The sequence below is a fragment of the Apodemus sylvaticus genome, chromosome 7 (genome assembly GCF_947179515.1).
Source record: "Apodemus sylvaticus chromosome 7, mApoSyl1.1, whole genome shotgun sequence".
Lineage (NCBI taxonomy): Eukaryota > Metazoa > Chordata > Mammalia > Rodentia > Muridae > Apodemus > Apodemus sylvaticus.
In genome coordinates, this window is record NC_067478.1 from 117,291,382 (window position 1) to 118,444,814 (window position 1,153,433).

The following is a 1,153,433-nucleotide window of genomic DNA, read 5'->3' on the forward strand; positions in this document are numbered from 1 at the left end:
TATGTTTGACCTCTATAGGATCATGGCAGAGAAATACTAGCTATTTGATAACCAGTGAGTTATAATTCAGTTAGAAAAAAATAATTGCTAAGGAAAGTTTTATCTGTAAAATCTATTCCAACTAGCAAATGTATAATGACTGACAGAATTAGATTCATGATTATTTTTAATCTTTGATATGTCTCGTCACTGGTCATTGATATCTTCTAACATAACACAAAGAGAGATGACTGTCCTCTGAGGGGAGTAGGCAATACAAAAAGTAAAATGTAGCCAAGCCTTTGCTTATCAATACACGTTTATAAGTAGTAAAGAGGAGAAGGAATATGTTGACAGATGTCCTGATTCATCAAATTAGTAAGATTCCATCAGAAAACTCCATAGCTTTTCAAAAATAAATAATAAAGCAAATAAATAAATAAATAAAATTATGGAAGGATACAGAATATGGAGTAACCTACCTCTGTTCCTGGGCCCTGTTCACTCGTTTTAGCCTCTACAATATACGTTGTGTTCTTTCAAAAAAAAAATGATGGAAGGAGAGCTGGTCCCAAGAGAATTCAAGCGCATGTTAATCAGGTAATGGGTTAGCATTATTTGGTCCTGATTCAGACAAAATGCATAAAAATTACTTTTAAGGGACAAAAAATGTTTGACTAGTAAATAAACATTTGATAGCAAAACCCATTAGAGTTATTTTTATAAGCAATAGTCAAATTCTAGTTTTTCAAACTTGTGCTGAGATTTTTTAAAAAATTTTAAACATTTGAAGTATCATTAGGTTATCAGCAGGTGAAATTTGGTGTTCTATAATTTTGTTGAAGCTATTTGAGAGTCTAGAAATAAATCGTGGGTGAACAAAATATACAGCTGCCTACGAGCTCATGAGTAGGGAAAGTACTACCAGAGCTCTTTATATCATCTCCGATTCTTAGTTGTACACTTAACACTATATTCAGAAAACCTATATATGAGTAAAGAAGGCAAAGCCGAGCAAGTATTTTGGGCTAAAACTCATAATAATTAAACACTTTGTAGACTAAAAAATTTTTTTTGCATTCAATATTTCAGTCAGAGAATGCTGACATAGCTCCAAGTTCCTTTCCCAAACCACTCTGCTGGGGCTTCAAGGAGTGGAAGTCATGTAATGAGTCAGTAACCCTTGGCGATCCTTCTAGAAAGAAGTGGAGACTTATTTAGTGTCATGATCATTTTACTCATAAAGAAGTGCAACCTTGACACAGGTCCCAGCCAGAGAGAGCTGGTATCCCAGTAGTGCTCTCACTCCCTGAATCAGAGCTGAGATCTCTACTTCCTTTCCAATAACTGTCTAAAGCAGGAACATCCAGGAGCATTCAGAGCATAGGAACAGTGGAGCAGCTGGGACAGGATCTTTCGGGTCACAATCTGTACCTGGGAGCTGGGGCTATTCAACAGCCCTCTGTAAACAAGTCCCACAAGAAGAGAGCTGGTCTCCCAGAAGTGCTGACACAGGCTTACTGAGCCACAGGAGGGACAAGCTCTAAGAGAGAACAAGACCAACTAACAACAGAGATAACCAGATGCCAAGAGGCAAGTGTAAGAACCTTACCAACAGAAACCAAGGCTACTTAGCATATCAGAACCCAGTTTCCTCATCACAGCAAGTTCTAGATAGCCCAACACAATGGAGAAACAAGACACTGATTTAAAAATCACATCTCATGATGATGATAGAGGACTCTAAGAAGGGCATAAGTAACTCCCTTAAAGAATGACAGTAGAACACAGGTAAAGAGATAGAAGGCCTTAAAGTGGAAACACAAAAATCCCTTAAAGGATTACAGGAAAACGCAACCAAACAGATGAAAGAATTGAATAAAACCATCCAGTATCTAAAAATGGAAGCATGAACAGTAAAGAAATCACAAAGGGAAAAAATCCTGGAGATAGAAAACCTAGGAAAAACATCAGGAGTCATAGATGCAAGCATTAACAGTAGAATACAAGAGAAAGAAAAGATTCTCAGGTGCAGAACATATCATAGAAAGTATTGATACAACAGTCAAAGAAAATACAAAAAGCTCATAACCCCAAATATCTAGGAAATCTAAGACACAATGAGAAGACCAATCTGAAGGATAATAGGCATAGAAGAGAGTGAAGATCCCCAAAATAAAGGGCCAATGAATATGTTCAACAAAATTATAGAAAAAAAAACTTCCCTAAGCTAAAAAAGAGATACCCATGAATATGCAAGAAGCCTCCAGAACTCCAAACAGATTGAACCAGAAAAGAAATGCCTCCTATCACACAATAATCAAAACACCAAATGGACCAAAGAAAGAAAGATTATTAAAAGCAGTAAGGGAAAAATGTCAAGTAACATATAAAGACAGACCTATCGGTAGTACACCAGATTTCTCAACAGAGACTATGAAAGCTGGAAGATCCTGGGCAGATGACATTCAGATCCTAAGAGAACACAAATGCCAGCCCAGGCTACTATACCTAGCAAAACTCTCGATTACCATAGATTGAGAAACCAAGATATTCCACGACAGAACCAAATGCACAATATGGGTCTACAAATCCAGCTCTTCAAAGGATAATAAATAGTATACTCCAACACAAGAAGGATAACTGCATCCTAGAAAAAGCAACAAAATAGTACTCTTTTAACAAATCAAAGAGAAGATAGCCACATAAACATAATTCCATCCCTAACAATAAAAAACAGGAAGCAACAATCATTTTTGTTTAATATCTCTTAATATCAATGGACTCAATTGCCCAATAAAGAGACATAGGCTAACAGACTGGATATGAAAAAGGGACCCAACATTTTTCTGCAAACAGGAAACTCACCTCAGTAACAAAGACAGATACAACTGGAAGAAAAGACTGGAAAAATATTTTTCAAGCAAATGGTCCCAAGAAACAAGCTGGTATTCAATTCTAATATTGAATAAAATTGACTTTCAATGTAAAGTTATCAAAAATGATAAGGAAGGACACTTCATACTAATCAAAGGAAAGAGCTTAAGATCTCTCAATTCTGAACATCTATGCTCCAAATGCAAGGGCATACACATTCATAAAAGAAACTTTAATAAAACTCAAAGCACTCATTACACCTCACTGAATAATAGTGGGAAACTTCAATAACCCTCTCTCATCAATAGACAGATCATAGAAACAGAAACTAAACAGAGACACAGTGAAATTAATAGAAGTTATGAACCAAATGGATTTAACAGATCTCTATAGACGATTTTATCCTAAAAGAATAGAATATACTTTCTTCTCAGCACCTCACGGTACCTTCTCCAAAAATGACCATATAATCAGTCAGGAAACAGAGATTGGAAGATTGAAATAGTCTAATGGATCCTATCAGATCACCACAGACTAAGGCTGGTCTTGAACAACAGAGCAAGAGAAAGCCCACATACATTTGGAAGCTGGATAGCACTTTACTCAATAATAACTTGGTCAAGGGAGCAATAAAGAAATTAAGGACATTTTATAATGTAATGAAAATGAAGTCAAAACATACACATACTTATGGGATACAATGAAGATAGTGCTAAGAGGAAAACTTTTAGCTATAAATTCCTCCAAAAAGAAACTAGAGATAGCATATACTAGGAGGTTGACAGCACATTTGAAGGCTCTAGATCAAAAAGAAGCAAATACACCCAAAAGGAGTAGATGGCAGGAAATAATCAAACTCAGGGCTGAAATCAACCACATAGAACCAGAAAGAACTATAAAAAAATCAACCAAATTAGGAGCTGGTTCTTTGAGAAAATCATCAAAGTAGATAAACCCTTAGCCAGACTAACCAGAGGGTCCAGAGATAATATTCAAATCAACAAAGTCACGAATGAAAAGGAAGGCAGAACAACAGAAACCCAGGCAATCAAAAAAAAAAAAATCAGATCCTACTACAAAAGCCTATACTCGATGTAACTAGAAAATATAGATGAAATGGAAAATTTTCTGGACAGATACCAGATACCAAAGTTAAATCAGCATCAGATATATCTAATAGTTTTCCATCCACAAAAGCCCAGAACTTGATGGGTTTAGTGCAGAGTTCTATGAGACCTTCAAAGAAGACCTAATACCAATACACTACAAACTATTTCACAAAATAAAAACAGAAGGAACACTAGCCAATTTGTTCTATGAAGACACAGTTACTCCTAAACCACACAAAGACCCAACAAAAGAAAGAGAACTTCAGACCAATTCCCTTATGAGTATCGATGCAAAAATACTCAATAAAATTCTTGAAAACTGAATCCAAGAATGCGTGAAAATGATCATCCATCATGATGAAGTAGGCTTCATGGCAGGGATATAGGCATGGTTGAATATACGGTTTTCCGTCAATGTAATCCACTATATAAAGAAACTCAAAGGAAAAAAAAAGATCATTTCATTGGATGCTGAGAAGGCATTTGACAAAATCCAACACTCTTTCATGATAGAAGCTTTGGAAAGATCAGGAATTCAAGGCCTATTCTTAAACATATTAAAGGAAATATACAGCAAACTAGTAGCTAGCATCAAACTAAATAGAGAGATACTTGAATCATTACCACTAAAATCAGGGACTAGACAATGCTGCCAACTATCTTCCTACCTATTCAATATAGTACTCAGAATCCTAGCCAGAGCAATTAGAAACAAAAAAGGAGGTCAAAGGGATACAAATTGGAAAGGAAGAAATCAAAATATCACTATTTGCAGATGATATGAAAGTATATTTATTTATATATTTAAGTGATCCAAAAAATTCCACCAGGGAACTACTAAACCTGATAAACATCTTCAGAAAAGTGGCTGGATATAAAATTAACTGAAACAAATCTGTGGCCTTCCTCTACTCAAAGGATAAACAGGCTGAGAAAGAAATTAAGGTAATCACACCCTTCCCAATAATCACAAATAATATAAAATACCTTGGTGTGACTCTAAGCAAGCAAGTGAAAGATCAGTATGACAAGAACTTCAAGTCTCTGAAGAAAGAAACGTAACTTCTCAGTTTCATTCAAAGATCAATTCAAAGATCATTCAAAGATTCAAAGATCTACCATGCTGGTGGATTGGCAGCATTAATATAATAAAAATGGCCATTGTGCCTAAAGCAATCTTCAAATTCAATGCAATCCCCATAAAAATTCAAGCTCAATTCTTCAGAGTTAGAAAAAGCAATTCTCAAATTCATCTTTTATTACAAGAAACCCAGGATTGCAAAAACTATTCTCCATATTAAATATTGTACTACAGAGAAATAATGATAAAAACTGCATGATATTAGTACAGTGACAGGCAGATAGATCAATAGAATATAATTAAAGACCCAGAAATGAACCCGCACACCTATGGTCACTTTATATTTGACAAAGGAGTAAAAATCATCCAGTGGAAAGAAAATAGTATTTTCAACAAATCTTGCAGGTTCAACTGGAGATCAGCATGTAGAATAATGCAAATCAATCCATGCTTACCTCCTTGTACAAAGTTCAAGTCCAAGTGGATCAAGGACCTCCACATAAAACCAGATACACTGAAAATAATAGAAAGGAAAGTGGGAAAAACCTTGAGCACGTGGGCACAGGGGAATTTTCCCTAAAGAGAACACCAATAACATATGCTCTAAAGTCAAGAATTGACCAACAGGATCTCATAAAATTTCAGAGCTTCTGTAAGACAAAGGACACTGTGAATAGGAAAAAAAAAATGGAAACCAGCAGACTGGGAAAAGATCTTTACCAATCCTATATCTTATAGAAGGCTAATATCCAATATATACAAAGAACTCCAGAAGTTTTATTCCAGACAACCAAATAACCCTATTAAAATGTAGTACAAAGCTAAACAAAGAATTCTTATTATTAGGAATACTTAATGGCTGAGAAGTACCTAAAGAAATGTACAACATCCATAGTCATCAGGGAAATGCAAATCAAACCAACCCTGTGATTCCACCTCACACCAGTCAGAATGGCTAAGATCAATAACTCAGGACAGCAGATGCTGGAGAGGATGTGGAGAAAGATGAACAGTCTTCCATTGCTAGTGAGATTGCAAGCTGGTACAACCACCCTGGAAATTGGTTTGGTAGTTCTTCAGAAAATTGGGCATAGTACTACCTGAGGACCCAGCTGTACTACTCCTGGGCATATACCCAGAAGATGCTCCAATGCGTAATAAGGACACTTGCTCCATTATGTTCATAGCATCTTTATTAGCCAGAAGCTGGAAAGAACCCAGATGTCTGTCAACAGAGGAATGGATACAGAAAATGTAGTACATTTATACAATGGAGTACTACTCAGGTATTAAAAACAATGCATTCATGACATTTTTAAGCAAATGGATGGAACTAGAAAATATCATCCTGAATGTGATAACTCAATCACAAAAGAACACAGACAGTATGCCCTCACTTATAAGTGGATATTAGCTAAGAAGCTCGGAATACTCAAAATATAGTTGACAGACTACATGAAGCTCAAGAAGAAGGAAGACCAAACTGTCGATATTTTGGTCCTTCTTTGAAGGGGGAACAAAATACCTATGGGAGGAGATACAAAGTGTGGGGCAGAGACTGAAGGAAAGGCCATCCAGAGACTGCCCCTCCTCGGAATGCATCCCATATACAGTGACAAAACCCAGACACTACTGTGGATGCCAACAAGTGCTTGCTGACAGGAGCCTGATATAGCTGTCTCCTGAGAGGCTCTGCCAGTACCTGACATATACAGAGGTGGATACTCTCACCCAACCATTGGACTGAATACAGAGTCCTCAATGGAGGAGATAGAGAAAGGTCCCAAGGAGCTGATGGGGTTTGTAGCCCCATAAGAGGAACAATAATCTGAACCTATCAGTATCCCTAGATCTCCCAGGAACTAAATCACCAACCAAAGAGCACCCATGGAGGGACCCATGGCTTCAGCTCCATATATAGCAGAGGATGACCTCTTTGTATGAGAGGAGAGGCCCTTGGTCTTGAAAAGGCTTGATTCCTCTGTGTAGGAGAAAGCCAGGACAGGAAAGCAGGAGTTGGTGGGTTGGTGAGCATGGGGAGGGGAGATGGGATAGTTTTTTTTTTTTTGCAGTGGGAGGGGGCATGAATGAGGAGAGGTTGTAACATTTGAAATGTAAATAAAGAAAATATCTAATTAAAAAAAAGAAGTGCAACCTTGGGAAGGGGCAGATGCAATCAACCTGTTATTTACATAACTGTTTCATTGAATCTGAATACCAATTTCAGGCTCTTTTCACCCATTTTCTTTCAGATGTCAATAAACAATCATTTTTAGTATTAAAATGGAGTTTTGGGTTGATCTCTTGCAAAATAAATAGTTGTTAAATGTTTATCAAGTATTTTTTTTAATTTTTTTTATTCGATATAATTTATTTACATTTCAAATGATTTCCCATTTTCTAGCCCCCCCCACTCCCCGAAAGTCCCGTAAGCGTAAGCCCCCTTCTCTTCCCCTGTCCTCCCTCTCACCCCCTCCCAGTTCCCCGTTCTGGTTTTGCCGAATACTGTTTCACTGAGTCTTTCCAGAACCAGGGACCGCTCCTCCTTTCTTCTTGTATCTCATTTGATGTGTGGATTATGTTTTGGGTATTCCAGTTTTCTAGGTTAATAACCACTTATTAGTGAGTGCATACCATGATTCACCTTTTGAGTCTGGGTTACCTCACTTAGTATGATGTTCTCTAGCTCCATCCATTTGCCTAAGAATTTCATGAATTCATTGTTTCTAATGGCTGAATAGTACTCCATTGTGTAGATATACCACATTTTTTGCATCCACTCTTCTGTTGAGGGATACCTGGGTTCTTTCCAGCATCTGGCAATTATAAATAGGGCTGCTATGAACATAGTAGAGCATGTATCCTTATTACATGGTGGGGAATCCTCTGGGTATATGCCCAGGAGTGGTATAGCAGGATCTTCTGGAAGTGAGGTGCCCAGTTTTCTGAGGAACCGCCAGACTGATTTCCAGAGTGGTTGTACCAATTTGCAACCCCACCAGCAGTGGAGGAGTGTTCCTCTTTCTCCACACCCTCTCCAACACCTGCTGTCTCCTGAATTTTTAATCTTAGCCATTCTGACTGGTGTAAGATGAAATCTTAGTGTTGTTTTGATTTGCATTTCCCTAATGACTAATGAAGTTGAGCATTTTTTAAGATGCTTCTCCGCCATCCGAAGAACTCAAGAAGTTAGACTCCAGAAAACCAAACAACCCTATTAAAAAATGGGGTACAGAGTTAAACAAAGAATTCTCACCTGAAGAACTATCAAGTATTTTTTAAAGTTGTGGAACCACAGCAATGTAACCCCTTGCAGATGGCAAAAAATAGATGTTGGGATAATACTAAAACTTTTTTTCTTTATTGATATATTTTTAATTTACATTTCAAATGATTTCCCCTTTTCTGGGTCCCCACTCCCCTCAAGTCTCATAAGCCCTCTGCCCTCCCCCTGTGCCTCCATCTACCCCTTCCCACTTGCCTGTTCTGGTATTCCCACATACTGTTGCATCGAGTCTTTCCAGAACCAGGGGCCACCACTCTATTCTTTTTGGACATCATTTAATATATGGATTATGTCTTGGGTATTCAAAGTTTCTAGACTAATATCCACTTATGACTTTGTTACCTCACTTAGTCTGATGGTCTCCAGCTCCATCCATTTGTCTAAGAATTTCATGTCATTATTTCTAATGCCTGAATAGTACTCCATTGTGTAAATATACCACATTTTTGGTATCCATTCCTCCGTTGAAGGACACCTGGGTTCTTTCCAGCTTCTGGCTACTACAAATAGGGCTGCTATGAACATAGTGGAGCATGTGTCCTTATTGCATGCTGAAGAATCCTCTGGGTATATGCCTAGGAGTGATATAGCAGGGTCCTCAGGAAGTGTCATGCCCAGTTTTCTGAGGAACCGCCAGACAGATTTCCAACGTGGTTGCACCATCTTGCAATCCCACCAGCAGTGGAGCAGTGTTCCTCTTTCTCCACATCCTCACCAACACCTGCTGTCTCCTGGGTTTTTGACCTTAGCCATTGTGACTGGTGTGAGGTGAAATCTCAGGGTTGTTTTGATTTGCATTTCCCTAATGATTAATGATGTTGAACATTTCTTAAGGTGTTTCTCAGCCCTCCGAAATTCTTCATGTGAAAATTCTTTGTTTAGGTCCATACCCCACTTTTTAATGGGGTTATTTGGTTTTCTGGGTCTACCTTCTTGAGTTCTTTGTATATATTAGATATTAGCCCTGTGTCAGATTTAGGGTTGGTGATGATCCTTTCCCAATCTGTTGGTTGACATTTTGTCCTTTTGACAGTGTCCTTTGCTTTATAGAAACTTTATAGTTTTATGAGGTCCCATTTGTTAATTCTTGATCTTAGAGTGTAAGCTATTGGTGTTCTATTCAGGAACTTTGCCCCTGTGTCCATGTCCTCAAGGGTCTTCCCCAGTTTCTTTTCTATTAGGTTCAGTGTGTCAGGTTTTATGTGGAGGTCCTTGATACATTTAGAGTTGAGCTTGGTACAAGTAGATAAGAATGGATCGATTTGCATTCTTCTGCATGCTTACCTCCAATTGAGCCAGCACCATTTGATGAAAAGACTATCTTTTTTCCACTGGATGCTTTCAGCTCCTTTGTCGAAGATCAAGTGACCATAGGTGTGTTGGTTCATTTCTGGATCTTCAATCCTATTCCATTGATCTGCTTGCCTGACATTGTACCAATACCATGCCATTTTATCACTATTGCTCTGTAGTAAAGTTTGAGGTCTGGGATACTGATTCCCCCTGAAGTTCTTTTACTGTTGAGAATAGTTTTAGCTATGCTGGGTTTTTTGTTATTCCAGATGAATTTGAGAATTGCTCTTTCTAGCGCTATGAAGAACTGGGATGGGATTTTTATGGGGATAGCATCGAATCTGTAGATTGCCTTTGGCAAGATGGCCATTTTAACTATATTAATCCTGCCAATCCACGAGCATGGATGATTTTTCCATTTTCTGAGATCTTCTTTGATTTCCTTCTTCAGAGATCTGAAGTTCTTGTCATATAGGTCTTTCACTTGTTTGGTTAGAGTCATGCCAAGATATTTTATGCTGTTTGTGGCTATTGTGAAGGGTGTCATTTCCCTAATTTCTTTCTCAGTCTGCTTATCCTGTGAGTATATAAAGGGTACTGATTTGCTTGCATTGATTTTGTAGCCAGCCACTTTGCTGAAGTTGTTTAATCAGCTGTAGGAGTTCTCTAGTAGAGTTTTGGGGGTCACTTAAGTATACTATCATATCATCTGCAAATAGTGATACTTTGACTTCTTCCTTTACAATTTGTATCCCTTTGACCTCCTTAGGTTGTCTAATTGCTCTAGCTAGGACTTCAAGAACTATATTGAAAAGAAATGGAGAGAGGGGGCAGCCTTGTCTAGTCCCTGATTTTAGTGGGATTGCTTCAAGTTTCTATCCATTTAGTTTGATGTTGGCTACTGGTTTGCTGTATATTGCTTTTACTATGTTTAGATATGGGGCATGAATTTCTGTCCTTTCCAAGACTTTTAGCATGAAAGGGTGCTGAATTCTGTCAAATGCTTTTTCAGCATCTAATGAAATGATCATGTGCTTTTTTTCTTTGAGTTTGTTTATATAGTGTATAGCATTTATGGATTTCCTTATATTGAACCATCCCTCCATCCCTGGGATGAAGCCTACTTGATCATGGTGGATGATCGTTTTGATGTGTTCTTGGATTTGGTGGGCAAGAATTTTATTGAGTATTTTTGCATCACTATTCATAAGGGAAATTGGCCTGAAATTCTCTTTCTTAGTTGGATCTTTGTGTGGTTTTGGTATCAGCATAATAGTGGCTTCATAGAAGGAGTTGGGTAGTGTTCCTTCTGTTTCTATTTGGTGGAATAGTTTGAAGAGTATTGGTTTTAGGTCTTCTTTGAAGGTCTGATAGAATTCTGCACTGAAATCATCTGTCTGGTCCTGTGCTTTTTTTGGTTGGAAGACTATCTATGACCCCTTCTATTTCTTTAGTAGTTATGGGTCTGTTTAGATGGTCTATTTGACCCTGGTTTAATTTTGGTAATTGGTATCTGTCTAAGAAAATGTCCATTTCCTCCAGATTCTCCAGTTGTGTTGAGTACAGATTTTCGTAGTAGGATCTGATAATTTTTTGAATTTCCTCGGTTTCTTTTGTAATATCTCCCTTTTCATTTCTAATTTTGTTAATTTGGATACTTTCTCTGTGCTCTTTGATTAGACTGGCTAAGGGTTTATCTATCTTGTTGATTTTTTCAAAGAACCAGCATTCGGTTTTGTTGATTCTTTGTATGGTTCTCTTGGTTTCTACTTGATTGATTTCAGCCCTGAGTTTGATGATTTCCTGTCTTCTTTTCCTCCTGGGTGAATTGGCTTCTTCTTGTTCCAGGGCTTTCAGTTGTTCCGTTAATCTTCTAGTGTATGTTCTCTCGAATTTCTTTTTGGAGGCACTATGAGTTTTCCTCTTAGCACTGCTTTCATTGTGTCCCATAGATTTGTGTATGTTGTGCCTTCATTTTCGTTAAATTCTAAGAAATCTTTGATTTCTTTCTTTATTTCTTCCTTGACCAAGGTATCATTGAGTAGAGTATTGTTCAGTTTCCATGTGTATGTGGGCTTTCTGTTGTTTTTATTGTTATTAAAGACCATTGTTACTCCATAGTGATCTGATAGGAGGCATGGGATTCTTTCAATCTTCTTATATTTGTTGAGGTCTGTCTTGTGACCTACTATATGATCTATTTTGGAGAAGGTACCATGAGGTGCTGAGAAAAAGGTATATTTTTTTGCTTTGGGATGAAAAGTTCTATATATATCTGTTAAATCCAATTGGTCCAAAGCTTCAATTAATTTCACTGTCTCCCTGTTTAGTTTCTGTTTTCCTGATTGGTCCATTGGTGAGAGTGGAGTGTTGAAGTCACCCACAATTATTGTGTTAGGTGCAATGTGTGCTTTGAGGTTTAGTAAAGTTTCTTTTATGAATGAGTGTGTCCTTGCATTTGGAGCATAGATGTTCAAGATTGAGAGTTCTTCTTGTTGGATTTTTCCTTTGACCAGCAAGAAGTGACCTTCCATGTCTCTTTTGATGACATTAGGTTGAAAGTCAATTTTATCTGATACTAGAATGGCCACTCCAGCTTGTTTCCTGGGACCATTTGCTTGTAGAATTGTCTTCCAGCCTTTTACTTTAAGGTAGTTTTTGTCTTTGACACTGAGGTGTGTTTTCTGTATGCAGCAAAATGTAGGGTCCTGTTTATGTAATCAGTCTGTTAGTCTATGTTTTTTTATTGGGGAATTGAGTCCATTGATGTTAAGAGATATCAAGGAGTAGTGGTTATTGCTTCCTATCATTTTTGATTTTAATTTTATACTTGTGTGGTTATCTTCTTTTGGGTTTGATGAAAGAAACTTAATATCCTGCTTTTTCCAGGGTATAGTTCCCCTTGTTGTAATGGTGTTTTCCCCCTATTATCCTTTGTAGGGCTGGGTTTGTGGAAAAATATTGTGTAAATTTGGTTTTGTCATGGAATATCATGGTTTCTCCATCTATAGTAATACAGAGTTTTGCTGGGTATAGTAGTCTCGGCTGGCATTTGTGTTCTCTTAGAGTCTGCATGAGCTCTGCCCAGGATCTTCTAGCTTTCATGATCTGTGGTGAGAAATCTGGTGTAATTCTGATAGGCCTTCTTTTATATGTTACTTGACCTTTTTCTCTTACTGCCCTAAGTATTCTTTCTTTGTTTAGTACATTTGGGGTTTTGATTATTATGTGATGAGAGGTATTTCTGTTCTGGTCCAGTCTGTTTGGAGTTCTGTAGGCTTCTTGTAGATTCATGGGCATCTCTCTCTTTAGGTTAGGGAAGTTTTCTTCCATAATTTTGTTGAAGATATTTGCTGGCCCTTTAAGTTGTAAATCTTCACTCTCATCAATGCCTATAATCCTTAGATTTAGCTTTCTCATTGTGTCCTGGATTTCCTGGATGTTTTGGGGTACAAGCTTTTTGCATTTTGCATTTTCTTTAACTGTTGATTCCATGGTTTCTTTGGTATCTTCAGCATCTGAGATTCTTTCTTCTATCTCTTGTATTCTGTTGTTGATATTTGCGTCTATGGTTCCTGATTTCTTCCCAAGGTTTTCTATCTCCAAAATTGTCTCCCTTTGTGCTTTTTTAGTTGTTTCTACTTCTGTTTTAGATCCTGGAAGTTTTTGCTCAGTTCCGTCATTTGTTTGTGCTTTCCTCTAATTCTTTAAGAGATTTTTGTGTTTCCTCTTTCATGACTTCTGCTTGTTGATCAAACTTCTGTATTTTTTTTTAAGTGATTTTTGCATTTCCTCCTTATTGGCTACTAACTTCTGACCCATATTCTCCTGAATTTCTTTAAGTGATTTTTGTGTTTCTCTTGTAAGGGCTTTTCACTTTTGATCATTTTTCTCCTGAATTCCTTTAAGAGATTTATTTATGTCCTTCATGTGTTCCTCTATCAGCATCCTTGCCAGTGCTTTTACATCCAACTCTTGTTTTTCTGGTGTGTTGGGGTATCCAGGACTTGCTATTGTTGGAGAAGCGGGTTCAGATGCTGCCATAATGCCTTGGTTTCTGTTAGTAACGTTCCTATGTTTGCCTTTAGCCATCTAGTTCTCCCTGGTGTTAGATGGTCTTATTGTCACTGGCTGGTGCTTCAACCTATTGTGGATCTTTAAGGTTATTTCTGCAACACTGGATGACTGGGTTTCCTCTGGCATAGATTACTGATATGCTGCCTTCTTCTTTTGTGCCTTTGGAGTCCTGCTCAGTCTTGCCTCAAGCAATGTTATACTTGGGTTGTCAAGGTGAACCAGGTGTTCTCTGAGTGCTCTGATATGGAGCGAAGATGGTGTGGTGGAGGTCACTCCCTCTTTTGATTCTCACATAGGACACAAGTCCCGCGATGGACTGGGTTGCAGATGAACCACCTATGTGCTCAGTTCCTGAGTGCAGGCAGACCCCTGGAGATTTGCACCCCCAGAGATCTAAAGCTCAAGGTGATCTGTACCTAGTGATGCTTTTCTGGCCTGGCAGGGAGAGACTATGGCTGCGGGGAATCTCTTCCTCTGCTGCTCTCCAAGCAGGACACAGGTCCCATGCCCAGTGGGCTGGCGGACAAACCACCTATCTTCTCAGTTCTTTGGCGCAGGCAGACCCCTGGTGCTTTGCACCACCCGAGATCTAAAGCTCAGGTTGATACAGTACCTAGTGACCCTTTTGTGTCCCTGCAGGCAGCCAATATGGCCGCGGGGCTTCTTTACTTCTGCTGCTCTCTGGGCAGGACACAGGCCCCATGCCAGGTGGGCTGACAGAGAAACCACCTATGTGCTCAGTTCTTGGTGCAGGCAGACCCCCTGGTGGTTTGCACCACCAGAGATCTAAAGCTCAGGGTAATAAAGTACCTCGTGACTCTTTTCTGTCCTGGCAGGCAGCGAATCAATAGTATAACTTTTATTCCTGGAGCTTAAGTTTGCTTCCATGTATATCCACCCAGATTAAAGTAAAACAAATAATTTATTTAGGAGAAAACAATAACTGAGATACAGGAAAATCTTAGGAGGTTAGTTGTGTCTGTCCATTTCTAATATTTTAACCTGAAAATGCTAATGCCTCCCTGGAAGATCATTTAAATCCAGAGTGGTAGAAATTGGTTACAGTACATAATTTGTATGTGGCCCGATCAGATCTATTGCTATACTAATCAACTGCATACTACTTTGAGAAAGTCTAGATTTTTGTGCTCAACTTCCAACACCCAAATGTAAAGCTACTACAAGGTAATGGAATTTGGCAACTGGGAAATAATTTTATCTTCTCCATATTCAAAAGCAAAATCTGGCTTCTCTTATCACTAAAATTTATATAACACATGTTCTTAGTTTATATTTTCTTTTTACTTGCAAGGTAATACACTAATTTTTAACAATAACAGCTCATGCATGATGAAAATGGCATCCACACAGGTGTCAATTCGAGTGTCACGTCTAACAAGCATACCTTCAGCAAACTCCTAGCATACCCAGAGTTGTCTACATGTCCTGGCTTTGCTGAGACAGCAGCTCAAATTGTAGGCAATTTACTTTCCTTAAAACATTCAGACTAATGTAGAGAAGTGCATAAAAGAAAACTCTTTAAGAGATGAATCCATATTTCTTTTACTTTTAACTTGAAGCCAGCAAGGGTAGTAGAAACTAGTAAGAGCCTGGAAGTTACCTAAATCATTAGTAAGAAAATAATTTACCAGTGTGGATTCCAATTTCACCTGTATGCTAATGTTGCCTTGGTGGCACCCTGAATATTGATTAGATCCATGCTTTAATTCTTTCTCCTCTTAAATATTTAAATATAGCCTGAAAGTTATAGTCACTGTAGGAAGATACATAATCTTTCCTTTTTAAGAAAAGGAAGCATGTAAAAAGAGGTAATGTTAATTAGCTGAATATAATTATGAACTCTCAGAGGTAAAATGTTCTCTCTAATAGCAGAAGATGTGATTTGACACATGGCAGTAGAAGCATGAAGAAAGGATTGCCAGATGCTACTTTTTACAGTTGGAGTTTGGATTTGGATTTAGAAATTTTTGTCAGTTTCCTAGTATTTGAATTATGCAAGCTGATTGACTGAGTGGCCTCAAGGATTCAGGAGAAAAGATTTTTCAAGGTATAATAAAAGTGTATTTTTTTGAAATATATATCTAAACCTGCAGTTTCAATTTTCGTCAATTTGGAGGAAGGTAAGAAACATTTTTCACTTAAATTTGTATGCTTAGTGGTACTTAGCATGTTGATTTCCTGAGACCAAAAAAAGATAAAAAGAAAATAGAAAAGAAAAATTATGAAGATAGAAATGACAAAAATACTCTTCAAATTAAAAAATAATAATTTAGGAGTACTGTTAAATTACCCTAGCTTTAAGCACTTATTCCTCTTTTAATTTCAAACACATGTCAATTCTCTAATTAATAAATTCCTAGTGACAAAATGGTTGATGGAGCAACAAACACAGTGCCTGTACTGACACTGCCCAGTGCAAGCTTGTGATAAATGATCAATCAAAAGGTTGAATGTGGAGCAACTGTCCTTTGTTGTTATTTTTGCAATGTCCAAATTTAAATATTCTACTAAAAACCTTATGTTGAAATAGCATCTTCTATATCAGAATTAGTGTGCTTAAAAATCCTAACATGTCTTTCTGTGAAACATCAAAATAAGGCTTTCAGATCTCATTTATATTACATTTATTTCCTTCTCCTTCTAAAATAACACTTTCCCATTGGATCACATATCTCTACTACTTCATGTCACCTAACCCCAGAGCTGTGGGTTGTGAATTATACAAATGGTACTTGGTCAGCTGTGCTCTTAGAACTCATAATTTGACTATGATAGTTCAGCTGTAACTACCACATTATAATAATCAGACTGAAGCAAATGTCCAAGGAAGAGAATATCAATTTTTTATACTATACCCATGGTTGACACTGAAAACATGTATGTGTGTGTAGATGAATCTATGCACTTATACTTTATGTATACACATGTTAAAATTATATATATGTAATAACTGTTAACATTACTTCTAGACTCTGTCCAGTTACCTGGGAACAATCAGGTAGGCCTGACTTGCTATAAAAGGGATTGTTTAGCCCCTTGTGGCTCTCTCTGCCCCTTCTCTCTCTGACTCTCTTCTCTCTCTGAACATTTTGTCCCTCCATCACCTTCCCCCTCCCCTCTATCTTTTCACATGTTCCTGGTGGGCCTCTCTTGTCATCTCTTAATCTCTCTCTCTCTCTCTCTCTCTCTCTCTCTCTCTCTCTCTCTCTCTCTCTTCCTCTCTCTTTCTCTGTCTGTACTCCCATCTCAACTCCCCTTCCCATACCCTAAATAAACTCTATTCTACACAATACCCATCCTATGGCTGGCACCTCAGGGAGAAGGGATACCTCAGTATGGGCATACAAAGGCATATAGCGTGCTCCATAAAATATATCCTGGCTCTTTTTTATTTATTTATTTTATAAAACACAACAATAACAAATAAAGAGGAAGAGGCCATAAATTTCAAAAGAGAATAAGGTTGAGTACACCAGGGATCATGTGGATATAGGAAAGGGAGTAATGACATAATTATATTTAATATCAAAACATTATTCACAACATGTTTGTTTTCCACAACCAAAAAGATTACTTCAATATTACTTGGAACTTTTAACCCACTTATCTAGAGTAAAAATTTTTCACAAGAATTGGAGCAAAGTCATTTTTTAAAAACTATTTCCTCATATCTTTAAAAATTGAAAACCAAAAAGCTTATGTTTTTATTTTTATTTTACTGACATTTATCAAAATCTCCCAAGTTTTTTTCTGAGCACAATTCTAGTTATACATTGTAAGATGCAAGGTTCATGGATTGAATGTGACAGAAAACTCATGTTGCTTTAATCAGAGTCATTTTCCTTTTTTCTAGTCCTTCTCCTTGACATCCCCCCTCCCCTTCTCTTCCTTCCCTTCCTTCCCCCCTTCTCTTCCTTCCATTTCCTTTCCCCTGTTTTCTCCCTAACCTTGTCTTCTGTCTCTTTTCTCTTTTCTTTTCTAATCAGGACCTTAGAATGTTAGTGTTTTTAAGAGAGTCTAACTAGACTTTTCCATATGATAATAAAAGCTTGTTTTGATTAATTCTCTGTTCTTTTTGCATATGAACATCCTCCTTACAATATTGAGAAGTAGCCATACAGCCTATTTCCACTCTAGCCAAATACTAATGAAAATGTATCTCTTTTTGTTCCATAGGTTTTTTATCAAAAGGCTCCTTGACCTCAGAATATTTGAATAGGCTACAGGAATGTTCTTGAATGATTTGCTGCAATAGAACATGAAGCATGGCTGGGTTTAGTTAACAATGGCCCAATGCTGAAATTACAATGAGATGTTTTCCTTGAAAATACATAGTAGTTATAGTTACCAAAAGAATTTTGAACACATGCTTACTCACCAAAAACATTTGGCAAAACTGTATCATATACATTTTTATAAACAGTGTTTCAGTATGATTCACATTCTGGTTTCTCTCTTACAAAAAAGCTATTCACAAGAATTTTAGACATGTAATATGGACACATGCTCCACTATGTTCATAGCAGTCATATTTAAAATAGCCAGAAGCTAGATACAACCCAGATGTCCCTCAATCGAGGAATGGATACAGAAAATGTGGTACATTTATACTATGGAACACTACTCAGCTATTAAACAGTGACTTCATGAAATTCGCAGGCAAATGGATGGACCTTGAAAATATCATCCTGAGTGAGGTAACTCAGTCACAAAAGAGGACACACAGTATGTACTCACTAGTAAGTAGACATTAACCCAAAGCTCGGAATAACCAAGATTCAATTCAAAGACTATATGAAGCCTAAGAAGGAAGTCCAAAGTGTGGGTGCTTTAGTGCTTCTTAGAAGGGTGAACAAATCACTCACAGGAGGAAATATGAAATCAAAATGTAGAGCAGAGACTGAAGGAAAGGCCATCCAAACACTGTCCCACCTAGGGATCCATTCCATAGCCACCAAACCCGGATGCTATTTTGGATGCTGGGAAGTGCTTGCTGACAAAATCCTGTTACTGCTGTCTTCTGAGAGGCTCTGCCACAGCCTGCCAAAAACAGAGACAACTGTTTGCAGCCATCCATTGGACTGAAGTGGATGGAGGAGCTGGAGAAGGACTGAAGGAGCTGAGGGGGTTTGCAGCCCCACGGAGGCAGCAACAGTGTCAACAGGCCAGACCCCAGAGCTCCCAGAGACTGGACCACCCACCAAAGAATACACATGGAGGGACCCATGTTTCTGGCCGCATATGTGGCAGAGGATGGACTTGATGGACATCAGTGGGAGGAGAGGCCCTTGGGCCTGAGGGTGGCTGGGTGGGGGAACCCCCTCATAGAGTCAGGGGGATGGGAGATGGGATAGAGGGTTTCTGAAGGGGAGACCAGGAGAGGGAAAAGCATTTGAAATGTAAATAAATAAAATATCCAATAAAAAAAGAAGCAGCTGGGCTGTGGTGGTGCTTGCCTGTAATTCCAGCACTTGGGAGGCAGAAGCAGGCAGAATTCTGAGTTTAAGGCCAGCCTCATCTACAGAGTGAGTTCCAGGACAGCCAGGGCATTCAAGAAGTGAGGTATGTTACTTCTTAGAATAATTTGTCTCATAATGTGGAAGGATGGCTAAATGAAATAAATTAATATACTTAAAGAATTATGCAGCCTTGACATTCAAGGTCAGGGGTTAAGGTTAATTGCAAAGCCCAGAGTTCTTTTTAGGAATACAGGTGTCCACAATGTTTGTGTGTCAGGACAGACAATGTACTGTGTACGTATAAAATGGATAGTATTGGTTGTTTTGGCAGTGGATGTGGGAGTTTCAAATTTAGGAAAAGCAGATTGAGATCTCTACCTAGGATTTCCTGGTACTTCTATCCACTAAGAAATCACTCAGATGTGACAAAAAGCAAGGAACTAATAAAAAATTCTGCTGAGGGCAAAGGCAGATTTTAGCGTGAATTCTCAGCCATACCTCCCTGAGAGATCTTGGGTGAACTTGAATGGAGAAAGAATCATTTCTGAGCTAAAATATATGCAAAGTATGGATTATGAGGAAGGGAATACAATTTCCCAGGACAATGTGGGCTTCTATTTTCTGTACAGATTTTGGACTTTGGGACATGTACATCTGAGGCCAGGCTCCTGGACTATTTCTTCTAAGCATGTTGATAAACAGCTCTAATACAGAGATGCTCTTCCTAGGGAAAAGATAGTCATACATTCTTAACTATGGAATAATCATAACATGATGAACACTTGTTGTAGGCAAAGTAATGGCTCTGTAAATATTGTTCATGTCCTAATATGTGAGTACACTATGATATGTGATCATTGGGGCTTTGTATAGGTAAATTCTGTGCCAGATCTAACGATAGGGAATTGTGTTGAATTCTATTACAATAGGGTATATATATATATATATATATATATATATATATATATATATATATATATATATATATATATATATATATATATATACCTATTCAGTGTGTATCATTTGCTGGTCTTTTCTAGCCACAGGTCACAGGTTCTGATAATGAAATGTTGACCTTATTTCTAGAAGCATGTGTAATGGAACTTTGAAGAACAACTGATGATTCAGTAAAAACTCTGTCAGGACTCTAGTAAAAGCTAAAAGCGCCCATGTTGAGACCTTGATATTAGACATTTGAGGTCCTGGATTTGGACCTGTATGTACTGTTAGATAATAAAGCTATTTTTCAGGGCTGCTCAGTAGTTGTTTGATGTGGTAGAAATTGCAAACAAATTTGCCTTGTTTGTATCTTTTCAATATTCTGTGAAATTATAGATTCACTGGAGAAAAGTGACATGCCTGGGATAGAAAATGAAATTCTACAAGCAAAATTTCTTCTCCTACAAAAACTATGCCTGATAAAAATTCTTAAGAGAAGTTCACACATTAACTCTGATCAGAAAGGATACATGCTCAGACAGAGAATGTTTCAAAGTAATTCTTTTCATTATAAATTCTTTATATTTGTTTTATGTCAGTATATTTTATTAACTCATATTTGTTTCTAATATTAATTTAATATTAATATTTTGTTTTTATTAACTTTTGAGTTTATTGTAGATACTGTCATCTGTCTTTCTGTATATAATTGTTATGTCACTGTTTTCAGTGCCAATTGGGTATGCTTTTTTCCATTAATATGGGGGTTTTTAATCACCTATATTGTCTAGCACAGAAAGTTTTCTTGCTTAACTTGTTTTCTTTTAATTCTTTTTCTTATTTTTAATTTGATATATTCTTTAATTACATTTCAAATGCTTTCCCCTTTCCTGGATCACCCCTCTCCAAAAGTCCCATAAGCCCTCTTTCCTTACCCTATTCCCCAATCTACCCATTCCCGCTTCTGTGTCATACTATTCCCCTATACTGCTGCACTGAGCCTTTCCAAGACCAGGGGCCTCTCCTTTCTTCTTCTTGGGCATCATTTGATATGTGAATTGTGTCTTGGGTATTCCAAGCTTCTAAGCTAATATCCAATTATCAGTGAGTGCATACCATAAGTGTTCTTTGTGATTGGGTTATCTCACTTAGGATGATATTCTCCAGTTCCATCCATTCGTCTAAGAATTTCATAAAATCATTGTTTTTAATGGCTTAATAGTACTCCATGGTGTATATATACCACATTTTCTGTATCCATTCTTCTGTTGAAGAACATCCAGGTTCTTTACAGCTTCTGGCTATTATAAATAGGGCTGCTATGAACATAGTGGAGCATGTGTCTTTATTACATGCTGGGGAATCCTCTGGGTATATGACCAAGAGTGGTATAGCTGGATCCTACAGTAGTATCATGCCCAGTTTTCTGATAAACTGACAGACTGATTTCCAGAGTGGTTGTACCAGCCTGCAATCCACCAGCAGTGGAGGAGTGTTCCTCTTTTTCCACATCCTTGCCAGCACCTGTTTTCTCCTAAGTTTTTAATCTTAGCCATTCTGACTGGTGTGAGGTGAAATCTCAGGCTTGTTTTGATTTGCATTTCCCTGATGACTAAGGATATAGAACACTTCTTTCAGTGCTTCTCAGCCATTTGATATTCCTCAGGTGAAAATTATTTGTTTAACTCCGTACCCCATTTTTAATGGGGTTATTTGGCTCTCTGGAGTCTACCTTCTTGAGTTCTTTGTATATCTTGGATATAAGCCCTTTGTTGAATTTAGGGTTGGTAAAGATCTTTTCCCAATTTCTTGGTTGCCAGTTTTTCCTTTTGACAATATCCTTTGCCTTACAGAAACTCAGTAATTTTATGAGGTCCCAGTTGTCAATTCTTGATCTTAGAGCATAAACTATTGGAGGAAATTTTGCCCTGTGCCTATGTCATCAAGGGTCTTCCCCAGTTTCTTTTCTATTAATTTCAGTGTGTCTGGTTTTATGTGGAGGTCTTGACCCACTTGGAATTGAGCTTAGTACAAGGGGATAAGAATGGATTGATTTGCATTCATCTGCAGGCTGACCTCCAGTTGAACCAGCACCATTTGTTGAAAAGGCTGTCTGTTTTTCCCACTGGATGGTTGTAGCTCCTTTGTCAAAGATCAAGTGACCATAGGTTTGTGGGTTCATTTCCAGGTCTTCAATTCTATTCCATTGATCTACTTGTCTGTCACTGTACCAATACCATGAAGTTTTTAACACAATTGCTCTGTAGTACTGTTTGAGGTTGAGGATACTGATTCTCCTAGAAGTTCTATTATTGTTGAGGATGGTTTTAGCTATTCTGGGTTTTTTGTTATTCCAGATGAATTTGAGAATTGTTCTTTTTTTTTTATTCGATATAATTTATTTACATTTCAAATGATTTCCCCTTTTCTAGCCCCCCCCACTCCCCGAAAGTCCCGTAAGCCCCCTTCTCTTCCCCTGTCCTCCCATCCACCCCTTCCCACTTCCCCGTTCTGGTTTTGCTGAATACTGTTTCACTGAGTCTTTCCAGAACCAGGGGCCACTCCTCCTTTCTTCTTGTACCTCATTTGATGTGTGGATTATGTTTTGGGTATTCCAGTTTTCTAGGTTAATATCCACTTATTAGTGAGTGCATACCATGAGTCACCTTTTGAGTCTGGGTTACCTCACTGAGTATGATATTCTCTAGCTCCATCCATTTGCCTAAGAATTTCATGAATTTGTTGTTTCTAATGGCTGAATAGTACTCCATTGTGTAGAGAATTGTTCTTTCTACGTCTCTGAAGAATTGAGTTGGGATTTTGACAGGGATTGCATTGAATCTGTATGTTGCTTTTGGCAAGATGGCCATTTTTAATATATTAACCATGTCAATCCAAGAGCATGGAAGATTTTTCCATCTTCTGAGGTCTTCTTGGATTTCTTTCTTCAAAGACTTGAAGTCCCTGTCACACAGATCTTTCACTTGTTTGGTTAGAGTCACACCAATATACTTTATATTGTTTGTGGCTATTGCGAAGGGTGTCATTTCCCTCATTTCTTTCACGGCCTGTTTATCCTTTGAGTATAGAAAGTCTACTGATTTGCTCGAGTTGATTTTATATCCAGCTGCTTTGCTGAAGTTGTTTATCAGCTGTAGGAGTTCTCTGCTGTAGTTTTTTGGGTCGTTTAAGTATAGCATGATGTCATCTGCAAATAGTGATTATTTGACTTCATCCTTTCCAATTTGTATACCTTTGACCTCCTTATGTTGTCTAATTGCTGTAGCTAGAACTTCAAGTACTATATTGAATAAGTATGGAGAGAGAGCAGCCTTGTCTAGTCCCTGATTTTAGTGGGATTGCTTCAAGTTTCTCTCCATTTAGTTTGATGTTGGCTACTGGTTTGCTGTATGTTGCTTTTATTATGTTTAGGTATGGGCCTTGAATTCCTATTCTTTTCAAGACCTTTAACATGAAAGAACACTGAATTTTGTCAAATGCTTTTTCAGCATCTAATGAAATGACCTTGTGGCTTTTTTCTTTGAGTTTATGTAGTGGATTATATTGATGGATTTCCCTATGTTGAATGATCCCTGCATCTCTGGTATGAAACTTACTTGATCATGGTGAATGATCATTTTGATGTGTTCTTGGATTCAGATGGCAAGAATTTTATTGAGTAAGAATTTTATTGATAAGAACTTTTTGCAACGATATTCTTAAGGGAAATTGTTCTGAATTTCTCTTTTTTTGTTGGATCTTTGTATCTTTGTGTGGTTTTGGTATCAGCGAAATTGTGGCTTCATGGAATGAGTTTGGTAATTTTTTTTCTGTTTCTATTTTGTGGAATAGTTTGAAGAGTATTGGTATTAGGTCTCCTTTGAAGGTCTGATAGAATTCTGCACTAAAACCATCTTGTCCTCTGCTTCTTTTGGTTGGGAGACTTTCAATGACCACTTCTATTACTTTAGGGGTTATGGGACTGTTTAGATGGTCTATTTGATCCTGATTAAACATTAGCAGTTGGTATCTGTCTAGGAAATTGTTCATTTCATCCAGATTTTCCAGTTGTATTGAGTATAGTCTTTGGTAGTAAGGTATAATAATTTTTTCTAATTTCCTCTTTTTCTGTTGTTATCTCTCCCTTTTCATTTCTGAATTTGTTAATTTGGATAGTGTCTTTGTGCCCTCTGATTAGTCTGGCTAAAGATTTATCTAGCTTGTTGATTTTCTCAAAGATCCAGTTCCTGGTTTTGTTGATTCTTTGTATAGTTCTATTTGTTTCAACTTGGTTGATTTCAGCCCTGAGTTTGATGATTTCCTCCTTTATATGCCTTGTGTATTAGTTTGTTTATGTTCTAAAGCTTTCAGGTGTGCTGTTAGGCTGCTAGTGTATACTCTCTCCAACGTTTTTTTGGAGGCACTAAGAGCTGTGAGTTTTACTCTTAGCACTGTTTTAATTATGTCCCATAAATTTAGGTATGTTGTGACTTCATTTTCATTAAATTCTAAAACGGTTTTGATTATTCCTTATTTCTTCCTTGACCAAGGTATCATTGAGTAGAGCATTGTTCAGCTTCCATGTGTATGTGGGCTTTCTGTTGTTTTTGTTGCAGGTGAAGATGACCTTCACTCCTTAGTGATCTGATAGGAAGCATGGAATTAGTTATTCTTATATAAGAATATTAGATATTCTTATATCTGTTCAGGTCTGTTTTCTGGCCGGGTATATGGTCAAGTTTGGAGAAGGTACCATGAGCTGCTGAGAAGAAGGCATATTCTTTTGATTTAGGATTTAATGTTCTATAGATATCTATTAAATGCATTTGGTCCAAAACTTCTGTTACTTTGACTGTGTCTCTGCTTAATTTCTGTTTCCCTGATCTGTTCATTGAGGAGAGTGGGGTGTTGAAGTCACCACAATTATTGTGTGGGGTGTGATGTGTGCTTTAACCTTTAGTAAAGTTTCCTTTATAAATGAGGGTGCACTTGTATTTGGGGCATAGATGTTCAAAATTGAGAGTTCTTCCTGGTAGATTTTTCCTTTCATGAGTGTAAAGTGTCCTTCTCTGTCTTTTTTGATGACTTTTGTTTGAAAGTCTATTTTATTTGATATTAGAATGGCTACTCCAGCTTGTTTCCTGGGACCATTTTCTTGGAAAACTGTTTTCCAGACTATTCTTCTGAGGTAGTGTTTGTCTTTAACACTGAGATGTGTTTCCTGTAAGCAGCAAAATGTTGGGTCTTGTTTATGAATCTAGTCTTTTAGTCTATGTCTTTTTATTGGGGAATTGAGTCCATTGATGTTAAGAGATATTAAGGAATAGTGATTGTTGCTTCCTGCTATGTTTGATATAATTTTTGTGTTTGTGTGATTATCTTCTTTTGGGTTTGTTGAAAGAAGATTAATTTCTTGCTTTTTCTAGTGTGTAGTTCTCCTCCTTTTTTGGTATTTTCCATTCATTATCCTTTGAAGGGCTGGATTTGTAGGAAGATACTATGTAAATTTGTTTTTGTCATGAAATACCTTGGTTTCTCCATCTATGGTAATTGAGAGATTTGCTGAATATAGCAGTCTAGGTTGGCATTTGTCTTCCCTTAGAGTCTGCATGACGTCTGTCCAGGCTTGTTTGGCTTTCAAATTCTCTCATGAAAAGTCTGGTGTAATTCTCATAGGTCTACCTTTATATGTTACCTGACCTTTTTCCCTTACTGCTTTTAATATTCTTTCTTTGTTTAGTGCATTTGGTGTTTTAATTATTATGTGGCAGGAAGAATTTCTTTTCTGTTCAAATCTATTTGGAATTCTGTAGGCTTTTTGTATGTTCCTGAGCATCTCTTACTTTAGGTAAGGGGAGTTTTCTTCTATAAATTTGTTGAAGACATTTACTGGCTCTTTAAGTTGGAAATCTCCACTCTCTTCTATATCTATAATCCTTAGGTTTGGTCTTCTCATTTTGTCCTGGATTTCCTGGATGTTTGGGGTCAGGAGCTTTTTACATTTTTCATTTTCTTTGTTGTATCAGTGCTTTCTATGGTATCTTCTGCATCTGAGATTCTCTCTTCTATCTCTTGTATTCTTTTTTTGATGCTTGGATCCATGACTCCTGACTTATTTCCTAAGTTTTCTATATCCAGAGTTGTTTCCCTTTGTGATTTCATTATTCTTTTTACCTCCTTGTTTAGATGCCGGATGGCCTAGTTTAATTCCTTCACCTGTTTTGTTGTGTTTTCCCTTAGTTCTTCAGGGGCTTGTCCCTGTTTGCTTCTTTTCTCCTGTATTTTTTATGGGAGTTATTTATATCCTTCTTGAAGCCCTCTCTGATGCCCTCCATCAGCATCCTAACCTGTGATTTTAAATCCACATCTTGCTTTTCTGGTGTGTTTGGGTATCCAGGACTTGCTGTTGTAAGAGAATTGCATTCATGTGGTACCATATTGGCTTGATTTCTGTTAGTAACTTTGCTATGTTTGCCTTTGCCATCTGGTTATCTCTGTTGTTAGTTGGTCCTACTGTCACTGGCTGTTGTTTGCCCCTCCTGTGTGCCTGCAGGCCTATCTCAACAACCCTGGATGACCTGCTTTCCCCTGGCACAAATTACTGTGGTGCTGCTGAGTTCCTGGGTTCAGGTGGAGTCCTGGTGGGGTGTTTCTGAATTGATCCTCTACTCTGGTGATCCCTGTGTACCAATTTGTTATACAGTGACAGGAGTAAAGATGGCGACTGAGAACTAGTCTCTTGCAGTTGTATTTGGGTATGTAGTTCTGTGTTCCTGATCAACTCTGGATGCAGGCTGTGCTGCCTGCCTCCTCTGCTGTGCTGGGTGTATAGCTGGCTTCCTGAGCCACTTGGTGATGGAGTGCTGTGGTAGGGGATGTTCCTGATCCAGAGGCAGAAACTGGAATTCCCCTGCCATAGGTGTCCGGACAGGATCCTCTGATCTGCAGGGCAGGTCTCACTTGTGCAGGCTGCCTCCTCTGTGCTGGCTGCTGGGTGGATATCAGCCTTTCCCTTAAATTGTTTTCTCTCTTATTATTTCCTTAACCTGTTTTTGGTTTGAATCTGTAACTATGTTTTACTATCTCTTTTCCTCTTTTTAAGGTATGCTTCAGGCTTATAGTTGTTTTAAGATTTATGTCTTTAATTTAGTAAAATACATCATTAGATATTTTTAATTATTTATTTTACTTTTGAAATTATAATGTAATTCCATAATTCTTTACGTTTTTCCCCTTGAAGCCTTGCAGTATACAGTTCACTACCCTCTTTCAAATTGATGCTCTTGATTTTTATAAATTATTCTTTCATATATATATATTTATACATACATGTACATATACATTTACATACACATACATTACCTATTCAATGTGTATAATGTTGCCTGCTGTATATTTTTAGAGCTGACTTTGGTATTGGATAACCAAGTTCTGTGTTCTTCCATAGAGAAGGCTATTTCTCCCACTCTCTGCATTTCTTAGTTCTGTGTAGTTCTCTGTGTATGGTTGAGGCCTGCCAGTCTTTCCCTGTCTACTTTGGCATGTCTGTTTGTGTGCACACATTTACATTTAGGGAGTCATGTTAGTTAAACTTAATGGGAGAATGTCTAAATTGGGGTTTTACTACTGTGAGCAGACACCATGACTAAGGAATATCTTGTACAGGAAACATTTCATTGGGCTGGGTTATAGGATCAGAGGCTCAGTCCATCATCATCAAGGTGGACACAGGGCAGTGTCTCTAAGCAGGCATGATGTGGACAGAGCTGAGAGTTCTATATCTTCCTCTGAAGACTGCTAGTGGAAGACTAGCTTCTAAGAAGCTAGGATGAGGATCTTAAAGTCCACACTCACCTACTCCAAAAAGTCCACATCTATTCAAACAGGACCACACCTTCTAATAATGCCACTCCTTAGGCTGAGCATATATAAACCATCACAGAGAAATTTTCATACAACAATGTCACAGGGATGTTTTGATGTGAAACAATTTTCTAGAGATGTATTTTCTAGAGTATTCTTTTTGGTTTTCATCTTTTTTCAATCAAATTTATTTGCTGTTAGTTATTTTCTCCAGATAATAGGAACAAATGTGAAAGGCTCTCAAGAAAATCCTATGATATAGTGTTTTCTATCACTAATATCTACATAGTATAATGTTTCTCTCTCTCTTTTTTTAAATCACCTAATGTGAGGCCTTAATTGTATGGTGGGAGGGGAGTTTGTTCACTTTTAGTGCTTTGGATGAGAGACAGATTCTGAAATTATTTTAGTATTAGTGGTGCATTTGGGGGTTGCCATTACATATTAGATTGACTATCCTAATCCACACTTTCTATAGAATCAATATTTCTGTTGATGAGTCATCAAATATATGAACAGTCTAAGCTAAATTATTATTTGTAAAATGAGATACTAAAAGTTGTCTTTCTGAATGATTTGTTTTTTTTAATTGTTCCCACCTGGCTAGCTTAGGAATTCCAAAGGGAGTTAGTATGAAATAAAAAAAAATAACATCTCTGAGTTAACTAAATTCTTAATCATAGATACTGCATATAGAGGGAAAACTGTTTTCTTATTATCTGTGAAGTAGACTGCAGCTCCTTAATCCATTTTTAAAGATTCCTCCTCTTTGAGGGCCTGAATTGAGCTCTGAAGGCTGCTGGTTGTTTGTTCTGCAGTTATGGCAGCTGTGGGAATGTGTTGGGTCATTTTATAATTGTTTACATACACCATGTTCTCTTTATTTTTGAATATATTGGTGGACTTCTAGGCTAGTTCCATACCTTGAGTAATAAATTGTTTAGTACTTAACATGGATCCAAGGCATTTTTATTAAATATTGAATGGTTACATATTCACAAAGTGAAGAATCTAGAATTTTCTTGGCTTAGTAGATTCTAGTTTTGAGTTTGTACTACTCACCCATAGTATCATGATCAGGTAATCATAGAGAAAGATTTCTCAGATCAAGAGTGGAATTGTAGACTAGCTTTGTCTACTTTTCATTCCCTGGGACTGTAAACACATCCTGTGGTAATTTTCTATTTTCTGAAGGAACAAGAAACAAAATAGACATTCAGAAAAATCCCATAGCCCTTGTATTAGTTTTCTGGCTTGTGATATGAAAGCTGCTGTGATGGAAAAGGTCACTTGAGAGCAGTTTCCTTCCACATCAGGTCACAAACAGCTCACACTTGGAAGGTGAATACAAAACTGAAGAGTCTGTCAATGCTTATATTTAGTGTTGAAACAGCTCAAGAGTCCTGTCATTAATCAAGTCGTAATGGTATCTGTAGCTCTCTTCTAAAATCTTCACTGAACAAAAGAAAAACAAACAAGCAACAACAACAACAAAAGAGCTAACAAAATGGCTAAGCTCCAAAAACTCCTAACACGAGGGACACAGCAATTCTCTTGAAAATGTATTCTCCATTGACCTATGAATAAAGACAATCAGACATAGCTTCAGTCTGCACAATGAAATAATCTCTTTGTTCCAGCATTATCTCCTCTAGGTCAGTTGTCATTTTCTGATATAGAAGCCAGCAGAGATATTTGGCTTACTTTCATGTTCCAGAAGATATCTTGCTAGTACAGTACATATTAAAAAGAAGTCACTCCTGTTTAGCTTCATTAAGAATCCAAAGTTGTAGCTGTCACCTATGAAAATTTAGGAGCTACCCTATGTAAGATATAGAATCCTGGTGCATTTTAGCATATACATCCTAAAGAGTTAGATTCTCCTATTTCAAATGTTGACATTTTGGGGTCTTGTGGAGCTGAAAGAAGTCCCTTTTTCTGTTGCCTGTGGCCTCTTTTCTTGGTAACCTGAAGCATTATTTTTTTTTTCTTACGGGACTTTCTGGGAGTGGGGGGGCTAGGAAAGGGGAAATCATTTGAAATGTAAATAAAAAATATATCGAATAAAAAAAAGAAGCATTTTTTTTGATAGGGATAAGAAAGTATGTTGAATCGTGTCAAGATGTAATACAGGGTATATGAAGCTTGGTATTGTCTTACCTAAGAATGTAGAATTGCCAGTAGCTATGAGAAACGGTATTACAATGTTCAGTAAGTTGGCCCAGGCATGCTAGAGCAAATCCTTAGAGTTTTTTCTAAGGCTACACCTTCTTTGCTTACTATATTTAACTTGAAAATCAGTTTATGCTTTGACACCATATGAATACTGAATATCTGATAAAAGAGTGCAGTGTATTGTATAACCTATATCAGGCATTACATACTAGGTTTTATGTGATGTCCTAAATTTTAAAATTATGCATTGCAGTTTAAGTACATTAGAGAAGGGTGTCTTAATTTTTGTCCTAGCAAGTACAAACATTACTACTCACATGCTTTTCCAGGAGCATCAGGCTCCTACACAAGAATTTGCAGCTCATCTTAATTACTTTTTCATATGATGTATTTTATGATATTCTTTCACTTCGCCCTAACAATTTACAGATCCTCCCTACTTTCCCACTCACCCAGATTCATGTTCTTCATCTCCCTTTTATCTAAGCCCATATCTATCACCACATCTCTTCTCCTTCCAGTCTGTTAGTGCCAGATGTGTATGGAGAGGTACTGTAATCACCTACTCACGGGCAGTCTTTAAAAGACACAGTGGAAGACAGTCTCTTAAATATGTTTATCAAGCAGCTGAAAGAATTAGATGCAGATATTTTCACCCAAGCAATGAACAGAAGCTGCTGACCACTGTGGTTGAATTAGGGAAATGCTTCAAGAAGCTGAGGAGGAGGGCAACTCTGTAGTAGAATGAGCAGTCTCAATTAACCTGAACTTCTGAGATCTCTCAGACACTGTACCACCAACCAGACAGCCTATATCAGTTGATATGAGGCCCCCAACAGAGGACTGCTGTGTCTGGGTTCAGTCAGAGAAGATGCACCTAACCTTCAAGAGATTGGAGGCCCCAGGGAGTTTATAGATCTGGTGGAGTGGGGAGGTTGTGGGGACATCTTAGTGGAGAAAGGGCAGTGGGGAGGAGGTTTGGGATGTGGAACAGTTGGAGGGTGGACTGGGCAGGAAGAAAATCCGGAGTGTAAAATAAAATAATAAAATATTATGCTTATATCTTTGTAAGAAGGGAAGAAGATACAGGGCACCAATTAATTTATCGAATTCATCAAAATCTTGATACACTGATTAGCACCAGAGGGAACAGAATTGAAATTTTGATGTTAATATTATTATGAACGATGTTGGTAGTCATCTTTATAAACTATATATAATATAGTTGTACTGCCAAATATTTCTACTTACTGAGGTACATATGCTTTAATACTGCTAAGTACTTGGACTACTAAATGCATAGTCTCATGTTGAACCTTTATACAAGACCATTCCCTAAAGGAACTGTGGCCAGTAGGGCAGATGACTTAGGTTTAACTCTATTCACAGGTGGAAGATGTAATAAGATACAATATCATCTTTTCAGGAAAACTCTGCTAGTGTGTATGTAAAATTCCTTACTCATTGTCATAGTAATACATATGCATAGTTTTATCAATAGACTCATACTATACAGATAATTCATAGCTATACAACTCACTAGTTTGACTTACTGACCTGGAAGGCTCTAAAGTAATCAGAAATTTGTGATAGGCTACTGAGTAGTTATTTATGGTGTCAGTTAGGAGATTATACCTTGTGCATATGTGGTGTCATCTCATAATATTCAATAGCTTTAGCCAAGATCCAATATATTAGTTGTTTTGTAACATGGTTCTTTCAGTTACTGTGCTAAAACATTCTGACTTAAAGCAATACAGGGGTAAGGAATGATTTATTTTAGTTCACAGACCTGTACATCATTGAGGGAAGTCAAGGCATGAACTCAAGGGGGAACTTAAAGCAGAGATATTAAGGAATACTGGCTTGCTTGCAGGTTTATGCTTAGTATTTTGATAAAAATATGCATATGCAAAACTGACTGCTTAGGGAATGGAGCTGCCTACAGTGAGCTCTGTCATTTTCCATAAATTAACAATCAAGAGAAAACCCCATAAATATACACATAGGTTCCCAGATGTGCCTAGGCTCTGCCAAATTGACAAGTAAAGGTGACTAGAACACATCTTAATCATATTATAAGAGTCTGGAATTAAGCTATATGGCAATTTCCTATTTTACTATCATGTCAAATTACCCATCAACAGATCTGCTATCCATGGAAGGGATACTGTTTTATTTTTTTCATTTTTATTTGCTCTTTTATTTATTTACATTTCAAATGTTATCTCCCTTCCCAGTTTCCCCTACAAAACCCCCTCTCTCCTCCTCTTCCCCCACACCTCTATGAGGGTGCTCCCCTACCACCCACCCACTCCTGCCTCAGCACTGTAGCATTCATCTATTCATTGAGCCACCACAGGACTGAGGAACACCCCTCCCAGTGATTCCTGATAAGGCCATCCTCTGCTACATATCCAGCTAGAGCCATGGGTCTCTCAAGTGGTCGGTGGTTTAGTCCCTGGGAGCTTTGGGGGGGGGGGTTATTGGTTGATATTGTTCTGTCTGGTGCTTCCTAAGAAAAACAGAAATAGTTCTACCTGAGGATCCAACTATACTTCACTTCCAAATACAACTGATCATTGGGCTTTGTCAGCCAAAATTTGGATAGTGAAAGATGTGGAAGCCAGAGTGTTTTTACCCTTAGCTCTCTTTGCACTGCCGATAAAAATGGGCTTCGTCACTTTTTAAAGAAAGCTACCTATCCTCTTAGGTGACCCCTTCTACAGCTGCTACCACTCACTAGGTGAACACCTCTTCTCCTGTCAAGTATCATGAGATTTTCCTGTCACTATACACAGTACTGTATCTCCCTTCACTGTTGCCATCTCTAGTGTAATTCATACTATTCTGAGTCTTTGAACACGACCTGAACATTAAAAGTTGTTTGTAATTTGTACATAACAATTATTTTGTGGTAATTTCTTTATGAGTCCCCTACTGGTTCATTTATTGATATTTGCAAAGTGAAGTCAGCAAACAGTGTTGGGTATCTTAAAAATTGCTAGCTTAATTTAAAAAATGGATAGAAGCATGATAAAGAACTGAGCATAAAAATAACAAGACCTTATTTGTGGTGATATTTTTCATTTAAAGCATTTTCATATCTACTTTTTTATTATTATTATTTTCTATATTATTTGTTTACATTCCAAATGATTTTTCCTTTCGCAGTGCCCCCCTCCCCCTAAGTGCCATAAGCCCTTTTCCCTCCGCCAGTTCCCCAATCAACCCTCTCCCACTCCTTTGTCCTGGCAATCCCCTACAATGCTGTATCAAGACTTTCCAGGACTTGGGCCCTCTCCTTCCTTCTTCTTGGGAATGATTTGATATGTGGTTTGTGTTTTGGTATTCTGAGGTTCTGGTCTAATATCTACTTATCAGTTACGGCATTGCATATGTGTTCTTTTGTGAATGAGTTACCTCACTTAGTATGATATTTTCCAGTTCCAACCATTTGCCTAAGAATTTCATGAATTCATTGTTTTTAATTGCAGAGTAGTATTCCATTGTGTAAATATACCACATTTTCTGTATCCATTCCTCCATTCAGGGACATCTGGATTTTTTCCAGTTTCTGGCTATTATAAATAAGGCTGCTATCAACATAGTGGAGCATGTGTCCTTATTGAATGCTGGGGAATCCTCTGGGTATATGCCAGGAGTGGTATAACAGGGTCCTCTGGAAGTGTTGTGCACAGTTTTCAGAGGAACCACCAGACTGATTTCCAGAGTGGTTGTACCATCTTGCAATCCAACCAGAAGCAGAGGAGTGTTCCTCTATCTCCACATCCTTGCCAACACCTGCTCTCTCCTGAGTTTTAATCTTAGCCATTCTGACTGGTATGAGGTGAAATCTCAGAGTTGTTTTGATTTGCATTTCCCTAATGACTAATGATGATGAACATTAAGAAATGTGCTTCTCAGCTATTCGAAGTTCTTCAGGTGAAAATTCTTTGTTTAGCTCTGCACCCCATTTTTAAAAGGGTTATTTGGTTTTCTGGGGTCCAACTTCTTGAGTTCTTTGTATATATTGGATATAAGCCCTCTGTCGGATGAAAGATTGGTGAAGATGTTTTCCCAATATGTTGGTTGCCATTTTTTCCTTTTGTTGGTGTCCTTTGACTTACAGAAACTTTGTAATTTTATGAGGTCCCATTTGTCAATTCTTGATCTTAGAGCATAAGCTATTGGTGTTAAGAAACTTTACCCCTCTACCCATGTCTTCAAGGTTCTTCTCCAGTTTCTTTTCTATTAGTTTCACTGTGTGTCTGGTTTTATGTGGAGGTCCTTGATCCACTTGGAGTTGAGCTTAGTACAAGGAGATAAGAATGGATCAATTCCCATTATCCTGCATGCTGACCTGCAGTTGAACCAGCACTATTTCTTGAAAAGGCTATCTTTTTTCCACTTGATATTTTCTGCTACTTTGTTGAAGATCAAGTGACCATAGGTGTGTGGGTTCATTTCTGGGTCTTTAATTCTATTCCATTGGTCCACTTGCCTGTCACTATACCAATACCATACAGTTTTTAATACTATTGCTCTGTAGTACTGCTTGAGGTCTGTGATACTGATTCCCCTCGAAGTTCTTTTACTGTTGAGAATAGTTTTAGCTATCCTGGGTTTTTTGTTATTCCAGATGAATTTGAGAATTGTTCTTTCTAACTCTATTGGGAAAACTGAATTGGGATTTTGATGGGGATTGCATTGAATCTGTATATTGCTTTTGGCAAGATGGACATTTAAACTATATTAATCCTGCCAATCCATGAGCATAGAAGATTTCTCCATTTTCTGAGGTCTTCTTCAATTTCCTTCTTCAGAGACCTGAAGTTCTTGTCCTACAGATCTTTCACTTGTTTGGCTAGAGTCACACCAAGATACTTTATATTATTTGTGGCTATTGTGAAGGGTGTCATTTCCCTAACTTCTTTCTCAGGCTGCTTATCCTTTGAGTATAGGAAGGCTACTGATTTGTTTGAGTTGACTTTATATACAGCCACTTTGCTGAAGTTGTTTATCAGTTGTAGGTGTTCTCTGGTAGAGTTTTTTGGGTCACTTAAGTATACTATCATATTACCTCGATAGTGATAATTTCACTTCTTCCTTTCCAATTTGTATCCCTTTGACCTCCTTATGTTGTCTAATTGTTCTAGCTAATACCTCAAATATTATATTGAAAATATATGGAGAGAGGGGGCAGCCTTGTCTAGTCCCTGATTTTAGTGGGATTGCTTCAAGTTTCCATTTAGTTTGATATTGGCTATCAGTTTGCTGTATATTGCTTTTACTATGTTTAGGTATGAACTTGAATTCCTGTTCTGTCCAAGATTTTTAGCATGAGTAAATGCTGAATTTTGTCGAATGCTTTTTCAGCATCTAATGAAATGAAAAGGGAGATATAACAACAGAAACTGAGGAAATTCAAAAAATCAACAGATCCTACTACAAAAAGCCTATTCTCCACACAACTGGAGAATCTGGAGGAAATCGACAATTTCCTAGACAGATACCAAATACCAAAATTAAATCAGGATCAAATAGATCATCTAAACAGTCTCATAACCCCTAAAGAAATAGAAGGGATCACAGAAAGTCTTCCAAAGAATAAAAGCACAGGACCAGATGGTTTTAGTGCAGAATTCTATTGTACCTTCAAAGAAGACCTAACACCAATACTCTTCAAACTATTCCACAAAATAGAAACTGAAGGAAAACCACCCAACTCTTTTTACAAAGCCACAATTACACTGATTCCAAAACCACACAAAGATCCAAAAAAAGAAAGAAAACTTCATGCCAATTTCCCTTATGAACATCGATGCAAAAGTACTCAATAAAATTCTTGCCAACCAAATCCAAGAATACATCAAAACAATCATTCACCATAATCAAGTTGCCTTCATCCCAGGGATGCAAGGATGGTTCAATATATGGGAATCCATCAATGCAATCCACTACATAAACAAACTCAAAAAAACCACCACATGATCATTTCATATCTACTTCTTTAAAGATATCTTAGTGAGGAAAAGTGAAGAGAAATCTTGGGTATCACTGAGTTGATAGTTTGGTGTCCTTGCAATTCTGTGCCTCCCTCTCTTCCTCTTTGGTCTGTGTTCAGATTATTTCGCCTACATTTATTCCAAATCTGCTGTTTTCAATCTTCTTTGATTTGATTTAAATAGATTTGATGGTAGCACTAAGTTGTATTTAGTTATTTGACTCACTGCTATTAGATTAGCATTTTGAGATGTTCACAGTCTGATCTCTAAACTATAATGAGGAGACCTATGTCAGCCAGATAAAAAGAGGACAGAAAAGTAATTTGCATTTCACTTAAGTAACTGTTTTTCTTCTTCTAAGATCAGGATAACTATAATATAATTTCTTCAATTTTATAATTTTCAGTTGATGGAATGGAAATAATTTAATGGAAATGTGGGGCACAGGATTGGTCAAAGATGTATTTTCAAATAGGCCAATTATTCATTGTGGCATTTTAGAGTTATACTCTATTTGTGTCAAGTTTGAGTTTATATTTCTTTTTCTTTATTTTTAATAAAAATTGCATTTACTTAGATTAATTCAGAATGTCAACAAAACAGCCGCAGGTTTTGTTTTTTTTTTTTTCAATTATAGAATGGTATTCAGTTAACAGAACAACAATTATCTTCCTTTAAGCTGCATCAGAGACAACTGAAGATGAAAAGAATAAAACCCAAAATAAGACCAAAATAAAACAAAAACAAAAATTAAAACCAAACTAGTGTCCCCATATATAATTAATTTGTGCTGTGTACCAACAAGAAGCTGCTTTATACCATGCCAATTTACAACCCCCAAACTGGACCAGGTAAGGTTAGTGGATTTGAAAATACCGCCAGGACAGGGTTATCTAAAGCTACATTCGATAATGTGTTAACTATACAAAAAAAAAAAATACACTGTACAGTTTAAAAACAAATCTTACACAGCCTTACATTTTTTTTTTTATTTAAAAGGAGTGAGTTGTGTACAGGGGGTTAAATGCTTTATAGACAAGAAAAAACTGCACTAGAACCAACTTACTCATCATCATTATCGTCTTCATCTTTATCTTCCTCCTCCTCCTCTTCTTCATCCTCTTCCTCATCTTCCTCTTCCTTCTTTTTCTTGCTCTTTTCAGCCTTTTACACTGCATCAGATTTTCCTCTAGCTCTGTAGGTAGCAATATGCTTCTCATGCTCTCCTTCAGCTTCTTCTTCTAGGGCTCTTTTCTTCCACTGCAGTGCTGTTCCACATCACTCCTAGTTTCTTTGCAACACCACCAATGGGTAAGCCAGAATGCTTGTCTTTGATTTTGGGGCGGTACTCAGAATAGAACAAGAAGAGGTCAAAGGAGGCCTCTTGGATGCATTGGGATCCTTGAACTTTTTTTGGTCTCCCCTGTGCGCGGGATGTAGGTTTTCATTTCTCTTTCATAACGAGCCTTGCCGGTCTTTGCCATATCTTCAAATTCCCCCTTTTCATTAGCAGACATGGTCTTCCACCTCTCCAAGCACTTCATGGAGAACTCTGAGAAATTGATAGAAGCATCCCGCTGCTTCTTGTGCTCCTCCTGACAGGTTTGCATAAAGAATGCATATGAGGCTATTGTGAAGGGGGTCATTTCCCTAATTTCTTTCTCAGCCTGCTTATCCTTTGAGTATAGGAAGGCCACTGATTTGCTTGAGTTGATTTTATAACCTGCCACTTTGCTGAAGTTGTTTATCAGCTGTAGGAGCTCTCTAGTGGAGTTCTTTGTGTCACTTAGGTAGACGATCATGTCGTCTGCAAATAATGATAGTTTGATTTCTTCCTTTCCAATTTGTATCCCTTTGACCTCCTTATGTTCTCGAATTGCCCGAGCTAGTACCTCAAGTACAATATTGAAAAGATAAGGAGAAAGGGGGCAGCCTTGTCTGGTCCCTGATTTCAGTGGGATTGCTTCAAGTTTCTCTCCATTTAGTTTGATGCTGGCTACCGGTTTGCTGTATATTGCTTTTACTATGTTTAGGTATAGGCCTTGAATTCCTGTTCTCTCCAAGACTTTAAGCATGAAGGGATGCTGAATTTTGTCAAATGCTTTTTCAGCATCCAATGAAATGATCATGTGGTTTTGTTCTTTGAGTTTGTTTATGTAGTGGATTGTATTGATGGATTTCCGTATATTGAACCAACCCTGCATTCCTGGGATAAAGCCTACTTGATCATGGTGGATGATTGTTTTGATGTGTTCTTGGATTCGGTTGGCAAGAATTTTATTGAGTATTTTTGCATCGATGTTCATAAGGGAAACTGGTCTGAAGTTCTCTTTCTTTGTTGGATCTTTTGTGGCTTTGGTATCAGCGTAATTGTGGCTTCGTAGAAGGAATTGGGTAGTGTTCCTTCTGTTTCTATTTTGTGGAATAGTTTGAAGAGTATTGGTGTTAACTCTTCTTTGAAGGTCTGGTAGAATTCTGCCCTGAAGCCATCTGGTCCTGTGCTTTTTTTGGTTGGAAGACTTTCTATGACTCCTTCTATTTCTTTAGGCATTATGGGACTGTTTAGATGGTCTATTTGGTCCTGATTTAATTTTGGTATTTGGTATCTGTCAAGGAAATTGTCCATTTTCTCCAGATTCTCCAGTTGTGTTGAGTACAGGCTCTTGTAGTAGGATCTGATGATTTTTTGGATTTCCTCAGTTTCTGTTGTTATATCTCCCTTTTCATTTCTAAGTTTGTTAATTTGGATACTTTCTCTGTGCCCTTTGGTCAGTCTGGCTAAGGGTTTATCTATCTTGTTGATTTTCTCAAAGAACCAGCTCCTGGTTTTGTTGATTTTTTGTATGGTTCTCTTTGTTTCTACTTGATTGATTTCGGCCCTGAGTTTGATGATTTCCTGCCTTCTACTCCTCCTGGGCGAAATAGCTTCTTTTTGTTCTAGGGCTTTCAGGTGTGTCATTAAGCTGGTAATGTATGCTCTCTCCATTTTCTTTTTGGAGGCACTCAGGGCTATGAGTTTTCCTCTTAGCACTGCTTTCATTGTGTCCCATAGATTTGGGTATGTTGTGTTTTCATTTTCATTGTGTTCTAAAAAGTCTGTAATTTCTTTTTTTATTTCTTCCTTGACCAAGGTATCATTGAGTAGAGTATTGTTCAGTTTCCACGTGTATGTTTGTTTTCTGTTGTTTCTGTTGCTATTGAAGACCACTTTTACTCCATAGTGATCAGATAGGAGGCATGGGATTAGTTCTATCTTCTTATATTTGTTGAGGTCTGTCTTGTGACCAATTATATGGTCGATTTTGGAGAAGGTACCAAACATGTGAAAGATCTGTATGACAAGAACTTCAAGGCTCTGAAGAAGGAAATGGAAGAAGACCTCAAAAAATGGGAAAACCTCCCATGCTCATGGATCGGTAGAATTAATATAGTTAAAATGGCCATTTTGCCTAAAGCACTATACAGATTCAATGCAATACCCATCAAAATCCCAACTCAATCCTTCACAGAGTTAGAAAGAGCAATTATCAAATTCATCTGGAACAACAAAAAACCCAGGATAGCTAAAACTATTCTCAGCAACAAAAGAAAATCTGGGGGAATCAGTATCCCTGACCTCAAGCAATACTACAGAGCAATAGTGTTAAAAACTGCATGGTATTGGTACAGTGACAGGCAGGAGGATCAATGGAACAGGATTGAAGATCCAGAAATGAACCCACACACCTATGGCCACTTGATCCTCGACAAAGAGGCTGAAAACATCCAATGGAAAAAAGATAGCCTTTTCAACAAATGGTGCTGGTTCAACTGGAGGTCAGCATGCAGAAGAATACGAATTGATCCATCCTTGTCTCCTTGGACTAAGCTCAAATCGAAATGGATCAAGGACCTCCACATAAAGCCAGGCACTCTGAAGCTAATAGAAAAGAAATTGGGGAAGACCCTTGAGGACATCGGTACAGGGAGAAAGTTTCTGAACAGAACACCAATAGCGTATGCTCTAAGAGCAAGAATTAACAAATGGGACCTCATAAAATTACAAAGTTTCTGTAAGGCAAAGGACACCATCAAGAGGACAAATCAGCAACCAACAAATTGGGAAAAGATCTTCACCAATCCTACATCAGATAGAGGGCTAACATCCAATATATATAAAGAACTCAAGAAGTTAGACTCCAGAAAACCAAACAACCCTATTAAAAAATGGGGTATAGAGTTAAACAAAGAACTCACTCCTGAAGAACTTCGGATGGTGGAGAAGCATCTTAAAAAATGTTCAACTTCATTAGTCATTAGAGAAATGCAAATCAAAACAACCCTAAGATTTCATCTTACACCAGTCAGAATGGCTAAGATTAAAAATTCAGGAGACAGCAGGTGTTGGAGAGGGTGTGGAGAAAGAGGAACACTCCTCCACTGCTGGTGGGGTTGCAAATTGGTGCAACCACTCTGGAAATCAGTCTGGCGGTTCCTCCGAAAACTGGGCACCTCACTTCCAGAAGATCCTGCTATACCACTCCTGGGCATATACCCAGAAGACTCCCCACCATGTAATAAGGATACATGTTCTACTATGTTCATAGCAGCCCTATTTATAATTGCCAGATGCTGGAAAGAACCCAGGTATCCCTCAACAGAAGAGTGGATGCAAAAAATGTGGTATATCTACACAATGGAGTACTATTCAGCCATTAGAAACAATGAATTCATGAAATTCTTAGGCAAATGGGTGGAGCTAGAGAATATCATACTAAGTGAGGTAACCCAGACTCAAAAGGTGAATCATGGTATGCACTCACTAATAAGTGGATATTAACCTAGAAAACTGGAATACCCAAAACATAATCCACACATCAAATGAGGTACAAGAAGAAAGGAGGAGTGGCCCCTGGTTCTGGAAAGACTCAGTGAAACAGTATTCAGCAAAACCAGAACGGGGAAGTTGGAAGGGGTGGGTGGGAGGACAGGGGAAGAGAAGGGGGCTTACGGGACTTTTGGGGAGTGGGGGGGCTAGAAAAGGGGAAATCATTTGAAATGTAAATAAATTATATCGAATAAAAAAAAGAAAAGAAAAAAAAAGAATGCATATGAGGACATTTTGCCTCTCGGCTTCTTAGGATCTTCTTCGCCTATGTTTAGTTGATTTTTCTACGCAAGGCACAGAGTCGCCCAGTGCCTATCTGGCTCTCCCTTGCTCTGGCTCTGTTTCTGTGGAGATCAATGTACTGCAATGGCTGTTAGAGCCAGATGCAGCCTCCTCACGCTCTCTGCTCTGTAACCTCCTTTTCCTTTACTTCCTTGGAAAGTACTACCATATTAGTATATACAAAAGAAAATTCAGTTTTAATACCAATGTGGGACTGTCTGTTATTTTTCCAACCCACCTCACCTAATTTGATATGCTGAAAAAACAAAACAAAACAAAACAGGAAAGTCTGGAGTAAAACACAATTTTCTCTTTAATCCTAGATACTAATTGACAATATGGGTAAAGAGGTCTAAACTTAGTGTCTATTTTCTTCATCTGGCACAAATAGTCAATGTTTCTTTCAATACTTAAATAAAAGTTTATTAGAAACACTGGTTATGTGCATTTAATCAATTAGGCACAAATATTGTATGGATAACTTGTTCCTGGATTCAGACATTAATGATTTTTTTTTTTTTTGCTATTATCTCCTGGTAGAAATTGAGACACAATGATGACATTTTGAACAAAGGCACATTAACACTTCAGCAATAACCATGTACTGAATACTTTCAGCAAATTAACTCACATCCTCTGTTATCAATAAGACACCTGAAAGGCATTAATCTATTCTGATAGGTGAGTGAATCATGTCTCAGGGACAGTTGGAAAGGGATGGCAACATGGAATTCATAGGACTAGTAGATGGAACTAGTAAGGCTGTTTAGGTCAGGGTCCTCCATAGATTCTTGTCCTTGTCATGAAAGTGGGCATGTCATTGTTTCTTCAGTACCCATTAATATCAAAAGGGAGCTGTAGCTCCTGGTGTAGCTTATTGTTTTTCCCATCACCTAACTGAAACTAAGTTCCCATCACCCAATTGAATCTACTGCCTTACGATATATATGTGAGGATGTTACTGAATTGAACAGCTCCTGGACATAGTATGACTTGGTTGCCTGGCCTGAGCAACTATCCTACTCCAGAATTTCTCCAGTTTCTTCTTTAAGTCCTGTAACTCCCTACTTTTGCCAAGACTACTTTTACTGGAATCCGTCCTTGCTCTGCAGGATCTGAACTCTCCCTTCTTTCTCATAGGTTTTTACTTATAATTCTATAATAAAACTTGTTTAGAAACAAACTTGCCTGTTATTTATAAAATTCATTCTTTGAATTCACAAAATGAACATCAGAGCCATTGCGTGGTTTCTGTGATGGTGCGAGTCTGCTACTCTAACTTTGTTAGGTCTTAGAGAGTTAATTGGAATCCTCTGTCACAATAAAGGACTCTAATATTTTCCCACATTAGACTAGGTATTAAAAATTATGTATAGGGGCTAGAAAAATGACGCATGTGTAGAAGTCTTGCTGCTCTTCCAGAGGATTCAGGTTGGTTTCTAGCACTATGTGACAGCTCCCAACTGTCTATAACTCTAGCTCTAGGGAATCTGACATTCTCTTTTGGCCTTTGTAGGTACTAGGCACATATGTATTGTATAGCAATATGTATAGACAAAACACTCATCCACTTAAAATTAAAATAATTTAAAAATTTGTCTAGGTTCAGTGTTGTGTCCCATGTTTTTAATTCCAACACATGGGTTGCAGAGGCAGATGAATTCCTTTAAACTGAGACCAGCCTGGTTTCAGTCAGTTTTCAGCAAGCCAGAGACACACAGTGAGATGCTTTCTCCAACAAGCGCAACAAAATTCAAACGCTTGTAATAAAAAGAAGTGGGGCCATTCATTGGTGACAAGTACCATTTGATTCTGAGGAATCTCTTCAACTTTAAGAAGCTTCTACATAATTGCGACCTCATCCTTACCAAGATACTTACCTCTGCTCTGGTTGAATCTTTCATAATGGACGAGTTTATTATAAGTACACTCAATTGCTGGAAAGCAATACAAGTTTTGATTTCTGATTTCTCAGTTAATACAGAAGTGAGATATTCATTTTAAACCACGAGTATCTTTTAATATATCCTTTTTAATAAAGGGGACTCAAACAGGAAAACAAATGACCTTAAGTAAATTAATAAAAAGTAATAGGCATTATTTTAAGTGAATAAAGATTTCCCCTCCATGCTTTTAATGAAATCTTCTTGTGCTCTACAAGATTTTTTATGCAGAACCATGTCATTTTGTAAAGTTCTTTCACCTTAGTTTAACAATGACAAGTCTCCAAAGAAAAGTAATTAGGTTACCAGAATTGAAGGAACTAATTTTTCTAGATTGTTGTCCCTTTTCCCCTATTGACCACCACTAACGGTTGTCTAGGAGAGTTGATTATGCTGAGGAACAGCCAGGCATAAGCTGAACAGAAAACATGTTCTTTTTCTCTCTTCCCTTTCTGTGCCCTATAGCATCTATTGATGAAAAATGCACAACTCTTATCTTAAAGGAATAAGAGAGTTTGCTCTGAAGCCATTTTGAGGGACCATGGCTCAGGAACACAGATTTTGGTTACCTCAAAATCCATGTTCCAGTGTAAATTTGTTGTATGAATGCTTTCAGAACAATGAAAGTCATAAATCAAGGCAATTTAAAAATACATTGATGAATATTTAGAAACAGAAGCATAGAGTTGGGAGAGCTTTTTGATAGGTCCAAGATGCTGCTGCCTGATGACATTGTTAGCTTTTAGCAAGTTACCTGCTAAATCAAAAGATTTTAAAAAGTTTTCATTTATTGTCACAAGACTTTAGTTCTGACACAGAGTTTAAGGCATGGTTGTTTTTGAGGGGCAGAATGTAGTTGAAGGGAAAATAACTAGCCTCTGAGCTTGCAACTTTCCAGTCTCCACAGCACTGAAATTCTAATCAGACAATTAGTCTCTGCAAATAGGTTCCTTTAGGAGTTTTCATCCATAGCCACACACACACACACACACACACACACACACACACACACACACACACACCACACACATCTTCTTCTTCCTTTTTCTTCTTCTTTCTTCTTCTTCTTCCTTCTTCTTCTTCTTCTTCTTCTTCTTCTTCTTCTTCTTCTTCTTCTTCTTCTTCTTCTTCTTCTTCTTCTTCTTCTTCTTCTTCTTCCTCCTCCTCCTCCTCCTCCTCCTCCTCCTCCTCGTCCTCCTCGTCCTCCTCCTTCTCCTCCTCCTCCTCCTCTTGCTCCTCCTCCTCCTCCTCCATCTCCTCCTCCTCCTCTTGCTCCTCCTTCTCCTCCTCCTCCTCCTCCTCCTCTTGCTCCTCCTCCTCCTTCTCCTCCTTCTCCTCCTCCTCTTACTCCTCCTCCTCCTCCTCCTCCTCCTCCTCCTCCTCCTCCTCCTCCTCCTCCTCCTCCTCCTCCTCGTCTTCTTCTTCTTCTTCTTCTTCTTCTTCTTCTTCTTCTTCTTCTTCTTCTTCTTCTTCTTCTTCTTCTTCTTCTTCTTCTTCTTCTTCCTCTTTTTCCTCCTCCTCTTCTTCTTCCTCTTCTTCTTCCTCCTCTTCTTCCTCTTCTTCTTCCTCTTCCTCTTCCTCTTCTTCTTCTTCTTCTCCTTCTTCTTCTTCCTCCTCCTCCTCCTTCCTCTTCCTCCTCTGCCTCCTTCCTCCTCCTCCTCTGCCTCCTTCCTCCTCCTCCTCCTTCTTCTCCTCTCCTTTGCCTTTGCCTTTGCCCCCTTCTCCTCCTTCGACTCCTTCTCCTCCTTTTCCTCCTTCTCCTCCTTCTCCTTCTTCTCCTTCTTCTAACTTCCTTCTTAAGCTTTATGGTCTGTTAGTTATATTGTGTGTATTCTGAGCTTTTAGGCTAATATGTACTTATTAGTGACCAGAACTTCAGTGTCATTAGAGGAGGTGGAACTTTTTTCTCCCAGTAGCCTTGAGATTAAAGCCTAAGCTTATCAAGACTTGCCATGAGATCTTGAGAACACACTAACTAATTATTAAATGTTTGCCCTATCATTCAACTGTTAAAGGATAGATTTAGTTGTTATGTAATCAACTTAGTCATAATTTGTTAAAGTGTGATAGAAAATCAAACATATATTTATTGTGAAGATGAGAGGCATAAATGGCATAAATTCTGGTATAAAATAAAATTAAAGTGAAATTAATATATTAATAAATGCATCTTCATTATCTAGATATGTAGAAATAAATGTCAGAGAAAATAGCTAAAAGAAAAGCAAGACCCAGAGAACTGTTCTATCATGAAGACTAGAGATTGGATACCAGCACCAATGCCAGGATAAGCACAAATGCCTGTAACTCTAGCTCCAAAGACACTTTCTTCTGGTCTCCACAGATATCTATATACATTTATACACATACACTTATAAGTCACACACATACAATTGTTTTCTTTAATGCTAGAAACAATTCTCTGTAGAGATCAGAACCTGGGTAATTGGCAGGCCTGTGCTTTGATTAGATGTTCATTATTATTTGTTTTTTACATGTATGTACATGGTCACACATCACATTACTAGAGTATTAATTGACAACCTAGATTTTTTGTTGTTTTTTAATAACGTTTTTTTAATTTTCAAGATTTTAAAACTGTAGTTATCTTTTCTTGTTTACCAGAAAGGATCTTTCTTGACATAATAGTGCTTGCTCTTTCACTGTGAGACATGTGAGACCATTCACTAAAGGTTTCTACATTCACATTTATTTTGGTTTATAGTTTTAAAGGTTTCATTTCATGGGCTTTTAGCTCCATCACTTTTGGACATGTGTTAAAGTAGAGCGTTATTGTGGGAAATATGAGTACAGCTGATTACTTCAGTATATCCAGGAAGGGGGGGAGAGGAATAGGGAGAGAAAGAATATAAAGATAGGCACATAGGGACCTGATTCCTCTCCTGTTTTTTTTTTTTAAAATTTCTATTACATGCCCATAGTCAGTTGAAGAATGCATCTCTTAGTGAGTCAATTTATGAATAAACTCAGAGGCTTCTTGAGCTTACAACTTCCTCTTTTTACTGCTTCATAGATGATTGAAAGGTCAACAAGTTTACTTTGAGGAGAAACTCAGATCTTAGCTACAACAACTTTTATTTATATATGAATATACTAGAAAGTACACACATATTTTATTTTTCGCATATTTTCAACTTTGAATTTCTTATGATATGATACAGTTCCAAACAGTCACCATTGGTAATATTCAACCAGTACTGAAAAGCAATTTTAAAATATCATTTTTATTTGAAGTACTCTCAATGTCTATTTAGATTTTGTGGTACATTTTATTTCATTAAATATTTTTTAAGCTACTTTTCTTGCCTTTCAACCATTGGTTGTTAATATTGATTGTTACTATGAGCACTTGAATTTGCAGGAGGAAAGTTATGGCCAAGAGAAGGAGCAGCCATGAGGATATTCCCCAGAGCAATTAGTTGAGCAAATACTCCATCCTTGAGAACTAGTCTGAAGTTCAGATACTGTTCTGTGTCTGTGACTTGGTCTCTCATTCAGGAATTATGTTATCACCACATTGCATTTTGTCTTTAGTAATGAGCTTTACTATGGAAAATAACTGAAAATCATAGCGATCCTATATTACAATGTTTGTGCTGCAACATTCCCTTATAAACTGCATGCTCCACTCAGCATAACATTCCCAGTCAGTCTATCCTCTACATATTTCCATCCCGTATCCATTAATAATGGTGATTTTTTATAGCAGTTTGTGAACTGGCAAACAACCAAGAGTACTAAAGTTATGTTTTTTTTTCTTTAATTTCATTTCATCTATTTTTTTATGAGATTGGTTTATGTTATTTGATTTCTCATTAAATTTTATGTTTGTGAGTTTATTTTATGATTTCTCTGATATGCCAAACTCCCTTGCTGCAAAGGATAGTAAAAGATGGATAACCTTTCAGAGACAGTTTATTTCATTAAATTTTTTTCTATATTTTCCATCCAATAACACTTTGGTATATTCATTATATGAAGAATAGCCTATGCATCTATATATACTTAATTTATTTTTTCTTCTTTTACACTCATCCTTTATGCCATCTATGCACCAGTAAAAACGTCAGTTTTATAAGTGCTTTTCATTTCAATATTTTTAAAGGATTTACTTATTTTATGTATATGAGGAGGCAGGCATTGGATCCAAATACAGGTGGTTGTGAGATACCATGTGGTTGCTGAGAATTGAACTCAAGACCTCTAGAAGACCAGCCAGTACTTTAACTGATGAGCCATCTCTCCAGCCCTCATATTAAATTTTAACATTATGGCTAGGTCTTGTAAGAAAATCTTAGCTGCAGAGTTAAGGTAAAATTAATTTGGATCTTCCAGACCACTATTGTTTTTTTAAAAAAATATTACATATGATAGTTTTAACTACCTAAATTTTGCAGGTTCAGCTGTGAATCATTAGCAGTTTTTGTGCAGTGGCTTTAATTCTCATTCTTTCTAGGCCATTTATAAGCATGCTGCTCCATCATGATTCACAGTGATCCAGCTAACTCATTCACTCTATTAAACTGATTCTATTCACCTACTCTCAAATGGATTCTATTTGGAAAACAAAACAAAAAAATACCTGTTATGGGGGTTACTGGAGTTTGTATTTAATATTAAAGGATCAGAGGGATTTAAAAGATGGATCCGGTGGTGAAATGATTTGTTTCAGCACAACTAAATCAACAAAACTGTTTATGTACCGTATGGAGAATTTACTGAAGTACTCTTTAGAGTCTAGTTGAAGAAGTAAGGTACTAGATTTAAGAAAAAATCTTTACAGAGAAAAATAGTGAATGTTGTCCTAGAAAAGAGAAAAGGGTTGAGGAACAGGCAATGACTGCTCATTGGAAATTATTATGACATTATTGTTATTTTTGCGGATTTACATGCTTAAAATGTACGCATTTATTTTTGTTGATAAAGGTGTGTCTGTTCTTGTCTTTTACCTTGTTTGAGACAGAGCCTTTCTCATTGTTTGAAGCTTTAGAAGAGCTAGATGTCTATGTACTGTTGGCTAGCTGGCTTCTGTTTCTGTCTTCCAGTTTGCCACAGGAGGGCTGAAGTTACAGACAGGAGAAAGTATGCGCTCTTTATAGTTAATCTTGAAGAATATGAATTGAGGAATGCATACTTTTATGGCCAGAAATGTTTTAATATTGAATCATTTCCCTGGCTTTGAGTATGGCTTTCTTCACAGGATGAGGACAATGTTCTAAAATGGGCTATGGTGATGGTTACACACTCTGTGAATCCATTAAAAAAATTTAAGTCATACATTAAACAAATTAATTGTTTCAAAAATGTTATCAAATTATGCTCTTCCAATTCTAAAACTTACATTGTTATCACATGAGTAACTAAAATTATTATAAAAAGATTCCCCAATTCCTAGCAGTTTTATACTATGCTTTCTCACAAAGCATGAATATGTAAAAATAGACACCTCTTTTTAGTAGAATGTGGATTTTCGGCTTATAGTAAAATTTCTTAAATTAGGAGCATACTATTGGAAAAAAATAGTGTGTGCTATGCTATGCCATTGAATGTCAACTGAGTTTCTATCCAGGCCAACTAGGCAGAGAGAAAAAAAAGAGCACTAGATTTAAAAGAATGTTTGAAGCTATCTCTATTTGCAAATATTACAGTCCTACATGTACAAAATTTTTTGTTCACTAAAAATGTTAGAAATTCATGGGATTCAGTAAATTTTCATGCTTCAATATCATTATATCAATACAATTATTGTATAATATATACATATTAGTATGTTATACAATAACAATTTTATAATATAATAATGATACATATTATTTTTCTAATTCATTTTAAAATTTTATTAAAATAGATTTTTCACATAATATATCCTAATTACAGTTTTGCCTCCCTCTACTCCTCCTAGTTTCTCCCCATATCCTATCTTATCTGTATCCCCTTCCTTTCTGTATATTATTAAAGAGACTTCTAAGAGATAATAACAAAATATAACAATATATACTAAAATAAAATAAATCACATCATTTCACAGTTGGACATGGAAAACCAACTGGAGGAAAAGAACCAAAGAGAAGGCATAAGAATCAGAAACCGATTCATACACACACTCAGGACTCCCATAATAATATTCAGTCGCAAGCTATCATGCATATGCAGAGGAACTGGTTCAGACTCGTGGAGGCCATGTGCTTGCTACTTTAGTCTCTGAATTCACATGAACTTTGCTCTGTTGATATAAAGGGACTTGTTATTTTTCTGTTCTTCAATCCAAATTCCTTATACTTTGCTTCCTCTTTAATGGGGCTTCCCTGAGATATGCAAGGAAGAATATGATGGGAATATCCCATTTAGAACTTTGTGTTCAAGGACTCTCTGTCTCTGTCTTTGTCTCTGTCTGTCTCTGTTTCTATCTTTGTTTCTCTCTGTCTCTGTCTTTCTCTCCCTCTCCCTCTCCCTCTCCCTCTCCCTCTCCCTCCCTCCCTCTCTCCCTTCCTCTCTCTCTCTCTCCCTCCCTCTCTCTCTCTCTCTCTCTCTCTCTCTCTCTCTCTCTCTGTGTGTGTGTGTGTGTGTGTGTGTGTGTGTGAGAGTAAGTGTGTTTGTATGTATAATGTCTGGCTGTAGGTCTCTGAATTTGCTCCTAACTGCTAAAAGAAGATATTTCTCTGTAGTTGGAATAAGATACTGATCTACTAATATAGGAGTATAGCACAATATCATTGACTCATTTTATCACTTTCTTTCTTTCTTTCTTTCTTTCTTTCTTTCTTTCTTTCTTTCTTTCTTTCTTTCTTTCTTTCTTTCTTTCTCTCTCTCTCTCTCTCTCTCTCTCTCTCTCTTTCTTTCTCTCTTTCTCTCTTTCTCTCTTCTCTCTCTTTCTCTCTCTCTCTCTCTCTCTCTCTCTCTTCTCCCTCCCTCCCTCCCTCCCTCCCTTCCTTCCTTCCTTTCTAAAGACCAATCGTATTTGGTTTTACCCAGGGCCTATGGGATAGCTAGTTTCTTGTTCTAGGTTAGCCAAGCAATAATGGGCATGGATTCCATCTTATTGAGCGAGCATTAAGTCAAATCAGATACTGGTTGATTATTCCCACAAGCTTTGTTCCATTTTTGCCATAGTATGCTTTGTAGGCAGGACAGCATTTTAAATCAATGGGTTTGTAGCTGGGTTAGTGTTTACATTTCTATTTTGGTAGCTGAAGAGTGTCCTTCCATTCCAAAAGAACTAGAACCAGGACTAAAAGTTCTCTGTAGTCAACAGCTCACCTCTCCTTGATCGATGAGTTGTCTGGGTGTTGTCTTCAGCAATGGAACCTAGCTCTGAGTTTGTGGAGAGTAAGTTATTGTTTTGGCAATAGTCTCAGATACTTGCTTATTTCCATAGGAATGCCTTTGGTCAACAAATCAATGGAATGAAACCCAGTCTCAGTACTGGAAGCTTTTCATGGTGAGAAAAGATGGCCAGTTGGAACTCATTATTTGAGACGTCATTAGAATCATCTGTATATATTTTAAGAAAGTTGAATTTTTGTGTATTGTTTATTTTATATATTTGAGTCATATCATTTGGGTTATAAATAAATGTTAGATTTTTACCACCTACAATTTTGATAACTTGAAATGTTCATTTCTATTATTTAAAATGAGTGATTTAAAATTTATCAACTTTCACTATATTAAAGACTACTTTCATTATTTGATTTTCTGATAGGATAGTCTTTCAAGTTTTGCAGCAATGAGTTCATATTTTTTTATCCTGAGAAGAAAACTTAGTGAATCATGTTAAGTATCTTAGTAACTAAAATACTTTGATTACCATTGCAAACATGGTTAGTTTATTCCAAAGTCTTGAAAGTCAAATAACATAAACCAACTAACAGGTTTCTAGTCAAAGGAATAGAAAGGAAATGAGACTGAACTATTGAAATACATTGAAATAAGAGTTGAACTTCCCAAAGTTTAGATGTTGACTTAATAAAAATACCAGAATTTTCTAAAGACTGAATTGAATATTAGAGATATTATATTTATACATTGTATGTGCAAAATATTAATATTTTGTACTAGAGAAATTAATCAAAAAATGATGTGCCCTGTGGCTGTTGCTGGAAGTTTGTTTCTAGGAAACTAGACTCCATTTTTGTCTGTGTGTACCTGCTTACAACCCCTGCCACACAACTTGGGCAGAAGACCTTACTCAACCAGTGGCCACACCAGCCAATAGAATTCCAGGTGAGCCACCCACTCACTAATGTTGCCCACTCTGTGGATGCTCACTAACCTTATCCCAAGTCCATGTTCCTCTCCTAATCACTATGTCCCAATTCCTGACTCTAGTGAAGAGGCCCTGCTGGACAAGAGACCATTCTCATTTAGCAAGCAGAACTCCAGGTAAGCTGCTCTCCTGCAGACATTCCCCTTTCTGTTGGTACCTGCCCAACCTACTCGTATCCTGCTCTCCTTCTTTTTACCATGTCCTAGGTCCAGAAATTTCACAAGTCTGGTGGTGATACTATGTTCAACCATAGGCTACACTAGCCAGAAGAAGAGAGAGAAAACAGAAACCAAGGAACAAAATACCAATCCGACAAAGAGAAACTCAGAAATGAGCATCTAGAACAACAATCGTTTTTATGAAGATTCCTATATACCAGTAAACAAACACAATCAAAACAGCCAAGACAGTATGTCATCACCATATCCCAGTTATTCTACTATAGCAAGCCATGAATATTCCAACAGAACTTTAGTGTAAGAAAAAGACCTGAAAGCCAACTTTAAGGAAAAGATAGAATTTCTAAAAGAGGAAAATCAATAAATCACTTAAGAAATTGGGGAAAGTGTAAGGAAAAATAATTGGAGAAAATAAATAAATCCTTCAAAGAAAACCGAGAAGACACAAAAGAACAAATAGTTGAGAAAAAATAAATAAAACTATTCAATACCTGAAAATGGAAATAGAAACAACAAAGAAAACACAAACTAAAAGAATTTTGGAAATAGAAATTGTAGGCAAGTAAACAGGCACTACAGACACAAGCATCACCAAAGAATATAGAAAATGGAAGAGAGAATTGCAAGCATTTAAAATATGGAAGAAAAGGACACAGTGGTCAAAGAAAATGCTAAATCTAAAAAAGTTTACTGACAAAAAATATCTGGGAAATCTAAGAAACTATGAGAAATCAAGCCTAAAAATAATAGGAATAGAATAAGACTCAAAAACTTTTCAGAAAATCATAGAAAAACATGTTTCTAACCTAAAGAAGGAGATCCCTATAGAAGTACAAGAAGCTTTCAAAACACCAAAATGAATTGGACCAGACAAGAAAGTCCTCTTGCCACATAATAATGAAAACAATAAAAATGCAGAACAAAGAATTAATTTTAAAACCTGCAAGGGGAAAAGACTAAGTAGCATAAAGTGAAAATCTATTAGTATTATACTGAAATTCTTTTTTTTTTATTCGATATAATTTATTTACATTTCAAATGATTTCCCCTTTTCTAGCCCCCCCACTCCCCGAAAGTCCCGCAAACCCCCTTCTCTTCCCCTGTCCTCCCACCCACCCCTTCCCACTTCCCCGTTCTGGTTTTGCTGAATACTGTTTCACTGAGTCTTTCCAGAACCAGGGGCCACTCCTCCTTTCTTCTTGTACCTCATTTGATGTGTGGATTATGTTTTGGGTATTCCAGTTTTCTAGGTTAATATCCACTTATTAGTGAGTGCATACCATGATTCACCTTTTGAGTCTGGGTTACCTCACTTAGTATGATATTCTCTAGCTCCATCCATTTGCCTAAGAATTTCATGAATTCATTGTTTCTAATGGCTGAATAGTACTCCATTGTGTAGATATACCACATTTTTTGCATCCACTCTTCTGTTGAGGGATACCTGGGTTCTTTCCAGCATCTGGCAATTACAAATAGGGCTGCTATGAACATAGTAGAACATGTATCCTTATTACATGGTGGGGAGTCTTCTGGGTATATGCCCAGGAGTGGTATAGCAGGATCTTCTGGAAGTAAGGTGCCCAGTTTTCGGAGGAACCGCCAGACTGCTTTCCAGAGTGGTTGTACCAGTTTGCAACCCCACCAGCAGTGGAGGAGTGTTCCTCTTTCTCCACACCCTCTCCAACACCTGCTGTCTCCTGAATTTTTAATCTTAGCCATTCTGACTGGTGTAAGATGAAATCTTAGGGTTGTTTTGATTTGCATTTCCCTAATGACTAATGAAGTTGAGCATTTTTTAAGATGTTTCTCCGCCATCCGAAGTTCTTCAGGTGAGAATTCTTTGTTTAACTCTGTACCCCATTTTTTAATAGGGTTGTTTGGTTTTCTGGAGTCTAACTTCTTGAGTTCTTTATATATATTGGATATTAGCCCTCTATCTGATGTAGGATTAGTGAAGATCTTTTCCCAATTTGTTGGTTGCCGATTTGTCCTCTTGATGGTGTCCTTTGCCTTACAGAAACTTTGTAATTTTATGAGGTCCCATTTGTCAATTCTTGCTCTTAGAGCATACGCTATTGGTGTTCTGTTCAGAAACTTTCTCCCTGTACCGATGTCCTCAAGGGTCTTCCCCAATTTCTTTTCTATTAGCTTCAGAGTGTCTGGCTTTATGTGGAGGTCCTTGATCCATTTGGTTTTGAGCTTAGTACAAGGAGACAAGGATGGATCAATTCACATTCTTCTGCATGCTGACCTCCAGTTGAACCAGCACCATTTGTTGAAAAGGCTATCTTTTTTCCATTGGATGTTTTCAGCCTCTTTGTCGAGGATCAAGTGGCCATAGGTGTGTGGGTTCATTTCTGGATCTTCAATCCTGTTCCATTGATCCTCCTGCCTGTCACTGTACCAATACCATGCAGTTTTTAACACTATTGCTCTGTAGTATTGCTTGAGGTCAGGGATACTGATTCCCCCAGATTTCCTTTTGTTGCTGAGAATAGTTTTAGCTATCCTGGGTTTTTTGTTGTTCCAGATGAATTTGATAATTGCTCTTTCTAACTCTGTGAAGAATTGAGTTGGGATTTTGATGGGTATTGCATTGAATCTGTATAGTGCTTTAGGCAAAATGGCCATTTTAACTATATTGATTCTACCGATCCATGAGCATGGGAGGTTTTCCCATTTTTTGAGGTCTTCTTCCTGGAGATGCTAAAAGCCAGAAGGGCTTGGACAGAAAGGGCCTGCCCAATCTAATGGACCACAGGTACCAGCCCAGATTATAATACTAGGCAAAATTTTCAATCATTATAGATAGAGAAAATAAGACATTCTATTACAAAGTCAAATTTAAATAATATCTACATTCAAATCCAATCCCACAGAAGGTAATATAAAGAAAACTCCAACCCAAGAAGGTCTACTACACCCAGTAAAAACACAGGAAATAATCTCATGCCAGAAAAACCAAATGAAGGGAAACACACACACACACACACACACACACACACACACACACACACACACTCCCCACTACCATCACCACTACTACTACCACCACAACCAACATCATCAACAAAAAATAACAGGGAATTAATAATCATTGGTCATTGATATCTCTCAATATTCATGGACTTAATTCTGCAGCAAAAGGACACAGACTAACATTATGAATGTGAAATCAGAATCAATCCTTCCATTCCTACATACTTCAGCATCAAAGGTAGACATTTCTTTTTTTTTAATATTTTTATTTTCTATATTCTTTGTTTATGTTCCAAATGATTTCCCCTTTCCCGATTCCCCCTCCCCATATGTCCCATAAACCTTCTTCTCTCCATCCCTTCTCCAATCACCTCCCTCCTTTTTCTCTGTCCTTATATTCCCTTCCCATGCTAGATCAATCCTTTCCAGGATCAGGACCCTCTCCATACTTCTTCATGGGAGTCATTTGTTATGCAATTTGTGCCTTGGGTATTCAGGGCTTCTGGGCTAATTAATATCCACTTATCAGAGATTGCATTCCATGTGTATTCTTTTGTGATTGGGTTACCTCACTTAGGATGATATTTTCCAGATCAAAACATTTGCCTAAAAATTTTGTGAATTCATTGTTTCTAATTGCTGAGTAGTATTCCATTGTGTAAATATACCACATTTTCTGTATCCATTCCTCCTTTGAGGGGCATCTGGGTTCTTTCCAGCTTCTGGCTATTATAAATAAGGCTGCTATGAACATAATGGAGTATGTGTCTTTATTGCATGCTGGGGAATCCTTTGGGTATATGCCCAGGAGAGGTATAGCTGGGTCCTCTGGAAGTCTCATATCCACCCAAACAGATAGGTCCCTCTCTGTTTCATCTGTGCATGGCACTTTTCTATGATCTTCTTTGTTCTTTGCACCATAACTGTCTAAACACACAGTGGATAATGCTTACTCAGGATTTGTACTGTGTATTACTTCTCTTTGCACTGGAGTATAAGTTCTACAATGGAAGGATCACTACATATTGTATAAAGAACAAACCTTGGTACATATACGTTATTGATATGCTATTTCTGAGCTAGTACTTTAAAAAAGAAACTATTCACCAGTGACTGAATAGAATAAATGTTCAGTAATAGGAATCACCATGAAGTGTAGAAAATTAGTTCTCTACATTTCCAGATTGCCATTTGTCAGAAGAGTTACTCAAATTTTTAACCTGTCACTATATTTTTCTATTTGATCAATTGACATAATAATGCGATTTCTAACATTACTTGTTAAGTGAAATGACTTATATACTAATTCTTGATATTACAGTGGTGAATATGAAGATCAGTACTTAATGTTTCTGATACATTTATGTATGTGTGCTTGTGTGTGCATGTGTATGAGTATGTGTTTATAGTTTACAAAATGATAATAGTTAATGTAATGATGGTTTGTATTTCAAGATACAATCACTTTGCTATAAACTTTTAAGTATGTAAATATCATAGAAACTGGAGGGTGAAAAGAACCCAATAACGGCCCAATTTTTAAGACAGAGGTGAAATCTTCAGATGTCAGTGGTTTATGATAGACAGGATCTACAAATGAGTTTTGGGGTTCTGATATAGTAGTGTTATCAGCAATAATAATAAAAGGTTATAAAAGCACACATTTTTTTCCAAAACATCAAATTTAGATGTGGTGTGGGGTTGAATCATTAGTGATAACTGCACTACCAAGTAGATCTTTCAAATGGGACACAGATACTTTTGTTGTTGTTGTTGTTGTTGTTGTTGTTGTTGTTGTTCTTCTTCTTCTTCTTCTTCTTCTTCTTCTTCTTCTTCTTCTTCTTCTTCTTCTTCTTCTTCTTCTTCTTCTTCTTCTTCTTTTTTCCCAATTTTTAAATCACCAGACATATATGAGAGCACTGGGGAAAAAAAAATCTATCTTGCATCCAGGCATTGGTTCCTCAGAAAAGACACCCTCATCATGCATTAACCAAAGCTCAGATTCCATCAAAATTTGTAGCTGGAGATAATTTCAGGTATGGGAACATGAATGACAGTAACAGAGAGCAAACTGCCTCCAATTCCTGAGAACTGCATTTGTCTTGTAATGACTATAGTTGCCTCAGTGTCATTTAACCTTTGCTGAATGAAGTTGTGTGAGGCAGATCTAGCCCCAAAGATGTATGGTCATTATTGACTTGTAATTGCACTGTCAGGTTAACTGGTCAGGTTGTTCCTTTGGATTTGGCTATTTTTAAAATGGAAAGAAATAGAAGGAAAGAAGTAAAGAAAAAGAAATACAGCTATTGCCAACTGACTTAGAAAAAGATAGTCAATATTCTTTGTACTTAGTAGTAGAGCTGGTGTGTCACCTTGGGATGAGGAATTATTACTCTTTAGATGTAATTAGTAACATTTTTAGGGTTGTGAGAAATTCACACTCTTTTCTTAAGAAAGCTGTTTTCCAAGAAACTCACTTGTCTTTTTTCAATGAACAAACAGTTCTTTCCTGTGATAGTGATATTTACTGACTAATTATATATACATGAATAATTACACTACTAAGTCCCTTATATATATTCACTTAAAATATGAAAATTATTTCAACCAATGCAGATATACCAGAGTCAGCCCAATTTTGCCTTGTATCATCAGACCCAGGATAATACCATGATAGAAAAATATCTAACAACTTTACATAGCTACAGTGAATTATTCATTTTCCAGTGTAATTTTTAGAAGTTGATGTCAAGAGCTGTAATGGAAAGAGACCTATATCCCAATCGAACACGAAGTAGGTTGCCTCGATGCTTTCAGTTATCCAAGAGAAAGCATATATATATTGATTATGAGGACAGGGGGAGAATATTTCTATTTTGTGCCTTGTTTGATTAGCTACAGTCTCAATCATCTCTATTTTATTTAGTGAGATGAGTAGTTATTCTTATTAAAGAAAAAGACAAATTAATAACTTCAATGCTTGTATTACTTCCTCTGCATTGAGACCCTTCTTAAGAATTAAATAAAATGTCCTTTTTTTTTTCTGGGAGTAACTAATCCCAGAAAATGATGAATCTCCAAGTGTTTAACTCTACCTCAATACTAGGGTATTTACAAATCACTTTGATATATACAAATTTACGTATTTGTAAATGAGGAGAAGGGACAAAAATAATATTAGGTCAGACAATTATGATTGAAAATGTATTACCATTGTACCCAACTTGCCTCTGTACTTATTTGTTAATTCCCACGATATACCAAATGCTCAGAAATTTAGCTATTTTTAATTTAGAGGAGCAACTGTTTAAAGATGCCAGGCAATGCTTTCACAAGGTATCTTCCTTTACAATTTCACTCCTTACAGATTTGGCACTGAGCGTCAGAAGACAGGTTAGGGCCCAGAGGGAGTTAGAGGAAAATAAAACAAGGAGTAACTTGAGCTGTTCTCACAACCACTTGCTGAATTCTTTCTGCATACTTCTGTGTAAAATGAAATCAATATTTTACACCCTCTGATCAAGAAAATTTGTCTAATAACTTTTCTATATGTTCTAGGAAAACTCATGTTCTAAATTTCTACCCATGGCCATATCACTTACAGAAAGTAATCATTTGTTTCATTAATTCTTATTTTCATGACAATAACTAAATTCTATAAAGAAGGAAAAACTGTTTTGAGTATATGCAAAAATTACTTCAGATTTTTTTTTTCCTGACATACAGTGAGTAACATGTGTTACTTTTCTGAAATAGAGGGACAATTGTATATTTCATCTCTGGTCTCTTATCTACAGAAACTAAGAGTATGGTGAAGTGAGGAAGCAAAGAGACATGACTCATTCCATGTATCCTCCTGCAGCATTTGAGCTGAGTTTTGAACCTCTGTGCCTTAGCCCAGGAAGGTCCTGGCCCTTTGTTCTCAATAGAACAATACAGCTTCCTGTTTTTCACCAGGCTAGCCAGCTCCTGGAGATAGCCTGGGGTGGAGCGCTGAAGTCTGCTGAGCTGCCTGACCTACGAATTCCTATATTAAGCAGCTGACCGGCCCAGCTGCCTGAGCAGTGGAACCAATGAACCGCCAGACCACTTCCCTGGAACTCACCACCCAACCCCGGAGTCTGGGGGGAGGGGCTCGCCCAAACTCTTAAACTGTCAGACCTCCATTATTTTGCCTCCTTCCAATCTACTCCCAGCTTCTCTCCCAGGGACCCAGTTTGCAGTAGCTGCTGGCAGCTACAATTCCATCTCATCATTTCTCTCAATTAGGCAAAGGAGCTCAGAAATTTGTGGTCTGGGATCAGAAAGAGCCTCAGAAGAAACAGTCATTATGGTAGCTTACATACTGTTTTAAGCAATATCAACTCTAAAGGTTTAGATATAGAGATATCTTTGTATGAATTTATAACAAGAGAAATACAATCACAAACCAAGATTCTTTATCCAGAAAATAATGCCCCATCATTCAAATACCAAAACCAAATTTAAATCAAATGAACAACAACAACTAAAAACCTCTTTAAGTCGGTTTGATCCAGAAAGCAATGAAATTATTTGGAACATCTTAAGCCAGAACATGAACAAAATACAGCCAGACTTGCCAGAACATCAAAAAATAATCCCCTATCTTACTTCTTCATAGAGTCATTGTTCCCTTCAGAAACCTTTTGAGACAGACTTCCTCTGTTTATGTTTCTTTCAGTTCTTCTGTCTTCCAAAACTCTCATCAGAATGGCCTATTAAGCTGCTTCTAGCATGGGAAAGGAGATAGTTCTTTTCTATTGTTCCAAACTCTTCCACATTCCTCTTACAAACCAATCCCAAAGACCCAAGAACCACTGGTCAGGTTTATTGCAACCAAAAAGCTCCATTCTTCAGTATTCCCCATAAATTAGCTGTTTTATTGCTGTAAGAAAATGCCTAAGCAGAAGCAACTTAAGCAGAAAAGAATTTATTTTGACTTACAATTCATTGTAATAAATCCATTATAGTTCAGAATGCATAGTGTCAAAACCAAAAGCTTATGGTTACATTGCAGCTGTAGTCAGGAAGTAGAGAATAATGAATGCTCATGTTCCATTTGGTTTTTTCTTTTTATTCATTCTAGGATCCAGCTCATTGAATTATGCCATTTATAGTTAAAGTGTGTCTCCAAATCTTGATTTAACCTACTATTGATATTCTCTCAGAGACATACCCAGAGGTTTGAGTCCTAGATGAATGCAAATTCTGTAAAGCTGCTAACTATTTATACAATGATATCACTCTTCATCTAAAATAACAACTAAAAATAGTCATTTTTATTTTGATATATATGAATATCTATTTATCTATGCAAAAGTTGTTAATTTATTCAAGCAAAAATACCGAAGATATATATATATAATATATATATATATAAGCTCTCTATATAAATATATACATATATAGAGCTTCTAAGTAAAATTAGAAAACTTTATATATACTATATAGACAATTTTGAAATGAATAAGATGGATTTAAAGCAATCTAACTAACATTTGCTTTGTCACTGAGAGTTTTTCCTATGTCTTTGATGAGTTTTGTGCAGACATAAAAATGAAATCAATGATTTAATATTTGAAAGTAGTTTTTGTTTTATATTCAATTTAAAATATTGATCTATAAGCTTTTAGTTTTACCTGATAATGTTATCATACTTTTAATAAATCTATCACATTTAGCTGTACCCTTTTAATCACCTATTATAACAATTATCCTTCTTAACATATTAATTTTCCTATATAAAATTAACATAATAAATTTTTCTTACTAAGCACTTCAATTATTCAATAAAAATTGCTTTCAAGTATTTAATTGTCTTACATATTTCACAGTTTAGGCATATAAATGATATTTCCAATGTCATCAAATAAAATTATTTTACTTTTTATGCTAAAATTTAATAATTTACTAAATTTTAAATTATAATTGTAAAATATAACTCCTGTTTATCTGAAATGTTAATTTTATAAGTTTCTATTTATATTTGTACATCTAAATATAAATTTTATTTATGTTATATAAATTAAATTTATATTTATACAGAGGCATTTATATATTATGTTTATTTATAAATATATTAACATATGTACAAATTATTCTTTTTTCTTTCAATGCAAAAGCAAGAGGTTTATTTTTCAGAGCATCAGGGTCAACCCTCATTCAGTCCCTTGAGGCAAGTGATGAGAAGGTGACTTCGAATTGCTATTACAAGCAGTTTTTATACTTTTTAGGGCCACAGGTCATATCAGCAAGGTTACAGTTAAAACTTATTGGTTGACACTGTTGCTGTCTCTTCAGCTGCAAACCTCAGCTCCTCAGTCCCTTGTCTGGGACTGCATGCTCAGCCTATTCATTGGCTGCGAGCATCTGCCTCAGTATTTGTCAGGTTTTGGCAAAGGTGCACAGAAGACAGCCTTATCAGGCTCCTGTCAGCAAGCTTTTCCCAGCATCAGCAATAGCTTCCAGGTTTTGTGACTGTATATGGGATGTATCCCCAGGTGGGGCAGTCTCTGGATGGCCCTTCCTTCAGTCTCTGCTTCACAATTTGTGTTCATACTTCCTTCTGTGAATATTTTGTTCCCCATTTTAAGAAGCACTTAAGCATCCACACTTGGGTCTTCCTTCTACTTGGTCTTCATATAGTTTGTGAATTGTATCTTGGGTATTCTGAACTTATGTGCTAATATCCATTTATCAGTGAGTGCATACGATATATGTTCTTTTGTGACTGTGTTACCTCACTCATGATGATATTTTCAAATTCCATCTATTTACCTGTGAATTTCATGAAGTCATTGTTTTTAATAACTGAGTAGTATTCTATTGTGTCAATGTATTGCATTTCCTGTATCCATTCCTCTGTCGAGGGATATCTGAATTGTTTATAGTTTCTGGCTATTATAACTATGACTGCTGTGAACATAGTGGTACCATAGTACCTCCTGGTTTGTTTGATTCTTTGTATAGTTCTTTTTGTTTCTACTTTGTTGATTTCAGTTCCAAATTTTATTATTTCCTGCCATCTATTTCTCTTGGGATTATTTGCTTCTTTTTGTTCTAGATCTTTCAGATGTGCTGTCAAATTGCTAGTGTATGCTTTCTCTAGTTTCTAGTTAGAAGCACTCAGAGCTATGAAATTTCCTCTTAGTACTGCTTTCATTGTGTCCATAAGTTTGGGTATGTCGTGCCTACATTTTCATTAAAGTCTTTAATTTCTATTTTTACTTCTTCCCTGACCAAGTTATCATCAAGTAGATTATTGTTCACCTTCCATGTGTGTGTGGGCTTTTTGTTGTTTTTGTTGTTGTTGATGACCAGCCTTAGTCCATAGTGATATAATTGGATGAATGGGATTATTTCAGTTTTCTCATATTAACTGAGGCTTGTTTTGTGTCTGATTATATGATCAGTTTTGGAGAAGATACCATTAGGTGCAGAGAAGGCATATTCTTTTGTTTTAGGATGAAATGTTCTATAGATATCTTTTAAATCTGTTTGGCTCATAACTTTTGTTTATTTCACCGTGTCTCTGTTTTTTGTTTTTGTTTTGTTTGTTTTCTTTTGTTTTCCAGTTCTGTCCATTGCTGAGAGTGGGTTTTGAAGTCTCTCATTATTATTGTGTTCTTTTTCTTTTATGAATGTGGATGCCCTTGTGCTTGGAGTACAGATGTTCAGGACTGAGAGTTCATCTTGGTAGATTTTTTTCTTTGACCTGTATGTAGTGTCCTTTCTTATCTTTTTTGATAATTTTTGGATAACAGTCAATTTTATTAGATATTAGAATGGCTACTCCAGCTTGTTTCTTGGGAACTTTTGTTTGGAAAATTATTTTCCAGTCTTTTATTCTGACATAATATCTATCTTTGTCACTGAGGTGTGTTTCCTGTATGCAGCAAAACGCTGTGTCCTGTTTATGTATCCAGGTTTTTACACTATGTATTTTTATTGGGGAATTGTGTCCATTTATGTTAAGAGATTAAAGAAAAAGATTGTTGCTTCCTGCTATTTTTGTTGTTAGAGGTGGAATTATATTTGTGTGGCTCTCTTCTTTACATTTCTGATTTTAATCTAATAATTAAACTCCACCAACATGTATATGAATCTGTTTATTTAAGAAGCTGTCTCATGTTTAAGAGACAGGCTATGGGCTTTTAAGGGCCATTTAATTGAACCAGCAGAGTCTTTTATGTGCTATGTTATGTTTTAGTTCTTCTAGTTATCTCATTAGCTATTTCTAGTTTGGATATTCAAAAGATAAGTTGAACTTAGAGGAAATTGCTTTCATAGAATTATTAGACTAAAGTCTAGGGCAAATATTTGTAAAGAGAGTAACACTAAAAGAACAGGGGGAATGGTGTAGAGCTTACACGTAACAGGATTTAACAGGATTGTTTTGCTTTATTCATTTACCTTTCAAGCTCTGCTTACCTGAAGGCAACGTGCGAAACAGAAACATCCATTAATGTGCACACAATGGCTTGGTAAGGAAGGAAACGTACATCTTGGGAAATTTCAAGCCTTCAGTGTTTGTGCCCCCTATTTTCCATAGCTTGAATAACAATAGTAATAGTATATACTCTTCCTCCTCCTCCTCCTCGTCCTCCTCCTCGTCCTCCTCCTCCTCGTCCTACTACTACTACCACTGCTGCTGCTGCTGCTGCTGCTACTGCTAATAATAATGATAATAATAACTTCAAGCACTTACCATATACCAGGCATTTAAAAATAGAACATTTATTTATCTTTCCTATTTGTGGAAAATTATGATCTTGTTAAAATTCTTGTACATATTGTGAATTAAAGACCCCTGATTTCTGACTTTTGGTTTTTTCATAATAACTAAGTGGAGAATAATTAATTAATTAGTCAATAAATCAAGGAAGATTTAAAATGCAGGAGGTAAAGAATATTTACTGGATAATTACTAGTAGTCAAATTTTAATTAAATTAACATTATTTATATTATATTTAGAAATATCTAAATATAATATTGATAGATATTAAGATATGCACATATATGGATAAGGAATGAGAGGTGCCTGGTCATAACTCAGCATACACATCAGATCCTGATCAATATCAATACTCACTTTCTATGAATCCCATCTTTAAACTATTTCTGCCTCTTATGAGATGATTATAACAACTCTGAAAACTCTGTTTATACTCTTTTATTCTTTATATTTTTATTTTATATGTGTGTATGAGGACTGTACTCTTCAGTGTCATTTATTTTTGAGCTTCAGAAACTATAGTTAATGTAGAAACACATTTTTCAACTGTATGATCTCCAATTCATCTAATGTTTGTACATGGCTGTAGTTTATTGTATAATATTCCACTTTCCTAATAAACCGTGTCCTATTTACCCTTGTCAGTGGACGTCATCATTTTACTTGAATGAGAAATTCTGTTATAAACAGTTTAGACATGTTTTATATTCAAGCTGGAATTTCTATCTGGCATACTTTTACAGTTAGAATTAGTGAGATTAGTGGCTTTGAAATTTAACATTACATAATAGTATTTATTAACTTATAGAAGAAATTGTTTTATTTCCTTGAGTAAGAAGGAATTAAAATTCAAAAGTTGCATCTCTTTCAAACTACTTACCTTGCCTTCTCTACAGTGGTCAAAATATTGTAAAGCATTATAATTGGACTGGTTCAGAAGACTTTGCTGACAGAAAGACATTCCCTTGCTGAATCCCCTGCTAAAGTAACAATCCTACCTCTTTTGCCAAAATGATGGCCATCACCAACACAGAACCAATTAAACACATTTATTTATACATTTAACTTGAACTTTGTATAACTTCTCCTCTAAGTTGTTGTAGTCTCATTTAAACTTATAAGAAACACAGATGAAATTTAAACATGATTTGTTGGTAAAATTATTTTTATTGCTATTGTCATTTTAGTTTTTGTGGCAAAATCTCATGTAGTCTGGCCTCAAATTTGGTGCACAGATGAGATGAATGTGAATTTCCTGCCTCCATACACCTGTTTACATGCACCTACACACATGATTCCACATTTTCAGTGCTGGATTTATAGGCAAACAGTACCTTATCTGGCCAATTTGTGTAGTACTGGGGATTGGATCCAGTGCTTTGTACATTCTAACCCGGCTGTCTACAAGTGGAGTCTTATCCCCAGACCAATAAGAGTATATTTTACCTACAAATACTATTAGGATAAAGTATTGGTACACTTAATTATATATGTACAGATATGTCATTATTAGGCCTCATGATACTTCTAGTCCACACTGGAATGCTATTCCTTCCAGGAATTTTTCACTAGAGATTAATCCAAAAATTGTTTCATTGTGTTTATATGCCACTTGGCATACTACTTCTCAATAGATTATGTTTATAGTCCATGTTCATAAATTATCTGTATTGTTCATATTTAGATGAGAAGTTATAGTGTATGAATGTTATCAATAGATTTTGAGTGCATAATACGCTATAGCCTTCATATCATATGACTTATTTGCTTCTTTTAACAGAATGGAGATTAAAGCAGTATAATAGGTAAGCCTAAGAAACTGGATAAAGATGGATTCTATCAAAGTATCCACACGTCCTCAAGCAGACATGAACATGACAGTGGCAAAGCTTAATAGAAGTAGATATGAGACTCTTCATATCAATTATAATTTTAATTTTGGAATTTTAAGATTTCAAATTTTAGCAACCAATAAAGTCTGTCATCGGCTGTCACAATGGTAAGCACAATCAATTTTCTTGGCTTTTTATATTGACTTTATTTGATCTCAGGTTTGGATTTTGTGCATATGTGGTTTTTCATAAGTAAAAGTTTATTGAGACAGAGTCATGGCTATATACGTATTATTTTGTATATATGTTTCTTTGTCACAAAAGAAATTAATACTATCATTTAGATTTTTTCAAAATGTCTAATGGTTTATAATGAGTATACTATGGAAATTTATACAATGATATACAAAGTCACCTTTATCTCTTATGTGAGGGACCTTCCCATACATTCAGAAAGACAAATCATTAGTAGAAATATCTTGTTTACTGAGCAAAATTTCTATGATTGTCTACATTTTTGTACCTATTACTAGTTTTGAATAAGATTATGGGAAAGGTAAGCAGTTATATTCCTGAAAATTATACAGAAACTTTATGAGAGGCTTTTATGGGAGGAACGATGGGGACAGGTCTACATTTCCAGAGTCAAACTTTTCTATGAACACTTTTTAAATGTAAAGAGGAAGAAAATTTTGCTAGAGAATGTGTTATTGAGCCTTAGAGGAAAAGTTAGTTTCCCCATTTAAGGCAATAGATAGTAATAAATAATCATAAACTCTGTTACAATATCTTTCATAGTCCTCCCTCCCTTTTAAAAAGTTTTTATCTTGTTTTGTTTTGTTTTTTTGAGACAGAGTTTATCTATGTAGTCTTTGCTGAACTGAACCCACTCTACAGACACTGCTAGCCTCAAACTCAGAGATCTGCTTGCTTCTATCTCAGTGCAAGGATTAAAGGTGTATGCTACCACCGCCCAACTCTAAATTCTTATAACTTAAATTTCTATTATTATTATTATTATTATTATTTCACTTATTCACTCTAAATTACATTCATTGCCTCACACCCACTCACTCTCTCTCACAATTCTTACCCCATCCCTCTTCCTCTCTCTTCTGAGCAGGTGAGGGGCCCCTCGGTATTCCCAACCCTGGCACATCAAGTCTAAGTGAGGCTAGATGGATCCTCACTGCGCCCTGACAAAGGAGCTAAGCTAGAAGAACATATCCCACTTATAGGCAACAGATTTTGGGATAGTCCCACGTTCCAGTTTTTCAGGACCTACATGAAGTCTAAGCTGCACATCTGCTGCATATGTGCAGGAAGGCCTAGGTTGAGCCCATGTTTGTCCCTTGGTTGATGGTTCACTTTCTGAGAGCCCCAAAGGTCCATATTAGTTTTCTCATTAGTCTTTCTATGGAGTCTTATTCTCTTAGGGGTCACATTTTTTCACTGTTTCTTTCAAAAGAGTCACCAAGCTCCATTCACTATTTGGCTGTAGGTGTCTGCTTCTGTGTGAATCAGCAGCTGCTGGGTGGAGCCTCTCAGAGGACAGCCACATTAGACTCCAGTCTGCAAGCTTAACAGAGTATCACTAATGGTGTCAGGAATTGGTGCTTATCCATAGGAATGGGTGTCAAGTTGGGCTGGTTATCGGTAGGAGAGCACACTGTTTCTGTTCCATCCTTTGTCCCTGCTTTTCTTGTAGGCAGGATAAATTTTGGGTAGAAAGTTTTGTGGGTAGGTTGGAGTTCCTATCACTCCATTGGGGTTCCTGCTTGGCTATAGGATGTCTCTTCAGGTTTCCATATCCTCTATGCTGTGAGTCACAGCTAAGGATGCCTCCCCTCAATCTTGGGCAACTCCCTTATCTCAGGTCTCTGTCTCTGTCTCTTCCTGGAGATGCTCCCTAGCTCCCCACTCCTGACAATTGCAGAGTGATTTTCATTCATTTCCATGACCATATGGCCATCCCTCCTGTCCCTCCCTACACCTGATACTGAACTCCTCCTCCTTCTTCCCCCATCTGCTTTCATTCCTTCTATTGTTTCCTATCATATTTTATTCCCCATTGTAAGTGAGATTCAAGCATCCTAGCTTCTGCCTTTGTTCTTATTTAGCTTCTTTGGGTCTGTGGAGTATAACATGGGTATCCTGTATTTTATAGCTAATATCCACTTATAAATGAGTACACATTATGCATTTCCTTTTGAGACTGTATTACCTCACTCAGGATGATATTCTCATTCTCCATCTATTTGCCTGCAAAATTAATGATGTCTCTGTTTTTAATAGCTGAATAGTATTCCATTGTGTAGATGTACCGCATTTTCTTTATCCATTTTATAATTGAAGGACATCTAGGTTGTTTCTAGCTTCTGGCTATTATGAATAAAGCTGCTATGAACATAGTTGGGAAAGTGTCTTTGTGGGATATTGGAGCATCTTTTGGTATATTCCCAGGAGTGATATAGCTGGGTCTTAAGACAGAACTATTCCTAGTTTTCTAAGAAAATGTCAAATTGATTTCCAAGTGGTTGTACAACTTTGAAACCAACCAACAATGGAAGTGTGTTCCCCTTTTGTTCCACACCCTTGCCAGAATGTACTATCACTTAAGTATTTGATCTTAGCTATTCTGGCTGGTGTAAGACAGAGTCTCAGGGTTGTTTTGATTTGTATCTCCCTGATGACTAAGGGCATTGAATGGTTCTTTTAGTGCTTCTTATCCATGCAAGATTCCTCTGGTAAGAATTCTCTGTTTAGCTTTGTACTTAATTTTGTAGTTGGGTTATTTGGGTCTTTGGCTTTTAACTCCTTGAGGTTGTTTTTTGGATATTAAAATTTGGATATTAGCTCTCTATCAGATGTAGGATGGGTGAAGATCTTTGGCAATCTGTAGGCTGCTGTTTTGGCCTATTGACAGTATCCTTAGTCTTACAGAAGCTTTGTAGTTTCATAAAGTCCCATTTATCAATCATTGATATTAAAGCCTGAGTCATTGATATTCTGTTCAGTAAATTGCCCCACCCCATTCATTTAACCAAGCATTAAAGAAATGTTTCCATTTCTTTTCCTATGAGAATTAGTATTATGTTGAGGTCGGTAGAGAGCAGTGTTCATTGCCTAATCGGTTCTTGATTGTATCAATAAAAAAGGCAGACGCCAATTGTTGGGCAAAAGGGGAAAGGTGGAACTTCCAGGTCCCAAGTGTAGGAGGAAGGGAGACTCAGGGAGAGAGGAGGGATCTTCAGACCAGGCTTTGGAATAGGAGGAAGCAACAGCCATCTAAGATGGTAGGGGATGGGGTGGACAGCATCCTCTGACACTGTTGGATGGCTAGAATAGGTTAGCTGACATGATTAGGGCAAGAAATTCTTCTCCCAGCCATGGTGTTATCTGGTTAGTCTCAAAATCATAAAACTAGTATTTTTCATCCACAGATCTAAAGTGGGAAGGAGGAGAAAGAGAATTGCCAGGATGATTGATGATGACTTGGTAAATCTAGCCTGGAGGAAGTGGTAACTAGGTTGATCAAGGACTGGTGGGAGATCATTCTTGGAGCTGAGCTGAGAGCATAACCCTGGGCAAAGGAACAAATGTGGTTTTAAAATTACATATAACAGAGATCCTTGATACAATTGGACTTGAGTTTTGTGTAGGGTGATGGTTATAGTTCTATTTTCATTCTTCTACATGTAGACATCCAGCTAAACCAGCATCATTTGTTGAAGATGCTTTCTTTTTCCCATTTTATGGTATTGACTTTTTTAATAAAAAAATCATGTGTCCATAAGTGTGTAGGTTCATTTTTGGGTCCTCAATTTAGTTCCATTGATCAACATGTTTGTTTCTATGCTAATACTTGGTAAGATACATAGGGAACTAGAATTAATTTTGCTTTTCATTAAACATTACATGAACACCCATACAGCACCAAAGCATTTTATTAACCACTGAATTACCAGGCAAATATTCAATTTTCTTGAATACAACTTTTTCTGGTTATAAACTATGAAATTTTCTTGAGATATAAAGCAACATCTTTCAGAAGATTATGGTAGTGATATTTGGTCATTTTCTTATAGACTGGAACAAAGTCCTAGTAAATACCTCAACTATTTTATATGTGAACAAACAGGTTAAACCTATCTCTAAATTTAACAATAAAGTCTTCTTATGAATTGACTCTGTGATATGAAAATTCGTTTCCCACAAATAAACTTATCATTATACTTTGTCTCATCTCAGGAATGTGTTTATCACAATGTTTTTTGTGTATACAAAGAAGCTAAGAATGCAAATTTTGACCCTGAAGGAATACCCCAGAAATATTCCCTCTCTTGCTCAACAAATTCTAAATTTTTTCTAAAAAGTTTGGTGTCTGAAATCATTTTATATAATTTCACAAACAAGTTGTACCTTTTTGAAGCCATCTGCAACTTTATACCTCAGACCTCAGTGAGATGGTACTTCTTTGAAATGTGATTGTCATCTTACATTTCCTTTGTTTAGAGTTTGGGGACTGATGAAATTCTTGAGACCTCTATGCCATATTATCAAAATTCATTGAGACCTTGACTATGTTGTACATGACTGATTTCTTGGATGAATAAAAACCTGCTCATTATAAAACCAGCTATAGTTTGCTAATACTTCACCCTTTCCTGGTTTTCTTTATGATTTACATGAACAAAAGATTCATTAACATTTACATTCAGCATCAATGTATTTGAATCATGGCAGAATCCTTGAGATATTCACCAGATGGGAAGGGAATTTCAGATAGTCATAGCTATGTGGTATTTATATCAGACAAAATAAAAACTGTATCAGATACATCATATACTATACATTATTTGATACACATGTACACTGTTGGCATCTGAAGCAGTCTACAGTCTCGGAATCCAGTGATGATGTCACCTGTAGGCAACTAGGACCTACACATCTGTTGATATGGAAACCACCACACATTCCCTTCTTACACTTCATTTGCCAGCTGCCTCAGCTGTGTGTGCTGTAGAGTAGGTGATTACATCACGGCCCAAATAAAAGGCAGAGACTCCCAACTCCTCTCCCCTGTTTCTTCTTCTTCATTGCCCCTTCTTCCTCTTCACTTCTCCATTTTCCCCCAATAAACCTCTTCTTGTGGAGCTGTGCTGGCCTGGTGTCATCTATCCAGATATGAGCCACCTTCTAATACAACATAGACAGTAAATTTATTTCCATAAACAGGCTAATTTATACATTCATCTACTCACATACTTACTTGATTATCATGTGGAAAAATTCATGTGATCTACCCTTAGTGAATTTTGAATATATTATTAATTAACTTCTAACTCAGATGTGAACTATTAATTAATATAAAGGCCATAAATCGTTTTTGAATAGGTAAATTGAAACACAGAAATCAAGCTATTTTACAACAAACTATATCAAAAATTTTATGTAAGAAAACTTAAAATTATCAGGCCAACCTGTGTGCATGATGTGAAACCAAATGTCAACTTTTTGTAACTTGGTGGGTGAGTATAGTGAAGCATATAGAAGAAACTATTCCAAGAAAGGAAACTGAGGAAGTACTCCTAGAATCTAGGGAGTAAATAGGGGAAAGTTAAGAAAAATGGACCAGGCAGACAGGCATTTCAGAGAACATAGAGAAACAATTGGCCATGATTACCTCTGGTCTGCAAAGTAGGTGAAGACTCCATATCATAAGCAGAGTGTAATCCACAGAATCTAGCAATCCCCAGCTCCAGAGCAAATCTGCAGCTCAGAAAAAAAAATCAGGATTTGCACAATGAATAAATCCAGTACAGGCTTTTGGTATTAAGATGAGGTTTTCCACATGGTGAACTATCATTGTAGAACTGCATTAGAGGTCACCTATCTCACAGAGCTTTTTAACCAGGCATTAGCTTCAAAGTGGATCTATTGTTAGAAATTTTACTGCTCCAAGTGTTAGAAAACATGTATAGTCACAAATTAGGCTACACAAAGACACCATGTCACAGAGACTGATTAGGAGTCAGGAGAAATACTTTATGAGTCAAAACTTTTATGGATCTCAAGAGACATGCTCAGTGGTCTGCCTCTGAGAACAGGATCAGTCAGGGTCATTTGGTTGCAGTTTACTGAGTACTCAAGTTTCGATGAAGTAATACTGTGACTTCAAAACTCCACCATCACTGAAATGTCATCCACTCAAAAAAAGTAACATCAGCATTAACTGATGCCTCATCACCTTCAAAGCCCCCAGAGAGTGATCCACCACCACTGCTCCATGTCCTCTCACTGTCCATAGGGTTCTCACAGCTTTTAGAAACCTCCGAATCCTTAGGTCCCTAACAGATTCCACAGGCCCCTCATAGTCTTTAGAGACTCCACAATGATTAATACCTTTAGTTTCCTTAGCAGATTCCTTAGCTCTCTAAGGCTTTGAGAACCCTCCATGCCTCCACAACCCTTAGAGCATTCAGAACCCTCATTATCCTAAGGAACCTCAGAGTCTCGTGCTTCTGCATTCAAGGTCACTAAAGCATAAAAAGGAGCTCTCTTTGGAGTGCATATATTTTCAATATATAACAGGAAATAAGTAAATTATCTGACAAACCACAGTTGTGCTGTATTATATGAAAATACAAACCCTATTTGCCATAAAAGAGAATAATACTTTAAATATTCAAAGAATTTAACAATTGAACTACAAGAAAAAATATAGGAATTTTATAGATAGAATATGTGGCCTTATATGTGAAGAAATCATTTTTGTGGGATTCTGAAGTCCACTTCCTTACAGATTCAAAGAATAGGCCCAATGGGCAATGGAGTGCAATGCTCAACGAAATCTATAAGACATTCATGTCACTCCCCTTTCCAAGGTCCCAGGACCGTTGCATATTGTATGTAAGAGATAGCGACCAGGGAGGAATAGAGAAAGAGTGTGATCTGAAAATGACAGGACCACTTCACTCATGAAAGCACAGAAGCTATGATTGCCTATAAAACACCCATACAAGACCAATGCAGTCACTATTCTAGCATGGCAAGAGATGGGCTCACAAGTTCTCCCACTGCTACTGTTGCAGGTATTGACAAAAGAAGGCTTCTGCGGATGGGAGAATCAGTTTTCTTTAAGGGTGTGGTCTGTGGTAGGTTGGCATTACTCTGGTGGGTGGCCCCACACTCATGAATATATTGGTAGAACAAAGTGATCTAAATGCATTATTTAAAACAAACAAACAGAAAAAAGAAGACTACATATCACACAATAGGGGATAGATTGGTGAATTTCAGAGGAGTTATTGAAAAGGGTATGGGGTATATATGATCAAATTGAAATATAGGTATATGCATTATTCTCAAAGAATTAATAAAAGTACACATGATAAAATTTTGAGTTGAATGAAATAAAATTAAACAATGTAAATTATGGATGATCGGATATTTTTAGTTCTGGATTTCAATCTTTTTTTTTTAATTTTTTTTTATTATTCGATATAATTTATTTACATTTCAAATGATTTCCCCTTTTCTAACCCCCCCACTCCCCGAAAGTCCCGCAAGTGGATTTCAATCTTGTAGGAGAAAAATAATGATCTCTACAGAACATAAAATAAATTTTGACACTAATTCAAATAAGCAATATAATAGAAAACTGATGATAATCAATGGAAATTCAGAGGACAGAGTAGGCAATATCTATCAGCAAGACAAACATTACATGTCTATACCTTGTGTGAAGATAGCAGTATTATCACAATCAGTGTGACTCCCGAATCATGGTAAGAACAAGGAAAGATAATTCTATTTTGGGCCTTCCTCCAACCCTGAGCAGACTAAATAGACCTTAAGTGTTTGCCACATTTGTTCTTCTGCTGACCTGGCTGACCTAGATAGAGTCTTTCACCTTGCTGCAACTACAATTTCCTACAGGAACAGACTACCTGTTAAGCTTGCCTGGCAACGTAATCCATCTGAAACAAAGGTGGGTATGTGGGCTCTTTCTATATAAATACAGTGCTAAATATTAAACATTGAGCCTTCATCAGAAACTTTGGTCTTTCCTTTATCCTTCTCTCGCCTTTCATCTCCTGCCCAGCCTCTCTTTCAGGTATACCCAATTCATCCTTGGCTGATGAACAGCTATATGATTTCTCTCAAGATTTCTTCTAGTTTTAAGAGTCAAAGGTAAAGATGACATGCAGGTAAGTTTCACTGAAAAAATATTCTGACTGCAAACATACATACTCTTTATTAAATTAATTGTTTTATAATGAATATTTACATTGATGCTAAGTTGACATAGTACATGGAAAGAGCAACACCACATGGAAGAATTGTGTTCTTTATGTATTGCCTGCAAACATGCATATTAGCATTTAAAAACAAAAGAGTCACTGTTCTTATGACAGTGTCAAAGAAAATTAATATTCAATTATGAATTGATTGTTTCTTTTGGCAAAGAATTATTGGGGTTGTCCAGGATTAATACAGTTCCAGTCATCTTTAGAAGTACATTCATTCTACCTGCTAACATAGTCTTATTTGTTTACAATAAAATGGTTAATTGAACTTTATGAAAATAAGTACGTAAATCACTGATGTTTCCATGTTACTAAAACAGAAGAAGGAATCAGACACTGCTAATTATCTCTGATTTTGCCAAGTATTAAAATAAATTTACAAATGGGTAAGTACATTCAGTTGACAAAGTTTCCAAGTATACATAGATTAGCTTTTCAAACACTCTGTCTACAGTTTAATGTGGAATAGTGTTTTGAGACAATGTCTTTTTATTCTCCTTAAATGAGTTGAAGTTCTCAGGTTCTGAGTAATTTGACTGCATTAGCCTTCTGTGGTAATCAGAAATGAAGAAAGAGGAATAAGGTCAAGAGAGGTGAGTTCAAGGCAGTAGCTAACAATTTATCAAGGTAAAGATGAAGGTATCACACTTTGCAAACATATTACACAGACACACAGACATGCACACACATACATATACAGACACATACACACACACACACACACAGAGAGAGAGAGAGAAAGAGAGAGAGAGAGAGTGACATGCAGAGAGAAAACTATTAAATAGCAACAATTGATACACACAATTTCCCTCCCTTTTACTTGAAACTTCCTCCTTCTAAAATAAATTATTTTTGACAGAAATTTATATTCATGTTGACTAACCCTTTGCATATTCCCCAAGGAACCCACACTGAATCTAGGAAAAGATAATTTTAATAGAAGCACTTCAGTGCATGGCTGTCAATGTTTCAGATGACTTCTCCACAAGTTTTGAGGATTGTGTTTGTAGCAGAGCAAGCACTGACAAGAAATCATAATAAATCAAGTGTACAGTTGATGCTTGGGGAATATAAAATAAATGAGTACTTTGCTGTAGACAAAATGAAGACAATGATTATGATTTCCTATTTTAAGTCAATGCTTTTTAAATTAATCAATAAATCTATTTTTAAATAATTCACTTTACATCCTGCTTTTTGCCCTGCACTCTGGGATATCAGATCTCTGTGATGCTAGATGCCTCCTCTCACACTGTGGATAGGCAAGGCAGCCCAGCTGAAAGAACAAAATGCAACAGATTTTGGGATAACCATATAATCCAGTTGTTCAGGATTCATATGAAGACCAAGCTGTAGAGTGGGTGCATAGTGAGGCCTAAGTCTAGCCCATAATTTTTTTCTTTGCTTGGTGGTTTGGTTTCTGAGAACCCTAAGGGTTCTGGTTAGTTTTCTCTGTTAGTTTTCCTGTGGAGTTCCTAACCCCTTGTTGGTGGATGGTGGGCACAATCCTACCTCCCATTTTTCATAAGAGTCCCCAGACTCCATCCACCATTTGGCGGTGGGTGTCTGCGTATGTCTGATTCAGCTACTGGGTGGAGCCTCTCAGAATATAGTCATACTCGACTCCTTTTGGCAAGCATAATAGAGTTTCATTATATGCTCCCAGGGATTGGTGCTTGCCCATGGATAGGTCTCAAGTTGTGTCAGTTATTGGTTGGCCATTCCCTCAGTATCTGTTCCATCCCTTGTCCCTGCATTTCTTATAGGTAGGACAAAGTTTAAATAGAAAATTTTGTGTTTGGATTGGTGTCCTTATCATTCCAATGGGGTTCCTGCCTGAATACAGGTCCCATATCCCTAGTACTGTAAGTCACAGCTAATATCACCTACCTTGATTCTTGGGCAACTCTCTTTTCCCAGGACTCTGTATCATCTTGGCAATGTCCCCTACCTCCCCACCCTTGGCAGTTGCTGAATTACGTTCATTCTCATGGATATTTGGCCATACCTCTTATACTTACACACAAGGGATTCTGAACTCCCCATTCCCCTCCCTATCTTCTCTTTTACCCAGACCCCTCCATCCATCTGCCTCTTACTACTATTTTATTCCCCCTTCAAAAAGAGATTCAACCATCCTCGCTTGTGACTTCCTCCTTATTTAGCTACATTGGGCCTGTAAAGTATAGCATGAGTATTTTGTATTTTATGGCTAATATCTACATATAAGTGAGTAAGTAACATGCATGTCCTTTTGGGACTGGGGTACCTAACTCAGAACGATACCCTCAAGATCAATTCATTTGCTTGCAATATTCATGATCACTCTGTTTTTATTTTTTATTAATTATTTTTTTTGATTTTTCAAATGTCCCCTTTCCTGCTCACCCCTTCATGTACTCCCACCCATTCCCATTCCCTTTGCCTCTAAGATGGTGCTCCCTCCCACTTTTGCTTCAGCCCTCTAGGATCCTCTTTTGCTGATAGAATCTTTTTGGCTGCTTCTGTATACTATCAAATCATCTGTAAACAGTGATACTGTGATTTCTTCCTTTCCAATTTGTTTCACTTGGTCTCCTTTTGTTGTTTAATTGTTCTACCTAGAACTTCCAGTACTTTATTGACTAAATAGGGAGAGAGTGGCTGCCTTGTCTTGCCTCTCATTTTTGTGGGACTGCTTCAAGTTTCTTTCCATTTAATTTGATGTTGGTTGTTGGTTTGTAATATGTTTATTATGTTTAGGTATGTGCCATGAATTCCTGATGTCTCTACGACTTTTAAAATGAAAGAGTCTTGTATTTTCCAAAGGCTTTCTCAGCATCTAATGAGATGATCATGTGATTTTTTTGTTTTAGTTTGTTTATATAATGGATTAAGTTGATGGATTTCTGTATACTGAACTATCCCTTTATACTTGGAATGAAACACACTTGATTGTGATGAATCATGGTATTGATGTGTTGTTGGATTTGGTTTGTAAGAATTTAATTGAGTAATTGTGCCTTGATATTGATAAGCAAAAATAGTCTGAATTTTTCTTTCTTTGTTGGGTCTTTGTGTGGTTTAGGTATTGGCATAACCATGGCTTCATAGAATGAGTTAAGTAGGAATATTTTAATGGCTGCTTCTGTTTTCTTAGGGATTGTGTGACAGTTTAGATAGTTTATCTGATATTTATTTAAGTTTGTTATATGGTATCTCTCTTGAAAAAAATCATCTATTTCATTCAGATTTTCTGGTATTCCTGTATTAACACTTTCTAAATCTATATTTTAATATTTGCTGCTATATTTCCTCTTGGGCACCACTTCCATGGGACTACTTTCCTTTTGTACCTTGGTTTTAGGCTTCTTACCTTCCTACATATTCACGGAATGGTCACTCCTATGCCCCTCTCATGTTGGAATCCCTTCTTCCTCCATTCATCCCTTGTCCAGGATATCTAAAATCCTATCTGTGTCTCCCTGTCCAGCCACTGGGCATTGACAACTTTATTTCCCAATCAGAGCCAACTGGGGGCTGACTTCCTTTAGCCTACTGTGAGAAACTTTTGGGGGTAACACAATTAACATGAGAACACAACCCTCTACATTGTTTTGGGTCCAATTATATGGTCAAGTTTGGAGAAGTTTCCCAGAGGTGCTGAGAAGAAGGTATATTCTTTCATTTTAGCGTGAAATGTTCTGTAGATACTGTTAAATCTACTTGTTTTACAGCTTCTTTAGTTTCATTGTGCCTTTGTTCACTTTAAAATGTCACCTTTCCTGCTTGTCCCTTCATGAACTCCTTCCCATCCCCTTTGCCTCTAAGATGGTGCTCCCTCCCATGTTACCTTGTATGTGCATTAGTGAGAATGGAGTGTTGAAGGCTTCCACTATTATTGTGTGAGATTCAATGGGTATTTTGAGTTTTAATAACATTACTTTTACAAATGTTGGAGCTCTTGCATTTGGGGCATAAATGTTCAGGATCAAGAGTTCATCTTGGAGGAATTTTCCTTTGATGGATATGAAGTATCCTTCCATATCTCCTTTGATAAATTTTGATTGAAAGTCTATTTTATTGGATGTTAGAATGGCTACTCCAGCTTGTTTCTTGGAACCATTTCCTTGGAAAAATTTTTCAGTCGTTTACGCTGAGATAGTGTCTGTCTTTGTTACTGAGGTGTGTTTCCTGAATGCATCAAAATGGTGGGTTCTGTTACATATCAAATCTGTTAGCTGTGTCATTTTATTGGGGGAATGGAGTCCACTGATTTTGAAAGGTATTAAAGATCAGTGATTTTTGGTTCCTCTTCTTTGTCTTCTTACAGGTTGTATTATGTTTGCGTGGTTCTCTTCTTTTGGGTTTGCTGTAAGATGATTCATTTCTTTGGTTTTCTTGGGTCTACTTTACCTCTTGTTTGGGAGTTTTCTTTGAGTATCTTCTGTATGGAGAAATATTGTGTAAATTTGGTTTTGTCATGGAATATCTTGGTTTATCCATCTATGCTGATTGAGAATTTTGCTGGGTATAGTAGTCTGGACTGGTATTTGTCTTCTCTTAGAGACTGCATGACCTCTGACCAGGCTTTTCTGGCTTTCATAGTCTCTGTTGTGAAGTCTGGTATGATTCTGATAGGTCTACCTTTGTATGTTACTTGGTCCTTTTCACTGGCAGCTTTTTCATATTCTTTCTTTGTTCTGTAGATTTAGTGTTTTGATTATTATGTGATGAGAGAATTTTCTTTCTTGGTTCAGTGTATTCCTAGTTCTGTAGGCTCCTTATATTTTTCTGGCCATCTTTTTCTTTAGGCTAGGGAAGTTTTCTTCTATGATTTTGTTGATGTTTTCTGGTTCTTTGAATTTGAAATATTTACTCTCTTGCTATTATTCTTTGATTCGTTCTTTTCATCGTGTCCTGAATTTCCTGGAATTTTGAGGTTGGCACATTAACACTTTTTATTTTCTTAGACTGTTGTGTCAATATCTTCTAAGGTATCTTCTACCTCTCAAACTCTCTCTTCTATCTCTTGTATTCTGTTCATGATGTAACTCCTGATCTGTTTCCTAGTTTTTCCATCTCCACAGTTGCCTTCATTTTTGATTTCTTTAGTGGTACTATTTCCATTTTCCTGTCCTGGATATTTTTGTTCAACTTTTTCATTTGCTTGAGTGTGTAGATGTACCACAATTTCTTTATCCTTTCTTCAGTTTAACAGCTTGTAGGTAGTTTCCAGCTTCTGGCTATTATGAATAAAGTTGCTGTAAACATAGCTGAGCAAGTTTCTTTGTGGGCTGGTGGAGCATCTTTTGGCAATATACCCAGTACTGGTTCAGATGGGTCTTCACATAGAACTATTCCCAGTTTTCCAAAAAAATACCAAATTGATTTCCAAGTCATTTTATAAGTTTGCACTATGACCAGCAATGGAGGAGTGTTCCTTTGGTCCACATCCTCATCAGCATGTGATATCTCTTGAGTTTTTGATCTTAGCCATTTTTATGGGTGTGAGATGGAACCTTAGAGGTTTTTGACTTGCATTTTCCTGATGACTAAAGATTTTGAACATTTCTTTAAGTTGTTCTTGGCCATTTGAGATTCCTCTGTCAAGAATTCTCTGTTTAGCTCTGCTGTTTTTTCATGGTTTTATTTCGATTGTGGGCCTATAACTTTTTGAGTTCTTTATACATTTTGGATATTAACAGTCTTGTCAGATTTAGGTTGGTAAAAATCCTTTCACAACCTATTGACTTCTGTTTTGTCTTATTGATAGTGTGCTTTACCTTACAGAAAAAAATCTTTGAAGTTTCATGAGATCCTATTTACCAATTATTGATCTTAGAGCTTGACCCATTTAAATGTTCTGCTCAGGAAATTGTCCCTTGTACCAATGCATTCAAGGATATTTCCAATTTCCTCTTTCATGAGATTTAGTGTATTTGGTGTTATGCTGAGTTCTTTGATCTACTTGGACTTGAGTTCTATGTATGATCAAGACAATGGATCTATTTCCATTCTCTTATAAGAAGACAACTAATTAGACCAGTGCCGACTACTGAAAATACTTTCTATTACCCATTGTATGATTTTGGTTTCTTTATCAAAAATTAATTTCCCATAGGTTTGTTATTGTATTTTTGGGTCTTTGATTCAATTCCATGGATCAATGTATCTGTATGAAAATAATGCAGTTTTATCACTGTTACTCTATAATATATCTTAGGGTCAGGGTTGGTAATTCCTCTTGAAGTTCTTTTATTTTTAATGATTAATTAATGATTAATGATTAATTTTAGCTAATCAAGGTTTATTATTTTTCCACATGAAATTGAGATTTGCTCTTTCAATGCCAATAAAAATGTGTTGCAATTTTAATGGAGATTGCATTGAATCTGTAGATTCATTATACTTTTGGTATGATGACCATTTTTACTATGTTAATCATACCTATTCATGAGCATGAAGGATCTTTCCATCTTCTGATACCTTCTCCAATTTTTTTTCAGGGACTTGAAGTTTTTGTCATACAGATCTTTCACTTTTCTAGTCAGAGTTCTTCCAAGATATTTTATATTATTCATGGATATGTAAAGGGTGTTGTTTCATAATTTCCTTTTCAGGCAGTTTATCATTTATATAAAGGAGGGCTACTGATTTCTTTAAGTCAATTTTGTATCTAGCCACTTTGTTGAAGCTGTTTATCAGTTGTAGGTGTTCTCTGGTAGAAATGTTGCAGTTGATTATGTATAGTATTATATCATCCACAAATAGATTTACTTTGACTTCTTCTTTTTCAATTTTTGCCCTTTGGTCTCCTTTAGTGGTCTTATTTTTCTGGCTAGAACTTCAAGCACTATACTGAATAGATAGGAAGAGAGTGATCAGACTTGTCTTGCCCTTGATTTTAATGGAATTGTTCAATTTTCTCTCCATTTGAGTATTGGTTTACTGTATATTGCTTGGATTATGTTTAGGGATGTATCTCTTCTCTATGAATGTAACTCTGTAATAATTTTATCATGAATTGGTGTCAAATTTTGTCAAAGGCTTTTGAAGCATCTAATGTAATCTGATGATCATGTGATTTCCTTCTTTCAGTTTGTTTACAGGGTGCACTATGTTGATGAAGTTTTGTATATTGAACCATCCCTGAGTCCATAGAATGAGGCCTACTTGGTCATGATGCATGATGTTTTTGATGTGTGCCTAGATTTGGTTTTCAAGTATCTTATTGAGTATTTTTGCATCAGTGCTCATAAGAATTTCTGTCTGAAGTTCTTATTCTTTGTTGACCCTTTGTGTGGTTTAGGTATCAGTGTGACTGTGACTTCACAGAATGAATTTGACAGTGTTCATTAGGTATCTATTTAGTGGAATAGTTTGAGGAGTATTGGTATTAACTCTTTGAATATGTGGTAGAAGTCTTTACTCAAACCATCTGGCTATTTTTGTTTTTGTTATTGTTTTGATGGGAGACTTTTAAAGACTGCTTCTCTTTAGAGGTTATAGGGGTCTGTCTAGATCGTTTACATGATCTTGATTTAACTTTGGTAAGTGGTATCTGTCTAGAACATCATTCAGGTCATTAATTTTTTTTTTTTGTCTTCACTTTTGTGTACAGGCTTTTGAAGTAAGACCAATGATTCTTTGAATTTCTCCAGTGTCTGTTATGTCTCCCTTTTCATTTCTGATTTTGTTTGTTTGAATACTGTCTCTCAGATTTTTGGTTAGTTTGGCTATGGGTTTGTCTATTTTTTGATTTTCTCAAAGAACTAGCTCTTGATTTCATGATTCTTTACATTCTTTCTTTGTTTCTAACTGATTTGTTTCAGTCTGAATTTTGATTTTTTCCTGCCTTCTCCTCACCATTGGTGTGGTTGTTTCCTTTTTCTAAAGCTTTCATGTGTAATTTTAAGGTGCTGGTATGAGACGTTCTTTATAGAGACACTTAGTGCTATGAACTTTCCTCTTATCACTGGTTTTATTGCATCTTTTGCCTTAATTTTCACTGAATTATAGTCTTTAATTTTTTATTTCTTCTATGAATCAGAGATCATTGAGTAAAGAGTTGTTCAATATCCATCAGTGTGTAGGCTTTCAGTTGTTTCTGTTTTGAAATCCAGCTTTAATCCATGATGGTCTGATAAGATATAATGCATCTTTTCAATTTTCCTATATCTGTTGAGGCTTGCTTAGTGACCTACTCGTTGGTCAATTTTGGAGAAGGATCCATGAAGTGCTGGTGAAAGAAGATTGTGTGTGTTTGTGTGTGTGTGTGTGTGTGTGTGTGTATGTGTGTGTGTGTGTGCACGCTTGGGTGAAATATTTTATAGATGTCTGTTAGGTCCATTTCATTTATGATGTATGTTAGCTTTATTTCTCTGTTTAGTTTTTGTTTTCATGACCTGTCAATGTTGCGAGTGCAGTATTAAAACCCCCTACTATTAATGTGTGGTATTTGATGTGTAATTTAAGGTTTAGCAGTGTTACCTTTATGAATGTGGGTGTCCTTGTGTTTGGGGTATAAATGTTCATAATTGAGATACTATCTTGACAGAATTTTACTTTGATGAATATGATGTAACCTTCCCTATATCTTTTGATTACTTTTGGTTGAAAGTCTATTTTATTAGATATTAGTATGGATACTCTGGCTTGTTTCTTGGATCTGTTTGCTTGGAAAACTTTTATCCAGCCCATTACTTTGAGGTGATATCTATCTTTATTGCTGAGGTGTTTTTCTTATAATATGCAGAATGATGGATTTTATTTTCACATCCATTCTGTTTAGCCTGTGTCTTTTAATTGTGGAATTGATTCTACTGATGTTGGGAGATAGTTATTTTCTGTTATTTTCATGTTGTTGGTGTCAGTGTGTGTGTGTGTGTGTGTGTGTGTGTGTGTGTGCCTGCATGTACTTGTGTTTGTGTGTTCTTCCCTTCCTTGTTTTTGCCTGTATGAACATACTTATTTCCTTTATTTTTTTTTAGATATAATTTCCCATCTTGGGTTGGATTTTTCTTGTAGTATTTTCTATATGGCTGGATTTGTAGATAGATGTTTGAATTTGTATTTGTCTTGAAATACCTTGTTTTCTCCATCTATGTTGATTGAGAGTTTTGCTTCTTAGGTTGGCATCTGTGGTTTTTTTAGAAGTTGGAATATGTCTAATACTTAAAAGACAGCCCTTAGGCCTTATCTATGAGAGTCTCTGTTGTGAAGTCAGGTATAATTCTGATAGATCTGCTTTGTATGCAACCTGACTTTTCCCCCTTGCTGCTCTTAATGTTCTTTGTTCTGTAGATTTTGTGTTTTTTTATGATGTTCTGGGAGGACTTTCTTTTCTGGTCTAGTTTAACTAGTTTTCTATAAGCTTCTAGTATAATTATAGCCATCATTTTCTTTAGGATGGGAAAGTTTTCTTCTATGATTTTATTAAAAATATTTTATGAGCCATGAGCATTTATGGAACTCTTTTATTCCTATTTCTATTATTCTTAGTTTGGGTCTTTTCCTGGTGTCCTAGATCTCCTATAATTTTTGTGTCAGGAATGTTTTTGTTGTTGTTGAAAAGGGAATTAAAAACACTTCGTGATAAAATTAAAGATTTGCATGGAAAATTAAAGAGTAATGTGTTAGATACATAAAACAATGCCAAATTAATTGAAATATGGAATAGAAACATTTTATGATAGAATTGAAGATGTATGTGGAAAATATTTCTGATAAAATTATAGATAAATGTAGGAAAACTTGTTAGAATTGAAGATTATCATGGAAAATTTATAAGGATATAATAATGGTAGGCATAAAAGTATTCCTAAGTTGACTAAAAGTAGAATTGTAAACATTTTCTGATAAACTTGAAGATTTACATGGAAATTATTTCTGATAAAATCAGGAAGTTTTAATTTATCATTTCCTTTGACTGATGCATCAATTTCATTTATTATTCCTTCTATGCCTGAGGGTCTCTCTTCCATTTTGTATATACTGTTGGTCATGCTTGCATCTGTTGTTCCTATTCTCTTCCCTAGGTTTTCCATCTCTAAGATTCTCTCAGTTAGTGGGGTTTTTTTTTTTATGGCATCTATTTCCATTTTCAGGTCTTTAACAGTTTTATTTCTTTCTTTAAGGTGTTTAATTGTAGTTTCCTGTATGTCTTTAAGTGTTTTTCCCCCTCTTTAAAGACCTCTAAATGTTTTATTTTATTTTCCTGTATTTCTTTAAGGGATTTATTAATTTCCTCTATAATCTGCATAAGATTGGATTTAAGGTCATTTTCTTGTGCTTTTGTTGTTTTATAATATCTGGGACTTGCTGTGGTAGGATAACTATGCTCTGAAGATGCTATATTGCCCTGGCTTTTGTTGATTGTCTTCTTTTGAAGGCCTTTAGACATTTTGATATCTTCAGTCCCTGGGTGTTACTATTGTAGTAGAAATTGGAAAAGGAGCCTAACCTCAATGATTCTGGTGTGGCAAGCCTCTGATGGATGTCTTTGCACTGTATGTTTTTAAATCAGCATGTCTGATAAAGATAAGCAGAGAGATGGCAGGACAGTGGAGGCCAGGCAGGAATAGCAGGCTGCTCAGGGTAGCGGGGAATGCCCCAGATGACTCGGCATGCAGGGAAGATGGGTGTGTGAAACGAATCTAACCCTTATGTTTCCATATCAGGATGTCTGATAGAGGTGGTTAGGGCAGTGACAGTAAAAATGAACTTCTGGCTGGAATAGCATGCTGCTCAGGGCAGCTGGAAGTAACTTTTAATGGGGCAAAGGCACTTGCATTCTTGAAATGTCCCAGAATAATTCAGATGTCCAAATAGATACAGAAGCACTAAGTCAGATGAGTATGAAATCCATTGAATTCCAGGCACCAGAGCAAGTCTGTCCCATCAAGTTCTTCCAGCTTGTGGTTGATAGGATTCTTCTTCTTTTTCCAATTGACATTAGTTCTCAAATAAATCATTTTCATCATCAACTTCATATAAATACACACACATATGTATATGTATGTGTATGTGTATGTGTATGTGTATGTATATGTATACATACCATCTTTATGTAAATGTAATCAATAGATATGCTGTTATTTCTAATGCTATATATGTATAGTGTCTTTACAATTGTTTACATCTTATTCCAAGACAATGTTGATAATTTAATCTTGTTTTTTGTCCCTGGATCTTCTACATTGTATATTTGTAAATATGAAATCTTTCAAATCCAAGCACAGATATTAATTATAATGCTAACCAAATCTCAGTGTCTGTTTTGGCAGAACAGGAGTTCAGAACAGCAGTGATGTGCTATCTCTCTGTGATTGGCTCATAGTGTATTTGGGAGGAGTGACTAGAAGTGACAGAAGTAAATGCTGCTGAGGTAGGGAAGTAATAAGAAGCTAGCTATTAGCTGAGGCCCTGGGTGGGTTTAAGTAATACAGGGCTTCTTTAAAAGAATCCCTTTCTGTGTTTTGCTTAAGAGTGTAGTTTCAAAGACAGTTTATGCATAGACCTGAAACAGGAATTTTGGGTATGTGGCAGTGCTGTGCCATGCGGGTAGAAGGGACAATAGCAGAATCCATGATGTTGTTGTGTGAACTGAGGAACCTGTGTCCTAAGGGGAATGTCTGTAAACACTAAGGTATAATAGAGTGTGAATCAAAGGAAAACCTCAAGTATTTCATGTCTAAGAATTACTCTACGTATTTGATACTACAAAACTTAATGTTGTCTCTGTTTATTTTGCTATCAATCTTAGTTAACATAATTTACCATTGCTGCATATTATCTAATCTTATTCTAGCTCCTTACAATACTCTTAAGGTTTAGTTATACTTTCTCAACTTTATAGACTAGTCAGATAAGTATTAGAGCTGCTGTCTTAGGCTTATCATTGCTCTGATGAAACACCATGACCAGAAACAACTTAGAGAAGAAAGGGTTTATTTGATATATATTTCCATGTCACTGTCCATCATTGAAGGATTCTAGAGGCATCATTGAGTCATTCTAGAGGCAGGAGCTGATGTAGAGGCCTTGGAGGGATGCTGCTTACTGTCTTGCTCCTGATATCTTGTTCAGTCTCCTTTATTATAGAAGCCAGGACCCTAGCCCAGGGTTGTTTTCACCCACAATGGACTGGGCTCTGCCACATCAATTACTTTTTAAAAAAATGCTCTCCAGGCTTGATTGCAGCCCCTTTTTCAACTGAAGGTCTCTCTTATCATATGACTCTAGCTGTGTCAAATTGACATAAGACTATCTGTCACAGGTCATATCTTTACTATATGTGATGTCAAATTCTGCGCTTCTTTTATTACTTGATGTTATTTCAGTGGCAGAAACAGAAGGGCCTCTTTATTAACTGGGAATGTTGGTTGCCTTTCGCATTAAGATTTCTCTGTGCATTTCTTCCATGAGATGAGCTCATGAGTACATTTTTTATAAATATATCATATTTAGGAATAAACATTTTTTATCCTTTAAAACTAAATAATACATGTAATTAATGCTAGGAAGACCAACTCTGCTGATTTGACTAGATTTGTATAGTATAAATAAATGTATAAATAAATGAATACATTTTATTTATTATTTATGTAAAGTTTAAGATAACTTGTATTAACAATTACAGTTTATATTCTATCTTATGGGTTTTATTATATTTTGGACATTCCTTGTTATATATGCTGATCTGCATCCTACCCTCAAAAAAAGGGGGATATCAAGGCAGAATAAATAAATATGCATAAAAGAAAAATAAAAGAAAAGGAATGGAATGAAAGAAAAGGAAAAGTGAACCCATAGAAAATGTGTTCAAGAACAAAAAAGAAAGATACACATTCATATCAAATCTTCAGATTTTGTCCTGATGTGAGGCTAACATCAAGTGAGATGTAGCTGTTCTGTTTTTATGTTCATCTCTTTGTTGATACTTAGCTCCAGCAGAAGTCAGAAAACCTGCATTTCTCTCAGCCTCTATTTCCCTGAGGTAGATTTCTATGATGTTCATGGATTGAAAAATTGGAAATCAAGAGGGAGAATATAGAGGTAGCCTCAAAGTACTTTAATTGTTGTGAACTTGGCAAAACATGACGGAAGTGGGGGACACAGCTAAAGGCTCTGGATTAACTTTTGTCCCTCTGTCCACTTTTACTTCAGTTTTTGAAATATTTTGCTCTTAGCTTTCAAATTGTGAGTCAAAAAGTACTGAAGCTAGGCTTGATGGCATGTAGTTTTAATTCATGGCAGAGGCAGATACACACACACACACATACACACAGACTCACACACACACACACACACACAGAGAGAGAGAGAGAGAGAGAGAGAGAGAGAGATGCAGAAAGAGATTGAAGAGAGAGTGGCAGAGACAGGAAGCAGAAGAGATTCAGAGAGAGGCCAGGGAAGAGGGAAGATGGACAGAGAGCCAGGGACCTGGGAAGGTGGAGAAAGAAATTGTAGAGAGAGATGCAGAAGAGGGGTAGAGAGAAAGAGGCAGAGGAAGATGCAGAAGAGATGGAGAGAGATGTGGGGTAGAGGTATATCTACCAATTACAACCTAGACTTGTGTAAACAGGGAATAAATTTCAGGACACCCATGGGTACATAGAGAGACACCACCCCCCAATCTCAAAACAACAGCAGCATGTAGAAACTTACCTTTCAATCAGAGAAAAGGTTTAGAAACAGCATTGCTTGAGGTCAGTAGAGAACTTTATTAATAGGGAAACAAAATATCTCATATTTTGTGTAAAATCCTTTGATTCTGTCAAATATTTTTAGAAAAATGGATCTTAAGAATATGTCCCCCAAACTGCCTTACTTGATATAATATAACTTAAATATTGCTATCCTTATAAGCCTTCTCTGTCAAAAATTTCCCAATCTATTCTGAGTTTCTCAGAACTAATGGTGCAAGAACTCCCTTTCCTCTCTCCGTGCACAAGGCACAGACCCGGTGTTCCTGGGTGACTCTCAAGAGGATAGATGACAGCAGGTCTGTGCATTTGTTTTCTACCTGTGCACTCATCAACAATGACACATAATTTATAAATTAGGGTCATACTAAGTACCAAGTAAGTAGAGTAAATGTAATAATATGCATGGGAATATTATCTCCTCTATTTTCCCTTGTTCTCTCTTCCTTCTCTTTTCCCTTATCTAACTACTTTCCTCTATCTTTTTTCTAATCTCCCTTTTCAACCTCTTTTTTATTTCTCTTTCTTCCTTCCTTTCCTTTCTCTTCTTACTACTCTCCCTCCCCTTTCTTCCCCCCACCCCCCAGTCTTTGTCCCTCATATCTCTGTCTCTTTCCAGTTTTTCTCTCCTTCTTTAAGTCATCTCACTATGCTGCTTTCTCCATTCTTAATGTTCATAATAAAAGGTAGAACCATGGCTCATACAGGGGATCCCATTATTCTAGTTAGATACCAAGTGCTTTCTGTCCCAAAACTCATCATCGTACATGGTCAGGGCAGGCCTGAACCTTCAGTCTCTGTTCCACACTTTGTCTCTTTATCTCCTTCAATGGATAGTTTGATTCCCCCTTCTAAGAACAACTGAAGTATTCACACTTTAGCCTTCCTTCTTCATGACTCTGTGATTCTGTAAGAAACCCTTTTGCCTGTGCCATATAGCTCTTCACTGATCATGTGTTTAATCTACCATGGGTACAGATCCTATTGATTTTCTTTTATTTTCTAATAGATATTGTCTTTATTTACATTTTAAATGTTACCCCTTTCCTCCTTTTTTCTAGAAAATCGCTATCTCATACACTGTCTTCCTGCTCACCAACACACCCACTCCCACTTCCCTCTCCTAACATTCCCCTACACTGGGGCATCTAACCTTCAAAGGAATAAAACTATACTCTCATTCACATCTGACAAAGCCACCATACTCTGCTACATATGAGGTTGTAGACATGGGTCAGTCCATGTATACTCTTTGGTTGGTGGTGATTTAGTCCTTGGGAGCTCTTGGGGTAATGGTTGGTTCATATTGTTGTTCCTCCTATGGGACTGCAAACACCTTCAACTCCTTGGGTCCTTTCTCTAGGTCCTTCATTGGGGACTCTGTGCTCAGTTTAATGGTTGGCTGTGAGCATCTGCTTCTGTATTTGTCAGGCTCTGGCAAAGCCTCTTGGGAGACAGCAATATCAGGCTCCAGTCAGCAAACCCTTCCTGGCATCCCCAATAGAATCCAGATTTGGTTACTGTATATGGGATGGACAAACAGGTGGGGAAGTCTCTGGATGGCCTGTCCTTCAGTCTCTGTTCCACACTTTGTCTCTTTATCTTCTTCAATGGATAGTTTGCTTCCCCCTTCTAAGAACAACTGAAGTATTCACACTTTAGCCTTCCTTCTTCATGAGATTCATGTGGTCTGTGAAATGTATCTTGGGTATTCCAAGCTTCTGAGCTAATATCCACTTATCAGTGAGTGCATACCCTCAGTGAGTGTTCTTTTGTGGTTGGGTTACCTTACTTAGGGTGATATTTTCTAGTTCCATCGATTTGCTTAAGAATTTCTTCAATTCATTGTTTTTAATAACTGAGCAGTACTCTATTGTGTAAATGTACCACATTTTCTGTGTCCATTCCTCTGTTGAGGGACATCTGTTTTTTTCCAGCTTCTGGCTATTATAAATAAAGCTGCTATGAACATAGTGGTGCATGTGTCCTTATAGCATAGTGGAACATCTTCTGGGTATATGCCCAGGAATGGTATAGTTGGGTCCTCAGGTAGTACTATGCCCAATTTTCTGAGGAACCATCAAAGTGATTTCCAGAGTGGTTGTACCAGCTTGCAATCAAAACAGCAATGGAGGAGTGTTCCTCTTTCTCCACATCCTTGCCAGCATGTGCTGTCACCAGAGATTTTCATCTTATCCATTCTGATTGGCATGAGGTAGAATCTCAGGGTTGTTTTAACTTGCATTTCCCTGATGATTAAGGATGTTGAACATTTCTTTAGGTGCTTCTCAGCTATTCGATATTCCTCAGTTGAAAATTCCTTGTTTAGCTCTGTACCCCATTTTTAATAGGGTTATTTGGTTTCCTGGAGTCTAACACCTGGAGTTTTTTGCATATATTGAATATTAGCATTCTATCAGATGTAGGATTGGTAAAAATCTTTTCCCAATCTGTTAGTTGCCATTTTGTCCTATTGACAGTATCCTTTGCCTTACTGAAGCTTTGCAATTTTTCTGAGGTTCCATGTTTCAGTTGATTTTAGAGCATTAGTTATTGGTCTTCTGTTCTGCAAAATGTCCCCTGTGCCCAAGTGCTCACAGCTCTTCCCCACTTTCTTTTCTATTAGTTTCAATGTATTTGGTTTTATGTGGAGATCCTTGATCCACTTGGACTTGAGTTTTTTGCAAGGAGATAACAATGGGACCATTTGCATTCTTCTACATGCTAAACACCAGTTGAACCAGCACCATTTGTTGAATGGCAGTCTTTTTTCCAGTGGATGGTTTTAACTCCTTTGTCAAAGATCAAGGGATCATAGCTGGGTGGGTTCATTTCTGGGTCTTCCATTCTTTCCATTCACCTATCTGCCTGTCACTATGCCAGCACCATGTAGTTTTGTTTTTTCTTTCTTTTTTTTTATTAGATATATTTTTTATTTACATTTCAAATGTTGTACCCTTTCCTGGTCCTCCACCAAAAATCCCCTAATCCCTCCCCCGTTTCCCTGCTCAACAATCCACCCACTTCTACTTCCCTGTCCTGGCATTCCGCTTTACTGGGACATCTAGCCTTCTCCATACCAATGGCCTTTCTTTTTCTTTCTTTCTTTTTTTTTTAAATAATCATTCATTTCTTTTTTTAATTAGATATATTCTTTATTTACATTTCAAATGATTTCCCCTTTCCTTGTTCCTCCTTCCCCAAAAATCCCATAAGCCCTCTTTCCTCCCCTTGTTCCCCAATCAACCTCCTCCCACTTCCCTTTCCTGGTATTCCCCTGCTCTGCTGCACTGAGCCTTTCCAGGACCAGGGGCCTCTCCTTCCTTCTTCTTGGCTAATGTGAACTTCCGGGCTAATATCCTCTTATCAGTTAGTGCATACCATGTGTGTTCTTTTATGATTGGGTTACCTCATTAGGATGATATTTTCTAGTTCTACCCATTTGCCTAAGAATTTCATGAATTCATTGTTTTTAACAGCTGAGTAATATTCCATTGTGTAAATATAAAACATTTTCTTTATCTGTTCCTCAATTGAGGGACATATGGGTTCACTCCAGCTTCTGGCTATTATAAATAGGGCTGCTAGGAACAGAGTGGAGCATAATTACATGCTGGGGGATCCTCTGGGTATATGCCCAACAGTGGTATAATAGGGTCCTCTGGTAGTATCATGCCCAATTTTCTGAGCAACTGCCAGACTGTTTTACAGAGTGGTTGTGCCAGCTTGCAATCCCACCAACACCCAGGCCTTTCTTCCCTTTGATCTCCAACAAGGGCATCCTCTGCTGTATATGCAGCTGGAGACATGGTTCCCTCAATGTGCACTCTTTGGTTGGTGGTTTAGTCCCTGGGAGCTCTGGGGGTACCAGGTAGTTCAAATTGTTGTTCCTCTTATGGTGCTGCAAATCCCTACAGCTCATTTCTCTAGCTCCTCCATTGGGACCCTATGCTCAGCTTCATGCTTGGCTGAGAGTGTACCCCTCTGTATTTGTCATACACTGGCAGATCCTCCCAGGTGACAGCTATATCAGGCTACTGTCAGCAAGCATTTGTTGGCATTCACAATAGTGTCTGGATTTTGTAACTGTATATGGGAGGGATCCCCAGGAAGGGCAATCTCTGGATAGTCTTTCTCTTCAGTCTCTGCTCCACACTTCATTTTGTATTTCCTCCTGTGGGTATTTTGTTCCCCGTTCTAAGAAGGACCAGAGTATCCATACTTTGTTCTTCCTTCTTCTTGAGCTTTATTTGTTCTGTGAATTGTATTTGGGGTATTCCAAGCTTCTGGGCTAATATCTACTTATCATTGAGTGCATATCTTGTGTCTACTTTTGTGACTGGGTTACCTCACTCTGGATGATATTTTCTAGTTACACCCATTTGCTTAAAAATTTAATAAATTAATTGTTTTTAATAGCTGAGTAATATTCCATTGTGTAAGTATTCCATTGCTTGGCTGGCATTCATATTCTCTTAGGGTCTCTATGATATCTTCCCAGGATCTTCTGGCTTTTATAGTCTTTTGAGAGAAATCTGGAGTAATTCTGATAGTTTCACCTTTATATGTTACTTGACATTTCTCTTTACTGCTTTTATTATTCTTTGTTTTGTGCATTTGGTGTTTTGATTAATACATGATGGGAGGAATTTCTTTTCTTGTCTAATTTACTCAGAGTTTTGTAGGCTTCTTGTATGTTCATGGGCATCTCTTTCTTTAGGTTAAGGAAATTTTCTTCTATGATTTTGTTGAAGATATTTACTGGCCTTTTAATTTGGGTATATCTCTGTCTGCCATACCTATCATCCTTATGTTTGGTCTTCTCATTTTGTCCTGGATTTCCTGGACGTTTTGTGTTATGAGCTTTTAGCATTCTGCATTTTCTATCACTGTTGTGTCAATGTTTTCTATGGTATCTTCTGCACTTGAGATTCTCTCTTCTCTCTTGTATTCTGTTGGTGATCTTTGCATTTATGACTCCTGATCTCTTTTCTAGGTTTTCTATCTCTAGAGTTGTTTCCTTTTGTGATTTCTTTATTGTTTCTATTTCCATTCTTGGATGGTTTTGTTAAGTTCCTTCACCTCTTTGGTTGTGTTTTCATGTAATTCTTTAAGGGATTTTTGTGTTTACTTTTTAAGGACTTCTACCTGTTTACCTGTGTTATCTTGTGTTTCTTTAAGGGGGTCATTTATGTCCTTTATAAAGTCCTCTATCAGCCTCATGAGATGTGATTTAAATCTAAATCTTGCTTTTCCAGAGTGTTGGGGTATCCAGTACTTGCTGTGGTGGGAGAACTGGTTTCTGATGATGCCGAGTAGCCTTGGTTTCTGTTGGTAAGGTTCTTGGCTTTGCCTTTTGGCATTTAATTATCTCTGGTGTTAGTTGGTCTTGCTGTCTCTGGTTGGTGTTTATCCCTCCTGTGGGCCTGTAAGCCTGTGTCAGCACTCCTGGGAGACCAACTCTCTCCTGCCTGGACCTGTGTACAGAGGTCTGTGGAATAGCCTTAGCTCCCAGGTGCAGATGGTGACCTGAAGGATCCTATCCCAGGTGCTACACTTTTCCTGTTCCTTGTGCCCTCATGGCTGGTCCTGATTTGGACAGTTATTGGAGAGAAAGTGGAAACCTCAATTCTGAGCCTGAAAGTGAGCACACTCCTGGGAGACTTGCTCTCTCCTGAAGGGACCTATGTACAGAGTACTATGGAAAAGTCTTAGCTCCCAGGTGCAGATGGAGACCAGAAGCCTTATTAATTTTCATGTAGCAATGAAACTGCCTTTTGCCTTCTGACAAGATTTGTACATTAAAACAACAGAATTATCGTCTACCATGAAAAGTTTTGCTCTTAGAACACATCTAAATGAATTTGACCACAAAATTGTACCCTTACTATTTTTTTCTCCAGCTTGTGGAATGTCCACACGTGACAGGGACCATGGTAAATGCTCCAGTCCTGCTACACTTCAGACCTTAAGTCCTTCCTGGCATTTAGTACTTTCTGGAATGAGCATGACATGTCTCATTAGAGAGACATCATCATCTCAAGGATCAAATTGGCTTTATAAGGTCCAAATGACAGAATAAGTCTTTAACATGTTTATTTTTTCTGAAATTATTTAGTTATCATAGACTGTCATATTTTATGTCTAACTGACACAAACCTAGTCGTACATGGGAAGAGAAATCTCAGTTAAGGAATGGCCTCTACCATCAGATTGTCCTGTGGGCATGTCTATAAGGCATGCTCTTGATTGTTAACTTATGTGGGGAGAGCCCAGATCACTATGAGTGGTAACTCTAGGAAGGTGTGCCAGGGCTATATAATAATGCTGGCTGAGTATCAGCTAGAGATACTAAACCAGCATTCCATCTTCATCTCTTCATCATTTGTGTCTTCATGTTCTTGCTTGAGTTCCTGCTTTGACTTCTTTGATGATGAACTATAATCTATGAGCGAAAATACACCTTTTCCTCCACAAGTTTGCATTTATTCATGATATTTATCACACTTACAGAGAAGTAAATTAGAACATACAATAAATATTGACTTTGTACTATCCAGGTCATTTTTGATAAATTCCACCAGGTAAAAGGACTTTGAGCAATCTGCTTAGATTTGAATCCAGAATGACTCTGGAGACCTTCTTTCTCATCTATAAATTGCAGACCATGACTGATATGGCTTGTATGTGCATTGAGTGCATCCTTCAATGTTTCCTGTCTCCTGTGTGTTAATTGTGGAACATCTAAAAGATCTTAAGGATAGTTTTGGAGGAATATTCGGAATCTTGCATCTCTTTCTAGCTTCTCTGAGATTTACCTCATTTCATCAAATACATTTTTACTATCCTGACAGTGTCATGCCATTGTTGCCTCATCAAAGGCCAGATTTTAGAGAACACCTGTCCTTTGATTTTAAAGTTAACAGAATATAAGCTAAATTAACCTCTGTTTTCGAAAAGTTAGGCAACTTCAGGTACTTTGTTACAGTAAAAAAGTAAACTGCTAGTGCTTATTTTATAATGAAATTTTAAGAATTAAGAACATTTATATTTAACAACTGCATAAAATTCTGTTTATATATGTTTATATATGTATTATGTTTATATATGTATTTGAGTGTGCTGTAGTAAAAATGATATGATGTATTAGCTCCAATTATTATTTGTTTAGTTTCATCAGTATGTTTTTACTTTAGACATCATTTGGACATTTCTATAGATGTAAACAAATAAATTTGTAGAAATTAAAAATATAAGTGTTTTTGTAATTATAGAGAAACAATACTGCTAATATTGAAAAATACCAATTTTGAATTGTCTATGAGTACTTGTGGTGGATTGATTTGTTGGGCTTACACATTTTCATTGTCTTCCATGAATCTTTCTTTTTACTTCTTTATAATTAAGAGCCTCACATTTAAAAATTCTAAGAACCAAAAATAATACTTTCTTAAAACAAACTTTATTCTAGAAACAGACCCAATGTGTCTCTGTAGAACAGTCCAAATTCAAGCACTAGGCTCTTCTCTATCTCTGAAATCAATTAATATGCAGTTTCTTCCAGTAACCAAGCACAATTTCAAATTTCAAAAACAATTTCAAGATATTTTATATTGTTTGTGGCTATTGTCAAGGGAGTTGCTTCCCTAATTTCTTTCTCACCCTGTTTATCTTTTATTCAAAGGAAGGCTACTGATTTATTTGAGTTAATTTTATATCCAGCTACTTTGCTGAGGTTTACCAGCTGGAGAAGTTCTCTTGTAGAATTTTTGGGGCCGCTAATGTATACTACCAAATCATCTGCAAATAGTGATACCTTTATTTTTTCTTTGCCAACTTGTATCCCCTTGATCTCTTTTTGTTGTCTTATTGTTCTAGCTAGAACATCAAGTGCTTTATTAAATTGATATGGGGAAAGTGGGCATCCTAATCTTGTCCTTGATTTCAGTGGGATTGCTTCAAGTATGTCTCTATTTAATTTGATATTGGATGTTGGTTTGTTGTATATTGCTTTTATTATGTTTATTATGTGTCTGAATTCCTGATCTCTCCAATACTTTTAACATGAAGAGGTGTTGTATTTTGCTGAATGCCTTTTCTAAGGAAATGAACATGTGATTGTTTTCCTTTGAGTTTGTTTATATAGTGGATTATGTTAATAGACTTTTGTATATTAAACCAAGGTTGCATCCTTGGAATAAAGTCTACTAGATTGTGGTACATGATGGTTTTGATATGTTCTTGGACTCAGTTTGCAAGAATTTTATTGAGTATTTTTGCATTGATATTCATAAGCGAGATTGGTCTGAAGTTCTCTTTTTTGGTTGTGTCCTTGTGTGATTTATGTATCAGAGTAATTGTGGCTTCATAGAATGAGTTAAGTAGTGTCTCTTCTCTTTCTATTTTATGGAATAGTTTGAGAAAAATTTAGATCACTTCTTCCTTGAAGGTATGGTAGAATTCTGCACTAAATCCATCTGGCCCTGGGCATTTTTGTGGCTGGGAGGATTTTAATGACTTCTTCTATTTCCTTATGTGATGTGGGCCTGTTTAAGTAGTTTAGTGAGGATGCCTCAGTCCTTTGGGAAGGAGGATAAAGCAATTACAAGTGGAGAAGGAGGTAAGGACCTGGGAGAAAAAGTGGATTGTTTGGGGGAGTAGAGGGGAGAAGGGAACCTGATCTGGTATTGGGTGAGGGAAAAGAACTGAAGCCCTGAGGTCCAGCAGAAAGAATGGAAACAGGGAACCTCAGGAAATAGGAGGCTGGGGAAGACAATTCAGAATGCACCAGAGACCTGGGAGATGAGAGACTCTCAAGACTCAAAGGGAAAGACCTTAGATGAAATGCTGGACAGTAGGGAGAGGGAACTTATAGAGCCCACCTCCAGCAGGAAGATAGGGAACAAAATGAGGGATAGGGGATAGGGGGGCATGCCACAGTCACAACTCTGATCCATAATTGTTCCCGTTTGAAAGAAATGCAGGAATGGAAATGGAGAGGATCCTGAGGAAAAGAATGTCCAACAACAGGCCCAAACAGGGATCCAGCTTAAGGGGTGGCCCCAAGGTCTGACAGTATTACTGAGGCTATGGAGCAAATACCTAAAACATAATCCACACATCAAATGAGGTACAAGAAGAAAGGAGGAGTGGTCCCTTGTTCTGGAAAGACTCAGTGAAGCAGTATTCGGCAAAACTAGAACTGGGAAGTGGGAAGGGGTGGGTGGGAGGAAGGGGGAGAGAAGGGGGCTTACGGGACTTTCAGGGAGTGGAGGGCTAGAAAAGGGGAAATCATTTGAAATGTAAATAAAAAAATTATATCGAATAAAACAAACAAACAAACAAACAAACAAAAGGAACCTAGCATGACTGCACTCTTGAAATCCCAATAAGCAGCTGAAAGAGTCAGATGCAGATACTTATACCCAACCAATGGACAGAAGAAGTTGGCCACTGTTGTTGATTTAGGGAAGCCTAAAGAAATTGAGGAGAAGGGCAATCATGTAGGAGGTCCTGTAATCTCAATTAATCTGGACTCCTGAGATCTCTCAAACACTGAACCACCAAGCAGTCAGCATGCACCAGCTAGTATGAAGCCACTAACAGACATAAAGTAGAGGACTGCCGGATTGGTGTTCATTCAGAGATGATATACCTAACCCTCAAGAGTCTGCAGGCCCCAGAGAGGTCAGGTCACGGTGTGTTTAGAGGTCAGGTGGGGTGCGTGGTACGTACATGGAGACAGGGGCTGAAGAGGAGGTATGGGATGTGGAACAGTTGGAGAGTGGACAGTGGTGGTGAGAATAAAATGTGGAGTATAAAAAAATTAAAGAAATTTCAAAAAAAGCAATTTCAAAAGCAGGAAATTTTAAATTTCAATTGAAAAGCAATCACTGGGGGGCAGATTGAAAAGGGAAGAAGCAACCTGGGTGGGAATGGATCAGGGAGATAAAGAGGGGAACATGATCAGTTTTTGGGCGGGGGTGGGACTGAAGCCCCTAAGATCTGTAGAAACTGGAAATGGACACCCTTGGAAAGTAGGAGGTGGCGGGGGGGGGGGAACTCTAGAATGTATCAGAGACTCTCAGGACTCAAAGGGAGGGACCTTAGATAAAATGCCCTACAGGGGAGGAGAAGGAATTTGTAGAGACCACCTTCAGTAGCAAGACAGGGCATCAAGTGGAAGGAGGAAGTTTCCATCCCACAGTCAAAATCTCTGACCCAGAATTGCTCCTCTCTGAAAGAACTGTCGAGTCAAAAATGGAGAAGAGCTTGAGGGAAAGGAGGTCCAATGACAGGCCCAAATTCAGATCCAGCTAAAGGGAGGCCCCAAGGCCTGACACAATTACTGATGCTATGGTGTGCTTACAAACAGGAACCTAGCACGGTCACCCTCCGAAAGTCCCAACAAGCAGCGTAAAGCGTCAGATGCAGATATTTACATCCAACCAACGGACAGAAGCTGTGCACTCCTGTAGACGAATAAGGGAAAAGCTGGAAGAAGTTGAGAAGTATGGCTACACTGTAGGAAGAAGAGCAGTCTCACTTAACCTAGACACCCAAGATTGCTCAGAAACTGAGCCACCAACCAGGTAGCATACACCAGCTGATATGAGCCCCCAATACATATAGAGTAGAGGACTGCTGGGTATTGACTCAGGGAGAGAAGATGCATCTAACCCTCCAGAGACTCGAGGTCCCAGGGAGTGGGGATGTTTGGTGGGATGGGGGTGGGAGGTGGGAACATCCTCTTGGATACAGGGATGGAAGGCTGGTGCGAGGCATGGGATATGGACTGGGAAGGGTATAAAAACTGGACTGTAAGAAAAAGATTAAGAATAAAAAAAACTTTCTCCATGCTGTGCATTCCTGTGTATCCTTGAACCAAAAAGACTGAACCTCTTCTGTGTATAGTTGAAGAATCTAAGGCATAATGGCTGAAAGGCATTGTTCTGGGATTTTATAATCACGTGATTGTCTTACTTTCTCAGGTTTGGTCTAAATGCAGTTCTTTGTGAACCTAAATTTCACTGGACTTGGACTGTTTCTTAAAAATAGCCTCACATTTATTTCACTGTGAGTATTCTGTGCATAAAAATGATGGCTCTGTTAAAAGTTAAAGAAGTTGTCAAAATCTTTAGGGTCTGCAGTAATCCAATGGATGATGTGTACACATCTCTTTAAACATCCTGTAATGTTCCCAAATTGTCCTAATTAGGCAACCAACATGAGACCATGGACAAAACTTGTGCCTCTCACAGTGCCTGAGCAATACTCATGGTTTTGGGTCCATGACAGCAGTGCTGCTACTCGATGAATGCTCAGTGCAGTTTTGCATTGATCTTGTGTACTGTGAAGCTAGTATCATATTGAGTTGAAATCAGACATTGAGGCTGCTTATTAGGAGGGTGATCAATGATTTATTATGCTTTTGAAAGTAAGAAATTTATATTAATAAGGAGGTTGGGACAATAGTTCTCATGTACTGCTCCAGGAAATGGGAATGTATGGTTAATCTTTAGGTAGCTGAGGAGCATGGTTATGGGATTATTGTCTGTGACATTGCTTCTTATAAAGAAGCAATGGGGCCATTTGGAAAACAAATGACAGAAAAGAAAGAGAAAAAGGAAAATTAAAAAGGAAAGAAAAAATAAGAAAGAAACAGCAGTTCCATGATAAGACCAGATCTCCTCAAGCTGTTTTTTAATCAAATGAGTTTTGTTTACCAAAGAGAAGGATTCATATTTTAAACCTAAGTACTTCTATTTATCATTAATCCCTGAGGACTAGAAGGCTCTTGAAATGTGTTTTAATAATAAATATTTTCATGTGGTTCCAGTCTCCACATTGTGCCATTTATGTGTTCAGTGGAATCCTAATGCTTGCCCTGTTGAGCTGTGAACATATTCTTCAAGCTTGTCTCCAGTTGTGTGCTTGCCAATTTATCCCTTTCAGGGCACCTGCAGGTCAGAGTCCTGATTTCAAATGCCATTTCCAAACACGGTAGCCTCAGGAAGCCAAAGAGGTATACCCAGGAAGGCATATTTGCAGGATGTTTAAATGTATAATGGTCTAACTTGATTTTGATGTTCATCTCACATTAAATGCTACTTTGTGTCTTGAAAATAATAGGATGGAAATGATCTAAAGGAATTCACTCTCTGCAGCACCCATGCTCCTCTTTCACTGTATTTATTAATCTTTCACATTTAGCATTTATTAAACAGTTTTACAATTTTAAACCAACAAGATTATTCTGGCAATTAATTGAAGGTTTGAACACAGCAGGTAATTCTTATTCCCAAGGTTATACCACTGTTTTCCTTATTCACATTTAGCTGTAGGCAGAACAGTGGCATCAACAAACCTTCACTTTTAAACTCACCCAGCCTCTTGCAGTGCCTGTCTCCCCAGTTTTGTGTTTTCTAGGCCTTATTTTATTATCTGTTGCACATGAGTGAGACTGTGAGACTACCTATAATAGTGACAGAGCAGACTTTAACAGACACTAGAAATTATTATACCAGGCAGAAGACAATATTTTACCAAGCACATTTTATGTCACCTGTGAGTACTGATCTGAACATAAAAGAAGGAATTACAAATGGGACTGAGATAGCTATATATTGAAGAGTATACACGCACGCACGCGCGCGCACGCACGCGCGCGCGCGCGCACACACACACACACACACACACACACACACACACACACACACTCCCTATATAAGAGTTACAAGCCAGAGATAAGCTTTTAACAGAGCAAAAAAAGGCCATTAGCTGTTTCCTATTTACCCCTGCTTTTGCCTTTTACCCAAAGGGTACATATAAAATTCAATTGCTTTGAGCTTTTGGGCTAACAACCGCTTATTAGTGAGTTCATACCATGTGTGTTCTTTTGTGATTGGGTTGCCTCACTCAGAATGACACTTTATAGTTCCATCCATTTGCCTAAGAATTTCAAGAACTCATTGTTTTTAATAGCTGAAAAGCACTCCATTGTGTATATATACCATAGTTTCTGTATCCGTTCCACTGTTGAGGGACATCTGGGTCCTTTCCAGCTTCTGGCTAGTATAAATAAGGCAGCTATGAATGTAGTGAAGCATTTGTCCTTATTACATGTAGGATAATCTTCTGGGTATATGCCCAGGAGTGGTATAGCTGGTTCTGCTGGTAGTACTATGTCTAATTTTCTGAGGAATCTCCAAACTGATTTCCAGAGTGGTTTTACCAGCTTGCAATCCCACCAACAATGGAAAAGTGTTCCTTTCCCCCCACATCCTTTCCAGCAACTGCTGTACCCTGAGATTTTCATCTTAGCCATTCTGATTTTGTTATTTCTTTTGTTATTTTGATGAAAGAGAAGCAGAAAATAGAGAAAAGAAAGACCTGAAGAAAAAAGGAGACAAAGGGGTAGCAAAAGGAAGGGTGAAAGACAAGCAGGACAGAAATTGGATTTGAGCCTAAGCCCAAAGTTTTCCTTCCATAATGCAGGAATCAAACTTGAGACTTTGCACATTTGGCAAATTCTCTAAGAGTATATCACCAGCCCCAGAGCCTGTCTTTACACCGTAAAATCTCCTATGCACTGACTTTGTCCTTACCTGGTTACCATTTGATTATAAGAAGGAGCTCTAATCTTATCAAACCTCTGAACAGAGCTAAGTTAATATAAAACATATGGCCTCTTCCTTCAAACCTTTCAGGTAGCATATTTTATTAATAATGATTTGAATATGGAGCTTTTGAACATCCTCGGTTCTAGACAAAAAAATATCTAAAACTTATTAAGAAATAAAATAATAATTTTCTGATATGGAAATACCAATTTAATTCAGATGATTTAGTTGGTTCTTAAACATTGGTTGAATGATAGATATGGAACAGGGAGAATGGGATCCATTCATTCTCTCTGTTAATCACAGTCAACAGAGCTGTATTTCTCTACTGTTTCAATACCACCTAAGGCTTTACTCTCCATGTCTTTGGAGGATAGGAATGTAAGCTAAAGTGAAATGAGTCACTGAAAAAGAGAACTTCCAGATGCACTGTTTTCATAATGTAACAGAAATACTCAGATGGTTGTTAGTGAAAATTTTATTTGCTTATGATCTTAAATGATGAATCAGAACATCAAAAGTGCAATAAAAATTTGTTGTGAACAGGAAAGTCTTGTCATAAGTTTGAGAGTTGAGAATCAGAAGAGAGTTGACAAAATAGCACAATCTGGTCAATCCCAACAATCTTTAAAATAAACAGAATCCAGAAATGAGAATGCTCTGGATGTGTACACACACACACACACACACACAAACACACACACACATACACACACAAATCCTCATCTCCTGCTGAATTTATGAACAGCAGATGTACCTGAAGTCCTGATTGGGAGATGTACAAAGAGGGAAACAAGGAAGGAAGGATGGAAGGAAGGAAAGAAGGAAGGAAGGAAGAAAAATGAAAAAGTAAAGAAAAGAGTGGTTGAACAGAAGAAAGACAAAGAGGAGGAGACATTTCAATTTGAATGGTGTTTGACATATTTGCAAGCTTCGCTTATATAAATATAATGTAACAGTTATGTTAGGCAAACTGCTGAGTATTAATTTCTATTCTATAGGGTGTGTGTGGGTACAGGCACTTGTGTATGTTGGAGGTGGGAAAGTAGGCAAGTTGAACATGGTCTGGGCTTTCCTAAATAATGTAGGTTTATCTTACACCTTTCTGGCCCCAGTTTGAGAAGTCCTTACCTGTATAAGGATCTGTTAATTCTTTACTGCAAAATAATCATAGAATAACATTGATGCGTGTGTTTATAGCTCACTGAAATTCACCAAAATCAGGACCATCGCTTGAATTAGTTAGAGATTGGCCATATTTCTTCTTTATCCTTGAAGGAACTTTGTCAGAAATGAGGGGCATTCTCAAAGTTTGAGCTGTATCTGAAGTGTGAGAGCATGTGTGTGTATGTGTGTGGGGGTGTCAGAGACTGACAACAAGGCAGAGTAATGAAACATTTATATTCCATTGTAATAAAATTATATGATATTCTCCAGCTCCATCCATTTGCCTAAGAATTTCATGAATTCATTGTTTCTAATGGCTGAATAGTACAGTGAGGTAACCCAGTCTCAAAAGATCAATCATGGTATGCACTCACTAATAAGAGGATATTAGCTTGGAAAACTGGAATATGCAAAATATAATCCACACTTCAAATGAGGTACAAGAAGAACGGAGGAGTAGCCCCTAGTTCTGGAAAGACCCAGTGTAGCAGTATAAGACAAAACCAGAACAGGGAAGTGGCAAGGGATGGGTGGGATAACAGAGGGAGGGAAGGGGGCTTATGTGACTTTCGGGGAGTGGGGAACCAGAAAAGGGGAAATCATTTGAAATGTAAATAAAAAATATATCGAATAAAAATTTTTAAAAAATTATATGATATTTTCTCCTTTCTTAATTTTGTGAAGAAGTGTCACAATGATTACATGATAAGATGCAGTGAAGGACTGATAGAGCTCTATGATATGAATTAATTTACCATGTAAAGGCCGTGTGAGCACCAGTACTATAATAGCACACCAGTCAATTTGGTAGTTAGAGAAGCTTCTAGGGAACTAAAGGGAACATGGACAGTCAGCTGGAAAAGAGTGGACAGTGTATAATTTTGCCACACACACTTCAGAGGAGTGCACTGGTTAAAATTTATGAACTTCTTACTTTTGCTACCTTCTACTTAATATTTTTTTTTGCTGCAGTTGGTGGTAAGTGACTGACATTGTGATGGTAAAGCCATTAATAAAAAGGGGGCACAGTATATGGTCAACTAATTCAGTCCATAGATGCATGCCTATGAAAACTCTGTTACTGTTTGTGTTTGTGGTAAGCAGGAGATGACTTTGTCTTGAGGTCTGCAAAACTGATTCACTCACACAGGAGTCATCCTGGACAAGTCTCAATGCTAATCCTGAAACCTTTTCTCCAGCAATGGGAAATTTGATTCATTCTAATGCTTATTTTTATGCCTTGTAGATGTAGGATACAAATATTGAACATTTCCTAAGGTTCATACCTGGAAAACATCAGAACACAATCCAAAGTGTAGATAAAGTACATAGTCAAATTTCAGTGCTTTGGAGGGTTTTTATACCATGTTCTGCAGTGGGTTATATTTTTAAGGATTTTCCTTAGAATGACTTCTAAATTCTGAAAACAAAACCAAATTGTGTGTGTATGTGTGTGTGTGTTTGAGTGTTTAGTATGTATGTATGTATGTATGTATGTATGTATACACACACACATGAGACAATCTACTCATTCATTTTTGCACTAGAAATCATCAGAACAAATTAGAAAATGTTCTTGGTTCTCCTTTCTCCCTATAATAACTTGTTTTGCTCATTGTGTGTTAAATAGCAATCAGAAGCTCTGTGAATTTTACTGTGTTGCTTCTCACTCATCAATTTTCATATGAATAGAAGAGAAATCTGCCTAGTAAATTAGACTTTTCTTCTTTGCTTGCTGTTAGTAATAATATTCATGAGCTCAGAAATTTTTTAGTTTTCAATGTATTGGGAATTCTTCCACTGCCATGATTTTTGTTTTTGTTTTTGTGCTTTATTGCCAGAATATACTATTTACACTTTCCTATTTGTATGATAAATAGATATATGATAGTTTTATTTTTTTAAAGAAGTTTGGAAAAGTGATTTAGTTTTAGAATATCTAAGTAGAGATCAGTTTTCCTGTGATTGCAATATATTTTCTCATTCTAATGGTAGTTTTTGTGTAAATTGCCAGAGTATCCGTACAGACACAGCATCTGTTTGGCCTGGACTAAAAGCAATTTTATCAGGCAACAGGGAAACTAACCTTGCAACTCATTCCAATTCCAAGTTAATGTTTTGAAACATTAATGTTTGTAGTATTTTTGAATCTTTCATGTATGCTGGTTGATATATCTGAATTGAATCTCTAGAGTACTTTCAGGTGGTAGCAAATCAACTTCCTAAAATACTTTGAGGCTGTATCACAATTTAGGCCTCATATAAATGACCACCATACTGACCTACACTGCTGTTCTCAGTCTGTATGCAAACAACAATCTAAGTCCCACTCTCATAGACCCAGAGCCAGGTATGGCAGTGGTTTTGTACCATGCGTTGCCATCTCACTTTTCAACCCTTACATCAGATGAGTCTCCCCAAGCACGGCCACAGTCATAGCACACTCCTCATTGTAAAGCCCTACGGATCTTCATCTTCAGAATACCAATCACATTCGAATGTAGACTAGGTTCATTCCCTGCCTATTTTTATCCTCTGAGGTTGGCTTTTGTGTTTATGCATACTCTTGTAAGAAGAATCACTTCCTGCATCAACTAAACCTCACCTCCTTGAAGCACACTCTAAACTTCTCTCGCCTCCAAACATATTCACTGCTTAAGGCTCATTGACCGCCTCTATGCCCTTTCCCAACAAATAGACCCAGACTATTTACTTGTTATGACAGATAAACACCAAGTGATAAGATGTGTACTCTTAACCTCCTCCTTATGTAGTTGACACATATTCTCTTAGAAAGTATTTTTTCTTATTTTTTATGCATCAATATTCCTTGATCAGGCATTTTGCTCCAAGTTCAATGCATTTTACATCTTGATCTTCATATTGCCTTGGGCCCGGTTGAGGGAAGGACACTTAATTAGATTAGGACATTCAATTAGATAACCTCTAATTAAAAAGCAATTGACTTGCAAATGCATATTTTCATATTATCAAATATCATTGCTTTGGTTTTCTTGTGCTGTGACCTGTCCATTTCCTATTGTTGCTGAAAAAGTTACTGTGGGGAAAAAAGTCAGAGCATTAAAGATCATCTGGGTCACCTATTTATATAAAGAAGCCCAATCTAGGGTATAATGTGTGTAATGTACTCTATATGTGGCAGTTTGGAATTTCTCCTTTTTCACTTCACTTAGTGAAGAGGCTATGGAGTTTGAATCTGTAGGTGGGCTCCAGACCCCACCATAAAAAGTGCATTTTAGCTGAATTGTCACCCACAGTGCTATTGATGTGAATGCTGGAATCTCAAGGCAATGCACATGTGGCCTTTTTTAGTTAAAATTTAAAGTATATCATTCCAGGATGTTATCTTTATAGCATCTGATTGTAGAAAGGAAAATATTTTGATAGATACTAAAAACTAATACAGACAATTCAATCTATGTAGGCTTTGTACTTTGTACACAATCATGTGAAATGAAGATCACCTTACCTGATGCAGCTGAAGGTAGGTCGTTCCACACAGAAATTAGTCAGTGTAGTTAAATACTAGGCTCAGCTTTCTTGCCACCCATTGGTACTCCGACCCACAGTCATCATGACCATTATATTTTATTGCCATGTGTTCTGATTCTGTTCTATCTGAACAACCCAGTGATCCATATCTTCCCATATCTTATAGTAGTATAGTATAGTATCTTCCCTGTAATTGCTACTTCTGTACTAATGGTGTCAAATTTTTCAGAAGCTTCTGTTGTTGAAATGAATCATATTTAAATATTAGAATAAGCATCATAATTTATAAAAAGCAAAATGAGAAAAACCATTTGAACTATTATCTGAAGTACAGTTGTTCAACATCCTCTCATCTCACAAATACAATTCAGAATAAACCTATAAAAGGAGGCATATTTCCAAGACTATGAATGGTTTCCTTATTTAATAAACTTCATGATATAATTGTGTGATAAGTATCAGGATTGACAAAGCTGTTTTAGAGTGCTTTAGAAAGAATTTCTTGATAGAAATAAACATTATTTCTGAATAAGTAAAGATACTATATCATAGAGAAGAAAATAAAAAAAAATATACTTTACTATAATAGAAGCCACAAAAACTTTAGCTACTGGGACCAGACTTTTCTTAGATGACTTTAAATTTGATATAACTCTCTCATCTGCAGAGGTAGCAAACATAACCCATGCTTTGATATTTATCAATATTTAACATTTTCAGTTCATGCCTTTGCACCTCATGAATATCTCACTTTAACTCCCTACTGTCCTTTGGGTCTCTGATATGTGCTAAAAGTATTTCTTTCCTCTTGTCTTGCTTGTGATTCCTGATATTTGCTAATGCATTCACAGGTATGAAATACAGATTGAGAGATTATCTCAGCTTTTTTGTGCCATTATTTTAATTCAAAGAATGAAGAATTCACAGGTTATATCAAGTGAGCATAAAAATGTATAATCCTTTTATCCTCTCCAAATGTGAACGGAATTTGGACATACACTTACCTAAATTTCTAAAATTCTGTTTACTATAAGTATGAAATATAACACATTAGTGTCTCAGAGATGAAGACTAAACTATCACCCATAATTCTCTACTCTGTTCTTGATACTTTTTGTTAAACCATTGTCTTATGGTCCACAAATATGTGGATAACCATGAAATTTATATTAAAATAATCGCCAATGTGATGGTCTTAAAATATGGGACTTCTGAGAGGTGACTGGAATACGAGGGCAGAGCTCTTATGAATGAAATTATTGTACTCATCAATGAGATAATATAGAGCAGATTGTCTTTTTTGCAAGTGGTGACACAGTGCAAGATGTGACTCTGTGAACCAAGAAGCTAGACCTCAGCAGGAAAGGAATTCTTGGGTTTCTTGATCATCATTTTTTGAGCCTCGAGGACTAGACCAAATAAATATTTTGTTTAAAATCATCCTATTTATGTGTTGTTTGCTTGTTCGTTTACTACAGCCTAAAGCCGTATTTGTAGTCAAATGTTTTTAGCCAATACATAAAATCTGTCAATGAGAATTATGATGGCAAGCAAAGAAATAAGCAAGGGCAAAAGCTAAGGATGTGGAGTTGGGAGGCATGATAGACACATTACATCAACAAGTACAAATCCTGCTTCTACTGTGCACTGCTTTTGAGAAGTCAAACCATTAAGTAAACATTTCCAACATTAATTTCTCCCTAATTAGAAATCAGGGATGTCTACTCCAGCATCTAAATGAGGTCACAAACAAGAGTTGCCACAGGGGCATATACATTGAAGATGACATTCTTCATTTCAAACTATTAATCCAATTGATCTCCAATAAAAAGAAAATCAATGTTATATAGAACCCCATTTTTTCTCTTTCCTCAGTTAGTTCCAGTTTGTTTATACACAGAATTATTTTTCAAAGATTACTTTTTTTAATCTTTGGAAATTATAACAGTTTCTAAAAATGTAAAAACTTGAATTATAGAATTAGTTTTGAGATAATCTCAGAAGCCCAAATGGTTCTGTGAGTCTTTGCTGTATCTTAATCTTCCTCCCAGAAAAAACTACACTGACTTCATTTGCTGTCTCAGTCTCTCTTTTTTTACATTTTTATATAGTTTTACATGTATGTATTTGCATTAGTGTATTTCATTTTTTTTTCTTTTTTTAGTCCATATATTTTTTTATTTACATTTCAAATGATTTCCCCTTTTCTGGCCCCCCACTCCTCGAAAGTCCATAAGTCCCCTTTCCTCCCCGTGTTCTACTATCCACCCCTTCCCACTTCCCTGTTCTGGCTTTGCCCTATACTGCTACACTGAGTCCTTCCAGAACAAGGGGCCACTTCTCCGCTCTTCTTCTACTTCATTTTATGTGTGGACTATGTTTTGGGTATTCCAGTTTTCTAGGTTAATATCCACTTATTAGTGAGTACATACAATGATTGATCTTTTGAGACTGGGTTACTTCACTTAGTATGATGTTCTCCAGCTCCATCCATTTGCCCAAGAATTTCATGAATTCATTGTTTCTAATGGCTGAATAGTACTCCGTTGTGTATAAATACCACATTTTTTTATCCATTCTTCTGTTGAGGGATACCTGGGTTCTTTCCAGCTTCTGGCTATTATAACTAGGGCTGCTATGAAAATAGTGGAGCATGTATCCTTATTACATGCTGGGGAATCCTCTGGGTATATGCCCAGGAGTGGTATAGCACAATCTTTCGGAAGTGACATGCCCAGTTTTCTGATGAACTGTCAGACTGATTTCCAGAGTGGTTGTACCAATTTGCAACCCCACTAGCAGTGGGGGAGTGTTCCTCTTTCTCCACATCCTCTCCAACACCTACTGTCTCCTGAAATTTTAAACTTAGCCATTCTGACTGGTGTAGGGTAAATCTCAGGGTTGTTTTGATTTGCATTTCCCTAATGACTAATGAAGTTGAACATTTTTTAAGATGCTTCTCAGCCACCTGAGGTTCTTCAGGCGATAATTCTTTGTTTAGCTCTGTACCACATTTTTAAATAGGGTTATTTGATTTTCTGGGGTCTAACTTCTTGAGTTCTTTATATATATTGGATATTAGCCCCTCTATCTGATGTGAAGATCTTTTCCCAATTTGTTAGTTGCCGACTTGTCCTTTTGATGGTGTCCTTTGCCTTACAGAAACTTTGTAATTTTATGAGGTGCCATTTGTCAATTCTTGATCGTAGAGCATACACTATTGGTGATCTGTTCAGAAACTTTTCCCCTGTACCGATGTCCTGAAGAGTCTTCCCCAGTTCCTTTTCTATTAGCTTCGGAGTGTCTGGCTTTATGTGTAGGTCCTTGATCCTTTTGGAGTTGAGCTTAGTACAAGGAGACCAGGATGGATCAATTCGCATTCTTTTGCATGCTGACCTCCAATTGAACCAACACCATTTATTGAAAAGGCTATCTTTTTTCCATTGGATATTTTCAGCCCTTTTGTTGAGGATCAAGTGGCCATAGGTGTGTGGGTTCATTTCTGGATCTTCAATCTTGTTCCATTGATCTGCCTGCCTGTCACTGTACCAATACCATGCAGTTTTTAATACTATTGCTCTGTAGTATTGCTTGAGATCAGGGATAATGATTCTCCCAGAATTTCTTTTGTGATTGAGAATAGTTTCAGCTATCCTGCGTTTTTTGTTATTCCAGATGAATTTGAGAATTGCTCTTTCTAAATCTATGAAGAATTGAGTTGGGATTTTGATGGGTATTGCGCTGAATCTTTATATTGCTTTTGGCAAAATGGCCATTTTAACTATATTAATCCTGCCGATCCATGAGCATGGGAGGTTTTTCCGTTTTTTTGAGGTCTTCTTCCATTTCCTTCTTCAGACTCTTGAAGTTCTTGTCATACAGATTTTTCATATGTTTGGTAACAGTCACCCCAAGGTACTTCATACTGTTTGTGGCTATTGTGACGGGGGTCATTTCCCTAATTTCTTTCTCAGCCTGCTTATCCTTTGAGTATATGAAGGCTACTGATTTGCTTGAGTTGATATTATAACCTGCCACTTTGCTGAAGTTGTTTATCAGCTGTAGGAGTTCTCTAGTGGAGGTTTTTGGGTCACTTAGGTAGACTATCATATCATCTGCAAATAATGATAGTTTGACTTCTTCCTTTCCAATTTGTAAGCCTTTGACCTCCTTATGTTGTTTAATTGCCCGAGCTAGTACCACAAGTACAATATTGAAAAGATAAGGAGAAAAGGGGCAGCCCTGTCTAGTCCCTGATTTTAGTGGGATTGCTTCAAGTTTCTCTCCATTTAGTTTGATGCTGGCTATTGGTCTGCTGTATATTGCTTTTACTATGTTTAGGTATGGGCCTTGAATTCCTGTTCTTTCCAAGCCTTTTGTATGAAACAACACTGAAATTTGTCAAATGTTTTTTCAGCATCAAATGAAATGACATGTGTTTTTTTTTCTTTGAATTTGTTTATGTACTGTATTGCATTGATGGATTTCTGTATATTGAACCAGTCCTCCATCCCTGGAATAAAGCCTACTTGATCAATGTGTATGATCGTTTTGATGTGTTCTAGGATTCAGTTGGCAAGAATTTTTTTGAGTATTTTTGCATCGATGTTCATAAGGGAAATTGGTCTGAAGTTCTATTTCTTGTTGGATCTTTGTGTGGTTTTAGTATCAGCGTAATTGTGGCTTCATAGAAGGAATTGGGTAGTGTTCCTTCTGTTTCTATTTTGTGGAATAATTTGAAGAGTATTGGTTTTAGGTCTTCTTTGAAGGTCTGATAGAATTCTGCACTGAAATCATCTGGTCCTAACCTTTATTTGGTTGGAAGACTTTCTATGACCCCTTCTATTTCTTTAGGGGTTATGGAGCTGTTTAGATGATGTTTTTGGCTCTGATTTAATTTTGGTATTTGGTATCTGTCTAGGAAATTGTCCATTTCCTCCAGATTCTCAAGTTGTGTTGAGTATAGGCTTTTGTAGTAGGATCTAATGATTTTTTGAATTTTCTAAGTTTCTGTTGTTATATCCCCCTTTTCATTTCTAATTTTGTTAATTTGGATACTTTCTCTGTGCCCTTTGGTCAGTCTGGCTAAGGGTTTATCTATCTTGTTGATTTTCTCAAAGAACCAGCTCCTGGATTCTTTGAATCTTTGTATGGTTCTCTTTGTTTTCACTTGATTACTTTCATCCCTGAGTTTGATGATTTCCTGTATTCTACTCCTCTTGGGAGAATTAGCTTCTTTTTGTTCCAGGGCTTTCAGGTGTGTCGTTAAGCTGCTAGTGTATGCTTTCTCCATTGTCTTTTTGGAGGCACTTGGGGCTATGAGAGTTCCTCTTAGCACTGCTTTTATTTTGTCCCAAAGATTTGGGTATGTTGTGCCTTCAATTTCATTAAATTCTAAAAAGTCTCTGATTTCTTTCTTTATTTCGTCTTTGGCCAAGTTGTCATTGAGTAGAGTATTGTTCAGCCTCCATGTGTATGTGGGCTTTCTGTTGTTTTTGTTGCTATTGAATACCAGTCTTATTCCAAAGTGATCTGATAGGAGGCATTGGATTAGTTTGATCTTATATTTGTTGAGGTCTGTCTTGTGATCAATTATGTTGTCAATTTTGGAGAAGGTACCATGAGGTGCTGAGCAAAAGGTATATTCTTTTGCTTTAGGGTGAAATGGTCTATAAATATCAGTCAAATCCAATTGGTCCAAAGCTTCAATTAGTTTTACTGTGTCCCTGATTAGTTTCTGTTTTCCTGATTGGTTCATTGGGGAGAGTGGAGTGTTGAAGTCACCCACAATTATTGTGTTAGATGCAATGTGTGCTTTGAGCTTTAGTAAAGTTTCTTTTATGAATGAAGGTGCCCTTGCATTTGGCACATAGATGTTCAAAACTGAAAGTTCTTCTTGGTGGGTTTTTCCTTTGACCAGCAAGAAGTGTCTTTTTTTGTTTCTTTTGATGACTTTAGGTTTAAAGTCAATTTTATCTGATATTAGAATGGCTACTCCTGCTCGTTTTCTGAGACCATTGGCTTATAAAATTGTCTTCCAGTCTTTTACTCTAAGGTAGTTTTTGTCTTTGGCAATGAGGTGTGTCTCCTGTATGTAGAAAATGTAGGGTCCTGTTTCCTTATCCAGTCTGTAGTACTTTCTGTCATTTTTGATGTTATTTTTATATTTGAGTGGTTATCTTCTTTTGGGTTTGATGAAAGAAGGTAACTATCTTGCTTTTTCCAGGGTGTAGTTTCCCTCCTTGTATTGGATCTTTCCTCCTATTATTCTTTGTAGAGCTGGGTTTGTGGAAACATATTGTGTAAATTTGGTTTTGTCATTGAATATCTTTGTTTCTCCATCTATGGTGATTGAGAGTTTTGCTGGGTATAGTAGTCTTAGCTGACATTTGTGTTCTCTTAGAGTCTGCATGAGATCTGCCCAGGATCTTCTAGCTTTCCTGGTCTCTGGTGAGAAGTCTGGTGTGATTCTGATAGGTCTTCCTTTATATGTTACTTGGCCTTTTTCTCTTACTGCCTTTAATATTCTTTCTTTGTTTAGTACATTTGGGTTTTTGATTATTATGTGACAGGATGTTGGCCTTGGGTTATGTTTGCGTACCTGAGGCTGTCTGATCTCTCTGGCATCTGAGAACCAAGATGGAGGCGAGTCTCTCGTAACTGACTGGCGGGAGGCAGATTTCTGATGTGTCTTCTGTGTGGTGAAAGGCACTGTAAATCTGCGTCCACTTGCAGCCCGGCTGGCTAGCGATGGTCAATGGTAGTGGGCACAGGGCCTGCCTGGACCCTGTTATCTTGGTTCCACTGCTAATGGTCCTTCCTCTGGACAAGCCGCTGCTGCTGTTGCTGCTGCCCCAGTGTATTTCATTCTTATGCGTGTGACTTTTCCTTCTTGTGTCTCTGACATCAAGTATGTTATCCACTTCACTCACCATGTTATTTTCTTTTTTTTTCTTTTTTTAATTGAATGTCATCTTCATTTTTTCTATATTCTTTGTTTACATTCCAAATGATTTCCCCTTTCCCAGATCCCCCATCCCATTTGTCCCATAAACCTTCTTCTCTTCACCCATTCTCCAATCACCTTTCTCCTTTTTCTCTGTTCTGATACTCCTCACCAATGCTAGATCAATCCTTTCCAGGATCAGGACCCTCTCCATACTTCTTCATGGGAGTCATTTGTTATGCGATTTGTGCCTTGGGTATTCAGAGCTTCTGGGCTAATTAATATCCACTTATCAGAGATTGCATTCCATATGTATTCTTTTGTGATTGGGTTACCTCACTTAGGATGATAATTTTCAGATCCAACCTTACCTAAAAATTTTGTGAATTTATTGTTTCTAATTGCTAAGTAGTGTTTCATTGTGTAAATATACCACATTTTCTGTATCCATTCCTCCTTTGAGGCACATCTGGGTTCTTTCCAGCTTCTGGCTATTATCAATAAGGCTGCGATGAACATAATGGAGCATGTGTCTTTATTGCATGCCGGGGAATCCTTTGGGTATATGCCCAGGAGAGGTATAGCAGGTCCTCCATAAGTGTCATGTCCAGTTTTCTGAGGAACCTCCAGACTGATTTCCAAAGTGGTTGTACCATCTTATAGCCCCACCAGCAGTGGGGGAGTGTTCCTCTTTCTCCACATCCTCTCCAACACCTGTTGTCTCCTGAGTTTTTGACCTTAGCCATTCTGACTGGTGTAAGGTGAAATCTCAGGGTTGTTTTGATTTGCATTTCCCTATTGACTCATGATGTTGAGCACTTCTTAAGGTGCCTCTCAGCCATCCGAATTTCTTCAGGTGTAAAATATCATCTTCATTTGTGACCTCCTCCTGCCACTGTTCTCAAGAATAGCAGCCAGCAACATGATCCGCCCACCTCCTGAAGAACAACAAGAACTGGTTTCCAGCCTTCAGGGGAGGGGCTTGGCCCACCTTTCTTGCTTGAGAAAGAAGGCATTAAAGATGGAGACTTGAACCAGAAGCCATGTGTTTTTGTGTCTCTCCATGTGTTTTCTTTTGCATCCCATTCCTTACCCATCTCTCCTTCCAGGGAACCTGCTGTTAGAATGTGTGAGTTGGACTCTACATATGGTGCCAACATGGATTATAACTGGAAACGGAGAGGCAGAATGATGTATGTTGTCTGAATGTAAGAGCTCCAAGGAAAAAGAAAAGAAAAAGTTTATGTATCAGGCATGGTAAGCAACAGGGTATTAATTTAGCACTAATAATGTCATTTATTTCTAAAGAATGTTGCTGCAGAAGTGTGTAAAGATACAGGCTAGACTGACTCAGTATAGGCCCTGCACTGAGATCAGCTAGGGTGTAAAGACAACTATCGAACAGGGAATTTAGTTAGGCAATTGTCCGCAGTCTAGAACTGCACCAGGCAAGAGAAATAGGGCATAAAATTATATAAAACAAAATAAAAAAAATTAAAAAACAACAACAAAAAAAAACCAAAAACATTTCTAGAAACATGAAGAAAGAGAAAGAAAAGGAAAATGGATTTAATTTACATTACAGGTGCACTTTAATTTCTATGTCTTCGGTGCACCGTTTGTCCACATGTACGTTCATTTGTCTGTGTTTTGTATGAATGAATATTTGTTTGTTTCATGTTAAACAAATAAAAATCGATGAAAATTTTGTCTGCTGGGGCCTCTTAAGCAGCCGCAAGCTGATGTAAAGCCGCTGGCAATGATGTGCATGCCTTTAATCCCAGCACTTGGGATTGTTTTCCAGACATTTACTCTGAGGTAGTGTCTGTCTTTGTGCCTGAGGTGAGTTTCCTGTATGCAGCAAAATGTTGGGTCATGTTTATATATCCAGTGGTTTTTTTTTTTTTTTTTTTGGAAAATTTAGTGCATTGATATTAAGAGATATTAAGGATAAGTGATTGTTGCTTCCTGTTATTTTGTTATTAGAGGTGGAGTTATGTTAGTGTGGCTCTCTTCTTTTGGTTTGTTAAAAGAAGTTTAATTTTTGTTTTTTTCTAGGGTATAGTTTCTCTCCTTTTATTGGTGCTTTCCATTCATTATCCTTTCGTAGGGCTGGATTTGTGGAAATATACTGTGTAAATTTGTTTTTGTCAGGTAATACCTTGGTTTTTCCATCTATGGTAATGATGGAAATTTACCATAGAGAACATTGACACTACAGTCAAAGAAATTGCAAATTGTAAAAAAACTACTAACCCAAAACCTCCAGGAAATCCAGGATTCAATGAGAAGATCAAACCTAAGGATAATAGGTACAGAAGGGCACAAAGATTTCCAGCTAAAAGGGCCTCAGAGTAAATGTCTGGAAAACAATCTTCCAAGCAAACGGTTGCAAGAAACAAGCTAGTGTTACAATTCTAATATCGAATAAAATCAGCTTTCAACCTCAAGTAATCAAAAAAAAAGATAAGGAATGAAACTTTATACTCATCAACCCAGAGAGTTTTTCTGGGTATAGTAGCTTTGGTTGGCATTTGTGTTCCATTAGAGTCTGTATGACATCTGCTCAGGATCTTCTGGCTTTCATAGTCTTGGTTGAGAAATTTGGTGTAATTCTGATAGGTCTGCCTTTATATGTTTCTTAATCATTTTCCCTTACTGCTTTTAATATTCTTACTTTTTTAGTGCATTTGTTCTTTTGGTTATTATGTGATGGGAAGAATTTCTTGTCTGGGCCAATCTATTTTGAGTTCTGCAAGCTTCTTGTATGTTCATGGGCATCTCTTACTTTAGGTTAGGGAAGTTTTCTTCTATAATTTTGTTGAAGATATTTCCTGGCCCTTTTAGCTGGAAATCTTTGTTACCTTCTGTACCTATTATCCTTAGGTTTGATCTTCTCGTTGAATCCTGGATTTCCAGGAGGTTTTGGGTTAGTAGTTTTGTACAATTTGCAATTTCTTTGACTGTAGTGTCAATGTTCTCTATGGTATCTTCTGCACCTGAGATTCTCTCTCCTATCTCTTGTATTATGCTGTTGATGTTTGCATCTATGACTCTTGACTTCTTTCCCAGGCTTTCTATCTGCAGAGTTACTTCCCTTTGTGATTTCTTTGTTGTTTCTATTTCAATTATTTGATCCTGGATGGTTTTATTCAATTCCTTCACCTGGTTTTTTTTTTTTTTTTTTTTTTTTTTTTTTTTTTTTTTTTTTTTTTTTTTTCCCCCCGTGCTTTACTTTAAGGGAGCTATTTATGTCCTTCTTGAAGTTCTCTATCAGCATCATGAGATGTGATGTTAAATCCAAATCTTGCTTTTCAGGTGTGTTAGAGTATCCAGGACTTGCTGTTGTGGGACAACTTGGTTCAGATGTTGCCATGTCACCTTTATTTCTGAGGTAACATTTTTTATAGTTATCTCTGGTGTTAGTTGGTCCTGTTCTCTGGCTGGAGCCTGTCCCTCTTGTAGGCCTACAAGCCTGTCTCAGCACCCCTGGAAGACCAGCTCTCTCCTGGCATAGAGGGCTGTGGCTCAGCATAGCTTCTGGGTGCAGATAGATACTGGAAGGACCCTGTCACAGATGCTCTTCCACTCCTGTATTTGTTGAGCTCCTAGCCATACCCACTTGCACAGTCACAGGAGAGAAAATGATGGTCTCAGCTCCAAACCTGAGTCAAAACATTCCCTGGAGAACAGTTCTCTTCTGGCAGGACCAATGCCCACATGGTGGCTGTGGAACAGCCCAGCTCCTGTGAGTAGATTGAGCCTGGAAGGAACCTTTTCCAATTGTTCTGCCACGCCTGTGCTCCCTGTGTTCCTGGCCATATTTGCCTTGCACTGTCACTGGAGAGAAAATGGTGGTCTCACTTCCAAATTCAGGCATCAAAACACTCCCTGGAAGACCAGTTCTTTTCTGGCAGAACCAGTGCTTAGACAGCTGTCAAGCAGCCCAGCTCCTGGGTGGAGATGGAGCACAGAAGTACCCTGTCCCGGCTGCTCTGCCACTCCCGTGTTTCCGGTGCACCTGGCTGTACTGCCTTGCATCACATATAGCTCTTTTTCAGTTTATTCATGACATATTTTTCTTAATTTCATAATTTCTTCTTTCCTCTTCATTCTCTTCCTTTCTTTCTTTGACACTATCATGCTATACTATTCTAATGTTTTCAAAATCATTATTGCTTTATTATGATTTAATTTACAATAAAAGTCTTTACATTGTGAGGTATTTTTAAGTATTTCTAAAGTGTATCATGCAGGTATTTAATGTATAATATTTATATTATTACTGATTTGAAAATATTTTCTCAAATCTCTTTTGTTGTCTTTGTTTTATTCATTGATTATTTAGAAAAGTAGTTAATGTCTCTGTGCATGGGAACCTACTGGTGCTTTAGTTATTGAATATACTACTATTGTGAAAGAATATAACCTGATTTTGATCTAGGAAATTTATTGAAGAGTTCACTGTTATTCAGTATTTCATCTTCAATCTTAGATGTGGAAAAAATACATGGTTAATCTCTTAATATACAAATTCCCTCATTATCAAATCTTAACCTGATTGTGGGATGTTATCACCCTTTGGATATGTGAGATAGAAATGTCTCCTGTCAGTCACATAGAGTATGTCCTCACTGGTGTAGATCCTGAAGTCTCCGGGACAATAGTCTCTGCATTGCTTCTCTTTAAGAATTAAAGAATGACTGTAAGACATTGGTAGGGAGGGTCTCTAAGTCCTTTAATATTCTCTTTCCATCAGCTCTTCTTGCCTACAAAACTTTGATTGCAGTTAAATTACATCACCACAAGGTAACAGGACTTAAAAGTCAAAATGGAGAGTGTCCTTATGCATGAGAAGAACACCGCCAGAGACAGAAAGAAGAGTGGAAGAATCTTTCTTTAGTACATTTGGAACAAAGATGGCTGTGTTGACATTATGATGTTGGAATCTAGCCTCCAAAAATATGAACATGTATATTGATGCAGTTTTAGGCCACCCAATTAGTGTTACTTTGGTAGGAAAAACTTCAGAAGCTCAATCTTCTATGTGCCTAGATTGCTTTTATGCACCAGATTTTCCTGACCCTCCCTGGATTATCCTACCTCTTTTTTTTTGATCTCTTAATATTTTATGGGCTAAACTTTGTTTATACATTTTGTTTCTATGTGCCTATATTACCTTTCTTTGTGAGTTTACTGAGTCATGACTAAATCAATGGACTCTCACAGAAATTTCATAGATGTGAATTTCCAGTATGGAGCACATGGACTTGCAGTTCCCTGTGAAATAGAGAGCTGCCAACTTCACATATCCCTTTGATTTCTAGTAGGTATATCAAATTGAGTATGGCATGCCAACAAACTATACTCCAAGCATAAATTATATATGCTTTCATTCCCACAGTTTGCTATTTTATTGAAGATTTATTTACTTGTATGCATATGATTCTTTTACCTATATGTATATAACTGAAACATATGAATTCAATGCCTATAAAAGTCAGAAAAGTACATTATATACCCTGGTACTGTAATTGAAGTTGTCTATCAGCCAACAAATATTGGTGCTAGGAATTAATCCTGTGACCTCTGCAAACTCATCAAGTGTTCATAACTACAGAAACTTTTCCTATCCCCTTTTAGTTGGGTTTTTTTCTCCATTGTTATGATCTAATTTGTGGCAACATGCTCACCATAAGAATGTGTGCCTCTTACTCTTTGGTGAGGAGCAGGACTGTTATGGGGGTAAAGAAGAAATTTCTCCTTGTATTTGAGGTTTATTCCATGGGAGAGAATTTTATTTCTGTTATTGTGTCTTAGGGTTTTTATTGCAGTGATAAAATACCATGACCAAAAGAAACTTGAGGAGAGAAGAATTTATTTCAGTTTTCAGATCCATATCATAGTCTATCATCAAAGGAAGTCAGATTAGGAACTCAAACAAGTCAGGAACCTAAAGGCATGGATTGACAAGAACACTATTTAATGGCTATCTTCTCATGGCACAATTTGTTTTCTTATACAACCTAGGACCACATGCCTATGGTTGACACCACCTGGAGTGAGCTGGGTCATTCCACAGCAATCATAAATGAAGACTTGTCCTACAGGCCAGTCTCAAGGAGACATTTTGTCAGTTGTCTTTCCCTCCTTACAAATTATTCTGGCTGTAAAAGTAGCCAACACATACTGAAATTCTAGCTAAAAGTTGTTGGCTGGGACCACCTACCCCAGGATAGAACCTGTTATTATTGTTTTGCTAAGTGGTCATGTTATTGATTTTTCTTCTAAATACTCGTGTTTATAATCCAGAGACCAAAGCTAGCCTCAACCTTGTTCAGAAAAACTTCATTTTGTAGTTGATAATAATCATTGGAAAGATGCATAACTGGCCAGAGTGCTGAGAATAAGTGGGTGAGTGAGGAGTGTCCAGTCTCACATAGGACATCTATATAAATCCTGCCATCATCACAATTAGTAAACAATGATGAAAAGGAAACAAAAAATACAGAGCTGTAGGATAGAGATGATAGCTATTACTTGCTGTCTTCTAGACATGACTTGTATATCAGTTATGATTTCACTTCATCTCTGGTTACCTGAAAATATTTATATAAGATAAGACCAACCAAACACTGGCATAGATACAATAAATGATCTCCAACCTTCATTACTCACTGAGGAGTTATTGGCAATAGAATTTTTCCAGGGGAGGGAGAATTATGCTTTACTGAGGATATAAGAAATCATGCATTTCTCCTGATACAGTGTCTAACCCCATACCCATGTACATATTAGTAGCACTAGCTAGGCTTAGTGGCATATAAAAGAATAAAAGATGTAAATTTGGGAGAAATGTATGGTGGAGGAGTATGAGAGGGGTGCAAAGAGAAAATAAGGAGTAGATATTATATTTTTTCATATACCTACATTAAATTCTTAAAAATGAAAAAAATACATTTTATTCTGTGACAATTAACAGGTTTTTTTAAAGTTGGCACTGTCCATTGTCACTCAGTGGGATGATAGCTATGGTCTCCACAGTTCCTTTCTGCTTCTTCTGGTTCTCTTCTCTTCAGGCCAGAGACAGAATCACTAACTTTCAGAGGGAAGACTCTGTGAAGTCCTTACTAAAGCTCACAGCTCATAGAGGGTTGCTTTCCCTCAGCTGCTTTTCCTGCTTTCTCAGTACTCCAGAGGCTGCCTTTTGATGCAGTCCCATTGTATCCATGTTTCTGAGATGTGAAACACATCTTCTTTCTAGATTTTTCATTGTTCACTTCCAAAACATAAAATGCTTTTCATAGGAAAATGTCAATTGCTTGATTGACAATGAAAATGTCAAACGTTGTACATACTATCCTTAGTCCAAGTCTCCAAATTGTCAATGATATCTATCTATTCTAATGTTTTTAAATGACAACCTCATCATGAAATCACATAAAATGTTCAATGTATTCATTCTTTATAATGTCTCCATTTTGAAACATATGTGATCTATTTTCTACCTCTACCTTCTTTCCTTCTTCTAAGCTCTTTGAGGCCAAAAAACCAGAAAAACCAACTTACTCATGAATAAGGATAAAAAAAAAAGACAAGTTCCTGGTACTTCCTGGCACTTTGTTTGCATATACCATAGCATTATTTATTAATCTTCTAACATTCTATTCACTAAATTTATCTATTTTGGGTCAACAGCTTCTTTGATACACAATCTAATGTTCATGAAGTCTTATCTACAGATATATCTACAAGACTAGCACATAATATGTATTTGATACTTCTAATTAATGAACCTAAATTTGCATTTTTGCTTGTCATCTGCACATATAACAGAGTTGAGTTCAGAGCTGAAGAAAATAGGAAATGTGATGTAGCCTGATTTATCTGTACTTAATATACTGTAAGCAAGAAGCATGTGGTATACACATATAATCACAGCACTCAGAAAGAAGAGATAGGAGAATTGTGAGTTCAAATCTCTGTGAACTTCCTAGCAATATATGCTATACAAATATTTATCTTAAATACCTAAATATATGCATTTCTTTAATTAATTATAATGTACTTCATTGAAACTTGAAGTTTCAGTTGAAACTTAATTAGTACATAGTCCATCTTATAATATAACTATCTTTTATTTCACTTTTATGTGGAGCTACTGTATTTTAAACACTTTTCAATATGAACAACATATGGCTTACTAGAAATGAGTCTATTATACATTAAATGATTACATATATATATATATATATACAGAAAACATGTAGAGAGCTGCATATATTTTCATATGTACATATTACAGACATATTGAATATTTATAGCCAATAATTATGTAAGTTAGATATGACTATGCCCAATTTGCTGAATAGAACACTGAAGTTTAAGAATTTAAATAAGCATCAGCAAGGTGGATCAGTGGGTAAAAGCACCTGCTTGATGACCCAAGTATGAGCTTCAGAACCCATGTATATGAAAAGGAGAGCCAATTCCATAAAAGTTTTCCTCTGACTGTTCACACCACATACCATGGTATTCACATTTTTTGTTCTCCATTATCATACACAATTTACTAATAAATATGATAAAAATGTAAAGTGTGATCTTTTTCCAGAATCAGAAAAGTAATTACTAGAATGTCAGAACCATCGCTTTTTGAAAATCTGTACTCTTTAGGATGTAGTTATAGTGCCCCAGGGGCTTATAAATGATATGAGAGGCAGAACCATACTTCTGCCACAACTGTTTTTCTTAATATTAAAAGAACGTAACATTTTTTGCAATAAAAGACAAAATATAGCCTTGAGTTATAATTTCTGGTTACTTCATAACAACTAATAAAGTAGGACATAAAAAAGATGTCTAATGAAAAGGTAGGTGGTAAGCTTACGCTGAGTTTATCAAGCCAGAGACAAAGTGTGGAGCAGAGTCTGAGGGAAAGACTATCCAGAGACTACCCCATCTATTGATCCATCCCAGATAGAGTTACAAAACGCAGACACTTTTATTGATGTCCACAAGTACTTGCTGACCATAGCTGGATATAGCTGTCAACTAGGAGTCTCTGCTAGTAGATGATAAATACAGAGGGGGACATTTTCAGTCAACCATTGAACTGAGCACAGAGTCCCCAATTCAGGAGCTAGATAAAGAACCCAAGGAGCTGAAGGGGTTTGCAGTGCCATAGGAGGAACAGCAATATGAGCTACCCAGTACTCCCAGAGCTCTCAGGGACTAAACAATCAACCAAGAGTACACATGGAGTTACCTATAGCTCCAGATGCATAGGCAGCAGAGTATGGATTTGTTGGACACCAAAGGGAGGAGAAACCCCTGGTTCTGGAAAGGTTCAGTGCAGCAGTGTAGGGGAATACCAGGACAGGGAAGAAAGAGAAGGTTGACTGGGAAACAGGGGGGAGGGGATATGGCTTATGCAGTGACGGGGGGGTGGGTGGGAACCAGGAAAGATGAAATCATTTGAAATGCAAAAAAATGTATATATCTAATAAAAAATGGAACTAAAAAAAAAAAAAAAGAAGAGCCACGTTGGGTGATTGCAATGTGATATTCTATTTGCTTTTTGGATGTCCAGTAGTAAAATAAAATCTTTGTGAAATAAGGAAAATAGCTTTTATCTGAAATGATGGATTGTTTGAAGATTTATACTGTAATATGTACCTGGGAAGCATGCCTTTTAACTCTCCTTGTAGCAGAATCACATAGTAAACCCATTTTGTAGAAGAGAGAACTGAGGTACAGAATGATCATGACTTCTGAAGAAGATTATGAAATTTAGTAAGGCTATGAAGTGATTGGCATGATTTGAAGGCTAAGTATGGGTTTAGAATATAGGCTTGTTGTGAAATCAGGGACACTCCAAATTTCAAATGTCTGTAAGTGACATGGCAGGTTGTATCTGTTTTGGTTTGTATGGTGGCCTCGAATACCCATCTCCAGCACTGAATTATTATTTGGCTTCAATTACAACTCTTAAATCTTTGTAATGGGAGCTCATTCTCCCCTGCAGAGAGATGCTATTCAAATTCTTTGAAAATTATCATCAAAATCTTGCAAATATTTTCTCTAAGTGTATAGCAGCAAGAAATTAGAAAACAGTTTTTTTCATAAATACAAAGGAGTAATTTCTCTATGAGTCAGAATGATTTTTACTTTCTTCATAACCCAAACTAAGAAAGCATAAAAGATTTTATTTAGAGAAGAGTAGTTTTTCTATGGAGTTCCTATCTCCTTAGGGTCCTTGATTCTTCCTCCTATTCTTCTATAAGAGTCTCCAAGATCTATCCACTGTTTGACTGTGGGTGTTTGCATCTGGTGGATGGAGCCGCTCAGAGAACAGACATGCTAGAATCCTGTCTGCAAGCATAACAGAGTAAGTATCATTAATAGTTTCAGGAATTGGTGCTTGAAAACTAACCTGGACCCTTGTGGCTCTCAGAGACTGAAATACCAATCAAAGAACGCACATGGGCTGGACCTATGCCTTCTCAAACATATGTAGCAGATGAGCAACTGGATCTTCAAGTGAGTCTCAAACAAATGAAGTGCAGGCTATCCCAAAAGCTGCTGCCTGTGCATAAGATAAGTTATTCTAACTGGGCTGCCTTGTCTGGCCTCAGTGAGAGACAATGTGCCTAGCCTCACAGAGACTTGATGTGCCAGGGTTGGGGAATACCCACTGGAAGCCCCACCTGCTCTTAGGAGAAAGAAAAGGGGAAGTGAGAACTGTGGGAAGGGGGTGTTTGTGTGGGGGCAGTGAGCAGGATGTAAAGTTAATAAGTAAAACAAACAAACGAATGAATGAATGGATGGATGGATGAATTCTCCAAAAAGGCGTAGTCAATGATTTAGGGATCAGGACATTAAATATTAATATTTCACAACATTTATTCTACTTCTGAGAAAGCATCTTTATTGACCATAAGCATTAAAAGAAGAGTTAGGGTATTAAAAAATCCATGTAGTCAGGGATATTGTGTACTTAGGGAACCTTAAATTATTGTAGACCTTTTCAGAAGCCATGTGGCTTTGTATTAAATGGTACTGTGAAGATAAAATACTGTGATGAAAAAGTTTAACATCAGCATCATATGAAGAACACAACAAATAAAGTGAGACAATTGGCTATGAAAATCTTTAAGGATAAAAGTGTACATAGGAAGCTGTCATTTGTTTAGAGAAACCCTACTGTACTTTGTAAAGAATATGAGGTTTTGAGGAAATATGGGTGTAGATGGAAGGGCTTCGTTATCACTGCAGCTTGCAAGAGGCTGTTTGGTTACTTCAGTCTAACAGTGTTCTATGGCTACCAGTTTTTGCAGTTTTGAATCATATAAAGTATTGAATGTGTAGATGGCAAGATGATTCGGTTCTAGCTTTGTTGAAAAATCAAGTACTCTTGTATGTCATTGAACAGAGATTAAATTTCTTTTGATGACTTTCAGAATAAGCTAATTGTTGTGGCTTGTCATGCAATCTTTATTTCTTCTTTCTACTCAAGTGGTTTGCAGTGAGCTTAACTGTTGTTCTCAGTATTAATGGACTACTTTAATTTACAGTGAAAGATTCAGTAATATTTGGACACATCTTTATCTTGAAAAATTGAAGGCAGTTTAAATGTTTCATTTTGTGCTTTACTCTGAACTCTCTTAGCAGAAAGAACCACATATTCAAGTCTATTTTCTTCTTCTTTCTACCCAATCCCTGGTCAGAAGTTCAGGGAGAGAAGTGGTTTCATTTGATTTTTCTTTATGACTCACGTTCAAATTGTTCTCCTTTGGGCTCTGCTTTCTGCCTCATGTCAGGCAAAGAGCTCTAATGGGAACAACAAGAGATGAGAGAAAAACAAAAAACGAAGGCCCATTTCAGAAGCTGTCACAGACTTTTCCAGGTAAACAGTTCTGCCAGTGTAAGCACTGAAGGTCTTTGATGATTTATTTGGAGCTATTCTTTAGGGGCCTTATCATGACCTTTTCCCTGACAAGGTTCACCAGCAATTCTTCAGATGCTCTCACATTCTTGTTAATTCTTTCACACCTAGCAGTCTCCTAGAGCACCATTCTATTGAGAGACTCACATCCAGAGCCTGGACACACTGCTCCAGTTGACAGGCATATAAAATTGCACAGCAAAAGTGGGTCTTCACCATCTATAGCTGAGTGTTTCAGGGAGCCTTCTGCTCTTCTCTCTAATTTCACTTCTCTTTGAAAAATCTTGGAACTCATGTTAGAGACTCACGACAGGCTGCTGACTCTTATTCAGGCTGGAGGCACAGGTCTGGCATGTGTATTTGGTCTGCTCAGTTAAGTGTAAAATGACCATTTTCTTTCTGGGCAGTGACTTTATGTTAGCTTTACTTCTTGGGCTTCTTATTCAGTCACTGTCAGGAGATGATGCTACTCTTTGCTACTTTAGGGATTGTATAATCTTTTCAAGGTGCTGTTCTGAACATCTCTGTAAGGATGGCAAAAAAAAAAAGAGGTAGAGACTGCCTTTTGTTTCTGAATAAATTATGAAAAAAATTGAGAAATCTAATGGGTGCCATCAGAACAAGAGTTAAAACTAAACTTTTGCAAAGAACAGAACTAAGCCTGGTACTCTAGCTTCTTGTTGGTGCTAAGTGGTTGTTTTTAACCCCTGACTTGTGCTCATATACTGGTTGAATTATTTCTTAGGGAGGCACAAGGGGGCAGAGTGCCTTCATCTGTCCAAAGAAACAAGGTAGGGAGGGCCTCTGCTCAGCATCTGAAGCTCAAGAAAAATGTAAAAGGAAGTGCAAGGGAGGCAGAAGGAGAAGGTCCTCTAGTAAAGAATGAAGGGGCATTATCCTCTATGACATGCTTAACAATATAGGCAGTAGAATAGCAAAGTGTTACGAGGGATTACACAAGATACCTATGACTATAAACTCTGTTATGAGACAATAGTACTATGGTGACAGACGTGGATCTGTGTTATAATTGTCTAAATAAACATTAAAATAATGTACGCATTCAAAGTATCTTAAATGTTGTCCTTCATTCTTTCCTCCCTCTCTCCCTCCCTCCCTCCCTCCCTCCCTCCCTCCCTCCCTCCCTCCCTTCCTTCCTTCCTTCCTTCCTTCCTTCCTTCCTTCCTTCCTTCCTTCCTTCCTTCCTTCCTTCCTTCCTTCCTTCCTTCCTTCCTTCCTTCTTTTTTCTCATTTTTTTGTGAACCAAGGAGTTTTATTTGGCTTACTTAAAGGAATACTGGTAAGGGGTTGCTTACAGGAACAAAAATGACTCACCAGGTTGGAGAGTGTGTTTTCAAAGTGACTCTGATTATTTCTGCTTCTTTCAAATAGCTGGCCTGGACTGAGAGTCTTTGTGAATTTCCATATCTGAGAGTGATTCTCAGCTTTCTGTCTTTATTACTTAACTGGTACCAAAACACTTTTGGACATATTCTTTGTTACTATGTGGATTGTAGACCATATGATTTCAATTCCTTTTTCTTTTCTTTAACTTTTTATTGATATTTTTTTAAATTTCACATCAGGCATCCCAATCCCATTCATTTCCCTATCCTTTTGCACCTACCCTCCATTCCTGCAATCCTGCCCCAAAGAATCTCTTTGTAGAAGTTGCAGTGTACAAGGAGACAGAGATGGATCAATTTGCATTCTTCTGCATACCTCCGCATAAAGCCAGACACTCTGAAGGTAATAGAAAAGAAACTGGGGAAGAACCTTGAGGACATTGGTATAGGGGAAACGTTCCTGAACAGAACATCAACAGTGTATGCTCAAAGATCAAGAATTGACAAATGGGACCTCATAAAATTACAAAGTTTCTGTAAAGCAAAGGACACTATCAAAAGGACAAATCGGCAAGCAACAAATTGGGAAAAGATCTTCACCAACCCTACATCAGATAGAGGGCTAATATTCAATATATACAAAGAACTCAAGAAGTTAGACCCCAGAAAACCAAATAACCCTATTAAAAATGGGGTACAGAGCTAAACAAAGAATTTTCACCTAAAGAACTTCGGATGGCTGAGAAGCATCTTAAAAAATGTTCAACATCATTAGTCATTAGGGAAATGCAAATCAAAACCACCCTGAGATTTCACCTTACATCAGTCAGAATGGCTAAGATTGAAAATTCAGGGGACAGCAGGTGTTGGCAAGAATGTGGAGAAAGAAGAACACTCCTCCACTGCAGGTAGGGTTGCAAACTTGTGCAACCACTCTGGAAATCAGTCTGGCGGTTCCTAAGAAAACTGGGCATGTCACTTCCAGAAGATCGTGCTATACCACTCCTGGGCATGTACCCAGAGGATTCCCCAGCATGTAATAAGGATACATACTCCACTATGTTCAAAGCAGCCCTATTTATTATAGCCAGAAGTTGAAAAGAACCCAGGTATCCCTCAACAGAAGAATGGATGCAAAAAATGTTGTGTATATGCACAATGGAGTACTATTCAGCCATTAGAAACAATGAATTCATGAAATTCTTAGACAAATGGATGGAGCTGGAGAACATCATACTAAGTGAGGTAACCCAGTCTCAAAAGATCAATCATGGTATGCACTCACTAATAAGTGGATATTAGCATAAAAAATTGGAATACCCAAAACATAATCCACACATCAAATGAGGTACATGAAGAATGGAGGAGTGGCCCCTGGTTCTGGAAAGACTCAGTGTAGCAGTATAGGGCAAAACCAGAGCAGGGAATTGGGAAGGGGTGGATGGGAGAACAGGGGGAGGGAAGGGGGCTTATGTGACTTTCGTGGAGTGGGGGCCCCGAAAAGGGGAAATCATTTGAAATGTAAATAAAAAATATATCGAATAAAAAAATAAGAAGTTGCAGTGTGTCACAGTGTGTCCCACAGTACTCAGTTTTGTTCACACTTTTTATTTTGTTTTGTTTTTTTGTTTTCCTTTGTGTCTGAGATTTTTTTCTTGGATATTTTCTTTACTTACATTTCAAATATTTCCCCATTTTTAGGTATACTCTTAGGAAATCCCATTCCATCTCCCCTTGCCTCTATGAGGGGGCTCCCTCACCTACCCACCCACCAACCCACTTCTGTCTTCCCACTCTGGTATTCCCCTACACTGGGGCATCAAACACCCTCAGGTCTAAGGGCCTCTTCTCCCACTGACAACAAGGACATCCTCTGCCACATTTGCAGCCAGAGCCTTGGGTTCCTCCATGTGTATACTTTGGTTGGCTGTCCAGTCTCTAGGAGTTCTAGAAGGTCTGGCCCTTTGGTCCCTTCTCCAACTCCTCCATCTGGGACCCTGTACTCAGTCCAGTGGTTGACTGTGAGCATCTGCCTCTGTATTTGTCAGGCTCTAGCAGAACCTCTCAGGAGATAGCCATATCAGGCTCCAGCCAGCAAGTACTTTCTGGCATCCACAATAACATCCAGGTTTGGTGAATGTGTATGGGATTGTCCCCAGGTGGGCCAGTCTCTGGATGTCCTTTCCTTCTGTCTCTGCTCAGCACTTTGCATCTTTATTTCCTCCTGTAAGTATTTTGTTCGCCCTTCTAAGAAGCACTGAAGCATCCACACTTTGGTCTTTCTTCTTCTTGGTCTTCATATGGTTTGTGAATTGCGTATTGGGTATTCTGAAATTTTGGGCTAATACCCACATATCCATGAGTGCATACCATGTGTCTTCTTTTGTGACTGGGTTACCTCACTCAGGATGATATTTTCTAGCTTTACCTAAGGATTTCATTGTTTTTAATAACTGAGTAGTACTCCATTGTATAAATGTATCACATCTTCTGTATCCATTCCTCTGTTGAACGACACCTGGATTTTAGTGTCCTGGCTATTATAACCAGCTAAGCAGCTTCTGGCTATTATAAATAAGGCTGCTATGAACACAGTGGAGCATGTGTTCTTATTATATGTTAGATCATCTTCTGGGTATATGCCGAGGAGTGGTATAGCTGGGTCTGCAGGTAGTACTATGTCCAATTTTCTAAGGAACTGCCAAACTGATTTGACAGAGTGGTTTTACCAGACTGCAATTCCACCAGTGTATTAGTTTGGATTCTCTAGAGTCACAGAACATATGGATAGTCTTTATATAGTTAGGGAATTTGTTGATGACTTACAGTCTATAGTCCAACTCCCCAACAATGGTCAGCAGCTGCTGTGGATGGAAGTCCAAGGATCTAGCAGTTGCTTAGTCCCACGAGGCAAGCAGGCAAGGAAGAGTGAGTAAATCTTCCTTTTTCCAATGTCCTTATATATCTCCAGCAAAGGGTGTGGCCCAGATTAAAGGCATGTGCCTCCAAGCCTTTAATCCCAGATGATCTTGAACTCTCAGATCTCCTTGTCTTAATCTTCTGAAATTCATAGCCTCTATGCTTCAAGATCTCCATGCCAAGATCCAGGTCAGAAACTTATATCTCTGAGCCTCCAGATTAGGATCATAGGTGAGCCTTCCAATTCTAGATTGTAGTTCATTCCAGATATAGTCAAGTTGACAACCAGGAATAGCCACTACAATCCACCCATTGTCAACTTGACACAAATAATATCTCATGTCCACATGAAATAATAACAAGGTCATGAATTCGCCTAACATGATATAACTATTCCTCATACAATCACAAATGCTTTTGTAAATTTACAAAGGGGCAATGTCCCTTGGGAATATTCTTTTAGTGTTTCAATACCAATTGATGTTAAAGTAATTGGAAGAAAGACAAATGTATCCTTAACACAATAAGATAGAAGCATTCATATTACTTATAATACTCGTTTCTGCAACTGGTTACGTGGCCTTAGCTAGTATATATAACAACCTTCCTCTGCTACCCATTGTATATTTCCTTCACCTTCAGCAAGCACCTCAGCAGGTCTTGGCTCTTTTCCTGGAGGCTTGACCCATACCTTCATTCCTGATGGGTCATCCTTTGTCTTCCTGCTTGGATTAGGCTGTTGTAGTTTCCTATTGACTTTAAACACAGGACACGGTAGCTCTAAAAGAAGCCCTAGGGGATCTCCTGCACTCCAGACATAATCCTGCTTACCTCCATTGTGGAGAGGCAATCCAATTTCCCCATGATAATCTGGATCTATCACCCCTCCTAACACTGTTATTCCTTTCTTAGCCTGTTGGTTTAAGGGTATTAGAGGCCCAAAATGGCCAGGGGGAAATCTGAGCTTCCAGTTCAATGGAATGTTTGTTATGGCACTTGGTAGGAGCACTCCACCCTCTGGAACCAAAACTTCTAGGCCAGCAGAACCTAAAGTTGTGGGGACAGGAAGCAAAAATTTTCCTAGAGGGTCACTAAGAGTGATAGTGAGTGGAACTATTCCCTTTTCCACCCCTTGATTCCTGGACCCATGGATCCTGGCTATGGGAGAAACTGTACCATATATTGAATGCTGATTCCAAGCATATACTGCCTTCTGAAGAACTCTGCCCCAGCCCTCCATGCTGTTGCCACCTAATTGGCACCATAACTGTGTCTTCAAAAGGCCATTCCATCTTTCTATCAGACCAACTGCTTCAGAATGATGGGGAACATGGTAAGACCAGTGAATTCTATAATCGTGGGCCCACTGTCGCACTTCTCTGGCCGTGAAATGTGTTTCTTGGTTAGAAGCAATACTGTGTGGAATTCCATGACGATAGGTAAGGCATTCTGTGAGTCCACAGATGGTGGTTTGGGCAGAAGCATTACGTGCAGGAAAGGCAAATCCATAACCAGAATAAGTATCTACTCCAGTAAGAACAAAACACTGTCCTTTCCACGGGGGAGGTGGTCCAATATAGTCAACCTGCCACCAGGTTGCTAGCTGGTCCCCTCGAGAAATGGTGCCATATCTGGGGCTCAGTATTGGTTTCTGCTGTTGGCAGATCTGGCATTCAGCAGCAGCTGTAGCCAGGTCAGCCTTGGTGAGTGGAAGTCCGTGTTGCTGAGCCCAAGCATAACCTCCGTCTCGGCCACCATGGCCACTTTGTTCATGAGCCCACTGCTCAATAACTGGGATGGCTGGGGAAAGAGGCTGACTGTCCACAGAACGGGTCATCTTATCCACTTGATTATTGAACTCCTCCTCAGCTGAAGTCACCTTTTGGTGGGCATTTTCATGGGACACAAATATCTTCACATCCTTTGCCCATTTGGAGAGATCTATCTACATACTTTTTCCCCAGATGTCTTTCTCACCAATTTTCCAATTGTGATCTTTCCACGTTCCTGATCATCCATCCAATTCATTGGCTACAGCCCATGAGTCAGTGAACAATCGTACATCTGGCCATTTCTTCTTTCAAACAAACTTCAATACCATATGTACTGCCCGAAGTTCTGCCCACTGTGAAGATTTTCCTTCACCTGTATCTTTCAGGGTTGTCCCAGAAAGAGGTTGTAATGCTGCAGCTGTCTACTTCTGGCTGGTAGCTGCATAATGTGCAGAGCCATCAGTAAACCAGGTCCTAGTCTTCTCTTCGTCAGTCAACTGGTCATAGGGAACACCCATGTGGCTATAGGCGCATGCTTGGCAGCAGATGGCATTGTAACAGGAGTAGAAACCATAGGCATCTGAGCAACTTCTTCATGTAACTTGCTTGTGATTTCAGGATCTTCTCTGGCCCGATCACATATATATCACTTCCATTTGATAATAGACTGCTGGTGTGCACACCCTACTTTATGACTTGGAGGGTCAGATAACACCCAGCTCATGATGGGCAGTTCAGGTCGCATAGTAACTTGATGTCCTATTGTCAAAAGTTCATTTTCCACTAAGGCCCAATAGCAGGCCAAGAGCTGTCTTTCAAAGGGAGAGTAGTTGTCTGCAGATGACGGTAGAGCTTTGCTCCAAAATCCCAAAGGTCTCTTCTGTGATTCACCTACAGGGGCCTGCCAGAGGCTCCAAACAGCATCTGTATCTGCCACTGACACCTCAAGTACCATTGGGTCTGCTGGATCATATGGTCCAAGTGGTAGTGCAGCCTACACAGCAGCCTGGACCTGTTGAAGAGCCTTCTCCTGTTCTGGTCCCCACACACAGCTAGCTGCTTTCCGAGTCACTTAGTAAATAGGCCTGAGTAACATACCTAAGTGAGGAATCTGATGTCTCCAGAATCCAAATAGACCCAGTAAACGTTGTGCTTCTTTCTTGGTGGTGGGAGGGGCCAGGTGCAATAACTTATCTTTCACCTTAGAAGGAATATCTCTTCATGCCCCACACCACTGTACTCCTAAGAACTTCACTGAAGTAGATGGTCCTTGAATCTTGGTTGGATTTATTTCCCATCCTCTGATATGCATATGTATTATCAATGAATCCAAAGTGGTTGCTATTTCCTGCTCACTTGGTCCAATGAAGGAGTGCTCCTCTTTTTCCTCATCCTCAGTTGCATCTGCTATCACCTAAATTTTTGCTCTTAGCCATTCTGACAGGTATGAGGTAGAATCTCAAGGTTGTTTTGCTTTGTATTCCCCTGATTATTAAAGATGTTGAACACTACTTTAGGTGCTTCTTGACCATTTGAGTTTCCTCAGTTGAGAATTCTCTAATTCTGTTCCCAATTTTTTGTAATTGGGTTATTTGGTTCTCTGGAGTATAACTTCTTGAGTTCTTTTTATAGATTGGATATTAGCCCTCTCTCAGATGTAGGATTGGTAAAGGCCTTTCCCCAATCTGTTGGTTGTAATTTTGTCCTATTGACAGTGTCCTTTGCCTTACAGAACCTTTGCAATTTTATGACATCCCATTTGTCAATTCTTGATCTTAGAATGTAAGCCATAGGATTTCTGTTCAGAAAAATTTCCCATGTACCCACGTGTTTGAGGTTTTCCCCACTTTCTCTTCTTTTAGATTCAGTGTATCTGGTTTTATGTGGAGGTTGTTGATCTACTTGGACTTGAATTTTCTACAGGGAGACAACAGTGGATCAATTTGCATACTTCTTTTTTTCTTTTGTTTTATTGATATATTTTTATTTACATTTCAAATGATTTCCCCTTTTCTGGACACCCACTCCCCGAAAGTCCCATCAGCCCCTTTCCCTCCCCTTGTTTTCCCACCCAACCTTTCCCACTTCCCTGTTCTGGATTTGCCTTATACTGCTTCACTGAGTCTTTCCAGAACAAGGGGCCACTCCTCCGTTTTCTTGTACCTCTTTTGATGTATGGATTATGTTTTGGGTATTCCAGTTTTCTAGGTTAACACCCAATTATTAGTGAGAGCATACCACGATTCATCTTTTGAGTCTGGGTTACCTCACTTAGTATGATGTCCTCCAGCTCCATCCATTTGCCTAAGAATTTCATGAATTCATTGTTTCTAATGGCTGAATTGTATTCCATTGTGTATATATACCACATTTTTTTGCATCCACTCTTCTGTTGAGGGATATCTGGGTTCTTTCCGGCTTCTGGCAATTATAAATAGTGCTGCTATGAACATAGTGGAACATGTATCCTTTTTACATGCTGGGGAATCTTCTGGGTATATGCCCAGGAGTGGTATAGCAGGATCTTCTGGAAGTGAGGTGCCCAGTTTTCTGAGGAACTGCCAGACTGATTTCCAGAGTGGACCTCCACATAAAGCCAGACACTCTGAAGCTAATAGAAAAGAAACTGGGGAAGACCCTTGAGGACATCAGTACAGGGGGAAAGTTCCTGAACAGAACACCAATAGTTTATGCTCTAAGATCAAGAATTGACAAATGGGACCTCATAAAATTACAAAGTTTCTGTAAGGCAAAGGACACCATTAAATGGGCAAATCAGCAACCAACAAATTGGGAAAAGATCTTCACCAACCCAACATCAGATAGAGGGCTAATATCCAATATATATAAAGAACTCAAGAAGTTAGACTCCAATTTGCATACTTCTACATGTTGACCTTCAGTTGAACCAGCACGATTTGTTGAAAATGCTATCTTTTTCCCATAGGATGGTTTTAGCTTCCTTTATGAAAGATTAAGTGACCATAAGTGTGTGGGTTTATTTATGGGTCTTTGATTTTACTCTACTGATCTACTTGCCTGTCACTGTACCAATACCATGCATTTTTTAAAATCACTATTGCTTTGTAATATAGCTTGAGATCAGAGATGATGATTCCTCTACACATTGTTTTACTGTTGAGAATATTTTTTGCTATCCTTGGTTTGTTCTTATTCTAAATTAATCTGAGAATCACCTTTTGTGAAGAATTGAGTTGGAATTTTGATGGGAATTGCATTGGATCTATGTTGTTCACACTTCTTTCCTTGCCAAATTTCATTGCAATGAATTTGATTTTAGTCTTTTGATTTCTGTTTCACTATCATTACTGAAACCTCTCTGGGGCTCCCTTTAGATAGGCTGTTGTCGCCTTGTGGTATTGCCTAGGAGATCCTTCAGCTTTAAATCTGTTAAGACTGTCCCCAACATGTGCTCCAGAAATTCATAAATGAGGTATATGTTGGGGTGGGCAAACTCATAGTCCTGAATCTGGGCCTGAATGGTGGCTGAGCTGGTCAGCCCACCAGGTTCCCCACACCAAAGCCTACTTTCAAGAACTGCTGTAATTAGCTTGCCCAAAACTGCAGCTAACAATGGGCAGAGCCAACTTTTGTTCTCTTACACCCATCAGGCTGGCTCAGCAGCACCCACATCAACAGGACTAGTTCTACGGTGCTGCCCAGGTGAGTTGCATGACCACTCCCTAGAGTGCTATAGACAGTGTTAAGTAGAGCCAGCTCTCCTGCTCTTATAATGCCTGGGCTACCTCTCCCAGTTGCCCAAGGTGTCAAGGGCAAGGGAAACAGAAGAATTATTTAAGCACAAGAGGCTCCACCTATCCCAGACCATCATGAGCAACACAAACACTGCCAAGCCTATGGCTCTGCCTAATTTCAAGTTGCACTGCAGAGCTATGGTAGTCAAAGCCTCTGACACAGAATTATACACATTAATCAATGGCATAAAATGATGTGTTTGTACTTATCCACAGATATCCAAGGTTTTAGTTAAAATGTTTCCATATATGTTAAAGACATATATGGAAAAAAACAGAATTAAAAATCCTTAATTTTTTAAGCTGTATATCTATGTGTAAAAGCATAAAGTTTAATTTTCTCACTTTTTATACAGATCAATTCCACATGGATCCTAGACCCTATTGAAACTTCAAGAATAAATAAGAAATGTTTTCTTCAGAACATAGGTTTGTGTAGGGACCTCTGAATAGAACTGTGTTGACCCAGAAAATAAGAACAATAGTCAATTTTTAAGTGAAGAACCTAAGCATAGATGGGATAATTTTCTAAAATTCAAATTTAATTGTAGGATAAGTATTTAAATTTTGATCATATAATTCTAAAATCTTTATCTTCCTCTTTTCTAAAATTGTGTTGCTACAGATATCTAAAAGGTAATAGGGACAATAGGAGATGATAAGAATGGAGAAGTTAAAAAAGAAATTAAAAAGAAGTTGGTTATCTTTTAACATTAATATGTAAAACTTGCTGGTTTTTTTCTCTTTTCATCTTTTTTTAAATTTATTTATTTATTTATTCATTCATTCATTTATTTATTTATTTATTTATTTTTATTTACATTGCAAATGATTTCCCCTTTTCTGGGTCCCCACTCCCCGCAAATCCCATAAGCCCTCTTCCGTCCCCCTATTCTTCCATCTACCCCTTCCCACTTCCCTGTTCTGGAATTCCCCTATACTCTTGCACTGAGTCTTTCCAGAACCAGGGCCCACTCCTCCATTCTTTTTGGACATCATTTAATTTGTGGATTATGTCCTGGGTATTCAAAGTTTCTAGGCTAATATCCACTTATCAGTGAGTGCATACCATGATTGCTCTTTTGAGACTGGGTTACCTTACTTAGTATGATGTTCTCCAGCTTCATCCATTTGTCTAAGAATTTCATGAATTCATTGTTTCTAATGGCTGAATAGTACTCCATTGTATAAATATACCACATTTTTTGTATCCATTCCTCCGTTGAAGGACATCTAGGTTCTTTCCAGTTTCTGGCTACTACAAATAGGGCTGCTATGAACATAGTGGAGCATGTGTCCTTATTGCATGCTGAAGAATCCTCTGGATATATGCCCAGTAGTGGTATAACAGGGTCCTCAGGAAGTGACATGCCCAGTTTTCTGAGGAACCGCCAGACTGATTTCCAAAGTGGTTGCACCATCTTGCAATCCCACCAGCAGTGGAGGAGTGTTCCTCTTTCTCCACATCCTCGCCAACACCTGCTGTCTCCTGATTTTTTTGACCTTAGCCATTCTGACTGGTGTGAGGTGAAATCTCAGGGTTGTTTTGATTTGCATTTCCCTAATGATTAATGATGTTGAACATTTCTTAAGGTGTTTCTCAGCTCTCCGAAGTTCTTCATGTGAAAATTCTTTGTTTAGCTCCATACCTCACTTTTTAATGGGGTTATTTGGATCTCTGGGTTCTACTTTCTTGAGTTCTTTGTATATATTAGATATTAGCCCTCTGTCAGATTTAGGGTTGGTGAAGATTCTTTCCCAGTCTGTTGGTTGACGTTTTGTCCTTTTGACGGTGTCCTTTGCTTTACAGAAACTTTGTAGTTTTATGAGGTCCCATTTGTCAGTTCTTGATCTTAGAGCATAAGCTATTGGTGTTCTATTCAGGAACTTTTCCCCTGTGCCCATGTCCTCCAGGGTCTTCCCCGGTTTTTTTTCAATTAGTTTCAGTGTGTCACGTTTTATGTGGAGGTCCTTGATCCATTTGGAGTTGAGCTTGGTACAAGGAGATAAGAATGGATCGATGCACATTCTTCTGCATGCTGACCTCCAATTGAACCAGCACCATTTGTTGAAAAGACTATTTTTTTTTCCACTGGATGCTTTCAGCCCCTTTGTCGAAGACCAAGTGACCATAGGTGTATTGGTTCATTTCTGGGTCTTCAATCCTATTCCATTGATCCGCTTGCCTGAAATTGTACCAATACCATACAGTTTATATCACTATTGCTCTGTAGTAGAGTTTAAAGTCTGGGATATTGAATCCCCCTGAAGTTCTTTTACTGTTGAGAATAGTTTTAGCTATCCTGGGTTTTTTGTTATTCCAGATGAATTTGAGAATTGCTCTTTCTAGCTCTATGAAGAACTGGGTTGGGATTTTTATGGGAATTCATAAAAAGAAGTTGGTTATCTTTTAACATTAATATGTAAAACTTGCTGGTTTAAAAATATAAATTAGCAATTGTGGCAACTGTAGTTTGCTGAAATGATAAAGTTTAAATATTTAAAATTCTCTCTCTTTCTCTGTGTGTGTATGTGTATGTGTGTGTGTTTTTGTATATGTGTAAGTCAGAAGATAACCTCTAGTGTCTATCTTCACATCCTATCTAATTTGAGACAAGGTCTCTGATTGTTCATTGCTGTGTATGCCAGGTCTACAAGCTATCAGGGATTACCCTGTCTCTGCTTTTCATCTCACTGAAGGAACAGTGGGATTACAGATGTGCACACTACAACATTCAGTTTTCTGTGGATTTGGGATAACCCATCTTGGGTCTCCAAGCTTGCATAACAAAAGTTTAGCCTGCTGAGCCATCATTTCATCAACAAATTAATATTTTTTGGCATATCCTGTCATTTCATTCATTCATTGCCCATGACCATTTTCTTGATGGGGGTCCTTTTACTTCAGAGAAGAAACATGTAATTCAGTCACAGAGCACTTCTGAGTTGTGCTGTAATGCTTCTTGAATCCTTGTCATTACAGTTTTTTTGTTTTCTGTTAATCTGATAGATCTACTAGTCACAGCCAGTTCTATCTGAGCAAAGACATCTCCTATGTATGGCTCAATGTACACAGAACAACTGACACAACAGAAAGAGTTGAATTTCACAGTCTTGTCTCCTCTCTCTGGTCACCTTTATTTCTAGTTAGTGTAGGATGCCTTTTATTTATTTCGACATAGAATAAGCTCATGGGTTTCAAGAACAGTAAGATTGGGTAAGACCCAATGTGTATGCATATTTTAAGCCCCAGGTGGTATCTTATGTGCTGTTATTCTTCATTGCAGCAAAGCACAAAATCACAGAGCACAGAGTAATCCTCTTACAAAAGTGTCAGGAGGAATGGAGAATGGAGCCCCATGACTTGCAAGTCTTGGCATAGTCTTATGATCTGAGTAGAGTTCTGATGAATTTCCTTACCAGTGCCTTGAAACAGAACACAGGCCATATCCCTCTTAATAAAACAAGCTACTTCATTAGTTTGCTTGCCTTTTACTTTTTTCCTGTCCATTTGTTTTATAGCTCAGAGTTTGACATTTTCGTTTCTTGCTAGTGGCTCTATTTATGCATGGCTTTTGTTCTCATATAACTCATGCTGCTTTTACTATAAAGACTCTATGCTTTTCTTTTAGCTTCACCTCATGTGTTGTATGCAATTCTCTCTCCATACTCTGAATGAGGTTTCATGATTTAGCCAGCCAGAGTAATTAGTGGTCTCTTCTTTTCAGAGCTATCAGTCATAGGAGGACACTTCATAGCTGCAAGGTCTCAATCGCTTCCTTTTGGTCAGAAACCTGTGTTCCACAGTTAAAGAAAAACAGAGATCTTTTTAGAAGGAAAGGTCCAGAGTTGTGTTGTTCTACCAATCAACAATTTCAAAAATATATATTACAGAAAAGTTTGAAATGTGTCAAGATTTGAAGCTCTCAACATGTTGTATATCCAAAGAAATGGACCCTGGAAAATCAAAGCATTTAGCCTATGTGGACTTTTTCATTGTGCTGTAGGATATGGTGTTTCATGTCTAAAATTCCAGCATTTTGAAAGCTTCGGAAGGATGAATACCTTGAGTAGTGGCTAGCCTGTGCTACACAGTGATAGTCTGCTTTATTAAAAACCAAAAAGAGAACAAGAATTTATGTTTATCTCAGTTTACCATAGAGCAGTTACTACCATGTTTGTCACATCTGAAGCAGTGGCAAACACTGAGTTTATTCAGATTTGCCAAGTTTCTCTGCTTATATTAGTTAACTTTCCCATTTCTGTGATCAAGTCTTGGGCAAGAAGCACTAAAGGGGTGGTTTGGCCTATGTTAGCTTAAAGTTCTAGCTGTACAGTCTATCAGTGAGGTGAAGGGCTGATGGAAGGTAGCCCCATGATGCAAGAGTATGCAGCTGAGTCTTGTCATCCCATGTTTTTCTGTAATGGGAAGCAGATAGAGACAGAAAGTGACATGCTACTTTCATCAAGGCTCCATCTTTGAAGGTTCCACAACTCATAAACAGCAGGAAAAGAAATAGTGTTTTAGAATTTCAGTGTTGTGAAGGAACATCATGACCACAGCAACCCTTAGCACAACAAAACAAAACAAAACAAAAAAACCTATTTATTTGGGGCTGTTTGGCAGTTTCTGTGGTTTAGTCTATTATCATCACAGCAGGGAGCATGGCAGCATGAAGGCAGACTTAGTGCTGGAGAAGAAACTGAGTTCTGCATCTTGGATATGCATGCAGAAAGACTGCATGCCACAGTAAACATAGATTGATCATAGGAGACATCAAAGGCTGACATCACAGTGACACACTTTCTCCAACAAGGCCACACCTATTCTAAAGAGGTCATACCACCAAATAGTGCCATTCCTTATGGCCAAGCATTCAAACATGTAGGTCTATTAAGTCCACTGCAATCACACAAACACAGATAAAGACACCAGATTATGGTGGATATTTCACCTTCAAAACATAATAGCCCTCAACTGGGGAAATCAAGGCTGAATTCCTTAAAAGAATTCTTTAATGTATATGTTAGTTACATCATTCTACCTCTAATTTATGTAGCATTACTGACATTCACTGTTCCATTTAATCATTTTTAATTTACTATGCAATGTCTCATTTATATGTTTTACTGCTAGTATTTTAACACAAATGATGAATTTGCCAAAGAAATGCAATATTGAAAAACATGTTTAATCTCCTTTCTCATTGTCATTGATATCTCCTGTGGTATGGAAGACAGAGTCAACATTATCAATCTCTTCAATATATTTGAAAGAACAGATGCAAACAATTAGAATAGAAGGCAGAATAGAGGGTTATACATTTTTAACATAACATTGTGTTTCCGTAAAGAGAGGATTATATTTGTCTTAATTTAATTAATGACAACATGAGAAATTATATATGAAAATGCATGAATATTCAAGCACTCACACACATACCCAACACACACACCCCAATCCTACATATTTTTACTTATGGACATGTTCCAGTTTAGCTTGGTTCTAAAAATCTGTTGTTTAAAGATTAAACTGGGCTGGTGGGGAATTTTTTCACGCTGTGCTTACCCTTGTTTCTAGTATGTTATGAAAACGATTTTATTCAGATATGACACTGTGAAATAGAAGGCATTGTACCTAATCACAATCAAATTAGCATCAGATCATTTACTGCTGATGCTCTTATTTTTCCTGCCATCATCAGTCAAGTTTCCCTGACGGTTGCTCATGCCTTAACAATTTATATTTCACAGTTGTGGTTTTTATGACTGTGAAATACAACCCCTAAAGCCTAGATCTTGAAGCTAAGTGAGAGATGAACAATCACTTAGATCTGTGCCAGGGCTTTATTATTTTGTGAGAGAAAATCATGCATGCCTGCAGCCTTGAAACATGAAGAAGACAAAAGAAATCTGCTCTCAGAAGTGCGGCTTTACGTTAGGCAGGCACTATAAACATAACAGTATCTTCCAAACTAGGCACACATTTTTAAAATGGTGAATAAAACAGGATTGTTGTGGGAAATATTAGATTGAGGAACTTGACCTCTCCATTATTGCTGTATACCTTCCCCTGAAAATCTTCCAGGAAACCTGAAGCAGATGATCTCTCTTCTCTGTAGTCTGACAGTCTTGCTGGTGTGTTATAGAGATGCACAACATGGCTTATAGATGTGTCTTAGTTTGCTGCTCTGTTGCTGTGATGAAACAACATGATAAAAAGCAATTTGTGAAGAGAAGATTTATTTCTCCTTACAACTTTCAGGTCATACTCTATTATGAAAGGAAGAGAGAATGCTGCTTAATGACTTGCTCTGCCTGCCTTCTCATATAACCCAGGGCTACCTGCCCAGGGGTATCCCTACCCACAATGAGCTGGGATCGCCCTCAGTAACCATGAATCCTGAAAATGCCCCACAGACTTGCCTTAAGGCAATCTGAGGGAGGCATTTTCTCAGTTGAGAATCTTATTTCCAAATAAGTCTAGTTTGTGTCATTTTTTGGATTATTCAGGCATTTTTTTTAATTGAGAATCAGTTCATAAATTATCTTGGAATCCAAGGTAGCAGTGGGCTGTTTTCAGCACAATGTAAACTAAGTTGCAAATACAAACCACAGAAATAATTTTCACATCTTCCCAGTCTCTGCACTATGTAAACAAAAAACTGTTAATTAAAACAATCTCAATAGTCACTTTTTCCCCAATGTGTCTAAAATACACCTTCAATACAAATTTAAATAGACTGTAAGTTGAAATAAACCCTTTTATTCCCTAGGTTAGTTCTGTTCAACATTTTGTCACAGAAGACTCTTCTAATAAGGAAAGACATGATGTTTGGAGTAAAAACATTTCTTGTAAAAAACACCCATATTTATGAGAAAACTCACTCCAAACCAAAACAAACCCAGCTCATGTGTTAGAATGAAAATATTAAAATAGTTACTAAAACATGTGACCCTTATCGTAGCATGATAATACAAAGATAATTTACAAAATGAAAAAATACATGAGTGGTAATAAGAGTAGTAGATATGTTACAAATAAAAATATTACTAAGCTTAAAAACCAGAAGTCACCCAAAATAAAATCGGAAGCAAAGCTGAATTTTCCGCAGCACTACAGGAAAGAACATTAGTGGAAGGCATGGCGATTTCGAATAGCTAGATATTTACCTCTGGATAGCTAGAAGGAAAGAATAGTGAGGCTGCAAGTAAAATATTTTCAGAAATAACAGGTCCTATTTTGTAAAGCTAACTTTATTTTTTGCTTTGTATTAAGTTTTATTAAAATTTTAAATGTGCTTTTTAGAATTATTATGTAAGTTATATTTGATTGGCCACTGACAGAGGTCTACATATAGTTTATTTAAAAATAAACCTAATCACTTACTCTTAACTTTTTGATTGGATATTTCATAATGTTAACATTTGCACTCACTATTGAATGCCTTTGTGTTGTATCTGCTATTTTGATATTATTATTTCATAATATGTATGCATTGTTTCATAATATTACTTTCTTTTTTTCCCCTGTGTCCTTATTCCATTTTTTCTACATTCTTAGTTACATTCGAAATGATTTCCCCTTTCCCGGTTCCCCCCTACCCATAAGCCCACTTCCCTCTGGCCATTCCCCAGTCAACAGGCTCCCACTTCTCTGTCTTGGTAATACCCTACATTGTTACATCAAGCCTTTCCAGGACCAGGGCCCTAACCTTCCTTATTCTTGGGAATGATTTGATACGTTAATTGTGTCTTGGGTATTCAGAGCTTCTGGGCTAATATCCATGTATCAGTTACTGCATTCCATATGTATTCTTTTGTGATTGAGTTACCTCACTTAGGATAATATTTTCCAGATCCAACCATTTGCCTAAGAATTGAATGAATTCGTTGTTTTTAATGGCTGAATAGTATTCCATTGTGTAAATATACCACATTTTCTGTATCCATTCCTCCACTGAGAGAAATCTGGGCTCTTTCCAGATTCTGGTTATTATGAATAAGGCTGCTATGAACATAGTAGAGCATGTGTCCTTATTGCATGCTGGGGAATCTCCTGGATATATGCCCAGGAATGGTATAACAGGGTCCTCTGGAAGTGTCATGCCCAATTTTCTGAGGAACAGTCAGACTGATTTCCAGAGTGGTTGTACCCGCTTGCAATCCCACCCACAGTGGAGGAGTGTTCCTCTTTCTCCACATCCTCACCAATACCTGCTGTCTCCAGCGTTTTTAATCTTAGCCATTCTAACTGGTGTGAGGTGAAATCTCAGAGTTGTTTTGATTTGCAGTTCCCTAATGACTAATGATGTTGAACATTTCTTAAGGTGCTTTTCAGCCATTCAAAATTCTGCAGGTGAAAATTGTTTGTTTAGCTCTGTACCCTATTTTTTAATGGGATTATTTGGCTCTCTGGAGTCTAACTTCTTGAATTCATTGTATATATTGGATATTAGCCCTCTGATGTAGGGTTGGTGAAGATCTTTTCCCAATTTGTTGGTTGCCGTTTTGTCCTTTTGACAGTGTCCTTTGCCTTACAGAAGCTTTGTAATTTTATTAGGTCCCATTTGTCAATTCTTGATCTTAGAGCATAACCTATTGGTGTTCTGTTCAGGAAAATTTTCCCCATGCCCATGTCCTCAAGGGTCTTTCCTAGTTTCTTTTCTATTAGTTTCAGTGTGTCTAGTTTTATGTGGAGGTCCTTGATCCACTTGGAGTTGAACTTAGTACAAGGAGATCGATTTGCATTCTTCTGCATGCTGATTTTCAGTTGAACCAGCACCATTTGTTGAAATCACTATCTTTTTTTCCACCGGATGGTTTTAGCTCCTTTGTCGAAAATCAAGTGACCATAGGTGTGTGGATTCATTTCTGGGTCTTCAATCCTATTCCATTGATCTACCAGCCTGTCACTGTACCAATACCATGAAATTTTTAACACTATTGTGCTGTGGTACTCCTTGAGGTCCATGAAACTGATTCCCGAAGACATGCTTTTACTGTTGAGAATAGTTTTAGCTTACTGGGTTTTTTGTTATTCCAGATGATTTTGAGAATTGCTCTTTCTAACTCTATGAAGTACTGAGTTGGGATTTTGATGGGGATTGCATTTACTCTGTATATTGCTTTTGATAAGATGGCCATTTTTACTTTATTATTCCTGCCAATCCACAAGCAAGGAAGAATTTTCAATTTTCTGAGTCTTCTTCAATTCCCTTCTTCAGAGACCTGAAATTCTTATTATACAGATCTTTCATTTGTTTTGTTACAGTCACACCAAGATATGTTATGTTGTTTGTGGCTATTGTAAAGCGTATGATTTCCCTCCTAATTTCTTTCTCAGCCTGCTTATCCTTTGAGTATAGGAAGGCTATTGATTTGCTTGAGTTGATTTTATAAACAACCGCTTTGCTGAAGTTGTTTATCAGCTGTAGGAGTTCTCTGGTGTAGATTTTTGGATCACATAAGTATACTATCATTACCATCTGTGAATAGTGATAAATTGACTTCTTCATTTCTAATTTGTAACACTTTGATCTCCTTATACTGTCTAATTGCTCTAGCTAGAACTTCAAGTACTCTATTGAAAAGAAATGGAGAGAGGAGACAGCTTTATCTAGTCCCTGATTTTAATGGGGTTGCTTCAAGTTCCTCTCCATTTAGTTTGATGTTGGCTACCAGTTTGCTGTATATTGATTTTACTATGTTTAAGTATGGGCCTTGAATTCCTGTCTTTTCCAAGACTTTTAACATGAAAGGATGCTGAATTTTGTCAAATGCCTTTTCAGTATCTAATGAAAAGACCATGTGGTTTTTTTTTTCTTTGAGTTTTTTAAGTAGTGGATTCCATTGATGGATTTCCTTATATTCAACCATCCCTGCATCCCTGGGATAAAGCCTACTTGATTATCGTGAATGATCATTTTGCTGTGTTCTTAGATTCGGTTAGCAAGAATTATTTTTGTATCAATATTGATTAGGGAAAGTGGTCTGAAGTTCTCTTTCTTTGTTGGATCTTTGTGTGGTATTGTTATCAGCATAATTGTGGCTTCATAGAACGAGTTGGGTAGTGCTCCTTCTGTTTCTATTTTGTGGAATAGTTTAAAGAGTATTGGTGTTAGGTCTTCTTTGATTGTCTGATAAAATTTTGCACTAAAATCATCTGATCCTGTGCTTTTCTTTAGGCGTTATGGGCCTGTTTAGATGATCTTTTTGGTCCTGATTTAATTTTCGTATTTGGTATCTGTCTTTGAAATTGTCCTTTTCCTCCATATTTTCCAGTTGTGTTGAGTTTGCCTTTTCCATCTGGTTATTTCTGGTGTTAGTTAGTCCTGTTGTCACTGGCTGGTGCTTGAACCTCCTGTGAGCCTGTAAGGCTATTTCAGTACCTCTGGATAACTGGGTTTCCCCTGGCACAGATTGGTGATGGGCTGCCCTACTCTTGGCTGCAGTTAGAACACTGGTGTGCCTTGGCCCATGCAATGTTATACTCAGGTTGTCTTTGTGTACCTGATGTTGCCTGTCTGGTCCATCTGAGAGACAAAATGGTGAAGACCCCTTCCAAATGCCGATCACTCTGCCATATTACTTTCTTATTTTCTTATTTTCCCTGTGGGCTTATGGATGTGGTTATGTCTTCTATGTATAGAATTCTATTATCAATAGTAGTGCTGGCTTCTTAGTGATGGATTCCTTCAGTCTGTGCCTATCCTGGATAGTTTTTCTTTCTCTTTCAATTTTGATAGTGTTTTCAGCTGTAGGTCCTCTGGCTTGGTAATTATTGTTACCCAAGTATTGAAATACATCATTCTAAGCATTCCTGGAGTAGAGAATTTCTGTTGATAAATATGGTGTAATTTGATGAGTTTGTTTTACCCCCCCCACATACACACATACACACACACACACACACACACACACACACACACACACACACATATATATACATACACACACACATATACATACACACACACACACACACACACATATATATATACACACACACACACACACATATATATATAACTTGTGCTTTGGTCGTGAAGTTTTAATATTCTTTCCTTTTCTGTAAACTTAGATTCTTGTAAAACTATAATTTTATGTAGAGACATTATATTTTGGTCTTATCTGTGTGGCACACCAAATAATTCCCATGTCTTGGCAGCAATCTCTTTCCCAAGATTTTTGAAGTTTTCTTCTGCAATTTCGATATCTTTCATATGCCTTTAAATTGTACTTATTTTCTCCTTCTATGTCAGATACTCATAAATTTTGGTTTTTGAAATATGTCCCACAGTTCTTGCATATTCCTTTTACACTTTCTAATAATTTATCTTTAGCATTTTCTAAGTGTCTTAAGTTATGTGTCTCATCTCTAAGCCCTGGTATAGGTATAATTCCTTCCACTTGATTCATTCTACAGGTGAGGCTTTCCACTGAGATTTTCATTTATCTTATTGAGCTGTATGATTATTTATCTATTTAATGTTTTTCTAATTTCCTTTCTGAGAGAGGTTCTCATTATGTAGCTCTGGCTGTCCTGGAACTTTCTATAGAGACTAATGTGACCTCAAATTTTGCATTCTTCTTATGTCTGTTTCTAACATGCTTGCATTAGGTCTGTGCATTATTATTCTCTCTTATTGAGCCTCTCATTTCTAAAAATTTGTACTTTTCATCTCCTTATTGCATTCCTGTATCATAGCTTGTATTGACATCTTTACTTCATCTACTTGCTTATTTGTATTGTCTTTTACTCTACTCAGGAGTTTATTTTATTATCTGATTTTATTGTATTTCATTTAATTATTTTCAGTTGAATACATTTTGGGAATACTGGTAATTTATGGAGGGTTATGTTGCCTTTTGAAAATGTATTTTTTTCCATGATGTAATTTGTACTCTGGAATTACAGCATTCATTGACTTTTTAAAAATCACCTATAAGTTTTCAAATGAAGTATTTACAAATGCCAACTGGGACATGGTTGTAGTAGGACTCAAATATCATTCCTTATCATAGGACTGGTAGTGTAGCACTAGATCAAAATCTTCATTCCATATACTCATGATCAGTTTTGATGACTTGCACCATTCCAAGAATATAATGCTTATTTCATGTCTCCTAGTAATATCTACTTCTCATGAATGTGATTGTACAAACGTGTACTAAATGTGGACAACACTGAAGGACATGCCCAACTGGATGGGAAAAAGCTGAAGAGATCTCAACCCTACATAAAGAATTTATAAGCAACTGAGTAAAGTTGGGGGCAGGAGAGAAGGCTTTCCCAAATGAAGAGCTCACCAATTCATTGTGCAGTGCCAAGTGGTCATCCATGAAAACAAGCATACAAGTAACATTTCATGTGTTCAGCAGGTTATATTTAGAAATATATGTGTATATATGTATATGCATAAAGTAAGAATTAGAGAAATAAGGGTCATAAGTTTAAAGGAGAGTTGAGAGGATATATGTGAAGGTTTAGAGGTAGGATAGGGAAAGAAGAAATGATGTTACACACACACACATACACACACACACGTTAAATAGACAAATCATAAAAATATAGCAGTAATGAGAAGTATGGAGCCATTTTTAAAACTCTAATACCGTTGAGAAAATAAAGGAGCAATGCATATTATACTTAAGTTGTATATTTAAGTTACTAAGGGTGGGAACAGAAAAATAGAAAGACAATGGATATAGAAAATGAGAGACTCTTATTGGAGCATCAGAAAATAGAGCAAGCAAAAGTAGTTAGAAGGGAAAGAAAGGTAAGGGTAGAGAAGTACCTATAGTTAATAGTGAGATGTAAAGAGAAAAAAACCACAGCAATTCAACCAGACATCCTAACATAATTCTGGGGGAATTATTTTGTCATCCAGTATTGGATTTTATCCCTTGGCTATTCCAATGTACAAGTGAAAACAATGTGTTCTCTATGACTTGTGTGACTTTTCAGATTCTAGATATTGCTACAGTCCAAGGAAGCTGTGGAAAGCTGTAGGTTTTCTTAACCTGAGCTTCCAAGCTGGTCTTGGTGACATGGGTATGGGGGACGCAAGCTCTGAGTTTGTGAGAGCATGAGAGCTGTCCTCACTGACATGAGAAACAGTTCCTCCTCTTGCTGGTTCTGCAAGCAGGAGAGCTGGCAGTCTGAACAATACAACCACCATCAAGACCCACATCGAAGGCTTTGAGTTGTACTTCCACAGCATCCACACCATCTATGAATTCCTGTACTGTATGAAGGGGCCAGTCCTGCAGAACCAAACTTGCAGCATCTCCATGAAACAGGGCAATAACAGGATATCTGAGAGGAGTCCCCATGATGATCCAGTATTGATTGTGTAGCAGTAACCAGAGGCCTTGATCCACATCAGGAACTCATCACTATGAATATTTCCAAGTAAATCTGTTTGGCAAAAGGCTTTTTTGTGTATCATACCATAGTGTCAACAGCAAGATCACTTTTTAGTTTTTATGTTCTCTCTCTCTCTCTCTCTCTCTCTCTCTCTCTCTCTCTCTCTTTCTCTCTCTCTCTCTTTCTCTCTCTCTGTCTCTCTGTCTCTGTCTCTGTCTCTCTTTCTCTCTTCCTTCCTTTCTTTCTTTGTTTCCTTTTGGGAGGGTTTTAAGGGCAGAGGGTAGATATGGAGGGATGGGGAGATGAGTTGGATTGCGGTACATATGAAATCCACAATGAATCAATAAGAAGTTTAAAAAAATTGATGCCTCAGACTTCCTGGCTGCTCTGTTAATCATTCTTTCACATATTATCAGGATTCTCTTAACACAACCTTAAAAAGGTTTGTGGCAAATACTTTCAGCGTGAATGGTGCTGAATTATCTCTCGACTCAGAGTAATTAGGATTGAATGGTTTGTTTTCATGTTCTAAATGATTGCTAGATGAGTGAGAAACTCTCACTCTTACATTTTTTTCAGTGTTAATCAGAAGTTGAAGTTATCTCTATGAATATTGTTGATAACCTGTTTAAATTTCATTGTGGCAGAAACTAGAATCAGTAGAAAGGAGAGCTAAATTGAGTAATTTAATTTCCATAATCAGTGTGAGAAGACTCCCACAGAATTTGGGCACCAATATCTGGTGGTGACCCATATGAAAGGGGGTATGGGAGAAGGACAACTATTCACTTGTTGCTCTTTGATCTTTACTCACAGGCTAAGCCCTTATCCTGTTGCTGCTGCTGATAGTGGTACTGATGATAATATTCACGGTGGTAGTGGTGGTGATAACCTTAATGATGGCTATTTTGCTGATGTCAGAACCAGCATTTTTTGGTGTTGTTGACCGAGGGCCAGTGAATCTTTCAGGTTTGGGTAGCTGTTTGGATTCTCTGGGGCAGCCAATCCTATGGCATGTGCAATTACCAGATGTTCAACTTTTTCAGTGTGAGAGAGCCATTGGACTAATGCTTCAAATGGTGAGCTATCTAGGATCAAGGACCAAGTAATTGTTGTGGTCTCAATTTTCAGGTGTGATTCATCTGCTATTGCTCATTCAGTGTGAGCTGATGTATGTGCGTGTTTGTGTGTGTGTGTGTGTGTGTGTGTGTGTGTTTGAGTGTATGTGTGTTTTGTTGATATTGGTTTTGTTTCTCTGGAGAACACTAACACAAATATTAATTTTGCAATTTTGCTCTAAAACATGGTTTCTATGAAACCATTTATCCTCAACTGTAGGCACAATTAATCATTATTAGGTGCATGTGGCACTATTTGGAAATGTGATCTAATGACTTATTCATATTTGTCACTTTTATTTTATCAAATGATTTTCTGGGTTAGACTGTGCTCATTCATCTTTAAAATCACAGTCTACCACTGTGTTAATGACTATTGTATGTTTGGTGTTTTGTTTACTATACTGGTATTGAGAAAACAGAGAACATCCTGGGGAACTGCTCTGTTGAAAGTCAGCTTCAAAGAAATCATTATGCCAACTACATTTGTTTTCATTTTCTTGTGACAGAAGTAACTAATTTACAATCATGCTGAACTTTAAGGAACATATGTAGATGAGTTCAAGTTTTTATTGCTCCGATGTTTAAAGGGGGTCATTATGCATTTTCTAAACACACATTACAAGTTACTAACCTCTAACTCTTTGTTAGAGGGCATAAAACTTCATTTGGCTAATGTTTTTTGAGAGCATAGAAGAGTCTACAAAATTAACGAAATTTGATGATATAAAAGTGACAACATTTTTCCCTTCCTCACTTCTTCTTTCATGCACTTTTTTTTTCTCCTTATTTATAAAGTCTCAACTGTTTCCTTATTTCCTCCAACCAGTGAGGTGATGAAAAACAGGCCATTCAAGTTCACCTTTTCTAGACTTGCTCCTAAAGGAACAGATTTGTTTCAATCATGGTTACTTCAGTAACCATATAAAAGGAATCTTACTGCCTGAGCACTTGATGCAAGTGGAATCCCTAGTAGCAAGCAAGCATTTGCTGTCAGATTGTTCTATCCTGTCACACTTTAGAGCAACTAAGCCAACTACACATTGAAAAAAATTCACCAAAAAATCCAACCTTTCCCCTCAGCTCTGTTTTCTGATAGTCCTCGCAGGTAATGTGAATGATTCTTAACTTTAGGAAATCTGTTTTTGATCTATCATTTTGAATTATCAGCATTAGGTCTTCTTTGATGATCTGGTAGATTTCTTCAGTAAAGCTGTCTAGCCTTGGACTATTTTTTTTGTTTGTTTCGTCTGAAGTTCTGTTTTTTGGTTGGGTCCTTGTGTGGTTTAGGTATCAGAGTAATTGTGGCATCATAGAACAAGTTGGATAGTGCTCCTTCTCTTCCTATTTTATGGAAAAGTTTGAAAAAAATGGTATCAGTTCTTCTTTAAATGTCTGGTAGAATTCTGCACTAAATACATCTGCTCCTGAGCTTTTTTGGTTGGGAGATTTCTATTGCCTTGTGTGATATGGGCCTGTTTAGATAGTTTACCTCGTCTTGATTTAACTTTGGTATGTGTCTAGAAAACGATCCACTCCACCTACATTTTCCAGTTTTGTTGAGTATAGACTTTTATATTAGGATCTGAGGATTTTTTTTAATTTCCTCCATTTCTGTCATTATGTCTTCCTTTTCATTTCTGATTTTGTCAATTTGGATACTGCTTCTTGGCCTTTTAGTTAATTTGGCTAGTGGTTTATCTATCTTCTTGTTTCTCTTTAAGAACCAGCTTCTGGTTTTGTTGATTCTTTGTATTGTTTTCTTTGTTTCTATTTAGTTGATTTTGACCCTGAGTTTGACTATTTCCTGCCTTCTACTTCTCTTGGGTAAGTTTGCTTCTTTTGCTCTAGAGCTCTCAGGTATGCAGGTAAGTTGTTAGTGTAACATCTCTCCAGTTTTATTCCCCTAGGCACTAAGTGCTATGAACTTTCCTCTTAGCACTGCTTTCATGGTGTCCCAAAAGTTTGGGTATGATGTGTCAACATTTTCATTAAATTCCAGAAAGTCTTTAATTTCTTTATTTCTACCCTGACCAATTTATCACTGAGTAAAGAGTTGTTCATTTTCTGTATGTATGTGGGCTTTCTATATTTTTTGCTGTTATTGAAGATCAGCCTTAGGCCATGGTGATCTGATAGGATGAATTGTATTATTTCAATCTTCTTGTATTGGTTGAGGGTTGTTTTATGCCCAGTTATATGGTCAAGTTTTGAGATGATACCATGAGATGCTGAGAAGAAGGTATATTCTTTTGTTTCAGGGTGAAATGTTGTATAGATATCTGCTAAACACATTTGGTTCATAACTCTTTTTTGTTTCATTGTGTCTCTGTTTAGTTTCTGTTTCAATGACTTGTCCATTAGTGAGAGTGGGATGTTGATGTGCCCCACTATTATTGTATGCAGTTCAATGTGTGTTTTGAGCTTTAGTAATGTTTCTTTTATGAATGTGGTTGTTCTTGCATTTAGGGCATAGATTTCAGAATTGAGACTTTCTCTTTACCTTTAACGACTATGAATTGTCTTTCTTCATCTCATTTGATAACTTTTGGTTGAAAGTCTATTTTATAGCATTTAGGAAGGCAACTCCAACTTGTTTCCTGGGACCATTTGATTGGAAGACCTTATTACAGCCTTTTACTATGAGGTAGGGTCTGTTTTTTGATATTTAAGTGTGTTTCTCATATGCAACAAAATGTTGGATCTTGTTTGTATTTCCAGTCTTTTAGTTTATGCCATTTTATAGGTGAGTTGAGTCCATTAATATTCAGAGATATTAAAGACAAATGATTCTTAGTTCCTGTTATGTTTGTTTTTGTAGGTGGCATTATGTGTTATGTAGAGGCATTATCTCTCCTTTTGGCTTTGTTGTGAGATGATTAATATTCTTTCTTTTCTTTTGTGTAGGAGTTTCCTTGTGTTGGAATATTCCTACTTGAATGCTCTGTAAGGCTGTATTTTTAGATATATACTGTTTGAATTTGAGTTTGTCCTGGAGTAATTTGGCTTTTCCATCTATGTTGATTGAGAATTTTGCTGGGTATAGTAAGTAGCCTGGGCTAGCATTTATGTTCTGTTAGAGTCTGCATGACTTTTTCCCAAGCTCTTCTGGCTTCTAGTGTCTCTATTGAGAAGTCTGATGTAATTCTCTATATCTACCTTTATACTTTACTTGGCCCTTTTTCTTTGCAGCTTTTAATATTCTTTTTTGTTATGTGCACTTAGTGCTTTGATTATTATGTGATGATAAATTTTCTTTTCTTATACTAATTATTTGGTCTTTCATAGGCTTCTTGTATATATATGGCCATCTCTTTCTTTAGGTTCAGGAAGTTTTCTTCTTTGATTTTTTTGAAGATGTTTTCAGGTCCTTTGAGATGGTAAACTTCATTCTCCTCTATTTAAACTATTCTTAGGGTTGGACTTTATATTGATTGTGTCTTGCCTTTCCTGGATGTTTGGGTTAGGAGACTTTTATGGTTTGAATTTTCTTTTACAGCTGTGTCAATCTCTTATACAGTGTTTTCTACACCTGAAAATCTCTCTTCAATCTCTCATATTCTGTTGGTGATGCTTACATCTATAATTCCTGACCTCTTTTCTAGGTTATCCATTTCCAGAGTTGACTCTATTTGTGTTTCCTTTATTTTTTTCTACTTCTATTTTTAGGTCTTGGACTGCTTCATCTCTTTGATTGTGTATTTCTGTATTTCTTTACAGGATTGATTTGTTTCTTCTTTAAGGACTTAAACCATTTTACCTGTGTTTTCCTGTATTTTTTTTTCAGTGAATTATTTCTATCCTTCTTAAAGGATGCTATATCTTCATGAGATGGGATTTTAGGTCAGCTTCTTGATTTCCAGGTGTGTTGTATTCAAGACTTACTGTGGTGGGGATTCTGGATTCTATTAATGCTCACATATGTGGGCTTCTGTTGCTTATTGTCTTGGCTTGCCTCTTGCCATCTGGTTATCCTTGGTGTTTGCTGGTCTGGGTGCCTTTGTCTAGAGCCTACCTCTTTTGTCCATGGGTTGCTTCAGATCTTGTAGTAGGCCTGTGGCTCTGGCTTTACCAAACCTCCAGTGGCGCCTTCCAACTGTGGGGTCTTCAGAGGAGCAGAAAAGCTGCTGATCTGTTGCCTTGGCTGCAGTAGATCTCCTCAAAGGCCTTTAGACTGTTGGGTATTCAGAGGAGCAGTCAAGCCATTGTCCTGTGTGAAGCTGTTCTCTAGGGAGACTGTAGTTTCTGTTTCCCTGTGTGCAGCAGAATTCTAGAGAGGTTTTCAACCATTTGCGTCTGTTGCCCTGCATGCCATAAGGTTATTAAGGGATTTCTTCAGACTATGGTGTTGTTTGCCCAGTTGTCTTTTGTGAAGAGTAATTCCTGTGATGTCTTCAAGCTGTGGTACCTTCAGGGGAGCAGGCAAATGGGATCAGTTGCCCATTTGCCCTGATCTCATGGGATTCCTTCAGGCTTTACCACAGACCCCGTTAAAGTAAAAAAATGCTCAGGCTCATATCAGAATGTAGTATGATTGGGATATGACCTGAGAATCTGCATGTTTAAATATTTCACAAGCAGTAGTAGTAGTTTTACCAAATAAATGTTTGGTTAACTGCAAATAATTTTTGTTAAAGTATGCTTACTGAGTTTTAGGACTAACTTAAACCTACCTACAATATCAATCTACATCAATCATGTCTCTTGTTCTGTTTAATGTCTAATTGTTGCTTCACCTCTTATCTCAGATCACACTGTGAAGAATGCTGTTCCAGTTAATAAGTACTAATAGTTCAATGTTAGAACCCATTGCAAGCTTATTTGAGGGAGGTATTTCTAAAGCAATACATAAGCACAAGTGCATGTAGGCCCTACACACTCTCTCTCTCTCTCTCTCTCTCTCTCTCTCTCTCTCTCTCTCTCTCTCTCTCTCTCTCTCTCTCTCTCTCTCTCTCTCTCTCTCTCTCTCTCTCTCTCACACACACACACACACACACACACACGTAAAAGGAATAGCTCAAACTAGAAATTTTGATTAAGGCATTACACACTAGAATAGCATTTCTTACAGTGTAAGTTTAGCAACTAGAGGTGAGGAAACCATGACACCATATATAGAATGAAATATGAAGGAAATTCATGAAATACAGTTTCATGCTATTTATTGGCATCTGCTTTACAGACATGTTGAATTGACAACAGGTCTGAGTGCTGAAAATCAAAGTTTTCTTGAAGAAAGTTATCTAGTGAATCACACTACCCTAAGAAGAGTGAAGGACCATTCCACTCTGAAACCCAACATAGGATAGGAAGAGTTTTATGAAATGGAGACTTGAAGAACAGCATAATAGGGTGGAATTTTGAATTGAACTGACCTGGTAAGATGGAGTAGTAGAACTTTATGAGTATTGTAGCATGATGCATACATTTTGTAGAACTTATAGTGAGAGGTATGAATGACTTAAAGACACTTTCTTTGAAGTTAAATTAGTAATGTAGGGTATACAGTAATTAACTGTTCAGTAGTATGATAAATGACAGGATCATTTCTGAGGTTTCCCTTCCCACTATTAGAGCACAGAAAGTGCCAGGAGCCTCTTTAGACATGATATAGGCAATGCATTTAATATGATTTACAGACTGTGAATACAGACTCATCTAAAAGGATCTCCTAGAGGTCTGAATGCATAAACTAAGGGGAATATTAGATGCCTTGGTATGGATAGAGAAAAGACAAGCCAGGATTAAAAAATCTTGCATGTTAAATAAGACCAAAGTCAAAGATCTCTTAAGAACCTATGAAGATTTAGTATTTGGCATATCCAGGAAGCATTAATCCAATATGTCCTTGCTAAAATACATTAAATAAAAACTTCTATTGTTCCTCTGATGTCTCTCAACTTGAAAGAATTAAAGAATCACTGTTAGACAGACGACATAGTGTGTGTGTGTGTGTGTGTGTGTGTGTGTGTGTGTGTATGCGTGTGTTTGTTTGGCTGGAGAGAAAGACAGTTTAAACTCAGAAGTACTAATTTGGCAAGGAGAAAAACAGACCAGGCTTCCCTTCCTTGACTTTGCAGGCTCAATGGGAGAAAAAATATGTGCTAGTGTAGGAAACACTGAAATAGATGAGGGTAAGTTTTCTGTTGAGAATATATATTAGAGGTTATGGTAATTGAAGGTTATAGTAATTGAGAGCTGTTTAAACAAATATTACTGTGAGTGAAGGTTATTGTGGCTAAGTATTGACAGGTTCATTGAGTTAAATGTATCAGATCCTAAAAGGATTATGTTAAGCCTTTTGTATATCATGAGTAAGATTTTATAAAGATGAAGAGTCTTTAAATGACATGTAAGAGAATTATCACTAATGTACTCTGTAAGAAGAAATACTATCTAGGATAACTCTTTGACCTTGTAAATTACTTTGAGCTCAGTATATTATTGCTGCAAGGTTTGATATCAACTCAGAATTATACTGAAATTTTAAAAGTAAAAGGGACCTGATGGTAATTCCTCCCCTGATGAATATTACTTTTAGTCCATCATTTTGTTGCAGATCCCCCCAAGACTACACTCCTAATATCCTAAGTATCTTCTATATGACTCTCAGCTTCACCTATCAATGTTTCCCTATTTCCTATGGGTACTATATGAGGACCCAGGATTTTACATGGGCCTTTATGATCAACTATTGTGTATGTGGCATAGGTTTTCAGTAGGCCCAAATTTAGGCAATGTGTGAGTTTACTCTCTTTATGTTTATTTTCTATACTTTACTGAAAAATTTTTCTCAAAGCCAACAGTAAACTGCTTACCTACAGATTGTGACTAACCTTGGCATCTCATAGATCCAACTGAAATTTCCACTGTAGTACACACTGTGGAAATACAGTTCAAAGTGCTAAGCTTTCTTGATTTATTAAGTCAGAATCAAAGTCTTGCCACACTAATGTATCAACAACTAAGTTAAATCTCTACATTAGTGCCCAGGGGTATTCAGGTAAAAGTAAATGAGTGTTCTTGATAGCACGCATCATTTTGCATAAGCTAGAATCTATTTGGAATAAAACTTACTCTTCTCTGAAGATGGAATTCATCAAGAAGTATAACATTGCCAAAGATAACGTTGTTAGCCACAAAATTCAATGACATAAGCAAAGACAAGTACATGAGTTGTTTATGGGCTTTCTCACAAGAAAAGTTGTATATTTTCAACTGGACTCAGGATAGAGAGATGTGGAAAATTTACAAAACTAATCGGTTTTTGAGGAAAGCTAGAAATGAGACATAAAGTGGTGCTATTCCAAGCCCCTGGCACATATCAGATGCTTGATTAATCTCCAAAAATGAGAGAAAAAGAGGCATAATGGCAGAGAGGAAAGCTCATTAAGAGAAAGAAAAGAGGCTTCATGATTGTGAGAAGTAATAGAGGTAGCTAAACAATTAAGAACACTTGTTGCTTGTTCTGAGGATCCATTCTAGTTCCCAGCCCTCCAATAAGGCAAGTCACAATCATCTGTGACTCCAGTTCCAGGGTATTCAATCTCTTCTAACTTGAATGTCACCTGCACACATATGGTGCACATGCATACACTCAGGCAGATGGGCACACCTATCTAAATAAATTAAGTACTACATCTTTTTAAGAAAAGAATTATTTTAAACTATTTCAAAATAAAAAATATAGAAGTTTGGTATTGTTGAAGGTGAGAATGAAATAGTTGTTTTCAGAGTCTAGAAGGCAGTAGGAGAGGAGTGTAAAGAAGTGTATGTGGATGATGAGGATGGGGTGCAGCTGGATAGAAAGAGTAACTTCTTTTGTTCTGTTGCAAAGTCTGACAACTACAGTTGCCAATAACAAATTGAATGCTTCAAAATAGCTAGACTGGAGGATTTTTAAAATTTCAGCACAAAGAAATTGTATGTCTCATGGATATAAATGATTTTCCCACAATATGTTAATATATGTTGAAATCTACATAAGGCAACTTTTGCAAACCTTGACATATTTTTAAAAATAAGATTAGATTAGAAAGGGAGTTTTGAAATTTTAATACCTTGAAAGAAAAGTGAACTGATTTCACTAATATATTCTAGCTGCAAATTTCAACAAGCAACCCATGAAACACAAAATTACAGCTTCATGTTCACAATGGCTCAATTTAGAGATAAGACAAAGCTCTCAGTGTACATGTTCTATTTCCTGTGATCCTTCACACTCTGAAATGCTAATGAAGTGTCATAGTATCTTATATTTGAGCCACACTGCCATTTTTTAAAAACAGAGATATCATCTCTCTTTTACTTTAGGTGCATGTGTTACTTAATACTGTTCTAGTCTATTAACTTTTCAAGCTAGGTTATTAATATTAAACATTTTATTAAAAACAGACATTCCTGGCAAATGGATGGAACTAGAAAATATTATTCTGAGTGAGGTAACCCAATCAAAAAAACACACATGATATATATATCCACTGATAAGTGGATACTAGCCTAAAAGCTGTGAATACTCATGTACAACTCACAGATCATATGAAGCTCAAGAAGAAGGAAGACCAAAGAGTGAATGCTTCAGTCCAACTTAGAAGGGAGAAGAAAATAATCGCAGGAGGTAGAGGGAGGGAAGAACCTTCGAGGCATAGGGGAGGTGGAGAGATAAAGGGGGCAGGTTAAGGTGGTGGGGGAGACTATGAAGAAACAGAGGGTCAGGAAATTGAGAGGATGTGTGTAGCAGTGGGGGATAAGAATTGGGAGTAACCAATAGAAAGTCCTAGATGCCAGAAAAATAAGAGGCTACCAGTAACCAATGGGGATGACATTAGCTGAAATACCCAACAAAGGGGAGAGAGAGCCTGTAGAGACCATTTCCAGAGGTTAAGCACAGTCCCCAGTTGAGGAAGCGACCAGCATCCATCTCAAAAAATATTAACACAGAATTGTTCCTGTCTAATGGAAATGGAGAGACAAAGAGAGGAGTAGAGACTGAAGGAAAGTCCATCCAGAGACTGTCCCATCTAGGGATCTATCCTATCTGCAGACACCAAACCCAGACACTATTACTGATGCCAAGAAGCACTTACTGAAAGGAGCATGATATGGCTGACTGCTGAGATGCTCTGCCATAGCCTGACCAATATAGATGAGGATGCTTGAAGCCAATCATTGGACTGAGCAATGGGATCCCAATGGAAGAGTGAAGGGAAGGACTGAAGGAGCTGTAGGGGTTTGCAACCCTGCAGGAAGAATGACAATATCAACCAACTAGACCCCACAGGGATTCCCAGGACTAAACCACCAACAAAAGAGTACACATAGAGGGACTCATGGCTCCAATTCCACGTATAGCAGAGGATTGCCTTACTGGCATCAAATGGAGTGGAGGCCATTGGACCTGTGGTGGCTCTATGCTCCAGCATAGGGTGATGCCAGGGCAGTGAGGAGGAAATGGGTGGGTAGGTGGATGGGGGACCACCCTCATAGAAGCAGGGTAGAGCAATGGGATAGACGGTTTGTGGAAGGAAGACATTTGAAATATAGATAAATAATATCACCAAATTTAGAAAAAATAAAACAGGCGTTTCTATTTCAAGATTTTTATTTAATGTCTTTGGCCCACAGAAGGCAGAAGACAGTGTCTGATCTTTTTGTTAGCAGTCCTATGTGAGTACTGGGATCAAACTACTGGTCCTGTCACAGAGCAGTAAGCACTCTGAGCTGATGAGCCATCTCTCTCACCCCAGGATTAAATTTCTAACATTGCATGTAGAGCACCTGCAATTCACTAAAACTAACTGCATCTTACCATTTTTAGCTACTTTTTAGAAAATATCATAATGGTCTTAAAGAAAATTATAATTTTGTAGGCCTCTAACTATATTTATCCAATATCCAAAATTTCTGGCACTGTTTAACTCATAAATATAAGTTCCTGCTTCAAGAAATTCTTTTCTCCTCTCTGGGTCAAATAACCTCCTTACTTTATCTATCCCTTTCCCCAGTAATTAGTATTTTTTATTAGTTATATTCTTTATTTATATTTCAAATGTTAACCCCTTTCCTGGTCCTCTCCCCTTGAAAATCCCATAAGCCACCTCTCCTCCTCGTGTTCCCCAATCAACCCTCTCCCACTTCCCTGTCCTGGTATTCCCCTATGCTGCAGCACCCAGCCATTGCAGGACCAAGGGCCTTGATGTCCAACAAGGCCACCTTCTGCTGCCTATGCATCTGGAGACATGGGTAACTCCATGTGTACTCTTTTGTTGATGGTTTTGTCCCTGGGAGCTCTGGGAGTACTGGGTGGCTGATATTGTTGTTCATCCTAGGGAACTGCAAACCCCTTCAACTCCTTGGGTCCTTTCTCTAGCTCCTAAAATGGGGATCCTGTGCAAAGTTCAATGGCTGGCTGAGAGTGTCCCTCTCTGTATTTGTCATGCACTAGCAAAGCCTCCCAGGTTACAGCTATATCCAGCTCTGGCCAGCAAGCACTTGCAGGTTTCTATAATAGTGTCTAGGTTTTGTAACTGTATATGGGATGGATCCCTAGGTGGGGTAGTGCCTGGATGGTATTTCCCTCAGATTCTGCTCCATACTTTGTCTCTGTATCATCTTCTGTTGGTATTTTATTTCCCCTTCTAAGAAGGACCACAGTACGCATGTTTTGTTATTCCTTCTTTTTGGACATAATTTGTTATGTGAATTGTGTCTTGGGTATTCCAAGTTTCTGGGATAATATCCACTTATCAGTGAGTGCATACCATGTGTGTTCTTTTACAATTGGGTTAATTCACTTAGGATGATATTTTCCAGTTCCACCCATTTGCTTAAGAATTTAATGAATTCATTGTTTTAAATAGCTGAGTAGTATTCCATTGTGTAAATATACCACATTCCCTGTATCCATTCCTCCACTGAGGGACATATGGGTTCTTTCCAGCTTCTGGCTATTATTAATAAGGCTGCTGTGAACATAGTGAAACACGTGTCCTCATTACATGCTGCAGAATCCTCTGGGTATATGCCCATGTGTGATATAACAGGGTCCTCCAGTAGTATTATGTTCAGTTTTCTGAAGAATCACCAGACTGAGTTCCAGAGTAGTTGTACCAGCTTGCAATCCCACTAGCAGTGGAGGAGTGTTCCTCTTTCTCCACATCCTCTCTAGCAACTGCAGACTCCTCAGTTTTTGATCTTAGTCATTCTGACTGTTGTGAGGTGAAATCTCAGGTTTGTTTGATTTGGATTTCCCTTATGACTAAGGATGCTGAACATTTCTTTAGGTGCTTCTGTGCCATTCAATATTCCTCAGTTGAAAATTCTTTGCTTAGCTCTGTACCCCATTTATTAATAGGGTTATTTGGTTCTCTGAAGTGTAATTCTTTTTTGTATGAGGTATATTCTTTATTTACACTATAAAAGTCCCCTTGCCTGGCTTCCTGCTCCCTGAAAATTCCTTAAGCCATCTTCCCTTCCCTAATCATCTCACCCCTGCTTCCCTGTCCTGGTATTCCTCCACACTACAGTATCAAGTCTTTCCAGGAACAAGGGCCTCTCCCCCATTTGGTGTCCAACAAGAAAATCCTCTGCTTCTGATGTGTCTGGGGCCATGTGGACTCTTTAATTGATGGTTTTGTCCCTGGGAGCTCTGGGAGTACTTGGTGACTCATATTGTTCCTCCTATGGCATTGCAAACCCTTTCAGCTCCTTGGGTCCTTTCTCTAGTTCCCCATTTGGGGACCCTGTTCTCAGTTCAGTGGCTGCTGAAAATGCCCCCCTCTGTGTCTATCATGCACTTGGAGAGCCTCCCAGGTGATAGCTATATCTGGCTCTGGTCAGCCAGCACTTGTGGGCACCCACAATAGTGCCTGGGTTTTGTAACTGTATAGAGGGTACATTTTTGAGTGGGGTAGTCTCTAGATGTTCTTTCCCTCAGACTCTGCTCAAACTTTTGTCTTTGTATCTCCTTCTGTGGGTATTTTTTCCCCTTTCTACAAAGGATCCAAGGAACCACACTTTGTTCCTCCTCCGTCTTGGGCATTATTTTTTATGTGAATTGTGTCTTGGGTATTCCAATTTTCTAGGCTAATATCCACTTATCAGTGAATGCATACCATGAGTGTTCTTTTGTGATTGAGTTACCTGATATTCTCCAGTTCAGCCCATTTGTCTAAGAATTTCAGGAATTCATTATTGTTAATGGCTGAATAGTACTCCATTGTGTATATATACCACATTTTCTGTATCCATTTCTCCACTCTGGGACATCTGGGTTTGTTTCAGTTTCTGGCTATTATAAATTAAGTCACTATGAACATAGTGGAGCATGTGTCCTTATTACATGTGGGAGAATCCTCCGAGTATATGCCCAGGAGTGGTATAGCAGGGTCCTCTGGTAGTATTATGCCCAGCTTTCTGAAGAAATGCTAGATTGATTTCCAGAGTGGTTTTACCAGCTTGCAATTCCACCGGCAGTGGAGGAGTGTTGCTCTTTCTCCACAACCTCTCCACAACCTTCTGACTCCTGAGTTCTTTATCTTAGCCATTCTGACTGGTGTGAGGTGAAATCTCAGGGTTGTTTTGATTGGCATTTTCCTGATGACTAAGGATGTTGGCCATTTCATTAGGTGCTTCTCAGCCATTCGATATTCCTCAAGTGAAAAATCTTTGTTTAGCTCTGTATCCCATTTTTTAATAGGGTTATTTAGTTCTCTCAAATCTGACTTCTTGAGTTCTTTGTATATATTGAATATTAGCCCTCTGTCAGATGTGTGGTTTGTAAAGATCTTTTCCCAGTTTTTTTCGTTGCTGTTTTGCTGTTTTGTCCTATTGACAGTGTCCTTTGCCTGAAAGAAACTTTGTAATTGTATGAGGTTCCATTTGTCAATTCTTGATCTTAGAGTAAAAGGTATTGGTGTTCTGTTTAGGAAATTTTCCCCTGTGCCCACCTGCTCAAGACTCTTACCCACTTTATTTACTATTAGTTTCAGTGTATCTGGTTTTATGTGGAGGTCCTTAATCCACTTGGACTTGAGCTTAGTACAAGGAGATAAGAATGGATCAATTTGCATTTTTCTGGAAGGTAGCCTCTAGTTGAACTAGCACCATTTGTTGAAATGGCTATCTTTTTTTCCACTGGATGGTTTTAGCTCCTTTGTCCAAGATCAAATGACCATAAATATGTGGGTTCATTTCTGGGTCTTCAGTTCTATTCCATTGATCTACTTGACTGTCACTCTACCAGTACCATGAAGTTTTTAATAATATTGCTTTGTAGTACTGCTTGAGATCTGAGATACTGATTCCCCCAGAAGTTCTTTTACTGTTGAGAATAGTCTTAGCTATCTGGGGTTTTTTGTTATTCCAGATGAATTTGAAAATTGCTCTTTCTAACTGTGTGAAGAATTTAGTTGGAATTTTGATGGGGATTACATTGAATCTGTATATTGCTTTTAGCAAAATGGCCATTTTTACTATGTTAATCCTGCCAATCCATAGCATGGGAGATTTCTCCATCTTCTGAAGTTTTCTTCCATTTCTTTCTTCAGAGACTTGAAATCCCGTTCATGCAGATCTTTCACTTGTTTGGTTAGAGTCACATGAAGATATTTTATATTGTTTTTAATTATTTTGAAGGGTGTTATTTCTGTAATTTCTTTCTCAGTCTGTCTATCCTTTGAGTGCAGGAAGGATATGGATTTGTTTGAGTTACATTTATATCCAGCTACATTGCTAAAGTTGTTTATCAGCTGTTGGATTTCTCCGGTGAGATTTTTGGGTTGCTTAAATATATTATCATATCATCTTCAAATAGTGATAATTTGACTTCTTCCTTTCCAACTTTTATCTCTTTGAAGTCCTTTTTTTTTTTTTTTTTTTTTTGTCTAACTGCTCTAGCTAGAACTTCAAGAATAATATTGAATAGATATGGAGAGAAAGGGTAGCCCTTGTCTTGTCCCTGATTTTAATGGGATTGCTTCAAGTTTCTCTCCATTTACTTTTATGTTGGCTACTGGTTTGCTCTATATTGATTTTCGTATGTTTAGGTATGGGCCTTGAGTTCCTGATCTTTCCAAGACTTTTAACATGAAAGGATGTTGAATTTTGCCAAATACTTTTTCAACATCTAATGTAATGACTATGTAGTTTGTTTCTTTGAGATTATTTATGTAGTGGATTACATTGATGGATTTCTGTATATTGAACCATCCCTGCATCCATGTGATGAAGCCTACTTGATAGTGGTGAATGATCATTTTGTTGTGTTCTTGGATTTGGTTGGCAAGACATTTATTGAGTATTTTTCCATCCATATTCATAAGGGAAATGGGTTTGAAATTCTCTTTCTTTGTTGGATTTTTTTGTGGATTTAGTATCAGAGTGTTTGTGGCTTCATAGAATAAGTTGAGTAGTGTTCCTTCTGTTTTCATTTTGTGGAATATTTTGAAGAGTGTTGGTGTTAGGTCCTCTTTGAAGGTCAGATAGAACTCTGCACTGAAACCATCTGGTCCCGTGCTTTTTTATTTTATTTTATTTTATTTTATTTTATTTTATTTTATTTTATTTTATCTTATCTTATTTTATTTTATTTTATTTTATTTTATTCTATTTTATTTTATTTTACTTTTTGGTTGGGAGACATTCAATAACCACTTCTATTTCTTTAGGAGTTATGGTACTGTTTAGATGATCTATCAGATCCTGATTTAACTTTGGTATTTAGTATCTGTCTAGGAAATAATTGTCCATTTCATTCAGATTTTCCAGTTGTGTTGAGTATAGGCTTTTATAGTAGAATCTGATGATTTTTTGAATTTCCTCAGTTTCTGTTGTTATATCTCCCTTTTAATTTCTGTGTTAATTTGGATACTATCTCTGTACCCTCTGTTAGTCTGGCTAAAGGTTTATCTATCTTGTTGATTTTCTCAAAGAACCAGCTCTTGGGTTTGTTTATACTTTTATAGTTATTTTTGTTTCTACTTGGTTGATTTCAGTCCTGAGTTTGATGATTTCCTGCCTTATACTTCTTTTGGGTGTATTAGCTTCTTTCTGTTCTAGAGCTTTCAGGTGCGCTGTTAATCTGCTAGTGTAAGCTCTCCTCAGCTTCCTTTTGTAGGCACTCAGAGCTATGAGTTTTCCTCTTAGCACTGCTTTCACCGTGTCCCATCAATTTGGGTATGTTGTGCCTTCATTTTCATTAAATTAAATTCTAAAAAGTCTTTGATTTCTTTCCTTATTTCTTCTTTGACCAAGGTATCATTGAGTAGAGGATTGTTGTTTCCATGTGCATGTGCTTGTGCATGTGCATTTGCATGTTCTTTTGGGATTTTTGTTGTTTTGTTGCTATTTGTTACTCCATAAGTGATCTGATAGGAGGCATGGGATCAGTTCAATTTTCTTATATCTGTTCAAGTCTGTTTTATGACCAATTATATGGTTAATTTTAGAGAAGGTACTATGAGGTATTGAGATGAAGATATATTCTTTTGACTTAGGATGAAATGTTGTACAGATATATGTTAAATATATATATTTGGTTCAAAACTTCAGTTGTTTCACTGTGTCCCTGTTTAGTTTGTTTATCCCTGATCCATACATTGAGGACAGTGGGGTGTTGAATTCATCAACAATTATAGTGTGAGGTGCAGTGTGTGCTTTGAGCTTTAGTAAAGTTTCTTTTACGAATGAGGATGCCATTGCATTTGGAGCATAGATGTTCAGAATTGAGAGTTCTTCTTGGTAGATTTTTCCTTTGACCAGCATGAAGTGTCCTTCTGTGTCTTTTTTGATGACTTTTGTTTGAAAGTCAATTTTATCTGATATTAGCATGGCTACTCCAGTTTGTTTCCTGGAACCATTTGCTTGAAAAATTGTTTTCCAACCTTTCATTACATGGCCGTGTTTGTCTTTGACACTGAGGTACATTTCTTAATGCAGCAAAACACTGAGTCCTGTTTACCTATCCCGTCTGTTAGTCCATGTCTTTTTATTGGAGAATGGAGTCTATTGATGTTAAGAGACATTAAGAAACAGTGATTGTTGTTTCCTGATATTTTTGATGTTATTTTTATGTTTGAGTGATTATCTTCTTTTGGGTTTGTTGAAAGAAGTTTATTATCTTTCTTTTTCTAGGGCATAGTTGCCCTCCTTATATTGGTGTTATCCCTCTAATATATGTTGTAGGGCTGGGTTTGTGGAAAGATATTGTGTAAAATTGGTTTTTACCATAGAATATCTTGGTTTCTCCATTTATGGAGATTGAGAATTTTGGTGGGTATAGTAGTTTGTGCTGGCATTTGTGTTCTTTTAAGGTCTGTATGAGATCAGCCCAGGATCTTCTTGCTTTCATGGTCTCTGGTTAGAAGTCTGGTGTAATTATGATAGGTCTTCTTTTATAAGTTACATGGCCCTTTTCTCTTACTCCTTTTAATATTCTTTCCTTTTTTTAGTACATTTGGTGTTTTGATTATTATGTGATGGGAGGAATTTCTGTTCTGGTCCATTATGCTTGGAGTTCTGTAGGCTTCTTGTATGATCATGGGCATCTCTCTCTTTAGTTTAGGGAAACTTTCTTGTATCAATTTGTTGTAGATATTTACTGGCCTTTTAATCTGTAAATCTTCACTCTCATCTGTACTTATAATCCTTAGGTTTGGTCTTCTCATTGTGTCCTGGATTTCCTTGATGTTTTGGGTCAGAAGATAGCCATTTCATTTTTTCATTTTTCATTTTCTTTGACTGGTGAGTCAATGCTCTATATGGTATCTTCTGCACCTGAGATTCATTCTTTTATCTCTTGTATTCTGTTGTTGATGTTTGCATATATGACTCATGATTTCTTTCCAAGATTTTCCATATCTAGAGTTGTCTCCCTTTGTGATTTCTTAGTTGTTTCTACTTCCATTTTTGATCCTACATGGTTTTGTTCAGTTCCTTCACTTTTTTGTGTTTTCCTGTCATTCTTTTTTTCTATATTCTTTGTTTACATTCCAAGTGATTTCCCCTTTCCCAGTTCCACACTCCCCATATATCAATAAACCTTCTTCTCTCCACCCATTCTCTAATCACATCTCTCCCATTTCTTTGTCCAGGTACTACTCTCCTACAATGCTGGATCAAGCCTTTCCAGGACCAGGGCCTTCTCCTTCCTTCTTCTTGGGAATCATTTAATATGCTAATTGTGTCTTGAGTATTTAGAGCTTCTGGGCTAATTAATATCCACTTATCAGTGATTGCATTCCATGTGTATTCTTTTGTGATTGGGTTACCTCACTTAGGATGATATTTTCCAGTTCGAACTATTTGCCTAAAAATTTCAGTAATTTATTGATTTTAGTTGCTGAGTAGTATTTTAATGTATAAATATACAACATTTTATGTATCCATTCCTCAATTGAGGGACATCTGGGTTCTTTCCAGGTTCTGGCTATTATAAATAAGGCTGCTATGAACATAATGGAGCATGTGTCCTTGTTGCATGCCGCGGAATCCTCTGCGTATGTGCCCAGGAGTGGTAAAGCAGTGTTTTCCAAAAGTGTCTTGCCCACTTTTCTAAGTAACCACCAGACTAATTTCCAGAGTGGTTGTACAAGCTTGCATTCCCATCAGCAGTGGAGGAGTGTTCCTTTTTCTCCACCTCCTTGCCAACAACTGCTATCTTCTGAGTTTTTAACCTTAGCCATTCTGACTGGTATGAGGTAAAATCTCAGGGTTGTTTTGATTTACATTTCCCTAATGACTAATGATGTTGCACTTTTCTTAAGGTGCTTCTGAACCATCTGAATTTCTTCAGGTGAAAATTCTTTGTTTATCTCTGTACTCCATTTTTTAATAGGGTTATTTGGTTCTATGGGGTCTAACTTCTTGAGTTCTTTGTATATATTGGATATTAGCCCTCCGTTGGATGTAGGGTTGGTGAAGATCTTTTCCCAATTTGTTGATTGCTGTTTTGTCCTTTTGACAGTGTCATTTGCCTTACAGAAACATTGTAATTTTATGAAGTCCCAATTGTTAATTCTTGATCTTAGAGCATAAGCTATTGGTGTTCTATTCAGGGACTTTCCCCCTGTGCCCATGTCCTCAAGAGTCTTCCTCAGATTCTTTTCTATTAGTTTCAGTATGTCTGTTTATGTGGAGGTCCTTGATCCACTTGGAGCTGAGCTTAGTACAAGGGGATAAGAATGCATCAATTCGCATTCTTCTGCATGCTGACCTCCAACTGAACCAGCACCATTTGTTGAATAGGCTATCTTTGATCCACTGGATGTTTTCTGCTCCTTTGTCGAAGATCAAGTGACCATAGGTGTGTGGGTTCATTTCTTGGTCTTCAATCCTATTCCACTGATCCACTTGCCTATCACTGTACCAATGCCATGCAGTTTTTAACACTATTGCTCTGTAGTATTGCTTGAGGTCTGGGATACTGTTTCCCCAGAAGTTCTTTCATTGTTGAGAATAGTTTTAGCTCCCTGGGTTTTTGTTATACCAAATGAATTTGAGAATTGCTTTTTCTAACTCTAAGAACTGAGTTGGGATTTTGATGGGGATTGCATTGAATCTGTATATTGCTTTGGCAAGATGGCCATTTTTACTACATTAATCCTGCCAATCCATGAGCATGGAAGATTTTTCCATTTTCTGAAGTCTTCTATTTCCTTCTTCAGAGACCTGAAGTTCTGCTCATACATCTTTCATTTGTTTGGTTAGAGTCATACCAAAATACTTTATATTGCTTGTGGCTATTGTGAAGAGTTTCATTTCCCTAGCATCCTTCTCAGCTTGCTTATCCTTTGAGTATAGGAAGGATACTAATTTGCTTGAGTTGATTTTATAATCAGCCACTTGCTTAAGTTGTTTGTCAGCTGTAGGAGTTCTATGGTGGACTTTTTTGGGTTACTAAAGTATATTCTCATATTTTTCTGCAAATAGTGATAGTTTGACTTCTTTAATTCCAATTTGTATCTGTTTGACCTCCTTCTGTTTTCTAATTTCTCTTGGTAGAACTTCAAGTACTATATTGAATAGATATGGAGAGAGAGGGAAGCCTTGTCTAGTCCTGATTTTAGTGGGATTGCTTCAATTTTCTCTCCATTTAGTTTGATGTTGGCAACCGGTTTGATGTATATTGCTTTTACTATGTTTAGGTATGCACCTTGAATTCTAGTTCTTTCCTAGACTTTTAGCATGAAAGGATGCTGAATTTTGTCAAATGGTTTTTCAGTATCTAATGAAATGACCATCTGGTTTTTTTTTCTTTGAGTTTGTTTATTAAGTGGATTGCATTGATGGATTTCAGTATATTGAACCATCTCTGCATCCCTATGATGAAGCCTACTTGATTATGGTGGATGATCATGGTTTTGATGTTTTCATGGATTCTGTTGGCAAGAATTTTATTTAGTATTTTTGCATTGATAGTCATAAGGGAAATTGGCCTGAAGTTCTCTTTCTTTGTTGGATCTCTGGGTGGTTTTGTTATGAGTATAATTGTAGCTTTGTAGAATGAGTTGGGTAGTGTTCTTTTGTTTCTATGTTGTGGAATAGTTTGAAGAATATTGGTGTTAGGTCTTCATTGAAGGTCTGATAGAATCCTGCAATAAAACTATCTGGTCCTGTGGTAGATTTTTTTTTTTTTTTTTTTTTTTTTTGGTTGGAAGAATTTCTATGACCTCTTCTATTTCTGCCAGCTGGTAGTGGAGCATGCCTGTAATCCCAACACTTGGGAGGCAGACACAGGCAATTTTCTGAGTTAGAGACCAGTCTGTTCTACAGAGTGAGTTCTAGGATAGCCAGGGCTACACAGAGAAAACCTGTCTCGAAATAAAAAACCAAAAAAAAAAAAAAAAAACCAACAACAACAACAAAAAAAAAAAACCCAAAAAATGTAGATGATCTATTTGATCCTGATTTAATTTTGGTATTTGGTATCTCTCTAGGAAATTGTCGATTTCCTCCAGATTCTCCAGTTGTGTTGAGTGTAGGCTTTTGTAGTAGGATCTGATGATTTTTTGAATTTCCTCAGTTTCTGTTGTTATATCTCCCTTTTCATTTCTAATTTTGTCAATTTGGATACTGTCTCTGTGCCCTTTGGTTAGTCTGGCTACATGTTTATCTTGTTGATTTTCTCAAAGAATTAGCTCCTGTTTTGTTGATTCTTTGTAAGGTTCTCTTTGTTACTACTTGATTGATTTCAGTCCTGAGTTTGGGGATTTCCTGTTTTCTATTCCTCCTGGGTGAATTACCTCCTTTTTTCCAGGGCTTTCAGGTATGCTGTTAAACTGCTAGTGTATGCTCTCTCCAGTTTCTTTTTGGAGGCACTCAAGGCTATAAGTTTTCCTCTTAGCACTGCTTTTATAGTGTCCCATAGATTTGGGTATGTTGTATCTTCATTTTCATTAAATTCTAAAAAAGTCTGATTTCTTTCTTTATTTCTTCCTTGAACAAGATATCATAGAGTATTATTCAGTTTCTATGTGTATGTGAGTTTTCTGTTGGTTTTGTTGCTATTGAAGACCACTTTTACTCCATAGTGATCTGATAGGAGCCATTTGATTAGTTCTATCTTTTTATATTTGTTGAGGTCTGTCTTGTGACCAATTATATGATCAGTTTTGGAGAAGGTACCATGAGGTGCTTAGAAAAAGGTATATTCTTTTGCTTTAGGATGAAATTATATATATAATCTTTTAAATCCAATTGGCCCAAAGCTTCAATTAGTTTCACTGCATCCCTGTTTAGTTTCTGTTTTCCTGATCTGTCCATTAAGGAGAGTGGAGTATTAAAGGCAGCCCCAATTATTGTGTTAGGTACAATGTGTACTTTGAGCTTTAGTAAAATTTCTTTTACAAATGAGGGTGCCCTTGCATTTGGAGCAAAAATGTTCAGAATTGAGAGTTCTTTTTGGTGGATTTTTCCTTTGACCGGCAAGAAGTGTCCTTCAGTGTCTCTTTTGATGACTTTAGGTTGAAAGTCAATTTTATCTGATATTAGAATGGCTACTCCAGTTTGTTTCCTGAGACCATTTGCTTGTAAAATTGTCTTCCAGACTTTTACTCTGAGTAATATTTGTATTTGACACTGAGATATATTTCCTGTATGCAGCAAAATGTAGAGTCCTGTTTATGTAACCAGTCTGTTAGTCCATGTCTTTTTATTGGGGGAATTGAGTCCATTGATGTTAAGAGATATTAAGGAATAGTCATTATTACTTCCTGTCATTTTTGATGTTATTTTTTATATTTGAGTTGTTATCTTCTTTTGGGTTTGATGAAAGAAGTATACTATGTTGCTTTTTCCAGAGTGTAGTTTCCCTCCTTGTATTGGTGTTTTCCACCTATTATCCTTTGTAGGGCTGGGTTTGTGGAAAGATATTGTGTAAATTTGGTTTTGTCGCGGAATATCTTTGTTTCTCCATCTATGGTGGTTGATAGTTTCGCTGGGTATAGTAGTTTTGGCTGGCATTTGTTTTCTCTTAGAGTCTGCATGAGATCTGATCAGGGTCTTCTAATTTTCATGGTCTCTGGTAAGAAGTCTGGTGTAATTCTGATAGGTCTTCCATTATATGTTACTTGGCCTTTTTCTCTTACTACCTTTAGTATTCTTTCTTTGTTTAGTACATTTGGGGTTTTGATTATTATGTTACAGGAGCAATTTCTGCTCAGGTCCAGTATGTTTGGAGTTCTGTAGGCTTCTTGTATATTCATAGGCATCTCTCTCTTTAGGCTAGGGAAGTTTTCTTCCATAATTTTGTTGAAGATATTTGCTGGCCCTTTAAGTTGTAAATCTTCACTCTCATCAATGCCTATAATCCTTAGATTTGGCTTTCTCATTGGGTCCTGGATTTCCTGGATGTTTTGGGTTACAAGCTTTTTGCATTTTGCATTTTCTTTGACTGTTGTGTCAATGATTTCTATGGTATCTTCGGCATCTGAGATTCTTTCTTCTACCTCTTGTATTCTATTGTTGATATTTGCATCTATGGCCCCTGATCCTCCCCAGGTTTTCTATCTCCAAAGTTATGTCCCTTTGCAATTTCTTAGTTGTTTCTACTTCTGTTTTTAGATCCTGGATTGTTTTTCTCAGCTCCTTTACTTGTTTGTTTGTCTTTTCCTGTAATTCTTTAAGAGATTTTTGTTTCCTCTTTCATGACTTCTGCCTGTTGACCCAAGTTCTCCTGTATTTCTTGAAGTGATTTTTGCATTTCCCCCTTATTGGCTTTTGTCCTTTGACCCATATTCTTCTGAATTTCTTTAAATGATTTCTGTTTCCCTTGTAAATGCTTCTAACTTTTGATCCATTTTCTCCTGTATTTCTTTAAGAGATTTATCTATGTCCTTGTGTTCCTCTAACAGCATAATGATCAGTGATTTTAAGTCCAAATCTTGTTTTTCTGGTGTGTTGGGGGTATCCAGGACTTGCTGTTGTTGGAGAACTGTGTTTGGATATTGCCTTGATTTCTGTTAATAATGTTCCTATGTTTGCCCTTTGCTATCTGGTTATCTCTGGTGTTAGTTGGTCCTGTTTCCACTGGCTAGTGCTTGAGCCTTCTGTGAGCCTGTAAAGCTATTTCTGCACCACTGGATGACTGAGTTTCCCCTGGCACAGATTGCTGATGTGCTGCCCTCCTCTTGGGTACTGTTGGAGTCCTGGTGTGTCTTGCCCCAAGCAATGGTATACTCAGGTTGTCTCTCTGAACCTAGTGCTGCCCATCTGCTCTGTCAGGTAGCGAAGATGGCAGACTGGAGTCCCTCCAAGTGTGTACCACCCCACAGTGCACAGGACCCACGAAATTCTGGCACACAGATGAACTGCTGATCTGCCCAGGTCCTGGGCACAGGCAGGAGTCTGGCAGTCTGTATCCTCAGAGATCTTAAACTTGGCTTATCTCAGTACCTGGAGCTGCTTGTCCTGTATGACCAAGAGTGAAGATGGCAGCGGGGAGCCTCCTTTCCTGTCATTCTTTAAGGGATTTTTGTGTTTCCTCTTTAACGGCTTCTGCCTGTTGACCCATGTTCTCCTGTATTTCTTTAATGGAATTTTGTGTTTCCTTTTTTAAGGGGTTCAAACTCTTGACTCATTTTCTCCTGTATATTTTCAAGGGAGTAATTTCTGTCCTTCTTGAAATCCTCTATCATCATCATGAGATTGATTTTCAATCCAGATCTTGCTTTTTTGGTGTGTTGGGGTATCCAGGACTTGCTGTTGTGGGAGAATTTCATTCAGATGGTGACATGTTGCCTTGTTTTCTGTTGTGAATGTTCTTGCATTTGCCTTTTGCCATCTGGTTTTCTTTGCTGTTTACTGGTGTTGCTGTCTCACTGTAGCTTATCTGTCATACAAGTCTCTGTATCTGTGCTCTTGGGAGACCCATTCTCTCTGTGTACACAGATATGTACATACTCCTGTGAGACATTCTCTCTTGTAGTTGTATTTGGGTATGTAGTTCTGTGGCCCTGATCAACTTTGGGTGCAGGTGGAAATCAGAAGTTTCCTCTCCCATGCTGCTCCTAGGCTTTTGTGTCCTCAGGGTTTCCAGCTGTTTCCTCTAAACAGCAGGGGTGGTCCTCCCTGAGCTGTCTGGCCTCTCTGCACCGGAAAGCTTTTGCCCTAGGGTTCCAGGTGTGATCTTCTGAGTGGAAGAGGTGGTTCTAACTGTGCAGTAAGGCTTCTCCTCACTCCTGGGTGTTTAAGCTACCTCCCTGCACCACTTGGGTATGGTGAGCCATGCAGTAATTACTTCTTGATTCTTCCTTTCCAGCGGACTGGCTGCTTCTTCAAGAGTAATTTTCCCAGACATCTTGATTAAAGTTTATTCCTATGTGGTGAGTTTCAAATCACAGAACTTTTAATCTGTTTCCATACAATTTTCATTTGCTGACCAAAATATGCTGGGAACTTACTATAATTAAGATTGATTTTTATGTATATTTTGTTTTTGCATTACTCATCCCATCTGTACACTCTTGTGTGGCATACAATGCTAGTTCTATATGTCCAAATTTAGAGTGAAATTTGCTATGTAGAATAGTTCAAAAACTTCCTATTCAGTATTTGTAGATTTTAGATATTTCATTAATATCAAACAAGATTGATGTTTCCTTTAATATGGATGGGACAACCCTTGGTAAATTATTTTCCAAATGGTATTTAATAATAATTAAAGAATCAATGCAAAATAATATTGGAAAAATTAAAACTTGTTTCAAATCTGGATTCAGAAGTTGAACACAATTTCTCAGGGTATATTTCTACTACAAGGATCATTTAGTTACAAGAATCAGTTGGCACACCTTCTCTCTTTTTTCTTTCATACATTTACATATATATTACATCTATACAAAATTACACACACAAATAACAGAGAATGGGGAAAAGACAAAATGACAGAAAGAGAGAATTATTAATATCATATATTTGATGGTTAATTATCATTTTACTTTTCAATAATGTTTACATAAACAGTTATGGAAATCAAAGCACCTGAATGAGATCTGAAAAATGATCTATATATGAGTTATTCATTAGAGTAGTCTGTTCTTTGTCTCACTGAAATAAAATCACATTTTAATTTCTGATTCATATCATGTTTCCCCTTCAATTTCTTTCTTTTCCTAAGACAAAAACAAATTATAATACAAAAAGAAGATACCATTCATATATTAAAATTCTTCTCAATCTATTCCAACACACCTCTCTACCTTCTAGGTGGAGGTCCTTGTAAGACATACTGGCTCTGGCAAACAGAGATAATTTCAAAATTGTTTTAATGTTTTGTTTTTCTACATTTGAGGATAACTCTGACCCTAAAATGTACCTGTTGAGGAAATTAGAAGGTAAACTCAACTCTTGGTCTACTAGCACCTAAGAAATATTCTTGTCATCAGCAGATCTTCTGTGAAGATTCCAATCTAGTCTCATTCTTAAGTTTTAGTAAAACTGCTATCACTGTAATATGACCATATACATTTTTAGGCAATTAGTAAACTTGGAACTTAGTTCAGTCCTTTCACAACTTGACCTTCTGCCTTGATTCCATGGGTTTTCCTTTGTCAATCACACACAGGCTTTGAATACCCATGCAGTTCCAATCATCAAATTTGCTTTTTCACTTTCATTTCCATCAGCTGGTCTGCCCTTGGGCCTGTCTACAACTTTATTTTTTGTTTTGTTTTGTTTTGTTTTTTTTCAAGACAGGGTTTTTCTGTGTAGCCCTGGCTGTCCTGGAACTCACTCTGTAGACCAGGCTGGCCTCAAACTCAGAAATCTGCCTACCTTTGCATGTCAAGTGCTGGGATTCAAAGCATGTGCCACCACCGCCTGGCTGTCTACAACTTTATTAAGATACAGTCATCACTGCTTGTTTACAGGAAGAGGTGGCATAAGACTGTGGTTTAAGGTACACTGAGAAAGTGTTATTGATAACTGAAGAAGGGAAAGGAGCTTGGTGTTGGTACAGTGCATTCTCTCATACCTTCACATTTCATATTTTTCCATGAATTAAATTATTTATTCATTTTATAACCTGACACTCCCCCTCTCGAACTGCCCTCACAATGTCCTTCCTTCTTTCTGCTTCCTTTCTCCTCTGAGAGGGCAGGTATCCTACCTGTGGTGGCCATGCCCCAACCCTGAAAATCAAGTCTCAGCAGGGCTAGTGGCATCCTCTCCCTCTGAGGCCAAAGTAGATAAGTTGGGGAATGGATTCCACAGAGAGGCAACAGTTTTTTGGGATAGCGACCCCTCCAGCTTTTGGGGGACCCACATGAAGACTGAGCTGCACATCCACCACATCTGTGTTGAAGGGCCTCTTTGGTTCTTTAGTTTATAATAGCATTCAATATGCTCTAACACTCACCTATTTACATTATTTTGATCTAAATTAGTTAAACCTTTCTTGTTTCTTTTTCTGATTTCTTGATATTTGGTTAGTAGTCTAACCAAACCCAGAACCTCAAAATGGACTTTGCACAACAAATCTCCTTGATCTATGCCTGTGGCTAAAAAATCATTCGTTTTTATTATGGTAATTATCTAAGTTATTTTATGATAATGGTAGGTACATAACTAATGCTATGCATAATTGAAACTCATTCAAGAAAAACAAAATCAAAACCATTTTGAACTGGATTTCCCTTTATTTTAGAAAGTTGTTTTGTGAAGTACCTCAGCTACTACACAATAGGAAGTTATAGTTACACCCATCATATTCTCTTGTTGAGACTTTTGATCAAGCTCAACACAGAAAATGTCAAGTAAGGACATTACTTTTTCTGGGAGCATTTTAGGAAAGATTTTGTAATAAGTAAAAGATCAGCTATGAGTATTGAAGCATCAAATGTCCCTACACCAGCCTAACCCCATTCATCTGAATTATTTTCCCATGGGCAGCTCTCAGATATTGTCCTCCAACTTCACCTCCGAAGTCATGTCTTTCTTTCTATAGTCTATCATTCACCAATTTCCTAACCTCATTCTGACTTGTGCATTTAATACAGGTCATGAACTTTAGATACACATACTAGAGACAGCCTATATGCTTATGATATATATTGTTATGATTTGTTTCTATTCCTTAGGGTATTGTTGGGAATAAATAGAAACAAACACAAAGAGAGAAGTTGGTTCTGACCTAGGTAAAATTAGCTCAAAATGTGATGAGGAAATGAAACCAAAATTCAGAGCAGCACAGGTCTGTTACTTACAGATAAGGAGAAGGTATAGGTTCCAGTGTGTTTCAAGGGGATGATGGGAATTCAATTCAAGGGTACAGAGTAAAGGAGATGATTAATGGGACCTTGTGATTGACCCTGGGGACTGAACCTTATGAATGACTTGGTGTGGAACATAGACTTTTTCTGAAAACTGTTCCTATTAATGACCGTATGCATAGATCTTATGGTTTGTCCCGGGACCACACTTCATTCCCACAGACACCTTGTCTGTGGATAGGCATCTTAGGCTTTCCCTGGAAGCTACATAAAGACAAAAGCATAAAGGGAGACTTATTCTCATAAGCTCACATTGATATTATATACTCTCAAGATTAGTATCTGTGGAGAGTCTTAGACTCTGAGGTAATGGACCAAGAAAAGTCAAGTAATATCACAAACAACATCATAGGAAAGAAAATTTTTAACTCAGAAAATATATCAGGGCACATAACTATAAAACATTGATAAAAGATAGCAGTCTCACAAGAGTCGGATAGGAAAAGAGAGAAGAAAATAGATTGAAGTACAAAAATTCTCTGAAGAATTAATGGTACTAAATGCTTCTAATCTGGTAACAAAAAATCTAAAAAAATAGAAAATTTATAAGTTCAAAATCTACACTCAAAAAGTCCAACTGGATAAACTCAAAATAACCATCATGAACTGATTTCTGGGGTTTTTGCATCTTCCTACTAATTCTGTTCTCTCTTTTATCTTAAACAGAAAATTTCCTCCTGGAACCCAGTACAACCCATTCTATCCTGGCTACTGTGTAAGGGAGGACACCATGTGTACAGCACCAAACATTGTTTTTAGAATGAAAATAGAAGCAAAGCCATTTCTTTAATTACTCGATTCAATTAAAATCCTGTTGAGCATCACAGACAGAGACAAGAAATAAACAAAAGGTACCAGAAGTTTTAGAGTTAGAATGAGAATCCTGGTTCTATGACAAAATCATTCTCTTTTTATTTGAGTTAAGAAAGGTGATTGGGAGAGTCTCTATAAGAGTTAGATAACACAACCTCTTTTTTTCTTGAATTGTTACACATTCATGCAAGCATATATGTTTGAGCACACTCATGCACACACTCAGCCCAATTGCTGTATAATGCTACTTGTGTGTATGTTTTCAGAGATGACATTTGTATGAGATTATACACAGGCAAATAAAGATAGCATTAATTGTGCTTAATGACTTATTTTTTTAAAAAAATAATAGGACATAAAGTCGGGAGGTTTCTGGGTGAGGGGATGTGTGGGGATATGGAAGAGAAAAAGGAAGTTAAATATAAAATGTATCATTCCTGATTATTTTATTGTATATATATGATACTATCAATGAATTATTTTTTTTAAAAAATTCACTCTCTTCTGGGTTAGTGACATCCTCTCCCACTGTGGCCAGACAAGGCAGCCAAGTTAGGGGAATGAGTTCCACATACAAGAAGCAGCTTTAGGGACAGCCCCTGCTCCAGTTGTTGGGGGACCCACATGAAGATTGAGCTACACATTTGCCACATATGCAACTATGTTCTCAAACCAGCCTATGTATGCTCATTGGTTGGTGGCTCTGCCTCTAACATCTCCCATGGGTCCAGGTTAGTTGACTCTGTCGGTCCTCTTTGGAGTTCCTATCCCCCTTGGGGCCATCCATCCTCTCCTCAACTCTTGTATAAGAGTACTAATCTAAACCAGGTGGTAATGGTGCACACCTGTAATCCTAGCACTTGGGAAGCACAGGCAGGTGGATTTCTGAGTTCAAGGCCAGCCTGGTCTACAGGGTGAGTTCCAGGACAACCAGGGCTATATAGAAAAACCCTGTCATGAAAAACCTAATAATAATAATAATAATAATAATAATAATAGTAATAAGAGTACTAATCTATGTCCAGTGTTTGGCTCTGAGTATCTGCATCTGTTTCAGTAATTGTTTGGTGACACCTCTCAGAGGACAGTTATATTAGGCTCCTGCCTGCAAACCTAACAAAATAGACTTGATGTGCTGGGGGAATAGTGTGATACCCAAGGGAGGCTCACCCATTCAGAAGAAAAGAGGAGGGGTGATGGGGAGTGGGAACTTGTAATGGGGTGACTGGGAAGAGTGGCAGCAATTGGGATGTAAACAAAATAAAATATAAAAGGCAGAAAGAATGAATTTTTGATATAAAATATGCCAAAACAGAATAGCCACAAATCACTGTGTTTTAGTTCCTATGGCTTGATCTAGACCAGTTGTTTAACATTTGTTTACTTAGTTGTTTGTTTACTCAGTAGTGTTTGTGGTAGAACTCCAGGTGTTGTGCTCACACATCAAACTATCTGATCTTGAACTTAAACCTCTTATTTATTTGATCTACATAAGTACCTTTTGTACTGCTGCCTCTTTTAACTTCAAAAACTGAGAACTGAACCACAGGACTACCTATGTATATGTCTTGCTCTCATGGATCTCACAAGGCCCAAGGCATGGGCTAATTTGACCCCTACTTTATTGTAACTTAAACCTGAAATAGAGCAATTTTCTACAGAGTACAAATTAAAATGATATTAGTCTAGTATGAAATAAGCAGTACCTACTGATTATTACCTTTCAAGGTTTGTTGCTCTTGATTGTGGGGAACAAAATTGGAGAGTAGATGTTCTTTTGCCCATTATTGATTTTTTTGCACTTTTATTGTTTGGGATCAGGTAAATACTGGTTTCTTCTCTGAGTTTACAGAAAGGACATATCAAACAGAAATTTACAACTCCCAAGGAGACCAACTTTAAAGAGAATATGTCAAGGTGATGAATAAACAGTCTAGTGTCTAATAGGCTAAAGTCAGACGTGGTTGTTCCATTTGGTCAGTAAGCTTTATTTTAGTGTTTGTAATAGCAGAGGCACAGTATATTTATTTGCACTTAAAAACTACATTTTTTCTGTGGGAAAAAATGTTTTAGTAAGTGGAGGCTCTGGAATTCTATAGACTAAGGTTTGAATGACAGATACACATTTTCAAAAGCTAAATAAGGGTTTTTTATGTTATTAAAGTTAAAATAAAATTACATCATTTGCCCTTTCCTTTCCGTTCTCCAAGCTTCCTTATGTATCCCATTTTCTCTGTTAATTTAATGACTCTTTATCTTTAATTATTGATATATATTTTTAAATATATAAATATAACCTGTTCAGTCCATTGGTCTACTTTATGTTTTACGCGCGCGCGCGCACTCACACACACACACACACACACACACACACACACACACACACACACACATATATATATACATACATACATGCACATATTCATATATTTTTGTTGGACTGTGAAAGGCAGTCTCTGTTCTGCTTGAGTTAGGATTAAACCCTGGCAACCCAATGGATTTAATCCACCAGAGAAGGAATGCTGTTTGCCCATGCTCTTAGACACTTGGCTGACACCGTGAGACCCTAAACTCCGTAATTCTGTGGCCATCAATCACATAGGGCCAATCCCCAGGACCCTAGTATTCTCGCTGGACTCCACCCCCACAGTTAGCTGGCAACAACCAGGTAGCCCAGCCCATCATAAAAGGGGCCTTTTGCCCCTCCCCTCTCTCTTACTCTCTCTTCACTTTCCCCTTCTTTTGTCCTATTGGGCTTTCCTTTTCCCCTTTCCCTTGCCCCTCTTTCCACGTGGCTATGGATGGCTTCTACCTCTCCACCTCCGCTCTCTCACTCTACTTCTCTACTACAATAAAGTGCTGAAGCCAATAGACTGTCTCCTAGCTGTAAGAACTCACCACAAGGGAATCCACCCCAGCATGACTTCTGTGTCCCTTTCTTCTTTGGTTCCAGGGCTGACCGAGCTGCCCTCAGCAGCCCCCATTCTCATCTCTTCTGAGGTATCCAGCAACGCCCTGTGAAGCCCAAGAGTCAGAGAACCTGTCGCTGTTGTCCTCCATTAGGCCAAGGGACCGCCAAGACTGTTCAATTTCCATCACTGCTGGCTGGGTCCTGTGGCTTCCCACAGCCAGACACCCACCCAGCTGTTTGTGGTTGCTTAGCAGTTTTCCCAGCCTGCCTTGCCAAAACCAGCGATCTCTGGTAAGAGGATATTTTTTCCCCACCCCCCTTTTCCCCTTTCCCCACACCCTGTGCCCAACAATTGGAACACACACACACACACACACACACAATGATATATATAATTAAATATGAATATCAAAAATATCTAGCTGCATTCTTTTAGTTCCATGTTCTCATTATTTTAACTGTTTTACACCTAGACAAATTTTTTCAAAATGTCTTTTCACCTAAAGATAACATATTTACTATAAGATATGGGTAAAATATTAAATTCATAGCTAGCAACACAACATTGTATTTCAGGTTTGACTCAAGCTTATCTGACTTGTATATCTTCATAAAACATGGAAGATACTTTTTGCAATTAAGCTGCCACCATATAACCCTTCAGAGCAATTTGTGGGACCTGTGTTAAACAAATAAAGTAAAAAAGAAATATCACAAACATACATGCACACACACACTTTAAAAATATAGTTCTGACTAATGGCTCAGGCTTTAAGATCAATCATTGATAAATGGGACCTTATGAAATTACAAAGCTTCTGTAAGGCAAAGGGAACTGCCAATATGACAAATTGGCAGTCTACTGATTGGAAAAAATTCTTCACCCACCATACATCTGATAGAGGGATATTATCCAAAATTTATAAAGAACTCTAGAAGTTAGACACTATCAAACCAAATAACTCAATTAAAAATGGGGTACAGAGATAAATCCTCAACAGAGAAATCTTGAATGGCGGAGAAGCACTTAAAGAAACGCACAAAGGCATTAGTCACCAGGGAAAAAGAAATCAAAACAACTCTGAAGTTTCATCTTAGACCCATCAGAATGTCTAAGATGAAAATCTCAAGAGATAGGACAAGCTAGCATTAGTGAGGAGCAAGAGGAATACTGTTCCATAGCTTGTGGCAGTGCAAACTTGTACAACCACTATATAAATTAATTTGGCAGTTTCCAAGATATCTGGGACTAGTTCTTGTTCAAGATTTAGCTTTACCAGGCCTGGGCATATACCCAAAACGTGCTCTAACAAGCCGCAAAGATACTTGATCAACTATATTCATTGCAGGTTTATTTATAATAGCCATAAACTGAAAACAATATATGTATCTCTTTACCCAAAAGAATGGATAAAGAAAATGTGCTGTATCTATACAATGGAATACTATTCAGCTACTAAAAACAAAGCATCATGAATTTTTCAGGCAAATGGACAGAACTTGAGACTATCATTCTGAGTGATGCAATTCAGTCCTCAAAAGGCATGCATGGTATGTACTCACTTCTAAGTGGATACTAGCCATAAAATACAGTATAGCCATGCTATACTCCGCAGACCCCAAAATGCTAAACAAGAAGGAAGGCCTAAGTGAGGAAGGCTCAAGCGAGGAAGCTTGTATCTCACTTGGAAGGAGGAATAAAATAATTATAGGAGGCAGATGGAGGAAGGGAAGTGGGAGGGAGAAGTATAGGGAGGGTAAGGGGGTTTCAGGAAAGGTGTGGGGAAGGACAGGAAGTATCCAGCCATGAAAATAAATGGAAATCTGCAATTGACTGGGTTGAGGAGGAAGAGGGCATCTCTAGAAAGAGATGGAGACCTGGAATAAGGGAGCGGCTCAAGAATCAATGGTGGTTACCCAAGCTGTGACTCACAAAGTTGGGGATATGGAACCTGAAGTGAAGAGACCACCTCCTGTAGCCATATAGGAACCCCATGGAGCAAGAGAGACAGACCCACTGACCTACAAAATTTTCAACCCAAAATTTATCCTATCTATTAGAAATGCAAATATGGAGGATGGATCAGAGACTAAGGGAATGGCCAACCAATAACTGGCCCAACTTGAGACCCATCCCATGGGTCTTCAGGAGCATATTGTCCTTTGAGAGGTTCCACAAAGAAGCTAATTCAGACAGATATAGTCAACCACAGCCAAACAGTGGATGCAGATTATAGACTCATGGAAGAATAGAAAGAAGGATTGCAGGGCCCCAAAATGGATAGGAACTTCACAAGAAAACCAACAAAATCAACTGTCTTGGACCCTTGGGGCCTCTCAGAGTCTGAGCCACCAAACAAAGAACATACATAGACTGGGCTTAGGCTTCCCTATACATATGTAGCATGTGTGCAGCTTGGTCTTCATGTGGGTCCTGAAAATCTGGAGCATGGGGCTATCCAAAAATCTGTTGCCTGTAAGTGAGATATATTTTAGCTATGCTGTCTTTGTCTGTGTGAGAGGAAGGGGCTAGGGGAGCAGAGACCTGAAGTGCCAGGGTAGGGGATACTGAGTTGTGCCCTCCCTGCTCAGAAGAGAAGGGGAGAATAGGGATGGAGAAACAATGGTGGAAGGGGTAACTGGAAGGGGGAAGTGAATGGGGTGTAAAGTGAATAAGTAAAAGCTTAAATTAGAAAAAGGAAAAAATGTAATTCTTCATTGAGCATGAGATTGAACTATAGGCCATGCCATATGAGAAATGAAAGAAGAGGCAGCATTGACTTGGTTGGTCTTGGTATGAAGCAGGTCCACTGTGTAACTCAACTGCTTTCAACCCTATGATTGTCATCTAGTCACTGTAATAGTTTGTCAAGTACTAATTTGGTAATTAAATGCAATTCTAATGAGTGAACAATTGCTTGACCAATTATTTAATGACAGTTTTGTGGGTTACACATATGCATGAGCTCATGTGTCTGTGTGTATGCATGTGTACCTATACAGTATATGTGTAAACATGTGTACTCACTTTGTGTGTGTGTGTGTGTGTGTGTGTGTGCCAACCTTTTGTTACCTGCTACCGAAATGAACATAAGTATCTTGAATGATGGCTTCTCCTGATATAAGTCACATTGGAGATTGAGTTTCTGAATGTAGAGTCAAAACTTTTAAATATATTTCCAAGTGTCTGACAGAAAATCTTCCATACATGGAAAAGTTAGTTCTAGGAGTGAATTCAATTTCCAGGCATCATCAGAAAAATGATGCTGTTTAATGGCACAAAACTAGATTAAATCACCAGATTGATTGAAGTGTAAGGACAGATTTTCATGACCCTAAAACCTTTCTGGGCTGAGAAGAAAACTGAAGGAGAAATCTTGAAAAATAAGTGTGTACATAAGAGAAAAGCCAAACGTGAGATATTTGACGGAAGAAAATGTCATAACAAAACAAAAACAGGGTCAGTGTTGTAGAAAACTTGAATTAGGTGACTATTACCTCTCATAACATGAAGAAAATCAGTGAGTGTCATTGACAGAAAAAAAAAACCAAAAAAATTTTCAGTAATAGGCCATAAGAATGATTTATTAATGTTAAATGAAGACTTTCTCTAAGATGGAATAATTCATTTGGCCACAACTAACTAAATATTTTCAGAAAGAATGGGCTAACACACAAAACTACATTGCCTCTGTAGGCTGGATATATGGTAATTTCAGAAGGGGGTTGACAGAATGGGATTAGAGTTTGGAGCAGGGTATAAATATGTATCTATTTGGTTTATTCTAGATGTAGACATACAGTAGGACCAACATTTGCTGATGATGCTTTTTTTTTCATAGAATGGTTTTGGCTTCTTTGTCAAAAACCAAATGTTGGTAGGTGTATGGCTACCAATTATTTCTGGCTGTTTGATACTATTCCACTGATTAACCTTTCTGTTTTGATCCCAGTACCCTGTGGTTTTCATTTCTACTTCTATGTATTACAGCTTGAAATCAGGGATAGTAATGTCTCTAGATGTTCTTTTAATGTATAGGATTGTTTTAGCTAACCTGGTCTTGGTTTTTCTTTGTCTGTTTTATCTTGTTTTGTTTTTTATATGAAGTAAAGAATTACTGTTTCAAGGTCTGTAAAGAATTCTGTTGGTATTTTAATGGGAATTGTATAGAATCTGTAGATTGCTTCTGGTACAAATTTTTTCTCTGTTAATCCTACTGATCTATAAGCATGGGAGATCTTGCTGTCCTCCGATGTCTTCCTGGATTTCTTTCTTCAGAGACTTGAAGTTCTTATCTACAGATTTTCACTTGCTTGGATAGAGATACACCAAGGTATTTTTGATTATTTGTAACTATTGTAAAGGATGTTGTTTATATAATTTCTTTCATGGCCCATTTATTGTTTTTATAAATAAGTTGACTTTCTGAGTTAATTTTTTTTATTCAGCCACTTTGCTGAAGATGCTTATTAGCAGTTGAAATTCTCTGTTAGAATTTTTTCAGTTATTTATATATATGATCATGTAATTTGGAAATGGGCATACTTTGGCTTCTTACTTTCGAATTTGTATCCCTTTGATTTTCTCTTGTCTTATTTCTCTAGTTACAACTTCTAGTACTGTATTGAATAGATACTGAGAGAGTGGGCAGCCCCCTTGCTCCTGATTTTAGTAGAATTGCTTTAAGTTTCTCTTCCTGCAATTTAATGATGGCTAACAGATTGCTGTATGTTGCATTTATTTTGCTTAGGTGTGTACCATGTGTCTCTGACCTCTCCAAGACTTTTAACAAGAAGGAATATTGATTTCATCAAAAAGCTTTTTCAGTGTCTAATGAGATGGCCATGGGATTGTTTTCCTTTCAGTTTGTTTAGATGCTAGATTTCATTGATGGATTTTCATACATTGGACCACCCCTGTATCCTTGGGATTAAATCCACTTGATCATTGTGCATGATGGTTTTGATGACTGGATTTGGTTTTTGTGCATTTTATTGAGTACTTTCGCATCAATGTCCATAAGGGAAATTGGTACTAAATTCTCTTTCTTTGCTGAGTCTTTGTGTGGTTTAAGTTTCAGGGTGAACTCTGTGGATTCAGAAGAATGAGTTTGGCAATGTTCTTTCTGTTTCTATTTTGTGGAATTCTTTGAGGAATATTAGGCCTTCTTTGAAAGTCTGGGAGAGTTCTATGCCTAAAACCATCTGGCTCTGAGATTTTCTTTTTTTTTCTTTTTTTCTTTCCTTTTTTTCCCTTTCTTTTGTTTATTTGGTTTTTTTGGATTTGTTTTTTTGTTTGTTTTCTTTTGTTTGTTTTTTTGATTGTTTTTTGTTGTTGTTGTTGTATTTTGTTTTTGAGACTGGGTTTCTCTGTGTAGCCCTGGCTGTCCTGGAACTCATTCTGTAGACCAGGCTGGCCTCAAACTCAGAAATCCCCCTGCCTCTACCTCCCAGATTGCTGGGATTACAGTGTGTGCCACTACCGCCAGCTGAGATTTTCTTTGGTTTAGAGATGTTTAGTAACTACTTCTATGTCCTTAGGGTTATAGGGCAATTTGAATTTAAATGATCATTAAATTTAAATGATTTAACATTGGTCATGGTATTTGTCTAGAAAATAATCCATTTCATTTATATTTTCCAATTTTGTGGTGTATGGACTTTTCAAATAAAACCTAATGATTCTTTGAATTTCTTCAGTGACTGCTGTTATGTCACCTTTTTTATGATTTTTTAAATTTTTATATTTTATGTTTACATTCCATATGATTTTCCCTTTCCTATTTCCACCACCCCATAAGTCCTGTAACTCCTCTTCCCTCCACCCATTCTCCAATCACTCCCCTCCAAATTCTCTGTCCTGGTAATCCCCTACAATGCTGCATCAAGCCTTTCCAGGACCAGGGCCCTATCCTTCCTTCTTGGGAATCATTTGATATTTGAGTTGTATCTTGGGTAGTCAGAGTTTCTGGGCTAATGTTCACTTATCAGTGACTGCATTCCATGTTTGTACTTTTGTGAATGAGTTACTTCACTTAGGATGATATTTTCCAGTTCTAACCATTTGCCTCAGAATTTCATGAATTCATTGTTTTTAATTGCTGAATAGTACTCCATTGTTTATATATACCACATTTTCTGTATCTATTCCTCCGTTAAGGGACATCTGGGTTCTTTCCAGCTTTTGACTACTATAAATAAGGCTGCGGTGAACATAGTGGAGCATGCGTCCTTATTGCATGCTGGGGAATCCTCTGGGTATATGCCCAGGAGTGGTATAGCAGGGTCCTCCGGAAGTGTCATGCCAAGTTTTCTGAGGAACCGCCAGACTGATATCCAAAGTGGTTGTACCAACTTGCATTCCCACCAGCAGTGGAGGAGTGTTCCTCTTTGTCCACAACCTTGCCAACACCTTCTGTCTCCTGAGTTTTAACCTAAACCATTCTGACTGGTATGAGGTGAAATCTCAGGGTTGTTTAGATTTGCATTTCCCTAATAACTAATGATGTTGAACATTTCTTAAGGTGCTTCTCAGACATTCGAAGTTCTTCAGGTGAAAATTCTTTGTTTAGCTCTGTACCCCATTTTTTAATAGGATTATTAGGTTCTATGGAGTGTAACCTCTTGAGTCTTTTGTTTATATTGGATATTAGCACTCTGTCAGATGTAGGGTTGGTGAAGATGTTTTCCTAATTTGTTGGTTGCCATTTTTGTCCTTTTGACCATGTCCTTTGGCTTACAGAAACTTTGGAAATTTATGACGTTCCATTTGTCAATTCTTGATCTTAGAGCATAAGCTATTGGTGTTCTGCTCTGGAAATTTTCCTCTGTGCCAGTGTCCTCAAGGGTCTTCCCCAGTTTCATAGTGTCCAGTTTTATGTGGAGATCCTTGAACCACTTGGACTTGAGCTTAGTACAGGAGATAAGAATGGATCAATTCGCATTCTTCTGCATGCTGACCCCCCAGTTGACCCAGCACCATTTGTTGAAAAGGCTATCTATTTTGCACTGGATGGTTTCAGTTCCTTTGTCAAAGATCAAGTGACCATGGGTGTGTGGGTTCATTTCTGGGTCTTCAATTCTATTCCATTTATCCAGCTGCCTGCCACTGTACCAATACCATGCAGTTTTTAACACTATTGTTCTGTAGTACTGCTTGAGGTCCAGGATACAGATTCCCTCAGAATTTATTTTACTGCTGAGAAAAGTTTTAGCTATCCTGGATTTTTTGTTATTCCAGATGAATTTAAGAATTGACCTTTCTAACTCTATGAAGAACTGAGTTGGTATTTTGATGGTGATTGCATTGAATCTGTGTATTGTTTTCGGCAGGAAGGCCATTTTTACTATATTAATCCTGCCAATACACAAACTTGGAAGATTTTTCCATTTTCTGAAGTCTTCTTCGATTCCCTTTTTCAATTTTTTTCTTCAGGCACCTGAAGTTCTTGTCATACAGATCATTCACTTGTTTGGTTAGAGTCACTCCAAGATACTTTATATTGTTTGTGGCTATTGTGAAGAGTGTCATTTCCCTAATTTCATTCTCAGTCTGCTTATCCTTTGAGTATAGGAAGGCTACTGATTTGCTTGAGTTGATTTTATAACCAGCCACTTTGCTGAAGTTGTTCATCAGCTGTAGGAGTTCTCTGGTGGAGTTTTTTGGTATACTATCATATCATATGCACATAGTGATAGTTTGACTTCTTCCTTTCCAATTTTTCATCTCTTTGACCTCCTTATGTTGCTAATTGCTCTAGCTTGGAATTCAAGTGTTATATTGAAAAGATATGGAGAGAGGGGGCAGCCTTGTCTACTCCCTGATTTTAGTGGGATTGCTTCAAGTTTCTCTCCATTTAGTTTGATGTTAGCTACTGGTTTGCTGTATATTGCTTTTATTATGTTTAGGTATGGGCCTTTGATTTTTGTTCTTTTCAAGGATTTTAACATAAAAGGATGCTTAGTTTTACCAAATGCTTTTTCAGCCTCTAATGAAATGACCATGTATTTTTTTCTTTGAGTTTGTTTATTCAGTGGATTGCATTGATGCATTTTCATATATTAAACCATCCCTGCATCCCTGGAATGAAGCCTACTTAATCATGGTGAATGATCATGGTTTTGATGTGTTCTTGGATTCGATTGGCAAAAATTTTATTGAGTATTTTCACATTGATGTTCATAAGGGAAATTGGCCTGAATTCTCTTTCTTTGTTGGATTTTTGTGTGATTTTGGTATCAGCATAATTGTGGCTCCATAGAATGAGTTGGGTAGTGTTCCTTCTGTTTCTATTTTGTGGAATAGTTTGAAGAGTATTGGTTTTAGGTCTTCTTTGAAGGTCTGATAGAATTCTACACTAAAACCATCTGGTACTGTGCTTTTTTTGTTGTTGTAAGACTTTCTATGACTCCTTCTATTTCTTTACGGGTTATGGGACTGTTTAGGTGATCTATTTGATCCTGATTTAATTTTTGTATTTGGTATCTGTCTAGGAAATTGTCCATTTCCTCCAGACTCTCTAGTTGTGTTGTGTATAGGCTTTTGTAGTAGGATCTGATGATTTTTTTTTTTTGAATTTCCTCAGTTTCTGTTGTTATATCTCCCTTTTCATTTCTAATTCTGTTAATTTGAATACTGTCTCTGTGCCCTTTGGTTAGTCTAGCTAAGGGTTTATCTTGTTGATTTTCTCAAGGAACCAGCTCTTGGTTTTGTTGATTCTTTGTAAGGTTCTCTTTGTTTTGACTTTATTGATTTCATCCCTTAGTTTGATGATTTCCTGCCTTCTACTCCTCCTGGATGAATTAGCTTCTTTTTGTTCCAGGGTTTTCAGGTGTGTCCTTAATCTGGTAGTGTATGCTCTCTCCATTTTTTTTTTTTTTTGGAGGCACTCAGGGCTATGAGTATTCCTCTTAGAACTGCTTTCATTGTGTACCATAAATTTGGGCATGTTTTGCCTTCATTTTCATTAAATTCCAGAATGTCTTTTATTTCTTTCTTTATTTCTCCCTTGAAGAAGTTATCATTTAGTAGAATATTGTTCAGCTTCTATGTGCATGTGGGCTTTCTGTTTTATTTGTTGCTATTGAAGACCACCCTTACTCCATAGAGGTCTGATAGGAGGCATGGGATTAGTTCAGTCTTATATTTGTTGAGGTCTGTATTTTAACCAATTATATGATTGATTTTGGAGAAGGTACCGTGACGTTCTGAGAAAAAGGTATATTGTCTTGCTTTAGGCTGAAATGTTCTCTCTCTCTCTATATATATATCTGTTAAATCTAATTTGTCCAAAGCTTCAACTAGTTTCACTGTGTTCCTATTTAATTTCTGTTTTCCTGATCAGTCCATTGAGGAGAGTTTAGTGTTGAAGTCACCCACAATTATTGTGTTAGGTACAATGTGTGCTTTGAGCTTTAGTAAAGTATCTTTTATGTAAGAGGTTATCCTTGCATTTGGAGCATTGATGTTCAGAATGAGAGCTCTTCTTGGTGAATTTTTCCTTTGACCAGTAAGAAGTATCCTTTCTTGTCTCTTTTGATGACTTTAGGTTGAAAGTCAATTTTATCTGATATTAGAATGGCTACTCCAGCTTGTTTCCTGTCACAATTTGCTTGTAAAATTGACTTCCACCCTTTTACTCTCAGGTAGTATTTGTCTGTGACACTGAGGTATGTTTGTTTCCTGTATGCAGCAAAATGTAGGGTCCTGTTTACCTATCCAGTCTCTTAGTCTATGTCTTTTTATTGGGGAATTGAGTCCATTGATGTCAAGAGATATTAAGGAATAGTGACTATTACTTCCTGTTAAATTTGATGTTATTTTTATATTTAAATGGTTATCTTCTTTTGGGTTTGATGCAAGATGGTTACTATCTTGCTTTGTCCAAAGTGTAGTTTCCCGCCTTGTATTGGCGTTTTCCATCTATTATCCTTTGTAGGGCTGTGTTTGTGGAAAGATATTGTATAAATTAGGTTTTGTCATGGAATATCTTGCTTTCTCCATATATGCTGATTGAGAGTCTTGCTGGGTATAGTAGTCTTAGCTGGCATTTGTGTTCTCTTAGAGTCTGCATGAGATCTTCCCAGGATCTTCTAGCTTTAATGATCTCTGGTGAGAAATCTGGTTTAATTCTGATTGGTCTTCCTTTATATGTTACTTGGCCTTTTTTCTCTTACTGCTTTTAATATTCTTTCTTTGTTTAGTACATGTGGGATTTGATTATTATGTGATGGGAGGTATTTCTGTTCAGGTCCAGTTTGTTTGAATTTCTGTAGGCTTCTTGTATATTCATGGGCATCTCTTTCTTTAGGTTAGGGAAGTTTTCTTCCATAATTTTGTTGAAGATATTTGCTGGCCCTTTAAGTTTTAAATCTTCACTCTCATCTATACCTATAATCCTTAGGTTTGGTCTTCTCATTGTGTCCTGGATTTCCTGGATGTTTTGTGTTACAAGCTTTTTGCATTTTGCATTTTCTTTGACTGTTGTGTCAATGGTTTCTATGGTATCTTTGGCATTTGAGATTCTTTCTTCTATCTTTTGTATTCTGTTGTTGATATTTGCATCTATGTCCCCTTATTTCTTCTCAAGGTTTTCTATCTCCAAAGTTGTCTCCCTTTGTGATTTATTAGTTGTTTCTACTTCTGTTATTAGATGCTGGATGGTTTTCCTCAGTTTCTTCACTTGTTTGTTTTTGTTTTCTTGTAATTCTTTAAGAGATTTTTGTGTTTCCTCTTTCATGACTTCTGCTTGTTGACCCAAGTTCTCCTGTATTTCTTTGAGTGATTTTTGCATTTCTTTTTTATTGGCTTCTGTCTGTTGACTCATATTGTCCTGAATTTCTTTAAATGATTTTTGTGTTTCCCGTGTAAAGGCTTCTACCTTTTGATTCATGCTGTCCTGCTTTTTAAAAGAGATTTACTTATGTCCTTCTTGTGTTCATCTAACTAGTAATTTTAAAAACAAATTTTGTTTTTCTGGTGTGTTGATGTATCCAGGACTTGCTGTTGTTGGAGAACTGGGTTTGGATGCTGCCATATTGCCTTGATTTCTGTTAGGAATGTTCCTACATTTGCCTTTTGCCATCTGGTTACCTCTAGCATTAGTTGGTCCTGTTGTCACTGACTGGTGCTTGAACCTCCTGTGAGCCTGTAGGGCAATTTCCACACCACTGGATAACTGGGTTTCCCTGGCACAGATTGCTGATGTGCTGCCTTCTTCTTGGGTGATGTTGGAGCCCTGGTATGCCTTTCCAAAAGCAATATTAAAGCCGGGTTGTCTCTGTGTACCTGGTGCTGTCCATCTGCTCTATCTGGGAGCAAAGAAGGCAGATGCTGTGGGGACCTTTTCCAGGTGCTGATCAGGCTGCAGGGCAAATGTCTCCTGACAGCTCTGGCACACAGATGGTTCACAGACCTGCCCAGGCCCTGGGTGCAGGCAGAAGCCTAAAGGCCCGAGACCGAAGCACTGTTAGACTTGGAATATCTCTGTGTACCTGGTGCTGCCTATCTGTTCTGTCTGGGAGCCAAGATGGCAGAGACCCCTCCAAAATGCCGATTAATCTGTAGGGCAAAAGTCGCTGACAGGGCTGGCACACAGAGAGAGCACAGAGCTGCCCAGGCCCTGGGCACAGGCAGAAGCCCGATGGGCTGCATCCCAAGTGATGCTAGACTTGGGATATCTCTGTACCTTGTGTTACCTGTCTGGCAGAGACCCCCCTCCCCTCTCTGTCTCTCTGTCTGATTTTGTTAATTAGGATACTGTCACTCTGCCTTGCTTAGTTTGGCTAAATTTTTATCTATCGTGTTGATTTTCTCAGGGAGCTGGCTCTTCATTTTATTGACTCTGTATTTTTCTTCTTGTTTCTAGTTTATCTATTTTAGCCCTGAGATAATTTCTTGACATCTCCTCCTCTTGGGTGTGTTTGCTTCTTGTTTAGAGCTTTCAGTTGTGCTTTAACATTGCTAGTATGAGATTCCTCTAATTTCTTTATGCTATAAACTTTCCTCTTAGGACTTCTTCCATTGTGTTCCATAAGGTTGGGTATGTTGTACCTTTATTTTTATCATAGTCTATAAAGTCTTTAATTTATTTCTTATTTCTTCACTGACTTAGTGGCCAATAAGTAGAGTTGTTCTCTTTCCATGAGTTTGTAAACTTTCTGTTCATTCTGTTTTTGCTGAATTCCAGCTTTAATTCATGGTCATCTGATATTTCAATTTTACTGTATTTTTCTGAGGCTTTCCTTGTAACCACTATATGATCAATTTTAGAGACAGTTCCATGACGTACTGAGAAGAAGGAATATTCTTTTATGTTTGAGAATATGCTCTAGATATTGGTTCGGTCCATTTGTTTCATAACCTCTGTCATTTTTTTATTTCTCTGTTTGGTTTCTATTTGGATTATGTATTCATTTGGTGCGGGTGGGGTGTTTAAGTCTCTCATTCTTCATGCAGTGAGTTTCTATATGTGGTTTAACTTTACATTTTTTATGAATATGGAAAGTCTTGCATTTGAGTCTTAGGGGTTCAGAATTGAGATGTCATCATGCTCAGTGTTTTCCTCCCCATTTCTTTTGATTAATATTTGTTGAAACTCTATTTTATTAGATATTAGAGTTACTTCTCTAGATTGCTGTTTTGGATCTCTTTTCTTAGAAAACATGTTCCAGTCCTTTATGCTGAGGCAGTTTCTATCTTTGCTGTTGAGGTTTGTTTCTAGTATGCAGTAGAACAATATTTTCATATCCATTATATTAGATGTGTCTTTTAAATTGGTGAATTGAGTTTACTGATATTGAAATATATTAATGGCCAATGATTGATCATTCCCTTTATTTTGACGTTGGTGGTGTGTGTGTGTGTGTGTGTGTGTGTGTGTGTGTCTGTGTGTGTGTGTCCATTTCTTTGGTTTACTGGTGTGAGGTTATTTATTTCCTGTGTTTTCTTGGGTGTAGTCAGCCTTCTTGGGTTGGTATTCTCCTAGTATTATGGTTTGTCAGCATGGCTTTTTGGATAGATTTTATTTAAATTTGGTTTTGTCATAAAACATCCTGATTTCTCCATCTATGGTGATTGAAAATTTTGTTGAGTATAGTAATCAGAAGATAAGTATAATTCTGATAGATATGAATTTATGGATTTTTTTAAGCTTTTAATATTCTTTCTTTATTCTATCTATATATGGTTCAGATTATATATGCCAGGAGGATTTTCTTTTCTCTTCCAATCTATTTGATTTTCTGTAAATTTCTTCTTCATTTTTAATTATCTTTTTAGTTTGGGGAAATTTTCTTCTATCATTTTGTTGAAATTTTTTTCTCTACCTTGTATCTGGGAGTCTTTCTTCTGTCCTTTTATTCTTAGGTTTGATCTTTTCATATTGTCTCAGATTTCTTGGATTTTGGGGACAGGTGTCAGGAGTTGTTTTGATTTAACATTTCCCTTGACTAATGTATCAATTTCTTCAATTGTATCTTCTATGCCTGAAATTCTTTCTACCATCTCTTGTATTCTGTTTCTTTTGCTTGTATCTGTAGTTCCTGTTCTCTTCCTTATATTTTCCATCTCCAAGATTCCCTCAGCTTTTGTTTTTTGCATTGCTTCTACTTCCATTTTCAGATTTGAGTAGGTTTATTCATTTCCTTCATCTGTTTGATTTTATTTTTCTGTATTTCTTCAAGGAATTTATTTATTTCCTCTTTAATGGCCTCCGTCATCTTTGTAATATTGGGTTTGAGGTCATCTTCCTGGGATTTTGATACGTTAGCATAGACAGGGCTTACTGTAGTAGGATAGCTGGGCTCCAGTGGTATTATATTACTCTGGCTCTTGTGTTCTTATTCAGGCCTTTAGCCATCTAGTTGTTCCTGACAATAGAGTTCAGAGAACTGCACTCTGTGTCCCAGGTGGACTTTATTGGTTTTTGGACCCATAGGCTTTTTTGTGAAGACATGTAGGGTCATAGATCAGATGATGGAAGTCACGGGAGAGTGTGTAGCACAAATCTGCTGGATGTGCCTCAGGTAGATGCAGGAGGCAGGGAACTGGTTGGGGAGGGATCTATACTTAAAGTTCCTGGGGCACCTGCAGGCCTCCTCATGATGAGAGTCTGGGCACTGTTCACCTCTGCTGACTGTGGTTCTCTTATTTCTGTTAATATGCATTCTTTTACTATGTTATCTCATATTACTCTAAAAAGTTTGATATTTTAAATTCCTATTCTCATATTTTTTTAGAAACCAAATCTTGAATATGCTTGAGTTTTAAAAGTGCAGGGACGATTTTTTTAAACTTACCTGTTATGTTACCATCTTTTTTGCTGTGTATAAAATTATTACATTTAGTTTAACATGGAATGGCCAAAGCTGAGAGCTTGTTGTTCCTGGATTAAGGGACATGATATTTAATTTTGTCATTTCTATTTTATGGAAACATATGGATACATTGTTTATGGGACATCAGGTGATTTTTCCATATATTTATTATGTAATGTTCAAATAATTCCATTTTTCTACACATTTACCTGAAGCCCCCTCAGTTTACTGTGAGCTAACATGTAGGAACCAAAATCTTGGCTATGACAGGTAGAGAGTAGATTGAACAAGAAGATGCAGAGAATGGATTGCAAACTTTATCAAGAAAAAGTTCAGTGCAATAATGTACATATCAGCAGTACCATACTTTCCTTGTTTCTCAATCCTTGTTGCATATGCAAGTGACAGTCACACAGCAAGTGTGAAAAGGTGGGATAAGCAGCTCTTCATGCCAGGACAGTAGCATGTTTCCCTATATCCTATCATTTTCATTAGGAGAAATTTGATTGATTAATTTATGCATTACTTGATGTCTCACACGTTCTCTTCCACCAAGCTTTCTTCCACCCTAGTGTGAAATGATTTTGCCTAAAATTAGTCCTCAGATGATTGAGCATTTGGAAATCATCATTTTATTAAAATATGGTAATTGTCAGACATTCATTTGTTTTACTTCTTTCCTGTTTGCAAAGCTCAATGGGGGATGCCCTTTATGAGGATGAAGATTGTCTTAGAAGAGTTAGACACTTGCAGAATTATTTAGGCCTTATTAAAGTACTTTAAAACCAAAGTATACATTGGTCTGAATTACAGAGGAACAAAGCAAAAACAATCAGAATTACATTCTCACATGTATTTCAAGTCTCTCATCTTACAGTGCTCTCATCTCCTGTTCCTCACCACACATTCTTCTTCTTTTTTTTTTTAAATATATCTCAACTGCAGTTCCCCCGTTCATTTCTTCCAGTTCTTACACTGGAATTGGAATTGTAAAATTACCTCTTGAAAAATTACCTCAGCTTCCCTTTGTGTCCTGTTAGTTCATTTATTCTATAATGGGTACTTACTCGTGTGCCTTGTGTCACTGAGTTTATTTTATTTTTTCCTGAAGAAAATATTTTATTTTATTCCTTAGCTTTTTATCTATTTTATTATTTTTTTATTCATTTTACTGTCCAAACTTTATCCCACTCCAGTCCACACTCTGACTCTTCCAAATGCCACACCTCCTCTCATTCCAATGGGTTGTCTTCACCCCACTCCCCCTTTCCTTCAGACTTCCCCACTCCCTGGGGCTTCATGTTTCTCAAGGGTTAGGTGCATCCTCTCTGACTGAGTCCAGACCCAGCAGTCTTCAGCCATATATGTGATGGGGGCCTCACATAAACTGGTGCATGCTTCCAAGCTGGTGGCCCAGTGTCTGATAGATTTCTAGGAGTCCAAGTCAGCCAAGACTGCTGTCTTCCTTAAGGTTCACCCTCCTCGTCAGATTCTTCTAGCTTATTTATAATTCAACCACAGGTCTCACCAGCTTCCTTCCATTGGTTGGGTTTATCTGCATCTGATTACCTCAGCTGCTTGTTCGTCCTTTTGTGGGCAGTTGTGATAAGCCCCTGTTTATAAGCACACCATAGCATCAGTACTAATGTCAGGCCTTGGGGCTTCCCCTTGACTTGGATTCCAATTTGGACCTGTCACTCAACTGCCTTTTCCTCAAAGTCTCCACCACTTTTGTCACCTCAGATTTCTCAGAAGGAACAATTCTAAGTCAGAGTTCTTGACCTTAAGATGGCAACCCTATCCCTCCACTTGATGCCCTATCTTTCCATTGAAGGTGGATGCTGCAGATTTAATCTCCCCATGGTAGGGCACTTTATCCAAGGTCCCTCTCCCTGAGTCCTGAGATAATCTCAACTCCCAGGTCTCAGGCACATTCAGGAGGGTCCCCCACTTCTCACCTCTCAAGGATTCCTGCTTCCACTCTGCTGGCCTTCAGGGCTTCAGTTCTGTTACATGTGCCCAATACACGATCAAGTTCTCCTCTTTCCCTCACTGTCCACCTCCCATCCAGGTCACTGCTACCTCTCACCCTTCTGTGATTGCTTTCTTCTCCCTCCCAAGTGAGATTGAGGCATCCTCACTTGAGCCCTACAGCTTGTTAACATTCTTGAGTTCTGTGGATTGTATACTGGGTATTCTGTACATTATTTGGCAAATATCCATGTATTAGTGAGTACATTCTATTTATATCCTTTTGGGTCTGAGTTACCTCACTCAGGATGGTATTTTCTAGTTCCATCCATTTGCCTGCAAAATTGAGGGTGTCTTCATTCTTTTTTTTTTTAATGTTTTTTATTCGGTATATATTTTATTTACATGTCAAATGATTTCCCCTTTCCTAGCCCCCCCACTCCAAAAAGTCCCGTAAGCCCCCTTCTCTCTCCCTGTCCTCCCACCCACCCCTTCCCACTTCCCCGTTCTGGTTTTGCTGAATACTGCTTCATTGAGTCTTTCCAGAACAAGGGGCCACTCTTCCTTTCTTCTTGTACCTCATTTGATGTGTAGATTATATTTTGGGTAATCCAGGTTTCTAGGTTAATATCCACTTATTAGTGAGTGCATACCATGATTCATCTTTTGAGTCTGGGTTACGTCACTTAGTATGATGTTCTCTAGGTCCATCCATTTGCCTAAGTATTTCATGAATTCATTGTTTCTAAAGGCTGAATAGTACTCCATTGTGTAGATATACCACATTTTTTTGCATCCACTCTTCTGTTGAGGGATACCTGGGTTCTTTCCAGCATCTGGCAATTATAAATAGGGCTGCTATGAGCATAGTAGAGCATGTATCCTTATTACATGGTGGGGAATCCTCTGGGTATATGCCCAGGAGTGGTATAGCAGGATCTTCTGGAAGTGAGGTGCCCAGTTTTCAGAGGAACCGCCAGACTGATTTCCAGAGTGGTTGTACCAATTTGCAACCCCACCAGCAGTGGAGGAGTGTTCCTCTTTCTCCGCACCCTCCCCAACACCTGCTATCTCCGGAATTTTTAATCTTAGCCATTCTGACTGGTGTAAGGTGAAATCTCAGGGTTGTTTTGATTTGCATTTCCCTAATGACCAATGAAGTTGAGCATTTTTTAAGATGCTTCTCCGCCATCCGATGTTCTTCAGGTGAGAATTCTTTGTTTAACTCTGTACCCCATTTTTTAATAGGGTTGTTTGGTTTTCTGGAGTCTAACTTCTTGAGTTCTTTATATATATTGGATATTAGCCCTCTATCTGATGTAGGATTGGTGAAGATCTTTTCCCAATTTGTTGGTTGCCGATTTGTCCTCTTGATGGTGTCCTTTGCCTTACAGAAACTTTGTAATTTTATGAGGTCCCATTTGTCAATTCTTGCTCTTAGAGCATACGCTATTGGATCAGGAAAACAGAAACTAAACAGGGACACAATGAAACTAATTGAAGCTTTGGACCAATTAGATTTAACAGATATATATAGAACATTCTATCCTAATGCAAAAGACTATACCTCTTTCTCAGCACCTCATGGTACCTTCTCCAAAATCGACCATATAATTGGTCACAAGACAGACTTCAACAAATATAAGAAGATCGAACTAATCCCATGCCTCCTATCAGATCACTATGGAGTAAAAGTGGTCTTCAATAGCAACAAAAACAACAGAAAACCCACATACATGTGGAAATTGAACAATATTCTACTCAATGATACCTGAAGAAGGAAGTGGAAGAAGACCTAAAAAAATGGGAAAACCTCCCATGCTCATGGATCGGTAGAATCAATATAGTTAAAATGGCCATTTTGCCAAAAGTAATCTACAGATTCAATGCAATACCCATCAAAATCCCAACTCAATTCTTCACAGAGTTAGAAAGAGCAATTCTCAAATTCATCTGGAATAACAAAAAACCCAGGATAGCTAAAACTATTCTCAGCAACAAAAGAAAATCTGGGGGAATCAGTATCCCTGACCTCAAGCAATACTACAGAGCAATAGTGTTAAAAACTGCATGGTATTGGTACAGTGACAGGCAGGAGGATCAATGGAACAGGATTGAAGATCCAGAAATGAACCCACACACCTATGGCCACTTGATCCTCGACAAAGAGGCTGAAAACATCCAATGGAAAAAAGATAGCCTTTTCAACAAATGGTGCTGGTTCAACTGGAGGTCAGCATGCAGAAGAATGCGAATTGATTCATCCTTGTCTCCTTATACTAAGCTCAAATCCAAATGGATCAAGGACCTCCACATAAAGCCAGACACTCTGAAGTTAATAGAAAAGAAACTGGGGAAGACCCTTGAGGACATCGGTACAGGGTGTCTTCATTCTTAATAGCTGAGTAGTACTCTATTGTGTAAATGAACTACATTTTCTGTTTCTATTCTTCTGTTGTAGGACATCTGGGTTGTTTCCAGTTTTGACTATCACAGATTAGGCTGCTATGAACATAGAGGAGCACATGCTCCTATGACATGGTGGGGTATCTTTTTTTGTGAATGTTCAAGAGTGGTATAACTGGGTCTTCAGGTAGATTTATTTCTAATTTTCTGAGGAACCTCCATACTGATTTCCAGAGTGGTTATACCAGTTTGTAATACCTCCAGCAATGGAATATTTCAATTCAGAAAGGGTTTGGGAAGACAGACTGCTTAGGATACCTCAGACCAAGCCCAGGTTTACTAAGAATATTTAAATGGCCATTAATAATATTAATTCTTGCTTATGGTGCTAACTTTACTGATATATGGTTAACATTCACTGAATAGAAGAGGCTTCATAGTTTTAATTATTTAAAACAAATCTTAGTTACACCACATATATTGCAGTGATTGGTCTTGATTGTCTGTCTGTGAGATGAATAGTTTTTATTTGCTTTCATGTTCTTCTGCGTACTCACTGAAACACTCTTGCTAAATAAATAATAGCACAAATATATGCTACTCTACAGTGGAGACCCTTTAGAATTGTTGATTAATGACGTTTAAAGCACTTTCAGATAAGTATCAGGCATGAAATATTTTCACTAACATATAAATAACCAGTTCGCAACATATGCTGTTCAAAAAGCAATTGCCAATGCAAATTCAATGAACTAACTGACCTAAGGAACTGTTCCATATCTAGAATAATTTTTCCTAAAGTGCCACGAGCCTACGGATTTGAAAAGGAACATCTCATTTCACAAAAGCAAAAGAATAACCACAGGAGATGAACCTAAGCTGTCTCAGTTCTTGAACCAAAGAAACAGCCAGAAAAACACCCTGTCAGAGACTAGTGGAAGGCAGTACTCAGCCTAAATTTGTCCCTTTTCACATGTTTTATTTATATGACTTTCATGACTTTGTTTTATGAGATTATAATGTAATTATTTTTTAAAGATTTTTATTTGTTATTTTTTATTGGATATTTTCTTTATTGACATTTCAAATGTTTTCCCTTTTCCAGGTCTCCTCTTCAGAAACCTTCAATCCCCCCATTCTCCCCTCTCCTATGTGGGTGCTCCCATACCTACCCACTCACGTCCTCATACCCTGGCATTCCCCTGCACTGGTGCATTGAACACCCTCAGGCCCAAGAGCCACTCCTCCCACTGATATCCAACAAAGTCATTCTCTGCCACATATGTGGCCAGCAACATGGGTCACTCCATATATATTCTGTGCTTGTGGTCCTGTCCCAGGAGCTCCAGGGGAATCTGTCCTATTGACACTGTTGCTCCTTCCAGGGGGTTGCAAACCACCCTCAGCTCATTTACTCCTTTCTCCAACTCCTCAATAGGTGACTCCTGAGCTCAGTCCAATGGTTGGCTGTGAGATTCCTCCTTGGTGTTTGTCAGGCTCTGGCAGAGTCTCTTGCCCTATCAGGCTTCTATCAGCAAACACTTCCTGGCATTCACAATAATATGCCGCTTTGGTGGCTATATATGGGATGAATCCCCAGATGGGGTAGTCTCTGGATGGCCTTTGCTTCAGTCTCTGCTCCACACTTTGTCTCCATATTTTCTCTTGTGAACATTTTGTTCAACATTCTAAAAAGCACTGAAGCATCCAAATTTTGTTCTTCATTCTTCTTAGGCTTCATATGGTCTGTGAATTGAATCTTGAGAATTCAAGCTTTTAGGCTAATATCTACTTCTCAGTGAGTACATACCATGTATTTTTTTTTTCCCGTTGTGACTGAGTCACCTCACTCAGGATGATATTCTCAAATTCCATCCATTTGCCTGCGAATTTCATTATGTCATTGTTTTTAATAGCTGAGTAGTATTTTATTTTGTAAATGCACCACATTTTCTGTTTCCATTTCTCTGTTGAGGGACATCTGGGTTGTTTCCAGCATCTGGCTATTATAAATATGGCTGCTATGAACATAGTGGATTATGTATCTTTAATACATGTTGGAGAATCTTCTGGGTATATGCCCATGAATCTTATAGCTGTGTCCTCAAGTAATACTATGTCCAATTTTTTGAGGAAACACCAAACTGATATCCAGAGTGGTTGTACAAGCTTGCAATCCAACCAGCAATGAAGGAGTTCTATTCTATCTCCACATCCTCACGAGCATCTGCTATCACCTGAGTTTTTCATCTTAACTATTCTGACTGGTATGAGATGGAATCTCAGTATTATTTTGTCTTGAATTTTTCTGATGACTAAGGATCTTGAATATTTCTTTTGGTGTTGCACAACCCGTCACATTTTCACAGTTGAGAAGTCTCTGTTTAGCTCTGTTCACCATTTAAAAAGGGTTATTTAATTCTGTGGAGTATAAATTCTCGAGTTCTTTGTATATATTGGACATTATCCCTCTATGGGATTTGGATTAGTAATGATTGTTTCCCAATTTGTTCATTCGACTTTTGTCTTATTGACAGTGTCCTTTGCTTAAAGAAGATTTGCAATTTTATGAGGTTCCCTTTGTCCATTCTTGATTTTGGAGCATAGGCTATTGGTGTTCTGTTCAGGAATTTTTACCCTGTGCCCATGTGTTCAAGTTTTTTTGCCCACTTTCTCTTCTATTATATTTAGTGTATCTGATTTTATGTACAGATCCTTGATCCACTTGGACATGAGATATCTACAGGGAAATTGATTTGGATTCTTCTACATGCTGACCACCATTTGAAACAGCAACATTTGTTAAAAATGCTGTCTTTTGCAGGTGTTGGAGAGGGTGCGGAGAAAGAGGAACACTCCTCCACTGCTGGTGGGGTTGCAAATTGGTACAACCACTCTGGAAAGCAGTCTGGCGGTTCCTCCGAAAACTGGGCACCTCACTTCCAGAAGATCCTGCTATACCACTCCTGGGCATATACCCAGAGGATTCCCCACCATGTAATAAGGATACATGCTCTACTATGTTCATAGCAGCCCTATTTATAATTGCCAGATGCTGGAAAGAACCCAGGTATCCCTCAACAGAAGAGTGGATGCAAAAAATGTGGTATATCTACACAATGGAGTACTATTCAGCCATTAGAAACAATGAATTCATGAAATTCTTAGGCAAATGGATGGAGCTAGAGAACATCATACTAAGTGAGGTAACCCAGACTCAAAAGGTGAATCATGGTATGCACTCACTAATAAGTGGTTATTAACCTAGAAAACTGGAATACCCAAAACATAATCCACACATCAAATGAGATACAAGAAGAAAGCAGGAGTGGTCCCTGGTTCTGGAAAGACTCAGTGAAACAGTATTTGGCAAAACCAGAACGGGGAGCTGGGAAGGGGTGGGAGGGAGGACAGGGGAAGAGAAGGGGGCTTACGGGACTTTCGGGGAGTGGGGGGGGGCTAGAAAAGGGGAAATCATTTGAAATGTAAATAAATTATATCAAATAAAAAAAAAAGAATTAAAAAAAAATGCTGTCTTTTTTTCCACTGGATGGTTTAGCTCCTTTGTCAAAGATCAAGTGAACATAGGTGTGTGGGTTCATTTCTGGGTCTTCAATTCTATTCTATTGATCTACTTGCCTTTCACTAGACCAATACAATACCGTTTTATCACTATTGGTCTCCAGTACAGCTTGAGGTCAGGTATTCTTATTCCACCAGAAGCTCTTTAACTGTTGAGAATAGTTTTCACTATCCTGATTTTTTTGTTATTTCAAATGAATTTGAAAATTGTTCTTTTTAGCTCTATGAAGAATTGAGCTATAATTTTGATGGGGATTTCATTGAATCTGTACATTGTTTTCAGCAAAATGGCCATTTTTACATGGATTACATTTTTTAATCCTGCCAATCCATGAGCATGGGTGATCTTTCTATCTTCTGAGGTCTTCTTCAATTTTTTTCTTCAAAGACTTGAAGTTCTTCTTATACAGACCTTTCACTTCTTTGGTTAGAGTCATACCAAGATACTGTATATTGTTTGTTACTATTGTGAAGGATGTTATTTCCCTAATTTCTTTCTCAGCCTGTTTATGCTTTGAGTATAGGAAAGCTACTGATTTTTGAGCTAATTTTAAATCCAGCCACTTGTGGAAATTTGGGGGTCACTTAAGTATACTAACATATTATCTGCAAAGAGTGATATTTTGACTTCTTTTCAATTTGTTTCCCTTTGACTTCCATTTGTTGTCTAATTGCTCTAGCTAGAACTTCACATACTATATTGAATAGAGAGAAAGAAGGGGGCAGCCTTGTCAAGCCCCTGATATTAGTTGGATTGTTTCAAGTTTCTCTCTATTTAGTTTGATGTTGGCTACTGTTTTGCTGTATATTACTTTTACTGTGTTTAGGTATGGGTCTTGAATTCCTGATCTTTCCAAGACATTTATCATGAAGGGGTGTTGAATTTTGTCAAATGCTTTTTCATCATCTAATGAAAGGATCATATTTTTATCTTTGACTTTGTTATGTAATGGATTATATTGATGGATTTCCATATATTGAAGCATCCCTGCATCTCTGAGATGAAGCCTACTTAATCATGGTGAATGATCTTTTGTCGTGGTCTTGGAATCATTTTGTGAGAATTTTATTGAGTATTTTTGCATCAATATTCATAAAGTAAATTGGTCTGAAGTTCTTTTTCTTTGTTAGGTCTTTGTGAGGTTTTGGTATTAGTGTATCTGTGGATTCATAGAACAAATTTCATAGTGTTATTTCTGCTTCTATTTTGTGGAATATTTTGAAGAGTATTAGGTCTGCTTTGGAGATCTGATAGAATTCTGCACTAAACCCATCTGGTCCTGGGCTTTTTTGGTTGGAAGACTTTTAGTGACTGCTTCTATTTCTTTCAGTTTTATGGGACTGTTTAGATGGTTTATCTGATACTGATTTAATTTCACTGTTTAACATCATTCTAGGAAATTGTCCATTTCATCCAGATGTTCCAGTTGTGTTGAATATAGGCTTTTGTAGTAGGTTCTGATGATTTTTTTGAATTTCCTCAGTTTTTGTTGTTATATCTCTTTTCTGATTTTGTTAATATGAATATTGTGTCTGTGCCTTCTTGTTATTATAAGGATTTATCTACCTATTGATATTCTCAAAGAACCAGATCTTTGTTTTGTTGATTCTTTATATAGTTCTATTTGTTTCTCTTTTCTTGATTTCAAACCTGTCTTTGATTTCTTCTGGCCATCTACTCTTCTTGGGTGTATTTGCTTCATTTTGTTATAGAGCTTTCAGGTGTGCTGTTAAGCTGATAGTGTATGCCTTCTCCAATTTCTTTTTGGAGGCACTCAACTATGAATTTTTCTCTTAGCTCTGCTTTCCTTGTATGCCAGAATTTTGACTATGTTGGACCTACATTTTCATTAAATTCTTTAATATTTTTAATTTATTTCTTTATTTCTTCCTTGATCGAGTTATCATTGAGTAGAGCATTATACAGGATCCATGTCATCCTGTTATTTTTGTTGCTATTGAAGACCAGCCTTAATCCATAGTGATTTAGTGGAAGGCATGGGATCATTTCAATCTTCTTGTATCTGTTGAGGTTTGTTTTGTGACCAAATATATGATCAGTTTTGGAGAATGTTCCATGAGGTGCTAAGAAGGTATATACTTTTGTTTGAGGATGAAATATTCTATACATAAATGTTAAATGAATTTGGTTCACAACTTCTGTTAGTTTCACTGTGTCTCTGTTTAGTTTGTGTTTTCACTATCTGTCCATTGATGAGAGAGGGGTCTTGAAGACTCCCACCATTATTTTGTGTGATGCAATGTGTGCTGTGGGCTTTAGTAAAGTTTGTTTTATGAATGTGTGTATCTTTGCATTTGGAGCATAGATGTTCATAATTGAGAGTCCTAGGTTGATTTTTTTCCCTTTGTCTTGTATGAAGTATCCTTCCTTATCTTTTTTGATGAGTTTGATTGAAAGTTGATTTTATTTGATATTAGCATGGTTACTCCAGCTTGTTTCATGGGACCATGTGCTTGGAAAATTATTTTCCAGCCCTTTATTCTGAGGTAGTGTTTGTCTATGATAATATGTCTAATTATTACATTTTCATAATTTGCATAATATACTTACTCTGCAATCCTCTAATGCTCCCTCTACAGTTAATTCCTTTCCTCTTCTCTTCTCCTTTCATGACTTATATCTATGTTTGACCCAGTGTGCTTCCACAGGCTTTTTTTTTTTTAAAGAAACATAAGCATTTTGCCAGTTGGCACACTGCTGATAAAAATGTCTATGCTTTTTCTTATTACCTCTTAAATGCACATGAATTCTCAGGAGAGTAGTACTTAATGAAACTCACTCCTTTCCTTAACAAGATTTGGCCAAGCATGAATATGTAAAGATCTAGTATAAACAATTATAGCTGTATAAGTTCTAGAGTGCAACAGCTATGCTATGCCCATAAAGTCAGTATTGCATATATCTTCGTCACCTTACTATGGTTCCTACCTTCTTTACTTTCCTTCTTGGATGAAATTTCTTAAACTTTGAGTGTGTAAATATAGATATCACTTATGGCTGGGCATCCAAAAATCACTTAATTTCTGTTTTTTACCAATTTATTAATCTCTTCAGTGACCACTGCAAAAGTGTTTCTGAGCAAAGATGATAGCAACACTGCACTACGGGCATAAATGTAATTATTTAGAAGTCATGTTGATAGCCACATTATTTCCACTTATCAAAATAGCAGTGGTAGCCTTAATATTAAAGTCAATGCCTTCACTAATCACAGAATTTTGAGCACGTTTAGTGTACAAGTTGTGAATCCCTAGTTGTTAAGGGAACACCAAATCCCAACAAAACATTGTTAACTACTCCCATAATACATCTGTTTCTATTGAACTAATGAGCTCACCTTACCAGCCTGAACATTCAGCTTTTTCCATGACTCTATGGATTAAACGTAGGTCCTCATTTATTGATTAAGCAACTTCCATAGCCCTGGCTTCTAATATGTTTAAGACACAGATCTTCCCACTTACTTCTGCCATCCCATAGCCAGTAGTTCTTCTTATGACACTGGAAATCTTTAGCTATGTTCCCTAATCCCTTCTGACCTTGAACTTTGCCTTCACTGACCATCTTTTATGGACTTAGAGGCCTGTAGCAGCCATTCCTTTTCTTTTAAAAACACTTATTTTATTTCTCAAGAGTAACTTTTAGCTTCTGGAGCTCAAACTTTTTAAGTTTTTTTCTAAGTATTAGAGAGTAAAGAGCTCTGAATGTTCTCTAGGGGTCCAGGTTAGAAAATATTTTAAGATCAAGCACAAATTAGCATCTTAATATATGATCCTGCCATTAAATGCTCTCTGTTTCTTAAAATTTGTACATTAAGCATGCATTATTTTCTTAATTATAAATTATATTTTAACTGAATGAAGTTTTATTTGAATTATTGTAACTTGATATATTTAAGCCAAAGATGTAATAAAAGTTAATTTTTCAAAGATAAGATTAATGAACTACATGCAGTTTAACTTTTAAACCCTGAGTGCTCATACTTTTCAACTCTATTAAGTTCTAGTAACACTGCTTGCCCCTAATATATTATTACTAAAATGAATAATCATTTTTGTCTTATTTTAAAAACAACTTAAAGTTGTTATACATTATTAAACTGTTTATTTTTTTTTTTAAGAACTCTCAGACTACTTCTAAAACAAAGAATTGTTCAGACATCTGGTCAAGGAAGTGTTGACTGTAGAATCCAAAAGCTGATTTTTGAGCAAGAATATCACCTGGTGATTCCACTAACGGTGACTTTATAGGAAACATAAAATCTTCCAACCTGACTTCTAAAAGCCACTAGATTTTTAGACTCAAGTAGATGCCTCAACCTATATTCTGCTGTTGATTATATTGATCGCTTTATTAATCTATATTAAATAAATAGATTGAAGATATCATCATTCTTTAGATTACTGAAGAATATCATTGAATTAAATTGCTACCTGTTTTTATAACTAGTATCCAACCAACAATTGGAATGAGTAAATGTTAGCCATATTTTCAGATATGGCCTAATTTGCCTGAGCCTAACACCTACCACACATCATTAGGATGACCTTTCAATACATTAAGAAAGCAAACACCTAACAGTTCTCTAAAGAATGTCTTTCACTATCTTAGTCTGAAAGGTTGAAATTAGCATAAAAGAGGAGGAGGAGTAAGAATGGAAATGTGCAAGTAACTAACCAGTGATCACAGTGAGGTTATGCAAGAGTATAAATAACTTCAACTCTATACCTACTTCTGCAAAAAAAATTAAAAAAAAAATAAATAAAAAGAATAAACAGAGGCATTTTTTAAACTTAAACAAGCCAATATTGGGTGAAAGGCATGTGTCAGCTTTCTCTACTGTCTGTGTAGTTTTCTTATAAATCTGAAATTATTCAAACTATGAAATAGTACATTCTTTAAATATTGCTATAAAATAAGACAAATACTAATTTTTATTAGGCACATTTCTCATTATCTCAATTTTCTGAGTCTAATAAAATGAAATACCTAGGACATGCTGAAACAAAAAGATATAGTAAACATGTGTTTTTTTGGTTTTGTTTTGGCTTTTTGTTTATTGTTTTGTTTTGTTTTATCATATGCTATCAGCTCATAAAGAGGTCCTTGAGTAAGAAATTACATATGAAACTGCTTACAAAAAGAAGACAAGATTTGATTGCCAAAGATACAAATAAAGTTTTACTCACTGTGCTAGCTATTTAATTCCTTCCAAAAATGTGTGGAAAAGGTATGTCTTGATGCGTCAATCTGTAAATTGAGAAGAGAGGACCTAAGAGGTCCCTTTAGAGATGACTGAATGCCTAAAGGCTTAACTCCCATTAGGACCCTTCTGCTTTTCTTCAAAATCACTGTGCCTATCAGAAACAATAGCATAGCTTATTGATTCAATAAAAGAATTAGAAACAACCACAGTTCAGAGAAATATTCCCATGGCAAGTCCTGCTCAGCACTTGTGTAATATGCAGGAGAGGGAGGCAGAGTAGTCCTAAATCTATCCCACACACATATACAAATAATGACCCATAGAATACTGTGAACACAGCAGAGGAGCCTGGAAACTTACTATTCCATATAATGCACAAACTCTGAAGAATCTTACGTTGGCCACCTGAATTAATAATTAAAAGTTATAGGTGACAAAAGTGACACGGCCAACTATGAGCCTAGAAACCCCAAATTGCCGATCCTACACTATGATGTCATCTGAATGCACATTCTCCTTCTCCAGGTTCTATGTGTCAAAGTGTAATGATCCCATGGGTTATTGAAAATTATAATTGTAAAATATACAAAATTGTCTCATTCAGATTCACATCTGGACCAGGTTATCTGGGGAGACCTCTGTGGTGGTTTTCTATTCTTAGCACTGTACCCAGGACAGAATTGTTATTTTTACCCCAATTTGCCTAATCCACACAGGCTATGGTTGTATTTAGTGTTATACCAGAAGCCAGCTTTTCAGCTCATTCCTTAGTGACTTGTACAGAATAGTTTAAAATGATAAAGTTGATAAAACCAAAAAGTTCCTTCACTGAGAAACTACTACATTGCTTAGTAGAACTCAACTGCTTTGATAGTATCCCCATCTAGGGTAATGTTAAAAATAAATTTTCAATTTAATTTTCATGCATAAATATAGCACTATGGTAATTCCAAACCACACAGATATGATCAGTTTGAGAGAAATGAAATTAATTTAAGAATACCTAGCTTTAGAATAAAAGAGGTAACTCAGTGTCAGAAATACTTTGACAACAGAGTGCTATTCCTCTAGTATGGTAGAATGAGACAGACTATTATGTTTAATGCCAGCTTTTCTCTTTTGATGATGCCAGGATAGATGCAAAGTAGCCAAGACAATCCTGCAGGAAACCTTCATATACTGAAAGTATTCTCCTTTCTCTTGTCTTTTTTATTTGCTTTTAGTTCTTGGACAGCATCAAAATATATAACACCACACTCAAATTCAACAGGATTTGGTAATTTCTCATTCTTTGAACATTGTCCAGTTGTCTATCTCTTTTTAAATTCTCATCTACAGCAAGAAGTTTCTCTAATGGGAGTATAGCATTTGTTCCTTAAGAACCATTTTATTGCCATATTTCTTAAAAAGAATAATATCCTCATTCTATTTAAGTAGAGAGTAAGTGTTCCTCTATGCTTATAACTCATCTAGTCTCAAATTCTTGTCTACTTGAGCAGTGTTAGGTTTGGGTTGCGTGTCATGGTATGAGCCTTAAATGTATTTAAAAATGCAGGTGACTGTTTCCATAATATCTGTGTCATTATTGTATGTGTCCCATGCACGGAAGTAGTTGGCTAATACAGTACAAACTCCACAATTTCATTTTTCTTTTTGCTTTGTTTTGAGGGAGATAGCAATTATAGATTGCTTTTCGGTCAGGGATGGAACACTTAATATCCACATATAAGCCACTACATACAATATTTTCTTTTTGGGTCTAGGTTATGCCACGCTGGATGACGTTTTTCTACTTCCAAGAGATTAAATAATTTCTAATAAAATGTGTTTATTCAGTTTATAATTCTGAAGGTTGAGGGGCATTGCCCAAGTCTTGGTAAAGACTGAGTTTTGTGATACCATCGAGATGATATCAAGGAAGGAGATGAAACAGATCGAAGAAGTCATATGTCAGATCAATCATCCAGACCAAAGGAGGAACCAGCCTATATCTCAAAAGAAAATGTAGAAGTGTTACAGCACCTGGAGCTCCAGCATCACAGCTCCACATGCACAAAGAGGGTTAGGAGAAAGCTGGTCTCTCAGGAGTGCTGACAAACCTGTGATCACAGGTAAGACCACCGCTTCTGCTCAAATTCCTAGCCCAAATTCTGTGACACAGAACAGCATAACCAAATTACTCCTGGAGAGAGATGATCACCCAGGCGTACTGACACACAGGTTTTCAGGAAGGTCAAGCTACAATCAGAGACAGCAAAATCAGTTAACACCAGAGATAACCATATGACAAGAAGCAGGGGCAAGAACATAATCATCAGAAACCAAGGCTACATGGCATCAACAAAACCTAGTTCTCTCACCACAGAGAGCCCTGCATAACCCAACCCACCAGAAAAGTAAAACACTGATTTAAAATGATATCTCATGATGATGATAGAAGACTTTAAGAAGGACATACATTACTTCCTTAAAGAAATATAGGAGAACACAGGTAAACTGGTAGAAACCCCTAAAGGGAAACATAAAAATCCTTTAAAAAATTAAAGGGAAACATAAACAAAGAGGTAATGGAATTGAGCAAAAGCATCCAAGATCTAAAATTGTAAATAGAAACAATAAAGAAATCAGAAAAGGCGACAACCCTGGAGATAGAAAACCTAGGAAAAAGATCATAAGTCACAGACACCAGCATCACCAACAAAATACAAGAGATAGAAGAGAGAATCACAGGTGCAGAAGATACCATAGAAAACATTGGCAAAACAGTCAAAGGAAATGCAAAAAGCTCCTAATCCAAAACATCAGGGAAATCCAGGACACAATGATAACTCCAAATGTAAGGATACGTGGTATAGGAGAGAGCAAAGATGGCCACGTTAATGGCCCAGTAAATGACTGCAATAAAATTATAGAATAAAATGTCTCTAACCTAACGAAAGAGATGCCCATGAACATAAAAAAGCCTACAGAATTCCAAATAGATTGGACCAGAAAAGAAATTCTTCTAGTCATATAATAGTCAAAACACCTAATTCACAAAACAGAAGAATGTTAAAAGCAGAAAGGGACAAAAAATCAAGTAACATATAAAGGCAGAGCTATCAGAATTACATCAGACTGCATCAGAGACTAAAAGAGGTAGGATATCCAGAGCAGATCTCATACAGACCCTAGGAGAACACAAATGCCAGCCAAGGCTACTATACCCAGCAAATCTCCAACTGTAGATGGAGAAACTAAGATATTCTATGACAAAACCAAATTTACACCATATCTTTCTACAAATCCAGCACTACAAAAGATAATAGATGGAAAGCTCCAGCACAAAGAGGGAAACTACTCTAGAAAAAGCAATCTTCTTTCAACTAACCCAGCAAAAGATAGCCACACAAATATGATTCTACTTCTGGCAACAAAAATAACAGGAAACAACAATCACTGTTCCTTAATATCTCTTAACAGCAATGGATTCAATTCCCCAATAAGAAGGCATAGATTAACAGATTGGATATGTGAACAGGAACCAACAATTTGATGAATACAGGAAATACATCTCAGAGTCAAAGACAGACTCACCTCAGAGTAAAGGCTGTAAAACATTTTTTCCAAGCACATGGTTCCAAGAAACAGGCTGGAATAGCCATTCTAATATCAAATAAAATCAACGTGCAACCTCTAAAGTTATCAAAAAAGTTAAGGAAGGACAATTCATACTATTCAAAGGAAAAATCTACCAAGATGAACTCTCAATCATGAATATCTATGTTCCTAATGCAATGGTACCCACATTCATAAAGAAACTTTTACTAAAACACAAAGCATATATTGCATCCCACACAATACTAGTGGGAGACTTTAACATTCAAGTCCCAGGAAAGGACAGATCATGGAAACAGAAACTATGCAGAGACACTGTGAAACTAACAGAAGTTGTGGACCAAATGGATTTCACAATTATCTGCATAATATTTCATTCTAAAACAAAAGAGTATACATTCTTCACAGCACCCTATGGTACCTTCTCCAAAACTGACCATGTAATTGCTCACAAAACAGGCATCAACATATACAAGAAGATAAAATGATCCCATGCATCCTATCAGATCACCACAGACTAACGCCAGTCTTCAACAACAAAAGTAAAACAAAAAGTTAACATATAAATGGAAGCTGAACAATGCCCTATTCAATGATAAGTTGATCAAGGAAGAAATAAAGAAAGAAATTGAAGACCATTTAGAATTTAATGAAAATGAAGGTACAATATACTCAGACTTAAGGGACACAATGAAAGCAGTGTTCAGAGGAATACTCACAGCTCTGAGTGCCTCCAAAAAGAAAGTGGACTGCCTAACAGCAGACTTGAAAGCTCTAGAACAAAAAGAAACAATTAGACCCAAAGGAGTAGATGGCAGGAAATACTCAAACTCAGGGCTTAAATAAACCAAGTAGAAACGACTTTTTCCAGTCAGTATTTACTTCCTATGTGATATTATCCTATAGCTTCTTTATAGTTTCCTAAGATGCAACTCCAGACACATTATGCTTCCCATTTTGTTTTCAGTTATGTATAGATTGATCTGAGTGTTTCTGAGACAGGTGTATAGCCTTGCTTTCTTGTTGATTATTCAGCATCTCAATAATGCTATATTCAATTGTATTAAAATTTCTCTTTCTGACTCTGTCTCCCTTTGACACATCTCATTCATATGGTCTTTAAGATCTAGAGAGAGCACAAACTTTTCACATTGTCACCACCATTGGTATGACTACTAATGAAATTAACACTATTTCTGACTTCAATTATCCATACTTTCTTTCTTCATCTATTTACTTATTAATCTATTTATTTGTTTATTAATTTATGTGTATGTGTACCTGAATATCTAACTGTAAGCTAGGACCTCTGCAAAAGCATCAATTGATGCTAGCTTCTGAACTATTTCTGTGCCCCAGGAATGGTATTTTAAAAGAGCATGTTTTTACCATATTGAATTTCATATTTACTATTTTTCTTTTATTAACATTATTCACAACTGTTTTCAGGGGACACAGTCCATATTTATCAGTATGAGGAGGCCCAAGATGCAAAGCTACTCATGTTCTTGTCAGAATGAGGTATCTAATAATGTTGTAGATTGGGATTGTTAATGTCTCTTGGATGCTGATTTTGCTTCCATCTTATGGGAATTTATTTTCTTAGAGCAGGATTGTTGAGTAAAGGAGAGTGATATGACTGAATTTCAGTTTGATATTTATTTCCTCGATTCTCTGACACCTTATTTCAGAACACTAGGTATTGCTTTTCAGGTGGAGTGCTTTGAATATGCAATAATGAAGCTCTACTGAACAATATTACCATGAAAATGCTGTGCCTTGATGACACAATGATATAATGAAGAGAGGCTAGAAATCAAATTACTGTTCATTGTGTTTTTTTTCTTTCTCAGGGGAAACATTAATGATTTTAACTCATATGTTTAATAAGGCTTAAAAACTAATTTATAGCCATGTCAATCAGAATTAAAGTTACGTGGATATCTTTTATTACCTAAAATAATATTGAATTCAGAAAGTTGAGTACCTCCAGTGCCCCTTTTCTCTCTGAAGACAAACTGCCATTTTCCTCTTTGCATAGGAATTGTCCTTTACTTGATCTCTAAAGAAGCTTCACTCCCCTTGAAGACAAGCCTTATGAAGTAATCAGATACGCTCTAAAACATCAGAAAAATAAACGTAGATAATCTTATCCTTACAGAGTTTAGCACATCTCTACCCAATCACTTGCCATTAAATCAGAAGTCACTTTTCAATGCTTTGAATCTCCTGACTCTCTTAATAGAAAAAAATATGATAAAGGTTTTATGGTACTACTTAAAAAATCTTTCTTAGCATAAATGCTAAGAGATGCATCTGAATGTGTGACTAAAAATCTTGAGAATATACGGGGATTTTCATCTTTTTCCATATATATTCAAAATATGATTACATGGTTATTAAATAGTGATCTGATCAAGACCTAAGTCTAGTATGTGCTTCATTTCCTAATTAGCTAAGCCTGTTTTTGAGGGGCCTGAGGCCAGACAGAACATCATGGTCATGAGGACATATTGTTAAGGATAACAATGGAAAACAAACCCAGAAAAGAGGGTGAGAAACAAGAGATATTTTCCAAGGCCTGGTTAACTGAGTTCTGCCTTCCAGTCTTCTCCCAATTCCCAGTAATCCATCAAACTTTGAGCACACAAATGGATTAATCTGTTAAAGAAATCGGATCCATTGTGATACAAACATTTTCAAAAATATTTTAGTTTGAAGTATCTAAACTACAGCATTACCTTCTATTTGAAGAGAAGAATGATGAAGTCCATAAGGCTTAAGGAGTTTATATATGCTTATACCAGGCAGCTAGTAAAGGTTCAAATTGGCTTTGAATATGTACCATGTGCTTCCTATCTAGGTTGCACATTAAATTATAGTACATTCCCATAAGGTATAGTCCTGAAAGTAAAAGTGGTATTCTTTTATAGTAAGCAAGCTATAACCTCATCACAAAATTAGAATTCAGATTATTAGAAAATATTTGACATCAAAGTTAGTACTATCTCATGCTGTGGTTTATATTTAAAGAAATGAGCTTAAAATGATTTTCAATAAAAATAGGCCTTTGCACTCACAATATTAATGACACTCTAAAGCTATATTTTTCCAATTTATTAAATGATATATCTGCATGCATATTTATATATAGAAATATTTTTAAATGTATTTCTAAGTGATTGCAGATTCCCATATAACTATAGAAATAGAAATTTTATGCTTATATTTTCCATTAAAATGCTAGACTTCCCAGTACTTTCAAACACAGCCAAAAAATGTGGGAAATTACATCACATCAGATCTCATACTATGCTCTATCTATCATGCTGATAAAATGAAAAGTTTCTGACTAAATCTATGCAGAGCCCCCCTTTGTGCTCTAAAAATCTGACATCTGAGACAGGGATGACTAGTCTATAAAGTCCTCAGGACTGTTTCTTTTTCTTGAGCATAATGGAAAGAATTTGTTTTTCTAAGTTCTGAGTTGCCTGCTCATCATCTGTTAATCTTTTCCTCTTTGAAGACTTAAATCATTCTATCATTCTATTAGCATGACACTAATTGCTCTGTATTTCTCTTCACACTTTAAAGACTCTTATTAATGAAATAAAGGGGACATAATAAGAGAAAGACTGATAATTTGGGAGAAGGAAGTGGCTTAGTTAAAGGGAAGGGGATGAATAGGAAGGTAGTGGGGAGCAGTATGAATGAGAACAGTGTAGCATGTGTGTAAGAAAATTCTATGAAGGTATTCTAACCTAAAAAATAACAGTAATTGAATAACTATCCACAAAGGTCTCTTTTTAGTCCATCAGATTCCCCAGACATTATAAGGAAATTTCTTATGGCTGACTGACAATATTAATATTATCTGAAACTTTAATTAGCCTTTACTAAGCAATATAATCTAACCACAGAGGACAGAAGTGGTAATTAACTATTTGTGAGAACCTGATAAGGTGGGTAATATTCAATGTTTATGCTCATGTACTGAAAGGCCAAACCTACTCTATCTTGAGATAAGCATAAAAGAAAAATAACCTGATAATTTGGCCCTCAGATGAAGACAAGCTCCATCCAACTACCAGGAAGGTCGTCAAGGCTTGTCCTTGCCCAGAGTTACTCCTTAGCTACTTGCTAGCAACAGTTAACCAAAGATTAGTCTGATTGTTTTAGATGTACTTTCAGACTATTTGTGATTGTATATGGTCTTGCTTAAAAGCACCCAACTTACAACTTACAATAGACATTCAGTTAGATCCATGGCAAGATAGAAGCCCTCCTCACCTACTACCTATAAAACCTTGTCCTGCTGAGGGTTCAAGGGTTTGAGGCTGCTTTATCATCCAGTCCTGCTGTGTCAGGGTCAGGTTGGATGAGAGCCCAAGTTTACTTCCAGTAGATAAACAGGCATAAAGTGGAAGGACAGTGTTACTAATACAGAGTCACAATTTCTAACTGACAAGTGTTCCTTTCTAAAAGAACTTCAGGGATAAAAATGGAGAAGAGACTGAAAGAAAGACAGTCTAATGACCCACCAAACATAGGATTCATCTCATGAGGGGCAATGCAGTGAAGCCTGACACTATTGCTGATACTATGATGTGCTAATAGACAGGAGCCTTGCATAGCTGTTCCCTGAGAGGCCCTACCAGTAGCTGACTGAGACAGACATAGATAGTTACACCCATCCATTGGACTGAAGTTCAGGACCCTGATGGTTGAAATAGAGTAAGGATTGAAGAAGCTGAAGGGAGAGTGATCCCATAGGAAGGCAAGCAGTCTCAACTAACCCAGACACCTGGGAGCTCCTAGAGACTAAGCCATCAACCAGGAGCATACATGGGATAGTACACAGCCCCTGGCACATATCTAGCAGAGGTCTGTCTGGTCTAACTTCAGTGATAGAAGCTGTACTTAATCTTCAAGAGACTTGAGGTCCCAGAGAAGGGAGAGGCCTGGTGCAGTGGGGGGCATCCTCTGGGAAGTAAGGGGGAGGAAGAATGGGATGAGGAACTATGAGAGGAGGGATGGAGAGGGAGGCAAAAACTGGAATGTAAATAAATAAAATAATTAAAAAGAAAAAAGATCCTAATGATATTACATTGGAAACAGCTCTTTGGTGGGTTTTTGAAGTTCAAGAACATTTCCTAGGACAACAGTAAAACCACCCTAACTTCATTTTCTTATTCAGTTATGTATGTATGTATGTATGTATATATGTATGTATGTATGTATGTATGTATGTATGTATGTGTTTATTTATTTATTAATATTAGATATTTTATTTATTTACGTTTCAAGTGTTATTTCCTTTCTCGGTTTCCTCTCTAGAAACCCCCTATACCATCTTCCTGCACCACGCTTCTAAAGGTGCTCATCCACCCACACACCAACTCCCACCTCCCCTCCCTAACATTACACTACACTGTGGCTTGGGGACCAAGGGCCTCTTCTCCCAGTGATGCCTGATAAGGCCATCTCTGATACAAATGCCAATGGAGCTATGGGTCACTCCATGTGTACTCTTTGGTTGGTGGTTTAGTTCCTGGAAACTCTGAGAGGGTCTGGTTCATTGATCTTGTTGTTTTTCCTGGGGGATATAAAGCCCTTCAGGTCTTTCAGTCCTTTCTCTAACTCCTCTATTGGGACCTCATGCTCAGTTCAATAGTTGCCTCGAGCATCTATCTCTGCATTTGCCAGACTCTAAAAGAGCCTCTCAGGATACAGCTATATCAGGCTCCTGTCAGCAGGCAATTCTTGGCATCCACAATAGTATATGCTTTTGGCGTCTGTGTTTGTGATGGATCCCGAGGTAGGGAAGACTCTGGATGGCCTTTCCTTCAGTCTCTGCTCCACACTTTGATTCCCTATTTCCTCTTGTGAGTATTTTGTTCTCCCTTCTGAGAAGGACCGAAGGTCTTCCATCTTCTTGAGCTTCATGTGGTCTATGAATTTTCTTGGGTCTTCACAGCTTTTAGGCTAATAACCACTAACAATGAGTACATACCATGTAATTCTTTTGTGACTGAGTTACCTCACAAAGGGTTATATTTTCTAGTTCATCCATTTGTCTGTGAATTTCATGAAGTAATTGTTTTTAATAGCTGAGTACTCTACTGTGTAAATGTACTACATTTTCTGTATCCATTCCTCTGTTCAAGGTCATATGGATTCTTTGCAGCATCTGTCAATTATAAATAAAGGCGCTACAAACATAGTGGAGCATGTGTCTTTGTTATATGTTGGAGCATCTTCTGGGATATGCCCAGGAGTGGTATAGCTCAGTACTCCGATAGTACTATGTCTAATTTTCTGAGGAATTGCCAGACTGATTTCCAGAGTTGTTGTACCAGCTTGCAATCCCACCAACATTGGAGGAGTGTCCCTCTATTTCCACATCCTTACCATCATCTGCTGTCACCTGAGTTTTTGATCTTAGCCATTCTAGTTGGTGTGAGGTGGAATTGCAGGGTTGTTTGGATTTGTATTTCCCTGATTACTAAAGATGTTGAACACTTTGTTAGGTGCTTCTCAGCCATTCAGTATTCCTCAGTTGAGAATTTGTTGATTACCTCTGTACCCCATTTTTTAACAGGGTTATTTGGTTCTCTGGAGTACAATTTCTTGAGTTATTTGTATATATTGGATATTAGCCTGCTATCAGATGTAGGGTTAGTAAATATCTCTGCCCAATCTGTTGGTTGCCATTTTGTCCTATTGACATGTATCCTTTGCTTTACAGAAGCTTTGCAATTTTATGGGGTCCCCTTTGTCAATTCTTGATCTTAGAACATAATCCATTTGTGTTCTGTTCAGGGTATTTCCCCCTGTGACCAAAGGCTCTTCCCCACTTTGTTTTCTATTAGTTTCAATATATCTGGTTTTAGGTGCAGGTTGTTCATCTACTTGGACTTGAGCTTTGTACATGAGATAAGAATGGATCAATTTGCTTTCTTCTACATGCTGACCAACAATTTAACCAACACCATTTGTTGATAATACTGTTTTTTCCCCACTGGATGGTTTAAGCACCTTTGTCAAATATCAAGTGATCATAGGTGTATGGTTTCATTTCTGGGTCTTCATTTCTATTTCACTGATCAACCGTCATGTCTCTATCAACACCATGCAGTTTTTAATCACTATTTCTCTGAAGTCAGGCTTGTCAAAATGTTTGTGGGCTTTCTGTTGTTTTTGTTGCTATTGAAGACAACTCTTACTTCATAGTGAGTTGATAGAAGACTTGGGATTTATTCAATATTAAATCTGTTGAGGTCTGTTTTGTAAGTACTTATAGGGTCAATTTTGGAGAAGGTACCATAAGGTACTGAGAAGAAGGTATATTCTTTTGATTTATGATGAAATGCTCTATTGATATCTGTTAAATCTATTTGGTCCAAAACTTTAATTAGTTTCACTATGTCTCTCTTTTGTTTGTGTTACTCTGATCAGTCCATTGAGGAGAATGGGGTGTTCAAGTCACCCACAATTATTGTGTGAGGTCAAATTTGTGTTTTGAGCTTTAGTAAAGTTAATTTTACAAATGAATTGAAAGTTCTTCTTGGTAGATTTTTTCCTTTGATGTGTATGAAGTGTCCTTCCTTGTCTTTTTTGGTGACTTTTTGTTGAAAGTCAATTTTATCCAATGTTAGAATGGCTACTCTAGCTTGTTTCCTGGGAGCATTTGTTTAGAAAATTGTTTTCCAGCCTTTCACTCCGAGTTAGGTTTTGTCTTTGAAAGTGAGGTATGTTTTCTGTTTACAGTAAAATGCTGGATATTGTTTATGTATCCAGTCTGTTAGTCTATGTCTTTTTATTGGGGGAATTTAGTCCATTGATATTAAGAGATATTAAGGAATAGTGGTTGTTGCTTCCTGTTATTTTTGATGCTATTTTCATGTTTGAGTGGTTATCTTCTTTTAGGTTTGTTGAAAGAAGATTACTATCTTGCTTTTTCCAGGGTATAGCTTCCATCCTTATATTGGTGTTTTTCCACCTATTATCCTTTGTAGGGCTGGGTTTGTGGAAAGGTGATGGTGTATATTTGAATTTATCATATAGTATCTTGGTTTCTCTATCTGTGGTGATTTATTGTTTTGCTGTGTATAGTAGTCTGAGCTGGTATTTTTGTCCTCTTAGAATCTGTATGAGATCTGCCCAGAATCTTCTTGATTTCATGGTCTCTGAGAAGTCTGGTATAATTCTGATAGGTCTGCCTTTATATGTTACTTGATCATTTTCCCTTACTGCTTTTAATATTCTTTTTTGTTTAGTCCATTTTGGTGGTTTGATTATTATGTGACAGGAGGAATTTCTGTTCTCGTCCAGTCTGTTTGGAGTTCTATAGGATTCTTTTATGTTCATGGGAAACTTTGTCTTTAGTGAAGTTTTCTTCTATAATTTTATTGAAGATATTTACTGACCCTTTAAGTTGCAAATCTTCACTTTCTTCTGTACCTATATTCCTCAGGTTTGGTCTTCTCATTGTGTCCTGGATTTCCTGAATATTTTGGGTTACAAGTTTTTTACATTTTGCATTTTCTTTGACTATTGAGTCAATGCTTTCTATGGTATCTTCAGCCCCTGAAATTCTTTCTTCTATCTCTTATATTTGATACTTGCATCTGTGACTCCTGGTTTCTTTCCAAGGTTTGCTAGCTCCAGAGTTGTCTGCGTTGTGATTTCTTTCTTGTTTCTACTTCCATTTTTAGATCCTGCATGGTTTTGTTCAGTTCCTTCACTTGCTTGTTTGTGATTTCTTATAATTTTTTAAGGAAATTTTGTGTTTCCTCTTTAAGGGTTTCTACCTGTTGACTCATGTTCTCCTGTATTTCTTTATTGGAGTTATTTATGTCCTCCTTGAAGTCCTTTATAAGCATCATGAGATGTGATTTTAAATCCAGATCTTGCTTTTCTGATATGTGGGGTATCCAGGACTTACTGTTGTAGGAGATCTTTATTCAGATGGTACCATGTTGCCTTGGTTTTTGTTGGTGAAGTTATTGTGTTTGCCTTTTGCCATCTGGTTATCTCTCATGTTAGCTGGTGTTGCTGTCTCTGACTGTGGCTTATCTGTCATGTAAGCTTCTGTATCTGTGCTCCTGGGAGACCCATTCTCTCTGTGCATGCAGATATGTAGGTACTCATGTGTAGGTCTGTGGCCCTGGATCAAATCTGGGTGCAGATGGAAATCAGAAGGCTCCTGTCTGGGAGGCTGCTCCTAGGCTCCTATGTCCTCAGGATTTCAGGCTGTTGCCTGAGCAGCAGGGGTTATCCTACCTGTGTGGTCTGGCCTCTTTGCACTCCTGGGTTTCCAGCTACTTCCCTGTGCTAATTGGATATGGTGCTGTGGCAGAGGATGTTCCCCTGCCAGAGACAGAAACCAGAAGGCTTCTGCCTGAGTTTTCAATAACTAGCCCTCTGAATGGCAGTTAGTGGAGGTCCTACCTGCTGACTGGCCTCTCAGCACTCCTGGGTGGTCAGCTAGCTCCCTGAGCCACCTGGATATGGCACTCTGTGGTAGAGGAAGGTCCTGAGCGAAAGACAGAAACCAGAAGACCCCTTCTTGAGGGTTCCTTCTGGTCGTGATCCTCTGAGCACTAAGGTTGGTTCTATCTGTGCTGTCAGGCCTCTCAGCACTTGGTTATTAGCTTCCTTTCTAGACCACTTGCATATAGTGTGCTGTTGCAGAGGATGATCCCAAGCTGGAGCTCTTCCCTGAATTCTTATATAAGAGTCCCCAAGCTCCATCCAATATTTGGTGTAAATCTTTTTGTCAGTTTCAGTTAGCTGCTATGTGGAGTCTCTCAGAAGACAGCCATGCTAGCCTCCTGTCTGCAAGCATAACAGACTATCATTAATAGTGTGAAAGATTGGTACTTGCCCATGGAATGGGTCTATAGTGTGCCAATTATTGCTTGGCCATTTCCTAAGTCTCTGCTCCATCCCTTGTCCTGGCATTACTTGTAGGCAGGACAAATTTTGGTTTGAAAATTTTGTAGGTGGGTTGGTGTCCCTAGTGCTCATTATTCCACTTGCTACAGGTGTTGGCTTCTTCTGGTTCTATATCTGCATTGCTGCGAGTCTTAGATATAGTTACTCCCATTGATTCTTGGGAGACTCCCATATATCAGGTTTCCAACATGTCCTTGAGATGCTCCCCCAATCCCTGCCAGCTGCATATTTCCATTCAATCTCATGGCTATCTGGCCATCTCTCCTGTCTCTAACTTCACCTGATCCCATTCCCCTTCCTAAACCCTCTCCTTCCCAGTACCCTCCTTCTGCCTTCTAGGACCATTTTAGTCTCCCTCTAAGTTAAATTCAAGCATCATTGCTTTGGCCTTCCTTCTTGTTTAGCTTTTTGGGTGTGTGACATATAGCATGGATATTCTGTATTTTATGTCTAATAGTGATATATACATGAGTACATAACATGCATGTCCTTTTGAGTCTGGGTTACCTCCCTTAAAATGGTATTTTTAAGGTCCATAATTTGATTGCACAATTCATAATGTCTTTGATTTTAATGGTGACATAGTTTTCAATTGTGTAGATGTACCACACTTTGCTTATCCATTCTTCAGTTAAGGAACATCTAGGTTGTTTTCAGTTTCAGGTTATTTTTTTTTCAGTTTCAGGTTATTATGAACAAAGCTGCTATGAACATAGTAGTGGAATGTTATCACATTTTTTGGGCGTATGTCTAGGACTTATTTAGCTGCGTCTTGAGGTAGAACTATTCCATTTTATAAGAAACTGCCAAATTGATTTCCAAAGAGCTGGTACAATTTTGTACTTCCATGGGAAATGGAGAATTGTTCCTCTAGCTCCAAATCCTTGTGGCATGTGCTATAAGTTAAAATTCCAATCTTAGCTATTCTGATGGGTATAAGATAGAATATTAGAATCATTTTCATTTGCATTTTCCTATCGACTAAGGACTATTTGACCATTTCTTTAAGTGTTTCTTGGCCATTCAAGATACATCTGTTGAGAATTCTTTGTTTAGTATTGACTAAGCCAGCTCAGTTAGCCAACAGGTTATTCAGGGCAGAAGCAAGGATTAAAGATAAAAAGGACAATTAGACAACGTGGTAGGATGACCCCAGCCAGTTTTGAGGTTGAGGTGACTTTATTTTTTTCTCCAATCTGTTTTTTATTATTATTTGATATATTCTTTATTTACACTTCAAATGAGTGAGAACCCTTTTCTGGTTCTCACTCCCCCCTAAAATCCCATAAGCCATCACCCCTCCCTTTCTTTCCCAATCAAGCCCCTCCCTCTTTCCTGTCCTGGTATTCCCCTACATTGCTGCATTAAGCTTTTCCAGGGTCCTCTCCTCTCTTTGATGTCCAACAAAGCCATCCTCTGCTGCCTATGCATATGGAGCCATGGGTAACACCATGTGTACTATATGGTTGATGATTTTGTCCCTGGGAGCTCTGGGAGTACTGGATGGCTCATACCATTGTTCCTCCTATGATGCTACAAGCCTCTTCAGATCCTTGGGGCCTTTCTCTAGCACCACCATTGGGGATCCTGTGCTCAGTTCACTGGCTGTCTCAGAGTGATCTCTTCTGTATTTGTCATGCACTAGGAGAGCCTCCCATGTGACAGCTATATCCAGCTCTAGTCAACAAGCACTTGTAGGTATCCAGAAGAGTGTCTGGGTTTTTAAACTGTATGTGGGATGGATCCCTAGGTGGGGTAATCCCTGGATGGTCTTTCCCTCAGACTCTGCTCCACACTTTGTCTCTGTATCTCCTCCTGTGGGTATTTTGTTCCCCCTTCTAAGAAGAACCAGAGAATCCATACTATGTTCTTCCTTCTTCTTGGGCATCATTTGATATGTGAATTGTGTCTTGGGTACTTCAAGCTTCTGGGCTACTATCCACTTATCAGCAAGTGCATGCCATGTGTCTTCTTTTGGGATTGGGTTACCTCACTCAGGATTATATTTTCCAGTTCCACGCATTTGCCTAAGAATTTTATGAATTCAAGAATTGACAAATGGGACCTCATAAAATTACAAAGTTTCTTTAAGTCAAAGGATACTGTCAATAGGACAAAATGGCAACCAACAAATTTGGAAAAGATCTTTACCAACTCTACATCCGACAGAGGGCTAATATCCAATATATACAAAAAACTCAAGAAGTGAGACCCCAGAAAACCAAATAACCCTATGAAAAATGGGGTACAGAGATAGATAAAGAATTTTCACCTGAGGAATATCAAATGGCTGAGAAGAACCTAAAGAAATGGTCAACATCCTTAGTCATATGGGAAACACAAATCAAAACAATCCTGAAATTTCACCTCACACCAGTCAGAATGGCTAAGATTGTAACCTCAGGAGACAGAAGGTGTTAGAGAGGATGTGGAGGCTGGTGGGATTGCAAGCTGGTACAACCACTCTGGAATTCAGTTTGGAAGTTCCTCAGAAACTTGTTATGCCACTTCTGGGCATATACCCAGAGGATTCTCTAGAATGTAATAAAGGACACATGCTCCACTATATTCATAGCAACCCTATTTATAATGGCCAGAAGCTTGAAAGAACCCAGATGTCCCTCAAAGAAGGAATGCATACAGAAAATTTTGTCTGTTTAAACAATGGAATACTGCTCAGCTATTAAAACCAATGAATTCACGAAATTCTTGACAAATGGGTGGAACTGAAAAATATCATCCTAAGTGAGGTAACCTCAATCTGCTTTTACATCATTTTAATTACATGCAAGTAATGTCAGTTCTAGGTTAAGGAACAAGCAAAACTATAAACATAAAAAGTCAAGGAACAAGCAAGGCAATAAACAAAGTCCTGTGATCACTGTTTCTAAGGGCTTATCAGAATGACCAAGATATCTGAGCCTAGTTCCCTGTCTTAGCCCAAAGTCATATTCTTGCTTGAAGCTTACTTCTTTGTTCTAGGCTAACATCAGTTTCTTGCATGAGCTTACTTCCTTGTCCTGATGTATTGTCAAATTCCTGGCTGAAGCCTTCTTCCTCAATCTAGTCTAAAATCAGATCCCTGCCTGGAGCCTTCTTCCTTGTCCTGGCCCAATGTCAGATTCCTGCCAAAGACCCCAAAAGCTCTCCACAAGTACTGTATCCCGTTTTTAATTGGGTCATCTGGGTTGTGGGTGCTTAACTTCTAGAGTTCTTTATAAATTTTAGATATTAGCTCTCTGTCAGATACACTGTTGGTGATGATCCTTTGTCAATTTTCAGGCTACCATTTTGTCCTATTAGCAGTGTCCTTTGCCTTACAGAAGCTTTTCAATTTCATTAAGTCCCATTTAACAATGTTGTTGGTCTTAGAGCCTGAACCATTGGTGTTCTGTTCACTATAACCATCCTGAGAGATAGCTAGTTTTCATTGTACAACTTGACAGCATGATGACACTACTTGCCTCCTTTTAATATATATTGTTTTGGGAAGCTAACTTGTTCATTTCTTGAATCATTCATTTGTTTTTTCTTAAGGAATTGTACTAGCTAGTTTCGAATGTCAACTTGACACAGGTTGGAGTTATCACAGAGAAAGGAGTTTCAGTTGGGGAAGTGCCTCCACGAGATCCAGCTGTGGGGCATTTTCACAATTAGTGATCAAGGGGAGAGGGCCCCTTGTGGATGGTGCCATCCCTGGGCTGGTATTCTTGGGTTCTATGAGAGAGTAGGCTGAGCAAGCCAGTGGAGCAAGCAAGCCAGTGAGAAACATCCCTCCATGGCCTCTGCATCAGCTCCTGCTTCCTGACCTGCTGGTGTTCCAGTCTTGACTTCCTTTACTGATGAACTGCAATGTGACAGTGTAAGTTAAATAAACCCTTTCCTCCCCAACTTGCTTCTTGGTCATGATGTTTGTGCAGGAATAAAAACCCTGATGAAGACAAATTGGTACCAGCGTAGTGGGGTATTCCTATGACAACCTGACCATGTTTTGGGGAGGATTGTGGAAGGACTTTGGAACTTTGAGCTAGAAAAGCTGTGGAAAGTTCTGTAGGAGCTTGGAAGACAATGTTACAAACAGTGCAGAAGATGGAGACCTGGCTTGTGAAATTTCAGAGGGAAGATTAAAGACTCTTAAAGTGGCCCTGTTTTGATTGTGAAGATTCTGTGGTTTTGGTTAGTTGGAGCTGAAGAATCAGCTGTAAGTAACAAGATACCAGAACCACTAAAGCAAACCTTTGTGTTACTGGGACTATTGATGCTGGTTAGCTGGAGCTAAGAAATTAGCGGTGATTAAGAAGACACCAGCATCACTGAGATGAAATCTTCTTGGAAGTGTTTTCTGAGAGCACAGAGAGTGTGCTGCAGAGATAGCCACAGTTGTATTTTGTGCTGTGGCTGGACTTGGTACTGTGTAAGAGTCACCCAGATGGTACTGGTTTTGAAGGCCTGAAGGGGTCATGAAGAGCAGCTGAGGCTCTTGGCACAGTGAGAGGTCACAGAAGGCCATTGGTGAAGGTCCAGCCTCAGTTGCAATTGATGGCCCAGGACTTGAAGAGGTCATGAATAGGAGCAGAGGCTTGTCACCCTGAAGAGAGCCTATGAGAGGCTATTAGTGAAGCCTAATTACAGTGGAAGATAGCAGCATTTTGGAGATGCCAGTACCATGTGATGACCACCAAGAACAGCAGCAGCATTGGAGTACAGGCAGCTGGAGCCTAGAAGACAAGCTGTGTGCTACAAAGGGCAGAGCTGAAGAAGTGACCCAAGCCCTTGGAGGAGCCCAGAAGATCGTGAGTTGGATCCCAGACATTGAACTATTGGAGTTTGAGTTTTGCTTTTGGTTGTGACTGTGCCCTGATATGTTTCCCTTTTGAAGGAAGAAAGTATTTTAATGGAGCCCACAGTTAAAAGACTGAATTTTTAAAAGACTTTGAATTTTAAAGATATTGGACATTTTAAGGTGATTGAACTTTTAATATGTAAAGACTGTGGGACTTTTAAAATAATTTAGATCTTGGGGATGAATAAGAAAGTAAGGGTTGAGGCTTACTTAATAGTGATGTGTTTGTGTGTCAAGTTGACAAGGGGTCAGTTGTACTGGCTAGTTTCATATGTCAACTTGAAACAGGCTGGAGTTATCACAGAGAAAGGAGTTTCAGTTGGGGAAGTGCCTCCATGAGATCCAGCTGTGGGGCATTTTCTCAATTAATGACCAAGGCAGGAGGGCCCCTTTTTGAGTGGTGCCATCCCTGGGCTGGTATTCTTGGGTTCTATAAGAGAGCAGGCTGAGCAAGCCAGGGGAATAAGCAAGCCAGTAAGAAACATTCCTCCATGGCCTCTGCATCAGCTCCTGCTTCCTGACCTGCTTGAGTTCCAGTCCTGACTTCCTTTAGTGATGAACTGCAATGTGGAAGTGTAAGCTCAATAAACTCTTTCCTCCCCAACTTGCTTCTTGGTCATGATGTTTGTGCAGGAATAGAAACCCTGACTAAGACAGGAATATACCTTACTATTATTATGTTTGTTATCCTGTAGGTGGAGGAATATGGACACATGCAAATCTTACTAATTTTATTCTATGATCACTAGTTTTTCATTTTCAGCACCCACTCTGAGATTTTTAATAAATTATAAGCATCCAGCTTTTACATTTTTGTTTCCAATGTTTTTAATAGTCTCTTGATAATATATGAGGCTGCCTTTCTCTACCCTCTCAGTCTCTTAATCAATCTTTAAAGAGTTTTATTTTAATAATTTCATTTTTCTGTTATATTTTCCAGGTAATTTTTAAATCTATACTTTCTGGGTTTCACTTTTGTTCCTATGTGAAAGCCAATCCCTTTTTCAAATCACTAGTTTTTTCCTGTCACTTTAAATTTTGATTCCTGTCTGCTTGTCACTTCTATATGCTCCCTTGGAAATTCATTTCAAATCTGTTCTGTCTTGCTAAAAGTCTCTTTTATCATATTCATATTTTCAGTTCTCCTGTATTTATCTAGACATGCTGAGCTTACTGGCTTTATGTCCACTGCAAATAACCTTAGGTCCTATTATGTGTTTGTTGCTTTTGTTCTCTACCCTCTTTGTTGACGGAGACTTCACACTCTATTATAAATACATCATTTTGATAGCACTTGATTTTTACACTACTTTTGTTTATTTTTGTTTGATTTTTCCAGGCTTCTGAGACTGTCCCTTTAAAATACCTGAGGCATACCTGCACCAATGTTTCAAGTAGACAGTTAAATAGTCGGCAATGAAAATTTTCCCATGGTATCCAGTGCTTCAGTTGGAGCTTTTCTATGGACACCTTCCATGCTGATATCCCCAGCTCATGTCCCAATGTACAGTTTATTGCCTTTTATCAGTGTCCTATGCTCGCATTAAAGCTGATAACCAGGGTACCACTGCTTTCCACTTTCCTTCAAGTTGAAAGTTATTATAGGCGCTCATTTCCAAATGCATCATTACTGCTTTGTGTTCAGTTACTGTCCCTGGAATGTCTTAAATTTTGTCAATAAGACAATACATGGAAAATTTTATGAACTTACTTGGTTTAATGATACTTTCTGTTAAAAAATAGTTCATTTTAATTATAAAACCTAAACCAGTGCTTTTAGATGAATGTCAGTGTTCCTTGCATGTCAATAGGTTTTAATGTACAAGAAAATCTGACAAGGAAATGTTTGTCCTAGCCTGATTTTCCTGTATCCTATTTGTCTCCTCATGGGACCAGGAAGCCTTCTAGTGTGGAACCACATTCTGTGCCTTATTAGACCTAAGATTCCTGCCATATGCCCAGTAGTAGCTCACTTAATTTCACTAGGAATTTTATTCAGAAGTTACATAATGTTAGACAGCAAATAGCATATCAGTATCCAGGAAAAACTATTTCCAGTCCAGTTGAAAATCCTCAAACATAATAAAGTTATGAAAATTAGAACTGCTGAGCTATTTGACCCTGAAACTAAGACCAACTATTTTTAATCCTATGCAGCAAATGTAATTGCCTTATAAACTTTATGTATTATCTATTTGATAATACACAGATTTCATTTTTCCTGATGAGTTAACAGATTTTATGACTTGCACAAAGATCTAGGTTATTTTCTATACCAAATAATATTTATTCTTGTAATTATGCAAATAATTATTGTCTTACTTTGTCTAAATATTGAAATATTTTAGCACTTATCAGTTAACTTATACTGTAGTATGACATTGAAATAAATCATAGCATTTATATATATTTAATTTTTATTTTTCTTTAAAAATATTTCATGAGAAATTCATGCACACAATATACTGTGATTATGCCTATCCCTGTTTTCATCTCCATCTCCTTCCAAACACCCACATCAGTATAATGGGAGGTTCTGATACTAAGGTCTAGTTCCCTAATTGGTTCTTGATTGTCAATAAAGAAGGCTGGGAGCCTATTTCTGGGCAGAAGGGACAGATGGGACTTCCAAGTCCTAAGATGAAAAGGCAATTCCAGGAAAGAGAGAGGGGCTTTATATGCCATGCCTTGGAGTAAAAAGGGCACAACAATCATGTAAGGTCTGATAGGGCCTGCAGCCTCTGCTACTGGAGGATGGCTAAGGATGTTGGTAAGGCTAGCTGTTACCAGCCACTAAGTTTCAAGTGGAGGGGAAGGTGGAAATAATAATATGGCAAGGGCATGCCTTTCCAGGCAGAAGTTATCTATTCTAGCCTAGCGATTGTCCCTAGCAGTCAGATTCTAAAGAAATAAAGCTATCTGTGTGTCTTTTATCCTTGGATTCAAGGGTCTTAGGAGTGGGCTGGTAATATGACCCCTTCAACAACAAAGGAGGGTAGAAAGAGAGGACAGGTTAGGGCTCCAGGGCTGGCAGCAGCTGTGGAGCCAAACTGGGTGGAGCAAAAGTGAGGAGCTGGTAGCATGGCAGTTCCTCAGCAAGGTGGTAGTGTGTTTTTAAAATTGCATGCAACAGATCATGACCCCAGCTTTAAGTCATCTATTTTTTCCTTTTTAATGTACTATTGGATTAAATTATTGCTGCCTCTATGTGTGGTCATCTACTGAAGCATGGGCAACCTACTAAAGATTACAGACTTGAAGAATGATTTTACTTTACAGTAAATTGCTCCACAGTCTGGAGTGGACTTTTTATGAGCTCATCGGCCCTTCATTCTAGAGTTTTGACTGGCCAGATCTTGTGCAGGTCTGACATAGGTAACCTGTGCAAGTTCATGAATGCAATAGCCATTCTTTATGTTCACAAGACGGCATTTCTTGGTACTTTCCTCCAATCTATGGCTGTTATGTCTTTTCACCTTCTTGTCCACATGGTTATGAAACTTTGGGAGGGGGTCAATAAAGATGCCATGTATTTTGTAATGTGTGGTACATAATAAACAGCATACAATTTTGAAAGTATCAAATTTCATTTGAATAATCTGTTAAATGAGATTCTTAAAGAGAAATTACTAGAAAGGGTTAGTATCTTCTTAATATGTGTCAAGGATTTCTGTGCTAGTTTGGTGTCAAGGATTTCTGTTCTGTTCTGATGGATAAACACATGACCAGAAGCAGACTGTAAAAGAAAGGGTTTTCTTCATCTTACATTTCCACACTATAATCCATCACTAAGAGAAGTCAAGCGAGGAACTCAAGACACAAAGCTAGAGAAAGAAACTGAAGCAGAGTTTATGAAGGAAGGAATGCTGATTACTCAATTACTTTGATTTTCTCAACTACATTTCTAATGTCACCCAAGAATACCTGTACACAGTAATCCTGTATTTTCTATATTAATTAACAATGAAGAAATTTCTCAAATACATGGCCCATAAGCCCATCTGATCTAGATAATTTCAGAACTGTACATCTCTCTTTGTAGTTTACTCTTGGCCGTGTCAAGTTCAGAACTTAAGAACAGTAGGTTCCCCTTAGGTCTATGATTTCCTTAGAGATTTTAAAAACAATTCATACTATAAATGAATAAATAAATAAATAAATAAACTGTGACTTTGCTTCTGTCGGAAAGGCTTCATAAAACTGTTGGTTACCCCATAAGAGTTATAAAGTTGAAGCACCATTGTACCTGTATTTATTGATTTTGAAAATTTATTTCACAAAGATGTGTGGACATTGAACTATTTATTTATTTATTTTGTGAAAAAAGCACCATGGGGGAATAAATAAAATAAAGAAGAGTTTATTTTAGTGCACAATTTTAGTTTGCAGTAAATCATGGTGGGGAAGTCTTAGCATCAGAAATTATCAAGCTGTTCACATTGTATCCACAGACTAGAAGCAGAGAGATGATGGGTATTCATACTCTGATTGCTTTCTTCAGTTATGCAATGAATGCAGTTTGATATTCTGGTTTATGTGATAATGCCACCATATTAATTATGAATCTTCACTGGTATCCTCTCTAGAAATGCAGATCGTAGACATATGTATCATAATCAACATTTAAAAAAGTACATCTTCATGTAGACAGGGAAAGCAGGGAGTAGGAATGAGATGTGGAACAGTCAGAGGGTGGACTGGGAGGGGAATAAAATCTGGAGTGTATAAAAAGAAAAAAAATAAAACAAACAAGCAATAATAATAATACAAATGAGAAAAAGTTTAAGCTTTTCATAGCATATATTGTTATGGTAATTAAATTATCTGTATATTGTAATTGGTTTTTCTTTTCATTGAAGTGATTGATTAATGCTTCCATTACCTTAGGTTACCAGTTCCTTATAAAACATAGTCATGTCCAGTTATTTATTGCACCATTCCTTCCCCTATAGTACCTTTGCAAAATATGTTCATTTGTGCTTCATTCCATTTGCAAACATCAATAGAGAAACATTACAAGATAATTTTCTATTGATCCTTGGAAACAAATATATTACCTTCTTCTCCATCAGTAATATATAGTTTGCCTTTCTTTCAATATGATTTGGCTTAAGCAATGATATGTGTCTACATTTGTGTTAACATTTCTATATACAAGCAATGGAACATAACTAAAACAGAGAGAAATGATTCTTTCTTGGGGATAAGGTTGTACTATGTAGTCAAGCTGTTCTCAAACTCTTGCTTATATTTTCTTCCTGAATGTTGGGATTACAGATGTGTGATACCAAATTAGTCTCACATTGACAATCCTAAGGGATGTCTCCAATGTATGGAAGAAGAGGGTATGTTTGGAGGGATGAGGTAAGGGATAGGTTTTATACAATAGAAAACATGTGGAGGATGTAGAAAGACTGTTTACAAAATAAGTTATAGATAGGTCTCTAGTATGCTATCATTAACATAGTTTGGTTCATATTTTGACAGTTTGTTTTCCTTTGTTATGCTATGGAACATTTTCCTTTTCAAAGATTCTATTACAGACCAAGGTCTAATATTTTAATTTATATTAAACGGTTTTAAGAACTTTTTAAGTGTTGGTATTCTATTTCAACATTAAGAAGAATTCTTATTAACAGTAAGCAGAAGTCTTCTAAGAGTTGTGGTAAGAACATTTAATTATTCCAAGTCATTCTTTAAAACTTACTTTCTTCATTTCTACTCTATGAAGTATCTTTAATGTTGATTTCATATTAAGAGACTATATTCTGTGAGTTCTCAGAAAAGAAGAACCACCTGTTTTGCCAAGTTTTGTGGTATGAATGTAAACTTTCCCATACAGTGCATGCGTTTGGAAACTTGGTTCTCAACTAGGCATATTGTTTGAGGAAGTTGTATAATCTATCATAAATGCATAGAAGTAGTGGATCTCTGGGGTGGGATAGAATAGAGATGAATTTTGAGGTTTACTGTTGCAGGATTTTTCCTGTCCAATTACATTAGTGCAGAGGAGGCCTGTGATTGGATAGGGAAAAGGGAGGCAGAGCTAAGAGTTTCAGAGACAGAACATCTCAAGGTATAAGAAGGCAAGATGATTGTGGCTGAGAACTAGCATGGCTTTCACCAGCCACAAGTAGTTATGAAATCATAAAGTTAGAATGATTGGGATAAAGCTTTTATCATTATCAATTGACTCTGAAATTATTGTTTTGGCATCTTTTCAATTGTGATTTTATTGATACATAAATCTGATTAAGCCATAATTATAAGCCTTAAGAGTGTTGAGTCTATGTGATAATTGGGTGTTGTGATGGCTGATGGTGAGTGGGCAGTCATTATGTGCTAGCTAGAAGAACTTGGGAGCTACAGCCCCACTGGAGAGTTGGTGGTTAGAGACAGAGACAGAGCCGGGTAGTTGCCGACACATGTGTGTGAATATGCCTGTTTTTTTATTATTATTATTTCCAACAACAGTCTTCTGCTTGGATCTACTACCTATTCTGTTGTTCCTTCTTCTGCAGATATGTGAAGAAGTAGCCTCATCTATGCTAGTCTCATGCCTTCCCACAATGATGAAATTTATCTGGAAACAAAATATAACCTTTGTCCTTTAAGTTGATTGTTGTTAGGTGTTTGGTGTCAAATATGAGAAAAATGACTGTTACTCTTAAGTTAGTTTGTGTGTTTTCTGTGCATGTTGCACTAAATTAATAACTTATGATTTGATTAATGATGGGGTGGTGTCTTCTTTTTACATGTTACTTTTCATGAAAAACATGAAAATAAGTGGTTGAGAAAGTTTGCAAAGTAGTAGATATGTTGGCTAATAGCTTAGATTAGATAATAGTAGACACAAACCATTTCTCTTGGGATAGTAAGGTGTTTGAGATGATACACAAGGCAAATAACGAGGAGGGAAACAAACAGAAGGCAATTAGTGTCCTGAAACAGAAAGCATAGCATGACAAATTTCATCTGGGATGTATATGGGAAAATCAATTGTGTAATGAGCAAATAGTGTTATTTATTTATTTATACATTTGGCCATTTTTTCAATATTATTATTTTTTCATTTTTATTTCTTTTATTAGATATATTCTTTATTTACATTTCAAATCGTTTCCCCTTTCATGGTCCCGCCCCCCCCCCCAAAATCCCATAAGCCATCTTTCCTCCCCCAGTTCCCCAATCAACCCTCTCATGCTTCCCTCTCCTGGTATTTCTCTACACTGTGGTGTTAAGCCTTTCCAGAACCAAGGGCTTCTCCTCCCTTTGGGGTCTAACACGGCCATCCTCTGCTTCCTATGTGTCTGGAGCCATGGTTAACTCCACATGTACACATTGGTTGATGGTCTTGTCCCTGGGAGATCTGGGAATACTGCATGGCTCATATTGTTGTACTTCCTGTGGCTCTGCAAACCCCTTCAGGGCCCCTTCGTGGGTCCTTTCTATAGCTCCTCTATTAGGGACCCTGTACTTATATCAATGGCTGGCTAAGAGTGTCCCTCTCTGTATTTCTCATTCACTAGCAAAGCCTCCCAGGGGACTGCTATATCCAGCTCCGGTCAGCAATCACTTATTGGCATCCAGAAAAAAGTCTGGGTTTTGTAACTGTATATGGGATGGATCCCTAAGTGGGGCAGTTTCTCTCAGAGTCCACTCCGCACTTTTTCTGTGTATCTCCTTTTGTGGGTATTTTGTTCCCCCTTCTACAGACAACAAGAATATAGATACTTTGTTCTCCTTTTTGGACACCATTTGATATGTGAAATGTGTCTTGGGTATTCCAAGCTTCTAGTCTAATATCTACTTATCGGTGAGTGCATACCATGTGTGTTCTTTTGTGATTGAGTTACTTCCCTCAGGATAATATTTTCTAGTTCCATCCATTTGTCTAAGAATTTCATGAATTCATTGATTTTTATAGCTGTGTAGTATTCCATTGTGTAAATATACCATATTTTCAGTTTTCATTCCTCTGTTGAAGGGCATCTCGGTTCTTTCCAACTTATGGCTATTATAAATAGGGTGGCTATGAACAAAGTAGAGCATGTGTCCTTACATGCTTGGGCATATAACCACATAATCCTCTGGTTATATGCCCAAGAGTGGTTTAACAGGGTCCTCAAGTAGTATTATGCCCAGTTTTATGAAGAACCACCAAGTTGATTTCCAGAGTGGTTGTACCAGCTTCCAGTTGCACCAGCAGTGGAGGAGTGTTTCTCTTTCTGCACATCCTTACCAGCATGAGCTGTCTCCTGAGATTTTGATCTTAGCCATTCTGACTGGTGTGAGGGAAATCTCAGGGTTGTTTTGATTTGCAGTTCCCTGATGACTAAGGATGTGGAACATTTCTATCTTGTTGATTTTCTCAAGATCTATAGGACAAGAACTTCAGGTCTCTGAAGAAGGAAATCGAAGAAAACCTCAGAAAATGGAAAAACCTGCCATGCTCAAGGATCGGCAGGATTAATAGAGTTAAAATGGCCATCTTGCCAAAAGCAATCTACAGATTCAATGCAATTCCCATCAAAATCCCAACACAGTTCTTCACAGAGTTAGAAAAAGCAATTCTCAAATTCATCTGGAATAACAAAAAACCCAGGATAGCTAAAACTATTCTCAACAACAAAAGAAATTCTGGGGGAATCAGTATCCCTGACTTCAAGCAAAACTACAGAGCAGTAGTATTAAAAACTGAATGTTATTGGCACAGTGACAGATAAGTGGACCAATGGAATTGAATTAAAGATCCAGAAATGAACCCACACACCTACAGTCACTTGATCTTCAACAAAGGAGCCAAAAATATCCAGCGGAAAAAAGATAGCCTTTTCAACAAATGGTGCTGGTTCAATTGGAGGTCAGCATGCAGAAGAATGCAAATTGATCCATTGTTATCTCCATATACTAAACTTCACTCCAAGTGGATCAAGGATCTCCATGTAAAACCAGACACACTGAAACTAACAGAAAAGAAACTGGGGAAGTTCCTGGAGGGCATGGGCACAGGGGAAAAGTTCCTGAACAGATCACCAATAGCTTATGCTCTAAGATCAAGAATTGACAAATGGGACCTCATAAAATTACAAAGTTTCTGTAAGGCAAAGGACACTGTTAAAAGGACAAACAGCAACCATCAAATTGGGAAAGGATATTCACCAACCCTACATCTGATAGAGGGATAATATCCAATATATACAAAGAACTCAAGAAGTTAGAACCCAGGTAACCAAATAACCCTATTAAAAATGGGGTACAGATCTAAACAAAGAATTTTCACCTGAAGAAATTCGGATGGCTGAGAGGCACCTTAAGAAGTGCTCAACATCATTAGTCAGTAGGGAAATGCAAATCAAAACAACCCTGAGATTTCACCTTACACCAATCAGAATGGCTAAGGTCAAAAATTCAGGAGACAGCAGGTGTTGGTGAGGATGTGGAGAAAGAGGAACACACCTCCACTGCTGGTGGGGCTGTAAGATGGTACAGCCACTTTGGAAATCAGTCTGGGGGTTCCTCAGAAAACTGGACATGACACTTCTGGAGGACCCCGCTATACCTCTCCTGGGCATATACCCAAAGGATTCCCCGGCATGCAATAAAGGCACATGCTCCATTATGTTCACAGCAGTCTTATTTATAATAGCCAGAAGCTGGAAAGAACCCAGATGCCCCTCAAAGGAGGAATGGATACAGAAAATGTGGTATATTTACACAATGGAATACTACTCAGCATTTAGAAACAATGAATTCACAAGATTTTTAGACAAATGGTTTGATCTGGAAAATATCATCCTAAGTGAGGTAACCCAGTCACAAAAGAATACACATGGAATGCAATCTCTGATAAGTGGATATTAATTAGCCCAGAAGCCCAGAATACCCAAGGCACAAATCACATAACAAATGACTCCCATGAATATGTATGGAGAAGGTCCTGATCCTGGAAAGGATTGATCTAGCATTGGAGGGGAATATAAGGACAGAGAAAAAAAGGAGGGAGGTGATTGGAGAATAGATGGAGAGAAGAAGTTTTATGGGACATATGGGGAGGGGGGATCTGGGAAAAGGGAAAATCATTTGGAATGTAAACAAAGAATATAGAAAATAAAAATATCAAAAAAGGTCATCTTGCTAAAAGGAATATACAAATTTAATGCAATACCTGTCAAAATTCCAAAGAAATTCTTCATAGAGTTAGAGCAATTCTCAAATTCATCTTGAATAACAAAAAAGCCAGGATGGAGGAAACTATTCACAACAGCAAAAGAACTAGAAGAAATCAGTATCCCAGACCTCAAGTAGTACTACAGATCAGTAGTATTAAAAACTTCATGGTGTTGGTACAGTGACAGACAGGTAGATCAATGGAATAGAAGTAAAGACCCAGAAGTGTACCCACACACCTATGGTCACTTGATCTGTGACAAAGGAGTTAAAACCATCCAATAGAAATTAGACAACAAATGACCCCTTTCACAATAGCCACAAGCAGTATAAAGTATCTTGGGGTGACTCTTACCATACATGTGAAAGATCTATATGACAAGAACTTCAAGACTCTGAAGAAGGAAATGGAAGAAGACCTCAAAAAATGGGAAAACCTCCCATGTTCATGGATCGGTAGAATCAATATAGTTAAAATGGCCATTTTGCCAAAAGCAATATACAGATTCAATGCAATACCCATCAAAATCCCAACTCAATTCTTCACAGAGTTAGAAAGAGCAATTATCAAATTCATCTGGAATAACAAAACACCCAGGATAGCTAAAACTATTCTCAGCAACAAAAGAAAGTCTGGGGGAATCAGTATCCCTGACCTCAAGCAATACTACAGAGCAATAGTGTTAAAAACTGCATGGTATTGGTACAGTGACAGGCAGGAGGATCAATGCAACAGGACTGAAGATCCAGAAATGAACCCACACACCTATGGCCACTTGATCCTCGACAAAGAGGCTGAAAACATCCAATGGAAAAAAGATAGCCTTTTCAACAAATGGTGCTGGTTCAACTGGAGGTCAGCATGCAGAAGAATGCGAATTGATCTATCCTTGTCTCCTTGTACTAAGCTCAAATCCAAATGGATCAAGGACCTCCACATAAAGCCAGACACTCTGAAGCTAATAGAAAAGAAACTGGGGAAAACCCTTGAGGACATCGGTACAGGGAGAAAGTTTCTGAACAGAACACCAATAGCGCATGCTCTAAGAGCAAGAATTGACAAATGGGACCTCATAAAATTACAAAGTTTCTGTAAGGCAAAGGACACCATCAAGAGGACAAATCGGCAACCAACAAATTGGGAAAAGATCTTCACCAATCCTACATCAGATAGAGGGCTAATATCCAATATATATAAAGAACTCAAGAAGTTAGACTCCAGAAAACCAAACAACCCTATTAAAACATGGGGTTAAACAAAGAATTCTCACCTGAAGAACTTCAGATGGCGGAGAAGCATCTTAAAAAATGCTCAACTTCATTAGTCATTAGGGAAATGCAAATCAAAACAACCCTGAGATTTCACCTTACACCAGTCAGAATGGCTAAGATTAAAAATTCAGGAGACAGCAGGTGTTGGAGAGGGTGTGGAGAAAGAGGAACACTCCTCCACTGCTGGTGGGGTTGCAAATTGGTATAACCACTCTGGAAATCAGTCTGGCAGTTCCTCCGAAAACTGGGCACCTCACTTCCAGAAGATCCTGCTCTACCACTCCTGGGCATATACCCAGAGGATTCCCCACCATGTAATAAGGATACATGTTCTACTATGTTTATAGCAGCCCTATTTATAATTGCCAGATGCTGGAAAGAACCCAGGTATCCCTCAACAGAAGAGTGGGTGCAAAAAATGTGGTATATCTACACAATGGAGTACTATTCAGCCATTAGAAACAACGAATTCATGAAATTCTTAGGCAAATGGATGAAGCTAGAGAATATCATACTAAGTGAGGTAACCCAGACTCAAAAGGTGAATCATGGTATGCACTCACTAATAAGTGGATATTAACCTAGAAAACTGGAATACCCAAAACATAATCCACACATCAAATGAGGTACAAGAAGAAAGGAGGAGTGGCCCCTTGTTCTGGAAAGACTCGGTGAAGCAGTATTCGGCAAAACCAGAACGGGGAAGTGGGAAGGGGTGGGTGGGAGGACAGGGGAAGAGAAGGGGGCTTACGGGACTTTTGGGGAGTCGGGGCTAGAAAAGGGGAAATCATTTGAAATGTAAATAAATTATATCGAATAAAAAAATTAAAAAAATAGAAGTCAAATTATCACTATTTGCAGATGACATGATAGTGTACTTAAGTGACCCAAAAACCTCCACCAGAGAACTCTTACAGCTTATAAACAACTTCAACAAAGTGGCTGGTTATAAAATCAACTCAAGCAAATCTGTTGCCTTCCTATTGTCAAAGGATAAGCAGGCTGAGAAAGAAGTTAGGGAAATGACACCCTTCACAATAGCCACAAACAATATAAAGTATCTTGGTGTGACTCTAACCAAGACGACCATTTTAACTATATTAATCCTGCCAATCCCGGAGCATGGGAGATCTTATCATCTTCTGATTCCTTCTCCGATTTCTTTCTTCATAGACTTGAAGTTCTTGTCATATATATCTTTCACTTGTTTAATTAGAATCACACCAAGATATTTTATACTATTTTTGACAATTGTGAATGATGACATTTCCATAATTTCTATTTTAGTCTGTTTATCCTTTGAGTATAGGAAGGTTACTGATTTGTTTGAGTTAATGTTATATCCTGCCACTTTACTGAACTTGTAGTAATTCTGTGGTGGAGTTTTTGGGTCACTTAAGTATACTATAATATCATGTGGAAAGAGTGATTATTTGACTTCTTCCTTTCCAGTTTGTATGCCTTTGACCTCCAGATCTTCTCTAATTGCTCTATCTAGAACTTCGAGTACTATGTTCAATAGATATGGAGAGAGAGGGCAGCCTTGACTAGTCCCTGATTTTAGTGGGATTGCTTCTAGTTTCTCTCCATTTAGTTTGCTGTTGGCTACTGGATTGCTGTATATTGCTTTTACTATGTTCATGTATGGGCCTTGAATTCCTGATATTTCCAAGACTTTCAACATGAAAGGATGCTGAATTTTGTCAAATGCCTTTTCAGAATCTAACACAATGACCATGTGATTTTTTTCCTTGAGTGTGGTGGATTACATTGATGGATTTCTGTATATTGAACTACCCCTGAATCCCTGGGATGAAACCTACTTGGTTATGGTGAATGATCGTTTTGATATGTTTTTGGATTTAGTTGGCAAGAATTTTATTGACTATATATACAATGATATTCATAAGGTAAATTGGTCTGAAGTTCTTTTTCTTTGTTGGATCTTTGTTTGGTTTTGGTATCAGTGAAATTGTGGGTTCATAGAATTAGTTGAGTAGTGTTCCTTCTGTTTGTATTTTGTGGAATAATTAGAAGAGTATTGGTGTTAGGTCTTCTTTGAAGGTCTGATAGAATTCTGCACTAAAGCTATCTGGTACTGTGCTTTTTTTCCTTGGGATACTATCAATTACCACTTCTATTTCTTTAGGTGTTATGGGACCATTTAGATGGTCTATATGATCCTGATTAAACTTTGGTGTTTGGAATCTTTCTAGGAAATTGTCCATTTCATCCAGATTCCTGTTGGGTTGAGAATAGGCTTTTGCAGTAAGATATGATGATTCTTTTGAATTTCCTCAGTTTCTATCGTTGTATCTCCCCTTTTTTCTGATTTTGTTCATTTGGATACTGTCTCTGTGCCCTTTGGTTAGCCTGGCTAATAGTTTATATGTCTTGTTTATTTTTTCAAAGAACCAGCTTCTGGTTTTGTTGATTCACTGTATGGTTCTTTTTGTTTCTACTTGGTTGATTTCAGCTCTGAGTTTCATGATTTAGCTTCTTAGTGTATTAGCTTAGTGTTCTAGAGCTTTCAGGTGTGCTGTTAAACTGCTAGTGTATGCTCTCTCCAGTTTCTTTTTGGAGCTACTCAGAGCTATGTGTTTTCCTCTTAGCACTGCTTTCAATGTGTCCCATAAATTTGGGTATGTTGTGCCTTCATTTTCATTAAATTCTAAAAAGTCTTTGATTTCTTTCCTTATTTCTTCCTTGACCAAGGTATCCTTGAGTAGAACATTGTTCAGATTCCATGTGTATGTGGACTTTCTGTTGTTTTTGCTGCTATTTAAGACCATACTTACTCTTTAGTGATCTTATAGGAGGCATGGATTTAGTTCAGTCTTCTTATGTCTGTTGAGGTCTGTGTTGTGCCCAATTTTAGGGTCGATTTTGGAGAAGGTACCATGAGGTGCTGAGAAGAAGGTATATTCTTTTGATTTAGGATGAAATGTTGTAAAGATTTGGTTCAAAACTTCTGTTAGTTTCACTATATCTCTGTTTTGTTTGTGTTACTCTGTTCAGTCAATTGAGGAGAGTGGGGTGTTGAAGTTACCCAGAATTATTGTGTGAGGTGCAAGTGTTCTTTGAGCTTTAGTAATTTAGTATTTCTTTTACAAATGAGGTTGCCCTTTCATTTGGAGCATAGATGTTCAGAATTGAGACTTCTTCTTAGTATATTTTTCTTTGATGAGTATGAAGTATCCTTCTATGTCTTTTTTTGGTGACTTTTGATTGAAAGTCAATTTTACCCAACATTAGAATGGCTTCTCCAATTTGTTTCCTGGTACCATTTGCTTGGAAAATTGTTTTCCAGCCTTTTACTCTGAGGTAGTGTTTATCTTTGACACTGAGGTGTGTTTACTGTATGCAGCAAAATGCTGGGTCCTCTTTATGTATCTAGTCTGTTAGTCTATGTCTTTTTATTGGGGAATTAAGTCCATTGATATTAAGAAATATTAAGGAATAGCAATTGTTTCTTCCTCTTATTTTTGATGTTATTTTTATGTTTGAGTGGTTATCTTCTTTTGGGTTTGTTGAAAGAAGATTACTATCTTGCTTTTTCTAGGGTTCAGTTGCCCCCCTCATATTGGTGTTTTCCATCTGTTATCCTTTGTAGGGCTCGATTTGTTGAAAGATTATTGTGCGAATTTGAATTTGTCATAGAGTATCTTGGTTTCTCCATTTATGGTGATTGAGCATTCTGGTAGATATAGTAGTCTGGGCTGACATTTGTGTTCTCTTAAGGTCTGTATGAGATCTGCTCAGAATATTCTTGCTTTCATGGTCTCTGGTTAGAAGTCTGGGGTAATTCTGATAGGTCTTCCTTTATGTTACTTGGCCTTTTTCTCTTAGTGCTTTTCATAGGCTTTCTTGTTTAGTACAATTGATTTTTTGATTATTATGTGATCGGAGGTATTTCTGTTCTGGTCCAGTCTGTTTGGGGTTCTATAAGCTTTTCTTATGTTCATAGGCATCTCTATCTTCAGGTTAGGGAAGTTTTCTTCTATAATTTTGTTGAAGACATTTTCTGGCCTTTTAACTTTTAAATCTTTGATCTCCTCAATACTTACAATCTTTCAGTTAGGTCTTTTTATTGTGTCCTGGATTTCCTGGATGTTTTGTATTACAAGTTTTTTGTATTTTGCATTGTCTTTGACTGTTGAGTCAATGCTTTCTATGCTATCTTCAGCACCTGAGATTCTTTCTTCTATCTCTGGTATTCTTTTGTTGATATTTGTATCCACGACTTCTGATTTCTTTCCAAGGTTTTCTATCTCCAGATTTGTCTCTCTTTTTAATTTCTTAATTGTTTCTACATCTGTTTTTAGATCCTGAATGGCTTTGTTCTGTTCCTTCATTTGTTTGTTTGTGTTTTCCTGTATTTCATTAAGTGATTTTTGTGTTTCTTCCTAAAGGGCTTCTGCTTGTTGACCCATGTTCTCCTCTATTTCTTTAAGTGATTTTTGTGTTTCCTTTTTATGGACTTCTACCTGTTGACCCATATTCTTCTGTATTTCTTTAAACAATTTTTGTTTGCCCTTTTTAATGTCTTCTACCTGTTGACTCATGTTCTCCTGTATGTTTTTAAGGGAGTTATCTATGTCTTTCTTGAAATCCTCTGTCAGCATTATGAGATATGATTTTAAATCCAGATCTTGCTTTTCTTGTGTTTTGGGGTATTCTGGACATGCTGTTGTGGGAGAAGTTGATTCAGATGGTGCCATGTTGTCTTGGTTTTTGTTGGTAATGTTCTTGCATTTGCCTTTTGCCATATGATTATATCTGGTGTTAGCTTGTGTTGCTGTCTCTGACTGTAGCTTTTCTATCCTGCAAGCCTCTGTATCTATGCCCCTGAGATACCTGTTCTCTCTGTTTACACAGGTATGTAGGTACTCCTTTGAGACCTATTCTTTTGGTTGTTGTATTTGAGTACGTAGCTCTGTGGCCCAGATCGATTCAGAATGCAGCAGAAATCAGAAGGCTCCTGTCCCAGTCTGCTCCTAGGCTCTTGTGTCCACAGGCTTTCTGGCTGTTTCTTCTGAGCAGCAGTAGTGGTCCTGTGCTGTCTGGCCTCTTTGCACTCCTGAGTGGTTAGGTACCTCTGTGAATCACTTGGATATTGTGTGAAGTGGCAGAGGGTGGTCCCAAGCCTGAGACAGAAACTATAGGGCTTCTGCCTCAGAGTTCAGGGTGTGATCCTCTGAGTAGCAGGAGTGGTTCTGCATGTGCAGGGAGGCCCCTCTGCATTTCTCTATTTGGCCATTTTTTAAAAGGTAAACTGCAAATGGGTAGACAGGTGATAGCTACTTGTCTCTGCTTCTCATAAGATTGACAGCATGAAACACCACACCCAGCAGAAAGCATTGCCTGTTGCCCTCACTCTCACCAGAATAGTTATCTATCTTGCTGCTGATGCATTCCTTTACTACTATTAGAACCTACTTCTTCAAGATTCCAGTGTAAACTGATGCCCAGCTGAAACATCTATAGGATTCATAGACTTTTCATCAGACAATAGCCACTTTTGTATTGGCAGAACCATTATTTACAACACCCTTAAAAAATCCCCCTATAATATATTTATATATGTATACATATATACATATATATGTATAAATTATATATGATAATATAAAATACATATTATATATTATAAATATACAGAATAATATATATCATATATACTACAACATATTATTTTATATGTAGTTTTATACAACATTTATATATAAATTTAATCTATTCTGTTCATCTAAATAATACTGAACAATAGGAAATAGGTTGACAGCAACCTTATAATACAAATTATCTATCTATCTATCTATCTATCTATCTATCTATCTATCTATCTATCTATTTATCTATCTATATCATAAATACTGGCAGCAACACAAATATGGCTTAAGAAGACTGTTTTTAGTCATGTTTGCAGCAGTTTTTGCTTTTTATTCAGTGTCATTTGAAGTCAGTAAAGATTCATTATGTACTTATATCTGCTGAAGATTTCTGTGAAGTACCTGTCATTCCTTCTGTAAGTAGTACTTTCTGTGTTGCTCAGTAAATGCAGAGCAAAACTCCTTCATTAGGAACACAGACACAGAAAGACACAAGAGAGCTACCAGGCAGGCACAGAGTCAGACTCATATATCATATGCATTACCAATAGACGAGATGACAGAATTCAAATCTAGATTCACTTTTGGTAAAAATACAGTAAGGAGACGTGTTCTGATTTCTTTTCCTTCATGTAGCACTAAACACTTTGGGTACTCTGAAATAATTACTAGTGCATTTCTCCTGACACATCCATTAACCATATCTCCAGCCAATACTACTTCTTCATGCCCATTATAACAATTGTCCTGATATCATTATCAATATCTATTTTAAAAGATATTTTATCTCCAACCCTTGTATTTCCAGCTCAAGCCTGTTCACATAGTGGAGAATGGGGATCACTAAATATTTGCAAATTTACATTGAGAAAATTTAAGTAAAAGTATTTATTTATTTGATCATTTAATTTCTGTTCTTTTATTTTTGCCCTTAACACTATTAGCTTTCAAACTGGTTAAAGTTGCCCTCTGAGAAACCAAGGGAAATAAGAAATCTATTAAGGAATCAGGTTGTGTTTTTGGATAGAATCTATATTTCTTAACAACTTCCTTTCCCCTAATTCTTCTTGGAAAGGAGATATTTACAGCTTATTAGCTCATGCTTGCCCTAGAAACTCTGATTCACTTAAGAAAATATCAAAATTGGCTTTGGAAACATTAGAAGCAGAGGAATTCTCAGATGGGAAGAATAGTAGTATCTTTCCTGGCATTTATTTTTTTAGGTACTCTCAGAGTCTTTGATCCTATCTTTCTTTACTATTCCTCTATTCCTCACTTTTGAGACCAGAATGTTCACATGTTCACTCTTCAGGAAGTTACTTGATTTTTTTTTAAATTCAGTCTCACAAGTTAATAATCCTGAGTCTCAAAACAAGTGTTAGAGAGGAGGTGTGAAGAGTGCTAGGATTATGAAAGAGTGAGGACATTTTGAGACGAATGAGATATACTTTGAATTGTGAGATGAGGATAAGACTTTAGTCCAGGGGAAAGTATTATGTTTTAAAATAATGCGATAGTGTCCAGTTAACTAGAGATGCAATGCAATGATTCATCTTTATTGTTAACTTGACTGAATTTAGAATCTCCTAGGAGACACCCATTTGGGAGTGTCTGTGAAGATGTTTTCATAGGTTTCTTATAGGGAGGACTCATAATGATTAGAGGCAGAGCCCCCATTTCTGCTGGGTTCCAAACTGAGTAAAGAAGATACACAAGAAAGAATCTCAGCACTAGCTTTTGTTTCTCTGTGTTTCCAGAAAGCAGGGACATCATGCCCCATTCCTCAACACATTGGATGAATGGATGTTATCCACAAACCCAAACCATGAGTCAATATATTCATTTGCTTTACATTGTCTTTTTCAATTATTTTTGTCATAACTATGAGAAAAGCAACTCATGCAGAATACATACATATAAAAGTTGCCTTTCATCAAATGTGAGAAATTCTATCACAACAGCACAAATAAACCATTTCCATACTGGTCTGTGAGTTATTCTTTGCAACTTAAGCTAATTTAACATATAAAAATCTTTGCAGAAGCTTTTCATAGTGTATATTTCATGAAATAAACAGTCATAATGCTAATAATATCTCCAAGACTGAGAGGACTGAGCCAGGCTGACCAAAGCTTCAAACTGGCAGTTCAGGAGGCTAGGCCTAAGTTTCTGTTTTCCAGAACTGGACAAGTATAGGAAAGTCAGTTGCTGGAAAAACCACAGCCCACAGGGCTCCCATCAGAAGCGTTCTTCCCACCAGTCCTGAGGTAAGAGTGGTGAGTCAGCAACAGTTTCCAAGTCCCTCCATCACCAACTATGTTTCTGAAAAGTCCCAGAGCCCTAGCTAATCCCAAAGAAGTCCATATCCCCTAGAGACCTAACCAACCAATCAAGATAAAGATCACCTACTACTCCCTGGAATTCCCTTAATCTGCTTTAAATTTAGCATGAGCTCTAACTTGGAAATCTCCATTATGAGAATGGTAGACCCTTACATGCTGGATTTCTGCAGAATAAATGCTCTGTGCTTTTGCTTGCTATTTGCATCTGGAGTATCAATCTTTGGCAAATAATGGATCCTTACAAGATGAGATCAGGTAGTATTCTACCTGATCCACACAGAACTAAGGCCAAGTTCAAGGGAGATGTGTGGTAATAGGATGCATCACCTAGGAAGAGGAGGGTGGGGCATAGACAGTTGAGCTATTCCCCTTCCATTCCTCTTTAAAAGAAACCATGGCTAGGGAAGTTGGCAGACAGGTTCAGTTCTACCACAGTGATGATAATGAGCTTCTATAACATCCAAGTTGTTATGTAGTTAGGACTCCAGCTTCACTAATGCTGATGTTGATAATTTCACTAATTTGTCAGTGAAAGACTGCTTGACAATATTAAACAAAACTTTATTATTATTATAAGTAATTTCTATTTGTCAAGTAAAAGAAAAGTACCAGGGAGTTCATTCATTTAACATTAACTGCAGTAAGTAATCATCTTTATAAATTTATAAAACTCCTCTCTGCCTGAATATAAATTACATGTTGCACTTTGTTGGTCTAATTAACTGAAAATATTGGGTATGAGTAAGTGCTATCATTTTTTTAAATCAAAGAAATGCTGATTGAAGGGTCATTTTGTTACATTCTTATCACTTTACTTTTTCTAAGGTGAACTCATAGACAAGTTATAGATATACCCTTCTTTCATGAGCTAATTGTCAAAATAGTAAAAGCAGTCTCATAAAATGTATTAGATACTATATTGTGATATGTTTTTCCATTAAGAAGGTGAGCAAACAGTATCTCTGATAGTACCAGTGAACTTTGAAAATAGCTTTTGTTTTGTTAGTTAGTACTAAATGTCTAGTTCCTAGACATTAAATACTAAAACAAACTGCTTTAGCCCATTATCAGGAATGAAGCATGCTTAAAATTGGAAATAAAACATTTATCACATGATATTAAAATGTTGAAATTAGATATTAAGATTCATGCCTCATAGTATGCCAAGGAAATAGGTCATCAAGTGCTGTTGGAATCAGTAGTCTGAACTTAGGTCTGATGGCTTCAGAAAAGAGAATCAAATCTGAAAATGCTCAAAATAAATCCACTGACCAAGTTCCTGTTATGTTTATCATATTTTCTGTTTTAATATGCAGCTAGGAAAACTGTGATCAGGTAGATATTCTTTTGAATTAGTAACTAAAATGAAGAATTGAAAAGGTGATAGTTTTTATCATTCCCAGAGTTACTGATTTAGGGACATGAGCAATGATGGAGGAAAAGCTGAGAAAATATAAAATGAAGAACATCTTTAGTGTTTCCTGAGGTTGTTATTGCCTTCAGGGTGTTTTAAAAAGAGATAGACTCTACAATAACACATCAGCTTGAACAAACATAGTCCTTCAGTTTGTAAGAAAAAATATTACCAAATACAAGACAAGTAAAAGTGGTTTGGCAAGTAACTTTTGCTTTCCTTGAGGGCTAGTGAGGCAGAGTTCACCATGTTCCAATAAAAATGAAAGTGGGTCACTGATACCATAAGGAGACAACTCTCAACTCTTGCCTAGGAATATGTTTTGAAAAAGAAAGCAAAAGGTAAATTGCATTAAAAATATCTCAGAATATTTTAGTCTTCATGAATTTTTGCAAAATAATTATATACTCTGTAGCTTGATTTCCCTCAGTAATGTCCCACTGTTCTGCATCTGAATCATTTTCTCACAAAGTCCAAAGATTTTCCATTAACAAAAATACACACACACACACACACACACACACACACACACACACACACACAAATTATATTTGTTTATTATTTTTAAATTGAAGAGATAAATGGAGGAAATGACCAGTGAATTCAACACTTAGTCAAAGGCCACATTTGATTTAGAGGTAAGTATTGATATGCTGATTATATAGTGGGCTTAGGTCTCTATTTTGAAAACTAACTTCACTGCTGCATTGAGCCTTCCAGGACCAGGGGCCTCTCTTTCCTTCTTCTTGGGCATCATTTGATAAGTGAATTGTTTCTTGGGTATTCCGAGCTTCTGGGCTAATAGCCACTTATCAGAGAGTGCATACCATCTGTGTGCTTTTGTGGTTGGGTTACCTCACTTAGTATGATATTTTCCAGTTCTAACCATTTGCCTAAGAATTTCATGAATTCATTGTTTTTAATAGCTGAGTAGTATTCCATTGTGTAAATTTACCACATTTTCTGTATCCATTGCTCTGCTGAGGGACATCTGGGTTCTTTCCAGCTTTTGGCTATTATAAATAGTGTTGCTGTGAACATAGTGGAGCATGTGTCCTTATTACATGCTAGGGAAAGTTCTGGGTATATGCAAGTAGTGTAGGGGAATACCAGGACAGGAAAGGAGGAGCAGTTTGATTGGGGAAGAGGGGGAGGGAAGAGGACTTATGGGACTTTCAGGGAGGGGGGATCTAGGAAAGGGGAAATCATTTGAAATTTAAATAAAGAATATATCTAATAAAAAGCAAGCTAACACAGAAAAACACTATGTAATTTTATAGCTAAAGGCATAAGAGGAGAGTAAGAGATGGCAAAAGACATTAATTTACTGTTAATATTGAATAATTTCAGAAGAAAATTTTTTATTTAATTTCTTCATTACCATGACAAAGTACTGCAAAAGCAACATAAGAAAAGAAGGGTTTCTTTCCTCTCACAGTTTTGTCAGTGTGAGGATGCCTGAGGGCAGGAATTTGAGTCAGATGTACTCATTGTATGCACAGTCAGCAAGCAAAGGCACATGAGTGCTGGAGTTTGCTCCATTTTCCTTTGATTTTATTTTTGTTTAGTCTGGCTTCCAAGCCCAGAGGATGGTGCTGACCACAATCAGACTAGGCTTTTCCTTCTAAGTTAAACCTTAGGAGACACTGCCACATCCAGAAGTATTGTCTCTTGAGTGGGCACTGGGGATTAGCCATTGCAGAAGTCCATGCTGTACTTTTCTAGGTTTCATAACTCTCCCTGTTCTTATCTCCTTACTTCCTATTTTTTTCTCTAGTCTAAAGAAGCAACATGGACTTCCCTCTCCTCTCTGCCCCCCCCTGCTAAAACCATACTTAAACAAATGCAAATATTTCTGATGGAGTTTAGATCTATTCATTGTCATGCAGAATATCTATAAGACAAAAGCAAACATAGTAAACACAACACATTCATTTTCAGTGCTCATGAACCTCCACAGAATGTTTTTCTTTCTGTTATTATACATAAAAATATTTTTCTTTACTCTCAGAATATTTTTCTGCTCAATTTACATTATTGAGCAAAAGTTAGAAAAAAGTTGAGAATAAACATAATCGAAAATCCAGGGATTTTGTAAGACTTATTTGTTGTATACATCTGCAAATGTCTAAGTCTAGATAAATCCATAGAAACCTCAATACTCAAATGTTGAATCATAGTGAGTAAATCACCACTGGGGAATAAATTAGAGCTCAGGACAGTTGGGGAAAAACAATCAGAGGAAACCCTTGTTCTGTTCTGAATGGTTGAAGAGAGTCCTCACTGTTTTATTTCTTCTACATCTCCACAGCCTTTGGTTGTATGAAAACTGGAGGATGGATTTCGTAGGGAAAATTCCTATTTTCCCTGACGACCAGTAGTGGAGAGAAAAGCTTCACAGGAGGTGAAGCAAAGAGATTCTACTATCACAACCCCAGCAACTGTCTAGACCTTCACAAATCACTCTTAAACCATTGGCTGAGAAAATCAAAGATTTACATTGAAAACATTTCAGATACAATAGAGGGAATATATAAAAAAGACATTAAAATTCTTAAGTAAATGGATGGAACTAGAGAACATCATACTAAGTGAGGTAACCCTGACTCAAAAGGTGAATCATGGTATGCACTCACTAATAAGTGGAGATTAACTTAGAAAACTGGAATACCCAAAACATAACCCACACATCAAATGAGGTACAAGAAGAAAGGAGAAGTGGCCCCCTGTTCTGGAAAGACTCAGTGAAGCAGTATTCGGCAAAACCAGAATGGGGAAGTGGGAAGGGGTGGATGGGAGGACAGGGGGAGAGAAGGGGGCTTGTGGGACTTTCGGGGAGTGGGGGGCTAGAAAAGGGGAAATCATTTGAAATGTAAAATATAAATATTCGATAAAAAATTCGATAAAAAATATATCGAAGAAAAAAAAAAGAAAAAAAAAAAACTGAGGTAGGATGGAATACAAAAGCTAATCAAACAGTCCTAAGGCCACGAACAAAGTCCAGCTGGAGCCCAAAACATAGAGCATAAAAAAAAAAAAAAGAAAGACATTAAAATTGAAGATTATCATGAAAAATAATGCAGATAAAATGGTAGACTTAAAAAATTACTAAATTAATTAAGGGGAATTACAAACATTTTTGATAAAATTGAAGATTTACATAAGAAATGTTTCTGTTAGACTATGTTTTTTAATTAGGGAGTTGAGCCCATTGTTGTTAAGAAATGTTAAGGAATAGTGATTGTTGCTTCCTGTTATTTTTATGTTTGTGTGGGTATCTTCTTTTGGGTTTGTTGGAAGATTACTTTCTTGCTTTTTCTAGGGTATAGTTTCCCTCCTTGTGTTGGCATTTTCCATCTATTATCCCTTGTAGGGCTGGATTTTTGGACAGATATTGTGTAAATTTGGTTTTATCATAGAATAGCTTGGTTTCTCCATCCACATAAATCTTCAATTCTATCATAAAATGTTTCTATTTCATATTTCAATGAATTTAGCTATGTTTATATGTGTACACCTTTACTCCTAAATTTTCCATGAAAATTGTCAATTTTAACATGTTTTTCTATGTATCTCTTCTATTTTAACTGAAATATTTTCCATGTAAATATTAAATTTTATCATAAAGTATTTTTACTTCCCTTTTCAATAAAAAGTAAAAAAAAAAAAAAAACCTAAAAAAAAAAAAACATTGGCTGAGCTTGCAGATTAGTACTATTACTCTGAACACAGTGAAAACTCTTACATTTGTCTTCCAGTGATAGTAAATAAATCTATTTGTTGTCATTATGTATATGATGTACATGTTTATGTGTTTAAGCACATGTGCATATATGTGTTTGATCGACATGAACTTATTTATATAGAGGTGAGTGCCATTCTTCACAGTTTATCTTGATTTTTGAGACAAGCTCTCTTTATCAGCTTAGAGAGTTCTAATTTCTCTATGCTATTTAGCCATTGAACTCTAGATTACGATGTCTTTTGTCTCATCAGCATGAACTTGACAGACAGGCATAATTCTGTGATTTCATGTTATTCCTTGTGGCTGAGCCCAGCATCTCAAGCTTGCATTGTATGCTGAGCTCTTTCTTTGCTCCATTAACTACAACTTTTGATTGAGCAAAATGACCATCTCTATTCAAATCATCTTTGTGATCCTTTTTCATGAAATATAAATCTGCTTCAGATAAACTTCAGGGTTATGAAAGTTTGAGTAAGAGTTATCATTGGTTTGCTAGATTTGTCTGAATAGACAATCCATCTAGACTTCTTTTTTTTATTCAATATATTTTTTATTTACATTTCAAATGATTTCCCCCTTTTCGGGCCCCCCACTCCCTGAAAGTCACATAAGCTCCCTTCCCTCCCCCTGTTCTCCCAACCACCCCTTCCTACTTCCCTGTTCTGGTTTTGCCTTATAGTGCTACACTGAGGCTTTTGAGAACCAGGGGACACTCCTTCATTCTTCTTGTCCCTCATTTGATGTATGGATTATGTTTTGGGTATTCCAGTTTTCCAGGCTAATATCCACTTATTAGTGAGTGCATACCATGACTGATCTTTTGAGATTGGGTTACCTCACTTAGTATGATGTTCTCCAGCTCCATCCATTTGCCTAAGAATTTCATGAATTCATTGTTTCTAATGACTGAATAGTACTCCATTGTGTATATATACCACATTTTTTGCATCCACTCTTCTGTTGAAGGATATCTGGGTTCTTTCCAGCTTCTGGCAATTATAAACAGGGCTGCTATGAACATAGTAGAGCACGTATCCTTATTACATGCTGGAGAATCCTCTAGGTATATGCCCAGGAGAGGTATACCAGGATCTTTCAGAAGTGATGTGCCCAGTTTTCTGAGGAACCGCCAGACTGATTTCCAGAGTGGTTGTACCAATTTGCAACCCCACCAGCAGTGGAGGAGTGTTCCTCTTTCTCCACATCCTCGCCAACACCTGCTGTCTCCTGAGTTTTTAATCTTAGCCATTCTGACTGGTTCAAGGTGAAATCTCAGGGTTGTTTTGATTTGCATTTCCCTAATGACTAATGAAGTTGAACATTTTTTAAGATGTTTCTCCACGATCCGAAGTTCTTCAGGTGAGAATTCTTTGTTTAACTCTGTACCCAATTTTTTTTTGTCTTTTTCATTTTTTTATTCGATATATTTTTTATTTACATTTCAAATGATTTCCCCTTTTCTAGCCCCCCACTCCCCGAAAGTCCCACAAGCCCCCTTCTCTCCCTCTGTCCTCCCACCCACCCCTTCCCACTTCCCTGTTCTAGTTTTGCAGAATACGGCTTCACTGAATCTTTTCAGAACAGGGGACCACTCTTCCTTTCTTCTTGTACCTCAATTGATGAGTGGATTATGTTTTGGGTATTCCAGTTTTCTAGGTTAATATCCACTTATTAGTGAGTGCATACCATGATTCACCTTGTGAGTCAGGGTAACCTTACTTAGTATGTTCTCTAGCTCCATCCATTTGCCTAAGAATTTCATGAATTCATTGTTTCTAATGACTGAATAGTACTCCATTGTGTAGATATACCACATTTTTTGCATCCACTCTTCTGTTGAGGGATACCTGGGTTCTTTCCAGCATCTGGCAATTATAAATAGGGCTGCTATGAACATAGTAGAGCATGTATCCTTATTACATGGTGGGGAATCCTCTGGGTATATGCCCAGGAGTGGTAGAGCAGGATCTTCTAGAAGTGAGGTGCCCAGTTTTCGGAGGAACCGCCAGACTGATTTCCAGAGTGGTTGTACCAATTTGCAACCCCACCAGCAGTGGAGGAGTGTTCCTCTTTCTCCACACCCTCTCCAACACCTGCCGTCTCCTGAATTTTTAATTTTAGCAATTCTGACTGTTGTAAGGTGAAATCTCAGGGTTGCTTTGATTTGCATTTCCCTAATGACTAATGACTTCGAGCATTTTTTAATATGCTTCTCCACCATCCGAAGTTCTTCAGTTGAGAATTCTTTGTTTAACTCTGTACCCATTTTCTAATAGGGTTGTTTGGTTTTCTGGAGTCTAACTTCTTGAGTTCTTTATATATATTGCATACATATATCTCTATCTGATATAGGATTGGTGAAGATCCTTTCCCAATTTGTTGGTTGCCGATTTGTCCTCTTGATGGTGTCCTTTGCCTTACAGAAACTTTGTATTTTATGAGGTCCCATTTGTCAATTCTTGATCTTAGAGTATACGCTATTGGTGTTCTGTTCAGAAACTTTCTTCCTGTACCGATGTCCTCAAGGGTCTTCCCCAGTTTCTTTTCTATTAGCTTCAGAGTGTCTGGTTTTATGTGGAGGTCCTTGATCCATTTGGAGTTGAGCTTAGTACAAGGAGACAAGGATGGATCAATCCGCATTCTTCTGCATGCTGACCTCCAGTTGAACCAGTACCATTTGTTAAAAAGGCTATCTTTTTTCCATTGGATATTTTCAGTCTCTTTGTCGAGGATAAGTGGCCATAGGTGTGTGGGTTCATTTCTGGATCTTCAATCCTGTTGCATTGATCCTCCTGCCTGTCACTGTACCAATACCATGCAGTTTTTAACACTATTAGTCTGTAGTATTGCTTGAGGTCAGGGATACTGATTCCCCCAGAATTTCTTTTGTTGCTGAGAATAGTTTTAGCTATCCTGGGCTTTTTGTTATTCCAGATGAATTTGATAATTGCTCTTTCTAACTCTGTGAAGAATTGAGTTGGGATTTTGATGGGTACTGCATTGAATCTGTAGATTGCTTTTGGCAAAATGGCCATTTTAACTATATTGATTCTACCGATCCATAAGCATGGGAGGTTTTCCCATTTTTTGAGGTCTTCTTCCATTTCCTTCTTCAGAGTCTTGAAGTTCTTGTCATACAGATCTTTCACATTTGGTAAGAGTCACCCCAAGATACTTTATACTGTTTGTGGCTATTGTGAAGGGGGTCATTTCCCTAATTTCTTTCTCAGCCTGCTTATCCTTTGAGTATAGGAAGGCCACTGATTTGTTTGAGATGATTTAATAACCTGCCACTTTGCTGAAGTTGTTTATCAGCTGTAGAAGTTCTCTAGTGGAGTTTTTGGGGTCACTTAGGTAGACTATCATGTCATCTGCAAATAATGATAATTTGACTTCTTCCTTTCCAGTTTGTATCCCATTGATCTCCTTATGTTGTCGAATTGCCCGAGCTAGTACACCAAGTACAATATTGAAAAGATAAGGAGAAAGGTGGCAGCCCTGTCTAGTCCCTGATTTTAGTGGGATTGATTCAAGTTTCTCTCCATTTAGTTTGATGCTGGCTACCGGTTTGCTGTATATTGCTTTTACTATGTTTAGGTATGGGCCTTGAATTCCTGTTCTTTCCAAGACTTTAAGCATGAAAGGATGCTGAATTTTGTCAAATGCTTTTTCAGCATCCAATGAAATGACCATGTGGTTTTTTTTTCTTTGAGTTTGTTTATGTAGTGGATTGCATTGATGGATTTCTGTATATTGAACCAACCCTGCATTCCCGGGATAAAGCCTACTTGATCATCGTGGATGATCGTTTTGATTTGTTCTTAGATTTGGTTGGCAAGAATTTTATTGAGTATTTTTGTATCGATGTTCATAAGGGAAATTTTTCTGAAGTTCTCTTTCTTTGTTGGATCTTTGTGTGGTTTTTGTATCAGCATAATTGTGGCTTTGTAGAAGGAATTGGGTAGGGTTCCTTCTGTTTCTATTTTGTGGAATAGTTAGAAGAGTATTGGTGTTAAGTCTTCTTTGAAGGTCTGATAGAATTCTGCACTGAAACCATCTGGTCCTGTGCTTTTTTTGGTTGGAAGTCTTTCTATGACTCCTTCTATTTCTTTAGGCATTATGTGACTGTTTAGATGATCTATTTGGTCCTGATTTAATTTTGGTATTTGGTGTCTGCCAAGGAAATTGTCCATTTCCTCCAGATTCTCCAGTTGTGTTGAGTACAGGCTCTTGTAGCAGGATCTGATGATTTTTTGGATTTCCTCAGTTTCCGTTGTTATATCTCCCTTTTCATTTCTAAATTTGTTAATTTGGATGCTTTCTCTGTGCCCTTTGGTCAGTCTGGCTAAGGGTTTGCATATCTTGTTGATTTTCTCAAAGAACCAGCTCCTGGTTTTGTTGATTCTTTGTATGGTTCTCTTTGTTTCTTCTTGATTGATTTCGGCCCTGAGTTATGATTTCCTGCCTTCTACTCCTCCTGGGTGAAATAGCTTCATTTTGTTCCAGGGCTTTCAGGTGTGTCATTAAGCTGGTAATGTATGCTCTCTCCATTTTCTTTTTGGAGGCACTCAGGGCTATGAGTTTTCCTCTTAGCACTGCTTTCATTGTGTCCCATAGATTTGGGTATGTTGTGTCTTCATTTTCATTGTGTTCTAAAAAGTCTTTAATTTCTTTCTTTATTTCTTCCTTGACCAAGGTATCATTGAGTAGAATATTGTTCAATTTCCACCTGTATGTGGGTTTTCTGTTGTTTTTGTTGCTATTGAAGACCACTTTTACTCCATAGTGATCTGATGTGAGGCATGGGATTAGTTCAATCTTCTTATATTTGTTGAGGTCTGTCTTGTGACCAATTATATGGTCGATTTTGGAGAAGGCACCATGAGGTACTGAGGAAAAGGTATATTCTTTTGCTTTAGGATAGAATGTTCTATATATATCTGTTAAATCTAATTGTTCCAAAGCTTCAATTAGTTTCATTGTGTCACTGTTTAGTTTCTGTTTTCCTGATCAGCCCATTGAGGAAAGTGCAGTGTTGAAGTCACCCACAATTATTGTGTTAGGTGCAATGTGTGCTTTGAGTTTTAATAAAGTTTCTTTTATGAAAGAGGGTGCCCTTGCATTTGGAGCATAGATGTTCAGGATTGAGAGTTCTTCTTGTTGTATTTTCCTTTGACCAGCAAGAAGTGTCCCTCAGAGTCTCTTTTGATGACTTTGGGTTGAAAGTCAATTTTATCTGATATTAAAATGGCTACTCCAGCTTGTTTCCCGAGACCATTTGCTTGTAAAATTGTCTTCCAGCCTTTTATTCTAATGTAGTGTTTGTCTTTGACCCTTAGGTGTGTTTCCTGTAAGCAGCAAAATGTAGGGTCCTGTTTATGTATCCAGTCAGTTAGTCTATGTCTTTTTATTGGGGCATTGAGTCCATTGATGTTAAGAGATATTAAGGAATAGTGATTGTTACTTCCTGTCATTTTTGACGTTCTTTTTTAAATTTGATTGGTTAACTTCTTTTGGGTTTGATGACAGTTTACTATCTTGCTTTTTCCAGGGTGAAGTTTCCCTCCTTGTATTGATGTTTTCCTCCTATTATCCTTTGTAGGGCTGGGTTTGTGGATAGATATTGGATAAACTTGGTTTTGTCATGGAATATCTTAGTTTCTCCCTCTATGGTGATTGAGAGTTTTGCTGGATATAGTAGTTTTGGCTGGCATTTGTGTTCTCTTAGAGTCTGCATGAGATCTGCCCAGGATCTTCTAGCCTTCATAGTCTCAGGTGAAAAGTCTGCTGTGATTCTGCTAGGTCTTCCTTTATATGTTACTTGGCCTTTTTCTCTTACTGCCTTTAATATTCTTTCTTTGTTTAGTACATTTGGTGTTTTGATTATTATGTGACGGGAAGTATTTCTGTTCTGGTCCAGTCTGTTTGGAGTTCTGTAGGCTTCTTGTATATTCATGGGCATCTCTCTCTCTTTAGGTTAGGGAAGTTTTCTTCCATAATTTTTTGAAGATATTTGCTGGCCCTTTAAGTTGTAAATCTTCACTCTCATATATGCCTATAATCCTTAGGTTTGGTCTTCTCAATGTGTCCTGGATTTCCTGGATATTTTGGGTTACAAGCTTTTTGCATTTTGCATTTTCTTTAACTGTTGAGTCCATGGTTTCTATGGTATCTTCAGCATCTGAGATTCTTTCTTCTATCTCTTGTATTCTGTTGTTGATATTTGCATCTCTGTCCCTGATTTCTTCCCAAGGCTTTCTATCTCCAAAGTTGTCTCCCATTGAGTTTTCTTAGTTGTTTCTACTTCTGATTTTAGATCCTGGATGGTTTTGCTTAGCTCCTTCACTTGATTGTTTGTGCTTTCCTGTAATTCTTTAAGAGATTTTTGTGTTTCCTCTTTCATGACCTCAGCCTGTTGACCAAAGTTCTCCTGTATTTCTTTAAGAGTTTTTTGCGTTTCCTTATTATTGGCTTTTGTATTCTCGTGAATTTCTTTCAATGATTTTTGCGTTTCCCTTGCAAGAGCTTCTAACTTTTGATCCATTTTCTCCTGAATTTCTTTAAGTATGTCTTTCATGTGTTCCTGTACCAGCATCATGACCAGTGATTTTAAATCCAAATCTTGTTTTATTGGTGTGATGGGGTATCCAGGAAATGCTGGTAAAGGAGAATTGGGTTCAGATGTTGCCATATTGCCTTGATTTCTGTTAGTGACGTTCCTGCGTTTGCCTTTTGCCATCCAGTTCTCACTGGTGTAAATGGTCTTGTCAATGCTGGACCCACCAGTGCAAGCTGCCCCTTCCCAGGTGGCCTCTGGTGCATAGCTTACCTCCTTCACTGCCTGGAGACAGGTTGCTGTTGCCCAGGCTGTTCAGATCCCAAAGCAGGCACCTGAAGGCTCCTGCTGGGTTCCGCTGGATTCACAGGAGCACACCGACTTCTCCCTGATGGCCGCCCAGAAGCCCCTCTTGCAGGACCTGGAGATGTGGTGTTGCCGCCCAGGCTGATCTGGATCCGGAAGCGGAGAGGTCTGAGGGCTACTTCCAGAGGCCTCTGGACTGGAGCCTAAGCTCTGTGCCACAGGAGCAAGCTGTGCTGTGAGCTCCCAGACTGCCTCCGGGTGCACACCAGGTCTCTGTACCCCATTTTTAATAGGGTTATTTGGTTTTCTGGGGTCTAACTTCTACTCTTATGAACAGAAACAACTATGCATAAAATTATTTGGGAATTAATAATATATATGCAAAAATAACAGGACTCTATATGCTGACTAATTTGTTTATAACCAGTTATTTTATTTTATATTATAAACATAATATTAATTATGATTAAATGAGCTAATATATTTTAGTTGACAAAAATGAGCTGCATCTATTTTCCTTGTGTGGAAGATGATAAATGTTTTCCCACTGTGATTTCTTTACATTCTCAATGAATCTTCAAATCTATAATTCATCCAAATCCTTATAACTTCCTGCCTGATTCAGATATGAGGAGTTTTCAACAGATGAGCATGTCATAGCTTGCTCTTGTTTGCCCTGCCACACATTAGAAACCAAGCAATCTTTCAAAGAATTATCAGTCATACAACCTGATTAAATGAGAAAAATGGGATTTTGTTGAAATTCCTGTTTGGCAATTATTAAACTATAGTATGTACACCTGTCAAATGGTTCAAATTATTTTTATCACTGATTTTTACTTCACTCAATTTATGAACACAGATAATTAAAATAATAAAATTAATCTAACATAGAACTACAATTCTTACAAAAAATTTTTCCACATTTCTATAGATACATTTTAGTGATTGTTTATCTCTTCATGTATTTTAAAACATAAGTGCAATGATTTTAGTTTAATTTCAACAGATACTATGTGTACTACATTTCATTATTTTTAAAAGCAACCTTTATATTAATTCTTTAACTTCACATAAACAATCCTAATCCAACTCATTTTCCTGACTTTCCATATTTTCCCTCTGTCCTTGCAACCTCCCTTAGAGAAAAAAAAAAAGGAAAAAGAAAACAAAAGCACTAAGAAACTAAAATCTAAAAACCAAAGCAAAACAAAACCAACCTCTTGCCAAAGCATTGTGGAGAGCTGGCCCTAATGCTGTAAGCACAGGTAAGACAATCTGCCCCTCCCCATCCACTCTGGCAATGTGGGTAGAGAACTAGTGAACTGATTAATTTAGCCACCGCACAGGCTCAGATCCAGACTTTAAGTTGGCCCAACCCAAAATCTACCACATCTGTGAACTACTAGAGCATATGAGGTGGCCAGTTCTGCAAGCCCAAACTTTCAAGATTTCCATGACACAAGGCAACGACAGGCCGTCCTTGAGGAGTCCCTGTGAGGATTCAGTATTGAAATTATAGTAGAAGCCAGAGGCCTCAAACCAGATCAAGAACTCCTTACAATAAAATGGGCAAGTAAATCTGTTTGAGCGAAAGTGTGTACTGTATGATTTACCATGACATGTGACAGTTTCCATGAAGAGATTTTTTTTAAATTGTTCAAATTCTAATTTTTACTTTTCCCTACTATATATCAAGTGTTGCACTGCCTACAAGGGTATGAAAATGTTTAAATGAGTGGAAAGCAAAGAATGAATCTTTCCTGTCTATTTGAAAAAGTAGAGTATATCACTTGTAGCCAATTGTACATTTTTACTGAAAAGTTTTTATGAAAAGCCTTAAAACCATGAGGATATACCATTGCTAGTATTGCCTTAAGCATCCTGCTTAGCCCCCACATTGCTAAACACTGAACCACACTGCAAGATACCTGCTTCGTATATGTTACATATATTAGTTGGAAAATGAACCACAAGGATATCCCCACCAATTTGATTGCAATAATTATAAAACCATTGTATTTTTACATTACATAAAATATTATGGGATTAACTCTGTTTTATTGCTATACTGGTGTGAGTTATCTTGAGAGTTTCTCTTATTGATAATATAGGAAAAGAACTTGACTAAGTAAGAAATATTCCATTGAAAACTGTTTTGAAATCACTCTGGTAAATAATGATGGTATTTGAGGTAACTATTAGGCCATGGGTTTAAAAAATTATTAATAGATAGTACCAACTTTTTAAAAAATGGTTATTTTATTGATTTACATTTCAAATGTCATCCCCCTTTCAAGTTTCCCCTCTGTGAACCCCTATCCTCCACCACCCTCCTCTCTGCTTCTATGAAGGTGCTCCCCTATCACCCACCCATGCCTGCCTCAACATAGCATTTCCCTATGCTGGAGCATCAAGCCTTCACAGGACTAAGGGCCTCCACTCTCGTTGATGCCGGACAATGCCTTACTTCTGCTACATATGCAGCTGGAGCCATGGGTCTCTTCATGTATATTGTTTTTTTTTTTTTCTTTCTTTTTTCTAGTTTAGTTCCTGGGAGCTCAGGGGGTTCTGGTTGGTTGATATTGCTCTTCTTCCTATGGAGTCACAAACCCTTTCAGCTCCTTCAGTCCTTTCCATAACTCCTCCATTGGGGTCCCTGTGCTCAGTCCACTTACTTTCTGCAAGCATCCACATCTATATCAGTAAGCTTCTGGCAGAACCTCTCAGAAGACAGCTATATCAGGATCCTGTCAACAAACACTTCTTGGCATCAGCAGTAGTGACTGGGTTTGTTGGCTGCATATGGGATGAATCACCAGGTGGGGCAGTCTAAGAACTAGAAATATTTTGAGAAAGCTTGTGTATTTGTCTATATATGTTTTGTTTGTTTTTTAATTTTGCTTCTGTTTGTTTTGTCATATTCTGATTTGTTTATTTTTACTTATAGCCTCCTCTTCCACATCATCATCATTTAAATGTTTCTTCAAATTCTTAGGAGAGAAAGTATGAAAGTATATGCATTTGGGTGAGAGGTGAGGAGAATCTGGGAGCAGTTGGGGGAGAGTGAACTGCAGTCAGAATGTATTGTATAAAATATGAATTTTCAATAAGAGAGAGTATTTCCATTCAAAATAAATTATCAGAGAAACAAAAATTAAAAATTAAAAGTAAATAGTAGCTTATAGTCTTCCCTGTCAAAAAGTCGAAAACAATTTCTTCTTTTGTAAATCAAATTCTTGTATAAAGAAATTGAGTGCAATGCTATTGAGCTCATTGAAAGAAGTATTTCTCAAAGAAAACAAAGGCTGAACAGCGAATGACTCAAGAGTGTCTATGGTTAGCAAGGCATAGAGTAGATCATTAGAAGGGAAAAGATCCATGCTTTCTCAGCAAAATTATATGCAGGAAGCAATACATGAATAGAAAGAAAGCTAACATGCAAAATAGTACTGAATTTAGCCTTCATACTGCTTTCAAATGGTTGAAGCAGAGGCGACGGGATATACTTTATGTGAGGCACTGACATGTTAGAATGTGTCTATCTCCTCCCATTTCCTGCCTTTCATCTTTTATTTTTATAGATATTATTATAAAATTCTATCTCTGTATTATGTATAAAACATCTGATAATAGTCAAATGTATATGCTCACCAGGATCCTGAAACCTTTCCAAGTAAATAAAACCTGGAAAGTGATCACCGTCTATTCTATATCATCCCTACCCATCATCATACAGATACAGCAATAGTATTGTATTTTCCTGGGTTTTATGCTTCAACAGTTTTTACACAAAAAATATTTCTATTTTGTCCCATTATGCCTACGCTGCCCTCCTTATTTTAGATTCAAGTGTACAAAGTTGAATTATTTTCCTATCAGGAAAGTATGCAATATTGCTTATTCCTCAAACTGTAAAAATACAGATTTTTGATATTTGAAATCAATTTCAAAGCTTAGATTGATTATAGAATTGGACAAATGGACTACCAGCCAAGCAATTCACATATGGGTGAAATTAGAATCAATTTCTAAGAGTTGATCTTATCACAAGAAGAAATACTGTACTCCAAGATAAATGCCTTAAATTGAAATGGAAAAATGAGCCCTACGGAGTTCATGTAATGTCCATTCACTTGCAACTGGTGTGGATATGCTTTGAAACAATGCCATTTTGCTTATAACATTGGATTTAAACTATTTCTCAACAGGTAACATTGAAGTACCGGTTAATTAAGTTACATATTCTAACTTGGCATCTGAAGTGCAAAGATATGGAGACTACTAAAAGGGTCCATTTTAAGGATTGCACATATGTTTTGTAAGAGAAAAAGAATAGTTTGAGAAGGCCAGACAAATGCAGAAGGAAGCCATGTCATGAGCTGTAAAATCCATTTTCACCTTCTTGACATCTGGCTTCCAATTTCTACGAAAGTTTGTATAGAAAAAAGCAAGACCTTAACTTTTAGAACATGGTGAATCTAGTTTCAAATCTCAATTAAAATATTCTTTATGTAGAAAGCTAATCAAAGCCTCTCCACTCACTTTGATTTCTTTCATGCATAGTGAGGATAATAATTTTTAATTTGGAGTATTAAGGTGAAGATCTAACAATGAAATAGGAACACAGATATTATTTATGGCATGTAGACTGTGGTGGGTGTGTACAGAATCCTACGTTTTGTTTTCTGTGAAAGGATGGGAAACAAGCATCTGTTCAAATATTTTACACCTCAGTGATTTACATCATCATAAATAAATGTTATGCTGTAATAAATATCAGAAGGGACATCTCATATCAACTTCACCAGAATCCAAGAATGGGTCTGCACAATTCACTTTTTGTTTGTAATTCTGTATTATCAGTATAACACAGATAGTGTCTATGTGTAGTCAAGAATCAAAGATAGTAGTGATATCATGATAGTATTTGTTGAATTCAATTGGATTTGTTACATAACAGTAATTATGAGTAATTTATAAACATGGTTAAAGAAAACATTGAATAATTTATACAAGCTACTTGGGGTCATTTTTACAAAGCATCTAGGATTTGAGATGTTCAGTACACATTGAATGCTATAAAAAGACACAAAGAATCCAGAAGTTTTACTATCAAGGAGTTTAAGATTCAGGCGGAATTGGCACAGAGCAAATATGTCACCTTATCCACTGAGATGAACCATCATCTTCTGAAACTGAAATGTGAAGATGTTCTTTTGTGTCACTGAAGAAACTATACCATGGTAATATGCTGATTAGTGTTGGTAATCGTTTAGTAACCTTTCACAGTACTGGCTGTATGGGGCCCAAACAAGGCCAGGATGAGTCTGATTCTCAATCTAGACCTAAGGTGATTCTTTGTGGGTTTACTTGACTTCCCCAAGTCACATAAAGAACCATTTTTTTAACTGTTTCCTGAATTTTCTCTTATGAGGTTCTTAGATACTTCATGCTCTTCAGAGAGTAATTTAAAGGACTTTTTTTTTTATTTTTTATTTTTATTTTTTTTTTTTTTTTGGTATTAAGGCCTTAACCTCTCATGGGTGTCCAAACTTTTACAAAATGTGGAGAATAACTCCAGAATTGGTATTGTATAATAGAGTCAACAGAACAATGGCACAGTAAAGGAAAGAGGTGGTTACTAGGGAAGTATCAGTTTGGGGGCATTTATATTTCATATCTCACCCAATGCTCACAATTTTCCCCTTTCCAAAAGAAACCCTTTATAAGTTTGATTCTGGGTCTATAGCTTAGTCATAACACTTGCAACTTATACTACTCCCTGGCTTCAACCACAGTACCAATAAAAGATGAAAATACCACCACCATACCATTTGATTCAAAGCAGTTAAACCCCACAACAATTATATAAATAAAATATTACCATTAATATTTTAGTAACAAAAAATCAATACAAGTTAGTTATATGACACAGTCATCCTGGCAATATTCAGGGATACTAGTGTCAAGCTCTCCCTATCATTGCAAAAATGATTCCTGAATTGGCTTGAGTACTTAGAAATGGGTGAAAGTACAAGTTTTCTGGCCTTCTTATTAAAAAGTCTGTTTCAGTATTTCTAGAACAAGTCCAATAATGTGACAGTTTAATGAAATACATTATGGTTTTAATCACTAGATAGGTTTCACAAACATGCCATGCTATGATGCAGAGGTCTCCCCAGACATCTTTCTGAAAGATTTTAGCTATTATATGACTCTCTATTTTTCATTAAATCTGGGATATTTCTTTGGGTTGCTTGCCTGATGACAAAATGTGTTTTCTGGAAAGTACTTTATATCAGTCATTGACACCTGAGTATGAACTTAATTGATAATGTTTCCTCTCTTGAGGACTTTATATTTTCAGCTTTATTTAGTTCAGAACGTGGGAGGAAAGGCTTTGCCTTCTGGCTAGAGAATAAAATGTTCAGAAAACTGGAAGGTGAGAAATGTAGGAGGAATGAGAAAAGAGATACTTTGGGGCCCTTGAAATCACAAGAGAGGGATGACAACTTTCAGGTTATGAGCTTAAAATTTTTCTGAGAAGAATTGAGGATGTGACAAGTATTGCATTAGTATTTGTGCAGATATCAAGTGTTCACAAAAATTAAACATGTAATAGAAACAAAGAGGATAGTTATTGTACACAGAAATGCTCACCAAATGCCTGGCTCATACAACAGGCACCAGAACACATGTATTCCTGGAATAAAGTGAAGTTGACTGGCGGAATAACAAATGACTCCTTTGGTTTACAGTGACACATTTAATCAGCTTGAGAGGTCTCTTTGCACATATAGTCATTGTATGAGACACTGTCTCTTGCATTCTGGAAACCAGTAAGTTGTTAATCTCTTCAAACACTTAGTGCTATGTTAGATGATTATGAAGAAAGAGCACTGCTGGAATGAAATATGTCTTGATGCAAATATAAATCGAAATAATATATGAAAGAAAGTTCATGTCTAGGCTGTAAGTAAACACTATCCAAAGGAAGCTAGTCTACAGGCGGATTTTTGCTATGTTAAATATGATCATCACTCTTATTGAGGTAAGTTATAGAAGTGGGTCTTTTTTATTTTTATACTGATGTATTATTCCATGGGTGAGTGGCAGATGGGGAATTAAAAACCCTCAAACTCACAGTATCCACAAAAGCACAGTCATGCAAAAATATATGATACTGATGTTAATATAAACATTTGACCTAGTTTGTTTTTATTGCTTGGGTAAAACACTTATCAAAAACAAATGGCTTACAGGCCATAGTCCATCACTAAGGAAAGTCTAGTAAGGAACAACTCAAGGCAGAAATGGAAAATGCTACTTCCTGGAGTAATGCCCATGCCTTGCTCCGGTTGTTTTCTTATGCAACACATGAATGCCTGCTGAGGTCTGATACTGTCTCAGGATTTTCCCTGTCCAATTACATTAGTGTAAAAAAGGCCTATGATTGGACATGGAAAAGGAGGGAGAGCTAGGAGTTGGGGAGACAGAGAGTGAGTCAGAGAAGAGGGGAGAAGAATCACGGTCTCTGATGTGAACCCGGATGGTAAATACTGGTCACAAGTAGCTAAGTTTTCACAAGGTTAGAGATGTTGGGGATAAAGCTTTTATCATTATCATTTGGCTCTAAATTATTGTATTGACATCTTGTAAATTGTGATATTATTTATACATAAATCTGATTAAGTAGTTGAGCTTTACAAGTTTTGATTTACTTGGTTACTAGAATGTGGGTCTGCTGATTACAGGGGTTTATGGCAGAAAGGGAACATGGCTGTGATGCTGTGAGAGCTAGCTGTGAGAGAATAGCTTGGTGGTGTGGTGTGGAGAGAACATGCCAAGCACGACACTGCTGGGGCATGGTGTTGTGCCTTGGCGAGGCAGGAGAAATGTTAGGTCAGTTTTTTTAATATTTCCTGCAGAATGATATCACCTCAGTTGAATAGTCCCTACTACATAAATCATTAATAAAACCAATCAAGCATAAAAAAGCAAACAACAACAAATTAGCTCACAGGCATACTCAACAGGCCAATGCAATCTTAAGGAAGCCATTCTGCAACTGAAATTTCCTATTCTCAAATGACTCTAGCTTGTGTCAAATTGACAAAAACAAATCAACATATACTTCAACAATCCAGTTGTTTATCTCTTAGAACTGTATGTGTTTGATGTGCATTAGGATCTATGGCAATGAATGTCTTAAATTAGAAAATTTAATTAAGGAAAGATGCCTTGAATATAGGTAAGACTACCTATTATATTGTATTTATTATATTATTTTTTAGTATAGTATGGTATAGTATTGTATAGTATAATATAGTACAGTATCCCAGTATTATATTAACTCGGTACCTGGCACAAATACTAAACATTGTAATTTCAGTTTTATTTTTCATCAAGTAAGAATCAAAAGGTGGATGTGCCATAACTCCATACACACCCATTAGTGTAAAACACAGAGCTATTTTTGCTTGTATTCAAAGTCATATAGATTTATAAGATATATTTATAAATATACAAATTCAGTATCTGTATGTACTCATGTGTATATGTGTGTGCATGTGTGTTTGTGTGAGTGTATGTGTATTGTAATCTGAAAAAAGAGAAATAGAAAATGCAGATGTCAAAGTATTTGAAGATGAGTTAATAAAATATTTTACTATGTATGTGTGCATGACATTAACAGGAAGATTTTGGGACTATGAAGGAAGTCTGAACAAAATAAAGATCAGAGTTGCCAATACACTGAAATCCAGAGGCCTCAATAGTAAAGGATCATATGGCTGAAGACAGTTGTTTTGGAATAGTTGCTTTCTGTCCAGAGATAGACAGCCTGAATAGTTCCTGAATAGTTCCAGTCAGGAATCTAACACCTAGTAAGTTCCATTATAAGTCTGGGAGTTCTCTTATAAGTCTGTAAGTATATAGTAGTTTTTGTTTGTTTATTTACTTGTTCTATGCTTAGGCTACATGGGTCTCAGTCTTTGTAGTTCCAGGTCTTCCTTATTAGTTTGCTAAGCTCAAAGACTAGCTCTGTGAAAAGAGCTAGTGGCTATGCATATCTTATTTCCTTTTTGCATTGTACTCTTGGTTTTTCTTGCATGCTGACTGATTTTGTAACATCATTACTTACACAAAATTTATTGTTTGGTGCAGTGATATCAAGCATCTGAATATGATACAATTTACCCTACACCATTGAAAAGTTGATATTACCATTTATCTCATCAGGAAGTTCCTTAAGTCTCTAGAATGTTTACAAGGGATGAAGTTTTTCTACCCTAAGGTATGCTTGAATTGTTAACCATATCACTGGAAATAAACACAACAATTTTTTTTTTGAATTCTGTTTGATTTGTTCTACTTGCAAGATAGTGGTAGTCCAAAGATGAACTTTCAAAATCAAAATTTGTAAAAATGTTTGCTTATCTTAAAAATAAAAATATCATTCTGGATTGAAAACAATCAAACAGACAAACAAGAACATAGGATAGGGCGCGAAGTTGTTTTCCCTCAAGATGCACTTCATTTGGGAGGCAGAGGCAGGTAGATTTCTGAGTTCAAGGTCAGCCTGGTCTACAGAGTGAGTTCCCGGACAGCCAGCACTATACAGAGAAACACAGTCTCAAAAAACCAAAAAAAAAAAAAAAAAAAACAACAACAACAACAAAAAACAAAAAACAAAAAAAACCCCAAAAACCAAACCAAACCAAAACAAAACAAAAAAACAAAAGGATGCACTTCACTCTTTGGTACCGAACACAAATATTTCCTTTTTTGCTATCTCACCGCATAGAGTGTTTAAAACACAATGGAGTTAGCAGCAGAAATTTAAAATTTGATTAAGTTTATCTCTTCATTGAGAGCTAGTCATTAAAAAAAAAAATCATCACCCTCATGGATTAGTGCATTGTCTTGACTACTTCAAAACCAGCAGCTGTCTCAATGTGGCTTTTTAATTGTCAGAAGAAATGTCAATATGGAACAGAACAAAAGTACCACTACAAGAATATTTTTGATGGACTATTCCACTTGAAAGGCCATGGGTATATTTTGTGCCTATATAGCTATTATAAAGAAATAGTGCTCTACATTCCATAAATGAGAAAAAGATTAGAGCCCAGAAAAGAAAAGTTTAGTTTGAGGTCAAAATTCTAATCTTTTATTACATAACCAGGTATCATAAACAGAAATTCCTAAATTAAAATTCAGAGGCTTATCTATGCAAGCCTGCTATCTCCTATATAAATTAAGAGTTATTATAAATGTTGGGGATCACTTTGGACAATTATAGTGAGGATAAGAGAGGAAAGGGACTTTGCAAATCTAAAGTTGTTCTCATTTTCTGTACTATTGTGCAAGCACTTTCTGCTTTACTCTCCTGTGCAACACTGGTTTTTCTCTCTTAGACCAGGGGTATTTTTTTCTATCAATATGGCTGCAGAAGGACAAGCAATATAATGCCTCAAAAGAGAAAGGCAGAGCACTTTTGTTGTCCACCTATCTATTTATCTGTCTGTCTATCTATCTATCTATCTATCTATCTATCTATCTATCTATCTATCTATCTATCTACGCTATGAGACAAGACCACTTCTGTATTCCACTCTGTTGTTGAATTTTGTAATAAGGCTTTCCTTTAATTCAAACTATATTTATTATTTAAAGCATGTGCATATATGTGTTTAAGAGAGAAAGAGAAAGAGAAAGAGAGAGAGGTATGTGTGTGTGTGTGTGTGTGTGTGTTTGTGTGTGTATGTATGTGAGTCTGTTTTTCTTTATTTACATTTCAAATATTATCCCCTTTCCTGGTATTCCCGCTGAAAATTCCCCATCCCCTTCCCCTCCCCCTGCTCACAAACCTACCCACTCCCTCTTCCCTGTGCTGACATTCCTCTATACTGGGGCATAGAACCTTTTCAGGACACCCTCTGCTATATATGCAGCTGGAGCTTTAGGTCCTTCCATGTATATTCTTTGGTTGGTGGTTTAGCCTCTGAGAACTCTGGGGGAACTTGTTGGTTCATATTGTTGTTCATCCTATGGGACTGCAATCTCCTTCAGCTCCTTTGGTCCTTTCTGTAGCTCCTCCATTGGGGACCTTGTACTCAGTCCAATGGTTGGCTGAGCGTATCCACCTCTATATTTGTCAGGTACTGACAGAGCCTCTCAGGAGACAGCCAAATCAGTCTTCTGTCAGCAATCAGAAGACAATCCAGAGGCTTCCCCATCTGGGGATCCATCCCAAATATAGTCACCAAACCCAGATATTATTGGAGCATCACTTTTTAAGTTAATTTTTTGCTTCTATTCATGGAGTTTGGGAATTCCAAACTCAGATCAATAGTCTTGCAAGTCAAGAGGCAAGTGTTTATGTCTTCTCTGCCATCTTACTAACACAACACTCCTCCACTATTTAATACTCTATGTCCTCATGATTTTGTTTTGATTGCTATTTTTATGTTTATACAAATATTAACTTTAAATTACTATAAAATATAATAGATTTTATTATGATGCTTATACATGTATATCATATATTTTCCCCTTGTAAACCCACATCACTATTTCTGATTTCTCCCACTAGTCTATTTTGGACCTGTGCAGGTTTTACATTGATACCTTTTCTGCTTGTAGAATCATATTTATATAACTACATATATATATATATATATATATATATATATATATATATATATGTGTGTGTGTGTGTGTGTGTGTGTGTGTGTGTGTGTGTGTGTGTGCGTGAATATATATATAACTAAAGCATCATTTCACAAATAAAACACAGTTTTCTTCCTGGTCACCCTTTTCTGCCCACTGTACCCTCAGGTGTCTTCATCTTTTCACATGCTACCCACTTGTACTTTTATAGACAACATTATTTCAATTGCCAAAGTGTTAATGACTTTTCAAAGTTTTAATTTTTTCCTTCAAAATATATTTAAAAGTTTGTAGCAAATATTTTTCAACTAAGAAATAGAAATTCATTAAATAATTCATCTCTAATATGGATTCTATATTGCCAGTAAAATGAAGCATGTTTCATATTTACAATAAACTGAATAGTTCAGAAGACTTATGTTTAATTAACTGAATTTTTAAAATTATACTCAATGTGTTAATGATTTATTTAACCATTTTACACTTATAAAAGTTTAAATGTGAATGTAAAAGTGTTTTCATGACTCAACACATATGTCATAATTTATTTTAGTTTTAAAATGGTAATTTTATCACATCACTTACTAGGATCCTATCCAGGGTTCACAGAGATTGATAAATCCTATTTGTGAAATACAGAACCATTGAATTAATACAATAAGGTTGTCTTCATTATTACCCTGAATTTTAGAAATGAATAGTATCAAACTGATCATCTGAGTTGATAAAATGGTGATTTGCATTTCCTACCAGAATTCATTCATCAAGACATCTATTTGTTCAAACACTGTGGGAATTCATCAGAATGTATTATTAATTACGTGTGTTCTTAAGATTTTTGAGGAGTCATTCCTTTTGTCTTAACTTCTTTCAAAATCAGTCTGACTAGATTACAGTAGTTATGAAATGAATGTGGTAAATCTTGAGCTAAGACTAAAACATACCAATAGTAATAAAAACTACATGCTGTTGGCATAAAGGCAAGCAGGTTGATCAATGGAATCTGGAATCAAATTAAAGACCCAGGAATAAATTGATACACTTATGGACACTTGATTTTTTTTACAAAAAAATATCCAAAACCATACAATGGAAAAGGAAAATCATCTTTAACAAATTGTGCTGGTATAACTGGATATTTGCATGTAGAAGAAAACACATAGACCCATATTTATCACAAAACTCAATACCAAATGGATCAGAGACCTTAATACAAAACACAACACAGTAATCTGATAGATGAGGAAGGGGGTAATTACCTTGAATACATTGACACAGGAGAAAAAAAAATTCTTGACCAGAACACCAATAGCTCATGCACTAAGATCAACAAATTGTAAATAAGACTTCATGATGCTTGAAAGATTTGGAAAGGCTAGGGACACCATTAATGTGATGAAACATCAGCCTAGAGAATAGAAAAAGATCTTTATTAATCCTACACCTGACAGAGAATTAATATCCAAAATTTATAAAGAACTCAAGAAGTTAAACACAAACAACTCAAATAGCCCATTTAAAAATGGGGCACAGAGATAAACAGAGAAGTCTCAAAAGAGGAATCTTGAACATCCAAGAAGCACTTAAAGAAACATACCAAGTCCTTTATCATCAGGGAAATAACAAACAGGAAAATGAAAGTGACTCTGAGATCCCATGTTACACTGTTCAGAATGGCTAAGATAAAAAACTCAAGTGGCACATGCTGGCAAGGATGTGGAGCAAGGGAAACACTCTTCCATCATTGGTACAAGGGTTATACCACTCCTGGGCATATACCCAATGATGCTCCACAATCCCACAAAGACACTTGCTCATTTATATTTACAGCACCTTTTTTTTTTTATAAAATCCAGAAGCTGGAATTAACCCAGATGTACCTCAACTGAAGAATGGATAAAGAAAATGTGGTATATACAATGTGAAATACTATTCAGCTATTAAAAACAAAGACACCATGAATTTAAGAAGATCATCCTGATTGAGGTTAACTCAGACTCAAAAGGACATGAATGGTATGTATGTATAAGTGCACACTATCCTTAAAATATAGGATACCCATGCTATACTTCACACACCCAAGGAAGGTAAACAAGAAAGAAGGCCAAAGTGAGGATGCTTGAATCCCACTTAGAAAGAGAAATAAAATAGTCATAAAAGGCAAATGGAGGAAGGGAACTGAATGGGAGAGGGGATGTGGAGGAGAATAGAGTTGTTCTGGACCAGGTATAATGCAGTACAGGAGGATTAGCCAGATGGCCATGAGAATGAATGGAAACTGCAACTGATTGGGGTGGGGACGTAGGGCAAATTTCCAAGAAGAGACTGAGATCTGAGATAAGGGAAGTTCCCAAGATCCAGAGAGGGTGACATTAGCTGTGACTCACACAGCACTGGGGATATGGAACCTGAAGAGTCCACCTCCTGTACCCATAGATGAAAAACTGTGGAGCAATAGGGACATCAACCCACCCACAAAACTTTCTATGCGAATTTTATCCCATCCATAAGAAATTTAGGAATGGGGGAGGAGTAGAAACTAAGAGGATGGCCAATCAATAATGGGTCCAAGTTGAGATCCATCCTATGAACAAGCACAAATCTCTGACACTATTAATGAACACTCCTCCATTGCTGGCAGATTGCAAGCTGGTACAATCTCTCTGGAAATCAGTCTGGCAGTTACCTAGAAAACTGGACATAGTACTATATGAGGACCCAACTATACCACTCCTGGGCATAGACCCAAAAGATGCTCCAACATATAAGAAGGGCACATGCTCCAATATGTTCATAGCAGCCTTATTTATAATAGCCAAAAGCTGGAAAGAACTCACAGAGGAATGGGTACAGAAAATGTGGTATATTTACACAATGGAGTACTACTCTGTTATTAAAAACAATGAATTCGTGAAATTCACAGGCAAATGGACAGAAGTAGAAAATACTATCCTGAGTCAAGTAATCCAGTGACAAAAGAACACACATGGTACATACTCACTTATAAGTGGATTTTAGTCAAAAAGAAGCTCGGAACACCCGTGATACAACTCACAGACTATATGAATCTCAAGAAGAAGGGAGACCAAAGTGTGGGTGCTTCATCCCTACTTGGAAGGGGAAACAAAATAATCACAGGAGGTAGTGGGTGGGAAGGACTTAGGAGGAGAGGATGGAGAGAGAAAAAATAGGGGGTCTGGATCAGGTGTGGAAGGAGACAGGGGAGATGTACAAAGGGTCAGGAAATTGAACAGAGGTATGTACCAATGGGTGATAGGAATGAGGGTAGTCAACAGAAAGTCCCAACCACCAGTAAAGCAAGAGTCTCCTTGAACCCAATGGGAATGACCTTAGTTGAAATACACAAGAAAGGGAGAGAGAATCTCTAGAGAGCATGTTTAGACATGGCTCCCATCTCAAATATTTTAACCCAGAATTGGTTCTGTCTAAAGGAAATACAGGGATAAAGAATGGAGCAGAGACTGAAGGAAAGACCATCCAGAGACTGCCCCACCTGGGGATTCAACCCATATGTAGCCATCAAACCCAGTCACTATTGCTGATGCCCAGAAGTGCTTGGTGACAGGAGCCTGATACAGCTGTCTCCTGAGAGGCTCTGCTAGAGGCTTACTGATACAGATGTGGATGCTTGCAGCCAGCAGTCAGACTGAGCACAGAGACCCCAAAAAGGAGTTAGGGGAAGTTCTAAAGGAGCTAAAGGTGTTTGCAACCCCATAGGAAGAACAATAATATTAACCAACCAGATCCCCTAGAGTTCCCAGGGACTAATCCACCAACCAAAGAATATACATGGGGGGACCTATGGCTCCAACTGCATATGTACCAGAGGACGGTCTTATTGGGTATCAATGAGAGTGGAGGCCCTTGTTCCTGTGAAGGCTTGCTACCCCAACACAGAAGAATGCTAGTGTGATGAGGTGTGAGTGTGTGGGTGGGCCAGCACCCTCATAGAAGCAGGGGATAGGGAGGTGAGATAAGGTATTTGAGGAGGGGAAACTGGGAAGAGGATAACATTTAAAGTGTAAATAAATAAAATAACTAATATTTTTTTGAAAAGGAGAATGGTAGCCTGCTAATTATCATTTAGATAACTATGCAGAACTCAGCTCATTAAGCCATTTTTAATTAAAGAGAAAAATAAATGGTACAATATGTTTATATTAGAAAACAGAAAAAATATACACTGCTGTGCTTGTATATAGGAGACTAGCACATCTGTCCTTTGAGAGGCTCCATCCAACAGCTAACTCAGACAGATGCAGGCACCCACAGCCAAACTGGGGATGGACATGGATACTCTAATGGCAGAAGAGGAGGAAGGAGTGTGGCCTCTAAGCATATAGGAACTTCATACTAAGACCAACAGAGTCAACTAACGAGAACCTTTGTGGCTCTCCGAGTCTGATGCACCAACCAAAGAATGTATATGGACTGGACCTAGGTCTCCCTGTTCATTTGTAGCAGATATATAGCTTGGTCTTCATGTGGGCCCTAAGCAACTGGAGTGGGAGCTATCTCAAAAGCTGTTGCCTGTGTGTGGGATATGTTCTTCTAGGTGGGCTGCCTTGCCTGCCTTCAGTGGGGAAGGATGCATCTGGCCTAGCAGAGTCTTGAAGAGTCAAGATGAGGAACTCCCTGAATACTCATATATGCCACCAGCTCAGAGAAGAAGAGAATGGGGAAAAGGTTTTGGGAGTGGTCGACTGTGAAGGAGGCAGTGAATGGGATGTGAAGTGAATAAGTAAAAACATAAATAAATAAATAAATAAATAAATAAATAAATAAATAAATAAATAATAAATACTATTAAGTAAAACGTTAAATAAAAATTAATGGAATGACCAACAGTGGGGAGAGGGAACTTATAGAGTCTATCTCCAGTAGAAAGACAGTGCATCAAGTGGAAGAATGCAGTTGCCATTCCACAGTCAAAAAATTCTGACCCTGAATTGTTCCTGTCTAAAAGAACTGCAGGGACAAAAACAGAGAAGAGCCTGGGGGAAAGGAGGTACAGTGACCAGCCCAACTTGGAATTCAGTTCAAGGGGAGGCTCCAAGGATAGACACTATTACTGATGCTATGGTGTGCTTACAGACAGGAGCCTAGTATGGCTGGTCCTCAAGTGGCCCAACAAGCAACTCACTGAGATAGATGCAAATACTTATACTCAACCAATAGACTGATGTCTGGTATCCCTGTGGATGAATTAGAGAATGGCTGGAAGTAGTTGAAGAGGATAGAAAGGCCAGCAGTCTCAACTAATCCAGATCCCTGAAATCTCTCAGACACTGAGCCACCAACCAGACTGCATACACCAGCTGATATGAGGCCTGTGACACATATACAGCAGAGGTCTGCTTGGTCTGGCCTCAGTGGAAAAAGACTCACCTAACCCTTGAGAGATTGGAGGCCCCAGAGAGTGGGTTTGTCTGGTGTGGATGGGGGGAGGGGTTGTTGGGAACAGCCTCTTGGAGATATAGCTGGGGAGGAAGAATGAGATGTGGAACTGCAGGAGGACGGACCAGAAACAAGATAATTACTAGAATGTAAAAATAGAAAAATAATTTAAAAATTTAAAAAGAAGGAATATATTAATAGAAAAAATTCTCTTCACTGTTGTAAACTTTACAGTTGCTTTTCTCTGAAAAATAACATCCATGTCCAACTTTTCTACTTGCAACTTGACATTGTTATTTACAAAGCCCATAGAAGAAAACTATTCAATCAGTAAAAATCATGAAAAATTTCTCATAGTTGGTGCTGCATGTTTTTTGGAGAGCATATTCTTTGCTGCTTGAGGCCTCTGCACTCTTGTATGAACACTATTATATTTTACAGAAGCTAATATTGGTTCCTTAGTACCCTCTAAACTACACTTAAAATTAAGCAAAAGTACCACTTCTTATAATCTTCTATAACTCTTAACATCAGTAAACTCTTTCTCCATATTTACTGCCCTAAATGTACCACTTACATGACCTACTGGCACTATTATGTGATGGAAAACTTAAATGTTACAAAGGGAGCCAGAAGGCATTGGCTTCTTTGAAGATTTAAAAATTCTATTACACACTCAGCATTCAAATGGGCTGACTCCTGTGATGTTTTGTTTTGTTTTGTTTTTGACTTAGTCCACGTGACTTTTCATTATGACAAATTAAAAAAGTAGACACATGAAGAGGACCGAATTCAATAGTCATGGCTTAATAGTGTCTTCTGAGCATTGTAACTGGCTACTGTCTTGGAGGGACCAATAGATTCCATTCACATGAAGAATCTTCTGTTCAACAATGGTGGGGCAATTACCTCTGCACTTCCTGTAGGGACATATAAGTCTCAAACTCCAAAGGAGTGAAGTACCAGACGCTGAGAGATACCTAACTTCTGAAGCAAAGCTGAGGATTTGTTAGCTTAGAAATATTTAACATTTATACTGAAGCTCATACTTATACCACCCACAGTCTGCTATAATGCAATGCTCACATTAGATTCTGTGACTTCTAAATATAAATAGTACAGCTTACTGTTGAGTACTTTTCTGTAAAAGGTAAAGAGGGGGTAATCAGTTTCATAGTTTGTTGCTAAGAAAACTAATAGTCTCTTTTCCCATAATTTGCCTAACATACTTTGCATTTTCCACACATATCCCATGGGTTGTTTTCATGTTAAAGTATAGGATTATGATGAAGGTTTTAAATGTGGTTCAAAAAAAAAAAGAACATTAATTTCATTAAATTTTTTTCATTAAAATATTTTCTAGTTTATTTCTTTATTATTGAGATTGTCCTTTTATTCAAGAAAGAGAAAAGTCAACAGACACGTTTAAATATCTTGAAGTTAAAAATAAGTGGTAGCATATTTTTATTGGATATTTTCTTTATTTACATTTCAAATGTTTTCCCCCTTCCAGTTCTCCCCTTCAGAAAACCCATGTCTGATTTCCCCTCCCACCACTTCTATGTGGGTGCTCCCCCACCCACCCATTCTCCAGCCCTGGCATTCCCTTATAGTGGGACATCAAACGCACTCAGGCCCAAGGACCTCTCCTCCTCCTGATGTTCAAGAAGGCCATCTTCTGCCACATATGTGGCCAGCACCATGAATCCCTCCATGTATGTTCTTTGGTTGGTGGTTCTGTCTCCTGGAGCTCCAGGGGGCCTGGACTATTGACACCATTACTCTATCCATGAGACTGCAAACACCTCAGCTCTTTCAGTCCCTTCTCCAACTCTCCATTGGGGACCCATGAGCTCAGTCCAATGGTTGGCTGCAAGCTTCCTCTTCTCTCTTTGACAGGCTCTGGCAGAGCCTTCAGGAGACAGTGTCAGACTTCCATCAGCAAGCACTTACCAGCATCCATCATAAAGTCGAGTTTTGGTGTCTGTATATCGATGGATTCCCAGGTGGGGCAGTCTCTGGATGACCTTTTCTTCAGTTTCTGCTCCACACTTTGCCTCCATATTTCCTCTTGTGAGCATTTTGTTCACTGTTGTAAAAATCACTGAAGCATCCCATTTTTGTTTTCCTTCTTCTTAGGCTTCATATGGTCTGTGAACTGAATCTTGGGTATTCCAAACTTGGGCTAATATCTACTTATCAGTAAGTACATCATGTTTGTTCCTTTGTGATTGAGTCACCTCATTCAGGAAGATATTCTCAAGCTCCATCCACTTGCCTGAATATTTCATGAAGTCATTTTTAAAAGCTGAGTAGTATTCTATTATGTATCACATTTTCTGTATCTATTATTCCTCTAATGAGGAACATATGAGTTATTTCCAGTTTCTGGCTATTATAAATATGGCTGTGATAAATATAGTGGAGCTTGTGTCCTTATTACATGTGGGAGCATGTTCTGGATATATGCCCAGGAGTGGTATAGCTGGTTTCTCAGGGAATACTATGTCCAATTTTCTGAGGACTGATTCCCATAGTGGTTGTACAAGCTTGCAGTCCCACCAGCAATGAAGTAGTTTTCCTCTTTCTCTATATCCTCACCACCATCTACTGCCACCTAACTTTTTCTTTTTTGATCATTTATTTATCTATTTTTGTGTTTATTTACACTCCAGATTTTATTCCCCTCTGGGTCCACCCTCTTACTGTTCCACATTCCATACCTCCTCCCCATCCCCTGTCTCCACGAGGATGGAGGATGTCCCTCCCCACCACACCAGACCTATAATCTCCCTGGGACTTCCAGTCTCATGAGGGTTAGTAACATCTTCTCTGACTAAACCCATACCCATAGTTTTCACAATCCTTGTTTTTTTGTTATTCCAAATGAATTTGAGAAATGCTCTTTCTAACTCTATGAAGAATTGAGTTGGAATTTTGATGGTGATTGTATTGATTCTGTATATTGTGTTTGTCAAGACAGCCATTTTTACTATATTAATTCTGCCAATACTGCCATGTGAGATCTTTCCATCTTTTGAGGAAGATGGTCTTCTTCAATTTCTTTCTTTAGAGACTTGAAGTCCTTGACCTACAGATTTTTCACTTGTTTGGCTGAAGTCACACCAAGGTATTTAATGTTATTTGTGACTATCATGAAAGGTGTTCATTCCCTAATTTCTTTATCTCATTGCATTTATCCTTTGAGTAGAGGAAGGCTAATGATTTGTTTGAGTTAATTTTATTAACTCACCAGCCACTTTGGTGAAGTTGTTTATCAGGTTTATGAGTACTCTGGTGGAAATTTTGGAGTCCCTTATGCATACTATCGCATCATCTATAAATAGTATTATTTTGACTTCTTCTATTCCAATTTGTATCTGTTTGACCTCCTTTTATTGTCTAGTTGTCCTGACTAGAACTTCAAGTACTATATTGAATAGATAGGGAGAGCGTGGACAGCCTTGTCTAGTCCCTGATTTTAGTGGGATTGCTTCAAGTTTCTTTCCACTTAATTTTATGTTGGCTACTGGGTTGCTATATATTGCTTTTACTATGTTTAGGGCCTTGAATTCCTGATGTTTCCAAGACTTTTAACATTAAGGAATGTTTAATTTTGTCAAATGCATTCTCAGTATCTAATGAAATGTTCATGTGTTTTTTTTTCTTTGAATTTGTTTATGTAGTGGCTTACATTTATGAATTTCCATATATCTCACCATCCCTGCATCCCTGGGATGAAGCCTTCTTGATCTTGGTGAATGATCTTTTTGATGTGTTCTTGGATTTGGTTTGTGAGAATTTCATTGAGTATTTCTGTATCAATATTCATAAAGGAAATTGGTCTGAAGTTCTTTTTCTCTCTTGGGTCTTTGTGAGGTTTTGGAATCAGTTTAACTGTGACTTCATAGAATGAATTGGATAGTGTTCCCTCTGTATCTATTTTTGAATACAATTAAGGGTATTGGTATTAGGTCTTCTTTGAAGATCTGATAGAATTTTTCACTAAACCCATCTGGTCCTGGGCTCTTTTCGGTTGTGAGACTTTTAATGACTGCTTCTATTTCTTTAGGGCTTATGGGAATACTTAGATGATTTATCTGATCCTGATTTAACTTTGGTTTTTGGTATGTGTCTAAAAAAATTATCCATTTCAACCAGATTTTCCAGATGTGTTGAACATAGGATTTTATAGAAGGATCTGATGATTTCTTAGATTTTTCTGAGTTTCTGTTATTATATCTCCCTTTGCAATTCTGATATTGATGATTTGGATACTGTCTCTGTGCCCTCTGGTTAGTCTGGCTAAGGGTTTATCTAAATTATTGATTTTCGCAAAGAACCAACTCTTAGTTTTATTGATTTTGGTACAGTTCGTTTGTTTATAATAGGTTGATTTCAGCCCTGAGTTTGGTTATTTCCTGCTGTCTACTCCTCTTGGGTGTATTTGCTTCTTTTTGTTCAAGAGCTTTCAGGTGGGTTGTTTGGCTGCTAATGCATGCTCTCTCCAGTTTCTCTTTGTCGGCACTTAGGGCTAAGAGTTTTCCTTTTAGCACTACTTTCATTGTGTCACAAAAGTTTAGATATTTTGTACCTTCATTTTCATTAAATTCTAAAAATTCTTTAATTTATTTCTTTAATTCTTCCTTGACTGAGTTATCATTTAGTAGATCCTTGTTCATCTAATATGTGTATTTGGGCTTTCTGTTGTTTTTGTTACTATTGAAGATCAGTCTTAATCTGTTGTGATCTGATAGGAAGAATGGGATTATTTCAATCTTCTTACATCTGTTGAAGTCTGATTTTTGACTGATTATATGGTCAGTTTGGCAGAAAGTACCATGAGGTGGTGAAAAGAAGGTATAGTTTGATTTAGGGTGAAATGTTCTGTACATATCAGTTATGTACAGATCTTTGGTCCATAACTTCTGTTAGTTTCACTGTGTCTCTGCTTAGTTTCTGTTCCATGATCTGCCCATTGATGTGAGTGGGGTGTTGAAGTCACCCTTTAGTCTTATATGAGGTACAATTTGTGCTTTGAGCTTTATTTATTAAATGTGAGTGCCCTTGCATTTAGAGCCTAGATGTTCAGAATGGAGTGTCCTTCTTACAGATTTTTCCTTTGAGGAGTAGGAAGTGTACTTATCTTTCTTGATGACTTTTCGTTAAAAGTTGATTTTATCTGAAATTAGAATGGCTACTCCATCTTCTTTTCTAGGACCATTTGCTTGGAAAATTATTTTCCAAGCCTTTACTCTGAGGTAATGTCTGTCTTTGTTACTGAGGTACATTTCTTGTATGCAGCAAAATGCTGGGTCTTGTTGACTTATCCAGTCTGTTAGTCTATGTCTTTTTATTGGGGTATTGAGTACATTGAACTTAAGAGCTATTAAGAGATAGGCATTGTTGCTTCCTGCTATTTTTTATGTTATTTTTATGTTTGTGTGGCTATCTTCTTTTGGGTTTTTTTTAAAGAAGATTACTTTCTAGCTCTTTCTATCCTGTAGTTTCCCTCCTTGTGTTGGCGTTTTCCATCTATTACCCTTTATAGGGCTGGATTTGTGGAAAGATACTGTGTAAATTTGATTTTGTCATGGACTATCATGGCTTCTCCATCTATTGTAATTGAGACTTTTTCTGAGTATAGTAGTCTGGACTTGTATTTGCGTTCTCTCATGGTCTTTATAAGATCTGTTCAGGATCTTCTAGCTTTCATAATCTCTGGTTAGAAGTCTGGTGTAATTCTTTTATGTCTGCCTTTATATATTACTTGAGCTTTTTCCCTTACTGCTTTTAATATTCTTTCTTTGTTTTGTGCATTTGGTGTTTTGAATGCTATTTGACAGGAGGAATTTCTTTTCTGGTCCAATCTTTTAGAAGTTCTATAGGCTAGTTTTATGTTTATGTGCATCACTTTGTTTATGTTAAGGAAGTTTTCTTCTGTAATTTTGTTGAAGATATTTACTTGTCCTTTAAGTTGGGAATCTTTGCTCTCTTCTTGACCTATTATCCTTAGGTTTGGCCTTCTCATTTTGGCCTGGATTCCCTGTATGTTTTGGGTTAGGAGCTTTTGCATTTTGAATTTTCTTTGACTGTTTTGTCAATTTTTCTATGGTAACTTCTGCACTTGAGATTCTCTCTTCTATCTTTTGTGTTCTGTTGGTGGTGATGCTTGCATCAATGATTCCTGATCTCTTTCCTAGGTTTTCTATCTCCAGGCGTTTCACCTTTTGTGATTTCTTTATTATTTCTATTTTCATTTTTGTATCCTGGATGATTTTGTTAAATTATTTCTCCCCTTTGGTATAATTTTTAAGGGATTTTTGTTGTTGTTTGTTTCCTCTTTAAGGTCTTCTATCTGTTTACCTATATTCTCTTTTACTTCTTTAGCAGAGTTATTTATGTCCTTCTTAAAGTTCTCTATCATCATCACCCGACAATTTTAAATCAGAGCCTGTCTTTTCTGATGTGTTGTGGTATACAAGGCTCATTGTGGTATGAGAAGTGGCTTCTGATGATGCCAAGTAGCCTTGGTTTTTGTTGATTATTTTCTTGCCCTTGCCTTTTGCGATCTAGTTATCTCTCATGTGCTAGCTGATTTTGTTGTATCTGATTGTGGTTTGTTCCTCCTGAAAGCCCCTATGTCAGTATTTCTGGAAGACCAGTTCTCTCCTTAAGGAATTTGGGTATGAGGAGCTGTGGTACAAATTCAGCTCTGGGGTGCAGATAGAAACCTGAAGCATCTGTCTCCAGCTTTTCCTTGGTTCCTGTGCCCTGATGGCTCTGGGAGGGTCCTTATTGGGCCAGGCATTTGAAACAAAGTGGTGGTATTTTGTATACTTACAGCTGTTTCTTCACTCCTTGGAAACCAGCTCTCTCCTGATGGTGGTATTTTTGTATGTTACACTGTGGCACAAGATCTGCTGTGGGCACAAATGGAAAGCAGAAGGCTCCTGTCCCAGGATGTTCCTCAGTTCCTGTGTCCTGAGGGTTCTAGGAGTGTCCCTCAGTGCAGGAGTGGTGGTTTTACCTGTGCTCACAGGGTTGTCTGCAATCCTGGGAGGTTTGCTCTTTCCAGGTGCTATGTATGTATGGAGAGCCCTGTGGCTCAGTATCAGCTCTGGGCAAGATGGAAACCGGAAGACTCTCTAGTTTATTTCTTTAAAAAATACTAATAAATATTCTTTCCCTTTCTCCACTTCCAACAGGATCCTCACCACCTCCATATCTACATACCTTCCTGTTCTCTGCCTCTCTGTCTTTCTTTCCTCCTCTAAAAATCAAGGCAAACATAGAAAGCCAAATAAACTAACCCAAAAAGGCTGAAACATGTTGAAACAAACAAAAGAAAACAAAAAAAATTCACATTGATTTTGTCTAGCATTGAGCCTATAATTTTCTTATCATTATTTACTAGTTCCACCCTAAGAAAGGTGAGCAATATTAAAAAAAAAAACAACAAAAAAACAGGCTTTCTTGTTGAGTATGCTTGTTAATCCAAGTATAAAAGCTGCCCTCAGAAAATGATTCATTTGTTTGACTTTTTCTGTAGACCCATAGCCAGTATTTTGCCATATGTTTAATAGTTCAGTCAAAAATCAGTCTTCCATTCAGCAACTTAGAAACAAACATCCTGACTAAATTTCACTCCAGAATAATGGCAATGACAGTTAAACAATATGTATTGTTTCAAAGGTCATCACACAAATTCTCTACTTAATATAAAGGCCATCTCATATCAGAGATAAATAGACTGAACACTCTGCCTCTTTTTTGATTACAGAGTGATAAGGAACATGGGCAGGACTCAGTTCTAGCATGTCCATAAACTGAAGAATGGAAGCCAACAAACAAATATATTTGTGGACTCTCTGATGAAACACTTTGGTTTATATTTACATATTAAGTCAGATGTATTAAACTAGAAGGCTCCCATCTATGGACATTAGTTTATATCTCTGAACAAGATCAAATGAGATTTAAGGGCATAGTTAGGCTCTTGCATATAACAATGATTAACTAGTCAGTAGGTTTTTTTTTTCCTCCACACAAAACTTCCTGAGAGTCAACTTCTGCTAATGTGTGGTAGAAAAGAGATTTCCTATTTTGTCTCCTCTTGAGGGAGATAAAATTTCCTTTGAAAAGAAGTTATTCCATCCTCACTGATGAAAATTTCCACCTGCTATCTACACAAGCAAAATGAAGGCAGGAAACTCATTAGTAGTTGAGGCCATGTCACTCAGTTCATAACATCATGCCCCTAAAGTGTAAATCTAAGCTTCTCCTTCAGACAGCACTTTGCATGTCAGGTGTGAAAAGAGCTTCACCTCACCCTCAGCAAAATCCATTCTGAGACAATTTTATAACAGGAACATAGAACAGTAAAGTGCTTATGACAAATAATAGATACAATATAAATAAAGATTAAAGAATATATAACATAGCAACCAAGTCAGGGTTCAGGGTAAAAGGTCCAAGCTGTCTTGGTTTGAAAATCTAACGAAACTTACCAATCTCTAAGCCTGAAAACCTACCTGGGCTTTGCTTGAAATTCCACTGAGCCCATTTTGCAAATCTCCACCCCAGACAATTTCATTCCCCAAGAAACCCTATCTAAGCCTGTCTCCTGCTCAGTTCCTTATTGTTTCTCACCCATGAAGCAGCAACCCTCTTTCTTTCTCACCCAATAAATTTCTTATGTGAGGTTTGTTGTTCAAGTTACCTTTGTGCAATTCCTTGGCTTCTGACTTGCAGTATACCTTTCCATTCAGAATTTTTTTCCTTTTTTTAATTGATATATTTTTTATTTACATTTCAAATGATTTCACCTTTTCTGGGTCCCCACTCCCCGCAAGTCCCATAAGCCCTCTTCCCTCCCCCTGTTTCATCATCTACCCCTTCCTGCTTCCCTGTTCTGGAATTCCCCTATACTCTTGCACTGAGTCTTTCCAGAACCAGGGGCCACTCTTCCATTCTTTTTGGACATCATTTAATATGTGGATTATATCTTGGGTACTCAACGTTTCTAGGCTAATATCCACTTATCTGTGAGTGCATACCATGATTGATTTTTTGAGACTGGGCTACCTCACTTAGTATAATGTTCTCCAGCTCCATATAAGAATTTGTCTAAGAATTTCATGAATTCATTGTTTCTAATGGCAGAATAGTACTCCATTGTGTAAATATACCACATTTTTTGTATCCATTCCTCCATTGAAGGACACCTGGAGCTTCTGGCTACTACAAATAGGGCTGCTATGAACATAGTGGAGCATGTGTCCTTATTGCATGCTGAAGAATCCTCTGGGTATATGCCCAGGAATGGTATAACAGGGTCCTCAGGAAGTGTCATGCCCAGTTTTCTGAGGAACCGCCAGACTGATTTCCAAAGTGGTTGCACCATCTTGCAATCCCACCAGCAGTGGAAGAGTGTTCCTCTTTCTCCACATCCTCGCCAGCACCTGCTGTCTCCTGAGTTTTTGACCTTAGCCATTCTGACTGGTGTGAGGTGAAATCTCAGGGTTGTTTTGATTTGCATTTCCCTAATGATTAATGATGTTGAACATTTCTTAAGGTGTTTCTCAGCCCTCTGAAGTTCCTCATGTGAAAAATCTTTGTTTAGTTCGGTACCCCACTTTTAATGGGGTTATTTGGTTCTCTAGGTTCTACCTTCTTGAGTTCTCTGTATATATTAGATATTAGCCCTCTGTCAGATTTAGGGTTGGTGAAGATCCTTTCCCAATCTGTTGGTTAACGTTTTGTCTTTTTGACAGTGTCCTTTGCCTTACAGAAACTTTGTAGTTTTATGAGGTCCTGTTTGTCAATTCTTGTTCTTAGAGCATAAGCTATTGGTGTTCTATTCAGGAACTTTTCCCCTGTGCTTGTGTCCTCAAGGGTCTTCCCCGATTTCTTTTCTATTAGTTTCAGTGTATCAGGTTTTATGTGGAGGTCCTTGATCCATTTGGAGTTGAGCATAATACAGGGAGATAATAATGGATCAATTCACATTCTTCTGCATGCTGACCTCCAATTGAACCAGCACCATTTGTTGAAAAGACTATCTTTTTTCCACTGGATGCTTTCAGCTCCTTTGTTGAAGATCAAGTGACCATAACTGTGTGGGTTCATTTCTGGGTCTTCAATCCTATTCCATTGATCAGCTTGCCTGACATTGTACTAATACCATGCAGTTTTTATCACTATTGCTCTTTAGTAAAGTTTGAGGTCTGGGAAACTGAATCCCCCTGAAGTTCTTTTACTGTTGAGAATAGCTTTAGCTATCCTGGGTTTTTTTTGTTATTCCAGATGATTTTGAGAATTGCTCTTTCTAGCTCTATGAAGAACTGTGTTGGGATTTTGATGGGGATTGCATTGAATCTATAGATTGCCTTTGGCAATATGGCCATTTTAACTATATTAATCTTTCCAATCCATGATCATGGAAGATTTTTCCATTTTCTGAGATCTTCTTCAATTTCCTTTTTCAGAGATCTGAAGTTCTTGTCATATAGGTCTTTCACTTGTTTGGTTAGAGTCACAAGATACTTTATGCTGTTTGTGGCTATTGTGAAGGGTGTCATTTCCCTAATTTCTTTCTCAGTCTGCTTATCCTTTGAGTATATAAAGGCTACTGATTTGCTTGAGTTGATTTTGTATCCAGTCACTTTGCTGAAGTTGTTTATCAGCTGTAGGACTTCTCTAGTAGAGTTTTTAGGGTCACTTAAGTATACTATCATATCATCTGCAAATAGTGAGAGTTTGTCTTCTTCTTTTCCAATTTGTATCACTTTGACCTCCTTATGTTGTCTAATTGCTCTAGCTAGGATTTCAAGAACTATATTAAAAAGATATGGAAAGAGGGGGCAGCCTTGTCTAGTACCTGATTTAAGTGGGATTGCTTCAAGTTTCTCTCTATTTAGTTTGATCTTGGCTACCAGTTTGCTCTATATTGCTTTTACTATGTTTAGATATGGGCCTTGAATTTCTGTCCTTTCCAAGACTTTTAGCATGAAAGGACACTGAATTTTGTCAAATGCCTTTTCAGCATCTAATGAAATGATCATGTGGTCAATCAATGATCACTACATAAACAAACTCATTTTTCTTTGAGTTTGTTTATGTAGTGGATAGCATTGATTGATTTCCTTATATTGAACCATCCCTGCATCCCTGGGATGAAGCCTACTTGATCCTGGTGGATGATCGTTTTGATGTGTTCTTGGATTCAGTGGGTAAGAATTTTATTGAGTAATTTTGCATTCATATTCGTAAGGGAAATTGGCCTGAAAATCTCTTTCTTAGTTGGATCTTTGTGTGGTTTTGGTATCAGCGTAATTGTGGCTTCGTAGAAGGAGTTGGGTAGTGTCCCTTCTCTTTCTATTTGGTGAATAGTTTGAAGAGTATTGGTGTTAAGTCTTCTTTGAAGGTCCAATAGAATTCTGCACTGAAACTACCTGGTCCTGTGCTTTTTTTGGTCGGAAGGCTATCTATGACCCCTTCTATTACTTTAGGGCTTATGGGTCTCTTTAGATGATCTATTTGATCCTGGTTTAATTTTGGTATTTGGTATCTGTCTAAGAAATTGTCCATTTCCTCCAGATTTTCCAGTTGTGTTGAGTACAGGCTTTTGTAGTAGGATCTGATGATTTTTTGAATTTGCTCAGTTTCTGTTGTAATATCTCCCTTTTCATTTCTAATTTTGTTAATTTGGATACTTTCTCTGGGCCCTTTGGTTAGTCTGGCTAAGGGTTTATCTATCTTGTTGATTTTTTCAAAGAACCAGCTCCTGGTTTTGTTGATTCTTTTGTATGGTTCTCTTGGTTTCTACTTGATTGATTTCAGCTCTGAGTTTGATGATTTCCTGTCTTCTCCTCATCCTGGGTGAATTAGCTTCTTTTTGTTCCAGGAATTTCAGTTGTTCTGTTAATCTTCTAGTGTATGCTCTCTTAAATATCTTTTTGGAGGTGCTCATAGCTATGAATTTTCCTCTTAGCTCTGCTTTCATTGTGTCCCATAGATTTGTGTATGTTGTGCCTTCAGTTTTGTCAAATTCTAAAAAATCTTTGATTTCTTTCTTTATTCTTTCCTTTACCAAGTATCATTGAGTAGAGTATTGATCAGTTTCCATGTATATGTGGGCTTTCTGTCATTTTTATTGTTATTAAATACCACTTTTACTCCATAGTTATCTGATAAGATGCATGGGATTATTTCACTCTTCTTATATTTGTTGAGGTCTGTCTTGTGACCAACTATATGATCTATTTTGGAGAAGGTACCATGAGGTGCTGAGAAAAAGGTATAATCTTTTGCTTTGCGATGAAAAGTTCTATATATATCTGTTAAATCCAATTGGTCCAAAGCTTCAATTAGGTTCACTGTCTCCCTGTTATTTTCTGTTTTCCTGATCAGTCCATTGATGAGAGTGGAGTGTTGAAGTCACCCACAATTATTGTGTTAGTTGCAATGTGTGCTTTGAGCTTTAGTAAAGTTTCTTTTATGAATGAGGGCACCCTTGTATTTGGAGCATAGATGGTCAGGATTGAGAGTTCTTCTTGTTGGATTTTTCCTTTGACCAGCCAGAAGTGACCTTCCATGTCTCTTTTGATGACATTAGGTTGAAAGTCAATTTTATCTGATACTAGAATGGCAACTCCTGCTTGTTTCCTGAGACCATTTGCTTGTAGAATTGTCTTCCAGCCTTTTACTCTAAGGTAGTTGTCTTTGACACTGAAGTGTGTTTCCTGTATGCAGCAAAACGTAGGGTCCTGTTTATGTAACCAGTCTGTTAGTCTATGTCTTTTTATTGGGGAATTTATTCCATTGATGTTAAGAGATATTAAGGAGTAGTGGTTATTGCTTCCCATCATTTTTGATGTTAATTTTATACTTGTATGGTTATCTTCTTTTGGGTTTGATGAAAGAAACTTAATATCCTGTTTTTTCCAGGCTATAGTTTCCCTCATTGTAATGGTGTTTTCCCCCTATTATCCTTTTTAGGGCTGGATTTGTGGAAAGATATTGTGTAAATTTGGTTTTGTCATGGAATATCTTCGTTTCTCCATCTATTGTGATTGAGAGTTTCACTGGGTATATTAGTCTTGACTGGCATTTGTGTTCTCTTAGAGTCTGCATGAGTTCTGCCCAGGAACTTCTAGCTTTCATGGTCTCTGGTAAGAAGTCTGGTGTAATTCTGATAGGTCTTCCTTTATATGTTACTTGCCCTTTTTCTCTTCCTGCCCTAAGTATTCTCTCTTTGTTTAGTGTACTTGGGGTTTTGATTATTATGTGATGGGAGGTAGTTCTGTTCTGGTCCAGTCTGTTTGGAGTTCTGTGGGCTTCTTATATATTTATGGGCATCTTTCTCTTTAGGTTAGGGAAGTTTTCTTCCATAATTTTGTTGAAGATATTTGCTGGCCCTTTAAGTTGTAAATCTTCACTCTCATCAATGCCTATAATCCTTAGATTTGGCTTTCTCATTGTGTCCTGGATTTCCTGGATGTTTTGGGTTACAAGCTTTTTGCATTTTGCATTTTTTTTTTTTTTTGGCTGTTGAGTCCAAGGTTTCTATGGTATCTTCAGCATCTGAGATTCTTTCTTCTATCTCTTGTATTCTGTTGTTGATATTTGCATCTATGGTTCCTGATTTCTTCCCAAGGTTTTCTATCTCCAAAGATGTCTCCCTTTTCTATCTCCAAAGATGATGCTTTCTTAGTTGTTTTTACTTCTGTTTCCAGATCCTGGAAGTTTTTGCTCAGTTCTGTCATTTGCTTGTTTGTTTTTTCCTCTAATACTTTGAGAGATTTTTGTGTTTCCTCTTTCATGACTTCTGCCTGTTGATCAAACTTCTCCTGTATTTTTTTAAGTGAATTTTGCATTTCTTCCTTAATGGCTACAAACTTCTGACCCATATTGTCCTGAATTTCTTTAAGTGATTTTTATGTTTCCCTTTTAAGGGCTTCTAGCTTTTGATTATTTTTCTCCTCAATTTTTTTAAGACATTTATTTATGTCCTTCATGTGTTCCTCTAACAACATCCTTACCAGTGCTTTTAAATCCAACTCTTGTTTTTCTGGTGTGTTGGGGTATCCAGGACTTGCTATTGTTGGAGAATTGGGTTCAGATGCTGCCATAATGCCTTGTTTTCTGTTAGCAATGTTCCTACGCTTGCCTTTAGACATCTAGTTCTCACTGGTGTTAGATGGTCTTCTTGTCACTGGCTGGTGCCACAACTTATTGTGGACCTTTAGTGCTATTTCTGAGACACTGGATGACTGGGTTTCCTCTGGCACAGATTACTGATATGCTGCCTTCCTCTTTTGTGTCTTTGGAGCCCTGCTCAGTCTTGCCTCAGGAAATGTTGTACTTGGGTTGTCAAGCTGAACCAGGTGTTCTCAGACTGCTCTGTTATGGAGCAAAGATGGTGAGTGGGGGTTACTCCCTCTGTTGATTCTCACATAGGATATAGGCCCCATGACTGACCGGCTTGCAGATAAACTGCCTATGTCCTCAGGTTCTGAGAGCAGGCAGACCCCTGGAGATTTGCACCCCCAGAGATCTTAAGCTCAGGATAATACAGTACCTAGAGATGTTTTTCTGCCCTGGCAGGCCACAAAGATGGCCATGGGAGTAGCTCCCTCTGCTGTTCTCTGCAAAGGATACAGGCCCCACGACCTACCAGCTGAGACATGAACCACCTGTGTGTTTAGGTCCTGGGCACAGGCAGACCTCTGGCTATTTGCAACCCCAGAGATTTAAAGCTTGGGGTGATACAGTACCTAGTGACGCTCTGCTCTTCTGCTCCAGCAGGTAGAGAATATGGCCGCAGGGATTCTCTCCCTCTGCTGGTCTCCAGGCAGGACACAGGCCCCACACCTGGTGGACTGGCAGATGAACCACCTATGTGCTCAGTCCTTGAGTGCAGGCAGACCCCTGGTGGCTTGCACCCCCAGAGACCTATTGCTCGGGGTGATACAGTACCTAGTGAAGATCTTCTGCCCCGGCCAGCAGAGAATATGGCCTCCATTCAGAATTGTAACATATGTATTGGGGAAATATTTCCCATCAGAGCTGGAATACCTTCATGGGTACTTAATATATCAACAGAGAGTAGAGAGCTTAATACAAGAGAAATTTTTAAGAAATGGCCATATTCCATCACAACTTATTCTTCTAGAGAAAAGAAAATGTATAGTGGGAAATCTCGATTCTGTCAAGTACCCAGATGTGGAATAAGGCTTCTTTAGAATTTTCATTTTCTCAGAAGTTGCTAGTTTGAGCTGCATCAAAACTAACAATATCCTACTTTGCTTCTAAGTTCTTCAGTAACTTAATATGGGACATAGGAAGAGGCCAAAATATTTCTCTAATCTACTTTTGATATATATTATACACAGACTTCATATCAAGTGCTTAGGAAAAAAAGCTATCTGTGATGGGTATCTAAGGCCACTGCTTCCACCACAGGAAATTCTGACTCCTGTTTCCTGGTCACTTTCCAGTCTCTCACAGTGATATTGTTCTTTAGGAGTCCTCCATCTTCCCTTGAGGACCTTACATGAGATTTACAACCCTAGGCTAAGCAGCTTATTTTAGATAATTGAAAAACTTGTATTCAACTTTTAATTCTTTCTGGTCCTGACTGAATCAGATAAGAGCAGCCTGGTGCTAAAGATACCAATATAGCTAGTCTGCAATCACCGTATATTTATTTTTAAAATTACTGTGCTTGTTATTGAAAATGTATTTGTAATTGTGATCTAAAAGCTCATAAACTGAAGGAAAATAATATTTAATTATCTTGGCTAGTGTAATGGTAGGGCCTTGAGAGCACAGAATACAAGGCATGATTGTAGATGTAACTCCAGAACTTCAGTAGTAGAAGCAGGAAAATTGTTAAAGCTGAAGCTACCCTAGACTACATTGTGAGTTCTCTACCAGTCTAGGATAATGTGTAAGACTGTCACAGATAGCAATAAAATAAGGACACAGGAAACAATGAGAAAGAATGATGCAGAAGTATCCTTGCAGAAGGACATGTTTGTGGGTAGCAGTTAAGTCATTTTCTGAAGAGCCTTCTTGAGTCAGTCTATCTTACATCTCTCTCTGAATTCTTTTATACAGCCCCACCATTATATAAACATAAAACTTGAATATAATCTAAGTTATCTCCACTGATACTATATGCCTGGTTAACCTGATACAGAGATGCATTGGTTCATCCACTATACCTCATTATGACAACTAGTGTCAGTTTTGCATGCTGGGTTTGTAACAATGTTAATTTCTTTCCTATAGGTCTCCTGGAGTAACACGTATGAAAGTATGAGTTTTCACAAATACAGTTTTATGGAACTCTTGCTTAGCTTCAGAATATAAATATCCAATTTCATTCATGTCATCTAGTGGAGTATATAGGGTAGTTTTTCTAGTGGATCAGTGGTGGTCATGGTGAGAGTATTTCTGCTTCTACAGGTATTCTCTGCTCTGGATATAAAGTAAGTTTTCATTTACATCTTCTAGTCTTCTAGAACACAGATACCAGCATTTCAGAGTAACATTTCAAAATGATAATGTAATCACACCTCAATTTATTAGGTTGGAAGTGTTGAAAGGCATGGCACTTAACTAAACTGAGTAGATACTCTCATTGTGTACAATTTTTGTGGCATGGATCATGATATGATCTGAGGTTATGCAGTACCATCTTCTTTTACCTCATATATATTTGAAGTTAAGGTTGACATATATATTCATCAAATAAAGACAAGATAAATTGTCAACACTACAGGGTGAATTTGTTTAAATCAGGTAACTCGACACAAAAAGATGGAATCATTTAAGGAATGGTAACTTTTCTCATGATCAACATATTTTTTTCTATAAGTTGTGTCCTCAGTAACAGAAAAACTGTGTCACATTGGTGAATGAAAGTTGAGTCATCAATTAAAAACAATGAATTCATGAAATTCTTAGGCAAATCGTTAGATCTGGAAAATATCATCTGAAGTGAGGTAACTCAATCACAAAAGAACACACATGGAATACAGTCACTGATAAGTGGATATTAGCTCAGAAACTCTGAATACTCAGGACACAATTCACATATCAAATGACTCTGGAGAAGAAGGAAGGAGAGGTCCTGGATCCTGAAAAGGCTTGTTTCAACATTTTAAGAGAGTACTAGGACAGAGAAGTAGGAGGGGGTTGATAGGAGAATGGGCAGAGGGAAGAGGGCTTAGGGAACTTATGGTGAGGGGGGAACCGGGAAAGGGAAAATCACATGGAATGTAAACATAGAATAAAGAAAATAAAAATTGTAATAAAAATAAAAAGAAAGTTGAGTCAGAGCCCTTTAAATAACCTCAATTAATGATGCTCATGGCTGCTGCCCAAGGGCTGGCAGTATAGTAAGGGTACCAGACGCTAAGGCTTTTGGTGACTTGGATATAAAACACATTGTCCATAGGAAAGACCCTCATACTTTGTACTCAGTGGCCTACCTCAATGCTTCATATAACTGTGTGCCTAAGATCATCATTACCAGTTGTTTTTCTCTAGCTTGTGAGTTACTAGATAAATTATTGAATACTGTGCCCAATCTGACTATTTTTACTTCAGAATACAAACTTCCTGTCATGTGCACCAGCCAGAAGGGAAGCTAACCTGTCTTTCATACATGTCCCTCAGTGTGCTGAAGCACATCCACATTCTTTCTAATTTCACAGATTGTGCTGACCCATTCTAGCCTACTTTTAGTTTCTTTCTTCTTTGTCAGCTGCTCATAAAGGGACTGTCTTCAATGGTGATGTGTGAACTTGAGAGTATTTCAGGACTGGAGTTTTATGCATCCAGGGATGTAGGGTTTTTTCAATATCATTTTGCTGTGCTCAACCTTGGTACCAGATAGTCATTTCCATTTTGTGATACATACAGCTAAGCTTCCTGGGATGCCAGCCTGGGTGGGAGGTGTTCTTCTTTCTCATCAGTTCTTCTTGAAGCAGTAGAGGGGAAATAGTATCGGCAGGGGTAAGAGTTAGTCTTACAAACTTCTGGGCTAAGACTTGGTCTTATGAAATTCTGGGGTAAAACTTTGTCTTACGAGATTTGGGGTAAGACTTTGTCTTATGAGATTCAGAGGTAAGACTCTGTCTTATGAGATATTTAGGGTTGCTGTATAATAAAAAAGTTGACTTATCAAAGTCTAAGTTACTACCCTATTGTAGCTGACTTGCCTTCTGTGTTCCTCTGAGGCCAGAGACTGGAGTTTCAAACACTTAGCACCTCATCCTAAAACAGCAGGAGATTAAGTAAAGGGTTAATTGCTAGAGTCTTCTCCTTATTGTCCAGATGCCACTTGCTTTTCAGGCTAAGGAGGAGTTTGGAGCAATAAACTTCTATTGAATGAGGAGAAGAAAATAACTCTAGCAGAAAGAAAAACTTTTACATAAGTGAATATATATAATCTCACATAAATTCATACACAGCTTCAAGCATGCAGAGTTTTCATTTATACATTTCTATAAAATTCAGTTGGGCCCAGCTTGCATGCTTTCGCACAATTACATACTTATACACATACATGTATACATTCTTACCATTACATATTTACACACACATCCATACTTACATATGCATATGAAACAAAAGACCAAGCACTGGTGCAAAAAGAACTCACTCATTCTGGATGAAAAATCTTTCCCATCATTTGCATATAGAAAGAAAAAGCTTCCACCCTTTTAATGCTAAATGAATTAATACCATGTTCATAAGAAAAAAAAACTTTGTTCTTTTAAATAAGACTAAGCCTTCTGTGCATGGTGGCACATGCCTGTAATCTCAGCACTTGGGAGGCAGAGGCAGGTGGATTTCTGAGTTCGAGGACAGCCTGGTGTACACAATGTGTTACAGGACAGCCAGGACTACACAGAGAAACCCTGTCTCTCAAAAAACCAAAAAAAAAAAAAAAAAAAAAAAAAAATACTAAGCCTGCCTTGTCCTTACCATGAGAACTGTTCTGTCCCATGGTAAAGAGAAGTCTGCCTGCTCCTTCTGCTCTCTGCAGTGTGTTCTTTTATCCTGTTTCCCTTTGTATTCTGCACATTGCTGTCTTAGTTTTTGCTTTTTGATGTTACCTATAGTTTCTAAGTTATTCCACTCTGCATTGTCTTTCTAATCTTGTTCTCTTCTGACTAAAAACTTCTCCTCAGTTCAGTTATCCTCTCGCCTAAGTTCCTCTGTTCTGACTCTTCTCTTTGTCCTCAGCCCTTAAATATCTTTCAGAATACAGAATCACATGTTACAAAGTTCATCACAAGTTCACACAAAAAGTCAAATCATAAATTGAAATAGAAGTTTACAACAGAGATTATTAGGAGTAATTATCTAGCTAAATATCTATCACCTGTCTTTGTTCTACAGGTTCATCTAAGATTTAAAACCATAGCTAAGTTATAAGTGAAATTTTGTATAGATAAACTCAGTCAATATCTTATCTTCTGTCCTAACACCTATAATAAACCATTACTTTCCTTTTTATGACCTTTGGTTAATTGTTTTACAACTTCTTGCAATATGCTCTGAGTAGGAGAATGTCTTGTTGCCTTATAAGAGCAATTAACTGGTGACACTTGGAAAATTGGCTGAGTTCTCCTTGCATTTTTGATTATCAGAAAAGAACCTCTGTCAGATGTAGGGTTCGTGAAGATCTTTTTCCAATTTGTTGGTTGCCGATTTGTCCTTTTGATGGTGTCCTTTGCCTTGCAGAAACTTTGTACTTTTATGAGGTCCCATTTGTCAATTCTTCATCTTAGAGCATAAGCTATTGGTGTTCTGTCCAGGAACTTTTCCCTTGTGCCTATGTCCTCAAGGGTCTTTCCCAGTTTCTTTTCTATTAATTTCAGTGTGTCTGGTATTATGTGGAGGTCCTTGATCCACTTGGAGTTGAGCTTAGTACAAGGAGATAAAGATGGATCAATTTGCATTCTTCTGCATGCTTACCTCCAGTTGAACCAGCACCATTTGTTGAAAATGCTATGTTTTTTTTCACTGGATGTATTCAGCTCCTTTATCGAAGAACAAGTGGCCATAGGTGTGTGGGTTCATTTCTGGATCTTCAATCCTATTCCATTGATCCACCTGCCTGTCACTGTACCAATACCATGCAGTTTTAAACACTATTGCTCTATAGTATTGCTTGAGGTCCATGATACTAATTCCCCCAGAATTTCTTTTGTTGTTGAGAATAGTTTTAGCTATCCTGGGTTTCTTTTTATTCCAGATGAATTTGAGAATTACTCTTTCTAACTCTATGAAAAACTGAGTTGGGATTTTGATGGGTATTGCATTGAATCTGTATTTTGCTTTTGGCAAGATGGCCATTTTAATGACATCTGACAGAGGGCTAATACCAATTATATACAAAGAACTCAAGAAGTTAGACCCCAGAAAACCAAATAACCCTATTAAAAAATGGGGTACAGAGCTAAACAAAGAATTTTCACTTGAAGAACTTCGGATGGCGAAGAAGCATCTTAAAAAATGTTCAACATCATTAGTCATTAGGAAAATGCAAATCAAAAGAACCCTGAGATTTCACCTCACCAGTCAGAATGACCAAGATCAAAAACTCAGGAGAAAACAGGTGCTGGCAAGGATGTGGAGAAAGAGGAACACTCCTCCACTGCTGGTGGGGTTGCAAATTGGTACAACCACTCTGGAAATCAGTCTGGTGGTTCCTCAGAAAACTGGGCACGTCACTTCCAGAGGACCCTGCTATACCACTACTGGGCATAAACCCAGAGGATTCTCCAACATGTAATAAGGCTACATAATCCACTATGTTCATAGCAGACCTATTTATAATAGCCAGAAGCTGGAAAGAACCCAAATGTCCCTCAATGGAGGAATGGATACAAAAATGTGGTATACATACACAATGGAGTACTATTCAGCCATTGGAAACAATGAATTCATGAAATTCTTAGACAAATGGACGGAGCTGGAGAACATCATACTAAGTGAGGTAACTCAGTCTCAAAAGATCAATTATGGTATACACTCACTGATAAGTGGATATTAGCCTAGAAACTTGGCTTACCCAAGTCATAATCCACATATCAAATGATGTCCAAGAAGAACAGAGGAGTGGCCCTTGGTTCTGGAAAGGCTCAGTGCAGCAATATAGGGCAATACCAGAGCAGCAAAGTGGGAAGGGGTGGATGGGGGAACAGGGAGAGGGAAGAGGGTTTATGGGACTTTCGGGGAGTGGGGAGCCAGGAAAGGGGAAATCATTTGAAATGTAAATAAAAATATATCAAATAAAAAAAGAGAAAACAGCCTAATAGCAGTCCTGTTATAAAAGAGCTTAATAATCACAGACATAATTTTAGTAATTCTTAGAGGATCATCATTAAAACTTAAGTCATCTATTTGTCTACATAGCATAACTATAAGACAGTGCATCTTTGTGGTTCTGCAGAGATCTGTTCCAAAGAAGTGCTATTACTTATTGATTATTATATATGTTTAATAATAACAGCAAGAATAATAATAGCAAGAATCCTTCCTAAAATCAGTTCCTCACAGCCTTGCTAAATAAGGATTCACCTGTTGCAGATTATATAATAATCTGAAGCAGGCCATTTCAGGATGATCAACTGCTAGTTCATTAGTTTGTTCCATTATGGCTCCTGACAGTCTGTGTCATGGTGCCAACATGAACTATCTGGTTATGTTATCTTTTGACTACCAGTGGCCAGGTATTTATTCATTTCTTTGAGTTGTGTTGGCATTTTAACAAGGTATTTTCTTAAAGATGGTGAGCTATCTGTTGACGATTATATCATCTTCCTTCATTTATATTTAAGATTTTCTTTGGAAGCAAGGCTAAAGTATATAGTCCATGGGACCTCATATTGTAGATGGGATTCAAATCATTATTCCTTAAGCAAATTCTAGTCAGACAGTTTATAAAATTATAAGCAAAAAGGCCCAGGCCTTACCAACGAATAGAACATAGTTATCTCCAAATATAATAAAATTCTTACATGACATTGTAGTTCATTGGTATGAGAACACTTTTATCCCCTGTCTCCAATAAATGATTCCTATAGCATTAACTGGCAGTAGAGACCTCCAGATCTTGGCAGTCATAACAATCGTAATACAATTATCCAGTCTTCTATTGTGCCTGCCATATTCTATAGGAATCATCTCCACAGGCTCTGTGTATCTATTACCCTCACTGCTACTTTGACTTGGAGTTATTTTGGAAATTGCTAATTGGGTTTCTGTCCACTAACTATACTTAATTTTCTTTTTCCCCAGTCTTTTTGTTTTTTTTTTATTCGATATATTCTTTATTTACATTTCATGTGATTTTCCCTTTCCTGGATCCCCCCTCCCCGAAAGTCCCATAAGCCCTCTTTCTTTCTTTTTTTTTTTTTGTTTTGTTTTGTTTTGTTTTTTTATTCGATATAATTTATTTACATTTCAAACGATTTCCCCTTTTCTAGCCCCCCCCACTCCCCGAAAGTCCCGCAAACCCCTTCTCTTCCCCTGTCCTCCCACCCACCCCTTCCCACTTCCCCGTTCTGGTTTTGCTGAATACTGTTTCACTGAGTCTTTCCAGAACCAGGGGCCACTCCTCCTTTCTTCTTGTACCTCATTTGATGTGTGGATTATGTTTTGGGTATTCCAGTTTTCTAGGTTAATATCCACTTATTAGTGAGTGCATACCATGATTCACCTTTTGAGTCTGGGTTATCTCACTTAGTATGATATTCTCTAGCTCCATCCATTTGCCTAAGAATTTCATGAATTCATTGTTTCTAATGGCTGAATAGTACTCCATTGTGTAGATATACCACATTTTTTGCATCCACTCTTCTGTTGAGGGATACCTGGGTTCTTTCCAGCATCTGGCAATTACAAATAGGGCTGCTATGAACATAGTAGAACATGTATCCTTATTACATGGTGGGGAGTCTTCTGGGTATATGCCCAGGAGTGGTATAGCAGGATCTTCTGGAAGTAAGGTGCCCAGTTTTCGGAGGAACCGCCAGACTGATTTCCAGAGTGGTTGTACCAATTTGCAACCCCACCAGCAGTGGAGGAGTGTTCCTCTTTCTCCACACCCTCTCCATTTTGTCCTGTTGACAATGTCCTTTGCCTTACAGAAACTTTGTAATTTTAGGAGGTACCATTTGTCAGTTCTTGATCTTAGAGCATAAGGAGATTATTTTCTTGCTTTTACTTCAGTGGAGTTTCCCTCCCTTTGTTGGTGTTTTCCATTCATTATCCTTTGAAGGGCTGGATTTGTGGAAAGATACTGTGTAAATTTGCTTCTGTCATAAAAAAACCTTGGTTTCTCCATTTATGGTAATTGAAAGATTTGCTGGACATAGCAGTTTGGGTTGGCGTTTGTGTTCCCCAGGGTCTGCATGATGTCTGCCCAGGCTCTTCTGGCTTTCATAGTTTCTGGTAAGAAATCAGGTATAATTCTCATAGGTCTACATTTATATGTTACTTGACCTTTTTCCCTTACTGCTTTTTAATATTTTTTCTTTGTTTAGTACATTTGGCATTTTAATTATTATGTGACTGGATGAATTTTTTTCTGGTCAAATCTATTTGGAGTTCTGCTGGCGTCTTCCTTATGTTAGGACGTTTTCTTCTATAATTTTGTTGAAGACATTTACTGGCCCTTTAAGTTGTAAATATTCACTCTCTTCTATGCCTATAATCCTTAAGTTCTCATTTTGTCCTGGATTTCCTGGATATTTTGGGTCAGGAGCTTTTTGCATTTTTCATTTTCTTTGACTATTGTGTCAATGTTTTCTATGGTTTCTTCTGCATCTGAGATTCTCTCTTCTATCTCTTGTATTCTGTTGTTGATGCTTGGGTCCATGACTCCTGATTTCTTTCCTAGTTTTTTTTTTTTCTTTTTTATTCGATTTTTTTTATTTACATTTCAAATGATTTCCCCTTTCCTGGCTCCCCACTCCCCAAAAGTCCCATAAGCCCTCTTCCTTCCCCCTGTTCCCCGACCCACCCCTTCCCACTTCCTTGTTCTGGTATTGCCTTATACTGCTGCACTGAGCCTTTCCAGAACCAGGGGTCACTCCTCTGTTCTTCTTGGACATCATTTGATATGTGGATTATGACTTGGGCATTCCAAGTCCTAGGTTTTCTATGTCCTGTGTTGTCTCCCTTTGTGATTTCATTATTTTTTTCTACCTCCTTCTTTAGATCCTGGATGGCTTTGTTTAATTCCTTCACCTGTTTTGTTGTATTTTCCCTTAGTTCTTCAAGGGCTTCTCGCTGTTTACTTTTGTTCTCTTGTATTTCTTTAAGGGAGTTATTTATGTCCTTCTTGAAGCCCTCCATGATGCCTTCCATCAGCATCATGACCTGTGATTTTAAATCCAAATCTTGCTTTCCTGATGAGTTGGGGTATCCAGGGCTTGCTCTTGTGGGAGAATTGGGTTCAGATTGTGCCATATTGCCTTGATTTCTGTTAACAACATTCCCACATTTTCCTTTCGCCATCTGGTTATCTCTGGTGTTAGTTGGGCCTGCTGTCACTGGCTGGAGCTTGCCCGTCCTGTGTGTGTGTGCCTGTAGGCCTATCTCAGCAACCCAGGGTGAGCTGCTTTCTCTGGGCACAAATTGCTGTGATGTTGCAGAGTTCCTGGATGCAGGTGGAGTCATGGTGCTGTGTGTCCCATATGATCCTCTACTCTGGTAAAACCTGCCTACCAATCTGTTGCACAGTCACAGAAGCAAAGATAGCAGCTGAAATCCACTCTCTTGTAGTTGTATTTGGGTATGTACCTCTGTGGCCCTGATCAGCTTTGGATGCAGGCTGTGCTGGCTGTCTCCTCCTTACTGGCTGCTGGGTGTATAGCTGGCTTCCTGCACTGCTTGGAGATGGTGTGCTGTGGCTGAAGGTGTTTCCTATCCAGAGGCTGAAACAAGCTATTCTTAATTTTCTTGTGCTACTTTGGACCTTTGACCTCATAACCCTTATGAAGCTCTGTTATACAGGTGTGGTTTGTAGCCCTGAGTCTGGCCTCAAGGATTGGTTATCTACATGTTCTCACAGAACTACCCTTAATGTTCATGATTTTGAACAATAGAGTGTATTCTAGAATCTTGTGAGACATTTTTCTGTTCTCAGTGTGATCTGTCTATCTTCATGAGTTTATGTTCAGGTCTTTCTGTCTGCTAAAGATTATGTTTCCATTGTATAGTATTTGTTTTCACAAGTTTCACAAGACTATTCCTTCTATATTTCATCATTTCTAAAGGTCCTTTCAAAACATTAAAGTGTATAATATTCACAGAGTTTAGTACTCTTCTATGAGTAAACATCTTTAAAATCCAACTTTATATTGCATGTTCTCACCATACCTTGTAATATTATCATTTTATCAGGGACATCAGTTCTGTGTTTTAGACTGTAGATATTGCCAAATATAGCAGAGCAGTGCTATTTGTTTTGTGTTTTTCTTAATATCAGTTAAGTGCTTATCAAACCACAATCCAAGACATCTTAAAGAGAATACTTTTGATAATCTCAAGAGCTAAAAGAATCTGAAGTGTTAATACTCTTTTTCTTCTCTCACTTAGAGGTCTTCACCCCATGCCTTAGGGTTTATTTGATTCTAAATTTGGTCTGTAATTTTCTTATCTAATATTCAGTCTGAGAATAATGAACTGCTCCAGGACATCTTCTACAGCTGTAAGTTGTCCACATCTTCAGGTTTATGTTTTTGATTCTAAACTTTGTCTTAACAGAGCTAAAGAGATCTTTACATGTAGCCAAAGAAAAGCAAGGGTTTCAGCTTTCTGAGAAATCACAGCTATCTTTTCACTGACTTTTTCTAATGATTTGGAACTGGATGATTATTAAGGCCCATAATTGCCTTATAATTGGTGGCCCAAGAAAGGCCACCAATTACAAAGTGCAATCCATTGCACTTTGATAGATCATTGATGCACCTGTTCTACTACCCTTGAAATATTTTATAATCTATTTTCCCCTAGATTACATCCAGATACCACATGCAAATTTAAAATCTGCTTCCTATGGCCACTTTGAAAACCCTATATCATGAATTAGCCTTTCAGAAAAGCAGAGTCTGAGATGTAAGGTCGGCCTCTGTAGCCCAATGACTGAGGATTCAGAAAGTGCCATTTTAGGTAATGAAAAAAGCAGAGCTGGAATGAGGAAAATATTGAACCACATAGATTTACGTAAGTGTTCTCCATCAACCCTATGAAGCCACTTGTGAAAAAAGCACCCCTTACACAACATGTTTTCATTAAGGCCAAAAAACCACAGTACAAAGACTTTCTTTGTACTATGTGAACCTACATAGGAATGACTTTCCTACCAAAGGATTTTAAAACTGATATATTGTCAGCTAACAAGCTGCAAAAAACAGTTCTTTAGTCTGTAGGTAATGTTTGGATGGCACCCCTTAATATTTCCAATGAAAAGAACAAGCAAAGTGACAATTGAAGAATCAGCTTTCATGAAATCGTATATTTCATGTTTATTTGTAAAAAGTGCCCGTGGACTTTAAACTCTGAGAGCTTTAAAATATTTTCCTTTAACAACATAGAAGATCTTTACCTCATTATTTTGAAAATATAGAGAAAATAGAGGTCATAAAAATCAGCCTCTCTTGAAGGTACCCCAGGGTGTAGGTAATGGAGATCTTACAGCATGTCTGATCTTTGGAATAAAATGAAAAGAGCCAGAAGCAGCTCTACAGAAATTCAAGCACAGCTTCTTAATTTAGAATGAGGCATTGGGAGTGTATTAATGATAAGGAGAAATAAAATCTTAGTAAATAATTTCACAAATGTTTTTTATGTAAATGGGTCAGGTTAGTCCTTAAAATGAGAACTTTGAATAAATTTTAATAGTGTTAGCATAATTAATATTCTGCTATAATATTGGTAGTTATATATTGTGTAGCAGCAGTTTCTTGTGATTGTTTGTTTCATTCACAAGTTAAAAGTCCCTTATATTAAAATAAAGGTTGTCAGAACTTTTGGCTCCTTTTTACTCCAAAACTACTCTACTAACATTATCCTGTTGTAGAAAGTTTTATAAATTATAAGGATTTCTGAGTACAATGATACCACAATTATCATTTCCTTATGTTTAGATTTAATGGATGTTTTTCAGAAATAAGGTCACTTACAGCTGTTTGGTGTGAGAATAGGATAGAACTATTATGAACTTCTTATATTATGATTTATGTTTGAATGGAAATCATTTACCAACAATTTTCCTATAACTCCAACATATATATTAAGTTATTTATGTTAGTACAATAATTTATCCAGTCATAACATTGATTGTCCTACTTGATTAAGCCATAAACCTGGGGTCTGTCTTTAGTTTTTCCTCTTTCCTATATTTTTAATCCTGCATTTGTGGCTCAGGGTAGAACACTTTGCCAGCTTTTGATGTGGCCTGTTTATTCTCCCCAGGATAGAAAAATGAAGACAATCATTTTATGCATTGCCTGAGGTATTTGGGGTTTGAATTTTTAAGCTGCCGATGAGCCTGTGAAAGACTGCCTGCAAGTATGCAGGATTAGGCTTTCTAAAAATGATTTATGTGAGTAAACATAAGAGTGGTTAGCACTCCCTCTGAGCCAGTTGTGAAGTGAGTATGTGCCCTAGAGATGCTGGTCACTATTAAGGTGGGCCTATTAGGGGCTGTGTGTGCATACCACACAACCACTGCCTCCTTCATAAACAGAGAAGCAAAATATTAGAGCATTGAGAGAAATTTCAAGAAGTTAGAGAGGACCTGAGGGAAATGAAGAACATTTGAATAATTTTATATGAGAATAGAAAATCCTATCTCCTGCAAAATGATGATGATAACTCACATTAAAGGAACCACAAAACAGAACTTTAACCAGGATGACTTCTAAAAGCATAAAGCTACTCAAGATTCTTATTTCTACAGAACCACTGAGCAATCTTGATAGAAGAAGATATGTTTTGGTGTTTTAGACTTTTTGAAGACCAGAGTGTCTAAAACTGTGAGAATGGATAATTAACGCAGTGTTATGTCAGTGAAGAGTAGGATTAATTAACTTAAGGAAAGAGTAGCATTTAAATATAAAATAAAATATAGTAAATATTTAAATGGCATAATCTTTAAAACTGATTGCCTTTTTTCTTTTATCATGTGGAAAATCTGTAATTATATCATTATACAGATATATTACATTGGTCTATTAACCTGAATATTAAATCAACCAGAGCATGTATTCCCTAGCCAGTCTAGATAAACAAGTTTGATGCATGTCTCTATCCTGATACATATCTTAGATATCATTTACTTCCAAGACTAGTAATACTTTAGACATAACACAGGACAAGTGCTGAAAAGGCAAACTATTGAAAGATATCTATAGCTAAACACCATTCACAGGTACTACTGATTTCTCTCTATATATATCATATTAAATCCAAATATCCTTGTATTCCCTTTTCAAAACTCTAAGTCATTATTCTCATAAAGGAGAGTGAAAGGTGTCTTTTGGAAGGACTGATTGCAGGTTATTCTCTCCCCATAAATGATGATAAAAATGTCTGTAAAGTATATCATTTGCCAACATGGTACTCACTGTGTTGGATTTTATCAAACTTTTAACTTAAGATTATTATTATTTATTCATTAAAACATGAGACTCAGCCTTATCCAGTTCACATAGATGAAGAAAATTGGTAACTACAGGTGGGGCAGAGACCGGGCAGAGCTTTGCCCATCTATAAACAGCTGAGAGTTCTTTTCAGAGACCTATATTCAAGTGAAGCAGGGGTCTTGAATTCAGCCCAGAAGGATTTTCAGGATATGTGTGTATTTGTGGTTTTATTTGTGTTTATCTTTTCATTCTCTCTCTCTCTCTCTCTCTCTCTCTCTCTCTCTCTCTCTCTCTCTCTCTCTCTCTCTCTCTCTCATTCTCCCTCTCCCTCTGTCCTCCATCCCTCCCTCTTTCCTGTCTTTCTTTCTTTCTTTCTTTCTTTCTTTCTTTCTTTCTTTCTTTCTTTCTTTCTTTCTTTCTTTCTTTCTTTCTTTCTTTCTTTCTTTCTTTCTATGTGTGTGTGTGTGTTTGCTTGCCAGTGTGCTTTCTAAAAAAATGGGAAACAGAAATGGTATGGAGTTGAATGGGAGAGGAGATGGAATGATCGTGGGAGGAGTTATGTAAGAGGAGGCTTTGATGAATACATGCTATGACGATTTTTTCAGTTAAAAAATAATTTTAAGATGAGCCAGTAGAGTTTATTAGGAACAGATTTTGACATATGTAAGTACATGGCTTTTCAGATGTACTAAGGGAGGATCAGATACATCGAAGTTGTTGGTTTTGCATTTAAGAGAGAGCAGTGTGTAAGCGTCTTTGCAATCTCTCTATAAATGTTGCTGCCTCGAAAGTTATATCTTTAAAAGATATTAATAATCTCTATCACCCCTCTCTTTCTCTCTTTTTTTGGTGAATGAAATTAGAGTTTAGTTCTGGAAATATTGTGGAAAGGAATAGAATCTGATATTATAAACCCTTGCTCATCAGTTTTGGACAATATTACTAATTTATGTCCTTTAGTGTAAATGAATTTTCTTGGAGATTCTAAGATAATGTTGTAGCTTGGACAAGAGAAAGACCATATTTAGACAGGTTGATTCTGTAAACATGATTCACTGCTTTTTTAATAATCTTATTTGAGCTGTCTATATAAAAGGAATGTATTCTCTGTATCTGTAACACCATAGAAAATGTTTGATTTGCTTGAATTCGTGAGGCTGCTCTGGTGAAAAACTTACTAGAATCAGCCCTGGCTGTCATGGAGCTTACTCTGTAGACCAGGATGACCTTGAACTCAGAAATCTGCATGCCTCTGCTTCCAAAGTACTGGAATTAAAGGCATGAGCCACCACTGCCTTTCTTTTCATTATATATTACTTTACAACTATCCCAGTGGATAGTTGTGATTCTGGATTCTATAATATGTATACTGAAATTCTGGTGCCTTGTTCCCTGCATGAAATTTTTTTATGAGATACCTTATTTTCAAACTTTGTTCATGAGGTACCTTACTTTCAACATCAGAACTACTCATTTTAGTCATCCATACTATAAAGAACTACATAACATTGGTTATTTACTTTGTAAGGCATACATAGTCTGCTTGGTTGTTGATGATTTGAACCTACCTGCTGTTCATTATTTTCTTATGTCACTCTTGGGTCTGACATGTAGATCCCAAGTTCTTTTAAAAGACAGAGTCAATTTAAGTATCTAATATAGAATAATCTGGGTTGTAAAATAAACTTTTCTTTTTGTATGTCAAGAAGCCAAGGGGGCTACATGTGTGTTTTTTTAAATGGGTATATCCTTCATTTACATTTCAATTGTTGTCTCTGGTTTCCCCCTCCTCCCAACACCCTATAACCCATCTCCCCTTCCCCATCTCCTCGCTTCCCTGTCCTGGTATTTCCCTACACTAAGATATTCAGTCTTTCCAGGACTAAAGGCCTCTCCTCCCTTTGGTGTTTAACAAGACCATCCTCTGCTGCCGATGTGTCTGGAGCTATGGGTAACTCCATGTGTACTCATTGCTTGATGGTTTTGTCCCTTGGAACTCTGGGTGTACTGAGTGACTCATATTGTTGTTCCTTCTGTGGCACTGCAAACCCCCTCAGCTCCTTGGGTCCTTTCTCTAGCTTCCCAATTGGGGACCCTATGCTCAGTTCAATGGCTGGCTGAGAGTGCCCCCTCTGTATTTGTCATGCACTGGGAGAGCCTTCCAGGTGATAGCTATATCCATTTCCAGTCAGCAAGCACTTGTGGGCACCCACCATAGTCCCTGGGGTTTAGAAATGTATATAGGATGCATCCCTGTGTGGAGTAGTCTGTGATGGTCTTTCCCTCAGACTCTACTCAAACTTTTGTCTTTGTATCTTCTTCTGTGGCTATTTTTCCCCTTTCTACAAAGGACCCAAATATCCATATTTTGTTCTTCCTCTGTTTTGGGTATCATTTGATATGTGAATTGTGTTTTGGGTATTCTAAGCTTCTAGGCAAATATCCACTTATCAGTTGTCATGTCATTAGATGCTGAAAAGGCATTTGACAAAATTCAGCATCCTTTCGTGTTAAAAACCTTTTAAAGATCTGAGATCCAAGGCCCATATCTAAACATAGTAAAAGCAATATATAGCAAACTGGTAGCCAACATCAAACTAGATGGAGGGAAACTTGGAGCAATCCCACTAATCAGAGACTAGACAAGGCTACCTTCTATCTCCATATCTTTTCAATATAGTATTTGAAGTTCTAGCTAGAGCAATTAGACAACAAAAGGAGGTCAAAGGGATACAAATAGGAAAGGTGGAAGTCAAGTTATCACTATTTGCAGATGATATGATAGTATAATTAAGTGACCCAAAAACTCCACTAGAGAACTCCTACAGCTGATAAACAACTTCAGCAAAGTGGCTGGATATAAAATTAATTCAAGCAAATCAGTAGCCTTCTTATACTCAAAGTACAAACAGGTTGAGAAAGAAATTGAGGAAATGACTCCCTTCAAAATAATCAAAAACAATATAAAATATCTCGGGGTGACTCTAACCAAGCAAGTGAAAGATCTGTATGACAAGAACTTCAAGACTCTTAAGAAAGAAATTGAAGACGACCTCGGAAAATAAAAATATCTCCCATGCCCATGGACTGGCAGGATTAATATAGTAAAAATGGCCATCTTTCCAAAATCAATATACAGATTCAATGCAATCCCCGTCAAAATCCCAAATCAATTTTTCATAGAGTTAGAAAGAGCAATTCGCAAATTCTTCTGGAATAACAAAAAAAAAAAACAAGGATAGTGATAACTATTCTCAACAGTAAAAGAACTTCTGGGCAAATCAGTATCCTAGACCTCAAGCAGTACTACAGAGCAATAATATTAAAAACTACATGATATTGATACAGTGACAGGCAGATAGACCAATGGAATAGAATTGAAGACCCAGAAATGATCCCACACACCTATGATCACTTATATTTGGTAAAATAAACTTTATGAAGTATTTACTAATAAACTTATATTTAGAGGTAAGGTTCTAATGAAAAATCATAAACATATATATTTGTAAGGCCAATATATTACAGTTAGAAAATTTATATAACAACTTTATCCAATCATATACAAGTATTATTTTAGCATTCCTTTTTCCTGGTGCTCATGAGATCTTCAGCTGAAGAGTCTTTCTTCAGATATTTCCTTCAGCAGAAATAATGCCTTTCTATACACTGAGATGATTAGTAATTAGAAACAAACTTTAGTTATCAAATTTTAATTCCTGTTTGCTTATGTTGAAGTTGTGTTAGCTCAAGTATTTTCATAATTTCTTAACTTCTTCCCACCAGAGTATGATTCTATAATGCATAATAATAATTTTAGATGTCACATGGTAATTTGTAATTACCTCTTTTCCCCTTATCTCATTACACTACAGAATTCATATTACACATAAAATCTTAGGAGTTTCACCAAATTGCTTCATGCATGTTAAATAGTCGATACGAATGGAGCTAGAGAACATCATACTAAGTGAGGTAACCCAGTCTCAAAGGATCAATCATGGTATTCACTCACTGATAAGTGGATATTAACCTAGAAACTGGGAATACCCAAGAAATAATCCACATATTAAATGATGTCCAAAAAGAACAGAGGAGTGGCCCCTGGTTCTGGAAAGACTCAATGCAACAGTATAGAGGAATACCAGAACAGGGAAGTGGAAAGGAGTAGATGGAGGAACAGGGGGAGGGAAGAGGGCTTATGGGACTTGAGGGGAATGGGGACCCAGAAAAGGGGAAATCATTTGATATGTAAATAAAGAATATATCGAATAAAAAATTTTGAAAAAAAAACCCATACAGTGCATTCATACAATAAAAATGTACTTGAGACAACACACACACACACACACACACACACACACACAAACACACAAAGAAAATGATGAAATTCAAAAGTAAATCTTTTTGTTATTTTTCTTACTGGATTTTTTAAGTACTTTAATGTTTCTAACTCATTTCTTTTATTTTTGACATTATAATGTAATTAGATCATTTTTCCCTCAACCCCTCTCCTCCAGCTCTATTAGGTACTGTTCCTTATTCTTTTTCAAGATCCTTTCTCAAGTCTGTGGCCTCTTTTTTCATTGATTTCTGTTACATAAACATATGCATATGATGTATGTATATATATGTATATATATATATATATATATATATATATATATATATATAAACAGAATTTAGATAAACATAGGCCTTAGTTAGACTCTTCACAGAAATGCATATAACTCAGAACAGAATATAGACATAAATAAAAATAACAAACCACAAAAATCTAGGATGATAACACTGGAGTGATCTGGAGGGCATCAAGTATTGGTTTAATTATTTGTTTTTTATTTATATATATATATATAACTAGAGCCTGCTCAGTTTGTATAATGTTATTTATATTGAACAGAAGATGTCTTTGAAGAGTGCCTATTATTGAATTTAGAATAACAACTGGTTCTTGAAGGAGAAAAATAAACTTGGTGAATTAATTGCATGTCTTACTAAAAAGACTTTACCATGAAGATAAGGCAACTAAGACCATATGGTGTTCTTGATAAAAACAAATATATACGTGGATGAGATGAAACATAGAGCCTAGAAATAAGTCCATATTTATAAAGTAACTGATATTTCCTCAAGCTACAAAAATAAAAGGGGAGGCATGGCCTTTCCTGTACATGCTGGAACCAGCAAACATTTATATTAGAAAAACAGAATTTAGATAAACATAGTCCTTAGTTATACTCTTCACAGAAATGCATATAACTCAGAACAGAATATAGACATAAATAAAAATAACAAACCACAAAAATCTAGGATGATAACATTGGAGTGATCTGGAGGGCATCAAGTATTGGTTTAATTATTTGTTTTTTATTTATAGTTAATTCTTAGATATTTTTGTACAATATATTTGAACTATATTCATTATTCTCATCCAAGTGCTCCCTGATCTATCACCACTTCTCTATTTTATGTCCTAATTTCTTCAAAAACCATTTACTCAAAATTGTATTGTCCATATTTTTGGGGTATGAGGGTTTACACTAGAGTGTGATTAACCTACGAAGGGCAACACTTTAAAGAGAGAATGGACTCTTTTTCTCCTAATAGCCATACATTATCAATTTCTCTTATGCAAAGGGTGGGACTTACAGGCCCTTACTGTGATGATATTTTATATGACTTCAGCTTGTGAAGGTCAAAACTATTGTAGGCAACTAATTTATTGCATTTGGAAAACACTGTTTCTTTGTAGATATTTGCCACCCTGGATCTTAGAATTTTTCTGCTCCATCATCCAGAATGATTTCTAAACCTTGGGATGAGGAACTATGTTATAGATGCCTCACTTAGTGAGTGTGATCACTCCACAGTGTATGATTATCTGCAACTTAACCAGGTGTGTGCCTTTGTGTTAATTCCCATATACTGATATACTAATCTACAGTATGATAAGCCACTGTGAATAAGTTTAATATTATAACCATTTAGCATAACAACAATACTAGGTTCTTCCCTGTGGACTATGATCCATTTAGCAAATGCTGGCATAGATATAGAATAGGGAGGTACAAATACTCACTGCTAGTGGGAGTGAAAACTAATGCAATCATTATGTAAACCAAAGAAGTGGGTTTTCAAAATGCTACACACTTGGCCATACATATACTCAAAGGACTCTTTATCCTAACATAGAGCTATTTACTCATACATGTGAATTGATACTTTATTTAAAACAGTCAAAGAGTGGAAACAGCCTAGGTATCTATCAACTGGTGAACAGATAATAAAATATGGTATATTTACACAGTGGGATATTATTCCTTTGTTAATAAATGCAAAATTATGAAATTCAGAGATAAGTGGATTGAAGTGGAGGCAATCATTCTATGTAACTCAGATACAGAAAGATAAGTTTCTCATGTTTTCTCTTATGGATTATAGCATTTAATGTTTAGATATGTGTACTTCATTTGGAATACCCACAGAAGTTAGGAAAGCAGTAAGGTGTTATAGGGCAAGATATGTTCAAGAAAGGAAAGACAAAACACAAGGATATAAAAATATAAAGGGAGGAACAGGGAGGGTTAAAAGGGAGAGAGATTGGAGAGCAGTGTAGAGCAAGAACTTCAGAGAAAGATAAATAAGAAAAAAGAACTTTAAAAAGTTATCTAGAAATTTAGTACTGTAGATGCTTCAGAGAGTGAGATAGATAGATAGATAGATAGATAGATAGATACATAGATAGATAGATAGATAGATAGATAGATAGATAGATAGATAGAGGGGGGGGAGAGAAACAGTGATAATTGAAATACACTTGCCTTATAAATGAGCAATGATATCTTTATGTGACACCAAAAGCTAACAAATAACATGTCTGCTGCTAGGAATGGGTAACCTTTTTTTGAGTTGTTGGGCAGTGATATCATTCATTCCCTCTAAGAATTCTAGGCTATTGCCAAGACTTTTGCTTATTTTTCAGGACATGACAATAAGATACTGTTGCTAATGTCACTTGCATCATAAAACATGAAAAAAAATAAATCATGTATTCACATGGGGGAATCATCTTTAATAGCTAGATGTAATAATGCTTGAAGGTACTGTACATGCTACTAGGGAGAAAAGTAATCACCAACCATCCCAGTTCTGACTTTGCAATTCAAAGTATCAACCAGGCTGGAATGACATGCTCACAGATACAATATTGGCAGAAATGAGATGGAGGTAACCAACCACTTTTTGAATAAAACTATGACCTACTACATAAGAAAAAAAAATCCATTTTTAGCACCATTATTCTGAATAATAAAAGAACTGCTGGGGATCTCACCATTCCCAATTTAAAGTTGAACTACAGCAATAAAGCTGCCTGTTGTCAAAATATAAACAGAGATGTTAATCAAAGAAATTGAATTCAAGACCTGGACATAAATCTACACACCTATAGATAACCAAAATTTGAAAATGAAGCCAGAAACACATGTTGAAAAAGGATAACATCTTCAACAAATTGTGCAGGTCAGACTTGATGTTTTCATGTAGTATGATGCAAATAAATTCATATTCATCACCAAAAATATATAAATAATAAACAAACTAGAGGTCAAAATTCAAATAATACAATTTAAAATTGGGTTACAGATTTAAACAGAGAATTCTTAATATTGAAAACCCAAATGGATGAAGAACATGTGAAGAAATCCTTACCCATCAGGAAAATACAAATTAAAATTGCTTTGAGGCCACAACGTTCCATAACCAAGCTGATCACTCAGTAGTGCTGAGAAGCATTTATAATTGCCAGAAGCTGGAAAGAACCCAGTTATCCCTCAACAGAAGAGTGGATGCAAAAAATGTGGTATATATACACAATGGAGTATTATTCAGCCATTAGAAACAATGAATTCATGAAATTCGTAGGCAAATGGATGGAACTGGAGAACATCATACTAAGTGACGTAACCCAGACTCAAAAGATGAATCATGGTATGCACTCACTAATAGATGGATATTAACCTAGAAAACTGGAATACCCAAAACATAATGCATACATCAAATGAGATACAAGAAGAACGGAGGAGTGGCCCCTTGTTCTGGAAAGACTCAGTGAATCAGTATAGGGCAAAACCAGAACAGGTAAGTGGGAAGTGGTGGGTGGGAGGACAGGGGGAGAGAAAGGAGCTTATGGGACTTTCAGGGAGTGGGGGGCTAGAAAAGGGGAAACCATTTGAAATGTAAATAAAAAATATATCGAATAAAATTAAAAAAAAAAGTAGTGCTGAGAGGCCTGATTGCACAGATAGAACCATCCCTGCTGCTCAGAGGAAACAGCCCCAAACCCAGAGGACACAAGAGCCTAGGAGCAGCCTGGGACAGGAGTCTTCCCATGTCCATCCACACCCAGAGATGATCTGGGACTATAGAGCTACATACACAAATACCACCAGAAGAGATCTGGTCTCACAAGAGTACCTACATACCTGCATTCACAGAGAGAATGGGTCTTCCAGGACCACAGATACAGAAGCTTGCAGGACAGATAAGCCACAGAGACAGCAATACCAGCTAACACCAGAGATAAACAGATGGCAAAAGGCAAACGTAAGAACATTACCAACAGAAACCAAGGCAACATGGCACAATCTGAACCAAATTCTCCCACAATAGAAAGTCCTGGACATCCCAACATGCCAGAAAAGCAAGATCCAGATTTAAAACCATATCTTATGATGCTTATAGAGGACTTCAAGAAGAACACAAAGAAATACAGGAGAAGATGAGTCAACAGGTAGAAGCCCTTGAAAACAAAACACAAAACTCCCGTAAAGAATTACAGGATATATATATATATATACACAATGGAGTACTATTCAACTATTAAAAACAATGAATTCATGAAATTCTTAGGCAAATGGATAGAACTAGAAATTGAGCAAGGTAACCTAGTCACAAAAGAACACTCATGGTATGCAGTCACTAATAAGCGGATGCTAGTTCAAAAGCTGAAAATAAACAAGGTACAATTCACCCAGCACAGGAAACTCAAGAAGAATGAGGACTTAAGTGAGGGTGCTATGGTTCCTCTGGGAAAGGGAACAAAATGCTCACAGGAGCAATGTGTGGAGCAGAGTCTGAAGTAAAGGCCACCTAGCAAGTGCTCTACCTGGGGATTCATCCTATAAATAGTCTGCAAACCCCAACACTACGATGAGAAGCATATACCAAAAGAAGCCTGCCATGGCTGTCTCCATAGGGGCCCTGCCAGAGCCTTACAAATTCAGAGACAGAAACCAGCAACCAACTATTGGACTGAGCTTGGGGTGCCCAACGGAGGATCTAGAGGGTGGTCCTGAGGAGCTGAAGGGATATATAGCCCCATAGGAAGAACAATGACTTCAGACACCCAGACAGCCCAATACTCCCAGGGACTTAACCATCAACCAAGGGGTATACATGGTTCCAGCCAAAAATGTGGCAGAGGAATGCCTTTTTGGACATCAGTGGGAGGAGTGGTCTTTAGTCAGGTAAAGGCTCAATAGAAGCCACAACAAAGGGAACCAGATGGGGGGGGATTAGGGGGAGTTGGGGCTGTGCCAACCAGAGGGGCATATACATGGAGGCAGCAGGTGGGAGGAGGGTTGGGAATCATTGGGGAGGGGCCTTTTGGAGGGAGAATTGGGAAAGGTTTTACCATTGTCAATGTAAATGAAGAAGATACTCAATTTAAAAAAAAGGGACAGAAAGAAAGCTATCTATGGCTCACAAAAGGGAAATTGGTAACATATAATTAAAATGGAATGTGTGATGTGAATAAAAGCATGAAAGAAAGCTTAGCATTCCGCAGAACTAAAAAACCTAGTCTCAAGTTTTTAAAGGCAGCAACGCCGTCCAATAGCCAAATATGCAAGAAGAGAGAGAGCAAAAGTGTTAGTGGTTTAGGAAAACAAACTTTCAGGATTATAAGGCTATGCTCAGCTAAGCAGGTTCATCTAAGTCCTGACAACTTTCATTTCCATCATGGCCAAAATGAGGCTAAAGATGCCTAGCTCTCAAGACACCGAGTTTGATCACCTCTGAGCAGCACGTATAACGCCTACAAATGTACCTTCAAATCCACAGTGGCTTACACAGTGCCTGGGCTCTAATGTGTCTAAAATGGCCCTATGTTTTGTGAACTGCAGAGCAATGTGCCTATTGTCATATGAGCTCCAGTTCTTCACAAACCATTGAGAACTGTGATCCTCTAAATGTGATCAGCATAAGCATCACCTGGGAATACCTGTCCAATGTCTATGGAGCAGTAGCATTCTTCATCCACTGAGGCAGAAACCCCAGGTGGGCCTAGAAACTTAAATCTAAGGAGCCATTCAAGGATAGCGGGGTGGTACAGCAGTCAAACCACTTGCTAAACAAGAATGAAGAGTTCAGATTCTCCAGAACCCATAAAGCCACATGAGGTGGTGTATGAATATCTGTAATTCTGTAGAGATGGCACTCAAAAACTGACTAGCCATGTATACACAGTGACTAACAAGAGTCTCTACTTCAAACAATGTAGAAAATAAATACTGTTACCTGAGGTGTCCTCTACACTCACACACAACTCAAAACAAACATAAAGATTAAAAAACGCAAACAAAAAAGAAGCCTTCTAGATTATGCTGACATGGTATATCTACTAACCATGGAAGAGACCAGCAAACATTATTTTAATGTAAATCATTAATGTGATTTAAGAGTTTTATATAAAACTCAAATTATAGAAGAGGAAAATCCCTAAAGTATAACAAGCCCCAGATCTTAGCACAATTGACACAATGATGGTGGAATCATTCAGGATTTTAAACCCAGTAACCCAGCACAGAGGCAGGACCACCTACCAAAATGTGAACAAAGACCTAATCCATCAAAGTCCAGAATTCTATGAAAGTGATTAAATATATTAATCTTGCTTTTTGGCTTCTGTACTTCTGCTTCTGGGTGACTATTCTTACTAATTGAGGTGTGTCAACCCAGGATGTGGCTTTTATGTCTTAAATCTCACCTGGGGAAAGCTTGGAACTGTACTCAGGACCTGAACATCTAAGGTAGTCACTAACCAGTTAATAAAGACTTTTTAATGGCTTGAAAAAAAAAAGAAAGAAATACAGGAGAACATGGTTCAAGAGGTAGAAGCCCTTAATGAGGAAACATAAAAATCCCTTAAAGAATTACAGGAAAACACAAAAAACGAGTGAAGGAACTAAACAAAACCATCCAGGATCTAAAAATGGAAGTAGAAACAACAAAAAAAATCACAAAGGGATACAAATCTGGCGATAGAAAACCTTGGAAAGAAATCCGGGGTCACAGATGCAAGCATCAACAACAGAATACAAGAGATAGAAGAAAGAATCTCAGTTTCTGAAGATACTATAGAAAGCATTGACTTAACAGTGAAAGAAAATGCAAAATTCAAAAAGCTTGTAACCTAAAACATCCAGGAAATCCAGGACACAATGAGACAACCAAACCTAAGGATTATAGGTATACAAGAGAGCAAAGATTTACAACTTAAAGGGCCAGTAAATATCTTCAACAAAATTATAGAAGAAAACTCCCCTAACCTAAAGAAACAGATGCCCATCAACATACAAGAAGCCTACAGAACACCAAACAGACTGGACCAGAACAGAAATTGCATCCATTACATAATACTCAAAACATCAAATGCACTAAACAAAGAATATTAAAAGCAGTAAGGGAAAAAGGGCAAGTAACATATGAAGGCAGACCTATCATAATTGCACTATACTTCTCACCAGAGACAATGAAAAGTAGAAGATCCTGGGCAGATCTCATACTGACGCTAAGAGAACAAAAAATGCCAGGCAAGACTACCATACCCAGCAAAACTCTCAATCACCATAGACTCAGAAACCAAGACATTCCATGACAAAACCAAATTTAAACAATATCTTTCCACAAATCCAGCCCTACAAAGGATAATAGATGGAATACACCAATACCAGGATGGAAACTACACCCTAGAAAAAGTAAGAAAGTAATCTTCTTTCAGCAAACCCAAAAAGAAGATAACCAAACATACATACAAATAACATCAACAGTAACAGGAAGTAAAACTGATTTGAAATTCCATCTTACATCTGTCAGAATAGTGAATATCAACAACACAAGTGATCACTTATTCTGACAAGGATGTGGAAAAAGAACATTATTTGATTGTTAATGGAATTGTAAACTTGTCACACCACTAGGGAAATCAATATGATGGGAATGATTGGAAACTGACCTATTTCAAGATCCAGCTATACCACTCTTGGGCACATAGCCAAATGATGCCCCATTCTACCCCAAGGACACTTGCTCAATCATGAACATTGCTTCATTATTCATAATCGCGAGAATCTGAAGACAACCTAGATATTCTTCAACAGAAGCATGAATAAAGAAAATCTGGAATACTTATAGAAAGTGATTATTACTCATTTTAAAAATTGACATAATGAAATTTGCCAGTGGATAGAAAAAGGAAAAAATATACTACTTGAGATAGTTCCGACTTAGAGAAATATTTTACATATTCATTTCTAAGTGGATATTATCCTTTAATTATAACTAAACTACAATCCACAGATCCAGAGTTTAATTGCAGAGAAATTGTCTAGTTGGGAACCCATGGATTACTCAGGTAGGCAAAAATAGAATAAATTTTACAGGCAGACTGGGAGTAAGTTAGGATAGGAATGAGAGAATCAGGTGGGAAGGGGGAGGTTATAGAAAGATGCTAAAATCTTAACTAGAAATCTTAAGAATATTGAATATTTTCCATTAAGCAAGCAATCAGAGCCAGATTGAGGTATAATTTAGTAGGCCAGCAATAAAAATTGATTTCTCTTGTATTAAGCACATATAAAGTTGTTTTTAAATATTGTCTATTTCGGAAGCTGTACTATCTACAATCTCTGCAGTTCTGAATTGTATGATTACCAAAGGTGTTTTCTCAATTAAGTTTCACAAGTTTCTTAATTTGGCTGGAGTACAATTCTATCATGATACTGTTTAATATCAAGATTTATGTCTCTCAATTTAGAAAAATAATTAATAATTTGTTTACAATGTTAAACTTTTAACTAAACTGACAGCAAAAGTTCACTAGATATAAAACCTTAGCTAAGCTTTCAAAATTTCAAAATATGTAATATCAGGGTCATTAAAGAACTGATCCAATTTGAAATTTAATAGAAATAGTAAAAACTGTCACCATATAATTTTTCAGAAGGTCTGTTAATAGAACTGATGAATAACCAATTGTGTGAAGAAACATTAGTGTATGCACAAGTCTTGCACTTAAATAAAAAAAAAACTATTTTCAAAACTAATAATAGTATTCAAATAAGGTGATCCCAACTGTGCAGAAAATATTGAAGAACCTTTTACAGAAGTAAAATGTAATAACTTGATTAAAATGAAAATTTAGTATTTAAATTTTTATTAATATGTACTCACAATTCTCTTATTCCAGCTTTAGAAAAAGACCTAACAATCTAATCTAAAGGTAAATTGATATTTCAGTTGCAAGCCACCTTATAAAAACTGCGAAATTGTGGTGGTAAGAATGTTATCATGTCCCTATTTTATGATGATTCAACTTTTATTTCCTATAATCCTTGCAAAGACGTGTTGAATATTTCCCCAGGTCTGGTCTTGTTTACTAGTACCCAAACACTTACTCTTTGCTTTAGAATTTCTCTTTCTTTCATTCTTTTATTTTTTAATTTTTAGATATTTTCTTCCAGCCTTTTACTCTAAGGTAGTGTTTGTCTTTGACCCTGAGGTGTGTTTCCTGTAAGCAGCAAAATGTAGGGTCCTGTTTACGTATCCATTCAGTTAGTCTGTGTCTTTTTATTGGGGCATTAAGTCCATTGATGATAAGAGATATTAAGGAATAGTGATTGTTACTTCCTATCATTTTTGACGTTATTTTTTAAATTTGAATGCTTAACTTCTTTTGGGTTTGATGAAAGGTTACTATCTTGCTTTTTCCAGGGTGAAGTTTCCCTCCTTGTATTGGTGTTGTCCTCCTATTATCCTTTTTAGGGCTGGGTTTGTGGATAGATATTGGGTAAACTTGGTTTTGTCATGAAATATCTTAGTTTCTCCATCTATGGTGATTGAGAGTTTTGCTGGATATAGTAGTTTTGGTTGGCATTTGTGTTCTCTTAGAGTCTGCATGAGATCTGCCCAGGACCTTCTAGCCTTCATAGTCTCAGGTGAAAAGTCTGCTGTGATTCTGATAGGTCTTCCTTTATATGTTACTTGGCCTTTTTCTCTTACTGCCTTTAGTATTCTTTCTTTGTTTAGGACATTTGGTGTTTTGATTATTATGTGACGGGAAGTATTTCTGTTCTGGTCCAGTCTGTTTGGAGTTCTGTAGGCTTCTTTTATATTCATGGGCATCTCTCTCTTTAGGTTAGGGAAGTTTTCTTCCATAATTTTATTGAATTTTATTGGCCCTTTAAGTTGTAAATCTTCACTCTCATCTATGCCTATAATCCTTAGGTTTGGTCTTCTCATTGTGTCCTGGATTTCCTGGATATTTTGGGTTACAAGCTTTTTGCATTTTGCATTTTCTTTAACTGTTGAGTCCATGGTTTCTATGGAATCTTCAGCATCTGAGATTCTTTCTTCTATCTCTTGTATTCTGTTGTTGATATTTGCATCTCTGTCCCCTGATTTCTTCCCAAGGCTTCCTATCTCCAAAGTTGTCTCCCTTTGAGTTTTCTTAGTTGTTTCTACTTCTGATTTTAGATCCTGGATGGTTTTGCTTAGCTCCTTCACTTGCTTGTTTGTGCTTTCCTGTAATTCTTTAAGAGATTTTTGTGTTTCCTCTTTCATGACCTCAGCCTGTTGACCAAAGTTCTCCTGTATTTCTTTAAGAGATTTTTGTGTTTCCTCTTTCATGACCTCAGCCTGTTGACCAAAGTTCTCCTGTATTTCTTTCAGTGTTTTTTGCATTTCCTCCTTGTTGGCTTTTGTATTCTCCTGGATTTCTTTCAATGATTTTTGTGTTTCCCTTGCAAGGGCTTCTAACTTTTGATCCATTTTCTCCTGAATTTCTTTAAGTATGTCCTTCATGTGTTCCTGTACCAGCATCATGACCAGTGATTTTAAATCCAAATCTTGTTTTACTGGTGTGATGGGGTATCCAGGACATGTTGGTAGAGGAGAATTGGGTTCAGATGTTGCCATATTGCCTTGATTTCTGTTAGTGACGTTCCTGCGTTTGCCTTTTGCCATCTAGTTCTCACTGGTGTTAGTTTTTCTTGTCAGTGCTGGACTCACCAGTGCAAGCTGCCCCTTCCCAGTTGGCCTCTGGTGCACAGCTTACCTCCAGCACTGCTTGTAGACAGGGTGCTGCTGCCCAGGCTGTTCAGATCCCAAAGCAGGCACCCGAAGGCTCCCGCTGGGGCCCGCTGGATTCACTGGAGCACACTGACTTCTCCCAGCTGGCCGCCCGGAAGCCCAGCTAGCCTCTTGCAGGACTTGGAGATGTGGTGCTGCCGCCCAGGCTGATCTGGATCCGGAAGCGGAGAGAGTAGAGCTGAGGGCTTCCGCCTGACGCCTTGCCCCAGATTGTGTCTGTGGACCAGATGGAGCCCGTGTGCACACCCAGGGAGTGCCGATATTTTCTTTATTTACATTTCAAATGTTATTCTCTTTCCTGGTTTCCCTTCTGAAAACCCCTATCCCCTATCCCTCCTCCCCTGATCCCAAATCCAACCACTCCTGCTTTGGTGTCGTGGCATGCGGTACCTTGTAAGATAAGTCTTTGGCCTGATTGAGTAAGGCTTACTCTGGAGACCCTGTAGAACTTCTACAAGGGACAGATCTTGTGAGCCATGCTCCCAGGCTGCTGACACCTCAACTCCATAATCCTGTGGCCATCAGTAACATGTGACCACACCCCAGGACCCTAGCATTCCGGCTGGACTCCGCCCCCACTGTTACCTGGATATTGGTAACCCAGTCCACTATTAAAGGAGGTTTCTTGCCCCTCCTCGCTCTCTCTTGCCTATCTCTCTTTTCTCTTATCCTTGCCCTTGTCTCCTGGTTTCCCCCCTTTCCACGTGGTCATGGCCAGCTCTCATCCCTCTCTAGCTTCTCTTTCTCTCTTTACTTCTCTATCTACTTTTCTCTTCCTACGTTTTTATAATAAAGTATTGAAACTATGAACTGTGTCTTATCAAAACCTACCGTGTAAGAACATGGGTCAGGCCTCAGTGTTTCCAGCCCCAGGGAAGGATCTTCTCAGTGAAGATTCCTCCACACGTTCCCCTGGGCACCACCTTTAGAGCAAGGACCCCTTCCTGTTAGCCAGGCAGCCTTTCTCCGCCTACAGGCACTCCGGGGCCCACCATCACTACCCCAGTGCAGTGCGCAGGCCTAGCCAGTGTTCCCCTATGTAGGCCTTGCCCACAAGTGTTCCCCCTATGTGGACTTTGCACGCCACTTTTCTCCTATGTTGACCCCGCCACCTCTACCATTTATCCACACTGGCATTCCCCTACAGTGGGGCATCGATCCTTCACAGGACCAAGGACTTCTCCTCCCTTTGATGCCTGTCATCCTCTGCTACACATGTGGCTGTAGTCATGCGTCCCTCCATGTGCACTCTTTGGTTGGTGGTTTAGTCCCTGGGAGCTCTGAATATGCTGGTTGGCTCATATTGTTATTCTTCCTATGGGGCTGCAAACTCCTTCAGCTCCTTGGGTCCTTTCTCTAGCTCCTCCATTGAGTAACCTGTGCTCAGTCCAATGGTTGACTGCCAGCATCTGTATCTATATTTTCCAGGCTCTGAAAAAAAACCTCTCAGGTGACAGCTATATCAGGCTCCTTTCAGCAAGCACTTGTTGACATCCACAATAGTGTCTGTGTTTGGTAACTGTATATGGGATGGATCCACAGGTGGGGCTGTCTCTGGATGGCCTTTCCTTTAGTCTTTTGGGTAGTCTGAGCTTTTGTGCTATTATCCACTTATCAGTGAGTTCATACCATGTATGTTCTTTGTGATTTGCTTACCTCACTGATGATATTTTCTAGTTCTATTCATTTGCCTAACAATTTCATGAAGTCATTGTTTTTAATGGCTGGGTGGTACTCCATTGTGCAAATGTACCACATTTTCTTAGATTCAAAGCTATATCACCTCAACACAAATACTGAACAGAAAAATAACAGATCATCTTACCTCCATCATCTGATGTGGAAAGGACTTTGCTAGTTCCAGTACACCTCTCCAAATACATAGGATTTTGCAACACACCAGGAAGAACAAATGTAATGTCATGATGGTTTACATTTAAACGTGAGTATATGTGTTTTCTGAAGTAGTATAAAAGACCATAGACTAATTTGTAGATGTACAATAGATATATCTATACTGTTAGTAGGTATATATACATATATACATACATATACATACATATAAATATATATATACACACATGTATATATATGTGTGTATGTATGTGTGTGTATGCCACTTGTGTGTGTATGTACAGGAGAACAAAAAAGGTAATTTTTCACCTATGTACTGTGAGGTTATCGCCATTGTAAGAAGTTGTGGTACTGTACACACTAATTAAATCAAGAAAGGAATAATCGGGGATTATAGAATACCTTGTTCTCATAGAAGTCATCTAGGAAACACCATCAATTATAGAAAATTTTAAAGGCAGATTAAATCATATTATACAAAAATAAAAAAATGATCACATACATACAAAAAGAAAAGGTGATAATGCAGAATTTTAAGACACTTGATAAATTAGACTGTTCCCTTTTAAGAACTAAATCACCGTTCATGCAGACTATTGATGGTGGTTCAGATAAGTTAGAACCTTAGACTAGATGTAAAGAGGAGGAACATTCCTCCTCTAGGATGTTTCCAGAAGGGAAAGCAGGAAAGATGATAACATTTAAAATGTAAACAAATAAAATATCCAATAAAAAAGAGAAAATATTTAAGCAGCATCAGTGCATTCTGAAATTGCTCTGCTCACTTATAAAAGGAGACATTTTTAATTTGTAAAAAAAAATTTAAAAAGAGATTATCTTTGTGTGAGTTGTTTATAGAAAAAAGCCAGGGTTGCATATTAGCAAATGTCAGGATGTAAGATCTTCTTTCAGTGCCACAAGTTAATTAATATAAAGCTATTCTGTTTCATAAATAAGGAAATCCACTGATAAGGCCATGTATTTGTAGTATAGAAGCTGCTGTTTGAAATGATTCTTCCTTCATAAATTTGATTGTGTCTGTTACCTGAGGTCAAATTCTATATGAGGGCTATAAAGTACACTGTCATCTATAACAGATCAACATTCCTCTTTCTTTGGTGGTTTGAATAGGAATGAATGCTCACATAGACTCATATTTGTATTCTTGGTCATCAGGGAGTGGGGTTATTGGAGAGGACTTAAGAAAATTAAGAGGTGTGAACTTGTTGGAGAATGGACTTTGAGGTTTCAGAAGTGCAAGCCAAACCTAATGCCTTTGTGTTTTTTCCTGTTAATCCACATGTAGAACTCTCAACCACTCTCTTGCACAATGGCTTCCTCCATACTGTCATGCTTCCCATCAAGATGATAATGGACTAAACCTTTGACACTGGACCAGGTCTCAATTAAATGATTTATTTTTTTTAGTAAGAGCTACCATAATCTTGGGTGTCTCTACACAGCAACAGAATACCATCTAAGGCACTCTCTTTTTCCCTGGACAGCAGGATCAGTAGAGGGGTGTTCTGAACAAATGTTCCTGAAGACAGTAACGAGAACATCTCTATAGTTAATCTTCCTTCTACCATTCATTAGATCCTGAATTCTAAAAATTAAAAAGTAACTTATCTTTCACAAAAGTGACATTAAGCCCACAGTGCTTTATGTATACTTGAATTAGTTACAACATAATGTCAATTGTACAAAGTCTCTTCTGAATCTCTGACTTATACTTTCAAACATGTCTTGCTATCGTTGATATACATCTCATATTCCATTTGCACAATCCAGAAACTTCCACCTGTTATTCTCCCAGGATTAGTATTTCTGTCAGAACAAGCCAGAATACTAAAACTGTTCCTTGAGATTTTTTTTAAGTCACTAAACTCTACCTCCATTTTATGTTTTTATTTCTCTATGTTGTCATGGACTCATCCTGAGCCCAATATGCCAAAACTTGCCTAGAGTTTTGCAATAAAATATATTTAGTTTTCCTGTACAAATTTACAATTTTTGTTCTTTTTCCAGTATGTTCTCCATAATGCTGTCAGAGCAGATTATCTAAAACACAAAATTACTTATAACACATTCTAGCTTAAAAGGTTTTATTGCTATTTTGAGAAAAAATTGCATATGCAACTCCATCCATAAGATGGAGATGGTTTTTCTCAGCAACAACATTTATTATAATCCATCTCAATTTCCTTTCCAAATTAGCCCGTGCTGACTTTCCTCCCATCTGCCATGCTTCCTTTCTGAAATCTCCTCAGTGGATGGTTGTGATGACTTAATAGCTTAATTATGGTGGGGAAGAACAAATACACAAAGACAAGATACTTGCTTGAGTATTTACCATTTTAATCTTTGCTTTCATTATCTTTTAAATTGAGTTAGTAAGATTTTTTCTTAACCTTTTCTGTTCATGTGAGTGCAGAATAACTTTTTAAAACTTGGGGGTAGGAGCTAATACTGAAATCTAGTTCCCTAATTGGTTCTTGATTATGTCTATAAGAACAGCAGAAGCTAATTGTTGGGAGAAGGCTGAGGTGGGATTTTCTGGGTCCCAGAAGGAAGAGGGAAAGTGATAGAGAAAGGGCTTTTTGCCCAGGCTTTGGAGAGATGAGAACGGGCATCATGTAATTCTGCCACTGGCAGAATTCTACATAGTACAGCTGATGAGTTTAGGGATATAGATTCTTCGCGGAGTCATTGAGTTATCTGGTCAGTTTTAAAATAAGTCTCTAGTATTTTTCTTCCATGGGGCTAAAGGGGTCAGGAGAAGAGAGAGGGCAGCCAGGGAGTTAGCTGGTAAAACAGCTGCTCCTAGCATTTTTCAGGAAGGGATGTCATTGGCAGCTTGGCAAAACCAGCTGAAAGAACAGAAAACCTTACCTGGCAACTTGGTGATCTCTGTTCTCAGACCATAGCTTGGAATTAAGGGAGATCTCCCAAGAAAAAAAATGTGTGTGATTTTAAAATTACATGCAATAGATCCCATGGTGTAACACTGGCTGGTCTTGAAAGCTCATTGTTCTTCAGGTTAGTCTTAAATTCATGATTTTCTTTCCTCATATAGTTTGAGATAGGGTTGCTGTGTTACCTTGGGTGTCCTGGACTTACTTTATAGACCAGGCTGGCCTTGAAGTCAGAGATTCATCTCTTTGCCTCTCAAGTGCTGCAAATGAAGTCATGTACCATCATTGCTCTAAGATTGGAAGTGTGAACCGTCATATCTGAGTCGACATAGGATTTAAGAGCTCACCAATTAATGTGAGTCTATGTCCACTAAATATGGAGATACATACATACATAAATAATAATATATGATGATATACTGTATATGTTATATAGCAGATGTTGATATGAAATATCTATTGCTTACTAATGTTAAAAATTAAGACTTTCTACTTTCTAGGTAAGATGGCAGATTGAATTTCTATTGTGGCATAGTGAGAGCAGAGTTGGTATAATACACAAGATAATACATTCTCTATTACTGCAACAGACAAAAGCTATAAGCCAACTTATTGAACTATGAGTTTTTCACAGAAATGGGGAGGAGAATGCCCCAGCAGAGGAGAATGCTATGGCAGTGAGGCTGGAGTGGGTGGGTGGAGAGAGTGCCCTTATAGAAACAGGGGGTAGGACAGACAGAATAGGGGCTTTATAGAGGGGAAACCAGGAAAGGGCATGACAATTGAAATGTAATTAAATATAATAACCAATAATAATAATTAAAAAAGGAAAAGGAAAAAATCTCAGGCATAGAAAAAAACATAGAAGAAATAGAAAGATTAAATTAAATGCCAAATTTTAAAAGTTCCTTACTCAAAATACCCTGTAAATTTGGAATACTATGAAAATACCAAATCTAAGAAAAAAAGAAACTAAAGAGAGTGTAGTTTAACAGTTCAAAGGGTCAGAAAACATCTTCAACACAATCATAGAAGAAAACCTCCTGAACATAAAGAAAGAGATATCTATAAATGTACAAGAAGCTTAGAGAACACCAAATAGTTTGGACCAGAAAATAATAATCTGGCAATGTAATAATCAAAACACTAAATACAGAACAAAGAAAGAAATTAAAATCTACAAAGGAAAATGATCAAGTAAAATATAAAGGCAGACCTATCAGCATTACACCTGAAGCATTACTTCTCAACAGAGACCTTAAAAGCCAGAAAATCCTGGATGCATGTCTTGCAGACCATAAGAAACCACATATACCAACCCAGACTACTCTACACTGCAAAACTCTCTATCACCATAGAAGAAAACAAGATATCCCATGACAAAAATCAAATTCAAGCAATATCTTTCTAACAATCAAGCCTTACAGATGATAAAGAAGAGAAACTCTGTACAAGGAGGGTAACTACATCAAATAAATCACAAGAAAGTAGTCATCTGATAGCAAAACAAAAAGAAGACACACACACACACATTGAGAGAAAGAGAGAGAAAATTCCATCATTAGAATAACAGGGACTAATAATCCTTTTCTATTAACATCTCTTAAAATCAATGTTGTCAATTCATGAATGAAAAAGGACAGAGGCTAACAGATTAGATAGTAAACAGGATCCATCATTCTGCTGTATAAGAGAAACCCAGTGTCTTATCTAGGGTTTTACTGCTGTGAACAGACACCATGACCAAGACAACATTTTAAGGACATTTAATTGGGGTGGGTTACAGGTACAGAGATTCAGTCCATTATCATCAAGATGGGAGCATGGCAACATCCAGGCAGGCATTGAAGGTTTCTATAAGAAAACTGATTTCCAGGCAGCAAGTACTAGGATATCAAAGCCCACAGCCACAGTAACATATGTACTCCAACAAGGCCACACCTCCTAATTGTGCCACTTCCTGGCTCAAGCATATACAAACCATCACACAAGAGCACGCGCGCACGCACACACACACACACACACACACACACACACACACACCTCAGAAACGAAGATACTGCTTCATATACTACCACAAAATAAAGGGCTGAAGAAAAATTTTCTAAACAAACAGACACAAGAATCAAGCTGTAGTAGCCATTCTACATATACCATATCTAATAAAGTATAGTTTCAACCAAAAACTTATCAAAACTTATCAAAAGAGATGGGGAAAGACATTTCATACTCATCAAATGAAAAATCCAGCAAACTTAGCTCTCAGTTCTGAACATCTATGCTCCAAATGCAAGGGTACTGACATTCATCAAAGAAACTTTACTCAACCTCAAATCACACATTGAATATCATACAACACTAGTGAGGGAATTCAACACTACCCTCTCCCTAAAGGACAGGCCATTGAAACAGAATATAAATAAAGGGAGAAACAAAGAGACTAAAAGGTGTTATGAGCCTTAATAGAATTCTACACAACATTTTACCACAAATCAAAAGAATATGCATTCTTCTCACTGCCTCACAGAACCTTCTCCAAAACTGAATGTATAATTGGACACAAGACAGATACAAGTAGATTGAAATAACCACTTGTATTCCATCAGATGACTATGGACTGAGGATGGACTTCAACAACAGAAAACACAGAAACCCCACATACTCATGGAAACTGAAAAACTCTTTCCTCAGTGATCACTTGGTAAGTGAAGAAATAAAAAATTAAATATTTTCTAGAATTGAATAAAAATCAAGGAACACAAACCAAAACTTATGGGACACAATGAAAGCAGTTCTATGAGGAAAATCCTTAGTGCTATGTACCTTCCTAAAGAAATCAAAGACATCTCATACTAGTAAATCTAATGCACTTAAGAGCAAATCTGACAGCTCTAGAACAAAAAGACACAAATACACCTAAGTGGAGTAGAAGGCAGGAAAGAGTCAAATCAGGCTGAAATTAATCAATTAGAAACAAAGAGGATAATACTCAACAAAACCAAGAGCTGTATCTTTGAAAAAATCAGCAAGATAAACAAACCCTTCACTAAACTAATTAAAAGGCACATAGTATTAAAATTAACAAAATCAGAAATAAAAAGAGAGACAAAAGAAATTGAGGAAATTAAAAAATTATTAGGTCTTCCTTCAAAAATATGTAAACTTTTTATTACATAAAACTGGAAATTCTAAATGAAATGGATAAATTTCTAGACATATCTGATACAGCAAATGCTAAATCAAGTTTGGATAAACTTGTTTGGATAAATCAAATTTGGATAAAAAAGTTAGGTGTCACATAACACCCAAGGGAATAGAAGTAAACATTGAACATCTCTAAACCAAAGCTAGCCCAGAGTCCGATAGTTTTAGTGTAGAATTCTACCAGACATTCAAAGAGCTAATACTAATACTATGGATAATACTCTGGAAAAAAAGAAAAGAAAAGAAAAGAAAAGAAAAGAAAAGAAAAGAAAAGAAAAGAAAAGAAAAGAAAAGAAAAGATAACAAAAGAAAAAGGAAAGAAACAAAAGGGACAATATCCATTTCAGTCTATGAGGCCACAGTTACCTTGATACATAAACTACATAAAGACTCAACATAGAAAGAGACCTTCAGATCAATCTCACCTAATAAACATTCCATGCAAAAATACTCAATTACTCAATAAAAGTCTTACAAATGGAACACATCAAAAACATCATTCACCACAATCAAGTAAGCTTTTTCCCATGGATGAAGGGATGGTTAAATATATAGAAATCTCTTAATATAATTCACTATATAAACAAACTGAAATACAAAATTCCCATTAAATTCTGAAAAAAATTGTTTGACATAATTCAGCACCCCTTAATGTTAAAAGTCTTGGAGAAATCAGGGATTGAAAGCACATACCTAAAGATAATTTACAACAAGGCAATAGTCAACATAAAATTAAATGAAGAGAAACTTAAAGCAATCCTCCCAAAATCAGGGACAAGACAAGGTTGCCAACTCTCTACTTACCTATTCAATATAGTACTTGAAGTTGTAGTTAGAGCAATAAGACAGCAAAAGGAGATCAAAGAAATAAAAATTGGAAAGGAAAAAATCACGGCATCATTAGTCACAGATGATATGATAGTATATATAAGCAATCACTAAAATTCTACCAGAGAACTACAGCTGATAAGCAGCTTGAACAAACTAGCTGGGGGTAAAATTAGCTCAAAGAAATCAGTAGCTCTAATTTATACAAATTATAAATGAGCAGAGAAAGAAATTAGGAAAACAACATCTTTACAATAGCCACAAATAATATAAAATATCTTGATGTAACTCTATCCAAGCAAGTAAAAGATCTGTAGATCTTAAATTCCCTAAAGAAAGAAATAGAAGAGGTCAGAAGATGAAAAGATCTTCCATGATCATGGATTGGTAGGATTAGCATAGTGAAAATGGCTGTCTTGCCTAAGAAATCTACAGATTTAATGTGATTCCTACAAAAATTCCAACACAAATTTTTTGCAGACCTTGAAAGAGCATTCCTCAGCTTCATATGAAAAAACAAACAAATATACATAAAACAGTACATAAAAAATTCTGAACAAAAATAGAACCTCTGGAAGAATCACCATCCTTGGTCTCAAGCTTACTATAGTGCAATAGTGATTTGTAAAAATGCATGGTATTGGTAAAGAAACAGACAGGTTAATCATTGCAATAAAATCAAAGACCCAGAAATAAACCTGCCCAACTATGGACAGTCAATTTTTGGCAATAAGACCAGTAGAGAAAATAAGCATCTTCAATAAATGGAGTCTCAAACAGCCAAGAATTACTTAAAGAAATGTTTGAAATTCTTAGTCATCAAGAAAATGTGAATCAAAATTACTCAAGGCCACACTTTGCACCAATCAGAGTGGCTAAGATCAAAATGTGAGACACATCACAGGCTGCCAAACATGCAGAGAAAGATGAACATTGCTAGTGGGAATGCAAACTAGTACAACCACTCCGGAAATCGATCTGGTGGGTTCTTCGGCAATTGAAAATTATTCTGACAACACTGCTATACTGTTACTGGGCACATACACAAAAGATGCTCCACCATACCACAAAGCTACTTGTTCCACAATGTTCACAGCAGCTTTATTTATAACAGCCAGAATATGGAAACAAATCAAATGTCCCTCAACATGGATATAGAAAATGAAGTTCATTTACATATGGACATAAAACAAGGAAATAATGACTTTTGCAGGCAAGTGAATGAAACTAGAAAATATCATCCCAAGTGAGGTAACCCAGACCCAAAAGTACATGCATGGTATATACTCAATAGTAAGTGGATATTAATCCATAAAGTACAAAATTCCCATGAAACACCCCACATACCCTACGAAGTTAAACAAGAAGGAACGCCTAAGCAAGGATGCTTGAATCACTCTTTTAAGGGGAAACAAAATAGTCATAGTAGTCAGAGGGAGAGAGAGAACTAGGTGGGAGCGGAGAGAGGGAGGAGAATGGAAAGGCAGGATCAGGTGCTAAGAGAGACAGTAGAAAGACACAGAGGGCCAAGAGAATCAGTGGAAATCTGCAACTATAGTGGGTGGGTGGTGGAGAATCACTAGGAAGTCACAGAGACATGGAATAGGGGAGGCTTACAGGAGTCAATTCGGCTGAGCTTAGCAGCAATGCCTAATAGTGGGGACATAGAACCTGAAGAGGCCACCTCATGTAGCCAGGCAACACCCATAGTGAAGGGATAAAATATCAACCAAGCCACTAAACTTTCCAATCAAAAATTATCCTGTCTAAAAAAAGTAAAGTGCAGAGACCAAAAAGCTAGGTCAACCAATAACTGGCCTGATTCAAAGCCAATCCCATGGGCAAACACCCATCCCTGACATTATTAATGATATTTTGTTATACTTGCAGACATGAGCTTATCATAACTGTCTTCTGAGAGGCTCTCTACCTAACAGCTAACTGAAATAGATGCAGAGACCCATAGGCAAACATTAGACAGATGTTGGAGGCACTTACTTGTGGAAGAGTTGGGGGAAGGATCGAAGGCTCTGAAGTGGATGGGATCCCCAAAGGAAAACCAACAAAGTCAACAAACATGGACCCCTGAGAACTGTCAGAATCTAAGTCACCAACTAAGGAAGATACATGGACTTGTCTGAGGCCCCAGGCATATATGTAGCAGACAGGCAGCTTAGTCTTCCTGACTTAGGTATCTTGTCTTACTTCAATTGGAGAATATTGCCTAATCTGGAAGAAACTTGATATGCTAGAGTGGGGGTATCCAAGAGATCCTCACCCTCTCAGAGGAAAAGGTGAGCAGAAATGGGGTGAATGTACTCTATGTGGGAGGGACCAAGAAGGGGAAGAGTTTTGAGGATGTTAATTAATTAATAATTTTATAAAACTAGGAGAAACAAATGACTCTAATGACTTAACCGAAGAACACTGATATCTGAAAATCCATTCAGAAAAACACCATGGTATAAAACTAACACAAAAATAGAAGTCCTCCTATATTTTAATTATAAATATCATGAGAAAGAGTGGTCTAAATCATACTTCTATGAAAAATATTGGATTTAACCTTGTTAGTTAAGTTAAACACTTATATAGTGAAAACTTAAAACACTGAAAAATTTACCTGGGTATGAAAAATGTCCCCTATATTTTTTAAAAACACTAATACTTAAAGTGGCTATACTAGTAAAATCAATCTCCTGAGGTGATTTCATACCCAGCAAAATTAAAATGTCTATGCTTAGAGACACAGAAATGAAAACAACTGTAAGCTTTATAGAGACAAAAAAAGACCCCAGTCAGTTAAAGGCAGTCCAAGCAAAAAACAGTCATGGAAGTATCCTCATACTGTATTGGAAGTTTTATTCACTATAAAGTCATAATAAGAAGCAAGTAACATGGTACTTGATATGAAAAAGTTCAGTGAAGTACTACAGAGGACCCTAATAAACACCCATGCAGCTACAGCCACTGGATTGTCAACAGATGCCAAATATACTCATTGAAGAAAAGATATTATCTCTTAACAAATGGTAATTTGTTAATTGAAATGGGGAAATTTCCGATCCGTATGAAAAAATAAAATTAGATTGAATGCTAACTCTCATCCTGTGTGATAGTTAACTTCAAATGTATATAAAAAGTATTTTTTCTTTTTATTTCTTAAGCTCCAGATTCTATTCCCTTCCCAGTCCACCCTGCAGCTATTCAACATCCCATACCTCCTCCAGGAAGCCCTGTCTCCAAGAGGATGTCCTCACAGCCCAGCCACACCCTACCAGACCTACAAACTCACTGGGGCCTCTAGTCTCTTGAGGGTTAGGTGCATCTTCTCTGACTGAACCCAAACCAGTTCTCTGCTATATATATGTTGGGGCCTTATATCAGCTGGCGTATGCTACCTGCTTGGTAGTTCAGTGTCTGAGAGATCTCAGGGGTCCAGGTTAATTGAGACTGCTGTCCTCCTACAGGGTCGCCTTTCTCAACTTCTTCCAGGTTTTCCCTAATTCAATGATAGGAGTCAGCAGCTTCTGTCCATTGGTTGGGTGCAAATACCTACATCTGATTCTTTCTGTTGCTTGTTGGGTCTACCAAAGTGCAGTCATAATAGGTCCCTTTTTGTGAGTGCTTCATAGCCTCAGTAATAGTGTCAGGCCCTGGGGCCTCCCCTTGAGCTGAATCTCACTTTGGGCCTGTCGCTGGACTTTCTTTTCCTCAGGCTCTTCTCCATTTCCATTCCTGCAATTCTTTCAGACAGGAACAATTGTGGGTCAGAGTTTTGACTATGAGATAGCAATCCCCTCCCTCACTTGAAGCCCTGTCTTTTGGCTGGAGGTGACCCCTACAAGTTCCTTCTCCCTACTGTAGGACAGTTCATCTAGGGTTCCTCCCTTTGAGACCTGAGAGTCTGTCACCTCCCAGGTCTCTGGTACATTCTGGAGCCCCTCCCCCAACTTCCTACCTCCTGAGGTTGTCTGTTTCCATGGTTTCTGCTGGCCCTCGGCTTCAGTTCCTACCCAATATCAAATCATGTTCCCCTCTCTGTCCCCTCCCTCTCCTCTTTCCCTCCCAGGTCCCTCATCCACCTTACTTGTGATTGCTTTCTTCTCCCTTTTAAGTGGTACTAAGGCATCCTCGCTTGGACCCTTCAGTTTGTTGAACGTTTTGAGTTCTGTGGATTGTATCTTGTGTATTCTGTACTTTTCTTTTTCCTTTCTTTTGTTTTTGGCTAATATATACTTATCAATGAGTACATACCATGCATGTCCTTTTGGGTTTGAGTTACCTCACTCAGGATGATATTTTCTAGTTCCATCCATTTGCCTGCAAAACTCAGGATCTCTTCATTCTTAATAGCGATTAGTATTCCATTGTGTAAATGAACCATATTTCTGTATTCATTCTTCTATTGTGGGACATCTAGCATGTTTCCAGCTTCTGACTATCACAAATAAGGCCACTGTGAACACAGTGGAACACGTGCCCCTGTGGCATGGTGGGGCATCATCTCACTTCAGCCACAGGGTAAACAAGGGTCCATAATTTTCCCTTCAGTCTCTGTGATTCCCTATGACCCCTGCTCATTTTAGTCTGTATGTTATAGTGTCTTTGTTTCCTCTACCTCCTAAAATTGCTCCCTCCTATCTTCTGAGGAGATTTCCTGGCTTTGCCTAGTGTTTGACTGTGGGTCTCTTCATCTGCTCCCATCAATTGTTGGCCAATGACGCCTTGATGACAATTGCATTAGACGCTCATTTATGAATATCATAGAATATCTTCATGGAATAATTTCATTGGCTTTTCCTTTAAATTTTCTTTTACTTTTTTTGCCAGTCATCTTTGAATCTATCCTAGGTCTCTGCTATGATCAGCATCTTGGTTATGACCATCCACACAGTGTTAAAGATCCAGCATTAGCTCCCTCTCCTGGCATGAGCCTCAAGTAAGCCTAGTAATTGTTCAAGTCTACAAGTTCTGCACTACCACTACCTCAGAACATCTTATATCCCGAACATACCGTAGGTCAAAAGTTGGTGTCCTGTTCCAACTGCTGAGAGCCTTTCCTGATGATAGAACATGGCCAGTTCAGGCTCTACACCCTATAACTAGGAGACATCAGTAAGGTTTCTCTTGTAAATCCCAGGGAAATTCCTGTACTAGGTTTCTACATCATCCCCAACTCCAGTAATCACTTTCTGTACTCTCCCCTTTCATACTTCTCTGATGATCTGTATACTGGAGGCTATCCATGGAGATCTTTGGCCCTGACCTGTGGGAGGGTTCAAGTGAAGGGGAAAGAGTACAAACCAGGACAGGGAAGTCCCTGCACAGCCTCTACAGCCTCTGCAGCTGCTGCCGGTGCTGCTGCTACTGCTGCTGCTGCTGCTGCTACCACAACAGCTGCTGTTCTGAGATACTGTTCTGGCTGATCTGAGACTCAGAGCTGAAAGAACTGTGTTCATGGGTGCTTCTGCTGGTGAAAGCTTTAGGAGCATGTTTTATTCCCAGGAAATTTTACAGCTCTTGGAACAGATGCTCTCAGATGACGGAGTATTTCTCACACACCTTTATTCCTTCTGGATAGGATCTTGTATACATACGTATTTGATGTGGGTTAGGGGTCTGACAGCAGGTGCTTCCTATAGGCTTGGTCCGACAAGTTAGGGATGCTTTATCTACATGTGGAGGGGCTTGTAGATGCTGTCCTTACATGACTGATGGCCACAGTTCTCTCTATGGGGACCTGTAGCTATGTGATTGTGGCCTGATACTGGGAGCAGGCAAAGCTCCTACAAGCCTTTCAGTGTCCCTGGGGCTTCAAGTCTTAGTTCGATCTTACCACCCCACAGCTTTCTAAGGTCATCTTCATTTAAGTTATAGTTTGTATTGTTTGATGTTCTTGTGGGACACATAACTGTGGGAATGGGAGTATCTCTGACTCTTCTCTCTGTGCTTGGGTCCCTTTTACTCCTACTGAGTAAAACCCATCCAACTTTGACATGAGGATTTGTCTCTAGTCTTATAGTAATTTGGTATGCTGTGCTTGGTTAATATTCCTAGGAAGTATTTTTTTTTCCTATTCTCTCTTTTTTAGGGATGTGGAAGAGAAGATCTGGGTGAAAGGGGAGGTGCAGGGAACTAGGAGGAGGAGTAGAAGTACAGGAAACAGTGATTGAGATGTAAAAATTGGGAGAAAAAAGAAACAAACTCTGGTATTTATATGTGCAGAAGTGAACTCTTCTATACTGCTGGTAGGATTGTAAACTAATACAGCTAGTATGAAATTCAGCACAAAAGTTGTCCAAAGCTAAAATTGTAATTACTATATACCTTAACTGCAGGTTTATGTAAAGGACTACAAATCCATCTATCAGAATGGTGCCAGCACAATGTTTGTGGCAGCAACAGTAGCAACAGCTAAGTTATGAAACCAAACATGAAGCATGCCAGCAAAAGCAGCGTTAAAGAAAATGCAGATTTTGTTCACAGATATTTTTCAACCATAAAATGAATGAAAATTGTATTTTTAGGAAAAAATGGATGCTACTAAAGATTATCTTACTAAGTAGGTTAAATAAGTCTTAGAAAAAGACATATTATGTTTTCCCTCAACTTTGGGTTATAGATTTTATAGTGACATATATAATCATATATGTACTTACTACATGAAGGTAGAAGTAATATTGTCTAGTGCTAGCAAGAAGGGGATGGGGAAGAAACCAGTGAGGTATAGGTAGAAATGTGCTTAGGTATGATTATATTAAAATGGCCTTATCTAGCCAACTATAATAAAGAATAAGTCATTCATAACAAGAAATAACCTTTTCTCATTTTGATTTTAGTCTTCTGGCAAAATGTAGAGTAAAAGCATTACCAAATTTGCATAAATCGGATATTGTAATATTGGAAAGTTTTGTTCCTTAGTTTTATCAGTTTTTTTTTTAGAAATTTAATATGCATGAGAATAACCAGGAGGCCTTCCAGGAACAATAATAATAATAAAAATCTTTTGCATCAGGCATTATTCCAAAACTCGTATATTTCCTATCCACTCCCAAATAATGCTAAGGTTCGTACTTTTTTTTGTTTGTTTGTTTTTTTTCATTTGTTTTTTTTTTTGTTGTTGTTTTTGTTTTTGTATTTTTTTTTTTTTGACACAGGATTTCTCTGTATATCTCTGGCTGTCCTGGAGCTCAATCTGTAGACCAGGCTGGCCTCAAACTCAGAATTCCTCCTGCCTCTGCCTCCCAGAGTGCTGGGATTACAGGTGTGCAACACTACCACCCAGCTAAGCTTCCTACTTCTAATTCACATTTTCATCATGTCATCACAGCTTCACAAGGACCAGCAACAGCATCAGAAGTCAGTCTATCAATATCCATCTCAGTATGTGAATTTTCAAATGTTTGGCTCTGAGTGTGTGTGTGTGTGTGTGTGTGTGTGTGTGTGTACTACCATCATTATAATTAAAATATGAACTTATCCAGTAGAAAGTCTATACATGATATATACTCAGCATTATATTTTTGCAAAAAATATTAGTATTAATGAATATAAAATTGTTAGATTGAATTCTAAGGATTTGTAGACATTAGATTATGAATACAAATTACAAAGAATCTTCAAAATAAGAAAGTAACACAGAACAGTCAGGCAGGGGAGACATGGTATCCCTGATAGACAAATAGGAGTGTTATTCAACTCAAGAGACTTTTTCAGATTTTTTCTGAGATGAACATTTGTTTTTTTTATTATTATATCATATGTATAAGTGTTTTGTCTACCAGAAGGCATTAGATTCCATGGAACTACAGTCATGGATGGTTGTGAGCCACTGAGGGTTCTGAAAACTGAACCTGGGTACTTTGGAAAAAGAGCAAGTGCTTGATCTCTGAGCCTTCTCACCTCCCATATATGAGTGTACAAACCGAGGTTGCACCTACCCTGCATGAGTGTAACCACTGAACCTTTTCAGCTATCTTATATGAATGTTTTGACACATTAGTAACTCTTGGTCTGTTGTAAATAGTCTACTACTAATATGATTTTAAGAAAGTGTTCACATCACATAGAATAGAGCAAGGTAAATATTCAGTACTATTTGTGGAGTGACAATATTCAGTGTATCTCAACTATATTCATTGAGAGTCAGGATTAAAGGAACAAAAGCTTCCATTTTGTAATATTTATAGTACATGCATGAGAAGTACAGCTCAAAGGGTGAACACCATCCTTTATGATATTTTATTAGTGTAGAAGGTAAGCCTGCACAATACGTAAGTGCTTTATATCTGACAGTTTTCAAGGAAATACTTGTTCCTTTTCTGAAGCATATTGGTGTATAAGTGAATGAGTTACATATGTAGAAATCCCTTGTGACTAAAGTGGATCATATAAAAATGTTTAAACTCTATTCATTTTATTTAATTTATGCAAGTGTGAATGCCTGTGTGTGTTTCACACACGCGGTGGGGTCATAGAACAGCTTGTGAGCATGGGATTTCTCCATCTAACATGTACAAACTCTGAATAAAATTTAGTATGTCAGGCTTAACAAGTACCTTTACCCATTAAGCAATCTTGATGGCCATAAAGTAGATTATTGGGAGTTTGCTTTTATTTTGAAGAAGTACACTGTGAAACCCCCCATTCTGCAGACAAAACCATGAGTATTTCCTGAAAGTCCCATTTTAGGAGATTTCTATTTAGAACAAATAAATAGCTACAAATGTAAATATCACTTCCTCACATAAGCCACTCTATAACTGTTAAATAAATAGAATGAACAATTCTCAAAACAAAGTATCCAAATAATCAACAATCTGGAACAATATTGGAACATTCTTACCCTAATTGTGAATACAAATCAAAGATACTTTGAACTTCCATCTCACTTCAGTAAAAAAAAAAAAAAAAAAAAAAAAAAAAGCTATAATCCAGAATAAAAACTACAAATTCTTCAAATATCATTGTGGAGTATGAACTAATGATACTTTAGATTTCTTCAGTGTCTGTTATTATGATCATCTTTTCATTTTTGGTTTTGTCAATTTTAATAATTTTTCTGTGTCTTTTAGTTAGTTTGGATAAGGGTTTGTCTAAGTTGTTGACTTTCTAAAAGAATCAGCTCTTTTTTTTTTTTTACTATTTTTATTGTTCTTTGTTCTTTGTTTTATTGTTTTTTCTATTTTATTGATTTCAGCCCTAAGGTTGATTATTTCCTGACATCTATTTATCTTGTTTGTATTTGCTTCTTTTTCTTCCAGAGATTACAGATGTGCTATGAAGCTTTTAGTCAGGTCTCTCCAATTTCTACATGGAGGCACTTAGTGCTGTAGATATCCTTCCTCTAACAGATTTCATCTTGTCCCATGACTTTGGGTATGTTGTCCTTTTATTTTCACAGAATTCTAGAAAGTTTTAATTTCCTTCTTTATTTCTCCTTAATCAGTCAATCAATATAGATTTGTTCAGTTTTTATGAGTTTTTAGGCTTTCTGTTGTTTCTGTCATTATAGAAATCCAGCTTTAATCTATGGTAGTCTAGTAGGATGTAGAGTTTTATTTCAATTATCTTCTATCTGTTGAGACTTGCTTTTTGACAGAGTATGTGGTCAATTTTGAAAAATGTTCTGTGAGGTGCTGAGAAGATTCATAGTAATGGGATACTTGGATCCTAAATTGGTCACACTCAGTAACCAAGGATAGCCTCAAATGGAGGGATCGGATAAGCAACCTGACACAAAACCTCTGACCTATAATTTTTCATGTCAGTATTATGTCCTGGGCCTAGAGCTTAGAATAATCATTATCAGAGAGACTTCACCTGATTACAGCACATTCACAGTCCAATAGGCAAATATTAGGCCATGCTTGAAATGCCCTACAGAGAAAGGGGAGGAAGGATTGAAGGAGCTAGAGGGATTAAGGATACCACAAGAAGATGTCCAGCAGAATGAACTGACTTAAATTCAAATGAGCTCACAAAGATCACAAAGAGCCTATCTGGGTCTGATCTAGGTCCTGTGCATATATGTTATGGTTATGTATCTCAGTGCCACTGTAAGATTCTTTACTGGGTAACCTTGCCCAGACTTGATGTGAGAGTATGTTTCTGGTCTTATTGTTTTGGTATGACATATTTGGTTGCTGTTCCTACAAGGTTTGGATTTTTATTTATTTGTTTTTAGTTTGTTAGTTTTGTTGTTATTTTTATTGAATTTTTTGAGAAGTAAAGGGGTGAATCTGTGGGATTGGTATGTGACAAGAAGATACTTGGAGGAGGGAAGAGTGGGGAAATTGCCAGTTGGGGGTAATACATGAGATAATATAAGTAAAAATGAAAATAATGTTTTAAAAATTATCATGAAGGTTCATAATAAAATTGAACATAAAACTATTATGTGATCCAACTATACAACCCCTACAAAGACACTCGGATGATCCCAAGCCAGTTTGCCACAGATATAATTGCATCATTTTATTTCTGTAATAATCATTCAGTACTCAAGCCAAGGAATCAGATGAGTGGATGAAGAATGTATTATACATACACAATGACGTTTTAGTCTTCATTGTAAAGAATAATTAAAATGAAACTAGAGAAAGAAGTGAGAAAGAACCAGGAGTCAGTTTGTGCAAAAAGGAATAGAAAGTAGATAAAAGAGTATGTAATGAGCATGTATTAAATGACTGCCGTAACCCTGGTCCTTTTGAACAGTTAACCTACACTATTTAAAATTGAAAATGCTGTCTTGTCACCTTTAGTAACCAGAAGCCTGAGACTGTGAAGCTGAAAATTTGCTATGCTATGAAGGAGACTATGCTTAGAGATCAATATGAATAGCACACTTTAGTATTTTAATAATTTCCCAAATTCTAAATGCCACAGATCAACATGCAAAATAAGGTAACCATTTATAGCAGCATTACTTAGTGATTATGAAAATAATCTCTTTTTTAATTACCAAATTTGTTCATGAGTTTTCCTGGTTTAAGCTAAAAGGATTTATATTCCCCCATAAGTCTGCACATAGATGACAGAATAATCAATATGATAGCACCACTAAAGATAAATTAGTATTCTAATTATGCAAACTTTATATTTTATGTCACTTTTAAACTACAAACACATTTATATGCACCTATCTCCTGATATTTGTATTAACAGCAAAATAATAAAATGAATGGTTAAGCACTTATTATGTATTCTGGTGACTACTTGCTAACTCTAAAGGAGACTATGTGAGTAATGTAGCACAAATCATAAAATCTTAATGAATGACTCATCAATCAGTCCTGGAATTCTGAACCACAAAGCCAAGTTATTTTGTTTAGTTTACATGAAGTTGAGACTGAGAAAAAGATAAGATAAATGTGACATTTAAAAGCAGAACATAGTATATACCTTCTAATACTTGATATTTTTATTTCACCACTGTCAGATGGTCTTTGAAGCAGAGGTAAATTATTTTTAAATTCACCATTAAGTATCTAAGGTAAGAGTGATTTAAGAAATATCTTCCAAAGCCAGAAGATATATTTAGAAGCACTTTAAAGTTACTATGATTAATTCAAACGTTATCATATTTAGACAATCCCTACTCTTAAAACTCCTTTGTAAATATTTTTAAGACCACCATGTTTAACTGCTTTAATGTAGGTAAGAAATATGCTTATGAGGGTTGTTGACATATGTATTACCATAATTCCTTAACTCAATTAGTTATAGAGCTGAGAGAATATTTCCCAGCTGTCAGGGGTGCATTTTTGCGTCCTGGTGTCATATTGTTAAGAAGTGGGGAATTGGACACATCTCTGAGATGAGACTACACTTAGCCAGCCAGCATTCTATTGAGTATTTTTTCCTCATTTATTAAAAATAGACTTTTTTCTTCAACAGAATACATACTGATTAGAATTTCCCCTCCCTCTACTCCTAATAGCACTTCACCACTTCCATCAGAACTTTTGGTATGCCATAGTTTCTCTTCCCCAGATCCTCTGAGATCTGACCCATCTTTCTACCCTTCCAACTTCATGGCCTTGCTCTTTCACTTAAAAAAGTCAATAGAATAAAAAAATACAAAACAAGAACAAACAAAAGAAAACAAAATAAAGCATCCTAAAACATGGAGTTGGTATGTTTTTGTTGTATTGTTTTGTTGTTCTTGTTTTTGATTGTGTGTGTTTATGCATGTGTGTGTGTGTGTGTGTGTGTGTGTGTGTGTTTGTGTGGGGTGGTTGCCAACTAGATATGGGCATGGGTGCTGTTCTATAGTAAGTTTGGGATAAACAATGTCATTCCAAAAAAAAAATGGATTTTCCTTTTCTTAACTTCAAAAACTTCTTGCTAGTGTATGCAACCTTGTGTCTATATTCCCTTCTCAGTGCTAGGTTTTTGTTTGTTTTGAGTTTGGCAGGTCTTGTGTTGACTGTCATAGTCTCTGGATTTTAGATGTTTATCAACCCTCCTATTTGGAAAACACTGTTTTCCTGCAGACATCGATTGCCTCTGGATCTTATAATCTTTGTGCTTTGTCTTCTCCATCTAACCTGAATAACTGAAGCCTGAATAGAAGAGTTGATTAGTTACATCTCATTTAGGGCTGAGTACTCCAAAGTCTCCCACTCTCTGCATTTAATCTAGTTGTGTGTTTCGGTGTATTACCATCTATAGCAAGAAGAAGATTCTCTGATGAGTTGTAAATGATACACTGACCTATGCTCATAGCACTGCATCATTAAGAGTGATTTTATTGCTTTGTTTGTTTAGTACAACAATAGCAGTAGTTTTTCTCTAGGCTCAGGACCAAATTCTTCATTACTCTACCATCATCAGCTATGGGTTTCATTTCGAGGAGTGGACCTTAAGTCTAATAAAAATGTGATTGCCTTATTTGTATAACATTTGTCCTACAATTGTACCTACATATCTTTCAGGCAAGTCACTGGTTTAGCCCATAAGATTTATAACTGGGTGATTACTACACCTCTGATAGTATGAAATGTACTATCCAATATAATGAAGTTTATTTAATATTTGCCAAGCTTCTAGTTGAGTACTGGCTCAATTTCTCCAGGAAAGATTACATAAGCAAATAACATCTTATTTATTTAATATCTGCAAATAAGCAGATATAGGACCTTACTGTCACATGGTGAGTGTAATAAATAGCCTATGATTTTTTTTGTGTGCATAGAATGCTTCTGATCAATGAGTCAACAACATGTACTTTTTTCTGGAACTAGGAGGAGGGGTACTTTGTGACATTAAGATATATAGCTGGGTTGCTTACTGTGTTGTTAAGATGGCTCCACTTTAATTCCTCATGCAAACATATATATTGTAGGGAACCTCTACAGTAGTGAGTTTTCATGCTGCATTTTAGCTATTGTTGTCGCATCTTTTATTCTCTCCTTTTGTTAGCCTGCCCACCCTTACTAACTTAATTCTCTTACTCTAGTTTCCTCTTTGTTTTATTGCAACATATTCTATTTCTTCTTCCTTGGAAGATCCCTCTCTTTCCACCTGTTCCTTGCTAGTACGTAATTTCTGTGATAATTCCAATTGAAACATATGTGCATAAAGCTTAAATGATAACATCAAAATTTTAAAAATTAGGTCTAGAATAACTCTCTTAGGTGATTGTTTTATCTCCATCCATTTATATTCAAATTTTATAATTTTTTGTTTTCCTTTTTATTAGATATTTTCTTTATTTATATTTCAAATGTTATCCTCTTTTTTTAGTTTCCCCTCCAAAAGCCCCCTATCCCACCTGCATCACCCTGCTCACTAACCTACCCACTCCCACTGCCTTGTCCTTGCATTCCCCTACACTGGGACACTGAGCCTTCACAGAACCATGGGCCTCTCCTCTCATTGATGTCCAACAAGGCCATCCTCTGCTACATATGTGGATGGAGCTGTGGGTCCCTCCATGCCAGGAATGGTGATATAGATATATCCATAGGTACTCAGCACTCTATAATCCATGCTTTGTGTTTACTGAATTGGGAAGAGTTGTGGAGTTTGATATCCTTCTGGAAAGAAATGCTTCATTAATGAGATCTTATAGCTACATAGATTTAGAATGTAATTAGAGATTATGCTGGTCTAGCAAAGTGATAATAATAGATTCTTTTTTGAGTATATTTAAATTAAATTTACTTAAATACAAAATGATTATATATAATTTTTTGATATTCTATATTCTTTGTTTACATTCTGAATGCTTCCCCTTTCCTGATTCTCCTTCCCCATCGACCTCATAAGCCCTCTACCCTCCACCCATTTTCCAATCACCCCCTCCAATTTCTCTGTCCTGGTACTCCCCTCCAAAGCTGAATAAACTCTTTTCAGAACCAGTGTCCTCTCTCTCTTCTTGGGTATCATTTGATATGCTAACTTTGTCTTGAGAATTCAGACACAGTGAAACTAATTGAAGCTTTGGACCAATTGGATTTAATTACATATATATATATATATATATATATATATATATATATATATATATATATATATATATATATATAGAGAGAGAGAGAGAGAGAGAGAGAGAGAGAGAGAGCAAACATTTCACCCCAAAGCAAAAGAATATACCTTTATCTCAACACCTCATGGTACCTTCTCCAAAAATCGATCATATAATTGGTCACAAGACAGACCTCAATAAATATAAGAAGATCAAAATAATCTCATGCCTCCTATTAGATCACTATGGAGTAAAAGTGGTCTTCAATAGCAACAAAAATGACAGAAATCCTACGTACACATGGAAAGTGAACAATACTCTACTCAATGATACCTTGGTCAAGGAAGAAAGAAAGAAAGAAAGAAAGAAAGAAAGAAAGAAAGAAAGAAAGAAAGAAAGAAAGAAAGAAAGAAAGAAAGAGATCAAAGACTTTTTAGAATTTAATGAAAATGAAGGCACAACATGCCCAAATCTATGGGACACAATGAAAACAGTGCTAAGAGGAAAACTCATAGCCCTGAGTGCCTCCAAAAAGAAAATGGAGAGAGCATACACTAGAAGTTTAATGGCACACCTGAAAGTCCTTGAACAAAAAGAAGCTAATTCACCCAGGAGGAGTAGAAGACAGGAAATCATCAAACTCAGGGCTGAAATCAATCAAGTAGAAAGAAAGAGAACCATACAAAGAATCAACAAAACCAGGAGCTGGTCCTTTGAAAAAATCAACAAGATAGATAAACCCTTAGCCAGTCTAACCAAAGGGCACAGAGACAGTATCCAAATTAATAAAATTAGAAATGAAAAGGGAGATAGATTCTTACCTAATAAGATTTATGGCTTCACTAGCCCTGGGAAGTTGGGTAGGTTTCTATTAGCAGGCATGATATTTCTTCAGGTGAGTGGAACTTAAGTTCAATTAGATATTTATTGTTTGCTACCATCATGTGAGGGCCACTTAAAACACCATTATAGATGGATATCATGACACGCTGGTCATTGTTGTGGTTCATAGATATCACATTTGTTCTACATTATTGATTACTTTTCTTCCTATGTAGCTTGCATAGTATTTTCTAGTACTATGAAACCTCAACAAGAAGGAAGCTCAAAATGTGGATGCATCAGTTCTTTTTAGAAGGGGTAACAAAATACTCACAAGAGGTAGAGGGTGGGAAGGAATTGCAAAAAGAAAGAAGGGAGAAAAGGGGGACAAGATCAGGTATGGGAGGAGACAGGAATGATATACAGAGTGTCAGGAATTTGAACAGAGGTGTATATCTGGGGTTAGCTACCAAAAAGTCCCAAATACCAGAAAAACAAGAGGCTCCCAGGACACAATGGGGATGAGATTTGCTGAAATGTCCAACAAAGTGGAAAAAGAACCTGTAGAGACCATATCCAGAGGTTAGGCAAGGCCTCCAGTTGGGGGAGGGGCCACTTACCTATCTCCTGTCTAAGGAAATATGAAGACAAAGTGTGGAGCATAGACTGAAGGAAAGGCCATCCAGAGACTGATCCACCTGGGGATCTTTCCCATATACAGACACCAAACCCAGACACTATTGTACATACCAATAAGTGCTTGCTGACAGGAGCCTGATATAGCTTTCTCCTGAAAGACTCTTCCAGATCCTGACAAATACAGAGGGGATGCTGACAGCCATTCATTGGACTGAGCATGGGAACCCCAATGGAGGAGTTGAGAATGGAGTGAAGGATCTGAAAGGATTTGCAACCCCATAAGAAGAACAACAGTATCAACCAACCACTACCCCCTGAGCTCCCAGGGACTAGACCACCAATCAAAGGGTACACATGAAAGGACCCATGGCTCCAGCTGCATACATATGTAGCAGAGATGGAATTCTCTGGTATCAATGGGAGGAGAGGCCCTGGACTCTGTCAAGGCTCAATTCCCCAGTGGAGGGGAATGCCATGGTGTTGAGGTTGGAATGTGTATGTGGGAGGGAACACCCTCATAGAAGCATGGAGAGGGGAAATGGAATAAGGGGTTCCAGAGGGGAAACTTGGAAAGGGAATAATATTTGAATACATAAAATATCCAATACAAATATAAATAAAAGAAAGTTAGACAACAAGGTGGTTTTCAGGTAAGATACAGCTTAAATAATCTCAGATCCTAAATGATTGCTGCCTTTATCAGTAGGGGTTTGCCTTCCACCTCTGAGAAGCAACCAACTATATCAAGCATTGTTTATATTGTTTTGGAAGTCACTTGTACTATCCTGACTAGGTATCCTAAAGGAGATTCTTGTGCCTAGTACTGAGTTCTTATTAGTTTATGGTTCTTGTTAGTTTATGGTTCTTGTTGGCAGTATTATTAGCTAGACCTTTCATTTAGTTAAAAGTGTAAGCCTAGACCTTCCCACTCCATGTGGCCTCAAGTCTCTTGAGGGTTGGGTGCATCTTCTCTCACTGAGGCCAGAGAAGGAAGTCCTCTGCTGTATATGTGTCAGGGGGCTTGATAGAAACTAGTGTATACTGCCTGTTTGGTAGCTCAGTGTTTGAGGGATCTGAGGGGTTCAGATTAGTTGAAAATACTACTTTACATCTTCTCTCTTGTAAAAATTAGAGGTAGACTAGTAGCCATCCAAAGAAGAGGATATTGAGTACAGAGCAAGATAAAATGAGTGAGACCCTTTAGATGTCTGGATGTACTGAAGATTGTAGGCTGGCTTTATATCTGAATTTTGAATTTGGACGTGTCCTTTCTTTATATTTTCTATTTCTTATTAATCCACTTACATGTAAGTTTCATAATATTGCTTAAGAAGACCAGCTCGTATCACCACCAGTGTACTCTTGAATGTATGGTGAATGATGATGCAGAATGTTAACTCTCCTTTCACAACATGTTTGCTGATTTTCCAAAAGTAAATGTGAATTATGTTAGAATTCTTATTTACACATGATATACATGCAAAAACATATCTATTTTATGATACTAAATCTGTCATGTAAAATAAGATTATTTCTGAGGTCCTGTTTGTCCAATTATAAGTATTGTATAATTAATTCTTATCTATTTGTCTGTCTGTATATATAAATATGCGTATATAGAGAGATCGTCTGTCTGTCTATCATCTCTTATATGTCATTTATCTATCATCTACCTAAAACTAATCATATATGTAGTTGTCATCTGCATTTATATATTATTTATTTCTTAATTTGTAATTTATGTATATTAGACATAATATTAGATAATATGTGCCATTGATAGAGCTTTTCATGATTTTAATTGAGCATTATCAGATTTAAAATATATTTCTAGAGACCTTAACTCTAATGTTGAAACTCAGTTTTTGAGGAATAATCAGTGATAATTATCCACATATGTAATTAGATATTTGGCTTTGAAAATTATCCTCTTAAAATTAGTTTCATTCTAAAAATTAACTGGATATGTTGGAATTTCAAAATAGTTTTAACACTTACTAGAGAAGTTTATTTAATTCATGGATAAGAGAAGTCTGTTTTGCTGTCTGTAATTTCCAAAATACAAATTTTATGACCAGTCATCTCATGATGTGGATAGCATGTGATGATATGAAGAAGAAAATAAATTAAAACATAAAAATTCTTGCTAAATAGGTCTTGTTCAATGTATATTGCAGAAAGAAATTATTTCATCCTTTACTAATTGATAGAGCTACAAACATGAATGTGCCATCCCTTGGATCACATATGGGAAAGAAAAACCAAGGTCACATAATGTCTTAGAATTTATTTTCTTGTTTTATTCTGAAATTCATTATTAGGTAGTTTTTTATTTACATTTCAAACACTATTCATTTTCCAAGGTTCCACCTGGGCCTCCAGAAATTCCCAATCCAATCCAAAATGCCCCTGTTTCAATAGGGGGTATTCCAACAACCAACCACCCACTTCTGCCTCACTGTCCTGGCATTCCCCTAAAATGGGGCATTGAGGATTCACAGGACCAAGGGTTGGTCCTCCAATTAATATCTGACAAGGCCATCCTCTGCTATATATGTATCTGGATGCATTTGTCCCTTCATGGTAATCTTTAGATGGTGGTTTAGTCCCTGGAAGCTCTGGGGGGGGGGTCTGTTTGGTTGACATTGTTGTTCCTCCTATGGGGCTGTAAAACCCTTCAACTCCTTCAGTTCTTTCTCTAACTACTCCACTGTGGACCTTGTGTAAAGTCCATGGTTAGCTGCTAGTAACCACCATTGTATTGTATCAGGCTCCTGTCACTTATACATATCTGCAACAGTGTCTGGGTTTGGTGATGGTATATGGGATGGATCCCCAGGTAGGTCAGTCTCTGAATGGCCTTTCAGTCTCTGCTCCACACTTTGTATCTCCTTCTGTGGGTATTTTGTTCCCCCTTCTTAGAAGGACTGAAGAGCCAACACTTTAGTCTCCCTTCTTGAACTTCAGGTAGTCTCTGAATTGTCTCTTGGATATTCTGAGATTTGGGGCTACTATTCTCTTATAAGTGAGTGCATACCATATGTGTTCTTTTGTGATTGAGTTACCTCACTCTGGATGATATTTCATGGTTCCAACCATTTGCTTAAGAATTTCATGAATTCATTGTTTTTAATAGCTGAGTAGTACTCCATTGTATAAATGTACCACATTTTCTGTGTCCATTCCACTGTTGAAGGACATTTTAGTTCTTCCCAGCTTCTGGCTATTATAAATAAAGCTACTATGAACATAGTAGAGCATGGCCCTTAATACGACTGTTGGGTATATGCCCAGGAGTGGTGTTCAGGTAATACAATGTCCAATTTTTTGAGGAAGCATGAGACTGCTTTCCAGAGTGGTTGTACTAGCTTGCAATCCCACCAATAGTGGAGAAGTGTTCCTCTTTTTCCACATCCTGACCAGCATCTACTGTCACCTGAGTTTTTGATCTTAGCCATTCTGATTAGTGTCAGGTGGAATCTCAGGACTATTTAAATTTGCATTTCCCTGATATTGAACGTTTCTTCATGTGCTTCTCAGCTATTTGATATAACTAGTTGAGAAATTTTTGTTTAGCTCTGTATCCCATTTGCAATAGGACTATTTGGCTCTCTGGAGTCTATCTTCTTGAGTTATTTTCATATATTGGATATTATACTGCTATTGGATGTAGGATTGGTAATGATATTTTCCCAATCTGTTGGTTGACATTTTGTCCTATTGGCAGTGTCCTTTGCCTTACAGAAGTTTTGCATTTTTATGAAGTCCCATTTGTCAATTTTTGATCTTAGAACATAAGCCATTGCTGTTCTATTCAGGAAATTTTCCCCTGTGCCAATATGGTCAAGGCTCTTCCCCACTTTCTCTTCTAATAGTTTCAGTATATCTGGGTTTATGTAGAGGTCCTTGATCCACTTGGACTTGAGATTTGCACAAGGAGATAAGAATCTAAGAATTTATATTCTTCTACATGCCAACAACTAGGACCTATTTGCATTCTTTTGCCAGCTTAACCAGAGACATTTGTTGAAAACACTGTGTTTTTACAACTGGATGGTTTTAACATCATTGTCAAAGATCAAATGACTGTAGATGTGTGAGTTCTTTTCTGGGCCTTCATTTCTATTCCATTGATCTACCTGACTGTCACTGTACCAATACCATGCAGTTTTTTTCACTATTCCTCTGTAATGAAGCTTAACATTAAGGGTGATGATTCCCCCAGAAGTTCTTTTATTGTTGAAAATAGTTTTCAATATCCTGGGTTTTTTGTCATTGAAAATCAATTTGCAAATTTAACTTTCTAACTCTAAGAAGAATCCATCTTCTGAGATCTTCTATAATTTCTTTCTTCATAGACTCAAAGTTCTTGTCACACAGATCTTTCACTTGTTTGTTAGAGTAACATCAAGGTATTTCATATTATTTGTGACAATTGTGAAGGGTGTCATTTCCCTAATTTCTTTCTCAGTCTTTTTGTCCTTTCAATAGAGGAATGCTAATGACTTGTTAGAGTTAGCTATTTTTTTAAAATTTTCTATATTCTTTGTTTACATTCCAAATGCTTTCCGCTTTCCCGGTTCCCTCCTTCCTGTCAGTTTCATATGCCCTCTTCCCTCCGCCCATTTCCCAATCATTACCCTCCCATTTCCCTGTTCTGTACCAACCTACAATGCTGGATCAACTCTTTCCAGAACCAGGGTCCCCTCTTTCCCTCTTCTTGGGTATCATTTGATATGCTAATTGTGTTTTGAGAGTTCAGAGCTTCTAGGCTAATTAATATCCACTTTTCTTTTGTGATTGGGTTATCTCACTTAGGATGATATGTTCCAGTTCCAACCATTTGCCTAAGAATTTCATGAATTCCTTGTTTTTAATTGCTGAGTAGTATTACATTGTGTAAATATACACATTTTCTGTATCCATTCGTCCATTGAGGGACATCTGGGTTCTTTCCAGCTTCTGGTCATTATAAATAAGGCTGCTATGAACATAGTGGAGCATGTGTCCTTATTGCATTCCAGGGAATCCTCTGGGTATATGCCCAGGAGAGGTATACCAAGGTCCTCCGGAAGTGTCATGTCCGGTTTTATGAGGAACCTGCAGACTGATGTTGTTGTACCATCTTGCAATCTCACTAGCAGTGGAGGAGTGTTCCTCTTTCTCCACATCCTCTGTTATTTTATGAAGTCCCATTTGTCAATTCTTGATCTTAAGAGCATAAGCTATTTATGTTCTGTTAAGGAACTTTTACCCTGTGCCCATGTCCTCAAGGGTCTTCCCCAGTTTCTTTTCTACAAATTTCTGTGTGTCAGATTTTATGTGGAGGTCCTTGATCCACTTGGATTTGAGCTTAATACAAGGAGATAAGAATAGATCAATTCACATTCTTCTGCATGCTGAGCTCCAATTAAACCAGAACCATTTGTTGAAAAGGTTATCATTTTATTTCCACTGGATCAGCTCCTTTGTCGAAGATCAAATAACCATAGGTGTGTGGGATCATTTCTGTGTCTTCAATCTTATTCCATTGATCCACTTGCCTGACATTGTACAAATACCATGCAGTTTTTTTCACTGTTTTTCTGTAGTAATGTTTGAGGTCTGGGATGCTGATTCCCCCAGAAGTTCTTTTACTGTTGAGAATAGTTTTAGCTATCCTGGGTTTTATGTTATTCCAGATGAATTTGAGAATTGCTCTTTCTAGTTCTATGAAGAATTGGATTGGGATTTTTATGGGATTTTTATGGTACTGGGTTTTTACTCAGTTCCTTCACTTGTTTGTTTGTAGACAAACAATCTACAATTCCTGTAATTCTTTAAGAGATTTTTGAGCCAGACACTCTGAAGCTAATAGAAAAGAAACTGGGGAAGACCTTGAGGACATGGGTTCAGGGGGAAAGTTCCTGAACCGAACACTAATAGCTTATGCTCTAAGATCAAGAATTGATAAATGGGACCTCATAAAATTACAAAGTTTCTGTAAGGTAAAGGACACCATCAGAAGGACATATCAGCAACCAACAAATTGGGAAAAGTTCTTCACCAACCCTATACAAAGAACTCAAGAAGGTAGACCCCAGAAAACCAAATAACCCTATTAAAAATGGGGTACAGAGCTAAAGAAACAATTTTCACCTGAAGAACTTCGGATGGCTGAGAAGCATCTTAAAAACATATTCAATATCATTAGTCATTAGGGAAATGCAAAACAAAACAACACTGAGATTTCACCTCACACAAGTCAGAATGGCCAAGATCAAAAGCTCAGGAAAAAACAGGTGCTGGCGAGGATGTGGAGAAAGAGGAACACTCCTCCACTGCTGGTAGGGTTTCAAATTGGTTCAATCACTCTGGAAATCAGTCTGGCAGTTCCTCAGAAAACTGGGTTCGTCACTTCCGGAGCACCTTGCTATACCACTCCTGAGCATATACCCAGAGGATTCCCCAGCATGTAATAAGGACACATGCTCCACTATGTTCATAGCAGCCCTATTTATTTATTTATTTATTTATTTATTTATTTATTTATTTTTAAATTTTTTTTATTCGATATAATTTATTTACATTTCAAATGATTTCCCCTTTTCTAGCACCCCCCACTCCCCGAAAGTCCCGTAAGCCCCCTTCTCTTCCCCTGTTCTCCCTCCCACCCCTTCCCACTTCCCCGTTCTGGTTTTGCCGAATACTGTTTCACAGAACCAGGGACCACTCCTCCTTTCTTCTTGTATCGCATTTGATGTGTGGATTATGTTTTGGGTATTCCAGTTTTCTAGGTTAATAACCACTTATTAGTGAGTGCATACCATGATTCACCTTTTGAGTCTGGGTTACCTCACTTAGTATGATGTTCTCTAGCTCCATCCATTTGCCTAAGAATTTCATGAATTCATTGTTTCTAATGGCTGAATAGTACTCCATTGTGTAGATATACCACATTTTTTGCATCCACTCTTCTGTTGAGGGATACCTGGGTTCTTTCCAGCATCTGGCAATTATAAATAGGGCTGCTATGAACATAGTAGAACATGTATCCTTATTACATGGTGGGGAATCCTCTGGGTATATGCCCAGGAGTGGTATAGCAGGATCTTCTGGAAGTGAGGTGCCCAGTTTTCAGAGGAACTGCCAGACTGATTTCCAGAGTGGTTGTACCAATTTGCAACCCCACCAGCAGTGGAGGAGTGTTCCTCTTTCTCCACACCCTCTACAACACCTGCCATCTCCTGAATTTTTAATCTTAGCCATTCTGACTGGTGTAAGATGAAATCTTAGGGTTGTTTTGATTTGCATTTCCCTAATCACTAATGAAGTTGAGCATTTTTTAAGATGCTTCTCCGCCATCCGAAGTTCTTCAGGTGAGAATTCTTTGTTTAACTCTGTACCCCATTTTTTAATAGGGTTGTTCGGTTTTCTGGAGTCTAACTTCTTGAGTTCTTTATATATATTGGATATTAGCCCTCTATCTGATGTAGGATTGGTGAAGATCTTTTCCCAATTTGTTGGTTGCCGATCTGTCCTCTTGATGGTGTCCTTTGCCTTACAGAAACTCTGTAACCTTATGAGGTCCCATTTGTCAATTCTTGCTCTTAGAGCATACGCTATTGGTGTTCTGTTCGGAAACTTTCTCCCTGTACCGATGTCCTCAAGGGTCTTCCCCAGTTTCTTTTCTATTAGCTTCAGAGTGTCTGGCTTTATGTGGAGGTCCTTGATCCATTTGAATTTGAGCTTAGTACAAGGAGACAAGGATGAATCAATTCACATTCTTCTGCATGCTGACCTCCAGTTGAACCAGCACCATTTGTTGAAAAGGCTATCTTTTTTCCATTGGATGTTTTCAGCCTCTTTGTCGAGGATCAAGTGGCCATAGGTGTGTGGGTTCATTTCTGGATCTTCAATCCTGTTCCATTGATCCTCCTGCCTGTCACTGTACCAATACCATGCAGTTTTTAACACTATTGCTCTGTAGTATTGCTTGAGGTCAGGGATACTGATTCCCCCAGATTTTCTTTTGTTGCTGAGAATAGTTTTAGCTATCCTGGATTTTTTGTTGTTCCAGATGAATTTGATAATTGCTCTTTCTAACTCTGTGAAGAATTGAGTTGGGATTTTGATGGGTATTGCATTGAATCTGTATATTGCTTTTGGCAAAATGGCCATTTTAACTATATTGATTCTACCGATCCATGAGCATGGGAGGTTTTCCCATTTTTTGAGGTCTTCTTCCATTTCCTTCTTCAGAGTCTTGAAGTTCTTGTCATACAGATCTTTCACATGTTTGGTAAGAGTCACCCCAAGATACTTTATACTGTTTGTGGCTATTGTGAAGGGGGTCATTTCCCTAATTTCTTTCTCAGCCTGCTTATCCTTTGAGTATAGGAAGGCCACTGATTTGCTTGAGTTGATTTTATAACCTGCCACTTTGCTGAAGTTGTTTATCAGCTGTAGGAGCTCTCTAGTGGAGTTTTTTGCGTCACTTAGGTAGACTATCATGTCGTCTGCAAATAAGGATAGTTTGACTTCCTCCTTTCCAATTTTTATCCCTTTGACCTCCTTATGTTGTCGAATTGCCCGAGCTAGTACCTCAAGTACAATATTGAAAAGATAAGGAGAAAGGGAGCAGCCTTGTCTGGTCCCTGATTTCAGTGGGATTGCTTCAAGTTTCTCTCCATTTAGTTTGATGCTGGCTACCGGTTTGCTGTATATTGCTTTTACTATGTTTAGGTATGGGCCTTGAATTCCTGTTCTCTCCAAGACTTTAAGCATGAAAGGATGCTGAATTTTGTCAAATGCTTTTTCAGCATCCAATGAAATGACCATGTGGTTTTTTTCTTTGAGTTTGTTTATGTAGTGGATTGTATTGATGGATTTCTGTATATTGAACCAACCCTGCATTCCCGGGATAAAGCCTACTTGATCATGGTGGATGATCGTTTTGATGTGTTCTTGGATTCGGTTGGCAAGAATTTTATTGAGTATTTTTGCATCGATGTTCATAAGGGAAATTGTTCTGAAGTTCTCTTTCTTTGTTGGATCTTTGTGTGGCTTTGGTATCAGCGTAATTGTGGCTTCGTAGAAGGAATTGGGTAGTGTTCCTTCTGTTTCTATTTTGTGGAATAGTTTGAAGAGTATTGGTGTTAATTCTTCTTTGAAGGTCTGGTAGAATTCTGCACTGAAACCATCTGGTCCTGTGCTTTTTTTGGTTGGAAGACTTTCTATGACTCCTTCTATTTCTTTAGGCTTTATGGGACTGTTTAGATGGTCTAGTTGGTCCTGATTTAATTTTGGTATTTGGTATCTGTCAAGGAAATTGTCCATTTCCTCCAGATTGCCCTATTTATAATAGCCAGAGTCTGGAAAGAACCCAGGTGTCCCTCAACGGAGGAATGGATACAAAAAAATGTGGTATATATACACAATGGAGTACTATTCAGCCATTAGAAACAATGAATTCATAAAAGTTTTAGACAAATGGATGGAGCTGGAGAACATCATACTAAGTGTGGTAACCCAGTCATAAAAGATCAATCATGGTTTGCACTCATTGATAAGTAGATATTAGCCTAGAAACTTGAATTACACAAGTCATAATCTACATAACAAATGATGTCCAAGAAGAATAGAGGAGTGGCCCCTTGTTCTGGAATGGCTCAGTGCAGCAGTATAGGGATATACCAGAACAGGTAAGTGGGAAGAGGTGGATGGGGGAATCCGGGTGACAGAAGGGAGCTTATGGGACTTTTGGGTAGTGAGGAGCCAGGAAAGGGGAAATCATTTGAAATGTAAATAAAAAATACATCGAATTAAAAAAAAGAGATTTTTGTGTTTCCTGTTTCATGACTTCTGACTGTTGACTCAATTTCTCCTGCATTATTTAAGTGATATTTGTATTTCCTCTACTGGCTTTTATCTGTTGACCCATATTCTCCTGAATTTCTTTAAATGATTTTTGTGTTTCCCTTGTAAGGGCTTCTTACTTTTGCTTCATTTTCTCGTGAATTTCTTTAAGAGATTTATTTATGTCCTTCATGTGTTCCTCTAACAGCACCATGACCAGTGATTTTAAATCCAAATCTTGTTTTTCTTGTGTGTTGGGGTATCCAGGACTTGCTGTTGCTGGGAATTGGGTTCAGATGCTGCCATATTGCCTTGATTTCTTTTAGTAATGTTCCTACATTTGCATTTTGCCATCTATTTCTCACTGGTGTTAGTTGATCTTGTTGTCATTGGTTGGTGCTTCAATCTCCTGTGAGCTTGTAAGGCTATGTTCACACCACTGGATGACTGGGTTTCCCCTGGCACAGACTGCTGATGTGCTGCCCTCCTCTTGTGTGCAGTTGGAGCCCTGCTGTGTCTTGTCCCAAGCGATATTATACTTGGTTTGTCTCAGTGAACCTGGTGCTCCATGTTTGCTCTCTCATGGAGTGAAGATGGTTGTGGGGAGTCACTCCAAATGCTAATCACCACGTAGGGCACAGGACCCATGACCAGATGGCACACAGACAAACCGCTGATCTGCCCAGATCCTGGGAGCAGGCATACCCCTGGCAGTTTGTGCCCCCAGAGATCTTAAACTCAGGATATCTCAGTACTTGGTGCTGTCTTTCTGCTCCATCAGGCAGCAAAGTTGGTGGTGGGGAGTCACTCCCTGTGCTAATCCCCACTTAGGGCACAGGCCCCAGGGCAGGCTGGCACACAGACAAACCACCTGTCTGCTCAGGTCCTGAGCACAGGCAAAACCCTGGCGGTTAGTAACACCAGAGATCTTAAACTAGGGATATTAAACCTGGGACTCTGTCAGACAGCAAAGATCATTTGAGTTAATTCTATGTCAAGCCACTTTGCTGAAGGTTTTCATCAGGTTTTGGAATTCTCTGGTGAAATTTTGGGGGTCACTTAAGTATACTATCATATCATACACGAATAGTGATATTTTGTCTTCTTCCTTTCCAATATGTTTCCCTTTCTCTTCCTTCTGCTTCTAATTGCTCTGGTTAGGATTTTTAAAACTATACTGAATAGGTTGGAAGAGAGTGGATAGACTTTTCTAGACCCTGATTTTAATGTGATTGCTTCAAGTTTCTCTCTGTTTAGTTTGATGTTGGCTACAGGTTTGCTATACATTGCTTTTGTTGTGTTTAGGTATGGGTTTTGAATTCCTGATCTTTCCAAGGCTTTTATGATGAAATGTTATAGGATTTTTTCAAATACATTTTCAACATCTAAAGAAATTATCTTTTTTTTTTGCTTTTGTGTTTATAGTAGATTACACAGATGGATTTCTACACATTGAACCATTCCTCAATCTCTGTATGAAACCTACTTGATCATGATCAATGATCATTTTGATATGTTCTTGCATATGGATTGTGAGAATTACATTGAGTATTTTTGCAACCATACTCATAAGGGAAATTGGTCTGAAGTTCTCTTTCTTTGTTGGGACTTTGTGTAGTGCAAGTATAAGCTTAATTGTGGATTCATAGAACAAATTGTATTGTGTTCCTTCTGTTTATATTTTTTGGAATAATTTGAAGAGTATTAGTATTAGGTCTTTGATGAAGTTTTGACAGAATTCTGTACTAATTCCATCTGGTCCTGGGCTTTTTATTCTTGGTTGGGAGACTATTAATGGCTGCTTCTATTTCCTCAAGACTTATGGGACCTTTTGCATCATTTATCTGTTCCTGATTTAACTTTAGTATCTGGTATCTATCTAGAAGATTGACCATTTATACAAGATTTTCCAGTTTTGCTGAGAATGAGCTTTTGTAGTAGTTTATAATGATGTTTAGGATTTCCTTGGCTTATATTGTTATGTCTCCATTTTCATTTTCGATTTTGTTAAATTGGATACTGTCTCATACCCTCTTGTTAATTTGGTTAAGGGTTTATCTATCTTTTGATTTTTTCCAAAGAACTAGCTCCTAGTGCTTTTGATTCTTTGTATAGTTCTTTTTGTTTCTACCTGGTTATTTTCAGCCTTTAGTTTAATTATTTCCTGCTGTCTATTCCTTTTGGGTTTATTTGCTTCTTTCTGTTATAGAGTGTTCAGGTATTCTGTCAAGCTGCTAGTGTATTCTCTCTCTCTCTCTCTCTTTTTCTTTCTCTCTTTCTTTCTTTCTTTCTTTCTTTATCTATCTATCTATCTATCTATCTATCTATCTATCTATTTATTTATTTATTTTGGAGGCACTCAGGGCTACAAATTTTCCTCTTTGCACTGCTTTTATGATGTCCTGTAAGATTGGAATGTTGTGATTTCATTTTCATTGAATTCTAAAAAGACTTTAATTTCTTTATTTTTTCCTTGACCAAATTATCATTGAGAGCATTGCTCAGCTTCCACGTGTATGTGGACTTTCTGTTGTTTTCATTGGTATTGAAGACTAGCCTTAGTCCATGGTGATCTGATAGGATATATGGGATTATTTCAATCTTATTGTATCCGTGAAGGCCTGTTTTGTGACAAATTATATGGTCAATTTTGGAGAAGGTACCATGAGGTGATAAGAAGAAGGTATATTTCTTTGTTTTAGGATGAAATGTTCTATAAATATCTGTTTAATTTTTTATGTTCATAACTTCTGTTAGTTGCAATGTGTCTTTGTTTAGTTTCTGTTTCCATGATCTGTCCATTGCTGAGAGAGAGGTGTTGAAACCTACCACTCTTATTGTTTTAGGTGCAATCTGTGCTTTGAGTTTTAATAAAGTTTCTGTTATTAGTGTGGCAGCCCTTGCATTTGGAGCACTGATGTTCAGAATTGGGAGTTCATCTTGGTAGATTTTTTCTTTGATGAGTGTGGAGTGTCCTTCCTTATCTTTTTGGTAACTTTTGGTTGAAAGTTGATTTTATTCGGTATTAGAATCACTACTCCAACTTGTCTCTTGGGACCATTTGCTGGAATTTTGTTCTAACCATTTACTCAGAGGAAATATCTGTCTTTGTCACTGAGATATGTTTTCTGTGTGCAGCAAAATGTTGGGTCCTGTTTATATATCCACTCTGTTAGTCTATATCTTTTTATTGGATAATTGAGTCTATTGATATTGAGAGATATTAAGGAAAAGTGATTGTTACGTCCTCTTATTTTTGTTGTTAGAGGTAGAATTATGTTTATGTGGTTATCTTCTTTTTGTTTGCTGAAAGATTACATTCTTGATTTTTCTAAGGTGTAGTTTCTCCTCTTGTATTGGCATTTTCCATCTATTATTCTTTGTAGAGCAGGATTTCTAGAAAGATATTGTTTAAATTTATTTTTGTCATGAAATGTCTTGTTTTCCCCATCTATAATTATTGAGAGTTTTGTAGAGTATAATTGCCTGGGCTTGGATTTGTGTTCTCTTAGGGTCTGTATAACATCCATCAGCCTAGGATCATCTAGCTTCCATAGTCTCTGGTGAAAAGTCTGGCATAATTCTGATAGGTCTGCCTTTATATATCACTTGACCTTTTTTCTTTACTGCTTTTGGTATTCTTCCTTTATTTTGTGCATTTGGTGTTTTGATTATTACATGACAGAAAAAAATTCTTTTCTGCTCCCATCTATTTGGAGTTCTGTAGGCTTCTTGTATGTTCATGGGCCTCTCTTTAGGTTAGGGAAGTTTTCTTCTGTGATTTTGTTGAAGATATTTACTGGCCCTTTTAGTTGGGTATGTCTCTGTCTTCTATACCTATTATCCTTAGGTTTGGTCTTCTCATTGTATCCTTGATTTCCTGGATATTTTGGGTTAGGCTTCTTTATGCATTTTTTATTTTCTTTGACTGTTTTATCAATGTTTTCTATGGTATCTTATGCACCTGAGATTTTCTCTTCTATCTCTTGTATTGTGTTGGTGGTGCTTGTGTCTATGACTCCTGATCTCTTTCCTAGGTTTTCTATCTTCAGGGTTTTCTTCCTTTGTGATTTCTTTATTTTTTCTATTTTCACTTTAGATCCTGGATGGTTTTGCTCAATTCCCTTACCTGTTTGTGTTTTTCTTCAATTCTTTAAGGGACTTTTGTGTTTCCTCTTTACAGGCTTCTACCTGTTTACATGTGTTCTCCTGTATTTCTTTAAGAGAATTATTCTTGTCCTTCTTAAAGTCTCATTCATCATCATAAGAAGTGATTTTTAAATCTGATTCTCACTTTTCCAGTGTGTTGCCTTATCCAGGATTTGCTGTGGTGATAGAACCAGTCCTGATGTTGCCAAGTAACCTTGGTTTCTGTCAATTGGTTTCTTGAGCTTGCCTATCATCATTTGTTATTTCTAGTTTTAGTTGACATTGCTGTCTCTGACTGGAGATTGTCCCTTCTGGGGCCTATGAGCCTGTGATATTAGGTATGTCACCACTCCTCGTGAGATCAGCTCTCTTCTGACAGGATTTTTGTATGGAATTCTGTAGTACAGTCTTAGTTCTGGAGTACAGATGACAACTGATATGTTGCTGTCCCCAGCTGCTCCACTATTCTTTTGCCCTGTGTGCTCCTAGCTGGACAATCTTTGTACAGTTATTAGAACAAAAGTGGTGACCTTACCTGTGGACTAAGGAGTGAAAGCACTCCTGGGAGAACAGCTCTCTCCTGGATGGAATTTGGGTTTGGAGGGCTGTAGGACAGCCTTAACTCTAGGGTACAGATGGAAATTGGAAAGTGTCTTAGAGTTTTTATTCCTGCACAAAACATAAAGCAATTTTGAGATGAAAGCATTTATTCAGCTTATACTTCCACATTTCTGTTCATCACCAAAGGTAGTTAGGACTGGAACTTCATTTCAGGAAGCAGGAGCTGATGCAGAGGTCATAGAGGGATGTTACTTACTGGCTTGCTCAACTTGCTAGCTTATAGAACACAGTAACACCAGTCCAGGGATAGTAACATACACAATAGGCCCTCCCACCATTAATCACTATTTGAAAATTTTCCTTACAGTTGGATTTCATAGAGGCATTTTCTCGAGTGACATGCCTTTCTTTGTGATAACTCCAACATTTTTCAAATTGACACACAAAACTAGCCAGTACACATAATAAGCAGGGAAAGAGCAGAGTGAAAGCTTTAGTTTCCTGTTCCCTTGTCTAGAAATCTTCCATGAATCCTTTAAATTCTACTTCAAAACAACCCGTGTCAAAATTATGGCTGTGCCACTTTGGAAAAAAAAATGTTTCCTCAGAAAGTTGGGAATTGATCTACCTCAAGACCGAGTATATCACTCCTGGGCATATAACAAAAGGATGCTTTACTATATCCATAAGGACAATGGCACAGCTATGTTTATAGCATCTTATTCATAACATCTAGAAACTAGAAACAGCCTAAATATTCCTCAACTGAAGAATAGATAAGGGAAATATGATACATTTACACAATAGAATATTGCTCTTATAATAAAAACAATGACAGAATTTGCAGGCAATTAGATGAAACAAGAAAAGATTGTTTTGACTGAGGAAATGCAGACTCAGAAAGACAAACCTAGTATAGACTAACTTATAAGTAGGTATTAGCTTAAAGTAAAGGATAATCATGCTACAATATTTGGACCCAGAGAAGCTAAGTAACAATAAGGACTAGGGTGAGGGGTGCATCTCACTGAGAAGAAGAAATTGAATGAATAGCATGGGTGGATGTGGGGAGGGGACTCAATAAGAATGGGGATTGGGGTAGGAAAAGGAGAGATCGGGTAAGGATAGAATGAAGGGAAACAATACTTGGAGAAACAATGGGATTGGATGGGCACATCTCTGGGACTTGCTAGAAACCCAAGGCAATGGAAAATCTCATGAATCTAGGAGAGTAACCCTAGCTCAGATTCCTACCAATGGCAGATATGGAGCCTGAACTGGCTATTTCTTATAACCAGGTAAGATTTCCAATGAAGTGATTGGGACAACCACACAGCTAAAAAACCTACACCTACAATGTGCCTTGCTTACATGATGTGCAGAAGCAAAGATGGAGCAGATAACAAGGGAATTCCTTCCCATGACTGGCATAACCTGAGACTCATGTCATGAGAGGGAGCCTAACCGTGACACTGTTAATGACATTCCGCTCTATTTGCATATACATTGCATAACTGTCATCAGCAAGGCTTCTCCCAGAAACTGATGGAAACAGATGCAGAGACACAAAGCCAAATATTAGGTAGTACTTAGGGAATCCTGTAGAGGCTAGAAAGGAAGGATTGCAGGAGTAAGAGGGGCCAAGGATATCACAACTACAGAATAAACTCACCTGGTTCCACTGGAATGTACAAAGACTGAATGTTCCAACCAGCAAGAATGCAAGGATTGACCCAGGCCCTCTGTATAAAACCAACAATTGCACAGCACAGTTTTCATGTGGAGAACCAGCCGAGCCAGGGCAGTCTCTGCCATTGGGACTCTTTCCCTTCTACTGAGCTGTTTCTTTTAACCTCAATAAGCAAAGATTCACCTAGTCTTACTGCAGCTTGATATGTTAGGGCTGGTTGATATCCATGTGAGACCTCTCCTGTTCTGAGGATAAAGAGAAGAGGAGTGGATTGGGGGAGAGGTGGGGGGATAGAGAGGACTGGACGAGTGGACTGAAGGAAAACTGCAGTTGGAATACAAAGAAAATTTATTAATCAAAAATTTTGGCTGCAGAAAAAGAGACAATTATCTTCAGGTAACCTAGTCAAATGTAAAATTCCTGTGAGTTCATTCAAAGCACATCTGGCCAGAAAACCCCTTTGTAGCATCCATGTGTAATCAAAGGAGTTGGAGTCTAACCATGCCCAGGCAGTATTGAAAAGTCTAGCACAGTGGGCAACAGTGATTCAAGCCACATTTTGAACTGCTGGGAAGAAAAGGGAGGATTTAAGCCCCAAATGGGCTTAAAAGAAGGATAAATCTGTTAGCAGAGCAATTACTCATGTCCTCAGTAAACTGCCTCCTACAAGGATTAGCAGATAAATCTCAGTCTAGCCATTAGTTTTTTCTTGGCACATCTTCCTCTTTCTACACATCAATAACAATATATTTACCCAATTATCAGATAATCCCTCTTAAATTGATCAATTGATAGTTCCCCCAGCCCTTTCAAAGCACTGCTTTGTTTTCTTTGGCCTCAAACACCTCAAAATATTTCTAGAGGTCAGGAAAGTACAAATTGCGAATTTATTATTCTTAGAGTTGCAGGATGACCTTTCACCCTGTGTTTCAAATCTCTGCATGGTGCCTTGGAAAAGTGATTTCCATTAAAGTAAATAGGAGTCCAAGTGCTAAAAGCTGAAGAGAGCTCTGAGGCTTAACCCTTCCATCTACATAACCCGAGCAAGGGGAATTTGACAATGGTTTACAACCTTTGCCACAGAATACTGTTTATTACTTCACATTTTATGTCCATATGTGTTTATGCAAGAAGAGATACCCAGATGTATGTATGCAGTTGACATTCTCAAGTCGGGGCACTTGCCATTTTCAAATTACTTTCTTCTCAAATGGGTGAGTTATATTTTTATCTTATTTATTTATTTTTTCATATTACATCTTAATATAAGCCTGAACAGTTACCACTTCTGTAGAAAACATTATCCCTTGCATAAACAAGCCATAACTAACATTAGTTAAGCTTAATTTAAAACATAACATTACAGATATTTGATTTTTAGTTGCTATTGCTTGGGCCAGCAGTTTAGAACTACCTAGATACGTTATGTAATACTTTCTAAGAGGTCTAGGAGAAGATGATAGATTAATTTCACACACACAAAAATATAGCACACAAAAATATTTTGTGTGTGTGTGTATGTATAACATGCAGTTAAACTTAAGTGGAATGTGTTTATTGTGTGAGAAGTTTGTTCTAAATATTCCATAAATAATTCTTATACCATGTGTTTTTCTATTTTTATCTGAAATGTGAGGATAATAACTCTCTTTTCAGGCAGGCATATTACTGGAAGGTAAGAGAAGGAACCCTTGCATTGTGCTTGCTTATAGTGTGGTGGCTACCACAGGATGGAGTGACACACCAGCCAGACAAGACACAGCAGGACAGATGCTACCTGGAGCTAGCTTCATTAACTATTATCACAGCAAGAGATTGTAGCCAGGCTGACAATGGTGTCTTCATCAATAACTTCTGTAACATGCATTCTGCCTTCATTTTCACATTCATGCCTCCCCATTTTCTGTTAATAAATCCCCCCCCCAATTTTGGTCTTAAGAACATGCTCAACAATCAGCCATATTCCTATGTTTCGTAAAGTGCTCTCTCATCTGGTGCACCCAGTTCTTTCCTATGTCCTCTTAAATAATTTAGTTACTGCTACCAATTAAGTTTATTATTTTTATAAAACACAGCTTGTTACTCTTTGGGGCCTGTTATTTGACATTCTTCTCTCTCTCTTTCCCTCTCTTCTTCCCTCCCTCTATGGATGTTGGGGTATAATTCCAGAACTCTTCATTATGTACATATTCTGCCACTGAACCATATCACCAGACAACAACAAAATTAACATATTTCTTTAAGTTGTTTTCTGTCTCCTTTTCTCATTAAAAACGTAATTCCTAAGTTATTTTTAGTTAAAATGAACTTTACATAAGAGGTACAGCAGTTTGATTTTATTTACTATATAATAAATATAAAAATTGTGCGTTTGAGTGTGTGTGTGTGTGTATGTGTGTATACACTCACATATATTCTAAGTCCAGATTTTCTAGCTACCAAAGGATAGCTTACATTTTAGAATGTTGCCAAGTATCTGAAGATACCTTTCTGCCAGGCATCTTTAGACTTTAGTGACTATTCATTATCTAGGCTATCCCCAAGAATGCAGTGAGTATGTGCATGTGTGTGCGTGTGTGTGTGTGTGTGTGTGTGTGTGTTTATGACCTAGATTAATGGTCTCAATATTCAGCCCATCTCCCAAATAAAGTTTGTCTCTACTTTCTTGAATCAGTTCAGTGCTATTCAGTGAGCATCTGCCAAGTGGTTCCCTGTTTACAGATAGGGACTGTGATTGAATTTATTTTTCTCTGCTCACCTACAGGAAATAGAAAATGCATGTGGATAATAATCAACATTCTGAACACACATAGCTTAAAACTCATTATTTTATAATAATATTATATATTCTAAGTAAATTGATGTGGGTTTTGGTTATTTTTTTCCCACTCATATGATCCAGAGGCAGGTACAAAAGGAACTGAGGCATGGCTGCTAGTCATAAAGCATGGTAAAGACTGATGAAAAATGAAACTTGCTGTACATATAAAAAAAAAAAGATTAGTAAAAGGAACTAACTCCCTTTCACATGGGTTTTTCTAAGTTCAGGTTTTCTAGCTGCCTAAAAGGGAGCTTACCTTTTAGAACTTGCCATGTATCTGAAGGTCTCTTTCTGCCAGGCATCTTTAGTCTTTATTAACTATTCATTATTCAGGCTGTCCCTAATAATGCAGTGAATTATGACAGTGTATCTTTGCTGGCCTAGCTTCTGTGATACATTGTTTATAACCAAGAAGGTCATGCTCTTAAGAGTAGTGCACTCACACCTTGATTAGATATAAGACTCTAGACAAAGCTATAAATTCTCTACCTTACATTTCTATGCTTCAGTCAAACCCTTCTAATTCCTCTTTGGTGATAATCAAAACAAATTTTAGAGTAAAATGCTTGATAAATTATGGGGCAGGACCATGAGAAATTTTATGTGTTTGAAGGTTACCACTGTTTGAATGACTCTTTGATCATTACTGTTGAATATCCCCAGATATCCAGTTTGTTTTTGTACTACATTTTCTATGTTCATCTGCCTTTCCTTCTTAAAAGTAGAAGCTGCCTCTGGGTACTCCCATAATGCATCTGCCAGAGTGACTGATCTAAGCTGTAGCTCATTCCTTTACACTTGAATTACCTTTGAACTCCCATAAGGCAGAGATTCTGCCTTGTTCATTTTCCATGTTCCACATTCTCTGACATGTTACAAGAACACATTGATTATTAAAATCAAGTATCTGAGTACATCTCTGTTTCTTTCATGATCATTAAAGGAAAGTATTCCTATCCACCATATCCCATGTTAGTCCAATTTTCTGTAGTCCTTAGCACGTATTTTTATGAGCTTCATTGTAACAAGCAAGTGATGCTTCCATAATTGTGTAGTGGTAAGAGATTCAACATGCTCATATATATTCATGATGACAGGAGAACAGTTCAGAAATCTCTAAATCTGAAGAGCTATTAGGCCAGCATTATACATGTGATGTCAAAGACTAATTATAATTCTTGATCCTCCACAGAAGTTGAGTCATATATTATCAACATATAAACCAATAAGTTAGTACTTAATAACCTGACAAAAAACCAATTGCCAATAGCCACAGAGTATAAAGTTTGGCCAGACTCATTTAAAAGGCCATGCTCCTCTATACCCTCACCAGATTCAGCTACTACTCCAAGCTCATTTTGTAAATCTCTTGAGGGAGATTCCTTCCTGTTCAGTTAGATCTATCTCTTTTGATTTCAGATTTGTCTAATGCTATGAGATTTAGAAAAGTGAAATGTATGGATGGTATTAGATCCAAGCAACATGCAAGCATAACATAATCAGTGCCTTCCTGATCTTTCCCATTTAATCTATTTATGCCATTTTTTGTGATATATAAGTTTTGTTTTAGACACTTTACATTTGTGATACAATTAACTATCACAGAAAGTTGCATTTTATAAAATGATGAAATCCTGGAGAGATTAAGTAAAATGCTCAGGATTGAATTGCTAATAATTTTAGCTGGTTAATCTGGTAGAGTCCTGCAGAGGGACCATTGCTCACAGGTCAGCCTCTTCTTTTGGCCTTGGAAGCATTTACACAGGTATCTGTTCAAGCATATAGTAGATGCTGAGTTTGAAATCAAATTAGGAAAATGACATAAGCATAGGCCTTGCTATAAGTTAATGTGCCAACTAGAGAAAGGACCCAAGGTGCTGAAGGGGTTTGCAATCCCTTAGGAGGAACAAAAATATGAATCAACCAGTATATCTAGAGCTCCTAGGGACTAAAGCATAGGTCATGGAAAGACCTATGGCTCCAGCCACATATATAGCAGGGGATGGCCTTGTTGGACATCCATGAAAGTAGAGGCCTAGGTTCTGTGAAGGCTCAATGCCCCAGTGTATAGGAATGTTAGGACAGGGAAGAGGGAGTGGGAGGGGTGGGGAACAGATGGATGGGGGATGGAATAGGGGGGGTTTGAAGGGGAAACAAGAAAAGTAGATGACATTTGAAATATAAATAAAGAAAATAAAAACTAAAGTGAATAAAAAAGAATAATTAGATTCTTATAAGAGATTTCAAATCGCTTCTATAAGACTACCAGCAAAGGGAAGTACATGGAGCAGGCATGTAACAAAACATGAAATTTGTCATAATTTTACCATTTGAATATCATAAATTACAGTTAGGCTAAAAACTTTCTATATGAGTAAGCATACATGAACATACAGGAGACATAGTATAGATTTTTATTACTCTGCTCTCTTCCCAAATATGATGTCTTAATAAATTATTTTTATATTGATGTTTTAAAAATACTGTTGTATTAAGTTACATAAATTATTGATGAATTACATTACATAGGTCTAAAATACATCATGTGTAATAGAGCCCACTGGTATAAATGATGTTTAAATACCTGTGAATATATTAGTGATTTACACATACATCTATATACATTACAGTTGTATAACAGATACACAGCGATGAATCAGTTTAATTTTAGAGTACTGAAATATAAGAAAGGGGGACATGTAACATTGAGTAAACACAATATACTACATTATCTGAAAGCTGGATACCGTAGGCAAGCAGAAGATGACAGACATATCAGATTGCAGAAATGATTATTGCGGTCAGAATTCAGCCAAAAAAGAATGTGAGAGAGGAAGAGAAACGTTTATGTCTTTTTAAGATTAAGATTATTCTATTTAAAAATAATTTACTCTACTCTGTGAGCATCCTCTTCTGTATTTGTCAGCCACTGGCAGAGCCTCACTCAGGAGACAGCTATTTCAGGCTCATGTCAGCAAGCACTTGTTGGCATCCACAATAGTGTCTGGGTTTAGAAACTATATATGGGATAGATCCCCAGGTGGGGCAGTCTCTAAATGGCCTTTCCTTCAGTCTCTGATCCACCATTTGTCCCTGTATTTCCTTCCATGGGTATTTTGATCTCCCGTCTAAGAAGAACCAAAGTATCCATACTTTGGTCTTTCTTCATCTTGAAATTCATATGGTCTGTTTATTGTATAATTGGTATCCCAAGCTTCTGGGATAATATCCACTTATAAGTAACTGTATACCATGTGTGTTCTTTTGCGATTGGGTTATCTCATTAAGGAAGATATTTTTTAGTTCCATCCATTTGCCCAAGAATTTTGTGAATTCATTATTTTTCATGGCTGAGTATTTCATTGTGTAAATGTACCACATTTTGTATATCCATTCCATTGTTGAGGGACATCTGGGTTCTTTCCAGCTTCTGGCTATTATAAATGAGGCTTCTATGAATATAGTGGAGCATGTGTCCTTATTACACCCTGAAGCATCTTCTTGGTATATGCTCAGTAATGGTATAGCTGATTCCTAAGGTAGTACTATATGCAGTTTTCTGAGGAACTGCCAAACTGATTTCCAGTGTGGTCTTACCAGCTTGCAATCTCACCAGCAATGGAGGAGTGTTCATCTTTCTCCACATCCTCTCCAGCATCTTCTGTCACCTGAGTTTTTGATCTTAGCAATTCTGACTGGTATGAGGTAGAATCTCAGAGTTGTTTTGATATGCATTTCCCAGATAACTAGGAACGTTGCTCATTTTTTTAGACACTTCTCAGCCATGTGGTATTCCTCAGTTGAGAATTTTTTGATTAGCTCTGTACCCCATTTTTAATAAGGTTATTTGGTTCTCTGGAGTCTAACTTATTGTGTTCTTTTTATAACAGAGCAATCATGACAAAAACAGCACAGTATTGGCACAGTAACAGCTAGGTAGATCCATGGTATTAAACTGAAGACACAGAAATGAACCCATACACCTATAGTCACTTGATCTTTGACAGAGGAGCTAAAACCATCCAGTAGAAAAAAAGTATTTTCAACAAATGGTACTGGTTCAATTCACAGTTCGCCTGTACAAGAATGTGAATTGATCCATTCTTATCTCTTTATACAAAGCTCAAGTCCAAGTGGATCAAGGACCCACACATAAAACCAGATTAACTAACTAATAGAAAAGAAACTGGGGAAGAACCTCGAGCACATGGGCACAGTGGAAAAGTTCCTGAACAGAACACCAATAGCTTATGTTCTAAGATCAAGAATTGACAAATAGCTACCTGAGAACCCAGCTATACAACTTCTGGGCATATACCCAGATGATATATGGTATAGCTGGGTCTTGAGGTAGAACTATTCCCAATTTTGCCAGAAGCAATCACATTAATTTCTAGAGAATTTATAAACATTTGCTCTCCCATCAGGAGTAGTGGAGTGCTCCCTAGCTCCACAATGTCACCGGCATGTGCTGTCACTTGAGTTTTGATCTTAGCCATTCTGACTACTGTAGAATAGAACTACAGTGTCATTTTGGTTTGCATTTCCCTGATGACAGAGGATTTTAGTATTTTAAGGGCTCCATGGCCATTAGAGATTGTTGAAAATTCTCTGTTCAGTTCTGAACCCATTTAAAAATGGGTTATTTCACAAAGGTATCTAATTTTTTTTTAAATCTTTGTATGATAGTATATGTAAGTCACTCTAAGTATTTTAACCCAAAACTCCTATATCTGATAATTACTTTCTGCAATGTGGTCAGATACAAAATTATTAAAAAAAATTATCATCCCTCCTTTATACAATCAATAAACTAGCAGAGAAAGAAATTAGGAAAACAAGACCCTTTTAAATAGCCACAAACAATATAAAATATCTTTAAACTATAACCAAGAAAGTGTATGATAAGAACTTCAAGTTTCCCAAGAAAGAATTTGAAGAAGATATCAGAAAATGTAAAAGTTTCTCATGCTCTAAGATAAGAAGGATTAACATAACAAAATAGCCATCTTACCAAAAGCAATTTACATATTCAGTGCAACTGCCATCAATATTCCAGCTCTATTCTTGAGTGAATTTGAAACAGCAGTTCTCAACTTTATATGGAAAAACAAAAAACCTAAGATAGCTAAAAGAATCTCATATAATAAGAGAATATCTGGAAGTAGCACCATTCCTGGTTTCAAGTCATACAACAGAGCAATAGTAATAAAAACCTCCAGTTATTGGCATAAAATAGACAGACTGATCAATGAAATAGAATAAAAGACTAAGAAATGAACCCACACACCTATGGAAACTTGGCTTTTGACAAAGAAGCCAAATGCATACAGTGGAGTAAAGGAAAGCATCTTCAACAAATGGTACTGGTCAAACTAGATGTCTGATTGTATAAGAATACTAATAGACCCATATCTATCAACCTGCCCAAAACTCAAGTCCAAACAGATCAAAGACCTCAACATAAATTCACATACATTAAATCTGATAGAAATGAAAATGGGAAACTGCCTTGGCCACATTGTTACATAAGACAACTTCATGAATAGAACACCATTAGCTCAGGCACGAAGATCAACAATTGATAAATGGGACCTCCTGAAAATGAAAAGCTTATATAAGGCAACAGACACTATCAATAGGATGAAACAGCAGGCTACAAATTGAGAAAGTATCTTCACCAACCCTACATCAAACAGAGAACTCATTACCAATTTAATGTCAGAAACATAATCAGTAAACCGTATATATTCCTCAAGTTAACAGCTAAGTGCTCTTTTCCTTTAATATCTATGAAATCCTGGGATTATTAGAGTTTTATCGGTAGAACAATATCAACCACATTATAATTATAGTTATTCTATCCTCATGAATTAATGTTTTACATTAAGAGCCACTGTCTATTACTTTCATGTTTTCTAATCAGCTGTAAGTTCTATGCAAGCCTCAGTGTCTTTGCATAGTAAATAATGACAGCACAAGACTGTTACTGTGTATTTGTGATACTGATATTATATGCTAATTCATCCAACAGGATATTTGATCATGTTTCCTAGCAGCCATCAAAACTCAGGAAATTTATGTTTTCTGTGATATAGAAGACAATACAAGTGGTATGCTATAAATTTTTCCCATGCATACTTCTAAATGATTCTCTCTCAAAAATATCATTCTTCAAATAACATGGCATCAAGATTATGTACTCTTAAACTAAGCAACCCTGAATAGTGATCAGCTTTGAGTAAGCTAAGCAACATTGATTCAGAGTTAACAGCTATGTTTAAAATGTAACTGTCATTTCAATGTTAATTTAACACAACTCAAAAAACAACAGTGATGAGATTAGATATATTGCCCCTGACTTTCTATGACTGAATAAATTGAGTAGTTCTCATTTTCTGTAGTTTACAGCCTTCTCCAGCTATCAATCTATACAAATGCATTTCACTTTTGCCAGTCCTAGCACTGTAACCATACAATTCTACTATGAATAGCTTGCTTACCATTTATGGGATTTTATTTTCTTATTGACAAAATAAATAACAAATGGCAATATGTGGTATCTACTCATTTTTATGGATGGGTTAAATATTTGTAATGAGCTAGATATTGTTTTGAATACTGAAAGTATAGTATAGAACACAACTACTTTTTTATGTGGCTTAGTCATCTGCTGGTGAGAGTAGATGGTTGACTACTCAGTAAGCGTATTGTTTACCAGGTAGTAGAAAATGCTGTAATATTGGTAAGACTGGAGCTGGGAAAGTGAGGTTATAATTTTGATGGTATGACTTGGGCAGCTCTAATTGATCAAATGCTATTAGAAGGATTCTAAGAAGGAGAGGATGGGTGGATTGAGCTTATCTGGAACCTGGATACGCCAGAAGAAAGAGTTTTAAGTTCAAATATCCATAAGCAGGAATGTGGGTAATATATTTGATGAGCAGAGCAGTCATGCAGAATATGAGCCACAAGAGGCAAGATCACAGAGGTGTGGTGAGAGCAAACACGGGAATTTACCATTCTCCATTTTTTAGACACTGATATTTTAGAGCAGGAGAAATCACTAAAATGTAATAATCCCCCCCCAAATGTGTACGTAAGCCTACAAAAATTAAGTACTATTTAAGGTGTACTCTGATACTCTGTCTCTATGATGTGACATTTATTTTGGAGTTTCCCATAACAATTTAATAGTCAAAGCATTAGTAATAATAGCCTTCCTACTGTATATGGGAATAGAGACACAATTTGACTAGCTCTAGGCAATTTAAAAACAGTAGACAGTTTCTTAAACATGTTTAACAGGTTATGTATGCATATGAGTAGGGAAGATAGCTTCCTACCCTGCTAGGACTATAAGTAGTTTTTCCCTCAAAACCATCTTGCATGCCCATAATTCCCTGTGATGGATCATCTATGCCCCAGATTTTTATTCAAGCCATACTTCCCCCCTACACATTCCACCTTGCTAAGTAGTCATGCTATAGAATAGTCGTTGATGCTTCTAACATTCTCAAACATGTCTTTTAATTAATTGTTTGATTTATTAATTAATTTTTGTTGTGATTTTGAAGTTTGAGCCCAGGGTTTAATACATGCTAGATAAAGTGTTCTTACATATTCAGCGCCATTTATTGATTCTAATTCCCTCTTCCATTCATAGAGCCACTAATTTAACAGATTCAAGGATCAATAATGGAACTTTTAGCTATTAAGAACTCTGCAATTCACTAAACTCTAGTTATGTTTCCCATGCTACTCAAAGACAGTTCTTTGTGCTCTTCAGAACTATATATATTTTGATGATTAATAATCTCAACATAGCAAATTGCAGTGACTGTCAGAGCTAGTAAATTGACTAGGGTACACATGGGTCTCTCAAACTGTGCACCACATGCTGTTTCCATTATTCAATCTTTTCAATAGATTTCTGCTCCTGTTGTGTTTTCTAAAGTCCTCAAAATGAGTCTGATATCTATGATGGCTAAGAGTTTTGAATAAGCCACACAATTTATTATGTGACTATTAAAGTGTATTTTCCATTTAAAAATTCTGTAATTCTGTTCCTAACAAACGTACACATTTGTCTTTTTATTATTATTTCTTTTAAACATTAATATCACTAATTTAATATTATTTTGCTTATCTTAATATTGTTCTACTCTAAGGATATGCTGTCTATTAGTAAATTACATAGAGGTTAACAGACATGATATTCCAACTTACTTTCAATTTTTAAGAACAAAGTGGAGCGAGAAAGAGAGAGACAGACAGCGAGAGAGACAGAGACACAGACAGAGACAGAGAGAGACAGAGATAGAAAGAGAGAGGGAATAATAAAAGTGTCTAGATATAATCTGTTGGTAATTTTGAGAAAAGAGTTTTACGTGACTTACAAATTTCATTTTTGCAACTTGTTCAAGTTTAAATATATATAAAAGTATAAAATCATAAAAAATGTACTATAACTAAAATATCTAGTAGCTGCAACCACCATTTATAATGTATAACAGCTGAGCTCATTTTGTAGTCTCTAGTATAAAAATGTTTGGCATGTAAAATCAGAGTTTACAATCTATGCCAAATATGCTTAATCTGAAATTAATCAAGTTTTCTGCTTTAATCCAATGTTACTGGAAATTTAGGAGACATTCCAGCAAATGAATGATATGTTGAGAAAAGAGACATCAAAAGTCAGAAGTTGGAATATTCACTTGGAAAAAATGACCTAATTTTCAACAACCTAAATTATTTAGGTATGGGTCTGTTTCATGTTAAATTTGTCTTATAAAATTAAGAAACACCAGATAATTTTCAAGTGACACAGTGAAAATTTGAAAAATCTACATAGAGAATAGTGAATAAATTATGGTAAGAATTAATTTTAATGTTATTATTTACTACAATAAAATTGTTTGAATTAAAAATTGAATTTTCATTATATTTTGGAGCATACAAATATTTAAAGGTGTTAATTGTAATGACTGAAATTTAATTAGTAGCTTTCAGGCAAATTGATCTAAACATGGAAACTATTATTAAGTTTTACATGCTATATGAATTAAACTACTCCTAAAAATTCTGTCTGATGTCCATAATGTTTTATGAGAATAGCATGAAGTGAAGTAACAGTGAGTTATTAACCCAGGATGACTGTTAATTACTTGATTTGTTTGCCAAATAAACAAAAGATAGACATTTGAGAAGTCTATCACAGACCAATGAGGTTGGTAGAAATGATTTAAAATTAGACATAGGAGGCCATAGGGAAAACAGAGTTATCAGTACATACCTGGGTCAGAGACAGAGTTGTAAATTATAATATGATCTCAAAATAGAATACAAATTTAACATTAGTTCAAATTGTTTCCTTTACTCATCTATGTATTTTGATAATAAAAGAATCATAATGAAAAATAAGGGATAACAAACAGCTTTTGTAGGAGAACAATTTATTTCCATCATATCACAAGAGAAATTCTCTATAATCAAGTAAAAAAAAATAGCAGGGAGAAACATAGGTCATGAACTAGCAAAGTAGAAAGTGAAGAAAAGTGTTCTGAAGAGAGAAAACACTTCAAATTGAAAAGAGCCAGACAAAGTTGAATTCATTGCAGCCAAAATACTGAGTAATGAAGCTTTAGTCTTATTTCATTCACAGATTGTTGAAAACAAAATATAGAAGCCTGCAATTGTCCTTGTTCCTGAGACACATTTATTGGTAAATATAGCTGTCACCCTTCATGAAAGAAGCTTCTCTTTAAGAACAAGAATGTCAGGAAGTCTGCTGTGAAACAAGATTGGAACAAGTTAGTGGACTTGTCTCAGGATTTCTTCTGTTACTCAAAGAACTACAGGCAACTAATGATTACTGAGAGAGGGAGAATCAGCCTTTCAAAGAGATGAGCTCCTTGTTTCCTTCTCTGATAAAAAATGGCACACACGCTGACACCATATATGCAATGTGAGCAACAAATATTGACCAGTTATATATTTATGCATACTTAAACATATGTAGTAACAACAATAAAAAAGAAAAAGAGGCTAGAACTTGAGATAAGTGTAACATGGAATAGTTTGATAGGGAGTAGCTGGGAGGGACTGGAGGAAAGAAAAGCAGGGAGAAATTGATGTAGTACTATTGCATTTAAAACATAATTAAAGTGACTTTAGAGATCTAGATCTATGATGATGGGATCAAAGGAAGACTTAAATGCTAAAACGTACAGTTGTTCAGCAGGAAAAAGTAAAGTTTGAGAACATTTTGAAGAATTGCATGACTACTGAGAAAGAGAAATGAGCTTGGATTCCCATGTGGAGTCTCCCAGTATTATTGTGGAAATACTGATTTATTTTTCTCTATGCTGAAAGTTTTTTTGAGAATTAAAAGTGAGAAACTATATATTCATGATGATACATTCTGACATTTGTCAGTGATATTTTCAGTAGTCATACAGCTAAGGTTGTAAATATCAAGGCCAAAAAATAATAATAATATCTTACGACATTCTAAATGCCAGCAAATAATTACCAATGATGTGGAGAATTTCAATAATATGTAGTTTATTTATATATCAGACTTTTAGACGTTATTCATTGAAGAAAATATAAGCTTTAAAAATTTGACGTACTTAAAGAAAGAAAAGGAAATTACATACCAATATACATTAGAAATAAGGCATACAACCCTAGAATAATGCATAGGAATTTATCATACAGAGAATTGATAGGGGATTTTATTTTACCTGAAGTTAATTTCCACAAAAAGTTCTTGACAGTTATGTAACTTAGGAATGATGTAAGCTTTTCTTTTCTGATGCTCTAGGAAGGTGTAATGTAGAGAAAGTAAGAGGGACTAAGATAGCTAAAGTGCTTACCTTCTGAGAATAAAGACCTAAGTTCCAGAACCAAAACCCTTGTCTCAAGTCAAATGTGATGACATGTACTTTCATTCCTAGTGCAGAGCAGGTAAAGACAAATATATCTCTGAATCTCATTTGCAAGATAGTCTTGCAGCATTAATATGCACAAGGTTCAGTGAGGGCACTTTTGCAAAAACATAAAGAAGATGGGCAGCTGCTATAAGCGTGAACTCTGAAACTAGCTTCTAACCTTAATTGTATGAATGCACATTTGCAACACGACCCCTAACAAAGACATGGAAGAATGGTGTAGAGTGTTAAGGCAGGACCACTGAACTCTGAGAAAAAGATAAGCAAATGTAAATTTTCTGGATATGGTAGGGTACATCCATAATCCCATTACTTGTTAGAGGGAGAATTGTGTCATGTTCGAAGATGGACAAGTCTAAATAAAAGCTTGCCATAGCTATGTATCAAGTCTTTGCCTCAGAAAAAAACAAATCAAAACAGTAAAGACATAAATAAAAAACATAAAAAGATATTTAAATTGCTTCATCATAGGGTTGGTGAGATGTCTCACCAGGTCACTGTACTTTCTATACAAAGCATTTGACTTGAATATAATTGCAGGAACCTAGCTGGATGGAGAGAACCAATGTAAAAAGGTTTGAGCATGATTTCTACTTATGTTCTGTTCACATGTACACCTGTATGTGTCAAAACACAGATACATACATACTGAAAGAGCAAGAGACAGACAGACAGACAGAGACAGAGAGACAGAGAAAGATATACAGAGACAGACAACATACAGAGACAGACAGAGATAGACAGGTAAATACATACACACTCACATATAGAAAGATACACTCTCACACAGATAATAATATAAAATAAAATTTAAAGGTAAAATTACTGTGAGAATCTTAAAATTTTTAGATATAAATAGATTAGATTAAAGAATGAACAGATTTTAGATTGTTGGGAGTTAAATAGACTATTTCAATATTATATAACTGACATACTTTTAAGTACACATACATGTTTAAAGTATGCATACAATTTGAATATACCTATAATGAACATAACCCCCCCCCATCCCACACCCACCTCCCTCACTCCATCTCTATCTTGCTCCAGTCACCTCAGAGAGGATTCCAGCCTCCATGTTCACTTCCATGCTGGGGTAAGGAGAAGTCTAGCACAGTGATTTCTTTGTTGTGTCTCCTTCTTACCCATTGTCTGCTTGAGCCTGCATGCTGTATGACAACTCTCTCAGAATGCACAACACTTGTGAGTACCATGGCTTCATATACTAACAATTTTCCAACTCCTCCACATGATGACTTACCAACTGCAGCCTGCCTAGAATACAGAAGACAGTTTATTCCTTTGTTAGTAACCAAAGTTCCATTATGCCACAAGGGTCTGGGGAAAGTTCATCACTATTATGTGGACCAAAACTATTCTTCCAATGACATCTGACTTCTATCTAGACTTGTACAAGGACTCGTCATTCATGAGGCTATTTTCCATTTTATGCCCTCAGATTGTAAACATTGGTTATCAGCTTGACTAGATCTAGAATCAATTAAGACATAATCCAATGGTCATATTTATGGGAGATTTTCCTTGACTAAATTACTTGAATATAGGAAAATCTCCTTAAATGTTGGCCGCACCTTTTCTTGACAGCCTAGTAAAAGAAGGTCTGATGGAAAAGCTTTGATTCTGTTTTTAATTACTATCATGCCTTGCTGGTGAGTTCAACAACACCACTGCTGCTATCTCAGTCAGTAGTACTACTGTCACTACTGTATTCTTTCACTGATCTTGGAACCCAACTTCTAACACGGACTGACGACCAGTAGTTCTGCAGGAATCCATAAGGCCTAAGTGATATCCTTCTGCTATTGTGTGTGCACCTGAGTTTTTATTAAACTCTACTGTTAAAGTTAATATTTGTCTGTATTAAACTTTTTTGGTTTAAACTTAGTCTGAATTTTCTCCGTCTGAATTATTTCTAAAATTGTAATTCCCACTTCATGTTAATGACAAGTTTCATCATCTGAAAAGAAATATCTGCAATGTCAAATAATTTATTATCTCACAAAAAATCTGTAAATGTTTAAAAAATATTTCGTATGAAATATTTAACTCATAATATCTAAAGAGTGACTTTCAAAATATAGTCTTACAGCAACAAAAGTATGAGCATGTTAGATAAACCAACCCAGAAGGTAGTTGGCAAGAGCAGAAAGCAAGATCCACATGGTGTGTAGGGAACAGCACCTGCCCTGTGAAATGGTCTTCTCACACCAACCTAGTTTTGTCCTTACTTGTACTTCTTAGAAAGTTTAATATGTATAAAAACAGTAAAGCACTGTGCTTCATAAATCTGTCTGTGCCTCACTGTCAAATTTTCAGGATTACAGTCTACCTTGGCAATGTTGCATGTGAATACATTGTCCTCATTTTCAATGCATCCTTTCTTAAAATTCCTTAGTTTGTTACACAGAGAAAATATAAACATCTAACTGTAGCAACAATAAAAAATAATAGGCAACTTTCAATCCTGTTCTATTATAGAACTCTGACACCTTTAAATGTATATACTGAGGCCCTAATTCTCAATGAAATATTGGAATGTGAGATATTTAAATGCAGTTAGATTTATATGACCCCTGAGGATAAGGTTATCTTGATAGCACTTATGCTTATATAAGAAGAAATTTTAAGACTTGTCCTTTGCTCCATGCTACAATTCCCAAGAAAATGTTGTCAAAAGACAAGATAATGACCCACATCAGGATCTGATGCATGTGACAGTTGTTTTGTATTTGCTTCTACAACTTGTAGAGTTAAGGGCTGCTACTTTTTAAGAATTGTTTGTTAATGTTTGTTGTAACTTATTCAGAGCACCTAGTGTGTGGTCATATTTTTCGACAGCTGTGATACATCATAAAATGATCATGTTCAATCAAAACTTTCCTCTGTCGAGTTTCTTATAACCAATCTTACTTATGTTTTCCCAAATTACATCTATTGAAATGTGGAAGCCTCTAAAATTCTAAAATCATAAAAATTAAATTCATTTGACAGAAATGTCTCTATTTTGCCTACTGTATTATTCAAGTAGATGTTGATTTATGACTTTGACATGAATGTCACTTAAGAATGGATATCTAATAAAGAGAGCTGAATGACATGAGATTGATCAGGAGTAGGAGGAGTTCATCTTATTGCTCTGACTTTGAGGAAGAAGTTAATGTAACAGCTATGGAAAGTAGTTATCTATATGAAAACCAACAAGTGAGAAGACTACCCAGGTAGTGGTGACATTTTCAACTATCCCATAAATTAAAGTTACAAAGAAACTCATACAGAGACTATATTAAGGAATCATATATTAAAACAGTTAAGTGTTAGGTTTATTTTTGTGAACTCATATTCATTGCTAGTGTTGAAGTAAAATAATTCAGGGGAATTTGTCCATGTTTAATAAACTTAAGGGCACACTCAACATACTGATCTCTGACTCTCTTCAGTGAATGACATATGTTGCACTCTTGTCCATAACCAGAAAATCTGGAAACATTTCCAACAGTTTCAACAGATCAATTGATCAACAATGATTGATGCTTACATAAAATTTTACTCAAACAATATGGTGGATGATTCTAAACACTAGCTTATTAAAATGGCCTGATAAAATACATGACAATTTTTAGAAAATCTACATTATGTAAAAGAAAGATGAGGTTGAAGGAATCAAGGGAAGAAGGCTTTCTAAACACCACAGGACGGGTGTGCAATGAACTCACAGAGACTGTACCAACACTCTCAGGGCCTGCACAAGTCTGAACTAGATGGGGTCCTCAAGAGAAAAGGAGAATTGGAAATGTGCCCCCATCCTTAACCAAAAAACTATTCCCAATTGATAATCACTTGCCAATGAAAATTTAGTTTTTCACAAAGATTTCTCACTGAGAGAACAAACTATTCTTAGGGATACGTTATACTCCCAGTAATAGACAAGAGAAAACAAACTCAGCATCATATTTTGGGGCAATGTATCTCAGAATTCTTTGTTGAGGCTTTATCTTTTTATTCTTTTTATATTTTTATAATTTAAGTATGTGCTTATTTAGTTTTTCTCTATTTTTATATTACAAGCCCTTTCTGTACATATTCTGGCTTCTGGTTTTGTGTTTATATGGGATTCCTGAATATGTGAATGAGGGTGTTTCTGGATCTATATATGTTTCATGTGCCTTTTTTGGAATCCTTTCCTTCTGCTTGTTTGTTGTCTTGTCTTACTCTGGTGTTTTTTTAAATTTTGCATCATCTTATTATATTTTATTATTATCCTTTAGATGCCCATTTGGTTTTTAATGATAGATAGAGAGAGGATGGCACGAGATGTCAGTGCAGATGAGGACAAACTGTGAGGAATAATGGGAGAAATCATAGCAGAATATGTTGTATGGAAATATGTATTTTCAGTAAAACATTAAAAATATGATTTTAAAAAGAAAACTACAAAGTAATCTTTAGATCTGTGTTTATGAAGTAACAGTTAATTGGCATCCTATGGGGTGATGTTTCTTTTGATTACACAAAATAAACTTATGGGAAAATGTTGTATTTCCTGAATATAGAAATGGAAAAAATGTTCAATACATTTGGCCAAACTTATCATTGCCAACATAACTAAACATAGGTACATCTTGATTGTATACATATTCCTTGCATTGAGTAAAATAAAAAATGTATAATTAAAACATTAATCTACATTTTGTTTATTTTATTAAGCTATATTCTTTATTTTCTAAATAAAAATAATTGTTACACTTACTTTACTAGAAAAATGAAATCCCTCTACTCCATACATATTATATAAAGCCCTGAACTTTACATAAATGGTATTACCCTGAAAGGTACAGGACCTGAGTTGAATATACCAGGAAGACAAGAAGAGTAATAACTGTGTTTCATGAGATTTTTATAAAGTCTTCTGTCCCAGAGTTGTTACTGGAGAATCACTGAGAAAATATACTTGCAGTATGCATGAGGCAGATCAATGGAGCTTTCAAATTCTCATTTCTATGTAATGAAACTACTCTGGCCATTCTTTAGCTTGGTATGCAAGTGATGATCTCCAGTTGTAGACCTTATTGGTAAGCTGGAAGAGCAAAAAGTCATTATCAGCATATGAACTTAGAGCACATGGCAAATGTCAACTCACAACATATAGATTTTTTTTGAGACAGTGTAACCAATTGTTCAGGCTAGACTCAAATTCACCATGTAGTTTGATTTTCCTGCCTCTACCTCCTACTTCGTGATGTTACTTGTGTGCACTTCTACACCTGGTTCATATTGTTCTGAGGACCAAACACAGGAATTTGTATAAGTTAGGCAGACTTTTCACAAATTGAGCTACATTCCTATACCATAACAATTCATGTTTTAAATAAACTTTTGTTATGTTTGTCAATTCACATCCACATACTAAAAGACTATACTGCACTGTCAATCCAGGACATTGATATCAGTTAGGAGTATTCAATTTTAACTATATTGATCCTGCCGATCCATGAGCATGGGAGGTTTTCCCATTTTTTGAGGTCTTCTTCCATTTCCTTCTTCAGAGTCTTGAAGTTCTTGTCATACAGATCTTTCACGTGTTTGGTAAGAGTCACCCCAAGGTACTTTATACTGTTTGTGGCTATTGTGAAGGGGGTCATTTCCCTAATTTCTTTCTCAGCCTGCTTATCCTTTGAGTATAGGAAGGCCACTGATTTGCTTGTGTTGATTCTATAACCTGCCACTTTGCTGAAGTTGTTTATCAGCTGTAGAAGTTCTCTATTGGAGTTTTTTGGGTCACTTAGGTAGACTATCATGTCATCTGCAAATAATGATAGTTTGATTTCTTCCTTTCCATTTTGTATCCCTTTGACCACCTTATGTTGTCTAATTGCCCAAGCTAGTACCTCAAGTACAATATTGAAAAGATAAGGAGAAAGGGGGCAGCCCTGTCTAGTCCCTGATTTTAGTGGGATTGCTTCAAGTTTCTCTCCATTTAGTTTGATGCTGGCTACCAGTTTGCTGTATATTGCTTTTACTATGTTTAGGTATGTGCCTTGAATTCCTGTTCTTTCCAAGACTTTAAGCATGAAAGGATGCTGAATTTTGTCAAATGCTTTTTCAGCATCCAATGAAATGACCATGTGATTTTTTTCTTTGAGTTTGTTTATGTAGTGGATAGCATTGATGGATTTCCGTATATTGAACCAACCCTGCATACCTGGGATAAAGCCTACTTGATCATGGTGGATGATCATTTTGATGTGTTCTTGGATTCAGTTGGCAAGAATTTTATTGACTATTTTTGCATCGATATTCATAAGGGAAATTGGTCTGAAGTTCTCTTTCTTTGTTGGATCTTTGTGTGGTTTTGGTATCAGCATAATTGTGGCTTTGTAGAAGGAATTTAGTAGTGTTCCTTCTGTTTCTATTTTGTGGAATAGTTTGAAAAGTATTGGTGTTAGGTCTTCTTTGAAGGTCTGATAGAATTCTGCACTGAAACCATCTGGTCCTCTGCTTTTTTTGGTTGGAAGACTTTCTATGTCCCCTTCTATTTCTTTAAGGGTTATGGGACTGTTTAGATGATCTATTTTGTCCTGATTTAATTTTGGTATTTGGTATCTGTCAAGGAAATTGTCCATTTCCTCCAGATTCTCCAGTTGTGTTGAGTATAGGGTTTTGTAGTAGGATCTGATGATTTTTTGGATTTCCTCAGTTTCTGTTGTTATATCCCCCTTTTCATTTCTAATTTTGTTAATTTGGATACTTTCTCTGTGCCCTTTGGTCAGTCTGGCTAAGAGTTTATCTATCTTGTTGATTTCCTCAAAGAACCAGCTCCTGGATTCATTGATTCTTTGTATGGTTCTCTTTGTTTCCACTTGATTGATTTCAGCCCTGGGTTTGATGATTTCCTGTCTTCTAATCCCACTGGTGGAATTGGCTTCTTTTTGTTCCAGGGCTTTCAGGTGTGTCGTTAAGCTGCTAGTGTATGCTCTCTCCATTTTCTTTTTGGAGGCACTCAGGGCTATGAGTTTTCCTCTTAGCACTGCTTTCCTTGTGTCCCAAAGATTTGGGTATGATGTGCCTTCATTTTCATTACATTCTAAAAAGTCTCTGATTTCTTTCTTTATTTCTTCTTTGGCCAAGGTGTCATTGAGTATTATTCAGCCTCCATGTGTATGTGGGCTTTCTGTTGTTTTTGTTGCTACTGAAAACCACTCTTACACCATAGTGATCTGATAGGAGGCATGGGATTATTTCGACCTTCTTGTATTTGTTGAGGTCTGTCTTGTGACCAATTATATGGTCGATTTTGGAGAAGGTACCATGAGGTGCTGAGAAAAAGGTTTATTCTTTTGCTTTAGGGTGAAATGTTCTATAAATATCTATCAAATCCAATTGCTCCAAAGCTTCAATTAGTTTTACTGTGTCCCTGTTTAGTTTCTGTTTTCCTGATCGGTCCATTGAGGAGAGTCGAGTGTTGAAGTCCCCCACAATTATTGCGTTAGGTGCGATGTGTGCTTTGAGCTTTAGTAAAGTTTCTTTTACGAATGAGTGTGCCCTTGCATTTGGCTCATAAATGTTTAGAATTGAAAGTTCTTCTTGGTGGATTTTTCTTTTGACCAGCAAGAAGTGTCCCTCAGTATCTCTTTTGATGACTTTAGGTTGAAAGTCAATTTTATCTGATATTAGAATGGCTACTCCGGCTTGTTTCCCGAGACCATTGGCTTGTAAAATTGTCTTCTAGCCTTTTACTCTAAGGTAGTTTTTGTTTTCGACATTTAGGTGTGTTTCCTGTATGCAGCAAAATATAGGGTCCTGTTTCCTTATCCAGTCTTTTAGTCTATGTCTTTTTATTGGGGAATTGAGTCCATTGATGTTAAGAGATATTAAGGAATAGTGATTATTACTTCCTGTCATTTTTGATGTTATTTTTATATTTGAGTGGTTATCTTCTTTTGGGTTTGATGAAGGAAGGTTACTATCTTGCTTTTTCCAGGGTGTAGTTTCCCTCCTTGTATTGGAGTTTTCCTCATATTATTCTTTGCAGAGCTGGGTTTGTGGAAAGATATTGTGTAAATTTGGTTTTGTCATGGAGTGTCTCTGTTTCTCCATCTATTGTGATTTAGAGTTTTGCTGGGTATAGTAGTCTTGGCTGAAATTTGTGTTCTCTTAGAGTCTTCATGAGATCTGCCCAGGATCTTCTAGTTTTCATGGTCTCTGGTGAGAAGTCTGGTGTGATTCTGATAGGTCTTCCTTTATATGTTACTTGGCCTTTTTCTCTTACTGCCTTTAATATTCTTTCTTTGTTCAGTGCATTTGGGGTTATAATTATTATGTGGCTAGAGGTATTTCTGGTCAGGTCCAGTCTGTTTGGAGTTCTGTAGGCTTCTTGTATATTCATAGGCATCTCTCTCTTTACGTTGGGAAAGATTTCTTCCATAATTTTGTTGAAAATATTTGCTGGCCCTTTTTGTTGTAAATCTTCACACTCATCTATATCTATAATCCTTAGGTTTGGTCTTCTCATTGTATCCTGGATTTCCTGGATGTTCTGGGATACAAGCTTTTTGCATTTTGCATTTTCTTTGACTGTTGAGTCAATGGTTTCTATGGTATCTTTGGCATCTGAGATTCCTTCTTCCATCTCTTGTATTCTGTTGTTTATATTTGCATCTATGGCCCCTGATTTCTTCTCAAGGTTTTCTATCTCCAAAGTTATCTCCCTTTGTGATTTCTTAGTTGTTTCTACTTCTGTTTTTATATCCAGGATGGTTTTGCTCAGTTCCATCATTTGTTTGTTTGTGTTTTCCTGTAATTTTTAAAGAGATTTTTGTGTTTCCTCTTTCATGACTTCTGCCTCTTGACTCAAGTTCTCCTGCATTTCTTTAAGTTTTTTTTTTTTTTTTTTGCCTTTCTTCTTTATTGGCTTCTATCTCTTGAGCCTTATTCTCCTGCATTTCTTTAAGTGATTTTTGTGTTTCCATTATACAGGTTTCTAGCTTATTCATGTTCCCCTGTATTTCTTTAAGAGATTCATTTATGTCCGTTTTGTGTTCTTCTAGCAGCATCATGAACAGTGATTTTAAATCCAAATCTTGTTTCTCTGGTGTGTTGGCATAACCAGGACTTGCTGATGTTGGAGAGTTTGGTTCAGATGCTGCCATATTGCCTAGATTTCTGTTAGTAGTGTTCCTGTGTTTGCCCTTTGCCATGTTGTTCTCTGGAGTTAGTTGGTCTTGTCTCTGGCTGGTGTTTGAACCTCCTGAGGGGCTCTGGGGCTATTTCTGCAACACTATATGGCTGGGTTTTCCCCTGTAGCAGATTGCTGATGTGCTGTCCTCCTCTTGGGTGCCCCTGCAGCCCTAGTGTGCTTTGCCACATATTGTGTCTGTGAACCAGATGGTGCCTGTTTGCTCCTTTAGGCAGTGCTGAGGGTGTATGCTGCGGGGACCTTCTCGTTGTGCTGATCACTCTGCTGAGCAGCCGATCTCCCAACAGGGTTGGTGCACACAAGGCTAGCCTAGCTGCTCAGGTCCTGAGTCTAGGCAAAAGCCTGGGAGGCCAAGGTCTGAGAAAAGTTCCCCTCGGGCTATGACAGTTAATTGGGTCTGTCAGGTGGCCAGGATGGTGGGCATGCGTGCGTGCTCCCTGAAAGTGCAGGGAGAGTCTGCTGGGCTAACAACCTCCTGGCCAGGTTGACACACAGATGGCCCACTGAGCAGCCCAGTTCTTGGGGTCAGTCCAGGGCCTGTTGGGGCCTTGATCCCTGCCATGTTATCCTCGGGCTATGCGTGTTAGCCAGCTTTGCCTGCTTGAACTCTCTGGCGTCCTGTAAGCAAAATGGCTGTGCATGCAGGGCCAGGGCAAAAAAACTCCTGGCTGGGTTGGCACCCCGATGGGCCCCCAAGCAGCCCAGGGTCTGGGTGCAGGCCAACGCCCGTCGGGCTTAGACCCCCGAGATGTTGGCCTTGGGTTATATTTGTGTACCTCAGTCTGTCTGATCTCTCTGGAGTCTGAGAACCAAGATGGAGGCGACTCTCTCATGACTGGTGGGAGGCAGAGTTCTGAAGTAGCTTCTATGCAGTGAAAGGCACTGTAAATCTGCTGCTGCTTGCAGCCCAACTGGCCAGCGAAGGTCAGTGGTCGTGGGCGCAGGGCCTGTCTGGACCCTGTCACCTTGGTTCCACCGCTGATGGCCCTTCAGCTGGACCAGCCACTGTTGCCGCTGCCGCAGCTGCTGCCGCTGGATCCTCAATTAAATTTTAATAGTGACTTCAAACCTACAGGTTGGATACCATCTGTTTCTATGAGTGATTAATCCATTCTAAATGACCAGTGGTAGTGTAAGTTCCTAGCTGCCTGCTCCAGTAATCTGGATTCCTCAATGAAAGAGACACACAAATATTTAAACATGCCTTAAAACTCTCAATGGTTGAGCCACTACCAAACTTCTACGTTCCTAACATCTCCCCTCTGATACTCCTGAGGTATTACTTACTAAAATATATATTTCATCTTTGCTAACCCAGAGTGTGTGTGGGGGGGAGGGGGGGAGGCATGTCTGGTGCTTCTCTTCCCTAGCTCTTACATGATTGGTATCTCTCTTTTCTGCAGCTTTCAAGCCTGGATATTATTCCTTTCTGTCATGGTAATTCTTCTGCTCTCAGTCTGCTTACCTGAGAACCCTAATGTCCTGTCTCTGTCTTTCTGCCCAGCCATTTGCCACTGGCCACTGTATTTATCAATCAGAACCAACTGGGGGGGGGCAGGAAACCTCAGTGTCTTACATGGGGGATTCCTGTATAATTTTGGGAACCCAATTAACATAATCCAAGCTTTAAACCAAATCCACAACACCTATGCATATGTCACATACAGCACCCACAACCATCCAGATGCTAAATACTTAAAATGGGAAAAGAAAGAAGAAACATAAAGAACCTGCCCATGAGTTCTGGGCATGTAACTTAGCAATGGAGAGTTAACCCAGAATGGCAGCTTGGGTTCTTGGTTCCATCCTTGGCAGAACATTAACAACAAGAAAAAGAAATTCTATGACTATATTGAAAATACTTGCATGTGCAAGTGGTTCTTATTCTTAAAGAATATATTTTGCAAATAGTTTTTAATTTATATATTCCTGGGTCTTGCTTATAATCTGTGCTGTTAGTCAATTTTCTGACTCTCATTTCTTTGTGAACATACCATGATTTCTGGATATTTTTAAAAGTATTTTCTTTATCTTTTTTGGAGGAAATTTAACAATCACTAATGATCACTTCACTATTTTTTTAAAAGATCAACAATTCAGTGTAGAAAAAAGTATATTTTAACAATGATTGCTGAAATAACTAAGTGTCCACAGACAAAGAAAAAGGAGAGACTACAAAGCAATCTCATACTGGCTGCTATACTGTGCGGAAATGGGCTGTGTATAAAGGAAAAAATACAGAAGTCATCTAATGTTCCAAGGGCTTAGGGAAGAATTTTATTTTCTCTTTTAGAAATATTTTACTTTTCATTGATTTCCTTCAGTTTTATTAATCAATAAATGACTAACAAAAGACATATTTATCTTGTATAATGCTATGTTTTGATATTTGTGAACAGTCTGAGATTATTAATTTAACATAATTAGCATATCCATTCTCTCATATTGTTATCATATGGTGAGGTTTTATGATCTATTTTCTTATTCAAGCAGACAGTGCACTGATGACACATGCTACTATCTACAGTTTCTATACTGTGGTCTCCAGAGGCTTTTTATCTTAGTGAACTGAAACCAAACTGTTTCCTCTCATCCAGCCAAACTCCTAAAGTCTAGATTCTGATTCTTTAAATGCATCCTTTTAACATTCCACACAGAAGTGAGGCCATGCAATCTTTTTCTCTCTCTAAAAGGTTTATTTCATTTGCCATAATGTACCACAGCTTCATTTATCTATTTTAATGCAAATAAAATGTATACTTTCTCATTACAATAGGAAAATGTTGCATGAGAGAAAATACATACTGCTTTATCAAGAGTAACCTTTTTTTTTCCTTAAAATGACCTGCAAGATAGTTTCAGATATGCTCTACAGATTTTGAGGTAAAAATCTCAATCAGTGAGATAAAATGAACTTTCTCAATTCGACATTAAAGAAAACCTTCTAATTTTAAGAAACACACTAATGAGAGTTTTTTTTTTTTGAAGATATGTCAATAAGAATATTACATGAACTTCATTTACCTTTATTGACTACTAGGAAAATGGTTAAGAAGTCAGTATATACCTGTCATAGCAGTTAAAAATGGATGCAATGGGTACTTAGGCAGAGCCACCACCGTTCTTAACTGCTGAAGTGGGAAAGGTTGAGTGGGAAAACAGGGGGAGGGAAGGGGACTGATGGGACTTTCAGGGAGTGGGGGTCTAGAAAAGGGGAAATCATTTGAAATGTAAATAAACAATTTATCGAATAAAAGAAAAAAAGGAGAAAAAATGGATGCAATGATAGCAAATTCTGATAAAGGCTGTCAAGAGCAATTCATGAAGTTGAATTTATATTGGAAAATGACTGGGTGGTTTGATAAACCCAGTATCCATTTATAATATGATTTTGTGATTTTACATCTGTCCTTTCATCTCAGAGAATTCATAAAGAATTAAAAGCACATGTCCACACTAGTATCTTATAGGTTTTTGATTGTAAGAGCTTTATCATAATATAGACCATTGACCAAAATATTCTATGGTAAGTTATTGCTTGAACTGTGGTATATCCATGCTATGGAATATAATTCACCTCTAAACAGGAAGAAATATTAAAGCACTGTTAAAGGGAACTCTTGGTGTAATGTTGAGTGGAAAATGCTGTGTAATGCTGATTAGATAAATAGCCTAATCTAAATTAGTAATATACTTTGTGAATACATTAGTTAATATGAATTATATGACAGAATATTAGGGGTAAAGAATAGGTTCATAGTGAACAGGGATTAGATTTGTTACAGATTGGTGTGCATTTACCTATAAGGGGAAATATAAAACTTATATTTTATGATAATCCCTAGAAGGTAGTATCTAGAAGTTTAAGTTTCTTAGAAATTTAAACATTAACTTTTATGGTAAAATATAGAATTAAGTCTCTTCAAAGGAAGAGATATCCTGTATTGTCCAAGTAAATGCTAAAGGAGTACACAGAGAGATCTCTATTATAAGATGCACATTCAGGATAAGTAAATAGAAGTTGTCCTAGTTATAGGTACTGTTTCTGTGATAAAATACCATGATCGAAGTATCTCGGTGAGAAAGGATTTATTTGTTCTATGGTTCTACATTACAGTCATTAAGGAAGTCAGGACCAGAACTTAAGAAAGGCAGGAAAGTGGAGGCAGGAGCTGATGCAGAGGCCAAGTAGGGGTGCTACTTACTGGCTTACTCCCCATAGCTTGCTCACCTTGCTTTCTTTTAGAACCTAGAATGACCAGTCCAGGGACGGCATCACCAACAATTGTCCACTGGTCACTAATTAAATAATATTTACAATCATACCATATAGTAGTATTTTCTTGAGGTTCCGTCCTCTCAGAGGACTTTAGATTATGTCTAGTGGCATAAAACCATGCAACACACAAGTGCAAGCAGACAGAACACAGTAAAGTGATAATGCTGTTATCTATCAGACATTGAAGAAAGCTAAGCAAAAACAACAACAAATAGCAACAAGAACAAAAACAGGAAAAAAGAAAAAGAAAACACTTCCCTCTCTTGGCATCCATATTATTGCCCAGGTTAACAATTTCCTTGTCTTTAGATGCTTGGTCTTCAAAGTCACAAGAAGATATATTTGTTAAAGTTTTTCTCAAAATGTTTTAAGCATATTGAGACTTATGAAAACATTTCAGTAGAGATTTTGAGTAAAACTGAAACATTTGACTTGCATGACTTAACTCAGCATGCATTGCATAATTTTATACACCTGAGAAAGGCCAAAAGTCAAATAATTTATTTATGGAAGTCACCTTAAGTCTTCCATTTGGTTCATGTGTATGACTCTAAGAATCAATTCAATGATTTGAACATTAATTTACGAAATACATATAATTTGTAACAAAAGGTAATATGGATTTTGGTTATTTGCTGGTCCTTTTCTAAATGCATTTCATACCATAAAAATAATAAATATTTTGATGATCCTGAGAAAGAACTTTGATTTTGAGGCCATCTTGGTATACATAAGAAGTTTCATATAGCCTGAGCTATATGCTAAGAACTTGCTTCAGAAAAACAAATGGACAAATCAACTAACCCACCAGCCACCAAGCAAACAATCATCCCAGTTTACTTATAAATTACAATAATGTAAATACTATTTTTACTTGGCATTTTTGAAAAATAAAATATATTATTAAATGTCAACACTGTCATGTTTGGCATATAAAATTCACTCAAAAAAAAAAACTCAAAGAAAAAGAAAAGCTCAAAAATTCACTCAAGCATTTTGGGTTAGACCATGGCTATATCTTCAAAAATAGAACTATGTGTCCCACTGAGTTTTTTCATTGATTCTTCTATCAAGAAATGCTTTTCTATTTTGCTCTTTGTGTATATAGAAGCATAATTAAATAATATTTTCAACAATATTAAGAACAATAGGCCTATTCCTGAATAATTGTTGGAATCTCTCTACCTTTTGGTTGATTACAATTAGTAAATTGTGATAAGGATGAAGGTTACTAGTGACATTTTGCAATTTAATTAACCAGTAGAAAGCATTATTTTTATTCTTAGTTGTTATTGGGAAATGTTTTTTGCAATTTTAGTACCTCTGAAATTAAATTTCATTTTAATATTAAATATAAACAAGCTGTAAAGATATTTTTCTCCATAATTAGACCTGGGGGTGCTATGTTGTGACTATTTTGTAATAGTCTATAATTGTGTAATAGTGTTATAGTTGTGACTATAATGAAAACATTATATATATTATAAAAAACACACTAAGACACTGCTTTATTTTCCTGAGTAAGACTGAATCTGAAAAAGGTATGTCTCATTAATTAAAATCTAAGCCCTCACCTCACTTCCAGAAGATCCTGCTATACCACTCCTGGGCATATACCCAGAGGATTCCCCACCATGTAATAAGGATACATGCTCTCCTATGTTCATAGCAGCCCTATTTATAATTGCCAGATGCTGGAAAGAACCCAGGTATCCCTCAACAGAAGAGTGGATGCAAAAAATGTGGTATATCTACACAATGGAGTACTATTCAGCCATTAGAAACAATGAATTCATGAAATTCTTAGGCAAATGGATGGAGCTAGAAAACATCATACTAAGTGAGGTAACCCAGACTCAAAAGGTGAATCATGGTATGCACTCACTAATAAGTGGATATTAACCTAGAAAACTGGAATACCCCAAACATAATCCATACATCAAATGAGGTACAAGAAGAAAGGAGGAGTGGCCCCTTGCTATAGAAGAAAGACTCAGTGAAGAAGTATAGGGCAAAACCAGAACGGGGAAGTGGGAAGGGGTGGGTGGGAGGACAGGGGGAGAAAAGGGGACTTATGGGACTTTCAGGGAGTGGGGGACTAGAATAGGGGAAATCATTTGAAATGTAAATAAAAAATATATCGAATAAAAAAAAAGACAAAAAAAATCTAAGCCCTTAATAGTTAATGATAACAGTTTCTTAATAAAATATCTTTTAATTAATCACTGTTTTGGAGGACTCCTGAATTCTGTATTCAGAGATCTGTCATCAACAAAACTAATCAGGAAGGCCTTTTAAGCAAGAAAATAACTGGTAAGTATTTAAGGTATAAACTTAAATTTGAGAATGAGGAAAATGTGAAATATGGAATGGCCAAGACATTGTTGTTTATAAAGATCTTTCTAAAGCCATTGGAACTGACAGCATTGATTTAGCCATCTTAAAGTGTGTGTGTGTGTGTGTGTGTGTGTGTGTGTGTATGTATGTATGTATGTGTGTGTATGTTAAACTAGATGTCACATGAAATCTTTTCAGTTTTGTGGGAAGTAGCATGACTTTAACATACATTTTATTACAAACTGAAGGAAGTACTGGCTTATTGTAAATTTAAGGCCATGTTAATAAAGTGACATAACCAGGCAGCATACATGAATTGCTCTGAGTCCCCCAACACAGAACAATACATAACTGCCTGTTCTGGCCTCAGTGGGAGAAGACATGTCTAAACCTTAAGAGACTTGAGGCCCCAGGGAATAAGGAGACCTGGCAGGGATAGAGAGGTGGAGGTGGAAAGTAAGGACATATTCTTGTAGACAAGGGAGGAGGAATGGGATGAGGACCTGGGGGGGGGGGGCAGGCCAGGAGGTAGAAAAGGACTGGATTGCATAAATAAATAAATAAATAAATAAATAAATAAATAAATAAATAAATGTAAAAAAGCAATCCACCAATCATCAATATATAAATGACAAAGTAAAATTCCTTTAATAAAAATTTACTTTTAATGATTTTTTTGTTTCTTTTTTTTATTCGATATATTTTTTATTTACATTTCAACTGATTTGCCCTTTTCTAGCCCCCCACTCCCCGAAAGTTCCATAAGCCCCCTTCCCTCCCCCTGTTCTCCCACCCACTCCTTCCCACTTCCCTGTTCTGGTTTTGCCCTATACTGCTTCACTGAGTCTTTCCAGAACAAGGGGCCACTCCTCTGTTCTTCTTGTACCTCATTTGATGTGTGGATTATATTTTGGGTATTCCAGTTTTCTAGGTTAATATCCACTTATTAGTGAGTGCATACCATGATTCATCTTTTGAGACTGGGTTACCTCATTTAGTATAATGTTCTCCAGCTCCATCCATTTGCCTAAGAATTTCATGAATTCATTGTTCTAATGGCTGAATAGTACTCCATTGTGAATTTATACGACATTTTTTGCACCCACTCTTCTCCTGAGGGATACCTGGGTTCTTTCAGTAACCTTCCTATACTCAAAGGATAAGCAGGCTGAGAAAGAAATTAGGGAAATGACACCCTTCACAATAGCCACAAACAGTATAAAGTACCTTGAGGTAACTTTTACCAAACATGTGAAAGATCTGTATGACAAGAGCTTCAAGACTCTGAAGAAGGAAATGGAAGAAGACCTCAAAAAATGGAAAAACCTCCCATGCTCATGGATCGGCAGGATTAATATAGTTAAAATGGCCATTGTGCCAAAAGCAATATACAGATTCAATGCAATACCCATCAAAATCCCAACTCAATTCTTCACAGAGTTAGAAAGAGCAATTGTCAAATTCATCTGGAATAACAAAAAACCCAGGATAGCTAAAACTCTTCTCAACAACAAAAGAAATTCTGGCGGAATCAGTATCCCTGACCTCAAGCAATATTACAGATCAATAGTGTTAAAAACAGCATGGTATTGGTACATTGATGGGCAGGTGGATCAATGGAACAGGATTGAAGATCCAGAAATGAACCCACACACCTATAGCCACTTGATCCTCAACAAAGGGGCTTCTAAGTTCAACGCCAAATTGATCAAGGACCTCCACATAAAGCCAGACACTCTGAAGCTAATAGAAAAGAAACTGGGGAAGACCCTTGAGGACATCGGTACAGGGAGAAAGTTTCTGAACAGAACACCGATAGTGTGTGTTCTAAGAGCAAGAATTGACAAATGGGACCTCATAAAATTACAAAGTTTTTGTAAGGCAAAGGACACCATCAAGAGGACAAATTGGCAACCAACAAATTGGGAAAAGATCTTCACCAACCCTACATCAAATAGAGGGCTAATATCCAATATATATAAAGAACTCAAGAAGTTAGACTCCAGAAAACCAAACAACCCTATTAAAACATGGGGTACAGAGTTAAACAGGGAATTCTCACCTGAAGAACTTCGGATGGTGGAGAAGCATCTTTAAAAATGCTCAACTCCATTAGTCATTAAGGAAATGCAAATCAAAACAACCCTGAGATTTCACCTTACACCAGTAAGAATGGCTAAGATTAAAAATTCAGGAGAGAGCAGGTGTTGGAGAGGATGTGGAGAAAGAGGAACACTCCTCCACTGCTGGTGGGGTTGTAAATTGGTACAACCACTCTGGAAATCAGTCTTGCGGTTCCTCCGAAAACTGGGCACCTCACTTCCAGAAGATCCTGCTATACCACTCCTGGGCATATACCCAGAGAATTCCCCACCATGTAATAAGGATACATGCTCCACCTTTACTGATTTTTAAAACTATATTTCTACATAACATGCCTATCCCTACTCCAAAGGGAGGAAACAAAACAAAACAAAAACAAAAATAATCAAATCAAAACAAAACAAAATATAAGAGCTGGAGATGCTGACTATTTACAGTAAAACAGTCTTTTGAAAAATGAAAGAGGTCTTCCACTTTTCACCTTAAAGCAGATGTGGATGCATGAACCAAACCATCCTGTTCGACCTGGTGAGGAAGGGCTTATCTACAGCTGAGAACCTGTCAGTCATTAATGTCTACTTGGGAAAGATAGTTGCTTTTCTTCAGGAATACAGGCCCTGAGAGGCTACTCATGCTCAAGGAGATGTCTATAAACCCATACACATACAGGCAGAGCTAAGTATATTCAGTTGGAAAAAAAAAAAGCACATGTTGGAAAAGAAAACTGATGTCAAGAAGAGTGTGGGAATTTGTGGGAAGTGAATGGTTGGATTTAAACCAAACATGCCATATGCTTCTATGAAATTACCATACAATAAAAAAAGAAATAGAAGTTTCTTAATTTTAACAAAAATTAACATGATCACCATGCCTCATGTTTTTATTACCACCCAGTGAAACTTGTTAGAGACTGTACCTCTTTCTATAGGAATGATAACAGTTATGTTCTGAACTCTATATTTTGTATTGATATTGATGAAAACTCAAAGAAATCATATTCAAACCTTTAATTTTTATCTGAAAATATTATCAATGTATCTTTTTTTTAATAGTGCTAGTCAAGGTGTAATTAAATATCGACCTTGCTATTGTTTTATCAGTTATGTAGTGGTGAGATTTTTCTACTTGTGAGAGGTAAACTGTTCATGTAGTTTGCTTTGTGGTTTCACTCTTAAGGTAATTTGAGTGCTAAGCCAGCAGAAGATGTTCATTGTCAGATGCATCAGATAAATCTTTCATATAATTGTATAGCAAGATGGTATTTAGTTATAGGAATCTAACCATCAGAGATCCCTTTCTATATCCAAAATGTTGAGGGAAATAATGCTCCAAATTACTCTTTAGAAATATGTGTGAAACTGACATTAATTCTGCATATTTCGGAAGAATTTATTTGTCATGAGTACAGCAGATTAAAAAGATCAATCAAGCAATATATTTATATATATGATATTTTCTCATTTTACTTTACACTTTGAGTGAGTCATATTAAGTGGAGAAAATATTAATTATAAAAATCCACATTTTTAGTTTCTTTATTATCAAGATAAAATAGTGATCACTCTTTTCTACTTACATATAGGGTATTAAAAAAGGAAGGGTGTTATATTATTCAGTGTTCTCTAGTGTCACAGAACATATGGAATGTCTTTACACATTAGAGAAATTTATTGTAATGGCTTATAGTCTACAGTCCAACTGATGCAACAGTGGGTAGCTCTGAATGAGAAATCTAAAAATCTCTGCTGCTCAGTCTCAGAAGGCTAATTGTTTCACCTGGTCTTCTGTATAAGCTGGAATCCCAAAGAACTAACATTCCACTAGATGTGCTGGCAAGTAAGTGCAAACAGACAAAGAATGAATCTTCCTTCTTCCAATGACCTTAAGTAGGCCTCCAACAGAAGAAGTGGCCCAGATTAAAAGTATGCAACACCACACCTGTATCTGGAACTTCTTTTGTCCCAGGCTGACATTGAACTCAGAGATCTGTTTGCCTCCGTCTCCTGGGATTAAAGGGGCATACTACTTTGTCAGGGTTTAAGCTTTTCTTGGCCATTATGCCTCAAGATGTTCATGTCAAGATTCAAGTCAAATGCCTATGTCTTGTAGGCTTAAGTTCTGGATCTCAGGCCATTCCATTTCTTGATTATAGTTTTTCCAGATGAAGTTATGCTGACAATCAGAGTGAGCCATCACAGGTATAAAAATTTTTAAGTACTACACGAGAAGAATTCATTTTGGGGAAGAACCTACTCACTAGTAATTTCTCCTGATTGGTCCTCCTATAACTTGTCCAGCATAAGATTCATGTCTATAGTCACAATCAAAATACTGTGTGTTCTCACTTGTCTCAGCAGATAGATAAAACTAAAAAGCAATTCCTTTTGGCATAACTTGTAACTAGATTTGGAATTTATCAATAGACCATTCCTTGTGGAGATTTATGCTCAACAATGGTCCAGGCTTATGATATGAGAAAAAGACTTGCTTTCTTTTCACTCTTTCTTTATATTACATATTTATAAATGTGTCTACAAACTTCAAAGTATCACATGTGAAAATTGGTGTTTCAATAAAATTAATCTATCATTATATGAAATATTTGAAATCACTAAAATTGTGATAAATTCAAGTCACTTAAAAATCACAAATTTTGTTTTAGTTTGCAATAAAAAACTGATGAACATAAATTATACTAGTCAGTTTAAAGTTGAAGCAATTCATTGATAACAGACAAGCTACCATAGCCAGTGCTCTTAAATGGTAAAACTGAGAAGAATTCTGGTTAAATCTTGGATGGAAATTGAAGTCTATAACTTGCTAGGTATCCCTTTGATATTATAATGATATTTTTACCTAGATTTTATTTCTCTTTAAATCTAAACTTTAATTATAATCTTTTTATGGAAAAACATCTCTAAATATTTTTTCAGTGAAATGTTGCTTTAAAATGATTTAGTAGTAAAAATGGTGTCTGGATATTTTACCACAGCTCTACAGTTATGCTTAGTCATAAAAAGATCTGTAATTTTAATAGGAGAGATTCATTTCTGTAGAAATTAATAGAAACAATCTAGCATAAGTTTTATGGTTCTTCCACATCTTAACTCTGTCAGATATAGGTTCAATATCTATTCACTTCAGATATTTTATTAAACTTTCATGTTTTTCAAAAGAAGCAGATGTTACAAGACTACTAAAATTACAGCATATATTTAAAACCCTAAACTATTAACATTTAATTTAGATAAAATTTCTTGAGAAAACATTGTGGAAGATAAATAATTTTATTTTTGTGTTGATTATGTTTTGAACGATGCTCTACTTATTTTGGGGATGGGAGTAAAATATTAGGTTGGCAAGAGTAAAGGCAATGATTTTTTTGAGAAATAGAGAAAGCAGAAGATAAAATAGAGAAAAATAAAAGGAGAAACTAAGAAGTAGAGAGAGATACAGAATTGAGAAGATGATGATAATAAAGCAAACAAAACTTGCAAAGAAGGGAGAAAGATAGTATATGTGAGGTAAGAAAAGAGAAATGCAAGAGCTAGAATGATGGGTCTGATGCTGAGGTGCTGGTCCCCAATTGGTTGTGATCTATCAGTAAAGAAAGTATGGGCCAATTTCTGTGCAAAAAGAATAGGTTGAACATCCAGGTCCCTGAAGGCAAGCACAAAAATGCAAGGAGAGAAGAGGGAAGAGAGAGACAGACAGACCAACTGACCAAAAGACAGACAGACAGACAGACACAGAGAGAGATAGAGACAGAAAGACAGTAATGGACACAATGACAGAGGTGGACAGAGAGAGAGACAGACAGAGAGAGAGAGAGAGAGAGAGAGAGAGAGAGAGAGAGAGAGAGAGAGAGAGAAGGAGAGAGGGAGAGTTTACCATGCTTCTGAGGGAGAAATGGTTACTAGCCATGTAAGATCTTGGTTAGTGTGACCAGAGCTCACTCATGTAGGCAGGTGTTTGAGAGGGTATTTATTTGGAACTAGGTACAACTCAGCAAATGAAGTTGAGGCCAGGTAGAGAGGTGCAGAGCTATGAACACGGATAAAGGCATACTTCTCCAGGTGGAATATAAGACGTACTCAGCAATTGTGCCAAAAAGGCAAATTGTTATTGAGCAACTGTGTGTCTGTGTTTTTCATTTGTGGATCCTATATTCTCTCTCACCCATATATCTGTCATACCTAGAAAAAGAATACATCAGAAATCAAAAAGCAGCCTGAAGCCAAGGTTAAGAGGTAGAAAAGAGTGGTATAGCAGGGTTCTCAGGAAGTGTCATGCCCAGTTTTCTGAGGAACCGCCAGACTGATTTCCAAAGTGGTTGCACCATCTTGCAATCCCACAAGCAGCGGAGGAGTGTTCCTCTTTCTCCACATCCTTGCCAACACTTGCTGTCTCCTGAGTTTTTGACCTTAGCCATTCTGATTCATGTGAGGTGAAATCTCAGGGTTGTTTTGATTTGCATTTCCCTAATGATTAATGATGTTGAACATTTCTTAAGGTGTTTCTCAGCCCTCTGAAGTTCTTCATGTGAAAATTCTTTGTTTAGCTCCATACCCCATGTTTTAATGGGATTATTTGTTTCTCTGGGTTCTACCTCTGGGCATATACCCAGAGGATTCTTCAGCATGCAATAAGGACACATGCTCCACTATGTTCATAGCAGCCCTATTTGTAGTAGCCAGAAGCTGGAAAGAACCCAGGTGTCCTTCAATGGAGGAATGGATACAAAAAAAATGTGGTATATTTACACAATGGAGTACTATTCAGCCATTAGAAACAATGAATTCATGAAATTCTTAGACAAATGGATGGAGCTGGAGAACATCATACTAAGTGAGGTAACACAGTCTCAAAAGATCATTCATGGTATGCACTCACTGATAAGTGAATATTAGCCTAGACATTTTAAATACCCAAGACATAATCCACATATTAAATGATGTCCCAAAAAGAATGGAGGAGTGGCCCTTGGTTCTGGAAAGACTTAATGCAACATTATAGGGGAATACCAGAACAGGGAAGTGAGAAGGGGTAGATGAAGGAACAGGGGAAGGGAAGAGGGCTTATGGGACTTGTGGGGAGTAGGGACCCAGAAAAGGGGAAATCAGTTGAAATGTAAATAGAAAAAATATATCAATAAAGAAAAAAAGAGGTAGAAAAGACAAAAGAACTATAGGTTCCTACAGACATAAGGCTGAAAAACAACCAAATAGAGATTTTACAGGAGGGTCTGACAGTTCTCACTCAGAGAAGGAGTTGTATAATCTGGGCTTTTGTAAGACAGACTGGGAAGCAGAGATGGAAATGAGGGTAGGCTGATCCTGACCCCACCATGTGAACAGGCTAGGTATCCCACTTCAGAATATGACCATTTCAGAGTTTCGCTTTAATTCCTTTTATGGAAAACACTCAAACCTTCTATTAAAGATCTTTTAGCAAAGAATAGTCAGGAAGTGGCTTTCAGGTTATAAACATTGTCCTGGTTTCTTGATTGGAAAATGATGGATGCTAAAGCTAGAGACAATGGTACTGACACAGACTAGGGCAGCTATGGTAGGAAGATGGTGAGATTATGATTGTGTTTTATAGATAAAACTGAGGAATGTGTGATGTGTTCAATACTGAATATGAGAAGTATTTAGAGGAAATAAGGAATATTTATTTTAAAAATAATGTGAATTTACCAATATTAAATCATGAAAATAGCTTTAGTTTGTTAAATTTAAGGAAAACTACTGTTCAATGGTTTGTTAGGAAAGGCTGTTTTTGAATGTTGGTGTTTAGACACAGCTGAGGGTAGAGAGATTTATAAGGGCTCTTAGTCTCAGCTTGTCCCTTCCTCAATAACAGCTCAGTGCCTGGAAACCATTAATAATTTATTTGATCATCTGAGATGCTTTACATTTGGAGCTTGTATATAATGTACTGATTAAATCACATTATGTGTAGCTGGGTGAATATATTATTAAACAAATTATCCCATTTCATAACCACAAACTGTGCATCTGTAGCAAATGGAGGAACATTTTAATAAGGAGTAGTGTAATTATATTATGGTCATTACTTTTAGAAGCTTATTGACTTCATTATAGAGGTGAAGATCTTTCAATGAAGATATTTATTGCAAAGAAGGACTTTTTATCTTGTAGCCAGTACTCATAACTCACAGAAAATATCTCTCCTTGAGAATAAAAAAGAATCACAGTATAGAATTATAAGAAATTATTAAATTTAGCAGAAATATACCAACAAATAAATGTTATTTTTTAGTTACTCCCTTGGCTGGATCTATCTGTCTATCTATCTATCTATCTATCTATCTATCTATCTATCTATCATCTATCTATCTGTCTGTCTATCTATAATAATTTATGTAACTTCAATACAATAATATATCATTATATACTTATCAGCTATCTTCTATTTGTCATCTACCTATTGATCATTAAACCCCCATCCTATCTACCCTTCTCTTTGCCTCTATGCTAGTGCTCCCCCACCTACCCACCCAAAACCCATCGATGAAATCCACTATATAAATAAACTTAAAGAAAAAAAACACATAATCATCTCATTAGATGCTAAAAAAGCCTTTGACAAAATACAGTACCCCTTCATGTTAAAAGTCTTAAAAAGATCAGGAATTCAAGGCCAATTCCTAAATATAATAAAAGCAACGTACAGCAAACCAATAGCCAACATCAAACTAAGTAAAGGGAAATTTGAAGCAATCCCACTAAAATCAAGGTCAACACAACTGACTTAATTATTAAATAAAGTTTGCTCAATGTTAAGGAACCTCATAAATTATTAAGCTATCATTTAACAGCAATAAATTTCACTGGATAAGCAGAAACTAAGACTTTCTTAGAATCAAGTAGTGAGTACAGCAATACTTGCTATTGCTTTTTGGGGGGAATAGAAAATAATGTGTTTAATGGAAATCGCCCTTGCCATACTGAGCCATGAATGCCACAAGTGACTTCCCAGTTATCATTCCACCTGAGGCTCAGTGCTATTTTGGAATATAACCAGACACAGACACAGACACAGACACGGACATGGACACAGACATGGACATGGGCACGGGCACGGGCACGGGCACAGACACAGGCACAGACACAGGCACAGACACAGACACAAAGAGTGTATTGGTTATAAGTCTTAAGTATATTGGACTAAGTAATTTTGTACATGTTCAAAACATACTAGAGTATTGTGTGTTTGGTCTAATGTTGTTTGTATTATGTTAATCTCTGGCCCCAAATATTACCAGAGAATCCATATTGAGTGAACTCTGTCCCCAGTTGGTTTTAATTGCTAAGTAAAGTTGTTGGAGGCCAATGGCTAGGCAGAGAGACAGAGGAGGGATGTTTAGGATTCCTGGACAAGGGACTGAAGAAGGAGAAAAGAGGGAAAACCAAGATGCCACTCCTGAGAGGTATGAGAGAGAGTATAATGGACATGTAGGAACTCCAGGAACCCAGCCCGAGGTGACTGCATGTCTGGATCTGGAGCAGCTAAGATAAAGTATAGGTTTTAGTAAATCATTGCATTAGAATATCAGATATGTCACATGAAGGATATGAAGTGGCACAGCCATAGAGCAGTTTTAGACATATCAAACTCTAAAGACTGTATGTATGTCTCTCATTCAGGAATATAAACCATTGGAGCAGGTATCAGGAACATGCTGCTGCCACTGGGATTGAAATAAGTAGCATTAATTGTGTACTTCTACAGAGCATACTTTCACTGGAATATCCCCCATGGAAGATTTATATGCAATGTACAATTTAGTAAAGAATAATAAAATTGTCATAAAAATTTCTGTCCAGTGAAACCTGTGAAAGGTAATGTTCACAGTTAAGATTCAGTGGATCTATTTAAGTGCAGGATGCTAAGGGAAATTTTTTTGTACTTCTAAGAGGATTTCCAATAGGCCACAATCATATTACTGAGCATGGTATGTTATTATCTCATTATAAAATAGCATGAAATATATACTCTTAAGAATCTATAAATCATGTTTGGATCTTTTGAGATCACAGTGTAATAATTTCCAAAGAAAAGTTACTCAAGTTTAAAAGTACAGCTTTGGAATCAACATCAAGAGTGGAAAATTCCCAGAGTTGATGTGCTTCCTGCCAATCCAGGAACAGAGGTGATGATGCACAATACTAAGAAATGGAAGTAAATGCAAACAAATTTTGGAAGAAGATATTCATTCTCTTCCATTTCTACAAGTTTTCCTTGAAATGTGCTGTAGTATTTTCATATAGGTATTGCCATTGCCTTAAGAAGACATGGAAGATGCTAGGTGACAAGGGGAAGCTATAACCTAGTCTTCCAAGTTGTACCCATAAAAAAAAGATATTTATTCTTTCCTTTTTTCCTTTCTTCCTTTCTATACTGAAATGCAGTCAAGGTACAAACAAGTAAATCAGGCTTAAGCAGGAAGGTGAGGGCTGGCTGAGAGTAGGTATAATGAGTTAGATCAAGGGGTAACATCTGTCTGTGTCTACTTTGGGAGTCAAGACAGATTTTTCAGTATATGAGAAATAATATATATATATATATATATATATATATATATATATATATATATATATATATATATATATATATATATATCATTAAAACTACTTACACCCACCTAGTCCTTTCTGCTGACACAGTCTCTTAGCTGGTCTGCTCCAGTGAAGACACTGTATACTGGCTCATCCTAGAGGACCCTCTGCATTCAGAGCAGTTGGTAAGAACCCCCTCTAAAGAGTCTCAGAGCTGCTGCTGGGAACCCAATGGAATCAGGACCCATCACCCACCAAAATCCCCTCCCTCCTGAATATCACTCTCCTTCTGTGCCTTCTTTCTCTTCTGCCCCTTCTCCCTGTTCCTGTCTGCTGTGGCAGAGACTCTTAGCTGTTCTGGTCCAGTGAAGGCACCATAACCTGACTCATCATAGAGTACCTGATGCACTCAGTGCAGGTGAGGACCTGCTGCACTCAGAGAAGTTGAGGACCTGCTGAACTCAGAGCAGTTAAGGACCAGCTGCACTCAGAGTAGTTGATGATCAGCTGCACTCAGAACAGTTGCACAACAGCTTCACTGCTCCACTAAAGACCTAACAGTATGAAGGCCTCCCTGGAGATCTACTGCAGCCAGGGCAACAGAACAGCAGCTTGTCTACCCTTGTGAAGAGTCCCCAGGTGGAAGGCACCACAGGTGGTCTGCAGACCTGAAGCAACCCAGGGACAAATGAAACAGACTCTAGACAGCCACCTAGACGAACAAATACCAGGGATATCCAGATAATGAAAGGCAAGCACAAGACCATAAGCAACAGAAGCCAATATATGTGGGCATCGTTAGAACACAATTCTGCCACCACAGCAAGACATAAATACACCAACACACCTGAAAATGAGGAATCTGTCTTAAAATCCTATTTCATGAAGATAATAGAGTCCTTTCAAAGGGATATTAATAACTCACTGAAAGAAATACAGGAAAACACAGGTAATCAGGTGAAGGAATGGAATAAAGCAGCACAAGACCTAAAAGTGGAAGTAGAAACAATAAAGAAAACACAAAAGGAGGCAAACCTGGAAATGGAAAACATAGGAAAGAGGTCAGGAATTACAGATGTAAGTATCACTAACTGAATACAAGAGATAGAAGAGAGAATCTCAGGTGTAGAACATACTGTAAAAGAAATTGACACAACTGTCAAAGAAAATTCAAAACATAAAAAAAAAAAAAAAAACCTTCTCACCCAAAGCATCCAGGAATTCAGGACACAATGCAAAGACCAAATCTAAGAATAATCAGAATAGAGGAGAACAAAGATTCCCAGATCAAAGGAACTGAAAATGTCTTCAACAAAATCATAGACGAAAACGTACCTAACCTAAAGAAAGAGATAGCCATAAGGTAAAAGAAGTCTATATAACACCAAATAAATGGGACCAGAAAAGAAAATCCTCTCATCACATAATAATCCATACACTAAACACACAGAACATAGAAAGAATATTAAAAAGCTGCAAGTCAAAAGAGCCAAGTAATATACAAAGGTAGGCCCATCAGACTTACACCAGGCTTCTCAACAGAAATTATGAAAGCCAGAAGAGCCTGGTCAGAGGTCATGTTGACTATAACAGAGCACAAATGCCAGCCCAGGCTACTATACACAGCAAAACTCTCCAACATAGATGGAGAAACAAAAATATTCCAGTACAAAACCAAATTTAAACAATACCTAGGTGCCAATCTATCCCTAAAGAGGATCCTAGAGGGAAAACTGCAACACAAGGAAGGTACCTGAACCAAAGAGAGAACAAGTTATTAAGCATCTCACAATAAAGCCAAAAGGAGAGAACCACAAGCACATAAAGCCACCTACAAAAACAAACATATCAGGAACCAACAGTCATCTCTCTTTAATATCTCTCAATATTATTGGGCTAAACTCACCTATAAAAAGATATAAGCTAACAGACTGGATAATCAAACAAGATCCAGCATTTTGCTGCATAAAAGAAACACAGCTCAATAACAAAGACAGATACTATCTCAGAGTAAAAGGATGGAAAAAGTTCTTCTAAGCAAATGGTCCCAGGAAACAAGCTGGAGTTGCCATAATAACATAAAATAAAATAAACTTTTAACCAAAATTTATCAAGCATGATAAAGAAGGACTCTTTATATTCAGCAAGGGTAAAGTCCACCAGAAGAAAGTCTCAGTTCTGAACATATATACCCCAAATGCAAGAGTGCCCACATTCATAAAAGAAAGTTTATTAAACTTAAAACACACATTGAACCCCATACAATAATAGTGGGAAATTTCAACACTCCACTCTCTCCAATGGACAGATCATTGAAACAGAAACAAAACAAAGACAGAGTAAAACTAAGAGGTTATGAACCAAATGGATTTATCAGACATCTACAGAATATTTCACTCTAAAACAAAGTACATCTTCTTCTTAGCACCTCATTGTACCTTCTCCAAAATCAAACATGTAATTGGTTACAAAACAACCCTCAAATGATACAAGATGATTGAAATAATATCATGCATCCTATCAACCATCCAATGATACCATGGCCTAAGTTGGACTTCAGTAATAGCAGACACTACAGAAAGCCAACATATATGTAGAAACTGAACAACTCTTTACTCAGTGATAACTAGGTCAAAGAAGAAATAAAATTAAAGACTTCCTGGATTTTGTTTTTTTGCATTTTATTTTTTTCTTTCTTTTTTCTTTTTTTTTATTCGATATATTTTTAATTTACATTTCAAATGATTTCCACTTTTTTAGACCCCCACTCCCCCAAAGTCCCATCAGTCCCCTTCCTTCCTCCTGTTTTCGCACCCAACCTTCCCACTTCCCTGTAGGGGTTTTGCCCTATACTGCTTCACTGAGTCTTTCCAGAACAAGGGGCCACTCCTCCTTTCTTCTTGTACCTCATTTGATGTGTGGATTATATTTTGGGAATTCCAGTATTCTAGGTGAATATCCACTTATTAGTGAGTGCATACCATGATTCATCTTTTGATTCTGGGTTACCTCACTTAGTATGATGTTCTCCAGCTCCATCCATTTGCCTAAGAATTTCATGAATTCATTGTTTCTAATGGCTGAATAGTACTCCATTGTGTAGATATACCACATTTTTTGCATCCACTCTTCTGTTGAGGGATACCTGGGTTCTTTCCAGCTTCTGGCAATTATGAATAGGGCTGCTATGAACATAATGGAACATGCATCCTTATTACAAGCTGGGGAATCCTCTGGGTATATGCCCAGGAGAGGTATAGCAGGATCTTCAGAAAGTGAGGTGCCCAGTTTTCGGAGGAACCACCAGACTGATTTCCAGAGTGGTTGTATCAACTTGCAACCCCACCAGCAGTGGAGGAGTGTTCCTCTTTCTCCACATCCTCGCCAACATCTGCTGTCTCCTGAATTTTTAATCTTAGCCATTCTGACTGGTGTAAGGTGAAATCTCAGGGTTGTTTTGATTTGCATTTCCCTAATGACTAATGAAGTTGAGCATTTTTTAAGATGCTTCTTTGCCATCTGAAGTTCTTCAGGTGAAAATTCTTTGTTTCACTCTGTACTCCATTTTTTAATAGGGTTATTTGGTTTTCTGGAGTCTAACTGCTTGAGTTCTTTATATATATTGGATATTAGCCCTCTATCTGATGTAGGGTTGGTAAAGGAACAAGACAAGGATGCATACTCTTCCCATAACTATTCAATATAGTACTTGAAGTGCTAGCTAGAGCAATAAGACAACAAAAAGAGATGGAGAAAATAAAAATTGGCAAAGAAGAAATAAAGATATCACTATTTGCAGATGATATGACACTCTATATAAGTGACCCCAAAAATTCTACCAGAGAACTTCTCCAGCATAAAGCTCAAGTTCAAGTGGATCAAGAGCCTCAACATAAAACCAAATACATTGAATCTAATAGAAGAGAAAGTGGGAAAGAGCCTTGAACTCATTGGCAAAGGGGGAATTTCCTAAATAGAACTCTAATGGCTTATGCTCTAAGATCCAGAATTGATAAATAGGACCTCATGAAACTGTCAAGCATCTGTAAGGCAAAGGACATAGTCAAAAAGACTAATCAGCAGCCTACAGATTAGGAAAATTTTTTCACAGACCCCCACATCTGATAGAGGGCTAATATCCAAAACATCTAAAGAACTCAAGAAGCTAATCACCAAAAACCAAACAAACCAATCAAAAATGTGGTATAGCACTAAATTGAGATGTACAACTAAGAATTCTTGAATGGCAGTGAAGCACTTAATGAAATATGCAAAGTCCTTAGTGATCAGAGAAATACAAATCAAAATGGCTCTGAGATTCCACCTTACACAAATCAGAATGACTTAGATCAAATCTTCAGATGACAACACATGTTGGAGAGGATGTAAAGAAACATTCCTCCATGGCTGGTAGGATTGAAAACTGCTACTACTCTGGGAATCAATCTGGAAGTTCCTCAGAAAACTGGGAGACCCAGCAATACCACTCTTGGGAATATACCCAAAAGATGCCCTACCATGCCACTCTTGGGAATATACTCAAAAGATGCCCTATGATGGCACAGGGACATGTGTTCAACTATATTTATAGCAATCTTATCTGTGATAGCTGGAAGATGGAACAACCTAGATATCCCACAACAGAAAATGAAATTCATTTACACAATGGAATACTACTCAGCTATTAAGAATGAGGACATTTTGAGTTTTGCACACAAATGGATGGAAGTAGAAAATACTATCCTGAGTGAGGAAACTCAGACCCAGAAGGATATGCATGGTATGTACTCACTAATAAGTGGATATTAGCCAAAAAAAAAAAAAAAGTACAGAATACCCTAGATAGAGTCCACAGAACTCAGAAATATAAATAAGCTGAAGTTGCCACTCAGGAGGGAGATGAAAGCAATCACATGTGGGGAGGGAGGGTGGTATCTGGGAGGGAAAGTGGACAGGGGGACTGGGAGGGTGTGAGATTTGAAGCTTATCTTGTATTATGTGAGAGACAAGGACTGAAGCCCTGAGGGTCAGCAGGAAGAATGGAAACAGGCAACATCTTGGGAATAGGATGTGGGGAAACCCTCCAGAATGCACCAGAGACCTGGGAGGTGAAAAACTCACAAAACAAAAAGGGACCTTAAGTGAAGTGCCTGACAGTAGGGAGAGAGGACTTATAGAGCCCATCTCCAGTAGAAAGACAGATAGATCATCAAATGAGCGAGAGGGGGCCATCCCACAGTCACAACGTTGAGTCATAATAGATCCTGTCTGAAAGAATTACAGGGATGGCAATGGAGCAGTGCCTGAGGAAAAGAAGGTCCAGTTACAGGCCCAAAGTGGTATCCAGCTCAAGGGGAGGCCCCAAGACCTGACACTATTACTGAGGCTATGGAGGCTCACAAAAATCGACCTATCATGACTGCCCTGTGAAGATCCAACAAGCAGCTGAAAGAATCAGATGCAGATACTTGCACCCAACCAATGGACAGAAGTGGCTGACTCCTGTTGTTATATTAGGAAAGGCTGAAAGAAGCTGAGAAGCGTGATCCTGTTGGAGAACCAGCTGTCTCAATTAACCTAGACCCAAGAGCTCTCAAACACTGGACTACCAGACATGCAGCACACACCAGCTGATATGAGGCCCCCAACACACATAGAGCAGAAGACTGCCTGGATTGTGTTCATTCAGAGATGATGCTCCTAACCCTCAAGAGCCTAGATGCACTAGGGAGTTTAGAGGTGAGGTAGTATGTGGGGACATCCACGTGGGGACAGGAGTTGGGGAGGAGATATAGGATGTGGAACACTAGGAAGGTAGACAGGGGCGATAAAATATGGACTATAAAAATATAAATTATGTAATTATAAAATGTTAAAAATAAAAGGAAAATTACTTATACCTCTATTAGTAGTAGCTTAGCCTATACTTTAATATTTTTCCAAAGTACAAGGTAGAAATACCATGTTTCTTCATGTGCAAAATGCTAGATTCAAGTGTGACGAAGTTAATGATATTATAGACAAAGACCAGACAGACACAGCATAAGATATTTTGAAGATCTTGTGTGGAAAATGTTTGAGCTGTTCTGAGATACAACAGTAGTTTGTATATTTCTTTAAATGATTTTTTTTAAAAATATTCTTCATTGTTAGTTAGAGTAAGCCCTGTGGTGTTCCATAGCTATATGTCTCTACTCTTTCTTTTATTTTTTCCAGGAGTTAATAGCCATCCCGTGTAAGCAGTCACCATTAACAAGTTCCCAAATTCTCACAAAACTGAAAAAAGAATTTTTACAATATACTGTCCTGCCTTGATATACCCCCTCCATGGCTCTGTGTGTTTCATAACCTTAGACTTTACTTAATTCTACAAGTCTACAGCCCTAAGAATTGCTTTTATCTCCTTTCTGGTTTCTTACCCCCTTTGTCCTGAATAATCCTTCCTTCCCTCCTTTCCTTCATGCTTCCATTCTGTTTTACTTATTAACTCTTGAGCATTCCATATATCCTATGTATTTTGATTATATTCACCCTACCATTTCTCTCCCTGATACCAGCTCATAGATCTATCCTACTCCTCCCTGCATCATATCTGCTTTTTAATTTTTAAAAACAAAATATAAAAAGACACACTCAAATAGGGCCAAACAATAAAAAAGAACCTAAGAGGTGACACAAGAATCAGAGATCCATTAGTTTAGACACTGAAGAAACTCTTAAAAACCCTGATAGATATCATTTTATATATAGACTAAATACTTGATCGTGACAGTACCTCTCATTGCGTTTGATATGATGTGGCCATTTCTAGTGAATTGCAACAAAACCTGATCACTAGAATGTGTTATTCAGTATACATTTTGTACTCCACGTAAAGTATATCCACATAAAATTTCACCTGCTATGACATTACAGCATACAACTGCAATATACTTTAATGCATGTATGTGCACCATCTGTTTGCAGTGCCAGACAAGAATATAAAATGTCAATAGATATCCTGCAATTGGTGTTCTAAGCTACTACTACATGAGTGCTGCAAAACAAACCTTGGTTCTCTATAAGAACAACCAACACTCACAATCACTGAGCTACCACTGCAGACCTAATTCGACTCACCTTTTAAAAGGTAACAAAATATCCCCTAGGAAAATAATAGACTTCAGTAAATGGTGTTCAAAAAATTGGTTACACACTTGAAAAAATGAAATTATGAAATTAAACTATTTCATTATACTACACATAAGGATAAATTAAAAGTGAATTAAATTCTATAAAAAATAAAATTTGATACCATAGAATTCCTAGGAGGAAAACATAGTGAAAGTGTACTTAATTGTATTTTAGATAATGATCTCTAAGTTTAATACCAAAATAGTAAGTAACTGTGGGAAAATGAAAATAGGACTGTGGCAAAGTAAATGTGTAGCACTGCAGTAAGACAACTGAAAACATGAAAATAGAACATCTCACAGAATGGAAGAATTTGCACAGTTATTAATAACTATTAATAACTGTCAATCATTAATATAATTAATTAATAATATTATTAATATTTTGTATTAATATATTCATATATCAATAATATATAATGTATGATATAATGTATAAAATTATATATGATATATGATATGTGATATATGATATGTGATATATGATATGTGATATGTGATAATACATTAATATATTATAAATGATGTTATTATTAATAGAATATTAATAAGAGATTAATATTCAAACTATATAAGGATCCATGAAGCCTTGAATTTTACTCCTAGTACACCATAAGCAGGATTTAATGGTAAAAGCCTATAATCCCAGCACTTGGCTGGTGAGTGCAGATTCAAGTCCATTCACTACTACATAATAGGTTTTAAGACAACTTGGGACACTCAAGACTATATTTTTAAAAAAAAACATAAACATCTCCCAAAATTACACAACAAAACTATATATACAAATCAGTGTTATAAAGAAATAAATACCTCATAAAACTACAAAGTTTCTGTAAGGCAAAGGACACCGTCAAAAGGACAAAACGTCAACCAACAGACTGGGAAAGTATCTTCACCAACCCTAAATCCAACAAAGGGCTAATATCTAATATATACAAAGAATTCAAGAAGGTAGAACCTAGAGAACCAAATAACCCCATTAAAAAGTGGGGTATGGAGCTAAACAAAGAATTTTCACATGAAGAACTTCAGAGGGCTGAGAAACACCTTAAGAAATATTCAACATCATTAATCATTAGGGAAATGCAAATCAAAACAACCCTGAGATTTCACCTCACACCAGTCAGAATGGCTAAGGTCAAAAACTCAGGAGACTGCAGGTGTTGGTGAGGATGTGGACAAAGAGGAACACTCCTCCACTGCAGGTGGGACTGCAAGATGGTGCAACCACTTTGGAAATCAGTCTGGCGGTTCCTCAGAAAACTGGGCATGACACTTCCTGAGGACCCTGTTATACCATTCCTGGGCATATACCCAGAGGATTCTTCAGCATGCAATAAGGACACATGCTCCACTATGTTCATAGCAGCCCTATTTGTAGTAGCCAGAAGCTGGAAAGAACCCAGGTGTCCTTCAACAGAGGAATGGATACAAAAAAATGTGGTATATTTACACAAGGGAATACTATTCAGACATTAGAAACAATGAATTCATGAAATTCTTAGACAAATGGATGGAGCTGGAGAACATCATACTAAGTGAGGTAACCCAGTCTCAACAGACCAATCGTGGTATGCACTCACTGATAAGTGGATATTAGCCTAGAAACTTTCAATACCCAAGACATAATCCACATATTAAATGATGTCCAAAAAGAATGGAGGAGTGGCCCCTGGTTCTGGAAATACTCAGTTCAAGAGTATAGGGGAATTCCAGAACAGGGAAGTGGGAAGGGGTAGATGGAGGAACAGGGGGGAGGGAAGAGGGCTTATGGGACTTGCGGGGAGTGGGGACCCAGAAAAGGGGAAATCATTTGAAATGTAAATAAAAAACATATCAATAAAAATAAATATAAAAAAGAAATAAATAAGATTTTCTTTCTTTTCATTTTTAATTATCATACCATTCGTTTACATCTCAAATAATCTCTCAGTTCCTGGTTACCCCATCACAAACCCCCATCCCACCTCTAGCCTCTACCCCTTCTCCCCTTTGCCTCTTTGAGGACACTCTTTCACACACTCACCAATGCCCTTCCAACCCACTGCTCCAACATCCCCCTGTGCTGGGTCATCAAACCTTCACATAATCAAGTGCCTCAACCCAAGCACCACAAGCAACTTCCTAAAACAACTTCATTAAAAATGGGCAAAGTGACTTCATAACCATTTTTCAAAACAGATATACAAATATTTAACTGTTACTTGATATCAATAATACGCAGAGAAATACAATTTGAAACTACTTTGAAATCACTTGTTTTGTGACTATTAGTTTCAAATTTCTTCTTTCCTGGAAAGAGACTCATAGAATTCAAGAGGCTAAGGAAATCCACAAGGCTACGGAAGCTCTTGAAAGCTGCAGGACTTTGGAAGCCTCTCAGTAAGGTGTAAGCAATATCCATTGGTGAGGGAGCTGTGCACAAGTTGAGCTAGAAGTTTACTGTGTACAGTCCTCATGAGTTATTCTTACCTTACTGTGGTATGCTCAATGACATAGTTGCCTTTGAGTAACTTTAGTAAATACATTGTTCCCCTAATTAGAATCGAGACAAATCATTTCTTCAGCCTGCAACTGGAGCCTATCTGAGGCAAACATATTAACTCACATTTTTCTTAGGACAGAACCATTTTTTAGCCATTCTTTATGGTTGAAGTCTAAATACATAAAGAAAATGTGAGATATAGAGATATGCACAATCACATATGTAACAAAGAATTTTTCAGCTTTACATTGGAAATTCTGATGTTTTTAATGGCATTGGTCGATCTAGCCTAGGTAGAATAAAAAAGACACAGGAAGACAAGTTCTGTGCTATCCTACCTCCAAGTACAATTTCTCTTCCGTGTGGATGCAAAAGAGTTTAACTTGCAGAAGCATAGGATAGAATTCTGGTTTTAGGGACTGAAAAAGGGAGGAAATAGCCAAAGAATAGTTATCAAAGGGTGAACATTTAACCAAATATACTGCTGACATAATGCCTAGGGTAATGACTGTAGATAATAATATTGTGCACTGTACTTGAATTTGCTAAGTAGATTTAGCTGTTTTTTATTTTTATTTTTGCCAACCACCTATCAGCTATGGAGGCTCTATGAGGTGATTGATATGATAAGTCAATTTTTTGTGGAAGTTTCATAATCAGTAAGCAAGTTAAATAATACCTTTTAAATGCACAAGATTTTATAAAATATACCTCAATAACGTTCTCTTTCCATATAAACCTGAACTCTATGTTAGTTAGATCTCTTAGCATTACAATATAATATGAGTTCTCCACTCATAGTTGTTTTAGTAGTTGTTAAATCCATTATTTAATATGAAATACTGAACTGTCAAATATTATTAAAAGTTAAAAATCCACTTTTAAAACATTTTTCCATATTTTTTACCACTGCTGTTAGATTCATGCTTGTTTACGAGAATTTTATCTTCTTGGTAATGTTACATTTTCCTCTAGCTTAACTTCATTGGTATTCACAATTTCTATCCATCCATTCTATCCATCCCAGTATACATTTCTTATGGTTTGCTGGTCAAAAATTTGTTTTATATATAAATTATTCATTGTTTTAGTATCTCAATTACTGGTCTTCGCTTTAAATAATAGAAAAAGTAATGTAATATTTCTCCAGTTTTTCTATTTTTATTATAATTGCAATTAATAAAACATTAATTGAACAAATTCATAGGCTTTTTTATGATGCTGTCTCCTTCCTGTAATGCATTTATGACATTCTTCTAACCCCTTTTCAAAGTTGAAGTTATTAGATACTTGTATATAATTTTTATTTGTTTAGTATTTATGCATTACAAAGCTATGTCTCTGCTTTTGTCTACTTTCACTAATTTTCTGTAAATGACAGAATTTCTTTCTTCAATTTAAGTTAACTTTAACATAAGATCTAATGAATTCTCCTGGGACATTTTCATTCATGAATACAATTATATTTTCCTTCTATTTGCTCAGCAATTCCCAATTTATCCCCTTAAGCTTCTACTGGTCTTTTTCCTCATGTAGAATAACTTCATTTTCTGTTGCAATATATTCTGAATATGAATTTAATTTTAATTCTATTTGTTCCTCAGTTGTTATGCTTCCTTGATCATTTAGACACCTTACTCCCACTCACCTTGTCCCTTGTGTACTTTTACACACACACACACACACACACACACACACACATACAATCTAGATTCTGTACAAGTAGGAAAATATGACTTTCTGTACCTTATTCTGTGGTGCTGAAAATTAATAGAATTTTCTTTAACCACATGAGATTAAAAAAAGAAAAATGCAGAGAAACTATGAGGAGGAACAAAGAGGAAGAGAAAGGTAAGAGAAAGAGATTGAGGAAGGAGGAAAGAGAGCCTTGTGCATGAGACCATGATGGAAAGACAAAAAGAAACAAACAGAGAGCACCAATTTGGACTTGTGTTGGAGGAACCCCACCTGCCATAGTCATTATATTTGCTAGTATAAAACCAAAGGTTAGGAATGGTTACAGCTTAGAATATTTTAGATCTTTTCCTGGTCATAAAACTTCCATGCCAAATGAATGATATACACCAGCATATGTGGTAATTTGCAGAAGCCCTTATTCTTCCAATCCCCAATGCCTAGAATAATTTCAGATCTTTGAACTGTCAGTTATTTTCTACTACTAAATATTACCTCAGTAGCAGAATATTTGTATAGGTCTGTTTTCACAGTCATCATGTTCTAGGAGGATTTTCAGTTAAGGGAAAAGGGAAGGTCTTTGTGCTGAAGATTTGGGAAATCTGTCAGGTCAAGACAAAGAGGTTGGTAACCTTGTTAGGAACAAGGTCTACTGTTTTCTTTTGAAACAAGCAGCCATGGTGAAACTGAGCTAGCCTAAAAAGAATGCTGGTATAGCATGGAGGGGCTAGGTGAGGTTATTTACTGTGCTGTGAAGACTGTACTAGTTTTAAGTTATGGTTATGCTAAATGTGTTTTCTTGGTGTTTTCCACTATGCTGACTCTTGGAAGTCTGGCTGTGTTTATATCCTGATTTTTCAGCTTTTCCCTCTTCATCAATTATATTTGTGTTTCTTATTATGACTGTTTTTATGCTATCAGAGACAGAGCACATACCTCTATTTCTTAAAGTTATATTCAGAAAACAGAGTTATTTATTGTAAGCATTAAAGTCATGTGAATATATCAAGGTGTAGTCTATAGTGAGACAGATCAGCATTGAAGGAGATATTGAATAACAGCAGAGGAAAGAGAGTTGATTCTTATTTTCATTTTGTTATTTTTATTCTGATGGACAGAATATATACTCCCGGATCATACTTTCCATATACAGTTTCTTCTGGGTAAATTCATGTATATGTGAAAGTACATGCATTTGTGTATAAAAACCATAGGGCCACCTAAGCTGTAATTTCTCCTGCAACATGTCTTCCCTGTGATCTCCAGGGATCTACCTGTCTCTGCAGCCTCTATAGCATAGGATGAATACCATTTATAAGTTGCTCAGTATTGTGAACATGGATGTTAGCGATCAAACTGAAATCAGGGTTCTCAAACTGTAAACAGTTTATCAATAGAATCATCTCCACTGTTTTCAACTGGGTTTATAGTTTTAACCAGGTTTTCTTATTGTAATTTTTAATAAGAAAGGAAGTTGCCAGTGAACTTTTTAGCTAGTACTTGTTTTGAGTTCTAGTTTAGTTTTCTTAGTGGTGTGAAACATAAATAATAAGAAGAAGCATCACTAGTAATTGAAGTAATTACACCAGTCACCTTAAACAGTGTGAAACATTCTTGATGCTTACTACTTTTAGAAATTCACTTTTAAAGAAATAAGTATTTCTGATTATAGACCAGTTACAAGTGGCTTAAACTCTTCCACTGGTATCAATGCATTCAAAGCTTAGCATGCATGGGGGAAAGAAAGAAGGAAGGAAGGGAGAAAGGCAGGCAGGCAAGAAGGAAGGAAAGAAAGAAGGAAGTAAGTGAGGGAGGGAGAAAAAGGAGAAGGATTGAGGGAGGGAGAGAGGCAGGGAGAGAGGAAGGGAGGGAAGGATGGAGGGAACAATGAAGTGGAAGGGGGAAGGACCCAAAAAATGAGAGAACGGGATAGCAAAATGAGGGAGGGATTAAGGGAAGTACATATACATACAAAACAGAGAGAGAGAGAGAGAGAGAGAGAGAGAGAGAGAGAGAGAGAGAGAGTCTGTAGACAGAGGGTTAAAGAAAGAGTACTTTTGCAAAAAGCATACAAATGGACTAAAAACCCAACAATTTATTAGGAAGCCTGTAATGTATATTTTGTTTCTTTTTTTCTTCCTTTTATTTTTTAATTTTCTTATTTTCTATATTCTTTTTTTACATTCCAAATGCTTTCCCCTTTCCCACTTCCCCCATCTCCATGTGTCCCATAGCCCTCTTCTCCCGAGATCCATATCTTACATCTTGATATTTAGCATTGATTCAAAGTCAGTTCACAAATAGAAAGCAATCTGCCTGTGTATATGGTGAAGGAAAATGTAAAAAAAAAATGACTATGGAACAGATATTTGTTAAATCTTCATGCAAAACATTCCATTTAATCATATCAGTAAAAACTGAAATAAATCCTCCTTGGGGGTGGGGTCCAATGTATGCAAATCCAGTATAAACTTGAGGTCCCTGACACCCATGGTGACACAAAATGGACATTTTGTAAGAAGACAGTTTTCTGCAGGGACCAATAAATCACCCATTTAATGCTACAAATGTCTACCAGTGTCTTACTCCTGTTTTTATTTTTTCTATCTTTGTTATTAGTGTTTTCCTTTGTAGACATTTTTAGTGAGAATTGTGGCTAACATCCAAGTCATTTACAAGGCTGATGTCTTTTTGCTCAGTGACTCTGAGTCAAACCAAAAACTATATTTGAGGGTATAAATATCTTGGCAGTGCTCAGCTGGCAAAGCCCCTGAATGGTGCCTGTGGGCAGTCTTTTAACTGGACTCAGCTCCTATTGCCTTTACTCTAACACAGTTTCCCAGCTGGAGACTATTTTATGCTGGAGAGATGGTGATATATTTTTGGAGTTTGTAGAGGTCTAAATGGGAAGGAAGGCTTTCCCTGCACTTTAATTGCTTGTAGCATACTTGAAATTTTATCTGGATAGAAAAATAAATCTCAGATGTCAAGCTTTGTGATTCTCCAGAGCTTCTCATGCTTGCAGTCATTAAGAAATATACTCAGCATTAACCATAAATCAGCTGAAATACAGGGAACTGCTCTGAACACCTCCTCCAGCTGATGGATAGTGGCTTAGGAGAAAAGTGCTTCTCTACCATTATTCTTAGAAGAAAAATAATACTTTATTAATAAAACAAGATGCCAAGCCTTTTCACTTTTAAAGACCTCTAGCTACTTTTCTTTCCAAGGACAAAAGTATTCAGTCATTTTAAAGCAAGGAAATTGATGTGTGTTAAGTGATATTTTCCCTCTATTCTGACTAAATGATTCAGGACAGGTTTCTATTTAGCTTACTATTTACTTTTCCAAGCCAAGCAGAACATTGTGGTCTCTGTAGAGGAAGTAGGAGTGATCTCCATGACATAGACCTCCTGGATGCATGTCTTTTCTGACCCATCACCTGCTAATCTGCCATGTGTTCTGGAATATTCTTGTTTGGGTCTTTTCAAAGCAGCCCTGAAATAATGCTGATATAAATGTCCATAGAGTCTGAGAGTTCTTAAGATTTCTGTGTGATGTCTGTTATTGAGAACTTAAAATGCGTGTATTTTGCTATTGCTTTGTTCTGGGAGAGAATGGCAATGGCCAAAGTATTTGGCAGATTGATAAACATTTTCATGCTGAAACACAGTGCATTGGACTTGGTGCAGTAGTGCTGTATAGAAGGATAATGGTGAATATGGGCTAGCTCTCCTCAGAGAACTCTGTGAACAAAAGTTACTAATCTGTGAATTACCTTTGATTCCATTGTGACTAGCATTCTTTATTTTCTATTTGTTCTTAGGTTTTTTATTTTTTCTTCACATCTGGCACATATGTTAATGAATATAATCTCCTTGAATTTTATGAGCATGATGGAATTCTACTATTTTTATTTCACCTCAACTCAATGCTTTCTAGTAAAAACACCAGTGTACCAAATCCTAAATCCCACAAAATCAATGGATGAGCATAAGCTTTTTAAAAATTTAAACAAAAGATAAATTTGCAGCTGTGACATTTATGACTTCATAGATAGAATATAGGTCATTCCTTGACTTCTAGTGTCACCCTGGCAACTGGAACAAAAACTCCCAGCACAAAGTTGAACCATGAAGTCAGTAGGCACTCCCCTATTTAACTGTCATTTTTTAAAAACACAAATCCTTGTTGAGTATTTGCTGAGCACTGTTTTAGTCCTAATGTGGTCAAAGATATGTACACCCCAGGGTACCCATCCTCCCATGATCTCTGTCTTGAGCTTGCTTGTCCTGTACTTTGGTGTTCTCTCCAACGAAAAGCAGCTACTCTTCTTTCCACCAACGGCCTCAAGTAAATGTGAGCCTTAGAAATAGGTGATTGTATCAGAAATAATTGCTTATTGTTAGGATTTGCCTAGGAATTTGTTCTTAACAGTATATACTTAAATTAGGGCTTCAATATAATATAAGTTTAGGTCTAGAAGGATCTCACATACTGCCTAGTGTAGGGCCGAGAGAGAGAGAGAGAGAGAGAGAGAGAGAGAGAGAGAGAGAGAGAGAGAGAGAGAGAGAGAGAGCCTTGCATAATTCTCAGTGTAGTCTGGGAGAGTCTTGTAGGATTCCCAGTGTATACTCTCAGCAGCATACAGGTTCAGTTATCACAGTGAGAAACATGCTTCTCCTTCAAGAGAAGCAGGCTAAACCCTGAGATTTCACTTCACAACAGTCAGAATATATAAGATCAAAAACTCAGGAGACAGCAGGTGTTGGAGAGGATGTGGAGAAAGAGGAACACTCCTCCACTGCTGGTGGGATTGCAAGCTGGTACAACCACTCTGGTAATCAGTCTGGCGGGTCCTCAGGAAACTGGGTGTAATATTTCTGGAGGACCCTGTTATGCTACTCCTGGCTATATACCCAGAGTATTCCCCAGCATGTAATAAGGACACATGCTCCACTATGTTCATAGCAGCCCTATTTATAATAGTCAGAAGCTGGAAAGAACACAGATGTCCCTCAATGGAGGAATGGAAACAGAAAATGTGGTATATTTACACAATGGAATACTACTCAGCTATTAAAAACAACGAATTCATGAAATTCTTAAGCAAGTGAGTAGAACTGAAAAATATGATCCTAAGTGAGATAACAAAAGAACACACAAGGTATGTGCTCACTGATAAACAGATATTAGCCCAAAAGCTCAGAATACCCAAGAAACAATTCACATATCAAATGATGCCCAAGAAGAAGGAAGGAGAGGCCCCTGGTTCTGAAAAGGCTCAGTGCAGCAGTGCAGGGGAATACCAGGACAGGGAAGATTGGGGAACAAGGGGAGGGAAGAAGGCTTATGGAAGAGGGATCCAGGAAAGGGGAAATCATTTGAAATGTAAATAAAGAATATATCAAATAAAAGAGAGAGGAGAGAGAGAGAGAGAGAGAGAGAGAGAGAGAGAGAGAGAGAGAGAGAGAGAGAGAGAGAGCAGGCTGATAGCTCAGGGTAGCACAAATCCCACTAACAGAAATTACTAAATATACTTGCTTGTATTCATTAGTGCAAAATTCAAATCCATAGAAATATAATTTTAAAACAATTCTCTACATAATCTTCAAACCTTTAGCAGTTTTTCATGATGTTAATGTTTACTGAATTTCCTCAGAAATACAAGATTATGTAAATAAGTGAAATATTATATTTTGTTTGAAAGTTTACCGTGAGTTGTTAACCACTAAAAATTCACACTGTGGGGAATTTGAAATACCACCAATTGGAATTTCAGTGATTCACACTAAAAATCATAGATAATAGAATATAATTACAGTAGTTAACATTAGATCAACTAACATCAAAGCTAGAATGCATTTAATATAGATAATATTTTTTATGGACAGAATTTGATAGTCTGAAAAATTCACCTTTGCTTAAAACTATGCTAAATTATTGTATTATGTTGTAAATAAGTAAGATTTACCGTTATACATAAAGTATGGTTTTAACTTTTCTTTGCTTGCTTATTTTTGATATTGAAATGAGCTGATGATTGCTTCTTTACATTTACTAACATTGTAATTACAAAAGCCTTGCATATTATTGAATATGAAACTTATTAACTTATTAACTTTTTCTTTTGTATTCATATAGTATGCTTATTTGAAACATTTATATCACATATGGATTTCATTAGGATTCCAAGGGATTTTATATTATTAGGTTATTTAAAAGCAAATAAGACATGCTAGAATTTAGAATCATAATTTTTTTTTACAAATGAATTGGTGTTTGGAGAAAATTCAAGAATTGTGCCATTGTCTGCTGCTGAATTCAAGTCAGAATATTTGATAGGCAACTGATGACAAATAAGAAAAAAACATGGGAGTGTGAAGTGGAGAGCTGAAGATCTATTGTAGCTCTCCCCTGAAGATCTCTTCCCATGACTGGCTGGTTAACTCAAGGATATCAGGTCTGAAAAGCAAGAACACAATGAGTGGGTTTAGTTCGACAAAATTGTAGCAAAGTGGGGTTTGGGGAAGTGTTACAGAGACATATCAAGCATGGTATTTGACTAATCCCTAATTATCAGATTTGCAGAACCCTTCACCCATTCCTGAAAGTAACCTGAGTTTCTAGGAGGTCTTTTCTGGATACCCTAGGTATCCTTTTTCCCTTCTTATAACTCTATGAACCTCTGTTTCTTGGTGACCAGTCTGATTTGTCAGTCCTCTTAAAAGAACTTGTTTGAGGTCCTTTAATTCTCACCTAGATTTGCAATCACTGAGAGTTCTTGCATGTCAGTTTCTAGTTATGTAAATGTGCTTGACAGACATTCAAGCTCACTTGAATGACTCACTCCAGACATTACTGTTACCTTTGAACATGGAGGAGGTGACAGCTTAAGTGTCTCTGTGTGAGCCAAATGCCCACTCAGCAGACTATTCATTCTAGGTACTGGCTGCCATACCTGACCCATTTTTTCCCTTCATTAGATTAACAACTGCCACACATACTGGAAGGCTGACACAGGAATGTGGAGGAATGATTTATTTCTTCAGCTGATCTAAAATCTACTTACTTGATGGCTGTTTCAAAGCAACAAATGGAGAATCTGTTTTATTTTTATGAGTAGTATGTTGAAATCCATGGTGAATTTCTAGCAGTAGTATTTTGTGAAAGTTGCATATTTTTTCATGAGAATTAACTAATTTTTCATGTTACTGTTTCATGGAATGTGGTGTTACATTCTTGTTAAATGATATCAACAGTATGATTTTAAACTGTATGTTATAAACAGTCATATGCAAATATAGAAACTACACAAAAATACTAGTTTTATTTGAATATTTATTTCTATAGAAAATGGAACCTGAGATTCAAGTATGTTATTCAAAGTATCAAGGCTATGACTGAAAATGATTAGTGCTTTTCCTTCCTTAGGTTGTCAGCCTAATTTCAGACAGATATTCTTGAAGTTTCTCTGAAAAAAGATGATGATCTTTGATGTTTAAAAATAAATTCAGGACAACTTGTTAGCATCATCTTTTATGTTGTCTTCAAGATTTATCCTTACTTAAAATTGAATACCATAGAGCTTCTTCCATAGAACTGTGATGTGTAGGAGAAATTAAATTAAAAATGTCATTTAATACTTGATTAACTGTTGTTAAGAAGTGTTCTATTTAGTTGTTTCTCTAGCACATCTAGTACCTTCTTGTATGAATTCATTCATTCTTCTTTGAGAGTCTCACTCCAGTCTATCTGGTCTAATTCCCTTACCCATCATAAGATGCTGCCTTCAAAATTCCATAGTTAGCAATTAATCAAACAACATTGCCTTCTCCACATCTCTGAACAGGGTGTCAGTTTTGGTAGAATGAGTTCAGAGAAAGATATAGCAGCCACCCTCATAGACTACTTTGCTTGTGAAATGCTGAGAACCTAAGAGACATTTACCTTCACTGCAATGATTATCTTAATATAATTTTTTGCTGAAGCAATTACAAAGAGAAATAAAATGAGAGCCTATGCCTCAGTACAGCTTAATGAACCAAGAATAAAAACTCTCTATTTATGAACTTCCTTTTACTCACTTTCATTTCAGTGTGAATTCCCAATAATACAATTCGAAGCCATTTCTTGGTGCATAGTTTTGTGACCTATCAGACTAGGGACATCAAGCACTGAACTGTAAAGTGATAAAGAACAATGTCTTTAATTTTTACTATACTTTTGAGGTAAGAGTTTTTAATATGTAGTTAAGAGAAGGACTGTGTGAAATTTCAATTCATTTACAAATGAAGTCAAATAAATGGAAGGGAATTTTGGAACCTACAAAAATCAATCTTATTGAAAATGAAAATAGTCACCAAGCACCAGAGTTTGAAGACAGCTCAACTTAATATAGAAGGGAAGAAAATACTGGAAGCTATACTGGTAGGTGACATATTTTCAAACTAATGAATTTAAAAATCTAGAAGAAAAGATAAGTAAAAAAGATCCAAAGAAATATTGAGTAAAAGAATTCTGATGCAATATCAAAGAAGGGAGGTATCCAAAAGAAATTCAGGAAATACCAGCAAGTACAAAGCCCAACATGCCAAGAAATTTTATGGCAGACATTTTGAAGAGAAAGAGAACACTGAATTAAGGATGATACAGAACACCTTTCATGCAAGGACATTTAGGTAAGGATAGATTTCTATTAGGAATGAGAACCAGAAAACAGTAGTGAAGATATTTAACCCCACAAAGAAATCAATAGCCTATGAAGTTTTCATTCTAAAGACAAAATGTGTACATTTGAGAAGAAATAAAAAAAAACGATAAAATTTATCACAAAATAGTATGTACTAACAAGCATCCCTCATCCACAGAGATAAACACCACAAACAAAGCAGAATGAAATAACTTAAAAACAAAATTGAAAAGATGCTTTTCAGACTGACAGAAATGTGGTAGTTTGAATATTCTTGGCTCATGTGAAGTGGTACTATTAGGGGATACGGTCTTGTTAGAGTAGATGTGCGCTCATTGAATGAAGCGACACATGTGAGTGTGAGTGGACATGGAGGTCCTATGCTCAAGTTCCAATCAGGGTGGAAGTGAGTATCCTCCTGGCTGCTTTCAGATCATGATGTAGAACTCTTGATTCCTCCAGAATCACATTTTCATGCATGCTACAATGCTTCCTGCCATGATGACAATGAACTGACCCTCTGAACCTGTAAGCCAGGCTCAATTAAATGTTTGCCTTTATAAGACTTGCATTGATCATGGTGTCTCTTCACAGGATATACACAACACCATAGGGAATTTCACCCAACAAAAATTCCTACATACTAAAAATAGCACTCAAAATATTAACTACATAAATAAATAAAACTTATAATCTTCTGTCTAGTCTTAGTTTAATAAATGAGTTGGTAATTAAACTAAGAATAAGTATTGATAATGATATAAAGCTGTATAAAGTACAGTAACACAATGAATATGATTATTTTATTGTAACTCTAACACACATGAAGTGATTATGGGAAGTAAACACAATCATTTGATAATTTGAAAATTCACAGTCTAAGTGACCATGTCATAAGTAGTCAGATAAGATTTTATTATTAAGTGAGACTGTGTTGAAGACCTGACATCACATGAAGTGTATTGTATTATCACACCATGCATTATAAATATCAAACTATAGCAAGAGAATGATGACAAATTTGGAAAATTAAGTGAACATTCTTCATACCTCAGGGTAAAAAAATTATCAACTAGGAAACTGAGAATTAATTTGTCCTAAGTAATAAGAATATGAACCATAATATTTGGAGAGTGACAAAAAGGTATGTTTAAAGGGAAATATATAAGAATATATGCTGATAATTAAACTTGAAAAATATTTTAAAACAGTTATAAGAGCTTGTATCTCAAGAACTAAGAAGAGAAGTAATTAAAAAATTAAGCATAAAAAAGTGGGGAATCAAGGAAATAATGAAAATAATTTTGGAAATTAATTCATTGGACTATAGATTATGGAACCAAAGACTGATAAATACTCTAAACCTATCATAAAGCTAACTCAGAAAAAAATTCATAAATAAGAGAAAAGAAATACTGTTGTTGCTTTCATTAATAATCACAAAATACCAAAATAACAAAACAAAAAATGAAATAAACTAATGATAGAAAAACTTAGTTTTAAATTTCATTTACATCTACTAATACAGAGGTGATGGATTTCTGGTACTTCGGGAGATGGAGTGTCATTGCCTCTGGATAGAGGTTGTATCGACTGGTTTTTGTGTGTCAACTTGACAGAAGCTAAAATTATCACAGAGGAAGGAACCTACATTGAGAAAAAGCGGGCATTAGATCCATGTGGTATATAACACAATGGAGTACTGTTCAGCAATTACAAACAATGGATTCATGAATTTTTTAGGCAAATCAATGGAACTAGAAAATATCCTAATTGAGGTAACACAATCACAAAAGAATACACATGAAATGCCATCATTGATAAGTGGATATTAATTAGCCCTGAAGCCCTGAATACTGAAGATACAATTAGCATATCAAATGATTCCCATGAAGATGGAAGAAGAGGGCCCTAATCCTGGAAAAGCTTGATCCAGCATTGTAGGGGAGTACCAGGACAGAGAAAAGGGAGGAGGAAAGACAGGAGAATGGATGGAGAGAAGAGGACTTATAGAACATATGTTGGGGGGAGGGACTGGAAAAGGGGAATGCTTTTAGAATGTAAACAAAGAATATAGAAAATAAATTAAAAAATTAAAAAAGAAGGCATTTTCTCAATTAGTAATCAATGGGGGAAGACCTAGCTCATTGTGGATGGGGCTATCCCAGACTTGGTAGTCCTGTTCTATAAGAAGTCAGGCTGAGCAGCTATGGTAAGCAGACCAGTAAGCAGTACCCCTTCATGGCCTCTAGATCAGTTTTTGCCTCTACTTTCCAGCCCTCTGGAGTTCCTGTGCTGACTCCCTGCAATGATGGATTATAATCCTCAAGTGTAAGCCAAACAAAGCCTTTCCTCCCCAACTTGCTTTTTGGTCATGGTGTTTTATCACAGTAACAAAACTGTAACAAAGACAGAGGTGTTGCCAACAGCAAGATACTACTATCTCATCTGCTGGAAATGAATTTTTATATATCCTTTTTATATTTGTAGATGATAATCATTATTCAGATTCATCAAATTGTGTGTTTAAAATCTGTGCATTTTATTAATTACATATTTTAGAAATAATATATGTAAACAAACATTAAAAAAGAAAATATAAACCTCTCTATAAGGTTTGTACGTAATGTACACTGATTCAGGAGAAAGGGATAACTATTTTCCAAAATTGTTTGGCAAATTAAACATAAAGATATAACAACAACAACAACAATAAAAACCCAGTGGAACAAAGGAAGGGCAGGGGGAGCAGGAGAAAGTACAGAAGTAATTTGGGGCATGAGCTGCTGAGTCAGGAGTCAGAATTATTGGAGGTTTGTGTAGATCACAATTTCGGACTCATGCCTTTCAGCATTGGAACATGAGCTAAGGGAAGTAGAACTGGATTCTCTCTCTCTCTCTCTCTCTCTCTCTCTCTCTCTCTCTCTCTCTCTCTTTCTCTCTCTTTCCTCGTAGAAAATCTGTTAATCATAAGAATATACTCTGTAATTAATATTTATTAATAATATAAAGAACATGAAATATTTAAACCCAAAGTTATAGAATATTAGATTGACTACTGAAATATATGACAAGACTCCTACTTGTAAATTCAGAATCATGTCTTTGGGAAATAATCCACATTTCCTATATTTAGGCATAAAATATGCCAATGAAAAGGTATCCAAATCTGGCCATGCAAAAGAAAGGCCTCAAAGGCTTATTTAAGTGAGAGGTCCCAAACAAGGCTCTGAAATGGTGTGACTCATTAGAAAAGGTCTCAAGCTGGAAATCTATTTTTAATAAACTCAAGTGATTCTCTGTTGCAATATTCTGGATATAGGCATTTTATAACCTGATCAATGGAACCCTAGGGCAAGAGGAGTCTTTATGGCTCCATCGTTCCTCCAATTTTAAGATGCTCTTGGCACATATAACCAAACTCAGAAATGAAGCTCATTAAATTTTTGTGCCATGTTTGAAATTATATTTTTAATAAAAGAGAAAACAATTTGATGAAACTGAATTATGTTTCAAAGAAAACATCAATAATCAGTTGTGTTGTATTTTTTAAGATAATTCTACCTAAAAGGCATAAATAACTTCAAATTAAATAACTTCAAATTCAATTTAAATAATTTCAAAGTTTTTAATCATAATCTGTTCAGAAGATTTACCAATTTAAAAGCAATTTTGAAGTAAGTATCTAACTTCTGTCCTCCAAATTTAGATTAAATAATTTTGAAAATTAATTAATAAATGTGCCTAAGCTAAAGACTGAACTGGGTGAGCATATCTTAGGTATCAAGTGAACATTTCAGAGAAATAAGAATGCCTTCTTATATGTTAAGTCTAAACAGAAACACACATTCCTAGGAGCATAGTTGACTGCATGACTAGGGTAGAAGGCTATTTACTTGACTATGGGTATGTACTGAGGCTACATTATTAAGCAATGTGATTTTTCCTGTACTTAAACATTTAACTGTCTGTAGCTCCTCTGGGAAGCCTGGAACCTTATGAAACTCCTCCAAGAGTAACAGAATGTTGATGGAGCAGGTCTTGCTGAAGTCTTAAGCAATTAGCCACAGGAGAAGTGAATCCATTGGTGTGAGTATCCACCATCCTTATCTAAAATAAGAGTGCTGGAGACTCAGCGTACTGAATGAAAATCAATTTATTTTAACACCTTGCAAAGTTGGAGATCATCCTGAAATGAGAGAAAATTCTTCATAACTCTGAATTCATGACCCTCCTTTCCTCATTACTAATTGATCAAAAGTAAGCAATTATATATATTAAGTCACTTATGTTTGTTTTTCTCAACACAAACATGTGTGTTTATTGCTAAGTTTAATATCATTTTTATTTTTAAATTAATAATACATGGGCTGGAGTGATGGCCCTGCAGTTAGCAGTCAGTACTGGCTGTTCTTACAGAGGAATCCAGTTTAGTTCCATCACTCATATCACAGTTCATAATGGTGTGCAACACCATTTCCAATATATCGAATGGCATTTTCTTATTTCTAGAGGACCCTGGTATACATATATACACACAGACAAACACACACACACACACACACACACACACACACACACACACATGCACATACACAAAACCAGAAAGGTGACTTAAATGAAAACTTGGCTGTTTGTAATTTCTTATTCTAAATTTTGAGTCTGAGTGCATTTGTGTGAGTGTAGCTCAGTTAGTTTGGGTGGGAGGGTACTGTGAGGGCATTTCTTTGGGTTTAATTAGGAAACTGTTCTTTCTTCTTATCATCTTTACAGTCTGATATCAAGTACCACATCAAATTGTTTCTGGAATAAGCATAAGTCCAGAATGGATGGACTATTGGATTAATGGATGGAATGAATGGACTATTCATTCCAAACATTTAAGACTTTATGTTTATTCAAAATTAATCATACATGGGCTGTATGAAAAGAAAGACTTGAACAGATGAGGTTGGAAATGTATGTGTCTTATTGACATAGGTAGGCAGGGCATGTCAAGGACCCCAGTGCTTCACTCAGATCCTCAGAAATGGGAAAACCTTCCTCTGGTCCTTGTGCAGATGTTGATAGTGTCCCTAGTTATCAGTCTGAGACTCTTGCCTCCCTACAGAGAATTTCTAAACTTGCCTGATTATTTAGCAGAATACATTAAACTTTCCTCCTATTTTAGTTAGGATTTTATTGATGTGAAACGACACCATGACCATAGCAATACACATAATGGAAAATTTTTAATTGAGGTTGTCTTTTAGTCCAGAAGTTTAGTTCATCGTTATCATAGGAGGAAGCATGGCAGCACTCAGGCAGATATGGTTTTGGAGAGGGACTGAGAGTTCAATATTCAGATACATAGGCAGCAGGAAGGTAAAGGACACTGAGCCTATCTTGAGCTTATAGAAACTCAAATTCCACCCTCCACCCAGTGACATTCTTCCTCCAACAAGGCCACATTTCCTAATAGTGACACTCCCTATGGGCTTATGAAGGACATTTTTATTCTAAGTACTACACTTCCCTTATTCAGATGTATGAGGTAAGTACTACATATATTGCTGTTGTAATTACATGTATTGCTGTTGGTGTATCTCTATCAGAGGACCCAGACCCCTTTCCCTGCTTTTCTCAGTGTCTGCTCTTTCTTCATTTCCAACCAAACCAGTTTGTTAAATCCCTAAGCCATACAGATTACAAAAACAAATAACTAAATTAGCAGGCATTATCAGGATCCTAGTGTTTTCTGTTCACTTGTCACTAGACATAAGCTGAGCTGACTCAAGGCAATTTTGAAGATGAACTATTAGATTTATTTTCTAACAAAGCGCGAAACACCCGTGCCATTTATATGAGACACACTTTTTTAGCATCCTATCCTATCGTCCATATTTCTTTATGATCCCTCCTACATTATTTTCTCCTAAGCCTTGAAAGAGGACACACTAATTAAACAAGAAGTAGGGGAAAGCATGAAAATAAGAAGAAAATAAAATGAACTTTGATCGAAGAATAGTGTTCAGAATTTTCCAAATAAAAACAGATTACACTAAGCATGCCAATAATCCACAGTACATGATATTTAAAATAATAGTTACCAAAGAATATTGTATTCTGGTCTATTATATTTTTTGAAGAAAAATATTACTGAATCAAAGCCTGTGTTTTTTAGTAATCTGAAGGTCCTATGCTATAATAACTCTGAGTTCTGCAATACCTATATGGGATACTGGAATTATGATCTACAAGGGTTGAGAATCAAATAAGAATACTGAGTAAAGAATATGAAGTTATATGGAAGGGACACTGTAGAAATATTAAGAATGTTTTCTTCTCTTCTTAGTAGGCTTTCTCTGCTGTAGTCGCACAACAGTGCTGCACACTTTTGGAACCCCCAAAACACATGCAAGAGGCAGAAAAAAGTGATGAGATTATGATATAGAATAATTGGTTGCTACAGTTAAATCAGAGAAATCTGTTTAGAGTAAGTAATATAAAGGCAAATAATTATTTAGATTGTAAGTTTGGAATTATCTTTCCTAGCATCACAATATGAATATTTTTAAAATATTTCATTTGTGATCCTGCAGATAATAAAGACTTCTGAAATAGTTATGGACTGCATAGCTTATAAAATGGTTTCCATTGTGCATGAGACTAGTCCTATGCAAAGCCACTCTGGTTGTAAGTCACCTTTCAAGTGATTGCTTCATGTACTGAGAAGACCCTAAACTGAAGTGACAGGCACCCAATATGAACCATGGGTACTCTACTGTTGGGATCCAGCCTCAGCACAGGATTGGAGTTCTCAACTGGAAGCAGAGATAAATGGGATGCGTGTAATAAATTTACATAGACTACTTTTTTGGTACAAGCTGACAGGCAATTTTTCAAGGCTTAAATTCTTAAAGTTGCTCTTCTCTCTCATTCTCTGCGCTCTTTCTCTCTCTTGCTCATTTACTCACAGCTTGAGGCTGCACACACTGCATTCTCCTAAGCACTCTGCTTTTCTCTTGTGTGCTTTCCTTTTCTTGCACTCTTACACTCATATACACCTCTGTGTGTTCCCCTTTCACTCATACACACACTCTTCACACACATCACACACACACATACACACATACCACATGCACTCTCCTTTCACTCACACACACACACTCTTCACTCACTCTTCACATGCTCTTCTCAAGCTCTCTGCATGCACTCTCACTTGCTCCTCACACGCTCACTACTCGCTCTCTACATGTTCTCTTGCCTTTCTCTCGACCCAGTCTTTTATTAATACTCCAAAAGCAGATAAAAAAGACATTGTATAATTGTTGCCAAATCAAATTCAAAAGAATAACCTCTTCCCACAAAGAATCAAGAATTACAATTGTTCCTCAAAGCTCCAAGCTTCGCTATTCCTAAGCTTTCAGCCAAAATAATAATAATAGCAAAATTATCATTATTTAAACTTTAACTTTAACTTATTATACTTCAGAGCTCTGAGGCCAGCTACTTGCATTTTCTTGTGAAGTTCTGATGATGGTATGGGAAAAGCTTCAAGGCAGTGATCAGAAAAAATCAAGTTAACCCTTAACTCAGTAGGTCTCCTAGTTTTCCACTTTTGCACATTGCATACAATGACTCTCCAAAGAGTCCTAGTGTTTTGACTTAGTTTTACTAATATGAAATTTCACATATTCTATACCTGCTTACCCAGGAATCATTCTAAAATATTATGCAAAACTTATTTCATAACTTTAATAGTTTTTTTTGTTGTTGTTGTTGTTCTTTGGGATCCCAATGTTGGCTCTAATTCATTTTCTAATAATTTTGTCAGACTTTCTTTGAAAGTCAAGCATTAATCTGGAACTACCATTGTGCAATTATTACATTGATTCTAAGATGAGAACACATGGCATGCACCTGGGCCATTAGGACTGTGCTGTGCTATGCTGTGCCCCATGCCTCAATTTTTAATTGCTTAAGAATCATTACATCAGGCACCCAGAGGCAGGCTGGAAGGATACAGAATGCTCCGGTGGGTCCAGCCCCATAGAGCTTAGGTTCCAGTCCTGAGGCCTCTGGCAGGGGCTTTCAGATCTCCACTTCTGAATCCAGAACAGCCTGGGCTACAACACCACATCTCCAGGCCCTGCAAGAGGCCAGAGGGCCACCCAGGTGGTGGTCTTGGAGGAGTCAGTGTGCTCTGGCTAGTCCAGCAGGCCCCTGCAGGAGCCTTCAGGTTTCTGCTTCAGGATCTGAACAGCCTGGGCCAAGGCACTCCGACTCCAGGAAGTACAAAAGGCCTGCTGTGAACCCTGAGGCAGACTGGGAGGACTCAGCCTGCTCCAGTGGGTCCAGCCCCACAGAGCTTAGGTTCCAGTCTTGAGGCCTCTGGCTGGAGCCTTCAGGTCTCCACTTCGGGATCCAGAACAGCCTGGGCTACAACACCACATCTCAAGGCCCTGCAAGAGACCAGCTATTTACCCAGAAGGCTGGCTGGGAGGAGTCAGTGTGCTCTGGTGAGCCCGGCCCTGCAGAGTAGAGGATACAGTCTTGAGGCCTCTGGCTGGAGCCTTCAGGTCTCTGCCTCTGGTTCTGGAAAAGCCTGGGCCACAGCACCCTGTCTCCAGGCAGTGCAGGAGGTCAGCTGTGCAGCAGAGGCCAGCTGGGAAGAGGCAGCTTGCACTGGTGAGTCCAGCATTGACAACAAAACCAACTAACACCAGTGAGAACTAGATGGCAAAAGGCAAATGCAGGAACGTCACTAACAGAAATCAAAACAATATTGCAGCATCTGAACCCAATTCTCCATTAACAGCATGTCCTGGATACTCTATCACACCAGAAAAACAAGATTTGGATTTAAAATCACTGGTCATGATTCTGGTACAGGAACACATGAAGGACATACTTAAAGAAATTCAGGAGAAAATGGATCAAAAGTTAGAAGCCCTTACAAGGGAAACACAAAAATCATTGAAAGAAGTTCAGGAGAATACAAAATACAATAAGGAGGAAATGCAAAAAATCACTTAAAGAAATACAGGAGAAATTTGGTCAACAGGCTGAGGTCATGAAAGAGGAAACACAAAATTCTCTTAAAGAATTACAGGAAAACACAAACAAGCAAGTGAAGGAGTTAAGCAAAACCATCCAGGATCTAAAATCAGAAGTAGAAACTCAGAAGACTCAAAGGGAGACAACTTTTGAGATAGAAAACCTTGGGAAAAAATCAGGGGACAGAGATCCAAATTTCAACTACAGAATACAAGAGATAGAAGAAAGAATCTCAGATGCTGAAGATACCATAGAAACCATGGATTCAACAGTTAAAGAAAATGCAAAATGCAAAAAGCTTGTAACCCAAAACATCCAGGAAATCCAGGACAAAATGAGAAGACCAAACTTAAGGATTATAGGCATAGATGACAGTGAACATTTACAACTTAAGTGCCAGCAAATATGTTCAATAAAATTATGGAAGAAAACTTCCCTAACCTAAAGAGAGAGATGCTCATGAATATTCAAAAAAGCCTACAGAACTCCAAACAGACTGGACCAGAACAGAAATACCTCCCGTCACATAATAATCAAAGCACCAAATGTACTAATCAAGGAAAGAATATTAAAGGCAGTAAGAGAAAAAGGCCAAGTAACATATAAAGAAAGACCTATCAGAATCACAAAAGACTTCTCACCTGAGACTATGAAAGCTAGAAGATCCTGGCCAGATCTCATGCAGACTCTAAGAGAACACAAATGCCAGCCAAAACTACTATACCCAGCAAAACTCTCAATCACCATAGATGGAGAAACTAAGTCATTTCATGACAAAACCATGTTTACCCAATATCTTTCTACAAATCCAGCCCTACAAAGGATACTAGGAGGAAAACACCAATACAAGGAGGGAAACTTCATCCTGCACAAAGGAAGATAGTAACCTTCTTTCATCAAACCCAAAAGAAGATAACCAATCAAATTTTAAAAATAACAACAAAAATGACAGGAAGTAATAATCACTATTCCTTAATATCTCTTAACATCAATGGACTCAATGCCCCAATAAAAAGACATAGACTAACCAACTGGATACATAAACAGGACCCTACATTTTGCTGTATGAAGGAAACACACCTCAGTGTCAAAGACAAACACTACCTTAAAGTAAAAGACTGGAAGACAGTTTTACAAGGCAATGGTCTCAGGAAACAAGCTGGAGTAGCCATTCTAATATCAGATAAAACTGACTTTCAACCCAAAGTCATCAAAAGAGACTCTGAGGGACACTTCTTGCTGGTCAAAAGAAAAATAAACCAAGAAGAATTCTCAATTCTGAACATCTATGCTCCAAATGCAAGAGCACTCTCATTCATAAAAGAGAATTTACTAAAGCTCAAAGCACACATTGCACCTAACACAATAATTGTGGCTGACTCTAACCCTGCACTTTCCTCAATGGACCGATCAGGGAAACAGAAACTGAACAGGGACACAGTGAAACTAATTGAATCTTTGGACCAATTAGAGTTAACAGATAGATATAGATATAGATACAGATATAGATATAGATATAGATATAGATATAGATATAGATATAGATATAGATATAGATATAGATATAGATATAGACATAGACATAGACATAGACATAGACATAGACATAGACATAGACATAGACAGAGACAGAGACAGAGACAGAGATAGAGATAGAGATAGAGATGATAGAGATAGAGATAGAGATAGAGATAGATAGATAGATATAGATATAGATAGATAGATAGATATAGATATAGATATAGATATAGATATAATGGATGAGTACTTGACAACGCTTTCTAGCTTCTTTTTATACATGATTATTGCCATGTAATTAATAAATGGAGATTGAAGACTCTGAGGTCAGAAACTTTTTGTCTTTTATCTACCAATAGGGTTAACTAGCAAAAATCAATAGATAGATAAGAATAAATGCTTAAAACCTTTTATATACCAGATGGTAGTAACATCCAATTAGAAATGGATGACATTTTCTTAGTAAGGTTCTCCTGAAGGAAGTTTATAATCTTGGCTGGAATGTGGCTTCATTTAAGTGTATGTATAGTTACTTGCATGCTATTAATAACAATTAGACTTCCTTTTATAAGCTTTTGCTTAATTATACAAATTTCAGTGCATATTTACTTGATATTTTCAGATATATACAATATTTATTCTCTAATTTTCACTTATACTTAAGCCTTATCAACAGTAGCAGAAGCAGTACAAAAAACATACACTAATTATTAGTAAGCTATGTTCTTTTTAATTGAGTCCCAGACAATGTTTATTAGTGGTTGTTTAATTTCATAGTCAGTTGATAATTCCAGCTATGTAATTGTATTTCAAGCTATATAATATGGGGCTTTTTGAGATTAACAAGATAAGCTGTATCATGATCTCTTAGAAAGAAGAAAAATAAGCAAATAGCCTCATATTCATTTTATCTCAGGTATTCAAGTAAATGCTACATTTTAAGTTAAACTCATGATGTTTATTATGAAAGTATGGGTATCTTTAACTCTTTTGAATTACAGACAACTCACTGTAGAAGGGAATATTTATATGATAATTCAGGGAGAGATCTAGAAATTTGTCTTGAATTGTCTTTTCTTTAAGACTGACCAGAGCCCCCATATGTGCCCCATCATCTCAATCTGAGTCACAGCTTATTGCTGACCTCTCATCTCTACCCAACTTCTATTACATCTCAATATATCTGTCATCTCCTATCTCAAAGCCAAATATAAATTTCTCATCTTTAACCAACTGTACCATACAAGTGTCTCTGAACATCCATTCTGGGTTTCTTCCTTGGAATCAATGAATATAAAATTTAAATTCCTTATCAATGTTCTGACAATGATTTTGTTTAATTCTTCACATGTAGAATTCTTGGGTACATGACATATGCATTCATATCCTTAGTGGGGTTTCTTTTTTCTGTTTAATATCATTATTCTCCATTGTTTCTCTATGAATTTCTTATTGATATCTATTTTAACACATGTAAGCACTATTTTATCAAAGGTTCTGTGCTGAGACCTTTTCTTTGGTTATATTAGCCTTACCTAAGCCTTACTCTAAGAAGTCAGTCATATACCCAAGGTTCCTAGTGTTTGCTTCTTGAAGTTAGATGTCTACCTCCTCTACAATATAAATTCAACCTTTTCTTCAAGATCCATGTTGTAAAGTTTGGATATTTTAATGATCCTTAAAGACCCATGGTTTTGGGGCTTTATTCCAAGGGATACACTTTTGGAGGTTGTAAAAATCCAAATGGATGGTATCTGAAAGAGACTACTGACAAGATTTGTGGGCCTAGACCCTTCTTTCACTTCCTGTCACTCTCCAGCATGAGGTTTTTCTCTGCTATACTCTCCCTCTATGCTTCCCTGCTTCAAAGAAATGGTGCAAACAGACCTTAAACTATGTTATTTGTTACCTTAGTGTGAGGTCTTTCAATAAGTTAGTAGTCTTAAGAATTACTTACAGTATAAGAAATTAATACAGCATATAATTAACTTCCCATGTGCAATGAAGACTCCCATAATTTAACAATTAGAGCAAAGTCATCAGTCCCCGTAATTTCCTATCACCCATTTCCTTGATTATTGAGATACAGTGCAGTCAACTTATAAGCCATAACCATGCTCAAAGTCTGATAAAAGTATCAATTCTCTGTCTTATTTCTGTGTTTCATTTTAATATATTTTCTATCCTTAAATTTTTCACATTGTAGTTACACTCTTAACAATCAAGTGCTAGACATCTTAGAATTTTTCCATTACCATAAACTAAGTGGTCCAAATTGATGACTATCCTTTACTTTATTGCAATCACTGGGAATGTGGGTTCTGTTGCTCTGTTATTCCTATAGGAAAAGAAAATAGTCTTACTCAGTGCCAATGCCTACATTTCAGTGCCATTACCTTGTGACCCTGCTCCTGTGTATCTTGGAATGACACATATGTTCTTCAAATGTTGTGTTCCCTTGAGTGTTCCCTTGTTCTGTTTCATTTCTTGGCAGTGTTTCTACTTTGGCTTTCCTATTACACTGTTATGATTTAACACATTTGCCACTGAAATTTGAAGGGCTTTGCAGGTGTGGACATCCTCCAATTATGTATTAAACAAGTGACTTTCATTTCTAAATTTACCATAAGATTCTGTATCTAGTAGTTCATGATTGATAGCTGTATAGAAAAAGAAAGATTAAAGAGAGATTGGCATAACTACTTCTTTAAATTGGTTTTAAGTGACATTGGAGCCTTAAGAAACAAAGTATCAAATCCAAAGATGATATGCTTTTATGATAAGTTTGATGAAAGAGGTTCATAGCAGTAATGAAACATGATTTATAGAAGCAGTATGACTGGATATGGAGATAATGATGATTCACTTGTGTGCTGTTTCTTCCTTTCCTATCACCTGAAAAATGTAGGTCTTATAATGTACTTTTAAGAGAAGTAGAAGGGATGTGATCTTATGTTTTGTCATTTGCTGGTGGCAAGCTGTGGTGAGAAAATAGGAAGGAAGAAGAGAATGAGAGGACAAAGACTTCTTTTGAAGGTCATTCTATCTATCAACTGAACAGGGAAGGGATCTCTATACTATTTGTATCATATCCTGAGCTCCTGTATCTTTTAGTCTGTGACTACTTTTGAGAAGAGAATGCATCTTTTTGTGTGTGTGTACATATAAAAAATTTATTTATCCTTATAATACATGTAATATGTGCTGATTGTTGTATTCTGCTAAACTGGTCCCCAAAATTGCACAAGAAGCTGCATGTCTGCACATAAGATGTTGAGAGACCCTGCCCCTAGGTTTTGATTGGTAAATAAAGCTGCTGGTAGCCAATGGCAGGGAGACAGAGGCAGAGCTTTAAGATTCCTGGGCCAGGAATTAAGGAAGGAGTAGGAAGAGAGATATCCATCACTCCAAGGAAAGAGTAAATGCCGCACCTGAGAGGTACCTGACAGAGAACATAGCCATCATTTAGGTGCTGGAGCACTGAGCCTGGGAGGGCTTTAGGACTGGATCTGGGGCAGCCAAGATAAAATATAGATTTTAGTAAATTGTGAAATGGGATTATCAGCAGGTACATCTGCCACATGGACATTAGGAAGTGGCCCAGCCATTGAACTGTTTAAGGCAAATTAAAATATAAAAGCCGAGTGTATGTGTCTCTCATTCTTGAACCCAGAGTATTGGAGTGGGTAGTGAGGAGTACCACCTTTGCCACCAGCAGGGTCAATTTCAGTAGTGTTAATTGGGTTTAGCTATAGATGACATATTTATGGTGTTTTTTTTTTTACAGTAAAATAATGCTAACTACCCTCAATGAAATAGAATTAAAGAAGCAGAGTAAATAAACAATGTAGAGAAATGATGTTAGGTTAAAGTAAATTATTTAAAATTAACAACTGAAATTCCTTTATCATTTTGACAATCAAGTGAAGTTTTTATTCATAGGACTTACATAGGTTTTTGGGTGCAGAGTTGAGCAAACTAATTTAAAAGATTCAGAAGGGGAGATGCACAATCCAAGTCACTGAGCAGGCGCTCTACATAGTTTACTTAGAATTAATTTTCATAGGTGAAGAATATGCTCCCTGTTGATCTATAAAATCTGTGATGGTGATTGCATTTAGAGCTGCAGTGGTGGGAAGTACTCTTTGGCAGAGCACTCTCTAATTTATAAGTTAGTCAGTGCAAATGGCACAGGTGAAAACTTTACTAAGCATAGGAAAACACACATCTTTTTTTCATCAATATATTTATTTCCTTTTATCATCAATATATTTATTTATTCACTTTATTCTTTTTTATTGAGTATCTTCTTCATTTACATTGCCATTGGTAAGACCTTTCCTAATTTCCTCCCTCCCAAAAGCCTCCCTTCCCAACAATTCCCTACCACTCCTCCCACCCCCTGCCTCCATGTATATGCCCCTCTACCCTACACAGTCCTATACCCCCACAACTTCCCCCCCCGCCCAGTTCCCTTTGTTGTGTCCTCTATTGCGCCTTTACCAGACCAAAGACCACACCTCCCACTGATGCCCAAAAAGTCATTCCTCTGCCACATTTTTGGCTGGAACCATGTATACCCCTTGGTTGATGGTTCAGTCCCTGGGAGTCTTTTGGGGTGTCTGGGTGTCCAAAGTCATTGTTCTTCCCATGGGGCTATATACCCCTTCAGCTCCTCTGGACCACCCTCCAGATCCTCCGTTGGGGACCCCAAGCTCAGTCCAATAGTTGGTTGCTAGTTTCTGACTCTATATTTATAAGGCTCTGGCAGGGCCCCTCTGGAGATAGCCATGACATGCTCCTCTTAGTACACATTTCTAGTCGTAGTGTCAGGGTTTGGTGACTGCTTATAAGATGAACCCCCAGGTAGGGCACTCGCTGGGTGGGAAAACACACATCTTTAATTCATATCTTGAGGGAGAAAGACACACATAGTCTTCAATCCAGATCTTGTGGTAGGAAGACAAAACCTTATTCTGGGCCACCCTTTCAGATGGAAGTTTATATAAGACTACATACAGAGAAAGCTTTGGCTCTTTGCCTGCTTGTGCTCTCCTTTTTATCACATCCATTCCTTTCTGGGCTAAGACACCCGATTTGTTGGACTGAGCAACTACAGGATTCTTGAACTTGCTTTCATAGCCAGCCACTGTTGGATTAGTTGGACAACAGACTATAAGTAATTCTAATAAATACCTCTATATAGAGAATTATGGAATTATATATGTATATATATATATATATAGTTATTTATATAATTATATATATATAACTATAGAGGGTTATATTATGCATTAAATGTATATAAATACATGTACAAGCACACACACACAAAGAAAGAGAGAGAGAGAGAGAGAGAGAGAGATTCATTCTATATGTTTGTTAAATGTGCTTTTGTTTTTAGAGAATCCTGACTAATAGAATCCAGAAAGAAAATAAAACATGTTTTGATTTTTCCAATATCATCAGATATAATATATAGGACATTCTTAATACAGCTCTGTCCCTCCCCACCCACTTTTGTGTGTGTGTGTGTGTGTGTGTGTGTGTATACCATGAGTCTATGAAAGCCTGAGAGTTGGACAAATATAATAAGAAGAAATAATGTGACCTCCTGGAACTATTATAGGTGATTCTGAGGAGAAGCATATTGCCAAGTCCCTAAAATGCACTGGGAATTTTGTCATTATGTAGCTTGTGTAGAATTTACTGGAATAAAAATGGAGTAGTTAGTGTGGTAAAAACCAGATATAATTGTGAACGTAATTTAAGTCTTAATCTATACTTTGGTCAATTTTAGTGAATCAAAGCAAGCGATAATAATTCCATTTTGCATTAAGCCTGCCTACATTGCCTTAATCTTAAAGGTCACTTCCCTTCCTTTTAGAGCCACATCGAGTTGCAGCTGCAAGCTGCAGCTCTCCAACCTACTTCTTCCCTTTGCTTAGCCCAGTCAGCTTTCTGATTAAGAGGACTATGAGTCCTGCATATTGCCAGAAGATATAGACAAGAACAACAGTGGTTTTCTTTCCTTTATCCCAGCTATTATGCAAGGCACATCAGGGAAGTCGGCACATAATTGGCTTCCAAGTGCTAAGAGAAAAAAAGGAAAAAATACAAAGAGAATATGCCCAGCTCAACTGAACTCATTGTACTGTCCAGAGTGCTGTTGTTCAGCTAATCTGAGACTGTGTAGAAGAGTTACTGCAGTGATGGGTGAAGTACAAAGAAACAAAAAATTGCATTTTTTAGAGAAAAGGATTGGAAAATCTAGCCATCTTTCTTAGCTACGTTAGAATATTGGGCCATACCATAGCTTTTTCTTATTTTATTATGAGCAGATAATAGCATTTCAAGAAACAGTGAGGAGAGGGACAATATTTGCCTTTTCCCCACTCTGGTTTCTTTTCAATTCTATTTTCATTGATGACTACAGATTCAATGCAATCCCCATCAAAATCCCAACTCAATTCTTCATAGACTTAGAAAGAGCAATTCTCAAATTCATGTGGAATAACAAAAAACTCAGGATACCTAAAACTGTTCTCAACAGTAAAAGAACTTCTGGGGGAATCAGCATTCTCAACCTCAAGAAGTACTACAAAGCATTTGTGTTAAAAACTGCATGGTATTGGTACAATGACAGGCAAGTAGATAAATGGAATAGAATTGAAGTCCCGGAAATGAACCTACAGAATTATGGTCATTTGATCTTTGATAAAGAAGTTACAACCATCCACTGAAGAAAAGATAGCCTTTTCAACAAATGGTGTTGGTTCAACTGGTGGTCAGCATGCAAAAGAATGCAAAATGATCCATTCTTATCTTCTTGTACTAAGCTCAAGTCCAAGTAGATCAAGAACCTCCACATAAAACCAAACACACTGAAACTAATAGAAAAGAAACTGGTGAAGACCCTTGAGGACATGGACACAGGGGGAAATTTCCTCAACAGAACACCAATAGCTTATGCTCTAAGATCAATAATTGACAAATGGGACCTCATCAAACTACAAAGTTTTTGTAAGGCAAAGGACATTGTCAAAAGGAGAAATGGCAACCAGCAAATTGGGAAAAGATCTTTTTTTTTCAGTTATTATTTAGTTCTTTTTATTTTTTTTATTCGATATAATTTATTTACATTTCAAATGATTTCCCCTTTTCTAGCCCCCCCACTCCCCGAAAGTCCCGTAAGCCCCCTTCTCTTCCCCTGTCCTCCCACCCACCCCTTCCCACTTTCCCGTTCTGGTTTTTCTGAATACTGTTTCACTGAGTCTTTCCAGAATCAGGGGCCACTCCTCCTTTCTTCTTGTACCTCATTTGATGTGTGGATTATGTTTTGGGTATTCCAGTTTTCTAGGTTAATATCCACTTATTAGTGAGTGCACACCATGATTCACCTTTTGAGTCAGGGTTACCTCACTTAGTATGATGTTCTCTAGCTCCATCCATTTGCCTAAGAATTTCATGAATTCATTGTTTCTAATGGATGAATAGTACTCCATTGTGTAGATATACCACATTTTTTGCACCCACTCTTCTGTTGAGGGATACCTGGGTTCTTTCCAGCATCTGGCAATTATAAATAGGGCTGCTATGAACATAGTAGAGCATGTATCCTTATTACATGGTGGGGAGTCTTCTGGGTATATGCCCAGGAGTGGTATAGCAGGATCTTCTGGAAGTGAGGTGCCCAGTTTTCAGAGGAACCGCCAGACTGATTTCCAGAGTGGTTGTACCAATTTGCAACCCCACCAGCAGTGGAGGAGTGTTCCTCTTTCTCCACACCCTCTCCAACACCTGCTGTCTCCTGAATTTTTAATCTTAGCCATTCTGACTGGTGTAAGATGAAATCTTAGGGTTGTTTTGATTTGCATTTCCCTAATGACTAATGAAGTTGAGCATTTTTTAAGACGCTTCTCCACCATCCGAAGTTCTTCAGGTGAGAATTCTTTGTTTAACTCTGTACCCCCATTTTTTAATAGGGTTGTTCGGTTTTCTGGAGTCTAACTTCTTGAGTTCTTTATATATATTGGATATTAGCCCTCTATCTGATGTAGGATTGGTGAAGATCTGGGAAAAGATCTTTACCAACACTACATCTGACAGAGGGCTTATATCCAAGATATAACCCTAACCGTAACCCTAACCCTAACCCTAACCCTAACCCTAACCCTAACCCTAACCCTAACCCTAACCTAATCCTAACCCTAACCCTAACCCTAACCTAACCCTAACCCTAACCCTAACCCTAACCCTAACCCTAACCCTAACCCTAACCCTAACCCTAACATGCAATAAAGGCACATGCTCCATTATGTTCATATCAGCCTTATTTATAATAGCCAGAACCTGGAAAGAACCCAGATGCCCCTCAAAGGAGGAATGGATACAGAAAATGTGGTATATTTACACAGTGGAATACTACTCAGCAATTAGAAACAATGAATTCACAAAATTTTTAGGCAAATTGTTTGATCTGGAAAATATCATCCTAAGTGAGGTAACCCAATCACAAAAGAATACACATGGAATACAATCTTTGATAAGTAGATATTAATTAGCCCAGAAGCTCTGAATACCCAAGGCACAAATAGCATAACAAATGACTCCCATGAAGAAGTATGGAGAGGGTCCTGATCCTGGAAAGTATTGATCTAGCGTTGGAGGGGAGTATCAGGACAGAGAAAAAGGAGAGAGGTGATTGGAGAATGGGTAGAGAGAAGGTTTATGAGACATATGGGGAGGGGGAATCTAGGAAATGGGAAAGCATTTGGAATGTAAACAAAGAATATAGAAAATAAATATATATATATATATAAATGAAGAAAAGTTAAAAAAAATATATCGAATAAAAATTAAAATAAAATCTTAAAACGATCTGATAAATGTGGGCTAATAATTACAGTCCTGAAAGAGATACATTGGTCACTGTTTAATGGCCAAAGACTCACTTTTTCATGTGCCTGTCGAGATAGCACTTTAACTATATGACATTATATTCTTTCATAGTTGTTTATATAAGTGGAGTCTTCATAGTTTATTTAACCATAATCTTTCTACTTTTTTCTTTCCTTTATACACATTTCTTGAGATAAACATCTGTAATGAAAGGTTGTGAGTTTTATTTATCTTTACATATTGATGAATTGTATTATAAGATATATGCAAATATAATTTGATGTTGTGAAAAAAACAAGAATATAATAAGGTTCTGATATCAGTGATTATACAAAAATTACAGACTGATTATTTAAATTATAAGAGAAAATGGACTATTTGACATGGAAATAGATATACTGACTCTAAATATTCACCTCTCCCTCTGTTCCTCCAAATCCCCCAGGCTTATCTGCAGCTCTACAACAGAATACCTTCTTCAGCCTCCCATCCCATCTTGCCTCCATCTCCTATGGAGTCAATAGATCTTCTCCTCCTAACCTCTCTTGCCCCACTTTCAGTTTTATCTCACTGTCTACAATATAATTGAATTTAAGGCAGTATCACTCCAAATTCATTTCTCACTTAGATTTGGCTAAAAGAGTGGGATCAGTGTAGATGGAAAGTGGTCACAGTGCATTCCCATACAGGTGGTCTTCATCAGCAAATCACTAATCAGTTCCCAATTTAGGCTGAAATGTATGAATATACTTGCACTATGTATTATTTAAATTACACATTATTTTTTTCTTATGCTGGTATTTCAAATTTGTGTTTAATACCAGAAACAATCCATTAAAAGAACTATTATATTGGGAATGGAAGGACATGAAAGGGGTTGGAGAAATGGTAACTGGAAGAGGCTAGAAATAGAGAGGCAAAGTGAAATTCCATTTCAATTAAAACATTAAAATAAAGAAATCTGTGCAGGAGAAAGAAATCAGCAGAGACAAACATTTCATTAGAGGACTCAAGCAAATGTTTGTAAAATCAGCTCCAATATCAACCAGGCCAGGACATATGCACACACAATTACAGAGAAATGTCTGCTAGCATCAGTTATATGAAAAGATGAAATTAGTGTGTATACAGTATGCATGCAGTGTTCATATGCAAACTTTTTCTTGATTAGTGTTCTTCTGTTATTTTTTATTAACGTGTTTAAGAAAAGTAATACCCTGCTTTAAAAATGAATTAGCTTATAAAATATAGCAATATATCTAGATAAGATGCAAAGTAGCTGAAAGGAGGGAAATCACTGATTATAGGTCTGAAATATTACAGTCCAAACACATTTTAAAAATACAGTTTTGGTCAAAGGTTAATGAAAAGGAAACAATTTTTCACACCTATTCGAAAAGTATATACATATTTGTAATTTCATCCCAACATCCTTGACAAATTTGAGTTTATATCAATTGACAACTTGTTCAGTCCCTGACTTCTCCCAAATTGTTCCCTTGTTTATCATTAAGGAAGGGGATTCTGCTGGAGGGTTAAAAAACAGCTTTTGATTTTAGAATGGCTAATATGAGCAGGCCTTAAAGGAGAAAAGGAGAAGACACTGGTCAGGTGAGGCAAATAGACTTTAGAGGGGTTGCAGGTTTACTTGCTATTCCATCATTTTGAAGCTATAGGTTGCTAAGATTGTGTCCATTATTCTTCATGAAACACAGGAGCTGTATATTCCAGGTAGAGCAGATAAGCAATCCAGCTCTGATACTCCTTCTCAACCTTGTTCACTAGCTTCATGGTAAACTATTAGGAGAACATACTGATCAAGTTCATCTTTTCTTCCATCCACTTTTCTACTCTTCCTCCCATCCAGCTTCCATGTTCTTCCCAAGATCTTTTCCTTCCCTCTTCATCTTTGACTGTATCTTTTCTATATGATTTTCTGGGATAATTTTTTTAATATAACATATTTGTCTGATGTAGAAAAAATATGATCGAGTAACTCAGGATTTCGTGAAATACTAGCAGCAGTTTTCATTTTTATTTTATGTCTGCACCCTGTGACATGCAACCTTTTCCAAGTTAAATTGATAAGAGTTAATGTATTTGTTTACTGTTTTTATTCCTTCTCCAATTTCCTTTAAAAATCTGATTTATTTCTTTTTTTTCAATGATATCTTTATAAACATTTATTTGTAATCATTTCAATTCTTTCTTTTTTATTTACATTGCAAATGATTTCCCTTTTTCTGGGTCCCCATTCCCTGCAAGTCCCATAAGCCCTCTTCCTTCCCCCTATTCTTCCATCCACCCCTTCCCACTTCCCTGTTCTGGAATTCCCCTATACTCTTGCACTGAGTCTTTCCAGAAACAGGGGCCACTTCTCCATTCTTTTTGGACATCATTTAATTTGTGGATTATGTCCTGGGTATTCAGAGCTTCTAGGCTAATATCCACTTATCAGTGAGTGCATACCATGATTGATCTTTTGAGACTGGGTTACCTCACTTAGCATGCTGTTTTCCAGCTCCATCCATTTGTCTAAGAATTTCATGAATTCATTGTTTCTAATGGCTGAATAGTACTCCATTGTGTAAATATACCACATTTTTTGTATCCATTCCTCCGTTGAAGGACACCTAGGTTCTTTCCAGCTTCTGGCTACTACAAATAGGGCTGCTATGAACATAGTTGAGCATGTGTCCTTATTGCATGCTGAAGAATCCTCTGGATATATGCCCAGTAGTGGTATAACAGGGTTATCAGGAAGTGAAATGCCCAGTTTTCTGAGGAACCGCCAGACTGATTTCCAAAGTGGTTGCACCATCTTGCAATCCCACCAGCAGTGGAGGAGTGTTCCTCTTTGTCCACATCCTCGCCAACACCTGCTGTCTCCTGAGTTTTTGACCTTAGCCATTCTGACTGGTGTGAGGTGAAATCTCAGGGTTGTTTTGATTTGTATTTCCCTAATAATTAATGATGTTGAACATTTCTTAAGGTGTTTCTCAGCTCTCCGAAGTTCTTCGTGTGAAAATTCTTTGTTTAGCTCCGTACCCCACTTTTTTATGGGGTTATTTTATTCTCTGGGTTCTACTTTCTTGAGTTCTTTGTATATGTTTTTTTTTTTAAAGCAGAGACTTACTATGAAGTCAGGCTGTTTTCTAGGGCCTCAGGCATGTGCAGCACAACTAATTTGAGGCATTTTTCTGCCTTCTGCTTTAAATTGTAGATTGGAATAAAAAATTATAATTATTCAGAAAATGCTCAAAATTGCTATCATTTATGCTTTTATCCTCATCATACCATGGGGTAGCTATTCCAAATATATGTACAATTCAGTGATTGATTTTTTAAAAAAAATTTTTTTTCTTCTACCTTAGGGGACATTCATTGGGTGAGTTAAAGTGGGAAAATTTAAAATGCATCTATTGTGAATTGGGGAGATGTCATTCACCTAGAGAAGATACTGAATTTAGTCATGCATTGAAAATCTACTGACTAAGATAGCTGAGAATATAATAAAGAAATGATGCTTATTACTAGGGACCGTTTTGATTCTTAAGATCTGTACATTATAGGAAATGTTCTATCCACCTAGAAAAAAGGAAAATGTTGAAAGCTGTCTTATAGGTCTAACTGGGCAAAGAGAAACTGTAGGTCATTCAATGAGACAGTAACCAAAAAAATCCCAATTGCAATGAGAAGAGTCTTCAGATAGGTACTCAAATAGAATTACTCCAAAGCCTAAGCATAACTTCCCATAATCTCAGTTCCTAAGATTGGATTTGTATGATCCAAATGGCTTGGTTCCTGTATCCAGTCATCTGCCAGAGAAACTGTGAACTTTCCATGGAGTGAGATAACATTATACTTAGCCTCTATTCCTTTTCTCTGTATTGTATTTAAAACTATAATATACATATGGTTGAGAGGAAAAATGCAAAGGGGGCAATATTCAGAAAGGGTTAAGGAAGGGCAATTGGAATGAATATGATCAAAATAGGTAATATATGTGTAAAATTTCAAAGAATGAATAAAAATATTTAAAATATCTGTCACTAAAGCAGAAATCCTCATAAATTTCTGGTAAAATTATGTATATTACAAGTCACCAGAAACTTAAAATAAAACAGTGCAAAGAAGCTTTAAAAAATTGTGTAGATGTGGTAATAGAAATAAAAGAAGCTGAGAAAATTTTTGCATAAAATGTGAAAGTCTAAAGTATAAAATTCTAGAACTGAAAAAAAATGCACAATTAATAACTCAATGGGTTTAAGAAGTACACATCACATATCAAAAACAAACTGGGAAAGCAAATCATTTGGGGGGCAGAGAGAAAACTCAGTGGGTTAGAGTACTTGCTGCTCTTGCAGAGTATCTTGGTTTGATGTCCATCACCCACATGGTAGCTTAGAACCACCATAATTCTAGTTCCAGAGAATTCAATACCCTCTATTGACTTCCATAGGCATAGGTACCAGGGCAGTACAATATGCCAGTAGATAGATGCAGGCAAAAAATACCTAGTTTAAACTGTTGTTAAAAAAACAAGTTTAAACTGTCATGGGAAAATAATGAAGATAAATCATTTAGTGGAAACTACAGTGAAGAATTTAAGACAGGCAGGAGGAGGAGTTTACATGTCAGCCTCCTATGTAAAAGGAATGGGAGGGCCAGATGAGGAAAGATCTGGAGGAGAAAGAGAAAAGAAAACAAAGAGGTGACATGAGAAAGGGGGTGTGACAAAACCAGGGGAAACCAGATTTAAAATATCAAGAACTGGGAGGCTTTTCTAAAGCATAAAAGGAACTTTGCTATTAATTCAAGGAGCTATGTGAATTCTTTTTCATTTCATTAATTAATTTATTCACTACATCAAAATGTAAATTCATAAAGCAGTTCATCCTCCCAATTCCTCTCACACAACCCTTCCACCTTTTCTACTTCCCTTCTCTAAATAAGGGGAGCTCCCCCTCCCTATCACCCTATGCTGGCATATCGAGTAACTGCAGGAATTCTCTCTCATTGAAGCCAAATGAGGCAGCCCATTGAGGGGAACAGGATCCACAGGCAACAGAGTCAGGGACAGCTCTCGTTCCAGTTGTTGGGAGACCCACATGCAAACTAAGCTGCATATCTGCTGCATATGTGTGGGCTGACGAGGTCCAGCCCATGCTTGCTTACTCTATGGTATTCCCCAAGGGTTCGAGTTAATTGACTGACTGTTGTTGGTCTCCTTGTAGAGTTCCTATCCTCTTTGGGATACACAAAGACTCTCCAGGCTCCATCTAATGTTTGGATGTGAGTTTCTGCATCTGTTTCAGTCAGCTGATGGGTAGAGCATTTCAGAGGACAATAATGTATCCAAGCATAACAATGTATCGTTAATAAGGCCAGGGATTGATTCTTGTCCATTGATGGCTTTCAAGTTTTGTCAGTCATTGATGGGCCATTCCCTCAATCTCTGTTTCACCTTTGTCTTTGCACTTACAGGCAGAATAAATTTTGGAATAAAGGTTTTGTGGGTCGGTTGGAGTCCAAATGGGAGTCAGCCTGCTACAGGAGGTGGCCATTTCAAACTCCATATGCCTCATTGCTAGAAGTCTCAGGGACAGTCACTCCCATAGACTCACAGGAGCTGTTGCACACAGAAATAGAGTGTGAAGAGGGCAGGGTGGAATTTGATCCTGATGTCTTTTTCCAGAGGGGCCAGTACTCAGATAATTGTGGCAGTGATCTCTCACCCTGGTGGCTGCAGATCAAGGATTGAAAGTAGAAATGTGGACTGGTAATACGGAGGGCAGAGCGGACAAGGCATACCTCAGTGTTCCTGGACTTGCTGGAGGACAATACAGTCAGGGGCTTGGGGCTTGAGGACTGTACCTGGTTGCTCTGGATGGCAGCAGATCTCCAGTGATGCCAAGTGGAGCTATGGGCCAGGAAATAGAGTGCAGAAGGGGCAGAGCAGAACTCTCTCCTTGGGTTTGCTCAGAGGGGCCAGCAGCCAGGGAAATGGGGTAAGGGGCCTCACTTTGTGGTTTCCGGTGGCTGCAGGCCTCTGGGTTTGCAGGTTGAGGTGTAGACCTGAAGGTAGAGGGCAGAAAGTGACAGAGCAGAACTCATGACTGACCTGGAGACACAGCAGACAGGGGCAAGATCTATGAATTCTATACTGATATGTGTCAGTGAAGCTTCAGCAACTAGAAATAAAAACTCAGGCATATAACTTACAGTGAAAATTGTTTTTATGCTCTGAAATTTAAACAATGATTACTTACAAGATTCAGAGAAACAATGTAACAAGAGTAGGAGTGATTAAGAGACTTGAACACAATGCTTGTCATGCTGTTTCCTCTGACTAAAAATAGGCAATTATGAGATTATTTCTTCTAATTCACTAACCAGAAATCAAGGTTGTTTAAGTTCACATAGGGAGCAATAGATGTGAGTGAAATGCAATTCATGTTGCTTAATCTGAAATGTAAACTATAGATCATTGAGCCCTGCTATGCTTCAGTCAGGTTGGTATATAAATTTATTTATAAAATAAAATTATTGCCAAACTTATCAGTTTAAAATGGTTATTATGTATCCAGATGAAGGTTGTGGTTCCTTTATCATTCATTCACTGATTTCATTTATTACTTGACAAATTCTGTAAGTCCTTTATGCATAGTACAATTTAATAGACATTAGATCCACAGCTGTGAAGAGACTTTCATTTGATTTAAGCTACTGTGTTAGTCTAATTTTCATGCTATGGATAGAGAATGCAGAAGTATAGGCCCATGGCAAATAAAATGGTTATAGGTGAACACACAGGTGACTGTGTGTCTTACTCACCTCTTCAACTGCACACAGAGATAGTAATTTTGGAGAGTCTGTGACACTGTAGGTTTTTATCAGTGCTGAGACACCCCAAGCCTTGAAGGAAAAAAACCCAACTCTTATGCTGCAATTATCTCTGGAAGAGGTAAGAATATATACCAGGAAGGAAAGAAGCCCATTGCCTGTGGAAGGAACTGTAGTCTGTTATTTCTATCAGTTGAGTTTCCTGGACTCAGTTGAGTTGCCTTGGGAAAAATAACTCAGAATGAAAGGCTGAAGAGCCACTCATGATGTCAAGCAGAATAATTGATCCCTATTAAATCTCCATATTCAGTGACCAGATAGACAGTCCCTTTTTTGTATAGTTTTTACTAAAGAAAAGAACATTAATGGACAATAATATTAAAACAAATTTTTGTTCTTGATTAGACATCATCACCATTGAAGAAAATAGTGAATAGGCAAAGAAGTTATGGGAGGACATTTCAAATCTCACTGACGATTGATAAACAAGAAAAGATAACAAAGTGCAAAAGATTAAAGGAAAATTTGTCTAAATATTGCATTTCACTCTTTAATTTAGTCACCCTGAAGAAACACAAAAGCATAAAATACATCCCTGTTACAACATTACCAGAAAAGGCCTCGTATGTACCAGGAAGGATGCAGAGAGAAAGCAGTTTCTAGCTTCTAAATTTTTTAGATTTGTCTTTCATAGGTGATAGGAATCCATATATTGACCTGGAATTAGTTTAAGAGCTGGATTTAATTCCCCAAAATATAGCCCTAGAAAATAAATTCTCAGTCTCAAGAATACTTTTCACTAATTTATAACAACTGTGGTATCCACTTAACTATAAATTATAAACCAATTATTCTCTAGAGAGCAAACAAACAAACAAAAGGACTGAAAACAAAATCCAACAACAACATAATCCAACCTTATTTCAAATCTTCTGAAATGGCTTCTAGTTTGCAAGTCAACAACCTGGAGAGATAATGCTTCCAATCTTTATAAGGAGGATTTTTCTGTGTGTCATATCAATTCCGTTCATTACAGATAATTCATTTCCACTTCAAAGTACAGACAAGCAAGCAGGCTTACCTCCAGGAATCATCTGTGCCACCTTATATAAAAATATATTGGTCTGTGTATACTGGGGGTAGAAGAAATGATGACCTGAAAGTATACAATTTGTAAGCCCTTGAAAAAAAAAAAGACTCCACAATGGAGTGTGATGAGGAAGTATAAAAGAATATATTACACTGATCAAAGCATGCTCAGAGATGTAACATCATTACAAAAATGTATAGTGACATAGGCCTGGATATTGCATACACAGCATATATAAATATCTGAATTAGCTTTAAAGGCATAGTGAAAGTTAATGTACTGTAAATAGTTTACTAAAATAGATTTCTTGTTGACTCAGCAACAAGAATACTTACTTTCCAGGCAGTGGTGGCGCATGCCTTTAATCCCAAACCTTGGGAGGCAGAGGCAGGCATATTTCTGAGTTCAAGGCCAGCCTGGTCTACAAAGCGAGTTCCAGGACAGCCAGGGCTACACAGAGAAACCCTGTCTGGAAAAAACAAAAAGCAAAAAACAAAAAAACAAAGAAAATTATACTTCCTTTGGCAGAGAGTATAAAAAATAAAGTTCTGTGTATACCGATGTTCCTTGTGAATGATTTTTTAAAATAGTTATCACCAGAAGTTTTACAACCTCTAAAGTTGCAGCCAGTAAACTCTCAATGACTGATTACTTAACCATGTTGTATTTTCAAGTGTTGTTTGGAACTTAGGTGCTGTGAAGGAAGGCCAATACTTTTTTGTACACATGAACTAACTGATACCTACTTTCAGAATATCTGTGTAACACTTGTAACACAGAAACATGGAAAGATGACTTCTTGTGTAATTATTAATTTTTCATCTCATCTTTTACTTTTCTCATAAAAGGTTTCACAAAGCTCAAGCTTGCCTCTCATTCACCCGTCTCTTAACCTGTTCTTAAACACCACATTATATGGCTTCATTCTCCTTAGTACACTATTTATAGGTATCCAATGACACCTGCCATAATTTCTTTTTTAAATCAATAATATAAGCTCAAAATAGAAGGTATTCTTATTTCAACTATTCTATTGTAAATGAAATACATTCATTTTATTTTATTTAACTATGTTAATTTCTCTGAAGTTGATTTTCATATTATTGTATTATATCACAATTGGGTCATATAAGGACAGTTCTTAGAATTCAAGGAACATCCAATTTAAGGGATGTTACATTTTAAATAATTTATTTTATACAATATAGCATGTTTCAACAAACTCTATAACCAACTTAAACAGTTAGCACTCATATATTTGAATAAATAGAAAACATACTAAAAACAACATAAAAGATTCCAGATGTTAGGAAACAATTATCTCCAAAAAAATAATAAAATTTGCATGACTACTAAAGTGGGTGCTGATATTTTTCTGGCATAAAATATATATAGTTAAAATATGAAAAAGATGAGTACCTCATTGTGCAATACCCAACCCAAGAATGAGACCCATGAAGCCACAGATTAAATTACTGACATGAATATTTTTCTAAATCTTCTTGAATATTTGATTGGTTGGTTGTGAGTTCTGAATAGCCATCTACTTGACCTTAATTTAAATATTGGTAAAACTACAGGGCAGGTTGATGTATTACTGCATATAATAAAAATATTTTTTTTAAATGTTAGAGATAAAATATGTATAAGATAGAATGTTTTCAATTTTGTAATGTTATGCATGATTTTGAAAAGTGTATTCTAAAATCATCTGGTCCAATGAGACAATGACTCATGTTCATACTCATTGCAAACCCCTCTTTGTATTCAAAAATGCTCTTTGTAGCAAGAATTTTAAATTATATCCTGGCAAACATTCTTGTTTTAGTCATTAAACAAAGTAAATTCGCTGTTTAGAGGATGGTAGAATATTTCACAGAGCACAATCTATAGAATCACATAAATTATTTAAGGGTAGGTCCTAATTAGGCTTAATAGCATCAATAATTAACAATTCCCCAAACTCATAGGAGAAATGCTTTACTCTTTTCAAAGAGCTATCATTCTGTTTTCTAACTAGATGATCACATCAACTCTCTGAGGTACTTGGAAAAACATTGAACTTATCTACTTGGTGAGAAAATTTGATCTGGAGGCTGTATGCACACATCTTACTATACAAGAAATAGGGGAGAAAAGGTGATATGAACCTGTTAGCAGCTCTATTTTCATAAGCCCATGAGAAAACTAATGCTAAATCCTAATGGATTGCTGTGAGAATCTTGTCTTTTATGTATAGTTTACAGGTAGCAAATTAGCAAATGTACTAGAGCTAAATATAATAAGACAGAATGGAGAAATCAAATGAATTAATACAAGTTGATCATGCTATAGCTATTTGAAATAATCTGTGAATAGTTCACGGGAAAAATGAGGACACTGAATAACAATAATAAAGATTGTTAATCTAGTGAAAAGAAGGAAGAAAGGGGGAAGAGAGAGAGAACAAGAAAGGGAGGAAGGAAGGAAGGAAGGAAGGAGGGAGGGAAGAAAGGGAGGGAGGACAGGAAGGAAGGGAAAAAGGGAGGGAGGGAAGGAAGGAAGGAAGGGAAGGAGGGAGGGAGGCAGGGAGGGAGGAAGGAAGAAAGGAAAGAAAGAAGGAAGGAAGGAAAGAAGGAAGGAAGGAAGAAAGGAAGGAAGGAAGGAAGGAAGGAAAGAAGGAAGGAAGGAAAGGAGCTAGAATGGAAGGCAGACAGACTCCTGCAGAAGGAATTGATATGACAGAATTTTTCTAATGAGGAAATATCTATTTCTTTATAGTATTAATACCAAATCAGTATTGAATTACTGCACATATTAGCATAAGTTTTAACTATTTATGAGGTGCCTCACTGATAGTAACACACTCTAATGTAACTTCTTAGAATTTATTATTGCTCAGACCAAAAGGCATACATTGAAGGAAAACAAACTACAACTACAATTGCCAACAACAACTGCTACCACAACAAAAACACCCAGCAAGTTGGTCTAGCTTCCTTCATCAAATTCTCAGTAGCACAACATATCTGACTTTCGAAGCCCAGATAGAAACATTGGTGAGAATAGATGCAGCTGCCTTATCTCAGTAGGAGGACAGGCCCTTGGTCCTGCGAAGGCTCAATTTCCCAGTCTGGGTGAATGCCAGGAGGGAGGGGAGGCAGGAGTGGGTGGGTGGGGAACACCCTCATAGAGGCAGGGCAAGGGGGAATGGGATAGGTGGTTTCCAGGAGAGAAACCAGAAAGGGATAACATTTGAAATGTAAATAAAGAAAATATCTAATAAAAAATTTTAAAAAGCTCAGCCTCTAGAGCTGATCCTATGATGCATTTTTGTCCCAGCAATGAGAGTAGTAACCAGGACATGTCTCTTTAGTGCCTTCATATTGCACTTGTGTTCTCATAGGCAAATTTATATCCCTACACGTCTGACACACGTGTACCAAGACATTGATGTATGCAAATAATATGTGACTTACATAGTAATGTATATTACCATCTCTGTAATCAGAGGCCAGAAACATCTTGGCCTAATGACATTCATTATATTTAGGTCATATTGTGTCCTCCATTAGCTTTCACTTTTACGCTTTGAATTTACTGCTGATTTTTTATTCTCTTTCTCCCTCCCTCCCCTTCATCTCTCTCTCTCTCTCTCTCTCTCTCTCTCTCTCTCTCTCTCTCTCTCTCTCTCTCTCTTTCTCTCTCTGTGTGTGTGTGTGTGTGTGTGTGGTGTGTGTGTGTGCATGAACATACGAATGTGGATTGTGTTGTAAAGAGCATAAGGAGGTTAGAGGACATGGGTTCTGAAGATGTGACTCAGCTCACAGGATTTCATTGCAAGTGCCTTTATCTGATAAGCCATCAAGACATCTCACTGGACCTGCCTTGTACTTTTATTTTATATTTTGCTATCAACGACAGGGAAGGAGAGAGAGAGAGAGAGAGAGAGAGAGAGAGAGAGAGAGAGAGAGAGAGAGAGAGAGAGAGAAGAGACAGAGAGAGACAGAGAGAGACAGAGAGAGATGAATATATGATGTCCAGTGCTTTATAATTTTGGTGATGTGTCTGAGGGTTGTTTTTTTTTGTTTGTTTGTTTGGTTGGTTGGTTGGTTTTTTTTTTTTTTTTTTTTTTTTTTTTTTTTTTTTTTTTTTTTTTTTGCTTTTTTGGTTACTTCCATCACTGTGCCTTATAATCCAGGATAACTGGTCAGCAAACATCTACAAAGCTGTCTGTGCTTCATCTCCCATCTCAATACAGAAGCACTAGGACCCACATACCCAGCACTGCAGTCAGACTTTGTTTTGTTTTGTTTTTTAACATGCTGCATTAACTCAGATTCTCTGACTTAGACAGCAAATGCTTTTACCTGCACAGTTGTCTCCTTTATACCTTGTGAAACTATATTTTTAACATATTATATTCACATGGTGACTATATTAATAGGCTCAATATTCTAAATCTAAAAATTAAATTATAAATGAATGTTTGTTTTCCTGTATATATTCCCAGAAAGTGATGGCATAAAAACATTTACATACCAGAATACAAATATATGAACATTTTAAAACATACAGCAGGGTGCCATTATGCAAAGTACCTTCTTTACTTTTCTTAATTTTAAAAATGTAATTTTTTATATTTAGTTTTTTAGTCAGGGCTTCTCTGTGTAACCCTGGCTGTCTCAAAATTTACTCTGTAGACCCAGCTGACCTCACCCTCAGAGATCTGCCTGCCTCTATCTTCTAAGTGCTGGGATTAAAGATATATACCACTATGACTGGCATAAAAAATGCAATTTTGGGTGTTCATGGAAGATAGAGTGCTTTATAAAATCCAGAAATGAACCAAGTTTTCTGTACTCATTATATCCGTCAGTTCTGACATTTTGAAGTCCAATACAATTGTCTCTTGTTGTTCTCACTATGGCAAGAGGAGAATCTGAATTGTGAAGCTCAATTCCTATCAAGGTGAAGGTAAACAACATCAGGACCAAGTTATAACCTCTGCATGCAAGCTCCCAATAGAGTGGTCTTAGACCTGTATTTGGTAATACAGTGAGTCTTCCCAAACATCGGGCAAACAATCCACGTTTCTTCCCCTAAATATTAATCTCTGCAGATGCAAATGATAGTGAGTTGTGACTCACAGGAGGGTGCCTGGTCACATTTGAATCAACAGCTCAGACAGAGGACTTGAGATTCAATACCACTAGATGCCGACAGCCTGGTGGTCATCCTCTAGAATTCTTGCTCTATAAAATAAGTTACAACTATTTGCTACTCCTTGTGCTTTGCTGCTAGTAATGTGAGATCTGTATGATTATCTCCAGAGTCCTGTCTTCATCTTTGTAAAATTATATGTACATCTACGGATAATGTTTCTGAGGTGCTGACTAGCAAAACATGAGAATAAGATATGATACAGTATGAGCCTTAATCATGTAGTTAAGAGAATAAAAGCATGATTAAACCTGTTTTTTTTTCCTCTGTCATTTCACATAATGTTGATGTTTTAGAGAGAAAATAACAGTCCTAAAGGGATTAACTGCTCCAGGCTTGTGAATGATTCTCTTTGATGGTGATGCAGTGAAATCCTCTTCTTTAAAGTCACAGAGACAATTGTGCTATGATTTCATAGCACAGTATTTCAACTCTTGACAGCTGAGAGGGAGTGAGGGAAGGAGGAGGGTAATCAAAGGGAGAGGGGGGAGGGGAGAAGAGGAATTTAAAGTCAATCCAAGATGAGGGCAAGGCCCTCTGCAGCTCTCTGAAATGTGACTTGATAGTTCACAGACTAGTGTGCTGGGAGGAATGGCAACTGCCATCTGCAATAGAGAAGGATTATCTTGACACAGAGCAGTTGAAACCTGGGATAAGAGATGAAACACTTTCATTTGTAGAAAAGTCTAACTTAAAAATAAAAATTTTCAAGACAAATTTGTGTTTTTTATGAGAATTAACTTTTTTGTACTTTGTGGCCAAGGTGTTCATACTATGCTTTCACTCTGTGTTGATTTTCATATGCCTATAAACAAAATTAAAGCCATTGTCTATAAAATGTAATGCAATTTTGAGGTTTTAGATATATCAAAATTAAATATATAGGACATGGTTTTAAATTTGTGTCTTATAACCTATTTTGTTATCTTTCAAACTCTATCTTCAAAGTTAAATGGCATCTTTTGGGGATTGGTGAAGGGGGCTTAAAAAGGGAGAGTATAGGGGTTAGGGGAGTGTGGCTCGGCGGTGTGGGGGAAGGTGTCCAGGAGGGCCCTTGCCTGGGCACCTCTGCCCCTGAGGGACCACACACACACAGGCATAGTATAGAATAGAATTTATTCACAGTAGGGGATGGGAGTTAGTGGTAGAGAGAGGCAGAGAGAGAGGGAAAGAGAGAGAGAGAGAGAGAGAGAGAGAGAGAGAGAGAGAGAGAGAGAGAGAAGAGAGAAAGAGAAGAGAGTGGAGTGGAGGCCGGCTGGCCATGACCACCTGGAGGGGGAAAGAGCCAAAGGGGCAGAGAGGTGAGAGAATGTGGGAGAACGGAGAGCAAAGAGGGAGAGGAGGGGCAAGTAGCCCTCTTATAGTGGGCCAGATCCATGGGGAGGGGCATACCTGGCTATTGCCAGGTTGGTGTGGGGTGGAGCTTAGACAAAACATCAACACTGGTATCTACTAAGGGTGATTCATGGGCTTTTCCAGATAATGTGTATATTACTGTCCTTAAAACTCTTAGTCACATGTACAATTTAACTTTTGAATGCTTTAAAATTTGATAGGGATGATTCTATCCTCTTCATCAGAGATATCTCAGAGTTAAGAATTCATCATGAAAAGAAAACAAATGTGCTATTTCATATAAAAGGCATACCTTAGAGTCTACAGTTGTTTAACTGTTGTAAGAACTTGGGTGATTAATGAATGCCATAGACAGATATGCAGATGCCTAAATAAGATAAGTCAAATGACAAGCCTACATTAGCATGCATATGATATACATGTATATTTTTATATTTAATATAAATATGTATTAATGATGCCTTATATATCTTGATATATTCACATGTATATAAATGTTTACATAAATATAAGTATCTCAAATGCACGGGAATATTTGTCACAACCAAAAAATGTTACCATTTCCCATGGATTTCTTCTAACATTTTGTGTCAATACTAATTCACTAAAAGCACAAGGATAACTCAGTTGGTTACTTTGCTGAATGTTATGACTAGTGATGTGTGAAAACCAAGGTCTTTATGATCCTATTGTACCTGCCTGATGTTGAGGGACTGCAGAGAACCAGGGCACCAGCAGCATGTTCTGGTTCTTTCTGATGTGGATTTTCTATAGTGCTACAAGTGGAAGGTGTGGATTTAGAATGTGATAACAATTCTAAACCTGATGTGGAAGATCATGCTATCCTGTATGACAGTAGCTGCTTTCATGTAGCAAAAGCATTTACAGAATATGACATTTTTATGTCCTACAAAGCCCATTGTCTTTATTTTTGGTCTCTCTGTTAACTAAATAAATTATAACTTATGCATCAGGGTGTGGACATTACATGTGCTGAGACAGAAAGAGAAAGCCAGAAAGTTAATTCCTGTTGAAAAGGAGCTGGATCAGCAAGTCAACGAAGCTCAACGATGTAGCCCAGGGAGCTCTGGTAGTGGCAGGTGATAGAGTAAGTAGAGTTGTTCCTAGTAATTTTTAAAAACTCAGTGAGCTATTCAGCATATTCTTTTAGTAAAATCTCAATTCAGTGGTGCTTTTGTTCAGCATAATTTATATTTTACAAAGAAAATTTTAAGCTTAAAGGAATATCACAAAGGTAAAGTTAAAAGGAGAATATAATTCAAACTCAGTTTAGGTTTCATATATATATATATATTCCTTAACTGTGTTTTAGTAAACATAAATAACAATTTTAAATACAACTTTATTTTTTAACATTTATGCCTTATGGTAATCGGGGTCCAAAGCTTGGGATAACCCTAAGCATAAAACAGGCATAAATGTTTTATACACTTTTATGCACCAAAAGGTGGCACCTTCCTCATAGCATATGCTGTAGCAATAAGACTGAAAGATCCTAGGTTAAAAGTATAGATGCATTTTCACTACGGTAGATTTCAGAAGGATGTCTTAGAAGTTGAAGCAACAGTATAAAATATAGAACAGAATAGAAAGATTAAACTCTAATGAAAAATTTTAAACAATCTATGCTTCAAATGACAGCATAAAATGGGGGGGATCCCAAATTATTAGAGATGCAATAATGTGCTTTCATTTAGAAGATAAGAAACTCTCACCACAACCCACTAACAAATAAATAACCAACAAACATTTTATTGGAGGAAACATGTAGACCAAAAAGAACACAAAACCTTTAATAATTAGAAAAATACAAATTGGTTCTCACAATAGTTATAAATGCAACCAAACACTGATAAAAAATGTTGATGTTGCTGTGGGCAGTCAGAACCATACCATTGCTAGAAAAACTATAAAATAAACAACTTCTTCAAAATGGTATGTAATCTCCTCTAGAACATAAGCATAGAATTTACATTTGAAATAAAACTTCTGCTAATTAGATACCTAAGACAAATGAGAGCAAGAGTACATGGGGAAAAAATCCTAATAAATATTAAGTAATATTATTTGTAATAAAAGTAATGAATTCAAGTTTCTTTTAACTGACTAATGGACTGTAAGTATTGTTATAACACAGTGGACCTTAAAAAGCATGCAGAGTGAAGAATATGCCATATATCATATAGAATGCCTTGAGTAGGCAAATCTACAAAGAAAGTACAACACTGACTGCCAAGGGAAAAGAGTATTCCAGTAATAGGGGGGTGACAAAATAAAGGGTCCAGGGATCTATTTAGAGGATTCTGGGGTTTCTACCATGAGTTGTGATTTTACTGAGCTAGCTGCTCTGTGAAATCATATCAGTAATTTGAGCTGCATAAATAAAATGCTCATTTGCTCTAATGCCAACTCATAATTTTAGTCTACAAACTTTCATCTTCTAAGTCACATTCCATTATTTAGTGAAGCTGGGAAAGGAAATCAAAGGCATGAACCTGTAAAACAGGGCAGGAACTAAGGAAGAATGCTCCCTTACTCTCATGTGTAGCAAGCTCTATTTTACCCCCAAACATGTGTCCAAGAAATGATGCTAAAATCAGTGGAGTGAGCATTCTATATAAATTAACAATCAAGTTATCCTCCACAGATAAGACTACAAGTCAAGTCAATGTGATCCAGGCAGCCCCTCAATTCAGTCTCCCTTCTCAGGTGAGTCTCACAGCTAAAGCCAAGTAAGGTGGGGAAAATAATTCATTTTAGCCTACAGTTCTAGAAGGGATACAGTCTACATTGGCAAGGAAGGCATGGTATCAGGAAGATGATGTTATACTGCCATATTATATCAGTTGTCTGAAAGCTTTGAGAAATCAAAATGTGGGGCTAGAAACTCTCAAACCTGATTTTTAGAGATCTACTTCTTTTAGCAGTCTTCATCTCCTATAGGTTCTGTACCAGTGGTTCTCAAATTTCTGCAACCTTTTAATCCAGTTCCTCATGTATGGTGACACACAGCCATAACACTATTTTTGTTGCTACTTCATAACTATAATTTTTCTCCTTGTAGGAATCATACTATAAATATCTGTGTTTTCAGAGGGTCTTAGGTGACCCCTGTGAAAGAGCAGTTTGATTGCCAAAGGGATTACAACCAACATGTTGGGAATCACTGTTCTATGACCTTCCAAAGTAGCAACACTATCTAGGGTCTAAGTGTTCAAATACATGAGCCTATAGGGGACGCTTCACACTCAAACCAAAACAGATGAGTACCCCATTCAAGTATTCACAATGGAGAATGCACCTACTACCACATTGCAATTTAGAAGTAAGCAGTTGGCTTTATTATTTCATTACTTCTAGAAAGAAGGTTCACTATCTTTGGCTTGTCCCTATAGAACATTAGTATCCATTATAGAAACATTTCTGAAATCTATTAACTCAATAGAAAGCATCAACAAAGATTGTTTTATCATAGGACAATCTAAATATCTTAACTCTAAATCATTTTCCTACTATTTATACTAATCCTGAAGTAGTATCTCAGGTGTATGTCCATTCTCTGTCAAGACTTCACATTTAAATACCTACTTTACATCAAAATTAAAAGTTATGAGTAAGATCTGACCTTCTGAATTTCTATTTAAGATATTGGCAACATCTGTTGAACTAATATTTACTTATGTAAGAAGCAATTTAAGCTCTATCTGATTGATATGTGTTGTGCTGGAGTTACCTGAATATGATTATAGAAATACAGGCAGTTACAACCCATAAAAGATGACAAGGTCTTAGTATATGCATATTTTAATAACAAATAGTTTCAAAAAAATCCAATCACTTTTATAATTGTCAACTTTTGCCATATTTTAATGTCTGGTATTCTCAAAATATTTTTTATTTACATTCAAATGATTTCCCCTTTTCTGGCCCCCCACTCACCGAAAGTCACATAAGCCCCCTTCACTCCCCCTGTTCTCCCATCCATGCCTTCCCACTTCTCTATTCTGGTTTTGCCCTATACTGCTACACTGAGTCTTTCCAGAACCAGGGGCAACTCCTCAGTTCTTCTTGGACCTCATCTGATGCGTGGATTATGTTTTGGGTATTCCAATTTTATAGGCTAATATCCACTAATTAGTGAGTGCATACCATGATTGATCTTTTGAGACTGGGTTACCTCACTCAGGATGATGTTCTCCAGTTCCATCCATTTGTCTAAGAATTTCATGAATTCATTGTTTCTAATGGCTAAATAGTACTCCATTGTGTATGTATACCACATTTTTAGCATTTATTATTCTGTTGAGGGATACCTGGATTCTTTCCACCTTCTGGCTATTATAAATAGGGCAGTTATGAACATAGTGGAGCACGTATCCTTATTAGATGTTGGAGAATCCTCTGGGTATATACCCAGGAGTGGTATAGCAGGATCTTCCGGAAGTGACTTGCCCAGTTTTCTGAGGAACCACCAGACTGATTTCCAGAGTGGTTGTATCAATTTGCAACCCCACCAGCAGTGGAGGAGTGTTCCTCTTTCTCCCCATCCTCACCAATACCTGCTGTCTCCTAAATTTTTAACCATAGCCATTCTGATTTGTGTAAGGTAAAATCTCAGGGTTGTTTTGATTTGCATTTCCCTAATGACTAATGAAGTTGAGCTTTTTTTTGTTTTGTTTTTATGAATATCTTTATTTTTTTTATTTACATTGAAAATGATTTTCTCCTTTTCTGGGTCCCCACTCCCCACAAGTCCCATAAGCCCTCTTCTGTCCCCCTATTCTTCCATCCACCCCTTCCCACTTCCCTGTTCTGGAATTCCCCTATACTTTTGCACTGAGTCTTTCCAGAACCAGGGCCCACTCCTCCATTCTTTTTGGACATCATTTAATTTGTGGATTATGTCCTTGATATTCAAAGATTCTAGGCTAATATTCACTTATCAGTGAGTGCATACCATGATTGATCTTTTGAGACTGGGTTACCTCACTTAGTATGATGTTCTCCAGCTCCATCCATTTGTCTAAGTATTTCATGAATTCATTGCTTCTAATAGCTGAATAGTACTCCATTGTGTAAATATACCACATTTTTTGTATCCATTCCTCCGTTGAAGGACATCTAGGTTCTTTCCAGCTTCTGGCTACTACAAATAGGGCTGCAATGAACATAGTGGAGCATGTGTCCTTATTGCATGCTGAAGAATCCTCTGGATATATGCCCAGTAGTGGTATAACAGGGTCCTCAGGAAGTGACATGCCCAGTTTTCTGAGGAACCGCCAGACTGATTTCCAAAGTGGTTGCACCATCTTGCAATCCCACCAGCAGTAGAGGAGTGTTCCTCTTTCTCCACATCCTCGCCAATACCTGCTGTCTCCTGAGTTTTTGACCTTAGCCATTCTGACTGGTGTGAGGTGAAATCTCAGGGTTGTTTTGATTTGCATTTCCCTAATGATTAATGATGTTGAACATTTCTTAAGGTGTTTCTCAGCTCTCCAAAGTTCTTCATGTGAAAATTCTTTGTTTAGCTCCATACCCCACTTTTTAATGGGGTTATTTGGATCTCTGGGTTCTACTTTCTTGAGTACTTTGTATATATTAGATATTAGCCCTCTGTCAGATTTAGGGTTGGTGAAGATTCTTTCCCAGTCTGTTGGTTGATGTTTTGTCCTTTTGACAGTGTCCTTTGCCTTACAGAAACTTTGTAGTTTTATGAGGTCCCATTTGTCAATTCTTGATCTTAGAGCATAAGCTATTGGTGTTCTATTCAGGAACTTTTCCCCTGTGCCCATGTCCTCCAGGGTCTTTCCCAGTTTTTTTTTCAATTAGTTTCAGTGTGTCATGTTTTATGTGGAGGTCCTTGATCCATTTGGAGTTGAGCTTGGTACAAGGAGATAAGAATGGATCGATGTGCATTCTTCTGCATGCTGACCTCCAATTGAACCAGCACCATTTGTTGAAAAGACTATCTTTTTTCCACTGGATGCTTTCAGGCCCTTTGTTGAAGACCAAGTAACCATAGGTTTGTCGGTTCATTTCTGGGTCTTCAATCCTATTCCATTGATCCGCTTGCCTGATATTGTACCAATACCATGCAGTTTTTATCACTATTGCTCTGTAGTAGAGTTTAAAGTCTGGGATATTGAATCCCCCTGAAGTTCTTTTACTGTTGAGAATAGTTTTAGCTATCCTGGGTTTTTTGTTATTCCAGATGAATTTGAGAATTGCTCTTTCTAGCTCTATGAAGAACTGGGTTGGGATTTTTATGGGAATAGCATTGAATCTGTAGATTGCCATTCTTCTTGTACCTCATTTGATGTGTGGATTATGTTTTGGGTATTCCAGTTTTCTAGGTTAACACCCACTTATTAGTGAGGGCATACCATGATTGATCTTTTGAGTCTGGGTTACCTCACTTAGTATGATGTTCTCCAGCTCCATCCATTTGCCTAAAAATTTCATGAATTCATTGTTTCTAATGGCTGAATAGTACTCCATTGTGTATATATATACCTTATTTTTTGCATCCACTCTTCTGTTGAGGGCTATCTGGGTTCTTTCCATCTTCTGGCAATTATAAATAGGGCTGCTATGAACATAGTGGAACATGTATCCTTATTACATGCTGGGGAATCTTCTGGGTATATGCCCAGGAGTGGTATAGCAGGATCTTCTGGAAGTGAGGTGCCCAGTTTTCGGAGGAACAGCCAGACTGATTTCCAGAGTGGTTGTACCAATTTGCAACCCCACCAACAGTGGAGGAGTGTTCCTCTTTCTCCACATCCTCACCAACATTTCCTGTCTCCTGAATTTTTAATCTTAGCCATTCTGACTGGTGTAAGGTGAAATCTCAGGGTTGTTTTGATTTGCATTTCCCTAATAACTAATGAAGGTGAGCATTTTTTAAGATGCTTCTCTGCCATCCAAAGTTCTTCAGGTGAAAATTCTTTGTTTAACTCTGTACTCCATTTTTTAATAGGGTTATTTGGTTTTCTGGGGTCTAACTTCATGAGTTCTATGTATATATTGGATATTAGCCCTCTATTTGATGTAGGGTTGGTGAAGGTCTTTTTCCAATTTGTTGGTTGCTGATTTGTCCTTTTGATGGTGTCCTTTGCCTTACAGATACTTTGAAATTTTATGAGGTCGCATTTGTCTATTCTTGAACTTAGAGCATATGATATTGGTTTTCTGTTCAGGAACTTTCTGCCTGTAATGATATCCTCAAGGGTCTTCTCCATTTTCTTTTCTATTAGCTTCAGAGTGTCTGGCTTTATGTGGAGGTCCTTGATACATTTGGAGTTGAGCTTAGTACAAGGAGATAAGAATGGATCAATTCGATTTCTTCTGCATGCTGACCTCCAGTTGAACCAGCACCATTTGTTGAAAAGGCTATGTTTTTTCCATTGGATGTTTTCAGCTCCTTTGTGGAGGATCAAGTAGACATAGATGTATGGGTTCATTTCTGGATCTTCAGTCCTGTTCCACTGATCTGCCTGTGTGTCACTCTACCAATACCATGCAGTTTTTAACACTATTGCTCTGTAGTATTGCTTGTGTCAGGGATACTGATTCCCTCAGAATTTCTTTTATTGTTGAGAATAGTTTTAGCTATCCTGGGTTTTTTTGTTATTCCAGATGAATTTGAGAATCACTCTAACTCTAAGAAGAATCGAGTTGGGATTTTGATGGTTATTGCATTGAACCTGTATATTGCTTTTGGCAAAATGGTCATAATAACTATATTAATCGTACTGATCCATGAGCATGGGAGATTTTTACATTTTGAGGTCTTCTTCCATTTCCTTCTTCAGAGTCATTAAGTTCTTGTCATACAGATCTTTCACATGTTTAGTAAGAGTCACCCCAAGGTACTTTATACTGTTTATGGCTATTGTGAAGGGTGTCATTTCCCTAATTTCTTTCTCAGCCTCCTTATCATTTGAGTATAGAAAGGCTACTGATTTGCTTGAGTTGATTTTATAATGTACCACTTTGCTGAAGCTGTTTTTCAGCTGTAGGAGTTCTCTAGTGGAGTTTTTTTGGTTCACTTAGGTAGACTAACATATTATCTGCAAATAATGATAATTTGACTTGTTCCTTTCCAATTTGTATCCCTTTGACCTCCATACATTGTCTGATTGCCCGAGCTAGTACCTCAAGTACAATATTGAAAAGATAAGGAGAAAGGGGGCAGCCCTGTCTAATCCCTGATTTTAGTGGGATTGCTTCAAGTTTCTCTCCATTTAGTTGGATGCTGGCTACCGGTTTGCTGTATATTGCTTTTACTATGTTTAGGTATGGGTCTTGAATTCCTGTTCTTTCCAAGACTTTAAGCACGAACGGATGCTGAATTTTCTCAAATGCATTTTCAGCATCCAATGAAATGACCATGAGTTTTTTGTTTTTTGTTTTTTGTTTTTTTTTTTTTTTTGAGTGTGTTTATGTAGTGGATTACATTGATGGATTTACATATAGTGAACCAACCCTGCATCCTGGGATATAGTCTACTTGATCATGGTAGATGATCGTTTTTATGTGTTCTTGGATTTGGTTGGCAGGAATTTTATTGAGTATTTTTGTATTGATGTTCATAAGGGAAATTGTTCTGAAGTTCTCTTTCTTTGTTGGATCTTTGTGTGGTTTTGGTATCAGCGTAATTGTGGCTTCATAGAAAGAGTTGGGTAATTTCCTTCTGTTTCTGTTTTGTGGAATAGTTTGAAGAGTATTGGTGTTAGGTCTTCTTTGAAGCTCTGATAGAATTCTGCACTGAAACCATCTGGTCCTGTGCTTTTTTTGGTTGGAAGACTTTCTATGACCCCTTCTATTTCCTTAGGGGTTATGGGACTGTTTAGATGATCTATTTGGTCCTGCTTTAATTTTGGTATTTGGTATCTGTCTAGGAAATTGTGCATTTCCTCCAGATTCTTCAGTTGTGTTGAGTACAGGCTTTTGTAGTAGCATCTGATGATTTTTTGAATTTCCTTAGTTTCTGTTGTTTTATCCCCATTTTTATTTCTAATTGTATTAATTTGGATAGTTTGTCAGTGTCCTTTGGTCAGTCTGGCTAAGGGTTTATCTTCCTTGTTGATTTTCTCAAAGAACCAGCTCTTGGTTTGTTGATTCTTTGTATGGTTCTCTTTGTTTCCACTTGATTGATTTCAGCCCTGAGTTTGATGATTTTCTGTCTTCATCTCCTCCTGGGTGAAGTAGCTTCTTTTTGTTCCAGAGCTTTCAGGTGTGTCCTTAAGCTACTAGTGTATGCTCTCTCCTGCCACTTTTTGGAGACGTTCAGGGCTATTAGTTTTCCTCTTAGCACTGCTTTCATTGTTTCCCAAAGATTTGTGTATGTTGTTCCTTCATTTTCATTAAATTCTAAAAGGTCTCTGATTTCTTTCTTTATTTCTTCTTTGGCTTAGGTGTCATTGAGTATTGTTCAGCCTCCATGTGTATGTATGATTTCTGTTGTTTTTGTTGCTATTGAAGACCACTCTTATTCCATAGTGATCTGATAGGAGGCATGGGATTATTTCGATCTTCTTATATTTGTTGAGGTCTGTCTTGTGACCAATTGTATAGTCGATTTTGGAGAAGGTACCCTGAGGTGCTGAGAAAAGGTATATTCTTTTGCTTTAGGGTGAAATATTCTATAAATATCAGTCAAGTCCAATTGGCCCAAAGCTTCAATTAGATTTACTGTGTTCCTGCTTAATTTGTGTTTTCCTGATCAGTCCATTGAGGATAGTGGAGTGTTGAAGTCACCCACAATTTTTGTGTTAGGTGCAATGTGTGCTTTGAGCTTTAGTAAAGTTTCTTTTATGAATGAGAGTGCCCTTGCATTTGGCACATAAATGTTCAGAATTGAAAGTTCTTCTTGGTGGATTTTTCCTTTGACCAGTAAGAAGTGTCTTTCCATGCCTCTTTTGATGACTTTAGGTTAAAAGTCAATTTTATCTGATATTGAATGGCTACTCCAGCTTGTTTCCTGAGACTATTGGCTTGTAAAATTGTCTTCCAGCCTATTACTCTAAGGTAGTTGTTGTCTTTGACAGTGAGGTGTGTTTCCTGTGTGCAGCAAAATGTAGGGTCCAGTTTCCTTATCCAGTCTGTTAGTCTATGTCTTTTGGGGGGGGGGGGATTGAGTCCAATGATGTTAAGAGATACTAAGGAAAAGATGGAACGAGAATGACATGGGACCCGGCACCAGCGGTGGCGGCAGCAGTCCATGAAAAGAGGGCGAACTTAGTACAAGGAGACCTCCACATAAAGCCAGACACTCTGAAGCTAATAGAAAAGAAATTGGGGAAGACCCTTGAGGACATCGGTACAGGGAGAAAGTTTCTGAACAGAACACCAATAGCGTATGCTCTAAGAGCAAGAATTGACAAATGGGACCTCATAAAATTACAAAGTTTCTGTAAGGCAAAGGACACCATCAAGAGGACAAATCGGCAACCAACAAATTGGGAAAAGATCTTCACCAATCCTACATCAGATAGAGGGCTAATATCCAATATATATAAAGAACTCAAGAAGTTAGACTCCAGAAAACCAAACAACCCTATTAAAAAATGGGGTACAGAGTTAAACAAAGAATTCTCACCTGAAGAACTTCGGATGGCGGAGAAACATCTTAAAAAATGCTCAACTTCATTAGTCATTAGGGAAATGCAAATCAAAACAACCCTAAGATTTCATCTTACACCAGTCAGAATGGCTAAGATTAAAAATTCAGGAGACAGCAGGTGTTGGAGAGGGTGTGGAGAAAGAGGAACACTCCTCCACTGCTGGTGGGGTTGCAAATTGGTACAACCACTCTGGAAATCAGTCTGGCGGTTCCTCCGAAAACTGGGTACCTTACTTCCAGAAGATCCTGCTATACCACTCCTGGGCATATACCCAGAAGACTCCCTACCATGTAATAAGGTTACATGTTCTACTATGTTCATAGCAGCCCTATTTGTAATTGCCAGATGCTGGAAAGAACCCAGGTATCCCTCAACAGAAGAGTGGATGCAAAAAATGTGGTATATCTACACAATGGAGTACTATTCAGCCATTAGAAACAATGAATTTATGAAATTCTTAGGCAAATGGATGGAGCTAGAGAATATCATACTAAGTGAGATAACCCAGACTCAAAAGGTGAATCATGGTATGCACTCACTAATAAGTGGATATTAACCTAGAAAACTGGAATACCCAAAACATAATCCACACATCAAATGAGGTACAAGAAGAAAGGAGGAGTGGCCCCTGGTTCTGGAAAGACTCAGTGAAACAGTATTCAGCAAAACCAGAACGGGGAAGTGGGAAGGGGTGGGTGGGAGGACAGGGGAAGAGAAGGGGGTTTGCGGGACTTTCGGGGAGTGGGGGGGGCTAGAAAAGGGGAAATCATTTGAAATGTAAATAAATTATATCGAATAAAAAAAAGAAAAAAAAAAAAAAAGAAAAGAGGGCGAGCCGGGCGTGCGGTTCGGGCCCCACGGGCGCCCAGAGGGGGCTCACGATGTAAACTCCCTGGACCGCAAACCTCGCAGCACCGGGGAGAAGTCATTGAGTCTGAGTGAGCAGGGTGAGGAGGGATCAGGAAGCTCTCTGGACCGACTTGCCAATGGCCCCACCGCCTCTCCCCCTCCCCGGACCCCTGGGATGGAAGGGCGACCCCCACAGAGTCTTTAAACCTCCACGCCGGAAAGGATTAATATAGTTAAAATGGCTTATTCATGTTCCCCTGTATTTCTTTAAGAGATTCATTTATGTCCTTTTTGTGTTCTTCTAGTAGCATCATGACCAGTGATTTTAAACCCAAATCTTGTTTTTCTGGAGTGTTGGCGTATCCAGGACTTGCTGATGTTGGAGAGTTTGGTTCAGATGCTGCCATATTGCCTAGATTTCTGTTAGTAGCACTCCTACAATTGCCCTTTGCCATCTTATCTCTGGTGTTAGTTGTTTTTGTCTCTCGCTGATGTTTGAGCCTCCTGTGAGGCTGTAGGCCTATTTCAGCAGCACTGGATGGCTGGGTTTCCCCTGTCACAGATTGCTGATGTGCTGCCCTCCTCTTGGGTGCCCTTGGAGCCCTAGTGTGCCTTGCCCCCGATTGTGTCTGTGAACCAGGTGGTGCCCCTTTCCTCCTTCAGAGATTGCAGATGGTGTATGCTGCGGGGACCTTTTCTGAGGGGATCAGCAGAGTGTTGATCACTCTGCCAAGTAGCTGCTCCCCCAACCGGGTTGGTGCACACAAGTCTAGTCTAGCTGCTTGGGCCCTGAATCTAGGCAAAAGCCTGGCAGGCTTAGGCCCCAGCAATGTTCGCACCGGGCTATGATGGTTAATAGGTTCTGTCAGGAAGCCAAGATGGTGGAGTGCGCTCCCTGAAAGTACCAGGAGAGTCTGCCCGGCTAACAACCTTCTGACCAGGTTGGCACACAGATGACCTGATGGACAGCCCAGGGCCTGGGTGCAGTACAAAGCCTGTTGGGTTTAGACCCCCGCTATGTTAGCCTCGTGCTATGACTGTTAGCTGGCTTTGCCTGCTAGAACTCTCTGGCGTCCTGTAGCCAAAATGGCAGCGTACGTGCTGGTACAGACTGCCGGGCAAATAACCTCCTGGCCGGGTTGGTACACCAATGGACCCATGAACAACCCAGAACCTGGGTGCAGGCCAACACCTGTTGGGCTTAGGACCCCCCCCCCCCATGATGTTGGCCTCGGGCTAAGTCTGCGTACCTCGGGCTATCGGTTCTCTCTGGCGTCCAAGAGCCAAGATGGTGAAGAGTCTCCCGTAACTGACTGGTGGGAGGCAGAGTTCTAATGTGGCTGCAGTGCTGTGAAAGGCACTGTTAATCCACTGTTGCTTGCAGCCCAGCTGGCCAGCTATGGTCAGTGGTAGTGGGCGCAGGGCCTGCCAGGAGCCTGTCACCTTGGTTCCACTCTAATGTCTGCTATTCTCAAAGGCAATGCTCTCTTGTTGCTTTCTTTGACTACTGCATTCAGATTTGGTTAAATCTGTGTACTTTTGACTGTTCTCTTCTTAGCTCTTATTAAGTGAATTGGGTTACTAACTTTTGCTGAAAAGTTACTCTCTGTATTTCCATCTGTCGCATAAGTATGTGGTCTCCTAAGTGCAATTTAGGCAAAGAAGCTTTAGTATGTTTATAGAATGGCAAGGATGTATCTAACATCGTGGTAAAATCAAGACTGTAATACATATTTTTAGTCTCTTACAAAGTGGAATTATTGAGTGAATAAATAACTATGTGCCCATCTTAATGGATTTCAATGGTTAACATGTATCTGTTCTTCAGTCAGTATTCTTCTCTGATAGACCACATTTTTCAGCCATTTAGACATTAGAGAGCTTTTCCTGATTCATTTCTGTTTAGAAAAATTTTTCTGAAGGAACCATGAAGTTAAAAATGCTCATACAATCAAGATCTCACAAGCAGCAACAGAAGAGTTAATTTTTATGAGCTAAGCTAATGAATTGTGCTATGTCTCTGAGGGGATAAGCCTTATGCTGGTTTCTAATGGATATTCCAAATATTAAACTCCAGTTACACAACATTCCTGACATTTGCAATGCATGTGTTGGCTTCATTCCTGTGCATAATTAATTTTGTTCTCAGATCTCAATGTTTTCTGTGTTCTGGGATTAAGGATATCACACTTGTTCTTGTTTCCTAATGACAGGCCCTCCATCTGAGGTATTCACATTTAAACATGCAGTTTCTGTATTCACTGATCATCTCTCCACATGTATGTCTTGCAGGGACTATGTTTGCATCAGGGAGCATCTGGTCATGCACATTGTAATGGCATAGCTGAGTTTTTAAAGAAGCTCTCAATTTATTTTCCAGATTCCTTCCATCATACATAATGTCTTTTCAAACACTGAAAGGCTTATGGGCTCATTGCTCTCATTTTTTTCCTTTGTGACTTCTATTTCACTTTACTCATGTTTAAAATCTATTCTGAAGTATTCTTTTTTTATTCATCTGGGATCACAACATCCATGTTCCCTTTCCTTTCACTCCCTACAGTTTCCCCTACCTCCTGTATCCCCTAGATACACCCTGCCTTTGTTTACCTTCAGTAAAGGTCAGGTCTCAACAACAAACAAACAATACAAAGGGAGCACCAATAAGACAAAGCAAAACCCTTCATATGGAGCCTGGACAAGGCAAATGAATAACAGGCAAAGTTCCAAAACCATGGAAAAGAGTCACATACAACTTTCATTGGAGGGCTGGGAATAGTGTTTTTCTGTGTATCCTAGCTGTTCTTTAACTCACTTTGAAGACTAAATTGGCCTTCGACTCAGAGATCTGACTGCCTCTACCTCTTGAGTGCTGAGATTAAAGACATGTACCACCAGTGTCTAGCCAGAGAAGTTTTAATGTTTAATTTTTGTCACACCTTTAGCTGATTCGATTCATGTGCATTTTACAAGAGTAGAATATTTAAATTTATTTCTACTTTGCTAATGAAAATCTTATCTATCATTGTAAAAATTAATAAAATAGTACTGCTGAAATAAAGGTAAATATTCCTTTTACAAGAAAGTGTAAATGCTACTCTATTCATGAGATGGTCTTATAACAGCTGTTAGTTAGACATGGAAACTTTAATAAGAACTTCTCAAAATTCTTGGCAATGAGAAAAGTGATTACACCAATGTTGATAAGAGGAGAGATCTATCAGTAAACATTGGAAGAAATAGTATCACTGGTAAGTGCTCTGCAATTTGTTTCTTTCTTGTTGCTCATATGATCATTCCAAATCATAGCTTTGTCTAGATAGAGTCCAATAATGTTACCAACCTGATTATAGCACTGTTGCTTCATGTGGTTTCAGAGGCTTTACAATAGGGTTTTGGGAGACAAAGCAAGGTTGTTGTTATCTTTATTCTAACATTATCCTGAAAGCTGTACCTCCATTTTCTTTGTGCTTTTATTTCCAGTGACACTTCCCATGGATACAAGTGAAATAAAATAAAAACCTGTAAAGCAGCATAACACAGAAGACTGGGGAACATTTAGATTATTTTTCCTAACCACTTTTCTTCTTTTTTATAAAATTTGATATTTTATTTATTTGTATTACTAATGTTATTCCCTTCCCTAGTTTACCCTCTGAAAACTATCCTCCCTTACCCTGTTTCTACAAAGGTGCTCCCCCACCCATCTACCCACTACTGCCGAAACCACCCTAGCATTCCTCTACACTGGGACAACAAGCTTTCAATGACCAAGGGCTTCCCTTCCCATTGATGATAGATAAGGCCCCTTTGGCCCCTTCAGTCCTTCCCCTAACTCCTCCATAGGGTTCCCTGTGGTCAGACCAATAGTTGGCTGTGAGCATCTACATCTATATTGGTCAGAATCTGGCAGAGCCTCTCTTATGACAACTGTATCAGGCTCCTGTCAGCAAAGTACTTCTTGGCATCAGCAATAGTGTCTGGTTTTTGTGTCTTCATGTGGAATGGATCCTGTGGTGGGGCAGGCTCTGGGTGGCCTTTCTTTCAGTCTCTTTTCTACTCTTTGTCCCTGTATTTCCTTTAAACAGAAGCAATTCTGGGTGAAAATTTTGGAGTTGGGTGGGTGGCCCCATCCCTCAACTGGGGGGAGAGGGCATGCCTAACCAATGGATATGGTCTCCATAGGTTTTCCCTGCACTTTGTGGGTTATTTCTGCTAATGTCCTCCCCATGTGATCCTAGGAGGCTCTTGCTTTCCTGGCATCTGGGACTTTCTGGTTGCTCCCCCCAGTTCCCCATTACCCATTGCTGCACACCTCTGTTGAATTTTCTGAACCTCTGTTAGTCTCATCCTTCTCCTTCCATACCTGAATCTTCCTCCTATTTTCTTCTCCCCCTCTTCTCTTCCTCCCAAGTCTCTCCCAGCTTCTACTTCCCTTAAATATTTGATCCTCCTTCTAATTGGAACTGAAGCATCTACTCTTTGGTCTTCATTCCACTTGAGCTTCATATGGTCAGTGAGTTGCATCATAGATATTCCATGTTCTTTGCATAATATTGACTTATCAGTGAGTACATACCATATGTGGCCTTTTATGACTGAGTTACCTCACTCAGGATGATTTTTTTAAATTTATCCATTTGCCTGTGAATTTAATGAAGTCATTGTTTTCAATAACTGAGTAGTATTGGTCTGTTGGCTGCAGTTTTGTCTTATTGACAGTCTCCTTTGCTTTACAACAGTTTAGCAATTTTATGAGGTCCCACTTATCAATCCTGAGATTTCTCAATCTCTAGAGCATAAGCCATTGGTGTTCTGTTCAGGAAAATTTCCCCTGTACCCATGTGTTCGAGATTTTCCCCACTTTCTCTTCTATTAGATTCAGTGTATCTGATTTTATGTGGAGGTCCTTGATCCACTTGAACTTAAGCTTTGTACAGGGAGATAAGAATTGATCAATTTGCATTCTTCAACATGCTGACCACTAGCTGAACCAGCACCATTTGTTTAAAATGCTCTTTTTCCCACTGAATGAGTTTAGCTCCTTTTTCAAAGATCAAGTGACCATAAGTGTGTGGGTTTATTTCTGGGTCTTCTATTCTATTTCATTGATCTTCCTGACACACTCTGTACCAATACCAGCAGGTTTTCTTTTTTAATCACCATTGTTCTTTAATACAGCTTAATATCAGGGATGGTGATTCCACCAGAAATTCTTTTATTATTGAGAATAGTTTTTGCTATCCTTGATTTTTTGTTATTCCAAATGAATTTTCAGATTGCTCATTCTAGCTCTATGAAGAATTGATATGGAATTTTGATTGCATTGAATCTGTAGATTGGTTTTGGCAAGATGGACATTTCTACTATATTAATCCTGCCAATCCATGAGCATGGGACATCTTCTGAGGTCTTCTTTGATATCTTTATTCAAAGATTTGAAGTCTTATTGTACAAATATTACTCTTGTTTGGTTAGAGTCACACCAATATTTTATATTGTTTGTAACTATTGTGAATGGTACCATTTCCCTAATTTCTTTCTCAGCTCATTTAGCCTTTGAGTATACATAGGAAAGCTACTGATTTGTTTGAGTTAATTTTATAACACATTTAATTTGATGTTGACTACTGGTTTGCTGTATATTGCTTTTACCATATTTAGGGATGGACCTTGAATTACTGCTCTTTCCAAGACTTTTAATATGAATGGGTGTTGGATTGTGTCCAATGCTTTCTTAGCAACTAAAGAAATGATCACGTGTTTTTTTGAATTTGTTTATGTAGTGAATTATGTTGATGAATTTCTGTATATAAAACCATCCCTGTGTTTCTGGGATGAAGCCTACTTGATCTTGGTGAATGATCCTTTGGTGTGTTCTTGGATTCAGTTTGTGAGAATTTTTTTTGAGATTTTTTTTGCATTGATATTAATAAGGGAAATTGGTCTGAATCTCTCTTTCTTTGTTGGGCCTTTGTGTGATTTTGGTATCAGCATAACTGTGGCTTCATAGAAAGAATTGAGTAGTTTCTATTTTGTGTAATAGTTGAAGAATATTAGTATTAGGTCTTCAAAGAAGACCTGATAGAATTCTGCACTAAACCCATCAGGTTCTGGGCTTTTTTTTTAGTGGGGAGATCATTAATGACTGCTTCTATTTATTTAGGGGTTGTGGGACTGTTTAAATAGTTTATCTGCTCCTGATTTAACTTTGGTACCTGGTATCTGTCTAGAAAATAGTCCATTTCATCCAGATTTTCCAGTTTTGTTGAGTCTAAGCTTTTGTAGTAGAATCTGATGATTTTTTTGAATTTCCTTGGTTTTTGTTGCTATGTCTCCCTTGTCATTTCTGAATTTCTTCATTTAGATACTGTCTCTGTACTCTCTGGTTAATGTGGCTAAGGATTTATCTATCTTGTTCATTTTCTCAAAGAACCACCTCCTGGTTTTGTTGATTCTTTCTATGGTTCTTATTGTTTCTACTTGGTTGATTTCAGCCCTGAATTTGATTATTTCTTTCTGTCTACTCCTCTTGTGTGTATTTGTTTCTTTTTGTTCTAGAGCTTTCAGATGTTCTGACAAGCTGCGAGGGTATGTTCTCTGCATTTTTTTTGAGGCCCTCAGATCTATGATTTTTCCTCTTAGCATTGCTTTTGTTATGTCCCATAGGTTTGGGTATGTTTTGCCTTATTTTCATTAAACTCTAAAGTCTTTAATTTCTTTCTTCATTTGTTCTTTGACCAAATTATCATTGAGTAGAGTATTGTTCAGCTTGCATATGTATGAAGGCTTTCTGTTATTTTTGTTGTTATTGAAGTCCAGCTTTAGTCTGTGGTGATCTGATAGGATGCACGGGATTATTTCAGTCTTATTGTATCTGTTGAAGTCTGTTTTGTGACTCATTATATGGTCAGTTTTAGAGAAGGTACCATGAGGAGTTGAGAAGAAGATATATTCTTTTCTTTTAGGATGAAATGTACTGTAGATATCTGTTAAATCCATTTGAGCCATAAATTCTGTTAGTTTCACTATGTCTCCTTTTAGTTTCTGCTTCCACAATCTGTCCATTGATGAGAGTGGGGTGTTGAAGTCTCCAACTTCTATTGTGTGAGGTATATTTGTGCTTTGAGCTTTAGTAAAGTTTCTTTAATAAATGTGGGCACCCTTGCATTTGGAGCATAAATGGTTATAATTGCATAAATGATTATAATTGTTAGTTCATATTGGTAGATTTTTCCTTTGAAATGGATGAAGTGTCCTTCCTTATTTTTTTTCCTCACTTTTGGTTGAAAGTCAATTTTATTCAGTATTAGATTGTCTACTCCAGCTTTTCTCTTGGGAGCATTTGCTTGGATTTTTTTTCCATTCTTTTATTCTGAGGTAGTTTCTGTCTTTGTCACTGAGGCATGTTTCCTGTATGCAGCAAAATGTTGGTTCCTGTTTACATATCCAGTCTGTTAATCTATGTTTTTTTTTTTTTAAATTGGGGAATTGAGTCCATTCATGTTTAGAGATGTTAAGGAATGGTGATTATTGCTTCCTATTATATTTGTTGTTAGAGGTGGATTTATGTTTGTGTGGCTATCTTCTTTTGGGTTTGTTGAAAGAAGATTACTTTTTTGAATTTTCTATTGTGCAGTTAACGTCACTGTGTTGGCAATTTTTTGTTTATTGTTCTTTGTATTCATGGATTTATCAAAAGAAATTGTGTAAATTTCGTTTCATCATGGAATATCTTTGTTTCTCCATCTATGGTAATTGAGAGTTTTGCTGGGTATATTTGCCTGAGCTAGCATTTGTGTTCTCTTAGGGTCTGTATGACATATGCCCAGGATCTTCTAGCTTTCATATTCTCTGTTGAGTAGTCTGGGATAATTCTACTAGGTCTGCTTTTATATGTTAGTTGACATTTTTCCCTTACTGCTTTTTTTCTATATTCTTTGTTTACATTCCAAATGCTTTCCCTTTTCCTGGTTCCCCACTACCCATATGTCCCATAAGCCCTCTTCTCTCTACCCATTCTCCAATCATCCCCCCCCCCCCCCCCGCTCCCTTTTCTCTGTCCTGGTACTACCCTACAATGCTGGATCAAGTCTTTCCATGATCAGACCCTCTCCTTCCTTCTTCATAGGAATCATTTGATATGCTAATTGTGTCTTGAGTATTCAGAGCTTCTGGGCTAATTAATATCTACTTATTAGTGATTGCATTCCTAGTGTATTCTTTTGTGATTGGGTTACCTCACTTAGGATATTTTCCAGTTCCAACCATTTGCCTAAAAATTCCATGAATTCACTGTTTTTAATTGCTGAGTAGTATTCCATTGTGTAAATATACCACATTTTCTGTATCCATTCCTCCATTGAGGGACATCTCGGTTCTTTCCAGCTTCTGGCTATTATAAATAAGGCTGCTATGAACATAGTGGAACATGTATCCTTACTACATGCCAGGGAATCCTCTGGGTATATGCCCAGGAGTGGTATAACCGGATCCTCTGGAAGTGTCCTGCCCAGTTTTCTGAGGAACCACCATGCTGGTTCAATTGGAGGTCAGCATGCAGAAGAATGTGAATTAATCCATTCTTATCTATTTGTACTAAGCTCAACTCCAAGTGGATCAACGACCTCCACATAAAACCAGAAACACTGAAACTAATAGAAAAGAAAATGGGGAAGACCCTTGAGGACATGGGCACAGGTCAAAAGTTCCTGAACAGAACACCAATAGCTTATGCTCTAAAATCAAGAATTGACAAATGGGACTTCATAAAATTACAAAGCTTCTGTAAGGCAAAGGATACTGCCAAAAGGACAAAATGGCAACCAACAAACTGGAAAAAGATCTTCCCCAACCGTACATCCAACAGAGGGCTAATATCCAATATATACAAAGAACTCAAGAAGTTAGACCCCATAGAACCAAAAAAACCCTATTAAAAATGGGGTACAGAGCTAAACAAAAATTTTCACCTGAAGAAATTTGGATGGCTGAGAAGCACCTTAAGAAATGTTCAACATCATTAGTCATTAGGGAAATGCAAATCAAAACAACCCTGAGATTTTACCTCACATCAGTCAGAATGGCTAAGGTTAAGAACTCAGGAGACAGCAGGTGTTGGCAAGGATGTAGAGAAAGAGGAACACTCTTCCACTGCTGGTAGGATTGTAAGATGGTAAAATCACTCTGGAAATCCCTTACTGCTTTTAATATTCTTTCTTTGTTTTGTGCATTTGGTGTTTTAATTAGTATGTGAAGGGGATGATTTCTGTTCCGATACTATCTATTTGGAGTTCTGTAGGCTTCATGTTAGTGAAGTTTTCTTCTATAATTTTATTAAAGATAATTACTGGTCCTTTAAGTTGGAAGTTTTTACTTTCTTCTTTACCTATTATCCTTTTTATATTGTGTCCTGAATTTCCTGGATGTTTTTGGTTAGGAGCTTTTTTGCATTTTACATTTTCTTTGACTGTTGGATCAATGTTTTCTATGGTATCTTTTGCATCTGAGATTCTCTCTTCTATCCCTTGTATTCTGTTGGTGACTATGACTCCTGATCTCTTTCCTAGGTTTTCTACCACCAGTGTTGTCTCCCTTTGTGGTTTTTTTATTGTTTCTATTTACATTTTTAGATCCTGGATAGTTTTGTTCAATTCCTTCACCTGTTTGTTTATGTTTTTCTGTAATTCTTTAAGGGATTTTCATGTTTTCTCTTTAAGGACTTTTACCTGTTTACCTGTGTTCTCCTGTATTCTTTAAGGGTGTTATTTATGTCCTTTGTAAGTCCTCTATCATCATTGTGAAATCTGATTTTAAATCAGAGTTTTGATTTTTCTGGTAGGGTGGGATATGCAAGACTTGCTGTGGTGGGACAACTGGATTCTGATGATAACACATAGCCTTGGTTTCTGTTGCTTCTGTTCTGACTCTTGCTTCTCATCATCTGTTTATCTGTGGAATAAGCTGGTCTTGCTGTCTCTGACTGTGGCTTGTCCCTCCTCTAATCCTTTTGTCAGAATTTCTGTGAGACTATTTCTCTCTGGGAGGAATTTGTATGTGAACAGCTATGGCACAGGGTCATCTCTGGGCTACAGACTAACAAACACCACAAGGATCCAATCCTGGCCATTCCTTTGTTCTATGTCTTGATGGCTCTGAGTGCGTCCCTCTTGGGTCAGGAATTTGAGCAGAAATGGTGATCTCACCTGTGCTCTCAGGTGTGTCAGTACTCTTGGGATACCAGCCTTCTTCTAGTGGGATTTGGGTTTGGGGAGCTGTGGTACTGGGTCAGCTAAAGCACAAATGGAAAGATAAAGAATCCTGTTCCATGCTGTTCCTTGTTTTCTATTTCCTGATGGCTCTGGGCAGATCCCTTGGAGCAGAAGTGGTGGTCCTACCTGTGCTCATATGTATGTTAGCACTCCTGGGAGACCTGCTCTCTTCTGGTGGGATCTGGGTACTGAGAACTGTGGCACAGGATTAGCTCCAGGAACAGATGGAAACCCTTTCTTAACTTTCTATTAGCCTCAAATGTTCTCTTGGAATTCAACAGGATCATCTTTTCCATCAAGGAATTTGTTGTCCTCTAGAATCAAAACCTGATGAAGTAGCATATTTTAAAAATTAACAGTTATGCTTAGAAAATAAATCTCATCTATCAACAATATCCAATTCTGGGCTGAAGTTATATTTATAAGCAAGTCTGTAATTAAGAACTATAATTAAAATCTAAGACAAGTAATTACGAACACAGTTATATTTACAGAATTTTTGTCTCCTAGAAACTTGATATCTTATTTATTAGAATCTAAAAAATTATATTTACCCATGCTAGGTACTTCCACCAGTAAAAAAAAAATCTCTAAAAATACCATTCATGAAGATAGCTCAGAAACTAATTTCATCAGTAGAACCTTAACCAAAAAAAAAAAAAACAAAAAAAAAACAAAACAAAAAAAACATTTATAGTATTGTTTACCAAGCTGAAGTGGCATGAGTTTAAAGTTTTTTAAAAAAAGTGAGAAAGAAGCTCAATAACTAGAACAAGAGTTTTTATAATTTGTGAAGAAAGTTATGTGAACAGGAGGAAGAAGTCAGGATTCCTGAGAAGCTGGCACAGTACAATCCACAATCTAAAGAAAATCATTCTATTCCTTAAGTGGAACATAACCTGGCTCAGGTAAGATGTTACTTTGCTTGTGTGTTTGTAAACAAAGTCTCACTGCACAACCTGGGCTGTCTTGGAACTCACTATCTAGACCAGGCTGTCCTCAAACTTATATAGATCTGCTTGCCTCTGCCTCTTGAGGGCTGGATTTAAAGTCATGTCTTACCATTTCTGATTAAGCCACAATTTATTTTGTTTTATCAATTCACATTCCAGCTGTTGTCCCTTCCTTTTTGCCCCCTTCCCACTGTTCCTCATCCCACTCCTCCTTCTTGCCTCCTAAAATATGTTCTTCTCCAATAGGTCTTCCCATTCCCTGGGGCCTCATATCTCTTGAGGATTAGGCACAACTTCTGCCACTGAGGCCAGACCAAGCAGTCCTCTGTTATATATGTGCAGCCTGTGTATGCTGCCTGGTTGGTAACTCAGTTTCTGGGAACTCCCTGGGGTCCACATTAGTTAAGACTGCTGGTCTTCCAATGGGATTGCCCTCCCCTTAAGCTTCTTCAATCCTTCCCTTAATTCAACTATGTGGGCTCCCCAGCTTCAGTTGAAGGTTTAGGAGTAAGTATCTCCTTCTGTCTCAGTCAGCTGCTGGTAGGGCATCCCAGAGGACAGCTGTACTAGACTCCTGTCTTCAGTCTCTTCCCCAATTTTGTCCCTGCAGTTATTTTAGACAGGAACAGTTCTAAGTCAGAAACTTTGACTATGGGTTAGTCACTCTTTCCCTTCACTTGAGGACCTGTCTATCTATTTAAGGTAGACTCTGTGAGTTTCCTCTCCCCCTTGTTGGGCATTTTGGCTAAGGTTACCCTCATTGAATTCTGAGAGTCTCACCTCCCCAGTCTCTGGTACTTTCTGAAGGGTCCACTTACTTCCTACCCACCCCATCCCCTGAGGTTGCATATTTCAATATATTCCTGCTGGCCCTCAGGGCTTCTCTTCTTCAACTCCTTCCATACATGATCTTGTTCCTCTTTTACCCTCCCCCTCGCCTCTTCCACCCAGGTCCCTACTTCTTACTGCCTCCCTTGATTATTTTCTTCCCCCTTCTAAGTGGGATTGAAGCATACTGTCTTGGACCTTTCTTCTTATTACATTTTTTTATGGTCTGTGGGTTGTATCCTTGGTATTCTGTACATTTTGACTAATGCCTGCATATTAGTGAGAACCTACAATGCATGAAATTTTAGGTCTGGGTTTACTCACTCAGGGTGATTCATTTTCTAGTTTCATCTATTTGTCGGAAAAATTCATGACAACCTTGTTTTTAAAAACAGAATATTATTCCATTGTGTAAATAGATCCCATTTTTTTTATATCCAATTTTCATTTAAGGGACACCTTGGTTGTTTCCAGCTTCTGGCTATTACAAGTAAGACTGTAATGAACATAGTGGAGCACGTGTCCTTGTTACCAGAAGTTAAACATCTTTTGGGTATATACCCAAGAATGGCATGGTTGGATTTTAAGATAGAACTATTTCCAATTTTCTGAGGAACTTCCACATTGATTTTGAGAAGAGTTATACTGCTTAGCAATCCCACCAGCAATGGAGGGCTTTTCCTCTTTCTCCACATCCTAATCAGCATGTCCTGTCACTTGAGATTTTGATCTTAGCCATTCTGATTAGTATAAGAAGGAATCTTAGGGTCTTTTTCATTTGCATTTCCCTGATAGCTAAGGACTTTGAATACTTTTAAGTGTTTCTCAGCCATTTGAGATTCTTCTGTTGTGACTTCTCTGTTTAGCCTGTACCCCATTTTTAACTGTGTTATTTAGATTTTTTGTAGCTTAACTTCTTGAAATCTTTATATATTTTGAATAATAGCCCTCTATTAGATGCAGGGTTAGTGAAGATTTTTTTCCCCAGTCTGTAGGTTGCTGATTTGGCCTATTGATTGTGCCTTTTGCCTTACAGAAACTTTTCAGTTTCATGAGGTCCCTTTTATTAATTGTGGATCTTAAAGCCTGAGCCATTACTCTTCTGTTCCGAAAATTTCCCCTTGTGCCAATGAGTTTGAGGCTCTTTCCCAATATTTCATCTATTAGATTCAGTGTATCAGGTTTTGTGTTGAAGTCCTTGATCCACTTGGAATTGAGATTTGTGCAAAGGATAAATATGGATCAATTTTCATTCTTATATGTAGATCACCACTGAGACCATCACCATTTGTTGAAGATGCTTTCTTTTAACAATGTATGTTTTTGGGTTAAGCCACAATTTTATTTTAAAGGAACAAAATCAAAATAAGTCAAAATGCCTTCATATCTTAAAATATTCATGTATTTTTGTCAAAAATATTTTTTACATAGATTCCTGTGTATGCCAATTTTCAGGTGTCTTTTTAGATTAATGGAAGCAATTAAAAGAAAAATAGTTTTTCATAAATAACACTGCACTAAAAGACAGAAACATACAATTACTTTTTTCACAAATGTGGCCAGAACATCTGCTGACAGGAAGGCATTTCTTTATCCCAGTGCCTGTTAAATAGATTTGTTAGATGTGTCATTCATACAATTTCTTTTCTTTTTTTATTTGATATATTTTTATTTCCATTTCAAATGATTTCCCCTTTTCTGGCCCCCCACACCCTGAAAGTTTCATAAGCCCTCTTCCCTCCCCCTGTTCTCTCATCCACCCACCCCTTCCAACATCCCTGTTCTGATATTGCCCTATACTGTTACACAGAGTCTTTCCAGAATCAGGGGCCACTCTTCCGTTCTTCTTGTACATCATTTGATGTGTAGATTATGTTTTGGGTATTCCAATTTTCTAGGCTAATATCCACTTATTAGTGAGTGCATACCATGATTGATCTTTTGAGACTGGGTTACCTCACTTAGGATGATGTTCTCCAGCTCCAGCCATTTGTCTAAGAATTTCATGAATTCATTGTTTTTAATGGTTGAATAGTACTTCATTGTGTATATATACCATATTTTTGCATCCATTCTTCCGTTGAGGTATACCTGGGTTCTTTCCAGCTTCTATTATAAATAGGGCTACTATGAACATGGTGGAGCATGTATCTTTATTACATGATGGGGAATCCTCTGGGTATATGCCCAGGAGTGGTATAGCAGGATCCTCAGGAAGTGACAAGCCCAGTTTTCTGAGGAACTGTCAGACTGATTTCCAGAGTGGTTGTATCAGTTTGCAAACCCACCAGCAGTGGAGTAGTGTTCCTCTTTCTCCAGGTCCTCACCAACACCTGTCGTCTCCTGAATTTTTAATCTTAGCCATTCTGACTGGTATAAGGTGAAATATCAAGGTTGTTTTAATTTGCATTTCTCTAATGACTAATGATATTGAGCATTTTTTAGGATGCTTCTCAGCCATGCAAAATTCTTCGGGTGAAAATTCTTTGTTTAGCTCTGTATCCCATTTTTAATAGGGTTATTTGCTTTTCTGGGGTCTAACTTCTTGAGTTCTTTGTATATATTGGATATTAGCCCTCTATCTGATGTAGGGTTGGGGAAGATCTTTTCCCAATTTGTTGGATGCCGTGTTGTCCTTTTGATGGTGTCCTTTGCCTTAAAGAAACTTTGTAATTTTATGAGGTCCCATTTGTCAACACTTGATCTTAGAGCATATGCTATTGGTGCTCTGTTAAGGAACTCCCCCCTCCCATACTGATGTCCCCAAGGGTCTTCCCCAGTTACTTTTCTATTAGCTTAATAGTGTCTGCCTTTTTGTGGAGGTCCTTGATCCAACTGGAGTTGAGCTTAGTCCAAGAAGACAAGGATGGATCAATTCACATTCTTCTGCATGCTGACCTCCAGTTGAACCAGCACCATTTGTTGAAAAGGCTATCTTTTTTATACTGGATGTTTTCAACTCCTTTGTCAAGGGTCAAGTGGCCATAGGAGTGTGGGTTCATTTCTGGATCTTCAATCCTATTCCAGTGATCCACCTGCCTGTCACTGTACCAATACCATGCAGTTTTTAACACTATTGCTCCGTAGTATTACTTGAGGTCAGGGACACTGATTCCCCCAGTATTTCTTTTGTTGTTGAGAATCGTTATAGCTATCCTGTTTTTTTTTTTTTTTTTTTTTTTTTTTTTGTTATTCCAGATGAATTTGAGAATTGCTCTTCTAACTCTATGAAGAACTGAGCTGGGATTTTGGTGGGTATTGCGCTGAATCTATATATTGCTTTTGGCAAAATGGCCATTTTAACTTTATTAATCCTGCCAATCCATGAGCACGGGAGATTTTTACAATTTCTGAGGTCTTCTTCCATTTTCTTCTTCAGAGTCTTGAAGTTTTTGTCACACAAATCTTTCACTTGTTTGGTCAGAGTCACATCAAGGTACTTTATACTGTTTGTGGCTATTGTGAAGGGGGTCATTTCCCTAATTTCTTTCTCAGTCTGCTCATCCTTTGAGTATAGGAAGGCTACTGATTTGCTTGAGTTGACTTTGTAACCTGCCATTTTGCTGAAGTTGTTTATCAGCTGTAGGAGTTCTCTAGTTGAGTTTTTTGAGTCACTTAGGTAGACTATCATATCATCTGCAAATAGTGATACTTTGACTTCTTCCTTTCCAATTTGTATCCCTTTGACCTCCTTATGTTGTCGAATTGCCCAAGCTAGTACCTCAAGTACAATATTGAAAAGATAAGGAGAAAGGGGGCAGCCCTGTCTGGTCCCTGATTTTAGTGGGATTGCTTCAAGTTTCTCTCCATTTAGTTTGATGCTGGCTACCGGTTTGCTGTATATTGTTTTACTATGTTTAGGTATGGGCCTTGAATTCCTGTTCTTTCCAAGACTTTAATCACAAAAAGATGCTGAATTTTGTCAAATGCTTTTTCAGCATCCAATGAAATGACCATGTGTTTTTTTTTTTTTTTTTTTTTTTTTTTTTTTAGTTTGTTTATGTAGTGGATTGAACCATTCCTGTATCCCTGGGATAAAGCCTACTTGATCATGGTGGATGATCGTTTTTTACCTGTTCTTGGATTTGGTTGGCAAGAATTTTATTAAGGATTTTTGCATCGATGTTCTTAAGGGAAATTGGTCTGAAGTACTCTTTCTTTGTTGGATCTTTGTGTGTTTTTGGTATCAGCGTAATCGTGGCTTAAGTTAAGGAGTTGGGTAGTGTTCCTTCTGTTTCTCTTTTGTGGAATAGTTTGAAGAGTATTGGTGTTAGGTCTTATTTGAAGGTCTGATAGAATTCTGCACTGAAACTAACCTGTGCTTTTTTTGGTTGGAAAACTTTCTATGACCTCTTCTATTTCTTTAGGGGTTATGTAACTGTTTAGATGATTTAGAACTATTTGTTCCTGATTTATTTTGGTATTTGGTATCTGTCTAAGAAATTGTCCATTTCCTCCAGATTCTCAAGTTGTGTTGAGTATAGGCTTTTGTAGTAGGATCTGATGATTTTCTTTGAATTTCTTCAGTTTCTGCTGTTATATCCCCCTTTTCATTTCTAATTTTGTTAATTTGGATAGTTTATCTGTGCTCTTTGGTCAATCTGGCTAAGGTTTTATCTATCTTGTTGATTTTCTCAAACAACCAGCTCCTGGATTTGTTGATTCTTTGTATGGTTCTCTTTGTTTCCACCTGATTGTTTTCAGCCCTGAGTTTGATGATTTCTTGTCTTCTTCTCCTCCTGTGTGAATTAGCTTCTTTTGTTCCAGAGCTTTAACATGTGCCATTAAGCTGCTAGTGTATGCTCTCTCCAGGTTCTTTTTGGAGGCACTCAGGGCTATGAGTTTTCCTCTTAGCACTGCTTTCATTGTTTCCCAAAGATTTGGATATGTTGTGCCTTCATTTTCATTATATTCCAAAAAGTCTCTGATTTATTTCTTTATTTCTTCTTTGGCCAAGGTGTCATTGAGTAGAGTATTGTTCAGCCTCCATGTGTATGTGGGCTTTCCTTTCTTTTTGTTGCTATTGAAGACAACTCTTACTCCATAGTGATCTGATAGAAGGCATGGGATTAGTTTGATCTTCTTATATTTGTTGAGGCCTGTCTTGTGACCAATTATATGGTTGGTTTTGGAAAAGGTACCATGAGGTGCTGAGAAAAAGGTATATTCTTTTGCTTTAGGGTGAAATGTTCTATAAATGTCAGTTAAATCCAATTGGTCCAAAGCTTCAATTAGTTTTACTGTGTCCCTGTTTAGTTTCTGTTTTCCTGATCGGTCCATTGAGGAGAGTGGAGTGTTAAAGTCACCCACAATTATTGTGGTAGGTGCAATATGTGCTTTGAGCTTTAGTAAAGTTTCTTTTATGAATGAGAGTGCCCTTGCATTTGGCACATAGATGTTCAGAATTGAAAGTTCTTCTTGGTGGATTTTTCCTTTGACCAGCAAGAAGTGTCCTTCTGTGTCTCTTTTGATGACTTTAGGTTGAAAGTCAGTTTTATCTGATATTAGAATTGCTATTCCAGCTCATTTCCTGAGACCATTGGCTTGTAAAATTGTCTTCCAGCCTTTAACTCTAAGATAGTTTTTGTCTTTGACAGTGAGGTGTGTTTCCTGTATGCAGCAAAATGTAGGGTCCTGTTTCCTTATCCATTTGGTTAGTCTATGTCTTTTTATTTGGGGAATCGGGTCCATTGATGTTAAGAGATATTAAGGAATAGTGATTATTGCTTCCTGTCATTTTTGATGTTATTTTTATATTTGAGTGTTTATCTTCTTTTGGGTTTGATGAAAGAAGGTTACTATCTTGTTTTTTCCAGGGTATAGTTTCTCTCCTTGTATTGGAGTTTTGCTCCTATTATTCTTTGTAGGGCTGGGTTTGTGGAAAGATATTGTGTAAATTTTGTTTTGTCATGGAATATCTTGGTTTCTCCATCTCTGGTGATTGAGAGTTTTGCTGGGTATAATAGTTTTGGCTGATATTTGTGTTCTCTTAGAGTCTGCATGAGATCCTCCCAGGATCTTCTAGCTTTCATGGTCTCTGGTGAGAAGTCTGGTGTGATTCTGATAGGGCTTCCTTTATATGTTACTTGGCCTTTTTCTCTTACTGCCTTCAATATTCTTTCTTTGTTTAGTACATTTGGGATTTTGATTATTATGTGACAGGAGGTATTTCTGCTCAGGTCCAATCTCTTTGGAGTTCTGTAGGTTTCTTCTATATTCATGGGCATCTCTCTCTTTAGGTTAGGGAAGTTTTCTTCCATAATTTTGTTGAAGATATTTGCTAGACCTTTCAGTTGTAAATATTCACTCTCATCTTTACCTATAATCCTGATGTTTGGTCTTCTCATTGTGTCCTGGATTTCCTAGATGCTCTGGGTTATAAGCTTATTTCATTTTGTATTTGCTTTGACTGTTGAGGCAATGGTTTCTGTGGTATCTTTGGTATCTGAGATTCTTTCTTCCATCTCTTGTATTCTGTTGTTGATATTTGCATCTATGGCCCCTAATTTCTTCCCAAGGTTTTCTATCTCCAAAATTGTCTCCTTTTGTGATTTCTTAGTTGTTACTACTTCTGTTTTTAGATCCAGGATGTTTTTTCTCAGTGCCTTCACTTGTTTGTTTGTGTTTTTCTTTAATTCTTTAAGAGATTTTTGTGTTTCCTCTTTCATGACTTCTGCCACTTGATTCACTTTCTTCTGAATTTCTTTAAGTTTTTTTTTTCCATTTCTTCTTTATTGGCTTCTATTTCTTGAGCCTTATTCTCTTTAATTTCTTTAAGTGATTTTTGTGTTTCCATTATATGGGTTTCTAGCTTATTCATGTTCCCCTGTATTTCTTTAAGAGATTCATTTATGTCCTTTTTGTGTTCCTCTAGGAGCATTGACAGTGCCTGCACTGCCAAGGTACTGAGTATCGGGCATAGGCCTGGGGGATTAACAGTAAACACAGACACAAGTCATTCTGTAAGGAGACTGCCAATGCTTTACTGAGAGACCAGCAATATATATACTAGAGGCCAGGGAAGGGAACAGGAAAAAACAATTATAGCCATGGGTCAGGCACCTGAGAAGTCTGTGACACACTGGGCTGGAAGGCAGGAATCAAGCTAAGCCGTGGGATGTTTTGCTCTCAAGAAACCTGTGCAAACAGCTCCGCTGGGAGTGCTGAGCTAAGCTTGCTGGTTCCCAACAGCTCCTCCTTTATTTTTCTAAAATGTAATAGCATCTGTCTTAGGTCACCTTCCATCCAACTCCCATTACCCATCTCTGGTAATCTCTGCCAGTCCCAGAGCCCCTGTCTTAGGTTGGTGTGGACTGGAAAGGAGTTGCCTGTCATAGACTAACTATTATTGATACAGGCTGTGTCAAATTTGAGCAGATGTATTGTCCTGTGCCAAAGACATAAACACTTGTTCAGTTACTGCTCTGGACTGGTATTGTTGTTTGCACATACGGTTTGGAAGGAACAATCCCAATGTGGCAACTCCACAAGCCAAAAACCCCAGTGCCATAGACCCAGACCTTTTTAAATCAGGAGTGGCGATAATGCCAGAGATTGATGGTAATACAAGGTGACAGGGAATCTCCCTTCATTATTTAGAGGCATAGGCACAATTCCATGAATTCTTCAACCACAGCAGCATCTTCATACTCTCAGTAGTTTGTCAATAAACACAATCTGCTAGAACAATTCAATTTCTTCTTGTCTTCTTCCTGTTCATTAGAGACTTTTCAGAGAAGAATAGGACTAAAACACATGGTTTACTATTCAAGGAAACATAGAACAATCATTCAAACAATGAAACAAGACACATGTAGACAAATTGGTGCACCAAAGACAATACATATAGAGGAAAGAGCACTTGTAACCAGTACTAAGAATATCTCCCGTAAGGCCCATAGAGGAAACAGGACATGTCCATGTTTCCCCTTCTACTGTAGGAAAGTTTTGAAATCCATTTTCCTTCTCTCTTTCTCTTTCTCTCTCATGTTTCTAAAAATCTGTCTTTTTTGTTTGTTTTTTGTTTTTTGATTTTTTACTCTTTTTTATTTTATTTTATTCCCTAGTCTTCTCACCTGATGCAGTTCTAGACTGCTGACAATTTGCCTTTACTTTTTCCTGGTACCTTATTTTTCCCAATGTGTTCCTCTCTCTTTGCCAGCTGGCCTTTCTTGGAACAATCCCCTCAGGTGCTCCTCTCTTTCCCGATCTCAGTGGGACCTCCACAGCATCATGGCCAGTGATTTTCAATCCAAATCTTGTTTTTCTGGTGTGTTGGGGTATCCAGGACTTGCTGTTGTTGGAGAGTTGGGTTCAGACACTGCCATATTGCCTAAATTTCTGTTAGTAGCATTCCTACATTTGCCTTTTGCCATCTTGTTATCTCTGGCGTTAGTTGGTCTTGTCTCTGGCTGGTGTTTGAGCCTCCTGTCAGGCTGTAAGGTTATTTCTGCAGCACTGAATGGCTGGGTTTCCCCTGTAGCAGATTGCTGATGTGCTGCCATCCTCTTGGGTGCCCTTGGGGCCCTAATGTTCCTTGCCCCAGATTGTCTTTGTGAACCAGGTGATGCCCATTTGCTCCTTCAGGGAGTGTTGATGGTGTATGCTACAGGGACCTTGTCTAAGTGCTAATCACTCTCCCAGGCAGCCGATCTCCCAACTGGGTTGGTGCACACATGGCTAGCCTAGCTGCTCAGGCCCTGAGTCCAGGCAAAACCTGACAGGCTTATGCCCGAGCAATGTTCGCCTCGTGCTATGTCTCTAAGTGGTTCTGTCAGGTAGCCGGAATGGTGGTGCACGCCCCCTGCAAGTGCCGGAAGAGTCTGCTGGGCTAACAACCTCCTGGCTGGGTTGGCACACAGATGGCCCACCGGACAGCCCAGGACCTGGGTGCAGGCCAACACCTGTCAGGCTTAGACCCACACGATATTGGCCTCTGGCTATGTCTGCATACCTCGGGCTATCAGATCTCTATGGCATCTGAGAGCCAAGATGGTGGAGAGCCTCTCATAACTGACTGGCAGGAGTCAGAGTTTTGATGTGGCTTCAGAGTGGTGAAAAGCACTGTAACTCCTCTGCTGCAGCTTGTAGTCCTGCTGGCTAGCGATGGTCAGTGGTAGTGGGCGCAGTGCCTGCCTGGACCCTGTCACCTTGGTTCCACTGGTGGTAGCTCTTCTGCTGGACGAGCTGCTGCTGCCACTGCTGCCAACACTGCCGCCACTGCCAATCCAGTCTCCAAAAGAAATCTTTTTTAATGACTGAGGCAGATGAGCAGACCCCAAATCCCTGAGGAAAACTGGAGAGGCAGTGGAGACATGGCAGCCCAGGCCTGTGCTGCTGCAGCTCCAGCCTCTCAGCAAGGAAGCACTCGTGTGAGCCATTCATACAAATTTTAAAAAACTGAACTTCAAATAGTATTCTGAAGTTCCCCAGAAATATAGTAAATAATATTTTAATATTATTTTAAGGATTTTAATATTTACATGTCATTCCACAAGTACTTCCAAGAAAACAGACTGGTATGCACCTGACACTAGTCCATAAATGCATGGTTAGTAAATACAATGTGGATATTTTTGAAGGTAAGTCATTTTCTTTCAATGTTTTTAATTGATGTGGTGGTAAAAAGTTCCTTTTTTCTGATGCTCTGATAAACACCATAACCAAACAACTAGAAGAAGAACGGTTTAATTACATCTTATTTTACAAGTTATAGGCAATCCACAAGGAAATCCAGTGCAGGAATTCCTAGCAGGAACACTGAGGCAAGGAATGCTTCTTACTGGCTAATTTACTCTGAAATAATCTGCTGCGTTTCATATATATAGATTAGGTCCACTTGCCCAGAGATGGAACTTGTCACAGTTAGATTGGATGTGCAATATCAATCATTAGTCAAAAATAAAATAAAATAAAATAAAATAAAATAAAATATTATCCCATACACATCTCCATAGACCAATTTGGTGAAACATTTCTTAAATTTACAGTTTTCCTAAGTATGTCTTGGTTTGTGTTAAGATGACAAAAGTTTAGTAATACAGTTCAGAACACACTGTTCAATAACTATATTCTCTAATTACAGTCATTTCTCTTTGGCCTTTATTTCCTTTATTGAGTAACAAGAAGCTCAACCTTGTGGCCTTTACCTTTATGAGATGTTATATATCTGTTTACTTGTTATTATGTCTAGGAAGGACTACTAACTTTTTCACAATTAAAAACACTCCTAGAAAAACAAATAAAGACATAAAAATCAGAGATTTGGGGATAAAAGAATTATATCTTTATATAAAATACCAAAGCTGTGTATCTTCAGCCTTTGCCCTCAGTTCTTTGAGAACTTGCTGCTATACACTATTTAAAACTCTATTATGTTACTCTTTCTATCTCATAGATATAGAATGATCTCAGAATTCTAACACTGAGTTTATGTTGGCCTCATAAATGTCAGTATTTTATAGAGATACCATAAGGCTAGCACTGCAGTCCTGCATAGAATTCCCTAGAATAATTGTAAATGAAGTGTTTATCTGAAAGTGTTAGAAATGATCTTTTTTAAAGGAATTTTGCTCCCTGGAAAACAGAGTTCCACTTTGAAAGCTTTTTATCTTAATTATTTTTGAGAAATGTGAAAATTTGAAAAAACAAGGGGGTTACTAAAAGAGAAATGATAGAATCTAAATATTTATTTTAACCCACATGTTCCTATTCACAACAAAGCTCCTGAGGGAAACATTATATTACATGCTTTTTTTTCAGTAACCACTGAAAAATAAAATAAAGAACACTCTATATTTAAGCCAATTTGAGCACTCTATATCACCAGATGTGGTTATATTGTGTTCATTTTGTTATCAGTAAAAACAAATGTTAATGACATCAAGACAGCCAACATCCTTTCTCATGAACATCAAGTGTTTTATGAATGGTTGCAGGTGAGTTCTTCTTTCAGTACTATTCAGCAATCTTTAGAGGAGAAGGCACTAATGAATATTAGTCTAGGAAGGTGGAGATGCAGTAAAAGCTATACTGGCTCTTATAATGGTCTTGATATGCATTTCTTTTGCTCAGCTGCTTTGGCCAACACATTATTACACCAACTTTGCAGGAGAATGTAATGGCAATCTTGCAGGTAGGTGCAACACAAAGACAAGCAGAAATTAAAGGTGAACATCACAGATTGCCATAATAGATCAAGAAGAGGGAAGAAGTGGTACATAACTGTAGAACCTCACAGCTTTAGAAAACTAGTGAATGATACAGTCTGGTGTCACAACAAAGACAGAGCTAAGAACAAGACATTAGAGAAAAGAATGTGAATATTCTAGGCAAAAATAATTTTAAATATTATGGAGAGTAAGAGTTTGGTGTTCACATGACAGAAAACAGTGATATAATGCTCAGAAGTTATGTTGTCAACCCCTTGTATCACACTAAGATGAAACTTCCTCCTATCATCACCATTTTCCCACATTCAGACCTATTAGATATAGTTTTCCCTTACTAAATTGCTTGCAGGACTCTAAGACTGGTGTACCCATACCAGGATCATTTACAATAAAGTACCTTTCTCAGCCTGGCATATTTATCACCAGTCCACTTATCAGATTGCCTTTGATATCCATTAGGGAGCAAAGTAAGCTGAGTGCATGTATAAGAAGAGGATGAAGTCTGACCTCACTGTATATTATTTCCAAGGACCCATGACTACTGACAAAGCTTTTGTTTGGTCAGGCTCCGGGGTTTGGCAAAACTTCCTCTGTTCCATATGGGCATGTTGACCATGTACAGAAATCATCAACTGCCACTTCCTGTTTCCAGATGTTTAGAGTCTGAGATTGATCCTTTCAGCCTTCCTAGCAACCTCTCCTCCTGTGCTGTAGATATTAAACACACTGAAGTTATAGTTTAGTAGTTGGTCTACTTTGTCAAAGTGAACTTTCCCCACATGATTCTAGCTTTTCTTTCAGTAGCTATGTGTATGTGTCCTCTTTTGAAAAAAATATTTATGTGTTGTTCCAGTCAAGTCTTGAAAACCAAGCCATGCATGACACAACAGTGTTCTCTGAATAGCTTGCTGCAGTATAGACCCAAGAAAATGTGCCCTGAAAAGGAAAACACTCCTAGCATTACCACTGACTATCCTTTCTCTTGCTTACCCTTCTATCCATTACACTTGACTTTTTCCCGTCCTTTGCAGCTTTTGATGTCCCTTGACCCAGTGCTCTCCTTTCACATGTTCTTCCTTTTCTCTGGTGATGGTTCTATCTATTCTGGCACACCCATGGGCAATCTGCATGAACCACTTAACACATCTACTTTCTAAAAAAAGTATGAGTAAGTATGTGTACTAAGACTTTTTTGTATCTCTGACATTTGTATTGTATTGAATATTACAGTAAATTTATCTCTCTTTTCTATTTTATTTGCTGTCCCATGATTTAAGGTCACACTGTCCAAATAGGCAGAAATATGAATCTTCTATTTCTTTAATTGCTGTAACAAATTATCATAAATGTAGTGGCTAAAAACCACCACAAGTATGTTCTCACATGTAAAGAAGGCAGACATCAAATATAAGAATCACTGCACTGAATTTAAGGTATTAACAGGGTTGCATCCATCTAGAGGTTTATAAGATAAGAGAACCCATTTGCATGTTTTCAGTTCAGGAAGCATTTCAAGGTCAACAGCAGGGCCAAGGAGTCTTAGTAAATGAACAGCTTATCACACAAACTTGATGATGTAAATTTAATCCCAAGTGCCAGCTCCATCAAGAATGAACACCCTCTGATGTCTACTGTGGGATCTTTATGTCTATGCATGTTACATGCATACATACAACTGTAAAGTTTTAAAAGTCAGGAGTATAATTCTTCTCCATAATTTTGAGCCAATGAATTATATTTGAAACTTCATGTGCTTGTATTTTGGCTCCCAGGGCAATCTACAATAACATACTTTACATTGAATCCTTATTCCATACATACCTGCATGGTGGCATTATTCTTTGTTGCTTCTATATGGTTAACCATCACAGAATAACATGGATTATTCTACTTGAAATAGGGATATGTGGAATGAAGCTTAGGATTCCAAAGATGACAGAAACACAATTGTGTGAAACAGTGTACTGGCTAGTTTTGTGTGTTAACTTGACACAGGCTGGAGCTATCACAGAGAAAGGAGCTTCAGTTGGGGAAGTGCCTCCATGAGATCCAGCTGTGGGGCATTTTCTCAATTAGTGATCAATTGGGGAGGGCCCCTTGTGGGTAGTGCCATCCCTGGGCTCTATAAGAAAGCAGGCTGAGCAAGCCAGGGGAAGCAAGCCAGTAAGAAACATCCCTCCATGGCCTCTGCATCAGCTCCTGCTTCCTGATCTGCTTGAGTTCTGTCCCGACCTGCAGGACAATCAACAGGGTTCCTTTAAGCCACCTAGAGGAAAGGCGATGGGGCGACAAGACACAAGAGAGAGGCAGGACAGCCTGTCTAGTTCTGATCAAGCTGTCAAACTTTAATTTCCAGACAAGTCAATATAAAGGGAAGCATACAAGGTTTGGGAGGGGTAAAGGGGGGAACAATCTCAGGGGGTTGGCATCATTTCTAAGAAACAGTTTCTCATAATTTCTGGTAAAGTTAGTTATTGCTGTTGGAATGTTGGCATGATAAAAGGGGGGGTCATGAGGCGGTGAAGTGGAAAGGGGTTGCTACAGTAACCTATCTACAGATGAACGTCAAAAGGAGGGGGTTTTGAGATTTATGTAGGAACAGTTCCTGGCATGGAGATCTAAGTGAGAATGACTCCTGGTATCGAAGTCTCCTGGCATTGAGAGCCAGGTGGGGATGGCTCCTGGTATGGAGAGTTCTTGGCACTGAATTCTGAAGATGGCTCCCGACAATTCCCCCTTCTCTGTATAGAGAGCAGAGATCAGACAGCCATTGATGGCAAGCAGATAAGGCATCAAAATAATGGGACAGCGCCTGTCTTAGGAATCGACCCGGTCATCCAACATCCCGTTCCCGTTTGGTCATCCCTGCCAGCCTCCAGAGATACCTGTCTTAGGTGGGAGTGGCCCTGGGAAGTTGCCCGTCATTGGCTAACTGCCCAGCAAGTTAATTGTTATTGATGCCTTTAGCTTGTGGGGCTCCTTCTGGAGTCCCGGCTGGAATGGCTGTGACAAGGATGCTCTTTCTGTTAAGGCACTGGAATGTGCTGTTTGGGCCGTTTTGCCCTGGGGGGTTTAGGTAGCCATCTCTCAGTCCTCCATAGCCAAACGATGGTAATGTACCTGAATAGGTTTGGCTGCCAGGTCATCTATCCGCTTCTTAATTAGGGCTGTGAGACGTTTAAAAGCCCATGGTCCAAAAGAAAATAACAATAACAGACCTACAAAGGGTCCTAGGACACTGGGTAAAAGTGTAGTGAGCCATGGAGAGGTGGAAAACCAATTTTCATACCAACTTTCTTTCTGCTCTCTTTCTCTCTTACGTTTTTCTAGGCCTTGTCTGACTATTTTCATGCTGTCTTTTACAACTCCTGTCTTACTAACATAAAAACAACACTCTTCTTTTAAAGCTGCACAAAGTCCACCCTGTTGGAGGAACAGGAGATCAAGTCCTCTCCTATTTTGGAGGACAATCTCAGCTAGGGAGTCAACGGAGTCGGAGAGATCAATAATCCCCTGCTGAAGGCGTTGGACGTCTTGATCGATGGTAGCACTTAGCTCCGTGTACCTAGAGTTGGAAAGAACAAGGGAAGAAATACCGGTCCCTGCTCCTACAGCTCCAAGGCCAAGTAGGACAGAGAGAGTAACAGCAGAGATAGGTTCTCTGCAAGGGCGGCTCAAAGAAGTGGAGCCTCCAGTAGATGTGGATTGATCCCACAAGTGAAAAAATTCTTCAGAGCGATAATAAACTAAACAAGGGAACATCTTAATAAGAATGCAAAACTCAGGTTTCTCCCCATTCTTTCGATTTTGAAAAACTGAGGCAGAGAGGCAAGGTGTAAGGCCATCAAGGCACACCCACCAAGTTCCCTCTGGGGGAGAATAAAATAATTGCCAGGAGGGGGAAAATAGGTTTCATTGCACAAGTGAGCATAAACTGAGGGGACATTTGTTCCACTAGAGATCACACAAAGTCCCAGGCCAGATATCTGGGTTACTGGAAGACCTGGCCAAGCACCCTTTTGCCAACGGCAGCGCCGTGGATCGTCAGCATGGGGGGAATCACTAAGAACAGCAATTCCTTCATAAAAGGGTTGTTGGGAATGGTAGCACAGCCAGCAATCTTCAACAAGTTCAGGGGAAGTTTCATTTAAGGTGAGAAAAGTCTGATTAACTAAAGAAAGTACAAGATTTTTAGTGGGAGCTGGCTGTACAGGCAGTGTAGTAGCTGATGGCTTAGCTGGTGACTGGAAGGGAAATACAGAAGGTAGGGAAGTGTCTTTAATAGAAAGAGTATGAGTGGTGTCCTGATCAATTCCTTTAGGAGGAATAGGATGAGGTACCAACACAGAATTAGGTCCCATTGGGACTGGCTGAGCATGATATAAAGGCTCTTTAAGGAGCTTAATGGAGAAAATAATACCTGCATCAAACCCAAGTACATAGAGGCGAAGACCCCATTCATAGCCTATTTGCCAATGTAAATTGGGAGATTTTGCATAGGTGGTAAACTTAATTTGTAAAAGTGTGCACCATCTCCTTGTAGGAGGATTAGAGGCCTTGTGGACTCATCATCTGTTAGAAAACTAGCTGAGGGTGTAACATTGTGTGTTACTTAGATGTAATCCCACAGGAGAAGTCCAGAGGCTCTCCCAAAGGCCCCAAACAACCAAAGTAAATCTTGAAGATGTCTTAAAATAAATGGCAGGCCACGTTCTATTTGGTCTGCACTTGAAATCTGTAAAATTTAAATATATGGCCTTTTGACACCCTAAAGGGGGGCAATCAGCAGTAGCCAATATCTCCCCTTTAATCTGTTTATAATTTGTCCAATTTTTAGCTAAATAAATTTGCCATGCAAAGAGGGATGTTGAGTCTGTAGATGTCCGTGGTGTCAGCACTAGTAAGAGGCATCCAAAGGTGTTGAAGACTGTAGTCATTTTTAATGATTATAATCAGCATCATTCTTTGTCTCAGCATTAGCATACTTTGGCAGCTAGCATGTTCCTTCAGCATCCTGCAGAAAAAAACACAAACATGCCCTCTCTCTACACTCAGAGAGTTCCCTGGTATATAGAGATGTGATTTTTCCCCTCTTTTGTTTATAAAAATATTGTTTTAAAGTTCTATGGGCCTGTTTCATAATATCTTGTCTTTGAGAATTATGAGGAATCTCAGTAATATGACCAACATCAAATTGTTAAAACATCTCAAGTAACTGGCTATAATAATCAGTTATAATATTTGTCTCAATCTGACTTGGAACATCCAATATAGAAAAATAACATGTAATGACTAATTTTATTTATTGTTGTTGTTGTTTCTTCTGTTAAAACATTTATAACTAGAAAGCTTGAGAAGCTGTTAATAATCATACGCATATTTTTAATCAATTCTTTTGAATTGTATTTGTATAGATAATTGTAAAAGTTAAGAGTTGGTAGCATTAAAAAGGAAACAATTTATTATTAATATAAAAATTAAAAGTTTGACTTTTAACATTTTAAAAAGAGGAGCTACAGCACCCAATTCAATTATCTGTGCTGAAACAAGGGGACACTCAAAAGAATAAACATGTGATTTAATTATATGAGCTTTACTCCCACAGTAGATGTATTTTTATAGGATGTATGTATAAATCTATAAAAATATAAAATCATTTATGGAGGCAAATTTTTTTAACAATTTATCTTTTGAATAACAATTATTAATTTTGTCAAAAAAAGGCTTGCCATGTAATACATTGACTATCACTAATAATTAATTTGATTGCTGTTTAAAATAAGGAACAAACATTTTATCATGCTCTTAAAACATTTTTTTTAAAATTATTTCTATGATTTTATTTTGTAACACTTTATTATTACACCAAATCTTCATTGGAGGATGTCAAAACCTTATTTGGAGAGATTTTACATTAATGTTCTCTTTGTCAAGGAATGGAAGTAAACATATATCATAAATTGTTAACAAATACTTACGGTAGCTTTCTCCAAGTTATGTCTGTCAATATTTATTTTGCATTTACCTTGAGAACATCAGAGGCTTAAATCCTCTTATGGCAAACTTAAAGCAGTGTCTTAGCCAAATAATTTATTTTAACATTTTTTTTAAATTATTTACTTAAAAAGTTTAAAAGCCCATTGTTAAGAGCAAGCCATTTCTTGAGGAAGAACTTTCTAATGAAATTATTTTTTATTGTTTTTTTTTTAAGTTAGCTTATGTTTAACCTTTCACAGATGTAAGTTTGAACTTTATTTTGAACCACATCTATATGAATCTGTTAAAAATGTTCTTTTGGCCAGAACTCTCTAGGTGAGGCCTGTAAGATAAGGCTAGACCTAAACCCATCAGTCTTGCAAGGAGCCTGTAACCAGACCCCATTGTATGAAGGTCAAATAACAAAAGAACCTGTAATATCAAAGCATAACTGCAATTTTTTGAAAGCAAAACCCAGTTTTAAGCAATCTTTTCTCCTTAAAAATAATGGCAAACACATTACTTTCATATTGCAAAGTTTGTCTATCAGCTTGTGTGTTTGAGTGTATGACAGTGTAACTTATTGAAGAGACATTATTTTAAATCTTATTTTTTATAAGTCTGAGTTCTAGGATAAGAATCACATAAAACATTATGTCAATTTAGAAATATCTTAGAGACCTGTTGTTCTTGGATTGTGTCATGCCACGTGTTGCTTAAAATAGTTTTAACCCTAAATTATCAGTTTTAAACTTACCTTTTGTTACCATCATTATTTTTTAAATCATGTCCAATAACTTTTGAGCCAATACTCTATAGTCAAGGCATGTAAAACATTTATACCTTTAAGACCAATTAGAAATAAAGATGAAGCAATTACACAAATCTCATTAATTTAAACCAAATATTTTTTTCCAGCTGTGATTTCAGGTGAATAAAGCACTTTGAACCCAGTCATCACCATGGTAGAAAGTTGTCTAGGAGAATTAACCATTGAGGTTGAGGCTGCTGGCCCCTTAAGAAGTAGCTTTTTCTCCAGCTGTGTTTAACTTGTAGTTAAGAATGTGAGGCACCTTTAATCATCTTCCTCTGTGTAAATTGCAGACCGGCAGGACTACCAGTAGATAACGTATTTTTTTTTTTTTACCATTTTTTTTCTTTTCAACATATAACATAAATACAACAATCATTCAGCCAATCAAAACAATAGACAAACAAATTGACACACATATGGACAGGTTTTGGTGCACCAAAGACAGACAACAGACAAAGATGAAACTTGATGTCCCAAAGAGATCCAAATATCTTAACCAGAACTAAGGATTTTTTTTTTTTTCAGGAGAGTTTTGAATTAGTTTTTAACCAATTTTTCTGATACCACGTCCTGCACATGGAAAAACTGCTTTTCTAAAACCTGCTTTTCCTCTTGTTTAAGAGTTAACTCCTTATCTTCTTTTTCTTCTAGGAATTCTGCCAGAGAAGGGCGGGGGCAGGGGGGGGAGACACAGTGGCATCCACTGATAGTTACTCCATAGTGCCCTGCTTTTGTAACCCCTATTGCGTTCATAAAAAGAGAAAGAGGTTTAGAGAATGTGATATACCTCAGGGTAGAGAAGGGCGGTGCCTAGGCAAACACACAGACATGGTATAGAATAAAGTTTATTCAGGATGGAGGATGAGAGTTAATGGGGTAGTGGAGACAGAGAGAGGCAGAGAGAGTGTGTAGATAAGTACAGACTGGCCATGACCATGTAGAAAGAGGTAGGAGGGGAGGAGAGCCCAGGAATTTCTTTACAGTCTAGGACTTACATTCTGTCCAGTGAGTAGTTTTTACTTTCAATTTCTCTGGCCATTTTAGCTGCTTCTGACTTCCAAAGAATAAATTTTCCCCCAGAGAACTCAGCTCGGGCAAGCTGGATAAATTCCTCAGGTGTGAGCCAGTCCTCCGTGCCAAAGTGAAGGGAGCAGTCCGCCCATAGGCTGTGACTGCGGACCTTAATTTTTCTAAAATTTTAAAGTCAAGGGGCTTGTTTTGGCTCTGGCTTTTTCTAGCTATTTGTCTTTGAAATAAGTCTTGAAGTTAGGTTTATCCCTCTGAGTCTCGTAGCTCCTTTAAGAGGACTACTTGCCCCTGTGGCTATCACTTGGTGGAGAGAAGAAATTTTTTCAGTGGCTCTCCTGCTGGCAGCTTCTCCTCCAAGTTGGCTTCCTCCCTGGGAGATAGAGTGTCAGCACCTGAATTATGACTAGATTTCAGAGTTTGTAAAGAAGGATAGACTTTGGTCTTTTTGAGAAATTAGGGAAAAGAGCAGACATAGACAGAAACCGTTTTAAATGTCCCTTCTCCATATCTATCAGAGGCGGGAGGGATAAGAGAGCACAGAGACAGTGTCCGGACGAGCGCTTTTTCAGAGAACTAGATCTTGGAAACAGGAAGAATTCTGAATAATGTCATTAATCAGAGACCAGTAGTTAAAGACAGTAACCGGAACTTTTTTTTTCCTTTTCTTGACCAAAAGTTGTATAGTAATCTCGTACTCTAGCCCATGTTTTCTTACCTATGGTTCCTTTCTCTGGGAACCAGGGACAATTTGTCCGATCTCCTTTTCTTAACCCAGCCCCGTGTCTTGCGAGATTCCTGAATCCCTGAAATGAGCAGGGATTGTTAAGTAAAAGCTTGCCCCATGGGGTCTCACCTTCTGAGATGAAGTTGTCGTGGAGATTTTCCCCTGGCCGAGCGCGCCGGCGGGTCAACCGTGCTTCGACCAAATCCAGTTCTCTCAGGGAGCTGCTCCTCTCGGGGAGCGGAACGCGGAGGGCCCTCCTCCTTGATCCACGACCTCCTTTCTCTAGATCGCTCCACAGGTACCACACTGTTGGGCGCCAAAGTGTCCCGACCCGCAGGACAATCAACAGGGTTCCTTTAAGCCACCTAGAGGAAAGGCGATGGGGCGACAAGACACAAGAGAGAGGCAGGACAGCCTGTCTAGTTCTGATCAAGCTGTCAAACTTTAATTTCCAGACAAGTCAATATAAAGGGAAGCATACAAGGTTTGGGAGGGGTAAAGGGGGGAACAATCTCAGGGGGTTGGCATCATTTCTAAGAAACAGTTTCTCATAATTTCTGGTAAAGTTAGTTATTGCTGTTGGAATGTTGGCATGATAAATGGGGGGGTCATGAGGCGGTGAAGTGGAAAGGGGTTGCTACAGTAACCTATCTACAGATGAACGTCAAAAGGAGGGGGTTTTGAGATTTATGTAGGAACAGTTCCTGGCATGGAGATCTAAGTGAGAATGACTCCTGGTATCGAAGTCTCCTGGCATTGAGAGCCAGGTGGGGATGGCTCCTGGTATGGAGAGTTCTTGGCACTGAATTCTGAAGATGGCTCCCGACAGAGTTCCAGTCCTGACTTCCTTTAGTGATGAACTGCAATGTGGAAGTGTAAGCTCAATAAACCCTTTCCTCTACAACTTGCTTCTTGGTCATGATGTTTGTGCAGGAATAGAAACCCTGACTAAGACAAATTATTATCAGCGTGGTGGGGTATTCCTGTGACAACCTGACCATGTTTGGGGGAGGATTGTGGAAGGACTTTGGAACTTTGAGCTAGAAAAGCTGTGGAAAGTTCTGTAGGAGCTTGGAAGACAATGTTACGAACAATGCAGAAGATGGAGGCCTGGCTTGTGAAATTTCAGAGGGAAGATTAAAGACTCTTATAGTGGCCATACTTTGATTGTGAAGATTCTGTGGTTTTGGTTAGCTGGGGCTGAAGAATCAGCTGTGAGTAACAAGATACAAGAACCACTAAAGCAAATCTTTGTGTTATTGGGACGATTGATGCTGGTTAGCTGGAGCTAAGAAGCTAGTGGTGATTAAGAAGAGACCAGCATCACTGAGATGAAATCTTCTTGGAAGTGTTTTCTGAGAGCACAGAGAGTGTGTTCCAGAGATAGCCACAATTGTATTTTGTGCTGTGGCTGTACTTGGTACTGCGTAAGAGTCACCCAGATGGTACTGATTTTGCAGGCATGAAGGGGTCGTAAAGAGCAGCTGAGGCTCTTGGCATAGTGAGAGGCCATGGAAGGCCATTGGTGAAGGTGCAGCCTCAGTTGCAATTGATGGCCGAGGACTTGAAGGGGTCATACATAGGAGCAGACCTGCTCCTATGTCACCCTGAAGAAAGCCTTTGAGCGGCTTGTGGTGAAGCCAATTACAGTGCAAGATAGCAGCGTTTTGGAGAGGCCAGTACCATGAGATGACCACCAAGAACAACAGCAGCAGTGGAGTACAGGCAGCTGGAGCCTAGAAGACAAGCTGTGTGCTACAAAGGGCAGAGCTGGAGAAGTGACCCAAGCCCTTGGAAGAGCCCAGAAGATCGTGAGTTGGATCCCAGACATTGGACATTTGGAGTTTGAGTTTTGCTTTTGGTTGTGACTGTGCCCTGATATGTTTCCCTCTTGAAGGAAGAAAGTATTTTAGTGGAGCCCACAGTTGAGAGACTGAATTTTTAAAAGACTTTGAATTTGAAATATATTGGACATTTTAAAGTGATTGAAATTTTAATATGTAAAGACTGTGGGACTTTTAAGGTAATTTAGATCTTGGGGATGAATAAGAAAGTAAGGGTTGAGGCTTAATGGTGATGTGTTTGTGTGTCAAGTTGACAAGAGGTCAATTGTACTGGCTAGTTTTGTGTGTCAATTTGACACAGGCTGGAGTTATCACAGAGAAAGGACCTTCAGTTGGGGAAGTGCCTCCATGAGATCCAGCTGTGGGGCATTTTCTCAATTAGTGATCAAGTGGGGAGGGCCCCTTGTGAGTGGTGCCATCCCTGGGCTGGTGTTCTTGGGCTCTATAAGAGAGCAGGCTGAGCAAGCCAGGGGAGCAAGCAAGCTAGTAAGAAACATCCCTCCATGGCCTCTGCATCAGCTCCTGCTTCCTGACCTGCTTGAGTTCCAGTCCTGACTTCCTTTAGTAATGAACTGCAATGTGGAAGTGTAAGCTCAATAAACCCTTTCCTCCCCAACTTGTTTCTTGGTCATGATGTTTGTACAGGAATAGAAACCCTGACTAAGACAAACATTATCCATAAATGTAGGCTTCTATCATTTACTTACAGTTAATTTCTCCTAGTCAACCTCATATTCTCAGGTTTACTTTCTGAATCTAGCTCAGGAATTGTAGTCACTCATTACTTTAACACACACTTTTTAAGATTCATGCTCCTTCCACAGGCCCCTGTGTTGCTTCTATTTTATTCCTGTTTTGAATAGAAAGCCAAGTTTCTAGAAGTTACTTGCAAATAGGTTCGGCTTACTGTGTTATGAATATATTCACTGAGAGGAAAAACAGAAGTCATATTCTAGAAAAGACAGTGTACCTAAGTTATAGCACATCTTTATTTTTCAGTGTCCTGTTCAAGTCCTGATTCAGGAATAAAAACAGCTGAACGTCATCAACTTGTCTGCAAAGGTAATTATATGGATAAACATCTAAGATCCAAGCCCACAGAAATAGTGAACAAATATGGCTTATTTCCTGTCTTTTCTATATGTGAATACATGTTAATAAATGCACAGGTAAATATAGCCAAAGAGGTCAAAACTAGAAGCAGGTCTGAGAAAAAGGGATAGGAACCTTTCTCCTCTAGCATCTATACCATGAAAAAAGCTGTTGTTCTATGTTCTATAACATCAAAGTTGTGAAACAGAGACAAGTCACAAGAGGTACCCTAGCAGCAACAGCACATTTCAAAACAAGGAAAATGATGAGCAGTCTACTATTTCCCTGAACTGACATTGGGACATTTTCTCAATCATGGCAGGTTGAAGAAGCTGAATGGCCAGAATCATCAAGAATCTGGAATACTGAACAGGTAAGTGTGTCATCAAATGGTGTTATAAACAAGAGATTCACAAGCTGCCACTTGGCTCTACTCAAGAGAACACAAAGCAAATGAGAGAAATCCTAATAAGCTAACTGGCACCTAGTGAGATTAAATGCAAAGAGGATCTGGGCTAGGCTTCCTCCTATTCCCCTCTCTGAACAATGGGAAGCATCCTCCATCTGAAGAGAGAATAATTCTCAAAAGGCCATTCAATATTCATGGTCTACTAATGACTCTGGTGCATCCTATAATCCCTTAATATATCCACTTGACATTTAAGAAAGACACCTATGCTGAATCATGTTCTTTCCTCCAGAGGCTACCTTAAAATTATGAGGTTGTCTTCTCCCTATGGTGTATAAAAAATGCTGGCCGTTACAGGTGGAAATAACTTGTTGTATTATATACTCATTCCCTTGGTGAATAAATTGTCAGCTCTGGTTTTCTATCTTAACTCCCTCTAGTGTGGCACTCATTTCATTGGTTGAAAATGTGGTTTTACCATTTCTATGTGTTATTATACTCCAAAGTGTCCTTTGTGCTCAAAATTTTCTTCTTTGAATTGAATATGGTACTTAAAGCCCTGCAGAAAGGAAATGCATCTGCACTCCACGGATTTCTCCCTATGTAGGCAGAAGATGTATGGGTTATTTAATCCAAATTCTATGCCCACAAAAATAGACTACCATCTTCTACTTCCTCCACAGTGGGGGTATATCTTATTTATCTTTGGCTCTTGCACTAAACAGCAAGGCTTCAAGGCAGATCTTTTATTATGGAAAATGCTTATCTTGTGCTAAAGAATTCTTTTTGTTAATGCTATTCTAAAAATTTTCAAGCCTTGAAAAGTGGCTCTACTGCTGACCAGGTGAAGCAATTACACAAAAATCGTTTCCATGGTGGCTACAGACTTAATGCATACAATCACTGGAGGACATTTGGGATAAGAAAGTTAGGGTAGCCTTTATTTAAGTGTTGGTTCTTTTCTTTTGATTCTTACAAAACCTATGTATCTTTTTACAAGAAATTGCTGTATTACTTATAGACAAATCACTACATAGCTCTGTGCAAAATTGTAAAAAGACACATAAATCTTCAAAAAAGAATGATTCAATAAATTTTGCTTACTTCTTTTCCTCAAAAAAAAAAAGAAAGAAAGAAAGAAAAGAAAAGAAATACTAAATCTTAGATTGCTCTTCTCAAATCTTAGATTTTTGTCTCCCCATATATTATTATGTGGTTGGGCTAAGGGCTATGAGCCCACATGCCACATGGGTCCCTTATGTCTCTTGATTTCACAATTATAATCAACTGCCTTTGAAGAAGACAGTATACAAAATACCTATACTAGCTATGTAACTCATTAATGTGCTAAAAGTACTTGATAAAAAACAAGGGAGGGAGGTTTAGTTTAGCTCACAATTTATTGGTTAGAATGGAACATGGTGTGGAAGTCTTGCCAGCAAGAGAATGGGGCAACTGAGCCACACCCAGGAAGCCAAAGGAGTCTATACTGGTACACAGCTGGATTCCTGTTTTCTTTTTATTCATCCCTAGACCTTAACCTTTCTCAATTAAACCTGGGAAAATCTCTCAAAGCTAAGCTCAGAGTTATGTCTTCTAAGCATTATAAATCCAATTAAATTAGTGATGATGGCTAATCATCACAGAACCACCAGTTTGGTAATGGGAAAAAGGTATAGTTTCTCGATAGAAATTTAGTCAGTGTATTTATATGTGTGAAGAAATCACAGAAAATGTGTTGAAACTGTCCTCTGTTTACATGGTCTTTATCATTCTGATAATCTGTATAGTTCTACTTCAAGGAAGCAATTTTATTCCTACCTTGTTGAGCTGTAAGTCTTCTTTAGGCATTCTTTGGTCTGTCTTTCTCATTCTGTCACAAGTGATAAAGAATTACAGGATCAGCTCATCAATATTTCTAAGAGATAAGCCTTTTTCTAACAAACACTCTTTATTCTTGAAAACAACATAGCTATTATTCCATCATTTCAACATGACAAAAAAGTTTTAACAGATCTTTGTTGCTATTGTTTTGGTTTCTCAAGACAGTGTTTCTCTGTGTAGCCCAGAAACTAAACTGACTCTGTAAGCCAGGCTTACCTTGAACTCATATTCACCTGCTACTATCTCCTAAGTGCTGAGATCAAGATGAAAACCTGATTCATGATTAAAACTGTATTATATTTGATAGGGTTTGTTCTTCTTTTTGATTTCTACTTCTTGTTTTCCATAATTGATTGAAATTTTCTCTCTGTCCTTGGACTACAAAACAAACAATCACCCAAACAACCAAAAAATCCTTAAAAAGTGCAAAACCATAAAGTAAACTCACAAGAAGATACTTATTATTGGTTGTCTGCTTCCTTTTCCACATACCCCAGGCTGATTTTAAACTTACCACATTGCTGAAAATATTGAGGAATGCCTCATGTTTCAGTCTGGAACTCCGGAGTAGTAGTACATGCACACAAGTTATCATTATACTTAATTAGTAATCTTTAAAAATACTGATTTTAGGACTAAAATAATTTTCTAAAAATTATTGTTATTTATTATTTATTGGATTAAGATTTATTATTTAATATCATGTCACATGGTTCTATTTTGATTAAGAAAATGTCCCTTATAATCTAAGCATTTCTCTTTTTATTTTTGTGACTATAATTACATTTTTAAACTCTGGATGGTAGCTATAAAATGATATAGACTATAAAATTTTATGTCTTGTTTTATGTACTTGTAATAAAATGTTAGGAAAAGAAAATATGTGCATATGTAAAATAAAGACGATGGGAAAAACATCAGTCACACAAGAAAATGGATAAAGTAGTGAATCTTTGGCTTCAAAATTATTCTTTCCTGAGTGACTCTCCTAAGGATACTTGAATTGGATTTTTGAAGATCACCTCGGTTGACAAGCAGAAATAATTCTTATAGTTAGATTCAATAGAGAATATAATTTTATTACAGTAGAAAATAGAGATAAATAAAAAAAGCAATTTTTAAAAGGAGAGAATATAGGTATCATTCAAATGAACTCATGCAAATGGCCTATTAGCTGGTATAGCATCCCATTAGAGATCATTGTTTAAAGAATAAGAATATAAGACAGAATCAAGTTTTTGAAGGAACAGCAGAATAGCTGACCAATTTCTGTGTAGTTACAACTATATCAAACACATAATTAGCATATGTGACCGTGACAAAAAACCAAAGATTTCTCTTGACAATTCTTTCTTACTTTGAAATTTGCCATTAGACAATATTTTTTTAATGTGTCTTTTAAAGGTAATATTCTCCTGAATATATCTTACCTCCTTGATCATGTAATATTCTGTAGATATTTATGTGACTAGACAGTTATTTAATAGGCTACATTAAACGGTATGTTCAAGATCAGTAAGGACACCTAGACTATAGACTTTCCTTCATTATCAATATTATCCAAAATACATACAATGTCTTAGTACTTGCCCCTCGATAGATATAAATAGAAACATATTAAAATTTTAATGCCTCTATTTGCAAATTGACTTACTTCTTACTTTCTCAAAATACAAGTTTTCTCCTCTGTATTCTCTCAAATGTTAAACAAAATTAATTGCATATTTCTCGCTCATGTTTTCTCTCAGCAGTACTAAGAATTGATGTCTGCTTCCTGTTGACATTTTTAGGAGTCTCCTCTTTATGGTTAGCTTACTATTAATGCTACTTTACCATTTTGTCATAAGCCTGCTTTATCTTGGTCACATCTCACCATCAATTTGGTAGAGTTTTGTATTATTTTCTTCTGGAGTGCTTCTCTATGTTTGCTGTGTTGCTTATTATGAGGGTTTCTTTTTTTAATTTTGAGTAGACACATGATATTATAATATATATTTATGAGATCCAGTATAATGAGTTAATATATTTATAGCATGCAATGATCTGACTGAATTTGAATGCCTGTGTTTTAGCTCTTTAGTTTTCTTATAATGATTATCAACAACAAGCTTCTCCAACTACTCTGGCAGAGACTTGATATACCAGGGGCAGGGGGTGGAGGGTTAGAGTACCCAGGAGGCCCCTTGCCTTCTCAGAGGCAAAGGGCCTGAGAGATATGGGGAGGATTGTGGGAGTGGCAGACCATGAGGGTCGTGAGCCAAATGTAAAGTGAACAAGTAAAATAAAAAAAAAAACTAAATAAAATTTTAAAAATTCCAACAACAACAACAACAAACAACAATAACAATAACAACAACCTTCTCAACAGACATCCTCTGGAGAAAATGAGAAGTGTGTTAGGCAAGGAGGTACAACGTAAATCCCCTGAAACAGAATTCTCAGGAGCACATCCACAATTTCTTCGCTCTGATAAAAACCATACTTCATTGCAGTGCATAGCTAGCAGGGCTTGTCTCACAGCTGTATTTTTACCCAACATGTTTCTATCTATATGGAGTGCCATGGTGGTTTTCTTTCAGGGAATCAGCTATATCTTAATTGGATGGTCTGCTGCCTCCTCCTATTTCACATACTCGTGTAATACCTTTTCTAGAACACTCCATCTGCAGTATTGTTCTTTAATTCCTTTTGTCTGCTTATATGTTAGACTCATATGAATGTTTATAAAGTCTTCTAATTTCATAAACATGAAAAATTGCATTAATCACAAAGAAAGTCATCTTAAGAACTTAAAGGCTTTGTGATATATTCTACCCAACATAACATATTCTCTTTTAGTAAATGCATTTAAATTGTTTAAAATGGTGAAAGTTGGATTTTGAGTGAAGTTGGATTTTGATTTATATAATGGAAACACACAGGTAAAAGAAAGGCAAATAAAATACTACAATATTTTAAAATTACATTATAATGCTTTTATATAAATTTATGTGATAGCTATATATTTATATGAAAATACATTGATGAAAATAATTTTGGTGTTCTGTTTAGGAATTTTTCCACTGTGTCCATGTGGTCAAGGCTCTTCCCAAGTTGCTTTTCTATTAGTTTCAGTGTGTCTGGTTTTATGTGAAGGTCCTTGATCCTCTTGGACTTGAGCTTAGTACATGGAGATAATGGATTGATTTGCATTCTTCTTCATGCTAGCCACCAGTTGAGCCATCATCATTTGTTTAAAGGGCTATCTTTTTTCCACTGGATGGTTTTACCTCCTTTATCAAAGATAAAGGTGTGTGGGTTCATTTCTGGGTCTTCAATTCTATTCCATTAATCTACCTGCCTGTCACTGTACAAATACCATGAAGTTTTTAACACTATTAATCTGTAGTACTGTTTGAGGTCTGGGATACTGACCCCCAGAATTTCTTTTACTGTTGAGAATAGTTTCTGCTATTCTGAGGTTTTTGTTACTCTAAATGAATTTGAGAATCGCTTTTTCACTAGTAACCTATGCTCAAGATCAATAATTGACAAATGAGACCTCATAAAATTACAAAATTTCTGTAAGGCAAAGGACACTGTCAATAGGACAAACCAGCAACCAACAAATTAGAAAAAGATCTTTACAAACCCTACATCCAACACAGGGTTAATATTGAATATTTACAAAGAAGTCAAGGAGTTAGACTCCAGAGAACCACATAACCCTATTAAAAAATGGGGTACAGAGCTAAACAAAGAATTTTCACTGAGGAATATCGAATGGCTAAGAAGCACCTAAAGAAATGTTCACCATCCTTAGTCAGCAGGGAAATGCAAATCAAAACAACCCTGAGATTTCACCTCACACTAGTCAAAATGTCTAAGACCAAAAACCCAGGAGACAGCAGGTGCTGGACAGGTTGTGGAGAAAGAGGAACACTCCTCCACTGCTAGTGGAATTACAAGCTGGTACAACAACTCTGGAAATCAGTTTGGTTAATTCCTCAGAAAACTGGGAATGATACTACTGGAGGATGTTGTTATACCACTCCTAGGCATATACCCAGAGGATTCTCCAGCATGTAAGAAGGATACATGCTCCACTGTGTTCATAGCATCCCTATTTATAATAGCCAGAAGCTGGAAAGAACCCAGCTGTCCCTCAATGGAGGAATGGATACAGAAAATGTGATATATATATATATATATATATATATATATATATATATATATATATATATATATATATACACACACACACACACACACACAATGGAATACTATTCAGTCATTAAAAACAATGAATTCATGAAATTCTTAGACAAATGGACAGAAATGGAAAATATCATCCTTATTGAGATAACCCAATCAGAAATGAGCACATGTTGTATGCACTCATTGATAAGTAGATATTAGCCCAGAAGTTTGGAGTACCCAAGACAAATTTCAAATATCAAATGATGCACAAGAAGAAGGAAGAACAAAGGTTGGATACTCTGGTCATTTGTAGAAAGGGGAACAAAATACACACAGAAGGAGATACAGAGACAAAGGGTGGAGCAAAGTCTGAGGGAAAGACCATCCAGAGACTACTCCATCCAGGGACCCAGTTACAGTTACAAAATCTAGACACTATTATCGATGCCCACAAGTGCTTGCTGACTGGAGCCGGCTAGTGCATGAGAAATACAGAGGGGGACACTCTAAGCCAGCCATTGAACTGAACACAGGGTCGCCAATGGAGGAGCTAGAGAAAGGAACCAAGGAGCTGAAGGGGTTTGCAGTGCCACAGGAGGAACAACAATATGAGTCACCCAGTACTCCCAGAGCTTCCAGGGACAAAACCATCAACCAAAGAGTACACATGGAGTTATCCATGGCTCCAGACACATCAGTAGCAGAGGATGGTGTTGTTAGACACAGCAAAGGGAGGAGAGGCCCTTGGTCCTGGAAAGACTTGACACAGTAGTGTAGAGGAATAAATACCAGGACAGGTAACCTGGGGAGGGTTTTGGGGAAAGGGAGATGGCTTATGGGATTTTCAGGGGAGGGGGGAGCCAGGAAAGGGGACCACAGTTGAAATGTAAATAAACACTCTATCTAATTTTAAAAAGGGAAGGGAAGAGGAGGGGAGGAGAAGAGGAGAAAGAGGAGGGGAGCTGAAGGAAGAGGAGAGTAGAGGAGATGAAAGGAAATGAAAGGAAGGGAAACAAAAGAAAAAAATTAAAGGACTCATTTCTATGTCACACTTACAATGTTGCTCAGGCTGTATATACTAGGGTGTAAAGGAACATCACATTTACCTGATCACCTTTTGTGTAAATCATGCTAAAATAATTCATGCCATTGTCTAAAACAGAAAAGAATTTTAAATCAAATGGTTAATACTTGAGAGTCACTTAGCTTATTACATAAATAAATATTATTACTTGTCAGGAAAATAACCAGATAAATATTAAAAAGCACTCGTTATTATCCCATTGGCCCTTTGACTGAACAGAATATAGAAATGTAGCTTGGTTTTACAGTGAGTCAAGTCAATGAAACAAACAATTATTGAGACTTGTTAAAAGGTAGTGAGCATGACATGTAAGTTCTTCCTAAATATTTAGAGTAGTCACTATATTGTGTCCATTATTTCTCATGTCTTAGGTTTTTATTGCTATGAGGAGACACCATGAATAAAGCACCTTTTATCAAGGACAATATCTTATTGGGGCTCTGTTACAGTGTCACAGGTTCAGTCTATTATCATCATGGCAAGAAGCCTGGCAGCATGCAGGCAGACATGGTGCAGAAGGAGCTGAGAGTTCTATATTTTTTCCAAAGGTAGGCATAAGGAAACTTTCTACCTGAGGTAGAGCTTGAGCACTAGCAGACTTCACAGCACACTCCCACAGTGATAAAACTCTTCTAAGAAGGCTACACCTCCTAATAGTGGCAGTTCCCATGGTCCAGCATATTCAACCTATTGCACCTTACATACAAAATTCTGCACTATAGTCTTAGTTTTTATACCATGATTTGTCAACATCACTTAAAATACATAGCTACATATCTGTGACCTCCCCCGGCCCACTGCTCTCAAGAATAGAAGGGAAGAATTATGACCTCCACCTGCCCACTGCTCTCAAGAATAGCAGCCCAGCAACCTGACCCCCAACTCCTGAAGAACAAGAAGAACCGGTTTCCAGCCTTCAGGGGAGGGGCTTGGTCTGCCTTTATTGCTTGAGAAAAAAAAGCATTAAAGATGGAGACTTGAACCAGAAGCCATGTGTTTTTGTGTCTCTCCATGTGATTTCTCTTGCCGCCCCCTCCCCCCCCCCCCCCGTTCCTTATTCATCTCTCCTTCCAGGAAACCTGCTGTTAGAATGTATGTGCTGGACTCTACATATGGCACCCAACATGGATTTTAAATGGAAACTGAGAGCCAGAATGATGTATGTTGGTCTGATTGGAGCTCCATGGAAAAAGGAAAAAAAAAGTTTATTTATCGGACACGGTAAGCAACAGGGTATTAATTTAGCGCTAATAATGTCAGTTATTTCTAAAGAATGTTGCTGCAGAAGTGTGTAAAAGATACAGGTTAGACTGACTCAGTATATAGGCCCTGCACTGAGATCAGCTAGGATGTGAAGACAACTATGGAACAGGGAATTTAGTTAGGCAATTGTCCGCAGTCTAGAACTGCATCAGGCAAGAGAAATAGGGCATAAATTATAAAACAAAATACAAAGAGTAAAAAGCAAAAACCCCAAAAAAATATTTCTAGAAACATAAAAGAAAAAAGGAAAATGGATTTGGTTACATTGCAGGCGTGCTATAATTTTTATGTCTTCGGTGCACTGATTGTCTACATGTATGTTTCTTTGTCTGTGTTTTGTGTGAATGAGTGTTTGTTTCATGTTAAAAAATAAAAATTGATGAAAATTTCGTCTGCTAGGGCCTTGAGGTGGCAGGCCACAAGCTGATACAAAGCCATGTGCAGCAGCAGGTAATGGTGGCACGCATGCCTTTAATCCCAGCACTTGGGAGGCAGAGCGCAGGGAGGGAGCCCGGAACTCTGCCAGCTGCAGGCAAATGGCCAGGGTGAGTGGCTAGAGGCAGAGCACATGGAGGCACATGGCTGTGGCACAGGGCACAGGCTGATATCACAGCTAGAGTGAACCCAGAACTCTGCGGGTGGCCCAGGCAGCGTATGGCACTGTGCGGGGCACAGGCTAAGGGCAGCCCTTGCTAGAAGGAGCCCAGTATTCAGCAGGCCCCAGGCCTGTGGTGGCCTGGGCCGCTTAGCAGTGGCCCGGCGGCATGGCCTGAGGGACTCAGTTTTTCTGTGGGAAGGTAGGTGTTTCCCCTTCCCTCCTTGCTTCCTCCCTGCAGCATTGCACCTGGGACCTTGGTTTTCCAAGCATGTGAAAAGGAGTGTTTTTTCTCTGCTTCAGTACAAGAAGCTGAGATCTTAAATTTTTTAATATATTTTATTTATAAAAATTTCTTTTGTTTTACAAAATTATTTGTTTATAAAATGTTTTGTTTATAGAGAAACAGGCCTTTGCTTATGGGTTTTTATTTTTTTTTAAATAAATAATTTTGAAAGGTTATTAAAATAAGTTAATTGGCTAAGATATCTCTTTAAGCTTGCCACAAGAGAACTTAAACCTCTGTTTTCAAGGCAGATATAGATCAACTGGCAAAGGATAGATAATTTTACAGATAAACACTGCTGGAATCAGCTGTTTATGATATATGTTCACTGCCATTCCCTGGCAAAAGTAACATTAATTTAGAATAACATTTTTTGCTCTCAAAATAAAGTTTTTTTACATCCTTCAATAAAGGTATTGATGTGTTGTTAAAATGTTATAGAAATATTTTAAAGAAATATTTTAAGAGCCTAATAAAATGTTTATTCGTTGCTTCAAGCATCAATCAAATTAATTATTATTAATGGTTGATCTATTACATGGGAAGCCTTTTTAGGAAAAATTAATAATTGTTATCCAAAAAATAAGTTGTTACAATTGGCTTTATATTTCTATACATACATCCGATAAAGATTATATTAACTCTGGGAATAAAGTTTATATAATTAGATCACACATGTCTTCCTTTAAGTTTTCCCTGCTTCAGCTCTTGGGTGCTATAGCAGCTATTTTTAAGATGTTAAATCTTTAGTATCAATCTTTTAATAATAGTAAATATATATAAAGCTCATGGTTTACAATTGCTTAAAATTGTTCTATTTTTAATACTGCTAATTCTTAATTTTTACAAATGTTTATACAAATATATTTCAAATTTCAAAGGATATGTTCTCTAAATAACTGTCCTTTATATATTTAAAAGCTAATCCAAAGGCTGGAGAGACAGCCATGGGTGCTGAGAGCCAAACTCTTGTATTTTTTTTTAATTTATTGATATATTTATTTACATTTCAAATAATTTCCCCTTTTCTGGACCCCCACTCCCTAAAAGTCCCATCAGTTCCCTTCCCTCCCCCTGTTTTCCCACCCAACCCTTCCCACTTCCCTGTTCTGATTTTGCTCTATACTGCTTCACTGAGTCTTTCCAGAACAAGGGGCCACTCCTCCGTTCTTCGTGTACCTCATTTGATGTGTGGATTATGTTTTGGGTATTCCAGTTTTCTAGGTTAATATCCACTTATTAGTGAGTGCATACCATGATTCATCTTTTGAGTCTGGGTTACCTCACTTAGTATGATGTTCTCCAGCTCCATCCATTTGCCTAAGAATTTCATGAATTCATTGTTTCTAATGTCTGAATAGTACTCCATTGTGTATATATACCACATTTTTGCATCCACTCTTCTGTTCTTGATGTTCTCAATTTCTACTTCTACCACATAATGGTGTTGATTCTAGAGGACTTAATTAACTTTTACAGATAAAGGATACTCATTTCTAATTTAGAAAATTAAAATATGTGCATATAACTATGATTCATTTTTAGGGCATTCTAGTTGCAACTGCTCTAGCAAAAGGCAACTGAGAATGCTATGTTTCTTTTCTATAATTACATAGTTCTTACCTATGTTATGGTATATGCTTGATGTTCCAACTTAGATTGGAACAAACAATAAAACTGGCCATTTAATAAATAAGAGTTATTCATTTGAGATATCTTTGACAATTTGATTCTTTATTATCCTCAAAGATGAGGTAATATAAAACATTTTTTTAAACAAAGCAAAACAATATCTTCTTAAAAAAGAAAAAGAGAGGAGAAATGTATCCCCATGCATATAATTTGAATTATGCATATATTTTTTATGCATATATATTTTTAAGAATATTTTAAAATTTGGATGCCATGGAAATCCTTGCTAAATGTATATGGCTTCTTATCACTAGGCATGCCGGTGCCTAAATGAGATAGACAAATTCACTTATTGGCAAGGCTGTTGTCCTCAAGATAGATTAATAATGTTTTCTAGATATACATGAGGTTGTATTTCCTAATATGATTTTTACAGCTGCTGCATAATGCTCTTTTGATTTTCATAAATGGCCCTTCTGAAGGAAGAGATAGTTATCTTATTTATAATCAACAGGTGGTTATAGAAACACCAGGGCTCAGCTCAGTTAGCAGAGCTGACAGTGTTATTAAATGTTTTTCAACCTATAAATAATACTTTTAATCTTTTTACAATTAGCTTGTATGTTGTAGAATTTATCCTTTTATTGGAAACCTATGGCATGCTTAATTTTAATACACCATCAGGATCTTTGTTTTCACTATTGTAAAACAATGCCCTAACTGCCTTTCCTTATCTCCAGCTCCTCATTTAGGGGTTGATCCATGTGGCCTTATGCCCAGTTATTTTTGACAAATGGTTGTAACTCACTATGCAAAATTGGAAAATTAAAATTTATACATGTTTGCATTGATACTTGTTCAAGATTTCTTTTCACTTCTCTTCATTTGAGAGAAGCCTCTAAATGTAATCAATCATTGTTCAAAAGCTTTTTATACAAAAGGATTGCCATGGTTAAGTGGCGGGACTCTTTAACCAATACATGGAATGGTTCAGACCCTGTTTTATTATAGAGGATATGTTCTATTTATATTTTCTCTCAAAAAAGAAGATGGAGCCCGATGGCTGCCAGAAAGATTGATATGGTAGATAAATAGAGACCCTGAATCAGCTGGTAAGTATGACTAATTCAATAATGTTTTTAAAGCTACTTCTTGCATATTGGGAAGGTAGGCTGCTTTTCCTCTATCCATTAATTTGCAAGCCAGGATTTATTCCTGAGCTACTAATTTACAACCAAATTAAATACCATGGGCCCTCCAGAGAAACAGTCCAAGCAGTTTTTCCTTTTAATCTCTTACTTTGTGTTTCAAGCAGATATCTTTCAGATACAGCACTCGAAGATGGGCTGCTACAGCAATGGCTTCCAGGACTCGAAGATGGGGTGTTATGAAAGCCAGCCAACTCATATTCACAGGGCACTTACTTTACCAGTGGATTTTCACAGATGGAGCTGCATAGAACTCAGATCTATGCATGTTTGTTAATTAAGCAAACATGGGCATCAGGTATGAGGTGTGAGGCAAGAAACTGCAAGGGAAAAGGAAATGTCCTGCTTCTGAGTTTCCCTGAAAGTAAGCCTGGCTGCATAGGGGTCGACGTTGAGAGACTGTCCTTTAAAATAATAAGGCAGTCTATTTCTTTTTTTTTTTTATTTTTATTATTCGATATAATTTATTTACATTTCAAATGATTTCCCCTTTTCTAGCCACCCCCCCCCCCCACTCCCCGAAAGTCCCGCAAGCCCCCTTCTCTTCCCCTGTCCTCCCACCCACCCCTTCACACTTCCCCGTTCTGGTTTTGCTGAATACTGTTTCACTGAGTCTTTCCAGAACCAGGGGCCACTCCTCCTTTCTTCTTGTACCTCATTTGATGTGTGGATTATGTTTTGGGTATTCCAGTTTTCTAGGTTAATATCCACTTATTAGTGAGTGCATACCATGATTCACCTTTTGAGTCTGGGTTACCTCACTTAGTATGATATTCTCTAGCTCCATCCATTTGCCTAAGAATTTCATGAATTCTTTGTTTCTAATGGCTGAATAGTACTCCATTGTGTAGATATACCACATTTTTTGCATCCACTCTTCTGTTGAGGGATACCTGGGTTCTTTCCAGCATCTGGCAATTACAAATAGGGCTGCTATGAACATAGTAGAACATGTATCCTTATTACATGGTGGGGAGTCTTCTGGGTATATGCCCAGGAGTGGTATAGCAGGATCTTCTGGAAGTAAGGTGCCCAGTTTTCGGAGGAACCGCCAGACTGATTTCCAGAGTGGTTGTACCAATTTGCAACCCCACCAGCAGTGGAGGAGTGTTCCTCTTTCTCCACACCCTCTCCAACACCTGCTGTCTCCTGAATTTTTAATCTTAGCCATTCTGATTGGTGTAAGATGAAATCTTAGGGTTGTTTTGATTTGCATTTCCCTAATGACTAATGAAGTTGAGCATTTTTTAAGATGCTTCTCCGCCATCCGAAGTTCTTCAGGTGAGAATTCTTTGTTTAACTCTGTACCCCATTTTTTAATAGGGTTGTTTGGTTTTCTGCATGGTATTGGTACAGTGACAGGCAGGAGGATCAATGGAACAGGATTGAAGATCCAGAAATGAACCCACACACCTATGGCCACTTGATCCTCGACAAAGAGGCTGAAAACATCCAATGGAAAAAAGATAGCCTTTTCAGCAAATGGTGCTGGTTCAACTGGAGGTCAGCATGCAGAAGAAAGCGAATTGATCCATCCTTGTCTCCTTGTACTAAGCTCAAATCCAAATGGATCAAGGACCTCCACATAAAGCCAGACACTCTGAAGCTAATAGAAAAGAAACTGGGGAAGACCCTTGAGGACATCGGTACAGGGAGAAAGTTTCTGAACAGAACACCAATAGCGTATGCTCTAAGAGCAAGAATTGACAAATGGGACCTCATAAAATTACAAAGTTTCTGTAAGGCAAAGGACACCATCAAGAGGACAAATCGGCAACCAACAAATTGGGAAAAGATCTTCATGAATCCTACATCAGATAGAGGGCTAATATCCAATATATATAAAGAACTCAAGAAGTTAGACGGCAGTCTATTTCTTGTCCACTGAAAAGGACGCCAATTAATATTTAAGGGGGTCAAGGCCAATGCTTTCCCTCACTGGTCAATGCCTATTGTCTTTGGACGAATATAGTTATCCACTGGTTTTTCTTAAAATTAAAAAAAGGGAGGAATTGTGACCTCCCCCTCCCCACTGCTCTCAAGAATAGAAGGGAGGAATTGTGACCTCCACCTGCCCACTGCTCTCAAGAATAGCAGCCAGCAACCTGACTGCCCACATCCTGAAGAACAAGAAGAACCGGTTTCCAGCCTTCACCATAGGGGCTTGGTCTGCCTCTGCTGCTTGAGAAAAAAAGCATTAAAGATGGAGACTTGAACCAGAAGCCATGTGATCTCTCCATGTGATTTCTCTTGCCCCCCTTTCCTTACCCATCTCTCCTTCCAGGAAGCCTGCTGTTAAAATGTACGAGCTGGATTCTACACATATCAGCTGTCTGCAGAAACAGGAATTTCTCCTAAGATTATTCTGACAGTTTAGCAACCAGCCAGTATTATGCATGAAGACATTTTTCTCAATCAAATGGTTGGATTGTTTGTTGTGGCACTGATACATCTAGGGAATAATGTTGTATAATATTTTGTATGACTATATACTGGATGTATAGTGAAAACCCAATAGAAACTTAATATGACTAGATTTCTATTCTTACAATGTAGACTACTAATTAAACATATTCAGAAATTAAAAGTGGGACCAGTTAACTGGAGGATACAGCTTAATTTAAACCTCTGTCTCCATTTGTCTGAGTAAATTATCAAGTCATCTTTCTTTGATTGAAAAAAATAATTGTAGATTATCATGGAAAATTTTATATAGATATAATAATGGTAAGCATAAAAGTATTCCTAATTTGATTAAATGTGGAATTATAAACATTTTCTGATAATGGAAATATTTCTGATAAAATTTAAGAAATATAGAGAAAAACATGTTGAAATTGAAGATTATCATGGAAAATTATACAGATAAAATGATAAGCATAAAAATGATTCTAAGTTGATTGAAAGTAGAATTATAAACATTTTCATTTAAAACTGAAGATTTACATGGAAAATATTTCTGATAAAATTTAAGAAATATAAATAAAATATGTTAAAATTGACTATTGCATGGAAAATGATACAGAAAAAATGGTAGACATAAAAAGCCTTTCTAAATCAATTGAAAGTAGAATTAAAAACGTTTTGTGATAAAATCAGAGATTTACATGGAAAACTTTTCTGATTAAAAATAGAAATATGTAGAAAAACATGTTAAAATTGAAGATTATCATGAAAAATAATGCAGATAAAAAGGTAGACATAAAAAAAACTAAATTAATTGAAAGAGGACTTACAAATATTTTCTGATAACATTGAAGATTTACGTGGGTCAAATCATCTTTCTAAATTTCCTCCCTACTGTTTAGCTCTGTTCTGTACCAATACAGTATTAATAAAATTATGTTCTAAGACTGGGTTAGAAATCCATGCTTTTCCTGAGGTTGTCAGTACAAGATTAGAAAAAGGATTTCTGGTAGAAGTAAGAACCTGGAATTAGCAAAGCAACTGACAAGTGAAATGACACTGTGTTTTCAATGTTTCTAATCAATCAAAGATGCCCCTGTAGCAAGGTCACAGTTGTATATGAACAGTTTCTAAGACCATATAATAAGCAACATAATAAAAACATAGGCTAATTTAGTGTCCTGGCAAAAGTTCCCTTCTTACCAAATAGTCATATGACACAAACACTGGGATTTTCCATTTCACAGCCCTGACAGTATTGATATTTGACTCAGAGCTAACTGGAGGTATAATGCTACTATGTATACCATAGGGATTTTCTTACCAGATGCCAACAGATCTCTTCTCTGATCTTTGCACTCAATAAAATCTCCACTTCTTAGAGTAGACAGTGCTAAGTGGAGCCTGCAGAGTACACATGCTTCCTGCTAAGAGCTTCTGGTGAAGGTCAGTCCAACATTTCTTGCAAAGAAAATCAGGCAGAATGTCTTGTTTGCTAAGGTGTTTCTCCTCAGCATAATTGTCTTGAGCTTCACAAGGTTCTCCCATGCAATTCCTGATGTTTATTCTGAGTAAATGTCTGAGATTTATAAGCTGTAACCTGTTTAAGCAACCCTTTTTCCATTGTCTTTGAATCTTTTAAATTGGAGTTTGTTCTTGGACTTTAGACTTTATCTCAGTAGTCCACTGCTTGGTTTTCTAATTTATTTATCCACTGAAAATGTGTTACATTTGTTCATGTCTATATTTTACTGGGCTATGTGTTTGTGTATTCTAGATAGTTTTAACCTTCCTTAAACAGTTATAGACATTTTCAGCAAATAGTCAAATTACTTGTAGATAAATATGACATTTTGAATTGTTTAATTTTTGATAGACTATTTTTATGATTAATAAATAGAGCTAATGTGATAGTACTTGAAAAAAACATTATGGCTTATTTAAGATGTCACTAAATTAATGTCACTGTTAGATTTTTGAAACTGTCCTATCACACAAAGTCCAGCATTCTTAGTGTTAGCTGCCCATAGTCTAGCCTGTCTTTCTATCCTCTTTCTTTAAATATCCTCAGTGTTTACACAGAAAAGGACCTATGTTGTCATATATTTCTATTATCATCCTATTCTGTTTACCTATAGGTTATTTCTTCTGAATCCTTGCAGGTTATCATGTCTACACATAGTCATATAAGCCTGGACACTGTAAAGAAATATTTTACTTTATTTCAATAAGCAACACAACAGACAAGGAATTCAGAATATATAAAATTGAGTTAACTTTCAGATGCACAAATCCCATAAAATATGTGGTTATTTTTTCTTTCTTTCTTTCTTTCTTTTTTTTTTTTTTTTTTTTTTTTTTTTTTTTTTTTTTGAGCATCGGACAAAACTTCTCTGAAGAATGTTCACTGCTTTTGCACTATAAGAAATGGCATTGCCTCTATATTTTATGATAAATGAACAAAACATATGCTCAGCATGTAAGCCTGCCTTAGAAATTTATCAGGCTGGCTGATTAAAGAAACAGGAATCACAAATTTTGGAAAAGACATAAACTTGGGCTCAACTTTCTGCACGTTTCAGAATCATCATGTTTCAGACCACAACCACTGTTGAACTCTGACTGAGATGCAATGCTTAATTTGAAAACTAACATTTTTTTTTAAAAATTCTGGTAACTATAGTTTCTCAAATAGAACAATAGTTGCAAGAAATTCATACTGTGAGCTAATATTCTAAGAGCTAAGCTCCCACTATGACATAAAATTGCATTTAGCACATTTTTTTTCTCATGGGTAAATAACTTCTGCCCTTATATCAATTTCAACATACTAAGTATTAGATAATTACATGTTACTCACTACATTTAAATTGAATTTCAAAAGTTTTCATATTGTATTATTTTATGGGAACAAAATATAAGAGTTTATACTTAAAAAGGATATTGTTTAAGAAACAATCTTTGTCTAATGTCTTTCTTTAAGTATCAGCATCATTGCCTACCATGATATAAATAATGAATCCTGGCTAAATGCCATCAGTGCTGATTAGCATACCTTTAGATTCATTCAGGCATATACATCTTCCTCAAATCACAATCTATTATGAAGAGGCAACACTTTCAATTCCAATAATGTGACAGGACAAAATATTAGAAATAATTTTATACCCTATAAAAAGAGGAGTGTGGAGCTTTCATTTGAAAATGCTAATTTTAAACATCTGTAAATTTTGGGATAATTGTGCAATTATAACTTCAAAATAACAGATGATCCTTTGAGCAGAATAGAAGCTACATATATCTCTTAAGTCAAAGGGATAAATATTATGCATTCCCTAAAAGAAAAGTGTGGTAAATTGGGCTCAGATCAGTGAAATCACAGAATAGAGGAGTAATTCCTGTAGATGAAAATGATATACATCTAGGGATACTATCTAAGAGACCTTAGGCATGGGAATTATACTTCGGAACCTACAGATTCTTCTAAACCATGAACTGTGGTATAATAGGTGAGCATAAGTCACAAAGGGTGAGAGTTTAGGAGATGTGATGTGTGGAGAAGAAGAGTACCATCCTCACTGGTGTTACAAGCAGAAAAGGACACTGTGACGACCACATCAGACCCCTTAGTAAAAGGTCTTATAGAACTCACTTGAAGACAAATAAAAGCAGGTTTCTTGTGTGTGTTTTTTTTTTATTGCACATGACAATGCAAGAATCAACAAAGCAAACATGTAGTCTGTGCAATATTGTTCTTCAATCACCTGTAGAACAGTTGTAGTGAAACATGATTCATTTTGTACTGTCTCTTCTGGATATGATGTAGATAACAAAATGATACAAGAATCCATTATCTGATGACTTCTGAAGATCAAGGAGTCTCTGAACTGTAGAATCAAAGACAATAGATCAAATAGTGTTAGTGTCCTTTTATAAGTATAGAAGTTTTTCTCTTAACCTAGCTATCTCCCAAATATTTGAAAGCTCTTCTGTTAACCCAGCTAGCTCCCAAATAATAATTGAGACTGAGCTATCTATCTATCTATCTTTTTATCTATCTATCTATCTGTCTGTCTATCTATCTATCTATCATCTATCAAGCTCTAAGTGCATAGCATCTTTAGCACATTTTGAGCAGTATTACTCTATTTTAATCCTCTAAATTAACTTGATTATCTCCAAGCCAAATTCCCAAGACATTTGAATTTTATGCCTTTTTCTGGTCCAGCTGTTTTTCCATAATCTCTCCTGAACTCTTTCCCTGTGGTCAATCCCCCTGGGTCTCTCTGTCTCTCCTCTCCTCTGGCAAGGAGGAAATCTAGCCCCATTCAATTCTTTCCTCTGCTCAGAATAAATGAGGAGCAATGCTTACACAACACTGAGGGAGGAGATACTTAGTATGAGGACTACAACCCCATATGGGGGCACAGAAATCACCATGTGAATAATAAAAGGGTAATCTTTACACAATGGTCAATAACAGTATGCCTCAAACTGGTGTAGATGAGTGATACTTGGGAGATCTAGGTTTCCACATATGGAGGCAGAAAATTCAGACACTTAAGCAGGGAGCCAGACTATACACAGAAGTCTTCTAAGCACTCTCATTTTCCAGGTAGTGCTTAAAGGAAACATCTAAACTCCTATTTACCATTGTTTCTTGGCCTTAGAGCCAACTATGCCCTACAAGGAAATTTTATTCATCCTAATTTACAATATTATAGGATGAAGGTACTAAATCCTACTAATATTTGATCATATATCTGTACTATAGAGAATCTGTCAAAAAGAAATTAAAAAAACAATTTTATTCTCACCAACTGCAGACCAATTCTTCTATATTGGTGCTATGGTATTACAGGATGAGTGGTTTGCTTGTTATGGACTATTTCTGTGCAATGAAATAAATTAAAATGTTCTAGTATTGATAAATAAAAATAACAACTATGTACTTTGGAGAAACTCAGTCAATGCCATGCAAGCCTGAAATCTTGAATTTGATCCCCAGCACCCATCTGAAAGGCTGTATACTACATCACAATGCTGATTCCCCAGCTGTGAACAGATAGAATGAGCAGATATTGAGTAGTACCTGGGACTTACTGATCAACCAGATTGTTTGAAACATTTATGTTTAGAGACAAGTCCTATGTCAAAATTTATGGTAGGAAATAATTGAGGAAGACACCCGACTTGAATCCATGGCATTTACATTACAAAACATACAACATTAACAAATCTTATAAACACATATTTACACAACACATAAACGTGCAGACATGAAAAAACATATAGGTACATCCAAACACACAAACGTGTATGACACTCACTCAGATATTCATAGCCAAAACATAAGAATTCATAAAATTCTGCTTCTTCATAACATATAGTTCATAGTACAATATTTTTTCACTATATTTGGCTAGCTCTTTCAGATATTCATGAAAACAGAAAGAAAAAGATTATGTAAAGCACTGTGTTCAAAACATATGCATATTTTAATTTTAAGCAAATAAATGAGAACTTGCAGTTTATTCAAAACATTTTCCAGATATGGAGATATTACTAAAACATCACAAAATAAGAAAATTGAATTGTAATATGTATAACACAATAATTCAGTATAACATGTGGTAATTTTATATAATCAATACTTATTTATTAAAAAATATTTATTGCCCTTTTTTATATAAGCAGCACAATTTTGTTAGGTATATAAGTGTGAAACATAAAGTTCTTTCCCATCATTCAGGTGTATGTAACCAGGTGCTCCCTACTTACTGATTTCTATATCAATTCGTTGCTCTTTGTAATTACTGTTTTAACTGTGGTATACATGGAGAGAGTTTTCTGTCGTCATTTCTGGGGCTCAAAGAGATGGCCATTGTTTTCCCAACATTAGGGGTTTTCTGTGTGATAATTTTATTGAATATGTTTTCTAAGCTTTTGCCTTGTTCATCTCCTTTTCTATGTCATGATGCAAAAGTTTGATGTTTCCATTTAATTTATACAAGTTCTGAAAGTGTGTAAATGTCCCGTTAATATTTCTGTTCTCTTTACTTATCATCTAAACATCCTAATTTATTCACTTTGTCTTTAACTGGTGGTAATTCTTCATGCCAATAACCTCAACTGCATTTTATATGTCATATCACATTTACATTTCCAAAATTTCAATAAAATATGTATTATTTTTGGAAAATACTTTTCTTTGTTTATGACAGAAGATGGCTTAACGGATGCAGCCCTTTGATTTTGAATAATATAGAAAATAAAGCCTTTAATGACAGAAGCCACGTTCTAATAATTCAAGGTATGCTCTGTAAAGAAAAGACCTAACTTGTCCTCTGTGACTCTAAATATTAAAGGGAGAAAAAAGTGGGAAGTATAATCAGGATTTCTATTAAGCCACAGAGTATTAAAGAGCTTATTATTAAATGGCTATTTGGTAAAAAGGTATATAGAACATTTTTGCTCTAGAAGAGTGGTTTCCCTGTGTGACTGTAAGGACTGTACCTGAATTTCCTTTGTCAGTGCAATAAGATGGCACTGTCACTAGGTGCCCCCCAAAATGGAAGACACTCTTCACATAACTTCCCTAGAAAAAGACTTACCTATAACAATCCATGGAAACTTCCAAAACTACAGAACTACAATTTCCATGAGACATGTGTGACAACTAATATAGCTAGTATATATCCAAATGACTTTTAACATAGAGAAGAATATTGAATTAAGCAAACAAAAATGATAACTACTCAACTCTGTCATTGGACCAAAAGGGAGAAAACATCATTTGGCAGGGGTAATGTTGTAAGAGACATGTATATACTGTTGCAAAAACTAGAAAAAGCTGAAAAAATATAGAAAAGAGAAAATATGTTTTAGGAGTCTTGAGCTTAGAAATAAGGTACAGGGTAAATAGTAAACAGTTGTATACTTTAAAAGTGATTAAAGTGTGATAATAAGAAAATAGTTCCTGTTCAATATGCAAGTTTAAAGTCTGAATCTAAGTATAGAATAAAAACAAGCCAAATTATAATTATATATTTTTCAGTATTTCTGAGAACCTCTGAAAATCTAGAGCTATTCAGATATGAAAATATATGTTGGAAATAAATATATAATGAGGTACAGTCTTTTTAAAAACATTATTTATGTTTATGTGTATGAGTCTTTGACTGAATGAGAATAAAATCTTTCTGTCCCCTCTTTTGAGATGTGCCTTGAGCCACAGATTGTAGATGTATAATATAGATGTTTCTACTGTGGTTGGGCTCTACACAGTCTATTGATCTCTGCATTATGTCTAAGCATGTTTTATTTTTCTGGAATGATCTCCATTTTCTGATAAGTAAAGCTTCCTTGAAGCTAGGTAGAAGATACACTATTTTCAGAAGACTTAGAGTTAGGAAATTCAGATAACAGAGAACATGTGGCATTTGTTATTCTAGATCTTGATTACCACATTCAATATATGTTTTAGGTTTATCTATTTAAACAACAAAGATAGCTTATGAATAAGATGAATAATATTAATATTAACAATAACAACAAAGCTAACTAACAAAGACAATAAAGTGGTATCACCCTTAGAGGTAGTAGAAGTGAGACTCTTGCTGAGAAATGATATAATTCAAAATGGGACAAAGATGCGTTAGTGAAAAGAGAGTTCCAAATATTTTTGGTTAAATTATACCTTGTGCTCAATGCAGAAATAATTTTTCAGATCCAACATTCTTATCTTCTAGAAGGAGATTTCTTTTTCAAATTTAGACAGATATATAATTTGGCATTTTCATTAAAGTCCAAAGGAAAAAAACTGCTTTGTGTACAGGGAAAATTATTAATACAAATTTTTATGTTGGGTTTACTATGTACAATACATTACAGAATATAAGGAATATAAAAATAAATAAAACATGTCCTCCAGCCTTGGGTGTTTTAGGTTGAGGTTTGATCTGTTGCTAGGTATTGTTATGTTAAACACCAGCCCCATGATCTGGCTACTTCTGAACGAGGATATTCTCATGTACACCAAGTGATGCTGTGTGACCTTGCTATTTAATTTAAAACTATTAGTTGAATAAAGATATCTACACCCTATAGCTGGGCGGAAGAGCAGTAGATGGGACTTTAGTACCAGAGGCTTGAGGTCTGTAGCATAGAGCATGAAGAAGAGAGAAGAGAGTGAAGAAAGAAGACTCTATGAGGTAAGGGACAGTGAGAAATGGCCATGAGAGCTGGCCAGTAGGAGTCAGAGCTGCCTAGGACGAACATGCCAAGTCATTATTAATGGGTTATCAAATGGGATGTAGACATAATACGATAGAGGGTAGATATCGTCCCAGCTCTAGTACTGTTAACCGTTATTATAAATATAAATGTTTTGTGTCTTTCACTTGGGAACTTAATGATCAAACATGGGATGGAAACCTGGTAGATCAGTTGTGAAAAGAGGAAGTAGACATGATTAAAGAAAAGACAGAAACAAGACCCAGAGACAAGGAAGAGTCAGGTGGATTGTCAGTGAATACTGCAGAGGCCTGAGTTCAGTGAGTATAAACATTTTATACCCTACAGTGCCTTTGGAAACAAAACCACAAGCTAGCAGAATCAGTTGCTTACATTTCCATAGGACACCTGTTCCCATTTATAGGCTTTCTTGTTCCTTCCACCAAGGTCAGTAGAATGTTCTGCTCCTTGCCTGGAGTCTCAAGTGTATCTCTTCCTAAACTTCCATGTGCCGGCAGGTCAGGAAATCTGCCCACGCACAAAACATCCTGTTGGACCTGAAACCCCTGACCTGTTTTCACACTGCCTAGCAGACAGACTTTCACTCTGCTTTTACTCTGCTTCAGAGAAGCAGATGAATGGCTCCCAACAGAAACTCCAAATTAATTTTAACTATAAGAGCTTTATAAAATAATTAGGTTTTCTTGAACTCCAGAAAGTTTATCTATTTATTAATTTAAATAAAGAATATTGGAGAATAAGTAGATGCAGAGGGAAAAACATATGAAGATATAAAATAAAGACATGTGGTAGGTAGAATAATATGTTTTCAAAGGGTTGCATTCAATAACATATATACATATATTCAGTAACAATATACAAGCATATCATATGGTAGAGTGACTCTCTGGGGGTGCTAAACTGAAAAGATTTTGAATAAAGTACATTAATATAGTTCTTTTCAGCTAAGAAATTACATAAATATTCAAATGACAACCAATGAGGTCAGACATAGAAATAGGAATTCGAGAAATCTGGGTTGCTGCCTTAAATTAGAAGGGTTTCTTTCTTATTGAATGCCAGGGAATCCTCTGGTTATATACCCAGAGGTAGTATAGCAGGGTCCTCCGGAAGTGTCATGTTCAGTTTTCTGAGGAATCTCCAGACTGATTTCCAAAGTGGTTGTACCATCTTGCATTCCCACCAACAGTGGAGGAGTGTTCCTCTTTCTCCACATCCTCGCCAACACCTGCTGTCTCATGAATTTTTAACCTTAGCCATTCTGATTCATGTGAGGTGAAATCTCAGGGTTGTTTTGATTTGCATTTCCCTAATGACTAATGATGTTCAACATTTCTTAAGGTGCTTCTCGGCCATCTGAATTTCTTCAGGTGAAAATTCTTTGTTTAGTTCTGTACCCCATTTTTGTTTTTAATTTTTTTATTCGATATAATTTATTTACATTTCAAATGATTTCCCCATTTCTAGCCCCCCCCAGTCCCCGAAAGTCCCGTAAGCCCCCTTCTCTTCCCCTGTCCTCCCACCCACCCCTTCACACTTCCCCATTCTGGTTTTGCCTAATACTGCTTCAATGAGTCTTTCCAGAACCAGGGGCCACTCCTCCTTTCTTCTTGTACCTCATTTGATGTGTGGATTATGTTTTGGGTATTCCAGTTTTCTAGGTTAATATCCACTTATTGGTGAGTGCATACCATGATTCACCTTTTGAGTCAGGGTTACCTCACTTAGTATGATGTTCTCTAGCTCCATCCATTTGCCTAAGAATTCCATGAATTCATTGTTTCTAATGGCTGAATAGTACTCCATTGTGTAGATATACCACATTTTTTACATCCACTCTTCTGTTGAGGGATACCTGGGTTCTTTCCAGCATCTGGCAATTATAAATAGGGCTGCTATGAACATAGTAGAGCATGTATCCTTATTACATGGTGGGGAATCCTCTGGGTATATGCCCAGGAGTGGTATAGCAGGATCTTCTGGAAGTGAGGTGTCCAGTTTTCGGAGGAACTCCCAGACTGATTTCCAGAGTGGTTGTTCAAATTTGTAACCCCACCAGCAGTGGAGGAGTGTTCCTCTTTCTCCACACCCTCTCCAACACCTGCTGTCTCCTGAATTTTTAATCTTAGCCATTCTGACTGGTGTAAGATGAAATCTCAGGGTTGTTTTGATTTGCATTTCCCTAATGACTAATGAAGTTGAGCATTTTTTAAGATGCTTCTCTGCCATCCGAAGTTCTTCAGGTGAGAATTCTTTGTTTAACTCTGTACCCCATTTTTTAATAGGGTTGTTCGGTTTTCTGGAGTCTAACTTCTTGAGTTCTTTATATATATTGGATATTAGCCCTCTATCTGATGTAGGATTGGTGAAGATCTTTTCCCAATGTGTTGGTTGCCGATTTGTCCTCTTGATGGTGTCCTTTGCCTTACAGAAACTTTGTAATTTTATGAGGTCCCATTTGTCAATTCTTGCTCTTAGAGCATATGCTATTGGTGTTCTGTTCAGAAACTTTCTCCCTGTACCGATGTCCTCAAGAGTCTTCCCCAGTTTCTTTTCTATTAGCTTCAGAGTGTCTGGCTTTATGTGGAGGTCCTTGATCCATGTGGAGTTGAGCTTAGTACAAAGAGACAAGGATGGATCAATTCGCATTCTTCTGCATGCTGACCTCCAGTTGAACCAGCACCATTTGCTGAAAAGACTATCTTTTTTCCATTGGATGTTTTCAGCTTCTTTGTCGAGGATCAAGTGGCCATAGGTGTGTGGGTTCATTTCTGGATCTTCAATCCTGTTCCATTGATCCTCCTGCCTGTCACTGTACCAATACCATGCAGTTTTTAACACTATTGCTCTGTAGTATTGCTTGAGGTCAGGGATACTGATTCCCCCAGATTTTCTTTTGTTGCTGAGAATAATTTTAGCTATCCTGGGTTTTTTGTTGTTCCAGATGAATTTGATAACTGTGCTTTCTAACTCTGTGAAGAATTGAGTTGGGATTTTGATGGGTATTGCATTGAATCTGTATATTGCTTTTGGCAAAATGGCCATTTTAACTATATTGATTCTACCGATCCATGAGCATGGGAGGTTTTCCCATTTTTTGAGGTCTTCTTCCATTTCCTTCTTCAGAGTCTTGAAGTTCTTGTCATACAGATCTTTCACATGTTTGGTAAGAGTCACCCCAAGATAACTTTGGCATTTGTGTTCTCTTAGAGTCTGCATGAGATCTGCCCAGGACCTTCTAGCCTTCATAGTCTCAGGTGAAAAGTCTGCTGTGATTCGGATAGGTCTTCCTTTATATGTTACTTGGCCTTTTTCTCTTACTGCTTTTAATATTCTTTCTCTGTTTAGAACATTTGGTGTTTTGATTATTATGTGATGGGAAGTATTTCTGTTCTGGTCCAGTCTGTTTGGAGTTCTGTAGGCTTCTTGTATATTCATGGACATCTCTCTCTTTTGGTTAGGGAAGTTTTCTTCCATAATTTTATTGAAGATATTTGCTGGCCCTTAAGTTGTACATCTTTACTCTCATCTATGCCTACAATCCTTAGGTTTGGTCTTCTCATTGTGTCCTGGATTTCCTGGATATTTTGGGTTACAAGCTTTTTGCATTTTGCCTTTTCTTTAACTGTTGAGTCCATGGTTTCTCTGGAATCTTCAGCATCTGAGATTCTTTCTTCTATCTCTTGTATTCTGTTGTTGATATTTTCATCTCTGTCCCCTGATTTCTTCCCAAGGCTTTCTATCTCCAAAGTTGTCTCCCTTTGAGTTTTCTTAGTTGTTTCTACTTCTGATTTTAGATCCTGGATGGTTTTGCTTAGCTCCTTCACTTGCTTGTTTGTGCTTTCCTGTAATTCTTTAAGAGATTTTTGTGTTTCCTCTTTCATGACCTCAGCCTGTTTACCAAAGTTCTCCTGTATTTCTTTAAGTGTTTTTTGCGTTTCCTCATTGTTGGCTTTTGTATTCTCCTGGATTTCTTTCAATGATTTTTGTGTTTCCCTTGTAAGGGCTTCTAACTTTTGATTCATTTTCTCCTGAATTTCTTTAAGTATGTCCTTCATGTGTTCCTGTACCAGCATCATGACCAGTGATTTTAAATCCAAATCTTGTTTTACTGGTTGATGAAGATCTTTTCCCAATTTGTTGGTTGCCATTTTGACCTTTTGACAGTGTCCTTTGCTTACAGAAACTTTGTAATTTTATGAGATCCCATTTGTCAATTCTTGATATTAGAGCATAATCTATTGGTGTTCTGTTCAGGAACTTTTCCCCTGTGCCCATGTCCTCAACTGTTTTCCCCAGTTTCCTTTCTATTGGTTTCAGTGTGTCTGGTTTTATGTGGAGGTCCTTTGTCCTCTTGCAGTTGAGCTTAGTACAAGGAGTTAAGAATGAATCAATGACACATGCTCCATTATGTTCATAGCAGCCTTATTTATAATAGCCAGAAGCTGGAAAGAACCCAGATGTCCCTCAATGGAGGAATGGATACAGAAAATGTGGTATATTTACACAATGGAATACTACTCAGCAATTAAAAACAATGAATTCATGAAATTTTTAGGCAAATGATTGGAACTGGAAAATATAATCCTAAGTATGGTAACCCAATCACAAAAGAATACACATGGAATGCAATCACTGGTAAGTGGATATTAATCCACCCAGAAGCTCTGAATACCCAAGACATAAGTAGCATATCAAATAATTCCCATGAAGAAGTAAGGAGAGAGCCCTGATCCTAGAAAGGCCTGATCCAGCATTGTAGGGGAGTACCAGGACAGAGAAAAAGAATGGAGGCGATTGGAGAATGGGTGGAGAGAAGGCTTATGGGACATATGGGGAGGGAGGAACCGGGAAAGGGGAAAGCATTGGGAATGCAAACAAAGAATTTATATAATAACAACAATAATAATAATAAAAAGTAAAAAAAAGAAAGTAGAAAAAAAGAAGGGTTTCTTTCTCTCTTTCTCTCTTTCTCTTTCTTTCTTTCCTTCTTTTTTAGTTGACAGACAATATATTTATTTTCAGACAATTTAGTTTCAGAAAATATATACTGATTACACTATTTTTCTTGCCCAACTCATTTTACATCCTCTCCACATTCCTATCTTCTTTTTAGTCCTAGCTGTCCTGAAACTCACTTGGTAGATCAAGTTGTCCTCAAATCCAAAGACCTGCCTGCTTCTGCCTCATGAGTGCTGGGATTAAACACATGATGCACTATTAACTAGCCAAATTTTTTTTGAAATACATAATAACACAAGAAACATATAAGCACATACACATAAAACATAAAAATACAAAATCAGAAAAAACAGTATACAAATAACAGGCTAAGACACATGCGCATGCACACACATGCAAAAGCTCAATTTAATATAAGACTAAAAGTCTAAAATAAGGACAGTTGAATTCATTTTGTATTGGGCAACTTCTGCTGGGCTGGGTATCAGTTCTACCTTTAAATATGGTTAATAAACACAGTGAGTAAGACTTCATTAGGGAAAACTAATTTTTCCCTTGCAAGAGGTTTTCAATTGTGGATATCCTACTTAGGAGTCAGAGCTCATTTCTACTTTATCATCTCAATGCAGGGACCCTTCTAGATTGCTGCTTTACAGGCAGGATCTGTCCATGCTGCTGCAGTCTCTATGAGTTCATATGCATATCAATTCAGTTTGTGTCACAAAGACACTTTCCTTACAGTAATCTATTTCCTCTGGCTTCTGCAATCTTTCCACTTCTTGGAAGTCTTTTATTAGTAAGGAATGTCTTGCAATGTCTAAAAGCTGGAATCAAGGAAATGGAGTTTCTCATAGTCTCTAGTGTAAATATAACCTTGATTTGGAGTAGTTAATTCTCATTCCTGAATTCTGTCTTCTGAAAATAAAACACATTAAAAACAAACAAATCAAAAACAGAAAGAAAAAAAAGGCTACAAAATCAAAATTTTCATACTGTTTTAACCACTATGTGTCTTTGGGAAGATGTTATAACCATAGTAGCAGTAGGGAGATACAGTACCTGTCCTGTTTCCAACATGCATGGAACAAACACTGGGAGAAGTTCAGGCAGATAATAAACATGAGTCAAAAGATATAGGAATGTTACAAATAAAATATAAGGAATGCACAAGCAAATTTTGCACACTCTGAGTTCTGTTGTCTTCAGACAATAGATGTATAAGCTAGGTATGGAAAAGTGCCTGTGGTCATTATGGAGCAAACATAACAGAGATGGTGTTGAAGGGAAGTGGGAAACCATACAAAATGAAAGTTAACCATGGGTGAAGGAACAGTTTCACAAAACAGGGGAAACACTGTGTTAGATGAATGGTGATAGCGGGCAAGAGAAAAACATCATAGCAATCTTATAGTATCTCTTCCCCAATTCTTGTTGAAAGGCTGGACGCTAAATATCATGGCCTGGAGTACTCTTGATACTAGTTAGATACTAAGGATTCTCTAGTGAGCAGGCTGATGAAGATTGGTGCTAGGCTGAGGATATTGTTGGATTGGTTGTCATTATACATAATGACATAAACATGTCATATATGCTTGGAGAATGCAAAATATTTTCTAGGGGAAGATTTTAATTGATAGATATTCTCAAAGATATAATTGTTACTGAAAACTACTTAATTAAGTGAAGTAATTAAGGAGTAACTGTTCTGAACAGGGTTTATCATAGTGAAAAAGTCATCAGCGTGTGACATCCTACATTCAAAATCAAGACAGAGAGAGTGAGGGAGAGGGGTGTGAGAGATGGTGAGAGGGAGAGAAAGATAGATACTACCTGACTTTCTTTACTATCTATTTTTAGTCAGTCTAAGATTCAGGCCCATGGGATACTGCAATAAGCATTTAGGATAAGTTTTGCTGTCTCTGATAAATCTTACTAGAAATACACTTAAAGATTTGCATAAATATGTCTTCCTTTAGGTGATCCTAAATCCAGTCAATATGGCTAAGATGATTAACACTCACAATAACACAAATGGAGTAGTTTTGTAAAGCATAAAACTTCTAGCATAGTATTAGTTATGCACTCTGAAGTTCTTTGAGTAAAAGTCCAAATCATATTTCTGTTTCAAAAACACATCCACATGCATCCCAAATAAGGAGGTAGAAAGAAGTCATCAGAAGCACTATGAACGCTATTCAAACACAGTAGCAGTGCCTTTTAAGCTTCATGGTATAAAACTCTTCCTCATGTCCCAAGTAAATGGTATATTAGGTAGGAAAGAGAACAGCTTTTATCCTTTAAGATGGTTCTTCATGTATGACTTATTTTGTTTCAGGACTCTATTACTCTTTAGATGGGAAGACACAATTATCAAAATGATAGCAGCAACTATCTTGCTATGATCGTTATTGACATTCTGTGCTCATTAGAGTCTGGGTCACTGCAAACTGTCAGCTGCTTCACTGGGTCTCTGTACTTTCCTTTGATTTACATTTCACACTCTTAACCTCCATTGGTATAGCTGTTCACTGCTCTGTGGGAGACACAATTTGCCATCCTCAGCACCAGCTGATGTCAAAGGGGTTCATAGATTTGTTTGGCCCAAGTCACTTAAATCTTCCTCTTGTTCTATTGATCTTAAAAAATGAGAACAGAAATACTAACCTTTCTAACCTCATAGGAATAGTCTGTACTTTGGAAGATGTGTAGTAATTGAAGAAAAAAAAATCTCAATATAATTACATTTAATGCAATTTTTCTCCTATGTATTTGATATTTAAAAGAAGTATACTTATCTGGATCACTAAAGAAATAGATTAACAAAAATTTGGGGCATAAATTATAGGTTGTAAATTTATATATATATATATATATATACATATACACACACACACACACAGAGAGAGAGAGAGAGAGAGAGAGAGAGATGGTGTATGGTGGCAATCAAGATTGGCATGAAAGAAGAATGTATGATGTCACAGTAAAAGGAGCAAAATTATAGAGGAATCTTTTTACACTATGTATTTGACAGTCACGTGATTTTAGATGATAATAATAATAATGTCACTCTTCAAACTCATCAGAAAATTGACATGCCAAAACTAATGGAAAACAATTGAAAGTATAAGCTTGTCAAAAAAGCATTGATGTAACTTTTGTACAAATAATTTGAAAATTTTAGTAAAAAAAAAAAGTAGATTGTAGAGGCTGGAAAGAAGACTCAGTGGTGAAGAACATTTGCTGTTCTTATAGAGAATATACATGGACCAACAGACAACCCTCAGAAACTCCAGTTCCAGGCTACAGGACACCTCTTTTTGAGTTTCTTGGGCACTGCATACAGATGATCCACATAACATGCAAGCAAACCACATGTAAAACTAATTAAAGCATTCATTGAAGTCAAGTGAACCGTACTACTTTGTTCTAAAATTATGTATAATTGTGAAAAATCTGGTCCTGTCCATTCTTCCAAGGCTGTATTTTGTTACAGGTATGCAATTCACTTGATCACATAAACTTTATATAAAGGCTTACTGCTATATGAGACATTACTGAGAAGGACATTGTTCGAGAAGGCCAACATATATTTGAAAAACACTTATGAGTGATGCCACTCATTAGTGAACATTGTCTAAGTCTCCAAATAATTGAAAAAGTTATAGAGAAAGCCACTTAAGCTAGAGACACTGATACTTAATACAAAAGATCTTTGTCTTTAGAAGCTAGGCTGAACACTATAAATGCTTCGAAAATACTTATATTATATTGTACCAAGAACAAGACTTGATGAAATGTGCAAATAATCCATTCAATTTATTCATCAATAGAGGCTTTCAGGATGTGAAAATATACAGATAAATGTTGGAAAATAGACAGAGTTTCTGTTAGAAAAATAAGAATGAAACCTAAAGAATCACCAGAGCAGAAAATATTGTTTGTATTCAACAGCCAGCAGTTCATGATAAGGACAGATTATTCTAAGAATATAGAAAGAAAATATATTTATAAAAAATGATTAAAAGATATATTTTTGGGTGTGAGTAAATTTGAGAAGGAAGTCAAAAGGTAAATATTGGAGGACAAAGTTGGGAAGAATAAGCCAATAAGAAATGTAAGAGGAAATCATGCAGATTGAGGCATTTTCAGTAGATTGCTTTCCCTGACAAGAGTTTGGAGGAATGAAAATGGGCATATCATGATGTATTTTAATGGAGTCAGGAGAGATGAGATAGCCTCATTTTCTTACTGAACTATTGCAGCATTCTTTGACAATGGTATCTAAATCTAAAAATGAAAAAATAGGTTTTCCCAGCAGAAAATAGAATTCAAGAATCCAGGAGTCCATGGTAAACTTATCTGTGAATTTTAAAAAATATATTCAACCTAAAAGTATGATTTAAATGAATGTACAATAAGTATGTATAGGCTAATTACATGTTTCAATTTAATTTGTCTGAAACATCAGAATAAACTTGTAGCATAGACTATGTCCATACTAATTGAAACACACACACACACACACACATTTCATTTATTCATTTTATAATGTTGTATTAGATCATATTCAAAGATTTACATATGGGTATTTCTTTTTGGTGAAAACATTGATAATTTTTCTGGCTTTTTAAAGGCAGAGGACATTAGCATCATATGTTATACATATCTACAACTGTATAGCACAGCAGAACTTCTGTCTGTTGTACAGCTATTCCTTACAATAATTCATCAATATATCTGTCATCCACCCTTCCAACTACTGTCTTTATTTCATGTTAACAGCTAATTATTAAAATTATGTTACACACATGAATGATACCACGTGGCAAGTTTATTTTATGCCTGGTTTACTCTAATTAAAGTAGTACCTATGCTTTCTATTCATGTAGTAAGCTGCAAATGGCAGGAGCTTGTAAATTTTTATGACTAAATACTATGTCATGGCTCTCTCTGAACATACACACACATACACACACACACACACACACACACACACACATACCTTATTTATCAGTTGATAGGTATTTCAAGGTTTTTTATTAGTTTGGTTTTTTTTTGTAATTTTTTGATTTTATTGATTATTGTAAATGGGGCTTCCAAAAATAGGGAAGTTTATACCTCATTGCCATAATGGTCCTATTACATATCCTGAACTAAGATTGCAGAATTATCTAGTAGATGCATTTTATGTTTTGGAGAGTATGAATTGACATCCTTAATGACAGTGTGTAGGTTTCTCTACCTGGGTTTAGTATATTTAGACTTGTGTCATTTAAAACATATATCTTTTTAAAAGTCATTTTTTCAGAAATGAATTTTGGAGTGAGGTCTGTCTTGTCCTAGGTATGTTGTTCTCCAGAGAAAATGGGAAAGTAAGTGTCCAAGGAGAGGAGGCCCTGCTATTAAACAGGCTCCTTCTTATGGAGCATGTGTTCTCAGTTATGATTAGAAAGGATAGCATCATTTCACATAGTCACTGTGAGCACTAACTAAAGTAACATGCATGAATCAGCTTGCCCATGAGAACTGAGAAAGCACATCTATAGTCTAAAGTCCTAGTCATGATGAGCCACACTCCAGAGCAGCAGGTCTATGTTCAGGATTTGTATTCATCTTCTTTTTTTAATAGTTTTATTTTCTATATTCTTTGTCTACATTCCAAATGATTTCCCCTTTCCCAGATCCGCCCTCCCCATATGTCCCATAAACCTTCTTCTCTCCACCCATTCTCTAATCACCTCCCTCCTTTTTCTCTGTCCTTATATTCCCCTCTAACTCTAGATCAATCCTTTCCAGGATAAGGACCCTCTCCATACTTCTTCATGGGAGTCATTTGTGATGCGATTTGTGCCTTGGGTATTCAGAGCTTCTGGACTAATTAATATCCACTTATCAGAGATTACATTCCATGTGTATTCTTTTGTGACTGGGTTTCCTCACTTATGATGATATTTTCCAGATCAAACCATTTGCCTAAAAATTTTGTGAATTCATTGTTTCTAATTGCTGAGTAGTATTCCATTGTGTAAATATGCCACATTTTCTGTATCCATTCCTCCTTTGAGGCACATCTGGGCTCTTTCCAGCTTCTGGCTATTATAAATAAGGCTGCTATGAACATAATGGAGCATGTGTCTTTATTGCATGCTGGGGAATGCTTTGGGTATATGCCCAGGAGAGGTATAGCAGGGTCCTCAGAAAGTGTCATGTCCAGTTTTCTGAGGAACTGCCAGACTGATTTCCAACGTGGTTGTATCACCTTACAGCCCCACCAGCAGTGGAGGAGTATTCCTCTTTCTCCACATCCTCGCAAACACCCGCTGTCTCCTAAGTTTTTTGACCTTAGCCATTCTCACTGGTGTAAGGTGAAATCTCAGGGTTGTTTTGATTTGCATTTCCCTAATGACTAATGATGTTGAGCACTTCTTAAGGTGCCTCTCAGCCATCCGAATTTCTTCAGGTGAAAATTCTTTGTTTAGAACTGACCCCATTTTTAATAGGGTTATTTGATTCCCTGGGGTCTAACTTCTTGAATTCTTTGTATATATTGGATATTAAGCCTCTATCAGATGTAGGGTTGGTGAATATCCTTTCCCAATTTGTTGATTGCCATTTTGTCCTTTTAACAGTGTCCTTTGCCTTACAGAAACTTTGTAATTTTATTAGGTCCCATTTGTCAATTCTTGATCTTAGAGTATAAACTATTGGTGTTTTGTTCAGGAACTTTTCTCCTGTGCTCATGTCCTCAAGGGTATTTCCCAGTTTCTTTTCTATTAGTTTCAGTGTGTCTGGTTTTACATGGAGTTCCTTGATCCACTTGGAGTGGAGTTTAGTACATGGAGATAAGAATGTATCAATTCGCATTCTTCTGCATGCTGACCTCCAATTGAACCAGCACCATTTGTAGAAAAGGCTATCTTTTTTTCCACTGGATGTTGTCGGCTCCTTTGCCAAAGATCAAGTGACCATAGGTGTGTGGATTCGTTTCTGAGTCTTCAATTCTATTCCATTGGACCTCTTGTCTGTCACTGTGCCAATACCATGCAATTTTGAACTCTATTGCTCTGTAGTATTGCTTGAAGTCAAGGATATTGATTCCCCCAGAATTTCTTTTGTTGTTAAGAATAGTTTGAGCTATCCTGGGTTTTTTTTTTTTTTATTCCAGATGAATTTGAGAATTGCTTTTTCGAACTCTGTGAAGAACTGAGTTGGGATTTTGATGGGAATTGCGTTGAATCTGTAGATTGCTTTTGGCAAGATGGCAATTTTAACTATATTAATCCTGCCAATCCATGAGCATGGAAGATATTTCCATTTTCTGAGGTCTTCTTCAATTTCCTTCTTCAGTGACCTGAAGTTCTTGTCATATAGATCTTTCACTTGTTTGGCTAGAGTCACACCAAGATACTTCATATTGTTTGGGGCTATTGTGAAGGGTGTCATTTCCCTAACTTCTTTTTCAGCCTGCTTATCCTTTGAGTATAGGAAGGCAACTGATTTGCTTGAGTTGATTTTATAACCAGCCACTTTGCTGAAGTTGTTTATCAGCTGTAGGAATTCTCTGGCGGAGGTTTTCAGGTCACTTAAATAGACCATCATGTCATCTGCAAATAGTGATAATTTGACTTCTTTCTTTCCAATTTGTATCCTCTTGACCTCCTTATGTTGTCTAATTGCTCTAGCTAGAACATCAAGTACTATATTGAAAAGATATGGAGAGAGAGGACAGCCTTGTCTAGTCCTTGATTTTAGTGGGATACCTTCAAATTTCTCTCCATTTAGTTTGATGTTGGCTACCAGTTTGCTGAATATTGCTTTAACGGTGTTTAGGTATGGGCCTTGAATTCCTGTTCTTTCCAAGACTTTTAGCATGAAAGGATACTGAATTTTGTCAAATGCTTTTTCTGCATCTAATGAGATGATCATATGTTTTTTTCTTTGAGTTTGTTTATGTAGTAGATTGCATTGATGGATTTCCTTATATTGAATCATCCCTGCATCCCTGGGATGAAGCCTACATGATCATGGAGGATGATCGTTTTTATGTGTTCTTGGATTCGGTTGGGAAGAATTTTATTAAGTATTTTTGCATCAATATTCATAAGGGAAATTGGCCTGAAGTTCTCTTTCTTTGTTGGATCTTTGTGTGGTTTTGGTATCAGTGTAATTGTGGCTCCATAGAACGGAGTCGGGTAGAGTTGCTTCTGTTTCTATTTTGTGGAATAGTTTGAAGAGTATTGGTGTTAGGTCTTCTATGAAGGTCTGATAGAATTCTGCACTGAAGCCATCTGGTCCTGTGCTTTTTTTTGGTTGGGAGACTTTCTATGACCCTTTATATTTCTTCAGGTGTTACAGGACTGTTTAGATGATCTATTTGATCCTGCTTTAGTTTTGGTGTCTGATGTCTGTCTAGGAAACTGTCCATTTCCTCCAGATTCTCCAGTTGTGTTGAGTATAGACTTTTGTAGTAGGATCTAGTGATTTTGAATTTCCTCAGTTTCTGTTTTTATATCTCTCTTTTCATTTCTAAGTTTGTTAATCTGTATGCTGTCTCTGTGCCCCATGATTAGTCTGGCTAAGGGTTTATCTATTTCTTGATTTTCTCAAAGAACCAGCTCCTGGTTTTGTGCATTCTTTGTATGGTTTTCTTTGTTTCTTCTTGATTGATTTCGGCCCTGAGTCTGATGATCTCCTGCCTTCTACTCCTCCTGGGTGACATAGCTTCTTTTTGTTCCAGGGCTTTCAGGTGTGTCATTAAGCTGTTAGTGTATGCTCTCTCCAATTTCTTTTTGGAGGCACTCAGGGCTATGTGTTTTCCTCTTAGCACTGCTTTCATTATGTCCCATAGATTTGGGTATGTTGTGTCATTTTCATTAAATTCTAAAAAGTCTTTAATTTTTTGTTTATTTCTTACTTGACCAAGGTATCATTGAGTAGAATATTGTTCAGTTTCCATGTGTATGTGGGTTTTCTGTTGTTTTTGTTGCTATTGAAGGCCACTTTTTCTCCATAGTCATCCGATAGGAGGCATGGGATTAGTTCGATCTTCTTATATTTGTTTAGGTCTGTCTTGTCACCAATTATATGATCGTTTTGGAGAAGGTACCATGAGGTGCTGAGAAAAATGTATATTCTTTTGCTTTAGGATAAAATGTTTTATATATATATATATATTAAATCTAATTGGTCCAAAGCTTCAATTAATTTCACTGTGTTCCTGTTTAGTTTCTGTTTTTTTGATCAGTCCCTTGAGGAAAGTGCAGTGTTGAAGTCACCCACAATTATTGTGGTAGGTGCAATGTGTGCTTTGAGCTTTAGTAAAGTTTCCTTTATGAATGAGGGTGCCCTTGTATTTGGAGCATAGATGTTCAGGATTGAGAGTTCTTTGTTGTATTTTTCCTTTGACCAGCAAGAAGTGTCCCTCAGAGTCTCTTTTGATGATTTTGGGTTGAAAGTCAATTTTATCTGATATTAGAATGGCTATTCCAGCTTGTTTCCTGAGCCCATTTGCTTGTAAAATTGTCTTCCAGCCTTTTACTCTACGGTAGTGTTTGTCTTTGACCCTGAGGTGTGTTTCCTGTATGCAGCAAAATGTAGGGTCCTGTTTCCTTATCCAGTCGGTTAGTCTATGTCTTTTTATTGGGGCATTGAGTCCATTGATGTTAAGAGATATTAAGGAATAGTGATTATTACTTGCTGTCATTTTTAATGTTATTTTTTAAATTTGATTGGTTATCTTCTTTTGGCTTTGATGAAAGAAGGTTACTATCTTGCTTTTCCTACGGTGAAGTTTCCCTCCTTGTATTAGTGTTCTCCTCCTATTATCCTTTGTAGGGCTGGGTTTGTGGATAGATATTAGGTGAATTTGGTTTTGTCATGGAATATCTTAGTTTCTCCATCTATGGTGATTGAAAGTTTTGCTGGGTATAATAGTTTTGGCTGGCATTTGTGTTCTTTTCGAGTCTGCATGAGCTCTGCCCAGGATGTTCTAGCTTTCATAGTCTCAGGTGAGAAGTCTGCTGTGATTCTGATAGGTCTTCCTTTATACGTTACTTGGCCTTTTCTCTTACTGCCTTTAATATTCTTTCTTTGTTTCGTACATTTGGGGTTTTGATTATTATGTTATGGGAGGTATTTCTGTTCTGGTCCAGTCTGTTTGGAGTTCTGTTGGCTTCTTGTATATTCATGGGCATCTCTCCTTTTAAGTTAGGGAAGTTTTTTCCCATAATTTTATTGAAGATATTTGCTGGCCCTTTAAGTTGTAAATCTTTACTCTCATCTATGCCTATAATCCTTAGGTTTGGTCTTCTCATTGTGTCCTGGATTTCCTGGGGGTTTTGGGTTACAAGCTTTTCACATTTTGCATTTTCTTTAACTGTTGACTCCATAGTTTCTATGGTAACGTTAGCATTTGAGCTTCTTTCTTCTATCTCTTGTATTCTGTTGTTGATATTTGCATCTATGTCCCCTGATTTCTTCCCAAGGTTTTCTATCTCCAAAGTTGTCTCCCTTTGAGTTTTCTTAGTTGTTTCTACTTCAGAGTTTAGATCCTGGATGGTTTTGCTTAGCTCCCTCATTTGCTTGTTTGTGTTTTCCTGTAATTCTTTAAGAGATTTTTGTGTTTCCTCTTTCATGACCTCAGCCTGTTGACCAAAGTTCTCCTGTATTTCTTTAAGTGATTTTTGTGTTTCCTCCTTATTGGCTTTTGTATTCTCCTGAATTTCTTTCAATGATATTCGTGTTTCCCTTGTAAGGGCTTCTAACTTTTGATTTATTTTTTCCTGAATTTCTTTAAGTATGTTCTTCATGTGTTCCTGTACCAGCATCATGATCAGTGATTTTAAATCCAAATCTTGTTTTTCTGGTGTGATGGGGTATCCAGGAGATACTGTTAAAGGAGAATTGGGTTCAGATGCTGCAATATTGTCTTGATTTCTATTAGTGACGTTCCTGTGTTTGCCTTTTGCCATCTAGTTGTCACTGGTGTTAGTTGGTCTCGTTGTCAATGCTGGACTCACCAGTGCAAGCTGCCTCTTCCCAGCTGGCCTCTGGTGCACAGCTGACCTCCTGCACTGTCTTGAGACAGGGTGCTGTGGCCCAGGCTGTTAAGATCCTGAAGCAGAGACCTGAAGGCTCCTGCCTAGGGGCTGCTGGACTCACCAGAGCACACTGACTCCTCCCGGCCTGCCTCCTGGTTGCCCCTCTGGCCTCTTGCATGGCCTGGAGATGTGGTATTGTATGAAGCAGAGATCTGAAGGCTCCTGCCAGAGGCCTCAGGATTGGAACCTAAGCTCTGTGGGGCCAGACCCACCGAAGGAGCATGCCGTGTACTCCCAGCCTGCCTCTGGGTGCACAGCAGGCCTCTTGTACTTCCTGGAGACTGAGTGCTGTAGCCCAGGCTGTTCAGATCCTGAAGCAGAGACCTGAAGCCTCCTGCCCACGGCCTGCTGGACTCACCAGAGCACACTCTCCGAGTGTACTTTCTCAGCCTGTCTTTTCTGCAGCTGTGCCTGACCTCTTTCAGTTCTTCAGATAACTGTTGTCTTTGTTGCTCTGTCACTTCTGCTGAGCTGTCACTTCTGCTGAGCTATCTTTCTTACATACTGCTCAGCTTACAGGCCTGTATTCATCTTTTTTAAGGTGGTGAATTTTCTCTACTGTGTCCTGAGTCTCAATTTACAAAAAATGCAATTTACATATATATTTCCTTTTAGGCTCACTAATCATCTTGGCACTGAATCTCAAATGTTATTTTAAAACTTAGGAAGGAGGAAGGAAAAAGGGAGTGAGGACAGGGAAGAAAGTGTGCTCATGTTGGAGGAGAGTCCCAGGGTGTAGTCTGAGCCCAGGCTCTGCAGATCCATCAGAAAAGTCACCAAGAAACCCAAAAGTGAGTCTGTTAGGTCATAGGAAGTAAAAACATGGAACGGAGGCCTCATGGCTATTAGAACCTGTATTTTCTCTTGTGGTTCATTCTTTCACTTAACAGGAGATAGACATAGCTGGGCAGTGGTGGCACACACCTTTAATCCCAGCACTTGAGAGGCAGAGGCAGGTAGGTTTCTGAGTTCAAGGCCAACCTGGTCTACAGAGTGAATTCCAGGTCAGTCAGAGCTACACAGAGAAAACTTGTCTCAGAAAACAAACAAACCTGGAGATTTACAGGCTTCATGTATTTTTTGTGAATTTGTTTAAATTTTCTGATTCTTTCCCAAATCTTTGCTCTTGTTCACATAGGGAACTTAAAGATGGGAAGTCTCTTTAATAGTCCTTCATTTGGATAAATTTTATCCAAATAATAAAAGTTTGTTAGTGTGCCTTGGTGTGGTTTCCAGGGCAAATATCCTATTTTCCAGTGTGGCCCATTGTTTATGGCTTTCTGCATTCTTATTCTCAACACAGTTTTGTATTTTCTTTTCTAAATCATTATAAGAAAATTCCCCAGGAATCCTATTCTGGATGTTTTATTCTGGTCAGTACCTGTTTCATCTTATGGAGAAAGCAGTAACAAGATAAAGGACTATGTGCCAACAGGGTGTGATTGAATTGGAACCCAGTGAGGAACTTGGTTTGGATTTCTGTCTGTACTTCACTCTATCTCCCTCTCATGCCTGTTTTACGGGCCTTATTTTCAGAAGAAGTAAACCAAATGAGAGAAATCATGCAATTATTGCTTAAATTCTAGTAATTATTAAGGTGCCATTCATCTACATACTTAATTTTCAATCTAGATTGGTTTTTTCTCTCTACCCATTTGTGCTCCATTTAATACCTTCTGAAGTTCCTAGATAAGCAATGGGAAAAATCCAGTTTTGATATATAATGAGAATTTACATTTAAATCAGATTACAGTACTCTTCTGATACAGAGAGGTTCAGTATCCTTAGAATAAAATCTAAAGGCATTTGCATTTATGAAGATATTTCTTATAATCAGTTCCTGCCTACAGTCAGCTTTATCTCTGACCATTCATTGTACATTTTTGCTTTACATTTGAAAGATGCTGCTATATTCTCTAAATTGCAAAGCTTACCTTTTGAATGTGCTGCCCTTGTGTAGAACATTGTATGAAAGTGCATACTTTTAACTAAAATACCCCCTTCTTTCAGGTTTTTCACAGAGCCTTACATTCACTCTGACTGCTTTCTTCAAGCTGCCAGGCTGAGGGAGGTGTGGCTTTCTAGACTGCTTCCAAGAAGGAAGTTCAACATTAATCAACAGTGAACTCACTCCATACAAATAGATAAATGCTAAATCTGAATGTTAATAAGGTATTTAACTAACTGCCTTGGCTCGTTCACAGAGGACTGAGAGGAAGGCACCACTTCAGCAAGACAAATCCACCAGTAAGCAGTAAGCAGCACATAAATATCCAGGAATATACTTATATGATTTTTTTCTGAGACATTCAAAATCATGGCTTAGCATGATTTCCCCCTGGACTCAACAAGAAAATTCCATTATTACAGCTTATTTCTGTTCCTGCCCTTAACATTTACAGGTTGGCATTCTGGCTCTGTGCTTCCATAGAATTAGGTAGTGACTGATTTCCTAGCACTTATTTGGCAAGTGAAAAATAACCCCTTGTATGTTCATGATCATTTACTAAAATAGATGTTTTGGGAAAAGAAGCATAAAATTGTGATTTTTTTTTTTTGGTTTTTACATACTGCACTGAACAAAATTGCCCAGTAAATATTGGCTGAACTGATTTGCCCAGCCTGATCAGAAAGTGTTTCAAGATAGCCCATGACTACCACATTGTAGTCTGATAATCTGATCACTACACTACCTACAGTGTTAGTGTGATCATCTAATCAATCCTTTTTTTTAATCACTGATTTCTTTGTAAAATGAAAGAAGCAGTTCCAAAGAGAAGAATGGTAAAAAAATCTCCATTAAAATGATACCATCATCCAAGATGTTCCCTAGATGACCTTTCTGAAAACTAAAATCTCTCCAAGAAAATCACTAGTTGGTTCATATAATGATTTTTCTTTTTTTACATTGAGTATGAAACTGGTTGGTTTTACAGATCAATGAGCCCAATAGAAGGTCAAAATACATTATATTTAGTTTGAATTTTATTCAGCATCATTTTGTTAAATTGTTTTTATCAAAATTCTTACAGCTGAACTGCTTCCACTATTTTCTCCTAGACCTTCCCCTGCTTCATCTCACCATAAGGCCTTGGCTGAAATAGAGGGGCAAGGATTTAAACACTCAGAAGTGTGAACAGTGAAAGGAGCAGTGTTCAGGAAACCACAACTGGGGAAAGAGAACAAGAAAGCTTCCTGTGCCACTAATCCCAAGGGAAGCCTACAGAGGATGCACCATGGGTGTTAGAACTGCAGGGGCAAAATTTGAAACAAAAACAAATGCTACTCAAAATAAATAAATAAATAAATAAATAAATAAATAAATAAATAAATAACAGGCACACCTTAGAAAGGAAATGATAATGGACACGTTACCTATGCTCTGAGTCCTGGTTTATCTCAATCTGTCATGTGTTACCAGTCTTCAGCTAAGATAAAATTACCTCAGCCGGTAAATACAAATAAGGTTGTGTCTGAAAGTGGGAAGAGTAAAACACCAGCAAACATTTATGTAAGCTTATAACGACTTTGTTAGAAGCATAAAGGATTGTTTAAAGTTAAATGAATAGCCTTGCCTCTTCTCCCTTCCATAGCAAAGGGGAGAGTGAGAACAACACGGTGGAGGCCACAGTTCCCAAGTAGACAGATTTGGTAGAGAAATACACAGAGTAATTTCAAGGAAATGGCAGAAAACTTGACCTTTGATCTGGAAAAAATTGTTTGGTAGAAAATAATATTGTGTACAACGTTGTGATAAAACATTTAATAAGATATATGATCAAATGCACACATATCTGCATCTAAATTCCTAAAATGGAAAGAAGGAAAAGTTGTAAAAGTCCCATATGTGTTAAAGATGGAATTTTCGCATATGCTTCGGTGTTTTTAGAAGGGAGAGCAAAATACTCACAGAAGGAATTATGGAGACAAAATGTGGAGCTGAGACTGAATGAAAGGCCACCCAGAGACTGTCCTACATGGTGATTTATCCCATATACAGCCACCAAACCTGGACATTAGGGCGAATGCTGGGGAAGTGCTTTCTAACAGAAGCCTGATATGGATGTCTCCAGAGAGACTCTGTCAGAGCCTGAGAAATACAGAAGTGGAAGCTTGCAGGCAACCATTCGACTGAGTTTGGGAGTGGGGGGGGGGGGGGTCCCTGATGGCGGAGTTGGAGAAGGGGCTGAAGGAGCTGAGGGGGTTTGCAGCCCCATGGAGGGAGCATTGCTATCAACATGCCATACCCCTCACCCCAGACCTCCCGGGGAGTGGAGTACCAACCAAAGAATACACATGGAGGGACCCTTGGAGCTGGCCATGTAAGTGGCAAAGGATGGCCTTGTTGGATATCAGAGGGAGGAGAGGCCCTCGGGTCTGAGGATATTCGATGCCCCACTGTAGAAAAATGTCAGGGCCAGAGTAGGTGGATGGAGGAGCATCCTCATAGAGGCAGGGGAAAGAGCAGAGGGATAGGGTGTTTCTGAAGGGGAGACCTGGAAAAGGAGAAACATTTAAAATGTAAATAAAGAAAATATCCAATAAAAAAATCTCCCTTCAACCAGACACTCTCCAGGAGTAGATTTTTACAGCAAGCTCCAGTAAACATTTGAGAATTCACAGCAATGTTAAACTACTGCGGGAAGTCTATGGCTCTTTTCCTAACTCTCTTGACCCACAGAATCAGACAGAGAAGAATGCTTTAGGAGCACAGATGAGAAGTTTATTAGCAAATATCATCTAGTGATATATAAAAAGAATTATAAACCAAAATCCAATTGATATTTTTCTATTTAAGTTTCATTCAACATTTAGAGAAAAGCATATAATGCAATGTATAATCTTTAACCTTGAAGCAAAAAATGGGATCAATACTTTCAAAAATGACTAAGATATGCTAAACTCCTACAGACAGCTCTTGTTCTTTTTAGCTACTCTGCACCATTTCCAACAATTACTTATTTTAATACCCATATAGTGTTACCATTTTCTGTTAATTTTGAATTTCCTTGTGCTATCAAATAGTTTCACTTGGCTATATTTATTGGCTGTAAGTGTATGTTTATTTTATAAGTGGATTGTATCACTTCGCAAATGGGATCATAAGGGATGGTTTTAATATGTGAATTGTATGCAAGGCTGACCATAGAGCATCCTCTTTAAGGCTAAAGTGATGACTGTTTCTCCTAAGACTGACAGGTCAAGGCTATCCAGTTGAATGTTTAGTGACAGACAAATTAAAGTGGACTTCTCCAGTTCACAACAACCACATAGATAATACAATACAAAATACAAACAATTCATGTTGAAATATTGCATAATAAAATACAGTTGTACACTATAAACAAATAGAAATTTATTTGATAGCACAAGGAAATTCAAAATTAACATTGCGTGCATACCAAAACAAATAATCACAAGAAATGGTGTAGAGTATCTGAAAAGAATATGAGTTGTCAATAGGATTGTTTGGTTTCCTGGACAAAGTACTGAGGTGTATATTTTGCACACCAAAGCAGATCTGGCCTTAAGGTTCTCCCAGCATCCCTCAGTCCCTACCCCCAGCTTTGAACTTTCTACCTCAGGGTCTGGACTGCTCTTTCTCCAGTGGCTCCTCTCTAAATAATCCAAATATTTTAATCTCTCTCTTCTTCTTTTCTCTCTCTACACACACCCTCCTTTCTCTTTCCCTATCTCCCTCCACTCTTTTCCATAATGACTTCCCAGGCCCTTTAATATAAACAAATAGGGTTTGATTTGGTTCATTTCACTAATGGCAAAGAAATAATATATCAAGGAGTTTAACACATTCTAGTTTGTCATTTTGGCAAAATGTAGACTTTTGTTATAAAATTAAATATATTCCTGTAAAACAATCTAGCCATATTACATATTTCCCAGGAGTATTGACAAACATATTTACAAAGATGTATGCAGAAGCTTCCTTCATAATAGTTAAAAATTAGGAATAGGTCAACTATTTAGCATCTACAGAACAATGTACCTAACTTATATATTTATATATAAAAACCCCCAAGAACAAGTGAGAAGAAGTATTTTATGATGTATGTAATAGCAAGAAAGCTGACTTATATTTCCCTTTCATGCTACATGATTCCAATTTTTTAAAGTTCCAGCTTAGTAGATATCAGAAGTTATCAGAAAAAGGAAAAAGAAAAAGGAAAACAAAAAGAAAAAGAAAAAAGAAAGAAAAAGAAAAAGAAACAGGAAAAAAAGAAAGAGAAAAAGAAAGAGAAAAAGAAAAAGGAAGAGAAAAAGAAAAAGAACGAGAAAAAGAAAATCAACCTCAACATTAGGATTTGGCTGCTAAAGGTAACTTGGCAGTTCTGGGCCAAGTTATGCTGCATAAAGCACAACAGGATCAGATCTAATATGAGAGAGTTACTTGGGGAGGGGGAGAGCGAAAGGAGTGAAGACATGAAAGACAGATGTAGGGGAGTGATAAGAGGGGAGGAGTGGAGAGAGAGAAACAGAGAAAGGAAGAGAGAATGACAAAGAGAAAGAGAGTGACAGACAGAGACAGAGACACAGAGAGGTGTGTGATGTACAGAGGCAAAATCTCTGAAAGGCTGACTAGCACTGAGTTATAAAACCCAGTTCTCAGGCAGGTGAGAGAGAAGCCAAATTTAATGTGAGAGACCAGATCTTGGGTTCAGACTCCATCTTAGAGAATTTGGCCTAAGGTTGACCTCCTAGCACCAGTTTCCAGGTTACCACCCTCCCACCCTCAAACCTGTACCTGGCACTAAATTTCAAGTTACAAGCCTGTCCCTGGAACTTTACTTTCCAACAACTATCAATGAGGAGGAAAGCAGAAGTTACATTTATGGTTTTTCTCCCAGCACTAGCCTTGTACCACTGAGAACTTAAACCCTTCCTCTCTGCAGCATCAGAGATGGCAGTGTGGCCCAAGCTCCAGCTCAAAGAGACCCGAATGTGATTATATCAGATTACATTGACTGAATCATTAGCTCCCTGGTGGTCTTTTTGGATTCATGAAGGAGGCAAAACAGAAGTATTCCATATAGTCTTCACTGTGATTGTTCTCTCAACTAGACACAATTATAACTCCCAAGTTTCCCATTCAATAATCACCACTTACAAAATTGCTACAGACGTATGCAATCAACTGTACCATAGCCTCGCTTCAACTGCTTCTAGTTCACAGTGAAAAGCAAAGAAATTTAAAAAGCTGATAACATGCAGAATATCAGAATATTAGAGTTTAGAGTTCCAGGCATTTGAAAAAGTCAGAAAATAGGTAGATTCAATTTATACATTTCAATTTTAAAAATATCTACAAATTGACAGTAACATGAATAGAAAAGTTAAAGTATTCAGGATCCAGTATAATGTCGAGTCTAACTTTCTATATGACATATTAAAGAAAAATTCGTTCATTACTAGAAGAAAGAGAGGTTAGAAGTTTGTGTAACATATCATAAATAATTGTCATTAATTTCCTTCAAATCTGAAATATTTGCATGAATAACAAAATGAAATATTGAAAAACTACATTCACCATTTAAATTATTATTTTAACTTGCTATAAGTTAACTATTAATATTCAAGGTTATTTATTTATTTATTTAAGGCTATAAAATTATTTTTTACACTGAAGCATAGTCCTCCAAATTTTATTTGGTTCCTTATGACAACATACCGGAAGTTGAGAGTAAGTGTGAAGGAATGATGCAGAGAGGAACCAAGTTAGTTGGGGGTGGGAACAGCTGGACACTAACTTTAAAAGGTAAGTTAAAAACTTTTGAATATTTTTTCAAAGTATATACAATTTTCTGTTTTATCTAGAATATGTTCATGAAGCACTATGAGACAAGGAGACACATAATAGTCCTATCTTTAAGTTTTTAACTTTAACCAAGTTTCTCCAAAGACTATTTGATATTTGGTCAAAAAAGTGGACATAGTTACATATATATGTATGGAGAAGGGAAGAAAAAAAAGGCAAGTGTGGAACCAACGAATTGTCTCAGTGACTAAGTACATATGGACTCCATCCTGAAATCCCACCTGAATTCAACTCATGGGTCTCCCATGGCATGAGCAAACCGATTCCTACAGTCTCTACTTGTGCATCATGACATCTCTAAGCACATCTACTCACACACATGCAAAATCAATAAATGAATATAGTAAAAGTTACTCCAAATTATCTTCTAATTTCCCAATAGTATGGAGACATAACCTATAGACAAATAATCAAATAATGAAACAGAAATATTAGTCTTACTTTTTAAAGCTTACAGTATGCAACACATACTGAAAATGTATTTACTTCTTATAAGTATGTTTTTCCAAAATTTACCTTAGAAAATCCCTTTCTCTAAGGGAGATAAAGACAAAATTATTATTTGGAAAGGAAGTCTGTTTTCCTTTTACTTTTAAGATTTTTATTCATTTATTTATTTATTTTGGTTTTAGTAGCCAGGGACATACAACATTAGTATATTAGAACTCAAAAGCTATTTGTATTCTAAAAGATGTCATAAAAACTGCAATCACTTTTTAGCTTCACCATTAGGTTGACTGAGTCTCAGATAAAGACAGGAATCCCAAGAGAGAGGAGTCATGCAGGGCCCTGAGAATGCTTGACTTTATAAAATATGCTGCAAAGACTGAATGTACTCAAAGGAAAGATTGCTAATTAAGTTCTCTGTTTGAGATAAGAGGAGTCTGCTCCCTATGGGGATGATAAGGTCACTACCCACTGAGTAAAATCTCCCACACAACACACATGCTAATGCAACTGATTCTCAAGAATTGGTGCAATAAGAAATTTCAATAGAAACCATTTTAATAATCTGTATGTAATTACTATTTAACCATTTTTCACTTATTTTCTTGTCCTAAAACTTTTGAAAGTATTCACTATCTACAGAAAAATAAACATTGAAACAACATCTTTTTCTGATGTTAGACTTTTAATGAAACACACGTGTTTTAAATTACAGCTCTGACTCTAAGTGTGTCACATCTGGGACTACTTGTGTGCAGAAATGGGTAAAGCGTATTAGATCACCTTATGCTATGTTAAATTTCCACTCACTTTTTGACAAAGTATCATTTAGGATACAAAGGATGGGAGAAGTATGGTTCTCTAGACTGAGATCAGGATCAGCAGCTCACACAAGAAGAAAGATGAAATATAATGCTATCTGTTTCCAGCAGTCATAAAAGACGTCTAGGCTAACTCTACTTGGGAAAATTTACTACAAATCTGGTGCTGACTTGTTGACCCATTTGAAAGCACAAATTACAACTTCAGCACAAGTTATGTATTTCCATGAAAGAATGAAAACTGTGGAGGTCTGGAGCATTTTGTGTTAGCAAATTGCACCATTTAGAATGTCTGCAATATGGCAGAGACAATTTCAGATAGGATAGAGGAAAAGGAGAACAGATCTTTGTGTCTTTCAATTTCCCAATGCTTTGATGCTTTCTGTTAATACAGCAAAACATAGTTTGATCATGTTCTAACAGGGCCTTATGTAGAAAAGCTTGCTTGGTATAATTGTTTACTCTGGGCATGTTTGTATGTGGATGTCTCATAGGGAAATATTCTAAATATTTAATATGTTAGTGTCAACATCCTGGTTTTGACAGCATTTGAATTTCTTTGGAAGAAATTGGGCAAAATGTACGTTGACAATATCTATATCATTTTTACAAGCACTTGTCAATCTCCTCAAGTTTTATTGCAATCTACAATTATCTTTTTCCTAAAAATTTCAAGTGGAAAGAAAAAGAGATACAACTCACAAAAGTTTAGAAGTGCAGGACATATTTTACAAAGAGATTTGCTCCCAATGAATTTATTTCAGGAATACTGAAGATTGTGGAAAATATGAATATAAAACCAGGAAAGCTCAGTGAAGTGGCCAAGGAAGTAAAGGTACTTCCCTTGACTGACTAGGATCCCCAGGATATATTGGAGGGGATCTATTCTGATTATGACAAGTTGTCCTGAACTCTGCTCGTATCTGGTGGAAATGTTTGAACACTCACCCACAAATAAATGAGTAAGAAGAATGAGAAGCTTAACAAAATAAGCTTCTTTACAAATATAGGTATAAGTTGAAAGCAGGCTATTTATATCCAATCTGCTCTCTGAAGAGCTACAGGTAAAGGTGTGATCTCACTCTTATTAACATAAAATCCATTTCCAAAGATGTCCTCACAGAGGTAAAATTTTAAGTATTATAAAAAGGCTAGAGATTGTCTAGTGATGATGAATGATAAGTACAAATGGTATGTGAGAAAATCATCAATTAATAACTTGAAATGTCTGGTTTGGGATTAAAAATCAAGTGCTACATCTGTTTAGTAGGGGCCAAAACAAAACAGAGAAGAGAAATGGGATGCTGCTTCCAAGAAAATTAATGCTGAGCATTCCCAGGGGACTGTGCTTATGTATAAGATGGAAGTAAATACCACAGAAATTGAAAATTCAATATAGAAGACAAATGATTTGTAAGCGTAATCAAGTGGAGGAGCAGCTCAGATGTGAGGCACAGACTGTTGGTTATGTGGTATTACACAGAAGAGACAAAGGGCAGCATGGAGAGCAGGGTGAAACATGGATGAAAAATATGACAGGAGGTCAAAATAGTGCACAGGATGTGTTTCAGATACAGGAATGGCCAGAGGTCACTCTGCAGAAGACAGCAGAGTAAAAGTTATAAGAATAAATTATTGTTCAATGAAAGAGACATTGCCAATGTATTAAAGTAATTTCTTGCTTTCTTGTCTCAGTTTTCACACACACAAAATTAAATAAATGGTAAGAGATAAATGCTTTGAACAGACACTAATTTCCCCTGGGAGTGAAAGAAATATTGCAGGAAACTGTGATTATTCTAGAAAGGGTAATCACAAATTGTAGTTTAAAAAAAAATGCACTTAGAACGAACATCAAAGGGAAAGTCAAATTTCAAAAGTCAGCATAGTTAGCAGTCACTGGCCGCATTGGAGAAATACTAAAATACTAAGACAATAAAAGTAAGAAATCAAGAAAACATATGAAAGGTAGTGATCTACTATAGTCATCCCAACGAAAAAAATAAACATTTAAAGTTGAAAATGGAGGTGAGAGACTCTCAGGACTCAAAGGAAGGGAACTTATATGAAATGCCCTACAGTGAGGAGAGGGGACTTCCAGTAGAAAGACAAGCCAATCCCACAGTCAAAACCTCTTACCCAGAGTTGTTCCTGTCTGAAATAACTGCAGGGACAAAATTGGAGAACAGCCTGAGGAAAAGGAGGTCCAGTGACAGGCCAAAGTTGACATCTAGCTCAAGGGATGCTCCAAGGTCTGACACCATTGCTGAGGCTATGGTGTGCTTAGAAACAGGAGCCTGTCGTGATGGCCCTCCAAAAGACCCAACAAGCAGCTGAAAGAGTCAGATGCAGATATTTACAGCTAACCAATGGATAGAAGTTGGTGACCCCTGTGGGGAATTAGGAAAAAGCTGGAAGAAGCTGAGGAGGAGAGTGACCCTGTAGGAGGACCAGCAGTCTCAACTCTCAGACACTGAGCCATCAAGCAAGCAGCATGTATTAGCTGACATGAACATATATAGCCGAGGATTGCCTGGTTTGAACTCAGAGAAGGTACACTTAACTCTCAAGAGACTTGAGGCCTCTGGGAGTAGGGAGGTCTGGTGGCGTGGGGGTGGGGATAGGGACATCCTCTTGGAGACAAAGGTAGGGGGGTTGGGGGCCAGGAAGTATGGGGATGTAGACCAGTCAGAGGGTGGACTGGGAGGGGGATAAAAATCTTGACTCTAAAAAAACATTAAACGAAAATTTTAAAAATTGAAAGAAGAAAAAAAGAAGAGGATATAAGTATAAATAGCTAAAATGTAAATTGCAATATAGGTTTATAGGAAAGAGGAAGTAACACCATGTATGAAAAGTATTATACTCCTGTATGCATGTATTGAATGAGAAAAAAATCACTGCAAGAATGAACATTTGAATAAATTATCTGTGTGTAAACTCAATGAAATGAAATGAATGACAAAATTTATAGAACAGATAAAAAGCACCATTTTATCCACATGTGAAACATTCTTCAGCGTAAGAATAAATTTACAAAGTTAGCCTTAAAATTAAAAAATATATATATCATAAAATTACATTTAAAAAAAGAAAAAAAGACAATAGATATTTTAATAGTCCCTTTCTCTTCTGAAGCCAGCAATTTTACATAACAAAAGTATTCTCACATTTTGATAATTAGGTTAGTATTTAAAAATATATGAGCCTTATTGCAGTGATATGTATTAGTGGTAGTTGGAGCAATAGACATGAGTCTAAATAAACACTGTTTCTAATTTCTAAAGAAGAAAATAGATCGATGTCATTGAAAGATAGGTGAAATAAATCAGGGAACTCTAAATTATAAAATATTGATTTGAGAAAAGTTTAGCCTAATTTACTAACCATTCTAAAATATAATTGCATAAAATTAGAACATATTGATGACTTCCTTTAAACAAATATCTAAAATCCTATAGTAATTTTTAAGAAGATGAAATTGAATATAGACTCAATAATAGACTGTGAAAAAGGAATGAAATCTTAATGCAGAGTCTGTATCAAAACTAAAGCACTTGATTTTATCCATTATAACACTGAAATAAATGTTTGTGATCAATTATGCAAAAGAGGTGGTACCCATATACCATATTGATACCTAGGTTTAGGTTGAGTTTAAATAATTTAATGTATTCAAAATTTTAATTCATTCTTTTGCTAAGTGAATAGATATATTGAATATTGTGAAAAATTAATTTCTTAATCTAACAGACATAAGAACAAATAAGGCACCGCTGCTAACTCTAAGAACACTATGTTGATATAGTTACTCTTTTTCTGAAGTTATGAATACATACCGAGAAATTTGTCATAGAAGAATTGCTAGAAATGTTTATGGAATATATGAGACATCGGGATATGTTATTAATTGTGTTTAGAACTGAGGTAACTTCAGAAAAGTTGTTTTAAGGAGACAGAACTGTCAACAAGAAGATGAATTCAGAAATGGGAAGAAGTCAGGGGTGAGTAAGGAAGATGTTGGTCGTTGACAATCTTGGATGGTATGTGTCTACTTGGGAGGGCAGGTCTGATATCTGAGGTAACTGGTGGACAGAGTGATAATTCTGGAAGAAATGCTTAATCTCATTTTATTTATCTGTTGCTTTTTATTTTGTCATAAAGATATTGAATTATGTAGGATCATTCTTCTTTTTATGAAACAATGCCATGATGTGGTGTGTAGGAAAGGAGGTTGTATATGATATGAGCAAAGATTTCAATGAATAAAATTTTCACATTCTTAAAAATATTTTAAAATTAAAATGTAATTACATGATGTCCTCCCTTTTTCCCTTCCAACCCTTTCAGAGCAGTTCCTCATACTCCCTCTTAAAGTCATGGCCTCTTCTTCTTTAATATTTCATGCATACATATATGCAGCATGCTGTGTCTGCTTAGTTTTGCTTGATTACATACAATTCCAAGCATGAAAACTTGATATAGGATAATCAGATATTGGCTCAGCCCTGGAAAAGATAAATTCTCCCACTTTTTATCTATGCCTTTGAATTGCCTTTAGCTCATTGTAGGCTCAGGGTCCTGTGAGATTTTCCCCTGAAATATTACATGTATGAAAATATTGGCATGTTTGTTGGTACTGGTCTTACTTAGTCAGCTTTATTGTCCATGTTATTTCTAGATGACACAGTGTCATAGGGGATTTCCTTGTTCTCTGACTCTTAAATTCTTTGCACCTTCCTTTGTTACATATTAGCAGCCAAAAGTGTATTAGAGATATATCCATTGGGGCTGGGCACCCAAGCTATTTCATTAAGAGTGATCCTTGTTCAGTCACCAACTGTAGTGTAAGACCCAAAAAAAAACGAGGGCGCCCCAGTACCCCATGCCTCGGGAGGCGACACCCATATCACTCATGAGAAGCAGTCTTGATGCAATTAGCAAGAGGATTTTTATTTCAGAGTTCTGGGGTCCATAGCTGTACACCGCACAGGGGTAGAGGACTGGGGGACCCTGAGCAACTGAAGTCAGGGATATTTAAAGGGGAAATATCACAAGGCAAGGGGTGGAAGACAAATCATGCATATGATGGGAAGTACAGAATGAGCAAGTCAGCCAATAGGTTATGCCTTAAGGAAAATTAAAGATTATCTGGAGCAAACATCCTTGGGGCATTGTATAGTTAAACATTGGGCCAGTCATCAGATATGTCAAGAATGTGGTGGGCTAGTTCCTGGGACAGGGTGGGCTATCTCTTGAGGCCAAGGTCTCAAGCTGAGGGTGGAAAGGCAAGTTACTCAGTGACTCAATGCTAAGCTAATTGCTGGGGTCTAAAAATATTGAGTTGGGGTCTCTCAGTAGTGCACTTTTCTATATAAGTAGTTATGCTAGTTGGATGGCAGTTTCACATATCATTGGAGGATGAAGAGAGAGGCATTTTTTTTTGGTTTCTTGAACATCATTTTTAGAGAAAAACATAGAATCATATTCTTAAGGAAAACGCAAAGGGTTTCTCAGGACACCAAGCCTATGGAGGTTTCTGCAAAGTCCAAAATCACTAACATTTCACCTGAAAGCTAGTACTGATGGTGAAGCAACAGAACTATGAAAAGGACCAAGAGAGCACCTTGGAATTAATGTTGTTTGAGTGCAAAGTGTATACAAAAGGTAGACAAGGAAGTCTTTTCAGTTGTTAATACCCACTGCATTAGGAATTCTAAGTGTCCCAAAGCTTTTGTGTAAAATAAGGAGTACCTGCATTAAAATACCAACACCTCCTCTTACTAGTCTGAAAATTTGCATCTAATTATAGCCTCAGGCCTACACTCAAATATTCTCAGCTCAGTACTGACCCCATACCTAGATCTGAGGAGTTCATGGAAGTTGAGTTGAATGTGGTCTTTGACTTTGCTTCTCTTATTCTGAAGAGTTTTGAATAAGAAGACTATTTACCAGCTCTGCATCCAAACTCCAAGGGTGACACAGAGCTACAATAGATAGGATAAATACTCTAATATGGAATGGAAAATTGGAGTAGAATAATATAATATATACTTGGGACTACTTGACATTTGTCATCCTTTATGAAGAAATTTCCTCATGGCTATTGACTTCACTCTGAATTTTCTATGTGTGTGTGGTATTTAATGAGACTACCTCAGAGTTTTGTACTTGTATGTTGCTCCTCCAACAACTAAGGAGAAAAAACAACCATATATGCCTACTTTTTAAAGTTGTAGGAGTAAATCTATCTCCTCTAGGAGGAAAATGTGGTGGGAGCCTCAGAACCTAAATTCTGCTGCTTAGAACATTGTGCCAATTCAGGAAGTATTTGCAAACCTGAAAGACTGCCAAGGAGCCAATTCTGATGCAGTCTAACTATGGTCTTTTTATTCAATCTGGAGCTTGAGCTCAACACCAACCCTGACACAGTAGGGCAGGAGGGTGAAGCCCTGAGCCCAGTTTCAAGCAAGTATTTATAGGCGCAAGCAAACAAGCAAGGGAGTTTCTAGCCTGGCATACATCTATTAAGGGAGCTATTATGGAATTTGTTGCCCTTTAAAAGATTTGCTGGTGTTAGGAACCCAACCATAAACTTAACCCATGTTTTCTTCCTCATTTCTGGTTGTTAGGGAGTGGTTTGGAACAGTGCAAGTTGCAGGCTTGTTCTGCAGTAACCTAGAAACTAATGCTAGGTTCAGGATGCTGCTTTACTCCAGTTCACCTTAGGTCAGGTTCTCTAAAATGGAGCGGGAACCCAAAATGGAGTTGGTCTGGTCTCTCAACATCAGAATCTTCTAAAGACTCACACAAGACTCAAAAAAATAGTGCTTTAAAGGGCAGAGACTGGTTCCATGCCCCATATACATGTAGCTCCCACACCTTATCTATACTTCTTTGGATGTACATGTATATTTTTAATATAAGTTTTCTTCTAAGTACACTGTGTGGTAGTTTCCAATATTTGACGTGCTGAGTCAGAAATCCTACAGAATGGAAGCTGGTCTGAACAAGGGAGCTGTGGTATTTTTTTTTTTTTTGAAAGAAACAATAATGGGAATTTGAAAAAAAATATGTATCATCTTGCAGTTAGATTTGAAAATCTGTCTTTGCTTACATCTGTTACTTCCTATAACACAAAAATACTGACTTTGAGACTAATGTATTTGATATCCATGCTCTAATTCTTTAAAAGCTATTGTCATTTAAAAATAATTCAGTATCTATAATTTCTTATGATAGAAACTTACAAAACAACTACATTGAAAATGGTATGTGCATTAAATTTACACACAAATGCTCATTATAGACATGATTATTCATAATATAAGCAGTAACATTTATATACAATGTACACAAAATGCTTTAAAATATGCTTTAAATTGAATTTGAAGTACATCACTTCACTTCCTTTCCTCAATATAGTTCCTTTAAGTAATCTCCCTTCAACCACTCATGTCTGCCTCTACTCTCAAGTTGATGGGCATTCTTTTGAGTGATCATTTCTGAATCTATATGCATACAAACAATGAAATCAGCAGCTTGCTTTTAGATACTCATACACACACACACACACACACACACACACACACATACAGTTATACACACAGACACATAAATATGGAGGGAAGAGACAGAGAGACAGCCAGAGCTACAGTAAGAGGGAGAAAGGAGGGAAGATAGAAAGGAAGGAAGCAGAGAGATAGGAGAGAAAAATAGACTGAGAATTCTAAAATAGACACAAAAATATCAATACTAGCTAAGAAATTCAACATTACTAAAGACTCTGTTGGTAATAAATAATAATGTGGAAATATTGTGAGTCATTTCATATCCATAATTTCCATAATTTCAACAGCTGTGATGAAGTGATTATTTCTAAATAAGATGAAACTCTGATTCTCATTAAAAGCCGTAAGTATAGTAGATTAAAATTTGCTAAAGTTGAAGCTCTCTATTACAAAACAAATCCCCAATTGGTCTTCTTTTGCAAAATTTAGTAGATATGCAGGCATATAGTCATGTCAGCTACATGGAAATTTTTAGAACAAAAAACTGGAAGGAATGTTTTCCAAGTCATTTTATGAAGCTGACATTATTGTAACACCAAAGAATGAAAGGCCAAAACCTTGAAAGGCAAAACCGCTGACCAATATCATTCTGTGGTATGGGAGACATCTTTAATTATGTATTCATGGTATAATCCAGTACTGCATTTTAAAAAAGCATATTACATCAAAGTAGTGAGTGGTTGCATTTATCCAAGGCATGCAAGGTTGAAATTTAAGTCACAGATTAAAAATTAAATGAAAAAACAATTATCTCAATACATGAAGAAAAAGAATTGCATGAAGTTAAACATCTACTTGTGATAATAATGAAAAGTCTCACAGCATAGTGAGAATAAAGGGAAATCATAATCCCATAAGAAATATCTCAAAAATAAGCTTTTAGTAACCTTATAGATAATGGTTTAAATGTATCTTGCTTGCTTTCCTGCTAAGATTAGGAGCAGAGAAAGAACACCACTGAAATATCAAATATAACTTTTACACCAATTACACATGCATATGAAGAAAGGATTATTTCATCTATATATTCTGCAAATCTCAATAGTATTTAGTAGATATTCAAAAATAGTTTTGGAAAAAAATGCATTTTCCTTTAAAAGAGTTTTAGATTTAGCACAAAACACAAATCTACAGTCTCTAGTTCAGTTACATATTTAAGGAATATGAACTTGAGAAACGCGGCGGGGGGGGGGGAGGTTCAAAGGTTTCTGAATATAAATGACTATTTTCAAGGACTTGATTTTCTATATGAATTAAAAAGTCTGCATACACAATCCCATAAGTTTTCTTCTATTAATTTAGCATTGTATAACATATATAGAAAAGTCTTTCATTTTCTTTCTTTCTAAGCAATTCAACTGTAAAAATATAAAATATTATTTCCTGGTATTTTATTTAGGTATTGCCTAGGGAAGATCCTCAGCCTACAGAAAAATGCTATGTGCATTGCATAGACACTGTACCATTTTATATAAGCAATTTGAGCATTTCAGATCCATTTTTATCATCAAAATTGGAGCAACAGAAGTATGCCTGAACATGCCTTTAAAGGTTGCTCTAGAAGATGTTCAGGATCAGTATGAGCTAGTATTTTAATAAATTACAAAATAAATAATCACATTAAAATCATCAGGCACTGTAACTGAACCCTCCTCTATTGGACTCCTTTTGAATCCTGCTGTATTTAATATAACAAACCCAGATCCAACAGTTATTATTCACAATGTAAAATACTCTACAGAAGCTTTGGATAAAACTCTAACTAGATGCTTAGTTCCTTCTGAGCAGGTCTCACTTGTACAGGGTTCTCATGTTGCTTTCCTTTGTCAATAGCTATGGCTTATCAACATTTAACTTGACAGATCACACTCTATGCTGCCATAACTTATCTTTCCATGTGTCCATAAAATTACCTGTACTGAGTCTTCTTTCTGAAATGTGTCTTTTTTTATGGCCAAATAAAACTATGTGGGATTTCATTTATTCTGAGAGTAGCAGATCTAAATTGATAATTCATAAAGTTCTTACTCATAGTGTATACTCAGTTCATGCTTTGGGTATAATTTACGATGAAGAGAGATAGGAATAGCCATTTCCACACAGAACTTTAATGCAACATAAGTACTGAATTTCAGCCTGTCTTACAATGCTAGTTATGCAATCTTTTCAGTTTAAAAAATATGCCCATAATGGCAAAGCATAAACCCAAATAAATGGAAGTTGGAGGGAGCAGTTGATTAAGCTGTGATAAACATTGTGAAATGACTCAGTAAAGAAATCAGTGGGCAGGATTTACTAAAATGAACATTCACTAACTGCTTGATGAAATGTGCTCATTAAAAATGCAGATGAAAACAGGGCATACTGCCACTCACCTTGGCCTTGGATTTGAGAGCTGAAGGGAAGAGGATCATTCTCAGCCACATAATTCAAGTTCACACTCAGCCACATAGTAAGTCTGAGCTAATGCTCAGAACATATGAGGCACTATTTCCAAAAGATAAATCCTAAAAATAAAAACCTTAATTGAAATTGTGAAGGGAATTTTAAGAGGAAAGTCACTACTTATATAAATTTACATGTTTTAAAATTTTATTTACCATTAGTAATTATTGATTGTATAAACAAAATGTTACAACTGAATAAAAAAACAGAACCAAATGGATAGGTACATAATTAGACAGTCAGTAAAGCAAGATAATTTGTATCAAAGATGCAAAACTGATATATACCAGCAAGAAGACATTTGGCAGTGTTTCTGTGAACAAAGAGCATTGACACAATTTTTTTCACAGCTTACTGAGCTGTTTGTATGTGGCAATGAAAATCAATACAAATGACGTAGAGTCCATGCCATTGAGAAGATAGGGTGTTAGGTTCACAGTGTGTACTGCTTCACTTACTTTCTTAATAAACTGTGCATGTGGTACCATGTAGACAGCACTGCATTTCCTATCACTGAGATTTGCATTATAGGTAAGCAGTGCATACTTGCTCACAAGGAGTCATGTTATCCTTTATTCTAGAAGATGAGTTTCATGGACAGTGACTGGAAGCTATTGGAATGTCCTGACTGGTCCAGCAGGACCTAGTAATTCGGGGTGTCGAGGAGAACCCAAGCCTGAGAGAATGGACTGGAGGGAGAAGCAAGGCCAAGCAAACCGAGCAAACGGGGGTTCTGTGTCAAGGCCTGTTTAATGAAATGTGGTTGTAATGGGCATCCAGGTAGCGGACTCACAATAATCCTGTCATGGGCTCACCCTGCAAGCAATAGGAGGTGTGCATCTGGCTCATGGCACCACAATATTTCCGGCCATTGGCTATTCCACAGCTTATGGCCCTCAGCCACTATTAGGAGCCAGAGGTCACCCTCCCGGTCATTGAGTTTCCACAGCCTAAGGAACCAAGAAAGCTCTGTGCCTGCAGCAAGGGTGGAGAACTGAAGGCCAATGGTTGTTACCTCCACATTGGCAGAAGAGAGGTCTTTGGCTGAGCCTTGGATGTCTAGCCGATGGTAGTGAACTGCAACTGGTATGTTTAAGGCAGAATTAACAAAACTGGTTAATCTGTTAAAAGCCCAGGGACCAAATGATGAAAGCAACAAAAGACCCATGAGGGGCCCCAAAAGGCTGGGGAGCAAGGTGGAGAGCCAGGGAGAAGTCTCAGCATTAGCATACTCTGGCAGCTAGCATGCTCCTTTGGCATCCTGTAGAAAGAACAGAAACATGTCCTCTTCTCTACACTTAGAGTTCCCTAGCATTAAAATTTTTGAATTTTGGGGGCATATAGAGATGTGATTCTCCCTTCTTTTATTATAAAAATGATGTTGTAAAGTTCTATGGGTCTGTCCCATAATATCTTGCCTCTGCAAATTGTGAGGAATCTCAGCAATATCATAATAGATTAATTTTTTGAATTGCATTTGTTAAAAAAGTTAAGAATTAGTAGCATTAAAAAAGAAACAATTTCAAGCAATTGTAAGCCATGATATATATATATATATATATATATATATATATATATATATATATATATATATATATATATAATTATTAATATAAAAATCAAAGGTTTGATTTTTAACATTTTAAAAAGAATAGCTACAGCACCCAATTTAATTGTCTGTGCTGAAGCAAGGGGACACTCAAAAGAATAAACATGTGATCTAATTATATGAGCTTTACTCCTTTAGTATATGTATTTTTATAGGACACATGAATAAATCTGTAACAATATAAACATGTATAAAGGCATATTTTTAACAGTTTATCTTTTAAATAACAATTATTAATTTTGCCTAAAAAAGGCTTGTCATGTAATAAATCAATCATCAATGTTTTGTAATAACCAATTTAATTGCTGTTTGAAACAAGGACAAATGTTTTTTACCTTGAAAACAGAGGTTTAGGTCCTCCCAGGGCAAGATTAAGATGAGGTTAATATGAAATAAAGCCAAATAATATATCCTTAACATCCTTTAAAAATCATTTACGTAAAAATTCTAAAAATCCATAGTTAGGAGAAAGGTCTGTAACAAACATTCCATGAACATTATACACTGAAAAATTTAAGATCCTAGCTTCTTGTATTGAGACAGAGACAAAACATCTTTTCTCACTTAAGGTAAGGCTACTAGCCATTCCTTGAAGAAAAAGCCTTCTAATGAAATTGCTTTATTGCTTCTTTAAAGTTAGAAGCAAATACTTTTATAATAATTTTGTATGGAGTAGACAGGCCAAATTTCATAGCCTTATTGACCTTTTATAGATTTGAACTGCATTTTAAACCACACCTGGATAAGTATTTCAAGAATGTTCTTTTAGCCAAACACCCCCTATTTGAGTCCTGCAAGGCAAAATCACAAGCTTCCTTACTAGCTTCCACTGAGGCAGCCCCAAGCCTTGCATTAATTCAAATGTAAATTTTGTTTTGTTTTGTTTTGTTTTGTTTGTTTTGTTTTGTTGTTGCCCAAGGACCCACCTTGAGTCCTTGGCAAGGACATTACATGCAGTTCCTCAAAGTAACCTGCCTGTCCAGGTCCTTTTATCTAAGGATCTGCCTGTCCAGTCCAGCAAGGACATTTTGAGGATTGACTAACAAAAGGAACCTATAATTCCAGGATTCTGGGAAAGATCCTAGTTTCATAGTAGTCAATTAGCCTGTTTGATATCAAATAAATTTCCACTGAGATCTTCTTTTTAATCTTGAAGGGTTAAATTTTGCTCCTACCATTGTAGCCTATAAACTTGTGGAAAAGTGGCAATAGGCCTATAATGGCCACAGCTCTATCATTCTTAAAATTATCTTAATACAGATCAAGGTTCATGTTCCAGTTCTTATGTTCATGTGTATGGCAGTGTGACTGAAAGACCCCCTAATGAGGGGAGACCCTCACTCAAATCTCGGGATGAAACGACACCCAAGGAATTCACAGGAGACAATTCTTGATGCAAACGCACAAGGTTTATTTGGGAGAAACCAATGCACTAGGGTCATCTTGTAACCACGGAGGGCTAGAGGAGATCGACCCCCAGTAACTGGAGTCAGGGGTACTAAAAAGGAAAAATCATAAGACAGGGGGTGGAGGAAAAAGAGAAGAATTCACAAGGCAAGGGGTGGAGGACACAATTCACCAGGCTAGGGGTGGAGGACAAATTATGCATGGAATGTATAGAATGAGGAAGTCAGGCAATAGTTTATGCCTTAAGGAGGGTTAGAGATTATCTGGAACAAACATCCTTGGGGTTAAACATTGTAAAGATAGTCACTAGGCAAGTCATTCAGACATTCTTTTTGGTCAGCTAGTTCCTGAAACAGGGCATCTCAGGATCAGTTAAGAAACTGTCAGCTATTTCTGAGGTCAGGGTGTACTTGACCTCAGAGGCTTGTTTGTTAGGGGCCTAAAAACCTTTACAGTTTTTAGTTGGGGTCTCTCATGACTTATTAAAGAGTCATTATTTTAAATCTTATTTCGTATAAGTCCAATCTCCAGGCCAAGATTTGCACAAAACACCATGCCAATTCAGAAGCATCTTAGAGGCCTGTATTTACTGGGTTGTGTCATGCCATGTGTAGCTAGTTAAGATGGCTCTGACACTCTATCACCAGTTTTAAACTAACCTTTTCTTAATAACACTATACCTTTTAAATCATAACCGATTAGTTTATAACTCTATAGTCAAGATATGTAAAACCTTATACCATTAAGACCAATTAAAAACAATAATAAGGCAATTACATGAATTTTATAAGTTAAACCAAAGTTTTCCCAAAACTTGAGGCTTCCTTCTCTAAAGCGGCTTTTTTTCTCCAGCTGTGTTTTGCTTCTTACTTAAGAAAGAGAGGCACCTTGAATTAGCTTCCTCTGTGTAAATCACAGAATGGCAGGACTGCTGACAGATAAAGCTTTTTTACCATTTTTTTTTCTTTTTAACATAAAACATAAAATCAACCAATCATTCAGCCAAACAAAACAATGGACAACACAATTGACACACATATGAACAGGTTTTGGTGCACCAAGGACAAACAACAGACATGAGGGAGCTTGATATCCCAAAGAGATCCAACTAAGGAGATCTCCAGTAGGTTTCAGAGAGAAAACAGGACATTTTCTGTTTTCCTGTCCTCACCAGGAGAGTTTTGAAATAGTTTTCAGCCATTTTTTTTCTTTTTTTGATACCACGTCCTACACATGTAAAAACTGTTTTTCTGAAACTTGCTTTTTCTCTTGTTTAAGATTTAACGAGGGGGAAGAGGGATGCCTAGGTGAACACACACACCTGTGGAGAGAGGTGGGAGGGGAAGAGAGCCCAGGAATTTCTCTGCAGTCCAGGTCTTACATGCTGCCCCTGAGCGGTTTTTCTCCGGCCGCCTCAGCAGCAGTCTCTGACTTCCAAAGAACATTTTCGTCCTCAGAGAGCTCAATTTTTCAACTCAGAGAGCCAGTTGTTCCTGCACTAACTCCATGGCTGCAGACAAATTTTTAGCAGGGAGGGATCTTATTCACCTGGTGTGAAAGGGGAGCAATGGCCCTTATGAAAAATGGGTCTTGTAGCCTAGGCCTGAGCGATCCACCTTGGGAGTGGTAGCTACCTGCATGGGTCTCCCCTGTCCATTTTAACCTAATCCCTGTCCAGGGAGATAGCCCTGGGAAAGCATTTGTTGAGCAATAACCTCACTGGGACTACACATAAGAACTTTCATTTGAGAGAGAATGTCTCTTCCCCAGAGGTTAACAGGCAGACCAGGGACCACGAAGAGCTGAGGATAGCCAGGATTTCCCTCACTGTCCTCCCAAGTCAGCAACTGTGAGCTCTGGGGAGTATTTTTTGATTGTCCAATCCCCTGCAGATGGGTCAGAGGGGCTTGCAAAGACCAAGCGGGGAGCCAAGCACTTTGCGAGATCACAGTAGAATTAGCACCTGAGTCTAAGATGTCCTCAAAGCTTTTACCATTTATTTTAAGGCTGAGTATAGGACGATCTCTGGTGATTGCCTGGACTCAGTAAAGGTCTGAGGGACCTGGCTGAGAGGGGCCACGCTGCGTGCCTATCACCAGGTATAGGGTGGTGGGCCACGTGGAGGGGCTGGAGCTAGTGGCAGTTGGTCAGACTTATGGTAAGGAGCCGCCTCCTCCTCCCTGGCGGCTGTATTCTCAGGACCTAAAGGCTCCTTATTGTGGGGTCTCTTAAAGACTGGATTAATTAATAGCATATCAGAGGGGGATGGATCCCTTGGGAGCAGAGGATAAGGAGAAGTCACAGGAGTGGATGGTGGGGACTCAGACCTGTCTATAATGACAGAGGAAGGTTTTGAAGAATTCTTTTTAGGGGAAAGCGAGGTCACCAAAGCTGCCCGAGACAAAGGGCAGAGGCAATATTCAGTGACTGACAAAAGCTGCTGTCTATCAGGGTCCTCATTCGCACTCTCTATTAAATCATGAATGAGCCCCCAATAAGAAAAAGCGATGGCAGGAACAGCATCAAGGCCCTGCCTGGTCAATTTTTAGTTCTCGACGCACTTTTTGACACTTATTTTATAGTGAATCTCTGTTCCATATATGATGAACCGTCTATGATCTATAATAAATTTTATCAAATCCTTCTTTTTAACTCAACTCCCCTTTCGCTGAGAGAAGCTTTCAGGTCTCTAGTGGAATACTACTCAACTATTAAAATCAACAAATTCCTGAAATTCTTAGGCAAATTGGTGGAACTGGAAAGTATCATCCTGAGTGAGGTAACCCATTCACAAAAGAACACACATGTTATACACTCAGTAATAAATGAATATTAGACCAGAATCTTGAAATACTCAAAACACATTTCACATATCAAATGATTCCCAAGAAGGAGGAAAAACAAAGTATGGATACACTGTTCTTAGAAGGGATAACAAGAAAAGCCCTGTGGTCATATTCGCTGCCTGCCGAGACAGAAAAAGGATCGCTAGGTACTGTATCACCCTGAGCTTTAGATCTCTGGTGGTGCAAACCACCAGGGGTCTGCCTGCGCCAAGGAAATGAGCACACTGGCAGTTTGTCTGCCAGCCCGCCCGGCGTGGGGCTTGTGTCCTGCCCAGAGAGCAGCAGAGGAAGAGATTCCCTGTGGCCATATTCACTGCGAGCCTGGACAGAAAAGCAACTGCAAGCCAGTCAGTCCATCGTGGGGCCTGTGTCCTAGGTGAGAATCAACAGAGGGAGTGACCCCCCCACCACTCCATCTTTGCTCCATAATACAGCAGACAGAGAACACCTGGTTGACCTTGACAACCTAAGTATAACATTGCTTGAGGCAAGACTGAGCAGGGCTCCAAAGGCACAAAAGAGGAAGGCAGCATATCAGTAATCTGCGCCAGAGGAAACCCAGTCATCCAGTGTTGCAGAAATAACCTTAAAGATCCATATTGTCACCAGCCAGTGACAATAAAACCATCTAACACCAGGGAGAGCTAGATGGCTAAAGGCAAATGTCGGAACGTTACTAACAGAAACCAAGGCATTATGGCAGCATCTGAACCCAATTCTCCAACAATAGCAAGTCCCGGATACCCCAACACACCAGAAAAACAAGATTTGGATTTAAAATCACTGGCCATGATGCTGGTACAGGAACACATGAAGGACATACTTAAAAAATTTCAGGAGAAAAAGGATAAAAAATTAGAAGCCCTTACAAGGGAAACACAAAAACCATTGAAAGAAATTCAGGAGAATACAAAATCCAATAAGGAGGAAACACAAAAATCACTTAAAGAAATACAGGAGATCTTTGATCAACAGGCAGAAGTAATGAAAGAGGAAACACAAAAATCTCTTAAAGAATTAGAGGAAAACACAAACAAGCAAATGGCAGAACTGAGCAAAAACTTCCAGGATCTAAAAACAGAAATAGAAACAACTAAGAAAGCACAAAGGGAGACAACTTTGGAGATGGAAAACCTTGAGAAGAAATCAGGGACCATAGACGCAAATATCAACAACAGAATACAAGAGATAGAAGAAAGAATCTTAGATGCCGAAGATACCATAGAAACCATGGACTCAACAGTTAAAGAAAATGCAAAATGCAAAAAGCTTGTAACCCAAAACATCCAGGAAATCCAGGACACAATGAGAAAGCCAAATTTAAGAATTATAGGCATTGATGAGAGTGAAGATTTACAACTTAAAGGGCCAGCAAATATCTTCAACAAACTTATGGAAGAAAGCTTCCCTAACCTAAAGAGAGAGATGCCCATGAATATACAAGAAGCCTACAGAACTCCAATCAGACTGGAACAGAACAGAAATACCTTCCGTCACATAATAATCAAAATCCCAAATGTACTAAACAAAGAAAGAATACTTAGGGCAGTAAGAGAAAAAGGGCAAGTAACACCTAAAGGAAGACCTATCAGAATTACACCAGATTTCTCACCAGAGACCATGAAAGCTAGAAAATCCTGGGTGGAGCTCATGCAGACTCTAAGAGAACACAAATGCCAGCCAAGACTACTATACCCAGCGAAACTCTCAATTACTATAGATGGAGAAACCAAGATATTCCATGACAAAACCAAATTTACACAATATCTTTCCATAAATCCTGCCCTACAAAGGATAATAGGGGGAAAACACCATTACAATGAGGGAAACTATACCCTGGCAAAAGCTTCTTTCATCAAACCCAAAGAAGATAACCACACACATATAAAATTAAAATCAAAAATGATAGGAAGCAATAACCACTACACCTTAATATCTCTTAATATCAATGGACTCAATTCCCCAATAATAAGACATAGACTAACAGACTGGTTATGTAAAGAGAACCCTACATTTTGCTGCATATAGGAAACACACCTCAGTGTCAAAGACAAAAACTGCCTTAGAGTAAAAGGCTGGAAGACAATTCTACAAGCAAATGGTCCCAGGAAACAAGCCAGAGTTGCCATTCTAATATCAGATAAAATTGACTTTCAACCTAATGTCATCAAAAGAGACATGGAAGGTCACTTCGTGCTGGTCAAAGGAAAAATCCAACAAGAAGAGCTCTCAATCCTGAACATATATGCCCCAAATACAAGGGTGTCCTCATTCATAAAAGAAACTTTACTAAATCTCAAAGCACACATTGCACCTAACACAATAATTGTGGGTGACTTCAATACTCCACTCTCACCAATGGACCAATCAGGAAAACAGAAACTAAACAGGGAGACAGTGAAACTAATGAAGCTTTGGACCAATTGGAGTTAACAGATATATATAGAACTTTTCATCCCAAAGCAAAAGAATATACCTTTTTCTCAGCATCTCATGGTACCTTCTCCAAAATCAATCATATAGTTGGTCACAAGACAGACCTCAACAAATATAAGAAATTTGAAATAATCCAATGCCTCCTATCAGATCACTATGGAGTAAAAGTGGTCTTTAATAACAATAAAAACAACAGAAAGCCCACATACACATGGAAACTGAACAATACTCTACTCAATGATACCTTGGTCAAGGAAGAAATAAAGAAAGAAATCAAAGATTTCTTAGAATTTAATGAAAATGAAGGCACATAATACACAAATCTATGGGACACAATGAAAGCAGTGCTAAGAGGAAAACTCATAGCTTTGAGTGCCTCCAAAAAGAAATTTGAGAGTGCATACACTAGAAGATTTACAGAAGAACTGAAAGTCCTGTAACAAAAAGAAGCTAATTCACCCAGGAGGAGAAGAAGACAGGAAATCATCAAACTCAGGGCTGAAATCAATCAAGTAGAAACCAAGAGAACCATACAAAGAATCAACAAAACCAAAATCTGGTTCTTTGAAAAAATTAACAAGATAGATAAACCCTTAGCCAGACTAACCAAAGGGCACAGAGAAAGTATCCAAATTAACAAAATTAGAAATTAAAACAGAGATATTACAACAGAAACCGAGGAAATTCAAAAAATCATCAGATCCTACTACAAAAACCTGTACTCAACAAAACTGGAGAATCTGGAGGAAATCGACATTTTCTTAGACAGATATCAACTACCAAAATTAAACCAGGATCAAATAGACCATCTCAACAGTTCCATAACCCCTAAAGAAATAGAAGGGTTGATAGATAACGTCTGACCAAAAAAAGCACAGGACCAGATGGTCTCAGTGCAGAATTCTATCAGACCTTCAAAAAAGACTTAACACCAATACTCTTCAAATTTCTCCACCAAATAGAAACAGAAGGAACACTACCCAAGTCCTTCTTCGAAGCCACTATTACGCTGATACCAAAACCACACAAAGATCCCACTAAGAAAGAGAATTTCAGGCCAATTTCCCTTATGAATATCGATGAAAAATACTAAATAAAATTCTTGCCTACCGAATCCAAGAACACATCAAAAAGATCATCCACCATGATCAAGTAGGCTTCATCCCAGGGAGGCAGGGATGGTTCAATATAAGGAAATCCATAAATGCTATCCACTACATAAACAAACTCCAAGAAAAAAAAAAGACCACATTTTCATTTCATTAGATGCAGAAAAAGCATTTGACAAAATTCAGCATCCTTTCTTGCTTAAAGTCTTGGAGAGAACAGGAATTCAAGGCCCATACGTAAACATAGTAAAAGCAATATACAGCAAACCGGTAGCCAGCATCAAATTAAATGGAGAGAAACTTGAAGCAATCCCACTGAAATCAGGGACCAGACAAGGCTGCACCCTTTCTCCTTATCTTTTCAATATTGTACTTGAGGTACTAGCTCAGGCAATTCGACAACATAAGGAGGTCAAAGGGATACAAATCAGAAAGGAAGAAGTCAAACTATCATTATTTGCAGACGACATGATAGTCTACCTAAGTGACCCAAAAAACTCCACTAGAGAAATCCTACAGCTGATAAACAACTTCAGCAAAGTGGCAGGTTATAAAATCAACACAAGCAAATCACTGGCCTTCCTATACTCAAAGGATAAGCAGGCTGAGAAAGAAATTAGGGAAATGACCCCCTTCACAATAGCCACAAACAGTATAAAGTATCTTGGGGTGACTCTTACCAAACATGTGAAAGATCTGTATGACAAGAATTTCAAGACTCTGAAGAAGGAAATGGAAGAAGACCTCAAAAAATGGGAAAACCTCCCATGCTCATGGATCGGTAGAATCAATATAGTTAAAATGGCCATTTTGCCAAAAGCAATATACAGATTCAATGCAATACCCATCAAAATCCCAACTCAATTCTTCACAGAGTTAGAAAGAGCAATTATTAAATTCATCTGGAAAACAAAAATCCCAGGATAGTTAAAACTATTCTCAGCAACAAAAGAAAGTCTGCGGGAATCAGTATCCCTGACCTCAAGCAATACTACAGAGCAATAGTGTTAAAAACTGCATGGTATTGGTACAATGACAGGCAGGAGGATCAATGGAACAGGATTGAAGACCCAGAAATGAACCCACACACCTATGGCCACTTGATCCTCGACAAAGAGGCTGAAAACATCCAATGGAAAAAAGATAGCCTTTTCAACAAATGGTGCTGGTTCAACTGGAGGTCAGCATGCAGAAGAATGCGAATTGATCCATCCTTGTCTCCTTGTACTAAGCTCAAATCCAAATGGATCAAGGACCTCCACATAAAGCCAGACACTCTGTAGCTAATAGAAAAGAAACTGGGGAAGACCCTTGAGGACATCGGTACAGGGAGAAAGTTTCTGAACAGAACACCAATAGCATATGCTCTAAGATAAAGAATTGACAAATGGGACCTCATAAAATTACAAAGTTTCTGTAAGGCAAAGGACACCATCAAGAAGACAAATCGGCAACCAACAAATTGGGAAAAGATCTTCACCAATCCTACATCAGATAGAGGGCTAATATCCAATATATATAAAGAACTCAAGAAGTTAGACTCCAGAAAACCAAACAGCCCTATTAAAAAATGGGGTACAGAGTTAAACAAAAAATTCGCACCTGAAGTACTTCGGATGGTGGAGAAGCATCTTAAAAAATGCTCAACTTCATTAGTCATTAGGGAAATGCAAATCAAAACAACCCTGAGATTTCACCTTACACCAGTCAGAATGGCTAAGATTAAAAATTCAGGAGATAGCAGGTGTTGGAGAGGGTGTGGAGAAAGAGGAACACTCCTCCACTGCTGGTGGGGTTGCAAATTGGTACAACCACTCTGGAAATCAGTCTGGCGGTTCCTCTGAAAACTGGGCACCTCACTTCCAGAAGATCCTGCTATACCACTCCTGGGCATATACCCAGAGGATTCCCCACCATGTAATAAGGATACATGCTCTACTATGTTCATAGCAGCCCTATTTATAATTGCCAGATGCTGGAAAGAACCCAGGTAACCCTCAACAGAAGAGTGGATGCAAAAAATGTGGTATATCTACACAATGGCGTACTACTATTCAGCCATTAGAAACAATGAATTCATGAAATTCTTAGGCAAATGGATGAAGCTAGAGAACATCATACTAAGTGAGGTAACCCAGACTCAAAAGGTGAATCATGGTATGCACTCACTAATAAGTGGATATTAACCTAGAAAACTGGAATACCCAAAACAAAATCCACACATCAAATGAGGTACAAGAAGAAAGGAGGAGTGGCCCCTTGTTCTGGAAACACTCAGTGAAGCAGTATTCGGCAAAACCAGAATGGGGAAGTGGGAAGGGGTGGGTGGGAGGACAGGGGAAGAGAAAGTGGCTTATGGGACTTTCGGGGAGTGGGGGGCTAGGAAAGGGGAAATCATTTGAAATGTAAATAAAAAATTATATCGAATTAAAAAAAATAGTATACTTAAGTGACCCTAAAAACTGTATTAGAGAACTCCTACAGCTGAAAAACAACTTTAGCAAACTAGCTGGCTACAAAATCAACACAAGCAAAGCAGTAGCCTTTATATACTCAAAGGACAAGCAGACTGAGAAAGAAATTAGGGAAATGACTCTCTCCACAATAGCTACAAAAAGCATAAAGTATCTTGTGGTGACTCTAACCAAACAAGTGAAAGACCTATATGACAAGAACTTCAGATCTCTGAAGAAGGAAATTGAAGAAGATATCAGAAAATGGAAAAAATCTTCCATGCTGGTGGATTGGCAGGATTAATATAGTTAAAATGGCCATCTTGCCAAAGGCAATCTACAGATTCAATGCTATCTCCATAAAAATCCCAACCCAGGTCTTTATAGATCTAGAAAGAGCAATTTTCAAATTCATCTGGAATAACACAAAACCCAGGATAGCTAAAACTATTCTCAACAGTAAAAGAACTTCAGAGGGATTCAGTATCCCAGACTTCAAACTTTACTACAGAGCATTGTGATAAAAACTGCATGGTATTGGTACAATGTTAGGCAAGTGGATCAATGGAATAGGATTGAAGACCCAGAAGTGAACCAACACACCTATTGTCACTTGATCTTCGACAAAGGAGCTGAAAGCATCCAGTGGAAAAAAGAGAGTCTTTTAAACAAATGGTGCTGGTTCAATTGGAGATCAGCATGCAGAAAAATGTGAATCGATCCATTCTTATCTCCTTGTACTAAACTCAACTCCAAATGGATCAAGGACCCCCACATAAAACCTGACACACTGAAACTAATATAAAAGAAACGGGGGAAGACCCTTGAGGACATGGGCACAGGGGAAAAGTTCCTGAATAGAACACCAATAGCTTACGCTCTAAGATCAAGAATTGAGAAATGGGACCTCATAAAACTACAAAGTTTCTGTAAGGCAAAGAATACTGTCAAAAGGACAAACCGTCAAACACCAGATTGGGAAAGGATCTTCACCAACCCTAAATCTGACAGAGGGCTAATATCTAATATATACAAAGAACTCAAGAAGGTAGAACCCAGAGAACCAAATAACCCCATTAATAAGTGGGGTACAGAGCTAAACAAAGAATTCTTTTCACATGAAGAACTTCGGGGGGCTAAGAAACACCTTAAGAAATGTTCAACATCATTAATCATTAGGGAAATGCAAATCAAAACAACACTGAGATTTCACCTCATACCAGCCAGAATGGCTAAGGTCAAAAACTCAGGAGACAGCAGGTGTTTGTGAGGATGTGGAGAAAGAGGAACACTCCTCCACTGCTGGTGGGATTGCAAGATGGTGCAACGACTTTGGAAATCAGTCTGGTGGTTCCTCAGAAATCTAGGCATGACACTTCCTGAGGACACTGTTATACACTCCTGGGCATATACCCAGAGGATTCTTCAGCATGCAATAAGGACACATGCTCCACTATGTTCATAGCAGCCCTATTTGTAGTAGCCAGAAACTGGAAAGAACCCAGGTGTCCTTCAACGGAGGAATGGATACAAAAAATGTGGTATATTTACACAATGGAGTACTATTCAGCCCTTAGAAACAATGAATTCGTGAAATTCTTAGACAAATGGATGGAGCTGGAGAACATCATACTAAGTGAGGTAACCCAGTCTCAAAAGATCAATCATGGTAGGCACTCACTGATAAGTGGATATTAGCCTAGAAACTTTGAGTACCCAAGACATAATCCACATATTAAATGATGTCCAAAAAGAATGGAGGAGTGGCTCCTGGTTCTGGAAAGACTCAGTGCAAGAGTATAGGGTAATTGCAGAACAGGGAAGCGGGAAGGGGTAGATGGAAGAACAGGGGGAGGGAAGAGGGCTTATGGGACTTGTGGGGAGTGGGGACCTAGAAAAGGGGAAATTATTTGAAATGCAAATAAAAAATATATCAATAAAAAAGAAGGGGTAACAAAATACCCACAGAAGGAGATACAGTAATAAAGCGTGGAGGAGAGTCTCAGGAAAGACGATCCAGACACTACCCCACCTGAGGATCCATTCCATATACAGTTTCAAAACCCAGATACTATTATTGATGCTCACAAGTGGTTGCTGGCTGGACCTGGATATAGCTGTCATCTGGGTGGCTCTGCAGGTGTATTACAAATACTCTCAGCCAGTCTTTGAACTGCTCACAGGATCCCCAATGAAGAAGCTAGAGAATAGACCCAAGGAGCTGAAAGGGTTTGCTGTTCCATAGGAGGAACAACAATATGAGCCACCCAGTACTCCCAGATCTCCAGGGACTAAATCCTGAACCGAAGAGTACACATGGAGTTACCTATGGATACAGATATATAGGCAGCAGAGGAGAGCCTTGTTGGACATGAAAGGCAAGAGAGGTCCTTGGTCCTGGGAAGGCTCAATGCAGCAGTATAGGGTAACACAAGGACAGAGAAGTGGGAGAGGGTGGATTGGGGAACAGGGAGAGGGGAGATTAGTTATAGGATTTTTGGGGGTGTGGGAAGAGAACCTGGAAAAGGGACATTTGAAATGTAAATAAAGAATATATCTAATAAAAAAGCAGATATTTTTTAGCTATTAAAAAATTGTAAGAGCATACAGCCAGAGGGAGTGAATCACCCCAGGAGAACAAGGCCCTCTGAATTACCTAAGCAAGGAGCTTATGAGCTCACAGAGAATGAATCAACAAGCACAGGGCCTTGTGGTAGGCACCAGGTCCTCCAAGTGCATAGTATAGTTCTTAGTTTAGTATTTTTATCGTACTCCTGCCTCTGAGAATGAGTGAGTTTCTGACATTTTAGCCCGATCTTGGGACTCTTTGCTTCCTGTTAGGTTTCTATGTTCCACTTTTATATGACAGTATTAGATTTATCTCATTATAATTCATTTTGCAATGATTGGTTATTATCTCTTTGAAGCCTGCTTTTTTCTAATGAGAAATAGAAACTGAGTTTGTCTAGAGATAGGGAGACAAATAGGAACTGGAAAGAGAAGAGGGAGGGGAAACTGTAATCAGGAAACAGTGTATGAGAAAAAAATATATATTCAACATAAGAAAAAATGAGAAAATTCAACAAAACATATACACATGCACGAAGAAAAATAGGTTTGCCTACATCATCATTATATTTTTATTACCTTAAATCCAATTGCTGCATATGAATAGAGATAAAGTTTGGTGTCTTCTTAAAAGTTATTAAGTATGACTTTGCTTCTAAAAGTATATTTTCTAAAAGTAATATAATACTCTCATCACTCACATTCTTGACTAACTATTCTTTGTAATAAATTATTGAGCACAAAAAGAAAGAAAGAAAGACAGGGAGAGAGGCAGGAATTGTTTTGGGACATAAAAAAATGCATAACAATATTTTAATGGCAGACATTCAAAGGTGTACTGATATATTTCTCATTGGCTAGACTGTGAACACTAGGTTTCCCTTCAGTTCAGACTTTACCTGGGGGTGGACACCACTTACAGTTAAGAGCTTGGAGGCCTCTCTTCAGGTACATGCTTCAGGGTCCACACTGAAGCTAACTCTGGACTAACTGTGTGCCTGAACTTTCAGAGCAGCCTGTGTATTCCTGAGAGTCTCATAAGGAGCTAATACTTTGGGATGAAGGGACTTCCAGGCTTTAAAGAATGTATTTACTGAGTACAACATTTCAAAGAGTTCTCAATAACCATGTTGTGGGAATTTAATTTATTTAAACTATAATTGTTAGAAAATTTATTCTTTCCATTGTTGATTTTTTGTGAAAATCCCTTCACAATTAATTCTATGAATTATGGAAGTAGAAAAAAATATAAGGCACAAAATAAGTGAAATGTATGTAAATATGGCCTAATTTTCTACTCCACATTCTTAAATCTAGCCTACTTCTGAGCTAGTCAATGTTTAAGCAGTATGTAACAAGTAATCTTTTTCTTTCTCTCTCTTTTTTCTGCCAAGATGCCTGCAGGTCATTGTTCTGCTCAAGAAAGAATTTTTTTCTCCATCAATCTTCCAACATGTCTTTGTCCAGTCAATTTTCACAGCCACAAGCAGGCTGACTTGGGAGAGTGGAGGTCTGCACAATGGCAGAGGCTCATCACCCTTCTTTACAGACCCAGCAAACGCTTGCCAGTGAACGAGTTCCATAAGAATTGATTCTCACTTTGTGAGATTCTTCAGCAACTTCAATAAGTAAAAACAACAGAAAGCAAGTTGAAACTTGTGCTGTCTGAGATCAGATCTGTAAAGAAAAACTGGCTAAGGTATAATAAGCGAGACATTAAATAGCTGACACATACATAATTATTCACAGAAATGATAGAATTGCGCATTTGGACCATGTTGAATTTTAGAAGGCAGGACTCCCATGTGCCATTTTTTTTTACCACCATGTATTGATGTTGACTCCTGATAAAGTTTGTTTTTGACAAGTCTCTCCTATTTTTATCTGCAAGGTTGTCACCATTGTACATGTAGATACACTTGTGTGCATGCATGTATATACACAGTTATGTCCACCCTCTCTCCATGTAGTACCCTTGGGAAAGAGTCATGGTGAACAGTCCTCATAATGACAGGCAGATAATTTTTTTCCAACATTGAAGAATGAGTTCATGAAATATTAGTAGTTCTCCTCCTAACTCTCATATTTGTATTAATTTGTTTAGTCATTTATTTAGAGCACTGCGGAATTTTAAGCCTTTATTTCTACTTTATATTATTGTCTAAAGCCCTATTTATTGCTCAAAATCTCCTTTTAACTACCCTTTGTTGAATCCAATGTCATTTGATGAATGTCAACATCCCAGGCACTGTGGTGTGTGTGTTGTTATTGTTACTTTATTCTGTCAGCAAATAATCTCCAGATTTTCTGTATTTCTAGAATTAAAAGCATGAAAGTATTGCTCTTACTTGAAGAAATATTGGATTAACATTAGAATCATACTTATCACATAGCTTCACCATACAGTATCTTCACTAACTGGCAGCAGCGGTGGCTGCTTTTATTGGCCTTATCAGAAGTAGGTGCATCTTGTTTTGTGCTGCTTCATTGTTCTATCTGTGTAAACACTAGATAGTACATTTAAATGTAATTTATTCTTTCATTTTTGTTCAAGAGACAGTGTTTAGGTATACAGTAAATGCTCCCACCCCCTGCCTCACTTTGAACTCCCTACCCCACCTTCCTGCTTCCACTTCCACAGGAAAGAATTGCAGTTATGCTCAACCATACTGTATCCATCGTACTTCAATAGAGATACATAATCCATGGTGGATATAAATGCTAACAACTGTTCTACCTGTACTTGACTTAGGTAATAAGTTGCAAAGGAATTTAAAATTAGTCTGTAAATGTTTAACAACAAGTGTGACTTACATGCATGCTGTATTCATATTTGAAAGATCTATCACATAACACAATAAATTTTTATTTTTAAATATTGCTCTATTCATAAAGTGCAAATTCATGATGTTCAAACTATTACTCCTTTTTAACAGACAGAAATCTGTTTCCTTTTTCAATATCATACGTTATTTATTTATTTATTCATTCATTTAATATGTTATTGTTTTGGTGTGCATAAAGAGTTCCTTTAGTTCTAGTTCTCAATTGTTCTAGAATAAACTAGCTACTCAGAGCTTACCATTGCTAATAATTCTATTATGATTTGGGGAAATTTGAAAGTAACTTAAATATTTCACTTAATTATTTTATTATTTATTTTCTTTATTTTATTTGCTGTTTCATCATGAAATACACGCAGGTCATTTCACTTTTGATATACCCATTTTCTTTCTTTTTATTTTTCATTGTAATGATTGCTTTCTGTCCAAATCCCACTTTAAATGACACATATTTATCAAGCCCTTTTGGTTTCAAATGCTTCTCTTATCTATCTTTTCTATTTCTATTTTCTATGAAGTAGAGGCAAGCACTATAAAGTTCTTATCAATTCGTTTATGGTTATTCAAGGGTAACCATAAACAAATTATGTTATGTGGGGTGAAATGTCAGGCTGAGATTTTATTTTTAGACCGGGTCTTAAGCAGGCCTCAGACTGGCTTGCCTTAAACCCATACTTTAATAAAGGCAGACTGTTATCTTGTAGCCCATTTAATCATACCCTTTGGTATAACTGGAAATAAAGGAAAAGTAAGAAATCAAGCTATTAATGTATATTTACAATTGGTTGCATGATTTTAGTTTTTATTTCTCTTTAGAGATGTTACCACATGATTTTTTTATCACAAAAATGAAGAGTATTCATTTTTTAGATGGGATTTCTATAGATATTCAGTTGAAAATATTATCTGTCAGGAGAGGCAGAATCTGTTTCCTTCATCACTCTTAGTTTGTCAGTCATATGTCATCAGCCTCAGACACATGCACAATGGCGCAAAACTAAATATACTCCATATACACACATGCTTGTGGATAGCCAAATACACTATGTGTAACAGTAACAATTAAAAAAAAGGTAATAAGTTTGTAATGGACAAGAGAGTATGGGTGGAGTTTGAAGGGAAGAGTCAAAGAAGTGATGGAGATGTAGATTTGTAAATAAAAATAAAGATTATCCCATTCTTAAATCTTTTCTAAAACAAATCTGTCAAAATCATGGAAGAAAAAATATTGAAAAATCAGCAATATATTTCCTCTCTAAGTTTAGAACTTTGACTTCAGAATTATAAAGGTTTATTCTCCCCCAGGACTATAAATATAAACAACAACAAAAATAATGTATCCAATCTTTCCTCAGAGAATTTGGTTAGTAGGAATGGGAAGGCTTGACTTAAACTAAACCCAGTAGTATTGAAATTATATGTAGAAGTCTAATAGCATAGCAATGACATCAACATACTTCTCTTTTAGCCAAGAGAACAAAGCTGGGAGAGCTTTAGTGACATACTCAATGCTGTGTGCTCAGGAACATATATACTGTTTACTGAGAATTATACCTATGGTTTGGACACTTATGCATGAATATATTAGTGTGCAAAGGGTTGAATAGGCTGTAAAGTCCACCTTTCTTGAGCTCCTACAGTAGAACCTGCAGACCTACATCGAACAAGCTTGCTAGATTTTATGGTTCAAGGGAAAAGTTGAAAATATGACTTCCAGCAATATATCACACATATTGTTTTGAATCTCCTTTACAAGGCATAAAATAGAGAAATAGAAATAAACTCTTAATTTTTAATTTTGACTAGAGCAAACTTAGTCTGGACATACTTATATAAGCTAACTGTGCTACACTGATTTATAGAAAGAGGATCAGAGAGCGGGAAAGGGGTGTCATACTTTAAAAACCGAACTAATGTTAAATAACCTTGGCATGCTTATGTTTCATTTACTGTTAAATGAGGTAATAACCATGCCCACTAGATTGAAAAATCCTTAAAATAAAGTGAAAGTATACCACATTTTCTGTATCCATTCCTCCATTGAGGAACATCTGGGTACTTTCCAATTTCTGGCTATAATTATTAGGGATTTTATGAATATAGTGGAGCATGTATTCTTATTACATGCTGGGGAATCCTCTGAGTATATGCCCAGGAGTGGTATAATGGGGTCCTCCGGTAGTATTATGCCCAGTTTTCTGAGGAACCGACAAACTGATTTCCAGAGTGGTTGTACCAGCTTGCAACCCCACCAGCAGTGGAGCAGTGTTCCTCTTTCTCCATATCCTCGTCAGCACCTGTTTCTCCTGAGGGTTTTTTTTTTTTTTATCTTAGCCATTCTGAGTGGTATATTTATACTATGGAATACTACTCAGCTATCAAAAACAATGAATTCATGAAATTCTTAGGCAAGTGGGTAGAACTGGAGAATGTCATCCTGAGTGAGGTGACCCAATCACAAAAGAAAACACATGATATGCATTCACTGAAAAGCAGATTTTAGCCTAGAAGCTTAGAATACCCAAGAAACAATTCACATATCAAATGATGCCCAAGAAGAAGGAAGGAGAGGCCCCTGGTCCTAGAAAGGCTCAGTGCAGCAGTGTAGGGGAATATCAGGACAGGGAAGCAGGAAGGGGTGGTTTGGGGAACAGTGGGAGGGAAGAGGGCTTATGGGACTTTCGGGGAGGGGGGATCCTACAAAGGAGAAATCATTTGAAATATCAAATAAAAACAAGATATAGTAAAAGTAATTAAAATATACAACATGAAAATGATTTTGCCCGACTCAGTGTCTGTAACATCTGCATATGTTGTTAATATTTGGTTACTCTCATAACAATGCAATGTGCATTGGTCCTGAAATTTGATGAGCAGTCAAGCTCCTACTTAGTCAGTTAGCAAACACATCTGTCTAAGAGGACATCCTGCATCTCTAAGCTGATTTTTATCATCCATGAATTGGTCTAATAGAGTCTGTCACATAGGTTTGCTCTAAAACTAACTTCACAAGTGTAAACATTTTACCAATTGCTTATTATATCTCAGAAATATAAAAACTATGATTTTTTTATCATTTTAATATCCTCATGTACCTGCATTTCTATATAAATTTTTTGTTTAATAAATGCCAACATCTACCTGGTTAAAGTGAAGTTTTTGAAATTCTCCTCTGGATGAATCAGTACACTCATGAAATGTCAAGCCATGGAGAAAATTGTAAATCATACATAAATCCATATAAATCAAACATAAAATTAAAATATTAGAAACTGTTTGCATACCAGAGTTGCCTATTTACTACAAACAAAAAGAAACTGCACAATATATAGGTTAAATAACAAGATATTCAAAGCAAATTGGGACATTGTGGTGGTGTGAATACACTTGACCCATGGGAAGTTGCACTATTAAGAGTTGGGACCTTATTAGAGAAGTAGCCTTGTTAGAGGAAGTATGACACTGTAGGGGTGGGCTTTGAGGTCCAAAGCTCAAATTTTACCAATTGCTTATTATATCTCAGAAATATAAAACTATGATTTTTTTCATTTTAATATCCTCATGTACCCATATTTCTATATAAATTTTTTGTTTAATCAATGCCAACATCTACCTGGTTAAGGTGAAGTTTTTGAAATTCTCCTCTGGATGAATCAGTACACTCATGAAATGTCAAGCCATGGAGAAAATTGTAAATCATACATAAATCCATATAAATCAAACATAAAATTAAAATATTAGAAACTGTTTGCATACCAGAGTTGCCTATTTACTACAAACAAAAAGAAACTGCACAATATATAGGTTAAATAACAAGATATTTAAAGCAAATTAGGACATTGTGGTGGTGTGAATACACTTGACCCATGGGAAGTTGCACTATTAAGAGTTGGAACCTTATTAGAGAAGTAGCCTTGCTAGAGGAAGTGTGTCACTGTGGGGGTGGGCTTTGAGGTCCAAAGCTCAAATTCCTCCCAGTGCAGAAGAGACAGTTTTCTTCAGCATGACTTTGAATCAAGATATAGAACTCTTGGTTCCTGCAACACCAAGTCTGCCTACACAATGCTGTGCTTCCCAACATCATAGTAATGAACTAAACTTCTGAAACTATAAGCCAGCCCCAACTAAAGGTTAGTGTAGTGGCTATTCCTGGTTGTCAACTTGACTATATCTGGAATGAACTACAGTCTGAAATTGGAGGCTGAAAGATATAAGTTTCTGACCTGGATCTTGGTATGGAGATCTTGAAGCATAGTGGCTAAAACAAGGAGATCTTCGAGTTCAAGATCATTTGGGATTAAAGGTATGGATGCACACACCTTTAATCTGGGCCACAACCTCTGCTGGAGACCCACATGCCAATAATCTGGGCCACACCCTCTGTTGGAGACCTACAGCCTTTAATCTGGGCTACACCCTCTGCTGGAGATATATAAGGACATTGGAAGAAGGAAGTTTCTCTCTCACTCTTCCTTGCCTGCTTGCCTCGGGGGACTGAGAAACTGCTAGATCCTTGGACTTCCATCCACAGCTGTTGCTGACCATTGTTAGGGAGTTGGACTATAGACTGTAAGTCATCAACAAATTCCCTAACTATATAAAGACTATCCATATGTTCTATGACTCTAGAGAACCCAAACTAATACAGTTAGCCTTTGTAAGATTTGCTTTGGCTGTAGTATCTCTCCATAACAATGGAAACTGTAACAAAGACAGACATGGCCTGATTAAATTAGGAAGATCTTCAGATATTTTAAAACAGACTTGTGAAGTAAAATCCAACATGTGCAGTGCAGTAAATTAAATTGTTATTATTTGAGCTTCATTGAAATCAAAGTTATGTATATATATATGTGTGTGTGTATATATATGCATATTATATATACATATTATATATATGACATTAGAAAGTAGAGAGAAACAGGAAAGACAGGTGTAAAGTTGTCGGTTAAAAGGAAAGAGCACATGAAAGCAGGATGGAAGGAAAGAGAAAGATTTATGACAGAGCTAAGAAACCTCATGCTTATAAACAACAATGACTAGTTTGAACACAGGGAAACCCAGAGCCATGTCTAAAAAAGGAAGAATTTATGAAAAATGTCCTAGAGAATCACAATATAATTTCCCATCATATGACATCACAATACTACTTGTACCAAGGGCCTGCTATGGAGTACAATGCAAACACTCAGTTAACGTTTTTCAAGATAATTTACTCCTTGTTGAGTAGTGCAGCTTTAGGAAAAAGGTACAGATCACGAATGTATTTGTAGGGCTGGAGAGATGTCTCATCAGTTAAGAGCACTGACTGCTCTTCCGAAGGTTTAGAGTTCAAATTCAAATAATACATGGTGGCTTACAACCATCTGTACAGCTACAGTGTAGTCATAGACATAAAATAAATAAATGAATGTATTTGTAAACTGCTTACTTCACTTGAAGACAGTCTACAGCTCTATGGAATTTATTGAAATCTCTATTCTTGAGTCTCAAAGATTACCTGCCAAGAATCTGGACAGGAAGTGCATTTACAATCCACACTACTACCATCAATTAGGAGAGGGCATGAGGTCCTTGTGCCCACAGATAGGCAGTAGGAAAAGTAGGAATGTTAAAATGCATGGATGTCCTTTAAAAAAAGAGATCTATAACCTATCTTCCTCTTGTAAGGTGGGAATGGACATATTTAATAGATTGGCACTGTACTATTTGCAGGACCAGGCCATACCAGATTCTCCCAAATTTTTGTTTCTCTGTGATTTTCCCCCAGACCTTTATCTTAAACATTGTTTCTCAACCAATAGAACCAATCTTACTAGAGAGTTCATATTTACTTTGTAAAGAGTTTTAATGTAATCATGGCTTAAATTTTGTTGTACACATAAGATTGAATACATTAAAATAAGGAAAAGTGATTTTTCCCAAACATTATCTGTTCTTAAATATGCCTAAAATAAACATTGCAGGGTCAGATTCTAGAAAGTTTAGCCAATATCCACATACTTAATAATGCTTAACTTTATTTCTTTCTTGCTTTACATATATCATTATTCTGTTGGCCCTGTTTTTTTCAGAGATACCCCAACATGAATTAACTGAATCCATAAAATAGCTTTGTAGTTACCAGGCATGGACACCTGGTCTATAAGATATAAAATCCACACCATGCTTCATATTTTACTCTGTCCAGTCACAGTCACCTTAGAATATCTGTTTCTTCTACCCTTTCCCTTGTTCACACCACAAACTACCAAGTACAATAAAAGCATTTTATAACATTACCCCTGAAGGAGTTAGAAATTAAAGTCATATCAAACAAAAGAACATTTATTTTAGAAAGAAGACGATTTCTTTATTTGAAAGACATTAAAATAGTATCCTAATACAATTAGGCTAGCATTTTGATGTAAAGCTTATACCTTCTATTGTTGCCTGTATAATAACTTTACCAGATCAAGCCACTCAACACTACTGCCTGTAGAGTGAAGGGACATTTTGCTGTGTACAGTATGGCTGCGTAAGGGGAAGTGTAACAAAGATTCTGCCCTGGAGCATTTCCAGGCTGTTGCTCCTCATGAACCCCATGTGAGCTGATGGCTGCTGTTGGCCTAAAACTGATCTACTGCCTTTTCTATTTTACTTTTAATCTCTTTATTTGGAGAAAACACTTTCCCCATTACTCATATCTAATACCACCATAATAAAAGAAATAGATGTGGTTCTTCAGAATGATGAAGATGTAGTCATAAGGCTGTAGCGGAAGAGGGCAGACCTTCCTCTTAGCCTTTAGGACCACAGAAAAGGGTCTAGACCAACAGAATCACAGAGGCCACAAAATCCTACATGATTCCTTTCAGAAATAGTTCATTGCCTGAGTTGGCCTTGAATTTGGTATTATGAGGAGATACACATACCCTCCAGTCCAATACCTGCTGCATTAATTAGCCAGGGTAAACTTGAGGATATCAAGCATACAGAATTAAAGTGGTCTGAAGAAGAAAAGGTTAGGAAAAGAAGGCAAACGAATAAAAAGAGAGAATGAAAAAGAATGAGAGTAGGGAGAGGGATAACGAATGAGAGGTGAGAAGGCAAAAGGGTGAGAAGGGCAAAGGAAAAAGAATGAAAAAAGAAAGCAAGACTGATAATGTAGAAAGTAAAAGAATGAAAGGGGATTGGGCTAAAGAATGAGAGGTGAGAAGGCTAGAGAATGGAAAGAGACAAGGCAAAGGCATGGGGAATGAGAAGGTAGAAGAATGAGTAGACGGGAGAAAGTGCAAGAATGAGAAAAGATAGGAAAATGAATGAAATTAGAGAAGGCTAAAGAATGAGAAGAGAGAAAGTAAAGAGAGAGAAGGGAGAAATAAGAAGTAAGAACGACAAGAATCTTCAGGAACAGAGAGAGTTCTTGAACTGGTAGTTTATATCCATTACTGGCTCTAAGTCATTTTTAAGGAAATGGCACCCTTCACTATAGCTACAAACAATATAAAGTATCTTGGTATGCCTTTAACCAGACAAGTGAAAGATCTGTATGACAGGAATTTCAAGTCTTTGAAGATAGAAATCGAAGAAGACCTCAGAAAATGGAAAAATCTTCCATGCTCTTGGATTGGCAAGATTAATATAGTAAAAAGGGTCATCTTGCCAAAAGCAATATACAGATTCAATGCAATCCCCATTAAAATCCCAACTCTATTCTTCATAGAGTTAGAGCAATTCTCAGATGCATATGAAACAACAAAAAATTCAGAATAGCTAATACTATTCTCAACAGTAAAAGAACCTCTGGGGGAATCAGTATCCTTGATCTCAAGCAATACTACAGAGCAATAGTGTTAAAAACTCCATGGTATTAGCATACTGACAGGAAAGTGGACCAATGGAATAGAATTGAAGACCCAGAAATGCATCTGCACACCTATGGCCACTTGATATTTGACTGAGGAGCTGAAAATATACAGTGGAAAAAAGATAGACTTTTCAACAAATGGTGCTGGTTCAAGTGGAGGTCAGCATGCAGAAGAATGTGAATTGATGCATTCTTATCTGCTTGTACTGAGATCAACTCCAAGTGGATCAAGGACCTCCACATAAAATCAGACACACTGAAACTAATAGCAAGGAAAATGGGGAAGACCCGTGAGGATATGGGCACAGGGTAAAATTTCCTCAACAGAACACCAATAACTTATGCTCTAAGATCAAGAACTTACAAATGGGACCTCACAAAATTACAAATTTCTGTAAGGCAAAGGACACTGTCAATAGGACAAAATGGCCACCAACAATTTGGGAAAAAAATCTTTACCAACTCTACATCTGACAGAGGGCTAATATCCAATATATACAAAGAACTCAAGAAGGCAGATTCCAGAGAGCCAAATAACCCTAATAAAAAATGGGGTACAGGGCTAAACAAAGAATTTTCACCTGAGGAATATTGAATGGCTGAGAAGCACCTAAAGAAATGTTCGACATCCTTAGTCATCAGGGGCAAGCAAATCAAAACAACCCTGAGATTTCACTTCACACCAGTTAGAATGGCTAAAATCAAAAACTCAGGAGATAATAGGTGCTGGCAAGGATGTGGAGAAAGATGAATACTCCTCCACTGCTGGTTGGTTTGCAAGCTGTTACAACCACTCTGGAAATCACTCTGGTGGTTCCTCAGAAAACTGGACATGATGCTACTGGAGGACCCTATACCACTCCTGGGTATATACCCAGAGGATTCCCCAGCATGTAATAAGGACACATGATCCACTGTGTTCATAGCAGCCCTATTTATAATAGCCAAAAGCTGGAAAGAACTCAGATGATCCTCAATGGAGGAATGGATACAGACAATGTGGTGTATTTACACTATGGAATACTACTCAGCTATTAAAGACAATGAATTCATAAAATTCTTAGGCAAGTGGGTAGAACTGGAGAATGTCATCCTGAGTGAGATTATCCAATCACAAAATAACACACATGGGTATGCACTCACTGATAAGCGGATATTAGCCCAGAAGCTTGGAATACCCAAGAAATGATTCACATATCAAATGATGCCCAAGAAGAAGGAAGGAGAGGCCCCTGGTCCTGGAAAGGCTCAGTGCAGCAGTGTAGGGGAATACCAGGACAGGGAACCTGGAAGGGGTTGTTTAGGGAACAGGGGGAGGAAAGAGGGCTTATGGGATTTTTCAGGGATGGGGGATCCAGGAAATCCTTTGAAATCCTTTGAAATCATTTGAAATGTAAATAAAGAATATATTTAATAAAATAAATTAAAAATAAATTAATAAAGTAATACAGACTCATTTTTATATGTTGCTTATTACCTTATTATGTTAGGGTCTAAGAATCACTAATGGAAGCCCTCAGAGTGAAATAGTATACAAAGGCAAAGAGTGCTTATTCTCCAGAAACAACCAGTATGCAGGAGTCAACAATTCATCAAAATGGTGATGAGAATATCTGTTTGCAGGCCCCTTTTATGCAGGACTAGGTTAGTTTTTTGGAAGTATTAGGCAACCTCTAACACAATTGGCTAGGCATGAGGCTGTCATATAAGTATATTTCATGATTGGTTCTTGTGTGAGTTTTTACCAGATTTGATTAGGCCTTAGAGAAATTTCAGGAACTGTCCTAATTCAGGGCTCATTATCTCTTTTAGCCAGATGTCCTAGGTACAACTCAGCTCCAGGCTAGTCTTCGATCTTAGCCGAATGTCAGGACCCTGTTGACACCTTGTCTGTGGCTCTCCTGAGAATCCTTGCTTGATTCTTTGGAAAACTGAAACTCAAGACCTATCATGGCTGCTTGTACTAAAATGGAGTAGATTAGGTCCTCTCTATTACTTGATTATACTGTAAATTTAATATCTTATGGTAACGCGAATGTAATACATTCTTCCTATAGCTGTTTTTAAAAAAGACTGATTTTCATTTTTTGATATTTACATATGCATATCCCAGGAGATTAAAGACACAATATGATTATCCTCTCAAAATCTTAGAAGTGAGCTGTCTGGGCTGGTCATGGGCACAATAATAGTCATAGGGCATTGTGTTAACTAATCATACTTGTGAAGATACAAATATTGCAACAACCTTATGAGCTGGAGATAATTGTTAGTTTCCCACTTAAAAGAACAGTAAACTCAGGCTTAATTAACAAATAATTTAAGAAAATGCACAAACTACTATGTGTCAAGTTATTATTTGCACATCTTTTCTGAGGGACCATTCTGCTGATCTCAATGTAAGACAATTAGAAGGAAGGGGGATGGGGATTACAGGGAAGGGAGTAAGTATTCTTGGTGCAAGGCTTCAATAGACCTATGCCTTTCTACAAAAATGCTCTCTCTTTTCTTGGTGACCCTACTGGGCCAGGTTTGCCTTCCTCAGCTATGATTTGCTGGCTAGAACTGGTCATTCTCTAATATCTCATGTTTTTAATTTTTCCTGAAGTGACATTATCTTTTGAACAGCAAGAGCAGACACAGTCTTTGAGCTCCTGAATGACCCAGATTCACATTCCTAGGGCATCTGAAGTCCCCCAGTAGGATATATTTGATGGAAATTTAGCTCTTTTAAATCTTTCTTTTATGTTTACTAATTGGCTACAACCAGGGTTCTGCTAAGTAATAACAAAATGTTTTAAATACTAGAAAGAAAAAAAATATATTTCCTTTCAATAGCTTAACATTTCTATGTACATAAATAAGAAGACTAAGAAATCCACAAGGGTAGAGAGATGAAATTCTAAAATGAACTTCTAAAAGTCTTTATTGTGGAGGAACTTTTACATTCTATAATTACGAACAAGTCATTTTTATTGTTTTATACTTTTAGTCTTTTTCTAGCACACTTTTATGATTTGTGAGAAAAAGTAAATTTGTGTTTACACTTTAAAAATGTTCCTTATTTTTCATTTTCTTTACTTCTCTATTCTCATATTCTGGTTAATGCTGCATTTGCAGTTGGTGTTTGCTATGTTAGTACTATTCCTGACACTTTTATTGTACAATTGTCCTGATCTCATGAGTCTTAGATATTATATAGATTATTTTCTGTAAATACTGAATTGTCTTAAGAGGAAATAATTTGAGGTTTCCTAACTTTAATTAATAATCTCTGATAATAGCAAGAGAACAATGGTTCTGTAAAAGACATGGTCAGAACTTACATCAATAGAGTGAACCATGAGACAAAGGTTCTCTGAACCTGAAGCATGATATTGGTAGAGCCATGTGAGTTGATATAAATAGATATAGTTAGATATTTTATTGTATAGGCAATGCAGATCCATAGAATTTTTTCAGGGCAAAATTGCACTGTGCAGTGTATTAATTGGAACTATGTGTGATGTACTTGTAATTCAACATAAAACCTAGGAGAGAAAACTGTCAATGGAAATTCAGGTGGGACTCTGGTGATAAATCTTCAAATACATAATAGGTCTTTTTTTATATTTTTATTTTCTATATTCTTTGTTTACATTCCAAATGATTTCCCCTTTTCCAGATTCCCCCCTCCCCATATGTCCCATAAACATTCTTCCTTCCACCCATTCTCCAATTGCCTCTCTACTTTTTCTCTGTCCTGATACTCTCCTCCAATGCTAGATCAATCCTTTCCAGGATCAGGACCCTCTCCATACTTCTTCATGGGAGTCATTTATTATGCTATTTGTGCCTTGGGTATTCAGAGCTTCTGGGATAATTAATATCCACTTATGAGAGATTGCATTCCATGTGTATTCTTTTGTGATTGGGTTACTTCACTTAGGATGATATTTTCCAGATCAAACCATTTGCTTACAAATTTTGTGAATTCATTGTTTCTAATTGCTGAGTAGTATTCCATTGTGTAAATATACCACATTTTCTGTATCCATTCCTTCTTTGAGGGACATCTGGGTTCTTTCCAGCTTCTGGCTATTATAAATAAGGCTGCTATGAACATAATGGAGCATGTGTCTTTATTGCATGCCGGGAAATCTTTTGGGTATATGCCCAGGAGAGGTATAGCAGGGTCCACCGGAAGTGTCATGTTCAGTTTTCTGAGGAACTGCCAGACTGATTTCCAAAGTGGTTGTACCATCTTACAGCCCCAGCAGCAGTGGAGGGGTGTTCCTCTTTTTCCACATCCTCGCCAATACCTGCTGTCTTCTGAGTTTTTGACCTTAGCCATTCTGACTGGTGTAAGGTGAAATCTCAGGGTTGTTTTGATTTGCATTTTCCTAATGACCAATGATGTTGAGCACTTCTTAAGGTGCCTCTCGGCCATCCAAATTTCTTCAGGTGAAAATTCTTTGTTTAGATCTGTACCCCATTTTTTATTAAAAATAAAATTATGTGGGTTATTTGGTTCCCTGGGGTCTTTTTGAGTTCTTTGTATATATTAGATATTAGCTCTCTATCAGATGTAGGGTTGGTGAATATCCTTTCCCAATATGTTGGTTGCCGTTTTGTCCTTTTAACAGTGTCCTTTGCCTTACAGAAACTTTGTAATTTTATGAGGTCCCATTTCTCAATTATTGATCTTAGAGTATAAGTTATTGGCCTTTTATTATTACTTGGGCTTTTTCTCTTACTTCCTTTAATATTCTTTCTTTGTTTAATACATTTATGGTTTTGATTATTATGTGATGAGAGGTATTTCTGTTCTGGTCCAGTCTGTTTGGAGTTCTGTAGGCTTCTTTATATTCATGGGCATCTCTCTCTCTTTAGGTTAGGGAAGTTTTCTTCCATAATTTTATTGAAGATATTTGCTGACCCTTTAAGTTATAAATCTTTACTCTCATCAATGCCTATAATCCTTACATTTGGTTTTCTCATTGTGTCCTGGATTTCCTGGATATTTTGGGTTACAAGCTTTTTGCATTTTGCATTTTCTTTGACTGTTGAGTCCATGGTTTCTATGATGTCTTCAGCATCTGAGAGTCTTTCTTCTAGCTCTTGTATTCTGTTCTTGATATTTGCATCTATGTCCACTGATTTCTTCCCAAGGTTTTCTATCTCCAAAGTTGTCTCCCGTTGAGTTTTCTTAGTTGTTTCTACTTCTGATTTTAGATCCTGGATGGTTTTGCTTGGCTCCTTCACTTGTTGTTTGTGCTTTCCTGTAATTCTTTAAGAGATTTTTGTGTTTCCTCTTTCATGACCTCAGCCTGTTGACCAAAGTTCTCCTGTATTACTTTAAGTGATTTTTGTCTTTCCTCCTTATTGGCTTTTGTATTCTCCTGAATTTCTTTCAATGATTTTTGTGTTTCCCTTGTAAGGGCTTCTAACTTTTGATCCATTTTCTCCTGAATTTCTTTAAGTATGTCCTTTATATCTTCCGGTACCAGCGTCATGACCAGTGATTTTAAATCCAAATCTTGTTTTTCTGGTGTGATGGGGTATCCAGGATGTGCTGTTAATGGAGAATTGGGTTCAGATACTGCCATATTGTCTTGATTTCTGTTAATGATGTTCCTGCGTTTGCCTTTTGCCATCTAGTTCTCACTGGTGTTAATTGGTCTTGTTGTCAATGCTGGACTCACCAGTGCAAGCTGTCTCTTCCCAGCTGGCCTCTGGTGCACAGCTGACCTCCTGCACTGCCTGGAGACAAGGTGCTGTGGCACAGGCTCTTCCAGATCCAGAGGCAGAGACCTAAAAGCTCTCGCCAGAGGCCCCAGGACTGGATCCTCTGCTCTGCATGGCTGGACTCACCAGAGCACCCTTACTCCTCCCAGCCGACCTCCTGGGTGCACAGCTGGTCTCTTGCTGGGCCTGGAGATGTGGTGTTATAGCCCAGGCTGTTCTGGATCCTGAAAGCTCCAGCCAGAGGCCTCAGGACTGGAACATAAGCTCTGTGGGGCCAGACCCACCGGAGCATGCTGTGTCCTCCCAGTCTGCCTCTGGGTGCACAGCAGGCCTCTTGCACTTCCTGGAGACTGAGTGCTGTGACCTAGGCTGTTCAGATTCTGAAGCAGTGACCTGAAGGTTCCTGCCTGGGGCCTGCTGGAATCACCAGAGCACACTGACTCCTCCCAGATGGCCTCCTGTGTGCCTCTCTGGCCTCTTGCATGCCTGGAGATGTGGTATTGTAGCCCAGGCTGTTCTGGATTCCGAAGTGGAGATCTGAAGGCTCCTGCCAGAGGCCTCAGGACTGGAACCTAAGCTCTGTTGGGCTGGACCCACAGGAGCATGCTGAGTCCTCCCAGCCTGCCTCTGGGTGCACAGCAGGCCTCTTGCACTCCCTAGAGATAGAGTGCCATGGCCCAGGCTGTTCAGATCTCGAAGCAGAGACTTCCACAATAGTTTTTTATTTATTTCCCATTGTGACCATTTTCTTGTTTAGTCAAAAGAACAATAAACAAGTTGGTCAAGTTTTTTCTATTTGCTTATTTATTTCTCTTTAGTAGCCAGAAACAATGCATGTAAATCTGAACACAAGAATACAAATTAAAAAATAAATTTATCTGATTCAGGGTCTTTCAATAGGTCTCATTAGTATGCAACTTGCAAGGATCTTCTGCCTCAGTATCCCGGGTGCTGGAATTACAGGTGTGAACCACACCTAGGACAACTGGCATTCTAACAATTATTTCATAAAACATATACAGAAAACCAAGAATGCATCAAAGATGTGGTTGAATGAATTTCCAGTTCCATCTCTTGCTCCCACTCTGTCCAAGCCTCTTCACTCCCCTCTGACTACTACTGACAGCTTAATACATTTTCAAAATGAGAGGAAACATGCCCAATAGGCCTTTCTGAGTGACTTCCTGCTTTTAGTCTTGAAAGTGTTGAGGTTCGAGCATACATGATGGCACAATACTTATCTCTTGAGTCACTTTGGGAATACCTGTTGTTCATGAATTTAGCATTTTTATTCCATGTCAATCATTGTAATATATAGTGTTGAAATAGCCCCATTATCTTATACCAAAGTTTAAACTTATCCATTTTTGTTTAAGAAGGCAAAGTGTTTGTTTAAATATTAATTTAAAAATTTCATTCAGACACTTCCCCAATTCCCCATTTATTTCTTTAATTTTACCTTTGTTCTTAGTGTGTACCACTGATATACGATGTGTGATAAATTTTGAAATGTCTAAAAGTGTGTTATAGTTTTAGGACAGGAGTCATTATCACTCAGCAGGTTCCCTCCTCATTCATTTTTTTAATTATATATACTCTTGATTTACATTTCAAATATTGTCCCCTTTTCTGGTCCCACCCCCTGAAAATCCCATAACTCATCTCCTCCTCTTGTTCCCCAATCAACCCTCTCACACATCGCTCTCCTGGTATTCCCCTACACTGCAGCATTGAACCTTTCCAGGAAAAAGGGCATCTCCTCCCTTTAATGTCCAACAAGGATACCCTCTGCTGCCTATATATCTGTAGCCTTGGGTAACCCCATGTGTACTCTTTGGTTGATGGTTTTGTCCCTGGGAGCTCTGGCAGTACTGGGTAGCTCACACTGTTGTTCCTTCTATAGTGCTACAAGCTGCAAATCCCTTAAGCTCCTTGGGCCCTTTCTCTAACTCCTACACTGGCGACCTTGTGTTTAGTTTAATGGCTGACTGAGAGTGTCCCCTCTGTATTTGTCATGCACTGGCAGAGCCTCCCAGGTGAAAACTATACCCATCTCCTGTCAGCAAGTACTTGTGGCCATCCACAATAGTGTCTGACTTTTGTAACTATTTATGGATTGGATCCTTAGGTGAGGCAGTCTCTGGATGGTCTTTCCCTCAGGCTCTGCTCCACATTTTGCCCTGTATCTCCTTCTGTGAGTATTTTATTCCCCCTTTAAAGAAGGACCAGAGTATCTATACTATGTTCTTCCTTTTTCTTGAGTTTTGTTTGTTCTGTGAATTGTGTCTTGGGTATTACAAGATTCTGGGCTAATATCCACTTATCAGTGAGTGCATACCATGTGTGTTCTTTTGTGATTGGGTTACCTCACTCAGCATGATATTTTACAGTTCCATCCATTTGCCTAAAAAGTTTAGGAATTCACTGTTTTTAATGGCTAGTAATATTCTATTGTAAATATACAACATTTTCTGTATCCATTCCTCTGTTGAAGAACATCTGGAAACTTTCCAGCTTCTTGCTATTACAAATAGGGCTACTATAAACATATTGGAGCATGTGTGCTTATTACATGCTGGAGAATCCTCTGGGTATATGCCAGGTATAAGAAGGTACTCCAGTCCGATTATGCTCAATATTCTGAGGAACTGCCAAACTGATTTCCAGAGTGGTTGTACCAGCTTGCAATCCCACCAGTAGTGGAGGAGTGTTCCTCTTCCTCCACATCCTTGCCAGCACCTGCTGTATCCTGAGTTTTTTATCTTAACCATTCTGGATGGTGTGAGGTAAAAATCTCAGGGTTGTTTTGATTTGTATTTCCCTGATGACTAAGGATGTTGAACATTTTTTTAGGTGCTTTCCAGCCATTAGATATTCCTTAGTAGAAAATTTGTTGTTTAGCTCTGTACCCCATTTTTAATAGGGTTATTTGTTTCTCTGGAGTCTAACTTCTTGGGTTCTTTGTAAATATTCAATATTAACCCTGTGTTGGATGTAGGGTTGGTAAAGATCTTTTCCCAATTTGTTGATTGCTGTTTTGTCCTATTGATAGTCTCCTTTGCTGTATAGAAACTTTGTAATTTTTTGATTTCCACTTGTCAATTCTTGATCTTACAACATAAGCTATAGGTATTCTATTCAGGAAAATTTCCCCTGTGCTCATGTCCTCAAGCTTCTTCCCCAGTTTATTTTCTATTAGTTTTAGTGTGTCTGGATTTATGTAGAGGACCTGGTTCCCACTTGGACTTAAGCTTTATACAAGGAGATAAGAATGGATCGATTTGCATTCTTCTGTGTGCTAACCACTAGTTGAATCAGCACCATTTGTTGAAAAGCTTTTTGGAGGGGAATATAAGGACAGAGAAAAAGGACGGAGGTGATTGGAGAATGGATGGAGAGAAGAAGGTTTATGGGACATATGGGAAGGGCAGATCTGGGAAAGGGAAAATCATTTGGAATGTAAACAAAGAATATAGAAAATAAAATATTAAAAAAAGAAAGGCTTTTTTTGCCCCCCCCCAAACAGGATGGTTTTAGCTCCGTTGTCAAAGATCAAGTGACCATAGGTATGTGGGTTCATTTCTGGATCTTCAATTCTATTCCATTAATCTACCTGTCCATCACTGCACCAATACCATGCAGTTTTTAACACTATTGCTCTGTAGTGCTGCTTGACGTCAGTTATATTGATACCCCCAGTATTTCTTTTATTACTGAGAATAGTTTTAGCTATCCTGGGTTTTTTGTTATTCCATATGAATTTGAGAATTGCTCTTTCTAACTCTATGAAGAATTGAGTTGGGGTTCTGATGGGGATTATATTGAATCTGTAGATTGCTTGTGGCAAAATGGCCATTTTTACTATATTAATCCTGCCAATCCATAAGTATGGGAGATATTTTCCTCTTCTGAGGTCTTCTTCGAATTCTTTCATCAGATACTTGAAGTTCTTGTGATACAGATGTGCTACTTGTTTGGTTAAAGTTACACCAAGATACTTTACATTGTTTGTGACTATTGTGAAGGGTGTCATTTCTCTAATTTCTTTCTCAGCCTCTTTATCTTTTGAGTATAGGAAGGATACAGATTTGTTTCAGTTAATTTTATATCCAGCCACTTTGCTAAAGTTGTTTATCAGCTGTAGGAGTTCTCTGGTGGAGTTTTTTGAATTGCTTAAGTATACTATATCATCTGCAAATAGTGATAATTTGACTTCTTCTTTTCCAATTTGTATCCCTTTGACCTCCTTTTGTTGTCTAATTTCTCTAGTTAGAAATTCAAGTACTATATTGAATAAATATGGAGAGAGAGGGCAGCCTTGTCTAGTCCTGGATTTTAGTGGGATTGCTTCAAGCTTCTCTCTATTTAATTTGATGTTGGCTACTGGTTTGGTATATATAGCTTTTATTATGTTTAGGTATTGGCCTTGAATTCCTGTTCTTTCTAAGACCTTTAACATGAAAGGATGCTGAAATTTGTCCAATGCTTTTTCAGTATCTAATGAAATGACCATGTCTTTTTTTTTCTGTGAGTTTGTTTAAGTAGTGGATTACATTGATGGATTTCCAAATATTTAATCATCCCTGCACCCCTGGGATTCAGCCTACTTGACTAGGGTAAATGATTTTTTTGATGTGTTCTTGTATTCGGTTGGCAAGAATTTTATTGAGTATTTTTGCATTGATATTCATAAAGAAAATTGGCCTAAATTTCTCTTTCTTTCTTGGATCTTTGTGAGGTTTTGGTATCAGTAAAATTGTGGCTTCCTAGAATGATCTGGGTAGTGTTACTTCTGTTTCTCTTTTGTGAAATAGTTTGAAGAGTATTGGTATTAGGTCTTCTTTGAAGGTCTGATAGAATTCTGAAGTAAAACCATCTGGTACTGTGTATTTTTTGGTTGGGAGACTGTCCATGACCACTACTATTTCCTTAGGGGTTATGGGACTTTGTTAGGAGTTCATTAGTGTTAGGGGTTATGGGACTTCTTTAGGGGTTTTTTAGGGTTAGAGGTTCTTTGTTAAAGGTGGAATTCTGTTTTTGTTGCTATCTTTTTTTGGGTTTGTTGAAAGGATATTACTTTATGGCTTATTTTCTAGGGCTTAGTTTCCCTCCTTGTTCTGGAGTTTTCTACCCATTATCCTTTGTAGAGCTGGGTTTGTGGAAATAAATGGTATAAATTTGTTTTTTTTTTTCATCGAATGTCTTGTTTTCTCTGTCTATGGTAATTAAGCATCTTGCTAGGTATAGTACCATGGGCTGACATTTATGTTCTTTTAGTGTCTGTATTGTATCTTCCCAGGATCTTCTAGCTTTCCTAGCTTCTGGCGAGAAGCCTGGTGTAATTCTGATAGGTTTGCCTTTATGTGTTACTTGACATTTTTCCATTCTAGCTTTTAATATGCTTTCTTTCCTTAGTGCATTTGTTGTTTTGAGTATTATGTGATGGGAGGAATTTCTGTTCTGGTCCAGTCTGTTTGGAGTTCTGCAGGCTTATTATATATTCCCAATGATCTACTCAATGATAACTTGGTCAAGGATGAAAGAAAGAAATTAAAGACGTTTTAGAATTTAATGACAATGAAGATACATCATACCAAAACTTATGGGACACAATGAAAGTAGTGCTAAGAGGAAAACTCTTAGCTCTGAGTGCCTCCACAAAGAACCTGGGAGAACATACACTAGCAGTTTAACAACACACTTGAAAGCATTAGAACAGAAAGAATTTAATACACCCAAGAGGTGTGGGAAGCAGGAAATCATCAAACTCAGGGCCAAAATCAACCAAATAGAATCAAAAAGAACTATTCAAAGAATCAATAAAACCATGAGCTAGTTTTACGAATCCTACATCTGATAGAGGACTAATATCCAATGTATACAATGAACTCAAGAAGTTAGACTACAGAAAGTCAAATAACGCTATTAAAAAATGGAGTAGAGAGCTAAACAGAGAGCTTTCAACAGAGGTAACTCAAATGGTTGTGAAGCACCTAAAGAAATGCTTAGCATCTGTGCTTATGCATAGTCATCAAATCATTCCCAAGAAGAGGAAGGAGAGGGCCCTGGTCCTGGAAAGTCTTGATGCAGCATTATAAAAGATTGCCAGGACAGAGAAGTAGGAGGGGGTTGATTCGGGAATGGGCAGAGGGAAGAGGGCTTATGGGACTTATGGGGAGGGGGGAATCAGGAAAGGGAAAGTCATTTGGAGTTTAAATAAAGAATATAGAAAATAATAATAATAATAAAAAAGAAATGCTCTCTTCACTGCTGGTTCGACAGGGCAAGCAGCCCCAGGTACCAAGATATCCCAAGTTTAAGATATCTGGGGATGCAGACCACCAAGCTACGGGCTGCTGCCTGTGCCCAGGATATGGACAGATCGGTGGTTCATCTGTGTGCCAGCCAGGCATGGGTCCTGTGCCCTGTGGGGTGCCTGCAATATCCCCGCTGCCATCTTCCCTCCCTGACAAAGCAGACGGGCAGCACCAGGTTCAGTTCACAGAGACAAACAGGTATATCATTGCTTGGGGCAGGACATACCAGGGCTCCAACAGCACCCAAGAGGAGGGCAGCACATCAGCAATCTGTGCCAGGGGAAACCCAATCATCCAGTGGTGCAGAAATAGCCTTATAGGCTCACAGGATGTTCAAGCACCAGCCAGTGACAACAGGACCAACTAACGCCAGAGATAACCAGATGGCAAAAGGCAAACATAGGACCGTTATCAACAGAAATCAAGGCAATATGGCAGCATTTGAACCCAATGTTCCAACAATGGCAAATCCTGGATACACCAACACACCAGAAAAACAAGATTTGGATTTAAAATAACTGGTCTTGATGCTGTTAGAGGAACACAAGAAGGAAATAAATAAATCTCTTAAAGTAATACAGGGGAAAATGGATCAAAAGTTAGAAGCACTTACAAGGGAAAGACAAAAATAATTTTAAAAAAATCAGGAGAATATAGGTCAAAAGATAGAAGCCAATAAGAAGAAAACGCAAAAATCATTTAAAGAAATACAGGAGAAATTGGGTCAACAGGCAGAAATCATGAGAGAGGAAACACAAAGATCTCTTAAAGAATTATAGGAAAACACTAACAAGCAAGTGAAGGAACTTGGCAAAAACATGCAGGATCTAAAAACAAAAGTATAAACAACTAATAAATCTCAAAGGGAGACAACTTTGAAGATAGAAAACCTTGGGAAGAAATCAGCGGCCATAGATTCAAATATCAACAACAGAATAAAGAGATAGAAGAAAGAATCTCAATTGCTAAAGATACCATAGAAACCATGGACTCAACTGTCAAAGAAAATGCAAATGTAAAAAGCTTGTAACCCAAAATACTGCAGGAAGTCCAGGACACAATGTGAAGACCAAACCTAAGGATTATAGGCATAGATGACAGTGAAGATTTACAACTTAAAGGGCCAGCAAATATCTTCAACAAAATTATGGAAGAAAACTTCCCTAACCTAAAGAGATAGATGCCCATGAATATACAAGAAGCCTACAGAACTCCAAACAGACTGGTCCAGAACAGAAATAACTTGCATCACACAATAATCAAAACCCCAAATGTACTAAATAAAGAAAGAATATTAAAGTCAGTAAGAGAAAAAGGCCAAGTAACATATAAAGGAAGACCTATAAGAATTATATCCGACTTTTCACCAGAGATCATGAAAGCTAGAAGATCCTGGGCAAATCTCATGCAGACTCTAAGAGAACACAAATGTCAGCCAAAACTATTATACCCAGCAAAACTCTCAATCACCATAGATGGAGAAACCAAGATATTCCATGACAAAACCAAATTTATACAATATCTTTCCACAAGCCCAGCCCTATAAAGGATAACTGGGGGGAAACACCAATACAAGGAGGGAAACTACACCCTGGAAAAAGCAAGTTAGTAACCTTCTTTCATCAAACCCAAAAGAACATAACCAATCAAATATAAAAAAATAACATCAAAAATGACAAGAAGTAATAATCCCTATTCCTTAATATCTCTTAACATCAATGGACTCATTCCCCAATAAAACGACATAGACTAAGAGACTGCACACATAAACAGGACCCTACATTTTGCTGCATACAGGAAACACACCTCAGTGTCAAAGACAAACATTACCTTAGAGTAAAAGGCTGGCAGAGAATTTTACAAGCAAATGGTCTCAGGAAACAAGCCGGAGTAGTCTTTCTAATATCAGATAAAATTGACATTCAATCTAAACTCTTCAAAAGTGACAAGGAAGGACAATTTTTCCTGGTCAAAGGAAAAATACACCAAGAAGAACTCTCAATCCTGAACATCTATGCTCCAAAGGCACAGGCACCCTCATTCGGAAAAGAAACTTTACTAAAGCTCAAAACACACATTATTCCTAACACAATAATTGTGGGTGACTTCAACACTCCACTCTCTTCAATGGACAGATCAGGAAAACAGAATCTAAACAGGGACACAGTGAAACTAAGTGAAGCTTTGGACCAATTGGATTTAACTGATATTTATAGAACATTTCACCCTAAAGCAAAAGAATATACCTTTTTCTCAGCACCTCATGGTACCTTCTCCAAAATCAACCATATAATTGATCACAAGACAGACCTCAACAGATATAAGAAGATCAGACTAATCACATGCCTTCTATCAGATCACTATGGAGCAATAGCAACAAAAACAACAGAAAGCCCACATACACATATAAACTGAACAGTAATCTACTAAATGATACTTTGGTCAAGGAAGAAATAAAGAAATCAAAGACTTTTTAGAATTTAATAAAAATGAAGATACAACATACCCAAATCTATGGGACACAATAAAAGCAGTGCTAAGAGGAAAACTTATAGCCCTGAGTGCCTCCAAATAGAAACTGGAGAGAGCATACACTAGCAGCTTAATGGTGCACCTGAAAGCCCTGGAAAAACAAAAGAAGCTAATTCACCCAGGAGGAGTAGAAGACAGGAAATCTTCAAACTCAGGACTGAAAACAATCAAGTAAAATAAAAGGGAACCATACAAAGAATCAACAAAACCAGGAGCTGGTTCTTTGAGAAAATCAACAAGATAGATAAACCTTTAGCCAGACTAACCAGAGGGCACAGAGACAGTATCCAAATTAACAAAACTAGAAATGAAATGGGAGGGGCTGGAGAGATGGCTTAGCGATTAATAGCACTGACTGCTCTTCTGAAGGTCCTGAGTTCAAATCCCAGCAACCACCTGGTGGCTCACAACTATCTGTAACAAGATCTGATGCCCTCTTCTGGTGTGTCTGAAGACAGCTACAGTGTACTTACATATAATAAATAAATAAATCTTTAAAAAAATGAAAAGGGAGATATAACAACAGAAACTGAGGAAATTTAAAAAAAAATCAGATACTCCTACAAAAGCCTGTACTTAGAACAACTGGAGAATCTGGAGGAAATGGACAATTTCCTAGATAGATAACAAACACCAAAATTAAATCACAATCAAGTAGATCATTGAAACACTCCCTTAACCCCTAAAGAAATAAAAGGGGTCATAGAAAGTTTCCCAAACAAAAAAGCACGGGACCAGATGGTTTTCATGCAGAATTCTATCAGACCTTCAAAGAAGACCTAACACCAATACTTTTGAAACTATCCCACAAAATATAAATAGAAGGAACACTACCCAACTCATTCTGCAAAGCCACAATTACGCTGATACTAAAACCACACAAAGATCCAACAAAGAAAGGGAACTTCAGGCCAATATCCCTTATGAATATCAATGCAAAAGTACTCAATAAAATTCTTGCCCACCAAATCCAAGAACACATCAAAACTGTCATCCACCATGATCAAGTAGGCTTCATCCCAGGGATGCAGGGATGGAAATCCATCAATGCAATCAAGCATATAAACAAACTCAAAAAAAAAAAAAAAGAACCTATGATCATTTCATTAGATGCAGAAAAATCATGTGACAAAATTTAGTATCCTTTCATGCTAAAAGTCTTAGAAAGAACAGGAATTCAAGGCTCATGCCTAAATGTAGTTAAAACAATATACTTCAAACTGGTAGCCAACATCCAACTAAATGGAGAGAAACTTGAAGCAATCCCACTAAAATCAGGGACTAGAGAAGGCTTCCCCTCTCTCCATATCTTTTCAATATAGTACTTGAAGTTCTAGCTAGAGCAATTAGACAACATAAAGAGATAAAAGTGATACAAATTTGAAAGGAAGAATTCAAACTATCACTATTTGTAGATGATATGATAGTATACTTAAGTGACCAAAAAAACTCCTCCAGAGAACTCCTACAGTTAATAAACAACTTCAGCAATATGGCTGGTTATAAAATCAACTCAAGCAAACACATCAGTAGCCTTCCTATACTCAAAGGATAAGCAGCCTGAGAAAAAAGTTAGCGAAATGACACCCTTCACAATAGTCACAAATAATATAAAGTATATTGGTGTGACTCTAACCGAACAAATAAAAGATCTGTATGACAAGAATGTAGGGTCTCAGAAGAAGGAAATCAAAGAAGAACTCAGTAAATGGAAAAATCTTCCATGCTTGTGGATTGACAGGATTAATATAGTTAAAACAGCCATCTTACCAAAAGCAATCTACAGATTCAACATGATACCCATCAAAATCCAAACTCAGTTCTTCACTGAGTTAGAAAGAGCAATTCTCAAATTCATCTGGAATAACAAAAAACAAAACAAAACAAAACAAAACAAAAAAACCCCAAAATACAGGATAGCTATAACTATTCTCAACAGTATGAGAACTACTGGGAGAATCAGTATCCCAGACCTCAAGCAATACTACAGAGCAACAGTGATAAAAACTGCATGGACAGGCAAGTGGACCAATGGAATTTGATTGAAGACCCAGAAATGAATCCACACACCTATTGTTACTTGACTTTCGACGAAGGAGCTGAAAACATCCAGTGGAAAAAAGATGTTCAATTCAACAAATGGTGCTGGTTCAATTGGAGGTCAGCATGTAGAACAATTCAAATTGATCCATTCTTATCTCCTTGTACTAAGCACAACTCCAAGTGGATCAAGAACCTCCACATAAAACCAGACACACTGCCACTAATAGAAAAGAAACTGGTGAAGACCCTTGGGGACATGGGCACAGGGGAAAAGTTCCTGAACAGAACATCAATAGCTATGCTTTAAGATCAAGAATTGACAAATGGGACTTCACAAAATTACAAAGCTTCTGTAAGGCAAAGGGCACTGTCAAAAGGACAAAAGGGCAACCAACAAATTGGCAAAAGATCTTCACCAACCCTACAACCAACTGAGGGCTAATATTCAATATATACAAAGAACATAAGAAGTTAGACCCCAGAGAACCAAATAACCCTATGAAAAAATGGGGTACAGAGCTAAACAAAGAATTTTCACTTGAATAAGTTCAGATGGCTAAGAAGCACCTTAAGTGGATATTAATTAGCCCAGAAGCCCTGAATACCCAAGGCACAAATCGCATAACAAATGACTCCCATGAAGATGTATGGAGAGGGTCCTGATCCTGGACAGGATTGATCTAACAATGGAGGGGAATATAAGGACAGAGAAAAAGGAGGGCGGTGATTGGAGAAGGGATGGAGAGAAGAAGGTTTATGGGGCATATGGGGAGGGGGGATCCAGGAAAGGGGAAATCATTTGGAATGTAAACAAAGAATATAGAAAATAAAAATATTTAAAAAAGACATATTTGAGAAGAGCAGCTCAAAAAAAAAAAAAAAAAAAAAGAAAAGAAATGTTCAACATCATTAGTCATTTGGGAAATGCCAACCAAAACAGCCCTGAGATTTCACCTCATACCAGTCTGAATGGCTAAGGTTAAAAATTCAGGAGACAGCAGGTGTTGGTGAGGATGCAGATAAAGAGGAACACTCCTCCACTGCTGGTAGGATTGTAAGATAGTACAACCACTCTGGAAATCAGTCTGGTGGTTCCTTAAAAAACTGGGCATGACACTTCCGGAGGACTCTGCTATACCACTCCTGGGCATATACCCAGAGGATTCCCTGGAATGCAATAAGGATACATGCTCCACTATGTTCATAGCAGCTTTATTTATTTATTTATTTATTTATTTATTTATTATAATTAATTAATTAATTAATGAAAAAAAGACGTAGAAGGCCTGTTGCTGGGGTGGGGAGGAGGTTAATGTAAACCTCATTTGCTCTTGCTCTGAGTGTTGTAAAGTAAAATAAATAGACACCAAAATTAAAAATTAATTAATTAATTAATTATCCCAGTTGGTGAATGGCCTTCCACTCTCTAGGCAGTACATTTACACAGTAGATATTAATGTTAAAGAACTCCGTCTCACCCGGTCCTTCTCCCATGTGTTGTGTACTTGGTATTTTATCTAAAAAGACATTTCCAAACAAAAGTCATTTTAAATGTTCTCCTACATTATCTTCTATGCATTTTTATTCGATATATTTTTAATTTACATTTCAAATAATTTCCCCTTTTCTGCTCTGCCTCCCCAAAATCCCATAAGCCCACTTCCCTCCCCCTTTTCTCCCATCCACCCTTTCCCACTTCTCTGTTCTGGTTTTGCCCTATACTGCTACACTGAGTCTTTCCAAAACCAGGGGCCACTCCTCCATTCTTCTTGTACCTCATTTGATGTGTGGATTAGGTTTTGGGTATTCCAGTTTTCTAGGTTAATAACCGCTTATTAGTGAGTGCATACCATGATTGATCTTTTGAGACTGGGTTACCTCAGTTAATATGATGTTCTCCAGCTCCATCCATTTGCCTAAGAATTTCATGAATTCGTTGTTTCTAATGGCTGAATAGTACTCCTTTGTGTATATATACCACATTTTGCATCCATCTTTCTGTTGAGGGATACCTGGGTTCTTTCCAGCTTCTGGCTATTATAAATAGGGCTGCTCCTATATAGGCTGCAGCTGTATTTATAGTAGCCAGAAGCTGGAAAGAACCCAGATGATCCTCAATGGAGGAATGGATACAGAAAAGGTGGTATATTTATACAATGGAATACTACTCAGCAATTAAGAACAATGAATTCATGAAATTTTTAGGCAAATGGTTGAGACTGGAAAATATCATCCTAAGTGAGGTGACCCAATCACAAAAGAATACACATGGAATGCAATTATTGATAAGTGGATATTAATTAACCCAGAAGCTCTGAAATCTCAAGACACAATTAGCATATTGATTGTGCTAATCTTCATGGGATTTAAATGATTCCCATGAAGAAGGAAGGAGAGGGCCCTGGTCCTGGAAAGGCTTGATCCAGCATTGTAGGGAGCATCAGGACAGAGAAATGAGAGGGGGTGATTGGGGAATGGGTGGAAAGAAGAGGACTTATGAGACATATGAGGAGGGGGGAACTGGGAAAGGGGAAAGCATTTGGAATGTAAACAAAGAATATAGAAAATTTAAAAAAAGAAAATAAAATACAAATCAAAACAATCCTGAGATTCTACCTCATACCAGTCAAAATTGCTAAGATGAAAAACTAAAGGGACAGCAGATCCTGGCAAGGATGTGGAGAAAGAGAAACACTCCTCCATTGCTGGTGGGATTTCAAGCTCATACAATCACTTTGAAAATCAGTTTGGCAGTTCCTCAGAAAATTCAACATAGTACTTCCTGAGGACCCAAGTATACCACTCCTGGGCATATACCCAAAAGATGCTCCAACATTTAATAAGGACATATGCTCCACTTTGTTCATAGCAGCTTTATTTATAATAACCAGAAAATATAAAAAATCCACATGTCCTTCAACAGAGGAATGGGTACTGGAAATGTCATAAATTTATGCAATGGAGTACTACTCAGCAATGAATTCATGAAACAATGAATTCATGAAATTCTTAGGCAAATGATGGAACTGGAAACTGTCATTCTTATTGAGGTGATCCAATCACAAAAGAACACACATGGTATGTACTCACTGATAAGTGGTAATTAGCCCAAAACTCAGAATAAACAAGATACAATTTTGAGACCACAGGAAGCTCAAGAAAAGGAAAGTCCAAAGTCTGGGTGCTTCAGTTTTCCTGAGAAAGGGAGCAAAATACTCACAGGAGCAATTACAGAGACCAAGTGTGAGGGCAGAGACTGAAGAAAAAGCTATGCAGAGACTGCCCTACCTGGGGAATTCATCCTATAAATATTGACCAAACCCTGACAATATTATGGATGACAGGAAGTGCTTGTGGAATGTATCCTGTTACAACTGTCTCCTGAAGGGCTCTGCCAGAACCTTACAGATACAGAGGCAGATGCCAACAGCTAACCATTGGACTGAGAATGGGGTCTGCAATAAAGGAGTTGGAGATATGACTGGAGGGGCTGAAGGGATTTGCAGACCAGTAGGAATAATGAAGATGTAGGCTAACCAGACTCCCCAGGGCTCCCTGTGCCTAAGCCATCAACCAAGGGCTACACATGGTTTCAGCCACAATTGTGGTAGAGGAATGCATTGTTAGGTATCAGTGGGAGGAGAGATCCTTGGTCCTATGAAGGCTTCATAGATGCCACAGCATAGCGAAATTGAGTGCGGGGTAGGTAGGAGTGGGTTGATCAGAGGGCCATCTTCTTGGAGGCAAGGGGTGGCAGGGTGTGTTGGGGGTTTTCTGGGAGTGGAAGAAACCGGGAAAGGGTATGACATTTGAAATGTAAATGAAGAAGATATTCAATAAAAAGTTAAAATGTTTTGTTGTTATCAAAAACATTCACAAAAAAATTGAGAAGCAATAGTGTGAAGAAATAGGTATTGATGGGTGATTCTCAGTCAGAAAACCAATTTTGTCATGACTTTCACAAGACTGATAAATTACAGATGTATTCACCCTTTGAATTACCAATTCTAGTTGTAGAAATATTTCCTTCAGGAACCACATGTGTGAAGTGATGTGGAACATTGACCTCAAAAGAAAAAAAAAAGGCAGCCATTGAAATGTTCATCAGTACCAAGATGTTGAAAAATTTATGCTGCTTGTAGAAAGGACTTTTCCCCAGATATGAAAGCAAATATATGAACTTTCATGACTCAATCATCACAACATATTTAAAATTAATTTTAAATAAACAAGCAAATGTTATCATAACACCAAATCATTTTAAAACAATAGGATACATTTAAAAATAGTATGCATCCCTCCTCTCTCTTTCTCTCTCTCCCTCCTCTCTCCCTCAAGAGGGAAAAGGGGAGGGAAGGAGAGAGTGAGGGAGGGAGAAAGAAAATAAATAGATAATAAATTATCTGTGCATGGAAGTTTTCTGTACAAAGACCAGTTGTACAGAAGGACTGAGGAGAGACACAGGTTTCATAGAAAACATTCCCATTTATTCTGAACTTTCTAAAACAAGAAAAGCTTTATCTATTATTTGATTAAAATTCAAATTATTAAAGAGAATAATAATGAAAAAGGGATAGATGATAGCCAGAAGGAAGGAGGAACAGGACAATCTGTTATAATTTTGCCCATAAGTTAGGTGAAAAGGCCAATAATTCACTTCACACTGTCCACTGAAGTTTTAGTTCAGAACAGGAGCATAAAGATTCTGGACAGTTAATAGAACTCAGTCTTGGCATTTGTCAAGCCAATTCTAACCACAGTTTCTAGATAGTGTTTTAATTTCAAAAATGCTTTTATCTGTAATTTCTTCTTAAGTAGTGACTGTATTTTCAGTGATTAAGACAATTGATAAGAATATATAGAGGGCACAGTGGCATCTACAAAGTGCAGAAGCTAAAGGTTTTAGGTTTTTTTAGTTGCTAATCCATGCTGACATCAGAACACTCATTTCTACAAACACAGGCAGCCTAACTTCTTTATCTTCTTTTTGATCCATGTTCTTGTAAGCTGTGATACACAAAATAAGATCAGGGAATGGTGGGATGATGAAGGGAATATTTGTATAACAAAATGAACAGGTACTAGATTATGAGGCTTAGAGAAACAGAAATTGAAAAAAGTATATTTCAATAAGAAACAATTTTAAGTTAAAAGTAAAGTAAGTCATATAAGAAAGAAGATATGTTTCTGGAGATTTATTAGTCTGTTTCAAAACCCTTAAAATGAATTAATATATTTCTCAACAATTTTATGTCTGTGTGTTTTTCTTTTTTTTAAGGAAAATAATGACGCTAGTGTAAAGAAACTGTAGTTATAATTTTATTTAGTAACTTTTATCAGATTATTTACAAAAGAAACATTTTATCATTAAAGTAACTTAAAGATTGAAGAAAACTGATTGCTAAAATAAGATTTATGATTAAAAATTCTGGATTGCTTTTATTGTTTCTTTATTTTTCAAGATTACAATGTAATTATAATTACATCACTCTTCTTTTCATTTTCTCCTTACAAATCCTTTCATACATCCCCTTTTGCTCTCTGTTTAAATTCAGGATCATTTTTTTTCACATCAATTGTTTGTAGATGTATATATGCATATGCATCTACACATATATAACTAAATACAACCTGCTCTGTTTTACAGTCTCTTTTTGTGATCTGAGTTTCCATCAACAGTTGTTAAAACACTCACCCAAGTCCTTAAGTTTATCTGCTTAGATCCCCTCACAAGGGCCAGAGCATGACCTCTGCTTTCTTTGGTCCTTCTAGCTCACAACAGTTAATGCTTTTGAACATCAGTTTTTATTCAGAGCTGGGTACAAAGCTCACTAGGTAGCTTGCAGATTTAATTGGGATCAGTAGTTACATTTGAAGGCACCATGATGCTATCTTTTAAGACTTTTTCAAGTCAAAGTGTCACTGGCTCTGCTTTCAAGCTTAGAGTGTAAGAATCTCAGCCTCCATTAGAGAGTTTGCCTTTTAGCCAGCACTGTCTCTGAAGCACAAGGCTAGGAGATTCCTAAGATTATTGATTCAGTGTTCTAAAATAACTACTGCTCATGGCAAAATCCATGTTCTTTGACCCTGCCAAAGGATTAGGAAATGAAACATTCCCCTCTCCCAGGACAATTATCAGAAAAAAACACATTTTATTATTTTATTTTATTTTTTTCTGTGCTGAAAAGAATGAGCTACAATAAAAATCCAGTATTTATTATTTTTATAGTATTGGCTCTTGTATTCTACTCATTTTGATTTTCTATCCAGTTTTCTTTTCATAAACATTCTTTCTAAAGAAAAGGTTTGGAGTTCTGTAGGCTTCTTGTATATTCATGGGTATCTCTCTCTTTAAGTTAGGGAAGTTTTCTTCCATAATTTTGTTGATAATATTTGCTGGCCCTTTCAGTTGTAAATCTTCACTCTCATCTATACCTATAATCCTTAGGTTTGGTCTTCTCATTATGTCCTGGATTTCCTGGATGTTCTGGGATACAAGCCTTTTGCATTTTGCATTTTCTTTGACTGTTGCCTCAATGGTTTCTATGGTATCTTCAGGATCTGAAATTCTTTCTTCCATCTCTTGTATTCTGTTGTTGATATTTGCATCTATGGACCCTGATTTCTTCCCAAGGTTTTCTATCTCCAAAGTTGTCTCCATTTGTAACTTCTTAGTTGTTTCTACTTCTGTTTTTACATCCAGGATGGTTTTCCTCAGATCCTTTATTTGTTTGTTTGTGTTTTCCTTTAATTCTTTAAGCGATTTTTGTGTTTCCTCTTTCATGACTTCTGCCACTTGACTCATTTTCTCCTGCATTTCTTTAAGTCTTTTTTTGTGTTTCTTCTTTATTGGCTTCTATCTCTTGAGCCTTATCCTCCTGAATTGCTTTAAGTGATTTTTGTGTTTCCATTATTCTGGAAGATCCTGCTATACCACTCCCGGGCATATACCCAGAGGATTCCCCAGCATGTAATAAGGATATGTGCTACACTATGTTCATAGCAGCCCCATTTATAATAGCCAGAAGCTGGAAAGAACCAAGGTATCCCTCAACAGAAGAATGGATACAAAAAATGTGGTATGGAATACTATTGGAGTACACAGTGGAGTACTATTCAGCCATTAGAAACAATGAATTCATGAAATTCTTAGACAAATGGATGGAGTTGGAGAACATCATACTAAGTGAGGTAACCCAGACTCAAAAGATCAATCATGGTATGCACTCACAATAAGTGGATATTAGCCTAGAAATTTGGAATACCCAAAATCTAATCCACACATTAAATGAGGTACAAGAAGAATGGAGGAGTGGCCGTTGGTTCTGGAAAAACTCAGTGTAGCAGTATAGGGCAAAACCAGAACAGGGGATTGGGAAGGGGTGGATGGGAGAACAGGGGTAGGGAAGGGGGCTTATGTGACTTTTGGGGAGTGGGGGGGCCTGAAAAGGGGAAATCATTTGAAATGTAAATAAAAAAATATCGAATAAAGAATTATTTTCATTGCTACTTCAAGAAAAAGAAAAGGTTATGCGTACTGTGGTGTCAATTGCAAGTATTAAAGATAGATCTATATATTGTGTTTATTAATTATTTTTATACACCCCATATTTTATTCCCCACCCCATCAACACCTGTCTACCCTTCTACTGTTCCACATCCCGTAACTCCTCCTGTCTCTATGTGGATTTCCCTAACCCCCACGACTTGACCTCTAAACTCCCTGGGCCCTCCAGTCTCTTGAGGGTTAGGTGCAACATCTCTGAATGAACACAGACCGGGCAGTCCTCTACTGTATGTGTGCTAGGGGCCTCATATCAGCTGGTGTATGCTGCCTGTTTGGTGGTCTAGTGTTTGAGAGATCCTAGGGTCCAGATTAATTGAGACTGTTGGACTTCTTTACAGGGTCACCTTCAGCTTCATTCAGTCTTCCTTAGTTCATCAGCAGGCTCAGTTAATCAGTCCATTGGTTGGATACAAATATCTGTATCTGACTCTTTCAGCTTCTTGTTGGATCTTCCGGAGTGTTATCATGCTAGGTCCCTTTCTGTGAATGCTCTATAGACTCAGTAATAGCATCAGGCCTTGGGACCTCCCCTTGAGCTGAATCCCACATTGGTCCTGCCTGACTCAGAATAACAGAAATAAAAGAAGCTAGCATACAGCTTAGTTGTTATTATAGGATAGAGCAAAATGGATCTTTCTTGGTCTTGTTATTCAGAGCTGTAATGAAATTTCTGGCAATTGCTAAGGGAGCAGACAGTTCAGCAATTACAAGGGGCAGGAACATATGTAGAAAGTAAGAAAGTAGCTTCATCCTCAGGATCCTGACAGCATCAATTCATTGATTCTATCCTTAACCCTGAGTGTCTGTCCCTGAAAAATTCCGCCAAGGCAAGTCTATAAGACATGATCAATGGAGTTGGCATGACTGACATCTAATCACCTCCTACATAATCATATGCACATTTTAATAAGGTGAAGAATGGCTTTAAAGCTCTGGAAAGACTTTAAAAATTTATTTCCCTCACAACTGACAGTCTTAAGAGGAAAGACACTCGTGACTTTCCCTAACTCAGAGACTCATCCCTGTCTTGCTTGCACTGAGATGCACCTACTGTCTCATGATGCCAGTGAATTCTTTGGACTTCCAAAGGAAGTATCATTGAGAGGAAACAAAACTCAGAGAAAAAAATCAGAGAAAAAAATGTAGAGGGGGACAGGATAGCATGTTTCTGGGGGAAAAGTAGGAAGGGAGATAGCATTTGAAATGTGAATAAATAAAATAATAATAAACTTATCCCATGACTGTTTCAACAATAAGAATCACAGTGAGTTTATTTTAATATAAATCTTGTTTCTGGAAATTCTAAAGTTCAAAATCCGTGGATCAATCAACTATTTGTAAATATTTACCTATAGAAAGTTTACCATTTCAGGATTTTTCAAATCTTCCTTTGCAGCTAATGTTTCATCTATCAGTCATATTTTAAGTCTAGTATAAACATTTTTATTATTTTGTTTTAATTTTTATTGGGTATTTTATTTATTCACCCACCCACCCACTCCTGACTGCCCACCCTGGCATTCCTTTACACTGGGGCATCCAGCCTTCACAGGACCAAGGGCCTCTCCTCCCATTAATGCCTGACAAGGCCATCCTCCGCTACATATGCAGCTGGAACCATGTGTACTCGTTGGTTGGTGGTTTAGTCCCTGGGAGCTCTGAGAGGTCTGGTTGGTTGATATTGTTGTTCTTCCTATGGGGCTGCACACCGCTTCAACTTCTTCAGTCCTTTCTCTAACTTCTCCATTGGAAACTCTGTGCTATTTATCTAGAAGTCATTATCAGGCTAGTAACATCAAGTCTTACATGCCAATCATTGTTTATATTTCTTTTCTTTTAAAAATACAAATATATCAACACCCCCAAACACCCTTGTTTCCTTTCTTCATTTCTTAGACAGAGCAAACGTGTCAGTGGCATTCAGTCTTTCTCAGTTTGTAAATTTTATAAGGCAATGGAAAACATCTTTTCTTGTGTGTGAAAGAGTATCACAATCAGATATATATTTTTGGATTTGCAAAATCAGTTTCTTATATTTACAGATTGTATTCACAGACTTATACCAGCCATTTTCTTTTATCAGTAATTTATCTCTTCCCCACTTGCCAACTTGGGATTTTGAAGCTGATTCTAATAGACAAATAAAGAAAACTATGAAATAAGAGCCTATTAATGGGGATAGAATTTGTATGCAAGGCAAAATTAGAGATGGCAAGATTCCTGATTCCCAGATAATGCAGTTGGGCAGGAGATGCGGAAGGAGCTAGTGCAGAATTCCTTCTTTATGTCATTTTTATTTTTTAAGTTTCAAAGATCATGGTTGCTTGAGGCAAAATCCTCTTATATACAGACATGATCTGATATCTATGTTTTCCTTTGTCATAAATGTCACCCTTTCATCCACAGGAAAGCTGACCTCGACATCATGGTTACCTGTTGGATTGATGCTTTTGTTAGTGTTAAATTGATTTAGCTTCAGTTCCCATTCCCTTCTGGAAATAAGAGCTCCTAGTTTATACTCACAGGAAATTTTTCCATTAAATTTTCTTACATTTTCTATGTTGTAGATTTTTTGAAATTATAATATAATTGCAATATTTCTTCCTTCCCTTTCCTTTCTCCAAACCCTCCCATACAACCCTTCTTGCTCTCTTTCAAATTCAAGATTTTAAAATTAGTTTTTATTTCATGCAATCCTTTTTATTTCATGCAATCTCTCTCTTTCTCTCTCTCTCTCTCTCTCTCTCTCTCTCCCTCTCTCTCTCTCTCACATACACATATTTCTGAATATAACATATCAGTATGCATAATGTTACTTGTACATACATTTTCAGGGTTGACTCTTTGATATTAGATTATTTATTGTTATGCTCTTCCCTGTGTAAAACTGTTTCTGCCATTTTCTGCTTTTCTTAGTTGCCTGTAGCTCTTTGTATAGAGTTGAGGACTGGCATTTTCTTCCCATACATTGGATTATCTAATGGTATTGACTTTGTTCCTGTTTGACCAGTCATTTTGGTGAGAATTTATGGATGCAGTTTCTGACATTATGAGGGAACACAATCTCACAGAAAACTCTTAGATCTTATCTTTACATTCTTTCTTCACCCTCTTCCATAATGATCTCTAAGCTATAGGCACGGTATCGTTTAGTAGATATATACTTTAGGCTATGGATCCAGAATGCTATATTTTGATTAAGGTTTTCTGTAGTCATCTTTGTTGAAAAGAAAAGTTTCCTGGATGAGAGATGAATAATAAATTTATTTGTAAGTATGAGGATGAATATTTAGATTATTATTAAAAATGCTCATTATTTACTTTGGGTACTTCGCATGAATGTATATCTGCACACCAGAGGACATCAGACAGGTGTAGCCTGCAATGTGGGTGCTGGGAATTGAACTGAGGACCTTTGGAAGAGCAGTGAGTGCTCTTAACCATTGAGCCATCTATCCAGCTCCCATTATTTAGTTTTGATAGACACCATGAACTTGAGAAACAAATTCCTGAGACCCTTGAGCTGGAATAATCCTGAAGGCTGCATTTAGCAAATAGTTGTAGGTTCTTTTCCAGGACCCATGACTTCATTAACACCATGTAATTAACTCGGTTGCCACACCCATGTGCGGTTGCCCTCCTGTTAAGTGGGTCTCAGCAGTTCAAGTAGAGAGCTATTGGTTACTACAAGGATATGAGTGCTTCTGTTCCACTGTTAGGATTATCATGCCATGCTTTTCATTAATGTAGTTCATTCACATTATATAGCTGGATAATACTGTTGCTTGCTTACCTGTTTTGGAAGCTTCTTGGACCATGAAAGCTAGGACCCAGGGAAGAGGCATAAGGCTAGATCCAGCTTAAAGGTCTCTGGACCTTTTTTCTGAAGTGTATGATGTCCATTAAAGTTTGATAATGAATATTCTTTCAAAAGAAATACAGTTTAGCAAGAACGAGCAAAAAATATGTGTGCAGAATTACAGAAACATTTATTTTAGCATAATATGTATGCAAGCAATTGTACAAGTCAAGTTTTAATCTAAAATTAAGAAAAAATAAATTGACAGAATAAAGTGATCTGAGCTTAGATATAAGTGAAAAAGACAACTGCAATATTTGGTAAATTTGTTTATACTAATATATATCCAAGGGAAAACTTAATATACTGTGTAAATATTTGATATACATAGAGATAAAGACAAAAAAGAAGAAAAGAAGGAATTAGAGAGAGAGATGGAATGAGGTGGAGACAGAGACAGAAAGTGATTTTAAAGAAAGGGAGGGTATGTCTTTTAGTCTTCCTCATGATCTACGCCCCTCCACTTTGTGTTGAACTGATTTACAATTACTTTTATGTATATCCATCTACTTTACCTTTCAGATCTCACCTCACTTTCCTTTGCTCTCAGTGCCTGCATGGAAGACACACCTACTCAGGAACAACTACTTAGCACATTCTGCTCAAAACAGGACCCCATGAGTGGATGCTTTCTTATCACCTCTTCAACTACAACTCATTCTTCCACTGCAAACCCTTTCATTTTGACCATTTTAAATCTGAAAAGTCAATATTTTCTTGTAGAAATACTTGGGTTTGGTATACTGGCAATGGCTAACTCATGCAGTTGGAACCATGAAATAATAAAAAAAAAGTAGAGACTAAGCCACCTAGAACAAGGTGTTGAATCTCAGCTAGGTTAGATATGGGGATAACAGTTGCTTTCCAGTCTGCCACATCCATCGTAATATAACCCATCTCAATTCAAAATACAATATGCCTTCATACATATGGCTGACATGCCAACTGGTCTCATACAAAGTCATGGGAAATATTTTCTTGTAAGAGCTGTCAGCTAATTTAAGTCAGCTCAGAGTAAAGGAAGTTGAAATAAGCACAAGCAATGCCACATTCACAGAGGAGTTTCTCTTTTCTTTTCAAAGTTAATTACATGTGTTTGGATGAATATCTTTTCAGATTGAATCCACTCATGTTTCAAGCTCATCTTTACTTAGGTTGGAATAGGTTTCTGTAATTGTTACAACAAATAGCTTTCCTATGCCTTTCACCTGTTACTCTCCTTGGATACCTTGAATGAAAAAGTTTCTCATTTTTTAATATTCCAAATGTTCCAAGATATTTACTATTCCAAATATTCCAAGATTATCTTTCTCTTTCTTGTTTCCTCATTCTCTTTACCTCTTTCTTCTTTTAAATTCTGTCCTTCTGTCTCTACCTATTTCTGTTTCATTTCTTTCTTTTTTTCTTTTTTATGGGAAATTTTATTTATTTACATTTCAAATGTTACCCCCTTTCTCATTTTCCCCTCTTGAAACCCCCTATCTCACTCTACTCTGCCTGCTTTTATGAGGATGTTCCCTCACCCACCCATCCACCCCTGCCTCCCCACCCACCCCTGCCTCCCCACCCTGGCATTCCCCTACACTGGGGAATCAAGCCTTTACAGAACCAAGGGTTTCTCCTCCTATTGATGTAGCTAGAAGCATGGATCCCTCCATGTGTACTTTTTGGTTGGTGATTTAGTCCCTGGGATCTCTGGGGGTTTGGTTGGTTGATATCGTTGTTCTACCTGAGGGAATGCAAGACCCTTTAGCTCTATCCTTCTTTAACTCCTCCAGTGGGATCCCTGTGCTCAGAGCAATGGTTGGCTGCAAGAATCTGCCTCAGCGCTTGTCAGGCTCTGGCAGAGCCACTCAGGAGACAGCTATATCAGACTTCTGTCATCAAGCACTTCTTGACATCCACAACAGTGTCTGGGTTTGGTGACTCTATATGAGATGGATCCCCTGGTGGGGCAATCTCTGGATGGCCTTTCCTTCAGTCTCTACACTCTTGTCTCTATATTTCCTCATGAGAGTATTTTGTTCCCCTTTCTAAGAAGGACTGAAGCATCCACACTTTGGTCTTCGTTCTTTAGTTTCATGTAGTATGTTAATTATATTTTGTGTACTCTGAACTTTTAATATTCAGTTATCAGTGAGTACATTCCATATGTGTTATTTTGTGACTGTTTTGCATCTGTCAGGATAATATGTTCTATTTCCATGCATTTGCCTAAAAATTTCTTGAAGACATTGCTTTTAATACTCATTGCAGTAGTACTCCATTGTGTAAATGTACAGCATTTTCTGTATCCATTCCTCTGCTGAAGGACATCTGGGTTCTTTTCAGTTTCTGGCTATTATGAGTAAGGCTGCTATGAACATAGTGGAGCATGTGTCTTTGTTACATGTTGGAGCATCTTTTGGGTATATGCCCAGGAGTGTTATACCTGGGTCCTCAGGTAGTGCTATGTCCAATTTTCTGAGGAACTGCCAGTCTGATTTCCACAGTGGTTATACCAGCTTGCAATCCCACCATCAATGGAGGAGTGTTCCTCTTTCTCCACATCATGGCCCCATCTGCTCTTCCCTGAGGTTTTGATTTTAGCCGTTCTGACTGGTATGAGGTGGAATCTCTGGGTTGTTTTGATTTGAATTTCCCTGATAACTAAGGACGCTGAAAATTTCTTTAAGTGCTTCTCGACCATTCACATTTTCTCAGTTGAGAATTCTTTGTTTAGTAAACCCATTTTTAATAGTGTTATTTGGTTCTCTGGAGTCTATCTTCTTCAATTCTTTGTACATAATAAATATTAGCCCTCTGTCGGATATAGGGTTGGTAAAAATCTTTTCCTAATCTACTGGTAGCCATTTTGTGCTATTGACAATGTCCTTTGCCTTATAGAAGTTTTAAAATTTTGAGGTCCAATTGGAAATGAGTTCCCAGGGACAAAAACCATCAACCAAAGAGTACACATGGAGTTACCCATGGCTCCAGACACATTCGCAGCAGAGAATGGTGTTGTTAGACACCAAAGGGAGGAGAGGCCCATGGTCCTGGGAATATTTGATGCCATAGTGTAGAGGAATACTAGGACAGGGAAGCAGGGAAGGGTTGATTGGGGAAGAGGAGATGGCTTATGGTATTTTCGGGGGAGGTCGGAACCAGGAAAGGGGACAACATTTGAAATGTAAATAAAGAACATACATAATAAAAGAAAAAAGAAGGCATGAGGAAGTTTTTTAAACACAACTTTATACACAATCAAATGCAAGAATCTTATGTTTTCAAGAAACTCAATGTCCAAAGGTCTCATTTATTGTAATCTATAATCTTCCTTCTCTATATGGCTAGATTACAACCTGATATAATTGCAGTCAAACTATACATCATACATTGTAAATAAGCATTGGTAATTTTCATTACAATTTTGTTTCTCTTAAAATACCTAATATATACAGCACAGGCTGTGTATATTAGGTACAGGCAAATTGATCTGCATAGGAAATTATAGCACAGGCAAGTTGATCTGACTTAACATGATAGGTGGACAGTTGTAACAATCTAAAGAGAAATATTCAGAAAAATGAACCTTTCTTCCACCCCTACTTTCCAACCTCCCTTTATTTTGTAATATTCTTCACAGTTTACAAAGACATCAACTTCTCATAGAAAATATTTCAAAGACAGATTTAGTTGTATCCTCACCATGGCTTCATTCATGTTCTGAGCAAACGGTATTCTCCATACCCAGAGTGTTTTCATATATTAAAGACTGTTGGAGTTTATTAAGTGTTTGGTATATTAAGGCTGGAGATGAAAATTCAATAATGGGAAGGAGATTTCCTGTTGCATAGTGAAGGACTAGTGCCAGTTCTCACTGCCTGGCTGCTTCTTCTATCCATCTGTTTTTTTGGGATGAGATACTTCCAGAGGCTTACATTGTCTTTTTCTTGTCTATTCCTGGAAGAAAACCCAGAATTTCCACATCCCAAACCATTAAAGGACCTATATTTTCTGAAAAAATCCCTTTCAAAGCAGAAAGGAATTAAAAATTCTTCAAGAAAGTTTATTCAATTTGTGTAATTAATGTCTCCCATTCTGAAGTTTCACTCTAATGAGATCTCAGAGAATAAAGCAAATACATAGTCTCTTGGTTAAACAGAGTGTCTGACAAGGACATATTGCAAAATATTTGAGGATAAAATTTGAATTATAGTGTTTAAAGTCACAAGTGGAAAATTCACAGGCTGGAATCAGACTGACAAGCTAAGACTCTTGAATACCGATCCCTTGCAAGCATAATATTTACAGTTGAATCACTCAAGATAGTCAAGTTTTAAAAAGTGAAATGTTCAGAAAGCTTGTCAATAAAGCAACACTCCTATTATATTATCTATTACATTACAGTCCATAATGATATTTTACCAAACACCAGGGACCACATGTATTGTTGTATTAGAGTATAAAGTATCAAGGTAAGAGAGGAGGGTCTTGTTCGTAAATTGATGTGGAATTGATGATGAACAGCCAGTTGTCCAATCACATCAGCATAATTTCAAATATAAATATATCTTATTGTTATACTATTACTAAAGACACATAAAAATAACTTCAATATTTTTAAAAATAAACTTAGAGCAAATGTTCAAAAATAAAATGGTTTCTTTGATTGTTTTTATTCTTTGAGCCTATTCTGTAAAAAAGGCTAAATCCAGAATAGCTGTTACATTTTTTTTCAGTGTGTTCACTGATCTCCCCTATCCTCCCCATATTCCTGAAGAACTCCACAGTGCTTGACCACCAAGAGAGATGAAAAGTATCTTCTATGGTCTAAAGTTTGCCTAACAGTGTACCTTTGGATGCTGTGTCGACACTGTGCTCACAGTGGGTTCTTGGAGCAAGTGACATGTAAGACAACCCTTGTAGAAAAATAGTTATTAAATGGTTACATTATCTCCCTATATTAAAACATATAATTCATATATTTTAGTGTGTGTGTGCGATTTATTTTCTGTATTTTTCCATTTAAATTTCAAGTTGCTCTTCCTTGTCTAGCAGTGGTTAATGTGCCACAGTTATTCCAATTGTGTTTCACCCAGAGACGTTTCTATGTAGTTATCCTGAAAGTTTAATGTCTTCTAATTCCATGGCACTGCAGGTGCTGCATTTATACCCATTCTCTTCTGCCACATCTACTCTTGAGACACTTACAACTAAATGAAACATTGTAGAACATTAGTCATTGCACAAAGCACAGATGCAGCAAGGTGTTAATAATGATTACTATCAAATAGGATAGTTTGGATATTTTTCCTTCTTGCTTGTTTGTTGTATTCAATTTTCCAATGCTGATGATGTGACTCACATATGAATGGTGAGATAATAGACTAGTACTAGACACCAGATAAAGCTCTAGGTAAAACTTTCCCAGGTCTCCTAATTAACAGAATAGTAGTAGTGGTTGTAGTAGGAGTGTGCATGGTAGTGGGAGTAGGAGTAGTAGGAGTAGTAGCAGTAGCAGCAGCAGCAGCAGCAGTAGTAATAGTAGTAGTAGTGGTAGTAGTAAAGACTGATAAAATGTTCAGGCAGTTCAGTGGCAAAGTTTGTGCTTGGAACAGGGTAAATTGACCTTCCCTAGAAGATCAAAGCAAAGCAACTGAGATGATTTAATACAGAAAATTTATTATTAACCAGTTAAATATACAATTTTTAACTACACAACTTTAATGGAGGGATTTTTTTTAGACAAAAGCACAAAAAATGTCTGAAACTAAAATGAAAAGTATTTGATCAATATATCAATGATATCATCTTCCTAGAAAATGGTAAGCATTGTAGAAGTTTACTGGATGGCAACATGACATTTGAAAATTGAATATCAGCACTAGCAATACTTCCATTTAGCCTTGTGTTCAGATAGGAGCATGTATAAGCTAAGAGCTAAAGTACTCCCAAAGGCTTTGTTTTTATATGAGATGGACTTTTAAGAATCACACTTATTCCTCATAGGTTCCAGGGTGACTTATTCAGATTCTTCAGAATTGAAAAACGTCTCATTTTCAGTCCTCTGTTGATGTGTAGTTTTGATCTTCTAAACCTCCAAGGTAGAAGATTGATTCTGTAAATGAGGGACTGGGATGTGAGTGGTACTATAAATCCCCATTTGCATTCCCCACTCAGACCACCGTATGCTCTACTAAACACATGTCATCTTTTGAACCAATTTTTCCTCTTTACAATCTTTTGTTTCTTCTTTAGGTTTTCATTTGTGTTCTCCTATTGACAAGCTTAGTTCTGCTGGCTTATAACATATCATAGTCCCTTGTCTTTTCAGCTTTGATAGGTCCGAGAATATGTGGATATTTGTGGAGAAGAAAACTACTAAAATGTAGAATAGATAACCCAGGGTTTTTTCAATAGAAATTTCTATACACTAACTTTCTGCCTTACTTCTTTATTTTACTTTTTATTTTAACAATAAGAGTATGTTGTTAAGAAATCTCTGGATGGTAGACTCAGCCAGCCATTTTTGATTCACACGTATGGATGTATTTAAAGCAGTACTTACATAGTACTAGGATGACAAGAGATGAAAAGAGGCTGGAATTCCATTTTAGAAGTTACTGGTTTCATGGAAATCAGAGATGACAATGACTCCTCAGCAAGAAATACCATTAGAAGAAGAATAAAATAGATAATCTGAAACATTTTTTTGAGATAGTATCGATAGACACATGGTTAGTAAATTGATGAGGAATGAGATAGAAAATCAGAAATAGGCTTTTAGTGAGAGACAAAAAGAACCTGGAGTAACAGAAGGAGCTATAAATGTTGCAGGGAATATTATTTAACTAAAATATTATTGACTGTTTTTCTAAAATTTACATTAAGTATTCTATATGTGTATTACCTAATATAATGAACACAAAGAGAAACAAATTCTTAGTGAATTTTTTGTAATTAATAATACACATTCCCTTGTAGAAAACTTTCAATGACTAAATCACTAAACTGACATCAATCAGTTATTCCACTAATGTTCAAAATGGCCTTAGATTGTGTCCAATTATGAAGAATTGTAAGCTTGAATTCATTTTATAAAGGGAACCATGAAATACCTGCGGGTTTAGTTGTTACTCAATATTTCAAACAATTACATTTCACTTATCTGTACCTAAAATGTAGAGGGAAGAGATTGGAAGTTACTAGGAAATATTGTCACAGTTCAGATGATGGTGAACTGAATCTTCCTCACTGGGTTTGGTTACAGTGGGACCCATACAAAGAAGCACTTCTTGACACAGAAGCAAAGTAATGTTTGTCAGACTATGACTACATAGATTCATGTTTACAAACAGTTTATCATTTCCATATTATTTTTTACCTTTGTTTGGACACTCTAATTCTGAATTCAGTCAGAACATCTTTCCATTTCCACAGTTGAGCAAAAAGAAACTATCCACAATGCAAAAAAGTGGGATCTGGCAATCACCCTGATGCTTCTTTCTGCATATCCAGAATTAAATGATAAGCCATGGCTAATGAGAAGCAGAAAGAATATGTGGAAAGCCGTCCTGAGCTATTCAGATTTAATGCTTACTCATGGCCCTAAGATGGTGGCTGCTAAAATTTGAGAACAATTAACTAGAGCCTTCCCCATGAGCTATCGGTGCGAGAAGATTCCCAAGAATACCACAAGATGTTCCTGCCCTAACCGCGGAATGTTCCTGCCCTAACTGCGGGAATGTTCCTGCCGGGACACCTCTGGGTGTCCCCACCTGGATGACCTCCTCCCTTCCTGCTTCCATCGCTAGGGGTGTCTCTGCCCTTCCCTCCTTTGTCTGGTGTGAAGGTCGATTCCTTCTCTGTAAGCCTTAAAACCCACTTACCTCCCCGACATTAAATGAGGCCTTGACACAACCCAGATTGACTCTGACTTTGTTAGCGTGCTTGGCCCCCCTTCCCTCTTCCCCCCATTTTTGACCCTCAGGTAGTGCCTCTTTGGGACCCTGAAATAACTGGACCTGCTGGACGGGTCAAGAATACATCTATCTGTACACTAATAAACACAATCCTTAATAAGATTAAATGTACATCTGAATTCCCAATGTTCATGTCATAGAGCCGGTTAGCTGGGATTAAGCATTTCACAGATTTGCTTCTATGAAATAGCCACAGTAGAGAGATTTTAGGCTAGTCGTTGTATGGCTGTATGATAGTCACCCACTATGAGTCACTGAAGCCAGCAGTCACTGAACACTGGGAGCATCAGTAGTAATATCAATGCCAGAAGAAGCTGCTTTTACTCAATACTGATATGGAGAGGGCTGTGAATGTGTATAATCATAAATTAATTCACCTCACACAGAGAAACTGGGACAATATTGTAGGGGGAAAAAAGTCACCTGCCTTGTAAGAGCAGGTGGCGTCAAAGACAAGGAAAGAATATTTTCTGAAATCTTCTGTGTTCATTATCTTAGTGAATGTGCTTTATAGGAAAAAAGGGTCATTCTGCTCAAAAGAAACAGTTGTGGAACCTCTGGTGTCCTGGCAATTAACACGGGGCACAGAAGGTTACCTCGGGGCTTGGGCACCTCAGTTTCTAACACCAATTTCCTGAGGGTCAGGTGTACACTCATGTCTTGCCAGCCATGCATGGATTCCTGTTCATCACGTATAAATATGGGCTGTTTCCAGAAGTAATAATAAAAGTTACATTAAGCTAAGTTGTTTTCAAAGGCTTACAATTTACTTAAGTGAGTGAGTTTTTCAGGCCTGAGATGGGCCAACTGCATGAAGAGCAAGCTTTCTTCTATTTCTTAAACCAGAATGACTTTTCTAGATTCATATGGGCATTCTAAATATGAATGTGTCTGAAGTTCACTTCCTGTGGCTATGGTATTTGAGACTATCTAGGCTAGGAGATTTCTAACATCCTTTTCTAACATTTGCTAGCAAAATGTTCTCTCTCTGTGTGTGTCTGTCTGTCTCTCTGTCTCTGGCTCTCTGTCTGTCTCTCTCTTTCTCTTGCTCTCTCACTCTAACTCTTGCTCTCTCACGTTTGTGCTCTCTCTCTAAAATGTTCAAGATTACAATACTCTTTGTTTCTAATCAATCTCCTCCCTCACCTGTATTTCTCTCTCTTTCCTTAACTCTCCTTCTGGTTATAAATTCTATCATTAACTCTGGACTCTACATTCGTTTGGCATTTGTCTGTCATTCCCAAACTTAACCTCATATCGTAGGGTGGCTCCAGCTGCAAAAACAAGCTTCCTGATCCACCCTGTCCTGTTTTTAATCTTCTGCTGTGGTAAGAAATTCCCTGTAGGGATTTCAATACTTCCTATTGCTTTGCCTCTTCTGCTGTAAAACTCACAAATATTTAACTCTCCTGGCCTACATTTTACCTGTTTGTAAAACTTATTTTCCCCCTTATGTCTAAAATGCCTGCCAGGGCCTTTCACACTTCATCATGTCTCCAGGAATATTGGTCTTGGGCAAGAGCCAGAGGCTTCAGCTTGACAAAACATGTTGCAAGGTGGCTCTCCCTCCACACCGTCTGCAGCTGTCATTTTCTGTCAAGTCCTCAGTCTGCAAATCAGAGTCAGACCAAGATCATGTGATTCTACATTTATTATTCAAAGAAATGGAGTTTGTGCTTTTGAGTCTAAATTTTTTCTCCACTTAAAAAATACAATTACCTCCTAAACCTATATTCTTCTGCTGTTTCCTGGCATATAATTAGAAACTGTGATAGAATAGAGGAGTTGAAGGAAGAGGATTGACAGAAACACTGGATGTAGGAACTGTGTCTGGTGTTGATTATCTGCTGCAGCAACGTTCTCAGAACTTAAGTCTTCCTTTAGGCCTGTAGTGACTATGGAGTTCTGAGACAGAGAAGGAAGAAGCTGCTTTAGCTTAGATGAAATGCCATCCAGGTGTCTCTAGGCTTTTCTTAGCTTAAACACTTAATTTAAAAATGTATTTTCTTAAATTCAAAATAGCACAGTCTACTAATGGCAAATCTGAAGTCATTCTAAAACTGGATGGGTGAGGGTGTTGCTGTGTCTCAGCCATGTACTTCTACGGATTAAACATTTTACATAGCTGCTACAACATATATAAAAGTGAAGATATATTTTTATCTCAAAGTCAGAGCAACCAGACCCTACTGGTTATCTCACGGATACTTTTTTTTTTTTAGATCTTCATTGTAATTTGTAATCCAATGAAATAACTTGTCATATGATTTTCAATGAAACTTGGGGTCAACATATTCTCATGCTTTGAAAAGATCAAAAGTTAATTTGCTTTGTCAAGTATTAGCATGAACTAATAAGACTGTAGTAAACTACCAGAGATAAAGGGCAATAGGGTGCACATACATACATTTATGAAACATTAAGATATTAAATAAATTATCTTTGAAAAGTATCAGTAAAGACTTATGGATTTTTTTTAATTTTATGCGATATATTTTTTATTTACATTTCAAATGATTTCCCCTTTTCTGGTTCTCCACTCCCCGAAAGTCACATAAGCCCCCTTTCCTCCCTCTGTTCTCCCACCCATCTCTTCCCACTTCCCTGTTCTGGTTTTGTCTTATCCTGCTATACTGGATCTTTCCAGAACTAGGGGCCACTCCTCCATTCTTCTTGTACCTCATTTGAAGTGTGGATTATGTTTTGCATATTCAGTTTTCCAAGCTAATATCCACTTATTAGTGAGTGCATACCATGATTGATCTTTTGAGACTGGGTTACCTCACTTAGTATGATGTTCTCCAGCTCCATCCATTTGCCTAAGAATTTCATGAATTCATTGTTTCTAATGGCTAAATAGTACTCAATTGTGTAGATATACCACATTTTTTGCATCCATTCTTCTGTTGAAGGATACCTGTGTTCTGCAAATCAAAACAACCCTGAAATTTCACCTTACACCAGTCAGAATGACTAAGATTAAAAACACATGAGACAGCAGATGTTGGCAAGGATGTGGAGAAAGAGGAACACTCCTTCACTGCTTGTGGGGTTGTAAATTAGTACAACCACTCTGGAAATCAGTCTGGCAGTCCCTCAGAAACCTGGGCATGTCACTTCCGAAAGATCCTGCTATACCACTCCTGGGCATATACCCAGAGGATTCCCCAGCATGTAATAAGGACTTATGGATTTTATAATTTCTCCTTATAATGGTTAGAAGAGCTAAAATTACATGATATTACATGTGTATATTTTTATAAGTTAACATGGACAATTAATATCTGTATAATTTGAATGATGATCTAGACTATCCTAAATTGAACAAACATTCAAGTCAAATTCAGCATAAAGTATGAAATTTGGTCATAAGTGCAAAGAAATTTCTGCATTTTGGTATATATTCTTTCATGTTTTAGTCTGTTGTTATTTAGAATGAGACGAACAGTGAGCCTCTAACATCAAAGGAAAAAACAAGCCTATATTGGCTTATAGTTTCATATTGCAGTAGACATGTATGAGGAATGGTATAGTGACATAGCCCAAGACAAGGTGTGTGAACATTGTATCTTTGTTCATATGAAGAAGCATAAGGGTAGATCCAGCTGACAGACAGATGATGAGACTTCAATGGCTGACAGAAAATACTTTTAATGTGTTTTATGCACAGAAAATACCTCTATAACTGTAGTACCATGGAGGTACTACTAGAATTATGGTTGGTGTCTTTGGTTTTACAATGTTTACCCTTTTTTATCACTATAAGGCCGAGTCATGATATGCATTCCAAACTTCATTATACAAATTAAAATTGTATGTATAAGAGAGGGCTTTTAAACTATAAACTAAAATAGTTATTTGGTGTGTCCCCAGACACATATACAACAGAGGACTGCCTTGACTGCCCTCAGTAGGAGAGGACAAACCTAATCATATAGAGACTTGATGACCCATGGAAGGGGCATGTAGGGGTGCATCTGGGAGTATGGGGGTGGGGAGTACCCTCTCAGAAAAAGGGGATGGGTAAAGACTGATGTGATAAAGAACTCTTGGAGGGGGAACAGGAAGGGGAGAACAGTTAGAATGTTAGATGATGATGATGATGATGATGATGATGATGATGATGATGATGATGAATGCTGAGAATGTGTTCCAATTGAAAATCAAAGTGGGATAGATACATCCATTAGGACTTGGCTTTATAGTGCTGTATTGGTAAATTATGGTTCCTGTAATATTCTCCATTGCAAAAAGCTGTTTCCTTGATGAGTACTGACAGCCACACCTAGTTGTGAGTATGAAGATAAATACTTAACATTGTTGTTGGTATTATGCTGGCTTGGTAAAGTGATGGTTGTAGATTCTTCCCCAGACCTCAACCCTAGAAAAGAACTTCAAGCAATGATAGGAGAACTCATCCCAGGGAGGAGCACCTCAAATGGTTATCTAATACCAAATGGTCATCTCTGAAAACATATATGTACAGGTTGTATCTTTATTTTTAGGGATGTGTACACACACACATACACACACACACACACACACACACACACACACACACACACACGACATTGTACAGAATAGCTACAGAGAAGTGCCCCTAAATTCACACAGTGTTTAGGCTCAGGAAGCCAGATGCTGTGTTTTAACTTTCATTTTTGACATGGTTTCAACTGAGCCTTAGACAAACTATGACGACAGATTAAAACCAAAGCCTTCTATTCAACTTCTAAACTACTTTGCTTTTTAAAAATAACTATTTTGAAAAATTACTATAATTGTGTTATTTTAATAGCTAATTCTATAATTATTATGTGTATCATATATTCCTTATATATACCATTTATAGATTACATAATAACAATTTAAAGAGCAGAACTACTTACTTAAAGAATGAGATCAAGGAGAATATTACATGGGAGTGACTGGAGGGAAGAAAGATAAGTGGATAAATGACATATTTTAAGTCGATATATAAAGTGACTTCAAAAAGTTAAATAGTTCAGAGGTTAAAAGTGAGGCCGAATGAATGAAGATTTTTGTTTAACTCACTGTGTATCAGCTTAACCCAGGCTTTGCTGAAATCATGTCAGGAGTTAAGTCCCTATAACATGTGGCTTCCTGAGGATCAATGCTAGGTAGGTTTAAGGGAAGGGTGTCTCTAGCTTTTCTCTATAACATCACATTTTACTACATGTGTATCCTTAATTCTTCCTTGGGTTTCTACCACTTATGTAAGAGTTAATAAGGGAGCTCTGTTTCCATTTTGTTGTCTTCGAAGTCCATTTGATAGATGTAGTATGATGGCAGCTAATATTTTAGGTATTTGAACATGGGACTTTGACATTTTAAAAAAATTAAAATACAGTGAATGGAAAACTGAGATATTAGAATTGTGATAAGAAATAACATCAATGTGAACTCCTAGGAAGACAGAGGTGCTGCAGATGGGTACTGCAATCCTGTAAATCCTGTAACACAAGCCAAGGTGAATGCATATTTATTATATAGTATTTTTTTATTGCCACTCTCAGGTTAATCTTGTACTTAGGAGTGCAATAAAGTATAAATTTCTCCTTAATACAATATTTCTGTGGTCCATAGGGACCTTCAGAAATGTTAATAAAAACATGGAATTACAAAAGAAACAGAGAAAGGAAAGTGTATTGCAATATCTACTGCAGATTTCAGATCAGGAAACAGAACTTTGTAGGGAAAATTATTTAAATTTTGCATAAAGTTAGAACCATATATTCTAACTTTAATGTCCAAAATGAAATCAGAAATTAGGTATTGATCTTTATAGAGGAATAATTGAAACACTTTAGAAAACATTTTTGTCTCTGAAAGCACATACATTATTCATTCCACATTTATTGAGCATGCAGGTTGTCTATGTGTGGGTCTCAGAAGATATAGCCATAAATAAAAGAAGCCTCATTTGTACCACATAAAGTAGGTCAAGTTCAAATTAAGTAAGAAATGAAATAAATAATTTATAATATCAGGTAAAAAAAAAATAAGTAGAAGAAAGTATTCCATACAATCAGGTTAGAACAAAATGTTGGAAGAAACCACAAAAGGAGTCCATGAGTGAGTAAAGTGTTGGATAACTAGAATAGTCCTGGATCTGAGTAAGTGATGTTTGTTGTGTGATTTCAGTGGCCCAAAGGAAACAGAAATGGAATTATTTGAGAAAAGAGTAAAGGTTACAGGAATGTACAAGACAAAATATTGGAATAAGACAAGCATATCTGATGAGTACCACTGGAAAAGGTTGAAGGGCCACACAGACACAAGATGCTCATGTGATATTCAAGAAGAGAGTGATACAATCTCCAGGTCTGAAAAAATCGGGGAGAAGGATCCTTACTAACTGAAAAATTTCTCATCTCAATTCTTCAGTTGAACTTCTAACCCCAGCATGACTCTCTTTTTCTCAAAGGACTTTATAGAGGTTGCTGCAAATATATGAAGTTCAAGGGTGGGCTGCTTTATAATTCAGTGTGACTTGTTTCTGCACAAGATCACTGGGGTATTCTGTAAACAAGAGATCCTTGCAGTTAGAGTGACAAGGGGACCATTCAGAATGACGGGTGATTTAGTGGTAACCAATCAGCGATCACTTTAACAGCGAACACTTTCTCAGTCTGAGAAATGGACACTGCCCAAAATTACTCATTGTGTGATATTGTGTAAGGCGGCCTTACTAATTAATGTACATGGATGGCCATATTTGTATTCTAATCCAGCCAAAAGATGTGGAGCTTTAAATTAGCACATGACACATTTAACTAAGTATTTTAAATGAGATTATTGTAACAGCCATGGTGCAAACCACTAAGAAGGAAAAGGGAGAGCATTTTAAGAGAAACTTGTTTTACCCAAGATTAAACAATACTCAGGGCAAAGACTAGCCTCTGACAGCATGGGGAGATCTGAGAAGACACAGGGACTAGGCCCTGCTGGGATTCAGCTCACTTTGTAGGCAGAAAACAACTAGATTTTATGAATGAGTCAATTTTTTATCTCAAAATATATATTGATAGTGCACATTAATGGATCATATGTGCTTAAGTCCTCATCAGCAGTGACATGCACAAAATTTTCAGACATAAGAAAGCCTTCAAAATATGCAAATACTTCCTGCAGTTAAGTTTCTCTATGTTTAACAAAGTTTAATGAAATTTAGTTTTAAAAGACATTTTTAAATTTTCCCAAATATCTTGGAAGAAACACATAACAAGAAACTTATTTGATAGACAAATTATATCTGATTATATATGTGTGTATATGTATATGTGTACATGCATATATATTCAATCATATATATGTATATATATTCATATTTATAAAACTGTACTCTAATTATCCCTTTTAATTCAAAATTTTCCACGGTGCAAGGGATAGAGGCTGGGTACTTGTGCTCAGCAACACTCTACTACTGAGGGCTGGCGTGGCCACTGCTCATTCTAACTGAATGCTTTTTGCAATCTTTTTACATGCAGGGATTTAATTTCAACAAACTACTTGACATTAAATGGCAATGCAGAAATGATGCATTTTATTGTAACTTTATACTAATTGCTGGCTTTTGTTAAGTATATTTTTCCTTCATTAAAGTATTCTCCTCTCTGATTATATACTCAAGAAAAAAATGTGGAAGAATTGCCGTTCTCTCAATTGGATAATTCTGTATTTTTGAAATGTCAAGTTGTAGGAATGCTTCTAGTCATAGTCGAAGTCTTGAAACAAATTTAGCTAAGTTCACTAAGCCTACAATGGCAAAGAGTTCCAGTGCCATGTTTATAGACTGCAGAGTAAATGTGACTGAATGTGACTCTTGACTGATCTAAATGCTTTTCTTAAGTGAGATAGAGCCCTACTGTTCCAGTGATTTCATAATCATACTCCTGGAAACAGAAATACTTCCTGGGGGCAAGAAAACACTCTGTGGAATGATCATTATACACTGGTATGACACTTTTAGTTTAATCAGTTAATTATTCAAGATAAATTTGGTGGCTATTTATAAGGAATTTCCCAATTTTAGAATAAAACTGAAATCAAGAGAAGCCTCTCTACTATAAAAAGTAAACATAAGGGGCACACTTTATATTTATAGAGATGAGTACTACATTGAATTAGATAAGGTGAGATGTGCTTACCAGAATACTTGTCTGTTGGAAAAGATAATGTATGGAATTATAGACATATATGGTTCAACTAATCACTGTTGAAGAATGGAAACTAAACATATTGATACTCACATATTGAAAATTTAGAGAAAGGTAATTGCTAGATTTTAGAACTTTTCACAAAAGTTATTTGGTTAAAAATATTAAGAAAGAAAAAGCAGTAAACAGTGCTAAGAACCTCCAGAAATAACAAAAGAGTTGATATAGCATGGGAAGAAAAGCACATGGAGAGAAATAAAAAAATGTCAGCAATTAGTATGATAAGGATGATTCATATAATACGTATAATACTTATCTAAAGATGAATAAATACTAATGTTTTCACAGAAATAGCTGCCAAGTACATGATAATTGACTAAAATATTTTCTAGAACATATTTCTTCTAGATAAAATTGAACAGGGAACCTCAACAGTTGCTTATTTGTTGATTTATCTTGCCGTTGATTCCCCACAAGGTCAGGAGTGTCTTAAAGTAATATAATAATGTTACCACAAAGGATCCTTTATTATATGATATACTGTTATATGAATAGTTCACATGAGTCCTTCTGAGGAGAAGATTGCATCTTGTAGTTCTCAGCGCATATAATTATGACTTCTAAAGAATAATTTTTCCTAACTCCTTTTTCCTTTATATTCTTTATTTTGGGGATTAAAATATAATTACAACATTTTTCCCTTTCCTACATCTAAATTCTTTCATATAACTACCCATACCACTGCCCCATGTCCCACCCTCATATAGATTCTACACTTGTCTCTCTGCTTTTCTCCTCTTAGAGGGTAAAAGCTTCCCCTGGGTTTTCCCCCATCCGGGCACATCAAATCTCTTCAGGGTAGGCACATCATCTACTACTGAGATCAGACAGGGTAGCCCAGTTAGGCAAATGTATTCCATGGATGGCCAACACCTTTAAGAATAGTCCCTGCTCCTGTTGTTTAAGACTACATGAAGATTGAGCTGCACATCTGCTTCATATATGTGTGAAGCTTAGGTCTAGCCCATGTATGTGCTTTAGTTGGTGGTTAAGACAATGAGAGCCTCTAAAAATCCAGGTTAGTTGACTCTGCTGTACTGGATAGTTTTGTGTGTCAACTTGACACAGGCTGGAGTTATCACAGAGGAAGGAGCTTAAGTTGGGGCAGTGCCTCCAGTTGTGGGGCATTTTCTCAATTAGTGATCAAGGGGGAAGGGTCCCTTTGTGGGTGGTACCATCCCTGGGCTGGTAGTCTTGGGTTCTATAAGAGAGCAGTCTGAGCAAGCCAGGGCAAGCAAGCCAGTAAGAAACATTCCTCCACAGCCTCTGCATCAGCTCCAGCTTCCTGATCTGCTTGAGTTCCAGTCCTGACTTCCTTTGCTGATGAACAGCTGTGTGGAAGTGTCAGCAGAATAAACCCTTTGCTCGCCAACTTGCTTCTTGGCCATGATGGTTGTGCAGGATTAGAAACCCTGACAACACATCTGCTGATCTTCATGTGAAGTTCCTATCCACTCAATTCTTCTCCTAAATTTTCCATAAGAATCCCTGAGCTCCATCCACTGTTTGACTGTGGTTCTCTGTATCTGCTTCAGTCAGCTCCTGGGAAGGGCCCCTCAGGACATTTCTGCTAGGGTCCTGTCTGCAGGAATAATAGAGAATCGTTAACAGTGACAGGGACTAGTGCTTATGCATGGAATGTATCTAAAACTGGGCCAGTTACTGTTTGGCCATTCCATCAGGCTCTACTCCATTCTTTGCCCCTGCATTTCTTGTAGACATGATAAATTTTGATTTGAAAATTTTATGAATGGGTTGGTGTCCTTATAATTTCTACAGGGTTCCTGCCAGTATATAAGAGGTAGTCTCTTTAAGTTCCATATACCCATTTTGTGAGTCTCAGTTAACATCACCCTCACTGATTCTTAGGAGCTTCACCCATTTCAGGCCTTTGGCACATCCTTGAGGTGATTCCATGCCCACCCCAACCCACCAGTTGCAGATTTCTATTCATTGTCCTGGCCCTCTGGCCCTTTTCCTGTCTCTCCCTACATATGATCCTGAAATCCGATTCCCCTCACCATACCCTCTCTCATCCAGTTCCCTCCCTCAATCTGCCTCCTGTGGCTATTTTATTCCACTTTCTAAATGAGATTCAAGCATCCTCCCTTGGACCTTCCTTCTTGTTTAGCTTCTTTGAATCTGTGTACTATATCCTGGATATCCTGTACTTAATGGCTAATATTCACTTATAAGTGAGTACATACCATGCATATCCTTTTGGGACTGGATTACCTCACTCAGGACAATCTTTTCTAGTTTCATACAGTTATCCGCACATTTCATAATGTCTTTCTTTTCAATAGGTGAATAGTATTTCATTTTGTAGTTCTACCACATTTACATTATGCATTCTTCAGCTAAGGGATATCTAGGTTGTTTCCAACTTCTGGTTATTATGAATAAAGGTGCTATGAACATAATTGAGCAAGTGTCCCTGTGGTATAGTGTGATATCTTTTGATTACATGCCCAGGAGTGGTATAGCTCCATTTTAAGGTACAACTATTACAAGTTTGCTGAATAACTGCCGAATTGATTTTCAAAGTGGTTCCACAAATACACCTTCCCACCAGCAATGGAGGAATTGCTCCACATCCTCTCCAGAATGTGCTGTCTCTTGATTTTTTTTTTTTTTTTTATGGATTTGGTTTTTTCGAGACAGGGTTTCTCTGTGTAGCCCTGGCTGTCCTGGAGCTCACTCTGGACCAGGCTGGCCTCGAACTCAGAAATCTACTTGCCTCTGCCTCCCAGAGTGCTGGGATTGCAGGCATGCACCACCACTGCCCGGCTTGAGATTTTTATTATAGCCACTCTATCTTCCAAAACAGAATATCAGGGTCATTTTGATTTAACATTCTGAGATGACTAATGGTATTACATATTTCCTTAAATGCTTCTCAATCAAAATCCCTCTGCAGAGAATTCTGTTCAGCTCTGCACCCCATTTTTTAATTTGGTTATTTGGGTTGTTGGTGGCTAACTTCTTGAATTTTGTTTTTGTTTTTGTTTTTAACAAAATTTGGATTTTAGCCCTCAGGCAGATGTAGGGTTGGTGAACATCCTTTCACAATCTGTAGGCTACCATTTTGTTCTATTGACAGTGTCCCTTGTTTTACAGAAGCTTTAAAGTTTCACCGGGTCTCATCTATTAATTGTTGATCAAAGAGCCTGAGCCATTGGTGTTCAGTTCAGAATTTTTTCTTCTGTCTGACAAATTCAGGCTATTCCTTTGTTCTGTTTTATTACATTTAGTTACAAAAGTTTTGTGTTGAGGTCTTTGATCTGCTTGGACTTGAATTTTGTTCAGGATGATAGATATGGATTTATTTGCATCCTCTACACAAAGACATCCAGTTAGACAAGCATCGAAGATACTTTTGAAGATATGTTCTGTTTTCCATTGTATGGTTTTGACTTCTTTCTCATAAAACAAGTGTCCATAGCTATGCAGGTTTATTTCTGGATCATTGATTCATTCAATTCCATTGATAAGCATGTCTGCTCTTATACCAATTCCATGGAATTTTAATTACTAGTGCTCTGTAGTGCAGCTTGAGGTCAGGGATGGTGTTCAGGATTGTTTTTTAGCTAGCTTTCCTGGGATTTTCTGTTTTTTCCTGTATAGAGTTGAGAATTACTTTTTCCTAGGTCTGTAAAGAATTGTGTTGATGGGAATTGCATTGTATCTGTAGATTGCTTTTTGTAAGATGTCTATTTTCACTGTTAATCCTACAGATCAATGACCACAAGATATTTTGGATTATATGTGGCAATTTTAAAGGGTGTTGTTTCCCTAATTTCTTTCTTGGCCCAGTCATCATTTGTATAAAGGAGGGCTACTGATTTTTCTTTTTTTAAACTTAATTTTGTATGCAGTCACTTTGCTGAAGGGGTTTATCAGCTATAGAAGTTTTCTGGTAGACTTTTAGAAGTTTCTTTGTTTACTATCATATCATCAACAAATAGTGATTCTGGATTCTTTGATTGTTTGTCTCCTTGTCATCTAAGACTTGGACATAGATACTTGTCTTCTGAAATTTTCTGTGTAATCCTCTTTCATTTGGGTATTTGGAGATTAAGTATCTTTACTTCAGAGTTCAGTGTATCACAGTAAAATAAATTCTTAGATCAATACATGAATTTCACATGTCTACTATGGATACTTCTAAAACTGTAGTAGGATGTGGAAAAAAAAAGAGAAGAAAAGAAAATTAAAAAATAAAACAAAGAAAAACTAACATATACTCCAAAACAGTCACACACACAAGCACACACACACACACACACACACACTCACACACACACATGCCTTACCATTCTCAAAATATATAAACTTTATTTTCTTTTATTTTTCTTCCCAAAATCATTTCGCCTCAATTGCTTAGTACTAGCCATCAGGACAAACACATGAAAATATTCGCAACATTCAATGCATTTCCAGTATGATGCTTGAAATGGGCATGTGTAGGAAGTAGGAACACTTTTAATATAGCCCAAATGCTAGAGCCTATTTTCAGATTTTACAATGACCCTAGGACATGCCAAGTTATGTTAGTAATCAATGCCAGGCAATAAGTGAGGAAAATGGGCCCATTTGACAGCTCAGAGCCTGACTTGTTATCCAGATATATCAAATAAGCCTTTGAGAAAGAACTCCGACCTGTGTCCTGATGCTACCTCATAGCAGGATTCATTTACAAACTCATGTTGTAGGAGTCATTATGAATGACATATCACAGAATAGACCAGGAGTCTTTCCACTCATAGTGCCTTTGGAAATGCTGGTAGAGTTCTCATGTTCCTGGTTCACATAGAAGTAATTCATATGTTAATAGTATTGAATCTAATTTTTCACATGCCTTGCCTTGTCCATCATTATCATTATGTTTAAACTTGGTGATTTTAAATAAGAAAGGTATCCTATATCCTTTGAAAATATGATGTTTAAGAGTGTTGGGTCCTTTACATTTATTTGGCTCTAACACACACACTGGATTTCTCTGAGCTGCCATGGGCTAACTGATTGATTAGATTATCTCATGCTTTGTTCTTCTCCTTCTCAACCAGCAATATCCTGGATGGTCTTAAGTAATCTTCATTCCCTGTTAGTTTTACAGACCTTTCTAGCCCAACCTGCGTGTCATGTCTGCTGCCACACATGAACATACAGATTCCATTGTCATACTCCTTTGATGAGCAATCTCCATATAACATCCAGTGTTGTAATTCATATATATTCTTAATCATTTTCATGTACATTAGCAATGATAAATTAATGTTGTAAACTTAGACAAATTCTACATATATTGTACCATTAAATTAGTTCCAGTATACTGATTTCATAAACTATAGGCTTTGTTTAATGAACATCAGCCAGTATTCTCAGCAATGAGCAATTTCAATAACTACTTTATCTTTACTACACTATAGAATGCTTGACCATTATCCAGAACACCTAGATTTCTATGCACACTCTCGTGATCATAAACTTTGTCAGGGAGATAAACACGGGTAAAGCTGAAAATAAATACAAACAATTTTATGAGAGAACAGAGACAACTCCGCAGGTAAAGCTGTCACCCTAAGGTCCTATATTTGATTCAGGAGCTCACATGACTGAAAGAGAGAACTGAGATCTGCAAGTTGTTCTCTGACTTCATACACAATTGATCACTTGACACCCAAGTTTCTGCTCTCCCACAATAATACATCATATCATATCATATCATATCAATCATATCATATATCATATAAATGTATATATTGTGTATGTGAATTTATGTATGCAAATATAATTTTGGTAAATAGTGTGATGGCAGTCCACAAAGACGCATAATTAATCTACTTCATACTGGCTTTGGAAAAAGAGAGAAATCAGCATTCTTGGTACTTCTCCACACTCCTTGTAAAATAGCTTCAAGAGTATTGGTACTAGGTCTTCTTTGGAAGTCTGATAGAATTCTGCACTAAACACATCTGGTCCTGGGCCTTTTTTTTTTGTTTTTTTGTTTTTTTGGCGGGTTGGGAACCTTTTAAGGACTGCTTCTACTTCTTTAGGGGTTATAGGACTGTTTAGATTGTTTAGCTCATCCTCATTTAAATTTGGTAGTTAATATCTGTCTAGAAAATTGTCCATTTCATCCAGATTTTTTTCCAGATTTGTTGAGTATAGGCTTGTGCAGTAGGGTCTGAGGATTTTTTGAATTTACTCAGTTTCTATTGTTTTATCTCCTTTTTGATTTCTGATTTTGTTAATTTGGATACTGTCTCTGTGCCTTCTGGTTAGTCTGACTAAGGGTTTATTTATCTTGTTTGTTATCCTCAAAATAACAGTGCCTGGTTTTGTTGATTCTTTGTATAGTTTTTGCATAGTTTTTTTCCTGTTTGTTTATACTTGGTTCATTTCAGCCCTGACTTTATTTCTTGCCTTCTATTCCTCTTGGGTGCATTTGTTTCTTTTTGTTCTAAAGCTTCCAGGCATGCTCTTAAGCTAGTAATATATGCTCTCTCCAGTTTTTGTTTTATTTTGTTTTGTTTTGCTTTTTTGGAGGCACTCAGAGCTATGAGTTTTTCTCTAAGCACTGTTTTCATAGTGTCCCATAAGCTTGGGTATGTTGTGCCTTCATTTTCATTAAATTCTTTTTTCTTCTTTTTTTCTTTTTTTTTTATACGATATAATTTTTTATTTACATTTCAAATGATTACCCTTTTCTAGCCCCCCACTCCCCGAAAGTCCCGTAAGCCCGTTTCTCTTCCCCTGTCCTCCCACCCACCCCTTCCCAATTCCCCGTTCTGGTTTTGCCGAATACTGCTTCACTGAGTCTTTCCAGAACAAGGGGCCACTCCTCCTTTCTTCTTGTACCTCATTTGATGTGTGGATTATGTTTTGGGTATTCCAGTTTTCTAGGTTAATATCCACTTATTAGTGAGTGCATACCATGATTGACCTTTTGAGTCTGGGTTACCTCACTTAGTATGATGTTCTCTAGCTCCATCCATTTGCCTAAGAATTTCATGAATTCATTGTTTCTAATGGCTGAATAGTACTCCATTGTGTAGATATACCACATTTTTGCATCCACTCTTCTGTTGAGGGATACCTGGGTTCTTTCCAGCATCTGGCAATTATAAATAGGGCTGCTATGAACATAGTAGAGCATGTATCCTTATTACATGGTGGGGAATCTTCTGGGTATATGCCCAGGAGTGGTATAGCAGGATCTTCTGGAAGTGAGGTGCCCAGTTTTCGGAGGAACCGCCAGACTGATTTCCAGAGTGGTTGTACCAATTTGCAACCCCACCAGCAGGGGAGGAGTGTTCCTCTTTCTCCACACCCTCTCCAACACCTGCTGTCTCCTGAATTTTTTATCTTAGCCATTCTGACTGGTGTAACATGAAATCTCAGGGTTGTTTTGATTTGCATTTCCCTAATGACTAATGAAGTTGAGCATTTTTTTAAAGATGCTTCTCCGCCATCCGAAGTTCTTCAGGTGAGAATTCTTTGTTTAACTCTATACCCCATTTTTTAATAGGGTTGTTTGGTTTTCTGGAGTCTAACTTCTTGAGTTCTTTATATATATTGGATATTAGCCCTCTATCTGATGTAGGATTGGTGAAGATCTTTTCTCAATTTGTTGGTTGCCGATTTGTCCTCTTGATGGTATCCTTTGCCTTCCAGAAACTTTGTAATTTTATGAGGTCTCATTTGTCAATTCTTGATCTTAGAGCATACGCTATTGGTGTTCTGTTCATAAACTTTCTCCCTGTACCGATGTCCTCAAGGGTCTTCCCCAGTTTCTTTTCTATTAGCTTCAGAGTGTCTGGCTTTTTGTGGAGGTCCTTGATCCATTTGGATTTGAGCTTAGTACAAGGAGACAAAGATGGATCAATTCACATTCTTCTGCATGCTGACCTCCAGTTGAACCAGCACCATTTGTTGAAAAGGCTATCTTTTTTCCACTGGATATTTTCAGCCTCTTTCTCGAGGATCAAGTGGCCATAGGTGTGTGGGTTCATTTCTGGATGTTCAATCCTGTTCCATTGGTCCTCCTGCCTGTCACTGTACCAATTCCATGCAGTTTTTAACACTATTGCTCTGTAGTCTTGCTTGAGGTCAGGGATACTGATTCCCGCAGACTTTCTTTTGTTGCTGAGAATAGTTTTAGCTATCCTGGGTTTTTTGCTGTTCCATATGAATTTGATAATTGCTCTTTCTAACTCTGTGAAGAATTGAGTTGGGATTTTGATGGGTATTGCATTGAATCTGTATATTGCTTTTGGCAAAATGGCCATTTTAACTATATTGATACTGCCGATCCATGAGCATGGGAGGTTTTCCCATTTTTTGAGGTCTTCTTCCATTTCCTTCTTCAGAGTCTTGAAGTTCTTTTCATACAGATCTTTCACATGTTTGGTAAGAGTCACCCCAAGATACTTTATACTGTTTGTGGCTATTGTGAAGGGGGTCATTTCCCTCATTTCTTTCTCAGCCTGCTTATCCTTTGAGTATAGGAAGGCCACTGATTTGCTTGAGTTGATTTTATAACCTGCCACTTTGCTGAAGTTGTTTATCAGCTGTAGGAGCTCTCTAGTGGAGTTTTTTGGGTCACTTAGGTAGACTATCATGTCGTCTGCAAATAATGTTAATTTGACTTCTTCCTTTCTGATTTGTATCCCTTAATTCTAAAAAAGTCTTTCATTTCTTTCTTTATTTCTTCCATGACCAAGTTATCATTGAGTGGGGAGTTGTTTAGCTTCGATGTGTATGTAGGCTTTCTGTTATTTTCGTTGTTATTGAAGACCAGACTTAGTCCATCGTTATCTGATAGAATGTACAGGGATATTTCAATCTTCTTTTATCACTGAGGCCTCTTTTGTGACCGATTATATGTTCAGTTTTGGAGAAGGTACTATGAGGTGCTGAAAAGAAGGTATATTCTTTTGCTTAAGGATGAAATATTCTAAATCCATTTGGTCCATAACTTCTGTTAGTTTCAGTGTATCTGTTTAGTTTCTATTTCCATAATCTGACCATTGATGAGAGTGGGATGTTGAAATCTCTCACTATTACTGTGTGAGGTGCCATGTGTGCTTTAAGCTTTAGTAAAGTTTCTTTAATGAATGTGGGTGCCCTTGCATTTGGAGCATAGATGTTCAGAATTGAGAGTTCATCTTAGTAGATTTTTCCTCTGGTAAGTATGAAGTGTTCTTCCTTATCCTTTTTATAACTTTAGGTTTAAAGTTCATTTTATTTGATATTATAATGATTATTCCAGCTTGTTTCTTGTGACCATTTGCTTGAAAAATTGCTTTCCAGCCCTTTAGTCTGAGGTAGTGGCTGTCTTTGCCACTGAGTATTCAGCAAAATGCTGGATCCTGTTTAAATATCCGGTCTGTTAATCTATGTCTTTTTATTGGGGTATTGAGTCCATTGATGTTAAGGGATATTAAGGAATAGTGATTGTTGCTTCCTGTTATTTTTTGATGTTATTTTCATGTTTGTGAGGCTATCTTGCATTTGTTGAAGGATTATTTTTTTTCTATTTCTAAGGTGTGCTTTCCCTCCTTGTGTTGGTGTTTTCCATCTGTTATCCTTTGTAGGGTTGGATTTGTACAAAGATATTGTGTAAATTTGGTTTTGTCAAGGAATATCTTGGTTTCTCCATCTATGGTAGTTGAGATTTTTGCTGTGTATAGTAGTCTGGGCTGGTATTTGTGTTCTTTTAAGGTCTGTATAACATCTGCCAAAGATCTTCAAGCTTTCATAGTCTCTGGTGAGAAGTCTGGTGTAATACTGATAGATCAGCTTTATATGTTTCTTGACCTTTTTCCCTTACTACTTTTAATATTCTTTCTTTGTTTTGTTCATTTGTGCTTTGACTATTAAGTGACAGGCAAAATTACTTTTCTGGTCCAATCTATTTGGAGTTCTGTCAGCCTCTTTTATGTTTATGGGCATCTCTTCCTTTTTGATTGGGAAGTTTCCTTCTATAACTTTGTTGAAGATATTTACTGGCCCTTTAATTGGGAATCTTCACTCTCTTCTATACCTATTGTCCTTAGGTTTGGTCTTCTCATTGTGTCCTGGATTTCCTGGATGTTTTGGGTTAGGAGATTTTTGCTTTTGGCATTTTCTTTGACAGTTGTGTTAATATTTTCTATGGTATCTTCTGCACTTGAGATTCCCTCTTCTATCTCTAGTATTCTGCTGTTGATGCTTGCATCCATGACTCCTTATCTCTTTCCTAGGTTTCTGTCTCCAGGGTTGTCTCCCTTTGTGATTTCTTTATTGTTTCTATTTCCATCTTTATATCCTGGATCATTTTGTTCAATTCTTTCACCTGTTTGGTTTTGTTTCCCTGTAATTCTTTACGGGATTTTTGTGTTTCCTTTTTAATGGCTTCTAGCTCTTTAACTGGGTTCTCCTGTATTTCTTTAAGGGTGTTATTTATGTCCTTCTTAAAGCCCCCTATCATCATCATTATGAGATGTGATTTTAAATCAGAATCTTGATTTTCTGGTGTGTTTGGGTATCCAGGTCTCACTGTGGTGGGAGTACTGAGTTCTGATGATGCCAAGTAGGCTTGGTTTCTGCTTCCTATGTTCTTGCCCTTGCCTCTTGTCATCTGTTTATGTCTGGTGTTAGTTCGTGTTGCTGACTCTGACTGTGGCTTTTCCTACCTGCAAGCCTATATTCCTTGGAGACCAGTTCTCTCCATGAGGAATTTTTATATGGAGAACTGTGGCACAGGGACAGCTCCAGGGAAGGGGGAATACAGATGGAAACTGGAAGGATCCTGTCCCTGACTGGTCCTTGCTTGATGTGTCCTGATGGCTCTGGGCAGGTCCCTTTGGGGCCAGGAATTTGAACAGAAGTTGTGGTCTTATTTGTGATCACAGGTATGTAGGTGCTCCTGGGAGACCGGCTCTCTCCTGAAAAAAATTGCTATGGAGCACTGTGGCACAGGTGCTCTGGGTGCAGACTAATTTAACTTCTTAACATAATCTGTTAATATGGTGGGACACTACTGCTCACAATCATCTTATGTTTCACAGTTATTAGAAAATATGTGTATTTCTCTTTCTGACCAATTATCTTGCACTGGACATTCCACAATATGTTCACCATCAGTAATTTCTCATTATGATGTGTATAGGAACTCAGTGATACCAGAAGATAAAATGTGACATTTTCAGTTTCAGTTCAATGTGAAAATAAATACAATTTTCTTTCTTTAATGCCTTAGTAAAGGTAAACTTATATTTTTAAGTATTTGGCTAATATTTACATTTCCTTATTTCATTCTTCCTAAAAAATTACCCAGAAAAGGAAATTTGATAAGCATCATAAGTGATTTAGAAATCTCACACCACATGATTAATGGTGAAATCAGGTATATTGAACCATTCCTCAAATAATAAATTTTTTTATTTTGTTTTGTTACCTATAAAATACTTGTTTTCTTAAACTTTGCTGTTATAATATAGGCTTAAAGAAACTCTTAATTTTAATTTTTTTCTTCATTCATTTAACAAACATTTTGTTCATGAAGACAAGGCCTCTGTCTAATAAAAAACAGGATGGTTAGATGGAGGGCATTCTCATTTGGCTTCTTGCTACATTGTTGAAAGAATGTGGCATATCTCTTTTCTCAATACAAACTGATGTTGCTGTTGGAGATTAAAACGAAAATCAACAGTCCATTTGTGCTAACTAAGCTGCTCTGATATTCTTATGCCATGATGAAACTATTGTAAGTGTAGCAGAGCTGACAATGTTAACAAAGGACTATCTGTCTATATTTGAGACATTTGAGATATTATTGAGAATCTATTCATATAGCTTGTATACTAGACTATGGGACAAAATTTTTATAAGACCAAATAAGGGACACATTTAAAAAGTAATCTCTACTGTTCCAGGTTTTAAATAAAGACAGCAATCTCTTAGAATTTTGAACAATTTATCAATCTGAGTTCTGGTCTTTGTACACATGTATTACTTTATTTTAAGCAGATTATCATATCATGTTAAGGGACCATATATAAAACAACATGGCTATCATTTTTCACTAATATCTAAAATGATTCAGTATCTAAGACTTATCACATAAAAGGTTTAAAATATGTGTGTAAGTTCCTGTGTGCCTATATACATGTGATGTACCCCTCTCCCAGTCCTCCATTATGTTAGCTCTCAGGAAATTCCAAATTACTGCTCTTTCCTGCCCTGTTTCTCTCTTTATTCTCCTCTCCTTCATCTCTCTCCTTTCCTCCAGAGAAAACTCTGGGCACGGCCAATCTGGTTTTTTCCTTTCTCTGATCTTGGTTCTTACAGATGCCCCTGGCTGCTCTATTTATTACCTGAAATAAAAAACCTTCCCCAGAACCCTGCAGCTCTCATGTCCATGGTGTCTTTACTATATGCTCACTTAAAGTGTGCACACACTCACTTCCATATTCACAATTTAAAACTACAGAGTTATTACAGAAGAATAAGTAACTCTCAAGTACACAGCTGGAAATTATAATTGTTTTAAAATTTATATCTAACTTCAGTTCAATCTTTTCAGGATTCCATCCTTTGTGTGGTAAATGATACCTGACAGCAAATTTTATTATTGGCAGGTTTTGTGGCTCAGAAGAGTTTAAAAAATATGTGGGTGGACATAAATGTGTATGCATACATTATAGATACATATATTTCTGTAGTTTGTTTTTACCTATATGAGAAAATTTGTATCATAAGGTATTAAAAGTTGCTGTGGACTGTACTACTTAGGCTTAGATCTAACACCTATGTGAGTCAGAGAAGACTGGAGAAGTTACAAAGGATGTGAAATTCTAGGTAAATGGTGGCTCTTCTAGCACGTAGATTGCTGTTTCTCCAGCCACATTACATGCAGAGGTGAGTGGTTGCCTAATAATCCTAACCAATGAATCAGTTAATTGGCGATCTGTATTCATTTCTATTCAGGTTAATTTGATTATTTCCCATATGTCAGAAGCAGTGCTGGTAGTAAAATATAGAAGCATTTAAAACTTAACTTGTATCTCAAGAAGATAAATCTCTACAGACAAATAATTAATAATAATAATAATTAATAATAATAAATAATAAGCTAGCTTGTAATTCTGTGTGATATGTGTGGATAAGGGAAAAATGTACGAAATAGTCTGTGAGCACAGAACAGAAAGAAAATTAACTTCAAGGGAACATCAGAAAAGAGCTCACAAAGAAGACAGGGTTCTAACACAGGCCTGCATAAATTAGCATAGTAAAAATGGTAAGAAAGGGAGAGAATAAAGTGGAGGGAAGGAATAGGAAAACCTTCCAGTTTAGGCAGCTATAGGGACAAAGGCAGTAGTAGAAGCCCAGGCATAGACTCTCAGGGATAAGTAGATTTCAGATAACATAAAGAAGTTAGAATTATATGTGATATGATTTGGGCTTTCTTTTTTCCATTAAATTATTTATTTTCCTTTTAATATTATAATATAATTATATTATTTCCCACTTCCCATCCCTCCCTCCAAATCCTTTTTAGCCCTTTTTTAAGTTCATGGCCTCTCTTTTATTTATTGCTGTCACATGCATGTATGTTTATGAATATATATTCCAAAACATACACTGCTCAGTCTATGTAATGCAATTCATATTTTTTAGGGTTGATCATTTGGTATTGTATAGCCAATTGGGGCAGTTTTCCCTGGGGAAGACTCCTTGTCTCTCAGCATTCCTTATATGCCTATAGTTCTTTGTGTAGGGTTAAAAGATTGTCATCTTTCTTCCATTCACTTATCTCCATGTTTTTGAGTATCACTATGACATATCTGTGTTGTAAAGGCTCCCCTCCCCCATAGCTTGCAATACTTCTTTTTAATGAAACATCATTCTCCTGTCAGCTAGGCAGATAAAAGACAGACTCATGCTGTGTTCCTTTGGCTTGAAGGAATACGCCTTGTATTTCTGTGGTCATAACACAAAGCTCTTTAATTCCCAGTCCCATATTTCTCTGGTTACTGTTTTGGCCGTTCCTTCTTGTTTTCCCTCATGGGCTGAAAATTAAATAAGTCTTAATGATGCATCTTACCTACTACTAGACACATGAGTAATCTTCCTTGAATATAAACTTATGAAAACTTGATAGCTTGTTTAAAGATTTGCCACATCTTCTCAGCTGACTGCATTTATATTGACTTATTTCTGCACTCTCATTATTTTCTGTCCGATGCCACTGTCACACTGATAGGCAGCTGGAGTTTCACGGAGTCCGGCAAGCAAGCCTCCAATTAGATCCTTCCATGTGGGTTGGGTTCTCCATTTTATGTCAGTTTAAGAAGTTTATAAGTTTCTTTTAAAAAATGAAGTTTTAATAAAGATTTGTACATTGCAGGATCAATTCAGGAAGAACAGTTAATTCATGTTTTCTTAAAGTTTTATAATTTTATTTCAAAAATCTTGCCATTGTTTCTTAAATATATTTGTGGTTACATTTTAACCCAATGATAAATGGACTTGAAGTTTTGTGTATTTTATATGTATATGACACAAAATTACTTTTATTTACAGGTTATTCTGTAATTATTTTCTTTTTGGTTGCTTTTTGTCTTTATTTTTGTTTGTTACTTTTATTAATCATTTTATTTGTTTTCATTTCAAATGGTATCCCCCTGCCCAGTCTCTGCCCAGTCTCTGCCTCACAAAATTCCCATGCCATCTCCTTCTATTTTGTCTCTTAGAGAGTAATCACCCATCCGCCACCCACTCCTGCCTCACCCCTTTACCATCCTCAATATCTGGGCCATCAAGCCTCCACAAGACTAAGCACCTCCTCTCCAACTGATGCCAGAGGAGGCAGCCCACTGCTACATATGTAGTAGAAGCCATGGACCAGCCCATGTATACTCTTTGATAAGCAGTTTAGGCCCTGGGAGCTCTGGGGAGGGGGGGAGGCGGTGGTTTGTTGATATTGTTGTTCTTCCTATTGGGTTACAATCCCCTTCCTTTTCTTCATAACACCCCCTAACTGTTCCATTAATGTCTTTGGGCTCAGTCCAATGGGTGGCTTTGAGTATCTGCATCTGTCTTAGTCAGGCACTGGCAGAGGCTCTTAGAGAACAGCCATACCAGGCTCCTGTCTGCAAGCAATTCTTGGCATCTGCAATACTCTCTAGACTTGGTGTCTGCAAATGGAAGGGATCTAACTTTTTGAGTTCATTTGTATACCTTGGATATTTACTCTCTATGGGACATAGGGCTGGTAAAGAGCTTTTTCCAATCTTTATATTGCTGTTATGTCCTATTGACAGTGTCCATTGCCTTACAGAAGTTTTTTTCAATTGTATGAGGTTCCATTTGTGAATTGTTGAATTTAGAGCCTGAGCCACTGGTCTTCTCTTCAAGAAAATTTTCCCGGTGCCAAAGTGTTCAAGGCTCTTTCCCACTTTCTGTTCTGTTGAATTTAGCCTAACTGGTTTTATGTTGAGGTCCTTGATCCACTTGAACTTGAGCTTTGTAAAAGGAGATAAAAATGTATCCAATTGCATTCTTCTACATGCAGAGCATCAGTTCGACCAGCACCATTTGTTGAAAATTATGTCTTTTTTCCACTATATGGTTTTGGCTTCTTTGTCAAAGGTCAAGTGACCAGTATTGTATGAGTTTATTTCTAGGTCTTCAATTCTATTCCATTGATCTACCTACCTGTCACTGTACCAATACCATACAGTTTTTATCACTATTCCTCTGTAATGAAGCTTAAAGTCAGGGGTGATGATTCCCCCAGAAATTCTTTTATTGTTGAGAATAGTTTTCAATATCCTATTTTTGCTATTCCAAATCTATTTCATCTAAATTTTCCAGTTTTTTTTTGAGTATAGGCTTTTGTAGTAGGATCTGATGATTTTTTTTTTATTTTCCTCAATTTCTGTTGTTAATATTTCCATTTTAATTTCTGATTTTGTTAATTTGGATACTGTCTCTGTATCCTATAGTTAGTTTATCTAATGTTTTATCTATTGTATTGATTTTCTCAAAGAACCAGCTCTCAAAAATCAATTTTGTTGATTATTTGTATAGTTCTTTGTGTCTAATTGGTTGATTTCTGCTCTGATTTTCATTATTTCCTGCTGTCTACTCCTCTTCAGTATATTTGCTTCTTTTGTTCTAGAACATTCAGATATGTTGTTAAAATCCTAGTGTAGGTTCTCTCTAATTTCTTTATGAAGATATTCAGTGCTATAAATTTTCCTCTTAGCACTGCTTTCATTTTCTCCCATAATTTTGGGTATGCTATGATTCCATTTACATTAAGTTCTAGAAAGTCTTTAATTTCTATCTTTATTTCTATCTTGACCAAGTTATCATTGATTAGACAATTAGTCAGTTTCCATGAGTATGTGGGCTTTCTGTTGTTTTTGCTGTTATTAAAGACCAGCCTTAACTCCATGCTAATGTGATGGAATGCATGCAATTTTTTCAATCTTCTTGTATTTGTTGAGGCTTGTTTTATGTCTGATCATTTGATCAATTTTGGATAAGGTATCATGAGATGCTGAGATAGAGGTATATTCTTTTGTTTTACAGTGAAATGTTCTGTAGATATCTGTTAAATCTATTTGATACCTTCTGTTAGTTTTACTGTATATCTCCTTAGTTTGTGTTTCCATGATCTGTGTATTGGTGAGAGTAGGGTGTTGCAGTATCCTATAATTATTGTGTGAAGATCAATGTGCCTTTTGAGGTTTAGTAATGTTTCGTTTACAAGTGTGGGTACCCTTGCATTTGGGGCAGAGATGTTGAGAATTAAGAGTTTATCTTGGTGGGTTTTTCCTTTGATGTGTATAAAGTGTCATTCCACACCGCTTTTGATAACTTGGTTGAAAGCCTGTTTTATTGGACATAAAAATGACTACTCCTGCTTGTTTCTTGGGACCATTTGCTTGGAAAAAAATTTAGTCTAAGATACTGTCTGCTTTTGTCACTGATTTGTGTTTCCTGTATGCAAGAAAATGCTGGATTGAGTCTGGTTTAATATATCCATTGTGTTAGCCTCTGTCTTTTTATTGAGAAATTGAGACCATTGATGTGGAGAAATAGTAAAGACCAGTGGCTGTTGGCTCCTTGTTACTTTTGTTATTACAGGTGGAATTATGTTTGTATGGTTCTCTCCTTTAGGGTTTGTTGTGAGATAATTAATGTCTTAGATTTTCATGGGTGTAATTTCCCTCTTTGTGTTGGAGTTTTCTTTCCATTATCCAATTTGGCTGGATTAATGTAAAGATATTGTTTAAATTTGGTTTTGTCATGGAATATCTTGTTTTTTCCATCTGTGGTAATTGACAGTTTTGCTGAGTTTAGTAGCCTGGCCTGCAATTTGTGGTCCCTTTGTGTCTGTAAAACATCTACTTTTCTGGTTGAATCTATTGATGCTCTGTAGTTTTCTTGTATATTTATGACAATCTCTTTAGGTTCAGGATATTTTCTTTTATGATTTTGTTGAAGATGTTTCCAGACTCTTTTCATTAGGATTTTCCCCTCTATTCTATTCCTATTATTCTTAAATTTGGGCTTTTTATTGTGTCCTGGATTTCCTGGATGCTTTGTGTGAGGAGCTTTTTGAATTTTGTATTTTCTTTGACTATTGTGTCAATATCTTCTATGGTATCTTCTAAACCTGTGATTTTTTCTTCAATTTCTTTTATTCTCTATTCTGTAGTTAATACTTGTATTTGTAGCTCCTGATCTCTTTCCTAGGTTTTCCTTCTCCATGATTGCCTCCCTTTGTGATTTCTTTATTGTTCTACTTACATTTTTAGATCATGGATGGTTTTGTTCAATTCCTTTACCTGTTTGATTGTGTTTTCCTCCTGCCATCTGGTTATTTCAGGTGTTAACTAGTCTTGCTGTCTCTGACTGGATCCTGTCTCTCCTGTGAGCCTGTGAAGGATCTCCTAGGTGTCAGTCTCTCTCTGGATGTGGGATATGGTCCCAAGTGCAGGCTCTATCCTGGGTCAAGTTGTGGGATGGAAAGAAGATGTGTCTCTAAATGGGCAGCACCTGCCTCCACTAGGGTTCTTGGGGGTCCCAGTTAGGCCAGTTTCTGTGGAGGAGAGTGTCTCACCCTGGAGCCTGGTTGTGTTGGAGCTCCTGGGTGTCAAGCTATCTCTGAATGTGGGAGGAGCTCTATAGCACCAGCTCTGCCCTGGGCAGAGTTGTAGGCTAGAAGGAAGTTGTGTCTCCTCTTTACAGATATGACTGGTTGGGTTTATCCTGTCATTCCTTTGTCCCATCCTTTTTCCCTAAGTTGTGGAAATTCTCTCCTCCTGTAATGTTTTTCAATAAAATATCTTATGAAATTCTCAAAAAATGTAAATATATTTATCTTCATGTTACATGGGATTTCCTTTTGCTAAAATCATAATACCTGTAGCCTCTTGAATATATAACACATATACATCATTTACACTGACTATGCAATAAACATAGTAGCTAGTATTATTTATTATATATTGTTTTTATTTTCTTTTTAAAATTGGCCATCATTGTATATAGAAGCCTACTGCAGACAGAGATTTGTGTGTTGAGCTATATAAGACAGTGGTTTTGGACTTCATGATTATACGACAGTCATACGGTATGTGATGCATGATTTGCAGATTAGTTTACAGGAGGGTCTTTTAGGTATGTGGCTGTGCACATCTTTGTTTGGCTGGTTCTGTGTTCATCTACTAAGTGAACATACATTTCTAACTTTTTCTGAGCGGATGTTGCATATATGTTGAGAACCTCTCCAGAATGCAAATAGAAATTGACAGCGTCGATAATATTTTTCCTTTGCTTCAACTGTTTCTGAAGTTAAGTCAGATGTGAAATCTTTAGGTTTTCTCTCCTTTCTTGAGTAGGACACAGGTAGGACAGCTCGGGGCATGAAAACACTTGTAGGTCTTAAGTCCCAGGGACATGTAAGAACACTGTTAAAAGCATCCCATTTTCTTACTTTCAAGTCTTTGATTTGCTTTTGTTTGTTTGTTTGGTGTACTGCTTGCTCCAATTTAATTTTTCTATGAAAAATAACAAAAATAAGATCTTCTAATTATTATTTTTAAAAATTTATCTGGATGAAAAGCTTTCTGTATTTACTAAGCTCCTCCTCAGTACAAAAAAATGATGACCTTTTGACTGGAATCTTGTGAGGAAAAATAAACATTTCAGATAATTGCAGTTAACAGGGAAAGAGTCTAAAGAGTGGTCTGGGCTCCCTTCTTCCTGCTCTGCAGGCATTTATTTTGTTGGTTTTCCCTATGTTGGTTTCCAAGGCTACAGTAAGGTTAGAGATGAAGGAGAATATGTCAGGTTAAAATGCCAGAAGCTCAGCACTCTGAACAAAGTTTAGCATTTTCTTTGAATAAACGTTTTCCATGAGGCTGTAAGCCTTTTGTTAAATTCCAGTTATGGAAATGTTTATTCTGTCCATTAATACAGAATTCTTTCTATGCCTTTAATATTATTGTACTATTTCCTTTGTCTATCCTTAGGCATGAAAGATCTTTGGTTATTATTTGTGTGTAGACAAACATACATATACAGAGAGAGCACTAATATTGGAAAAATAAAAATTTTGTATCTTGGCTATCCTTTATGTTAAATTAATACATTGGATGTTTTCAGCTTTTATGTAAAAAAATGAAGTCTACAGTATGATCTCATATCATAGCTACTTACTTATAATTAACTATAACATGGAACAGACTGGTCTAATCCAATCCACCCATTCCTTCCCACTACCATTCTCATTTTAAAGACATAAATTCCTTCTCAGTCCAACTATAACTATAAACATTTTGTATTCATCTCACTGTGCCTGACCTATTTTGCTAACAGTCACCTCTAGCTTCATCTACACCATTACAAAGGATAGAATTTCAATAAGATTTTACTGGGACTTCCCTTATTTACTGTTATGTATTTATTAATTTATTAATTTACATTTCAAACTCTGCCTCCAGTCCCAGTTCCCCCTTCATAGAGTCCCTGTCCCCACGTGCCATCTCTTCTCCCCTTTTCCTCTTAGAGGGTGCCCCCTGGGGGTCCCTACATGTGCACAAGGAAGTATGAACACAGATACTCTTTGTATCCCCCAGTAACCCTTCCAATTTCATATCTTCTTCCTGCCTTACCTTACTATCTCTTTCATTCCTTATTTCTTTCACTTTTTGATAACCCATTAAGTTAAGTTAGTGGGCCATCCTCGGAAGCATGGAAAGTATACATGTGTAAACAATCATTTTCCTTCCCTGGCAGCCGTCATGGGCTAAAGTTCCTTAGTGTGCAATGAGACCTAGGGAACATCTTTCTCATCTCTGGTGGAATTTTAGCTAGCTTGATCTCACAAAGGTCTTGTGTGAGCAATCACAGCTGTTGGGAATTCATTAGTGAAATAGCCATTTCCAGTCCAAAAGACAGAATTTTACAGCACCCCTCGCCATCTTCTGCCTCTCATATTCTTTTTGCTTTCTGTTAAAAGATGTTTGTTGAGGTATGTTGAAGAATTTCCTCTAAGAATGATCATTCAGACTCTTTTTCTCAGCAGTTTGGTCAGATTTGCATCTCTGCACTGACAAAAACTTACCACAAAACAAGCTTTTCTGATCCAGGTTTAGAGCAGCCTAAAACATAGATGTGATCTCTTCTGCTCTTATCATATTTTCTTGATCATTTGATGATACATTAGTCATTTCTACCTTTGGTTTATAGTATTCAATGAAATATGGTAATGTAGATATAACATATCATTTAATCCTTAATGAGAAAGTCTCATCAGGTAGTGGATTTTCTGAGCCGTGTGGTAGCTCTCCTTTTTGTCTCCTGAGGAGTCTGTGTCTGGTTCACTAATCGCTGTGATCATTCATGCCCTACGACCTGAGCCTCACTCACCTTCTTCTTCACTCTCACCAAACCTTCTTTTGATTTTCTTGATTATTGCTATTCTAAAAGGAATAAAGAGATATTTCATAGTTCAGATCTAGGTTTTCTTGCATATTAGTTATATTAGTTAAGGAGAAAAGTATTTTATGTGCCCATGGTCCATATATAAGTTTTCTTTTGAGAAAGGTTTATCTATGTTGACTACTTATTCTTTAATCAGTTATTTTGTATTTTACTGATTTTTAGAGTATTTACAAATTAAATAAATTAAGCTCTTTACCTGATCATTTGACATACTACACGCGTGCGCGCGCACGCATACACACACACACACACACACACACATACACACTGTGGAGATAGCATTTGTTGCTATAAAGAAACATTACAGTTGGTTGTGTATTTTCTTTTGTTCCAATGTCCTGAAATATTTTCTTCAAGGAGATTAGAGATTTGAAGTGTAACATTTAAAACTTTACATCTATTCTGAGTTAACTTGTATAAGTGAGAAAAGACTTGGGTCTACTCTAATTGTCCTTTCTAAAGATAAATATTTACCTCTACTTCTTTTAGAAGTCATCCTTTCTCAAATGTACACCTTTGGCATCTTTGTGAATATCTGTGAGTTGCAGATATGAGTTTACTTTGGGTAGTCTACTATTCTACTCTTCTCTATGTCTGCTTTTCTACCAATATCAAGCTTTTTTATTTATAAAACATGTTTGTAACATGGTTTGAACTTAAGTAATGTATTTTTCTCCTTCTAGAATACTTTTTATTTATGTAGCTTTGAAATTGTTACATGAGATTATATTGTTCTATGTAACTGTATCAGTTTTCTAGTTATATGAAAGACATTCATATTTTCATATGGACCATAGTTATTTCTTGACCTTTAGAAGTAGTATAGATATTTAAATGACATTATTATTCTAACTGTGAACATGGATATTCTTTCCATTGCTTTTTTTAAATTTTATTTTCCTCAACAGTTTTTTATGTTTCATTTTGTATATATTTCATCTCTTTGATAAAATTTTCTTCTAAGTATTTTGAGTAATACTATAAATAAAATAACTTTAATTGTGTTCTAGTTTGTTATTTGCAAGGTTGGTCATTTCCAGACAGATCATGCCAGGCCAGCACAATCCCATGAGAAGAGATTTTATATTGCATGGGTTGGGGAGAAGTGAGGAAGAGAAGAAAAATTAAAAAGGGGCAAGAGGTAGGGGTCTCTGTTTTTTATTTGGGCCACGGTGTAGATGCCAGATAATGATACTCACCACCATAAACAGGTGATGTGTATACCCAAAGTGTGTGGCGGTTGCAATGGCAACAGACAGAAGAAGGTACTTGTTGCCTAGGGATGACTTCATCACTGGATTAGGATGCTGACTGTAAAACCACTTCTGATGTTAACATAGGTATTTGGTTTGTATATTAATTTTTGTATGCTGAATGTTCATTAGTTCTGTTATCCAATGTGGTGAGCCATTTGAAAGCGTGTGTGTGTGTGTGTGTGTGTGTGTGTGTGTGTGTGTGTGTGTTTGTATGTGAACGTGTACATGTTCATGCAATATGAAAACAATACCTCTTTGGCATATTTTCCACTTTCTAAAACATCTAATTATTTCTCTTGCCTGATGCTCATCTGCTAGCTCAGACTTCCAGCACAACATTAAACAAAATTAAAAAGTGGTAGATGTGATCATCTTAGTCTTCTTTTATCTTGGAGAAAGGTAGTTTTTGTTTGCTTGTTTGTTTGCTGTTTGTTTTCTTTTTTTTAATTGTATATAAGGTTAACTTTTAGCTTTTATGTGATTTTTATAACAGGGTCCAGACCTTACTGGACCCCAAAACATTAGCACAACTAACTCCATGGTAGAACTACAATTTATATTGTAACACCATGGAGAGAGCACTACCTGCCAAAACTAAATCATAGGCCTAATCTATCAAAATCCATAATTCTGGGAAAGCCTGTAAATGTACTAACCTTGTCTTTTGGTTCTATTGTTCTCCTTCTGGGTAATTATTTTTGTTGACTGAAGTTTGTCAACCCAGGGCATGGTTTTGATGGTTAAAAGCTCACCCTGAGAAATACCTGGAGCTATATTGGGATCCTGAACACCAGTGTAGTTGCTGGCCAGCTAATAAAGGTTTTCTATTGGCTTAAAGACATGTGTAAATAGTCTTTCTGGTGAATACCCCACACTATTTTAGGAGGTCCCATTAAGATCCCCAAATCAGACTTCAAGATACCACAGGCCTGAGAGCCCATTGAATAAAAGGATGTAGTAGTCAGTGAACTCCTAGAGAGCATACAATTTGAGATGTTCCAGATTCCCAGGGCTCTGTTGGTCATCCACTGCCTAATGCTTCAGAGGAGTCTGACACTTCTGCCTCAAAAAGAAACAAATATCATTTTCCTGGTCTGTCAAGTATGGTAAAAGAGGAAAAGGGGAAATCATTTGGAATATAAACAAAGAATATAGAAAATAAAAATATTTAAAAAAAAAAGAGAGACTTCTGTTTGTAGGATCAGCTGGGTGTGGCTGCTGATCCAGTGTTTTGGAGCTATGTGAGACATCACTGGATGTCCTCTGTCTGTTCAGTTATATGAATGTGTGCTGGGCAACCCAGGTTGTCTTCAGGTTGCAGGTGCATGTGTGAGTGTGTACTCGTGTGTGCACACGTGTGCACAGGCCCAGGCACAAACACAAGCAAATGGTCATTTCCTATGTGTTTCTATTAGCTTTTTCCCCATATATTGACCCCTGGCTTTCTCTTGTGTGAGACCTACTCCCAGCTTAAAATCTGTGCCCCACTGGTTGGTGACTTGAATCCTCTTGCTTTATCCAAGTCATCCAGAGAAACTCAAAATTCCCTCCAGCAGTGTCAAGAGTGCTTGCTTGTTTTGCTGCTTGACTCCTGCTCACAGTGGATTAGCACCTGTGTGATGGCAAGGGGGGGGGGCTCTCATCCAGAGACACCTCACATCTAAATGTAATGTACACAGGGCGGGGGTGGGGGTGTGGGGATAGCACCCCAGGTGGGCATTCTCTCTTTTTCCTCTTTGTTGTAAGCAGCCTAGAGGAAGGAGAAAAAGTCTACTGGGCTAATCCTGAAGGTTAAAAAAAAAAAAAAAAAAAAAAAGTTTCCACTCTATTCTCTTTCAGGATTTATGCATTCAACCCCAAACCCACCTTTCTCTGAAAAAAGTATTAAAACTGCTCCTGGGCCAGGAAAGGAGATCACTGCCAGACAATGCAACCTAGACAGAATGAATTTTCTCTTTTGTCCAACATTGACCAAGGAGATGTTAAGTAATTTTCACTAGGTCCTTCTTAAGGGATTAAAGACAGCAGCTATTTCCTTTGTCACCTAGTCAGTCCCAGAGATTAGAAAAAAAGTTATAAAATTTAAAGTTATAAGTAGGTCCACAGAAACAGGGAACATATTGGGTACTCTGCCTGCAGACTATCAATCAATATTCATTTGACCTCTTATCAATGATGCCCATGTTAAATGTCTGGTTATATTGGAGAAAGGAAAGATGTGGAAGTTTATTTTTTGAGATAGTAATACATAGCTTACAATGCTGATTATTCCCCGCAGCTGGGTCACTAAGTTGCCAGAAACAAGGGGGCTTCCATTGTAAAATTTGGGGTTGCAAAACTGAGGCTTCCAGGAAAATTCCTTCAGAAAGATTCTGGCATTTGGAAAATAAAAGAATACTTGGGGAATCACAGTCTTTGCCACAATAAGGGACTCTAGGAAAGAGTTCACTGAAGTATGTCAACCCAGGACATGTTTTTGTGGTTAAAAGTTCACACTGATGGGAAAAGGAGTGTGCATGCATGTGTGTGTGTGTGTGTGTGTGTGTGTGTGTGTGTGTGTGTATGTGTGTGTGTGTGTGTGTGTGTGTGTGTGTGTGTGTGTGAGAGAGAGAGAGAGAGAGAGAGAGAGAGAGAGAGAGAGAGAGAGAGAGAAGAGAGTGTGTGTAGGGCACGGGGGTGTTCAGGATCAAGTGTGTCCAGAGATGGGAGAGAGGGCCAACGGGCCAGGAGAATAAATGAAAAAAACGATGGGCATCTAGCTGGGGTAGGGCGTGGTGAGCATCTCTAGGACTTGGGAAGAAGGAGGCTCCTGGGAGTCTATGGGGATAACATTATTTCAGCCTCTTAACAGTGGGAATATAGAATCTGAAATGGCTGCCTCCTGTAGCCAGACAGGACCCCCATTTGAGGGAAACCAACCCACCTACAAAACCTTCTACCCCCAATTTTTCCTGTCTACAAGAAATGCAGAGACAAAAATGGAGCAGATACTGTGGGAATGGCTAAGAAAAGCCTACACAACTTGGGACACACTCCATGGGCCAGAGACAATCTCTGACACTACTGGTACTCTGTTATGCTGGCAGACAGAATCCTAGTATAAGTGTCCTCTTAAGATGCTCTACCCAGAAGCTGACTGAAATAAATGCAGAGACGCATAGCCAAACATTGTTTAGAGCTCCAGAAATCTTATGGACAAGTTATGGCAAAGACTGAGTAACCTGGAGGGGATAGGAACTCCTTAGGAAGACCAACAGAGTCAACTAATGTGGACCTTTGGGGGTGGGTGGTTTAAGAGACTGAACCACCAATAAGAGAACATAAGTGGGCTGGACCTAGCTTCTATCCAAATCCATAGCAAATGTCTTCTTGTGGGTTCCTCACCACCTGGAGCGAGGTCTGTCTCTAAAATTATTGCCTGTCTGTAGATCCTGTTCTCCTAACTTGACTATTTTATGTGACCTCATTAGTAGAAAATGTGCCCCCAACCCGCGAACACTCAATGTGCCAGAGTAGGAGAATACACATGGTGGTCTCCACCCTCTCAGAGAAGAAGGGGAAGGGAAATGTGTGAAAGACTATGTGCGTGTGTAAGGGTGACCAGAAAAGACCAGGAAGAGAGGGAAACTATTAGATTATAAAGTGAATAAATAAACTAATGGAAAAAATCTATATACCAACAAATTGGCATAAAAGAAAAGAAAAGCTTGGATTTCAAACCAGAGTGGGACAGAAATAGAACTTCTATAGAAGCCAAAAATTCAGTCTGGTAAAATTTCTGTTAAGAACCACACAATAGTTATTATCATGAGCTATGTTACATCTATACCAACTTTAGTAAACACTTTTATTAAGAAAACACACAGAATTCAATCAATCCATTTTCTGCAATTTTTCAGGTGATATTTGACCATTCCTTCTGAAGATATGATACATTCTATGCATTGATAAGTGCGCATCCACCTTGACTTTCCTGACATGAATTGTACTTGACCATGTAAGTGATGTTTTTTACATTCTGGTAGAATCAATATCTAGTACTTCATTTCATAACCTTACATGTTTACTTCTCTATGTTATTAAAGGGTAGTTTTCTTTTCCTGCTCGTCTTGTAACTCTATCTAGGTTTCTAGTTAGAATAAGTGTGGTCTCATAAGGTAAATATACTATAACTCTGTCTCCCAAACATAGAATCATTTAAGAAGAATTGTTATTACTAAATATTTCATTCACCTCACTGGAGAACTCATGTTTGTAAATATTTTCATTAGAGAAAGAGTTCTACTGCTAATTCAGTCATGTTATATGCTTATCCTGATTTGATTTTAATGCAGCATATGTATATGGAATTATCTCTGTTTATTCTTTGTTATTGGTGTCTGTTGTGCAGCAGCTCTTAAGGTTTGCATTTCTGTAATGTCACACTTGATGGGTTTTTTTTCCTTCTCTAAGCCTGTCACTCTCTCCTCCTCTTCTAAGTCATTGAAAAAATATTGGGGATGTTATCTTTTTGAGGAACCCACTGATTGCATCATTTAGCATTTGTATTCTTTAAAATTTCCATTTTAGTTTTCTACTCTAAACTTCATTATTTTTCCTTATTTCTTTCTTCAAAATATGGATTTACTTTTCTGTGGTTTGCTGATTTCCTGAAATGTGGTCACACATTGATACACTGCTTATGTTTTATATAGGTAAATGCTGACCACACTAAATTTACCTGTTTTGGTTTTATATTTTTCCCTTTTAGAAGCATAGTAGTCTAGGCTAGTCTTAAACTCAGTATGTAGCTGAGGCTTAAAGAGAACTCTTGATCTACCTGCCTCTACCTTTGCTTGCTGAGATTACAGGGATAATCCCAGCTTCCTGCTTATGCTTCATTTCTAGTTCTGTTGTGGGTTTTTTTGTTTGTTTGTTTGTTTGGTTTTGTTTTTTGTTTTTTTTTCAAGACAGGGTTTCTCTGTGTAGCACTGGCTATCCTGGAACTTACTCTGTAGATCAGGCTGGCCTCCCACTCAGAAATCCCCCTGCCTCTGCCTCCCAAGTCCTGGGATTAAAGACGTGTGCCACCACCACTTGGCTCTGTTGTGTTTTCTTTCATTTGTTTCAATAAATATCTATGATGTGAGTTTATGTTTGCACATACATCTGTCTGTGGGTTGCCAGTACATAAGGCTGCTCATGCCATTGTATGGAAATTCGTATGGAAACCAAAGGACTGTCTGGTATGTTATTCATCAAGTGCTACAATTCTTCCTTCCTTCCTTCCTTCTTTCCTTCCTTCCTTCCTTCCTTCCTTCCTTCCTTCCTTCCTTCCTTCCTTCCTTCCTTCTTTCTTTCCTTCCTTTCTTCCTTCTTCCCTGCCCCTCTCTCTCTCTCTCTCTCTCTCTCTCTCTCTCTCTCTCTCTCTCTCTCTCTCTCTCTCTCTCTCTCTCGTTTTCTTCTTTTTCAAACAGGCGTTTTCATTGCCTTGGAACTCACCAAACAGGCTGACTTGCCTGATCAACAAGATTTATGGATCTGTTAGTCTTTTGTTTCTCGATGTTAGGATCATTAGCACATAACACTCTGTTTGTTCTTATGCTTATTCTTATTGCTGTTGTTTTAAACATGTATACTGGAGAGACAACTCAAATCTTCCTACTTACAATACAATCTGTCCTATCTGGGGCTACTATGCTGTGAAGAAGCACCAAGACAAAAGCATGTTAGGCAGGAAGGTATTTATTTGTCTTAGGCTTCTAAATCACTGTTCATCATCATTGAAGACATTAGGACCAAAATTCAAGCAGGAAAGGAACCTGGAGGCCAGAGCTGATGCTGGTTGCTGCTTACTGGCTTCTTTATCATAGGTTACTTAGCTTGCTTTTTCAAAGAACCTAGGACCAATAACACAAAGACAGCACTGCCCATGATAGGTTGGGTTGCTGGAAATATTTTTTGAGTTTAATATTGCATGTAATTTTTGAGCTTCCATAAGATACAATAGTGTCAAAAACATATATAACTCTGGTAATTAGTTCAGTGCACTTAGCAAGTTGAGAACATGTAACATAGTCTTTTCACAAGTAGTTTTTAAATGTAAGATTAGGACTTGATCTTTGGAGAAGCCAGTTCCCTCATTCAAGTGTGGCATTTTAATGATCAGCATCTTTTTGCACTACACAGGGCACCAAGAGGCCACATGGCTCCAGCTGGGTGTTCTCATCTCAGAAGACCCTCTGGCCTGGGGATCCTGAGACACCTCTACCTGACTCACTAATTTCCTTTGGCCAGTTGTTGCCAAACTAGTCACATGCAACAACCACCCACGTCATGGTTAGCTATAACAATACCCAGTAAACCAGTAAAATCAAAACTCTTGAAGCTTATAATTAACCAGTCAGATTTATATGGCAGTAAATTCTCAATTCAAAAGATGCCCACACAATAATTTCAGAGCCAATTGATAATGATACAAGCTGCCTACCTATATTAGTCAAGTTATCCCAAGTTTTCTATCTTTCATGATATTTATAGCTACCTATGGCTATATAAAACTGCACAAAATCTGGATCATCTTCGTCCTGTTCCATCTTTCCTCCTCTCTGTCTCCCCCATCTGTCTTGCAATTCTTTGCTCTGCCTCCCTTTCCTGTGCAATAGAAGGCTTTCTGCTACATTAATATTTAAATTGATTGGACAGGGAAAATCCTGCCACAAGGTTGGGCCCTCCCCCATCAATCACCAATTAAGAAAATGCCTCACAGCCCAATATTATGAAGGCATCTTTTTTTGTTTTTAATTGAAGCTTGCTTTCTTCAGAAGACTAGCTTGCATCAGGTTGACACAAAACACCTTATGTTTTACCATAGCACCAAGCACTTTGCCAACTGAGCTACACCCTCAGACTCAATGAATTCTGTTTTATAAATGACAACTATGCATTTGTTCTTACTTCTAGAGGTAAGTGTAGTTCTCATCCCTCATCAGGGAAACTTGTCTTTCAATAGACAAAGAGCAGTACAGAAACCCCTAGTAATCAAAATGAAGAGCTGTGCATCACAGTCCAATCCATAAAATATTCTTGTTCTTAAGGCTCATGAAACATTGTGCAAGAGGGGCCACAAAAATTAAGTACCAGAAAATCAGAAAGTTTTCTGTGAGATTATGGCTCCAAGCAATGTCAGAGCTATATTCTTAAAGTCTCACCAACAAGGCTGCCTCAACCTGAACTGAACAGTGGTAATACAAAAAGACAGGACAAGTGGGTTGTCAGAAACAATGTCTCAGCCCTACACACAAAGAACTGCAGACATCTGAGAAATGCTGAGAGTGGGAAAAATAGTCTTACCCAGAATGAGCTCACCAGCTGGTTATCCAGTACCAAATGATCAGCCCTGAAAACATGTATATGAGTAAAAGGGGTGGTTCTGATGCTAAGGTTCTATTCCTTAGTGGTTCTTGATCTGTCAGTAAAGAAAGCTGGGGGCCAGTTACTGGTAGGAAGGTACAGTTGGGACTTCTGGGTCCCAGTAGGAAACAGGAGACACAGGAAGGAGAGGAGGAGCTTCTGCCATGCTCTGGAGAAAGAAGAAGCCAGCAGCCATGTGAGACCTGGGGAGGAGCTGGGGCCTGTGAAGACTACTTCAGGCGTGTTGTCATGGATGTTTGGCAGGGGCTAGGTGGGAGTAGTCACCGAAGTTCAGGTAATGTGGGAGGAGTAGAAATATTATTAAGAGCCTACTTTTCCAGGCAGGAGATAGTAACACCCAGAAATTGTTTCCCAAAGCAAGTTGAAGAGGGAAAAAGTGTGTGTGTATCTTTTATCCATGGATTCAAGGCAAGCCAGGTGGGGGCTGATAGAACAACTGATCCCAGAGTAAATGTGATAAAACTACAGGCCACATATGAGTGATGGTAAACAGGCTGATAATGTTATATTTAGCAATATATATGAATGACTAAATCAAATATTAAATATTTATGCCAATATTAAATATGAATATAATATATATGAATTTGAGAGGTAGTTTGGGTACAGGGTGTATAGAAGGAGGAAAGTAAAAGGATAAATGATATAACTATATTTTAATCTCAAAAATAAAAGGAAAACAGAATGTGAAAATAACTATTAAACAATATAGAAGAAACAGCACTTTTTCAAAATATTTTAAAACATACCCATGATACACACACTAAAAAATAACTGATCTCTACAGGAGAATGAGGAAGCATGAGCCACTTGTTCATCAGGTCATGAAAACGAACAAGTATGTGAAGAAGTGCATGATCATCTTTACTCTCCAAAAGAGCCATGCATGTTTTGTGGTGTAGCAATAGCTGTGAGGAGTGGCAGTGAATGTGTGAAGTATCCATTTCTTATACCTGAGGCAAGTACCCCATTACATTTCTGTTCCTGAGCATTTACACTTCCTCTCATTCCTGCAGTGCACTCTGATGAAGTGCTTTGGGAGTTATTGCTTACAGGAACGTTTGCCCCTAAGTGTTGTAAAGAGAAACAAAGGAGAAGTCATGTTGCAGATGCATAGGCGAACAATATAAATGGCACAGCATGTGTTGTGTAAAAGACTGGAGGGAAAATTCCATCTGGAGAATGGAAAATTGAAACAGAATTAACAAGGGCAGTCCTAGGGACTAATCCCTGTGCACTATAAGTCTTCAAATGGAGGAGCCTAACAAATGTAGCTACAGAGACAATTACAATTGGGACTATGGTGCTCTGCCAATGGCTTGAGGAATAGGAAACATTACATTTAAGGAGAACTAGCTGTTCTCTACACTTGTGTGCTTGGCAAAGTTTCTAGGTAGAAAACCAAAATCGTTTCCAAGCAAAAAGCTTAATCTTGTGGAAAATAAATAGATCCAAAAGTGTTTCTTTAAAACACATTCTGATAACTTTTGAAGGAGTTAGGATTTCAAAATAAGTGCTTTACAGGTAAGCCAAGCAGACTTTAAGGACAGGAAAGGATTCTAAGTGTGTCGTTACAACAACCTTCCAGCCCGCAGAACATGCTGTCTCTCATGTGACCTGAACTTTACTTCAGGCTTCCAACCAACATGTATTCACAGAGGTCAGTAGCTTAAATGTGCATGTTGCTTCTGTCATTTTTAAAAGAATGGTTATTTCACAATAACATTTAAAATAATACTTTAGATTTTTATCTGTAGTGTGTTTGGGTCAATTTCCTGCTGGTTTTCAGTTTCAGGACAATTTCCTGTAGACTTCAATTTTTTTTCTTAAGCACTTTCCTTCCAGATACTAGTTCTTTGAGCAAAAGGAGAAATGGAGGAGAAAAATGGTGCTTATTACAAGAGCAATCATGGGGCTCTGCTACAATTGAGAAGCCTAGTATGAGACAAGTTTGTGATTGCTCCAAAGTCTGGTAAGATTTATGTGTTGCTGAGGCCCTTGGTTAAGCACTGGATATAGGACCCTGACATATTTCATGGTCATATAAATTACGTGATGTACCACATGAGATTTCCATCAGCACCATTCTTATTTATTGACTACAGTGTCAGAGATGCCACCTGACACAAGAGTTACCCACAGATGGTTACAATCCTGTTCTCCTACAGCTATGCTACACCAGCTCTATACTGAACTGTCAGGCCATTTTGGTTCTCAGCAATGTTCTTTTCTCACTTACTGTAGATAAATACAGCCAACGACAGCATTCCTTCCACTGTTGGAATCAGTAGGATGATTGTTTATTTCACTCATTGTGTTTCTCAGGTAGTCGCAAGAGGTTTCCTTCTGTTTTATATGTACTATGCTTTATATTACTTTATGTTCATTGTGTGGCACATAGCTTGTTTGTGAGCAAAAGACAATGGTGGCAAGGCCTCCCAAGTGCTTAATGCCTAGGAAAGACAAGATATTTGGCAGTGGAGCAGTGATTCTAGCCTATAGTTCATCTTCACAAATTAGTTATAACTTCAAGCTTCTCTTTTCTAATCTGTGACATAAGATAGCTTAGCTGAACTATCCATCTGACCCATGACAGCCTAATATTTGTGTGAATGGCAGGAATTGGACTCAGGTCCTCATGGTTACAAGGAAATCATCATACCCACAAAACCTATTCCTGTGAAAGTCCTGCCAAACTTACACATAGACATAAAAAGATTCTGTTCTCATTTATGGGCAAAGAGGCAAACAAATAGTAGACTTTGATTCATATGGAAATGAATCTGTATTTCATTCTGGGGCTTTTATATCATAGCCCCAATACACATCAACTTTCTACATCCCTGCTGTACAGTTTGAGAAAGCCATTGTTTCCCTTTCTTTCAGCTTTACCTTGCAGTTTCCTTTGAAATACATTGAAATAAAGTTTTGTTTTCCATTTTGTATCAAAAGTATTCTAGGCAAGCTCTGTATTTAAAATTTACTAGAAAATTCTCCAACCTCATCTTGTTTAGATTGTATTTTGATAAAGTTCAGATTTTGCCCATGTTAGACCTAATGACAAAAGTCACACCTATAAATCCAAGCCCTCTTTGTGGCTTTTGCACCCATGTTTGTGTCCATGATCTGTTCCCTCTAGGCTTGACTTGCTCTACTACAGTTCAAATGTGCAACATTTTAAGTATGCTATTGAGTATTCTTACATAAAGCTAAATATGGCAACAACATACTTATCTAAAATATTTATCTGAAATAACCAAATATTAACAGAACCTGAGACTTCAAAGATAATTAAGAATTCCCTAAATATACCCAATCATTGTTTAATCAAGTCTACATTATTTTTAAAGTTCAAATATTTTAATATTTAGATAATCATTTTCAATAAATTCACACATCTAACTGCTTTCAGTTACTTTTAGTCCTTTAGGCACAAAAAGCAGAAAGAATTATCAAGTGTACAAAGTAAGAAAAAATGTAAAGTACATGGATTTTATGACATGAACCAGCTTAAAAATATAGAATGGAGAAGTAAATTATTTTTAGTAGAGTACTGTGGGAGTCTTCAAAATTATAAATTATAGAACCTATTGCTTTCACTCTCTGCCTGCTAAATATAAGTGGAAAATAATACACTTTATATATATTACATATTAATCTTACATTTTATATTTTTAATACTAGTGTAATTGCTATAAAAGGGATTAATTTGCTTGCCTCTTGGTTGTAGATACAAACAGGAAAACATGTAAGAAAGATATACATTCCTATTTCTAATTCTCCAATGTAATTATGCAGACTTGAAACAAAAAAAGATCAGGGACCCATCTGTCACTGGCTCCAAACTAAAGCTGCAACACTAGCAGCAAAGATCTCACCCTGTGCCATCTCCCTGCTCCACAGAAAATTCAAACAGTGACACTCGGAAACCATGTTGAATATTAATTATAAAAAGATCCTTGGTATATTGACTTCAGGAGTTTCCTAATAAAGCCAAAGGCTGATTCTCAATCAGTGTTTCTGGAAATAAAATATTTTAGGGCTTTCTTTCATTTTTTTATTTTTTATGTTTTTATTTTTAAAGTTTTAATTATTATCACTTTTAACACTTCATTTTTATTGGATATTTTCTTTATTTACATCTCAAATGTTATCCCCTTTCTTGGTTCCCCCTGGAGTCCCCCTATCTCATCTTTCCTTCCCCTGATTCTATGATGGTGTTCCCCCACCCACCCACTCCTGCCTCCCTGCCCTAGCATTCCCCTCCTCTGGGGCATCAAGACTTCACAGGACCAGTGGCCTCTCCTCACACTGATGCCTAAAAAAGGACATCCTCTAGAACATATGCAGTTGGAGCCATAGGTCCCTCAATGTGGTGGGACCTATGGCTCCAAATGCATATGTAGTAGAGGAAGGACCTCCCTCTTTGGTTAGTGATTTAGTCCCTTTGAGCTTGAGGGGTTTGGTTGGTTATAAGGAATGGTGAGTGGGCACAAGTCTCAGTGGAGAGAGGCTACCCAGCTAGGGGGGAAATGGAGTCCTTGATGCAGTCTTGATTTTGTGGGGTAGAGGCCTGAATACCTGTAGAGGAAGCCCAGCTGGGTGGGGAAGTCCTTGGTCCTTTCTGTCATCTGGGAACTCTACAAGGCCTGTTCCATTACTCCAGCACAGTGGATTTTGATAAGAAGAGACAGCCCATGGCTTTAAAGCTTTATTATAGAAAAACTAGAAAAAGAAAAGAGATAGAAAAGAAAAGAGAGAAAGAAAGATAGAGGAGTGAGAGCTGGCCATGACCACAGGAAACAAGGGGAGCAGAAAGGGGAGAGAGACATAACAGGTTGGGGTGCAGAAAAGGGAGAGGGTGTGGGCAAGAAAAAAAGTGCTAGGAGGGGCCAAGCAGACCCTTTTATAGTGGACAGGGCCTCCTGGCTGTTGCCAAGTAACTGTGGGAGTGGATGCCAGCGAGAACACTTAGGGCCTGGCCCTAAGTGACTGATGGCCACAGGGTTATGTCCAACAGTTGGCGGCTATTGTTGTTCTTTCTGTGGGGTTGCAAACCCCTTTCATTCTCTCAGTCCTTTCTCTAACTCCTCCAAGGGATTTTTATGCCTTTATAGCATTCTCACTTGTCAGAGTTTGATCCTACAAAAGCCTTTGCAACACTCTCCTGCCACATCTGCTTGAGCGTGGCTGTTTTAAAAACGTCTTTTGTAAAAACTTGAGTTTTGAAAAGTATAAGGGAAGTTTTACCCATTTGTTTTCCATGCTGTTAAGCTTAGTAGCAAGTAGAAAAGATGACACTGATAAAGAGCAGAGAAAGAAAAGCATGTGGTTAAAATGGTTTCCATTTCAGTTCTAGGAATGAAACAGTTTTGCAAGCCCACTTCCTTTTCAGCCTTACAACCATAAATGGTACATCAGCCTCCTATCAACACTCACTCTGTCAAGCAATGCATCAGAAACATAACACTACCTCTTTCTGGTGGTCTTCCTCATAATTAGGACAAAATCATTAGTCTCTCAGATCATTGGTATAACACAGAAGAAAACATCTTTGATGTTCCATAACAGGGTAGATGCATTCAGATAACCTTAGACTGTTCTGTGCATGTTACTACTAGTTTATGGTGGAAGTCACTGGGCCACTTTCTAAACACTCCAAAATATTGCACACAGAGATGTTTCAACGGGTAAAGCACTTGTTGATGAGCACGAAGAGCTGAGTTTAAATCTCTAGAACCCACATTAAGCCAGGTATAAAAGCTCACATCTGTAATAGAAGTGCTCCTACTCTATGATGGAAAACAAAAGCTTGGAAGTTCCTGGAAATTGCAGGGTAAGGAGCCTATTGTATGCAATAGGAAAGAACAACAGACACTGTCACAAACAAGGTAGAAGGTTAAGAACCATTCAGATTGTCTTTTGACCACCACAGAGGTAGTGTGTCATGTGCTCACATGTGTGCACACACACACAAAAACATGTATCACATTGATGTGCAACATATCTTTGTCCAGTTAGACACATCTTTATTGACTTTGATAAATGTGAATGGTCACGTACCACATGTAATAGTTTTTTTTTTTCCAAGATGAGCTCATGTTAGTTCAGTACTGGGGAATCTTAGCGCAAAGCCAGGAGTACAGTTTTCACTTGATATAGAGTTATGCCTTCCTGGGACTACCTTCCTGGTGATGGGTATTCATGGAAAGACTGGTGAAATGATGTTTTTATTATTAATCTATCTTCAAGGGTTACAAATGTTTATTTTGTAATTTCAAAGATTCTGTGACCATCAAAATGTATTTGGACAAATTTAATCACATTTGCCTAAACTTGCTTAATGAAGTGCATTAATTTTAGTGAAACCCATCACTACTTTGGTCTCTTGAGGGTAAACTTGACATAAGTGAAAATCAATGTGTATGGAAATTGTAAATAGTGGGTGCAATGGTTAATCTTTATTGCTAGATGGATGGCTTGGATTTATCTTAGACTATGAGACAGTGTAAATCCTTTACAACTTTTACCAGTTATTTTTCACAAGGAAACCAATGAATGGTTCTTAGATAAGAATTTGGGCACTGAAGACAGTGAGAACACAGATGTAGGAATTGGAGTCTTTCAGTCACAGTTCCCAAGGATGACAAAGTGAAGGAAACTTTCCTGTCAAAGTCATGAGGGCTGGAAAAGAGTGACTTCTACATTCAATGGATCTCTAGCAGAACTACAAATGGGGAAAATGAAATGGTATGAACAAATTATATATAGTATGGAAGAGAAATGTAGATGATTATGTTCCAGTTTCTCCAGCCAATGGGCAGGTATGTGGTCTAAATTTGATAATCTTAGGACTGTTCAACGTATAGCAGGGATAAAAGTTCAAAATGCAAAGTTTATTAATCAGCTCAGAGTCTGCAACAGTGGCTACACACTCAGTTGCCACAACTGTGATTCAGTTACCAAACTCTGGTTTTTGTCTATAATAGATCCCACTGTGTTCCGAGCCCATAGTGTGTTTATTGCACTTTATCTTAGTCTCCTCTTATTGCTTATCATAAGCTCACTAGCACACCAAAATTATCTTCATTTGGTAATTATGTTTTTGTTTCCTGAATGTCAGTATAACAAATTGCTTAAGAATACATTCCCCAGAGCTCCACTCTGAAGGTTCAAATTTCATAAAACTGACAACTAATTTCTTCACACTTACCTAATCCCACAGGCTAGCTATAGATGCTAACACAAGAATTATTTTAAAGAATTTTTAATAGTGAAGCTTGTAGATAGTTATTATTACAGTTGTTTTCATATATTGTGAAAAACTAACAATAAGACTTTAATCCAAATGAGTTATTTTTATTCTTCAGCTTCTTTATGTCTGTCACAAACCCATTCACATTCCCTTAAGACATAGGAAATTTGAAGGCTAAGAACCTGATTTCTATGTCATAAAAAGACAGATTCATCAATCCCATGATTGTGGCATTATTCATAGACAGTGGTTTGGTCCATTTGTTAATATATAGATTGTATTTTCTGAATTTTAGAATATTTTCTTCCCATTAGGCATGTATTCTTGATAGTGTTATTTGGCCACAAGTGTAGGAAACTTCCTCCTCAAGAGCAGGCCTACCTGGTTTGGGGGAATTTCTGCTTTTCAGGGTTTTAGTGATCATTTCCTTCACAGACTGCAGGGTGCATGACATTCAAAGGTCTCTCACAGATGTGAAGATATTAAGTTGGAGCCCTGTTCTCTGTGCACACTGTCAAGAAAAAGAAGAGTCTGACTTTATCCTGACTTTCTTTGTGATTTAAAGTTCTCAAGCAGAGTTACCAGGTGTTGTATTTGTGGCTTCAATCTTCAGATAGTTTTCTCCTGTCTCTAGTGTGGGCACTGTTGTGCTTTGGGTCACGAGGCCAGATGTAGCATGAATTCTAAGAGCTGAAAAGTACATATCTGAGTCTCTTCCTTTTAGAGCCCAGTGTCTTCCCACCATCTGGTTATAAATTGTGTTAGCCCTTGCTTCAATTCTCTTCCGTTTGATCATGTCCAAAGCCTTTATTAATTACAGATGATCTTTGTTGTTGTTATTATTTATGTATTTTGTTCCATTTATGGGCTAACCATATACACTCATTGAATTAAAAAACCTATCAGTATACACTATGTGTAATATGAAGAATATAGCATGCTCTACTTACTTTGTACAAATAGCCAAGAAGTTTTTAGAAAAACTCTTCTTCAGCGTTCTTGATCTGGAAAAATCTGTGTACTTCCCAAGATAGCTCTTCAGTGATCAAGAGACAGGAATTAAACAGAAGAAAAATGATGATAATCATTTATAATAATTAATAATAATAATATTAATAACAAACACTGACAATACATTTCTTAGTTCACTTAAGCTCACTTGAGTCATCAGTGAAACAGATTGCAGAATGAACAATGCTCAGTAGCATTCCCATAAATATTTGTTGAGGGGAATAGATTTGAAGGCTCCAAACTTGCTTTCATAGACACCATAGGGAGAGAACTACGCAAAGATTCTAAGCAGTTTCCTAAGTAATATATTTCAGCTATCTGATATTTCTTTTGTTTGTTTGTTTGTTTTTTCTTCTTATAGACTTAGCTGTTCTGAAACTCACTCTGTAAACCAAGCTAAATCCTCAGAGATCAGCCTGTCTCTGCCTCCCAAGTGCTGGCATTAAAGGCACACACCACCATTTCCTGATTATCTTTTGAAATTTGTCCTTAAGGACAGACTCAATATAAAGAGCTAGGAGCACCTTTTGGTGCAGTTGACATTGAGAAAAAAGAGCATGTTTGCAATATTAATGAAGAGCAGTTGCTTTATTTATTCTGAAATAATAGTCAAAAGCATTGGAAAATTGCAAGGTGAATCAATTTTCAGATGCAAGAAATAAATTTAGTACTGTCATTAAGGATTTTGACTGTCAAACTTAATAAAAGAAGTGGTTCATTGATATCATATCTGTCCCTAATGGACAACTTCAATGTGTAATATTTAATAAAAGAAAATCAATAATACTATTGCATGTGAAGTATTTGAGTTTGATAGACTGTAGGGTTTTTGAAGTCTATGCATATTACACTACTCATGGTCTTCTTGTTTGAAATTAAATTTACACCAGAAAAAGTATTGAATAGTGAATGCTTTAGCATAATTACCTTTATACCATAAAGTTGGTATGAGGTGTGCTATAATTCTTACAGAGATTTATTCAAGAGCTTCTTAGAAGATGACAGAGTAGTCATGCTCTGAATATGGAACATATTCTTTTTACATAGTGATTTGTTGTATGTAACTGTTCTGTGCTGCTTGAAAAATACCTTTCCACCCTTTTGAAAATAGGGAAATACTCATAGCTAACTCTGGAGCACTGACTACATTTCTTATATATTCTAACAGAATGAAGCAACATGGACTTAAAAATGGACTGCATATCCTCTATTTTCTAACAATGAAATAGTTATGATTAGTGTCTTGTCCATTTTGTTTTAAAAATGCTTTTACTTGGATTTTTGTTTATTCAGTGCAAATCAAATTACCTTTAATACCCTGGTATTTATGTACCTCTACTTACAGATACACAAATATTGAAATAGGAGGCTGGGAAAAAGTTTATGATGAAAGGAACAGTAGCAGAAATATTTATGTAGCACACTCTTATTAAATGTAAAACTAAAATCAGTTTCACCTTTTAAAACTCATTTAAGGGATGGGTGCATTCAAAAACATTATACCATTTATGAACCTAATGATGTTTATTGATGGTTTGTCCTGATAAATGAAATCTTAGTAAAGCAGACATAAACATTCTTATTACTTGGGCATAGCCTAATGATGCTTACTAATTATAATGTCACAGTTTAAGCCACAAGCAGTTTTTAAAAGCAAATTCTAAGATGAATTATTACCTTGCTGACATATAGTGAAACTTAAAATTCAATTGTCACTTATATTTTCAAGAAAAAAAGTTTCTTCAGAACATAAGAGTAATAAATAAAACAATTAACTTTACATGTATGTCATCTTTTATATGTTTGAACTTATTAATACTCATATGAAAATTTAAGTAACTATTAATACTATTATATTATTAGTAGTAATAAAATGATGAATTTAGTTTCTATATAGTTACCAGAAGCAAATATCATGTTTAGTGAAAAGAGGACTAAGTATCACTCAAAATGTAGAATCAGAAAGCAAAATCATTTACAAATTCCAGGGATATGTGGTCATAGATTCTGAGCTTCAATTTTCTGTTTCTAATAAAGGAGCATGGCATGTCCTTTCAGTTAGTGTCATCGTTCAATAAATCAGTACCAGTAACTTACAAATCATAAAATGTAGAAAGTTTTCAAGTATTTAACCTACATGTTTCCTTCAAATTCTCTGTCTCTCTCTCAATTTTTATTAAGTTTCTTGAAAGATCATTGCAATGTTTATTCATTGGCGTGTATGATTATTCTTTCAGATTAACACAGTATCTTAGTTTATCCAAATAATTACCCAGAGTCCCTTTGATGTCAAGAAATTACATTTTATAGAAGAGTATTATTATCTGATAAATGATAACAAAAATTCCTTTTAATGTAATTATTATACATTATATAATTCTAGATTAGATCCTAAATTTAGGAAAAATAATTTCAACAAAGTAGAACCTAAACTGTGAGCAAGTGGAGCAGTTTAGATGATGTTGAAAGTATGATTAGGATCTCAGCTCATGATGGTACCACATCTCCTCATCTTAGTATTTCTTAATGACTCTGGGCCATGTTTATTCTTACTACATTTATGGAAACAAGTCCATTTTTTGGTACTATATGAATAATTATAAAATGTTCAAATATGAAGAGTTCATCACTATTGCTCTATTTCTCTGGAAGACTGTTTGCTAGGGAACAATGAAGAGTGAAGGAAATCCTTGTATATCAGCACCCAAAATAGAATGCATCCACACACAATATGAACAAACCAATTTTTTATTATAGTAGCAGTGTATCCTGAGTCTGATATCAAGAGACACTCGGCATGACAGTGGTATTTTTAATGCTGCTTTGTACTCTAAAACCAAATTGGAATGCCTTTCCCACCATCCATATCCAAAGCAATCAATTAATCAATTTAGGGAGAATCCAAGATAGAACAGTCTTATTGATTTCCAAATTGGGAAGGAAACATCTCAGTAGCTTGTTATACAACTAAGATGTACTATTACTTTGTCTATTTCCATTCATCAGCACATATTCAGCTAATGTGGGGAGAATGTAACAGAACCCTTACTTTCAAAGAGATATAATGAGGCTAGAAGTTGAGCACCATTAGGGAAAAATGATGTATAATCCATTCATTTTAAAGCAGAAAATTTAAACTTTATAATTCAGTGTTTCAGTATATCTTAAAAATAATTGATGAATTAAAAAAAATAAAACCTCCTAAATATCTGTGATGTGCCCAGAATTTAGTACATTAACTATCTGCAAGTGTTTAGCTATAGAAATTGCTACTTGCTAAAGAGACTGCTACATTTAGATGCAATTATTATATCTAAATAGGATCCACAAGAGTAAAAGTATTAGAAGAAATTAGGAATAATTAACAAATTTAATGGATGAAACGTAAATGGTAATTTGAGGTAAATTTATTCAGGGCATTGAAAGAATGCAGTCATAGTAATACCTACCAATCATCTTGATCCACAAGCATGAGACTGACTTAGGAATATCAGGGACTTTGAAACTTAAAAGCTGGCCCCTAGGAATACATATCTCTTAATAAGACCATAACACCTAATTTTACCCCACAATTCCACCATCTGGGAAACAATTATTACACGAGAACAGAAATCATTCTCATTCAAACAACAGCATGCATGAAATAATATTTCTATCAAACAGTTTGTAAGTCTATAATTTGAATTCAATTAATTGGGACCAGGAATAAAGCTTGTGCATACACCATTTTCCCAAATAAGCACAAGGTTTAATATTTTTACATATATTTTATTCATACATATGTGTGCAAGTATGTACACATGAGTATGGAAACCAGAGGATGAAGGCTGGGGTCTTCTATTACACATGACTTTGTATTTGGAGACTGAGTTTTCATTGAATTTGAAACTCACTGTTTCATGAATTTTGGATCACAGATATTGTAATAATATTAGATATTAGATTTTCTAAATAACTGAATTTCTCTATATGTCTTCTTTCTTTCAGATTTGTATTTTATTCTTTTATTTTTCAAACTTTCATATGGCTGCAATGAAGAATGTTTAGTATGGAGTTGAATTTAATGACACTATTGGCATGTATTTTATCTACACAGAATTTTAAACACATAAAAGATGTCTTGGTGCATGAGTTTGTTGTAATTACTATTGTTAGACATGCAGAATGTTTATAGACACCAAGTACTCCCAGTATTATACACTGTATATTTTATATATTATCTTACATAATAGCATTATTTATAGACTGGAGATATGGCTCAGCAGTTAAGAACAGTGGCTGATCTTATAGAGGACAGAAGTTACATTTCAAGCATCTACATGGAAACTTACAACCATCTATATAAATCTAGTTCCAAGAAATCCAACACCCTCTTCTGGTCACCAAGGGACAAAATGTGGTAAACAAACACACATAAACCCTCATATACATAAATTAAAAATAAAATCAATAATAAATTCAATAATTAAAGATGATATTATCTAGATATCTTATTCAGGATTCATCCATTAATGTCTGTGAAGAACCTGCTAAAGGAGTTCTTTAGAATCCCAAACTTGGTGGATTCTCAAGTCCTATACACAAAATAGCATAGTATTTTATATAATTTACACAGATTAACAAATTTGAAATAATCTCTTATATACATCTATGTATTGCTGAGGGTACAGTTAATTGGGAAAATTATACATGCCTTATGGAAGTTGAATAGGTTTCCAGCATTTAAAAATACCAAAATACAAGAACATGTATGCCTAATGCAATGTAAATTTATATAAATAACTCATTTCAGGAATAATGAACCTAAAAGCATTTGTGGGGCACAGGTACTAATGTATAGATTGTTCCTTCTTATCTCTGTTTGGGTGAGTAAAGCAAAGCCTGTGGCTATGAAGAAGGGAGCATGTCACATGCATTAACAACATCATCCATGCCTGCCATAAAGTGTAGCTTAATATTTTTCAAATGAATAAAGTACAAAATTTTATTTAAAAGAGCTTACAGAACCATGCATTTGTCAGATAATATATTCATCATCTAGGGAAAGCTATGTGTTGGGGTAGAGTGGGTGGTAATTATTGTCTGTTCCTAGCAAATTTTTGGAAAAAAAAGAACCCTGCTTTCTGTGTCTGTCTGACAATAAAATTGAAAATAAAACTGTAAAAATTGTCACATTTTATTTTTATGTATAGTTATGATTATCTTCTCTTCTTACTTTGAAAATGTCTATGGAAACAGCAAAAATTGTTACAAGAATCTTTGCAGCTCAATAATTTGAATCCAAATTTTTGGAAAAAGAACATTGAAAGTTGAAATCAATTGACATATTTGTTCAATTCTAATGAAACTATTTTTAAATTTAATATACCAAACATGGTAATAATAGCAACAAAATAATGGGTACAATTCATTTTTATGCTCATAAAATAGCATATGGACTGCAGTTATGTAATATTTTTAAATGGTTGTAAAAATTCTATCCCTCACTTTTTTTTCATACAATAGATTTTGATCAGCCAGGCGGTGGTGATGCTCGCCTTTAATCCCAGCACTAGGGAGGCAGAGGCAGGCTGATTTCTGAGTCTGAGGCCAGCCTGATCTACAGAGTGAGTTCTAGGACAACGAGGGCTACACAGAGAAACCCTGTCTTGAAGAACCCATCTTCCCCTAAAAACAACAATAGATTTTGATCATATTTCTTCTCATTTCTTCATATTCCTTCTAGATACTCCCAACCTCCATACCTATGAACTTTTAAGTTCTCTCTCTCTCTCTCTGTGTCTGTCTCTGTCTCTCTCTCTCTTTATCTCTGTCTCTGTCTCTCTGTGTCTGTCTGTCTGTCTGTCTGTCTGTCTGTCTGTCTCTCTGCCTTTAAAGAAAACAACCTAAATGTCAACAAAAAAACCAAATAAATAAAACATTCCAAAACCACAAATTCACAGAAGAAAGCATGGAGTCTCTGTTGCTGTAGCCTATTTATAATTCCTGGCCTTGGAGCCTCCTTTGGAATGTGGTTGATATATATAAAGTGATACTCAATTGGAAAAAAAAAAACTGATTTTCCTTTTCCCAGCAGGGATGATTTGCAAATAGCTTCTTGGTTAGGGCTTGAAACTTGTGTCTACTTTCCCTTTCAGTGCTGGCTTATTTTTCAGGTTTGAAACTGCACAGATCTTGTGTGTTCTCCTAGGGTCTCTGTGAGTTAATATAGGTAAAACTGCTGTGTCTTTAAGACAGTTTTCTTGGAGTCAACCACTATTCTGACACTTAAAATCTTTCCACATCCTCTTTTTCATAGATCCCTGACTATTGAGAAAAGGGGTTTGAAAAGGACATCTCAGTTGATGCTGAGTGCACCAAATTCTTCACTTTCAGCACATCGTCCTGTTGTGGGTCTATATTTTACTTATTGCAAAAAGAACTTTCTCTAATGAGGTTTCAGCAATGCTGTGATTTTTGGTAGAACATTAGGTCACTAGGAGTCATGCTATTGCTATCATCCTTTCAGGTGAATAATTGTAGCATATTTTTCCCTAGGGCTGATTAACTGTCTAATTTTGGGTTCTTGGCTACTTTAGCAATGTCAGTTATTAATTCTATCTCATAGAGTGGGCCTTAATGCAATAAATAATATTTAGTTACTCCCATGACATTTCTGCCACAATTGCACCAGTATATATTGCAGGCATGTCATTGTTGTCAGTCACAGGTTTTTTCTTGAGTGATATTGATAATTTTCCCCCTCTGGAAGTATGCAAACTACTTTTCCTCACTATGAACATTAGTTATTAAGGAAAAAGCTTCTGGTTGGGCATCAGATGCTCAGTTCTTTGAAGATTCAGGGTATATCTTCTGCAATAGGGCTTGACCATAAGATTGTAGAGACCAAACAACAGACTTTGAAATAATTTAATGTTTAATTGGGGGAGGGCTATGCAACCCTTTAGTCAAAGTCTCAACAAGATGTAACTACTATTGACACAGTTGATTTTACTGAGGGTATTCCAAATTTGGTCATTTTCTCCTCAGTATATGGTAATATCATTTAGATTCCTTTAATTTTTGGAAAATATCTAAAAGTTATGTTTTCTTTTTAATGTATATATACATGTATATGTGTGTGTAATTTTATTCATGTTAATGTATATACTTGTGTGAGTTTATGTGTACCAATGATATGGAAGTTTCTGCAAGGACTATAAGAGGGAATTTGATTACTTGGAACATGAGTTGCAGGTGGTTGAGAACCACCTAGGGAACCTGAAAACAAAATTCAGCTTTTTTGTAAAAGCAGCAAGTTTTCTTAACTTTGAAGTGATCTCTCCACCTCCCCACCCAACCCCCATTTTCTTCCTTAAATAAGAACTCTTTCTTTCTTTTTTTTTTTAATTTGGTCAACTGTGACACTAAGAGTTAATATTTGATGCACCATAGTTTAATCATTTCACAGTTGCAAATGTACACATATTGAAATTCTGAACCATATTATTAGTTTTGTTATCCAATATATGAAAAATTTTAGTTATTTTGGGTCTTGAGCTGTATTTTATTATCTTTACTAATATTATTGTTGTGAGGAAAAAACAGATGGATGAAATATATATTTGTCTGTGTGTCATGAGTGTTCAGCATGAGTCCATCATCCTTAGAACATTTCCAGAGCACAATATTGATTGCTATTTGAATTCAAAAATATTATTTTTTGGATAGCCAGTGAATGTTGGGTACTTAAGTTTCCAGAATTATGAATGGTTATTATTACTGTGCATTTATTATAAGCCTTAGATATATTTTAGTATAAAAGTTATATTATGTTATAAGAAATTAACACAGCTTTAAAATTTATAAACAGCAGTTATTTATTTCTGGAAGAATTCTTGAACCTCAGAAATTCATGATCAAAGTTTCTGTGTCTTGTAAAGGCCAAATATTTTAACTATCAAGGTGTAGAACTTAACTATCAAGGTGATAATGTATTCTCCAGAGGAGACAAGAGAGAGCCTTTGTCAAACCCAACCCCCTTTTTGGTGTGTTTGGCAGTTGCTAGCTGCTGGTGGAGAGAAAGTCTGTTTTATTAAAAACATGTTCTCCTAGTAGGTTTTATATGTGTGTATGTATAATCTACATATAATTATTTTATTATATATCTCTGTGTGTCTTTCTGTGTGTGTGTGTGTGTGTGTTTGTGTAAAACAATCATAATTAAAGAACAGATTTTGAGTTTGGGAAGTTGTGGAAAAAAAGAGGTGTGGAGTTGAAACAGCAAATATGATCACAATGCATTTATGATGCTATTAACAAAATAATTTCATTCACATACATAAAACAATCTATTCATTTGGTATGTTCAAAACTATAAAGTTCAATAGCTAAATTTCCTATGATGTATTCAGGTATATTCTTCATAACATGCTACAGTATGGTGAAATAAAGTGCTTCCATGAACTCAACTTTAAAAATTGATTGCAAGTGGTTTTGAAGTATTAACAGCATTCCCCAAATTAAAAACATGTCTCCTTTATAAAATTTATTCTAAAAGCAGTAATTGTAATAAGCATGTTACATTTTCCTCCTGGAGAGAACGTCAGCTCTCCTCCATCATCCACACGCAGGCAGTCCCCTGTGTGTCAGGGAATGTTGATTGTGATTATTTCCGGGTGACCATGATGCACTTGTCACTTTCCAGAGATTGACAGAGGCTTAGACTTCTCAATGTAAAACATTAGTGGGATCTAGTACTGATTTTGGGACATATTTGTATTGAATTGAAACAATGAAAACTGGGTGTTGATTAGAGAAGGAATGCTTACTCTGCCTGGCGTGATTGAGTGGCTACCCCACTCCATTTGTAGCCACTGCATACAGCAAAAGAGGAGTTCAGACTCTGTCACTTATGCAGACCACTTAAGGAATGGAGAGGCAAATTGTATTGTAACTATGTGCAGTGGCTTGATTATTAATGGGCCCATGGATATTGATTTAAATGCTATTCATCCTCAAGTGGAACCAGTGAGTGAATCGATTAAAAAAATTAGGAGATGAAGGAATGCCAAACCCTGAGTCTCTCTCTCTCTCCCTCCCTCTCTCTCTCTCTCTCTCTCTCTCTCTCTCTCTCTCTGTCTCTGCCTCTCTCTGTGTATCTGTCTGTGTCTCTGTCTATGTCTCTGTGTCTGTCTGTCTCTGTCTTTGTCTGTCTCCCTGTCTCTGTGTCTGTCTGTCTCTGTCTTTGTCTGTCTCCCTGTCTCTGTCTCTGTCTCTGTCTCTGTCTCTCGGTGTGTTTCTATATTTCTGTGTCTTTCTCTCTCTTTCTGTGTCTCTATGTCTCTGTGCCTCTGTTTCTGTGTCTGTCTGTCTGTCATCTCTCTCTCTCTCTCTCTCTCTCTCTCTCTCTCTCTCTCTCTCTCTTTTCTTATGGATCATGAGATAGCTATCAGCTCCTGTCTTCATGCTACCATGCTCCCTGCCATGATGATAATGGGCTAAACCCTTGAAACTTTAAGCAAGTGCCCTGGTCATGGTGTCTTACAGCAGTAGAATTGCAGTCAAGACACTCTGCTTGGTGACCCGTGGTACATTTCCTTCTGATGCAGGTAAGTAGCACCTGTCTTCACTCTGGCTTTCCCCTTTCAGATACCAGAGCTCCCCACTGTGTTTTTAATAACCTAACTGACCTTCCCTGGAGGTAAGCCACTATCAACTTTTTCCACTGTTTATGGAGTCAGTGCGTTGCTCCTCACCCTTCTCATAACTTTCGCTGCTATTTACCATACACGTGTGGCTTTGTTAGAGTTGTTACTACTTATTTGGTAAAGAATTTTCATAGCTGCCTTAGTATGAGCTATAATAAATGGGTATGGGAACTAGGTGGCTATAAGGCCATCTTTTTCTATTCTAGAGTCTAGATATGTCTGCGTTGTTATGTTCTGACAAGTGTTCTCTATGTGAAAGACTGTTAACTTACCATATTCCTACAAGGCTGAACAAGAGTCCCAGTGTTTTCTCTGAGTTTCTCTCATATATCCTGATATCCTCCCCTAGTATAAGGGTTGCACTTTTATAGCCAAATTACCCATAGAGCCCTGTTGTCATATTGTTGTAACTTATTTTTCAGTGTGCATTTTAATGGAATATAACGACTTAGTTCCTAACATCACAGTTGTAGATAAGAGAGGGAGGGCACTGAAGATGTCAATTCCCATATCCATTTTCTAATGTCAAGATGGTAGATCTTCCCGGAGAGACCATGGGGGGAAGGGAGCTGAAAGACATTCTGAGCAGCAGAAGGGAAGTTGTCAACCCTTCTGGTAGTTTTGTTTCTGTCCCAAACAAGAAAATGGTTTTGTTATTACTTTATTCATGGGCCATACTATAAAAATATACAATCAAACATCATACAAGTACTTTTCAGGTTTGAGGAGTAGACTATGTTAATGTCCACAGTGTTCAGACTCCTCCTTTGATGTTTAAAAGCTACTTCAAAAAATGTTTGAAAACTGCAAGGCAATGTAAATAACATCCCTATTCCCCAAACCGGATTTCTTTCTTCCCTTTCCCTGATCTCCACCTTCCTCTCTCTGCTTGCCTCCGTCCTCCATTTCTTCCACTCCATTTCTTTCTTTTCTTCCCCATTTCTTGACCCCTTCATTTGTCTCAACTCCCTTCTTGCTATCTTTCTCTCCCTTTCTCCTTCCTCCCCCTCCACCCTGTGCCTCCTTCTTTCATGTCATTTTTTCTCATGTCATGCCTTAGTACGAGCTATAATAAATCATAACCAAAGCACTATACCAGTTACTAGAATGGGTATGAGATGAGTCAATCTGAAGTGCAGTAGAAAGAGACAGAGTTAATGGAAGCAGCACCATTTAATAATACATTTCATCCTATTTATTATCCTCACTCTCAGCATTTCTTCTTGCAATGAAATAGTAGAGATTCTAATGTGCTCTTTCCTAAATAAAAATCAGTTGTAGATGTACTGTTAGTTTTGGGGACTACCACTTTGATCATATTTTCCAATGTGATTTTAGTACTATTTTGTGGAGAATGTCCAATATCTTCTATTTGACTTTTAAGCTAAATGTGCCAGCTCAGAACATAGCTACAACCTCATTTAACCTAATTTTTGAAAATAAGAATAGAATTTGCTTCCCCACAAACCATATACTGAGAAGGCTAGGCTGATTCCATAACAGATTTCAAACTGGCAGTTAAGACGAGTAGGCCTAAAAACTGGGCAAGTCCAAGCAAGCCCAGGCAAGTCAATTGTTAATAGAGAAAAACCCAGGCTCATCCTTAGTGCCCAGGTAATGGAATATCCCAACCACATGACCTGAACAAGGACAATGGGTCAGCAGCAATTTTCAGACTTCCTTAGATACTTCCTCAGTAGCAATTTTCAGACTTACCCAGAAAGTTTGCACCACCCCCACTACCGTAATGCAATGTCAGTAGAGATGGACGCCACCAAGCCCAGAACTCCGTAATTTGCTTTAAATCAGGCCTACAAATTCACTTAGGTGTCTCTTTGTCTTGGTAATGGGGAGACCCCAGCATGCTGGACTACAGCAGAATAAAACACTCTTTGTGTTTACGTACTATTTGAGTCTGGGGTGTCATTCTTCAGCGAATCATGGACCCTAAAAATATTCCTACCTCCTATGTGTTGGTGTTGTGTCTAAGCTCTATCCCACACCTACCTGTCAATAGCCAGGTATGCCCTGCCCCAGAGATCTGGCCCAGTATAAGAGGGGCTACTTGCTCCTCCTCTCTCTCTTTGCTCTCCACTCTCCCACATTCTCTCACCTCTCTGCCCCTTGGGCTCTCCTCCCCTCCATTTGGTCATGGCCAGCCTCCACTCCACTTTTCTACTCTCTCTCTCTCTCTCTCTCTCTCTCTCTCTCTCTCTGTCTCTCTCTCTCTCTCTCCCTCTCTCTCTCTCTCTCTCTCTCTCTCTCTCTCTCTCTCTCTCTCTCTTTCTCTCACTAACTCCCATCCGCTACTCTGAATAAACTCTATTCTATAACATGCCTGTGTGTGTGGTCCCTCAGGGGGCAGAGGTGCCCAGACAAGGGCCTGGCTGGGAACCCCCTCCCCCACACTGCTGTGCCACACTCCCTTAACCCCCAATCCTCTCCTTTTAAGCCCCCTTCATTTTGGTGCCAAAACCTGGGATTAGAAACACCATGGAATACACTTGATTAGGCCTCTTTCACCAGGAAAATATCGGATGGGTAAGTCATCGTCCCACCTCCCCCATGGGGTCAGAACAACAGTTTGCTTAGATCTAGAGTACCATTGCACGGCATCTTTTCCATTTCTCTATACTCTGCTTTCCTTCTGCCCTCACGGTACTGTGGTCACTGCAGCCGGGGACTCCCTGCAGCATTCATAGGTCCCCTCGAGCGAGTGCATCCCTGTGGGACCCACAGAAGTTCCGGCAGCTGCGGCAGGTGCCCCACACGAATGATATCTTCTTGTTCCCGCTACCAAGCCCCGGGTTCAGCTGCAGTGGCCAGAGCTGCTGCCAAGACTTGCTGTGGAGGTCCCCCTCCTCCCTCCTGTGCCGGAGCTGCCACCTCCGTGGAGGCAGCAGCTGTGGTTCCCCTTCTCGCGCCATTGATACTATATGAAACAAGCTACTTCCTAGCCATTGCAGGCTACCTGACTTCCGACTTCCACTGCTGGTAGGAAGTCCTGCCCTGCACCTGTGCGACCACTAACATTTCCCCGCTACAGTTTTCTCACTTACAGCCACTACCATCAGAGCCCCCGCAGGCTCTGGCAGGACCCCATTGCCCTTGCTGTGCCCTACCCCTCACCACCTGGCTACAGAGCAGATTTCTCAGGCCATTACCTGCCACAGCCTGGCTGCAGCCCATGCCCACGACCAGCTCCACACTGGCTGCTGAGATGCTGCACCAATTCTAGTACCCTATTCTCTCACAGCTCTACCACTTCTCCTGCCACCCTGCCCTCCCTCCCTTCACTGTTTGGTCTCCCTACCACCCTGTACTCCATCTCCTTCACTGCACAGTCTCCCTGCCACTGATCTCAGTGTTCGCTGCTGTTAATACAGCAGGCCATGACGGGTCTTGCAGTCATGCACAGGCAGGAGAAGCAAGATTGGGGGACCAGGTCCCACAGCCTGGAGGTTCAAAATACTCAACATGACAGCTAATTACACTGGTTTCCACAATGTGTGTGCTACCTGTCATGTTCTTCCTCCTACCAGATGGTAAATTTAAATAAACATTAACCATAATAGTAAATAAGCCTTAGCTTTCAAAGGAAGTCTGGCCAACCTCTCTGGAACGAAGGGTTTCCTCTCATGCCAAGCCCACACTCCTGCTTAGGACATTTAGGCCCACCCTCATGTATACCCTAATTGGGACGTGACCCTGAAATCCCCCGTTGGCTTTTGCAGCTGCAGACAAAGTCCTCGCCCAGGGCGAGGCACTTCTTCCAGCGTAAACACCCCAGCTCCTAAAGGCCTTCTAGACTGCCTGGGCTCTTTAGCTTAGCTGCTTTTTCGTTGTTACTCTTTCAGGATGCTGGATTTGTACCTAATAACATTCCTACTTACCCCTCCCCTACCCAGTGGGCACTACTTGTCTTCGACCATATATTTTTAAAATTAGCAGTCTGGTAAATGATAAAGAATCTGAACCTCACCTCTTCCGTGTTCCCACACCCTTAACTTGTTTGTTCCTATAGGCTGCATGCTCAAGTTGATGTTAACGAGCCTAAATCTGCCTAGACAAACTCATTTTCTGTCACCACAATTTAATCCATTGCTGTCAGCTTTCTTACTTTGATACTAGCATCTTTACTAACCAAAGCAATATACTTTTCTCTACCTATGCAACCTGTCAAAGCTACTTAAGATTCCCATTCCTATTCTCTCTTTAACTATTGCCCTCCTATCTTGCACTCAATCTTGTCAGAAGTTTATTATTAGATTTAAGACAGACATAATTCCCAAAGGCCTGACAGCTTCTCCTAGGAGATCTCAGAAGAAAGATGGACACCACCACAGGATGCTGCCTGAAAGAGTGCAATGGACAAAACTGGATACCTTGAGTCAAATGACTTGCGCTAAACAAAGGTAAACCATTTCTCATGTCATGGGTATCCACTACACAGAGAAAAAGCTGTGCATCTTCTGTGTTTGAAAGCCAGACTGACAGCCAAAGCCGCCATGGAGACCAGAGACCACAAAGAACTGCTGGCTACTGGAATCTGTCATTCTTTAATAATATACCTGCTAAGTTATTGTTTATTCCTCAGACTTCTGACTACATTGACAGCTAGACTGTTATCTTCTTACCTAATCTCTGTTTCCATTAAATGCTTCATATTTCCTCTTCTTGCTCTGTCACTGTCCTAACATCTGTGTTCCTCTAGATTTCTCTAATAATAAATATTCCACTATATGATCCAACTTTCAATCCTATTCCTTCTGATCCACAAAGGCTCATCTTAAAGACTGTTCATATGGTTAACTCATGTTGTTACCTCTTTAATAAACTTGTTAGCTACAGGAAATCTACCCAGATTTACTGCTCATGGTGCATCTGCCCAAGTTCCCACTTTAATACCTCTCCAAAGGGTGGGATTCCTCTGGGTTTCAATTGTACATCTTAAGAAAATTTTCCATTCTCCCAAATGTTCTTAGTCTTATTCTCTACCTATACTAATGTGTTCCAACATCTTCTTAAGTCCAGGCCCTTGCCATATCCAGGACAGCTCCAGAGAAGCAACCTTCAGATGCTCCAATCTCCTCTCAGCTTCTCTAGACACAGACAGCTTCTACTGGGCCTGTTCTCCTGACCTATCCTCAAGTGGCTCTACAAATCCTGGACAGCAATGAAGCAGCCAGTCCTCCTGAGACTGGACAAACACCCCTATACCCCTTTCTCTAGGTTGCCCAGAGACATGTCGCCCCAATGTCAGCATGAAGCAGCCAGATCTCAACAACGACCCTATTCCTGCTTTGCTATATTCGATGTCACTTCTTTTTTTTTTCTTTTTCTTTTTAATTAACCAAATATTTGAGAATGTTGGTGTTTTGTCTAAGCTCCACCCCACACCTACCTGGCAATAGCCAGATATGCCCCGCCCCAGAGATCTGGCCCAATATAAGAGGGGCTACTTGCCCCTCCTCTCTCTCTTTGCTCTCTGCTCTCCCACACACTCTCACCTCTCTGCCCCTTGGGCTCTCCCCCCACTCCACGTGGTCATGGCCGGCCTCCACTCCACTTCTCTACTCTCTCTCTCTATTCTCTCTCTCTCTTTCTCTCTCTCTCTCTCTCTCTCTCTCTCTCTCTCTCTCTCTCTCTCTCTCTCTCTTTCTCTCTCTGTCTCTCACTAACTTCCATCCCCTACTCTGAATAAACTCTATTCTATACCATGCCTGTGTGTGTGTGGTCCGTCAGGGGGCAGAGGTTCCCAGGCATGGCCTGCCTGGGCACCCCCTCCCCCACACCACCGTGCCACACTCCCTTAATCCCCAATCCTCTCCTTTTTAAGCCCCCTCACTATGTGTATATCTAAAAGTACTTAAATTCGAAGTCGGCTCCAAATTCCTTTTTCCTTTGATGTCTCTATCTGTCCCATTAGCTGCAATAGTATTTCCTAACATAATATAACGATTCCTGCTTCTAGCAGAAATAGGTCTCAGCTGTGGCATGTCTTAACTTTTCAATATTCTAATACTCATTGATATTTTTAGTGTTTTGTGAAGAAGAAAAGTTCTGAATGCCTTTGGTCTAAATCATTTCTTGCTTAACTTTTAATAATGCGTTTGGAATAAATAGACATTTTGGTAATTCTTACTGGACAGAATTTGGAATTGTCATTCTATACATTAAAGGTTTGATCTAGTCTACTGAAAGAAAACTTGTCATTTTTAAGTATTCTGAATATTTAAAATCTATGTAGACAAGTAATTCCACATTTCATTTTTGAAATCTGAATACACAAAGAGTATATTAAATAAAATGTCATGATTTTCTTAGCCATACCAATATAACAAAAATATCACAAATTAACAAAAGAAAAAAGAAAAATATATTCCCAGCTTTCAAGATATTCTAAACTAAAGTTCCCAATAACTCATGACTTATTAAGAGTAAATGTCCTCACTTAAAGTCTTAGGAAGGAAACTTTTGAGGCATGTAAAACAAATAATGAAGCAAGCACCAGATGTGTGCTCCCTAAGAAAAAAAGATGAATATTGTCTGATGAGGGGAAATCTATTCAAGTCCAAAGACTACTCACAACAATAACCAATAAAGAGTAGATATTAAACATTCAAATGTTTTACAAGATGTTGATGATTGCAAATAAATATTAAAATAAGTTTATTTACTAACTCGCTAGTCAAATAGCTTCATAGATAGAATTATATCAATATTTTCTTTTCTGATCTCATACTGAGGAGTCCAGGTATCATCCTCTGGAAACAATCAAGTCTGATCTGTAGCTGTAGGAATGATAATTTTCTGCATGAAATGTGCATGAATTCATGAAATTCTTAGGCAAGAGGTTCAAACTGGAGAATGTCATCCTGAGTGAGGCTATTCAATCACAAAAGAACATACATTGTATGCACTCAATAATAAGTGGATATTAGACCAGAAGCTCGCAATACCCAAGAAACAATTCACATATTAAATGATGCCCAAGAAGAAGGGAGGAAAGGTCCCTGGTCCTGGAAAGGCTCAGTGCAACAGTGTAGGAGAATAACAGGACAGGGAAGTGGGAAGGGGGTGATTGGAGAACGGGTAGGGAAGAGGGGAGGGGGGATCTAGGAAAGGGGACATCACTTGAAATGTAAATAAAGAATCGAATAAAATAACGTATCGAATAAAAAAAAAGAAGTATACATGGCAGACTTATATCTAAAGGAGCTCCATAAACACTTTTATGCTATTCATTAATCTGAAAATAAAAATCATGTATTTGTCTTAGCACACAGCTTAGAAGTGCCAAGATTAATTTAAAATATGTTAATTAGATATGCACTCATAAATGCAAACTAGTGCAGTGTTATAGCAGTCCTTTCCAAGCTTGTTATTGCTTGTCACTGAATGCTTTATGATTATTAGCTAGTGCAATGAAGTTGAAAGCATATACAACTAATCATTGAAGAAATGCATCTATCTATTATATAATCAATAGATATAAATGATAAGTTATTCAATTTCAATGTCAGATTAGAGGAACATTTAGATTTAGAATATTTTTGTATTGACATCTTAAACCTATTTCAATATATCAGTTAGGGAATTGTTCAAGGACATTCCAAAAATTCTCCAACTATAGAGAGTTGAGAAAATATAATTGTTTAGTTTAAAAAAACGTATTACATTTGATGTGTATGTAGAGAGGAAAATAGACAAAACAGCTAGGCGTGTTCAATCCCATTACATTTAAACTTCAAAATTATTCAGTGTGTGTGTGTGTGTGCGTGTGTGTGTGTTGTTTAAAATTATTCCAGATTGCACTCTGAGAACCAGAAAGCAGAATGCTTTATTAAGATAATTTTCTTCAGTTAAAAAGGAAACAAATGAAAAGCTATGATAATACAGTTATTCAATTAAATTTTCATACTTTTGTCTGAAAGCTCTGTCTGGAACATTTATTGACCAAGAGGACATTTACAAAGAGTGTTAACTTCTGTACTCTGCAAAAATTCTATTTGAATATCTAATGTCATTTTAATTGGAGTTCTGTTATGTGTCACCAGGCATCTGTATAGTTAGCACAAATCTTCCCTCATCAAAGAACTGAAGAGCTGTCGCAACAGTTAGCTTTTCACTTTTAAAAAGGAATATGGTCTCACTATTCATGCCAAACAGCAATCACCTGTACCTCTAGGCCCATGGGCTACAGTACTCTTATCAGCTCTGAACATAATTAAAAATAATTGTAAATTTCAAACACTTTCTCGTCAACATTGCTTACTTACTTCAACATTGCTCATCAATAATGCTTATCACCAGTAGTTTTCTTTCATATATGCCCTATATAATTAATATATATAAATGTTAACACATTGTAATATGTGTGTGTAAATTCATAAGTTGAATTAGCCATCACATAGAATTTTTACCATGTTGTATGATCTCTACAGTAGAGCTCTTCTGTGATTTACTCACCTATTATCAATCTTTTACATTCCCTAAGCCCCCCTCTTTTGTGTGTGTCTTTTTATATACTTGAATAAACCTGTGTGTGTGTGTGTGTGTGTGTGTGTGTGTATTTGTGTGTATGTGTTCATACACTACAGGAGGCACACTGTTCCTAAGACTGCATATCAGAGTGAATACATGAGATACTCTGCATTCTGAGTACTCTTTATTCTACTTGCTGGAAGAGATAAAGGGAAGGCAGCTCTATTTCCTAAGAATAAAAAATCAAAACTGTAATGGAACTAACTCAACCCATTGGAGACACTTTTAAGATTTATATAATTCTAGAACAGCACTATCAAGGTGAATTTTTACTTTCTCTTTTGCTAGGTCTCCATTTCCAAATGTTTCAGTCTCATATTTGTAAAAGAATCTTCTGTAGATGATTCAAATTGATTACCTATCGTTATCACTGATCACCAATAGCTATAAAACACTATGTCATATCTTTCAAATGTGAGGTATCACCCTTAAGAGTAGTATCATCTGAATATTGCTTTTATTATTCATAAAGAAGCTGATCAGTAAATTTCACTAGACTTAAAACATGGGGCTTGATTGTTAACTTTAACTATCAAATTAACATAACCTAGGACTATCTGCGATTAGACTCTCAACTGAGGATTTTCCTAGAGTAATTGGCCTATTTGCAAATCTTTAGGGGATTGCCTTGACTGTTGATCAATGTAAAAGATCCAGAACATAGTGGAAAGCAATATTCCTTAAGTAGGTTTGATTACATTCCTTACTCTTATCCATTAATCCATTAATATAATCTACTTATAACAATTACTTATATACTAATAGAAAATGTAGAAACCTATTAATATATCTGCCTGCTTGTCTCACTTACATCTAAATAAGTGTCTTTTCAATTTCAATTGTAATAGAAAAGCTCCAGTTTTACTACTTATAGCAAATATAAACTACATATCTAAAGACACAAAAATATCCATAGTATGACCACTAATAAATTCCAAATTTATTATTGTCCTCTATGGAAGGTCTCCTCTCTATCCAGTGCAGCTGCTATGCTTTTCTCATTTTCTATTTCTTCAAATTGAGTTCCACGAAATAATATCAATGTGACTTCCCATGATAAAAATCTCTTAAATATGCCTTGAACATTCTTCATCCTTATACTTTCATAAAATTTAAACCCACTTCATCAAATACCCCAAACAAAAATGGTTACAAATTTAATTAGAATTTTATTGAATTTGTGTATTGATATTTTTGTGAAATTGATCTTTGTAATGTTATGCCCTGTTATCCATGATTGGATATACCTCTATATAAATCTTTAATATTACTTAATCAAATTTTATATTTTTTCTTACAGGGCCTAAATATATTTTGCTCAATTTGTAATTTGCTATTCTGTTTTTGTTTTTGTTGCTTTTTTAATAATGCTTTTTTATGTAATGTTCAGTCAGTAGTGTATAAAACATAATGCTAATAATTTAAAATATTGTATTTCTCTATTATAATTTATGTGAGCCTGCTTGTTAAATGATCTAATTTTAAGTAATGTATTTTGTAGTTTATTTCTGCTTTTCTAATTCAATTGTTATAATACCTGTAAATATTATAAGTACTTACCTTCTCATCCATAATCTTTATGTTTTTTCTAAAATCTATTTTTCCCATACAATTCCAAATGTGATTTGTTTTAGCAATAGTCATGCTAGTTAAATTATGGCTTCTATTAAGTGTAAAATCCCAGAGAAGAATAATATGACAACCATTATTATTGAATAGCTAGTGAAAACCAATGCAAAGTGACTTTAGATTTTTGATTGGTCAAGTCTTTGATAAATTGTGCTTTATACCTAAAACAGTTATGGAACACATTGTAGACTATGTTTCCATTGTTGATCACTTGAGAACAGAGATGGAACTGATTCTCTGGTTGCTGTCTCTCAAGCAAAAATCGTCCATAAACCATTAACCTCCTCTGACTCCCAAGGCATCATAAACACGAATGTCAGTTATATTTAACAGATCTCTCAGGTCATGTCCAGACAGGAAGTCAGGGAGTGTGTGAGAACTGAAACACAGTATTGACGCCAGTGAAGTTGATAGTGAAAGTCCTTCTAAAACCAAAGCACCAAAAAGAACATAAAGCTGGCTTTCCCTAAGAGACTAATACACTGGGTGTTTCTGTCCTGCCATGTTTTGGGTTTGATTGGTAGTCTCACTATATAGCTTTCTGGATGAAAATACATTTTATATACCAGCATCACTCTGTCTCAGCTTCTGGAATACTGACCCTACAAATATTCATTATAAAAATTATCCCAATATTTCTGATTTAAGATAATATTTAGTTAGTCTTCCATAAATATGTCTTCTTCTTCCTCCTCCTCCTCCTCCTCCTCCTCCTCCTCCTCCTCCTCCTCCTCCTCCTCCTCCTCCTCCTCCTCCTCCTCCTCCTCCTCCTCCTCCTCCTCCTCCTCTTCTTCTTCTTCTTCTTCTTCTTCTTCTTCTTCTTCTTCTTCTTCTTCTTCTTCTTCTTCTTCTTCTTCTTCTTCTTCTTCTTCTTTCTTCTTCTTCTTCTTCTTCTTCTTCTTCTTCTTCTTCTTCTTCTTCTTCTTCTTCTTCTTCTTCTTCTCTCTGTCTCTCTCTCTCTCTTTCTCTCTCTCTCTTCAATTGTGTGTGTGTGTTTGTGTGTTTTTGTATATATGTGTTTGTGTGTGTGCCATATATGAGGTATCAGATAGGGTTCCTGGGAGCTAAAGTTGCTAGTTATGCAATGGTTCTCAGAAGGGAACTCGGTTCCTCTATAAGAACAGCAAGTACGTTTAGTCAAAAAGCCATCTCTCCAACCAAATGTCTGTATTCTTTATCATTGGATGAAACACTTTTATATTCCCAATACATTACTAATCATTGGGTTTAATATTTAATAAAATTTCTTGCTATGGACATGCCACCATGATTTTCTACTTTATGTCAAATAGTTCTTTTTCACTAACTTTAAATATTACCTAATATTAAATCATACTTTCACAGTGAGGGAAAGCCAATATGGTGGTTTTGTAGGATATATATATTTTCTATATGCATATATATAAATTATGAATCCAGTTGTAATATTATGCAATTTATAATTGTAATTTCCACAGGTGCTTATATTTGGATCTGATATTCTTGTTTTGATTTTTTTGAATTTTGTTTTGTTTTAAACTGAAGTAGTGAGTTAAATGGATGAGCTGTTAGACTTTCCTATAGGATTTCTCTGGCAGGAACTGGTGTGATAGGGTATCCTCGAGGTCTTCCTTCTTTTTGAAAGTTTGAGTAAGCAACTGAATAAATTTGTAACATGGTTCTTGAAAATGTATAGAAACTGTGGTCTCAAGCATGCTTATGATATTAGTTGAAAATCTAATCTTCTTCCTTTACATTGCCAATTGTAAAACCTTTCCCAATTTCTCCCATCCCCAAAGACCCCCAACCCCTCCTCCTACTCCCACCTCCATGTATATGCCCCTCTACCCGATGCATGTGAGTATGCTTTTGAAGCAGTAATTCAATTCCTGTCATGCTTAGTGAGGAGTTCAAGCTACCTTCTCCTCCATTTATTTTTAATGATAAACTTTTTTATAGCTTTCATTGTAACCTATTTTCAGAAACATTCCTATTTCTATAATAGGAACATAGTAGTATGTTTTCAGAATTTCTAAGACCATCATTTTAAAAAATGTTTTTCATTAATTTTTCATTACTAACCTTGTAATTAATAGTAATTTTGTGATATTTTGAATTATATATGTACAAATTCATAGATAACTAATGTCTAGTTTATTGTGCTATGAATATGTGTATACAACTCTTCATTTACATTTCTTAATAATCCATAATTTAAAGATCTGTATTAAATCAAACATGAACATTGTAGATTTATCTAACTTTCCTTTTATTTGTCTTAGTACAGGGTTACTTTATACCGAGTTTAATTTATTACGCTTGTAATACACTTATCTTAGTCTTATCTATACACTACTTAGGAATTCAAAGTTTCTCACTACCTCAGGATACTTTCAGATTATTTTTTGTTTTAAGCTATAATTATCAATCATTAGTGTAACCCGTTCTTTATATAATTAGGGCATGAAATGATGACATGTCTTTTTTTAACGATCTATTTATTTATTTTACATATATATATATATATATATATATATATATATATATATATATATAGGTTCACTGTAGATGTCTTCAGACACACCAGAAGATGGCATCAGATGCTATCATAGATGTTTGTGAGCCTCTGTGTGGTTGATGCAAATTGAACTCAGGACTTTTAGAAGAGCAGTCAGTGCTCTTAACCACTGACCCATCTCACCAGACCCATAAAGGTTAACATTCTTTTTTTTCTAAAAGATTGTATTTATTTATTTTATGTACATAAGTACACTGTAGCTGTACAGATTGATACTTGTGAGCCATCATGTAGTTGCTGGAAATTGAAATGAGGTCCTCTGCTCACTCAGGCCCAAAGATTTATTTATTGTTATATGTAAGTACACTGTAGCTGTCTTCAGACTCACCAGAAGAGGGAATCTGACCTCATTACAGATGGTTGTGAGCCACCATGTCGTTGCTGAGATTTCAACTCAGGATCTTTGGAAGAGCAATCAGTGCTCTTAAATACTGAGCCATCTCTCCAGCCTAAAATGTCTTTACTACCACTTTCACTCCTGTGTTTTCATTACACACACACACACACACACACACACACACAATGTGTGTGTGTTGAAATATATTTATTTACATCCCCAATGCTGACACCCTCCCAGTAACCACTTCACAGTTTCTCTCCCCCTATTGCTGCTCTGCCTTTGCTCTGAGAGGGTGGGGACCCTTGGGCATCACCCTGCCTTGGCTCATCAATTCTTTGCAGGGTTAGATGAATTCTTTTCCACTGAGGCCAGAGAAGCAGCAAGGTGAACTGCTCATCTGCTGAATATGTGCTGGGAACTTGGACTACCCCATGTATGATTTGGTTAGTGGCTCAGTCTTGAATTGATCCCAGGTTTCTAAATTAGTTGACTCTATTGGCCTTCCTGTAGATTTCTTATCCCCTTCAGGGCCTTCAATTCTTCCCCCAACTATTCTACAAGAGTCCATGAGCTCCACCCAATATTTGGTATGGGTCTATGCATCTCTTTTAGTCAGCTCCTTGGTGGAGCCCCTCAATGAACAGATATGCTATAATTCTTTTATAACCATAATAGAGTATCACTAAAATTGTAAAGAATTGGTGCTTGTGTGGGATAGTTCTCATGTTTTGCCAGTAATTGGTTGGCCATTCCCTCAGTCACTGTTCCATCTTTGCTCCTGCATTTCTTGTAGACAGGGGAAATTTTGGATCAAAGTTTGTGGGTAGGTTGGTGTCCTTATTACTCCAATGAGAGTGTTGGCAGGCTATAGGATGTGGCCTCCCCAGGTTCCACATCCCCACTCTAGGCATCTATACTAAAGTCGCATGAATTGATTCTTGGGAAACTTGTCCATCCTAGATCTCTGGTACGTCCTAGAGTTTTCCATAGTCCACTACCTCCAGCAGCTTAAGATTTCCATTTATTCCCTTGGGCTTCTGGCCCTCTCTCTCCAGTCTTTTCACACTATTTCACTCCACTCCCTTTCCCCTTTCCCATGCAACTCCCTCCCTTCATCTGCTTCCTATAACTATTTTATTCCCAATTCTCAATGAGATTCAAGCATACTTGCTTGGGCCTTCCTTCCTTTTTAACTTCTTTGGGTCTGTGGGTCATATCAAGGGTATCCTATTTTATAGCTAATATCCACTTATCTGTGTGTACATATCATACATGTCGTTTTGGGTTTAGGTTAACTCATCAATTTGCTTACGAAATTACTGATGTCCTTGTTTTTAATAGCTAAATAATATTCTATTCCTTGAAAGAATGACGTTTCCTGTATCCATTCTTATGTTGAGGGACATCTGGGGTTTTTTCCAGTTTTTTGGCTATTATGAATAAAGATGCTATGAACACAGTGGAGCATGTGTCCTTGTGGTATAGTGTAGCATCTTTTGGATAGATGCCCAGGAGCAGTATAGCTGGGTCTTCAGGTAAAACTATTTCCAATTTTCTGAGGAAGCACCAGATTGATTTTCATAGTGGTTGTACAAGTTTACAATCCCACCAGAAATAGAGGAGTGCTCTTCTTTCTCCACATCCTTGCCAGTATGTACTGTTGCTTAAGATTTTAACCTTAGCTGTTCTTATTTCTGTAAGTGAAATCTCAGGATCATTTTGATTTGCATTTTCCTGATGACTAAGGATGCTGAACATTTCTTTAAGTGCTTCTTGGTTATTTGTGATTCCTCTGTTGAGACTTCTCTCTTTTTCCCTTTATTTCAATTTTATTTTTTTATTAGACATTTTCTTTATTTACATTTCAAATGTTATACCCTTTCTGGTTTCCCCTCTGAAAACACTCTCTCCCATCCCCCCCTTCCCCTGTTCAACAACCCATCCACTTCCACTTCCCTGTCCTGGCAATTCCCTATACTGTGCCATCCAGCCTTCTCAGGGCCAAGGCCTTTGATGTCCAACAAGGAAATCCTCTGCTACATATGCAGTTGGAGCCATGGGCCCCTCCATGTGTACTCTTTGGTTGGTAGTTTAGTCCCTGGCAGCTCTGGGGGTACTGGTTTGTTCATAATCGGTTATTTGGTTTGTTGTCGTCCAACTTCTTAGAAAATTTGCCTTATGTTAAATCTAGGGTTAGTGAAGATTTTTTTCTAATCTGTAGGGTGCCATTTAGTTCTACTGACAGTGTCCTTTGCCTTACAGAAGCTTTTCTGTGTCATAAGGTCCCCTTTACCAATGATTGATCTTAGAGCCTGAGCAATTGATGTTCTGTTCAGGAAGTTGTCTTCTGTACCAATGAGTTAAAAGCTATTTCCCATTTTTTTCTACTATTAGAAAAAAATTGTTGAGTCTTATGTTGATGTCCTTGATCAATTTGGACTTGAGTTTTATGCAACCTGAAAATATAAATCTATTTCTATTTTTCTACATGCAGTCATTAAGTTAGATCAACACCATTATTGAAGATGCTTTCGTTTTCCCTTGTTGATTCTGGTTGATTCCCTATCAAGTGTCAATAGGTATGTGGGTTTTCTTCTAGATCTTTGATTTGATTCCATTGATCAACCAGCCTCTGTACCAATACCATGCAATTTTTATTACCATTGTTTTGTAGTACAGGTTAAGATCAGGGATGATGATTCCTCCAGCATTTATTTAATTGTTAAGGATTGTTTTGACTATACTGAGATTTTTTTGTTTTTCTAAATGAAGTTGAGAATTGCTCTTAGAAGTTCTGTAAATAATTGTGTTGGGATTTGACCCAAAAACCCTCAACCCTTCCTCCCACCCCCAGCCTCCAAGTATATGCCCCTCCACACTCCCATTCCCACCTCCTCCCCTCTGATTTCCCTTTGTTGGGGCATCTATTGAGCATTCACCTGACCAAGGACCACTCCTCCCACTGATGCCCAACAAGGCATTTTGCAGGATATATTAGTGTGTTCTGGCACCTGTGTTCTCTTAGAGTCAGGATCGTATGGCTTTTTAGTCTCTGTTGACATGTCAGGTGTAATTCTGATACATCTGTCTTTACACGTTACATGGCCATTACATGTTACTTAGCCTTTACATGTTACTTAGCCGTTTTCCCTTAAAGCTTTTAATATCTCCTTCTTTTGTATTACTAGCTGTATTGATTATCATGTGTCAGGAGGATTTTCTTTTCTTGTTCAATATATTTGATGTTCTCTAAGCTTCTTGTATGTTTATATCTATCTCTTTCTTTAGGATAGGAAAGTTTTCATTCTATGATTTTGTTGAAGATATTTTCTGGATCTTTGAAGTGGGGATCTTCTCTCTCTTCTATTTCTATTATTCTTAGGTTTAGGCTTTTTGTAGTGTGCCAAATTTCCTGGATATTTTGAGTTAGGAACTTTTTTACTTGACATTTTCTTTGACAGATGAATCAGTTTTGTCCTATGGTGTCTTCTATGGAAATATTCTCTCTTACATCCATTGTATTCTATTGGTGATAGTTGTGTCTGTAGTACTTCATCTCTTTCCCAAGATTTCCATCCTCATGGTTGCCTCCATTTATGTTTTCATTATTGTTTCTATTTCCTCTTTTAGATCTTAGACTCTTTTCATTAATTTCCTTCACCTGTTTGATTACACTTTCCTGAATTTCTTTGAAAGGTTTAATTGTGTCATCTTTAAAGACTTCAACCTTTTTGATTGTGTTTACCTGTAATTTTTAAGGGACTTTATTTTAATATCCTCTTTAAATGTTTCTATCATTTTCAAAAGATGGGATTTAGGGTCATATTTTTGCTCTTCAGGTGTGTTCAAATATCCAGGGCTTGCTCTAGTAGGTAAGCTGAGTTCTGTTGGTGCCACATTTCACTGGCTTTTGTTGATCATGTTCTTGTGCTTGCCTTCTGCCATTTGCCATGTTGTTGTCTCTGGTGTTGACCAGCCTGGTAGTACCTGGGAATAGTAAGCCTGTGAGACTTGTTGATCTGGATTGCTACAGATCTCCCAAAAGAAAGGCAAAACTTTGGGCTGGAGTGTTGGGTGTATATCTTCAATTTTACGTGAAGTTCTATACTGGAATGAAGATGGAGTCTCTTAGGGCAAGGCAGAGCTCAGATGCTGGGGTCCCCCATATGGTGGTGTTGGGCATGAGCGTTTCATCTGTGTGTTCCAGGTTAGCGCAGGCATCCGGGGAGTCAGGCAGAGTTGTGGGGTTGAGGAGTGGTATGCCAATCAGCAATTGCAGTTTAAGTTATAGACTGGAAGAAACACTCTCCTTTTGTTTTCTGTATAATTTCTTCAACTTTTAACATTTTTATTTACATAGTCTACTATATGAAACATCCCAGCTGCAGCCACCTGTGCTCCCCTACTAATAGCATCCCCAGATCCACTATTTCACTGTTTCACTTATGAAAAGACCAGGCCTCTCAGTGAGATCAAGCAACCACAGTACAACAAGGTGGAGTAAGACCAGGCATACCATGTCAATAGAATCCTCATATCAAGTCTGATCAAGGCAACCCAATAGGAGGGAAAATCCAACTAGCAGGCAAGAGAGTTAGAAACACCCCATTTGCATTGTTAAGAGTCCAACAAAAAAAAGGGTTCAACAAAAATCCCAAGTTAAAGAACCACTGCATATATGCTTAGGGCCTGGTACAAGCAGCCTCTGTGGTTGTGACTTCAGTCTCTGTGAGCACCTATGAGTCTTGCTGTTGATTCTGTGGACTATGTTTGCACAGTATCCTCAATCTCTCTGGTCCCTACAAGCCTTAATCAGCATAGAGAAAAACAGGGTTTTTCAGCAGTATCATAATTTGCCTGTGCATGTTAAGGCTGTCCATATATAATATATAATATAAATATATAGTACATAATACATAATATATCACTTATTTAAACCTGTTAGCATCACAGGTTTTGTATTATGTGCTATTTTAAATCACTTGTTTAAAATTATTTATGAGTTGATTGCTGTTTTTATTAGATATGTTCTTTATTTACATTTCAAATGTCCCTTTTCCTGGTCCCCCCCCCCCGAAAATTCCCTTATCCATCCCCCATCCCCCTGTTCATCAATCAACCAGATCTTGCTTCACTGTACACTGCTGCATTGAGCCTTCTTAGGACCAAGGGGCTCTCCTCCTTTTGATGTCCAACAAGGCCATCTTAGGACCAAGGGGCTCTCCTCCTTTTAATGTCCAACAAGGTCATCCTTTGCTGCCTATGCATCTGAAGCCATGGGTCCCTCCATGTATACTCATTGGCTGATGGTTTAGTCCCTGAGAGCTCTGTGGGGTACTGGATAGCTCATATTGTTGTTCCTCCTATGACACTGCAAACCCCTTCAGCTCCTTAGGTCCTTTCTCTAGCTCCTCCATTGGGGACCCTGTGATCAGTGCAGTGGCTGCTGAGATTTTCTCCCTCTGTATTTGTCATGCACTGGCAGTGCCTCCCAGGTGACAACTATATCAGGCTATGGTCAGCAAGCACTTGTGGGCATCTACAATAGTGTGTGGGTTTTGTAACTGTGTAAGGGAAGGTTCCACAAGAGGGGCAGTCTTTCCCACAGATAGTCTTTCCCTCAGACTGTGCTCCACAATTTGTCTCTGTATTTCCTGTGGGTATTTTGTCCCCCCTTCTTAGAAGAACCAGAGTATCCATACTTTGTTCTTCCTTCTTCCTGAGATTCATTTTGTCTGTGAATTGTGTCACAGTTGTGTTCTGGGAAGTCCAGAAGCTTGGAATACCCAAACCCAGAATCTCCACTTATCAGTGAGTGCATAGCATGTGTGCTCTTTTGTGACTGGGTTACCTCATGCAGGATGATATTTTCCAGTTCCACCAATTTGCCTAAGAATTTCATGAATTCATTGCTTTTAATAGCTGAATAGTATCCCATTGTGTAAATGTACTACATTTTCGGTATCCATTCCTATGTTGAGGGACATCTGAGATCTTTCCAGCTTCTGGCTATTATAAATAAAGCTGCTATAAACATAGTGAAGTGTGTGTCTATATTACATGCTGGATAATCCTCTGGCTCTATACCCAGGAGTGGTATAGCAAGGTCCTCTGGTAGTATTATGACCAATTTTCTAAGGAACCGCCAAATTTTCTACATTTAAAAAACAAAATAAGAATTTGCCATATTTATAAGTCTTAATCTGCCTTCCCAGCCTACATCTAAAATATACAGTATGTAAAATTATTTAGTGTATTTATACATACTATCTTGATTTTTCCATATACATTTTATCATATCCTTAAATTAAGATGACAGTGAGAAATATCTTTATTTTCTAAAAGTCTTGTTTTTTTTTCTCTGTGAACTCACTTTCCCCAGGAGTAGCAGATTAGTTTTCAGGCTCTGAAATTTAAGAAAAATGAGAGCCTACTATTTGTCAGCATGATATAGTTAGAAATCCTGGGGTTACTAGAACTGCATAATTCTCAATTCTTTAGGTGAGCACTCAGATTGGGTATTTAATTGCTGAAGCTGAAACCGCATCCATTAATTCTGTAGAACACAATCCTTAATCTCTAAAACTGAAGGTATGGGGATTGGAAAATCATTGACTCAAGTTAGTTTCAGCAACTTACTAATGTGGAGCACTGGGAATAAGAGGTACTAATGTGGTGGACTTTTGTGCAGTTTTTGATTATCTCCATATAGAACACAGTCATGAGGGACAGAAGCTGACTGAGAATTTCTCCTTTATCCTTAGCAGTGCCCAGTATCAGAGCAGAGTTTGCCAGTCTGCTGTTCCAGTACATATTCCCTGACATAATCACAGTAAATTAAAATACCCAGTCCTATCAAAGCCTGACCATATTTTCATATTGTCTCCACTTCAAATGCTTTGTGTCTGAGCCTGTGGAAGAAGCGTGGACCCATCCTCCTATATTCTTCTTCTTGGACTGAAGTACTCCAGTGTATTTCATCATAGTGTCTAGAGGATATCATAGATCCTCACTTCTGTTCCTCCTCACTTAAAGCAAGATATCAGTTCCTGCTGAGAAAAAGCACTCCTTACCCCCCCTTTTAAGGTATTGTACACTAATATATACTACCATGTTAGAAGGTCATCTCCTTAACAAAATCATTTAATCAGGCAGACATAAAAACTCTCTCTCTCTCTCTCTCTCTCTCTCTCTCTCTCTCTCTCTCTCTCACACACACACACACACACACACACACACACACATATATATAAATAACCAAACCCATGAGTCATTTGTAGGCTCTGAAAATTTATAAGCAAGATGAAAGTTTATTCTTCACTATTTGTCTCAAATATAGTCTATATAAAGTCTACATATATGAAAACATGTAGATATATTTTTCTTTGGAAGTTTTTTCCTTGATACTGCTATGTTTTCTACCATGGGACTAGTTGTAGGTAACACAGATGCAAACATATGACAAAACAAAGAAAAAACCATGTTTCTGAACTAACTCATCAGATTTCACATCTCAATTTAGATGGCAAGGTCTAAAGTGGTTTCTTAGAACAATCTCAAGAAAGTTCTGTAAAGTAGGCAGCTTAAAATAGCATTGTATTGGCTCTAAAATGGGATATCTCCCTTAAATCTCTTCACTCAGACCTCAAGACACCCTGGGAAAAAGAAAGCAGAAAGAGTATAAAAGGAAGCAGAATAAAAGTACAAAAGGACACTAGCAGAAAAAGCCCCTCTCAATTAAATGATCAAAGCTCACAGGAACTCAGAGACTGAAGGAACATGGACAGTGTCTACACATGTCTGCACCAGGTCATTTGCATATGTATGTAGTTTCAGTTTAGTAGTTTATGAAACCCCTGAATGTGTAAAGCAATGCAGCTCTGATTCCTGTGCCTTTTCCTGGGATTTTTTTCCTTCTGTTGACTTGGTTCTCTTGTCCAGTTTCCATGTGATGATTCTCCATTTATCTTATTCTATTTTATTATGTGGTATTTGGTTATCTCCTAGAAGCCTGTTCTATTCTAATGAGAGAAATGGAGTGAATTCAGATGGGAGGAGAGGTGGGGAGGAATTAGGAGGGGGGGACTACAATCAGGATATGTTTTATGAAAAGAATCTCATTTCAATAAAAGGAAAACACACAACAACAACAACAACAACAACAACAACAACAACAAAGGGCAAACAAAGATTGTAAGATTGAGAACACCAGGAAGTCAATTGTGGAACAGTATTGCTTTGCTTTAATGTCTGCATAAATGTGGCCAAAAAATGGCATTATCAATTTGGGAGTGAAAAATTTTGCAGTCCCACTTCTAGAGATAGAATTATAGGCAAGTAATGGCTCCTAGGAGAGAGATAATTAGCCTTACCAAGGAATGAGTCCTGCTATTGGATGTACAATGCAAACTGGTCAACCTTGAACCCTGGTACAATCCACCAAAAAAACTGAGATGAACGTGTGTGTGTGTGTGTGTGTGTGTGTGTGTGTGTGTGTGTGTACACATCTAAACATTTCAAAGTTAGGCACATGGGAGGGATTAAATGGAAGGCAGCTTGGAGAAACTAGAGGGAGCAAAGTGGGAGGAGAAATTATGTAGATCTTTTTCACTGAAATCCATATTTAAAAACATAAAATTAAAGTAATAATTTAAAATGTACAAGTAATTTCACAAAAAGGAAAATTGCAAATATGAAAAAGGAGGAAGTAACCCTTAGGAAATATGACTTGGATTAATTACTACAGTAAAAGTGCTTTGCTGAAAATATCTTCAATTTTTTATTGTATCTACACTGATATATTTAATTAGTTCTTATGTTTTATATACTCCATACATGATTATATTTACACACACATATATATTCTTTATGTATACTACATATGTATGTTTTATAATAAATCAATGTGTATAATATATTAAAAATGAACAAGATAAAAAAGAAAAGCTCTTTGTGTTATTTTCTTACATTACTGGATGCTGGAACTCTGAATGCTTCTGTGTTCTCTCTTGTTCCTTACCAGCTTCTGGAGGTGGCAGGTACTGTTTGCTGTCTGATATGTCACTGTCATTTCTGACTCTGTCACTGAGACTTGCATTTTCTATATGCAGTTATTACAAATCCTCACTTTATGTGGGCCCATGTCTGACCAAATGTCTACCTCAATATCCTATGACCTCCTGTTAACCTCACTTATTACATATCAGTGACCTTGTTCCTTTCGTTCCCCCCTCTCTCTCTCTCCCTCTCTCCCCCTCTGTCCCCCTCCCCTTCCCTGCCCCCCTCTCTCTCCCTTTCATTCTTTTTGGTTTTCAAGACAGGGCTGGCTTGTCCTGGAACTCACTCTGTATACCAGTTTGGCCTCGAACTCAGAAATCTGCCTGCCTCTGCCTCCAGAATGCTGGGAATAAATGCATGTGGAACCACTGCCTGGCTTCAATATCTTTATTTTTTTCAACATAGTATTTTACTTATTTTAGAAATTCATATAATACACCCAATCACACTCACTTTCTAGTCCTTCCAGGTGGTTTGTCCTCTGGCCCTTATAACCTCGCCCCCCAAAAAAACCCACAACTCCAATGCGTATTGCCTATATACTAACTGGAGCATGGTCAAATGCCTAGTGGTCATCTCCTTAAAGCTGGATCCATTCCCATCAGCACCCCTGTCAGAAACCATCAATTGTAGGGAGATACACTTTAGCATCCTTATCACAATTTTTAATAATGCTCTTTAATGGCTTCTTTGCTGGGATATAACTGTTTGAGGAGGTTGGTGGAAGTAGATGTTATCACAGAAAACTTTTAAGTCTCTCTTTATCAACTCTGAGTCTACAGTCATTAATGCCACTGCCTTGTCCCTTACAGTCAGTGAATCTTTGACTTCTACATAGTTTGTAACAATAGCACAGATCATGGACATCATCATCACCCTTTGCAGTACCACTGGTCCTAGACATCAACATGGCTTCCAAGACATGGTTCACAGATACTAATGTGGTCACTGGATACAGTATGGCTCATTGACACCAACATGGCTTCAGGCAGCAGTGTAGACTGGCCATCCACATGGCCTTTGGTGATAAGACAGACAAGAGATATTATGAATTTCTGTGAGAGCACAGACCATGCACTCAAGGCCTTAATTGGCAATACAGACTGTGGTGGTACATGCCTTTAATCCCAGTACTTGAGAGACAAAGGAAAGATGATCCCTGTGAGTCCAAGGCCAGCCTGGTCTATAGAATAAGTTCCAAAATAGGCAGGACTACACAAAGAAACTATGTCTTAGGGCAGAAGTGTGTGTGTGTGTGTGTGTGTGTGTGTGTGTGTGTGTGTAGGGATGGTGGAGGTGGACTAGGCAGATGCGTCAGGTCTCAAAGGATAGGCTCACAAGTGAAAGTGTAAGTGACTTTGCTTCTAAGAAACAAGAGGTATTGGGATTTGGGTAAACAAATTTTGATCCTTAACATCCAGTGTTATCCCTCTTTGTGTTCCCTTTGGACTAGGGTAGGTATTTTTTCCCATAATACTTGGGTGTCCTTTAAAATGCTGCAGTGTCTGTTCCTACAACTAAAATAATTGGAAGTGCCTGTTTTTGATGTTTTCCAATTTATTTATTTATTTATTTATTTATTTATTTATTTATTTATTTATTTATTTATTTTCTTTACATCCCAATCACTGCCCCCATACAAGTCCCCACCCCCAGTCCCTTATCCAAACCTTCCTCACCTTCTTATCTGAGATGGTGCAGGGCCCCTATTGGGTGTCACCCCACTCTGGCACATTAAGTCTCTATAGCGCTAAGAGCATTGTCTTTTTCTGACGCCCAGCAAAGTAGCCCAACTAGAATAATGTATTTAACTGACAGCCAACAGGTTTACAGACAGCCATCCTATTGTTGTTTGGGACTCACACAATGACCAAGCTGCACATCTGCTGCATATATTGGGGAATAGAAGCTAGGTCTTGTCCTTGTATGCTCTTTGGTTGGTGGTTCAGTCTCTATGAGTCCCACCAACTATCCAGATTAGTTGAATCTGTTGTTTTTTCTAAGGAGTTCCTATCCTATGAATCCTTCCTCCAACTTTTGCATGAATGTTCCCAAGTTCCATCTAATCATTGGCTGTGGATCTCTGTAGCTGTCTGAGCCAGCTCTTTCGTGGAGACTATCAGAGGACAGATATGCTGTCTATGAGCATAACATAGTATCATTAATACTGATACATGACCAAGGGATGGGTCTGTAGTTGGGCCTGTTGCTTGGCCATTCGCACAGACTCTACGCCATTCCCTGTCCCTGCATTACTGTAAACAGGATAAGTTTTCAGTCAAAAGTGTTATGGGTAGGTTAGTGTCCCTATTACTCCACTGGGCTTCCAGCCTGGCTATCAGAGCTCTTCAGGATCTGTATCCAATGCTGTGAATCTCTGCTAAGGTCACATTAATTCTTGGGAGCTTCCTCTCTCCCAGGTCTCTGGCAGGTATTTGAGAATGAAAGTTGCAGATTTCCATTTATTCTCATGGCTGTCTGGTCCTTTCTATTATCTCTCCCCACACCTTGTCCCAAAGCACACCCCTTATCCCCTTCCTTATATTCTCATCCACCAAGTTCCCTTCCTACATATTTCCTTTACAATTATTTTATTCCCTCTTCTAAGGGAGATTCAGGCATCCTCCTTTGAGCCTTCTTGTTTAGCTTCTTTGGGTCTATGAATAATAGCATGGGTATACTGTATTTTATGGTTACTATACACTTATACATGAGTACATTCCATGTATGTACTCTTGGGGCTTTATTACCTCACTCAAGATGATATTTTCAAGTTCCCTCAATTTGGCTGAAAATTTTAAAATGCCTTTGTTTTTAATAGTTAAATTGTACTCCATTGTATAGATGCACAACATTTTCATTATCCTATTGAGAGACATCTGAGTTGTTTCCAGTTTGGCTGTTATGAATAAAGTGGCGATGAACATAGTTGAACAAGTGTCCTTGTGGTACACTGGGTGTCTTTGACAGGGTTTCTATTCCTGCACAAACACCATGACCAAGAAGCAAGTTGGGGAGGAAAGGGTTTATTGAGCTTACACTTCCATGTTGCAGTTCATCACTAAAGGAAGTCAGGACTGGAACTCAAGCAGCTCAGGAAGCAGGAGCTGATTCAGAGTCCATGGAAGGATGTTTCTTACTGGCTTGCTTCCCCTGGCTTGCTCAGCCTGCTCTCTTATAGAACCCAAGAGCACCAGCCCAAAGGTAGTACCACCCACAAGGGGCCCTCCCCACTTGATCACTAATTGAGAAAATGCCTCACAACTGGATCTCATGGAAGCACTTCCCCAACTGAAACTCCTTTCTCTGTGATAACTCCAGCCTGTGTCAAGTTGACACACAAAACTAGCCAGTACAATTGACCCCTTGTCAACTTGACACACAAACACATCACTATTAAGCCTCAACCCTTACTTTCTTATTCATCCCCAAGATCTAAATTACTTTAAAAGTCCCACAGTCTTTACATATTAAAAGTTCAATCACCTTAAAATGTCCAATATCTTTAAAATTCAAAGTCTTTTAAAAATTCAAAGACTCTCAACTGTGGGCTCCACCAAAATACTTTCTTCCTTCAAGCGGGAAACATATTAGGGCACAGTCACAAACAAAAGCAAAACTCAAACTCCAATGGTTCAATGTCTGAGATCCAACTCACGATCTTCTGGGCTCCTCCAAGGGCTTGGGTCACTTCTTCAGCTCTGCACTTTGTAGCACACAGCTTGTCTTCTAGTCTCCAGCTGCCTGTACTCCACTGCTGCTGCTGTTTTCGGTGGTCATCACATGGTACTGGTATCTCCCAAATGCTGCTATCTTCCACTGTAATTAGGCTTCACCAATAGCCTCTTATAGGCTCTCATCAGGGTGGCAAGCCTCTGCTCCTATGCATGACCCCTTCAAGTCCTGGGCCATCAATTGCAACTGAGGCTGTACCTTCACCAATGGCCTTCCGTGGCTTCTCACTGTGCCAAGAGCCTCAGCTGCTCTTCATGACCCCTTCATGCCTTCAAAACCAGTACCATCTGGGTGACTCTTACACAGTACCAAGTCCAGCCACAGCACAAAACACAACTGTGGTATCTCTGGAAGACAGTCTTTGTGCTCTCAGAAAACACTTACAAGAAGATTTAATCTCAGTGATGCTGGTCTCTTCTTAATCATTGCTAATTTTTTAGATCCAGCTAACCAGCATCAATAGTCCCAGTAACACAAAGGTTTGTTTTAGTGGTTCAGGTATCTTATTACTCACAGCTGATTCTTCAGCCCCAGATAACCAAAACTACAGAATCTTCACAGTCAAAACATGGCCACTGTAAGAGTCTATAATCTTCCCTCTGAAATTTCACAAGCCAGGCCTCCATCTTTTGCATTTAACATTGTCTTCCAAGCTCCTACAGAACTTTCCACTGAGCTCTTAACATTCTAATGGCTTTTCTAGCTCAAAGTTCCAAAGTCCTTCCACAGTCCTCCCCAAAACATGGTCAGGTTGTCACAGGAATACCCCACTCCTGGTACCAACTTCTGTATTAATTTGGGTTCTCTAGAGTCACAGAACATATGGATAGTCTTTATACAGTTAGGGAATTTGTCGATGAGTTACAGTCTATAGTCCAATTCCCCAACAATTGTCAGCAGCAGCTGTGGATGGAAGTCCAAGGATCAAGCAGTTTCTCAGTCCCACGAGGCAAGCAGGCAAGGAAGAGTGAGTAAATCTTCCTTCTTCCAATGTCCTTATATATCTCCAGCCAGTGTATAGCCCAGATTAAAGGCTATAGTTCTCCAGAAGAGGGTGTGGCCCAGATTAAAGGCTGTAGTTCTCCATCAGAGGGTGTGGCCCAGATTAAAGGCGTGTGCATCCATGACTTTAATCCCAAATGATCTTGAACTCGGAGATCTCCTTGTCTTAGCCACTATGCTTCTAGATCTCCATACCAAGATCCAGGCCAGAAACGTATAGCTCTGAGCCTCCAAGTTAGGATCATAGGTGAGCCTTCCAATTCTAGACTGTAGTTAATTTCAGATATAATCAAGTTGACAACCAGGATTAGCCACTACACTGGGGCATCTTTTAAATGTATGCCTGGGACCAGTAGAGCTGTTTCTTGAGGTAGGATTGTTCCCATTTTTCCAAGAAACCAACAAAATTATTCGAAAGTGATTGTATGAGTTTACACTCCCACCAGCAATGGAGGAGTGTTTTTCTTGCTACACACTGTGCTATGATTTGAGTTTTGGTCTTAGCCATTCAGACTTGTGTAAAATGTAATCTCAAAGTTGTTTGATTTGCATTATGATGACTCAGGTCTTTGAACACTTCTGTAAGTGCTTCCCAGCAGTCAGAAATTTTTTTTCTGTGGAGAATTCTGTTTAGCTCTGTACCCCATTTTTAACTGTGTTATTTGGATAGTTAGTGTCTAACTTCTTCAATTCTTTATAAATTTTTGATATTAGCTCCCTGTCAGATGTGAGGTTGTTGAAGATAAATTCCCAATCTTTAGTTTGTCCTTTTGTCCTATTGACAGTGCCCTTTGCCTTACAGAAGTTTTCAGCCTCCTGAGATCCAATTTATCAATTGTTGATCAAAAAAATTGATCAGGCAATTTATAAATGGCCTGAGCCGTTGGTGTTCTATTCAGGGTATTGTCGACTTTACAAATGAATACAAGACTAACCTGTATTTTTATTCTATTCTATTCTATTCTATTCTATTCTATTCTATTCTATTCTATTCTATTCTATTCTATTCTATTCTATTTCTATTTCTATTTCTATTTCTATTTCTATTTCTATTTCTATTTCTATTTCTATTTCTATTTCTATTTCTATTTCTATTTCTATTTCTATTTCTATTTCTATTTCTATTTATTTCTATTTCTATTTCTATTTCTATTATTTCTATTTCTATTTCTATTCTATTCCATTCTATTCTCTTCAGTGTCCAGTTTAACATTGAGTTCTTTGGCCCATTTGGACTTGAGTTTTGTACAGGGTAATAGTTATGAATCTATTTAACGTTCTTCTATAGGTAGATATACAGTTAGATCAGAAACATTTGTTGAAGATAATTTCCTTTTTCCACTGTAATGTTTCTCCTTTTTTCAAAAAAAAAAAATTGACCGTAGGTATGTGGGTTTATTTCATAATCTTCGATTCCATTCCATTGATCAAAATCTTTGTTCCTGTACTAATAACAATAGTTTAATCATTGTTGCACTGTAGTACAGCTTGAGATAGTAGATGATAATACCTCCAGAAGTTTTTTTTTTTCTGTTCAGGATTGTTTTTAGCTATCCTTGTTTTATTATTGTTGCTATTTTGTTTTGTTTTTTTGTTGTTTGTTTATTTATTTTCTTTTTTGTCTTTTGTTTTCCATATGAAGTTGAGAATTGCTCTGTCAAGGTCTATAAAGAATTGTATTGGAATTTTGATGGAAATTGTATCAAATCCATGAATTTGTTTTGGTAAAATGACCATTTTCACTATGTTAATCCTAGAGGTCCATAAGAATGGAAGATCTTTGCATATTCTAATACCTTTCTCAATTTCTTTCTACAGGGGCTTAAGATTCTTGTCATACAGATCTTTCACTTGCTTGGTTAGAGTTACACTAAGATATTTTATGTTATTCATAGCTATTGTAAAGGGTATTTTTGCCCAATTTCTTTCTTAACCCATTTTTATTTGCATGAGATAGCAGTACTGATTTTTTTGAATTAATTTTGTATTCATTCTCTTAGGTGAAGGTATATATCAGTTGTGGGAGTTCTCTGGCATATATTTTACAGTTGCTTATATACACTATAATATCATCCACAAAAAGTTTTGACGCCTTCCTTTCCCATTTGTGTCCTCTTTATCTCCTCTAATTTTCTTATTTCTCTAGCAATAATATATAATGAGAGATTGGATGTCCTGTCTTGTCCCTGATTTTAGTGGAATTACATTAAGTTTCTCTCTATTTAATTTGATGTTGGCTATTGGCTTGCTATACGTTGCTTGGATTGTGCTTAGGTATGTATGTACTTGGGTATGATCTCTCTAACTCTGTTACTTGAAGGGGTGTTGTATATTGTCAAAAGCCATTTTGAGTATCTAGTGAGATGACCTTATGAGTTTTTTCTTTCAGTTTATTTATATGGTGGATTGCATTGATGAATTTATTCATTCTGAACCATCCCTACATCCCTCAAATGAACCCTATTTGATCATGATGGATGATGTTTTTGATGTATTATTGGATTTGGTTTGCAGGTGTTTTATTTTTTTCAATGTTTATAAGAGAAATTGTTCCACTCTTTCATGGTTTAGGTATCAGAGTGACTCTGCCTTCATAGAACTAGTTTGACAGGGTTATTTTGGTTTATATATTGTGAATAGTTTGAGGAGTTTGGTATTAGTTCTTTTTCAAATATCTGGTAGAATTCTGTACTAAAATTATATGGCCCTGGGCTCATTTTGTTTGGCAGAGTTTAACGACTGCTTCTCTTTCCTTAGTTAGTTTTTTTTTGGGGGGGGGGACTATTTAAAGTTTACCTGGCCCTGATTTAAATTTGGTAAATGGTACCTGTCTCAAAAATCATCCAACCATTGTATTAAGATTTTTCAGTTTTGTGAAGTACAGGCTTTTGAGGACCTAATGATTCTTTGAATTTCATGGGTCTGTTGTTCTCTCTCCCTTGTTCATTCTTTGTTTTGTTTATTTAGATACTGTCTCTTTGCCTTTTAGTTAGTTTGGCAAAAGGATTTTTCTATCTGTTTGATTTTCTCACAGAACCAGCTCTTGGTTTTATTGACTATTTATATTGTTTTCTTTGTTTCTAAGTGATTGATTTCAGCCCTGCTTTTGATTATTTTTTATCTTTTACTCCTCTTTCATTTGCTTGCTTCTTCTCTTTTCCCCTAGTGTTTTCAGGTGTACTTTTAAAATTGCCAATATGAGAACTTTCTAATTTCTTTATGGAGGCAATTGGTGCTATGAACTTTCCTCTTAGGACTGTTTTCATTGCATCCCATAAATTTGGGTATATTGTGTCTTCCTTTTCATTGACCTATAGAAAGTCTTAAATTTCTTTCTTTATTTCTTCTCTGACCCAGAGATCATTGAGTAGAAAGTTGTTCAATTTCCAAGAGAGTATAGGCTTTCTAGTGGTTTTGTTGTTGTTGTTGTTTTCGTTGATGGCCATCTTTAATCAATGATGGTTTGATAAGATACAAGGTTTTATTTCAATTTTCTTGTATCTGTGGATGCTTTGTGACTGACTATATGATCAATTTTGCAGAAGGATCCATGAAGTCATAGAAATATGTATATTTTTTATGTTTGAATGAAATATTCTATAGATGTTTCTCTTAGGTTCATTTCATTTATAATATATATTAGTTTCACTGTTTATCTATTTAACTATTGTCTGGATGTCCTGTCAATTGGTGATATTGTGGTGTTGAAGTCTCCCACTATTATCATGTGGGGTTTAATGTGTGATTTAAACTCTAGCAATGTTTCTTTTACAAATAGGGGTGACCTTGTCTTTGGGGCCTAGATGTTCAGAACTGAGATATTCTTTTGGTGGATTTTTCCTTTCATGTGTATGAAGTGTCCTTCCCTGTCCTTTTTGATTAGTTTTGGTTGAAAATCTATTTTATTAGATATTAGTATGGCTACTTCAGCTTGCTTCTTGGGTCCATTTGTTTGAAAACCCTTTTTCCAGCCCTTTACTCTGAGGTAATATCTATCTTCATGGCTGATGTTTGTTTCTTATATGTAGCAGAATGATGGATTCTCTTTTCACATCCATTCTGTTAGCTTGCATCTTTTTTGGAGGAAATTGTTAAGAGAGATAAGTGACTAGTGATTGTTACTTGCTTTTATTTTAATGGTGGTACTGGTGGTCGTAGTGGTATGCATGTGTGAAAGAGAAAGACATAGAGAGGGAGAGAGAGTGTGTGTTTGTGTGTGATTACCTTGTTTTTGCTGGTATTATTTATTTCCTATGTTTTCTTGGATGTCAATATCCTTCTAGTATTTTCTGTAGGGCTGGCTTCTTGGATAGTATTGTTTGAATTTGGATTGATCTTGAAATATCTTATTTTCTCTATCTACAATGATTGAGAATTTTGCTGGGTATAGTAATCTAGGTTGGTATCTGTGACTTTGTAGAGGTTGTAATGAATCTGTTCAGGCAATACTAGCTTTTAGAGTCTTTGTTGAGAAGTCATGTGTAATTCTGGTAGGCGTGCCTTATATGTTACCTGCTATTTTTCCCTTTCTGCTTCTGATATTCTTTCTTTATTCTGTAGAATTTTTATTTTGATTATTATGTGGTGAGAGGATTTTTTTCTATTCCATTATAATTGGTTTGCTATAGGCTTCTTATATATTTATTGGCATCTCCTTCTTTAGACTGGAAATTTTTTCTTCTATGATTTTTTTAAGAATATTTTCTGGGCTTTGGAGATGGGACTCTTCAGGTTAGGTCTTTTTTGGGTATCCCAGATTTCCTAAACATTTTATGTCAGGAATTTTTTAGATTTAACATTTTCATTGACTGATGGTTCAATTTCTTCTATTGTATCTTCTATGCCTATGATTTTGTCTTCTATCTCTATTTTGTTGGTGGTACTTGCATCTGTTGTTCCTGGTCTCTTCCCTAAATTTTTCATCTCCAGGATTCCCTCAGTTAATATTTTCTTTATTGCTTTTGCTTCAATTTTCAGGTATTGAGCAGTTATTTTTATTTTTTTCATCTATTCAATTGCATTTTTGTGTACATCTTTAAGGGATTTAGTTTCTTCCTTTTCAAAATCCTCTAACTGTTTAATTGTATTTTTCCTCTATTTCTTTAAGGTATTTATTCATTTTTCTCTTTAAAGACCTCTATTATCTTTATAAAATTGTGCTTAAAGTCATTTTCTAGTACTTCTATCAAGTTAGGATATCCAGATATTGCCATACTGCCCTGGTTTTTGTTGACTGTGTTCTTTTGAGGGTCTTTATCCTTCTGGATGGCCTTAGTCCCTGAATGCTCCAGTTGCAGTAGGCTTTGGAAGAAGGCAATCCTACATAATTCTGATGTGGCAGACCTCTGATGGGTATCTTTGGGCTGTATCTGGATCACCATGGTCTGATAAAGGTGAGCAGAAGGTAGCAGAACAATGGAGGTCCAGCAGGGTAGCAGACTACTCGGTGTAGCTGATGGTGTAACAGATAATTCAGTAGGCAGAGAAAATGGGCATGGGAAGGGAATCTAACTTGTATGTTGCCCGATCAACAGATCTGATGAAGGTGGTCAGAGAGATGGCAGTACAATGGACATCTGGCTGGAATGGCATGCTGCTCCGGAGAGCTGCAAGTGACTCTTGATGGGGCAAATGCATTTGTATTTTCAACATCTCCCAGAATGTTTGAGGCATCCAAATAGATAGACAAGTGCTAAGTGAGATGAGTATGAAATCCTTCAAATTCTAGTCACTAGAGTAGTTCTGTCACTTCACGTTCTTCTGGCTTGTGGTTTTTCAAATTCCTTCTCCCTGTCCATTTGACCTTAGTTCTCATATAAATCATTCATATCACCAACTGCATTGATATAATTGTGTATATATAATCATATGTATATATATATATACATATATATGTGTGTATATATATATATATATATATATATATATATATATATATATATATATATGCATATACATATATACGCGTTTTAAGAATTCAAGGACTTTAGAGGACTGAGGACTCTGTGGGGAAAGATCTTGCTCCACAAGAATGAGGACCTGAGTTTTAATCCGAAAACTCACACAAAGCCAGGTAGAATCATTAGTACCTGTAGTCCCAGAACTCTGGCGATAGTTAGTGGGCAGAGATGGGAGAATTGGCAGAAACTCACAGGCCAGTAAGGTTGATACACAAAGAAGAAAAAAGTGACAGTAACTCAAATAAGTCAGAGAATAATGATATTGCCTTAGATTTTCCTTTGAATTCCACATGTGCACAGTGGCCTCCCCATGCTCATAGTCACACACCTGAGTTCTTAATCTCTCATTCTTTTTCTCTCTTTCTCTCATGGGTACAACACACGCACACACACACACACACACACATACCTGTTTTGTTCTATGTTATAAAGATGCTACAAAGTAATGAGAGCAGATAACTTCGAATAGAGGATTGTGTTATCACTCACATTGTTGAGAAAGCCCTATGCTTTATTAATTTTTCAATTCATTGCTTTAAATTTAGAGAATGTATTGTCTGACTAAATGAGAAATGCCAAAACTAGTTTGGGTAAAAAGCATTTTTCAACATGACAGTCCATAGGAAACCACTCCTGCGAAACCTGGAGCAAGATCAAAACTGTTAGTAACATTCGAATCTAGGCAAGTCACCAAAGGAAAAAGTTAATAACCAGTTTTAAAAAGTAGTAAAGTGCAAACTTCATAGTCTGAATACACATAAGAATAAATCACGGTTGTTTCTTTTTTTTTCCTTCAAAAGAAAAATAGAACATAAAGAGAGTAAAAGGAAAAGGACAAATGTCATAAATAGAAGTGAGGTAGGAAATGGACAACACAGTGAGGTCAAGAATGAAAGAGAGTCCTCAGGGAAGGCTTGGGCCAACCACAGACCTCTGCTGTGCTTTCTTTATAACTGCCCTTACATTTCATTATATTTCTCTGGCAGGCATCCCACGTCTTTTTATGTCTGTAGGAAGAGGGTGGCAGAATAATGTTGCTCAGGGGAGGGAAGATTTATGACCTTATATGCTCAGAGTCAGGCTGAATGTTTTCCTTAAATTATAAGCCACTGTCATGTTCAAAATCCAAGCTGAAGATACAGTTCAGTCATGCACAATGTTAAGCATTAGTGTACTGCAACTCTGCACCTTTGTAAGGATCAATGCACAACAGTCAGGCACTCTGAGGAAGGCTGACATATTGTGGCCATACAGTCGTAAGGACTTATCTATCTACTGTGGCCAGGCACTGGAATGGGCACTGTTTTTATTAACAGTAAAAAATTCATAAAATGTTTGAATTAGATGCAAGTCAGAAAACAGTGCTGGAACACCAAATCAGTACTCTGATTGTATTTTTCTACCTGATGACTGGAATGAGATCTACTGTTTATGGTGAAGTACCATGTGGTAAATATGAATATAACTCCAAGAAGCTGGAGTTTCATATCTTACTGACTCAGTCTCAAGCATAAAAAATGTAGAATAAAAATGTAATAGAATATATTTTACTATGATTCATATGAAAATAAAATATTATAATATATAAAATCCTTTAACACAGTAGCTAGAAATTTCACAAAATAGTAAATATATTTTTAACTTTTTCATGATTACCTTCTAAAATTGACTGCATCTCTCTCTCTCATACACACACACACACACACACACACACACACACACTGGTGGGGGAGGGACAGAAAGGAAGGACAGAAGGAGGGATGGAGGGAGGGACATAAAAGGAGGGAGGGAGGGACATAAGAAGGAGGGAGGGATGGACAGAGAGAGAGAGGGACAGAGGGGAGGAGGGAGGGAGAGAAGAAGGGAGGGAGGGAGAGAAATGTAGAGAGAAAAATAAGAGGGAAAACATGTGCTAATATGTTGGATATGACCACTGCCATCCTAGAAGCAAGGTGTATATGTGGCCTTTCTGGGTTCTCCACACCTAATCAAAATTCGTAGGGTATATTTAATTTTTTCTTATTACTACAGTTTTTATTTTCTTTCTTTTGACTTTTGGGATGATGAGTCTTTGGATTATCCTGTCCAATTATAATTGTTAGTCCATCCCTAGCAATTATAAGCTCCGTAGTTTGGAAGCCTTGAATATATAATCCAACCAATGAGGTATTACCAGCCATTCCTTGTCTTAAATTGCTGATGAAAGACATGCCAAACAACCAAAAATGGCACCTCTAGTTAGGAGCATTTAAAAATTCTTGAAACCAGCTTGTCTTCATTTATGCAACATACATATTCTTTCTTTGCATTGGTTCTTGGGAAACCCCCAATAAAACCCCAATGTGATGTTGTATCTTCTGTATCATCGCTTCCCAGGTGACCTGGTATCTCCATTATCTCTATGTGCTCTTTCCTCTCAGGCCTCCTTTTTCTAGTGACAGGTGACCATCACTTCTTTATGACAGTAACTTCCACATTTTTGTATTTTGTCATACAAACAAACTAAAACAAACTACAGGTAGATTCCAAGAAAGAAGTAAATGTAGACCTGTTCACAGTTGCCTTATTCAGATAAACGTTTCTCCAAAATGTTCCTTAATTTGAAGTTCACCTCATGGCTTTACAATCTTCTCTCTGAATCCCAACACAAAGCAATTGCTGTCCTTGAGAATACCACATGCTTTTAGCTAAGGGACTGTTACTTTGAGTCTATTCCATTTGCTTCAACAAACAAATCCCCTGCTTGAAGGACATTTATGGCTGTTGATATATCTTTGAAGTTCTTATAGTTAGAAGCATGCCTTGTGCATCTGCTACCCACTAGGAAGATGTCAATACAGAACAGCATGTAATATTACTCAGCATTCAATCAATATGAGTTTAAAATCTTGGTATCCACTCTAATCTTCTTTTAATTTTTACATTTCTCCAGAGAATGTCATCTTATCTTGTGACTACTGGATGTCTGGTTTCCCTCTTATTGTATAGGATACATCTCATACTTCGAATGGTTTCTGGGTTTTCCTTTACAGACTTGCATATTAGGATAAGTTGTTCCCACTGTCCATGCCTCACAACTCTCAGAACTTTATATCAAGTTACCTTCCATCCTGAAAGCCTGTATTTATTTTCTAATCTCTATAAACTTTTGAAATGAGTATATTTAGTTAAATTACATTAAGTAAATACTGCCAATGCCTTTCTACTCATAATCTAGAAATGGTTTAATCAATTTAATTTTGTGATTATTTGGCACATAACTTTTTCAGACATTTTACCACAAGCAGAATTTGTTCTCCTTTCATCTTTAGCAAATTTAATTATCTCACAGTCTGTCTTAGAAAACCGTCTGATAATTTCATACAGTCTCTCTTGTGTCTCTGTCTCTCTGTCTTTCTCTGTTTCTCTGTCTCTCTCTGTCTCTCTGTCTCTGTCTCTCTGCCTCTCTCTGTCTTTCTCTCTTTGTCTTTCTCTGTCTCTGTCTGTCTCTGTCTGTCTATGTCACTCTGTCTCTCTGTCTCTCTGTCTGTCTCTCTGTCTGTCTCTCTGTCTCTGTCTCTCTCTGTCTCTTTCTCTCTCTCTCTCTCTCTCTCTCTCTCTCTCTCTCTCTCTCTCTCTCTCATGTCCTCTCTCTTGGATATCCCTAATGTACCTTCATCCTCTATTAGACATAAGTATCAACTGGTTCTTTCATTAGAAAATTATTTTGAAAATCCAATTTAAAATGTAAAGCAGTAATTGGAATGAATAGGTGTGTGAAAGTCACCTAAACAAAATCACTTGTACCCAGATGGCAGGAATTCTCAAACAAAAATAAGAAGAGAAATAATCAAAGAAAAATGAGGTTATCAACTTGAAAGTGGGGGACAGTTATGGAAGGGATTCATGAAGGTAGGAATACGCAATGGAATGATGTAATGTTTCCATTAAAAGCAGATAGATAGATAGATAGATAGATAGATAGATAGATAGATAGATAGATGATAGGTAGACAGATAGATGATAGGTAGATAGATAAATGATAGGTAGATCGATAGATAGATAGATAGTCAAATTAGTATTTTCTGGTCCAAAGGCTCATATCTTCTCATTATTTGTGTGGCTTTTCTTTCTCTGTCCTCAAAACCACATTGTAGGAAGACCTGTCACCTGCCATTGTTCTTGGAATTCATCATAGTACAAACTATTGGTTTCCCTAATGCATTTTGAAACACCACTAGTGTCCTTATTCATCTTTTGTACTATTTTGTTCCACAGAATGGCTGCATTCTCTTTTAATTTTAATTTTTAATTAGATTTTTTTATTTACATTTCAAATATTTTCCCTTTTCCAGTCTTCCCTTCAGAAACCCCCTATCTCATTCCCCTTCCCTTGCCTCTATGGGGGTGCTCCCCCACCCACCCACTCACTCCCTTTTTTCTGCCCGGGCATTCCCTTATTCTAGGGCATCGAACACCCTCAGGCCCAAGAGCCTTCCTCCCACTGATGTCCAACAACGCCATCTGTACTGGCTATTTTTGTGTGTCAACTTGACACAGGCTGGAGTTATCACAAAAAAAGGAGCTTCAGTTGGGGAAGTGCCTCCATGAGATCCAGCTGTGTGGCATTTTCTCAATTAGTGATCAAGTGGGGAGGGCCCCTTGTGGGTGGTACTACCTTTGGGCTGGTGCTCTTGGGTTCTATAGGAGAGCAGGCTGAGCAAGCCAGGGGAAGCAAGCCAGTAAGAAACATCCCTCCATGGCCTCTGCATCAGCTCCTGCTTCCTGAGCTGCTTGAGTTCCAGTCCTGACTTCCTTTAGTGATGAACTGCAACATGGAAGTGTAAGCTCAATAAACCCTTTCCTCCCCAGCTTGTTTCTTGGTCATGATGTTTGTGCAGGAATAGAAACCCTGACTAAGACAAATTGGTACCAGTGTAGTGGTGTATTCCTCTAACAACCAGACCATGTTTTGGGGAGGACTGTGGAAGGACTTTGGAACTTTGAGCTAGAAAACCCATTAAAATATTAAGAGCTCAGTGGAAAGTTCTGTAGGAGCTTGGAAGACAATGTTGAGAACAGTGCAAAAGATGGAGGCCTGACTTGTGAAATTTCAGAGGGATGATTAAAGACTCTTACAGTGGCCATGTTTGGATTGTGAAGATTCTGTAGTTTTGGTTAGCTGGGGCTAAGAATCAGCTGTGAGTAACAAGATACCAGAACCACTAAAGCAAACCTTTGTGTTACTGGGACTATTGATGCTGGTTAGCTGGAGCTAAGAAATTAGCGTTGATTAAGAAGAGACCAGCATCACTGAGATTAAATCTTCTTGGAAGTGTTTTCTGAGGGCACAGAGATTGTGTAGCAGAGATAGCCACAGTTGTATTTTGTGCTGTGACTGGACTTGGTACTGTGTAAGAGTCACCCAGATGTTACTGGTTTTGAAGGCATGAAGGAGTCATGAAAAGCAGCTGAGGCTCTTGGCACAGTTAGAGGTCACGGAAGGCCATTGGTGAAGGTGCAGCCTCAGTTGCAATTGATGGCCCAGGACTTGAATGGGTCATGTATAGGAGCAGAGGCTTGTCACCGTGAAGAGAGCATATGAGAGGCTATTGGTGAAGCCTAATTACAGTGGAAGATAGCAGTGTTTTGGAGATGCCAGTACCATGTGATGACCACCAAGAACGGCACCAGCAGTGGAGTACAGGCAGCTGGAGCCTAGAAGACAAGCTGTGTGCTACAAAGGGCAGAGCTGGAAAAGTGACCCAGCCCTTGGAGATGTGCCCTTGGAGATGCCCGGAAGATTGTGAGTTGGATCCCAGACATTGAACCATTGGAGTTTGAGTTTTGCTTTTGGTTGTGACTGTGCCCTGATATGTTTCCCTCTTAAAGGAATAAAGTATTTTATTGGAGCCCACATTTAAAAGACTTTGAATTTTTAAAAGGCTCTGAATTTTAAAGATATTGGACATTTTAAGGTGATTGAACTTTTAATATGCAAAGACTGTGGGACTTTTAAAGTAATTTAGATCTTGGGGATGAATAAGAAAGTAAGGATTGAGGCTTAATAGTGATGTGTTTGTGTGTCAAGTTGACAAGGGGTCAATTGTACTGGCTAGTTTTGTGTGTCAACTTGACACAGGCTGGAGTTATCACAGAGAAAGGAGCTTCAGTTGGGGAAGTGCCTCCATGATATCCAGCTGTGGGGCATTTTCTCAATTAGTGATCAAGTGGGGAGGGCCCCTTGTGGCTGGTACCACCTTTGGGCTGGTGCTCTTGGGTTCTATAAGAGAGCAGGCTGAGCAAGCCAGGGGAATCAAGCCAGTAAGAATGTGGAAGTATAAGCTCAATAAACCCTTTCCTCCCTAACTTGCTTCTTGGTCATGATGTTTGTGCAGGAATAGAAATCCTGACTAAGACACAATCCTTTGCCACATATACATCCAGAGCCATTGTGTGGGAAAAAAAGAGAAGTGGGGGCGGCGGTGTGGCCCTGCATAAGAGCATAGGGACATAGGTGAACACTAGCTAGGCAAGTGCACTGTCCATGGTAAAGAAAGCAGGTGCCCAAATACCTGTAGAGCAAGAGACTGCCTGCTTAGTGAGGAGGGCGATGCTTATTCAGAAGGTGGTGCCATTCTGGTATGGGCCTTCCAGGTACCTGTTGAGGAAGCTTGACTGAGACAATACAGAATCCTTTCCTGGTGGCAGGAAACGTTGAGGCTCCATGTTCTTACATGGCGGGTTTTGATAAGAAGAAACAGTTCATAGTCTCAATACTTTATTATAGAAGAGTAAGAAGAGAAAATGAGATAGAGAAGTAAAGAGAGAGAAGATAGAGAGATGAGAGTTGGCCATGACAACGTGGAAAGAGGGTAAACAGGGAGACAAGGGCAAGGATGAGAGAAAAGGAGAGAGAAGTGAGAGAGCAAGGAGGGGCAAGAAAGCTCTTTTTATAGTGGTCTGGGTTACCTGGCAACAAGTAACTTTGTGGCAGGGAAAGCCTAGCTGTAGCCAGGTGAGGGTAGAGGTGGAGTCTAGCCAGAACTCTAGGGGCCTGGGACGTGCCCATATGCCACTGATGGCCACAGGATTATGGAGTTGAAGAGTCAGCAGTCTGGGAGCATAGCTGAAGGGTTCTGTCCTTTGTAGAAAGTTCTACTGGGTTTCTAGAGTGAGCCTTGCTCAACCAGATTACAGCCTGCCATATAAGGTCCCATATCATGGGTCTTTCCTTATGTACTCTTTGGTTGGTGGTCCAGACCCAGGAGCTCAGGGATGAGGGGGCGGGTCTGGCCTGTTGAGACTGTTGCTCCCTCCATGGGGCTGCGAACTCCCTCAGCTCCTTCAGTCGCTTCATCAACCGACTTCTCCATCATGGACCCGGGGCTCAGTCCAAAGGTTGGCTGTGAGCATGCCCCTCTGTTTTTGTCATGCTCTAGCAGAGCCTCTCAGGAAGATAGCAACATCAGGCAGGCTTCTCTCAGCAAGTACTTTCCAGCATTCACAATATTGTTCGGGTTTGGTGGCTGTATATGGGTTGGGTTGCATTTTTTTTAACTCTCCTTAACTCCATAGCTACCCTCAAAGGTTTCAGTAACTGAATTTTCCCCCATTCTTATTGGTCATTGCCTACAGTCATCTTTTCCATTTGCATTTTGTGATGATACCTGTCTGTTGACATTCTGCTTTGGATTATCCTGAAGACATTGACATGTTTCTTATCTCTTAAAATTTTCCTTATAATTTTTGTCTCCCTTACTAATATTCACCTAAAAAACTTTTTTGTTTGTTTGTTTTTTAGAACATCTTTTATCTTTGTATCTCCTATGGGCTTCTATTTATATTCTACCTGCAGTGTCTCATTTTCAATTACAGCCTCTCTTGCTAATCTCTCTGGTGCTGTAAGTATGAATATAACTTTCCACATTGATTTCATCATACCTGTGCTACATCAGAGAGAACAGGGCCTGTGTCAGGTAGTCCTCACAATTTTATTTTCTCTCTTACTAGTGAAGCTGTGATCATCACAGACACATAAACTATAAATAATCAGAGGATTCATAACCTAGCACATTCTCTGTAACAGCAACTAGCTAGCATAAACACCAGAAGGAAGAAATTATTTTCAAATATATTTAATTATTTTTAAAAAATTGCAATATGGTATTTTGCATGTCTGCCTGTGTATGTGCCAGAGGCATGTAGTTTGATTGCAGAGGCTGGAAGAGGATGACAAGTCCACTGAACCTGGACTAGCATACTTGCATTGTTAACTGCCATCTAAGTGATAGGAAGATATCCAGAATTCACTAGCTCTTAGATGCTGGGACCCTGAATTATTCATTGTACTTGTATGCAATTTGTATACAAAGTGAAAGTTTTCATGTCATTTATGCATAGGCACATAATGTACATTCATCATTTTACTCTGTTACTTCTTTATAATCCCCTCCTCTTTTCCTTTCCATGCTGCTAATTACCCACTCTTTACTTTCACATCTTTTTATTTTCCCCTTTACCTCACCAAGCAAAGAAAACATGTTAAATCTCATTGTAGGACTGGTTGAGATAATGAAATGTGATAATTTTCAAATCTGTCTCCTTGAATAACTCCAGCCTCCTTTTGTCTTTGTAAAACTATTGTGTATATTACACAATTTCTTTATCCATCCGCCTACTGAAGGGTACTGAGGCTGATTCAATGACTTGAGACTAGATCACTGCAGTGGTAATCATTCCTGCCCTGATATTTCCACAACAATGCATTTTGATTTGTTTGGAAATCTATTCAGACAGGTACCCACGATCAAAAGACTTTTATTTTAAACAGGATGAGGAACCTCCAAGAAGATTTACATAGTGGCTGCATTTATTTTCATTCTGACCAGTACTGACTAGTTCTACGAACACCCAATAATCACTGTTCTTTGTGTAGTTGATGACTGTCTTTCTGACAGGGGAGATGTAGAATCTGTACAGTTTTGTTTGATATCCCCATGAATAAAGATTTTTTTTCACTTTTAATTCTTCCACAACCATTGAGATATTTTAAAGCTGAAATTCCATTTGTATTTACTGTAGTTATCTACTCTATAGTAATTTCTACATTTCCAGCATTCCAGTGTCTGTTTCCATGATCTTCCCACTCATTTTCCATCTATCCTTAGGCTGATACACAGCTAGATTAATCATTGAAGAATGTAGCCTCTTCATATTCCATTGCTTTATTTCTTTATATTTTTTAAAAATGTCCTGTTTGATAATTTCATAATGCATGCAATGTGTTTTGATCAAATCCACTGCTGGTCTCCCCCATCCCTCCCTCCTTCTCTCTCCCTCCCACATCCTAGCTTCCTTTATTCTTTTACCACTTTTTTCTTTCAACTTTATATACTTAAACAAACAAAAACATGAGTCTACCTAGTGCTAATGGGGAGAGAAATGTAATCCACCATCTTACTCAGCTGTGAATACATTTCTTACTATGATATGGTGAGGGAAAACTCCATTCTCTGCTGTAATAATTTTGTTCCTGTCTATTAGAGTACCTACAATATTCTGAATTATATTGTGCATATTTATTGTATGTGTTAGGTTCCTTCCTTGAATCTCATCCAATTGAGGGCAGAGGTCATTTCTGATTTATCACTGTATCCCCACAGTATCTATTTCAAGGCTGAAAATATACCAAAATCTTATAAATATGTATAGGAATGAACTTTATACGTGTGATTTCACACATTTCTGCTTTGATACACTGTTCTGTTTTACAATGTTGCTTCTATTTTATTAAAATGATATAATTAGGTATTCAGTGTTATGTTAACTGCCTTCTTTTTTATTATTACTAAATCAAGCTATTTCTCAACTCTTATCCCCAGAGAAATTTCAATATCATCTACACATATGATGGAAGTGTCAATTTCTTGTCATTTCCTGTTGTTGTGTCTGCTTTTTCCACAGGGAAATTGCTTCCCCTTTAATCCTGCTAAGGGGAGGAACACATCACTCACTCTGGATGTTTGTATAGAGTGCCTCTCAGGAGCTCAATCTGGCTTTGCAGTATAACATCTGCAGAAGGCTAGTTCTGGCTATGGAGGGACAACTGGTCAAAGGCAGTCAGCACCTTCTATTTCCTTAGACATGTTAGATGCATCTTATTCTTTTGCTCAGGCTAGAAGTGTGAAGGACCTGCCAGCATCCCAGTGATAAGTCCTCTCAAGGTAACTCTTTAGCCCCCCTACTCCCCCATATACCTCTTGGCATTTTGCTCACAGCTTCTGTTAAGACAGTTTCTGAAATTCTCAGGACTTAATTTGAAGACCTGGTGCAATCTGTAGCCTTTTTTAGGATCTTAAGAACAAGGGAGTGATAAACAGAAAGAACCACACCAAGGAAAATGGACTGATTCTGGTAGAAGCACCTAGCTATCAAGCAGATATGGAATGCCTCCACATGTATTTCAGAGTTCCTAAAAGGAAAGATAGAGTGATCATGGAAATTCTTGAGCAATCAATTTCTCATTCAAAGATATACAAGGAAGAGGAACTTCTGTGTGTTACTGCTTTTCCAGACATGGTGCATGAGGCATCTTTATTGGGCATCTACTGGATCTCTTTCTCTTCAGGTTAATACATAAGGTATCAGGATATCGCACAGGTTGAAAGGAAACTCTGGTGACTGTAGAGTTGTACACTGGCTTTACAAGGATAACATCTAAAGACACTTTACACCAACTCTGACAAGTGTCAGATTGCTTTCTCTAGACTGGCATGATGGAAAGAGAAAACAAACTCACACAAGTGTTTTTGAGTGCCTCACTCTGCAATACAAATAAATAAATGTGAAATGACCTGTGTTGTATCTGCATGCAAAGAACTTGTGTTCTAGTGTACAATCTTCAGTCTTACCAGCAAAGCTAACTTTCATCCTAACAACACTCACTGCTCTGCTGCCTTTGTTTTTAGTTTCTAATGATTTGTATATGTGTGTATTTATTTATATGCATATGTATATAATAAATCTTTCTAGATGTGCTTCTGTGGATATACCTGGCATGGATTCATATTTCATGTATGCAGCATCACAATAATGGTTCTTCCATGAGACAATTTTTCACACATTAAAGAAATTACAGAATTCTTCTATATTAAATATGAATCTACATTAAACAAATAGACAATTTGTTAATTTGTTCTGCTAAACAATATTTAATTATATAAATATATGGCAATAATTTAGAATCTGTGAATAATTGGGTCTGGTATACCCAATGACTGCAAATCTGAGTGTGTCAAAATACCTGTGAAACATTTTGTTCATTATATATAATATGCACATATAATGGTTTATGCTTTAAATAAACTCTAGGTCATCATACTAATCAAATTCCGTACAGATTCTATGTAAGGAGCTCTTGTGCTATATTCTTTTAACAAATACGGTGATGCATGCAAGTTGAATTACTTCTTTTCCAGTGAACACTTGAATTGTCTACTATATCTTTTAATGTAGAAAATAGACGAGGCACGTTTTTATATGCTAGTATTACAAAAGATGTCTCTGAATTGTAATTTTGCATTAATCATGGTAGACAAAATGTAATGTATTTCCAGGTTTGGCCTATCTGTTCATGTTGCTCAATATTCTTGTTTGAGATTGAAAGATTATTTTCTAATTGTGTAGATTATATAATAAAATATAATCTCAATTATGTGACTTCTAAGTATATTGGATATATTTATATCCATATTGATTATCTTTCATTTGCCATAAAATTCTATTAATAGATTTGCTCAATTTTAGAATTTTATTTAATTCTAATAATTTAGAATTTAATTTTAATATATGGTCATTGTATGACTGAATTATACTAAATCTATCTCTTCTAGTTTGTATACACCAATATCTGCTATTTGTCTTTTGATAAATGATAGTTATTAACTACATGGTCATTTTAATCATTATTTTGAGAGATAATAAATGTCTTGCTTGAGAAATTTTTCCTGTCTCCAAGTCAAAATAATTATTTGCTACACTTTCTTTTCAAGAAGATTTAAGTTTTGCTTTGATGTTTATCTTTGTTTGATTTGGAATTGATTCTTAATTCAGAGGAATGTCTATTCATGTTTTATACTTTTCCATGTGGATAATGAGGTCAGACTGAATCCTTCACTCTCCTAAATGCTACTTCATGCCTGGCCCAGGGTAGTTTCCTTAGACCCTGAGTTTTTATGGAGTGATGTCTGTAATTTTGGTCTAATTTTTGTCTAATCAACAATTTTGAATCTTTGAGAAAAGGACAAAGCACATAATAGGGGTAATCAATAAATTAGACTTCATCCAGATTTGAGATAGATAAATTTTGAATTCAAAGAAGCTTGGACTAAGATTATTTCAGCCTAGATTGGGTCAGATATGAGACTCTCACTAAAAATGACACAACAAATGTTAAAAAAGATGTACATAAAGTGAATACTTATACACTATTAATAGCAATAAGAATTAGTCTAGCCACTCTGAAAATGTAGAGGGTCTTCATCAAAACTGAAACTAGAAGTGATATGAGTCAGTAATAGATACCTGCGTGCAACTCAGGACTCTAGGCAAAAGAGTAAAAGGACTCCCTAAATCAGTATACCATAGAGATACTTACATAACATAATCATTGTGAACTATTTACAATAGGTAAGTTACTGAATCAGCCAGGTGCCCATCATTGGATGCATTCTTAAAGAAAATCTAGAATAATTAAATGTGCTACTATATTTTAGATTATGTTTTACATACACACATGTATTTATATATAAATAAAATTATCTTATTTAAAGAAAACTGGGTAGAGTTGGAAATCATTGTGTGAAAAAAATCAACCATGCAAAGCCAAGCAAGTTTTCTCTAATATGAGCTGTCTGGACTTACTTTTAAAGTCACAATATAAGGAGAGTAGTTTGTAAGATGATGAAACCAGAAGGGACAAGAGGCAGAAGAGCATCATGGAGATGTAAATAAGACGAAAACCCATTATATCTTTACATATAATGTCATATTTAAAGCTATTATTTTGCACAATAAAAATTAAAAGTAAAGTTTAAAAAAGGAAGACAGGAAAATTCTTAACAAGAATATGAGTTTTTATACATACTAGGGGTTTTATACTTAGAACACTAACCAGGAAACCTAGAAATAAAAATGACTTCTAAACCTTGAATATTTTTGTCTCAGAGGTGATTACTTTATGTAAAATACCAAGGGTATAATATTCAAAATTCAATATTCAAAGTGTCCTTTGAATGAGAGAAAGTGAAGCAGTGATTTTGTTGAACAAATGAAATTGTGTTAGCTTATACAAATTAAATTAATACATTCTATACTGCTGCATTATATTTTACTAAAAGTGCTTCTGAAAAAGATAAGTATAATATTTAAATTAACAACTTCTGTTTTATATAAAACAAATCTTTAATGGTATCAAAAGAAAATACAACCCATTATCATGCACAGTGATCAGACATTCATAATACAGAATAAATACCAGCAACTACCATGCAAAGATATGGAACATGCTACTAAGGGAGACCAAATTGATAGTGTAAAAGAAAAGCACACAGCTGGAAGTGTTTAAACCAAAAATTCTGAGAGAATAAATTCAAAGCTAACTTTAGTAATCCTTGTGGAAGCACATGTCAAAGACACTTTCAATACATCTTGTTGTTCACTAATTGGCACAAATGTTAATCTTCTCATTATGCATTTTAGCAATGTGGAAAGATTTGGCTTTTTTTCCATGTACTATTTGTGAGATGGGAGGTAATAGTATCATGGTATCAAGAAATATAATAGACAGTTCTTTGAACTTCTGTCAAAATAGGATGAAATATTGAATCAGAAATGTAATAAATCACATAAAAACTTCATGAGTCATCTAAGTCATGTAATAAGCATTGGCTTTTTTCATGTATTGTATTTTGCTACCATTGGGTTACTTGCTGGTCTCAGTACATATAGCACTCTTTCCTTCCTTAATTCTGAAAATATTGAAAAAATTACATGAATAATAAAGCTCAGTTTAAAAATACCATTGTAGATGAAGTACTTTAACTTTTTGTATAACATAATTTAAGTATTTAAAATTTTTGTGTAATCATAAGGAGCTCCAGAAAGAATGGTTGGTCCCCTCCTGATTTCAGCACTGTGACCAGTGGTATCTAATGGGCAACATATTGTAAGATACCCAACAAGCTGCTTCAATCCTATAACTCTTCCAATGGTGACCTTGTGCTCAGTCCAATGGTTGGCTGTGAGCATCTTCTTCTATATTTGCCAGACTCTGGCAGAGCCTCTCAGGAGACAGCTACATCAGGTTCCTGTTAGCAAGCACTTCTTGGAATTCACAATAGTGTTTGGGTTTGGTGTCTGTATATGGGATGGGCTTTGCCACCCACAGGAAGAACACCAGAGTCAACCAACCAGACCTCCCAGAGCTCTGAGGAACTAAACCACCAACCAAAGAGTATAAAAGGAGGGACCCCTGGCTCCAACCACATATGTAGTAGAGGATGGTCTTATTGGACATCAATGGGAGGAGAGGCGCTTGCTCCTGGGAAGGTTGATGTCCCAGTGTAGGGGAATGGCATGGCAGGAGTGAGTGGTTGAGCACCCTCACAGAAGCAGGGGGAGGGAGGATGGGATAGGGGTTTTCTGTAGGGAAATTGGGAAAGGGGATAACATTTGAAATATAAATAAATAAAACATCCAATAAAATAAAATAAGAAGGAAAATAAAAAATAGATGCCCAACAAGAAGAATTGAAGAAAAAAAGTGTTTGTGTGAATGTCTTGTAGAATCTCTTCAGATCTTGTCATTTTTCTTTCTGGGCTTGCACATATTTTTGCAACTTTCCATGTTGCATAATCCAGCTGAGATTCCATGAAGCCATGCTTGTATCTCTAGAAGGAGCTAGTTATGGATTTTGCTCTCCACTGTAGTTAGTGTTGTTAGAAGCTGGCATCTACCAGGTATTTGATTATAATAGAAAGTATCAAAGACTCACAGTAACAACTGTCTTTGGTTAACCAAATGGATAAAGGAAGAAACTGAATTGTGTTTCTGGTAAGATTCCTATGGATATCATGGGCTTATCAGATCAAGCCATCTGTAATTATAACATTATTGGCCCATAGTCAGGCTAGAGTGGACAATTTACCTACAGTAATCGAAAAGGCATTTGAGAGGCCCGTGATAACTTCAAACTTGCTAGGTACTTTCCTGGACCACCATGCCTTGTGGAAATTAGTTTCCTGAGGGTCTAAGAATCAAGCACAGGTTAATATGCTTGGAGACCAGTGCCTTTACTTGTCGAACCAGCATGCAAGGCCATAGTTCTGATTATTTAAATGCATATGATTCACTGCTATGACCCTTAAATTCCAATTGCATTTTTCCATTCATCATTTACTCATATTAAAGGAAATGGAATAATTGTGTTAAGACCTCAGTGAGGACCTATGACTGTTACACTCTTTAGGTCCTCATTTCCTTTGCAGTCCTCACTGCACTGTGCAAATTTCAGAGTACATGCTGTAATTGTAATCAACCAGATGGATAAAGTTTTCTTTCACATAGACACCAATGGTGGGGGAGAGAGCAAAACTCTTTTAGAGTTTACAATCCCAGACCCTTGAGTATCCAGACCTACAGACCAGGCAGACAAAATCAAAGATGTGTGCTTGAAAATCCTGAGACCTACAGTTTAGAAGCTAGGAAATTATGCCTCTAAGGTCTAATCCTGATTGCCTATTGCTCTGAGAGTGGTAGTCAGTTGTCCTGGAATTTGGTTGCTGCTATCTTCCTCAGTTATCAGTAACAGTGGCCTAAGTCTCATGTAAGGAGGAAACAGCAGATGGTTGTGTCTGCTTGTGTTCTGGGTCTTAAGGTACCTGAAACCTTTTTGGACTTGACAGCTTCCTGGGAATTTAGTTACTAAGACCCTCAGTTTCTCTTCTCTGCTTCTTTGAAGTAATATCATTCTTTAGTCCTGGCTTTATTTTATTGTCCTTGCTGTTTTTGTTCTCTTTTGGAAATTGGTAGTTCTGCTTCATGTAATGGTTTCTTGAGCCATTGCCTTCAACTCTTCAGAAACCATCTGTCACCACAGCTTCCATTACAACTCTTGTTGTTGCTGCTGCTGCTGGTGGTGGCACTGGTGTTGCTCTTTTGGGTCTTTTCCACTGATTCCTCTCCTTGTTGGCCTATCAGCACACTCTCTTAATGATAAAGTTTAAATGCAGACAATGAAAGACCATTCAAGATAAGACTTTTATTGGTGCCAATATTGTAACACTGGTGGGCAGTACAGGAGGTTATCACCAACTGACTTTAAAACTCAACCAAAAAGTCTGTATATATAATGTAGCTAGGATTTTTACATCAGCCTTGGAAGATTTTCATGCAAATTGAAGACTATATTTGTACAAAACACAGGCCTACTACTAGGTAAAATGGAAGAGCAAGAAAGAACACTTGTGATGTTAAAAAAAGATTCAGGACATGCTAAATGAAATACTTATGGCTAGATTAATGCTTTTTTGAATGAGAGTGAAGCTTGGCAGTAAGGAGTCATGTGTATAGTGCAGCTTCCTCAATATATGGGTGAGGCATTATAGAAGTCTGGATGCTGGGCATGGCATGTCCCTAGCGTCTCTGTGATACCCCTTTGTTCAGGGAAGCCAAGGAACCAGGAAAAGGTCTTATGGCCTTAGGGAGTCAGATATCATCCATAAATGCCTAATCTTATATAAAGGAAAAGTAAGCATTAAAAGTTGTGCTTACAATAAAGGCATATCATTAGCATTTAGTGGTATTTAATAGTCCTTGTACAGTACTTTACTCTTAACCAAATACCCTTGAGGAGAGCTGAGTCATCTTATTTAAGATAATTCCATACTTCCTGAAAATAGTTAATGATGCACTTCAAATTTGCCTGTCCCTGAATTTGTTATCTCAATGTCCTGCACTTGGCTGTGAGCTCCACTGACTGTGAAATTCAAGCAGGGTTTATAATAATAGATTTTAAGTAAATGCTATTCTTAATGCAGACAATGTCTGACCTTTATCTAGTCTTTAATGTTTTCACCAATGGAAGGAGGAATTTAAAGGAATAAGTCAGAAGGAGAAATAGGCGCTTACTTGAACAATTAATTTTCTGTTTTTCAAATCACCATATTCTATCACCATCCTACTTTATCAGTAATATAATTAAGTCAAAGGTGTAGGAGACATCAATGAAGGCAAAGCTAGGGAAATAATGCAGAAAGGCAAAAAATTCTTGGTCACATATTATTACTCACCTATTAATACTTGTAAGAATTTAAGTAATAATGAAAAAAATAAGTCTATGAATATTACAAAAAATAAATTGTGTCACCCATCTAGAGAAATCTCCTTATCTATTAATATCTACTGACATATAATCATTGTAAACATTATCATAAAAATTATTGTAAATAACAGATGGGTGTCATTAATGCAGAAGACCGCAAGAAAATTATATATAGGGGTATATATTTTGAATGCACTGATCTGACTTAAATGATAATGTATCAGTAAAATCCTTGAGACCAAACAACTTAGTGTTTGACTTAGCAAATGCAAAATGAATCAATGAATTCACATGGACAATGAACTTCTGAAAAGAAGCTTTAGTGAGAGCTGAATGTGACTTGGGGGCTGGGATGTTGAGAGTTCATTTTTTACAACTTTCAGTTTATGTCAAGAAAACCAAACACCTCATGTTTAAACTGTTTTTAACAAACTACAAATAACATGCTAATGGTATAACATATTTTTAAAAGAATATTCTACCCCTTCACAGATGGTTTCACTGCATGGAGATGTTATGCAATTATTGCCATGGCAACCTCTTATCTACCAGCAAGAAATCAGGCTGTCACTCACCCCCTGCATTCACTTGTCTATTTTAAGAAATAGAATTTTAGTCAATGTATCTCTATTTGGTATACCAGAGGAAGTCTTATTATATTCCTGTTTATTTTTGCTTAATTGTATGTTTAATATAAAACCTTAAAGCCAAAATCTTAGTGGAGACTTCATAATAGGACAGTATATTTAACTCTCAAAAAAACGAATTGCCTATTTTTAATTTCCTTTCAGTTATGTAAAAGACAATCAAAAGCAGATATTCTGATTTTAGTATGCAATAAATATGACTGGTGGTATAGAAAGAATATACTATACATGTCTTGCAGCACACTACTGTAGGCCCAACAAAAAATGAGCTAACTAAAGCTGCATATCTTAAAATGTATTGGGGTACATGCTGGTACCCCATAGTACATACTAGTCTAGTACATACTAGTACATACTAGTATTGCTACTAGTCTAGTATCCATGTGAGAGACTTGTGGGATGCAGAAACCATTGTATTGTGACCTGTGTAAAAGTGCTGCCATTGCTTATCCTTGTGACAGAAGATATAAATACTGAAGAGAAATAATTACACCTGCATTAATTCACACTTTTAAGGCTTGTTGCCTCCCTGCCCTTCTCTATTCATTATTATTCAGATTCCTGACGGACTTTCACTGTTCAGCTGATTTTAATTTTCTATGATATCATAATGATAATCTTAAGATTCCAAACTTAAAATAATGAACAATCATTATCTGGTATGTTTTCTATGTCAACAGTTTTGGGTATGATTTGGATGGGTTCCTCTGGATCACAGAATTTTACAAGGCTCAACACTAGCAGACAAGTTATGACCACCACTTGACATGGTTGAGGGATATATCTGTTTCACTTACTCCATATCTGTTCAGATGTTCAGATTTCATTAACAGTGTAACAAAGACCTCAGGCTTTTGGCAAAAAATAAATTTTCCCTTATGAGTACTAATAGCATGAGCATTTTCTATCCTAGAATTAGGAAATAAGAGATGCCCAGCAGGGAAGGAAGAAATCAAAACACTTTGCTTAACATGATCTTGCACATATCACTCTACTTCCAATTTGATAGAAATGAGAAATACATGTCTACCCTTCCTATTTTGGTGCAGGGTACATGGGATGACAGGAAGAAATCAGAGACATTTTAAAGGCTGTCTACCACAAATGTAAGTGGATAGTCCATTTTTCAAGTTATCCTCATAAAAAATGTGAAAATTCACCAAAAAGACCATATAACATAGTCTGGATTAGGAATGTAAATTATTGAGAAATCATATGTTTTCCACTTTAATCCTCCTGTTCCTATGTTCATATCATAATGCTGTGAAGTATAGCAAGATACAATCTTAGAATAGGAAGATTCTCACATGTGCACAGAAAATTTTATCCCAGTCTGTTATACTGTTAATAGAAGCAATTAGAGTAAAAAGTGTTTGATATTTGAAATACTTAATTTCTGTATAAAATTGGTCCGGAGGATCTAAAGGATTATATAGCCCCATGGGAAGAACAATGACTTCGGACACCCAGACACCCCAAGACTCCCAGGGACTGAACCATCAACCAAGGGGTATACATGGTTCCAGCCAAAAATGTGGCAGAGGAATGCCTTGTTGGGCATCTATGGAAGGAGTGGTCTTTGGTCAGGTAAAGGCTCAATAGAGGCCAAAACAAAGGGAAATGGACAGGGTGGGGGAGTTGGGGGGGGAGCTGGGACTGTGTCCAGAAGAGGGGCATATACATGCAGGCAGGGGGTGGGAGGAAGGGTAGGGAATCGTTGGGGAGGGGGGCTTTTGGGAGGGAGAAATTGGGAAAGGTCTTACCATTGGCAATGAAAATGAAGATACTCAATAAAATAAAGGGAAAAAAATGTCCTTTTCTCACAGGTGACAGCTACTGAGAAGATCTGCATGAAGTAATAAAGAGCAGGCATGTGCCCATTTAGTCAAATAATCCTAGTCACCAAGGTTAATCAATAGGGCATTTGAGCCACAGATTAGCTATTTTTTTTTATCCTGTAACCGAAGCTCATAAACTCCTATTTTTTAATATGTATTCTTATTTTCTATATTCTTTGTTTACAGTCCAAAAGCTTTCCTCTTTCCCAGTTCCCCCCTCCCCATATGTCCCATAAGTCCTCTTCTCTCCATCCATTCTCCTATCTTTCCCCCTCCCTTTTCTCTGTCCTGGTACGCCCCTACAATGCTGGATCAGGCCTTTCCAGGATTAGGGCCCTCTTCTTCCTTCTTCATGGGAATTGTTTGATATGCTAATTGTATCTTCAGTATTCAGAGCTTCAGGATTAATTAATATCCACGTATCAATGATTGCATTCCATGTGTATTCTTTTGTGATTGTGTTACCTCACTTAGGATGATATTTTCAAGTCCCATCCATTTGCCTAAAAAATTCATGAATTCATTGTTTTTAATTGCTGAATAGTACTCCCTTGTGTATATATGCCGCAATTTCTGTATCCATTCCTCCATTGAGGGATATCTGGGTTCTTTCCAGCTTCTGGCTATTATAAATAAGGCTGCTATGACCATAGTTGAGCATGTGTCTTTATTGCATGCTGGGGAATCGTCTCGGTATATGCCCAGGAGAGGTATAGCAGGATCCTCTGGAAGTGTCATGTCCAGTTTTCTTAGGAACCGCCAGACTGATTTCCATAATGGTTGTACCATCTTACAATCCCACCAGCAGTGAAGGAGTGTTCCTCTTTCTCCACATCCTCTCCAACACCTGCTGTCTTCTGAGTTTTTAACCTTAGCCATTCTGACTGGTGTGAGGTGAAATCTCAGGGTTGTTTTGATTTGTATTTCCCTAATGGCTAATGATGTTGAGCATTTCTTAAGGTGCTTCTCGGCGATCTGAATTTCTTCATGTTCAAATTCTTTGTTTAGGTCTGTACCCCATTTTTTAATAAGGTTATTTGGTTCCCTGGGGTCTAACTTCTTGAGTTCTTTATATATATTGGATATTAGCCCTCTTCCACATGTAGGATTGGTGAAAATCTTTTCCCAGTTTGTTGGTTGCTGTTTTGTCCTTTTGACTGTGTCCTTTGCCTTACAGAAACTTTGTAATTTTATGAGATCCTATTTGTCAATTCTTGATCTTAGAGCATAAGCTATTGGTGTTCTGTTCAGGAACTTTTCCCCTGTGACTATGTCCTCAAGGGTTTTCCCAGTTTCTTTTCTATTAGTTTCAGTGTGACTGGTTTTATGTGGAGGTCCTTGATGCACTTGGAGTAGAGCTTAGTACAAGGAGATGAGAATGGGTCAATTCGCATTCTCCTGCATGCTGACCTCCATTTGAACCAGAACCATTTGTTGAAAAGGCTATCTTTTTTTCCACTGGATGTGTTCAGCTCCTTTGTCGAAGATCAAGTGACCACAGGTATGTGTATTCATTTCTAGGTCTTCAATTCTATTCCATTGGTCCACTTGCCTGTCACTGTGCCAATACCATGCATAAACTCCTCTTTTAATTTTCATTCTAGGTTTGTCCAGGAATCACAAGTTGAGTGCCCTTTGGGTTTTACTTCTATAGTAGCTATTCATTTGAGATTCTGATGATTTTATTAATAAGATTGAATTCATATTTTCAGGATTGTATTTAATCTTACTTTCTCTTCACTCCACTGGGCTGGAAAGAAATGGTATATTATCTACTTGGGGGAATGACCTCCCCTTTGGGAGCGATGAAGAAGTTTCATAATTGGAGTTTCTATTGCTGTGATAAAACACCATGACCAAAAACAACTTTGGGAGAAAAGTGTTTATTTTGCTTAAATATCCATGTCACAATCTATCTTCCTGGAACATCAGTGTAGAAATTCAAGGCAGGAACCTGGATGCAGGCACTGAAGCTGAGGCAATGGTGGAATGTTCATTGTTGTCTTGATCCTCCTGGGCTGCTCACACTGTTTTTCTTAATATACCCATAAGGTCACTGAGCCAGGGGTGGTACCACACACAGCACTGGTCTCTCCAACAACAAACACTAACCAAAAAAAAAAATGCACAAAAGACTTGCCTACATGTAAATCTTATGGAAGATCTTTCTCAATTGAGAGTCAGTCTTCTCAATATTTTCTTACTTAAGTCAACTTGACATAATACTAGTCAGGCAAATTTACCCATTGCTGGCCTGGCACACCAATCTATTACTGAGCAATAGCCCTTTCATTTTTGTTCATCCCACAGTATCTCATATAAGCATAGTATAACTTTAAAAGACCCCCAGATTTAAAAATGTCAATAATTTCAAAATTCAATCTCAAAAAAAATCTAAAATCTCTTTCAAAGTTTAATCTCTAAAATATCAAAGTACCAAAAATATCCATACTCCATCTTTCTAAAACAGCTTCAGTTTCTCTGAAAATACCCCAAATCTTTCAACTGTAGACTCTTGTAAAATAAAAGTGAGTCAAATAGTTTTACAGTCCCAGAGAAAAGAACCAGGGATAGTCAAATCAAAGCAAAACAAAAGTCAGACTTCATGGTCTCAGTCATAATCTTCTGAGCTCCTCCAAAATTTGTGGGCATTTAGCAAATTTAGCTTTTCTGTTAAGCTCAGTCTGGCTCCACTCTACAACTGCTGATGCCCTTTGTCATAATCTCACAGCACTGACATCCCTTAAAGTTTTGGTCTCTATTACAACTGAGCTACATCTGTACACATAGGCCATCCCTATGCACTCTTCAGGGACTATAACCCTGCCACATCATTCCAAGCCTCAGCTCCTCTCCATGAACTCTTCAGCACTGAAGCTTGTACTGTAATTGAGGTTGAAGTTTCTCCAGTACCCTCTCCTGGCCTCCCTTAAGGGATACCTGCTACATAATGCCAAACTTCAGCTGTTCTTTTTGGTCTCCATGCCTTCAACATCAGTATGATCTGGGGTGACTCCTAGACTTTACCAAATTTGATGCTGGTATAAGATGCAACCTATACCGTCTTTGGACCAAGAGGATTACTTCCTAGAGTATTTCATGTCAGTGATGCTGATCTTTTCTTAGTGCTAATTTCTTGGCTTTGTGTAACCACTATTGATTATTCCAGAAAAGCAAAAGATTTACTTTAATTCACTTTTAAATTTCCATTTTCCTTAAAATATGTACTGGTCCTCTTAGAGTATGTAAGGAATTCTGTAACTTCCCTTTGATACTTCACAAGCCCACCCCACAACTGAACACCAACTATTCAAAGCCTAATGGAACTATTCTTATCTGAACCACTAGTTATCCCATGGCTTCAAAATATTTCCATGAGCCTCTTCTAAACATGTGATCATGTTTGTCACAGCAATATCTCCTTGATATAGTAGCACTTTTTAAATTATGATTTTGTTTGTTATGATAATATACCCCCCAGAGCACCATGACAAAAATCAACTTATGGAGAAAGGAGTTCATTTTGCTTAGATTTCCATATCACAGTTCAGCTTGCAGGGAAGTCAGGATCGAACTCAATGCAAATTCTTGGAAGCAGGAACTGAAGCTGAGACCATGGAAGAGCACCACTTGCCTTCTTGCTCTCAGTGGAGGTTTTACATTCCCAGGACAATCTATTGAGGAGTGGCATCACCCACAATGGTCTGGGAACTCCCACATCTAGCACTCACTAATCAAGAAATATACAAAAGACTTTCCTACAGGCAAATCTTTGGGAGGCATTTTCTCAATTATATTCTTCATATTCTTTAATGGCTATAGCTTGTGTGAAGTTGCCACAAAGCTGTTAAGGATGTGGAACTTGTAATTACCACCATTTAGCATCACTGCTCTGTCCACATTTGTGCTGGCAGCTATGTCTGAATCCACTTGAAGCTGCATCTTACCTTAATTAGCTGCATCTCCAAAAGTATGAACCTTTATCTTAGTGGCTTTAAATAAGACTTGATCTCTGTAACTGCACCTTTTATCCACTTCTTGTGAGAAAGCTCACCAGACTCAAGACCAATAAGTTCCAGGCCAGGAGTATTACTAACCAAGGCCTCACACAATCTTACAAGACTACAAGGAATACTGACACTCTGATACCTCCATCCAGACACTATTCTTCTATAATTGAATTACTTTCTGCATGAAAACTATTTGAGAAGAAAGTAAACCTCAGCCTTTCAAGTTCTTCATGGAACTATTTTTATTAGTCACTTCTCTTGTTGCTGTTTCAAAAGCAAATAAAGAAGGGTTTATTTTGGTCCATAATTTGAGGTTACCAACCATCATTGAGTGGGGCTTGGTGACAAAAGGGTTGGATTGATCACATTGCATCTGTAGTCAGAAAGTAGAAAGAAAGAAATGCTCTATTCAGCTTGCCTTAGCCTTTTTTTGTTTTGTACAAAGTCCAGTACCTTATCCAATAGGATTCAACACCCACATTCAGTATGCATCTTTCTACCTCAATTTATCAACATAGAATATCTCTCACAGACAAGAGAGGTATACTTCCACAGTATTCTAATTCCCATCAACCTAATAACCAAGGCTAACCATTATGCTCATTTTAATTGGGGATTAAAAAAATACCTTAATTTCTTTCTATACCAATATAAACAATGCATACACTAATGTTTTAATAAATATACTGTTGTATATGTTATTTGAAAGGAATGCAATATCATGCCACAATAGTTGGACATATACCACTAATTGTTGTCCAGGAGGCCATACAGGACTTGAGGTTAATCTTTACCTATGTTGATATTTCTCATTGTGGTACACTGCAGAGTTTTGGACACTGTCCATGAGAACACTGGCTATACCCAAAGCCAGTTGAAATACTGACTCCTCATAAATGAAACAGGTATCAGGGAAGAACTAGGAAGTATGTGGATTATAACAGCTAGTAATATACAGGGTTGTGTTGAAATTCAAAAGAACAAATTTATCATAGTTCTTAATATGCATGGTACTTGGTCTAATGTTTGCCTTCAGTGTACAATAGAGTAACAATTCTATGATTGTTATTATTTTATTCTGTAGCTTATTTTGTCTTTATCCTATTTCTAGTTGTACCATAAGGCTCCATGGACCATGATCCCAGAAGCAAATGCCTTTTTCATTGCTGTTGTTTTGTAAACTTCCCCCTTTCATTTCTGAATAGCTTGAGAAGGCCCTGTCAAAACTTCTAAATTAAACAGAGGCTGTGCTCATTCTTGTGCGTGTAAATGCTTATCCTATGCGGCTCATGAAAGTTCACTGTTGGAATATCAAGGTCAGTTATAAACTCTCCTAGCTCCAAATCAATAATACTTTCAAAGATTACTTCTCAAGTACCTGGTAGACTCTAGACGTATCATTACAAATTAATAAACACTCATATTTTTATGAGGAAATAGAAAATATCATATTAGGCTGACTATTTAAAAGTACTATATCACTGAAATAAGCAGTAGATGGCTGTGAATTTGAGTTCTACTCCAAAGTTCACATTTTCTATTGTCTAAGTGTTATAAACCCCTGGAGGTGAAATAATATTTAAGTATCTCAAACAAATTCTGTTTTCCTAATTTCCATATTCTTAAGTATCTCTGTGGTATTTACCTCAAATTTATATATATAATTTCTAGAAGGCCTTTGTTCAGTTAACTGGAGTGTGTCAGGGGATCAGATTTTAGTCCCTATTTACAAAGCTAGCATCATCTTCAAGGAATTCCATTCTTCAGCTGCATTAGATCACTTTCTTTCTGCAAGGTCACCTTGCTTTTGTTTCCTCCTAGCCTACATGGTTTTTCTGATGGAAATTTCATCACTCTGTGGCTATGGTCATTTGTTTTGTGTTTGAAATTTCATAATGTTTTACAAAAGTTCATTCTTCTGCTCCAAGGACTAGGATGCTCTGTAAGAACTCATCTCCCCTCATCCCAGCCCTCTAGGGCATTTTGGCCTCTTGTTATAGAAGTATCTTTTTGCTCATCCTTTCCATGCTGTTCTAGGATGCCCTGATGTGCTGTCTTTCTTAAATCTTTCAGGTATTCAGCACAATGCTTGGCATGTACTGCGTTCTCTAAAACTACTAATGGCTAAACTGTCATCAGTGATAAATGTATGAACACATTTTTACTTTTCTATTCTTACAATTGACCCCTTATAGTTTTGTAAATCTATGTACTATACATTTCAACATTCTGTGTGCATATTAATATGACATAATTAATTTTTATCATCTAGTACCTAATCTAAATTGTATTTGAGACATCCAATTCTCTAATATTAATTGCCATTTTGTTTTTAAGAGCCAAGGAAGAACAAACTTTCATAAATAAAGCTGCTCCTTGTATGTACCAAGTTCTATTAATAAGCAAGCAAGTTGTCATGGTGATATAATGTTTACAGAGGTTTCCTGATAACATCGAACCACATTGGCCATATGGTTCCTTACAAATGGACTCCAGGTGGAATGATTTGAGTTTATTTTTATCATTTCTGTTATAAATGTTTCTTAATTCTTCCTTGGACCAAAGAATTGAATCAGTTCCAGACTGTCTGGAGCCAGTATAAGTTCAGAAAATGATGTCTGTGTGGGAATGGATTTTAATATGTATAATATGGTTTAGTTGATGGTAATTATTAACCATCAACTTAATACGATGAAAACAACATATGCTGCTCCTAATTGTTGGGCCTGCTGTTTATGCTTTGAGAACATGAATTCTCTAACTAATATTGGTATGCAAAGGATTACCCTTGCAGTCAGAAAGCTTGTTAAGTATTGATTTGGTCAAGAATTAAATCATTAATTTCTAAACAACTCCTTCCTTCTATTTCTCCTTCATTTAATCAATCATGGAATTAATCTCACCCTGAAAAATACAAATATTCAAAATCGCAAGTGTTAACCTTGAAGTAGTAGAATGTTTTGGGATGCATATTGACTTATATATTAACAATTATAAACATATGTCACCAAATGTAGATAGGTATCTGTGGAAATAGCCTACTAAGGAAGAGAAGACATGTCTCTTAGCATGGATACAGGAGGAAGTAATAGGTACACAGGAAAAGGTAGACTGGCAATGTGATTCTCTCGCTTGCTAAAGTCTACACTCTGTAGCATTGATCTGAGCATGAGGTAAGCACAGCACATTATGGCACTGGAGAGAAGAATTCCTCCTCAAAATAATGGAATGACAAAGGAAGAGGGAAAGGCCTAGTAAGAGGATATGTCTACTGTGAGGCAAAGAGAAGAAAACATTCAGGCAAAATAACAGCTGCTGGGGGAAAGCAAGGTCCCAGAGCAAAGTCTGTGGATACTTCTAGGATGCTAGAATCTGGTTCCTTTCTCTATGGGGCACTTCATCCCTTGAAATCAAGTTTTGCTGAACACAGAACCTAGAACTCTTGATGTGAGCAATATAAAACAGCAAAAGAATTTTACATCTCTAGGAAAGAGTGTCTGGCCATGTATTATAGAGGTAGATTGGCTGTTTTTCAGATCATTCTATTGAACAATGTCAATGAAGACATCTCTGTGAGAAACAGAAATGTTCATTTGGGAGAGTAGTTTTCTAATTTACCTTTCTTACTATGAAGTTTATAACACTCTTAGTTCAAGATCTTAGACTATTAACTATCAAAGAAAATGCCATGAACTTGAAGGAGACTGGATATATAGGAGGGTTTGGAGGGAAGAAAGGGAAGGGAGAAAAATTGCAATTAAAGTATAATATAAAGAGGGATGGAGGGGGTGGGGCCAAAAAAGTATAATATAAAAAAACAACAGAAAATTACAAAAGAGGAACTGAATAAGGAATAAAAAGTGGGGGATATATGGTGTAATTAAAATATAATCTCAAGAAAAGTAATTTTTATTTGTTATTGAATGTTTATTTACACTTCAAACACTATCCATTTCATCATTCCCTCCTAGAAAACCCTATTCCATTCCCCCTCCTCTTGCTTCTACAAGAGTGTGCTCCCACCCACCCACCCTCTTCCACCTCCACTCCCTCAAATTCCCTTATACTAGGGTATCAAGCCCTCATGGTTCCAAGGACCTTTTCTTCTATGATCACTATAAGGCCATACTCTGCTACATATATGACTGGAGCCATGGGTACCTCCATGTATACTGCTTGGTTTGTGGTTTAGACCCTGGGAGCTCTGGTTGGTTGATAGTGCTATTCTTCCTATGGGGTTGCAAACCCCTTCAGCTGCTTCAGTCCTTTCTCTAACTCCTCCATTGTGGACCCTGTAATCAGTTCAATTATTGGTTGTGAACATCCACCTCTGTATACATCAGGCTCTGGCAAAGAGTCTAATGAGACAGCTATATCAGGCTCCTGTCAGTATGCTCTTCTTGGCATTCACAATAGTGTCAGAGTTTGGTGAATGTACAAGGGATAGATCCCAAGGTGGGGAAGTCTCTGGATGGCCTTTCCTTCATTCTCTATTCCTAACTTTATCTCTGTATTTGCTCTTCTGAGTATTTAGTTAACCCTTCTAAGAAGGACCTAAACACCCACCCTTTGGTCTTCCTTCTTTTAGAGCTTCACATGGTCTGTGAATTGTATCCTAGGCATTCCAAGCTTTGGGTCTAATATCCACTTATCTGTGATTACGTATTTTGTGTGTTCTTTTGAGATTGGGTTACCTCACTCAGGGTGATATTTTCTAGTTTCACCCATTTGCCCAAGTATTTCATGAATTCATTGTTTTTAATAGCTGAATAGTATCCCATTGTGTAAAAGTATCACATTTTATGTATCCATTCCTCTGTTGAAAAACATTTTTGTCTCCTGATACAAAGCACAAGTCCAAGTGGATCACAGACCTTGGAATAAAACCAGATACTTTGCAACTAATAGAAGAGAAAATGAGGAAGAGACTTGAACAAGTCGGCACAGAGGAAAAGTTCCTGAACAGAACACCAATGGCTTATGCTTTAAGATCACGCGCTATTAAAAAATGGGGTACAGAGTTAAACAAAGAATTCTCACCTGAAGAACTTCGGATGGCGGAGAAGCATCTTAAAAAATGCTCAACTTCATTAGTCATTAGGGAAATGCAAATCAAAACAACCCTAAGATTTCATCTTACACCAGTCAGAATGGCTAAGATTAAAAATTCAGGAGACAGCAGGTGTTGGAGAGGGTGTGGAGAAAGAGGAACACTCCTCCACTGCTGGTGGGGTTGCAAATTGGTACAACCACTCTGGAAAGCAGTCTGGCGGTTCCTCCGAAAACTGGGCACCTCACTTCCAGAAGATCCTGCTATACCACTCCTGGGCATATACCCAGAGGATTCCCCACCATGTAATAAGGATACATGCTCTACTATGTTCATAGCAGCCCTATTTATAATTGCCAGATGCTGGAAAGAACCCAGGTATCCCTCAACAGAAGAGTGGATCCAAAAAATGTGGTATATCTACACAATGGAGTACTATTCAGCCATTAGAAACAATGAATTCATGAAATTCTTAGGCAAATGGATGGAGCTAGAGAACATCATACTAAGTGAGGTAACCCAGACTCAAAAGGTGAATCATGGTATGCACTCACTAATAAGTGGTTATTAACCTAGAAAACTGGAATACCCAAAACATAATCCACACATCAAATGAGATACAAGAAGAAAGCAGGAGTGGTCCCTGGTTCTGGAAAGACTCAGTGAAACAGTATTTGGCAAAACCAGAACGGGGAACTGGGAAGGGGTGGGAGGGAGGACAGGGGAAGAGAAGGGGGCTTACGGGACTTTCGGGGAGTGGGGGGGGCTAGAAAAGGGGAAATCATTTGAAATGTAAATAAATTATATCGAATAAAAAAAAGAATGAAGAAAATAAAATAAAATAAAATAAAATGACAGTTTTACAAGTTTTGCAATGTCAAAGTGAGGAGAGATGGTTTTTCAAAATTCTTGCGGGGCTGTAAGCTTTATTTATTTTGTAAAAGAATCCATAATATGAAGTAAAAGAATCAGCCAGGAAAAAAAAAAAAAAAAACCAATGGCTTATGCTTTAAGATCAGGAATTGCCAAATGGGACCTCCTAAAATTGCAACGCTTCTGTAAAGCAAAGGATACTGTCAATAGGGCAAAACAGCAACCAACAGAGTGGAAAAAGATCTTTACCAATCCAACTTCCCATAGAGGACTAACATTAAATATATACAAAGAATTCAAGAAATTAGACTAGATAATCAAATAACCCTAGCTAATTAAAAGGGGGGGTACAACACTAAACAATTCTCAACTGAGGAGATTTTAATTCTCAGGAAGCACCTAAAGAAATTTTCAACATCCTTAGTAATCACAGAAATGCAAATCAAAACAACCTTGAGATTCTACCTCACACCAGTCAGAATGGCTAAGATCAAAAACTCAGGTGACAGCAGATGCTGGTGAGGATGTGGAGAAAAAGGAACACTCCTCCATTGTTAGTGGTATTACGAGTTGGTACAACTACTCGGGAAATCAGTCTGGTGGTTTCTCAGAAAACTGGACTTAGTATTACTTGAGGACCCAGCTGTACCACTCCTGGGCATAAACCCAAAAGATATTCCAACATATTATAAGGACACATATTCCACTATGTTCATAGCAGCCTTATTTATAATAGCCAATAGCTGGAAATAGCTATTTTTTAAAAAGATAGAGATAGTTTTAAAATATACGGAAAAGTATATACAGACCACTAGAGTTATTAATTTCACAAGCTATCTACAGATTTTCTAACATAATTATAACTACTTCAATCCTTTCACTATTCTAAACTGTTTTATTTCCAGAAATGAGTTGATTAGATATTTCAATGCTCCTGACAATTTTTAGCTTTGTTGACCAGACTTTTAGCTCTAGAGAAGATTTTAATTAACACACAGCTTGAGGGTCAATAATCCTATAAACACTTTCACTGAATTCTAGAACCTCACTTATCTAAGGGTAACTATCACATTGCTTGATTTGAATAACTGAATGGTAACAAATGACTAAATTGGTCTTTTTAAAATATCACCATGTCTATCTTTCCCCATTAGTAATAAATTTTGTTTGGTTTTGATAAAGGGTATTCAACTCACTAGGCAGCTCAAGCTGGCCTCAAACTAACTAAAAATTCTGCCTCGCTCTCTCTAGAACTGAGATGACAAGTATGTTCCTCCATGCCTAGGTAAGATTTACTGTATTCATTTTTTTTATTTGTAGAAAATATAGTATTTAGCTATATTAAGAGACTTCTCAGGCACTGACCATTAATGTGAGAATTCTCACTTTTATATAAGAATCTTTAGAAAAAGAAATGCCTTGGGCTGGTTAAGGCCAAATAACTACAGCTTGCTTCTCTTTTTCATGGTCCTTTCATCTTGTTGTGCTTACAAGAATGTCCATTATCTTATTTTTCCCAGGAGAGTCTTTGAATACATTTTGTTAATATAAGAACATACTCAACCATGTACAATATGCTTTAGTACTTACTACAGATATAATTTAAAAGTATTCAGTTCAGAGAACTGCACTTATTTATAGCTATGTTAGTGAAATTTGCTGGAGAACAACTAATTGAATTCAAAATTGAAATACCTTATCCTTCCCCAAATTTACGTTGATGTTTATAGAGTAGATGAAACTCTTAGAAATGAAAATAAAATGCTGGAGTTCCCCTAGTGCTGTGAGGAAAGAAGGTACTTACCCCTATAGTTCAATGTGCTCCCAGATGCTTTGAAAATGAAGGTTTCAGGCCTGTTACAGCCATACAACCCAGATACCCCTCAACTGAACAAAGGATACAGATAATATAGTTTGTTTACATAATGGAATACTATCCAGCTATTAAAAATGAGGACATTGTGAATTTTGCAGGCAAGTGGATGGAAATAGAAACTATCCTGAGTGAAGTAACCCAGACAACAAAAGAACATACATGGTAAGTACTGAAGGATAAGTGGATATTAGCCAAAAAGTACAGAATATTCATGATACAACCATAGATAATAAAGAAGTTTACCAAGAAAGAAAGTCCAAATGAGGATGCTTCAATCCCACTTAGAAGAGGGAACAAAATAATAAGAAGAGAAAGGAAGGAGGGATGTGGGTAGGAGAGGGGACAGGGGACTAGAATCAGATATGGGGAAAGGGAGACAGGAGAAAAGTCCAGAGGCCCAGGAAAATTCATGGAAAAATGCAGCTGGGGTGGGCATAGGGCAAACCTTTGTTCAGTCCCAGAAGCTCCTAGGACTCAATGAGGATGACCTTAGTTGAAATGCCCAAGAGTGGGAAGATGGATCCTGAAGGTATAGGGCTCCCAGTAGATGGAATCAAACAAACTACCTTCAAAAGTTTTGACCCAAAATTGTTCCTCTCTAAAAGAAATACAGGAACAAAAATGGAGCAGAGACTGAAGGAAAAGCCATCCAGTGACTGGCCCAACTTGGGTTCCATCCCATGGGCAGGCACCAAATTCTGACACTATTACTGATGCCATGTTGTTATTGCAGATAGGAGCCTTGTGTGGCTGTCCTCTGAGGGTCCCTACCAGCAGCTAATCTACACAGATGAAGATACTTACAGGCAATCTTTGGACTGATATTGGGAACCCCCATGAAAGATTTGTGGCAAGAACTGAAGGAGCTGAAGGGGATGGCAGGCCCATAGGAAGACCAGAAGTGTCAAATAACCTGGACCTTTGGGATTACCCAGAGCCTAAGCCACCAACCAAAGAGCATGCATGGCCCCAGGTCCATGGTCCCAGCCTCATATGTAGCAGAGACTGTCTTGTCTGATCTCAGTGGGAAAGGATATGCCTAATCCTGTAGAGAATTGATTCCCCAGGAAAACAGGATGGGAAGTAAGGTGGGAGTGCGTGGGTGAGAGGATGGGGGAATGAGGGAGTACCCTTTCAGAGGCAAAGGGGAAGAGGTATAGTAAAAAGAACTCCGGGAGGGGGGACTGAAAGGGGAGAAACATTTTGAATGTAAATAAAGAAAACAATTAACAACATCAACAATAGCAGCAAAGAAGTGACACAACCTTAATAGCTGTCTCCCTCAGACTTGCAAAGGTTGAAGTTTTACTGAGAACAGACTTTTTATTACAGAAGGGGGCAAGATTTCATACCGTATTGTACATGCACATGGCAAAGAAACAGAAATTTGGCCACACTACTTGCTGATATCACCTTTAGAAAACATTTCTGAATATAAATGCACAGACACCTGCACGTACCCATACAGAAAGACACACATTACATAACGCATGGTATTATGCTTGATGATTTTATTTGCATTGTACCAAATCCTTAATGTTTCTAAAATCCAGAATAATGATTAATTAATTATTATTTTAATTAGTAATGATTCAATGTTAAGGGCCACATTTTTCATTAGATATTTGTTTCTGTTTAAATACTAACTAGAAACCTTGTTTGGGTCTGTGCATTTCTGAGCCCATCGTTCCTGCTGTCTAAAAGAGTAAAATGTTACTGCCTCCCATCTTTCAACACATCCAAATGTAAATGTCAAGAGTTTGCTCCAAAGAAGCAAATTCTCATGCTATAATAGCTTCTGTGACATCATAAGTTACCATTCTTTAGAAATGTAATCTATTTTATTTCTTCATTTTTAATTAATCTTCCTACTTTTGTTTTACATATGGCACATTAATCCCTTCAGCAACCACTTACAGATTTCCTGTGCTGTGCATTTCCTGCATAGATCTCATGGACTTCAGGAAGGAAAATCAAACAAAGGCCAAACACACAGAACTTTAGATACCTTTTCAAACTAAACACATTGGGAATTGAACTATCAGAAATCAAGAAATAAAATAAGTAAAATACAGAAGAAAAGTGTTCTGGAGATAACAAAGCAGGGGGAATATTTTAGAATAGTAGTAGAAGGAAAAGGAAGAAGAGGAGGAGAAGGAAGGAAAGAAGAAGAAAGAGAAAATGGGAAGGGATGGAGGGGGAAGGGAGGGAAGGAGAAAGAGAGAAAGGGAGATGAGGGGGAGGGGGAGGGGAAAGGAAGGGAGAAGGGGAAGGGATAGAGAAAGAGTATCTCCAGTTGAACTAGCACCATTTGTTGAAAAGGCTATCTTTGTTCCATTGGATGTTTTCTGCCCCTTTGTCGAGGATCAAATGGCCATAGGTGTGTGGGTTCATTTCTGGATCTTCAATCCTGTTCCATTGATCCGCCTGCCTGACACTGTACCAATACCATGCAGTTTTTAACACTATTGCTCTGTAGTATTGCTTGAGGTCAGGAAAACTGATTCCCACAGAATTTCTTTTATTGGTGAGAATAGTTTTAGCTATCCTGGGTTTTTTGTTATTCCAGATGAATTTGAGGATTGCTCTTTCTAACTCTGTGAAGAATTGAGTTGGGATTTTGATGGGTATTGCTTTGAATCTGTATATTGCTTTTGGCAAAATGGCCATTTTAACTATATTAATCCTGCTGATCCATGAGCATGGGAGGTTTATCTATTTTTTGAGGTCTTCTTCCATTTCCTTCTTCATAGTCTTGAAGTTCAGAATGGGAATTGATCCATCCTTGTCTCCTTGTCCTAAATTCAACTCCAAATGGATCAAGGACCTCCACATAAACCAGACACTCTGAAGCTAATAGAAAAGAAACTGGGGAAGACCCTTGAGGACATCAGTACAGGGGGAAAGTTCCTGAACAGAACACCAATAGCGTATGCTCTAAGATCAAGAATTAACAAATTGGACCTTATAAAATTACAAAGTTTCTGTAAAGCAAAGGACACCATCAAAAGGGCAAATTGGCAACCAAGAAATTGGGAAAAGACCTTCACCAACCCTACATCAGATAGAGGGCTAATATCCAATATATATAACGAACTCAAGAAGATAGACACCAGAAAACCAAATAACCCTATTAAAAAATGGAGTACAGAGTTAAACAAAGAATTTTCACCTGAAGAACTTCAGATGGCGGAGAAGCATCTAAAAAAAATGTCCAACTTCATTAGTCATTAGGGAAATGCAAATCAAAACAACCCTGAGATTTCACCTTACACCAGTCAGAATGGCTAAGATTAAAAATTCAGGAGACAGCAGATGTTGGCAAGGATGTGGAGAAAGAGGAACACTCCTCCACTGCTGGTGGGGTTGCAAATTGGTACAACCACTCTGGAAATTAGTCTGGTGATTCCTCCGAAAAGTGGGCACCTCACTTCCAGAAGATCCTGCTATACCACTCCTGGGCATATACCCAGAGGATTCCCCAGCATGTAATAAGGATTCATGTTCCACTATGTTCATAGCATCCCTATATATAATTGCCAGAAGCTGGAAAGAACCCAGGTATCCCTCAATTGAAGAGTGGATGCAAAAAAAATGTGGTATATCTACACAATGTAGTACTATTCAGCCATTAGAAATAATGAATTCATGAAATTCTTAGGCAAATGGATGGAGCTGGAGAACATCTTACTGAGGTAACCCAGACTCAAAAGATGAATCATGGTATGTGCTCACTAATAAGTGGATATTACCCTAGAAAACTGGAATACCAAAAACATAATCCACATATCAAATAAGGCACAAGAAGAACGGAGGAGTGGCCCCTTGTTCTGGAAAGACTCACTGTAGCAGTATAGGGCAAAACCAGAACAGGGAAGTGGGAAGGGTTGGGTGAAAGGACAGGGGGAGGGAAGGGGGCTGATGGGACTTTCGGGGAGTGGGGGTCTAGAAAAGGGGAAATCATTTGAAATGTAAATAAAAAAATATATCGAATAAAAAAAAGAAAAAAAAAAAGAAAAAAAAACCCCAATAATGTTGTTCTTCACAAAAAAGAGAGAGAGAGAAAGAGTATCTAAGAAGATAATTGAATGTGAGAAAGTGTGCACTGCTTATCATTTTGAACCTGACATTTTCACTCGGTTTGGTGATCTCCATTTACATCCATTTCCCAGAAAAAAGTTCTAATTTTTCTTTTTTAAAATTTGTTTATTCATTTTATGTATATGAGTACTCTATCTGTATGTGTACCATCAGGCTACAAGAGGGTCTTAGCATTCATTATAGATGTTTGTGAGCCACCATATGGCTGCTAGGAATTGAACTCAGGAGTTCTGAAAAAGCAGCTTGTGCTCTTAAAGACTGAGCCATCTCTTAGGTCCCTATTTTTTTTTTCTTTATAGTTGAACATAGCTCCATCTTCTCCTTAAGAAAGCAGTAATTATTTAGTCATTCATTTCTACCACTTCTGGATTGATAACCAAAAATCCTTGTCTTTATTCTATTTATAGGACAAACTACTAAGCACCTCTTCAGAAGGGTTGGCTGTTAGTGTGCTTTCTTCTCTAAACTCTGACCCTTGTTTATTCTCTAGGCTTTTAAACACTGTATGCCTACACTGGGTAGGATCTATTTATACAACATTAAATAAACCTAGACAAGTGCCCCAATTTGGTTTCTCTGATCCACCAGGATATTTGTGGATGCTGCTCATGTTTTCTGAACATCCTCTCCTTCACAACATGGTCCTTCTTACATTCTAGGCTAGCACTTTCTTTTTAGAATTTTCCTCAGTATTAATTCCATTCACATATTGCACTTTCCCATTTATATAAATTTCCAGAACAAGATAGTGAAGAGTTCACCACAACTCCTTTTAACTTTCATTTGATATCTGTACAATAATGCCATAAAAGGATACTTACTTTCTTATAAAGCAGCTATTTGATATGTTCTCTTTTTTTTCTATAACCCAGGAGAAACAAGTCCATTTGAAATGGGGCAAACTCCATGAAAGAAAGTTAATATTTATAACTAATTTTAAGACAAAATAATTTCAAGAAATAAGAAGAGATACAGAAGATTCAGAATTTTATAATTTGGGCTGCCATGCTGCTAAACAGGATCTGTTGGATTTTCTTTAAAAAAAAATTGAAGATGTTGGCAAGGGAAGACACTATGGAAATAATTTTAATTGGATTTGATTTTTCATACATAGAGAACTCTCCCATCTGAATGTGTGTTTATCCCCTGATAATACATTGAGAAGAACATTTTTTCCCTACCACTGAAAAAAGAGCAAACGGATTGGTTTATACAGAAAATTAAACCAAAAGTTAATATTAGTATAGATAATAATTTTAATGTTCAGGAAAATCAAGGTCGATGAGCATTTTGCACTACTCCCTTTGTGGCAGCTCATGTTAACAACTCTCCAATTCTATGACATCATCAAGGAACCCTACTATCCATGAAAGGTGACTACAGAGATTTAACAACTTTATGAACTTGTCCAGCTCTCCGTGTCTACTCACATAACTCAGTTGCATTATGGAGTCTTTAATCCCAGAAATTTTAACTACTATATGTGACTCTGCCACTTCAAAACTAGCTGAAGTAATGATCCTAATGAAACAGTCTTAAATGTAGATTTTATTATGATAGGCAGTATATTTGAACCAATTTTATCAACTCTGATAAAGATAAAATATTTCAGCAGGGACTTAAAACCTGTCTGTAAACAAGAACTAATTGCTCTGGTTAGTAGTATATCAGCTTAGAACCTGGGTATTTATCAGAACCACTCTTATATGCCAGCCAAGACAAGTTCATATTGGACTGTCTTTCTGATTTCCTGGACTCTCATCCATCACAAGTTCTATGTATAACTGAAGTGCACGAGATAGGATAAAATTCAATTCCTACCTCATTTTTTTGTGCTTACAAAGAAGTCAAGAGATGTTTCAAATAAAAATTGAGCTTTATATTTTTGATTAGGTTTTAACAATCATTACAAAATTATAAACACCATATCATCTTTCCTAGTGATGGAAAAATGCACCCCTAAAGAATTAATGTATTTAACATATGGGTAAAGTCCCACACATGTATGAAATGGAGTGTGTTCTGAGAACCACAGACAATTGCAAATGTATTATTCTTACAGGTAGAAAAATCAAATTTTTAATATTTTTCAATCTCAAAGTAATATCATGTGGGTTGATAAGTTGCTAAGTCTCCTTCCGAGGTATTTGGCCTCTCCAAACTAAGCAGCTAACTTGACTCTCCTAAAGTATATATAGATTATTTGTTTTTAATTGTTCTGCCATCCACCACATTTGATTTCAAATTCTAGAGTCAGCCTCCTGAGCTGACTCTTCACTCTATCTACTCTAAACATTTATATCTTTTCCTCTATGCTCTAAATGTCTCTCTAGCTCCTGGTGTCTACCATGCCTTCTGGGCACTCATCAGATACTCCCATTCTTTCTGACTTCTGGAGCTTGCTACATTATCCTACAATAACTGTCATTTCATGATTTTGTTCCATGTTTCTGGCCTTCTTTGAGACCTCGACACCTCTCTAATAAAACACTTACCTTTCCCCCTCTACACTGTAATCTTTGTCTCTCACAGATCCCTGCCTCCTCTTAGGAACTGCTGGCTTTATTCTGTAGCATTTCTATGCCCTGGTGACCCTCTATAATATTAATATTGAACTCATCCCAGGGGCAGAATTCCTGTCTGTGACCCTGATCTCTGTTTCTCAGATCCTTCTCATAGCTTATAGAAACTCTCCCTCTGGCAGAATTTGTTTTGAGACCCATCCATTTTTACTACTAAGAGGCAGCGATGTTACTAAAGATTTGCTATCTTACTGACGTGGCCTCTATACAGCTCAATCAATGGCCAAAATTTGGCACAACTGATTTTCAAATTCTTTTATAGGGTAACAACTGGACATCACAAACAAATGATCCCCAAATCTCTTATATCTAAACTTTCTCCCTTCTCTACTTTGAAAAGTCTCTTATTTCTAAGACTTTTCTTCTTTCCACTCTTTAAAACCTTTTATCTCTACAACTTCTCTGCTCTCAAAAATATATCTTAAGATTCTGCTATAAACTATGTCAGAATTTGTTAAGTTCATTGAGTATGGTTAAAAACCCATTACAGAATTTATCTTAAAATGTTTAACAAATGTGTCTAGGTAAAAATCTCTATATAGATAATCTTAATTTGCTACAATTTCCTCTACAAGTTATTCAACTCCTATGTAGGATATAATCTATATGTAACTTGGATTCAACTATTATTTAGTAAAATATATGTTTTTAAATGGAAACCATGTGCTTTGCCTCCATCTTGCCTGATGACTTCATCACAGTGAAAGCAAACTTGTGGCTGGCAGCCATCTTTACTAAGGTTAATGAAAGGACATAGGCCATAAAACTTCTCCACAATCTTCATTAAGATGACCACATAGTATAACCCAACTAATGTAACAATAATATAATGTTTAGTGATACTTGTTCCTCTCCTTATCATTTTATCTCCAATTTTTCGACCAAAGAGGGAACAGCATGCCTCCAAAATATTTTAAATCAGCATGGATTTTTGTAAAATAAATTCCTAAGTTTATACAGACTTTAAAAACCTGACTTTGAGATTTATATCCAATTACTTATGTGTTTTCAAACTGTTTAGCAACTAGTTTAAAGAAAAAAACTTTAGGTAAGAAACAACATATGTTTGATAAAATATCTTTGCTTAATGTTATGAACTCCTACATTTATAATGGTTACTTAGGTAAAGAGAAACCAGCTTAGAGATGTATGTCTAATCACTTACATCTATGATAACTGTGTTGAAAACAGACTTCTAGAAAATTTGAATAAGGAACAACATTTGTTTTATAAATAAGGTTTATAAATTCCTAAAGTCTACTCAGGTTTACAGTAATGGACATGAAGACACTTAACTAAGCCCTTTGCCTTTGCTAACTCTCTTAAGCTTTCGCTATTTGGATAAACTGAGTTACAAAAGAAAACATGGTATTCTGTAATGGTGCATTATGACAAAATCAGAAAAGTAAGCATCCTGTCACTATGCGAACTGTATTTATAGTTTGTAAAGATTCCAGTTTCTTCGTGCATGATTTAAATTTTTATTTTAACGCAAAAAGGAAATTTTCAATACAATTGATTATCACTCAAACATATCAGAAATAAAATCAAAATTCTAATCTTATAAAAATCTACTAACTTGTAAACTGATCAAGAAAATTGAGACATGAAAGCTAATGAATTAGAAGCAATGGTAATACAAATATACCCAAAGCTTTTATCTTTTTTCTAAACTTAAAAAGTTCATAAATCTTCAAAGAGTTGTGATTTATTTGTATCCACCTGTCACCGCTCACAAGATGGCTGATTTAAATAGGAGAGTAAGAAACGGGAGAAGTGGTTCAGCCAGAGAGCTAGAAAGGTTTAGAATAATGACCTGTGGGATGAAGAGTGCTGGAGTAGTCACGGGTATTGAATGAGACTTGTCCTGGGTTTCTTTGATATCTGATGCAGATCAGGTATTCTACAAGGTTCTCTGTAGCTTCTCTTCCCTTTGATGCTTTTCTCATGGTGAAATGGGGCTGTCAATTTGGGGCTGAAAACACAGATCAAACTATAATTCTTCTAACACACCCCACCATGAAGTTATGCCGTCAATACAACTTAGTTCACCTAGCATCTCCACATCAGAATCAAATCTTTTTTTCTCATTTCCATACTATGAACTTCAGCAGACTTTTACAGGTAAGTGGCATTCCTAAAGGTACTCTTCTTAAAAAGAAAGAATAATACAGAAATAAATAATCTGGGATACTTCTGTGGTATAAGCTTCATTAGACCTTACTTTTACTTTTACAGCTTTACTGATATAATTTGACAAAAACACATGCACTTACATTGTATAATGTGTATATATTATAATGTGAAATGATTACTCTAATCAGATTAATGAACATGCTCAACACATCTACATACTCATTGTTCAACCATTTTCCTGTGTAAGTACAGAGACACTTACTTTACTTGTATAAGTAAAGACACTTATTTTAGACTTTGTCTTACCATCCAAAGTGACTGTATTTTCCTGATATTCTAAATTTCCTAAATTGCTCTAGCTTTTCATGGAAAGAGTCTTCAGTATGCTGTTGTATATTCAGCATGTGTTGGACAATTGTTTGTTTGTTTGTTTTGGTATTGTGTTCTATTTTTTTTATTTTACAACACTGAGGAAAGTTAGAGAACACAATCTTGCCCCAGAAGGAAATTAGTTATTTCTTCATAGACACATTTTTCTCTGCGGGTTAACTGTTTAAGACATGAGGGTCTGCGTGGGAACTGTCTTCCTTCATCTACATGAATGTATGTATGATGAAACCCCAAATTAAATACATCAATCAAAAGTATTGAATGACCTAAAATGTTCAAAATGAAAAGAAAAACAATTAAATGTGTGTAAAGATATTCAGCATCGTTAGCCTTAACTTAAATGCAGATTAAAATCAACAGAAATTTTGCCTCACATCTGCCAGAATGACTAAGGTCAAGAAAACAAGCAATTTAAAAATCCAACTTGTCCTACAGTTGACCCCCAACCCCACCATGCCCTGCCTTGTACTTGCCGAAGGCTGATTTCCATTAGTTCTCCTCTGCTTTCCCTACACTTATATCCCCTGTACTGGCTGATTTTTTTTGTATATCAACTTGACACAAGCTGGAGTTGTCATAGAGAAAGCATTCTCAGCTGAGGAAATGCTTCCATGAGATCCAGCTGTAAGGCATTTTATAATTTGGTGATCAAGGGGAGAGGACCCATTGGGGGTGGTACCATTCCTGAGCTGGTAGCCTTGGATTCTATAAGAAGTCATCTGAGGAAGGTAGGGGAAGCAAGAAGTTACCAGTAAGTAAGTAACATCTCTCCATGGCATCTGCATCAGCTCCTGCTTCCTGCCCTGTGTGAGTTCCAGTCCTGACTTTCTTTGGTGATGAAAAGCAATGTGAATGTGTAAGCTGAATAGACCCTTTCTTCCCCAACTTGCTTCTTGGTCACAATGTTTTACACAGAAATAGAAACCCTGACTAAGATACCACCATATCCTGCTACTTTCCCCATCCACTCTCCCACCCAGTTTCCTCCATCCACCCACCTCCAATAAATATTTTATGTCACTTTCTGAGAACAATACAAGCATCCTCCTTTGAGCTCTCCTTGTTATTCAGTTTCGTTGGTTCTGTGGATTGCAGCATGGTTATCCTGTATATTTTAGCTAACATCCACTTATCTGTGAGTACATACCATGCATATACTTTTGGGTCTGGGTTACCTCATTCAGGATGTTTTCTAGTTCCATCCATTTGCCTTCAAAATTCATGATCTCCTTGTTTTGAATAGCTGAGTAGTATTTCATTGTGTAAATGAACCTCATTTTCTTTTCCCATTCTTCAGTTGAGGGACAACTGGATTATTTTCAGTTTTAGAGACCTGGGATGGGGGGCAAAGGGAAGCCCCATGGAGTTTATGGGGGTGACTGTAGTGGTGACTCCTAGCAGTGGGGATATGATGCCTGAAGGGGCCACCACCTATAGTCAGGCAGTACTCTCAGTGGAAGGATAATGACTCTCCCATTCATAAAACATTCTACCAAAATGTATCCTGCCTACAAGATGTTCAAGGACAAAAATGGAATAGAGAGGAGGGAATGGCCAACCAGTGACTGGCCTATTGGAGACCTAGATGGGCCAGAACCAATGGGCAAGAACCAATCCATGACACTCTTAATGGTACCCAGTTATGCCCAGCATAACTCTCCACTGAGAAACTCCACTCTGCAATGGAAAATTATTCAGAGACATACAGCCAAAAATTAGATGGAAATTGGGGAGTCTTACAAGAATTTGGGGAAAGATTGAGGGACCTGAACAGGGTAGGGACTCCACAAAAAAACCAAAACAGTCAAGAAACCTGGATCCCTGGGGGCTCCCGGAAACTGAACCAACAATCAAAGTGTAAACATGGAATGGACATAGGCATCCCCACACATATGTAGCAGATGTGCATCTTGATCTTCATGAGAGTCCCCCAACTGGAGTAGGGGCTGTTACTGAACCTGTTGCCTGTCTGCAGATCATGTTCTCCTAACTGGCCTCAGTGGGAGAGTTTTGCCTAGTCCTGCAGTAGATTAATATGCCAGGGTGGTATGATATCCAGCAGGATGGGGGTTATGAGGGAGGAGCTGTGGGAAGAAGAAACTGTGAGGAGATGGGGGCTGTGATAAATTAATTAAATAATGAAAAAAGTCCCAATATGTTAGTGAGAAATTAAGAACCATTAATATACTGTTGGTAAGAGCACAAACCAATGAAGCTGCTATAGAAATACACGGGTCCTTCAAAAAACTAAACATAGAACCCTCAAATGATCCAGCCATATCTTTCTTAGCTATAAAATCATTGAAATCCAAATCAGAATAGCACAGAGATTTACACCGTTGTGTTCTGTATTACTCAAAACTAGGTATATAAATTACAGCAGCAATAGATACACTATCAGTGAATGCTCATTTTATACTTTCATCTGAGTTCTTGTTTCTGATTGACAACTGAAAGGTAATCATCAAATATAAAATATTTATTTATCCATTGTATTTATTTCACACATGTTCTTTTACCACTACCTTATTTTAGATAAGACTCCAGATGTTGATGGTGTAGATTTCTCTGTACTTTTAATTGTCTGTAAGACTAAGCAACTAAGATTGGTAATCTATTTTTTTCCTATTCTTCAGTTGTTAGTTTGCTTTTTTGTGGTTTGCTTACCATTTTGCATGATTTCCAGTTTTTTGTAAATTTTTAAAAATTTCTTTGTGTGTACATTTGTGCGTGCGTGTGTGTGTGTGTGTGTGTGTGTGTGTGTCTATTAATGATAACATGCAACTTACATTGATCAGCTGTAGTAAAGTGCTATTGTGATGTTAATATTACTATAGCAGCTGAAGCTTCTTGAGATGTGGAAAGCATTAAGCAAAAATGCATCACCATAGCCATGTAAATATTGTTTTCTTAGTGTAGTAAGGATTTAAGGTTATGTTATTTAAACTTAAAAGTCTGAGTTCAAAGTTGATCCCACTTACTTCTCTATGGCTAAGCTGCTTTCTTGAAGGAATTTACAGTGTTTCCAATCTCCACTGCCTTGGTGAAATAGGAGTTTGCTAGAGGATGATGTAATCCTCTTTTTCCAACTTCTATCAAGTTTGGGAATCATCCTCTGGAAAGTTAGGTTTAATAAAGAAGACTGCTTAAGTCTCAGAAGCCTTCTGCATCTACTCCCACAGGTTTAAAAGAGCTCTTCTCAGTCTCTAAGAAGGAATCTTCTGGACTTTTTAGAACAAAAATCCTCTGCAATTGTACAGTGCTGCCTCTGTTTCTGTGTTACAGAAATGCCTCTTCATACTTCTATATGCTTAACCTGCAGTGGCACTTCTTTGATTGCACAGCACTTGTTTATAACTGCAAATAGGCTTTTGAACTAGGTGCCCAAATCATGGCTGTCTTTGGATATATGATTCTCGCTCCAGATGTTGATGATGTAGATTTCTCTGTACTTTCAATTGCCTGTAAGACTGAACAAAACCTACTAATATTCTGTTTGTGAACATTCATTTTGTGGCCATGGTGCTTTGAGGTGGTGAATATCTTAACACAATGGCTCAGAAACTAGAAGCCTGGAGTTAAGAAATATTTCTAAATAATTTACCATGTCTGGACTTTGAAGAATTGTATAATCTCAGCTTCTTCTATCAAAATCTAAGTGGTAGAACAATTGAAGAAATCACAAATTATATAACAATAAAGTACCCAAATACAGAGTGGATACATTATAGTCTTATTTCAGAGGTGGGAAATATGAATAGTTTTAAATACTATAGTGTAATCAGGAATCATAATCTTTTAACTCAAGGGCACTGCAAATAGATAAGCAGAAAGTAAAAAGCTCCTTTATTCAATCAATTATGTGATTCTTAATCTTCACTGTCTCCCTGAAAGGACTTAGAAGCAAATGAGCATTCAGAACATATCTCTGGCTGTGTCTATGGAGATCTATTCAGACAGGATTAACTGTGGATGTTAGTAGCATGATCACTTAGTGTTGGGTCAAAGAAGAGAAAGGAGAAAGTGAACTGAATACAGGCATGCTATCCTTTCCTGCCTCTTGGCCCTTCAAGATAAATATCTTATTCCTCTACATGCTTTTCTGCTTCTAAGATGTCTTGTGTGAATGTGTGGGGCCAAGTGACCACCCATTAAAAACTCTGGAATCATGATTCAAATTAAATGTTCTCCCCTTGTTTGTATCATATAATAAATGTAAAATTTGATAACAGATTTTTTGGTCTTCATTAAAAGTAAACTTAATCTCATGATTCTTAATTCTTTGGAACTGGATGTTGGAATAATTTGGAAGAATTTGTGGTCATGTGTTAAAGAAAACCCAACATCCTGCTTTACCCAGGTCCATAAGAGGAAGTATAGCCTGAAATCAAAACAGAAAGCTTGAGAATGCTGGGTAGTCTCATTAGGAAATGTCTCTATAAAAAGTTATGGACATGGGTCTATGCCCTCTAAGAAGCATTGCAAAATCAAAGAGAAGTAAGCATTCTATACAAAGATAGGGGAACATCCAGATAATGCCCGTTTGGGCTTCAGAGTACAAAACCTCAAGTTTGTTTGAAAGTCTGTTCCTCAAAATGATATATCTACTGTAGTCTCATGTTTTCCAAAGGCAGCAAAGTAAAGAATTTTCTTATCCATTTTTTTCAACTACCTGGACACCCAGAGGCTAATGTTGTAGTGGTCAAAGAGGGCTTGCTCATCCCTCAAGGTGCTTACAGACTCTGACATTGTACATGTGATGCTGTGTGGCCTTATTGCAAATTATATAAATGCAAGTGTCAAGATGTATTTCACAAAGATGTCAAAAGTTTAGCAACCAGGTTAGGCCTGGCAGGGTCAGAGTCCCTGCAGGGAGCCATCCCTCATTTCAGTTTTATTTCAGTCACTCTGCTTTCTGTGTTTCCATTCATTTAAATGTTAGAAAATTTTTATTTCAATGTGTCTGAGACTTACAGTTTGCATCTCAAAGGAAATGTTATACTAAGGCTTGAACAACTGTTAAGACAATGGTAACTTCTGAATTTGGGTTAATTTTCTATTCTGAATTTGTATCACAAAATATGAGTACATCTTATAGGGTAGTAGGAGACAGACTGCTGTGTTTTAAAGTGACACACTTGGTGTCCAGTTTGACATACGATAAACCTGTGATTCTTGATCAACATTGTCAACCTCATTGTAGTAGAATCACCCAAGAGACTGAGTTTTACTTTGAATATGTCAATGAGAGTTTTTAAAGATGATTAACTAAAATCCTTAGGTCTTCAGTGACTCAGACAGCATTATTATAGAGGATTTATAGACATATTGAGTCAAAGAAGAAAGTAAGCAAATATTTAACAACCACACCCTCTATTCCCTCTTCTCCTTCCATGGCATACTTGATCCACCATAGATCAAATTCCTGCCTCTATCCTGTCTAATCTTGACCTGTAGCATCAAATAACTATGGGTTCATTTCTCTGGGCCATGAAATACATATCAGTTTTGGTTCCTGGAACTGAATGTGGAACCATGGGTATTTTATTCTGACTGTTTAATGTTTTTACCAATTTTTATGAGTTTCCCTCATCTAAGAATTCAGGGAAGAGAAAAATCCTTACATGACTTCCTAGCAAAGTCTGACATCTATCCAAATTACTATTGATCATCAGATATATGCCAAGTAAACCCTGACAATTGAAAAGACAGAACTGGTTTGTTTGTTTGTTTTGTTTTTTAAACTAGGAGACTTGACTTCCCGGGATGTCAACATATAAGAAATACATTTTCTTAAGCTTTCAGAGTAAGGGCACAATAATTCATATTCTCCTTTCATTTTTCATCTCTTTGTGATTTACATCCTTTTACCTCATGGATAAGATATTTTGAGCACAGATAACATTTTACTCAGTTGTGCCTCATTCTTGAAATTCTAAGGATCCAAATGAAAAGCATCTCAAGAACAGACATCTACTGGAGTTCAAGTAGCATTTAATTGACTATTAAAGTAAAAAAGACCTGGACTCTGGTGGCACATTCATTTAATCCCTGCATGCAGGAGGCACAGCCAGAGCCACAGCCAGAGGCAGGCAGATCTCTATGATTTAAAGACCACCCTGGTCTACAGAGCAAGTTGTTCCAATACACCGAGGGCACCACAGAGAAACCTGTCTTGAAAAATAAAAACAAAACAAAACAAAAAATGTAAATCAGAATAGTGACAATAAAAACAACCAGTTGCATTACTCTCAAATAGATTGCTTCATTTGAGTGTCAATAGGTAAGCCACTTGTCACTTGCCCTCTTATGAGACTTATTTTTATTTCTCTATTAATTTTAAAAGATAATAACTACTTTATAGGTTCATTATTGTAAATGGTTTGTTATATAAAAGTTATTCATTTAATTGTGCACAGTGCTATTGATACAGCAGTAAGTAATTATTCTACAAGTGTTATGTAATTCTAGAATATCTTTATCCACTGCTTACTAGACTTGATTAATGGACTTGTTCTGCTTCTACCCTTAGGGTATCCTGTGCCACTGTACCAATCCAGACTGGAAGGAAAGAAGCTTACCCTGGTGGGCAAGTTCCACAGGATCCTGGGCACAAGAGTGATGTAAGAAATAGTCATCCCCAATGCTGTTTTTACTAAAAACAGCTCTCTTTTGGGGGGTAAAAAGTGCTATATAAACCTTTGAGCATGCCACTTCTGCCACTGGGAAGATCTTACTTCCTGACACTTTCTAGAGAACCAGCAGCAACAGGGCATTTGGTAAGAACCACTCCAACGTCTAGAAGCCTACAGCCACTCTGGCACTCACAACCCAGCAACCACCAAAACCTGCCATCCCTCCAGATCACCACTCCCCTTCCATACCTTCTACCACTCCCTCCTCCCCTACCACTTCCCCGTTCCTTCAGATGTGGCAGACTTGTGCCATTTCTGCCTCTGGGAAGATCCTACTTCCTGATACTTTCTAGAAAACTGGCAGCAGCAGGATATTTGAGCACTAGCAACCTGCAGGGCATTCAACCCTTGCCAAGTCTGCCACAGGGAAGACCCCATCTAATGATACTTCCTGGAGAAGCAGCTGTATGCAGGGCATTTGAGAGAAATCAAATCCCAGGAGTACAGAAACACAGGCCTGCAGGACAGAGAAGTTAGAGACAGTAAGACCAGCTAACACCAGAGATATCTAGATGGCCAAAGGCAAACACAAGATCATTACCAACAGAAAACAAGGCAATGTGGCACCATCAGAACTCAGTTTTCCCACAACAGCAAACCCTGGATACTCCATCACAACAGAAAAGCAAGAGCTGGATTTAAAATCATATCTCATGATGCTGATGGAATACTTCAAGAAGGACATAAATAACTCCCTTAAAGAAATACAGGAGAACATGGGTCAATAGGTAGAAGCCCTTAAAGAGGAAACACAATAATCCCATAGGGAATTATGGGAGAACATGAGACAACATGCAGAAGCCCTTAAAAAGGAATCACAAAAACCCCTTAAAGAAACACAGAATATTGGTCAACAAGTAGAAGCCCTTAAAAAGAAAACACAAAAAATCCCTTAAAGAATTTCAGGGAAAAACAAACAAACGGTTGAAGGAACTGAATAAAACTATCCAGGATCTAAAAATGGAAGTAGAAACAATAAAGAAATCACAGAGACATCTCTGGAGATAGAAAACCTTGGAAAGAATTCAGGAGTCATAGATGCAAGCATCAATAACACAATTAAAGAGATTGGAAGAAAGAATCTCAAGAGCTGAAGATTTCATAGAAAACATTGATTCAACAGTCAAAGAAAATGCAAAGTACAAAAAGCTTGTAACCCAAAACATCCAGGAAATCCATGACACAAGAAGAATACTAAACCTAAGGAATATAGGTATAAAAGAGAGTGAGAATTTACATCTTAAAGGCCCAGTAAATATCTTCAGCAAAATTATAGAAGAAAACTTCCCTAACCTAAAGAAAGAGATGCCCATGAACATACAAGAAGCCTCCAGAACTCCAAACAGACTGGACCAGAGCAGAAATTCCTCCAGTCACATAATGATCAAAACAGCAAATGCACTAAAGAAAGAAACAATATTGAAGCAGTAAGGGAAAAGGGTCAAGTAACATATAAAGGCAGATGTATCAGAATCACACCACACTTCTCACCAGAGAATATGAAAGCCAGAAGATCCTGGGCAGATGTCATACAGACCCTAAGAGAAAATTAATATCGTCCCAGATTATTACACACAGCAAAACTTTCAATTATGATAGATGGAGAAAACAAGAGATTCCATATCAAAAGCAAATTTACACAATATCTTTCCACAAATCCAGTTCTACAAAGGATAATGGCTGGAAAACAGCAACACAAGGCAGAAAACCACATCTTAGAAAAAGCAATAAGGTAATCTTTCAACAAAACCAATCGAAGACAGCCACACAAACAGAATTTTACCTTTATCTAAGAAGATAAGAGTTAGCAACAATCACTTTTCCTTACTATCTCTTAATATTAATGGTCTCAATTCCCCTATAAAAAGACACTGACTAACAGACCAGTTATGTAAACAGGACCTAACATTTTGCTGCATACAAGAAACCCACCTCAGTGACAAAGACACTCACTTTAAAAAAACAATAGAGCAATTTCATTAGAAAGTTTTTCCTCAAAAATGGCTAATAGCCTTACCTTATGTGAGAAAAAATGTTTTGTCTCTGCTTCAATACAAGAAGCTAGGATCTTAAATCTTTCAGTGTATATTGTTCATAGAATTTTATTACAGGCCTTTGCTCTTAACAATGGCCTTTAAGTTGTTACGATAAAGTAATTGGCTAATACACTGCTTTAAGCTTGCCACAAGAGGATTTAAGCCTCTAAGGTTCTCAGGGTAGATACAAAATAAATAGTGAGAGACATAACTTGGAGAAAGCTACTGTAAGCATTTGTCAATAGTTTATGTTACGTTATCACTGCCATTCTTTGGCAAAGGAAACATTAATGCAAAAACAGCTTTTTTCCTCTGAAAACTTTTCCTCTGAAAAGTACATTTTTACATCCTTCAATAAAGATATTGTTGTGTTAGTAAAATGTTACAAGATAATAGCGTAAAATTATTTTAAAAGGAATGTTTTAAGAACCTGATGAAACGTTTGTTTCTTGTTTCAAATAGCAATCAAAGGAATTATTATCAATAGTTAATCTATCACATGGAAAGCATTTTAGGCAAAATTGGTAATTGTTAAACAAAAGATAAATTGTTAAAATTTGCTTCCATACATGCTTTTATATTTCTTTTATTTATTTATTTATTTATTTATTTATTTTTATTTGATGTATTCATTATTTACATTTCAAATGATTACCCATTTTCTGGGTCCCCACTTCCCGCAAGTCCCATAAGCCCGCTTCCCTCCCACTGTTCCTCCATCAACTCCTTCCCACTTCACTGTTCTGGTATTCCCCTATACTGTTGCACTGAGTCTTTCCAGAACCAGGGGCCACTCCTCTGTTCTTTTTGGACATCATATAATATGTGGATTATTTCTTGGGTTTTCCATGTTTCTAGATTATTATCCACTTATCAGTGAGTGCATACCAGGACTGATCTTTTGAGACTGGGTTACCTCACTTAGTATGATGTTCTCCAGCTCCATCCATTTGTCTATGAATTTTATGAATTCATTGTTTCTAATGGCTGAATAGTACTCCATTGTGTAAATATACCACATTTTTTGTATCTATTCTTCTGTTGAGGGATTAAAGCCTACTTGATCATGGTGGATGATCATTTTTATGTGTTCTTGGATTCACTGGGCAAGAATTTTATTGAGTAATTTTGCATCAATATTCATAAGGGAAATTGGCCTGAAATTCTCTTTCTTAGTTGGACCTTTGTGTGGTTTGTGGCTTTGTAGAAGGAGTTGGGTAGTGTGCTTTCTGTTTCTATTTGGTGGAATAGTTTGAAGAGTATTGGTGTTAAGTCTTCTTTGAAGGTCTGATAGAGTTCTGCACTGAAACCATCTAGTTCTGTGCTTTTTATGGTCAGAAGGCTATCTATGACTCCTTCTATTTCTTTAGGGGTTATAGGTATGTATAGATGATCTATTTGATCCTGGTTTAATTTTGGTATTTGGTATCTATCTAAGAAATTGTCCATTTCCTCCAGATTCTCCAGTTGTGTTGAGTACAGGCTTTTGTAGTAGGATCTGATGATTGTTTTGAATTTACTCAGTTTCTGCTGTAATATCTCCCTTTTCATTTCTAATTTTGTTAATTTGGATACTTTCTCTGTGCCCTTTGGTTAGTCTGGCTAAGGGTTTATCTATCTTGTTGATTTTTTCAAAGAACCGGCTCCTGGTTTTGTTGATTCTTTGTATGGTTCTCTTGGTTTCAGCTCTGAGTTTGATGATTTACTGTCTTCTCCTGCTCCTGGATGAATTAGCTTCTTTTTGTTCCAGGGCTTTCAGTTGTTCTGTTAATCTTCTAGTGTATGCTCTCTCGAATTTCTTTTTGGAGGCACTCAAAGCTATGAATTTTCCTCTTAGCACTGCTTTCATTGTGTCCCATAGATTTGTGTATGTTGCACCTTCAATTTCATTAAATTCTATAAAATCTTTGATTTCCTTATTTCTTCCTGTACCAAGGTATCATTGAGTAGAGTATGGTTCAGTTTCTATGTATATGTGGGCTTTCTGTTGTTTTTATTGTTATTAAAGACCACTTTTACTCCATAGTGATCTGATAGGAGGCATGGGATTATTTCAATCTTCTTATATTTGTTGAGGTCTGTCTTGTGACCAACTATATGATCGATTTTGGAGAAGGTACCATGAGGTGCTGAGAAAAAGGTATAATCTTTTGCTTTGGGATGAAAAGTTCTCTCTATATATATCTGTTAAATCCAATTGGTCCAAAGCTTCAACTTAGGTTCACTGTCTCCCTGTTTAGTTTTTGTTTTCCTGATTGGTCCATTGGTGAGAGTGGAGTGTTGAAGTCACCCACAATTATTGTGTTAGGTGCAATATGTGCTTTGAGCTTTAGTAAATTTTCTTTAATGAATGAGGGTGCCCTTGTATTTGGAGCATAGATGTTCAGGATTGAGAGTTCTTCTTGTTGGATTTTTCCTTTGACCAGCAAGAAGTGACCTTCCATGTCTCTTTTGATGACATTAGGTTGAAAGTCAATTTTATCTGATATTAGAATGGCAACTCCGGCTTGTTTCCTGAGACCATTTGCTTGTAGAATTGTCTTCCAGACTTTTACTCTAAGGTAGTTTTTGTCTATGACACTGAGGTGTGTTTCCTGTATGCAGCAAAATGTAAGGTCCTATTTACGTAACCAGTCTGTTAGTCTATGTCTTTTTATTGGGGAATTGAGTCCATTGATGTTAAGAGATATTAAGGAGTAGTGGTTATTGCTTCCCATCATTTTTGATGTTAATTTTATACTAGTGTGTTTATCCTATTTTGGGTATGATGAAAGAAGCTTAATATCCTGCTTTTTCCAGGATATAGTTTCCCTCGTTGTAATGGTGTTTTCCACATATTATCCTTTGTAGGACTGGGTTTGTGGAAAGATATTGTGTAAATTTGGTTTTGTCATGGAATATCTTGGTTTCTCCATCTATAGTGATTGATAGTTTCACTGGATATAGTAGTCTTGGTTGGCATTTGTGTTCTCTTAGAGTCTGCATGAGCTCTGCCCAGGATCTTCTAGCTTTCATGGTCTCTGGTGAGAAGTCTGGTATAATTCTGATAGGTCTTCCTTTATATGTTACTTGTCCTTTTTTTCTTACTGCCCTAAGTATTCTCTCTTTGTTTAGTACATTTGGGGTTTTGATTATTATGTGATAGGAGGTAGTTCTGTTCTGGTCCAGTCTGTTTCGAGTTCTGCAGGCTTCTTGTATATTCATGGGCATCTCTCTCTTTAGGTTAGGGAAGTTTTCTTCCATAATTTTGTTGAAGATATTTGTTGGCCCTTTAAGTTGTAAATCTTCACTCTCATCAATGCCTATAATCCTTAGATTTGGCTTTCTCATTGGGTTCTGGATTTCCTGGATGTTTTGGGTTACAAGCTTTTTGCATTTTGCATTTTCTTTGACTGTTGAGTCCACGGTTTTTATGGTATCTTCGGCATCTGAGATTCTTTCTTCTATCTCTTGTGTTCTGTTGTTGATATTTGTGTCTATGGTCCCTGATTTCTTCCCAAGGTTTTCTATCTCCAAAGATGTCTCCCTTTGTGCTTTCTTAGTTGTTTCTACTTCTGTTTTCAGATCCTGGAAGTTTTTGCTCAGTTCCATCATTTGCTTGTTTGTGTTTTCCTCTAATACTTTGAGATATTTTTGTGTTTCCTCTTTTATGACTTCTTTCTGTTGATCAAACTTCTCCTGTATCTTTTTAAGTGAATTTTGCATTTCCTCCTTATTGGCTACAAACTTCTGACCCATATTGTCTTGAATTTCTTTAAATGATTTTTGTGTTTCCCTTGTAAGGGCCTCTAGCTTTTGATCATTTTTCTCCTGAATTTCTTTAAGAGATTTATTTATGTCCTTCATGTGTTTCTCTAACAGCATCCTTACCAGTGCTTTTAAATCCAACTCTTGTTTTTCTGGTGTGTTGGGGTATCCAGGACTTGCTATTGTTGGAGAATTGGGTTCCGATGCTGCCATAATGCCTTGGTTTTTGTTAGCAATGTTCCTATGCTTGCCTTTAGCCATCTAGTTCTCACTGGTGCTAGATGGTCTTATTGTCACTGGCTGTTGCCACAACCTATTGTGGACCTTTAGGGCTATTTCTGAGACACTGGATGACTGGGTTTCCTCTGGCACAGATCACTGATATGCTGCTTTCCTCTTTTTTGCCTTTGGAGCCCTGCTCAGTCTTGCCTCAGGAAATGTTATACTTGGGTTGTCAAGGTGAACCAGGTGTTCTCAGACTGCTCTGTTATGGAGCAAAAGTGGTGAGTGGGGGGGTCACTCCCTCTGTTGATTCTCATGTAGGATACAGGCTCCACGACCGACTGGCTGGCAGATAAACCGCCTATGTTCTCAGGTCTTGAGCGCAGGCAGACCCCTGGAGATTTGTACCCCCAGAGATCTTAAGCTCAAGATAATACAGTACTTAGTGATGTTTTCTTACCTGGCAGCCCACAAAGATGGCCATGGGAGTAGCTCCCTCTGCTATTCTTTGCAAAGGATACAGGCTCCACGAACCTACCAACTGGAAGATGAACCACCTGTGTGCTCATGTCCTGGGCACAGGCATACTTCTGGCTGTTTGTACCCCCAGAGATTTAAAGCTCGGGGTGATACAGTACCTAGTGACTCTCTTCTCCTCCAGCAGGCAGAGAATATGGCTACAGGGATTCTCTCCCTCTGCTGGTCTCCAGGTGGGACACAGGCCCCACACCCAGTGGACTGGCAGATGAACCAACTATGTGCTCAGTTCCTGAGTGCAGGCAGACCCCTGGTGACTTGCACCCCCAGAGATCTAAAGCTCAGGGTGATACAGTACCTAATGAAGCTCTTCTGCTCTGGCAGTCAGCAGATATGGCCGCAGGGATTCTCTCCCTGTGCTGGTCACCAGGCAGGACACAGGCCCCATGCCCGGAGGTCTGGCAGATGAACCTTCTATGTGCTCAGTTCCTGAGCCCAGGCAGACCACTGGTGGTTTGCACCCTCAGAGATCTAAAGCTCGGGGTGATACAGTACCTAGTGAAGCTCTTCTGCCCTGGCCAGCAGCAAATATGGCCGTGGGGATTCTCTCCCTTTGCTGGTCTCCAGGCAGTACACAGGCTCCATGCCCGGAGGTCGGGCAGAAGAACTGCCTATGAGCCCAGCTCCTGAGCACAGGCAGACCCCTGGCGGTTTGCACCCCCAGAGATCTAAATCTCAGGGTGATACAGTACCTAGTGAAGCTCTTCTGCTCCAGCAGGCAGTGAATATGGCTGCGGGGATTCTCTGCTTTTATATTTCTATACAAATATCCTATAAAGAATGCATCTACTATGGGAATGAGGCTCATATAATTAAATCACATGATTATTCTTTTAAGTTTCCCCTTCCTTCAGCACAGATAATTGAATTGGGTGCTGTAGCTGCTATTTTCAAAATGTTAAAAATCAAGTGTTTAATTATGTATTGATAGCAAATATAACTGTGCCTTTTTTGATACTGCTAATTCTTAAATTATTTACACAAATGCAATTCAAGTTAAAAAAGATATGTTCTTTAAGTGGCTGTCCTCTGAATATTTGTGAGCTGATCCAGGAGCTAGAGAGATGGCTCAGCTGTTAAAGGCTAGACTCTCAACCATAAAATATAAGAGTTCAAATCTCAACAACCACATGGCGACTTACAACTACCTATAATGAGATCTGATACCCTCTTTTGGTATATCTAAAGACAGCTACAATATATTTATATATAATAAATTAATAAATCTTTAAAAAGTCCTTGGACAAAACCCCTCAAGGCAAGGCACATAGAATTTGTGTCCCAGGTAGAGTATTTAGGAACAATTGCCCATACAAACATATTCTTTATATCATCAAAATAATAATGGTTTAAAAAATGTTTTATTTTCAGAAAATGTGCACATCAAATTATAAAGACTTGTTCCTGGTGTCCTCAATTTCTACCTATACCACATAATGGTGTTAATACTAGAGGACTTAATTAGTACAGATAAATGATACTCGTATTTCTAATTTTATAAAATTAAAATATTTACATGTGACTAATAATACATTTTTAGGCTTTCTAGTTGCAACTGCTCTAACAAAAAAGCAACTAAAAATGCTACATTTATTTTTGATGCTTATGTAATTGCCTACATTATTGTCTATGCTTGGTGTTCCAACTTAAATTAAAACAGACAATGGAACTGGCTATTAGAGTCATCAAATATTCAAGATGTCTTTGACAATTTAATTCTTTATAATCCTCAAAGACGAGATACATTTTAAAATTTGGATGCCAAGGAACTCCTCACTGAGTGTCTATAGCATCCTATAACTAGGCATACTGATGCCTAGGTGAGATAGAAGGATCCACTTATTGGCATATGGCATGATCCTGACTTAATATTGGGGAGGAAAGCATGTTCATTTTTTTCCCACAGAATGCTACAGAAGCATGCTAACAGCCAGAGTGGTTGCTGTGGCATGCTGAAGATAATGCTGACTGGGTTTGCTGAGTGCCCTGATAATGATGACTTTACTTGCCTATGTCCCAGATTAAATAAACTGCCTTGCTTCAAGCTTTTAGCATTTGTGGAACAGAATATAAACACTGTTAAACTAACTTACAAAGATTAATCTAAGGAGAAGTTATTTGGGGGGGGAGAGGAAAGGGTTTATTCAGCTTACACTTTAAGGAAGAGTTATAATGACTCTTCTCCTTCCTTTAATGTGATCAGCTAACTCAATCATAGACTGATGTAGGAATAAATCCAACATTGGAGATTCCAATTATGAAGATGGCTAAAAATCTTCTTCAGCCAGCTGAGTTAATTTGAAATATAGTCTCCACTTTTCCTGAGAAGTAATAGCATATCTCTTGATTCACAAAGCTACCTCCCCCACCCCAGAGGCCAGGCTTTGTGTCTGAAAGTCACTAATTTGCAACTGAATTGGAATTGGACAAGTTAATCCAGTTCCACCTTTAACTCTTGATCTTGTGTGTTAAGCAGACTGGCTGTCTCCACCCAGGCTCTCCTGGACTGAAAACTGGCATGACTGTTAAGACCCTTGCAGACCCCCTGACTTAAACCTATACAAAGGGTTCTCCTTTCAGGAGCCACATAGAAATCATATCTATGTGTGTCTGCTTGTAAGTAGATATGGGCAATAGTGAGAGGTACAAGGCAAAGCACTACGTGGGAAGGACCATGTTTTCTGGCTCTGAGTCCCCAGGAAGTACAGCTGATTACATAGAGGTTGGCACTGAGAGGCTGTCCTTAAAATAATAAGGAAGCCTAAAACTTCTCCTCTGCAAAAGATGTCATAAAAATACTTAAGAGGAATCAAGATCATTGTTTCCACCTCTTGGTTAGGCCCACCTTCTTTTGATGGATGTTTATCCACTTGTTTACTACCTCTTCATTTTCAATCTAATAAAAGGAAGGAAATGTACCAAGCCATATTGGGGTGTCATGCCACCTGGTAGGAACTCGATATTGATCAAGGTGAACTTCCTCTCCCTTTGTTGAGCAGGCATTCCTGTGCTAGTCAGGAATCCTGGTCCACCTAGGATGGAATGATCAGAGTGAAGGTGAAGTTCATTGTTACTCCAGGTATATGAATTCCTAAATTAAGCTGGTGACCCAGCCAGCTGCCAGAGCAGTGGAGCCAACACTCCCGGAACACATTCTAGAACTTGGGGAGGGTCTTGCCTGAAACCTTAAAACTCTGGGTCCATCAATAAACCACTAGACTTTGAACAGCTGGTGTTGTCTTAGTCTTCATTCCTTTTGCCACCCCCCCCCCCCCCCACACACACACACCATATATCCCAAGCTTCTCTTCCAGGGACCTAATTCACTGTAGCTGTGGGCAGTTACACTTTAACTAAGAAGACAACAGTAAGCAATAATTATTTTCCCTTAATATCTCTTAATATCAATGGTCTCAATTCCCCTATAAAAAGACATAGACCAACAGACTAGTTATGTAAACAGGACCCAACATTTTGCTTCATATGAAAGGATAGAAAATAATACAGCCTAACTCTAATGACCCCAATAAATCAGGAGTTTAAAATGCTATCTCCTTTAGTTAGAAACTAGGTAAAAGGTCACATTCCAGAGCCTGCCCTTTGTTTAGACCTAGCAGAAAGGCCTTGAATAGGTGATCCTGGCCCCATAGGGTAACTGGAAATGGGCTAAGCTTATCTTCTGTAAACTTACGCCATTACCCCTAAGCAGGAGTTCATGCAGCTCTAGACATTATAGGAAACTAATTGGTCCACTGAGCGCGGGCTCCGATAACTTAAACTGATTGGCCTAAAAACTATGGAGTGGTACCAATCAATTGGCTCGCATTTCATGGGCTCTCCATGCTAAGAAATGATTGGTTTGCGATTTGTGGGCTCTGTCCTAAACTTATAAAAGCTGTCGCAGTTCGGCACTCAGGGTCCATAGTCCTCTAACCCTGCATGGTGCATGGCTATGGAACCCAGAATTCTGGAAATAAAGAAATCCTCATGCTTTTGCATCGAGATCGTTTCTCACGAGTGATTTAGGTGTCGCCTTCCAGGGTGTGGGGTGCTGGGGCACCCTCGGTTTTGGGGGTCTTACACATACAAGAAACCAACCTCAGTGACACAGACACTCACTACCTCAGAGTCAAAGCTTGGAAAACAATTTTCCAAGCAAATGGTCCCAAAAAACAGCTGGAGTAGCCATTCTTATATTGGATAAAATTGACTTTCAATCAAAAGTTGTGAAAAAAGATAAGGAGGGACATTTCATACAGGTTAAAAGAAAAGTCTACCATGATGAACTCTCAATTCTGAACATCTATTGTCCAAATGCAAGGGCACCCACATTCATAAAAGAAACTTTACTAAAGCTCAAACCATACATTGCACCCTACACAATAATAGTGGGAGACTTCAGCACCCCATCTCAACAATGGACAAATTATGGAAACAGAAACTAAACAGAGATACAGTAAAACTAACTGAAGTTATAGCCCAAATGGATCTATAAGATATGTACAGAAAGTTCCACCCTAAAGCATAAGAATATACCTTCTTCTCAGCACCTCATGGTACATTCTCCAAAATTGACCATATAATTGGTCACAAAATGGGCCTGAACAGATACAGAAATACTGAAACTATTCCATGTACCTTATCAGATCACCACAGCCTAAGGTTTGGTCTTAATCTCAACAAAACAAAACAAAATGTAAAACACACATACACATGGACTTTGAACAATGCTCTTCTCAAGGATGGCTTGGTCAAGGAAGAAATAAAAGAAATTAAAATCTTTTTAGAATTTAATGAAAATGAAGATACATCATACCAAAATTTATGGAACACAATGAAAGCAGTGCTAAGAGGAAAACTCATAGCTCTGAGTGCCTCCAAAAAGAAGGAGAGAGCTTGAACTAACTACTTGACAGTGCAATTGAAAACTCTAGAACAAAAAGAAGCAAGTATACCCAAGAGGAGTAGACTGCATGAAATAATCACACTCAGGGTTGAAATCAACCAAATTAAAAGAGAGAGAGAGAGAGAGAGAGAGAGAGAGAGAGAGAGAGAGAGAGAGAGAAGAACTATATAAACAATCAATGAAACCAGGAGCTAGTTCTTGGTGGAAGTTTTCAACAAGATAGATACACCCTTAGCCAGAAATAACCAAAGCACACAGAGGCAATACCCAAATTAATAAAATCAGAAATGGAAAGGGAGACATAACAACAGAAACTGTGGAAATTCAAAAGATCATCAGATGCTCCTACAAGAGTTTATACTCAACAAAGTTTGAAAATCTGAATGAAATGGACAACTTTCTAGATACATACCAGTTGCCAATGTGAAAATGGGATCAGTTAAACCATCTAAATAGCCCCATAAGACCTGAGGAAATAGAAGCAGTCATTAATGATCTCCCACCAAAAAAATAAATAAATAAATAACCCTCAGGGCCAGATGGGTTTATTGGGAAATTCTGTCAGATCTTCAAAGAAGAGCTAATACAGATACTCTTCAAACTATTCCACAAAATAGAAACATGAGGAACACTACCCAACTAATTCTATGAAGCTACAATAATGCTTACACCTAAACCAAACAAAGGCCAAACAAAGAAGGAGTACTTTTGACGAATCTCCCTCATGGACATCTATGGAAAAATACTGAACAAAATTCTGGCCAACTGAATCCAAGAAAGCATCAAAACTATAATTCACCACGATCAGGTAGGCTTCATCCCAGGGATGCAGGGATGGTTCAATATACTGAAATCCTCCAATGTAATCCACTACATAAACAAACTCAAGGAATAAAAACACATTGTCATTTCATTAAATACTGAGAAGGCTTTTGACAAAATCCAGCATTCCTTCATGATAAAAGTCATGAAGAGATTGGAAATCCAAGGCCCATAGCTCAACATAGTAAAAGCAATATACTACACACAGGTATCCAACTTCAAATTAAATGGAGAGAAACTTGAAGCAAACCCACTAAAATCAGGGACCAGACAAGGCTGCCCAATCTCTCCCTATCTATTCAACATAGTACTTGACGTCCTAGCCAGAGCAATCAGACAACAAAAGGAGGAGGTCAAAGGAAGACAAATTGGAAAGGAAGAAGTCAAAATATCACTATTTGCAGATGATATGATAGTATACTTAAGCAACCCTAAAACTTCCACCCAAGAACCCCTAAAGCTGCTAAACAACTTCAGCAAAGTGGCTGGATATAAAATTAACTCAAGCAAATCAGTAGCCTTCCTCTACTGAAAGGATAAACAAGCTGAGAAATAAATTAGAGAAATGTCACCCTTCACAATAGTCCAAAATAATATTTCATACCTAGGTGTGACCCTAAGGCAGCAAGTGAAAGATCTGGATGACAAGAACTTCAAGCTTCTCAAGAAAGAAATCGAAGAAGGTCTCAGAAAATGGAAAGATCTCCCATGTTCATGGATTGGCAGGATCAATATAGTAAAAATGACCATCTTTCAGGATGCAATCTACAGATTCAATGCAATCTCCATAAAAATCCCAAATCAATTCTTCATAGATCTAGAAAGGACAATTCTCAGATTCATCTGGAATACCAAAAAACACAGGATAGCAAAAACTATTCTCCACAACAAAAGATCTCCTGGGGGACTCACCATCCTTTATCTCAAGATCTACTACAGAGCAATAGTGATAAAAACTGTTTGGTATTGGTATGGAGACAGGAAGATCAATGGAATAGAATTGAAGACCCAGAATTGGACCCACACATATATGGTCACTTGATATTTGACAAAGGAACAAAAAAACATCAAGTGGGAGGGGGGCATAATTTTTAACAAATGGTGAGGGATCAACTGGAGGTCAGCATGTAGAAAAATGCAAATTTACCCATTCTTATCTCCTTGTACAAAGCTCAAGTCCAAGTGAATCAAGGATCTATACATAAAACCAGACACACTGAAGCTTATAGAGGAGAAAGTAGGGAAGAATAGTGACCACATTGGTACAGGGGGAAAGTTTCTGAACAGAACACAAAAGGCTTATGCTCTAAGAACAAGAATCAGCAAATGGGACCTCATAAAACTGCAAACATTCTGTAAGGCAAAGGATACAGTCAATAGGACAAAATGATAACCAACAAATTGGGAAAAGATCCTTACCAATCCTACATCCAATGGAGGGTGAATATCCAATGTGTACAAAGAACTCAAGAAGTTAGTCTCCAGAGAGTCAAATAACCTATTAAAAAATGGGATACAGAGATTAACAGGGAATTTTGAACTGTGAAAACTCGAATGATGCTAAAGCACCTAAAGAAATGTTCAGCATCCTTAGTTATCAGGGAAATGCAAATCAAAACAACACTGAATTCTACCTTAGACCATTCAGAATGATTAGGATATAAAAACTCAGGGGATAGCAGATGCTGGAGAGGGTGTGGGGAAAGAGGAATATGTCTCCATTATTGGTGGGAATGCAAGCTGATAAAACAACTCTGGAAATCAGTTTGGTGAGTCCTCAGAAATTTAGACACAGTACTACCTGAGGAACATATACCTAGATGATGCTCCTACATGTAATAAGGACACATGTTCCACTATGTTCATAGCAGCCTTATTTATAATAGCCAGAAGCTGGAAAGAACCCAGATGTCCTTCAACAGAGGAATGGATACAGAAACTGTGGTATATATACACAATGGAGTACTTACTAGTCCGTTATTAAAAACAATGAATTCCTGAAATTCTTAGGCAAATGGATGGAAATAGAAACTGTCAGCCTGAGCGAGGTAACCCAATCACAAAAGAACACACATGGTATGCACTCACTGATAAGTGGATGTTAGCCTAAAAGTTCAATATAAACATGTTACAATTCACAGAGCACAGAAAGCTCAAGAAGGAGGACTTAAGTGAAGGTGCTTTGATTCCTCTAAGAAAGGGAACAAAATACTCACAGGAGCAAAAAACAGACAAAGTATGGAGTAGAGACTGAAGTAAAGGCCACCCAGAGACTGCCCTACATGGAAATTCATCCTATAATCAGTCACCAAAACCCGACACTACTGACACTACTATGGATGACAAGAAGTGTGTACCAAAGGGAACATGCCATGGTTGTCTCTGGAGGGGCCTTGCTAGAGCCTTACAAATACAGAGAACCATTGTTCTGGGCATGGGGTGCCCAATGGAGGATTTGGAAGGTGGTCCAGAGGAGCTGAAGGGGTTTACAGCCCCATGGGAAGAACAATGATCTTGGCCACCCAGATGCCCCAGGTTTCCCAGGGACTAAACCATGAACCAAGGGGTACACATCCTTCCAGCCAAAAATGTGACAGAGGAATGCCTTGTTGGACATGAGTGGGAGGAGTGCTCCTTGGCAAGATGAAGACTCAATAGAAGCCCCAACAACGAGAAATCGTGTGGTGGAGGTGGGAGTGGGTCAGGTGGACTGGCATGTAAGTGGAGGTAAGAGGTGGGAGGAGGGGTTGGAGGTTTTGGGGGAAGGAGAAATCGAGAAAGCTTTTTCCATTGGAAATGTAAATGAAGATTATATTCAATAAATAAAATAAAAACATGAAAAGAAAAAACAAAAACAAAACCAACCAACCAAACAAAAAACCTTTGAAAGTGGATTGGGGTTTGAGGATATGTGATTGGGTGGTACAAAGGTGCTGGGAATGGTTCATTTGCATGGAAAATAATTCCAGGTGCTTATTGGACATATCCTTAATTGAAGAGAAGAAGTTAGATCTGTAATTTAGCCACAAGCATATTTGACTATCTCAAAGTTTGGGATCATACAGGATATTTGCACTGGAGCATAAACGCCAAGAGCAAGGAGGTAGCAATCATACTCCTGCCTGTCTGAGGATGAGATTTTCAGGATTTGGATCTGTCTTCACCTCATCTCATTCTTGCTCTGGACTACCTCTGCTAATTGTGGGGCTTTCTGGCCCCACGATTTGTAAGTATTGAAAATATGCTTTACAAAGCATTGCATGCATTTTGTAATAAAATTTTTTAACCAATATTTAGTTAAAATACAAAACACAGTTCTCCCTCCCCCATAGTAATTGTGACTTCATACTCACCATCTTAGAATGTCACCTCCCTAAAGTACAGATCACGCAGGTGAGTTTAGGTATACCACAATATGTTAAATTGCGCCATTTTCTATAGGAATGAAAAAAGAATCCTCTTCATCAACACTGGGATCAGAGGTGAAAAGCTTCCTTGGAAGAATGGTTCAACTAAGAGATTACTGCCAGAGAACCTCATGTAAAAAGCCAAAGAATGTGATCATTATCCCCCTTCTGCTGCCACCACCCCCTTTCTGCTGTGGCAGAACCTTGCCAGATCTGCCATAGTAAAGAATCCATCTCCTGATACTTCCTAGAGAATCAGTCATTCTGGGCAGTTGGTAACAAACTCCCACCTCGGGAGGCCCAGAGCTGCAGGACTAACTACCCAGCAACCACCAAAAGCCCTGTCCTGATTAGCAGTCACCTTCTGATCCTTCTCCCCCTAACCCTGCTGCCAGCCCTTTCTGCTGTGACAGAACCTTGCCAGGTCTGCCACAGTGAACACAACAGTTCCTGATACTTCCTAGAGAACCAGCTTCACTCAGGGCATTTGAGAACCAGCCACACTCATTTGGAGGTCACACAGGTCATTTGGAGGGTGGAGACAACTGGGAGCACAGGAGAACCAGTCTCCCAAGAGAGCTTACATCCTTTTGTGCACAGAGAGAATGGGAATCTCGGGAGTACAGATAAACATGTTTGCAGGACAAATAAACCAATATCAGAGATAGCAGGACTAGCTACCACTAGAGAAAACTAGATGGCAAAAGGCAAATGCTATATCATTACCAACAGAAAACAAAGGCAACATGGCAACATTAGAACCCAGTTCCCCTACAACAGCAAATCCTGGATACCCCAATACACCGGAAAAGCAAGAGCTGGATTTAAAATCACATCTCATGATGCTGATGGAGTACTTCAAGAAGAACATAAATAACTCCCTTAAAGAAATACAGAAGAACATGGTTCTGTAAGATCCCCCCAAACCGAGGGCACCCCAGCACCACACTCCTTGGAAGGCGACACCCAAATCACTTGCAGGAAATGGTCTCAATGCAATAGCAAGAGGATTTTTTTATTCCAGAATTCTGGGTTCCACAGCCATACACTGTGCAGGAGTGGAGGACTGTGGACCCCAAGTGCAGAATTGCAACAGCTTTTATAAGTTTACCACAAAGCCCACAAATCACAAACCATTCATTCCTTAGCATCAAGAACCTGTGCAGTGTGAACCAATCAATTTGTACCACTCTATAGTTTTCAGGCCAATTAGTTTAAATAGTCTGAGCCCGCACTCTGTGGACCAATTAGTTTCCTATTTTCTTGGAGGTCTATAGCTGCATGAACTCCTGGATGTGGGTAATGCCTTAAGCAGTTTACAAAAGCAAGATAAGCAAATAATTAGCTCATTTATAGTTATCTTACAGGGCCAGGATCAATTATTTAAGGCCCTTTTGCCTAGCTTTTAACAAAGGGTGGGCTCTGGAATGTGACCTTTTACCTAGTTTCTAACAAAGAGAGGGCTCTGGAATGTGAAGTGTTTGGGGCTCCTTACAAGGCTGGAGTTTTTAATCTTAGCCATTCTGACTGGTGTAAGATGAAATCTCAGGGTTGTTTTGATTTGCATTTCCCTAATGACTAATGAAGTTGAGCATTTTTTAAGATGCTTCTCCGCCATCTGAAGTTCTTCAGGTGAGAATTCTTTGTTTAACTCTGTAACCCATTTTTTAATAGGGTTATTTGGTTTTCTGGAGTCTAACTTCTTGAGTTCTTTATATATATTGGATATTAACCCTCTATCTGATGTAGGATTGGTGAAGATCTTTTCCCAATTTGTTGGTTGCTGATTTGTCCTCTTGATAGTGTCCTTTGCCTTACAGAAACTTTGGAATTTTATGAGATCCCATTTGTCAATTTTTGATCTTAGAGCATACGCTATTGGTGTTCTGTTCAGAAACTTTCTCCCTGTACCGATGTCCTCAAGGGTCTTCCCCAGTTTCTTTGCTATTAGCTGTCTGGCTTTATGTGGAGGTCCTTGATCCATTTGGATTTGAGCTTAGTACAAGGAGAAAAGGATGGATCAATTCGCATTCTTCTGCATGCTGACCTCCAGTTGAACCAGCACCATTTGTTGAAAAGGCTATCTTTCTTCCATTGGATGTTTTCAGCCTCTTTGTCGAGGATCAAGTGGCCATAGGTGTGTGGGTTCATTTCTGGATCTTCCATCCTGTTCCATTGATCCTCCTGCCTGTCACTGTACCAATACCATGCAGTTTTTAACACTATTGCTCGGTAGTATTGCTTGAGGTCAGGGATACTGATTCCCCCAGATTTTCTTTTGTTGCTGAGAATAGTTTTAGCTATCCTGGGTTTTTTGTTATTTCACATGAATTTGATAATTGCTCTTTCTAACTCTGTGAAGAATTGAGTTGGGATTTTGATGGGTATTGCATTGAATCTGTATACTGCTTTTGGCAAAATGGCCATTTTAACTATATTGATTCTACCGATCCATGAGCATAGGAGGTTTTCACATTTTTTGAGGTCTTCTTCCATTTCCTTCTTCAGAGTCTTGAAGTTGCTGGTACAACCACTCTGGAAATCAGTCTGGCGGTTCCTCCGAAAACTGGGCACCTCACTTCCAGAAGATCCTGCTATACCACTCCTGGGCATATACCCAGAGGATTCCCCACCATGTAATAAGGATACATGTTCTACTATGTTCATAGCAGCCCTATTTATACTTGCCAGATGCTGGAAAGAACCCAGGTATCCCTCAAAAGAAGAGTGGATGCAAAAAATGTGGTATATCTACACAATGGAGTACTATTCAGCCATTAGAAACAATGAATTCATGAAATTCTTAGGCAAATGGATGGAGCTAGAGAACATCATACTAAGTGAGGTAACCCAGACTCAAAAGGTGAATCATGGTATGCACTCACTAATAAGTGGATATTAACCTAGAAAACTGGAATACCCAAAACATAATCCACACATCAAATGAGGTACAAGAAGAAAGGAGGAGTGGCCCCTGGTTCTGGAAAAACTCAGTGAAGCAGTATTCGGCAAAACCAGAACGGGGAAGTGGGAAGGGGTGGGTGGGAGGACAGGGGGAGAGAAGTGGGCCTACGGGACTTTCGGGGAGTGGGGGGCTAGAAAAGGGGAAATCATTTGAAATGTAAATAAAAAATTATATCAAATAAAAAAATAAAAAAATAAAAAATGTAACAACAAAAAAGAAAAAAAAGGAACTGGCAAATTTGGTACTGATTAGAAAAAGACAAAATCATTTAGTAATTCAAGGCAACAGATATATAAAGTTGTATAAGGTATAACAATAAATTCTAAATCCTAATAAAAACAGCACCAAAAAAAAAAAAAGAGGGTTGGAGTTAGAGCTTCTTTGGAGCGAGATAGCATTTTAAACTTCTGACTTCTTGGGGTCATTAGGGTTAAGCTGTATTTTCTATCTTTTCAGTTCAACAGGTAGAAGCCCTTAAAGAGGCAACACAAAAATTCAATAGGGAATTATGGGGGAATATGGGTCAACATACAGAAACCCTTAAAAAGAAATTACAAAAGTGCCTAAAAGAAACAGAGGAGAACATGGATTAACAGGCAAAAGCCCTTAAAGAGGAAACACAAAAATCCCTTAAAGAAACACAGGAGAACGTGGATGAATAGGTAGAAGACCTTAAAGGGGAAACACAAAAATCCCTTAAAGAACTTCAGGAAAAAACAAACAGGTGAAGGAACTGACCAAAACTACCCAGGATATAAAAATGGAAGGAGAAACAATAAAGAAATCACAAAGTAAGACATCTCTGGAGATAGAAACCTTGTAAAGAATTCAGGAGTCATAGAAGCAAGCATAAACAACACAATTCAAGAACAGAAGAAAGAATCTCAGGAGCTGAAGATACCATAGAACATATTGAATCAACAGTCAAAGAAAATGCAAGATGTAAAAAGCTTGTAACTCAAAACATCCAGGAAATCCATAACACAATGAGAAGACCAAACCTAAGGATTATAGATATAGAAGAGAGCAAGGATTTACAATTTAAAGGGCCAGCAAATATCTTCAACAAATTTATAGAAGAAAACTTCCCTAACCTAAAAAGAGAGATGCCTATGAAGATACCAGAAGCCTACAGAAATCCAAACAGACTGAACCAGAACAGTAACTCCTCCTGACCCATAATAATCAAAACAACAAATGCACTAAACAAAGAAAGAATATGAAAAGCAGTAAAGGAAAAAGGTCAAGTAACATATAAAGGCAGACCTATCAGAATTACATCAGACTTCTCACCACAAACTATGAAGGCTAGAAGATCCTGGGCAGATGTCATACAGACCCTAAGAAAATGTAAATGACAGCCTAGCCTACTATACCTAGCAAAACTCTTAGTTACCTTAGATGGAGAAAACAAGACATTCCATGACAAAACCAAATTTACACATTATCTTTCCACAAATCCAGTACTTCAAAGGATAGTGGGTGGAAAATGCCAACACAAGGTAGGAAACTACACCCTAGAAAAATCAATAAAGTAATTTTCTTTCAACAAACCCAAAAGAAGATTGCCACAAAAACAGAATTTCACCTTTAACTAAGAAGATAACAGTAAGCAACAATCACTTTTCCTTAATATCTCTTAATATCAATTGGCTCAATTCTCCAACAAAAAAACATAGACTAACAGATTGGATATGTAAACAGGACCCAACATTTTGCTTCATACAAGAAACCAACCTCAGTGATGAACACACTCACTACCTCAGAGTCAAAGGTTGGAAAACAATTTTCTAAGCAAATTTGTCCCAAGAAACAAGCTGGAGTGACCATACTTATATTAGATAAAATTGACTTTCAACCAAAAGTTGTGGGAAAAGATAAGGAGGGATACTTCATACTTGTCAAAGGAAAAATCTACTCTCAATTCTGAACATCTATGCTCCAAATGTAAGGGCACCCACATTCATAAAAGAAACTTTACTAAAGCTCAAAGCACATATTGCACCCCACACAGTTATAGTGGGAGACTTCAACACCCCACTTTCAATGATGGACAAATCGTGGAAACAGAAACGAAGCAGAGACATAGTGAAACTAACTAAAGTTATGGACCAAATGGATCTAACAGATATGTATAGAACATTCCATCTTCAAACAACAGAATATACTTTCTTCTCAGTACCTCATGGTACCTTCTCCAAAATTGACCATATAATTGGGCACAAAAGAGGCCTCAACATATACTGGAATATTGAAATAATTCCATGCACTCTATCAGATCACCACAGCCTAAGTCTGGTCTTAAGTTCAAACAAAAACAACAGAAAACACACACACATATACATGGACATTGAGCAATGCTCTACTCAATGATACCTTGGTCAAGGTAGAAATAAAGAAACAAATGAAAGACTTTTTAGAATTTAATGAAAATGAAAACACATCATGCCAAAACTTGTAGGACTCAATAAAAGCAGTGCTAAGAGGAAAACTCATAGCTCTAAATGCCTCCAAGAAGAAAACAGAGAGAGCTTGTATTAACAGCTTGACAACACACCTGAAAGCTCTAGAAGAAAAAGAAGCAATTACACCCATGAGGAGTAGAGGGCAGGAAATAATCAAACTTAAGGCTGAAACCAACCAAATAGAAACAAAAAGAATTATACAAAGATTTAACAAAACCAGGAGTTGATTCTTTGAGAAAATCAACAAGATAGATAAACCCTGAGCCAGGCAAACCAGAGGACTCAGAGGCACTACCAAAATTAATAAAATCAGAAATAAAAAGGGAGACATAAAAACAGAAACTATGGAAATTCAAAAAATCATCAGATCCTACAACAAGAGCTTATACTAAACAAAATTGGAAAATCTAGACGAAATGGACAATTCTCTAGATACTTACCAGGTGACAACATTAAAACAGTGTACAGAGCCATATTGGGGTGTCATGTCACATGGTAGGAACTTGACATTGGCCAAGGACACTAGCGAAGTAGGTTACAGCAGGAATTTTTATCCTAGGGTGGAGAAGCTCAGAGAGAAGGTTAAGTTCATTGTTCTTCCAGGTCTACGAATTCCTGAATTAAGCAGGTGACCCATCCAGCTGCCTGAGCAGTAGAGCCAAGGACAACCAGAAGACTTTTCCAGAACTCAGCCCGGAGTCTGGAGGGAGGGATTTGCCCAAACTGTTAAAAAGATTAAAGACCTAGATTAAAGTTGGAGCCTTGATCTGTAAACAATCATCCTGGTCCCGTTCTTTTCCCCCCTTCTCCATCCATCCCTCAGCTTTTGTTCTAGCAACCCAGTTTGTAGTAGCTTCAGGCAGCTATAGAATACAACAAAACAGGATCAGATAAACTTTCTAAATGGTCCCAATAAGTCCAGAGGAAATAGCAGCAGTTGTTAATATTCTCCCAACAAAAACAATGCCCAGGACCAGATGGGCTTAGTGGAGAATTCTATCAGATCTTCAAAGAAGAGCTAATACCATTACTCTTTAACCTCTTCCACCAAATAGAAACTCGAGGAACACTACCCAATTCATTCTATGAAGCCACAATAATGCTTATACCTAAACCAAAAAACCAAACAAGGAAAGAGAACTTCAGACAAATTTCCCTTATGAACATTGATACAAAAATACTCAACAAAATTCTAGTCAACTGAATCCAAGAATGCATCAAAACAATTCACCATGATCAAGTAGGCTTCATCCCATGGATGCCAGGATGGTTCAATATACAGAAATCCATGAATGCAATCCACTAAATAAACAAACTCAAAGAAAAAAAAAACACATGGTCATTTCCTTAGATGCTGAAAAGGCTTTTGACAAAATCCAGAATCCCTTCTTGATCAAAGTATTGGAGAGATCAGGAATTCAAGGCCCATACTGAAACACAGTGAAAGCAATATACTGTATAAACCAGTAGCCAACATCAACCTAAATGAAGAGAAACTTGAAGCAATCTACTTGATATTTGACAAAGGTGCTAAAATCATCCAGTGAAAAAGGGACAGTATTTTTAAGAAATGGTGCTGGATCAACTGGAGGTCAGCATGCAGAAAAATGCAAATTGATTCATTCTTATCTCATTGTACAAACCTCAAGTTCAAGTGGATCAAGGCCCTCTATCTACATAAAACCAGATACACTGAAACTTATTGAGGAGAAAGTGGGGAAGAACCTTGAACACATGGGCACAGGGGAAATTTCCTGAATAGAACACCAAGAGCTTATTAAATACCAAATGGGACTTCATAAAACTTCAAGGCTTCTGTAAGGCAAAGGACTCTGTCAATAGAACAAAATGGCGACCAACATATTGGGAAAAGATCTTTACCAATCCTACATCTGATAGAGGACTAATGTCCAATATATACAAAGAACTCAATAAGTTAGATTCCAGAGTGTCAAATAACCCTATTTTAAAATGGGATACAGAGCTAAACAGGGACTTTTCAACTGAGGAAACTCAAATGGCTCTTAAGCACCTAAAGACATGTTCAGCATCCTTAGTTATCTGGGAAATGCAAATCAAAACAACGCTGAGATTTCACATCACACCAGTCATAATGACTAAGATGAAAAAATCAGGGGACAGCAGAGGTGGGAGAGGATATAGAGAAAAAGGAACACTTCTCCATTGCTAGTGGGATTGCAAGTTGGCAAAAGCACTATGAAAATCAATTTGGTGGTTCCTTGAAAAATGGGACACAGTTCTACCTGAGTCCTCAGCTATACCACTCCTGGGAATATACCCAGAAGATACTCCAGCATGTTGTTAGGACACATGCTCCACTACATTCATAGCAGCCTTATTTATAATAGCCATAAGCTGGAAAGAACCCAGATGTCCTTCAACAGAGTAATGGATACAGAAATTCTGATATATATATATATATCAGAATTTCTATATATATATATATAGTGGAATACTACACAGCTATTAAAAGAATGAATTCATAAAATTCTTAGGCAAATGGATGAAACTAGAAAGTGTCATCCTGAATGAGGTAACCAAATAACAAAAGAACACACATGGCATGCACTCACTGATAAGTGGATATTAGCCCAAAAGCTAAAAATAAACAAGTTACAATTCAGAGACCACAGGAAGCTCAAAAGAAGCAAGACCAAAGTGGGGGTCCTTTTGTACTTCTAAGAAAGGAAACAAAATACTCACAGGAACAACTATGGAGACAAAGTGTGGAGCATAGACTGAAGATAAGGTTACCCAGAGATGGTCCTACCTGGGGATTCATCCTATAAATGCTCATCAAACCTAGAAACTACTATGGATGATAAGAAGTGTGTACTGCAAGGAGCCTGTTATGGTTGGTTTTTGGAGAGGTCCTGCTAGAGCCTTACAGATACAGAGGGGCATACTAGCAACCAACCATTGGACTAGTTTCTCAATGGAGGAGTTGGAGGGAGGACTGGAGGAGCTTGGGGTGTTTGCAGCCCCATGGGAAGAAAGAAGACATAGGCCAACCAGATGCCTCAGGGAATCCATGGACTAAGACATCAATCAAGGGGTACATATGGTTCCAGCCAGAAGAATTGTGGAGGAATGCCTTTTTGGGCATCAGTGGGAAAAGATGTCCTTGTTCCTATGAAGGCTCAATAGATGCTGGAGTGTGGGGAAATATATGGAGGTACATGGGAGTTGGTTGGATTGAGGAGCATATTCTTGGAGGCAGTGGGTGGGAATATGGTTGGGAGTTTCCAGGGAGGAGGGGAAACCAGGAAGAGGTATAACATTCGAAATGTAAGTGAAGAATATATTCAATAAAAAAAAGGTAAAAGAAAACATGTCTTGATTTTTCCCTCCACTGTGGGAGGAATGCTAGAGGAAGCAGGTCAACAGAAGTCAAAAAGAGTTGCTCTAAATGTTCTCATGTAACATAACAATTGGCTCTTCAATTGTGGATTTGACTATACTTCCTTCCTTGTGCCACTGTGCCCTGTGTTAATCATGTTGACTACATGGGGGATGGGGAGAGCCCAAAAGGATATCTTAGGGGAAAATGTTTCTGTATAGAATTCAGAAAGATAGAAGAGATGAATTATGAACTTTGGCATAGTGTTAAGGATTAAAAAGATAATTTGAAAAGAAAAAAAAAGCCAAAGAATATAGAAATGAAGAGGCCTGAAGTTATGAGCTTCATTTTCCTGCTGTTTATATAGTTTGTCTATCTTTTAATAAACCTTGAGCTATATTAGAAGTCACACTCATTTCTCCATAAGTGAATATAGAATCAGTAACTTAATTATCTTCATATATATTTAGTTTTAATAAGCAGAGACAGGGCTGGAGAGATGGCTCAGTGGTTAAGAGCACTGACTGCCCTTCTGGAGGTCCTGAATTCCATTCCTAGCAACCACATTGTAGCTCACAACTATCTGTAAAATGATCCAATGCCCTCCTCTAGTGTATCTGAAGACAGCTACCTTGTACTCATATACATAAAATAAATTAATAAGTATTATAAAAAAGAAGCAGAGATAAAGAATGCCAATATCATAAACAAAACATATTTAAAGACCGGTCATGAGAAGAAACTGTGAATATGATCTGACCCAAAGAAGGGTGTCATGAAGAAACTGTTTATACAGTTTCAAGACAAGATAAAACTGCCCCATCTACCAAAATGCACAGTCACAAGCTTATTCTGTGGAACTAAAGAGATGATGTGCATTTATAATCTTCCTGTCAGAGAATAAAATAATCAAACCAAAGACCATAGAGGTGTATGTGCTTACCTGTAATCTTGGTTCCTGGAGAGACTCAGTCAAGTTTGGCAAACCTTGATACTTTAAAAAGACCCTTTGTCAGAACCCAAAATGAAATAGGATGGGAAATCTTCTCAGTTATGAATGTTTATTTAGTATGCAGGAGGCCCTGTCCTAGATTAAATCTTAATACCAAATAGGAAGGGTAAATATTGTATTCAGAGTTAACTAATATTCTCTTCATGAAAATGTAGAATATTTGGCCTGAAAATATAGATTAGTTTTTATGACCAGTCATAACCATGTCTCATATACTTGCTAGTCTGTTAAATCTAATAAATTTGTGCTAGAGTACAGTGTCAACAAACTCTGATTTTGTATGTTTTTATCATATCAATAGCAAAAATAGTTTCAAAATTAAGTTCCAGTGTGAAAAGAAAAACATGGACACAGGCTCCTACCTCCTAACCAAGGAAATATCTGCAAATGATATGTACATTTAATGGAAAAATTAGTTTTTACCAATTTATTCTCACTGGCTATATTAGACCCATACCCAATAATAGATGGGCAATACAAAACTAAATCAATGGTATTTTTGTAGACATTTTTTCTCATATGAATGTTTTTTGCCTCATTGGATTTTTATTTGTACATCCAGGTTTCTTGTTTGTGTGAGAAGATGTGGGGTGGTGTTTCTTGCACGTGTTTGTTTTTAAAGGAAGATAAACCACCTCATTGGATTTTTGTTTGTACATTCAGGTTTCTTGTTTGTGTGAGAAGATGTGAGGGGGGTCTTGCATGTGTTTGTTTTTAAAGGAAGATAAACCACAAAAGAGTGTGGAGTTGGGGAGTTGGGGAAATGAATAACTGGGAAAGATATGAGAAAAGTTGGAGGTGCAGAAAACATGATTGCTATATTTTTATCTTTTTTCAGTTAAAAATAAAAGTATCAGAAAAGAAATCTAATTTCCATATTAAGGAATGCATGAAACTTACTGATTATGTGGTTAGTGATATTAACTTCAATGCTTTGAAATTCTATTTTCCTGAATAGATCAATAGGGGAAAAATTTGAGAAGAGTAAAAATATTTAGGTAGGAGTTGATACTTCCCTTTTAAAAGTATAAGATGATGTACTATATGACACAAAGGCAGAGTTAGGATAAGGTAGGACATTTAGGGTATTTAGTTGACAGGAGTTGCTGATGTGAATACAGAGATAAGCAGATGATGGTGAAAAATGAAGAAGTTTGTAGGAAAGTTGTTTAGGAAATCAATTTATAAAACATCAAGGTATTAATTTTCTGTGAAAAACTGAGATAAGAAAGTTAAGTAAGTTGTTCCAAAGAGCAAGTATAATTTATAGCTAGAAGTGGAACCTGACTTAACTTGAGAGGTTGAATGATATTTCCTCATTATGGAAACATCATATTGAAATGGGAGAAGAACTCATAATGATTCAATAGCATTACTGGGAGAAATGTAAGCATTTCACCTGAAGTTTGCTACAACTAAGACATTTTAAGATAGAACTAGGAAAATCCATGAATGTATAAGTCTAATTCAATAGGCCTAGTGGTCTATTAATAGTACAAGTGAAAACAGAGTACCAAAAGTATGGAATTTAAGAAAAGCACAATACTACCTTGAATCAGAAAACAAAAAATGGTGCAGGATATCACAAATAGGTCATTTCACATCCTTCTACAGGCTGACATCAATTTAAACCAGCACTATTTGTCAAAGATGCTTTCTTTTTTAAGCATCTTTGCTTTAAAAGATTATTTTTAAGTGTGTATTTCTTGCTTGTTTATCAAAACCCAGGTGTCCATTGATGTGTGGATTTACACCTGTGTATTTGACTTACTTCCATTGATCAACCTGTCTGTTTTTATTCTAACATCATGTTTAATTTTTGCTATATCTCTGTAGTACAGCACAAAACTCAAGTCCATGTGGATCAAAGACCTCAACATCAAACCCATTACACTAAACCTAATATAAAAAAGTGAATGGTAGCCTTGAACTCATGGCACAGGATATTATTTCTTGTGTAGAAAACAAACAGCCCAGACACTAATATTAACAATTAATAAATGGGACCTCACAAAGCTGAAAAACTTCTCTAGGGTAAAGTACACTGTCAATATAAAAAAAAAAAAAATGGCAGCCTAGAGAATGGGAAAATGTTTCCATCAATTCTACATCCAATAGCAGGATAATGTCAAAATATATAAATAACCTAAAAACACTAGATATCAGCAAACCAAATATTCCATTTTTAAAAATGATGTACAGAATTAACAAGAGAATCCTCAACAGAGGAATTTCAAATGACCAAGAAACAATTAAAGAATATTTAATATTCATAGTCATCATGGAAGTCTAAATCAAAATGACTCCCAGATTCCATTATATATCTGTCAGAATGGTTAATATCAAAAGCTCAAGTGACAGATCATGCTGGAAAGGATAAGACACAAGAAGATTACTCCTCCATTATTTTGGGGGATACAAACATGTACACCCATATAGAAATCAATATGGTAGTTCCCCAGAAAACTAGGAACGGATCTACCTCAAGACCCAATTATACAGCTCTTGGGCATCTACCTAAAGTATATTCCATCCTATCACAAGGATACTTTTTTTGTCTTTATTCATAGCAGTTTTCTTTATAAGAACCCTAAACTGAAACAGTCTAGATGTCTCTGGATCAGCATAGCAAAGTCTCCCAGTAATGGGGGATATGGAGCACTAACTGGCCATCTTCTATAACTAGGCAAGGTTCCTAGGAATGGGACTTGAGCATCAACCCACTCACAAAACCATAGAACCTGCCCTGCTCGCAAGGAGTACTAGGGTAGTGGTGATGCAGAACTTGTGGGCATGGCAAACCAGTGACTGGTTTAACTTAAGGTCCATGCCACAAGAGGGAACCAGACATAATACTGCCTTACATTGCCAGGAATCAGGGGCAAGACAACCCAAAGACCCAGAATGTAACCAAATACATCTAGAAATAGAAAAAGTAATTGATTCTTAATATTTTTCTGCTGTAGTCATAGATTAGACCTAGACAAATTGTCATCAAAGAAACATCAAAAGGGAGAACATTCAGAGACCAACAGTCATGCATTAAGGATAGCCACTGTAATCACACAGAAGAGGGAAATAAAGAATTGCAGGAGCGAGATGGGTCAAGGCTATGACTTGAAGCTGCAAACACAGACAGTATAGGTCTGAACTGGGTCCTCTGCATATACCTTTTTATAGCCTGATGTTCTTGTGGGACTCCTATCAGTGGGAATGCACGTTATCTCTGCCTCTTATGCCTGTGCTTAGAACTCTTTTTCTCCTACTGTGCTGCCTTATCCAGTCTTAATGTGAGGGTTTATGCCTTGTCTTATTGTAATTTGTTATGCCATGTTTGGATGATATCCATGGGAGGCCTTCTCTGTTTTTTGAAGGGAAATGGAGAAGGGGTGGATCTCGTGGAGAGGGCAGGTGGAATAGGAGACTGGGAGGAGGGAAAAGAGGGCAAAATGTAGTCAGGATATAATGTATGAGAGAAGAATAAAAGTGAAAAAATCAAAATAAAAGCTGGGCAGTGGTGGCACATGCCTTTAATTCCAGCACTTGGGAGGCAGAGGCAGGCAGATTTCTGAGTTCAAGGTCAGCCTGGTCTACAAAGTGAGTTTGAGGACAGCCAGAGCTACCTAGAGAAACCCTGTCTCGAAAAAACAAAAACAACAAAAATTAAAAACCAAGTGAACAAAATGCTCACAGGAGCAACAAGGGAGGCAATGTGTGGAGCTGAGTCTGAAGTAAAGGCCATCCAGTGAGTGCACTACCTGGGGCTTCATCCTATAAATAGTCAGCAAACCCTGACACTACAATGAGAAGCATGTACCCAAAGGAGCATGCCATGGCTGTCTCCGGAGGGGCCCTGCCAGAGCCTTACAAATTCAGAGGCAGAAACTAGCAACCAACTATTGCACTGAGCTTGGGGTCCCTAACGGTGTACCAGAGGAGCTGAAGGGGTATATAGCCCCATGGGAAAAACAATGACTTCAGACACCCAGACATCCCAAGACTCACAGGGACTGAACCATCAACCAAGGGGTATACATGGCTCCAGTCAAAAATGTGGCAGAGTAATGCCTTTTTGGGCATCAGTGAAAGAAGTGGTTTTTGGTCGGGTAAAGACTCAATAGAGGCCACAACAAAGGAAAACATATGGAGGGGGAAGTTGGGGGGCGGTGGGACTGTGTTGGGTAGAGAGGCATATACATGGAGGCAGGGGGTGGGAGGAGGGGTAGGGAATCTTTGGGGAGGGGAGCTTTTGGGAGGTGGGAAATTGGGAAAGATTTTACCATTGGCAATGTAAATGAAGAAGATACTCCGTAAAAAAAAAATGAAAAAAAATTGAATAACCTTTTAGGTGATATTGAGTTTCTTGATAAATAATGTTGTTTAAGCAAGGAATAAATATTTTTCAATAGAATATTTAAAGAAGACTGAAAAGCCCAGAAATGGCTTGACAGATGATATAAAGTCTGGGATTCAAAGTGCCTATAATTCTACAATACTCTGGAAATTACACATAATACACAGGAAAACTGGATTGCCTTGTCACAATCTTATCCTCCTAACCCTATCCTCAAACCACATTATCTAAGAGAGGGAGGAATAGGAAGGGGAGGAGGAGGAGGAGGAGGAGGAGGAGGAGGAGGAGGAGGAGGAGGAGGAGGAGGAGGAGGAGGAGGAGAGAGAGAGAGAGAGAGAGAGAGAGAGAGAGAGAGAGAGAGAGAGAGAGAGAGAGAGAGAGAGAGAGAGATCTTGCTTTGCATCAACAGTGGAGTTTCAGTTCCACATTACAGAGTATCATGGTCTACAATGCATGGCAACCCAAGAGATTGCAAGTGATATGATTTAGGCAAGTGTAACATGTTACTCACCTCAATACCTGCCTAATGTCCTGTTTCCTCTGAGGATCAAATAACAGCTTATGATTGGTCTAATGGACTCTGCTCAGAGGTCTTTGGCCTCTGCTTCTCTCCATTACTGATTGGCTGCCTGACCTGTATCAAGTTACAGATGTCTCAGGGGTGTACTGAGCAGTGCTAGCAGTCTTTCAATCTAATTTACTACAGAAATAAAAACTAACTCAGAAATGATCCACTGGGTTAGTGGCAATACACAGGAGACTCATGAACTACAGAGTACAGTGTTTGCAACAGAAGAGATATCCAACTTCTAATGCAGCACTGAAATCAGAAGACAGATAACAAACACTATTTTCATCTCATTGGTATTTGTTAGTTCTGAATCAGAGGTTAGAAAACTAAGCTGGGATAAGGATAAATCTAGTATTTTTTTATCCTCTTTGATGATTATATCTTTTCTAACTCACCCTATGGCTAAATAGCTTGGGTATTTGTGGATGTATGGACCACAGTAGAAGATAAAGCTCTTCAATTTATTCACCAGACACTTGCTTTCATTAATCATTAGCAGTAATCTTTATGGTGATCATTGAAGGAAATTTAGTTTCCTAGCTATAAACACAGGAAAAGTTTCATCAGTGAAAGATAATAATCTTTTCCAGTTCACCTTTTTATAATTGTATTGCTCAGGATATAAGTTTGGGGTACAAATTTGTGTGTGTGTGTGTGTGTGTGTGTATGTGTGTGTGTGTGTGTCTATATCTAGATATGTGACCAATGTAAATACTTCATTATGTGTGTGTTTAACACATACAAGTTCGATATTGAAGCTGTAATGTAGTGGTGCCAATGACAAGGAGGTGTTATAATGCAACAAAAATGTCGTTCAATCCAATCCTGCTATAAACAAATGTTGTAAAGCATGCTCCTCAATGAGCTATCTCATTTTCCCACATCAACCCAGTTTTTGAATGGAAGAAGGGCTTTTTTTTGTATAGTAAGTAGTGATGGAGTTTGGGTAAAGGAATGTGAAGGGGGAGCAAGCACAAAGAAAATGTCCAGTGGAGAAACACTATCAGGCAGCGTTTCCTGGAACCAAAGAGAAGGGTGAGTGGCGGAAAAACTAGTAAGCTCCTAACCCCACATGCCCAAGCCAAAAAATGCGTGCAACTAACTTGGAAATTCATAGAAGTCTCACATGGTATCAGGGGTGAGGAATGCTCCCATCACTATGGCAGCCACAACCAGAGGTGCCATCCAGTATACTAAGAGAAATTCAGTCTAGGACTTCTTTAGAGAATTGCAGATCTTCTGAAATTTCCAGTTGCTGGCAGTGCAAGTTCACTCCAATTATTTCATTAACATTGTAATAACCAATCCTTCATTATACCCAGATGAGACTGTTATAATCAAATCTATCAAAATGTGACAATGTTTTCCTTTGTCATAATCACCTATCACATTCTAAACTTTTCTGTTCCTAATCTTATCTTAATCATTATTCATTATTATTAATCACATAAATTATTTCCTATTTATCAAGGCTATTGCCTGGTGCCATTATTATCTGCTTTGTCAGAACTGCCTGACCAGGTTGTACATAGTTTCAGTTACTTCTTGATGAGCATCCAATCTCCCTGACATTTAATAGCCTAAAGCATTCAATCATTGCATTTTCCCCGGCTCTATCAGTTAGACATTAATAGCACCTTGTATTCTTTTTCTTAAGGGTGTAGAATGGTACTCTATGTTTAGTATAATCAGTAGGGTCAGTTAAATGGTGAAGATGGAAGAAATAGCTGGGGTAGTATGGTATTGCAATGATGTTAACTGTCTGCATGATTAATTTAGGGAACTATGAGACACCTCAAAGAGACCTTTGGATTAGATATTTATGTTCAAATGAAAGTATTTGTCATTTAGAAAGAACAAAATATACAACTAGAGGGTCTCAAAGAAGAATTGTGTCCAGTCTAGCTCTTTATTCTACATGTAAGTAAACTAGGCCAATATTTGTAATGAAGTCAAACTAAAGGCACAAGATAACGTGTCAAGGACTAGATGAAGAATTAAAAAGAGCCTGAGAAAGGTTTTGGCTGAGACAGAAATGTCAAGGCAGTAATTAGTCCCACATCTGTTTCTGTGCACAAACTCTTCCATATCTACTTGAGAATCTTCCTGTTTCTCTCTGCCTTACCTGATTTGACTGAAACCCTGCATATCTCTGGCATACCCATTTTTCATGTACAACAGCTTATTCCTTGGAACACTTTATAATTGTCTCTACTACTTTCAAGAATAGGCCTTCAAAAGAGTGTATAGGAATTCTCAACTGTAGAGTGACATTTAATAAACAGTTAATATTGAAAAATGTAGAGACCTTCAATTTTACCATGTGATTAAAACATATAGAGTATCATTGGAGAATGAATGACATTAGACAAAGATTAAAATGTTTATTATATAATTTATTTTTCATTCTAATTATATTCTCCCTCAAGCTCTTCCTTAACACTTCCCAGATCACTTTTATCTTCCATTTAAAGGAAAATTTGAAATAGTCATATTTTTTATAAATGAGAAACCAAAATATAAAAACAAATGTTATTCCAGTTACCATTCAGTCAGTGACATTTAAAATTTTAATTTTGACAACCATCATATGTTTTTCTGTCTTTTTTGCACTGATGCCATAATTCCCTGAAAAATCAGGGTAGTGTGTTGGTCAGCACGTGGACTTAAGTACTAGATTAGACTTTAACCCGAATATTATATATTTGAGCATGAATGTTTTTGTCTTCAAAGTGAAACTTGTAAGATGCTATTTCTTGAATGCATGCCATATTCAAAAGGTTTCTAGCATTCATGGAAAATTGAGAGAATGTGCTGTTCAACTCAACGCCATCTGCTGTTTATTTGTGATATTACTCAATGGTATATCAAGCAAAAAGGGAGAAATAAATCAATTCAAAAACACCGCGCATAAGTAATAAATAGAAACTATTTACATAAGGTTTTCCACAACACATCTCATTCATATATTCTCAGTGTTTATGAAGTGTGTGTTAAAATATCAATGCATTGCACTTCCCGAATGGTCAGATAGTGCTGCCAGCAGCGATAGATAGGGGTGGCTTTTACATACAAGTGAGGTGTGTTATACTTTTGTACTACACATTGTAATAGAAAAAGTAATCAGTCCCATCACATTTCTATGTTATTAGTGTTGAATATATTTAATCTTATGTAGCTACATATATTTGAACAGTAACCAGCACTATTGTATTTGAACTACGTAATTACAGACTGGATCTCTCAATAGTATAAAACATGTAATTGTGAGGTTCTCTAAATATCAGAAAAACGGCGATGTCTGCTGAGGGGAGTCTCAGTGAGGTTCTGATGCTTGTGAATTTAGTGCCTACTTAACTGCATCTACAGTGTAATTAGACATGGGCTGGGTTGAGAGACAAACCATAACTCACATATTAGCAACGTATCTTGTTCACAAATAGCAAAGGTGCAGCTAATGCCAGCAGCTTTCCTTACACATAATACAAGTAATTTTCTGCACCACAAGGAACTACTTATTATATTTTGTGCTGTTCACAATAAGATTCTAAAAATACTTCCCAAAGCTACTCACACGACTATATAGGGTGCTGCTAATAGAAATAATTTCTAAGTTCATAAAATGATATCAAGGAGAGTAGAGTCAATTAGATATACTTAACAAGCAGGGTGGGGCACAAGAGGAATATTGGTGGAGTGGGAATTTCCACAAAGACCCTCTAAAGAACATTGCTAGAGAAAGTTGTGCTTAACTTTCATTTAAGTGTTTTTAAAAGATGTGCATCTGAAGAAAATGGGATAGAAGCCTCATAGAAACTCACATGCAAACTGACATGAGATACAGGTAACATGAGATGAGGCGTTCATGCCCAGTGTGCCCAAACCATGGATTGTCAGAACACAGTACTGAAGTGAAAGAAGTTTTTCAATGACTTATTAAAGACTATGACAGCTCATTCCTGTGGCACAGAGCTTAGGCTTCAGTCCTGAGGCCCTTCAAGATCCAGATCAGCCTGGGCAGCAACACCACATCTCCAGGTCCTGAAAGAGGCAAGTGGGGCTTCCGGGCGGCCAGCAGGGAGAAGTCGGTGTGCTCAGGTGAATCCAGCGGGCCCCAGCAGGAGCCTTCAGGAGCCTGCTTTGGGATCTGAACAGCCTGGGCCACAGCACTCGGTCTCCAGAAAGTGCGGGAGACCTGGTGTGCACCCAGAGGCAGTCTGGGAGCTCACAGCACAGCTCATTCCTGTGGCATAGAACTTAGGCTTCAGTCCTGAGGCCTCTGGCGGTAGCCCTAATCTTCCAGATCCAGATCAGGCTGGGCGGCAACCTCTTTCAGGTCTTGAAAGAGGCAAGTGGGGCTTCCAGGCGGCGATCCAGATCAGGCTGGGCGGCAACCTCTTTCAGGTCTTGAAAGAGGCAAGTGGGGCTTCCAGGCGGCCAGCGGGGAGAAGTCTGGTGTGCTCCAGTGAATCCAGCGCTCCAGTAAATTCAGCAGGCCCCAGCAGGAGCCATCAGGTGTCTGCCTCAGGGTCTGAGCAGCCTGGGCAACAGCACCCTGTCTCCAGGAAGTGCAGGAGGTAAGCTGTGCACCAGAGGCCACCTGGGAAGGGGCAGCTTGCACTGGTGAGTCCAGCATTGACAAGACAAACTAACACCAGTGAGAACTAGATGGCAAAAGGCAAACGCAGGAATGTCACTAACAGAAATCAAGGCAATATGGCAACATATGAACCCAATTCTCCTTTACCAGCATGTCCTGGATCCCCCATCACACCAGTAAAACAAGATTTGGATTTAAAATCACTGGTCATGATGCTGGTACAGGAACACATGAAGGACATACTTAAAGAAATTCAGGAGAAAATGGATCAAAAGTTAGAAGCCCTTGCAAGGGAAACACAAAAATCATTGAAAGACATCCATGAGAATACAAAAGTCAATAATAAGGAAAGGCAAAAAACTCTTAAAGAAATACAGGAGAACTTTGGTCAACAGGCTGAGGTCATGAAAGAGGAAACACAAAAATCTCTTAAAGAATTACAGGAAAGCACAAACAAGCAAGTGAAGGAGCTAAGCAAAACCATCCAGGATGTAAAATCAGAAGTAGAAACAACTAAGAAAACTCAAAGGGAGACAACTTTGGAGACAGAAAGCCTTGGGAAGAAATCAGGGGACAGAGATGCAAATATCAACAACAGAATACAAGAGATAGAAGAAAGAATCTCAGATGCTGAAGATACCATAGAAACCATGGACTCAACAGTTAAAGAAAATGCAAAATGCAAAAAGCTTGTAACCCAAAATATCCAGGAAATCCAGGACACAATGAGAAGACCAAACCTAAGGATTATAGGCATAGATGAGAGTGAAGATTTACAACTTAAAGGGCCAGCAAATATCTTGAATAAAATTATGGAAGAAAACTTCCCTAACCTAAAGAGAGAGATGCCCATGAATATACAAGAAGCCTACAGAACTCCAAACAGACTAGACCAGAATAGAAATACTTCCCGTCACATAATAATCAAAACACCAAATGTACTAAACAAAGAAAGAATATTAAAGGCAGTAAGAGAAAAAGGCCAAGTAACATAAAGGAAGACCTATCAGAATCACAGCAGACTTTTCACCTGAGACTATGAAGGCTAGAAGATCCTGGGCTGATCTCATGCAGACTCTAAGAGAACACAAATGCCAGCCAAAACTACTATATCCAGCAAAACTCTCAATCAACATAGATGGAGAAACTAAGACATTCCATGACAAAACCAAGTTTACCCAATATCTATCCACAAACCCAGCCCTACAAAGGATAATAGGAGGAAAACACCAATACAAGGAGGGAAACTTCACCCTGGAAAATACAAGATAGTAACCTTTCACCAAACCCAAAAGAAGTTAACCAATCAAATTTAAAAAATAACTTCAAAAATGACAGGAAGTAACAATCACTATTCCTTAATATCTCTTAACATCAATGGACTCAATGCCCCAATAAAAAGACATAGACTAATTGACTGGATAAGTAAACAGGACCCTACATTTTGCTGCTTACAGGAAACACACCTAAGCGTCAAAGACAAACAATACCTTAGAGTAAAAGGCTGGAAGACAATTTTACAAGCAAATGGTCTCAGGAAACAAGCTGGAGTAGCCATTTTAATATCAGACAAAATTGACTTTCAACCCAAAGTCATCAAAAGAGACTGTGAGGGACACTTCTTGCTGGTCAAAGGAAAAATACAACAAGAAGAACTCTCAATCCTGAACATCTATGCTCCAAATGCAAGGGCACCCTCTTTCATAAAAGAAACTTTATTAAAGCTCAAAGCACACATTGCACCTAACACAATAATTGTGGGTGACTTCAACACTGCACTTTCCTCAATGGACCAATCAGGAAAACAGAAACTAAACAGGGACATAATGAAACTAATTGAAGCATTGGACCAATTAGATTTAACGGATATATATAGAGTATTCTATCCTAAAGCAAAAGAATATACCTTTTTCTCACCACCTCATGGTAGCTTCTCCAAAATCGACCATATAATTCGTCACAAGACAGACCTCAACAAATATAAGAAGATCGAACTAATCCCATGCCTCCTATCAGATCACTATGGAGAAAAAGTGGTCTTCAATAGCAACAAAAACAAGAGAAAACCCACATACATGTGGAAATTAAACAATATTTTACTCAATGATACCTTGGTCAAGGAAGAAATAAAGAAAGAAATTAAAGACTTTTTAGAACACAATGAAAATGAAGACACAACATACCCAAATCTATGGGACACAATGAAAGCAGTGCTAAGAGAAAAACTCATAGCCCTGAGTGCCTCAAAAAAAAAAAAAAATGGAGAGAGTATACATTACCAGCTTAATGACAAACCTGAAAGCCCTGGAACAAAAAGAAGCTATTTCACCCAGGAGGAGTAGAAGGCAGGAAATCATCAAACTCAGGGCTGAAATCAATCAAGTAGAAACAAAGAGAACCATACAAAGAATCAACAAAACCAGGAGCTGGTTCTTTTAGAAAATCAACAAGATAGATAAACCCTTAGCCAGACTGACCAAAGGGCACAGAGAAAGTATCCAAATTAAAAACTTAGAAATGAAAAGGGAGATATAACAACGGAAACTGAGGAAATCCAAAAAATCATCAGATCCTACTACAAGAGCCTATACTCAACACAACTGGAGAATCTGGAGGAAATGGACAATTTCCTTGACAGATACCAAATACCAAAATTAAATCAGGACCAAATAGATTATCTAAACAGTCCCATAATGCCTAAAGAAATAGAAGGAGTCATAGAAAGTCTTCCAACAAAAAAAAAAAAAGCAAAGAACCAGATGGTTTCAGTGCAGAATTCTATCAGACCTTCAAAATAGAGTTAACACCAATACTCTTCAAATTATTCCACAAAATAGAAACAGAAGGAACACTACCCAATTCCTTCTATGAAGCCACAATTACGCTGATACCAAAACCACACAAAGATCCAACAAAGAAAGAGAATTTCAGACCAATTTCCCTTATGAACATCGATGCAAAAATACTCAATAAAATTCTTGCCAACCAAATCCAAGAACACATCAAAACGATCATCCACCATGATCAAGTAGGCTTCATCCCGGGAATGCAGGGTTGGTTCAATATATGGAAATCCATCAATGCAATCCACTACATAAACAAACTCAAAGAAAAAAACCACATGGTCATTTCAAAAAGCATTTGACAAAATTCAGCATCCTTTTATGCTAAAAGTCTTAGAAAGAAGAGGAATTCAAGGCCCATACCTAAACATAGTAAAAGCAATATACAGCAAACTGGTAGCCAGCATCAAACTAAATGGAGAGAAACTTGAAGCAACCCCTCTAAAATCAGGGACTAGACAGGGCTGCCCCCTTTCTCCTTATCTTTTCAATATTGTACTTGAGGTACTAGCTCGGGCAATTTGAAAACATAAGGAGGTCAAAGGGATACAAATTGGAAAGGAAGAAGTCAAACTATCATTATTTGCAGATGACATGAGAGTCTACCTAAGTGACCCAAAAATCTCCACTAGAGAACTCCTACAGCTGATAAACAACTTCACCAAAGTGGCAGGTTATAAAATCAACTCAAGCAAATCAGTGGCCTTCCTATACTCAAAGGATAAGCAGGCTGAGAAGGAAATTAGGGAAATGACTCCCTTCCCAATAGCCACAAACAGTATAAAGTATCTTGGGGTGACTCTTACCAAACATGTGAAAGATCTGTATGACAAGAACTTCAAGACTCTGAAGAAGGAAATGGAAGAAGACCTCAAAAATGGGAAAACCTCCCTTGCTCATGGATAGGTAGAATCAATATAGTTAAAATGGCCATTTTGCCAAATGTAATCTACAGATTCAATGCAATACCCATCAAAATCCCAACTCAATTCTTCACAGAGTTAGAAAGAACAATTATAAAATTCATCTGGAATAACAAAAAACCCACGATAGCTAAAACTATTCTCAGCAACAAAAGTAAGTCTGGGGGAATCAGTATCCCTGACCTCAAGCAATACTACAGAGCAATAGTGTTAAAAACTGCATGGTATTGGTATAGTGACAGGCAGGAGGATCAATGGAACAGGATTGAAGATTCAGAAATGAACCCACACACCTATGGCCACTTGATCCTCGACAAAGAGGCTGAAAACATCCAATGGAAAAAAGATAGCCTTTTCAACAAATGGTGCTCGTTCAACTTGAGGTCAGCATGCAGAAGAATGCGAATTGATCCATCCTTGTCTCCTTGTACTAAGCTCAAATCCAAATGGATCAAGGACCTCCACATAAAGCCAGACACTCTGAAGCTAATAGAAAAGAAACTGGGGAAGACCCTTGAGGACATTGGTACAGGGAGAAAGTTTATGAACAGAACACCAATAGCGTATGCTCTAAGATCAAGAATTGACAAAAGGGACCTCATAAAATTACAGAGTTTCTGTAAGGCAAAGGACACCATAAAGAGGACAAATCGGCAACCAACAAATTGGGAAAAGATCTTCACCAATCCTACATCAGATAGAGGGCTAATATCCAATATATGTAAAGAACTCAAGAAGTTAGACTCCAGAAAACCAAACAACCCTATTAAAAATGGGGTACAGAGTTAAACAAAGAATTCTGAAGAACTTCGGATGGTGGAGAAGCATCTTAAAAAATGCTCAACTTCATTAGTCATTAGGGAAATGCAAATCAAAACAACCCTGAGATTTCACCTTACACCAGTCAGAATGGCTAAGATTAAAAATTCAGGAGACAGCAGGTGTTGGAGAGGGTGTGGAGAAAGAGGAACACTCCTCCACTGCTGGTGGGGTTGCAAATTGGTACAACCATTCTGGAAATCAGTCTGGCGGTTCCTCAGAAAACTGGGCACCTCATTTCCAGAAGATCCTGCTATACCACTCCTGGGCATACACCCAGAGGATTCCCCACCATGTAATAAGGATACATGCTCTACTATGTTCATAGCAGCCCTATTTATAATTGCCAGATGCTGGAAAGAACCCAGGTATCCCTCAACAGAAGAGTGGATGCAAAAAATGTGGTATATCTACACAATGGAGTATTATTCAGCCATTAGAAACAATGACTTCATGAAATTCTTAGGCAAATGGATGGAGCTAGAGAACATCATACTAAGTGAGGTAACCCAGACTCCAAAGGTGAATCATGGTATGCACTCATTAATAAGTGGATATTAACCTAGAAACCTGGAATACCCAAAACATAATCTACACATCAAATGGGGTACAAGAAGAAAGGAAGAGTGGCCCCTTGTTCTGGAAAGACTCAGTGAAGCAGTATTCAGCAAAACCAGAATGGGGAAGTGGGAAGGGGTGGGTGGGAGGACAGGGGGAGAGAAGGGGGCTTACGGGACTTTTGGGGAGGTGGGGGGCTAGGAAAGGGGAATCATTTGAAATGTAAAAAAAAAATATATCGAATAAAAAAAATAAGGTCTCTTAAAAAAAAGACTATGAATGTTCTAGGAAGAAACATGGGTATATTGTTAATATAGACTTAGAGGTAATTCAAAAACCAAGCTAATATTATGCAGAATATTAAAAGTATTACTTCGATTCAGAAATGTAAGAAGACAAAATAAGACAGTGTTCTGATAAATGATAAGACAGAGGCAACTTTGCAGAATTCCCAAAGAAGAGATTACAAAAGGAAATTATATATATATATAAAATCTCTGATCAAGGGGAAAGTTAGAAGGAGAAGGAAGGAATGACAAAATTATATTTTATTCTCCAAAATAAGAAAACAAAGATATGCTAACCAAACCCAGAACTCTTAACAGGATTGCAGCCTGAAACATGCTTAGGAGTTTTGGAAATGGAGGGGAATTCTGTTTTCCAAAGGAAAACTGATTGACTTTAACTGATTGAAAATAAATTCCAGAAATAGTAATTGAATTGCACGATCACCACCACAGAGTAAAATCACAGGTGAAAAGCATATACACTAAAATGGAGCTTTACCCATTTTTTTCTGTCTTTATTTCAAAGCCATTACTTACTTCTGGTGCTCATCTTCTTTTGGCTTCCTCTATGACAATATGCCCTGAGATGCAGAAGTGCTGATATAGATATTTCATTGTTTTCTTTTTCTTACAGATTGCTGAACATTAGTTACTACCACAGAAGTCACTCTTAGTAGCTTGAAAAGCTATGAGTATCTGGAGAATCTTGCCCACTGCAAGAAGATAATCATTTGAGAATGAGGGCAGTTGTAATCTAAGGGAATAGAAACAGATGTCTAGAAGGCAATTTGGTAGTCCAATCATACATATTTAACAAAGCAATATGATTTATATTCACTGGGTTCTAGGACATTTCTCACCATAGATTTAAGCCTTCATTTAAAGATCCACATGTAAGTTCACACCTATGATTTTAAATACAATTATAAATTAAATACCTGCACCAATAACAGCCCTACCATGTTTGCATTAGTGAGAACATCTTGCTTTATTCTTAAGTAAGAAAGCATTATCGGTGACAATTCTCTTTTTGCAGTACTGACTCTTGATACTGATGTAGCCAGCCAACAAAGAAGTAGCTTCCACTTCATTTCCAGTCTGATTTCTCTATATTCTATAGGCAAAATTTGTGTCTTCTCTAGCAAGATGAACTTCAGTATGGCATGCAATCAATACCTTTAAAAAGAGCTGACATAGCTTATATAGGAACATAATGGTCTTTTCTGTCTAGTGACTCTAAAGATGAAGGACAATTCTGATAGAGAAAGTTTCACTCCTCAAAGATAAAAAGAAAAGTAAAGAAATGACACAGATGTAGAGGCCTGATGTGGGTGAGTCTTTCAGTGCATTTCCTCAACCATGCTACAAAAGTTACAGTACTTTGTAGCATATAACCAAATAAAACATGAAACCTAATGTTCTCTGGCTGCATCAACAAAACCATTAGATGACTTCTAATACTCTCTAGTTCTATCTTGACAAGATTCAAGATGATTACCATGTTACTGATGCAAGCATTTTCTACATTTCATAGTATAAAGTTGACATAACCACCAGTGTTTTCCATGTATTTAACAAAAATTTTTACTAATGAAAACACAGCTATTGGAAACTAGAACAATTTAATTGATGCAAAATAAATCATTCTTGGATGTTTTTGTGCTATAACTTGTTACCTTGCAGCCTGGTCTATGTGGTCATCAATGTGTAGGGCAATCCAAGTCTGTTCACCACACTCCAGGGAAGGAATGCATTGCAGGAGGTGTGGTTGCATCTGTCCACAGGAGGGGGTAAAAGCAAAAACTGAAATGTATTTGGGCAGAAGTCTGTCATCCCACAGAGAATTGAGAACTATTTGATTTTTGACCATGAAAATTTCCACCAGACAAACAAAGTGTTTAAGCCCTTAAGTCACACCAGGTTATATGAAATTTGTCTGGAATATAGCCAAGTATGTATCTTGGGATGAGACACATCTCTGAGACATGAAGTCAGACCAAATGTATTCTTTTCATGGAAGAAAAGGAATGAAATTCAGATTGTCTGGCTTTCAATACATTGTAAGATCCTCTTCAATTTATTTTATTTGTAGAGAGTGTCATGTAAAAAGTTGTATTTAGAATAAAGATATATGACTGGCTGGACACTCAAAGATAAATCCCTTTTCAATGAAAACACAAAATGAATTATTGGAGGATAAATTTTGAGCTAAGCACAAGTCATATATGAGTTTTATTTTCATACACACACACACACACACACATTTTACAACCCCTTGGTATTTTATGAATTCATTGTGTCCAATGCTATAAATTAAAATCCCAGGAATTATTCATTATATACTTTAAACTGCTTGGAAATAACATCTTTACTTGTAACTAGGTTAATTCAGAGTACGTGTGAAGTTGGATTAAAATCTTGAGCTACTATTTAAGATGTGACAAAATAATTCATCGCATCCCAGGATTTGGCTAAGAAACCAATTACAGATTATGAGGAATAATTTATGGAGGAGCTTGGCAAAGTCTACTAGAAAAAAATAAGGTTTTTTTTTTTTTTCAAAATAATAACAGACATGTGTGAGAAATCCAAGAAAGTCAACATTTGGTTTGCAACAGTAGAGTGAGATTGCAGCATAGAACTGTGAGGGCTCCTCCAGTTGAGCAGTGCAGGAGACTGCATAGAAAGTAGAAAAAAAGTAAGGACTAGAACAACACAACATCTCTAAACCATTCTGCACTGTTGTTGTTGAGGAGTAGACCTGTAAATTTATAATACAAACTCATTATAATCATATTACTCATGCTTACTGCCATTTTTGTCTCACTACACTGGAAACAATGTGATACTTATACTCTAGAGTTTCCTCTTCATTGTGCTAGGCAATCTCTCTTTAAGTTATTGTAATTACAATAGGCAAGAAACACAAATATTCTTGTTTACTTAATATAAAAAACTAGGATTGTTTATTTCTTCTGATTAAGTGGCATATATTTGAAACTATATTTTAGAAAATAGCCTACAGATCTACAGATTCAATGCTATTCCCATAAAAATCCCAACCCAGTTCTTCATAGAGCTAGAAAGAGAAATTCTCAAATTCATCTGGAATAACAAAAAATCCAGGATAGCTAAAACTATTCTCAACAGTAAAAAAACTTCAGGTGGATTCAATATCCCAGACTTTAAACTCTACTACAGAGCAATAGTGATACAAACTGTATGGTATTGGTACAATATCAGGCAAGCGGATCAATGGAATAGGATTGAAGACCCAGAAATGAACCAACACACCTATGGTCACTTGGTCTTCGGCAAAGGGGCTGAAAGCATCCAGTGGAAAAAAGATAGTCTTTTCAACAAATGGTGCTGGTTCAATTGGAGGCCAGCATGCAGAAGAATGCGCATCGATCCATTCTTATCTCCTCGTAACAAGCTCAACTCCAAATGGATCAAGGACCTCCACATAAAACCTGACACACTGAAACTAATTGAAAAAAAAAACTGGGGAAGACCCTGGAGGACATGGGCACAGGTGAAAAGTTCCTGAATAGAACACCAATAGCTTATGCTCTAAGATCAAGAATTGACAAATGGGACCTCATAAAACTACAAAGTTTCTGTAAGGCAAAGGACACCGTCAAAAGGACAAAACATCAACCAACAGACTGGGAAAGGATCTTCACCAACCCTAAATCCAACAGAGGGCTAATATCTAATATATACAAAGAACTCAAGAAAGTAGAACCCAGAGATCCAAATAAGCCCATTAAAAAGTGGGATACGAAGCTAAAGAATTTTCACATGAAGAACTTCTGAGAGCTAAGAAACACCTTAAGAAATGTTCAACATCATTAATCATTAGGGAAATGCAAATGAAAACAACCCTGAGATTTCACCTCACACCAGTCAGAATGGCTAAGGTCAAAAACTCAGGAGACAGCAGGTGTTGGTGAGGATGTGGAGAAAGAGGAACACTCCTCCACTGCTGGTGGGATTGCAAGATGGTGCAACCACTTTGGAAATCAGTCTGGCGGTTCCTCAGAAAACTGGGCATATCACTTCCTGAAGACCCTGTTATACCACTACTGGGCATATATCCAGAGGATTCTTCAGCATGCAATAAGGACACATGCTCCACTATGTTCATAGCAGCCCTATTTGTAGTAGCCAGAAGCTGGAAAGAACCTAGGTGTCCTTCAACGGAGGAATGAATACAAAAAATGTGGTATATTTATACAATGGAGTACTATTCAGCCATTAGAAACAATGAATTCATGAAATTCTTAGACAAATTGATGGAGCTGGAGAACATCATACTAAGTGAGGTAACCCAGTCTCAAAAGATCAATCATGGTATGCACTCACTGATAAGTGGATATTAGCCTAGAAACTTTGAATACCCAGGACATAATCCACAAATTAAATGATGTCCAAAAAGAATGGAGGAGTGGGCCCTGGTTCTGGAAAGACTCAGTGCAAAAGTATAGGGGAATTCCAGAACAGGGAAGTGGGAAGGGGTAGATGGAAGAATAGGGGGACGGAAGAGAGCTTATGGGACTTGCGGGGAGTGGGGACCCAGAAAAGGGGAAATCATTTGCAATGTAAATAAAAATAAATAAATAAATAAAAAATTTTAAAAAAAAGAAAATAGCCTATAGTCTTGAATATTTTCACAATCCTGAAAAATGCAACAAAAAGTCATCTATTATTTTTCTTGATCATTTTGATATTTGAATGCTCACAATTTCTTCTTTATTCAGTCATCTATCACCCAAACTTACATCACCATTTCATTTTTCTTTTCTTAAAAATCTTCCTTAAATAGAGTCCAAGGCAATGAGCATCTTAAAACACTAACTTCCTACATAATGGTATTATTACAATCTTACTCCTTTAAGAACAAACATCACTAATGCAAGTCAATAAAACATTTTCTCCGCACCTCACAGAAAGGAATTCCAATTACTACAACATGTTGTTGAAGGCAATCTGCTATGTATTAGAGAACACATTACACTTTGAATAATATGGATTAAAAACACAACATAGGCTGTGCAATTCAGGGGAATGTAGGAAATAACTGGTACGGACAGGTAAGAATAGGCTGTGTACAGGAATGCATCTGAATGACTTTTGATTTGTAAATAAAAATTACATTAAGGTTTTATTAGGTGTTCTGAGGGACAGGAAATGGAAACATGCAGAAGGGTAATCAATAAGGTAGATTTGAAAGGTAATCAAAAGAACATTTTAACACCCAGTTCCATAATTGTCAATCTGAAATGTGAAAAAGGCCAGAAGTCAGAGATTGTTTAGTGGGCTGAATATGGAACACCATTTGGGGAACTGGTGGGAAGTTTCAATACAGGGTTAAGGAGCCATACCATCTCATAGTAGAATCAACAGCTATGTGAAAGAGAGAAAATATATTTCAGAAAAATTGAAACTAAAGTGATGAGTAGAACCAGTCTTGTTTCTAAACCACACACTTGGTAAAACAAACACAAAGTTTGAAAATACGTTATTTATTTTAGTTTTCTAGTATCTGACCATTATCAGGGAATGGCTAGTAATAGTGACTTATGTCCATAACAAAATTTTTCTTTGTTTTAGAATTTATAGAATAAACAAATTTGAATGTTTTTCCAAATAATTAGTTTAAGACATCTAAGTTTGAGTTGTTTCTAAAATTCTAACATTGGGCAGCAGGAGATGATACTTAGTACAGTACTTCTTTAATTCAAGAATCCCAAGGGTTGATCCTGGGTACTGCATAAACTGACCATGCTTGTCCCAACACTGAGATTTTGGTGCAGGGGGATCAGAAGTTATGGATCACTTTTAGCTACATGACCATGTTGAGACCAACTTAGACCACGTGATACTCTATCAAAAGAAGCAAAAAGGTATATGGGTCAAGAGAAAAACCTAATTAATGTTCAAGCCTACTTCACAGCCAGTGTTTCAAACCACATTTGAAAATTTGCCACCAAGAATATGTTTGAGCTATGTGATCATAAAAGTGCTAAGCAGATATAAAACAAAGCAAAACAAAACAAAACAACTATTTAGTGAAAGAAATTCAATGAGGTATTTCTTTTGGTGAAATTTGTACTTGTCAGCTAAGGTGTAAATATACCCATTTTCTCTGTTTTACACAGAATTGTAAGAACCAAGATGAAAAACAATGTTCACTGCAGTTTTAGTTATTACAGCCAGAAAGTGGAAATAAACTAGACGCTGCTTAGTGGAAGAATGGATGAAGAACATGTGGAACATGTACACAATGGATTATGGCTCAATGGTTTAAAACCAGAAACAAATCACCACCACCACCATCACCAATAACAACAATAACAAAAACACATCATGAAATTTGCAGACAAATGGATGCAACTAGAAAAAAAGTTCACTTTGTGAGATAAGCCCAACCCAGAAAGACAAATATCATATGTGTTCACTTATAAGTCAGTATATCTGATAAGAAAATGATAGTCAATCTACAAGGCAAACACCCTAAGATGGTAGGCGAAGGGGAGGACTAAAGGGAAAGATTATAGGGAAGAAGCATGCATCTACCTGGGAAAAGAAAATAGAATATATTCTCAGAGTGGATTGGAGATATATGGGGATCATATTGGGAGGGATCAGGAGAATGGGATGGAGGGAAAGTGTGTGGAAAGGGACAACTTGGATTGGGGGAATCCTGGGAACTCGAGCAGTCATTTCTGGAATCTGAGCACATGATCTTAGTAGGACCGCATAGAAATGCTGAATCTCTATTCATCTGAGCTGGCTGTACTTAATACCTAGGAAACGCTTACAATACTCAATTGAATTTCTGTTTAAGGAGATCCCAGGGAGATCTCTAAACAACACAGGCTGACACTAGGACAGAAGGTCACACTTGGAAAACTGATAAAGTAGCCCCATTGCTGAAGACAACTTCAACTTAGCTTATTGAACATAGAGTTCAACTAGTGAAGGTTTCATCTAGGTTTTTCTTTTTCTTTTTCTTTTTCTTTTTTTTCTTTTTTTCTTTTTCTTTTTTCTTTTTTTTTTTTTTTTGGCATGACAAAATACTGTGCAAGATATGGAAGGAGAAACCTGGGCATCAGTCTAGCCACAAAACCCTCCACCTTGTTGTCTGTACTGCCTACAAGATGAAAAGAGACAATGGTAGCACAGAAAATGTGGAAGTGGCCAACTAATACTTGGTTTAATCTGAGGTTGACACCAGAGAGGGATCCCTTGCCCTATACTGTCTGGGTGGCCAGGAATTGCAGCATGGATAGGCCAGAGCCCAAGGGTAGAACCAAAAATGACTAGCGAAAAACATTAATGAAAACATTTCTAGTGATGTTCTGCTATACTCAGGTTTCTGCCTTGTCCAGTCATCATTAGAAAAACTTCCTCAGGCAACATATGGGAGTGAGTGTAGAGACTCAGACAGAAATGATGTGGAGAAAGTCTCAATTTGAGGTCTCCACTGGGTCCTCCCTGTAAGATCATGGAGCTCTATGGAAGATGGGAGAAAGACTATAGAAGTCAGAGGGGATGTGTCGTAGTCAGGGTTTCTATTCCTGCACAAACACCATGACCAAGAAGCAAGTTGGGGAGGAAAGGGTTTGTTTATTCAGCTTATACTTTTCACTTTGTTGCTGATCATGAAAGGAAATCAGGACTGGAACTCAAGCAGGTCAGAAAGCAGTTGTTGATGCAGAGGCCATGGAGGGATGTTTCTTACTGGCTTGCTTCCCCTGGCTTGCTCAGCCTGCTCTCTTATAGAACCCAAGACTACCAGCCCAGAGATTGTACAAACCACAAGGGGCCCTGACCTCTTGATTACTAATTGAGAACATGCCCCACAGCTGGATCTCCTGGAGGCACTTCCCAAGTGAAGCTCCTTTCTCTGTGATAACTCCAGCCTGTGTTAACTTGACACACAAAACCAGCCAGTACAGGATGGAAAACACCAGGTGAACATGACTCACCAAATCAACTAAGTAGACCTCACATGAGCTCACAGAGACTGATGTGGCAAGCATGGGGTTTGTAAGGATCTACATCAAGTCCTCTGCATATATGCTATAGTTGTAAGCTTGATGTTATTGTGTGAGTCCTAACAGTGGGAGTGGGTATATCTTTGACTCTTTTGTCTGCTCTTCAGACTTCTATCCTCCTATTGGGTTACCTTGTTCATCCTTGATATGAGGGCTTTTGTTTCATCATATTATAACTTGGTTTATATTGTCTGACGATTTTATCTTGGAGACTTTCTCTTTTCTGAAGAGAAAGCTGAAGGGAAATTGATCTGGTGGAGAGTGAAGGTGAATGGAAAGAGGAATCTAAGATAAGTAGAGGGAGGGGAGACTTGGTTGGGATGTATTGCAGGAGAGCAGAATTTATTTTAGATTAAACAGAAATTCACAAAAATTATAATAAAGGAAATGTGCATTTAAACTTTAAAAACAAAGACAAAATCAAAACAAAAACAAATGTCTCTAAAAGTGTCATCAACTGTTAAACACTTTAAAACACAAGGCATCACAGCCTCTTGGCACTGATGATAGCTGAGTTGGAAGAGTAGATATCCTATCAATGCTGTAATGACAATAACCCTTAAAGCTAAATCTGCTTCCACGTCTGTTATTGCTGCCACTCTTGAAATGACCTTTAATGAACAGGCTTTTCATATCTGTAAAACAAATGTCAAGCATCCATTGGACTACCTCTCCACTTATCAAGCTGGAGGAAAGGAGGCAAAGGGAGAGCCCTCTGCTGTGATTAGAAACAAAAGAAAATCAGATCAAAAACAGTTAGCAGTGGAGGGAGAGCCATGGCACAGGCTCAGGGAAGTGCACTGGTGTTTTGTAGTTGTTGCCATTGTTGTTGTCATTGTTGTTCTTGTTGTTTTTGTTGTTGCTTTTCTGAAAGTGTCAGCAACTTACATGATCCATTCTTTACATCTGGGGACTCATCTTGGTCCCCAGAGAGGGAAGGTAAGAAACAAACATCTACCATTGCTGTTGTCACTATTACATCTTTTATTAGTCTGAGTACAGAAATATTACTTATTATAAAGTTTATTTGTGTCAGTGGAGATGAATCATAGGGCTTCTTATTCTAGACAATTACTGTACTATCGGGCTGCATCTTCAGCCCTAAACTTTTGAAAAAATATCTGTTTTCAAGAGTACATAACAACTACAAAAAACTCTTTAAGTTTCGTGAATATCTATTATAAATTCAATTCATGGAATAGAATTTTGCTTCATTTCCAAAGAATGAAAATTTAGTTATTGGAATCTTCCACCAAAAATATGAGAGATGTCTCTTTAAGATATCCTGCCCACCCCCACTGCATGAAGGTTACAGGGATTAGGCTTTTAACATTAACATCTTTAATCCAGTCTCAGACTTTCTGAGTTGAGGATGGAGCCTGCTAACTTAACACTAAGAGTATGTCAATCACTGTTACTCTCTGATAAGCCACATTCTTATCAGATATTATTATGATCCTCAAATCCCATCACAATATAAATGTGTGCTCAAACATCCTTTGTCCATAAGAGTCACAGTCCATATAAAGCCAAACTGAAGTACTGAACTTTAAAGATCACAGTGGGAGGCAGCCTGAAATGCTTCTGCAGTGAGACAAATCAAAGAGCTAATGAAACTGAGACACTTAAAGCGAAAAAAATGTGTATCTTGAGACTGAGATTGTGCTCCCTCTACCCTGTTCATATTGAAGGTTCACCATGAAGTATGAGGTACAGACATTGTGTCCTTAGTATTTTTTTATCAGCAGGGGAGGAAAACTGGCTAGCTGAAATTGTGCATGCCATGGAAAATTTGAGTGCCATTTTAAAATATATGATTCCTTTGATTTGGAACATGCATTCAAGTTACAAACATCATTAGGTCATGGGTAAACCAAACTGAAGAGAGTGAACACTGTTCAGAAGAATTCCACTCTGCAGACTATCTTTTAAGAGTTCCTGCCCTCTTGCTGTCTACAGACAACTGCTACTTTTAAATTCATTTACTGTTCCTTGTAATGGCAATCTTTTTACTTGAACCCTAAAGTGTGAATTGCATCTCATGTGTCCCTTCAGACGTATTTAGTACTTTTGGTAAAGTAAATAAATCTGAAGCCTAGAGTCCTTTTAAACTCCAGTCTCTCAGTGTACCTTGTTTTCAAACATCAAAATATATATACGCTTGTGTTTTCTTGTTGTGACTAAGCCATAGAAAGACTCTCCACCCATGCAGACCGAAGAACCTGACATGTCAACACAGTTTTCCCCACAGCTGAGCCCTCTACAAGCTGGTGCTTCACGAGTAGAATCTGCTTCTCATTTCTGTGATGATTTATGTACACAGAATTATAAAATGGAATTCTAGACATTTTATATCAAAAGAAAAAACAAAAGCCTATACCAAGTTACAAAAAGTCACTGAATGTTTAGACAGACATTTTCTTTTGAACATTTCCCACTTGTATGTCTCACAATCATCAAACTTCTTGTCTACTCTTCTAAGGTAAGTTTAAGGCATATGTTCAGACTTATCATACCATATATATTTAACTTGTATACAGAAAGTAAATGTCCTGGAATCCTGATATCCCATATGTTTTGAAGTACCAGCTTATTAATATAATAAAAACCAGGAATCTAATATATAAAATCATTCACTGTTCAGTTCTGTACGATTTGTGCCCATGACACTGGTATTTAATCACATACTGAGTAATCCAATAAACTATCAGTATATTTGAAAATGTTTGATAGTAAAATATGAAGACATTTGGCTGATCTTTTATTGCATTTTAAATACATTTAGCAGCTGCTAAAAAAGCTATATTGCATATATGATTTTTGTTTTATTAACAATGAAAACCAAGGTGAGTGGGGCATCATAGGTTCTGTTTTTTATTTTTTCAGTAAGAAAGAAAGAAATTAACTTGAGAGCTGGAACAATTGCTCAATGTTTAAGAGCCTGTGCTGTTCTTCAAGAGGACCGAGTTTCCTTCCCAGCACCCATGACATGCAGATCATAACAGTGACTCCAACTCCAGGACATCTGAAACCATCTCAGGTCTCTTTGGGCACTGTATTCACATTCATATACCAACAGAGAAACACTTGCACACCCACAAATAAAAGCAAAAAATATCGTAACAGAGAACCACAATATACACAATATAATCCTTACCTTGGATCCACAGAGCATTTTGTTACTGTACCATTTTTAAATTAGATTATTTGCAAGGTAGTCAAGAGAAAAAAAGGAAAAGTGCTATCAAAATAGTCAGAGCATCCATGAAAATAAGACATTCCATGATTCAATTGTTCCTGTAGTCTATCACCACCAGACCCTTATAATCCATATCTCATCATACAAGTGTATATGATATAAAGTAACCATCTGTTTCAGATAATTATTTATTAGAAGTACTTACCTCATATTGTACATCATAGGTTATCTAAACAGAGTTCATTGTGCGCTGAAGAATGAATGCAGTTACAAGCACTTGTGACTTAACTTTGTATGAACATTTATGTATGTTGGTACCCACTAAGAATCTTGTGGCCAATCTCTTGTAGATACTGTTTAACATCTTTATTTGACATTTCTGTCCATAATAGATCTGTGGAACTGGTCAGATCCATTCCTCTATGAAAACAAGGAACCAAGAGGCAGAATATCTTAGTTGTAATCTGTTGCTGAGTGTCTCTGAAAGAAAGTTCCAACTCCTTTAATGTGCCCCCTCCAAAAAGTTTAGTGTAATTTCATGTACTTAAAATAAGTAAAAAAGTTTAATCACAAAATGTATTCACCATGATATCTGAATTATGATCAATTAAATAACTGGGAAGTAGAGTCTGATCAAGTTGTCACATCAACCTGTTTCCCTTACTTACAGTTTCATTCTTCATCATCAGTCATCAATACTTAGGATTTATGATTCATTCACTGAATGTAAGTAAATTGTTCAAACAGTGAGGTTCAAACAGCACTCTCTCTATATGACATCATAGTACTCAAGCAGAAAGGAAGTACTTGCAAGGGAAGAACAGATGGTATGATGTAAGGTTTCAAAAGTTGCAGAGAACAGTGTAGTGTGCCCATTCATGAGGTGGCCACATAAGGGACTAGATTCTATGGTACTACATAGCTATAAGCTCCTTATTTCCACCCTGCTCAGCTGGTGTGGGCACAATCAAATCTCAGTAGCACTGAAGACAATGAGAGGACATTTCATGTGTTAGACAATTCTCTACTCACAAATCTAGATACCTAGAAAAACAGCTGACCCTGAGATATTCAGAATAGTACAAGATTAGCTTGTAATAACTTACTGTTTAGAAATAAAATGACCTGCTTATATACAACAGAAAATGCAGAAAAAAAAAACATCCTTTGTAGAGAAAAGTCAGAATCTCATTAAATAATGATGGTAATCTTAGGTAATTATTTATTGAGTACATGGCACTTTTTAATATAAATATATGGAGAACAGATTATTCTAATAGTGCTAAGTATTTGTACTCAATACTTACTAACTACAAAAAGAAACATCTTAATTTTACAGTGAAGTCTAGCAGAAGTACTTTTTAAGTGATCAAGTAAATGTCCTGGTATGGGGAAAGTCAAAATCATAAACCACCTGAGGGAGTGCATTAAGTTTATAAAAACTTTGCTTGCTTGTTTGTTTATTCTGTTCATTTTTTCTTTCTTTTATTCTTGTATTAATCATTTTGTTCCTTTACATTTCAAATGACAGTCCTCTTTCTAGTTCCTCCTCCATAGAAACTCCCATTTGATTCCTCCTGTTCTCCCCCTTTGCCTCTATGAGAGTGCACCTCCATCTACTCAACCTCTTCTCCCTCACTGCTCTAGCATCTCCCTGCCATGGGGCGTCAAGCCTCCACTGGAACAATGGCCTCCCTTCACACTGGTTTCTGGTACATTCTACACATGTATCTCACGCCATGGCTCCCTCTATGTATACTCTTTGGTGGGTGGTTTTGTCCCTAGGACATCTGGGTATTCAGTTGATATTGTTCTTCCTATGGGGCTGAATTCACTTTCAGTTCTTTCACGCCTTTCCCTAGCTCTTCTACTGAGGTCCCCAGCCTCAGTCCAATGATACTTGGCTGTATCTGCATCTATATTGGTCGGGTGCTGGTAGAAACTCTCAGGAAACAGCCATACTAGGCTCCTGTCAGCAAGCACTTCTTGGTATCAGAATCTTAATTGAATCACAAGATCCATAAAACTGGTATACTGCAGGAAATTCCATGGAACATTAGTACAATCTTCCTATAAAGAGCTTTCTGATTAACATCAAGAAACATGACAGGATTAATTGTAGCAAAGAGGAAGAATAGTTCATTTGATTCTTCTGGTGGCATTGATAATCAAAGAGGATGCCGTTAGCCTGACATGAAAGAATTGATGAATACAGAATAAAAAGGGTTGACTAAGATCACAGAGTCTATGTCCATTGTCTATGAAAAAGACTTATATTTTGAGAGGCATTTGTAAGTATAGTACATTTAATCTGCTGAAATATAAGGAATTAGTAATAGCTTGTTTTCACAGCATTGGTTTTGTAGATTCTGTGAAATGTTACTTTAAAAATATTCTTTGACATGTAAATCATGCAGGGGTAGAAATAATAATTCTGGTTTTTTGTTTGTTTGTTTTAAATCTCAAGTAAAAATGGTAGATCAAATTCACTATATGTATTCATGTAATGTTGGTGAATCTCCTAACAAACCACACTCAATCACAAGATCTGAGACCATCCGATATTGGGAGGGTTAATCATAACATTAGATCAGTACTATATATAATGATACAGGCCTTGCATGGCTATGTTATTAATTTAAATGCATCAATAATAAAAAGCAGGATTTATTTTGTATTTCTAATTCCTGGAAACAAATGATATGTGCATTCTATTTTCTAGCTAGCCACATGCAGACATTCAGCATTGTGGTGAAAGGTATATGCAGGCACTAAATGCCAGTAAAATGAATCAATCCCTTTTAATGGCTGACCAGTGTTCTGAATCTATTCTTCCCTTCTCAGCTAATTTAATCTTGCAATCTTCAATTGGCTGGATGCATTATGGTCCATGGTATGTCTGCCTCTGAAAGGCAGAGTGGGTTTCTTCTTGGAGGGTATCAGATTAAATGGACAAATAATGTTTTCCCCTGTGCCAACTCTTGTGAAGTTTAGCCAAAAGGCTAAAGTGATGCATATTAAAGATTTACTGTAAAATGCAAGTGGTATGTAGACAGAATCCTCAGATATCTGTTATCTGTAAAGAAACTATATTGCATTCAAGGAATCACTTCCTCTACAGCATTTGCTACTAAAAGCCATAGACAGCTGGCACCAGAAGTGCCTGCTAAGAGCTGACAATGCTTTAGCCTGTGGGAATACATCTTTGATTTGAACTAAGAAGCAGGCTGGGATCACACTTTCTCAGGCTATCCTTCCACCATGCACAAGGTTTCCCAGAATCTTCTATCAGAAGGGATTTCTCTTTTCTTTTAATAACCTAGCTGTGCTGCAGGAATGTCATAAATTATATGCTACTAACATGATTAAATCAGCTTCTACTTAAGATACATCCCCTATGCCCACAGCTCAGTGAGAAACAACTAAATAACATCAAATGTGTGTACAAATATAGTTATCAAATCTATGTATCCTGCAGTCAATAGCCTTTGCTGCTACAGGCTTGGGAAAAAACAATTAGGCTAATTCCTTACCTTCCCTCAGTAGTTTACCTAAGAAAGTTTGATTAGGGTTTGTAACATCCATAAAAGAAAGAAAATGTACAGAAAATGATAGGGACAAATAGAATTCAAATCATGTATAGAATAATCAAAGAGCGAGTGCAATTTGATTTACTGAAACAGTGCCATAGGTAGGACAGAGTGATTAACAGTGTCTTTTCTGTTATGGAGCTAAAAACTGACTGTAGCATTATAGTAGTTTCTCTGCTCCAGAAGCTTAATAGTGTTCTAGTTTTGGGATACCATAGCCCACTTATTAGAAATGAATTTTTTCTTTTTAAAGCATTGGCCAGAATATATGAAAGCATAATTTTGACATTTTAGCCTTGATATACTTAATTTAACTGTCTCTAAAAACCAAAAAATTGATTCAATGATTACTTGTGTTTACTGCATGACTAATGTTCTAGTCCTCTGAACATCAAGATCTAGTACAGTCTCATGAGGAAGCACTTAACTTTTTACAAAACAAGAATATCATGTCTCAAAATCATTCATCTCTCTGGTACACTTCCAATGTCCTCTTCCATACCTAGGAGAATCTAGGAACACTTAATGTGAAAAAAGTCCACTGCAGAGACTTCCATCTTATACATCACAAAGCCAGTGGAGCTGTCCAGAAAGAACAAGGCTTAAGATTTCTCTTTTTTCCCTTTTTCATTATGTCAGGAGTCCCTCCTCTTCTCAGTGCATCAGGTTCTTATTTAATAATATTAATAATGTCTTCTGCAGTACCACATTCATAGAAATATTTCCACATCTCTGGTCATTCCTACCAATCTCTTCCTAATCTCAAGAGTATGGATATAAATATCTAGAAAGGTGATCCATGGTCTTCGACAAAGGGGCTGAAAGCATCCAGTGGAAAAAAGATAGTCTTTTCAACAAATGGTGCTGGTTCAATTGGAGGTCAGCATGCAGAAGAATGCGCATTGATCCATTCTTATCTCCTTGTACCAAGCTCAACTCCAAATGGATCAAGGACCTCCACATAAAACCTGACACACTGAAACTAATTGAAAAAAAACTGGGGAAGACCCTGGAGGACATGGGCACAGGGGAAAAGTTCCTGAATAGAACACCAATAGCTTATGCTCTAAGATCAAGAATTGACAAATGGAACCTCATAAAACTACAAAGTTTCTGTAAGGCAAAGGTCACCATCAAAAGGACAAAACGTCAACCAACAGACTGGGAAAGAATCTTCACCAACCCTAAATCCGACAGAGGACTAATATCTAATATATACAAAGAACTCAAGAAAGTAGAACCCAGAGATCCAAATAACCCCATTAAAAAGTGGGGTACGGAGCTAAACAAAGAATTTTCACATGAAGAACTTCGGAGAGCTGAGAAACACCTTAAGAAATGTTCAACATCATTAATCATTAGGGAAATGCAAATGAAAACAACCCTGAGATTTCACCTCACACCAGTCAGAATGGCTAAGGTCAAAAACTCAGGAGACAGCAGGTGTTGTCGAAGATGTGGAGAAAGAGGAACACTCCTCCACTGCTGGTGGGATTGCAAGATGGTGCAACCACTTTGGAAATCAGTCTGGCGGTTCCTCAGAAAACAGGGCATGTCACTTCCTGAGGAGCCTGTTATACCACTGCTGGGCATATATCCAGAGGATTCTTCAGCATGCAATAAGGACACATGCTCCACTATGTTCATAGCAGCCCTATTTGTAATAGCCAGAAGCTGGAAAGAACCTAGGTGTCCTTCAATCGAGGAATGGATACAAAAAATGTGGTATATTTACACAATGGAGTACTATTCAGCCATTAGAAACAATGAATTAATGAAATTCTTAGACAAATTGATGGAGCTGGAGAACATCATACTAAGTGAGGTAACCCAGTCTCAAAAGAACAATCATGGTATGCACTCACTGATAAGTGGATATTAGCCTAGAAACTTTGAATACCCAGGACATAATCCACAAATTAAATGATGTCCAAAAAGAATGGAGGAGTGGGCCTTGGTTCGGGAAAGACTCAGTGCAAGAGTATAGGGGAATTCCAGAGCAGGGAAGTGGGAAGGGGTAGATGGAAGAATAGGGGGACGGAAGAGGGCTTATGGAACTTGCGGGAAGTGGGGACCCAGAAAAGGGGAATCATTTTCAAGGGGAAATCATTTGCAATGTAAATAAAAAAATAAATAAAAATAAAAATAAAAAAAGAAAGGTGATCCATGCAAAGTTTAAATGTAATATGTGCAGCTTATTAAATCAAACTGTAGTAAATTTATTGTAGATGTAATTTATATCATAAAATAGTCAAAATTTATTGAAACTGAGTATATTCAATTAACACAAACATCTTAATTTTTGCTAAAATTGCACACAATATCTTATGATTTCAAGAAAGTAAATGATTAAATGTAGTTTTGATGTACTCTTGGGAACATATTGTCATTAGTATTTATTAGCAAGGCAAAAGTAGAACCATTCAGATATTTGTGGTGTTTAGGTGTGCAGGGAATCATGCCTCTGCTGGAGTCAGGCAGTAATTTTTAAATATGAGCAGGCTATTTGCATTGTCTTTTTGTTCACTCTCTGGTGATGGTAGGAGGATGCACTGAAATTTAACTGGAACCACTAGGCTCACCTAAAGCTTTCTTGAACATGAAAAAATGAGAAATAAAATCATTGTAAGGCTGCACAGCTATTCTCCAGTTATCAGTGTGTCATATAATTGCAGGGTCAGTAATACCACAGTGCCCCATGACCACATGGTACAACTTTAAGGTGATAGTCATGAATAATGCAAGGCACAAGAGAAATACCACATTGTAAAACTAGAGATATATCTTCAGTGTTCATTGACTTCATTAGAATATGGTGTGTTGGAAGTTTAAGTGTCATATTTTTATTAGGCCCGACATGGCATCTCACACATATAATTACAGTACTTGAGAGGGTGATGCAGGAGGATTGTCTTTGACTCAATACTATTATGTGCTACCCTCTCTCTCACACACACAAAGTAATGTTTAACCAGCAGTTCGTAAACCAGTTTATAAAATGTGAACATGGGCCATTATATGCCACTGTGAATTAGTTCTACTGGTACTGTACCTTTTCAAGTCTTAGTAACAGCTTTAGGGTTTGCTATGTCAACACACTTGCTGACTTTAGTTGTGCATTTTCATTAAATCCATCTGAGATAAAGGGGAACTATGAATAAATCTCATTAGAACACCTTCTGATTAAAGAACTTCAGTGTTTTACCCAGTGTTATCCATTCACATTCTTGCTTGTTTCTATTTGCTTGTGTATCTCTTTGCTTAAGACAGTGTGCTGATATGTAACAGAGACCAGCACCATGCACTGTCTCAGCCTCTTCTGTGCTGGGATTACAGCTGTGTGTCATCACATCCTGCTATTTTAAGTTTGGAAATTGAATCTAATTGCTTTTGTATTATGTTTTGTCAAGTTATAGAAAATGAGTATTTCTAAATTTCACTTCCTAACACTATATCAGAACTACACACACACACACACACACACACACAGAGAGAGAGAGAGAGAGAGAGAGAGAGAGAGAGAGAGAGAGAGAGAGAGAGACACCACAGGTAAAACCATTACTTGTTATTACCTATACACTATATAGCCCTTTGGATAAATTTGTCCATTCCATTTTCTCTACTGAGATTTCTTCTGCTCTTACTTGTGTTAAAATGCCTAATCTAAATCTACCTTATATCGTAATCCATAATCATGTTACTTTTTCTGAATCAGAAACCATGATTTTTGCCCCACATGGACAGATAGACAGTGTACACTACTCATTATTTCATTGGTCAACACCTTTAGTTAAACTGCAAATTTCCTTGAGCAGAAGGAAAATGTCTTTAGTGTCTTTCAGAGCACAGACCCTGCCTGAAGCATTTGTCCTTGGCACAACTGATGCCTGCTAGTGTAGAGGCTCAGCCACACAGGTCACACCCTCAGAATAGGTGGAGCTGAATGCAATCTATACCTTAGCCCTTCAGTAGCAATTTATTTTTGTGCTCTGACCCATGATATATAATATAAACTTAAAATAAAATAAAAATGTTTATTTTAAGTTTATATTAACTTGGGATAATATATCAAACTTGTTTCTTTTTCTTACACTGAAGCTGACCTATGGGCAACTCAGATCTTTTTTTTTTTTTTTAATTCATTCTCAATTTAATCTACCTAGTTCTCACCTCCCTTTTGTCTGGGTTTTGTTTTCTTCAACTTCATTCAACAGCTAACCCATTTGTTTTTAGCAAATTCCAAAGTTAGATTGTAGCAAGCAGACTCTATTTCCATGTAACATTTACTCTTAACTCTCCCTTGTGAGAATTATTTTAACTTCAGTCCAAATGGAAATTTTACTAGAGTAAATAGCTTTTAAATCTATAAAATGTGTTTCTTCCTTTGAATGTTTAAAGATTTTGGCTCATTAACTGGAATTGAGGCTTAGAGTTATCGGCCCTGGAGAGCAGCAAAAGTGAATGTTAAAAAAAAAAAAAAAAACTTATAGCGCTAAAAGATGAAATTTCATATATGGAATTGCCAAACAGCATTGCTGTTGATAAGTGTCATTTAAATCTTCTTTCTTGGTGTATTATTTCAATGATGTGGAAGATTTAAATGAATACAAGAGCCTTCAAGAGAAGAGCTTCCCAAAGCACTATAGACAAGACAAAGATTTAAATGTACCTAGTATTTATACAAGAGATGAAAAGAAAATGGAATCTTACTGAAAACCAGGAAAATTGTTTTCCCATCTCTTGTTTCTTTTCCATTTATCTACTCTTCTGTCATCCCACTGTATCTAAAACTTTTGATTTTTTTTCTCTATGAATATAACCATTACGTCTTGGTAAGGCGATTCAACTTTCGAAACTCAAGAAGTCTTCCAGACAGGGTCTGACAGCATCTCTTGCCCTAGTTGCAAATTCATCAGGAAAGTACCACAAAGAAATCATCCTCAATCTCTTATCATGCCATGTAACAATATGGATTCATCGGTGCATGTTCTTATTCATAACTAATAACCACAAATTCAGATATTGATGTAGTTTGTATTTATTACCTGGCAATTTTCATGCATGTGCTATTTTGTTTGTTTGGGTTGGCTGTCTCAAGACTGAAGTCTGGATGGTTCTCAAGTTTCAGAACCATTTTCAGAACAATTTCAGAACATTCAGAACATTTTCAGAATCAAGCAGACCAACACTCAAATATAAAGACATATATATTTAAAGGTAAACACTTACATTATATATGTATTACATAACATATTAAACATAAATTCAAAGACTGCAATAAACATACCCGATATTTATAAATAATATTTTAGTCATTTTATTTTAAATATATTAACACTTTTTATTTTATATTCTAATTATTTACATTTCAGATGTTATCCTCTTTCCCTACTCTCCCTTTGCCAGAATCCCCCTCTCCCATTCCTCCTACTCCTGCTTCTACATGGATATGTATGCCCCCACCCACCCACCACCCACCCATTCCTGCTTCCCCACCCTCAAACTCCACTACACTAGGGAATCAAGCCTTACAGGACTAAGGGTCTCTTCTCTCATTGATGGATGACAAGGCCATCCTCTGCTACATATATGGCTGTAGCTATGGATCCCTCCATGTGTACTCCTTGGTTGGTAATTTCAAGCCTGGGATCTCTGGTTGGTTGATATTGTTGTTCTTCCTATGGGGTTTCAAACCCCTTCAGCTCCTTCAATCCTTTTTCTAACTCCTCCATTTATAAATAATAAGAAAGTTTGTATTACCTCAGATAGGTTCCTAAATATCAGAGCATCAGAAAATAATCTTCCATATTTAATAGTCACTGGTCTATGTATTTTCTTCAGGCCTTATGAAGTGAAAATTTCTTGTTTCTTTGGAGACTCAGTTGTGTCATGTGGTGATTTTCTGGAAACTGTCTTATGAGAGAATGTTTTGCTGAGAACATGTGGTTTTTCTCTAGAATCTGCCTTGAAAAAGGATATCTGATGTTTTGGTAGAGATGATGCTTGTGAGAACACATGTTTGGAAAGGGTATAAATATAACCTAACAGACAATGGATGATACTACATAGTATTTGATTGCCTTGTCACTCTGCTGGCCATTGTTTGTCATAATTTCATAGAGAGAAATACACCAAAAGACATTTTGGTGGTGTTCCAGCATCTGTAGACTTAGGCCAATTGGCAGAGCCTTGCAATTTCTTCAGGATCAAAGTGTGGTTATTGATTCGTGAATGATGTTTTAAAATGCATTGAGCTACCACTGCTGATTTGTATGAACTGAACTGTTGATATACTGGCAACAAAAATTGGAATGACAAAAAAGAACTATTTCTAAACAAAGTCCATATCTCCTTTTGCCCCATTAACCTTTTCTTTCTACCACCTTTGGTGGGTAGTAGGCTAGAAGGGAGAAAAAAGTACCAAAGTACCCTTATTAAAGTAGGTATTTAATAATCTGGGCCTACACGTTGTGACATAGATACTGATTGCCTTCTGACTTAGAGGTCCTAGAGGTCATGTTTTTCAGCTCTGTTACATGATGCTCCTTAAAGGCATTGATAGAAACACTTAGGTGGAAACTTACTTAGCAAAGCATAATCAAGGTGTAACATTCAGTCATTGATTCACAGAGTATTACCTTGTCAAAAGGAGTGAATTCCATACTTTTTCTATGACACATGAGCCAGTGAGAGGTATCCATACTGTATTCTGCTAGAAGCCAAATTCTGGTTTCCAGTAGTCAAGGCATTGCAGAAAGAGTTATCCCACTGTAAGTGTCTTGGGGGTTCTACCTATGCATTCTATTGATTGGGAATGAAACCAATCATTTAATCAGACAAAAAATGGTAAATATTAATGTCAAGGCCAAATAAAACCCAGGAAGTTTGCCAAATCATGCTTTAGGCAATTGGGAATCATAAGCATCTGAGTTTAGGGTCTGCCCTTGATGAAACTACTGTGATATTTTTCCCTAACATAAAGTTAAGGTTTCAGTATGTGTTTTTTACTTGCAAGGATGGCATCATCTTCAAGCCACATGGTTTTTAATTAAGAATTGATCATAATTATCAAATTTTATTTACTCATTCAGAGTTGCCTTTTATCATTGATATGTTAAGGTAATGTGATATATAGATATATTTCCTTATTTAGAGCTCTTCTTTTATTAGTGGTGAACGACCACAGTTATAATAACCCAAATCTAGTGGACATGGTATTATAAGGTCTTGAAATTTCTTCGTACGTGATATTTTGCCAGTTATTGACATCAGGACAGTGCTTAAACAAAGGTAATGCTTTGTTACATGTGCTGTGGAAGGGTTAGTCTTTCGATGAAAGGTCCTTTCTTGACATTACGCCCAAACATGCCTGAAAATCCATCAATTCAAAGCTTTCAAAGGAGATGGGGGATCATATCTAAGACAAAATTGATTTCTTTCATGGCTGTTGATGAGTTAGCATCCTGACTTTCACAGGTCATTTTCTTCCACCAATTTGTAAGTTATAATTGGATGGCACTCTATACTTCTCCCTGCCCCCAACATTTTAATATACACTCAATGCATTTGAACACCTGGTCTTCCGGTTTGAGCTTTATGTCAGGAAGCAGAAAATATTTTCTCATAAGGTGGAAAATATATATTTTAGACCTGATTATCCAAGAAATTTAATTTTTAAAGTATGCTGGGTAATCATAGAGTTAATGCATAAAAAATCAAGCTATTTTAAAATATAAAAATGCTACCACTACTGCACATTTTTACACACACACACACACACACACACACACTCACAAACATATGGAAAGAATAAAGACAGGAAGGGGAAGGGCAAGAAAAGCTAAGGTGTGTGTTAATCTGGGTTTGTAATGGGTTAGAGTGTGTAAGACACTGTTTTGCTATACTTACTACTTTAATTCATGTTAGTACATGCCATCAGGTAGAACAAGGCAGAATAGCAATGGACAGAGAGAAAGAGCATGCAGGAATGACTCCAGAAAGCACAGCATTGAACAGAGCATAGAAACCTAAAGCAAACCTTTAGCTCTTTTATTTGGGCTACAACACATTCCCAAGGCTCTGTTCTCTACATCATGGGGTTCTCTGCTATTAGTCTTTGCTTGTTCTCATTGAACTTCTCTCACTCTTCTGTGAACTAGATAGCAAATCAATTTCTATTTCCATATTTTTCCTTTTGTTTCTATATTCATAAAAATCAAAGAGTAGTATATCTATGAGAAGTTTGTCATTTTGTTTAATTAAAACAAAGAAATTTAAGCGCACAAATATTATCTTCATCTTCTTATTACCAACATAATATTTGTGATCACAAGATATACCCCAATTACCCTCATTTCCCAGTTCTCCCATGTCTGCTACAGCCCTTGTGATTCCCCCAATAAAAGAGAAGAAAGAGAGAAAAAAGAAGAAAAGACAATTCTTAATTGTGTTATCCGTATACTCATTTGGAGCATGGTCAAATTCCCAGTGGCCAGCCCTTTGAAATAAAACTGAGTCCTTCAGATGGCTTTGATTAAATTAATTTAAAATGATTATAGTGTTGTTTATTTTTTGACTAGCATATTCATGTCAATGTTTAAATCCATCTAGCCTTTAAAATGCGCCCTGGTTGTGTGACATTAAACTTCCTAGTGTGTTTTATACATGCATTCATGTCACCAACGAAGGATGAAGCACATTTTTGTAGTATGTAGCAGTTTTTATGACATTAATTATGTTCAGAAATCCTACATGATCATGATATCAGGCATTTTTATTTTTGTCATTTTGGGGATACAAATTGTGCCTTAATATTTTAACAATGTGAGGCAGAATATTAAATAACTAATAATTTAATGGTATAAATAAATATTATTAACCATGTAATATTTAGCAATGAATAACATCTCAGAGAGTTTCATGTTGCTCAGTGATGTCTCTATAGAGGATAAGGATCTATGAAATTATTTCATAGCTTAGTGGAATAGGCAGTCACAGCTCAAGCACTAATTAGCTACTAATGGCCATTGGCAAGCAGAATGAATTGTCAGTGTTTGCAAACCAGAGTTGACTGACATGATTTCAAAATAAAATCAGCATATAACTAAAAGAGTCATCTGTAATGGTTAGTATTCATGATACAGGAAGGTATTTGTTACATTTTTAGAGGAGAAAATAATCATGTATATTTTCCAGGTATCAAGTCCACAAGCTACAACAGAGATCTGCATGGAAGATGAAGTGGTACAATGGTGGAACAAATGTTATGACATTAGCTAAAGCCTTTTTATTGTACTTACTGACTACTCCATGAGATAGTGCTACAGGGACCCAGAAACTGAGATTGGATAGGAAATAGGCCTAGGGGAAAATACACTATTATTATTCTGCCCAACAATGAGAGGAAGAAGTAGACATGCAGTTCCAGGAAGTTATATGAGTCCCAAGAAACTATTTGGAATAGATACTTGCTGGGAAAGGGGAAACATGCATTTTATACAAAGGACTATCACTGGGTATATTAAGCACATGGCAGGATATATATCATGCCTAGGAAGAGGTGGGCAACACACAAAAAAATTGAGTTATGCTTGTGTGTGCAGGGTTGGGGGTGGGGTGGCATTTTTAGTTTTGACAATTTGTACTTCCTTCTTCATCTTCTCCCTCTCCTTTTCCTTCTCTCTTCCTCTTCTCCTCCTGTATCTCTTCTAGCTCCTTCTCCTCCCATTCTTCCTCATTTCTCCTCCTACTTCTTCTTCAGAGAGTAAGACAGAGTCAGAAATCAAGAGAAAAGAACATGAAATTGGATAGATAATAGATAGCCTTTATTGGGGAGAAGTTGGAAAAGGGGGACAATTACTGATATATTTTATAGGAAAATTCTATAAATGATTAAGAAATGTTTTATTCTGTGTTCACTGTATCTCAAAAGCTTTCCTTGAATTTTCTGAAAAGTTATTTTTACCTAGTTTCTGTTTTCTCTAAATCAGGTAATTGTTTTGCATTCTGGCCTATGCTTTAAGAACAAGAATCAACAAATGGGTTCTCATAAAACTGCAAAGCTTCTGTAAGGCAAAGGACAGTCAATAAGACAAAACAGCAACCAAAAGATTGGGAAAAGATCTTTTCTACATCCTACATCTGATAGAGGGCTAATATCCAGTGTATACAAAGAACTCAAGAAGTTAGTCTCCAGAGAGTCAAATAACCCAATTAAAAAATGGGGTACAAAGCTAAACAGGGAATTCTGAACTGAGGAAACTTGAATGGCTCTAAAGCACCCAAAGAAATGTTCAGCATCCTTAGTTATTAGGGAAATGCAAACCAAAGCAACACTGAGATTCCACCTTAGACCTGTCAGAATGGCTTAGATCAAAAACTTGGGGAACAGCAGATGTTGGAGAGGATGCAAAGAAAGAGGAACATTTTTTACCATTGCTGGTGGGATTGCAAGCTGGTAAAACCACTCTGGAAATCAGTTTGGTAGTTCTTCAGAAAATTAGACATAGTACTACCTAAGGACCTAGCTATTCCACTCCTACATGTAATAAGAACACATGTTCCACTATGTTCATAGCTGCCTAATTTATAATAGCCAGAAGCTGGAAGGAACCCAGATGTCCTTCAACAGAGTAATGGGTACAGAAACTGTGCTTTATATATACACAATGGAGTACTATTCAGCTATTAAAAACAATGAATTCATGAAATTCTTAGGCAAATGGATGGAAATAGAAAATATCCTGAGTGAGGTATCCCAATCACAAAAGAAAACACATGGTATGCATTCTCTGATAAGTGGATATTAGTCCAAAATCTTAGAATACCCAAGATACGATTCACAGACCACATGAAGCTCAAGAAGGAAGACCAAAGTGTGGATACTTTTGATCCTTCTTAGAAGGGGGATCAAAAGACCCATGGCTCACAGTATACTCAACATTTTAAGATGTTGAAAGCTAGGAGTTGCACCATGTGGACAAGGGGGTCTGCAGTTGCCATTTGATGGAGGATAGAAAGAGTTACTTAAAGTAAGATTGGAAGAAATAGCCTTCATGTCATATCTCACCACAGAAAATAAGATTTTTGCAAATTCACATCTCAACAGTATTTTGAATTAATATCAGTTTGCTGACATTCAGAGGAAATAAAGGTGACCTGCACAAGAGTGTTTCACTAAATATCAAATGAATGGGGTTTTATTCCTCATTTATTTCTTTGGCTTTTTCAAACTTTAAACAATAACCAAATTTTCAAATCTACCACACACAATACAGCTAGTTTTAATTTAACCATTGTTCTGCCTGGAGACAAACTGAATAGAATTCATACTCGAATATCCTGGATTTTATTCACAGGCAATATTCTAATACAGCAATCCTTTTTGGTAAATTTAATTATCTTAAGTTTTTACTAAAAATTGCCCCATTGCTCTGCTGAAACAATGTTAGATGAGAGACAATGAAACGCTAAGTACCAGAGTTTTCTGTGTAGAATTTTTAATCATTAAAAATATAGTCATTCCATAATATATTAGTTGAAGTGGTATTTTTTAAGTTTTTCAAGATAATTAAATTCAAATACAGAAATAACGGATAATAAAAGAAGGAGAATCTTACTTGATAATGAATTCCAAAGAAGGCACACAATCAGGCATCACCTGTACTTCAAATCAATCAGGCTGGACATCTGTAAAATTCTTAATTGGAACCAGTCAATGAAACGAATTAAAGTGGGTATTTGAAAACTGAGTTGGTCATAAAGTCTCAACTTCTCATGAAGAGAATGAGTGACCTTAAAAAAGAGGATCCAGAGAATTCACTGTGTCATCCACCATGCAGACTCAAATGGAAGATGTTTCTATGAACCTGCAAAGTACACAAAGTACTACAAAGTTCCACACCTCTGAGTGCCTTGACAAGAATTCCCAGAATCTTACATTATAATATATAAATGTGTTTATACCTGAACTAGTCCAAGGCATTTTGTTATAGTGACGTGAACAACTGTAACAATCTAATTAACTTTTTCTATATTGTATGTGATTAAATTAAAAGTGTGAAAGAACTAAAATTATGATTGTTTTCTTTTATTACTAACCTTTTCCTAAAGGGAGGATCCTTCCAGCTACTACAGCTCAGTGCTGTACAATTATCTTCTAATTGACTTTTGATAACTACTTTGAATATTTAATATTACACTGTCATTAGCATGTTCATTACTCATCTCAATCATGTAATTGTGGCAATTAAGGTGGCTTCTTTTTGAGAGCATGGTTCATTGATGTCTAATTATACTTACAAGAATTCAACAGAACAGAAAGTTTCCAGTGTCAGAACTCCTTTGGGTTCCACTAAAATTAGTGATGATGCCATGATATCTTGGCAACTTCAACTTAAATTTACAGTGATGCATTACTTCCTCATATAATATACAATGTTTTCATTTCTCTTAATAATTCATCCTTTTCATTTATCCATTTGTAAATATTTAATGACAGCCTTCTTTGTTCCTGGCAGCATGCTGGGTGCTTGGTGCAAAATCAGGAATAAGAGTTCTGTGTTTTTGTAGAGTTTACATCAAACAGTGAGAAAGAGGCAAGAAATAAATATAAACTAAATAATTCAATTTGATTATGGAAGAAATGGATTTGTAGAAAGGGGTTTGAAATTAGATTGAAGCTTGAAGGGTGGAAAGTACTGTCATAAAAGAAACCAACTGAAAAAAATCACGTAATACCCAGTCTAATTTTGTGTCTCTAAATTCTTCAAGTAAACTTCTTTCCAATTTACACAGGTAAATTTACATACCATCTGTCCTCCTCATCTCTGTATAATATATCAGAGATATATGAATGAAATTAGATGGCAATTACAAATACATTAATATACCTCTCCTCCCATGCATTTGTAGGTATGTGTCAGTTCTATTTAGTAGCTCTGTCTCTCTAATGCTGACTAATATAAACTTGGAGCAGTGCTAGCTGCACATGAAAATTAATTAGTAAATACCACCAAGGGAATGTACACAAATAGAATTACCATTTTATGGTATAATACATGGGGGAGAAGAATGAGAACGTTAAATTATATTTTCTCCTGTATTTAGAATATGATAAAACTGGAAATCAAATCAATCTTTACACAAAAAGAAACCCATGGTGCATTAGGTCTTCAAATATTCCATTGCTGCTGGAGGACCAGGAAACAGAACACTATGTAGAACTCATTCAGGGCTTTCCCCAGATTAGTTGATCAGATAATAAGATAATTCCTCATATTAATTTCATCATATTCATTTGGTTTTGGATTTTTTCCCCAAGTAAGTCAAGGCATAAAGACAGTGCTGTTTAAGCAGGCTATGGAAAGATTCCAGGATGGTGTGAGCATGTCTCTGAGTCTCATGTTATATATCCCTTCCCTTCTAATCTTCAGACTTGGGAAACATCAGGTATCTGTGTTGAAAAAGGCATTTTATTTTCTATGGTTCTGCTTACACTTCATCTCTTCCTAGAATGTCAAAACAGAAGAAATGAGCTGCACTGAGGTTTTATTTTCTAAAACTTCTGGTGGAACTGCAAGCTTAGATTCATGCTCCTTTATTTCCATATGAATACATAAACCTTACCAACAGTTTTATTATACTGAATATATCAATCTCTACAAATAAACCCTATATATTATTTATAAGAAATTTGGATGAAGAAGCAGCACAAAAACATCAAAATGCATATTCTAGGCAGTACTAAGTAAGATATGGCAATATAAGAAAACATCTTCTTTCAATAACAGAACATTATATTGACTCAGGATCCTAAAATTCAACATGACCCCACTTTCCCATTAGAAGCAAAGACAACCAGAAAACAAGAATTGGCATTTCCAAATATCTAAAAGAAAAAAATGCTAAAGTCTGTTTATTTTAATATTAAAGCCATCTTTTGAGATAAGAATAGTTTGAAATTATTACAAGCAAAGAAGAGATGAGACCAGTCTACCAATGGTATCAGCATAAATGCTGCAAATATATTTCATGACAAAAAAGAGAAAAATTTTCAAATTGTAGGCAGGAGTGAAAAATAAATGGTAATACATGTACATTTAATGGTTTATATAAAATGAGTGATAACAGAAGAGATGACACATTACTTCTAATTCTGGAAAATGAAAAAGACTGAAATAATGGCTTAATACAATTTGTAGCTTGGAAAAGAAAGTGAATAGGACCAACAAAGCACACGTGACAAAATTTAGACATTTTAATGTAAGATGAGAGGCCTTACTTCAATGGATAAAGAGGAAGAACAACAGAAGATGATTTCTGACATTAACAAACAAGCACACATATCAATATGTACATATGCACCTGCACATACACACATGTACACATGCAATATGCATACATGTTCATGCATGCAAATGAACACACCACACATGTACACAACACACACATATACAATTATATTACATTGCAATGAAAACAAGAACTTTGCAAAAATACATTATATATATATATCTATGAACAAAAGTATTTAAAAGCATTATTACAATCACTTTCATGTGTGATACACTATGTGGGGAGAGAGGAATCCATTAAGAAGAAATAAGAAATTTTACAAAACACAGATATTTGTCTGAAAGTATCAGGGAACAATTCCTACACATAGAAAGGAACAAGATTCATGTGACAAACCACTTCAACTATGAGGACTTTCAGGCAGGGAACCAATACTAACTCTGTGTCATGCAGAAGTCTTGACATTTTCTTCTTTCAGCGATGGTACACTTGTTGCATGTGAACTACATCAGGTGGGCAGCATAGCTTTATAGCCCAAGATGAAAATGGATAGGTCTTAAGTTTTTATTTTAAACATTAAAACTAGTTTCATTTGCACATTTCTTGTGTGTGTGTGTGTGTGTGTGTGTGTGTGTGTTTGCTGTATGTATTTTGTACTTAAGCATGTACAACACGTGGAGATCAGAAAGCAATATGTGGCAGGCTCTTTTCTCTTTTCATCATGTCAGTCTTGGAGATGCAACTTGGGTCATTACATGACCTTATCCACAGAGCCATAGCACCAGCCCAATTTTGAAATTTTGAGGTTGAGAACTATGTAAAGAATTATAAGTTCCTAAAATTTATGATAGCCTTTTTTTTTATAATACCACAGTACTGCTGTGTGAAAATTTACATGTGATTGATTTTATGAGAACATCAGAGGAAAGATGGATAATGTGGCCACACAAAGATCACAGTACCTATGGATGGAAGCTAAAACTGCATAGTACTATGCACACACAAGCTCTGGCAGGAATATAAGCAAGTAGTTATCTTAAATCACTTATATTCTTGAGAAGTGGTTGTATTGTTCTCCAGCCAGTCAAAAATAAATTTTCACTATCAAATGTGACCTTTCAAAATGGTAACATACTATGTGAACAATAAGATGTGGGAGAAAGAAAACAAAGTACTTTCTTTATTAAAAACTTCATAATTTATTCACTTTACATCTCCAAATCAGTCACCCTCCCCTCCCAGAACCCTCTCACACAAGACTTTCCCTAATCTACCTTCTTTTGAGAAGGGGAAGCCTCCCTTTGTGTTTCATCCCCACTCAAGCCCTCCTCTCCCTGCACAATGAGTTGCTTCTGGATTAGGGTCACCCTCTCCCACTGAGTTCAGCAAAGCAATCCATTTAGGAGTGCACAGGCAGGCAGACATCAGGTTCAGGGAGAGACCCTGGTCCAGTTTTTGGGTGCTGCTTAAAGACCAAATGCTCACCTGCTACATTTATGCCAGCGCCCAGTTCTACCCTGAGTTCACACTTTTGTTGGTGATTCAGTCTCTGGGAGCTCTCAAAGATCCAGGTTAGTTGACACTGTTGGCCTTCTGTGAAGTTTGTTTTCTCTTTGGGTCCCTCAATCCTCTTCTATAATCCTCCCCAGATCCATCTAATATTTGTGTTTGAGTTACTGAGTCTCTTTCCATTGGTTGCTGGGTGGACCTCTCAGAGAAGAGTTATGGTAGTTTCCTGTCTGCAAGCATATAATAATCGTTAATAGTGTTAGGGCTTGGTTCTTGCCCATTAGATAAAATCTCAATTTTAGGCAGTCATTGCTTGGCCATTCTCCTTGTCTTTGCTCTCTTTGTACATATTATAGGCAGGATACATTTTTAGTTAAAGGTTTTATGGGTGGGTTGATGTCTTTATTTCTCCACTGGGAGTCCTGCCTGACTACAGGATGTGGCCTCTTCTTCAGGATTCTAATCTGCAACTGCTAGCATTTTCAGCTAGACTTGCCCTGAAAGACTATTTGGGGCCTCCTCTCTCATCCCAGGTCTCTGGCACACTCTAGAGATTGGCCCATTCCACAGATTTCCCTCCTCTCCCATGCTCTCAGTACATATGATTTCTTCTCTGTACGCTTTCAATGCCCTCTTCCTTCCAGCTCTCCCCTTCCTTCTACCTTGAATATCTGTTTTTTCCCATTCTGAGAAAGATTCAAAGCATCCTCTCTTGAGCCCTCCTTGTTATTTGGTTTCTTTAGGACTGTTGATTATACCATGGTGATCCTATACTTTATGGCTAATATCTACTTCCAATGCAAGTCATTTTGGGCCTAGGTTACCTTACTCAGGATGATATTTTTCTAGGTCCATCAATTTTCCTGAGAAATTCATTAACTCCTTGTTTTTAATGTTTGAGTAGTATTTAATTGTAAATGAACCACATTTTCTTTATCCATTCTTCAGTTGAGGAACATCTATGCTGTTTTCAGTTTCTGGCTATTATGAATAAAGTTGCTATGAACATAGTTGAGCAAATTTCCTTGTAGAATGGTGGAGTATCAAACTACTTTTGTAATATTAGGAAATTAAAAACATAAAGAAAAGAGCCCATATGAGCATTATGGAGAAAAATGGGACCAAATGATGTCTTAAATAAAAATTCAATAAATAAAGGGATAAAATAAATATAAAATATCTAACCATCCCATGTCAAAAATACGTTTGTCATGGCAAGAAAAACAAACATCACACATTTTTCTTATATATAAATGTTAGCTTTCAAGTGCCTTAGATACATGAGCTTTATTTAGAATATCCACAAAGGTTAGGTTGCTACAAAGGAGTTAGGGTGGGTGCGGACAAGGAAGGAAAAGCAAGAATATAGTGTATTAAAGGATAAACAGGAAACTGGAATGGGAGAAACAAATAGGAAGAGGGAAGGGGGAACAAAGTAATGAGGGAACTAGAGAATGTTCCTAAAATATGTACATATATGAAAAGATCACTGTTACTATTATCAGTGACAGTCCCAACCAAATAACATGGTCTGTGAAGAAAATCTCCAATACCAGGAATAGCTTATATCCTCTTCAATTGTTGGCCAAAGGTGTCCCACTGATGCCTCCCAACCTGAGAGCAAGAGCCTGTTGCTGAAGATAAAGTATGCTTATGTAGTTAGACATGGGGAAATCCAACTGGTACTGAATCAGAAGTCTAATCCCCTACTAAGTAGGAGTCAGAGCTCTGGATTTGCTACTGAAGGAGAAAACTATTTGTCAATATCACACAGTATGAAACAATACCATACATTTGATACAATATCAACCTACCTGGAAAAAAATGTACTGAAAAGATAGCTGCACAAATGTTACAGGGGTAAGAAATGATCTTTTGATAGGCTTGAAGGCCAAGATTGAATCCATACTTGGCACTGTTAAAGTGGCCAAGAACCTGAGATTAACTAGATCATGATCCTAGTGAAAAACTTAATACTATTATTGTGTTAAAGGAACATAGTAATAAAATGACATGTTGCTCTACCTACAGGTCAGTATAGATTTATATTGCAGTTAATATTAACTAGGACAGAGAACCACAACTGGCCGATCTGCAGAGAGTCATTCGAAGCTCTGGGTCTTTAAGGGGATGTCTTTGACTAATCCATGATACAAGTCTCAGAGTTCCATGTGGAAGAGAAGACAGGAGGATTTTACGTTTCAGAGGTGACAAATGACTCCAAGGAAATACCATTTTAACAGGCACTATATCCGTACATATGAACGGACAGAGATGATGACTACATGCCTAAAACTTAGAAAACATATTGTTTGTCAAGCCAAACAGCATCCAGCTCTGAAAGGGCAAAGTAGACATTGGATCCCACCACTCACCAAGAAGCAAGAAGCTGTTTGAAGTTTATACCTGATAGCAGAGTAAAGATTAATTTTTTTCAATAGAATATTAGTTGACCAACACAAAATGACTTTCTTGTTTTCTTTATATGTGTTTAGTTTGTTTATATTGTTTAGGTGGGTTATTTTTCATTATTTTCAAATTGTTTATTTTGATTTTTTGAGAGGTAAAAAGAATATGAAGTTAGGTAGCAAGGAAAATATATTCTGGAGGAATTGTGGGAATGGAAACTATAAAAGTATATAGTATCAAAATTGGAAAACTAATGTAAAATCCTTTTTCAGGATCTATTAGAAAATAAACAAAATTTAATTAATACTGTAAAATAAATAAGTAAAATTAAGTTCTCCTTTAAGAAAAATATTTTTAACATTGAAAAATACTTAAAAATATATTGTATAAAGTACAATACTAAAAGTATGCTAAATGATGCAAGGCTAATTATGGTGTACACTGAGTTTATAGTGACTAAGTAGGTAATGCAGCCAAAATATATTACGATTTTGTGTCCCATCCCTGCAAATATACAAACAGACTCAGAATGAATATTCATAAATCTCAAAAGTTACAATAATGTGTAAAGAAATGTATAATTTATATGTAAAAATACTGAAATCTGACAATAATACAATTATAATAAAGTAGTATTACATTCATCTTCCTTCTGGCCCACAACTTGGTCTGAGGCAGAGCTGGCATCCAAGAACCCCTCCCATACCCAAAGACATCTTGACTCCAAGGTGATCTGATGCAGTCAGACTCACAAGTGAGACACCCCCACCCCAATTCCTGTCTTAACATGGACCACAGGGCCCAGTAGAGGCAGACTCTCTCCATATTGTCATCCGTGACAGATCTTCCTTCCAGTCTACAACTCATCCCAGGGAAGAACAGGCATATCACACCCTCACCCAAACCTAGATACAACTTAACTCCCAGGAGCTCCATCAAAACTAGGCTTGCAGGCTCATAGGAGAGAAGGGTCCAACAAGAGACAGCAAAGCTAGTTAACACCTAAGATAACCAGATGGCAAGAGGCAAGTGCAAGAACATAAGCAACAGAAACCAAAGCCACTTGAGAACATCAGAATCCAGCTTTCCTACCACAGGAAAACCTGGTTACACTTACACACATGAAAAGCCAGACTCTGACATAAAATTCCATCTCATGAAAGTGATAAAGGTCCTTAAGAAGAATACAAAAAACTCCCTTAAAGAAATAAAGGAAAACACAATCAAACATGTGATTGAATTGAACAAAACAGTTCATGATCTATAAATGAAAATAGAAAGAGTAAAGAAAGAACAAAGGAAGACAATCCTGGAGATGGAAAACCTAAGAAAGGTAACAGAAGTTATAGGGATAAGCATCAAAGAGAAAATAAAAGAGATAGAAGGGAGAATCTCAGACATAGAAGATACCATAGAAGATATTGACACAACACTAAAAATAAATAAATAAATAAAATAAAAAATAAAAAAAACAAAAAACAAACAAACAAACAAAAACCACAAAGTACAAAAAGCTACTAACCCAAAACATCAAGGAAATTCAGGACACAATGAAAAGACCAAATCTAAGAATATTAGGAATAGAAGAGAAAGAAGATTCACAATGCACAGTGCCAGAAAACATCTTTAACACAATCATAGAAGAAAACTTCCCGACTCCCCGCAACCATCTTCATTGACTAACAGAGCACAAAGGCAGCACCAGGTACTGAGATATCCCGAGTTTAAGATCTATGGGGGCGCAAACTGCCAGGGGTCTGCCTGTGCCCAGGACCTGGGCAGATAGGTGGTTCCTCTGTGTGCCAGCCTGTTGTGGGGCCAGTGCTGTACATGGGGATCAGCACAGGGAGTAACTCCCCACCATCATCTTTGCTATCTGACACAGCAGAAAGGCGGCACCAGGTACTGAGATATCCCGAGTTTAGATCTCTGGGAGCACAAACCGCCAGGGGTCTACCTTTGCCCAGGACCTGGGCAGATAGGTGGTTCATCTGTGTGCCTGCCTGTTGTGGGGTTGGTGCCCTACATGGGGATCAGCACAGGGAGTAACTCCCCACCATCATCTTTGCTACCTGATGGAGCAGAAAGGCAGCACCAAGTACTGAGATATCCCTAATGAAGCAGAAAGGCAGCACCAAGTACTGAGATATCCCTGATGGAGCAGAAAGGCAGCACCAAGTATAAGATATCCCGAGTTTAAGATCTCTGGGGGCACAAACCTCTGGGGGTCTACCTGAGCCCAGGGCCTGGGCAGATCAGTGGTTCATCTGTGTGCCAGCTGGTTGTGGGTCCTATGCCCTACATGGTAATCAGCATTTGGAGTGACTCCCCGACACCATCTTCGCTCCATGACAGAGCAGACAGGGAGCACCAGGTTCACTGAGACAAGCCAAATATAACATTGCTTGGGGAAAGACAGAGCAGGGCTCCAAACACAAAAAGAGGAGGGCAGCACATCAGTAATCTGTGCCAGGGGAAACCCAGTCATCCAGTGTTGTGGAAATAGCCTTACAGGCTCACAGGAGGTTGAAGCACCAGCCAGTGACAACAAGACCAACCAACACTAGTGAGAACTAGAGAGAAAAGGCAAATTTAGCAATGTTACTAACAGAAATCAAGGCAATATGGCAGCATCTGAACCCAATTCAACAACAGCAAGGCTGGGATACCCCAAAACACAATAAAAGCAAGACTTGAATTTAAAATCACTGGTCATGATGCTGTGAGAGGAACACATGAAGGACATAAATAAATCTCTTAAAGAAATTTAGGAGAAAATGGATCAAAAGTTATAAGGCCTTACAAGGAAAACACAAAAATAATTTAAAGAAATTCAGGAGAATATGGGTCAAAAGATAGAAGCCAATAAGAAGAAAGTACAAAAATCAGTTAAAGAAATACAGGAGAACTTTGGTCAAGAGGCAGAAGTCATGAAAGAGGAAACACAAAAATCTCTTAGAGTATTACAGGAAAACACAACCAAGCAAGTGAAGGAGCTGAGCAAAACCATCCAGGATTTAAAAACAGAAGTAGAAACAACTAAGAAATCACAAAGGGAGACAACTTTGGAGAGAGAAAACTGTGGCAAGAAATCATGGGTCATAGATACAAATATCAGCAACGAAAGACAAGAGATAGAAGAAAGAATCTCAGATGCAGATGATACCATAGAAACCATGGACTCAACAGTTAAAGAAAATGCACAATGCAAAAATCTTGTACCCCAAAACATCCAGGAAATCCAGGACACAATGAGAAAGAAAAACCCAAGGATCATAGACATTGATGAAAGTAAAGATTTACAACTTAAAGGGCCAGCAATATCTTAAACAAAATTATGGATGAAAACTTCCCTAACCTAAAGAGAGAGATACCCAGGAATATACAAGAAGCCCACAGAAATCCAAACAGACTGGACCAGAAGAGAAATACCTCCCATCACATAATAATCAAAACCCCAAATGTACTAAACAAAGAAAGAATATTAAATGCAGCAAGAGAAAAAGGCCAAGTAACATATAAAGGAAGATCTATCAGAATTACACCAGACTTCTCACCAGAGACCATGAAAGCTAGAAGATCCTGGGCAGATCTCATGCATACTATACCCAGAAAAATTCTCAATCACTATAGATGGAGAAAGCAAGATGTTCCATGACAAAACCAAATTTACACAATAACTTTCCACAGTCCCAGCCCTACAAAGGATAATATGGGGAAAACACCAATACAAGGAAGGAAACTCTACCCTGGAAAAAGCAAGATAGTAACCTTCTTTCATCAAACACAAAAGAAGATAACCACTCAAATATAAAATTAACTTCAAAAATGACAGAGTAATAATCACTATTCCTTAATATCTCTTAACATCACTGGACTCAATTCCCCAATAAAAAGACATAGACTAACGGACTGGATCTGTAAACTGGACTCTATATTTTGCTACATAGAGGAAACATACATCAGTGTCAAAGACAAAACTACTTTAGAGTAATATGCTGGAAGACAATTTTACAACCAAATGTACTAAGGAAACAAGAAGGAGTAGGCATTCTAATATCAGATAAAATTGACTTTCAACCTAAAGTCATCAAAAGAGACACTGAGGGACACTTCTTGCTGGTCAAAGGAAACATCAACCAAGAAGAACTCTCAATTTTAAACATCTATGCTCCAAATGCAAGGGCACCCTCATTCATTAAAAAAAAAAACTTTACTAAAGCCCAAAGCACACATTGCACCTAACACAATAATTGTGAGTGACTTCAACACCACACTCTCCTCAATGAACCAATCAGGAAAACAGAAACTAAACAGGGACACAGTGAAACTAACTGAAGCTTTGGACCAATTAGATTTAACATATATATAGAGAGAACATTTTATCACAAAGCAAAAGAATATACCTTTTTCTCAGTCTCTCATGGTACCTTCTCCAAAATTGGTCATATAATTGGTCACAAGACAGACCTCAACAAATATAAGATGATCAAACTAATCCCATGCCTCCTATCAGATCACTATGAAGTAAAAGTGGTCTTCAATAGCAACAAAAACAGCAGAAAGCCCACATACACATGGGAAACTGAACAATACTCTACTCAATGATACCTTGGCCAAGGAAGAAATAAGGAAAGGATTCAACAACATTTTAGAATTTAATGAAAATGAAGGCACAACATACCCAAATCTTTGAAACACAATGAAAGCAGTGCTAAGAGGAAAACTCATAGCCCCGAGTGCCTCCAAAAAGAAAATGGAGAGATCGTACACTAGAAGCTTAACAGCAAAACTGAAAAGCCTGGAACAACAACAACAACAAAAAAAGCTAATTCACTCAGGAGGAAAAGAAGATAGGAAATGATCAAACTCAAGGCTGAAATCAATCATGTAGAAAGAAAGAGAACTATACAAAGAATCAACAAAACTAGGAGCTGGTTCTTTGAAAAAATCAACAAGATAGATAAACCCTTAGTCAGACTAACCAAAGGGCACAGAGACAGTGTCTAAATTAACAAAATTAGAAATGAAAATGGAGTTATAACAACAGAAACTTAGGAAATTCAAAAAATTATCAGATCTTACTACAAAAGCCTATACTCAGCACAACTGGAGAATCTGGAAGAAATGGACAATTTCTTAGACAGATACCAAATGCTAAAATTAAATCAGAACCAAATAGATCTAAACAGTCCCATAACCCTTAAAGAAATGGAAGGGGTCATAGAAAGGCTTCCAACCAAAAAAAAGCCCAGGACCAGATGGTTTTAGTGCAGAATTCTTTCAGACCTTCAAAGAAGACTTAACACCAATACTCTTGAAACTATTCCACAAAATAGAAACAGAGGGAAGACTACCCAAGTCATTCTACTAAGCCACAATTACACTGATACCAAAACCAAACAAAGATCCAACAAAAAAAGAGAACTTCAGGCCAATTTTCCTTATGAATATAGATGCAAAAATACTCAATAAAATTCTTGCCCACCAAATCGAAGAACATATCAAAATGATCATCCACCATGATCAAGTAGGCTTCATCCCAGGGATGCAGGGATGGTTCAATATACAGAAATCAATCAATGCTATCCAGTAAATAAACAAACTCAATGAAAAAAGCAACATGGTCATTTCATTAGGTGCTAAAAAAGCATTTGACAAAATTCTGCATCCTTTCATGCTAGAAGTCTTGGAAAGAACAGAAATTCAAAGCCCATATCTAAACATAGCAAAGGCAATATACAGCAAACCAGTAGCCAACATCAAACTAAATGGAGAGAAACTTGAATCAATCCCACTAAAATCAACGACTAGACAAGGCTGCCCCCTCTCTCCATATCTTTTCAATATAGTGCTTTAAAGTTCTAGCTAGAGAAAGTAGACAACATAAGGAGGTCAAAGGGATAGAAATTGGAAAGGAAGAAGTCAAATTATCACTATTTGCAGATGATATGATAATATACTTAAGTGACCCAAAAAACTCTACCAGAGAACTCCTACAGCTGATAAACAACTTCAGCAAAGAGGCAGGTTATAAAATCAACTCAAGCAAATCAGTTGCCTTCCTATACTCAAAGGATAAGCAGGCTGAGAAAGAAGTTAGGGAAATGACACCCTTCACAATAGCCACAAACAATATAAAGTATCTTGGTGTGACTCTAACCAAACAAATAAAACATCTGTATGAGAAGAACTTTATGTCTCTGAAGAAGGAAATTGAAGAAGACCTCAGAAAATAGAAAAATCTTCCATGCTTGTGGATTGGCAGGATTAATATAGTTAAAATGGCCATCTTGTCAAAAGCAATCTACAGATTCAACACAATCCCCATCAAAATCCCAACCTAGTTCTTCATAGAGTTAGAAAGAGCAATTCTCAAATTCATCTGGATTAACAAAAAACCCAGGATAGCTAAAACTATTCTCAACAATAAAAGAACTTCTGGGTGAATCAGTATCCCAGACCTCAAACATTACTACAGAGCAATAGTGATAAAAAAAAAAAAAAACTGCATGGTGTTGGTACAATGACAGGTAAATGGATCAATGGAATAGGACTGAAGACCCAGAAATGAACCCACACACCTATGGTCACTTGATCTTCGACAAAGGAACTGAAAACATCCAGTGGAAAAAAGATAGCCTTTTCAACAAATGTTGCTAGTTCAATTGGAGGACAGCATGCAGAAGAATGCAAATTGATCCATTCTTATCTCCATGTACTAAGCTCAACTCATAGTGGATCAAGAACCTCCACATAAAATCCGACACACTGAAACTAATAAAAAAGAAACTGGTGAAGACCCTTGAGGACATGGGCACAGGGGATAAGTTCCTGAACAGAACACCAATAGCTTATGCTCTAAGATCAATAATTGACAAATGGGACCTCATAAAATTACAAAGTTTCTGTAAGGCAAAGGACACTGTCAAAAGGACAAAATGGCAGCCAACAGATTTGGAATGGATCTTCACCAACCCTAAATCCAACAGAGGGCTGTATATGATATATACAAAGACCTCAAAAAGTTAGACCCCAGAGTACCAAATAATCTTATTAAAAATGGGGTACAGAGTTAAACAAAGAATTTTCACCTGAAGAAATTTGGATGGCAGAGAAGCACCTTAAAAAATGTTCAACATCAGTAGTCATTAAGGAAATGCAAATCAAAACAGCCCTGAGATTTTACCTCATACCAGTCAGAATGGCTAAGGTTAAAAACTCAGGAGACAGCAGACTTTGGAGAGGATGTGGAGAAAGAGGAACAACCCTCCACTGCTGGTGGGATTGTAAAATGGTACAATCACTCTGGAAATCAATCTGGTGGTTCCTCAGAAAACTGGGCATGATACTTCCAGAGGACCCTGCTATATCACTCCTGGGCATATACTCAGAGAATTCCCCGGCATGCAATAAGGACACATGCTCCACTATATTCATAGCAGCCTTATTTATAATAGCTAGAAGCTGGAAAGAACCCAGATGTCCCTCAATGGAGGAATGGATACAGAAAATGTGTTATATTTACATAATGAAATACTACACAGCAATTAAAAACAATGAATTTATGAAATTCTTAGGCAATTGGTTGGAACTGGAAAATATCATCCTAAGTAACCCAATCACAAAGGAATACAAATCAAATGCAATCACTGATAAGTGGATATTAATTAGCCCAGAAGCTCTGAATTTTTCAAGACACAATTAGCATATCAAATGATACCCAAGAAGAGGGAAAGAGAGGGCCCTGGTTCTGAAAGGAGTTGATCCAGAATTGTAGAGGAGTACCAGGACAGGGAAATGAGAGTGGGGTGATTGGGAAATGGGTGGAGGGAAGAGCGCTTATGAGACTGATGGGGAGGGAGGAACCTGGAAATGAGAAAGCATTCAGAATGTAAACAAAGAATATAGAAAATAAAGAAAATTGAAAAAAAAAAAGAAGAAAACTTCCCAACATAATGAAAAAGATGGTCATACATGTACAAGAAGCCTAGAGAACTCCAAATAGATTGGACAAAAAAAGAAATTCTTCCTGGCACATAATAATCAAAACACTAAATGTACAGAAAATAGACAGAATATTAAAAGTAATAAGGGGAAAAGGGCAAGTGACATATAAGGGCAGACCTATCAAAATTATACTAGACTTTACAACAGAGACTCTAAAGGCTAGAAGATCTAGGACAGATGCCATACAGAGACCTTAAAAGAACACAAGTGCCAGTCCAAGCTACTATAACCAGGAAACCCTAAAACACCATAGATGGAGAAACCAAGATATTCTATGACAAAACCAAATTTAGATAATATGTTTTTACTAATCCATCCCTCCCAGAGATAATAGAATGATATCAACACAAAGAGTGAACAATACCCATGAAATCCCAAAAAATTATCAAAACAAACCCCAAAAATGAAAACCAGAAAAATATAATACCACCACTGACAACAAAAATAACAGGAATCAGGATCCAGGCAGGCCTTGCACTCGCTACTACTGACCTTTGCTGGCCAGTCAGGCTGCAAGCTGTGGCAGATTTACAGTGCCTTTCACCCCACAGAAGCTAAATCAGAACTCTGCCTCCTGCCAGTCAGTTACTAGAGTCTCTCCGCCATCTTGGATCTTGGGCACCAGAGAAATCAGACAGACTGAGGTACACAAATATAACCCTAGGCCAACATCGCGGGGGTCTAAGCCCAAGGGGCATTGGCCTGCACCCAGGCCCTGAGCTGTTCGGGGCCATCGGAGTGCCAACCCGGCCAGGAGGTTGTTTGCCCAGCCCAGCTTGAGCGCCACCATTTTGACTACGGGACCCCAGAGAGTTCTAGCAGGCAAAGTCAGCTAAGAGTCATAGCCCGAGGCTAACATAGCAGGGGTCTAAGACAGACAGGCCTTGGACTGACCCCAGGCCCTGGGCTGCTCAGTGGGCCATCTGTGTGCCAACCTGGCCAGGAGGTTGTTAGCCTAGCAGACTCTTGGGGCACTCTCAGGGAGTGAGCACACACTCCACCATCCTGGGCACCTGACAGAACCAATTAACAGTCATAGCCCAAGAGGAACTCGTCTTTTGCCTAGACTCAGGGCCTCAGCAGGTAGGCTAGCCTTGTGTGCACCAACCTGGTTGGGAGATAGGCTGCCCAGCAGAGTGATCAGAACTCGGAAAAGGTCCCGCAACATAGACCATCAGCACTCACTGAAGGAGCAAACAGGCACTGCCTGGTTCACACAGACAACCTGGGGCAAGGCACACTAGGGCTGCAAGGGCACCCTAGAGGAGGGCAGGGCTTTAGCAATCTGTAACAGGGAAAACCCAGCCATCCAGTGTTGCGGAAATAGCCCTATAGCCTCACAGGAGGCACAAATACCAGACAGAGACAAGACCAACTAATGCCAGAAATAACAAGATGGCAAAGGGCAAATGCAGGAATGCTACTATCCGAATTCTAGGCAATATGGCAGCATCTGAACCAAACTCTCCAACATCAGCAAGTCCTGATTACACAAACACACCAGAAAAACAAGACTTGGATTTAAAATCACTGGTCATGATGCTGCTAGAAGAACACAAAAAGGATATAAATGAATCTCTTAAAGAAATACAGGGGAACATGAATAAGCTAGAAACCCGTATAATGGAAACACAAAAATCACTTAAAGAAATTCAGGAGAATAAGGCTCAAGAGATAGAAGCCAATAAAGAAAAAACAAACAAACAAACAAACAAAAAACCTTAAAGAAATGCAGGAGAAAGTGAGTCAAAAAGCAGAAGTCATGAAAGAGGAAACACAAAAATCTCTTAAAGAATTACAGGAAAACACAAACAAGCAAGTGATTGAGCTAAGTTAAACCATCCAGGATCTAAAATCAGAAGTAGAAACAACTTAGAAATCACAAAGGGAGACAACTTTGGAGACAGAAAATCTTGAGAAGAAATCAGGGATATAGATGCAAATATCAACAACAGAATACAAGAGATGGAAGAAAGAATCTCAGATGCCGAAGATACCATAGAAACCATTGAATCAACAGTCAAAGAAAATGCAAAATGCAAAAAGCTTGTATCCCAGAACATCCAGGAAATCCAGGACACAACGAGAAGACAAAACCTAAGGATTATAGGTATAGATGAGAGTGAAGATTTACAGCTGAAAGGGTCAGCAAATATCTTCAACAAAATTATGGAAGAAAACTTTCCCAACTTAAAGATAGAGATGCCCATGAATATAAAAGAAGCCTACAGAACTCAAAACAGACTGGACCTGAGCAGAAAACCTCTCTTCACATAATAATCAAAACCCTAAATGTACTAAACAAAGGAAGAATATTAAAGGCAGCAAAAGAAAAAGGCCAAGTAACATAAAAGAAGACCTATCAGAATCACAACAGACTTCTCACCAGAGACCATGAAAGCTAGAAGATCCTGGGCAGATCTCATGCAGACTCTAAGAGAACACAATGTCAGCCTAGACTACTATACCCAGCAAAACTGCCAATCACAATAGATGAAGAAATCAAGATATTCCATGACAAAACCAAATTTACACAATATCTTTCTACAAACCCAGCTCTACAAAGAATAATAGGAGGAAAACTCCAATACAAGGAGGGAAACGACACCCTGGAAAAAGCAAGATAGTAACCTTCATTCATCAAATCCAAAAGAAGACAACCACACAAATATAAAAATAACATCAAAAATGACAGGAATTAATAATCACTATTCCTTAATAGCTCTTAAGGAGACTGGATAAGGAAACAGGACCATACATTCTGCTGCATACAGGAAATACACCTCAGTGTCAAAGACAAAAACTACATTAGAGTAAAAGGCTGGAAGACAATTTTACAAGCCAATGGTCTCAGAAAACGAGCCCGAGTAGCCATTCTAATATCAGATAAAATTGACTTTCAACCTAAAGTCATCAAAAAAGATACAGAAGGACACTACTTGCTGGTCAAAGGAAAAAATCCACCAAGAACTTTCAATTCTGAACATCTATGCGCCAAATGCAAGGGCAACCTCATTCATAAAAGAAACTTTACTAAAGCTCAAAGCACACATTGCACCTAACACAATAATTGTGGGTGACTTCAACACTCCACTCTCCTCAATCAGGAAAACAGAAACTAAACAGGGACACAGTAAAACTAATTGAAGCTTTGGACCAATTGGACTTGACTGATATTTACAGAATATTTCACCCTAAAACAAAAGACTATACCTTTTTCTCAGCACCTCATGGTACCTTCTCCAAAATCAACCATATAATTAGTCACAAGATAAACCTCAGCAAATATAAAAAGATCAAACTAATCCCATGTCTCCTATCGGAGCACTATGGAGTAAGAGTGGTCTTCAATGGCAACAAAAACAACAGAAAGCCCACATACATATGGAGGCTGAACAATAATCTTCTTCTATTTCCTTCTTCAGAGTCTTGAAGTTCTTGTCATACAGATATTTCACATGTTTGGTAAGAGTTACCCCAAGGTACTTTATAATGTTTTGTGGCTATTGTGAAGGGTGTCATTTCCCTAATTTCTTTCTCAGCCTGCTTATTCTTTAAGTATAGGAAGGCTACTGATTTTCTTGAGTTGATTTTATAATCTGCCACTTTGCTGAAGTTGTTTATCAGCTGTAGGAGTTCTCTAGTGGAGTTTTTTGGGTCACTTAGGTAGATTATCATATCATCTGCAAATAATGATAGTTTGACTTCTTCCTTTCCAATTTGTATCCCTTTGACACCCTTATGTTGTCTAATTGTCCGAACTTGTACCTCAAGTACAATATTGAAAAGATAAGAAGAAAGGGGGCAGCCCTGTCTAGTCCCTGATTTTAGTGAGATTGCTTCAAGTTTCTCTCCATTTAGTTTGATGCTGGCTACCGGTTTGCTGTATATTGCTTTTACTATGTTTATGTATGGGCCTTGAATTCATGTTCTTTCCAAGACTTTAAGCATGAAAGGATGCTGAATTTTGTCAAATGCTTTTTCAGCATCCAATGAAATGACCATGTGGTTTTTTTCTTTGAGTTTGTTTATATAGTGGATTGCATTGATGGATTTCAGTATATTGAACCAACCCTGCATCCCCGGAATAAAGCCTACTTAATCATGTTGGATGATCATTTTTATGTATTCTTGGATTTGGTGGCCACAACATTTTTAATGGAAGTTTTCATGAAGCTTATATATACTGCTATCATATCTATTATTCTTTTTTGCTTTAAATAATTAGTTCCATTTCACAGTCATACACAGGAAACCCTCCCTAGATGCCCCCCAACTCTTTCCCTATCTTTTTTTTTTCTCACTTTGCTTTATACAATGGAAGTAGTTCTTAGAATCCTGGATGTTAAAAATGCAGTGATGTTTACAGAAGCTGTTAGAGAAGGTTGAATGCAGGTTTGAAAGTATTATCTGCTAATTATATTTGCACTTATGTAACAACAAAGTAAAACTTAAGAGTTTTCAACAAGCATAAAGAAAAGGTGAGTTGATGTTGCAGGCAAAGCTCCTTTATTTTGTTGCTAATTGTAGCTTGTCTATTCGTTTATTTTTCTTTGTTTTCATTTGTATTTTATTTATCTACTATCTATCTGTTAATCATCTATCTATCTTGAATATAGATATACTGTTTCATTGTGCAAGAAGCAATATAAATATGGAGATACAACAAGTAAGTTCACTACCCTTATGCACAATTAATTGTTAATTTACTTAGAAGCATGAACATTTTATCTAATGAACACAATAAACTGTGATCAAGATTTAGCAACTTAAGTATGTGTATGATCAGGATTCCCCTTTGTTGACAATAGATTCTTGAAGGCACAATGCTAAGATAAGCTGCCCAAACATGATCTGAATACTCATTATTAGTGTGCTATCCTGCTAAAAACAGAATTTCAAAGAGTAAAATGTGATTATTCACCATCTATCTTTATTTTACCTATTTATCTGTCTGTCTATCTATCTTTCTATCTATCTATCTATCTATCTATCTATCTATCTATCTACCTATCCATCGATTTATCATCTATCATGTACCATCTATTTGTTAGTTTTGTTTTTTAAAGCAGTTTCTGTGTGTGTGTGTGTGTGTGTGTGTGTGTGTGTGTGTGTGTGTATGTGAGTGTGTGTATAGCCCTGGATTTCCTGGAACTTGCTTTGTAGACAATGCTGGTCCTGAATGCAGAAACCCATCTGCATTTGTCTCTCAAGTGCTGGGATTAAAAGAATGTGTCACCATCTGCATTTAGAAAAATAGCCTGTTCTTTCTCCCATGGCCAAATAGGTCAACACAGAAAATCTAGATAAATGCAGACAATTTCTTTTTTATATATATTTTTATTTTCTATATTCTTTGTTTACATTCCAAATGATTTCCCCTTTCCTAGATCTACCCTCCCCCTTATGTCCCATAAACCTTCTTCTCTCCACCCATTCTCCAAACACCCCTCTCCATTTTCTCTGTCCTGATACTCCCCTACAAAGCAAGATCCATCCTTTCCAGGTTCAGGACCCTCTCCATACTTATTCATGGTAGTCATTTGTTTTGCTATTTATGCCTTGGGTATTCAGAGCTGCTGGGCTAATTAATATCCACTTATCAGAGATTGCATTCCATGTGTATTCTTTTGTGATTGGGTTACCTCACTTAGGATGACATTTTCCAGATCAAATCATTTGCCTAAAAATTTTGTGAATTCATTGTTTCTAATTGCTGAGTAGTATTGCATTGTGTAAATATACCACATTTTCTGTATCCATGCCTCCTTTGAGGGATATCTGGGTTCTTTCCATCTTCTAGCTATTATAAATAAGGCTGCTAGGAACATAATGGAGCATGTGTCTTTATTGCTTGCCAGGGAATCCTTTGGGTATATACCCAGGAGAGGTATAGCAGGGTCCTCCGGAAGTGTCATGTCCAGTTTTCTGAGGAACCTCCAGACTGATTTCCAGAGTGGTTGTACCATCTTACAGCCCTACCAGCAGTCAAGGAGTGTTCCTCTTTCTCCACACCCTCTCCAACACCTGCTGTCTCCTGAGTTTTTAACCTTAGCCATTCTGACTGGTGTGAGGAGAAATCTTAGTGTTGTTTTGATTTGCATTTCCGTAATGACTAATGATGTTGAGCACTTCTTAAGGTGCCTCTTGGCCATCCGAATTTCTTCAAGTGAAAATTCTTTGTTTAGATATGTACCCCATTTTTAATAGGGTTATTTGGTTTCCTGGGGTCTAACTTCTTGAGTTCTTGTATATATTGGATATTAGCCCTCTATCAGATGTAGGAATGGTGAATATCCTTTCCCAATTTGTTGTTTGCCATTTTGACCTTTTAACAGTGTCCTTTGCTTTACAGAAACTTTGTAATTTTATGAGGTCCCATTTGTCAATTCTTGATCTTAGTGTATAAGCTATTGGTGTTCTGTTCAGGAACTGTTCCCCTGTGCCCATGTCCTCAAGGGTCTTCCCCAGTTTCTTTTCTATTAGTTTCAGTGTGTCTGGTTTTATGTAGAGGCCCTTGATCCACTTGGACTGGAGTTTAGCACATGGAGATAAGAATGGATCAATTCGCATTCTTCTGCATGGTGACCTCCAATTAAACCAGCACCATTTGTTGAAAAAGCTATCTTTTTTCCACTGGATGTTTTCGGCTCTTTTGTGGAAGATCAAGTGATCATAGGTGTGTGGATTCATTTCTGGGTCTTCAATTATATTCCATTGGTCCACTTGTCTATCACTCCACCAATACCATGCAGTTTTTAACACTATTCCTTTGTAGTATTGCTTGAAGTCAGCGATACTGATTCCTCAAGAATTTCTTTTGTTGTTTTGAATAGTTTTAGCTATCCTGGGTTTTTTGTTATTCCAGATGAATTTGAGAATTGGTTTTTCTAACTCTGTGAAGAACTGTGTTGGGATTTTGATGGGGATTGCATTGAATGTGTATATTGCTTTTGGCAACATGGCCATTTTAACTATATTAATCCTACCAATCCAAGAGCATGGCAGATTTTTCCATTTTCTAAGGTCTTCTTAGATTTCCTTCTTCAAAGACCTGAAATTCTTGTTATATAGATTTTTCACTTGTTTGGTTAGAGTCACACCAAGATACTTTATATTGTTTGTAGCTATTTGTGAAGGGTGTCATTTCTCTAACTTCTTTCTCAGCATGCTTATCCTTTGAATATAGGAAGGCAACTGATTTGCTTGAGTTGATTTTATAACCAGCCCCTTTGCTGAAGTTATCAGCTGTAGGAGTTCTCTGGTGGAGGTTTTCGGGTCACTTAAGTAGACTATCATGTCATCTGCAAATAGTGAAAATTTGACTTCTTCCTTTCCAATTTGTATCCCCTTGACCACCTTATGTTGTCTAATTGCTCTATCTAGAACTTTAAGTACTATATTGAAAAGATATGGAGAGAGAGGGCAGCCTTGTCTAGTTCCCGATTTTAGTAGTATTGCTTCAAATTTCTCTCCATTTAGTTTGATGTTAGCTACCAATTTGCTGTATATTGCTTTAATGATGTTTAGGTATGGGCCTTGAATTTCAAAGACTTTTAGCATGAAAGGATGATGAATCTTGTCAAATGCTTTTTCTGCATCTAATGAGATAATCATATAGTTTTTTCTTTGAGTTTATTTATGTAGTGAATAGCATTGATGGATTTCCTTATATTGAACCATCCCTGCATCCCTGGGATGAAGCCTACTTGATCATGGTGGATGATCGTTTTGATGTGTTCTTGGATTCAGATGGCAAGAAATTTATTAAGTATTTTTGCATCAACATTCATAAGGGAAATTGGCCTGAAGTTCTCTTTCTTTGTTGGATCTTTGTGTGGTTTTGGTATCAGCGTAATTGTGGCTTCATAGAAGGAGTTGGGTAGAGTTCCTTCTGTTTCTATTTTGTGGAATAGTTTGAAGAGTATTGGTATAAGGTCTTCTATGAAGGTCTGATAGAATTCTGCACTGAAGCCATCTGGTCCTTTGCTTTTTTTGGTTGGGAGATTTTCTATGACCCTTTTTATTTCTTCAGTTGTTATGAGACTGTTTATATGATCTATTTGATCCTGATTTAGTTTTGGTGTCTGATATCTGTCTAGGAAACTGCCCATTTCCTTCAGATTCTCCAGTTGTGTTGAGTTTAGGCTTTTGTAGTAAGATCTAATGATTTTTTTGAATTTCCACAGTTTCTGATGTTATAGCTCCCTTTTCATTTCTTAGTTTGGTAATCTGTATACTGTCTCTGTGCCCTTTGGTTAGTATGACTAAGGGTGTATCTATCTTGTTGATTTTCTCAAAGAACCAGCTCTTGGTTTTGCTGATTCTGTGTATGGTTCTCTTTGTTTCCACTTGACTGATTTCAGCCCTGAGTTTGAAGATTTCCTGTCTTCTACTCCTCCTGGGTGAATTGGCTTCTTTTTGTTCCAGGGCTTTCAGGTGTGTTTTTAAGCTGCTAGTGTACGCACTCTCCCTTTTCGTTTTGGACGCACTCAGGGCTATGAGTTTTCCTCTTAGCACTGCTTTCATTGTGTCCCATAGATTTGGGCATGTTGTGCCTTCCTTTTCATTAATTTCTAAAAAGTCTTTAATTTCTTTCTTTATTTCTTCCATGAGCAAGTTATCATTGAGTAGAATATTGTTCAGGTTCCATGTGTATGTGGGTTCTCTGTTGTTTTTGTTTTCGATGAAGACCACTTTTACTCCATAGTTATCTGATAGGAGGCATGGGATTAGTTTGATCTTCTTATATTTGTTGAGGTCTGTCTTGTGACAAATTATATGGTCGATTTTGGAGAAGGTACCATGAGGTGCTGAGAAAAAGCTATATTCTTTTGCTTTAGGATAAAATATTGTATATATATTTGCTTTAGGATAAAATATTGTATATATATATATATATATATATATATATATATATATGTTAAATCTAATTGGTCCAAAGCTTCAATTAGTTTCAGTTTCACTGTGTCCATGTTCAGTTTCTGTTTTCCTGATCAGTCCATTGAGGAAAGTGCAGTGTTGAAGTCACTCCCAATTATTGGGTTATGTTCAATGTGTGCTTTGAGCTTTAGTAAAGTTTCTTTTATGAATGAGGGTGCCCTTGCATTTGGAGCATAGATGCTCAGGATTAAGAGTTCTTCTTGGTGTATTTTTCCTTTGACCAGCAAGAAGTGTCCCTCAGAGTTTCTTTTGATGACTTTGGGTTGAAAGTCAATTTGATCTGATATTAGAATGGCTACTCCAGCTTGTTTCCTGAAACCATATGCTTGTAAAATTGCCTTCCAGCCTTTTACTCTAAGGTAGTGTTTTTCTTTTACACTGAGGTGTGTTTCCTGTATGCAGCAAAATGTAGGGTCCTGTTTATGTATCCAGTCAGTTAGTCTATGTCTTTTTATTGGGGCATTGAGCCCATTGATGTTAAGAGATATTAAGGAATAGTGATTATTACTTCCTGTCATTTTTGATGTTATTTTTTAAATTTGATTGGTTATCTTCTTTTGGGTTTGATGAAAGAAAGTTACTATCTTGCTTTTTCCAGGGTGAAGTTTCCCTCCTTGTATTGGTGTTTTCCTCCTATTATCCTTTTAAGGGCTGGGTTTGTGGATAGACATTGGGTAAACTTGGTTTTGTCGTGAAATATCTTAGTTTCTCCATCTATAGTGATTGAGAGCTTTGCTGGGTATAGTAGTTTTGGTTGGCATTTGTGTTCTCTTAGAGTCTGCATGAGATATGCCCAGGACCTTCTAGCCTTCATAGTCTCAGGTGAAAAGTCTCCTGTGATTCTGATAGGTCTTCCTTTATATGTTACTTGGCCTTTTTCTCTTACTGCCTTTAGTATTCTTTCTTTGTTTAGAACATTTGGTGTTTTGATTATTATGTGACGGGAAGTATTTCTGTTCTGGTCCAGTCTGTTTGGAGTTCTGTAGGCTTCTTGTATATTCATGGGCATCTCTCTCTTTAGGTTAGGGAAGTTTTCTTCCATAATTTTATTGAAGATATTTGCTGGCCCTTTAAGTTGTAAATCTTCACTCTCATCTATGCCTATAATCCTTAGGTTTGGTCTTCTCATTTTGTCCTGGATTTCCTGGATGTTTTGGGTTACAAGCTTTTTGCATTTTGCATTTTCTTTAACTGTTGAGTCCATGGTTCCTATGGCATTTTCAGCATCTGAGATTCTTTCTTCTATCTCTTGTATTCTGTTGTTGATATTTGCATCTATGACCCCTGATTTCTTCCCAAGGTTTTCTATCTCCAAAGTTGTCTCCCTTTGAGTTTTCTTAGTTGTTTCTACTTCTGATTTTAGATCCTGAATGGCTTTGCTTAGTTCCTTCACTTGCTTGTTTGTGTTTTCCTGTAATTCTTTAAGAGATTTTTGTGTTTCCTCTTTCATGACCTCAGCCTGTTGACCAAAGTTCTCCTGTATTTCTTTAAGTAATTTTTGCATTTCCTCCTTATTGGCTTTTGTATTCTCCTGAATTTCTTTCAATGATTTTTGTGTTTCCCTTGTAAGGGCTTCTAACTTTTGACCCATTTTCTCATGAATTTTTTAAGTATGTCCTTCATATGTTCCTCTACCAGCATCATGACCAGTTATTTTAAATCCAAATCTTGTTTTTCTGCTGTGTTGGGGTATCCAGGACATGCTGTTAATGGAGAATTTGGTTCAGATGCTGCCATATTGCCTTGATTTCTGTTAGTGACGTTCCTGTGTTTGCCTTTTGCCATCTAGTTCTCTCCTGTGTTAGTTGGTCTTGTTGTCAATGTTGGATTCACCAGTGCAAGCTGCCTCTTCCCAGCTGGCCTCCTTTGCACAGCTGACTTCCTGCACTGCCTGGAGTCAGGGTACTGTGGCACAGGCTGTTCCAGAACCAGAGGTAGTGACCTGAAGGCTCCTACCAGAGGCCTCAGGACTGGATCCTCTGCTCTGCAGGGCCGGACTCACCATAGCACACTGAGTGCTCCCAGTTGGCCTCCCAGGTGCACAGCTGGTCTCTTGCAGGGCCTGTAGATGTGGTGTTGTAGCCCAGGCTGTTCTGGATCCCAAAGCATAGATCTGAAGGCTCCGGCCAGAGGCTTCAGGACTGGAACCTAAGCTCTGTGGGGCTGGACCCACCAGAGCAAGCTGTGTCCTCCCAGCCTGCCTTCGGGTGCACAGCAGGCCTCTTGCACTTCCTGGAGACCGAGTGCTGTGGCCCAGGCTGTTCAGATCCTGAAGCAGAGACCTGAAGGCTCCTGCCCTGGGCCTGCTTGTCTCACCAGAGTACACTGACTCCTCCCAGCCAGCCTCCTGGGTACCCCTCTGGCCTCTTGCAGAGCCTGGAGATGTGGTGTTGTAGCCCAGGCTGTTCTGAATCCCGAAGTGGAGACCTGAAGGTTCCCACCAGAGGCCTCAGGACCGGAACCTAAGCTCTATGGGTCAGGACCCACAGGAGCACGCTGAGTTCTCCCAGCCTGCCTCCGGGTGCACGAAATGCAGACAATTTCAACTTGGCTATAAACTTCTCTTTGCTTTTTGACTTCCATAAACAGTCACCAGACGGCAATTATAAATTGACAGCTACTCATTTTCAAATAAACATACTTGGAAGCAGGAACTAATAACAAGGCATGTACCTCACAATATCTTTTAAAGAATCAAATGGAATAATGACAAATATACTTTGTAAAATATAAAGTGCCAGAGAAATACTAATTACCATCATCAATGTCTTTATTGTTTGTGCTATAATTATACATAAGTGAAGAGGTGACCTGTCATCTGTGTGTGATCCTTGAAGGCACAATGGTAAGATGAGCTGCCTGAATGCTCTCTGAACACTCACTATTAATGTGCTATCTTGCTATAAACAGAGAATTTCGAGGAAGACAAATTCATTATTCATTCATATGCTAGTATGAATTATTCACACTCCCATATGAATTAATTAAATCAGATCATTTTGATCATAAATAGTAGTCAAAAATAACCTTTCTAATATATAATAGGAACTTGAAGTAGATTTTAACTCATTGAATATGAGCAAAGATTTAAAGATGGTTATTGCCCTGCAGATGCATACTGTTAGTGTATGTGAACCATGTCCAAATGAGAGATATGACAATGCCCTATAAAACTGTTAATGTGTGATTAGTGAACAAATCAGTAGTTTCAGAATACAGTCAGTGTATCATCTTCTGAGAACATCACCTCTATCTTCGCCCCTTCATTTCCAGCCTGCTAGTTTTTTTTCATGTGCCAAGTTGTATGAACTCTATTTTTTGTGATGCATACACATCAGCACACACGTGTGCACACACATATACATACATGCACACAAAACACATATTCATTCACATATGCCCACATACATGTACACACAATGCATTAGGCACCTACACATGTTTCCACATAAGCACACATGCATATGCACACATATACAAGTGCATATGTACAATCACATAAAAGCAAGTGTATGTATACATACACAAGCACATACATAAGTATATATCTATATAGACCCATGCTAGGAGAATATGTACCTAGGTTTATATATATATATATATATATATATATATACACACACACACACACACACACACATACACATACACATATACATATATGTAAAATTAAATATTGAGGGCTTGTCTATAGTTTATTTTGCTAAGTATGATGATTTTCAGCTCTATATATTTTCCTTCAAATGATAAACACTTGTTCTTCTTTGTGGCCTCCAAAGATTTAAACCTAAATATCATCTCCTTTCTTTTATCCACTTGCATATTAACAGGTATAAGACCAACCCCCTATCTTAGATTTAGTGAATAGTGCAGCAATATATATGAATGGTTGGATATCTCTGAGGTATATGGCTCAGAATCCATTGGGCACCTGTCCAGGCACAGTTTGTCTCACTTATATCATAGTCCTAGTTTTAGATTTTTGAGAAACCTCAACATTGTTTTCCACAATGGATGGACCAGTTTACACTACTTCTGGCAGTGAATAGGCCTTCATCTTTCTTGGCATTCACACCCTGATCGGCTTCTGCTGTTATTTATGTTCTCCAACGTCCTTCTGATAGAGCGTAGGTTGAATCTCAACATATAGTTTCATTTTCATCTCTCTGATAACTAAAGATAACAAAACATTTTATATAGTTCATGTTGTTTTTGTTTTGTATTTTGTCTTTGTAAAACTGCTATATTTTGCTTGCTTAATCATATTTTGTATTATTTCTGGGTATATCCTTAAATTTTTAGTTCACTGAAATGTCTCTAGGAAGGTCTGAATGGCCAAGTGCCAAAGAAATAAGCAACTAAGACAGGAGAGAAGACTCCACTGCTTTTGAAACATGCTCAGCATGGAAAGTAAGGGAACCAATATTGTAACACTAAGACCCAGTATTACTCATTCAAATGCTGAGCAGATTCTGATCATTGTTTCTCTATTACTGAATTTAAAGTGTAAATGAAGTTTGGAGAAGTGCATAGTTTAGAATTCCATCCATAGTATTTAGTAACCTCCCTCAGAATACTTCAATACCAAACACACCAGTCCTATGTAAAGGATTCATAAGAAGAGAATGTAGGTGCAGTTATTAGCAAACAGTGAAATGATAAGATCACTCTGCCTGGCTTCTCACACCTTTGCTGTGACAAGAGCTTTTTTTCAGAACCTGTAAAGAGGGACAGATAAAAATAGGGATTTATTTATAACACTATTTATTATAATGAAATTACTGTACACTCAAGTTTTTGAAGAAATGCTAAAGTAACTCACAGTATGTATTATAAAAGGAGACTCATGAGAAGCTTGGCACTGGCTTGAGTCACTCTTGTTTAAATATTTACTCTCTGTGTGGTTTATGAGAGAATAAACATGTTAAATTCAATTGGATTAGGGTATCTTAGCTAAACTCATTCATTACAAGGAAACGGGCATACTGTGTGCATGATAGAAGAGCCATTGTCTGTGTTCCTAGGTATCTACCGTGTTGCTTTACTTCACAGTATTAGGAACAGGGGATGATACTCTTAAGACAAGTCACATTGCAATACGTTATAAATTTTAAAACAGCCAACTATCCTTTTTTTTATAGTCATGTTTACTCTAGATTACAGAAAAGTCCTGTTTATACTATTGGTGTTTGCTATTTTGCTTTTGTTTTTGTTTTTCTATATTGTTTGTTTACATTCCAAATGATTCTCCCTTTCCTGGTTCCCCCCCTCCCCATGAGTCCCATAAGCCCTCTTCCCTTTGCCCATTCCCTAATCAAACCCCCCACCCTTTTCTGTCCTGGTAACCCTCTACAATGCTGCATCAAGACTTTCCAGGACCAGGGCCCTCTCTTTCCTTCTACTTGGGAAAGATATGATATGTGAGTTGTGTCTGGGGTATTCAGAGCTTCTGGGCTAATATCCACTATCAGTGACTGCATTCTATGTGTGTTCTTTTGTGAATGAGTTACCTCATTTAGGATAATATTTTCCAGTTCCAACCATTTGCCTAAGAATTTCATGAATTCATTGTTTTTAATTGCTGTGTAGTATTCCATTGTGTAAATATACCACATGTTCTGTATCCATTCCTCCAATGAGGGACATCTAGGTTCTTTCCAGCTTCTAGCTGTTATAAATAAGGCTGCTATGAACATAGTGGAGCATGTGACCTTATTGCATACCAGGGAATCCTCTGTGTATATGACCAGGAGTGGTATAGATGGGTCCTCCAGAAGTGTCATGCCCAGTTTTCTAAGGAACCCCCAGGCTGATTTCCAGAGTGGTTGTATCAGCTTACAATCCCACCAGGAGAGGAGGAGTGCTCCTCTTTCTCCGCATCCTCACCAACACCTGCTGTCTCCTGAGTTTTTAATCTTAGCCATTCTGAGTGGTGCGAGGTGAAATCTCAGGGTTGATTTGATTCGTATTTTCCTAATGACTAATGATGTTGAACATTTCTTAAGGTGCTTCTCAGCCATTCAAAGTTCTTCAGGTGAAAATTCTTTGTTTAGCTCTGTACCCCATTTTTAATTGGGTTATTTGGCATCTGACAGAGGGCTATTTTGTTTTTAGGTTATAAACTCCTAGAGGAATTATAAGACAATTGTTGTCAGATTGCATTTAAAGCCACCACAGTATCAATGGAGCAATTACTTTTCAAAAATAAAGCAGAAAGTTACAAGTCACCCTTGAACATTCTCTTTGGAGTCAAGTCCTCTTGCATACTAGGGGTGGAAACTAATGAATGGAAAGGCATGCTTTATGGAAGGAAGCAGTCACTGAAGTAATCTGACTACCTTGTATAACTAAATTATCTATGTTCTCCATGCCCATTTAGACACATGCTTTTGAATATTTTTATTGTTTTGTTTTAAATTGTCTAAGTGAAAAGATTCCAATTTCATCATCATACAGCCTTTATGAAAAGCTAAAATTTATGTGTGTCTAGACAAATAATTTGTAACTATGATATCTGCTAAGGAAACAAAGAAATGAATCAATTCTTAATGCAGTTAGATTCAAGGAATAGGAATGGATTGGAAAAGGACTGGAAAATAAACAAGTTACAATTCACCAAATTCAAGAAGAAGGAGGACTTAAGTGAGGGTGCTTCGGTTCCTCTAAGAAAGGGACCAAAATCGCCACAGGAGCTATAAGGGAGACAATGTGTGGAGCAGAGACTGAAGTAAAGGCCACCCAGAGACTGCCCTACCTGGGGATTCATCCTATAAACAGTCAACAAAGCCTGACACTACTATAGACGTGTCATATAGATGACAAGAAGTGTATATCAAAAGGAGCATGCCATGGTTGTCTCTGGAGGGGCCCTGCCAGAGCCTTACAGATCCTGAGGCAGATGTTAACAACCAACTATTGGACTGGGCATGGGGTCCCCAATGGAGGAGCTGGAGGATGGTCCAGAGGAGCTGAAGGGGTTTACAGCCCCAATGGAAGAACAATGATTTCAGCCACCCAGATGCCCCAATACTTCCAGGGGCTGAACCATCAACCAAGGGGCACACATGGTTCCAGCCAAAAATATGGCAGAGGAAGGCCTTGTTGGGCATCAGTAGGAGGAATGGTCCTTGGTCAGGTAAAGGCTCAACAGAGGCCTGAACAAAGGGAAACTGAGGGGGGGCAAGGGAGTATGTTGGGTGGAGAGGCATATATGTGGGGGCAGGAGGAAGGAGGAAAGTGAGTGTTTGGGGGTCTTAGGGGAGGGGGGATATTGGGAAAGGTTTTTCCATTGGCAATGTAAATGAGATGATATTCTATAAAAAAAAATAAATTAAAAAATAGCAGGAAGCAACAATTAAAAGAAAAGGGAAAAGCTGAATTTCCTCAATGAAATTTTAATACTTCTGTTTATAACAATATTTCACCATATAATTTCTAAATCTAGATGTTCTGTGTAATTAATTTTGCAACAGCATGTTTAATTTTAATTAAAATCATTTGTACTCTATTTTTCAAGGAAACATGATGTGTATATACTTAAGTATGTCAGACATGAATAGCTGCACTTCCTATATTCATTGACATGCATCCTTGTATTAGAAATATAAACATTACACATTGTACTGTTTGCAGTAGGGTCCAAAATGATATTTGCATTGTAGTGATATTAGCGTACAGGTTATCAAAAGTTCAGTGTATGTATCTATGCCATTCCATTAGTGGGAACATATATATATATGTATATATATACATATATATATTCTGTGTTTTAAATTAATGTAAACATGTGCAGATATTCATACACATTCATATAAATAAATAGAGAATGGAAAAAAGCAAGAGCATGTCCTCATTTTTTTTCCTGGGAGTAGACAGTTGCTACACTGTATATTGACACTAGGTGACTATCAAATTCAGCAATATTATTTTAAGTAATCTAGGTGTATTATGCAGTTAGAGAGATGCAGGGAAATGAGAGGTCAGAAGCAGAAGTAAGACACAATTCTTCAAGACACCTTGAAAATAATGTCTTGATCAGAGGTTGAGTCACATAGATATGAGCCATTGCCCAATATTCTTGGTTACTGAAATGAACAAAACCTCAATTAGCTATTAAGCAATGGGAAATAGAGCTATAGACCACAGGTGGAATGTCAATAAACTCTAGGGCTCTGATCAAAACCAATAGTGTAAATTCTATTTTGAATAAATACCCCAAATTCATCTCTTGATCAGAAATCACTTTACCTTAGCTCTGGTAGTCATGCCTGACACCTACTATTTCAACAGTAGTAGAATAAGAAGCCCATGAGATACTTTCTGCCCTGCTTCTCATGGGAAAACAAAATAAAAATTTTCACACTGGACTAAACACAATATTTCCATCATCTCAAAGACTTTTGTTCTCTTGTGTAGGATCTGAGAGTCACAGAGAACTTTGGCTTTCCTATTGCAGTCTACCCACTTCTGCATTATTTGAAGAACAACTCAATAAATGCTTCTCTGATCTGAAACAAAGACTGGCTTTTATCACAGAGTTCTCATGTATAGCAATAGGCAAGCTCATTGTCATTTCAGTTCCAAGATATAGCTTATTTCTCAGTGATGCATAAAAGGATTTTCCTCCCTTCAAATGATAATTAAATTAAAAGTAAAGTTGGAAGGAAGACTTTGAACTGCTCTTATAAGAAAGGTCACTTCGTGATCAGCAATCTGTTAGCACAGCTGTGCTGAGCCGTGACTTTCTAGCCATGTTTTTCCATGGGTACTTCATAGCAAGCAAAAAGCCATTAATTTTGCTTGTTTAAAATATCGTCTTAGCCATACTCAGGAGCCAGCAAAAACACAGGCATTTGGAAGCCTTCAGAGAAAGTTAGGTGAAACATGAAACTAATATAACAAGATAGTCTGCAGGAGGAACAAATAAAAACATTGAGCATGCCATCATGAATAGAATAGCAACAAAACAAACAAAACAAAACAAAATAGCAGGCTTGCAGTGAGCCTGAGTTTTATCCTTTTTCTTCAGAGTGCCATGTGCCATTTTTTTCCTTTTTGGCCCTTGCACTCCTTTTTATTGTTGTTTTTATTGTTGTTGTATTACTTTTATCAGTTATATATGATATAGTTACTTATTCTCAATGTTTAGTAAAGTGACGTTTTCCAAATTAAATAAACATTGCTCTGGTAATGATGGTAACTTTCTCGATGCTTAAAGACAAGAAAAATGTATGAGCACAGAGGAATTTACTACTTTTACTTTTTCACTATTTGGCTTTAGACAACCATCGGTTACATCTTCTGAAACTGGAAAGTTAAAAGGTAGTATACTATTTTATATGTGTGTGTGCATTTGTGTGTGTGTGTGTGCGCGCACGTGCATATGTATGTGCATATGTATGTGTAGTTGTACCCACAGGCCAGTGGAAACAGAAACATCTGTTTCTTTGTGTCTCTCATTTCTTTTTTTTCTTTATATTATTTTTTTTCTTTTTTCTTTTTTTATTCAATGTATTCTTTATTTACATTTCAAATGATTTCCCCTTTTCTGGGTTCCCACTCCCCGCAAGTCCCATAAGCCCTCTTCCCTCCCCCTGTTCCTACATCTACTCTTTCCCACTTCCCTGTTCTGGTATTCCCCTATACTATTGCACTGAGTCTTTCTAGAACCAGGGACCACTCCTCCGTTCTTTTTGGACATCATTTAATATGTGGATTATTTCTCGGGTATTCCAAGTTTCTAGGTTAATATCCACTTATCAGTGAGTTCATACTATAATTGATCTTTTGAGACTGGGTTACCTCACTTAGTATGATGTTCTCCAGCTCCATCCATTTGTCTAAGAATTTCATGAATTCATTGTTTCTAATGGCTGATAGCTTGAACCTCACCAGTAAACCCGGCTGATTTAGCAACAAGGCCCAGGGACTCATGTTTCCTTCTCCATAATGCTGCAAAAACAAATGTTCATCACCACACTTCAGTTCTTTGGTTTTGTTTTTGTTGCTTAGTAGTCTGACTGGTTTTGTTTTCTTTCCTTTATTTCCCATGACTTTTGGGTATAGTTCTAAGGTTCTTAGGCTTCCAAGACAAACAATGTACCAACTGAGGTATTTCCCTGCCTGTTCATGCTTTATTGCAAGACCAATTTTTTAAAATATGCACAATGTATATTTAAACATAACTGTAAACATTTCTTTCAAATTTTATCACATAGAATGATAGAATCGAGTACAGAGACTAATGATTTGCGTTGAAGTACCTTTTATATATGTACAACAGTCTGTTACTTCTTTTAATAAATGAAATAAATGGCTAAATCTATTATGCAATATATATAAATGAAAATCTGGTTACCTGTACATGATTCACTATACATGATTGCTTAATGACAAGTTAAAATACCAATGCAACATTTCCCCAGTAGGATTTATGTGGCTGTAACTACTACATTTTAAAAACTATAAATTGGAAAAGGTTTGGCTACCTCAGGAAGTACAGGCCTTTCTATGTGTTATTCCAAGCCCATTAAATGTTCTGCCTTATATAATTTTCACAGCTATTCTTTAGGTTACATTGGTTATTATTGTTACTATACATGATCAAACTTCACAAATCTGAGCTGGAATAGAAATGCTTTTTGAGTACTTGTATGTTGTTCCCTGAGCAACTTTCCTAAACTTATCTGGGAAGACACAGAACATGCTGCTTCATCCCTTTATGAGTCTCTTTTCCCAACCATGTACACCTTCCATGGAGTCACAGGAAAGGAAGTATATCACACTACTCCACAAACAAGACAGGACTACTGACACATTTATAATTATAAGGAGTCACTCAAATGATTATTAAATTATGAATTACATTTTTCCTGATTAAAATAAAAACTTAATGTGAAATAATTTCTTTTTTGACACCTTCTTGAAATATAGTAATGTATTCCTTTTTAACAATGAGAACAGCAGAGACATCAGAGTCCACCTATTGTGACCTGCTACTCCAATTCCCAGTCTGCAGGCCCCCCATTGGGCAAACCTAGTAGTAGTTTGCCCTGCCCCCTTTGTTTACTAGGCAATAGCACTGCCTGAATCCCTGGAGGCCTGCTGCTGCAAAGTACAACTAGGTGAACTCCCCAAACCTCAAACTACTGCCTGATTGGTCCCTGGCCTGAGATCTGCCCTCTTTCCTTTGTGCTCTATCTCCATGTCCATACCACAAACCACTATCCCAGATGCCTGCAGTCATCAGAGACCACCAGGTGAGAGTCCTACCCCAATTCCCTGCCTTTTGGCCCATTTGAACAAACCTAGCAGTGGTGTGTTCTACTCTAGCCCTTCTGGACCCCATTTTGCAGAACACAGCTCAGTCTGCATCACTAGAGCCCTGCTGCTGTCCAGGACCAACAACTATCAGGGACTACCAGCTTTAACTTCACCCCGGGAGGCTTGCGTCAACCTGGAACAACAAGCAGCACGAAGCCAGCAGGATCTACAAGCTCTGCCTGCATCCCTGGAAGCCTGCTGCCACCAGAACCAACTCCACCTGAGGCCTTCTGATATCACAGACAACTAGCTCTACATGCATCCCTAGAGGCCTGCTCTCACCAAGGCCTGCTGGGCCTGCAAACACTAGTGATAATTGGATGGTGAAGGTCATCATAAGAAGACAATCAACAAAAGCTAGGGCAATATGGCACCATCAGAACCTAGCTATCCTACTACAACAAGTCCCAAATATCCCAAAGCACTTGAAATGCAGGAAAATGACCTTAAATCTAATCTTATGAAGGTGATAGAGATCTTTACAGAGGAAATGCATAAACCCCTTAAAGAAATATAGGAAAATGTAATCAAACAGGAAAAAGCTTTTAAGAGAAAACAAATAGAAATAAAGAAATATGGGAACAATAACATCAGCAACAGAAAAACTGCATTAAATTAAAATTTTACTACTTCAACTAAAATTTAAAATAATGACTATGAAATTGGAACTTAGCAGGAAAATGATGTCCTTTACAGAATCACCCCGGTGTTTTATTTACAGGGAACACGTTTTAATACCTAGAACTGCCTTTCTGAGTTACTAACATCCTGGGATCAGAAAGCTCAAGACTTCCACTTTCAATAAATGTCCAGAACAATTCACAATAATTTTTGAGCAGGAGAGTGCATTGGATGCTCACTGGAACCTAAGCTTTGTGGTGAGTAGTTATTTTCTCTGAGCATTGGCATGCCAAATGCTATGGTTGACTAACAAAAGTCTAATGCTCTGTTCTCTAAATTATAGCCATATTCTGTTAACATCTGCCTTTAGCTGATGAACATTCAGTGAATAGGCTGTAACCTTCATGGCTTTAGAGCAATCTTTCAACTAAGAGTTGGATGTTAACTGACATTTTAAAAATCCTGAATTAGTTAAGTACACTAAACTCAAAATATGTCATATTTAGCTTGGTATCAAAATATGCCCCCACCCCTACCCCACAGGAAAAGATGAGCTCTCACTGCAGATCAGCGTCAGACTTGGGGCCAGTGCTTTGACACTGTCCTAAGCACAGACCCACTTTCTTTCTCCTGAAATGTTACTATGTTACTAATGCTTCAGAATACACAAAACACTACAGTAAATTGCACTGTTGGCTGTGTTTTACCATATTAGATACTTTTCTCATTGGAATACCAAAGTAGCTGACCAGAAACAGCTTTAGGGAGAAAGGTTCAAAGACATAGAATCCACCACAGAAAGGGAAGCATGGTGGCCCAGTCATGAGGCTGCTGGTCACATTGCATTACAATCTGGAAGCAGAAAGCAAGCAAGCAGTGGGGCCTGGACAGAGAACATCTCAAGGCTGAGTGTCCCACTTCTCCCACTGAGACTCTGCCTCCTAAAGTTTCCAGTCTTCCCAAACAGTGCCACCAACTGAAGCCTGAGTGTTCAAACACAAGAGTTTGTGGGAGACTGTTTATCATAAAACCTCTACAAAGTGCTATTTCTTATTATTTGGTGCCAAGGTGATACTTGATGATAGATTGTTTAAGAAGACACTCCATTTGTCATGAAATTGTAGGGTGAATAGTTGCATAATCCAAAGAAATGGCTATGATTGCATGCTTGATATGACAAGGGTTGCACTACAACATGCCTGGGACAAAACTAGTGGATGTTCCCTTTCTCAACAGGAGGGAGGTACTTATCTCTCAGAATCCCCCGTTTTTGGTAGTGTGGCCTGAAGTGGAAGTTTCTTGATATGTCGTGTGATGCAGGCTCATGTGGTGTTTTCCTGAGGCAAGACCCATGGTAGGACATGTTATGTTGGAAAGAGTATAAATAGTACTCAAAGGACAGTGACAGCACACTTGTATATCTAGCCTTACAATGCTTCCTTGCTCTCTCCTCTTCCTTGATCTTCACTGTGTTGAGAGAGGTACAGCTGAGATCTTCTCCTGGTTCTGATCATTCCTGCTGACTCCTCAGAGGCCTGGTTGCTTCTGCTGGATCATGCCACTTCTGCTGATCCATGTTTAGTGTCCTGACACTACTGATTTATCTTTACAAACAGAGATTTGAATTGCCCTAAAGAACTATGTCTAAACAGGTCCTCATCTACTTCCTCTATCTACCATTTTCTCTCCCCTATCTTTGGATAGTGAGCTAGAAAGGGGGGATCAAAGAGCTTGAGAATCCTTACTATGAGTAGGTTTTGAAAAATGAGAATGTTGGGCTAGAGAGATGGCTTGGCAGTTAAGAGGACTGGCTATTGTTAAGAGGTCCTGAGTTCAAGTCCCAGCAACCATACGATGGCTCACAACCATCTGTGAAGAGATCCCATGCCTTTCTTCTGTGTCTGTAAATATCTATAGTATACTCATACATGTAAAATAAATAAATATATAAGAAAGAAAAGAAAAGAGAATTGTCTTTGTAAAATAAAAAAAAGAAAAATGAGGATGTTGAGCTCTGTTGGAGGAAGTACATCACTAGGGGTGGACTTTCAAGGTTTATAACCTTGTCTACTTCTAAATAACCTTCTCTGCTTTTCCCTATGTTGATGATATAAACTCTCCTGCACCAGCCTTTTGATGCCATGCATTTCCTGCTGTTAAGGACTCTCTTTCTGGAACTGTAAGTTAAAATAAGCTTTCTTACATTAAAAAGAAAAGAAAAATCTAAGCCTACACTGGCCAGCATTATTAATAGAGAACCAGTGCCTTAAAGAAAGAGTTCTAAACTAATCAAGGGGGGTGAAGCAGGAAAAAGAATCAATCAAATTTGGAAAATTCCTCATCTTGCAAGTTAGGGGTGGTAGTTGTACAGAGCTGACAGATAAGAAACACTGGTATGACCTTAGGAATCACAAATAGTTCTGGGTCATTAGAGAAATCTCAGTGCAACTGTCGTCTTACTGAGCTGAACTTTAAAAGAATCTATAGCTGCTAGCCACAAAGCCTTAGGAGATGCAGTTCTTCTGATAAATCTACCAGTAAATAGATATGGTGGGGTCCTGACTCAAATCTCATGAAGAAATCATTCTGATAAGGACAGGCAAAGAGGGAGAAAGCAAATGGGAAAATTAAAAATGTATCACTGTGTTTAAATATTTTCGCCTCACGACATTGATGTGTATAATGTATTTTTCAATGTCATTGTGTGATATACTGGAAGATATATCAAGTAACAGTCACTGATAATAAAAGAAAATAAAAGGTAAAAATTAATAGAAAATCACAAGACAGACAAACAGAAAACATACATCAGGCTGACAGTGTTAAGTGCTGTGAATGATACCCAAAACACAGTTTGGCATCTTCGCCTTTCATTGCTTTTCAGAGATAACAGATAACTATAAGTAATAAGCCATTCGATGTATACTAAGATTTTTAATATGTGTCTAAAACAACTAAATTGCCATAATCATAATATTAAAAATTATTTATGGAAACCTCCAGTTATGTTTAGTGCCTGTCTTCTTTTCCAGTTTTAATCATTGTAGCAAGATTGAACTGAGAAATTAGTCTTCTAGAGATGAACTTTATTTATTTATTTATTTATTAATGTATTAGAAATATGTAATGTTTACCTCTTTTAGCACAGATTTTTTTGAACAATGTTGATTAAATGTCAAATGCATTAAACAAAAGATGCTATATTCATAAATAAGCAAAAAGCATACTGGTGAGGGGCAAGTATACACGTTTGAGTGAAAAGTCACCCCCAGGTGAAGCCATCAAAGAGTAAGGATGGGAAAGGGAACTACCAACTACAGCCCCACAAAGCTCTCTGAAGCTGAGTGAAACAGGAGCTGGGAAGGGGATTTAAGAATAAATGAAAACTCTTCTGAAGTACTCCAGAAGCATTAAAGAAATTGCTGGAACTAGTGGTCAGGACAGGAAGTATATAGAGACAAGACAGAAAGAGTAGGCACAGACTGAGGGTGGGGTGTCTTCTAATCCACTAGAAGAATGGTAGGAATTTAATTTAAAATGCAAAGGCTTTAGGACCTAAAGCCCCACCCACTTTCATTTTTTTCTTTGACAAAAGAATGATGTGATATAGTTTTAATTTAAAGAGATTTATTTGCATTGCTCTAATCCCTAAGGGTGTTGAACACATTTAAAGACAATTTTATTTTTCCTTTTTGAGAATTCCCTGTTCAGATCTTGCTCCAGCTATGGAATGGGATGGAAATAGAAGTGAGGAATATATTGAAGAAGGAAGGAATGAAGACACAGGGCCAGTTACCAGGCTCTGTATAGCCTAGGACACAGGAAACATTGCCTTTGACTAGGGTTTTTCCATGTAAATGTCATGAGAATAGGGTAGAATGAATACTCAGAACCAGCATCAGAATGATTGGAATAATGCACTCATTAAATGCTTGAGTTCTCAACCTGAGGACTTTGGGGGTGGGGGTCCTGAGTCAAATAACTTGCCTACTAGATGTTTATATTGCAGTTAGTAACACTAGCAACATTACAGTTATGAAATATCAATTAAATAATTTTATGTTTGGGAGATCACCACAATATGAAGAACTATATTGAAGTGTCATAGCATGGGGAAGGTTGAGAACCACTGGACTATAAGGATCTTAACTTTCAACCATGATTTGGGAAAGTGGGAAAACAGGAAAGTTTATGTTCCAGCAACATTTACTCAAGAAACAAAGGATGGAGACCAGAACAGTGAACAGAAAACTGTCCTGAGGCAAGTGACCAGAGCAGCAGCAAAATGAGGAGTCTGATGAGTCTTCTAAATTCTTCTCACCTGCTGTGGGGTGCTGTCTTGGCTAACTTTGCAGGAACTTGCTCAGGAGTTCTGAGAACTTACACATGGGCCTTGATACACTTTCAGGTCTTACCTGTTCTTTGTCAGTGCTATGAGGGGGAGATGGTGGAGATATGATGCAGATATAAATGTAAGAGGGATGAAAATTGTATTTAATTGTTACAAATATCGACTCCAAAAATAGTGGTATGACTTTACTGCCAATAATCTTTTTTCCCTTAAGGAGCCAATGCTAACACAGAGAAAGTACAAAGATTGAGTAAGCAGAAAGCATTTTTTTGACCGTTTCTAAAGATGTAGTGTTGACAGAATAGACTTTGGTCAGTTCATGGCTCCTGAAATTGCCTTCAAATTCTCTGTATGATGGTAGTATTGATGGAACAGACGTTACCTACTGGTATGACAGCCTTTATCCATTATCCATGAAAGATACTGTTGGATGCCCTGAGGCTTCACAGAGAAGTAAAACCATATGCTCACTGCTGCCGGAATGACTATAGAAAGTCACAGCACTTGAGCCCTACTGGTGATGTTAGCTAGATAAAATGATGGCACCATAAGGTCTTTCTTTGTGAATTTTAATGAGTTAAATGCTCAGAAACATAAGGTTATACATCCCCTAAGACACCAGCCTCACTAATCTATTGATGTTCTCAGCATCCTTGCAAAATGCTGTCAGGTGGGATAGAAGAACTTCCAGATGATTGAAGTAACAAATTATTTTCACGGTCTTCACACTGAAGTGCTTCTAATTTCCTCTGCAGGTTCAGGCTGCATGATACCCCAGTATCTCAGCACATGGTAGGAATTTACAGGAGAATATAAGCAGGGTTTCTCAGTACAGGATATTTAAAAGGGGCTCTATTTATACAGGATTTTGGAGGTAAGAAAACATAATTGAATTCCATGTCTTCCTCTTAATGGCTTCAAGGTGGTGACAAGTTACTCAAACTTTCAGAACATGTATTTTATCACCAGAAACATAGAGTTGATGCTACTGATATAACTGTGAGGATTGAGTTGTGAGTGTTGCACTTGGCATGATGCTGAAACTCTAACAGGATTTCCTAACTATATGGTTTTCAACTTCTGTTTAAAACAGAAAGTAAATAAAAGCTGTGATGTATTTTAAGCCACCAAAATGTTCAATGTTTATTTTAAATATTTTTCCTGATTCCATCTTGTTGAATCATTCAAGTGTGATTAGCATCTCCAACACATACATGTCATCAGATTAAAGGTACCAGGATAAGTAATTTGGTACACAGTGTGTGTGTGTGTGTGTGTGTGATGCCACAGAGCATGTGAATTAGTCCTAAGCACCATTTTGAGGCAGAGCCATGCTAAGCTTCAGGTTTATAAATAGCTTCCCAGCTCCAAAATCCTGAGCACAAATGGAAAGGAAACATCAGCAGAGATTTCTGAAAGGGCAGAAGCAGTGGGTGATAGGAAACATGGCAAGATACACTGAAAGGATGCACCACAATATTCACTGTGAGCTCGTGCAAATCTCATTTGTTATTTGCTGTGTATACAACTGGCACAGGAGAATTTGCACTGTGTAAAACAGAACGGTCAGTGTTAGAGTCATGCAGATCAGAATAAACATCCCATCTCTGTCATCAGGTCTCTATTCCCAGGAGCTCTCTTAGTGTGTGTAGCAAAAACCACTAAGGGAAACCTGCTCCAGCTCTGTTAAAGATGACTTGTTGACAGACAGGTCAGATGCACTTTTATGTAATGAATGTTACATTTTCTATAGGCATTGAGACATGATACTCCTGAGGATAGTGATAGTGTCTCCTCATTTGAGATGTGTTTACCTCTGGGAACATTGGGGAGGAATAGAGAAACTATTGAAAATGTGCTAGAAAGCACGTTTACTCAACTGCTCCTGCTGGTCCACTAGCCTGCCCTGAACTTAATTAGAGTGCACAGAGTTTCCCACTGTGATGCTTCCCTTACTGTTTACGGTACTTTCCTTTCGAAGTACCCACTCTAAATAAGACATCTTAGAATATTTATTACCCCTAACATAGACTGTTTTCTTGGAGTGTTTCATTTTCAGTTTTGCAACAGTGATCAGTAATATAATTGTTTCCTGCTCTACTGGTCATGTATCAAATTTAATCCTTCTGTATATATACATGCGTGTGTGTGTGTGTGTGTGTGTGTGTGTGTGTGTGTGTGTGTGAATTCTCTCTAATATCTCAATCTCTCTAAACATTCAATGTTCCCTGTGCTTTGGTCAGTTTTAAATCATGAACCTCGATTTCTATCACAGCATGTTCCTGTGACATTATTTCAGATTGCACCAATGAGGAAATTGAGGAGAAGAGAGTCTTAGAATAGACTCTCTAAGAGAAAGCTTTATAACAAGCTTTTCATATAGCCAACTACATTTTTCTGTTCCTTAACATTCTCCATAATACCATATGGTTTGTGGACATGAATTGAAGCATAGTAAAGGTATTGGGAGTAGCTCAGACAGTTTTGGCTCCTTACAGTCCATAAACTTTGATCTTGAGTTGGGAGGAGATTGGAAGATGGTGAAAGATACTTGAATTCATAAGGGTATATCTCAGAGGTCCAATGGGAAGGGAGATTCAAGTAGAGAAAGTGGATGTTTCTTTTGCCTCTACTATTTTATTCTTGACATTAGCAGCTTGCATGGGGTTTCCACCCACAGAGGTGAAGAATATTTTCTTTACACAAATTCAAAGGACAGTTTTTCAGGAAACAATTTCACAGATATAAGGCACGACAAATGATCTTAACAGCTGAAAGGTATCATGAACCCAAAAAAGGAACTGTGTAAAAGTAATTAATTGTTTTTCTTTAGAGAACAGAAGACATTATATAAGAAGGGACCATTCTACTCTTCTTCCATTGACTTCTAATCATTTGTTCTCTTTGTGTTTCACACAAGTCTGTATTTCAGCCTATTCTAGCAGATAAAACTTCCCCTGTGGGAACATATGCATAACCCTTATAGAAGCATGTAATAAAGGACATGCCTGCTTTGTAACTCCAAATGCCCTTCACAGACATGGAGTGAAACAAACATAAATATAAAATAAAGTATTAAATAACTAAAATGGAAAATTATCCAAGGCCATATTGCATGTTCATGCCAAAGTCTGTGTTCTATACTTGTAGAGGAAAGAATTTCTCACTTCATCCCACCATACTTCACAGCATCCTACATCATTCAATCTCTTGTATTGAAAGGTCATGTCCTTCAATGAAGCAGTTTACACAATCTTTCTTCAGGTGTTTGCATGATTAAGATCTGCTCAGGCTTCTCCTCAAAGAGTGTTGGTGAAATTGTCAGCCTTTTGTGCTAAGTGAGGATGGATCCTGAAAGAGTCCTCCATGTAAACTGTCTGTCCATATGTTTCTGTGGGAAATACCATCTGGATTACAGCTCATATTTTATGAAGCAGGAAAGCAAAAATATGTTCACAATTTAACAGCCCTGATTTTGTGGGAAAGTGGAACTGAATTTAAAATAAAGTTATGTCATCTTATATGAGAACCCACTGTGCACCAGACATCATCACAGACACTTTCCAACTAAGACAAATGAGTCATTGTGTTTCCCTTCCAGGAAAGGAATCCCCAAAGAGAGGCAGCTTGTCTCTGTCAGTAATATAGAAAATATGTTCATAAAAAATATTCCAAAAGTACATGCCTTCAATCATTCTAATCAGACTATGGTTTAACTGAACTTATATGTTGAGAAAATATCTTTCCCTGGGTTATCATGACAGTGCCTGCATGATCAGGCAAGCAGGATGGCAAATGTCATTGTCATGTCTTCTCTATTGAAACCAAAAATAAAAGACCATATTTGAGGGTCATTCATGAGTGCTGACCCTGTCTTCTCTGGGCTGCATTAATTCACACATTCACTAAGAACATACTCAATGCAAAACACCATGAGTAAGATTGACTGAGGCCCAGTTTGTCACCTCAGATACTCATCAGGAATCCGTTGGCTCCTTCACAATGTATGTCCCTAGGAGGCACTCACTGTCATCTCTACTGTCTTCATTACTAGGCCATGTAACTTTCTTCAGCATGATCAGTCTATAGGCTTCAAGCTATTTCCATTCATTAAATGAAATTCATTAGGCTTAGCATGGATTTTCTAGTTGTTATTAACGTAATTGTATAAGAATAAAAGTATAACAATATTTCAAATATGCATTCATTATATAAAACATGGCATATCTACTTATGCAAAATATTCATACATAGTTATTGTATTTACTACACATTTTTGTCTCAGTTGGTCACTGTTCCGAAGATTTAAAAATCAGCTACTTAATGAATATGTGTGTGTGTGTGTGTGTGTGTGTGTTTTGAATGTGAACTAACCAACAAAACTAAACTTATTTAGTGCTCAAGCAATATTATTCTGAACTAGAGTTCTAGAAGCCAGAATTTGTCACTGACAAGGGAAAATAGAAGAAGTTACCTGGGAGCACAGAGCTATGTGCTTCTACAGTTGCTACGCCTTCTTTAAGTATAGATTTCTGTATGATATTTTTTATAGTGTATTCATTTAGTCACTTTCTTTGTGGTTCTTTACATTAGACTTAGGATAGTTAAGGGCTCCAGATGGTTTTGGAGCTCTGATTTCAAGACATGCCCCTTGTAAATGCTCATTGAAAATATTTTTATCCATATCAGATGAAATGATTAGATTTAATTTCACCCAAGTCACAATCGATATGATGAGAAAAACCAATTCGATAGATAATGATGGTAACAGACTGCTAATATGTTGATACAGATATAAAATGTTTCAGCCACTAGGAATCACTATGCAGTTTCCTCTACCAAAAAAATCACTACCATATCAATCAGATATACCATACATCAAAGTGACCATATGTCGGGGGTACCTACACACTCAGGCATTACTCAAAATAGGCAAGTTATAAATCACTCTACATATTCATCAATGAATAGTCAGATGTTAATGAGTGTGTGTGTGTGTGTGTGTGTGTGCATGTGTGTGTGTGTGTGTGTGTGCATGTGTGTGTGTGTGTCTGTGAATGAATTTATCTAGTTTTAAGAAACCAGTCGAACTAGGGATCATAATGATTCACACAAAAAACAGAATCAGAAAAAAAATAGCAAAACTTCTCTTACATGTGGGATATAAAATAAAGAAGATGAAAATAGATAGGTGAGTTTTAAGGAGGAAGAGGACAAGTAGGAAAGTTGACGAGGAGTTAATGTGTATAGTGTTACAGAATATGTGATCAAATTAACTTCACAGATAATAAGCAAATATCATGATTAAAACCATAATGTGGTATAATTAATGTATAGTATAAAGGTATACTCTATACAAAAATGTGCAGTGTTAGGATGGGAATCAGATCTTCCCAACTCCAGCAGACACCCATAAGCCCATTTCCCCATGTTCCTCATCACCCACTGTAGCCTTTATTGCTCCAGGCTGTTCACAGGTTATCATATTATATATTTAGTTTTGACCAGTTCATCACAGTAACTCATTTTCATCTCATACATGAGAGAACAGTGGCTCTGAGAGGACAAATGTTTCCCCTAAGTCTGTGCCACCTCTGAAAAGAACAAATTTGAATGATATGTGTGTGTGTTTGTGTTGTTGCTAATATTGATCTACAGTCAAGATATTGAGACCCACCATTATTATTCATAACCATAAGTTATGAATAATAATCAAAGCCATGCTTTGTTTTACAGTAATGTGACATTTTGATAAAATTTAATAAACTCTTCCCTACTGTCTTACTATTCAAGGAAATGAACCCAGTACAAACCTTAAAGTATTTAAATCACATTTTTTAAAGAAAGGAATTGATTTCATGGTATTAAAAATAACTAAAAACATGATAAGTAAATATAAGTTCTAGTAACTAATTGTAGTCTATCCTGGAATACTCTAAGAGGAAATATACATTTACCTAGTGAGCAATAAATTGAATTTACTACGATTTATTTGGAGTCAATGTGTTCTTGCCCTGAAATATCTGATACATTCTGATTCCAATTCCTGGTAGTGCTATATAAAATGCTGAAGAGTGTTTTTCTCATATGCAAAAGTAACCTTCAGAACCTATCAACTTGCTAATTACAAATTACATATACATAGAATGCACATTAATAAGATCTAAGTACCTCTTATTTATAAAGTTGTGATGACATTGAACAACAGAGGTCCTAGTAAGTGACATTATTTTCAATACTTTTATTTACCTGATAAAAATGTGTGTGAATTGTTATGTAAATTCTCATTTTTCTTAAAGCTCTAGATTGCAGGTACAAAAAGTTTAGGAGTGTGGCACCAAGTATTACTGCCAGCTTTCCAGCTGGGAGTTGGAAACTGCACAGGATCCTCCATTCAGTATCAAAACAACTTGACCTTTTGCAGGGTCACCACTTCTCAGTGGATTCCAGAATACTTTTGAGTGCTTATGAGGTGGAATTAAAACATAGTTATTTCAATTCTCTTTTTAAAAACTATCAGCTTATAACTTTGTTTACTGTTATACCTCTTTAAACCAACTATATGATCTTGTCAAGATTTTTGTCAATATACTTTTGAAAAAATTCATATGCATAATTATTTATAGATGTGTAGGAAAAGAACCCCAAGGGCCAAGCGTGATGTCATACACGTGGAGTTAGGAGGAAAACTTGCAATAGTTGGTCTTTTCCTTTCTCTATGTGGTTCCCAGGTTTGGGAACTCATGTCCCAGGTCAGAACTCATGTCCCGACAGTAAGCTGCTTTACTCACAGCACTGTCTCATGAGGTGTAAAATATTGTTTAGTTATTATTTCTAAGATTATGATTTAATCACAACTTTTCCCTGTTCACATTCCACCTTCCAAATCCACATATATAGTTCCCTCTCCTCTATCCACATTTATGGCTAATTTTGACTAATTGTTATTATATTCATATGTGAAGACATACATATTCCTAAGTATAACCGGTTAAGGCTATATAATGTTACTTGCATGTACGTTTTAAAGGCTGATCATTCAGCGATGGGCAATCTATTGGTGAGCTTTACCTATCCTGCTGCCAGATTCACTTAGTCGCCTGAGTTCTTTGTGTAAGGTTGAAGGGTCTTGGGATTTTGCTGTCCACTTTGGTATGTTTATGGATGTCCTTATTTTGGTCATGGTTTAGTTTGCATGTTTGTGATACTGCATGGGAATAGTTTCAGACATTAATACAACAGCTAATCTCAAAGCAAGCTCCCGGATCCACTGGCCCTTACAGTACTCCTTCCCTCTTTTCTGCTATATTCCCTGAGCCTTGTGTCTGGGAATTAAGTGTATCCTTTGAAAGTGTGTGCCATGGCTCTGCTTTTTGATTGGCTGTGGTTTCTGTAATGGTTTTCATCTTTTGCAAAGAGAAGCTTCCTTGCCGAGGAATGAGGGTATAAGAAAAATGTTTATAGATTATCGTTTTCACTAAAATCTATAAGCATCAACATTAGTAATATTACCCCCTTTAAAGTAAGATAACTTTGCTTAGAAGGTAAAATAAAAATATAAATTCATAAAGAAAAGTGGAAAGCCATCTTTCACTAATCTCTAAAATAGATTCTCCATCACTGGATTGTATTAATTCAACAAAGATACCTAAAAATAAACAAGTTTGTAGATATTTCAAATAGTTTTTTTTTTTTTAAATCAAGTCTCTTAAGTATTTTCCCCCTTAACAAGAAACTTGTTAACATTTAAGTCTCTTTTAAAATAAATATTATTTTACTTGCAGTTTTAGAAATTTTACTTTTTGGAAGTGTATGCAAACATCTCATCTATCATTTGTTGCTGCTCTATAAGGTATAAGAGAGAGACATGCTCCCAGTCTTCAGGTAAGAACCAGGGACAAGCTATGGAGTATGTAATCAGGGCAGGGCAGATGTGAGACACAAAGTGCCCACGTATGTTTCAATGTGTCATTCATTCCTTGGTAATGGAAAACACTTGCTATAGTATGGTATAGTGTGAGAGAAAGTGCAGAAAATAAAACAACAAATGTCATTCCTCCGGGGCATTAGGAAGCTCCCAGAGGGGCAGGTTAAAATGTACTTAAGGGTCAGCCCCAAAATGTTAAAAAATAATCTAGTCAGGTTCCTAGATTCCTTTACTCATATGAAATACTCAGAAATAGTGTAAACAACTATATAAAGATGAGGGAAGCAGACATTTATGTTTACTTTTAGTTTTTTGTTTGTTTGTTTGTTTGTTTTTGTTTTTGTTTTTTTGCATTTGGAGCTTTTTTATTTTTTAATAGATATATTCTTTATTTACATTTCAAATGTTGTCCCCTTTCCTGTGGGCCCACACCCGAAAATCCCCTAACCCAAGTCCCCACGCCCTGTTCCACAATCAACCAACACCTGCTTCCCTCTCCTGATATTTGTCTACACTGCAGCACCCAGCTGTACCAGGACCAAGGGCCTCTCCTCCTTTGATGTTCAAGAAGGCCATCTTCTGCTGCCAATGTGTCTGGAGACAAGGGTAACTTCATATGTACTCTTTGGTTGATGGTTTAGTCCCTGGGAGCTCTGTGGGTACTGGGTGACTCATATTGTTGTTCCTCCTATGATACTGCAAACCCCTTCAGCTTCTTGGGTCTTTTCTCTAGCTCTTCCACTGGGGACTTTGTGATCAGGTCAATGGCTGACTAAAAGTGTCCCCCTCTGTATTTGTCATGCATAAGCAGAGCCTCCCAGATGACAGCAATATCAGGCTCTGATCAGCAAGCACTTGTGGGCATCCACAATAGTGCCTGGGTTTTATAACAGTATCTGGGATAGAACGCTAGGTTAGGCAAACTCTGTTTTCTTTCCCTTAGACTCTGCTGCATATCTTGTCTCTGTATCTCCTTCTGTGGTATTTTGTTCCCCATTCTGAGAAGGACCAGATTATCCATACGTTGTTCTTCCTTCTTCTTGACCTTCATTTGATCTGTGAATTGTGTCTTGGGTATGCCAAATTTCAGGACTAATATCCACTTATCAGTGAGTGCATACCATGTGTGTTCTTTTGTGATTGGTTTACCTCACTTAAGATGAAATTTTCCAGTTCTACTCATTTGCCTAAGAATTTCAGGAATTCATTGTTTTTAATAGCTGAATAGTATTCTATTGTGTAAATGTACCACATTTTCTGTATCCATTCCTATGTTGAGGGACATCTGGGTTCTTTCCAGCATTTGGCTACTGTAGATAAGGCTTCTCTAAACATAGTGGAGCATGTGTCCTTATTACATGTTGGAAAATCTTATGGGTATATGCCCAGGAGCTGGGTCCTCTGGTAATAGTAGGTCCAATTTTCTGAGAAACTTCCAAACTGATTTCCAGAGTGGTTGTGCCAGCTTGAAATCCCACCAGCAGTGGAGGAGTGTTACTCTTTCCCCACATCCTAGACACTACCTGCTGTCTCCTGAGTTTTGATCTTAGCCATTCTGACTGCTATGAGGTAAAATCTCAGGGTTATTTGATTTGATGTTTCCCTGATGACTAAGAATGTTGAACATTTCCTTAGGTGCTTCTCTGCCATTCGCTATTCCTCAGGTGAAAATTCATTGCTTAGCTCTCTACCCCATTTTTTGTATTATATTGTTATATTTTATTACTATTTCCTTTATACATTATGAAATGTGAATTATATATATTTTTCTATATTCTTTGTTTACAATCCAAAAGATTTCCCTTTTCCCAGCTCCCCCCCCCCCATATGTCCCATAAGTCCTCTTCTCTCCATCCATACTCCTATTTTTCCCCCTCCCTTTTCTCTGTCCTGGTACTCTTCTACAATGCTAGATCAAGCCTTTCCAGGATTAGGGCCCTTTTCTTCCTTCTTCATGGGAATCATTTGATATGCTAATTGAATCTTCAGTATTCAGAGTATCAAGGCTAATTAATATCCATTTATCAATGATTGCATTCCATGTGTATTCTTTTGTGATTGTGTTACCTCGCTTAGGATGATATTTTCCAATTCCATCCATTTGCCTAAAAAATTCATGAATTCATTGTTTTTAATTGCTGAATAGTACTCCATTGTGTATATATACCACATTTTCTATATCCATTCCTCCACTGAGGGATATCTGGGTTCTTTCCAGCTTCTGGCTATTATAAATAAAGCTGCTTTGAACATAGTGGAGCATGTGTCCTTATTGCATGCTGGGGAAACCTCTGGGTATATGGCCAGGAGAGGTATAGCAGGGTCCTCTGGAACTGTCATGTCCAGTTTTCTTAGGAACCACCAGACTGATTTCCATGGTGGTTGTACCATCTTACAATCCCACCAGAAGTGCAGGAGTGTTCCTCTTTCTCCACATCCTCGCCAACACCTGCTGTCTCCTGAGTTTTTAACATTAGGCATTCTGTCTGGTGTGAGGTGAAATCTCAGGGTTGTTTTGATTTGCATTTCCCTAATGGCTAATGATGTTGAGCATTTCATAAGGTGCTTCTCAGCCATCCGAATTTCTTCAGGTGAAAATTCTTTGTTTAGGTCTGTACCCCTCTTACACCATAGTGATCTGATAGGAGGCATGGGATTAGTTCAATCTTCTTGTATTTGTTGAGGTCTTTCTTGTGACCAATTATATGGTTGATTTTGGAGAAGGTACCATGAGGTGCTGAGAAAAAGGTATATTCTTTTGCTTTAGGGTGAAATGTTCTATAAATATCAGTCAAATCCAATCAGTCCAAAGCTTCAATTAGTTTTACTGTGTCCCTGTTTAGTTTCTGTTTTCCTGATCGGTCCATTGAGGAGAGTGGAGTGTTGAAGTCCCCCACAATTATTGTGTTAGGTACAATGTGTGCTTTGAGCTTTAGTAAAGTTTTTTTTACGAATGAGGGTGCCCTTTCATTTGACGCATAGATGTTCAGAATTGAAAGTTATTCTTGGTGGATTTTTCCTTTGACCAGCAAGAAGTGTCCCTCAGTGTCTCTTTTGATGACTTTAGGTTGAAAGTCGATTTTATCTGATATTAGAATGGCTACTCCGGCTCGTTTCCTGAGACCATTGGCTTGTAAAATTTTCTTCCAGCCTTTTACTCTAAGGTAGTTTTTGTCTTTGACATTTAGGTGTGTTTCCTGTATGCAGCAAAATGTAGGGTCCTGTTTCCTTATCCAGTCTGTTAGTCTATGTCTTTTTATTGGGGAATTGAGTCCATTGATGTTAAGAGATATTAAGGAATAGAGATTATTACTTCCTGTCATTTTTGATGTTATTTTTATATTTGAGTGATTAACTTCTTTTGGGTTTGAGGAAGGAAGGTTACTATATTACTTTTTCCAGGGTGTAGTTTCCCTCCTTGTATTGGAGTTTTCCTCCTATTATTCTTTGTAGAGCTGGGTTTGTAGAAAGATATTGTGTAAATTTGGTTTTGTCATGGAATGTCTTGGTTTCTCCATCTATTGTGATTGAGAGTTTTGCTGGGTATAGTAGTCTTGACTGACATTTGTGTTCTCTTAGAGTCTGCATGAGATCTTCCCAGGATCTTCTAGCTTTCATGGTCTCTGGTGAGAAGTCTGGTGTGATTCTGATAGGTCTTCCTTTATATGTTACTTGGCCTTTTTCTCTTACTGCCTTTAATATTCTTTCTTTGTTTAGTGCATTTGGGGTTTTGATTATTATGTGGCAAGAGGTATTTCTGCTCAGATCCAGTCTGTTTGGAGTTCTGTAGGCTTCTTGTATATTCATAGGCATCTCTCTCTTTAAGTTGGGAAAGTTTTCTTCCATAATTTTGTTAAAGATATTTGCTGGCCCTTTAAGTTGTAAATCTTCACTCTCATCTATACCTATAATCCTTAGGTTTGGTCTTCTCATTGTATCCTGGATTTCCTGGATGTTGTGGGATACAAGCTTTTTGCATTTTGCATTTTCTTTGACTGTTGAGTCAATGGTTTCTATGGTATCTTTGGCATCTGAAATTCTCTCTTCCATCTCTTGTATTCTGTTGTTTATATTTGCATCTATGGCCCCTGATTTCTTCTCAAGGTTTTCTATCTCCAAAGTTGTCTCCCTTTGTGATTTCTTAGTTGTTTCTACTTCTGTTTTTAGATCCAGGATGGTTTTGTTCAGTTCCATCATTTGTTTGTTTGTGTTTTCCTGTAATTCTTTAAGAGATTTTTGTGTTTTCTCTTTCATGACTTCTGCCTCTTGATTCAAGTTCTCCTGCATTTCTTTAAGATTTTTTTTTGCCTTTCTTCTTTATTGGCTTCTATCTCTTGAGCCTTATTCTCCTGCATTTCTTTCAGTGATTTTTCTGGTTCCATTATACGGGTTTCTAGCTTATTCATGTTCCCCTGTATTTCTTTAAGAGATTCACTTATGTCCTTTTTGTGTTCTTCTAGCGGGATCATGATCAGTGATTTTAAATCCAAATCTTGTTTCTCTGGTGTGTTGGTATAACCAGGACTTGCTGATGTTGGAGAGTTTGGTTCAGATGCTGCCATATTGCCTAGATTTCTGTTAGTAGCGTTCTTGCATTTGCCCTTTGCCATCTTGTTCTCTGCAGTTAGTTGGTCTTGTTCCTGGCTGGTGTTTGGGCCTCCTAAGGGGCTCTGGGGCTATTACTGCAACACTATATGGCTGGGTTTCCCCTAGGTTTATTTGGTTCCCTGGGGTATAACTTTTTGAGTTCTTTGTATATATTGGATATTAGCCCTGTATCAGATGTAGGATTGGTGAAGATCTTTTCCCAATTTGTTGGTTGCCATTTTGTCCTTTGGACGGTGTCCTTTGCCATACAGAAATTTTGCAATTTTATGTGATCCCATTTGTCAATTATTGATCTTAGAACATAAGCTATTGGTGTTCTGTTCAGGAAATTTTCCTCCATGCCTATGTCCTCAAGGGTTTTTCATAGTTTCTTTTCAATTAGTTTCAGTGTGTCTAGTTTTATGTGGAGGTCCTTGATCCACATGGAGTTGAGCTTAGTACAAGGAGATAAGAATGAATCAATTCGCATTCTCCTGTAGGCTGACCTCCATGTGAAAGAGCACCATTTGTTGAAAAGGCTATATTTTTCCACTGGATGTTTTCAGCTCCTTAGTCGAAGATCAAGTGACCATAGGTGTGTGGATTCATTTCTCGGTCTTCAATTCTATTCCATTGATCCCCTTGCCTGTCCCTGTGTCAATACTATTCAGTTTTTAACACTATTGCTCTGTAGTGTTGCTTGAGGTCTGGGACACTAATTCTCCCAAGTTCTTTTACTGTTGAGAATAGTTTTAGCTATCCTGGGTTTTTTGTTATTCCAGATGAATTTGAGAATTGCTTTTTCTAGCTCTGTGAAGAACTGAGTTGGGATTTTGATGGGGATTGGGTTGAATCTGTATATTGCTTTTGGCAAGATAGACATTTTAACTATATTAATCCTGCCAATCCATGAGCTTGGAAGATCTTTCCATTTTCTGAGGTCTTGTTCAATATCCTTCTTCAGTGACCTGAAGTTCTTGTCATATAGATCTTTCACTTGTTTGGTTAGAGTCACACCAAGATACGTCATATTGTTTGTGGCTATTGTCATTTCTCTAACTTCTTTCTCAGCCTGCTTATCCTTTGAGTATAGGAAGGCAACTGATTTGCTTGAGTTGATTTTATAACTTGCCACTTTGCTGAAAGTTGTTTCTCGGCTGTAGGAGTTCTCTGGTGGAGTTTTTTTGGGTCACTTAAGTATACTATCATGTTATCTGCAAATAGTGATAATTTTACTTCTTCCTTTCCAATTTGTATCACTTTGACCTCCTTATATTGTCTAATTGCTCTAGCTAGAACTTCAAGTACCATATTGAAAAGATATCGAGAGAGAGGGCAGCCTTGTCTAGTCCCTAATTTCAGTGGGATTGCTTCAAGTTTCTCTCCATTTAGTTTGATATTGGCTACTGGTTTGCTGTATATTGCTTTAATGATGTTTATGTATGGGCCTTGAATTTCTGTTCTTTCCAAGACTTTTAGCATGAGAGGATGCTGAATTTTGTCAAAATTTTCAGCATCTAATGAAATGATCATATGGTTTTTTTCTTTGAGTTTGTTTATGTAGTGGATTGCATTGATGGATTTCTGTATATTGAACCATCCCTGCATCCTTGGGATGAAGCCCAGTTGATTGTGGTGGATGATCGTTTTGATGTGTTCTTGCATTTGGTTGGCAAGAATTTTATTGAGTATTTTTGCATCGATATTCATAAGGGAAATTGGCCTGCATTTCTTTTTCTTTGTTGGATCAGTGTAATTGTGGCCTCGTAGAATGAATTGGGTAGTGTTCCTTCTGTTTCTATTTTGTGGAACAGTTTGAAGAGTATTGGTGTTAGGTCTTCTTTGAAGGTCTGATAGAATTCTGTACTGAAGCCATCTGGTCCCGTGCTTGTTTTTGGTTGGGAGACTTTCTATGACCCCTTTTATTTCTTTAAGGGTTATGGGCCTGGTTAGATGATCTCTTTGATCCTGATTTAATTTTGGTGTTTGGTATCTGACTAGGAAATTGTCCATTTCCCCCAGATTCTTCAGTTGTGTTGAATATAGGCTTTGGTAGTAAGATCTGATGATTTTTTGAAATTCCCCAGTTTCTGTTGCTATATCTCCCTTTTCATTTCTTTTTTTTAAGATTTTTATTTTCTATATTCTTTGTTTACATTCCAAATGATTTCCCCTTTCCCAGATCCACCCTCCTCATATGTCCCATAAACCTTCTTCTCTCCATCCATTCTCCAATCACCTCCCTCCTTTTGTTCTCTGTCCTTATATTCCCCTCCAATGCTAGATCAATCCTTTCCAGGATCAGGACCTTCTCCATACTTCTTCATAGAAGTCATTTGTTATACGATTTGTGCCTTGGGTATTCAGGGCTTCCCTTTTCATTTCTAATTTTGTTAATCTGGATACCGTGCTGTGCCTTTTGGTTAGTCTGGCTAAGGGTTTATCTATCCTGTTGATTCTCTACCCCACTTTTTAATAGGGTTTTTGGGTCTCTGGACTCTAACTTCTTGAGTTCTTTGTATATATTGGATATTAGCCCTCTGTCAGATGTAGGTTTGGTAAAAATCTTTTCCCAATTTGTTGGTTACCATTTTGTCCTTTGGACAGTGTCCCTTGCCTTACAGAAACTTTGTAATTTTATGAGGTCCTATTTGTCAATTCTTGATGTTAGAGCATAAGCTATGGGTGTTCTGTTCAGCTCTCTTATGGTTGTTTTTGGGTATGTAGCTCTGCTGCCTTGGAACAGCTCTTAGTGCAGATGGAAATTTGAAGATGCCTGTCCCAGGTTGCTTCTAAGCTCTTGTGTCCTCAGGGTTTCCTGCTGTTTCCTCTGAGCAGCAGGGGTGGTCCTACCTGTGCTGCCTGACCTCTCTGTACTCTTGGGTGGTCAGCTACCTTCCTGTGCCACTTAGATATGAATCGCTATGTGGCAGATGATGGTCCCAAGCTGGAGACAGTGACATTTATGCTTTATGTTTACTGAGAGCATATGATTGTACCAGTGTTTAATTAGGGAATTTAAATGTGCAAAGCCAGGATAAAACACATGTACCAATCAAACAGAATTGCAGTGAGTTTGTTACATATGGGGATAGGCTGGTATGAAAAATACTGAAATCCATCTACTTTTTCCCTTTTTGAGAACTATGCTCATGTGTTTTTCAGACACCGTTTCTGAGAATCCTAGAAGTTACTTTTTAAGTCTCATTTTACTAATTTCAGAATCTCCATGTTATTTGTAATGTAGAAACGTATAGCCCTTAAAGTGTAGTCTAATTATCTATGAATTAAAATTGAGGACTTAGTACAAGAAGGAGACAAACAGTTGAGCAGTCTCATCTTAAAAACAAACAAAACAATGAAGCAACAACAAAAAAAAACTGCTCAATTAGTCAGGCTTGATTAAAAATTAGTTAATTCAAGAAGGGTAAAGGCAGATCATTTAGGCAGTAGCAAACCAAAGAGTGAGAACTTAAATTGGTCTATATTTTTAGCTATAGTTTTTAATCTCATAGTTGATGGCGAGGTTCTACCACCATTTTTCCTCTTCCATTTCCTTCATCTAACCCCTCTCATGTACCCCCTTGACTTCTCTTAAAATTATGGCCACATTAATTCAATTGTTCTTAGAAACATACATATTTTTAAACATATAAATCCATCCTGCTCAGTCCATATGATTTCAGGACTGACTAGTTAGTAGTAGGCAAAAAGCATGAGAGGCACTTCCCTCAGAAAGACTATTTCTTTCACTCTGAACATTCCTCTATTTCCTGTAGTAATTGTCCATGGCTGAGGCCTCATGAGCTTCTCCTTCAATGTTATCATGTATATCAGTGGCATCCTGTTTGGGTTGTGTTTAGGAAACCAAGATTGTAGCTTCTCAGATATTTTTTGAAGATAGACTCTCCGAAAAAAGTCCTCTTCCTCTAGCTCTTCAATCTTTCTGTTTTCTTTTCCACAATAATCCCTAAATGTTAGGCACATGAATTGTGTTGTAGATGTACCAATGGGGATTGGACACCATGCAATCTCTTTTTTGCTGTATATAAATTGGTTGGAGTTTTCTGTGATGGTGTATGTCTGCTGTAAAGGGAGGTTTCTTTGATGAGAAACGAGGACTACATTTGTCTGTGGGCATAAGGGTAAATGTTTAGAATGCATTTATGCCTAATGCACGCTTAGTAACATGGTAATTGGAGATGTTTTTTCCTCCCAGTTCCATGATTTCTCTAGCTTTGGCTAAGTTTCCATTATCATACATTATTTCACTCTTGATGCGAGGGCCTTAAGTCTAAATAGAAAGCTACTGACTATTGCCAAGGTATGCCTGCCACGATCACACATGGAGGGTTATGATGACATGCAGATCATTGTGATTCATAGGATTCATAGATGGGTAGACTATTAGTGACTTCCCTCCCTTGGAATTTTATGGTCCTATGAAAGATTATCTTCAGGGAGAAGACTGTCAGGTCTATCCATTTCATGTGCTTTGTGTCTTGTGTCCAAAATGTGTAAAGTCTTCAGCAATTCAAATTTATTTTCCATATCTCAGTGGCAACAGAAATATTATATCAAAATTTGAGAGTCTTTTGGACAACCCTAACCACTCAAAAGAGGATTTTTTATGTCTTTACAAATAGTCTATGACTCTTGAGTGGATGGAATATGGTCGACACAGATAGGCCAATTTTGTTTAAACTATTTATGCATATAGACTTACATTTATTATATACAATTTTTATTAGATAATAATATTACTAATGACTTACTTTTATTTTTTATAGATCATTTTATTTGTTTACATTTCAAATGTTATCCCCCTTCCTGGTCGGTCTCCACTCCGTGAAGACCCCCAGCCCATACTCATTCCACTTTGCCTCTAAAAGGGTGCAATTCCACTCACCCAACTACTGCCCCCTAACCAATCTAGCTTTCCCCTTCTCTGGGGTATCAGACCTCAATAGGAATAAGTACCTCCCCTCACATTGATGCCAGATGAGGCAGTCCTCTGCTACATATGTAACTGGAGCCATGTACCAGCTTATGTATACACTTTGGTTGGTGATTTAGTTTCTAGGAGTTTTGAGAGGTCCTTATAGTTGATACTGTTGTTTTTCCTAGGAGGTTGCAATCCCTTTCAGTTCCTTCAGCCCTTCTCCTATCTCTTCCATTGTGGTCCCTGGGCTCAGTCCAATGATTGGCTGTGAGATCTGCATCTGTCTTAGCTAGGTACTACCAGAACATCTCACAGAACAGCCATACCAAACTCCAGTCTATAAGCACCTATTGGCATCAGAAACAGCATCTGAGTTTGGTGTCAGAGGATGAAACATAATTCATGGTAGGTCAGTCCCTGGATGCCTCTACTCCATTATTTGTCCCTGCATTTCCTTTAGACAGGAACAATTCTGGGTTACACATTTTTAGATGGGTGGATGAACCCATCACTCCACTGGGACCATGTCTATCTACTACTTCAGGTTCAATCTCCCTGCTGTTAGGTATTTTAGGTTTTTTGGTATTTTTAGGTATTTTGCTGTTAGGATGCTAAAGTCATCCCCATTGGGTCCTGAGAATCTCTTGCATCCCTGACATCTGGGACTTTCCAGTGGTTCTCCAAGTTCCCATCCCCCATTGCTACTTTTTTTCTATTCATTCTCCTGACCCTCTAGACTTCTCTCCTGTCCATTAGCATGCCTGGCCCTATACCCCCTTTTTTCCTCTCCCACCCATCTCCAACCCATGTCTCCCATCCCTCTGCCTCCCATGATTATTTTGTTTCCCATTCTAAGTGGGTTTGTAGCATTCACAGTTTGGCCTTCCTTATTGTAAAGTTTTATATGGTCTTTGAGTGTATCATGGATATTCTGAGCTTTTGGGCTAACATCCACTTATCAGCAACTATATATCATGTATATTCTTCTGAATCTAGCTTACCTCACTCAGGATAATATTCACTAGTTCAATCCATTTGCCTACAAAGTTTGTGAAGTCATTTTTAATAGCTGAGTAGTATTCCATTGTGTAAATGTACCAAATTTTCTGTATCCATTCTTCTATCAAGAGACATCAGGGTTGTTTTCAGCTTCTACTATTATAATAAATAAGGATACTGTGAACATAATGGAGGATGAGTCCTGGTTATGTGTTGGAGCATTTGGGGGGTATATGCCTAGGAGTTATATAGCTGGGACTTCAGGTAGGGCTATTTCCAATTTCTTGAAGAACTGCCAGATTGATTTATAAAGTGTTTATATCAGCTTGAAATCTCACCAGCAAACCAACAGCCAACATTAAATTAAATGGCAAGAAACTTGAAGCAATTCCACTAAATAAGAGACAAGACATGGCTACCCTATCTCTACCTATTTACTCAATATAGTACTTGAAGATCTAGCTAGAGCAATTAGACAACAAAAGAAAGCCAAAGGTGTACAAATCAGAAAAGAAGAAGTCAAGGTATCACTATTTGTAGATAATATGATGGTATGCATAGTCACCCCAAAAATTCTTCTAGAGAACTTCTAAACCTGATAACAACTTAAGCAAAGTTAATAACATTAACTAAAACAAATTATCTCTACACAAATGATAAGTGGGCTCAGAAAGAAATTAAGGAAACAGCTCCCTTCTCAATAGTCACAAATAATATAAATTATCTTTGTATAACTTGAACTAAGCTAGTAAAAGATCTGTCTGACAAGAGCTTCGAGTCTCTGAAAAAAACAAACTGAAGAAGATGTCAGGATATTGAAAGATGTCCTATGCTCATGGATTGACAGGATTAATATAGTAAAAATAGCTATCTTACCAAAAGTAGTCTACAGATACAGTCATTCATCAAAATTCAAACTCAGTTCTTCACAGAGATGTGAAGAGAAATTCTTACCCTCATCTGGAATAGCAAGACACCCAGGATAGAAAACCGATTCCCAACAATAAAAGAACTTCTGGGGGAATCACTATCACTGATTTCAAGCTGTACTACAGAGCAATAGTGATTAAAAAAGAAAAAAAAAACTCATGGTATTGGTACAGAGACAGGCAGGTAGATTAATGGAATAGAATTGAAGACCCAGAAATAAGCCCACATACCTATGGTTACATGATCTTTGATAAAGAAGTCAAAACTATACAATGGAAAAATAAAACACCTTCTAGAAATGCTGCTGGTCTAACTGACAGTCTGCATGTAAAGGAATGTAATTTGATCCATTTATATCTTCTGGTACAAACCTCAAGTCCATGTATATCATGGACTGCCACAAAAACACCACATAAGCTGAATCTAATAGAAGAGAAAGTGGGAAAGAGCCTTGAACACAGCAGCACAGGGGAAAATTTCCTGAACACCAATACCTCGGGCTCTAAGATCAATAATGGACAAATGGGACCTCATGAAACTGAAAAGCTTCTGTATGGCAAAGAATATTGTCAATAGGACAAAATAACAACCCACAGATTGAGAAAAGATCTTTACCAAATTTATATTTGATAGAGTGTTAATGTGTGAACTTAAAATATATGAAGAACTCAAATGTAAGAATCCAGAAAATCAAATAAGCCAATTAAAATATGGGGTACAGAGCTAAACAAAGAATTCTCAACTGAGGACCCTCGAGTGTCTGAGAAACAACTAAAGAATTGTTCTACTTATGGGTTCTTTAGAATTTTATTTTCTGTTATTTACACTAATTGTTATTTATGTATTCATCTTTTCCCATTCCCTAATTAAAGACCACCCATTTTCTAGGGGAAATGTGGAAAAGAAAGGGGACCTTAACACATTTTTATAATATTTATTTTTGTGTATGTACTATAATCATGTTGTTTTGCTGCTGCTCCTCCAAACCCTCACATATAGCACACACTCTTAAAAATCACCCTTTGAATCAAAGGCAGGACAGTATTTCTAAGGGTGCAAAATTATGACTTTAAGTTGTTTTAAAATTAGATCACTTAGGTTCTCATTTGCAGTCTTCTATTTGCTCTTGTGGTTTAAACTTCCCTTTATTTAACTCCTCTCGAACTATACCAGCTGCTACTTCTACAAACTATGCACAAACCACATCTTTCCTTAAAGATGCCCCAAAGGTGAATGCTTTTTTTAGGATTCTTCCTGCACTAATTCTTCAATAGGGCCCCAGGGGCACCAAAATATGTGTTTGTAATTTGCATTTCTCTAATTAGTGAGTTAGCACATTTGCTACTACTGCAGCCAGCAGCTGCTACTTGAATTTCCTGTATGAATGATACCTCAAGATACCAAAGAACATTCTCTCTGAATCATCAATCAGTGAAGCAGATTAAATCATTGCTACCTTATAGAAAACATGGATATGCCTCTTAAGTACTTTCCTTTAAATAAACTTCAATTCCAACTATTGCAAAGTTTGAAAACAAGAAATTTTAAAAACTGCTGTTTCTGACTCCTCTGTCTGTATCTGAAAAGTAGCAGTAGTACAAAGGAGTCTGCATAAGATATTTTAGACCGGGATGAACCTATTATAACTTAACAATGAAAACTAGTAAAAAGTGTATAGGTATTGTGGTAAAATTTGATAAAACAAAGTATATGTTTTGCCTAAAGCCAGTATCATCTTGACCAAGTTCAGTTTTTCTCTGACATACAAGGAGATATGGTTATTTTATGAATCAGATAGGAAACACCAAAAGACCATACCTTTGTGGAACATGATGAAGTAATGAGTGCTGTGTGTTACTTACGTTTGACAAATTCAGATTGGCATTTCTGATTGAGATCTAACCTTATTCTCAGTAACAATTGTTACCCTGAATTCCATTACACTCTGTTGAATGCAATGCTTCTCTATGTAATGATCCAGCATCAGGAAAACATGCCAACAGCTATGAAATCAAATCCACTGAGGAAGCTATGACATGCAAGCACATGTTATTTTGCCTACCAGTCACTCAATATATGTCAAGAGCATCGAGAATAGAAGATGATGTTTTGTATATTTATATACTATCTATTATTTGTGTCTAATTTTCCTAAAAGCACTGGAGGACACGAGTTACCGGATAAAATAACCATGTACTGGATACAAAACAAGAAATTTGAATTGGATATCTCCATGCACTATTCAGTAATGTCAGTCTGAGTTCTATGTTTCATGCTAAAAGTTTAAGTTTAAAATAGAGCCTAAATCTACAGAGTGTTCCTTCTAATTGAGGAGATAGATTTGCAACAAGAATAACATACTACACAATTAATGATACTTATTTCCATTTTACAAATAAGATAATTTGGATAGTTAGAAGTCATATTGTACAAAACAAAGAGTATACATGGAGTGACCCATGGCTCCAGCTACGTATGTAGCAAAGCATGGCCTTGTTGGGCATCAATGGGAGGCAAGGCCCTTGGTCCTGTGAAAGCTCAATGCCCTGGTGTAGGGGACTGCCAGGGCAGAGAGGCGGGAGTAAGTGGGTGAGAGAACACCCTCATAAATGTAAGGAGAGGGGAGATGGAAAAGGGGATAACATTTTAAATGCAGACAAATAAAATATCCAATTAAAACAAGAAGTCACAGCATAGGTGAAAGTGACCTATTCATAAAGATTTTGTGATCTTTATCATCTATTTTCAAAGGAAAGTGTTCTAATCTGTTTATTTATGCATGTGTGTTTGTGGGCAGGTACACATTCCCATATGCTTTCTCACATTTGTGAGTAAGTAAAGGGTAGACAGTGAGAAGAGAGTCTGCAAGTAAGGGGCAAAAAGTGAGAAATAGTACCCAACTGGCAGTATTTTAACCTGCATTTTCATAATCCCACTCTAGTAAAATTTCCAACAATCCTTCTTAGAAACTAAGCACCAGAGGCAAGCCCTTGCCCCATAAATACTGAACTCTACCTAGAAACATTTTGTAGAGGTAGAAATAAAATTGTATAAGTCAGTGCTCATTACTTTAGGCAGGATTTTGTGTGTGTGTATGTGACAAGTTTTTATTGATTCTACCTGGGCTACAGGCAGGCGAAGCCCATCTGTCAAGTGCCTTCTAAAAGCCTGCTCTGTCTCATTTTACCTAGCTGTTCATCCTATGAAACAGGAACTTGACAGGCGAATACAAGAACTCTTAACGACAGAGGCCATGCTGTTAATAGTGTTGGCCAAGAGCCACTTGGAGGTCAGAGCTATAAAGATGTGGAATGGAGCATTGTGGTGTTAGCACACATCTCTCTAATGTGAAGAATGTAGAGAGAAGCTAGGGAAGGAGCAGAGGAGAAAACGCATGATGTAACAGTCCATTGCTTCACATGGTGCGTATCTGTATAAAACACTCCAGATTATAATATCATCTTTAAGATAGTAGCATTCATAATCAAGGTGAAAATAAAAATTTAGCTATAAGCACATTCAAGTGATCGTGAAATTTATGTGTCACAGAATTAAAGCTTTGTGATATGACATTTGGAAATTTTAACCTTATTATTAGTATTAGATTTTTTAGTATTAAAATTATTTGTATTTGGACAGTCCTCAAGTGTGGTGGCTTTATAAACGACAATGTAGCCTAATGAATCCAACATCTAGTACAAATATGCTTTACAAAAAAACTCTGCTTAAAGACAGATTCCCTTTATAACATTTATAACAGTGACAAACAACTGAGACTTAACAATTTTAGTTATAACCACCACCCATTTCAAACCATAAAGCATGTAGGACTATTTCTGTATCTCATAAATTGCAGATGATGCCAAGTTTTGAGAAAATTATCTTTGTTGCTTAGAGGTAACTGATGGAATATTGCTGGAGTCAAGGTCCTGGGAGTCTAGCACCAAAGACCATGATATTGTTTTACATGTAAGTTCCCTAGTCTACTATATCAAAGAACCAAAACTATCTTAAGCTAACCAATGTTTGTTCACTCTCTGCTATGTAGGCAACAGGACACAAGCCTGGCAGAGCCACACTGTCTAAGGAGATTTTTAAGAAAGCGCATTTTCTTGTTTCTAGTTTCTGATGGCTTTGGTTTCTTGGCTTATAAATGATATAGTATTGAAAGCAAAGACATAAGACATGAATACCTGACTGGCCTTTTATAGCAGCAGCAATTAAATATATCAATGTAATAAAGAATGTAATAAACACTTTCTAAAAATATTACTAGTTTCTCAAAGTAAAGAAATGAATAAAATAAGTTTTACCTTCATGTAGACCACAGGTAAAAATGAGTTCATCATGCATCTCAGACCTAAATGTGTAAACAGCTATTAGAAAACATAAGAAGAAAATATAAATGAGTGTTTTCCAATTTCATATTAGACAAAATTCTTTTATAGACACTGAAAATAAAAGCACAAATGGAAGAAAAAATAACTGGATTATCAGAATAAGGTGATTTGGTGTTCTAAGGAATGCCATCATGAGCCAGATGCAACACAGAGAGTGAGAAAATGTTTTCAAAGCCACAAATAAAAACAATTTGTGCTCAGGATATATGAAGAAATTTACTGATCATCAGACATGTATATGTGTGTGTGTGTATTATATAAATATAATATATATATAATACATAGATCATATTTAGATAATAATCATCACAATTACTACCTTTCAAGATCAAAATCCAGTTGAGAAAATGCACACTGATAACATATGATAGAGGTGTGGAAAGGAATGTCAGGATTTTGAGACAGTGCTGAGCTAGCTCCTCAGGATGCAAACATAGTTGAATAAGGACTGCAAGGCTCTGCTCTGAAACATAGAAAATTGAACATCTACCTAGGCTACATAAGTCCCTGCCAAAGAAAAATAAAAAAGATCAAAGACAGAAGAATGTAAGAATCTATTTCTTTTTTTTATTGTTTTTTTATTCGATATATTTTTTTATTTACATTTCAAATGATTTCCCCTTTTCTGGCCCCCCACCTCCCCAAAAGTCACATAGGACCCCCCTGTTCTCCCACCCACCACTTCCCACTTCCCTGTTCTGGTTTTGCCTTATACTGCAACACTGAGTCTTTCCAGAACCAGGGGCCTCTCCTCTGTTCTTCTTGTACTTCATTTGATGTGTGGATTATGTTTTGGGTTTTCCAGTTTTCCAGGCTAATATCCACTTATTAGTGAGTGCATACAATGATTGATTTTTTGAGACTGGGTTACCTCACTTAGTATGATGTTCTCCAGCTCCATCCATTTGTCTAAGAATTTCATGAATTCATTGCTTCTAATGGCTAAATAGTACTCTATTGTGTATATATACCACATTTTTTGCATCCACTCTTCAATTGAGGGATACCTGGGTTCTTTCCAGCTTCTGACTATTATAAATAGGGCTGCTATGAACATAGTGGAGCATATATCCTTATTACATGGTGGGGAATCCTCTGGGTATATGCCCAGGAGTGGCATAGCAGGATCTTTCAGAAGAGACATGCCCAGTTTTGGTAGGAACCGCCAGACTGATTTCCAGAGTGGTTGTACCAATTTGCAACTCGAACAGCAGTGGAGGAGTGTTCCTCTTTCTCCACATCCTGGCCAACACTTCTGTCTCCTGAATTTTTAATCTTAGCCATTCTGACTGGTGTAAGGTGAAATCTCAGGGTTGTTTTTATTTGCATTTCCATGATGACTAATGAAGTTGAGCATTTTTAAGATGTTTCTCCACCATCTGAAGTTCATCAGGTGAGAATTTTTTGTTTAACTCTGTACCCAATTTTTAATAGGGTGATTTGGTTTTCTGGGGTCTAACTTCTTGAGTTCTTTGTATATATTGGATATTAGCCCTCTATCTGATGTAGGATTGGTGAAGATCTTTTCCCAATTTGTTGGTTGCCAATTTGTCCTTTTGATGATGTCCTTTGCCTTACAGAAACTTTGTAATTTTATGAGGTCCCATTTGTCAATTCTTGATCTTAGAGCATAAGCTATTGGTGTTCTGTTCAGGAACTTTCCCCCTGTACCGATGTCCTCAAGGGTCTTCTCCAGTTTCTTTTCTATTAATTTCAGAGTGTCTGGCTTTATGTGGAGGTCCTTGACCCATTTGGAGTTGAACTTAGTAGAAGGAGACAAGGATGGATCAATTTGCATTCTTCTGCATGCTGACCTCCAGTTGAACCAGCACCATTTGTTGAAAAGGCTATCTTTTTTTCCATTGGATGTTTTCAGCCCCTTTTTCGAGGATCAAGCGGCCATAGGTGTGTGGGTTCATTTCTGGATCTTCAATCCTGTTCCATTGATCTGCCTGCCTGTCACTGTACTAATACCATGCAGTTTTTAACACTATTGCTCTGTAGTATTGCTTGAGGTCAGGGATACTGATTCCCCCAGAATTTCTTTTGTTGTTGAGAATAGTTTTAGCTATCCTGGGTTTTTTGTTATTCCAGATGAATTTGAGAATTGTTCTTTGTAACTCTATGAAGAATTGAGTTGGGATTTTGATGGGTATTGCATTGAATCTGCATATTGCTTTTGGTAAAATGGCCATTTTAACTATATTAATCCTGCCAATCCAAGAGCATGGGCGATTTTTCCATTTTTTGAGGTCTTCTTCCATTTCCTTTTTCAGAGTCTTGAAGTTCTTGTCATATAGATCTTTCACATGTTTGGAAAGAGTCACCCCAAGATACTTTATACTGTTTGTGACTATTGTGAAGGGTGTCATTTCCCTAACTTCTTTCTCAGCCTGCTTATCCTTTGAGTATAGGAAGGCTACCGATTTGCTTGAGTTAATTTTATAACCTGCTACTTTGCTGACGTTGTTTATCAGTTGTAGGAATTCTCTAGTGGAGTTTTTTGGATCACTTAGGTAGATTATCATATATCATCTGCAAATAATGATAGTTTGACTTCTTCCTTTCCAATTTGTATCCCTTTGACCTCCTTATGTTTTCGAATTGCCCGAGCTAGTACCTCAAGTACAATATTGAAAAGATAAAGAGAAAGGGGGCAGCCCTGTCTAGTCCCTGATTTTAGTGGGATTGCTTCAAGTTTCTCTCCATTTAGTTTGATGCTGGCTACCGGTTTGCTGTATATTGCTTTTACTATGTTTAGGTATGGGCCTTGCATTCCTGTTCTTGCCAAGTCTTTAACCATGAAAGGATGCTGAATTTTTTCAAATACATTTTCAGCATCCAATGAAATGTCCATGTGGTTTTTTTCTTTGAGTTTGTTTATGTAGTGGATTGCATTGATGGATTTCCTTATATTGAACCAACCCTGCATCCCTGGAATAAATCCTACTTGATCATGGTGGATGATTGTTTTTATGTGTTCTTGGATTCGGTTGGCAAGAATTTTATTGAGTATTTTTGCATCAATGTTCATAAGGGAAATTGGGCTGACGTTCTCTTTCTTTGTTGGATCTTTGTGTGGTTTTGGTATAAGTGTAATTGTAGCTTTGTAGAAGGAGTTGGGTAGTGTTCCTTCTGTTTCTATTTTGTGGAATAGTTTGAAGAGTATTGGTGTTAGGTCTTCTTTGAAGGTCTGATAGAATTCTGCACTGAAGCCATCTGGTCCTGTGCTTTTTTTGGATGGAAGGCTTTCTATGACCCCTTCTAATTCATTAGGTGTTATGGAACTGTTTAGATGATCTATTTGGTTCTGATTTAATTTTGGTATTTGGTATCTGTCTAGGAAATTGTCCATTTCCTCCAGATTCTCCAGTTGTGTTGAGTATAGGCTTTTGTAGTAGGATCTGATGATTTATTTAATTTCCTCACTTTCTGTTGTTACATCCCCCTTTTCGCTTCTAATTTTGTTAATTTGGATATTTTCTCTCTGCCCTTTGGTCAGACTGGTTAAGGGTTTATCTATCGTGTTGATTTTCTCAAAGAACCAGCCTCTGGATTTCTTGATTCTTTGTATGGTTCTCTTTGTTTCCACTTGACTGATTTCAGCCCTGAGTTTGAAGATTTCCAGTCTTCTACTCCTCCTGGGTGAACTGGCTTCTTTTTGTTCCAGGGTTTTCAGGTGTGTTGTTAAGCTGCTAGTGTATGCACTCTCCCTTTTCTTTTTGGAGGCACTCAGGGATATGAGTTTTTCTCTTAGCACTGCTTTCATTGTGTCCCAAAGATTTGGGTATGTTGTGTCTTCATTTTCATTAAATTCTAAAAAGTCTTCGATTTCTTTATTTCTTCTTTGGCCAAGGTGTCATTGAGTCGAGTATTGTTCAGTCTCCATATGTATGTGGGCTTTCTGTTGTTTTTGCTGCTATTGAAGACCACTTTTACTCCATAGTGATCTGATAGGAGGCATGGGATTAGTTCGATCTTTTTATATTCATTGGGGTCTCTCTTGTGACCAATTATATGGTCGATTTTGGAGAAGGTACCATGAGGTGCTGAGAAAAAGATATATTCTTTTGTTTTAGGGTGAAATGTTCTATAAATATAAGTCAAGTCCAATTGGCCCAAAGCTTCAATTAGTTTAACATATGAAGCAGAGAACTGATATTATGCATCTTCAGAAAAAGGAAATTCAAAAACACACAAGGATGGAATTTTGTCACACCCCAAAAGATGGTTAAATAAGAAAGACACACAAGAAGAAAACATACGGCTGAGGAATAGAGGAGTCTACAAACTCAAGAGCTCGTATACATAAAGCAGAATTCCGTGGCTGTTACTGAAAGCAGCTTGGCAGTCCTTCAATTGTTGATATGGACTTATTATCCAATCCAGTGATTCTTCGCTTAAGCATATCCCCAAGAGAAATCACACCTTCAGTCCATGGAGAATCTTACGAATGAATATTTATAACCACCTCTCATACCAGCAAAAATGGAAAACATACAACTGTTAATCCACTTATAAATGAGTGTCTTGCTATATGAAAGGCTAAGTCTAAGTTCAATGATCATACATGTGTCTAGCATGTGTGAGGCCATGGAACAGCACAGAATGGGATGTTAACACTACTAAGAGTTTGAGAGAGGTGCTCCTAGGAATTCCAAAGCTTTCAAAGGTTTTGAAAGATGTTAAGGACAGCCTTTAATTTAGTGTCTCTTTACAATATAACATATGATTTAAGCTTTCTTGATGCAATTATTTTTGAAAGTTTGACTTGTAACTCACTGTCTAGAACATGTGACCATTTAGAATGTGCAGTGGTCTACTGTAGTCAGAAGTCAGTATAGGCACTGCTACAATATCCGTCACCACCAACCCTTCCCTCGTTGGCTGTATCCTCACAATATAGCACTTCACTAATAAAATGGAACAGTTATTGTTCACATATGATAAAATGGATGAATCTTGAGAACAGATTACTAAGTCCCTCTTACAGGGGACTGCAACTACTCCCATAAAATGTCCAGAATAGTTAATTCCACTGAAATGGAAAGATGTTTACTGGTTCCTGGGGGATGAGAGCAGGGCTTCCTCTCAGAAGGATGAAGTGATATTAAAGAAGATTGTGGCAGTATCTCATCATCTTGTGAGGAAGAGCTACTTTGTACTTCTTAAATATGCAGATTTTAATGACTGTGAACTACATATCAAGTTGTCAAATGATTAGAATAATGAAACCTTAGTCACAAAGAATTTTGTAAGAAAAAAATAAGGCTATGAATTAAAGGACATACTTGCCCTGTTGAGAAAGTTTGACAAATTTTATAGTCTCTTGCCCCATCCCCCTGCTCTCTTGCCATTTCTCTTTCTCCATGTCTCTGTTGTAGTAATCTGTCCCACACTCTAGATTGCCCACCTACTTTCTTTGTTCTCTAGCTGCTTTCTGACTTCTATTTTTCTAATCAATTTAGCTGTTCTTAGCATGTTCTATTTCTCTCAGCCTGGCCTAATTTGCAAATTTCTCATTCTATTTACACCACTCAGGAAGAAAGTTAGCTGCTAATTAAATTGGATCAAATACAAGTCTCATGAGACCCTCCCAGACACCCTGGCAAGGTACATTTAGATTTATCAATTCCTTTTGTTGTTAGTCTTTGATCAATTTCCACTGTGACATTGCTCTATAAAAAATGACTTTATTTTTAGAAAATAGGAACAGATAAATTGTCTCTATTGATTAGTACATAAAAAGATAAGCAGCATCTTTTGAACATTTTAAATTAATTCCTTTCCTGTCTCCAGTTCACTCACATTAGATGAGTGTTATTGTACTTACTGAATAATTTGAACTTCAATAGAAACAGTTAAGAAATCCTAGGTAAGGATTTCCTAGGTGTCAAGACAGGATTTTGACACCCAGGCACAAAACATCTCTCCAGTCCTTTTTCTGATTTAATTCAAACTAATGAAATCACTAGTAGTGATTTCACTAATCACTAGTAGTCTTGCTGAAGTTTCATTAATTAATAGCTATACTCACCAGTGGATGATAATCTGGGTTGGAATGTGTGGGTAAGCAGGCACTAGCAATTAGGGACTGCAGTGATATATCAGTCTTGCATTGTAATCTATAGATTCTAACAAGGCAGCAGTCCCTTCCCCAGTGGCTGATTAACAAACTAGCTAATCAGACTCTGCACCTGAGAGATCACTGCCTCTATACTTTGGGCAAGGCAGCAGAGTGGGTGAGGTACAAAAGGCTCACGGGGTTAAGCCACCACTGTAAAAACAGACCCCATTGTATTTGAAATACAAATAGTTCAGAGTCAGAAAGTGTAAGATACAAATGGGAGGAGACTGTTCATCATAGCTCCATTGCATCAGGCTGTGACATTATTTTCCCTGGTGAAACAGAAAATCAATGAGGGTGGGAAAAGAATTTTCTTCTCAGAGTCAGGGCAGATGCTCCCCTATACATACACAAAACAGAACACATGAAAACAGATCATCAGTAGAACTGACAACTCTGACCATTAGTGTTGTCTCTTTAGGTTCTACTACATGGAAAGTCCAAAGAGTGAATATTTCCATGGCTAAATGAAAAACTCAAGAATTTCTCCCTCTACCTCTCCTCCCTTTCCCTTTCCCTCTCCTCCCCTCCTCCTCAGTAATATTTTTTGTACTTCAGGATTCTGGTAGTTTTATTGCTTATTACATTACTCTAAAACTATTGACAGTGTAACAGACTTCTCCTGTGGTGATTTGAAACTGAACATCTCCTAGATCTACTCAGTGTTCCAGAGTGAGTATGGATAGACAAACAGAATGGGCAGATTCTGGGTTTCTCATCTGGACTTTGCACATCAAGTTCTAGATTGAAACTCTAATCTGAGCAGCTTGATTTTTTGGCTTGTATTTTACCATTTGGTTGGTGCTCCTGCTATGTAAATGAAATCTTCCAGATCTTGCTCTAGGCTACTCACGTGTCTCATTTCCTGGGCCCTAATGTTTGAATGAAAAAGTCTCATTTTCTCACTCAGCCATGTGTTTAGCCTTAAAGTTGCTAGAAAAATAAAATGTCAGTTTTTGACTGGCTCCCTTTTTATTAATTTTTGGGCACTCCTAAACACACACACACACACACACACACACACACACACACAAGATAAACATCCTACATGTTCTATTACCATTCTATTACTCTAGAGAACCCTGACTAATATACCCCTTTATTCCTGCTAAGTATTCATTCCACCTTTATGAACCCCTTTTTGTGTTTTAATTTATTCTTCTCTCATAAATCTCCTTTTTCCACTTTTCCAAGTCCCACCTTCCTTTTTCCCCACATCCATTCCTCCCCAGAGCCATTTTCCTTCATAAAAGAGAAGTCCTTCCAGGGTTATCACCCAAACATGGCATAACTAGTTACAATAAGTATAGGTACATAGCCTCATAATAAGGCTAGATAAAGCAACTTAGTAGGTGATAAAGTATGTCAAAAGCTGACAAAAGAGTCAGAGACAGCTCCTGCTCCCACTATTAGGAGTTCCATAAGAATACCAAAGTATACCATTACAACATATATGCAGAGGACCTAGGTCAGAAATCTCCAAGTTCCCTGACAGTGGATTCAGTCTCCTTGAGTCCACATTACCTCTAGTTAGTTGATTCTCTGGGCCATGTACTGATTATGTTCTTGAACTATGGGTCCTGCAATCCTTCATCTGCTTCTTCCAAAGGATCCCCTGAGCTCTGTCTAATGCTTCACTATGCCTGTGCATTTGCTCCTGTCACTTGCTGGATGAAGTCTGTCTGACTATTATTAGAGTCTGCAGATTAATAGTAAAGCAGGATATGATTAGAAATCATTTCATTGGGGTTTTTTGCCAGTTGTGTTTGGTTTAGGTTAGAGGGATTTTTAATTAATAGACTCTTGATTTCTTTATATATTTTAGATATTCATCCTCTATTGGATATATACTTGGTAAAAATTGTAGGCTTCAGTTTTGTCCTGTTGACGGTGTCCTTTACCTTATATAAAATTTTGGAATGAAGGGTATTTTTTTGCCCTTTTCTTGATCTCTTCTTCCAGCCATTTTTTATTTTACATAAAAGAGTTGCTCATTTTTTAACCTTATAACTACCCACTTTGCTGAAAGAGTTTGTCAACTGTAAAATTTCTGGTAGAATTTTGGAAGTCAAGTTTAAATAGTATAATATATTGTGCAAATAGCAATGCATTGACTTCTTCCTTTTCCATTTGTATCCTCTTCATCTCCTTTATTGGTCTTATTGTCCAAGATAACACTTCAAGTGATATATTTAATGGATTTGGAGAAAGTGCACAGTCTTGTCCTGTTTCTGATCTTAGCTGAATTGCTTTGCATTGCTGTTTAATTTCATATGGCCATAGGCTGATTGTATGGTTTCTTTGTTATATTTAGACATGGTTTCTTCAGGTCATGTATTATAAAGGAGTGTTGAATTTTGTCAAAGTTTTTTCAGCACATATTAAAATACTCATGTACTTTTTTCAGGTTTATTATATAGCATATTACATTGATAGATTTTCATATATTGAGCCATCCTTGTATCCCTGGCATTCAGCCTACCTGGTCACAACAGATGATTTTTTTGATGTATTCTTGGATGGATTCAGTTTGCAAGTGTTTTATTCAGTAGTTTTGCATCAATGTTCATGAGGAGATTAATCCAAATTATCTTAGTTGAATCTGCATGTGGTTTGGGAATACGGATTACTGTGGCCTCATAAAATAAATTTATGAATTTTTCTTCTGTTCTGTTTTTGTAGAATAATTGGAGAAGTATTAGCATTGGTACTCCTTTGAAAATCTGGGAGAGTTCTGCATTAAATCTTTTGATCCTGGACTATTTTTGGGGGGATTGGCCAACAGACTTATTAATGTATTCTGTTTTCTTAGGGTTATGAGTATATTTAAATTCTTCATTTGAGCTTGATTTACATTTTTAAATGATATATTGAGATAAGTGTTCTTTTAAATTCTCCAATTTTATGGAGTACAGGTCATTGAAGTGAGACCTAATAAGACTTTGAATTTCCTTGGTGACTGTTATGTCCTTCATTTTGTTTCTGATTTTGTTAAATGGAATATTCTCTCTTTCTATTTTTAGTTAGTTTGGATAAGAGATAGACTATCTTATTGGTTTTCTTAAAGAAACAACTTTTTGTTCCATTGATAATCGGTCTAGTTCTCTTTATTGCTATTTTATTGATTTCAGCTCTCAGTTTAATTATTTCCTGCCAACTACCTGTGTCTGTTGTATATGCTTGGTTCTTCATGTTCTAGAGATTTCAAATGTGCTGTTAAGGTGCAAATATGAGATCTCTCCAATTTCCTTTAGAAGACAGTTAATATTATGGACTTTCCTCTTAGCAGAACTTTCATTTTGTCCCATAAGTTTGAGTACATTGTGTACTTCTTTTCATTGAATTATAGGTAGTCTTAATTTCTTTATTTCTATCTTGATCCAGTAGTCATTCAATAGAGTTGTTTAGTCTTCTTGAGTTTGTAGGTTGTTCTTAAGTGACACATAATTTGTAACAGGGCCAATTTTGAAGAAAACTCTGTGAGGTTCTGTGAAGAAAGTACATTATTCTGTGTTAGAGTAAAATGGTCTGGAGAGGGGCTTCCGGGAGGCCAGCAGGGAGAGGTCGGTGTGCTCCGGTGAATACAGCAGGCCCCAGCAGGAGCCTTCGGGTGCCTGCTTTGGGATCTGAACGGCCAGGGCCATAGCGCTCGGTCTCCAGGTAAGCTGTGCACCAGAGGCCACCTGGGAAGGGGCAGCTTGCACTGGTGAGTCCAGCATTGACAAGACCAACTAACACCAGTGAGAATTAGATGGCAAAAGGCAAATGCAGGAACGTCACTAACAGAAATCAAGGCAATATGGCAACATCTGAACACAATTCTCCTCTACCAGTATGTCCTGGATACCCCATCACACCAGAAAAACAAGATTTGGATTTAAAATCACTGGTCATGATGTGGTACAGGAACCCAGGAAGGACATACTTAGAGAAATTCAGGAGAAAATGGATCAAAAGTTAGAAGTCCTTGCAAGGGAAACACAAAAATCATTGAAAGAAATCCAGGAGTATACAAAAGCCAACAAGGAGGAAACACAAAAAACACTTAAAGAAATACAGGAGAACTTTGGTCAACAGGCTGAGGTCATAAAGGAGGAAACACAAAAATCTCTTAAAGAATTACAGGAAAGCACAAACAAGCAAGTGAAAGAGCTAAGCAAAACCATCCAGGATCTAAAATCAGAAGTAGAAACAACTAAGAAAACTCAAAGGGAGACAACTTTGGAGATAGAAAGTCTTGGGAAGAAATCAGGGGACAGAGATGCAAATATCAACAACAGAATACAAGAGATAGAAGAAAGAATCTCAGATGCTGAAGATTCCATAGAAACCATGGACTCAACAGTTAAAGAAAATGCAAAATACAAAAAGCTTGTAACCCAAAATATCCAGGAAATCTAGGACACAATGAGAAGACCAAATCTAAGGATTATAGGCATAGATGAGAGTGAAGATTTACAACTTAAAGGGCCAGCAAATATCTTCAATAAAATTATGGAAGAAAACTTCCCTAACCTAAAAAGAGAGATGCCCATGAATATACAAGAAGCCTACAGAACTCCAAACAGACTGGACCAGAACAGAAATACTTCCTGTCACATAATAATCAAAACACCAAATGTTCTAAACAAAGAAAGAATATTAAAGGCAGTAAGAGAAAAAGGCCAAGTAACATATAAAGGAAGACCTATCAGAATCACAGCAGACTTTTCACCTGAGACTATGAAGGCTAGAAGGTCCTGGGCAGATCTCATGCAGACTCTAAGAGAACACAAATGCCAGCCAAAACTACTATATCCTGCAAAACTCTCAATCACCGTAGATGGAGAAACTAAGATATTCCATGACAAAACCAAGTTTACCCAAAATCTATCCACAAACCCAGCCCTACAAAGGATAATAGGAGGAAAACACCAATACAAGGAGGGAAACTTCACCCTGGAAAAAGCAAGATAGTAACCTTTCATCAAACACAAAATAGTTAAGCAATCAAATTTAAAAAATAACATCAAAAATGACAGGAAGTAACAATCACTATTCCTTAATATCTCTTAACATCAATGGACTTAATGCCCCAATAAAAAGACACAGACTAACTAACTGGATATATAAACAGGACCCTACATATTGCTGCTTACAGGAAACATACCTCAGGGTCAAAGACAAACACTATCTTATAGCAAAAGGCTGGAAGACAATTTCACAAGCAAATGGTCTCAGGAAACAAGCTGGAGTAGCAATTTTAATATCAGATAAAATTGACGTTCAACCCAAAGTCATCAAAAGAGACTCTGAGGGAAACTTCTTGCTTTTCAAAGGAAAAATACAACAAGAAGAACACTCAATCATGAGCATCTATGCTCCAAATGCAAGGGCACCCTCTTTCGAAAAAGAAACTTTATTAAAACTCAAAGCACACATTGCACCTAACACAATAATTGTGGGTGACTTCAACACCGCACTTTCCTCAATGGACCGGTCACGAAAACAGAAACTAAACAGGGACACAATGAAACTAATTGAAGCTTTGGACCAATTAGATTTAACAGATATATATAGAACATTCTATCCTAAAGCAAAAGTATATACCTTTTTCTCAGCACCTCATGGTACCTTCTCCAAAATCGACCATATAATTGGTCACAAGACAGACCTCAACAAATATAAGAAGATCGAACTAAGCCCATGCCTCCTATCAGATCACTACGGAGTAAAAGTGGTCTTCAATAGCAACAGAAACAACAGAAAACCCACATACACGTGGAAATTGAACAATACTCTACTCAATGATACCTTGGTCAAGGAAGAAATAAAGAAAGAAATTAAAGACTTTTTAGAACACAATGAAAATGAAGACACAGCATACCCAAATCTATGGGACACAATGAAAGCAGTGCTAAGAGGAAAACTCATAGCCCTGAGTGCCTCCAAAGAGAAAATGAAGAGAGCATACATTACCAGCTTAATGACACACCTGAAAGCCCTGGAACAAAAAGAAGCTATTTCACCCAGGAGGAAGGCAGGACATCATCAAACTCAGGGCCGAAATCAATCAATTGGAAACAAAGAGAACCATACAAAGAATCAACAAAACCAGGAGCTGGTTCTTTGAGAAAATCAACAAGATAGATAAACCCTTAGCCAGACTGACCAAAGGGCACAGAGAAAGTATCCAAATTAACAAACTTAGAAATGAAAAGGGAGATATAACAACGGAAACTGAGGAAATCAAAAAAAATCATAAGATCCTACTCAAAGAGCCTGTACACAACACAACTGGAGAATCTGGAGGAAATGGACAATTTCCTTGACAGATACCAAATACCAAAATTAAATCAGGAACAAATAGACCATCTAAACAGTCCCATAATGCCTAAAGAAATAGAAGGAATCATAGAAAGTCTTCCAACCAAAAAAAAAACACAGGACCAGATGATTTCAGTGCAGAATTCTATCAGACCTTCAAAGAAGAGTTAACAGCAGTACTCTTCAAACTATTCCACAAAATAGAAACAGAAGGAACACTACCCAATCCCTTCTATGAAGCCACAATTACGCTGATACCAAAACCACACAAAGATCCAACAAAGAAAAAGAACTTCAGACCAATTTCCCTTATGAACATCGATGCAAAAATACTCAATAAAATTCTTGCCAACTGAATCCAAGAACACATCAAAACGATCATCCACCTTGATCAAGTAGGCTTTATCCCGGGAATGCAGGGTTGGTACAATATACGGAAATCCATCAATGCAATCCATTACATAAACAAACTCAAAGAAAAAAAAACACATGGTCATTTCATTGGATGCGGAAAAAGCATTTGACAAAATTCAGCATCCTTTCATGCTTAAAGTCTTGGAGAGAACAGGAATTCAAGGCCCATACCTAAACATAGTAAAAGCAATATACAGCAAACTGGTAGCCAGCATCAAACTAAATGGAGAGAAACTTGAAGCAATCCCACTGAAATCAGGGACTAGACAAGTCTTCCCCCTTTCTCTTTATCTTTTCAATATTGTACTTGAGGTACTAGCTTGGGCAATTCGACAACATAAGGAGGTCAAAGGGATACAAATTGGAAAGGAAGAAGTCAAATTATCATTATTTGCAGACGACATGATAGTCTACCTAAGTGACCCAAAAAACTCGACTAGAGAGCTCCTACAGCTGATAAACAACTTCAGCAAAGTGGCAGGTTATAAAATCAACTCAATCAAATCAGTAGCCTTCCTATACTCAAAGGATAAGCAGGCTGAGAAAGAAATTAGGGAAATGACCCCCTTCACAATAGCCAAAAACAGTATGAAGTATCTCGGGGTGACTCTTACCAAACATGTGAAAGATCTGTATGATAAGATTTTCAAGATTCTGAAGAAGGAAATGGAAATGGGAAAACCTCCCATGCTCATGGATCGGTAGAATCAATATAGTTAAAATGGCCATTTTGCCAAAAGCAATATACAGATTCAATGCAATACCCATCAAAATCCCAAGTCAATTCTTCACAGAGTTAGAAAGAGCAATTATGAAATTCATCCGGAATAACAAAAATCCAGGATAGCTAAAACTATTCTCAGCAACAAAAGAAAGTCTAGGGGAATCAGTATCCCTGACCTCAAGCAATACTATGGAGCAATAGTGTTAAAAACTGCATGGTATTGATACAGTGACAGGCAGGAGGATCAATGGAACAGGATTGAAGATCCAGAAATGAACCCACACACCTATGGCCACTTGATCCTCGACAAAGAGGCTGAAAACATCCAATGGAAAAAAGATAGCCTTTTCAACAAATGGTGCTGGTTCAACTGGAGGTCAGCATGCAGAAGAATGCGAATTGATCCATCCTTGTCTCCTTGTACTAAGCTCAAATCCAAATGGATCAAGGACCTCCACATAATGCCAGACACTCTGAAGGTAATAGAAAAGAAACTGGGGAAGACCCTTGAGGACATCGGTACAGGGAGAAAGTTTCTGAACAGAACACCAATAGCGTATGCTCTAAGAGCAAGAATTAACAAATGGGACCTCATAAAATTACAAAGTTTCTGTAAGGCAAAGAACACCATCAAGAGGACAAATTGGCAACCAACAAATTGGGAAAAGATCTTCACCAATTCTACATCAGATAAAGGGCTAATATCCAATATATATAAAGAACTCAAGAAGTTAGACTCCAGAAAACCAAACAACCCTATTAAAAAATGGGGTACAGAGTTAAAGAATTCTCACCTGAAGAACTTCGGATGGCGGAGAAGCATCTTAAAACATGCTCAACTTCATTAGTCATTAGGGAAATGCAAATCAAAGCAACCCTGAAATTTCACCTTACACCAGTCAGAATGGCTAAGATTAAAAATTCCATAGATAGCAGGTGTTGGAGAGGGTGCAGAGAAAGAGGAACACTCCTCCACTGCTGTTCGAGTTGCAACCACTCTGGAAATCAGTCTGACGGTTCCCCCGAAAACTGGGCACCTAACTTCCAGAAGATCCTGCTATACCACTCCTGGGAATATACCCAGAGGATTCCCCACCATTTAATAAGGATACATGCTCTACTATGTTCATAGCAGCCCTATTTATAATTTTCAGATGCTGGAAAGAACCCAGGTATCCCTCAGCAGAAGAGTGGATGCAAAAAATGTGGTATATCTACACAATGGAGTACTATTCAGCCATTAGAAACAATGAATTCATGAAATTCTTAGGCAAATGGATGGACCTAGAGAACATCATACTAAGTGAGGTAACCCAGACTCAAAAGATGAATCATGGTATGCACTCACTAATAAGTGGATATTAACCTAGAAACCTGGATTACCCAAAACATAATCCACACATCAAATGAGGTACAAGAAGAAAGGAGGAGTGGCCCCTTGTTCTGGAAAGACTCAATGAAGCAGTATTCGGCAAAACCAGAACGGGGAAGTGGGAACGGTGGGTGAGAGGACAGGGGGAGAGAAGGGGACTTACGGGACTTTCGGGGAGTGGGGGGCTAGAAAAGGGGAAATCATTTGAAATGTAAATAAATTATATCGAATAAAAAAAATTAAAAAAAAACAAAATTAGAAAGGAAAAGGGAGATATAACAACAGAAACTGAGGAAATTAAAAACATCATCAGATCTTACTACCAAAGCCTATACTCAACACAACTGGAAAAACTGGAGGAAATGGACAATTTCCTAGACAGATACCAAACACCAAAATTAAATCAGGACCAAATAGATCATCTAAACAGTCCCATAACCCCTAAAGAAATAAAAGGGGTCATAGAAATTCTCCCTACAAAAAAGGCCTGGGACCAGATGGCTTCAGTGCAGAATTCTATCAGACCTTCAAAGAAGACCTAACACCAATACTCTTCAAACTATTCCACAAAATAGAAACAAAAGGAACACTACCCAACTCATTCTAAGAAGCCACAATTACACTGATACAAAAACCACACAAAGATCCAACAAAGAAAGAGGACTTCAGGCCAATTTCCCTTATGAATATCAATGTAAAAATACTCAATAAATTCCTTGCCAACCGAATGCAAGAACACATCAAAACGATCATCCACCATGATCAAGTGGGCTTCATCCCTGGGATACAGGGATGGTTCAATATAAGGAAACCCATCAATGCAATCCACTACATAAACAAACTCAAAGAAAAAAACATATGATCCTTTCATTAGATGCTGAAAAAGCATTTGACAAAATTCAGCATCCTTTCATGCTAAAAGTCTTGGAAAGAAAAGGAATTCAAGGACCATACCTAAACATAGTTAAAACAATATACAGCAAACTGGTAGCCAATACCAAACTAAATAGAGAGAAACTTGAAGCAATCCCACTAAAATGAGGGACTAGACAAGGCTGTCTTCTCTCTCCATATCTTCTCAATATAGTACTTGAAGTTCTAGCTAGAGCAATTAGACAACATAAGGAGGTCACAAAGGGATACAAATTGGAAAGGAAGAACTAAAATTATCACTATTTGCAGATGACATGATAGTATACTTAAGTGACCCAAAAAACTCCACCAGAGAACTCCTACAGCTGATAAACAACTTCAGCAAGGTGGCAGATTATAAAATCATCTCAAGCAAATCAGTTGCCTTCCTATACTGAACGGATAAGCAGGCTGAGAAAGTAGTTATGGAAATGACACCCTTCACAATAGCCACAAACAATATAAAGTATCGTGGTGTGACCCTAACCAAACAAATAAAACATCTGTATGAGAAGAACTTCAGGTCTCCAAAGAAGGAAATTGAAAAAGACCTCAGAAAATGGAAATATCTTCCATGCTCATAGATTGGCAGGATTAATATAGTTGAAATGGCCATCTTGCCAAAAGCAATAAACAAATGCAATGCAATCCCCATCAAAATCCCAACTCAATTCTTCACAGAGTTAGAAAAAGCAATTCTCAAATTTATCTGGAATAACAGAAAACCCAGGATAGCTAATACTACTCTCCACAGTAAAAGAACTTCTGGGGGAATTAGTGTCCCAGACCTCAAGCAATAGTACAGAGCAATAGTGATAAAAACTGTATGGTATTGGCACAGGGACAGGCAAGTGGACCATTGGAATAGAATTGAAGACCCAGAAATGAATCCACCAGAGAACTCCTACAGCTGATAAACAACTTCAGCAAGGTGGCAGATTATAAAATCATCTCAAGCAAATCAGTTGCCTTCCTATACTCAAAGGATAAGCAGGCTGAGAAAGTAGTTATGGAAATGACACCCTTCACAATAGCCACAAACAATATAAAGTATCTTGGTGTGACCCTAACCAAACAAATAAAACATCTGTATGAGAAGAACTTCAGGTCACCTATGGTCACTTGATCTTTGACAAAGGAGCAGAAAACATCCAGTGGAAAAAGATAGCCTTTTCAACAAATGGTGCTGGTTCAACTGGAGGTCAGCATGCAGAAGAATGCGAATTGATCCATTCTTATCTCCTTGTACTAAGCTCAACTCCAAGTGGATCAAGGACCTCCACATAAAACCAGACACACTGAAACTTATAAAAAAGAAATTGTGGAAAACCCTTGAGGACATGGACACAGGGGAAAAGTTCCTGAACAGAACACCAATAGCTTATAGTCTAAGATAAAGAATTGACAAATGGGATCTCCTAAAATTACAAAGTTTCTGTAAGGCAAAGGACACTGTCAAAGGACAAAAGAGCAACCAACAAATTGGGAAAAGATCTTCACCAACCCTACATCCGATAGAGGGCTAATATCCAATATATACAAAGAACTCAAGAAGTTAGACCCTAGGGAACCAAATAACCCTATTAAAAATGGGGTACAGATCTAAACAAAGAATTTTCACCTGAAGAAATTTGGATGGTGGAGAAGCACCTTAAGAAATGCTCAACATCATTAGTCATTAGGAAAATGGAAATCAAAACCACCCTGAGATTTCACCTCACACCAGTCAGAATGGCTAAGCTTAAAAACTCAGGAGACAGCAGGTGTTGGCAAGGATGTGGAGAAAAAGGAACACACCTTCACTGCTGGTGGGATTGTAAGTTGGTACAACAACTATGGAAATCAGTCCATTGGTTCCTAAGGAAATTGGACGTGACACTTCCGCATGACCCTGCTATACCTTTCCTGGGCATATACTCAGAGGATTCCCCAACATGCAATAAGGACGCATGCTCCACTATGTTCATAGCAGCCTTATTTATAATAGCCAAAAGCTGGAAAGAACCCAGATATCTCTCAATGGAGGAATGAATACAGAAAATGTGGTATATATACACAATGGATTAGAGCAATTAAAAATAATGAATTCACGAATTTTTTAGGCAAATGGTGGGAACTGGAAAATATCATCCTAAGGGAGGTAATGCAATCACAAAAGAATACACATGGAATGCAATCATTGATAAGTGGATATTAATTAGCCCTGAAACTCTGAATACTAAATATACAATTAGCATATCAAATGATTCCCATGAAGAAGGAAGAAGAGGGCCCTAATCCTGGAAAAGCTTGATCTAGCTTTGTAGGGGAGTACCAGGACAGAGAAAAGGGAGGGGGAAAGATTGGAGAATGGATGGAAGGAAGAGCACTTATGGGACATATGGGGAGGGGGAACTGGGAAAGGGGAAAGCTTTTGGAATGTAAACAAAGAATATAGAAAATAAATATATTTAAAGAAGTATATTAATTTAACCAATGTTAAATGTACTGCTTTGAAATTTTCATTATATTTAAATTCATCACATTTGTTAAACACACACAAAATAAACCTATTAAATTTATCTCAGATAAAAAAAAAATATGGGTGCCCTTGTGTGGGCATAGATGTTAAGAATTGATAGGTCAGCTTGGTGCTATTTTCCTTTGATGACTATGAAGTACTGTGCCCCCTCTTTTATTCTATTATAAGTTTTTATTTGAATTTAATTTGTCAGATGTTAGAATGCCTCCACAAGCTTGCTTCTTGGGTCTATTTCATTGGAAAATCATTTTCCAACCCTGTATTCAGAGATAATGTCTATTTTTGAGGTTGAAGTGTATTTCTTGTGTGCAGAAGGATGGATCCTGGTTTTTAATCCTTTCTGTTAGACTGCATCTTTTTATTTGGAAAATGAATCCATTGATATTAAGTGATATTAATTACCAATGATGGTTAATTCATTTTTTAATTTATTTTTTTTACTTACTAACTTTATATCCCACTCACTGCCCCCTCCTAGTTATTCCTTCCCACCATCCTTCATCCATTCCTTCTCCCCTTCTCTTCTTAGTGTGTAGGGGCTCCTGCACATCCCCCTAGCCTGGCTTCTGTGAAGCACCATTTGTTAAAAATGCTGACCTTTTTTTCACTGGATGATTTTAGTCCCTTCATCAAAGATCAAGTGACCAAGGTATCTGGGTTAATTCCTTGGTCTTCAAGTCTATTCCCCTGATCTTCCTGCCTGTCTCTGTACCAACACCATACAGTTTTTTATCACTATTGCTCTCTAATACAGCTTGAGATCAGGAATGGTGATTTCTCCATACATTCTTTTATTGTTGAAAATAGTTTTTACTCTCCTGGGTTTTTTGTTTTTGCAAATGGATTTGCAAATTGCTCTCTCTAACTCTATGAAGAATTGAGTTGGAATATTGATGGGGATTACATTGAATCTGTAGATTGCTTTCAGCAAGATGTCCATTTTTTACAATATTAATCCTGACAATCCATGAGCATGGGAAATTTTTCCATATTCTGAGCTCTTCTTTGATTTCTTTCTTCAGAGTCTTGAACTTCTTGTCAAACAGATCTTTCACTTGCTTAGTTAGTGTCACATTAAGTTATGTAATATTATTTGTGACTATTGTGAAGGGTGTTGTTTCCCTAATTTCTTTCTCAGCCTATTTATTGCTTGAATAGAGGAAGGCTACTAATTTATTTGTTGGATACTTTCATATCCAGCCACTTTGCCAAAGTTGTTTATTAGGTTTAGGAGTACTCTGGTGGAATTTTTGGTGTCACTTAAGCATACAGTCATATCATGTAAAAAATAAAAGTGGTAATTTGAATTCTTCCTTGCCAATTTGTATCACTTTCACATTCTTTTGCTCTCTAATTGCTATAGCTGGAATTGAAAGTACCATATTGAATAGATAAGGAGAGAATGCTCAGCCTTGTCTAGTCCCTGATTTTAATGGGATTACTTCAACTTTCTGTCCATTTAGTTTGATGTTGGCTACTGGTTTGCTGTATATTGCTTTTACTGGATTTAGATATGGGCTTTGAATTCCTGCTCTTGCTAAGACTTTTAACATGAAGAGATGCTGAATTTTGTCAAATGCATTATCAGCATCTAATGAAATGATCATGTGTTTTTGCTTTGTTTTTCCTTTGAGCTTGTTTATGTAGTAGATTACATTGATAGATTTCCATATATTGAATGATCTCTAAATCCTTGGGGAGAAGCTTACTTGATATTGGTGAATGATTGTTTTGATGTGTTCTTGGATTCAGTTGGCAAGAATTTTATTGAGTATTTTGCATCAATGTTCATACCAGAAATTGTTCTGAAGTTCTCTTTCTTTGTTTGGTCTTTGGGTGGATTAGGTATAAGCATAATTGTGGCTTCATAGAATCAGTTGGGTAGTATTCCTTCTGTTTCTATATTGTTGGATAGTTTGAAGAGGGTTGGTAATAGATCTTTATTGAATGTCTGATAGAATCTCCACTAAACCCATTTGGTCCTGAGATTTTTTTTTGGTTGGGGACTATTAATGACTGTTTTTATTTCTTTAGGAGTAATGGGATATTTAGATGGTGTATTTGATCCTGTTTTAACTTTGGCAACTGATATGTGTCTAGAAAATATCCATTTCATCCAGATTTTCCAATTTTGTTGAGTATATGCCTTTGTAGTAGGATATGATGATTTTGTGAATTTCCATTATTTCCATTGTTATAGCTCCCTTTTCATTTCTGATTTTATTAATTTGGATACTGACTCCATGCTCTCTGATTGGTCTGGATAAGGATTTACCGATCTTCTTGATTTTCTCAAAGAATGAGTTCCTGGTTTTGTTGAGCCTTTGAATAGTTCTTTTTGTTTCTATTTGGTTGATTTTTGGCCCTGAGTTTGATCGTTTTCTGCTGTCTACTCCTCTTGGGTGTATTTGCTTATATTTGTTCTAGAGCTTTCAAGTGTACTGTTAAGGTGATAGTGTAAGCTCTCTCCAGTTTCTTTTCGGGGGCACTCACAGCTAAGTTTTTCTCTTACCACTGCTTTCATTATGTCCCGTAAGTTTTAGTATGATGTGTCTTCATTTTCATTAAATTCTAAAAGGTCTTTATTTTCTTTCTTTATTTCTTCTTTGACAAAGATAGCATTGAGTAGTGTTGTTCAGCTTCCATGCATATGTGTGTTTTCCATTGTTTTTGTTGGAATTTAAGACAAGCCTTTATCCATGCTGATCTGATGGAATTATTTCAATGTTCTTGTTTCTGTTGATGCTTGTTTTGTGACCAGTTATATGGTAAATTTTGGAGAAGATACCATGAGGTGCGGAGAAGTAGGTATATTCTTTTGCTTTAGGATGAAATATTCTGTAAATATCTGTTAGATCCATTTGTTTCAATATTTCTGTCAGTTTCACTGTGTCTCTGTTTGGTTTCTATTTACATTATCTGTCCATTGCTGTGAGTGGGGTGTTTAAGTCTCCCACAATTATTGTGTGGGGTGCAATATGTGCTTTGAGCTTTAGTAAAGTTTCTTTTATGAATGTGGGTGGCCTTGCATTTGGAGCATAGATGTTCAGAATTGAGAGTTCTATTTGGTAGATTTTTCCTTTGACAAGTATGAACTGTCCTCCCTTATCTTTTTTGATAGCATTTTATTGAAAGTCAATTTTATTTGACATTAGAATGGCTACTCCAGCTTGTTTCTTGGGACCATTTGCTAAGGAAAATTTTATTCCCACCTTTTACTCTGAGGTAGTGTCTGCCCTTGTTACTGATGTATATTTCTTCTATGCAGCAAAATGCAGGGTCCTGTTTACAAATCCAGTCTGTTAGTCTTTGTCTTTTTATTGGGTAATTGAATGCATAGATGTAAGAGATATTAAGGAAAAGTGATTGTTACTTCTTCATATTTGTGTTGTTAGAGGTGGAATTATATTTGTGTGCTATCTTCATTTGTATTTGTCAAAAGATTACTTACTTGCTTTTTTTAGGATATAGTTTCCCTCTTTGTATTAGAGTTTTCCATCTATTATCCTTTGTAGGGCTGGATTTCAGGAACGTTATTGTGTAAGTTTTGATTTCTCATGGATTATCTTGTTTTCTCTGTCTATAGCAATTTTGGGGTTTTTTGGGGGGGTATAGTAGCCTGGGATGCCATTTATGTTCTTGTAGGGTCTGTGTGAGATGATCGTCTATCTTTCATAGCCTCTCGTAGGAGACTTTCCTAGTCTAGCTTTCATAGGGAGAAGTCTGGTATAAGTCTGATAGGTCTGCTTTTATATGTTACTTGACCTTTTTCCCTTACTGCTTTTAATACTCTTTCTCTGTTTAGTGCATTTGGTGTTTTGAATTTTTTTTTTTTGTCGTAGGTGGAATTTCTTTTCTGGTCTAGTCTATTTGAAGTTGTATAGGCTTCTAGTATGTTCATGGGCATCTCTTTCTTTTGCTTAGGTAAGTTTTCTTCTATAATTTTGTTGAAGATTTACTGATCCTTTAAATTGGGAATCTTCAATTAGTTCTATACTTAGGTTTGGTATTCTCATTGTGTCCTGGATTTCCTGGATGTTTTGCTTTTTTGCCTTTTACAGTTTCTTTGACTGTTGTGTCAATGTTTTCTATGGTGTCTTCTGCACCTGAGATTCTCTCTTCTATCTCATGTATCTGTTGATGATGCTTGCATCTATGCCTCCTGATCTCTTTACTAGGTTTTTTTATCTCCAGGATTGTCCAGCTTTGTGATTTCTTTATTGTTTCTATTTCCATTTTTAGATCCTGGATGGTTTTGTTCATTCCTGTCACCTGTTTGATTGTGTTTTCCTGTGATTCCTTAAGGGATTTTTGTGTTTCCTCTTTAAGGGTTTCTACCTGTTTATGTGTGTTCTCCTATATTTCTTTACAGGAGTTATTTATATCCTTCTTACATTCTTCTATCATCGTCATGAGAAGTGATTTTAGATCTGAGTCTTGTTTTTCTAGTGTGTTGGTACACCCAGGACTTGCTATGGTGGGAGAATTGGGTTCTGATGATGCCAAGTAAAGTTGGTTTCTGTTACTTCTGTTCTTAAGATTGCCTTCTGCCATCTGCTTATCTCTAGTGCTACCTGGCCTCACTGTATCTGACTGGCGCCTGTCTTTCCTGTGATCCTGGTTGTGTCAGAACTCCTCAGAGTCCAGCTGTCTCTGCCATCCTTCGATTCAGGGATTCTGTAATCCTGAGATCCTAGGTATGTTGGAACTCCTGGGAATCAAACTGCCTCTTGGAACCTGAGATCCTGGTGTGATTAAGGTTCTGAGATCCTGGGATCCTGCAATCCTGGGCTTGTTGGAGTTTTAGAGTGTCTGGGAGTGAAGCTTCCTCTAGTCATTGTGGAACTGGCTGCGGGGTTTGTGCCCAAGGTCTGCTCAGGGCATCAGCTCAGACATGAAGGAACCTGATCCACTGGTAGGGTGGGGATCCTGTGTTCCTGAAACCTGCTTGTCCCAATTACTCCTGGTTGTGTTAGAACAGATGATATGTCCTCCTCATCTCTGATCCTATGATTCTAGTTGGTAGAGTGCCTGTGAGTGGTGCTTCTTCTGGATTTTGTGAGATTGGCTGTGGAGTCTGTACCCAAAATCAGTTCAGGGCACCTCCTCTGACAGAATGACTCTATGGCCCTTTTTAAAGCAGAGGGAACACTTTATTTCCTGTAGTGCTCATGTCTCTTACATTTCATTGACACGCTTTGAGTTTTATTAATTAGACCTAAAATATAATTTTGATTAGAGTGTCATAACACTTCTTAAATAGAAGAGTTGGTTTTTTCATATTTTGTAGGATTCCACCTACTAGTCTTATGCCTCTGTAAATCCTTCTCCATTCTGATCACATGTCAGATGCTTGACCCCAGTACATTCCCACATCTCCATGGCTTCTTATGAACATCCATTCTTCATATAAAACCAAATGGAAATCTCTAAAAAATGAAGAACCAGGACTTCTTTGCATTTATAAACCCATTATATTTTCGTGGTACATAATATCCACATTTTAAAAGAATTACTCAATAATTAAATGTGATGTAGCTTATTAGCTAGATATGGACACATAGACTATGGTTAATATTTATTAGTATCCATAAGATGTAGCAGATCCAAAGAAGATTATGTCATTCCAATACTTTACTTTAGTAAGAGCATTAAGAAACAAACAAACAAAAAGACTAAAGTACAAAATTAAGTTTACCTTGATTGTGATTTATAAACTGGGAATAAATATTTTATATGACAAAGAGACATAGAATATCATGAGAAATAATTGGGGGCAATAAAATTTAAGGATGAAATTTGAGGTAAGCAGATTAGATAAAGGGCAGCCAAAAGCAAAAAAAAAAAAAAAAAAAAAAAAAAGATTCTTTTCACACCCATAATTGCCATAATTGCTTGCTGCAGTAACTTATCTGGCCGGATGTAAATTACAGTCAGATCATAGAAATATTTGCCTCAAAACACCCCAGTTACCTTTTACCATCTTCATTCAATTGCAGTGTCTCTCTGAAACTAAGACTTTTGTAATTTCACCTTGTAGTAGTCTCCCTCCAAAAATCAGCATCGTCATTCTCAGCCTGTTAATCTCTCTGGATTACATACAACAGGCATCTGCCTCATGCCTTGAATTATTTCTACCCTCACCTAGAGCTGTCTTCCAGTAGGTAGCTATATACATACCTTCTAGTTCCATAGAACTCTCTCTCCTAATGGACCACTTTCTTCTTAGACTTCTCAGCAGAATACTTTCTGAGTTACTGGAAGGCTGACTAACATCTCATTTTCCTTCTGATGATCTAATTTTAGTTCTCAAACTCTCACAATCAGAAATCTTCCTACTGGCAACCTGGGTAAATTGGAGACCTTAACAGTATTCACTGAAGCTTCCAGTCACCTGTGGTGATTCCTAGCATTTATGTGTCCACACTGCTATTTTTCATCTTAAATACAATGTTAGCTTAATATTTTTATTTATATGTGTTCTTTAATATTTTCACTTTAATCTCTCCATAGGCAAGAGGTATAGTGTATTCCACTTATTTTTCATTTTGCAGTAACCCAGAACACTACTTATAACAGGAGCTTAGTTAAAGGACTAAATAGATAATTGACTAAGATTAAAAAAAAAATACCAAACAGGCTACATTCTCTCCTAGTCTTAGCTAAGTCACAATAATTGAGTTTCTTTTCCCTTCACATAAATGAATGCTATAATTATACTAATCATGTGAGCTTTGGGCCCAAATATCAGTTATCCCTTATGTTAGTAGTCCAGGTTTCACCTTTCTCTTGACCAAACACATCTGGAGCCAAGATTCATTTTCTCTGGACCTGTCTCTATTTTCAATTACAAAACAAGATCTAGGAGACCCATGGGCATACATAGACTTGAAGCACTGAAACACATGGAAAAAAAAAACCAGTCATTATGAACTTATAAATGGAAGTCCCAATCTCCATAAATCAATACTGGGGACAGGGCCCAAGAAGAGCTTAGGAAGTGAGAAAGGTGTAGCTCAGTGGCAGAGCACAAGCCTGCTATATACGAGACTGAGCACAGAGAGACTGCCATTTTGAGACAGAAGAAGATGGCCACAGAGAGATAAGCAGAGACCTTGGTGGATCAACAAAGCTGACACTTTGTGCTCAGACTTTCTATATTGAGAAACATGAGGAAAATCAATTTTGCCTAAATAATCTTTCCAGTTTGTGACATTTGGTAATGGCTAACCTAACAGATAGAGATATGGATTTAACTGAGAACAGCAGCAGACTAAAAATATCACCAAAAATTATAATTCATAAACTACTTTACAAAATGTTAAATAATGTATATATGTAAATATATGTATATATATAAGTATATGTGTGAAAATATATGTGTATGTGTGTATATATGTATAATATATATATGTATATTCTCAAATCATTAAGTGTTTTATGTAAATACTGTTATTCTCAGTCTGTTATTGGTCAGCAAAAGTTGTCACTAAATGAGTTGCTTGCCTAAGTTAACAAATTTAGTATCAAGGTCATGACTCATGCCAAAATCAAATTAGAAAGGAACCTAAAACTTTGTTTTGACCTGAAATTTAGTAACAACAAAACAGCAGTTGCTCTACTGCTGGAGAGGGGCTCAGTGGTCAGACACTGCTTCTCTTCCAGAGGAACCAACTATACTTTTCAGCATCCTAATTGTGACTCACAACCAAAAATAATATAAATTCTAGAGATATGACATCTCCTCTGGATGCTACAGGCACCTCAAAAGTAAATAGGCATTCATACAGACTCTCACACAAACACTCAAAACAAGATACAACCCAACAAACAAACAAACAAACACAGTTCTTTGTCTTTTGGCTTGTCCTTAAGGCAAAGATTTTATTATTTTCTGTAATGGCCCTAAACATACTTCTACCATTTTGTACTGTGGAACTCAATATTGATCAGTATGAAATCAAAACATTGGTTATCTCTGAAAAACATGCAGGAGGCCCTATGACCGTTAGCATCAAACATTCACACAAGATTTAATGCTTTATAAACCAACACATCCATCTTTAAAAACTTTATTTTGATGAATGACAAATTAAATAACAAAATTAGTTTGGCAAATTTAGTTTAAAGCTTATAAACTTTTCCCTGTATTCTGCTCTGATTTTCAGATTCACCTAAACATTTACTCTTCATTTTCAATTATAAATCAAAATATGTGGCAAAAATATGTCCCAAATAGAACTCTGCTATTCTAGACCCACAATAACTTTCTCTTGATTAAAAAACATTCCATCCTCCAGAAATATTATTCTTAAAATGCAGAATTGTTAGAATAATAAAACCCAGTGTTTGTATTTACTTTGCTATCAGCACAGAATTTTGTAACCCTAAAGCTCTATTCAGGATTATTTTCCACCTGAGAGGAAACATTTTTCAACACCAGACGTGAGCAGGTAAACTACAGTTCAACTCTGTTCAAACACCATTACCTGGAGGTAGCATATAATATCTCCCAGGCACCAGCTTAGTTGCAAGACAATCCTTCAATACCTAACTCAGATCCTCATCACAGGCACTGGGATGCTTGATCTATACTGATGAGGCTCCTGCGAGAGTGGCCTGGGTTTTGATTAGTGTGCTGGCACACCATAAAGCAAAGGGAAATGCATTTACTCTAAAGAACACTGCTGTGAAACAGATGATGAGATGTCCAAACTAAAGTATTGGGAAGCACACAGACTTCCATTTCCTCTCTGCATCTTTGTGCATGTCATGTGATGATTCCAAATTTTGGCAATCTTTATCTCACAATAGCAATTTATTTTTAAATTATTTCAATTGTATTTACTAAATACCAAATGTCTACTTTGCATTCTACCTATAATTACCTGATATTATTATTTTTAAAATATATTTTTTCCACTGGATGGTTTTAGCTTCTTTATCAAAGATAAAGTGACCATGGGAGTATGGGCTCATACTTCTCTGTACTGCTGGGTAGTTAGCTACATCCCTGTACCACTTGAATATTGTGAACTGTGGCAGAGGTTGGTCACAAGCGAAAGATAGAAAGCATATGGCCCAAAGAAATTTACAGATTCAATGCAATTCCCATCCAAATCACAACATAATTCTTCACAGACTAGAAAGAGCAATTCTCAGCTTCATATGAAAAAAAAATTCCCAGGATAACTAATACAATCCTGTACAATGATAGCGATGGTGATGGTGATGATCATGGTGGTGGTGGTGGCAGTGATGTCAATGGTAATAATAATAATAATAATAATAATCAACTTCTGGAGAATCACCATTCCTGACTTCAAATTTATAGTACAGAACAATTGGAAGAAAAACTGTATGCTATTGGAATAAAACAGACAGATTCATCAGTTGAATAGAATAAAAAATCCAGAAATAAACCCACACATATATGGACACTGAATATTTGACAAGAAATCCAAAAGAATACAAAAGAAAAGGAAAAGAGAGAGCACCTTCACCAAATGGTGCTAGTCTAACTGGATGTCTGGATATAGAAGAATAAAATTAGATCCATATCTATTACCCTGAAGAAATCTCAAGTCCAGGCAGAACAAAGACATCAACATAGAACTAGACACACTAAATCTAAGAGAGTAGGGAAGAGCCTTAAACTCATTGGCACAGAAGACAAATTCTTAACAGAACAGTAGAAACTTAGCCACTAACATCAACAATTAATAAATGGGATTTCATAAAACTCAAAAGCTTTTGCAAGGCTAAGGATACCATCAGTAGGACAAAATGAAAGCCTTCAAAATGGGAAAATATATTCACCAGCACTACATCTAACAGAGGACTAATATATATATATATATATATATATATATATATATATATATATATATATATATATTAAACTCAAGAGATTAGGAATCAACCAACTAAGTAATCCAATTAAAAATGGTACAGAGAATTCACAATGGAAAATCTCAGTAGCACTGAAAGAAATGATGAGTATACTTCATCATCAGAGAAATCCTAATCAAAATGACTCTGAGTTTCCATCTTACGCCCATCAGAACAGGTAAGCTCAAGAACTTAAGTGGCTGCATTTATTAGCAAGACTGTGGAACAAGGAGAGCATATATCCTCTGCCAATGGGACTGCAAGCTTGTCCAACCACTTTGGAAATGAGTTTAGGGGTTTCTCACAAAATTAGGAATAATATTACTCCAGGATTCAGCTATACAACTTATGGAAATATACCCAAAAGATTCCCCACGAAACTACAGAGACTCTTGTTCAACTATGTTCACAGCAGCTTTAATCGTAATAGCTAGAAAGTGAAAACAACTGTGATGTTCCACAGTCAAAAAATGGATAAATAAAAAGTGTTACATTTATACGACAGAATACTGTTCAGCTATTAAAAACAAGGACATCATAAAATTTACAGAAAAAATAATGGAACTTGAGAATATCATCCTGAGTCAGAAAATGCAGGCCCAGAAAGACAATTATGGAATATACTTGCTTATAATTGGACATTAGATACAAAATTCAGGAAAACTATAATGCTTCAATCCACAGACCCAAAGAATCTGGGCTACGAGGGTCCAAGAGATGATGCTCACTCAGGATGGAAAACAAAATAGTCATCAGAGGTAGATGAAGAGAAAGAACAGGGTGGGAGAAGGTGGAAGGAGGGCTATGGGCATGTCAATCAAATATGGGGGAAGGGTGGCAGAAGAGGGCTGGGAGTGAGAATGGAAATCTGTAGGGGGCATCTCTGGAACCAACTCAAAATCTGGGATTGCGGATGCTCCTGAGAGTCTATGGGGTGACCCTAGCTGATATTTCTACAAGTAGGGATTACAGAGACTAAAGTGGCCACCTCTTGTGTGAGTGTGTGGGTGTATGTGTGTATGTATTCATATAACTATGTCATAGCTATATGTCATAGAGAAAAAGAGACTGAACCTACAACCTTATATATATATATGTGTGTATATATATACATACATATATATATAAGCCAAGTACCACAAACTGCATTCCTATCCCTCTTTTAAATTTTAACTTTGAGGCTGAATCTTTATATTGCCTGAGCTTTGGCCTTACTCTAGGCCAGACTGCCTTTGGATTTCTCATTCTTCTTTCTCGGCCTCTCAAATAGATGACTTACAGGCTTATGCCAACAGGCCTGGTTTACAATTATTAATACATACTAATGTGTGTTTAAATGCAGTAAGTAGTAATTGTGGAGCACTTGACTTGCATCTTCCATGACAAGTAACTCCTGAAGTATAGACAACAGGCCCACAGAGCAATGAGCTAACATGGACTCCCAGATTTAAGCCTTTGAATAATCAGGAATTCCACATAGCACTGTGATTGAAATGTGTTTCTACTCACTGGCCAGATGTACCATAGATCAATGGAAGAGATTTTCTGTAACAGAGGTTAAAGCACAAACTTACTGATTGAATCACTATGAGACTCTACCCCCTCAAGCTATTATAAACCAGCTTAATAACATTGACTAAATGACAACCAAACACAGGGCAAGTTTGTGATTCATGTTATTATAACCCACTTTTCCTTGGGGAAAATGCTTTCAGATCTTTTATATTCTGTGAGAAGATAATACATTTTTCTCAAATTAAAATGAATGAAAGATCTATTCCTGACACTTCTTTCTTATCATTTTAAATTAAATTGTCATAGTGCTAAAGTTCGTATTCCCTTTAATTAAGTAAGCATTAAAAGGATTTGAGTTGCGTATTCAAAGAATTTTAACAGATGTGACACAGATTCATTACCGTGCAAATCAACACTAATGGCCATGCTGTGCTGTCATTTGTATTCATTTACCAGTTCAAATTAGAGGAATGTCCACTAAAGTCTAATTCAGAGTAACATTTTTCCATCCAATAGGGAACTATGTGAATGTTGTTCTTCCAAAACACCTACCATGTGTCCTCTTATTGACAGCACTTAGTGTATGGCAATAGCAGATTATGAAAAATCTGCTGGCTTACCACTAAAAGTCTGTAATGAGCTATTCAGCATGCCTGCACCAGTTGTCTAGTCTTTGTTGTTGACATTTATGGAGGAGACTATTCCAAACTAACAGCCTCTGAGAGGAAACTCACCTCTTTTTTTTTTTTTTTTTTTTTTTTTTTTTTTTTTTTTTTTTACTACTACTACTACTACTGCTATAGGTCAAAGAGTTGAACTTAGGGCCTCATACCTCTTAGGTCAGATCAAAATTTACTTACCATATGCTGTAGGAGGAAATTTATTATAGGGTTTCAAGTCTCTAATAGACCTGGCTTTTAATTCTAACAACAGGTTGTTGCTTTACACACACACACACACACACACACACAGAGAGAGAGAGAGAGAGAGAGAGAGAGACAGAGACAGAGACAGAGACAGAGAGACAGAGAGACACAGAGAGAGAGAGACAGAGACAGAGACAGAGAAACACTCTTCTAACCTTTTTTAGTAGGTAGGAACAGAATTTTTTTTAAAGAAAAACCTATACCTTTCCCTTTATCCTTACTATCCCAAAAAGGAATGAATCTCTGAACCATTTTGATAATTCTCTTAATGATATTCTCTACCCTCTTTTCTTTTTATTCTCTTTTTAATATTTTCCTTTTTTGTAATTCTCAGTTTTATTGACCTTCCTTCTTCAAGTCAGGTGACCTAGGGAACAGTGTACTCTCCTTCAGAAGATACCTGTTTCATTTAGGTTAAAAACCATAAGGAAACACCACAGATACCAATTGCTGACACCACTATAGCACTAGTGCACTCTCCTGCCTACATGCTTACTCTTTAAAAAAAAATAGCTAATTCTCTATACTTTAATCTCCCTGTACACTTCTTTCTTTCATTTTACATTGTATTACCAATCTATCCATTCTTCTGTCTATCAGCTGTCTACCCAATCTATCTATCTATCTATCTATCTATCTATCTATCTATCTAGTCTGTCTGTCTGTCTGTCTATCTACTACTTGCTGGCTTGCTTTTCATACAGAGTTTACTAAGTCTCCTAGGCTGACCTAATCTCCTGCTTTACTGTTGCATGATATATATATGTTGGATGTATAATATATATATATATATATATATATATATATATATTATGGATATATATATATATGGATAATATATATATATATTATCCATGGGACCTTGCAGATAACATAGAGAAATAAAAACTAGATATCATAAGTAAGCTAATCATGTTACTTTTATATCTTTCTGTCAACTAGTTTATTTCATTTAACTATCTTCAGGTTCACTCTTGTACATTTTCATTCTTTGTGTGTGTGTATATGTGTGTATCTGTCTGTGTGTATGTTTGTCCATACATATACAATATCATGTGAGTTCATTTGGATTATTTTTTCTATTTCTATAAAGAAAAGTTCTACTATTTTGTTTAGAATTCATTAAATAGGTAGTCTGATCTTGGTACGAGGACTGTGTTACAATATTAATCCAGTCAGTCTTTGAACATAGCAAATCTTTTCTTTTTTTTAATATTTTTATTTTTGATATTCTTTGTTTACATTCCAAATGATTTCCCCTTTCCCAGATCCCCCCTCCCCATATGTCTCATCTGTGCATATTTCTCTCAATTTCTTCCCTCAGTTCTTAAAGTTTTCATTATAGAGGTCTTTCATTTCCTTAGTTATATTTATTAGCAGGTATTATGTTTTGTTCTGGTGTGTGTGTTTGTGTGTGTGTGTAATGAATAATATTGTTTTCTTGAATTTTTTTAGTAAGTTACCCATTGTTATTTAATAAGTCTACTGATGTTTACCCATTATTTTATACACTACATTTTGATGAAATTATTTATCAACTGTGAGTTTATTGATAGTCTTTTCAAATCATCTTCAAAACGTGTTGCTTTGACTTCTTTTCTTATTTATTCTCTCCTATTTCCTTCCTTTATCTTATTGTTCTAGTTCAGATTCAAGCAGCATATTTCTTGTGAGTAAAGTCAGTGGACATCATCTTCTTATTCCTAATTTTAGTTTAAATACTTTGGAGAGTTTCCCATTTAGCATGAAGCTGTTTATAAATTTGTTGTACGTATCATGTATTATATTGAGATATGTCTTCTATATGCTTTCATTCTACACTATTTTTGTCATGAGAGGATGTTGGACTTTGCCAAAGGGCTTTTCTTCATGTAATCAAATAATGATTTCTGTCTTTGAATCTGTTTATATGACAAATAATATTTATTGATCTATGTATGCTGAACCACAATAGAATTGCTGGAGTGAATTCCAATTGGTACTGATAAATATCATTAGTATATCATTTTTTGGTTTGTTTTAGTAGTGTTGTATTGGAACATTTTGTATCTATATTTATCAGGAATATTAATGTGTGATTTTCTTTTGTTATTGTGTATTTTTATCTGCTTTTGATAACAAATTAATACTGGCTTCCTAAAAAGGCTTTGAATTTCTTTTTACCATTTCTATTTTATAAACTGAGGTTTATCAGTGTTGGGTATTTAACTCAGTAGCTGAGTGCTTGGTTAACTGGCAAAAGGCCCTGTGTAGGCATAAATATTTTGAAACCTAATTTTAATAAGGGTTCAAAATCTACTCTTGACCACCACCCATCACAGGTAGTGGAAGAGAAAATTATTATGACATTAGGGAATTGTACCTGTTTATCAATAGTTCTTTGAGGGTAAATTCAATTTTATTTGGCAGCAGTTTTGCCCTAAAGCAAACACCAAATACTACTCAGCAGCTACGGACTAGTCCTTTTAGCAGGCAGACACCAGGCATGATCCACCAGATACAGTCCATTTCTTTCAGCAAACACACACCAGGCAGCATAGGTTTAATCCTGAAGAAACTACAAGGGTCATCATCCAGCCTATGGAAAGGCCATAGAAGTGTCAAGCTACAAGAGAAACCTCACAGTTTTTCAGCAAGTTCTCTAAATGTCATCATCACTACAAACTGCTCAACAAGACTATGTTAGGTGTACAAATATATGTATGTTTTTAGTGAAGAATAGCAAGGCAGAGCAAACTAAACCAGTGCTTAATGCTCATCTCACAATTTCTATGGGGCCATATTTATGCTCCTTCCCACATTTCTCTCTGCAACCTTAGTTTAAGCCGAAAAATGATGGTCAAAGATGAAGATCATTAACAGTGTATGACATGGCTGTTTATTAAATCTTCTCCAGGTTCCCTCCTACCAAACACAACTTAAATAATTACAACTTAAGGAGATAAATCCTGAAAGAATTTCTAACCCCAATTAAACCTTAGATATTTTCATGTTGCTACACAGCCACTCAATGGCAGACATTGCTTACTAAAGACCACGCCATTTCTCCCCATCTGAAATTTGCTGTGTGCATGATTTTTACCTCTTCAGATTTACTATCACCACCAATAAAATGCAAAAACTTTGAGAGGAGCAACAGTGGTATAATAAACTGTTTATAGTTTGGAGTTTGACAGGCTTGTATAAATCTCCTGTCTCAAACAATTTTATGACATAAATATTGACAAAGTTACTTAAGCTCAGGCTTTTTGATCTCCAAGTTAAGAGAAAATAAAAACCCACTCAGAACAACTCTGCAATAGCTAGAAAAAGAAAAATGAACTGCCTACCCTACTGATGATTGAATTAGCATTCAATATCTCTTCCATTTTTCTCACCACTTGAAAGCTCAGTCCTTCTCTCATTCCTAGAAGATATCCAATACTCAAACATTTGAAGCACTAACTCTATTGTAACTTCCACATGGTAGAGTTACATTTCTGATGTTGAGCACTATAACATGAGTGACCCTTGACATCAGCAGAGCCATAGCAGAAGAGAAGGAGGATGGAACAGCTCTCAGATGCATGCTCCATGTTCACAAATTGTCTTCTCTTGTTGTTAAGGACAAATTCCATTCTTTACATGCTGGGGAATGCTCTCCTTCATTAACATATAGTTCTTTTCACTGACTTGGTATCTTAAGGTGGTTACCCTACAATTGCAGCCTAATGCCTCATTTAATTACACATTTCATAACCTGTAATAGCTTAAATCAACAATTAGAAAAATTCCAGGCATCCTTTTTCTTTAGTTTCTAGACCCTGGTTATAATTAGAAAAGGAGTAGTCATTTACTGAGAACTATCATGTGTACAGAACATTGCAGGATGATACTGATAGGGTCTCTCCCTCCTCCTCACCTGCCTTCTCTCCATCTCTCCCTTCCCCATACCTCCCTCTCTCTCTCTCTGTTTCTCCCTCCTCTTCCCCCTCCTCCTCTTCATCTGCCTCCTTTTCCTCCTCATCCTCTCTGGGTATGCCCATATGCATGTATGTATGTTCATGTATTTATGCATGTGGATCCCATACAGTGATGTCAAATTCACCTGATATCTCCTATGGCTTTCCCTCTTTTTTTCTCTTACTGAATCTAGAGCTTGATGATTTGGCATGATTAGCAAGCTATAAAATTCCTGTGACCATCCTAACCTCACTCTTCCCATCACTGAAGTAAATGTTGATCTAGGTCACTTCTGGCATTTATTTGGGTACTAGGAATCCAAACTCAAGTCCAGATGCTTGTGCAACATGAACTTTTTCCACTAGGCTATCTTGCACAGTCCTGCTCTATCTTTTATGTCTTGAACTAGGTACTGAATTGGCCTATGTGAGAACAGGTGGAGTGAGTCATTATGTATTGTGTGAATAATAGATTCAGAGAGAAGAAACTTGTGCATATTTATGCACCTAACTACAATCTCAGTAGCTTATGTGGGGACTTTGTTTTGTAAGTGGTGCACAGATTTGTCTTCAAGTACATCTTCTGATGTAGTTCTTTCCCCAACTCAAAAATTCACATCACCTTGCAAGGAAATGGGATGGTGTTGAAGGGACCCTCATTGTTTAAGCAAAGATTAATAAAGTGCAATACCGTATTACTAATAATATATTATTTTGATTTCCCTTATTCATGATGGCAAAATTCCAAGGTTTCACCACCTGTTACAAAATTACCTGTCTAGAATCTGTAGACAGGGTACAATTATTTCTGTCAGCTGAATTTGAAGAAATAGCTAATTTGTGGTACAAGAAAGACTATGTAGCACTTTCTTGACTCTTCTATTTGGCTTTCCTTCTGCTTGAGGGACTATCAGAGAGCCAATTATCTAGTGATAGGAATACTCTGGAAGTTCACATTACAATACAGAGAAATACCACAAAAGGCAAACCTCTGTTTTAAATCTGTTTCTGCATTAAGTAAAAATTTTATGTTGTTCAGAAATAATTTTACTTGTCTTCGTCATACCCTGATTGATGTTCAACCTGGCTCTTCTCAATCTTACACAATCACTACAACATAGGAAGATATGACATACTTCTTTTAGTTTGTCCTTGTTTCTGAATGTGACTTACAAAAGCAGTATTCCTTACATAGGATAGGCCAATTCATGTGGGCTCACCAAACATTATGGACCAGGGCAGTTCAGTTATACATAGATCTGGAAGAATAGTCTATTATTTATGCATATCCAGAAAGAATGTCAGAAATATGTGATCAGCTTCAGTGTATTTTCTGGTAAAAGTTGTAGGAATAAGAAGACCACTACTAAAGGTTATTGGGATAAGACAATATATTCATTATTACAGTAAATTTTCATACACATGGGTGTGTCCTCCCTTGTTTGAAAATTTATCAAAAAACAGACAAACACACAAATACACACACCTTTGTGTTTTCCAGTCTTTTACAGTCCTAACCCTTTCTTATTTTTAATATTTTATACCCCTGTGTTTCTCATTGTACATTTTTCAATTCATTGTACACATCATACATTTTACTTTAAGCTGTCTTTTTAATCTTATTTTCTTGATTGAAATGTTTTCCATGCATAGCATACCACTTTCTTCAATTATGTATACTCTCTGGGTTAAACTTTGTTGATTCCATCTATTTCATACCTTCCTATGGCATTTGTGTAATATTTTATCTAAAGAAATTTAATAACCTTTGTGACTATGAAGAGGACTGAAATTTAATCAGACCATTGAATTTATAATTAGGACTTTGGACGGTGGTAGGGAGGAGTTCCAGGAAGTGAATCTTGGTGGGATTATGAGAAAGTTAGAGGTAATAGAGCACACAGATGCACAGTTTCTTTGGTTCAGGACATACAATACCATGTGCTTCCTTGAGACTCTGCCAGTAAGAAATCCATCAAGCATTATAATCCCTCAACCCTGCACACCAGTGATCAAGAGCCAGTCATACTTTAAAAAGTATATCAGCTAGTCTGTGACTCTGTTTAGAGGTTTCTGTTATTAGCCTCAGAGAAGAGATAACCTGAAAACTAGATTATAATGTTTTGTTTAACAGTTTATTAAGCCCATTTGTTCATGGCACTTATCACAATGATTGATATGTGGTCATCAAACACTCTATCATATTCTTTAATTTTTCAATATTAAGGAGAAGACATAGGATGTTCAGAACAAAGGAATTCACAAATTATATGCTAAACAATTCTCTAAATTCATAAGTGTTTCTTGGTTGTCTATGAGTGTCTTACCCACGTTTTGCTTCTCTCAGTGCAAAATTTCATGGATATTTTGTCCTTCTTGCTTTCTGCTGTTTTTAAAGTCACTACTGAAGCAATTATGAGTAAAGCTTTGAAGATATGATAGCTAAGCTTCTCCTTGAACCCAGGGACCGTAATTCAGATGATTAGGGCTTTAGATTGCATTTCACCAGAATAACTTTAAAATGGTTTATATTCTTAAGCTCTTGGGATAGACACAACAGGATTACATTCCCTTTTATATTTTTATTCTTCCATCTTTTGGCCAACAGTTCAGTGTAACTACCAGCTCTCCTGTCACTTCCTCCATTGGGTGCTGAGTTGTGTTCACTTTAAAATCTAATCCCAGGATTTATTCTTTCCCTGACCTCTTGGTACACATTTCATTCTGCTGATCTCACAGAATCCTGCCTGAGATGGTTTGCTAGGCTCCTTGATTTGGTTCTCCTGGGATTATCCTTGTTATATTGTAAATCCCAAACCAGAACAACTTAGATTCTAAATTTTCTTGTAGATTGTAAATTTATTTTGAAAATAGCATATTCAACAATTTTGAATATAGCTCTGTGTTTAGATTTCATTACACTGCACATGACAGATAGCTCTTCTTCCCTGATTCCCCTGAAAATGCCAACAAAGAACTGAAATTAATATGCTGTATTGTTTGCATTGATTTTTTTCCATCTAGTCAACTTACCACTTCCTTTCTTTTTACTTTCTTTTCAATTTAACATCACTGAATTAATTTTCTATGGGTTTGGGAACCCAGTGACAATGAAGAATACAGATGTTTTTTTCTGTGCATGTACTTTATGTAATGCAAATCTCAGACTGCTTTTGGTGTTCAAACCTAACCTTAACTCTCATACTTCTGTTGTTAGGTTTTTTTCCTTCTGATCACCTAGAATTTCTCAGAGTGTAGCCATTTTGATTTACTGTAAAGTCTGCTTTTCTTTTTCTGAAATTGCCATGGTTTTAACCTCTGATCTTTTAATTATAGTGTATTTAAGAAATTAAAATTTAAATGTCAGTGACACTCTGTTTATTACCTATGAAAAAATAAAAGCAAGATGCAGAAAGCATAAATGCATCATTCAGATAGATACTTCCAGGAAATAAGCACCATCAGCTCATAAAGCTCCAGACATCTATAACACAATACCTTCTGTTCAGTCACAGCTATGTGCTATTGGGACCTTGAAAGCATCATTCCCAAAATGTCTTACCTGAAAGGATTCATGCTCATTTTCTATAATTGACTTTCCTTGAATCTCATGAATTTAAGCTTTAAGAATTTTTAAGGTTTTTTTGTGGTACTCGATGAGAGAGTTCAGTGGGGCTAAACCTGGAAACTTCTGATTATTGTTTTCTGCTTTACTTTTTCTAACATTACTTTTGCAGTGGGGGGCGGGGGTTGGATTTTTTTATTATTATTTTTCTTTGAGATAGGGTTTCTCTGTGGCCCTGGCTGTCCTGGAATTCACTCAGTAGACTAGTCCAGCCTCGAACTCCGAAATCTGCCAGCCTCTGCCTTCTAAGTGATGGGATTAAAGGCGTGCACCACCACTGCCTCTAGTATTACTTTTGAACACACATCTGATACACCTATACTACTATAATAGATTTTCAAGCAACAATGACAATTTTTCCTCCTTCCTGGACATTGCCTCCATAATTGCAAAATTGTTGGCAGGCCCATACTTTACAGACCTAGTACACACAGCTGCATTTACCCATGAGCTCATAATTTGTATTAACTGTACATTTTTGGGGAAAATTTTTCTAGGTAAGGAATTAATAAATTGGACTTCAAGAAACTGAAAAGCTTCTGCAAGTCAAAGAATTCCATCATCAGTATAAAATGACAGCCTACAGATTAGAAAAAGTGTTTCCCTAATCCTACATCTCACAAAGGGTAAATATACCAAATGTATAAAGAACACATGAAACTAGAAACCAACAATCAAAATAACCCACTTAAAAAAGGATAAAAAGATAAGCAGAATTCTCAACAGAGGAATCTCAAAGGGCTGAGAAGCACCTAAGAACTGTCTAATGTACTTAGTCATCAGGGAAATGCAAATCAAAATGATTCTAAGATTCCATCTTAATCCCATCAGAATGTCTAAGATCAAAAACTCAAGAACATCACATGGTAGTGAGGTTGTAGAATAATGGGAGCACTCCCACATTGCTAGTGTGAGTTCAACTTGTACTCTAGAAATCAATGTGATGGTTTCCTCAGAATATTGGTTATAATTCTACTTCAAGACTCAACTATACCATTTCAGGGCATATCCCCCAAAGATGTTGTACCATCCCACAAGAACGCTTGCTCAAATATGTTCATTGCAGCTTTATTCATAATAGCCAGAAACTTGGAAACAACCTAGGTGTCCATCAACTGAAGAATATATACAGAAAATGTGGTTTATCTATACAATGGAATATTACTGAGTCCATAAAAACAAAGGCATCCTGAATTTTGTAGGCAAATAAATGGAAATTATGAATATCATCTGTGTAAGGAAACCCACACCTAAAAAGACATGTCTTTTATGTATTCAGTTTAAAGTGGATATTAGCCATGAAGTACAGATTAACCATGCTACCATCATCAGATCCAAAGAAGCCAAATAACAAGGAAGGAAGACAGGGAGATGTTTGAATATTTCTCAGAAGGGAAAGATCAAACAAAATTGATATCAGAGATTGATGGAAAGAGATAATTGGTTGGAAGAGGAGATAGGCAAAGGAGTAGTGCAGGGGAAGATAATATGCAGGGATAACATGGGAGAGAGAAGGGAGGGAGGTTTGAAGGGGGCAATCTCAGGGACATTCCAGAGCTCTTGGATAAGAAGAGCCCTCATAGGGTCTCAAGGCATCACTCTAGATGAGAATCCTAGCAGTGGAGGATATGAATACTGAAGGTTAAGGACAGAAAACCACCCACAGAGCCTTCAACCCAAAATATGTTCTGCCTAGAAGATGTGCAGGCACAAAGATAGAGCAGACGGAGGGAATGGCCAACCAATGACTGCCCCTAATTGAGTCCCATACCATGGGCAAGAACTAATCCCTGACTCTATTAATGACTGCATGTACTTGCAGATAAGATCCTAGGTTAACTTTCCTCTGAGAGATTCTACCCAGCACTCAGTAGAAAAAGATGCAGGGACCTGAAAGGCAAACATTAGACGAATTTTTTGGAGTCTTATGGAAGAGTTTGGAAAAAGATTGTTGAACATGAAGAGGACAGGAACTTCATAGGAAGATCAACAGAGTCAACCAACCTGGATCTTTGGGAGCACTTAATCTCCAACCAAAAGAGCAAAAACAGGTTTGACCTATGCCCTTTGCACATATGTAATAGATGAGCAACTTGGTCTTCATGCAAGTCTCCCAAACAACTAGAGCATGGGCCTTCCCTGAGTTTGCTTCCTGCCTGTGGATCCTGTACCACTAAATGGACAGCCTTATCTGGCCTCATTGGAAGAGGATGTGCCTACTTGATTGGGGGTGAGAGTATGGAACCAGAAGCAGTGGCTCTTTTTTCTTTTTTGAGAAAGGAAAGGTGGAACTGGAGAAGGACTTGCATGAGGGGGTATTAGGAAAAGAGAAAGGGCTAGTATTGGGTTGTAAGGGAATAAATACATTTAATAATAATAATAACAATGATGATGATACAAGAATTATTCTGTGAGGCTTCAACTGGATAGTTCCAAATGAGTGGTCACACAGATGACCCTGGCGGAGCTAAAAGGTTTATAAAACAAATATAAAAGTTATGAACATGGGAAAGGAACTGATAAGGAAGATTGGGTATGGGAAGTTAGAGAAAGGAGATTAAAAAAGGATGTGAGAAGAAAGTATTCAGAATTTATTATATACATGTATAAAATCATCATAAAACAAAATTAAATATTATAGAAACTATAACAAAAATATCATTGCATAGACATTAGATATACAGTCAATTCCTGACTAAAACTTTGCATATTACCTCTATCTACTGGAGGATTTTCAAATTATTTTTCTGACATCTTTGACTGCACAGGAAGGACCCTTCCATGAAACTGAGTGATAAGTTCAGGGTCAGACCTAGAAATTTATCTCAGCAAGCTATAGTAGTTTTTAGACCCTTCATAATGGGGTGCGAACTCAACTGTGAGTTTCATTCGGTAAATTGGATTGCACATTATCTAATCATAATTGATAATAAGAAACTTGGCAGATAAAATAAGAATAATGATTTCTCAGTTTCCATATTTTGCTTAAAGTTGTTACTTTGGCCCTGAACAGACCTTGGCCTCAAATCCACAGATAGTCCCACAACACCCAGAGGAAGCTCTACTCCCAGGTGTTCTAATTTATCATAGAATCAAAGGTAAGGAAGATACAACATCTGCCCCACACCAGGAGTAAAAGGGACCAGTAGAACCCAGGCACAGAGGAACTCCACCCAACCAGTGGCATGGGTTAATTCTGGCCTGGGCAGGTCCCCTGGGCAGACCTTGGGCCCAAACTACCCAGCCAGTCCCAAATGACCCAGATGAAGCTCCACTCTGAGGTGCTCAAACACGCCCGGGATCACAAGATCACAGGAGATTGGTCAGACCAGGATCTCAGGGTCCAAAAAGCACCTTTATTCCCAGGAGTTCTGACACATCCAGGATCTCAGGATCACCAGATCACAGAATCACAGAAACAGCTTGATTCTGAGGAGTTCTGACACAACCAGGATCACAGGAAGTACAGACGCCAGTGAGAAATAGCAAGGGCAGGTAACACTACAGATAACTAGATGGCAGGAGGCAAGTATAAGAACATAAGCAACAGAAACCAAAGTTACTTGGCATCATCAGAACCAAATTATCTCACCATAGTAAGTTTTGGATGCACCATCACACTGGAAAAGCAAGATTCGGATGCAGAATTACTTCATGATGATAATAGAAAACTTTAAGAAGGATATAAATAACACCCTTAAATAAATATAAGAGAACATGGAGAAAGAGATTAAAAGAAAACACAAAAATCCTTTAAAGAATTACAGGAAAAGACAATAAAACAGAAGAATAAAATAAACAAAACCATCCAAGATCTAAAAATGTAAATAGAAACAATAAAGAAATCAGAAAGGGAGAAAATTCTGCAGTTAAAAAACCTAGGAAAGAGACTGGGAGTCATAGATGCAATCATCAGCAATAGAGTACCAAGAGATAGAAGTGAGAATCTCAGGGGGAGAAGATATCACAGAAAACATTGACACAACAGTCAAAGAAAACACAAAACACACAAAAGCAAAACATCCAGGAAATCCAGGACACAATGAGACTACCAAACCTAAAGGTAATAAGTATAGAAGCAAGTGAAAATTCCCAACTTAAAGGGCCAGCAAATGTCTTCAACAAAATTATAGAAGAAAACTTCCCTAGCCTAAAGAAAGAGATGGTCATCAACATACAAGAAAGCTACAGATCTAGAAATAGACTGGACCAGAAAAGAAATTCCTCCCATCACAGAATAATCAAAACACCAAATGCACTAAACAAAGAAATAATATTAAAAGTAGTAAGGGAAAATGGTCAAGTAAGATACAAAGGCAACCTATCAGACTTATACCAGACTTCTCCCCAGAGACTATGAAAGCCAAAAGATCCTGGGCAGATCTCATACAGACCCTAAGAAAACACAAATGCTGACCCAGGCTACTATACCCAGCAAAACTCTCAATTACCATAGATGGATAAATCAAGGTATTTCATAGCAAAAACATATTTATACAATATCTTTCCACAAATCCAGCCCTATAAAAGACAATATAGATGGAAAACACCAATACAAGGAGGGAAACAGCATCCTAGAAAAAGCAAGAAAGCAATAGTTCAACAAACCCAAAAGAAGATTGCCACCAAACATAATTCCATCTCTAACAATAAAAATAACAGGAAATAACAATCACTATTCCTTAATATCTCTTAATATAAAATTGATATTACCAACATATACTGAATGATTGAAATTAAAAAAATATGAGGAATTAGAAATTTGTTGTCATAATCCAGTGGTCTCTCTAATTTGGTAACTGGATAAATAGATCCAATATTGTAAATCCATATACACTTTCTGCTTGTTGTAAGTGGCAGTGTCTTGCTGTGAACCACAGAATGGTCTTGAAATCATGCTTCTCCTATCTCAACCTATTAGTAGGATTGTTCATTTGATGTTTGTACACTATACTATGGCTTTCAGAATAGCTTACATATTTCAAAATTCATATTATTTATACAGCCAAAGAAATGTAGACAATTAATTTGGGAGTTGTCTTGTAAAAGAACAACAAAGAGTGGGACCAAATGTTTTGCTTGATATGTATAATTATTGTATCAACTTTGAAGAAGATGACATTATAAGTTACTTTTTTCTGAGATGAATGCTTTTCAAAATCATCATAGCCAATCTACCAGAATCATAACCTTACCTAATGTCTGTGCCACACTCCAAGCAAAACCATTGTTCATTGAAAGAGTTGATGAATAACTTCATGGATATACCATCTTAATACACACACCATTTCTTACATGAATGTAACCTGTTCCCTAGGGGTTGAGAATGATAATACTCAAATCAAATATTTTTAATCATAGCAGTAAATCTGTACTCAAATAATTGTTCCTACAAGTCATTCCTTGGTGCAGCAGAACTGTCACCTCTTAGCTTAGCTACTATGTAGGTAAAATCATTTGATGATATGAGGGATATTGAAGTACAGTCTTATTACAATGAACTCCAATGTCTAAAAATTGTTCTTATTTGGGTTTGTACCACAGTAAGAGTGAAGGTTTTTATCTTTACTAAAAACAAAACAAATCAATAAGCAAACAAAAATGTTGCTACTTCAAAGGATTTCTTCAGTGTGCTGTTACAATATGAATAACCACAGTTTCCCTAATAGCCTTCTTTCTAAAGATTCTTTCAGAAAAAGGCTCTTCTGATACCTGTCAATAAGCTACAATCTCTCTATTTTTTAATTTTCAACATTTTAGTTTCTTTTGTAGTCTGTGTCAGAATCTATTTTCTCAAATGTTTTGTGTGTGAGCATAGTGAATAGTGGCTACAGTCACTGCTTTCCCACCAGAACTTGGGAATCAAGAGCTATCCAGTCAACATGTTACTGTACCTTGGAAATAGTAGATATTCAACAGGTTTAGATTAACAGACCAAAAAAGACACCATTTATTTCTCCAGGAAAAAATACTCTGTAAAATCTTTTGTTGGTTCCATGCCTACCACTCTCCTAGGCATCTCTAGTCTTTATTCTAGTAAGATAGTATAGAACTGTACCACGAACTGCATACAGCGTAATAAAGTCAAACATTACAGTTAGTGTGTTCTAATTCAAATCTCAGACTCATCATTTCTCTGGCTTCAGATAATTTTAGTGGTAATCTCTGTCTTCGCATTGCAAATATAAAACAGGCCTGTGTAGTCTACATCTTGTGGTTAGAAGAACTACTCTTCATGTAATACTATATAACACATTTATCAACAAATTATTATTATAAAATGTGGAAAATGTATAAAGATATTAGTGATTATTCAAGGTTACAAGGCCAATAAGTCAAGAAGAAAAAATTCCAAATAAAGTCGATTTTTCTATACTTTTCCTTATACAAACAAAAATGTAAACAAAATACATGGTAATTCTTTTGAGGTGAACAAAAAACTTAATTACACACAGGCTATATTCGGGTGAAATTTAAAGGCATCATTATATTTTGTCCACTCATTTTTTTATTCGATATATTTTTTATTTACATTTCAAATGATTTCCCCTTTTCAGGCCCCCGCTCTCCGAAAGTTACATAAGCCCCCTTCCTTCCCCTTGTTCTCCCATCAACCCCTTCCCACTTCCCTGTTCTGGTTTTGCCCTATACTGCTACACTGAGTCTTTCCAGAACCAGGGGCCACTCCTCCGTTCTTCTTGCACCTCATTTGTTGTGTGGATTATGTTTTGGGTATTCCAATTTTCTAGGCTAATATCCACTTATTAGTGAGTGCATACCATGATTGATCTTTTGAGACTGGGTTACCTCACCCAGAATGATGTTCTCCAGCTCCATCCATTTGTCTAAGAATTTCATGAATTCATTGTTTCTAATGGCTGAGTAGTACTTCATTGTGTAAATTTACCACATTTTTTTTGCATCCATTCTTCCATTGAGGGATACCTGGATTCTTTTCAGCTTCTGGCTATTACAAATAGGGCTGCTATGAACATAATGAAGCACGTATCCTTATTACATGCTGGGAAACATCTGGAAATATGCCCAGGAGTGGTATAGCAGGATCCTCCAAAAGTTACATGCCTAGTTTTCTGAGGAACCACCAAACTGATTTCCAGAGTGGTTATACCAGTTTGCAACCCCACCAGCAGTGGAGTTGTTCCTCATTCTCCACATCCTGGCCAACACCTACTGTCTCCTGAATTTTTAATCTTAGCCATTCTGACTGGTGTGAGGTGAAATCTCAGTGTTGTTTTGATTTGCATTTCCCTAAGGACTAATGAAGTTGAGCATTTTTAAAGATGTTTCTCAGGTGAAAATTCTTTGTTTAGCTCTGTACCCCACTTTTTAATAGCATAATTTGGTTTTCTGGGGTCTAACTTCTTGAGTTCTTTGTATATATTGGATATTATCCCTCTATCTGATGTAGGGTTGGTGAAGATCTTTTCCCAATTTGTTGGTTGCCATTTTGTCCTTTTGATGGTGTCCTTTGCCTTACAGAAATTTGTGATTTTATGAGATCCCATTTGTCAATTCTTGATCTTAGAGCATAAGCTATTGGTGTTCTCTTCAGGAACTTTCCCCTGTGCCTATGTCCTCAAGGGTTTTCCCAGTTTCCTTTCTATTAGTTTCAGTGTGACTGGTTTTATGTGGAGGTCCTTAATCCACTTGGAATTGAGCTTAGTATAAGGAGATATGAATGGATCAATTCACAATCTCCTACATGCTGACATCCAGTTGAACCAGCACCATTTATTGAAAAGGCTATATTTTTCCACTGGATGTTTTCAGCTCCTTTGTCAAAGATCAAGTGACCATAGGTGTGTGGATTCATTTCTGGGTCTTCAATTCTATTCCATTAGTCCACTTTCCTGGCCCTGTGCCAATACCATGCAGTTTTTAACACCATTGCTCTGTAGTATTGCTTGAGGTCTGGGATACTAATTCCCCCAGAATTTATTTTACTGTGGAGAATAGATTTAGCTATACTGTTTTTTTTGTTATTCCAGATAAATTTGAGAATTGCTTTTTCTAACTCTGTGAAGAACTGAGTTGGGATTTTGATGGGGATTGCATTGAATCTGTATATTGCTTTTGGCAAGATGGCCATTTTAACTATATTAATCCTGCCAATCCACAATCGCAGAAGATTTTTCCATTTTCTGAAGTCTTCTTCAAGTTCCTTCTTCAGTGACCTGAAGTTCTTGTCGTATAGATCTTTCATTTGTTTGGTTAGAGTCACAACAAGATACTTCATATTGTTTGTGGCTACTGTGAAGGGTGTCATTTCCCTAACTTCTTTCTCAGCCTGCTTCTCCTTTGAGTATAGGAAGGCTACTGATTTGCTTGAGATGATTTTATAACCTGTCACTTTGCTGAAGCTGTTTATCAGCTGTAGGAGTTCTCTAGTGGAGCTTTTGGGTCACTTAGGTAGACTATCCTATCATTTGCAAATAATGATTGTTTGACTTCTTCCTTTACAATTTGTATCCCTTTGACCTCCTTATGTTGTCTAATTGTCCAAGCTAGTATCTCAAGTACAATATTGAAAAGATAAGCAGAAAGGGGGCAGCCCTGTCTAGTCCCTGATTTTAGTGGGATTGCTTCAAGTTTCTCTCCATTTAGTTTGATGCTGGCTACCGGTTTGCTGTATATTGCTTTTACTATGTTTAGGTATGGAAAGGCATCATTATTAACTCTTACTTATTCTCCCTAGTGGATCTTCCAGGTAGGAAACAGCTTCCTCCTATAAAACAAACAAGAACAGCCATAGATTTTGAAAATCATCACTTGAAATTAATTAATAAGAATTTCATTCAATTACATCATGTTAATACATTAGTGTCTGTTCTCCCTAATAAACTTAAACATGACAACCATGTTGGCTCATTCCATTGTATATTACTTTCCTTATAATATTTATGTCAATGAAATTCTAAATTATAGATTTAGATCTAAATTATAAATTTAGAATTTACTTCTTTTCCAACTTATTATTTACAATGATCTGTGCTTTCGTATACTTATTCAATTCAGCAAAGATTCATTGCAGTCCATGGTATGATATCAGTTAAATCTGTTCTTGAAACTTGATCTCTTTTCTGTGACAATTCTAGGAGTAAGGGGATAGGGATCTAAGGGACTGCATCCTTTGTCTTTCCATATGTGCAAACATGTGTTGCTTCTGTCTTTACTTCAGTTTTCTGACACTGATGAACTTAAGCTGAAATGTCACCTTTTACTGCATATTAGTCACCTATTAAATCACAAATCACCCGGAATTTGATGGCTTCAAATAGCAAGTGTTTATTATTTAGCTTGTCTGCAAGACCAGGTGGATGAGGATATCTGTTTCAAGAGTTTTGCTTTAAACTCTAGATTTGCTGAACCTTTGTTCTGGTGTCTAAGCACCACCTTCCTTCACACCCGATCATATCCACCTGTGGCAAAGAGAGAGTAATATTCAGAAGGAGCTTTTGTCATGGAGATAGAAGGAATATGGTATGCTAACAGGGATATCTGAACTTGAAATTGGAATGCTGTCACTGCCACCTAATCATACTGCTCAGCATGAAGCATCTAGAAAAAAACAAAGCAATGGAAAATAATCTCTGCTTCTTTAGTGAAGAGGAGCAGCAAAAGGCAGACCTAAAGTAAGTATAGACAGCAGATCGGTGACTGTGACTCTGCCCATTATGATAGTAATATCTGAAACCTTAAGTTGCCTAGATACATTAGATTTTGCTCCTTAGTCATTTTCCTTGTTGTTTCCTATGCAAAAATCCTGCAAAATAATTTTGAAAACCATTTTCAACACAAAATTTGGCTGTGGTTTGGTTTATGAAAATGAAAACTTTATCCACTTTATGATGCCCACCTGGTGGGATGCTCTGAGGATTAATGAGATGATTTGATGAAGCAGCTGCCATGGTACCTGGTACCTAGCACACTGTTCAGTGAACACAGATGGTCTTACACTGAAGCAAATGTTATCCATCATGAGAAACAATAAGAATGATCTATTCAAACTGCTGTAGCAGACCACAGCCCAAGGCCACATGCTGTAGGTATAAAATGTGAAATAGTTCTATTCTTAACAATCTCCTCAGCTGTGCATGTGTGTGTGTGTGTGTGTGTGTGTGTGTGTCAGAGACTATATTTTTGACACAAAGAATACTAATGAAGAAAAAATAAAGTTTACAAACACACAGCAGAGTACATAGGTTATAAATGATAAATAATAAGGAAAGAATGGTATATACATGTACCTATTATAGATGCATAAAGATTGTCTAAATAGCACTGTTCCATGTTCAGAAAAGTCTATAGCAGTTATACCTACAATGCCTGAACGAAATAAACTTTTGAAAGAAGGCAATGGATAAAACAAAGCATTTTAATTACATACATAAAGCACTTTATGTATAAAATTATAAATTTATTTATTTAGTGTGTGTGTGTGTGTGTGTGTGTGTGTGTGTGTTGTACCTACATCAAAACATCTATTTGGAGTGACTTACAGTCATTGATTCTCTCCTTCCACCAAGTATATTCTGGGGATCTAACAATTATTAGGGTTGATGGCTTTTCCAGTGACCCCTCTTGAAAGCTGAAAGTCAGGTCTTCTTAATATGAGTTTCTTAGAAAGCATGGAATGTACTCCAGTGTTATTCCGCAGTTTGGGAAAAATCTCTAAATTTGGATGCAAGATTTTGTATGTTTGCACTGTAGTCTTCTTTGAGCTAACTACAGAGCTCTGGAGGACCAAGAGGTCTTTACTGGGCTCTCTAAAGAGACTGAATTTCAATCGTAACTGGAATTCAATGTCTTCACCCCATTGAAAGGTAATATATTGTAGAAATATATATGAGATATAATAAAATATAATATCATATTCATATGATTTTATATTAATTATACTATATTAAATATAACATTAACTCTGGTTTTCTTCTAGTTTCTCTGGTGTTTCATGTGTCTGAGAATTATTTAGGCTTTTATAACAATTAAAGGACCTGATAAGTCATATTCATTCAGTTAAAATCTAACATTTGTAATGAGTCTCACTGTTTCTTTAGCAGTGTGTGTTTGTTTGGAAACCAATACATATAAAATTCAACAAAAGTTAATAAAAAAATTGTTAATGGGCTGCAGAGAGGCATCACTTTCCTAGAGCTATTACTAGCTCTAGATACAGTTTACCTTGATACCAAATTCAGAAAAGAAATAGATGCACAAAACAGATTCTGATGTAATTTTTACTATTCCTTTATTTAAAGGAACTGTCTTTACAGTGACTGCTCTCACTAATCAACTACCTGTGTCTTGTGTTGAATGATTGGATAGAAAAATGTGTAAAATTTGGGTAAGGTCTTAGGACATGAAAGCTTCAGTTGTGATAAGAAACTATGTAAATGTAATTTGTAAAGGTACAAGAAAGTGCCTTACATTATAAAACAATTTAAAGTGTTTCAAATTTCTTTCTCTTGCTATTGCTATATTAAGACTTCAAAAGTTCAGAGTTTAAACCAATGGAGTTCTGATAAGCTTTTAATCTACCTCTTGCGAGCACTAGTTTCTATTTTCATAGTCACAAGCTCAAGATTTTAAATTTGCCTAGGTTGTTTTCTGAGGATAGACTTTAAAAGTTCTCATTGTGCTAAAACTGTCTGTATGATTTTTATATAATCAGTCTTCTGGATAGAGAAAAGGAGGCCTGTTTCATGGCCTGCATTTGTAATGAAAATCAAGATCAAGTGAGCTCTTGCCCATTCGCTCCATGGGTGGCTTTCTTTTATCCCTTAACTCACCTTTAAGAGTTCTCATGCTTTTTACCCAAAACCATTTCCTAAGCTTTTACTGGGCACAAAGGTGTGAGTCTACTGTTTCGTCGTCAATGTGAATTTCTGTAAAGTTTAGGAACAATGGTAATGCTAACATGTGCAAGACTTATCTCTTTTTTTTAAACTTAAAAATTCTTGTAAGCTTTAGGGAAACAACTTGAATCCACCTCATATGGTTCAAGTTGAGGCCTGATTAGTATTGCTATCAATCAAAAACCTAAGATTTTTCCACCTTTTCTTTCTCCTCATTTCCCTCGACATGAGAGGCTCTTCCAACTACTAGATCTAAGTGTTTCAAATGCACACCTAAGAATAAAAATTGCCCATAATACTTATATCGATTCCAGTATATTTCCCGGTCCAGATGTTCTCTCAAAATCTGCACTGTGCACAACTTCCAAATGGCTAGCCCTAGCTGGCCCAGCCTCACAGACTGCTTCAACAAGGCTTGTACTTTCTTAACCCTAGACAGCCTCACTGAGCCTGGACAGTATATGAAAGAGCCAACTCTTCTATGACTTTGCCAGCATCCCAGATTTCTTGGGTCCCCAAAGATGTTAATAACTCCAAATAGCAGAAAGCAGTCTAAGGAACACAGCACCATAATCCTGCCTCTTTAGTCACCTCCTCCTGTTTCCTCACCTTATATAATAAACAAAAGAATGGATGTTATAACCAGATGCACGCTGAGCCTGTATTCAGAGACTCAGTACCATTAGTCTCCAATCCTATAAAAGGTGACCACCATTCCAGATTGCTCTCTTATTCTCTTTCTCTAGCTTCTGGTCTCTGTCTGTCGCCCTGTATCTGTCTCTCTCTAAAATGTCCCTACTTTAAAGTGGTCTTTAACTCTCCCATCTTCCAATATACTTCTCACATAAAATCAGTGCATGGAATTGTCTTTTTGCAGTACATCTTGACTAGACCTACCCACATACTCTGCCACTAAGTTCTAATAAAGACCACTTTCTACTCTTGCAGAGTATTCAACTTTCTTTCTGGGTACCCACAATGGGTGTTTCATACCACATGTAACTCCAGATCCAGAAGTTATGGCATATTATTCTGCTTCTAAAGGCACTGGCATGTACATATTCATACATACAAAAATACACACTAACACATTGATATTTAAAAGCAAAAAAAAAATCTTTTATTTAAAGAGCCAATCAGACACCATCTTCAAGCAGTGCAGGAACCCGTCTATACACCCAGCAGCCAATTAGGAAGAGGCAGCCTGAACAAGTGAGTCCAGCAGTGCAGAGCATAGGATCCAGTCTGGAGGCTTCTGGCAAGAGACTTCCGGTCTCCGCCTCTGGATTGGGAACACCCTTGGCCAGAGTTTTGTCCATTGTTAAAAGGACAAAACAATTACCAACAAATTGGGAAGAGATCTTTCCCAACTCTACATCCAACAGAGGACTTATATCCAAGATATACAAAGAAATCAAGAAGTTAGACTCCAGAGAGCCAAATATTACTCTTAAAATTTGGGTACAGAGCTAAACAAAGAATTTTCACCTGAAGAATATTGAATAGCTGAGAAGCACCTAAAGAAATGTTCAATATCCTTAGTCATCAGGGACATGCAAATCAAAACAACCCTGAGATTTCACTTCACACCAGTCAGAATGGCTAAGATCAAAAATCAGGAGAAAACAGGTACTGGTGAGGATGTGGAGAAAGAGGAACACTCCTCCACTGCTGGTGGGGTTGCAAGCTGGCACTACCACTATGAAAGTCAGTCTGGCAGCTCTCAGAAAACTGGAAATGATACTTCCAGAGGACCCTGCTATACCACTCCTGGGCATATACCCAGAGGATTCCCCAGCGTGTAATAAGGATACATGTTCCACTATGTTCATAGCAGCCCTATTTATAATAGGGAGAAGCTGAAAATAATCTAGATGTCCCTCAGTGGAAGAATGGATACAGATAATGTTGTATATATTCACAATGGAGTACTATTCAGCCATTAGCAACAATGAATTCATGAAATTCTTAGACAAATGGATGGAACTGGAGAACATCATCCTAAGTGAGGTAACCCAGTCTCAAAAGAACACTCATGGTATGCACTCACTGATAAATGGGTATTAGCTTAGAAGCTTGGAATACCCAAGACATAATACACATATCAAATGATGCCCAGGAAGAAGGAAGGAGTGACTACTGGTTCTGGAAAGGCTCAGTACAGCAGTGTCAGGGAATACCAAGACATGAAGTGGGAAAGGGTGGATTGGGGAACAGGGGGAGGGAAAAGGGCTTATGGGACTTTCGGGAAGGAGGGATCCAGGAAAGGGAAAATCACTTGAAATATAAATAAAGAATATATCGAATAAAAAATAAAGAAACAATCAATGAAAGGAAATTTGTGTAAATATACTGTCTGAATACTGAGTTTTAAAAATAGGAGGTGCTTTTGACTTTATTGCTGTAAATTCATCCCTTTAAATTTAAATTTACCTGATTTAAATCCATCAGGCAGGAACTAAATTCTCCTAACCATTACATTTTTTTTTATATCCCAAGAGAACATCAGATACCAAAGAAGAAAACACCCACTAAACAAAGAAAAGACAAGATGGAGCCATATCAATATTCCCAAACTCATATGCATAGGTACCAGGCCAAAAATACATCCATTAGCACCTAAGACAATATGACTCTACCAGAATAAGTAACCCTACTCCATTAAGGCCTGAAGCATGAGACAAGAAGTTCAAAACTTATCTTGAATAAATTTAAGGACCTTCCTTAATAGAGTATGAAAACTAAAACAAACAGTGGAATGAAAGAGTTTAAGACCTCAAGGAATGAGAATAGAAATAGAATTACTAAAGAGAACCCAAACTATAGTAAATTGGAAAGAAAACTTTAGAAACTCAAATACAGAGTTTACCAATAACTTAAAATTTACCAACACAGACCAAAACATGGAATAAAACATCATTCACAAAGGACAAAATTAGAAGAAACATCTTAGTCAAAGAAAAGCTAGAACTAAAGGAAAATCCAAGCACACATATCTAAGAAATCTGGAACACTGTGAAAAAACAAAATATATGAATAATGGGAATATAAGCATAAGAATCCAGATAAATGGCAAAGAAAATATTGTCAATCATCATAGAAGGAATTTTTCCAAATCAAAGAGAGAGATGCCTATTAAGATAGCTGAAACATACAGAACATGACATATGAAGGACCAGAAAATAATATCTTAAGACTTAATTCAATATCTTAAATTCTAAATGTATACAACAAGGAACTGCAAGGGGAAAAGACCAAATGACACATAAAGGCAGGCCCATTAAAATAACACCTGATGTCTCAATGTAGCCAGAGGGCCTGGATGTATTTTCTGCAAATATTAAGAGATAACAAATGACATATAAGTCTATTATATTGAAAAACTATCAATGACAATAGATGTACAAAGAAAAACATTTCACACACAAAAAAATTTAAGTAGTATCTACCTAGCAATCCAGCTCAATAGAAGGGACTAGAAGGAAAACTTCAGTCTGAAGAGTATGATAACCACATCCAAGAAAACACAAGGAAAAAATATGCCAATACTAGAAAATGGATGGGAAAAAGCAGAAACCATAATAACAAATTATTAGGAAATGACAAACACTTTTCATAGACAACTTTCAGTATTAATGGTCTCAAATTTCCAATAAAAATGCAGACAAATGTATTAGATAAGAAAACAAGTTATGTCTTTCTCCTGTATGCTAGAAACACATCTTAATATCATAAAGAATAGTCATAACCTCAGAGTAAAAGGATAGAAGAATATATTCCAAACAATGGATCCAAGAAACAATCAGTTATAGTTATTTTAGTATCTGACAAAACAGATTTCAAATCAAATTCAATCAAAAGAGATAGTGAAGGACACTATATGCTTATCAAAGTGGGAAAAAATCACCAAGATGCTATTGCAATTCTACATATTTTTACAGCAAACACAGGACACTCTACTTCATAAATGAACCCCTGCTACAGCTTAAAACATATATTGACCCTCAAGCAACAGGAAACTTCTATTCCCCTCTCTTGCCAATAGACAGGTTGGTCAGATAAATACAAAAAAAGAGAAATGCAGGAGCTACATGTCATTATAAACCACATGGACCTAAGAGATATTTGCAGAACATTTTACTCAAGCACAAAGGAGTATAATCTCTCAAGAGCACCAAAATTGACCACATACTTGAACACAGAAGCAAGTCTCAATAGGTACAAGAAAATTACAATAATACTTTCTATCTTGTCCAGCCAACACAGATTGAAGTTTGATATCAACAGTAAGAGAAGATACAAATTCATGGAAACTGAAAAATTTACTACCAAATTTTAAAATAAAGGGTCATTGCCACAATTAAGAAGGAAATTTAAAGGAATTAAAAACTTTTAGAATTGATGGACTATTAAAACACAATATGCTCAAACTAATGGGACTCAAGGTGGTTCTAAAAATGCAGTTAATTGTACTAAGTACCTACATAAAAATGTTGGAGAGATATCATACTAGTAACTTAATAGCACACATTAAATTTCTAGAAGAATAATTCCCAAAAAGGAATGAACTGAAAGAAATAAACTCAGAATTGAAATCAATAGAATAGAAACCAATAAAAAATACAAAGAATCAATGCAAGGAAAAGTTCATTCTTTCAGAAAATCAATAAGATTGATAAATTCTCAGCCAAATTAACTAATAGGCGGGGATCCAAATAATAAAATTAGAGATTAAAAGGGCACATCAGAGTAGACACTGAAGAAACCCAGATAATTATAAGGTACAATTTAACGTTCTGTAATTGAACAAGCTGGAAAACTCAAAAGAAATGGTTTAATATATTGTATATAACACATATCCAAGTTAAATCTAGATGAGATAACCAAGAATATATTTGCAGTGTATGTTCTCTAGCAAAGGGAAAGTCAATTTCCTCTACAGGATTCTCATTGGGTATAAGCACTACACTATGGGCAGGCTCCACATCCAATAGTAGATGGCCAACATGAAATGATTTCAAGTGTTAATTTGTCTCATATTGCTTTATTTTAGCTTACTGATTATACTGTGGTTTATGATTTTGTGATTTATTATAGACTTTATTTCTGTGTGTTTGTGTGTGTGTGTGTTTCTTGTTTTCTGTTTGTTTGGTCATTTCACTTTATTTTTTAAAAGAATTTTTGATATGGAAGAAAAGGAAAACCATGATTAGAATATATTGTACAAAAATTATTTTCAAACAGAAAATAAAATGAAATGAAGTGAAAGTTACTTGATCACATGCTGAGTGTTCTGATAGTATTTAAATACCCTGTGTATAGTTTCCTTGAACAGTTCAAAGTCTGATACTTTACTTTTGAGAAGAAGTGATCAAAATAATGTTCATATCATTAACAGAGTTCTCTGGTGTGGAATTACTATGTCATCATTACTATTTCAAGTGGTCTCTTGTCATTATCTTGTTCTGAAATGACTGTTGTATTTCTACAGTCTATTCTTATCCATGATCTCAGACACCTAAGACACTGATTACATCTCTCTGATAATTTTCTGAATATTTCTTTCATGTAGACTCATCTGTTTTTATCCCCACTGTAATCACTATGAGGAGAGTCTTTAAGCATATAATAATTTTCTTTGAATAGCCTGTAGCATCACCCATAATAATAACTCATCTTGCTTAATTACATATCACAAAGCTGACAGTATTTCAAGTTTGAATTTTTTATTTGGAGCAAGGGCTTTACTCATCTGAAACTTTCTTTAGTTCTGTTGGGCATGGGTTGGAAAGGAAAACTTAGGTAGCAAGATAACTGCATCTTCTAAAATAGGTGTAGCTTCTCTGTTGACCATTTTTACATGATTTTATAAATATAACATGTTCTTTTTACTTTTCTGCTACCTCAAAGTCAGTGTTTAGCTTTTGGCAAAACCTTATTTCCTTTAACTTTGATATTGAAATATAGTTTGCAGTAGGATGTGCAGAAACATAGGATGAGTCTTTAAAAGTAATCCATATGGCCCATTAGGCAATTCTATAGTAATTATAGTGATACTGAAAATAAACAAGAGGCTTTATGCCAAGCAGTCTGCAAAGCCTGGTGCAAGAATTTTATACATAATATCTGAGGCACCAAGGTGAGGTAAACACTGCTAATAAGCTGGAGAATTCCAGATCATCTGATTGAAAAAAAACTTATTAAAAACAATGTTCTTCATTGAAAGCTGGTCAATCTGAAATCTATGCCATGAATTCTAGTCACTGGTATGTAATATTGTTTCAGTAGGCTCTATATTTTCTTTTCTACTATTGTGAAGCATTTGATATCCAGCATTGACATTGCCAATAACTCTTGAATATCTGTTTTAAAACTTGAAAATATGATATATTTTAATATAAAACTCAAGGTAAGGAAGATATATAAAACCTATTCATGTCATCTTTCCTGAGATAATGAGGGAATGAGGAGTTAATTTATTTTTGTTCCTGTTGTCCTAAGTTTATGTACTATATGACATGATTACAGATAGTCCATTTTAACATACTTTTTTTGGTTAATTATTTGGGAATTTCAAATAAAGTACCCCAATCACCCTTATTTCCTATTCCTTCCAGTTTTGTCCCACACTTGTGAACTCATTCTCAAAAAATTAAAATCAATGAAATACAGTTTGTGTTGTCCATATAATTACTGGAGCATGGTCTAACTTCCTGTGGTTAGCCCCTTAAAGAGAAGTGAGTCATTCCCAATTATTATCCAACCCATAGCCTTCTTTTGTAGAGAGCTACCCTTCAGCATCCCTATAACAATTTTTAAGAGTTCTTTTTAATGGCTTCATGGCTAGATTTTTACTTTGGAGGACAGGGGTAGGGAATGTCACAGAAGCATTGTCTCTCTTTCTCCAAAGTGAGTCTGCAGTCATCCATACCACTGGAGAAGAAGCTTGCTTGTCCTTTACACTTAGCTGGAACACAGATCATGGACTTCCACATGGTATCTGGTGACAGCATGGGCCACAAACATCCACATTGCCTCTGGCCTTTGCACAAGCCACAAACCTCAGCATGGTCTCTAGTGGCAGTCTGGGACCTGGACACCAACAGGGTCCCTGGCAGCAGCTCACTCCATGATATCAACATGACTTCAGGTGGCAGCAAAGTTAGTGAGATACAGTTTACAATGTCACCTTCAACTCTTGTTGTTGTTTATTGGTTTTTGTTTTGTTTCTTTTGTTGTTGCTGTTGTTTGGGGGTTGGTTGTGTTTTGTTTGTTTTCTTGTGTTTTTCTTATTTTGCTTTCTTCAGTCTTTAATCTTCTAATTGAGGCTAGTGTTGTTCCAATGTAAAAGTCCAGTGAATATACTGGAAGAAGCTTGTGTACAATTGCATCATAAAAATGATTGCCATTATGGGCTCTAAATAATGGATGTAGTTTGAACATAGTCAGATTTTCTTCCCACTTTTGCTTCTTTGTCGCCTACCTTAAAGTTACACTTGGACAACACAATCTAAATTTCTCCGACATCCACCACTGAATCTGTACCATCAATTTAAGATTCTAAACCTCAGCCAGGCAGTGGTGGTGCACGCCTGTAATCCCAGCACTCTGGGAGGCAGAGGCAGGCAGATTTCTGAGTTCGAGGCCAGCCTGGTCTACAGAGTTCCAGGACAGCCAGAGCTACACAGAGAAACCCTGTCTCGAAAAACCAAATAATAAAAAAAAAAAAGATTCTAAATCTCCACCTCCAGTTCTAGGATATGAAAATACTTCTTATAGGCTCAAACAAAACAAATCAAATTTCAAAAGAATGGTGTATTTAAACCTTTGAATATGAAATATTCTTTGGACAAGTGACAGAGAATAGGAGAAACAGTAAATTGTACAATGTGATGTTTGTAGTTAGGTTTTCAATATGGCACAATTCGGCCAAGCTAATTAACATACCACATGGCATACATGCCAAGCAATTTTGACAAGAATTGTCATGTAAAAACATAAGAAATATATTTTTAACTTAATCCGCATCTTCTTTTGTACTTGGGGAGGCTGAATTGTTCTAAGACTCAATGTTGGACCAGGCTACGCTAGCTCTCCTCTTATTCAGTGATTTGATTGTATAACCTTGTCAATTTTTCTTAAGTCTTAATATTTTCCTAGGCAGACCTCAAAGCCTGCTCCCTGATTGAAACACTCAATTCATCTAAGAATGATGCTGAGTTGAAGATGCCTACAGCATTTGTGATCTCACATAGCTTTTCTCTGTCCCTGTGTTGACAACTCAGTGTCCTGGAACCCAAGAGCCATCCATGAAGTCCCCATTTACCTGCATTGCATGCACTGCTCACATGCACTGTGCTCTTTTCTTCCCTCTGACACCCTATAGGGTCAGAACTCCACACTCCCTTCTCCACAGACACCTGCTATCCAGGACATCTTCAGGATACCCAAGTGCACCTGTCTTTTTGTGATCTTCTCTTCAACCCACAAATTCACATTTGTATAGGATCGAAAAATTAAATGAGAAAAATCGGAGAGTGTTGTTCAACATTTCTATGTACTGTGTTGAATACAAAAGGAATTTCAGGGTCAACTCAGGCATCAGGCTCTCTGATACAGCACATATTCTCCCCTTTCCTAGGACACTTCAGAGCTGCTGATGCTAAAAGTTAGTGCTAAATCTAGCTTCTTTCTGCTTCATGACTTTGACAATAAATTCTGCCCTGTTTGGTATACTCTGTTCCTTCTCCTAAAGATCTTCACCTATTCATCTCCATCTAAACTGGTGTTCTACTGGTTTTACGGAGATTTACCAACTTCAGATACCCAGTTGTATTTAAGAGAGAGTGTGGATTTAAGAGAGAGTAAAAGTGCATTAAACGATAAAATGAAAAGTTTTCCTTTTAAAAATATTTTCTCAACTTAGATTTCCCTAAGAATGAAAATCAACTTTTGATCCTTCTTAGAAAATAAATCACACAGTGACTTGTATTGTTTCCTGGCTGGTACCTATAACCATGGAAACTGGTATTTTTCATGGGTCAATCCTTTCTGGTGTGTACTGACACAAACAAGACAGTATTGCTTAATCTTAACATGAATGTCGACTATTCTCTTAGTCATTGTCATCATTAATAGATCCCACACATATTTCCAACAGTCTGGAGGGACACGGTGTCATATCTTCTTTGTAAACCAAAGAAATTGCTAAGATTTTATTGGAAAATATTCATGTTTACAAACACAATGATAGGATTGAAAACAACACATATGCATCAGGAGATAGTGTGTCTGGTAGGGCTAATAACTTTTATAGCAAGTAAGTGATGGATGAAATATAAAGACTTCAAAGCCTCATACACACATACAATGCACTTCATCTGAGGCATGTGATGTTAAACTCACATGTACTTTCAGTAATAGTGTCATGGACTTAATAGTGAGGAAGTAATGTTTGGATCTTGGTGTTAGGTGTGTCTCCCTAGAAAATGAGAAGTTTAATCTCATTTCTCAGAAGAAAAACAGAACATTAAGAGAGTAGAAAAGTCTGGTCTAAAGAGCAGGAATACCTGAACAGAAACTCATGTGGAAAGATCAAATAATCCAATCAATCCAATCTGACTCCTGCTGGCAATAATGAATAGGAAGTTTTGGGAAGTGCTCATCCTAGTGATGTGAGAAACCTCAAGGAGTTCATACTGAATTCAGCAGCCAGTATTTAGTATTTACTCTTAATGGATTATTTAATATTTATAGTATTTAGTGTTTTAGTATTTAGTATTTATAGCATTAGTGTTTTCATATTTATTTAATATTTTGCCTTTAATATTATTTAGAATTTATTACTTAGGTGAACTCAAGGGAAGAGAAAATGATAGTGAAGAAGGCAGTTCTCAAACACTGGTCAGCTTCAGTCTTCTAGAGACAGATTTCTTACAGACTGCTATAGCTGCTTCCCAGTGTGAGGGCTTAATAGCCAATGTATGTCTGAATTATTCCCCTTTACTGAGTTGCTGTTTAATTTGACTTATTTATGTAACCCTTCCTAAATCTTTGTCTATTCATCTGTAGAATGTGGTTAATGAGAATTAAATCATTGTTCAATATAAAATGACAGACACAAATCATACCACAAAACTACTATCGTTGTAAATATTGCCAGGTGGTCTACAGAAGCAGCTATCTTTATGTGAAAATCTACTTTTGTTACTAGCTTGAGAGATTCTGTGTACAGATTCTGGGCCCCCAAACCATGTACTTGTGAGTTTCTGCACCTGTGTGCTGGAGTATTAGCTCTAAGCCCAGAAAGTGCAGCATATTCAACTTAGTTGATGCTTTTCATTGATGTCTGAGTTGAAATATGGTAGCAGAAAGCCAAGAAGTACACTTCCAGCCATGAAGGAACCCAGGCCTGTCCAGAGGCCCTTGATAACTGTCAGGAAAGGGACAAACAGGATTAGCTGTTTGAATTTTCTCCACTGTTTGGGTACTTAAGCTAGAATTTTAAACTAAGCCATTTTAAGTAGAAGAAATGGAATAGAGGGTTAATAAGTATATATAGTAAACCTAGGTTAAACATTTTTGTAAGCTCCTTTCACCAATTAACATTAAAAACCTGACTCTATTATACTTATTATCCAATCCTTCTGTATTTATGTCAATATAATCTTTGGTTTTGTTGTTCTTGGAATATGGAATAAAGAAGAATAATTAATAACTTGTATGATCGTGACATTCTGTGTACTTTTCTAGAATGTTGTCATGCACTTTACTTAACACTCAAATACTCCACAGAAACCCAAAGAGAGTAATCTCCTTAGTAACACTAGCCAAGGTTTTTTGAATAAAAAATGAACAATATTATTTCTTAACTCTCATTAGTCAAAATTCTTGAGCTAAATTCCCAGTCCACAAGAGGAAAATCATGAAGATGAAGAAGAAGAAGAAAGAAGATAAGGAGGAAGAGCAGGAGGAGGAGGAGGAAGAGAAGGAGGAGAAGAAGAGAAGAAGGAGGAGAAGGAGATGAAGAAGAAACATGAGTCCATGGTACAGAAAGGCACGAGTTCAAGTCTATGAAGCTAATCAGAAAAAGACAGCCAGCCTCACCAATGTGTATAGGTCTCACTACATCCAGGCAGAATTGCTTTACAGGCTATTGAAGGTTATCAGTTTATACCTACAAGTTGTTTGTTTGTTTTCCATTCTTTTTGATTTCTTCAGTTCTAACATACTGCCAATTTTAGGTTCGGGTCTTGTCTTTCAACTTGAATATCTAATAAAAATAATTCAGTATGTATTATCCTACCAGGCATCCTGCTCTCTAGGGTTTATAAAACATTCAGCCAAGAATAGAGGATGATATATTTATATAGTGAATATAACTTTTTTAATTTTAAAATTTGCATTACAGTCAGTCATTGTGTATGTGTGCATACGTGTGTATACTCATATGCCTCTACATATGTAGAGGTCAGAAGACAACATAAAAGATTGACGTATGTCCTCCAAACTGAATAACTATAGCGAGAATCATATCAACAACTGATCAATTTATACGAAGAGTCAAGGCAAATTGCTCACTGTATCTTTTTCAAACTAGACCTAGGAAAGAGCTATAAGGAGTAAAATGTAAGATAATAGATTTTTTTCTAAGGTCCTGTTTTATGAAATCCTACCAAACTTTTATTAGCCAGAAAAAGTCCTGACATTTATTGATAATACATATTTTGCATATTCATTTCTAGTGGAAACAAAGCTAAAAAATTCAATTAAATCATTCTTCTCTCTCTTACTGATTAAATATGAAAAGTAAGCATTCTGAAAGAAAACAAAATAAGCAAAGTTCATAAAACAGCCCAAAATATCCTACATAAAATTAAATTGTTTTACATATTCATAATGAAAAACTGTTATGTAAAAATATAACAATTAGACTAGGGATTATATCATTTTCCAGATAGAACGCTGTTTATATATGGATAGATGCTGTATACTACACACATACATACACACACAACACACACACATATGTATATAATGCACATAATATATAACTATATATACACATATAAATAAATTATATTTAATCTTAATTATTTTATATGATAGTCCATAGTGTAATGATTTGGTTTTTATAAATAGAATATTAATATTGGTTTACACCAGAAAAACACATTACAAAATATAGAAATTATAACATGGTTCTTATTTAGCAGAGAAGTGTTTTCCAGTTGCTATTATAATAATTTACTGCAATCTTTATTACCTAACACCATACATTTTTCTTTTAATCTTAAGTTCTTATATGTTGCTGATCTCACAAGTATGCTTCTCTACTAGAAGGAAAGCTGGGCCCCTTTCCCCAGGATGTGGGTAAGAGTCTCTCATTTCGCCCTTACTGTATTGAGCAGGGAACTGACAGGCCTTGGCTTGCATGGTGACGGAGCAGCATTCTCACTTAGCAGTCTCCAATGTGTCTTGCATTTATAATAGCACTTCCAGTTAGATTGAGTCTGTCTATATAATGCAGAGTAATTCATCCTGGTTAAGATCAGCTGGTTAAGAAGTCAACTGCATCTCCAACTTTAATCTCCCGTTTCCATGCAATCTGACATACTTATGGGTTCTGGGCCTAAGAAAATGGGCAGCTTTCAGGGTGTGGCATCATTATCTTAAATGCAGAATCTGTCACAGTTGTAGCTGAGGGTGATCAGTTGTCATGAAGGGCTGCTAAACAAGAGGGAACATGTTTCTATAATGACAGCATGCATGTATTAATGACTGACACCCTTCATAATTATTCAACAGGAAGAGACCAATATAATTCAGTCAATAAAGCCAGGAATGTAGGAACGTATTATTTTTATATAAGATATATACTGAAATAATCCAAGATAAAAATCACAGTTTGTCTTTAACTTATTTTCATCATGTAGAAAAATCATCATGCATATATATATAGAGAGAGAGGAAAAAATATATGTCATAAGATATTAATATTCATAGAATCTAGGGAAATGATATATATATTTATACTATTTCTCACAGCACTTCCAAAAGTGAAAATTTATGTTAAATTAACTTTTAAAATGTGAATGTATAATTAGAGTGTATAGTTAATGGTGCTTGCCAAAAGATTAAAAGCATGAATGAGAAAATAAAGAAATAAAGACTGAATATTTATGTAAATAGTACTACATTTACTGATATTGAAAGTGTTTCCAGTAAGGGATGCTTGGAGAAATATTTTAAATGGCAATCTTTAACACTTAGCTGTTATTTGAAATAGGGCAAATGAAACCATTTAAGGAGTGCTTTAGAAAGAGGCAGAAGTGATTGGGAAATAAGCTGCAGGTAATTATAGCATTGAAAAATACAGCAAAATACTCAATGGTTAGAGTGAAAAATAGGAGAGGAATATATCAGTTAACAAGAAAAGATATGTCCTACTAAAGTATAATTCAGAGATACTAAAGTATAATTTAAAATAATGTGAAAAAACAGCAGTGTAAAGGTTTAGATTGCTGTCGAATATAAAAATATTTCATTTCATGGTGACTTTGACAGATAAAATGGATTAAGAGATAAAATGCAAGAGAAATATATAGAAATTTGAAAAGCAGAAAACAGAAGAAAATACATGTAAGAGATTCATTGTGTGGAGAACATAGAAATGAAAGGGCAATTACATTCAGCTCCAGCCTTAAAAACAGAATGGCAGAAGCTGGTGACTCATACTTAAGTTATTGCTGCTCAGTTAGGCAGAGGTCCAACCAAGTTGGAGTCAAGGCTGCTTCAGTGTTATTTGCTGCAGAGTTTTTTCCTAATGAAGGCAGTACTAGCCCTTGGACCTACTCAAGGAGGAAAGCCTGGGCACCACTCTCTTAGAAAAGAAAACATCAGACTTCTCATATTTATTACTTCACCATCTTCCCTCTATTTCCTTTCCTTCCTGAGAATCCTATCTTCAAGTACATTTAGAAAAGCTTACCGCTTCTGCATTTTAATTCTATGGAGACACTATTATACAGACAGACTAAGATTAAGGGGGAATAAGTAGTGTTTTTGCACTACTCTGGGCTTGGATGATTTGATTATTTCCTGATAACAATGACCATGAAGATGAAGAAAATTGAAAATGGACAATTGTCAAATCAAAGTTTATATAAAATGAAGTCTTGCCTTTCCACAGAAGGGAGGTTTTGGATTAAAAATCAACTCATCTCTGCTGTAGAGGGGAGCACTGGTTTTAAGGAATGACAGAAGGTGATTTAATGGATGGAATATTCTCTGATTGACTCTAGTTTCTTTCAAGAAATAAAAATCTAGGAGGTCAATTAAAATATGAGAATCCTGAGGAAAAAGCACAAAAATTTAAGAAATGGAAGTTTTCTTTTGACCTTTCCTGTAAGTGGAAAGTGGGTTGATTCATGAATCATGGAAGGATTTCTGGAGAGTTCTGAGGGCCACATCATATTACAGTTGTAACTGTGTGAATTTGTATTATCCAGTCATTTCCCACCCTACTCTGTAGTGCCACAGTTAGAAAAATTCATATTAGGGCTTTATAAATAGAAAGAAAAAGATGGAAATGAAGCCATGAGAATTGAAGATTGTGTTGGAAACTGGATACTGTGGCAGACAATCAGGTGTAAGTTACACAAAGGAAAATGGGTCATGCTAGTGAGAAGTAAGTCAACTGACTGAACAGAAAGCAGGACCAAATAATTTCAGATTTGAGAAACTAGAAATGGAGGTGGTAGAAACATAGTGTGGTGAGTTAGAATGCAATACATTTACTTATTTTATCTTTCCTTCTTTGTCTTTTCAGTGCTGGTAAATGGAACTTTGGATTTTGTGTATTCTAGTCACATACTTTACCATTTCATTCCATTCCAGCTCTGATAGAATTTTTTTTTAATTTTAATCAATCTTTAATTTCTTTTACACTCCAGATTTTATCCCCCTCCCAGACCACTCTTCTTCCACTCCCCATCCAATATGTCCTCCCCACCTTTGTCTCCATGAGGATGTTCCTACCACCTGGACCCCATTCCACCAGACCTCTCCAGTATCTGGGACCTCCATTCTCTTGAGGGTTAGGTGCATCCTCTCTGACTGAATCACACCAACTCCATGCTTCAAATTTCCCATGACCTTTGTGGTACACTTCAGGCAAACCCACACTTTGCCACCATACCTTTCTCTCTTGAAGTCAGACAAACTGCTATGTGAAGGAAAACACAACACCAACCTAGGTCAGAAACAATGGTAATTCAGTCTCTGTGTCCAACAACTGAAACCTAATTGTATAAGCCTTATTCAATTCTCATTCCTCTGGTGTCCAATCCTTGTAGATCTGCCATGATACCAGGAAACTCTTGCAGCTACATCTTTTCCCTGTGCTGCTCCTGTTCCAAAAGGGCCTAACTCCCTCTTGCTTCTTCTCTTCCTCTGTGCAACCCAGAAGTCCCTCCTACTTGCCCAATGATTAGCTCCTTTATTCACTTGGGGAGTGGTTCACAAGAACAGCACCAGGCCCATTCTCAACACTTCCCCCTTTCTGTTCTAATAAAAATGAAAACCTTTCTCTCAAATATAAATAGAGCACAACTATTACTACTTTGTAATCTATAAAATATAAAATATACCTAATACCCAATCCATCATTTATGTCATTAAGATAGAATATTGTCATCTATCCTAAATTCAAAGACTTATGATTCTACCTTAACTTATGTCCTAGCTTTAGATAGTATGCCATCTGAAAACCATCTTCTCAAATCTGTTCTCTCAAAATAAATAGCCTGGGTTGACTATGAGAATATAAGTAGTTTTTCAACCCCATCAGAATTCTGATAATGACCAACATTAACTGAAAGTATATAGGAAGCCTAACAAAGCTTCCAAATCTGAGAAAATTATGGAGACATTAGCCTATCTATACAGATCCAGTAAGTCAGAAGGATGGAGCAGGTCTTCAATCTTCTGTCCCAGGACCATCAGACTGACCTAGAGAAACAGAATAATAAGTACTAGCCTACTCTGTCTCAGCAGAATCAAACTGTCCTAAACCTGTAATTGTGTTCTTTCTTTGGACAGTATTGTGTCTATAGATGAAAACAGGTAATTCTTGCCTAGTGGCTATCTCACCACAACTGGAGTAATGCATAGATGTTCAATTTCTTCTTTAAATCCAAGACAGGGAAAGCTATCAGGAGCAGACTAGTCTCAGCAACAAGTGAATAAATAAATTAAATGTCACATTCTGTGTATTTCTGATATTTTTTTAAAAACAACTATCTATGAAAAGTAATCTGGACTGTTGTCCATTAACTTCGCTTAACTATTTCTCATTAAAATCTCTGAAAACACCCTAACAATAATAAACTCAGAGCCATGAATTTGAAATTTAGCCCTTAACTCACAGGCTTAGTCATCTCAGATCAGTTTATAATAACAGCAATAGAAAGACTGGGTCTAAGCCCTGAACTTTTAAATTCTTATTATCAATAGAAGAAATTTACACCAATGAAAACCTTCATTTGCATGACAATAAATTCTGTACCAAAATAAGAAATTATGAGGTCTGAGGTCTACCATCTTTGCTCCTGTGACAAAGCAGCCAGCTCAGCCAGGTACACAGGGAACACCAGACTAAAAGTTCACTCAGGACACAGCCCATCTTGGTTCCTTCTGCATGTAGAAGGTGGGCAGCCCTACAGCTGTCAAGGCATGTATGCTGCAAGGGAGCATTTGCCATGCAGGGAGTCCTGTGCTTAGAGGGAGTCCTGCTTTCAGAGACCTGTGCCACATCTGACACGGGGAAGATCCCACTTCCTGATACTCTCTAGAGAACTGGCAGAAGCAGGATAATTGCCACTGCCCCCTTCCATCAGATGTGGTAGACCTGTTCCCCTTCTGACACAGGGAGTAGCTTACTTTCTCATACTCTCTAGAGAATGGGCAGGAACAGGGCATTTGAGAACTGGCAGGAGCAAGTCATTTGAGAACTGACACCAGTAGGTGCATTCAAAAGGTAGAAGTGGGGCATTAGAGAGCCAGCAACAACAGGGCATTTGAGATCTGGCAGCAACAGAACATTTGAGAAATAGCAGCCTGCAGGGCATTAGACCCTTGCCAAGTCTGCCACGGGGGAGACCCCATCACCTGATACTTCCTGGAGAACTACTTGTTTGCAGGACATTGGAGAGAAAGGGAATGCCAGGAGTACAGAAACACAGGCATGCAGGACAGAGAAGATAGAGACAGGAAGACCAGTTAACAGCAGAGATAACTAGATGGACAAAGGCAAATGCAAGACCATTACCAACAGAAACCAAGGCAACATGGGACCATCAGAACCCAGTTCTTCCACAACAGCAAATCCTACATATTCCATCACATCAGAAAAGCAAGAGCTAGAGTTACACACGTCTCATATTGTTGATAGAGGACTTCAAGAAGGACATAAATAACTCCCTTAAAGAAATACAGGAGAACATGGGTCAACAGGTAGAAGCACAAAAAAATCCATTAAAGAAATACAAGAAAAGAATATGGATCAAAAGTTAAAAACCCTTAAAGAGGAAACACAAAAATCTCTTAAAGAAATATGGGAGAACATGGGTCAACAAGTCGAAGCCCTTAAAGAGGCAATACAAAAATCCCATAGGGAATTATGGGAGATCATGGGGCAACATGCAGAAGCCATTAAAGAGGAATCACAAAAATACCTAAAAGAAACACAGGAGAATATGGGTGAACAGGTAGAAGCCCATTAAGAGGAAACACAAAAAATTTCTTCTAGAGGACCTTGCTATACTACTTCTGGGCATATACCCAGAGGATTCCCCAGCATGCAATAAGGACACATGCTCCACTATGTTCATAGCAACCTTCTTTATAATAGCCAGAAGCTGGAAAGAACCCAGATGTCCTTCAGTGGAGGAATGGATACAGAAAATGTGGTATATTTACACAATGGAATACTACTCAGCATTTAAAAACAATGAATTCATGAAATTCTTAGGCGAATGGTTAGAACTAGAAAATATCATCCTGAGTGAGGTAACCCATTCACAAAAGAACACACATGGAATCCGGTCACTGATAAGTGGATATTAGCCCATAAGCTCTGAATACCCAAGACATAATTCACATATCAAATCATTCACAAGGAGAAGGAAGGAGAGGGTCCTGGTCCTGGAAAGGCTTGATGCAGCAATGTAGAGGATTACCAGGATAAAGAAGTGGGATGGGGTTGATTAGGGAATGGGCAGAGGGAAAAGGGCTTATGGGACTTATGGGGAGGGGGGAACCAGGAAAGGGGAAATCATTTGGAATGTAAACAAATAATATAGGAAATAAATTAAAAAAAAAGAATTTCAGGAAAAAACAAATAAACAAGTGAAGGAACTGAAGAAAACTTTCCAGGATCTACAACTGGAAATAGAATCAATAAAGAAATTGCAAAGTGAGACATCTCTGAAGATAGAAAACCTTGGAAAGAATGCAAGACTCATTGATGCAAGCATCAACAACAGAATACAAGAAATAGAAGAAAGAATCTCAGATGCTGTAGATTCTATAGAAAACACTGATTCAACAGTCAAAGAAAACGTAAAAAGCTTGTAACACAAAACATCCAGGAAATACAGGACAAAATGAGAAGACCAAACCTAAGGATTATAGGTATAGAAAAAAGCAAGGATTTTCATCTTAAAGACCCAGTAAATATCTTTAACAAAATTATAGATGAAAACTTCCCTAACCTAAAGAAAGGGCCATGAACATACAAGAAACCTACAGAACACCAAACAGATTGGACCAGAGCAGAAATACCTCTCATTACATAATAATCAAAACACCAAATGCACTAAACAAAGAAAGAATATTAAAAGCAGTGAGAGAAAAAATCAAGTAATAAATAAAGTCAGACCTATCAGAATTACACCAGAATTCTCATCAGAGACTATGAAAGCCAGAAGAGCCTGGGCAGATGTCATACAGGCACTAAGAGAAAATAAATGTCAGCCCAGACTACTATACCCAGGAAAACTTTCAATTACCATAGATGGAGAAAACAAGACATCCCATGACAAAAGCAAATTTGCACAATATCTTTCCACAAATCCAGCTCTGCAAAGGTAATGGGTAGAAAATACCATCACAAGGCAGGAAACTACACTGTAGAAAAACCAATAAGGTAATTTTTCAACAAACCCAATAGAAGATAGATACACAACCAGAATTTCACATTTAACTAAGAAGGTAACAGTAAGCAACAATCACTATTCCTAAATATCTCTTAATATCTATGGTCTCAATTCCACTATAAAAAGACATAGAGTAACAGACTGGATATGTAGGCAGGACCCAACATTTTGCTGCATACAAGACACCTCAGTGACAAAGACAGGCACTATTTAAGAGTCAAAGGTTGGAAAATAATTTTCCAAGCAAATGGTCCCAAGAAACAAGCTTGAGTGACCATTATTATACTGGATAAAATTGACTTTCAATCAAAAGTTGTCAAAAAAGATAAGGAGGGACACTTCATTACTGGTCAAAAGAAAAGCCTCCCAAGATGAACTCTCAATTCTGAACATCTATGCTCTGAATGTAAGGGCACCCATATTCATAAAAGAAACTTTAATAAAGCTCAAAGAGCACATTGCACCCCACACAATAATAGTGGGAGACTTCAATAGCCCACTCTCAAAAGTGGACAAATCATGGAATCAGAAGCTAAACAGAGATACAGTGAAACTAACTGAAGTTATGAACCAAATGGATCTAACAGATATTTATAGAACATTCCACCCTAAAGCAAAGGAATATACCTCTTCTCAGCAACTCATGGTACCTTCTCCAAAATTGACCACAAAACTGGTCATAGGACGGGCCTCAACAGAAATACTGAAATTATTCCATGTATCTTATCAGATCACCAAGGTCTATGGCTGGTCTTAAGCTCAAAAAAAAAAGCAATGGAAAACACATATACACATAGACTTTGAACAATGCTCTTCTCAATGATATCATGGTCAAGGAAGAAATAAAGAAAGAAATTAAAGACATTTTTTTAGAATTTAATGAAAATGAAGACATAATATACCAAAATTAATGGGGCACAATGAAAGCAGTGCTAAAAGGAAAACTCATAGCTCTGGGTGCCTCCAAAAAGAGAATGGAGAGAGCTTACACTAACAGCTTGACAGTGTACTTGAAAGCTCTAGAACAAAAGGAAGCAAATACCCCCAAGAACAGTAGAGGGTAGGAAATAATCAAACTTAGGGCAGAAATCAACCGAACAGAAACAAAAAGAACTATACAAAGAATCGACAAAACAAGGAACTGGGTCTTTGAAAAAATCAGCCAGATGGATAAACCCTTAGCCAGACAAACCAGAGGGCACAGAGACATTATCCAAATTAATAAAATCAGAAATGAAAAGGGAAACATAACAGAAACTGTGGAATTCAAAACATCATTAGATCCTATTACAAGAGTTTATACTCAACAAGGTTTGAAAACCTGGATGAAATGGGCAACCTTCTAGATACATACCAGGTGCCAACATTAAAACAGAATCAGATAAATCATCTAAATAGTCCCATAAGTCCTGAGGAAATAGAAGCAGTCATTAATAGTCTCCCATCAAAAAAAAAAAAAAAAAAAAAAAAAAAAAAAAAAAAAAAAAACAAGCCCAGGACGAGATAGGTATAACAGGGAATTCTATCATATCTTCAAAGAAGCATTAATACTGATACCCTTCAAACTTCTACATGAAATAGAAACTCAAGGAACACTACCCAACTCATTCTATGTAACCACAATAACACTTATATCTAAACCAAAGAAAGACCTAACAAGGAAGGAGAACTTCAGACCAATCTCCATCATGAACATTGATGCAAAAAATACTGAAAAAATTCCTGGACAACTGAAAACGGCATCAAAACCATAATTCACCATGAGCAAGTAGGCTTCATCCTAGAGATGCAGGGATGGTTCAATATACAGAAATCTGCCAATGTAATCCACTGCATAAACAAACTAAAGAAAAAAATCACATGGTCATTTTATTAGATGCTGAAAAGGCTTTTGAAAAAATCCAGCATCCCTTCATGATAAAAGTCTTGACGAGATCAGGAATCCAAGACCCATAGCTAAACATAGTGAAAGCAATATACTGCAAACTGGTAGCCAACATCAAGTTGAACAGAGAGAAACTTGAAGCAATCCCACTAAAATCAGGGACCAGACAAGGCTGCCTACTCTCTCCCTATCTATTCAATACAGGACTTGAAGTCCTAGCCAAAGCAATCAGGCAGCAAAAGGAGGTCAAAGGTATACAAACTGGAAAGGGAGAAGTCAAAATATCACTATTTGCAGATGATATGATAGTATTGAAGTGACCACAAGACTTCCACCAGAGAACTCCTAAAGCCGATAAACAACTTCAGCAAAGTGGCTGGATATAAAATTAACTCAAGTAAATCAATAGCCTTCCTCTACTCAATGGATAAACAAGAGGAGAAAGAAATTAGGGAAATGACACCCTTCACAATAGTCCCAAATAATATTTCATACCTAGGTGTGACCCTAACAAAGCAAGTGAAAGATCTATAAGACAAGAACTTTAAGTGTCTGAAGAAAGAAATCGAAAAAAGTCTCAGAAGGTGGAAAGATCTCCCATGTTCATGGATTGGCATGATCAATATAGTAAAAGTGGCTATCTTTCTGAAAGGAATCTGCAGATTCAATGCAATCCCCATCAAAATCCCAAATCAATTCTTCATAGATCTAGAAAACAATTCTCAAATTCATCTGGAATAACAAAGCAAAAAACAAAAATAAAAAAAACAGGATAGCAAAAACTGTTCTCCAGAAAAAAAGATCTTCAGGAAAATCGTCATCCCTGACCTCAAGCCCTACTACAGAGAAATAGTGACAAAAACTGTTTGGTACTGGTATGCAGACAGGCAGGAAAATCAATGGAATAGAATTGAAGACCCAGAATAGAACCCACACAGTATAAGTATGGTCACTTAATATTTGACACAGGAGCTAAAACTTCCAGTGGAAAAACAGACAGCATTTTTAACAAATGGTGCTGGATTATCTGGAGATCTGTACTCAGAAAAATGCAAATCAACCCATTCTTATCTCTGTGTACAAAGCTGAAGTCCAAGTGGATCAAGGATCTACACCTAAAACCAGACACACCTAAGCTTATAGAGGAGAAAGTGTGGAAAAATCTTGAACACATGGGCACACAGAAAAAGTTCCTGAACAGTACACCAATGGCTTATGCTCTAAAAACAAGAATCTACAAATGGAACCTCATAAAACTGCAAAGCTTCTGTAAGGCAAAGGACAAGGTCAAGAGGACAAAACGGCAACCAACAAATTGAGAGAAGATCTTTACTAAGCCTACATCTGATAGAGGGCTAATATCCAATGTATACAAAGAACTCAAGAAGTTAGTCTCCAGAGAGACAAATAACCCTATTAAAAAATGGGGTACAGAGCTAAACAGGGAATTCTCAACTGAGGAAACTCGAATGGCTTTAAAGCACCTAAAGAAATGCACAGCATCCTTAGTTATCAGGGAAATGCAAATCAAAACAACACTGAGATTCCACCTTACACCAGTCAGGTGAAAAATTCAGGGAACAGCAGATGCTGGATAGGATGTGGGGAAAAAGGAACACTTCTCCATTGTGAATGGGATTGCAGGCTGGGATGCCGTCATTATTAATAGCTAAGTAGTATTCCATTGTGTTCTGGGTATAACAAATAAGGCCACTATGAATATAGTGGAACACATGCCCCTAGTGGTGGCCTGGTGGGGCATCTTTTCTGTATATTTCCAAGACTGGTATAGCTGGGTCTTCAGGTAGATCTGTTTCCATTTTTCTGAGGGCCGCCCCCAGATTGATTTCCACAGTGGTTGTACCAGTTTGCAATCCCACCAGCAAAGATGGAGTGTTCCTCTTTCTCCACATCCAGGTCAACATGTGTTGCCACCTGAGATTTTGGTCTTAGCCATTCTGATTGGTGTTAGTTAGAATCTCAGGGTCATTTTGATTTGCATTTCTCTAATCACTAAGAATTTTGTACATTTCTTTAGGTGCTTCTCAGCCATTCAAGATTCCTCAGTTGTAAGTTCTCAGTTTAGTTCTATACCCCATTTTTTGATTGGGTTGTTTGTTTTTTCAGTAGTTAGCTTCTTGAGTTCTTTGTATATTTTGGATATTAGCCCTCTATAGAATGTGGGGTTAGTGAAGATTTTTCCCAATCTATAGGTTACCAATTTGTCTTATTGACTATGTCCTTTGCCTTACAGAAAATTTTCAGTTTCATGAGGTCCCATTTATCAATTCTTGATCTTAGACTATGAGCCACCAAAGTTCTGTTTAGGAAATTTCCCCCTGAGCCAGAGTTCAAGGCTCTTTCCCACTCTCTCTTCTATTAGATTCAGTGTATCTGGCTTTATATTTAGGTCTTTGATCTACTTGGACTTCAGCTTTGTGCAAAGGTGACAGACAAATATGGTTCTATTTTCATTTTTCTACATACAGACAGCCAGTTAGAACAGTACCATTTACTGAAGACGCTTTCTTTTTTCCACTGTATAATTTTGACTTTTTTTTTTGTCAAAGATCAAGTATCCATAAGTGTGTGGTTTTATATCTGGGTCTTCGATTCTCTTCCATTGATCAACATGTCTATCTCTGTACCAATATCATGAAGTTTTTTATCAAATGTGCTCTGTAGTAATGCTTGAGGTCAGGGAAGGTGATTCTGCCTGCGGTTCTTTTATTGTCAAGAATTGTTTTTGCTATTCTGGACCTTTTGATTTCCAGAAGAATTTGAGAATTGCACTTTCCATGTCTTTGAAGAATTATGTTGGGATTTTGATGGGGTCTGCATTGATTCTGTAGATTGCCTTTGGTAGGATGGACATTTTTGCTATATTAATTCTGCAAACCTATGAGCATGGGAGATCTCTCCATTTTCTGAGATCTTCTTTGATTTCTTTCTTCAGACAGTTGAAATTATTGTCATACAGGTCTTTCACTTGTTTGGTTAGATTATTTGTGGCTATTATGAAGGGAGTTGTTTCCCTAATTGCTTTCTCGGCCTGTTTATCATTTGTATAAAGGAAGGCTACTGATTTATTTGACTTAATTTTATATTTGGCCACTTTGTTGAAGTTGTTTATCAGCTGGAGAAGTTCTCTGGTAAAGTTTTTGGGGTTGCTTATGTACACTATCATATCATCTGCAGCTAGTAATACCTTTATTTCTTCTTTGCCAATTTGTATCCACTTGATCTCTTTTTGTTGTCTTTTTGTTCTAGCTATCACTTCAAGTACTATATTGAATAGATATGGGGAGAGTGGGCATCCTTGTCTTGTCCCCAATTTTAGTGGGATTGCTTCAAGTATGTCTCCATTTAAGTTGATATTGACTGCTTCTTTGCATTAAATTGCTTTTATTATCTTTAGTTGTGGGCCTTAAATTCCTGATTTGTCCAATACATTGACATGAAGGCGTGTTGTATTTTATCAAAGTCTTTTTCTCCATCTAAGGAGATTATTGTGTGATTTCTTTTGTTTGAGTTTGTTTATATAGTAGATTATGTTAATTTATTTTTATATGTTGAACCAACCTTGAATCCCTGGGATGAAGCCTACTTGATCAAGGTGAATGATGGTTTTGATGTGTTCTTGGATTCTATTTGCAAGAATTTGACTGAGTATTTTTGCATTGATATTCATAAGCAAGTTTTGTTTGAAGTTTTCTTTTATGGTTGGGTTCTTTCATGGTTTAGATAACAGAGTAATTGCGGCTTCACAGAATGAATTCAGTAGTGTTCCTTCTCTTTCTATTTTATGAAATAGTTTGAGGAGTATTGGTAGAGTTTTTAAAACCTTCACATTCAAATCACACATGACAAAATAGAGTTTTCATGAAGATAAGAATGACTATGAAAATCTCAGGTAACTAAATTACCTGACATCAAAAACTGACATATCTAATTAGAGTCGTTTGTTAATGCTGTTATTGTAAACTTAGGTGTTTGGGCCATTCCTGGTCACTCTTTCATTTATAAGCAGCTTAGGACAGTGGGTTGCTTCACTCCTTTTAGTAGTAATTATTATTATTATTGTTATTATTACTATTATTACTGATAATATTGTTAATAATAATAGAGCAAACATTTTAAAGAGAGAAACAAGTGTATATGGAAGAGAAGAGGAGAAAAGTGATATAATTGTCATCTTCAAAATTGGAGGAAATTATTTGAGAAACATGACATTTTCCCTCATATGTCTTATGTATAATGAATTAGTGCTGGCCAAGAAACAAAAACAAGAAGTAATAAGTGCATCCTGTCTTGTTATGTTTATGGAACATAATGTGAATGTAAATGAATACAACATCAAAAACAGAAGGAGAGGGCATCAGAGTAATCTATGTGTCTGGATTACATAGCCAACTTTGTAAAATGAGACAGATGCTACTCATTTGCTATCTCTGATTCCTGTGTTTCTATTCAGTTCTTAAAACAGGGCTGTTATCATGGCTTGGAGTCTTATTTTCTAAATGCTCATAGGTCTCCCAATAAAGGGAAATAGAACAGTCATGGGTGCATGGGGGCTATGGGGTTATAACAAGATATCAAATGGGGAAGGGAAAGGAAGAAGGGAAAGAGGAGGGAGAAGAGAATACAGAGAGGTATCTCACACTAAGGGTCATTTGAGGGTCTTTATTGAAAACTAATCAAAAAGAACATTTCTAAAATACATACACATCCAAAGGCTCTCTACATGAAATTACCAAGTAACAGGAGGAACAAATCCCTAACTTGATATGGGTGGCCAAGAACCTGAAACTAAATGGGCCAAGGACCTAGGTGGAAACCAAATACTACATTTCTGCTGAAGGAATGTAGCAAGAAAATAAATCTTAGTAATATTCTCCTATCCTCTTGGATCAGTGCCTTGCTCAACCATCATCAGAGAAGTCTCCTCCTGCAGCAGTTGGGAATAAACACAGAAACCCACAGCTGGACAAAGTACAAAAAGTGAGAGACCTTAAAATACTCAGTCAAATGTGGAACATCTCCATCAAACCCCTCCCTCAGGGTTCAGGGAAGTCTGCAGAAGAGGAGGCAGGAATATGGTACAAAAATTCAGATGAAAGACACCAAGGAAACAAAGCCCTTTAAACACAGCAGGACCCATGCACATGTGTACTCACAGAGACTGTAGGAGCATGCACTGGCCCCTATCTCTACCATATAGTGTCCCAGTTCTTAGAAAAAAAGTGGACACAAGCTTCCATTTCTAACCCAGAAACTATCTAACTTCAAGCAATGAAATATTAATTTTCTTTAAGGGAATCTCACTAGGTACATAAACTACTCTTAACGGAGAAACCATGTCTAGCAGTAGATGACCAACATGAAACAAACTCAATAATTTTAGGAGTTTCTTTGTTTCATAATGCCTTGACAAGGTTTTATGTTTATTTGTTTGGTTGTTTGTTTGTTTGTTTGATCTCACAGGTGCTTTGAGCATATACTATGTCTTGCAGTTTTGTGCTTTTATGGAATGTCTATGTGTGATAACATGTGTGGCTCTGTATCTAAGTGTGTATGTTGGGCTTTGTCTTTGCTTCTTTTTCTTCTGTTGCTATGGTTTGCCCTCTTCTGGTCTGTTTAACTTTGTTTTATTTCATCTTACTATTATTATTAAAATCCTATTTGTCTCCTTTCTTCCTTTCTTTCTTTCTTTCTTTCTTTCTTTCTTTCTCTTTCTTTCTTTTTTCTTTCTTTCTTTCTTTCTTTCTTTCTTGTTTTCTTTCTGATTCAGTTGTGAAATATTTTTCTTTTTATTTTTTATTTAATATTTTTACTGAAAATTTATTTTAAATAATACATACTGATTATGATTTTTCTTCCTCCAATTCTACCAGTATTCTCCCCATCTTCTGAGGCCCACAATTTTATACCTTTTCTTGAAGAAGATAAACAGCGAGAAAGTGGAGGAGGAGATAGGAGGAAGGAGGAGCAGAAAAATATGATAAAAATAAAAGCAAACAAAAAGCAGTCAAAGAAAATATTGAAGAAACCCATTTAGAGGCTATGACACACACACCTGTATGCCCAGCCCTCCCTAAAAAGCAAAGTCAGAGACCAATTGACATAAACAAAAGGGTTGCAGGGTAAGAAAAGATAAAAGGAAGGAATGAAAGCCCAGACAAAGCATCATGAGACAAAAAATGAAATTAAATAAACCTTCAAAAGTACCATTGAGTTTGTTATGTGTTGACTGTCAACAGAAGGGCATGGGGCCTGGTTTTAAGAGTGGTTTGTGTAACCATTGAGCCACTATTGAAAAAATAATTTTTCATTTGTGAATGGCTATTAATCAGAAATAGCTTCTGGGTTGGCTTGTGCCCAACTCTGCTCTCCTTGCTTCTCTCATGGGATTCAATCTGGCACAGATCTTTGCAACTCTTCCTGAAGATAACACTGTTAATGCAGGTATTAAGAACAATTTACAAATGGGACATCACGAAACTGACAAGGTTCTGTATGGCCTAAGACACTATCATTCATACAAGTAAAATATTTCACTAATTATACAACTGAAATAAGGTTAATATCTAAAATACATAAAGAACTCAAAACATTGGACACTAAGAAAACAAATAACCCAGTTAAAATGAAGTACAGGTTTAAACAGTTTTCAAATGAGAAAGAAAAGGTGTAGATGGGTAGTGGGTAGATAGGTGAAGAGATTCTGGGTGAAGATGGTAAAGAGGAGCCATAATTACAATGTAAGTATGAAAAAATCTATTTTCAATAAAAGAAAACTGTAAAGAAGAAAATAATAGAAAAGAAGAGGAGAGGAGAGGAGAGGAGAGGGGAGGAGAGGATGTTATGACAGTTGGTCTTTTGCTAAAGATAGTGTTTCTTTTTAACCTAGCAGAAAAAAGATGGTGACCCACCCCAACCTGTTCCTCTGGTTCTGTGATAGAGCATCCTCCTCCAAATTTAATTTGTGGGAATATTTTATAAATGTATCTTGGGAACAGTTTTGATTAAATTCAAATAAATGATAAATAGCATGCTTAAGTTCATTTATATTTATATCCCTTTTGTTAACTGTGTTGGCAACACCTCAAAATTTAGTACTATCTGCAAATTTCATTAGCAGGCAATTTATTCCCCCCTGGAGATGATTAATAAAGATGGAAAATAAAACTTGACCCCATGCCAAAACTCCTGTAGCCCCCTGACTAGCCACTTCCTCAGGACTGGACATTTTCCCATTTATCAACTCCTTCCTGGGCCTCACTCAGTCAGCCTGCCAGATGCTATGATAGCGCTCTGGACAGGCAAATCTGCAGCAGGTTTGAATACTGAAGGTTTTGAAGTGCTGCACTCAATGTTTAAAGAATCGCTTTACTGAGAACATAGGCTATATTTTACAAGGCTACCAGCTTCCTCTTTCCACAAACAGATATAAAGTTTGGCATGGTTTCCTTTTTATAAGCCCACACAGCCATATAACTGAGTCTGCTGTTCCCTGGGTGTTTATAGAACGTTTTCAATATCTGAAACTTAACAAAAAACAAGAATACTGACATCACACGTATCACATAACCTGGCTATTCTCTTTTGTTTGAAGTTGTGCACCCTGCCTGCTTCCTTTCAGTGTCTGGCTTTTTGCCAGTTCTTAATGATATTTCAAATATTCCTCTAAGTAGTTTAACAAATGTCAGCTCGCTTTTCCTGCCCCTGAGTGATTGTGAAGTAGACTGTTCTAATATTAACATTCTCTGAGTTAGAGTTTAAATGCAGCCATGGGATTAGGAAGACTGTGGTTGCCTTCTCTTTGTTTCCTCTATTCATGTCTCCTGTAGAAGAATTTCTGATTAATTGATGGAATCAGTTCTGCAATTAACCTGATTTGGCAATTAAGTCTTATTATATGAGATTAATCTTTATTTAAAACTTTTTATATCTCATATTAAATAACATTGTCATTAATTTTTCATAGGTCAAAAGTCCAAATAAGAACTTTTGCCCTGAAAATAAGTTTACCATTAAAACACAATTTAACTCTATGGCTGAAATTTTGAATTGAATTTGATTATATTTATTCATTTGATATTATTATATTTATTTGCAATATTTTATATCCAATCTTTTCTGGCCAAACTGCTTATTAGACTATAACTGGAATTTGCAGGATAATGATAATACTGGAAAAGTATTATAATGAATAAGCTGTTTATAATGAATAAGCTGGTGATTTGCTCCTTTCTAAAGAGTATTTCCGTTATACTGGGAAAGTTGGTGGTAGTTTGTTGGTATGAAATACTTAACTTGCTCTTTGGACAATATCTTCTCACCTAGGTATTAAGAACATGAGATATTTCAGGACCTACAATAAAAATGCTAGGTAAATATCAGAAGTATATTTGGAGATACTGTAGAAGAACTGTGACTAAAATTTAATAGAAAACATGGATTCTGAATGTGAACAGTGGGGATATTATGCCAAGAGTTCAGCTCTTCTGACAGTGCTGTGGAGCTAATGAAAAGTGCACTAACTTACCTGATAAAATACGAGCTATATAAGGATCGACCTCAGACCAAGTTTGATGCAAATAGCAACAAATTAACACAAAAAAGGTGTTTGAATGAATATTGGAAAAGGACCCCATGGCCATAAAAGGAATATATACAAAATTCACAAATATTCATCTGTGCAACAATGTTCATGGTGGTCATAATACAGAGTAACTAAGGAGAATGGAGCTATTTATCTTACAGAGTAGTAGGAGACAAGAAACACAACACCAGCAATATAACATATTAGAAGGTGTCATGTAATTTGGGGGAAATAATCTGTGACCAAATCAGAAGCATGAACTGATAATGAGGAAAGGTGATTTTCATTCAGCCAGTCATGGCTAGGCTCATCATGAAAATAATAGTCAATTAAAATCTAGAATCTAATAGTAGGTTAAAATCTTGCCCATGATTCCAGTGCCTGGAAGAAACAGGTTTCCTGCATAGGTAGGAGCTAGGAAAAAGACCTTATAGAAGGAGTATGCCTGGCAGGCTAAGCCATAGTGAATGGTCTGGCATATGTAATAGACATGGTCCGGACCAATGTAAGTCGCCCAAGGTTTTAAGAGGTTCAGCTCTTAAAATATGAGCCATGATCTAGTGAAACCCAGGACCAGTAAAGGTACCCCGAGGAACAGAAGTATATATATTCTCCAGAATGCCTTTCCCTGTAGAGTGTCTTGACACTGGGAATGTGAACTGGACTGTAGGGAAGTATAAGCCAAAGACATCCTTTCTCTGGCTAAGACATGGGAAGCTAGTACACAGTTCATGCAAAGGAGAGGCATGATAGTGTTTATGTTTTAACAACTTATGTTTTCAGTAAAATTATGTTTTTATGTAGGCAAAATAATCTCACATGACAGCATGAGAAAGACACAAGCAGCAGCTGAAATTACTCCTGCTGTTGTAAAAATTTGACCATATTAAACTGAAGGGTCAGCTATAGAAATAAGAAGTGACAGGAGATATGGTTTAGAAGAGAAGTGCACAAGACAGGGGGCTTGGAGCCATGAGAAGATGGGCAGGACTTCTTTACTACAAGTGTGTGGTGTGTAACAATATCTAATCATTATGCTCATTCTCATTTGGGTAGGCTGAAAATAGCTTGATATTAATGGAAATGTGTCATTAAGGAATAAGATTCAGCATTAATCATAATAAATATGATAGCTTAATTGTGCTCTCAGTTCAATAATCTCAAGAATAAGGTTGGGCAGTGTACATATATACAGGTGCTATGGTGCTATACAGACACATATGCACACGCACATACACACACATATATACATATATATGCATATCAGAGCTCTGTGGTGTCTGAATATTTTTAATTCAGGCATCATCTTTGCAAAATAAAACAACACTCTTAATAAAAGTATCTGACAGCTGTCTCATAAAACTGAGTGTTTCAGAAACTTAATAGCCAAACTGAATTTATTTGTGCATATAATGTAAGAGTCGGGCTGATTATAAAACTTGGAGACCTGACTCTTGCCATATAAAGAGAGTGGAATAGGAACTTTGATATTCAGGGTCCCCAAAGCCCAGGTGATTTGATGTCAAAATATGTGAGTATCTTCAGATACTGTTATGTGTTACACACTCACATTTAAGACACAGGAATCTTGTGACCTGAACGTAAAACAACTAGAAAAATTTTTCAATAGCTTTTTCCTGATTGCAATGGCAGCATGTGATTTAGAAAGATGAAGAGAGAAGACCTTTTCGGAACACTTTCTTCTCACAAGAGACACGTCAGCACATCTGAAAAGAAGAACTTACTAATTGTCAGAGCACAGTGTATTTCATTGCATCTATGTATTTTTGAAGACTTCATCTGAATTTGTGTCAAAGTAGCCTCCTTTGTTTGAGAAAAGAATCCTTTATTCTAAGACAATTCTTTTTATTTTATGTATATAAGTACAAATATTTTCATGACTTCCTAAATTTTATAATTATTTAAAACTCTGCACAAGAACACTGAAACAGCTTAAAACTTCAGCCTTTAATTTCATTATTTTTATATTCTTGATTTAATAATGTTTTGGCTTTACATATTGCTTTAACAAAATAGAGAAATGTAGCAGCTCTTTTTCCATTTAGAAGTCAATAAGAATATAGATACTATTACAGAGCTCTAAAGCAATTTTAGAAGTGTATGTTTCTAAACCCATAACCTTTAAGCCAGTACTTACAGTTTGTGTATTTTAACGACTGTTTCCCTTACCCCAGGGCTACTTTTTCTGTCTCTCAAGGCTCCTTTTATATTTAAAAGGGTGAATTTTATCTCCTGTGTAATAGCCAAAGCTTGTCATTTGCCCTCAAGTCTTTTCCACCCATTTTACCTTCTCTTTTGTTTTCATACTCCATTTGATTGAATTTCACCTCTGTGATTTTTGCCTTATTTTCCTTCAATTTGTGCATGAAAATCTTATGGTTGGGATTTCATTTCCCATCTCTAATGACACATCATTTACTAGTTAACTCAAAGATCACTTTGCAATAGTGGTTTATGAGAGAACTAAGCATCAGAATTTATCTAAGTTGTATAATCATTACTATCATAAAATTGGAGATTGAGCATAGTCAACTCCTGGAGGCAGGCAACTAGCAGTTCCATGCAATGTCTAAAAATCAGCATGGTTTCTGAGATAATTGAAGTATTCATGTAAGATGGGCATTTGAGAATGCCTTACTTGCAAGTGTCCATTCTTCTTTCTCTCTGTCTTTTATACAGCTCTATACTTGGGCTATTTATTTCACAAATCTAGATACAAGGAATTCATAGAGGAAGACATAAGATTGGGACAATCTTTAGCAATTAAAATAAAATTGTCTAAAAAATTGAACTGAGACAATTTGGACAGCATATTTTTTTTAATTTCTATGTATCTTCATGAACTTTTTGCAGAGGTGATATGGAATAAAAATGTAAGCACTTTTCAGATATTTGATGTAGCTCATGATGCATTTGCAACCCTAACTCCTGTAGTGAATTGATGCTTGCAATCCTGACCAACACCTTTGGGGGCATGGGTAAGATGGGAGAGTCAAAGGCACAGACTCCAGGGAATCAGGCAAGTGGCAAAAGCAGACTCCTTTATTGCAGGAACCCAGCAAAATTTTATAACCCCCTCACAGCATCTTGTGGACTCTCAGGTAGCCAGATGTGGCACTGCCTCTTTCTTGTTGGCTTTCTCCATTGTTGGATCCAGCATTAGTTATCTCTAGCCATGCTGGCAGATTCTAGGTTGGCTGGGAAAGAAGACCAGCAGCACATGCCCCAGCATTGCAGCTGGGCTTGCTCACCTGTTACTCCTACAGTGTGTGTTGGTGTTCTGTTCTGGATGTTTTCTTATGTGTCAATGTGTTCACTGTGCTCAAGGTGTCCCCACTTTCTCTTCAATCAGATTCTGTATCTGGTTTTGTGTTGAAGGCTTTAAGCTTTTCAGGGTGATAGGTATTGATATATTTGCATTCTTCTGCATCCTGAGATCCAGTTAGACCCTAAGAATAATTATAAATAGAACCCAATGAAACTGAAAAGCTTATCTAAGACAAAGGACATTGTCAATAGACAAAACAGCAGCCTTCAGAATGGCATAATATTTTTTCCAACTCTTCATCCCACAGAGGGCTGATATCTGAAATATATAAAGAAATCCAGATACTGGACATCAACAAGCTAAGCAATCCAATTAAAAATAATGTAGAGATATAAATAGAATTTTCAATACAGGAAGCTCAAACGCCCAAGAAACATTTAAAAGAAATGATCTTTGGCAATAAGGAAAATGCAAATCGAAACAACCTTGAGATTCCATCTTACACCTGTAAGAATGTCTAAGATTAAAAACACAAGTCATAGCTCATCCTAGAAAGGATGTGGAATAAGAAAAACAGTTTTCCATTGCTTGTATTAGCGGCTTGTGGGTGAGAAAACTTTTATAGCCACCATGGAAATAAATACAATGATTTCTTAGAAAATTGAGTATCATTCTATCTCAAGACCCAACTATACCTCTCTTAGGCATATATCCAAATGATGCTCCAGCCTAACACAAGGATACTTGCTCAGTCATGCTCACTGCTGCTTTTCTTGTAATAGCCAGAAACTGGAAACAACCTAGATGCCCCTCAACTCAAAAATGAATGAAGAAAATGGGGTACATTTACACCAAGGAGTATTATTCAGCTGTTAAAAACAATGACATCATGAAATTTGTAAGCAAATGAATGAAACGAGAAAAGATTATCCTAAGCATGGTGGTAACCCAAACCCAGAAAGACAAACAAGACTGGTACCTAGTTCAACTATCATGAAGGAGTGTCATCCAGTAACCAATAGGAGCAGATGCCGAGATCCACAGCTCAACACTAAGTAGAGCCAGCAAAACCCAGTATAAGAGGTGGGGAGAATTATAGAAGCCAGAGTTGTCATACACTCTTTGAAAACATGGCCCACAAACCGACTGAGCAGAATGTTGTGCATGGCTCTATCTGCTGGCTCTCCCAGGAGAGGCAGTCTGGAGAGAGGAGTGAGTCCAGTACTCAGGTGACTTCTTGTGAACCTAATGAATAAAGGACCCAGTCACTGGGTGGGACTTCCGGGTTGGACAAATGAAGAGAGGAAGCAGGAGAAAGTTACTTCCTTTCAGAACTGGGACAGCAGAGGAGTAAGATGTAGCTGCCAGAGCTACCTAGTATCATGGCAGATCCTTGCGGATCTGCCACTGGGAAGATAAGATTTTAATAAAGCTTACAAGATTAGGTTTTAGTTCTTACTCCCAGAGATTGAGTGACATTGTTGCTGAACTAAGTTTGTATTGAGTTTTCCTTCATGCAGCAGCTCATCTAGGTTCAAGATAGGAAAGATATAGCAGCAAAATGTGGGTTTTCCAGATGTGCACCATAATGGCCATGGGGGGTTTGAAGCACAGGATTGGCATAGTAGTGACCTAGTGTGCTGGGTGGAGATGTTTCAGAAGCACTGGGCCAGTGAATCTCTGTAGGGAGCTGCTTGCCCGTTAACTGTCATTAACTGTCGTTAACTGTCGTTAACTGTTAACAAGTCCTTATTTGGGTGGAGCCTGTTGAGTCTTGCGCCTTCCGCGTGGATACAACCTATTAGCAATGCCCACGTGGCTAAGCCTGATTGGCTGGTTATTAGTATTTAAGGGCTGGGCTGATTCTCTCGGGGTCAGAAGAAGAAGTACAGGAGGGAGAAGAGGGAGAAGAAGGAGAAGAAGTACAAGGGTCCTGAGTAAACTGCTTGAAGAAGATCTTCCTGTGTTGCGTCATTCCTTGCCGGCGAGGGTGGACGCGACAACTCTCCATGAATCTCAAGTGCATGTCCGACCAGGCCACAGGGTAGAGAGTTAGAGGTACATATGCAGAAATGTGCTGGTTCTATCTTCCTATTATTTCTCCCAACAGGTTCATAGTAGTTCACACAAATTCAGACCTAGGTCTGAACAAGGTCTTCTATATATACCTTACAGTTGTATAGTTTGGTGGTTTTATGGGACTCTGAACAGCAATAGTAGGGGTTGTCTTGAAGTCTTTTGCTTGTGTCTGGGACCATTTTCCTCCTCCAGGGTTGCTTCAACTATTTTTTATATAAATGTTTTTGTCAGGTTCCATTTTAACTAGTTATGCCATGTTCAGTTGAGTTTATATCCCTGTGAGATCTGCATTGGGCATGTGGGGAGTGGATCAGAAGGGAGAAAAGAGATATGAGAAGAAACTGGAAGGAACAAAGGGAGGAGAAACTGTGGTCAGGATGTAATGCAATATATAAGAGAAAAAATTAAAAACACCTGTAGTGGCTAATACTGGCAATCTACATTATAGGATCTTAAAATAATTAGGAGAAAGAGACTCTGATCATTTCTGTGGGTGATTTTCCAGATTAGGTTAACTGAAATGGAAAGATCAACCTTAAGTATGAAGGGCGCCATCCCCTGGTCAGATGCTATGGGGTCTCAGACTGTATAAGAGAGTAGAAGAGCTCACCTTGTCTCTTCTTGCTAGGTGACCAACTGCCTCACTGTTGCTGCTTCTGTGCTTTCCCTGCCAGGGATGGTTCCCTCAAGCTCTTCTGGTTAATAGCTTTATCATAGAAATGAGAAGAACAGTCAAAAAACCCTGTCATCATTAGAAATGCTACTTCCTCTGGACAAAAAGATTGATGTTCTCATTTGTCTTACCCTCCCCTGAAATGTCTAAACTGTACTCTGTTCCAGCCCTACCATGATTCCCAAAGATTGCCCCTGCTTAGTAAGCATATTTAACCTCTTAGAAGTGAGTGAGCATGGCATTTAAAAGGGCATCCAAATAGTAAACTCTCTATCCCTCCTGAGAAAGTTAAAATTAAATGGTATTCCTACGAAGAGCACCAGTGAATGTGGGGTATAGCTATGATGCTTACTCTGTTTGTGTTGGCACATATGCGACAAACAGATGTGCACAACCAGCTTCTAGCTAATCACTGATTTCAGAGAACCAATGCATTTTATTATGGAAAGCTTACTCTAAACTATTTTTATGTGCATGTATGTCTGTGTTGGTTATGTCATCTGTGTGTACAGTCATATGAGAAGCCCGAAAAAGGCTATCAAATCTCTTGGAGCTGGAGTTACAAGTGAGTGAGCTGCTGAGAAACGAATTTGAATATTTGTAAGCATAATTTGTGTCTGGTCCTTCTCTCCAGCCTGTGTGTTTTCTCTTTCCTTCTTTCTTTTTCTCTTTCTTTCTTTTTTCTCCCTTCCTCCTTCCTTCCTTCCTTCCTTCCTTTCTTTCTTCTTTCATTTCTTTTGTTTTTTCCATCTGTTTTTCCATGTCTTTTATTATTTTCTATATTCTTTGTTTACATTACTTCTTTTGTTTTTCTCTCTCTTTGTTCATGTGTCTCTTTCTTTATTCTTCTTTTGTATTTTAACTTTTTATTTTTATTTATTTTCTTAGTTTTTGAAATAAAATTACAATTATAGATTCTTCTTTGTTATTAGTGTGTTGTGTAAGTTTGGGGCATTGATAGTTATGCTGGTTTTATTTTGTTAAGTGTTTGCTTTGTTTGAAATGTTACATTCTATGGGGTTCCTATCAGATATTTCATGGTATAACTTCAACATATATTTGTACAGTGCATGGATGTTGTTTTACTTTATTTTTTTTGTTTGAGAAGGTAATTAAATATCCTGCTTCTGTGAATTCTGAGTAATTAATGGGGTGTGTGGGGATGCGCAGCTGGAGGCAGCACACTGTGATCACATCCTCTACCTGTCCACAGCAAGTGCTTGATAAGCGAGAGCCATTTATTATTTGCAAGACTCAGGAGTCTGCATTTTAATAAATGCAGGAAAAATAGAAATTAAAGAGGCTCTATCATTTGTTCCTCTATCTATTTGTTTATTTATTTTTGTTTGTTTTTGTTTTTTGAGACAGGGTTTATCTGTTTAGCTCTGGCTGTCTTGGAACTCACTCTTTAGACCAGGCTGGCCTCAAACTCAGAAATCCACCTTCCTCTGCTTCCCAAGCGCTGGGATTAAAGGCGTGCACTGCCACTGCCTAGCTGTCTACTTATTTTATGTTTTGTTTTTGTTTTTCAAATCCCAGTTTCATATCACATGAGACAAATTCCATGCTAATAGATAATCAGGGAAGTGAGTAGGTACCATCACCAGAATCTGCTAAATGGTCAAAATACTACCTTAGAAAATAAAAGAAAATTTACAGCTGCTGGAAAGAATTTGCTGGGAGTTTTTGAACTACAGTAGTCAATTCTCAAAATTCTCTCTGTATACTAACTGAATATAAAGACCAGATAATTTATGAGAACAAATATGTCTTGTTTTTATTTAAAAAATAATATGTATGTATATGCATGTCTGTTTGAGTCTGGGTAGTCTATATGTGTGTACAGTCACCTGAGAGCCCGGAAAAGGTTGTCATATCCCCTTAACTAGAGCAAAAGGTGCCTGTGTGTGCTCATCACAGATGGGGAAATGAAACAAGTCCTGCAAGCACAGTTAACTTTTCAGCCACCTCTCTAGCCCATGAGTGTGTTCTTTTTTTCTTTGTTTCTCTTTTTATTTTTTCTTTAAATTAAAATACAATCACCTAATTTTTACTGCAACCTTTTCTCATTCCAAAATCCATCCCTTGTAACCAATCACAATTTGCTATTGACTCAGAAATTCTCTCTCTCTTATTTAATTTCTACTATAAATGTATTTCCCTAAATATGCACACATGTTCAGTGTGTATTATGTTGCTTCTATGTGTATAATTTGGGGGCTGAAGAGTTGTTACAGGAAAAGGATCAGGTAATATTGCTAAAAAGGGAATGGGAATATTGTAAGGATTCCCGAGGAACAGAAAACCTGCTATAATACTGTCTTCTAGTATTGTAAGGGAAGGTACTCCCATGAAGTCTAATCAATATGGCTGGCCTTAACAAGACCTGAATAAAATAACATCAGCAGATAAGTTCACATGAAAGGGAGACCCTCTTAGGGCCCTAGCACTGCACAAAGAACTACAGGCAATTAAAAATGCTGACATCAGGAGAGAAAAGTCCCTGGCATGTGTTCTCAAGCAGACTTGCAAGCATCTATCTGCACTGCTGGTACCCAAGTGTGACTGCTACAAAACTGTGTTTGTCTTCCAGCTTGGCATCTGTACATCCCACACTCTAAGTCATGCCTCTTTGATATATTCTACAGACAGCAGAGTAACTTTCATATATAAATCATATCCTTAAGTATCCTCCAAAGAATCTCTTTTGGAATAAATTGTGAGATATTTTTGCATTTTGTTTGCCTTGGTAATCTAAATATTGATATCTATTCAAAGAGGGTTTTTCATCATTTACCCTTCTAAAAATTTTCCCAATAATATAGAACACCAAGGAAAACAAAAGAAGGAAGTGCCTCAGTGTCTTAGATACTCGGTGAGATGTGTAAGTGATCAAAATGAGTCCTGTTGCTTGTGAATTTGCTTTCCAGAGGAATTTTCTAGTTGAGAACACTGGGATTGAAAATATCTTTTATTTCCAAGGATTCAATAAAGCATCTATAAAGTTGTTTTTAAAATACTTGGTGACCCAGTGCCACCAAACATCCAACAAGAAGGACAAAGTACACTGCCTTCAAGTGCCAAAGCATTTATGTTAATATTAACCCCTTACAATAAAACTTCAACTCTGTAAATGTCACTGTTTCAGAAGGTTCAAGGAAGTTCAGTGCACACGCAAAATGTGGATTCTCTTTAGAAATAAAGGAATTATAAATTAACTCTGATTGAAGAACATTTTCCCTGCCTTGGAAATTGCTGAAGCTCCTTCCCTTCAGGAGCCACAGTCAGCTTCCTGTCCCTCACTTGATGTGATGTTAATTACAGACCTGTCACCTACTGACTCCATTTAGAAGGCGAGTTGCACATTTTCCCAACAACCCACCACTTAGTTCTTTTCCAATTTTTAAATAGTGCCAACTGGTACTTTTTAATTAAGATCTGACAGTTGAAATTTGCATTCCAAAAGCTCACGAATCCTGTGGAATTAGATTCCCTATTTTTGTTACACATACACCACCCCCAGTCACAGGCCACCTTGCTGGAACATATGCCTCCTTATTTTTGGATTTGATAACCTGAGTTCTATGACCTATAGGCAGTATAGTCATTAAACTATTATAAATTAGCACTTGCAATTTACTATTTTCTTAATGCAGTATAATTAGGACTGGTAGGAACATGTGTAAGTGTTGAAATAGTACTTCTGTCCTATTTTGTTCAATAGTATTTCTGTTCTATTGGTTACTAATTTACATTCTCTGCAAACAAAGGAATTTGCTTCATTTTATTAGACTTAGTCTCATGATTCTGATGCTGAGGGTTTGCTAAGTGCTAATGAAGAGTGACTACATGAACAGAAATCCGAATTCTTGATTCACAGAAAAGCCACGTCTTGTAAAATTATGTTCTAAAAAGGTATTTTGAAAAATGGTTGAGTTGCAGATAGATATAAATACAAATGAACCTACTTTTAGATAGATTAACAGGACACCAAAGTCAGCACTAACTGACAAATACTGTATTACTTACTAGCCATGCTGAAAGGAGAAATAACCTTTTTCAAAGCCTCTAGTATTTTTAAGTTATATAACAAGATAATACCATGCCATATTACATATCATAAAAGCTATTATGTTTCAAATGATTATATGAGAAAGGAGGAAGCATTTGTTTACCTGAAAAACGAGCTGATTCTAAACTTTATTTGAACATATACCTCTACCTGTGACTTACAGAGCATAAGAAAAAGTATTGCTCAAGAGAATTTTTCAAAATTTAGGTGTTGTGAATGTAATTCCCCTTGTTTAAACTTGATTCCACCAGTCGATAAGATGCCACTATTGAAAATCAGGTGCATTTGTGCACTGAAAGAGTCTTTATTTCCCAATGTATCTACCAACTTCATGGGATCATATGTGAATTGGACAAAAAAAAGATAAACCATTGTATCTAAATTGCTAAGTATCTTAGGCTTCTCATTTCGATATAAGGATTACATTTGAAAATATCCTATGTTGAAATTCTGAACATGCCACAGAACAGTAAAATTCCATATACCAGTTTGAAATAATTCAAAATCTATACAATGTCATATTTAAAAGGACTGCCATATATTACTTAAAATGGAATAAAACAGTCCAATATATTTAGCTAATTTTCAAGAGAAGAGCTAATCCAAAAGCTTCTCAAATGGAAATTCAAATGGTAAGCTACACAAGCTGAAGCAGCTTCCAGGAAAAATGCGGCTGACTGGCGACTGGATCCTGGACTTCCTTGTTCCCAGCTCTTGGGAGGGGGGAGAGACATCTGAGTTCTAATGACATGCTCTGAAGAAGTTTGAAGTCTCTCTTTCTAGCTCTTTTCTCTGTGTAGCCTCACATGGTCTTCCTGCAGTATACCCACAGAGAGAGAAATATTTCTGGCATCTTTCCTTTTTGAGAAAAGACACAAAGTCATCTGGTTAGGAGTCCAAACAAGCATGGACAAAGACTGGCCTTCTACTGGTCTAGTCAAATATGCAATAAAGAAGGTATTATATGTGGAATCAAATTATACCAGTAACACCCTTCACCAATGTACAAAAGCTTAATGATATATCCTCAGTATGTCTGTACATGTAGCTGCTTCCTAGAGCACAAAACCATGCTAAACCACCCAAATTTATCAGTGTTCAAGAAGCCAAAGAACATATGTAGCTATAAGTACATTGGTACCAGCATAGTGGGGTATTCCTGTGACAACCTGACCATGTTTTGGGGAGAACTGTGGAAGGACTTTGGAATTTTGAGCTAGAAAAGCCATTAGAATATTAAGAGCTCAGTGGAAAGTTCTGTAGGAGCTTGGAAGACAATGTTAAGAACAGTGCAAAAGATGGAGCCCTGGCTTGTGAAATTTCAGAGGGAAGATTAAAGACTCTTATAGTGGCCATGGTGGGATTGTGAAGATTCTGTGGTTTTGGTTAGCTGGGGCTGAAGAATCAGCTGTGAGTAACAAGATACCAGAACCACTAAAGCAAATCTTTGTGTTCCTGGGACTATTGATGCTGGTTACCTGGAGCTAAGAAGCTAGTGGTGATTAAGAAGAGAGCAGCACCACTGAGATGAAATATTCTTGGAAGTGTTTTCTGAGAGCACAGAGAGTGTGTTCCAGAGATAGTCACAGTTGTGTTTTTGCTGTGGCTGGACTTGGTACTGTGTAAGAGTCACCCAGATGACTCTAGGTACTGGTTTTGAAGGCATGAAGGGGTCGTAAAGAGCAGCTGAGGCTCTTGGCACAGTGAAAGGCCACAGAAGGCCATTGGTGAAGGTGCAGCCTCAGTTGCAATTGATGGCCCAGGACTTGAAGGGGTCATGCATAGGAGCAGAGGCTTGTCACCCTGATGAGCGGCTATTGGTGAAGCTTAATTACAGTAGAAGACAGCAGCGTTTTGGAGATGCCAGTCCCATGTGATGACCACCAAGAACAGCAGCAGCAATGGAGTACAGGCAGCTGGAGCCTAGAAGACAAGATGTGTGCTACAAAGGATAGAGCTGAAGAAGTGACCCAAGCCCTTGGAGGAGCCCAGAAAATCGTGAGTTGGATCCCAGACTTTGAACCATTGGAGTTTGAGTTTTGCTTTTGGTTGTGACTGTGCCCTGATATGTTTCCCTCTTGATGAAAGAAAATATTTTAGTGGAGCCCACAGTTGAGAGACTTTGAATTTTTAAAAGACTTTGAATTTTAAAGATATTGGACATTTTAAGGTGATTGAACTTTTAATATGTAAAGACTGTGGGACTTTTAAAGTAATTTAGATCTTGGGGATGAATAAGAGAGTAAGGGTTGAGGCTTAATAGTGATGTGTTTGTGTGTCAAGTTGACAAGGGGTCAATTGTACTGGCTGGTTTCGTGTGTCAACTTGACACAGGTTAGAGTTATCACAGAGAACGGAGTTTCAGTTGGGGAAGTGCCTCCATGAGATCCAGTTGTGGGACATTTTCTCAATTAGTGATCAAGTGGGGAGGGCCCCTTGTGGGTGGTACCACCTTTGGGCTGGTGCTCTTGGGTTCTATAAGAAAGCAGGCTGAGCAAGCCAGGAGAAGCAAGCCAGTAAGAAACATCCCTCCATGGCCTCTGCATCAGCTCCTGCTTCCTGACCCCCTTGAGTTTCAGTCCTAACTTCCTTTAGTGATAAACTACAACATGGATGTGTAAGCTCAATAAACCCTTTCCTCCCCAACTTGCTTCTTGGTCATGATGATTGTGCAGGAATAGAAACCCTGACTAAGACACATATGTAGCTATAAGTAGTCATTCTCCACAACTTATTAATTATTGCTAAGCAATGCACGAAAATTTTTCAGAAAACAAAAACTCACATTTCTCCAAATGTCCCAGATAACCTTTTAAAAATGGATAAAAAAGATGTAAAATGGGAAGAAAAACTGGCAACTTTCAATTATAAACTCAAGGCATTATTTCCAATGTTGAAAGAAACCAAATCTTATTTCTGGTATAAGAGAAACCAAACAGAAGACATCCGTCTTTGATAAATCTTGCTAAACAGATTAAGAATATTGATAATCTTCTTGATTATAACTAGAATTTGAAAGATAAGTATACTATGAATAATTTAATTTTGTTATCTTGGTATGATTTCTTGAATTCTCTTTGTGAATGTATTATTTGGATGTTTTTCACATGGAAAATATTCTTGTACTTTAGAATATTAGGCTGAGGAAATGTGGAATCAGGGGATGTTATGCTTGCACCATTCCCTTATGTGACTAAAACATTATGAGAAATTAAGAATTACCTGATAAGGTGAATCCCAGAGATAAATCAAATGCAGCCTTTGATTAGCTGTTTGCTAAAGTGCTGTTTCATGTCTTTTCTTCAAAAATTTTCAAAATATATTTCAAAATTATAATTGGTTAATATAATTACTTAATTGGAAATGATGTCAAAGTAAAAACACACAGAAGTGCTTGCTGTAGGGTTTTTACAATAAAATGTGTTTTTAACAGTTTTGTTCTTTTTCCTTAATATCTATCTTTTAGTGTTGTGTCTATTTAAATACTTTCCTGCAAAACCCAAAACGAATACTATATAAAATATGGCAAAGCTGGCATAATATTTTTAAAACTCAGAAATGATCTCAACTCCTATGCCATAGATATGTGAAAGTATATTTCCTGTGATTCTGAGTTCTGAATTTCTTGATGCTTCCACAATTTGAATGTGAGTATTTCTCTTCAAATCAATTTTGTGGAATCAATTTTCTTCTTCAATTTCCATAGCCACAATCTTTGCAAAGTTTGTATCTAAGTGCTATCTAGCTGTTCTGCTGTTACTGCATATACCATTTAGAATCCTATATTGGAACTCTAAATGTATTTCTGTAATGCAGACTAGATCTAGATGGATTAAAAATAAATTTTTAGAAATGGGGGTAGGGGTTTTAAAATATCAGGGAATCATTAATTTGTTTTTACTATCTCTCAAAACAGCTTTATCTTCTAGTGCATAGTTTTCTGCACTAATTCCCTGTGCTACTGAGAATCAAACACAAAAACAATAATTCAAAGAAAGCTTCACTGGGAAAACCGGTGTTTGTCATTGTGAAGAACAGAAAAATCACACTGACAAACTCTTGCCATCATTATTTCCCCTTCATATTTTACATTTTATTTCAAACTACCCCTCTTTGCTTGGTATATGATTACGCACATACACATACATGTGCGTGTGCACACACACACACATCATCATCATCATCATCATCAATCAGTCATCATCATCATCATCATCATCATCATCATCATCATTATCCATTGCCCTAGAGATCAAGATTCTCTCTGTACATTCTTTTATTTTCTGGGACTTTATTTTCTTCCTTTGTCTATAGTTATTCTATGTCATCTATCACTTCAATCACCCAATAAGTGAATTCCGTTTTTCTATACTTTGGGGATGATTGAACCCTGATCTCTTGCTCTCTTACTTGGTAAATTGAGGGCTTTAGGTACCACATTGCCATCTTGAGCACAACTCCCTTTTAGACTTTCAAAATCCTTGGATTATTTTATTGGATCAGGAAGGTTGAGATGCAGAGCTTTCAAGTGAATTCTGTGGTATTTGCAGTGACCCTGTGAGGAATAAAGGTTACCTTCAGCAGCTCAAGCAGTAATCTCACATATGTACCCTGAAAATAGTAAAAAATAGAATCATCATCACAAAAGCCTATGAGATCAGGACACAGCATATACAAGCAAATGGGGAATGCAGAGTTCATTGGAGAAGCTCTGAGGCTCCCACACCTGTTTCTACATTCCATACTGTAAGTCTCAGAACATCTGACTTGCAGCCTAAGCTACAAGGGCTTCCTTGCCAGCTCCCTGCCAAGGGATTAGCGTGCGCCTTTTGCATGACAGTCTCAGTATCAGGATCCACAGTCAATGACTGTGGAGTTTCCAGACTGAGTACCTGAGATAAAACAATACAAACACTCACACAAGCCTGACTGAACTAGGCTACACTACTGAAGATGTTGCCCAAACCAGAGTCTGAAAGGAGACCTTGGGAAGGGCAGGGAGAAAGAGGAGAGGGGTCAGGGCTCTAATCCTAAAGGGGGGGCAAAGATTCAAAACCCAAAGTTCCACATTGGCTAAGAACCCAAGTGAGTTCCACTCTAACAAAATATATAGTGTTTATAAAGTATAATGTGTTATAGAAGTGTAAATGTTAAAAGACATTTTTTCCTGTTACTTTTCTTGTTTTTGTGACTAAATACCTAATAGAAGCAACCTAAAAGAAGATTCATTTGACCTGTTTGAGGAAGTATGGCCCATCATGGTGAGAAGACAGGATTAAGACCATAGTATGTATTGTGGAAGAAGCAGAAAACTGTTTGCTTAAATCTTGGTGAATCAGAGAAAGATTGAGGAAAGAAGGGAGGAGAGAGAGGTCAGGGCTACAATCCTAAATGAAAATCCACCATAGACTAACTTTTTCCAGTTCTGCTCCCTACACTAAAAGTTCTACAACCTGCGCCCTCCCCCCACCCCACAAAAAAAAACAAAAACAAAAACAAAAACAACCAACAACAACAAAGATATCAGCTGGGAATGAGCATCTGTGCCTGTCAGGACCAATTCTCATTCAAGCCATAACTAGGCATACTTATTAAACTGTCTTTTATTATGAATAAAGAAAATGCTTTTAAAGCTTTTTACATATGTAATGCAATATTTCAACTGTATTTGGCAACTCAAGTATATGAAATATGTCCATTGAAGGGGACTCTTTGGTGCCTTTGCATGGAGAACAAGAGAGATTCTTTCTGGTTTATCAGCAGGTCAGATGCAAGACAGACCTCCCAATGATTTGCTCATCTACTGTCCCCCGAGGTAATCAATAGAAGTGAGTGAGTGGAGGGAATTTGACACACAAAGGGAAATTATTAAACCAGCTTCCACTCACCACTCTTTCTACCTGGGCCTACAGAAGACATTTTTAGAGAGCATTTTTCTCTGTTCATCATAACCCAGAGGGATAGTTACTATTAGCTGCATTTGATGGAAGACATGACTGATATGTGAAGACCATAACTCCCTGGTGTTACCTCATGAATGCTGAAGCAAATCTCTCTCTCCATGCAATATTTCTTTTGCAGATAGGGCCTAATGACCCTGATAATGGAACTTCTTTTAAAGTCCTGATGTAGACTGTCTTAGTTAGAATTTCATTGCTGTGAAGAGACACCATGACCACAGCAACTTTTATAAAGGACATTTAATTGTGGCTTGTTTAAAGGTTCAGAGGTTCAGTCCATTATCATCATGACAAGAAGGAAGGAAGCATCCAGGCAGACATGGTGTTGGATGATCTTAGAGATCTACCTCTTCAAAAGGCAGTTAAGAGAAGACTAGCTTCCAGGCAGCTAGGATGAGGGTCTTAAAGAATATGCCCACACTGTCACACTTCCTCCAACAAGGCCACACCTACTACAACAAGGCCATATGGCCTAGTAGTGCCAATCCCTGGGCCAAGCATATTTGAACCACCACAGAAACCATTAAATACTTGATGAAATTGTACCCCTTTAGTGGTGTAGTAGCAAGAACTATTGATTTTAACCAAACCATGGATAACAGCCTCGTACAGAAGTCTGTGGGTACTTAACAAGCTAAATACTGCTAATGTACTCTATCACATGCTCAACCCTAATTCCCACAAATAACTCTTCCTTTATACCAAAGCATAAGGAACGAGACAAAGAAAAATCATTTGGATTTCTATCCCAGCAACCATTTGCTACCCAAGGTGGACAGTAAGATTTTCAGACACACTGATAGACAGAAATCTACTCCATGCTCCTTTTTCTCAAGCCTCAAGACAAACTCTATCTTTCAGTCATATAGTTGCAAGGGAGGTCACAGCTCTGTTGATGTTACTGACTCAAACAGAGTTCAGGTGCCCTTTGTAGTTGAAATCATGCTCTTTGGTTGGTTGGTTCTCTATGCTCTTTGGTTGTTAGAAAGTAACACCATGATCTATTCTGTCCATTAGTTGTCCATAGGGTTTTAAAAAAGAAACTGCAGATTCTTTGAACTATAGCAACTCTAGGTTTCTCAACATTCTGCCATCTGTCTCTGCTTCTTCTTTACAATTCTTTCCTTTTCTTTTCTTTTATTTCCTTTCCTTTTTGTTTTTTCTTTCCTTCCTTCTCACTAAGTTTTCTCCAGTAAATGAAACCCGATTTCACAATGAAATCCCTCTCCATATCTGAGGAACAGACTGGATGTTCAGCCTCAAACCCCGTGTCTTCTTCCTGAGGCCCCTTTCTCCACTTATAATTACATCCTCTGCTCTTGGAAGTCTATGCTGACAGTAGTTTATGACCCAGGATTTTTCAATTTCTTATCCAAAGCCAACTTCATCTCAAGTCCCAAATTTATGGGCATAGGAGATGACATATGGGATTAAATTCTTGACAGATTTCCAACAGCAGCCTTAAGAGTGGCCAAAGCACCTTCTGAGAGGAAATTGGGGAAATGTGCTGGCTGTGGAGTTGGCCTCCTGTGTCTCTCATACGCACCTCTCCTTTGACCCATTCAATTCCTTCTCCCTCAATAGTCCTATTCAAATGGTGCTGACTGCAAGGCCTTAGTCCTCCTCCACAGCTCTGGGCCTTGGCTTGTGAAGATTTGTATTGTTTGAAGAAACAGTTTTCTCCGCTGCCTGTGCACCCCTCGGGCTTTCTCCCTTGGCTTGCATCTTAGTAAAAACAAACTGCATGGCTTTTCCTCATATTGCTTTTATTGGTTTTATTTTGAAGATACCAAAATCTTTTGCTTTTTCTATAACAAATAATCATTTTATAGTTCATTTCTATTCTTCTAAAACGTGTAACTTTTCTAAACATATTTATTACACTTTCCTGGATTTCATCCAGGATTCCTGGTTGGCTTGAAGAAAATTTTGCTTTGAGAACTCAGGAGTGGTGAATCACAGCAACAGACAGAAATATAAGCTCCCACTAAAACTTATATTTGAAAATCTCATATTTAATAATTGATTATAGGACATTTATGAATCTGGTCACAGATTACAAGGCAGTTATTGGAAAAGTCTTAGACACCGTAATAATGTACACCTGTTTGTTTCTCTACATTTTTTCTAATGAATGTGGAATATTTCAACATATTTTATTAGTTTATAACTTTTAACTCATGGTAAAAGTTTGAGAATTAGTTTCAATTAGAAATTACTTTCCTTACTTTTATCCATACAAATCATATAAATTTATGTATTCTGTCATTATTGACTTTAAAAATTAGAAACATAAAGAAAAATTTAAAATTTTACCAGGATGCCTTGAGGGTTGATAAAAGCTAGCTAGGCTCAAACATCTTAGATTATATCACTTTCCCTCAAAGAACTGGGACTCAGTTTTGTAGTACAGTTTCTGTAACTCAGAACTAACAATATGACCTTTCCCATGTAGGTAGGTAGGTAAAAAAGCTTTTCAATTTGTTTTATATAAATTTTTGATTTGTTTATGTTTTTCCTTAATGTTTGTATGACTTTTTAAACATTTCATATTTTAAATTTAAGAATAATTTTCTCTAATACCTAGGAATGTCTTGGCTAAATAAATGTCAACAAGTTGATCTGATCTATACATATCTTCCTGCTATTGTTTTGCAAACCTTTCACATTTTTGACCCATTGCACACTAAACATTCACCCTAAATAGCTTCATAAGGTATCCTTTGGCCTCTGTATTAGTCAGAATTCTCTAGAGTAACAGAGCTTATAAAATGACTCTCTCCCTCTCCCTCTCCCCTCTCCCTTTCCCTCTCCCTCTCCTTCTCCCTCTCCTTCCCCCCTCCTCCCTCTCTCTCTCTCTCTCTCTCTCTCTCTCTCTCTCTCTCTCTCTCTGTATTGTGGTAGTTAATACAGTATTCAACTTAGTTCAATACTGTATTAACTATCACAATACACAAATACATGGAACTTACAAATACTTAACAGTATTTGTAAGTTCCATGTGGGACCACATTTTCTATCATTTTAAAAATGGAATGGTCTGTTTTCTGCTGCCTGTAACACAATGCCAATATTCTAGGATTAATAATGAGCATAGGTTATTTTAGGTACAGTCTGGTCTCAGGTTGAGGTGCCACATCTATTGATGACTTTCATGCTGTCAGAGTTCCAGTGTGGTACAGAGCATTTCATGGCAATATACAAGGAGCTTGCATATTGATTGATCTTCTGGCTTCTACCCCATGTCTTATGTCCAACCATGGGATTTCTATCTATCCTAATGACATTATCTAATTTTAATATTTTAAATTACTTAACTCTAATGCTGTATTTGGATCAAATTTCTTTGTTCTTGCTATCCTACAATGGAAATTAAATCTCAGCACATGAAGCTGTTTTTCATGCTCAAACTGCACACAAACCACAGCAGGATAATTAATAATTCATTGCCAATATACTTACCTGCCCACCAGTGGATATGATGTCTTCTTCAGTCTTTTGGCTGCTGTGATAGTGCTGTCATAAGCATGTATGTGTGTGTTAATGGTCTTAAATGATAAACATTCTTCTTAGTATTCTATTCAGTAAAACATTAAGCATTTGCTCTTACATGCTGTGTGAATTTTTAAGTGTATCTTAATTTTTCAAAATTAATTCCATTTTGTTTTGGAATAAAATGAGTTTTCCCACTCTTTCATGTACCTATATTTCCAACTTGTCCCTTTCCTATGATGTGACCAAAGCTGGATGCCTTTTTTAAAATATAAACTACAATGTCTCTCTCTCTCTCTCTCTCTCTCTCTCTCTCTCTCTCTCTCTCTCTCTCTCCAACTCTAAAGATCAAACCTACTATAATTACTCAGTACCTAAGGTGGTAGTTAGGGAAGCCCACAACTATGCTGTATTTGCTGAAAGGGCTAAATATGCCACTCCTTTTGGGATCTGCTTTCCTGGGCACCTCCTGGAGCACAGGCATGGTCTCTTCTAAGGTTTCCTATATTTCCTTCAGCACATTCAATATGCACAATTATTTTTACAACTTTAGAAAACACTTTTTTCGTTATAGTTAAATAATCATTATGTTTTAATTTTATACTTGCCCATTTCAGTAATAAAGTTTAGATCACCTAAATTCTGCCTTACAAAACAATGGATCAAATAGCCACACACACGCGCGCGCACGCGCACACACACACACACACACACACACACACTGGCTAAACATTTAAGCCAGCTAAATATTTAGGTTAATAATAAGATGCAACTTAAGACTTTTTATATATCATTATTATTATTAAGGTAGTGCTTCCAAGTAATTATGGCTTTATTTTAAATATGAATAAAAATTCCTTTTAAGTCTAAGCTACTAATACATCATAACTGTTTTTTACCCCTCCAATTAAATTAGACTGGTCTACAAAATCTGTTTACCAAGTTGAGAGAAGGCCCATAGCCACATGGTGTCAGTATTGAATACATTCCTCCAGCATCTCACCTAGTGTTTGCCAAAGGATGATGCTCTGGTTTCCTGACCCAGTTCCCACACAGGTTGTCATTGTCCTTTAAAAGCTATACATTCTGCTCCTCTTTTACCTAGAGTTCTCTTTTCTTTTTTTTTTTTTTTTTTTTTCATTCTTCGGGCTATGACTTTAAGTACTTACCTTAGTTACACCCCTGTCTTCCTGAAGACACTGGCTGAGTTCAGTGTTACCAGCTTAATTTTAGGTGCTTCTAGAATCCTTCCTCCTTTCTGGGAGATGCACCAGGACACACTTGGCTGCTTCCTTTATTGTCTCTAGAAAATGAAGGGAAGTGATTCCTTTTTCATTCAAGCAATTGTTCTATATCTTCCTTCAAGGAAGTCATGACATGCTTTTTGATTTAATCAATCTCTTCCCTGGAACATTGAAACAGAAAAGTCTAGCTTTACCCTTTGTATAAAAGGGGTTGATTACATGCAACATAATTTATTCTTGGAAAAGCAGGAGACTTCGTGTTCTCTCTCTCTCTGTGTGTGTGTGTGTGTGTGTGTGTGTGTGTGTGTGTGTGTGTGTGTGTATGAGACAGGGGGGAGAGAGAGAAAGAGAGAGAGAGAGAGAGAGAGAGAGAGAGAGAGAGAGAGAGAGAGAGAGAGAGAGAGAGATATTTAAGGCGAGGTTTAAGGCATGATTTAAAGATGATTTTGCTAAAGGAGCTTCTTGTCACTTTTCCAGATTTGGCAGAAGAAAAATATTTTTTTTTTTACATGAGAATCTAGAGAGGGATTTTCTGAGATGAACATTTTGACATAGGAGCAAAGTATGTCCTAGAGGAATATGACAAGGTTATGCTAAGTATATCACACTGATTGACTTTCTTTAGTACATCTGTTATTCTTTTACATAAATTCCTCTATAAGGAGACTTATCTAAAAGATAAAAGTAAAAGTGGCACCAACGTAGCCAGAAAATAAATTCAAAGAATTTTTAACTGGAAAGGAGACCTCCATCGTGTCCAATATTGTGGCTTTCCTATATTAAATGTGTTTTGAGTAATCATGGGTGTTTTTCATACTTACACAGTTATGCATTTTCTAAAATGAGGCCAGATTATATTGTCAAACATAGGTATAATGTAAGACCCTCATCCTCAGTCATTAGTTCATACTTTGAGATGCCCCCCAAGTGAGACACCTAGATGCAGATTGATGCAAAATCAAGAGGTTTATTTTCTAGGGTGCATAGGGATCAATCAGTCCCTCTAGGCAAGTGACAAGAAGGCAACCCCGAATGGCTGTTACAAGAAATTTTTATACTTTTTAGGCACTAAAGTGACAACAGCAACAATACAGTTCAGGGTTTTGTAAGGCAGAATTTGGGTGATCTAAACTTTATTACTGAAATGGGCAAGTATAAAATTAAAACATAATGATTATTTAACTCTAACGAAAAAAGTGTTTTCTAAAGTTGTAAAAATAATTGTGCATATTGAATGTGCTGAAGGAAATATAGGAAACCCTAGAAGAGACCATGCCTTTAAATCAATTGGCTACCAAGCATGACATACATTTGAACTTTACCAGTGACTTTCCAGAGGGTCAGGTGACTGATAAAAAAAAAATTCTGAGAAATTTTTACTTAAGAATGTTCCTGTAGGTGGAGAATAGAACTTGGCCTTGCCTTGACCTCACAAGGAGAGGGGAAGCTGTAAGGAGAGTGTGGGACTATAAAACCCTTTAAAGTCCCTCAGTATAAGGAGTGCACATAGATATATATTACATATTATCTTCAATAAGCACCTATGCAGATAACAGTGTGTTAACTCCCAAGAAAGAGAGTTTTACCTGAAAAAAGAACACTCCCTTTTATTATTCGATATATTCTTCATTTACATTTCAAATGATTTCCCCTTTGCTGGCTCCCCACTCCCAGCAAGTCCCATAAACCCTCTTCCCTCCCCCTGTTTCCTCATCATCCCTTCCCACTACCCTGTCCTGGTATTCCCCTACAACGCTGCACTGAGCCTTTCCAGACCAGGGGCCACTTCTATTTTCGTGGACATAATTTGATATGTGGATTATGTCTTGGGTATTCCAAGTTTCTAGGCTACTATTCGCTAATCGGTGAGTACATACCATGAGTGAACTTTTGAGACTGGGTTACCTCACTTAGGGATGTTCTCCAGCTCCATCAATTTGTCTGAGAATTTCATGAATTTATTGTTTCTAATGGCTGAATAGTACTCCACTGTGTATATATACCACATTTTTTGTATCCATTCCTCCGTTGAGGGACATCTGGGTTCTTTCCAGCTTCTGGCTATTGTAAATAGGCCTGCTCTGAACATGGTTAAAAATACCATGCAGTTTTTAACAGTATTGCTCTGTAGTATTGCTTGAGGTCTGGCATCCAAATTCTCCCAGAAGTTCTATTACTGTTGAGAACAGTTTTAGCTATCCTGGGTTTTTTGTTATTCCAGATGAATTTGAGAATTGCTCTTTCTACCTCTATGAAGAATTTTCATATTTGAGTGCTTATCTTCTTTTGGGTTTGATGGAAGAAGGTCACTATCTTGCTTTTTCCAGGGTGTAATTTCCCTCCTTGTATTGGAGTTTTCCTCCTGTTATTCTTTGTACGGTTGGGTTTGTGGAAAGATGTTGTGTAAATTTGGTTTTGTCATGAAATACCTTGGTTTTTCCATCTATGGTGATTGAGTTTTGCTGGGTATAGTAGTCTTGGCTGGCATTTGTGTTCTCTTTGAGTCTGCATGAGATCTGCCCAGGATTTTCTAGCTGTTATGGTCTCTGGTGAGAAGTCTGGTGTGATTCTGATAGGTCTTCCTTTATATGTTATTTGGCTTTTTTCTCTTACTGCCTTCAATATTCTTTCTTTGTTCAGTCCATTTGGGGTTTTGATTATTATGTGGTGGGAGGTATTTCTGTTCTGGTCCAGTCTGTTTGGAGTTCTGTAGGCTTCTTTTATATTAATGGGCATCTCTTTCTTTAGGTTAGGAGGGAAGTTTTCTTCCATGATTTTGTTGAAGATATTTGCTGGCCCTTTAAGTTGTAAATCTTCACTCTTATCTATACCTATAATTCTTAGGTTTGGTCTTTTCATTGTGTCCTGGAGTTCCTGTATGTTTTTGGTTACAAGATTTTTGCATTTTGTATTTTCTTTGACTGTTGAGTCAATGGTTTCTATGGTATCTTCCGCATTTGACATTCTTTCTTCTATCTCTTGTATTCTGTTGTTGATATTTGCATCTATGGCCCTTGATTTCTTCCCAAGGTTTTCTATCTCCAAAGTTGTCTCCCTTTGTGATTTCTTAGTTGTTTCTACTTCTGTTTTTAGTTTCTGAATGGTTTTGCTCAGTTCCTCCACATGTTTGTTTGTGTTTTCCTGTAAGTCTTTAAGAGATTTTTGTGTTTCCTCTTTCATGACTTCTGACTGTTAACTCAATTTCTCCTGCATTTCTTTAAGTGAATTTTGCATTTCCTCTTCATTGACTTCTATCTTTTGGTCCATATTATCCTGAATTTATTTAAGTGATTTTTGTGTTTTCATTGTAAGGGCTTCTAATTTATTCATGTAACCCTGTATTTCTTTAAGAAATTTATTTATGTCCTTTTTGTGTTCCTCTAACAGCATCATGACCAGTGATTCTAAATCCAAATCTTGTTTTTCTGGTGTGTTGGGGTATCCAGGACTTACTGTTGTTGGAGAATTGGGGTCAGATGCTGCCATATTGCCTTGATTTCTGTTACTAACGTTCCTATGTTTGCCTTTTGCCATCTGGTTATCTCTGGTGTTAGTTGGTCTTGTCACTGGCTGCTGTTTGAACTCCCTGTGAGCCTGTAAAGCTATTTGTGCACCTCTGGATGACTGGGTTTTCCCTGGCACAGATTGTTGATGTGCTGCCCTCCTCTTGGATGTCCTTGGAGTCCTAGTGTGTCTTGCCCCAAGCAATGCTATACTCAAGTTGTCTCTGTGAACCTGGTGCTGCCCGTCTGCTCCTTCAGAGGTTGAAGTTGGTGGATGCTGCTGGGACCTTTTGCAAGTGCTGATCACTCTGCAGTGCAAATGACCCCCAGACTGGGTTGGTACACAGACAGCCCACCAAGCTGCCCAGGTCCTGAGTGCAGGCAGAAAATTAAAAGCCTAACAGGCTTAGACCCAAGTGATGTTAGCCTCGGACTATGTCTGCATACCTGAAGCTTTCAGATCTCTCTGGTGTCCGGGAGCCAAGATGGTGGAGTGCCCCTCGTAACTGACTTGCAGGAGGCAGAGCAAGAGCACTCTTTCATTGCTGATATGATTGCAAACTAGTAATCCACTCTGGAAATCAACCTAGAGGTTTCTCAGTAAATTGGAAATAATTCTACCTGAAGACCTAGCTATACCACTCGGTCATATACTCAAAAGATGTTCTAACATATAACATGGACAAATGTTCTGCTATGTCACTGTAGCTTCATTCATAACAGTCAGTAGCTGGAAACAACCCAGATGTCCCTCAGAAGAAGAATGCATACAGAAAACGTGGTTCATTTACACAGTAGAATATTATTCAACTATTAAAAATTAGGACATCATGAATTTTGCAGGCAAATAGATGGAACTAGAAAATATCATTCTGAGTGAGGTAACCCAGACCCAAAATGTATGTACTCACTGATAAGTAGATATTAGCCAAAAAGTACAGAATACCCAGAATACAACCCACAGACTGTAAGAAGTTTAACAAGCAGGAAGACCCAAGTGATGATGCTCCAATACCATTAAAAAGGGAAACAAAATTATCACAGAAGGCAGAGGGAAGGAGGAACCTGGGTGGGAGAGAGGAGTGGGTGGCAAAAAGAGGAACAGGATCTGTTTTTGGAGGCTAGCATGAGTGAAGCCCCAAGGACCAGAAGTATGAACAGAAAATATGCAGCCTGGAGTGGGCAGGGAGGACACTCTAGAAAGTCCCAGAGTCCTGGGAGGCAAGAGACACTCACTACTCAATGGGAGTGATCTTAGCCAAAATGCTCAACAGTAGAGAGAGGGAACTCAAAGAGTGTACCTCCAATAGGTAGACAGGGCCTCAAGTGGAATGACAGGGTTACCAACCCATAGTCAATATTTCTGAAGCAGAATTTTTCTGGTCTAAAAGATCTGCAGAAACAAAAATAGAGAAGAGACTGAAGGAGAGGCAGTCCAGTGACAGGCACAACTTGAGATCCATCTCATGAGGGCCAGAAACTCCAAGGACTGATGTGCATACAGGCAGGAGCCTACTGTAGCTATTCTTTGAGAAGCCCTACCCACAGCTGACAGAGACTGATACAGATACTTACACCTAACCATTGGACTGAAGTCAGGGATCCCTATGGAGGAATTAGGGAATGGACTGAAGAAAACAATGTATGCCACTGGGGGGGGGGTGGTTTTGAGGTCTCAGAAGCTCAAGCTCAGGTTCAGTGGCTCACAATCACAGTAAGACTTTTGGCCTGTGGATCCAGATGTAGAATTCACAGTTTCTTCTCCAGGACCATGTCTACCTTCACACTGCCATGCTTCCTGCCATTTCAATTAAGGACCAAAACCTTGGAAACTGTAAGACAGGCCTAATAAATGTTTTCTTCTATAAGAGTTGCTATGGTCATAGTGTCTCTTAACAGTAATAAAACCCTAACTAAGACACTAGAATAGAACCTAATGCATTTTGGTAGACTAAATTTTACAAAACAATAAAATGTGGCAAAATCTTGGGAAGATTATATAGCATTTGATATTTCCACAAATGTAAAGATTAATAGATAAACTTTTAGACTTTGGATAGCATTCACATAATATTAAATATTCTGATACAGGATTTAAGATTTCTCTAGTTATTAAGCTCTTAGACATATTACCTCCAGCTTCAACAATATTGAGGTATCATTACCTACCTTCATTTCTCATGAGCTGAAATTCCTATTGGGCCTCTGTTTAGAATTACTGCATAGATTTGTGGTAAAATCCTTGACTCTTTCACATTAGAGGATGTACAGGCTGCATGTGTAAAAGCTGGGCATTTTAACATAAAGGTAGAATTATGGAGTCTGATGAAGCAATGCAGTTTCACCATAGATACTAATAATGCAAATTCTGTTGCAGCCTTTGGCACTGTATAAAATGGATATGATGACTTGCCAAGTCTAGTACTATATGCATTTATTCTCATTTACAAATAGGAGTCTGTTAACCACATACACATTGTTTTGTTTCAAGGACTATAGATCTAAATGAGTCTCTAGCAATTGTTAGAACTTCAGGAAAATTGCTTGATTATTTTTGTTGTTACATAGATGAACATCTCTCAAAATAATAATTTCAATGCCAATATATATACAACAGGTCTGCATAGTTTATAGGGGGTCTAGAATAGTCTCCAGGTGTCACAGAAAATTCCAATATTTAATCACAAAATGAACCCATGACCTTTCACAGCCATGTATATGAGTTCATAAAAACTATAAATAAAGACTGACAATATCCCTGTCTCTGCTATTGTTTATTCAAAGCTCATTTCATGAGAATCACATGAGTGGCTCCTCTGACAAGGTACATACCTGGTATTAAAGTGCTGCCTTAATTATCACCTTTCTACCTGGATTATAGCTTACTTTCCACATGCAACATCCAGTAAAGAGACATATTACTAAAGTTATGTTTGTCAATTACCTGGTATGTACTGATGTTTATTTATTAAGAAGATGAGTTAACTCCTTTGGATAAGAAATTAAGTCCCTCCACAATTACTTTCAGCAAACATACATATCTATGACAGGACGGAAGACTGAGAAACATTAGCAGTGCAAGCTACCTGCCAGAATTTAGCTATGTCCACAGTAAAGCTATTAAATATCTCTATTCTCACCACAAAACTTTAAGAAATTAAGCATTAGCCTAGAGCCATTTAGCTCTCTAACTCAATGTATTAACATATTCAAAGATTACTGCTTTTCATCTCTGCCTACAGGTCCTAAAATAGCATTCCAACCCGCAGGGAAAAAATTATTTTCTTTCATTTAGTTTTCCCCCTACTAGGATAATCACTTTAAATAGATTATTATAAAATTATTTTCTGAATGACTGGATTGTAATAAAATAACATTCCTAGTATCTCAAACCCCTCCTGAGGAACTATATTTCAACATATTTTGAAAGTAATTTCACCTTTCTAAGGATTCTTAATCTTTGGCCTTCTCACTTAGCTAAAGGTTTGGAAACTTGTTTTATCTTCTGGGCACATTCCATCCAGCTGCCACTGCAGAGCTGCGTTCCATCAGAGTAGCACATCCTATCTCTTTGCTGTCTTAATAGGACTTCGGAACATTTGGCTGTCAAATTACACACCTCTGATAAATAAATTGTTATTACAAAACATTTCTGTGAGTTCAACCCACAATCCTGTTTTCCTGCACTAGTCTCAGTCAGAATCTCCATGATGTCTCCCAAGTGTGAGCAGGATGAGCCTTTACTACTGTTTCTGCCTTTTGTTAAAACCTAGCTCCCTAGTTTTCCTCACTGTCTCTCAAGTGACTCCTTGGCCTGGTGAGATTTTCCTTTTCACACTAGTTATTTAAAGTCATTAGTTGCTTATAGGAGTGTGAAAACACATACAAAACCAGAAACACATACATGGACCTTCTCTCTGATGCATACACAAACATACATGCATAGAGCATACATACACACATACTCATACACACACACACACACATACATACATACTCACACACATACATACACACACACACACACACATACACACATACACACACACACACACACACACACACACACACTCACACATAAACCAGAAACACACACTGCAAAAAAAGAGAAAATTTTGGTGCTCAGATTTTAAAGTTTTATTTTCTTTATTCTCTCTGTCCAACAGCTGAGAAGATGGAGTTAAAAGTTAAGGTGGCATCTTTCTGTGGGGGGGGCATCCCTCCTTATGTGTCCTCCTACTCCTCTCATTCCTCCTCTCCATTGCTGAAATTCATATTCATAAGTCTTCAGTAACATCACCTAGCATTTTATTTATGTCTGAATGTCTAGCATTCTAGTAGAAAAATGGATGATTAATGAATTTGTCTGCCTGACAGGTTAAGATTAATTGCACAAAATGCAAATCTATTGCCAAACAGAGTTTCTCCAGCATTGGTCTACCTTATATCAGGCTAGAAAATAATGCTATTGTTTTAGAATTTTTTTAGAATATACTGTAAACACACAGGGGATAATTACTATACTTAATCAAGAGGAAATCTCCTCCAAGCATCATTCTATTTTTTTTCTATAAAATCCTTCAGTCCTGACTAGTAAATGCTGTTTTTAAGCATTTTGGCTACTTTTTGCCTGGCAATGGTCTCCAAAGTATGTGAAGACAGCACCTGAGTAAACCTCTCCCCACTTCCTCCTGTTTCAATCTCAATCGCATTGAAGAGAAAAATAGTCTCAATAAGTATCATTTGTCTGGAGGATGATAGATATGAAAAAATAAGCCATAATTTTGAATTTCCAAATTTATCATATTAATATTAAATTTTGATTTTTTAAAATATTTTTCTCTCATCAGACTGTAATATTGCAGTTTTAAGTGATGTCGCCACTTTACTCAAATGGATGTTGCGCTCTGTAGTCAAATACCTCAGGGAACGAGCTTGCTGACCATCCATCAGTCTATCCATCCATGTGCCAATTTGGCAGAACGTGTTCAATGAACATGAGGAAGGATACCTACTGTACTGTCTCTTCCCACATTTGCTATGCTCTGGTGCAAGCTACCAGCATTCTGGGTCTCAGATCATAAATGGTTGCTCCAAAAAGACCTGGAGGGCATTTCTTTTGTAAATAGAAGCAATATGGGATAGCTACATGTAGGTTTTTGTTACTTATGAAGGAAAACAAATATATCGATATCAAAATAACTGGTCAGTGCTCTTCACTGATATTATTCAGACCACATTCATTGTGCTAACATGATATATTTATATGTGTATATATATAGTCATCTATAGATATCAACAATTAATGCCTTTTGAAGAAACTCTTGCCCTCTGCCATCCTACACTGAAAGCAACCCTGAAATCCAAAAACCAGTGGTCATGCCTCTGCTCAAGAAAGATGTATGTATGAAAGTAATGTGATGCACGTGAATTAAAACAGAGCAAAGAGAGGCACGTGGGAGCATTTGATTGGAGGAAAGGATAGGGACAAGTGACATAACTAGGGAATATTTTCAAACAATAAAAGGATTTTTTTTTTAACAATTAAGTTTCTAAAAGACACCAGAAATCCTGAGACCTCCAGAGACTGGAGGAAATTATAGTGAAATGTTTGAACAGGAAAAATGTGTCTTAACTTAAATTTGATGAAACTTTAAAATTATACAATTAATTATTTGCTGTTTTAGGAGACAATGCAATATTTATATAAGGTATTGATATCACCAAATATGAAATTGATGAATATAATAAACATGATTTTATTTCTAAGTCAAAACTTTACTCAGAATAGAAAGCTAATGTATTTTTATCTCGTCTCTTTCTCTTTTTTTTTTTTCAAGTGTTTGTTAACCGTTTCTTTTTTTTTTTTTTGTCTTTTTTTTTATTTGATATAATTTATTTACATTTCAAATGATTTCCCCTTTTCTAGCCCCCCCCCCACTCCCCGAAAGTCCCGTAAGCCCCCTTCTCTTCCCCTGTCCTCCCTCCCACCCCTTCCCAGTTCCCCGTTCTGGTTTTGCCAAATACTGTTTCACTGAGTCTTTCCAGAACCAGGGACCACTCCTGCTTTCTTCTTGTATCTCATTTGATGTGTGGATTATGTTTTGGGTATTCCAGTTTTCTAGGTTAATAACCACTTATTAGTGAGTGCATACCATGATTCACCTTTTGAGTCTGGGTTACCTCACTTAGTATGATGTTCTCTAGCTCCATCCATTTGCCTAAGAATTTCATGAATTCATTGTTTCTAATGGCTGAATAGTACTCCATTGTGTAGATATACCACATTTTTTGTATCCACTCTTCTGTTGAGGGATACCTGGGTTCTTTCCAGCATCTGTCAATTATAAATAGGGCTGCTATGAACATAGTAGAGCATGTATCCTTATTACATGGTGGGGAATCCTCTGGGTATATGCCCAGGAGTGGTATAGCAGGATCTTCTGGAAGTGAGGTGCCCAGTTTTCGGAGGAACCGCCAGACTGCTTTCCAGAGTGGTTGTACCAATTTGCAGCCCCACCAGCAGTGGAGGAGTGTTCCTCTTTCTCCGCACCCTCTCCAACACCTGCTGTCTCCTGAATTTTTAATCTTAGCCATTCTGACTGGTGTAAGATGAAATCTTAGGGTTGTTTTGATTTGCATTTCCCTAATGACTAATGAAGTGGAGCATTTTTTAAGATGCTTCTCCGCCATCCGAAGTTCTTCAGGTGAGAATTCTTTGTTTAACTCTGTACCCCATTTTTTAATAGGGTTGTTCGGTTTTCTGGAGTCTAACTTCTTGAGTTCTTTATATATATTGGATATTAGCCCTCTATCTGATGTAGGATTGGTGAAGATCTTTTCCCAATTTGTTGGTTGCCGATCTGTCCTCTTGATGGTGTCCTTTGCCTTACAGAAACTCTGTAACCTTATGAGGTCCCATTTGTCAATTCTTGCTCTTAGAGCATACGCTATTGGTGTTCTGTTCAGAAACTTTCTCCCTGTACCGATGTCCTCAAGGGTCTTCCCCAGTTTCTTTTCTATTAGCTTCAGAGTGTCTGGCTTTATGTGGAGGTCCTTGATCCATTTGGATTTGAGCTTAGTACAAGGAGACAAGGATGGATCAATTCGCATTCTTCTGCATGCTGACCTCCAGTTGAACCAGCACCATTTGTTGAAAAGGCTATCTTTTTTCCATTGGATGTTTTCAGCCTCTTTGTCGAGGATCAAGTGGCCATAGGTGTGTGGGTTCATTTCTGGATCTTCAATCCTGTTCCATTGATCCTCCTGCCTGTCACTGTACCAATACCATGCAGTTTTTAACACTATTGCTCTGTAGTATTGCTTGAGGTCAGGGATACTGATTCCCCCAGATTTTCTTTTGTTGCTGAGAATAGTTTTAGCTATCCTGGGTTTTTTGTTGTTCCAGATGAATTTGATAATTGCTCTTTCTAACTCTGTGAAGAATTGAGTTGGGATTTTGATGGGTATTGCATTGAATCTGTATAGTGCTTTAGGCAAAATGGCCATTTTAACTATATTGATTCTACCGATCCATGAGCATGGGAGGTTTTCCCATTTTTTGAGGTCTTCTTCCATTTCCTTCTTCAGAGTCTTGAAGTTCTTGCCATACAGATCTTTCGCATGTTTGGTAAGAGTCACCCCAAGATACTTTATACTGTTTGTGGCTATTGTGAAGGGGGTCATTTCCCTAATTTCTTTCTCAGCCTGCTTATCCTTTGAGTATAGGAAGGCCACTGATTTGCTTGAGTTGATTTTGTAACCTGCCACTTTGCTGAAGTTGTTTATCAGCTGTAGGAGCTCTCTAGTGGAGTTCTTTGGGTCACTTAGGTAGACGATCATGTCGTCTGCAAATAATGATAGTTTGACTTCCTCCTTTCCAATTTGTATCCCTTTGACCTCCTTATGTTGTCGAATTGCCCGAGCTAGTACCTCAAGTACAATATTGAAAAGATAAGGAGAAAGGGGGCAGCCTTGTCTGGTCCCTGATTTCAGTGGGATTGCTTCAAGTTTCTCTCCGTTTAGTTTGATGCTGGCTACCGGTTTGCTGTATATTGCTTTTACTATGTTTAGGTATGGGCCTTGAATTCCTGTTCTCTCCAAGACTTTAAGCATGAAAGGATGCTGAATTTTGTCAAATGCTTTTTCAGCATCCAATGAAATGACCATGTGGTTTTGTTCTTTGAGTTTGTTTATGTAGTGGATTGTATTGATGGATTTCCGTATATTGAACCAACCCTGCATTCCCGGGATAAAGCCTACTTGATCATGGTGGATGATCGTTTTGATGTGTTCTTGGATTCGGTTGGCAAGAATTTTGTTGAGTATTTTTGCATCGATGTTCATAAGGGAAATTGGTCTGAAGTTCTCTTTCTTTGTTGGATCTTTGTGTGGCTTTGGTATCAGCGTAATTGTGGCTTCGTAGAAGGAATTGGGTAGTGTTCCTTCTGTTTCTATTTTGTGGAATAGTTTGAAGAGTATTGGTGTTAACTCTTCTTTGAAGGTCTGGTAGAATTCTGCACTGAAACCATCTGGTCCTGTGCTTTTTTTGGTTGGAAGACTTTCTATGACTCCTTCTATTTCTTTAGGCTTTATGGGACTGTTTAGATGGTCTAGTTGGTCCTGATTTAATTTTGGTATTTGGTATCTGTCAAGGAAATTGTCCATTTCCTCCAGATTCTCCAGTTGTGTTGAGTACAGGCTCTTGTAGTAGGATCTGATGATTTTTTGGATTTCCTCAGTTTCCGTTGTTATGTCTCCCTTTTCATTTCTAAGTTTGTTAATTTGGATACTTTCTCTGTGCCCTTTGGTCAGTCTGGCTAAGGGTTTATCTATCTTGTTGATTTTCTCAAAGAACCAGCTCCTAGTTTTGTTGATTTTTTGCATGGTTCTCTTTGTTTCTACTTGATTGATTTCGGCCCTGAGTTTGATGATTTCCTGCCTTCTACTCCTCCTGGGTGAAATAGCTTCTTTTTGTTCTAGGGCTTTCAGGTGTGTCATTAAGTTGGTAATGTATGCTCTCTCCATTTTCTTTTTGGAGGCACTCAGGGCTATGAGTTTTCCTCTTAGCACTGCTTTCATTGTGTCCCATAGATTTGGGTATGTTGTGTTTTCATTTTCATTGTGTTCTAAAAAGTCTTTAATTTCTTTCTTTATTTCTTCCTTGACCAAGGTGTCATTGAGTAGAGTATTGTTCAATTTCCACGTGTATGTGGGTTTTCTGTTGTTTCTGTTGCTATTGAAGACCACTTTTATTCCATAGTGATCAGATAGGAGGCATGGGATTAGTTCTATCTTTTTATATTTGTTGAGGTCTGTCTTGTGACCAATTATATGGTCGATTTTGGAGAAGGTACCATGAGGTGTTGAAAAAAAGGTATATTCTTTTGTTTTAGGATAGAATGTTCTATATATATCAGTTAAGTCTAATTGGTCCAAAGCTTCAATTAGTTTCATTGTGTCCTTGTTTAGTTTCTGTTTTCCTGATCGGTCCATTGAGGAAAGTGCAGTGTTGAAGTCACCCACAATTATTGTGTTAGGTGTAATGTGTGCTTTGAGTTTTAATAAAGTTTCTTTTATGAAAGAGGGTGCCCTTGCATTTGGAGCATAGATGTTCAGGATTGAGAGTTCTTCTTGTTGTATTTTTCCTTTGACCAGCAAGAAGTGTCCCTCAGAGTCTCTTTTGATGACTTTGGGTTGAAAGTCAATTTTATCTGATATTAAAATGGCTACTCCAGCTTGTTTCCTGAGACCATTTGCTTGTAAAATTGTCTTCCAGCCTTTTACTCTAAGGTAGTGTTTGTCTTTGACCCTGAGGTGTGTTTCCTGTAAGCAGCAAAATGTAGGGTCCTGTTTACGTATCCAGTCAGTTAGTCTGTGTCTTTTTATTGGGGCATTGAGTCCATTGATGTTAAGAGATATTAAGGAATAGTGATTGTTACTTCCTATCATTTTTGACGTTATTTTTTAAATTTGATTGCTTAACTTCTTTTGGGTTTGATGAAAGGTTACTATCTTGCTTTTTTCAGGGTGGAGTTTCCCTCCTTGTATTGGTGTTGTCCTCCTATTATCCTTTTTAGGGCCGGGTTTGTGGATAGATATTGGGTGAACTTGGTTTTGTCGTGAAATATCTTAGTTTCTCCATCTATGGTGATTGAGAGTTTTGCTGGATATAGTAGTTTTGGTTGGCATTTGTGTTCTCTTAGAGTCTGCATGAGATCTGCCCAGGACCTTCTAGCCTTCATAGTCTCAGGTGAAAAGTCTGCTGTGATTCTGATAGGTCTTCCTTTATATGTTACTTGGCCTTTTTCTCTTACTGCCTTTAGTATTCTTTCTTTGTTTAGAACATTTGGTGTTTTGATTATTATGTGACGGGAAGTATTTCTGTTCTGGTCCAGTCTGTTTGGAGTTCTGTAGGCTTCTTGTATATTCATGGGCATCTCTCTCTTTAGGTTAGGGAAGTTTTCTTCCATAATTTTATTGAAGATATTTGCTGGCCCTTTAAGTTGTAAATCTTCACTCTCATCTATGCCTATAATCCTTAGGTTTGGTCTTCTCATTGTGTCCTGGATTTCCTGGATATTTTGGGTTACAAGCTTTTTGCACTTTGCATTTTCTTTAACTGTTGAGTCCATGGTTTCTATGGAATCTTCAGCATCTGAGATTCTTTCTTCTATCTCTTGTATTCTGTTGTTGATATTTGCATCTCTGTCCCCTGATTTCTTCCCAAGGCTTTCTATCTCCAAAGTTGTCTCCCTTTGAGTTTTCTTAGTTGTTTCTACTTCTGATTTTAGATCCTGGATGGTTTTGCTTAGCTCCTTCCCTTGCATGTTTGTGTTTTCCTGTAATTCTTTAAGAGATTTTTGTGTTTCCTCTTTCATGAGCTCAGCCTGTTGACCAAAGTTCTCCTGTATTTCTTTAAGAGATTTTTGTGTTTCGTCTTTCATGACCTCAGCCTGTTGAGCAAAGTTCTCCTGTATTTCTTTAAGTGTTTTTTGCATTTCCTCCTTGTTGGCTTTTGTATTCTCCTGGATTTCTTTCAATGATTTTTGTGTTTCCCTTGCAAGGGCTTCTAACTTTTGATCCATTTTCTCCTCAATGTCCTTCATGTGTTCCTGTACCAGCATCATGACCAGTGATTTTAAATCCGAATCTTGTTTTACTGGTGTGATGGGGTATCCAGGACTTGCTGGTAGAGGAGAATTTGGTTCAGATGTTGCCATATTGCCTTGATTTCTGTTAGTGACGTTTCTGCGTTTGCCTTTTGCCATCTAGCTCTCACTGGTGTTACTTGGTCTTGTCAGTGCTGGACTCACCAGTGCAAGCTGCCCCTTCCCCGTTGGCCTCTGGTGCACAGCTTACACTCTGCACTGCCTATAGACAGGGTGCTGTTGTCCAGGCTGTTCAGATCCCGAAGCAGGCACCTGAAGGCTCCCGCTGGGGCCCGCAGGATTTATTGGAGCACACCGACTTCTCCCAGCTGGCCGCCCGGAAGCCCCCACTAGCCTCTTGAGGGACCTGGAGATGTGGCGGCCACCCAGGCTGATCTGAAGCGGAGAGAGTTGAGCTGGGGGCTTCTGCCTGAGGCCTTGCCCCAGATTGTGTCTGTGGACCAGGTGGAACCCGTGTGCACCCCCAGGGAGCTCCGAAGGTGAATGTTGCTGTGACCTCCCCTGTGCTCCGCTCACTCCGCTGGGCAGCCGATTTCCCCAACCGGGCTGGCGCACACTAGGTTAGCCTTGTCGCCTGGGCCCTGAGTCCAGGCAAACGCCTGGGAGGCCAAGGTCCGAGCAACGTTCCCCTAGGGCTATGTCTGTTATTTGGGTCCGCCAGGTGACCCGGATGGCGGGCGTGCGCGTCCGCGCTCCGCGAAAGCACCGGGAGAGTCTGTTGTGCTAATAACCTCCTGGGCTGGTTGACACACAGATGGCCCACCAAGCCGCCCAGTTCTTGGGGTCAGTCCTGTGCCTTTTGGGGCCTAGACCCCCGTTTTGTTAGCCTCAGGCTACGCTTGTTAGCAGTCTCTGCCCTCCCGAGCACTCTGGCTCCTGTAGGCAAAATGGCGGCGCGTGCACCGGCCGGGGCAAAAAAAAAAAACTCCTGGCTGGGTTGGCGCCCCGATGGCCACTCGAACAGCCCAGGGCCTGGGTGCAGGCCAACGCCCGTCTGGCTCAGACCCCTGCGGTGTTGGGCCTAGGATTATGTTTGTGTACCTCAGTCTGACCGATCTCTGGAGCCCGGGATCAAGATGGCGGTGAGTCTCTCCTGACTGGCGGGCAGCCGAGTTCTGAAGTGGCTTCCGTGCAGCGAAAGGCTCCGCAGAACCGCAGTTGCTTGCCGCCCGGCTAGTCAGCGAAGGTCAGTGGTCGTGGGCGCAGGGCCTAACTGGACCCTGTGTCGCCTTGGTTCCACCGCTGATGGCCCTTCAGCTGGAGCAGCCACTGCTACCGCCGCCGCCGCCGCCGCCGCCGCCCTAGATCGTCTCTTTCTCTTAAATAGATCTTTCTCAAAATTATAATGATATGCCATCATCTTTAGTCCCTTGGTCTTATTTGAAAGCCAAAAACAGCAATAGAAAATTTTACTTTCTTCTATATATAAATGTTTAATATTCCAAACAGTACTTATAGAAGAAATAGATTCAGAAAAAAATTCTTTTTTTATTTTAGAGTCTTGAAAATATAAATTCACAGAACAACTGAGAACTGCTGGACTGATACTCTAAAGGTATTTTATTTGATACACTGTACTCCTTGAGCATCACTCAGCAGCATGGAAGTGCAGTGGTAGTGACCAGACAACTGGCTAAGGGCTCTTTCTCAGGCTGCGGGGCATGTCCTCTGGTGGCAGCGCTCAGTGTGGGTAAGTTACAAAGGATTCTCATTTCTCAACATTCCCCAATAATATAGTTGCTAATTAATTCCCAAGACCCTAGAGTCAGCACAAATCTAACTTGGGCTCTTGAGAGCCACTTAGACTGTGCAGAGGTGAGATTCTCTATTCAGAGGTAACTACTATGTAGAGAACAGACAGAAAGTAGTTTAGGTTTGAAACTGAAGGATCTCTGTTCTTAATCTTGCCATCTGCCATCCTCCACTGAAAGCAACCATGAAAAACAAGAACCAGTGGCCATGCCTTTTCTTCAGTAAGACTTCCGAATGAAAATAATACAATGTACAGCTCTCCCACTGGGGTAAAGTTAGTGGACCCCAACTCTCTATTTCCTTTCATTCAACAAATTCCTCATTGTCAATACTAGTAGCTAGGAGGTATTAGTTGATTCATTATTGTTCATATCATGAAATAACTAATAAAAGAAAAGTTGGTTCTGGCTCACCATTTAAAAGCTATAAGCTGTTTTTGTGGAGAAGGCAGAGTGGAGATAATAGTGACAGAAGTGTATGGCTGGGCCCATGCCTCAGTAAACTAGGCATCAGAGAGCAGTGTCTAGATTAGAATCAAGGCCTGGCAGTACCTCATGAGGCCTGCCTGTCTATTACCCTTCCTCCAACTAGACCCCACTTCTAAGGCTTCTAAGGCTTCTCAAAAAGTACTACCTCTCAGAGGACAGTTATGCTAAGCTCCTGTCTGCAAGCATAACAGAATGTCATTAATAGTGTCAGGAAAAAAAGTCAGTTATCTGTGAGACAATCCACTAGGACAACTGGAAACGCACTACTGTATACATTGACCATGTTTCTAAATAGAAGAGAGAAAGAGACAGAATAATACATAAAGAAATTACAGCTAAAATATTTTAAATTTTTATTAAGATTATAAACACATAGACTCAAGAATCTTAAACATAATTGATAATAAAAATGAAAGGATACAATAGGAAAAGGCACTATCACCAAATTGTTTAAAGGGGAAAAAGCACAACTTTTTCCCCTTTTTTTCCCACATGTTGACCAGAGGCTAAACCTGTTTTGTCTGGTGCTAGGGGCTCTATTACTCTTTTCATTTTTTTTCAATTGAAAATAAAATTTTTTCATACAATATATTCTGATTACATTTTCTTCTCTTTCCTACTCCTCCCCATTCTTCTCTACTTCTCCTCCCATGTGGATTGACATCTCAAAGAATAATAATAAAATAAAAACAAACAAAGAAAAATTGACAAATCAACCAAATGTGACAAACAGCCAAGGAGACGCAAAAAATGCACACAGATAGACAATTCCCATCAACCTTCCAAAACTGAGGGCTCTCCTCCTCTTTCTCTGAAGCTTCCTCCTGGCTTTGAAGCTGCCTGTACACCCTTTTGCTTTTTCCAAGACTTTAGTTATTGTTTGTTTGCTTGCTTGCTTTGGCTTTGGTTGTTGTTTCTTTGTTTTGTTTTTGTTTCTTCTCCATCTTCCTTCTCTAGAAACTGCTGAGATTTCTAGCTTTAACAATCACGGAAATGTATTTAAAATTTTTAAGTCTTACAATATTGTCCTCATGGTTGAAAACAAACAAACAAGGAACATCCTCAGTCAGTCACTGCAGTTTGCAGTTTGCAGTTCTTTGTCATTTCCAAGCAGAAGGAAGATGGAACCAGGTGGTGACTGGACCTGCGCCTCCACAGAGGAATGTGGATACAAATAGAATACTGAGAGAGGGTTACAGTGAGTTAGTTGTCTATCCTTTCCATGTGTTGTTTTCCACTGAAGACTAGAACTCTGATTTCCTCCAAAATGAATTCAGTGATTAGGAAATGAGAAGAGTATTTGGTCTCTGATGCATGAATGGATTTTCTTAGCTTAATACACCACTGGGGGTGTCAATCCTATGATGAATACCAGCCTGGTTGTTAACCTGCCTGGTTGTTTTCTTTCCAATAAGCCCAATTAGTCTACACTTGTCTTGTTAGATTACTTTAGGTTCATGGATTTCTTCAGAGAGGACCTTTAGTGGCACTTCTTTATTACTATTGGGGCTGATTACATATGTTAAATTACAGAAAATGAAGCTAATTAATATTCTCCTTGCATTTCTTGTGTTGCTGATAATTGAGGTAGTCACGCTGAATGAGATAGAATACTGGATTTTTCTCTGTGCTGCACCCCACTCCAGGGCTTTCTATTCTTCATCATCTTTCTTTTCACACCCAGAAGACACTTCAATATTTCTTTCCCAGATTCCTTGGGAAGCAGTTTACATTTTACACTTAGCATTGCATTTGAAAAATTAGGGAAATGCAAAGTTTTTAGGTGAATAGGAAACAAAAAACAAAGATGTGAACTGATTTCTAAAAAGAAAACATAATAGGGCCACAGAAACATTTAGAATTTCTCTAACTGCTGAGATGTAAACTCTCTGGGCTCAGCACAGTGTGTGATATTAGTGACTATCACTGAGCACAGTATCCACAAGACCTATGTGTACATACATTCAGTGATAGTTTTGGAAGAAATACGTCTATGTATTTTTCTTTATCAGTCAGTTAATGAAGCATTATAGATGCAAACTAAGCAATAGTTTTGTGCTAACACAACAGATTCAAGCATGAATGAGAAGGGAGTTTCATCCTTATGAAAACACATAAGTAGCACATCTAAATACAATTTTAAAAGTGATATACATGGTCCATTTAGTCATTGATTTATCTGACAAATACTTATTTTAGAATTACAGATTGAATTATAACCCACTAAATTTCATATCCAATTTCAGTGCTTTATATCTGAGAATGTGTCTATACTTGAAAATATTTTCACAGACTTAAGTTAAGGTGACTGCATTAGAGTACACCTTAAGATCACATGACTATTGTCATTTTAGAGAGGGAAACTTGGATGTCAGGCACACACAGAATGAAGACAATGAGAAGATTCTGAGTAGACTACCTGTCAAAATGAAGATGGAGATTTAGAAGCAGAATGGTAGGGACTGAGGCTAATTCTGTTCTGCCCTCAACTGCACTAACCTAACAGGGCATGGACTTAGTATTCTCCCCATCCCAGAACTGAGAGGAATACACTTCTCTATGCAACTGTTAAATGTGGAGGTGTGTTCTGGAAGTTGGGGAAACTGTATGTGCAAGCAGGCACTGCAAAGTGACTGAAATGAGAGCTTTGGATAATATACTTTGCCTTAGGGGTATCAAATGAAATGATTGAAACAGTTGAATAAGCAATCACAGTGGGGAAAATATCTGTACAAGTAAATAAAATCAGACAGCAATTTACACAATTGAGTAAATGAATCAAGTAAGTAAATATAATATCTTAAGGAAGATAGCAAAAAACAATTAGGCTCAAGTAGAAAAGGAAGGCATGGCCCAGTGAAACATGAGCAGTGTTGAGCTCTGCACACACAGAAGTCCGGTATGTGTCTTTAACTACCTTCTGATGACATACTTTAAAAGAGTTTCTAACATGGAAATGTATGATGTTACATTATGCCCCAAATCCCCAAATGTGATGAATATATATGTTTATGTAGGGAATTGTCATACATTTCTCTCATGTATGGTTTTGAGACAGCCTACTAGCAGTAAACTGCAAAGCAACCCAATAAAACCACATTTCTTTGCAAACACTTGTTTCGATTTTTAGAAATGCTCCTTAGTGACTTTCTTGTTACTTAATTGAGTGAAACTTCTTTAGTTAAACCATAAAGCATAAAGACACAGGGGAGAGTTAAGGAACCTGGATCTCCTCCTTGGCTTCAGCTACAAACAGTTCTCTTCTAATAATGCACGTGGCAATTGATAACTCCTGAGTACATGTGTGATTGCATACATACCTTTACCCAAACAATGCATCTGACAACCTACTAGTAAGCTAGGACCCCCACATGCATCCACATGCAAGTTCACATGGCTCTGAACAATAAAGTAAGTTTCCCCTGAATGACACCAAACTTAGATTCTAGTTAAGCATATTTCAGAAGATATATGAAGTGAGTGGAAGATAGGAAGTTAATCTGGCTTTAAATATTTTTTTGCAAGAAGTCAAACTGTGCCCTCTAAGTGAATTTTTATTAAGAGTCACCTATTTGCCATTTTAGTCTATGATTAATTGAGAACATGCATGATTAAAATTAGATATATTATGTGAAGGGATATACTCAATAGAGGAAATGGTTATATAACGTAATCTATTTATCTAAATAACCACTGAAACTCTACCACTTAGCAATCAGTAAAAGAAATCCCACAAGAGGAAAGCGTAAAAAGCTATTGGTACCCTTAAGTATCTTTTCTCTTACAGCTGTCAATCTGCTCAGCATGATACTTTTTAATCTATACTTCACTGCTATGAATAAACTGATTGCTACTTTGCAATCAGTTTGTGTCTTTATTTCATCCTTCACTAATAGTCAAACTACATGGACACACCCATTGTAGGCCTGACTACTAGTTATGATACTGTTTCTGAGTTAGTCCATTTGTTTACAGTGATCAGAACCATGGAGATAATAATAATAATAAAAATGCACCAGAAGCCAATTCAAGTCACTTGTCATTTAGAACATGCCTCAGACAGAGTTGGAGACATAGCAGAGAGTGCAAGTATATATAGAGAGATACAGGAAAAAATAAATATGCACCTGGGTCTGTCCCTCAAACTCAATTTCACACCTCCTGAAGTCTCTGATTATATTTCTCAGGCTATTTGAGTCTGGACTAAGCCCATCTATATTTGCAGTTGGTGGTAACTGATGTGTGTGTGAGCATTTTTGTTCTCCTGTATATTTTACCATAAATGATACAAACATTTTTTGGTGTTCTTCCACACATTTTTTCTCAAATCATAGAATAATTTTGATCACACATTAAAAGACACATGAAAAGTCTGGATCATTTTACCACTTGTTTCTGTTATTGTCTGTTTGTATATTTGTTTGCTTTGATTAAGAGACAGGTTTCTTAGGTGTAGCAGTAACTGTCTTGGAACTCAATCTGTAGACCAGGCTGGCCTCAAATGCATAGAGATACTCCTGCCTCTGCTTCTCAAGTGCTGGTATTAAAGGCAGACTCTACTATGCATGAAGTTGTGTTTTTTACCATCTAAAACTATCATAAACAAAATATATGTAAATAACATGTATCAGAATGGCCCCAGTAAGTCAACTATGATCACTATGAAGTATGCCGTTTATTTTCTTCAGATAACAGAATTCTAAGAAATGACATTCTGCTTTGTATGGGAAATGTATTAATTCTCATGATGTTTCACATACAACTCCATAAAACCCTGGTATTAAGGAATCAGTCTCCAAAAAGCATTTTTTCATATGTATTTGGAGACTGTGGAAAACACACTGATATTTTAGCTTAAATTCATGTCAGAACTGCATGAGAAGAATAAAACTATGACATGCATAATTTGCATGAGATGTTTAGAGGGCATTCGCTCAAATAGTCTGTGATTGGGAAAAATAATGACTTGATTCTGTATAACAAAGAATCCGGAATAGCATGTTGACATAATTATAACAGTAATATTTTAAAATCACTGGAAAGGAAACAGTAAACAGAATCCTTTTCAGTTTTCTCTGGCTCCTGAGTGTTATGTGAGACATGTCTGCATACTTTGTTATTTCAATTCGATGCATCAAATAAAAAGTAGGCTGTACTTTCAGATGTTTCTTTTGAATTTATTTGAGGGAAGCTTGTAGAGTTATACAATTAGTAGACTTCTTTAGTACATTGCATCTCTAAATAAAAGACAAAGATGAGACTAGAAGGAGGTATCACACACTGGAGACAATGTGTCTTTTTAAGTGCAACCTCCAGGTTTGTCTTTGAGGCAGAAGGTAAGACAGAGTACTTTTGACTCCAGGTCTGTGAGAACTTAGCACTAGTATTCACAATGCAAATGTAGAAGAGAGGCTTCATTTCATCTTATAATTTTGAATGTGTCTTTCTTGGAGAACGTAAGCATGTAAATTTTGATCTGACCATCATGTCTCAGATATCTCAACAACCCTTTGCTGAGTATATCTGCATGAGCCACAATGCCAACTTGCCTCCTCCTTGACATTCTATGTTCTTCCTATTGTGAATTCTAGTGACTTGTGGTGCTGATCAGTATGAGAAGAGCAAAACCAAACTAAGTCTGAGAAGAGGAGACTACAGCTGTTCAAGAATCAGGCAGCTTGTTCATCTCATAAGGAAAGAATTTTTTCCAAGTACATGATCGTGCTTTGGTGAATTGATATGCATGCATGGCAGTGATAAAGTATCCAGAGGGGTCTGATACAAGTTTATTAATGATGGAAAGGCAGTCTGTCAATATCAGATTGGCAAGACTGTCGGATTTCAAACCTCTATTCTCTTTTTCAAAAGATTTGGTATATTCTCATTCTCTCTGTCTCTCTCTCTGTCTCTCTCTCTCTGTCTCTCTCTCTGTCTCTCTGTCTCTATGTCTCTGTCTCTCTCTCTCCCTCCCCTCTCTCTCTCTCTCTCTCTGTGTGTGTGTGTGTGTGTGTGTGTGTGTGTCTGGTATGGTATATTTGTGTGTAATATGCACAAATGCACATATACATGTGCATCTGAATACAGAGTACTTGAAGACCAGAAGAAGGTATTAGGTATTAGATCAGCTGGAGCTAGAGTTACTGGGGTCTATGTGTTACCTAATATGGCTTCTGGAAACTTAATTCATGTCCTTCACAAAAACATCAAATGTTTTAAATCACTGAGTCATTTCAATACCCAATTTTATATTCCTGAAATAATTGTTAATATCAATTTTTCATTTGTTACATTTCCATGACCAATCATATCTTTTATATATATAAAATGTATATACATATGTATATATATGTATATATATATATGTGTGTGTATGTATTTATACATTAATACATATATATATGAGCAAATGTATAAATATTGTTTTTATCTCTAGATACATATTCTTGGATGTATATTGTAACTTATTAGCAGGTAACAATTTTTATTATTAAAATCAGCAAATTTTATAATTTCAAGGTCTATATTTCTTTCAATTATATTACTTTATTTTTAGTTTTTTGAGACAGGGTTTCTCTGTATAGCATTGGCTGTCCTGGAACTCACTCTGTAGACTAGGCTGGCCTTGAACTCAGAAATCTGCCTGCTCCTGCCTCCCAAGTGCTGGGATTAAAGGCATGTGCCACCAGTGTCTGGTTATTATCACATATTTTTAAAATATATTTTATTTATTCACTTTACATCTTGATTGTTGCCACTACCACCCCCATATCTACCCCCTCTAACAATCTGTCTGCTGCCCTTTATCTTTCCCCCTTTCTGCTCTGGATGGGTTGGGTATCCTCTCACTCAGATACATCAAGTCTCTGTGAGGCTAGAAGCATCCTCTCCCACTGAGGCCAGATAATACAGCCCAACTAGAAGAATATATTCCACATCTAGGCAACATCTTTTGGGATAGCTCCACTCTAGTTGCCTGGAACCTACATGAAGATAATAGTTTTACTAAACATAGTTTTGATGGTGAGCCCAGCCTTTCAGGGCTGAGCCACCTCTTCAGACAATGTTACTCATCCTCAATCTATCACTAGTTTTCATTTATGTCATTTTTATGGCACCAGAAATTTTTCGTAATTTAGTAAGTCAACATGTTTGTTATCTAGACAGTTTCTTAAAACTGATTATTTGGACATTGTTCAGTTTCCAGTGACAATGTTTCATGAGGGCATAAGAATTTTTATACAAATAGATAGATTTTTGTTTCTTTTTCATTATTGCTATAGGATGCTTTCAGAAAGTCAAGTGTCACTAGGTAAAGAAGATCTTGATTTCATCACATATATCAGGATCTGTCAAATTTCTCATTCAATATTACACCAATTTACAGTGTTATCAGTGGGGTAGAAATTACTTTTATCTTCCTAACATTTCATATTCAGTTTCTGTCAATGAAAATATTTTGTTTCTTGGGTACCAGGGATGACATATAATGTTGACTAATTGTACTCATTAGCATTTGCCAATTATTTATTAGCAGGACACTTTAAAAGGTTCTTATTTAGTTTGTGTACTTTCAGCATAGACATAGAATAATGAGTCTTTGTTGAATGACTGGATGAATGGATGACTATTTCTGATGTAGTTTATCAATTAGGGCAGAGTTTAATATCTTGAATTCCAATCTTAGCCACAAATACTTTAGAGTTTAAACTTATCCTAGCTACGTTCATACAATGTTTATTTACTGTTTCTTTACTTCATATTTAAATCATGTTATATAAATCATGGCTGTATAGGTTTCATTATGTCAATGCTGAATTATTATTCTAGCAACTGCTTAAAAAAATAAAGTGCCATTTTCTTAACTGGATTGGTATAAATGTAAAATATTCATATTTTTAAATATATAGTTAGAAACTTGAAAGTAAAATGAGTCTGTAATACTAGACCAAGTGGGCATTAAGGAAAAATGTAGGGATGGCAAAGTAATAATAAACAAATATGGAAGAGCACACTGATTCTAAAAGATACAACATTGGGTGTGACTTTGATTGTGGGAATAAGACAAGATTAAAATACCATTGTATTTCACTGTAAAAATACCATAAGGAAGCCAGATACATTGTAAGTTAACTTAAAAATAATAAAAGGACATTTTAAAACATGAGTTTGTATTTAGACTGAATATGCTCTCACTAATGGCATCTATATCCTCCCAATATTGATTACGAAGTATGTGTTTTAAAATACTTTTCTAAGAATAGAGTCATATAATAATTGAAAGCAAAGTGTCTTTCTAACAAAGGACGTGACTTTTAAAATTCTTTTCCATATATTAGAAACTAACAGTGAAACACCTATTTTGTTTTATAAATTAATATATAATATGTGATTGTGTGTGTGTGTGTGTGCATGTATGTATGCACACACTATGATTGAAAGTAAGTATTTTGATATGCTTCCTACTGTGGTATAGTGACACTTTGCTGTATGTGCAAGTGTGTGAAGGTTACATCATTTTCTCAGCATATCTTCAATATGCCCTAGAAGAATCTGCAACCCCCACTCCTCCTCTTATCTGAGGGGTTATTTACCTGCTTGTCTCAATGGTTACTCCATGACTTTTGCTCTGATAAACACTATTCTCTTCTGCGTTTGATATTTCTAAAGGTTGTTATTTAAATGAGTTTTGTCAATATTCTCTAAAATAACCTAGTGTACAAATTCATGTCTTGCTCTGTACTAATTTTGTGTACATTGTTAGATCAATGCTTGGGGTATCATCAATTGAATCAAGTCATAGTTTCCATGTGCTCAGCCCCATCTGCTTGGTGACAGCAAGAACCAGCTGTACTCTCCTCATCTCTGCTTTCAGAACTAGCCTTGCCAACAAGCTGCCTTTCATGCTTTTGTCATTTGTGCTTTATCGTATATGCTTAATGGGAATGTGAGCTCTAGACATGATGCCCTCTTTCATTGCCCATATGTAATAGACCCCTGTAACATTTAAACACATTTTGGTAACCATGTAACAAGTAGTAATTAAGATGAGGGCAGGATGTAACTCTGTGAGTGACATCTTAGTTGCCTGAACTATTTTCATGGCACACAGGTCTTGCACCACATGATTGCAGGTGTTCTTACTACATCTTTATCCTTTTGAAATAAATTGTTACAAGGAGCTTTGGTTTGAAAGTTAGATCTAGTACATAATAATCTGTTTTTCAGAAATGTTCTAATTTATAAGACATACTATAGTTCTTATCTGTGAGCATGCTGACTAGTACAAGGTGTATCCCTGGAATCTGAGACAGCCTAATAATACAAAAAAAGTTTCACACTGATGTTTCAATTTGACCTTAGCTTCTGGAATCAAGATATACTTTTCTCCTTCATGGATCACAACTTAAGTCAAATAATGGATCTGTGTAGTCATTTTTCTTTTTCAAAACACATTTTTCAAAATAAAATTAATTTTAATAATTTTACTTCAATTGTCTTTATGATGATATATATGATTGCTTTAACTACTAGTAAGTTCAAACCAATCAATATTTCTTTGTGTTCATAAAAGTGTCTTATACTTTTAATGACCTGTTTCATCCAAAAGGCATTCACATGACCTTCCTTTTTCCTTTTACCAAAATATACTTTTTCATATAATAGATCATGATTATAATTTCTCATCTATCTATTCTCCCAGTTCTTTCCCACTTCCCCTCCTACTCAGACTCACCTCCTTTCTGTATCTCCTTAGAAAACAGGCTTCTAAGTGAATAGAAATAATGTTATGTAATGTAATATGTAAAACAAAAACTAATTTATATTGGAAATGAGCAATATAATAACTCAATAGAGACTTACTTGTTCACATCTCAGAAATCGCATAAAATCATTGAACTGGAAGCTATAATATATACATCAAAAACCTGGTACAGACAAATTCCAGCTCTGTGCATGTGGCCACAGTCTGTCTGAATTTACATATGTGTTAAATCTGTTTATTTAGAGGTCCTTGTTTTCTTGATGTTCACATCCCTCTGGTTCTTTCCGTTTTTATAACCCCATTTCCACAGGGTTCCCTGAATCCTAAGAGGAGAGATTTGATAGAGATATTCGATTTATGTTAAGTTTCTCACTCTGCATGGTGTCTGGCTGTGGATCTCTGTATTTATTTCCATCTAATGCAGGAGGAAGCTTCTTTAATGATGACTGAGCAAGGCACTCTTATATGAATATAGGAGCATATATTAGTCAATTTATTGACACAATTTTTTTCTTAGAACAAGAGTGTTTGATTTTGCCCTAGGTCCCTGGCCTAGTAGTCCCAGGTTCTTGACCACTCAAGCAATATGGACTCCATCTCCTGGACTGGTTGGTTACTTATGCAAGATTTGTGTACACTAACATATCTTATAGGCAGAGTACCATTGTAGATCAAAAGGTTTGTGGATGAGTTGATATTTATATTTTTCTTTTGGTATTCTGCAGTTAACTTTCCTATATTAAAGACAGTAGAATATAATGGTGTTCTCTCTATGTATAGGAGCTACCTTGGCATCTCCAAATTCAATGCATTGTATGGATGTTGCCTTCAGTAATTCTACCTTACTGTTAGTTTGTGTGAAGCAACTGGCAAAACTCTGCATTGTTTGGGGATTCTCATGGGATCACTTTGGCAATGCAATCCCAGTATTAGAAGCTTCATTTGGTAAATGAAAAATGACTCAGGAGTGATGGTACATGATTTTAATCCTAGCACTTGGGAGGCATAGGCAGGCGGATTTCTGAGTTTGAGGCCAGCCTGCTCTACAGAGTGAGTTCCAGGACAGCCAGGGCTACACAGAGAAACCCTGTCTCGGAAAGCAAAAACAAAACAAAACAAAACAAAATGACCAAATCTAAGTAGACAATTCTCAAAAAAAGAGACTTAAATGACTGGGAAACACTTAAAGAAATATGCAACATCTATAGTCATCAAGATAATGCAAATCAAAACTACTTTGAAATTTCATCTTAAATCTGTTAGAATGCCTACAATAAATAGCACAAGTGACAACTTATGTAGGTGAAGACATGGAGCAAGTAGAACACTCCTCCACTGCTAGTGGGAGTCCAAATTTGTATAGTTGTGGAAATCAATATTAAGGTTCTTCAGAAAGCTGGAAATTAATCTACCTGAAGACCCAGGTAGATTAGACACAGACACAAAGAATACTATGAGAGAGACAATTACAAATCATGTTGATTATTTCTATATTCATAATAGCTAGAAATTGGAAGCAATCTAAATAAAATTTAACAAAAGTATGCATCAGGAAAATGTGGCCCATTGCAGAGTTGAGCAATATTTACCTGCTAAAACAATGAAATCATAAAAGTCACAGGTAAATAGATGAAACTGGAAAAAAAGCTTTATCAAGGAGGTAACCCAGATCCAGAGAGCAAATATGCTATGTATTTGCTTTTATGTAGATATTTGCTATTAAGTCAATGATATCCAAGCTACAATCCATACTACCACTGAGGTTATGTACAGAATAAGGGCCTGGAGGGAAGGCAGATAGTTCCTGTTAAGAAAGAGAAATAGAATAGATGGTTATGGTTAGATGGGAGTGGACTGGAATGGGAGGATGAAGAGGGAAATGAGAGGGAGAAGCAAGAAAATATGTGAAGAGACAGCTAAAATTAAAGGTCAGTTGAATAGTATTACAGAAACCCAATATAGTAGAATCTTCATAAAATATATACAGATCTGAAGACAATCTAAATGAAATCAACAAATAATAGGAGAGACAGTGTGAGCTTTCAATTGCTGTTTCATTCTTTTCTATCTTTCAACTGTTTCATTTCATGTTTTCCTATGTTTAGTTGCACATGAATGTGGCATTTTACTTTCATGTGTTGGATGGTATGCATATCTAGCATGATTTTCTAATTAGACAAGGGATTATTGTATCCGGTGAATACTTATTTTCCATCCCTTTTATTTTTGTTGATATTTTAAGAGTACAGAACCCATCCGATCATTATCTATTTTAATAAGAATGTAATAAATATAAATCTTGTGGTTGAAATCTCTGACCCACAATCCATATGCTTCTACTCACTGTGAAATTTGGAAAGATGAAGAGTTGTGGAGTTTGGGAGGTGATGCCATGAAGACAGAGCCCCTGCAAATGATAAATTCTCTAATCCAAGGGCTGGATGCACATTCTCTGTGTCCTTCTGCTCTTTCATATGAAGACACCTTGTTTGTACTCTGTAGGCCATATAAAAATATGGGGCTTTTCTCTGCATGTCATTGCTCTTAAATAAGAAGACATAGACCTTTATATTATTATAAGTAGCTGACACTCTCTCTGGCAGATTCTGTGCTTTTCTAACCTGACAATGCTGGTCTGGCCTACTTCCCATTACCTGCCACCTTAATCTCACTCTGAAACTTCCTTCTTTATTTATGTCCTGATGGTAACTCCCTGTTACCCCTGATACCCTCTCTCACTCTTGGGACATAGAAATCCATCTCTCTTGCCAAGCTATAGATTATTCAAATCATTACTTAACTAATCAGGAAGTGACAAAAAAGCAATGTTTTACAAAACACCAGAGTCATAGCAAAGTTCAGACTACAACCAGAACTTTGGGTACAGAAATCAGCATATGAATACAAAGTACAGAAAAACAGCCTCCAAAATCCAATAAAAGTCTCTTTCTTTTACATTAAAAACTTGATACTGTAAGAACAATTATGAAAAGTATCTGGTAAGAATTACATTTCCAGTGTCTAGTCCATTAATACATGACAACCTTGGAGAAAGTACTTTATTATCCATTTTTTATCTTTTTTTTCTTTTTTTTTAATTGAGTATCGTCTTCATTTACATTGCCAATGGTAAAACCTTTCTCAATTTCCCCCCTCCCAAAAGCCCCTCTCCACAAAGATTTCCAACCCTTCCTCCCACTGCCTGCCTCCATGTATATGCCCCTCTACCCAACACACTCCCACCTCCCCCACCTCCCACCCCCATCCATTTCCCTTTGTTGGAGGCCTCTATTAAGCCTTTACCTGACCAAAGACCACTCCTCCCACTGATGCCCAGCAAGGCATTCCTCTGCCACATTATTGGCTGGAACCATGTGTACCCCTTGGTTGATGATTCAGTCCCTGGGAGTCTTCAGGTGTCTGGGTGTCCAAAGTCATTGTTCTTCCATGGGGCTGTAAACCCCTTCAGCTCCTTTGGATCACCCTCCAGATCCTCTGTTGGGGACCCCAAGGCCAGTCCGATAGTTGGTTGCTAGTTTCTGCCTCCATGTCACCATCTTATCTTGGTGAGTTTAAAGTTCTGTCCTTAAATCACTTTCTATCATAACTTGTGCTTATCAACCTATAAATATCATTTTAGATTTTAAAATACTTTCTTAAATCCTTAACAATTGTGAGACTATAACTATCTATTACTCAACCTCATCAGAGTGCTGAGAAGGATATTACAGGAGGAGTAAACAGGAAGTACAAAACAAGCAGCTTCCAAAACTATAGAAAGGACAGGGACAGCTGACTGCTTGGACAGTCACCCAATTTCTCTGCAACATTGGAGCATCCATTTTCAGCCTTTTGGCCCAGTATATCTGACAGACTTTCCTGTTAATCCGAACCTGGCACTTGTATGCCTAGAGAGAAGGACAGGGTCTCAAATGGAAGTATAAGAGTCTTCATCCAGAAATAAATGAAGAAGAAAGTGCTGTGGCAAGATCAAGATGTCAGATGACTGGCCGTGCCGCTGGGAAGCAGGTCAGACCAGGGTTGCCAGGTTAGAATAGCTCAGAATCTGTCCCGCCTAGTGCCTGAAGCTTTTAATAAATATAAAGGTCTCCATGTCATTATTCAAAGCAAGTATAAGCACAGAAAATCCCTTGCTTTTACAAGGCACTTTCATCTGCCACCACATGAGGAGATAACACTGACTGCCCTCTTTCTCATGTGAGGACCTAACTGTATAGCTCTCGACCGACACAATGCTAGCATATTTTCTGGGCTTTCTAGCCTCTGGATCTGTGAAACATGAATGTTTGCGCTTTAAGATTCCTAGAATCGTAAATGCTGCCACGGTAGCACAAAATACAATTAATGTTAATCTTAAAAGCATTTGAAAGACAGACAAAACAAAGATTTAAAATCTAATTGCCAACAAAGTTATGCTATCCAGAGACCATCGCTGTAACAATTCTGGGTAAATATTTTCTAAAGTATAAGTACAGGTACAAACATACACTGTTTACACATAAAAGTATAAATTTTAAATGTGGCCTTGCCCTGGCCTTGAGTGAGCGGGCTAGCCAGACCTTAATTGTCTGCCACAATCTGTCTTCTGCCAACCTGGTTGGAGTCTTCTGACCTAAATGGAAGTCTCCTACCTTGCTCACCTGCAGCTTCTTGCAAGAAACAGACTGCCTACTGAGCTCAGCTCACTTTGCAACTCAATCCAGCAAACAAAGGACTGGTTTTTGGCTTTTCCCCCTATGTATTCAGAACTGAACATTAAACTTGGAACTTGATCAGAAAGAATATTGTCTTAGCTCATTATTTTCTCTTGCCAGTCCTTTCTCTTTCATCCCCAGTTCTCCTTCCAGATATACCTAGTTCTCTAGTTCTCTGTGGCTGCCAGGACAGCTACATTTAGGTACTCTATTCTCTACTAGACAAATACTTGGTTTCTTTCTATTTTATTTCAGATACTGCAGTAAGTACTAAAATCCAGTGGTGGAGTGAACATGGACTGTGCTCATATTTTTCTACAAATTTGATAATAAAGAAAAATAGCGTAGTATTTGTTACTCATTTCTATCACTGGTGACAAAATGAAGAAAAGCACATCAAGTGAAGGTGACAGACAGACTGGATTCCCCTAGTGCTAGGGCATGTACTCTTGTGGTTAAGTTATGAAGCCTGGGGAAATATAGTTATCTCTATACCACTTTTGGAAAAGAACAACAAAATAAAAATAGTAAAAACTTATATGAAAGTCACTGTGGAGAGCTGACCATCTACTGAAAAAGGTCCTAAAAACTCAACTCTTTCACAATTGTAGAAAACCTCAAGCATTCATTTCACTATTCGATAAATAATAATATCAAATAACAACCTTTGTTTTAAAATAAATTTAAAGAAAGATTTTTTAAAAAATAATATAGAAAATACATGGTTTTAATTTGATATACAATATAAATCATGAATTTGGAGATCCCCAAGCCTAACATACCACATTTCTGAAAGCTGAAGTTGGTAGTGGCTGACCTTCTAAACTGTCCTCAAAAATATTGTAGTTTTACTATTTTCTTCCTTTCCTCTCACAGAATTAAATAGAATAGCTGATTCCAGACACTCTTTTAGACAACTGTACTTGAGAACAAAATGCATTATTTGGGTAACCTCACATTCACAGCCAACTTCATGGTCAACACAAATAAAACAAAAGACAGAATTTTAAAAATAATAATATTTGAAAATCCCATAAATTTATACATATATATCTACTGATTTTATCAATCTGCTACTCCCTCTTTCTGATTTTCTATGTGATCCCCTACATCTTCTCTTCCTCCTGACTTCATGCCCTTGTCTATTGTTGTGATTGTTTTTCTACTGAGCTCAGTTAATTTTGATCATGTACACATGAGTGTGGGTACAAGAAGAGGGGCATGGGAAGCTTATTAATGGCCAAATTCCTAAAGAAGAGTGACCATCTTTAAGCATTCATAAATTTCCAAAAGCTCCTCACCTAGTTGTTGGACATATACATACCTTATGCTTGAATTCTGACAAGATTGGCTTAATCTTGAGCAGGTCTTACTTAAGCAACCCACCTGTTTTGAGTTGATGTATGTGCTAGCTATGTCATGAACAGAAGATAGATTTTCACAGCTCAAAATGTTTAAATATAAGACACAATTGTGTCCACTCTCTACTCCTGGACAGTATAGTTCTTGAAGTCTTAGCTAAATGATAAGATAGTGTGGCAAAAAATGAGAGTAGAAAATTTCAATACCCACTCTCACCAATGGATAGATTACCGAGATGAAAACTAAGCAGAGAAAGTCAGAAGCTAACAGACATTATAAAACAAATGGATATAACAGATACTTACAGAACAGTTCATCCAAACACAAAAGAATATATCTTCTCTAAAATTGATCACGTACTGGGATATAAAGCAATTTTCCACAGATAAAAACATTGAAAGTAACACTGATTCTACCAGACAACCATGAATTAAAGGTGAATATCAACAACAAAACCCTTACAGATTCATAGGAACTGAACAACTCTACTAAAGGAAAAATGGGCCAAGACACAAAGAGAGAAATTAAAGACACTCTAGAATATTGCAGAAATTAATACGCAGTATACCTAAACTTATAGGGCACAATGAAAGAAGTTATAAGTGACCAGATCATAGCCCTAAGTGCCTACATTACAAAACAGGATAGATCTCATAAACTCAACATCAAACCTGAAAGTTCTGGAACAAAAAGAAGTCACTATACCCAAGAGCAGCAGTCTACAAGAAATAATCAAAATCCAGATTTAAAAAAATAAATGTTAGGAAAAAAAGAATAATACTAGCAACCAATGAAAGAAAGGGTTGTTTCCTTTAGAAAAACTAGCTTAAAAAAATCTCATCCAAAATACATAAAAACAAAAAGAAAATATCAAAATAAAGAAATCAGAAATGAAAAGGGGAACATAACAACAAACATCAATGATACCCAGATAATGATACACTTTAAAAAATTGTTCTCCATCCAAGTAGAATTCTAAAAGAAATGGATAAGTTTCTTAACATATGCCAGCTACCAAGTTAAATCAAGATCATACTAGTAATTTAAACAGACCTATGGCTTTTAATGAAATAGAATAACTAAATCTCTTAACCAAGAAACATCCAGGGCCAGTGGATTTCCTGCAGAATTTTACCAGACTTTCATAGAAGAGTTAATAACAATATGCCTCAGATTGTTCCACATAATTGAAACTGTAGAAACAGTCTAATTCATTGTCTTAGGCAACAGATATCTTGATACTCAAACCATATAAGGAACAACCCCTCCCCCCAAAAAAATCACAGACCATTTCCCTTATACTTATGATTGCAAAATTTCTCAATAAAATATTTGTATATCAAATCGAAAAAAATTGAAAAGATCACCCACCATACCATGATCAAATAGACTTCACTCTAGAGATGCCAGAATGGTTTGATATATAGACATAAATAAATTAAATTTTTATCAAAATCTCTCACATGATAATCTCAGTGAATGCAGAAAAGGCTTTGCCAAAATCTAACATCCCTTCATGATAAAAGTCTAGGGGTAGGGGGGAATAAGGATACAAGGGGGATACCTGAATATATCAAAGACAGCTTACACCAAACCCATATCCAAGAAAAAATTAAATGGAGAAAAGCTCAAAGCAATTTCACTACAATCAGAAATAAGACAACAAAGTTGTCTATTCTCTCTATGCCTATTTAATGTAGTGATTGAAGTCTTAGCTAGAGCAGTAACAGGTGAAAGGGATCAAATAAAGCATTTTTGTTTGCAGATAATATGATAGTATACATAAGTGACCCTAAAATTTCATCTGTGAACTCCTACAGCTAACAAATGTGTTCAACAAAGTAACTGGGTAAAAAAAAATAAAATAAAATAAAATAAACCACAATAGTCCTTCTATGTACAAGTAACAACTGAACAATAAAAGAAATAAGAGAAACAAGATTTTTAACAATGGACTCAAATAAACTAATATATATTAGAGCAATTGTAACCAAGCAAGTGAAAGGCTTGTATGATCAAATCTTCAAGTCTTTGAAGAAAGATATTGAAAATATCAGAAGATGAAAAGATCTCACATGGTAATGAAATGGTAGGATTAGCAAAGTAAAAAGTGATCACCCTACCAAAATCAATTTACACATTCAATGCAATCCTCATTAAAATTCCAGGACAATCAACATACATTGAAACACCATTTTCAGCTTCACTATACATACACACACATACACATACACATACACATACACATACACATACACATACACACACACACATACACATGCACATGCACACACACACACATACACATGCACACACACACAAACACATACTCACACACACACACACCAAGATAGCTAAAACAATTCTGAAGAATGAAAACAAAACAAACAAAAACAAAACAGTTCAAAATCTCACTATTCCTAACCCCACATGATGTTGGCATAAAACCAGATATATTGATCAAGAAAATCTCATTGAAGACCCAGACACAAATACCCCCATACCTATAAACACCCAATTTTTGATATAGAAGCCAGAAATACATACTGGAATGGAGCTAGTGTCTTTAACAAATGTGCTGCTTAAACAGGATGTGTGTATGCGGAACAAAGCAAATAGATCCATACACAGCACCTCACATAAAACTTAAGTCCAAGTAGATCAATGACCTCAGCATAAAACCAGATATACTGAGCCTAATAGAAGATAAAGTGCACACTGATACAGAATGCAGCTGTCTGGAGATAACACTGGATAGGACAAGCACTGAGATCAACAACTAATAAACTGATAAAACTGAAAAGCTTCTGTAAAACAAAGGAAATCATTAGGCAAAAGGACAATCTACGGCATCAAAAGAGATCAACTCCACATCGGAGAGAGGACTGATATACAAAACATATAAAGAACTCAAGAAGAGAAATAACAAAAAACAAATGATCCAATTTTAAAATGTAATACAGACATAGACAGAATTCTTAACAGAAGAATCTCAAATGGCTGAGGAATACTTAAATGCTGAACATCATTAGATACCAGGGCAATGAAAAATAAAACTAGCTTGAGATTCCATCTTAAAAGTGTCAGAATACCTCAAACAAATATCACATGTGACAGTTCATGCTGGTGAGAATGTAGAGCAAGGGGATCTCTCTCTCTCTCTCTCTCTCTCTCTCTCTCTCTCTCTCTCTCTCATATATATATATATATAAGACAGGGTTTCTCTGGCTGTCCTGGGACTCAGAAATCTACCTGCCTCTGATTCCCAAGTGCTGGGATTAAAGGCGTGAGCCACCATTGCCTGGAAAGAACTCTCATCTTTTGTTGGTTTGAATACATTGTACAGCAATTGTGGAAATCAATATGGAACTTCCTCAGAAATTTGGCAATCAAGCTACCTAAAAACCTAGATATGCAGCTCTGTGGCATATTCCCAATGGACACTCAACCCTATTCCAGAGACATCAGATCCACCATGTTCTTTGATGCATTATTGATAATAGACAAGAACTGAAAAGAACCTCTGTGACCCTCAATAGAGGAATAGGTAAAAGAAATGTGATATACTTTTATACAATAAAGTATTACTCACCTGCTAAAAGCAAATGAAGTCAATTAATATGCAGGCTAATGGATGCAAGTAGAAAAAAATCCATCCTGGGTTACAAAAATAGTCTATATTAGAAAGATAAATATGATATATATTCACTTTTATGGAAATATTAGCCATTAAGTAAATGAAAAACTACTGACAGTCTGTAGACCCAGAGAGATATACAGAGAATAGACTAGGGAGTGACATATTGACCCCCCTGAGAGGATAAAATAAAACAGATTTTAGGGGTGGATGGGGTGGAGGTAGGAATGAGAGGCTCAGATGAGAAGGGGTAGATGATATAGTGCTGAGAAGTAAATTTTAGGAGAGATACCCAGAATTTGAGGGCATTAGAATGATGTTCTAGAAACCTAACATAGTGGAAACTTCCTAAAATGTATGAAGGTGGTCCAAATGAGGTTCCCTAATAATGGAGTAGACAGAGGTCCATCTGGTCATTGACACGGACCAGCCTCAGCTTGGAGAGGTTCTGAGGAAGAGGTGTTTGGGAGCAACAAGAATGAAATGACTCAAAATCAAATGATGGTGTGCAAACTGACAGCCTTGGAGTCTACTTGAGAACCTCCCTAATCAGCTCCTTGGATAGCTCTTGGCTTTGTAGTCTGCTTGAGGTAGCTATCTGTTAGAGACAGCTCTCTGCATAACACAGCTCCCTGCTTGAAATAGCTCTCTTATGCTAGAAAAATTCAAAAAGCTCTCTGGACAGCTCATGGGTTTTCTGAACGAAGTCTGAAAAGCTGCTACTAAAAATCTTAGATTTTTCTAGAAAAAAAGTCTAAAAAAAGTTGTGCTCACTCTCCAAGCAGTTCTCGTTGGGTAGCTGTGAGGAAAAGAAAATGTAAAAGAGCTGTGTTTGCTCTTTAAGTAATTCTTGGGATTTCCAGCCAAGGCCAGAATTTCTCTTAGAGAAATTTTAAAAGGACTAAGAAAAATTCTAAGAGAGTTAAGTTCACTCTCCATGGATTTTCTAACCTACATCAAAAATCCTGTTAGAACAAATTCTAAAACAGCATGTTTGTTTTCTCGAGATCTCCAGACAGCTCAGTTCTTGCTAGAAAAACTTTCCAAGAAAGAACTAATATGACTCTCTGTTAGCTAGCTCATACAGACCAAAAGCCCAGTCTTTTATTTACATATCAATTCAACCATTTACTCCAGGTTTCCCCTTAATCATCCCAAGAATCAGCATTCCATGACCTTAGCCCCTAGACTCTTAGAAAAAACAGCAAGTCCTCTTTAAAAAAAAAAAATTGCAAATAAATCCAAAGACCTGCCTGCCTTTGTAAGCAGAGAAAATAAAGTAGCTAGGTAAGATCCTACTCTGATATCACTATTCTGCTACACTTGAGCCTAAACTAACTCTGTCCCTACCTGACCTTGAACCCTGAAATCTGCCTGCCTTTGTAAACACAAAACTTAGCCTGGTGAATCTTGCTGGGCAGTTATAACTCCCCAATTCTTTTTATCTCCTTTCTTAATATCTTTCTAACAAGCTGGCTCATAATACAGCTGTCTATGGTTTTATTTATTTATTTTTTACTTTTTAGAGGTCTGTTCCTTTTACATGTTTATATTTTCATAGTTGAGAAATATATATTTTTGAACTCATGTTTTCAGAGTTGTTTCCTACAACCTTAAGGGTTATCCCAAAGGTCAGAGTGTTTGCCATTTTTTGCTAAAGACAGACACACCCTAGCCTCCTGATTAGCATGGAGTCATTAACCTTGACAGAGAAGACATTGCCTAATAACCTTGACAGGAAGAATATTTCCCTAAGGAGGAATATAAATTATTACAATCAAATCTCTCACCCAGCAATTGTCAACACTCAGAGGCCCATTCTCTTTTGGGTCTGCTCCAAGGACAGGAATCATTCCATGGCCATGAAGGTGGCAGGCTATCTCTCACTAAACTAGGCTTCCAATATTGAGACTGGGTTCTATTCAATTGAATTATTAGCCAATAGGCTCCCATGGAAATCCTCAAATAACCAAGGTTGTCAAAAGATAATAGGTTGCTCTCTGCTCACTGACAGTGGAGCACCATTGCTGAAGACAACATCCACACCACTCAAAATTTACTTAACATTTAGAATAGAGCCTGCTACCTACTTGTGTAACACTTACGGGAGTCTTAACTTACTGGAGAGACCTCCTGAGTAGACCATGCAGAGACAGGAATCGATGCAAACTGCAAAAGTAATTTTTTATTTAATGTCCAGCATGCTGGGTCCACCTGCACATGGAGATAGAAAGACCTGTAAAGTCCTCAGGGAAGCCACCATTAGTTACAATGTGATTGGTAGAACAGTGTTACCTTTAAACAGATTGGTCTCTAGGGGATGAGGTAAGTGGCCAATGGTCTGTCCTTCAAAATGTGACCCCACCCTTAGGTCTGGTCTCCCCCTCACCAAAGCCATGACAGTCTGAGGAATGTAATTTTGCCTCTGACCTTTTTAAAGTTTCTGAGTTAACCCTTTCACACAGAGTCTTCATTCTTATATTCTACTGTCTTTGATGTGGAAAGGTAATACAGGCTATGAAAAGAGGAACATAAACACCAACTCAGCCACAAAACCATTTACTTACTCTCTGTGTTGCCTGCACAGAACTTTTGGAAGTAGCTAACCAATGTCTTATTTGACCGAAGACCCACTCCACAAGACAGAACCTATGCTTGACACTGTTGGGTGATCAAAAACCAGAAATTAGACAGAACAGAGACCTAGGATAAAACTAAACATTGTCTGTCTAAAAGATATAAGTATGAAAACTATGATTCTTAAAGATATTTGTTTATACTCATCAGTTATCATCAGAGAAGTTTCCTCCTGTAGAAGATTGGAACAGATGTAGAGACCCACAGCTAGACATTATAAATATCTGCACTTACCAAGAACAGGTCACCCAATATGACCTCATGGGATGAAATCAGACTGGGTTGGGGAGGGTGAGCACAAGTAAACAATACTGTGACAATTTGATTGAGAGTAATCAGGCCTTTTATGTCTTTATCAGAAAAAGAATACAATGTCAAGTGTGAGAATCAATGCAGTTGTAGTTTCCAGGAAACTATGATATTTGCAAGTTACACAGGCTCTACAAAATTAATATCTTAAGACTTGACAGTCCTGTTAAGTTTTCATGCTTCCTTAATTACTGAGAGAACAAACAGAGAAACACAAAGTGGCCTGAATATCTCACTGCTTGAGAGAGCTCATTGGTCTCTCAGGAACTAGAAGGCACATTGTACCCTAGGAGTCATGGACTCTTTCCTAAAAAAACAATGACTCATGACTCTCCAGGCAGATAGACCAAGAGCCAACTCCATGTTTCTCTGCAAGACTGTCTCTCTATATATAATAGTGTGAGTCTTTGTAATGTACAGCTCTAAATGTGGTGTCTTTATCACATACCTCCCTTCATAGCTCAGGGAACCCTGTGGAAGAAGGAGCAGAAAGAGTGTTAAGGCCAGAGGGCATGGAGGATACCAGAAGAAGGAGGCCCTCTGAGTCACTTGAGAAAGGCTCACATGAACTCAGAGAAAAACGAGGCAGCAACCACCAAATCAACATGGAGATTCACACATGAGTTTCAGCTCAATATTGTTTTGGGATTCCTGAGTGAGTGAATGAGTGGGTCTTTGACTATTTTGCCTAATCTTGGAATTCATTTCCATTTGTTGGGTTGCCTGGTCCAGTCTCAGTGTGATGGTTTTTAAATTTTTTGTTATATTTTATTTTGATATATTTAATTGTTATCACTTAGAAGACTGTGTTCTAATTAGATACTAAAATGAAATGAATCCAGAGGGGAGAGGAAGTGGGAAGGAACTGAGACTAGATGGAGAGAAAATGGCAGTGGGGGTGTATTTATGAAAAAAATCTATTTTCAATAAAAGGAAAATATATAAATATCTAATGTTTGAAAAATACATGAATTGTTGCTCTATTATATAAATATAATCAAATTAGTTTGTTCTTTCTGTTCCATTATTAACACTAAATATAAAGTAAATAAATAAAACTTGTTAAATGAAATAAAGAATTCTCTAATAAATTGAAAAGTAGAAATAAACAGACTGCAGAAATAAAATATCACTTGTTTGTAAAAGTCTAAGACACATTAATCCACATGAAGAAAAGTGTCACTCATGTCCTTTTGCAGAGTGTTTCTTAAGATGTGAGAATTCTAATCAGCTTACAGCATCATACCCAATTTAAAACATTGGAGATTAAGAAGCAAACCCCAGATAGCTGTGTGAAACATGTCTCAGATAGAGGATGAAGAGGCCAAACTCTCAAATTGTAATCTGATTTGTCTTTAAATCAAGGACATTGAGTTGAGCCATTATTTTATGGCAGGCTTTGTTCTGAACTATTCCACTCATCAGCATTTAATTATCACCATGACCCTGTCAGTCAGGTTACAACTGGGATTTCCCTTTTCAAAATTCAGAACTGAAGCTTTAAAATGTAAATCATTTCATAAATGGCTACCTCCTATAGCCATACAGGATTAGCAGAAGAGGGAGGGGCATTCTACCCACAAAACCTTCAAGTCAAAATTTGTGATGCATACAGGATGTGCAGGGATAAAGATAGAACAAAATTAGAGGGAACAACCAACCAATGACTGTCCCAACTTGACACCCATTCCATGTAAACGAATCAACCCTCAATACCATTAATAATACTCTGCTAAGCTTGCATAACTGTCTCCTAAGAGATTTCATCCAACAGTGGATGGAGGCAGATGAAACAACCCATCAGCTAAACATCTGGCAGAGCCTGGGGTGCCTTGGAGAAAAGTGGAGGACAGAAGTGATCATGTTAGAAGGATCATGGAACCACATGAAGACCCACAGAGTCAATTAATCTGGGACTATGGGAGCTCTCACATTTATGGAATATGTGTACCTTGGTCTTCATGTGGTTCCCCTGCAGGAGGAACAAGGGTTGCCTAAGTTTCTGGTCTCTGCAATTGGAATCCCTTCTCCAATACTGGGACTGATTTTTTGAGCCTCGGTGTAAGAGAATGTGCCTAGACCTGCTGGGACTAGATGTCCCAGGGAAGAGTGGTGCCCAAAGGGAGCTCCTCTTTTTCTGAAAAGAAGGGGAGTAGACAATGGAGGGAGGGCTTTGTAGGGATGAGACTAGGGAGAGAGGTGAAAGGGGGCTGTGATCTGGAAATAAAGTGACTTGAAAGAAAACAAACAAATAAAAGTTATGAGTGTCTCTCAGGGATGAAAAGGCTATTGCAAGTTGTAGTAGTTAAAAGACCAGGCAGTGCAAGTACATACAGATAAGACACTAAATCCACATGAGCATGCCATACTAATGAACTCTATTCATTAAAAAAAGCATTTTCTTTTTTTTTTTACTAAAATCTCTGAGACTCAAGAGGGTTTTGTCTTAATAACGTATCACATGAAACTTGACGGAAGACAACACTATAGTTGTGGAAGTCACAGAGTGAAGCTGAGTCTTTGCTCTCTATGGAAAGGAAGGGTAAGTAGAAACTTGGTAGTACAGAACTCACTGAAGGGCCAGGCTCAGAGGAAAATGATACCCTGCTCTGTTCTCTATGTAGGGCTTCCCTGGAAATCTAGACTCTGCTAATCTTGCCAAATCTGCTACCTAAGTGTTAGCCAGATTCCAGGGCAGCTGTAAAAGAGGTTACCACTCACTTGTTCATTATTAGTTTGGCCCTGGAGTTTGGGCCAGACACAAATGTCTGGTTGTCTTTATTCTCAGGTACTTTGATTCTCAACCACAAGGTCTATCAACCAAACTGACTTCAGGCTTAATTCAAACCCAAGGACAGGCTAGCAGTGTCAGGGCATCCCAATCTTCCATAAATACTTTGAGTGTAATTCTCATAATCACCTTTTAGGGCAGTGTCACTTACAATAGTTATGGCTCTAATTGTCCAAAGAAATGCATTAATTTAAAAACACAGTTTCATCATAAAATATAATAGGAAAAAGCTGTCATTAATTTATATTTTAAAGGTATCATTCTATAAAATGAGTAAATTAAAGAATATCCTAAACATTTTATTTTTTCAGAAACTCATAAATGACAGATTCAATAAACATAGATTTCTGTGGTACTGAGAGATGGTGTCTTCCATTGCCTTGAAGGGTGTATTCTACAATCCTAAGCATCAGCCTTTGCCAGTGCACCAGCTGTATGCTTTGGTCAAACCAGAAAACCTGTGCTTACTTCTGTGTTCTTCAATGTGCCAGCCTGTTATTTATATTTCTTTTGATTCCTCAATAGCAATCTTTCAGAGTACACCATCCAAACAAAAAATAAATACATACATACATACATACATACATACATACATACATATATACTACAAACATACATACATTCATAAATGCCTGTAGTGAGAAAAGATGCTTATGAATTTGAAGGAGATCAGGGAGGGGTGTCTGGAAGGGACTGGGGAGAGGAAAGTGGAAAAAAGAAATGCTGTAATTATAATTATAGTGAAAGGAACATTTAATAATAGACATATAAGTTACAAAAAAAGAAAAGAAAAAAGAAAAAAGTAAACAGATGTCAACTCACTAGTAAACCCAGGGTGAAAGCCTGCAACTTTCTTCCTTCTTTCAAAGCTTGTAGAAATAGTTAACTTGATCATTTTTTTTTGAACTATAGTAGCCAGAACTATGAGATCTAATTTAAACATCATTGTTCAGTCTATGTAGCTTGTGGTATTTATTTTAAAAATCCCTCAAACTCCACACGCTATTCTTAGTTTTTGAAAGCATCACTGTGATTGTATTTAAAGCAGGCATGAACACAAATTTTCATGAAATTTTCTAGAAATTCTGTTTCAGTGAACAAGACATGTTTCTTCCTGAACTCATGATATATACAATCTATAGAAAGGTGAATTTTGAGTAACTCTATATCCAACTATGTATTAATAAATTGCAACTTCTAAGGAAACCTTTCTTTATTTAAATCTTGATTTTGAGCTGTAATTTCTAGTTATGTAGCCACTGTATCCAAGCTCTTCTGTGAAGAGTAACGCATTTGATAATGGCAAGAAGAGGACAAAGGATTTGGCATTTATATAAACAGTGAATTATATTTATGGCTTAAAAAGTCTTATATTTCAGAGATCCAATACAGCAAAAAAGATGAGGAGCTATATCAGTGATCCAAGAAATACTCTCTTTCCAGAGACAACTTTCCAGAAGCTTAGATATAGGGGATCATTTACAAAGTATTTTTCTTTTCTATTTTTTTTTTTCATGAAGGAAACAAAGCTCAAAGATTCACAAGAGCTTGTCCAAGGTCAGGAGCTTTTTCCTTAGCAGAATTCCTTGATTTTATTTCAGGAAAACAAAACTCAGGTCACATTAGCTTTAGGGGACAAGTGTATAGCACCAAATACAAACTACCTAAAAGACAAATCCATCTTTAACTAAATTAGTTCAATCATTCAATCAATAAAAATTTACTGAGTTCCTATGAAACAAAGTTTCATGAAGATCTCAGGTTCAAGGAGGTTTGTTCTGTGTCTTTAAGGAGATTACAGTGAAGTTGAGAGGATAAAAAAGCAACCAAACTATTACAATAAACTTGAAATTAACTAATAAATAAAGCACTAGTCATCACTGTAAACTTGAGCTCCTTTTTATTCAACATAAGTATAAATAAAATAAGGCATATAAAAGGGCCTGGAATAAACAATAAGAAAATGATTCTTTTTTTTTTTTTTTTTTTTTTTTTTTTTTGTCTTTTTTTTTTATTTGATATAATTTATTTACATTTCAAATGATTTCCCCTTTTCTAGCCCCCCCCACTCCCCGAAAGTCCCGTAAGCCCCCTTCTCTTCCCCTGTCCTCCCTCCCACCCCTTCCCAGTTCCCCGTTCTGGTTTTGCCAAATACTGTTTCACTGAGTCTTTCCAGAACCAGGGACCACTCCTGCTTTCTTCTTGTATCTCATTTGATGTGTGGATTATGTTTTGGGTATTCCAGTTTTCTAGGTTAATAACCACTTATTAGTGAGTGCATACCATGATTCACCTTTTGAGTCTGGGTTACCTCACTTAGTATGATGTTCTCTAGCTCCATCCATTTGCCTAAGAATTTCATGAATTCATTGTTTCTAATGGCTGAATAGTACTCCATTGTGTAGATATACCACATTTTTTGTATCCACTCTTCTGTTGAGGGATACCTGGGTTCTTTCCAGCATCTGGCAATTATAAATAGGGCTGCTATGAACATAGTAGAGCATGTATCCTTATTACATGGTGGGGAATCCTCTGGGTATATGCCCAGGAGTGGTATAGCAGGATCTTCTGGAAGTGAGGTGCCCAGTTTTCGGAGGAACCGCCAGACTGCTTTCCAGAGTGGTTGTACCAATTTGCAACCCCACCAGCAGTGGAGGAGTGTTCCTCTTTCTCCGCACCCTCTCCAACACCTGCTGTCTCCTGAATTTTTAATCTTAGCCATTCTGACTGGTGTAAGATGAAATCTTAGGGTTGTTTTGATTTGCATAAGAAAATGATTCTTAAACTTAACAGTCTTTGAATCATTAGCACATAAACACTGAAGACAACAAAGTCTTAGAAAAAGGACAATAAACCAGAGAAGCAGGTTCTTGTGTATTTTAATTCATGAGATGCAGAGTGGAAGTTAGGCTTTGGGTAATTATTCATGGCATCCTGTCTATAGGATTGTCTGCCTGCTTGCTTTTGATGCACCTGCTTCTCTGCAGACTTAGTTCTTACAGCAGTGGCCTTTACTGTTTACTGATTCAGGTGATGGACATAGCCTATGCTCACACACTGATGAACTGATTGCTATTTGCTTCTAGAAATAAGTGTGGCTTAACTGGGCTTTATTTATTGATTAGATGAAATGGCCTGGACTGCCAATAAGTTCTGAGAGAGAAAACAAAGTATGTGGGCCTAGAGCAAGGAAATTTTTTTGCAAATCTCCTTCAGCCATATTGGTCCTGAAACAAATTCAGCAGTGTCTTGGGACGCCCCCTTTCTTTCAGTCTTAATCGAGACTATATTGTTATGACAAGAGAAAAGCATCCAAGGCCTGAAGCCATGTGAATGCATTCAGCCAGCCTGGCTTTACCAGCTTTGGGCTGGAGGCAGCTACAGATGGCAAAAAGCCTAATGTTTGAACACATAGGATTATTCTGTTTTTAATGCATGGATTTTACCGATGAACCTCGTTTTCTATTATAGTATGCTCTAGGCTTCATCTCAGCTCCTAGGCAAGGCAGTTTTAGACAGTGCTGAAAGCCACTTACCACAGCTGCTCTTAGAACTTGAACTGAAGATAAAATTGAGAGGCAACAGGGCTTGTCCAGTAGAAGCCCAGGAAGATGCAGGTTAGCTAAGGAGGACTTGGACCCTTCTCTGATTAGGAATGCTCCAGTATATGATCACACAAAGAGTAAGAGTCTTAACTCTTACCCTGCACTGAGAGCTGCTTGACTGAGAAAGGCAATCCTAAAATCTCATTTTTATTCAGCTCTGCTTTCCTCATAGACATGGGGAAATGGGACTCCATTAAGCTAAACACTTGATTTGGGTTAATAAGTGTAAATTTCTGGGTGGAAATAAAGTCATTCTCACCCAGAGTTGAGGGTCCTTTAAAGTATCTTAGAAGCCCAGGGTTCACACAGTGTTGGGCAGTGCTTTCCCCAAGATAAAAGTGAAGCTTTGAAACATGATCTATCATTACTCTCTTAATTTTACCAGATAATTGAACCTGTTTCTAGTTAGGGTGTGTCTCGACCCTTAGCACACACCTCTAATCCTTCTAGCTGGAATATAAACATGCCATTCATAGTTACCTCTAATCCCAAATAATGGACAATAAAGTTAGTTTGTAGAAGGAGGCCCCCATGTTTGAAAGTGATGTCTAATTGAGTGGCAGAAAATGTGACAAATCAGAGCAAGATTTGATCCTGTCAAGAATCAAATAGGATATGCCCAACTCTCAGGAGAAGAAAAGGCAATGGAAGCTCCATAAGGGAGAGACAGTAGAGGAGAAGAGAACACAGTACAGGAGCACAGTAGAGTTCATGGAGAACAATGCAGTAGAGTTGAGAGGGTGAGTGCCACATTGAGTGCGGCAAAGGCAGTTTTACCAAGAGAATTTTACAGATTGAGGACAGAACAAGATAGACACAGATAAACACAGAATAAGCAATAGAATGAAAAGGATCCAGAAAAGCTGGAAAAATTACTAGAGTTAGTTTGAGGCCAAACATAGAATTTGAGGCTAAGAGAAAGGCCAGATTGAATAAGTGAGCTTGGAGAGAAGTTTCAGCCAGAATAACTGAGATGAACTAGCCAGCCAAATCTCAGAAAGAACTAGAAAGGATGAACTTGTTCAGCAGCAAGTCTCAGAGGCTGAAAACATTCTAGCCTTACATTTGTACTGAGGCTAGCAGCTTACAGAAATTGTGTTGGATTAGCAAACTGAGGCAGCAAGCCTCAGAGACAACAATTACATTAGGGGAATAAAAGATATTTTTACATCTTAAAGTCTAAAAAGCAAGGACAAAATGACAATACTGAAATTGAGTTTTGATATGCTATTTTCTAAGGTTTACATTGGTCAAGAAGTATTTGATTCAAGAATTGTTCCCAGGAAATTAATGGCAATAATACATGTGTTCACTAATGGAATTGTCTTAGCAGTACAAAGTTTTAAGCAATTATTACAAAAGTCCCTAGAAACCAGACCACTATGCTGGCCAAAGAAGGAGGTAGACAATCTTTGTTTTCCTTCCTCTTCTTCAAATTCAATTCCGCAGCCTCATCCCAGATTTGGAACAGACCATGTGGCCTCCCCTTCCTTTCTGCACTTGTCTCCAACAAGTCACACAGGTCTTCTCCCACAGCCTTCTTTACCCTTTCCCCCATATCCCATTATCTCATTTGCCAATCTCAAAGACATTCTCTGGGAAAAATTGGGCTCATTGGCTAGCGAAGCAGGTATCCAATCTTCATTCTTCATCCTCTTATCCAATATCAACCCCCAGACTCATCAACTCAAGCCAGCACTGTAGCAGACCACCTGCTGTGCTCTCCCCTCCATCTTTGTCCTGTTTCCTGGGGCTTTGCAGATCCTGGCTACACACACTGCTTGATTCCCTCTTGTGGACCCCATTCATTCCCCTTCCCTTTGTAGCCTAAAGTCATTACTGTATGTCAATTCACAATATCTACAAACACACATTACCCAGAATCCAGAGCAGCCACATCTGGTTGGATTCCAAACAAGGCATCCCAGACCCACCACACTCTCGTAAGAATGAGAAAGTGCAACCGAACCCAGTAAAGGAAAAATCCACCCAACATCCACCCAACAAAGACAGGACCAGATATTAGCTCATAGAATTATAATCACTCCAAACCCAGATACCTAGATGCCAGTATAAAAACACAATATAAAAGCAACCAGGAAAATACTTCTTTATCAGAGATGAGAAATCCTTCTACTGTAGACTCAGAGCAAAACAATATTGCTGAATGACATGATACAATAAAAGCTACATAATAAGAACCAGGCCAATATTTCTCCACTAAAGCTCAGCAACCTAATAAAACTAGGTTCTGAACAATGCAATAATACTGAATCACAAGACAGACTCCAAAATATCCTTTGTGAATATGTTAGAGACCTATAAAATGGATAGAAATAAATCCATTGATGAAATCTGCAAACACACACACACACACACACACACACACACACACACACACACAAATGGTGAAAGGAAAGAGATAAAATTGTTCAAGGCCTAAAACTGAAAATAAACTTAGAAAAAAACTGAGGGAAAACTGGAAATGAAATAATTTGGAACATCAGAGCCATGTTATACCAACAGAGCACAAGAGAGAGAAGAAAGAACCTTAAACATTGAAGGCAATGTACAAGAAATAGATACTTTGGTCAAAAAAAATTCAATCTTAACAAAATAAAATAAAATAAAACATCCAGAAAATGTGAGTGTATTAGTTATGGTTTCCATTGCTGTGGTAAAACACCTTGGCCAAAACAACTTGAAGAAGAAATGGTTTATTTCACTCGCAGTTCCATATAAAAGTTCATCATCAAAAACAGTGAAGGCAGCAACTCAAGCAGAGCAGGAACCTAAAGCCAGAAGCTCACACAAAGGCCATGGAGGGATGATGCTTACTGGCTTGCTCTCCTTTGTTTTACTCAGCCTACTTTCTTAAAGAACCCAGGACCAATTGCTCCACCCTCGACCATCAATGAAAAAAAAAAAAAGAAAATACCATACACCCTTGCCTATGATCTGATCTTTTGTAGTTATTTCCTCATTTGAGGAGCCTTCATCTCTAGTAAATCAAGCTTTAGTCAAGAAGACATAAAAGGAGTTAGGGCAATGGGACACTATGAAAAGGCCAAAACTTTAAGTAAATATGATTAGAGAGAAGAGAAGAAGCCAAGGCAAAAATAGAGAAAATATCAAGAATAAAATCATAGAAGAAAATATCAGTGTACTAACAAAGAAAGTGCTATCAAGAAGTAAGAAGTATATAGAACATGAAATAGACTGGATCAGAAAAGAAATTCCCCACAGCATATAATAATCAAACCACTAAGCATACAGAACAGAGAGGTCAAAACAGTTAACATTTAAAGACTGACCTATTACATGTATACCTGTCTTTTAAAAGACCTAAATAGATTTTTTTAAACTATAAGAGACCACAGATGCCAGCCAAAACTACTATACCCAGGAAAATTTTCAACCCCAATTAAAGGATAAAGGAATTTCATAATAAAACCAAATTCAAGCAGTATCTATCTAAAGTTACTACAAAGGCACAAGATGGAAACCTTCAACCTGATGATGATAACCACACCCAAGAAAATACAAGATATGAATAATATCAGACATGCAAATCAAAGGTGGGGGGAGAGCTACCCAACAAAAAGAAAATTAGAATAAAAGGAATGTTCATAAATAGCTTTCAAGGGCTGGAGAGATGACTCAGACGTCAAGAGTACTGACTACTCTTCTAGAGGTCCTGAATTCAATTCTCAGCAAACACATGGAGGCTCACAATGATCTGTAGTGGTCATCCAATACCATCTTCTGCTGTGTCTGAAGACAGTGACACTATAACCACATATATGAAATAAATAAATCTTTAAAAACAACAGCTTTCAAAATCAATACACAAATAAAAAGACAGAGACAAACAGAATGGTTTCAAAAGCAGGATACATACTCCTTCTGTATCTAAGAAGCACATGTTAATATCTGGGATAGACCTCACCTTAGGGTAAAGGAATGAAAAAAAAAATAATGTTTCAAGAAAAGGGACCTCACAAACCAGGTGGTATAGTCATTTTAATATCTGACATAATAGACTTCAAAAAAAATAATCAAAAGATATAGAAAAGATTATTATACTCCTAAAAAGAAAAATAAATCCAAGAAGAGTGTAGTATAATTCTAAACACTTTAGACATCAAACACTAGGGTACCCAAGTTCATCAATGAAATACTAGTAAAGCTTAAATGTCATATTGACCTTCACACACAATTAAATCAGGTGACCTTAATATCTTATTCTTTGCAATAGACAAGCCATCCAAAATAAAACTAAACAGAAATGTGGGCATGAACTAATCATAAACCAAACACACCTACTATTTATGAAATATTTCACCCAAACACAAAAGGTATACCTTATACTCAACAGCTCATGGAACTTTCTCCTAGCCCTAACAGTACAAGAAAATTGTAGTAACACCCTTCATTCTATTTGTCCACTATGGATTAAAGCAGGATATCAACATTAACTGAAACACCAGAAAACATAAAAACTCATAGAAATAGATCAACTCACTACTGAATGATTACTGGGTCACAGCTGTAAAAAAAAAAATGGTAATTAAAGCATGAAATTTCAAAAGGAAACTTAGAACATAAAAATGAAAATAACATGGACCCAAAAGTCAGTTTCAAAAGACAAATTATCAGCACTAAATGCCTGCATAAAAATAATTGGAGAGATCTCATATTAGTAATGTAATCATCCACCTGACATCTCTAAATAAGAAGAAATAATACCAAAGAGGAATAGACTGCAAGAAATGATCAAACTGATAGCTAAAATCATAAAGAAGTTAAAAAAAAAACACATAGAAAGATTTAGTAAAACACACAGTTGGTATTTTGGTGAAAATCAGTAAGATTTACAAACCTTCAGCCAAATTAACAAAGAAGGGTATAAAGAGAATGTTCAAATTGACAAGATTGGAGACAAAAAGGTGGGCATAACAACAAACACCTAGGAAATCCAAATAATAATGATATATTTTTAAAAAGCCATTCTCCATTAAATCAGAAATTCTAAAAGACTTGGATAAGTTTCTAGAATTAAAGCAACTACCAAAGTTAAACCAAGATCAAAAAAGTAATTTAAACAGACTTCTGACTTCTAGTAAAACCAGACAACTTATTAAAATTCACAAAAAAGCTAAGAACCAGATATTTTACTGCAGAATTCTTCCAGACTTTCAAAGAAGAATTTAAACCAATACTCAAGTTGCTTGACAAAATAGAAAGAGAAGGCACACTGCCTAATTTATTTTACAAGATAACAGTTGCCCTGATACCCAAATCACATAAAGTTCCCCTACAAAAACATAAAAGTACAAATCAATTTCCTATATGAACATAGATGAAAAATTTTTCAATAAGTATTTTTAAATAGAATGCAAGAACACAGCAAAAAAGTTCATCCACTATGATAAAGTAGGCTTTATCGCAGAGATTTAGGGATGGTTCAATATAAGAAATTCAGTAAATATAATTCACTTTATAAACAGATTAAATACAAAACCTAATGGTCATTAGAAGCAGAACAGTCATTAACGAAAAGGTTTTTAAAAGGGGCCTTCATGAAAAAAGTTCTGGAGAGATTAGAAATACAACAAAACTACCTCATCATAATACAAGCACTTTCCAGTCGCCCTTAAGTAAAATGAGACAGAAAGCCAATTTCATTAAAATCAGGAACAAGACAAGGTTACCCATTCTTTCCATACCTATTCAATGGAGTACTTGAAGTCTTGGCTACAGCAATAAGAGAACTGAAGCAGATGAAGTAACCAACAGGAAGGAAAATTATCTTTATTTGCAGATGATATGGTAGTATAAATAACTGACCCTAAAAATTCAAGCAGAAAACTCATATAGTGATAAACACTTTCAGCTACATAGCTCGATACAAAAGTAACAAAAAACAGTGCGCTCTCTAAATACAAAAGACAGATGGACTTAGACAGAAAACAAGGGAGTGATACTTTTCATAATTGCCTCAAAAATATGAAATACTTAATGAGAAAGACTTTGAGAAATTGTAGAAAGAAGATGAAGTACATAACAGAATATGGAAAGATCCCCCCATGCTCAATGATGAGTAGGATTAATATACTAAAAGTGATTATCTTACCAAAACCAATCTACAAATTCAATATAATCTTCATAAAATCTCCAACACAATTCTTCACAGAACTTGAAAGCCAATTTTTCATTGTCATGTGGAAACAAAAAAAAGGAAAGAAAGAAGAAAGAAAGGGAGAGGGGGGAAAGAGGGAGCGAGAAGGCTACAAACAAAATAGGATAGCTAAAATATTCCTAAATGATAAACATAATGCTGGAGCTATATCAGCAGTACTATCACAAATTGTACTACAGAAATGTACTAATAAAGCTGTAAGTTCTTAGCATATAAAAAGACATGTTGACCAATGGAACTAAAATGAGGTATTAGAAATAAGTCTAAATGTACCCTGAGGCAAGCTGGGAGGAGGCAGCATGTTCTGGTGAGTACTGCCATACAGAGCATAGGATCCAGTCCTGAGGCCTCTGGCAGGAGCCTTCCAGTCTCCAAACAGGCTGGGACATGGCACCCCATCTCCAGGCCAAAAAGAGGCTAGCTGTGTACCTGGATGCCAGCTGGGAGGAAGCAGCATGCTCTGGTGAGTCAGGTCTGCAGAGTGGAGGATCCAGTCCTGAGGCCTCTGGTGGGAGCCTTGTGGTCTCCACTTCTAGATCTGGAACAGCCTGGGTCACAGCACCCTGTCTCCAGGAAGCGCAAGAGGCCAGCTGCACACAGGAAGCAGGCTGGGAGGAGGCAGCTGTGCTTTGGTGAGTCCTGCCCAACAGAGCAGAGGATCCAGTCCTGAGGCCTCTGGTGGAAGCTTTGCGGTCTCCTCCTCTGGATCTGGAACAGCCTGGGCCACAGCACACCTTCTGCAGGCAGTGCAGTAGGTCAGCTGTGCACCCAGAGACCAGCTAGGAAGAGGCAGCTTGCACTGGTGAGTCCAGCATTGACAACAAGACTAACTAACGCCAGTGAGAACTAGATGGCAAAAGGGAAACATAGGAACATTACTAACAGAAGTCAAGGCAAAATGGCAGCACCTGAACCCAATTCTCCATTAACAGCATGTCCTGGATACCCCAACACACCAGAAAAACAAGATTTGGATTTAAAAATCACTGGTCATGATGCTGTTACAGGAACACAAGAAGGACATAAATAAATATCTTAAATTCAGGAGAAAATGGATCAAAAGTTAGAAGTCCTTACAAAGGAAATCATTGAAAGAAATTCAAGAGAATACAGAAGCCAATTAGGAGAAAATGCAAAAATCACTTAAAGAAATACAGGAGAACTTTGGTCAACAGGCTGAGGTCATAAAAGAGGAAACACAAAAATCTCTTAAAGAATTATAGGAAAACACAATCAAGCAAGTGACAGAGCTAAGCAAAACCATACAGGATCTAAAATCAGAAGTAGAAACAACTAAGAAATCACAAAGGGAGACAAATTTGGAGATAGAAAACCTTGGGAAAAAATCAGGGGCCATAGATGCAAATATCAATAACAGAATACAAGAGATAGAAGAAAGAATCTCAGATGCTGAATATATCATAGAAACCATGGACTCAACAGTTAAGGAAAATGCAAAATGCAAAAAGCTTGTAACCCAAAACATCCAGGAAATCCAGAACACAATGACGAAACCAAACCTAAGGAATATCGGCATAGATGAGAGTGAAGATTTACAACTTAAAGTGAAGATTTACAACTTAAAGGGGCAGCAATATTCAAAAAATTATGGAAGAAAACATTCCTAACCTAAAGAGAGAGATGTACCTGAATATACAAGAAGCCTACAGAACTCCAAACAGACTGGACCAGAACAGAAATACCTCCCATCACATATTAATCAAAAACCCCAAATGTACTAAACAAAGAAAGTATATTAAAGGCAGTAAGAGAAAAAGGCCAACTAACATATAAAAGAAGACCTATCAGAATCACACCAGGCTTCCCACCAGAGACTATGAGAGCTAGAAGATCCAGGGCAGATCTCAAGCAGACTCTAAGAGAACACAAATGCCAGCCAAAACTACTATATCCAGCAAATCTCTCAATCACCATAGATGTAGAAACTAAGATATTCAATGACAAAACCAAGTTTACTCAATATCTTTCCACAAACCCAGCCCTACAAAGGATAATAGGAGGAAAACACCAATACAAGGAGGGAAACTTCACCCTGGAAAAAGCAAGATAGTAGCCTTCTTTCATCAAACCCAAAAGAAATTAACCAATCAAATTTAAAAAATAACATCAAAAATGACAGGAAGTAATAATCACTATTCCTTAATAACTCTCAACATCAATGGGCTCAATGGCCCAATAAAAAGACATAGACTAACAGATTGGATACATAAACAGGACCCTACATTTTGCTGCATACAGGAAACACACCTCAGGGTCAAAGACAAACACTACCTTAGAGGAAAAGGATGGAAGACAATTTTACAAGCAAATGGTCTCAGGAAACAAGCTGGAGTAGCAACTCTAATATCAGATAAAATTGACTTTCAACCCAAAGTCATCAAAAGAGACTCTGAGGGACACTTCTTGCTGGTCAAAGGGAAAATAAAACAAGAAGAACTCTCAATTCTGGACATCTATGCTCCAAATGCAATGGCACCCTCATTCCTAAAAGAAACTTTACTAAAGCTAAAAGCACACATTGCACCTAACACAATAATTGTGGGTGACTTCAACACCGCACATTCCTCAATGGACCAATCAGGAAAACAGAAACTGAACAGGGACACAATGAAACTCATTGAAGCTTTGGAACAATTAGATTTAACAGATTATATATATATATATATATATATATATATATATATATATATATATAAACATTTTAGCCTAAAGTAAAAGCATATACCTTTTTCTGAGCACCTCATAGAACCTTCTCCAAAATCGACCATATAATTGGTCACAAGAAAGACCTCAACAAATATAAGAATATCGAACTAATCCCATGCCTCCTATCAGATTACTATGGAGTAAGAATGATTTTCAATAGCAACAAAAATAACAGAAAGCCCACATACACATGGAGGCTGAACAATACCCTACTCAATGACACCTTGAAGGGCTAAAGAAGAAATGAAGAAAGAAATCAGAGACTTTTTAGAATTTAATGAAAATGAAGGCACAACAAACCCAGATCTTTGGAACACAATGAAAACAGTGCTAAGAGGAAAACTCATAGCCCTGAGTGCCTCCAAAATGAAAATGGAGAGAGCATACACTAGCAGTTTCATGACACACCTGAAAGCCCTGGAACAAAAAGAAGCTAATTCACCCAGGAGGAGTAGAAGGCAAGAAATCATCAAACTCAGGACTGAAATCAATCAAGTAGAAACAAAGAGAACCATACAAAGAATCAATAAAACCAGGAGCTGGTTCTTTGAGAAAATGAACAATATAGATAAACCCTTAGCCAGACTACTAAAGGGCACAAAGACAGTATCCAGATTAACAAAATCAGAAATAAAAAGGGAGATATAACAACAGAAACTGAGGAAATTCAAAAAATCATTAGATCCTACTACAAAAGCCTATACTCAACACAACTGGAGAATCTGGAGGAAACGGACAGTTTCTAGACAGATATCAGACACCAAAATTAAATCAGGATCAAATAGATTATCTAAACAGTCCCATAAACCCTAAAGAAATAAAAAGGGGTCATAGAAAGTCTCCCAACCAAAAAAACCACGGGACTAGATGACTTCAGTGCAGATTTTTATCATACCTTCATAGAAGGCATAACACCAATACTCTTCAAACTATTCCACAAAACAGAAATAGAAGGAACACTACCCGGCCTGTTCTACGAAGCCACAATTACACTGATACCAAAACCACACAAAGAAAGAGAACTTTAGGCCAATTTCCCTTATGAATAGCGATGCAAAAATACTTAATAAAATTCTTGCCAACCGAATCCAAGAACACATCAAAACAATCATTCACCATGATCAAGTAGGCTTCATCCCAGGGATGCAGGGATGGTTCAATATAAGGAAATCCATCAATGCAATCCATTACATAAACATACTCAAAGAAATAAAGCATAAGACCATTTCATTAGATGCTGAAAAAGCATTTGACAAAATTCAGCATCCCTTTGTGCTAAAAGTCTTGGAAAGAACAGGAATTCAAGGCCCATACCTAGACATAGTTAAAGCAATATACAGCAAACCTATAGCCAACATCAAATTAAAAGGAGAGAAACTTGAAGCAATCCCACTAAAATCAGGGACTAGACAAGGCTGTCCTCTCTCTCCATATCTTTTCAATATAGTACTTGAAATTCTAGCTAGAGCAATTAGACAACATAAGGAGGTCAAGGGGATACAAATACCAAAGGAAGAAGTCAATTTATCACTATTTGCAAATGACATGATAGTCTACTTAAGTGACCTGAAAACCTCCACCACAGAACTCCTACAGCTGATAAACAACTTCAGCTAAGTGGCTGGTTATAAAATCAACTCAAGCAAATCCGTTGCCTTCCTGTACTCAAAGGATAAGCAGGCTGAGAAAAAAAGTTAGGGAAATGACATCCTTCACAATAGCCACAAACAATATAAAGTATCTTGGTGTGACTCTAGCTAAACAAGTGAAAGATCTATAGGACAATATCTTCAGGTCTCTAAGGAAGGAAATTGAAGAAGACCTCAGAAAATGGAAAAATCTTCGATGTTAGTGGATTGGCAGGATTAATATAAATTAAAATGGCCACCTTGTCAAAAACAATCTACAGATTAAGTGCAATCCCCATTAAAATCCCAACTCAGTTCTTCACAGAGTTAGAAAAAGAAATTCTCAAATTAATCTGGAATAACAAAATACCCAGGATAGCTAAAACTATTCTCAACAGTAAAAGAACTTCAGGGGGAATCCGTATCCCAGACCTCAAGCAATACTACAGAGCAATAGTGTTAAAAACTGCATGGTATTGGCACAGTGACAGGCAAGTGGACCAATGGAATAAAATTGAAGATCCAGAAATAAATTCACACCCCTATGGTCACTTAACCTCTGACCAAGGAGTGGAAAATTTCTATGTTAGTAGATTTCCATATTGCTTATTAAATTTCTTTAGTTTTAATTTTTCTTCACTGTATTTTCCCATCTATTCTGCTCTCAGCTCTTTTACATTTTTTGTTTTATTATTAAACTTTCTTCCATCATTGCACCTGGGTTGCACCTTCTTTCATTTGAACACCTCACCCCACCATGTCATGGCCCTTACAACTTAGAAAAGTTGAGTTCTGTTGATACTCCAATTTAAACATTTATCTAAAGATTAAAAGATAGTATCTATTAATATCTGAGAAAATTCAATGTTTATTTTCTGATACTGGAATAAACTGGATTAAATATTGATAATATCAATGTATCTACCCTCAAGTTTCATTTCTTCTAGTTGAATAATATTCCCATTGCTGATATGTGCCACATTTGCATTATCCACTCATCAGCTTCAGGATATCCAGTTTGTTTCCATATCCTGAATATTTTGCCTGGAGAGGCAATGAACATGACTGAAAAAAATTTATGTAGAAGAATATAGATAAAAGTTTCTTCTTCTTATTTTTCTTTTTTAACTTTATCCATTCTAACTACATATGATGAATCTCAAAGTTTTTAAATTGCACTTGTCTGATTGCTAAGGTTGTCAAACATTAAAAACATATCTTAGCCATTTGTATTTCATCTTTCTGAATTCTCTGTATATTTTATGTCCATATTTTAAATTGAACTCCTTTTATTCTTTATGTTCAGTTTAAGTTTTCTGTATGTTCTACACACAAGCCTTCTGTCAGATAAAGCAATAAAGAATTTTTCCCATTCTAAAAAAAAAAAAAAAAAAAAAAAGACACATGCCCCATTATGTTCATAGCAGCCTTATTTATAATAGCCTGAAGCTGGAAAGAACCCAGATGTCCCTCAAAGGAGGTATGGATACAGAAAATGTGATATATTTACACAATGGAATACTACTCAGCAATTAAAAACAATGAATTCACAAAATTTTTAGGCAAATGGTTTGATCTGGAAAATATCGTCCTAAGTGAGGTAACCCAATCACAAAAGAATACACATGGAATGCAATCTCTGATAAGTGGATATTAATTAGCCCAGAAGCTCTGAATACCCAAGGCACAAATCGCATAACAAATGACTCCCATGAAGAAGTAAGGAGAGGGTCCTGATCCTGGAAATGCTTGATCTGGCATTGGAGGAGAGTATCAGGACAGAGAAAAAGGAGAGAGGTGATTGGAGAATGGGTGGAGAGAAGAAGGTTTATGGGACATGTGAGGAGGGGGGAACTGGGAAATGGGAAATCATTTGGAATGTAAACAAAGAATATAGAAAATAAAAATATATAAGAAAAAAGAAAAAAATAAATATCTAGGAAAAAAGAAATAAGTCTATACACCTATAGACATTTGATTTTTGATAAAGAAGTCCCCCTCCCCCCAAAAAAACAATTTAAAAAAATAAAATATAGCATATTCTATAAATGGTATTGGACAATTTGGATAGTGGCATATAAAAGAATGTAAATAGATCAATTTTTATAGCTTTATACAAAACTCTACTTAAAAATAGATCATATAACTCAACATAAAATCTCATACACTGAACCTGATAGAAAATAATTTTGAGAATAGTTTTGAACCCATTGACACAGTAAATGACTTCCTGAACAGAATACTAATGACACAGAAGTAAAAGGTCACGGGTGTTTTGCTAAAGAGATGTACTGATACTATTTGGGTAACCAAGGACCAGGTACTAGATAGTCCAGAGACCTTAGATCCAACCAAATACTACTGGTCTAAAAAATAGCAATAAAATGACTCCTAATGATATTCTACTATACTTTTACATAAATAAATGCCTTATTCAGCTATCATCAGAAAAGCTTGTTCCTGCAGCAAATGGGAACAGAGAACCATGGTGAGACATTTTGTAGAGAAAGAGACCTCAGAATTCAAAGTTCTAAATGAGAGGTCTCCATCAAATCCTTTCCATCAGAGATTAGGGAACCCTGTCAAAAAGGATACAGAAACAATGTAAGAGCCAAGAAGATGGAGGCCACCAGGAGAACAAGGCTTCCCAAGTCAGTGGAGCAAAACTCATATGAACTCACACATACTGAGGCAACAAGCAAAGAGCCTTCAAGGATCTACACTAAGTGCAGCTTTCAACTTATTATTTCTGTGGTACTCCTGAGTGTGTGAACAGCTGAGACTTTGATTCTTGTGTCTTGGGCTCTTCTCCTTCTGTTGTTTTTCCTTGTCCAACTTCGAGGTGATGATTTTTGTTTTATCTTATTATATGTTACTTTGTTATATTTGTCAGTATCTCTTAGAAGCCTTTTCTAATGGGAGACAGAAAGGGAGTCAATTCAGGTGGGAATAAGTCTTCCTGAAATGTGTAAAAATTATATAACTCAGCTTAAAACTTCAGAAGTTTGAACCCAGAACCAGCTTAGTCAAGCTGAACCTAACTTTCTTTCTTTCCTCAGCTGTATTGTTTACCTGATGGCCATGATACTGGTAGAGACCACCACATTCTACCATGCTGACATGCCTCCTAGATACATTTGTGTGTTAGTTGGCACAATGCTTGTAGAAGTGATCAGCCATACTGTGATTTCAGGCCCACAGCACACGGTGGAATCAATACTTAAAACTATCTTGATACCTAAAAATCTTAGACTAGATAGGCCGCAGATCTAGAAGAAAACTAAATACTACTATTTTAATGAAGGAATATAGCAATAAAATTATTTCTAATTATAGTGCCTTAATCAACCATCAACATAGAAGCTTGGAACCTACAGCATACTTAAAGAAATACAGACACCAATAGGCAGAAAATATACAGAGAGTAAAGGTACCTTGGAACATTCAACCTTAAATGGGATGTCAACATCAAACTTTACCTTTAGGGTAAAGTTTCCACTGGAAACCTGTGGAAGGGGAATCAGAGAGTGTAAGAACCATAGGAGATGGAGGGTAACAAGGAACCAAGGGCCTTCTAATACAGCTTGACCAAGGTGCATGTGAACATAGAGACTTGGCAGTATGCACAGGCCCTACAAGAATCTGCAGCAGATGTGATCTCACAGCTGAAAGAAGTGGGCACATGCTGCCATCCCTAACCCAGAAGCTATCTTTAATTTATATTCATTTGCAAATGAATTGTTTTCTCTGTGGGAGACTCACTGAGTAAACAAACCATTCCTTTTGTTGTTCTAGGGTTTTGTTTTGCTTTGCTTTGTTTTGATTTGTTTGATTTGTTTTTTGTTTTGAGACAGCATTTCTATGTGTAGCCCTACTGATCCTGGAACTTGCTCTGCAGATCAGGCTGACCTCAAATTAACAGATATCCACCTGCCTCTCTACCTTCAAAGTGCCGGGATTAAAGGCACATGCTATCACTGCCCAGTAACAAACCACTCCTAAGAGTAGGCCCCATGCCAGGCAATAGAGAACCAACAAAAAAGAATTCAGTGGTATCTTTAAATTTGTCTAATATGTCAGAATACTTTTTACCTTTTTTAATCTTATAGATCCATCACATCTTATTATGTCTTCTATTGTTATGATTTTATTGGATTTCTGTGTACATGAATGTGTATGTCTCTTCAGCCATATGTGCTTCTTGTATGGTTTGTGTTTGTTATCCTTTACTTTTTCTGGGTTTTTTTTTTTTCGTGTGTGTTGTCCAATTGCTTTTATTTTATTTTATTTTTATTTCTTAGATGCCTGTTTGTTTTCTAAGAGACTGTATGTGTATCTGGATGGAAGGAGAACTAGGAAGGAAATGAACAGAAATTGGGGAGCAGAAATTATTATCAAAATATATGAAAAAAGTACAAGGTGTCTGCTTTGGGATCTGAACAGCCTGGGCCACAGCACTCAGTCTCCAGGAAGTACAAGAGCCTGGTGTGCACCCGGAGGCAGACTGGGAGGACACAGCTTGCTCCGGTGGGTCTGGCCCCACAGAGCTTAGGTTCCAGTCCTGAGGCCTCTGGTAGGAGCCTTCAGATCTCCGCTTCGGGATCGAGAACAACCTGGGCTGCAACACCACATCTCCAGGCCCAGCAAGAGGCCAGAGGGGCACCCAGGAGGCCAGCTGGGAGGAGTCAGTGTACTCTGGTGAGTCCAGCAGGCCCCAGGCCGGAGCCTTCAGGTGTCTGCTTAGGGATCTGAACAGCCTGGGCCACAGCACCCTGTCTCCAGGCAGTGCGGGAGGTCAGCTGTGCACCAGAGGCCAGCTGGGAAGAGGCAGCTTGCACTGATGAGTCCAGAATTGACAAGACCAACTAACATCAGTGAGAACTAGATGGCAAAAGGCAAACGCAGGAACATCACTAACAGAAACCAAGGCAATATGGCAGCATCTGAACCCTTTAACTGCATGTCCTGAATACCCCCATTACACCAGAAAAACAAGATTTGGATTTAAAATCATTGGTCATGGTGCTGGTACAGGAACACATGAAGGACATACTTAAAGAAATTCAGGAGAAAATGGATCAAAAGTTAGAAGCACTTACAAGGAAACACAAACCATTGAAACAAATTCAGGAGAATACAACATGAGTGGTCCTGTGATCAAGAACGGTCAGGCCAAGAAATGAAACCCACCTTACTGGGTGCAATGGGCAACAATCCCTCCAGGTGCAAAAGCTGGGTCACAAAGCAAGCGGACACCCATCCCTAGTGCAATGTGAAAAATGTCACGTGGGGTGCAAGGGCTGTCCTACGCTCAAGAAAATGGGGAAATGAGGTTAGCGCTTATCAATCGCTGCCAGCCACATCTGAGGAGAAACTCCTGCCTCAAGGGCCTGAAAGGCTTGAACCATCAGGGCACGCTCCCTTGCCAGTGCTCGAGCCATACGGCAGAGACAAAACGCACCTAGAGCACAGGCCCCCAGCAGGGCAACAGTCAACACTCCTACTCCCGCCCACTCTTTCAGGTGAGACATTGTTTGAAGAATCCATGAAGAAAATCCCTCTGCAAAGGATGGATCGACATGGGTGGAGTTAACCATGGTGATGGATACGCGTAGCTCTCTCATGAGGCCATCAAACGTCTTAGACCAATTACCTGTAAGATAACTAGACAACTCTTTAGAAAGATTTGCAGCATGGGAAAAATTATAATATACAGAGATGACACACAATCCTTGATACTTCCACTCACATCCCAATTGGGCTATTTGCCAGAGTGTATCCACTTGTTCCTGCAAATCAATGCGTTGATTAACAATCATAATGCCTCCTTTGACCTGTCCATTGATGGAGGCCTGTATATCTAAGGCTTGTGCCACATTAGCTGACAAATTATTTAAAGTAGCAGCAGTTTGAATGCCCTGTGAAAGAGCCACTCCTGCTGCGGTGTCTACTTTAGTGCCCTCTGCTGACCCTAGGGATGATGGGCTAGCGGACGCTTCCGCATAGGGCGGAGGGGCTGCGGCAATGCCCCGCGTCTCACTTCCTTGTTCTCCCCCTTTAACTCCTTGTCTCGCTTTTCCTTCTTCTTTCTTTCTTCCTCTTCGTTCTACCTCCGCTAGTAGTTCCTGTATAGCTTCCTCTAGGTCCTCCATATCTAGCTCACTGTCAGAGCTGCCATCTGCTTCTGAACCTTGTTTCTCCTCTATTCCCTTCAAGCTAGGATACAGGTGTGATGGTTTGCTAGGGGGCTCTTGAGATTTATCAGAGCGCGTATCAGAGCGAGCCTCTTTAACCTGCTCTAAGGCCACAGCTGTAGCCTGTATGGCAGGCAGGCAACTCTCACAAGTCAAGCAGCTGCGGATAACTTTCCACAAGCCCCGCACTCCTGTCTTTCCCCGCTCTGTCCTGTAGGCTGCCTTCCTACCAGGCCCAATCTAAGTCCTTACCCAGCTTGTCCCAGCATGCAAGTGTGAGGTTACCACACACCAAGGAGCTACCTCATCTACTGTGGTTAAAAAATTCTGAATAGTTTTGCTTTTGTACTTCAGCCCTTTGCTAACAAGCAGCTCCTGTAGAACCGCCTTCATCGGGCAAGATGGTGAAACCCTACAACACTCACGTCCAGGCTGATTACAGCTGAGGCAAAAACAGCTGACTAGAGTTATCAGAACCACCGCCACAAACACTGAGATAACAATTGATGAAGGGATTCCTCCTGGCAAGAACATAATCTGTCTGCCACTTTTACTTTCACTTTATGTAGCCTCCTTCCGAGGACTTAGAAAGAATGAGGCCCCCTTCTGAGGACTTTCAAATGCAGGGCCCAATTTACTGGCCACTTACCAAGCGCTTGCTCTGACTCTCAACAGGTTCTAGAACTCCCGGGGACACAAAAAACTCGGCGGTTCCCTGTACCGGCCACCAATTGTGCAGCGCCGATTCCCCCTGACCAGCAGGGAAGAAAGACTAGCACACCAGTTCCTTCCTGAGAGAGTTTACTCAAAATGTATGACAAGTTACAGGTTGCTGGGTGTGCCCCCAAATCCCCCTTAAGCGGGACTGATATACACTCGCTAGGATGGCCCATGGTCAGAGATGACGTTTCGCTCTACCATTGGCTCAAGCAACATGGCGTGAGATTACGCCACTGAGTGATCCACGTCCCAAGCCTTAAACTGACTTGTTTACTCCAGGTGGCCAGGCTCAGGCAGTGCCATCTTAAAGACGCAGTCAGCTCTCCACACAATGTTATCTTGGTAAAGGAAGAAATAAAGAAAGAAATTAAAGACTTTTTAGAATTTAATGAAAATGAAGACACAACATACCCAAATCTATGGGACACAATGAAAGCAGTGCTAAGAGAAAAACTCATAGCCCTGAGTGCCTCCAAAAAGAAAATGGAGAGAGCATACACTAACAGCTTAATGACACACCTGAAAGCTCTGGAACAAAAAAAGAAGCTATTTCACCCAGGAGGAGTAGAAGGCCAGAAATCATCAAACTCAGGACTGAAATCAATCAAGTAGAAACAAAGAGAACCATACAAATAATCAACAAAACCAGGAGCTGGTTCTTTGAGAAAATCTACAAGATAGATAAACCCTTAGGGAGACAAACCAAAGGGCACAGAGACAGTATACAGATTAACAAACTTAGAAATGAAAAGGGAGATACAACAAGAGAAACTGAGGAAATTCAAAAAATCATTAGATCCTACTACAAAAGTCTATACTCAACACAACTGGAGAATCTGGAGGAAATGGACAGTTTCTTAGACAGATATCAGACACCAAAACTAAATCAGGATCAAATAGATCATTTAAACAGTCCAAAAAAAAAAAAAAAAAAATCACAGGACCAGATGGCTTCAGTGCAGAATTCTATCACACCTTCATAGAAGATCTAACACCAATACTCTTCAAACTATTCCACAAAATAGAAACAGAAGGAACTCTACCCAACCTGTTCTATGAAGCCACAATTACGCTGATACCAAAACCACAAAAAGATCCAACAAAGAAAGAGAACTTCAGGCCAATTTCCCTTATGAATATTGATGCAAAAATACTTAATAAAATTCTTGCCAACTGAATCCAAGAACACATCAAAATGATCTTCCTCCATGATCAAGCAGGCTTCATCCCAGGGATGCAGGGATGGTTCAATATAAGGAAATCTATCAATGCTGTCTACTACATAAACAAACTCAAAGAAAAAACCCATATGATCATCTCATTAGATGCAGAAAAAGCATTTGACAAAATTCAGCATCCTTTCATGCTAAAAGTATTGGAAAGAACAGGAATTCAAGGCCCATACCTAAACATAGTTAAAGCAATATACAGCAAACCTATAGCCAACATCAAACTAAACAGAGAGAAACTTGAAACAATCCCACTAAAATCAGCGACTAGACAAAGTTGTCCTCTCTCTCCATATCTTTTCAATATAGTACTTGAAGTTCTAGCTAGAGCAATTAGACAACATACGGAAGTCAAGGGGATACCAATTGGAAAGGAAGAAGTCAAATTATCACTATTTGCAGATGACATGATAGTCTACTTAAGTGACCCTAAAACCTCCACCAGAGAACTCCTACAGCTGATAAACAACTTCAGCAAAGTGGCTGGTTATAAAATCAACTCTAGCAAGCCAGTTGCCTTCCTGTACTCAAAGGATAAGCAGGCTGAGAAAGAAGTTAGGGAAATGACAGCCTTCACAATAGCCACAAACAATATGAAGTATCTTGGTGTGACTCTAACCAAACAAGTGAAAGATCTATACGACAAGAACTCCAGATCTCTGAAGAAGGAAATCGAAGAAGACCTCAGAAAATGGAAAAATCTGCCATGCTCATGAATCAGCAGGATTAATATAGTTAAAATGGCCATCTTGCCAAAAGCGATCTACAGATTCAATGCAATCCCCATCAAAATCCCAACTCAGTTCTTCACAGAGTTAGAAAAAGCAATTCTCAAATTCATCTGGAATACATATTCATATTCACCAGGATAGCTAAAACTATTCTCAACAACAAAAGAAATTCTGGGGGAATCAGTATCCCTGACTTCAAGCAATACTACAGAGAAATAGTGTTAAAAACTGCATGGTTTTGGCACAGTGAGAGACAAGTGGACCAATGGAATAGAATTGAAGATCCAGAAATGAATCCATACACCTATGGTCACTTGATCTTCGACAAAGGAGCTGAAAACATCCAGTGGAAAAAAGATAGCCTTTTCAACAAATGGTGCTGGTTCAATTGGAGGTCAGCATGCAGAAGAATGCTAATTGATCCATTCTTATCTCCATGTACTAAACTTCACTCCAAGTAGATCAAGGACCTCCATGTAAAACCAGACACATTGAAACTAATCGAAAAGAAACTGGGGAAGACCCTTGAAGACATGGGCACAGGGGGAAATTTCCTGAACAGAAAACCAATAGCTTATGCTCTAAGATCAAGAATTGACAAATGGGACCTCATAAAATCACAAAGTTTCTGTAAGGCAAAGGACACTGTTAAAAGGACAAAACAGCAACCATCAAATTGGGTAAGGTTATTCACCAACCCTACATCTGATAGAGGGCTAATATCCAATATATACAACGAACTCAAGAAGTTAGACACCTGGGAACCAAATAACCCTATTAAAAATGGGGTACAGATCTAAACAAAGAATTTTCACCTGAAGAAATTCGGATGGCCGAAAGGCACCTTAAGAAGTGCTCAACATCATTAGTCATTAGGGAAATGCAAATCAAAACAACCCTGATATTTCACCTTACACCAGTCAGAATGGCTAAGGTCAAAAACTCAGGAGACAGCAGGTGTTGGCAAGGATGTGGAGAGAGAGGAAGACTCCTCCACTGCTGGTGGGGCTGTAAGATGGTACAAACACTTTGGAAATCAGTCTGGCGCTTCCTCAGAAAACTGGACATGACACTTCTGGAGGACCCTGCTATACCTCTCCTGGGCATATACCCAAAGGATTCCCCGGCATGCAATAAAGACACATGCTCCATTATGTTCATAGCAGCCTTATTTATAATAGCCAGAAGCTGGAAAGAACCCAGATGTCACTCAAAGGAGGAATGGATACAGAAAATGTGGTATATTTGCACAATGGAATACTACTCAGCAATTAGAAACAATGAATTCACAAAATTTTTAGGCAAATGGTTTGATCTGGAAAATATCATCCTAAGTGAGGTAACCCAATCACAAAAGAATATACATGGAATGCAATCTCTGATAAGTGGATATTAATTAGCCCAGAAGCTCTGAATACCCAAGGCACAGATCATATAACAAATGACTCCCATGAAGAAGTATGAAGAGGGTCCTGATCCTGGAAAGGATTGATCTAGTATTGGAGAGGAATATAAGGACAGAGAAAAAGGAGGGAGGTAATTGGAGAATGGATGGAGAGAAGAAGGTTTATGGGACATATGGGGAAAGGGGATCTGGGAAAGGGGAAATCATTTGAAATGTAAATAAAGAATATAGAAAATAAAAATATTTTTTAAAAAAGATAAGAAAAACGTCCATTTTCTGTAAAAGGAACAAAAAAAGAAAACATCACAAAATATGTGTACAAAAGGAAGAAACAAAGAAGAATGGAAAGTGAAGGGAAAAGAAGGGAAGGAAAGGGAAGGGAAGGGAAGAAAAGGAAAGGAAAAAGGAAAGGAAAGAAGGAAGTGAGGAAGAAAGAGGCATTTATGGTATGAACTGAATTTCATCTCTAGACCCAACATAGTAGAATAAGAAAACTAACTTCTATAATTTTTCCTTAGTTCAATCCTTTCTGAAGCATAATCCTAAGTATGCACAGAATGGAGATAAGGATGGGGAGGGGGGAGAAGTAAAGGGAGAGGGATGGGGAGAGGGAGAATATTAAACAAACAAGGTAGAATGTCATAGTAGTCAATGATGAGAATTGCAGTTGTTCAGTATTTTACAAATGGTTTAATAAAATGTAGTTTAAAATATTTAATGCAGTGATGATTAGTATGTCTTATTTCTAGGGTAACTTTATGTTTTTCCTGAAGAGCAGGTGCTGTCCTATTATCCTGACTGTGCAATGGGTTGGACCTATTCCAGTCTATGTTAGTATGCCACTTGTGACATTTCCTGTAGCCCTTCAGTGTTACTGTCCTATAGTTCCCCAGTGTCAATTTTCTCTGATGGTTCTTTTTCTCAGAATTATGCTCTTCCCATTTTTAATACAGTAGACTTAGTTCTGCTTACAGTGTATGTAACTCCTGCAGAAGAGGTTCATGTAAACATTCCCACACTCAACTAGCCCATCTGTGATTTCACTTCTATTCTTCTTGGTTTTCTCATTAATAGTTTTTTATTTCTTTGGTACACTTTAATCTTTGTTGGACTGTTTTTCTTTTTAATTATCCATATTTGAAGTGTCACTTGGCTTTATTACTATGAGACAAGGGTCAATTAAATATCTAGTTTGCTGACTTCCCCCAAATCTAGGAACAAGTGTTCTGTAATCAGTTCTTAGTCAAGAATTTCAAAGAAGCAACATGATTGGACTCTAAGTCTACACATATAATAGTGATTGGTAGACAGGACAATAATACTGTCTAAATGCTGTGGTGATTAAGTGGAGTCATGTTGGTGGGGGGCTAATCATATTTAACTAACTGAAAATATACAGAATGAGCATTACAAAGTCTTGCAAAGTAAGGTATTACTGTTTTTTTATTTTTCTGAGTCTCTGTATATCACCAAGATGGGTATCCTAGTCTTGAGCTCTGAGAATTTCCACCCTTAGCCTTCCCAGTGGTTGAGAATATGAATACATGCTGCCATACACAACTCCCTTTCAATTTATATCTCCTGTCCACAACCAAGTACTGTCATGAGTCAGAGGAATAGTGTATGGGGCACAGGCCATTCTTTCCAGTTGAATGATTATTTCAGAACTGGTGTTGCATAAAATTTCCGACAGGTGGTGAAAATTAAAATAAGACTGGCTGGAAGCTGTTTTCTCATTACTGACTAAGCTTCCTTTTGTGAGGCGAAGCCTGCACTCAAGGCTTTCTGTTTTTATTTAAGAAAGTTCTCTCATTGTGTATCAGTTCTCATCTATACAATAGAAGTATTTATATTTGACTTTTTTTCTTATGAATGCTGGAGGCAGGATAAAAACCAGCAATGGCTATAAAAGCAGTTCTTTCAGTGTATCAAATGGAAGGTGTTTGTAATGGATTCAACAAAGCCTACATGGAAGCTTTGGGAATCCACTTAGCACTTAAAAAGTGTAAGCACCCTGCTGTGAGAAAAGGATTTATTAGCAATTAGCATCCATGATTACACATTCAAAAATATATTTGATATGAATTTTTGTAAAAGACACATCTCCAGGCCAAGTTCATAATTTCTATGGTATGAACATTATTATAACCTGTCCACCATAGATAATGCTTAAAAATGTGCTTAAATTTTTTCTGGGTTTTCAGCAAATATATGAAACAGGTCAGATACTTGAAATCAGCAAATAGAGTCTAGAGACCAGAAACCCCCATAGAGCTTGTTAAAAATGCAATGAGCCTTACATCTGCAGATCACTGTGAATCTGAATTTATGAGCAACGAAGCTGGTTTACAGCATTTGTAAAGCCTTCCTACTGGTCCTGATGCATGCGAAAAGCTCAAAATCAGCAGTCTAAGGCAATGATACTCTGAGACTTGATTGAATATTATTATTTGTGAGGGTACTTAAGAAAATATTGAAAACTGAATTATAGCACCTAGGGTGTTAATTTTGGACTTTTAGGTATATACTAGTAAAGATAACATTTACATATTAATATAACAAGGCAGAAGTGAACTAGACTTCAGGCTTTGTCAAAGTGCTTGACAGGACCACAGGCACAAAGAAAAAAATGTTACCATATCATAGTTAACAGGGACCCAAGCAATGAGGTAAAAGTGGAAGTGAAATAATTTTGGATATCATTGTGTTTTTACATCATTATTGGATGTCAAGTAACTCTTAAAAGTAAGTGGCAATGATACACTTATGAGAAAAGATTGATGACTAGGGGAATGGCTCAGTTGTTAAAAGACTCGTTATGCCAAAAGTGAGCAGCTGACATTGTAAGACTCTAGTGAACCTTAACTTACTGGAGACCCCTGAGTGAACAATGTGGAGATGGGAACTGATGCAAATGTAAGAGGAATTTTATTTAATCCAGCATGTTGGAGTCACCCTGTACATGGAGAGAAAATGACCATGTGCAGCCTGTCTAGCAGGCCTTTATACAGTCCTCAGGGCAGCCAACATTAGGTACAATGTGATTGGCAGAACAGTGTAACTGTTAAACTGATTGGTCTCTAGGGAATGAGGTAGGTAGCCAATGATCACAGAATAGCTGTGGGCTCCCCCTACCAGCAGCTGGCCAGGGTCAAGTCCCTCTTCTCTGTGGTCTGAATGTAATTAGCTTGGAGGGGAAGGGGTCTGGTGGAATTCTACAAAGTTCATGAGTTGACCCTTTCAACTTGATTCTCTAGAACTCACATTCAATGATTGAGATGGTGGCATACACTTCCAATCCCTGCACTGGAAGCTAGAGACAGTCAGGTACCAGAAACTGGCAGGTCACTCAGTTTAGTAGAATCAGCAAACTCTATACTAGTGAGAGACCTTGTCTCCAAAACTAAACAACTAAAATCAAATAAAAACAAAAGACAATTAGAAAACAAACCCAAAAGACATTATAATTTTTGAGCCAAAAATAGATCTTGGTCTGATAAGTTGAGATTATTCCAGATATGTAAGAATTCCTTAGCCACCATCTTTACACATTATAGGTTCTAGGGTAAAGATTAAGATATAGATGAATATATATATATATATAATATATATATATATTATATATATATATGTGTGTGTGTGTGGTGTGTCTGTGTGTGTGTCTGTGTGTGTGTTTGTACATGCAACTATGCATGATTTATATGCAAAATTATGTATATGTTATTTATAGGATTCATATATATATATTGCATATATGAGCTATATAAACATTATACATGGTTTTTATATAAAGTTTTATATAATGAATATATATATATAAACATATATGAGAAAAGTATATAAAGCACTGAAAATTTCAATACCTGCTAATAGTATAAAACAGGGAACATTTTTCCAATTAATTGAAATTATCTTAAATAATTCTGTAGAGAATATTCTACAGGAATGCAAAGATAGAATGCTTATCTGTAAGTTAAGGGGGAAGTACTAATTTTTAGTGAGTATAATAAGGCAAAAAAGGAAGTAAATGTCATGTGTGTTTGTGTGTGTGTATGTGTGTGTGTGTATGTGTGTGTGTGTGTGTGTGTGTGTATGGGAGAAATAGAAATAAAACAGTGTCAAAGTAACATCTATGAAAACAATCACAAATCACATACAATAAAATTACAAAATCTTACTAATAATCTTATCCAGGATCATAAGACAAATGAATGCAAACAAATTATTAATGTGGAAATAAAGATAAATATAATCACTATTTTTGTAAAACATGCCTTCTGTGAAAAAATGCCCAGCTAAGTCTTGATAAAGAAGGCAAAGAATAGAATGGTGTACACACAAAATAATCCTCATACTACAAGTTCTGCCTACAAGTAACTATATAAAACTCACTTTTAAAGAATTTAAGTATAATAAACCATATGGATGAGACTCTCAAAAGGAAGTTTGGTGAGAGATACAAACATAATTGCTAAATCAGTGGAACATAGCAAATTAAATCTCTTCCATGAAGATTTTGTGAAATGTTTTGTCTTTTTTTAATTTGCATTTGAAATGTTATATCCTTTCCTGATTTCCCCCCTCCTGAGAAACCTATCCCATCCTCCCTCCATCCGCTTCTTTTTTCCACAGATGGTTATATCTTCTTTGTCAAAGACCAAGTCACCATTGGTATGTGGATTCATTTCTGAGCCTTCAATTTTACTCCATTGATCTTTCTGTCTGTCTCTGTACCAATGGAGTTTTCATCACTATTGCTCTGTAAAACAGCTTGAGGTCAGGGATGGTGATTCTGCCAGAAATACTTTTATTGTTGAGAATATTTTCAATATCCTATTTTTTTTTTTTGTTATTCCAAATGAATTTGCAAATTGCTCTTTCTAACTGTAAAAAGATTTAATTCGGAATTTTGATGGGGATTGCATTAAATCTATTGATTGCTCTTGGCAAGATGGCCATTTTTACTATATTAATCCTGCCAATCCATGAACATGAGAGATCTTACCATCTTCTGAGGTCTTCTTCAATTTCTTTCTTCAGAAACTTGAAGTTCTTTGTCATACAGATCTTTCACTTGTTTGGTTAGAGTCACACCAAGGTATGTAATATTATTTGTGACTATTGAGAAAGGGGTGGCTTCCATAGGTTCTTTGTCAGCCTGATTATCCTTTGATTACAGGAAGGCTACTGATTTGGTTGAGTTAATTTTATATTCAACCACTTTGCCAACGTTATTTATCAGCTTTAGGTTTCCTCTGATGAAATTTTGGGATCACTTAAGTATAAGACTATATCATTTGTAAATAGTGATATTTTGACTTCTTCCTTTCTAATTTGTATATCTTTGACCTCCTTTTGTTGTCTAATATTTCTAGCAAGAACTTTAAGTACTATATTAAATAGATAGGGAGAGAGAACAACCTTGTCTAATCCCTGATTTTAATTGGGTTGCTTCACGTTTCTCTCCATTTAGTTTGATGTTGGCTACCAGCTTGCTGTATATTGCTTTTACTGTTTAGGTATGGGCCATAAATTGCTGATCTTTCCAAATCTTTTATCATGAAAAGGTGTTGGATTTTTTCAAGTGCTTTCTCAGCATCTAATGAAATGATCCTGTGTTTTTTTCTTTGAGTTTGTTTATATAGTGGATTACATTGATGGATTTCTATATATTGAACCACCTCGCATCCCTTGGATGAAGCCTACTTGATCCAAGAACACATCAAAATGATGTGTTCTTTGTTCTTGGATTTGGCTGGCAAGACTGTTACTGAGTATTTTTGCATCGATATTCATGACGGACATTGGTCTGAAGTTCTCTTTCTCTGTTCTATCTTTATGTGGCTTAAGTATCAGAGAAATTGTGGCTTCATAAAACAAATTGGATAGTGTTCCATCTGTTTGTATTTTGTGGAATAGTTTGAAGAGTATTGCTATTAGGTCTTCTTTGAAGGCCTGATAGAACTCTGCATTACATCCATCTGGTCCTGGGCTTTTTTTGGTTGGAAGACTATTGATGACTGTTTCTATTTCTTTAGGGTTTATGGGATTATTTAGATCACTTATATGATCCTGATTTAACTTTGATACCTGGAATCTGTCTAGAATATCGAACATTTCATCTAGATTTTCCACTTTTGTTGAGTATAGGCTTCTGTAATAGGATATGATGGTTTTTTGGATTTCCTCAGTATCTTGTTATGTCTCCCTTTTCATTTCTGATTTTGCTGAATTGGATACTGTTTCTGTGCCCTCTTGTTAGTTTTGCTAACGGTTTATCTATCTTGTTGCATTTTTCAAAGAACCAGCTCCTGGTTTGGTTGTTTCTTGGTATAGTTCTTTTTGTTTCTTCTTGGTTGATTTCAGCTCTGAGTTTGCCTGCTCTCTACCCTGCTTGAGTGTATTTGCTTCTTTTTGTTCTAGAACCTTCAACTGTTCTGTCAAGCTGTTATTGTATGCTCTTTCCAGTTTCTTTTTTGGAGACACTCAGAGCTATGAGATTTCCTCTTAGCACTGCTTTCATTGTGTCCCATAAGTTTGGGTATATTGTGCCTTCATTTTCATTAAATTCTAAAAGGTCTTTAATTTCTCTCTTTATTTCTTCCTTGACCAAATTATCATTCAGTAGAATGTTGTACAGTTTCCATGTATATGTGGGCTTACTGCTGTTTTGATTGTTATTGAAGAACAGCCTTAGTCTGTGGTGATCTGATAGGATGCATGGAATTATTTCAATCTTCTTATATCTGCTGAGGTCTGTTTTGTGACTGAGTATATGGTCAATTTTTGAGAAGGTACTGTGGGGTGCTGAGAAGAAGATATATCATTTTGTTTTATGATAAAATGTTCTATATATATCTGTTACATCTACTTGCTTCATAACTTCTGTAAGTTTCAATATGTCTCTGTTTAGTTTTTGTTTTCCTGATCTGTTCATTGATGAGAGTCATGTGTCAAAGTCTCCCATAATTATATTGTGGGGTGCAGTGTTTGCTTTGAGCTTTAGTAAAGTTTCTTTTATGAATGTGGGTGCCCACGTATTTGGAGCATATATGTTCAGAACTGAGAGATCATCTTGGTAGATTTTTCCTTCGATGAGTATAAAGTGTCCTTTCTTATCTTTTTTTATTATTTTAGGTTGAAAGTCGATTTTATTCAATATTAGAATGGCTACACTAGCTTGTTTCTTGGGACCATTTTCTTAGAAAATTGTTTTCCAGCCTTTTAATCTGAGGTAGTATCTCTTTGTGCCTGAGGTAAGTTTCCTGTATGAAGCAAAATGTTGGGTGCTACTTATGTATCTAGTCTGTTAATCTATGCCTTTTTATTAGAAAATTGAGTCCATTGATGTTAAGAGACATTAAGGAGAAGTGATTGTTGCTTCTTGTTATTTTGTTATAAGAGGTAGAGTTATGTTTGTATGGCTCCCTTCTTTTTGGTTTGTTAAAAGAATATTAATTTCTTGCTTTTTCTACTATGTAGTTTTTCTCATTTTGTTGGTGTTTTCCATTCATTATATGAGGTGAAATCCAGGGTTGTTTTGATTTGCATCTACATAATGACTAATGATGTTGAGCATTTCTTAAGTTGCTTCTCAGTCATCCAAATTTCTTCAGGTGAAAATTCTTTGTTTAGATCTGTACCCCATTTTTAATAGGGTTATTTTGGTCCCTGGGGTCTAACTTCTTCATTTCTTTGTATATAATCCATATTAGCCCTCTATGGGATGTAGGGTTGGTGAAGATTTTTTCCCAATTTGTTGGTTGCCATTTTGTACTTTTAACAGTGTCCTTTGCCTTACAGAAACTTTGTAATTGTATGAAGTCCCATTTGTCGATTCTTGATGTTAGTGCATAAGCTATTGGTGTTCTGTTCAGGAACTTTTCCCCTGTGCCCATGTTCTCAAGGGTTTTCCCCAGTTTCTTTTCTATTAGTTTCAGTGTGTCTGGTTTTACATGGTGGTCCTTGAACCACTTGGAGTTGAGCTTAGTACAAGGAGATAAGAATGGATCAATTTGCATTCTTCAGCATGCTTACCTCCAGTTGAACCAGCACCATTTGTTGAAAAGGCTATCTTATTTCCACTGGATGTTTTCCCCTCCTTTGTTGAAGATTAAGTAACCTTAGGTGTATGGATTTATTTCTGGGTCTTCAATTCTATTCCATTGGTCCACATGCCAGTCCTTGTGCCAATATCATGCAGTTTTTAACACTATTTCTCTGTAGTATTGATTGAGACCTGGGATACTGATTTCCCCAGAAGTTCTTTTGCTGTTGAGAATAGTTTTAGCTATCCTGGGTTTTTTGATATTCCAGATAAATTTGAGAATTGCTTTTTCTAACTCTATGAAGAACTGAGTTGGGATTTTGGTAGGGATTGGCTTGAATATGTATATTGCTTTTGGCAAGATGGCCATTTTAACTATATTAATCCTGCCAATCCATGAGCACAGAACATTTTTCCATTTTCTGAGGTCTTCTTCCATTTCTTTCTTCAGAGACCTAAAGTTCTTCTTATACAGATCTTTTATTTGTTTGGTTAGAGTCACACCAAGATACTTTATATTGTTTGTGGCTATTGTGAAGGGTGTCATTTCCCTAACTTCTTTCTCAGCCTGCTTATTCTTTGAGTATAGGAAGGCAACTGATTTGCTTGAGTTGATTTTATAACCAGACACTTTGCTGAAGTTGTTTATCAGCTGTAGGAGTTCTCTGATGGAGTTTTTGGGACACTTAAGTATATTATCATATCATCTGGAAATAGTGATAGTTTGACTTCTTCCATTCCAAATTTATCCCGTTTTGACTTCCTTATGTTGTCTAATAGCTCTAGCTAAAACTTCAAGTACTATATTGAAAAGATATGGAGATAGAGGGGAGCCTTGTCTAGTCCCTGATTTTAGTGGGATTGCTTCAAGTTTCTCTCCATTTAGTTTGATGTTGGCTATCTGTTTGCTTTATATTGCATTAACTATGTTTAGATATGGGCCTTGAATTCCTGTTCATTCCAATACTTTTAGCATGAAAGGTTGCTGAATTTTGTGAAATGCTTTTTCAGCATTGAAATGATCATGTGGTTTTTTTCTTTGAGTTCGTTTATGTAGTGGATTGCATTGATAGATTTCCTTATATTGAACCATCCCTGAATCCCTGGGATGAAGCCTACTTGATCATGGTGAATGATCGTTTTGATGTGTCCTTGGATTCAGTTGGCAAGAATTATATTTTGATCCTGCCGATCCATGAGCATGGGAGGTTTTCCCATTTTTTTGAGGTGTTCTTCCTTTTCCTTCTTCAGAGTCTTGAAGTTCTTTGTATAGATCTTTCACATGTTTGGTAAGAGTCACCCCAACGTACTTTATACTGTTTGTGGCTATTGTGAAGGGGGTCATTTCCCTAATTTCTTTCTCAGCTTGCTTATCCTTAAGCAGTATACAGATTCAATGCAATACCCATCAAAATCCCAACTCAATTCTTCGCAGAGTTAGAAAGAGCAATTCTCAAATTCATCTGGAATAACAAAAATCCCAGGATAGCTAAAACTATTCTCAGCAACAAAAGAAATTCTGGGAAAATCAGTATCCCTGACCTCAAGCAATACTACAGAGCAATAGTGTTAAAAACTGCATGGTTTTGGTACAGTGACAGGCAGGCAGATCAATGGAACAGGATTGAAGACCCAGAAATGAACCCACATACCTATGGCCACTTGATCCTCGACAAAGGGGCTGAAAACATCCAATGGAAAAAAGATAGCCTTTTCAACAAATGGTGCTGGTTCAACTGGAGGTCAGCATGCAGAAGAATGCGAATTGATCCATCCTTGTCTCCTTGTACTAAGCTCAAATCCAAATGGATCAAGGACCTCCACATAAAGCCAGACACTCTGAAGCTAATAGAAAAGAAACTGGGGAAGACCCTTGAGGACATCGGTACAGGGAGAAAGTTTTTGAACAGAACACCAATAACTTATGCTCTAAGATCAAGAATTGACAAATGGGACCTCATAAAATTACAAAGTTTCTGTACGGCAAAGAACACCATCAAAAGGACAAATCGGCAACCAACAAAGTGGGAAAAGATCTTCACCAATCCTACATCAGATAGAGGGCTAATATCCAATGTATACAAAGAATTCAAGAAGTTAGACTCCAGAAAACCAAATAACCCTATTAAAAATGGGGTACAGAGTTAAACAAAGAATTCTCACCTGAAGAACTTCAGATGGCGGAGAAACATCTTAAAAAATGCTCAACTTCATTAGTCATTAGGGAAATGCAAATCAAAACAACCCTGAGATTTCACCTTACACCAGTCAGAATGGCTAAGATTAAAAATTCAGGAGACAGCAGGTGTTGGTGAGGATGTGGAGAAAGAGGAACACTCCTCCACTGCTGGTGGGTTGCAAATTGGTACAACCACTCTGGAAATCAGTCTGGCGGTTCCTCTGAAAACTGGGCACCTCACTTCCAGATGATCCTGCTATACCATTCCTGGGTATATACCCAAAAGATTCCCCAGCATGCAATAAGGATACATGTTCCACTATGTTCATAGCAGCCCTATTTATAATTGCCAGAAGTTGGAAAGAACCCAGGTATCCCCCAACAGAATAGTGGATGCAAAAAATGTGGTATATCTCTACAATGGAGTACTATTCAGCCATTAGAAACAACGAATTCATGAAATTCTTAGGCAAATGGATGGAGCTGGAGAACATCATACTAAGTGAGGTAACCCAGACTCAAAAGATGAATCATGGTATGCACTCACTAATAAGTGGATATTAACCTAGAAAACTGGAATACCCAAAACATAATCCTCACATCAAATGAGGTACATGAAGAATGGAGGAGTGGCCCCTTGTTCTGGAAAGACTCAGTGAAGCAGTATAGAGCAAAATCAGAACAGGGAAATGGGAAGGTTTGGGTGGGAAAACAGGGGGAGGGAAGGGGACTGATGGGACTTTTGGGGAGTGGGGGTCCAGAAAAGGGGAAATCATTTGAAATGTAAATAAATATAGCAATAAATTTAAAAAAAGAAAAAAAAGAATTATATTTTGTATTTTTTCATCGATATTCATAAGGGAAATTGGCCTGAAGTTCTCTTTCTTTGTTGTAATCTTTGTGTGGTTTTGGTATCAGCATAACTCTGGCTTCATAGAACACGTTGGGTAGCATTCTTTCTGTTTCTAATTTGTGGGATAGTTTGAAGACTATTGGTGTTAGGTCTTCTTTGAAGGTCTGATAGACTTCTGCTCTGAAGCCATCTGGTCCCGTGCGTTTTTTGGCTGGGAGACTTTCTATGACCCCTTTTATTTCTTTAGGGGTTATGGGACTTTTTATATGATCTATTTGATCCTGGTTTAATTTTGGTGTTTGGTATCTCTCTAGGAAATTGTCCATTTCCTCCAGATTCTCCAGTTGTGTTGAGTATAGGCTTTTGTAGTAGGATCTAATGATTTTTTGAATTTCCTCAGTTTCTGTTATATCTCCCTTTTCATTTCTAATTTTCTTAATCTGGATACTGTCTCTGTGCCCTTTGGTTAGTCTGGCTAAGATATTATCTATCTTGTTGATTTTATCAAAGAGCCAGCTCCTGGTTTTGTTGATTATTTGTATGGTTCTCTTTGTTTCTACTTGATTGATTTCAGCTCTGTGTTTGATGATTTCCTGCCTTCTACTCCTCCTGGGTGAATTAGCTTCTTTTTGTTCCAGGGCTTTCAGGTGTGTCATTAAGCTGCTAGTGTATGATCTCTCCATTTTTTTGAGGCACTCAGGGCTATGAGTTTTCCTCTTAGCACTGCTTTCATTGTGTCTCATAGATTTGTGTATGTTGTGGCTTCATTTTCATTAAATTCTAAAAACTCTTTGATTTCTTTCTTTATTTCTTCCTTGACCAAGGTATCATTGAGTATTGTTCAGTTTCCATGTGTATGTTTTTCTTGCTATTGAGGACCACTTTTACTCCATAGTGATCTGATAGGAGGCATGGGATTAGTTCCATCTTCTTATATTCATTGAGGTCTGTCTTGTGTCAAATTATATGATCGATTTTGGAGAAGGTACCATGAGGTGCTGAGAAAAAGGTATATTCTTTTGCTTTAGGATGAAATGTTCTATGTATATTTGTTAAATCTAATTGGTCCAAAGCTTCAGTTAGTTTCACTGTGTCCCTGTTTAGTTTCTGTTTTCCTGATCAGTCCATTGAGGAGAATGGAGTGTTGAAGTCACCCACAATTATTGTGTTAGGTTTAATGTGTGCTTTGAGCTTTAGTAAAGTTTCTTTTATGAATGAGGGTGCCCTTGCATTTGGAGCATAGATATTCATAATTGAGAGTTCTTCTTGGTATATTTTCACTTTAACCAACAAGAGGTGTCCCTCAGTGTCTCTTTTGAAGACTTTAGGTTGAAAGTCAATTTTATCTGATATTAGAGTGGCTACTTTGTCTTGTTTCCTGAGACTATTTGCTTATAAAATTGTCTTCCAGGCTTTTACTCTAAAGTAGTGTTTGTCTTTGACACTGGGATGTGTTTCCTGTATACAGCAAAATGTAGGGTCCTGTTTACGCATCCAGTCTGTTAGTCTATGTCTTTTTATTGGGGGAATTGAGTCCATTGATGTTATGAGTTACTAGGGAATATTGATTATTACTTCCTGTCATTTTTGATGTTATTTTTTATATTTGATTTGTTGTCTTCTTTTGGGTTTGATGAAAGGTTACTATCTTGCTTTTTCCAGGGTGAAGTTTCCCTTCTTGTATTGATGTTTTCCTCCTATTATCCTCTTTAGGGTTGGGTTTGTGGAAAGATATAATTAATCTTGGTTTTGTCATGGAATATCTTGGTTTCTCCATCTATGGTGATTGAGAGTTTTGCTGGGTATAGTAGTTTTGGCTGGCATTTGTGTTCTTTTAGAGTCTGCATGAGATCTGCCCAGGATCTTCTGGCTTTCATAGTCTCTGGTGAGAAGTCTGGTGTGTTTCTGATTGGTCTTCCTGTATATGTTACTTGGCCTTTTTCTCTTACTGTCTTTAATATTTTTCTTTGTTTAGTACAGTTGGGGCTTTGATTATTATGTGATGGGAGATATTTCTGTTCTTGTCCAATCTTATTGGAGTTCTGTAGGCTTCTTATATATGCCTGGGCATCTCTCTCTGTAGGTTAGGGAAGTTTACTTCCATAATTCTGTTGAAGATATTTGCTGGCCCTTTAAGTTGTTAATCATCACTCTCATCTATGCCTATAATCCTTAGGTGTGGCCTTCTCATTATGTCCTGGATTTCCTGGATGTTTTGGGTTACAACATTTTTACATTTTGCATTACCTCTGACTGTTGAGTCCATGGTTTCTATGGTATCTTTTTCATCTGTGATTCTTTCTTTTATCTCTTGTAGTCTGTTGTTTATATTTGCATCGATGACACCTGATTTCTTCCCAAAGTTTTCTGTCTCCAAAGTTGTCTCCCTTTGTGATTTCTTAGTTGTTTCTACTTCTGTTTTTAGATTCTGGATGGTTTAGCTCAGTTAGTTCACTTGCTTGTTTGTGTTTTCCTGTAATTCTTTAAGAGATTTTTGTGTTTCCTCTTTTATGATCTCTGCCTGTTGACCCAAGTTCTTCTGTTGACCCATGTCCTTACTGCTTTTAATGTACTTTCTTTGTTTAGTACATTTGGTATTTTGATTATTATGTGAAGGGAGAAATATCTGTTCTCCTCCAGTCTATTTGAAGTGCTGTAGAGTTCTTATATGTTCATGGCCATCCCTTTCTTTAGCTTAGAGAAGTTTTCTTCTTTAATTTTGTTGAAGATATTTACTGGAACTTTAAGTTAGGAATCTTCACTCTATTCTATACCTATTATCCTTAGGCTTGGTCTTCTCATTGTGTCCTGAATTTCCTGGATGTTTTGAGTTACAAGCTTTTTGCATTTTGAATTTTCTTTGACTATTGTGTCAATATTTTCTTTGGTGTCTTCTGCACCTGAGATTCTCTCTTATCTTTTGTATTTTGTTAGTGACGCTTGCATCTATGACTCCTGGACTCTTTACTAGGTTTTCTCTCTCAAGTATTGCCTCCTTCTGTGATTTCTTTCTTTCTATTTACATTTTTAGATCTTGGATGGTTTTGTTCAATTCCTTCCCTTATTTGCTTGTGTTTTCCTGTAATTTTTTTAAAGGATATTTGTGCTTTCTCTTTAAGTTCTTCTACCAGTTTACATGTGTTCTCCTGTATTTCTTTAAGAGAGTTATTTATGTTCTTCTTAAACTCCACTGTAATCAATATGAGAAGTGATTTTAGATCCTAATCTTGCTTTTATGGTATCATGATACATCCAGGGCTTGCTATGGTGGGATTATTGGGTTCTGATTATGTCAAGTAACCTTGGTTTCTGTTGCTTATGTTCTTTTTTTTCTTTTGATATATTCCTTATTTACATTTCAAATGATTTCCCCTTTCCTGGATCCCCCCTTCCTGAAAGTCCCATAAGCCCTCTTCCCTCCCCCTGTTCCCCCATCAACCCCTTCCCACTTCCCTGCTATTTCCCTACACTGCTGCACTGAGCCTTTCCAGAACCAGCAGCGACTCCTTCCTTCTTGAACATCATTTGATATGTTAGATTGTGTCTTGGGTATTCCAAGCTTCTAGGCTAATCACTGCTTATCAGTGAGTGCATACCATGAGTGTTCTTTTGCGACTGGATTGCCTCACTTAGGGATGTCCTCCAGCTCCATCCATTTGTCTAAGAATTTCATTAATTCATTTCTTCTAATGGTTGAATAGTACTCCATTGTGTATATATACCACATTTTTTGTATCCATTCTTCTGTTCAGGAACATCTGGGTTCTTTCCAGCTTCTGACTATTATAAATAGGGCTGCTATGAACATAATGATACATGTGTCCTTATTACATGCTGGGGGATCCTCTGAGTATATGTCCAGGAGTGCTATAGTAGGCTCCTCCTGAAGTGTCATGCCTAGTTTCCTGAGGAACCACAAGACTGATTTCAAGAGTGGTTGTACCAGCTTGCAATCCCATGAGCAGTTGAGGAGTGTTCCTCTTTCTCCAAACGCCTGCTGTCCCCTATGTGTTTAATCTTAGCCATTCTGACTGAAATGAGGTAAAATCTCAGGGTTGTTTTGATTTGCATTTCCCTAATGACTAATGATGTTGAACATTTCCTAAGTTGCTTCTCAGTCATCTGAAGTTCTTCAGGTGAAAATTCTTTGTTTAGTTCTGTACCCCATTTTCAATGGGGTTATTTAGTTTTCTGGGGTCTATCTTCTTGAGTTCTGGTATATATTGGATATTAGCCCTCTGCCTGATATAGGGTTGGTGAAGATCTTTTCCCAATTTGTTGGTTGATATTTTGTTCTTTTGACAATATCCTTTGCCTTACAGATATTTTGTAATTTTATGAGGTATCATTTGTCAATTCTTGATCTTAGATCATAAGCTATTGGTGTTCTGTTCATGAACTTTCCCCCTGTGCCTATGTCCTCAAGGGTCTTTCCCAGTTTCTTTTCCATTAGTTTCAGTGTGTCTGGATTTATGTGGAGGTCCTTGATCCACTTGGAGTTGAGCTTGTTACAAGGAGATAAGAATGGATCAACTCACATTCTTCTGCATGCTGACTTCCAATTGAACCAGCACCATTTGTTGACAAGGCTATCTTTTTCCACTGGATGTTTTCATCTCCTTTGTTGAAGATCAAGTGAACATAGGAGTGTGGGTTCATTTCTGTGTCTTCAATCCCATTCCATTGGTCAACCTGCCTGTCACTGTACCAATACCATGCAGTTTTTAAACAGTATTGCTCTGTAGTATTGCTTGAAGTCTGGCATACTGATGCCCCCAGAATTTCTAATACTGTTGAGAATAGTTTTAGCTATCCTGGATTTTTTGTTATTCCAGATGAATTTGAGAATTGTTCTTTCTACCTCTATGAAGAACTGAGTTGAGATTTTGATTGGGATTGCATTGAATCTGTATGTTGCTTTTGGAAAGATGGCCATTTTAACTATATTAATCCTGCCAATCCACAACATGGAAGATTTTTCCATTTTCTGATGTCTTCTTCAATTTCCTTCTTCAGAGACCTGAACTTCTTGTCATATAGATCTTTCACTTGTTTGGTTAGAATCACACAAAGATACTTTATATTGTTTGAGGCTATTGTGAAGGGTGTCATTTCCTTAATTTCTTTCTCAGCCTGCTTATCCTTTGAGTATATGAAGGGTATTGATTTGCTTGTGTTGTTTTTATAACCAACCACTTTTCTGAAGTTGTTTATCAATTGTAGGAGTTCTCTGGTGGAGTTTTTTGGGTCATTTAAGTATACTATCATATCATCTGAAAATAGTGATAGTTTGACTTCTTCCTTTCCAATTTGTATCCCTTTGACATTCTTATGTTGTCTAATTGCTCTAGCTAGTATGTCAAGTAATATATTGAAAAGATATTGAGAGAGGGGGCAGCCTTGTCTAGTCACTGAGTTTAGTGGGATTGCTTCCAGTTTCTCTCCATTTACTTTGATGTTGGCTAATGGTTTCCTGGATATTCCTGTTATTATGGTTAGGTATGGGCCTTGAATTCCTGTTATTTCCAAGAGTTTTACATGAAAGGATGCTGAATTTTGTCAAATGCTTTTTCAGCATCTAATGAATACCCAGAAAAACTCTCAATCACCATAGATGGAGAAACCAAGATTTTCCATGACAAAACCAAATTTACACAATATCTTTCCACAAACCCAACCATACAAAGGATAAGAGGTGGAAAACTCCAATACAAGGAGGGAAACTACACATTGGAAAAAGTAAGTAACATTCATTCATCAAACCAAAAAGAAGATAACCACTCAAATATAAAAATAACATCAAAGTGACAGAAAGTAATAATCACTATTTCTTACTATCTCTTAACATCAATTGACTCAATTCCCCAATAAGAAGACATAGACTAACAGAATGTATACCTAATCAGGACCCTACATTTTGCTGCATACAGGAAACACACCTCAGTATCAAAGACAAGCACTACCTTAGAGTAAAAGGCTAGGAGACAATTTTACAAGGAAGTGGTCTCAGGAAACAAGCTGGACTAGCCATTCTAATATCAGATAAAATTTACTTTCAACCTAAAGTCATCAAAAGAGACACGGAAGGACACTTCTTGCTGGTCAAAGGAAAAATTCACCAAGAAGAGCTCTCAATTCTGAACATCTATGCTCCAAATGCAAGGGCACCCTCACTTGTAAAAGAAGCTTCACTAAAGCTCAAAGCACACATTGCACCTAACACAATAATTGTGCATGACTTCAACACTCCACTCTCCTCAATGGGCAGATCAGGAAAATAGAAACTAAACAGGGACACAGTGAAACTAATTGAAGCTTTGGACCTATTGGATTTAACAGATATACATAGGACATATCATCCTAAAGCAAAAGAATATACCTTTTCTCAGCACCTCATGGTACCTTCTCCAAAATTGACCATATAATTGGTCACAAGATAGACTTCAACAAATAAAAGAAAATCGAACTAATCCCATGCCTTCTATCACATCACTATTGAGTAAAATTGGTCTTCAATAGCAGCAAAATCAACAGAAAGCCCACATACACATGGAGGCTGAACAATAATCTACTCAATGATACCTAGGCCAAAGAAGAAATAAAGAAAGTAATCAAAGACTTTTTAGAAATTTAATGAAAATGAAGGCACAACATCCCCCAAATATATGGGACACCATGAAAGCATTGCTAAGAGGAAAACTCATAGTCCTGAGTACCTCCAAAAAGAACCTAGAGAGACTATACACTAGCAGCTTAAGGGCACACCTGAAAGCTGTGGAACAAAAAGAAGCTAATTTACCCAGGAGGAGTAGAAGGCAGGAAATGATCAAACTCAGGGCTGAAATCAACCAAGTAGAAGCAATTAGAACCATACAAAGAATCATCAAAACGAAGAGCTGGTTCTTTGAGAAAATCAACAAAATAGATAAACACTTAGCCAGACTAATCAAAGGGCACAGAGACAGTATCCAGATTAACAAAATTAGAAATGAAAATGGAGATATAAGAACAGAAACTGAGCAAATTCAAAAAATCATCAGATCCTAGTACAAAAGCCTATACTCAACACAACTGGAGAAGCTGGAGCAAATTGACAATTTCCAAGACAGATGCCAAATACCAAAAATTAAATCAGGATCAAATAGATCATCTAAACAGTTCCATAACCCCTAAAGAAATAGAAGGGATCATAGGAAGTCTTCCATCCAAAAAAAGCACAGGACCAGATGGTTTTAGTGCAGAATTCTATCAGACCTTCAAAGGAAACCTAACACCAATACTCTTCAAACTATTCCATAAAATAAGAACAGAAGGAACACTTCCCATCTTGTTCTACAAAGCTACAAATAAGCTGATATTGAAACCACACAAAGATCCAATAAAGAAAGAGAACTTCATACCAAGGTGCAAAAATGCTCAATAAAATTCTTGCCAATCGAATCCAAGAACACATCAAAACGATCATTCACCATGATCAAATAGGCTTCATCCCAGGAATGCAGGTATGGTTCAATATATGGAAATCCATGAATGCAATCCACTACATAAACAAACTCTACATAAACAAACTCAAAGAAAAAAAAAACTGTTGCTATTTCTTTACTGGTTTTGGGACTCTTAAAATACCTAGAAGTATGGAAACCAGAAAATACAACTTTTAAATTTTTTCTTTAATGCTTTAAAATTTGTAAAAGCTGCAAATTGTATATATTTAAATAACAAATACATTGCTAGGTCTTCCCAAACCCTAGGTTTATCCCACAGCTGTTGTTGTAAATTTGTTATTTTCACAAATGAGAAATCAAAACTTTTTCTGATTTGAGTTGCTGGTTTGAATTTTTACTTAACAGAAGTCCCAACCTGAGACAGGAATCCAGGGATGACCTGTGATAGGAGCCTTCCATTTTCTGTCTGCTTCTAGAGACCGTCTTCTGCCACAAGGCTCCATACACAGGTGGCACCAGGAGAAACCTAGCCTCCCAGGAGTGTAAATAGGCCTGTGAGTGTAGGTAGGACCACCCCTACTGCTCAAAGGAACCCTTCAGGAACCCCCAGGACACAAGCACAGAGGAGCTGCCTGGGACAGGAGCCTTCCAATTTCCATCTGTGCCCAGAGCTGATCCTGTGCCACAGAGCTACATACTCAAAAAACTCCAGGAGAGAGCTGGTCTCCCTGGAGGGCCTACATACCCTCGAGCATAGGTAAGACCACCATTTCTCTTCAGATTACTGGCCCAAAAGGGACCCACTCAGAGCCATCAAGACACAGGAACCAAAGATAGGTTGGGGATAGGATCTTTTCTGGTTTCTGTTTGCACACCAGAGCTGACACTGAACCATAGCTCTCCATACTTAAATACCTCCCAGAAAGAACTGGTCTTCCAGGAGTACTGACACACAGGTTTACATGAGGTACAAGCGACAGTCAGAGACAAGAAGACCAGCTAACGCCAGAAATGAAGAGATGGCAAACGACAAGCAAAAGAACATATACAACAGAAACAAATGTTACTTGGAATAATCAGAACCCATTTCTCGCACCACTGTGAGACCTGGTTACCCCAACAAACCAGGAAAGCAAGACTCTGATTTAAGATCATACTTCCTGATGATTATAGAGGACTTTAAGAGGACATAAATAACTGCCTTAAAGAAATACATTAGATCACAGGTAAACAGGTAGAATAACTTAAAGAGGAAACAAAAAAAAAATACCCTAAAGAAAACACAAGCAAACAGGTGAAGGAAATGAATAAAACTGTCCAGGATCTAAAAATGGAAATAGAAACAATAAAGAAATCACAAAAGGAGACAACACTGGAGATAGAAAACATAGGAAAGAGATCAGAAGTCAAAGATGCAAGCATCATCAACAGAATACAAGAGATAGAAGAGAGAATCACAGGTGCATAAGATACCATAGAAAACATTGACAAAATAGTCCAAATGCAAAATTCAAAAAGCTCCTAACCCAAAATATCCAGGAAATCCAGGACACAATGAGAAGATCAAGCCTAAGGATAATTGTTATACAAAAAAGGCAAGATTCCCAACTTTAAGGTCCAATAAATATCTTCAACAAAATTATAGAAGAAAACTTCCCTAACCTAAAGAAAGAGATGTCCATGAACATACAAGAACTCCAAATGGACTGGACCAGAACAGAAATTCCTTCTGTCACACAATAATCAAAACTTTAAGTGTACTAAACAAAGAAAGTTATTGAAAGCAGTAAGAGAAAAAGGTCAAATAGCATATAAAGGCAGATCTATGAGAATCACACCAGACTTCTCACCAGAGACTATGAAAGCTAGAAGATTCTGGGAAGATCACATACAGACCCTAAGGGAATACAAATGCCAGCCTAAAGTTCTATAATCAGCAAAACTCTCAATTACTGTAGATGGAGAAACCAAGATATTGTAAGACAAAACCAAATTTACACAATATCTTTCAACAAACTCAGCCTTACAAAGGATAATAAATGGAAAATGCCAACACATGGAGGAAAACTGCACCCTAGATAATGCAAGAAAGTAATCTTTCAACACACCCAAAAGAAGATACCCACACAAAAATAAATAACAGAAAACAATAATCAGTATTTCTTAATATCTCTTAACCTCAATGGACTCAATTCTCCCCCCAAAAAGACATAAACTAACAGACTGGATATATAAACAGGAACCAGCATTTTGCTGCATACAGGAAACACACTTCAGTTTCAAGGACAAACGCTACCTCAGAGTAAAGGGCTGGACAACAATTTTCTAAGCAAATGGTCCCAGGAAACAAACTGGAGTAGCCATTCTAAGATCAGATAAAATCAACTTTCAACCCAAAGTCACCCAAAAAGATAAGGCAGTGCACTTCATATTCATCAAAGGAAAAATCTATAAGAAGTAGTCTCAAGTTTGAACATCTCTGCTCCAAAACAAAACACCAATACCTATGCTCTAAGATCAAGAAGTGACAAATGGACCTCATAAAATTACAAAGTTTCTGTAAGGCAAAGGACACTGTCAATAGGACAAAATGGCAACCAACAAATTAGGAAAAAATGTTTAACAAGCCTAGATCCAATAGAGGGCTAATATCTAATACAGGCAAAGAACACAAGAAGTTAGACTCCAGAGAACTAATTAACTGTATTAAAAATGGAGTACAGAGCTAAACAAAGAATTCTCAACAAGCAATACTGAATGGCTGGGAAGCACCTAAAGAAATGTTCAACATCCTTAGTCACCAGGAAAATGCAAATCAAAACAAACCTGAGATTCCACCTCACACCAGTCAGAATGGCTAAGATCAAAAACTCAGGTGACAGCAGGTGCTGCTGACGATGTGGAGAAAGAATACTCCTCCACTACTGGTGGGACTACAAGCTGGTACAAACACTCTAGAAATCACTTTGGTGGTTTCTCAGAAAACTGGACATACACTCACTAGTAAGTCTATATTAGCCCAGACGTTCAGAATACCCAAGATACAATTCATAGACCAAATGAAGCTCATGAAGAAGGAACACCAAAGTACCATACTTTGGTCCTCCTTAGAAGGGGGAACAAAATACCTGGGTTACCACACTTGGAATGATTTTTCTAGTTCTATCCATTTACTTGCATATTTCAAGATTTCATTTCTAATCTCTAAGTACTATTCCATTATATAACTATACCACATTTTCTATATCTATTCTTCTGTTGAGGGATATCTAAATTGAACTAAAATAACATACAACAAGAAAGCAAATAACTCAAAAATGGGATACAGGTCTAAACATAGTATTCTTAAGAGAGGAAACCCTCATGACTGAAAACACTTTTTAAAAATGTTCAATGCCCTTTGTTATCTGGAAGATACAAATCAAAACTTCTTTGAGATTTTATACCTGTCAGACTGCTAAGATAAATAAATCGAATGACAATTCATGCCAGCAAGGGTGTGGAATAATGGAACACTCATTCCTTGCCTGCTGAAGCATCCTTGCACAGGCACTGGGAAAAACAGTTTGACGGACAATCAGAGAGATGGAATAGATATAATCCAAGATTCAGTTATACTACTCTTGAGCCTATACACAGCAAACACTTGTTTAACTATTTTCATTGCTGCTCCATTCATAACATCAATAATTGGGAACAACTTAGATATCCCTCAACAGGAAAATGGGTATCAGTGAATACTTTTAATCAAAATTCATTAAGATTAACACATTATTGGCCCGTATTTTCAGATATGGGACTAAAAACCCAGGATGAACACCTCTAAAGCCCAGCAGTATTCTAAAAGAGAAATCATACATCCTCTTTCATCTGCTTTTGGAAGGTACTGTTCTGAGTCATCGGACCAAATAATTTCCTGTATTCTTTATAAGCATTCCATAGGCATCTAGGAGTTTCTTGCCTTAACAGAATGTAATTGTAAAGTTCAGCTTATAATGATTCACTTCCCAGAACCAACAGTGAGAATTAGGTTTGTTCAACCTTGAAGTTTCCTTATAGAGTGACCACAGTATATTGCCCTATAGAGAATTAGCAAGTGTCAACTGCTTAAGAAAATTGTTACATGTGTTTAATTGTTCTTAGTTCAACAGTGACCTTAATTAGAATGGGCTTCTGCAGAATTTAGTAATGTGATGGCAACTCCATACCTGTACTTGAAAGTGTCTCTTTGTCTCTCTGTCTCTTTCTCTCTCTCTCTCTCTCTCTCTCTCTCTCTCTCTCTCTCTCTCTCTCCTGATATTCTTTTGTTCTCCCATCCATAGAGACACTCTGAATGGTCTCATCATAAAACATAGATGTTCTCAACATCTTTTAAATAAACACAATGACAAATTAATATCTCTATTCAACTTGTTATAATCATTCATAAAATTATTTAGAAAATATAGAAAATAGAACTAGATTAATGGATGATGGGAGATTAGAGAGAGATAAATGAGTATGTCAATAAATAACATGTGATTGGTAGATAGGTGAGAAACATAGTAAAGGTTACATAGGCAGAACAAAAAATGAATCCATGTTTGAGAGAGTTGGTAAAAAGAGGCTTATAGAAACAAGCATTTTTTATTGCTACTACCTCTTATACATATGGATGTCAGCATTGGGTTCATAGCTGAAGACTGATGATAGCAGAACAAATGAATTATGACACTCCAATAGCACTGATAAGGATTTATCATCTTCGCATATTTTATCACTCATGCAATGGATTATCTACTAATCTGAAGCACTGTGATAAGAACTGAATGGACCACAAGGAAGCTTAAAAGTGCGTAGAAATGATTGACATCTGTCTGTATGGCTATGACTGGCTGTGCTCTGCATTAAGTGGATTCTTTCCAAGCATGGGCTTCTTCCTCAAGTCTATACAAAACTATTTTGCTAATTTATATCCTGTTTGTTTTAAAATGTGCTTCCTAAGATATGACATCTCAGGTACCACTGAACCCAGAATAATACTGCCAACAAATATGAGTTAAATTGAAATTGGAAGGCAGAGACATGAGTAGAACCCTCTTGTTCTACTTCTCCATATTCTCCATAACATCTACTAAGTATTTGTCTACACAAGATGTCAAATGCATGATACATAGGATTTATAATAATGTAGCTGAATATAGGAAAAGTCTTTTTAACATAAAATTAAAACATGAAACAATACTATATTCAATGTAATATTATTAGCAAATCACAGTGCATGTAGGGGTATGTACAGTGTTTTACAAAAACAGCATTCAGTTAATGAAGCCCAATAGAATACTTGTCAAAAATTTAATTAGTCAAGCCCCAAGTCACAGAAACTAGTCTATTTTTGTTTTCATTTCGTTAGCAGTCAGAAAAGTAGTCATATATGGAGCAAGTAGTAACTAGATAGGGATCTAGAAGGACTTTAAGGATGTTTATAAAATTCCTTTTTACACAATCTCTGACAACATGTCTTCTTCTTTTGTGCATTTTAAAAATAGCATATACTTACAGTTTATGGTTACCTTTCTCTATATAACAATAGTTAAGTGATTTTTAAGAATGTTGTCAAAATTCTAACACATAAACCAAATAATGGAACTAATGTAAGAATAAGACAAAGGAAAAATGTAAATAAGATACTTAAATAGTAGTTTTGATGTATAACACTGCTATATTTATCCACTGTAGCTCAATAACATAGAACAAAGGTTTGTTTCTATAGGGATGTATTTCTACAGCACACTGTGACATTATAAGAGATCTTTGTGAAACTGGTAATTCAGTACAGAAAAAAAAAAACTGTTCAACTTTGTGTTAACTGAGACTCTGAGCCCACTGCCTTGAACAGGCTAATCCCCTTTCTTGTATGTTGACTGCGACAAACCCTGAGCTGCACTCAGGTCTGTCCTGAATCTTTAATTAGAGGAATGAAAAAGCAGGGTGAAGAGATTCTGTCAATTCCTACCTGTTAATTTTTGCATTGTGGAATTTCTCAGAACAATGTAGGTAATTTCTATTCACTTGAACTGTTGGTTGAACAACTAAGGTAAAGGGGGAATGACTGTATGGGTTTGCATATCAGGAATTTGAGAGGACCATGTGCCTTGCCTTGGTATGTTCTCTCAAAATTTGGTTGACCCCATCCTGGAAAACCTAGAATCTCTGTTGCTACATGTCTGTGTATATTCCATAAATTCTCAGATCTATGCTAAGTAGCTTAGTGTTCTATAAGTGTGAAGAGAGGCCATGACTCTCATAAAGGAAAACATTTAGTTGTGGCTTGCTTAGAGTTCCAGAGGTTTAGTCCATTCATTATTGTCATTGTGAGGAGCATCATGGCATGCAGTCAGACATGGTGTTGGAGAAGTAGCTAGCTGAGAGTTCTAAATTCAATCTAAATCCAGATCCATAAGCAGCAGGAAGGGCTTGCTGACAGGAGCCTGATATAGCTGTCTCCTGAGAGGCTCTACCAGTGTCTGACAAATAAAGGGGCAGTGCTCTCAGCCCATCATTGGACTGAGCACAAGGTGCCCAAAGGAGGACCTATAGAAAGGACTGAAGGAGCTGAAGGAGCTTGCAGTCCTATAGGAGGAACAGCAATATGACCCAGAGCACCCAGGGACTAAACCACCAACCACAGAGTACACATGGAGAGAGGCATGGCTCCAGCTACATATGTAGCAGAGGATGGCATTGTTGGACATCAAACAGAGGAGAGGCCCTTAATCCTGAGAAGGCTCTATGCCCCAGTATAGGGGAATACCAGGACAGGGAAGTAGAAGTGGGTGATTTGGAGAGCAGGGAGAGAGGGGATGGGATAAGGGGCTTTCAGAGGGGAAACCAGGAAAAGGGATAATATTTGAAATTTATATAAAGAAAATAAAAAAGAGTGAGACACTAAGAAGTTTTTGATAACCCAAAGCCCACTACCAGCAGCATACTTTCTCCAGTAAGGTCACAACCATTCCAACCAGGCCACACCTATTAATCCTTCTCAAATAGTGATATATCCTGATTCCCAATCACTCAAATAGAAGCTGCTATGAAGTCCATTCTTATTCAAATCACTACAACAAGATGAATAGGCTTAATCTATTAATCTATTAATCTATTAATAGATCTCTAAAGATCTCCTTTGTAAGCAATGGCTATGTTTTAAGAGATTTTATCTCAATTTTCTCTTTAAGAATTCTCTGTTGTGCCTTTAAATTCCCATTGTAATCAGCACAAGAAGAGATGTACTAATGAGGTAAACTTCACAAAAGGTAAGGGACATTGGTTCTTAAGTGGCTATGATATGCTTGAGATTGATCTTCAATATCTATAGATTCTATAACTAACACAGGATAAATGGAGGAATCAGTTTAAATTAAGACAAGAGACTCAAACACATACACACAGAGGGGGAGAGAGAGAGAGAGAGAGAGAGAGAGAGAGAGAGAGAGAGAGAGAGAGAGAGAGAGAGAGAGAGAGAGAAACAAGAAAAAAGGAAAATTCTAAAGTTTTGTTCCCAGACTTGCACAAAACAAAGCTATTCTGTCTTTTGTCTCCATATCATCATGCCACCTCAGTGGCAAATAAGGTCACTGAGGGACACTGATTCTCTTATGCTCAGAAAGAGAAAAATTAAATAGAACCCATACAAAACTGGTAAAGCTGTTTAACAACTCTCCATTTAGAGTAACCAGGCAAACAAAACAGTTTCTTATAGACAGTTTCTGATATATATATATTCACCTCCTCAATCATGGTGGCTTTTATCTCCTTTTCATATTATTTCTCTCTATGTTTCTCTTTAAAAGACCAAAAGTGGTTGGGGAATGTCAAAACCACAGTGGCATTGCCATAATAATGATATTAAATATTTTCTGAGAATAGGGACCCTTCCTTAGTACATGTGTGAGGCAACTGTAAAAAAGCTTCACATCTCACTAACATAGGAGTAATATCCTCCTGCAGTTTTAAGGTTTGAGGTCTAAGGTTCTTCATGAGACCTAGGCACCAAAAAGCATCTGCATCTGACTTTGGTTTCCTCACCTTGATCCCCTTGTGGATACAGTGTCATGTATATAGTTTACTGCATGCATGCATGCTCATGTGTGATGAGCTTGGCTGGGTGGGCAACTTCTACAGCTCCTTATTGGCTGTCTGTGAGAGGTGTGTTTCCTGGAATTAAGTTCTTTTTTTACCTCTCCAGTTTTTTACTTCTCCAGTCTGGAAAACAGAAACTTAAGTTTAGTCTCCTGAACTGCTAGTTTGCAGCCTGTCATAGAGTCTGCCTGGCTTTGGCTGGCTCTGTCTTCTCACTTAGAATATATTCATTGAAAGAAAAAAGATCAATGTCCTCTGATTTCATTTCTCCTGCTAAAAACTACCAACAAATGACAATGGGCTCTCAGACAAAATTTAAAGTTCTACCAAGTACGCCAGGAACTCTAGACATGAACAACACTTCATAAATATCTTTCCTTTAGAACACTGTCAGGATAACATGAAATAATGTTCGTGATATGCCTACTTCAGTGTCTGGGGCAGAATCTAGATGCTGAATGAAAGGGTGAGATTTCTTCCTGTGTTGGGAAAACTTGATTCCCATTTTAATCGGTGTTTTATGTTTTTTAAGTAGTCTTTCTACTTGCATCAGACTTTATCTTATATTCTCAAAGTAGCCTTCAGATCTGTATTAATCAAATTAACTCCCCTTACTTTCACCATATGCTCTGGCGCACGACCTGGCCCACAACCAAGTCTGCTTGTCCTATGCCTGGGATGGTCTTCTGTCTCCCAGTGTATCAACAGGCTGAAACTGGAATCACTTGCCTGCTCATTTTGTTTATTATGTGATTCTCAGATGTTGTCTGCATCTGGGTCATATTTACGTGAACACATGTTTACTTGAAGGTTTTTTTGAAAATATCAATCAGGCTAATGCTGTGAAAGTCATCAGCCTGATTGATATTTAAAAATAACTGGCTGATTGATTGAGGAAGGGAAGGCCAAGCTAAGCAATCACAACTTCCTGAGAGTATATTGCTCTTCTGGTGACCTTGGTAATAAGCCTGATGTTGGCAAAATGAGGAATAAATGTTGGAATGGGAGCTGTGGAGCTCAGAGGAACACTGAGGATGGTGAGCTGGGTAGTCATGTAGAGTCTCTGAGTAACAGAGGGGAAACAAGGGCATTCTATGAATTCTGAAAGCTGTACACCAAGTGAGGGATCAATGATATGATCCCTTCATATCATTAGTTTATCACCTTGCCTGAACCATATCAGCTCCCCGAGCCAGTTTCTATGCTTTTTAGATGAGATAATGCATGATTATTTTGGCAATGATCAGAAAGACTTAGTGATGAAGATGATCTTGCCAACACAATTAAACATATACGTTATATCACTACAATGATAGGGGAAAATAATTCAACATAAAATTTTAAGAAAAATGCAATAATAATAATGATGATGATAATCATATTATTAATGGTTTTTATCTGACATTGTGAGTTGGAATTCACTGTGAAGTAATGGGAATTACAGGCAAATAACCAAGTTAACTGTGTTGATCATTTGCATTTTTGCGAAAAGATCTCAAGTATGTTATTTCATTCACTTCCAAGTAAAAGTTTCTTGAAATTTAAATAAAACCTCACATACAGTCCATAAAACCTTACATGGGCTTACACATACACATGTACATACATGTGTGCCCTCATATGAAGAAAGAGAGATAGAGAGAGAGAGGAAGAGAGAGTGTCACATATTTATATACACACATATACATCTGACTGTGCACATATACTCATGCACACACTTCTATGAAGACATGTTCACCTGCACAAACATGTATGAACATGCAATTACATAAATGTAAATAAAATAATAAAGATAAATTTTAAATGAAAAGAAAGCTGTTAATTAAGAGAATCCTCATCAATATTTTTCATTTCATTCAGTTGTGTTCAGTTTTTTTTTTGTATTAAAATTTATTGGAGCTCAAACAGAGTAAAAACAGTCTTACAAAACTGACCAGTGCGTTGTTTAGGGATGGATTCATATATGGTGAGGACAGTAACAGTACCAGTTACCAAAATCAAAGTGTGGTTTCATCTCTGGAGGTTCAAAAAGACTCAAGTGACTTAAAGTAGCATATGTTGTATCATATGTATAACTTGCCACACCCAGGTAGTTCACAACATCTTCTAACAGCTCTTTCAGTAGCTCTGACATCTACAGGCAGGCGTCAGTTCTGGTCACCACTGCTCTCCAATTCGTCCTTGGCAAGTGTTTTTTATCAGGGACAGAGTTCTCTCATCTTGGATCCTAAGAGTCCTGACTGTTGGTCTCACACATGGTCATGGAGAAGATGCAGACCAGTTCTGACCATTGTTTCCCCAGATGGCTTGCCTTATAGAACAGACTGGTTCTAGGAACAATAGACTTCTGGTATCCCTAACCTCGGTTGCCTGGAGCTCAACATGGGGGAGCCCTTCTTAATTTTTAACATAATGTCAAAATGGCTTCCCACACTTGCTTTGGCTAGTGACCCAGTCAGTGGCCATGCTGAACAGAGACATCACAGTTAAGGTTGTTGCGGGCTTGCCCAGATCCTCAGGGTAAGTCTGGGCTTACACAGAGCATCTGGTGTCTGACTGCACTGAACATATTCCCAAAGTTTTGCCCATGGTCTTTTCTGATTCTTAGTAGTCAGGGTGACTTTGCCTCTAAACCCTCAGTGCTCAACCAAAACCACAAGGACATGTCCAGAGAATAAGAGATGGCTGAGTCCTTTAAGCCTGACTATGACACATCTTTGAGGTCTTTTGTTCCTGGTACACCTTTTAAATGTCCCTCAGCCCCTCAAGTCCTATGTTACAGAGGCTTGTGGACTGACTGTTAAGAACTTGCCAGGGGCACTGTACCAAGTTAGGCTGAACATGGTCCTTTAACCCTAAGATGGCATCACTTTTCTATAGTCAATACTTGGCACAGGACTGGACTTAAGTCTATAGAGTACCTATAGAAGGTGCCAGATTATAAGGAAGAGACCCACTTTGCAGGGCAGACATGATACTTGGGATTTGACTCTGCCACTGGCTTGGTGTCCTTTTTACTTCCTTTTCTTTCTTTCTTATTTTAGGAAAACACAGAGATTAAATTAGCATGGTTGAATATGTCTTCCTACTTTTTTATAAGAGAAGAGACTATATGAAATATACTATTCAGCAAAGATTATGATAGCAATATAATTATAATACCTGTTGGGGTATCTCTTATTACTTTTCTTAAGACAAAAGAAGATATCCTAGAGACAAAGACACTATAAGCAGAAGTTCTGCAAGCAAAGGAATACTAGAGAGACTGGAATGTGCTGGGCCCAATCACATTGGGCAACTTTGGATAAGTACTGGGGAGATTGAAAAAGTTTTATAAATATTTATGAGATGGAGCCACATTGATGGGAAAGTTTGGCTTACTTCACCTCCTCAGTCATGGTGGCTTTTATCTCCCTTTCAGATTATTTCTTTCTATGTTTCTCTGTAAAAGACCAAAAGTGGTTGGAAAATGTTAAAACTGGAATGGCATTGCCATAATAATGATATTAAGTATTTTCTGAGAATAGGGACCCTTCCTTAGTACATGTGTGAGGCAACTGTAAAAGAACTTCACATCTCACTTTCTAACATAGGAGTAATAATCCTCCTGCAGTTTTAATGTTTGAGGGCTAAATAATATATTTTAATATTTTTGATATATCATATTCTAAGATTGAATTTCCATGTTCCATACAAAAGGCAAAAATTATTTTGATTTTGCCTCATATATAGTGTGACTTGAAAAAAATCTAAAGTAGTATTTATTCTAAATATAATGGAAGGTAGGGGTGTAGAATCACAAATTCGCTTTCCAGGTAGAAACACACAGACCACAGTGGTTCAGTCAGTCACTACTCACCTCATAAAACTTTACCTTAGGTAAAATCCTCACTTTTGCCCTTTGGAATAAACTATAAATGGAAGAGGCATTGCTTAAATTGTACTCACTGTTTTTAGGAATTGATAAAGTAGAATCTAGGGGAAAATCATTCAATCAATGATTTGCCATTATCTTTTCTGAGCCCTTCAGAGGCCTAGAATTCTGAAATAGTCAGAGATTACACCAGGAAATGCATAGCCAAGATGCCAGGGCTACAAACAGAAACCCTGCCTTTAAACCAAAACTTTAGACTAAAAGAAGATGTTAAAAGTTCCAATTGCATAGAAAATCTGAACTGAGAGGGCAAGGTAGAATAGAAGATCCTGCTATACCACTCCTGGGCATATACCCAGAGGATTCCCCACCATGTAATAAGGATACATGCTCTACTATGTTCATAGCAGCCCTATTTATAATTGCCAGATGCTGGAAAGAACCCAGGTATCCCTCAACAGAAGAGTGGATGCAAAAAATGTGGTACATCTACACAATGGAGTACTATTCAGCCATTAGAAACAATGAATTCATGAAATTCTTAGGCAAATGGATGGAGCTAGAGAACATCATACTAAGTGAGGTAACCCAGACTCAAAAGGTGAATCATGGTATGCACTCACTAATAAGTGGATATTAACCTAGAAACCTGGAATACCCAAAACATAATCTATACATCAAATGAGGTACAAGAAGAAAGGAAGAGTGGCCCCTTGTTCTGGAAAGACTCAGTGAAGCAGTATTCAGCAAAACCAGAACGGGGAAGCGTGAAGGGGTGGGTGGGAGGACAGGGGGAGAGAAGGGGGCTTACGGGACTTTCTGGGAGTGGGGGGGGCTACGAAAGGGGAAATCATTTGAAATGTAAATAAAAAATATATCGAATAAAAAAATAGAGTTGGAAAAAAAAAGAATATATCGAATAAAAATAAAATAAAATAAAATAAATTTAAAGGAAAAAAAGTCAAAACTACCCTGAAAAATACATTAAAATCCTATTAAAGGATGAAAATGTGGATCCTTGGAAGCTCAAAATAGTAGTAATAATTTGTCTCTCATTTCTTAAGTTAACTTAGTTACACAGACACACACACGCACGCACACACACGCACACGCACACACACACAAGCACACACACACTCATGCATGCACACAAGCACACACACACTCATGCATGCACACACGCACACTCTCCCTTAGCTGTTTATCCATTGTCAGCATTAAACAGGCTCCAAATGCATCCTGTCAGCAAGCTCTCTCCAGCCAATTGCTCTAATATAGTGATTCAATCATATTCACCCTTCATACCCTCACTCTCTAGGTTTACTATTAGATGGACAGCCACATAATCATGATATAGGAATAGACACCTCATTCTAGACTGCCCTTCTGTTACTGTGATAAGCACTATGAGCAAGCGCAACCTAGGGAAAGGGGTTCATTTGACATCCACTTCCATTTCATCATCTATTACTAGCAGATGTCAGTGCAATAACTCAACCAGGAAACTAGAACAGGGACTGAGGAGGAGCCCAAGACTGATGCTGCCATTGTCTCTACTTCCAGTGTGCTAAGCTAGCTTTCCATTGGTTTTTATTGTCCAGTCACACCTGCCAAGAGATGTTAGTCCCCTAAGTAGGTTAAACTACCCTATGTCAGTTAGTAATCATCAAGAAAATCCCCCACAGACATGCTTACTGACGAATCAGACAAAGACAATTCTTTAATTGAGGCCCTTTTTCTCCTTTGACACATATAAGCAGATCTCTGTTAAAACACAACCTTTCATTCCTTCCAGTATGTCACATTAATATCATAATACAAAATACAGTCTTATAATTCTTGGGTATTTTTTATTCCATTATTTTAAAGTTTCTTTTAAAATCCAAAGTCACAAATTATAGATTGTTGAAAAATCGCATACTTTTTACTCCAAAGGGGAAGAACCAGATCATATTTCCAAGCAAATCAAAGTAAAATCAAAATCCAACTGTGTAAGAAGTTCAGTGTCTGACATCTATAAGTCACTGACATCTTCTTTGGTACTCTAAAGTTCTTTTTCGGTCTGATAGGCAATAAATCCATATAAATAAGTAAATTAATAAATATACATACATACACACATATGTATACAAATTCATAGGCTCAACAACTTTGGTTATATGTTGTATGTGTGTATATATAGTATTTATATAACTGTTCTATATGTACATAGTGTAGTTAAATTTTTATATGAATATAAACATATATGTACATGTTTATATGTATATACAAATACACATAAATATTGATTGATCCATGGAGTTTAGTGAGAAAAGTACTGGATCTGGCTATGGGTGGCCTGGTGAGTTCCTCTGGATAGCTGTCCACACTCTCTGAGAAAGTTAAGAGGTTTGCATTAAGACACAAATAACTTTCTTGCCCTGTTGAGTAGATATTGAAGCCAAGCACCATTATTAAAGTGACCTTTAAATTTACTCTGTAACAAGAAAGCAGTTACATTAGTGGCCAATGCACATTGGACATTGTTGGCTAAGCTCCCTGCCATCTTCTTTTATGACTTAGGAAAACTGGAGTCAAGAAATACAGGAAGAATGGATGGAAGGGGAAACTGAGGAAGAAGGTTGCTATTGTAATTTGTAAATGTTTACTGTCACCTCATGTCATTCTTTACAGATCAAATAATAAATTAGAATAATTAAAGTTCTCTTTTCTTGTTTTTTATTTTTACGTAGTCTCTCGTTCAATACATATCAACTGAAGCTTCGTCTCCCTCCAATTTCCCACCTCCTCTCACTTGCCAGATCTACTCCTTTTTCCCCAGTCTCCCTTGAGAAAAGAACAGGCTTCCCAGAAACAGCTGAATACTGCACCAGATACAATAAGAAGAGGCACAAACCATCAAGGCCGGGACAGACAACCCAGTAAGGAGAAAAAAGTCTCAAGAGTAGGTAAAATAATCAGACAGACCCCCCAAATTCTACTTTCGGGATCCCTTGCCTCCAAATATGTTATATGTATATGTTTTATATATATATATATGTATATATACATATATATGTAGAGAGAGAGACAGAGAGAGACAGAGAGAGACAGAGAGAGACAGAGAGACAGAGACAGAGAGACAGAGAGAGACAGAAAGACAGAGAAACAGAGAGGCGGGGGAGAGACCTAGAGCAGAGCCATGCCAGCTCTGCAATTACCACTTCAGAGAGAGAGAGAGAGAGAGAGAGAGAGAGAGATCAAGGATAACATGTCTCATAGGAGCTCACCAGGACTGAAGTGGTAATTGCAGAGCTGGCATGGCTCTGCTCTAGGTCTCTCTCTCTCTCTCTCTCTCTCTCTCTCTCTCTCTCTCTCTCACACACACACACACACACACACACACAATTCCTCTTTCCTCTCTTGGGCAGCATTTCCCCAAACTCCAGGGGATTGACCATATGGAGAACTCCACCCTGGATTCTCTCTTCACCTAATATTTGACTGTGGGTTTCTGTAACTGCAGCCTATCTGAAAACAACTGGACAAGGCACCAAATTATGAGTATCATAGAACACATTACAAATCATTTCATTGCTTTTGTTGTTGTTGCTTTTGTTTTGTTTTGTTTTGCCAGTCACATTTAGTTCTACCCTAGCTGTCTGAGCTATGCAGCTGCCAATTCCTGGTCATCCAGGCAGTGTCAAACATGGGCTCCCTCTTGTAATGTGGGCCTCAAATTAGACCAGTCTTTGTTTTGCCACTCCCACAAGCTTAGGGTTTTAATTTCAGATGAGAGCCCTGCACATTTAACAACAACCTTATTCAGTCTTTGAGGTCTCTGTGGGCCATCAAACTGATAAGTAAGTAAAACATACAACCTGGGAACTCTAAGCAGCTTTTCCTTTTTCTCTCTGGACATTTAGCAATCTTCCTGAGACACGGAATCACACATAAATTAAATTTTCAAAGCACTCAGCTGCTGCCAGTCAAGAAAGGCTGGGCAGGCTTCAGTACTTACTTCAATACCATTTACCAGAAAAGCAAAATCAATGTATTCATTCTGTCCACAGCTTTTAGTAAGGACTAGTCACTTAAACCTCTGACTGCTTCTTTCTAATAAATCATAATGAGCACATGAACTTACAGTGTAACCATGTTCATACCCTATAAGAAAGACTTCTCATGGTGAACTGTTTCCATCCTTGCTTAAGAATCTTACCCTGTCACAGTGCTCAGTCTTGGTGACGTATCCTGTGCATGATCCAACTGGAAGTTTTGGTGTACATTTGTCTTCAATAATAGCCATATGTTCTCAAAAAATCATATGTCCAGGACACTTGTTATTTTAATCAAATGCCATTCAATAAGAATAAAATATTGTTTTATAGACTTAAGCTATTTAAATTTAAATTGAAATATCAGAAGGAAAAGCAAGCAAGCAAGCAAATAAGCAACCAAGCAAGAAAAAGAAACAAAGAAACAAAGGAAAGAGAGAATTTGTCCAGACTCCTCTATAACTAATGTATCAAATGAAGACATATTTTGATGGATTCAAGGATGTGTTCTTCAACCTAAATATTGACAGAAATAACAAAATTTCAGGTGCTTACAGATTCTTTAAGAATTAATATATTTAAATAATTGTTAATAACACACACACATACACACCACACACACACACACACACACACACACACACATTACTCTAGTTATTCTGTCCTTGAATCCTCTCTTTTTCCCCTCCTCTAGAGACATCCTTCTCCTCCCTACTTGTGCTTTCACAGATTTGTCTCTTTTGAATTTATTTTGTTTTCCATTTAGTTTTACCATGACACTCCACATGGTCCTTAATGGACCCTAGTGATTCCACTGGAAATCATGTGTATTCACCAGTGGCCACAAAGCAAAAGGAAATGTGTCTCCCCTTCTCTGAATCCATCCGAAGCTAGTATCTCAGCAGTGATGAGCAGACTACCAGAGCCATTTCAGGGTTGCCTGTTGATTGGCCCATTCTTGTGCAGACAGTAAATCGTGCTCAGTTGATTATACTCCCCAATTGTGGTGCCAGTGTAGTGTTCAAAACGTGGCATTTTGTAGTTATTCTCCCTATTTTCCAACTTTTATTGGCTTCCCCCTCTCTACTGTATGCCCTACATCCTGGAGGATATGGTGTAGATTCCCTTTAGGATTAAGCACTGAGCTATCACTTAGTAATGTCAGTGTGATAGTACTTGTCTAACACATACAACACAGTAATTTATTCTGAATTTTTGTTGGTTTCTGTCTTTCTCTTTTTTTTTCAAGATTCCCTGTGTAGTCCTGGCTCCTAGACCTCACTCTGTAGACCATGGTGGCCTCAAACTCAATGGACGCTCACCTGCCTCTACCACCAAACTGCAGGGATTAAAGGCTACACCACCACCTCCAATTCATTTATGTATTTTAAAAGTCTCTCTTTGTGTGATCAGTGAAAGAATGGCTGTGTCCATCATACACTGGACCCACAGATTGTATAACATCTTGAGATGAATTCTACCAAACTTGCTTAATGTTTGATTTAAATGCATTACAAAAATTCTCATGTTTTTTTTATTCGATATATGTTTTATTTACATTTCAAATGATTTCCCCTTTTCTAGCCCCCCACTCCCCGAAAGTCCCATAAGCCCCCTTTTCTCCCCCTGTCCTCCCACCCAACCCTTCCCACTTCCCCGTTCTGGTTTTGCTGAATACTGCTTCACTGAGTCTTTCCAGAATAAGGGGCCACTCCTCCTTTCTTCTTGTACCTCATTTGATGTGTGGATTATGTTTTGGGTATTCCAGTTTTCTAGGTTAATATCCACTTATTAGTGAGTGCATACCATGATTCATCTTTTGAGTCTGGGTTACCTCACTTAGTATGATGTTCTCTAACTCCATCCATTTGCCTAAGAATTTCATGAATTCATTGTTTCTAATGGCTGAATTGAAATGTACTTTTATTTGTTTTTTTTTCCATTCTTGGCAAAGACATACATGTATGAGTGGAATGTTAGTCATTTGCACAATCATATCCTTTCTTTCTCTTTATCTCTCTCTTTCCTCATTCCATTTAGTCCCTGTACTAAGTCTTAAAAGCACTATCCTTTAGATGACTCTAAATTCAAAACTAGATAAAGCACAGTAAAAGAAGTCTACTGAGGGAGTATCTAATCTGATTCACTGTGATATTGTTCTGAGATTTAAACCTTCAACTTGTAAACAGTGTGTGTTTGTGTATGCATATGGGAGGGGACCTCTTCCCTTGCTGTCCATGGACATGTTTTGTGTGTAGCTAATAGTAGAATGTGGAAAAGACATCTTTTTCTAAATCAAGTAAATATGATCTGTAGTGATAATAAGTGTGGATACTAACATGTACTCTTTATCAATAAAACAAATACCTGTGAAGAAGAATGGCATTATAACTTGCTCTGCCAAACTTTTTGCAAAGAAAAAATAGTTGCTATATTTATAATGCCATGCTTAGTGGAATAAAACACTTCCATATGTAAGTAAATAAGGTTTACTCTGAAACATAAAGAAATATTAGAAATTCCCTAAAGCCAGAAACTAGGGAAAAGTGATTGTAAAAGAAGTTTACATTTAGAGGGGAAGAGAAATAGTCTGGCACGTAACACATTTCATGAGGATAAACTCATTTAATGTCACTGAACACCCAGAAAAGGGCAGTGATTACAAGTGATTCAGGTCAAACAGACAAGAGAATAGACTATAGATCTGTGAGTACCTGACCTGTCAATGCACTCTTTGTCCAGGACTTTGTGAGAACATAATCAGGTGCCATTATCAAGAAAAGGTTTTCAAACAAAATAAGAAAGCTTAGGAACAGCTGTAGGTGGTTTAAAATATTTGTGCAATTTTCCTTAACATAAGTGATAATAAACACTCTTTTTATTTTCAAAACTGCAATGAATAAATAAAAAGACTGCTTTTATACCCAATATCCCTTAATTTATACTTGGAATTGGCTCGTTTCTGCTTATCTAACACTGGCAGGAGTGAATTTATATTGACTATTCAGAGAAGAAAATAAATTTGAATTTAAGCTTAGAATTACTCTAAAAAGCAGTTTCCAAAAAAATGATTAGCTTCAAAGTTATGAATATGTTGTATATTCTAACTACAAATTATATAAGAAAGACCAGATTACAGTTGATTAGAACTGAACATAGTCCTGGAAAATGAATTTACACTAATATTTAGATTGTTTTGTGCATTGTATAGCATTAGAACAATTGATAATTTTACTTTTATAACTTTGACAAACATTACCCAATTAAGAGCAGCTTGTTGGAAAAACCCAAAGGTTGTGATTACAAAAGAAAAGTATGCATACAGAGAGGCAAGAGGTGATAAAGACCATTAATTGTGGCCCTTCCTTCTTCTCAGAGGCTGTTGGCCACCAGCCCACGAGGTTGAAGTGAGCACAGGTAGCAGGCAGAGTTCAGATGGCCATGAGTAAGAAGGAAGGATCTCCAGAGCCATCTATAGTATGACAAGTCTACTCTATGGTTGCAGCAATAGGGTACAACAGGGCTTTTTTAGGGTACAGGTGGAAAGGGCTATTTGATAACAGCAAGTGAGTGGGAGCAGGCAGTGTGTACTGAGTTATGCACCCTTGCAGGAAGCTCTGTAGAATGCCGTGTTTCAGATAAGGCCAGCCACCAGTGTTCAGGGAAGCTCTCCAGACAAAGTCAGGCAGAGACAGAGAAGATTCTCTGAGAAATGGAGTTGCCCATTTTGTGCTGAGATCATGGGGGACTTGTTCTCAAGCAATTAATGGAATATGTGTTGGTGACCTGAATCTTAACCATAAATTACTGTTTTTGTAATCAATCAAAATATTGTTTGAAATAGAAGGAAGGTATTAAATAATGGAATAAGCCATTTATAAGCAAGGAAGAAGTGTGTGAGCTAGTGAGAAGCCTTGGTGGTGACACATGCATTTCAATGCTTAAGGTTTTAAGGAAGGAACAGAGAAGTACAATTTGTTACCTAACTATGGTCCCTTATTTACTTACAAAACTGAACTATGAACACCTGTCATGTGTATGGATCAACTACTCTCTAGTCCTACGTATAGTTTTTTCCTTAAGCTTCTTCTTTCTCTTTTTAGTAAGTCATTAATATGAATAAAAAAATGAGTCCTCTGAGATTCAAGTTAGACAAAACAGTAGGTATTCCAAGTATTTTCTGATAAAGAGGCCAAAATTACTCAATTACGGATGGTGTTAATATCACACTACAGCCAAAAGAACAAGAGTATTTAGGAACTATAACTTGCTATGCTTGTCTAAGTTTTCTCTTTACAGACTATAGGTTCAGTAGGGGAACTGTAACCTTGATTAGAAACTCTCCTCAATATCAATTGCTTTTTATTCTTTTCATAATATGGCATTTCTTTTTTTTCCTCAAAGCAGATGAATAGAATAAATATCACAAACGCATATCCTTCTGATGCCATGATGAAAACCCCACTGGATGTCAAGGTGAGGATCCAGAGAATGAGAACCCTAACAGCATTGGTGAGAGTATAAATGATGCAGTCCCTACAGGCATCAGTGTGGAGATTCCACTAAACAATGAAAATTGGACTGCTGTATAGTCACTTGTTTATACAAAAATATCTTACATTTTAAAATGTAGGTTTAGACTATTAGTTAATATGAAAAAGATCAACAAGAGAGCCTTTCAGGGACTGTACTTGACCAAGTAATTTAAATGCACTTGTAAGAATGTCAGGATTAGAGGGGTGGTGGTGGTGGTGCACGCCTTTAATCCCAGCACTTGGGAGGCAGAGGCAGGTGGATTTCTGAGTTCGAGGCCAGCCTGTTGTACAGAGTGAGTTCCAGGACAGCCAGGACTACACAGAGAAACCCTGTCTCAAACCCTACCACCCCAAAAGAATGCCAGGGTTATTTTATGCCATAAATATATGCTAACAAAATATTAATAATAATGAATACATGCTAAATAACTTGCAAAGTTGCAGTATACCAGATGTTTTTAGATGTGGCTTCACTGTTGTAACCTCCTGGGCTTAGACCACAGCTGTCTGCTGCTAAACTTAGTCAAAGAGATGTAATTTGACTTTCCTTATACTGTTTATTGGAGCTCAGTGTCTAGAATATTAGATGATGACTTTTAGATTGTGGGTAAGTTTGATAGCATATGTCTCCAGAATAAATGAAGCCTGTGTCTCCAGAAAAGGAATAAAAAATTTATTTATTACTCCACCTGATACTAATTTTTGTTCAAGTGCTGCATGACTCCAGACACTTGAAATATAATCTCTAATATATATATATATATATATATATATATATATATATAATAACCATTCTTTTTTCTTTTTTCTTTCAAACAGAATCTACATTATCAAATATTATACTTTTAGATTTTGAAAATGCATATTGGCTCCCTCCACTTGCTAAATGTAATAAGATAAGCTTATGAAAATAAACACAACTGACAGGCTTACAGAATTTCTCAATCAAATGTAAAAATAGACCAAAGTAGCAGCACCTAAGTTGTGCTAAAGTGTACTTATTCATCAGGCACAGGAAAAGGCATGGAAAGAAGTCTAGACTTCAAGTCTGCATTCCCAACAATGACCTTGAATTAATCTATTCAAGAGAAGTAGATTATAATCAAAGTACTAGAATTGTCTGCATTAGAACAATGTGAAAACAAAGGTAAACCAGAAATATGCAGATGTTTCTAGAACAGGATCAGGTTGTGGTGAAAGTATGTTGAGTAGCTAAGTTTACAATGGCCAACCTCTAAAGAGTTCATGTGGAAGGCAAAGAATTCAAGCAATAAACAGAATTAAACATACATTACAGCCTGATGTTAGCAAATTCATATTTCAGGAAATTCTGAAAACACGGAAGATAAAATCTTTGTGGAAGTTGAGACTAGGAGCAAGGAAACTAGGTAGATGCTTCCATATAGCTCACAGGCTTGATCTGGAGTCTAGAATCATGTCAATGACATTCAAACCTCTTATGAAAATAGATGCATCTTACTGAATCGTGGAATGATTGGAATCATATAGGATGGAAGTCAAAACATTGACTTCTCTATTACTGTGTAACTAATAAGCACAGTTTAGCTTGAAACAGCTCTATATCAACTTAACATAAGCCAGAATCTTCTGAGGAGGAAACCTCAGTGGAGCACATGACTCCATAAGTGTGTACTATAGGAGAGCCTGGGCTGGGAACAGTTTTTAATTACGGATTAATGTAGAAGGACCTAACCCACTGTGAGTGGGCCCATCTTGGACTAGGAAGTCTGGATTCCATAAAGAAGCAGGATGTGAAAGCCAAGTGAAGCAAATCAGTAAGCAGCACCCTGTTATGGCCTCAGGATCACTTCCTGCCTCCAAGTTCCTGCCTTGTTTGAATTCCTGTCCAGACTTCCCTCAATGGTAAACAGTGATATGGAAGTAAATAAATCCTTTCCCACCAACCCTAGTGGTTTGAGGTCATTTCTAAGAGCAAGATAAACACTGACTAAGTCTGTGACCTCTGTTTTAAGAGAGCTTGTGAAAAAATATGGACATAGAGAACTAAAATCAGATTGAACACAAAACCATGAACCAATCAATCCTAAATTATTTCTTTTTTTTGAATACTCATTCTCTAAAATGATATCCATAGAAACCTACTGAATCTTAAATCCTATGTTGTCTTTAAAGAGAATGTAATTAGCAAGAAAGATATTTACAAATGTAAGGAAATAAACTCAGAGCCTAGGACATAATTCACTCAATAACGTGTTTGAATTGGATCATAAAAAAATTGTGTTTGATCCTTCCTATCTATGTAAAAAGCCAAGTGAGGTGTACTCATACAGTCCTCTGCTGGGGAGCCAAACCAGGTAGCTCCTCAGGCTCAATGATTTGGCTTCATGCCTAAATAAGTCAGGCTGTCTCAAAATACAAGGTAAAAACTTCTGAAGAACCTCACACAAGGCTGATCTCCAGCCTCCACAACATGAACATGCACACTGAATGAGAATTTCTGGAAAGAAGCTGGGTCTGCAGACTGATGGAGTGAAAAAACAAACAAACAAAAAAACAAAAAACAAAAAACCAAAACCAAACCAAACCAAACCAAAACAAACCAAAACAAACAACAAACAAAAAAACAGACCTTGATGTAGAGAGGCTGGAATGCTGCAGCCCAGGAGGCTAATTACCATAGCTTGGGCTACTTTTAGTTCATTGAAGAAGCACCCTTCTCCACCCTTGTATTATAATTAACATCCCAAGACTAATTAAGGACTTTAGTGTCTATTTACCTAGCATACTTCTACCAACCCCAAGCTAAGAATGACATCACACAGGTCTACAGAAAAGCCTCCTATTTTGTTGTAACTACCTCTCTCTTGTAGCCACCAATGCATTTAACACTTATGTTGACATGACTTTCATTTCTCTTTCATACTATAAAATTTCATAAAACTGCTTTCACACTGGAACACGGAATTTGGGGAAACCTCAATCTGTGTTCTTAGGTCAGAGTTAACTCCAAAATAAATAATATATATTACCTTTACAGAGAGAGCGGTGTGAGCGTGTGGGGGTGGGGTGGGGGCTTAATGTTTTTTATAAATTTATTTTTGTTTCTTTTTATGTGTTTGAGACAGTGCATATGAACACACAAAAGAAGAACACATAAAAATAGATAAAATAATTCCCCCATTTCAGATGGAGTTTCCCTATTCATTTTACTCATAAAGAAATGTGTTCAGAAAAGTGTCCTTGGAGTTACTTCACATTTCCTGCATTTTACTGAGGCTGTAGGGTCACTCTTCAGCTATCATAGCACCATAAGAGTACCTAATGAATAAATGCTCACCGTAAAATTATCTTCCAGCTCATAAGATAACTATTATTTATTCATTTTTTAGATTCCTGCCACATTTTAAATGATAGCACTGAGTTACAGGACAAACCTACCCCATGTTCTTTTCTTCATTATCAGTTTGAAATACTGTGTTTTCCCTCAATCAGCATCAACATTACTGTGAATACTAACATGGGCGTGGCCATCGGCAGATGCCCTTCAATGAGGGCTGCTCAGCCAGATTGCTCACTGCAGGAGAGAAGTGCTCCTATTGTTCTTACAGCTTGTGTTCTATCTAGCTCCTAACCCTCCTCAGAAAGACATCCATTCTGTTAGAGAGACTCCTCTGAAAAGAAATTCCAGTCATGCCTCCATCAAGACACCACTGTTTCTAATACCCTTGCGGTGAGGGACTTGTTATAGTCTCTCTGGACTTGTAAAACAGCTGGTAGCCACACTCTCAGAATGACTGTTCATAAATTATACTTGCGTAAGTCAACTTCATTTGCTTTCCAATCAGCTGCATCCTGTGCTTATTAGGTAATCTCATATGCACTGAACACTTGACAGGATGGTAGCTTGTTGGTAAGGGCCTCACTTCCTATCTTCTGCACGAAAAAAGGTAAAAGAATAAAAGCAAACATGGATTTAAGAGAAATTCAGATGACCTCATCACAGCACTATGGGAAGAATCAGTGGTCAGCCCAGTTGTCTTAGCAGCTCAACTCCTTAGGTCCCATTCAGAAACTGTGCTGGAGCAGCTTTCTGTCTCTACCCCTCTGTCATAACCACATTCCCTTCTTTTCTAGAGCATTCTTTTTGCAAAGGTTTTTATTTGCACACAGATATTGTTAGCATGATTTTGAAACTGATCTAATTCTGTTCTTTTAGAAATTTGAATTAGCACTTGATGAAATGAAATGGCATACCCTTACTCCAATATTATTTCAAGTGAGCCTTGAAAATGTATTTAAGAATCACTGTTCTTTCATTTATGTACATAACATGAATTTTGAATATTTTATGCTTCCTATTTCTATTGATATTACTAATTTCCTCATATAGCCTTATATATAATCCCCCTTAGAGCCTGTTCTAGCTCCTTTTCACAGACACTAAAATGGCAGCTCCATCTCAGTCTCAGACTCTTAAAAACTATTATTGCACTTGGCATTTGCATTTTAAAATTTTTCTCTTACCTCTTTATTAATATGAAGAAAGGCAGCAAGATACTAAAGTTTATTATGCCACACCTATTTTTTTTATTCCATTGGACACAAACCATTCTTCTTAATATTAGGGCAGAAGAACCTTCTAGAAAAATAATTCAGTACTTTTCTAAGCATGGGATCAGATTCCAGGAATCTTTTCTTTTTTCTATTATTTTTTAAAATATTTTTATTTTCTATATTCTTTGTTTACATTCCAAATGATTTCCCCTTTCCCAGATTCCCCACCCCATATGTCCCATAAACTTTCTTCTCTCCATCCATTCTCCAATCACCTCCCTCCTTTTTCTCTGTCCTTATATTCATCTCCAATGCTAGATTAATCCTTTCCAGGATCAGGACCCTCTCCATACCTCTTCATGGGAGTCATTTGTTATGCGATTTGGGCCTTGGGTATTCAGAGCTTCTGGGCTAATTAACATCCACTTATCAGAGATTGCATTCTTTTGTGATTGGGTTACCTCACTTAGAATGATCTTTTCCAGATCAAACCATTTGCCTAAAAATTTTGTGAATTCATTGTTTCTAATTGCTGAGTAGTATTCCATTGTGTAAATACACATTTTCTGTATCCATTTGTCCTTAGAAGGACATCTGGGTTCTTTCCAGCTTCTGGTTATTATAAATACGGCTGCTATGAACATAGTGGAGCATGTGTCCTTATTGCATGCTGGGGATTTCTCTGGGTATATGCCCAGGAGAGGTCTAGCAGGGTCCTCCGGAAGTGTCATGTCCAGTTTTCTGAGGAAACACCAGTCTGATTTCCATAGAGATTGTGCCAACTTGCATTCCCACCAGCAGTGGAGGAGTGTTCCTCTTTCTCCACATCCTTGCCAATACCTGCTGTCTCCTGAGTTTTTAACCTTTGCCATTCTGATTGGTATGAGGTGAAATCTCAGGGTTGTTTTGATTTTCATTTCCCCAATAACTAATGATGTTAAGCATTTCTTAAGGTGCTTCTCGGCCATCCGAATTTCTTCATGTGAAAATTCTTTGTTTAGATCTGTACCCCATTTTTAATAGGGTTATTTGGTTCCCTGGGGTCTTACTTCTTGAGTTCTTTGTATATATTGGATATTAGCCCTCTACTGGATGTAGGGTTGGTGAACATCTTTTCCCAATTTGTTGGTTGCTGTTTTGTCCTTTTGACAGTGTCTTTGCCTTACAGAGACTTTGTAATTTTATGAGATCCAAGTTGTCAATTCTTGATCTTAGAGCATAAGCTATTGATGTTCTGTTCAGGAACTTTCCTCTCTGCCCATGTCCTCAACGGCTTTCCCCAGTTTCCTTTCTATTAGTTTCAGTGTGTCTGGTTTTATGTTGAGGTCCTTGTTCTACTTGGAGTTGAGCTTAGTACAAGGAGATAAGAATGGATCATTTCAAATTCTCCTGCATGCTGACCTCCAGTTGAAACAGCACCATTTGTTGAAAAGGCAATCTTTTTTCCACTGGATATTTTCCGCTTCTTTGTCGAAAATCAAGTGACCATAGGTGTGTGGATTCATTTCTGGGTCTTCAATTCTATTCCATTGGTCCACTTGCCTGTCCCTGTGCCAATACCATGTAATTTTTGACACTGTTGCTCTGTAGTATTGCTTGAGGTCTGGGAAACTCATTCCCCCAGAAGTTCTTTTACTGTAAAGAATAGTTTTAGCTATCCTGGGTTTTTTGTTATTCCAGATAAATTTGAGAATTGCTTTTTCTAACTCTGTGAGGAACTGAGTTGGCATTTTAATGGGGATTGCATTGAATCTGTATATTGCTTTTGGAAAGATGGCCGTTTTAACTATATTAATCCTGCCAATTCACCAGCATGGAAGATTTTTTCCATTTTCCAAGGTCTTCTTCGATTTCCTTCTTCAGAGACCTGAAGCTCTTTGTGGATAGATATTTCACTTGTTTGGTTAGAGTCACACCAAGATACTTTATATTGTTTGTGGCTATTTTGAAGAGTGTCGTTTCCCTAACTTCTTTCTCAGCCTGCTTGTCCTTTGAGTATAGAAAGGGAACTCATTTTCTTGAGTTGATTTTATAACCTGCCACTTTGCTGAAGTTGTTTCTCAGCTGTAGGAGTTCTCTGGTGGAATTTTTTGGGTCACTTAAGTATACTATCTCGTCATCTGCAAATAGTGATAATTTTACTCCTTCCTTTCCTTGACTTCCTTATGTTGTCTGATTGCTCTAGCTAGTACTTCAAGTACTATATTGAAAAGATATGGAGAGAGAGGACAGCCTTGTCTAGTCCCTGATTTTAGTGGGATTGCTTCAAGTTTCTCTCCATTTAGTTTGATATTGGCTACAGGTTTGCTGTATATTGCTTAAACTATGGTTAGGTATGGACCTTGAATTCCTGTTTTTTCCTAGACTTTTATTAGCATGAAAGGATGCTGAATTTTGTCAAATACTTTTTCAGCATCTAATGAAATGATCATATGTTTTTTTTTCTTTGAGATGGAGAAACCAAGATATTCCATGACAAAACCAAGTTCACCCAATATCTTACCACAAGCCCAGCCCTACAAAGGATAATAGGAGGAAAACAACAATACATTCGGGGTTTTGATTATTATGTGACGAGATGTATTTCTGTTCTGGTCCAGTCTGTTTGGAGTTCTGTAGGCTTCTTGTATATTCATGGGCATCTCTCTCTTTAGATTAGGGAAGTTTTCTTCCATAATTTTATCAAAGTTATTTGCTGGCCCTTTACGTTGTAAATCTTTACTCTCATTTATGCCTATAATCCTTTGGTTTGGCCTTCTCATTGTGTCCTGGATTTTCTGGATGTTTTGGGTTACAAGCTTTTTGCATTTTGCATTTTCTTTGACTGTTGAGTCCATGGTTTCTATGGTATCTTCAGCATCTGAGATTCTTTCTCCTATCTCTTGCATTCTGTTGTTGATATTTGCATCTATGTCCCCTGATTTCTTCCCTAGGTTTTCTATCTCCAAAGTTGTCTCCCTTTGTGATTTCTTAGTTTTTTTCTACTTCTGTTTATAGATCCTGAATGTTTTTGCTCAGTTCCTTCACTTGTTTGCTTGTGTTTTCCTGTAATTCTTTGAGAGATTTTTGTGTTTCTTCTTTCATGACTTCTGCCTTGTAGCTGCCAGCAGCCACATGTAAACCAGGTTACCTGTTGAGAGAATTTTGGGGTTATAGGGAAGAGGGGCGAAAAGAAAGTGCGGCTAAGACAATGTTCACTGATCAAAGCCGGAAACTTTAATGGCGCCAGACCTTTTAACAGTTTGGGCAAACCCTTCCCCCCAGACTCCAGGCTGAGTTCCGGTGGAAGTTGTCTAGCTTCTCTTGGAGGTCCTCGTCTTGACTGCTCCGGCAACTGGGTGGGTCACCTGCTTAATTCAGGAATTCCTAGACCTGGAGGAACAATGAACTTAACCTTTACTTCGAGCACTCCACCCTGGGTGGAGAAGGATCCTGGCTAACTGGGAGAAGTTAACCTTGACCAAAGTCAAACTCTGACCAAGTGCAAGACTGCCCCAATATGGCTCTGTACACTGCCTCTTGATCAAAGTTCTCCTGTATTTTTTTAAGTGATTTTTTTTTGCATTTCCTCCTTATTGGATACTATTGTTTGACCCATATTCTCCTGAATTTTGTTCAGTGATTTTTTGTGTTTCCCTTGTAAGAGCTTCTAGCTTTTGATCATTTTTTTTCCTGAATTTCTTTAAGAGATTTATTTATGTCCTTCATGTGTTCTTGTAAAAGCATCATGACCAGTGATTTTAAATCCAAATCTTGTTTTTCTGGTGTGTTCAGGTATCCAGGACTTGCTGTTAATGGAGAATTGGGTTCAGATTCTGCCATATTACCCTGATTTCTGTTAGTAACGTTCCTACGTTTGCCTTTTGCCATCTAGATCTCACTGGTGTTAGTTAGTCTTATTTTCCAGCAGCTGGCCTCTGGATGCACTGCTGGCCCTCTGCACTGCTTGGGGATGGGGAGCATGGCCCAGACTGCTCCTGATCCAGAGGTGGCGAACAGCAGGCTCCCAGCAGAGGCCTCTGGATATATCCTCTGCTCTGCCAGGTCAGACAGAATGACCTGAGCAAGCTGCCTCCCTGAGGCCAGCCTCTGGATGTGCTTCTGGCCCTCTGCACTGCTTGGGCACGGGGCACATGGCCTAGGCTGCTCCTGATCCAGAGGTGGTGACCAGAAGGCTCCCGCCAGAGGCCTCTGGATGGATCCTCCACTCTGCCGGGTCAGATGGACTCACCAGAACAAGCTGGCCTCTGGATGTGCTGCTGGCCCTCTACCCTCCATTTCAATGTCTTAAGACTGCCATTTTAATAGTCTAAGGTTAATGGGGCAGGGAAGCTTCTCTCTGGCCATACTGCCCTTCCCCTAAAGCAGCACAAAATTACACAAAAAATATGAAAGGGTGCTTTCAGCTTCCCAATATACTTGGGTCATTCAGAGGAAGCTTACTTTTATTGTACCCTGTGGAAAATATTAAATGTAGTAATAGTCAGGGCCACATGTACTCCATTAGAATAAAGCAGGGGAATGGACAATGCAGGTGGCATTTTAGAGAGAAGAGTCATCAACAAGTACAGCAGACAGGATGCAAAACAACCTCCAAAATCTTTGCATTGACTCCAGCTCAGTCCTATCTGCATGTTTTGCTCTAAGGAAGCCTGTGTGGTCCAGTCCATTACTCCTAAAATTTCATTGTAATGAAAATGAGCTTCCTGGGAACACAGTCTAGTGTGCCCCCCCCCCCATCCCCAGCCTTAAGCAGGCTAACAAACCTTGAGTGCTTGCCACAAAGGTTTTACAGGACCTAGGTGGAGTTTTCTGTCTTTGAGTTTTTTAATTTCCTACAGGAGCTTTATGGAAGAGACTGCCCGCTGAGCTTCCTTTGCAACAAAATACAGCTGAAACAATGGATGGGTCAGTGTGCAAACACAGTGTTGAATATTAAACTTTGAGCCTTGATCAGAAACTTTGTCTTGGCTTCATCTTTCTCTTGCTCTTCATCTTTTTTTCATTTACAACCTCCCTTTCAGGTAACCCATGGCCACTGGATGGCTACAGTCTAGATATATGATGGAGAAGGGGAAGAAGTGGTTATAGTATATGATAGAACTATATTGTGTGCACATATGACCTTCTTAAAGAATAGAGAAAGCATATTTAAATGTTAGAAAAGGAAAAAGAAATAAGAATCTTTCTACTCTAACTGGTCCATAAATATCTGAGAATATCATCCACTGGTTATTCTTTTCTTTATGAACTAATTTAAATAAGTCTGAACAATTGTGTGTGTTAACATCTACATACACACAGACACATATTATATTCGACCACTGAATTATGTTCTGCTTTGTGGAATCTAATAAAGCAGCCCATTTGCCTTTTATTTATTATCTCATTAATTTGTTAGAGTTTTGTGTGTTTTATAGACATTTACGCCTTCAGCAGCCTCTATGTTGCCAATATATTTTCAAATACTTACAATTGAAATTGCTCATTGATTTTGTTCATAGCATCTTTGTAATACAAAGTTTTAATTTCATGCTATTAATTTAAGCCTTTTATTACAGATTCTGGATGCCTTGCCTCCTAGAGAATGTCACTTTTACTTTTAATTTGATGTTAATTGATCTTATTCTTAATATTTTACCTATTTAAAATTTAGCATGCTACTTGAGTTGAAATAGGCAAATAGTTATATTTTCTGCTTGCAGGGAATAATTTATTGAACCAATCATTATTTCCTCACTGAGCTGAAGAGTTATCTCAACCACATACTAAATCAAAACATATGCAGTTGTTAATATTGGTGTACCTACTGTGTGACATTACTTTGAATTTTGTTTCTACTATTATTCCTGTGGAATTTTGCTGATAGAATATCCATGTATTAATTTGATTATGATTATATATTTAACCATAAACAACAGTAAAGAAGTAAGTTCCTTAAATCTTAATGCTTCTTAATTATAAACACATACATACTATACTTAAATAATCATTTTTTTCATTTGAAGCTTAAATTAATTATGTATGTCAGAAATAATAGCATTTCCCAAGCAACTTTAATTTCCTAATGGACAGACAATTAAGTTCATACATTGATTTCTGTTTAAAAACCAAAAACATAGGGGTGGGGAAAAAGCCCAATTTGGTCCAATAACATGAGGCATTGTTTCACTATTTCTCAGTTACAGTGTTTAATTTCTGTCATGTTTTATCATTTTTATTTTCGTTAAACTTGTGTTGTCTCTGTCATGGTTGTAAATATATTTTCTCTGTGTATATATTCTTGAATTTAATTTGAAGAAAAGTCAGCTCTGATGTATGTATGCATTGTTCTTGGGTTCACTGTGGTGGTTTGAATGAGGATTAAGCTTTGTAGACTCATCTATTTAAATAATTGGCCCCAAGTAGTTTTAACCTATGAGGTGGTTATGAAACTATTAGAAGCTATAGCCCTGCTGGAAGAGGTGCAACACTGGTGGTAACTTTGAGAATGTATAACCTTAACTCACTTCTAGTTTGCACTCTGATCCTGGTTGCAGGTGCAGATGTAACCTCTCAGTTTCTTATTCTAGTGCCTGTCACAATACCTCACCAATCATTGTGAACTCTCCCACAGCCATCTTAAGAGAAAGTAAGGCCTTTGGTTAGTTTTCTTGGCTAGGACATTTTATCACAAACAGAAAATTAGCTAAATAATTCTCTATTGAAATAATTTTGTTTGTTAATTTGAATGGATTTATTTGGTTCATAGATATAAAATAAGCCATTGCAAATATTTTCTTATTTTGCTTTGTTTATCCTTAAAGTGATGATAATATGTTTTATAAAGTCTCTGTGGAAAATAGGTGAATTAAAAGACATAAGACTTCTTTTCCTTCATTGATAGTACATTTTTTATCCCAAAATTCATCCTGATGATGGTCCCCATGCCATATCTCCCATCTCCTTCCCTCCTACTGTCCCATCCTAATCTACCCTCTTTCTCTCTCTTATTAAAAAAGCCCAGCATACTTCTAAGGGATATTAATAAAATAAAGCAAACACTAACACATTGAAATAGGACAAAACAGAAGGAAATGAGCCCAAGAACAGGACAAGAAACAGAGATCTACCTGTTCACACATGTAGAAATCCCATTAAAAACACTAAAAGAAAGCCGTACTACACAAGCAAAGGACCTGTAGGATAAGAAGAAAGAAGAAAAAGGAAAAAGGTGCTATTGAGTTCTTTTTCTCTTGGCCGCCTGTGGCTGGGCATGTTTTTGTGGGCTTCCCTTGTATAAAAGCAAAATTGCATTTGCCAATGTTTATTATTAAGTCTTAAACCCTAGATCAATGACCAAGGTGCCTATTTCATGTATCAAAGCAACCTGGCTGCCAGGTTGTCCCAGCATTCCTTATTTCTTAACTGTTACAGGATTCAGATGGCATACCCAGACCCTAAACTTCACCACTCCAGAGCTGCACTTCCTTCAGCTGCCCTTCCTTATATAATCCGACCACTTTGCTTACCCAGCTTTTTGTTTAACCTTTACAATCCTGACTGCCCCCTCTCCCCTCCCATGCTTTGCTCATATGGCCTGGCTTAGACTAATGTCTACTCTGGACTCTCCCAGATGTCCCTGTCTCTGACTATGCTTTCCCTTTTATATACAGTAAAACTTCTCCTTCACCATATCTAGGAACAGTCATGTTCTTCCATATCTATCTATCTATCTATCTATCTATCTATCTATCTATCTATCTATCTATCTGTCTATCTACCTATCTAATCAGGTGGCAAAACTGTGGGATTAGCATGTATTAGGTCTATTCCAAGGAACTTGTTTGGACTCTTCTAAGGTATGTATGGATCATTTAATTCTGCTAGCTTCTACCAAATTCCCATAGTGGTTGCAGAAGCTTTGATTTAAGCCAGCAAAGAATGAATGTTTCTTATTCCACATGCTTGAGAGCATAAGCTGTTGACTTGCTTCATTTATCTAAGCCATTCTGACGGCCATAAGATGAACTCTAAAGTAGTTTTGATTTGTATTCCCCTAATAACTTAGGATGTTGGCCATTTCTTTAAGTGTTTCTCAGCCATTTACATTTGTTCTACTCTCTCTTTAGACGGGTACATCATCATAAATTGGTTATTTGTTTTCTTTGATATCTAAGGATTTTTTCTTTTTTTGATTCTCTATATATTTTGGGTCTTAACCAATATAGAGTGTGCAGTTAAAAATATTTTTGAAATATTTTTGAAATATTTTGAAAGATGGTATACTTTGTTATATAGATATTTTTCAGTTACATGAGAGTTCATCAATATTATATATAAATTATTTAATTTTGTGCCTGTCTCATCAGTGTTCTATTCAGAAAGTCATTTCCTGTGCCAATTATTTTATTGGTATTCCCCAATTTCTCCTCTATCAGGTTCAGTGTATTTCATTTTATCTTAAGGTTTTTGATTCATTTAGCGTAGTTTTATTTAGGGCCATATGTATAAATGTATTCGAATTCATCTACATGCAGCCATCCAGTTTGACCAGTACTATTTGTTGAAGATGCTATCTTTTTTCAGTGTGTGTGTGTGTTTTTTTTTACTTGTTTATAAAAACTCTAATGTCCATAGGTCATGTCTATTTCTTCAATTTAATTTCATTGATCAGTGTGTGGTTTTTGTGCGAATGCTACCTTGTTTTTATTACTATAGTTCTGTTGCAAATTTTGAGTTCAGAAATGGTGATACCTGTAGCAGTTGTTTTACCATTCAGGAGTATTTTATCTATCCTAGGTTATTTGCATTTCCATATGGTGGGAGATTTAATAAGAATACCCTGCATAGGTTTGTAGATTTGAATATTTGGTTTCCAAGGACTCATACTACTTGAAAGGATTAGGAAGTATGACCTTATTGGGTTAGGTGTGGGCTTGTTGGAGGAAGTATGTCACTGGAGATTTAAAGGGCCTTAACTAGACCCAGAGACTGTCCCACTTCTTGCTGGTTGAGGATACAGTTATACAGTTTTCATCAACATGTCTGCCTGCATGCCACCATGCTTCCTGCCATGTTGATAATGGACTAAATTCCTGAAACTATATGCAAACTTCAATGAAATGCTTTCCTTTACAATAGCTTCTGTGGCCCTGGTACTTACTCACAGCATACTAAGTCACATATGAAGCTGCAAATAGTCCTTTCAAGATCTGTGAAAAATGATGTTTAAATTTTGATGGGGATTGTTTTGAATTTGTAGATCATTTTTGGTAGGTCAGCCACCTTTAAATATATAACCTACCCACACATGGCATGGGTAATCTTTCCATGCCATGGAAAGATACCTCCTCCAATTTTCTTTCAATGTTTTTCAAAAAAGCCCTTCCTTTTCTTTGCTAGAGTTACCCTAAGATGTTTTATACTATTTGAGGCTATTGTAAAAGGTATTGTGTCCCTATTTCTTTCTCTATTTGTTTATTATTTGAACACAGGAAGACTACTGATTTTTGTGAGTTATTGTTATATTGAGTTGCTCTGATGAAAGTGTTTATTAGTTATAGAAGTTCTCCAGTGGCAATTTTAGGGTCACTTATATATAAGATCATATTATTTGAAAATAAAAGTGGTTTGACTACTTCATTGTCAATATCCTTAAATTATTCCACAAAATGGGAACAGAAGAAACATTCCTCAATTTGTTTTATGAGGTCACAGTTACAGTCTGATATCCAAATCCCATAAAGTTCAAAGAAAAGCAATTATAGCTCACTTTTCTTTATGAATATTGATGCAATAAAGCTCAATAAAATATTTATAAACTAAATCCAAGGGCACACCCAAATGACTATCCACCATGATCAAGTAGGCTTCACCCCAGAGATACAGGAATCGTTCGACATACGCAAATCAATAAATATAATCCACCATATAAACAAACTGAAATCCAAAAAACCCACATGATCATCTCATTAAGTTCAGAAAAGCCTTTCATAAAATCCAACTCTAACTCATGATAAAAATCCTTGCGTGATTAGGGATACAATGGTAATGCCTAACCATAATGAATACAGTTTATAGCAATCCTATAGCGAACATCAACTTAACTGGAGACAAACTCAAGGAATTCCAACTAACATCAGAAACAAGACAAGAGTGTCTACTCTCTATATACCTATTCAGTATAGTTCTTGAGTTCTTATCTGGATAAATAAGACAACTAAAGGAAATTAAGTGGAGACATAAGGTGCTTTTAAAAGCACCTACATTATTAGCCCTTCACTGGTAATATGGTTAATGGTAATACAAGGCACCCAGGTCATTTCATATTTTAGGTTGATAGTTTCAGTCTATTGCAATAAACAAAATATTTGTAATTTAACTTGCTTTCTACTTGTAATGAGATGGAGAAATGATATATACTTTGCTTTTCATTTCAGTGTCCTGATGTTGGAGGGAAGGAAATCTCTACTATTAATGACTGGTGACTTCAAATCACAATTCCATTGCCACATTGAACATGGAAACTGGCTTAAGTTATAAACCTGAAGGTTTGTTTTTAATACATAAATGGTTTTTCTGATGGCAACTTACAGTCCTGCATCTTATGTGGATAAATTGAAATCAATCCTAAAGTGTGAAGTTCCATTGCTAATTTTGCTTATTCAGCGCATGTTAATACTGGCTCTATTGCCAGGCATAGCAGGTTATGCCTTTAATGGCAGTGGTCAGGAGACTGAAGGATAAAGATTACCATTATTTCAAGGCTAAACTGGGTTACTTCAAAATAATATTCTGTCCCAGAAGGTCTAATAACAGCATCCAAAGGGGAAACATGAAAAAAAAAAAAAAGAGAGAGAGAGACTTACTCTTCCTTCCCATTTTCAGAATGGATTTGTAGAGTCATTCTTTAGAAATACCATATTGGCTCAAGTGATTTGTTCTGATCTATCAGCACTCATCTAATTGATTTATAAACAAACAATATTCTGTGCTTTATTACTTAAACATATCTCTCACATAGTGTTTGCAACAGACAAATCAGTTCAGAATATATCTAGGACACTGTGTTTAATAAATATCAGACTACTGAACTATACTGGGGATTTTGATGGACCATTTATTGTGAAAAATATCCACTCAAATGTGTATTAGAGACTGGCACAGATGGTAATACCTACCATTTCAGTAATAGTGATTCTAGCATTTAATAATTCAATTTTCAAAAGTCTTATGTTTGCACATTAGCAATGCACGGCTACATAATAGATTTTTAAAATTTATTTTTGTTCATTATAAGCTCAAAGGCAACTCAAAAGCAGAATGTCAGTGTTAGCATTTTTGTAAAAATTAGAAATCTCTAATCTATATGCTAAAAGTAGGTCTAATACCATTTCACATTGTCTCTCTGTACACATATGAACAGGAAACTAATGAGCTAAGCAACTTTGATTAATTACAATCAATAGTATCATCTTCTAATTAAGCAGTATTGATCACATTATTCAGAGGGCAGGCTTTAAGATGATCTGCTGCTACACAGGGAGTCTTTCTGTTTCAAAAATATGTCAAAGGGCAGACTCACTTAGACACAAACATTCCCTTCTATACATGTCAATAAGATAGTAATTCACATTAATAAATAAAAGTCAAGAGACTTCCAAACAATAAATATGTGATGGATATATTTGTACAACATGTGTGGTTAATACTCTCTTTGAAATGATAGAGAAACTTCCATTATTTTTTATTGATAACGTTGCCTATGTTAGCTATAACTGGCAGTATAGCAAACTCTAAGCATGTTATCATACATTTAAAATAATTAAAATAAAAATTTTATACTTACTATTAAGATTTATTTAGTATTATTTATTGATAAGACTTGCATGAGTTCATTGTGTACATGTGACATTCACTTAAGGCCAGAAGACCACTTTGGACTCTGGAACTGGAGGATATTGGGAGCCAACTCCAGTTCTTTGCAAGATCAATGAATGTTCATAACCAGTGCTATCTCTCCTGCTTTATATTTTCCATTTAAACTTTTGTACTCATAGATTAGGAGATAGCTACATTCTAGGCAAAGGCTCAACACCTGAGCTCCACGCTCAAACCTTACTAAGGTAACATTCTGGGAAATGTTTCTATTTGAATGTGCCTATAGATATGCAATCTTTGTGAGATCAGGAATTACAGTCTGCATACAATGGTCTGCCATTGTCTAAGATCATGATCAAATGGGCATACAACACATTATTTGTATTGTTACTCTCGGTGTATATTGGAGATGTGAATATTGTGTGTATAAATGATTGGTTGCACATTTGTGCACAAAATCACTGGGGCCAGCTGAGGATATCAGGTATCCTCTCTGCCACTCTCTACCTTATATTCCTTAAGGCAGGGCTTATCACTGGACTCTGAGGGGGTTGGCAGCCAACAAGCCCTACTAATCATCTTGTCTTTGCTCTTATAATGTTCAGTTTACAATCATGCTTGCAGCTGAAGCTCTGTATTTGTTTGTTTTTACATTGAGTCTAAGGTCCAAACTCAAGTCCAGATACCTGCATAATAAGTACTTTTAGCTACAGGGCCATCTCTCTAACCCATTCTGATGTTTTGTATCCTATCTGATGTTTGTGGACAGACACAGGATCCAAACACCAGTGAACTTACCAGAAACATTCCATGTCATATTGCTCTTTCCTACATTGTCTATGGTTCACGCCTGTCTTAAGGAGCCTTTTGCATCTTACCTTCCGTGTCGCAGTGAGCTTGTCTCCAGTCTCCCTTCTGAAATGTAACCTAAAACTATCTTATAATTTTGTTAGTTTTCTTTTGCAACCTCAGAACAGAAAGAAAGAATAGCTGGAATAATTCAATGGGAAAAAATGTTCTATGAACTTTAGAGATTATATCAAAGCATTAATGACTTTTATTGTCACTTTCAGATATATACGTAGGAAGATTTTAAAACATAACCATTTACTAAATAAGTAAAAATCTGCATGTATTTGATGGACACTGACAATACACTACTCACACTTACACATTTATGTCTGTTAGAGGCCAAAAGCAGAACTACTGAAACTATGAAAGAGAGAAAACAATCTGCCTACTTATTCTCAATAGAGCTGGGAGAAGTCTTAGTGAGTGCAAGTGCTTGCCCTGGACTGGAGTTTAGCCCAAGTGCAGTGGGTAAAAACCCAGCTCTAGGGAATACAATTCCCTCTCAGTCTTTACAGAAACCCATACTTATGTGTACATGTACAAGCACATACTCACATACACACACACATTCTCATATATGTATATATATGAGAATAAATCTTTAAAAATTCTCAGAATCATGCCTGAAGCACCACAGTTTTCCAAGAAACTGAGCCACGTAGTGATATAATGTTCACATGAACTCTGAAGAAAAGAGAATAAGAGTGATTAGTGATGGTCTTTTCTGTGATGGTGATGCAACATACAACCTACATATCCATCCAACCTAGGTTGAAGGTCTAGATTCCTGAAGATTTGAGACAGAATTTTATATATTGTACCCTGGTGTGGAACTATATACGAGGCAAAGATAAGCTTGAATACCTGATCAATTGCAACCACTCACCCCACATGTGGAATTACAAGTCAGGACTAGCATGTCAAGACAAATTTTGTATGTTCATAAATTATTTTCTAGATCAAAGTTATCAAAAACTTTTATTTATTTATTTATTTGCATTGCTTTTTACTTAAATTACACTTCTTGAGATATAACCAAGGGATTATACACTTTTAAACAGGAAATACTATGAGAGTAAGCTGAAAAGAATACCTCTCTAAACACTTTGTAATCATATGATACATGTCTTCCCCAAGTTCATTTTACTTGATAATAACTTGAAGCTAAGTTTGAACTGAATTCACCCCATTACTATAAGTATGCAAATCTGTTAGTGACAACTTAGGGGCAACTTTAGCCACTTTGTATTCACTAGGTCCTCCTTAGAAATCAGGACGGTATAATAGTTTTGTCATGTGATCTTTAGAATGCTGTTACACATTCTGCCTTTAATGTTTGGAAAATGATTGGTGCCTAGGCATTTTCTTTTTTCCTATTTATTTATTTATTTATTTATTTATTTATTTATTTACTTTATATCCCAATCACATCCCACTTCCCTCCTGTCCACTTCCAGCTTCACCCTTACAAACCCTCCCCACACTACCCCCTCCCTTTCTCTTTAAAGATGGGGAAGCATCTCCAGTCCCTGTACGCCAACAGAGTCAAACATAGCTTCTGATTCAGTTGATAGACCCAAATAAAGACCAAGTTGCACATCTACTGCAGATGTGTAAGGGGTCTATGTCCATTCTCTGGATGCCCTTTGGTTGGTGGTTCCGAGTCTGGGAGATCCTATAGGTCCATATTAGCTTATTCTGTAGTTCTCATGTGGTGTCCTTGAACCATCTGGCTCACTTAATCTTTACCCCCGCAACACACACTCTTACACAAGACTCTCTGATTTCCTCCTTACACTTGGCTATTAGTCTCTGCATCTGTTTCCATCAGCTGTTGAATGAGGCCTCAATGGAGACAGTTAAGCTAGGTTCCTAAATGCAAGTATAACCTAGTATCGTTAATTGTGTCAGGGGCTGGCTCTCTCACATGGGATGGGTCTCAAGTTGCTCGAGTCATTGGTTGGCACTTCCCTCAATCTCTGCTCCATCTTTATCCCTGTTCATCTTGTAGGCAGGATAAATTTTCTGCTGAAAATTTGTGGGTTGATATCTTCCTCTTTTCATTAGAAGTCATATCTGGCTACAGGAGGTGGCCACTCTAGTCTCCATGTTCCCAGCTAATATGAGTCTCGGCTATGGCCACTCCTATAGACTCCCTGGCACTTCCCCACATCCCAGGTCTACAGATAGTCTCAGAACTGACAAATGGATAAAGAAACTGTGGAATATCTATACAATGGAATGCAATTCAGATATTGAAAACAAAGACATCATGAAATTTTTAGGCAAATTGATAGAACTACAAAAATATCATCCTGAGTGAGCTAACTTAGACCCAGAAAGACATGCATGGTATGGACTCACTTATAAGTGGACATAGCCATAAATACAGAATAAGCATGTTATAATGCACCGTCCCAAAGAAACCAATAAGGAGGTTTCTTAATAAGGAGGGCCTAAGAGGAAAAGCTTGAATCTCACTCAGAAGAGGAATTAAACTAGGAGAGGGATCAGGGATGGGGATCAGGGATGGCAAGAGGAGGCACGGGAGAGAGCTGGGAATGAGAACTGAAATTGGTGGGGACATCCCTAGAAATACTCATAAGAAATATTTGTTTCACATGTGCTGACAAGCACAGACAGCCAGCAAGTTTATCTTTTTCTTTCAAACTTAATAATATTGATTTTTTTTATAATCTTCGGGGGATTGATATTTTAATGTTACTGACATACTCTTTGATTCTTGTGTTCATTGTGCTAAAATTCATAAAATTAGAGATGACACTAAGCCAGGAGCCATGTGACCCAGGCAGAGCATAATACTTCTGACACCACTCTAGTCACCGAGGGCCCTTGGGAGCCATTAAGAGGAAAAAGTGACTGATGGCGAGATTAAAGGAAAAGAGAAGCAGAAGGATGTTGGAAAATGAGGAGTGATCGAACTGAAGACTGATGGTAGTGAAGAACACCCTGATGTGTGTAGCCTGTGATGCCACCTAACACTATGTTGAGGTCCTGGCCCATGTTCCACCAAGGGCCATCTTGATGCCAAGTTCTGAATCCTTGGCACTGCAGCAGGAGCGATCTCTTAGCACTGAAGTTCAAGTAGACATCCCTAGTCAAGGCTGTCACCTGGGGCCATGTTGATGTCTAATAGCTGGATAGTTAAGTAATCAATTTCAATAACTAGATATAAAATAAATATTGATACAAGGTTTATAAAAATGTTTACTTCCTTGTAAATTATGGAATACTTATTTTTAAATGCATTAAAATAGGAAATTATGTGTTTAAAGAGGATTAAATAAATTTAATATAAACTAGAAAAAATTTACAAACTTCAAAAACACATACATTTCTCTAGATAGACAAAATAGCAGTTATTACCAGAAGGAGCCCATTATGTTTTCTTTTATACACCTACTTTATTAAGGTCTACGATATGTAGCATCCAGCACATGTACAAGTTCGTATAAACTGCCTTTGTGATAAATGTTATTTACAATGTTTTTGAGGACTTTTACTTTAGTTACCTTGGCTTTAAGCAAAATAATTGTGAGAGGCATTGAGAAGAGTCATAAGCCCTGCATTAGGTCCATGTTTGAGGTGCCAGTCAGCTTTAGGGTTGATTTCTCAAGCAAACTTGGATAGTTCACAGCTCCTGTTTCCATCAGACTCATAGATACCCTTATCTTTATTGCCATTCAGTTAATTGAATGAATATGGTAGTTACTAACAATAACTTAAAATGTTTAGATTACAAAAATTTATTTAAAGTCATTTCGCACAAACCTTACCCTTAAGCCTACTTTTTTGTTTGTTTGTTTACTTTTGTCTTTGTCTCAATCACAGAACTGAAGTATAAAGTCTGCCAGAATACATGTAGAATGAGAACTTTGAGACATTAGCTATGCTTTCTGAAATAAACAAGTGCCAACTCCAAATAAAATTTGAATGAGTTACATTTTTGAAAGGGGCTGTGCTCTCTATAATGTGCAATATAGCACCAGATTCTAATTGGTTAAGAGGTTGAAGGTTTTACCATATGTAAGAGTACAGATTTGAGGCAATAGATCTGCTAATATTCTTCATTTGTTTATTGTGTTATAGAAAGGTGTATGGAAATATATTACGGTCAGAGTAAATCATACTTTCTGACCACTGTTTTGAAAACAAAGAAGGGGAGTTCTTTGGTTTCTATTGAACTTGTTTGAAGTATGCCTGTATAATTACATTTCAGTTACTCTTTACTTTTGTTCCTTTTGCTCTCCCTTTTACCAACTCAGCTGTCACTCACACAATGGGGAGATGCAGACACTCCTGGAATATGAATATTAACACAAAGAAGCAGCACACTAGCTAGGATGCCTGGGGAGCATGATTGAAGAGGTAAGTGAAACAATGGATGCCTGCTCTGCTGGGGAACTGTTTTGTCTAGCTAGTCACTTTCTGCTACTCTCTTTGTTTTTGAGTTCTATTTCACTGAGCATGCATTTTTATTGCCATTGTGCTATCCTGGAGGGATATTTTTGTGCAAGTTAAGCAACAGCTTTATTGAAATGTGTGCAGCTCTCATTAAAGGTTTTAGAGTATACTTTAACATTAGAAAATGTATAGATTTTACAGCTTTAAGAAATAATTTGTTAAATGAGTGAACGAACACTCATTCACTTCACAGTTGTGTTTGAAGAAATAATGTCTTGTAATGCCACTCCCATCCACCCCACTCCCTGTTTTTCTTCCTTTGGTCCATTTTGTGATGAAACATTTGGAAATAGTGGGGTTATTTTTTATTATTTCTTCTGATTTGTCACATTGTATTTCTGATTTTTGCTACTAAAGTCTGTTCTGAGAAGTAATCATATAATGTTAGTATCAGAGAAATACAAGGATCAAGCAGTGTCCATAATCAGTCTCACTATCATGAGCAAACTCCCAGGGTTTTATCTACCATGATACTTGTAAGATAAATATGCTTATCAGACAAAGCACCGATCACAATTCTATATTTTTACTAAAGATATTCACAAGTTTCTTCTTGTTGAAGAAATCATGAATTTTGGAAAAGAACCACAACCACAATTTTATTAAACCAGCACAATCTATAACTGTTTTTTAAACATTTATATTCACAGAGTAAATGTAATCCTTGCCTCTCATCCAAAAATTCTCTTTTCTGCAGATGGACACCATTACAGAAATAACCAACCAATCAGAGATATGGAGCCTAGACCCAACAAATAGATCCACAAAACGACTTCTTTACCTCAGTGAACATTACAGAATATGGGGGAGGCAGGGGAGTTGTAAGAACAAGAAGATAGGAGTGTTTATTGAGAGATTTGTCTCTTATGAATGTCAGAATCTACATTTACAAGTTTCACCAACATGACTGCTTCAACATGAACTAAACAATCCAAAAGCAGACATATTAAAGTAAACGTAACAAAGTCTACAAAGCTTCAACCCTATACAAAGAATTACAGGCAACTAAGAAATGCTGAGATTGGCAGAAATAGTTTTCCACAGGGAAGAACACACATGAATTGGTTATACAATACCAAATGGCCAGCCCTGAAAATATATATAGAAGTCCTTCTCCCACAGAGAAAATTGTATATATAGGAGAAAGTCAATGACTTTAAAAGACACCAAAGAGGAATATCTGGAATGGTTTGGTATCATGAAAAGAAAAGGGGAAACTATGTGGTTATATTATTTTACATATACTCGCAAACACAAAAGAAATAATAAGTATCTATGATAAATGCTTAATGTGCTTGTGCCTAAAAATATGCTAAATTAAAGATCATTTTGTATTGTGTTTTTCCTTTTACAAGTTGGTTTACACATGTTCATAAAAATTCTAAATTGGGAACCATTGCTGTGTTACATCTTGTATCTCCCCTCTTTCATTAATGGTGCCTTTAGGTAGATACATACTTCCAGTTGCAATACAGTTAAACTGATCAGCCTTTTCTTTGAAATTAGGACATTTTAAATTTTAATTTAATCCCTATCTTTATCCTATGTACTCTTTATTGTATGCTCAAATTTTTATTTCATTTTGCCCCTGACTCTGTACTTTCATTGACTTCCTAAAACAAAATTACTGATAATCCATGTTTCAGGCTTCAGCTGCCTAGTTTCAATGTTAATGCTGGTCACCAAGAGAATGGACTAGCTAAGTCCAGTTCACTCACAAGGAATCATCACCCCTCAAACCCAGAAGACAATGTGTGAGTCTGTTAAAGGTCATGTATAACACATCTTGCTCCTTGGAAGCATCTCTGAATTGATGCTATTTTTTCTACCAGTGTACAGGCCATTCTCTTTTCTCAGAATCTGTTTTCTGTTATTCAATGGCAAATTGTAATATTTCTTATTGTTAGCTCTCCCAATGCCTCACTGCAATGACCAGATTTTTCCCTGCACAGTTATCAGCCTCCTGCTCCATCAAGTAGCATATCAGTGGATGAAAAACTTTGGAACCAAAATGGTATTTTATTTTTCATATTATTTATTACTTTGTTTGTTCAGTATTTGCATGTTGAAATGCATGCATCTCTGTGTACCTTTCTGTGTGTGTTCTTGGCATGCTTTGAATGTGGAAGATCAATGACAACTTCTAAGAGTAGTGTCTGTGTCTCCACCATGTAGAATACAAGGATGAAGCTCACTCCTCAGTCTTAGTAACAAATACCTTTACACACTGAGTCATTTCATTTAACCCTAAATGTCAATCCTCTACTCAAAAATACTCAAGAAATTCTAAGCACTCTGAAGGTAATCTCTGAAGCATTTTTCAGTTATTAGTGAGTCATATGATCCTTAGCCATTCTACCAGTAAAACTTATATTTCTTGAGTATTTTCCGTCTCTCTGTTGTTGTCTCTGCTGTAGTTGTACTGATCTTTTGCTGTTCCTAACAGGTCAGTCATACAATCTTACTTCCTGGTTCTTAAACACAATCTTCTGGCTGGATATTCCTATAAGCTAAATGGGATCCAGCAGATGAGTTGAAATTCAATGAAACTCAGTTTCTTTTGGAGTATTCCCACCAATAAGCTCCCATCCTTTGACGATAATGATGGATATTGATTCTCTTCTTCCAGACTTTTCTTCTTCTTTAAATTATTCTAATTTTGCCATTGGTTTTTAAAAGCTATGCCCTCTGCTTCTTTGACATTTAATGGCTTATAGTAGAAATATTATTATTAACAAGTTGGTACAATGATGAGAGAGGAGTGATGTGCATTGAAATGATTTTTAATTGTGAGACACTGTTCTGTAGATATAAGACAGTCTTCCTGTGCTAATTGTATCACAATCAGACATACTTTGTACCTCAAGTTTATTTCCATTAGTGCTTAACATAGGAAGAAAATCAATGAAATATCATTGTTGATTTAAATGATAACACTTGAACTGAGAACTATTTAGAAACTATCAAAGAAGAATAAACATCCCTAGACTATTTCATACTGCCCATTAAAAAAGAGAAAAACAATAGGGAGGGAAGAGCAGCTGGAACCTCACACATGGTACCTGACTGGCTTTTCTACCACTTATTCCAAACATCGTAAGTTACAGAATTTGCACTGAGTAAATGTGGTCTGTACCTAATCCTTTAGAACCATTAAAAGAAGAAGACTCTTCTCTTTATCCATTACCTAGCACTGAAAGCGTAGCACTGGAATGTTGCCTCAGAGGTTAGTGGGACTGTTGCAAATGACAGGAGTCTGTTTATCAGCATCTACATGGCATGGCTCACAGCCTGCTACCACTCTGACTCGAGGAGATCTGATGTTTTTTTATGACCTCTAAAGGAACTTCGTTCTGTTGTATTCACCACACTCAGAAACACACACATGTGTAGTTACAAATAAAAATAAGATACCTAACAATCACAGAATATAATATTTAAGAAAAATGAAAAGAAAAAAGAACAAAAGGAGGAAACAAAGAAAGAAGAAAGGAAGGAAGGAAAGGGAGGAAGTGAAGAAGGAAGGGAAGAAGGAAGGAAGGAAGAAAACTGTATTTTATTGATCCAGTACAGATTTTCTGGTCCTCAGACATTTAATGGTACCCCAGACATGGTAATGGGATTTCAGCTGCAGTTTACATATGCAGAAATTCCAATTACTTTTGAATCATAAGTAGATCATCACCATCTATCTTTCCCTTCAGCCTTAGTAAGTCAAAGCAAACAATTCTCAATCAATTGTGTATGGTCTCCAACCACAATGATTATCATGCAGGAGGAAAGATAATACTATGGCAATCCCAATAAGATATAGATCCAAAGTTGCATGGTAAGATGTTCCACACTGACTTTATAGTTCAAATGTGTGATTATAAGTTCACATTTCTGCAAACCATCTATGGATTTGTTGTTCATAGCAATGTTTAATTATTTTCATAAGAACTTGAAAAACAGGCCTTCAGATTCCCATACATATGAGGAGCTCAGAAATTTATCTTAAATATCATCCTTCAAGAAACCAGTAAGAACCAAACATTGCTAATAAAATGAGTGAAAGAAGTAAAGCGCCTAGTCACTGGCTCGGGAACTGGGAGATACCTTTCCTTGAAATATCTTAAACCCTAGTAGGTAATGCTGCAAATCCTGCTTTGAAGATAAACTCAGAATATCCAACATCATCACGAATGCCACAGAGTGATTAAGCAAGGGAACCAAGGCATTAACCCAGGACCAAAGTATACGCCTTTTATCTGGAGGCTGTTTCACACTGGCTGGAGGCAAGCCAGAACTGTAACATTTGACAGGTGACTCCCAGACCCTCGATAAATAGGAATATTCCCAGAGCAGGGGTAGATAGACTCAAAGTATCAGCATAAAGTTGGAAGTTAATAATTTTTTGGTAAATCATTCAACTTTTTTAATAAGAATCACTAAGGAAGAAATTATAGGGCACCACCAGAAGATTTGTAAGACCACTAAAGATGTGTCTTAGGTTCACATTAGTCTCTACAAAGAAAGCCAGCATTAACAAGGCCTTCATGAAACTAATGCAGGCATAGTCCTCAGAGGAAAACAGCCAATAATCCTCCTAGTCAGCATAAAAAATGTGTGAAGCACTGTATGTTAACAAAAGAACATCAGCTCAAGTCATTCCAAATATTTTTGTGAGGATCAAGTTAAGTGTATCATCATATAAACAAAAAGACTGAAATGTTTAATTTATAATCAAATGAAAATCAGGACTTAGGTCATCTGAAACCATCATGGATCAAAGGATGTTTGTGGTCCTTTAGTTTTCTTTTTGCTGTGTTAATGTTGATCTTATGAGCTCTTTGAATACTTTGGGCATGTGTACATTGCATCTTGATCCTTCCCTTGCTTCAACTCCCCAGAATCTCCCATCAAGAAATATCCCTCCCAAATGCATGTTCTTCTCTTCCTTCAGTCTCTCTCTCTCCTCTCTCTTTCTCTGGTTTCTCTATCTTTCCTTTTATTCATTCACTCCTTTATTCATTATTTTTCTCTCTCTTTCTTTCTACCTACTACATCAACTTAGTGCTGCTCAGTTACACAAAGTTCTGGGGTTACCCACTAGGAACCAAAATATGGCCACACACTTTCTTTCTTTCTTTCTTTCTTTCTTTCTTTCTTTCTTTCTTTCTTTCTTTCTTTCTTTCTTTCTTTCTTTCTTTCTTTCTTTCCTTCTTTCTTTCTTTCTTTCTTTTAATATTTTTATTTTCTACATTCTTTATTTACATTCCAAATGATTTCCCCTTTCCCAGATCCCCCCTCCCCATATGTCCCATAACCCTTCTTCTCTCCACCCATTCTCCAATCACCTCCCTCCTTTTTCTCTGTCCTTATATTCCCCTCCGATGCTAGATCAATTCTTTCCAGGATCAGGACCCTCTTCATACTTCTTTATGGGAGTCATTTGTTATGCAATTTGTGCCTTGGGTATTCAGAGCTTCTGAGCTAAGTAATATCCACTTATCAGAGATTGCATTCCATGTGTATTCTTTTGTGATTGGGTTACCCCACTTAGGATGATATTTTCCAGACCAAACCATTTGCCTAAAAATTTTGTGAATTCATTGTTCCTAATTGCTGAGTAGTATTCCATTGTGTAAATGTACCACATTTTCTATATTCATTCCTCCTTTGAGGGTCATCTGGGTTCTTTCCAGCTTCTGGCTATTATAAATAAGGCTGCTATGAACATAATGGAGCATGTGTCTTTATTGCATACCGGGGAATCCTTTGGGTATATGCCCAGGAGAGGTATAGAAGTGTCCTCCAGTGCTATACGGAAGTGTCATGTCCAGTTATCTGATGAACCGCCAGACTGATTTCCAAAGTGGTTGTACCATCTTACAGCCCCACCAGCAGTGGAGGAGTGCTCTCTTTCTCCACATCCTCACCAACACTTGCTGTCTCCTGAGTTTTTGACCTTAGCCATTCTGACTGGTATAAGGTGAAATCTTAGGGTTGTTTGGATTTGTATTTCCCTAATGACTAATGATGTTGAGCACTTCTTAACCTTTCTTTCTTTCTTTCTTTCTTTCTTTCTTTCTTTCTTTCTTTCTTTCTTTCTTTCTTTCTTTCTTTCCTTCCTTCCTTCCTTCCTTCCTTCCTTCCTTCCTTCCTTCCTTCTTTCCTTCCTTCCGTCCTTCCTTCCTTCCTTTCTTCCATTCTTAAGATTTATTTATTTTATGTATATGAGTACATGGTACCCTCTTCAGACACATGAATAGAGGGCATCAGTGCTTATGAGCCACCATGTGGTTGCTGAGAATTGAACTCAGGACCTCTGGAAGAGCATTCAATGCTCTTAACCTCTGAACCATCTTTCCATCCCTCATGGCTATAGTCTTAAAGAAAACAGATTCTCCCTGCCCAAAAGCTATCGGCTCAAAATAGCTCCTTGGCTGGTGGTGGGCTTTTTAAGTCTCCATCCACTCCATGCCTGGATTTTTAACTAGCTGGTTCTGCACAAGACTTATGGCACTAACCACAGTTTCTCTGAATTATATAAAATTATATGGTCAAGTAATATCCATGTTGTCTTTGAGTTCCAAGTTTATGTATTTTATCATCATTTTGCTTTGTTGTATAGATGGACTGGTGCTGTAAGCTTTAATTTCTTGTTTTGAAATTGTTGGTGTAGAATCTTTGTAGTCTAGAACTTTTTGGAATTCACAGTAATCCTACCTTTAGCCCCTAAAGTGCTAAAATTCCAAATGAAAGCCACCACGCCCAACTTCATTTAACTTTAACAAGCTAACCTTTGTCTTATTTCCTGCTTATGTGTCCTTTATATTACCTTAAGATAGGTATTCTTGCTTTAATTTGTTGGGATATGCATAATATACCTTTTCATATTTTTTCTTTTTCAACCTTTCTACATGTTACTTTTGAAGTGAATTTCTTGTATACAGACAACTTCCCCATTCCCCAGACCTTGGTTTGTTTAGAAACGTATATTGTTAATGGTTAAGCATTTCTGCTTAAGTCTGGCATTCTCTTTGGTGTTTAGTTCTCGGTGATTGTGTCTCTGTTTCCTAATTTCATGAACACTCTACATTCCCATCTTCAATCCTCACTAGTGTCTTTTAATTAAGCCTTATTGGACTACCTTCTAAGTATTTAGCTCTTCTTCTACTGTGTCACGTGGACAATTTAAATGCATTTTAAGCATGCATTACTCTTTCATTATCCTCCGTCTTCTCCAGTCACATTTTAAGTTATTTTCTCTATACACTTATAGCTGCATTAGACTGTGGATGAGGTTTGCTCTAATCAAAATATAATATTTGGAAAATTCAACTTTAGAAAATTGACTGGTTTTATTCATTTTTTGGTTAAGCATTTTCTTCTTTCTAGATATACAAAGGTGTCAACTTTTAGAAATTGCTTTCTGTTTAAAGCATTTCATTTAGCCGTGTTTTACATTAGGTTTTCTTCATCTGAAAATGTCTAAATTTTATCTTTGTTTTAAAAGAATTGTATATCTTTTATAAAAGTTATGGTTGAATTTTCTTTTAATACTTGAGAAATACTGCTATTTTATTTTTCCCTTTAAATATGATAAATTCATTGTCATTCAGATTTTTAGTTCATTAACATGATTTCTTTATTTGGTCCACTATGGTACTGAACCAAGGTCTAGTGGAACATGGGCCTCCTGAGTTATATCTCCATCTCTCTTTCATTTAAAAATTTTTATTTATTTATGTGTATGTGCATATTTCTGCCACATGTGTATAGGTGCCTGAAGGTGCCCGAGGCAGGTGTTGGATCCTTGAAGCTTGAGTTACAGATAGAGTTAAGCACCAGATGTGGGTGCTGGAAACTGAACTCAGATCCTTTGCAAAGCAGCATATGTTCTTAGACTAAGTCATCTCTCCAATCCTCCCCTTTCACTTTTATTATTGTCAGGTGACAGGATCACAGGAAGTTGCTACAGATGTCTTGAGCTAGAAATTATTCTGAAATGCAGGCAAGTTTTGAACTGGCATTTTCTAATTAATTATTTTATTTATCTACATTTCAAAGGTTGTCCTCCTTTCCTGTCCCCATGCAGGAGTGCCCCCACACCATTCCAGATCCTCTTCACTTCTAAGCGTATGCTTCCTGACACACCTACCCACTCCCACCTAACCCCTTCTAGCATCTCCCTTCTCTGGGCCATCAAGCTCGACAGGACCAAGTTCATCCTTTTTCACTGAGGCCAGACAAGACAGTCATCTATGGGGGTTTGGTGTGTGTCTGGAATGCATCCCAAGGTGAGGTAGTCTCTGGATAGATAGCCTTTCTTTCAGTCTCTGCTCCAGTTTTTGTCCCTGCATTTCCATGTATGAACTGGCAATCTTACTGAGCTCAATTCTCAAGTAGTTAGGAACAGAGTCTTGTGTCACCAAGATACAATTTTATCTTTATATTAGTATTTTTTATTGTTTTGTGCAGGTCCTATAGAGTTTCAGATTCCCATCAGATTTTTTTTTTCTGACATAATCCTGGAGTTAAGCACCACTGATACTATTCCAATGAGGAAAGTGTCAATAATTCATTCTTCAAAGTAAGGTTAAATCTGGGTCTCACACGAATTCCACTGATATCATGACCATCTAGAATCATAATTGAAAGTCACCATTGCCTTTATTTACTTTTTTTCCTTTGTTATTATTGTTTTTAATACAATGTATCATGTATCCCTGGTTGGCCTGGAAGTAACTGTGTAGCCAAGAAATGATGTTGAGTTTCTACTCTTCCTGGTTTTGCCTTCTGAGTGCTAGGATTACAGTTATGTGCCATGACACTACCAACAAAGCTGTATCCTAGACATTTTATTCATTTAAATGTCTATTAATGTTTAATATGCATCATTCATTTGGAGATGTTGACATTGTTTTTTTAATTTCTTTTAAATGTTTTTATTTAATATATAGGAGTGTGCATGTACTATGCCATGTTATTACGTTTCTGGTATCGAGATTTTTTGCATAGATGACCATGTTTTTATTTTTTGTTTATGTATGTATGTATATATATATATATATATATATATATATATATATATATATATATATATATATTAAACTGGCCTAGAACCTTTAATATTTCTTTTGAATACTGAAAGCATTGGAATTAAAAGCATGCTTCATTTTTCCTGGCTTAAAGTTTTGTCTTTGTACTTGATTTTCAAAGCAGCATTTGTTCACATAGATGAACGGCTAGCATTTCTAGGAGTATACAAGTCTGGATAACCCTGCTGCCTTTGTTTACAGAGCTGGAGTTAGGCCAGCATTGTCTGCTTGTAATATTTGGAAATGTTATCAAAGACTCCTCTGTTTGTTGCTTTTATAGGTTATTTTTCTCAATCATTTTATTTAAAAAAAGGCAATTTATTAGGGTTTTATGGGTATTCTTTATACTTATTTGTGGTGCTAGCTTCACCTCCAGGAGCAAAATGAAACTCAGGAACATAGTCACAAGTTATTGCCTGGTCTGAAGATCCCTTGAGGCATCTTTTTTTTCTTTATTACCCATTTAGGAAGCTCACATTTTTCTGCATGAATAATGTCCACATGTTTTTGGTTTTTTGTTTGCATGTTAGTTAGTAAGATAAATGGAAAAATATTTCTTTTCAATTTTCCCAAGAAATAGGTTTACATATTTTTTATATTTAGAATGGCATTTTGTACATAAGAAAATATGCCAGTATTTGAAATTAAATGTTAGAATGTGGTTTATTGTATACATCTGAATCTCTTTTCATTTACCTTCATTGGTAAAAAGTTTTATTATTTGGATGCTCTGTTGGTGCTTTTAATTCTGCAGCAGCACATGACAATTAATTTTTTTTAGAAAGTATTTTTAAACAGAGAGAGTTGTAAAAGAACTACTAAATATCTTGAAGTTATAACTCAAATTTCAGACTCAAAAAAAAAAAGAATTCTTTGAAGTTCTTTCTCTCATCTCATGGACAACAGAGGCTCAATTGTCTAGAGGCCAGCAGGTACATGGGAAGTCTCAAACTGGGGCTTAGCAGGAAGATCAACAGGCTCACAGCTTGAGCCATGCTTCTCTGTGCTAGGCTCAGTCTATACAGTCTTACTTCCCCCTACTTAAGTTTTAAGATTCAAAGACCTGATAGCCAACACTGTTGATGGATGGTTATCTCACAAACATGAGTAAGGTGTTTTTCATTTCACTCTCTGATCTGCCAGGACACATGTGTCTTGTGGTAGCAGTTGCTGCAGTTTCTGATTTTCTCTCTCTGGGAGTCAGGGCATTTCTGATACAATTAAGCTCAACCTGGAGTGTAAACTGAAACACCCTGTGCAAGCAGGAGGTAAAGGCAGTGCTTCCAGTAAAACCCCATATTCATTTTTGACCTCAAGCCCTCTGTGCAGTGTCCTCAGCTCCCTAGAGTGAAGTTTTACAAGGGAATCTTTGATTTAACTATAAGATTAAAGTAAATTTTAGTAGCTGGACAGCTCCCTAGTCACTGTATGTTGAAGAAGTCTAGGAAACATGTGTTCTGCTTTTCAAGGTGGTTGTAAATCTTCTTCCTAAATTGCTTCCAGATCAGTATTTTTTGCAAAGCATTTGAATGATGTTATATCAGCCAAAATACTAATATTTGCTTGCTCAATCTCACACACTATTATACATTCTTCTTACCTAATTTGGAAGAAGCAGATGCCAATCCAATCCGTCATCATTGCTCTAGGTCAGCAGAAGTATTGTCTGTGTAAAAGCTGCTGCTGTTAGCAATTTGTGTGCAGGATTCAGCACATTTTTAAGAGTACATCAGTTGTATGCTTCTATGAAAAGACTGAGGCATAAATTCCAAAAATATATTTTTCAGACTTTGGAATATAATGCCAATTTAGAAATGTTTATGCAAATTCTACAGATATTCATGATCAGATAGAAATAAATAGATTTTCAGGTTTTTAAAAAGATTTTTATTTATTTGAAGTACATGCAATATTCATTTTAACTCCTCTCCTACAACTCTCTCCAGTCACAATTTCATTTTTGTTAATGATTTTTGATAGAAACATAATATTTGTTCAGCAAATGAACATAATTAATAATAATGCTTTACAGATTTCAAAACGTCAGTCTTACTTATACTTTACCACTGACCCTTTCAAGGACTGAGAATACAATTTATAGCTAAGATTATCAACCAATCTCCATTGATATTGAGAGTAACTTCTATGAATAAATCACAGATTATTCAATCCACTCTTTTTCTCTATTTCTTTCATAAAGAACAGGAAACTTTTGCAAGTTATTTGTCTGTGTTCTTGGAATGTTTGCAGCTATGATATCAAATCTTCATTTTTGTATTGATTTCTCACACTGTGGTATTCTGTGAGGGTGTCTCAGTGGCAATATTCTGCTAAAGATAGAATATTCTACATTTCTGTACATACACACACACATGCACACACACACATGTGTGTATATATATCCATGCCATCATTTTAAAGAATGATGCAGTCCTAAAGTTTTCCTTGAATGTTGTTCAGTGTCCATGAGATTTAATATAGGTTATCTAGGCTCAGCATAGGAAGGAATAGACCACCAAGCCAATAAAGTGAGTTCAATCTCAAAAAGTAATATGAAAGAGGAAGGAAAATCTGAATTAAAAATTTGTCCTCAGGACTACACATCTATGACATGGTAATCACATGAACACATGGACATCAAGCATGCACAATAATTATACTTGGTGTACTATTGGAGAGTAGAATAAAAATGAATTTTTCAAATGTATAATGGCTTGATATTTTGGTAATGGGATTCTTAATTTCTTCTTCTTCATCTTTTCCTCCTCTTCCTCATTTATTACTATTACTATTATTGGATTGTGATTGTATGTGTACCATTGTGCACAATTAGTAGTCAGAGGACAACTTTGTAAAGTCAGATCTTTCCTTTTATGTTTATGTGGACTCTAGGAATTAGACGTAGGTTGCTAGACATGTATCACAAGCAATTTTAAAAGATGAAGAATCTTACCAGACTGATTTTTCCAATTTTCACTGAAAATCACATACACACACACACACACGCACACACACACACACACACACACACACACACACAGAGGCACATACGCACACACAAACATACACATGCACATATATATATAATTGCAACATAGCATATGATGCATATTTTATATATTATGCAAATAAGTTAAAATTTATTATACAGTTTTAGATTATTTATTGAACAGATATTTACTCTGTACCAAGTATATGCCAATTTCTTTGAGTAGACGGGCTCTTCAAGGACATTTAGACACAAGCCTTTCATTCCGGGAATTTATACCTCAGTGGGAAAACATCACATTAGATGCTCAGGTGAGTGTACAATCATGCACAACACAATGGCATTCAGGTTAATGATAGGCAGTGTAGACTGTATTGGTTTCAAGGTATTTTATTGCTTGGTGACACTGGAATGGACTTAGCAATCATAAACACTTAATATGGTATTTCTGAAATGACAGAATCATCTGAAAATATATTTCTTTGGCCACACCCCTATGCTCAAGTGATGATACATGTACTGTATGTAACAAAAGAAGCTACTTAAGTGAGTTCCTGGGAAAGTATGCCTGAAAATAAATATTTAATTGTAAAACATGAAATATATAATTATTTGATGACATAATGAAAACACAGTGTATAGATTTCTTCTGTAGAATAGAAAATATAACTATAGGATAGCAAGGCCATAAACCCTTTGATCTGGAAGATCATCATATCCACGTGGCTGGCCATTTTCAAACCTGATATGGAACATCTGTTAAACAGATAATTCTGAGGACCTTGTCTCTCATAGAGTCGGAGTTAGCTTTGCTGCCACAGCAGGCATTAAAACATTTTTGTTCCCTATCTAAAGTGATAGAAGAGGATGGGAAGAAACAATTGAAAGAGAGATTGGAGTAAAACTAGATTCAGATTCTGGCACTTCAGAGAAGACTTCATTTGAAGGTCGTTCTGCAGGCCTGAGCTCTAGAAAGAAAAGTTCATTTCAGGGGGAGCACCTTGATTATAACTGATACTATGGTAGTATGCAGAGAAGCCACATCTGGGCTATGATCAAAATATATCCACAACCAAGGTAATTTGGGGCATAAAATTAATAGATGAGGACACATGATGGCTTGTTGTGAAGAGTCAACATGACTGTGGCAACTATTACAAAGGAATGCATTTAACTGGATGATCTTCATTATACTTTCAAAGGTTTATTCAAACTCACTGTGGCAGAAATCACAGCAGCATGTATATCTACAACATGGTAGACAAGTGTTGGAGAGTTAGTCTATATCCTGATCTTCATGCAACAGAGAGAGAATGTGTGCGCGCGTGAGAGAGAGAGAGAGAGAGAGAGAAAGAGAGAGAGAGAGAGAGCACCTGGGCCTGCCTTGTGCTTCTGAAATCTCAATGCCCACCCCAAGTGACAACATGTTCTCCAACAACATCATAATCCCACCTTCTAATCTTTCTCAAATAGTGCCAATCCCTAACAACCAAGATTTCAAATATATGAGACTATGGGAGCCATTCCTATCCAAACTACTATATTCTACACCTTGGCCCTGTATGCTAGTTGCCATACCATAATCCAACATTTCATTCATTCCAACTTCACAAGTCCTCATAATCTATAACAGTCTCAAAAACACTGTTTGAAAATCCAAATCTCTTCTAAGACTCATAGCAAGCTCTTAACTGTAATCACTTCTAAAATCAAAATCAAACGTCAGTCATTTACTTCCAACGTACAATGATAAAAATATACTGCCGGGTGTGGTGGCACACACCTGTAATCCCATCACTTGGGAGGCAGAGGCAGGCAGATTTCTGAGTTTGAGGCCAGCCTGGACTACAGAGTGAGTTCCAGGACAGCCAGGGATATACAGAGAAACCCTGTCTCGAAAAAACCAAAAAAAAAAAAAAAAAAAAAAAAAAAAAAAAAAAAAAAAACAACAACAACAATAACAAAAAAACCCAGAACCCTTGTCTCAATATATATATACATACACACACACTACCATTCCAAAAGAAAAGAAACAGAACATAATGATGAAATAATTGACCATAACAAGACAAAAAAGGTGCAGGGCACACCAGGACAAACTCCAAATTCTGCATTTCCGTGTTTTATGTCAAAATGTTCTTTAGATCTCCAACACCTTCAGCTTTATTGACTGCAGCATAGTTTTATCTTTTGAGCTAATTCCATACTATGGCAACATCTCTCTTTGCATCCAGTGACTCTGACATCTCTTTCGTCCTCAATAAAATCCAGGCTTCACTTTCACAGCTTCACCTAATGGCCTCCCTAAGCCTCTGAAAAGGGAGATGGCTGATACGTATCTGGCCTCAGCAGATTTCCTTAGCCTTAGAGGGAGATTTGACAAGCCCTTTCTTGTATTCTTGACTCAAAAGCCAGAACCGCATGGTGAAAGTTTCCAAGTTCTGCTGGAAATTCTTCATCTTATTCAATTAGGGCAACATCAATGCTCTGTTGATGGTTTCCTTCACTACTTAAGCTTTTCTTTAATCCCTTTCCACAAGTTGGATGCCTACCTGCATAGTATCTTATCCTGGAGTTACTATTGTTTTTATTACATTTAGCACCAGCTTTTTTTTTTTAATCTCTTTGAGGACTGGATTTAGCTACATTGCACTTCCTTGTGCTCCTTCTCTTTGAAAAGTGCATTGTTTCATCTTCAGCCTTCAGCCATCATTTTTACATTATAGATCTGTAGAAGAGCGACCACTAATAAATATTACATAGTCAATATATAGCACCTTAAAATCTCCTTTTCCAAACAATTAATTTAGGACTCTTCAGTTTAGCCTGAGGTAGAGTATTTGCACAAGAGCAGAAAAAAGCCACATTATTGACCAAAATATCACTAGAAGGTCTCTAAGCCATTTTCTTCTCCTCCCAAACCTCTTAAGCCAGTTCTTCACAGGCTCTTAGTGTCACTGTTTATCACACTTCTATTAACATGGACCATTAAGCCCCATTTAAAATGTTCATTGCTTTTCTAATTCAAAGTCTCCAAATTTGCATTCTGCCAACAAGCAGTATGGTCAGGCCTACCACAGAAATATTCTATTCTGTGGTACCAACTTCTGTCTTAGAGAGTGTTCTCTTACTTCATTGCTCCATTTTTCTTCTTTTAGGCTGCTAGAAATTGTGAGCTACAAAATTATTGGTGTGCATCAAGAAGATGAACTATTAGAATGCTTATCTCCTGCAACGAGTCGGACTTTTAGAATAGAGGTAACTGTGACTGTCTGTCACCTTGCTGGCCTCAGAAGTTGTGGAAAATACCATGACCACATTTAATTAGGCTTCCATACAGGTTCAGAGGTATAGTCTGTTATCAGCTTGGTAGAACATATGATGACATGGGGCTTGAGAGATAGCTTATAGTTTCCATATGCATCCACAGGAAGCAAAAAGAGAAAGAGAGAAAAAGGGGGGAGGGAGGGAAGGAGTGGTAGAGAAAGAGGGAGAGAGAGAGAGAGGAGGAGAGAGCCTTGCTTGAGTTTCTGAAACCTCAAAGTCCACCTGAGTGACACACTTCCTCAATCAAAGCTACACCTACCCCAATAAAACTTCACTTCCTAATCACTCTCAAGCAGTGTCACTCCTTAATGGCCAAACATTGATACATATGAGTCTATGAGGGAGGAGGTGTTCTTATTCATGCCACCATAATGACCCCATGCTGCTTCTTAAAAAAGTGGTAGAGTTGGCTGTCTTCCAAAGGTGCTAGGTGCTTATGATTCCCTTGTGTACTCATGTCAGGGCCCCATATGTGATTGCTAGAGGTAAGTCTACACTTTGTAGCACATAGAGGGCAGCTAACCCTCTGCAGTATTAAGTAAATATCTGTTACTATGAGTTGGGCAGACAATTGACATCTCATTTACATTTATTGTGCTCAGCCAATAGTCTTTTTAAAAAATCTATTTTTAATTGCTGCAGGACAATGCTTTACTAAAAGTTCAGGAACACCTGGACCTTACTGCTGGGACAGATTGTGAGGCAGTCTATTCCATGGAAGACACCATATCCTGAGGCATCCCAGAAGATCTGCTGCACTCAGAGCATATGGTAAGAAGCCTCCTGAAGTCCCACAGCTGCCACTGGGAGCCCAGAGGACACAGGGACCCATCATACCCCCATAACTCTTGCCCGCCAAATACCATTCCCCTTCCACCTGGTCCTTCCTGCTGCAATAGACTGCCAGCGGTCTGCTGCCCAGAACATACCACATCCTGAGGCATTGCAAGAAATCTGCTGCCCTCTGGGCATCTGACATCACAGCCTGAGACATCCCAGGAGATCCACTGCACACAGGGTACCTGAGCAACTGATTGCCAGCTTGTCTACTCCCCTGAAGACACCACAGCTTGAAGGCCTCTCAGGAGTTCCTCTGTACACAAGACAACTGGGCAAAGGATACCACAGTCTGAAGACCTCTGGGGGCCCTGTGGTATGTAGGGCAACTGACCCAACAGATTGAAAGCCTCCCTGGGAACATGGGAAATTAGAAACCACAGCCCATTGCCCTGCTCCCCACACCTGGAGAACAGCTTTACACAGGACAATAGCTTGACTGCTCCTCTGAAGACTAAGCAGTCTAAAGGCCTCCTAGGAGATCTACTGCAACCAGGGCAACAGATCAGCAACTTCTCTGCCCCTCTGAAAACTCTCCAGTTGGAAGGCCCCATAGGAGGTCTGCTACAGCCAGGGCTGCAGGAATACCAGAAGACCTGAAGCAACCCTAGGTCAAAAGAAACAGACTCCAGACAGAGTTACCCAGATCAGCAAACACCAGGGAAAATTAGATGATGAGAGACAAGCACAAGACCATAGGCAACAGAAGCCAATATACCTGGGCATAATCAGAACCTAGTTGTCAAACCACAGAAAGCCCTGAATACACTACCACACCTGAAAATCAGAAAACTGACCTAAAGTCCTATCTCATGAAGAAAATGGAATCCTTTAAGGAGGATAAAAATAATTAATTGACAGAAACACAGGAAAACACAGGTAAACAAATAGAAGCCCTTAAAGAAGCCCTTAAAGATGAAATAAATAAATCCCTTAAAGAAATATAGGAAAACACAATCAAACTGATGATGGAATTGCAAAAAGCAGTCTGAGACCTAAAAGTGGCAGTAGAAACAACAAAGAAAGTGCAAATGGAGGCAAATTTTGGAAATGGAAAACCTAGGAAAGAGGTCAGGGAATGCAGATGTAAGTATCACCAAGAGAATACAAGAGACAGAAGAGAGAATCTCAGGTGTAGAAGATACCATAGTAGAGATTGACACAATTGTCAAAGGAAATTCAAAACATAAAAAACTCCTAACCTGAAAAATCTAGGAAATTCAGAACACAATGAAAAAATCAAATCGAAGAATAATCTGAATAGAGGAGAATGAAGATTCCAATCTCAAAAGGCCCTAAAAACATCTTCAACACAATCATAGAAGAAAACTCCCCCAACTTAAAGAAAGAGATGGCCATAAATGTACAAGAAGCCTATAGAACACCAAGTAAATGGGACCAGAAAAGAAAATTCTCTTGTCACATAATAATCAAATACTAAATGCACAGGACAAAGAAAGAATATTAATAGCTGCAAGGGAAAAGGGCCAAGTAACATACAAAGATAGATCTATCAGAATTTCAGAATTACACCAGACTACTCAACAGAAACTATGAAAGCCAAAGGAATGAAAGGTCAGAGGTAATGCAGACTCTAAGAGAACACAAATGCCAGCCCAGGATACTATCAGCAAAACATTCAAACAACATAGATGGAGAAAACAAAATAATCCAGGATAAAACCATTTTCAAACAGTATCTATCTACCAATCTAGACCTAGAGAGGGTCCTAGAAGGAAAACTCCAACACAAGAAAGGTACCTACACCAAAAAAAAAAAAAAAAAGGAAAGACAAGATATTAAGCATCTCACAACAAAGCCAAAAGGAAAGAACCATAAGCCCATAAAACCATCTCCAAAACAAATCTAACAGGAACTAACAGTCATCTGGCTTTAATATTTCTCAATATTAATGGACTTCCCTCACTTTTTAAAAAACATAAGCCAACAGACTGGATATACAAACAAGATTCAGCATTTTACTTCAAACAAGAAACACACCTCAATAAAAAAGACAGACATTATCTCAGAGTAAAATGATAGAGAAATGTCTTCTAAGCAAATGATCCCTAGAAACAAGCTAGAGTTGCCATCCTAATATCCAATAAAATAGACTTTCAAACAAAAGTTATCAAGCATGATAAGGAAGGACACATCATAATCATCAAAGGAAAAATCCACCAAGATAAAGTCTGAGTTTTGAATAGCTATGTCCCAAAGGCAAGTGTGCCCACATTCATAAAGGAGACTTTACTAAAGCTTCCACACAGTAATAATGGGAGAATTCAACACCCCACTCTCACCAATGGACAGGTCATTGAAACAGAAACTAAACAGAGACATAGTGAAATCAATAGAGGTTATGAACCAAATGGATTTAACAGATATCTACAGAACATTTCACCCTAAAGCAAAAGAATAGATCTTCTTCTCATCACCTAACAGTACTTTCTCCAAACCCGGCCATATATTTGATCACAAAACAACCCTCAACAAATACAGGAAGACTGAAATAATCCCAGGAATCCTATCAGATCACCATGGCCTAGGGCTGGTCTTCAATAACAGCAAAACCAACAGAAAGGCCACATACATGTGGAAACCGAACAATTCTCTACTCAGATAACTTAGAGAAGAAATAAAGATATTAATGACTTTGTGGAATTTAATGAACATATTGACACATCATATCCAAACTTTTGGGACACCTAGCACTGCTTTCATAGCACTACATTTTCTGGTAAAGAAACTGGAGAGATCTTACATTAGCAACTTAACAGCATACCTGAGGACTCCAGAACAAAGAGAAGCAAACTCACCCAAGAAGATTAGTGGTAGGAAATAGTCAAACTCAGGACCAAAATAAACCAAATAGAAACAAAGAAAATAATACAAAGAATCAACAAAAGCAAAGGCTTACTCTTTGAGATAATCAACAAGATAGATAAACCCTTAGCCAATCTAACTAAAAGGCCCAGAGGCAGTATCCAAATTAACAAAATCAGAAATGAAAAGGGAAACATAAAAACAGAAATGGAAGAGATTCCAAAAAAATCATCAGATCTGACTACACAGAGAAACCCTGCCTCGAAAAACAACAACAACAACAAAAACATCAGAACCTACCACAAATACTTAAACTCAACAAAATTGGAAAATCTAGATGAAATGGATGGTTTTCTAGGGAGATACCACATACCAAAATTAAATCAAGGGCTGGTAAACTATCTAAACAGGCCCACAATGCACAAGGAAATAGAAGTCATTAAAATCCTCCCATCCAAAAGAAGCTCAGGGACTGATAAATTTAGTGCAGAATTGTACCAGACCTTCAAAGAAGGCCTGCTACTAAGTTTTCCCAAACTATTCCATAAAATAGAAAGAGAAAGAACACTACCTAACTCATTATATGGTTCTATGAAACCACAATTAATCTGATACCTAAACCACACAAGCACCCAACCAAAAAGAGAATATGAGACCAATCTCACTTGTGAATATTGATGTAAAAATACTCAATAAAATTCTTACAAATGGAATCTAAGAACACATCAAAACCACCATTCACAAGAATCAAGTAGGCTTCATCCCAGGGATGCAAGTTTGGTTCACTATATGAAAATCCACATGATGTATATTACATCAACTATGTAAACAAACTCAAGGAAAAAAATTACATAATCATCTCCTTAGATGCAAAAAAAATTGACAAAATTCAACATACCTTCATATTGAAAGTATTGGAGATATCAGGAAATCAAGGCTCATACCTGAACATAATAAAAATGAATTTTTTTCAAAAACAACAGCCAGTATCAAATTAAATGGAGACATACTTGAAGCAATCTCATTAAAATTGGGTACACGGCAAGGATGCTCACTCTCCCCATATCTATCCAATATAGTACTTGAACTAGTGCTAACTAGAACAATAAAACAACAAAAAAGATTTCAAGAGGATACAAATTGGCAAAGAAGAAATAAAGGTATCACTATTTACAGATACGATATTTATAGATGATATGATAGTATACATAAGGGACCCAAAAATTCTACCAGAGAGCTCCAGCTGACAAACAACTTCAGCAAAGTGGCTGGATATAAAATTAATTCAAGTAAATGAGTAGTCTTCCTTTATATAAATCATAAATAGACTCAGAACAAAATTAGGGAAAGAACTCCCTTAACAATAGTCACAAATAATATAAAATATCTTGGGGTAATTGTAGCCAATCAAGTGAAAGATCTATATGACAATAACTTCAAGTATCTCAAGAAAATGGAGAGATGTCCCAATGCTCATGGATTTGCAGAAGTAACATAATAAAAATGAACATCATACCAAAGGGAATCTACAGATTCAATGCAATCCCCATCAAAATCCCAACACAATTCTTCAAAGACATAGAAGAAACAATTCTCAAAAAACCCAGAAGAGCAAAAAATGTTTCTTAACAATAAAAGAATGGCTGGTAGAATCACCATTCCTGACCTCAAGCCTTACGACAGAGCAATAGTGATAAAAATTGCATGGTATTGGTACAGAGACAGACACATTGATCAATGGAACAGGATTGAAGACCCAGAAATAAAACCACACACTTATGCCTACTTGATCTTTGACAAAGACGACAAAATAATGGAAAAAAGAAAGCATCTTTAATAAATGCTGCTGGTCTAACTAGCTGTCTGTAGGTAGAAAATTAAGATAGACCCACATTTATCACCTTGCACAAATTTTAAGTCCAAGTGGATCAAGGACCTCAACATTAAACCAGATGCAGTCAATCTAATAGAAGAGAAAATGGGAAAGAACTTTGAACTCATTGGCATAGGGAAAATTTTTTCTGAACAGAACTCCAGTGGCCCATAATCTAAGATCAAGAATTGCTATATGTGACCTAGTGAAACTGGAAAGCTGTAAGGCAAAGGACATAGTCAATAAATGAAATAGGCCACCAACAAATTGGGGGAAAAACTTCACTGACCCCCACATCCAATAGAGGGCTAATATCCAAAATATATAAAGAAGTCAAGAGTCTAACCACCAAAAAACCCAAACAACCCAATCAAAATATGGGGTATAGAACTAAACCAATAATTCACAACAGAGGAATTTTGAATGGCTGAAAAACACTTAAAGAAATGTTTAAAAACTTATTGATTAGGGAACTGCAAATCAAAATGACCCTGAGATTACATCCATGTTATACCAATCAGATGGCTAAGATCAAAAATTCAGGTGACAGCATATGTTGACAAGGATGTGTAGAGAGAGGAACAGTACTTCATTGCTGGTGGGATTGCAAACTGGTACAACCACTCTGGAAATCAATCTGAAGTTTCCTCAAGAAACTGGATATAGATCTACCTGAGGACAAGCAATACCAACCACTCTTGGGATATACACAAAAGAGGCCCCACAATGCCACAGGGACATGTGTTCAACTATGTTCATAGCAGCTGTTGGTTTCTGCACAAAAGATTCTGGGAGGGGAATAAAATCTGGAGTGTAAAAAAAGAGAAAAAATAATAAAATAAATGTTCAGACACTATTTCCATTTGACACACGGGAGTTAAGGTTGATCACCACCTTTTAGAACCTCATATATAAAACCTTCAAAAATTAAAAAGAAATGAATTTCTTTAGTAAGTCAACTCAAAGTCAGAATGTGGCTACCTACAAAAAAGGAAATACTGGTTTATGGAGTAATTACATAGAATAAAACATAGAAAGGGAAAGAGAAGATCCCTACTGCCTTCATCTTGTTCTAATTACCTCTGCACTAGCTCTGTAGTGCTCCTGGAGGTGGGAGGGTTCAGGCCAGCACTGAAGTGCTGTGATTATTTCAAGGTACTGCTTACATACTCCTCCCTTGCTCTTTTCCCATGATTAGTCTGTGCATCCCGGGGGTTCCCACTCTGGATTTTTCATAACCGTTACCCTATAACAATTATAAAAAGAACGTTCAAATTTCAATAAAGGTTTTTGATTTTGTTTGTTGACTAAAAAAAACAAATATGTTTCTTTGCGTACTCTTACCCATTATTTCAGTAAGAAGTGACAGCCTTGGGAGAGGGCATACTCATTGTTATCTAAACCTTCATAGAGAAGGAAACCTGAATTCAATGACAAATTTCAACACTGAAGGAGTGTGTTTTGGAAGGCATTCTCTATAGGGTAACTCAGTCATGAGAGGAAGTTATAGCACACAACTGTAATGTCAGATCCAGGTAGGAAAGAGCTAACAGGATGAACAGGAAAACAAGAAGCCTGTAAAAGATGCCGGCACAGGAATGTCAGAGTACATGATCTCATACACTGAACCTGCCAGGAAAAAGTGGCCCACTCACCACAGACCTCAGCTCAGGTGTATTTGAAATAAACCTTATTCCAAAAATTCCATTAGAGTTCCCTTGGATTACAGTAAAAGGAACACAGTCCATCAGAAAACACTGACCTCAACAGTCGCTTTTCCAGACCAACAAGCTTTCTTCTCTTCACATTAAAAAGAAACTTTAGAAAAAAAGAAGTTTTCATTTGATTAGAGGATATGCTAATCAAGCCCCAGGTGGTGAGTGCTTACTAAGTGTTTATTATATGTTGATGAAAATGGAAAAGCTTATAGGAATGACAGTAAAAATTGCTTTAAGTCAATTGAACAAAATTCACACTGTATTTCAAAGAAATTATACTATCCCAGGCTAGAATTCATTTATTATCATGAAAATAAATATAACTTCAGATCTAACATTCCAGTAAAGTAAATTCTGAGACTCTGAGTAAAGGATGAGGACTTGTCATGAACAGGTAAAGTGCTCAGGAGGATAAACACTGAAATACATCACTCAACATGAGCAGTTAAGTAAAACCATAATTAGGCAATCTGCTGAAAAGTTAGAACTGGACTTTTCATTTGTTTTTCATGGTAGATTTAGTATGCAGACAAAGTTAACCGATTACCATGGTCCAGGATAAATCAACTGTGAATGTTTCAAAAAGCACAATTTATTAAATAGTCATGGGAATCTATTATATTATAAGATGCAGCATGTTAGCAAATTTGGGACTGTAATTAAATACTATTAAGCGTAGTGAATTATCACAGTTATAGACAGAAATGATCCTTAGTAGTTTCGTGCATTTATGGTTGTAAAACTCAATTTAAGAAGGAACCTTGGTGAAATTGATTTATTGTGTTTATTGGGTTCAGTACAGGGCTGACTTGAAGAGAAAAGGTTTTAGAGCAATACTATAATAGTACTGAATAAGAATCTTAGCCATTTCTGCTGTTAGATAAACAAAATTCTTTGTAATGGGACTATACATTAACAATGTGACATCCTAAAGTTCAACTTGCAGACACTATGATTACAGTTGAATACTAATAAAATGTGTTATTACTAAGTGTCATCTTAAATGTGTAACTTTTGGAGGTGGAAAATAACCCTCCTTTAGGGCTAGCAAAAAACAAAAACAAAACCCAAGCAAAAACAGAAACAAAACAAAACAAAAAATTCCTCCAAAAACAAACAAACAAAAAACAAAACAAAACCCCAGAATTTGTCATATTTAGAAAAATGGTTCTTGTTTCTTCCACTTGCATGAAATCCCATCTCTCCCTAGTAATTCACACCCAGCTGTTTTCTCTCATTTAGATTAGTAACCTGGTCCCTGAATCAGTTTTGATGGACAAAAGAATTTTTGTTCTTGCCAAACTCCCAAAGGAGCATAATTGATCAACATTTGCTTTGCAGAAGGCAGCTCTCTTTACAAAGACAAGATTCTTGTCTCCAAAGAGTCTACACAAGATTGACCTCTTAAATATATTCAACCATAGATGATAGAGGAATCATGAGGTAATGAGGCTTAGGAGAGATGGAGAAGTCATTGTCTTCAGTGTTGTAACCTGAGATTCTACCTCACACCAGTCAGAATGGCTAAGATAAAAAATTCAGGGAATAGCAGATGCTCACCAGGATGTGGAGAAAGAAGAACACTTTTCCACTCATGGAGGATTGTAAGCTAGTACAACTACTTTGGAAATCAGTCTGGCTGTTCCTCAGAAAATTGGACTACCTGAGGACCTAGCTATATCACTCCTAGGCATATACCCAGAATATGCTCCAACATGTAATAAGGACACATGCTCCACTATGTTCATAGCAGTCTTATTTATAATAGCCAGAAACTGGAAAGAACCCAGATGTTCTTCAACAGAGGAATTGATACAGAAAATGTAGCATACTTATACAATGGAGTACTACTCAGCTATTGGAAACAATGATTTCATGAAATTCACAGACAAATGAATGGAACTTGAAAATATCATCCTGAGTGAGGTAACCCAGTCACAAAAGCACACGTAGTGTGCACTCATTGATAAGTGAATATTAGCCCAAATGTTCAGAATACCCAAGATTCAGTTCACAGACAATTAGAAGCCCATGAAAAAGGAAGACCAAAGTGTGGATGCTTCAGTGCTTCTTAGAAGGGGAACAAATATTCACAGGAAGAAATACAAAGACAAAATATGGAACAGAGACTGAAGGAAAGGCCATCCAGAGATTGCCCCAACTGGGGATCCATCCCATATACATTTAGCACACACAGACACTAACGTGGATGCCAGAAATGCTTGCTGACAGGAGTCTGATATAGCTGTCCCCTGAGAGGCTCTGCCAGATCCTGACAAATACAGGGGTGGATGCCTGCAGCCAACCACTACACGGAGCTTGGGATCCCAGATGGAGGAGTTGAAGAAGGGACTGAAGAGCTGAAGGAGTTTGCAGCCCCATGGGAGGATCGACTGTGTCAACAGGCTAGAACCCCAGAGTTCCTTTGGACTAGACCACCAACCAAAGATTACAAATAAAGGAATGGCTCTGGCTATATATGTGGCAGAGGATGGCCTTGTTGGACATCAGTGGGAGGAGCATCCCTTGGGGGGTTTCAATGCCCCACTGTAGGGGAATGCCAGGGCAGGAAGGCAGGAGTAGGTAGGTTGGTGGGTTGGGTGGGTTGGGGAGTACCATCATAGAGTCAGGGGGATGGGGGGACGAAAGTGGGGTGTTTCTGAAGAGGAAACCTGGAAAGGGGAAAACATTTGAAATTCAAACAAAGAAAATATCCAACAAAAAAATCAAATAATTTATATGTTGGTATCCTGTAGAAACACCCAGAAATAATGTTCATCCAAGTATTTTGGGTGTTCTTAGAGCCAACCAATTTGACACAAAATTAACCTTCTCAGTGCATGTGGCCAGAGTAACTGGTGGGCTTTCCCCTTAAATTCTGTGACCACCCTTTAGAAGGAAGGGGAAAAGAAAATAAGCCTCAGTTGAGCTGATATTTCAGACAAACCTTGATCTTGCAATTGAAAAGTGTCAAATTACTGAAAAGGTTTCTCTGACTGAAATGAATGTCAGCCAACATTAGTAACAATGAATATGAATTCTGTGTGGAATTCTCATGAAATTTCCAGGGAGTTCTTTAGTGAGATGGCTGAGCCTGTCCATCAGATTAGCATGTTTCTAAACGTCTACCACTTGCAGGCACTATCATAAATAAAATATATGTAGCAATCTTCATTCTGCCTTGAGGAACTTGGAGAGGAGTATGGAAAATACATCATGTAAATACATAATTTAAATGCATGTTAGGTGGTGTTTCTAGCCAATTTGTATAATTCACTCTGATGTTGGATGTAAAGATGTCTTTTTCCCATGAGCAAATCTAGAAAGCCTCCTGTGGTAGATTTCTATGGTTTTCTAGACTTGTATAATCAACAGTTATCAAAATTTAATCAATTGTCTTTTCTTCAATGCAGAGTGATACCATAGGTCAGATTAGAAAAAGATAGAGTCTGGAAGTGAGATTGGATCTCTGCTGCTTTCAGTAGCCATATCTATCTGTCCTCTGGAACTTTCAATCACAACATTGTGGACATATGGTACAGGCAGTGTTGGTGGGATTAGTCCCTACAGACAACACCACTAGCATTACAGTTATATTCTTTTTAAAATTTCTATTTGCATAAAAAATACAGATATTCTTCCACCAAGATTGTTTTGATTGATCCATCTTCTTGCCCTGCCTTTTCTTCTGCCAGACTGCCTCCTTCAACAACTCTGACTAACTTATTTGCCTTTTCACTTCCATATCCTATGCTTTTGTTCCCAACCCACCTCTTTTCTTCACTCTTTTTTATTCCTTGTCTTCTTTCTACTTTCATGCTTTATACATGTTCTCAATCCCATGTTACTATACTTAGAGCCAATATAGAAGCTAGGATGCAGAAGAGAGAAAGAACATGTAATGTTTGACTCCCTTGGTCCTTATTTGTTCTATTTCAAACAATGCTTCCCATCTCCATCTATATGGCTAAAATTTTTCATTTTTCTTCATAACTACACAAAATTCCATAGTAGTTTGTATACTATATTTGCATTATTCATTCATGAGGTAAGGGACATCCAGGAAGTTTTGATCTCCTATTGTGAAAAAAGCAGCAATGAAAATGAAAGTAGGTATTTTGGTAGTACGACAGGCCTTTGTTTATGTATACATACATGTAACAGCCAGGTCCTATGTTAGTTCTAACATTCCAATTTAAGGTATTTGAGAAATTTTATACTGTTTCCACAGTGAGTGACTTTGCTTGCTCATATGCCTAATAGCTGCTCTCTTAGAGATTCCTTCAAGCTTCACTTCATCTATTTAACAATGTAATCCTGGCATTGACCTACTTAATCTGCCAAAAAAAAATTCATACTCTTTGGGTCAAGCCCAAACAGGAAAAAATGGAGAAATTATGAATGAAACACTCACTAGCTAAGAAGCTACTAGCATTGGATAGTTACAGGGAGAAACGTTTAGTTTTCTTTAATACATTAAAACTGGCTGGTTGAGCACACTACAGGGTAGTTTCCATTCACAGTATACAATAGGTAGGCTACAAAGACTAGTCTAGGTGAGAGAAAAAAAGGAATATTCAACCATGGCTGGTTAGGGAAAGGATTGTGCAGAAGGTGGCTACAAGGAATTGGGGAAACATGAACTATGTGATTGAAACATGTATTAAATATAAAACATCAAAAAATATAGTTTAAAACATGTATGCAGATGATACTCATGCAATAGTCAAAAGATAAACATAAACTACATAGAGTTGCTAAGATACATTGATTTTAGACAGATGATAGACATATTGGTGATAAAGATAGATAATATTAACTATCAGGTAAACAGCTGATAGCAATATGGAATAGATAATAGATAGATAGATAGATAGATAGATAGATAGATAGATAGATGGCAGGTAGATGATAGATAGATTGCAGCTAAATAAATAAATGGGTAGATTAATAAATACATGATAGATATGGTAAAATAGTGAATTATAGTTTTTCCCTTTGAAGCTAGAAGATATCAATGTGTATGGTCTCCCTATAACACAAAATACCCTAAGTATGTTGATAACTTACAAAAAAGCAGCTTCTAATTCTTGTTCAATTATGCATCTCTTTTAAGTCAATTTTAAGCCTGTTCACACTCAATAAAACACCCAAGGAAATGTTTTCCATGAGATGGTTAACTTTTCTTCCTTTGAGAACTAAATATGTTTTCATTGCCTATTTTTAGTGTTATTGAACTCTATTTCATTACAATATGAAACGTTATAAAACTGCCTCTTTTAATACATACAGAAAATATATCACTGTAATGGGAAAGAGTTCTAGCAATTTGAAATAATAACCTAAATATCATTTGTTTTGGCTAGCAATCCTGCAACAATCTCAATTGAGGGCCAAATACTCCTTACATTATATGAATCTTTCTTTGAGTGGTAGAATTTTTCTTAAAGGAGTAAACTGTGTAGTCTAAATGGAATATAATGCAGTAGGATGATTTTGAAATCAATTGCTGTATTTGAAACGATGGGCTGTGAATGCTTTCTCAGCGAGGTATTGAAGATCCTGTGTGTAGCCAGCTGTTATCTCTAAGAAAAAAATAGCCCTACCAGGCTTTTACATGTTTATTTTTTTCCAAGAAGTCTGGAACAAGAGAACACACAGTTGGAATATCTCTGCCCATGCCTTTTTTCATACTCTTTAGAACCAGAAAGCAATCACTATAGGCAGGAGCTTTGTTCTTCCTCATATGGTGAAATTGGCAGTAGGGGCATAGTTTCTCTTTTGTTTTCCCTTCTGTGTTTATTGAGGACTTCATGGATCATCACTGCATAATTTAGCAGTGCTGATCCTGTCTGTGAAACCAAGGTGGGAACACAGGAAGCAAACCTGAGAATCCTAATAATATAGGGCATGATTTCAATGAGGGCAGAAATTTCAGGAGCATTGAAAAATACACAACATTATTTGTAAAAATATGCTGTTAACTTCTGAAAAGGTAGGGATTATAGGAATTGAAGCTGTACTGTGTGTCTTTTTTCTTTGGGGGCAAGGCCTTAACAGGAAATGTGATATGGGTTTCTGCTGGTCTCAATGTTGTACTGCCAAGGCTGTCTTTGAAAACTTGGTGGGACACTGAAATTTGTGCCCATTGCTACTGCTGAATGAGTGGGTAGTTGCAGCCGGCTAATAAATCATGTTTGAAATGATGTATATGGAAAAGCAAAAATCATGCTTCTCCTCTCTTCTTCCAGCCTGTTTGGTATTGTTAATAAACCAGGTGAATGACAATCTGTAGACTTTAATTATGACAATGAAGCATGCAAAGGAATTCTTAGGACAAAGAGAGCTTAATGTCTGTCATTCACAATCTATATAGAAAGCCATTGCTTTGTGGTAAAAGACAGAAATGATCCTGTATGATCCTGAATACACAGTAAATTCTTAGGAAGACTAGAAGACACTGCTAGTGTTAAGCTGTCCTCAAGAGTTCTCTTAAAGTATACAATTAAAAATTTTACCCTCATCAATTAAGTTTTTTCATTATCAGATTTATCAGTTATTGAGCAGTGACTATGGCCTCCTCATTCCTTCTCTTGTTAGCAGAATCAACCTAGATTCAGTTTTTGAGATTAAGTCCATTCCAGTATATTATTTCGAGTGTTCTTCCCTATCTGCCACCTTTTCTCCAGCACAGGACCACAAAGCATTGCCTGCAAATTTCATAAAGATAGAATTCATTTTCTCTCAAAGAGTTCATAACAACCCACTATGCCTCCTCATCACATGGCTTGTCATCTCTTCCTATTCATGTACAACTTTGCGCTTCTCCACTTTCTACCTTCTCATTCTACAGTGTTAACGGAATCAGAAATAAAATTTTATTCCAGAAGTAAATTGGTAGTAAAGAGCACATAATGTTCTTGCAGAGGATAAGTGTTCAGAGTTTTGGTTCCAACACCTACATTAAATGGTTTATTGACAGTCTGTGACTCTAGCTCCAAGGGATCAGATGCCCTTTTCTGGTCTCCAAGGTTGTTGGACGTATATGCACAAACCCATACATGCACCTATATACACAATTAAAAGATTTAAAAACTTAAGGTAGTTTCTGAAAATTCCAAGTTAGTTGTGCTGAGCTGAAGAAAGACATATGTCCAGCATATATTGGACAACATGTCCTTAAATTTGTATGCCTAACTATACTGTAATTTTGTTTTTGACTTACCTAGCAAAAAGAGGGGCCTTTACTCTGTCCTGGTAGAGATGACATCATCTTGCCTTTGTTGTGAGCACTCACTCTCCTATGTTCATTTGGTCAGGAGCATGGTAAGTTTGCAAACAGAAAGGCATTCCCTGGTTTTGCTCTAAGGATAACATAAGATTTCCCCCTCATGTCCAACATGGAGAGATCAAATGAATTGCAAATACACAAAAGCTTTAGCACATTGATTGATGAGAAGATGAAGGTAGCATGTTTTAAGATAAAAGAAAGTACAGGTTTCCTCTCTAATAAATAGGTAATGAAATACAGAGAGCTAGTACAAGACCAAACATTAAAGAATAAAATATTAACCAAGTCCGATTTGACATCAAACATCTACCTGCTCATAAATTCACAGGTTGAGCTCAATTTCTGGTTAAGGGATCTCTCAACATAAATTGAGATTAAGCACTAGCCACAATCAAGATATAAGCTCTGGGGCAGAGAAAAAGAAGTAACTTATACCAATTAGTGGACAAATTCAACGAGAAAAAAGAAATCCACATTTAGCCTTTTTAGAATGGTAAAATTTAAATAAGCAAAGGAGGTGTTGATCATCAAGGCAGTCAAAAGAAAAAAATGGGGAGAGAACTCGGGAGATAGTTTGCTGTACACTACTCGCTGTGCAAGACCTACCCGAGTTTAGATCTCTAACATCCAGGTAAGACAAAACAGTCCTAATGAGACCTGTTTGTAATCCCAAGACTGTGGGAAGCAGAAGCATGTAGAATCACAACCTACACAACCTAGCATAAGAGATTGTCGTTTACTTTAAAAAATCTCCAATAACTGTCTAAGCATTGGTCCTGATACAGATATCTGTAGTCTATACCTTCATCAAGAAAATTGCAACAGATGGAGACCACCAGAGAAAACTACAACCACTGAGTCTTTCCAGAACAAGGGGCCACTCCTCTGTTCTTCTTGTACCTCATTTGATGTGTGGATTATGTTTTGGGTATTCCAGTTTTCTAGGTTAATATCCACTTATTAGTGAGTGCATACCATGATTCATCTTTTGAGACTGGGTTACCTCACTTAGTATGATGTTCTCCAGCTCCATCCATTTGCCAAAAATTTCATGAATTCATTGTTTCTAATGGCTGAATAGAGAACAGAATCAGAACAGGGAAGTGGGAAGGGTTGGGTGGGAAAAAAGGGGGAGGGAAGGGGACTGATGGGACTTTCAGGGAGTGAGGGTCCAGAAAAGGGGAAATCATTTGAAATGTAAATAAATATATCAATAAAAAACAAAAACAAAACAAAACAAACAAACAAACAAAAAACTACAACCAAATAAGATGAGGAGTTGAGGAGCCTGGTCCCTGAAGAGACAGCTGTGAAAACACACATGCGACTAAGCTCAAGGAAGACTTCAGAAGAGGCACGAAAGTAGGGTAGAAATTGCAAAAGTCATAAGAGAGTTAACAATGAGATTTTATCTCCTAATAATGTTAGAAACTATACCTATAAGTCTCACCAACATGAATGCCCAAATGTCAGCTGAACAAGGACAACAAGAGCAGTCATGCTAAAGGGAAAGGGGGAAAACTCATAAGGCTGCAACCCTACATGAAGAATTACAGGTAGCTAAGGAATACCTAGAGGAGGAGAAATAGTTTTCGCCAGGGAAGATGCCATCAATTGGTTGTCCAGTGCCAAATGGTCAGCCCTGAAAATGTACATATAAGTAACATTATACAACTGAGTAGTTGTATATTTACAAATATATGTATGTGTATACACCTAGTGAAGTATATATGCATACATACATGTATATGTGCATATTTATGAGGTATACATTTATATACATATACACATATATATGAGGTATAAATACACACACACACACACACATGCACACATACAAACAGGCACAAGCACAGGAACATGGGCACAAACAGGAACCATCACCTCTGATCTACCATCCCGCAAACACACAATCACTCACCAAGATAAACCCTTTGCGGTATCCACAGAGTAGTTAGATATTACCTGGACCACACAGTCTGTCAGGAATGAGATTAGATTGTAGAGAAGACAAACCAGGTTCAAGAAGACTATGAGATAGTGGTCTGTGTGAAATGTAGGCTAGGAAGAAGCAATCAAAAGTGGTGAGTTGGGAGAGTAAGGACAGATTACAGTTAATGGAATTTCTTTTCAAAGTAAACATTCTCCTTTGTGGCTAGAATTCAAAGGATACACTGTATAAAAATTTTGAAATGTTACAATAAGCAAAGTAAAATTGTATAACAGAAGAAAATTGCTACAGCCTAGTCCTTTTTCTTCTTAGAAAGGAACATGAATGCAGAAATACATTTATAATGTAAACCATTTCTATTTCCATTGAGATGAGGGAAAAGCCACCTTTTATGAAATTTATGGAGTTTAAAATTCAATAAGCACAATTCTTACAATGTTACACATTCTTTCTTAGCCAAACAGCAATGCCATTCAAAACGTTCTCTGCCCGATTGACTCATATTTTATTTATTGGAAAACATGTTGACTTTTCCTATTTCCAAACTTCTATGGTGCTTGAATATTATTCACCTCATAGCTTAATCATTCTGGGAGCTTTTGTGTTTTATTTGCCTATGCATTTGGTTTACTTATGGAATTTGTCTGTCTCAAAATCAGAGGAAATATCCTGTTGGCTACAAATGCAGGGCTCTGTTTCAGGTGTCTGTAGGTCAGGCACACACACTCCATGGCTCATTGTGATGTTCACATTCCAGATTAATGTGACTTTGTAAAACCTGTGATGAATTATAAGTCCATGAGCAGTGTGTAGCCAAAGATTTGGGAAGAACACTCATTTATGTGAACTACTGGAAGGACATAATTTTGATTATTCACATGGGGGACCAAGAATTCAAGAATAAATGCTAGTTAATGACTTCATTTTAATTTGCTGTCAAGTTTTGATACAAATTAAAAAGGGAGGGATAATTTGGGTGGATAGAAAATGGGATATTTCAGAAATCTTACATGCCTTTTAAATGCCATGAAAATGTGTATATTTTTTGTTATCAGAGGTGAAATTTCAGTAAAAACTTCAAATTTAAAGTAATTTTTTTAAATGGAGATAATATATCCCCTATGCAAAAGTACTATATAAGAGAAAACTGTTTATGGACTAGACTACAATGTGGTACTTATTCAACATAGTGGGAATCATGGAGGATGCTTGACAACCACAGAAGCTATGGCACAGAGAAGGGCAAAATCAGGCACTATGTAAAAGAGAAGTGCTCAGATTTCACATCCTAAGTAACAAGGACCTATGCAATATTTGAAACTCAGAAGAAATAAGAGAAACTACTATTCTCCATGGACTTTATAGTTCGATGGTATAGTGCAATATGTCTAACACTAGATATGTTATCCAATCTCTCCAGTCTACTCATTAGCTATGAGACAAGGAATGTTTACATGTGGCTCACCAAAATTTATACTTTCTGGTCTCAGTGTCAGCCAGTGAAATCCTTTCTCTTTGAGGATGGATTGGGCATATCTTTTTCTTTTCATCAAGGATGTATGATAATGATGTTGAGATACCTAGATGATTAAATTTGTTCAAGATTATAACTCATCTTGCTAGAGAACCACACTTTTTATTCTTGAGGAAAAAAGTGGTCATGCATGTGTGATTTGACAATGCAGAAGTAGGGACAGTCATTCAGGTTCCTCAGCAGATAGTACATGATGATAATGTCACATGTAGCCAGTAAAAACTAATACAATAATCTTTGGTCATGTTATATAACCTCTTATGGGTCCCTTTTCAACAATATTCCTAATTGTAGGCTATTGGCATAACATTAATGTGGCATCCATTATGAAGATTTTTACATAGCACCAATACTGAATGCAGCTTTAAAGAAATGGAAGTGTGAGTTTTGCAAGGAAAATTATCTGTTGTGTTCTCAGAGCATCATTCCTTCAAGTGCTCTTGACAATGTTAATCTCACTGAGTGTTGAGTGTTTCATGGAGTGTCTGGTGAGAAGGAGGGCTGAGCTAAGTAATGTTATGAGGATTGTTCTCTTTATCTTTTTAAAATATGTTAAATTGAATTTTCTTCACTAATTTGTTTATTTTTTTCACTTTATAACCTGATCGCAGACCCTTCCTTTCTCTCCTCCCACTTTTACCCATGTACCCTCTTTCCTATTCTGCTCTACTCTTCTCTAAGAAGTGGAGAATCCCATGGGTAGCCACACACCCCAATATATCAATTCATAGGAAAACTAAGCCAATCCTCTCCCACTGAGTCCAGACAAGGCAGTACAGCTGTGGGAAAGGGATCCAAGATCCACAACAGTGTCAGAGACAACCCCAGCTCCAATGTTAGAGGACCCATATGAAGAAGCATCTTAAAAAATGCTCAACTTCATTAGTCATTAGGGAAATGCAAATCAAAACAACCCTAAGATTTCATCTTACACCAGTCAGAATGGCTAAGATTAAAAATTCAGGAGACAGCAGGTGTTGGAGAGGGTGTGGAGAAAGAGGAACACTCCTCCACTGCTGGTGGGGTTGCAAATTGGTACAACCACTCTGGAAATCAGTCTGGCGGTTCCTCCGAAAACTGGGCACCTCACTTCCAGAAGATCCTGCTATACCACTCCTGGGCATATACCCAGAGGATTCCCCACCATGTAATAAGGATACATACTCTACTATGTTCATAGCAGCCCTATTTATAATTGCCAGATGCTGGAAAGAACCCAGGTATCCCTCAACAGAAGAGTGGATGCAAAAAATGTGGTATATCTACACAATGGAGTACTATTCAGCCATTAGAAACAATGAATTCATGAAATTCTTAGGCAAATGGATGGAGCTAGAGAACATCATACTAAGTGAGGTAACCCAGACTCAAAAGGTGAATCATGGTATGCACTCACTAATAAGTGGTTATTAACCTAGAAAACTGGAATACCCAAAACATAATCCACACATCAAATGAGGTACAAGAAGAAAGGAGGAGTGGTCCCTGGTTCTGGAAAGACTCAGTGAAACAGTATTCGGCAAAACCAGAACGGTGAACTGGGAAGGGGTGGGAAGGAGGTCAGGGGAAGAGAAGGGGGCTTACAGGACTTTCGGGGAGTGGGGCGGGCTAGAAAAGGGGAAATCATTTGAAATGTAAATAAATTATGTCGAATAAAAAAAATTTTAAAAAAATGAAAAAAAAAAAAAAGAACACACTGCACATCTAATACATATGTGGAAAGGGCCTAGAATCAATCCATACATCCACTTTGGTTGGTGGTTAAGTCTCTGTGTGCCCTCCATGGGCCAAGGTAAGTTTACTCTGTAGGTCTTCTTGTGGTATCCTTGACATTTTAGGCTCCCTCACCCACCTACCCATCCCCCTCTACAACACTCCTCAAGTTCCACCTACTGTTTGGCTGTGGGTTTCTGCATCTGTTTCCATTAGCTGCTGGATAAATTCTCTAGACTTCAAGACATTTGTCAAGGCCCTTCGTCCTTTTAATTTCTGTTCTGAAAAGTCTGGTGTAATTCTGATAAGTCTGCCTTTATATGTTATCTGGCTTTTCCCCTTACAGCTTTTAATATTCTTCTTTGCTCTTTACATTTAGTCTTTGATTATTATCTAGCAGGAAGATTTTATTTTCTGGTCCAATCTAATTGGTGCTCTGTATATTTATAGGCATCTCTTTCTTTAGGATAGGGAAATTTTCTATGATTTTGAAAATATTTTCTGGGCCTTAGAGCTGGGAATCTTCTGCTTCTTCTATTCCTATTTTCTTAGCTTTGGTCTTTTCATCATATATCAAATTTCCTGGATATTTTGTGTTAGACATGTTTCAGATTTAACGTTGTTGTTGACCAATAATTCATCAGTTTCTTTTATCATAACTTCTACACTTTAGAGTCTTTCTTCCATCTTTTGTATTCTATTGGCAATGCTTGCAATTGCATTTTTTTTTTTGTTCTCTTACCTAGATTTTACATCCCCACGATCACTTCAGTTTGTGTCCTCTTTATTGCTTCTATTTCTATTTTCAGGTCATGAACAGTTTTATTCATTTTCTTCACCAATTTGAACGTATTTTTATGCATATATTTGAGTGATTTTTAATTTCCCCTGTAAGACCTCTATCATTTTCATAATATTGGATTTAAGGTTCTTTTCTTGAGTTTCAGCTGTGTTAGAATATCCAGGGCTTGCTATAGGAAGATAGCTATGGGTTTTGATGGTCCCATATTGCCCTGGTTCTTGTTGATTGTGTCTTATCTGAATTTAGAAATATGGCTGTCCTTAATGTTTGTAGGCCAGATAGTCCCAGATGGCAACAGGCCTCTTGGAATGCAGAAAGAGCTGTGGGATAGGCAATGGAGGACACTAGGGACAGAGCAGAGATCATAGCTGGGCTTACCTGAAGTGTTACCAAAAGGCAGAGGATTAAGGGAAAGGACTCACATGGTAGATCCTAGTGACAGTGGGCCTCTGGGAATATGTACTTTTTTTTTTTATCTTTTCAGATGCTGAAGTGTACATTGTCAATGTTCTGGAAAGCACAAGTTCTGGCAAACATAGGAAAAATAATATTTTCTTAAGAAATCCAGTTTGCATCTTCAACAGAAACACAAGTGTGTAACATAGCTTCCCATCCTACAATCAGATCATATTTACACAAATTACAATAGTTTTGTTTTATAATTCATCTTATTTGTCTTTTAACTATATATTATTTTTTGTTTCTGTTTTTGTCTTTATAGGGATTTTGTGTGTGAGTGTTTCATGATCTGCTTGCTTGTTTAAAGAAATAGAGGGATCAGAAAAGTCAGAGTTTGATGGAGTGGGAAACTTGGAGGATCTGAAAGCAGTTGAAGATAGGAAAAAGTATGATTAGAATATCTTGTATGGCCAGGTGGTGGTGGCACACACCTTTAATCCTAGCACTTGGGAGGCAGAGGCAGGCGGATTTCTGAGTTCGAGGCCAGCCTGGTCTACAGACTACGTTCCAGAACAGCCAGGTCTACACAGAGAAACCCTGTCTCAACAACAACAACAACAACAACAACAAAACCAAAAAAAGAAGAATATATTTTATGTTTTTTAAAAAGTTAAAAAATTAAAAGTTGGAAAATATCAATAAAATATATTTCAATGCCTTAATGAATTCTAAGGCTATGACCTGTACCACATCATGTACCGGGGCAATAATGCTTGGCAGAAAGTTTTTGAAAAAGGATTCTAATGTGCATAACTAACCATGTGATGAGTGCAGAACAGAGTTTTTCATAATACTTCTCACTTTTTGTTCCTTGTCATTCCATTGTCTTAAAACTACAAAAAGCACCTGATACAGAGGGTTGAGAACCAGATGTTGACACTCCCTGCAGAACATCCAAGAGTCTCTCTGAAGATCCCATTTTGGATTTAATAGGATTTACTAAATGAGCATAATGGAAGGCAGATTTTGAGGAAATCCTGAAAGGACCAGATGATTTTGGTGCTCCACACTGCATTATTCAAACAGGGAAAACAGGGGCAAAGAAGGATGATGGAGAGTTACCCGCAACCATCTCCCTACCACCACCACCAAGCACAAACTAGCCGTGGTTATCACTGAGAAATATAATCTGCTCCAGCCACTTCTTGGCCAGTTTGCTGAGATACACTAATCATTTTTGCCTTGGGGTAAAGCGTTTCTGGGAAATTCGCCATTATCTATTTTGGTCCACTAGTAAAAAACTAGTTGAATAAATCAAACAATGTATACATAAGTACACAACACACACACACACACACACGCACGCATGCGTGCGCACACACACATACAAGCATACATATATTTCCTCATATTCATTGTTTCATTCACAAAATAATCTCATTTACAATTTAATTAATATAGGAAAAATTAATAAAACACACAAGAAAGTATATCTTTTAAATATTTTATTTGGAAAATATATTATGGTTTCTCACGTCACTTAATATAATTTAAAAATTAAAATTTTGTGTAATCATATCATTTTGGACTATTAAGATTCAGTCAGCTATATTCTTACACTTTATCTTCTGTCTGGTTGTATTTTTCCTATAATTAACTCTGTCAGTACTATCTTTTTCTTGAAACATCTGTCTGCATTTCAATGATTTATTATACACAGGTTCACTGGAAGCAGATTTCTGAGAAAAAGGACAAGCAGACTTATTTTTATTAATAATGTTATTTGGAAAATCATAGCCAATGCATTTGTTACTTAAAATGTGCTTTTGCCATAAATGTTGATAGCATGAGATCACTGAATAGAGATAGTTCACATATCTACCATTTCATGTGTCATTCTGATCAAGCTGGAATTGGCCCCATTTTTGTGAAATATACATAATGTCATGAAATACAGATGTCATTCTGTGCAGCAAATGCCAAAGGCCTAGTCCTTACTTTCTTTTTTTTTTATTCGATATATTTTTTATTTACATTTCAAATGATTTCCCTTTTTATAGCCCCCCACTCCCAGAAAGTCCCGTAAGCCCCCTTCTCTCCCCCTGTCCTCCCACCCACCCCTTCCCACTTCCCCGTTCTGGTTTTGCCGAATACTGCTTCACTGAGTTTTTTCCAGAACAAAGGGCCCACTCCTCCTTTCTTCTTGTTACCTCATTTGATGTGTGGATTATGTTTTGGGTATTCCAGTTTTCTTGATTAGTATCCACTTAATAGTGAGTGCATACCATGATTCACCTTTTGAGTCTGGATTACCTCACTTTAGTATGATGTTCTCTAGCTCCATCCATTTGCCTAAGAATTTCATGAATTCATTGTTTCTAATGGCTGAATAGTACTCCATTGTGGAGATATACAACATTTTTTGCATCCATTCTTCTGTTGAGGGATACCTAGGTTCTTTCCAGTTTCTGGCAATTATAAATAGGGCTGCTATGAACATAGTAGAACATGTATCCTTATTTCATGGTGGGGAGTCTTCTGGGTATATGCCCAGGCGTGGTATAGCAGGATCTTCTGGAAGTGAGTTGCCCAGTTTTCAGAGAAACCGCCAGACTGATTTCCAGAGTGGTTGTACCAATTTGAAACCCCAGCAGCAGTGGAGGAGTGTTCCTCTTTCTCCACATCCTCCCCAATACCTGCTGTCTCCTGAATTTTTAATCTTAGCCATTCTGACTGGTGTAAGGTGAAATCTCAGGGTTGTTTTGATTTGCATTTCCCTAATGACCAATGAAGTTGAGCATTTTTTAAGATGCTTCTCCGCCATCCGATGTTCTTCAGGTGAGAATTCTTTGTTTAACTCTGTACCCTATTTTTTAATAGGGTTGTTTGGTTTTCTGGAGTCTAATTTCTTGAGTTCTTTATATATATTGGATATTAGCCCTCTATCTGATGTAGGATTGGTGAAGATCTTTTCCCAATTTGTTGGTTGCCAATTTGTCCTCTTGATGGTGTCCTTTGCCTTACAGAAACTTTGTAATTTTATGAGGTCCCATTTGTCAATTCTTGCTCTTAGAGCATACACTATTGGTGTTCTGTTCAGAAACTTTCTCCCTGTACCGATGTCCTCAAGGGTCTTGCCCAGGTTCTTTTCTATTAGCTTCAGAATGTCTGGCTTTATGTGGAGGTCCTTGATCCATTTGGATTTGAGCTTAGTACAAGGATACAAGGATGGATCAATTCCCATTCTTCTGCATGCTGACTTCCAATTGAACCAGCACCATTTGTTGAAAAGGCTATCTTTTCTCCATTGGATGTTTTCAGCCCCTTTGTCCAGGATCAAGTGGCCATAGGTGTGTGGGTTCTTTTCTGGATCTTCAATCCTGTTCCATTGATCCGCCTGCCTGTCACTGTACCAATACTAGTTTTTAACA